This window comes from Antechinus flavipes, chromosome 4 (assembly GCF_016432865.1).
Source record: "Antechinus flavipes isolate AdamAnt ecotype Samford, QLD, Australia chromosome 4, AdamAnt_v2, whole genome shotgun sequence".
In the NCBI taxonomy this organism is placed as follows: domain Eukaryota; kingdom Metazoa; phylum Chordata; class Mammalia; order Dasyuromorphia; family Dasyuridae; genus Antechinus; species Antechinus flavipes.
Window position 1 is genome coordinate 418,694,777 of NC_067401.1, and position 1,153,433 is coordinate 419,848,209.

At 35.7% G+C, this 1,153,433-nt stretch overlaps 3 protein-coding genes across 6 annotated transcripts in view; 1 reads left to right on the forward strand and 2 right to left on the reverse strand.

Annotated features, from left to right (window-relative positions):
• Window positions 1-77,526: 77,526 nt before the first annotated feature.
• Window positions 77,527-244,056, reverse strand: BRINP2 (BMP/retinoic acid inducible neural specific 2). Its single transcript, XM_051998892.1, has 8 exons — window positions 243,304-244,056; window positions 166,995-167,334; window positions 125,352-125,542; window positions 122,258-122,463; window positions 97,075-97,180; window positions 92,943-93,179; window positions 86,981-87,203; window positions 77,527-85,367 (listed from the first exon to the last, which is right to left on the reverse strand). The coding sequence occupies exons 2-8, from the start codon at window positions 167,261-167,263 to the stop codon at window positions 84,251-84,253; spliced, it is 2,349 nt and encodes a 782-aa protein (XP_051854852.1). The 5' UTR covers window positions 167,264-167,334; window positions 243,304-244,056; the 3' UTR covers window positions 77,527-84,250.
• Window positions 244,057-254,616: 10,560 nt separating this feature from the next.
• ASTN1 (astrotactin 1) lies at window positions 254,617-763,379 on the forward strand. Of its 4 annotated transcripts, none has more exons than XM_051998894.1 (23): window positions 254,617-255,475; window positions 466,487-466,674; window positions 517,741-518,134; window positions 521,817-521,990; window positions 523,748-523,855; window positions 525,868-526,017; window positions 528,025-528,216; window positions 541,773-541,857; window positions 616,058-616,132; window positions 636,591-636,728; window positions 637,783-637,933; window positions 649,269-649,435; window positions 659,561-659,755; window positions 661,258-661,385; window positions 679,027-679,131; window positions 681,643-681,831; window positions 726,241-726,509; window positions 731,948-732,081; window positions 735,172-735,323; window positions 736,343-736,478; window positions 746,018-746,118; window positions 750,154-750,337; window positions 759,705-763,379. In XM_051998894.1, the coding sequence occupies exons 1-23, from the start codon at window positions 255,169-255,171 to the stop codon at window positions 759,940-759,942; spliced, it is 3,960 nt and encodes a 1,319-aa protein (XP_051854854.1). In that variant the 5' UTR covers window positions 254,617-255,168; the 3' UTR covers window positions 759,943-763,379. The 4 variants fall into 4 exon arrangements, with proteins under 4 accessions (XP_051854854.1, XP_051854855.1, XP_051854856.1 ...); XM_051998895.1 differs by having other exon boundaries at window positions 528,025-528,192; XM_051998896.1 differs by having other exon boundaries at window positions 521,844-521,990.
• Window positions 763,380-786,772: 23,393 nt separating this feature from the next.
• Window positions 786,773-1,153,433, reverse strand: part of PAPPA2 (pappalysin 2) — a 385,692-nt gene continuing 19,031 nt past the window's right edge. The window contains exons 2-22 of the mRNA XM_051998898.1: window positions 1,127,898-1,128,969; window positions 1,040,206-1,040,351; window positions 1,025,706-1,025,999; window positions 1,023,314-1,023,506; window positions 1,018,890-1,019,011; window positions 1,013,008-1,013,497; window positions 1,008,869-1,008,997; window positions 1,005,690-1,005,781; window positions 1,000,073-1,000,266; window positions 996,978-997,109; window positions 968,749-968,884; window positions 966,558-966,774; window positions 903,677-903,848; window positions 897,721-897,898; window positions 896,518-896,731; window positions 868,527-868,695; window positions 866,564-866,696; window positions 865,053-865,162; window positions 851,453-851,524; window positions 794,285-794,383; window positions 786,773-790,025 (exon numbers count right to left, since the gene is read on the reverse strand). Coding sequence (XP_051854858.1) covers window positions 789,951-790,025; window positions 794,285-794,383; window positions 851,453-851,524; window positions 865,053-865,162; window positions 866,564-866,696; window positions 868,527-868,695; window positions 896,518-896,731; window positions 897,721-897,898; window positions 903,677-903,848; window positions 966,558-966,774; window positions 968,749-968,884; window positions 996,978-997,109; window positions 1,000,073-1,000,266; window positions 1,005,690-1,005,781; window positions 1,008,869-1,008,997; window positions 1,013,008-1,013,497; window positions 1,018,890-1,019,011; window positions 1,023,314-1,023,506; window positions 1,025,706-1,025,999; window positions 1,040,206-1,040,351; window positions 1,127,898-1,128,969 — 4,439 coding nt within the window. The 3' untranslated portion in view covers window positions 786,773-789,950. The remainder of the gene's footprint in view (window positions 790,026-794,284; window positions 794,384-851,452; window positions 851,525-865,052; window positions 865,163-866,563; window positions 866,697-868,526; window positions 868,696-896,517; window positions 896,732-897,720; window positions 897,899-903,676; window positions 903,849-966,557; window positions 966,775-968,748; window positions 968,885-996,977; window positions 997,110-1,000,072; window positions 1,000,267-1,005,689; window positions 1,005,782-1,008,868; window positions 1,008,998-1,013,007; window positions 1,013,498-1,018,889; window positions 1,019,012-1,023,313; window positions 1,023,507-1,025,705; window positions 1,026,000-1,040,205; window positions 1,040,352-1,127,897; window positions 1,128,970-1,153,433) is intronic.

The window sequence follows — 1,153,433 nt, forward strand, 5'->3', positions numbered from 1 at the left end:
TAGACCAATCTCCCTAATGAATATATTTTTTTAAATTTTATTTTATTTAATAATAACTTTGTATTGACAGAATCCATGCCAGGATAATTTTTATACAACATTATCCCTTGCAATTGCTTATGTTTCGTTTTTTCCCCTCCCTCCCTCCACCCCCCCCAAGATGGCAAGCAGTCCTATATATGTTAAATATGTTGCAGTATATCCTAGATACAATACATATTTGCAGAACCGAACAGTTCTCCCGCTGCACAGGGAGAATTGGATTCAGAAGGTAAAAATAACTCGGGAAGAAAATCAAAAATGCAAATAGTTCACATTCATTTCCCAGTGTTCCTTCTTTGGGTGTAGCTGTTTCTGTCCATCATTTATCCATTGAAACTCAGTTAAGTCTCTTTGTCATAGAAATCCACTTCCATCAGAATACATCCTCATACAATATCGTTGTCGAAGTGTATAATGATCTCCTGGTTTTGCTCAATCTCACTTAGCATCAGTCCATGTAGGTCTCTCCAAGCCTCTCTGTATTCATCCTGCTGGTCGTTCCTTACAGAGCAATAATATTCCATAACATTCATATACCACAATTTACCCAGCCATTCTCCAATTGATGGGCATCCATTCATTTTCCAGTTTCTAGCCACTACAAACAGGGCTGCTACAAACATTTTGGCACATACCGGTCCCTTTCCCTTTTTTAGTATCTCTTTGGGGTATAAGCCCAATAGAAACACTACTGGATCAAAGGGTATGCACAGTTTGATAACTTTTGGGCATAATTCCAGATTGCTCTCCAGAATGGCTGGATTCATTCACAACTCCACCAACAATGCATCAGTGTCCCCGTTTTCCCGCATCCCCTCCAACATTCATCATTATTTTTTCCTGTCATCTTAGCCAGTCTGACAGGTGTGTAGTGATATCTCAGAGTTGTCTTAATTTGCATTTCTCTGATCAATAGTGATTTGGAACACTCTTTCATGTGAGTGGTAATGGTTTCAATTTCTTCATCTGAAAATTGTCTGTTCATATCCTTTGACCATTTATCAATTGGAGAATGGCTTGATTTCTTATAAATTTGAGTCAGTTCTCTATATATTTTGGAAATGAGGCCTTTATCAGAACCTTTAACTGTGAAGATGTTTTCCCAGTTTGTTGCTTCCCTACTAATCTTGTTTGCATTCGTTCTGTTTGTACAAAGGCTTTTTAATTTGATATAATCAAAATTTTCTATTTTGTGATCGATAATGGTCTCTAGTTCATCTTTGGTCACAAATTTCTTTCTCCTCCACAAGTCTGAGAGATAAACTATCCTATGTTCCTCTAATTTATTTATAATCTCGTTCTTTAAGCCTAGGTCATGGACCCATTTTGATCTTATCTTGGTATGTGGTGTTAAGTGTGGGTCCTTGCCTAATTTCTGCCATACTAATTTCCAGTTATCCCAGCAGTTTTTATCAAATAATGAAATCTTATCCCAAAATTTAGAATCTTTGGGTTTGTCAAACACTAGATTGCTATAGTTGACTATTCTGTCTTGTGAACCTAACCTTTTCCACTGATCAACTAATCTATTTCTTAGCCAATACCAAATGGTTTTGGTGACTGCTGCTTTATAATATAATTTTAGATCAGGTACAGCTAGACCACCTTCATTTGATTTTTTTCATTAATTCCCTTGAGATTCTCGACTTTTTATTGTTCCATATGAATTTTGTTGTTATTTTTTCTAGATCATTAAAATATTTTTCTTGGAAGTCTGATTGGTATAGCACTAAATAAATAGATTAGTTTAGGGAGTATTGTCATCTTTATTATATTCGCTCGGCCTATCCAAGAGCACTTAATATTTTTCCAATTATTTAAGTCTGACTTTATTTGTGTGAAAACTTTTTTGTAATTTTGCTCAAATAATTCCTGACTTTTCTTTGGTAGGTAGATTCCCAAATATTTTATGCTATCAACAGTTATTTTGAATGGAATTTCTCTTTGTATCTCTTGCTCTTGGATTTTGTTGGTGGTGTATAAGAATGCTGAGGATTTATGGGGATTTATTTTGTATCCTGCTACTTTGCTAAAATTATGAATTATTTCTAATAGCTTTTTAGTAGAATCTCTGGGGTTTTCTAGGTATACCATCATATCATCTGCAAAGAGTGATAATTTGGTTTCCTCATTGCCTACTCTAATTCCTTTAATCTCTTTCTTGACTCTTATTGCAGAGGCTAGTGTTTCTAATACAATATTGAATAATAATGGTGATAGTGGGCAACCTTGCTTCACTCCAGATCTTACTGGGAAAGGTTCCAGTTTTTCCCCATTGCATATGATGCTTACTGAAGGTTTAAAATATATGCTCCTAACTATTTTAAGGAAAAGTCCTTTTATTCCTATGCTCTCAAGTGTTTTTATTAGGAATGGCTGTTGTTTTTATCAAATAATGAATTCTTTTCCCAGAAGTTAGGGGCTTTGGATTTGTCAAACACTAGATTGCTATAGTTGACTATTCTGTCTTGTGAACCTAACCTTTTCCACTGATCCACTAATCTATTTCTTAGCCAATACCAAATGGTTTTGGTGACTGCTGCTTTATAATATAATTTTAGATCAGGTACAGCTAGGCCACCTTCATTTGATTTTTTTTTTTCATTAATTCCCTTGAGATTCTCAACTTTGTATTGTTCCATATGAATTTTGTTGTTATTTTTTCTAGATCATTAAAATATTTTCTTGGAAGTCTGATTGGTATAGCACTAAATAAATAGATTAGTTTAGGGAGTATTGTCATCTTTATTATGTTCGCTCGGCCGATCCAAGGGCACTTAATATTTTTCCAATTATTTAAGTCTGACTTTATTTTGTGGAGACTTTTTTATAATTTTGCTCATATAATTCCTGACTTTCCTTTGGTAAATAGATTCCCAAATATTTTATGGTATCAACAGTTATTCTGAATGGAATTTCTCTTTGTATCTCTTGCTGTTGAGTTTTGTTGGAGATGTATAAAAATGCTGAGGATTTATGGGGAATTATTTTGTAGCCAGCTACTTTGCTAAAATTATGAATTATTTCTAATAGCATTTTAGTAGAATCTCTGGGGTTCTCTAGGTATACCATCATATCATCTGCAAAGAGTGATAGTTTGGTTTCTTCATTGCCTACTCTAATTCCTTTAATATCTTTCTCGACTCTTATTGCCGAGGCTAGTGTTTCTAATACGATATTAAATAATAATGGTGATAGAGGGCAACCTTGCTTCACTCCAGATCTTACTGGGAAAGGTTCCAGTTTTTCTCCATTGCATATGATGCTTACTGATGGTTTTAAATATATGCTCCTGACTATTTTAAGGAAAAGTCCATTTATTCCTATGCTCTCAAGTGTTTTTATTAGGAATGGATGTTGGATTTTATCAAATGCTTTTTCTGCATCTATTGAGATGATCATATGGTTTTTGTTTGTTTGGTTATTGATATAGTCAATTATGCTAATAGTTTTCCTAATATTGAACCAGCCCTGCATTCCTGGTATAAATCCTACTTGGTCATAGTGTATTATCCTGGGGATGATTTTCTGTAATCTTTTTGCTAATATTTTATTTAAGATTTTAGCATCAATATTCATTAGGGAGATTGGTCTATAATTTTCTTTCTCTGTTTTCAGCCTACCTGGTTTAGGTATCAGTACCATGTCTGTGTCATAAAAGGAGTTTGGTAGGACTCCTTTGATCCATATTTTTTCAAATAGTTTATTTAGCATTGGAGTTAATTGTTCTTTAAATGTTTGGTAGAATTCACATGTAAATCCATCTGGTCCTGGGGATTTTTTTCTTAGGGAGTTGATAGTTTGTTCTATTTCTTTTTCTGAGATAGGAGTGTTTAGGATATTTACTTCTTCCTCTGTTAGTTTAGGCAAGCTATATTTTTGGAGGTATTCTTCTATACTGATTACTGATCCAACCTTTTACCTTTAACCTGCATGTATCTCCCCGCTTCAGGTGTGTTTCCTGTAAACAACATATTGTAGGATTCTGGCTTTTAATCCATTCTGCTAACCGCTTCCTCTTTATAGAGGAGTTTACCCCATTCACATTTATGGTTAAAATGACCAATTCTGTATTACTTGCCATCTTGTTAACCCCGGTTTATGCTTTTCTCCCTTCTTACTCCCTTACCCCCCTTCCCAGTATTAAGTTTGTGAGCACCACTTGCTTCTCACAGCCCTTCCTTTTTTAGTATCCCTCTCCCCCCCTTAGAGTTCCTCCCCTAATTTACCCCTTTCCCTCCCAGTTACCGTATTCCCTTCCACTTAGCTTATTCCTTCCCTTTTCACTTTTCCCTTCTCACTTTTCAATGAGGTGGGAGAAGTTTCACCATAGATTGAATATGTCTAAAATTTTTCTCTTAATGCCAATTCTGAAAGCAGTAAAATACTCACTATATTCATCCCTCTCCATTCTTTCTCTCAGGTATAATAGGTTTTCTTTGCCTCTTCATGAAATGTAGTACCCCCACTTTCCCCTTTTTCTGGTACAATGTCCTTTCCACATCTAGTTTCTAGAACAAGGTATACATGTATTCTTTATACATCTTTATAGCCGAAATATAGTTCCCAAGATTGATCTTTACCTTTTTAGATTTCTCTTGAGTTCTGTGCTTGTAGATCAAATTTTTTGTTAAGTTCTGGCTTTTTCATCAAAAATAGGTGAAATTCGCTTACTTCGTTGAATGTCCATCTTCTTCCCTGGAAAAAGATGCTCATTCTTGCTGGGTAAGTTATTTTTGGTTGCATACCAGTTCCTTAGCCTTTTGGAATATCATATTCCAGGCCCTTCGATCCTTTAATGTGGATGCTGCCAGATCCTGGGTGATCCTTATTGTGGCTCCTTGATACTTGAATTGGGTTTTTCTAGCTGCTTGCAGTATTTTTTCCTTCACCTGAGGGTTCTGGCATTTGGCCACTATATTCCTTGGTGTTTTGATTTTAGGATCCCTTTCAGTAGGGGATCGATGAATTCTTTCAATGTCTATTTTACCCTCTGTTTCTAAGACTTCTGGGCAGTTCTCTTTGATAATTTCTTGGAAAAAAGTGTCCAGGCTCTTTTTTTCATCATACTTTTCTGGGAGTCTGATGATTCTCAGGTTGTCTTCCTGGATCTGTTTTCCAGGTCTGTTGTCTTCCCCAGAAGGTATTTCACATTCTTTTCCATTGTTTGATTTTTTTGGATTTGCTTGACTGATTCTTCTTGTCTCCTCGAGTCATTCAATTCCATTTGTTCGACCCTGATTTTCAGTGAAGTATTTTCTTCACTCACTTTTTTAAGATCTTTTTCTAATTGTCCAATTGAGATCTTTTGTTCTGTGGAATTTTTTTCCATTTCGCCAATTTTGTTTTCCAGTTCACCAATCCTATTTTTCAAGGATTTGGTTTCTTTATCCACTCTCTCTTTAACTGACTTCTCCAGGCTCTTTTGCCAAGCCTCCCTCTCCTTTTGCCAAGCCTCCCTCTCCTTTTCCCATTTTTCTTCTAGCTCCCTTGTGAGAGCCTTTTTAATTTCCTCCATGAGATTCATCTGTGCTGAAGAACAGATGATCTCCTCCTTTGGGGATTCACCTGGGGACTGTTTGTTTTTAGTCTCCTCAGGATTTGGAGTCTGCTCTTTATCTGTATAGAAGCTGTCAAGGGTTAAAGTCTTTTTCAGTTTCTTACTCATTCTGTCTAATAATCAAAGACAAACTATCAAAGAAACAGAAGGAAAAAACCTTTGAATGGAGGCTGCTTTCTTTGGGGGAGGGGCAGGGTAGCCATGAGACACGGGTCCTACTGTGCTGGCGCCTGCGCTCTGAGATCCGAGAGAGTGCTGAGACACTGTGGGGGAGGGGTGGCCAGGTCCCAAGAGACTCCAGCTGTTTGGGGTTGTATTCTTCACCCCCGGTGTTTTTAGCTTCTCTGCTGGGCTGCTGACTTGCTGCCGGAGCAAAGTATCTAATCCTGTAGCAAAGCTCTCCCCTCAGAGACGGCTGCTATCACACCCCACCCCCTCTCTGCTCTGCTCGGCTCTGAGCTGCTTTCTGTGCTCTCGCTGCAGTTGCTGCCTGCAGTCTGCTTCCAATCTAATAACCGTCCCCTCGCGAAAAACAGACCTTTCTTGACGAGTCTCAAGGATGGTTTCTCTTGGTAAGTAATTGTATGTTTTGTTTTTTTTTTCAGTCAAGCATTAATTCAGAGGCATGAAATGAAATGGATAGTGAGAGAAAAACACGGAGGTTACACAACAGTGTGTCTCCTCTCTGTCATCTTCCCTAATGAATATTGATGCTAAAATCTTAAATAAGATATAAGAAAAATACTACAGAAAATCATTCCCAGGATAATACACCACAATCAAGTAGGATTTATACCAGGAATGTAGGGCTGGTTCAATATTAGGAAAACTATCAGTATAATTGGCCATATTAATAACCAAATTAACAAAAATCACATGATCATCTCAATAGTTGCAGAAAAAGCATTTGATAAAATTCAACACCCATTCCTATTAAAAACACTTGAGAGTATAGGAATAAATGGACTTTTCCTTAAAATAATCAGTAGTATCTATTTAAAACCATCAGTAAGCATCATATGTAATGGGGACAAACTGCAACCATTCCCAATAAGATCAGGAGTGAAACAAGGTTGCCCATTATCACTGTTACTATTTAATATTGTATTAGAAATGCTAGCTTTGGCAATAAGAGTTGAGAAAGAGTTTAAAGGAATAAGAATAGGCAATGAGGATACCAAATTATCACTCTTTGCAGATAATATGATGGCATACTTAGAGAACCCCAGAGATTCTACTGAAAAGTTATTAGAAACAATCCACACCTTTAGCAAAGATGCAGGATACAAAATAAAACCACAAAAGTCATTGGCATTTTTATATATCACTAACAAAACCTAACAGTTAGAGTTACAAAGAGAAATTCCATTTAAAGTAACTAATGATTGTATAAAATATTTAGGAATCTATCTGCCAAGGGAAAAGCAAAAGCTTTATGAGCAAAACTACAAAACACTTTCCACACAAATTAAGTCTGATCTTATCAACTGGAAAAATATTAAATGCTGTTGGATTGGGTGAGCAAATATAATAAAGATGACAATACTACCTAAACTAATCTATTTATTTAGTGCTATACCAATCAGACTCCCAAAAAACTATTTTAATGACTAGAAAAAATAACAACAAAGTTCATATGGAAAAACAAAAGGTCCAAAATTTCAAGGGAATTAATGAAAAAAAAAATCAAATGAAAATGATCTAGCTGTACCAGATCTAAAATTATATTATACAGCAGCAGTTACTAAAACCATCTGGTATTGGCTAAGAAATAGACTAGTTGATCAATGGAATAGGTTAGGTTCAAAGGACAAAACAGCTGATAACTTTAATAATCTAGTGTTTGACAAACCCAAAGACCCCAGTTTTTGGGATAAGAATGCATTATTTGACAAAAATTGCTGGAAAAAATGGAAATTAGTATGGCAGAAATTAGGCATTGACCCACACTTAACACCGTACACCAAGATAAGTCAAAATGGTTTCATGACCTAGGCATAAAGAATGAGATTATAAATAAATTGGAAGAGCATAGGATAGTTTACCTCTCAGACCTGTGGAAGAGGAAGGAATTTATGACCAAAGAAGAACTAGAGATCACTATTGACCACAAAATAGAAAATGATGATTATATCAAATTGAAAAGTTTTTGTAGAAACAAAACTAATGCAGACAAGATTAGAAGGGAAGCAATAAACTGGTAAAACATTTTTACAGTCAAAGGTTCTGATAAAGGCCTCATTTCTAAAATATATAGAGAATTGATTCTAATTTATAAGAAATCAAGCCATTCTCCCATTGATAAATGGTCAAAGGATATGAACAGACAATTCTTAGACAAAGAAATTGAAACTATTTCTAGCCATATGAAAATATGCTCCAAGTCATTATTAATCAGAGAAATGCAAATTTGGACAACTCTGAGATACCACTACACACCTGTCAGATTGGCTAGAATGACAGGGAAAGATAATGGGGAATGTGGGAGGCAATGTGGGAAAACTGGGACACTGATACATTGTTGGTGGAATGGTGAATACATCCAGTCATTCTAGAGCAATTTGGAACTATGCTCAAAAAGTTATCAAACTGTGCATACCCTTTGACCCAGCAGTGTTTATACTGGGCTTATACCCCATAGAGATACTAAAGAAGGGAAAGGGACCTGTATGTGCCAAAATGTTTGTGGCAGCCCTGTTTGTAGTGGCTAGAAACTGGAAAATGAATGGATGCCCATCAATTGGAGAATGGTTGAGTAAATTGTGGTATATGAATGTTATGGAATATTATTGTGCTGCAAGAAATGACTAGCAGGATGAATACAGAGAGGATTGGCAAGACTTACATGAACTGATGCTAAGTGAAATAAGCAGAACCAGAAGATCATTATATACCTCAACAACGATACTGTGTGAGGATGTATTCTGATGGAAGTGTAGTTCTTCGACAAAGAGATCTAACTCAGTTTCAATTGATCAAGGATGGACAGAAGCAACTACACCCAAAGAAAGAATACTGGGAAATGAATATAAACTGCTTGCATTTTTGTCTTTCTTCCCAGGTTATTTTTACTTTTTGAATCCAATTCTTCCTGTGAAACAAGAGAACTGTTCAGTTCTGCACACATATATTGTAGCTAGGATACACTGCAACATATTTAACTTGTATAGGACTGCTTGCCATTTGGGGGAGGGGGTGAAGGGAGAGAGGGGAAAAGTTGGAACCGAAGTAAGTGCAAGGGATAATGTTGTAAAAAAATTACCCAGGCATGGGCTCTGTCAATAAAAAAAGTTATAATAATAAAAAATAAATAAGAATACATATATGTGTGTATATTATATGTCCACACATATTTTATATATGCATGTAGTATAAATACACATATTTTCTAACATGCATACATTTATTTGAACCTATTTTCTTTATTTTCAGAAGGCAAATCTCTTTATCCCCCTCCGAAATGAGTTCTAGCACTAATCTTATTGAACTCCCAAGAGCTTCCTTCACTTCTATTTTGGGGGACAGGGAGAGATGGAAGGGGAACATTATAATTCTGACAATTTCTAACCAAATAAAAAAAAATAAAGCAGAACATAAAACAATACCTTTCAGGTTACATAATTTACATATTATCCCTTCCTAATGTGAATATTTTGTTTACTTAAAAGGCAGGAAAAGGACATTTATGTGGGAAACATAGAAGAAATCAGCCAGAGGAGAAACATAACATTCTGAGGACCTCACAGAAAAGGGGGGGAGGTCTTCAGGAGAAAGATTTTAAGGTGGTTACAATGCATTGTTTCCTAGTAACTAATTTAAATCTATCTTTTTTCAAGTCTTTGGAATGTATTTTTGGGAAACTGAATCAAATAATTGGGGACTGTGGTTAGATTTTAAGGTGGTTACAATGCATTGTTTCCTAGTAACTAATTTAAATCTATCTCTTTTCAAGTCTTTGGAATGTATTTTTGGGAAACTGAATCAAATAACTGTATATTGACTATTCACATATCTGTCAGAAAGGTGGATTTTTTGGTATCTTACCCTTAAATAGCAGTGGGTTACTACATAATAAATAGCCCCAATTTTAGTCAGGAGAAATAATGAGAACATAACTTGAGAAGCCAAAAGTAAAACCAACAGCAACAACAAAAAGGTAAGATATCAGAACTCAGAATATAGAAAACGGCAGCCAATAGAGTGGAGGAACTGACAGAAGTAGGGCTCTGCTGACTACATGCATACTGGCACTCTAGTTGCTGTAGGGAGCTGATCTGATTAGAAGAGGGTTGTGGTGCTGGAAGCTGAATGGAAAAAATAATGAATCCTCTGTTCTGTGAAGAACTAGCTAGAAAAAAGCTTCCCTGTTCTCAAGTGCCAGCTATAATTTAAGAAAGGGTAAAATTCTGAGAGGCTCGCCTAGATTGCTCTACCTATCTCTGTGGATTTTGAGGGAAAACCCCCTAAAAGGACATTGCAGGACTTTTGCAGATTTTTAATCTAAGAGAATCACTTTTCACTGAAAGGGTACAAAATTATCTCATCACCCAGCAAATAGAGTAGACCTGAGAAGCTCTGTAGATCTCAGGCTTACTAAGGACAAAGTGCAGTGATGGGTATGTGACCCAGATTATAGGTCAATTGTTCTGTCATGATTATTACCATCTTTACCTTTCTTAAAAATAAATGTTTCATTTTTAAGAGTTAATGCTATCATCTTGGCTGATAGTTTAAATGGGAAGGAAGCTGGCATGGGCTCAGAAACTACATTTGTAAGTAGTATGTCTCCTCCTCCATCTCAGAGTAATCCTTGGGGATCTTTGAGTGAGAAGTGGTAATATAACTTTCCCCTCTTGGAAACCAATCTGGTTGAGGTGACCAGGCCAATGTTACCCCAGAGAAAGAGAAAGAGTATATCTGCTCTGACAGATATACATGTAAATAATATGATTACTTACTTCCTCCTATTCACAATCCTTTTCCACATTTACCTAAAAGTTTTCTTTTGGAAAGCAAAATGGTTTTCACAGAAGCAAGCAACTTGTTTGGAGTGACTATTAAACAACAACAACAACAACAACATAGTGTTGGGGAGGGAAAAACTGGGGCAAAATCTGGGTTTAGTTTCCTGTATTGTGTGATCCTGTACAACTTAACTTCTTAGTGCCAGCAACTTAATAATGTTATAAGAAAAGATTTAATGCTAGTACCTTTCCTCTATCAATCATCTCAATTTATCTTGTATATAGTTTGCTTTATATCATTGTTTCCATGTTTTCTCCCTCATCAGACTGTGAGATCCTTTAAAGGAGTCTGTTTTTTGCCTTTGGATTCATGACCCTTAACATGATGTCTCACACATAGTAGGTGCTTCAAAAATATTTGCTGACTGATTGTCTACTCAAAATAGAGTTCCCTCACTAGAAATTCTCTACTCCATTACCAGAGAGAGGGGGTGGGGAGAGAGAGACAGACAGACACAGACAGACAGAGAAATATAATTTTTTAAATTCAAAGAAATCAATGAGATCTTACAAATGTAATACAAAACTTCAAGGACATTTATATCTAGCTTATTTGGACTGTTTATCACTTCCATCATTACAGTTTGTAATTCCTGAGTCAACCAACAAAAATGAAATAAAATAAAATAAACCCAGATGACAAAACATAACAAAGTCATGCTAATCTCATCTTGGTTTAGTAACAGTTATTCCATTTTATCTTTTTACAAAAAAAAAAAAAAAGCAAAATAAAACAACAACAATAATAACCAAAAAACCCTCTTAAAAATCATTTTATGAAATGAAGGACCTAATTCACATTCTGGCTTTATGACTCACATTTCCTTGAAGATATACAGGAAAATTTAAATGAATAACAGCGTCTGTGATAATGATTTTTATTGTTTTGGAGGTTATAATGTCTTCTGGTGATTTGGAAGTCGTGTATAGACACATCATTATGTCCACCAGATGATGAGATGTTGGTATACTGATCTTTAAGGTCAGAATGTCACAATTCATAAATGATTTGGAAGTAGTTTTAGAACTACCCCTGGAGTCCAAAGCTTTAACAGGTAGTTGGAAGAGTTTTTGTACATGTGAGCCTCTTACTGCCAATGAGAATGTTAACCACTAGGGAATTCCAGAAAAAAAAAAAACTGGACACAGCATATAGCTTTTTGGAGGCAATGCAGCCCAGGAGAAAGCATTCACCATTTGGAGTCAGAGGGCTTTATTCTACTATTTACTCCCTGTGTTACATTGAGGAAGCCATTGTAACACAGTGTTACATTGGGAAAGTCTGAGAGTCAATCACTTCATCTTTCAAATGGGGGAGGCTTGAATTCAGGGACCATCCAAGCCTCCAGATACCTCAATAGCTCCAAAGTTATTACCTAACACTCCTTGATGTCAATGGACAATTTTCTCCCCATTTGTGGTAGAGAATTTGTAGTCTCTCTTAGTGAGGAGCTTCATGAGATAGTCTGTAACATCATTACTAGTTAGATCTAGATGGAGGATGACAAGGAAAAAGACCTACATCTTCCATTTCTTATGTGCTAGATGCATTGTAGTTGATCAAGTAACTGTTGAAATTAATTAAATTAGTTTTTCCTGGTTGGATTTTTAGGGTGCTATCTTCCTAAGTCAGCAAGTATTTATTAATGTGTCCAACACTATTCTAGACACTGAGGATTCAAGTAAAAAGAATGAATCAATCCCTATTAGAAAGACACTGACATTGTAATAAAGAGTGACAGCATGGCTGCGCACTTATCAACCATCTCACCTTTAATACTAAGATTAAAATATACATCTGTCTTCCTAATTTTAATTCCTTTTTCTTCTTTTTCTTCCTTACACTTCTTGTACCATTTCCTATAAAACTACAGGGAATCTTTTTTTCTTTTCTTCTCTACTTTTGTCATCTATTTCCTTTTTTTCCCATTCATTTCCACTCCTTTCTACAGTCTACATTGTTTGCTAGAAAAATTATGAATTTTCTATTTTTCAGACTTCTTAATTCTGTGATGATATATTTCTCAAAGCCTTTTGCCTTTGATACAGGGGACAAGAATACAAGTCCTTACTGAACCTTAATTTTAACCTGATCTTCTCAACTTTTTCTAGTCTTAGGTTGTTCCAATTTAGATCCCTCCTCTACTAAAGGAAGCTTGGTGTTTTCCCCTTGAGCCTAGGAGAAAATATAACTTCTCGTTAACAACCTGCTTTCAGTCTACCTTTCTAAGTTTATGGTGTAATTCTGTGCTTTCTTGCTGTACCTTACCCAGACTGGAAATGCAGTGGTCATTCAAAGGCCTTATTCCACTAATATTCAGCAAGGCAGTTTTTTGCCCCATGTTTCCTTTCCTGCTTGGTTTCTTTTGTGCTTCCTTAGGTAGCTTAGCAGATCCCCTCTCCCATTCCTGAGGACTCACTCTGTTGACACCAGATTTAGAATAACAGATTGGCTTTATTTGTGTAACTTGGGAATTCATGCAATCCACCAGGGATGACAGACTTGGACCAGTAACTTTATTCAGCATTCTGGGTCTGGAAAACTATGTTCCATTCAGACTTACTTGCTGATGCTCATATGTGTCATTTTACCTCTTGTCTCCATCCCTTTGTAGAGAATGCCCTTCAAATTTGACTTATATTGACCCCTCACTTCTGCCTCATAGAATACCTACCTATTTTCTTTTAAAACTCAATTCAAAGGACACTTCCTAGGAAACCTATGAATGAATAACTAAATTAAAAAGCATTTTAAAAGCACTAATTATGTTCCAGGAATTATATTGAGTGCTAGGTATGTAAATAATGAAGAGAAAGACTTCTTGCCCTCAAGGAACATTAAAATATCAATAACCACCACAATAAAAAATTAGCTAGCCTTACTATAACTTTGAACTTTTCAATATTATTTTTCAGTTACCTTATTTTACCCTCACCATGACCCTGGGAAGAAGGTGCTATTAACATTCCAATTTTACAGAAGAAAAAAAAAAAAAAAAAACACTGAGGCAGACAGAAGTGATTTGTTCAAGATTACAAAGAATTGTCCCAGGCTGGATTTGAACTCAATGTTTCCTTACTCCATGTCTGTGACTCTATTATGCTACCCGGCTATAGCTTACATTTTATAGTGAAAAACAATACATACAAAAATGTAGTGGGGACAGCTAGTTGTGGTAATGGATAGAGCACCAGCCCTGAAGACAAAAGGACCTGAGTTCAAATCTATCCTCAGACACTTAACACTTCCTGTGTGATCCTGGGCAAGTCACTTAATCCTAATTGCCTCAGGAAAAAAAAAAAAAAGTAATGACCTCCTCGGAGCAACAGGGAATCATGACAAGAAGACCAAAATGAAACCCATCCTCATCTCTCTAGGTATTAGTACCTGCTTCCCTGGATTATCTTGTATCTACTATATATATATATAATTTTTTTGTTTAATTTTTGCATATATTTTATTTCACTAAAACTAGTATAGAAAATGCTTGAGGACAAGGATGGTTTCATTTCTATCATTGTATTCCCAATCCCTAGCCCACCTTTTTTCATATGGTAGGAGATTAACAAATGCTTATTGAATGAAGGGATGAATCTTTACATAGACTTTTTTTACTCTACTAGTAGAAGTTCAAACTCGTTACTTCTATAATACTGCCAATTCTAATATTTGTTGGAATTCCTATTAGAAAAATAGTTTAGTAACCTCATTTCTTTCCCCTTCTGTATGTGTATGTGTATGTGTGCTATATGTGTTCATATGTGGAAAATTAGTTCTAGGGATTGGAAAAGTATTCTTGTTAATGGTCAAGTCCCAGCCTTACCAGCATTTTGAGGATCCCTGTTTTAGTGATCCAATTATTAACCAGGGACTTCCAACCTGAGTATCTGGTGTATTCCTGGACTTTATAAGTTAATAGCTGTCATTAAATGTAAGATGCAGAAAGAAGAAAAAATTAGCCTTCTATTGTTATTCCACATTTAGGGTAAAAGTGTGGGTGACTGAAAAAACAGCTCCCGCACCCCGATTCCTTTTAAAGAACACTATTACCATATCCTTTGCCCTCGTTCAAATGGGTATGGGGTTAGGGAGCTCCTTTTCCTATCTAACTATACTTTCCTGAAATAAAAAAGAATAATTAATGGTTTCCAGTTGGGTGCTGTGTGGTCTCAGAGAGCTACAGCTAGACCTGCACCAGCTTAACGATGCCACTGACATCTATTAATCATTAGGATTTCTTGAAGAATGCAAGGAAACCTGCTATCCCAAAGGCACCAATTATGTCTGCTTAATATTGATGCAATGTATATTGAAGAGCAGTGAAGATAAAACCAGTATCCCCTTTGACACCCCACCCAAGCCACTGATCAGCAGCTCCCCTTTACTCCAGCAGCTCTCTGTCTCACTATCTGTCTTTCTGTCTCTCTGTCTCTGTCTCTCTGTATCTGTCTCTTTGTTTCTGTCTCCCTCCCTCCCTCCCTCTTTTTCTCTCTTTCTGTCTCTGTCTCTCTCTGTCTTTTCTCTCCTTCCCTCTCTTCCTCCTTTCTTCCCTTCCTCCTTTCCTCCTTTTTTCCCTTCCTCCCTCCCTCCCTCCCTTTCTCTCTTTCTCTCTCTCTTATTCCCTCCCTCTCTCTCTAATCTCACTGTCTCTTTTTCTCTCCTTCCTTCTCTTCCTCTCTCCCTCCCTCCTCCCCCCCTCACACACACACACACACACACACACACACACACACACACACACACACACACATCCTAAATCCTAAGATACATACCAGCATATTACCCTGTGGCCAGGTTCAGAGAGATCTCATAGGGAATTAAACAATAAAGCAAACCATCAAAATGGCCAGTGAAATTCAGTGGGTCTCATTTGCTGAAGTGCTTGACTTTCCTGACCTAAATGAGTTCCTTACAAAATTCCTGCTGGAAAGTCTAGGTCACCTTTTCAAACCTTATTGCTGTCACACTTCTGCTTCCCATTTTTTTCATGATAGAACTATTGAAGATCTTGTCAATCTGGTAGCGTGCAGGCTATGCTAATTGGCACTAAGCAAAGTTGTGATTCTGATTAACTTGGTAGTCTTTAATTGCAAAGGAAAAAATTTAGTAGAAATTTAATGCTAATATATTCTGTATTGTAGAACCTAGCACAAAGAGACATATGTGTGTGTATATATATGTATATACATATATATATATGTATATACATATATATACACACACATACATACATTGACACTAGTAATATATATTCTACATAAACATGCACATAAATGTATATATATACTCATAGCACATGCATATATAAATATATATTGCATAATATATAAATATACACATATACATATAGACAGCCAGATAGGCAGATGAGGCAGATGAGACAGACAGACAGACTGACTGACTGAGCAGCAGACAGAGAGAGAGAGAGAGAGAGAGAAAGAGAGAGAGAGAGAGAGAGAGAGAGAGTGAGAGAGAGAGAGAGAGCGCTAAATAGACAGACATTTTGATAGGCAGACAGAATAACAGGGAGACAGACAGACCAGTAGACAGGTAGTTAGACAGACACAGATAGATAGATAGACAGACAGATAGAGCAAATGAGAATTTTACTGAGGTGTATAGACCCTGAAAACCCAGATGAGCAACCTAATCTAAAGAAAAGCTATTTTCAGAGGAAAAATGAATGAATATTCCATAAGAAGAAAAAAAAAGGTCATTCTGGCCCAAGAGTTTTAGAGTTACTTTGGTCATATGTGTTCCCCACATGTGTGAGTCACTACCATTTCAGTCTAAGTATCTGCCCACACAAAATTCCCAGGGATCTTGTATTTCATGGCTGTTAGGGGGGGGGAGGATATCTATAATTTCTGGAATATTGTGTTTCAAATTTGAAGAATGGGTGATATTTTGTAAGCTACTAATTAAATATTTTGTTTTAGTAAATGTTTTGCTTGGAATTCATAGTGCCTATTGTCTTATTAATGACAAATCCACCAGTGGGGAGGGTGTGAACTTTAGTTTTAAAATAGAAAATTTAATTTTTAGAATGAGGGTGTGAACTATAGTTTTAGAATGTTTTATAGTTTTAGAACTATAGTTTCAGAATAGTTTTACCCGAAAAACTAAAAATAGTCACCCATCCCAGTACTCATACTATAGAACTACAAATGCCAATTTGGGTAGATAGCTGAGGGTGTATATTATACACATAGCTGTGATTGTGTGTGCATGTGTTTATAGATAGATGTACAGACATATATGTTTATGTTATGTTACGAACACATTCACATGAATACATATATTCCACCATCTTTTTTGTCTTCTAATTTATTCACATAATTCATATCTCTACAGGTAGATGTTAAATGGTAAACTTGTGTTTTCTGTGTTTCCCTTTTCAGTGCCAAATATTTTGTAAATGTTGATTTGTTAAACCTGCCCCAGATGGTGGGCTTTACTTAAAGCTTTTGAGGAAAAGACTAAATAAACACATTAGGAGGATTGCAAAGGGCAGTCGTTTTCAGATATGGGTTGGACTAGATGGTCACTGCTATATCTGAGATACATTCTGAGATCCTTTTACTCTGTTACCTACGATCTCTGAAGGACAGTTCAGACAGAAGTACTGTGGGGAATAGTAGGTAGTTCTTTTCTCATCAGTCTGAGAAGTAGTAATAAATTATGCCTAATGCTTATTTAGTGCTTTTAATTTTTAAAACTAAATTTAAATTAAATTTTAGTGCTTTTAATTTTTTAAAAAGCATCTTCACATAGATTATCTCTTTTAACTGCCACAAGAACACACCCACAATTAAGTAGAGTAGGTATTATTGTTTCTGTTTAACTGATAGGAAAAAGGAGGCCTAGGAAATGTGGATGATTTTTTTAAGTCACAAAATGAGTTAGACAGTGAACCAGGACTAAGACAGAAGTATCTAATTACTAGTCCAGGGTTCTTTCTACTATTTCATTATTTAAATGAATCTGTTGACATTGGGAGATAATAAAGGGTCATTCCTTATAAGTTCTTAGTACACTTTTACATAGCATTGCATCAAAACCATTCTAAATCAAATTACAAAATCTCCAATAAAGAATCCTCCATCACCTCTCCTCAAGAGCTCATTCTCTTTAGCATATCAAGTTTCCCAGAGGTGCTTCCTTGTACTTTTTCAAATCTTTCATAATTCTGTTCAGTTATTCTGTTTCTTATTCTACCTTAATGAGGGAGGGGAAAAGGAAGGGAGGGAGGGAAGAAGAGAAAAAGGGAGAGAAACAGGGAAAAGCAGGAAGAGGAGAAGGAAGGAAGGAGAGGCAGAAGGATAGAGGGGAAGGAGAGTAGAGAGGAAAAGGGGGGATAGGGCAGGGAAAGGGAAAGGGAGAGAGATAGGAAGGAGGAACAGAGAGAGCAATAGAGAGAGTGGGAGAGGAGGAGAGAGAAAGAGAGAGGGAGATGGGGACAGAGAGGGAAGAGAGGGAGATGGAAAGGGAGAGAGGGAAAGGGAGAGGAAAATGTCTATGGAGTGGGAGAAAGGAGATGGGGAAAGAGAGGGAGAGGCAAAGATCCCTACCCAGTTCATGATAAAACCCTTTTTGTAATTAAAAACCCTCAGTATCCATATCCTCAAGTTGAGCAAGTCTCATGGCATAGGACCCAAATCAGGCCGGGGAAGAAATACTATACGTGTATATCCAGTATAGCTAACTTTGAATGAATATGACTAAACTCTCAGATTTATTTGATGTTAAGAATGGGAGCATACATCTTCAATTTCTTGGTGTTGTCCTACATTTTTCAGAAGCTAATGTTAAAGTTATGAATCACATAAATAGCACTATAATAATTTCACAAAAAAAAAAAACGGCTATCATAAAGAAAGTTAATTTACAGAAATCAGTGGAAATGAGCTTGACTTATTTTATTCATCAGTCAAGATTTACAGCTGTCCATTACCATGCCAGAGATATTGGTTAGGCAAACTCACATTTCTTCAGTTTTCTATAATATCTCCATTTCTCAGTCAGGGAAGGAAAGTATCCTTTTGGATTGTTTTGAGAATTCCCCACGAGAGCAAGTTTGCCATAGTCTCTGAAAGGTAATGTTAGTTATGGTTTAAGTAGAAGGGGGTTCTTTTTATTCTAAGAAATTTATTTTAATACACATTATGTGTATCCCATTAACTTTATATACCACAACTTGTTCAACTATTGCCCAATTGATGGGCATCTATTCATTTTTTATGCTTTGCTATTACAAATAGAGCTGCTACAATTATCTGTGCACATGTGAGTCCTTTCTCCTTCTTTATGATTTCCTTGGGAAAAAGAGCCAGTAATGGCACTGCTAGGTCAAAGGGTACGCATAGTTAATAACCTTTTGGGTGTAGTTCCAGATTGTTCTCCAGAATAGGTGGATCATTTCACAATTCCACCAACAATGCATCAGTGTCCCAGTTTTCCCATATCCCCTCCAACATTTTTCATTATCTTTTCCTTTCATTTTACACAATCTGAGAGGTATGAAGTGGTATCTTAGAGTTGTTTTTATTTGCATTTCTCTAATCAATAATGATTTAGAGCATTTTTTCATATATGGATGGCTTTAATTTGGTCATCTAAAAACTGTCTGTTCCTATCTTCTGAGTATTTGTCATTTGGGGAATGACATATTCTAATAAATGACACAGTTCTTTATAAATTTAGAAATGATGCCTTTATCAGAAACATTAGCTGCAAAGCTTTGGACTTTTCTTTTAATTTTGTCTATATTGCAGAAAGGTTTGGAGAGACATAGATGAACTGATGCTGAGTGCAATGAACAGAACCAGGAGATCATTATATACTTCAACAACAATACTATATGAGATTCAATTGTGAAGGACATGGCTCTCTTCAACAATGAGAGGATCCAAATCAGTTCCAATTGATTTGTAATGAACAGAAGCAGCTACACCCAGAGAAAGAACACTGGGAAATATATATGGACCACAACATAACATTTCCATTCTTTCTGTTAATGTTTGCTTGCATTTTTGTTTTTTCTTCTCAGGTTATTTTTGCCTTCTTTCTTAATCCAATCTTTGTTGCGCAACAAGATAACTATATAAATATGTATACATGTATTGTATTTAACTTTAACATATTTAACATGAATGGGACTACCTGCCGTTTATGAGAGGGGGTGGAGGGAAGGTGAGGGGAGAGTTGAAACAGAAGTCTTTGCAAGGGTCAATGTTGAAAAATTATCCATGCATATGCTTTTTATATAAAAAGCTATAATAAAAAATAAATTAATTAAAAAAAAAAACTTGTCTATGTTGGTTTTGTTTGTGCAAAGCATTTTTAATTTAATGTAATGTAATCAAAGTTGTCCATTTTGCCTTTCATAATGTTTTATAGTTATTGTTTGGTCAAAAATTCCTTCTTTCTCTTAAGATTACTAGGTAAATAATCCCTGCTCTCCTAATTTGTTTATGGTATCATCCTTCATGCCCAAATCATGTACCTTTTTGACCTTATTTTTATAAGGGGTATGAGATGTAGGTCTATGCCGAATTCCTGACATTATTTTCCAATTTTCCCAGCAATTTTTGTCAAATACTGAGTTCTTATTCGACAAGCTAGAGTTTGGGGGTTTATCAAATATTAGATTACTATAGCCCTTGATTACTGTGCTGTGTGTATTCGATCTATTCCACTGATCAACCACTATGTTTCTCAGCCAGTGACAAATGATTTTGATGACTGTTGCTTTACAATATACTTTTAGATTTGCTACTGTTAATCCATAATCATTTGCATTTTTTCATTAATTCCCTCAATTATCTTGACCTTTTGTTCTTCCAAATGAATTTTGCTATTATTTTTTCAAGTTCTACAAAATATTTTTGGCAGTTTGATTGGTATAGCACTGAACAAATACACCAATTTAGGCAGAATTATCATTTTTATTATATTAGCTTAGTCTAGCCTTGAACAATTAATATTTTTCCAATTGTTTAGATCTGATTTTATTTATGTGAGAAGTTTTTTGAAATTATGTTCATATAGTTCTTTGGTTTGTCTTAGCAGACAAACCCTTAAGTATTTCATTTTGTTTACAGTAACTTTATTTTATTTTTTTTATACAAATCAGGTACAAGACAGGTTTTTATTCCTACATGCAAAAGAAATGGTATCGTAAAAGATGTACAATGATCATTAATAGAATGATTTATAACACTATTCACTAATTTACTATACTAATTATATATACTAATTTGTAATAATATATACTGATTTACTATAAACACTGCTATATCCTACTTGTAGGTTGATACTGAAACTTCATCAGGACATAAAATAGTTTTCAAGACTGATAATTTGATATTTTATTAATCTCTTTGGTTCTGTATAATCCAAACAACTCTTGGTCAGTGATTATGGTAAAATCCAAGATTTGGGTCAATCTTCTTGTTAGGGGCTATTTTCTCCAATGCAGAAGTTTCTCTGTATTACCTAGCTGTAGCCCAGTGGTACCCAAAGCCTACAGTCCTCTGGAACTCATAAAGTCTTCTTTAAGTCTTGATGGGTCCATTCTTTTTATCTTTTTTTAAAATAACTTTTTATTGATAGAACGCATGCCAGGGTAATTTTTTACAGCATTATCCCTTGCATTCACTTCTGTTCCGATTTTTCCCCTCCCTCCCTCCACCCCTTCCCCCAGATGGCAAGCAGTCCTTTACATGTTGAATGGGTTGCAGTTATAGTAACTTTAAATGGAATTTCTCTATCTCTTGCTGATGGACTTTGTCATTGATATATAGAAACACTGATGATTTGTGTGGATTTATTTTCTATAATTTGGCCAAAGCTGTTAATTGTTTTCAATAGGCTTTTCTAGGTTTTCTAGGATCCTCTAATTATATCATCATATCATAATTATATATCATATCATAATTGTATCATCATATCCTCTGCAAAGTGATAGTTTTATTTTCTCATTGCCTACTCTAATAATGGTGATAATAAGCATCCTTGTTTCATGCCTGAACTTATTGGGAATACCTCCAGCTTCTCTCTATTACAAATAATGGTTACTCTAGGTTTTAGAAATATAGATAGATACTGCTTATTATTTTAAGGAAAGCTCCCTTTCTCCCTACATTCTCTAGTGTTTTTATAGGAATAGATGCTGTAATTTATTATATGATTTCTGTTGTTTTATTATTGATATGGTGAATTATGGTAATAGTTTTCCTGATATTGAAACAGCCCTGCATTGCTAGTATAATTCCCACTTGGTCGTAGTGTATTATCCTGATGATAAGTTGATGTAATCTTTACATCAATGTTAATTAAGTAAATTGGTCCGGAATTTTCTTCCTCTGTTTTGGCTCTTCCTGGTTTAGATTTAAGCACCGTATTTGTATAATAGAAGAAATTTGACAGTACTCCTTCTTTTCCTATTTTTTTCAAATACTATAAATATTATTGGAATTAATTGTCCTTTAAATGTTTGTTAGAATTCACTTCTGCTAACATCTGGCCCTGGAGGTCCTTTTTTTTTTATACAGTGTTCAATAATGACTTGTTAAATTTCTTTTTCTAAACTGGGACTATTTAAGTAATATATTTCCTCTTCTGTTAACCTGGGCAACTTATATTTTTAAAAACATATTCATCTATTTCAGTTGATTGTCAGTCTTTTTGCCACACAGTTGGGCAAAATAGCTTCTAATTATTGCTAAGATTTATTTTTCATTGGTGCTAAGTTCACCCTTTTCATTTTTGATGCAGGTGATTTGATTTTTTCCATTCCTTTTTCTGATCGTATTAACCAAAAGTTTATCTATTTTGTTGGTTTTTCATAAAACTTATCTCTTTGTTTTATTTATTAATTCAATAGTTTTTTTTTTAGTTTCAATTTTATTAATATCTCCTTTGAGTTTCAGAATTTCTAATTTGGTACTTAATTGAGGTTTTTTAATTTGTTCTTTTTTAGGTATTTTAGTTGCATCCCAATTCTTTGATCTCTCTCTATTTTATTCATGTAGCTACACAGAGATAAAAAATCTCCCTTTAAAAATTGTTTTGGCTACATCCAATAGGTTGTGGTATGTTGTCTCATTATTGTCATTCTCTTGGGTGACATTATGGACTGTTTCTATAATTTGTTGTTTGACCCACTGCTTCCTTAGAATTAGATTATTTAATTTGATTTGGTTTTTAGTCTTTCTTTCCCTGCCCTTTCATTGAATTTTCATAGAATTTGGTCTGAAAAGGAAGCATTTACTATTTCTGCCTTACTGCATTTGATAGGGAAGTTTTTATTCCCTAATACATGGTCAATTTTTGTGAAGATGCCATGTATTGCAGAGAAAAAGGTATATTCCTTTCTTTCCCTATTCAATTTTCTCCAGAGGCCTATTATATCTAGGTTTTCTAGGATTCTATTAACCTTCCTAGTTTTTTCTTGTTTATTGTGTAGTGTCTAATTCTGAGAGGGAAAGATTGAAGTCTCCAAGTACTATAGTTATGTTGTCTATTTCTTCCTACAATTGGCTTAAATTTTCCTTTAGCAATTTAGCTGCTCTACCACTTGGTGCATACACATTTAGTATCAATACTACTTCACTGTTTATGGTACCCTTTATCAAGATGTATTTTCCTTCTTTATCTCTTTAAATAAGATCTATTTTTAGTTTTGCTTTATCTGAGATCAGAAATGCTACTCCTGCCTTTTCACTTTAGCTGAAGCATAATAAATTTTGTTCCAGTCTTTTACCTTTACTCTGTTTGTGTCTCTCTGTGTCAAATGTATTTCTTGTAAATAGCACATTATAGGATTCTCTTGTTTAGTTCACTCTGCTATTTGCTTTCATTATATGGGATAGTTCATCCCATTTACATTCACAGTTATGATTACCAGTTCAGTATTTCCCTCCATCCTATTTTCTCTTCTGTTTATATTTTTTGTTCTCCCTTTCTACTCTGTCCTTAGTCTTTTTTTTTTACCTGTCCCACTCACTATCAAGTTCTACCATTTACTACTGGAGTAATATAGGCCAAGGCTCTTCAGTTTTCTGGGCCTCAATTATTTCATCTCCTAAACAGTCAATTGTACTAGATGTACAATCTGTGTTCCTATAATCCTAAGTATATAAATGATGTGAACAAAGTTTTAAATGAGCATTATCCTGATATTTCTGCCCTGCTGAATGACCATCATTTCATTTTTGCAATATTAGTCCTGGACTTTACTTACTTTTTTCAGATTAAATATGTTAAATTCTTCTAAATATCTTTTGATATTTGTCATTCTGTCCCAAAAAATCACATCAAAGGAGAAAAAAACACAAGAAAGAAAAAAAAAACAATCAAACAACAACAGAAAGATGAAAATACTATGCTTTGATCTACATTTAGTTTTCTTAGTTCTCTCTCTGGATGTAGATGGCACTTTCCATCACAAGCCTATTGGAATTTCCTTGAATCACTTCATTGTTGAAAAGACTCAAATTTATCACAATTGATGATCACTTAATCTTGTTATTACTATGTAAAATGTGCTCTTGATTCTGTTCACTTCATTTAGCATCAGTCCATGTAGCTCTTTTCAGCCTTTTCTGAAATTAATCTGTCCATCAATTCTTATAAGACAAAATATTCATTACATTTACATACCATAACTTATTTAACCATTCTCCAATTGGTAGGAATCAGCTCGGTTTCTAGTTACTTGCCACAAAAAGGGATGCTACAAACATTTTTGTACATGTGGGTCCTTTTCCCTCTTTTATAATATCTTTGGTATAAAGACCTAGTATAGATAATTCTGCATCAAAGGATATGCACAGTTTTATAGCCATTTTAAAGTCATTATGGATTAATTTTTTTTTAATAGATGATTTTCAGAGAAGTAACCCAATAGGCCACAGTTGGTGACAAAGCTGGAAGTAAAATCCAGATTTCCTATTTTAAGGTATGATTGATTTTTATTTGTTTTTGCTTTTCTACTAAACTACCAAGAGAGATCTAGATATGATCTACCACCATGATCTCTCCACCATGCAGAAGAGGCCTGCAAAAATCTCCAGCAAATCATATTGAAATATAATTGGGAAATGTTTGATGAAATAAATAAAAATACAATACAGCAGTGGTAATGTTATTTTATGATTTTCTAAATCATTGTGTTATCAACAGGAATGGATGTCTATTTGAGTTTAACATTGCTGGTATAGATTTTAAAAGTTCCTTTGACCTTCTAAATCATTGAGTTCTTAACCATTTTTGTGACTTCTTTGGCCATTAGGTGAAGTGTGAATAATATTTTTAAGTCCATAATAAAATGTATAGGATTACAAAGGAAAACAGCTATATTGAAATATAAGTACCTATTTACCTAGATAAATCTATTTCTGTATAAACCTATATCCATATTTTATCTGGTTTTGAATTTCTATCTATCTATCACTATATTTTTATACATACAGTGCTAAGAACCACTGAAAAAGTTATATAAACTTGTTATAATTTTTTAAGTCAATTATTAAGTTCAGTTAAAGTAATACTACACTACAATTAGTTTTTTTTTTAGCTTTCTTGTTTTGTGTTACATGAAAAAGGGATGTTAGGAATGACTAGAATCTCTGAAGTGAGGATTTGATGAGCTCTTTTCAGGGCTGCTCACCCACTTTGGTATCTACCTGGTAATCATCCTCACCTGTCTCCAAGAAGCTGCAACATGTGCATGAGCCATACCGAGACAACTTTGCAACTGCCTCATTTTAATCCAATTCATGTGTAAATAAAGACATTACCTTATAATGTCATCGTTCAATTTTTGAAGCAAAGAACAAAACGCGATATTACATGAAAAGGAAATGTGGTACACAAGCCTGGCTCTGGGATCAAAAGAACTGTGTTCAAATCCCCCAGTCTTTTTGATTACTACCTGAATAAACTTAGGTAAGTCATTTAAGCTCCCAGAATCACAGCATCCCCATCTGTAAAATGAGATGAGGATCTACATGAACTACATGGCTTCTGAGATTTTTTTCCAGTTTGAGATCTGTGATCCTATGATTTTAATGGAATAACAAACCACACACACACACACACACACACACACACACACACACACAGAGTAACCAGAAGAGAGAGAGCCTTCTTGGCAAACTCCCCTATCCCTTTGTCACCAGACACTTCCATGAACCAGGTGAATGCTGCAAACAGAAATGCAAAAAGAGTTGAGATACGGGTATTGACATTACACAATGAATTGGCACAAAGGGTAAGGGCCCATCAGCAGGAAATATGTCCAGGCGTGGTGTTTTATGATCCATACCCTTCACCATTCCCATCACTGGCCAAATTGAACTGGAAAAATCTCTCTGCATTACATCCCAAATGTCACACATAAAGAGGTTCTCTGCTCCTGAAATATTATTTCTTTATTCGAGGCTATGAGCTGCCAATAAAGAGAACCTGCAAAGAAAACAATAGCAATACATGGCTGGTAAAGGCTTCAATGTGATTCCTTTCTTTGACCCAAAGGATGAGGGGAGTGAGAGCAGACACTGGACATCACCAGACACTGTCCCTGACAGCCAAAATTCAAATGTGGCTTTCAGATGTCTGTGCTTACTATGGAATTTTGGCCGACGTCCGCATCTATTGCTGTCACAGAGTCAACCAGACAAAGACTCTCAGGGAAACAAAGTACAGAGGGCTGTGGATAGCTCTACTTTGTACTAAGGCCCAGGCAGAGGATCTTAGCATAGGCCATAATTAGCTTGAGAGTCCCCAGTCCAGAAACAGCTATGTCCTCTCTCATCCTGCAGTGGTGACCCACTAATTTCCATCTAGCTACCTAAAACCTGCTGTTGTTTCTTTAACATATATCTCTACTGTGGTAAAAGCTTGGTATTAGTGAAAATGCACTGGATGTGGAGGTGAAAAACCTAGGAGAGAATATTTGTCCTCCTACTCTGAGTGATCTTGAGAAAATAATTTCATTTTTCTTAGTTTTAGTTTTCTTATCAGTCAGTAAGAGAGTGGATGGAGAGGGTAGACTGGATGTGCCTTCCAGATCAAACATGCTATAATAATTGACTATTGGTTTTGATTTATTTAGAAGAAAAGTATTAATTTCAACAAACATCAATTATGTACAGAACACTGTCTTAGAAGGTAGGGGAGACACAGTGACTTTGAAACAGAAGTTTTGTCCCCACAGAGCTCACAGTTGGCCTGGACACGAGCTGGTATTCTAACTTCTGCAAGAGAATTTATTTAAAACAGATTAATCTAAAGTCATTTTCCCTAGTTCTTTGCATTGTTAATTCATGAAGTTTCATTTTTTATCAAAGTATTCCCTGAGGCAGTGTGGAAGAAAAAATACTGGGCTAGGAATTAAGAGACCTGAGGTCCTAGTTCCAATTCTTCTTGCTAATTATTTAGACACAGATCAGTCAATTCACTTCTTTGTACCTCAATTTGTTCATCTGTAAAATGAGGAAGGCTGGACTGGATTACCACAAGGTACCTTCTAGCTCCAGAATTTTTTGATTTTATGAAGGTCATATTTCCCAATACTTCAAAATATGTTTTGTAATGTTTTTAAGGTCAATATTTCTTTCATCAAGGAACAGAATCCCCTCTTTGAAAGCTGCTGTGGTTAAAAAAAAAATAAAACTCTATGGTCAATTTGAAATAGATAGGTAAATAGAGATAGATAGATAATAGTCACGAAGAAACAATTTATATCTCTCTCTTTATGTGTGTGTGTGTGTGTGTGAATTGATGCAAATTGTTTATTCATTGATACATGTCTGTCACCTGTCTTCCTATGGGGAGATTGTGTAACTTGGAAGTTCCTTTTGGAGTTTTGCTTTAATTCCAATGACTTTGAAAACCCAAAGACAATTCTATACCATGATTATGGTATATGTGTATTTATGAGTGTGTACCCCATGTCTCTCTTTTCCAAACTAAACATCTCCAATTTTTTTCATCAATCCTGATATAGCATATTCTCTAGCCTCCTCCCCATCCTCCATATCTAATTCTCTTTTTAAAAAAAACTTTGTAAAATTATTTTTCTTCTTTTTTATTACATCTTTTTATTTACAAGATATATGCATGAGTAATTTTTCAGCATTGACTCTTGCAAAACCTTTTGTTCCAAATTTTCCCCTGCTGCTCCCCACCCCCTCCCCTAAATGGCAGGTAGTCCAATACATGTTAAATATGTTAAAATATCCATATCCTATTCTCAGTATCCTACACTTATCAATTTCCTTCCTTAGTCAGTTTCATAGGGACTGCAGAGAAAAGCCTTATTAGAATACTTTTGAAAGCACTGAGATTACGTCTATCCATCCTGGAAAGCAATTGATAGTTGTGAAAGAAAGTCATGAAAATGTTCTTCTCTAACAAGGAGATCTAACTACTAGGCAAACATCTCAAGGAGACAAAACATAGAAAAATCTTATAGATATTAAAATATGTGCTGTAATTTTTGTGGTAGTAAACAACGGAGATACCCATTGAGTCAGGGTCAAAAGGTAGCTCCAGGATTAAATTTGGCATGCTGATTTCTTGTTTTTAGATACCATTCTTTTTCCACCCTACCCAGATGTTCTCCCAATGTCACAAACACTTTTCAGTTCTCTACTCATTTTTACCATAGGATATAGTTATCACTGAGTACTCCAAAAAGGGTCAACTAGATGATATGAAAGAATTGCTCCAAGAAAGCTGATCCCAGTAGGACATAGCAAAGTGAAGTCTTAACATTAATTTGATGCTATGTAAAATTAATCATTTTTATGAGCTTTAGAGAAAAAACCTTTAGGGGAAGCTGTATTATATTCCATGAGTCTAGCATTGCATTGTCAGGTTGTCAAGGTAGTGGCTTTTTCCCTTCTATGGTTAATTATTTTACAATTCTGTTTTAGTGAATGAATTAGGTAAGGGTGATCTCAATAACATAACTGTTCATTCCATTTTCCCTTTATAGAGGAATTGAATCTGACTTTGTTATAGAATGAAGTTACATTGGAGGATAAAGTTTGGTTCTCCTTTAAGATTTAAAATTTGTCTTTCTTTACTTATGTATCTCTTTCACATGTTTCTTCAGTCAAGAAATATAAAATCAAGGTACCAAAATCCATAGAGTTGTAGAAATATAGACTTAGAGCTAGACCTTGGAGATTCCCTTCATTTTAGAGAAAAAAAGAGAATTTCCAATCTGAAGCATGTTTTACTTTTTTATTTCTTTGTTTATGGCAGTGTCTTTGTCTTGGGGTAATTAGGGGAAGCAATGGATAGATCACTGAATCTAGATTCAGAAAGACCTGAGTTCAAATCTGACTTCAGACATTAACTAGCTATGTGATCCTGAGCAAGTCACTTAACCCTGTTTGCCTCAGCTTTCTCATTTGTAAGAGCTGGGAAAGAAAGTAGAAAATCACTCAAATATTTTTGCCAAGAAAATCCCAAATGGGGTTATCAGACATGATTAAAATGGCAAAACAACAACTAATGTCTGTCTTATTAATAGCTAATTTTATGTTGTATTTTCTAATCTGTAACTTGCTTTCCTAACAAGGTAGGTAAAGTATTATTATTTTCAGAAAAATTATTAGATTTATAATTGTAGTGCTTGAGGTCAAATGCCACTGCTGTTAATTAGTCATGTGGACAGGTCATATCCCCTCTGGGGCTCAGTTTCCTCACCAAGAAAATGAGAGATTTAGACTAGATGATTTCTATGGTCAGTAAATCTATGATAAGATTATTTTCATTTTACAAAAGAGATCAAGGTTCATAGAATTTAAGTAAATTACCCATAAACATAAAATTAATAAGTGACAGTCTCAAGAGAATATATACTCTCCATAAACAGAGAATTTTTTTTTTTGCATCACAGTTCCAAAAACACTGTATCTACTACAACAGACATTCATTGTCTGTTTATTTGAATTTACTGAAGTTCTAGAATTTAACCTCAAGTATTCTTACTCAGAGTTCCCTTTTCTTTCCCTCAGACGGTGATGCCTTGATTAAGCCTATTCCCTATTTACTACCCTATTTATTTGTTAGCCAATCCTATTTTCCAGCCAGCCACAAAAGGAGTGCTATTGTTTCCTACATCATGATTCACCTCTCTTTTTTCATTTTTCATTTATATTTTTAATAGTATTTTATTTTCCAAATACATGTAAAGATACTTTTCAACATTCATTTTTATGACTTTGTGTTTTCTTTTTTTCTTCTTTCCTCTTTTACCTTGCCCCTTCTTAAGACAGCAAGCAACCCAATGTAGCTTAATATGTATAGTTCTTTTAAACATATATCCATGTTTGTCATGTTGTACAAGGAAAAAAATCAGACCAAAAGGGAAAAAACACAAAAAAGAAATAAACAAATGAACAAAAAATGTGAAAATACTATGCTTTGACTGACATTCAGTATTCATAGTTCTCTCTCTCTGTACAGATGGCATTTTCCAACTCAAATCTATTGGAACTGCCTTGAAGCACCTCATTATTGAGAAGAGCCAAGTCATCAGAGCTGATCATCACATATTTTGTTGTTACTATGTATAATGTTCTCTTGGTTCTGTTCACTTTATTTAATATCAGTTCATGTAAGTTTTTCCATGTTTTTCTTATAGAACAATAATATCCCATTACATTCAAACACTATAACTTATTCAGCCATTCCTGAATTGATGGGTATCCACTCAATTTCCAGTCATGATTCAAATTTTCAGCTGAAATATTCCTTTCTTATTATTCCAGAAACATAATTCTAGTTCTCATTCCCATAAGTGTTCCAACTGGTCTTCAATTTTCCCACACTTTACATATTTACTCTGACTTTGGTTTCTTCTCTATGAAATGTGATGTTATTATAGTCTATTATTCTTTCCTCACTCAGCTCACTCACTCACTCTTCCCCTCTCTTAAAGATCACTTAAATCCAAGGAATTTTGTAAGAAATAGTGTCAATCTTTTCCTTAAGCAGTCAGTTTGTATTACCTTCTTTACAGGGTAAAGAACATTGCTCTTGGAATGAACCAAAGTTTCAACTTTATCTTGTGACACACTGATGTATTACTTATGTTTTTTTTTCCTCTTTCACTGTTATGCTTAGATAAAGCATGACATCTCCTATGATCGAACCAAATTTGTGTTTTATTCAAATCTTGTTATTTGAAGTTATCAAACTTTTGTATCATGAAAAACGAAGAATTTTTTTATATGGCAGGTGACTACATCAAAATCCCAAAAGAAAACCAAAGCATAAATGATAAATTGAACCTAGTAGAATCAAATATCATAAGGACAAAAGTTGAATTTGTGGGTTCAAAAAGTTACCACAAAACACATCAGTAGAGGTTGCAGGATATGTAGCTAGAAACAGTACATGTGCACATGACCTAGGAATTATAACATGCAAAACTAAAGGAAAGCCAATTTACCAAAACAAAAGTGGTCAGAATCCTCCTATATTCTGACCAATACAACCAGCATGGAAAATTGTGTTCAGTTCCTAAAGCCATATTTTAGAAAATGCATTGCCTGACTGGAATACAATTAAGGAAAGGAGAGCAGTAGGCTCAGGGTCCTAGAAACCCTATATTGTGCCCAGGGATACACTGCTTAGACAGAAGGACACTTATGAGGGATGTGGTAACTATCTTTAAGTATTTAAGGGTACTCATTAAAAAGAAAAATAATATTTGTTCTATAAGAGATAACTTGGATGGATGAGTTGAAGTAATGAGCAGGTAGATTTGGGTTTAAAGTAATGAAGAACTCACTAACATTTATGCAGTCAGTCATGAGTCAATACACTTTTATTAAACTCCCACAGCATGACATGTAACATGAGAAGGGCTATGCTTAGAGCTATTCAAAGATAGCATGGGTTACCTTGGAAAGAAGTGAGCTCTTTATTACTGGAGGTCTTAAAGCAAAGGCTGAATGAATATTTGTCAGGAAATGTATAAAGGAGATTCCTATTCAGATATTAGTTGAATAGTAGGTGAATTCTGAGATCCCTTCCATTTAAGAGATTTTGTAATTGTCATGAATATGAAGATCTAGGATTTGTTGTAAAAATTCTTCCTTTCCCAGCACATATCAAAAGGGCTACTAACATTGGAAAGATCCCTTTCAAGAAGAAAAAGTCTCTGTTGTTCTTTTCCCCTCACAATTTTACATCTATCCTGTCTCAGCAAGCACTTTGTGCTAGCCTGTCCATTTTGCTCTACTCCTTGAATATTTTAATTTGAGACAGCATCTCTCATTGTAATTTTTACTGACTCTTCTTGCTTCTCCATAAGCTGTGAACATTTCTACACATGGCACTGTATGCAATCATAGGTTTTGAAAATTATAAGTTAAGTGACCCTCTCCAACATGTTTCCTTACCAATGAATTCTTTTTCCATCTCCTAGTTCCTGCAGCACATTGCATTCAAGGAAGCATGGTTTTGGTTGATAAGAACTTTCATTACTCTCTTAAAGACAATAATAATAATGAAAAATCCAAACAACCACAAGAATGCTCTGACATATCTAACATGAACAGCAGGGGAATGTACCCAACTGCCAATTAACAAGGAATCAAGTCTAATTTCCCACCTGCATGGTACTTCTGAACCTGTCAGAGATAAAGAAACCAGTCAGCCTTTGTTTCAACATTTGTCTTCTTAAGAACTTTTGAAAACAACTCAAAGTAGCATTCATTAAAGTAAAAAGTATAATCATAACTTAGCCTCCAGTTCTCTCAACTTTGGTGGAACAGAATGAGATCCTTTTCAAAAGGTCAGAGTCTATGACATAACCTGAAACCAAATACCTGAATTTGCAATAAGAGAATATTAAAAAAAGAAAGATGAAAAAAGTGAGAAAGAAAAAGACAGATACAGAAAAATGGAGACACACACAGAGACAGAGAGGTTGAGAGAAAGACAAAGAGACTGAGAGACAGAGACATACAGAGAGAAAGAGAGAGAGAGAATGAGAGAGAGAGAGAAAGAGAGAGAGAGAGAGGAAGGAAGGATAGGGAGGGAGGGAGAGAGGAAGGAAGAAAGGAAAGGAGGGAGAGAGGAAGGAAGGAAGAAAGGGAGGGAGGAAGGGAGGAAGAGATAAAGGGAGGGAAGGAAGGAAGGGGGGGAGAGAAAGAAGGAAGAAGGGAGGGAGGGAAAGAAGGAGAAAAGAAGGGAGGAAGGAAAGGAGGAAGAAAGGAAGGAAGGAAGAGAGGGAGGAAGAATCAAGTAGTCAGCTCCTAACAATTCAGGGATAGTGTAAGTACCTGACCTGTGGGTTTATTGTCATAAAATACTACCAGATAGGAAACTTCTTCCACCAATACAGATTGACATCCTTTCTCTAAATTATAATCTTAGAAAGTTGCCTAGTGCACTGAAGATTTAGTGATCTGGCCAGGGTTATCTAATTAGTGTCAGAAGCAGGACTTAAATTCAAATCTTCCTGACTCCAAGAATAGCTTTCTATCTAGAATGCTACACTGTCTCTTGTTAACAATATGTAGCACCATGACAGTATAAATATTGTTTTCTACAAAACTTTGGGGTTTGAAAATGATTCCCTGATCTTATTGAAGTCTGTGGATAATAATCCAATATTCTCATTTTCTCTTTTCCATCAGATTTTTCCATTTCATCATTGACATTAAATAATCTTTATTTCCTCATAAGATTTCTGGAATAACAACCAAAGCCATATCTGCTTTTAATAGAGCAGTCTAGGTTAAAATCTCATTCTTCTTGTAATGTGTGGCATCTGCTATCATTTCTAGAAATAAATTTGGATATTGAGTTCATAAGAAATTATTCTTTTTCTTGTAAACATTATCTGCAATTATAGGATGTTGGCACTAGGTAGTGATTTTGCGTTAGTTATGAATACATTTTAGCCAATGTCCATCTGTTTTCAGTATAATTCTTTCATATCATTTTAACAATATATATAGTTCTGGTTGAAGATTGATAGAAAATGATATAAGTATATATATATTTTTAAAATCTCCTACAGTTAGGATAGAAAATCTATTAAATTCATTTAATCTAAACTATACCAAATGTTGTGTTTAAATTCAATTTAATTTCAAAAGTATTTATTTAGTGGTCCCTACGTACAAGGCACTAAGAGTAAGCTTTTAAATAATACAAAATTTAAATTGTAATTTAATACATTCTCCCAAAATCTTAAACTGAACAAGGGCAACTTAACTCTTAAATTCTTCATTATGGCTCATATATATTGGGCACAATTAGGATTATTCTTTATAATTCACTTTGAATGCCAACTTGGAAACAAATGCCTCTGAAATGGCATATGGCTCCATAACTTCAGAGCTATTTTGCATCAAGAACTGCTCCCCCCCCCAGATTTTTCTCAGCTCCCAGTGGATTCTCTCTTTTCCTGTCAATAAGGGATCTATCCATTCTGTTTGTTGCACACTTCCATGTGTCCTTGCCTCCCACACTACCATGGCAATTAATGGGAAAAGCTATCTTATTACAATGTGAACCTACTGGGAGGGAGTTGAGGATGGAGTTGGTAAGCTCCTTGGATAAAGAAGCTTCCAATAAAAGAAAATTGGGAGTTTTTTTGTGTTTTGTTCTGTTTTTCTATCAGATTGCCTCTATCCCTTTACTTGTGTCACCTCTTTCTTGAAAAATCCTTCAAGGTTACCTCCCCATTTCTTCTTGATCAATACTTTATTTGCAAACAATGTTTTTTTTTTTTTTTTTGTTTAGGTTGCCCCTAGCAACAGATTTAGCTCACAGACATCATCAGAAACACCTTCTCCCCCTTCAGAGTTGTTTTCTAAAAGGGTCTGTATCTTTTCCCCACAGAACATTTTAAAATAAAATTTATAAACTGGAAACTTTATAAGGTTTTTTAACAGAGATCTTTCTTAAGTGGTTTCATCACAGAGGACCAAAGATTCATGGATGGAATGAGAATAATTCACCATGAGTTCTCAATAAATGTGTGTGGCTTTGATTTGATTTTGATACTCTGGGGCACTTTAACTTACCCACCTAGCCATTTGTGATACAGGCACAATAACATTTTGACATTCATATGAGTTCAGGGGGTGAGGTAATGAGAAGAATTAAGGAATTTCAAGGAAAAGACAAGATAAATAGAAATGTTTTTCTTGTTAAGAATTTTCCTTAGTGATACTGGCTCACTGAACTTAGTGTTTTTTTGGAATTTCACAGGTGATTGGGGTGAAATCATTATTCTATCAACAAATATATTCATTACAACTTCACAGAGAGATACAAATCATTCAGATAGATACTTTAGAATATATTCCGCAATTACATGACTTCAACATTAAGACAAAATATTTGAAAATCCAACTCAAAGTTTAGAAATTATGGCCACACATGTAATTGTGGGAAAGGTTGAGCCCTCACTGTAACATATGCCATTTGATTATAGGTTGAGGCTTGGTTGGAGGCTTGTTTAATTGGTGTGATTAGTCCCTCCACTAATGCATATATTCCACTCCTCCATGCCTTCTCCATTTCATCAAACGTCACTTTTTTCCCTTACTTCCTTTCACTCTTTTTCTATCTCTTTTTCTTTTTCCTTCTTTTCCTTTTGTTCCTCTCTGCTTCCCTTTTCCCCTCTTTCCTTCCTTCTTTTTTTCTCATCTTTACCTCAGCTCCCATACAAGCACTAAAGGTAATAAATACAGCTACTGGGTATAAAACAACCTTTTTCCCTCCACAGAAAATGAATATAAATGCTTTAAAATAAATCATAAATATAGACAATACATGAAATATTCACGATATCCCACAAATAATCAGACAATTCTTCTTTTTTAGTAAGTACCCCTTTCTCTATATTGCTCATTCAGCATCACCATGTGATTTAAATTTGCCCTGAAAGATTGTTTGACTTAAGGTTGTCAGTGGGGTATCACCCTAACATCTGGTCCATTCCCTTGCCTACAAGAAATTGCTTGTTTTTTTTTTTTTTCTTTTGCTTATGTCTTTTATACCATTCTCCAAAAACTGACCCATCAACTGACTATGCTATGAACAAAAAAGTATAATTAAAAAGAAAACACCAAATTTGTATTCAAGACTCTGAGTTCAACTTCTAACTCTGCTGCTTAAAACCTTTGAAGCTTTGGATGGCTGACTTCATCTCTCTTTGTCTTACTTAATCTGAAAAATTATGTAGTTGGGTTAAATGACACACTTTTTCAACAGAATTTAGCTAAAGCTAAAGATTTAACCATTAGGCAGTCATCAAATGGTAACTATTTTCAGCAATAATGCAGAAGTAGAATATAATGCAAAATGATTTTCTTTGTCTCTTCTATTTTCTTCTTGGCCTTTTTTACTTCCATGCCAATGGTGATAGAGTGATAGAAAACTGAATTGACTTTGCTAAAAACAATAGTTTTTAGGTAATCTGCAAATAATTTAACTGCTAATGTTCATCATGGGAGTTAACTTATAAAATAAATATGTGACATAGTGAGTGTAATTTTCTTTCATTATAAATGTATATTTATGAAAAAATAATATTAAAAATAATCCCTTGTACTTCCCTGAATTTTGCATTGTAGGCAGCTTTTCACTTGCTTATCTCTAGCTCTGGCTTTATGAGCTCAGCTAGAGATTAAGTTCATATTTTTAAAAATTGTGAATCCTATCCCTCACTCCAGTCATAGAATTTATCTAGCCCTCTATGTAGACAGGACCCTATGTTGGTGGTGCAAATTTCTTGAGCCTCAAGTAAAGCACAGAAAAAAAATGGTTAGGGAGTCCCATTTCATTCCATAGACAAAAACAAATGCTGAATTTGCTGATTTGATGGGTGAGAGATAATAGAAAACTACCTTCATAGAATATGGTCACAACATATTTCAATATGCTAGAATCACCACTGATAAATAATTATTTTTTATTTCCTATTTGAAATATAAAACAAAACAAAATAGGCCAGTTTTGTTTGGTCTTCACATAAGAAAAGGGAGAATTCTGGTAGAGGAAGCACTCATTTATTCACAAAAAGAAGGCTTTATATTTCATATTAGTTAGAGAATTAGCCAGATGCATTACCAGATTATCTTTCAATTAACAGATGACCTCTTGGGTGATGCTCAGATGAATTGGATGGAAAATTCCACATAAAGTTATCTCATGAAGTAGCTACTTAAGGTTATAAAATGGAGACAATAGAATTCCCAAGGGCATTTATCACAGGTCTTCTGATTTTAGAGGATTACTCAATTTCTTAACCCCCTTTTCACCATTTTTGCTAAAGAAATCCTTTTATTTAAATAAGTAACTATGATTAATTTTTTTTAATTAAAAGGTAAGTCCCTCTTTTCCTTCCTCTGATTCCTTTCCTCTCTTCCCAGTCTCTTCCATTTACCTCTTTCCTGGCCTTCTCTAATTTTGGTTCAGTAACATGATTGTCAGACATTGAAATTTTATTAAATTGTGAAAGAATCAAATAAAAGAGAACTCTCCACAAAGGAAAGTGTGGATTTGGAGGAAACATCAAGATGGAGAGAACAATGGTCTCTGCTAAAATAAAAATGCAACATCATTTAAAGTAGCAAGCATTTATTGAGCCTAGGTACCAAGCACTGTAATAAATGTAGCTAAATTCTATAGGCATTGTCTTTAAATACAAATATTTTCAGTGAAGCAATAAACGAAAATGTCCAGGCTGTGGGAGGGGCTACAGATGGCCAGATGGGCAGAAGTATAAGCAGATGACTCTTATAGAGTAGAGTGATTTAATACTTGGCACAGAACAAAGTAAAGAGAGTGCAAAAACAGGTGAAACTGTGGAAGGAGTCCATAGTGGATATGAGGTAATGCCTGTGAAACTCTAAGGAAGTGACCCAGGGAAGGATTAGCTCAGGATGATTTGTGGTTCAATTTAGATAGACTGGAACCAAGGAAGAAAGAGCGTGGTTTGAACAAAAGAAATGACATAGCTTACCACATTCTATGTGATTATAACCAAAAGCAAAGGCAATTGATCTAGAGTCCACATTGCCCCAAACTAACCTGAACCTTTCCCTATCACCTAAGCTGATCTCACAATTTGAAACATTAATTTGTGAGAAAATCTGAAAGTTACAAAACAGCTATAGTGAATTTTTGCATACTTTGAAAGCATTTTAATGTATACCTGAATCTCATGTTACTGGACCAAAATGGACAAAGGTTGGTACTGCCAGAGAAGTACAAGAAAGGAGCAAAGGGAGAAGGTATTGGATGAGAATGGAATAAAGAAGAGGAAGATGGAAGGAGGGAATGGCTTTTAAGTTCAAAAAGATTTTAATGACTTGACCAAGATCACACAAAGAATAATTGAATTGGGAGGTACCAAGTGTTGAGGTAAAGTCCAAGTCCAGAATCCTATTCACTATATCATGCTCTCCCTCTCTCAAAATGAGAGGGCTTGTTCCTTTTTATTGCTCCCCAATACTTCTATTCTTTCTTTGTAGTTCTTTTGCTAGGAGTTGTCCAGAGAGTTATCTTAGAAAAATTAAAACAAAGGGTTCATGTGCTATAAAAGAAGGTTGTTTGAAGTTGTTTATAAGGTAGAATACCTTATTTATGACATTATTCACTGTTGGTTACTCTAGGGTCCATCACAAGCACACAGATACACACACAGACACATACACAGAGATCCCTCTAGAATTTATGGTTATGAGAAGCAATAGGTTAGTTCTCTGAATAGTTATAGTAGAAATACTATAAATCATGAACTATTACCACAATTAAAAATAATCATTTGGATCAATATAAGGACATTTCCCCTAAGAATTACTGTCCCAAATGGAATTGTTTACCTGAGGATATTGTCTTTTGTCACTAGAGGATGGATGAATATTTGTCATTATTTTTATCCAGAGAATTCATGTATTGGATAGAGGATTAGGCTAATTACAGGTTAAGGTCCCCTCTATCTCTTGATTCTTTGATTCAATATTAATCTTTGCTCATTGTCAATTGCATAGAATAATTCAGTTCCATTCATGCTTTTAGATGACATTGAATATCTATGTCAAGAATGCATTCAATCATAAGCATCACAGTTAATATTGATGCAATATTATTTAAATGTGAATTTATGGCTACCATCCCTCCAGCTGAGTTAAATCAACTTGCTTTAAGGTGAGTTTAAATAGTGAAGATGAATTTTTATTGATCTACCCATACTCTCTTTTCTTGTTCTTATTTGTCACCCACGGTAAACACCTGTGAAATATCTGGCTCTATTTCCAGTGAACCTTAGGGAGAAGTTACATTATCTGGTTGGTTATAGAGCATTGAATATACACTTGAGCTCATTTACACAACTTTCTTACCTAGTAAAACATCATCCAAGGAAACAAAAATTCCACAATTAAAGTTAGAATCAATAAAAATTTATTATGTGATTACTATGTGATAAACACTGAAGTAGCTTCTAGTAGTACAAAGACAAAAATAAAACCATTCCTATCCTCAAGGAGCAGTCATTCTAGTGAGGGAAATATAAAATACAGAAGTAAGTTTTTTTTTTTTTTTTGGTAATACAAAATTATTTGAAGAAGCTAAGAATTTTATGAGCCAAAGGGAAGAACTGTAGGTTCTATATAGGGTACCAAGGATGTAAAGACATGGAAGAAATAGAAATAATGGCCCAAATGGGAACATAGATTTGTCTAATTTGCACCCAATTATCGAGTGAAAAAGTCTGGAAATGGAATAAGACAATCTGAGAAGCCACTTTCACTTTTGGCTCTGTATCCACAAAGGTAGATAGGATAGTATTGACCCAGATATTTTAGATTCAATAGTTTATTCCTTGAGTTATATATTTAGTTGCCTAGACATAATAAATACAGTAGCATCAGCTTAAAATGAAGGTAGTGATCATTAAACTGTCTTGCCAGGGAAATAGAATTAGCATCCTGAATTGTTTTTATGAATTGCAATGGGCAATTGTAATCCCTGCTCCATATGGCTACAGATACATCTGTGTATCAAAAAGTTCAGTCCCCATCAGATGGTCCCATTTTGGGTCAGTGATGATTGCCAGAAACAATGTGAAGAGGTGAGTAAACCCCAGAAGATTCTCCTGGATTGGTGCTGTCATCCTACAAATTGTGTGCCTGTATGAACTGTCCAACTTCAACATATTTGGCCTTGAATCTGAGCAAGCACAGATTTTCTTAATTGGTATTTTGGTATTTAAGCTTCTTGCCTTGGCCAGGGCCCCAGGAAGACAGAGACAATGGTGGAATGGGAATAAATGTTTCACAAAAAGGTTAGCTGGATTGTTTACCCCTTTCCAAATGCTGAAGTGAATTCTTTCATTTACACTGATTTATCTGCTCCCAGCTGTCCCAAGTCTGAAGAGCTGTCCACAAAGCTGCTGGGTGCCGGAGTCAGAGCAATGGAGGGGGCTACTTTCCTCCAACTTACTGAATGACACCCATTCATCTCTGCTGCCCTGTCAACTCCCTGAAAACCTTTATCCTTCTTTAACAATCTGTGGGCATATGCTTTTGAGGTTGCCAAAGGTGGAACTACCAGCTGACTGCTTCATATTCTTCCTTTTCAGATTTGAGCACCTCAATCCTCCTCTTTTTATTCAATAAGAGATAAAACAACAAAGAAAATGCCCTTTTAACTTCTATTAGTCTCATAGATTCACCTGCTAATCTTCTCTGTAAAGCAGATCCTCTGAGTCTAGTCGAAGAACTGCCTCCTTTAGCATGAGGTCATCCCCTGGAGAAAGGAGTCTGTTTATAAGCAAATAAGGTATACACCCTTCTTTGTCTTTTTACAAGACTTTTGTGGAAAAGTTTAGAGAAAAAAAAAATTGGTTTCACCATATATTGAATACCAAAAAAGAATTCAAAGTACCACAATCTTTACCAAAATAAAAGTATTCAGTTATAAATTCTGAGATAGTTTTTGTTGCTGAGCTTTGGATGTGACATGCTTATAGAAAGAAGAGAAAAAAATGAGTGTTAATTGTAAGCTGAGGTATGGTTATTTGCATAGACAGGACACAGAAACTGAATCTAGAAAATTAAAAGAAAGTAGATATAGGTGAAAAGTCAGATTTCAAAATTCTGCCAGCCAAGCCTGAAGCTGGAAGTGATAAATAGCTCAGATACTGTTGAGGAGTAAGACTATTTGAGTGGAAGAGACAATTAAAAGCAGAAAATCACTTAGGAAGCAACAAGTCACTCAGGAGATCAACTTGTTTGACTGAGATGTCATGCTTACTGGGGTTTTAGTCAAGCACAGCAGGTATCAATTCAGCCTTACAATAAGAAGCATGTTTTCAATTCAGAAAGTTCATTTATTGAGGAACATTTATGGACAATTTCAGAAAAAGAAAAATTACACTGAAGTTTATACTTCCAAAGTTGAAAGTTGTCCTGAACACAGAAATTATATCTATACATGCTTCATTAACAGGTTTCTATTAAGCATGTGCTTGTTCCTTTCTACAAATACTAAGTACATTGGTGGAAGAGAATGAATTACATTTATGTGTATGTTTTGAGAAATTTATTATTTATGAATTTGCTTTAATATATAAGTACTAGTAATATTATTTCTATATGCCTTATTGCTAGGAAATTGGCTGTTTAACATCTAAAAGTGTCATTATTGTAAGTGTCTAATCATATAAGTAGAAATGCATCAATGGAGATTCATGAGCTAGAATGGGGAGTTGGAAAAGTTTATGCCATTACAACAATTTATTCCTTCAAAGAATTTGAGTATGATGCATACTGAATTTTCTGAGAATTTAGACTTGCCAGTAATCCATGGATGAGCATGTACACACAAGCCAAGGTAAGTAATGTGAAGAGCTATATAGTCCTTTACCACTTTATGGGCTCACTACAAAAAATATATGTATATTGATTTATGCATGTGTATGTGTGTGTGTGTGTGTGTGTGTGTGTGTTTGTGTCTGTATATATTTATTTATAGTATGTCTGTGTCTTCTGAAGAAGATTGGGGCTTGGGGTCATGGTGGAAATCCTTGATTAACTTCAGGCTTTAATGCCTTTCATAAATCAAATGGTAGCAAATAAAATTTATGTTAGTTTTTAAGCTAATAATAATAATAATAATAATAATAATAATAATATATATATATATTATATATATATATATATATATATATATATATTAAGAATGAAACTGAAATAATAGGACCATAATTGTACTACAAATATCAGGGCAGTAAGCAAAGAGAATGATGAAGGGGTAACAAATGAAGCATAATAAGGCACCCTCTCATGAAAAATCAAGAATAACCTTACAACTCCATATCTAAAGTTGTACATACCCAACAAACTGGTCTATCCAAGAAAAGGAAAGGGGCATCTAGTTTCCAACTCCCTCGTTTTAAAGTAAGGAAAATGAGTTCCATAGAGGTGAAGAGACTTGCCCAAATCCATATGGTAGTAAGAAGGAAAAAAATGGGACTGGAACATATTTATTCTTATCATAAGTCAGAAGATCTTTCTTCAGAAAATAATTTCTTCTATTGCTATGTCAAAATACAGTTCACATCTAAAGCATGCAGGTGAAAAATTGCACTTTAAAAAACTTTCCACAGAAGTAAATTTCAAAACCTTTCTTATTCTGTATTCCCAGGAAGTGTCAGAGAATCAATAATTTGGGAAATGTGAAGTATATTAATTATAATTAGAGTTTCATTATATGCATAACTTAGATATATCAATTATTTTGAGGTATCATAATCATAATCCAAAAGTTTTAAAAGAATATTTTAAAGCTTTTTAAAAATTTATTTGTTTTAAAACACATTGCTTGGACTTCCGGTTAAGATGGCGGAGAGGAGGCACACAGCTGCATAAGCTCCGCGCTTTCTCTCACTATACACTTCATTACAAGCCTCTGAATCAATGCTTGACTGAAAAAAAACCCACAAATAGTTACCAAGAGAAGCCATCCTTGAGATTTGCCAAGAAAGGTTTGTCTTTACTGGAGGGCTGGGATGGTTTTAGATCGGGCGCAGGCTGAGGGCAGCAGCAGTGAGAGCACGGGAGCAGACTGGAGAGGGGGTGGGGAGTGATCGCAGCCATCTCTGCGGGGAGAGCTTCGCTACAGGTTTGGATACTTTGCTCCGGCAGCAAGTCAGCAGCCCAGTAGAGAAGCTAAAAACACCGGGGCTGAAGAATACAACCCCAAACAGCTGGAGTCTCTCGGGACCTGGCCGCCCCCCCCCTTTTCCCTCCCACAGTGACTCAGCACGCTCTGGGATCTCAGAGCCCACACGCACACAGTCCTGCTAGTGCCTCACTGCTGCCCCCTGAAGTCTGTAGAGGAAGCTCAATAACATACCCAGCCCCTCCCCTAAAGAAAGACTCCAGTTTTTTCTGTTTTTCTTTGGTAGTTTGTCTTTGATTATTAGACAGAATGAGCAAGAAGCTGAAGAGGACTTTAACCCTTGACAGCTTCTATACAGATAGAGAGCAGACTATAAATCCCGAGGAGACTAAAAACAGACAGTCCCCAGGTGAATCCCCAAAGGAGGAGATGATCTGTTCCTCAGCACAGATGAACCTCATAGAAGTAATTAAAAAGGCTCTCACAAGGGAGCTAGAAGAAAAATGGGGAAAGCAGAGTGAGGCTTGGCAAAAGGAGAGGGAAGCTTGGGAAAAGGAGAGGGAGGCTTGGCAAAAGAGCCTGGAGAAAGTTAAAGAGAGAGTGGATAAAGAAGTAAAATCCTTGAAAAATAGGATTAGTGAACTTGAAACAGAAAACAGCTCTCTAAAAAACAAAATTGGCAAAATGGAAAAAAATTCCACAGAACAAAAGAACTCAATTGGACAATTAGAAAAAGATTTTTAAAAAGTGAGTGAAGAAAATACTTCACTGAAAATCAGAATTGAACAAGTGGAATTGAATGACGCGAGGAGACAAGAAGAATCAGTCAAGCAAATCCAAAAAAATCAAACAATGGAGAAAAATGTGAAATACCTTCTGGGGAAGACAACAGACCTGGAAAACAGATCCAGGAGAGACAATCTGAGAATCATTGGACTTCCAGAAAAACATGATGAAAAAAAGAGCCTGGACACTATTTTCCAGGAAATTATCAAAGAGAACTGCCCAGAAGTCATAGGAACAGAGGAAAAAATAAACATTGAAAGGATTCATCGATCACCCACTGAAAGGGATCCTAAAATCAAAACACCAAGGAATATAGTGGCCAAATGCCAGAACCCTCAGATGAAGGAAAAAATATTGCAAGCGGCTAGAAAAACCCAATTCAAGTATCAAGGAGCCACAATAAGGATCACCCAGGATCTGGCAGCATCCACATTAAAAGATCGAAGGGCCTGGAATATGATATTCCGAAAGGCTAAGGAACTTGGTATGCAACCAAAAATAACTTACCCAGCGAGAATGAGCATCTTTTTCCAGGGAAGAAGATGGACATTCAACGAAGTAAGCGAATTTCATCTATTTCTGATGAAAAAACCAGAACTTAACAAAAAGTTTGATCTACAAATATAGAACTCAAGAGAAATCTAAAAAGGTAAAGATTAATCTTGGAAACTATATTTTGACTGTATAGATGTATAAAGAATACATGTATACCTTGTTCTAGAAATTGATATGGAAAGGACATTGTATCAGAAAAAGGGTAAAGTGGGGGTAGTACATCTCATGAAGAGGCATAGGAAACCTATTATATCTGAGAGAAAGAATGGATGAATATATGTGGGTATCTTACTGCCTTCAGAATTGGCTTTAAGTGAAAAATCTTAAGACATATTCAATCTATGGTGAAACTTCTCCCACCTCATTGAAAAGTGAGAAGGGAAAAGCGAAAAGGGAAGGAATAAGCTAAGTGGAAGGGAATACGGGAACTGGGAGGGAAAGGGGTAAGATAGGGGGAGGAACTCTAAGGCGGGGGGAGGGAAACTAAAAAGGGAGGGCTGTGAGAAGCAAGTGGTGCTCACAAGCTTAATACTGGGAAGGGGGGGAAAGGGGAAAGAAGAAAGAAAAGAATAAACCGGGGTTAACAAGATGGCAAGTAATACAGAATTGGTCATTCTAACCATAAACGTGAACGGGGTAAACTCCCCCATAAAGAGGAAGCGGTTAGCAGAATGGATTAAAAGCCAGAATCCTACAATATGTTGTTTACAGGAAACACACCTGAAGCGGGGAGATACATGCAGGTTAAAGGTAAAAGGTTGGAGCAAAATCTACTATGCTTCAGGTGAAGTCAAAAAAGCAGGGGTAGCCATCCTGATCTCAGATCAAGCTAAAGCAAAAATTGATCTAATCAAAAAAGATAAGGAAGGGCACTATATCTTGCTAAAGGGTAGCATGGATAATGAAGCACTATCTATATTAAACATATATGCACCAAGTGGGGTAGCATCTAAATTCTTAAAAGAGAAACTAAGAGAGCTGCAAGAAGAAATAGACAGTAAAACTATAATAGTGGGAGATCTTAACCTTGCACTCTCAGAATTAGATAAATCAAACCACAAAATAAATAAGAAAGAAGTCAAAGAGGTAAATAGAATACTAGAAAAGTTAGATATGATAGATCTCTGGAGAAAATGTAATGGAGACAGAAAGGAATACACTTTCTTTTCAGCAGTTCATGGAACCTATACAAAAATTGACCATATATTAGGACATAAAAACCTCAAACTCAAATGCAATAAGGCAGAAATAGTAAATGCATCCTTTTCAGACCACGATGCAATGAAAATTACATTCAACAAAAAACCAGGGGGAAGTAGACCAAAAAATAATTGGAAACTAAATAATCTCATGCTAAAGAATGATTGGGTGAAACAGCAAATCATAGACATAATTAATAACTTCACCCAAGAAAACGATAATAATGAGACATCATACCAAAATGTATGGGATGCAGCCAAAGCGGTAATAAGGGGAAATTTCATATCTCTAGAGGCCTATTTGTATAAAATAGAGAAAGAGAAGGTCAATGAATTGGGTTTGCAACTAAAAATGCTAGAAAAGGAACAAATTAAAAACCCCCAGTCAAACACTAAACTTGAAATTCTAAAAATAAAAGGTGAGATCAATAAAATTGAAAGTAAAAAAACTATTGAATTGATTAATAAAACTAAGAGTTGGTTCTATGAAAAAACCAACAAAATAGACAAACCCTTAGTAAATCTGATTAAAAAAAGGAAAGAGGAAAATCAAATTGTTAGTCTTAAAAATGAAAAGGGAGAACTCACCACTAATGAAGAGGAAATTAGAGCAATAATTAGGAGTTACTTTGCCCAACTTTATGCCAATAAATTCGACAACTTAAATGAAATAGAAAAATACCTCCAAAAATATAGCTTGCCCAAACTAACAGAGGAAGAAGTAAATATCCTAAACAGTCCCATCTCAGAAAAAGAAATAGAACAAACTATCAATCAGCTCCCTAAGAAAAAATCCCCAGGACCAGATGGATTTACATGTGAATTCTACCAAACATTTAAAGAACAATTAACTCCAATGTTATATAAACTATTTGAAAAAATAGGGATGGAAAGAGTCCTACCAAACTCCTTTTATGACACAGACATGGTACTGATACCTAAACCAGGTAGGCTGAAAACAGAGAAAGAAAATTATAGACCAATCTCCCTAATGAATATTGATGCTAAAATCTTAAATAAAATATTAGCAAAAAGATTACAGAAAATCGTCACCAGGATAATACACTATGACCAAGTAGGATTTATACCAGGAATGCAGGGCTGGTTCAATATTAGGAAAACTATTAGCATAATTGACTATATCAATAACCAAACAAACAAAAACCATATGATCATCTCAATAGATGCAGAAAAAGCATTTGATAAAATCCAACATCCATTCCTAATAAAAACACTTGAGAGCATAGGAATAAATGGACTTTTCCTTAAAATAGTCAGGAGCATATATTTAAAACCATCAGTAAGCATCATATGCAATGAGGAAAAACTGGAACCTTTCCCAGTAAGATCTGGAGTGAAGCAAGGTTGCCCACTATCACCATTATTATTTAATATCGTATTAGAAACACTAGCCTCGGCAATAAGAGTCGAGAAAGATATTAAAGGAATTAGAGTAGGCAAGGAGGAAACCAAACTATCACTCTTTGCAGATGATATGATGGTATACCTAGAGAACCCCAGAGATTCTACTAAAAAGCTATTGGAAATAATTCATAATTTTAGCAAAGTAGCTGGCTACAAAATAAATCCCCATAAATCCTCAGCATTTTTATACACCACCAACAAAACCCAACAGCAAGAGATACAAAGAGAAACTCCATTCAGAATAACTGTTGATACCATAAAATATTTGGGAATCTATCTACCAAAGGAAAGTCAGGAATTATATGAGCAAAATTATAAAAAAGTCTCCACACAAATAAAGTCAGACTTAAATAATTGGAAAAATATTAAGTGCTCTTGGATCGGCCGAGCGAACATAATAAAGATGACAATACTCCCTAAACTAATCTATTTATTTAGTGCTATACCAATCAGACTTCCAAGAAAATATTTTATTGATCTAGAAAAAATAACAACAAAATTCATATGGAACAATAAAAAGTCGAGAATCTCAAGGGAATTAATGAAAAAAAAAATCAAATGAAGGTGGCCTAGCTGTACCTGATCTAAAATTATATTATAAAGCAGCAGTCACCAAAACCATTTGGTATTGGCTAAGAAATAGATTAGTGGATCAGTGGAAAAGGCTAGGTTCACAAGACAGAATAGTCAACTATAGCAATCTAGTGTTTGACAAACCCAAAGCCCCTAACTTCTGGGAAAAGAATTCATTATTTGATAAAAACTGCTGGGATAATTGGAAATTAGTATGGCAGAAATTAGGCATGGACCCACACTTAACACCATATACCAAGATAAGATCAAAATGGGTCTATGACCTAGGCATAAAGAACGAGATTATAAATAAATTAGAGGAACATAGAATAGTTTATCTCTCAGACTTGTGGAGGAGAAAGAAATTCGTGACCAAAGATGAACTAGAGACCATTACTGATCACAGAATAGAAAATTTTGATTACATCAAATTAAAAAGCCTTTGTACAAATAAAACTAATGCAAACAAGATTAGAAGGGAAGTAACAAACTGGGAAAACATTTTCACAGTTAAAGGTTCTGATAAAGGCCTCATTTCCAAAATATATAGAGAACTGACTCAAATTTATAAGAAATCAAGCCATTCTCCAATTGATAAATGGTCAAAGGATATGAACAGACAATTTTCAGAGGATGAAATTGAAACTATTACCACTCATATGAAAGAGTGTTCCAAATCATTATTGATCAGAGAAATGCAAATTAAGACAACTCTGAGATACCACTACACACCTGTCAGATTGGCTAAGATGACAGGAAAAAAGAATGATGAATGTTGGAGGGGATGCGGGAAAACTGGGACACTAATGCATTGTTGGTGGAGTTGTGAACGAATCCAACCATTCTGGAGAACAATCTGGAACTATGCCCAAAAAATTATCAAATTGTACATACCCTTTGATCCAGCAGTGTTTCTATTGGGCTTATATCCCAAAGAAATATTAAAGAAGGGAAAGGGACCTGTATGTGCCAAAATGTTTGTAGCAGCCCCGTTTGTAGTGGCTAGAAACTGGAAAATGAATGGATGCCCATCAATTGGAGAATGGCTGGGTAAATTGTGGTATATGAATATTATGGAACATTATTGTTCTGTAAGAAATGACCAGCAGGATGAATACAGAGAGGACTGGCGAGACTTACATGAACTGATGCTAAGTGAAATGAGCAGAACCAGGAGATCATTATACACTTCGACAACGATATTGTATGAGGACATATTTTGATGGAAGTGGATTTCTTTGACAAAGAGACCTAACTGAGTTTCAATTGATAAATGATGGACAAAAGCAGCTACACCCAAAGAAAGAACACTGGGAAACAAATGTGAACTATCTGCATTTTTGTTTTTCTTCCCGGGTTATTTATACCTTCTGAATCCAGTTCTCCCTATGCAACAAGAGAACTGTTCGGTTCTGCAAACATATATTGTATCCAGGATATACTGCAACATATCCAACATATAAAGGACTGCTTGCCATCTAGGGGAGGGGGTGGAGGGAGGGAGGGAAAAAAAATCGGAACAGAAACGAGTGTCAATATAAAGTAATTATTAAATAAAAATTTTTAAAAAAGGAAGAAAAAAAAGAACAAATAAACTTACGATGTAGATCATAAAATTTTTAATTGAAGTAATAAAAAAAATGCATTGCTTTATGAATTATGTTAGGAGAGAAAAATCAGAGCAAAACAGGAAAACCATGGGAGAGAAAAATAAAATCAGAAAAAAGAAGTGAACATGGCATGCATTGATTTACATTCAGTCTCCAAGGATCTTTTTCTGGTTACAGATGACATTTTCTTTCTAAAGTTTATTGGGATTACTTTGGATCTCTGAATCACTGAGAAAACCAAGTCTTTCATTGTTAAACATCATATTATTGATGTTATTGTGTGCAATGTATTCTTGGTTCTGCTTGTTTCGCTCAGCATCAGTTCATGCAAATCTTACCAGGTCTTTCTAAAATCAGCTTGTTCATCATTTTTTAATAGAACAATAATATCCCATTATCTTCATATACCATAACTTATTCAACCATTCCCCCAGTGATAGACATCCATTCATTTTCTATTTTTTTGCTACCACAAAAAGAGTTGCTACAAACATTTTTTGCATATGTGGCTCCTGTGTCTTTCTTTATAATCTCCTTGGGATATAGACCCAGTAGTGGCACTGCTAGTTCAAAGGATATGCACAGTTTTAGAGTCCTTTGGCCATAATTTCTGATTGCTCTCCAGAATGGGTGGATCATTTCACAACTCCATCAACAATGTATTAATGTCCCAGTTTTCCCACATTCCCTCCAACATTTATCATTATCTTTTCCTGTCATTTTAGCCAATCTGAGAATTGTGAAGTGGAATCTCAGAATTGTTTTAATTTCATTTATCTAATCAATGGTGATTTAGAGCATTTTTCCATATACCTATAGATGGCTTTAATTTTGTCATCTAAAAATTGTCTGTTCATATCCTTTCACTGTTTGTCATTTGGGGATGACTTCTATTCCTATAAATTTGACACAGTTCTTTATATATTTTAGAAATGAGACCTTTATTAGAAAATTGGCTAAAAAGATTTTTCCCAGTTTTATACTTCCTGTTTAATCTTGTTTCTCTTGGATTTGATTGTGAAAAACTTTTATTATTAAAGATTTTTATTTTCAAAACATATGCATAAATAATTTTCAATATTCATCTTTGTAATATCTTATATTCCAAATTTTGTTTTCCCTCCCTTTCTCCCACTCCCTCACCTAGATGGCAAGTAATGCAATATATGTCAAACATGAACAATTCTTATATACATATTTCTAGAATTATAATGCTTGTGCAAAACCTTTTTAATTTAATGTAATCAAAGTTGTCCATTTTGCCTTTCATAATGTTCTCTAGTAAATCTTTGGTCATAAATTCCTCCCTTCTCCAAAGATCTGATAGGTAAAGTATTCTTTGCTCTCTTAATTTGTTTATAGTATTATCCTTTATGCCCAAATCATGTACCCATTTTGACCTTATTTTGTCATGGAGTATGAGATGTAGATCAGTGCTGACTTAGCTTTTCAGTAATTTTTGTCAAATACTGAGTTCTTATCCCAGAACCTGGAGTTGGTTTCATCAAATACTAGATTATTATAGGCCTTGATTATTGTGTCATATACATTTAATTGATTCCACCAATCCACCACTCTATTTCTTAGCCAGTATCAAATGGTTTTGATGATTGCTCCTATAATACAGTTTTAGGTTTGGTACTGCTAAGTCACCATCTTTTGTTGACCTTTTGTTCTTCCAGATGAATTTTGTTATTGTTTATTTTTAGGGTTTTTTCCTGAGGCAATTGGATTTAAATGACTTGCCCAGGGTCACACAGCTACGAAATATTAAGTGTCTGAGGCCAGATTTGAACTCAGGTCCTCCAAATTACAGGGCTAGTGCTCTATACACTGCACCACTTAACTGCCTCTTCTACTTCTAAAAATAAGTTTTTGGTAGTTTGAGTCCTATGGCACTATAGATCAATTGAGGCAGAATTGCCACTTTTATTATATTAGCTTGGCCTACCCATGAGCAATTAATATTTTTTCAGTTGTTTAGATCTGACTTTATTTGTGTGAGAAGTGTTTTGTAACTGTGTTCATATAGTTCGTGTGTCTTTCTTGGCAGAAAGATCCTCAAAATTTTTATTTTAACTACAGTTATTTTAAGTGGGATTTCTCTTTATATCTCCTGTTAATGGAATTGATTGTAGATCAATAGATTGTAGATCAGTAGAAATGCTGATGATTTCTGTGTGTTTATTTTATATCCTTCATAAAAAAAGAGTCTTTTAAATGAAACAAAAAAATAGAAATGTGTGACCTAAATGGTAATTATTTCCATTTGGTGTAGATTGAATGGCCACCAAAAAGTATTTGTTAATAGATTGATGTCAAAATAGAAAAAAAAAATCACTGGTGTGCTCTCCCATGAAGCTGTCCTCTGTTCTGGGTTTTTCAGCTTTATTGTTTTAAAGTCAGCTTGGATGCAAGTCTCTAATAGAAGGCTCCAGGTCCTTAGTTTTGTGCTGTTTAACATGATTTTTATCAATATCTGGGATAAGAATAAAGGTAAAGGTATTATTGTTCTGCAATATTACAAATGACAAAGATAGAAACAATAACAGATGAAACAATCAAGTTCTAAAAGGATCTCGTACAATAGAATTATGGGTCTAACCAAATAAGATGAAATTTATTGAAAATAAAAGTTTAACACAGGTTCAATGTATATGATAGAGGAGAAGTAGCTAGACAACAGTTCATATGGAAAAGAATTAGTATTTCTTTTACAGCATGGAAAGATAAATACAAGTACAGAATGCCAGCTAAAAGAAAAAATATATATATCATGACTATAGTCCGTTTTAATAGTGTTCTGATATTCTAAAAAAACAAACAAAAAAACGCAAGAACAAAAACAAAAACAAAAACAAACAAAAAAAAAAACTGGTGATGGTTCAGATCACATCTGGAACATTTTTTTTTGGTTTGAATCAAAACATTTTAGGAGAGAGAGCTATTTTACAGCCAAAGGTGGGTTACTACGATGATCTAAAGACTAAGACTAGATACATGTTTCAAGTGATCAATTATTGTTTCCCCTTCCCTCTTTCCTTTTTTTTTCCATTTGAGTAAATAGGATAAATAAGATGTCCTCTTCAAGGGGAATACAAGGTGGTAGATATGACTAGAAATAGGGAGACACAGAAAGAGGTCAGAGTTGAGGGAAAGAGCAGGACACAGATGAAATTAGCAAATATTTTAGCCCTCATCTTTCACAAGGGAGAAGACATTCAAAGATTCTAGATGTCTTTAGAAACTCAATAATATACAAGACTTAAGATGAGAGAGAGAGAGAGACAGATAGACAGACAGACACAGAGATACAGATAAAGACAGGGAGACACAGAGAGAAACACACACACAGACCCAGAGAGACAGAAAGAGAGATGGGGGGATCAAAATAGGGTACTATCTCCACATAAATCAGCCAAGGCAGGTGGCTCTACCAGAAGTGAATCTACTTATTTTATTTTCTTTTGAACTAATATTTGTTCATTCCAAATAGACAATTTTGTTCGACTCCTTTTAATATCTTTATAACATACTAAGCTGCATACTTAAAAATGGGGACAGATTCCAGGGAGAGTGAAGCAGTGATCTGTTTCCATTTTTGTGTACTAGCAATTACTATGAAATAATTTTTCAGGTCTCCTGGGTGAGGGGAAGAAGCCAAAAAAAAAGTGAACAAAAGCCCACAAAGTCATGAGAAAATGTCCTGATACATGAATTACATATGGATCAGTTAAAAGTTCTTGAAATTCTTAGCTTGGAAAAGAGAGTTAAGGATAGTAGAAAAACTTTCTTCAAATATTTGAAGACTTGTCATATGGAAGAAAAACAAGAATTGTTCACCTTTGCCTTACAAAATTCAAATAAGGTAGAAATTTAAAAGACAGATTTTTTTTTGCCCCTACACCAAACTATTCATTAAAGGAAAATATCTTGAATGTACAGTACTTCTATCAATAGCAAATTTTTCTAACAATCAAAATTGTACAAAAGTACAACAGACTGCCTTGTGAGATCATGAGGTCTCTATCACTGGAGGCCTTCATGCTTCAGTCTAACACTTGTGGAGGATGTTTTGGAGAGAATTTCTCTTTAGGTATAGGTTGTCGAAGATGATCTTTGACATTCCTTCTAGATCTGAGATTCTGTGATTTTTTCCCCCTCTGGTTTACACATACACACTACTTATTTCTTCCTTTCTCAGCATTTACTTCTAAGAGAGAGAAGATATTCTTTCCTGAACTGGTAACTCCCTATGTGCTACCAAATCATAGATACAAAAAGGGGGAAAGAATTTCAAAAGTTCATTTGATCTAGTCCCCTGATTTTTGGTTGGGAAAATATCATCCTGTGCCTGAGGCAATGAGACATAGAGAGGTCATAGAACTTTCCCAACATCGCACAATTAATAAATGTTAACAATGGAATCAGGACCCAGTTCTTTTCTGTCTCTTAGGGTTAGTATTCTATACAGTATTCTCCATTTATGGGAATTTGAGGCAATAGGATAATGGTGAAAAGACAAGGTGTTTTTTCCTGCAGTTTTCTTGGTTCTTAGGCAATTTGGGATTCATTTAAACGGGCTTGTAAATAAGCAACATTAAAAAAAATTTAAAATAATTTACAAAATAATGAAGCTGACAAATACTGAGATGAAGGATGCATAAAGGTTTCACCAATTCTGTTTTACATCCATTTGTTTCAGTGTTGGGTAGGATTCTGGCTAATTCTGCCCTCTCAAAATTGAAGGGCAGAACAGTAGATTCTATAAAATGAGAGTCCTCCTTTTTAAGCAAGCCTTTGCAGGTTCTGTCATCTATTTGGCCTTTGAAAAGAAAAACTGCTCAGACTAGGTAGCAGCCTCTGTGGTTCAGTAGCTCCTGTTGGTTTTTTTAAGCATCTCTAAAAGCTGGTTACAAAGCTAAAACTGCAATAGCTTTGCAGCAGCTGTGTTTGCTACCCATCCCTTCTCCACTTATGCTGGACTTTATGGTAAAATGGCATGTTACCTTTTTTTCACTGTGTGTACCATCATTCAGGAATTCTCATCAAGCCAATGACCACTTGAAAAAATATTTCCCAGGCAACAGCATGAGAAATATATGTAGGTCGGAGATGGGCCTTAAAACTTACATCATGAGACAAAGATTCTGGTGCAGGTTTTCTACAGAATAATAGCAGCATGGAAACTGAGAATTGAAAATGACATTAGAAATTTCTAATCCAAGAATTTTTAACTTGGAGTTCATGAATTTGTGTATGTTTTTGTGTACAGATGCAGATATAAGTACAAACACATATATACACATGCATCTTATATGTGTGTATACAGTATATAAATGTGCATGTGAGTTTATATTTACATATTTAAATATGTGGTTTCCTTATAATCTTATCTAGGCATAAAAACATTATCCTGAGAAAGCATCCTTAGGTTTCTTCAGACTGCCAGATGTAGTCATAACCCAAAAGGTTAAGAACTCTTGATCTAGTCCAAGCCCACCCTATATATACAAAACTTGCTTTACAAATAAGAAAAAAATTGGGCAGAGAAAATAGTGATGGAGAATAAGATTCCCATGCAGTAAACAGTACAAAAAGGATTCAAATAATTCTTCTGACTCCTAGTCTTTCTTTTTCTCAGCTTCCTCTTCTTGTCATTCAACCTTAGATTTTCCTGAAGTATCTGAGTCACCATTCTTTGTTTCACATACAATATGGGTGTCTGTCAATGTCCATTGATGAGCAGATTTGGATTTTTCTAGGTGAGAGAATGCAGAATTAGGAAAGACTGAAGTTGCAAAAAAAAAAAAAAAAAGATTTCAGTTTTTAATCCAAGGTGAAACCCATTCTCATTAACAATTAAATCTATCTAAAGACCTGGAAAAGCAATATCCCTGTATGACTACAACAGTGTAAATGGAAAAGAAGAAAATAATCTCAATTCAGTGTTATGAGTTTATAATGTCCAAGCTTGGCCCCAGTGAAAAGATAGAAGAATGAACATCCCTTCTTTGTAGGATTGGACAATTATGGCTATAAAACATTATACCAAATAAGTAATTAAGCATTTATTAAGTGGCTATTAAGTGGCAGTTATTTAGCCAGGCACTATATATAATGGCTAAATTTCCTGAACTATTCCCCAATTCCCTCCTCCCCCCCCCACACTGTGTCTGTGCATTTGTGATTTAAAATATGAGATACCTTTATGGAATGGGAATAGAAAAGCCCTAGTAGAAAAAAGTAGGTTATATAAAAATAATATCAATACTTTTTTTTAAAAAATTGACATCCCTCCCAAAGGGGAAAACAAACAAATGAAAAAAGAGATAAAGTCACAGAAGCAGTGAGTAGGAGTGCCTCGGGAAATACAGGGTTCTTCCTCTCTGTAGTTCATCAAACAGTCTAATAGGCTGCCACACTTGTGAATTTACAACATAGATTGAACTAGGTATGGATAGGATTTGTTGGCATCTGGGGTCCTTTGTAACCCTGAGACTGAGCTACATTTACACATACATACACACACAGAGACACACAGACACACACACACATTATGTCTTTCAAAATTGAGCTCTGTTAATCAGAAATTTGTAATGATTTAAGGTGAACAACATCTGACATTTACCTTTATAGTTTTGAAAAGTTTACTAAGGAAATTAATATTATAATAAGATTGTTTAGGAAGAGTATGATGTGGAAGAAAAGATTGATGAAGAGTCAAGGAATCTTGGCTTCATCAGCAACTACTTGGTTAATGTTGGGTACATCACTTAACCTAGGTTTCCATCTCATCATAGGATTCATTTTTTTGTGCTAAAATTCTATAAATCAATCTATTATGCAACTGAGAACTAGTAGATAAATGAATTAAAAGAATCAACTAGTTTTACACATTTAAATATATTAATTGTTTGAATGCAAATGGATCTTGCTAATTGCAAGGGAATCTTTTCTATTTATTAAAGCAGATACACCCCCCCTCCTTCTTCAATTAATTAATATGTGCATGAAAAACAATAAAATAAAAACGATTCAGTTCTTGAGAGAGGTTAGTGAATAAAAATAAGAGCTGAACTCAGAAAAGCCAGATTAGATTACATGTAAGGGTATGATGAAAGGAGCTCAAACCTTTATTAAGAGCCTATTGCTAAATTTTCATCTGAGCAATTTACATCTTAGAAATTGGAAAATGATATAAATAAAAGCTTGATTTATGGCTTTGTTAATTATCTATGCCAGAATGTGATGAAGAAAATTTTAATAATGGAGATTAAATGTGAAAGTACTTCCTGAATATATTTTTTTCCCTTTGAGAGCCAGTTGTTAAACATTTATCAGCACATAAAAATTGTTAATAGTTAACCTTAGTCGAGTTACTGAATTTATTTAAGACTCAGTTTATTCATTTATGAAATGGGGATAATAATAATAATAATAATAATACAATTTCCCCACTTCACCAAAGTGGGGATATGCTATTGGGAAGTTCTCCAAAATCTGTAAAGAGTAATATAAATAAAAGAGTTTTATTTTTGTTGTTATTCTGACTTTTCACTCTAAAGTATCTAACTCTGTCTCTCTTCTTTCTCCCATGCTTAGTCTGAATTAAAGAGATTTTTCTTATTATGTTTGCCAAACTTCCGACAAGATGCCAGACCCACATATTTGACACTTATAAGTATGAGTGATAAAGGACATTGACATATTTCCTAGAAAACAGGATAGAACAAAGTCATTAGACCTCTTCAGTAAGTTCAGTGTCAGCTGCCAGGGACTTCCACAATAACTGGAATAGAAGGATATGCCTTATTGTGTCTGAGGTTCTGATTTATTTTAAAGCTAGAAAGTGAGATGGGGGTAAAGACATGGATAAGAGGGGAAAAGATGAATGGTTAATAGAGGCTGAAGTGGCAGATTGAAAGAAAATGAAAACACAATAGACAGGTAGATAGATTGATAAATTAGGCCACAGGATGTAAATTGGCTAGTTTATTTATCTTGTTTAGAGTCTTTCTTTCTTAACTATCCATCTATTTATCTATCTTCCTAAAGCACAGCTTGATGAGACAGATAATATGACTAGGATGGCTTTGCAAAAGGTTTCAGTGGTTTTGTGGCATATTTCCTCCTTGAGAAAAAGCTTTTGGGGATTGGGGATATCTTGGGGGATCTGGATAGTGTTATTGCATTTACAGCTCAGAGGACTTATTCTCCTTGTTCATCAGTTACGATACTTATAATTATTAATTTAAAAAAATACATAATCAGAGAAGTGATCAGAGCAATTCTGAATAGGACCCTACTCCCTCGTTCTGGATTCATAGTCTACAATAAGCAGTTTTTCTTTATATGTTTCAGCACTCAGAAAGTGGACAGCTGCCAATCTGGAGAATGAACTAAGAGAACGGGGCTTGGTACTTGTATATATTTTGATTCCAACAACTTGCTTTAAATTCTGGTCATGCCTCCAGACCCACAACAACAATGGAGAAAAGAAAAAGGGAATAAGGAAAGAAAAAAAATCACACACACAAAAAAAACAAAAAAAAAATACAAAAACAAACCTAACCAGACTGTTCCTGAAAGCTGTCAGCTGTCAGGTCTCCTTAACTGACATGGGTGTCTCCAGAGCCTCTGAAGCCTCTCCGGAGGAATATGGGGGCAGGGCAGGACAGGCTAACTTAGTCATTGCTCTCCCCTTCCAACTCCCTGGCCTGTCAGCGAGATGACTGAGCTAATCATCCAGTCTGATGCCTCAGAAGGAGGTGGGAAAAATATTTATTTATTCTTTAATTCCTCTTCATCCAGAGTAAGGAAGAGCCAAGAGGGGAAAGCTAGTAAACCTCTGGTACTGTTTGGTGGAAAATAGATTGAAGAAATTTTCTTGGTGGAGTGGGGTATTTGGGAGAGAAAAAAGACCACTCAGCTTTTTGGACATCTCCTGCACAAACCTATAAGTTTTAACTCAGTTACAATTGCGATTTTTCCAGGGTCAAGACATAAGAAGCATTTCTGAGCATTGATTGGTTGATTCATGTCCTCATATCTTAGATTTGGAAGAAATTGTATTATCCAGGACAACTTCTCATCCTATGAATTAATATTCTCCACAAAATTCAGACCATCCAGCTTAAAGACATCCCATGATGAGGAATTCATTACTTCATAATAATGACATCCCAATCAATAGCCAAAACTATAAGCATTTAAACACCTATTACATGCCAGAAACTGTACTAAGATGGGGATATAAAGAAAAACAAAGCCAAAAAAAATTCTTAAAATATTTAAAATTTAACAGAAAAGTAGCCTAGAATCTGTGGATTCAAATCTTATCTCAGATGCTTACTTTGTCATCCTGAGTAATTCATTCCTCATCTCTAAACTTCAATTTCTTCACTCTCAATAAGTCAGGCATTATTTAAAATAATCTCACTTACTTCACAGCTACGATATTATGATGATGAGATGAAGTAATATATGCAAAATGTTTTAAAAAACTTAAAGTGGTACAGCGAGGAGGTGCTATAGATACAGCACCTGAAGTCAGAAGGATCTGAGTTCTAATGTGGCTTAAGACACTTGATTTTAGCTGTGTGACTCTAGGTAAGTGACTTAACTCCAATTGTCTCACCAAAACAATAATAATAACAACATACAAGAAAGAGAGAAACCCTCAAAATTCCCATCAATGTGGGAAGTACAGTATTGCCCCATAGGGAGTAGATTCAAGCTTAAGGTAGCTAATTCTCTCCCTCTTGCTTGGGGAAATCCTTGGGAAAAATGGGCTCACATTTAAAGCAGAAAGGTAATAAGGTATGCATTTAGGGAACCAATGAGGATAATTGGACACCTGAAGACTCCTGCTCTGGGAGTCTGTCTCTGACTTCTAGGAGTTCCCACTACATCAAATTTACTTTATGAAAAGTTGTGATTTGGTCATGTAACTAAATGTGGGTGCTACAAAATTATGCTTTATTATCATTTAATGTTTGATTTCCCTATTTCATATACCTACATATCCAAGTTGCATAAAATTTCTTGGGCATAAAGGGTCCATAAGTGGAAAAAAATAAGTCCTTTTTTCAGACCACACATGAATGAAGAGTAAATCATGCTTTTACTGAGTTGGACTTTCAGGATACAGTATTAAGGTACAGGGTACCGATAGAAACTCTATCCTTTGCTGGTCTAGGACAATCAATTTATTATTCAGGACCGGACCTTCCCTGCATTTAGCTGTTTATGCTACCACATCTGTTAAATTTTTGCTACTGATTATATTTGCTGATGGGTTCTTTGATGTCTCTTCCAAGCTCTTGACACTTATAAATTTCATTCCATATCTAGATACTCACTTACTAAGACTATGAAAGAATAAGGACAAAAAGATAATAGAAACAGAGATGCCAAGCATTCACAAATATCTGGCAGCTGAATATGAGATAAATTTCACTGCCACTTTCCCACTAGGAACTAACTTCACAGAAGTTTTCAAAAACCACCAGAGAAGAGAGTGAGAAATTATCTAATTCAACCTTTTTAATGCATACTCAGTTCTGACTCAATGGCCAATTAAAAAACTGCATGACAAAAATGTGATAACAGAAAATAGGGGATATTTGTGTAAGTTGAGTTTGGGACCCTCCACTTAATATGCCAGACAAACCAGAAGCAGGCTTATTGAGTCCGTTAACTGTTAGATTTGTATCAATCAGGGGCACATTTTGACTACTCCAAGGATTGAGCCCTCCACCATCAAAATGATTAACAGTACTTTTGGATCCAGTTTTCATTTACCCCTTATATTTTATCTTTTCTCATTTTGGTATTCTAATTGTAGTCTCTTATTCTTGGACTTTTGGACAATCTACTTCTGCTATCTTCCTAAGCATGGAGACACCCCTCTCAATCAGAGCTAGGATTTCTCAGCTTCTCTTCACATCTTTTTTCTGAATCTCGGGATCCAATCCCCTCACAATCCCCATAGTTACTTTCTATTTATCGCTGTCTTGATGGTTAACCCTTGGCTGGTTAATGTTAAATGATAAAATAAATCAATTTCAAGACCTCTTGTCATCTTTCTTGCCTTCCTACAGATGAACTCCACTTATTAATATTCTTAAGAAGTGGTGGCTAGAAGTGAACATGATTTTTCAGATATCATCTAACAGTACAGGAATATTGTCTCATTTATCTTGAATAGATCATTGATTCTAATTTTGTGATTTGCAATTTCATAGATGGGTTCTCCATCTTCCTTGATATGGATGCTCTTTATAATCTAGTAGATGGTCTTCAAAAGTTGCTATAAACTAAGAAATGTTATCATCTTGTAGCAAATCATATGATATGGCCTTCATCCTTAGATGATCCCATCACTGGGCTTATACTGGCTAGGAACCGCTTAACTTGTCATTTATATTTCTAGTAATGTATCTCAAAATTAGATGAGCATTTTTGGTGGCCAGGTTATATGAATGACTCCTATTACATGCTAACTGGACATTTATCCTCATCAAATTTCATCTAATCAAATTCAATATTTCAATCCAAACTGTCAAGATAATTTTTCATCCCAGTTCAGTCATCTAATATTTTGTATTTTTTCAAAGCCATATGTTACCTATGCAATTCAATTCAATACTTACTATACACTTACTATAAAAAGACACCAGGTGTTAGGTATAGGAAGATCTAAAAAAAAACAATACAATAGGTATTTATTTATGAAGCCTACTGTAGTCCACACCAAGCCCTGTGTGAAGTGTTCAGGGTAAAAAGTAAAAAAAACAAAAACAAACAAACAAAAATGATCTTTACCCCAAAGAAGATCAGAATCTAATCAGTGGGAATAACAAAACAAGTAAGTACAAACAACATATCTACAGGTTATATAGGGAATAAATTCAAAGGGAAGGAACAAATATTAATGAAGAATGTAAAAGTTTCCTTATACAAGGTAAGCTTTTAGCTGAAATATGAAGGAAGCTATTAAAACCATGAGATGGAAGTGAGAAGAGAATTCTATAAATAGGAGGCAGTTAGTAAATACTGCCTGGAGTCAGACATTGAAGTACTTTTGCAAGAAACAGCAAAAAGTCAGTGTCACTGTATCCTACCAAACATGGTTGAGAGTATAGAGTAAGAATACTGCAAAGATAGCAAGGAGTATGATTTTGAGGGACTTTCAAAGCCAAACAGAGAGGAAACAGGAAGTCACTGAAAAGGATTGAATTGGAGGAGTGACATATTTATACCTGTGCTTTAGGAATATCACTTTAGTGACTGAATAGAAGATGGATTGAAGTGGAAAAGGCTTGAGACAGAGAGACCTGCCAGCAGGCTATTTCAATAGTTCAGATATGAGGTGATGAGGGACTGTACTAGAATGGTGTCAGTCTCAGAAGAAAGCAAAGAGTATCTACGGGAGAGGTTTCAAAGGTAGAAATATTAAGTGGCAACTGCTTGCATATGGGTTGTAAGAGAGAATGAAGAGCCAAGGATGACAAATTGGTTGTGATCTTAGGAGACTGAGATGCTTGTGGTATTCTCAACAGAGACTCCAAGAAAAGCATGGGTACTCTTAAAAGGAGCATTTTTATTACAGGTATTGGTAGCTTGATTGTAATATGTTGAGAAGCAAGTCAAAAGGAAATCTAAACAGTGACAATAGATGACTTTTCTAGGATCTTGGTGGTAAAAATTAAAATTAAAGGAGACTTATGACAAGAATTTTTTTCTGTATAAGTAATAACTTTATTGTAAGTTGATGTGCTGAAATGCAAAAAAAAATTCAGCAAGAAGATACAAAAAGTATTTGAACATTAACATCAGCTGATTAAAAAAAAGAGGCTGGCTGATTTAATGCAAGTGTTTATACATATATTATGAACTTTCTAAATCATATCCACCTCAATTACTGGTCTTTAAATCATCATAACAATGTGTTTATTTCCAAAAGAGGAGTCATTTAAGTTAAGCCTTCACTTAAAATTCCAAACACAGAATTAACTGAACTTCTGGAAATGACAATATCAAATATCTGAAAAATTCCCACAAATTCCCTTTCAAATATAAAGTCCATTTACTTCAAACAGAAAGTAAGCTGTGAATATAAGTTGATGGATTGCAAGAGTCAAATGACAATTTTATAAATATCAGAGGATTTGTAGGCAGCAAGGAAGGAGTCAATAGAATAAAAGAGATCAGGAGGAGAGAAGGGAGAAATGAACAAGGGGCCACCTAATAGAGGAGACAAAAGGAGAGGATATGAGGACTTGACAGCAAAGGATGGCTTCTCCTCAGAATCTAGAGTAGAGAAGGAGAGTATAGGTGAAAGTGTACAGAGCTTCATGGAGCAAAGAAAATAAGGAAATTTATTATGGATGACCTCAATTTCCTCAATAAATTTTCAAGTGTGGTTATCTGCTCTGAATAGAAAAAAGGAATCCAAAAGACTTTAAAAATATTCTTGCCTTGTCCCTCATGAGAAAAGGTCTTTTCTCCAAACTCATATAGGTTCATTTATGCCTCATTTTCTTTCAGTCGTATATCTCCCACTATCTCTTCTAGATCAGGAATCTAGAATCGGGACAGAGTTGTCCTTATCTCCTACCTTCTACTGGATCAGGCAAAATATTTTTTTTCAAATTATTCAGTGCTTCAGTACTACCCCACAAACTATCTAGAAAATGATTCAACTTCTACTAGTGCTACTTTCTACCTGACTCTGTCATATAGGGCCTATTTTTCCATTCTATTCCATTCATATTCATTGGATATCACTTGGGACTTTGTCCAGTGCCTTGTTGTACACTGCAATGGTGACATTTAATTGGCCAAAAAATTAAATGAGCTTGCTTTGCCATTCCTTGTTACCTATGATCCAGATAGCCCCTTTTCAGAGTAGTGGGTCAAGCATGATTTTTCCCATGAGAAGTGTGACTTCAGTAGGAGGAGAGAGGCTCTTGCTTCGGTTCTTTTTATGTCTCTACCATGAGGTAGAATTCTAGGGAAAAACTTTCAAATAAATATAGGTATAACTCATATCTAGTATCTCATCAAAAAGAAAAAAAAGCATTCCTTCTAGAAAAAAATACATTAGGTAACAAATATAGGGACAGATATTGATTTTCCCCACTATACTTTTAAGCATTAAGGTTTAAGCAAACCACAAAAGGCCCTTAAGTGTATATTGTCATTGTTCTTGTCAATTTGATCATGCCTTCTTGTTGTTCAGTTGGTTTAAGTTATGTCTGATTCTTCATGGCACCATCTGGGGTTTTCTTGGCAGACACTGGAGTGGTTTGCTATTTCCTTCTCTTGATCATTTTACAGATGTGGAAATGGAGGCAAATAGGGTTATATGTCTTACCCTTAAGGTTATATGAATGCTAGTCTGGATTTGAACTCAGGTCTTCCTTACTCCAGGCCCAGCATTCTATCCTCGTGCCACCCAATTGCCCTTAAATGTACAGTAACTTATAATAAAAAACATAAAATAAAAATCTAGTTATATTTTCCTAGAAGTTATGACAACTTTATGGGACAGCTGAACAGATATTTTGTATTCAGTTTTAATCTGTATTGTGCAAGCAACTCATAAGTCCAGATCGTCGGGACTGCCTAGCACAGTTTTTATATTAGGGGTATGCTGATATATCTAACAACCAGCTAATTTTTTTTCTTAGGGAGGAGAATATATGCATGAATACATACTTTTAAATTTAATCTTCATTATTAACATTTTCATCATCACTTTCTTAGTTTGAGACAATCAAAAAAAATAATAGAGTCCCAATGGATAGTGTTTGCTGATTTCCAAGTTAGAAGCTCACCTTAAAATTTTAAAAATCAGTTTTCCTGCTGCTTTTTATTCCCTTTAGGTTGAAGAAGATTAGGTCGTTGGCCTTTATGGTACTCCCAAAAGTAGTTGTGGTTGCAGGAATGGTAGGGTGTCCTACCAGACAGTTAGCATTGACTTAAGAGTGCTCAGGTTCTAGAAATCACAAGATTACTGACAAGATTACTAATAGCTAACCTGAATTCAGAAAAAAAAAAAGAAACACAGGAAAGAAAAGGCAATAAGGCATAATCAAGCATGTGTGTTTGTTATCATATGCTTTAGTTGTGAAGTTTCTAAGGGTGATTATAGAAATAAATACACACACACACACACACACACACATACACACACACACACACACGCATAAATCTCATTTGTATACCAAGAAAGAGCTGGCCCTGGATGTTGCCAAAGAGATATAGCCTGAGAGACATAGGCAATGGAGAATTTGTATTCTTAAAGTCAGTGGAGAGAAAGATTTCTTCCACAAGAGTCGTGACATTTAATGAGTAATTCAAAGCTAGCTGATGATTCAGTGGATCGGACTCTGGGCATGGAATCAGGAAGACCTGAGTTCATACCCAGCCTTATTAGTCATGTGAATCTGAGCAAATCACTTAATATGCTGATAATAGCATCTATCATCCTGTATTGTTGTAAGGATAAAATAAAGTAATATTTGTAAGCTCTTAGCACATATTATTGTTCAGCTGATTGACATGTTTTGCATGTCCAACTCTTTGCAACTCTATTTAGGGTTTTCTTGGCAAAAATGCTAAAATAGTGTGCAATTTCTTCACTAGCTCATTTTACACAAACAGGGTTAAGTAACTTGCTCAGTCACATGTTTAATAAATGTCTGAGGCCATATTTGAACTCAGGTTTTCCTTAATTCAGGCTTGGCAATCCATTTCCTCTACCACCTTACTTTCCTTTAGCTCATAACAGGGATTTAATAAATATTTGTTTCCTTCCTAATCTTCTGTGATGTAATATCCAGTCACCAGGACACATAACAACCAGTCAGGAGTTGTTGCATCACCTCAGCAAAGTTAAAGAGCTTATTCTTTAGCAAATGGTCAAATTATGGATCTGTCCTTACAGAGCAGGATATGTGCTCCATTGGATACCTGCTGGTTCATAGCAATTGCCATTATCTTCTTTTAAAAAAAATACGCTGAATTCTTCTGTCTAAATCATATCCAAAAATATCTCTATAAATTGATGGGACTTTTTTCTCCTTTTGAAAATTCCAATAACATTTCTTAATTTCAAGACCTAGATATCTCTTTTAACTCTCCACAAACCCTGCAGTATCTCTGCAGCCAGGTATATGAAATATTCCCTTACGCTAAACTATAATCCCGTGAATTGGATATCTTTGGGACAATGAGATACACCTTTAACCATCTGATTAGAGACATAGGCTTATATTTTAATAGGAAGCAAGCATCCTACCTCATTCTTCCTTCATTTCAATTTTACATCTAGAGTGGGAATATTCACACCTGCCTCCTCTCATCCCGACTTCAGAGACTAATGAGCTAATGCTTATAGAACACAATGGAAGGAAGGCCACTGATTAAATAGTTAGAATGGGTATCACTGTCACTCATTGCTGGAATTGGCTCTGTCTTTTTCCCTGGATGGAGGTTACAATATGTAGGATGTGAGTATTTTGAGATACCTGGACATTTGATGCCCTCATTAGTCATAGCTTTCCTCCTATGCAAGTAATATTTTATAAATAAGGTATATTATATACATAATGTTAACTTGATTTCCCTAAACTACATTTTTGTGAATTGAAATACCACCATATTCTACCTCCAATCCCCACCACACACACACACACACACACACACACACACACACACACACACACACACTACACACTCCTTCTTAAAAATATAAACTCAGTTACTTAAAATATTGTCTATCCAATATTTTAGCTTGTGACTAATCCTTTCCCAAGGCTGACACTTTTAGAAAAATGATAGGGGCTTAGGATTCCTGGCAATATTTGGGATGTACTATCTGCTATTCTTAATATTATCTTACCAGATCACAGGATTATGGTTCTAAAGATGGAAGGACCCTCCAAAGTCATCTAAATTCATTCTTTCATGTTAGAGCAGAGAACACTTAATGAGACTCTTGAATGGGTATTTCTTCATCTCAATTCTGCATTGTCCAAACAAATCCATCAAAATTCATTTCTTTTGGGAGGTCAGACTTGGGCTTTTGGTCATTCTCCTGTCAGTGTTCATAGTTTCCATTAAGAAGTACTGCTGTAGCTTTCAGGATACCTTTCTACAGTGCATTTGTCATCTACTAAAGTACTCAGAATTTCCTAACACTCAAACTCAGGAAGCTACTAAGAAAGCTGCAAATATCTATCTATTGATCTCTGTTTGTCATCTATATTCAGGCAAAAAAAAAAAAAAACACTAACAGAAGAGGCAGATGGGACTCTTGAGATTCTGACCCATTGTGTTCTAGATCCTGGAAAATCACCCATCCAACAGTTTTAAGTGAACTATTGCTATTTATGCTAGCATTAATGAGTGTTTCAATTTTACCCTTCACCAATTATCTCAAGCTACAAATTCAGGAGAGTGGAAATAGAGAAACAGATATAGACATTCAGGCAGGCAGAGCCAGAGAAAAAAAGAAAAAGACAGAGACAGAGAGAAACCATGTCTCTACTGAACCAGCACTCCTTCCCCACTCCATCATCATGAGTTAGGAGTGGAGAATCAAGAGACCATCCAGTGTTTTCTGTGTCATTAAAAAGTGCCATGTTTAACTCTAAGTCTGAACATATGTAGCCCCCTGGAAGCAAACCAAAGTTTTCTATATCTAAGTTGGAGGAAGGAGACTCTCTCCTCCCCACCTCCCTACCCCTGCCTTTCCAATATAGTTGGTGGAAGCCTCTTTAGTAGAAATCAAATTAACATTACACTTAGAAGAGATTAGGCTTAATTCAACACCACACAGTGCTGCACACACAGACATGGTTGGTATTAAAATATCATCGGGTAACAATATCTCTGCCAGTGTCATGAATCCTATTTCATTGTCATCTCTCTCTCTCTTGCTATTTTCCACCTCATGGAGCCAAATGCCTGATGGGGGTACGATCAGGATACAGGAGAGAGAAGAGAAGACAATGGACTTAGCTCAGAAAAGGCAGCAGAGGCAGGGTTTCTGAAATTCTGGACAGCAGCCGACCATTGGCAACTTCCAGATGATGGAGAACTCAACAGCTTAATTAGGGAAGCAGGAAATCATGAAGTACCAGGCTGCCATAGTTCAAGTACAAGGATGGTTTCTCCGAGTCCTGAGTTCTCTGCATTGGATTCCTCTGGCTCTTCTCCCCTTGGGAGCACCAGCAATGCCCCTGCAAAGATCCCCTGTTTGCTAAAGAGCTTTTTTTTTTTTTTGGCTTCTACAGTATCTTTAGAAGGAAGACACACTGCTGCTACTATTGTTATTGTTGTTTATCCTTCATTCTTGAAGACCTCAGGGAGGTAATGCCATGAATGCAAATGAATTAGATTTAAGTGAGGGAAGGCTATGTCCCATTGCATCCAGAAGAAAAAATGCATATCACCATAGAAGGAACATGTAATTGGGCAGATGACACAGTCCTATGCTAATACAAGAGGATTAAAGGGCAGAGATGTAAACCTTCACTCCAAAGTGTCCCAAGAACCTTGACCCATAGTGTAAACTTCATGAAGTTAAAGTTTTTCTTTTGTTTTAAAGGCAGCTAAATCATGTAGTAGATACAGTGTTGGACTCAGGATTTCCTATTCCTAACTCTTATAGATTTTACAGCAAATTACAACAACTCATTTTTACTGGGCTTATATCCCAAAGAGCTCTCAAAGGCGGGAAAGGAACCTGCATGTGCAAAAATGTTTGTGGCAGCCTTCTTTGTAGTGGCTAGAAAATGGAAATGGAGTGGATGCCTATTATTGGGGAATGGATGAATATGTTATGGTGTACGAATGATGTGGAATATTATTGTTTTGTAAGAAATAACCAGCAGGATGATTTCAGAGAGTTCTGGAGAGACATATATGAACTAATGCTGAATGAAATGAGCAGAACCAGGAGATCGTTATACATGGCAACAAAACTATACAACAATCAATTCTGATGGACATGGCTTTCTTCAAAAATGAGATGATTCAAACCAGTTCCACTTGTTCAATGACGAAGAGAGTCATCTACACCCAGAGAGAGAACTGTGGGAGCTGAGTATGAACCACAATATAACATTCTCACTTGTCTTTTGTTCAATTGCATTTTGCTTTCTTTCTCAGTTTTTTTTTTCCTTCTTGATCCAATTTTTCTTGTACATCAAGATAACTGTATAAACATGTGTATATATATTGGATTTAACATATATTCTAATATATTTAGCATGTATTGGGCTACCTGCCATATAGGGGAAAGGGTGGGGGGTAGGAAGGGATAATTTGGAACAGAAGATTTTGCAAGGGTCAATGTTGAACAATTACCCATGCATACGTTTTGTCAATAAAAAGCTTTAATAAAATAAAACATTTAAAAAATTAAAAAACAACAAATTACAATAACAATTCTATATAGATATATAGTCCTGAGCAAGTCACATTTCTGTATCTCAGTTTCTCTAAATGTACAATAGATATAATAATAATAATACCCATCAGGATTGACAAATAGATAAAAGGAGATAATAAATTATTATGTCAGTCTTAACAGCTAAATTGTTAACTATTATTATTTTGAGTATTCCAGCTTCTCAAGGGCTGTGGCAAAAAAGGAAATTTTGTCTCCAACTCTTCAAGCAGTCAGTTCCAAATAGTATAAACCCTTAAGCCTTAGGCGCTTCTCTGATTGACAACTAGCTCCTATTGGCACAAATAGCAGCTCCTAATGGTTAATAGGGCTCTGCTGCTCCTGGACTCTGGAGATGAAAGCAAGTAGCCACTATCCACTTTATTTCTAAAAATGCCTCTGATGGCCAGAAACAAGATCTCACTTTGCTTTGACCTGTCTTGACCTGGAGGTGAGAGAGCAGGAAACCTTCAAGAGAAACCTTTAGTTAAAAGGCAATGCTGCCTCTCTCACCTCATCCTAACCCTGATCCGGGTATTTCGTTAGTCCAGAAAAATATCGATCCAGTCAACTGTTTTGGGTCCTGAGAGAATAAATGATTTGTTTAGTGTCCTAAGTCCAACATGAGCTAAAGGTAGGATTTGAACACAGCTTTTCTGGTTTCCAAGGCCAAAATCTCTATCCACTGCACTACCTCTCATCATGGGTCAAGGAGTATTCATTCATAAGAACAGTGGTATAATCAAGAAAACAAAGTTTTCTCAATGTATTCTCTGTTCCTCTCTTTCAGATGTTATCCTTTCAGTTTCCAGACCAAAAGGACAATTATTCTATGTATGATTCTTTCCATCTTCAAGTGAGATTTACCTCCCACCAAGTCTGATTCAGTGTGCATATTAAGTACCTACTATATGCAAGAAAATATACTAAGTAGAGATAAAAGTTTATGTCCTCAAGAAACATTTTATTTACTGAGGGCATGTATGATATGTAAATAGAGAGTCAATCATCTAGAATTATTAAGTATTTACTAAGTCATTGCACTAAGCTCTGGGAATATAAAGAAAGATATAATATCAAAAAAAAAAAAAAAAACCAAAAAACGTACAACCAATTAAGAGGATCAGGAAGTTTTGCCTGTAGGAGGTAACACATGAAATAAGCCTTTGAATGAAGAAGGAAGGAATGAAAAGATTTTAAAAGTACTTTCTATGTTCAAGGTGCTACCAAATCTTCCCCTGCCTGGTTGAATAATACTCATTCTTTCTAATCCATTTTAAAACTCATTTCTTTCATAAAGTTCATGCTAGTCAATAGAAACCTCTCCCTTCTCTGTATTTCTATGGTACTTGATGTTTGGATCCATCATTTGGCCTTTATTATAAGCTGCCTTGTTTTGCTAGTTACCTTTTTTTTAGGCTTATATTCCTCACATTCCCATCTTGATTGTAAATTCCTGAAGGGCAGGGTCATTGTTACATGTCTTTTGTAAACAGAATAGCAATCTTACCTCCCACAAGTCTGCTATCAAAAAGCCACAAGGATTCCACTTGAACCAACAATACAGAATTTCTGCAATCCACATCCTCATCAGACATAAAGCTATGAAGTGGCTGACATCCAGAATATGTAAAAGACTTATTTGAGATAAGTGATATTTAAGAGAGTCAATCTGCTGTCCTTTTTTAACTACCTATTTCTCTAAGCTCTCACCTATCCATCTTTGCTTCCAATTTTGGTCTTTGGTAAGTAACTTCTTGGACTATGTTATCTCAGCCCTCCTACAGAAAATGCATTCAATAACTTATGTTCTAATATTATTTTATAGAGTTTTAGAGTCAGCCATTCAAAGCATAGTTTAGGGGGTACATCCTGTGTGAAGACTCCCCAGATTTCCTAAGTCATTATCACTCTTTTCCTCATGAAATAGTTTTGCATTTATTTTGCATCTACAATGATGGGATCATAGAATCTAGACTAGATCTAGAATTCATAGATCTAGAATTCAAAGGTACTTCAGAGGATATCTATTCCAACATTCCACTTTACACATACGGAAATTGAGGTCCAGGGAGGTTAAATGTCGTGCCCCAGTTCACACAGTTATTGAATCCAGGTTTTTTTTAATTCAAGCCAGTGACTTTTCATCATACCATACTACACTTACCCAGTTGACTCATAGGATCTTTGAGGAGAGGAAATATTTTATTTTGTCTTTGTACGTAGTACAATGTCTTGCACATAACAGGTGCTTAATATGTGTTTGTAAGATAGAGCTGAGTACAAGAAGATAAGATAAGATTTGCATATATTAGCCCAACAATAGTAGAAGTCTGTGCCAGGATATGCAATACCCTTAACAGTAGAACCCATGAAATCAATTCTTTAAATTCAGTGCCAGAAAAATATTTGTTTCTACAGTGAAAAAATGGATAAGCTTTCTTTTTGACAGACAATGAAAACTAGATAACCTATATTATTCCTTGCCTTCTTCTCTTTGCCTTAGCTTTTTTGGAAATATAGACATAAATTCAGGATCTAAGGGCTTTTGTGAACTGATCTCAGGTGCCTGGTAACATCTATTAATCTGCTCCTCTCAATAGATCTTTCTAAGGGTTTTATTTTTCATTGCCCTATTTTACAGTTCATTTAATTTTAAAAGTGGCCTCAAAGCCTTTTTGGAAGTGGAATCCTAAATCCATACAGTATTTCTTTTGTAGCCCCCACAGTTCCAAACATAGGACTCAATAAATAGCTTTTGACTGACTGAGAAAGCTCTCTGTTCCTTGCAAGAACTGCTATACATAAATTCATGCTGTTCTTTTTATGAATGATGCAAGGGTGATAATAAAACAGGATAAAGACCTGCAAAAGGGAGGAAAGAAGCCAAAAAGAAGAGGAAAAAAGAAAATCAAAGAGATTAGGTGGATAGCTGGGGGGGGGGGAAGGAGGAGGGAGGGTGAGCCATTCACCTGCAAATAGGTTATTCCATACAACTTTAAGCAGTTCATTAGGCCAGGGCCTCTGGATGCTTTGAAATAACTGATGTGGATTTAATCATTTTGTTTGATGGATGTGGGCTGCTGTAGAGTGACAGTTGTTTGCTGTCCCACTTCTGAACAGATTTATTCTGATAGGCTTGAGGGGAAGACCTTTTTCAGTCATTGTGATACAGCTAATCTCTGAAACTGCTTAAGTGGAATTGTGTATTTTTAAACAAACTGACTCAGGAATTTGAGAATTTTCATTTAATTTGGGCTATTTTTCTCCTTTTATTCTCTGTCTCTCTGTTTCTGTCTCTGATTCTCTATATCTTTGTTTTTGTCATCATTTCTGTTTCTCTCACACACAAAATCTGAGTTTCCTTCCTTTCTTTTTTCTTCCTTTTTCTATTATTTCCTTCCTATCTTCCTTTGTTCCTTCTTTCTTCTTCCTCCTCTTTCTTTCTTCCCCCTCCTCTTCCTCCTTTTTCTTCTTCTTCTTCTTCTTCTTGTTCTTGTTCTTCTTGTTCTTCTTCTTCTTCTTGTTCTTCTTCTTCTTCTTCTTCTTCTTCTTCATCTTCTTCTTTTTCTTCTTCTTTTCTCTCTGTGTGTCTGTATTTCTGTGTCTCTGTCTGTCTATCTGTCTCTTTTTTTCCTCTTTTTTTCCTTTCCTTTCCTTGAAAGTACTCTAGAGAGTTACTAACTAGGTTAGGTGACTTGTGCTTCTGCCAAAAGTATCCAGATTTTGCTTCCTCAGCCCTGGTGCCAACCTCCCTGTCATTCCCCATCCAAGCCCTAAACCCTTCAAAATTAATGTCATTTTTCCAGCAGGAATCAGCTTGCTCCCTAAGATTAGTTAACCATTTTATATGTTAACTTTTTCATTCTAGTTTCATTTTCATTCACAAACTATTTGAAAGCTATATGAGTTAATCTCATTGCAACAAATTAATAAAGTATAACATAAATGAAGGACACATAAATAAAGGATATCTCGTTAGAAAATGATATAACAAGTTCAGGAAACAGCTAGTAGTCCAGGGTTGCTTAAAGGCAGAGTGCATGAAAGAAAATAATGAGAAAGGTAAGCTGAGAACAGATCATGGAGGCTCTTAAATAGTGAGTAGAAGACTTGATTTTATAGTCAAGAGAGGCTCTGAAGCCATTTGAGGTGGAGAATGACTATCAGATTCATGTGTTGGAAAGATTATTTTGTCAACTGTGTGAAGATTAAGCTGGGAAGATAAAAGACTGGAGTTTGGGAACATATTAAGAGGCTCTTACATTCATTCAGTCAAGTGTTGAAGAGTGCATGAAATGAACGAGGATGGTATTTATGTGAATGGAAAGAAATGAGACAGAAAGAATGTTATAGAAGTAACTTCAAAAGAATTGGTTGAAATACTACTTCCAGGGGCCTAGATGATGGAGTAAACAGTGAATCACTGGTAACTTTCCTACATTCTCCTCTAGGCTACCATAAAATAGCTCCCCAAGACAGGTTCAGGAATAGCAGAACCAGCAAAGAGATGAGTTGAAGCACTTTTATCCCAGGAAACTTGAAAGACCAACAAGAGAGATCCATGTCACTTGTGTAAAGGGGAGATGCAGTACAGAACAGGAAATTTCTCAGCAAAACAGTAGCAAATCCTACCTCAGCAAACCAGAAGATCATGAGCTTCAGTGTGGTGAAGCTGGCAAACAATAACAGCAGGAAACCTTATATGCCTTAGCTTAGTCAGGGGAGACTGCAGACTACCACTCCACATGCTTCATTGTAGCCCTGGTTAAACAATTAAACGCAACCCTGGGCAGAAAGGTAGATATCAACTCTAGCTAAGGAATCAGGCAACAGCCAGCAGGAACGCTATTTTCAGCCTAAGCAGTCTCCAGAGCAGACCACTATCTGCTTCAATGTAGCCCTGGGGAAAGACAGAAACACCCCACTGGGCTTCTGCCCATGCCAGACACCATTAATAGGATCTCTGCTCAGCATCAAATAAGCTGCCAGACTTCTACAGCCTCTAGTAGCCCCACCCCTTTAGCATAACATCAGGCACAAGAGTCCCCCATAGACCCTAGGGTAACATCAGTGTAGCACCAGGTAAAGCAGCCAGAGCCTACAGTCACTGGCACAAGAAACCTAAGAGTGACCCTTCCATTCTGGGAGCAGAGTGGATAGCAGAGCATACCTGAAGCAGAAAGACATACATACAGTAAAGGTGAGGGACTAGAGAAGAATCTATTATATTTTAGGTAAAGTAAAATAATAATTAATAATAATAAAAATAAATTCAGGCTAGCAATTGTTATCTCAAAGCAAAATCACAAAAAAGATTTAATTAAGAGATAAAGAAGAAACCTACCTCTTGCTAAAAGTTACTACACACAATGAAGCTATATCAATCCTTACATCAAAGCCTATATGTACCAAGGGGTACATAGCTTCTGAATTTTTAAAGGAGAAATCAAGTGAGTTACAGGAACAAATAGATAGCAGAAGTATAGTAGTGGAGGACTTCAACTCTCTCCTCTCAGAACTTGATAAATCCAACTAAAATCAAAGAAAGAAACTAAGGAGATAAATAGAATATTAGTAAAGCTATATTTGACAGATCTTTGGAGAAAATTGAATGAGAATAGAAAGAAGCATATATTTTTCTCAGCAGCACATGATATCTACACAAAAATAGACCATGTCATAGGGCATAAAACCTCAAAGTCAAATATAAAAAGGCAGAAATATTAATATATTCTTTTTGGATCATAATGTAATAAAGATTACATTTAATAAAGGGTAGTGAAAAGACAGATTAAATTTAATTGGAAACTAAATATTATAATGCTAAAGAATAGGCAGTTCAAAGAACAAATCATAGAAATAATCAATAATTTCATTAAAGAGAATGACAACAATGAGACAACATATCAAAATTTATGGGATGCAGCCAAAGCATTACTTAGGTAAAATTTATTTCACTAACTACTTACATCAACAAAATGAAAAAAAGAATGGATCAATGAATTGGCCATGCAAGTAAAAGAAAATGAAAAAACTTAAAAAGAACTAATTTAAAATTCCCAATTGAGCACCAAATTGGAAATCCTGAAAATCAATGTGAGATTAATAAGACTGAAAATTTAAAAAAAAAACTGAGCTAATAAATAAATCTGGGAGCTGGTTTTATAAGTAAACCAATAAAATAGATGAAGCATTGGTTAATTTGATTAAAAAAAAAAAAAAAAACAAATATCCAGTATAAAAAAGGAAAAAGGTGAAATCACCACCAATGAGGAAGAAGTCAAAGCAATCATTAGGAAATATTTTGATCCATTATATGCCAATAAATATAATAAGCTAAGGGAAATCAATGGATATTTATGAAAATATGTTACCTAGAATAATGGGTCGGGAAATAGAAACCCTTATAACCAATATTATTCATGATGATAGTAATAAGAAAAAAGAAATAGCAGGAATTAAAATAGTCAATGAGGGAAAAAAAATCACCTATTTGTGAGTGGTATAATGGTACACTTAAATAACTATAGAACATCAACTAAAAATACTTGAAATAATAACTTTAGCAAATTTGCAAGACATAAGATAAATCTACATAAATCATCAGCATTTTTATATGATCAACAAAGTCCAGTAAGATAACTGTAAACCATATAAGATGATTAAAAATCTATCTACTAAGACAAATCTAAAAAGTATAGAAATCTGAGACCTCATTTCATCTTCCTCTATATTATCTCACTTGGTGAGTATTAATGCCTATGAGTCTGATTGTAATTTCAATGCAGAGAATTCCAAGATCTATTTATACTTTCATAATCACTCTCTAGACCTCTAGTCTCACATCACCAACCAATTATACACTATTTTAACATGGATATCCCATAGACATCTCAAACAATATACCTCAACTAGAATTCATAATTTTGCTTTTCTCTTCTTCTGAATTTTGTTGAACATTTACCATTTTCCTAGTGATTCAAGTTTGCAATCTAGGTATCAACTGCAACTCTTTATTCATATTCATCCTCATATATCCACTATGTTGCCAACTTTTTTTAATCTTTGAAATAAATTTGCTTGTTTTCTCTAACATAGGTGCCCTTCAGTTAGAGGCCCTTAACACATGAACTATTCTAGCCTGAACTATTTCAATAGCCTACTGGTTGGTTTTTTCAATGCTTTAAGTTTCTTACCATTCTATGCTATTATCTACTCAGGTGATCTTTCTAAATTGAAAGTCATCCCACATCATCTTACAACTCAATAAACTTCAGGGATACCATATTACTACTAAAAACTAATTTAAAATTCTTGTTTGTATTTGAAAACCATTCACAATGTGGACCCTTTTACTTTTCCAAATATTCTTACATGTATTATATGATCTAGGGACATTAGTCTTGCACATCACATTACAAGTCTTTTTCACTTACTTTCTTCCATACCTAGAATGCTCTGCATTCTCACTTCTGCCTTCTGACTCCCCTGACTTTCTTCAAGACTAAACTTAAATCTCATTTTTTTTGTAAAAAGACTATTTCTGGGTCTTCCTTCTAAGATTGCTTCCAAATTTCTCTCTGTCTCTGTCTCTCAGTCTGTGTGTGTGTGTGTGTGTGTGTCTGTCTCTGTCTCTCTTTCCCTCCTTCTTCCCCCCCCCTTCCCCTCCTCTCTCTCTATGTGTGTGTATATATTTATATTATATATAATATGTGTAGTATTTATATGCATGTTGTCTTCACCATTAGAATGTGAGGTCCTTGAGGTAAGGGAACACAGTTTTTCCATTCTTTTTTTATTCCTAGCACTTAGTAAGTACTTAATACATGTTTTCTCATTGGTTTGGCAAACCTACAAAGGAAACTGAATAGGAATTTTTGGTTTGACAGAAAATGGGGAGATGACACAGTGATGGAAGCCAAGGGAAGAGATAGCATCTAGGAAAAACAAGTGGCCACTTGGATCAAAATCTGCAGAAATATCAAAGTGAGTCAGTATGGAGACAAATTCTTTTGATATAGCAACTAAAATATTTTGCTAACGTTCGAGAGGTTACTTCCAATAGAATTATGAGATTGATAAGAAACCTGAAAGGATTTAGGAAGTTAGTGGGTATAGAAGAGGTAGAGGCAGCAAATATAGATTATTTCTACTTTAGCAAAGAGAGGGAGGAAAAATATAAGGTAAACCTTTCAGGGAATGGTAAAAAGTCAAATTAAGGTTTGTATATGTCTATAGATAACTCCACTAGTGGAGAATTGAAAATATAGTCAGATGATCAGGTTTGGCAAGGAGACAGACCACTTGTATTCTTTCTAGATGAGAGCTCGAATAAAGAAGGGGTTATGCAGAGTGGGAGTAGATTTACTCCTCCAGGTTCAGCATAGTAATAAACATGAAAGAAAAAATAGCACAAAAGATGATATTAAAGGATGAAGCATTATTAAGATATCAACTTTTCCTGAATGTCAAAGATGTAAAATATGAGAGAAAGTGCAAGAGGAAAGGGAGCTAATAGAATAAGAGTTTCAAATCAAAAGTTATCACTCCAAGTAAGAATGAATAAGAAACAAGAGGCAACTATTGGTGATTGCTTTTCTTCCTTCTTGATTCCTATCCTATTTACTTCTTAGTTTGGTCTTTTTCTCATAGGATTTTTTCAGTTAGCTGTCAATCTGCCAGGATCAAATGATTCTAGAATTTCAGAGATAGAAGGAAAATTATAAACCATGTAATCCCATATTTATATGGTAGATATATACTGTATATGTACACTGTAACCCTTTCACCTCTAAATTATCCCTAACAAGTAGTCATTCAGACTTTAATGGAAAGCCATATGTTAGGGGAAATATTACTAGTAGCTGAAGCAGCCCATTCCACTTTTGGATAGTTCTGTTAAAAAAAGAACTTCCCCTTCAGTGAATACATTTAGATTGGATTTGTGATTCCATTAATGCAGGGTACTTCCAAAATGCAAATTCCCTCTACCAATGCAGGTATCTGTGCTACAACTTAAAAATCTTAGAAATTTATATGGGACACTGATTTTCTCAGATCATGTAGCCACCATGCCCAAATCAAGACTTAAACCAATTATTTTGCAATTTGGAGGTCAGCTCTTTTCCACTATGGCTTTTTTTTTTTTTTTTTTTTTTTTGCTGAGGCAATTTGGGTTAAGTGATTTGTCCAGGGTCACACAGCTAGGAAGTATGAAGTGTTAAGTGTCTAAGACCAGATTTTAACTCAGGTCCTCATGACTTCAGGGCTGATACTCTAACCACTCTTCCACCTAGCTGCCCCATCCTATTCCACTGTAGCATCTTAAAACATAAACATACATATACACACACACAGAGCGCTAAACATTCCTGATTGTTTCAACCAATTCCCTTGTGTCACTATTTCTGCTATCTTCACTATCATGTTTGCTCCCTTCTGAACTGGTTTAAGTTTATCAATTTACTTTTCAAATATGGCACTAGAGCTGAAAACAGTATCGTTGTCTGACCAGAGCAGAATGGAATATAAATTTCCTCATTCTGGATGCTCTCCAGATCTCATTAACTTAGTTTTGGTTGCCATGTCTTTCTATTCTTTGAGATTAAATTTCCAACCTACTAAAATATCTGGGTGTTTTCCCATCAATGATTGATAACCCATATTACCTTCATCTGTCCTTGTGCAGTTGATATATTCTAATAAAATAAATTATCTGTATGAATTTATGTTTATTTATAATTTATTTCACCTTCTTATAGCCAGCCTATTGTCCTAACCTAATGAAATGTTTTTGGATACAGACTCTTGTCAGCCAGCTGACAGTTCTTTCTATATAAGTTCCATGCCTCATACAAATTTGATAAGATTTCATTTGGTAATAATAGTTCAAATTTATATAGTGTTTTAAGATTTACAAGGTATATTACCAACAAAAATTTTAAAAGGCAGGTAGTGGACTATTGTTTCCATTTTACAGATGAGGAAACTGAGAAATGATTTTCTCATGAGCATATATTAGAAAATAAATTAAATCCAGTTGTTCTGATTCAGAATTACATTATTTGGGAGTTGGAAGGAAGCTCAACAACTATTCAGTGTAACAAGAAAGATTCTCCATTATAATACACCCAAGTAGTCATTGCCGTGGCCTCTGTGTAAAGGTGTCCAAGAAAGGAGAACTCAACACTTCTTAAGGTAGCTCATTCAACTTTGGGACAGCTCTAATTGTTAGAAAATATTGCTGACACTAAACATAAATTTGCCATTTTGGGTCCAGACAGCACATATCTAATATAAATTTACTCCAAGTTTAGGCCCTTTCCACTATAATGCCCCAGAGTAATTATTAAAAACATATTTGTCTTCAAATAATTCATCAAAAATGTACCAAACTGAATAGGAGTGAGAGCATCTCTATGGCACTTCACTAGAGAACATTGCCTCCCCATCCTGATCTTGACATCAATCCTTTAGGAATAACTTTTTGGATCTGGTCATTGAACCATGCTGTGGTTTTATCCAGTGCATAAATATTATTTTCCTCAATGATATAGTGATCGCTCCTTTCTCCTGTGAAAAGGCAGGAAACTCTATATTCAGAATGTTTTATACAGGGTCAAAATATCAATGCTTTTGCTATATTTAGCATATATTAGATTACTTACCCTCTAGGGGAAGAGGCAGGAGAAAGGGAGGAAGGAAAAAAAATGGATCACAAGGTTTTGCAAAAGTGAATGTTGAAAACTATCTATTCATATGTTTTGAAAATAAAAAGCTTTATTAAAAATAAGATAAAGTTCACATGAAAATAATTGTAGTTTACATTAAAGGTAATAAAGAGGGAGAAGAATGCAAAAAATGCTTTTGCTGAACTGTTTTCATTTTTACAGTGGAAGGTTTCAAGTGTGGGTTATAGTGGGGGAGGTATAATACAACAAGTAAGGTAAAAAAGGGCATCAATAAAACAAGTATATAGTGAAAGGCATTGTCAAATGCTTTGATGAAATCTAGATTTATAAAGTGTAGCATTTCTCTGATCTACAGAATAAGATTTCTCTCAAAAGGGCAAATGAGGCTAGTTGAACAACTTTGCATCTATGCAGCTAATGGAGTATCACCTTCCTGGAAGTTTTCCCCTTTAATAGGGAGGTACAGACAGAAGTCTTCAAGACACAGGAAGAATAAAAATATAGAGACAGGTAATAATGTGTCTGGCACTCTTTGAAATCAGAACATGTAGGTAAATTTATTCTACTTACTCATAAGGCTCACATGAATTAATTCTTATGCTTATGGGAAAAGGCCAGGGACTGGACTTAAGCCTAACAGGAGAATACAAAGACCTAATATCACCTTCATTTGGGGGATTGGCTGTTGATGTATGAGTGAGTTTGCTCAAGATAGCATTATATTATTAGTATTAAGTCTTAAAGGTATTATTTAGTCTTAGAGGTATTAATCTAATGCATTAGTACAGATTAGTATATGATGAATTATTTCTTTGTAATCATAATTAAAGCTTGCATTTCTGATGATTATTACCCAAAGTGTGTTAGTGGCTGAATGGAGATTTGGCTCCCAATTCCAAGATGTGATAAGCTTGTCAGCACCATTACTAACCTGTTGACAATTCCAGACTTACAACCATGTCCTGGAAAAGGTTGTTGACATCCCCTAATGCAAATGCTGATGACTCCAGTTGCAGCTGTGTACTCTTATGACATGTGACTTCTCAACTCAGCTAGCTGTGAAATTCCACTATGATTTCAAGGTTGTAATATTGATTTATTCAAGTCTCTAAAAAATGACTTTGGAGCTACTTTCACTTGCTTCTTAGAATTTATATTTTGTTTCCTAATAAACCTCAAACTCTTCTACTACTTAACAACCAATAGAATACTGGCTTATATAATGCTAGGTGTGTGACTCTGGGCAAGTCACTTGAATTAAATGAAGCTCAGGAAACTAATTCCCTAAGAGTCACTGAGTTTGGAGACTGAGGATTTCAGTTTAATTCCTACTTTTTCAATTTAATAACTGCATGACTTTGAGACAGTCACTAAAACTCTTGACCTCCAAAGTTCTTACAGAACTAATACTATCATCCAGGCTCAGCTATACTTGAGGCATCTAAGTTGCCCAGTTGATAGAGTCCCAGGTCTGGAGTCAGGAAGACCTTAATTAAAATCCATTCTATCAGGGGCAACTAGTGCAGAAGATAGAGCACCAGCCCTGAAGTCAGGAGAACCTGGCTTCAAATCTGAAGTTCAAATCTGGTCTCAGACACTTAATACCTCCTAGCTGTGTGACCCTGGACAAGTCACTTAACCCTAATTGTTTCAGCAAAAAATAAAACATCAAATAAAATAAATCAAATAAAATCCATCTATCACCAGTGAACTATCTGTGTAATCTTGGACATGTTTCCTCAATTACAAAGTGAAGATAAAAATAGTAGTTACTTCACAGGGTTGTTGAGAAGATCAAATGAGATCATATTCACAGTTCCCTTAGCACAGTGCCTGGAACAAAATAGGTGCTACATAAATGCTAGCTATTATGAATAATTTTATCAATATTGTTTGACCCTTAAAAATCATAATCTCTCCTGGCTTCTATAATATGAAGAGTTTGGACTAGAGAACATCTAAAAATATTTCTAGCGCTGAACTTTTAATGTACCATAGGATCTATGTTAACAAAGGACATTTGTATGGTAGGAGTAGTCATAGTATAAAATATAACTGCTTCAGGAAGTACCAGAGAAACACCTCAAAACTGAACATATATCGGTCATCAAGTTAAGCATTGGATCAATGAATGTATTTTAATAATAAAGCAGCCTGTTGTCAACATGGACCTGATATGTAAGAAGCTTTCAAGATTGCTTAGATGAAGGTGACAACTTCAGTTTTCATAGCCTAACATCAGAACTAGCAAAGAGTTGGCAACTATCCTTTACACATCTGGTTCTTTCTAAAATCTCTTGACCTTCCTGCTAGACCATCAAAGCTGAAAAGGCCAAAGCTGGGGAGTTCTGGAGATCCATTTTTATAAGGAAGTCAAGAGGCCACACTCTTTTCCCAAACTGGATCTTTTATTTAAAATCAAGCAGCTATAATTCCCCATCATTTTAGGTACATGAAATGATGGGGATTTTAAGGACTGGGGGACAAATAGGGGAAATTGCCCTCATTTAGGAGTTGAGTGGGACATGGTACCAGAGGAAAAAAAATTGGATTTGAGGATTGGAGGGCCTGAGTTTGAATCCTAGTTCTTTTACATTTAACACTCATGTAGGTAATAGACACTTAAGCACTCCGGGTCTCAGTTTTTTCATCTATAAAGTGAGGATGACTTTAGATTAGATGACTTCTGTGGTCCTATTGAGTACCAAATCTTTGATTCTTTGTCCTGACTCAATTTCCATCTGAATAAATAAATCTATTTTACTGAGATTCCAGACTGTCAATTTTGACAGTCATGTTCAGCCAGCCTTGTGAAGGCTTCCCTTCTCAGAATTCTCATGTTGTTATGGCAGGTAGCTGATTCTTCCACCTGAGATCTTAATGCCTTTAATTAGTGAGCTAAAGTCCCTCACTCTGCTCACTCACACAATATGAAGACATGCATGTCAGAGTGTAAAATCACACTTTTCACACTCACTTCACACTTCTCAAACAACCTTTATCAAACAATGAAAGTATTTTCTCTTCTGACCCAATCCTTGCACCATCTTCCCCGCTCTCGCTACCAGAATCTAACTGAAATCCACTCCTGACTCAGGAGATGACAAGTATTGACCAGATTCCTGCAGGTGAGGAAACAGACATGGAACAACAGCTTCAGTTGGTATATGTTATTTATCAGAAGACCGGACCATCACTCAATATTCCTGACCTAGAAGGGTTTAATGGGAGCTTTGAAGGTAACAATGTTCTGGGCCACTTATTTCACAGAAATTCTGAATCCTTATAGACTAAAAAGAGATGTAGTGATTTAATATAATAAAACAGAAAGCTAGAGCATGACAGTAATCTTTAAACAGGTTTGAATAGAACTAACTGGCTTCCTACTGTCTCCTGATTCCAGTTACACCAACTGTGAAGTACCATAGGTGGTGAATGAAATGCTTGCTATTTGTGTATTGCACTCTTCTGAATAGGATTGGGGTTGTCATGCCTACAAATTATACTGGGAACATGTGAAGAATTGAGAGAAAAATGATTCATCTAGGGACAGAGTGGGAAACATTTACTGTATGAGGATCCAGGTGGAAAATGATGCATCCATCTCTATGTCAAAAGTAAAAGTTTCCCATCAGATTCTTTTTTGAAGAGGAAAATGGATAGTAAAGAGAATGGTCTTAGAGGGACTACTCCCTGAATTTTGTCCACTTTCTCCTGGGAGTGATTCAGTCTCGAGAAAGAAAGGGTGTTGAAACATCCAAGAAGCTATTGGCAGCAGAGCCAAAGAAAGACTGCCTACTTTGCTTATCCTTCACCAAATTTCCTAGCCAAAACACAGAGATATTCTGCCTCCCTGAAGCAAAAACTGGCTTAAACTGACCTCTTACTGTGAACTTATGTATGTGGGGATAAACTGAATCTAAGCCTAGAACAAAAATAATGTGGTGAGAGAATGGGCTAATGAAGAGCTTGTATTTTCCCTTAATCAGTGCCTACCATATCAGGAGCTAATGAATACTTATTAATTAACTCTTTGTCACTCATAAGCATGCCTACAATTTGCACACACATACACCCCTTAACACATACATATGTGCACACAGATCTAGAACACAGCAAGATGTCTTGCAAACAGGACTCTACAACCAATCAAGTCATTCAGTCACAGCACACTAACACGTTCACAGCAGGCAAAGTAACAAACAAAACTTCTAGCCAACCCAGAGAAAGACACTTTTTTTTTCTCTTTTCTCTTTTTTTTTTCCTCAAAAAGGCATTTTTTAAAAAATATATTAAACCAGGTAAATTTTACTCAGATGTCACTTGGTTGGAGCAAATTAACAAAAAAAATCATAAAATAAATATTTTTTGATTAAAAAAGAAAGAAAGAAAGATAGCCCTATACATTGAATATCTATTACTAACTTGACAGCGTTGCTTCTAGGGGATAAGTCCAGTTAGATGAAGAGATGTATGGGGTAATGGGAAGAACGTGGCGCCCTGGAATTGTTGGTGGGACAGAGAGAGAGGAGGGGGTCAAAGAGGGAAACTGAGGTATAGGGATGAATATGAGAAGCAACAAACACAATCTCTGTCTGTTTCATTCTCAAGGATTTCCCAGTGGGATGTGTTCTGAGGGAAAAGGCAGTGTTGAGAGGGCACAGCAGAAGAAAAATACAAAAACCGAAAAAAAAACAAAATGGGGAACACAAAACCACTACATCGTTAGAAACATCTGGTTAAAAAGAATACAAAAGTGACTCCTTAAAGTGGGAGGCCCAAAGCTCAACCCCACTTTGCTCCTTCTTTCCTTTGAATGGCAAGAATCACTTTTAAAGATTTCTGAAACATATTTGTATGTGTGAGAGAAGGTTTTAAAAATTCTCTTCTCTTATCAACTGTTCTCATGTCAGAAATCACTGATTTTACCAATCAGATTCTGTTTCATTTTAGTCTCCCAGTGAGGGAGATAATGTGTATATAGGTTTAGGCTTCTGTGTGCCCACATCTGCATCCATCTTATCTCAAGTCTCACTTGTCAATGCACATGATTGGCACTAAGATAAGGCCCTTTAGTCATTCTTGGCTCCCCTGCTCCCCAGCCCCGGGACATAACCAGAGCCCCCAGGTTAGCTGCAGAGCTTGCCAGTCTCATACTCCACAGGATTTGGCAGTTTGGCATTGAAGGCCCTGAGGGAGGACTGAATCCTGCCCACTTCATTGTTGGCCAGTTTGAGCCGATGCCGGAGCAAGCAAGAGAAAAGGTCGAGCCGCACTTTTCCAGGGGGAGAAAGCTGGTTCACTCGGTCCCTGATCTCAATAAGCTGTAAGAGTGCAGAGTCCTGGGAACCTTGAGTGTATGGGTAATCCAGCTGGAGGATTAAGTCCCGAATAGCATCAGGGTCAAAGGGCATGCTATAACCAAAGACCTGTAAACTGTTGATTTTCATGTAGCCCAGATTCTTGGAGGGGTCAGACATCTCAAGGGGCTCATAGTAAAGTGTCTCATTTGAATTGTCATCAAGGGATTTGATCCGGCTCCTCAGGTAGACATGGACTGTCTCGAAAAAGGTCTTCCACTTGTTCCCTAAGGTGAGTGTCCAGTTTTGGCACTGGGCAGATGCATCCACATTAGTCCTTTCCCAGTCTGGAAAATCACCTTCATTCACAGGCATGAACCAGCTCTCTGAATGGCTGCCCCCAAAGGGATTGACGTAGATGGCCATGGCGGGCTCCAGAGTGCTATTCTTGGTGAGACAGATCTGCAGTGACAAAGCCAGCATCACATGGACCAACCCTGGCTTGTACTTATTACTTTTTAGGGTCAGAAGCATGCGCTTTCTCCATGAGGGGTCAAACCAGCTGCCCAGACGCATGTCATTGCTAATGAAGATGGAGTGCACTTCAATGCGGCTGTCCCGTTTCTGAAGCAGGTACTTAAGTTCCAAATCCTGCAGATCCGTCTCTAGGCCGAGGTAATTCTCCAGGGACTCTGCCACCTCTGGCCGGCACAAACCCTGGGTCAGCACGTAGCCATCATTGCAACTCCCACAACGGGTGCTATTGTCTGGTGCACAGACAGCACAGGCTGGCCCGTCACCCAAGGCACACGGAATGGGACCCTGGCAAGATGATTGGTCATAGGGGCAGGTGCAGCTGTGGCTCTGCTCCAAGAAAGTTCCAGGGAAAGTGCTTTCTGCACAATATAAGAAAGACTGGATCCGGTTCCACCAATAGGATAAGGGTCTGGAGAGGGAAAATAAGAGGGAAACTTTGTAGAATCAAAGTGAAATTTATAGACACATCTTTCTTAGGTGATAGCAAGAGTTTGGTTCATGGGTTAATGAAAGGAAAGAAGAAAGCAGCAGTGTAGCAACGGCTGAGAAAAGAGGCCCATGGAATGAAGAATGACCCTGTAGAACTATGCTGGACTAAGGAGTCTGTCCCACCTTATTCAATCTTTGCTATAAAAGCACTAAGGATATTGGAATTTTTTCTGATAATGGGATGCATGAAATAGAGTTCTTTGTATTATCATTTTTAGACTCTCTCTCCCTAGCTCTAAAATCCACAGAAGCTTCCTTGAATTCAGAATCACTTATTTACCATTGTTAGCAAGGTCTCCACAAAATGGTTCTGCTGACCCACCCATTCTCACTGCTTATTTCTTGCTTTTATCCCCCTTCTTCTTCAGGAAGGCTTATCAGCTATTAAACTCTCACTCACACCAGCTATTAAATGGCTCTTTCACCTCACCTACCTGGAAGGATTTCCCAGCTCTCAACCACTTTCTGTCTCTGGCTTCTTTTGCCATCACTTTGTCCCCTGGTGCCCACAATCACTTCTTGTCCTTTGCTATCTTTCCCTTAGGAGAGTTGCAGCTTGATTTATTGGCTAGAGAACCAGCGTGAAAACCAGGAAGGCTCGGGTTTGAGTCCTATCTCCAACTCATCCTAGCTAAGTGAACAGGTCACTTAAACTCAATAGTCTAGGTATTAACTCTCTAATTCAGTAGGATGCAGAGAAGGTGCTGACCTACATCAGTAGACAGAATTTCTTTAGCTTTAAGTTATCTATGCCAATGAAAAGGAAAGAGAAATGAATTAACATTTATATAACACCTCCTATGTACCAGGCCCTGTGCTATATACTTTACTATGATCTTGAGAGATATGTGCTATTATTATCTGCAATTTACAGTTGAGGAAATCAAAGTTAAATGGTTTATCAGGGTCATATAACTAACATGTATCTAAAGACAGACTTGAACTCAGGCTCCCTGATACAAGGACTCACACTCCATCCACTATAACAACTGGCATCTCCCTATTTCTTGATTTGTTCTGCATTTTTTTCTCCAAATGTTGAGTTAGTCATTCCTATGAACTTAAAAGTTTGTTGAAAGACCATTTTTCCTACTTCTGGAGGCATCTTCTAATGTGCCCAGATAGTGCTAATTAAATGTATAGTACATGTTGCATAAATACATATTTTTAATTTTTCATAAACTTAATCAATCATGAATATTTGCATATCAAAGAACAAAAGATAAATGTATATATAATTGTGAGTTTCAGCCCCTTAGTTTGTTTTCATAAAAAGAATACATTAAAAGGAATATAATAGTAATAAAATTGTCTTGTTCATTTTTCTCTCCTTCTGAACTTCTTTGTGTTCATAAATGTTTGCTGAATAATGAATGACAAGAAGAAAACAGCTGTCTTTTTCCCCCCCCCTTCATGGAGACTAAATACAATCATCACTCTTGTCCTCAGCACCATGGACAGGGCCATAGCCCAGATCCTAAAAGGTACTCAAGAGCTCTGGCTTTGGCTGTATGCTCCATCTGAGCAGCTCACCTTTCCTTGGGCAGCCAGAATCGAGGCTGTCTGGGACAGCGTTTGCAAAGGTTGAAGAGGCGGCGAATGACGCGATGGGTTTTCTTGGACAGCAGTTTTAAATTGGTCCCCAGTTGCTGGTAACGGTGCTGGAGGTTTGAGTCCATGGCCCAAAACTGGGAGATGGCAGTTGAGTTCAGGAATCTGTCCTCTGGAAGTCTCTTTAGCAGGGCCTGAAATTCCTCTGTGGGGATAAACCAAATGAGTTATATTATCAGAAGGAGAAGAAAAGAAAAGAAGTATTTCTTTTTTGTATTTTTTTTTCTTTTTAATAGTACTTTTCCCCCAATTGCATGTCAAGACAATTTTAAGCATTTATTTTTACAAGATTTTGAGTTGGAAATTTTCCCTCTCCTTCCTTCCTTCCTTTCTGTTCTTGCTAAAATGGTAGCCAATTTGATATAGGTTATTCATGTGTATCATGTAAAACATATTTCCATATTAGTCAAGTTGTAAAAGGAAATTGTTTGTCCCAGACCAACAATAGATATGGCTCTCAGATAAGATACTATATCCAAAAAATCCAATTAGTACAAGAATGATTTGCTCTTTATTCAGGCCATGCTTTAAAAAAAGACTGTTTATTTTTTTTTCTATTTGCAACCCCTTTGTGCCTGAGAAATTTTTATGCAACCCTGGATACATAACTATATAAAACAGGTATATAAATCAAATATTTACTAATAATAAAGTATAATTTTGCAGATCCCCCATTCAGTTACATGACTCCATATGAGGTTACAATCCACAGTTTAAACTTTGCTTTAAAGCAAATTGGCAGGTACTTGAAAAAGTAAAAAAAAAAAAAAAAAAAAAAAAAAAACCAAAAACAAAAAACCGACTGCTAGAGCAAGGAGTCTTAAGGTGCCCCTCATCCTCATATGTTCCCTAAATGCATACTTTCTTGCCTTTCTGCTTTAAATGTGAGCTCATTCTCTCCAGGGATTTTGTATGTGTACAAGAGGGAGGAAACTAGATACTTTAAGCTTGAGTCTACTCCTCACAGAGGGATACTATACTTCCCATATTGATGGGTATTTTAGGAGATACTTCTCTTCTTCCTATATATTTTCAATAAATATTGTTGTTTTGATGAGGCAATTGAAGTTAAGTGAATTGCTCAGGGTCTCACATATAGTAGGTGTCTAAGGCCATATTTGAATCCAGGTCCTCCTGATTCCAGGGCTGGTGCTCAATCCACAGCACCACCTAGCTGTATAACTTTAAATTTACTTAAAACATTTTGTATGTGTTCTTTTGGTTGTCATATCACCATAGTGGTAAAGTAGGTGATATAATTGTATTCATACCTTGCCCTTTGCAGATGAGAAAAATAAAACTAAGAGAAATGGGAATGGCATTCCCAGAGTAACAGAGTAAACATCTGAGATAAGAACTGAACATACAGATTCCAGGCTACCTTTCTGTTAGTTAAATTTGAAGTATTTAAATTACTTTTTCAGCTTTTTTTTTTTTTTGTATGCCCAGGTTAGAACAATTCCTGGAATATAATAGGTGTTTAAAAATGCTTATTGTTTGACTACTGAATAGGCTATCAGTATGAAAAGTAGTGAATTCTTCATCAGTGGATGTCTTCAAGTTCAAGATGGTTGATCACTGTGTCAGAATTTCATGGAGAAAATTTTAGGTAAATGAGGAATAGGAAGAGATAGCATGATAAAAGGTCATTGCTCTTCACTAACTCCATCAACAATTCATTAGTGCCCCAATTTTCCCATATCCTCTCTAACATTTATTTTCACTTTTCTTTTTTGTTATAAATGTGAGGTAGTATCTCAGAATTATTTTACTTTGTATTTTGGGAACCAAAATTGATATACAACACTTCTTCGTATAACCATAGATAACTTTGATTTCTTCATCTTAAAGTTTCCCATGACCATTGATCATTTGAGGAATAGCTTGTATTCTTAAATATTTGACTCACTTCTTTATATATTTGAGAAATGAGGCCTTTTTCCAGCTTTTTGCTTTCCTTCAAATCTTGGTTACATTTGTACATTTTGTATAAAATTTTAATTTAGTATAATCAATTTTATTTAATTTTTAAATAATATAATCCATTTAATTTAAGTATCTATTTCATATTTCATAATGCTATCACTTGTTTAGTCGTGAACTGTTAATTCATTTATTTTCTCTTTTAGTCTAGATACTAAACCACTTGGTACATATCTGGTTAGGACTGATATTGCTTCATTGTTTATAGTACCTTTTAGTAAGATGTAGTTTCTAGATATTTTTGGTTTTGCTTATCATTTGCAGAACTATTTTTGTTTGAGATCGGGTTGCTACTCCTGCTTAAAAAAAAAAAAAAAAAAAAAAAAAAAAAAAAACTTCAACTGAAGCATAATAAACTTGGTTCTAGTCCTTTACCTTTACTCTATGTGTATGTGTGTCTCTTTCCTTCCAGTTATGTTTGTTCTAAACAACACATAGTAGGATTCTAGGTTTCAATCCATTCTTCTATCCCATTTTATTTTATGGGAGAGTACATCTCATTCACATTCACAGTTATGATTACTAACTATTTCCTTCCATTCTACATTTCTTCTTGTCTGTTCTCTTTTTCCTTTCCCCTTTCTCTCCTCACCAGTGCTTTGTTTCTTTCTACCACCTCATCTAATCTGCCCTTCCTTCTGCCAGTCCTTCCTTTATTTAATCCCCTCCCCTTCTACTTCCCTGTTAAGTAACATAGATTTCTATATTCAACTTTCTGTATATATCATTCCCTTTAAACCAACACTGATAAAAGTAAGACTCAACTGATATCCATAACTCATCCTCCCATCCTTCTCTCCATTATAATAGGTTTTTCACAACTCTTCATGTGAAATAATTGACACCATTGTACCTTTCCCTTCTTTCTGCACCAATGTTCTCCTCTCTCATCCCTTATTTTTGTCATCCCCTCAAATTTATTTTATGCCCATATCCTCATTCTAGCTGTACTATCAGTGTTCCAACTTTTACAAATTACAACTATCATCTTCCTACATAGAGATGTAAATAGTTCAGCTCCATTGAATCCCTTATATTTTCTTTCCCTTTTTACCTTTTTAGGATTCTCTTGGGTCTTGATAATGATGATTGAATAGTTTGTTCAATTCTGGCCTTTTGTTTATAAAAGCTTGAAATCCTTCTATGATTTTTGGACCATTTTCCCCCTTGAAATACAACTAATTTTACTGGGAAGGTAATTCTTGATTGTAGTCCTAACTCCTTTGTCTTCTGGCATATCATGTTCCATGACTTTAATGGAACATCTGCTAAATCCTGTATAATCCTCATTGTGACTCCCTGAGATCTGAATTGTTTCTTTCTTATCATTTACAGAACTTTTCCCCCTTGAACTGACAGTTCTAAAATTTGGCTATAGAGTTACTTGGAAATTTTATTTGGGGATTTCTTTCTGGAGGTGTTTGGTGGATTCTTACAAAGTCTATTTGGCCCTCTGGTTCCAGGATACTGAGGAAATTTTCCTTGATGATTTCTTTGATGACTGATGATTCAGTCCAGGTCTTCTTTTTGATTATGATTTTCAGGTAGTCCAGCAATTCTGACATTGTGTCTCCTGGATCTTTTTTCCAGGTCAGTTGTTTCTTCCAGTACAGTATTTTACATTTTAGTCTTCCTCCTATACTTTGGAATTTGTTTGATTGATTCTTGATTTCTCACAGAGTCATTTATTTCCACTTGCTCAATTCTTACTTTTAAAAATGCATTTTCCTCAGTTAGCTTTTGTACTTCTTTTTCCATGTGGTCAATTGTACTTTTTAAGGAGTTGTTTTCTTAATGGATTTTTGTATTTCTTTTTGCATTTGCCCAATTCTACTTTTTAAGCAGTTGTTTTCTTTTTTTAAAAGCTGTTGACTTTTTTTTTTAATATTCTCTTGCATCACCCTCATTTCTTTTCCTAATTTTTCTTGAATCTCTCTTAGATGATTTCTAAGTTCCTATTTAAGCACTTCCATCACTTGTTTTTCAGCTTGAGACAACTTCTTGTTTTCCTTTGGGGTTTTTCCCATAGATGTTTAGACATTGTTTTTCTCTTCCAAGTTTGTGTTTTCCTCTTTCAAGTTTGTGTTTTGATCATCTATATCACTATAACAACTTTCTAAGGTCAACCTCCTTTTTGTTTTCTTATCTATTTCTCCTTTCATTTAAATTTTATCTCTGCTCCTGGGGTAGTAAGGCACAAGTCAGGCTTTTGTGCCAAGAGCTACAAACCCTGGTGGTTTACCTGGGGCCCATGGGTGGGCTTTGTGTCTGGTATTGTGCTGAAGAAATGTGGTAGTAGGAGGCTGGTACTGCTGGAGCTTTTGGGGTCTGGGGTCGTAGAGTTGCTGTGGTGTGTGTTGAGGGTAGTTGGATGTTTCTTCATTTCCTTGGAGCTACATGGAAGCATTTGGAGGTTTGGCAGCTAGACGATGCCTATTTGCTCAGGGATTTGGTGAAGTAGGTGATAGTTCTCAGAGCTGGAATCCACTGGCTTTCCTGGCTATGCTGAGGGGATTCTGGTGTTGGCTTTTGCCTGTTCCAACACACCGCAGCTTAGGATCTCCTACTGGTTTGCTGCGGTGGAACTTGCTGGGATATTTCCTGCCCTGGATTGTATTCCCCTTTTATGCAAGTGAAACAGATTTTCTAAGTGATCTTCCAATTCCCTGGGCTAAAAGATTGTTTTACCCTGTATTTTTGCTGGGGTTTTCCAGAATTTCTTTGGGGTGTTATTTTATGGTTGTTTGGAGGTAACCATGGGAGAGTTATAGCTATTTACTACTTACTCTGTCATCCTAGTTCCCTTAAAATAAGCTACTTTTAAGGGACAGCTTGGGAACTATAAAGAACTGCTCTCTGGAAGTATCTGCACAAACTTATGCTGTGTCTTAAAGAATGCCCTTGAATGAATTTGTCTTATGGCACAAGGGAAAGAGCCCTTGATTTGGACTCAGAAAATCTGAGTTCAAATATCATTCCATTTGCTTGTCACTCAGATTTTTTTACACTCTCAATCTTATTTTCCCTTTTGGTAAAATAAACACATTGAGCCAGATATTTCTTCCTGAAAATAATGTGAACCTATGTACATACCCAAGGAAGGTTGGTCTAAACAACCTCTGTGTAGGTTCCTTCTACCTACAAATATTAAATTTCTTTCCTATATTCACTGGAATGGGGGGGGAAGCTCTTAGCCTTTATTTCTCATAAAAGTATCCAAAGATCTAGCTGTTCCACCCGTAGTTAAGGCCCTGGGATGTGGCCTCATCTTTCCTGTGATACTCCTCATGAGAATTCTTCTTTAAGAGACATTCAGGCCAGAGGCGTAGCTGAAATCATTTCAACAGAACAGAGTAAAGGTATTGGAAGTATACAAATCACACACAGGGACACAATTATAGCTACTGGTAGGAGAATCCACGGTAGATGACATGAGAAAGATAATGTGACCTTGGGGAAAGAATCATGGGGTAGAAAACAAGAGAAAGCAGGAAGTAGTCTACTATTGTTATTGGATTTTGATTACATCTGAGGGTAAGGATTACTAGAAAAGATACCTTCGGGAGGACCCTATGATCCCTCCCACTGGGAGGCATTTCTACAAGTCTTGAAATTCAGTAATTTCATGTTGCTATAGCTTTATACATACTCTGAATCCCAGTCTTTCCAAAGGGATTGAGGCCTATAGCTTGTTGGGGTACCAGAATCCTGGGAACAGTGGGTAGGGAGAAATTGGATTAATGCCTCCTAAATCTGCTTCTTTTGGTTCGCTGAGCTCAGAATCAGAAAAGGGATGAGAGGAAGTAAAGCAAGGAAAGTCTCAAGGCTCCCTTCCCAGCTGGGACTAAGAACCACCCCACAGTGGCCAGGAAAATCTCTGGGGGTCTGTCAGCTGCCTCACCTGACTCCTCAAACTGTCTATTGTGTGTAGCCCAGGTGTCCTGAATCTGGAGCAGGCTATCTTCCATGGCCTGAATGTCCGGTTCAGGGCAGTTGCACTCTGGGAAGCTTGGTCCACACTGGCACCAGCAGTCATTGTCACGGCAGATGAGCTCCCCTTCAGAGCTGCAGGTGATATAGCTGAGAGCAGCGGCCACAAATCGCTCTCTTAGGTACTCAGGCAGCAGCACCTGCAGGCCTGAGGCAAAAGACAGGTCAGGGGAGATAGCCCCAAGTCAAAGAGACAGAGTTCACTTCAAGCCAGATTTCCAGAATGGTAGCATTGGAAAAGAACCTTTAAGATTATCCAGTCCGGGGATTCTTTACCTTTTTGTGTAGCTCATGAACCTCCAGGGTTATCTGATAACACTGTGGATCCCTTCTCCGAATCATGTTTTTAAGTACATACAGTAAAAGGTAAAAGGTTATAAAGGAAACCAGTTATACTAAAATGCAATTATGGAAATGAAAAACAAGGAAAACAGAGTTCCAGGACCCCACCTGAAGAACCACTCTCCCAGCTTTTAGAGAGAAAGGCCCTAAGGTATGGGAAGACAAAAGTGTTTGCCTAAAGTCATGCTCCTTGTAAGTGTCAAGAGACCTGAGCATATGGACTTGTATATATGCATGTATAAGTACATATATTCATATATTTTGTATGTATATAGCATGTGTATATATAGTATGTGTACATTTATAGAATGCATGTCTCTGTGTATATCACATACATATATATATATATGTACATATACAAAATGCATGCACACATATATACAAAATATGTTGGTACATGTTATGCATGTATCTGTGCAATATAATATTGCATATATAATGTGTGCAGCATATGTGTATTTGTAAATGCATGTGTAGATATATACAAAATGTATACATGCAAAATTTGTGCATGTTATGGATGTACATGCGTATATGCACGTGCATATATACAGAATATTGCATATATGGTGTATATGGCATATGTATATACATATATATGCAATGTGCATGTGTGTATTGTATACTATTGGTAAATATTTATTGTAAACATGAGCATGCTGTGTAAACATTAACTATTAAGATTTTTGTTATTATATCTACTACTAACAAACTATTAGTAACTAACCCTTAACTTCTGAATCTCTTTTCTATTATTGAAATGAAGATGACAGAATCTGAAGGGGAAAGAGCCTAAGAGACTGTTGAGTAGAGTATTCTCTTCTATAAGTGGAAACTTATAAAAGTTATAAACTTGACCTGAGTTACACAGCAAAAGGACATAGCAGATGTGGTTAGAACTCAAGTCTTCCTGATTTTAAATTCCACACTCTATGCTTGTGCTGTGACTGTAGTTAAAACAGACCTTTCAAATTTAGCTTTAGAGTCTTACTAGTCCTGTGACTCTGGGCATATTTTAAAACTCTGTTTGCCTCAGTTTTCTCAAATGAAAATTGAGGATCATAATGGCACAGACCTCCTAGTATTGTTGTGGGGTTAAATGAGATCATCTTTGAAAAGTGCTTGTTTCCTACAATACCTGGCACATTTTAGATCACTATGTAAATGTTTTCCCTTTCCCCTACATCAAGGGTTCTTAACCTGAGGTTCTTGACAGGTTTTTATTTTCAAATTATCCAATATTTTGATAACCATATTTTAATTGCATTCTTTTATAATTCTATGAACTGTATTTCATTCATTTATTTTTTTTTATTTCATTCACTTATAAATATTTTGAGATGGGGTTCACAAACTTCACCAAACTTCATGTCAGAAGAGTGGATAACACAAAAAGATAAAAATCCCTGCTCTATAAATGTTTCTCAAAGTTGTTCCCTGGTGCAATTTTTTTTTTGATTCTAGGCTTCCTCCTGGGAGTTTAATAATATGATTAACAAATCATTAATACTTAATGTAATTAATAAATTGTTGCTTCCTTTCCTCCCTCCATCCCTCCATTCCTTCCTTTTTTTGTTTCTTCCTTCCTTGCTTCCTCCCTCCTTTCTTTCCCTTCTTCCGCTCTCCCTCCCTCTTTCCTTCCTTCTTTCCTTTCATTTTTCCCTCTCTTTCTCTTTTCTTGTCTGTCTTCCTTCTGTCTTCCTTCATTTCATCCTTCCTTCCTCCTTTCCTTCCCATCCTCTACTTTCTCCCAGCAAAGCATGGCTCCTTCTAATTCAATTCCTACCAGATACTTATTTTCCCCCAAACTTCTCATTGTGATGGCATTCATAAACAGAGGGAATAGGGCTAGAGGGGAAAAGTAGTTCCTACAGGATTGGCTGACAGCATAAAGGATCCTGAAAGTTGGAGTTGACACATTTTTGTACTTAGAGACCTAGATCACACCCTCATGATGCTTTCAACCCTTCCCTTCTAGGCAGCCTACCATGAGTTTGCCCTTGAAGAGGGTCCTCATATAATATACACTGATACCCTATCTTCTCCCAAATCCTCCCCATCTTAATGTTTTCTTTCCCTCCTGATGGAAACACTCTCCACAACTGCAATAGAGGTGCCCTCAGCAATAGCTGTGTGAGTGATGGGCTATAAAATTAAATGGCATAAACTATTCCAAACCAACCACTAGACATTTTAAACTTCACCCATCACTAATTCCAAGACACACAAACTAGCCCTTCCTGGGACCTGAGCAAGGATAGATTATAATTTTATTAGTTATCACCAGGAAACAAATATTCTTTATTTCTTTAAAAAATTAAAATAAAAAAAATTGCCTCCTGAAGCCGTGGTAAGTCACTTCTGGCTCAGATGGGTTGGCATTTGTAATAATAGATCCTGGGTGAGGGTTATTGATTTTATAATGCAGAGACAATAATATCTTAAACAAAGTCCAATTCAGTTAAGCCTCAAGAAAAATGAACTTTTCCCCTGCCAAACAGTTCTGTCTATATCAATTTGCATACCCTTGGCCCAAAGGATGTCAGAGGGAAATAGAGTACAAGATCTGGGTAACTTCCCTTATCTTCTTGTATCCAGACTTAATGCAATTTTCTTCTAATTTTCTCTTCACATATCAATCCAAGCAAGCCTCCCTTTCCTCCCCAGTCCCTTCTCTTTCCTCCATCCCTATCTTCTTTCTCTATTTTTTTCCTCACTCTTCCCTTTCCCTTCCCCTTTGCCCTTCTTCTCCTCTTTCTGTCTCCACTCCTCTTTTCTTCTTCATTATACTTCATTTCTCCTCTCTTCTTCCCATTTCTTTCCTCCCCACTTTATTTTCTCTCCCTGTCTCTTTCCCTTCCCCATCCTCCCATTTAATCTGGATTACCCTGGGACTGGAATTGTCATTTCTTATTTGTGTGATCTAGACCAAGTCACTTTACTTCTCTCTGAACTTTTTTTTTTTTTTGTGCTGAGGCAATTAAAGTTAAGTAACTTGCCCAAGGTCACACAGCTAGGAAGTAGTAAGTGTCTGAGGCCAAATTTGAACTCAGGTCCTCCTGGCTTCAGGGCTGGTTCTCTATCCACTGCACCACCTAGTTGTCCCCTCCCTTTGAACAAGAGTTCTATGAAATGAGGAATTTGAATTATGTGGCCTCCAAGTCCCTTTCATCTTTACAGCTACAATCCTGGTATCTTTAAATTTTCTATTTCTAAAACATTGTATTCTTTATAGAAAGCTGGGTTTGAGTTTCTTTCATTATAGACAAGTTGGGAACATGGAAGGCAACTGCAGAAGGACTCTGTATTAGAGAGAATTTGATCAGATCCAAGGATTTGGGGAATGAAAAAGTCATCTCAAATTATTTTCCACAAGGAGGAAAAGAAAAAAATGTAAATTCTGCTGCAAATATTTATTACTATTATCAGTTTCCTTATCTAGGAAATGAGAAGACTGAACTCCATGGTTTCTGAGGATCCTTTTACCTGCAACCCAAAGCTTTGATGATCAATATCTAGAGAAAGCATCTTGGTTTTAGCAGAATGAAATTAATGCATTTTCTGTTTGTTTTGTTTTGTTTTTGTTTTTGTTTTTGTTTTTGTTTTGTTTTTATTTTCCCCTTTCTGACTTGGGCAGCACATCCCAGACCATTCTATGGCTGTGAAAAGTGAAAAAAAAAAAAAAAAAAAAGACTTCTTACCTAATAATTGCACCTTGTTTTCTGGACTTTGCACCAGGACTGAGCTCACAGAATCCAGATTATCATAGTTACTGCAGCCCAGAGGGCCTGTCCGTGTCTCTGTGACCTAGAGAAGTAAGCAGAAAGGGGGACTGTCAATCAATAAGCATTATGTTCCTTTATAACTCACCAATGAAGGTATCCAAATGCACTTTGGTAACTTATCATTGACAATTCCAAATGGGGTCATCGGGTCAAGTCAATAAGCATTTATTAAGCACTTACTATATACTAGATACTATGGAGGTAATAAGAAAGGTAGAAGTAGTCCCTGCCCTTACTGAACTCAGAGACTAATGAAGGAGCTAACATGTAAACAATTAAGTGAATAAAGGCTATATACAGAATAGATAAAAATAATCTCAGGAAGAAAGCACTAGCAGAAGAAGGAATCAGGAAATAATAATATCAGCATTGATTATTACAACAGTAATAATAGCTTTTATAAAATGCTTAAAGATTTATAAACTGTTTTACATACTTGATCTCATTTGATTTTCAATTAGATGCTATTAATTATCCCCAATTTACAAATAAGAAAACCCAGACAGAGACATTAAGTGACTTGTCCAGAATTACATAGCCAATAAACTTCTGAGACAGAATTCAAATTCAAATCTTTGTAGCTTTAATTCCTGAGTTCTGTTCCATCTCCTGAACCCCTTTTCTGTGTCTAGGTGAAGAACTCCTACAGAAAGTGTTCTTATAGTTTAGTCATGAAGGAAGCCAGGAAAGCTAAGACTGAAGGTGAGGAGGAAGAGTATTCCAAGGAGAAGGGAAAGCCATTAGAATGCTTCCTTCACAGGGAGAATGGTCATTTTTTTTTCCACCTTATTTTAAGATGGAAGTGGGGGACAGAGTCAAGATAGCAGAGAGTAAAGAGGTCTTTGTCTAAACTCTTCTTGACTTCTCTTGAATCAACACCAGATCAAGCCTCTGAACAGGAGTGACAGAACCCACAAATATTTGGATTGTAACAAATTTCCAGCAGAAGATATTTTGAAAGAACTTTGGGAAAGATCTATCTTAAGTGGGCAGGGGCGGGAAGAGCGGGGTGGGTTGCAGCACTGGAGCAGCACAAGGAGACTCTGTGCCGAAAGGCTTCCACACACTGGGAGAATGTAGTGGGAAATTCATAGCCAAAACATAGCAGTACTTGCTACTCTGTCCTAGTTCAGAAGCCAGCAACAGTGGATCAGCAGATTAACTATGAAACCTCCAACACAATTACAAAAGGCAAATAATGAGTTCCTAAAGCCCAGCATAACAAAAAGGATTTGGACACATCCATCCAGAATGAGAAAGAAACTGGCAGCACAGATTCCATGGCAGCATGAAGATGATGTCACCTGTAGAGGAAAGTTGGTACAATGTCCCCTTTTCCCTTAAAGCAGACTTCAACCTTTAAAAAATGAGCAAAAATCTGAGTTCTTAGAGGAAATTTTATATCTTTAGATAATGACTTACATAAAATAGAGAATGAGATCAATGAATTGGGCATGTAACTAAAAAAGCTAGACAAAGAACAAATTAAACCCCCCCCAACTAAATACCAAACTTGAAATTCTGAAAATAAAAAAAGAGATTAATAAAACTGAAAGTAAGAAAACTGTTGAACTAATAAACAAAAGCAAAGTTTGGTTTTATGGAAAAAACAACAAAATAGATAAATCTTTACTTTGATTAGAGAAAGGAAAGAAGAAAATCAAATTGCTAGTATTAAAAAATGAAAAGGGTGAACTTTCCATGAATAAAGAGGAAATAATTAGGGGCTATTTTGCTCAACTGTATGTCAAAAAATCTGATAATCTAAATGAAATGAATAAATACTTTAAAAAATGTAGATGGCTCAGGTTAACAGAAGAGGGAATAAATTAATTAAATAGACCCATTTTAGAAAAAAAAAAAAAGAAATTGAACACGCTATTAATCAAAAGCCTAAGAAAAATCTCCAGGGCCTAATGGATTTATAAGTGAATTCTACCAAATATTTTAAGGACAATTAATTCCAATACTATACAAACTATTTGGAAAAATAGGGAAAGAAGGAGTCCTATCAAATTCCTTTTATGACACAAATATGATGCTGATAACTAAACCAGGTAGGGTCAAAACCAAAAAAAAAAGAGACCAATTTCCCTAATGAATATTGATGCAAAAATCTTAAATAAAACATTAGCAAAGATATTACAGCAAGTTATCACCTGGATAATATACCACAACCAAGTAGGATTTATACCAAGTAGGATTAAAAGCCAGAAACTTATAATATATTGTTTATAAGAAATACATTTAAAGCAGAGTGATATATACAGAGTAAAGGTAAAAGGGATGGTTCACTATTAAAAAAACAATCAACATATTTAATTATATTAATAACTAAACTAACAGAAATCATATGATTATCTGAAATGGTGAAAAAGCATTTGACAAAATTCAAAACCCATTCATATTAAAAACACTAGAAAACATAGGAATAAATGAAGTTTTCCTTAAAATGATCAGTATCATCTATCTAAAATTATCAGGAAGCACTATATATAATGGGGATAAATTAGAAGCATCCCCAATAAGATTAGGGGTGAAATAAGGATGCCCACTATCACCTTTACTATTCAATATTGTATTAGAAATTTTAGCTTTAGAAATAAAAGAAGAAAAAGAAATTAGAGGAATTAGAATGGTAATAAGGAAAGCAAATTATCACCATTTGCAGATGATGTGATGATATACTTAGAGATTCCTAGAGAATCAATTAAAAAGCTACCAGAAAAAAAAAAAACAACTTTAGTAAAGTTGCAGAATATAAAATAAATTCATATAAATCATCAGCATGTCTATATGTTATGTTATATAAGAAACAATCAAGCAGAATGATTTCAGAAAGTTCTAGAGAGGCTTATATGAACTAATGCTAAGTTAAGTGAGTGAAACCAAGAAAGCATTGTACATAGCAATAACAAGATTATATGATGATCAATACTGATGGATGTGGCTTTTTTCAACAATCAGGTAATTCATGCCAATTTCAATAGACTTGTGAAGGAGACAACCATTTGCACCCAGAGAGAGGACTCTGTGGACTGAATGTCGATCATAACATACCGTATATACTCGAGTATAAGCCGACCCGAATATAAGCCGAGGCCCCTGATTTTAACCCAAAAATCTGGGAAAACGTATTATATCAGTAGGTTTAGGTAGCGCACCGATGCCCCGCAGAGGAGGAGAGCGGGTGCCGGTATATGTATGTAAAGCGGTTGCCAGCATTAGTATACAGTCCAGTTACCAACTGTGATACTACAGGAACAGCCGCATCACCGTAGCAACGGCCAGCCCTGTAGTATCACAGTCAGCACTCGTACTGTATACTACACAGCAGGGGGGCATTCAAAGGGATATTTACACATGTTTTATCTAGTGACTCGAATATAAGCCGAGGAGGAGATTTTCTGCCCAAAAATTGGGCAGAAAAACTCAGCTTATATTCGAGTATATATGGTAGTTTTTCACCTTTTTTTGTTGTTGATGGCCTGCATTTTGTTTTCTTTCTCATTTTTTCCCTGTTTGATCTGATTTTTCTTGTGCAGCATGATAAATGTGGAAATAGGTATAGAAGAATTGTATGTGTTTAACAAATATTGGATTTTTGCTGTCTAGGAGTGGGGGAAGGAAGGAGAAAAATTTGGATCACAAAGTTTTGCAAGGGAGAATATTGAAAACCATCTTTGCATATATTTTGAAAATGCAAATCTATTATTTTTTTTAAAAAGACATAAATAGGATATAATATGCAATTGACTAAGAAGAGTTATGTCCCAGAGCCCCATGATCCCTGAATTTCATTTGGGAGCCAAAAGAAATCCTGAGGATCTTTGAAGAAGAGTTGATATGGACTAGATTAAAAAAAAAGAAAAGAAAAAAAGAAAAAAGGGGGAAAAAAGAACAATTAAAGCATCATCTGGCTAAAAAGAGTGAAGGAAATCTCTAGGCAGAAGAACCATGGGCAATCTTTGATGACACCTCTTAATTCTCCTTCTGTCCTTTTCCCCATAGAAAGATTAAAATGCCTATGCATATGCAAGGGCAGGCCAGATTCATGCTGTAGAATGCTAGCAGACAATGTCAAACCATAGTCAATTTATGTGGAATTGACAGACTTTGAGGATCCCTCAGGAAGCAAAACACTAGAAGAATTTGAATTATGAGTAGTATTATAAGTATTAAACATTTAAGTCCCACCTCAGCCCTGAGAAGTTCATAGAGAATAGCAGCCATGGGCTTTACTGCATATTTTAATAAGTATATTAAATATATATAAACTCTTATACCCATGTACTATTCTAGAGCACTTTGGAACCTCTTTAAAATATTACAAAGCTGGCCCATCAGTTTTCCCATGATGTTTAAAGCACAGGTTGAATAATACGTAGCTTTAACTGAACTGAGACAATTTATGTACTAAAAATTATAGGGGGTTAGAGAGTATGGCTCAGGATTTTAAACTTTTTTTGTTAACTCACTCAATTAACACATATTTAATTGTCATCTATTACATGACACTTTGCTGGATTTTTTGTGGGGAGGGAAAGCGAACAAAAGAGGAATAAGGCAGTTCCCACACTCTTGAAGAGCATATAGTCTACTCTTCTTTTGGGTGAAAAGGATACGGGTAAAGATTACTCAGACATATGAAATATTACACTAAATTCTATACTATTAGCTATAGAGGGAACTGAGTCTCAGGAGAGCTAGAAGACTTTCTTAAAGGATTGCTTTAAGGCTGCTTCTTGAAAGACAGATTAGATGAATAGGATGGGAAGAAAAGAGAAGATAGACATTCAGGATTGAAACAAACAAGGCACTAAAATAGAAATAGGTCTATGGAAGATAGTTGATGGAGAGATCAATCTGATTCAAGTATTGAGGGCATGTTACTACTCTTTTCTGAAATGGGACTTAAGCAAGATTAGCCCCAGTTTTTCATATATTTTGTTATTTTTTTTGTTTTCATTTCAACTGGAATTTCCTCTGTATCTCTCTTCTCTTCCCCTCCAAAATAACTATCCTTTAGAGGCTATAGATAGATATAGATAGATAGATAGATAGATAGATAGATAGATAGATAGATATAGATATAGATATAGATATATAGAAGAAAAAAATTCAAAATTTATCAACTCTTGATAAAAAGTTGAAATATACAATGTGTCACACCTGTGGACCTGCACCTCTGTAAAAGAGTAGCAGCAGGCATCTTTTCATATGCTTGTTCTCTACAATTTTGCAACCTTGTTTCAAATGTAATTTTTAAACTTACTTTATTATTGTCATGTGAATATTTTTGTCCTAGGTTGGCTTTCTTCACGTTACATCAACTTATTTAAATCTTTCTATAATTCTCTGTAGTTATTGTGTTAATTATTTAATACCACAGTTACATTTATATGCCTTAATTGCTTTAGACATTTTCTAGCTGATGGTATCCCCATTTGGCAGGTGAGAAGTGCAGTACCAATAACTTTGCATAGTGGACTTACAGATATATTTTCCTTTTAGAACTTAGTTGAAATAGACTTCCCACAAGGGTCAAACAAGGATGTCCATTATCATCACTATTACTCAACATTGCACTAGAAATGTTGTCTATAGCAAAGAAAAAAAAAAAACTTGTGAGAAAACCATCTCTCTTTTTAATTAATTAATTAATTTTAATACACATTGCTTTATCAATCATGTTGGAAAGAAAAATCAGAACAAAAGGAAAAATCATGGGAGAAAAAAAAAGAAAAAAGAAATGAATGTAGCATGCGTTGATTTACATTCAATCTCCACAGGTCTTTTTCTGGATGCAGATTTTTTTCCTATTGGGATTGCATTGAATCACTCAACCACTTAGATGAACCAAATTTTTCATATCTGATTATCACATATTTTTGCTGTTATTGTTTAAAATGTATTCAATGGTTCTGCTCATTTGGTTCAGCATCAATCCATGTAAATCTGTCCAGGCCTTTCTAAAATCAGCTTGTTTATATTTTTATTTATTTATTCATATTATTCATTTTATCATGTATGTTTATCATATTATCATAGAATAATAATATTTCGTTAGCTTCATATGCCACATGTTGTTCAGCCCTTCCCCAAATGATGGGCATTTACTCATTTTCCAATTTTGGTTACCACAAAAAGAGCTGCTACAAACATTTTTGCACACATGGGTTCTTTGCCCTTCTTTATGATTTCATTGGGATACAAACAGTGGCAGTCCTAAGTCAAAGAATATGGACAGTTTTATAGCTTTTTTGGTATTTTGAACTATGGTTCAAAATTGCTTTCCAGATTAGTTGGATCATTTTATACCACCACCAACAATGTATTAGTGTCCCAGTTTTTCCAGATGCTTCTAACATTTATCATTATCTTTTTCTGTAATCTTAGCCAATCTAAGAAGTATGAGATGGTACCTCAAAGGTGTTTTGATTTGCATTTCTCTATTCAATAATAAGTTAGAACTTGTTTTCATATGACTATAGATGCCTTTAATTTTGTCATCTGAAAATAGTCTGTTCATTTCCTTTGATCATTTATCAACTGGGGAATGTCTTGTATGTTTACAAATTTTACACATTTCTTTATATATTTTAGAAACGAGACCTTTATCAGAAACACTGACTGCAAAAATATTTTCCCCAACTTGTACTTCCATTTTGATCTTGTTTCCGTTGGTTTTATTTGTACAAAACCTTTTTTAATTTAATGTAATCAAAGTTGTCCATTTTGTCTTTCATAATGTTCCCTAGTTTTTTCTCCCTTCTCTAAAGATCTGATAAATTATCTCTTGTTCTCCTAATGTGCCTATGGTATCACCCTTTGTGCCCAAATCATGCACCCATTTTAACTTTATTTTGGTGTGGGTGTGAGATGTAGGTCTATACTGAATTTCTAATATATTATTTTCCAGTTTCCCCAGCAATTTTTCTTTCCTTTTTCTTTTCTTTTCTTTTTTTCTTTTTTTGCTGAGTCAATTGGGGTTAAGGGACTTGCCCAGGGTCACACAGCCAGGAAGTGTTAAGAGTCTGAGGTCATATTTGAACTCAGATCCTCTTGACTTTGGGGCTGGTGCTTTATCCACTGCGCCACCTAGCTGCCCCTTTCCCACAATTTTTGTCAAATAGTGAGTTCTTATCCCAGAAGCTGGAGTTGGGGGTTTATCAAATACTAGATTACTATAGTCCTTGCTTACTGTGTCATGTATATCTAATCTGTTCCACTGATCTACTATTCTATTTCGTAGTCAGTACCAAATGGTTTTGATGATTGTTGCTTTATAATATAGTTTTAGCTTTGGTGCTGCTATTTTGTGTTTTTTTTTTCATTAATTCACCTTGATATTCTTGAGCTTTTGTTCTTTTTTAAAAAGTTTAAAAAGTTTATTTTTCCTAAAACATGTAAAGATAGTTTTCATCATTTACCTTTGGAAAACCTTTCTTCCACATTTTTCTCCCTCTTTCCCTCCTCCATCCTCAACCAATACAGCAAACAATGTGATACAAGTTAAACGTGAAATTCTTCTAAACATATTTTCATATTCATTATGTTGTGCAAGAGAAATCAGACAAAAAGGGGAAAACACGAGAAAAAAATAAACCAAGCAAATAACAAGAACAACAATAAAAATGGTGAAAATACTATGCTTTAATTCAGCCTCCATAGTTTTCTTACCAGATATAGATAGAACTTTCCATTACATATCTATTGGAATTGCCTTGAATTACATCATTGTTGAAAAGACTCATATTCATCAGGGTTGATAATCACATTATATTCTTGTTACTATGTACAATGTTCTCTTAGTTCTGCTCACTTCACTTAGTACCAGTTTATGTAAATCTTTCCAAGGTTTTCTGAAATTAGCCTGTTCATCATTTCTTACAACAATATTATTCTTTGGCCATAAATTCCTCTTTTCTCCAAATTTGAGAGGTAGACTATCCCTTGTTCTTCTAATTTGCTTATGTATCACTTTTTATGTCTAAATTGTGAAGCCAAATTGACCTTATCTTGCCATAGGGTGCTAGATAATTTTTTTAGGTTTCCCAGCAATTTTTGTCAAATGATGAGTTTTTATCCCAGAAGCTGGAATATTAGTAAAATCCAAATTTTCCAATTCCTCAAATTACTTACCTCCCATGACCTAGTCAACCATTATTTCTCTGCAGTACCGGAGAATGTTTATATCCAGGGGATATATACTAGTGGTTTTTTACAACCAATTGTTAAATTTCCTATGTCAATATTTAATTCTTAGATATTGGCAAGTTCTACAAATCAGGGTTTGATTTGTTGTTTTGTTGAAGTTTAGACTTTAAAAAGTATTATTATTATTTTTAATAATGCCAATTAAACTTAAAAGTGTTTCAAACCATCTTTCTAGAAAGCCAGTTGTTACATATTTACTAGTACAACAATGAATATTTTGATCTTATCATTCACAAGTCTTATATTGCCATGAGTAAGAAGTTTCTCTAGCTAATCATGATCTCATCATTCTATCTCTTCCTATTCCTTATTTATCTTAAAGTTAGTCTTCTTCATTTAACATTAAATTTCTCTGTCACTCAGAATGTTTCTGGGCTAGTCATTTATAATTCTTGCTTCAGACTTCCTTTTCCAATCTTCACTTCTTAGTGAAACTGTTCAACTTCTCCTGCCCTCCCTCCTTCTCTCCCCCCCACCCCACCTTTCCTGCTTCAATAAAACCTTATATTGAATTACTTGTACCATCTGCTTCCTTTTCTCCTATTCACATGCTGCTCAATGGAGCTCAAAGAAGTCTTGCAAGCATGTTGACTAAATGCACTACAAATTTATGTTCTTTAATTTCACCTAGGTCTTTACTACAGCAGAGTACTCTTTACTACTTCTCTCTAATTGATTGTCTATCTCACTCCGAAATGGCTCTTCATTCTTCTCCTAATTCTTTAAGCCTTAAAAAGCTTTCTTTCCCTGTTGAACTTCCACTTCTTTGAAACTGACAACCCACCCATCTCATCTCACAACCCCTTGACATCATTGTCCATGTTTTAGGTTGAGAATGATTCAAAGCAACCCTCTAATAATTTCATTTCAGTATTTATAGATCTTCAACATTTATCAAAAAGAGATTTAGATACTTTTAAAAGAAGGATACTTAGCAAGAATAGTCATTGAGGACACCTTAAACTAATTCAGTTAAGCAAAGTTCTCCTATTTGAGATAACTATTGTGACCCATCACCCAAACATTAGAGAATACCTGAATCTTCTGGTTGCTTTGTACTTAGGTGATGAGGAAGAGATATAAACAACTAAACAATTAATTCCCCAAAGTAATAAGTGATCTCAACACTTTTTTTCCCAGAAGCAATTGGGGTTACTGTGACTTGCCCAAGGTCACACAGATAGGAAGTGTTAAAGTGTCTGAGATCAAATTTGAACTCAGGTCCTCATGACTTCAGGGCTGGTGCTCTATCTACTGCCACTTAGCTGCCCTGATCTCAATACTTTTTAAGGAAAAACTAAACTAATTTGCATGGGTATGTGCGTAGGGGTAGAGATCGTATTGTTTTTGTCATACACCAGTACTTCCCCTTTACACTTGTCTCTGATACAAGGGTACTTCTTTTTCTAACTAAAATCAACTCTTCCATATATCTATTTCTTTATGTCTTATCTAACAGATATGCCTTATTGTCATTCTCCCCATCTTAAAATTTTCACTTTTATTTCTTTCTCATTGTATTTTTTCCTGTAGACTATAGAAGTTTCCAATCTCCCTAGTCTTCCCCCAAAAAAAACCCTCAAAACTTTACTAGGACTATCCCTTGAACTATGGATTTTCCCTTACCTTTCTCAACCAAATACCTTTAAAAAGTCATCTACATTCAGTGCTTCCACTTCCTTTCCCCCATATTCCTTCCCTCCTTAATCCTCTGCACTTTTGTGATTTCTGACTTCACTCAGCTAAAAACATTTCTTAATCACCAACTTTAATAGACTTTTTTCAATCCTCAACTTCTTCAAATACTAGTATGCATTTGACACAATTCAGCACACTGTTCTGAAAACACATTCTTTCCCCTTCTAGCTTTTTAGTCACTATTTTTCTCTGCTTCTCTTCCTTTAAGTGTAACTGCTTTTTTCTCCCATGTTGATTAACTATCCATGTGAACCCCAATAATTGTGAATAATATCAAAAAGCTCTGTCTTGGGCCCTCTTCTGTTTTCTTTATACATTTTCTAAATTGATGACCTTATCAATTCTCATGGGTTCAATTATTGCAACTATGCATAGAAATCTGACCTTAGTTTTTCTCCTATGTTTAACACACACACACACACACACACACACACACACACACACACACACACTGCCAAGTGCCAATTGAACATTTCAAACTAGGTGTCTCAGCTCAAATTAACATGTCCAGAAAACTCATTAACTTGTTCTAAAAATGTTGCCCCATTCCAAACTTCTCTATTATTATCTGAGATACTACTATTCTTTTAGTCATCCATGCTAAACCCTTGGTGTTTTCCTAACTGCTTTTTTTTTTCCTCCCACCACACATATCTATCTAGTTGCAAAATTTTGTCATTTGTATCCCAACAATGTCTCTAGCAAACATCTCTCTTCTGCATTCCCACAGACATCACACATTGGTTCAGGCTCTCATCATCTCTTGCCCACTACAATAATCCCCTATTTGATCTTCTTGCCTCAAATCTTTATTCCTCTTACTCATACTCTTTAGAGCTGCCAAAGTGATTTTTTCTGATCAAGCCCACTATCCTAACTCTCCCCATTCCCTCAGATAACAACAATAAAACCAATATAAATCGCCTCCAAGATTAAATTAAATTTCTGTTTGTGGCATTTAAAGCTTTTCATAGTCAGAATCCATCTTAACACTGCACCGTATACCCTGCCTCTCATTTTGTGATCTTGCCACAATGTACAGTGTTTTCCACACAGGACACCCACTATCTTCCATATCCAGAGTGCACTTCTTTCTTATACCTGTTGAAGTCCTAGTTCCATTGTGGGTCATACTTGACTCCTTCCTTCTCTCACTCCCTTATTTAGTCAATTGGAAGTCCTATCATTAACACTTTTGAAACACCTCTCATATAATCTCTCTCCTGTCATCTAACACTGTCACTACCTTGGTGAAGGGTCTATTATCCCCCATAGGGACTATTGCATTAGTCTGCTAGTGGGTCTCCCTGTGTCAACCTCTCTCCATTCTAGTATTCAGGTGCTAAATTTATCTTCCTCAAATATGTCTGACCACGTCACACATAAACATGGCAACTTTATCAGTTGCAGTGGCTCAAATCTAAAATGCTCTGGTTTATGAAGCTCTTAATTACCTGGCTTTTCCTTCCTACTTTTCCAGTCCTCTTATGCCTTGCACTACCCCCTTCTCTGACATATTGTATGATTCACTAACACCTGCTGCCTCTTTGATGTTTCTCACACCTAACACTTTGTCTCCCAACATCTCCAAACATTCTTAGGGACTGTCTCTCATGCCAGAAACTTTCTTTTCATCTTTATCCCCTTGCTTCCCTCATTTCTTTCAGGTCTCACATTCTACGAATAGCCTTTTCCAATCCCTCTTAATTCTACTTCCTTCCTTTTGTTGATTATTTCTATTTCATCCCAAATATGTTCTGGTTACACCTAGTTATTTGAATGTTATCTTTTCCATTTAGTTCAAGCCCCTTGAGAGTAAGGAATTATTATTATTTTTTCCCTTTCTTTATTTCTTCAGGACTTAACCTAGGGACTGACATATAGAAAAAAAAATACTTCATAAATGCTTATTGAGGGTATTCAACTCAAGATATATTTTAATTTTGTAATGGAGAAGAAACAAATGCCTTTTCAGAACCTTTATGGCTTAAAAGGGCATTGAGGGATTTTTCTAAAACAAAAACAACCACCTGGTACTGATTCAGGAGGGAAAGGGGAGTAGGAATTGTTCTCTTCTGAGGACTGGAGGAGGATATTAGTATAGAAAGAAGGCATAAAATGGGTAATTCTTATAATTGGCCTACATGTTAAATAGAGACATACAAACACACACAAAAACATTGGAGGACTCTGGGGACTATGTGACAGATGAACCTGACTTTAAGGAAGAAAACAAACATTTATTAAGCATTTGCTATATGCCAAGCATGTCAGTATCATTACAATGATTATCTCATTTGATCCTCACAATAACTCTGGGAAGTAGACACAATTAATATTCCCATTTGACAACTGAAGAAACTGAGGCAAATAGAGGTCAAGTGACTTATCTGGGATCTGGGATCATATAACTAGTAAATGTTTGAGGCCAGATTTTTACTAAATTCTTCTTAACTTCGGGTCCAGGACCCTATCCTCTATACAATGTAATGGACTCTAGGCAAAAGAGATAAAGCAGAATTGAATTTTTATTCTCTCTGTCTGTCTCTGTTTCTCTTTCTCTTTCCCCTTCCCTTTCTCCCTCCTTCTCTTCGTCTCTCTGACTCTGTTTCTCTGTGTCTGCCTCTGTCTCTGTGTATCTCTGTCTACCTCTGTCTCTAACTATCTCTGTGTATCTCTGTCTTTTTCTCTCTGTGTCTCACAAATACACAGTGACTTAGTGTTAAAATATATCAAACTTATCAATGAAACAAATCAGGATGTGATAATAGTGTGGGCCAATTGGAGAATAATGTTAGTGAAAGAATAGTCACAAACTAATCTTCCTTAACTGAAGAAAGCTGAGGGATTTGAAAAAGAATTGAATTTAAGGGAGTAGTTTATTTTGCCTCTTAGAAAACAGGAGAATGACTAAAAAGATTGTAGTATATTGACATAACAGAATATCAGTGAACCATAAGAAATGACAAAACAGATAATTTCAGAGAATTCTGGTAGTATGAACTCATTGGAATTATTCCTCTTTGTTTTCAGAATTTTATTCTTCCGCACTTACCATCTTTCCTGGGCTGACTCCCCATGTAGTATTTCAGTTCACAGATCCCTACCTACCTTCTTTCTGAATTCTTTGAATATGCTTTCCTAACATCTAAGGTACCTTTCAGACTTGCCCAGATTTCCTCCCTGCTATCACAAATTCAAGAAGAAAGTCATTTTTTCCTCCCAGGGTCCCCATCACTCTCACCCCAGGAACCAGTTCTTTCCTATTAGTGAGAATCTTATCCAGAAGAGAATATCCTTTTTGGTTTTCCCACCTTTTGAAGGATGGAATTATCTTTAAGGCATGCCAAGAAATCATTATCTGTTAGTTTATGGCAGAAGAGATCTCCAGTAGGTGTCTGGATGATTGAAGGCTTCCATCACTACTCTATCTTGCCCCTGGTACCAGGTTTGTGATGTTTCTATTTCTCATTTCTAGACATTTCTGTCTAGTTGGTCTTTCTAAATGAGAAAATCACTTTAGTCCCTTCTTCTACTGATATTAATCCAAATATACTGTTATACTTTTTGTTTCTTAATATCCTTACAGGAATATAACTATCTAAATTGAGGTAACAGGAATGTATTGGCAAATGTTTTACCATCAGATCTGAGATCAGTTGAGTATATGTAGGATATACTTTTAAATTAAATTTACATTATTAAGATTTTCTCCATAGTTTTTAAAATCTAAAATTTAAAGCATTAAAAAAAAAAATTAATCAATTTGCATTAAATCATGCACTAAATTTTGTGTTAAATCTACCCTGATTTGCATGTTTTGCCAATTTCTTAGATGTCAATGCTCATACTTAAAATTTAACAATTAGCTCTTAAGATCCAGCTTTCTTATACTCTGAATATACTTAAGTACACTTCTTCATATGTAGTCTTTTTATATGTAAAGGTTGCTTCCGTAATATAAGGGTCATGATAACAAGCATTGTTTCATTTTAAGCTTTATTTCACTCTTCCTCTATGTTTGGACAAGTTAAAGATTTTATTGAACTTGCCTTCAGTGATTATATCTAACGAAAAAGACTAATCAAGCAAGTGATATTTTTAAATGCCTACTGTGTGTTTAGCCTTGTGATAAGTGCTGGGAATACAAAAAAAAGTCAAGCAAACAAATAAAAATCCTGTCCTCCTAGGAGCTTACAATCTAATAAGGGAAGATAGAAAGCAAACAAATTATATGTTTATTTATATTTAACAAATCTATATGCTCAAAGAGAACCTCTGATAGGCTGTCCAGAAGGGAAAATAATTGTGGCTATTTTGGTCTGTTCAGAGAGAATCCTGCTTCTGAAAGCCCAGATGAATCTTGCTTTCAATAGCAAGTCCAATATAATAACAGGCTATTGTACTAATACAGATTTGAGATGATGAAAACCTGCCCTAGAATGGTGAAAATAGGAAGCATCTTCAAGATATATTACCAAGGTAAGATTGATTAATCTTGGCAACAGTTTGCATCTAGGGGGTGAGAAATACCAAGAAGTCCAGGAAGAACTTAAGGGACTTCAAGAATGGTGTTATTCTCTACAGTTATAGAGAATGTAAGAGAGGGGGAAGATTTAGGAGTAATGATAATGAGTTCTGCTTTAGTCATTTAAGATTAAGATGTCTATTGGCCTTCTAGTTCAAGAACAATTATGGTATTGGATCTGAGGGACTGGAAAACCAAGTACCAGGGCTGAGTGGTAGCAAATATCAAATGATATCACCTAAGATGGGACAGGAATTTGGGGCTTCATTAGATTAAAATTGTCCTATGGAAGAAATTTGCTAGTAATGATAGCTTCTTGTCACATTCTGAGTTCTTTTCACACTGATCTGGACTTCATATCCAACTTTAAGTTTTAAGTAGAAGTTGAAACATTAACTAGATAATATCTTTATCGAAAGGTTTAATGCTAAGAACACTGGGTTCAGAGTCAGATAATCTGGATTTGGATTCCAGCTTTGGAACCCAGTCTATTCTGCCATAAAATGGAGATGGGTACTATTATACTTGCACTACCACCTATAGGATTACTGTGAAAAAAGCATTTTGTGTGTCTCAATTCATGTGGCAAATCTGTTTCTAAAGTATTTGTATAATACTAAAGTGTTTTGCAAAGTATAGGGACATTTAAGGTCACATTGTTTTATGTAGTATAAGAATTTAGTGGAGAATGTGGGAGAAAACCTGAATATGACCCCTTCCACTCAGTTTGCATTTGGCAGGCTCTGAATCAGGGCCCTGGGGGTGAGTGGGAAGCCCATTAATCCATTACTGGGTCCCAAGCCATCAGATCTTTCAATTTCTCATCTCATCAGAGACTATGCTCCATGGAGAAATGAGCTGGCTGCTTCAACCCCAGCTCAGAAGTCCTAGATCACACAATCTGTCCCAGCATGGGGCATCTGACAGGATAGGGCAGGTAAGAGGAATGGGGAACGACTGTAGGGGAATCCACTGGTGGCCCCATTAAAGCAAGGTAATAAGGCTGTACAAAGTAGGAAGAAGGCAGAGAGTGTCCACGTGTTAGTCACTCTTTAAGCTCAAGCTTACATAAGTGAGCTGACCTTGAACCTGGTGTGTGATCAGAGATTAGACTTTTGGGGAGAGCTGGGTGGTCAGAGGACAAAGAGTAGAGTCTGTCTTTTTCTGCAAAAGCAATGGAAGAAAGAGGCCGTGGATAAAGAGGTAAAGAGTGTCTGCAGCAGCACAATCCCACACACTGCACGAGAACCTCCGATAGGCTTTCAGGAAGGGAAAATAATTGTGTGCTAATTGGTCTGTTGACAGAAAGAGTCCTGCCTTCCTGCCTTCTGAAAGCCCAGATGAATCTCGCCTTCATTAGCATGTCCAATTTTCCATAAATAACAGGAGCCTGCAAAATCTCTCTCCAACCACCCTGCCTTCCTCTTCTCTGCCCTTCCCCCAAACACTCCCCTCTCTTTTCCCTTCCTAGAATGCCCCCGTCAAAGCAAAAGCCGGAGAGAGAAATGGGTTTCTAATTGCGAACGTTAGGGCTGAGGAGAGCTGCCTGGGTGAAAGTGGGTGTGCTAAAACAAGCACAAATTGAATCTTACCTCTGCTGTAGCTAAGGTTTCAGACAGGTCATTTTTAAGGACACTCTGGGGAAAAGAGGGAATACCAGAACTCTCTCCTCACCAACCTGCTTGCAAATAAGATTTAAGGCAGCTCTTTTATCAGCTCAGGTGGATCTTAAATTCCCTGTTCTCTTTCTCCTGCCTCCCTCCTCCATCTAAGCAGATGACTGAACAGAAAATGTTCTACAGGTAGGGAAGAGACCCTCCTCTCCCTCCCTTCTCAGTCCTTCCATGTTTATGAACTACACAATATTTGTTATACTACACAGTATTCTAAAAATGCTACTAAAGAAAGGAGATGAAGGAAAATGAGCAAGTCAACTTATATTTGCTCAGAGAGGCAAGAGAAAAAGCAGAAATTATCTTCCTTTGGCCTTTCCTTTATGGAGTGAGGAAGGCTAGCAGACTCCACACTCCCATCCTCTCTCCAAAGAATATCTCTAAGCCAGTACAGCTAGAAAGCTCTCTTTGGTGTTTTCAATTGAGAGAGAAGACAAGTGCTAAGCAACGTCAGGAAAATAGTAGACATTGGCAGGGATTGGGGTAAGGTGATATTTTCAGAGGCATTCAAAATAGCAGACTGTGCTACAAGGTCAAGTGGGAAATTCTGAACCATTAGCTAGTTGATAGCTAGAGATTTGAGAACATAGACAAAAGCTAAACCTGTAGTTCAAACATGTCCACTGCCAATTGTAGTGGGAAAATTAGTATAATGCTTTTATTCCAAAGTCTAGTTTTATAACCTTGGGTAAATGAATTTCTTCCTTGGATCTCAGATTCCTTATCTGTCAAATGATGTGATGGTTCCAAAGACTTCCCAAGGTCTTCCCAATTTATAGATTATACGATTCTATGACACAAAATCTGCATAACAAGTCCATAGAGTTTTGTTGAATTTTAGTTTCTATATGGACTTGGGAAGATCATTCCCCTGTCCAAGGTGCCCTTTGAGGAGATGGTGTATGCAAGATGGAATTGACTTCAAAATAAAATCAAATCTGTGAGCCATTCTTTGGGTTCATATTTTTCTTTCCCATGTGTGAAAGGATCTCAAAATCAATGATGTAAAATCAAAATAATCATTTAGTCCAATGCCTATCATTTTTATACATAAAAGAAAGAGGCTTACTGGCATAAAGTGACTTGTTCAAGATTACATGGAAAGCTTCCAACACTATCCATTTTATTTTGAGCAGCTGGTTCTACCTTTCCCTTTAGGTCATTTTTCACTAAGATCTCTGGAGTAACAACATATATAGAGGAATGCTGGAAGAATGGAAATTTTTTTAAAAGGAAGGGTAGGGTGATTCTTTGAGTCTTAAGACTCAGTGGAAGGTATTGATAGAAATGTAAAATATCTGGATGCTTTGGGAGAGAGAAAGTAAATGGGATGAATTGGCCATGAGTGACCTTGAATAGAATGTAGAGGAATACAAGAAGTGAACATTCCCACAGCCCTCAGAGAAAACCCTCAGGTTGAGAAGGCTATTTTTGTGACATCAGAGTAAAAGAGTTAGTTCCCTGGATAGGATGACAAGTGCCATCATCTGGAAGAACTGCAAGAAATGAGCTATGGGATGAAAGCTATGGGATTGCAGAACAATGAAGCAATGTTGAGAACTGAATTACAGCAGTTGGAGAATAAAGAACAACAGGAAAGAGGAATAAATATATGCAAATACATATATACACACACACACATATATACATATATGCATAATTATTTTATTATGTGGGGAAAAAAAATCAAAGTAGGGTTTTGAACCCAGGTCTTCTGATTCCGCAGTCAGTACTTTTCCCATTGTATTTTGATAATAACTTATTTCATTAGTGTTACTGCTTCTTATGCCAGTGCTGAATTGCAACCTTCCCATGCTTTAGTAGATTATCTAATGAATTATTAAGGCCCACAAAAATCCATCATCTGATGACCAGGTCTCTGGCTGTGGATAAAGTTCTCAAACTTTATATAATTTAGTCCTTTGATGATAGATCCGGTGTTTTCCAATTGAGTAGGAATATGAAAACTGTCTGTGTCTCTATATGTGTGTAACACGCTCTCTCTCACACACACACACTCTCTCTCTCTTTCTCTCTCTCCCTCACTCTCTTTCTGCCTCTCTGTATGTCCTTGTGTGTGTGTGTGTGTGTGTGTGTGTGTGTATCCTTTCCTCTAATTGAGTCTACTCTGTAATAGACACTCTTCTAAGTGTTAGAGATACAAAGAAAAGTAAAGATGACTCCGAACCCTTTTGCCAGGGAAAGTGAACAATTGACTATTTATAAGGGTACAAATGTCAAGTGCTACCCAATCTCTCATTTCCACTCATAAGTTACTACATCTCTCAGGTTAGGTGATACCTTGACTCAGAAAAATACATGTTTTCAATGATTAGATTTATTTATTCATTCAAGAAGCTCAGCTTGATCTATTTGTCTAATGAATACTTATTGAGGAGTTACTGTATACAAAAATCCCTGATACTGACTGGGGGGAATACAAAGATAAATACAACATGGCCTTTGACTTCAAGGGATTTAATATATAATAAAAATACAGAATGTATAGGGCGTACCAAATGTCTTAGCACAGATTTGAGCTTTTGATTTTGGGGATATCCTATTAACATATAAATATAAGACCACATATGATACATGCTTTGGAAGAGATATAAACAAAAACCAAAACCAGATTGCTGGCAGATCAGGAAAGTCTTAATGCATTCAAGCTTCACCTTATGGGATAGGTAGGATTTTAAAATAAACAAATGGAAAGAGATGATATTAAAAGCAAAGGGAATTTCACAGGAAGAAAGCCAAAATGAACTATATTTAATGATGTCAAGAAGCCCAATCTGGATGGGAAATGAACTTCATATAGAGAGAATAGTGGTCAACAAAGTAGAAAGATGCTAAATTGTAAAACGATGGAGTCATTACTAATTCCCACATTTAGGGAACAGAGTAATATAGGAGGAGAAATATAATTGGGACAGTGAATCACTTTAGGGTCATTTTTTCATCTTGGCTAGTGTTTTTCTTGGGTCCCCCCCTCTTATTCATCCCTTTTGAGGAATGAATGGGTTATTTGATAATTGTTGTCAATATACATCCTTCCTTTATTCTTTATAGTATTCTAGGAATTGGACATTCCCAAACAGTTACCAGAGAATGTAACTTATTGCTATCCTGCACGGCATGCTGGGGAAACCCCTAGTCTTGGGTCACAGCCAGACTGCCATTGAAGCCCTCCCTAGGATTCCTGAAGATTGCTATTGTCTTTGTTCCAGTAAATAGAACCCAATAGGGGAAAGATCCTATTTGAATTTAAAAAAAAAAACAAAAAAACAAAAAAAAACTACCACTCCAGGCTCCAATGTAACGCAATCTTCCAATTCTCACTTTCTCAGCAACTTAATACCTGGTAAAAATCATGATAACAAGAACAACAACAACAAAAACTCTGAAATTTTCAAATAGTTATTTTTTTCTATTTTAGTTAATCATTTCCTTTATCTGAAAAAAAAATAAATTTGTGTTCCATTATATTGAAATGCAAAATCCATTCCTTTTATTTCCATTTAGTTCCATCAGATTTTTCCACAATCATTCCTTCTCTCCTTAATCTTTAATCTTTCTTTTCTATCTACCACTTGCTTCCCAGCTGCCTACATATATCCCCAAGTCTTCTGAATGCTTAAAACAATTGTCTCTAGACCCTACCTTTCACTCATACTAATATCCTACATCTCACCTCCATTTAAAACCAGATTCCTAGTAAACATTACCCACATTGCTTCTGTTTCCTCTTCTCACACATACTTCTCAACTCTCTGCATTATGACTATTGATTGATTTCATTGCTCAATTGAAACTTTGCTCTCCAGAGATTCTCAATCATCAAACTTTTTGATCTCTCCGTAGTATTTGCCTTTGCTGACCATTCCCCAAATTCCATAAATTTGGGATTTAGAGACAGTGATTTCTCTTGGTTCAACTTCATGAAATCCAGTTCATTCTCCGTCTTTTTTCCTGATCCATCAGCCACATTACAGTAACTATGGACTGACCCTACTCTATATTCTAGGTGGTCTTCTCTTTTTTTTTTCAGTGACCTCATCAACTTAAAAGATTTTAATTATCATCTCTATGCTGACTGCCAGCTTTGTATATTCATTTATATCCAGGACCACATCACTATAAGACAGTTGAGTATTTCCAATTAGAAATACTGTGGTCATCATAAATTTAATCTGCAATCAGAGTCCAACAGTTCTTTCTTTGAAGGCAGATTGCATTTTTCATCATAAGCCCTTCAGAATTGTCTTGGATCACTGTAATGATGAGAATAGTTAAGTCATTCACAATTGATCATTGCACAATTTATAAACAATGTTCTCCTTGTTCTGCTCATTTATTTCCCTTTGCATCAATCCACATAAGTATTTCCAGGTTTTTATGAAATCATTCTCTTTATCATTTCTTATAGCGAAATAGTATTCTATCACAATCACATACTACAATTTTTTCAGGACTCCCTATCTGATGGGCATCCCCTCAATTTCTACTTCTTTGTTACCACACAAAAAACTACTGCAAATATATTATGCCTCTAGATCCTTCTTCTTATTCTTTGATCTCTATGGGATACAGATCAAGTAGTTTACTGCTGTGTCAAAAGAAATTTTATAACTTTTTGGGGATACTTCCAAATTGTTCTCCAGAATGAAGTGGATCAGTTCACAACTCTACCAATTGTGCAATTTTTCTACATCCCTTCCAACATTTGTCATTTTTCTTTACTGTCACATTAGCAAATCAGACAGGTATGAGGTGTACCTTGGAGTTGTTTTAATATGAATTTCTTTAATCAGTACTGATTTAGAGTATTTTTATGTGACTATAGCTTTGATTTTTGCTTTTGAAAATGTCTCTTCATATCCTTTGACCAATTTATTGATTGAAGAATAGCATTTATTCTTATAAATTTGAATCATTTCCCCAATGTTTTAAAAATAAATTTGTTTTATTGCATCTTGATGTCTCATGGGTTCATCCACTTCCACTTGTCCAATTTTAATATTTTCTTTTGTTTTAAATTGTTTTATGTTTTCTGGTTATACATGCACATTAAAAAAAAACTAATTTCTTTATGAATCATGTTGGGAGAAAAAAAAATCAGAACAAAAGGGAAAAGCCAAAAAAGAAAAAAAAATAGAAGAAAAAGGGAAAAAGTGAGCATAGCATATATTGATTTACATTCAGTCTTTATATTTCACTCTCTGGATGCAGATTGCATTTTCCATCCTAGTTTTCATCCAAGGTAAGTTTACTACTTACCATCTGTAAACAAAGAACATTTCTTTGGTTCACTGAAACACTGAGAAGAATCAAGTCTGTCATATTTAATCAAAGTACAATTTTGCTGTTACCATGTACAGTGTATTCCTGGTTCTGCTTGTTTTGCTCAACATCAGTTTGTGTAAGTCTTTCTAAAATCAGCTTGTTCATCATTTTTTAAAGAACAATAATATTCCATTACTTTCATATACTATAACTTATCCAACCATTCCCTATTTGATGGGTAACTACTCATTTGCCAATTCTTTGTCATCACAAAAAGAGCTGTACAAACATTTTGCACATGCAGATCCTTTTCCCTCCATTATGATTTTCTTAAGATACAGCTCCAGTAATGACGCTGCTGGATCAAAGACTTTGTAGTTTGATAGCCCTTTGAGCATAGTTCCAAATTCCTCTCCAGAATGATTAGATTATTTCACAAATTCAACAATGCATTAATGTCCCAGTTTTCTTTTATTCTCTCCAACATTTATCATTATCTTTTCCTATCATCTTAGCCAATCTAAGAGATATGAGGTGGTGCCTCATGGTTTCAATTCTAATATTTTAAGGAATTATTTTCTTCAGTGAACTTTTGTGCCTTTTTCCAAATTGGTCAATACTAGCTTTAAAGAGTTCTTTTCTTCAGTGAATTTTTGTACCTCTTTTTGCATTTGACCAATTCTGCTTTGTAAGGAGTTCTTTTCTTCAGTGAATTTTTATGCCTTTGGCCAAGTCTGTTTTTACAGTGATTTTTCTTTAGTAATTCTTTTAGTAACTCTTTTACCAAGATTTTGACTCTCTTTTCATAATTTTCTTGCACCTTTTCTTCCCCTTCCCCATATTCTTGATTTCTTTTATTTGATTTTGTAAATCTTTTTGGAACTAGTCTCAAAAATTTTTGTGGCTTGTGTCCAGTTCAGATTTTTCTTTGGTCTTTGCTTGTAGTTTTTTGACATCATTGTCTTCTGAGCATCTGTCTTAATCTTCCCTATCACCACATTAACTTTTTGTCATGGATTTTTGTTTGTTTGTTTGCTAATTTCTACTTCATTTCTTGACGTTTAACTTCATGTCAAAATTGAACCTTGCTTCGGGAGTAGAGGAGACACCTATTTTCTTTGAGAGTTTATAAGTTTTTAGTGGTTTGACATAAGGAGAAGTGTAGTCATAGCTCTTCTGACCTATGTTCTAGTCTTCACTCAGGAAGGGATTTTGTTTTTCTGCAGTCACAAATATTAGTGCCATTCTTGGCCCTGGAATTGTGACCTGGTCCCCTCTTATTTTGTAGCCACAAGTACTATTGCTTCTTTATGCCTTGGAATGGAGACCAGACCTGTACTCCCCTGCTAGTAACCACAAGCACTTATCTTCCCTTTAGAACTGTGAGTGGAGACTCCACTCTCTTGTGGCCATAAGTGCTATTGCTTATCTTCACCCTGGAACTGAAACCCAAAACTGTATATTGACAATTTCAGCAGGGTCCCCAACTCGATGCCAGCAAAGGGTTCATTGTAATCTGTTTTTGACCAGCTATCTAATTCTCTTACTATCTGTAATCCAAGAATTTTTAAGGCTGCTGTTGCCACTTTTGCAGTCTCCTCCAAAGTCTGCAGCTCTGTGTATGGAGTGCTCTGGGTCAACTATCTTTCCAGTATTACAAACCTTTCCTCCTGACCTCTTAAGTTGTCTTGAGTTGGAAAAAATATTTTGCCCTCATTTTTTATTGACTTGGCCCTTCTGGAACTGATTTGAGGCATTATTGCAAAGTTGTTTGAAGGGGAGTGTTGGTTGAGTTCACTTAAGTTGCTACCTGTAGATCACCAACTTGGGTCCATTGAATATAAGGCTTTTTGATAGGAGAAAACATTTTTAGTAGTCTTTTTATATTCTGTGTTATAATAATAATTATTATTATAATGTATATTATATAATATATATAACATTATATGTAATATATTAATATAGTATATAATAATAAATGTCTGTTGCATTGAATTGGAAAAAAAAAACTTATCATTTCTTTCTCTACAATACCTCTATTAACTATCCCCTTCTATTAAGAAGAAGTCAAACAACCACCAAACTGTTGGAGAACCTGAGCACCACTAATCTGGATTATTGTAATAACCTATTCATTAGGACTCATTAGTCCTATTGCCTTAAGACCTTTAGCCTTCTATTCCATTCTCCACATAGAAGCCAAACTGATTTTATTAAAGCAAGTCAGACCAGGTCACTCTTTTTTAAAAATAAACTTTATTAGTTCTTGTTACTTATAGGAACAAAGATTAAAAATTATATTTAGCATTTAAAACTTCTGATATTTAAACCCCTCTACCTTTTCAATCTTATTAAAATTACTCTTATTTCCCATCACAAAAGTACTTCTTAATATTCCTTAAACATGGCTACTATTTCCCATCTGTAGGACTTTACATACTGGCTGTTCTCCATACCTGGAAACCATTCCCTTTTCATCCTTCCTTTAGAATCTCTAATTTCTTTCAAGGTTCAGTTCAAATTTTCTTCTATATGAAATCTCTTCAAATTCCCTCGGCTGCAAGTGTTTTTATCCCATCCCCAATCATCTTATATCAACTCTGCATATATTTTTATGGATATATTTTCTTCCTGGCTAGATTATAACCTTGCAGTAAGGAGCTATTTCACTTTTTTTTCCCCAAACAGAGCCTGCCATATAATAGATGCTTAATAAATGCTTTTTGATGAATTTGTACACTTTGACCTATCAATATCACCGCTAGACATATACTGCAAAGAGGGCATACAAAAATAGCAATACATTCTGTAGAAGAGGTTCAAGAGACGAAAAAAAAAAAACTATGACAAATAAGATTAAATATTGCAGTATAAAAATGATATATGACAAATTTGGAGAACTTTGAGAAGACCTCAATGAATATATAGAAGTGAAATAATAAGAAGTAGGAGAGAACAATTTGCATAGTGACTGCAATAATATGAGGACAATTTTAAAAGACTTCAGAACTCTGAAGAATGTGACCAAGCATGATTTCAGAAGGTTAATGATGGAGCATGTCTCCTGCCTATTGGTTAAGGATTAGCAGAGTATAAGTACATAATGGAATTTTTATTTTTAAATATGGCCATTGGATTGATGCATTTTGTTTGACTATATATATTTTTAAGAAGCAGTAGGAAACATGAGTTAGTGGAAAATGATAGAGATGGATGAAAGAATGGAAGGCAGGAAGGAGAACTCATCAATAAAACATAAAAAATACACCAATGAGAAATTCAGAAGGGGATAGAAACCAATGAGATAATTTTGTTATTATCTTGTTAAATTTAATACATTCTTTCAAAAATAAACTATACAAGTATTCATAGTTTTGTACATAATCTATTTTTTAGTCTTAGCATGTTGGAATGTTTATGTATTGATGATGATTGCTAAGTTAATAACGGAAAAGAAAAATATGATTAACATAAATAGAGCCCCAAAGTATAGAAAATCTTGAATGTTAAATGATAAAGTTTGGATCTTTTTTTTTGATAGGAAATTGAGAACCACTGAAGGAGTTGCATGATTAAAAGAACATTTTGGAGTTAGGTTTGAGAATCTTTCAGCTAGGACATCCTTTAGAAATTGGCCATTCCCCTCTTCTTGTGGTTCTCTCTTCCCCAATGGACTCTGCATCCCTAGATTTACCTTAATGGCAGCTGTTGCTATCTGGATGTGATGGAGACGGCGGAGTGTGCTTTCTCTGTCAATAAAGTAGGAGGCCGCCAGCTGGTGTAGGGTCTCCAGGGACACAGCAGAATTGTTCCCACTTCTCCCAGCCCCAGTAGCTTCACTTGCTTCTGCTTTCCGGCTGAGTTTCCTCTTGTCCACAAAAATGGTCAATGACTCTTCACCTGCATAAACAAAGACAGCATATTGGTATGATCTTCTTTCCCTTCTTTATTCCATGGTATCTGTAAAAACATCCTCCCCCCTTTCCCCCTGCTCTCTATTCAGGGCAATCTAAACTGGATAAATTCATGTGTTACTATCTACTATCACTCCTAAATTGGAATCTGATAATAAGATGCTAAGGAGGCATTAGGCTTTCAGAAATTAGCAGATCACTCCCACTTAGGTGGAATTGTCACTTAGACACAACCTGAATGAAGAAAAAAATATCAAGAAAGACACCTTCTTTTCACCCCTTCTCCCATCCCAAAATGGAAATTTTATATTTAAAGACAATTTCCCTTGTTCAGGAGTTTCTTTGGTCTTTAAGATGATTATAGAAATATCAGCCAAAACTGATTTTAGTTAAAACTTGCCCCTGAGTCCAGAAGGATGTTCTTTCTCACTTTATCCACATCTTCCATAGTACTTAAGATGAATTATTAACTTAAGTAAGGTACTTAACCTCTGTTATCTAATATAATTGGACAGTTGGTCCAAACCAACTTCTTTAAGATCTACTCTAACAAAATTTATCACCCAATTTAGATCCTGATGGCTATTATCTTTTAATCCTCTGGACCATTCTACTGCTTTCTTAAGAAACTCTATACCCAGTTCACAATCTTCCTCTTTACCTAATATTTACCCTTATACTTAGGGACTTCAACAAAGAACATCCATACCTCCATAGGGGAATGATCACATCTTTGAACTTACCATAACCCCCAAGCTTTTCCTATCATGACTACTGACATCCCATTATCCAGTCAACAGCTCCTATCATGTCATTTCTGTTGGCCTAAGTTTCCTTATCTGGAAAATAGGGATAATAATAGCATCTCCCTTCCAGAATTGTTTTGAGGACAAAATGAATTAATATTTGTAAATCACTCTGCCATCCTCAAAGTACCACATATACATGTTTACTGCTATCATCATCAGCATCCCTTTGTATACCTTATTTCTCTTAAACCTAATTTTCATCCTCAGTATGAATACAAGAGGCTTCATCCTTCAATCATTCAACTCTTCACGGCTCTCCTAGGCCTTTGCTCTGACTCTACTTTCCTCTCTTCTCAATCTCAAACTTTTTAATGAATCAACCAGTTTAATTCTACTATTCTCTTTTCCAAAAAAGAATCTATTGTTTTTGTATATTATCACTTCTCACACCTTACCCAGCTCCAACCCTAGATCAGATTTGTCACCTATCCTCGGACTTAAGTATAAACTGTTTAAGGATAAGGATTGCTCTTTTGTCTTGGCTTCTTCACCACCTAGTAAGTAGTGTTTGGTACATAGCAGGTATATAATAAATGCTTGCTAATTGATTTCTACGATCCTTTCTAACTCCAGAAATACATGAATAAAAGACCCAGCCAGGTCCAAGTAATGCTCTCAATCTCACACCTTAACAATATGTCTAATTGATCAAGTTTTCCTACTCCTAGTATATAGAATATAATATAGAATTTTAGAATACTAACTCCCTTCCTTTTCATATTCTGATTTTTAACTTCATAGCTCATTCTCACAGTATCATTTGTAGGACTTCAAACTAAACCTGTATAAAACTGTCCCAAGTAAGACAGGAGCTCTATTCTTGAACATTCAAGTGAGGTGTCTATATATTCCTCCCAGGATTCTTTCTCCCATAGGAAGTCTCCAAATTCAGATGCTTGAATTCTTTGACCCCCAAATATATCCATCATGTAGAGACATGGACTGGATTCCTCTGGGATCTCCTTTCTGAGTCTTCAGCCAGAAAGTTCAGAGCAATAACAAATGTACCTTTCTCTTTCTGGGGAAGTGTGGATGCACCTCTGCTGGGATCTTAGCTCTCCCCTTAGGGAAAAGGCAGATCCCAGGGCTCCAGGTGCCTAAGGGACACAAGGATCTGATTGCCATTCCTTACTAAGCCTGATACTACAAACACAACAAAGGATTGCTTTTTTCTGTTGCTAGGAAATAAACCAAAACTGAAGAAAGTAGGAGACAAGGGACTGACAATGCATCCTTACAAAACTCACTTGAGGGAAAAATGTTAGCTCCCCCTGCTGGCAGAGGCCTTAAAGTAATTTGGGACAAAATTTCATTCTTTTTTCTCCCTCTCCCTCTTTATTGTTGTTATATATTATTATTATATTTTATTTATGTCATAGACCTCTTTGGTAATCTATCAAAATTTATGGCCCCCTTATTAGAAAAAAATACATTTAAAAGCATAAAATAAAAGCATTGAATTAGAAAGGAAGATAATACAAACACAAATAAAATTTTATTGGAATAAAAATAAAATATTTTTAAAACATATCAAAAAAAGGAAGGAAACAGACATTTATTGAGTGCCTACTATGTGTGAAGAGCCTTACAAATATTAACTCATTTGATTCTTACAACAACTCTGAGAGGAAGGTATTATTATTCACATGGTATATATTGAGCCAGAACTTAAATGATTTACTCAGAATCCTACAAATTAGCAAATGACTATTCCACTTATGTATCTTAAGGAATCCCAGATTAATAACCTCTGATTTCAAATTTCACTAATCTTTATCCTTAGATATTATCTGTTCCCTCCACCTGTATTCTGTTTTTTTCAGGGTACATCTCCCAGACATCCTCACATATATGTAAATGTTCTACCAAGGGCATCCCACACTAACTGTTTCTCCCCTAAACGAGATTAGAACATCTTATTTGATTCAATGTAATTTAATTCACTCTATATTTTCAAGAGGGAAAAGGATCCAGGGAATAAAAAGGGATGACTAGAAATAACCTCACATGCTTGTAAAACCCTTTAAACTATGACCTGGGAATCAGTCAGAGACTGCTTACTTACCTCCAAGAGTTGCGGAGAGTAAAAAATGAGTGCCGTACTTTTTGATGAGGTTTTCTGTAATTTGCTGTAGGCTGGGCCTCCTTCCCAGAAGGCGGATGTTCCGGATGAATTCTGGGGCAAGTGGTAATGGTAAGCTGAAAAAGTCCTTTCTTTCAAGAGCCAAGTTGTTCACTTTCCATCGGGCAAACTCTCTGGAAGAAGTTTTAAAGGGAAAAAGTGATAAGTTCAAGTCAAGGAAGCCAATGAGAAAGAGTAGCCATAAGACAAGATTTTGAAGTCAAAAATAATTGTCTTCAGCATTCTTTCCTTCATTCTCCCTTTCAGTACCCCCCTTCCAGACCCAGACATAGACCCTTCTGAAAATGTCAGTGGCTTACTTTCCTTGCCTGATATCAGTAAAAGTTGTCCTTAAAGACTTCTGAGGAGTGGAGGAAAGAGTCAGGATGACAGAGTAGAGAAAACTCTCAGCTGAGCTCTTCCAACACTCCCTTCCAAACAACTGTAAAATAATACCTCAAATCAAATTCACAGAACCAACAAAAGGCCAGAGGGAGATATACTTCAAGGCTAAAATAACACTGCAAGTTAGAAGAAAATATTTGTGACAAGGAAGAGAAGTTGGCTCAATACCCACATGTATGAAACACCATAGTGGGGACTAGGTGATAATCACAGAATTAGCATCAGCTTCAGAAGCCCTCAAGTCAGAGATTATAAGTGATTCTGGCAACTTGTTAAAGACTACGAGGGACCCTTGTCCTAGCAGCAAGTGAAATACTAAATGATAAGCAGGATGATTTCAGAAAAAACCTAGGAAGAATTACATACACTGATACAAAATGAAGTGAACAGAACCAGAACATTATGCACAGTAATAGCAATATGGGATGAACGTCACCTGTGAGAATGACATAACTATTCTCAGCAATACAACGATCTAAAACAACCCTGAAGGACTTTTAATGAAAAATACTATCTACCTCCAGAGAAAGAACTGGGGAACTCTACATGCAGAATAAAGCATACTTTTTCTTTACTTTCCTTATGTTGTTTTTGATTTTAAAAATCATATATAATTAGGAAATATTTAACAACAATTTATTAAAGCTCTATTTTGCTAGCTTTTTCTTAGCAGAGAAAGGATTATCTACTACAGATTCATACTAAAATGTAATATAGAAATATGTTTAACATGACTGTATGTGTATATCTTACATCAGATTGCTTATTGTCTTGGAGAGCAAGGAGTCAAAACAAGGAGGGAGAAAAATTAGAACTCAGTCTTACAAAAATGAATATTGAAAATTATCTTTACATATAATTGGGAAAAAAATAAAATACTATTAAGTTAAAAAAAAATTTCCATTTGTGTGACCTTGAAGATCACATCATCTTTCTATACCTCAGTTTCTTTAGGTATAAAATGAGAGAATTGGACTATTAGGCTTCTGAGATTCTTGTCAGTCTCCATCTATGTGATCATTTTATCTGTAGAGTTATGCTAGCAGTATATTGGTAAAAGAGAAGCAATCCAACTACCACCATTTTAGGTTCTGGAATTGTCTCTGACTAATTCTGGAGACCTAAGATTGAAAAGAGGAGCACATACTGAATGCTGCCAGGGAAAACAGGGAAAGATGGGTGGAATAATAATATGTGACTCCAATGGAAATCTTTTGCTATTCCCACTGTGTGGCTTTATTTATCTAAGCAGGCAAGTTCATAATAACATATTATCAGTTCCTTCCTTTGTGTAGGAAATGCTAAACTTTAATTAAACTACAGAGTGTTTGTCAAAAGAGCTTTTTCTCAAATCACTTCACAGAGCATAGTGGCTGATGTTTTCTTCTAGGTGGCTCAGTGGGAGAGAGGATTCTCACAGTCCCTGATGGTCACAATTACAGAATTCTGTGACCATATAGTGCAAGGGTGGCCATTCAACTAAGCCCTCTTAATCTAAGAATGATTACTCTGAACCCAAAGTGGACTAAGTTGTCATTTTATTCTATACCAATCAAAGAGTTAGCTTTGTTCCTGTAGAATTACTTACCTGTAACCCATTATGGTAATGAATGTCTCATGCTCTTTTTGTATAGATAGCCTCCTATTTTAATAAAATTCAACATCATAAAATAACCAGAAATTCTGAGACCTGGGGCAGGTAATATGGATTGTCCCTAGGACAAACAGCAGAATAGATGCTCTCAAATCAATATTATGATTCAGGAAGTAAAGATAATCCAATTAAGACTAATTCAATTTGAGGTTGGGCATTCTTTACCAGCGTAGCTTTTGCATAGTCAGAAGATGACATTAAATTTTTATTCCCTTTAATTTTCAGCCTTCTGGGGTAAAGTCCCATATATTACACCATTGTTAAAGTTCTGTACAATATTTAAAAGTCTAACATCATTATAATTATGAAAGAATAATTTACGAAAGAACTTGCCTCCTGAAAACAGTTCCTCAACAACCCCATTTACATGGCTATTTACAAATCATTTGCTGCATGACAGGAAGGCTATCCAGGAATAATCAGAGAAATGAAATAACCATGACTAATTAAAGATCAAATAGAAATAAAGATAATTCATCCCTGAAATTATCATTTTAAGTCAGTGAAAAAATGAGATATGATATATAAAATTTTGCCTTTTATCTTTAACTGTTCAAGGACACATCACTGCCATAAGACAAAATAAATTTAATTGTATACAATCTTGATCCCTGCTCTGTCATGATTATAGTCCATAAGAAAATTTATCAATAGACAAGCATATATTAAGTGCTTGCAGTACACTAGGCACTAAGGAAATAAAGACAAAAGTGAAACAGTATGACCTCCCAGAGATTGAAGTGTATAGGAAAAGAAAACATATATGTGTACAAGGAATACACATTAAAAAAAAAAAAAAAAGTAACATATAGAGAGGGGAAATACTAACAGCTGGAGGAAATAGGAAAGAATTTGGGTAGGAAGACTGTTTGAGCTAAGGCTTAAAGCACAGAGATCCCAAAAGACACAGGTAAAGAGAGAAAACATTCCAGGTATTTGGGACAGCCAGTGCAAAGGACATAGAAGATGGAGTTCCATGTAAGGAACAGTAAATTGGCGATTATGGCTGGACCATTGTGGGCATGTGAGTTTGGTGCAAAGAGGCTGGCAAAAGTAAGATGGAGACAGGATATGAAGAGCTTCAAATTACAAATGAGTTTTTATTTATCCAGAGGGGATAATGTTTACTTGTATAGATAATGATAATGATAAACTACAATGCTGTAGTTTAAAGCAGGGCAGTGCCATTGTCAGACCTTAGTTTTAGCAAAACCACACTGGAAGGTGGGTGGGAGATGAATTGGAGTCAGGAGACATTTGATTTGGGGAGGACAATTGGGATGTTATTTTAAGAGCTTGCTTTTATACCTAAAACTTTAAAAGTTCATATTACAAGTGATGAGAATCTGAAGTAAAATTGTGTGAGCAGAAAGCAAGGGATATATTTTAAAATATTGTACAAATAGAGATGACAAAAAATGCCAACTGACTTGAATGAGTGGAATGGAATGAGAAATTATGCATGTCACCTCTGTACTGGCTTGCCCTGGTGCTTAGAATGTCCTTCCTTCCCATATTCTTCTGGGAATCCTTCTCTTCTTTAGATAGGAACTTTGAATACCTCCTCCTGATTATCATAATCTCTTTGTCACTCTTAACAATACTGTATTAAACTTTTTTGGTATTCATTGTCATTATCTAGTTATCTTATAAGTGTACTTGTGATCTCTCCCCCCACTCCAATAGAATATAAATTTCTTGTGTTTAGGGATTGCTTTATTCTTTGAATTAACTCCACGCCTTGCTCAGTGTTTGGCATAGAGTGTTTAATAAATGCATGTTGACTGATAGATTAATTGAAATCAAAGTTGTAAACCTGTACAGCTGGAAGAATAATAGTGGTCTCAATGGAATTAGGAAAGTTAAGAAAGGAATTAGTTTTTTTTTTTTTTTGGGGGGGGGGCAGAGGGGGGTGATAAAAGATAAGCTGTGTTGGTTAGACATGTTAGTTTTTAAATGATTACAGAACATCCAATTAAAAATAGACAATAGGATATTAGTGATATGGAGCACAAGACACTCTAATAGCCTCTCAGATTCAGATATGGTCAACATAGACCTGAGTGGGTAGATCCAAGATGGCAGAGTAAAGTCAGGAAGCTGCTTCAGTTCTCCCAGTTTCCCTCAAAAACCACATGCAACCAAGGCTCTGAACAAAGTCTGACAGAATGAAATCACTTTCTAGTTCAACATAGACTGGATAAACTTGAAGAAAGGTCAGTCTCAATTGTGATGAAAAGGGTGTTTAGGCCAGCTCAGAGAGTCTGGGAAAGCGAGTAAGAGGGTTTTAATCATAGCAGATCAACAACTGAGACCCTCCATTCTAGCTCAGTAAAGGAGTAGACAAAGGGGCAGCCTCCAATCCCAGCTCAGAAGGCAAATTCTGGGAAATGAGGCTATTTTCTAGAAATAGCAAATATAGCTACCCTCTGCAAACACAAGGGGCCACTGTGCCCAAAGCCAATACTCAGGGCTGTACAGAAGCTTGGGACAGCACCCCCATTACTCCAGGAACAGAACTCAATGAGAAAAGTGAAAAAAAAAAAAAAAAAAAAAAGAACACTAACAGAAAAAGAAAGAAAATGAGCAAGAAACAAAAAGAACCTTAAGCTTTGAAAGCTGTTATATGCATAGAGGAAATCTCAAAGAGTGATATGAATTGTTCTCAAACCCAAAGAAGCATCCTGGAAGTGATCATTAAAGACTTTAAAAGGCAATTAAGATAGAAGAAAACATGAGAAAAGTAATGACAGACAAGTAAGAGAGAGTCAACACCTGGGGAAAGGAAGGCAATTCCTTAAAATATATATATAATTAGCCAAATGCAAAAGAAAATTCACTAAAGAAAACTATATCTTCAAAAGTAAAATTAATCAAGTCAGAAAAGAGATTCAAAAGTTAACTGAAAAAAATCATACACTAAAAACTAGAATGGGCCAAGTGGAAGCTAATGACTATGAAACATCAAGAATCAGCCAAACAAGACTAAAAAGAATGAAAGAAAAAAAAAAAGATGAAAATGTAAAATACTTCATTGGGAAAGCAATCAAAAGAAACTGGAAACTAAGTAGGTAGCACTTAAAAAATGGTTAGAAAATGAATGATTACGTGATAGTACATGAATGCTATGAAATATTATTGTTCTATAAGAAATGATCAGCAGAGTGATTTAAGAGAGGCCTGGAGAGATTTGCATGAACTGATGTGAAGTAAAATTAGGGGAACCAGGAAAACATTGTGCACAGTAACAACAAGATTATATAGTGAACAATTCTGACAAACATGCCTCTCTTCAACAGAGAGGTGATTCAGGCCAGTTCTAATGGCGTTGTGATGAATAGAGTAATCTGCACACAGGGAGAGGACTCTGGGGACTGAGGGTGGATCACAACATAGTATTTTCACTTTCTTGTTGTTTAATTGCATTTTGTTTTCTTTCTCATTTTCCCCTTGTTGATCTGATTTTTCTTGTGCAACATGATAATTGTGGTATACATAAAAGAATTGCACGTGTTTTACATATTTGGATTACTTGTTATCTAGGAGAAGGAATGGGGGGAGAGGGAAAAAAAATGGAACATAAGGTTTTACAAGAGTGAATGTTGAAAATTATTTATTAATGTTTTGAAAATAAAAAAAAACTTAATAAAAAAGAAAACAGATTAGAAATATAAGAAAAATAAAGCCAAAAAATAAAAATAAAAATAAAAGGAAAAACGGCTGATCTGAAAAATAGATACAGAAGAGACAATTTAAGAATTATTGGTCTACTGAATGCCATGACCAAAAAAAAAAAAATAGAGCTTGGATAACATTCTTCAAGAGATCATGAAGGAAAACTGCCCCAATATTCTAGAAAGAGAGGGGGAAATAGTCATTGAAAGAACTCATTAATCACCTTTAGAAAGAGATCTCACAAGGAAAACCCTAAGAACATTGTCGCAAAACTCCAGAACTACAATATCAAGAAAAAAAAAATACTGCAAGCTGCCAAACAAAAGCAATTCAAATGTCAGGGAGCACCAGTCAGGATTACCCAAGATCCAGCAGCTTCTACAATAAAGGAGCAGAGTATCTGGAATACCATCTTCTAGAAGACAAAGGACTTGGGGTTACAAACAAGAATTAATCATCCAGCAAGATTGACCATCATCTTTCAGAGGAGGACATGGATTTTCAATGAAGTAAGAGACTTTCAATCATTACTATCAAAAATACCAGAACTAAACAGAAAATTCAATCTTTAAACACAGAACTCAAGAAAAACATAGAAAGGTAGATGGGAAAAACATGTATTATTTAAAGGTTTAAATATTTACATCCCTAGATGGGAAAATGATAGCTGTAAGTCTTGATAAATGTATCTGTTACTGGAATCGATAGAGGGGGACATCACATGGACTGAGGGTGTGGTTATAAATGAACTTTGATGTGATATTATCAAACAAAAAGACAGTAAGAGGTGGGAAAAAGGTCTGTATTGGAAAAAGAGGAAAGGGGACATATAATCAGACAAATTAGATCACACAAAGAGGCACAGAATACTTATTACAATGAAGGGAAAAAAAGGGAAAGTGGATGAATATTGTCTGAAGTTTGATCTCATCAATTTTGGCTCAAAGAGGGAATGACTTCATTATTCAGTTGGGTATAAAATTTTATCTTATATAAAAAAGGAGGAGGAGAAATAGGAAAGAAAAGGGAGGGGCTGGATAGAAGAAAAAAGGTAAAAGGCTGGATCAGATTTTATTATGCTTCAGCTGAAGTAAAAACAACAACCAAAAAAAAAAAAAAAAACAGAGGTAGCCATTCTGATCTCAGATAAAGCAAAATTAAAAAAAAAAATCTTATTAAAAGAGATATAAAAGGAAAATATATCTTGATGAAGTGGTGTTGATACTAAATTTATACACATGAAGTGATAAAGCATACAAATTTCTAGAGAAGATATTAAGTCAGTTACAAATAGATAGCAAAATTATATTAGTGGGGAGTTCAAACTTCCCCTCCCAGAATCAGACAAATCTAACCTTAAAATAAACAAGAAAGAAATTAGAGGTGGGTAATAGAATCCTAGAAAACTAGATATGATAGCACTCTGGAGAAAATTGATTAGGGACAGAAAGGAATTTTTCTCAGCAGTATATGGCAACTACAGAAAAATTGACCATGGATTAGGGCAAAAAACCCCTCACAATCAAAATGCAAAAAGGTATAAATAATAAATGCTTCCTATTCAGACCATAATACAATAAAAATTATATTCAATAAAGGGCCAGGAAAAGATAGATTGAAACCAATTGAATATTAAATAATCTAATTTCCAACAAAGGGTGGGTCAAATAACAAATCATAAAAACAATCCAAAATTTCATCCAAGAAAATGACAATAAAGAAACAACTTACAAAAATCTATGGGATGTAGCCAAAGCAGTTCTTAAGGGAATTTTTTATCTCTAAATATCTATATGAATAAAATAGAGAAAGAGGAGATCAATGAATTGGGCATGCAACTAAAAGAGCAAAATAACTCCTCCCCCTCCATTAAATACCAAATTAGAAATTTTGAAACTCAAAGAAGAGATTAATACAATTGAAATTAAACAAATTGAATTAATTAGTAAAGCTAAGAGTTTATTTTATGAAAAAAATGTTAAATCTTTAGTTAATTTGATTAGAAAGAAGAAAAGGAAAAAAACAAATTACCAAAACCAAAAATAAAAAGAGAGAATTACCAACAATGAAAAATAAATTACAGCAATAATTTGGAACTATTTTGCCCAATTGTGTGGCAGCAAATCTGACAATTTAACCAAAATGGATGAATATTTACAAAAATATAAATAGCCCAGGTTAACAGAAGAGGAAATAAAATACTGAAATAGTCACATTAAAAAAAAAAGAAAGAAAGAAAGAAAGAAAAAGAAACTGACAAAGTCATTAATGAATTCTCTAATAAAATATCTTCAGGGCCAGATGGATTCACATGTACATTCTACAAAACAAGTTTAAAGAAAAATTAATTTCAATACTATGTAAAGTATTTGGAAAAATAGATAAAGAATGAGTACTACCAAATGCCTTCCAAAACACAAGTAGAGTATTGATAACTACACCAGGAACAGCCAAAACAAAGAAAGAAAATTATGGACCAATCTTGCGAATGAATGCAAAAATTTTAAATAAAATATTAGCAAAGAAATTACAGCAACTAATCATCGGGATAAGACACTATTACCAAGTGGGATTTATATCAGGAATGCAGGACTTGTTCAAATCAGGAAAACTATTACATTATCAACCATATCAATAACAAAACAAATAGAAATCATATGATAATCTCAATACATGCATAAAAAGGTATTGACAAAATACAGCACCCATTTCTATTAAAAACACAAGAAAGCATTGGGATAAAGGGAACTTTCCTTAAAATAATAAGCCGTGTCTATACAAAACCTACAACAAGCATAATTTTAATGCAGAAAACTGGATGCATTCCCAATAAGATTAGGAGTGAAACAAAGATGCCACTTATCACCACTATTATTCAACATTGTACCAGAAATGATGGTTTTACCAAAAAGAAAAGAAAAAGCAATTCAAGGAATTAGAAGAGGCAACAAGGAAATAAAACTACTTTCTTTGCAGAGGATATGATGATATACATAGAAAATCCAAGAAAATCATATAAAAACCTACTGGAAACAATTCACAGCTTTAAGAAAGTTGCAAGATATAAAATAAACTCACACAAATCATCAACATTTCTATATGCTACTGACAAAGCCCAGCAGCAAATGATAGAAAGAGAAATTCCATTTAAAATAACTTTGGACAAAATGAAATATTTGGGTGTCTACATGCCAAGACAAACCCAGTAACCATATAACCACAATTACAAAACACTTCTCACACAAATAAAATCAGATCTAAACACCTGGAAAAATATCAATTGCTCAGGGGTATGCCAAGTTAATATAATAAAAATGACGATTGAAAAACAGTTAAAGGATATGAACACACAATTTTCCTATGATGAAATTAATAGTCATAGAAAATTATAGTTACAGGAAAAAATGCTCTAAATCATATTGTTTAAAGAAATGCAAATTAAAACAATGCTGAGGTACCACTTCACACCTCTCAGATTGGCTAAGATGATAGGAAAAGATAATGAAAAACCTTGTAGAGGATGTGGAAAACTAGGATACTAATGGTGGAATTGTGAAATGTAATATGCAAAGTAATTTCAAACTATGCCCAAAGGGCAATAAAACTGTGCATACCCTTTGATCCAGCAATGCCATTACTGGATTTGTATCCCAGGGAAATCATAAAGGAGGGAAAAGAACCCATATGTGCAAAAATGTCTGTAGCAGTTCTCTTTGTGATGGCAAAGAATCAAAAAAAAAAAAAAAATGAGTAGATTGATGCCCATTGATTGGGGAATAACTAAATAAGTTATACTATATGAACACAATGAAATATTATTGTTCTATAAAACATGATGAACAAACTGATTTTAGAAAGATCTGGAAAGATTTACATGAACTGATACTGAGCAAAACAAGTAGAACCAGAAATACATGATATACAATAACAAGAATGTGGAATGATCAATTATGAAAGGCTTATTTTTTCTCACTAGTTCAGTAATCCAAGGCAATCCCAAAAAATTTGGACAGAAAATACCAGAAAATTTTGGTATTGCATCCAGAAAAAGAACTGTGGAGACAGAATGCAAATAAACACTTGCTATGTTCCCTTCTTTTTTTTTTTTTCCTTTCCCATGTTTTTTCTCTTTTGTTCTGATTTCTCTTTTCCAAGATGATTCAGTAAGCAATGTATATTTAAATAAAAATTTAAAAATATATAGGCTTAGGAGTAATCTATATAGACATCATAACTGAACCCTAGAAGAGGTCACCAAAAAAAGAGAAAACAGAAGAGGGTTGAGGTAGGAAAGCCAGATTGCAGGTGCTTTCAATGATTATGAAAAGAGGAAATGAAAACTTATAATATAGATACCTTTTAATAGCAGTGAAATAGATGTCTTTTGTGGAAGAAGAATAAATAGTTTTGTTCACTTCTCCTTTAATCTTGTACAACAAATTCTCTCCCTAATTCGTAATCCATTCCCATCTACTGTCTACTCCTTTCCTGCCGCCTACAAATTCTCCCAAGTCACAATCAGTTAAAAAGAAGTCTTTACCAGGTCTTACCCCTCCTACTAGCATATCTTTTTTTCCTACTTCCTAAATTCCTTGAAGAAGACCAGCTATACTCAGTACTTCCTCTCTCACTTCTCCCACTCTCTTCTAAATTCTCTGAACTATTGCTTCCAACTTCATCACTCATTTCAAACTGCCCACTTCAAAGTCACCAAGGCTCTCTTAATTGCCAAATCTAATAGACTCAGTTTGCATTCTTATTGATCCCCGTTCCGTAGTAAACACTCTTAATATTTATTATTTCAAACTCTACATGGGTCATCAAAATACTCTTTATATACATCCCTCTTTCAAACTCCTCCAGTATTCTGCAGTCTACCTCTATTCTCCCTATGACACTGTCTCAAAACCCTACTCCTCTTCATAAATTCTTTACTCCCATTTAACCTACATATCTAATCAGATGCCATATCTTGTCTTTGGCATTTGTTCCTTTATAATATCTCAACACTTCCAAAGTCACCACCCCTACCTAGTTCAGTTTTTATCACCTCAGACCATTTTGATTGCCTCCTAAATGGTCTTCTTGTTATTAGTCTCTCCCCATTCCATTCCATACTCCTGTATGGAATATTGGTCTTCCTATTCCTAAAATATAGGTCTTGCCACGTCACTCTGTGCTAATTTTGGAACCAAATATGAACTCCCATATTAGGAATTTAAAGATTGTCACAACCCAATCCTTTTCTCATTTTCTAGCCTTCTTATACATGACTCCCCTTCCCATATTCTATTATCAAGTCATACTCCGATTCCAAATTGCTGCTTTTCATATGTGACTCTCCTTTTCACATATCTATATCCTTGCCTTGATTGTCTCCTCCCTACTTATTTCTGCCTGCCTCAAGCAGTTTTTCCAAATTCAGATGATGTTATCTGCAATGTGTAGTCTTTCCTATTCACTCTAGCCGTCATATCTATATCTATCTGTGTGTATATGTTGTTCTCTATTAGAATATGAGCTCCCTGAGGGCAAGGACTGTGCCATATTTGTCTTTCTATTCCTAATACTTAGTACCATGTCTACAAATGATAGGTACTTAATAAATGCTTACTGATCAATAGATTGAAACTTGATTAGGGAACATAAAGTGGGCAGTGCCAGCGCCCACCCCAACACTGACTGTGGGCCAGGTATAATTATACTGGGTTTGACAACTTGTCTAACACTTGTCATGGGTTAGAGTGTTATCAGAAAAGTTGGCACATAGGAGACCAAGGTGAGATTATTACCCATTCTATTAAGAGCCCTAAATCACACCTGGAAATTTAGGGCTGGAACACCTAAAGGTCATATCATTCAGGCCCTTAATTTATTAGGAGACATACCCAGAGTGAGAAACCTACTTGTCCATGGTCCGCTAGCTCGCTACTGGTGCAATGAACAGAGTTCTGGAGAGGGAAGCTGGAAGACCAAATTAGCTTTCTGATGCTTACTATTTGGGTGACCATAGTTACATCATTTCAATCCTCTGGACCTCTGTTTCCTCATTTTTTAAGATGAAGAGGACCGAATACGATGGCTTTCAAGTTCCTTCTGTATCTATATGTATACTCCTTTATCTAGCCATAAGAGAGCCTGAAGTATCTACTTTCTGGGACTATTCTGAGGTTTGACTCAGATCATTTGTGTAAAATAGTTTGCAACTTTGAAAGATCTGTATCAATATCAATTATTATAAGTGGACAAACTGGGACTAGATGGTAGGTCTCCTGCCTCCCAGGCTCAGAGTTCATTGCTGCACCAAGCTGTTTTTCATTATCCTCTGTTGAGGCTTAATGGTAGGTGTGTTTGATCATATTTTAATTCCTTAAAAATGCTACATATGGTAACTATAAACAAGCACACTTGATTAATCCAGCACCTGATCCTTCAACTATGCTGGATAAACACACATTTCCTTTATTTCCAAAGAACCTGACAGCATTTACACCACTCTGCCATCCTGCTGAGTTAAGATGGCATGATTATTCCTATTTTCTGAAATTCAGACATTTTTAAAGTGGCATAGTATTTTAATGGCAAAGTCAGAATTCAAACTCTTATGCTTAGATTATTCCACCTCCCTGATTAAACTGTAAATCAGAAAGAAGAAAACCTAAAATAAAGAATTGGACATAAATTAGGAAATGATGTAATAGGAAGTCTAGATTTTTTAATACATATAACCAAAAAGTTACATGTGTATGTGGGTGTGAAATTGAAGTCAAGAAGTCAGGAGGAGTCAGTGGAGGAGATAAGAAGAAAAAATACATTAGGCACTTTCTTTGGCAGAAATTCAGAAGCTGTATTTGAAACAAAACCATACATATGTCTGGAAATTATTGTTAGATATCCATTTATAATTTAATGTATATACATTAATTGTGTGTGAATGTGTGCAAACAAGACACTGTGCTAAGAGCTAGGGTGTGCAAACAAAAACAAAACAACACCTGCCCTTAGGAAACTTGCAATCATAAACACTTTATTTTCTTTTATATACTATTTCTATACCTATGTTGTTGTTTATATATTTAGCTTAGATTATTTTCCATTTCCTTCCTCCTGTTTCTTTTTTTTTCCTTCTTGTAGCTTTTTAGCATGAAGTAAAATGAATGGGGAAAAATATTGGTGAAAAAACTTGCACCGAGAAATTTGATACTATCTTTATTAAAATGACTAACTCAAATTTTTTTCAGCAAGACCAGTAATATGTCCAGAGAATGGCACATGGGGGAGCAAGAAAGGAGAAAGGATATAACAAATGGTAAAATACTCATAGGATGCTTTAAGCAAATCTTACAATTTTTTGCCTAAGACAAAGCCCCAGTCAGTGAACCCTGTTAAAGTGTCTGACAGCATTCACAAACCTTGGAGAAGAGTATATTAAGTCATCTTAGGATACTCGAAGAATGAAAAATTAATTCAGTAAATTTCAAGGAGGTTATAGTTCTTTATTTGTCCAGGTAGTCAAATACAAAATTATTATTTTTTTTTTTGAGGGGTGAACTAGAAGCGAAATTGTTTTGCTTCAATTGAGACATCAATCCCAAACTTCTCCATTTCAATTTAAATGCCTTGCACAAATTCTTCCTCATTGTACTTTCTGTGTTCCTAGGGAACAGCTTGAGAAAGCAAATGTTTCTAATCTTTGGCTAGTCACAGAGGAAAGTAGTAACTCTAGAGAGCACTAAGCAGGAGTTTCATGAGTAAATCCAAAGGGTAAAGAGATCTCTGCATAGACTTCCCAGGCTACAATTTGTTATTCTAGCATCCTGCTGGGCTGCTTGAGTATCACATTCTGGCCAACTTCAAGGGTTTAATTACCATTCTGTCTCTTTTTCATAAAATCCAATATATATATGTATTCTGGATTGCTTAAAGTAAGTTACAATTAATTTTGTACTTGGGTAAGGGGTTACACATACTTAATGTTATGCTTCAGGGAAACAAAATAATTCCCAAGAAATTCCACACCATCCAAGCTTTTTCTATTCTAATTGTTCAATCATGTCATAGTCTTTGTAACTGACCCCATTTGGAGTTTTCTTGGCAGAGAGAGTGGAATGCTGTTTCCTTCTTCAACTCTTTTTACAAATGAGGAAATTGAGGTGAAAAAGCAAAATGATTTGAAAGGTTTATAATAACTTGCACAGGATCACACAGTTATTAAGTGTCTGAAGTAAAATTTGAACTCAGGTCTTCCTAACTCTAGGTCCAAATGTTTATTTACTATATTACCTAGGGGGCCCCATTTAATATTTTGTAAACACCTATTATGTGCAAGGCACTGTGCTGATCCAAAGGGATCTGAAGATAAAATGAACACAATCTTTGACCTCAAAAAGCCTACTTTCTACAGTTTGGAATCTGCATGACATCACATGTAACAGATGAGATATATTCCAGATTATATGAAGATGTAAAGAAACTGGGAAAGACTTTCTTCAAGAAAAGGCACCCAAGCTGAAGGAAGCTAAGAATCCTAAGACATGGAGATAAAGAACAAGTATTCCAGGCATGAGACAAAGCCCATGGGAGATAGAATGCTGATTTTGGGAAATAGCAAGAAAACCACTTTGGTAATGAATATAGGAAGGGGGGAAATTTGAAATAGATCTGGAAGGGTAGACTACAGTCAGTTTGTGAGAGATTTAAATAAGCAGAAAGAGTCAAGACAGTTCTGGATATTAATCAGTAAATGCTATTACCCTACTATCTAATATTATATCCTATGCATATCTTAAATATTAAACAGCAACAAAAACAACTAGCATTTAACTGGCATTTAAATACTTACAAAGTGTTTTCTTCGGATAACCCTAGGAAGGAGGAAGTCTAACTATTATTATTCCCACCATATCATCTTTTTAGTAAGAATTTAAAGTGGGGTAAAAACTCAGCTGTCTAGACTCATATGAATTCTAGCACAGCTCTGAATCCAATTCTCCCTGTGCAACAAGAGAACTGTTCGGTTCTGCAAACATATATTGTATCTAGAATATACTGCAACATATCTAAGGTATATAGGACTGCTTACCATCTAGGGGAGGGAGTGGAGGGAGGGAGGGGAAAAATCGGAATAGAAGCGAGTGCAAGGGATAATGTTGTAAAAAAATTACCCTGGCATGGATTCTGTCAATATAAAGTTATTATAAAATAAAATAAAATATATTAAAAAAAATTCTAGCACAGGAAGAGCAAATAAGGCCCTAATTGTTATTACTTTTTTTTTTTCAGTTATATGATCAGAAAAGACCAGACTTTTACTTTGGGTATAAACCCAAAGATTTTCTCAGAAATGAGTGCATTTTATTAGGACCAGTATCATGGCAGGAATATTGAATATTCATGATTAACTGGATTTGGTTAAAATCCTATCTCTTACACCACTTTGGGCCTCAGTTTTTTCATCTTTAAAATGTGGGGGATAGACTTGGTGGCTTCTATTTCCTTTCCTATGCTTTCAAGGCTATGCTAACTTAACAGCATAAGGAATATGAATGATAGCCAGGGAACAGACTAGTCTTATCTCCTGGGCTGGAAGCAAAGGGATCCCAGCTGATAAAGCAAAATGGCTTAGGAAATGATGAGCTGGTAATTAGAGAAGTGTAAATGCAGGCTGTGCAGTGCCTCCCCTCCCTCATGCCTTTAGGTCATATAACTGCTGACTTTAATGACATCAGCCACCCTGCACGGGACCAGCAGGAAAGGACCCCCTTCTGCTTTATACAAGGTCAAAAAGAGATCTGCCAGCAAGGCTTCCCCTTGTAGGAATATTATGGCTTCTGATGATGAAAGAGGCAGCAAGGGCACAGCTGGATCTTCTGATCCCAGGTGGTTTCTAGCCTCCAAGTTTGGGAATGCCACTTTTTGGCTTGCTTGTAAACTGAAAATCTTTGATCTGGCCAGTCACCTAAAGTAATTCTCTAGGAGACCAACCTCCCAGCTGCCTTAAAGAGAAATCTTTTTTTTCTTTTTTTTCCCCCAAATGCAACCAACTCTATTTTAAACATTTATTTAAACTTATAGCTAGAAAGGACTATTAAGAAAACATTTAATCCAACCTTTTATTATCTTTTTTCTGTTAATATTCTTTTCTCTGCTTTTCATTTCATTCTTTGGAGGGAAATCATTTTTTTTTGGGGGGGGAGAAAGAACAATCAATAATAAATGAACATAGACAAGCAAAACAAACCCCCACATTGACTGTTGAAAAAAATATGAATTTTTTTCTTCTTGTTCATTTGCGAGGAAACAACAATCCCCTCATTTTACAAATGAGGAAACAAACAGAGGCTCAATGAGCCTATGGGCACACAAGTAGCAAATAACACAATTTTGAGTTAATATTCTGAGTCTAAATATAGCATTATTTCTACCACCCCATATTTATATTATTTTGATCATAGGTAATGAACTAAATGAGGTGAGATCTTTCAAGACAGTTGTGAAAATCAAGTAAGGCTTCATCTACTTCAGAGTTTGAATAGGCCTGAAGGACTTTAAGTATTGAGTCAAGGGCATACTTAAGTCCCTTCCTGCTATCCTCCCATGACATCAGAGTCTCCCTATTTCAATCAAATATGGGCAACTATGTACTTATTGGTCAAGTTCAATTTCTTGGGTAGTTCCCGCTTTTAGAATGTAAGATCCTCAGCCAATACAGATGAGGGTCAGTGGTGGGAGGGGCATTTGCGTTAGGGATTAAAAGTGTTGACCCTGCCCCACTATGGTGCTTCCTCCCTTGATTGCCTGCTCAATGGGTGGGACACTCTTCTCACGAGAATGTATAATAAACTTTGCTTTGCTTCTAGAGATCTCTCCAGCTTTTTTTTTTTTTTTTTAATGGTGATCCCTCACCATTTCTGAACCACACAGTAAGGATCTGGAAGTGACCACCTCTTTATTTTATATTTTCAGTTACAGAGGAAAAGGTATAATCTGAACCAGGCCTTTGGCTTCCAAATATAGCACTGTTATCCAACATCTCATAATTCCTTCATTTATTAATATAATATCACCTCGATAATTTCCAGAGTTGTTGAGCTAAGGACAACACTAAGAAATGTAATTTGTGATTTATTTATTTTAAGATAAATCTAATTTCCTTCCACTTCTTTGCTAGGCATCTGTTTTTCTTTTCAGCAGCATGTTGTCCCTTTGGGGATATATTAAGATTTTTAAAGAATCTTTTCCCCTAAATCTTAACCATCTCCACTGGTAGTACAGTGGATAAAATTAGAAGACCCAAGTTCAAATATCACTCCCAAATACTCACTAGCTGTGTGGCCTTGGGCAAGTCACTTAAGCTTGACTGCCCCCCCCCAAAAAAAAAAATCATCAATCCTTGAAAGGAAAGACCAGAGTTGCTGTTGAATCAGTTGCTAGTGGTGGTAAGTGGTGAGGCTAAACTTTTGGAGGAATGATACATTGAGGGGTTCATGGATCCATAAAAATAAAGTTTAAGAATGTTAAACTTTAAATGTTAATGTTAAAAGGACTTTTTGGTGGCTTAAGTTCAACAATCTATTTTTTTTATCATCTGGGACTTTGGATTGTCATTGCCAATGCAGAGGGTGGATCAGGAGAACTGAAACACCATAAATACAGAGATCTAAGTCTTCAAGGGAACTTCTCATCCAATCCACTCATTTTATAGATGAGCATGCTGAAGTTCGAAAACATTAAGTAAATTGCCAAGATCACAGGACCAATGAAACCTGATTCAATTAAAGCCAATACCCTATACCAAAATTTCTTAAACTGTGGATCGCAACTTCACATGGGATCTAATAACAAAATTATGATTTTTTATCAGTAAATGTTTGGTTTGCATACCTGTTTTATAAACCTATGTATTCTGGGTCAGGTTAAAAAAAAATGGAGAAAAAGGGTTATGAGTGGAAAAAGTTTAAGAAGCCCTGCTATATACAATAGAGATGCCCCAGCTGCTAGGGCTCCCTTGTTCTCTTAGTTTATATCTACACAGGGACATGTCTCCCCAAACAGAATGTAAGCTTTAAAAGCTGGAACCATTTCTCTTTTTTCTTCATATCCCTAGGACATCTAGCACTTAGGACAGGACTTGGTAAACAGATGTGTTTAATAAGTGCTAGATGATTGAACTGATCTCCCAGATTCCCCTTATCTATAGTTGATTTCAACAGCGAAGATGAAGAGGACTTTCATGATGATGGTACCATTTATGTGGCACTTTTAGGGTTTCCAAAACAGGTTACATCATTTTATCCTTACAACAATCCTCAAAAGAGGGTGTTTTTATTATCTTTGTTTAATAGAGGAGTAAACAGAGGCAGAAGGAAATTAAATGACTTTCTTAGAATCACACAGAGCTGCTTTTGAACTCAGAACTTTCTGACTCTACCCACTGTACTATTTAGCTGTCTTTAGAGAGCCCTCTCTTTCTCAGGACAAACCTTTCCAGGAAAAGAGCTCAATCATAATGTTTGATCAGTTGTTACAGGGCTTGTCACTAAAATGCACCGTTTTTGGAAGGAGCTCAAAGTATAGGCAAAAAAAAATTATATCCATTCCCTTTAGGACTATTGATGCTCCTAGCTGTCCCACAAGATGGTATGCTGGGCTCATGTAGGAGAAGTGACACTCAGATGTGGAGCCTTCTAACAAAGACACCAATTTCCTGGTCTCCTAGCCTTCATTGGAGGTTCTATGTATTCAGCTAAGCTTTTGCTGTTTTCTGGATCAGAAAACTGTCTTTCCTTTAGAAGAAGATTTTTTTATTGTGGAAATCAGACAAGTCACATCCTGAATAAGTCTAATGAGAAAATAGAAATATACCAATGGAAGGTTACTAATGTTATTTCTCAGTGACACAGTCAAGGGGAATTTCCTTCATAGTACTTGTATATCTTATAGAAAAAGGAATAAATATTATTTATCATGTTCACAGGTTGGCCTCTAGTCCAACTGAGTACTATTATAATGTTCTTGGCCAATAGAATTGCTCCTACCTTGGACAGCAAGGAGTGATTAATCTGCACTCTAAAACTGAAAAATAATAAAATTCAAAATACCTTGTCCCGGAGTAATGTTGTGATTTGTGAAGTATTTTCACATTTCCTTCAGTTTATCCATGTAGTACAAGTCAAAAAAAAGCACTGGGCACTTCAATTTAAATCTTTCCTTTGATGCTGAAAACCAGGGTGACCTTGAGCCCTAAACCTTGCCAAACCTCAGTTCCCTCCTCTATAATATGAGGTGACTGAACATGAAGATGAGGAGATTGAGGTCCCATCCAGCTCCAGATCTAGGATCCAAATATTGATCAATTTGTGTCAAGAACACAAATAGGAATGTAAGGATTAAAGGGGTACTAGTTGCACAATGGATCGAAAATTGTACCTTGAATCTAGAAGAACTGAATTGTATAAATTGTATAAATTTATATATAATATATATAGTATAAATTGTATAGTTGTATAATTGTTGTATAAATACACACCCATATATTGGATTATTTATCATTTAGGGGAGGGGCTGTGGGAAAGGAGGAAAAAATTTGGAACATAAGGTTTTGCAAGGATCAAATTATCCATGACAAATAAAAAGCTGTAATAAAAAATAAATAAATAAAAATTTAAAAATTACAAGAGCTAAACTGAAATCCTACTTCTAACACTCTGAGCAAGGTATTTTGCCTCTATCTGCCTCAGTTAATTTCATCTGTAAAAATGGGGAAAATCATAGCACCTACCTCCAGAGTTGTTAGGAGTATAAAATAAAATAATATTTGTAAAGAATTTCACAAAACTCAAAATGCTACATAAATGTTAGTTGTTATCATCACTCCAATTATTTTGCATTTGAAAAAATATAGATGTGAAAATTGAGATCCAGAGAATTTAAATAACTTTAATTCTGATTCTATGGTGGATTTGGGTCAAATAATTATGAACATTTATGTAGCTTTTTAGAATTTGCAGAGCTTTTTCTATACACCATCTCATTAGAGTCCTGCAACAACCCCAAAAGGAAGGAATCACAAGTATTAACATACCTTTTTATAGATGAAAAAAAGTGATTAGTACTCAGAAAAGGTAGGTAACTTTTCCAGGTTCACCCAGTTAAGAAATCTCAGAAGAGAGATTTCAAGCTTGCTGCTTCCACCTCCAAATCAGTCACTCACTCTAGCTATTCAAGGTAGCTCAAACCCCAGTGTTGGCAAGGAGTTGGCATTGTTTTATAGGCTTGTGTGGTTAATCTCTATAATTGTAGTATTGTTTCAATTTCAGTAGTACTCAAACATACCTTTTTCAGGTGACCTCCTATGTTAGTATTCCAGCAAATTTTCCCCCTCCCGCCCCCACTAGAGAATATTGTACTTGGAAGAAGGTCCTAACTGAATAGGCCATGAAAGCATTTGGCTAAGAAATGTCTTCAGATAGAGCAAACCTTTCAGACAAAAATAAAGTCAACTTAATTTCTCCCAAACCCTAGCTTTTAAGCAGGGCTCCTGGATCGCCTGCAAAGCTTGGCAAAGAGTTAATTTTAAAGCCCACTCTGTTCTCAAACAACGGCTGGTAAACAATGATTGGCCAATTTCATTCTAATCTTCCCAATTTTGCTCTAATTAAAATCAAGCTGCAGCTTTCAAACAGCTTAATTAAAGCTGATTGGGAGAATGAGGAAGGGGGAGTATGGAAACAAAAGGGGAGGGATAGGAAATAGCTGTTTGGTAAGTTCTTGAGGACCCCAATGGTGCTGGGTGACCCTAAGATATCACCAGAAGTGATGTTTTCTTTGTTGTCCCTGTAAAATGCAAGATCCATATTGAATGGTAGACAAATCACTGTAGTGCAGCTATGGGACCAGAAGAAACTGAGTAACCAATTAGGAGATCTTGGCTTTCCTAGAATAGCATTCCCAGCTCTGCTCACTCTTATATTCAGATTCAGAGAAACTGTACTCTCCATCACCATTATTCATCCCCTAATATGATTATTTCATTCACTATTATAACATTACAAACCACTCCTTGTTGCTGGCCTTTAAACACCCTCTACGTCTCTGGAAAATACACCTAGACTGCTAAAACTTCCCATGTTTTCTGCTTCTATCTTCATAAAATAATAATTTCTGGTTATTTTCTAATTAACAAACCAAAAATCATTCTTAAGAACCTACTACATTCCAAGTACTACTATGCTGGATCCTGCAGACAGATTAAAAACAAATTAGTCCCTGACCACAAAAAAGCTTACATTCAAAGAATCAGGAAAATATGCAAATAAACACACAAATATAGAGGAAACCTTGAGTGAGAAAGGAAAGATATCAATAGATGTGGGAATAGTAAGTTTTCATGTAGAAAGTATATGGTTTAAGTCCTGAAGGAAATTACAGGTACAGAGAACCAAGTCCAAGTGAGCGCCCACCGAGGAGGGAGTAGTCTAGGAATGGGAAATAGCATAAGAGGAAATAATTTGAATTCTTAAAAATTTTATTTCATTTTAGTTCATGGGATAAAACAAGCATTTATGTAACATAGTATAATAATAAGAGTAATAATAATAACAAAGAAGATTGCATATAAAACTGCAAATCTATAGATAAAGAGCAGTAAATAGTTCAACATCACAGTCATAGAGAGTAAGAAATAAAAGTAATATGAAAAGGCAAGAAGGTTGTAATAAGATGGTGAAGAACTATAGATGCAAAACAGGAGTTTCTATAGGATTCTAGAGGTAACTGGGTACCACTACCATGTACTGAATAGGGGAATGACATGGTCACATCTGAGCTATTAAAGCCCAAAATCCCACACCTAGATCTGGAGCCTCAGAAGCCATTTAGTTCTAATTGTTCATTTTAAAGATGAAAAACTGAGACCTAGGGAGTTTAAATGCCTTGCCCTTAGTCATCCAGGGAATATGCATCAAAGGTAGCATTCGAATCTATGCGTTCTTATGTCAAAACCAACGTTCTTTTCACTGTATCATGTTGCCCTCTTCCAGAGTCTAGGTATTATCTCTTAATGGAACTCACAATTAGATTATTACTTTTTTTTTTCTTTTTCAAACCAACTATATCAAATTGTGAGCTCATATCAAGCTTGTGACCAGCCAACCTCCTCTGATTCTATCCCGAAACATTTGCAGTCTAAATGGATAGTACATTGAACCTGTAGTCAGAAAGACCTGCATTCAAATTCTATCTTGTATACATACTAGTTTTGTGACCCTGGGTAAATCATCTAATTTCTGCCTCAGTTTCCCCAAATGTAAAATGGAAATAATAATAGCCCCTATCTCATAAGTTGTCATAAGGATTAAATGAGATAATATCTGTAAAGAGCTTAGTATAGTGCCTGGCATATAAAAAGTGCTTTAAAAATGCTTATCTTCTCCTTCCCCTTCCAAATATTATATTTTCTCTGTAGATATATAGTGGATATTTTGGACCTAAATAGACAGTTTGCATTTATCCCCATTAAGTTACATTTTGTCCATTTTAACTCAGTTTTAGCTTGTAGTTTTATTCTAGCATTCACCATGGCATTTATCACTTTCAGCTTTGTGTCATTTCCATTTTTTTCTCATCAACCCATTTATCTTCTTTACTTAACTATAGCAACTTTTCATTGGACATCTGGTCAAACCAATTCCATTATTCTTTTCAAAGACTTTTTTTACCTTCTCTCTACAGCAGTTGTTGGTGAGGTGCTTCAGGAATGATATTTGGCCTATAGATTTTACAGCTTTTAGAGGTAAATGAGAGATAATTTTAGAAAAAAATCCTAGTATCATGGCTTTTATTATGTGAACTCTACATAGATCTGGGAGCTATAACTGACACATTTGTTACCATCTGAAAATGAAATTAATATATCAGTCAATCCAGTATTCCAGTGGGAAGGGGATAAAATGAACTGGATTAAGGTCATGAATATCCTGATATTATAGCAAAAAACCTTTGATGAAAGAATCTATGAGTAATCCTTTCCAGCTTGATGAGGGTAAATCTTTCTGTTAATTAAGTCACAGAATAATATAATTGGAAAAGACCCCAGAAGCCATCTACTACAACACATAGAGGAAAGGCGTCTAGAACTGTGATTTCCTTGTTGTTATTTATGCTTGGATGAGTGAATTCCTTAGACCAATGCAGTAAGATACCTTCAACTTTTAGTCAGAGATTTGGCTAGGGTATTAAAGTGACTTGTTTAAGGTCAGAGAAAAAACTTATACTCAGATCTTCCTGATTGCAAAGTCCATATTCTAACTCCTATACCAACATGCTTCTCAGTATAAATCATAACTTAACAGCAATCTCCTCTATAACATACCCAATTGGCAGGTACCCATACTTTTCTAGAAGACCTCTAGAGAGGGAGAACCCATTCCAAAGAAGCCTATTCCACTTTTGGGAAAATAATTGTTAAGAAGACTTTCCTTATACAAGTCTAAATTTACCACTTTATAACTTCCATCTTTTATTTTAAATGATCCTCATGCACCAAGCAGAATAAATCCTCTCCCCTTCACATAATAATCCTTCAAATACCCAGGTAAGGCAGGCAGCTAATTATCAGCGATCTCTCCATCCCCTTCCAATTTCTAACGTAAATCTCTCATCTTTATGTTGAGCATTCCCCATACATTCAACCAAATACTCAGGATATCTACTCAACATGCTGATTGGTTGCCCTTTTCTGAATGCTCTCCTAGAATTTTCTTATACTCATTCATGCAGTGTGATTTGTTTGTGGAATCTGATTGGTAGATCTGAGTAACAAACCCAAGGACTTTTACTTTTATTATATTGGAATAAAGATCTGAATAATTAAGGGAAAAGCAAGATTTTACAGCATAGGAATTGGGTCCAGACCTGTGATTGTATTAAGAAACTCTTGGGTAGAAAACTCTAGCAAATCAAGTTGGAATCCTCTCTGTAACTTATCCAGGATAACTTACCCAGGGCCACAGAGCCAGTTTATATCAGAAATAGGACCTAAAACGAGTGTTTCTGACCTTGAAGCTGGATTTTAACATCCTTTACCACTGTTCCTTTCTTCTGCATGGACATGAGTAATTGTAGCACAAGTATATATCTCTAATTAAAATCATAACTTCTCCTCTAAGTCAAATCTTCAGGATCATATGAATGAAATGAAAGACTACTAAAAGTACCAGTTGATGAAATAAATGGTCAATGATAATGATGATGATGATGATGATGATGACACACTTTAAATTTTTATTGATTTTATATTACATTTGTTTTCACATATGGTCCACCTTGTATAAAGTGAAACTTTTCCTCCTACAAATACATGGACTGTGGCCAATCATGTGTAAAATATCCATACCCATCTCCCCCACTCTGCAATGAAGTGGGGGAGGAACAGCTTTCATTTCTGAAGCTCTTTAAAAAACCTTTTCCCTGATGTCTAGTGTATCACTAACCTCATTTTATGCTTCAGAAAACAGAGGCTCAGAGAGATGGGATTACTTGCTCATGGTCATGGAGCTATGTCATGGAATATGCCAGATTTCAAACCAAGGTTCCTAACTCTTTTCCTCAGTGTTCTTTTTGTATGCCATACTACTTTTGAACTTTGGGTGATAATAGGAAAGAGGAGACAGAATATTTGCAGAAGACTAGAGATAAGCAAATATTACTCATATTTATATAGTAAAGTAGATAAGGTCAGTTTTGCAAAGTATAGGCCATTGAGCTTTATGTCAATCAACCTTAGTCAACATTCAATTGATTATTAAACAGATGATGTGTGAATATTAAAAAGAAATGTGATGTCTAGGTACGAGTATGAATACATTTAAACAAAAAAAGTTCTCTCATTTATGAGATAAAAGGAATGTCAAATATCTTTTGGGAAATTTTTGATTCATATCAACCTAGAGAGAAGTCTTGAGGACAAAGCAATAGGGCTCTAGATTTAGGTTCTTAGAATCATCCATCTAGGTCTGTCATTAAGACTAACCCCTTCACTTGGCTTATGGGAAAACTGAGGCCCATGAAAATGAAACAATTCGCTAAAAGTCACACAGGGAGCTACTATTAGAAGTGATATGTAAATTCAGTTCCTCTGTCTTCAGAGCCAATATTCTTTCTACTCCTGTTCAACATTAAAAATAAAAAAAAAATAAAAAATCAGTAACTAAATTCCATATATAGATAGCATATTTATAAATCTGTGGATAAGACAGACATGTAGAGAAATTGTTAATATATTGAGTGGCAGAATCCTTATTTTTAAGTATTCTGACAATTTGGAAGTTTGGGATAAATCTCAAAAGATGAAAGCTAATGTGTAATGTGTGTTTGTATATATCAAGGATCCTCAAACTACGGCTCACGGCCAGATGCAGCAACTGAGGACAATTATTCCCCTCACCCAGGGTTTTGAAGTTTCTTTATTTAAAGGCCCATAAAACAAAGTTTTTTTGTTTTTCTATAGTCTGGCCCTCCAACAGTCTGAGGGACAGTGAACTGGCCCCCTATATAAAAAGTTTGAGGACCCCTGATATATCATATATTGTGTGTGTGTGTATAGGGTATATGTGTGTTATATTAATATTACATATTGTTATATTTCATTTCAGTTGATATAATTATCTCTCATATATTTTACATCCATATATTTATATTATATTTGTATCATATATATGTTTATATATTACATATATACAAGTATACAGCCTACATCTATATACCACATGTGTGTGCATGTATGTGCATGTGGGTACATGTATAATGTGTGTCTATATCTATCTATATGTATATAGATATTGGTGTATGTGTGTATGTGCATAAATGTCTATATGTCTATATGTGTGTCTGTCTATATATTTGTATATGTTTATATCTATCTATATGTATATGTATATAGATTATCACTTTTTATTGACATTTTTGCATTTTATCAGATTCTCCTTAGTATTATTATTTACATAGCACCATTAACTCTATCATATTATAAACACAATGAAGGTGGAATTTATTCCATATCACCAACATCTAACACAATACAGTATACATAGCAGGTGCTCAATGAATGTTTATTGCATTGTATTAAGTTGATATGACTTCTAATCTCAGCCTTCCTACCCATCCGGAATTTGTAGCCATCAGAAATATACATATCTGTATGTATATAGATAGATAGATAGATATAGATAAGTAGATGTAAACATATACTCTGCAATAGTAACATCAGGTGGAGACCCAGACTACTTAATAGAATTTTATGTGAAAAACACCCATGGGTTTTGGTTGACTAAATACTCAATGAGTCATCAATGTGTCTTAGCTGCCCCCCAAAAATTTTAATGCAACATCTAAGTTCTATTAAGAGAAGTATAATGTCCAGAACACAAAACATTATTTATGATCTCACATGACTCTGTAATGATTGGACATATACATATATACATACATACATTTATGTGTGAGTATATGTGTGTGTGTGTGTGTGTGTGTGTGTGTGTGTGTGTATAGGAGTGTATGTATGTCTGTGCTGCAATAATATTATAAGGTGGATATCCAGATTGCTTTACAGTATTTCATATGAAATACACCCATGGTTTTGGTTGACTAAATACTCAACGAGTCATCAATGTGTCTTAGTTGCCAAAAAAAAAAAAAAAAAAAAATCCTAAAGTAACATTAAGTTCTATTAACGGAAGTATAATGTCCAGAACACAAGATGTTAGTTATGGTCCCAAATGACTCTGTAATGATTGGACATATACACACAAATACATACAGATGTACACACACACACACACACACATACACACACACACACGTGTGTGTGTGTGTGTGTGTGTGTGTGTGTGTGTGTAGAAGTATATGAATATGCTGCAATAATATCATAAGGTGGAGACTCAGACTGCTTAACTATTTTGTGAAAAACACCCATGGGTTTTGATTGACTAAATACTCAATGAGTCATCAGTGTGTCTCAGCTGCCAAAAAAAATCCCAATGCAACATTAAGCTCTATTAACAGAAGTATAATGTCCAGAACACAAGACGTTACTTATGGTCCCACATGACTTCATGATGATCGGACAGCATTTGAAATACCGAGTTTAGCTCTCAATGCACACTTTATTTTATTGTTTATTGAGGCCTTTTGTTTTTATATCCATTCATTTCTATATCTATATCTCTCCCTACTTTACTTACTCAGAGTCTTGCTATTTAACCAAGATTTACAAAGAAAGGAGCAAGCCATTCAGCCAGACAATCCACATATCAGCTTTGACAGAGCCCATTATTCCATATGCATACACAACTTGCCTCACCAATGTAATGTAAAAAGGTATATTTTAACTTTATTTTAACCAGGTGGTGTCTCCTTTTGAAAAGGCCATTGATAAACTAGAGTATATTTAGAAAAGGTAGCAAAGATAGAAAGGCAGCTCAGTGGCTTGGTAAATAGAGTACCAGACCTGGAGTTAAGAAAACTTGAGTTCAAATTTATCTAGACACTTACTAGTTATATCATCCTGGGCAAGTCTTGATTTTTGTATGTTTGATTCATTGAAAAAGAAAATGGCAAACCACATCAGCATCTTTGCCAAGAAAACCCTATACAGTATCAAAAAGAGTTGGATACAACTGAACAACAACTACAGTAATCTAGTTTGGTAAAACAAACAAACGAACAAACCAAAAAACTCTCAGAACTGTGTCACAACCAAGATTTCTGAAAGAATTGGAAGTATTTAGCTTAGAAAACAGAAGACTAATGGAGCACATGAATGATGTCTTCATCTATTTGATAATTTTTCACTGAGATGACATTCTGCATTGCTCCAGGAAAAGAAAAGAAAAAAAAAAAAAAAAGAACCAATAGGAAGTAACAAAGAGACATTTTAACACAAAAGAATGAACTTTCTAACAAAGTTGTGTCATTGTTGTAAATGGTATAAGCTATTTTGTGAAATAGTGATCTCACCATCACTGGAAGTATTCAAGCATATACTAAATAATTACGAATAAGATACATTGTAGAGAATGTTCTTACATTGATGGGTTAGATTGGATGATCATTAAGTGTTTTTTCAGTCCTAGATTCTCTGATTTTTTCTGCTCTTGAATTCTCCAATAGAATACCCATAAAACCTCATCTAGGTAACTCAGATATTGACTTATAACAGACTTCCATAATAGAGTTATCACTTACTTTTGACAATGTTTTCCTTGGTCTTTCCCAAGCCAAGTATCTGTAGTCCTTTTTTAATACCCTATATCTGTATACCCTAATTATCTCTTAACCAATGAAGTCCTTCCCTCATTCATAGACCAACTTCTCTTTGAAATCTCTCTCCCATTCCTCCCACCAATCCTAATCCTGGGTGAACACAAAATCTTAAAATAATCTTTTTATTGACATCTTTACATTTTATCAGATTCTCCTCAGTATTATTTACATAGCACTATTAACTTTATCATATTATAAACACAATGAAGGTGAAATTTATTCCATATCATCAACATCTAATACAATACATATTGTATTGTGCTCAATGAATGTTTATTGCATTGTATTAAGTTGATTTGACTTCTAATCTTCCCACCCACCTAGGATTTGTAGCCAAGAGAAAACATGGTAATGGTGCATTCATGCCTACTGAAGGCAGGCAAAGATGCCTAACTGGTCTGCAGATACAGGAGATCACTAGATTGATAGATGGATTGCCCCTTAGAGTTTAATTAGTCCAAACTTCCTCATTTTACAGAGAAGGAAACTGAGGCCTAAGGAAATAAAGTGATAGGTTCAAGGTCTCGTGGGGAACAGAAGGAGCAGTCGGGATTTGAGTCCTGATCCCCTGTTGGCAAATGCAATACTTTTTCGAAATAGGATTCCAAAACAATAAAGCCTGTATACACAATCGCCACTCTGTGATCCATCCTCCTTCCTTTTCTCCCCCTTCCTTCCCCCAATATCTCCTTAAGGATTGGAACTTAACCACAGACAGAACTAGCAGTGCCCATGGGTGGTTTCGCCCTCTTAAGTTTACCCCAGTTACTAGTAAACCAACGCTGTCGCCTATGTGAAATGATCATTAGCTATCTCTATGCCCCAGTGGATCCTGGAGATCTCATTCCCTGAGGTTCTTTCTTCCTGTCCCTTCTTCGTCACTGGCAGATCCCACAGGGAACACTGGCTCTTGTGGAACATAAAACGGAGTGTGGATGTGAAAAGAAGAAAAAAAAAAGGCAATTCTCAGGAGCCCTTACTTCACAACAATGAGCTCAGTACCTCCCTGGTACCAGCTGCTTTGTCTCATTGCTAGCCAGGACCTCTCTCTGGGCTGAGCTGTGGGGGTTGGTGAGCATTCTTGTTCACAGTGATGGTTCTTTAGGAAGGAAGGACAGTGGGCAGATTTCAAGCCTGGAGCTTCTCTACTCACTCCCTCTACTTAGTACTCATTTTATTGTAGTAATAATAATAATAAGCTAGTATCTATATAATGCTTTAAAATTTGCAAGTCACTTTATATGTTATCTTATTTGACACTATATGTGCTATTTTATTATGTCTAGTGTATAAAAGAGGAAAATGAGACAGAGGTTAAGTGGATTGGTAAGTGTCTGATAGAATTTGAGATAATGTACATATCTATCTATCTATCTATATATATATATATATGTAGATATATGAAAGTGCTTAATTTTGAATCAGGAATATGTATATATAGGTAGGTAGATAGACTAGGTAGATAGAAGTATATAAACCTATATATAATATATACACACATGTATATATGTATACATATGCATGTGTGTACATATGTGTATGTGTGTGTATATGAACATATATATGTATATGTATATGCTCTACCTCCTGATAGTATAGGACCCTGCCTTAAGGAACTTGCTTTTTCCTTCATTTTAGTCTTTGTAATTCCAAGGCATGGAACATAGAAGGGGCTTAATCAATACTTACTATTTGACTTTTTAACCACTTTAGGACTCAGTTTCCTCATCTATAAAATGAGGGCCCTGGAGTAGATTACTCTAAGACTATTTTTTCCACTCTAAAAATTGATGATGCTGTCATCCCAGATCAAGTTTTCCTAAGTGGACTTGCTGGTGATCCCTAAGTTCATGAGAAGGTACATCTTGTCATCAATGATTCTCAAAACTGCGGACACAACAAAGGGGTACAGAAGTGAAATGAGCCTGTCTTCTTTCCTTCTAAGCTTTCCTTTTAATTTCTCTTCCTCCTCCTCCTTCTCTTCCTTCCTTCCTCTCTTCCTCCTTCTCCTCCATTTCTTCCTCCTCCTTCTTCTCTTTCTCCTTCTCCTTCTCTTCCTCTTCCTCCTGTGGTTGATGCACTTGGGGGTTCCTTGCCCAGGGTCATACAGATAGTAAGTGTCTGAGTCTGTATGTGAATCTGATTCCAATATCCGTGCTCTATCCACTAGGCCACCTAGATACCTCTCCCCCTTAATGTTCAACTGATGTTGAAAGATGAAAGATTTCCATAAGGAAATGGTTCACCATAGGTTGCAGAAGTGGCAGTAGTGGATATGGTAGAATTAGCCATATATTTTGAAAGGTGATATAGGAAATGAACAATGAAAAAATGAATGAGTTATTAACTGGCAAACCCTGATCTCAAGTGTAAAGAAGCTAACAATTCCTTGTAATGGTCTTCATGGACCATGGAAAGAGGCTCCTACCCCTCCAGATACACACTGCTCACAGTAGCAGTTCATTCATGAATAAAATTAATTATTTTTGAAGCAAAAATTAATCCTATATCTCTCTGCCTGGCTGACTTTTGATCTCTGTACCAAATTTCATCTGAAAACAAAATCTTTCCTTCATCTCCCCATCCTCTTGGGCCCCCTCCTTCTTGACATGTTCATTTCTCCCCTTAATTTTAACTTCATGGATTAATTTTTAGATTATGGAGAGGCCATTCAGGGTCATGGATACCATGCTAGGTTCAAAGTTAGAAAAGACTTCAGCTGGAATCTTGCCTCTGGAACTTTTGTTATTGCTGTTGTTGTTCAACAGCTACTGCTGTTGTTGTTCAGTCATTTCAGTCATGTCCAACACCTTGTGACTCCTAGCTATGTAACCCCATAAGCATGTCACTCAAGATCACTGAACTGCTGCTTCCTTCCTATAAAATAGAGATCCTGATACCAGCCATTCTTACCTCACAGAGTCATTATGATCAACAAATAAGATAATGTATATTTATCACAATGCCAACTTTGAAGTGCTATATGAGGGTCAGTTATTATTATTATTATTGAAAGAAATGCGAATTCTAAGAAGAAAAGGAGAGGAAAGATTGCATTCCTGATATGATGAGTGACCACAATATAGGGAGGGTTTGGAAGATTGGAAATCCCAGACTAGCCTTGCTGATGAAAGTCATGGATCTTTTCTGATACTGACATGTTAGATAAGTTATATCATATAGAGATGATATAATGGAATGGAAGCACAGGAGTTGATTTCCACTTCAGTAGAAAAGAACTATGTAAACATACTCAAGCATTCATTTAATCCTATATATATATATATGTGTGTGTGACACACACACACACACACACACACACACACACACACACATATATATTGGATTTGAGTGAGGGAGGGCTGTGCAAGGTCACCTGCCTCACTTTCCCCTCCCGAGCCATCTGAATCTAGTAGCAAGATATAGATCAAGATAACTAGAGATATCATATGCATGTGTTTTATATATATACACACACACACATACATATACATATACATTTACTTGTTTACATACATACTCATATATATAATGCATATCCATCTATCCATAAATGCATATATAAATATATATACATACATACACAGAGAGAGAGAGAGAGAGAGAGAGAGAGAGAGAGAGAGAGAGAGAGAGAGAAAGAGAGAGAGAGAGAGATAGTGTTCTTGACTAGATCTTTAACTCATGGAGGACTAAGGGACACTGTCTTCCACTCCTTTTGAGTTCTGTACCCATCCCCATTTCCTAGTATAGAGCTCTGCACATAGAACGTACATAATAAATGCTTCTTGACAGATTGTAAGGAAATTATATAAATCAAAGCAGCATGGTATTATAGCTTTTAGGTATTAGTGATTAGGTGACAAGTGGGGTCTTAAAGCAATTCATGGGAGCTATGTGCTTACATGTATTATAGATTTTTTTTGCCAGATAGAGATCTGAAAATGTTATTTCATTTATTTATGGAATTTCTCATGTGGAAATTCTCTCCTCTGAGACAGATCAACAACTTGCCTGTAACTTACAGCCTTGAAGAATTGTCTAGGGGCACTGATCAGTTAAAAGATTTGCCTAAGGTTATCAAGTCAATAGGTGTCAAGGGTGAGGTCTGACCCTTTCAACCTTATTTTGACTTTATTCTGTCCAGACCTCAAAATCACTCTATTCACTGCCTTACCAAATGTGTAATCATTTTTTTGAAATAGTATAATAGTTAAGTGTCTTAGAGGATGGAGTGCTAGTTCTGGAGTCAGGAAGACTCATGTTGAGTTGAAATTTGGCCTCAGACATTTACTAGCAAGTCATTTGATCTCTATTTGCCTCAACTGTAAAATAATAGCACCTACCCTCCCGGATTGTTTTGAGGATCAATGAGATAATATTTGTAAAGCACTTAGAGTGCTTGGAATGCTATATAAATGCTAGCTATTGTTATTAATGTTTTCAGTAGTGGTCAGAAAAAATAATTCTGGATTGCAATGGTATCATACAAGTCTCACTATAACCTTGTTCTCAAAATCCATAATGTAGCTCTATCTTATAGTTGAGGCTGCTTTATATATAAAGTATCATTGGGGCAATTTGATAACTAAATTTTCTATTCAATTCAATAAATTCAACTCATTAATCACCTAGTATGTGTCAGACCTAGTTCTAGGCGTACAAGGTCAAAATTGAAAATTTCTTCTTGCTCTCAAGGAACTTAGAGTATATTAAGAGTTCCTTATAGTCCCTGATAGGTTCACATCATATGTAATTCTATTCTATAGCAAAGAAGATTACAGATGTAAGAAGCATCAGGCTATTGAACACTGAACACCATCATACACTGAACTTTGAACATGGAGTCAGGAAAACCTACATTAAAAATCTACCTATAAGGCTCACTAGATACAGTTTCCTCATATATAAAACGGAGACAATAATATCCAAAGTAACTACCTCCCACGATTATCATAAAGCTCAATTGGGACAATCTATGCAAAATCCTTCGCAAATTGTAAACTGCAATATAAATATAGGTTGTTAATATTGTAGTTGTAAACTAGGACTTTTTACACTTAGCTAAATAGCAAACTGAAGTCATAGTTGTACTAAGTGCTACATATTTTCCTGTCACCTCTCTTCCACCTCACTATCAGAACCCTCAGGAAAGACTGTCTGGATTCCTGGTTAGAAGCAAAACATTACCATGTGTCCTCCAGTTATTGCTTTCATTTAAATCTTTTTTACCATAAAAGCAATGAATGTGTCTAGTGGAGTTAAGGTAGACTTTGATGGAAAACTCACCAAGATAGAACAGTCAGGTGTTCTGGATAGTCATGGAGGCTTTCAGCTCTCTGCTCCATACACTGAAATTTAGTTAAATGAGGGATTTCTAGGTTTTCTCATTATGGTTCTTCCTAGATGCCCCTGAACTTTGTACATAGCTCCTTACTTTCCATTGCAATCAATGCTTCCTTTGTCAAGCCACAACTCAGAGCCACAAGCCAATGTATATCTCATAGCTGAGCAGCTTTACTCGTCTCAAAGTCATATAATTCTGCCCCAAGATGAGTTAAACTTCTTTTTTCCTTCTCCCATGTAACCAAACTGTAATTGTCTCACCATCCTTCACAGACAGCATTCTCCTGGAAGAATAATGTCTGCCCTCCATTTTTCCCTTCCTTTCCCCACCTCTTCTCTCTGTCTCTTTCACTCCTCTATCGCTGAGTCTTTCTCTGTGTCTTTCTCTGTCTCTCTCCTTCTCTCCCTCCCTAACTCTATGTCTCTATCTCTTTCTCCCCCCACTCCTGTCTGTCTCTGTGATTCCATCCCACTCCCTCTTCTCCTCTCTCTATGTCTCTGTCTCTCTCTTGCACCCCCCATGCATCTCTAGAGCTGTCTCTGGGGATCTCTCTTTTTCTCTGGTGTCTCTCTCTGCCTCTGTCTGTCAATCTGTCTGTCTGCCTCTCTCTCTCTCTTTTTTCTCTTCTGTGTCTGTCTCCCTTTCTCTCTGTGTATAGCTGTGTGAACGTCTGTCTTACTCTCTGTTATCTCAATCTCTGAATCTCTCCTCTCCCTCCCATCTTCCCTAACTCTCTCTTTGTCTTTATCTCTGTCTTTCTCTCCCCACTTCTGTCTCTGTCTCTGTGATTCTGTCCCACTCCCTCTTTCCCTCTCTCTATGTTTCTGTCTCTCTCTTGCACTCCACTCCCCTGTATCTCTGGAGCTGTCTCTGGGTGTCTCTTTTTATGTGTGTGTGTGTCTCTCTTTGCCTCTCTCCTTTGTCTCTGTCTCTGTCTCTCTCTCTCTGTGTCTACCTATCTCTTTCTCATTTTCTTTCCTCTTTATGTGTCTTTCTCGCACTCTCTCTGCTTCCTTCTCTATCTGTCTGCCTGTATCTCTCTTCTCTTTGTGTATGTCTGTATGAATCTCTCTCTCTCTCTCTCTCTCTCTCTCTCTCTCTCTCTCTCTCTCTCTCTCTCTCTCTCCGTCTTTCTCTCTGTGTGTGTGTGTGTGTCTATCTCTCTCTCATTTTCTTTCCTCTTTATGTGTCTGTCTTCCTCTCTCTCTGCCTCCTTCTCTATCTCTCTGCCTATATCTCTCTTCTCTTTGTATATGTCTATCTGTGAATCAATCTCTCTCTCTCTCTCTCTCTCTCTCTCTCGCTCTCTCTCTCTCTCTCCTTTCCCCCAATGGATACGATGAACACCTAGGAAATAACTGGGATTTACTCTGGAAGATTTAAATGGCTTTTCATATTTATGTGGATTGTGATCTCTAATTGGAAATGGTGCCTTTCTCTCAGGGTAAGCTGTTTATCCCCAGAAAGCATTTGTTCGTGGGTGAGTTGTGGCCCAGATTTTAAATCAGTTGTGAGTTTCCTCCTTCTGTGATGGTTTCCATCTCCCTGTCTGCTTCCTCATCTTTCCCACTCCCAGGGGCACCCTTCAGGCTTCTTCAAACCCTCTTGCCTTTCTGCCTTCAGATTCTCTCCACAGTAATCTCATCTGTTACCATGACTTCATCTGCTACTGCACCAGCATCTTGCAGAGAGAGCTACCCACCTTTAACTTCTCTCTTAGGTCTACACCATCTTCTCCTAGTCTCCTTACCAGATGAAATCCACTGGGGACCAATTCCTTTCTCTTTAAGCTTTCTTGACTCCCTTGCCCCAGCAGCCCGTCTCCTCTCCAATTCTCTAGCACTCAACATTACCAAATCCTTGACTTAGCCCTTTTCTTTCCCCACTCCCACCGAGACTCTTGTAATGTCTTAAAAAATTATTATTATCACTGTTATTTTGACAAGAAAGTTGAGATTAAGTGACTTGCTTAGTCTAACACAGCTAGTAATTGTTAATTGTATGAGATCACATTTGAAGTTAGGTCTTCTGGACTTGATTGGTGCTCTATGCACTGTGCCATCTAGCTGACCCCCTGTAATGTCTTGCCTTGATTCCTGGTATATCTCCAGATATTCTTCTTCCTTAAGGAATACATCTCTTGTTGCTAATCCTTTGCCTTGCTGTCAAGATTTCCAAAAGGCAATGTGGTACAGCAGGAGTGAAAGATTTTGATTCAAAGGATCTTGGTTCAAGATTAGTCATTATGCTGACTGGGTGATTTTGGGCCATCTCTTTTAATCTCTATCCCCTCACTTCTAAAAGGAGTTTTTAACTGTACTATTTTAAGAGGTTGGAGAAGCATAATTTCTTGGCAATTAGTCATTTTATTAATAGTGCTAGTATTTTTAATAAAAGATCAGTGGTACTCTTGAATGCCAAAGATAATCATGGCAGTGGGCTCACAGTTTACATATCCCTTGGAATGGGGATGTTCATGAGAATACCAATGATCTTTGATTGATTAACAATTAAGGAGAGGTGGACTTTACAAAGCGAGAGTTACCTCACTCTGGTGAAGGGCTGTGAGTGACATCATGTCACTCTTGTATAGAAAAATTGTCCCAGACATCCAAACACACACACTGCCTCCCTCTAACCCACCGGCCACGAGCGATTTGGACAAAGAATCTATATCTCTCACCTACGCCTGAGCATTTAGGTGGTGGAGCAATACCCAGAATGAGAATAAATATTAATCCTATTTTTCATCAGCCCTGTCCTAGAGAGATTGGAAAGGCAAATAGAATGGGGTGTGGGGGAGAAGCAAGGGTCTTCCCAGTTTTAATAATTGGCCATTGTATCTATAACCCTATGTTAACATCTTTCCCTATACTCTTATTCCAAATATTCTTAATGAAAATACCCTTGCTTAATCAAAACCAGCTCCCCCTCTTCCTCATGTTCTTCCTTTCTATGCTTTTTGTTTGCTTTTTTCCAGGCTACATGCTTACCTGGATTGTTCTGTCCTATTTTTGTGATCCTTTTCCTGTTTTAGTCTTTTTTTCCCATGAAAACCTCTAGCTCACCTACAAATGATTCTTTTTTGGAAAAAGATAGAAAGCAAGGCAGCAATGACTTGGAACCAATTCCTTGGACTGACTAAGCACTAACCTTGCATTCCTCTCAACTACAGGGTTGTAGCTATCATTTTATATGATTTCAGCCTCTTCCCATCTCTAAATTTTAATTTATTCTTTCCTAGTTTTAAGAGTTTCATCATAGTGGACTGGATTTCTTCCCCTTCTCATGATTGTCTCTCTATTAAAACCTTAATAAAAAAAGAAATTAAAAAAAAAGACTGCTCATTACTTTGATTTGTAGCAAAGAGAGAATGGAACATTACCGCCAGAGTGTTTCGAGAAACCATATTTACATTTGCATCAGCTCAATTTAGGTGCCTGATTAGGTTGCGTGTTATGATGAAGATGCACTTACCAGTTGAAGGGAAGTGTCATGGACTAGAGTAACGAGCAGCAGGCTGCAAGTGGGGAGAACTGGCCACTATTTCTGGCTGCAACTCTAGGTGCTTCTCTGACCTTGAAGAGTCCACTTTAATTCTCTAGACCTTGGTTTTTCCATCTGCCCTATAAGTCTTCCTTATCAGTCTCTTGAGGTTCTGACAGGAACAGAGTAAACTATTAGGTTCTGGGGCAGACAATGGAAATAAGACCATGATCTGAGCCCTTAAGTTTTGTATTTTCTAATCAGGTGCTGAGTTCAGGCTTTTGAAGCCTGCTGAACTCTTGAATCAGAGAGTTAGGCATTTAGGAGAGTTTGGAAAAGGTCGGGAGCTACAAATTGGAAAATTTATTAGAAAATCAAAGAGTCCCCAAATCACTCAGATAAGCACACAACTGAAAAGACTGTTGATCTCAAGGTACACATCCTAGGGAAGTGAATTTCATTCTATCCTGGGAAATAGAGACCGTGCATCAGGGATAAGTCAACTGTCCTTGAAGCATATTTTGTAAAAGGGCCAAGTTCTTTTAGTAGACAACAACTTTAATGGACAAGAGTGGAGTGGCCTAATACATTCTCACTTCTCTTGCTTCTTCTGGTAGCTTCTCAAAGCTGTGACAAGAGACAAGTTTGCTCCCGAGAGGAAACTAACATTTCAAAGATGCTTCCCATTTGTGGAGGGTTGAGTCTGGGAATTGGGTAGAATTAATCACTAAATCTTAGTCTGAATGGATTCACCTAGTGCAACCTTTAGTGGGCAATGCATATGTATTGTGTATTTATATGTGCGAGTATTTGTGTGTTTATATATATACATATACATATATATACATTTATGTATTTATATTTGGACATGATCAATTGGATTTTTTTTTTAGACTATCCCTCTTTTGAGGGATGAAAGGGAGAAAAGGTATATTTCTGTTCATTGAAAATTTCATACATAAATCAGAGGGAAGGAAAAGGAAGAAGAAGAAAAAGGAAGGGTAAAGGAGGGAAAGGAAGGAGAGGGAAGGAAAGAGAAGGGTGTCATGGAGGAGTCCCTTTCTATGCCTGAATATAGGATTTAAACAGGAATTTTACAACAAATTTCTTTTAACTATACTTTGTACCTAATACATAACAGGACTCCATGATACCAATAGTATACTGGCTCTACCCGTCTTAAGTAAGCTCAAAAGTAAAAATATAAATACATTGGATAGTAAGCACCAGTTCCACTACCTTCTACATCCTGACCTTATTAATACCCAAAGGCTAAGCTACTATGCCTCTACATACCAATCAGGGGCACTAGGGGCTTTGTTTTCAAAACTCTTGAAGCTTCCTACAGTTCAGTGAACAACAAGTGTTTTGTTCAATCAGTGAGACACAAGTACTAGCCTGCTCTTATATTGTGTGTGAGTGGTCATCAAGTATCTGCTTTTCAACTGCACAGTCCAGTTGAATTGCTTTATTTTCCTCCCACTGTTGTATGAAATTAATCCAGGCCATGTTGATTCAATCTGATTATGTCCTCTTAAAAATTGTTGGAAGTATTAGAAATTTTATAATTCAATAAATGAAAGTCTCATCTGCTATGGAATGGCTAGTTCTACCAAGGTCCAAACATCATGATATGTAGTACTAGCTGATATGTTTTCCTCTGTCTCATTTTTTTTTCCTTTATGAGATTTTACAATATACTTTCTGGAGGGGAAAGGGGACAAACTAAGGGCTGATTCTAAAGTATTTTATTATTCCTTTAGAAGTGGTTTCTAGTTCAAAGTTCCAGAATTGAGTCAACTATCTAAATGACAGTGTTAGGTAAAAACAGATCTTAGTAGGAACAAAGCAAAACATATAGGGTTTTTTTTTGTTGTTGTTCATTTTTTGTTTTGTTTTTTTTTTTTTTTTTAATTGGAAGAGTACTCAAATAGCTTCTTGAATACCCATAGTCACACTGGTTTCTTTAATGATAGAAACTTCAACTCCCCAAAATACTAATAAAGCTGCACTACAAAATGTTACCTTTTCCACCTTCAAAAAGCTTCTCCTCATATCAGAATGCTGTGTTCTATAGAAGAAGAAAGCAAGGCTTCCTAGACAACTCATTTTACAGTGACTATCCCCAGATGTTCGATATGGTATTGAGGAAGCTTATCCCTTCAAATAATCCAATAGTATATGCTAAATGGGTTAAATGTATAGATGTGACTATGGTCCTCAAGGTCAATTCTAGACACTGCCACATCACCAGGCTACCAGGCATGGGAATTGCCAGAATGGGTGGATGGGTGGGTCAGGGCAGAAAGAGAAGAAAGATGTTCTACTGAAGAGAAAAAGTGAATCAAATAATCAGGATGGGAATTCCCATCATATGCTCTCATTCTTGCTTTGCTAATTGTTTTACACAGTAAATGAGTTTCTAAAAGGTTGAATGTGAGTGGAGAATTATGTGGTAAATCATGGCTTATTTTAAAATGCAATCAAAGAGGCTCATAGAAAGAAATTCTATGATGAACATGGTAAGTCATTTAGTTAAAGAAAGAATCATATAAAACAGAGAATTATTCACTATTACATCTTTTGGATTTGGGGAAGAAAATCAAGAATTTCATGTATCTAGCTAACAGAATATAGGAGTTGGGTTTGCCATCCTCTTTGATATCTGTTTATTCTATTTTGCTTGTATCAAAGAGGAAGGCCCAGTACTCTTTGAAGGAAATTTGACCTTTAGAATGGGCAGAATATAAATAAGGAATCAAACATTTCTATTAATCTCTAACCCCATCCAGTATAGCCTTTTAGAGGAGGAGATATAAGGTAAGAATAGATACCTAGGAACAGAGAGCATTTTTGTAGTATAGTAAATAGAGTGTAAGGGCTGGAGTCAGAAAGACTCATTTCCCGAGTTCAAATGTGGCCCCAGACACTGGCATGTCACCCAGTTTAATTCAGTTTCCTCTTCTGTTAAATAAGCTGGAGAAGAAAATAACAAACCATTGCAGTATATTTGCCAAGAAAACCCCAAATGAGGTCATGAAGTGTCAGATGAGACCTGGGAATAGGGATTTTGAAGTTCATCACATGAGGAAATCTCTTTCTCCATGATTGGATCAATCAATTAATGAATGAAGAAGCATTTATTAATCACCTACTATGTGTGAGGTAGCATACTAAATTGTGGGATGGATAGGATCTGAGGCTTAGCAGAGTTCCTTGCCAGGTACTCATATGGACTATAAACATGGAGGTCTTGGCAAACTTGCTTCTCTGTACCTCTGACCTAGCTGGGTGTCAGCCAAGCATATATCTAGCCTTTTCTCTTTATGAGAGTGGGCATTCTTAACAACTGAGGAATGGCCTCCTAAAATGAGCACCTAGCCACCACTGAAAACATTTTTTTGCTTTGAAATATTCACATGCTGCATACTTCTGTTCTGAGTTCTTATAGCCCTCGTATTAACTAAAACAATTCATGCAAATGTTTTAGGAACATCAAAAATCTGCCAAGATAAATGGGAGAAGTGGCAGGGAAGGGGATAAGACGAGGGAGTTGTGGAGGGAGGGAGAAAGAGAAGGAGGGAAGGAAGAAGGGAGAGAGGGAGGAAGAAATAGAGACAGAGACAGAGACAGAGAAAAAGGGAGAGAAAGAAAGAGAAAGACAGAGAGGCACACAGAGAAGTAGAAAAGATAAAAGACAGAAAGAGGAGAGAGAAAGAAAGAGAGACAGATGTAGAGGGAGGAACAGAGACACAGAGACAAAGAGAAGGAGAAATAAGATAGAGGAGACCGACAGATAGGGGAATAGAAGAGGTGGGTAAGGAGAGAAGAAAAGACAAAGAGAAAAATAGAGAGACAGAGAATGGGGGGGGGTGGAGAAGGGAGGTAGGAAGAGAGGGAAAGAAAGAGAGAGAAAAAGAGAGAGAGAGAAGAGCCAAACTAAGTTAAGAGTTCAAAGGAAGATCTACGCACTGTTCACACATTTTTGAAGGACCCTGAATGTGCTGTGGTATATCAGGTCAGGACCTGGGTGTGGACAAGCATGGATCCAGTGTTTCTGGGATCATGTGACTTCAAAAGAAGAGCCAGGCAAGTCTCATATTTGACCTTCAGTTCTGATGCTCTAAGAGACTGGTGGTGGTCAAGGAGAAAACTGCCCACTGCCAGGTAGAGCAACTTGGTCAGGAGGACAGGTGCCCTTCTGTCTCCCGCAGAGCTCAGCGGGGTCTCTGAAACAGGAGGTTGGGCTGCCCTTCTCCTTATTTGCATATGTAAGTGATTACCACTCATAAAAAAATCCAACCCATTACTTAAAACCTGGTCCCCGCATTTGACTCTGACCTCCTGCGGCATCCTGGGCTACATGCTGACTCCACGCTGACTCCATATCGCATGATTTGTCTTCAGTTTATAAGTAGCATAGCCTATAAATAGAAACCCTTTTGCCAAGTTCCTCAGGAGACATCAGCAGGTTTTTTCCCCTTATTTTTCGGTGTGTATGTATTTTTTTTTTTTTAATAAAACACAATAAAAATACAGCGAGTATATTCTCCTTGCCTTCTGTCCTGCCCTGCTTATTCTGGGAGTATTCAAGACCAGAGCTTGGCGAGTTTTTGCTACAGGTATCTTGGGTAATAAGGGACTCAGCCCATGTCAAGTAGTCAGTGATACCGAGTTCTTACTGGACAAAGACGTCTCTCACCTGTAAATCCTGTACCTGGTGGTGAAACCTTGACGGTATCGTTCCATGAAGTCCGCATACTCCTGAGCACGGTGAAATGGGCCCCGATCAGTGAGTAGCCAATCCAAAGGGGGCTGGCCAGCCAAAGAGGCATGTTGCTCAGGGGCCACAGCGGCGGCAGCAATGGCAGTGGCCGCAAAGATCCAGCCGGGGAGACCTAGTGCCAGCAGCGTCGCCCATGGGATGGCCAGCCGAAGCCCTTTAAACCGAGCACCGCACTGCCACCTCATGCTTCTCCTGGGCGGTTGGCTTCTTCATTCTCTCGCCACGCTCCCCTGTCAGCACCGCTCCTCCAGGGCCCCTGGAAGCAGAAGGACACAGGGAGGTGATGGCAGCCCGCGGACGCTCCCCTCAGGCTGCGCGGCAATCCCCACCTTCCCCGCCAGGCACAGGCATTCATGGGGACCCTGAATATTGAGTTGAGCCCATTAGGGGAGACCCATTCTGACATGTTTTATTACATACACACATGCATACATGTATGTGTGCATGCATGTATGCATTGTGCGTGCATGTACATGTGTATAGGTGTGCATTGTATATGTATATGTATGCATGTGTGTGTATATGTATATACGTACAGGTGTATATTTTCCTGTGTGTGTATTTATTGGATATTGTACATGTATGCATATATGTATGTGTGTATATAAGTGTATATGTTTGTGTATCTATGTATATGCATGTGTGTATGTGTGTGTACATAGGCATAAGTGTGTATGCATATGTATGTATATAGGTATTTTGAATATTACATGTATATGTATGTATGCATATATGTATGCATGTATAATTTAATAAATCATTTACATGTCTATATTCATCTTTATATACATATATTTACTTATTTATTTTTATTTTCTATTTATATATATGGAAATAGAGAGAGAGATGATAGAGAAAGATAGAGATAGAAATAGAAAGAGATTTAATATAGATTTGTGTGTGTGCATAACAAACACACATACACACACACATACACACACACACACACACACACACACACACACACACACACTTCATTCTTCTCCATACTGTATTCTAGATTTTCTCCACTGACCCAGAAATCTCTTTATCCTGGAAATTCATACATCAAAAGTACCCTCCACCCTTAAGGCTTCTTCCTCTCACTGGGTGGCTCCTCTAAGAATTTTTTATTTAAGAAGAGTGTTTGGTATAGAAATTTGTATAGAAGAATTGTACATATATGACATATATTGGATTGCTTGCTGTCAAGGGTAGGGGATGAGGAAAGGGAGGGAGAAAAATTTGGAACACTAGGTTTTGCGAGGGTGAATTTTGAAAACTATCTTTGCATATATTTTGAAAATAAGAGGCTATTATTTTAAAAATAATACTAAATAAAATAATTTTTAAATAATAATTAATTAAAATTGAATGAATGAATAAATAGACAGATAGATGATAGATAGATAGATAGATAGATAGATAGATAGATAGATAGATAGAAAAAGTACCAATCAAGAAAAAATAAGAATGCTTGGGAAAGCCCGTGTTCTACATCTTCCTCCACGTTGTACTGCAGACTTCTCTACCATTTTCCCCATCTCTCAGTTCAGGCTACCTAACCCATTTTCCTTTTCCTTTTATGGACTGACTTCTTCTATGAAAATATAACCTACTTGAGGGAAGCTGGGGGGAGAAGGGGTGGTGGCTGTCTGATTGTATTTGTATTCTCTGTGCTAAGCACATAATAAATGCTTGTTGACTGAATATTTCATCATCTTGGCATACAGTAACTGCTTCATAAATGCTTTTTTACCATTTCATGTTGGTCATTGTATCCCCAGCAACTAGCACAGTGCTTGCCATAGAATGGTCATTCAATAAATACTTATTGGCTTGAATTGGAATGATCTGAACTGAATGAAAAGATTTAGAAGGCAGAGAAAGACGAATTAAAAGATTGAGAGGGTAACGCAGAGAAAGACTGTACTGGTAAAAGGTTCAGCCTACACTGATGAAACCACAAGTCCACCAAAATGTACTAATGGACCCATCTATCAAGGACTTTGGGAGGAATAATAAGGCAATAGTCAAAGTGTTTTAATAAAGTTTTCTGGAAGAAACAAGTCATATAAAACAGTGGAATCCTATTATGATTTCTTAGTAATCATACTTATTCAACAATGTACTGAATAGAGAAAGACCAGTTTCAGGATCAAATAGTTTTGATTGTTAAGCTAAATTTGCTGAGTACAGCAAGAATGCTGCATTCAGTGCTGACTGCTCCTCGGAAGGAGAAGGGGGGGAAAAAAAGAAAAAAAAAAAAAACCTGGCCTTGGAATAATATATTTTCCACTTCATCAGTTTTTCTCTGGAGCTGAAGACAGTTTGACTAAAAATCTCTTTCAAGACAGATAAGTTTCAAATCTGGTTTAAAAGTTTCTGTAAAAACCTATCACTAGGAGAAAAGGCCCATCTGTACAAAAATGTTTATAGTGACATTATTTGTGATAACAAAAAGCTGGAAACAAACTATGTGCCTAACAACTGGGCAGTGGCTAGACATTATAGCACAGGAATAGAATGGAGGCAGTGCATTCAAGTACTGCTGTAAGAAAGGATAAAAATCAAGAATTCCCACAAATTTAGGAAACCTATAGGAATTAAAACTAAGTAAAGAAGGCAGTGCCAAAAGAAGAATATCTAAGATGGCTTCAAATATATAAGTACTTGAAGATATGTATATGTGTATAAATATGTGTGTATATGCATGTGTATACATATATATAGTATGTATGTATTATGAATGTATATGTGTATATATGCATATATATAAATATAAAACATAACAATTGACTTGTAATGAAAGTAAATAGCAATTGGTTCTTTTTTGACCAGAAACCCTAAGGATCATCCCCTCACAGACTGGACTTTTTTTTTTTTTTTTGACTTGATAAAAGAGGCCATTCTCTGCTTCACTTCTTACCTGGACTTAATGAATGGACACTGCCTTAATCAAACTGAGATGAGTTAAAGACCTTAGCTTAAAAAGGCCAAGGTCTCACATTGTATATGGGTTCACCTCTAGTCATCCTGATCTATATCTTGTTTAAGAAATACTTTTTGGGAGAGAAGTTCGATATATGTGAAAAATTCACAAGACATTTGTCACAGAACAAAGGGCGTCATTTATTATGTGAAATAGCTCATGGGCTAAACCAAATATGATTAAGCATGGCTGATCTATATATGATTAAGCAACTTGCTTCTTGTTGCAGGAACTTTTAAAATTGGGAGGAAGAGGAGAAGGGAAATAAGAGCAAGGTCTAGGGAATAAGGGGAAGAATTGGTGAGAAGGAACTGGAAAAAAAATAGGGAGGGGCCAGGGAAGGATCTAGTGGAGAACAACCAGGTAAGACAGGTAAATCTGTCTTAACATATGCTAATCAAGGCAGTCTCAGGAGTTGGGGTATCTGAGTGTGACAATGGAAATCAGTTAGATGGATTGAAATTAATGATTAAAGTTCCTCTTCCACATAATTGTCACTGGAATCAGATGTTCTGGAGGAGAAAGTAAGGCTGGTGAAATTGCACAGCCCATCCTTATTTAAATCCAACGCACTTGCATGTCATGTCATCAATTCTTTGGTATTTTATTCTTCTTCAAGAATGAAGGACAAGCAACAAGCAAAACAAATATATATACATGTATATACATATATAGGTATATAAGTATATACCTATATATGTATATAGATAGATAAATATATCTATATACCTATATATGCATAGGTTATATATACATATATGCATGTACACTTACATATAAAGAGATATGTGTTTGAATTGAATTGGAATGGATTAAATTAAAGTAAATTGAAAAGTTAACACATGTATTTATGTGGATATACAAATGTATATATTCACAATATATATTTAAAATCAATGTGAAGTAGCTACAAAACTCTGGTTAAATAAAAGTCTATGTTGGTGCCACACTATCCATGTTAAAGGATATTTCCCTCCTTTCTGTTAAGAACCAAAAATCTAACAGGTTTTTTATTCTGAAAGGTTTTATGAGGTATTTGTTGGAAAGTGTAACTCATGTAGAAACAAAATGTTCAAGCTTTCTCCACTCTACATCTCCTCATCACCAAGCAATTGCTAGAATTTCTTTTCTTTTTTAAAAAGAGCAAATTTGGGGGGCTGAAGGGCACAGAACTCATATTTTATGTGGTTACTCATATCCACTTATTCTCAGCAAGTATTCATGCTGTTTGTTCCTCTAGCGAACCTTTTATGAGGCTGAAGAAATTGTGTGTAAATGTTAATCTCTTTATGATATATGCATACTGTTAATAAATAGAGCAGAATAATTAGCACATGTAGGGATTGGGTCTTTCTTTACTTTTCTAGTCCCCAAACTGATGCTTTCATTAAGTGAACTTTTATGTGCCTAGGTGTAGTTAACACATGAAAAGGTTGACTGACCTTGGTTTCATTATTTTGAATGCTAAACATGAGAAATTCAAACTCATCTGAGGAAATCTAAAAAATTTCAATTTCTAATGGCAATTAATGACCTTAATCAAGGCTGCATTGCTTTACTCTAACAAATAAGCAATTAACTTGGTAACAGGAGGGTAAATAAAATCATAATTAATGAATTTATTTGGGAGATGAATTTATTAGTGGCATTTGAACTTCACTGATGATCTCTATAATATTGAGTTTTACTGCCATAATTTTGCAAATGCAAGTATTAAGATGAAAATAATCATCTATTCAAGAGGGCAGTTAGATAGAACTGTGCTAAAGTTATGGATAGCACATTGGGTTTGGAGACAGCAAAACCTGAGTCAAATCCATCCTCAAATATATATGAGCTGTGTGACCTTGGGCAATTCACTTAACCCTGTTTGCATCAGCTTTGTTATCTGCATAATGAGCCAGAGAAGGAAATGACAAACTGTTTCAGTATTTTTTCCAAGAAAACCCCCAAATGGGGTCACAGAGAATTGGACACAACTTTTAAAAATGGCTGAAAAATCACAAGAAGTCATTCAATAAGTTAGTGCCCTTATCATACATATTAAAGTCAGGAAGGCAAATGTTCTGAAGATAATTTATCCAGATAGTGGATTTTCTTTCAGCCATATTAACCTTGTACTTCTCTTGACTTCTGTTTTGCTTAAATTAGGATTGGAATGAAGGAAGGAATGAAGGCAGGAAAGAAGGAATGAATCAATAAATGAATGAATACAAAAGCATTTTCATAGCTTACTCTGTGACAAATGCTTTGACAAACATTGGAAAATAAACAGGAAAGCAAAAACAATCTTTGCCTTCAAGAAATTTACATTCTATTGAGGGATCCCTACACGTAGGGACTAATAACCAGGGAGGGTCATTTTGGTTCATAAAGTTATGGAGACAGCAAATAAGGTGATAGGAGGATAGACTCTTCAAGGGGTTCACATATAAGTTTACATTCACGATAAGTTTATATTTAAGAAAAATGAATAATTTAACTTCAAGGCCAGAAAAGTTACAACTGCTACCAATATACCTTAGAGAGGCGGCAGTCTCTTTCACATGGATAGATTACAGGCAGTCAATACATAAAAAAAAAAAAACTAGAAAGAGAAAGACTACTTTGTGGTTGTGTGAGATTTGATCCTCTAAACTGCTCTTAGAGAGAGCCACTTGAGCTCTCTAAGTAAAGACTCAAGCTATGAGAATTTGCTTCTTCTTACATGGTTTTCCCTCCTTGTGTCAATGCATATTTTCCTTTTTGATTCTGCACATGCCTAAGAACTCTTATGAGTTGAACCATGATTTTGAGCTGCCAAAGTCTTGGGCACAAAAACAGGTTTCAGCAATGATAAATCATTTTCATGGTCAGCACTGGTTAACTACTTAATATCTTTCGAGTTGTTCCCATCTTATTCTTTTGTATATACCTGAGTCACAAGTCACCGGAGCCTAAAATAAAGATTGGGGAAAAAACTAAGTCAGGCAAAGCATAAAAGGAGGAGAAAATGAGAGTAGAGAGGAGAGAAACAGGGGAGTGAGAGTGAATGGCAACCTACCTTTTTTTTTTTTAAAGATCCAAATTGTAGAGTACTTGCTAAGGGGGGAAAAGGGAAAGATTAACAATTTATTCAAGAGGATTATAGTAATGGAAGAACAGTTTACTCATTTTCAGAAATAAGGAGAAATTAATATCCTAATATCCAAGAAGTGAAACAGTATGGGAACTGTTAAGAGGTGATCTGCTTCCACAGAGGGCACTTACTTCATGACAATCATCAAGCTACTCATTAGAGAGATAAAGAAAAGTAAAACTGGAATCCCTGCCTTCAACGTACTTATATTCTAATGGAGAAGACAAAATATAAATAAGTTTGTGGATACTTGATATTCACCTAGAAAATGGAAGATATATTCAGAGGCAGTCACTAACTATGGGTGGGTATTGAAAAAGACCTCTTCCAGAAGATAGAATTTTAGATGATTCTTAGAAGGAAAGCAGGAAATCCAGGAGGGAGAGATAAGAGAGAGCATTGTAGGAATTGGGTATAGCTAGTGAAAATAACATGTAATTGAGAGGTAGAATGTTGTATTAAAGGAAAAAGAAAACCACTGCAAGTGGTACCAGAAAATATGAAGAGGAGTAAAATATAAAAAGGTCTGGAAAGGTAAGGAATAGGACAGATTGTAAAGGGTCTTCAGTGACAAATAGAGGATTTGATTTGATTTTGGAGGAAATATTCTGGAATATTGATTGGATTCAATCCATCACTGGATTTTATTGAGAGATGTGTGTGTGTGTGTGTGTGTGTGTGTGTGTGAATAATGGTGGGGATTTTTGAAGCAACATGGTTAAATCCCAGACACCACCATTATCTCAATTAGTGAGTAGGATAAAGAACAATTAGTGAATAGGATGAAGAACAATAAGTAAGTAGGGGAAGAACAATTAGAGAGTAGGATGAAGAAAATAAAGAGAGTGCTCTTGATGAAAGCCAGCTGGCAGAATAATAGTAGTCACCCTGGATCCATGTCACTTCTGAAATTCATTGTATCATTCCTTGGCTAGAGAGAATTTCTTAAAAAAAAAAAATCAGGTAGAGCAGTGGATAGGATAGAATGTTGGATCTGATCTGTGTTCAGATTTAACCTTAGACACTTGCTATAACATGAGAAAAGCCAATTAATTCATCTATTTGCATTTTGTCAAGAGTAAACTGGGGATAATAATAGGCATCTACCTCATAGAGTTGTGGTGATGATCAAATCAGATATTTGTAAAGCAGTTAGCTCAGTGTCCTATACATAGTAGATGTTCAATAAATGTTTGTGCCCTTTCCTCCCTTCCCCTTTTCCTTTTTGTAATAGTTGTATTTCACTGGATATGGAATATTCACATGTCTTTCTGGGTCCTCAGAGAAAGCAAGGACAACCATCATCATCAATCATCAACATTATTCAGTGCTTCAAGGTTTTTCAAAATGCTCTCTATATAATCTTATTTTGTGTTCATATCAATGTGTGAAGTAGATGCTGCCATTATTTCCATTTTATAGACAAGGAAACTATATCTTAGGATTAAGTAATTTGCCCAGAAGCCGGATTTGAATTAAAGTCTTCTTATCTCCAAATTCAACATTCTCCATTATGATACTAAATGTTAAAGGTAAACAAAGAAAGGGTCAATCAACTGGTAAATAGATGGATTTCCACCAGCAGGTTCTGAGAGATTATTACCAGTCTTCCTAGCATTCAATGATCATCAATATTTAAGGAACTTTAAGGGTAACTTTAATTATGACACTTGAGTGACAAGAAGACTGACTTAAACTAACAACCTGTGTGATCCTGATCAAATAACAATGCTTTCAAGCCCTCATTTCTATATCTCTAAAAATGAGGCAAGGTACTTTTGCTCTTCTTAAGTCTTTCAGTCATGTCCAGTTCTTCATTATAGTTCAACAAAGTTGTAAGATACATCCTGGTTCAGAGGTAGAATACTGGATTTGATATAAAAAGAATTGGGTTTAAATCTTAGCAGATTAGAGACTTTGAACTAGTCATTTAACCCATCTGGTACTCTGTTTCTTCATCAGAAATATGAGGAAATTGAATTAAATGAACTTGAAAGTCTGTTGATAGTTTTAATATCTGTTAAGTTTGTGAACATTATTGAGAGAACTTGAGTGGAGATAAGGATGCAAGAAAGTCTTTGAAAGGTAATTTTATAGTCTAAGATAGCACTTATCTTATTGTCTTGTACGATATTGTTAATTTCCTTAACTTAACCCTTTAATCTGTTACTTCTTTGAAGGCAAGGAATATGTCCTATTCATCTTTAAAGTTCCCAGAGTGCTAAAGACTGTTCTTTACAGAAAATAGACTTATTTTCTATCGGTTTTTGTTTGTCCTTCATTCTTGAAGAAGATCATGACATTAGGTTGATGATAACATGTTAAGTGTAATGGATTTAAGTGAGGGAAAGACAGTCTCACTTTTTCTTCCAGAAGCATCTGGGTCCAGTGGCAAGCTATAGAATAGGATAACTGGAGATGGCCCTGGCTGCAGTGGGAGATCTTTTAAAACTAAGATCTTTAACAGGTCTCAATTTGACTGAGACAATGCTCAACCAGTGATTAAAGTTAGGTAAGAAGAAAAAAAAAAATGAAAGAATGAATGAAGGGTGGCAGAAAGGAGTTATAAAGCATAATTCATATATGTTGAAGCAGTGACATTTAATAAAATGATTAGGCAGTGACATTAAATAAGTTTTCAAGCCATTTTGGAGTGATTAATGGGGCAGCTTTATTGAGGGGATGTTTCCTTAATTAAACCGGAGGGTGGCTGTGTCAGAAAATGCAGGGCAGTGGGTTCATTTTTGCCATCAAAAACATTCTCATGAGAAAGCTTGTTTTCATTAAGGAGGCAGCACTAAAAAAGAGAATGGATAGATGTATTGGGGCTGGGAGAGACCCTGAATATGTGGCCTGCTATGGGGTAGGGGACATTTATAACCCCTTTTGATCCATTGATTTTCATTATCTTCTGAGTTCTCTCTGGCTGATACTGTCAGCCTTGGCTCAAAGGGATTGTAATGTTCATTTTCACACTATTCATTTTACCACAACTTTGTAGCATCTAACTTCTTCAGTGGACCATTACTGTCAAGTTGAGGCAGGGGGACATCTGACACTTTTGAAAGCAATACATGAACTAGACCCCAAATCACCAACAAAAAGCCATGTCACAGCATTTTTAAGGACTTCTTTACTACTTTCCCTACTGCCAAAAAAGAATGAGTTTTAAAATAGAATAGACTATAACTGTTTTATAACAAGTACTACCACCATCTTACTACTAACATTATTATTGCTGTTGCTGTTACAATTACTACTACTTTTACTACTATCACTACTACTACTTCTGCTATTACCATTATCACTACTATTATTACTACTATTACTACTAATACCATTCTTACTATTATTACTACTTTTACTACTACTGCTGCTACTGCTATTACTATTACTTCTACTACTATTACAACTATTATTGACATAAAATTGCAAATCTCTTGATATACGTTATCTCAACTGAACTTCACAATAATTTGTGTGATAAGTGCTATATGTATGGTTATTTTAAGATGAGAAAAGCCCAATTCAGAGAGCTAAAGCAAAACAAAATAAGCAAGTGTTTAACATGGTGAGGAACATAAAATGAATATGACACAGTTTCTCTGCTGATCAAGGACATCATATTATAGGTAGAAAAAATGCAACGTTGTGTGGCAATGACTTTAAGTGAGTAAACTGTCCTTGGTAGCTTCTTCTTATAATTGGCTAACAGAGAGATTGAACAAAGATGACTGAATTCACCATTTGACAAAAACTGCTGGGAAAATTGGAAATTAGTATGGCAGAAACTAGGCATTGACCCACACTTAACACCATACACCAAGATAAGGTCAAAATGGGTTGATGATCTAGTCATAAAGAATGAGATTATAAATAAATTAGAACATAGGATAGTTTATCTTTCAGACTTGTGGAGAAGGAAGGAATTTGTGATCAAATAAGAACTAGAGATTATTATTGATCACAAAATAGAAAATTTTGATTATATCAAATTAAAAAGCTTTTGTACAAACAAAACTAATGTAGATAAGATTAGAAGGGAAGCAATAAACTGGGAAAACATTTTTTACAGTTAAAGGTTCTGATAAAGGCCTCATTTCCAAAATATATAGAGAATTGCCTCTAATTTATAAGAAATCAAGCCATTCTCCAGAATGGGTATGGCCAGATAATTTTCAGATGAAGAAATTGAAACTATTTCTAGCCATATGAAAAGATGTTCCAAGTCATAATTAATCAGAGAAATGCAAATTAAGACAACTCTGAGATACCATTACACACCTGTCAGATTAGCTAGGATGATAGGAAAAGATAATGCTGAATGTTGGAGGGGATGTGGGAAAACTGGGACACTGATACATTGTTGGTGGAATTGTGAATGCATCCAGCCATTCTGGAGAGCAATTTGGAAATATGCTCAAAAAGTTATCAAAATGTGCATACCCTTTGATCCAGCAGTATTACTACTGGGCTTATATCCCAGAGAGATCTTAAAGAAGGGAAAGGGACCCATATGTGCAAAAATGTTTGTGCCAGCCCTTTTCATAATAGCTAGAAACTGGAAATTGAATAGATGCCCATCAATTGGAAAATGGCTGAATAAATTGTGGTATATGAATGTCATGGAATATTTTTGTTCTGTAAGAAATGACCAGCAGGATGATTTTGGAAGGACCTGGAGAGACTTACACGAACTGATGCTGAGTGAAATGAGCAGGACCAGGAGATCATTATATACTTCAACAACAATACTATATAATGATCAATTCTGATGGGCATGGCATCTCATTGATGAACCAAATCAGTTCCAATTGTTCAGTAATGAATAGAACCAGCTACATCTAGCGAAATAACTCTGGGAAATGTGTGTGAACTACAACATAGCATTTCTACTCCCTCTGATTTTGTCTGCTTGCATTTTTTATTTCCTTCTCAGGTTATTTCTAAGTCTGATTTTTCTTGTGCAGCAAAATAACTGAATGGATATGTATACATATATTGTATTTAACATATACTTTAACATATTTAACATATATTGGTCTACCTGCCATCTAGGGGAGGAGGTGGGGAAGAGGGGAAAAGTTGGAACAGAAGATTTTGCAAGGATCAATGCAGAAAAATTACCCATGCATATATCTTGCAAATAAAAAGATATAATAAAAAAAATAAAAATTAAAAACCAAAGATGATTGGATCTGGGATCAGAGGGTCAGAGATCAAATCTCAATCTTCCTTTTGACTATCTACGTGGTCTTATTGAAGTCAATTCACTACTTGAGGCCACAGTTACCTCATCTAAAGTATTCACACTAGATGATCTAAGATTCTTCTAAATGAAAATTGTGTCTTGCCTATACATCTTGTGTTTTTTCTTTTATATCTAAACTTAAATTCTCTTGCTGCAAATTTAAGTTCATTTTCTTTTGCCTCACCATCAGTAGAGAAAGAGAAAATAGCTGGCTTCTTAGAATAAGAAACATTTATTAATATGGATTCTATATTGGAGCCTTTCAGGATTTAGGCTCAAAAATTCTAAAAATGAAAATAAAAAAATTCCATTCTCAGCACTGTCTCCTTTTCCACATTCTAGTATCTGGATTCTCCATGTAATTAAAATGTCAACCTTGAGATAGAAAAAGAACCTGAGAATGCAGGAAACCTAGTCCCTTCCCCATTTTACCAAGAATGCATTGTCATTCTTAATTTCCCTTTTGTTTCCTTTCCTTTTTAGTTGTACAGGTCTGCAATCGCAGTATCACCTCATCCTCCTTCTTTTCCCCCAATATCTAATATATTTCCAAGATTTGCTCATTCACATTCACAAAAATCAATCACAGCCATCTCTTCACTATTTACATGACAACTACCCTTTTGAAGGTCTTCATCACTCTAGTCTGCAGTGTTGCAGTAACATTTTCATTAGAATATTTCCCCTTTCCCCAAGCTTCTTCCATACAAGTGCTAGAATTTCCCAAAGCCCAGGATGAGCATGTCCTGTTCCATTGGTTCCTTATTATCTCAAAAATAAAATACAAATGCCTCTACTTGGAATTTAAATATCTTTACAATCTTAATATATCTAGAGTGACTTCACTTTAATGAACTCTGTGGATCCAGACAAGCTGGCCTACTTCATATTTCTTATACATGAAATTCCACCTTCCTCTTTCATGCTTTTACATGGAGATCTACTCCTAATGTTCATATGTTCATTCAAGGTTCAGCTCAAAGGCCATTTACTACAAGGGATATTTCCTAATTGTCTTAATCATTATCATGGCTCCTTCCCTAAGCATTTGGTTTCATCTAAAGAAAATAATCTTCATGACTACAAAAATACAATTTGAAAGAACAATCAAAACTCTAAATCCTAATTCATTTCAATAAACAAGTACAATCACAAGGAAAAGATGAGATTATGTATCTGCTTCCTTCTGCAGGAGTGAGGGACAAGGGATGAGAAAGATTTCACCAACTACCTTACTGACCAGTTGCTTCAGTTGGTTTATAGATCAGCTGATTCTGACGAATTGCTTTTTTTCTCCTCTTTATTTTAAATTGTTACAAGGAATAGCCAGCTAGGTCACAGGAGAGGAGAGGGAAGAGGGAATGAGCTGTATATTTGAAAATGAAGGTGACATGAAGAAAAACAAAGATATGAATGCTATATTTTAAAAAAAGAAAATTCAAATAACAAAAACTAAACCAAAATCTTCAATGAAAGCATACATAGCTAGAAACTTGCTTTCAATCTGTTCTTTCCACAACTGTGAGATTAATTTTCCTCAAACACCATTGTATCATATCAAATCCCTATCTCACAAAACCATTAGTTTATCAGAATAAATCCTGACTCCTCCACCTTGAATCCCAAATTTTTACATGTCCTTAACTCTTCCACCTCATCTATTGTCTCTACAAAGAATGACAGCATTTCAAAGTTAAGAGGAAACGATCCCAGAGATCATCTATTTCAATCCCCAGAATGTTTCAGATTAAAAAAAAATGAGGTCCTTACCCAAAGAAACATGACTAGGTAATAACAGAACCAGGATTAAGACCCAAATTGCCAAACTTCTAAGCAAGTGCCTCTTTCTATTACATTAAGCACTTCCCTAAAACAACCCCTTTGCTAAACCTGATTGTCTCATTATTGTTCCCATAAATAACTTGGCTCACTGCTGCCCCTGCATCTTCCCTCAGGCTCCTTGCTAGCTTTCTAACTTTCTGTCATTTCTTGTTGATCATTTTCTTTATGGCATAGCTCTTGGTTCCCTTCCTCTCAAGAAACTGTTTCTAACTAGTCTCACCCTTTATTACTCACTAGTCACTTTGTATTCTTTCAGCAGTGGATTGTCCTGGATTAGCTTTTACTTGCTTATGTCCTCTATTTTTTAAAGGTATCACTGTATTGTTACCTTGTAAATTGTAAGGAAACAAAAGGTGGAAACTATACATACCATATTACCATCTGTGTAATAGATGCTTATTAAATGCTAAATATCATAAAACTAATAATAGACTAAAGTATGTGTGTGGCGCTGTTCAGGAAGTGATAGTGGTAATAGTAGATTCAGTACAATTCAATTAGTTATTTCTTAAGAATGTCCTACAGTAATAGTACTCTGCTATATGCAGCCCTCTAACTAGCCTTTAGTGATAACAAGAAAAAAATGAAACAATCTCTGTCTTCAAAGGTTGTGTGTTTGCCTTGGGGATAAACAACATATGCATTAGTAAGTAAATTATCTCCTCTTCTCTTTCCATCTCTTTCTTCCTGTCTCCTTCCCCTTCCTTGCCTGTTTTTCCGCCCTCACTACTCCTTTCTCTCTCACTTTCCCTCTCTCTTTTATGAAGGGGGCAACTCTTATAATTACCAGTCGGGGCTCATCAGTGTTATGGGTACAAAAGTACAAAGTACCTTGAACACTGAGTAGTTGTTCACCAGAGAAAACTTGAAAATTAGGGCAGATAGTCCCTGGTGCACTACAGACACAATTTAAAACAGAATAGGCTGTATAGCCTCATGCCCACAATGTTCCTACTCATAAACAGAACACTAAAATAGAATGACAGACTGGAAATAGCTGGAATTAGAATAAGAAAGAGCTGGGTTCAAGTTCCCTCTCATGCTATTAGCAATATTAATCTGGGCAAGTCACTTAATCTGTCTTAAACAGAGTCTTAGTTTCCTGGTTTTTGAAATAGGAATTAGTAATATCTATAATAACTTCCACATTAGTGTAATGCTGAAATAAAATATAGAGAAGGGATTGACTCTCTGGATCAGGAGTCTCCCCTCCACTCCTCCCCCAATTGAATGATAAAATAAAGTGCCAGAATTGCTCCATGGAAATTCTGAGTAAAACTAAAGCTGAGAATTGGGAAATACAATGAAATTCACAGTGGAAATAGGTATTATTGGAGGCTTTTCTCTACTCTCTTATGATATCAGGGACATGAATATGTCATGACATGAAAATGAATTGGATTTAAATGAGGGAGGGCAGTACAAGGTCACCTGGATCACTTTCCCTTCCAGAGCCATCGAGGTCCAGTGGCCAGATACAACTCAGAAGGACTGGAGATGACAGAGGAAGACTTTGACCTTCTTAAGCTTTTACAAGACTCACTTTGAGGCCATAGCCATTCAATGATTAATGCTAGATAACAACTGAGGCAAAGCACCGTCTCTTTCATGTAGCCCCAAAAATAAAATAAATAAATAAATAAATAAGCAAATAAGCAGATAAATAAATAACTCTGGGAGAAGACCCTTAGAATTTCTGGCCAAAACACTGCTATTTACAGTCATTCTGAATCAATCAGGATCCAAACTGGAAATGGAAGAGATTATGGATCCAGGAAATCAATGAAGAAAAGCTCAGACCAACAGGAGAAAACACTAGTATCCTACATCAAAAAAGGTCTAAGCTATAGCCCCACAGGAAGAAGCCTCATGTGCAAGATAATAATAGTAGGATTTATAAGCCATGTGCCAAGCATTGTGTACCTTACAAATAAAATCTCATTTTATTCCCTCCCCCCGCCCCAATTCCTCAGGAAGCAGATGCTATTATTGTTCTTATTTTACAATGAAAAAAAAAATGATTCAAACAGAGGTTACATTGATCATCCATAGTCACAAAGCTAATAGGTATCTGAGGCTAAATTTGAATTTAGGTCTTCCTTCACTCTAAGTCCAAGCCTATGTCACCTAGCTCTATGATCTCTATGCTTATTCATTCTAACAGATGACATGTATATTTGGAGAAGAATATGATCTAGGTTTATGGGTGAATGCTATAATATAAATCCTCTTATTATATTATTCCAATAAATGCCTTTACTCTCAGCAAATTGTATCTTCTGACTATTATAGAAAGATAAACAGCAAGGTTCAGTAGAGGCTCATGAGCATCAAGAGTGTAAACTCATACAATACCTTGAACATGGGATAGCTCTGCATGAGGGAAATCTGGGAGTTGGGGCATGTATCTCCTGGAACACTGAAGAGATAATTCTTGTTAACAATACAAATTTAATATGCTATAGAAATATATTTTCAAAGAAATTAATAATATTAAATATATTATGAATTACAGGGGATAAAATGTGAATATAAATTCATTTTAAAGGTATTTATGGAACTATAAATGTTCAGGTTATTGTAAACACACTGAATGATCTGAAAGGAAAATAAGACAATTCCTTCATAAAACTTATCAAATATAGGAATGACATGAATATATACACCAACAACTATAACATATGAAAAGAAAAATGACAGTTCTATAAGAAAGGCAGCATTATATAAGGAAAGGAGTCTTGGACTGGAAGGAATGAGATTCAAATCCCATGTCTGCAATGAAATATTTTTGTGACTTTAGATAAGTCAACAAATATTCTGGCCCTCTCTCTCTCTTTATAAAATTGAGGCACTAGATTAAATGTCCTAAGTGTCTCTTCCAGTTCTAAATCTATAACTATTATCCTTATAACTAAGATATGATTTAGAAGATCAGAAAGGGCAGACATTTCTTCTGGTTGGTGCTGGGAATAGGAAAAAGGAAAGGCTTCTGGGAGTAATTATTTGAGTTGCATCTTGAAGGATGTGAAGGAGGGGCTAAAAAAATAGAAAGGCATTCCAAATGAATGGCCCTATGTAAAGAGGAATGGGGAGGAAGAGTAAGGTGGATTTTGGATAAATAGTGAACAATCTGGTTTAGCTGAAGCACAGAATTTGTGAGGAGGCATAAGGTAAAACTAGATTGAAGCAAGATGGTGCAGATTCTTAAATGTCATGCTTAATTAAGAATTTGTACTTTTTATTTGCTGGAGATTTTTGTTTTTAATTAATTTGTTTCAATATGCAAGTATTTACCTCAGCTGGGTAAGTTTTAACCTCATCCTGCCATACTTCCCTCCACAACTGTCTCATATCTTCTCTCCTTTTCTTGCCTTTTTGTGTGTTATCTTGTCTCAGGGAAGGGAGAAAGCAATAAGCATTTATGTAGCACTTACTGTGCTGCAGGTACTGTGCTAAATATTTTACAAATATTATTTCATTTTATCAATACAATGACGCTGTGAGATAAATGTGTTTGTCATTCCCATTTTACCATTGAGGAAAGAGAGGATGATGTTAAGTCTCTGCTTAAGGTCACACAGATAGTATCTGAGACTAGATCTGAACTTGAGTCTTACGATGTCTACTTTGCCACTTAGCTGCCTCACTAGAATGAAAGCTATTTGAAGGCAGGTACTATTTTGTTTGCTCTTATTTATATCCTGGAACTCAATACAATGCATATAATATATTAAACCCTTATCAATACTTCAAAAAACAAACCCATTCTTACTTGCTGTCTAGGAGAGGAGGTGGAGGAAGGGGAGGGAGAAAAATTTGGAACAAGTTTTGCAAGGGTTAATGCTGAACCATCTTTAGTTAATTAGCTCTTAAAGGAGAGAAAGAGACCAACATGTGCAAAAATATTTGTTGTAGCCCTCTTTGTAGTGGCAAGAAACTGGAAACTGAATGGATGCTCATCAGTTGGAAATGACTGAATACATTGTGGTATATGAATTTTATGTAATACTATTGTTCTATAAGAAATGATCAGAAGGATGATTTCAGAAAGGCCTGGAGAGGCTTACATGAACTGATGCTAAGTAAAATGAGCAGAACCAGGAGATCACACCTCTTCTCAACCACTATCACCACATCAATTATACACGGCAACAAGAAAACTGTACCACAATCAATTCTGATGGAAGTGGCTCTCTTCAACAATGAGAGGATTCAAACCAGTTCCACTTGTTCAGTGATGAAGAGAGCCATCTACACCCAGAGATAGAACCATGGGAATAGGGTGTAGAACACAACATAGCATTCTCACTCTATTTTATTGGTTTGCATTTTGTTGTTTTTTTTCCTTATTTTTTTTTTCCTCCCTTCTTGATCTGAATTTCCTTGTGCAGCAAGGTAACTGTATAAATATGTATTGTATATATATGATTTAACATGTATTTCAATATATTTAACATGTATTGGACTACTTGTCAACTGGGGAGGGGGTGGGAGGAAGGAGGAGAAAATTTGGAATAAAAGGTTTTGCAAGTGTCAATGTTGGAAAAATTACCCATGCATATGCTTTGTAAATAAAAAAAGAAAAAGAAAATTATCTTTGCATGTATTTTGAAAATAAAAAGCTATTATAAAGAAAATATATCAGAATGTAAGATCCCTAAGGAGAGGGATTGTCTTCATTATTGTCTTTATAAGCCTGATAGGCCCCTAAAACTACTGGTGGATTGATTGTTGGACAGGAAATTATATGACCAGATTTATGCTTTTAGGGGTGATTAATATCATAAAAGTGAATAGTGATCGACAAGAGATAGAATGTAATTTAGGAGACTGATAAGAGAGTCAACAGTTTTGGTGAGAAGTAATGAGATTTCTGGTGATGAGGTGAAAAGACTAACTTGTTTAAATAGCAGGAATGTATTTTCATGGGGAGCTATTTTCTAGTCCTTGGAGAGGACAAAGAAATCACAAAAAAATTCCTAAAGCTTGAGAAGTCCCTCTATCACAATTGTAGGCTAGAGCTTACCATAGCAACTCTCTTCCGCCCTGCTGTCTCCACTTTTACTCTGGGCCCTTTGCCAGATTTGCCTTTGGACTTGAACTTTGACTTGTACACTGGGCCCGGCTTGGGCCTCGGCTGGGACCAGAATTCATCAACTCCTGAGCAATGCCCCAGAGCAAGGAGCTGCTTAGATATTATAGATGAGACTGTGACTGGCAAACACATTGTTTCTGGAACCGTGTTTGTAAATACATGAGTTGCCCGACAGCTTGTGGGATTAAATATAGAAGCGACAGTAGAAATTCTCTCTAAAATAAAGTATATGTTGCTCAATGAATGTTAATGAGTGTACTGAGGAAGAATGATCACCCTTTATTAAAGCGTAGTTTAAGGGAAGGAACCTTTTCTTAATCAGGAGCCAGTTTTGCTGGTTTCCTTCAGTCTTATAATCACCCTCAGAAGAGGGGTCCATTGGGAAGGATACTAATAGTATGGGTCAGGAGTGATAGGGAGAGCATGACATGGCAGTGACAATCAGCTTGTTATTCAACCAATTAAGATATTTAAATGTACTGCGAGATTAAAATCAAGCTGTGGGAGAGGTCTGGTCTGAGGGGCAGAGCACTAGAATGAGAATAAAGGAGTCCAGCTTGTGACATTCACTCTACTGTTGATTTGTATATGATCTTGGGAAAAAAATCACTTAACTTCTTTATGCCTCCTTTTCTCATCTTTAAAATAGAGACAATCCCTCTTCCCATTCTATTGCATCCCCTCTGAAGAGGTGTTATAAAACTGCTACTGAGATAATAAATTTGAAAATATACCCTGTGGTCCAAGACCAGATTTACAAATACAGCTGTTGAAGTCTGGGGGTTGATCCCAAGAGGGTCATTTTCTCTCTTTGGTTCATTGCCTCCTTTTGGAATTACTCTAAAGAAATCACCAAAGTTGGGATATGGCTTATGTTTAAGTTTCCCTACAATGGATAAAGGGGGTATCCAGCTCTAATATAAGCATCTAGGGTAGTACATACAAATTGATTATAGGACAGCCTTTATTTTGACTCACAGGAAAGCTCAAAAGACACAAAGAATTAATATAAGCCTTCAAATAGATAGAAAAACACATAAAGTACTTGATTAGCCTATCAGCTTCCCCAGGAATGAAACTATATTTGGAGTTTCTTTGGGGGCAATTCTTTGTAATTCTAATGAATACCTCTTTGCCACAAATTCTGCTGAATATCACAGTGTTTTAGACACTCTCAGAAGGTAAACTATTTTGGGGACATTGAATAAGTAATCTTCTCATAAGACCTGTACTGTTTGAATAATTAATGGTAATATAAATGTAATAAGGAGCAGCTCTATTGCCTTTGTCCACCCCAGAACTTAACTTTAGTTATTAACCTGCAGCGGACTTGCTGGCAATCTGATGTTTAGGAAATCTTCTGGAAAGCATATAACCAAACTGTCAAATTTAAGAATTCTCAAACTTGGAATTATCCATGAAGCTGCTCCCATCCAAAAAAATACACCTTTTTTGGGCAGAAGGATAGATTTTGAGATAACACTGCTTAGAGAATTCAAAATTCTTCTTCTTCCACACAGGAGTTTGGGATTTATGAGCATTTGACCACAATTTACTCTTTTAGGCAAAACAAGCACATGTGATTTGGTAGGAGCTCTATTATCATCCACATCTTGGATAAGTCTATTATCAAATCTCTGCTCAAAAAATGGGAAAAAAAAAGGCAATTTGCACATGAACTTTAAGTATAGGATATGTCTTGGTAGATCACTGAGCATATGAAGCTTGCCATGTTCTTTGGCTACAAGTTACCATTGTCTAATTCTTGAGGAATAAGGAAAAAGGAAAATATCCTTTAGCTATCCCTTGCTGTAATTCTGAATGACAAAGGGAAAGATAAAAAGTAACTCATATAAGGAGATAATGACCTGATGGATTAGATTGTTTTTAAAGACCACAGAGTAGTTCCTACAAGTGTTTCTTTCTAAGCTCAAGCAATTAATTATTACTGATTTTTAGCAAAGGCCAGGAAATATGTCCATGTTGTTCTATAGATGTGCTTTTCTGCTGTATCCAAAGAGCCACACTTTATAATCTCATAAAATTAACTGAGGAACTCACCAAATTGATCAAGGATTGCTTTGTTTAACCTCCTTTGAAAAAAAAAAAATAGCTTGAGTTTTTTGTTTTTGTTTTTGTTTTCCAGAGAGGGGGGCAATTTTCAAAGGCTGGGCAATGAAATCTTTCCAATGTTCTTTTCAATAGAATTCTATTCAGTGACATTTAAAAGCATCTCTTATTATTTTAAGGATCTATGATTTTCCAGTATAGGTCCTTCACAAACAAAAAATAGAGGTCCTCTACAAACAATATAACTTACCACCTAAGTCTTAGGGATACTTGAAACATAAGAAAGATTAAATATCTTGTGGAAGGTCACAGAGGTAGGTGAGATTTTGAAGTTGGGTCTTTCTTGATTCCAATCCTTCAAATGATCCCTTATACTGCACTGCCTCATACATCTTTAAAATACTGTGATAACATTTATAATGGGTTCCTTGAAACACAGAAAAATTCTAGAAGTATCTTCTGAATCATTAAAGATCAAATTGTGCTCGTATGATTTTAGTATATTTCATTTTCTACTAAATTTCTAAAGATTGGTGATCCATATATTGTGTTTTCTATGGCCAAACTATTCAACAGAAAAATTCAATAATATGAAATACTTTATTTTCTAGTCATACTGGACAATATTAAATTTATGGTATAAAGATTTTCTAAATATTTGAGTCAGCACATTCTAATCTAGCTTTAGAAGCTAGATTAACTCTCTCCTTGAGTACAACCTATTTCTGGTACTTTGTTAGGACTGGAAGGATAGAGTGCAGATAAAACTTAGTTCGGCATTCTCAATAATTCTGTTCTTGGGTTGACTTGGCTCATTCCGTTTAAGAAAAAGAACAAAAATACATATGATTGAGGAGCGTCCTTTTGACATTATAACAAAAGATACAAAGATTCTGAGTGGGCAAAATAGTTACAGATTGTGATTTCTAGCCTCTCAACTATAATTTGTAGAGATATCCATGTAACTCCTAAGTTCAGAATTCTAAAAATAAAAACATAAGACAGTATCATCTTTTGAAGAGGTGTCATACAGACAGCCCACATTACTCTCAAGTACAAACTAGATTACACTAAGAAATATTAAGCAAAATAAATAAAAAGATAATAAAAGAGATGACATAACATTTTGAAACTAAGTCAATATATGGCCTATAGAGATTCTTAAGTACAGTTTAGTGGATGCATTTCTAGTTGAATTTAACACCACTGATCATGAGATTAATGCACTAGAGGTTGAAAGACCTAGAGATTGATTGCTCTTGGGCAACTCAACCAAATTAGTAGTATAATTGTTCCATCTGTAAGGAGAATAAATATGTATATACCACTCTCCTTCTCCCCTCCTTACTTCATTGGCTTGACTTTTTATAAAACTTTAAGATTTGCAAATCACCTTAAATTTTTATTTCACTCATTCTTCACCAAAACCTTACATAGTACGTTCTATCATTGCCTTCATGTCAATGAAGAAATTGAGTTTAAGAGGTTAAATGAGTTACCTATTAACTCATTAACAGAGTAAGCATCTGCAGTAAGATCTGAATCCAGCTCTTCCTGACTCCAGGACTAGTATTCTATGGGTTAAGACAGCGGCAATAGAGAATCTTGAATTGCTAACAGCACAGGATTGGAAATGAGTTTCTAGCATGAAGAATACTAATTTGTTTTTATGTCTCTCTAATACAGATGGATTTATGCAGATCCTGAGTCTTAGCTGCTTTCATAATTTAGAATCTAACTTTATTTAGCCACCAACTCAGTCCAATTGATTGGACCAGAAAATATGGAAAGTTTGAGTTAAAATGAGCCTTAGAGATCATCTCTTCCAACCAGGTCACTACTAGGTTCTTTTTGACAAGTGCTTAGTTATTCCATTTGGTTGCTCTGCTCGTAGGGAGGTGTTAGGTTTCAGCCTAAGCTAACGGAAACAATTCATCACATTCATTCAAAAGGGTTCATTCATCCTCTAGCTATCACCAGACCCTGTAATCCCATCTGTTCTGCCAAGTTCCAAAGGATTGTGCTTACTCAGCCCTGAGCTGGAAGGCCACGAGGGATAGTGTAGGCTATTCCTAGATTTGGTTTTGGGTCATCACTGGAAACATACTTTCCCACCTCATGCCACAGCAAGATGGATTTATTTAATGACACACAAAAATAAATTTCTATTTTGACTTCTTGATTAGAGAAAAAACAAAGAGAAATTTTGCATTTTTATCTATGCATGAATTCTGCAATTGCTCTAAGTATATCAGTGGTTTTCAAATATGCATATGTATTTTACAATGCACATATATGTATATAGGTGTATATATGTGTGTGCATTTATATGTGGAATGTACATATATATTGTGTAATATATACAAAATATAAGAATGAAATTAATTCTTATATGTGAAACTTACATTTTGTATATTTATGACATATTACATGTGTACATATGAAAATGTATGCAGGATATACATTTATGTGTACACATATATACACACCTCTTATGTCTCACAACTCTATAGTCTTTCTCACAAAATACACATTTTACTCTTGAACATGTAGGAGAGCAAATGAAAGGAAAGAACACTATCCTCTTGTCTAATCCTATAGTAATGCTAATTTTGAGATCAGACCTTCAATTCTAGGTTTCCCTGAAGTGACTTCTCAGCAGGAAAATCTGCCTTAGTATAACAAGAAAAACTGAGATCTGGCCCAAAACTATTAAAGGCAGTGATTTGGTCAATAGTCATTACACAATACTGAACCAATTTTGAAATGATAGTTTCCCATTCTGCTGGAATAGATTTCCATGTCCACAATATCCATCCTCCTTACCTTTACTTCTTAGATCATCTAGTTTCCTTCAAGAATTAGCTTATTTTTGGGGCAGCCATCTGGTGCAGTAGAATACCAGCCTTGAAGTCAGGAAGATTTGAGTTCAAATGTGACCTCAGACACTTAACACTTCTGAGCTGTGTGATCCTGAGCAAATCATTTAACCTCAATTGCCTCAAGGAAAAAAAAAAAAAAAAGAATCAGCTATTTTTTTTTTTTTTACTTTCTTCATGGAACTTTCTATTATTTCCCCAAGTTATTAATGCCTTTTTCCTCCAAAAAAAGAAAAAAAATCATCTTATATAAACATAGAATATAGCTCTTAGAGGGTAGCAACTCTTTCATTTTTATCTTTGTACCTCTATCATAGTTCCTGAAAATTTTCAGTATTTAATATATGTTTGTGAATTGTGTTCAGTTCAAGTAAATAGCAAAACTATCCTGACCAATATTAACCAATTACATATAGAGGATACCCAATCATCAATTCTCATCTTTGTGAAACTATCTGGGAGCAGGACTGAGTGATATCTTAAAATATCCTTACCAAGTTGGAAAGAAAATTCTCTAATTCAAAACTGCTACTCTCTCAAAATCAGTCTCATCTCAAGAAATGAGAGAGAACTCACTGATAATGCCAGAGGTTTGGCTTTTGATTTTCTTCCTGTTTTTTCTAAGACTCTTGCCCAGTTGATCAACTTTGCCCATTTTTCAGTATCTATTAGCTCCTTCTCCTTTGCTTACATATATGATTAAGATTTCTTCATGCTAAAAATGTTTCTTTCTTTGATCATTTCCATCCCTTCAAGTTGCTATGCTATATATCTTTTTTCTTTAGCTGCTACTAGGCTTCTAAAAGAATACTACACAGATACACATACACATACACACACACAAATATATATGCATCTATGTTCACAATCCTTGTATTCTTCTCCATTCATTTAATCTTCAATCCCCTGCATTCTGGTCTCTATTTTCATTACTGTCTTCAAACAATCATCAATAAAGTCACCAGTGACTTCCTCACTTCCAATCCAATGGCTTCCTCTCATTCTTTATATTCTTTATTCTCTCTGCAACAGATGTTGTTATCCACTCATTCTTGAAGTGGACTGATAATATCATGAAGATGATGTCTTTATATGTACGTGAATTGGATTTAAGGGAGGCAGAACTATCACCAGCCTTGCTCTTTCCCAGTTATTGGACTCCAATGACAAGATATAGGTCAAGATAACTGGTGTTGGGCCCTGTCACATATGACAATGTTGACTAAGCCTTCTTCTGAATACACTCTGTTCCTCTCATTTCTGTGCAGATTCAGATCCTTTTGATTTCTCTCTAATTCAGCTATTATAATAATTTACTAAAAAATTGGCCTGCCTTCACTTTCTCTCATCTCTACTCCATCCTTCATATGGCTTTCAATGTATTCTTCTTAATACATAGTTTTAATCATATCATTAAAAAAAAAAAAAAAAAAAAAAAAAAAAAAAACTTCAGTAGTTTCCAATGGCTTTTCATAAAATACTAACTTCTTGGCCTGGCATTCAAGGCTGTTTTAGCTTTATTTTATGGTATTTTTAAATAAATTATTTGTTAAATTCTGTATATATCTCCAGGTCCTAGCACAATGCTTTGCACAAAAACAAAAACTGAACATTCGCTGTCTTCAAGGAGTTTATGTTATTTTAAGTGAGAAAAACAAGTACACATAAATGTTAAGTACAAAATTAGCATATATACACATACATATATAAGTGTATATGTATGTGTTTAAATATATATATGCATAGATATATATGTACAAAATTGTGTGGTGTATGTAAAATTTCAGGACATTAACCGATGGAGACATTATATATGCATATATGTAAGCCATATATAATAAATATAATCACTTTGCATGTATATTTACACACATGTGGATACTTATATACTCATGTGCATGTAACCTGTATTGCACATATATGTGTGTGTATGTTATTTATACACACACATATGTGTATATATAGTCAACTACCTGCAAGACATTAACCCATGTGCTAGAAATACAAGCACAAAAAGGAAACAGACCTTACTGTTGAGTAGTTTACTAGTTTTCTTCAAGAATATAATCAGAACACAAATGAGTAAAATTATATATACACACACACACACATCTATATCTATCTATAAGTTATATATAAATATATATATAAATAGAAATATAGATAGATCAATCTGTTTATATGTAGGCATGTATATGTATGTTATATCTATTATGTATATGTATGTGCATATACATATGCACAAAAAGTGATGAAAAGAGTGATTTTTTTTTTTTAGAACAGGTATGTTCATGGCAGGAGAGATAGTAGAAAGTGCCTAGTTTTAAAAATAAGTTTCTATATCCATATATATATACACACACACATACATATATATGTATATATATGTATGTGTGTGTGTATATATATATGGATATAGTTGCAAATATGTCTGATATCTGTGTTTACATAGACAAGAAGGAAGAGGAAATGGAGACAGAGCTGGAAACAATGATAGAGAATATGAATCATGTTATAAAAGATAGAGAGCTAGCATTAAGCCAGGAAAATCTGGGTTCAAATGGTTATTGTGACCCTGAATAAGTCAATTCATTTCTGAAGGCTCTGGACATTTCTTTAAGACTGTAAGCTGCAGAAAAGTTGCCAACATGCATTGGTAGGGAGTTTTCTGCCCTCAATGTTCCCTCCACAAATGAAGTCATAGATCCAGCCCATATTTTTATGACTATATTAAGGGCTGTTGGACAATTTGAGTCTCCTTGCAAGCCACCGGCTTGTGGCAGAGTCCCCACACAGTCTGGTTGTTTTCTTGATGAGGACGGGACGGCTGTTGGGTATGAGTCTTAAGAGAGGAGCTAGATATCACCCAACATTTCTATGTGAGAGCTGTTTTCAAGTCAGATGTTTATGATTCACAGATTGCATTTGAGGACGTGCTGACAGTTTGTTGACTGTAAATTAAAACTAGAAGAAACCAGAAGCATTAAAAATAAGATCAACCATTTATTTATCAACCCTTTTCTTCATGCATGTTAGAACCAAGTAAACTTTTGTACTAGTTCCAAGATTCCAAGGTCCATATCCAACATGGAGGCTCTGTCTCACTGTTTCTCTCTGCCTCTTCCTCTGTCTGTATTCCTCCCTTCCTCCTCCCCTCCCCACATACAGCCCTGCATATATCCTGGGTTTTAGAGGGTCTTTTCAGCAAATCTCTGGGTTTTTGGTTTTTTACCAAGCTGGTGCTCTAGGAAACATCCATCTTCATCTACAGAGCTTGTTTGTAGCAGGGACACAAAGGCCCATTAATAAATCAATAAGCCTTTAGAAGAGGGGAGCTGGGGGGTATAATTCAGCCTTTAGAAATCCTGTGGTAGAGCAGGAGAAGTCTAAAAATAGGCATTTGAATAGCAGGGCACCACTACCCTGACACTTTATAGCTTCGTGCTCATAAAGAGGAACAGCAGCTTTCGACCATGAGACCATGAGCTGAAAGCTTCCTCTCCCGCAGTCTCTGGAGCTCTTTCCAACTCTCTGTACACCCTATGTACACTCCCTGGCTCCTGGGTCCTTTGTTCCTCTTTGTCTTTCTCACCAGCCACGTCTCTTCATTGTTCTTTTCATCACTCTTCATTCCTGGCTTTCTATGGGTCTCTGAATACCCACTTCCAAAGGCCATTTCCCCCCACATCTACTTATGTCAAAATGATAAGTTTGACCTGTAGATAGAGAGCATTTACAGGTCTGCAAAGCATTGACTTCACAACAACCCTGGGAGGTAAGTCGTTTAAACATTAATACCCCCAATTTATAAGAGGAAAATGAGCCTCAGAGGTGAGACAATTGGCCCAGTTTCCTGCCCCTAATGTACTAGTATCAGAACTTGATGCTGAGTTTTCTGATTCAAAGACCAGCACTCCCAGGAGTACCTTGGATTTCAAGTGGGAGGATCTGGATTAAAATCCTCACTCTGCTCCTGTGGCAACATGGGCAAATGGCAAGCCCTCTAGGACTTTTTCTCTGTACACTAAAGACCTAGAATTAAATAAGCTCTGAGACCTAAGTGCTATGATCTCTAAACTACATTGTCTTTCTCAGAGATAGTTATAAACAACAAGAGACTGTAAATTCCATCTCCATCACAGGTATATCTCATAAAACAAATGCAACATCCAGGACACTGTTTAATAAATCTCATGCTCTTTGTACAATCAGTGCATTCTATTTAAATAAAAGCAATTTTCTTAAATAAACTGCTGATGCCAAGACACATATCACTTTCAATGATTCACAACACCATAATTCAACCGACAAATATATATTTGATTTTTTTCAACAGCTTAGACACTGTGGATAAAAAGAAAAAAAAAAGATAAATAGTCTTTACCCTCAAAATGCTTATGTTCTAATAGAGCTAACATCACAAGTTATAGAGGAACGTACAAAATGTAAGGATAGGGATTGGATTTCTGATTTCATTGGCCCATCTCCCAGGTAATGAAAGCCCCTTTATCAATGTACAGATTTGCTATTGCTGTTGTTCAGTCATTTAAGTCATGTCCAACTCTTTGTGACTCCATTTGGGTTTTCTTGGAAAAGATATTGGAGGGCTTTATACACAGGTAGATTCTCTGAAAGTTACAGTCTTAGTCACCCCTGTCAATACCATGAGATTTTGGAGGATAAGCACGAGTGGTTGGGCAGCGCAGACAAGCACTGTAACTTTCAGCCTATAACCTAATACCTGCATAATAGTCCCATGTCACAGTGTCATTTTTCTTGCTGCATCACTTTATCTTGGGCTACATCTCCTGTCCTTCCCTATGCAAAAGTCTTGTGTTTAGGGGAATCAGAGGGTATTTCAGGGTTGTGGGTATGATGCTAGTTAGTCAACAAACATTTATTAAAATACAACTCTATATCAGGAGCAATGCTAAGAGGTAGACGTGCAAAGAAAGCAAAAATATAATCCCTGCCCTAGAAGAACTCACATTCTAAGGGAAAACATACATATATATGTATAGGTATATATACATACATACACACATACACATACACAACATAGGGGGAAAGCTTGGGGGACTAGCAATAATGGAAACCGAAAAGAGTCTCCTGCAGAAGTTAGGATTTCACCTGAATCTTGAAGAGAGCCAATAAAAGCAGGAGGTCAGGTTGACAAAAGGAGAACATTCTGGGCATGGGGTACAGCAGAAGCCTTGAAATATGAAGTATCTCTGTATTCATATGTGAGCAGGTGTGTTTAATACAATTTATATTACCTATCATATGGGTTTATAAACTTTTACAAACTAGACAACTGTGATTCTTATAACTATTAAAACATGAGCCTTTATAAATGCGGGGGCCCAGCACCCAACCCATAAGGCTGTCTTCTAAATGACCCTGTTTTCTTTCACAACTAGTCTGAGCTTTCTCACAGAACCATTTCTCCCACACTTCTAATTCTGGCTGGACCTTGGTTCTCTGTATCCAGCTGGCTTCCCTCCTATAGTGTTGTTTCTCAGCTTCAACATTTCTAGAGCTTTACCCCAGCTTACCCTCTGGCTTGGCATTTCCCAAACATGGTTTGGAGCTCCCTTAATTCTACTTTTGCTTTGTTCCTGGTTCTGAAGCCATGTCTCTCTGCACCTCGGGGAAGGTCTGTTTATTACCACTGAAGCTCCCTCAGCCATATCCAAGGCTGGGAGAATTGGGATGGGGGGCAAGGGGATTATCCTGAATCAGGCCAGGTTAATCCTTTACATTTTGCAAACTTATGATGGTTCATGGTATCAGGCATCCAGCTATCTACGCCCCATACCACTGTAAAATGTTAATGTCCCTCATAGATTGCTCATGCAACTTTGCAATATTTTAGAATTTCATTGATATTACTTAAATGTTCTCTGTTACTTCATTTTTATGGCAAGTATATTTGAGCATCTTTTCCCCTCTCCCACCTCTATCAGCAAAATTGAGGTCAATTTCTAAATCAGTCTATGGTTTCCCCAATATCTATATAAGGTCTGGAGACTTTGTCTTTCACATTCAAACTCTGGGCATCCCAGGAATGTTAGGACTTTTGGAGCATATGTCAAATTATCAGTTTTATTGATTCATTCAATTAATGCTTGTTAATTGAATGACAATTAATGTTCATGAGCATTTAAGTGATTACGATGTTCCAAGAACTATGCTGTGTTGAATATATAAAAAATGAGCAAAACATTCATCATGCCCTATTTTTTTTTAAATAGAGAAGACAACATATTAAAAAAAAAAAAAAAACTTTGTACATATTGCATGTATACACAATTGATAGGAGATTTTCTCAAAGAAAAGGAAGTGAACATGGGACTGAGAAAGATTTCCTGAAGAAGGTGAGATTTGGTTGAACCTTAAAGGACAACCAGATGAAAAGATGGGAAGCAGATTGTTGTAGAATTGGTGTGCAGCTTGTGAAAATGCATGGAGTCAAGGAGGGATTGTTGTTCATAAGCAGATTGAACTAGATGGTCTTTGAACAGCTACTATGTTCAGTCATGTCTGATTCTCCATGACCCCAAGTGGGATTTTCTTGGAACATATACTGTAGGGCTTTGCTATTTCCTTCTCCAGATCATTTTACTGTTTACTGAGGTAAACAGGATTAAGTGACTTGCTCAAGGTCACATAGTTAGAAAGTGACTAAGAGCAGTTTTGAACTCAAACCTTTCTGACTGCAGACCCAAAGTTCCATCTACTGTACTATCTAGTTGTCTAGGCAATGAAGGGACAATAATATTGATAGTATAGTTGGCCTTAAAGTCACAAAGGCTTAGTTTCAAACCCCTCATCTATCACATAATAGCTGTTACCATGAGGAGGTAACTTTCAGACTGCTCTCAGCTTTTCATCTTTCAAATAGGGATAAAATATCTTGGTTGTAATGCTAAGTGAAGGGAGCAGAATCAAGAGAACATTCTACACAGTAATTGCAAGATTATGTGATGATCAACTGGGATGGACTTGGCTCTTTTTCAACAATGAGATGATTCAAGGCAATTGATTCCAATAGAGTTGTCATGGATCTGAATCCAGAGAAAGAGCTATGGAGAATGAATGTGGATCAAAGCATGGTATTTTCATCTTTTTGTTATTGCTTGTTTCTCTTCTCCTTTCTCATGTTTTTTTTTTTTTTTTCTCTTTTGATCTGATGTTTCTTGTGTTTTCCATGACAAATATGGAAATGTGTTTAGAAGTGCACATTTAATCTATGTTGGATTGCTTGCTGTCTAGAGTAAGGAGGAAGGAAGAAGGGAGAAAAATTTGGAACACAAAGTTTTGCAAAGGTGAATATTGAAAACTAAATGTATTTGGAAAATAAAATGCTATTTTAAAAAATATCTTGCTTGCCAAAGGTATAAATGAGATTATGTATGAGATTATATAAATCATTTTGCAAACTTTAAAGTGAGATATATAACTGCCAGGGAAGCTAAGTGATACAGTAAATAGAATGCCAGGCCTAGAGTCAGAAAGACCTGAATATGTGTTAAAGACAAGTGTTCCAAGCCTGGGCAAATTATTTAATTTTGCTTGCCTCAGTTACCTCCCCTGTTAACATGAACTAGAAAAGTAAATTGCAAACACTCCAATATCTTTGCCAAGAAACCCCAAATGGGGTCACAAAGAGTTGGGCACAACAGAAATAGCTCAATAACAACAAGAAATGTAAGTGCCAGCTATTACTATCTGGGGATAGGCAATGATGTATAAAATAACCCTGCCCTCAAATGAAACAGGGACCTACTTTTGGACCTCTAGAGAGCAAAGAAGTGACATATCACCATCCCATCTTTTTCATCTTTTTTTTTTTTTTAAGACCAAAAAATAAATCCCTCTATGCAATTCTTGCTGCCTTTTCTTTAGCTGAAATAGCTTGGGGGCCTATTGTTCCAACTTATTCCTTCCTGTTCTAAAGCAGTGTTCCTGGATTTATTTCAGAGAAGGACAACAGAATACAAATGCAGATTTCAACAAATTAAATTGTGGAGAAGGATTGTCAAGGTTCTGGTCTTCTAAGACTAGTGGAAGGCTTTCTATTCAAATTTCCATACATATTTATATGCTAGTAGTTTCATACTTAATATTTTTCTGGGTTTTTCCCCTAACATTTCCTAAAAATCCTACTGTGTCCTAGCCCTGTTGGCAGATCAGTGATAAAACCTATTTTGACACCAATCCCTTCTGTTCCTCTAATAAAATTCACAAATAAAAATAAAAATCATAAGGCTCAGGGGATAAATTTATAAAAATCTTGAGGCAAAAAAAGAGACCCAGAGGACTGATACCGGTTCTGTCCATCTTGGCTAAGGAATTAAACTGTAGTATGAAGGAATTACAGGGTTAACTATTTGAAAAAAAAATCTTGTTTTTCTTTTAGATTTTAACCTCTGGGCTGCTAAAATATGAGATGAGTGTCTAAATGGGCTATTTTTTGTTAAAGATTAAAAAAAATTGTCTGTCTTTAACAATTAAAAATAGATGATAGGGACAGATTTTTATGATAGGGCTCAACCTGCCTCCCTGGCAAATAGAGTACTGGATTTGGAGTTTGGAAGCTATGGGTTTGAAGCCTGGCTCAATTGTTATATGGACCCAGACAGGCTGTTGTAGTTTCTCTGAAACACAGGTGAAGCCTTGATGTATGTAAAAGGTGGATAATAATAGTTGTAGTATTTACTTCAAGGTTATGAGCAGGAGAAAAGTTGATAGTTAAGCAAGTTGCTTCACAAACTCCAAAAAAGCAAGAGTGCAGGTGTACCAAAAATCTTAGTGCTATTTTAAGCTACTAGAGCTTAAAACAACATTAAGGCTTTTGGGACACCCTGTACAAATGTTATTTATTATTATATTTATCATAAACCAGATCCATCATTAGTCCTTAATTATTTTTTTTTTATTTATACAAAAATCAGCATACATTTTAGTCTGGACAAAGATGCATAATATTAATCTGCAAGTGATTCTAAGATACGAAGGGATCATTGGTATAGATGGATGACCTTGCCAGGTCCCTTACAACTCAGTGATAGCAAAATAGTATGGATTCACCAGATTATTATGAACTGTGTTTTGGTTGTACCAGTTAGCTCTGTCTGAAAATGCCAAAGATAAATCATTCACAGATAAAAATTGTAAACTTAAAGCATTACAATTCTGTAAATACTTCATTGATTTTTTTTTTTAATTTGACTCTGACTTCTCCTACTTCCAGAGGATTAACATTCTGCCAAGTCTGAAAGTTTATGCTTTCAGCAGCTTTGGGAACCATATCTGTATACTAAAGGTCAAAGTATTTTCCTCTCCTTGTGGGAAAAGTAGGTAATTTTCCCCTCCCAGAAAAAAAAAAAAAAAAAGACAAAATCCTCTAAGGAGATTTTTTTTTTCTGTTATCACTGTGTGAATGAGAACTGAATACTCAGGGAGGTGGGGGGTGGGAGGAAAAGAGAACAAAGCTACGAGACTGAAAAAGGTTAGTCAAAAAGCTTTTAATACTCAGATTACTATGAGGAAGTGTGTGTTTGTGTGCATGAGAGAGAGAGAGATTTTATGATTATATGCCACATGCAATATTGACATAAGCTGCCTATACACATTGTAATCTTTTTTTCTCAATAATATTTTATTTTTTCCAAAATACATGTAAAGATAGTTTGTAACATCCATTTTTGTAAGACTGTGGTCCAAATTTTTTTCCCTCCCTTATCTCCCCCGTCCCCAAGACTGCAATCAAGTTAAATATGTATAATCCTTTTAAACATATATCCTTTGTCATGTGGTGCAAAAAAAAAAAAAAAAAAGAAATTTCCCAAAAGGGGGAAAAAAACAAAACATGAGAAACAAATGAAAAAGGTCAAAATAGTATGCTTTCATCCACATTTAAGTTCCATAGTTTTCTGTCTGGATGTGAATGGCATTTTCTATCCCAAGTCTATTGGAACTGCCTTGACTCACTGCGTTGTTGAGAAGAGCCAACCACATGACAGTTGAAAATCATAAATTTTGAACTAAAAGATATTTTAGATCCTCTCCAGTCTACTTCCATCATTTTATAGAGAGGACTTTAAATGAAGGTAGTCCATAGGTTACCCCTAGACCAAATTTTATCACTAGCACACCCTTCCTTTGCATTAAGGTATTGTCAACTATTAATATTCAAATATATGTGAGACTTATTAAGCCATCATATAAATTAACTCATCAGGTTTTTGTATCAAAAAGATACCTAATTTAAACTCAAGCATAAATATACTGGGGTATTCTTCTGTACTTATAAGGACTCCCAAGTACTTTATTTCACTTGGTTATACATTGGGCTTGGCTAATAGAAATCTTTCATAAGGCCTTACTAAAAGGATATACTAAAAGGATAAAAGTATAAGGCAGAAGAGACTCAGATGAGCGGATGCTATTATTTGTAAAGAAAAAAACAGAGATAAATGATTAATAACCAATGGTTTAGGGAGATCCAGTTTCCCCCTTTTTTTTAAGTCCTGATTTTTAGAAGTTCAGTGATTTAAAGAATATTGCTGATAATGAGATTGGACTAATTTTCTTGTTCAGACCCCACCCAATGGAGAAGCCATAGTGTTGGACTAAGGCTTGGTTAGAGCATAAATTTGCCCAAGGCTGCTTTGGGTGGGGATTGGCACTTAAGTGGATAATGTAATTAAAGTTCAGGTCCAGCCCCTCATTATAATATTGATTCACTCATTAATTGTTAAACAATCAGAGCTGAGTGCTATCCTTTTGAACACTCCTCTTCCAAAAGGACATAATCCTTGAAACTGATAACATGAGAAAGAAGCTAAACAACCCTTGTCCTATTAAATAATATACTAGCCTTATTAATAAAATGACTAAAGTGCCCAGAAATTATTTCTTTTACCTTTTTAATCACCACTAGAGGCTGAAATGGGAAATGGAAGCATATTCTGATGCATATACACAGGCACAAACACACACACACACACACACATACACACACAAACACACGCACACACGCGCACACACACATATCTTTAAGCAAATAATGGATAAAGTTTATTTCATAAATACACATTTTTAGGAAAATGGCATAAACAAGTAAGAATATGTTGAATTGTCTATTGTTGTTGAGTGTGGCAGTATTATTAAAATTATTAAATACACACATCTTTATGTTCAATAAATCTATGACCTAAAACAATTTAATTCAATAAATATTCACTCACCTCACATATCTAAGATTGGCTAAGATGACAGGAAAAGATAATGATAAATATTGGAGGGAATGTGGAAAAACTTGGGACACTAATGCATTGTTGGTGGAGTTGTGAAATGATCCAACCATTCTGGAGAGTAATTTCAAACTATGTCCAAAGGGCTATCAAACTGTGCATACTCTTTGACTCAGCAGTGTCTCTACTGGGTCAGTATTCCAAGGAAATCATAAAGAAGAGAAAAGGATTCACATGTGCAAAAATATGTCAAGCAGCTCTTTTAGGGGATAACAAAAAAAAAAAAGGAAAATGAGTATTTGCCCACTGACTGGGGAATGGCTGAATATGGTATATGAAGATAATGGAATATTATTGTTCTGTAAAAAAATGATGAACAAGCTGATTTTCGAAAGACCTGAAAAGATTTATATGAACTGATTCTGAGCGAAACAAGCAGATCCAGGAATACATTGTACACAACAACATCAAGAATATGTGAAGATCAACTATGAAAAAAAGACTTGGTTCTTCTCAGTGTTTCAGTGATTCAAAGCAATCCCAGTAGATTCTGGACAGAAAAAGCCATCTGCATCCAGAAAAAGAACTATGAGATTGAATGTAAATCAACACATGTTATGTTAACTTCTTTTTTTGTTTTGTTTTTCTCTCCCATTGTTTTTCCCTTTTGCTCTGATTTTTCTCTCCCAACATGATTCATAAAGCAATGTGTATTAAAAGGAAATAAGTTTTTAAAAGTAAAAAGGATGAATGCTTTTAGTAATTAAAATGGAATTTATAAATGATCTGTATTAGAATACAAACATCTATATAGTCAGTTATTTTCATGTTTTATAATAGATTCTTTCTATTTTAGTTGCTAATAAAAGACTATGGAGTTCAAAATAAATAAATAAATAGATATTCACTGAGAATTAGTCTGGCACAGAAGATAGAGACAAGCAGCCTTGAGTTTAAATATTGACTTTGACGTATAATGGCTAGATACCATGGACAAGTCACTTAATATTAGTGCAATGATTCAGGCAATTCACTCCCACAGTGTAAATTGCAGATGAGTCTCTGAATAGATGAGTGGAGGGAATTTTGACATTAGGAGTTTCCTGAACAGATGAAATCACAAGCTCCAGAAATGTTAAGTGCTTACTGTGAACAAAGTAGTAAGAAAGATACAAAGGTATTTAAGTGTGAGACAATTTCAGAGTTCAAAAACACCTTAGAGGTCAACCTTTCCAAACTCATTCAATCCTACCTGACTAAACATTATCATCTTTGCTTAAAAATGTCCAAGGAAGGAGAATCATCCCAGCTCAAGCCAACCTACTCTTCCATTTTCGAATAGCCCCAACTATTAGGAAGATTTTCCCTACACTTAACTTTGCTTTCAATTAGCATTTATTAATCACCTACCAATAGACAAGGTGTGTGGTTGGAGTGGGGTTATACAAATAGAGACTTAAAAGTGCTCTTTCCCTTAGAGGGGTTTCATTCAACTAAGAAATTAAACTATATAAACTGAATAAATACAAGACATTTGGAGGAGGGAAACAGAGTTAACAATTAGAGGGAATTGGGAGAGCTTTATCATGAGAGGACACTGGATGAGTATCATTTTCTTTGTAAGATAACTAGATTATCTCATGATGCTCTTGCAGTTCTGACATTCTGCGATTTTTAAAACACGAATTTTACTGACTGCTAGTACCGACTGGCACCCGACAATACATTTCACTGTCTGTCACATAAGTATCTATACATTACCCCACACCCTCACTGAGGATTTGCTGACTAACTGGTAGAATATATGTATTTGGGTCATGGTCTGGTTCTGCATTAGCTAGATTCTGCATTCAAAGTACTCTAGTGGCATATGCAAAATATGAAGGATATGTTTTCTTTTTACTTTCCATGTTACTAGAGACAGATAAATAAAGATTTTATTAAATTGCCCAACAAGGGAGAAACCAAAAATTTCATGCAATTATATAGTTCCTGAAGGTTCTCCTAATTGAATTACCATAGGCCTATTGGGCATTCCAGGCCACGCACCCTATAATTCCATTAGCATTACCTCCATGGATCATATAAATGACATTAACATAAGGCTGATATTTGCTTTCAATAAGATAACACAGATGATTTTTGCTTAATTGTCTCTCTAATCCCTATCCTTCCTAGTCCAGGAAATGGTTTATAATTACTCAAAGCCCGTTATTTATTATTGCTGATTAAAACCACTTTTAAAAACTTGACATCGGTACAAGGTGCATTTTGGCATCCCTTCCTCTGACCCTCCACCTCTGGCCCATTCCAATTTGCATGACCAGTGCTTTCATTACAAAGAGTTAGGAATAAACCCTCTTCAGGCAATGAGGCAACATCCACTGGTACAGATGAATCTACAGGTCAGAAAGCATAACTTGAAGTCATAAAACCTTAGAGTTGAGAAGTATCTTGGAGATTATCCAGTCCTGTCTGCACCTGAAGCACAAATCCTCCAGACAGCACCCCTGGCAAGGGATTCTCTATCTAGTTTCTTCTTGAAGATCTCAGATCTTTCTCTTTTTGAGGTAATCCATCCCACTTTTAGACAATTCAATTGCTAAGATTTTTGTTTTTGTTTTGTTTTAATTGACTTTAGCCCTCTCTATTGACAACTTCTAAATATTAATCCTAATTCTATTTAGTGACACAAAGTAAAACAAGGACTATTGTCTTTGATAACAAAACCCTTCTACTACTTGAAAAAGTTTTAACCTTCTCCCCTTAAATTTCTCTTCTTCAAGGCTAAAAATACCTATTTCACAGAATTAGAGAATCTCAGCATTGAAACAGACTCCAGCAAAATGTTGTCAAACCTTAATACAATACCCCTCTGGAAGGATGCTGAGAAATAGATCATAAAATAAAAAAGACTATAAAGTTCCAGTTGGAAGGGACAACAGAGGAAGTCCAACCCCTCCCCCCCCCCATTTTACAGGGAAGCAAAGTCACACTAATGTAGGTGACTTGCTAAAAAGTCCAGTGCATTGTAAGAATCAAAGATGGAATTTGAACCTAGATACTCTCATTCTCCTCCCATTTTTAAAAGAAATTTTCCATTAAAAAAAAAAAAAAACATTTTCTATTTCTCCCTCCATTGATAGGGAACTCACTGCCTGTCTCACGAGGTAGACCGTTTCATTTTTTTGGAAAATATAATTATTATAAAGTTTTCCTTATTTACATCTCTATCTCTGAAATTTTCACCTCTGTCCCTCATTTTGCTCATAAGAGCTAAACAAAACAGAACAAATCCCTCTTTTACATGACAGCCTTTCAAGTAAGTAAAGACACTATAGAGTTTCCTCTAACCCTTCCAGGATAAACATCAGATATGGCCCAGGCTTGCTTTAGCATTTTTGGTTGCCTTGTCACACATTTTGCTCATTTTATATCTGTGGTCTTCTAAAGCTCTCAGATCATTTTTTTTTTACTTAAAAAAACATGCTTTTCCCATATTCCATGTGAAAAATCATTTTTTTTAACCAAAGCATACGATTTTGAATTTATCCACATTAAAATTCATTTTATTTTATTTGACTCAATGTCTCTCTTCTCTGGATCTTTTTGTATCTCAGTTTGATCCTCTAAGATCCAAATTATTCTTCCTAATTTTGTGCCATATATAAATTTCCTAAGAAGTCATCTATGCCTTCACTGAACTCATGGATTAAAATGCTGACTTTTATAGGGCCATGTTATTTCCACCATTTACTTATAAAGGACTATAGATATATATTATTTTGCAGATGTCAGGCATTTTCAAGACATTGATTACTCTGGCTGAACTTTTTAAAATTTTCCTTTTTTAAAATTTTTATAAGGGATGACTTACTGTGAAGAGTGAAAGAGAAAGATACATTGTGAAATCTATGTGATATAACGCGAACAATATAAAATTTTAAAAAGATAAAGTTAAACAATCTGGATTTAAAAATGTTCATATGAACTAGGCTGAATAAAGCTCATGAACAAAATTTCCTTCCCCCAACCCCACCAAAAAAAAGAAAAAGAAAAGAGAGGATAAGGAGTGTATAGGATCATGAGCACATGATATAGTCTACAAAAGATCTTCCAAGCTGATGTATTACCATTAAAGTAGCTACTCCTTGGATTCTACCATTCAACCAAATCCAAATTCATTTTGTCTCCTTTACCACATTTTTTTCTTCCAGAAGAGCATTCAGACAAAGGCAAACTACATTTCCTATTCTCCTATTTTAGAAACCTTTGTTAAAAATGGAAACACAATAATTCTGACCTATTCCACATGAAGCTCTTTGTAGTCACTCTTTCCTTTAGTAGATATTCTTTTTCTCCCTGGTCCACACTTGAGCCTTCCTTTATATGCCCGCAATTCTTCCTTCTGGAAGACCACTTCATCCCTAAAGTTCATAGTTCAGAAGTACCCTCACCTTGGAGGTCCCTCTCTTTAATTAGATGGTTCCTAATTAAGCTCTATTTTAGAAGGGTTCTCAAGCCAGTCATATCTTGTTCCTAGGTATACTCCACTCCAGACTTGTTCTACCATGCTCCTGGGTCAGGTACTTACTCCCCTTCCCTCACTTTTTTAGCTTTAGTTTTCATTTCTCCCTTTAGAATGTAAGTTCCTTGAGGACAAGTACTTTTTTTTTTCTCTTTGTATTCTCAATGCTTACCATAGAGCTTGACAAATTTTTGTTCAATCTTTTTTCAGTCTGCCCAACTTTTTGTGAGGGGTTTCTCAGCAAAGATACTGGAATAATTTGATATTTCTTTCTCCCACTCATTTTACATATGAGGAAACTAAGACAAACAGGCTTAAGTGACTTGCCCAGGGTCACATAGCTAGTAAATGTCAAATTCTGTTTGAATTCAGGTAGATGATTTTTATCCACTATACCACCTGGTTGCTCTGCTTGGCAGATAATAAGCATTTAATAAATGCCATTAAATTAACTGAATGACTGGCACACTAATCATAATTTAAAAAAATACATTCTGCAATGTTTCTAAGACTTGGAAACAATCTAGTCCATGTTTTACAAATTCCTTTACCTTTTCTTTTTCTTAAAAACTAGGAATCTGACCTTCAAACCTAAGGAATCTCTTCCATTCTCCACTATTCATTGCATATCGCATTCCTTTAATCTTTGTCTCCTACAGGATGATCTACAGTGCTGTCACTAGACTAGACATAGAAGCACAAGGATTTAGAATAAGAAGGTACCATACATATTTTTGAGCCTAACCTCCTAACTTTATAGATAAGCAAATCAAAAAACTCAGAAAGATTCAGTGATCTGCTAGGAAGGGGAAGGTCTGGAATTTGAATTGTGTTGCTATGACTTCAAAATTAAGATTCTTTCCACTTCATCGTGCTGCATCCTCTGATGAACCCAGGTTTGTCCCGAAGAATTAGACACAATGCCACAGGTATGACTGAGTAGGCAAAATACAGTGAAAATCTCATTTTTCTTTTCTTGGACACTATACATGTATGAATGCAGCCTACAATTTTATTAGCTTTTAGACTGTGACTGAGGTCTAATACAGAGCTTGTAGGACATTAAATCCCTCAGGTCTTTTTTAATATGAACTGTTTTTCAGCCACATCTCACCTCCCCTGTATTTCCATAGCTGTTGCAGATCTTTATATTCATTTCTATTAAATTTTATTTTATTAGATTTGATCCATCATTCCAGATATGCTTGATCCCTAGTCGGTCTTCCAACATATTAGCTAGGCCTCTCAGCTGCCTTCATTCAAATGGGCTAGAAAAAGAACAGCCTTTGCTTCCAGTCTTGGGTCATCTAAACTTTAAAAAAAAAAATCTTACTTGAGTACATGCAATATCTTCCTCTGTAGAAGATAAACTCCTTAAGATGAGAGAATATGTCATTTAAAAAATATTCCTAATGCTTATATAGTACCCTGAATAGGTTAATAAATGCTGGTATATAATGCTTACATGTATGTGTGTGTGTGTGTGTGTGTATATATATATATATATATATATATATATATATATATGTATGTGTGTATATATATACATATATATGTATGTATATATGTATATATATTAATATAATAAAATAACTATAAAATAGATTCTATATTATGTGATCTATCACATAAACTGTATTATATGTAAGCATTATAATACAATAATCATCTATATTCAATGTCCATGCAACATTATACATAAATATACATAATTTTACATAGATATTGTATGATACACACACACAGTATATGATATAAATAATATGGGGACTGTCAAATATACAGTGGTTAGAGCATTGAGCCTGGAATTAGAAAGACACATCTACTTGAATTCAAGACTGCTCTCAGATACTTCCTATCTGTGTGACTCTGGGCAAGTCACTTAACCATATTTGCCTCAGTTTTCTCATCTGTAAAATGAGCTAGAGAAGGAAATGGTAAATCACTCTAGTACTTTTGCCAAGGAATCCCCAAATGGGATCACAAAGAGTCAGGCACAATTAAAATGACTTAGAATAAGCATAATAATGCTTAAAAGAGATTAAAATATAGAATAAAATGAGTTCTCAATCCACCTAACTGCCCTCTCCCCCAGTCAATAGTTCTCCATCTTATTCACAAGTTTATTTTGAGAATTGATGTGAAATGTCTTGCTGAAATGTAGAGATACTATAATTATGTCTTTTCCCTGCTTTACCCAACTATTAACCCTATTAAAAAGGACATTAGGTTAATTGTTTTTAATTTATTCTGGCTGGGCCTTAGTGGTCACTGTCTCCATTTCTTGGTATGCAAAAACTACTCCTTGAATAATCCCTGAAATACTTTTTTCAGGGATCATTAAGTGAAGTCTCATATATACTGGATTTTAGACCTCTGACATTATTCTTATATAGGACCTTTCCATATTTTTATATCCATCCTCATTTACTTGTACTCTCTTCTAACTCCTACATCTATCCCTTCAAAATCTGAACTCTTTAATGAGCTCCCTATACAGCCATTCTAATCTCTTTATAAACCTTTGGTACTTTCTTCCTTATTGAAATGAAGTATAATGGGGATGCCAGGCTTTCATTTTTGAGAGTCTCCCATCCTTCTTCAACCATCCTCTTGTTAGAAGTCTGCCTGTTTACCCATCTGTGACAGAATCTGATGCTCAGTTATCTTCCAGCTATTAATACCTCTTGACCTTGTATTTCTGAGTCAGGTTCTTTGGTGTATAGCCCTGGCAGAATAAGGGACCTTAGAAAAATGTTCTGAAGATCAAATTAGGCTATAAGGAGTTGGGTCCTCTGCAGCTCTGGATAAGTAGTGACATAGGCTTCCTCCCCTTCCCCTTCCCTTCTCCCTTCATTTCCCCAGTTAGAACCAGAGATTGATGAAACAAAATTGTCATGAGTATAGGCGGAGAAATACAATGAATACATGACTGTGGACATATCCTGGTCTATTGTGCTTCAGGTTGGTTTGAGATTGAGCTGGCTGACTCATTATCACCAAGATATTACATGAGACTTGGAGGTGTTCATATCAACCAGAATGGCAGGAGAAATGGGAGCATAGGAGTGTTCGCCTCATTATTACATGCACTTATTTTAGTTTGGTATAATGAATAGAGTTAATTTTGAATGAAGCCATGAAGACCTGGCTTTATGTACTGTCTTTGACATTTACTGCCTGTGTGACTGTAGGAAAGTCACTTAAATTCTTCAGGGCTCTATGCAGTGTTAAGATGGAGTTGCAGAGGAGGTGCCATCCAACTTTGGTATAGGGAGTCTCCTCACCTGAAAGTTCCTTAAATTAATGAAATCACACACAATGAAATCACATCAATCCCAGTCCCAATTTAGTATCACAGATATGGAAGCCATTGAACTGTTCAGTTCCCAGGTCCCTTATTCCCTCATTCCACGTGTTCAAAGACTTGGCCAAGAAATCATAGGAACATAGATTTAGAGGTAGAAGAAAATATAAGAAATCATTTATCCCATCTTCCTCATTCTATACATGAGGAATTAGAGCTCAAAGAATTGAAGTGACTTACCTAATTATATTTAGGCAGTATGAATGTGATGGTGGATGATAATGGTTTATTGCTGTTTATTGTTGTTATTTGAATGTAAACTTCTTGCGGATACTGCTATTTTTGTGTTCCCAGAACTTACTTAGCATTATGCCTGACACACAATTTAGTGTTTAATAAATGCTTATTGATTAATAACAAGTAACTCAGGATTCTAAGCTCTGTTTTACTACTTTGCAACTAGCACTACTCTTAGAATATCATCCTAAATCCTTTGTAGAGTTCCCTGTAAATTCCTGTAGATGCATCTAATCCCCAATTTTACTCTATTTTATTGTAACATGGGGCTGCTACCACACTATCACAAGAATGGACTGATCCTCTCTGACCCTCATCTATCTATTATTGGATCTATAGCAAGTAGTCATTTTACCTTCTCCCCTGAAATTGGTGCTATGGGGTATGCATCAATCTCATTCAAATCAATGGTGGTGACAAGAAGAGAGAAGTACTTCAAGAATAATTAGGAGGCAATTTTATTATTTTAAAACGATGCTTTGTAGATGAACACCTCCAATTTAAAAAAAAAAAAATTGGATCTCCATTATATACTTCAACAATCTATATGATGATCAATTCTAATGGACATGGCCCTCTTCAACAATGAGATGAACCAAATCAATTCCATTTGTTCAATAATGAAGAGAATCAGCTACACCCAGTGAAAGAACTAAGGGAAATGAGTATGAACCACAACATAGCATTTCTACTCCCTCTGTTTTTGTTTGCTTGCATTTTTAATTTCCTTTTCAAGTTATTTTTACCTTATTTCCAAGTCCAATTTTTCTTGTACAGTAAAATAACTGTATGGATGTGTATACATACATTGTATTAAAGCTATAATAAAAAAAATATATATTGGAGCTCCCTATTTCACTCAGGCTGGATTTATAGAGGTCACTCACCAGGCCAATCCCTCCACTGATCCACATAGCTTTGACCTGTTCTTTTTTTTTTTTCTTTAGTTTTCCTTTATTTATTATTTTTTATTATAGCTTTTTATTTACAAGTTATATGCATGGGTAATTTTTCAGCATTGACAATTGCAAGACCTTTTGTTCCAACTTTTCCCCTTCTTCCCCCCAACCCTTTCCCCGAGATGACAGGTTGACCCATATATGTTAAATATGTTAGAGTATAAGTTAAATACAATATATGTATACTTGGCTTTGACCTGTTCTGATTCTACTTACTTGGGTTTACTTCTCCTCAAATGGCCTCTCTACTTCTCCAGAAGCCTCCATATTGATGGCTTGACTTAATGTGGACCCCCAGTGAGTGTCAGCTCCTATTGAAGCTCAGAACTTCTGAAACAAAGGAATCCTTTAGTCTCAGCCTCCTCTGGTTAAGGAATCATGGATATACTTATAATAATCTTTTAAAAATTCCAGAATTCTGGGTTGGGTAATTATTAACCTGAATATTCTTTGCTGTTGTTGTTGTTGTTGTTGTTGTTTTTCTGGAAAACTATTAAAATAGGAATAGGTCAAGAGAGAAGTATACAATAGACCTACAGAGGGAAAGACTTCTGCAATGCAGTATACCCACAATAATCTCATATTCATCATAACAGGATTATGTCTATTACTTTATCTTAGGGTTGTTGACCCTGACCATACCATTTAGTTATTTGATTCAAATAACTGAAGACATCTTAATGCACCACTGATATAGCTGTTCGTTAGAGAAAATTTCTGGTTCTATGTCTATCTCTCATTTAACATATCAAATTGATTTCCCTCAGTTTGGGTCACAATTCTGATCTATTTTTTACAGGTTTATAAGTAAATATCTACCTCATTTCAATCTGTCACATCACTCAAAGGCCATCCAGATTACTCAAGCTGGACACAGAAGGAGCTACTCCTCTATTCACCAATGGTTAAAGGAAAAGAAGGCTAAACTGATTGGTATGAATTAACTTTGACTTCCATATGGAGATGAATGTATTCATGCCTTCCTTGTGTCCCAATATAACATCTAATTAAAAGTACACAATAAACAAATATCTAGTAATGAGCTATAATAATACTGGCACATTTAGGAATATCAGTTCCATTTAAATAGTCTAGTAGAATGTAAAGTAAGGAAGATAATATTTCATTCGGTTCTTTGTTTCTCCAGCCCCATTCTTGTATATGATAAAAATTTAACAAGTGCTCATTGAATTGAATTGGGGGTCAATAGGACCCTAACATTTTGTTCTTTCTCACTAAATTGCTTCTATTTTTAAGTAGAGGATATGACCTAGGAAAGCCAGTACCAGATTAAGAGTTAAAGGATAAGGCCTTTTTTTTTCTGACACTGAAGATCTTTGTATACAAGACGTTTCTTTGGAGATTTTTTTTTCCCTAGCACTGATGATATCATTTAACCTATGATCTCAACTTGCACTGGGTTTTCATTGGTTCTTTTGCACAATGAGGATAAATGATTGAATCATATTTGATCATATTCCCTTATGCTTGACTTTTAAAAGGGTAAAAAGCTACAAAGACAGACATAAAGAATCAGAGTCAGATAGAGAGAAACTTTGAAGATATAAGATAAATTTGGTTTCCTGGAGGGAAACCTGCATAGCCATGTAACCCATTACTCCTGCAGAAAATTATGTGTGCTAAGCAGCCACATGGTTCTAAGAATGGATGTCCCAGAGATGAAGAGGGGTGGGGTGAAGATAGAGGTGAAGGCAGGTGAAGATAGAGGTGAAGGGACTAAGAGTACTTAGGGCAAACCAAGAGTCATAGGAATGCAAACCAGCAATGGTTGAATGATAAGATTACTTTGATAATGTCAAATTCTTGAACTTCTCCCCAAGAGATTAAATAAGGAGTATTTAGATCAAATGGAGGAGTTCTGGGGACTAAGGAGGATCTGGAACTTAGTGACTGCAAAAGGTACAGTTACAAGGTAAAAGAGCAAAACTGGATCTCGCCCCCCAAAAGTACTGTGGGTTCCATGGACTGTGCAGACCTAAAAGAGAATGAGTTGGTTTTCTACTGACCCTGTATACTTTCCTGTTTTATGGGAGTCATATTATAAATCTGGGAAATTCTATAGATCCTTAGAAAGGTGGAAGTCAGCAGTGAAAGACTTATTGAATTCTCTCACAATCTTACAAACCAGAAAAGTAGGAATGCTTCAGCCTGGGTAGTATTATAGGGTTGCAGGTGACTATATATATCCCTAAGAAGGTAGGGATCATGGAAAAAGTCAATTCTTTAATGAGGAGAGTATATTCTCCTTGCAAGAGATCCCAACTTTAATGTAGCACCATAAGTTGGGAGGAATATTTATGTTCTGAGAATATATAACCCTCATCACAGGAAAATGGAATTGTTTTGAGGATACCAGGTATGGTGCAAGTTTTCTGAAGTTTTTGTTGGAGTGAAAAAAAGCCTGTCCCATATTTGATGTATATTTAGCCAGAGGGTATTCATGGGAACCAAAGACCTTTGACTTCCTCTGTAGAAACCTGGGCACAAACCAAATGCTGATGTTTCTATGAGGAAACTTGGGTCAGGACATTTGCCAAAGATAGTATTTGTGAAAGACAATCCCCGAGATCAAATTCAGTCCATGTTAAGCCAAGAGCTTTGGTTCTAAGCCATGGATTACATCTGAGAGTTGCATTAGTTCTGGAAACCCATCAGTAAAAAATCCATGCCCACTGCTCTGGTCTAGCAACAGCCAGATACTACTGCTAAAAGTCCAAGCTCAAAATGACTGGGCAGATAAGTGAGCTGCTCAAGAAGAGGAGCTAAGTAAGGTTTTTCCCCTTCCCAGAAACCAGCATAAATATACTTATTAAAAAATATATGTATATTTAAAAAAAAATCTCTCTTAGAGTCTGAAAACAGAGTCTTCATAATATATCTCTTTAAATCCCCTGCATTTCTTGCAAATCATTTCCCTAACAGAATAATCCTCTGATAATTAATAGCTCCATCCACAGTTTGCAGAAGCAAGCAGATATCAGTTAATTTGGTTCTGTGACAGCAAGGGTGCCATACTCTCAGCTATGGAGCCCAGGCTCTGGGGATCCAACTGAAATACAGCAGAATCACATGCTTAACCTTTCTAAACTCAAGGAACTTCAAAAGACAATGCCAGCTTGCTACGCTGGGCAGCTAATTTACAAAATTGAAGAATTGCAAAGTGGGAAAGAGGTTTATGGAAGATACTTTCCTTGCTTTCCTGGTGAAGCAATTATCTGGTTAAATACTCAACTGTGAACTGTAGTGCCAAAATTAATGATAGTTTCATATTACTGTGATTATCAAGTTAATTGATCTCACATGATTGCTATCTTTAACTCTGCCTAAAGAAAATGTGATATAGGCTATAGTATGAGATTTTTTTAAAAATTAAATTAAAAAAATTAAAAAAAAAATACCCCACCCCCTTGGTCAAAGTAAGAATATGATGAGCAATGTATACTGTATGAGATATATATATATATATATATATATATTTTTTTTTTTTGGTAAAGCGAATATAGAGAACAGATCTGAACTTTGAAAGCAAGCCAAGGCTTTTCTCACTGTTGAATAATCTCTAGTTTTAGTCAGCAGCTGGAGAGCTACAGATTTTAGTAGTACCTGCTCTCTCCCATCCCCTAGCAGACCTTCACAGTTACATACACTTGCATGCATATGCTCATACACACACACACACACACACGGAAAATGACACATAAATCATAATAACCAAATATGGGAAAGTTCCATTAGACCATCAAGTCTGAAATTCCCCGTGGCTAAGGTAAGATTGTTCCCACCTGCATATTCTCTTGTGCCTTATCCAGTTCAGGTTCAAATGTCCTCAGCAATGTATTTCCCCAAGGGTTGGTCCTAGTGAAACAGAGGTATACTCTTATAAAACCTTCCCTGATGTTTAGTTTAAAATGGAACTCCCTTCATCTTCTGCTATTCTTAGTTTTCTAGAACTCATTTTGTTCTCATTTTGATAATCATCAGAAAAAATACCTTCTGAGACTGAGGAAGCAGTTCTGTTGCTAGTACAAATGTTGCCATCTTGCTACATGACGTTAGACTGAACTCAGAAAATGCTTTTTCAAAGCCCATTTTTTGGCATATATTTAAAAAGGGAAGGATAAACCAAGTTTCCAGATATGGAAAATATTGAAAATAATTATTGAAATATCTTGATGTAAAGCTGCTTTCTGGCAGTTAAAGCACTTCCATCCCACTCAGTAAGATCTTCTTTGGGATTGGTGATATTAGTAAAGGATTAAACTGGTTCTTCTTGGCCCCAGAGAACAGAAATAGAAACAGTAGATGCAAGTTATAGAAAGGCCAATTTCAGCTTAATAAAAGGAAAAAATTATCAAATTTGTTGAGCGGTGGAAAGGTGGAATAGGCCACCTCAAATGTAGTGGATTCTCCCTCACTTTTCATTTTTATTTTTAAAGAAAAGTCACAATTGGTCACATGTGAAGAACATTCAAATGGAGCTTCTCCATTCAATATGATAGCGAGATGGTTTCTGCTATACCCTCTAGACTCTGAAGCTCTATTACTAAAAAAAAGTTCTACAGGTCTTTGGACTCAACCCATTGGTTTTGAATGAATTTTGTAGATCCTGCCTAGCAACAAACAAATATAATGGTACCCCTTAGAGAGTTAGCATTTATATAAAACTTTAAGGCTTAAAAAAAAAAAAAAAACTTTAAGGCTTGCAAATACTTCATATGTATTGCATTGCTTTATTACCACAACCACTCTGTAAATTAGGTGCTATTATTAACAGCTCTATTTTTCAGGTGAGAAAGCTTAAGTTTTAAAGAGCTTAACCGATTTGCCCAGGATTATACAGCTAATGAATATCAGAGATAGGATTTGAAGTTAGATTTTCAGGATTCCACATCTGATACTCTATCCCTCTATGTCACCTAGATCCCCACTTAACTTTGAGACTATAAATTGCCAAGAAGGAGATAATAGTTCATGTGGTCTTCCTGAAAGAGGAATCTATAAACCTTTTTTCTTGCCTTGCCCCCCACTAAAAGAAAGAAGAGAGGAAAGAGAATATGGCATTTGCCAACCTTGACAGATGGTGTGTGGGAAGCTTTGGGGCTGGGAAAAGAAAGATTTTTGCTGGCTGACAAAGAACAAGAGAAAGAGATGGGAAAGAAGTGTGACACAAGCAAAAAACAAAAGCTAAACTGAAGATACACATAGAAGAGGAGGAGACAGGGACAGGAAATCACGGAGGGAACAGATGGGGAAAAAATGGACTTGAAAGCACTTTCTTTTCTTTTCTTTTCCCTCTTTCTATTATTTTTTAAAGCAGAACTTGAGCATAACAAGAAAGGGAAAAAAATGAGTTGTTTAATAAAGTCAGCCTTCTAAGTTCTCAGTGGATTTGCTCATCTTGAAACCTTAGACACCAGCAAGTCAATGTATTAGCCTGGTCCCACAACCCCTTTACCCTTGTTAGGCATTCATACACTTTAGTAGTGAAATCTCCCCTTAACCCAACTAGATTGGGGTCAGATTGGCAGCTCAGCAAAGTATCTGAAGCATTCTACCCTAGCCTTTCAGTTCTTACAAGGCCTCATTCCCTGAGAATTGGATCTGGGAGAGGCACACAATAGGATGTGATGGAATTTCTGCTTGGTTGAACCTTACAGATGCACCACCTGTTACAAGGCTCTAAGGACCAACCCGCATCTTGGCAGAGTGCATACTGATGGCATACTTAGCTGCTCCATATTCTCTACCTCTTTCTCCCCACACTAATCAATAAAGCTTGTCTAAATAATTTATGCACATTACTTATTTTTTAAAATGGTTCTATGCACTGAGTTTGCCTTTGGACACTAAGATAGACACATCTTTTTTTTTGTGAGGGCCTCTGGGAAATGGCAGTCACATAATGAGTTACTCACGCAGGCTGCATCCTTCATGAACCCATCCCAATGTAGTGTACCCTGTCTAAAATAATGACCAAGGTTGAGCAGTCACCAATTTGAGTTGCTTTTACGTTGACAAGGTTTCTTGAGGTAAAGAATCAAAAGGCTTTCTTGGAAGCAGGAGAGGCAAGTATGTGTTTAAATGGAACAGAGAGATAATGTCTAGCTATTCAGGTCTATAAATCCCTAAAGGCAATCTACCACAAACAGACTTGGCTCTATCTACTACATGAGGAATTTGAAAATGATTAAAAAAAAAACAAACCTCCTTCTAATTCCTGTCTATAATGTTTCCTTAGAACAGTGTAGAATAGGATTCCCATAGTACTAGGCACAAAGTAGGTATTTACTAAATGTTTTTTAATTGAATAAAAATCCCCTTCAATTCTACCATTCACCAAATGCTATACTAAGACAAGATATAGAAAGAGAAAACTCAAAGATATCCTGCTTTCAGTAAGCTTACATTCTTATAAGGAAACAATACATGTACAATATATGGGGGGGGTATGAGTGTATGTATGCATATATATATATATTTACATGTACATATATATGTTAGTATATGTACAAAAATACATCTATATATATACACACACATATACTATAATAAATACAAGGTAGTTATCCACATTGAGGACCCTCTTGTGGCAATCTTTGTAGAGAATAAGGGCAAGAACCAAACAGGATGACTAGGTAAGGATGGGCTATAATTTGTTTCATTAGAGGTACTTAAGAATTCACAATATCACACATCTATTTTAATAACTTGAGTACAAGAGAACTTGGGAAAGTAGAAGAAAAGAGGGCTTAGAAGCTGAGAATTGAGGAAGGAATACAGGAAATTAGAAATAGAATGATGTAGAATGTGGAATCTGAGCAAAACTTTAAAGGAAATTAGGGGAAAATCAGTCTAGGATCCCATCAAAGATATTTAGCTATCACAGTCTCAAATGACTCTTATTATAAAGATGTTTCACATCTAAATCAGTTTTGTGACTGAGATAGAAAGGCCTAGTATTTTCCAGTTCTAGTGTACCTTTTTCTTTAGAGACCTTATAATGTTATCTTGGTGATTACATAGTTTGGATTTACTTGGAAGCAAATCAAACTCAAACTACCTGTCTCTTCCCATTAAACTCACGATACATGCATTTTCTACTTTTCATTAAGGTGTTTTAATTTTTAAAGCTTGGGAAGATATTTCAGACATGAATTATGCCTCATTTCTTGGCCTTACATTGCATGGCCCTTCTATCAGTCCAAGACCTATATTAAGGAAAGATCAACAGAAGTCTTTGAAGGATATGAGAGAGACATAGAAAATGAGAATAAGAACTAAGAGAAAATTATGTTAAGAAATCAGAGGGAAGAACGAAAATGGTGGTGATGGAAGCCATAAACTTCCTAAAGAATGGAGACCAAGAAAGTCATTGGCTTCAGAAATGAAGAATTTATTGATGACATTTGTGAATACAGTTTCAATCTAGAGTCATAATACATAGTGCCTGCCCTTCTGAAGTCTGCAATTGAGTTGTAGAGACAGCAAAAGTTAAGTAACTATGTTAAAAGCAATTCTGAACAAGAATTGAAGAGATACTACGCTAAAGTATTTTAGGTCCAGTTTAAGGCAACAATTAGGAAGGCAGGGTTCATATAACAAAGATTCTTGTAGAATATTGTGGTTGAGAGGCTTGTGAAGCCATTCCCCAATTCATAAATGGTCAAAGAATATGAACAAATAATTTTCAGATGAAGAAATTAAAATCATTTCTAGTCATATGAAAAAATGTGGTAAATCATTATTGTTCAGAGAAATACAAATTAAGACAACTCTGAGATATCACTTCATACTTTTCAGATTGGCTAAGGTGACAGGTAATAATAATGATGAATAATGGAGGGGATGTGGGAAATTAGGACCCTAATGGTTAGTGCAGTTGTCAACTGATCGAACCATTCTGGAAAGCAACATAGAACTATGACCACAGAGATATAAAACTGTGCATATTTTTTGATCCAGCAATATCTATCTCTACTGGATCTGTATCCCAAAGAGATAATAAAAATGGGAAAAGGACCCAGAAAAATGTTTCTGGCAGCCCTTTTTGTAGTGGCAAAGAACTGAAAATTGAGTGGATGCCCATCAGTTGGATAATGACTGAATACATTATGGTATATGAAAGTAAAGAAATATTATTGTTATATAAGAAATCTTGAGCAGGCTTATTTCAGAAAAACCTGGAAAGACTTACATGAACAGGTGCTAAATGAAATAAGCAGAACCAATAAAACATTGTACACAATAACAAGATCATGTAATGATAAGCTGTGATGGACTTGTTTCTTTTCAACAATGTTTAATTCAAGGCAATTTCAATAGACTTGGGATAGAAAATGACATCTGCATCCAGCCAGAGAACTATGGAGACTAAATGTGAATCAAAGCATACTAGTTTCACCTTTTTAAGAATTTGCTTATGTTTTGTGCTTGTTTTTTTTTCTCATGATTCCCCCCCCCTTTTTAATCTGATTTTTCTTGCACAACATGACAAATATGGAAATATGTTTTAAAAAATTGAACATATTTAGCTCATGTCAGATTACTTCTGTCTTGGGGAGGGGCAGGAAAGGGAAGGAGAGAAAAAAATTTGGAACATAAAAGTTTAGAAAAATGAATATTGAAAACAATCTTTACATGTATTTGGAAAAATAAAATACTATTTTAAAGAGGGGCTTGTGAAAGAAACAAGATTTGATCTGAGCATTGGTAAAATTTTCCACAATCCAATGTACTCCTACTGAACTTAAGGACAGAAAAGGTATTGAACAATGAACCCAGGTGAAAGTTGATACTCCACAGTAGAAGAGAATCACAGTAAGCAACAGAATACTGAATTCCTTTCCTTGTTCTTGATTCTTCTGTTCATGGATGTGTAAGCCCTGGTCTTTGTGTCTCGGGGGGAAAATATGATGGAGGGGAAAAACATCCTGCTCTCAGAGGTTCAAAGAACAATAATTCTGCCAGGTGATATATTTAGCTTAGACAGAAACAATCATCCACTGAGTATACCCTTTATCATATAGCAAAAGGGCTCAGAGAGTCAAGAGGAACACACTATGAAGGGAAAGCTCTTGACAGAATAGGAAAAAATGAGGGCAGAGATACATACATATAGAGGTGATAGGTGAAAGATGGTTTGCCAATTGGGTGGTAAGGACCATAAGCATTTTCTATTAGAGGAAGGACTGTCATTGAGGAACAGAAAGGAAAGGCTTTGGATCAGCCCCACTGCTCAGCTATAGAAGAAACTGGAGACAAGAATGGGAATAGGACAGGACCAATTCTTTCCAATTTCACTTTAATATATCTCTTTTTCTCCTTTCCTCTGCTTTCTCTGAACACAGATTCCATAATCTACAGCTTAGACCTTGGGAGATCAATTCTTGAAATAGGCTTACTTTTATAATCTTTTTAATGATTAAAACCAGTGTTCAGATGTCTGGGCCTTCATTTTCTCTCTCTCGCTCTTTTTTTCATTCATTCATTCTTTCTTTCTTTTTTTTATTTGCAAAAGAACCCAGTTATACTAAATAAACTCCAGAATGGCTTCTGAAGTTGTGGACTTTACTATTGATTCAATAATGTGCCTCAAGGGTTGAGATAAAAATTTCTGATGATAGGGTCCCTGCTATCACAAACTCTTCATTTAATTGGGAGATAAAATTCTAGCATAGAAAGAATGACACCAACCATAACTAGATCCATTTGTTAGAAAGTTACAAAAAGACAGGTCTGAGATCTGAGCAGAAAAGTTGTTACTGACTAGGAGAAATGAGTGAATGGTTAGTGAAGAAGGTGATATTTCTTTCAGTCTGTAAAGAATGAGTATGAATTCAGAAGGCAAAACAGGGCAAGAAGTCAGGATTAGACATAGGGAACAGGGTAAGAAAAGGCATAGAGACATAGAAATCTAGGATATATTCATAATACAGGGAATGGTCCAGTTTATAATATAGAAAAATAAATGATATTCTAATAAGACTGGAAAGGGTGGGTATTATTATCAGACTGAATTCCAGTCAAAGAGAAGAACATGAGTTTTACTCAGTAGGTAATAGGGATAAAGAAAGATTTATGAAAAGAAAAGTAATATCACCAGATCTCTGTTAAGAAAGATCATTCTGGCAATGTTTTAAAGGCTAAATTGGAGTAGAAATAAAATGTAAAATAACTGTTCAAAGAATAATGCATTAGTCTGAGCAGGTGGTAACAAGGACCTGTATTTGGTTTTTGAGTGGAAAATGGAGACAAGGGACAGATGGATACTGTTATGTTATATTGTATTATATTATTATATAATGCTACATTATAATCATATAATCTATTATTTTATATTATTACATTATAGTGGGTAATGTAATGTTATACATGGGTATCTCATTTATCAGATAGTAAAAAGAGTCCAAAGGCATGAAGACATAGATGGGGTAGATACAATTGGAAGAAAGGACCAAGAAGTGAGGAAGAGAGAAAAAATTAATAATAACTACAAGATTGTCAAAAGGCAGGAAAAAAAGACCACTGGATTTGGATTCAAACACCATAACTGTTATGTATTATTTGTATGACTGACCATCAATAAGTCATTTGTCCTCTCTGGGTCTCAATTGTTTTCATCTATAAAATCAGGAAATAGAACTAGATGACTTCTATGACCTCTTCCAATTATAATTCTATAGTTCCAATTATAATCCTACCATGATTAAGAATATGGGAGATTGAGCAAAGGATGATACCACAGATGGAAACAGTAAAATCTGATAGAGAAATAGATTTAAGGAGAAAGAAAATATGCTTAGGTTTGGGTCTGTAGTTGACCTGTAAAAAATACATTGGATCCTATGGGACAATCCAATGACACTGGTCCTTTCTGAAAAGATGTGTGATCTATTAATTTTGAAAGCATGAGTAAGTGAGGCATACAATTTAACTTACATGATACTGCTGTAGGCCGAGCACTGTGATTGGAATCGGGGAGACTCATTTTTCTGAGTTCAAATCTAATCTTAGATACTTATTAACTATATGATCCCAGGACAATCATTTAACCCTGTTTGGTTCAGTTCCTCATCTGTAAAATGGGACACACTGGAGAAGGAAATGGCCAACCAGTCTAGTATCTTTATTAAGAAAATCCCAAATGGACAAGACTGAAGTGACTAAACAACAAAAATACCACTATACCTTATAGTCTTACAAGTACATGAGCAAGTTATAGAACTTCTTATGACTTTGTCATCCTGGGATATATTCATAGGAAAACAAAGCTAGGTGACCCATTCATTAGTAGAGCTGGGATTAAGAATGGCAGAGGAGAGATTAGGAGGTGCATCATGAGGAAGTCTTGGAAAATTTCTAAGTTTCTTTCATTGGGCTTCCATTAGATTATAAACATTATAAACTCCTTGAAATAAGGATGTCATTTTCTTCTTTTTGTATCCCCAACATTTAGCACAATGCTTCCCACAGGGTGGATACTTAACAAATGTTTAGTGATAGATTGAGGACATATAAATAACTAATAGGAAAAAGAAAGCCTCATGATTCATGTAAAAATTTCATGTTATAAGTATATGTAGACTAGCTAAGCATCAAATTTCCTTGCAACTCTAAGAGTGCATGATAATGATGATGATGATGATGATGAAAGCTAACGTTTATATAGCACTTACCATATACCAGACATTTTGTCAGGCACTTTTCCAATATCATCTCATTTGATCAGTCTGGAAAGTAAGTGTCACAAAAATATCCCTATTTTACAGATGAGGAAACTGAGACCAGATGAGATTAAATGGCTTGCCTAGGGCCATAGTAATTTTTCCTGAACCCCAAACTCAGTGTTTTATTTATCGTGTTACCTGACTACAATAAACTATGGTGACTCTATGAAACCGAATGGATGCTGCTATCTAGTCCTTCTCCATTCAAGCCCCATATCCAAAATTGCTTCCAATAACCATTAGAGAGGCATTCCATCTCAATACATCAGAATCATATAAATTCTATTGGGGTTCCTTCCCTCAAGTATCATTAACAAAGTTGAATATCCCCAGTGAGCTTTTCCTCAAAGCAGTATTATTCTTATTTAACAAATGAAGAAACTGAGGTACTCACAGATTTAATAACCATTCTGGTACTGAAAACAACTCATATTGGAGAGTCCGGCTTCACCTAAATTTATTGATGATGAAAATGAAACGCAGAAGTGATTGTGACTTAGTTGAGTGGGATTTAAACCCATGCTTGCTGTCTTGAAATCTATCTCTTTCCCTACTATACCATGTTGAGTCCCAAGAACTAAGGTCCTTTCTAATTATTTATCCAGGTCTTATAGTATAATGGAAAGACTCTATGGCTTGGTATCAGAAGATCTCAATTTGAGTTGTACATTTAACATACATTTATGATCTAACAATGGACAAGTAACAACTTCAGTTTCTTCATCTATAAAATGAGGATAATAGTATCTTTATTCTTGCTTTTACAGGAATATTAGGAAGAAGTATTTTATTAGGCAAAGTACTTTACAAGATTATGAAAGTAACTATCACAATTATTATTGATAAAATTAATATTAATAATAACAAACCAATTCTTTCCTGGCTTTAGTAATCAACAAACTTTTTTATTAAGTACATATAATATACAAGGTACTAGATATATACAAATATGATAAAATGTTCTCTGCCTTCAAAAAGCTTAGAGTATATAAGGGGGAGATATAGCATATTCACAAAAATAAATATAATAGAAGAAAAATCAAGGAGACAACGATTTGCAGCAACAGAGGGTTTCACAGAAGAGATGGCTAGCCTAGAAAGCCTAGAAAGGTGACAAGAACGCTTGAATACAGAGATAAGAAAGAAGTGAATTTTAGTCATGCTAATTCAAAAAACACCACTGGAGATTCAGTGTCAAGTTAAGAGCAATCTGGTTTACCTAGAATGAAGAGGAATCATGTAGAAGAAGGCTGGAAAGTAAGTTAAACCTACATTGGAAAGAGCCATATGAGACAAACTAAAAAAGGCCCACTTTGTCTCAAAAAAAGAATAGGCTAGCCACTGAAATATCAGTATGACATGATCACACCTATGCCTTTGTAAGATTATTTTGGATACTAGAGGTTAAATCATTACAGAGAAAGTCTGGAAGCAAGACAGCTAATAGTAGTATTGGAAGGAGGTGAAGAAAAATAAACTTGGAGAGTGACTGGGAGTGTCTGTCTTCCAAAATTCTTGTCATCTTTCAGGGCTCAGCTGAGGTGCTACTTTCTGTGAAGTTCTCTGTTGCTGCAACTCTTTTCCTCTTTGATTTTTCTTCTATTATTATGTATATAATTTATCTTCCCCTTATAGAATTAAAGGGATAGTTTGAGGAGATAAAATTCTACAAAAGTTGGTAGGATTTTTGAAATTGAATCCAAAACTTTTGAATATGTAGAATAAAGGACAAAGCAGAGTCCAAGATGACTTCTAGTTAATAAAGTTGGGAACTAGAAAAAATAGTAGCACTTTTGACAAAAATAATAAATTTTGAAAAGAAATATATTGAGGGGGAAAGGTCATGAGCTCCATTTGTGATATGTTGAGCAGTAGATATCAGAGTGATATTAAAAATTAGAGCTGGAGGTAGAGATTTGGGAATCATCTGGACAGAGGTGATAAGTAAACCCTTAGGCCAGATGAGATAACAAAGAAAGTATAGAGTGGGAAAAGTATCCAGGGCCATGAAGGGGATGACATGCCTGCTAAGGAGAGAGATTTGTGATAATGGAACAAAAGGGACTGAGGAGGAAGAACCAGGAGATTGCAATGTCACAAAAGACAAGGGAGTCAGAGTAACCATGGAGGAAAGGGTTGGATACAGAATCAAAAGCTTCAAGGAGAACTTTTTTTTGTTATTTCTATTGTGGAAAAATTAGGGGGTTACTTTCAGTGAGCCAGAAAGAATTTGATGTTCTAATTCCTCCTGGATTTGATATCTATGCCCAACCCTCAAGCATACCTATGAATGCACATAAGGTGGAATGTGTAGTGGAAAGAGTTGGGTCAAAATCTTGATTTGGCTGTTTATTATCTGTATAGTCTGGGGAGGTCATTTAACCACTTTCTGGGTCTTTATTTCTTTATCTATACAATGAAGTGTTTGAATTAAATACTATCTTTTAAGAATTCTTCTCTCTCAAAAATTATGAAGTCAATAGCTGCCTGTCAATAACTGTGTATTAAAGCTAAGGAGAGGTATTGAAAATACCAGATAAGTGTCATCAATTTGGAAAGCTAAAGTAAGAGGGTATCCTCTCTAACAGAACAGATGGACATCTTTTCTGAAAAGTATAGTCTTAGGGAGAATTGTATGGGTCCCTGAGAAATGAAAAGATTTGTTTAGTCATGCAGCCAATATATTTCAGAGATGAGACTCAAACCCTTGTCAACTCTCAGGTCAACATTATATTTTATCCCAATGCCACACTATTTCTTATCTTAGGGGTAAGTGGTATTTATTCATCAGAATATGGATGTGTTCTGATTTATATCCAGCTGTCCATCACATTGGAAACTGATCTCACCTAAGTTTCTTGAGGATGAGTTATTTATTGATGATATATTTCTTGAGACTGTGTCTATGGAATGAATTATCATTAAGAAAAAGTCACTGGATTTAGCAATTAAGATATCATTGCTAATCTTAGAGTATTTTCATATAAGTGTTTGATTTGGAAGCTAAAAAAATCCAAAAAATTGGGAATTGAGTAGATGATAATAAAGTATAATCAATGATTATAGTAAAGTCTTTGGGGCAAAAATAGAAGATATATAAGATGATCATTTGAAGGAACAGTGGGGTGAGGTAAATGGTTTTTACGAGCAATGTCGACATCTCCTGATAAAGCAGGCCCCAGTGGAGTTGTTAAAAACTTGAGGAAATAAAAATAAAAACTATGGGAGGTTTTTTTTTTTTTTTTTTTTTACCTTTTAGGTCAAAACTCCATGTATCATGTTCTCCAGAACAAATGCTAAATATTTATCTCTCCCTTCCAATCATGCATTTTATTTTTAAAAAGAGGTAATGTCTGAAAACAAAGTGAAAACTTGTAATACCTTTCTTTAGCTTTAATACACAGTTATTGACAGGGCAGTTATTGACTTCATAATTTTCGAGAGAGAAGAATTCTTAAAAGATATTATTTAATTCAAACTCTTCATTGTATAGATAAAGAAATAAAGACCCAGAAAGTGGTTAAATGAGCTCCCCATGACTACACAGATAATAAACATCCAAGTCAAGATTTTGACCAGGCTCTTTCCACTGTATGTTCCACCACATGTGCCTTCACGGGTATTCTTGAGGATTGGGCACAAGAATTTAATCCAAGAGCAATGAAAACATCAATGTCTTGCTGGCTGATGGAAAAGTAACCTCCTTCTCCACCCAAGATAGAAAATGATCTGTCTGAGGTTTTGTGATATCCTTGGAAAAGCCAGAAGTACAGAGAAAGAAGAGAGACAAATGAAAGGAAACTTAGTAGGATGGGGTGAGAAGGAAAATTCAATAACTAGGTGAATTATGGGAAGAAAAAAAATCCAACTTTGCTGACTGTTCAGTTTAAGGTGAGAAATAACAGGATTAGAATGTCAAATTGCTGAGTCCTGCGGACCTGAAACATAAACCTTTTCCAAGTTGCTCTGCTTCCTGTTCCTCCTACCCCTCCCAGAGGCGCTAATTAAATCTAGACTGGAAATAAAATAAAAGAAATAAAATAAAAATTGAGGTACTGCTTTTGAACCAAGCAGGTCATGTGCTGTCATTCTGAAAGCAAGCTCAATGACCCGCCCACTTAAATAGATAGTCAGAAGCTTCAGGGCAGGGACCAGAGCAAACAACAGGATAAAATGGATTTCACATCTCTTCTGAACTTTCCATAGCCTCTTAGTGAATGTCAAATCTTTGAATCTTCACCCTCCTTGCCCACTCCCTCCCAAAGGGGTCAGCTACAAACAGTGGAAATTCTCTTAACAATGATTCTTAAATATATTTTGCCATCCCAAGTATTCCACAGCACCCCAGAAAAGATACCCTTAGAGACTTAAAAATTCTTTGTATGTTTCTAATACGAAGTGGTTGGATGGTGCGGTGAATCGAGTGCTGTATCTGGAGTTGAAAAAAAATCTGAATTCAAATATGACCTCAGCTTTGTGTATCATTTAACTTCTGTCTGACTCAATACCCTCATTTATCAATTAAATAGCAGAATAGTACCCACCTCTTAGGGTTTCTGTAGGGATAAAATTAATATTTGTAGATCATTTTGCAAACCTTTAAGTGGTATATAAATGCGAGCTATAATTATAGTTACTGCTCATATTGTTGCTCTTCCAGTTAGAGGACATAGAAACACAAAGTGGTCAGCCATGTTTACAAGGTAACTTGGAGCCATAGTGATTCTAGAGCAGCACATCATATCAACTTGGTGCTCTTTGAGCTCTAATCACTTAAAAAAAATAAAGCTAATTTCTTTTAAACTGGTTATTGCCAGTCTCCATCCTTTCCACACTAGGCAAAACTTACCATGACGATAAGTCTTCTGGTCTTCTATATACTGAACTTAGAGCTTTAATAGTTAAGTATGATAAAAGTCCAATCCAGCAAGCATTTGTTAAGCATATATTATGTGCAAGAAACTGGAGATTCAAAGACAAAATGAAAAACATATCTTGCCCTCAAGGGACTTTAGTTCAATTGGAGGAATAAAATGTATGTATATACACACACATACACATACACATAAATTTAACAAATAGTATTCTTTATTTTTTAAATTAATATTTAATTTATAGAATAAAATAATCATTTGCATAAAATAAAATAATAAAAAGATAATTGCATGCAAAACTGCAAATATATTATGTATATCTCACTTTTCTTTTTAAATATATAATAAAGTTATCATGTAAATTTCTTACAACATACTTTTAAAAGTTTTTTTTTTATATAAACATTTATTATTTTTCCCTCCCTCTGTTTTCACCATCACCAGTGAATAGTTTTTAAAAAAATCCTCACAAGAAATATGAATAGTCCAAAAAAACAAATTCTCACATTGGTCATGTCCAAGAATGCATATCTTATTCTGGATTCTAGATTCATCACCTTTCTGGCAGGAGGTGGGTGGTATGATTCATCACCAGTCCTCTGGATTCATGGCTTATTAATCAGAGATCCAAAGTCTTTCAAATTTGTTTTTTTTCTCTATAATGTTACTATCATTATGTAAATTATTTTCCCAGCTCCATTCAATTCACTCTGCATCAGATCACAGAGGTCTTCTCAATTTCCTTTGAAATTGTTCATTTCGTCATTTCTTATTATACAATAATGTTACATTACATTCACATACCAAAATTTGTTTAGTCATTAACCAATAGGTGGGCACTCTTTTAGCTTCCAGGTTTCAGTTGCTACATTAAGAGTTACTATAAATATATTTTTATATATTGGTATTTTCTTCTTTCTTTGATCTTTTTGGGAAATAAACTTGGTAGTGGTCCAATTGGATCCTAATTTAACAACTTTTGGGATATAAATCCAAAATGATTTGCAGAATGATGTGAATTCCCAGATGTACCAACAAAGCATCAGTCTTTGTCTTCCCATAGTCCTTCCAATTTGCCATTGTTTTGGTCTGTCACCCTTGTGAATGTTATATCCTCAGAACTGCTTAAATTTACATTTAAGTAATTATTAATAATTTGGAGATATATTAATAATTTGAAAATAAAATGGAGTTTTCATAGGCCTTTGATAGCTGATATCCTATGAAAATTGCTTGTTTATGTAAATAAATATATGTTTGTGCACATATATATGCTCAAGCACTGAATAGTAGGTAAAGAGTTCCTATGTCTTTGTGGTTAGTAGAGAAAAGTCATTGAGTAATGAACATAAGTAAAATGGCTGAGGTTAAGCATTGAACTGTAAATTCAAAGACAGAGACTAGATATCTCTTTTTACCAGGATAATAAATTGAAGCCAAATGTCAAGGCACTTAGCTGTTAACTAATATATATATATATATATATATATATATATATATATATATATATATATATATATATATAATATATATATATATATACACACACACACACACATTCATGCATATAGATGTAAATTTCTACAGGGGCTGGGAGGTGGCGCAATGGATAGTTCTAGATGAAATCAGGAAGATAATCTTCCTGAGTTTGAATCTGGTCTTAAACATTTATTAGCTGTGTGATCCTGGCCAAGTAATTTAACTGTTTGCCTCAATTTCCTTCGCTATAAAATGGGAACACACTGGAGAAGGAAATGACAAACCATTCTAGTATCTTTGCCAAGAAAAACCTAAATAGGGTCACAAAAAGATGAATATGGCTGAAACAATGGAACAACAAATTTGCAGAGGATGAGGCATAGGGTACTAACACCTATTGGGCTGAAGAGAAAGACTTTCAATTGGAGGTGGTAAAGGAGGGGATTTTTAGAAGAAGAAGCAGAGATCATGATGGAGTTTACAGTAGACTTGTACAAAATCACATTGGCAGGAAAAGGAGTGTCAGGTTTAAGGATAACATGTAGGTCATGTTGGCTAGAACTTGGAAGGCATGAAAAGCAGTAAATGTATAATACCCTGAGAAGGGAAACCAGAGCTATATTATAAAGGGTTTTAAATTCCTTTTTTAAAAAAGGTTCCAAATCATTATCCCATCTAGAATGCATTTCCCCAACCTCCAGAATTACAGACTTTGAATTGTTATTGACCATCCAGGTCATCCAAGTTCAATTCCCTCTTTTTCAAAAAAGGAAACAGAAGCCTAGAAACTTGAATCCAGAATTCAAGAGTCTTAATTTTTACTGATCTAAATCATATAATAAAAGATCTGAAATCTTTAGAGAGTCCCACACACCTAAAAGACCTATACAGTCCCTGCTACTTGGAATAATTCTGTTATGTTTGCAGAAGCAAAACCCATATGGGCGGAGTCATTTCTTTCAAAATTAACCCATTTTTCTTTATATGAATATGCATTAAAATCATAATCTGTATGCAACATAGCACAAACTGGCAGTTTTCTTGTGGGTTTTTTTTTCTTCTTTTCCCCAAATTAAGTCTTTGCAAGTCATTGCCAATCCCATTTCCCACACAGTATTTGTGTATTGCATTTCAAGAAGCCAACCAAATATTATATTTCATATAATGTCTGTCACCTAGCAAGAAGTCCACTGCCTTCACTGAATCAACCAACCCTAGACCAATTAGTTACATATACTTTCAAATGCTATAGTTTCTTGCACTCACAGAAAAAGCCTGGTTTGGGGCAAGGCAGAAATCCCTCAGGTAGAAGAATTAGCAAAAGGTTGAACGAATTGGAATCCAGATACTCAGAATTGATATGAAATTCTAAATCCCAGAACCTGGGTGAGAGTATCATTAGTGTTCAACAAAATCCACAGCTGGGCAGCGTCTCAAATGACTCTCCAAAAACTCCTCCCTCAAACAACTACAATGCTTACAGGAGAAAGAATGAATGCCCCAGTGGCACATAACATTGATGTTTCTGAAGCTTTCAATTGTAAAAGGGATTCCTTTGCAATATCATGCTTGGATCCTAATATTTACACTTACATTCTGTTACTTCTGTTCCTAAAAATTGTTGTTGACACCATGCATCTACAGATGGAATACATTATGACTTCAGTATCTTGAGTGAAGAGAGTTTATCTCCCCTTTTTCCTTCCCTTAATATATTCACTTAAACTCATTTGAACACTCACTGGTCACAGTGGCTGAAACCTCTAGGTTTAAATATGGAAAGATCATTGGATGTGGACATATCTAATATCCAAATAAAAATGTGAATAAAAAAAAGAAAATGCACATTGTAAAAAGGTAAGGAAGAAATGATAAAAATGGAGATTTCCTGTAAAAGTAGCTATCTCTGAGGATCTCCAGCCTTGCTAAACAGAATGAGGAAGAAGTGAGAGACAAGGAAGAAAAGTAGCATTTAGAGGGAAAATTTATAATCTTTCCCAAGACCTAGCCTCCCTTTTAATCTAGCCTCACCTCTAACCTCATCTCCCCATTTCCTATCCCTTTCTGCTTTTCCCAATCCCCAACAAGTATGCATGGAGATTCCGAAAATAATTGTGGAAGATTCATAGCATAAGTAAGAGATGGCTTTGTTGAAAGACAAATGATCAGATACCCATTACTACCACACCTCAGATAAAGAGCATCTCAAAGCTTGAGGTTACAGATGCCGCAACAAACACTGTGCACTCCACAGTCTTAATCTAGCCCAGAGAGAGCCTTCTTCATAAATGTGCTCACTCCAACCCCCAAGCATCTTCCTGTCTGAAGTCTGGCCTCCTGCTCCAGACAGGTGCATTGTAACAAAGTCATCTGCCTCTAGGGGTCTCTAGCGTATAGAGGTTTCTCTGGACTCCCTAACAAAGCCACTGAAGCTGCTTTATCAGTTTTGTAACTCAGAACCCCAAAGAGGGAAGAGAGAGAGTAGAGGGAAAAAAATAGGAGAAAAGGCAGAGGATCTAAAATGGACCTTTCCCCTCCCCAAATCCTGCTCTACCACCTGCTCAGAGAATGACATTTTATTTATACTGTGTTAAATGGTTAAATAAGGAATGAAGAGAGGGAGTCATTAACCACCCTCACAAACCTTACTGATGTGCTTCAGCATGTCTGTTCCTCAAGGGGATTCCAAGGACTTCCCTCTCTCCTCTCCATTCAACCCCATCTCAAGACTATCAGATTAGAAGAGGGAAGGAAGGTTGCAGGGCTCATGGGGACTACCCTAGAAGGCTCACTGGGCCTCCTCTCTCACTTCTCAGAACTTAGCTAATCAAGCCAATAACTGGACTCTCCCTAGCCCAGTGCTTCAGCCTCTTCAGTGATTTCTCACTCCTACAGTTGAGCCCTGTTACTATTGGTGTTAAGATCCTAAAATTGAGGTCCTGGGGAGAAAAAAAGGAAGGAACTGAGATATTGGAGAAAGCAGCATCTGCATTTCTGCCAGGCAAGTGGCTCAAACACCTGGGAGGAAACTTTTTTTTTTTTTGAGACAAACGCTGGATGAGGATAATTTTTGCTGAGGGCCAAAATATCCAAATACAGTCTTTGCCATTGCATCATTGCTGAGAAGAGAATCACAAAAGAAGCAACTATGATGACAGGGAAAGAAAAAAGCAATTCAAGCTATTCTCATCCTACAGTGAGTTTCATCTTCAGCTTTGTGTTTTTACATAAGCTGTATCCCATGCGTGATTTGTGCTCCCTCTCTTCTCCTCTCAATGTCTTCTGATCCCTGGTCCAGTCAAAGCTTTACCTCATGTGTCACCTGCTACTTCTTATGTGACAGGCCTTTCTTGATTCTCCTAGTAGGTAACCAATCAACCTATTTTTTTAAAATATTATTATAGCTTTCTATTTACAAAACATATGCATGGGTAATTTTTCAACACTGACCCTTGCAAAACCTTCTGTTCCAAATTTTCCCTTTCTTCCCCCTAGCCCTTTCCCTAGATATCAGGTAGTCCAGTACATATTGAATATGTCAAAGTATATGTTAAATCCAATATATGTATGCATATTTATACAGTTTTCTTGCTGCACAAGAAAAATCAGATCTAGAAAGAAAGAAAAAAACCTGAGGAAAAAAAAAAACAAAAAGCAAGCAAACAACAGAGTGAGAATGCTATGTTGTAGTCCACACTCATTTCCCATAGTTCTCTCTCTGAGTGTAGATGACTCTCTTCATTACTGAACAACTGGAACTGGTTTGAATCATCTCATTGTTGAAGGGAGCCACGTCTATCAGAATTGATCTTCATATAGTCCTGCTAATCAACCTAATTTTTTATTGACTTTGATATAATTTGTATTTAGTGAAATGTGTACATAATGCATCACCCCAGTAGAATATAAGTTCTTTGAGGCCAGGGCCTATTTTATGTTTCTATATCCTAAGTGCTTACCATGAAATCTGAAATATAGCTTAATACATTGTTTATTGAATGAAAAATGGATTCATATTTAGTTTACATATCAAATTGCATTTAAAAATATTTAACATTTTATTTTCCCCAGTTATATAAAATTGCATTTTAAAGGTGCCAAGAGGTCTTAGTTTAAAATGAATCCTGCTGTGAATTCTTAAGTAATGAAAAAAAAATGTCTTTGAATTTAATTATATGTTATTTTATCTTTAAAATGAAGGAATTTGAACAGAGATCCCTTCCATTTATTTTTTTAAATTTTATTATGTTATTATCTATTTTATTAGGCACTTCTCTTACTTTTCATCACTTAGCTAGACCAGTCCAGTAGTTGGGCTTTGTGGTCACAGGCTCCAGTGTTTTCCCACTATCTTTTCTTCCTTCTATTCCATTCCCAAGACATTCAGCTTTGGCTTCCCATGGTTTTGTCCTTGTTATTGCAAGTTCCTACTCCAAGCTTTTCAGGGACTTGGGAAGTTTTTGATTCATTGAAGAGAGACTGATCATTTTTCACGTGTGCTGATGACAACAAGTCATCAACCTCTCAATCAAAGAATTATTGGACAAAGCCCAATTGACTTTCAAGGAGATGGCAAGGTAAATAGTGACTACATTTTTGCTAAAGCACCTAGGATTTGCAAAGCACAGTACACCATAGTAGGTACTGTACTGCTTAATTTAGAGTCAGGAAAAAAAACTTGTTTAGAATTCTACCTCTATCCCAGCTTAGCTATGTGACCATGAGCAAATCATTTAAGCTCTATAAGCCTTGGTTTATTCGTCTGTGAAATGGGAAGAACGATGCCCTCAGTACCAAGATTGTAGTGTGCAGCAAATGAGATAATGTATATCAAAATGCCTTTGTAATCCTTAAATTACCCTATAAATGTCAGCTATTTTTTATCCCATCTATAATTTCATTCATATAGGGTGATTTGCATGAGGAAGCCAATGCAGATCAGCATCTGCTCAACAAATTGTAGTTTTGGATGTTTTCATTCTTAAAAGTAATATCTTTTGATATCTTTAAAATGCAATATGATTCACAAATTAAATAGAAATCCATTTTTTCATTCATTCATATAAATCTAGGATACTGTGATAGGTACCTGGGATATAGAAACATAAAATAAAACAGGCCCTGGACTCAAGGAACTTACCTTCTATTGAGGAAGTGCAATATGTACACATATCACTGAATACTACATATATATATATATTTGAAGTCAATAAAAATTAAGTGAGTTGGCTACCAAGTAGAGGAATTAGAAAAAAGGAGGTAGGAGGTAGGAAGTGACAAGAGATAAGCTTTGATTGGAGCCATGGATCAGAAGACCTTGAGGGGAAAGGGAAGGGAGTACATTTCATGCAAGGGATGAAGCTTACGGAAAAGCACAAAGATGAAGAGAGATGGAATTCACTCTTGGATGAAAATGGCTTAATGGTTAGCTAATAGCCTAGGTTGCTGTGTTGCTGGGTTCAGTGACTATCCCATAATCACAAAGTCATCAGGTGAAAAAAATGAAAGTTGAACCTGGATCTACTTATCTTCACAATTTGCTCTCCATCTACTTTACCAGATTACTTTTCTAGCTAATTCTTAAGTAATGAAAAAATGGCATAACCCCAATCTTCAAAGGCCTTACAATCTAGTAGAACATCAAGACTGTATGGCACTGAGATTATACTCTAAAGAGCATATCAAAGAGGTAAAACTGGGAAGATTAAGAAGTTGAGGAGAAAGTGAAACCATTTGGTGAAGGGAGCAAATTAAGAAAAGTTTCATGGGTGATTGCAAAACTATAAAGCATCAAAGAAGACTAGGGAATCCATTTCAGATATGGGAAACAAACAAATGCAATTCCTGATTTCTTTTAAGACCATTCCTTCTGACCCATTTATGTAGGTTTTACTCCTTGCAGAGGTGAATGTCCTATGGGGAAAATCAAATCAAACCAAACCAAATCAAGCCACAGAACATGGAATCAGGAGACCTGATTTTAGTCCTGCCTCAATTACTTCCTAGTCTGTGACCTAGGGCAGATACTTAAAGGTTTCTGAGTTTGTTTCTTCCTCTGTAAAACGAGGATATAGACTAAATGACCTTTAAGATTCTTTCCAGATCTCTTTCTACAACACCTTAATCCATGAAATTATATCAGGCCATCATTGCTCCATTCCAAATCTAAAATTCTATGATTTTATGTTTATGCTTGATAGCCTTCTAGCTATATTTAGGATGCTTTACTTTTTTCAAGTATCTCAGAATCATGCTGTTTGTGGAAAGAGTTTAAAGTGGGATGGATGGGGAAGCCGGAATGTAGATGTTGGGCTTACAGCCTGTGGGAATTGACCAGATGAAGATGAATCGGGTTCCAAAAAGGCCCTTGAGGGCACTCAGTTTTAATATTATTAAACTTTTATGCAACACCCACAATGTGACAGGTATATAAGAGAGATAGAGACAGATAAAGGAAAAAGGTGATGCAATGTGAGCTTCCAATAAAATTGTGACATTTGTCTTCATTTTCCCCTTCAACTGATCTTTCTATGACTTCTTCCCATTTTGCAGAGACACCCCCCCCACATCTGTATTCTCCAACAGAAAACCTATGCTATGTATCTATACTGTATTATTCTCTGTCTAAGGTTCTTATGTGACTCTTTGAACTTGTTCTATGCTCCAGGGCAACAATCCATGCAGGTTTTCTTTGTGACCTCTTCCTCCATGAATACTTAGTAACTTGTCTTGTGTGTCATTTCCTCAATGTATAAGCACATTGCTTTCTATTAGGGAATTAATAAATGTGTGATTAATGTTAATTTATTCCCTTCCTCTCATATTTGAATTTTATCAGGCTTTTCTAAAGCCTGTACTGGAGGGAGTGGATTTTTTTTGGGGGGTAGATCTCTTGGTACCCCTCAAATTAAAAGGCATTAAAGCCTCATACCTTTGGCATAGAGAAATAAACGGGATTACAACAAGAGTTTGCGACAGTGAGCAAAGCTTTCCTTTCTTTGAGGTTCACAAGGATTTTCATTAGCTTCAGATGACCTTCTTGAAAAAACAAACAACTAGCCCCAATCTCTCCCCCAACTTGGATTCAGTTGCTATATGTTGGCCATTATTTCTCTACTAAAAGGTCTTCCAGATTCTAAAATGTAAACAAAGTTAAAGTAAGGTATCATATTTGATGAATTATCATTCAACAAGCTTACCTTAGATTCACTGTGTTAATTCAGAGTATCTTAATTTTGAATCTGATTATTCAAAATGAAACCAATTGTACTGCATAGTTTATATGCTACTACAAAAATTATTCTAGTACAGAACCTGACCTGAGGATTTTTTTTTTCTTGTGAGGCTGCACTGATTCACTCTGGGAGACATAGGGTTTGTTCTTGTTTGATTGAGTGATAGAGTGAGTGACAGGAAACATGAGGAGTTGAATGAGTACTGAATCTGCCACTTAAGCGATTTGGAGCAAGTCACAAACTTTGGGCCTCAGTTCTCTTATCGGTCAAATGTAGAGGATGAGGTTAGATGGCTCTTAATGTCTCTAGCTTCAAAGCTATAATCAAATACACTTATTCTTCAATACCCATTAATGCTTCTCAAGATTCCAAGTGACCCTATCAATGATATAGTTTCCAACTCTAGCTTTAAGGCATGGAAGAATGGTTAGTCATATAAGGCAAATCATTCTTTTTCACTCAGCTTCAGGAAAGAGAAATTGACTAAATTTCCATAAATCATAGTTTTCTGAGCTTTCTAGTCTCCACTGTTCAGTACCTTTTGTCTTTTATGTGTCACCATTTTTGTAGGACTTAGACCTTGAAACTAGAAAAGCAACAGAGCACCTACTCCCACACAACTTATGGGTTCATCCATCACTTCACATGAATGGGGAATCACACTAGTCTTAATCCTTCTCTTGGTTTACTTCTGATTCTCTAGATTTCACCACCATGCCTCAAATGCTTTCTCAATCTAAAAGTTCCCTCATCTTGGCATATCTCTCAAGTTCCCATTCTTTCACTGGTAATTTCCTTGCTCTTCATGCTGAAATGCAACCATCCTACATTCTTCTCTTGACTCTCTGGAACTCTGCACTATGGCTCCATATAACAACAAGCCCCTCCTCTTGAGCTTTCCTATGCATTATCTTCTCTCATTAGGCTCTAAATTCCTTGGGGGCAGGGACTGTCTTGCTTGTTCCTGACTTCATATTCCCAATGCTTAGCACAGTGCCTGTCACATAGTAACTGCTTAATAAATGCATGTTGACCAATAACTGTCCATAGATCATTTAATAGTAGATGAAACATTCAAGGTATATTCAAGGATTGAGTAATGAAAATCGCAGGTCATGCCATTGTAAAACAACCCTAAATAAAGGAAAGTGAGTATTTATATAATCCAGAGCCCAACATAAATCCCACTGATATGTTAATATTTTTTCCCTCAAACTTCCTAAAACAATCCACTCCTTTATGCCTATCACTACACTCCACATTGAATTATACTTAGCTTTATATATGTCATATCCCCCCTCCATCTTTCCTCCCCTTTATATAAAATACAAGCCCCTTTAGGGTACGTAGGAAAGCATAAGTAGATAGAGCACCAAATCTGTTGTAAAGAAGACCCAACTTAAATTTTTATACCTTCTAGCTGTGTGACTCTAGACAAGTCACTTAATCCTGTTTGCCTCAGTTTCCTCATTTGTAAAATGAATTGGAAAAAGATTTGGCAAATCACTCAAGTATCTTTGCCAAAAAACAAAACAAAACAAAACAAACAAACAAACAAACAAACAAAATAAATGGGGTCAAAAAGAATCTTTAAGGCAATGAGGAAAAATGACTGAAAAACAATAAGAGCAGGTACTGTATCTTCCCCCCCACCCCCAGCCGCCCTTTTATTCCCACTGCCTCTAATAGTATCTTTCTCACAAGTGAATTCATGGGATAATAAAACTAGATCTTGAAGGGTTCACCTAATCAAACCACTTTGGTTTCGTAAGTGAAAAAAACTAAGAAGTAGATATATGATTGCATTTGTTCAAGATCACACAAGTAAGAAATAACAGAGCTACCATTTCAAACCCAGTCCACTGACTTCTACACTAAGGGTAGTGCTTAATGGTGGCTGAATCTTGTCAGCAGCTGACTCATCCACCAATATCAAATCTGGTTGTCAGGGTCACACCTCCCTTTAACTACGAATGAGGGAGTCTAGGAGAACCTAACTGAATAAACGAAAAGCTGAAGCATCTCACCACTGTGGCTAAATGCAGATCAGGGGACTTCCATGCCTTGGCAGAGAATGGGCATGAGAGGGCATTAAAGTCTAATAAGGGTTTTCAGTAAAATGGAAGTAATCTATGACTACCAGCCTGCATAAAAGCTAGTAAGAATGAGATAGCAAAATGAAATGAGACTCTGTGGACAGTGAGCTTTTCTCCTTATGGAGAAACTTATAACCTATGTGACTTTGGACCAGTTATAAATCCCATTAATATTCATACTGGCTAGAAGTCTCCAATCTATGGTGGAAGGGGGCACCCAAGGAATCAGAGCCATATGCAAAGGGACTATTCAGTGCCAGAAATCAAATGTGGAATAATGTGGAGAATGTGACAGTTTTATCAGCTTTCTCAAAACATGACCTTTCCTTTGACAGATAAGGTCTACTTGTCATAGGTCTGCGGTTGACCAGATAAGAAGAAGGCCAGATGTTGCCTCCATTTGTATGTGTTCATGGCCCTTGGCTTTTTCTCAGAGTTGCCCCTCATAGTAGAAATGATTTGATCTTCTCTAGATTAGCTTGAGAAAAGCCTGAATCACAATATCTAGTAGTAAGACTGCCGGCAATACAGCACAATCTCCTCCCCACCCCACCCCATCCTCCCTCTCCTCCAGTGTGATTTCAACAGCAAATGTTTTATTAAAAAGGAAAAGGAGGAGGGGAGGTAAGAGGTTATGCACACAGACACGTTCAAGAATTTTAAGACTGAAAACTCCTCAGTACTAAATAACTCAGAGCTTTGGTATTCCACTGGGCATGCTGGGAAGGGAGTATTTGGGAAAAATTGAGACTACTTCAAAAGTCTCCAATTTCAGTTAGATAAGATGACTTATAATGATGTCTTTAAAATCTAGGTGATCCCTTATCAACTAATAACAATTACCATGCCATTTTCTAATATGAAATTGGTGAATCACCTGAATTTCATTAGGATGTTTTTGTTTGTTTTTCATTTCACATGGGCCATTGATTGGAAAAGGTGGAAAAGACTAATTCACACTTCAGTATTCCAGTGAACAAACAGTATAGACTCTCAAGCAAGGGGACATTCTTAATTGTGTGTGTGAGTGATGGCAAGAGTAGTGTATTTATGTGTGTGATGGTAAGTATTTATGTGTAATGGTAAGAGTGTGTGTGTGTGTGTGTGTGTGTGTGTGTGTGTGTGTGTCTGTCTGTCTGTCTTTGGCAATATAGTGAAATCAATGGACTTCTTCTTGGAGTGAATGTTTTCAAATGCATAATATAAAATATATAGGGTTGGAAAGGAAACCTGTTATAATCCCACTAGTAACAATAATTAGCATTTATAAATGTTAATTCAAAACCCCCTATCTTCAAAACCCCCTATCTCAATTTTACAATTTGCAAAATGTGCTACAAATATTAACTCATTTAATCCTTTAACTCTAGGAGATAAGCATTAATATCCCCATTTTATAGATGAGGAAACTGAGGCCATTATAACAAAATATAGTTTAGAAATTTTTAAAAAAAGATTTACTGCTTTAAATCATCTTATCTAGGTCTTAGAACTGTTTCCTTCAGATTGACTATTATTAAAATTCAATTGCTACTTTATTATCAGTATCCAAAGGATAAGAAGTGAGTTTTAAGGAACAGAACTATTCTGAAGACATCTGGCCTCCTTCTCTTTATTACCAATCACAGCTACTTTCCTTTTTTTATTTTTTTTTATTTTTTTTTACTTTCCTTCTTATATTCTCCTCAGTCCAAATCCTAACCATTCACCAAAGTATAAATTGGATCCTGCCTCTCTCTAATAGGTTTCCTGGATCTCCTCCCCATCCCACCAATTGAAAGTGGCATCTATCTTTCTCTTCAATTCATGTTTATTGTCAATCCTGTATAGCTCATTAGCAACTTTTTTATGGCTTAGAATTATAATTTACACCATTATCATTATTTAACTTCTCCTTTGTTTTATAGGTTTCTCCAACTATAAGATTCCAGAAGGCAAGCAAAGAATTCCATCTTTATAAATCTCATGGCACCAAGCAAGTATTTGTTGGTTTTTATTAATTCTCTAACACAACCTTGTGTTCAGGTATTATCTCCAATTTCATTTTATTATCAATCCTGTATAGTTCATTAGCAATGTTTTTATGACTTAGAACTATAATTTACATTGTTATCATTATTTAACTTCTCCTTTGTTTTATAGGTTTCACCAATTGTAAGCTTCCAAAGGGCAAGTAAAAGATTCCATCTTTCTAAACTTCATGGCACCAAGCAAGTATTTGTTGGTTTTTATTAACTCTCTAACACAACCTTGTGTTCAGATATTATCTCCTATTTCAATTAAAAACAGAGCTGCTGAAACAAAATAAAATCACCAAAAATGAGCTATCCATTAAAAAAAATAATAATAAAAAGGCAACAGAGTCTGGCATGGGCAAGGGAGTTATGAGATTAAAGCTTCCCATTTTGCTAACGACTGACAATGTAACCTATATAATGCCATTTAACCTCTCTGTGCTTCTCTTTGCCATTCCCTCTCCCAAATTGTAAGGAAGACACTTAATATCAGTTCTGACTCTACCTCACAGGATAATCAAACATAAATGATACAATAAGCTTGTGTGAAGATTAATTAGATGAGCATTGTAGAATACTCTGGCTCTTCGAGAAAAATGCTGTAATACAATTTATACAGGGCTGTTATTATTTAAGAGAAATAGTTGAATCACCAAAAGCAAAGAGCACAGTGTTGGAGGAGGGGAAAGGGAGATTACAGAAACGGATGCAGTGATGATAACCCAGGGCATCTGCCTAGGAAGCTCCTCCATCCTGAACATCTCAAGTTAGCAGAAAGTACCCACACAGGTGTCTAAACTCCCTTAAGATTATCTCCTGTTTGTGACTGGGGAGTGATTGTGCAGCACTCTCTTGGAGGGACTCTTTTGATGTGCAAATCCCAGAAGAATTGCCTATGTCTGGGGAGAGGTTATCTGGAAGAGGTAGACGATGAAGGGCTGCCTCTGGCACTGTCTGTTCTTTTCCCTCTGTCTTTACTCTGTAAACAACCTGTTGGGATGCCAGATGAGAGTCTCCTGAAGAGGGTCTCCAGAGCAGGATACTGGAGGGTCACTAGCACTCCAATCAGACAGTCAGAAACCCATTTGGGTGATGCTTCTAGGACTATTCTCTCTGTAGCTTCTCCTCTCCTCCCCCACCTTGGCTCCATACCTGCCTGGCTGTCTTTGCTGGCCACATTTGCAGCACCTATCATTTCATTCTTCAAAATCCCCTATCTCAGTTTTGGAGAGAAAGACGATTTGGAGACTATTGAGATTCCCCTACTACTGCAGCTGTTGGGTACCAAGCCATTAAGCATTCTGGAGTGGGCTGAACTCCACTGGGAAAAAATCCATATTCCCAAATCTGCTTCCCTTCCTCCCAACATTTCATAGAAGCCATTCCCTCATTCCCTGCCCCCTTGCCCTCTCTCTCTCTCTCTCTCTCTCTCTCTCTCTCTCTCTCTCTCTCTCTCTCTCTCTCTCTCTCTCTCTTCTCTCTCTCTCTCTCTCTCTCCCCCCATGGCCACTCTGTAAGGCAGCAAAGCGTGCGCTCTGCCGCACAGCAGAAAGCAATTATGGGTATTGATAGGATTTCAGGACCATCCTGGTAGAATTGCCCAGTTCCGCACCTGATGCTACACGACAACTTACTCAGGTGGAGAGAGAACTCAGAAAGCTTCTGGACTAAATAAATAAAAATGCATGTTAACAACAAGCCCTCAAGGAGGGCCTTCTCAGCTCCTGATCCCTAGGATCCCTAAGCATCACTCTCCCAGCTTCTGATGTCATCAGACTGGAACCCCTTCCCCCATTTCCCTTTCCCCTTTCAAGGAAATTCTCCAAACTACTACCCAGTTGCTAGGTTGGTTACCACAGGCATCATATGCCCTCAGGTAGTATGTTCAAGGAATGGGCACATTTGGATGTGCACATGTGTGGAGAAAGATAGCTGCAGAAGCACTTGACTCCCCAATACACCTTCTCTCTCCCTTATTGGTTTATGCTGACATAACACTGTCCCCGATACAGAAGGCCCTGAGTACACAGCTACAAGGGCAGCCTTTGATAATTACTACCTTATTTTTTTTAAAAAAAGCATTTGTTAATTTCCAGGGCACCTGGCTCCCTAAGCTAGGGATAACACACACACAGAGTTCTTTAGAGGGGTCTGTTCAAGCATGTTAATAGTGCATTAGCTTGATTGTTAGTTAATATTTGGCTTAAGTCTATATACTCTGGATAAATATATACCACACAGAGGGCTGACTGGAGAACTCCTCTGGGCTCACAAGTTCATGTTCTCACTGAACAATTCAGTCTTCTCTGGCTAGGTCTGTGGATTGCCCAAGCACATTCTGTAGCCAGAATGCTCTTTCCATACATAGCTTTGTGTCTGTTTGCATGCAGCTATGTGCCCAGGCGACCATGCATGAAAGTAACATGCAAATAAATATATGCAGGTCATTGCAAGAATGGAGAGCGCTACTGGATCTTAGAATAAATAGAATATTCCTCTCAGAACAGCAGAGCTGCCTGCTCACAGTCTCCAGTGCTTTGCCTGGTTTAACTCAATCAGTGGGACTTCCACCATCACCCCTAGGGAGAAGAATTCCTCTCTAATAAGGTTCCCTCTTCAGATTTTTTTTTTCCTCTGGCTTTTCAATGTGGAAGAGAGTAAAGGAAGAAGAGGGAGTGACGCAAAGACAGATACTATACAGGCATACTAGGCTGCTATATGAACCGTAGGAATGGAGATCTCCTATATCCAACCTATATTCAATTCATCCCATGCAGAGTATGTCATGGACCAAGAACAGGCAAATAGACGGAGTCATCCCCTACAATTACTCAATAAGATGGGATTCTCTGAAGCTAATGAGAGTTGTTCTAACTTTGCAGACTTATCCAGGTAATAAGAACACAGGTCAGGAAGAATGTCCAGGGATCTAGCTGCTATGAAGCTGCCGTGATTTAAAAAAAAAAAAAGACTAGATGTAGTTCAAACCAGGAAGCCTTCAGCCCGGGTTAGGACAGGAGAAAGCTGAGAAACCAAGAAGCACGGAATCCACCCCTCTGGCAGCAACTGCTTGCAAATGCCCAAAGCAGCTTGCTTCTAGGAAGCAATTTGCCCCTTTCTCAGTCAACACAACACATGCAACCAACCTTTCTCAGCAAAACATCACCAGAAAGCCATCAGATAACATACACGCTTAGTTACCTTGAATCCTTGCTGTATCAGCTGCTCCCAAGCCCCAGAGCGTCTGAGAGGAGATTCCTAACAGATTCCAGGGTTTTTTCAGCCCCGACCACATCTCCGGTGGCAGCTTTCCAAAGTTTTTATTTCATGATTTCACGTGCTCCCCCCCCCTCCCATATTTAGAGGGGATGCGAACGCCTTCCTTTCAGAATGGGAGAGAGCACGGATACCCCTTTCCAAATTCTGTCTTCCCCTTGCTGCTGGTGCCGCTATACCTCTCTCCTGCTCTCTTCCAGCGGAACACCAAAAACTCCGGTAACCCAAAGCATGGTTAAGGAGTGCTTCTGGACTGGATCAGAAGGGTGAAGACAGGACGAAAGAAGCAATGACAGTACAAAACCAGCCCCTTGGGGAGTCCTAGGTCCCTCTGCAGAGAGAAATCCAAGAGCTCGCCTTCTTTTCCAACTCTAAAAAGCCTCTCACTCTCTCTTCTCCCAATCAGTGCTTTTCACTTGGGGACAGGCAAGTCCACAACATTCAGCCGAGATCATGCTGCTAGCTGATTTGCTCCTGCCCTCTCTACACACAGCAGGTGCACCCACAGAGGTGGGTAACTAGTAGAGAGGTCCCCCCGGCTTGAGACACAACTAACCTAGGAGCCGGTTCTCGGCGATTTGATTCCAAGATTGCCTATAGCCCTGCGTTCCCATGCTCCGACTCCGAACTCCGTACCTAAGCTGTGTCACCTGCAGACTCAGGCACCAGATGAGTGTCTTAAGATAACAATGCTTCCCTGCCTGCCTCCCTCTCTTCCTTATGCGCGGAGGTTGGTAGCCAATGAGATCCGTGGTCACACTCCCTCCAGGTGCCGATTGGCTAGCCAGCTTTGCAGGAGGGAGGGTTCTGGATCTTACCGGCTGTCTCCTTTGGTTAGCTAGTAGGCTGGGGTAGAAGCTCTGTTAACCCTCCCAGATTTGCAGCAAGGACTTTCCAGTCTAATGGCAAAAGTGATGGACAGATGCCTGACTCGGGTTGGGGTGGTGTAGGCAATTTGGGACAAAAGAGGTGGAGTCAAAAAAAAAAAAAAAAAAAAAAAAAGGAAACTCAATGTGCCCTAATCTTTTTAGAATTATAGTAACGCCTTGGTCACACTTATATTCTTGTTAACTTGAACTCCTGCATACAGAGGTCCGTTTCTAACTTACAGAGTGGAGATTGACCATGCAATTATTTCTCTCTCTCTCTCTCTCTCTCTCTCTCTCTCTCTCTCTCTCTCTCTCTCTCTCTCTTTTCTCTTGCTCCTGAAATATCTAATATATTTACTGTAGCAATAAGGCTAAAGATGAAAGACATTTATTTCAAAATACTAGGGGAGAGAGAAAGAGAGAGAGAGAGAGAGAGAGAGAGAGAGAGAGAGAGAGAGAGAGAGAGAGAGAGAGAGAGAGAGAGACTATAATGAGCAGGGAGAAATAAAAAAGGAGAGTTTAAGGACTCGGGGAGATGGAGTTACAAAGCTTAGCAGCAAACTCAGAAAATTTGGATGGACAAAAGTAAGACAAGAGACAGCCCTCAAATCAGTAAGAAAAAGCAAATGAAGTGGAGCCATCTGAGGGTACTGGATTATTCTTCTGCATCCCAGGGACGGATTAGGAAAGGAACCAACACACACACACACACACACACACACACACACACACACACACACACACACACATTTATGCGAGGGGGGTGGAAGACGTGGGGGGTGGGGATAGGGATCTCGTTCTCATTTTTTGTTTTTAAAGGCACACTGGAGAAATCGGAACAGCAGCCGCCTTGTTTCTCCTAAGCAGGTGCTGCTGCTGAGCCTGCGAATTTAGATAGAGAGGAGAAGAGGAACGAAAAGGAAAGTGTGAGGAAAGAATATTAATTGTAACCAGGAAGGGCTAAATTATGAAGGATTTGTATCGTAGAATGAGGATGCAAAATTGAACATTGTAGCCCTTACTTTACATATTGTGTTGTCAAGGGGGAAGGTGGTCCTTGAAGAGAAAGCTTATCTACAGAGGATGAACTATAGGGATGAGCTTAGAGGATGTAGAGTGCACATTGTGAAAAGGAAAAAAAAATACTCTTCCCTGAAAAATCTTAATTTCATTCCTCCATTTATCTGAGTCATTGCTCAAAACCCTTAAAGGAGAGAGACTCTTAATTTAGATTTCTTAAACAAGTCAACAACAGAGATTATTCTGCAATGGACTTTTTTTTTTTTGAAGAGGATTATGAATTTTAGGGAATGTCATAAAATTATAAATCAAGGTGAACAAAAAAGTTCTGAGAAGTTTGATGTTTCAGAGAATGAGAGACAACAGGAAACTGGGTATTACATGCTCAGCTTTGCTAAAGCCTTATTACAGAAACTCTACCTCTCTGCAATGTGGGACAGTTGCTGCTTTCACCCCCATCATATCCCCAAACAAATAGTCATAGAGTACTAGAAGAATGGTTTGCTGAGTAGTTTTTTTGGTAATTCAATACAGACCCCCCACAGAAATGGTGACTCCCAGCTTCTATTTTTCTCTATACAGCATGCACAATTGCACTATGGTATTTTCAGTATAGTACAGCAGGAAGAGGCTGTGCTCTGAGTCTGAAGGCCTGAGTTCAAATAGTGATTCTGCCAGTTCTGGGAATTTAGCCAAGTCATGTCACTTTTTTGAATCTATTTCTTCATTTATAAAATGAGAAAGTGGCACTACATAACTGGTGACATCCTCTTCAGTTCTAAATCTGTATATTTCTTTTCCATAAACTTTTTAGTGTCTAGGCTGTGTATGTATTGTTTCTGTTGGTTAAATTTGTAAGTTCCTAAAGGATAAAAAACTATCTCTTTTTTTGTCCTTGCACCTTCAACACCTAGTAGGATTTCTTTTACATCTAGACATAGAATAATTATTTAACTGAATTGAACTTAAGGAACTTAAGCTGAATGTCACAATACATAGAGTGTCAATTTTAGATTATAAAAAAATCTGAATTAAAATTTGGTCTTAAACATTTACTAGCTATGTGACCTTGGGCAAGTCACTTTGTCTCTGTTTACATCAGTTTCCTCATCTACAAAATAAAGACAATAAACCTCTTAGGGTTTTTGTGAAGATCAAATAATATAATAATTGTAAATTGCTTAGCATAGTGCCTGACATACAGTAAACGCTTTTTCCTATTTATTGTCTTCATCATCATCATCATTTCTCTCTTAGTCATTTCTACTACATCTCTACATTAACTCTGGAATCAGAGGACATGGGTTCAAATTCAACCTCTAATATTTATAGAACATGGAAAAATCACTTAATTTTCCAATATTTCAGCATCTTCCTTTGTGAAATGAAAGGGTGAAATTATAGTGAAATTATATATATATATATATAGTCTGGGATACATTTTCAATCCAAAGATCTAACAAAAATGAAATTCCCTAAATTATTATTGAGCCAATAGTTAATGATAGCGGTCATATCTCTGTGGAGCCAACATATTATTGAGTATCTGATAAACAAAGTCTGGTGGAGATATGACTTGGAAGAGGAATGAAATAGACTGCTGACCTCAATTAAGAGAAAAATCACAGTCACAGGAAACAGAGATTTGGGAATAGCAGCCAAGAACATGAATACAGGAAACTGTATTTTCATATGCTCAAAATTGAAATCCCCTTTATCTATCATGTTATAAACCATTCTTGCTGTGTTATAAACATCACAGGATAAGCACCATGAATAGGTCACTTACATTTCAGAAAGCATTAAATGATGTATTTCTTAGGAATTCTTCATAATTCTAAAAACTGTTACCAAAATAAAAATAAAATAAAATAAAAACTGTTCCAATGTTGTAGAGTCAATCAACAAAATGTTGATAAACATTTATTAAGGACTTACTATGTGCTGGGCACTGTGCTAAGTGCTGGGGCTACAAAAAAAGGCAAAAGACAATTTCTGCTCTCAAGGAGTTCACAGACCAATGGAAAGGGTGACAGGCAAACAACTATGTAAAATAAGATTCATATGGGATAAAATAGATATAATTAGCATAGGAAGGACACTATAATTGTATGCAGAAGACACAAAGTCAACATACATTTTTTAAACAGTTACTATGTGTAAATAATGTATTAATTCCCGGAATACAAATAAGTTAAAACAGAGTTCCTGCCCTCAAGGGGCTTACATTCTAACAGGGGATACAAACAATAGTTACACTACTATTAACAAACTTTAAATTTTTTGAATTAATAAGATCTAGATTCATGAAATGTAACAAAAAAGAATATATACAATTAAATGTTGCTTGAGTGATTCAGTCCATAGATGCTGCAAGAATATAAAGGTACATCACACTATCATTAGGGAAAAATTTCATGGAGAAGTTGAGATATGATCTGAGCTTTGAAGGTAGGTACCACCTAAATGGGAAGAGGCAGTCCTAGAGAGGTTTTTGGGTGCAATGAAAATAACTCTGAATTAGGGATCCAAGGGCCTTGGCTGAAATCTTATTTTTGCCACTTGGCAACTGCATGATTATAAGCAGAATATTTAACTTCTCTGGACCTCAGTTTCCTTCTCTGTAAAATGAGAACTAAAGGACATCTGAGGTTTCTTTCAGAAGTAAATTTGTAATCTTAAAAAAAAAAAAAAAAAAAAAAAAAGAGTTGACACTTTCCCAAGCAGCAAGGATATGGTGTTTTAAAGGAGTCCTTTATGTACATTATACAATTATTTCCTTTATGGATATTATTGAGCTTTTCAACAACCACAAGAGGGAGGTAGTACAGGCCTTTTACAGATAAGGAAACTAAGGCACAGAAAAGGCATGCGACTTCTTTATCATCACATTGCAAGTAAATATAAGTAATAACTGACTCCCCTGGCTCCAGGTTTGGTCCTACTTTGACAAGTTAATAGAAGTGAAGGTTATTTGGATTAGAAGGGGTAAAATGAATCAGATCATAAGCAAACATAATTGCTTTCATATAGAACTTTAATGTTTATAAAGTATTTTTCTCCCAATAGCCCAGTGAAATAAAACAACCACTGTTATTTCAATTAAGAAATTGGAGATATGATTAAGTATGGTATGTGATTTGTCCATAGTTGTAGCATGGGAATTCTGATATTCAAGAAATGTTAGATGTGGGACATAACTTATATTTTCTGACTCTAAATCTAGTGCTGTTTATGTTAGTCAGATGCAAGGAGAACCTGGAAATAAAGGACTGGAATTCAAAAGAGAGATAAGAAGTGGAGATCTGAGAGACATCTGTACAGAAGGTACTTATTTCAACTGTTTATTTTTTCCCATTCATTTTCAAAAAATTGAGTAGAGTTAGCCTAATGATGTGCCTACAGTATCAGTTCGTCTCCCTTAACCCTATCCTCAGATCTTTCATTTCATCCACAAGGAAATTGTTCAGGTTCTTTGTTTCCCACAACAATCTCCCTCCCTATTCCAATCAGGATCATATTTACTTCTAGAAATCAAATGACCTCAAAATGGTATGGTATCTTCATATATATATATTTACCACTCTCTTTTTTTCACCAAGATATGGAACCATCCATAAAAACGCCACGTAACAATTGATTTCTAATTTGATACAGTTATTCATGAGAGGTAGTGGATAACAAGAATGAACAAGATTTTGGTATAGCTGCTGTGTTACCCAAAGTAACCAGAGAAAGAAATGGCAAATAAATGAAACATACAGAACCACTCCCCTCCTCACCCCCAATTGATGGTTTGGTGCTATACTACCTTTCTTTGAACAAGCCCAAGGCACTTCAGAAAAAAATATTGATGGGATGCCAACCTATGGGAGCATGTGCACATATATGACATCTCTACACATCAGTTTTTGTACATTTCAGATGTTCAAAAGTAAATGCTTTATATTGTTGTTAGAAGAATAAAAAATGAATATCTGAAAGGTTGTCTTATTCAAAGATATGCAGAGACTCAGAGATAGCTCTGATAAACACCTTGGAAATCTAGTTCATTTTGTTGGTGATAGACCATTTACCAAGCAATATAATTTGTTAGGTATCTATTATGTGCCAGGCACAGTGCTAAGTGCTTGTGATACAAAAGGAAGCAAAAAACAATCCCTGATCTAAAGGAGCTCACAATCTAATGGGGAAGACAACAAACAAATATACAGACAAGTAATATACAAGATAAATAGGAAATATTAAAAGAGGGAAGGCACTAGAATTAAGAGGGATTAGGGAAGTTTTCCTTTGAAGATGGGATTCTAAAGGAAGCCAGGAAATTGAGTATGAGGAGATAGGGAGAGAGAGCATTCCAGACATGGATGACAGGCAGGGAAAATGCCCAGCACTGAGAAATAGAATGTTTTGCTCATGAAGCAGCCAGAAAGTCAATGTTACCAGATCAAAGGGTATGGATTGGGGAGTATGGTGAAAGAACTTTAGAAAGGGAGAAAGGGGATAGATTATAAAGGGCTTTGAATGATAAACAGAGCATTTTGTATTTAGTCCTGACCAAATAGAGCATTTTATATTTTCTCCTGGAGAGAACGGGAAGCTACTGGCGTTAATTGAGTAGGGAGGAGACATGATCAGACTGTGTTTTAGGAAAATCATTTTGGTGACTGAATGGAGGATAGATTGGAGTGGGCAGAAATATGAGGCAGGCAGACCCACTAGTAGTAGTCTGTTGCAATCGTCCAGGTGTGAGATGATGAGGGGCTTCACCAGAGTGGTGGCAGTGCCAGAGGAAAGAAGAAATGACATGAAAATAAAAGTGACAGACCTTGGCAAGAGATTCTGAACATGAGGAGTGAGCCAGGATGACAACTAAATTGTGAGCCTGAGAGATGGGGAAGGTATAGTGCCCTGTACAGTAAAAGAAAAGGGGAGTGGGATAGCCGAGGGGGAAAGATAATGAACTCTGTTTTTGAACATATTGAGTTTAAGATATCCATTGGACAACCATTTCAGGATGTTTGAAAGGTTGCTGGAAATATGAAATGGAAGGTCAGAAGAGAAGACAGGGTAGAAAAGGTAAATTTAAGAATTGTCAGCATAGAGCAAAACAAGCAGAACCAGGAATACATTGTACACAAGGACAACAAGAATGTGTGATGATCAACTATGAAAGACTTGGTTCTTCTCAGTAGTTCAGTGACCTGAATCAATTCCAATAGACTTTGGTTAGAAAATGCCATCTGCATCTAGAAAAAAAGAACTAAGGAGACTGAATGTAAATCAACACATGCTATGTTCATTTCTTTTTTCTTTTTTCTCTCTCCCATGGTTTTTCCCTTTTGCTCTGATTTCTCTCTCCCAACATGATTCATAAAGCAACATGTATTAAAAATAAACAAACTTACTACACTGAAAATTAATTGACTAATTAAAAATAGAATTGTCAGCATAACAATGGTCATAAAATCCAGGAGCTCATGGGATCATTAAATGAAATAATAAAGAGGAGGAATCAAAGAGGACACCCATCGCTAAAGGGCACGAACTGGATAGCAAAGAAATAGGGAAGAAATGAGCAAAGAGGTAACAAGAGAAGCAGGATAGAAAGGTGTCTCCAAAACCTAGAGAAGAGAATATCAAAGAGGAAAGACTGATCAATGTGAAAGACTGCAGAGCAGTCACAGATGAGGACAGAGAAAAAGTCACTTGATTTTGCCAGTCGAAATCATTGGTCACCTGGAAAGAGAAATTTCAATTCAATGATAAAAGTGGAAGTCAAGTTGTAAGTGCTTAAGAAGAGAGTGAAAGGAACTTGGAAGCCCCCTTTTTAGATAGTTCTCTCAAATAATTTAGCCTCAAAGGGCTGAAGAAATAAAGGGTGATATCAGGGATGGGAAGATCAAAGGAGAGTGCTTTTTTTTTTTTTTTTTTTTTCCAGGATGAGGGAAACAAGGACATGTTTGTTGATAAAAGGAAATGAACCAGTAGACAAGTAGAAAGGTTGAAAATATATGATAAAGAGGGGATGCCAGCAGAAGAAATCTATTGGAGGATACCTGGAACAGATAGTGGAGTTAGCTTTGGTAAGGAAAAAGGCTATCTCACCATGTCACAGAGATGCGAAGGAGGAGATAATGTCAGAAGGCTTTCAAATGATATGAAATGAGAAGCGGGACCTCATAGTCAATTATTCCTTTATAATATGAGGCAAGGTAAGCTCCTTGAGGCTAACCATTTTTTTTCTTTTTTCTTTTTTCTTTTTGTGTCATTATTTGTGTCTCCAGCATTTAGTAGAGTGACAGGTATATATTAGACACTTCATAAATACTTATTGACAGACATTGTATTGAAATGAGTGACTCCATATTCTAGGATTAGATCATCCTATCATATACTGAACCTAGAAAGAATTTTCACAGTGATCTGTTATAAATAGTGAGCCCCTGAGTGGTTAAATGGTTTGCCGAAGGTCACACAGCTAATAATAGTCAGACTCTAATATTAAACCAAAGACTTCTAACTCCAAACTCATTGTTCTCTCCATTACTTCATGATTGGCTTTATCTGACAGATCTTTGAGGCTATTATTGTGATATTATCCTTTGCCTCATTCCCTCCTTGCATATTCTGCAGTCTGCTCACTGTGGCCTGTGGGATACAGCATTTGGATAACTCAGAGGAAAATTTAGAGATATTCTTGATATCTACTCTTTCCAAAGTCGAAACTTTGTTTCAATCCTTCTGACTTGTTATTGTTGCCATCACTGCCAAATCATATAGTACTTCTGCTGAAACAAAAGTTTGTTCACTTTTGTTTTCACTTTTTTTTTGTTGGAAATATGAAATTACTTTTCCAGCATCCAATCCATGCAACGAACAACTTTACACTTTCCATCAGAAGTTCTGTAAAATATGTCTTCCTGGAATAATCTGATCACCTAAGATCTCTTCACCATTATGTAGACTGATTCCCTTTTTGAATATTCCATGCTTTTTTCAACCCATTAACTTGCATCTCCCCTCTGATTGGAGATAGGGATAGTAGAGCAATAAACTCCCAATGTTTTCTATTCTTGAGGCCTCAAAATTTTGAAGATATCTGTGTTTTCCATTAGCAGTTCTGCTTGGCTTCCAATCAGAGAAGGAGGGTTCCTCCTGGTTTATGCCCCCTTTCCCTTCCTATTAAGCTTGTTTTGTGTACTTTCCCCCCCTCTATTGTTATTGTAAGATCTTTGAGGACAGGAACTCTTTTTTTTTTTTTTTCTTATTTGAATCCATAATTCTTAGTGCAGTACCTGGAATATAGTAGGCATTTTAAAATGCTTATTGAGTTAAATTGAGTCATAAGATGCAATTTCTTTTATGATCCTAAAATGAATAACCAATTCCCCTCTTCCCTATAGGAAATTCACTACATAATACATTTACCTACTATCTACATACATGAAAAATGTCACCCAAAGAGATCCCATCCAGTCCTCAGTATTAAATCTTGAGCTAAAGATGGAATATTTGTAAGATAAACAGCATTTGTTTATGCTGCAATATGAAAACAAAATGAAATCTATCTGTAATAATCTAATAATAAGATGAAAGAGATTTCAAAATATAGGACTTTTTGTACAGAGATATGTAGAGGGTTGAGAGGTAAAAATCCATTCTAGATCTTAAATTTTATCATAACCTGTCTCACCAACATCTCTTTTCTTAATAGCAGAAACGTGCTTGATAATACTATAAATTGGGATTCTAGTGAGTGAAACAAAATGCAAACACTACTCAACAGACCAAAGATAAACTTTGAACTTCGGACAGGAAAGAATGTCCACAAGGAGACTAAAAGCATTTGGAAGAAGGGTAGCTGAGATAATAGTATAATAAATTTTACACTGATGTGTATCTCAACTATTTACTTTTCTAAGTAATCAAGATTTGGGACTTAAGGGGTTTAATCATTTACATCAAAGTAGATTTTGTTAGACTATAAGAATTTTAATAGAGTGTACTTTGTATCAAACCTAAATGCATTTAAGGTATATATATTTGTGGTCCTGATCAATAAAATGGAAGAGTTTTAACTGAATTCTTTCTCCTGGCCTCCTGATTATCACACTCTTCATCTCACTACAGGAGCTGGACTCCAACAGAAATGCATAGTAGTTCAAGTTCCTGAGGGATTGTGAGTGTCATTTACCTTCTGAGAGATTGAGTGTAGGGAGTTGTATTACCTAAGTATTTGGGGAGCACTTTTGCTAGTGATTGACTACAACTTAAGTAACAATTCATTTGTATGTTAGCTGCCAACATACTCAATATGTTGAAAATACTTTATTATGTCTGTCATTCTTTTGAAAAAGGAAGGCTCCGGGGCAGCGAGGTGCCACAGTGGATAGAGCACCAGTCCTGAAGTCAGGAGAAGCTGAGTTTAAATCAAATCTGGCCTCTGACACTTAACACTTCCTAGCTCTGTGACCCTGGGCAAGTCAATTAACCCCAAATGCCTCAGTTAAAAAACAAAAGAAGAATGAAAAAGGAAGGCTATCTAACATTAATGGAAATTAATCTTATGTGGATGATTTCCCCTTCTAGAACACTTGTTAAATATCTTATGCCTATAATTATAAGAAGGATGTTGAGTTAGTATGCACACACGACTATACACACTCAAATATTTCTTTCTGATTTAATATTAATATTTAACATTAGCACAATATTCATATTTGAAAACTTTACTTTTTCTTCCTTTTTTCTCCTCAGATTGATTTTAAAAAAAATCTTTTTTTTTTTCTCTTCCACATTTGCAATCTTAGTGTAGCTACATTTCTTTTCCTGTCAAAAGTATAAGTTCTGGCACCTATACCACACCAAACAATCACCTGCGCATATAGTTTCCCTTAAAAAAAAAAAGAAAGAAAGAAAGAAAGAAAGAAAGAAAGAAAGAAAGAAAGAAAGAAAGAAAGAAAGAAAGAAAGAAAGAAAGAAAGAAAGAAAGAAAGAAAGAGAGTTGAGATAGTCAGACCTGGAGGAAAAACTACAGTCTATTATTTTGCATCACACATTAAGGCTTGCTTTGGGTACCTGAGTAAGAATCACAGCGCCCTCCAAATTCCTTTAAAATGTTCTCCCAAACAATGTTAAATATATTCTCATTCTCATTTTCCTCTACACTCATCTCCCCAATAATCATGTCCAACTGTTGGAGCAGAAATGACAAGATTGGGTAGTTAGCGATAGGAGGAATGTTTAGATACTAAAATAAACTGGAGAGGGTCATCAAAATCATATTTATGGTTCATTTCAAAAATGTCCTTTAAGGAGTGAGAGTGAGTGAGTGTGTGTGTGTGTGTGTGTGTGTGTGTGTGTGTGTGTGCTTGCGCGCTTCGCCTCCACCTAGTCCACTGAGCCATCTGAATGATGCCAGGGGAAGATTTTGCATTGCAAAGTCTGATTGGGAAAAAAAAAAAGCACCAATTCAGGTAGTTAATAGCGGAGTGGGTGCTAGAGCTGGGGAGATGCGAAGGAGAAGGAGCAGCCCAAGCCGTCAGCTCCGGGGCTGACCTGATTCTCTGAAATCCTTAGCTCGCTTTCTCCTTCCTCTCGCCTGCCTTCCCCCTTTCGGGTCTTTGCTGTCCCCCCGTGTTTTCTCTTTTTAGTGCTCGCAGCCCTGAAAACAAAGAAATCCGGCTCTGGGTGCATCGGGGCTCAGCCGGTGAGTGTACCTCACCAGGGAGGCAAGCGGGCTGCGGCTCTCCTACCCCTGGACCAAGGCTTTCCCCGCTCGGGGTCCACATCTCCTCCCAAACCCCCCACCTCCTCCCCTCCCTCCCTCTATCCCTCCCTTCGCTTCCCTTCCTCCCCCACCATCTCAGCGCTGGGAGGAAGGCGAACGACGCTCAAGATGGCTTTAGCCCGGCTCTGCGCCCTGCTCGCCTGCTGCTGGATGCCGGCGGCTGTGCTGGCTACCGCCGCCGCCGCCGCGGCCGGCGGAGGAGGAGGAGACGGGGACCCATCCAAGGAGCTGGAGTGCAAGCTGAAAAGCATCACAGTGTCGGCGCTGCCCTTCCTGCGGGAGAACGACCTCAGCATCATGCACAGCCCCTCGGCCTCCGAGCCCAAGCTCCTGTTCTCGGTGCGCAATGACTTCCCCGGGGAAATGGTGGTTGTGGACGACCTGGAAAACACAGAACTCCCCTACTTCGTGCTGGGTGAGTCCCCGGGGAGGCCCCTTCCTCCCAGCCCCCACTCTCGCTCTATACATATACACACTGATGCGCGCACACACATACACACACGCACACACACACACACACACATACACACACACACACACCCACTCGCTCGCGAGCTCGTTGCGATCTGCCCCCCCCCCAACATTGCTACCTTAATAGATCCGCCCCGCTACTGTCTTCTCCACACCCATATGCAACAAAATCGCCTGTACGTAAGAGCTTTCCCTACCTCCAACCAGAACACTCTTTCCCCACAGTAACAGCTCCTTCTGCCCCCCCCCTCCCCCCGCACCTCTTCCCCTCAAAGGACACATACTCGGAGTCTTCATATAGCCAACTTCCAGCACTGCGACCTCTCTGGATAGGTGGCTACTGGCAGGGCATTTTCTGTATGCCCCGTGGCATCAGACCACTCACAGCAGTAATGCCCCTTTCCTGACACTCCCTAGCTACCATAGTCTCGACCTCTCCTTCTCCATCAATTCACACTAGCACGAGATTTCTTGAGTGTGTCCCAAACCTTGCTGTTCTTCATCACTTTAGTAAGAATCCACAGGCCAAACTCTACCAGACAAAATTACTCTTTGCTTTGCTTCTCAGAAGCCCTCGCCCTTTTATTGCCATGTGATCAGTCTTGCTTCCATTCACTTAGCTGTAGTTTTCTTTATCCTGGTTTTCCATTTGAATCAAAAGTCCAGTCTCCAAAACGGATGGGAACATACACCTGACTCATCCAACTATAATCTGTTGATGACCACTTCTTCACACACCTTCATAACCCTAAGCTACAGCAACAATTGATTCAAATAAGCTGATCTTTTTTTGTACCACACTCTAACATAGGCATAAATCTCAGCTTTCCTGTATGCTAAATGAACTTAAGTGAAGAGCAGAATGAAATATTGATTTATACTCATTCTTTCTCCTGATGATCACATCCCACTCCACCCCCATCTCTCAGCTTACAAAACTCACTCATATAAAAGCACATCAACAATATCTTTAATCTCTTTTCCAACATCCACACTGTATGGACTTCAACAATGTTTGCAACTTATTAGTCCATTTTGAAGAGGGTCACAAAAAACAGAATCCTGTTTATGTGACTCACTCAACTAAAATGACTACAACTTCATCTTTCTCCTCATTAGGCTACATGCCTGTCATCCCACTCCTCACTAGGCAACATCCTGTCATTTTCCAATCCAAGTGAAAATTCCAATAATTTAGTATCCCCATTCTTATTAAACCAAGGGAAAAAAAATTCAAACTCTACATCATGTATGCTCTCAACTCACAGCAAACACTAAATATCCCACAGACTGTTTCAATGGCATAAGGACCTTCCCAGCCAAAGTTCAGTTTGTATGAACATGCCTTGTAAGTTGGCTCCGTATAAGCAGTGAGGCACGCTGTATGCTTTTTAGCACCTCCCACTCCCACTCCTATCTCTAAAGACACCTTTATTTCCAAAATGGCAAATCACATTCATGAAAACCATATGGAATATGGAGGAGTAAAACTTTTATTTCCTGGATGGAAGTCAGTGATCTCATAAATTGCCCACCCTTTCAAAAAAGTGGATTTCAAACTCTCAGGTTCAGCATGGTGGGGACCAATTTGGTCCAACCAAATCTTTTTACTGGTATTTTTTGGTTTTAATGGGGGGAAAAGTTGAGTTATAGCTTGCAATGGAAACCTTGTAGATTCATCTGTCTTTGAACCCATTCCTATCTGTATTGAATACTGAGTTGCAGGAGTAATTAAATGGGTAGTTGTGACTCTGGCAACAGCATGATGAGGTGCAGGTGTATCAGTTCATTACATTATATGGCATGTGGTGGAGGAAATGGGGGAGCAATAATGTGTATGCAGAGTTTCTACTCTTGGCTGAGTACTTTAGTGTTAACTGTGCATGAAGTAGGCCTTGGACATTTTGTGAAAGGAAGGAGCCAGGGTGACTGGGGTGCAGAATGCTTATTCTTGAATCCCAGAGCCAAGGCCCAAGGCCATGAACTGCCAACCATAATCTCTAGTATATAATGAAAGGTTAGATGCAAGAAAATGGGCTCTCTGAACCTCTGTACAATGCTGCTCAGTGTAGAGGCCTGATGGAGTAGCTATGGTAACCTGCTATCCTAGCCTTTATATCACTCCTCTTTCACTGTGAGTCTGGTTATACTTTTTGGCAAACACCCATTTCTTTTTCCCTTTTCTAAAAGTCAATAATATGCCTTCTTGTGTATGGGGGTGCCAACATCCATCATACTAAGTTTGATATTTTACACAGGGCATAAGTCATCATGTGAGGTGGGAATGTGTTAATTTGAAAATTTAGACCCCTTCACTCTAGCAAATACCAGAGGGGCAAGAAGGGCTACATATAGCTTCATTTTGAGGAATTGCCTGCCTGAACCATTGATCTTTCGTTAGCTTTTTACAACTATTAGAAGAATTCAAATCAAACAGTAAGTATTTATTGAAAACCCACTTTCTAATAATGCACATATAGATAATAAGGCATGAACTCCTGTTCTTAAGAGGCTTATAATCTAGTTGGGATAGACAGGACTGACATGTGAAGCAAGATAATAATCAAAAACAAGCAGATTCCTTTTTAACCCTTCAAAATATCTGTGATTTTATCCTTATCCATCAAGGCAAATTCCAAGCTATACCGCCATATCTTATGAAATATTTTTCATGAGTTTCTGTGGTAAAAATCTTAATTCCATCCAATAAGCATTAATTAAATGACAACTGTATTCTTGGTTTTATATATTGGTTTGTTGTCTTCCCCACTTAGAGTGTGAGCGTCTTGAGAGCAGGCATTATCTTCCTTCTGTTTGTCCACAGTGTTTAGCACAGTATCTGGCACATAGCAAATGATTAACACATGTTTAATGATTATTGATTGAACAATATAAACACTTAAAAAATTCCTGTTTTCAAGAAGTTTCCCTCTGAGATTATGTTCCATTGACCATATATAAACACCTTGTTTGTATGTAATTGTTGGTGTGTTATTCCTCTTCCCATTACCCCCATTGGAATGGGAGTTCCTTGAGGACAAGGATCAGTCTATTTTGCATGCAGCAAAAGCTTAATTCATGCTAATTAGTGATAGATAGATAGATTGATTGATTGAAATAAGGGGACAAGGAAAGGCTTCCCATAAGAGACAGTGCCTGAATTGTTCTTTGAAGGAAGCTAAGAATTGTGGGAGGTGGAGGTGAGAAAATAATGCAACTTCAATATGGGATACAGTTAATGGAAAGGCACAAAAGGAGAGCTATGAAAGGCTAAATTCTAGGAACACCTAATAGGTAGGCCCAGGTCCATTGGGATAGAACTTTGATTGGGTGAAAGACAATAATAATTTTTAATCATTTATTGGGAAGGAATTGATGAGCTTAAAAAAAAAAACTAAATTAGCAAAGCAGGGAAGAAACCAAATGCCTGATCTGTTCTCAAAGGATTTCTACCATAATTCTTGGTATGTTCAAATTTGGGAAATCAAATCACCTAAAGTCATATCTATATTATTATGAAATAAGGGACTAAAATTTTAAGGCAGAAAGTCTATATATAATCCAATTATATGGTATAGATTGTATAGGAGCAAGACATTAATTTCTTGAAAAAAGTGAGATTTGACATGGATCTTGTAGAATGAATGGAGAGAAAGGGGGGGAAATTAAGATGGAATCTAGGTAGTGTACTAGATAGAAAGCCGTATCTGGAATCAGGAAGAACTGAGTTTAAATCCAGATTCAGACAATTCTTAACTCACTGTCCCTGGTTAAAATATTTTAAGCTCTATCTGCCTCAGTTTCTTCAATTATAAAATGGAGGTAATAAGAGCACTTATTTCCCAGGATTATTGTGAGGATAAAATAACATAATTGTAAAACACTTTTTAAACCTTAAAGTTGTCCATAAAGCTAGCTATTATTGTTAAACTGGAGGAAACCATCCAAGGAAAGATATAGACATAAACAGAAGTCTGAGATATGTGTGTGATACTAAAGAAAACGACTAGGGTATAGGCAAGGGTTCATAATTTCCTAGATTATGGAAGGGGTCAGGCTAAATAATTCAGACAATAAAGGACCAAGGAAGGGTTTTTTGCTCAGGATTATTTCACACTCTGGGAAACATTCAGCAAAATCATTCTAAGTCTAGTGTTCTTGGTTAAGTCCTAGACGTTATCCTTAGTCCTGGAATGAATTTCTGTTTGTTTTTCTGTTTATTCTTTGTGAAAGAATGATGTAAAAAAAAATAGGTTGAATTTGAATTGAAAGCAAGTCACTTAGTGATCACTCCCAAATTGAATTTGGGAGGAAATTTTCTTTATTGTTCCCCTTCTGCTACACCAATGTTTTCTATCCATGTTTTTGGGATGGTTTGTATTTATTTATTTATTCATTTTAACATTACTTCCCTGTCCCTAGTTATTTCAGGAGACATTAGAAAAATATTGAGAAATTCTCTATACAAAGATAATTGTGTTCTGCTTTGATATTGAAGAAGCTAGCAGAGTTAATTACAAAAAAAAAAAAAAAAGCTGTTACAATTTTAAGAATTTGTAAAATTTTTAATTTTTATTTTTTTCCAGTTTTTGCTCAAGTCTTGTATATGTCAAATAGAACGTTTATTAAGGGCTTAATGTATGCCAGGAACTGTGATTAATACTAAAAATGCGATTATGAACACCAAAAAAACTTTACTTTTAAGTACTTTACTTTATATTCTAATGAAAGAAGATAACATATAAATGGAAAGTGGAAGAAAAAGCCAGAGAGTTGGGTGGGGAGTGAAACAAATTATGTGATATAAGTTTTGAGGTTTAACTTGGAGTATGTCATAAGTTACCTCCTCTAATATTAGGATAGTTTAGACTCAAATCTCAATCACCACTTTTTGGAGGGAGCATTTTCTCTATCCCACTATTCTCTGTTGTCTTCTCTCCTGTTTCTGGTGTAGAAAGAACATTGTACCTTTGTGGTACCAAGGAAAAATTACTGATTTTGGAAATGAAGGATCTGGGTTCATGTCATTAGTTTTGTCATATATTACTCATGTGACCCTTCCTCCACCCCCATCTTCTTCCTCACTTTAGTTTATTCAACTATATGATAAAGAGATTAGACTAAGTAAACTCTAAACTCCCTTAAGCTCTAAGATCCTATGCATTCTTCTGGATTTTATCTACCTAAGTTGTTCCTCTTGACTCTTTTTTTATTATCTTTTTTTTTCTGATTTAATGTTTTATTTTCCCCAGTTACATGTAAAACTTTTTTTTTTACATTTTGACTTACAGACCCTTCCTCCCTCCCCAACCTCACTTCCATTTAGGAGGCACATGTGAAGTTATGTAAAACATTCCCATAAGAGACATGTTGAGAAAGAAAACATTAATCTCCTCCCACCTCCCCCAAATAAAATCCTCAAGAAGAACAAAGTAAAAAAAAAATATGCTTCAATCCATATTCAGATACAGTTAGTTCTTTTCTGGGTATAGATAGCATTTTTCATCATAAGTCCTTTAGAGTAGTTTTGGATTCTTCTGTTGCTGAGCTTTGTACACAATACATTTTACTTTGCATGAATTCATGGATAATTTTCTAGGTTTTTCTGAGAGCTTCCTGCTCCTTGTTTATCATAGAACAATATTATTCCATCATAATCACATACCACAATTAATTCATCCATTCCCTAATTGATAGACATCCCTTCAATTTTCAATTCTTTACTTTGGGGGGAAAAAAAACTTATGTAAATATTTTTGTCCATATAAGTTCTTTTTTCTTTTTAAAAATCTCTTGGGATACATGTTTAGTAGTGGTATTGCTGAAGATCAAAAGCCTTTTGGGTATATTACCAAATTACTTTATTACTCTATTGAATGTTTGAATCAGTTCATAATTTCACCAACAATGCTTCAATGTCTCATTTTCCCCACATTTCCTCCAACATTTGTCATTTTCTTTTTCTAGCCCATTAGCCAGTCTAATAGACATGAGGTAATATTTCAAAATTATTTTAACTTGCATTTCTTCAATCAATAGTGAATAAGAGTATTTTTAAAATTTGGTTGCAAATCGATTGGTTAATTTATCTGAAAATGTTCATATTTTTGTTCACATTTCAATTGGGGAATGGCTATTAATTTATTATTATTTTTTAATAAATTTGACTCAGTTCTCTATATGTTTGAGAAATGAGGCCTTCATCAGAAGTACTTCAAAATTATTTTCACGATTACTATTGCTAACTGTACCCCCCATTTCTATTTTATATTTTCGTTCACTCTGTCCCGTCTCAAGTGTTTGGCTTCTGAACATCCACTCCCCCAGTATCGCCTCCCTTTTATCACTCTCCTCCTTCTTATATACCCTTTTCCTCTTTTATTTCTATAGGGCAAGCTAGATTTCTATATAAAGTGTGCATTTTGTTTCCTCTTTGAGACAATTCTGATGAGAGTAATGTTTATTCACTCCCCTTTCCTTTATTTTCTTCCCTTATAAGTATCATCCTCCAATGTAGGAATGTAAACAGATTAACTTTATTATTAATCTGTTTACATTCCTACATTGGAGGATGATACTTATGATTTCTTTGTTCTGATTACCCCTTTATACTTCTCCTGAGTTCTATATTTGAAAGGCAAATTTTCTATATAGTTCTGGTCTTTTCACCATGAATGCTTGGAAGCCCTCTATTTCATTAAATATCCATCTTTTCCCCTGTAAGATTATATTCTGTTTTGGTGAGTAGATGATTCTTGATTATAATCCCAGCTCCATTGCTCCCTGGAATATCTTTTAATGTAGAAGCTGCTAAATCTTATGTTATCCTGACTGTGACTGCACTATATTTGAATTGTTTCTTTCTGTATGTTTGCAATATTTTCTCCTTGACCTGGAAGTTCTGGAATTTTGTCACAATATTCCTGGGAGTTTTCATCTTTTAACTTTTTCAGTAGGTGATTGGTGGATTCTTTTAATTTCTATTTTATCCTCTGGTTCTATAATATCAGGACAATTTTTATTTTTTATTTTTTGTGCTGAGGCAATTGGAATTAAGCCATTTCCCCCCGGGGTTACACAGCTAGGAAGTATCAAGTGTCTGAGGCCAGATTTGAACTCAGGTTTTCCTGACTGCAGGGCTGATGCTCTATCCACTGTGCCACCTAGCAGTTATCTATAATTTCTTGAAAGATATTGTGTAGGCTATTTTTTGATCAAGCTTTCAAGTAGTCCAATAATTTAAAAATTATCTTCCTGGATCTATTTTCCAGGTCGGTTGCTTTTTCAATGAGATATTTTCATTGCTTTCTATTTTTTTTTTCATTTTTTTGGTTTTGTTTTCCTTTTTTTTTCTTGATTTCTCATAAAATCATTAGCTTCCTCTATTCGTTCAATTCTAATTTTCCCCATTTTTTTATTAAAGCCTTTTATTTTCAAAACATATGTATCAATAATTTTCAAAATTCACCCTTGCAAAACCTTGTGTTCTAAATTATTTTTCCTCCCTTTCCCCACCCCCTTCCCTAGATGGCAAGTGATTCAATATATATTTAACATGTGCATCAATTCAAATTTTTAAGAATTATTTTCTTTGGTGAGCCTTTGTACTTCATTTCCTCATAAGGCATTTTCCTCACTGGATTTTTGTACATCCTTTTGCACCACTCTCATTTCTTTTCCCAGTTTTTCTTCTATCTCTTTTACTTGATTTTCAAAATCCATTTTAAAATTCCTGTCTTTCCTGGCCTGAGACTAATTTTTATTTTTCTTAGAGGTTTTGAATGTAGTAGTTTTGATTTTGTTATCTTCTTTTGAGTGTGTGTTTTGATCTTCCTTATCACCATAGGAACTTTCTATGGTCAGAATCTTTTTCTGTTTGCTCATTTCCCCAGTCTATTTATTACTTGAACTTTTAACTCTTCATTGAAGTAAGACTCTGTTTCCAGGGCAGAGGATGCAATGTTTCATGCTTCAGGGACTTTGTGCAGCTGTTTCTGGAGACCAGTAAGTTTGCAGTTCTTCCAAGATGGTATGATCCAAGAAGAAGTATGTTTATTATTCTCCTGGTCTTTGGTTCCTATAGCACTCTATTCTATCCTGGAACTATGAGGAGCATCCCTGTTCCATTGTGGCTGTAAGGTGTAGTGTATTAGTGCAGCTCCTCACCCTGGAACTGTGAGCCAGAACTGCATTTGGATCTGAGTGTGAGCAAAGCAACAGAGTCCTGTCTCAGTGCTAGCAAAGAGACTCCTGTAATCTTCTAATTGGATGTTTGGCAGTTTTTTCATGTGTGGGTTGAGACCTCTAGAAGCTGCCACCACTGCCACTGCTGCTGCTGCCACCACTGATGTTTCCGTGGCTTCCAAAGACCATTCCTGGTTTGCTGGGGCTCTTCTTACACCCTACTGTGACAAATTTTTCCTGATGACTTTTCAAGTTGTCCTTGGTGTCTGTGGGCTGAAAGGTCTAGAAACTGCCATTGCTGCCAATGAGTCAGAGATCCCAAGGTCTGCTCCTGTGCTGACGTGGCCTGTGCTGGACTGGATTACATTTTTACTCTAGTACAATAAACCTTTGCTGCTGACCTTATAAGTTATCTTTGGCTGGAAAATTGTTCCATTCCATATTTTGATGGGTTCCGACACTCTAAAATTTGTTTAGATTCATTTTTTAAAAGTATTTGGAGGGTTTGGGGGGAAAGTTGGGTAAGTCCCTGTCACTGCTCTTTCTTTTCACTGTGCCTTTCCCAGTCCCTTTGATTTTTGAGGAAAATTTGGAAGCTTGGGATGAAAGATAGATTACTACAAGGGAAAGGTTTCCTCCTTCTTTCCATGCTCAGTTATGGTTGGACTCTGTATAGTAAAAGTGAAGCTTGGCTCCTTTGCTGGTCCAGGTGGGATGCTAATGCTATCCATATTTTAGATGATCAAATTCTTTAGCTTGATTCTCTGGTCATTTTTCTCAGAAGTGTCTTCAGATGCCCAGAAGATTTCTAGTCTAACCTATTCCTTACAATAATATAGATCTTGGAGGCTCATATCCTAAAGAGATCTCTTCCAGAGGTTTCCCTTAAACCTCCTAAATTCCTATCCCTACCACCAATGTACATCAACTGGGATATAAAATAATTCAATAAAGTTTGCAAAACGGTGACCAGGCTAGGTGCTGTAGGAGATATAAAATCCTTACCTTTGAAGAGTGTATTATAGAGTTGAAAGACAAGTTATAGATACATGAAAAATAAATTATCACCCAGATCTTCTCTCATTATTTACTATCATTGTGATCATGGGTCATTTCTTCTCTGTGGAACTCAGTTTCCTCATGTGAAAAAAGAGTAGATGATTTCTGAGGTTGTCCGTTTCTGAATCTTACAAACACCAGAAAAAACAGTATTTATTATAAAATTAGATGCCTTCCCAAATTGATTGTTTTGGGTTAACTGTTGTGTTGTTTGTTTATGTTTTTAAAAAATGGGAAAAAAATCTCTTGCCATCATTCTCACCGTTTGACAGCTTTCTATATGCTATGCCATATTGCCATAGTGTCACAGGGCAGTTGAACTAGGTCTTAGGACTAAAGAGGCAGCATTTTTTTTTTTTTTTGTATCGCATAATAGTGAGTATGGCTTCTTAAGGGACCTTAACAATTTTAATTGAATTTATTTTTAAAATTTTTTAAAATTAATTTTATTTCATTATTTTTACTTTTATTTTTTAAAGAATAGTGTGCTGATTTGTTACTTTTGTTTCTAATAGAATGATGGAAAAATCACTTTTACAGACAGAGTTGTTGGCATATGAAGCAAATGTTTTTGTAATACATAGAATGGAAAGACTGCTTGCACTCTGGAATGATCAGAGAAGGCCTCAGAAAGTAGATAAGTCCTGAGATGAGCTTTTGAGTATGGGTAGAAATTGACTAGGCAAAGATGATTTTTCCCGTTAGGGTTCTATGTACTTCAAGTATCATTATTCTAGGAGGATATGGGTGTTCCCACCAATGATCAAAATTACAGCCTTATATAATTATGTAGATAAACCTTGGGATTTCTATGGCAAATAGTAATATCAAGACCATCACCACCACCACCACCATCATCATCCTCACCATCACAAGCATCATCATCATGCTGTGGTTATTCTGGTGTTAAGCCTCTCCAAATTTATCTAGGCTAGTTCCTGCATCATAAAATTCCAGTTTATCATTTGATTTATACCTGGAACCTTTCAAATCTGGCAGAACCTTCCAGAATTTATGCTCCACAGTCATAGGCTTTGTGAACATAGGATCAATCCGCCAAACTGCTTTAATCTCTGTATGCTTATCTAATCACTTTGTCTCTTTATATTGATGGCGTCACTTAGGGATATTTTGCTGACAATGTCAAAAATAAAACATTGGAGAACTGGTAGAACTCCATCCGTATTGATATAAAGATTTGACAGAGACTCAAAACTATACTATGAAGCAGCAGTCATCAAAACCATTTGATACTGGCTAAGACAAAATATTTGATCAGTGGAGTAGGTTAGACTCATAGGACACAATATCAATCACTGTAGTAGTGTAGTGTTTGATAAGGCCCAAAACCCCAGCTTCTGGGATCAGAAGTCAGTATTTGACAAAAATTGCAGGGAAAATTGGAAAATACTATGACAGAAACTAGGCTTTTGACCAACACTTAATACCCCATACCAAAATAAGATTGAAATGGGTTTATGATTTAGATATAAAGAGTGATACTCTAAGCAAATTAGGAGAATAAAGAATAAAGTCTACCTCTCAGATCTGTGGAGAAGGAAAGAATTAATGGTAAAATAAGAACTAGAGAACATTATGAAATGCAAAATGGATAATTTTGAGTATATTAAATTAAAAGATTTTTGTGCAAACAAAACCACTGCAGACGAGGTTAGAAGGGAAGCAGAAAACTGGGAACAAATTTACATCTATGGGTTCTGATAAAGGCTTCATTTCTAAAACATATGAAGAATTCACTCAAATTTATAAGAATACAAACCATTCTCCAGTTGTTAAATGGTCAAAGGATATGAGCAGACAATTTTCAGACAAAGAAATTAAAACCATTTCCAATCACATGAAAAAATACTCTAAATCACTATTGATCAGAGAAATGTAAATTAAGACAAATTTGAGGTACCACTCCACAACTCTTAGGTTGACTAAGATGACAGGAAAAGATACTGATAAATGTTGGAGGGGATGTAGGAAAACTGAGACACTGATACATTGGGAGTTATAAACTGATCCACCCATTCTTGAAGAATAATTTGGAACCATGCCCAAAGAGTTATCAAAATGTGCATACCCTTTGGTCTAACAGTGACTCTAATGAGTCTGTATCCCAGAGAGATTCTAAAAAAGGAAAAAGGACACATGTGCAAAGATGTTTGTAGCAGTCCTTTTGTAGGGGCAAGGAACTGAAAACTGAGTGGACAACCATCAGTTGGGGAATGTGCAAGTCCTGATGTGTTGTATAGGAAATGACGTTTTTGGTGGGTGGAGACAAAGGAGTGGGAAACTTGCACAAAGAGTGGGCGGGGGCCATTCTTTCTCCAAGTATATATATTAATAGAGTATGGTCCAATTACTATTTAGCTTCATGTGCTTGGGACCTCAGTGTATCAACCTAAGCCTCAGCCCATTACAGGAAAGAGCCATCTGCATCCTGAAAGAGGACTATGGGGATGAAGTGTGGATGACAGCATAGTATGTTCATCTTTTTTGTTATTGTTTGCTTGCTTTTTGTTTTCTTTCTCATTTTTTTTCCCTTTCTGATCTGATTTTTCTCATGCATAATAAATGTGGAAATATACATAGAAAAATTGCTCGTGTTTAACCTATATTGGATTACTTGCTTTTTAGGGGAGTGGTTGGAGGAAAGGGAGGGAAAAAAATTCAGAACACAAAATTTTGCAAGAGTGAATATTAAAAATTATCTTTGCACATATTTTGACAATGAAAAAGCTATTATTTTTAAAGAAAAAAAGAAAAGAAAAAATTAAAAAGATTTGCCAGAGGTAGAGGTGGTATTTGTAGCAGTGTCTGTCTTATCAGGTATCTAAGACTAAGGAACTTTCCTGACCCACTGTGAGAAAGTATAGTGTAAGGGTTAGACACAGCTGAACTTGAATTCAGGAAGACCCACGTTAAATACTAATCCTACTTCAAATGCTTATTAGAAGTACAGGCCTGAACAAATCACTGCACTTATTGGATCTTGGTTTCCTCAGCTATAAAATGAAGGGGTGGATTAGATTGGTTCCAAGGTCCTTTTCAGCTCATATCTGTGATCCTATGATATTTCAATCACATGATTCTTGGTCACTAGGCAATGCCCTATCTCTTCCACATCCTTATATCTCTTCAACTTTTCACTCAACATTTCCTGATGATTTCTATTCTTCCCCCTAATACAGATGGTAGATTATGATAAAGTGATGCTTATATGGAAATAAAAACAAACAAACAAACAAAAAACTTCTACTCCGTGCCTGGTTTGGCACTAAAATAAAATAGCCTTGGGCTTCTAGGTATTTAGATTCTATAAGGCAGACAACATATATCTGTGCATACCTCCACATCACTCATCTTTCAGTAATAGGAGTGGAGATGGGGAATTAGCAGGGCAGAAAGACTGTTTTTCTTTTATTGCCTTGTTGCTATCTAGTAGGAGTCTTGTTCTATTTTTAAGAAGAATAAAATAAACCCAGAAATTCTAATATTATGCAGGGCTAGTCACTTAAAAATGGAAAACCTTTTGTGAATTCTGTCTGAAGTCTTCATTTATTCTTTTTTTCATCAAGGGTGATGTAGTGAGTGGCCCCAAACTCCCCACTACTTCCTTTCTAATACTTTCTAATACATCTGTACTTTCAATAGTTGTGCTACTGGCCCTTCTATAACTCTCAGTACATTGTTCTCATCCTAACTGCTTGTCCTGTGCAGAGCTTACTATTTTGAGATAGGAGTTCATTCAGGGACTATGAGACTCTGAGGACACAATCTTGAATTCGAAGACATCCTTCATTGTTCTGCATATGAATCCCTCTCTCCCTTTCATAAGCTGTTGTGAGGCTTAGGAATTTAGAACTGGGAGGGACATTAGAGGTCCATTCCTTTTATTTCACAGATGAGGAACTGAGATAATGACAAGTCCAATGTCACATATTTAATAAGTATCTGGGGGGCGGTGAACAAAGGTCATCTTAACTTTCCAATGCCCTACCCACTCAACTTTTTGCAATGGGTGTAGGAATGAGGGGTTAGCAGAAATTAGTAGGATAGTATCACTGTAGAGTGTGATCTCTTTGAATCTTTCCCAAAATTCAAATATGTCATCATCAGTTAACACATAACTTTAATCCTACTACAATTTTTGATTGGGTTGGGAATGAAGCAGGAATCCACCTAAAGGACCCAGCAGTGAGTGATGCCCAACTGCTGATTTAACTGTCCCAGATTGGGGAGGTAACAGAGAAAGTAACAAGAAAGAGGGTTCAGTTGAGATTCTCCTTTGAAGTGAAGCATCAGGATGGTTGTGCTTATTATAAGCAAAATTGAGAACTGATCAGATTTACTGTGGACCCTGAGAATCCGAAGGAGAAGGTAATGCCTGAACAAAAAGAAATAAACATTTTAAAAAAGAGATATATATATATATATATGTGTATATATATATATACACATATATATATATAATTTCATTATCTTCACATATCTATATTATATATATATAATATATAAAAGATATCTATATCTATATATCTAAAAGATATAGATTATATTATATATATATATACATATATATATATATAATTTCATTATCTTCACATCAGCTTTGGAAGGTATTCTTTTCCATTTTGCAAATGAGAAAATTCAAAGAATTTTGTTGACTTACTCATGATCATACAATTAAAAATCTTCAGAAGTTGGATACTTGCAATAGCTATCTTTAAGAATTATGAAGCAAGCATTTTGTAAATGCCAAAGTGCTATCTAAGTGTGAGTGCTAATTGTTATTATTAATACTTATATCAAAACACTATAAAGTGCAGTATAAGCAGGAGCTATTATAATCATTAATCAACAAATATATATTAAAGGCCTTATCTGAATAAGTCCTTAAAATGATGATGATGATGATGATGATGGAAGAGGAGGAAGAAAGAGTGGTATTTTTGATAGACCTTAATGATGGATAGGATTTCAATTCATTTGAATATAGAAGGAAGTCCTCTTGGAAGGACTGTAATCTATAATTCTAACTATATATATGTGTGTGTGTGTATACATATATATACACATATATATCTATATATATATGTATATACTTATGAAGCAATTCTAGCTATACAAGGACAGTGATAATTATGAAGCTTGTGTGATGGGGGAAGGGGAGATTTCCCTATGTGTTGGCAAAGTGAATGCCTATTTACAAATAATCCCACTCTCCTTATTTTAACAGCAAAATATATGTACAGAGAAGGAAAATCATGAAAGTAAATGTGGTACTTAGTTTTTAAATATTGGAGATTTAAAAAAATTATGACTGGAATTCAACAGGATTACATTATTATAAAGCGATAGTACTACCTATTTTGCATTCAGGATTCGCCAAAGGCTTCTTTGACCTTAATTTTGACTCTTTTGTCCTATAGTATTCTTCGGTAAAGCAATACAAATTAGGAAATGTGACACTCCCAAACATATTCATTCATTCCAATATTAATTCTCGTTGGTTTCCAGAGAGCTTCAAGAATGTTTTTAGGCATTTTGAAGGCATAATTGGGTTCAAATTCTATCTGAGATACTTATTAATTGTGTGTCTCTGGACAAGTGACTTAAGGTCTTTGGGTCAATTTATTCATCAGCAAAATGGAAATAATAAGCATACCTACCTGTGGTGAGCTTTTTCTTCTCAAAAAGCAGCCAGGTGATAAAAGTTCAGATCTTTTATTATTTCCAATATAGCCCGGTTAGCTTAGAGGCCTATCTCTCTGCTTGGTTCCAAGAGCTCTCTCCAAATGTCTTTAAATCCAAAGGTCTGGTCCTTCAGCCTCTGCCTCTGCTTTCTTCAGCCTCCAGCCAGCTCCAGTCTTCATGTCATTCCGGTGAAATCTCGACTTGTAGCGTCTTCCTCTCTCTGAAGGACTCTCCGACTGGCCCATTGGCCTATTTATGCTCCTTCCAGAGAGAGGGATTATGGGTAGTTCTACTTAGTACCTTGTTTCAGGTTCTGCCCAAAACATCTTCTTGTAAGATTAGATCAACTCTAATTACTTAGCAGTTAGTAAGGATTCCAACACCTACCTTCCGGGGTTATTATAAGGATTGAATGAGACAACACATTGATGTTTGAAAATCTTAAAAGTACTATGGAAACACAAGTGATCATCGTTGTTGTTACTGTTGGTGGTGATGGTGTTAATAGTAGTAGTAGTAGTATGGTAATGCTTCTGGTTCCTACTACCCCCTTTCTAATGCATACACTTTCAATAGTTGTGCCTCTGACCCTTCTATGCCATCTGTACACTGTCCTCATCCTTACCCCATTGTCTGTGTAGAGCCTACTATTTTGAGATAGAAGTTCTCTCAGAGACCATGGAGCTATCCCAGGGACTCTGAGGACACTGGCTGGTGTTCTAAGACATCCTTCATTTCTTTGCATCTGAGTAAATTCCCTCACCTACCTGGGAAAGCTTGCACCTGCACAGAGCTTCCATGTGGTTAGTTAGACAAATCAACAGATGGGCAGATAGATCTAGCAACAATAGATGCCTCTGTCTCTATTGAAACAGGCCCCAGAGAGTTGCAGATTTTCCAAATCTTCCAAGCCGTTGAGAACCAAAGATAGTGACTTTATTCCTCTAGAGTACTTACGAATCCTTCATCTTAACTGTGTATAATATATTCTGATGGATGTAGCAAGTCTTTATTCTTAAAAGAAGCAGCACAGTGTGATGGGAAGCACTATGGATTTGACATCAAAGGAGTCTTTGGATTTCAGCCCTGCCAATTACTACCTGAGTAACTGAGTAAGATATCTGACCAATTGACTTCTTTATGCCTCAGTTCCCTCATATGTTAAATAAAAGAATTATAGATGAATGCTAAGGTTTTTTGAAACTCTAAATTCTGATCCTCAGAAAATGATCATTTATTTCAATATCTCATTAATATTTGGTGAATGAATATTTAAGAGCAATTCCAAAGGAAGTAATATTGATGCTCATGGTGAAAGTGAGAGAAGTTGTATAAAAGCTGTTGAATTAGTCTTTAGAAGAGAAAGAGAGAGAATGAAAACAGACACTACTAATTCAGAACAAGACTGGAGAGGGAGCAAGATTTTTTAGAGTTCCTTATGACAGGCCAGGGAAACTATATTTCTCTGTGAATGCCTGAGAAATGTGAAAGAACACTGCCTTGGATGCATCATGAAGTAATTTTGGAAACTAGTGCCCTATAAATATCTGCATTGAGCATTATTATAGCATGACCTTATGAAGTTTCCTCTGGGCAAATCCACATCACAAAGGTGGAATTTTGATACAGTAGCAAAGGCAATGATACTGGAGGCAGAGGACCTGGATTCAAATCCTTCCTCTGCTTTTGATTATCTGTATAACCTTAGAGAAGTCACTTAATTAACTTTCCTGGACCTTAATTCCTTATCTTAGATATGAAGCTATTAGGCCTCTAAGATTCATCCATTCTAGCTAACCTGCTATGCTGCTGGGGACTTTCAATTATTAACTAGACAGCTTTGAGCACAGAGCACAAGACTTAGATTTAGGAAGATTTGAATTTAAATTTTGTCTCAGTCTATTTGGTTTTCTCAGGAGATAACCAAATGACAAGTGGTGAGCAGAATTACATTTGTCCAGTCTCATAAATACTTATAGTTCCCTGCTTCAATAATCTTTGTTAAAAGTCTGCCCCATTCTAGGGTGGTATTAAAGAGAGAGAGAAAGGGAGGGAGGAGAGGGGGTGAAGAAGAGAGAGAGAGAGAGAGAGAGAAAGAGAGAGAGAGAGAGAGAGAGAGAGAGAGAGAGAGAGAGAGAGAGAGAGAGAGAGAGAGAGATTTTGCTAGCGTTAACCCCAACATTACTTCATTGCTATTCATGTTAGGTCAATCTGCGACTTTTTCTTTCTCTCATTTTTTTTCTATTTCCCTTTCCTATCCTTTCTTCCTTGTTTCCCTGTCCTCTTCCCCAAGTTCTTCCATAATATTAGTTAGCTAATTTGGCTAATTCTTTTTTTTTTTTTTTTTTTTGGAAACCTCAATGAATCTTCTCTTTGCACTGGTAAACTGATGTTTCTGAGTCCAAAGACTTTCTGGGCAACCCATTATAGGCCCTTTCTGAAGCAGTTGCAATATTAGTACACATTTTGTAATAACTCTATAGCAATTAAATTGTCTTTTCATCGAGGGATGTGCTACATTTGCATGGGGAAGTTCTATAGAATCAAAGCAAATCAAAGAAGGGACTTTTTAGATCATCCATTTTGTTCACTGTGTTGATGATAGAACAGTTCTGGGAGACATTCCAATGCTATCATTCATGGTAGAAATGGGAGTTCTATTAATATAAGGATCTATAAAACATTTTGTCAATTTGAAAATCCTCAAAGAGAGATCTAGAATAAAGAAGAGGAACTGGGGTTAGATGAGAAAACATCTAGGAATTATTGTGACTTTGAGTTTTTAAAGGAAGCATAGAGAAAAGGTACTTCTTATATCTAAAGCATGTTATCCCATTTTACCAACTGAAACTTGGTGGGGGGGGGAGTTTATTTTTCCATATCTTCATCCTAATCTATTGAATGAATTGTTTATATACAACATTAGTAATGGATTTTAGTTTCTAGGATATAAGACTCAGATAGATACTACAACAGGAATTTTTTTTATCTCTTTGTGTCATAGAGACCTTAAGCCGTCTGGTGAGACCTATGGACAACGTCTTAGAATCATGTTTTTAAATGTGAAAAAAAAAATTACATTGAAATACAGTTTTAAAAACTTTTAAAAAACAGGCTGGAATTTAATTAAGGAATCTCTATACTAGATGAATTACTTCAGTTCCAAAACTATCAAGCAATTTGGGCTGGTTGCTGTGCTTAAGGTCATATTGTATAATCCTTGTCCCTTGATTCATACAAATATATAACCAGATTAACAATTCTTTGTTTATGAAGGGAAATACAGCTTTATGGTAATACAACAAGATACAACAAGATTAATGTTATAAACTAAAATAAACATGAAATTTGAGTTTGAGACCACTGGAGTATATGATGTTCCCAAGAGCAGTTACCTAGATCCTTTTAGTTTCTCAATTACCTGTGGAATTCCCATGACACATATATTGTGCATATATCCAAATGACAATCTATAGCTGAATTTCCAAATTCAGGCATCTCTAGCATCATTCTATGTCAGGAGCTATTTTCCAGTGCTTTGGAATGGTAAGGCAGAAATGATGACTTTAACTCATCACTTGCTAGAAATATCTTCCCAGGATCTCAGGAACTCATTTGGTAGACTTAGAGAAAACATGATGAATCTATGCAAATAACTTAGGACTTATAGAACTTTCTGTGTGTGCTCACATTTAAATCAGTGACTTAGAGTGAAAGACCTCTGTCATCACTATTCATTCCTTTGTTAGTTGGCTAGTGATGGTGATGGCTAGAATATTGTCCTTTTTACATGCTCAGAGCAAATTCAACTTCATCTTTCTAATATTACCATCTTGATGAATGATTGTAGAGGAAGTGGTGAGAGTTAATGTTCTTCATAAGGTTGGACACTGACAACAACTTGGAATGTTCAGACCAGAGGGAGGTTTGAGAGGGAAATGTAAATTATCTGGTTAATGGATTTTTCCCAATATAAATGCAAAATCTGCTTTCATTTGCAGGTCACTGTGTAAATCACCTGGTTGCCTGGCAGTTTTACATTCTCTCAGGTACTTTGCAAAGGTGATTACTAGGAACTCTGGAGCAATGTAGCTATTTCAGAAGGTTGGATTGCCATGTGGTGTGTGGTGAAGTCTGAGAATTCTCTTGGTTTTAAATCTAGAAGAAAATTTGCTGAATATATCTGTCTTGTGACTTCAGCATAACTTAATCCTCAGGAGTTAATACAAATTTAAATCATCTGTGGATTATGGAATTCAGCTATCATCTTAGATTATTTTTCTCCTCTAGATCTGCTCGTCTCATTTGTCTTCTCTTATTCTCATCACATGTTATAGTAATTAGGGAATGGAAATTTGGGGGGAGAGAAGCCATATGGGTATTAAAGTAGGAGTCCTGAAATTCTACTGGAATCATAAAATCTTAGAATCAGAAATTTAGAGCTGGAATGCACCTTAGCATTTATAAATAGTCCAATCCTTCCATCCTACAGCTAAGGTCCAGAAAAAAATATATTTACCCAGTATTACAGAATCAGGGGTTATCAGAGTTCAGAGTGATTGTAAAGGCTATCCAATTATATGTACATGATTAATAAATGGCAAGGCTGGGTCTCAAACCCATAATGAAAGTAGTATGTTTGCAGAAAATTAACCTTGTGATGATGTTCAGGATGAACAGAGAATATAGGGTGGGAAAGAACCTAGAGACAGGGAAATTGATTAGGAGATTACTGTAGTCCAAATTGAGAGATAATAAGTACTTGGAGGGAATGGAGAAGGCAGCAGAGGGAATAGAGAAGTATTGCATGGGAGAGACACTGAGCATACAGGATTACAAGTATTCAACAAATAATTAAATCCTGGTTGCAAACTGTTTTAGAAGGAAGAATGAATCATAGATTTCAGTCGTGTCCAACTGTTTGTGACCCTATTTTGGGATTTTCTTGGAAACGATATTGGAATAGTTTGCTACTTATTTCTACAATTTATTTTACAGATGAGGAAATAGAGGCAAAGAGGCTTAAATGACTTGCCTAGTGTCACATAGGTAATAAGGTTTTAAGTCCATATTTGGATTTTCTGGTGTTTTTGACCCCAGGCCTGGCTGTCTAATTGCTATGTCACCTAGCCAACTCTAAAGAAATTTTAAAAATAATCTAGTCCTTCAACTACTTCCTCCCACCTCTTTTTTTTTTTTTAAGAAAAGAGAGATCTGATGACGTTTTTCTTTTCTTTTCTTTTTTTTTTTCTTTTTTTTTTTTTTTGTATTGGAAGATTTGAAATGGTGACTGATAGGTTTGTGGTGCCATTAACAAAACCTCAGAGGTCAGAAGGAGTAGCTTTTTGGGGAAACATGATGAGTACAATCTAGGTAACATTCTTTGAATCTTATTGTTCTAACAATCCAAATCCTCCTAACAATATTATTGTCAACATCAGTATTATTTTTGTCCACAAGGATATCATAAGATACTTTGTCAAATGACCTTAAAATCCAGGTGTTCTGCTTCCAATAGCTTTTCCCTGTACACTAATGTCTTGATAATATGAAAACATGAAGTTATTAACTTATTTTGAGTGAATTTATTTTAGTACCTAATGATCATTAAATTCTTTTTTGGATTATTTATGAATAATCTAAAAAAAAAATCCAGAATTTGCCAGGATCTGACAAGTCCACCTGAAGAAGCCATGGAATGAAGCCCTCCTAAAAGATTTTGCTGCAAAGCTGTTTTCTTGCTTAACTGGTAGTCTTGATTTAAATAAAATTATTCTTCCTAAAATATCAAACTCAGAGCAACTGACTGGGGTTTTTACTTTCATGATTTTTATATATAAAGTCATGATCCTAAGGGGGAATAAAAAACCTTATTCTGGGTGTGCTCTTTGTGTAGATCACCACCGTAACTTTGAAAGCAATTTCTTTATGGTTTTCTTCATTTTCTTGAATATTTCTCTCTCACTTCTCAGATTTCTTTCCTACAATGAGGCATTTGCCAGTATTTTCCTAATCAGCACTTCAAAACCTAGCAGCAACTAGGTGAGAATCCCTGTTTCTGAAAAAAATGTACACACACACACACACATATATATATATAGCTTGATTTTGTACATCTCTATAAGTTTTTGTTATTGTTAATCTATTGTTCATCTTTTATATTCTCTGGGTTGGTTTATTGTTCAACAACTGCTGGGTAATTAGGAAACAATTAAAACATAGACATATACACATATCCTCCCTCCACACACATATACACACGTGCACAGTTTGTCTCCTAATCCTCATGCTAACTCCTTGCTTAGGATCTGCAAACTCTCTTGCAATATGTAATTATTATTTTATTGCCATGAAAAACAGTAATAACCTTGGAATAAATATGATCAAAGACAGCAGGTCAGGGTTCTTATTGTAGCTACTCAAACCCCAGTGCTTCATATAATGATCTATGTACTCCCTTATGGTTGATGTATCATTGGTAGAAATTCACATATCTTTGTGGATACATTATCTATACCTAATAAATTGGTTCTTTTATTGAAATAAAGTTGGCTGATGGGAGCCACTATGTTTTACATAGACTATAAGGTCATGCTGACTACTGGTAGTGACACCAGACTATTTGATGAGGCAAGATAGTTCAAAAGAAGTGGTTTGAGGAGGTTTGACTCTAAATTGCTACTCTATCTCACTGGACCATGCATTCACACAAAATAATCTTACTTATCTGAGCCTTGTTTTTCCTATTGGTACAATGGAAGAAATGACTTTAATATGCACAAATAACTCTTACAAAGGTCCTTCTATTTAAAAATGTCTTCTTGATACCTTTTTGTTTGCTTTTATCTTATAGTCATTTTTTTTTTGAAATCCTTCTCTTTGTTACAATGAAAGCCAAGTAAGCAAAACCAACTGGTATAATAACCATATCTGACAGTGCATTTAACATTCTGAACCTGAATCCCCACCTTCCTACCTAAAGGAATAAGGTTCATTTCATCTTTTGTTCTTCAGAAATAAAATCAGAAAGTATTATTATTCAAATTTGAGTTTCCTTTTACTGTTCTTTTCATTTTAATTATCAGATATAATGTTCTAGTTCTGGTGAATTCATTCTGCATTAATTCATAAGTCTTCCAAAGTTTTTCTAAATTACTCATACCATCTTTCTTCAAAATCCAGTAATATTCCAGTACAGTCTTATAATTTGCTTAACCATTCCTCAAACAATAGGCACCCACCTTATATACTTTAAGTGCTACCACACAAAAGTACTGATTGAATACTTGGCTGTTTTTGAAAGCTCCATGTTGGAAAAGCTGTGATTTTATCAAAAGAGGATAAGATCTAACTTCATATAGACCACTGCAATGGTCATCTATTACTGCCTCTGGTCTGTCACCTCTCCAATCTATACTTTACACAGCTGGCAAAGCAAATTTCCTAAAGCACAAGTCTGATGTTGTTACTCTTCTTCCTTAAGAAGCTTTAATGTCTTTTTGTTGTCTGTTGAGACAAAATACAAAGTCTTATGTTTGGCACTTAATGTCTTTTATAATCTAGTTCTAATATATCTTTCCAAATTCTTCGCTGTCTTTTTATTCAGACCAGCCTACGTGATACTCCCCATACATGACAAATCACACTCATCTCACTTCTATTTCCATTGGCAGGCCATCTGCCCCAGGGCCAGAATGCTCTCTATACTTATTTTCACCTTTTAAAATTCCTAGTGACATTCAAGTTGCCTCTCTACATGAGATTTTCCTGATTTCAATTGTTAGTATTCTTGCCTTCCTAAAGTTTCTTTTTATTTATATGCTTGGAGTCATAGAAATAGAATACTGAAAGCCATGTAATACAACCTTCTTCAATTACAGATCATAGGTGAAATTTGGACCAAATCTTGTAATTTTTGAGCCAATTTTCTTTCTACTGTTCTACACAGCCTCTATCTTGCTCCCTCTGGGAGAATGTAATTTTTTTTAAGGCAAGTATCTTCTATTTTGTGTCCAGTATTATGCCTAGAGCAATACTTGAATCTAGTAAAAACTTGATGAATTTAATTGATGCAGGAATAAATAGGGACTCAAAATATGGCCTACGTCACAGTAGATAAGGGGTAAAATGGGTATTGCATTGTATCTGAAGTCAGGAAGAGTTAAGTACAAAACTGTAAGCCACTTCATATCTGTGTGACCCTAGTCAAATCACTTAATGTATCTCAGCCTCAGTTTCCTCATCTAAAAAATCTGTTTTACTGCCTTAAAGGCAGGCCCCTTGTACCAGATTGCTGAGCTGAAATGACCTACTCTTAGAAGCATGGACCATGTTACTCCTCCTTACAAACATGTATATAATGCTCTGATGTGTACAAAGTACTTCTATTACATTATCTCATCACAGAATGAAGGAATGAAGAAGAGCTTGTTGGGAGTGAGGAGAGAAGGCTGTTAAGTAGACTCATATCTTCTCTGGAAATAGGCCCAGGACAACACAAAGTTCCTATAAGTCTCAGTTCTTCTCAGGGATTTTCTACTTACAAGTGTATTTCTTCTGGCATTGCTTGCCAGATAGCATTTCTCTTCTCTGTTTATTGATTGGTATAGGTGCTAGAGGTGGCCTTTGGATTTTCCCAGCCACAGACTGGAACACAGAGCAGAAAAACAATATAGGCAGTAATTTAAACAGCAGCAGGGATGGGGGGAGAGACAGGAAGATTAGGAAGAGAGAAAGGAAGGAAGGGACAAAGGAAAGAAGGAAGGAAAAGAGGGAGAGAGGGAAAGAGAGGCAGGGAAGGAGGAAGGAAGAAAGGAAGAAAAATATATACCCAACAAACCCGCAAACCAACAACAAAGCACAAAAGGAATGGCCTTGTTTGGGGGATGTTCCTGGTCATTTAGTGGTTAGTGGGGTTTGGCTTGTTTACCAGTTTATTATCTACTTTATATGCTGAGTGTAAACATCTCTGAGCGGTGTATCAGGAAAATAAAAATATTCCTAATGGGGAGGCTGTTTAGCTCAGAGAGTACCCTCCAGGGAAGTATTAGAAGTGTCTTGGCCACTTAATGTAGTGACCAGGAAGGGTCTGGGAAATAATCCTTTAGGAAACATTTTCTCCTGAGCCTATAAGGAGGGTAAATTCAAGAGCAGACATAGATCCTTGAGAAGTACAATTCAAGATTTAGTGCTTCTTTCACTGTTCTGTCAATGGACAAGTAATTTTCCCTTTTTGCATCTCAGCTTCCCATCTGTTAAATGGGGATAACCATCCTTACTGTCATATTAATCCTATTCATGAACCAATTTCATTACCATGCTCCCTATTTCAAAATCCTTACACCATTCTTCAGTGCAGAGTTTGTGCCGGGGCAATTGTCTAAAGTTAAAATTAAAGTTAAATGAAACTCCCAAGTTTGTTGCTCAAAGCCTTTCATAATTTGGGTTACCCTAGTAGTTGAGATCCATTCTACTAGTATTGATCTAGCAAACACTAATTTATCATTTCCTTTGTGCTAGATATTGAGGGAATAGAATGATGGATAAGACAGTGCTATTGCTCAGTAGCCTAATGTTTTTCTTGTCCAGTCTTTCCCAGTCGTGTTCAAGCCTTTTTATTTTCTAAATATATGCATGGATAACATTCCACATTCACCCTTTCATAGCCTTGTGTTCTAAAATTGCTTATCATCTCCCTTGTATCCATTCCCTCCTCTAAATGGCAAGTAATCCTATATATGTTAAATGTGTACAATTCTTCTCTATACATATTTTCACATGGTGCAGAGGAAAAATCAAATCAAAAAAAAAAAAAAGAGAAAGAAAACAAAATATAAGCAAACAACAACAAAAAGGTGAAAATACTTTGTTGTGATCTACACTCAGTCCCCATAGTCTCTCTGGTTGTAGATGGAGCTCTCCATCTTCTCCATCACAAGATCATTGGAACTGGTCTGAATCACGTCACTGTTGTGAGCCACATTCATCAGAATTGATCATTGTATAATATTGCTGTTGCTGTGTACAATGTTCTCTTGGTTCTACTTACTTCACTTAGCATCTGTTCACATAAGTCTCTCCAGGCCTCCCTGAAACTGTTCTGTTGATTGTTTGTAATAGAACAATAATATTCCATGATGTTCATGTACCACGACTTATTCAACCATTCCCCAATTGATGGATATCTACACAGTTTCCAAAGCCTTGAAATTATAAAAAAGGCTACAAACATTTTTCCACATGTGGGTCCTTTTTCCTTTTTAATGGTTTCATTGGGATACAGACCTAGTAGAGACTTGTTGGAACAAAGGGTATGCACAGTTTGATAACCCTTTGGGCGTAGTTCCATGTTGCTTTCTAGAGTGTTTAGATTAGTACACAACTCCCTGTTTTCACACATCTCCTCCAACATTCATCACTATTTTTTCCTGCCATCTTAGCCAACCTAAGAGGTGTGTAATGGTACCTCAGAATTATATTAATTTGCATTCCTCTGATCAATAGTGATTTAGAGCATTTTTTCATGTGACTAGAAATAGTTTTAATTTCTTAATCTGAAACATGTCCAGGTCTTTATAACCTAATTTGGAATTTTTCAACAAAGGTACTGAAGTGGTTTGTAATTATCTGGAGTCACACCTACACTGTGTGAAAGTATATGAGGCCAGAGTTGAGCTCAGGAAGAGGAGCACTCTATCCACTATCCTACCTTATTGCCCCTAGACTAATAGACATGCAATTACAACACATGCATATAAGACTAATATAAAATTGCATTGAAGTCTGTAGTGTCTGTAAAGGAGATGCAAAGTGCTATGAAAATTGCAAAAAAGACAGGGACACTGGTTGAGGTGATCATGGAAGACATTTTAGAGGAAGTAAAATTTTAGTTATGTTTTAAAATATAGTTACAGGGTGTGGCTGTGATTTGATGGGTGAAATCAACAATTATTGATTTGATGGGTGAAAGAGTATAAAGTGGGGTAGGATCATTTTAGATGTAGGAATGGCAAACAGTCAATTTAGAAGTAGAATATGTTACAAGGAGTAGATAAGGATGGACAGATAGCCTGGAATTATCATTTAAAAATAAGAGCTGGGGAAAATAACAACCACCACCAACAAAAACTTTCCTACTTCCATGTGTCTAAAAAATAGCATAGAAGAAAAGAAAAAAAGAAACTTCACTGGGAGCAATAGATAAGACAGAAAATTTTATTCAGGATTGGCAAAGAATCTCCTCGGAGAATTAAGGTGAACAAGGAGGATGTTGATAACAGGCATAGGCTGTCAAGAGTAAATTCAGAGCATGTAGAATGGGAGACTGACAAAAGAAAAGAAAATAGATAAAATTAGAAAATAATAAGAGTCTACTAGGAAAAGTCCGTGGAACATGGCAGGACTAAGGCATTTGATCCTATCTTCCATAGGCCCAGAAACGATTCTTGAAGCCCTTGAATTCCAGGTAACAGAGGTTTCCTTTTATTTGATAGAGAGTGGAGAGCTAGTGAAGATTTATGAGCAGTAGAAAGGCTTGATGAGAGCTGTTGTTATTGTTGTTATTTGTTTCTGTTGTTATTGTTCAGTCATTTAGTCGAGTCTGACTCGATATTACCCCAGGGACAATGTTCAAGGGATTTTCTTGGCAAATATTGAAGTGTTTTGCCATTTCCTTCACAGTATGCCCTCATATATATAGAAAAGAAAATAGGGGTCAAGTGATTTGCCTAGGGACACTCAGCTGGTAAGTGTCTGAGGCCATATTTGAAGTCACATCTTCTTGACTTCAGCCCCAGTGCTCTGTCCACTGTATAACCAAACTGCCCAGATGAGAGATATACATGATGATAATTAATTTGGCAGCCATTTAAAGACTGGAGTAGGAAGCAATATGGGAAGCAGAGTAATTGGTAAATTCCCAGGGGGCAAGTTTTAGTACAGTTTGGATTTTCTGTCTCTTTCAGCACCTAGCACCTAGTGGCTTATACATAGTAGGCTCTCAATGAACAAACCAATTGGTCTCAATTTACTGGATAAACAATTATTGTTATTGCAGTTATACAGATTAAAAATGAGAGGTTTTTTTTTTCCTTAACCTATGGTTTTATTATATCATAATTTTCAGTGCAGAGTCTGTGCCGGGGCAATTGTCTAAACTTAAAATTAAAGTTAAATGAAACTCCCAAGTTTCAGAGAGATAGAACTACTAGGGTAACCCAAATTATGAAAAGATTATAAAGAATCTCAGGTGGAGAAAGTGCCTCTCTCTAAGCAGAAAGATACCTGCTCTGCAATTTACAATCTGAGGGAATTGCCTAGGAACACTTACAGATTAAGTGACTTGCCCAGGGTCACATAGCTAAAGCAAAAGCTCTCTAGTTCCACAGCCACACCCTGTAATGTTCGCGCTAGCAGGATAGACACCACATGAATTGTCAAGTATAGAATCCAGAGTCTTTATTCTGGCCCAGTCTTGATCTTAGTGGAAGAATGCAGGAGACAGGAGAGCCACCAGGAGGATGGTCATTGATAAAATGTCTCATTTCCAGTCCTTCTCAGCCTTTAAATACCTCAGTATGATTCCATCATTACAGCACACTATGTATGTGTGAACCAGAGAACCATTACAACACCATACTAAGTACTAAATAGATATAAACTAGAGAACCATTATCTCATCAATTCCACTGAGTTAACACCTTGTTGTAAGTATCCTTGTTTCAAATATACTTCTCCAGAGTTCCAGCCCTGTACAACACCCTAATAAAGGCTGGGTTTTAAGTAAAATTCTTCCTACTGCCTGGGGGCTTTCCCTGATCTACTTTGCTTTTCCTTCTTCCTCACCTTCAGGCATCCAGATGTTAACCTTTTTTTTTTCTTTCTCCAGCCACAAATGATCTTTCTCTTCATTCTCTTAACACACACAAACACACACACACACACACACACACACACGTGCAAGTGTGCATGTACACATGCATGTATGTGTATATGGGTTTGTATATATGTGTGTGTAAATATATTAACACATACAAACACATATAGACACAAGCATATGCATGCATATACGCATATACATACATCTCTCTGTGTATCTACCAATTATTCTGACAAATAAATATGTTGTTACTTAACTATGGCACATTAGTAGGTCTTTTTGAAACTAGAGTTTAAGCTTCTTGAGTTCAGAGATACTTTCTTACATCTATTTACTCACTGAATAGTTGTTGAATGAATAAGTAAAGTAGCATCTAGAAGCAGGTAGTATGCACTATGGTGGAGCAATGGAATCAAGAAGATGTGATTGGTGCCTCAGACACTTACTACCCTCTGTGATCCTGGGCAAGACACTTACCTTTTGTTTGCCTCAGTTTCCTTAACTAAAATGAGGATCATAATAGTACCTATATTTCAAGATTGTTGTGAAAATTAAATGGTATTATTTACAAACTAGCATACTCTCTAGCACATAATAAGTGCTTTCCTTCCTTCCATTTGAATTTCAAGTCCTCCCATTCATTCAATGGCATGATGATGGTATGGAACAAGCCTTTGTGTAAGATGGTGAAGAAATAAAGATAGCACTAACCCAAGTCCTGACTTCAGATAGTTTACAGTCTGTTTGGGATGGGTCCAAGGTAGGCGATATCTTTGCTACAAGAGGAAAGGAAGTGAAAAGGAAAGGCTAAGAGAAAATGCTTTTAGAAGGGAGAGAATATTGCTACATTAGTGTAAGATACTTGAACCTCTGCCTGGGGACAGCCTCCCCTGAAAGATTTCGATTCCCTGTTTCCCCTTATTTCCCAGCTTATTCTCCTATTTATGCTGTCCTTTGCTTCTGTCTACTAAGGAGCATTTTTTTTTCTTCCTCAACATGGCAAGTTGTCTTCATAAAAACAGTTTCTAAGAATCCATTTCTTTTGTTCAATCTCTCCTGACCATTAATGAATTTTCAAATAATACAGAATATATATATATATATATATACATATATATATATGCATATACGTATATGACACATACACAGACATACAGAAACAGAGAAACAAAGAGAGAGAGATGTGAGACAGAGAAACAGAGACAGAGATAGAGAGAAAGAGACACACATACACACACAGAGAAAGATACAGACACAGAGACAGATACACACACACTCTCTCTCACACACACACACATACACACAAGCAACTCATTTTAAAAAGAAAGAGACCCATAGTGCTTTTGGATGCAGTTTCATTTGCCCAGATTTAAAAAAAAAATAGTTGGCCTATGATTTCATTTCAGTAGAGCTCTCCTGGTAAAGAAATTCCCCGAATAATCCAGAAGAGCACCAGAGGAACTTTCTTAAAAATCTGTCCCACCTAAGCAACTTCCTGTCTTAAACATCTGCCTTGGGTCAGTGAGAACTTAAGCAAACTCACTACCCAAGGTTATATAGCCATTATTCCTCAGAAACCGGACTCGGAGGCTTGTCTTTCTGCCTCTCTCTGTCCAATGTATGACACTATTTCAGCCCAGCATTGCTTCAGGACCTGGACAAAAATGTGAAATCTTCCAAGTTTCTCTGATTGTTCAAAACTTCCTAATTTTGTACATATTTTGCTTTTTTTCTGGTCATCCCTCTTCTTAATTCAGGCACTTGGCATTGACTTAGGGGTTAGATGTTTTCTTCCCTCCAAAGAGAAGTTTCTGACATCATCCTTTATGCTTACTGATTGACCTATGGTTAATATGCATGAGTTTCTGACAGCACTTACCTCAACCACTATTTGTATTTTAAGCCTTTTAGGTCTAATTCTGGAATTAATGTTTTTTCCTCCTCATTAAAAGGGATTTCAGGCACCAGAAAGACGGCTAAGAGGTAGGATTTTTTTGTTTGTTTGCTTGCTTTGGGGGCATTTTTTTCCTTAGGGTCAGATGTACTGCTCATAGCATAATAGGTTTAATATGAGATTGGTTTCATGAAGGCAAACCTGATTTGAACCTTTTTAAAAGAGAGTCTCTTCTCTTCCTTCAAATGGTCATCTGATGTAGGGACAGGGATTTGTATTCAGTAGCTAGCAGTTGGTTCCTGTAAACTCCTGTATATACTGCTGTTATCTACTTTTTTCAAAAGTGAGAGCTTATTTTGATCTAGCACAGTCACTGCTGAAGGTTTCCCTACCTCTCCAAATATAGGTGCTGTTCCCCTCCCCCTACTTCTCCTGAAAGCATCTATTTCCTCCTCCCTTAACATTAGCCCAACTGTTCCCCTCACCTCCCTCTACCCACAGCTTCCCAGATGCATGTTTTATGATTCTTGAAGCATTTGAACATTATTTTAGTTAGTATTTAGTGATCTTTTCATATTGTAATTCCCCCCTTTTTTGACATTTTGCAACCTATCCTTCTGCCTCCCACATTATTTCTATCTTGGGTAATGAAATTTTTGACAAAGCAGCATCTTGTTGGGAATCATTTTTATTACTAAAGATTCTACTGTAATGGGAAAAGAAGTAGCCAGTTTACTCTGTCCACCATGAAACTCTATTGATTCTCCTATAGTTCCCATTTATCTGGACATGATGCCATGAAGGGAATCAACTAGTCAAAAATCATCTATTCAGTGCCCACTATGTGCCAAGGGAATATAAATATATAAATGAGACAGTCCCTTATTTCAAGATGCATACATTCTCCTGCAAAATGAAAGCAGTACTATAAAATAAAGGACTTAAAAGTCAGTTTTAAAAAAAATTATGCCAGATAATAAAGTTATTGATACTATTTGATACTATTGTCAAAAAAGCCTACCATGTATGGAGGGAGGTAGGGTGGATAAATTTTTTTTTAAAAGATATAACACATAAGGTGACTTCTAATAACTGTCTGAGCAGAGGAGAGAAGACAATAGACAGAGTGGAGAATGAAGAACAACAAAGAAGCAATGAGTGAGCATGGTGTGTTGAGAGACAATGAATACACAAAATGGTCTCAGAATGGGTGGTTTAGGGAAGAAAATTATTGCTCAAAGACAGACATAACACATACAATATGCCTGTATATCTATATCTATAAATATGGATAATATGCATGTATATATGCATACATCCCACTCCTATATATATAAACACACATCTATACATATACTTATATCTATTGATCTGTATACACATTTGCATACATAAATTTATTAAGCAAAAGTATTTGTTCAGTATGGGTCCTGATTTCCTTAGGGATTTTAAAATTCAATTCCACCAAATTTCTCATAATTATTTTTTATAATTGTTTACTTTATCACTGTCAGAAAGTCTTTGGGGAGATGTTATTTTGGGGTTAGGGACTAGCACAGTGTTCCACATTAATGTAGAACACAGAATTTCAGAGTTGGAAGGAATCTTCACAGTCAATCCGTAACTAAGAATTTCATTACCCAACTTTTGTTTGAAGACCTTTAGCAACAGGGACCCCACTAAGTCCTGAAAAAACCCATTTCTCAATGATTGTATTTTTCTGTATATTTATAACTAATTTGCTTCTTTCCTCATTTCTCAGTTCTGTTCCTAGTTCTGCCTTTGGAGGCCAAACAAAATGCTAGTGTTAAACAGGATGATGCAGTGGAAAGAAATTTCAACTTGAAGTTGTAGGATTTTAGCTTGAATATTCTATTTGTTACCTCTGTGACCTCAACCAAGTCACTTCATACATTGGGCCAAAGCTTTCTTATATTTAAAATGAAAAGGTTGGCCCAGCTGACCTCTAAGCTACCTTACAACTCTACACTTATAGCCCTATGATAATTCTTTCCTCACATGACTGCCTTATATTTCTTCAAGACAGTTATTGTATTACCCTTGAATTTTCCCTTCTCTAAGCTAAATATCCCCAGTGTCTTCAGTTATTCTTTACATGGAAGTTGATAGAAGAAACCAGCTAGGTAGCACAATGAATATAGAGAATGGGATCTGGAGTCAGGAAGACCTAAATTCAAATCCACTTAACAGTTTGTGACCCTGAGTAAGTCACATAATTTCATTATATCTTGGCTTCCACATCTGAATGATAGAGATAATAATAGCACTTAGCTCCCAAAGTTATTTTGAGAATAAATTGAATATTTTTAAATCGCCTTCTAAATCTTAAATCTCTCCCTAAATGCTAGCTATCATTAGGTTCAACTTGAGCCTTTCACCATGTGAAGACTGACTATAGGAACTAGATTTGTGTAGCCTAGAGATCAGAAGTGATTTTTGATGAATAGATTGACTGAATGAACAATGCATGTGTAAGTGTAAGTTATATGCTCTTAAGATAGATGAGTGACACACAGGTTGCTCTATGACTGGGTAATCAGACCCTGTCTTTATTAGAATCTTTATAAATGTATGCTGAAATCTGAGGATTAGAAGTCTTCCTTACAATATTAAAGTTTTCCATGAATGGAAGGATATTGTAGACGCCAACTTTATAGACTTGTTTGGGAGACCACAACCACAGCACCAAAATTAAGGCTTTAAGGCAGTACAGAATAATCCAGCATAATAGGTCCTGAGAGACCTCTAGCTTCTGGCATGCAGTGTGGAAGTGGGAAGGGTGGTATCTGAGGCAGTTGTAGGGATGCTGACTGTAAGAACCTTGGGGAAGGTAAAGCAAAGCAGCTTTTATTTTGTGGAGCCTTTTCATGCTCTCTCCTGATTCTGGTTCTGTGTCAATAACTAGTGGGATCTAGAAATTATTGAATTTTAAAGTAGAAAAGTACCTTAGGGGGTATCTAGTTGAATCCTCTGATTTTGTAAATCACAAATCTAAAGCTTGAAGGAACTTGAGTCCTTCCCCTTTTACATGTGAGGAAACTGAGGCCCAAAGAATTACACAAATAGTGTCAACAACACTCATTTATTGGAATTTTTGACTATAGAATGCATGTCCTTTTCATTGTTCCACATCGACTCTCACTGGTGAAGGAAATGGTGAGATAGATACTCTAGTATCTTTGCCAAGAAAATCCCAAATGGGGTCACAGATAATAGGATCTGACTGAAAAATAATCAGACAACAAAAAACATTGCCTCTTGAGCAATCTATCATAAAATATTATAAAGAAAGATGCTTTTTAAACTGTAGGCCAAATGCTTGGCTTTGGATCCTGACAAGATTCTAGAACATATTATTAACATATTTTGGTTAGTGACTATCTAGAAAGAGGAACAGTATTATTAAAAGCCAGCATAATTTCACCAGGAACAGTTCATGTCTCATTAATATCATTTTATTCTTGGCAAAGTTATTAAATTAGAAGATGAGGCAAATATGGAAGATACCTTTTACCAATTTTAAAAAAGCAACTGATAAAGTCATTTGTTATCCCTATATACATGGTAGAAAGTTGTGGTCTTATATGAGTGTTCACAAACAACTATTCAGAAATAATTGAAAGGCTGGAGACAAGGGGTAGACAGTTATCTAATGTCATCTTGAAAAAAAGGTCTCTGGTGATGTGTCTTAGGAATCTAACATTTTTGTCAATTATTCAAATACTAGTATTGGGGGCACAAAGCTAGGAGAAATAATTAATGCTTGACCAAATAGATATTGATAGGCTAAAACTTTGGTTTGAATTTAATTAGAAGAAATATAATAGAGCTAAAGATAAAAAAAGTAGATTTCACTACTATGTGAGGGAAATATGAATGGACTGCAATTTGTCTGGAGAAAAAATAGATCTATGGATTTCAGTGGACTGCTTTCTCTGAGGCAACAAGGTAAGAAAGATAATATAATCTTTGGCACCATTAAGAGATGCATAATGTTTAGAACTGATCCTATTGTGCTATGCCCTGTTCAGATAATATCTGGAATAATGGGATCAGATGCAGGAGCTACAAATTAGGAAGGATGTTAATAAATTGGTGAAGTCCCGAAGAAGCAAATCAAGATGGTGCATTACCTTGAGTTCATGCCGTATGGGAATTGATTGTAAGAAGTAGGAGGGTTTTGGCTCTCATTGACTGCTGTATGAAGCATAGACAATTTTTTCTCTCCTAATTTTTCCATCCATAAAAAATAAAATATTTTTCCCCCATGTTCTCTGATTTCCCCTAATTCTAAATGCCTATATAATGCTTCTATAATTCATCAGTTTATTATATGTAAGCTCTATATTCAACTTGGAAATTTTCTTTAAAAGTACCTGTTCACAGAGATATAATATATGGATGGCTATAATATATATATGTATATATATATACATATGTATATATATATATATGTGTATATATATATATATATATATATATATATATATATATATGGATAGATAGATAGACAAATAGATATAATAAATTGGATGGAAAGATCTTGGTCCAAATACTTCTTTTTATGGATAAAGAGGTCCAGATTCACACAACCATTAATTGCCGAGGGAGAATTTGCATCCAGAACTTTATGATTCCAGCTCAAGCACTCTACCCGCTCTTGCCCAAAGTCACATGGCAAGTTAATGATTGGGCTCGGTGCTGAAGCAGCCTGATTGTGAATCCAATGTTCATTTCATTAGAATAAAAAGTAGTGACTTCTTAATTCTGTCTTAGGCTACCATTGTCATTTTTTTTTCTTTCCCCCGTTCAACCATCACAGCTTCTTTTTTCTAATTTCTTTAGAGAAGGCAGAAAAAAAATTTGAAGGAATATGGGACAAAATAAGTAAGCAGCCAGCAGGATGTTGGGAAAGGGGGAATTGGAGTAAGGATGAGGCAAAGAGAAATTCTGGTAAATTGTGAATATGATGCCTGTGTTAGATAAACACAGTTACTTGAGGTGGGCTTCATCCACAGTCACAGTATCTATTTTGCTTGCCCAAAGCCATGGTGGAGAGGGTTTAAGGAAATAAAGAATCCTGAGATACTTAGCAAGAGGATGAGATAGTAAAAGAAAGGTTATTTCCTGTAGCAGAAAGCACCTCAAGCTGCCTCTTCTGTTATGACTCTCAGAATCCCAGGATGTGAACTTCAATTAATATTGCATGGGGGGTTGAGTGGGTGAGTATGGAGCATGTAAAAGGGAGACCCATAGTGCTATTTATTTAAGCTTCTTCATTATTTATCTACTGTAATGCCTTTCTTGGCATCGTGATGCTTTTTAGGCCCATGTTGTAACTAACAAAAGTGTTTAGTATTGGACAGCTCTCTCTGAGATACCAGAGACATTGCTCAAACTCATTCTGAAGTTATGATTAGTTCTCCTCTGAGAGGTCGATTCTATGGGTTACCTATTCTCTGTGCTTTCCAATTCTCTGCATTCAATGTAATGTGCAAGGAACTTATATTTAAACATTGAAAAATCAATATCATAAGCCACAGTGTTTCCACACTACTTTCTTTACAGAGCCTTACAGACCTCATGTGATTTATCTTTTTAGCATGCTTGTGAAATGGGAATGAAGGAGATTTTCTTGGCTCTTTTGAATGGAGGTTTATTGGTTGCTTGCATGTGGCAGTATGTGGCAGGTAGTAATAATACTCATATCAGAAATGTATGTATAGCTTTGTATGGGAAGCTATGTAGGGTTGTTGGGAGATTTAACTGAGATCATATGCATATATATATATATACATATATAATCACTTAATCAAACTTGATAAACTTTAAATCCCTACTCACATTGAGTTGTTGTTCTTGTCACTTTTATTTTTTTCTTTGATCCACAACTTCACTGGCACAAGTCCTTCCCGTGTCTATTCAGAGCACAACCTCATTTTATAAAATATATCACTAAAATGTATGATTTCTTCTATGTGCCTGCCCCTTCTACAAAGGTAGATTGAAGTTGTCCTATGCCATAGAAGACATTTTTCTTTGGTGAGTTGCTTCAAGTAAAATAGTCATCACTCTGTAGTCCATGAAAATGGACTTCTCTGAACTTAGCTAGGCTGGCCCTAAGGTGACAATCATAAAATATATGTGGGAAGCTCTTCTGATTTGACAGGACTCACCAGAGGCTGGTGACTCTGTGTGTGTGTGATGGATTTGAGAGTTTACCATCATCTTTAAGGTATGATAAGTAATTAGAAACCATACAGCCTATGGTTTCAGAGAAATTCTCCCTAGGGGACATACCCTACCTCTTGGGAATCATGATCTTTCTCCCCCCTTTTTCTGATGAAGGTAACAGTCTCACTCAAAAATGTTTGTTCTCTTTCATTATCCATTTTAAGTAGACACATCTCTTCTTCTACCCATTCATGTTCTTGATGCTATCTTTCATTCTACTTCTTGCATACAAATCATAGATGGTGACATATTTTTGAGATATGTGTAATTTCAGTTCTTCTGAAATCATTGTGTTTCATAATTTACAGTCTTCAAAAATTTGGATTAAGAAAATATTTAAACAGAAGGGGAAAGCAAGGGTAAGTGATTGAGGATGAGTAAGAACAATGTCAGTCTCCAATGCAAGCTAAAAAGTCAGGTTGAAATACAGGTAATGGCTAATATTAGGAAAGACAAGGATTTTTCATAACTTTGTAAATGGAGGTAAAAATAATAGCTGATATAGAATCAAGTTTACAAGCAATTTAAATGGATTACCTAATTTTGATCCTGACAATATCCCCAAGAATTTGAATTCACAGGAATATTAACCAGATGTAGAAATTGAACTTTTGAGATACTAATTGATTTGGTCATAAGCTACTAAGCTACAAAGGCAATATTCAAATTTGGGTCTCTTCTAACTGTAGGTTCACTGTATTAGATTACTTGCTGTCTAGGGGATGGAGGAGGTGAAGAAGAGAGAAAAATATGTAACATGAGGTTTTGCAAGGATACATTTTGAAAAACTATCTGCATATATTTTGAAAAATAAAAAGCTTATTATAAAAAAATAAACTAGATTGGCTCCCTATTTTCAGCAAGATAAAAAAAATAACTATAGGGTCAGTATTCATTCTATACTATTTTATTTTGCTCTTAATACTGAAGAAGCAAAGAGTGAGATTTTTTCCTTGAAATGGAAGGAACATTGATAATAAACAATAGAAAAAAGGCCAAGCTCAGTTCCGATATGTTTCTCTTTTTTCTGCCAAGAAAAAATATCTTTGGTTTGGTGAAAGAAAGAATGAAATGGGTTAAAAGGAAATCGAATCTTTGAATAAATTATGGAGAATGAGAGACATGGCTCAGTAGGAGATGAGCAAATATTGTTTTTTTATTTGAATAAGTTTGTTTATTTTTATGTGCATTTATAATCTCTCTTTCCCATTATTCTCCCCCACCCCACTGAACAGCCAAAAACAAATAATGAAAAAAAAAAAACCTCTCATCATAAACATACATAATCTAGTAAAATAAATTCCAATATGTACTTGTGCTTTTGCATTTTAATTCATTATCAAACTTCCTGGAAATGAGTGGCCTGTTTCATCTTTAACTTCCTGGATATGTTTCATTGTTGCACTGAACGGAGTTCGAAAGGCTTTCAACGTTCTTCTTTTTTCTGTAATATTGCCATTCTTTAAATCATTCCCATTTTTATTCCTTTGCTCTACTTTAGTTTATAGGGGTTTTAAAGACAAAAAAAAGTGTTCAAATTTATGAAAAAAAAAGGCCAGGAGGAGTCTTAAAACTACTGGCTAACCTTGACTTTTAATTCCTGGCAAAATTGTGTAACACATTATTCACTGATTGTTTTGTGATCACTTGGAAAGAGAAGTGCTAATCACACCACCAACATGGGTTCATTAAGACAAGTTATGCCAGAATAAATCTCATTAAGTTTTCTGATTGGACCACTGGACTGATAAGTCAGCAGAATGCCACTGACATACGTACCTAATTTCTCCATAATTTTTCCAACAATCACTGATTGTGGTGAGGTTCTTTTAGTAATCTGGAAAGTAGTTTATTCCCAACTGATGACTGAAATTCATTGAAAGCTTCTAGATGCACTTTTTATGCCCTCATTTATCTTGGGTTCTAATTTCCTTTTAACCCAGGAAATCTACTTCAATTGAGTAAACATTATGGTAAGTCAGTTTGGAATGCTGAATGCTTGTGATCATTGATTGAGGATGTTGGAGGAGGGATTTTTTGCTTGCTGCATTAGGTAACTTCTGAGCTGCCTCCCAACTTTGAGATTGTGTATGAAATTTTTTATTCTCTAGTGGCTAGTTTGGGACCATAGGTATCCAGCCGGAAGAGACAGTTACTACAGTGCTTCCAATGGCAAGCATTGTACAATTCCCCAAATATAATACTATACTCAATTCTTGAGCGAGTTCATTATCTATCTTGATTGGATCATAGATCTTACATTGGAAATAACCTCATAGATCTACACAGACAAAAAGAGGGGTAGCTAGGAGGTGCAGTCGATAGAGCACCAATCCTGGAGTCAGGAGGACCTGAGTTGAAATCTGGTCTCACACACTTAACACTTCCTGGCTATGTGATTCTGGGTAAGTCACTTAACCCCAATTGCCTCAGGAAAAAAAAAGAGAGAAAAAAAAGATCTACACAAATCTATATATACCAATCCCCTAATTTTGCAAATTAGGAAACTGATGCCCAGGGAGGTTAAGCAAGTTACCCTATGGCATACAAGTAGTAAATATTAGAGGTGGATTTTGAGCAGAGAATCTCTGATTTTAGGGATAGTATTTTATCCATCATACTATAATGCTTCCATCTGTTTTTGTTGTCGATGTTACACATATTGAGAGAATAATTTGACAGGTTACCTGTTGAGCTCTATGTCATAGTCCAGACAATGTGAAGTTTTTATCCACTTTGTTTTTCTGGTGTGGGCAGTTTGTTCAAGCTCTTTTTTTAATACTGTGAATTTTAGTGAAGAGTCATATTATTCCAGAGTATGATACAACTTGCAGTGTTGACTATGAATAGATTTTTTTATTCTTATAAAGTAAAGTAATATTCACTGCATTCTAGACTTTTTATAATTCCCAAATCCAGTAGCATTAAAGACAAGAACTCCAGGGGTAGAAGACAAATGTATTATAACAAGTTGAGAACTGCAGGCACTGATTAGAATTATGTGATTAAGAGTGACAAAATAATGACTAGGAGAGAAAGGTCAGCCTTGTCTGGTAGCACAGCTCAGGAACAAGGAGATATCAGTAAAATTAAAATGTAACCGATTTAGAATAGATAAAAGGAAATTCTTATATTTGCAATCAATTACTAATTTGTGAATCTCAGTGCTGCTTGGGAGCAAGGAGGCTGGCAACAGAGTATGACCTAATGAAATATTAACCAAACTCAGTGGAACAAACAGATGGGGGATTCATGAAGCAGAGACTCTTACTTTCATCTCTACCACCAGCTTGCGTAATTTATGGTAAATCAAGTCATTTGGTTTTGCCTCAATTTTTCTATCCCTGGAATAAAGATAAACTAGGCCTTCCAAATGCCAACCTGCCTGTTCTCCCATTCCATTTCAAATCCTGTTTTGGGAAAAACAGAACAGCCTACTTTATTAGTTATAATTTTATTGTGAGGTCTCGTTTTCTTATAGTATTGGAGTTAGGGGATTTGAAGGTAACAATCTCTGATCTCTCTGTAGGAAAGAAGGATTTACTTTGATCTCAGGCCAAGGTAACTTGCTGTTCTGTTTTTAAAATGTAGGTGGATTAAGTACCATGAAAGAGAGATCCATGGTCTTGGGCACTAAAAGCTCAGACTTTGGGTGTCCCTTGGGTCTCAGAACTTAGAGCTCTCTTCACAAGAAGAAAAAGGGGTTTTTCAGAATGCCTTGGATATATAGCTTAGGGAATTAAAACAGCAGGAGGACAAGTATTTTTGGTGTGAGGGCTTGTTGAGCACTTTTCAGGGCTGCTCATCAACCTTTGGTATCCAGCTGTCACCCAACTCTCACCTGTGGTTCCAAGAAGCTACAGGATGCACAACAGCCACACCCCAATAAACTGTATCAGCTGAAAGCTAAACCAGCTTGAGAGGAACCTTTAAGCCTCAAATTCCTCCTTGAACACCCCAAGCATGTGAAGATATCCCCCAGTGGAAGGGTCAAATAAGAACGATTATATTGACCATGAAACTGTTTGAAGCAGGAGCTATCGAGTACTTAGAGCTTGCTCATCCATTGCATCCCAGCTCACCAGTCATCCAGAATTTTGTCTTGCCATTGGACGTCAATGCCTCTGGAAGAGAATGAGAACGGTGACTTTGTGTAAATCTAACTCACTTGAATTCAATTCATATGAGTCAAAATCTCATTCCTCTTTGAAAACAATTGAAAACAATAAGATTATATGTCTGGAAGAAACCACAGAGATAATGTATTCGAACCATTCTCCACATTTTAGTGATGAGAAACTTGAGATCTAGAGAGGTTAAGGGACTTCCCTAAAGTTACAAATGTAATTAGAGATTAAATTGTCAAAAAAAGTCTGATGAATCATTCACTAGTAAGGGACAGAAGCAGTATTTGAACAAGAGTCCTCCAATTCCTAAGTCATATGAAGTAATAGAAAAAGACACATTGGGGTGGCCAGGTTGCACAATGGATAGAACACCTGCCCTGGAGTCAGGATGACTTGAATTCAAATCCTGTCTCAGGTACTCATCTCAGGTACTCACTAACTAACCTGGGCAAGTCACATAAATTCAATTTCTTCCAAAGGAAAAAAAAATTAAAAAAATAAAAGAAGACCCCACAGGATGGTGTAGAGATGAATAATATGACTCTAGGGAGTTTTGATGTATTTTTAAGAAGCAGATTATTGGAGGAGATAGAATCTTGACTTGAAATAAGACTTAGGAGCACATTGCTGAATCTTTGACTTCTTCTACACCATCTGGACCTTGCCTCTTACCTCTCACCCCTTTTTAACTTCCTTTTACCTATTGTCTTCCCTCATAAGCTTCTTGAGGGCAAGGATCATCTCTTTTTGTTTGTTTTTGTTTTGTTTGTTTGTGCCTGTCACTTAGTAATTAATAAATTGTCCATCCATCCCCCTACACATCTATCTTTGTGTGCCAATCTGCACTTAGGCAAATTATTTTACCCCGACTTCTATTTCTCATTTGTAAATTCTGGTCTTATTGTTCAACTCTACTCTGCCTTCATGATCTCATTTGGGTTTTTGTTGTTGTTGTTGTTTTGTTTGTTTGTTTTTGTTTTTGTTTGTTTATTTATTTTATTTTATTTTTTTTTTGGCAAAAATACTGAACTGGTTTGCCATTTCCTTCTCCAATTTGTTTTAAAAAATGAAGAAACTTAAGCAAATAGAGTGAAGTGACTTGCTCAGGGACATACAGCTAATAAGTGTCTGAGGTTGAATTTGAACTCAGGAAAAGGAGTCATTCTGACTCCAGCACTCTATCCACTGTGGAGTCACCTAGAAGCCTTATCTGTAAATTTGAGTTTGTAATTATTCTAGCACCTTTCTTTAACCTTTCAAGGCTATTGTGATATATAAATAAGCAAGTTAATTAATCAATCAATAAATGTTTGTTAGGATAATATTATATAAAGTGTTTTGCAAACCTTGAGTGAGGAGATATAAATGCCATATGATTATTATCTTTATTGTGTCATTGGTTGTTCTTTATTAACAAACTACAAAAGCATATTCTTGTTAGGGAGAATGTGTTCTAATGAAATTGGGTAGTTTGGTGGCAATTCACAATCTTTCCTCATTTTTTATTCTTGTGCATGCATAAATATGTATATTATCTATACCCAGACATATTTGTGTTTAAAAATGTATGCAATGCCTGTTCTCTGGAGTATGCTGTTACAGTTGTTGATATTCAGAATACTGACCAAGCCTCCCCCAATTTGTTAGGCACTGCAGAGAAATTAAAAGACATGTTACATGCCTGCATAGATGTAGCTTCATTTTGCTCTCTTTCCCTGGGAGGGTCTTTAGCATCCAATCCCAGATGGACTACAGCTTTCCCCCAGCTTGTGCTCAGACACTGGCAGAATTCTGAATCATTTCTTTAAGATTCTAGTTTTTGACATTCTGATGAGATAAACATCTTAATGATGAACTTGGAAACTATGTTACATTCTCTGACCCCCTGATGAGTGGGACACAGGAGATAGTGGTGCAGGGAGGGAAGACAAACATATCTAGTTTCACAGTAGAGTAAAGATGAAGAAAATGCAATGTGATGATTCCTCCATGAAAACTTCTTACAAAATTATAGAATTCATAGCTGGAAAGAACTTTAAAAATCATCTTATTTTTTAGGCTGTATTTGTAGGAAAAGGATTTAAAAAATGTATAGCACCACTACTCTAATACTGGGTTTTAACAATGAATTATGGAGAGAAGGAAAATCAGTTTGACCCATATTTTGGGACATTTTTGTTGTGACTAGAAGAATGATCTTTGTGTTGGAAAGGAAGGAATGAAAATGGCTAAATAGCATTTATTCTCAAAATAAATAAGGAGATAGAAAAGAGGGAATTTCACTGCCATAGAGGAGTTCTCATCTTTAGTAAGTGCATCCCAAAGTGCTCAGATATGATTCCTGAGCCATTGGTAATGGAGTTTTTTTGGGGGGGGGTTTGGGGGGAAACTTGCTGAGAAGAGGAAAGAGAACAATGAAGAAATAAAAGCAGATGTCTCTATTTTGCGAGATAAAGGGAAAGATAGAGGGAAAGATACACACACACACACACACACACACACACACACACAGAAAAGAGTCAGATGTGTAAAATATAGGCTAGTGAGCCTTGACTTTAATTCCTGAAATAAATAATTCTTGAACATATTGTCAAAAGACTGGTTTGAGAACAACAGGAAGATTTTATCAAAAAAAGAAAATAAGTTTAACTAGGAATGTTCTATTCTTTTTTTTTTTTTTTGAGGCAATTGGGGTTAGTGACTTGCCCAGGGTCATGCAGCTAGGAAGTGTTAAGTGTCTGAGTCAAATTTGAAGGAGGGTCTTCCAGACTTCAGGGCTGGTGCTTTATCACCTGTGCCACCTAGCTGCCCCATGAAATGTTCTATTCTTAGAAAAGTATGTTGGCTCTCTATGAACTCTTCCTGTTGTTCTCAAACCAGTCTTTTGACAATATGTTCAAGAATTATTTATTTCAGGAATTAAAGTCAAGGCTCACTAGCCTATATTTTACACATCTGACTCTTTTCTGTGTGTGTGTGTGTGTGTGTGTGTGTGTGTGTATCTATATCAAATTACTTATCTTCTTCAGGAAGAGGAAAAATAAGAAGGGAGAAATTTTAAAACTTACAAATTAAAATATCCCTAAATGCAAAAATTGTTTTTTAATTGGGGAAAAAAGCAAAGGTTTTCACTGAAAAGGGATTTGACTTAATTGTCTCTAAATTTGTAGTTTTAAACTTAAGATCCTCTGTTTAAAAATATAAGATGAGATAGTTTTCTTAATAGATGTTAGACCCAATTTAGATCTAGGCATTTTTGTGAATTACAATCCTAATATGGTTGAACAATCTGATATTGAACTTAAAAATTAATTCATTTGATGTTACATAAAGAGAGGCATAGTATCTAGCATCATAATTTTAGATGATAGTCTTATTCAGTGTTCATTTGTGGGTGCCATATTTTAATAAGGACAATGATAAGCCAAAAGGGATCAGGAAAGTGCAAGACTAGAGATGATGTGATACAGTGGCTAGCTAAGGAAACAGACATATTTATCTGGGAGCAAAGACCTAGAAGGGATATGATAACTGCCTTTAAATATTCAGGGACTTTGAGAATAGATCTGTTTTATTCTAGGAAAAGAAGCAATGGATAGAAGTTGCATTCAGATTGAAATTTGGTAGAAGGTGTTATTTTTAATTAGGTCTGATTCTTTGTGACTGTATTTGGGGTTTTCTTAGTAAAGATACTAGAATGGTTTGCCACTTCCTTTTTTAGTTCACTACAGATGAGGGAATTGAGGCAAACAAGATTAAGGGACTTGTCCAGGACAATACAGCTAGTGTTTAAAGCTGGATTTGAACTTAGTTCTTCCTGAGTCTAGTCTGGTGCTGATCTTTGATAGATTATAAAACTTCTTAAATTGCCTCCACATGGGAGCCAATAGAAAATTTTAAGATAAATCTGGATGACACTGGTTGGGTGATCTAAAGGGAAATTTTGTTCAGGGACAGAGATAGCTAGTCTCTAAGATCCCTTCCAACTTGAGGGGGGGGTGTCTTCTGTTCTAGTTCAGTCTTTTTAAAAAAATGGACAATAAAGCCTAGATAAGTCAAGTGCTTTGTCCAATGTCCCACAGCTGGAGACTTCTGATTCTAGGTTCCTTGACTGCATATCTTGTGATCTTTCTACTATACTTGCTGCTCCCCTACCAATTCTTCTCAACTTAGTATATGGTAAAGGCACGAGGAAGATAAAATTGAAGAGGGTCATCTGAAAACTTCCTTGGTTCCTGGAGAAAAGGACTATATGATTATAGTTCTTGAGCTAGATGGAATGGTTTCATATGATGTCCAAAGGCATCATCTAGTCCAACTTCTTTTACCAATAAGGAAACTGAGGCTCAGGAAGATTAAAGTACATGCCCAAGGTCACACAGCTAATAAATTTCAGAAGTGGAAGGGTCAGAATAGTGAAATAGACTAATAGAAAATTGAATAAGTCACTGATTTTTATCTAGGCAACTCCATGGGGAAGAGGAAGATGGGGACATAGAGAATAATGCCTTTTATTACTGGAGAGAGGTATGGAGCGAAAGAAATCATTTTTAATGATTCATAAGGAGTGAACTATATCAAGTATCAACAGAAAATCTAGTAGAGGTACTTGGGTCTCAGAGTGAAAGATCTTTTAGGAAAACTGAAAAGTGAAGATTTCTACTTCCCAAGAAAATAAAGGCCAGACACAATGTGCCTAAGAGAATAGAATCCCGGATGCCACAAGCATTGGTAACTCCGTTGGCTTCCATTGACAAGAGATAGCAGTGACTTTAACAGGGCAAGGGGCTGATTCTAAGCTTTTTCAGGATCAGGGTGACACTAATCCCTGATTTAATCAGCCCTGACAGTGAGTAACTGGCCTTAACAAGCTGGGTTTCCTAATTAGCTGCATCTGGGAGGTAACTACATTACCTTAAGGATGTGGCCCCCACTGGGACCAGCTCTAGAGGGTACAAACAGCCAGTTCTCAGCTCCCTGACCTGACTGCAAGTGACAGGGAGGAGTCAGACTGCCTGCTGAGTCAGAACTACTGTATGGGGACATGACACAGACCATTAACCTGGACCTAAAACATCATGAAGTTAAAACTGTTGGGCAAAAGCAGTTTTTTAAACATTTTTATTTAAAGTTTCGAGTTCCAAATTCTCTCTCTCCTCCTACGTCCTCTATCAGATAGTAAGCAACCAATAGGTTTTACATGTGCAATTATGTAAACCCTTTCAATGTTAGTCATTTTATATGAGAAGACTCAAGTAAAAGGAAAAAAAAAGAAAACAAAAGTGAAAAATTTAACATGTTTTAGTGTGTACTCAGTCAATATCAGTTTTTTCTCTGGAGGAAAAGAGTATGCTTCATTATTAAGCCTTTGGGATTATCTTGGATCATTGTATTGTTGAGAATAGCTAAGTGATTCATTGTTCTTTGTGGAATGATAAAATGCTGTTATTGTTGCTGTTATTATGAATCACATTCTTCTGGTTCTGTTCATCTCACCTGTATTAATTCATGTAAGTCTTTCCAGGTTTTTCTGAAATCATCTTGCTTGTCATTTCTTATAGCACAATAGTATTCCATTACAAAGCATGTCCTACAGCTTATTTAGCCATTGCCCAATTGCTGTCCTTCCCTTTGATTTCCAATTCTTAGCTAATACAAAAAGAGCTGCTATATTTTTGTACAAATAAGTACTTTCTCCATTTTTTGTATGTCTTTGAAATACATACTTAGTAGTGGTATTGCTGGATTAAAGGGCAGATATAGTGTGAATGCCTTTTGGACACAGTTCCAATAGCTCCCCAGAATTTTTGGATCAGTTCACAACTCCACCAAAAGTTCATTAGTGTCACAGTTTTCTCATATCCCTCCAACACTCAATATTTTCTGGCAAAGGCATTTTTACTAATATCTATGTCCGGTGGACACAGTGTCCTATCTCCCATCTAGAAAACTTTCTGGGAACAATAGGCCATTTTTCTCTCTTCCTAAATGGAAATCTCCATATGAATGGAAGTAAGCCAGGTCATTTTATTGAAATGCTTCAGTCTATCATCCCACAGAGAAAGAAGAAACTAGGGGTGAAGAACAAGTGTCTCCTTAGAATGTTTGGGAAAATAATGATGATGATGATAATGTTAACACCTGGCATCTGGTATATTACGAAAAAGTTCTTTTCATCATCTCATTTGAGCTTTACAATGATGTCTGAGGTGGCCACTGTTGCCATTATTATCATACCTATTTTACAGATAAGAAAACTAGATATCAGACAAGAATTATTTGTCCACAGTCACATTTATTGTTGCTCATTTGTGTCTAATTTTTCATGACCCCATTTGGGATTCTCTTGCAAGGATATGAAAGTAGTTTGCCATTTCCTTCCCTAGTTCATTTGGCAGAAGAGGAAACTGAGGCAAGCAAGGTTAAGTGACTTTCCCAGAGTCACACAGCTAGTAAGTATCTGAGATTAAATTTAAACTCAGGAAAATGAGTCTTCCTGACTCCAGGCCTGGTGTTCTATCTACTACACCATTTAGCTCCCCCGTCAAGTCTTACTCTTGGTCTTGCTAAAGTTTAATCAAACTTTGAAGGCATTGATTCTTTGAAATTAGGGCCTTTAAACTTCAGGAACTTTTAATTACTTTCAGTCTCAAAACCATACTCGGTAGCAACCAGATTCTCCTCTTTGACCACATGCTGCCTTTTAATCTACAGTATGGTTGATCCCTTAAATTCTGTCTCCTTTTTAAGCCATAGGTGTGGAATGTGTTTTGATATCTGGCTTCAAAGATTCCTTTCTTGGGATTCTATAGTTCATTTTTTGGTCAACCATTATTTTTAACCTAAATGAAAGATACATGTCTATCTCTTTCTCTCTTCCTGTCTTTATATTCATCTAATTTTATATATTCTCATCCTATACTCTACAATTAAGCCAAACCGAACTGTTCTTTTAAAACTTACCATGTCTTCTACATCTTCCCTACTTTTTCATAGGCTTTCTTCTATACCTGGAAAGTACTCTCCCCGTCACTTCTGCCTCTTGAAATCTTTAATTTAGTTCAAGACCTAACTCAGGTACCTCCCCTTTAGAGAAATCTTTCCTTTTTCCTCTAACTATTAAGTGTGCTGTTTGCAGTGAGCTCCTTGAAAGCAGGCAGTGGTTTATATCTTGTCATTGTATCTTCATAACCTAGAACAATGCTTCAATAGTAATGGACAGTTAAGAAGTACTTCTTTTTTAAAAAATAGTATTTTATTTTTCTAAATATAGGAAAAGATAGTTTTCAACATTGACCTTTGCAAAACCTTGTGTTCAAACATTTTCCCTCTTTCTCCCCGCTCTGTTCTCTGCAAGACAGCAAGTAATCTGATTTAGGTTAAACTTATGCAGTTCTTGTTCTTTTTGTTAATCATTGCTTTTCAGATTTCCAAATACATGCAAAGATAATTTTCAACATTTATCCTTGTAAAATCTTGTGTTCCAAATTTTTCTCCCTCCTTTCCTGACCTTCCACCTCACCTAGACAGCAAATAATCCAATATGTTAAACATGTACAATCCTTTTAAACATATTTCTACATTTATCATGTTGTATACAGTTCTACTAAACATATTTCTACATTTGTCACACTGTACAAGAAAAATCAGATCAAAGGGAAAAATGATAAAGAAAAAGAAACAAGCAAACAACAAAGATGAAATTGCTATGCTTTTATCCACATTCAGTCTTCATAGTTAAGAGGTACTTCCTAGATAAACTAATGAATGAAATAATTCAAACCATTTTAGATCCAATATATTAACTGCATCATTTGTCTTCTTAAGAACAATAATGATGTTAACAATGTTTCCCATTTGTAGAGTTTTATTTTGCATGTATTATTTCATGACATGTTCACAATGAACCAATAAGTTAAGAAAGGATTTTTATTTTCATTTCATAGATGAGAAAACTGAATCTCAAACAAGTGAACACCTTTCCTATGATCATTCAATAAGAAAAGAGCAGGATTCAAGCCTAAAGATCTCTTGGCTAAGTCATACTGATTCTTCTGTAGGTCTGTGTGATTGTAGGTTCCTGGATTTGTCTTTTCCTTTGAATGAAATTATTTAGTTTTTCTGAAACATTTACAGATAATTTGTTTAGGCTGGCTTTATGTTATTAATGAAGTTGTACCTTTCCAACTCTTCTTAGATTCCATATGCCTGATATTCTTGGGGATCATACAATACCTCTGGTAATTGTCACTTATACCAGAATCTTGTCAGTAGGATGTTATTATTCCTTGACAATAATTGGCAGATTCTTCATCCTTACCTGTTGCGATATCTAAATTCCATCTGAAGTAGCCCATTGAATTTCATTTTCTTAACCTGAGAAATGTCTCCAGCTTGAAACTCGTTTGTAGCAACAAAGTAGACTGAAGCAAACAACTGATTCAAGCCTATCCATTCTCAGATATCCAGGAGTGGTATCAATAACCCCCAGGCTCTTTGATGATGCATCATTCTGATGGGATAGAAGTTTGGTAGGGGAAGACTCTTCCTTGTATTATAGTTTAGCAAAATCAAAATACCAGCAGGGAGAGTGAGGTAGGGTGAGGAGCCATAGATTTTCATCGAGGAAAAATAAGGACTTATACTCACAGAAATTCTTCTTTCTTTCTTTCTTTTCTTTTTTCTTTTTTTTTTGAGATTGTGCTAGAACTGAGTGCTATGTAAGTGTGTGTGTGTGTGTGTGTGTGTAGGTGTGTGTGTGTGTGTGTGTGTGTGTGTGTGTGTGTGAGAGAGAGAGAGAGAGAGAGAGAGAGAGAGAGAGAGAGAGAGAGAGAGAGAGAATCTAGATTAATAGAAAGGATAATCTAAAATTAGATGGCATTCCAAAAATACACTCACATACATATTTGAATTCAGATTTATTTTACAGTTTGGAGTTTTGTTTTTTTTTAATCAAATTTACTTTTCTAATTATGTTTTTTTAAGTCATCTTAAAACTGATTTGCATTCCCTAAGCTCATTGCTTTGCACCCAGTAGGCTCCCAGTAGATGCTGTTGATTGACTGACTGACACCTGCTGGGCAATGGGGGACAGCTGCCAGGAGTATGCTGTGTCAAGAGGAAGTCAACCTGGGGTTAAAAGTTGGATGGGGATAATCCATAAAACAGATAATCCTTCCTGTGCATAAAAAATTGACTGGCATTTGCTGGCAAGAAGCTAAAAATTTTCTCACTGTCTTGTGGAGAAGGGATGACAGTACTTTGTTTTCTGGTTTCCTGTTGTGAACCTGTTTCAAAGTTGTATCCATCAAATTTCCTTTCATTGAAAAATAAAATTAACATGGACATCTTCCTTGTTGAATTATAGGTGCTTGAAATGGAGTCATACAATGCCTTATGCAATCAGGTGAAACTAAAATAGATGACAGTCTTTAACACCCACCAATTACTTTGCACAGAGAAGGCATTCGATAACTGTTTATTGAATTGAATTAAATAAAATTGCCAACCAGAGCATTAAAGTTCTGGTAAGGTAATAGTTATAGAAAAAGTGTCGATTGCTTAGAATGAAGTATCCTTTTTAAATACCCTCATAAAACTGTCAAGAATAGGTGTGACTAAAGCATATATTTTTGTCCTAAATTATATATGGATAGAATGTTCTAGAACTGGAAAAATTGTACAGACATCAACCAACAGAACTGGATGCCACCCACCCAAGAGGTCTGAAGGAACACTACTGTGAAATTGTGGAACTATTAACCAAAATGTGTAACGGTTTTTTTTCCCCAAAAATGATTTCTTTGCCTCAGGACTATTGAGTTGATGATATGAATCCCATGTGTAAGAGGGCTAAAGATGAGACTCTGGGATTTGCAACCCAGTGAGTCTTGCTTCCATAACAGGCAAAATGATAGCATCTGTCAAAAAGGATATGGGTAGATAAGCACATCTATCCTATTGGGGAAAGGCAATGGCAGGACAAAATATTTCGTGAAATCTAAGCAAGACTTTAAAACTACATCCATCTTCCCATTCACTAATAAATGTATGAATAAAATTTTATTGCATAATTGAGAATTTCAGTTCATATTAGAGGTATAAAAGGAAAAAAGTAAGAAAATCACAATTGTGAAAAGAATATATAATATCTATCATAAACATGTGGAAAGAACATGTTCTCTTTAGAAACTGTATCTCCCATCCAACATAGTAAGTGATAATGCTTCTCCAGTATAGACTGTAATTGGACAGAAATATTTTCAAGTCTTCTTCCACAAACTTCATAGAATGCAGGAAGATTAAATCCAGGGGCTAGAAAAGAGAGAACAGAACAATAAAACCACAGCTAGGTGGCTGCCCCAGGTAATTTGCATGCTGCTGTTGTTAGAGGATTTTCTCTCTCTCTCTCTTCTCTCTCTCTCTCTCTCTCTCTCTCTCTCTCTCTCTCTCTCTCTCTCTCTCTCTCTCTCTCTCTCTCTCTCTCTCTCCCCCTTCCTGTCTGTCTCTCATGCTTGGTAACAATGGTTAGGAGCATCTTCCTATTTGTTGTTCCTATCTTGAGAAATGTTTATAAGCCTTCACAAATTATTCAGGGTTCCTACGGATTCTCAACCCCCTAGGTTTGACAATTGGCAACATATTTTGACCCTTGCCTAGGTTGTAGCAACACATGGTTATAGCAGCAAGGTAGGGAGTACAGAGAAAGTATATTTTCAAAGCCCCCCTCCACCCCCCACCCCGCCCCCTCATTCAGCTAGGTTAAATTGATGGTTAGATAAGTTAGTATGGGAAACAGAGACTAGGGAAATTTCATGGACTGGAAATTCATGGGGTTGTGATTTAGGAAATGGATAGCAAAACTAATCATTCCTTGATTCCTGTTTCTTAGGGTCTATCTTGTATTCTTTTTTAAAGAAAATGCCATTTCCCCTTCATTGTTATTATATAATTGATTCTTGATGTTGGGGCAGGTGAGATAAGAAAAGAATTGGAAACTTGCCTTTAGAACATTGGCTAAATAGACAATACATCCCGAGGTGTGCTAGGAATCTGAAAGTAGGATTATCACATTTTGAATGGTTCATTCAGAGGTTTTGTATTTTTTAAACTTTATTCTGTAGATTTTTTTTTATTCTGTGATATGGTTTTGAGTAATAAGGTAGGATTGGACTATTTGCTGTATCTATGGAAGGACTCACTGAACATATCCTGATTCTATTTTTTAAATGTCTTTTTTCTAGGCTAAAATAGATTGTTGGAAGATTTGCAGATGATTATATTATGCCTTTTCTTGTCTTAATAACTATTTCATTATAAATCATGTGATTTCATACATTTAGATCTGAAAGAGACCATAGAGGTCATGTAATCTAATACCCTCATATTGTAGATGAGATTAATTGAGTTCTGTAGAGTTAAGTGACTTGTCTAAAGTCACACTGGTAAATATATATATATATATATATATATATATATATATATATATATATATATATATATATATATAATCAGAGCTGGAACTTGAACTCAGGTCTTATAACTCCTAGTTCACTCATTTTACATGATTTATCACAAAACAAGTATACATCACTGAGAGCTAGATTTTATGACATTAAAATGTGCACTTTTTCAAAAAGTTATATAAAATAATTTGAATCTCAAAACTTAAAAAAGAATGTTATTTTTGCATGTAATTGAAGAAAATGAAATATAATTATTTTTAAAATCATATGAAATATTGCTTTTCTTTATATCTACTTTTGAATTGTTTTAACAGTGGTTGCCTATTCCATCTTCTGCTATCTCTATCCTTAGTTCCATCTCTTAGGAAAAGCCAAACATGCATTCTCTAAAAACAAATTAGAACTCATTTATCCAGAGCTTTCGAAAGGCCTGTGAACAAGAAAATGAGTGGAAATAATTTATTAAGACTTTGAAAAAGCCTTTGAAAATATTCCACTGTTTTGTTTTTTTTTAAAGGTCACTATGGAATTGGCAATGCAATGAAATATTTTCTCATAGCCAGAGAGTTGGCTTAGAGACAGAAAAGAAAGGGAAAGGATACAATGGACAATTCTTTGGATAGAGAGAGTTAAGACTCAAGTCCCCTAGGAAATGGTATGACAAGAAACATTTAGCATTTTTATAAATTATATGGAGTATACAACCAAATCTCAAATTTTCATGTAGGATTACAAGGCAGCATTGAGATAGTAGTTGGAGAAATGCAATTGGAACAAGATTCTGGCTTCCCTTGGGTTCTGAAACTTACTAGCAATAATGACATTTAGCAAGTTTTTCAAACTTTTAAAACACTGGTTTTCTCTTCTCTAAAGAAAAGGAGGAAATCTGCTTCCCAGGTCTGTTCTTAGGAAAGAGCTTAGCAATCCTTAAAGTGTTACAGAGGTGATAGTTATTATTAACTTAATGTTTCTAAGTCATCTGAAAAACCATCACTGTCAGTTTCATCTTCCCCATGCATTTTTATGTCATCCCATTACTCCAAAATCTGGCCATATTTTACAACTTAGAAACATAAAAAATTCATTTCCCACTTCCATGACTTTGCAGTCACTTTTGGAATCTATTGTCTACTTCAAGATTAAGATCAAGTATCATTTTCTGTGTGAAGTCTTTCCAGGACCTCTCAGTATCTAATGGCTTCCCTCTAAAGATTATCTTGTATATGTTTTGTACATACCTATATATGCACATTTTAACTATTCCCTTAGAATCTAATCTCTCCTTGAGGGAAAAGAACAAACTAATAGATAAATAAACAAACAAATAAGTAAGAATATGTGTGTGTGTGTGTGTGTGTGTGTGTGTGTGTTTATACACACATGCTGTGTGGATAGATAAACTTTGTTTTTTGTATCTAAAGCTCTTAGCACTGGAATAGATACTGCTGCCTTGATGATTGAATAAATTTCAAATAATTTGATCTAGTTGTAACTTACTTTCTTCCAGTTTTACTTCATACTACTGTCACTTACAAATTTTATACAAACCCTAGTTAAACCAGATTACTTGCTGATTCCCATTTCCACAAATATCCTATTATATTCTTTGTTCATACTTTTTAAAAAATTTCAGATATTAAATCCTTCCCATTTTTGCTTTTGAAATCTTATTCATTCTTCAGCCTAAAATGTCTCCTCCTTTTAAGTTTTCAAAGATTTTTCCCAATTACAGTTGTCTCCTGTTTTAGCTCTGATAACTCTATTTGTATCTCTTAACATAGTGTCAGTCAGTCAATGGTTATTCATTTAGTGGTTGTCCTGTGTTAAGACTATGCCTACAAATAAAGGCAAGAAATGAGAGTCCCTGTTCTAAATAAGTTCACATTTTAATCAGGGTGTGTGGAAATTGGTGAATTATTGTATCTTTAGGATTTTTCACATTGGATTTTATTTTATAATTAGATACATCCTCAATTTTCTCATTAGAATATAAACTCCTTGAAAACAGGGAACATGTCTTGCTTATTATGTATCCCCTTCATCAATTCGTTATACATGGTAGGTTCTCAATAAATATAGAGTGAATGGATTCATTTTGGAAAGATAAGAGCTGAGATTAAAACTTGTAAAAATCATTAAATGATAATAGCAAAGTTGCAGGATATAAAATAAACCCTCTATGAATTTCTGTGAATTACTGACAAAGCCTAGCAGCAAGAGATAGAAATTTCTCTTTTTAATTTAAATAAACTGTAAACATTTAAAATAACTGTAAACAAAATAAAATATTTGAGTGTCTATCTGCCGAGACAAATCTAGGAACTATATGAACAAAATTACAAAATACTTCTCACACAAAATCTGATCCAGACAATTGTTCATAGGTAGAACAAGCTAATATAATAAAAATCAGAATTCTACCTAAATTGTTTTACTTATTTAGTGCCATACCAATAAAACAATCAAACATATTTTATAGAGCTAAAAATAATAACTAAATCCATCTGTAAGAACAAAAAGGCAAGAATATTAAGAGCATTAGTGAAAAAAAAAAAAAAAAAACAAGGGACCCTGGCCTAGCAGTATCAGACCTAAAACTATATTAGAAAGCATCAATCATCACATCCATTTGATAATAAGAAATAGACAGGTGGATCGGTGGAATAGGTTAGATACACATAACACAATAATCAATGACTATAGTAATATAGTATTTGATTAACCCCCAAATTCCAGCTTCTGGATGAGAATTCACTATTTCACCAAAATTGCTGGGAAAACTGGAAAATAATATGTCAGAAACTTTGCGTAAACCTAAACAAATAAGGTTAAAATGGATATATGATTTGGGTGTAAAGGAAACATCATAAGCAAATTAGGAATGCAAGGGATAATTTAGCAATCAGATCATTGGAGAAGTGAGAAATTTATGACCAAAGAACTAAAGAATATTATGAAATGTAGAATGGACAACTCAGATTATATTAAATTTAAAAAGTTTTGCACAAAACCAACATAAAAAAGATTAAAAGGGAAATATAAAGCTGGGGGGGGGGGGAATTACAGCCAGTGTCTCTGAGAGAAGCCTAATTTCTAAAATATATAAAGAACTCTGTTAAATTTGTAAGAATGAAAGTCATTCCCCAATTAATAAATGATCAAAGGATAAGAACAGACCATTTTCAGATGATGACATTTAAGCCTTCTGTAGTCATATGAGAAAATGTTCTAAATCATTATTGATTAGAGAAATGCAAATTAAAACAACTCTGAGGTACAGCTTACACTTCTCAGATCGTCTAAGATGACAGGAAAAGATAATGATAAATGTTGAAGGGGAAAAAAAATGAGACACTGATCCAATGTTGGTGGAGTTGTGAAATGATCCAACCATTTTGGAGAGCAATTTGAAACTATTTCCCTTTGATCCAGCAGTGTTACTACTAGGTCTGTTTTAAGTAAATCATAAAGGATATGTTTGCAGCTGTTTGTAGCAGCTTTTTTGTGATAGCAAAAAAAAATTGAAAAATGAGGAAATGTCTATCAGCTGAGAGGTGGCTGAATAAATTGTGATATATGAAAATAATGGACTATTATTGTTCAACAAAGAATGATGAACAAGCTGATTTTAGAAAGGCCTGGAAAGATTTACATGAATTGATGCTGAGGGAAACAAGTAGAACCAGTAATACATTTTACATAATAACAACAAGATTTTGCATTGATCAACTATGAAAGACTTGATTCTTCTCAGTGATTCAGTGATCCAAGGCAATCTTAATAAACTTTGGATAGAAAACATCATCTACTTCCAGATATAGAACTATAGAGACTGAATGTAAATCAACACATCCTATGTTCACTTTTGTTCCTTTTTCTTCTTTTTTTCTCTCTTGGTTTTTCCCTCTTGTTCTTATTTTTCTCTTCCAACATGTTTCATAAAGAAATATGTATTAAAAATCATTAAATGTAAGTGTAGGGAGACACTACATCTGTTTACCTAAATCCTGGGATTTCATTCTAACTTTAGAGTTAGAAATAGTTTTTTTTTTTTTTTTTAGTTGTGTATTTTTTTATTTTTTTTTAAATTTTATTTTATTTAATAATAACTTTGTATTGACAGAATCCATGCCAGGGTAATTTTTTACAACATTATCCCTTGCACTCGCTTATGTTTCTTTTTTTCCCCTCCCTCCCTCCACCCCCCCCCCAAGATGGCAAGCAGTCCTATATATGTTAAATATGTTGCAGTATATCCTAGATATAATACATATTTGCAGAACCAAACAGTTCTCCTATTGCACAGGGAGAATTGGATTCAGAAGGTAAAAATAACTCGGGAAGAAAATCAAAAATGCAAATAGTTCACATTCGTTTCCCAGTGTTCCTTCTTTGGGTGTAGCTCATTCTGTCCATCATTTGTCCATTGAAACTCAGTTAGGTCTCTTTGTCATAGAAATCCACTTCCATCAGAATACATCCTCATACAATATCATTGTCGAAGTGTATAATGATCTCCTGGTTCTGCTCATCTCACTTAGCATCAGTCCATGTAGGTCTCTCCAAGCCTCTCTGTATTCATCCTGTTGGTCATTTCTTACAGAACAATAATATTCCATAACATTCATATACCACAATTTACCCAGCCATTCTCCAATTGATGGGCATCCATTCATTTTCCAGTTTCTAGCCACTACAAACAGGGCTGCTACCAACATTTTGGCACATACGGGTCCCTTTCCTTTTTTTAGTATCTCTTTGGGGTATAAGCCCAATAGAAACACTGCTGGATCAAAGGGTATGCACACTTTGATAACTTTTTGGGCATAATTCCAGGTTGCTCTCCAGAATGGCTGGATTCATTCACAACTCCACCAACAATGCATCAGTGTCCCCGTTTTCCCGCATCCCCTCCAACATTCATCATTATTTTTTCCTGTCATCTTAGCCAATCTGACAGGTGTGTAGTGATATCTCAGAGTTGTCTTAATTTGCATTTCTCTGATCAATAGTGATTTGGAACACTCTTTCATGTGAGTGGTAATAGTTTCAATTTCTTCATCTGAAAATTGTCTGTTCATATCCTTTGACCATTTATCAATTGGAGAATGGCTTGCTTTTTTATAAATTTGAGTCAATTCTCTATATATTTTGGAAATGAGGCCTTTATCAGAACCTTTAATTGTAAAGATGTTTTCCCAATTTGTTGCTTCCCTACTAATCTTGTTTGCATTCGTTCTGTTTGTACAAAGGCTTTTTAATTTGATATAATCAAAATTTTCTATTTTGTGATCAGTAATGGTCTCTAGTTCATCTTTGGTCACAAATTTCTTTCTCCTCCACAAGTCTGAGAGATAAACTATCCTATGTTACTCTAATTTATTTATAACCTCGTTCTTTATGCCTAGATCATGGACCCATTTTGATCTTATCTTGGTATATGGTGTTAAGTGTGGGTCCTTGCCTAATTTCTGCCATACTAATTTCCAGTTATCCCAGCAGTTTTTATCAAATAATGAAATCTTATCCCAAAAGTTAGAATCTTTGGGTTTGTCAAACACTAGATTGCTATAGTTGACTATTCTGTCTTGTGAACCTAACCTTTTCCACTGATCGACTAATCTATTTCTTAGCCAATACCAAATGGTTTTGGTGACTGCTGCTTTATAATATAATTTTAGATCAGGTACAGCTAGGCCACCTTCATTTGATGTTTTTTTTCATTAATTCCCTTGAGATTCTCGACTTTTTATTGTTCCATATGAATTTTGTTGTTATTTTTTCTAAATCATTAAAATATTTTCTTGGAAGTCTGATTGGTATAGCACTAAATAAATAGATTAGTTTAGCGAGTATTGTCATCTTTATTATATTTGCTCGGCCTATCCAAGAGCACTTAATATTTTTTCCAATTATTTAAGTCTGACTTTATTTGTGTGGAAACTTTTTTGTAATTTTGCTCAAATAATTCCTGACTTTCCTTTGGTAGATAGATTCCCAAATATTTTATGCTATCAACAGTTATTTTGAATGGGATTTCTCTTTGTACCTCTTGCTCTTGGATTTTGTTGGTGGTGTATAAAAATGCTGAGGATTTATGGGGATTTATTTTGTATCCTGCTACTTTGCTAAAATTATGAATTATTTCTAATAGCTTTTTAGTAGAATCTCTGGGGTTCTCTAGGTATACCATCATAGCATCTGCAAAGAGTGATAGTTTGGTTTTCTCATTGCCTACTCTAATTCCTTTAATCTCTTTCTCGACTCTTATTGCAGAGGCTAGTGTTTCTAATACAATATTGAATAATAATGGTGATAGTGGGCAACCTTGCTTCACTCCAGATCTTACTGGGAAAGGTTCCAGTTTTTCCCCATTGCATATGATGCTTACTGAAGGTTTTAAATATATGCTCCTGACTATTTTAAGGAAAAGTCCTTTTATTCCTATGCTCTCAAGTGTTTTTATTAGGAATGGCTGTTGGATTTTATCAAATGCTTTTTCTGCATCTATTGAGATGATCATATGGTTTTTGTTTGATTGGTTATTGATATAGTCAATTATGTTAATAGTTTTCCTAATATTGAACCAGCCCTGCATTTCTGGTATAAATCCTACTTGGTCATAGTGTATTATCCTGGGGATGATTTTCTGTAATCTTTTTGCTAATATTTTATTTAAGATTTTAGCATCAATATTCATTAGGGAGATTGGTCTATAATTTTCTTTCTCTGTTTTCAGCCTACCTGGTTTAGGTATCAGTACCATGTCTGTGTCATAAAAGGAGTTTAGTAGGACTCCTTCAATCCCTACTCTTTCAGATAGTTTATTTAGCATTGGAGTTAATTGATCTTTAAATGTTTGATAGAATTCAGATGTAAATCCATCTGGTCCTGGGGATTTTTTCTTAGGGAGTTGATTTATAGTTTGTTCTATTTCTTTTTCTGAGATGGGAGTGTTTAGGATATTTACTTCTTCCTCTGTTAGTTTAGGCAAGCTATATTTTTGGAGGTATTCTTCTATTTCATTTAAGTTGTCGAATTTATTGGCATAAAGTTGGGCAAAGTAACTCCTAATTATTGCTCTAATTTCCTCTTCGTTAGTGGCGAGTTCTCCCTTTTCATTTTTAAGACTAACAATTTGATTTTCCTCTTTCCTTTTTTTAATCAGATTTACTAAGGGTTTGTCTATTTTGTTGGTTTTTTCATAGAACCAACTCTTAGTTTTATTAATTAATTCAATAGTTTTTTTACTTTCAATTTTATTGATCTCTCCTTTTATTTTTAGAATTTCAAGTTTAGTGTTTGACTGGGGGTTTTTAATTTGTTCCTTTTCTAGCATTTTTAGTTGCAAGCCCAATTCATTGACCTTCTCTTTCTCTATTTTATACAAATAGGCCTCTAGAGATATGAGATTTCCCCTTATTACCGCTTTGGCTGCATCCCATACATTTTGGTATGATGTCTCATTATTATCGTTTTCTTGGATGAAGTTATTAATTATGTCTATAATTTGCTGTTTCACCCAATCATTCTTTAGTATGAGATTATTTAGTTTCCAATTATTTTTTGGTCTACTTTCCCATGGCTTTTTATTGAATGTAATTTTCCATGCATCATGGTCTGAAAAGGATGCATTCACTATTTCTGCCTTACTGCATTTGAGTTTGAGGTTTTTATGTCCTAATATATGGTCAATTTTTGTATAAGTTTCATGAACTGCTGAAAAGAAGGTGTACTCCTTTCTGTCCCCATTACATTTTCTCCAGAGATCTATCATATCTAATTTTTCTAGTATTCTATTTATCTCTTTGACTTCTTTCTTATTTATTTTGTGGTTTGATTTATCTAATTCTGAGAGTGCAAGGTTGAGATCTCCCACTATTATAGTTTTACTGTATATTTCTTCTTGCAGCTCTCTTAATTTCTCTTTTAAGAATTTAGATGCTACACCACTTGGTGCATATATGTTTAATATAGATACTGCTTCATTATTCATTCTACCCTTTAGCAAGATATAGTGCCCTTCCTTATCTCTTTTGATTAGATCAATTTTTGCTTTAGCTTGATCTGAGATCAGGATGGCTACCCCAGCTTTTTTGACTTCACCTGAAGCATAGTAGATTTTGCTCCAACCTTTTACCTTTAACCTGCATGTATCTCCCCGCTTCAGGTGTGTTTCCTGTAAACAACATATTGTAGGATTCTGGCTTTTAATCCATTCTGCTAACCGCTTCCTCTTTATGGAGGAGTTTACCCCGTTCACATTTATGGTTAAAATGACCATTTCTGTATTACTTGCCATCTTGTTAACCCCGGTTTATGCTTTTCTCCCTTCTTACCTCCTTACCCCCCTTCCCAGTATTAAGCTTGTGAGTACCACTTGCTTCTCACAGCCCTCCCTTTTTTAGTATCCCTCCCCCCTTAGAGTTCCTCCCCCTATCTTATCCCTTTCCCTCCCAGTTTCTGTATTCCCTTCCGCTTAGCTTATTTCTTCCCTTTTCTCTTTTCCCTTCTCACTTTTCAATGAGGTGGGAGAAGTTTCACCATAGATTGAATATGACTAAAATTTTTCTCTTAAAGCCAATTCTGAAGGCAGTAAGATACTCACTATATTCATCCCTCTCCATTCTTTCTCTCAGATATAATAGGTTTTCTTTGCCTCTTCATGAAATGTAGTACCCCCACTTTCCCCTTTTTCTGGTACAATGTCCTTTCCACATCTAGTTTCTAGAACAAGGTATATCTGTATTCTTTATACATCTTTATAGCCGAAATATAGTTCTCAAGATTAATCTTTACCTTTTTAGATTTCTCTTGAGTTCTGTACTTATAGATCAAATTTTTTGTTAAGTTCTGGCTTTTTCATCAGAAATAGGTGAAATTCACTTACTTCGTTGAATGTCCATCTTCTTCCCTGGAAAAAAATGCTCAATCTCGCTGGGTAAGTTATTTTTGGTTGCATCCCAAGTTCCTTAGCCTTTCGGAATATCATATTCCAGGCCCTTCAATCCTTTAATGTGGATGCTTCCAGATCCTGGGTGATCCTTATTGTGGCTCCTCGATAGTTGAATTGGGTTTTTCTAGCTGCTTGCAGTATTTTTTCCTTCGTCGGAGGGTTCTGGCATTTGGCCACTATATTTCTTGGTGTTTTGATTTTAGGATCCCTTTCAGTAGGGGATCGATGAATTCTTTCAATGTCTATTTTACCCTCTGTTTCTAAGACTTCTGGGCAGTTCTCTTTGATAATTTCCTGGAAAATAGTGTCCAGGCTCTTTTTTTCATCATACTTTTCTGGGAGTCTGATGATTCTCAGGTTGTCTTCCTGGATCTGTTTTCCAGGTCTGTTGTCTTCCCCAGAAGGTATTTCACATTCTTTTCCATTGTTTGATTTTTTTGGATTTGCTTGACTGATTCTTCTTGTCTCCTCGAGTCATTCAATTCCATTTGTTCAACCCTGATTTTCAGTGAAGTATTTTCTTCACTCACTTTTTTAAGATCTTTTTCTAATTGTCCAATTGAGTTCTTTTGTTCTGTGGAATTTTTTTCCATTTCACCAATTTTGTTTTCCAGTTCACCAATCCTATTTTTCAAGGATTTGGTTTCTTTATCCACTCTCTCTTTAAGTGACTTCTCCAGGCTCTTTTGCCAAGCCTCCCTCTCCTTTTGCCAAGTCTCTCTCTCCTTTTGCAAAGCCTCACTCTGCTTTTGCCAAGCCTCCCTCTCCTTTTGCCAAGCCTCCTTCTCCTTTTCCCATTTTTCTTCTAGCTCCCTTGTGAGAGCCTTTTTAATTTCCTCCATGAGATTCATCTGTGCTGAAGAACATATGATCTCCTCCTTTGGGGATTCACCTGGGGACTGTCTGTTTTTAGTCTCCTCAGGATTTGGAGTCTGCTCTTTATCTGTATAGAAGCTATCAAGGGTTAAAGTCTTTTTCAGTTTCTTGCTCATTCTGTCTAATAATCAAAGACAAACTAGCAAAGAAACAGAAGAAAAAAAAATCCTTGAATGGAGGCTGCTTTCTTTGGGGGAGGGGCAGGGTAGCCGTGAGGCACAGGTCCTACTGTGCTGCGGCGCCTGCGCTCTGAGATCCAAGAGCGTGCTGAGACACTGTGGGGGAGGGGTGGCCAGGTCCCGAGAGACTCCAGCTGTTTGGGGTTGTATTCTTCACCCTTGGTGTTTTTAGCTTCTCTGCTGGACTGCTGACTTGCTGCTGGAGCAAAGTATCTAATCCTGTAGCAAAGCTCTCCCCGCAGACACGACTGCGATCACGCCCCACCCCCTCTCCGCTCTGCTCGGCTCTGAGCCGCCTTCCGTGCTCTCGCTGCCGCTGTTGCCTGCAGCTTGCTTCCGATCTAATAACCGTCCCTGCCCTCACGCAAAAACAGACCTTTCTTGACGAGTCTCAAGGATGGTTTCTCTTGGTAAGTAATTGTATGATTTTTTTCAGTCAAGCATTAATTCAGAGGCATGAAATGAAATGGATAGTGAGAGAAAAATGTGGAGGTTACACAGCAGTGTGCCTCCTCTCCGCCATCTTGGCCGGAAGTCTCGTCAAGTTAGAAATAGTTTTACAGGGAATGATGGTCCCTTAGCCCTTTGCAAATGCTAGAGTGAAATGACTTACTGTGGTGTTTCTACAATTTAAAAAAAATCCATTCAATTAATTTTGAAGTATAAAGTCATAAATAAAATAATTCTTGCTTTCAAAAAACTTACATTCTAGAGGAAAGGAAGGGGGATCTAACATGTACACTAATAGCAAAATACTTTCTAAATGCCTCTTACTTTGGCTACTGATAAATTTTTAAATTGTACTCAGAGAAAACCTGTTGCCTTTAGTAAGCTTTTAAATTAGTAATTAATTTATGGAATTATAAAATGGGGGAGGCACATCTAAATCTTTTGGTACTCACCATGATTAGTTAGGTAGAATGACAACTCATCTGATTTTTTTTTTGTCTTTTAAAAGTACTAATATATTAAGATATACCATATGATTGATAGTTATTTCATCTATCAATCAGCAGTTATTTTGTAAGTATTTACTTTGTTCCAGATATTTGTTAGGAGTTGAAAATACAAATACAAAGAATGAAACAATGTCTACTCTTAGGGATCATACATTCTGATAGGACAGTTCTGACTTGCAGCAGTATTTTATTTGTCTCTTGAGTACTTTGATTCCTATTATGCCATCACATCAAATTCAATAGGCCTGACCCTGAAAGTTGTTGTTTTTAACCCAATCTTTTCTTGCTTCCTACCTTCAGTGGTATCACCACTTTCCTAATTGTTCAGCCCAAACCTTTGTCATTTCCTTCCCCTTCATCTTTTATATTTAGATTTTGTGAAACATTTGTTTTTCAATTATCTTCTCTTTTTCCATTCATTTATCTTATTCCCATTTAGGGCCTTATCATGTTAAAGTCAGAATAATACCACAAATTCTCATTTCTCTATCTTCTAGTCTCTCTCTTCTCCAATCTAAATTGCATACTATTACCATATTCATTTCTGGCAATCTCTGGTTTCATCACACCATCCCTTCTCACAAAAAAAAAGGAAAAAAAAAAAACACCACCACCAACATCCTAATGTTTAATTCCTCAGCCCAATTTGATTAAAAAAAAAAAAAACCCAACAACTTACACGTGTAGCATTTAGCAGTAGATTCTAGGGGAGATGCAAAATTTAGATGAGCCCCAAGCTTTGCCTTCATATTATATTTCCTGGATGTGAAACATAGAATATATGATGGATACATTAACAATGTTCAAATGAAAAGGCTATGTGTTTACCGGAGTAGAAGGAGGGGCATTGAAGAGATGAAACAAGTCTTTATACAGAGGAGGTGACATAATTTATAATTCACATTGCCTATTTAACTTTATTTCATATGAATCCCCAGTATGAATTCATGCCAGATTTATTATTCTCATTTCTATAAAGATGTGGACTGCTTTTGCCCTATTGAATTTTTTTGCTAATAGTTTCCTGGGATAAGTGTCTCTCTGCCCTTTTCCCCTTTTGCCTATGCAAATCTTACCTGGCCTTCAAGGTTCAGTTAGAAACCCACCTCCTTTAAGAAACCACACACTATCACTATAGACCTCATTGATTTCCCTTTGCTCTGAAATCCTATAGCATTTATTATCTCTACTGAGCAATTTAATGCTTAATTATATGCTGTCTTGCATTGTTTGCTAATTGTTTCATATGTATTGGCTTGTCTCCTCAATTAGATTAATCAAGGATAATGTCTCATATTTTTCTTGTATTCCTTTATAACCTTAGGCCCGTGCTAGGTGCTCAGTTAATGTGTTGGTTGATCGATTTACCCAATTGGATGTGAATATTTAAACAATCAGGCCGTCACTGCTCTGAGTATTTAGCAGAGGCCCTTCTCTTGAAAAACCACATGGAAATATATTCTAGTTACTTTGGGATATGTAAGCATTCTGAACTTTTAGCTTCATTTTGTGGTAATGCTCTCCATTTAATGTCAGGAAGCCCATTTTTCTTGCCATTAAATACCTCTTCTTGATGACTTGCTGTGGTGTTCAGGTACCTAACGTTTTTAAATGTCTTGGCATGGGAACAATAACTCCAACAGTTCTACTAAGGGAGGAAGGCATTGAGTGTTAGTAAGGCTACACACTATTTCAGAGTTAGCGAACCTAAATCCAAAGAGATTTATTATTGAAAAACTTTTTTTGTTTGCTTTTTCCATGGTAACTCATAAAGACTCCTGAATTGTAAAGCACTTAGCAAAGTGCCTGGTACATAATAAGCACTATTATTTTTATTATTTCTAAGACAAAGGAATAGTTATGACCTTTATTGTTTGAGGAAATATTCACAATGGATCTCTGATATTTTCCACTTCAGACATTTAGAGTGGTGTGACTGAAGTTTGAAGCCCACCATATACTTTCGAGTTGTGTGATCCTAGACAAGGCATTAGATCTCTTTTTAAAAAAGAATATTTTTTATTTTTTTATTTTATCTATATATGTAATATATAATTTATTAGCTTACCTTAGTAGACAACCAATAAAATGGGCATTCCCATACACAATAGAACAGAGTGGATTGGACGTGAAACTCCAGGTTTCTTGTATAAAGCTGGGTTTTTCTTTTAAGTATTAGATCAGCTGTAACTTTCTAAACTAGCCTATTCATGCACCCTACTTTCTTTTAGACACTTATGTCTTGAACTCAATTTGTTCATATATAAAACAAGCATAATAATAGTTCCTAAATCACAAGGTTGTTAGGATCAAATAACAAAATGCAGGATATCTCAAAAAGACTTTTAAGGGACATTGAACATAAGCAAAATAATGTACAAATCTATATGCTTTTATGTAGATATTAATTATTAATATTATTTACTAGTTATTTTTTACTGGCTGTATTACCCTGGGCAGGGCACTTAATCTTTCTCAACCAGAGTTTCCTTGTCTGTAAAAGAGGACAATAACAGCACCTATTTAATAGGTTTCTGGTGAGTATCCAAAGAGATTCAATCTCATTTGGGATCAAACTATATAGAAACATTTAAGACCATATATTATATATATATATATATGTGTGTGTGTGTAAGTATAGATACATGTATATCTGGGTAAATTTATGTACATGTGTACACACACATAAATGGCAGATCTATGTGTCACAGTAGTTAGATGTTGACTCATATCAGGAGGACCACATGACACTGGGCAAGTCACTTGACTCTGTTTTTGCTTCAGTTCCTTTTCTGTAAAATGAGTTGGAGGACATGACAAACCATATCAGTATTTTTGCCAAGAAAACTCCAAAGAGGTTCATGAAGAATTGAACATGACTAAAATGACTCAGCAACTATCTACTTGTATACACACACATGTATGTATATAAGATATCTGTGTATATATGTATGTATTATAGATATATACTCACACAGACATATACCTCCACACATAAAAAAAATAAATATATAGTTGGGTTTAAATAACTCTATATCGTTTTGTAACTCAGTTATTATTTGTTAATATGATTATAATTATTGAAATATAACTTTTTTCTGCCCTTTATTTATCCTTAATAAATCTTGTTGTATCTAAAATATTTCCTATCATGGGGCATTAACCCTTCTAAACTGATGAGAATGATATTTGTAGAGTATTCACTTTGGTATGAATCATTTTCTCTATCTTGTCTAGATAGTAATTTTTTGATGGCTGGTGGCAGTGCACTTAAGGCAATATATCAGATGTAAATCTGCCTTTACTCTGTTATATCAGATGCATCAAATCTGAGTTTGTATGAAATATTTTGGAAATAAAGTTTAATGACTTTTTCAATTGATCTCACCACTTGCAATTTGCTCATGGATACCCAGCTGAATTTGTCCTTATTTCTTTTATCTTGGAGACTTTTTTATTTATCATCTATCTATCTATTGTGAAAAACACATATTGGCAGATGGGAAGGTTGCAATCTCATATTATCTCAGTGACTTACACCTATTTATTAAAAGGATGTCTACATCTCCATAAGAGCAGATACACCAAGCAAGAATTCCTAGAATTCCCCAAAGAAGATCTGTAGTTTGGCTATATCACATTGAAACATTTATTGGGAAGGCACTATTCCCATTTGGGAATCCTGGGACCCTGAGTAGCAACCCTGCCCCTCTCTCCACACACAGTTACTTATGGGAAGATAGATAGCATGGTGTAGACTTAAAATTGAAGGACCTTGATTCCATCCTTGATTCTGGCACTACGTAGTTATCTGACCTTGAATTAAACTCTCTGAGATTCAATTTTTTCATTTGTGAAATGAGACATTTGCACGACCTACTACATAGCATTCTAAGAGAATGATCTGTCAACTAAAGTACTAAATAAACAATGGCTATTGGAAGGAATGTCTTATAACTATTTCTACTCAGTTCCTACATGCAAGCTTGATTGAAATATTTCTGGAAGTAATAAGAGACGTAGGATAATGGAAACTCAGTGGTAATTAATTGTCCAATGAAAGCACTTTCTTTCAGGGACAAGAAGACTTAAAATTAAATGTGCTTAAAATAAAAGTTTAAATATATAAATAAATTTAAATAAAGTTCAAAAATTAACTAGTTTATCATTACTAAATTTAATTTTAAGCTTTTTGATCTTCAGGGAAATTACTTCCACTGAATGATCAACTGAAATTACATGTTGCATTTCAAAGAAATCTTGAAGGACTTGTATGAACTGATGCAGTGCAGTGAGTAGAACCTGGAGAGCAATTGGTATTTTAACACTGTAAAAAGAAATAACTTTCAAAGACTTAATAATTCATAATTTTTGGATGCTAATGGATCAGATCCAGGAAGTCTCCTGATATGCCATTTTTGTGACTTAGATGTTAGTTGGAATTAGGGTTAGACATCTTCCTTCCAAAGCCAGCATCCCAAGTCATAAATTAAGCCATTTCTTTTTGAAGTCAATGTCCTAGTCATAAAACTATAACATAAAAAATAATCTAAAGATAAGATACAGGACTTCTAAGGACAGACATCTTGAAGTAAAAAAAAATTACATTTAGAACAATCTAAATGATCAATACAACTTGGAACCATGACACGGTATCCTTGATATTACAGTCATATCAAGTGCATCTTAGACATGAGGAAACTAAGGCAAACAGGGCTAAATCTCTTACCCAGACTCATGCAGCTAGTGTCTGAGTCCAAATTTGAATTCAGATCCTCTGGTCTATGGGCCTGGAACTCTATCTGCTATGTCACCTGCCTGCCCGCTTATAATAATATTCTTTTGAAGTCAGCTGCACTATAAGGTCCTAGAGATATTAAGGCAGACAATACACTGAATGGCTTGAATGATTAACCTATTGATATGAGTTCCATGAAAACTCTGTGCTTGATGAAACCTGCAAAGTACTTCCATTTTTTTTCAGAGGTGATTATGCCAGAAATTCATGGAATCATAGATACCAATATGCAAAGAACCTTAGAGATCACCTATTCTAGTCCCCTTGTTGGGGTTTAAAGGAAACTTCAAAAGGTTGGGGTTTCAGACTGGTGCTGTGAGATGTCTCAGAAGAATTTTTAGGCTCGACTCCATCTCCAAGTCAAAGGGCAAAGTTTATTTTAATTGAAACACCAATTGAAGCAGGCTAAGTTCCAAAAAAAAAAAAATTGGAATTTAGGAAAAAAATTAAAGAGACCAGGAACTTCAGTTTTTTTTTTATTTGCTAGTTTTATGTTAGTTTATAGGTAGGTTTGAGGGGGAGATCTATTCATTATTGTCTCAGGAACTTTATCAGCCACAGCTTGGGTTCTTTGAAAACTGAAGATTGAGCCATTGTCTCTCTGTAAAGATCTGAGCAGGATAAAATCAGCTATGCTAAGTGAAATAATTATACATGGCAATAACAAGATTATATGATGATCAGCCTCTGAGCTATTTCAGTCTTGCAAGAGAAAGATTTTACCCAATTAGTAAAGGTGTCAACAAAAACCAAAAGCAGTTTTCTTATATCTTGTAACCAGTGAAAATAAGTATCATAAGGATTGGGAAGCATTTTCCCAATTCTGATCTGGTAATCCCTCTGGTAAAAACCATGAGTTCAGTTCTTTGAGCACAGGGGTTGTGGCTTAGCCTCCAAGGTGCTATTGAGGTTCATCACGGAATAACCTGTCTTCCTTTCCCCATTTTCATCCACCTGAGTGCTTTCAGGGAGCAGAGTGGCAGGGTTGAGAGTGTGGCTCACTTGGAGAATTAAATCAGGGGTGTCCAATAAGTAAGCCTACCATCAGCAAGCCACTGATGACCTTTGGCTTCCGAAATTCTTTGAACCTGGTGGGGAGTTAATTTTATCAATGGTTGGCCTAAGATGAGTTTAGGGGTCCTCAAACTAAGGCCTGCGGGCTAGATGCGGCAGCTGAGGACGGTTAGTCCCCTCACCCAGGTCTATGGAGTTTATTTAAAAGCCCACAAAACAAAGTTTTTGTTTTTACTATAGTCCAGTCCTCCAACAGTCTGAGGGATAGTGAACTGGCTCCCTATTTTAAAAAGTTTGAGGATCCCTCTAAGCCTTAGAGGTTTCCTCAATTAGAAGGGCTATAGTAGCCACTGCTCTAAGGCAGGAGAGCCATCCTGATGAAGGGAAAGTGCATCAGGGGTTTGGATAGCTACAAAATCTCTACATACCCAGGAAAGTATACAATTGTTTCTTTGAAGCAGGTTCACGGAGTGACAAGATCTAAATCATCCTGAAAATGTTTCAGATTTTGTTTCAATAATCAATAGAGCAACAGGTTTTATAGACAGTGTATTAATTTAGGGATCTAATTTTTTACAAGTATATATGCAGTCATTTATGTAATTATTTAGGATATGATGACTACATATCTTCAGCTTGTATTGTATTGTGCTCATGGCTTCTACTAACCACTTGCTCTGATTATAGAAATTTGCTATAAGAGGAAAAAGCAGGGACATGATTATAATAATAGCATCAAAAAAGGTCCTTCAGGCTTCAGCCAGAGAGCTCATACATGACAGGATAAAGCATCCTTATCTCTGTTTGACAACCAATTATGCAGCAACAATTTCATCTCATAGTCAGACTTAGGAATAATTAGGTGGGAAACAAAGAAACAGAAAATCAGAAACAGGAAACCGAGTCAGAAGGTCTGACCTTAGGCACAGATTAAGGTTGTCCTCTTAGCTTTTGCCCAGATAAAAGTCCATTTCTGATAGTACAGGAAGACATTCCTCTGAGTTACTTATGACAGTTTTCTCGATTGGTGGGTTACTGCCTTAATGATCCATCAAGCAATCATACCTCAATTCAAACTCAAAAGAATATCAGTTAATCCCAAGAGATTTTTCTCTCTAATAACCAATTCTGCTAATCACAAATTAGGGCTAGATGCATTACTTTGAAAAGTTTACCAAGACTTACACACACAGGAGATTTTGTTTAACATGTTTTTGTTTCTTCTTGAGTTTAAACATCCTGGTGCAAGGACCACTCATTAAAAAGCGAAAAAAAAACAACAAAACCCCAAAAAACAAAAATTTATAGATTCTTAGTAAACAAATTTCTTGTTGGGGAACTTTACATCTCAAACTCATTTCTCAGAGCCGATGACCTTGCTTACTCTGAAAACTGGCAAACTCACAAATTAAGGGGAATTTTGACAGAGACCTCACAGAAGGAGCAGAGCTTGCTATTGCCCACCCCAATTATTGGCTTCCTTGGACTGTCCCTCACTCTGTGCAGGGCAAAAAGGATGCTGCATTATCCTCATATTTGAAAGTGAACTGATCAGACTTTCACCCAATTCCTCTTGTTTCACACACAGTAATTATCAATTTTTGGTTTAACCTGATAACAATAATTCCAAATAACTTAGTTAATAATTTTAGAATTTCACAAGTAAAAGCCAAATACTCTTCCCTGTAATTTCTTCTGAATTTTGTAGCAAGGTCAAGGTTATCAAGGCTAAATAAACATTGTATCTTATTTTAGTTGTTCAGTTTATTCTGTCGCAGAAATGTTGCAGCTTTCGAAGTTCTCAGGGATGATTTCATCTCCCCCTTTTGTTAAATAAGTTTCCCTCTTTTGTTTTAAGGAGAAAACAAGACAATTCTTAAAATTGAGATAGAACAGATTTTAAAACTGACAACTCTAGTTTATGAGATTCCCTAACTTCTAATTAAATGTTCCAGACAAACTGAATTGCCTTTTGGTTATTTTCCAATTCACACAAACCATTTCTCTTTTGTGAGCCAGGAAATGGTTAAGTGCCAGTTTTTACTGACAGAGCCCCCAGAAGTCTGATTCCAGATAATGCAAGAGCAGGCTGTTTGTTGCCAGTGTTTTTAAAGTAGCAGCAAATTGCTTTTCTGTTTTCCTAAAGTTCCCAAACTCTTAAATCTTCTGTTAACACTATCAGTGAAAATAGATTACAACTTACATATCCCTTTACTGGGCTTTGATTAAAGCTCCTTTTAAACTGCTTTTTACTATCATATCTCAAATAAAATATTTCACTGAACTGAGTTTATTTTCTTTCTCCCTCTCTCACCGCTCCATCTATGTATCTCTGCTGCAGTAAGGGAAGGAAAGAAGGGGGAAGAAAGAGAAAGGGATTCTTTTCCCTCTTTGCACTATCCTTCTAGTCCTGGGGAGCCCAGGTGTGGTAACATTATTTTAGTTGAATTTTCTTCCAAATTACTTTATACACACACACAAATCATTTACCTCAACAATGACATTGTATGTTGGTCGCATCTAAAAACCCATAAGGTTAGCAAATATGAAGTAATTATAGCCAATAAAATAGTTAATATTCACATAACATTTGCTTTATGCTAAGTATTTTTGCAATCATGTGATCTTCACAACAATTACCATTATTTTTTTCCCTTTACAAATTAGAAAATTAGGTGAGATAAAATAATTTGCCATAAGTTATATAGTTAATACATCCCCTCAACTGAAACAGAATGGTGGGCTTACCAAAATGCAGAGGCTGACTGGTTTTCTCACATTATGCTGCCATATTTGGCACTACCAGGAGCATCTAGGTTCTCCCCAGGTACTGCTGGACAGAGCCTGCTGAAGGGTGGGTGACTGGTTTGAGGAACTTTCTTTGTTGAAAGTTTCAGGTACCAAGGCTCAGGGAATGCTGACCATGGGGCCTGACCCTCACTGTACTGCCCCCCACCCAAGCTAAATTGGGGATGTGTTTGGGCAAAGTATGTGCAGTGCCCATTGCTATTTCTGCTTCCCCCATTTCTACAGGTGAGGCAGAATTTTAATTTTCTTATAGTTCTTTAGTATTCTCTGTTATTCATATGATCTTAATGTGATCACATCATCTGAATGTGATGAGAGGGGCTAACTTAGAGACATGGGCTATAACAATCTTGTTAGCAATCCTGACAATTAAGACCTCAGGGAGAGAAGCATATTGAATGATCAAAGTTGTGGAAAGGGCCTCTTAATACCTTCTGGGATGCTACCTTAGCCTTTGCTAAAGTAAATCATATTTTTCTTTCCCAATGGAGCAGAAGGGGGGATGCCAAATAAGAGAGGAGTCAAGGAAGGGTTAGCAAAAAGTTGCTATTTACCCAGTTGTTTTATTTTCTTTCAGAATGGGGTAAATTCCTGGAATTATCCAGGAATATCCAATGTCTTAGGAATTCTTTTTCCTGCAAACTTAAATGACTAATTGCCAAACTCCTTAATCATTGCTCTCAAAATCCTGAGAATCTGCTAAAATGTAATTTTAGTAGCTCTATAATTTTAATTAGCTAACTTTATTTCTGTAGCCCCCAGCTCGGCCAGATATGGGGTCCACAGGAAAAGTCAGGTTTTTCCCTTTTTAATGTGAGAATCAAAGTATTTTAACCACAGAATAGAAGTTTTTTTTTTCCCTTGCTAGCTGAATTTTAAATCTCTTCAGGTAACAAAATCTAGCTCACAGAACAAACATGACAGGCATTCTGCACAGAGACAGAGACAACACAAATGATATCAAAGAAGACCATTTCATCCTTTGCCAAGAGCCATAAAATTTCTTTGCCAAAAGCCATCCTATAGCACCTATCTCCTCCCAAATTCCAGGGAGGGTGAAAAGGTGGCAACTGTTCCCTAGTTAGGAGGGAACCTCTGCAGAAAATTGCAAGAATTTACAACTCTGGGCATCCCCAGTCAAGGAAAATTTGTTGAGCATGGAGCTTAAGATAGTTCAGAAAAACCTATAGGTGTTTGGGATATAGCGACTATAGGATCGAGATAAAAAGAATGGGGAGCTTACCTTAGATGGGGTTAGAGTGAGAAGAGACCAGGGCCACCAAATGTTTAGATTCAAAGGAGACCACAAAGATTGGGGTTTCAGACTGGTGTCACAAGGTATCTCCAAAGATTCTGTAGACTTGAGCCCATCCAAGTCAAAGAGCAAAGTTTATTATACTTGTAACATCAATTGAAGCAGGTTAAGTTCCAAAAGAATTTAGCAAAGCACCAGAAGCAAGGAGATAAATTTATAGGAAAAAGTTAGAGCGACCAGGAACTTCACATTATTTATTTGCTAGTTTTATGGCTTAAAGAACATTTGAGAAGTGGTCTATTCATTAAAGTCTCAGGAACTTTGTTATCACTGACCAACAGATTGTTTATCTGATAGTAAGCAATGTTTGAAAGACTATACTAGTATCCCTAGAACCAGGAGGTTTTAGGATTCTTGACAAACAGATTGTAAGAACAATAGCTCTCCTAATGTTGGGGGGGGTGGTTTCAGTAATACTGCTCTATTTCTAAAATCAGGGGACTGCAGAGTTATTGTGACATTTCCCCTAGAAGCTGCGTCCCACCATTCTCATTTGCAGAAAAGGAAACTAAGACAGAGATGTTTAGTGACTTGTCAGTGTCAAATAATAGCAAATGGCAATGTAAAGATTTGAACATAGTTTCTTTTAAAAAAAATTCACTTAATAGTATTTTATTTTGTTCCAAAAACTGTGAAATACTCTGCCTCTGATAGTATAGGATTCTGACATTTACCTGCTTAGGCACTCAGATTATAACACGCTATTTTGAACTTGTATTACCTTACAAGTGGCTATGTTGATAGTTTGGTGGCTCAGTGCAAAGAACCCTAGGTGTGAAGTCAGGAAGATCTATGTTTAGATACAATCCTAGATATTTACTAGCTGTGTAACCTTAGGCAAATCCTGTTTGCCTCTGTTTCCTCATCTGTAAAAAAAGAAAATGATAATAAAAGCCCCTTCCTGCCAAGTTTGTTATGAGAATTGACTGAAATAAGATTTGTAAAGCCCTTTGACAACTTTAAAGCGCTAGATAAATGCTGGCTGTTATTATTATGATTATTATAATTATTTCCTATGTGGATATTTCCCCAACTATGTTATAAACCTCTGCTATTTAAAAAACAAACAAACAAACAAACAAACAACAACAACAACAACAACAACAAAACAACTAAGAGATTCTTCAGTAACCTCTCTGATTTCTTAAGTCTTCTCACTATCTAAAAAAATTCTCTTCACCCAGTAGGTGCTCAGTCAAAGCTTTCCATTGATTAGGACAGGCTGTTTATTTATCATATGTGTCCCATTGTGTTGCCAAAGCAACATCAGCTACCTGTGACCTCACAGCAGGAAGAAACACCTCCGGAGGGTCACTAGGCCTCATTAACTCAGTACCTTGCCATATGGAATCACTTGATCATCTCCCCCTTTCTCCCCTTTCTTCATGCAGCAGAAATAATAGCTAGTCCATGAAAGAACTACTTTTTAGCCTGGAAGAATGACTTGAATTCTCAAAGAGTAGAAGGTGACAAGGGTTTGCCCTGAGCATGAATTCCCAGATAATAGCCTAAGAACTGAACAGTCTGTGAAGTTTGTCAACTTCAGTGATCACTTCTTTGCAAGGAGAGAGAATGATCCCTGGAGGCTTCCCTGCCATCCTCTTTGTTCTAGTATTCTTTTAAAGGAAGAAATGAGCATCCCAGAACATCCTAGTTGATAGGTTATTGAGCTCAAATCCTGTGGATTTTATCTTGGAAATGGTTCTCCCATCTGTCCCTGTCTTTTCACAAAATCTACTACCATCTATCTTTTTGCAGAACCTTTTTAACTTTTATCTGGACTGGTTAATCAGCCACTAATTAGCCTCCCTCTTTTCTGTCTCTTTTATAATCTATCTTAAACATAAAATTATCTCTCTAATACTCATATTTGACTATCACTTCTCAGCTCAACAATCTCACTAGGTTCTCTATTCTCTGTGCAATATAATACTACCTTCTGTATGCAATTTAAATCCATCTCTATAATGCTGCTTTAATCTATATTTCTGGCCTTATACCACATCACTCCCCTTCACTCCCTCTGTATTCCAGAGTCTATGTATTTTTCTTCTATATCTGGAAAATGCACAGCTGCCTTCTTAGAAGTCTTGGAGAAAGCAGATCCCCAGACATACATCTAGATTCAGCAGGTAAAAGTGTAGCCTTCCTTACTTTTTCTTCTTTAAGTAAACAACTAAATTGAAAATAACTTTGGCTGAATATGAATGTAAACTTCTTCCTATTAACCTCATCCATCTCTGTGTTTTTCACAAGAACAGCAGGCAATTACTAATAATTTAGAAACTCTCAAACCTTTCCCCTCCAAAACCATTAAAAGTATCATATCCCTTTATTCTCTTTCATGTTCATGGGTAAACCTCTTCCAGGAAGGCTTCTCTGATCCTCCTAATCTTTGTTTTAATTTCAAAATTTTATGAATTAATGTTTTTTTATTCCCTTTGCCTTTTCACATTCTACTTCACACTGCACTTTTCTACCTAATTTCTAACTTAGCCCTAATTACTGATTGAGCTTTATCCCAGTCAGACCCTTGTTAAAGATCAAGGTCTCCCACTGTATTCAGGGCCATCTCTAGTCATCCTGATATATATCTTGCTACTGGACCCAGATTGCATTGGAGGAAAAAGTGAGGCAGGTGACTGCCAGCCCTCCCTCACTTAAATTCAATTTACTTGCTTGTCATGATATCACCATTCTGATGTCGTGGTTCTCTTTGAGGATAAAGGACAAGCAAGACATTATATTTATTTTATACACGGTATGTGTCTATCAGATTATAATATCCTTGAGGGTAAGAGATGTGCGATTTTCTATCTTTGTAGCAGCTTAGAAAAAGATGAAGAATCAGGAAATTACATCCTTGAGAGACCAGGTCCTGCAGACATCATGATTCTGCTGTTTTGCTTCCCTTTGTTTTTAAATGAATATTGTATCTGCAGTTTCACTGTGCAAATTGGGGGTGACCCTTAGGTGTTGAGAAATTACCCGTGCTTCCGGTTGGTTCCTGGAATGAAGCCAGTGTCTATGCTGGAGCAACACAAGCATTCAGAAGGTGTTCTACACTCATAATCGGTGCCATCATTAATGAATTCTGTTCAGTACATCTTGTCTCTCATTATCTCTTTTTATGCTTCATCTCTGAAACCTTATACAAAGAGAACATTTGTGCTTTTCTGACCTTGATAATAGTTATCTATGTACTGGTGTCCTGGTAGATTTTTTTTTTTGGCGGGGGAGGAGGGAGGCTTAATTCTACTTTTATATATTTGGAAAGTTTAGACTTGGGGGTTTTTAAATTAGTAGCTGTCACTTGTTTGTTTATGCATGTAGACCCTAGATGCCCCTGGATGGGCGAAGTAACATGAGAGATGGTTATATTCAAATTTAATCCAAAAGGTATAATTCAAATTTATTCATCCCTGACCCTATAAGTAGGTTCCTAAAGGTAAGAAAGGTATGGAGACATCCTTAGTAATTTGAACTTAGCTTTATCACCAAGGACTTTCTATCTTAGTAACTTGTAAGATGCTAGAAAAACTACAGTGTATTTTTCTGTTATGTCAGTTTTTTCTCTCCTAGATGAATGATTCTTATCACTTTCCTTCAAAGGATACTGTGAATCTAGTGAGTTGGGAGATGGCATTTTAGCAGAGGCCCTTGCACATAGTAGTGCCTAATAAATGTGATAGTCAGATTGTAACTGACTTAACCATAAGATAACAGATTTGGAGCACAGAAAGGACCTTGGAGGCAAATCCCTATCATTTCATCAATGTACAATGTAAGAGGGCAATAGTCTCACAGATAGAAAGCCTGGACTATTCCAAACTTTCCTGGATGAATACCTCAATATGTACCAAAACCATTTGCAGGAATTCAGTTTTGATGATTGATTACTGATATGAGAATTATCATTGCCAAATAAACTGAGGCACTAATCAGTCACTGCTGCTGCCCATTTTAAGATTAGGACTCAGATAAAGAACAAAATATGCTATTTATTGGGTATGGAAATTTGTATTATTCTTTAAGCATCTTTACCAATGAAGTGAATGCACAGTTAACTCCCCAAAGTATTTTTGAATCTATTAAAAAAAATTGAACCTATTTAAAAAAAAAATATTTTATTTGACAAAAAAGAGTAAAAAATAAAAACAGAAAAAGAATACAAAACAGAATTAAGCAAAACAAAAGAGAACATTATCATGTGCCCAGCAGAATATCAGGGAGGGATCAAAATATATAAAAAATAAATTAGCAGATAAACAAAGTATATATATATATATATATATATGTAGAAAGAATTGTATTCATTTTTTCATTACTTCCTTGTAAATTGTTTTTTGATTCTCTGGCACACACCATATTTATTCTTTTTTTCCCTCTTTTATCACCCCTCACCACTCCCAAGCAACCCATAGTTAGGGGGGGGAAAAAAAAAATATATATATATATATATATATATGTAGATATATACATACATATATGCACATCTGTCCTGTCCCTGCTAACTCTTTAATAAAATTCTGCTCCATAACTTGCCTTGCTATTACTTAACTTCCCCTAATCCAAGGATCCCTCTCTTGTCTTTTTCCTAATCCTTTGCTTCTCCATCCATTCCTCCCCTTTTATTTCTTTATGGATTTTGGAGAATGCTATACCCTTCATGGTATATAGGTAGTATTGCCTATTAAGTCCAGTTTCAATGTGAATAGTTCAGGACTAGGAGCCCTCCTTCCCCTTCTAATGCCTTTGTGTTTGTTCTTCCTCTACACTGCATTTGTATAACATGATTACTACTTTTACCTTGTATGACAATCTTTCTTTTGAGCCAACCTACTGTTGATGTGATTCTTAAATATATAATTATATATTTCCCATTTGAAAAAAAAAAAACCAAAAACAATTTGTCCATGATTAAACAGTTTAGTCATGTTGAGTTCCTTAAAACTGATTTTTGATATTACCTGGTACATGTTAAATTTTCTGTTAATTTTGGTTTTAGTTAATAGAAAGTCCTAAAAATTTGCAAGTTCTTTAAAGCTTCATTTTTCTCATTCAAAATTGTAGATGATCTTGCTAGATATGATATTTTGGCTGCAGGGCTAAATCTATAGATATGATTCCAGGATCTGTAGTCTTTTGTTGTAGCTATTGTTAAGTCTTGTACAAATCTAATTATAGCTTCAGCATATTTGAATTTTTTTTCTTATTCCTTGCAAAATTTTCTCTTTGATCTGGGATCTTTGAAATTTGGCAATAATATTCCTGTGTGTTTTCCAAAAGGGATCTCTTTAAGGTGATCATTAGTGGATTTTTTTTCCTATTTCTACTTTCCCCTCATATTCTATCATTCCAAATTTTTTTCTTGTATTATTTCCTGAATTTTTGTGTCAGGATTCTCTTTTTGGTCACAACTTTCCAATTATTCTTATATTTTCTCTTCTTTATCTGTTGTTTTACTTATAATATATTTGACATTGCTCTATTTTCTTATTCTTTATAATCTGTTTTGTTATTGTGTAGTCTCTTACAGCTTCACTGACTTCCCCTTGTCCAATTTTAATTTTCAAATAATTATTTTTGTCTTTGATACTCTATATTTTCTTTTCTAATTGGTTAATTATTTTTTCATATCTTCTTGTTTTTCTTGGATTAAAAAAACCTAATTAATTAGTTAATTAGTTTCTCATCAGTATATCTCATTTAGTTTTTAAATTCTTTTTCATTTCTTATGTAAAATCTTTCTAAACATGGAGCTATTTCATGCTTTTTTCACTAAAGTGTCCTCTTCTGAAGATAAAATCCAGTTTTCCCTGTTCCCATAATATATTTCAATGGTGGGGTTCCTTCTTCTTTGCTGATTCATTTTTTAAATAAGAGGTGTTATTGTAAGCACCTCTAATTGTGAGGCAGGGGATGGTGCCCCCTTCAGCTCTACACTCTGACCAAAAACCTCAAACCAAAATTCCACTCTCTTGCAAATGCCCATAGTCAGCAGCATCTCTGCCCCATTGCTTCTGGGTGCTTCTGGTTTTCCCCATCTGTGTATTTTTAAAATCTTGCTAGCTTATGTTAAGAAAAGAGTAAGATGAGTTCCTTCTCACCCAGGGCCTCATCTTATCAGCACAGTTGGGCTTGGCATTCTCAATGAGCTGAGGTTCCCTCAGCCTTCCCGGACTTAAACCCCAACTCCACAAACAGTCCAGGAGGAGTCTCTGTGGTTCCTGCTGAGGCTTCAGCCACTTGATTTTCTGCAGTTAGGCAGGAGGTGTTTGGCTCTTCAGACAGGTAATATTCACTCCAGGGTCTTTGTTCAGCTTTTCTCAGACTCTTTCAGAAGGTCCCCTGTTTTGCCCCAAGTCTTCTTGATTTTTCACCAATCTCTGTTCCCCCTAACGTTTAAATTTGTTCTATTTGTAAGAGAAATTGAGAGAGCTTGAAATTTACCGACCTACTCCCTCATCTTCTCAGAATCCTCCCATAATCTATTTTTTAAAATGTTTTTAGTTTCAAAAATATATTTTTATTTCATATTATCTGGAATAAAAACCAACTGCTAGATTGTAAACTCCCTGTGGGGAAGAGCCATGAATGAATCACTGAATGAATCAAAGTAATATTTTTAGCTTTTCAGTATTCAGTGTATATCCAAAGAAATCGGGAGGATTTTTTAAAGTGGGGAATCAGACTGGGGCGAGAGCCTCTCCCTTGTTACCAGTTCTTTTTTTCAGCATATAAAATTAGAATCTGAATTTTATAGTGAAACTTTGTTCATCTCTCCCTACCTTGTTTTCACCCTGTAGTCTGGCACGGATAACCTTTTCTTGTTTGGCAAAGAACATTGGATTGGTCTTTATTACAAAGGCATCCTATGATGTGTTTTCCAAACAAGTAATTAATTGTTTTTGATTGTTTTCCCCATCTGTGTATTTTTAAAATCTCACTAACTTATGTTAAGAAAAGAGTGAGATGGTAATCTGTAACCCACTGTAGACATCTAGGATGTGGTAGCAAATGATCTAGATTTCACATCATAGGACTTGAGGTGTAATCTTAGCTCTGCCTCTTGTCTTACCTTGTACAAAGTACTTGACCACTGAAGGCCTCAGTTTGCTCATCTATAAAATATGGAAGTTTGCAGTAGATCTCTGCTCACATAAAGAACAACTACACTGATTAGTACCTGAATCGGACATTAGAATTGCATTGGTACTTTTGACATTCCAATCTTGTGGGATCCCAGCGTGATGAGCTCCCTTGAACCTATGGATCACTTTAGCTGGAGCTTTTCCTCATGTTCCAAAGGTCAGAGTATATAGGAATATTTATTTTCCTTTCCTGGTTCTCCTACTGTGATTACTCCCCAAAGGCTTCAGCATGTCAGCTCTGGGAAGACTCGGGACCCTTGTCAGAGTAGAGATCTGGCTCTCAGCTACCTTGGAGCAGCCATCAACTTGGTTGAGCTGTCTATGCTCAGCCCGAAGGTCCCCAGATATTGCTGCTAATCAGGCTGACAGGAAGCAAAGGCATTTCACTCCCTGGATTTCTTTTCAGGAAGCATTACGCTTCCTATTCGCCAAGAACAGGCTCATGTCACCTCTCATCCATGTCTTCCTCCTGCTTTACTTCTAGTTCCATTCTCCTTAGTGTTCCACGTTCCCTCAATCTCTTGGTAACAGAAGAGAGTCAGTCTGCTGCTCCCTTGTCCCAACTCACTTTATAAGTCATTTTCGCAAAATGAAAATAGGATTTGGCAGGTGCCAATAGGGCCCTCATTGATTTCTTTTTTTTTAAACCCATTATCCTCAAAGTACTTCAGGTCAAGGTAGGGCTTCCTCCACTTAGGATTTATACCTTCTGAATATGCCACACACACACACACACACAAAATCCCTGCCCAGTAGAACACTAAGTGGGTTAGAAGATTGTATCATTTTATTTCATCTGCTGTGGTCCCAGTAGGTAGCTCTCTCCAGTCATCATTCAATTCAGTTTAGTTCAGCTAACTTGGTATTTAGGGAGCTTCTCAGTTTGGAGTAAAAGACCTAAGTTGAAGTCTGTTCTGTGCTACTTATTACATGTGTGAGCTTGGACCAGTTCCCTATCCAATTATTCTGGGTTTCAGTTATTGTTGCTGTTTTTTCCTAGAAAATAAAAAAAATGGAAACAATATGCCTTTAAAGATTTTTCTATTTCAAAATCTGTGACTCTACTTATGATCTGCTAAGCAGGTTAACATACACTCAAAATGACTTTTTACTAGATAGAGGATATTTTAGTTGAAATCAAAAGATATTTTGCCAAACCACACAGCAAAATGAATGACAAGAAGAGATTCCCTTGTGCATTTGTATTACCAATAAGGAAAGATCTGCATGGGAACACATGTAATAAGAGAATATACATAATGAGCATACACATAGAGTTACTAGGGGAAACATATGGAAGGCTCACATGGAAGAGCATATATTACAAAGGCATCCTGTGATGTCTTTTCCAAACAGGTAATTAATTGCTTTTGATTGTTTCCTCTATCTGTGTATTTTTAAAATCTCACCAACTTATGTTAAGAAAAGGATGAGAATAAGAGAGAGAGGACTGTGGGAACTGAGTGTGGACCATAACATAGCATTTTCACTCTTTCTGTTGTTTACTTGCATTTTGTTTTCTTTCTCAGTTTTTTTTCCTTCTCGATGCAATTTTTCTTGTGCAACAAGATAACCATATTAATATGTGTGTGTGTGTGTGTGTGTGTGTGTGTGTATAGGATTTAACATATATTTTAACATATTTAACATGTATTGGGTTACCTGCCATCTTGGGGAGGGGTTTGGGGGAAGGAGGGAAAAATTTGGAACACAAGTTTTGCAAGAGTCAATGTTGAAAAATTACCCATGCATATGTTTTGTAAATAAAAAGCTTTAATAAAAAAAATACAAAAAAGAAAAGGGTGAGATGGTAGCCTGCAACTCAATATGGTAGCAAATGATCTGGATTTGGCATCATAGGACCAAAGATGAAATCTTAGTGACCACTGAAGGCCTCAGTTTGCTCTGGTGAGTGAAACACATACCTGAGAAGCTCCAAAGCCACTGATGTCCTCTGATAATGTCATTTTGGTTTTCTGCCTAAGGTCTGCTGGTCACTGTACAACTTATACCTTTGGCTATCTAATATGGATCCAGATGCCTTCATATCAGATGTTCCAGGATTCCATTAGTGATGGGGGGAGGTTGATACTCTTTGGGTAAAGTAAGTGGTATTTGGACAGATCTGGTAGGGTAGTTTGTGAAAATTGAGGTCTCATAAGTTTTATAAGGGATGGAATATGCTTAAGATGCCATTGATGTGTGAGAACATCTTCTTCCTTTTAGGGATACTCATCTACCATTTCTGAGTTTGATGAGTAACTGTCCTCATTATCAAAAGATGTCGCATTTACATTATTTTTGCCCCATTTGCCCACCATGGAGGTGATTTTACATATCCTTCCCAAGCATTTTATAGTTGAATTCTAAAAATGGAATACGATCTCCATCTCTGGGCATCTTTAAATGTATGCATATGGGTCTAATCAGTGGAATTTATTAAATACCTGCTACATAACATGCCTTAGGTTGGGAATAAAAGTAAAACTGCACAGTGGAAAGTTTTCAGACCTGAGAATCAAAAGAATTTGAACTGAAAAATCTGTAGGTGACTCAGAGTTCTGCCTACTGCTCTTAAGCAGATTTGTCCAATTAGTGAAGGCCTCTTTGCAGTGGTTGGATTTGATGCATGGGTTCATCCCACAGAATTCCAGGAATCAAGAGGAAAAAGTTGGTGCAAATGTATTTTGTAAGCAGTAGTTTAACCACATGACCTCAAAGAAAGCAGACTGACAAAAGACTGGCTAAATTCATCTCAGCAGGAAGCCCTCACTTTTTCCTGATTTCATGTGTGGGAGTCCTGTGAATATTACCTTATAGTAATGTGCCATCAGACTCATTTTTAAAATGGGGTACTGGTGATGATTCCTAAAAGCCAGGAGAATTACATGACTTGAGGACTAATAATAGGGAAACTAAAAAGAAAGACTTCTATTTGTTTTAAATCTTCATTGTTGCCTTTTGTTTTTACTCCATAATTATTTCTTCTTTATAGCCCTTCCCATATCAAATACTTCACACTCTAAAAAATGAAGGAAAAATAAATTTGAACAAGCCAACCAATCTAGAGACAGTCATATACTGTCTATTGCCTTCCATATCCATAGTCCTCATCTCTCTACTAAAAGGAAGAAGGTGTTGCTTCTCTCTAGGAGGGAGACTATTCATTATAACCACTGAGAGTTCAGTAGTTTTTAGCGTTGTTATAATTCACATCATTGTGGTTGTGTACATTGTTCCTTTGGTTCAGTTTTGTTCACTCTGCATCAACTCCTACAAGTCAAAAGAAATCCTTTTCAAAGTGATTGTACATGTACATTTTTGTCAGTATTTTGCTTTGAATTTTCATCCCTGTATGAATCCACTCCAAGAAAATCTTTTGGAATAGTAGAGATGAGTAGACATTCACATTTAGAAAGGATGGTTATGATATTCTCTCCGGTGGGAATTGGAGAGCTAGTCAGCAAACTGGAGTTAAAATTACTGCTCTTCGTTGGAATATGGGTTATTATGTACCAGTCCATTGGTTGTTACTTGTCAGGGCATATGAGATGATTTAAGGCTAGTATTCTTAACTTGGGGTCCTTGAACTTTAAAAAAATGGATACAAGTTCCTCAATGTGATTGATTTCCTTTGAGATTTTATATACTTTATTTTATGAATTTACAATATTATTCTGAAAAGGAATATAATAAAGATTTTTTTTCTCTGAGAAAGTATAAAATTATAATTCTGAGAAGGATTATTCTAGGTTTTAACAGACTGAGAGAGGGATCCGTAACACACAAACAGATTAAGAACCTCTCATTTAAGATGTCACACACATTACCAATTTATCACTGATCTAGAAAATGCTTTTCAGGGTTTCTCAGAGGCAACTGCACCATGAGTTTTCCCTGTGCAGCTGGTTTGGGGAGATTTATAGAAAACTCCTGAGGTTAGAAATCTCAGAGTAGACCCTAAGATTTGAGTATCTGACCTGGCTGTTAGTAGATGCAAGGACACTAGATGCCAATGCATATGCTTATCAAAAATATTTTCATTTTGCAGTTTTTCCAAGGCTTTCTTTCTGTTATTACTTTTTATGGAATTGTCTGAGTTTTCTCTTTTAGGAATATTGCTTGTGACAGATTTCAGTCATCAGGGCAAGAAATCATGTCCTTTGGGAAATGACTGTGACAAGAGAATGAGAAGAAAAAGAAGGAAAATAGATAACAGAAGCAGAGCAGGGGAGATCAAGAAAGCAGAAGAAAAAAGTGAAAAGGTGAGGGAGTCTAGTAAAGAAGAAAAGAATAGGAGAAAGTGAAAGGAGAGAAATGGAGAGGGGAAGGATTAGCCTAAAATGATGACAGGAGAAAAGATAATGAGAAACATTTAATGAAAAAGTAGGAAGGTAGAAAAGGTTGAGGAAAAGCAATAGAATAAGAATTAGATGATAAGAAAAAGAGGAGAAAGAAGAAAATAAAGAAGGAAATGAGGAGGTTGGAGGGAGTAAGAGGGGAAAGGGATCAGGAGGAAGAAGAGATAGACCAAAACTAATTGCCTATTGTCCATCTTATTCTTGGTACAGTCATCACGAATTGTACGTGAAGTTCTGAGGGACCTGATTCCTGGAACATGGCTGCTTCTACATTCTTTTCAAGTTACTTAAAAGGTTAAGAGGAAGAAAAGCAGGGAGAGAGCAGAAAACCAAAATACCCTTCACATTTCTGCAGTTTCTTTTGAGTTGAGAATGGCTTTTTAACCAGCGCCTCCATCCAGAACCTTGTTGCCATGGTTACCAACTTCCAGCTTTACAAGGCTATGACAGCAGGGCTCAGGAGATCGGATTGCTGACCCAGAAAATGAAATGGAAGAAGTTTTTGTTTCCTGGCATGTAAATGTTAAACATGCACACGCACCCACATACATTCGTGTATATTCTCACACACAGGCATTTGTGTTTATTGAGGGGAGGATTTCTATTTCTTCACCCACATACACTAATACATTCTCACACACAGACATTTGTGTTTACTGAAGGGAGTGTTTCTATTTCTTATTAGTTCCATCCTTGTGCGTGAGACAGAAGAGAAATCCAAGACTGGATTCCTTGGGTTCCTGTGGTACATCCTGTTCTCATATAGGACTTGCCCCAGGATTGCTTCCTTCTATCTTGTTGCCAAAGGGCTTGGCCAAGGACACAATGCCTTCAGCTGATTCCATTTGTTTTAAAAATTGCCTGAGCATTCATAAAATATGTGTTCTACTCCACTCTTTGGAGTAAAGGTGTTTCTAAAGTTGCACGTACATTAAAAAAAATAAATCAAATGCATTGAATTGAGGGGAAGAGTTCATCATTTGACTGAACTCAGTCATAAACCCTTTTATAAGTACAAAAATCTTTTTTTGACTGCAAGTTTGGATTTCTAGTCAGAGAATAAACAGCTCTGTTACTTACAATGTCATCTGTGTTACATTGGGTATGTAGTTTAACATTTAAAATTCAGTTTCCTCAGGTATGACATGGGAGAATTAGAAAATAGGATCTTTGAAGTTCCCTCAGGGTCTAGCTACATATCTATGACTTGATGGACTTTCAAAGAATCTACATTGTCAATTTAGGTAATAATAATAACAATAATAACTAACATTCATAAACTATTTTAAGATTTGCAAAGGATTTACAGATATTTTCTTATTTTTATCCTCAAAAAACCCTGAGAAGTAGGTGATAATATCTCCATTTTCCAAAATGAGAAAACTGAGACAGAGAAAAGTTGTACAATTTGCTCAGGGTCAGACAACTAGCAGCTGAAGCTATATTAGATTTTTGTTTCTTGAATTTTTTATAGTGTAATATGTCCATTCAAGGTACATGAGTTAACTTTGTAGAAAATATAGTTAAGGCATTGGGAGTTATTGAGACTTACTCACTCATTTTACAGATGGGGAAACTGAGGGCAGAAAAATGAAAATGAATTGCCCAGATGGATATTACCAGGAAGTAACTGAAGTGAGAATTCCAATTCTGGTCTTTCTGTCTCCTGATTCAGAGTAAACCACACCAAATTTCAGTATTGTTTTTATGTGCCTTTATTTGCCCTGGATGTTTTTGCATGGGCTAGTTTTAGTTTGCAGAATAACACCCAGACACCTGATGATACATGACCCCTTGAAGGACATGAGAGACCACCGCTGGAAAGCTTCCCAAATGCAGCTTGGACCAATGCCTACCCTGTGAGCCCTCGAGAATAGTGGAGAAGCATCCTGTGGTCCTGACAAAGCCAATCTGGCCCACCTTGGTGATGATGTATTTATTCTCTCTACAGATAAAGGGACACTCTGTAAATCAGGTTGTCATGGGTAACTATTATTAGATCACTACTGTGTACACTCAACATTCATAAGTATAAGGGATTCTCAATCTTTTGCTAAAATAAAGAGGGAAAAAATAGCTGTTTTTTGTGAAAGCTTATACATTCTAATGTGTATTTGCATTTTCATTTACATATAAGGGGATGAGTAAGTAGGCATTTATATAAATTTGTAAAGTACTTTTGCATATTCTATTACATTTCAGATTTGCAAGAATCCAGTGAAGAAAGTACCATAATTTGTATTAAAAAAAAAAAAAGGAAACTGAGGCTTGGGGCAGTGGTGATGGTGATGGAAATAATTTGTCTTGAGAAATGGCAGTAGGATCAAATCTGCTGTTCTGCTCACCCCAGATGTCCTTGCATTTCTCCACATTGACTCTCACACTAATTGCTGTTGCTTGTCATACTAGAGAGAGAGCCAGCCTGGGTATCAGAAAGGCCTGGATTCAAGTCACCCATATGGCACATAGTAACTTTGACCTAAAAAAGGTCACTTTTACCCATCATTAATTCCATTAAACTTTATTTTGCAAAATGCTGTTGATCTACATGGATGGAAATTCCCACCCCTGAAAATATTTATACTAATGAATTCAAAAATCTGCTAAAGAAGGAGGAGAAAAAGAAATTAGGAAAAGGAGAAGGAGAAAAAAAGAAAAAAGGATTGAGTGAATTTGATATCCCCAGACAGTAAAAAATCCTAGCTGATGTTGATGGCAAATTAATTTATCATAAGATTTTATTTATAGATTATAGTAATAGGTAATATAGTAATATCTTGAAAGGTAATTTGATCTATTCCTCTTCCTTGAGGAAGGGTCACACCCCAAGGGGTTTCAGAGAATAATAAGCCTATATTTAATTATCTATATGCCTAAATCTTCCTTTGACATTAATATCTGAAGGGCTTTCTGATCCTCATCCCTATATAACTGTACCCTCTCTTCTTGTTGTACATCTGTTTCATCTTCATGCTTGTTTGGTTACTTACGTCCGTAGATCTGTTTTTTACCTTAGATCACATTTGTGTCTTTTACTTTTTGGATCCTGATATTGTTGCATTGTTGACATATTTTTCTTGCTCATGCACCTCTCTTTTTTTCTTTCTCCCCTGCTGGTACTATGAAATAAATTATTTTAAATCTCACATGATTTGCCTTGGCTCTCTCACCATCAAAACCATTATTATTGTGGCAGGCCCTTTGTCCAGATTAGGTTGCCTTATGGCCTATCAATCACCACTCAATCTAAGGAATACACTTAGCCACAACCACTGGCTTATCCTCCCTAGAAATCAAAGTCCTGTGTTGTTATCCATTCTTTCTTATTGTATAGACATCTCTGACTGACATCTCTGACAGAATTAAGATTGGGTAGCAATAATGCTGAATCACATTTCTGAAAAGCTCAGAGTTGGAGCAAATCCAGTTAGTAGAGCAAAACAAGAGATCAAAATTAAGTAGCTAGGCAAGGATTCTGAAGGCACAGCTACTAGAAAATAGAACGTGGTCAAAGGCTAGACAGATAGGAACAGGGAAATTTCAAGAAACTTCAATCATGAGACTTTGATTTTGAATCAACCTTTTTCCTCAGTAAGATAGTTTCTTATAGTCTTTCTCTGAGAGCATCAGCTAATTTCAAAGAACCATTTCCAGACCTTCAACTTGGCCCAAGATTGATCTGCATATCTTTTGTATATAGACTCTTTGCATATATTCAATTTACTGTACCTGGCAGATCCTGTCAACAGCTTGTAAACCTTAAAATTCTGGAAACAAGACCTTTTTTAGCATATGTTAGGCAGAAATAATTTCATGTTTCTCTTTTTCTTACTTGGCCTTGTTGATTGTGAAAGACTGTTTACTTATAGAAGAAATAAATATTAGCTCAGTGTTTGGAGTGAGTGGACCTGAATTTGGATCCTGACTCTGTCATTTATTTCATTTATTCCTTGAGTGAATTGGAGCAACTCAGTGAATCAGTCAAAAATCATTTATTAAGTGCTTACTGTGTACCAGTTATTAAGAGCAAAAAACCATAATTTCTCTGGGGCCTGTCAGTTTCATTGAGTAAAATGAGGGGATTTGAACTAATTGAAGTCTTAAGGTCCTTCCTAGTGCACTCTCTTTCTCTCTCTCTCTCTCTCTCTCTCTCTCTCTCTCTCTCTCTCTCTCTCCTCTCTCTCTGCTTCTCTCTCCCCTTTTCTCTGTCTTGCTCTCTCTTTTTCTCTTTCTCTCTCTATATTTTCATATATATATATATGTATACACAGACATATATATATATAGTATACACAGACATTATATATATGTGTATATATATATATATATATATATATATATACATATACATATATATACACACACACATACACATAGTTATACACACAGAAAGGGCTGGAAAAGCAGGAAGAATCTACAAGACTCCTGACCTGATACAGATGTATGTGTAGATTCACCTGTGCTGGAGCCCAAGTGTTCCTTTTGACAGAAGTGGATTGTCAGGGGTCAGAGACAACACATTCCCAGCTGGGCAAGAATTGTTTGGTTAGTTTAAGTTCTTTCTGCGTAGAGTGCCTTCCAGAGAAAATGAAATAGAATCTTCCCAACTCATCACAGGGGAAAGAGGTCAGGGAGTAGAGAGGAGTGGGAGATGATGTAGGGAGGAAAATAATGAGATAGAACACCAGACATGATAAGAAACCAACTCTGCAAAGGGATAAGAGAAGGGATTCTGGGCTGCCCCAGGACTGTCGAAGCTGCATGAAATGTAGAGATAAAAGTTAACCCTGCTCTCTTATTAGAATTGGGGGCTGTCTGCACTGTAGGCTTTTTTCTTCTTTTACTGCTTCCTCACATGGACTGAAATCTCAAATCCAGGGGCACTGGGGATTTGAGATGGAGGCAAAAGATCCCCATGTGGAAGGGAGCAAAATTCATTCATCGAGGCAAGATTGAGCAGGAACAGCAAGGCCTCTTGAAGCAATCTTTACCCAAAATAGCCCTCATTCTCCACATCTTTGTTTGAAAATCGCTTTTGAGTCAGTGCCTGGTCCAAAGAGCTTGCTTGTCTCCCAGGCTAGGACCACCCCTGCCTGATGTGGGCAGAATGCAGATGGCCTTTTAGGAACAGGCTTTTCCTGTGACCAGTAAGAGGGCCAGGACTTCTGAGAAGGGAAGAGGAGCAGCAGCCAGGGGGTAGCATAGCTTTCCTGAAAGCAGCTGTTTTTTGTACCATCAACATATTCCCTCTGCCTTTGATGTGAATAATTCCCTGCACAAAAGCCACTGTCAGCTGCAAAAACATGGTAATAAGTATTTTTTTTTCCTGCTGAAATAAAGCAATTACAGCCGACTAGGCAAACACCTGAGTGACCTGTGTGGCAGCCCGGAGTAATTTGCAGTGGAGTTGGTTTTCATTGAAATAACGGGAAGATAAATTTCTTTGGAACCAGCCTTGAAGCCATCCGGAGGCAAGGGACAGCTCCTCAGCAGGCTCAGAATAGGAGACAGGTGGAAACCTGGAAGGAAGGGAGAGAGCAGATGAGGAGGAGGAGGAGGAGGAGGAGGAGGAGGCAAAGAAATGGAAAGTGGCTGCAAGCTTAAAACAGCCTTTCAGCTGACATCTCTAAGCACCCACCTCCTTTGCTCGGTGCTCCTGAGCTCCCTAGTAAGCTATGAATCGGCCAGATGGGATCAATATTATTCTTAGAATCTTTATTGCTTTAATCGCTCAAACTAAACTACAGGAAGCACTGAAATTCTCTCTCCCTAAAAGTGGCCACCTCATTAATCCTTTGTATAGCTGGCATCGTGGGTTTAGATATAATGGAACCATGGAGGTCATTGAGTTCGGCCTCCCAGTCATTGTCCTCATCATCATTATTTCCAGAGGAGGACTAGAGTTAAATAAACAGGGCTACATGACATTATCCTAGGTTCCAGGAGTCATAAGTAGAGGAGCTGAGATTTAAATCCAGCTGTTCTGACTTTCTATTCAGAACTTTTTCCATTGGTCCACATTGCCTCTTACATAAAGTTGTAGATTGGATTCTTTAGGGAGCAGAGGGATAGTGCTTCGATTATTGAATACAAAGGTGAAACTCTTTTTAAAAATCCCCCCAAATTTCTTATATTTGTTCTCTTTCTCCTCCACTCCCAATAGTTTGATAACTCTAATTTGGGTAAAGGTTGGATTCTCAATGACCCAAAAGAGTCCAGCTGTCTGTGTTCAGATCTCATCTAGAATTTTGTTGTCAGTTTGGAGCATTGAGTTTAATAATAGCTAACATGCAGCCCCTACTTTGTGCCAGTTACTGTACATGTATTATCTCACAGTAATCCTTGGAGGAAAATGCTATTATTATTCTCATTTTATAGATTAGGAAAGTGAGGTTAAGTGATTTGCCTGTGGTCTCACAGTAAGGAAATGGCTAAGGTCATATTTGAACACAGGTCTTTTTTTTTTTTTTCTTTTTGTAAACCCAACACTCTTTCCACTATGCTAACTAACAAGCCATTTTATTGGGATGTCAAAAGAGGAATTCCTCTTTAGGTATAGATTGGATGAGGTTACCTCTGTTGTCCTTCACACTTCTGTGGTTGATTCACTAATTCCTCCATTGAATTTTAACTCCCTCCAGAAAAAGTTCTATTTCCCTCCTTTATTTTTATTCTCAATGCTTAGATAGTCAATAAACATTAAATTCCTACTGTGTTCCAGGCATTGGGTTACATTCTATACATACAAAGAAAATCAAACAAACATGTTTCTTTGTGCTACAGATAGAAAGAAAAGCAAAAACAAAAACAAAAAACAAACAAAAGACCAGAAAAAAATGAACTCAGCTAAGCTTTAAAATATGATTTCAAAGAGATCATAAAATGGAGAGAAAATATACAAATAATTCTATACAAACAAGATATATATAGTATGCCACATGGTGTAGACAACAAATTCTTATGTGACTTGTCTAAAATCAGACTATGTCCAGAGATTGGTGGGAAGCCTAAGAAACAGAATTTAAGGATGCATTGAAATAATTGGAAATACTTAATTTCAAGAAAATAAAATATAAAATAGGCTTAAAAGATCACAAGGTCATGGATTTAGAATTGAAAATGATCCCAGAGGTCATTTAGTCAAATCTCTTCTTCCCTCATGCCTTCATATTTTACAGGAAAAAAAAAAAAAAACTTGTCTAAAGTCACACAGGCAGATAAATAGCACAGTGAATAAACCACTGGGCCTGGAATTAGGAATATTCATCTTCAAGAGTTCAACTCTGACCTCAGACGCTTAATTATCTTATGTGACTCTGGGAAAGCTATTTAACCCTTTTTGCCTCAGTTCTTTATTTGTAAAATGGGCTAAAGAAAGAAATAGCAAACAACTTCAGTATCTTTGCCAAGAAAATCCTAAATAGGGTCAGAAAAAGTTGTACATAAGTAAAATGACTCACCTGTAAAAAAGATAACATAGTTAATAACCAGATCTTCTGACAACAGTGATCATTTTTTTTCCATGATATGATAGTTGTGTCTAAATGTTTAAAAGACCTATCACATGGAAGATGGATTACATTTTTTTTGCTTTTTTGTTTGGTTTGGCCCTAGTGAATAGAACAAGATGCCAGAAAGAGAAATTGTCAGGATCCAACTTTTAGCTCTGTTTAATGGGGAAACATTCCCAAAATTCTAATAATTAAAGGTATCTAAAATGGAATATTTTGCTTTGGAAAATAGTGATCTCATCACTATGCAGATTTTAAATGGAAGTTGATATGCAAAATCATGTCTGAACTGTAAGATTTGATTACTTATTGCTTACATACTGACTGGTCTAAATAGCTCTGATATCATATGCAACTCTGATCTAAGTTTATGTTTTTGTCTCTAATGTCCCTGATTTAGAACGTATATTCAGACAGTTTGGAAATATGTACCAAAAGTGATTAAACTGCTAATATCTTTTGGCTAAGCAATATACTTCTAAGCTTATGCCCCCAAGAATGAGAAAGAGGATAAGTAATTATATACATGAAAATATTCATAGCAGTTTTTGTGTGTGTGTGTGTGTGTGTGTCTGTGTGTGTCTGTGTGTGTGTGGTGAAAAAGAACTGGAAATCAAATAGAGTACTCATTACCAAATCATTGGACAAATTATTACACACGAATATAATAGTATGTTATTGTGTCATAAGACATGATGGAAGGATGATTTCAGACAGCATGGGAAAACTGGAAAGATGAAGAATGAAGTGATCAGAAACAGACCACTTTATACAATCATATCAACATTGAAAATATATGCAACTTCAGAAGATTTAAAAACTCTGATCAATTAACTCACCAACCAAAATTACAAAGGACCAAAGATGAAACACACTTCCCCATTCTTAACAGAAAAGATAGTGTGAAGAGTGAAATACTTTTTTTTTTGGGACATGGCTAGTACAGGAATTTTTTTTCTTGATTATACCTATTTATTAAAAAAAAGTCCCCTTATCTCAGTGGGAAAGAGAGAGAAAAAGAAATACTTTTATTTGGAAAAAATACAATTAATTAAAAAATATATACCCCAAATTGTGGGCCTTAACTACATGCTCAAACCAATTAGTTCAAATTGTACTAGGTCCAGTAATAGAAGTGTAAATACAGAGCTTATAAATATTCTGTGTTGGCCCAATTCTACCTTCTCCCTCTAGAGCTATGGGTCATTTCTCAAATAGGTACCAATCTATATAATTGAACTTTTTTTCTGTCAAAATATTTTGACAAGCTGTCTTATTTTAGAGGGAAAAAATCCCAGGTGGCATGGGATAATTTAAAACAATCATGTTAGATCACTTCACCTGGTCAATCTTATCTTTCTTAAGTTCAGACAAGCCTTTTACAATCAATCTTTTTCAAAACATGACCTTTCCCATGATGTAAGTAGAAAATCCACTTGTCCAGAAAATCTCTCTTTCAGGATTACAATCTGGAGAAATTGCCTAATTATCTTTTGTAGTGTTCTATTTTGTTGGAAAAGTGCCAATGATTTCTTGAAGGCAATTTTAACTTATTTTATGCTCTAAAATAACACAGGAACAGGTAGGTTATATATTGTCTGACTTGGTTATGAACACAACCTGTAGAGTCTTGCTACATGACTCAGAGTTTTTTTTTTTTTAATTTATTTTTTTTTATTTAATAATTACTTTATATTGACAGAATCCATGCCAGGGTAATTTTTTTTTACAACATTATCCTTTGCACTCATTTCTGTTCCAATTTTTTCCCCTCCCTTCCTCCCCCCCCCCTCCCCTAGATGGCAAGCAGTCCTTTATATGTTGGATATGTTGCAGTATATCCTAGATACAATATATGTTTGCAGAACCGAACAGTTCTCTTGTTGCATAGGGAGAATTGGATTCAGAAGGTATAAATAACCCGGGAAGAAAAACAAAAATGCAGATAGTTCACATTCATTTCCCAGTGTTCTTTCTTTGGGTGCTGCTTTTGTCCGTCATTTATCAATTGAAACTCAGTTAGGTCTCTTTGTCAAAGAAATCCCCTTCCATCAAAATATGTCCTCATACAATATCGTTGTCGAAGTGTATAATGATCTCCTGGTTCTGCTCATTTCACTTAGCATCAGTTCATGTAAGTCTCGCCAGTCCTCTCTGTATTCATCCTGCTGGTCATTTCTTACAGAACAATAATATTCCATAACATTCATATACCACAATTTACCCAGCCATTCTCCAATTGATGGGCATCCATTCATTTTCCAGTTTCTAGCCACTACAAATAGGGCTGCTACAAAGATTTTGGCACATACAGGTCCCTTTCCCTTCTTTAGTATTTCTTTGGGATATAAGCCCAATAGAAACACTGCTGGATCAAAGGGTATGCACAATTTGATAATTTTTTGGGCATAATTCCAGATTGCTCTCCAGAATGGTTGGATTCGTTCACAACTCCACCAACAATGCATTAGTGTCCCAGTTTTCCCGCATCCCCTCCAACATTCATCATTATTTTTTTCCTGTCATCTTAGCCAATCTGACAGGTGTGTAGTGGTATCTCAGAGTTGTCTTAATTTGCATTTCTCTGATCAATAGTGATTTGGAACACTCTTTCATATGAGTGGTAATAGTTTCAATTTCATCCTCTGAAAATTGTCTGTTCATATCCTTTGACCATTTACATGACTCAGAGTTAAATTTATTTTAGATACCATGTTTTCCCGATAATGACACTGTCTTATTATTTTTTGGGACAGAAAAACACCTGAGGGCTTATTTTCAGGGGAGGGCTTATTTTAATGAACATTGACAACAATTTTAATAAACAGGTAAATGTGAACAAAAAAAAAGTACCTTTATTCAATAATGATCGTGTCATCTTCTTCAACAACATCGTCATAAGTGTCCATACCCTGAATTCAGTCCTGGATGTCTTGCGCTTCTATTTCCTTCAGAAGAAGTGGACCCAATCTGTCATGTCCAGCAATATAGCTCTCTTTAAATGAACATGTCTTATCCAGGTAACCTGCTCATAGTGCCTTGGCGACACAGCTGTCAGTAATTTTATCCCATGACTTCTTCACCCAAGTCACGACTTCTTGCAGACAGGGCTTCACAAAGTTTCCGCGCTGATTTCTTTCCATTCTATTTTCAATGGAGTCATTGACTTCCATGCACAAATGGTCCTTGAATAGCTTGTTTATTGCAATATCAAGGGTGTGGAGATAGGCAGTCATTCCTGCAGGAATCATTACTTGATCTATTCTTCTCTCTGCAAGGAAGTTCTTCATTTCTTTAGCGTGATGAGTGCTGGCTGAATCCCAGATTATGAGACCTCTTTGGTTACCTCGCATAACAAGTGGCAGCATTAAATCAACCCACTTTCTTATAACGGCTTGTGTAGACCAGGCTTTTTCGGTTTCAAGAATGTAAATGCCTGATACACATTCAATCCAATCTTTCTTGCCCTTACTAATGATTAGAGGTGTGGCTTTCTTTCCATCCAAACGAATTGCCAAAACACAGGTGACCCGTGCACTTTCATAGCCAGTGGTGGGAATGTAGATTGATGTTGCACCCCTGTGATGAATTGTTGTTTGAGATCCTTGTCCCATAAACACTGCAGTTTCATCCATAGCAATCATATTGCAGGTTTGGTACTTGGAAATGTTGATCCTATCAATAAAGGCCTTGAATGCAAGTGCACATTTAATAACTTCAGCATCTTCCAGCTTAAACAGTGTTGTTGATCTTCTTAGGGACAGTTCATACCGTTGAAGGAAACCGTCCAACCAGTGTTGTGATGCTTTGAATCCTTCTGAGACCATTTCAAATGCTGGTGCCATTGAAAGGGCAAATGCTTGAATATCAGTCCTGCACACAACCAAGGCCTTTGCTCTCCTGTCAGCAATCCATTCACCAATGAGGATCTCCGAGTCAGGATATAAGGGTTGCCGACCTGATCCAGACCTGCGCTTTTCCCCTTTTCCCTCATCTACCTGTTGATTGAGGTTATTATAATCTGCTCTCCATTTTCTGACCATTCGAAGATCCAAAAGTTTTTCTTTACAGAAAACTGCAAGATTCTTGCCATGTGACTCCTCTACAATTCCTTTCTTGTATTCAACAGTATAGCTCTTCCTTTTTGTACTCATGTCTTGGGGTCAAAACAGACAGAATAATAAAATTATGACCATTAGTCCTTCTTTTCACTCCATCATGCCCCTCAATAATGTTTTAACCCCATCATGCTCCCTGAGTGCTCCTTCTATCCTCCATGATGCCCCCTGAGTTCTTCTTTTATCCTCCATGATACCCCCTGAATTCTTCTTTTATTCTCCATCATGCCCCCTCACTCCCACTTACATACCGGATTTTTATGTTGTCCTGCCTCAGCTCTCCTCCGTGGCACTGGTCTCAATGGTGCCAGCAAGTAAATCACGGGGGAAGAACAGGATGATGCGCTCACTGCTGCAGCTCTGATTGGATGCAGCTTGGAGCGTGGCGTACGTTTCACCCGGGGGGGAAGGGGGAGAATGGTGCATACAGAGGGTACTGTAATGTAGCGTGTAGTGCAGGGGATCACTTTCACTACAGTAGCAATCTCAATAGGGCTTATTTTTTGGGGAGGGCTTATTTTAGAGGAATCTTACACAGTAAGGGGAGGGCTTATTTTAGAGGAATCTTACACAGTAAGGGGAGGGCTTATTTTCGGGATAGGTCTTATTATCGGGGAAACATGGTAATACAGTTAAAAGGTCATGATTAGGCTTCAGTCTAATAGCTGGTTTTATGAAATAAACTCTGAAGTCTTACCTATTTTTATACAAAGAAACTCATTATAACTTTGTTTTATTTTGATCATAAAGTTTATTTCAAATTTGGCATTGAATCTAGTATGTGGTCTGTCACCTGGCACATAGTAGATAATTTGATAAATGTTTAATGAGTGACTGACTATACACATGCCTTCCTGTCTTGCAATTGCCTTTGGCTAAAAGAAAAATAAAATTTGACTTTATATCATTGCTATTAATAACATAAAGAAGAATGTATCATTTTAGACCTGTCATAATAATGATGAGGAAAGTTAATGTTCATACATCTGTTTGTATATAATATTTATATAATATATATGTGTGTGTGTCTATGTGTATGTGTATATATATATATATATATATATACACACATACATATATATTTGTATAAATATTATATACACACAGATGTGTGAACATTAATTCTCATCATTATTTAAATAATTAACATTATTTAAAATAGCTATATTTTAAAGATTTTTAAGGGCAGCTGAGTGGTTCAATGGATAGTATACCAAGGCCGAGAGTCTGGAAAACTCTTCTTCCTGAATTTAAATCTGATCTCAGATATTTAGTAGCTTTGTGACTCTGGGCAAGTCATTTAACTCTGTCTGCCTCAGTTTCCTCATATGTAAAATGAGCTGGATAAGAAAATGTCTAAAAAACTACAATATCTTCATCAAGAAAACTCCAGATCAGGTCACAGATAGGTAGACAATGATCAAAATTATTGAACAACAAAGTCTATGTCATCTTTTATGACTCCAACTTTCTCATCATCCTTTCCAACTTTAAGATCTCTGAAGCTTTCAGTCTTTATCAAGTTGGATAAACTTCAAATATTGGCCTGATAATGAAGTATTTGTCTATTTCCTGAGAACCAGTCTGAATGAATGTGGAGAAGATAATCTCCAGACTTCCTACCAAGATGACTGACTGAACTGGAAGAAGGCAGGCAATCTCCCATGTTCAAGGATATGCTGCTTTTGCCAGTCCAATAGCTGATTGTTAAATTTGCAGTATGATCATTAACACCTCAAAAATGTGGTAAATGCTACAAATAAGGGCTTGGTTTATTTCTTTATTGATTGTCTAAATTTGAGATAGTTATAGAGAAAATTTTAATAATGTAGATTAAACATAAAAAAAAAAAACTTTGGTATTTTCAGAGAGCTGATTGTTAAACATTTACTTACACAGCCCTGAACAATAATCTAATCCAGAAAAACCCAGAAGTTGTCATCAGACCAAATAATGATTAAGTTAAATGAAAAACTATAGTGACTTCATACATTCTAGAACAGTACAAGAAGTTAATAAGGTCACCAGAACAGTCTCCAGTCTTCACAGGGAATGTTCAGGGACATGTGTAATCTTCATGGCATTGTGGGAAGGCATCAGGAAGTCAAGTCAAGTCAACAAACACTTCTGGGTTTTCTGCGAAAATTCTAGAGTGATAAGAAAACCAAGGATAGGAATTGTGGAAGCCCCAGGGAGTAGAAGAAGGCAGCAATTACAGAAGGGAAATCAATGTTCAGAGACAACCTGAGTCCAGGGATTCTGAGGTATTTAAGACTTTGTTAAGAGAATTTGAAGAGGGCTTTGATGATCTGATGCTCTGAATCTCAAGGCTGCAGACAGGATGAATTCCAAGAGATGGAGCTCAATTGGTGTGAGAAGCCAGGAGAGTCAGTATGAGACAATGCAGGACAACTCTCCTACCTAAGAGTGAAGAACAAGGCAAAGATCAGTCCTGACACAAAGACCCATTATGGGGACTAAACCTGGAGAAATGAATAAATTAAGATAAAAAACAAAGGCCAGTACAAAAGTATAAATTTAACTCTATAACAATTGCTAACAGAGAAGAAGAGATTTCTAGGAAAGAATGGATTTTCTATAAAACCACTTGAATACCTAAAAGAAACAAAACAAAAGACTTTAAAATATAAAATAGAAATTTCTAAGTAAAGAATTGGAAGAAAAACAAAGTATCTTTTAAAGAAGGTCTAAAGCTTTCTCAAGAAATACACTTTAAATATTGAATAAAGAAAACAAAAATCAGTGGTAAGACATAATAGAAAAAATGCAAGAGAATATAAAATATTCAATAACAAAAACAAATGACCTTGAAACCAAGTCTAAGAGGAATAATTCAATAATTATAGAATTCCTTGAAAATTATGATAAAAAAAAACAGGCCTCTGTTTTTTTTTTTTCCTAAAAATCACAAATGAAAACTTTCCAGGTCTATTAGATCTACAAGGCAAAATAAAAATTATAACAATCTACCAATCACTTTCTGAAAAATGACCTCACAAGGACAATCCCAGAATGTCACATCTAAAATCCAGAACTTTCAACTTCAAGAAAAATTCCTTTAAGCATCCATAAAGAAACAGTTTAAATATCAAAGAATCACAGACAGGATTACATACAAGTTGACAACTGCTACTTAAAATGAATGTAGAATGCAAAATTCTAAGAAAAAAAAGCTATAAGTATACATTGTAGTTAACAAAGCTGTGAATAATCCCATGGCAGGGAGGGGAAGAGAGAATGGATCTTGTGTGGAATAGAAAACTTTAAAGCACTTTTGATGAAAGAGCAGAATTTTACTAACAAACATTTTTAATGTTGGGTTTTTCCCTCCACTATCCCTATCACTGTCCATTTGAACAAATTTTTAAAAGATGAAAAATGTCAAGATAAATAAAAATCATAGTTTGGTAGGACAAATTTTGGCATTAGCCATGTCAAATAATATGTCTCTCTTCCTTTTCATTTCATCACTTCTTTGTCTGGAGGTGAGTGGGATATTTCAATCTTTATTCTTTCCTACTTGTGCCTTGTTATTTTGATAAGTATTCTAAAGCCTTAAAAAGGTTTTTTTCCCCCTTCTGTACAATATTATCACTTTATGAATTGTTTTGTTTCTGCTTACTCTACTCTTAAGTTATAGTAATTTTCCCAATTTCTTTTGAAATTATGCATCTCTTCTTTTCTTATCCAAAATAATATTCCATTATATTCATATATTACAATTTACTTAGGCACTTTTCTATAGAAGATCCCCTTTCCCAAGATTGCAATTTTTGGTTACCAATGAAAAAAAAACCGCAACAAATTTTTTTTGTACACATAGATCCTTTCTTTGCTTTCTTTAGGATACAGGTGTAATAATATTATACTTGAGTCAAAGGGTATGTATAGCTTTATAATTTTCAGGGAATTGCTTTAAATTTCTGTTTAGAACAGATGAACCTATTGTGGAACCATTCCACAATCATTGTATTAGTATGCCTGCTTTCCCATAGCCACTTCAACATTTATCATCTTTCTGTTTTGTTATCTTTGTCAGATTGGTAGTTATGAGCTAGACACATACAGTTATTTTAGTGAATTTGTTTGATGATCTCTGAATTTCATAATTACAGGGATCAGTGCAAGAAGCCAGGATTAATGAATTTGATCATTTTTCTGTGCTTGTTGATTTGGTGGATTTCTTCCTTTGAAAATTTCCTGAACTTAACCTCTATTTTTCTCTTGGGAAATGGCTCTTAGTCTTATCAATTTAAATAAGTTACTTCTATGTCTTAGACATGAGGTTTTTTTAGAGAAACTTGTTGCAAATCTTTCTTACGAGATAGCTGTTTTCCTTCTAATTTTTACTATGTTAGATCTTTTGTTAGATCTTAAAATTTTATATAATCAAAATTGTCTATTGTTAAAATGTTACCCACTTCATGACTCATTATATTGAGTGCTCTCTCACACACAGACATTTGCAGAGTTTGTTGTAGAGATATGTCAAACTCAGCAAGGAAACAAGTAGGGATGGAGGTGGTGTTTAAAACACTGGATAAAACTATTGAGGGCATGGTCACAATCATAATAAACTTTCTGATTTTGAAGGAGTAATTAAAAAAGAGAAACCAAAATGAGTGATCTAAAGGGATGCTTTTAATTACTTTTTAGAAAATCAGAGACTATGAAAATTATAATTTATAAATATAATGTTACATTATTGAACTATAAGGTATATTAAGAGATGGTTTGAGAGAATCCTAGATAAATGAACTGAAGAACAGTGAACTTGGGATAGTCAGGAGATCAATTTGCATGATGAAAATAATGATGAAATGAAAATAAAATTGAAATACTTGATGACTAGTTAAATCTACGACTAATCCTGTCTCCAGAAGAACTTTAATGAAGCAAGATACATATTTCCTGACAAAGAGTGATGGCTCCAAGTGGATAATGGTATCCACTTCTGGACTTGGACACTGTGTGGATTAATTTTTCTTGAATATGGTTATTTGTTACAATTTTTTCCCTTTCACTCTGTTAATAGAGTAGGGAAGATAAGGTTTGGAGAAGGGTTAGTAACAATGATGCCAAAAAAATGAACATTGTTATTTTTTTTAATGCAATGAAAAGAGCCAAGATATTAGAATACAAGCAAATTAAACTCTCCCAACATTTCCTTCCAAACAATTTTAAAATAATACCTCAAAAACAATTTTGAAGTGAAAGAGCCAACAAAAGGTTAGAGGAAGATGTTTTTTTTTTTTTTTTCAGCCTAAGACAACTTAGGGAGATTTGTAGGAAGTCTTTTAACTAAGGCGAGTGCAGACCCAGAGTGCAACACAAATGCCAGTGATGGGCCTTGGAAGTGGTCATAATTAACTGCAGCAGCAGCAGTTTCAGAAACTTTCAACTCAGAGATAATAAAGGTGTCAGAAAACTGTTCAGAAAGAGATTGTAGGAGACTTTTTGCTGGTATTGCAGCTGGGACATTTTTTTTTGCAACTCTGTTACCCAAATGAAATTTTGAGTCTGAGTTCCAGAATGGAGAGGCGTTATCCATAATGAGAGAGTGAGAACCTTGGTCATAGTTCCAAGGAGAAGAAGAGCATTAGTAGTGAACTGGTCCGACCATTCTGGAGAATAATCTGGAGCAATTCCCAAAGAGCTATAAAACCAAAAATACATTTTGATCCAGTAATACCACTACTAGATCTGGACCCCAAAGACATCAAAGAAAAGGAAAAGGATCTCTATGACAAAAAAGCAGCTCTTTTTGTAGTGGCAAAGAATTAGAATTTGAGGGATGCTCATCAATTCAGGAATAATAATTAGTCATGGCATGTGATTGTGATGGAATATTGTGAAATAAGGAAGATGTGGGGATAGTTTCAGAAGAAAAAAATATATGTTAGGTCCTATAAAAATTGATACAAATTGATGGGAAAAATGCTGCCCCTCTTTTAAGAATTGTTCAATTCATATGTTTCTTTCTTTTCTTTTTGTTTTGGTAATATGACTTGAATGGGAATGTATTTTGCATGGTTTCACAAGTAAAAGTGATATCATATTGTTTGCCTTTTTAGTGGATGGAGAAAGAGCAAAGTAGAGGGGAGAATCTGGAACTCAGATATAAAAAAAATTAAAAATCAATAAGTAAATAGATACCCCAAAAGTGAAAAATGTAAAGATCTGAAAGAAGTTCAGAAATAATTGCAGACAGGCATGATATATTTTAATTTTACTTTTATTTTAAATATATCTTTATTTCTATAATATTTACGAATAACATGTAAAATTTATTTTAAGCATCCATGTTTTAAAATATTTTTCTAAATTTCTAAAATTCTCTCCCTCCCTCCCCCTCTTACCTCTTAACAAGGTAACCAGCATGATATCAATTAACATATGACATCCTGTAAAACATATTTCTATTTTAGCCATGTTGCAAAAGAAAACAGGCCCACAAACCAAGAAAAAAAAACTTTAAAAAAATTATATTTCAATATGCAGAGTTTATCAGTTCTCTCTGGAGTTAGATAGAATTTTTTATTAGAGGTCCTTTGGAATGGTTTTAGATCCTTGTCATTGGTCAGAATAGCTAATCTTTCACAAACTTAGCATCCTTACAATTTTACTAATACTGTGTACAATTTTTCTCTTGCTTCTGCTCACTTTGTTTTGCATGTGTTTATATAACTCTTCTCAATTTTTAAAAAAATCATCCTGCCCATCATTTTTCATTGTACAATAGTCTTTCATCACAACTTGTCTAGTCATCCTCAAGTGATGTTTCTCCTCTGTTTCTAATTCTTTACCACTAAAAAGATCTACTATGTTTTATTGCAAATAGGAAGAAAAATTAAAAAAAATAATAATAGGTAGAAACATATAATACACGTGAACACATAAACATATGTGTGCATGTTTGTAGGTTTAAATATATAGATATGATAGATTGGTAGATAGATAGACATATAACATATATGTATATATGAAAGTAATGAAAGAATCACAGCTTTATGTAGAATCCCTTTTTATATCTGCTGTATATAAAAGTAGATTAAAAAGCTCAGCATTGGAAAATTTTGCCATATGTGTTATGTTTTTCTCCCCACAAAGACCAGTTTCCATGACATGAAGGAGATTGCTATCTACACAGCTAGAGGGAATATCAGTACTTATAAAATCAAGTATTGTTGAAGTCTCAAAGTTTCAAGTCCTAAGAGGACATATGGCTTGTTTATAATCAGAAAGATTTGGGTTCAAATCCCATATTAGCCACTAACCAAATGTGCCTTTGCTCAATTCATCCTTTTGAACAAGTTTCTTTATTTGTAAAATGGAGTTAATAATATCAGTAATACTTATTTTGTAGATTTGTTGTGAGGAACAATGTACATAAAGCACTTTGCAAATATCATTTTCTTATTGAATATGTCTATACCTGAAAGGTACATTGAAGTCCATAATTATTACAGTTTTGTTGCCTATTTTTCCACATAAATAATAAAATTCTTTCTTAAGTTTATAGATGTTATATCAGTCCGCACATATATATTAAGAAATGCTATTAATTCATTGTCTATGGTATTTTTGGGCAAAAAGTAACACAGCTACAGATACCTTAGCATGCTTTGGGGTATACTGCTCTAGGCCCCAGGCTAATTAGGCTTCACCACTCTGAAATAAGGAGAACATGGTTAAACCATTGCTCAGAATACGAATCTCTAGGTCCTATCACTTAACTGCACCATTGGTCTGCACTTTACAGGCTGGACTCCCTCTTCCAAACTCAAAGGTCTGTGGCTGTTTTCCTGCCTCTATATAAGCTAGAAACAGGAACCCACAGTAGTTTCTCCTTAGATTTCCCACTCTTTGCTCAGTCTGGTGCTTTTTCTCATTCTTTGCTGGAGTAGTTGTGAGAGACCTGGGCTTTACTGCTTCCTGTAACTGTGGCACCTTACCTAATCCCCACCTTTTCAAACTTTAAAAATGCTATATTATTGAAAGCTATTATTAAGTCCCAAATGCCCAGGCATATCAACTGGGCAGCTTTCTTTGAGTTTCTCAAAATGCTGTCCATGATTGACACCAACTAAAAATTCTTTCACTATCTTTAAGGTGGGTAAAATTGGGTTATTATTTTGGAGGTAGAGTAATTGCAGTAGGAAACAGGTAGAGAAAAGAGAGGGAATAAGGGAATTGTAAATTAGGATAAGTACTATAAGAGGAAAAGATATTTGGAAGTATAATCAAAGATGAAAGATGCCTTCAGCTGAGGTTTTTCAAGTGGAAAAATCAGTGAGTCTAAGAAACATGGCAAAGCTGTTCCAGGAGATTGAAAATTGCAAGGAAAAAAGGTCTTTCATCCAGAATGAGGAAAATGGGGATAAAGGCTTATAGTCCTGTCACGCTTTCCAGTTTACAAAGTATTTTCCTCACAATAACACTATGAGGTAAGGAGAATAAGTATTATAAACCTTTCTTCCATTCCTATTTTATACAGGAGGAAACTGAGGCTCAAAAATATTAAATGACCAGCTTAATTTCACATAGCTTGCAATGGCAGAACTGGGATTTATAACCCATGGATCCTGACTCGAACTTGAGCCCTTTTTGCTCTGTGGTATGGAACCTCTCTGTGTTATTATTCAGTCATTTCAGTCATGTCTGACTCTAAATGCAAAAGATGCAACTCTCTTTGTAGTTTTCTTGGAGATACTGGAATGTTTTTTTTTTTTTCCATTTCCTAATCCAACTCACTTTACAGATGAGGAATTTAAGGCAAATAGGGTTAAGTGACTTGCTCAGGATCACACAAGGTATTAAATATATGAAACTGGATTTGAATTCAGGAAAATGAATCTTCCTGACTTCAAGCCAGGTATTCTATTCACTATCTGTGCCAAGCCTCATTGGATATGTAATTACTTTTGTGGGAACAAAGACCCTTCACATATCATCACATATATAGTCCACATTATAAAACAGGTCTAGTTATTATTGACTTAATGATGAGAATAATTTTTTTTAAGGTTCAGAGAAGGAAAATTCAACCCTATTCCCTCCACTACACTATTATTCTGATTCTTATATTTAAAATAGTTTATATTGGTAGAAAATTATCCTGAGGTCTAATATAAATGTGTTATTTTTAGCTAAACTCATTTCAAATAAGTAAATATTTGTTGATTGGTTAAAATCATTAGCATTAAGAGCACAATGACATGAAAAGTGTGTTGGATTTGAATTTATCAAGACCTGTGGTCAAATATTTCCTTTACATTTTGTGACTTCAAGCAAGTTAGTTAACCAACTGAGCCTCATCTCTAAAATAGGGATAATATCTATTGTATTTATGTCATAGGGTTATTGTAAGACTCAAGATGTTTGTAGAGTATTTTACAAACTCTGAAATATAATATGTTAATTTTTATTATTAGATACTATAAACATTGAATAAAATAAAGAAGTATTATAATAAGTCAGAACCATGATGATCCACCTTCCCAGGCTTCTGTTTTTTTTTCAGTTCTCATATTAGAATGTGATATTTTGAGTGAGAGAAAACAAGATAGTAGTTCTTCAAAAAATAATAACAATCATGATAAAATAAATGCACATGTTTAATGTTTCATGGATCTCTTCTTGATAGCTTTTCTTGCCAATTTGTCTTCCTTGAGTTGATCTAAATTCTTCTTGATACTATTTATATCTTTGCACTATATCATTTTGCAGAGAAGAGTTCCAAAAGTTTATTACCTGCTTGGTTAGAAAGAATTTCCTGAATAATAAGCTTGAAAGAGACAATGATTCTTTCTAGCTCTAGTAATCTGGTAATTACTGCATTCATCAATATATCTTGTCTTCAAAAATTTATATATTTTTTTTATTATTTTCCTTTTTTAGTCTTATTTTTTCCAAGCCAAGAGAGATACATTTTAGTCTTTTCACAGGGATGTCTTTTTTTGTTCTTTTTGATCACTTTTATTTTTTTTTCTCTAGAACGAAATGAGTTCAGCTTCATAGAAGAAAACTGTAATTCTGAGGTAGAGATAGAAACAAAAAAATGAAAATAGAAAGGGTTGACAGAAGGAGTGAGGGAATGGAAATGAATGAAATGAGGCATTCATGAATGAAGTCATTGAATTGAATAATACTTTTTTTTGGTTTTTTTTTTTTTTTGTCCTCTTCCTTGCTCGCCCCTTTACTTCCCATCTCCCAGTTGTAGTACATTGTCATTGCTGGTGGATAAGCTTTTTTGTTATCTTTGAATATGGGCCTTAGCGAATATCCTACTCATAATCATATACGGTTTTTTCAATTAGTTTTCTCCCTCAAAAGAGTGTGGTATAAATGCATGTTATATACATAGTAAATGACATTTTGGGATTAAATTATGCAATACAAACAAATGAGACTTACAACATACTATGTTATAATAATAATGACTTTAAATCACTTTAAGATGTGCAAAATACACACACACATATGTACATATATACATACATATAATTTCATTTGATCTTCACAAAAATCCTGAATGAAAGTGCTAGAGTAATCATTGTTTTATAGATGAAGAAAGTGAGACTTCAATAGAAGTGATTTGCCCAGGACCACTCAACTAGTGGTCATTTTTTTTTTTTTTTGGTCAGGGTACAGGAAAATTGAGCAACAGTCAATAAATCAATAGGCATTTATTACACACTTACAATGTGCAACTAGTGTGTATATGTATACATGTATATTTATGTGCCAAGATTTGAACCCCAACTTTCTGATTCTAAAACCAATATTTTATCACATAACATTGCTTAATATTATAGAAGAGGTTATATTTGCAAAGGCAGTTAGAAAGAGGGAGAATTTAACATCTGCGATAAAATTATTAAGGGAGGCTTATGAAAGAGGTAGAAATGAAACTGGGTATTAATAGATGAGTAAGTATAATGGAAGGAATTTTTTATTCTTCTTGGTAGAGCATGGAAGTAGAGGAACAATGCTGTATAATTGTGGTTATGCTTGGAAGGGGAAGAATGGCATTAAGAACTATCTGACTGATCTGGCTAGACTGACTTCTGGTTAGCATAATGCCTTGCACTGTTAGGTTTTTAATAGTAGGTGCTTAATAATAAACATTTATTATTATTTATTATTATTATTATTGATTGATTGGCTAAAGCAGATTATCCAGTAGAGTGTGTTTTGCCAGCTAAGACCAAGATTTATAAATGCTGATGTCAGATACTAGATCATTTTTTTTTTTTGGTCAGGGTACAGGAAAATTGAGCAACAGTCAATAAATCAATAGGCATTTATTACACACTTACAATGTAGAATGCCCATCTTAGCCTGAACATCAAAGTCCATAATATTCATATAATGTGCATGCAAGAAAGGAGCAGCTCAAATAAACTTCACATAAAAGGATCCAGATCATACCTAAGAAATTCTGAATAATGAGGCAGTGTGAGAGTCCCTTCCTTCACTGAACATGCCATCTGCTAAGTCTCCATTATTTGCCTCTAGTACCAAGGACTTCAGGCATATTCGGTCACTTCTCTCGACCCGAATGTAGTCACCTATGAAATGAAAATAAAAATCTCCCTCCTGCCTTATGAGGCAATGAAGCTTAGTGTTGGCAGAATCCGGTGTATATTTCAGGAGAAAAATCCTTCCAAGCCCTGTTTTGTCTCACCATTTCTGACATCTGCTTGGCTACTATTTTGCTTAATGTAAATCTGTGCCAAAAAAGCTGATTAATGTGTTTGTTGTTTAGAGCAGGACTTTAGACCAGCACAAGGACAGCCTATAATCACAGGATGTACCTGATTTTAACTGGGAGGTATTGTGAACTTTTTTTTTTTTTTTTAAGTAAAGGGTGGGAGGAGTTAACATCTGAAAAATTACTATGGCCCCAAAACTCCATGGGATATCAACAACCCAAAGGAACAACATTATGGAACTGATTGTAGTTCTTCAAAAATTTCACTCAGACAGAAAGAAGACTAATTTTTTAACCTGAATCTAGGTTGGCAGTATATTTTTAAACATCATATTTTAGTGTTATTATTGATATCTTTTGTTTCCACATCATCTTCATTTTCAAATTTGTCCTAACCATTCTAGTCAGGAAGAACTTGTAACTAAGATTTGAAAAATGCAGGAAAAAATGTAGTTCCCCCAAAACATTAATGTATCAATCATTGCTAACAGTACATGAAATTTTCCTCACCCATACTCATCAATTTCTGCAAAAATCTATTATTTTTTCATTAGCTCTCCAAGCCAAAGTTGGCCATCAAAATCAGTTTGGGTTTTCATTTTTTTGGTCCTTCTATTCACATTATTGTAGTTTTCCTGGTTTTGCATCAGTTCATAATGCACATAAATCTTCCTATGCTTCTCAATCTCGTTTTCATTATTTCTTAAAGCTCAGTAATAAATGGTTGCATGCATGTACCACAGTTCATTTAGCCATGCCTTAATTGATGGCCACCTTTGTCTCTAGTTCTCTGGCAATGTACTGCTATTTTGCATGAGAAAGCTTGACTGTGGCATGATTTAAATGGATAGGGAAAATCTGACAATAAAATGAAGTCATGAGACCTTCTATAAGGGAAGTCAGAACCTAGAGAAAGGGGTGCAATGGAAAAAAGTGCTTGGATTCGAGTCAGGAAGAGCTGTTCAAATGTCACTTCAAATATTTGGGCAATCATTTAATCTTTCCTAGTCTGAATTCAATCATCTGTAAAATGAGAGATTATGACTCCATGGTCTCTATGTCCTCCTCTTCCCACCCCAAGAAATCAGATGCCTATGCAGAATTTACATAATATCATATTAAAGGGTATAGCAGTACATGTGAACCATAATGTAATAAAAAAGAATAATATACAAAGGGATGGTAATTATATAAGTAAATGAACAAAATAATACATGGAAATACTACAAATGGATATCAACAGTATAATATTAAAATAAGATGGATATTATAGCACTTACCCTACATGTCATTGAATGGAAATAATTGAAGGTCTAGGGTACTTCTGATACCTCTGGTGGGACCTATTCTGCTGGAAAATCATTGAGAATGAGCTTGATGGTATTTTGGGAGTGTATCCTTAGAGAACTAGGTTAGCTAAGTTTAGAGAGGCTTGGACAACAAGTGATGAATTCATCATTACTGATGTTGTTGCTATACTATTATCCTTAATGATCCATGGCAACTCATGAAAGTAACTACTAAAGGGTTTCAGGGATTCAATGTAGAGGGAAAATACATATCAATGAACTCTTGAATTTTTGAAATACTTAAGCAATGCTTGCATTAACTTCCTTGCAAATTTGCCTTGAGGATCGAAAAAGATGATATATGTAAAACACTCCAACCATCAAGCACTACATAAGTGAGCTGTGAGGGTTATTTATTCATGTTCCTTTAGATGCTGTGATGAGAAAGTAGGCAGGGGAATGTGCCTTGGGAGGAATTCCATACCTTGCTGCTACAGTCCATACTTCAGTACTGATGCAGTCATTTTGGTGATGATAGTATATAACATACCCAAAGGGGAAACCTGACAGCCGCCAAATTTGTGCCAAGGAGGGTTAGAGCAGACAAATTTTGATATGCACAGAAGGTGATTATGCCCAAGTATTTGGTGTAGCATAAGGTAACTGGGAAGACCTACACAAGTCTTTTTTTTTTTTTTTTAATCCTCTCCTGGTCGTTGGAGTTAGATAGGAAGAGGAAAATAATCCTTATTATATTGGTGAGGAAATGATAAGTCCAGAATGCCTAAGTGTCTTCTTTAAGGTCACTTGGCAAGTCAGAAGAATTGTAACTTCATTTACCACCCATGAATTTCCACTTATTCATTGATATGAATAAGCCTGGGTATTTTTTCAAAATGAGAAATTGAGTATAGAGAATAAAAGAGAATATATAATTATGAGCTGTCTCAAAAGTCTTAGTGTGGTTTTAAGCTTTAGTAGCTGTCACATCTAATATTAAATATAGCTATTAGATATGTTATATAATAATATCTATAAGATGTGTTTTATCTAATAGCTTCATAAGATTTAAGCTCGAATAACTTAAAATTTCACTAAGACCTTTTGGACAACTTGTATATACATATGCCCAATGACACACACACACAAAATATACATGTACATTATCTATGCAAGAACACATAGTATACAAATGTATGTATGTGTATATATGCAAATATATATATATATATACTGTTTATTACATATATAAACATGTACACATGTACATACATATAAATAAGGCTGAAAAATAAAGAAATTAAAGAGAATTCCATGAGAAATGAAAACTATCTCTTAGAATTGGAAAAAAATTCTTGAAGATCATAGATTCCAGAATTGGAAGGGACTTTAGAGACCATCCAGGCAAAACAATTAGGCAACTGAAGCCCAGGTAGTTCATAAAATTTGTTCAAGACTACATGGTTATTAGCAGAACTGGGATTCAAATCCATATGTTTTCTGATTTTAAAGTCAATATTCTTACCATTTTGCCATTCTATGTCCCAGGCTAGCCTTTCTCATGTCTTCCCATTTTATAGATGAGGAGCCTGAGGTATGGGGAATTTAAGTGACTTGTATAAGTTCTCCTAGTTAATTACAAAATCTGAATCCAGGTCTTCCACCAAATGTTTTGCCAGCTAGCCAGAGTTCTCCTGCAATATAACTAAGGGAAAATTGTAAACACAGTGCAGGAAAGGCAGAGGCTATGGCAGTCTTTAAGAAGGTAAGCGTCAACTACTAGAAATCATAGTTTTAAAAATTATTGAAAAATTGATACTGAGGTACTATTTGCTTGATGAACATATGTGGCAAATATTAATAGGATTTATATATTTGTAAAGCTCCCTCTTATTGACTCTGGAATCATAATATAAACACATATGGTCCAGTAAAACATGGCATTATTTTAATTGCATTATGAATAAATTATTAAGGATTATTCTCTATGTGATCATTTTATATCAAAGATATTTTAGGATGATGATAAAAAATTTTAGTTGTTAGCTTTTTTGATCTATTGTCTCGGGAGCTTTCAAATTCCAAACTATTGATCCTGTTCTGTTCTCTCATTGGCTCTGCTTCTGACTCTCTTGCCTTTACCATCATGTCTCCACTGGCATTTCAGCTTAGAAATTTCATCGTTCCTTAAGTTCATTTCACCCTGAAATATCCTTATCCCATGATAGTCCTTCTCCCTTTTTGGAGAGGACCCCAGTCTAGCCAAACTTCATTCCACTTTTGCTTCTGTTTCTGCCTTTCTCTTCTTTGAAACCACGTCACCTTTCCCTTCACTAAATCCCTCATTACATTGATGTGTTGTCTCTACCATTTAAAATATAATCTTTTTGAGGATTGGGACTATCTTCTTTTTGGTCCCATTTGTATTCTCAATGTTTGGCACAGAGCCTGGCATGTGATAAGTGCTTTATAATTCTTGTTGACTTTCCGTGCCTTGTTGACTGACTCCTCCTCTCAAATGGTAAACCAAAAGACAGGATAAAGTAGTGAGCCCTGGGGACCATTAAATGTCTTACTATTTTGAGTCAGTCAATGTGGTAAACAGATAATACAATAGCAACTCCTTTGGTACTTACTATAGTGTTCTATATACAGTAGACATTTAATAAAATCATAGACTCCCTTAGTCAGACTAACCTTGGAGGACATCTAGTCTTTTGTTTTAAGACTTCCTTAAGAAGGCACTCACTTCCTCTTGCAGTAACTTATTCCACATTTAGATAGTTTGAATTAGGAACATTTTCCTTAATAGTGAACTATTTACCATGATTCTAGATGAGAAACATGAGGGAAACACAGCTTAAGTGACTGCCAAAGGTCACATTCCACGTTAGTGCCTGAGATCACATTTGAATTCAGGTATCCTTTAGCCCTCCATGTACTTCTAAGATCTGCTCCACAAAGAGGAGAACATACCTGCAGCTAAAGAGGCTTCTATCTCTTCAAGAAGAAACCAATTGTAAATATTCCTTGACATTTGCCAACTTTTAACATCACAGTGAAAAGAGATCTTCAACCTAGACTCTTGGCAATTCTGTGCCAACTTTATAAACCCTGGGCTGGGAGTCAAGGGAGGCGTTGTCAGTCTCCTGGCAGCCTCTGTTTCACAGTGTGTTCAGTAAATCTCTGAGCATGCATGTATACTTGTTGCTTCTGCTAGTTAGAAGGAGACATTTTGATGTCCTATATAAATTTTTTGCCAATTCATGCTATTTGTTCGCTGCTTGCCTTGCCCTCCCCTTACAAATCAGTCATTCATTCTATCCCTGACGTACAGCATTCATTTCTTCCTGGCATGTCCTGGCTTAAGAATTATTATAATTGCTGATAATCATATGTATTTTGGAGATTGAAGAGCTTTTACTTTTGTGAGTGTTCCATGATTTTAGTCATATCTAATTCTCTGTGACCCCATTTGTTTTTTTTTTTTTTTTTTTTTTTTTTTATTTTGGTAAAGAAACTAAGGACTTTTTTTTTTTTTTTTTTTTTTTTACAGATGAGAAAATAGAGGCTTAGGATCACAGTTAGTAAATGTCTGAGGCTGGATTTGAATCCAGGAAGATGAGTCTTCCTGACTCCAGACATCATAATCTATGTCTATTGTGTTATCTAGCTGTGTTACCTAGTTGCTTTCAACTTTTAACTTGGAGCCTCACAATAAGGCTATGATGTAGAAACTATTAGTATCATCATTCCCATTATATAGGTGGAGAAACTAGGACAAAGAGAATGCAAATTATTTAATTGTTCATGGCTACACAGCTAGTGAAAGTCAAAGGGGAGATTTGAGATTATATCTTTTTCTCTCAACTCCAGCATTTCTATCAGCCATATTACTTTGTCTTCCTACCTACATGGTGCTTAAAATGAGGTTCAGCTTAGGCAATGTATTGAATTACCTGTTTTCTTTAAACTGCACAATTCAATTAAGTTTAATTCAATTCAAATTAAGTTAGATTCAATCAAAATAATTTATCAATCTTTCATTTGGATAAGAGACTTTTCTGGGTACTGATGTTATAAAAATTGGTCTTATATAGCATGTGCATAAGAAAATTCCAATTTAGTATTAGTGGCAGCTTAAAATAGTAATAATAGTTAGAGATCCACAATATTTATTTAGTAGTTTAAGGTTTAAAAAACATTTTAGAAATACTATAGAAATATGGAAGGTAGTTATTGTTATTTGTCTGTCTATTATGTATGGGGAAACTGAGGCAGCCCTAGAGGTTCAGTGACCCAAGATCATATAATTACATATTTGAAAATCTATTTGAACTAAACTCTTCCTGATTCCAGGTCCAATGCTTTATCAATTTAGTTGTCCAGTACACAAATAATTATGACACACACAAAAAAAAAAAAAAAACAAGGAAATATGTCCAAAAGAGAGTTCCAGGCAAACTGCCCAGCCTCAATAAACTATCCTCATGCCCATTTCCCTGTATGTCTGGCTCTTTTAACCTCATCAGAGAGTGGACCATGATGCTCAGGCCCATGATGAGAATTTTGGATGCAGGCAGATGTTTATTTCAGACCACCTCTGGGTTAGCATTTTAACTTTCCCTTGTTCATAGGAACTCTGTCCATTTCAGCTCCAAATTTAACTCCAGATCATCTGCAACTCTTAGCTTCTCATTATTAGTCAGGTAGTCCTTTCCAAATCAGTAGAATAGCAAAATAGAGGGTTTTTAGAAAATATGTGTCTGAGCTATGCAAGAGAAAAATCATTCCACATGGCTTGGGGCTTCCTTCTCTGATAATAATACAGTACTTAGCATTTATATGGTGCTTTTCATCTTCAAAGCTTTTTGCCTGATATTAGTTAATTAATCCTATCAATATTCCTGAAGGGAGGCAAGGGTTGTTATCATCCTTTTGCAGCTAGGGAAACTGAGGTACAGAGGTGAAGGGGTTTAATTTATGCCATAGAGTCAGTTTATTTGACAGATGCAAATGTATCTGAGGAATTGTCAATTCCCTGGGCAGTGTTCTGATTTCTAAAATCTAAAATCATAGCATCACTGGCTATGTTACCTTAAAAACTCATCAACTGTATTGGTGTCTTTTATTTTTATGTCATAATAATTTCCAACTTATCCCTTGTGATAAAAAAATACATAAAAATATGATATAGAAACCTTGCCTGACCACGTCTACATCATTCAATATTGTCATTTATTTTCTCTCTGCCATCATGGCACATGTTCCCATTTCTCTTCTTGAGGACTGATATTGGGTTTATATAGTTGTTGCTGCTGCTGTGATTGTTGTTTTTTCTTTTCTTTTGTTTTCCCTCTTCATTTGAAGTTCACTTCATTTATAAACAGTCAGCAAATGAGTTAACAAGCGTGAATTTAGGCACTTGCTATATTCTAGGCTATGTAGCAGGCATTGGTAGATGAAGAGAAAGAGAGAGAGAGAGAGAGAGAGAGAGAGAGAGAGAGAGAGAGAGAGAAGGAGAGAGGGAGGAAAAGAGAGACAGGGACAAAGAGAGAGAGAGATGGAGAAAAAAATAGTGTCACACAAAGAAAAACAGAGACATGGAAAGAGATGAGAAGGAGGAGGAAAAGAGGAGAAAGAGAAAGAGCAGGAGGAGGAAAAGAAGGAATAGGAGGAAAGGAAGAAGAGGAGGAGGGGAAGCAATAGAAGGAAGAAGAGCAGAAGGAGTAGGAGCAGAAAGAGAAAGTGCAGAAGGAGAAGGAGCAGAAGAAGGTGAAGCAGAAGAAGGAGGAGGAGAAGGAGGAGTAGAAGAAGAAGGAGAAGGAGAAGGAGAAGGAGAAGGAAAAATAGATAAAGTCAGAGAACTGCCAAATTCCTTCTAGGACACAAATGGTACTGATACCTAAACCAGGAAGAGACAAAATAGAGAAAGAAAATTACAGACCAATCTCCATAACGAATATTGATGCAAACATTTTAAATAAAATATAAACAAAGAGATTATAGCAACTTTTCATCAGAATAATACAATATGACTAAGTGGGATTTATATCAGTAATGCAGGACTGGTTCAATATTAGGAAAACTACTGCCATAATTGATCATATCAAATCGACCATAACAAAACCAATCGAAATCATACGATAATCTCAATATGTGCAGAAAAAAAGCTTTTGATAAAATATAGCACCCATTCCTATTAAAAAACACTGGAGAATATAAGGATAAAGGAGTTTCCTTAAAATAATAAGCAGTATGTACTCTACAACAAGCATTATTTTTAATGGAGAGAAGCTGGATGCATTCCCAATAAGATCAGGGGTGAAACAAGGATGCCCTTTTATTCAACTATTGTATTTATTCAACATTGTATTAGAAATGTTGGCTTTAACAATAAGAAAAGGAAAAGAAATTAAAGAAATCAGAATAGGCCGAGGAAGTAAAACTACCACTCTTTGCAGATGAAATGATAACATACTTAGAGAATCCTAGTAAATCATCCAAAAATCTACTTGAAATAATTCATAGCTTAAGCAAAGTTGCAGGATATATAATAAATCCACACAAATCATCATCACAATATTATTGTGATATTATTGACAAAGCTTAACAACAAGAGATAGAAAGAGAAATGCCATTTAAAATTATTGTAGACAAAATAAAATAGTTGTGAGTCTACCTGCCAAAATAAACCCAAGAACTATATGAAGACAATTATAAAACACTTCTCACATAAATAAAATCAGATCTAAACAATAGGAAATTATCAATTGTTCATGTCTACGCCAAGCTAATACAATAAAAATGACCATCCTGCCTAAATTGGTCTACTTGTTCAGTGCCACACCAATCAAACTGCCAAAATATTATTTACTAGAAAAAAAAAATTTTTAAAAAATCATCTGGAAGAAAAAAAGATCAAGAAATATCAAGGGAATTAATAGAAAAAAATTACAAAGGATGGTGGCTTAGCAGTACCAAACCTAAGACTATATTATAAAATAGCAGTAATCAAAACCATTTGGTACTAGTTAAGAAATAGAGTGCTGGATCAGTGGACTAGATTAAATAAACATGACACAATAAACAAAGTCTATAGCAATCTAGTATTTTTATAAACTTTCAAACTCCAGCTTCTGGAATAATAACTCAATTTTTGATAAAATTGCTAAGAAAAGTGGAAAATAATGTCAGAAACGTGACATAGATCTGCATCTCACATCCCATACCAAAATAAAGTCAAAATGGATACATGATTTGGGCATAAATGGTGATACCATAAACAAATTAGGAAAACAAGGGGGAATATACCTATAGATCTTTTTTTGAAGGGAAGAATTTATGACCAAAGAAGAACTAGAGAACATTATGAAAGACAAAATAGACAACTTTGATTACATTAAATAAAAAAATGCACAAAAAACCCCACCAGAAATAAGTTTAAAAAGGAAGTATAAATCTGGAAAAAAAATTTCACAGCCAGTATTTCTGATAAGGGTCTCATTTCTAAAATATATAAAAAACTGTGTTAAATTTATAAGAATACAAGTCCTTTCCCAGTTGATAAATGGTTAAAGGATATGAACAGACAATTCTCAGATGATGAAATTAAAGCCATTTATTTTCATTTATATGAAAAATGCTCTAAATCACTATTAATTAGAGAAACACAAATTAAAACAACTCTTAAGTACCAGCTTATACCTCTAAGTTTGGCTAAGATGACGGGAAAAGGTAATGATAAATGTTGTAGGGGATGTGGGAAAACTGAGATATAATGCATTGTTGGTGGAGTTGTGAAGTGATCCAACCATTCTGGAGAGCAATTTGGAACTATATCCAAAGGGCTATAAAAACTGCATATCCTTTGACCCAGCAATGCCATTACTAGGTCTGTATCCCAAGGAAATCACAAAGGAAGGAAAAGGACCCACATGTACAAAATATTAGTAGTAGCTATTTTTGTGATAGCAAAGAATTGGACAAGAAGTGGATGTCCATCAATTGGCGAATGGATGAACAAGTTGTGGTACATGAAGGTAATGGCATATTATTGTTCTATAAAAATATTGAACAAGGTGATTATAGAAAGTCCTAGAAAGATTTACATGAACTGATGCTGAGTGAATCAAGCAGAACCAGGACTACCTTGTACACAATAATAGCAAGAGTGTTTGATGATCAATTATGAAAAACTTGATTCTTCTCAGTAGTTCAGTGATGTAAAGGAATCCCACTAGATTTTGGACAGAAAATGCCACCTGCAACTAGGGAAAAACTAAGGAGACTGAATGTGAATCTATGTAAATCTACATACTATGTTCACTTCTCTCTTTTTTTTTTCTTCTCTGTTTTTTTCCCTTTTGCTCTGAATTTTCTCTCCCAATATGATTCATAAAGTAATGTATTAAAAATAAATTAGCATCTGCAATAAAAGAAAATGAAGAAGGAGGAGGAGGAGGAGGAGGAGAAGAAGAAGAAGAAGAAGAAGAAGAAGAAGAAGAAGAAGAAGAAGAAGAAGAAGAAGAAGAAGAAGAAGAAGAAGAAGAAGAAGAAGAAGAAGAAGAAGAAGAAGAAGAGCATTACACAAATGTAGGAATTGGGTATATAGGGCTTTTAGTTAAGTTGCTTCACTTGGAACAACTCTTCTCACATTTCTCTGAATTTTTCCTATTTCTCATTTCTAACAACATAGTGCAATCCCATTATATTCCTATGCTATCATTTTTCAATAGTTTCTGAATTGATGAGCTCTCAATTTGTTTCCTAATACTTTTTTTTTTCACAGACACTGGTCTAATACTTTTCTATCATAGATACCAGTAAATGAGTATTTTAAATCCATTTTCTCCTTTTGATTTCTTTTGCTTGGGTATAAGTTCAGTGTGCAATTGTTGTAACAAAAATAGCAGTGAGTCACTTTTTCTTCCATAATTATAAATTGAAAGCTAGAATGGATGCACTATTTATTTTCCACTTTCAACAGTGGGGAAATGCCAATTTGATGGAATGAGGTGAAATCTCACTTTTTATATTTTTTAACCATCTTGAAAACAAGGACTTTTATACAAATATGACTTTTAGGATTTTTAACAAAAATGAGTGTTATCTTTTTTATATTTTTCTACATATACTAAGATAATATTATGATTTATACTGGGCTTATACCCCAAAGAGATACTAAAGAAGGGAAAGGGAGCTGTATGTGCCAAAATGTTTGTGGCAGCCCTGTTTGTAGTGGCTAGAAGCTGGAAAATGAATGGATGCCCATCAATTGGAGAATGGTTGAGTAAATTGTGGTATATGAACGTTATGGAATATCATTGTTCTGTAAGGAATGACCAGCAGGATGAATACAGAGAGGACTGGCAAGACTTACATGAACTGATGCCAAGTGAAATGAGCAGAACCAGGAGATCATTATATACCTCAACAATGATACTGTTTGAGGATGTATTCTGATGGAAATGGATCTCTTCGAGAAAGAGAGCTAATTCAGTTTCAATTGATCAAAGATGGGCAGAAGCAGCTACACCCAAAGAAAGAACACTGGGAGATGAATATAAACTGCTTGCATTTTTGTTTTTCTTCCCGGGTTATTTATACCTTCTGAATCCAATTCTCCCTGTGCAACAAGAAAACTGTTCAATTCTGCACACGTATATTGTATCCAGGATATACTGTAACCTATTCAACATGTAAAGGATGGCTTGCCATCTGGGGGAGGGGGTGGAGGGAGGGAGGAGAAAAATCAGAACAGAAATGAATGCAAGGGATAATGTTGTAAAAAATTACCCTTGCATGAGTTCTATCAATAAAAAGTTATTTTAAAAAAGATAATATTGTGATTTAAAACTTTTGTTATTATATCATGGTTTTTTTTTTTTAAATTTGAGTTTTTATGATTAACTATTTACTTAATAGCCAACCATTCTCTAATCCTAAATGTGAGTTCAACTTTGTTACAGTGAATTATTTTCTCAATATATTTCGGTAGTATTCTTGCAAGCATTTAATTTATTTATTTTTGATTCAATATCCATTAGTGAGATTAACTTATAGTTCTCTTGCTCTGCATTATATTTTCTTTGTTTTGGTATTGTGACCATATTTGTTATGTAAAAAGATTTTAGTAGAATGCTTTCTTTGTCTGTTGAGAATATTTTATTGACACAGATATTAATTGCTTTTCAACTTTGTTTGTTTGTTTTTTCAATAGGAATTTATTCCCTTCCACTGCCCTGTGGAAATTAATTTATGGGTTGCTTAATTTATTTTCTGATATTGGGTTATTCTTTCTATATTTTGTTAATTTCAGTGATTTATGTTACTGTAGACACATTTTTCTTTCAATTCTCAGTTTCATTAGTATACAATTTAACTGATAATTATTTTTATGTCATCTTTTAGTTGTCAATTCACTTTATTCAGCATTTGGTGATTTGATTTTTCTACTCTTCTTCCTCCTTTGATTGGATGTACTAATGATATTAGTTAAGATTACTTGTCTTAAAAGAAAACAGTTCTTATTTTTTTTTATCAATTCTATACTGTTTTCATTTTCAAATTAATCTATTTCTTTTTGAATTTTAAAGATTTCATCTTTTGTATTTATTTTAGGATTTCTAATGGATCTGTTATTTTAACTTATTTCTAATTAATCGTTTTTGATTGTTTTCTCAGAACACTGATCCTTTTTTTTTCCTTTTTGTTATTAATTGCTTTGAGATATGAAAATTTATCCCTGAGGGAATGCATTAACTTAATCTCACAAGTTTTGGCATGTTGCTTCAATATTTTCATTATGTTCAATATAATTCACTAATTTTATGATTCAGATTTATGATTTATGATTCAGTCATTATTCTTCAGCTCATTTGTACAATCTATTTATCTTTTGCTCTTATTTTTATTCATTAATTTATTGATTGAAGTTCTATAATGCAGTGTTTGTGTAGTAGGAGACATTAGCAGGGGTGGTGGTGTATGATCCTGCTTGTTGTCCTTACTCTTATGCCTTATTCTTTTTGATGTGATGCTGCCTACTTTTTGAACCTCTCTTTTACCCTTTCTAATTATTTTCTCATCCTTCTTAATGTATGAACAAATGAAATGACTTAATTTTCATAAAAAAGATAAAGATGATACATTATTTTTTCAAGCTGTTTTGTTTGACCTTTCATTTTCTTTTTTTTCCTTTTATTTATTTTTAATATACATTGATTTATGAATTATGTTGGGAGACAAAAATCAGAACAAAAGGGAAAAGCCATGGGAGAGAAAAAAGTAAAAGAAAAAAGTGAATATATAATGTATAAATTTGCATATAATCTTCATAGTTCTTTTTTTCTGGATAAAGATAGCATTTTCTACCCAATCTATTGGGATTGCTTTGGTTTACTGAACCAATAAGAAAAACCAAGTCTTTCATAGTTGATTGTTGCACATTCTTGCTGTTACTATGTACAAGGTAGTCCTGGTCCTGCTTGTTTCACTCAGTATCAGTTCATGTAAATCTTTCCAGGCTTTTCTAAAATCAGCTTCTTCATTCAGGTTTTGTAGAAAAATAATATCCCATTATCTTCACATACCACAACTTTTATTCAGCTATTATCCAATTGATGGGCATCTACTCATTTTCCATTTCTTTGTTGCCACAAAAAGAACTACTACAAACATTTTTGCTTTTGTCCATTTCCCCACCTTTTATGATTTTTTTTTGGGATACAAACCCAGTAATGGCACTGCTGGGTCAAAGGGGATGAATATTTGATAGCCATTTGGGCATAGTTCCAAAGACCTTTCATTTTCTAAATTAGAATGACAGATTACATAATGTCTCAGATGTTGTCTACTTGTAAGTATAAGAAACCTGAGATGACTAAGTTACATATCCTTAATTCAATTCATCAAATATTTTTCTGTAACTGCCATATTACTCCATTCAAAATTTCAAGCTGCCATTGTTAGTGTAAGGATATGGATTTAATTGGATCATTTTTTGAATTGATAGACTCAATATGTCATTAAACTCTTATTTCCCAAGTTAAAGTAATTCTCTTTTTTTCAAGGAAGGTGAGGCTTTGTATTTTTCTCTATACTTGCAAAATCCAAAGTTTTCAGAGCCAAAGGGTTCTGAGTAGAATTGTCATAGTGTAGAAATTATAAAAAGGAAAGGATATGGCATAGAAAGGGCAATGAGATTACTACCACCTTCACCATTCTTCCATTTCTATTCAGAGATCTGTGGCCTTCATAAAAAGAACAAGCTTCTGAATTCCATTTTTATCCTTAAAAGTAGGGAATGTCAGACAAACACCTAATTTCCATATAAGCTAGTACAATTATGGTTATGGATGCTTGGAGAGTTTCTGGATTGGAAGGTATAGAAGCCTAAGGGAAAGTGGTATAGTCTGATTTCCCAAGGCATTTGTAAGCTTCCCCTTTGTTTCTGCCAGCTACCTTGCTATGTGTGTTGCTTGGCAGATAAAAGAATGTGGCTGATTCCTTATAAAATATGCTTGTGATAAATGCTGAAACAATTCCTGTGAAAAATTAACCCATGAGTATTGTTGGTAGTGGAAATTCTAGTATGGAAAACTGCATCATTATCCAGGAGTAAAATGTAACATATGCTTTCTCCCAGATACAATTCTCATTAGTCATAATATTTTGTAATTCTCCTATAGTTCCCATCCTAGGCTGTAAAAAGTCTTTATAGATTAACAGGAACTCATTTATTATTTTAAAAGACTCATTTACTAGACAGGGGAAAAAAAAAACATTCTGAGGCACTGTTTTACATAGAGAGAATTAGACCCCATGTTTTCGTAAAGAAAATTTGAGGTCTGGGAGAAGGAGTTTATGATTCTTGATTGAAACTTTATAAACCTGTGTGACATAGTCCAGGATCAAAAGTAGAGGAAGAGATGAATGTGTCCCTTTAGAGGACTGAAAAAAGCATCTTTGAATCTTGTGTCCTGCCTTGGTATGATTAGCATAAAGAAGAAAAAATAATATTCCAAGAGTCCTGCCTACCAGTGAGAAAAAGCAGGCTTTTAACACACTGTTAAAATGAAAATATTGAAGTTTTTTGATCTCAGGAAAATGCATAGATGTGGCCCCACCCACAGCTCTTGAAGCAGAGGTAAATAAGAAGAAAAGAACTTCCCATTTGGAAAGTCCATTTATGAGCTAGCTGGAATATGCAAAAAGTGAGCATATGGCTTCCTTCTACTTCTTATGATAAGGTCCAGGGCATGGACATATGCACATTCAAAGATCAACAGAGGGAGATTCACATGCATATGCATAGGTGATTTGTAGACTATATGTTGTGTTTACCGCTGTAGTACAGAAGTGATGGCAAGGATTAGTTAGTAAGCCTTTATTCCATCATATGTGGTCCTCCACCATGTGAAAAGTTGACCCCCTATAGGCAATCTTTCTCTAGGTAAAATATTTATTTTTCCATTTGTGTGTGTGTGTGTGTGTGTGTGTGTGTGTGTGTGTGTGTGTGTGTGCCAGTGAATGGAGAAGGAAGTTTAAATCTGTGAATTTATTTTTCTAGCTGACTCCTAATTGGAAACTTTCTATATTTGCAAATCAGAAACTCATTATCTCAGAGTTGCCTGAAAACACGGAGTAGTTAATTAACTCGCCCAAGGATGTGTCATAGGAGAGACTTGAACTCATGTCTTCTCCAAGGTCAGACCTCTATATATTATTATATTTCTAAAGGAAAAAGATCCAAGTAATGGTGGAGTTGGCAAAGATTATCTCTACACTGCCCTTGAATATTTAACCACTGGAATCATAATAAGAAGTAGAAGAAATCCATGTGGTCATTTTCTGCATATTGTAGCTAGCTTACAAATGGACTTTCCAAATGGGATGTTCCTTTTTTCTTAGTTATCTCTGCGTCATCTGGGGCCATGGGAATCTGTAGGTGGGGCCACATCTATGCATCAAAAAGCTTCAATATTTTCATTTTAACAGTGTGTTAAAAGCCTGCTTTTTTCCTACTGGTGGGAAGGTCTCCTAGAATATCATTATAAGAATTCAATGTGTCTACATTTTCTAAGCCATTCCAGGGTTGTTTGCTCTTTTCTTGAAATGTATTATTAAGGCTGTCACTTGTTTTAAATGCTTTAATGAATGATATTTTGTTGCCTAAGGCTTTTTCAGCAAAGGGCATGATTTTATAAATTGAATAAATAGAGATATGGCAAATAATGAAAAATCTTTTAGCAAAAGCATCACCAGCTGACAGCTGACTTCATTTCCACAGTTTTATATATGGTGCAATTTCATTACCATCACCATCATCTTCAGTGACTTAAATGAATTCTGTATGCACATGCATTAAGCACTACACTGATATTCAAGGATATCTAGAGATGTTAACCCTGCCTAAAAGGTTGCTATCACCTGAAATATCATCATTAAAAAGTATATCAGAGATTTCCATTAAAATGTATGACCTCCAGCTTTTACTTTGATGCTATTCTATGCTCCCCTGACAATTAAATATCCTATTGAAATCTATTTTTTGTTCATTGTGCTTAGTGTGAGTTGACTAAACAAAAAATGATACTGAATTCTTAATAATAATAATTATAATAATAGCTAATCTTTCAATGTAACATTTTAAATTTAATGAAATGCTTTATATGTGTTAATCTGTTTGCTACTCAGAACAACCTAGTTATGTGGTACTATTATTATCCCCTGAGGAAAAAGAGGCTGGTAGAGCTTCAGTAAGGTATACATTCAATTAATATGAATCTTATTGATTGAATGCTGAGAGGTAGTATGATATAAATTTTAAAAGCAATGGACTTGGAATTAAAAGATGTGGTTCAGTCCCTACTACTTACTATGTAATCTACTATCCATAAATTCCAGGAGGGCAAAAATCCTGTCCCATCTAATCTTTGATGTTTACCTGGTAGGGAACTTAATAAAAAATGTCTTTCATTTAATTGATTTTGTGGTCTTGGCAAGTCATTCAGTAGATCCACCCTGCCTATTCCTGATCTGTTGAAAAGTGATGATTCTTATGCTTTCTGCTTCACAGAATGATTTTGATGGTACAATGAATGTACTGAATGTATGCATGTAAAGTGTTAAATAAGTGAAAGTTGATTATGGTAACTTTGGGATTATATTTCCCCTATCTTGGGTAGAAAAGATAAGAGGTTAATACAATGATTGGGTTGATTGCATTATATGCAGACATTATCTATCACATGCATTATATATGCACATGTTTATGTATGTTATATACATTATAATATTGTGCATGCTATAATAAAAGCTTGCTGATAGATGGATATGACAAATTTGCAAAGTGTTTTCGCAAAGATTATCTGAGTCTCACAACAGTTGCTGTGGAAGATAATGGTATTATTATCCTCATTTCATTGATGAAGAAACTTGAGGCTCAGAAAATTTAAGAGACTTGTTATGCCCACACAATTTTTAAGTGTCTTAAGGAAGATATGGGTTTGACTCTACATCTTCCTGACTCAAATTCCAGCTATCTGATTAGCCTGAATTTACCACAGTTCTTTGCTTTTTCCTTCTTGAGATGGAATATAAAATGGATATAAGGAGATGTTGTATTTTCCTCAGGGTAAAGAAAGCTCTTTACTAACTGTAATTCTCTGTCATTTATGACTTTGTAGATAATTCTTAAAGAATAGTCTAAAGCATGAGACAGAGCAAGAAGTGAGGAATGCAGGGTTTACATTGAGTAAGTGTCTGGCAGAATTTGAAGCCAGATCTTTCTAATTATAATTTTAGTACTTTGTCCACTAATCAATGCTACCTCTATTTAAATAATTTAAATGACATATAGAAATGGGGTAAACTGAGATCCTAGTACCCATTAAATACTTGCACTTGCTTTCAGGATAAGATGATCAGAATTAATATGCTGTTTTTTTTTTTGTAGACTGCTGCATACAAACTAAATATTCATAGCTAGATTATATATTGATTTATTCATTTTTTGCCAGCCTGTTTTCACGTGTCAAATTATATTATAAAGTCAGTAGGATTTTTTTTTTAGAGGGAGGGAGAATACATAAAAATCAAGTTTGGAGTTTTTTCAATGTAATACTTCTTGTTTAATTTTTAATTATACCAATACAGAAGACAATCTTCAGTTTATTGAGAATGGATGCTGCCTAATGGGGATGTATATTTTTGCCTGATAAAATATATATTATTCATAGAAAAAATGGACTTTCATGAAGGGGCACCTGGTCCTTTAAGAGACAGGAACCTCTTGATCTTCGATAGTGGTTTTGGTTTGTTGCCCAAAGTGCACTCATAGTCTCATTTAATATTAATGAGAGGTGAGCGAGACTCCTCCATGATCCTTTACATTAGTAACTCAATGAATGAATCTTTTAAGAGATTTGTGATGAGTAGCTACTCAGTTAGAAGTGGGTCATAAGTATTAGATGTTTCATTAACATAGATCTATCTTCTTTTAGGTTTTGGTAAATTGGTTTGAAGAAAGTGGAGAGCATAGAAGTTAATATACTTTATGAAAGTCTAGAAAATGAAATTTTGTCTCTATTTGATTTCTATTGTATTCTTTCTATTTCTTAATTGCGACTTATTGCCTTCTATCAAAATATCATTCCTTTTTTTATTTTTATATTTCTCTCTCTTTGGGATTTTTACCCTTGGTCAATCTACATTAGTATTTGTAACTATTCAGAATGGCAAAAAAGATAATTCCTACAGATGGAAAAAAAAACCAACTTAGATCTAAACTGAAATGTTTTATCTGGGGGATCTCCAGACCCTTGTACTTCCCATACCTTTGGCTATTAAAGTCCTTGATAACTTGTTCCCAAACTATCTTTCCAACCTTGTTATACATTATTCTCCATTCTGCTCATTACTATCCAGTCAGTTTGTCCATACCTTTATTCTTTATACATTGTGCTACATTGTACTGGATATCTCATGCTCTGAATTTTTTCCCTCTTCATTTCTGCCACAGAGAATCTCTCACTTCCTTCAGAACGTAGCTCAAACACTACTTCTTCCATGAAATATTTTCTGATCTGCCTAGAATCCTCTCTTCCTGACTAGAATTGAAATATATGTAGATAAGTTTTATATGTATATACATATATATGTATCTATGCATATGTACAGATATATATGTATATATCATATTATGATTATATAACATTCTATAATATATGTATAGCATTTAACTGTCTTATGTTTGTTTAGTTGTACTTATATATACATATATAATATTTAGATACATTTATTTGTTTATATTTATTTATTCTGTATTCTTCTATGTGTACATGTTATCTCCTTTGATACAATGTATGTTTCTCAAGAGTAGAGATTATTTCATTTTTTGTATGTTCAGTATTGAACACAGTGCCTGGCACTATTAAGAATTTAAATTCTTTGACCCTGGGCCAGTCTCCTAACCTCATTTGCCTCAGTAAAAATAAATAAATAAATAAATTCTTTGTTGGGGGGGATGTGGGAAAACTGGAATACTAATACATTGTTGGTGGAATTGTGAACTGATCCAATCAGTTTGATGAGCAATATGGAACTATTCATAGTTCTTAGCCCAAAGGCCAGGAACAGTTATCCAGCAGTGTATTTATGTATCCCAAAGAGATCATAAAAAAGGGAAAGGACCCACATGTGCAAAAATCTTTGTAGCAGCCCTTTTTTTGTAGTGGCAAAGAACTACAGACTGAGTGGCTGCCCATCAGTTGGAGATTTTCTGAATAAGTCAGGGTATATGGATGTTATAGCATATTGTTGTTTTATAAAAAATGATCAGCAAGTTGATTTCAGAAAGGCCTGGAGAGACTTACAAGAACTGATGCTAAGTGAAGTGAGTAGAAGCAAGAGAAAATTGTATACAGAAAAAACAAGATTATATAAGGCTCAAATCTGATGGATGTGGCTCTTTTCAACACCGAGGTGATTCAGACCAATTCCAATGGTCTTGTTTTTTTATTTTATTTTTTTTAATTTTTTTACCATTTGAACAGCTTCTAACTTTTATTATGTCTTCAGGGCAAGGGCATATACCTTTTTTAAAAATAACTTTTTTATTGACAGAACCCATGCCAGGGTCATTTTTTACAGCATTATCCCTTGTACTCATTTCTATTCCGATTTTTCCCCTCCCTCCCTCCACCCCCTTCCCCAGATGGCAAGCAGTCCTTTACATGTTAAATAGGTTACAGTATATACTAGATACAATACATGTGTGCAGAACCGAACAGTTCTCTTGTTGTACAGGAAGAACTGGATTCAGAAGGTATAAAAAACCCAGGAAGAAAAACAAAAATGCAAGCAGTTTATATTTATTTCCCAGTGTTCTTTCTTTGGGTGTAGCTGCTTTTGTCCATCCTTGATCAATTGAAACTGAATTAGCTCTCTTTCTCGAAGAGATCCACTTCCATCAGAATACATCCTCGAACAGTATTGTTGTTGAGGTTTATAATGATCTCCTGGTTCTGCTCATTTCACTTAGTATCAGTTCATGTAAGTCTCGCCAGTCCTCTCTGTAATCATCCTGCTGGTCATTCCTTACAGAACAATAATATCCATAACGTTCATATGCCACAATTTACTCAACCATTCTCCAATTGATGGGCATCCATTCATTTTCCAGCTTCTAGCCACTACAAACAGGGCTGCCACAAACATTTTGGCACATACAGGTCCCTTTCCCTTCTTTAGTATCTCTTTGGGTTATAAGCCCAGTAGAAACATTACTGGATCAAAGGGTATGCACAGTTTGATAACTTTTTGAGCATAGTTCCAAATTGCTCTCCAGAATGGCTGGATGTGTTCACAATTCCACCAACAATGTATCAGTCCCTGTTTATCCACATCCCCTCCAACATTCCACATTACCTTTCCCTGTCATTCTAGCCAATCTGACAGGTGTGTAGTAGTATCTCAGAGTTGTCTTAATTTGCATTTCTCTGATTAATAATGTTTTGGAGCATATTTTCATATATCTATAAATAGTTTCAATTTCTTCATCTGAGAATTGTCTGTTCATATCCTTTGACCATTTATCAATTGGAGAATGGCTTGATTTCTTATAAATTAGAGTCAGTTCTCTATATATTTTGGAAATGAGGCCTTTTATCAGAATCTTTGACTGTAAAATGTTTTCCCAGTTTATTGTTTCCCTTCTAATCTTGTCTGCATTTGTTTTGTTTGTACAAAAACTTCAATTTGATATAATCAAAATTTTCTATTTTGTGGTCAATAGTGATCTCTAGTTCTTCTTTGGTCATAAATTCCTCTCTCTTCCGCAGGTCTGAGAGGTAAACTATCCTATGCTCTTCCAATTTATTTATAATCTCATTCTTTATGCCTAGGTCATGAACCCATTTTAACCTTATCTTGGTATTCGGTATTAAGTGTGGGTCAATGCCTAGTTTCTGCCATACTGATTTTCAATTTTCCCAGCAATTTTTGTCAAATAATGTGTTCTTATCCCAAAAACTGGGATCTTTGGGTTTGTCAAATATATATTATGAAAGTTATTGGCTGTTTTGTCCTTTGAACCTAACCTATTCCATTGATCAACCATCATCGTATTTCTTAGCCAATACCAGATGGTTTTAGTAACTGCTGCTTTATAATATAATTTTAGATCTGGTACAGCTAGGCCACCTTCATTTGATTTTTTTTCAATTAATTCCCTTGAGATTCTTGACCTTTTGTTTTTCCATATGAACTTTGTTGTTTTTTCTAGGTCATCAAAATAGTTTTTTGGAAGTCTGATTGGTATAGCTCTAAATACATAGATTAGTTTAGGTAGTATTGTCATCTTTATTTTATTTGCTCGCCCAATCCAAGAGCATTTAATATTTTTCCAGTTGGTTAGATCAGACTTAATTTGTGTGGAAAGTGTTTTGTAGTTTTGCTCATAAAATTTCTGATTTTCCCTTGGCAGATAGATTCCTAAATATTTTATACAATCAGTAGTTACTTTAAATGGAATTTCTCTTTGTAACTCTAACTGTTGGGTTTTGTTAGTGATATATAAGAATGCTGATGACTTATGTGGGTTTATTTTGTATCCTGCAATTTTGCTAATGGTGTGGATTGTTTCTAATAACTTTTTAGTAGAATCTCTGGGGTTCTCTAAGTATACCATCATATTATCAGTAAAGAGTGATAATTTGCTTTCCTCATTGCCTATTCTTATTCCTTTAATCTCTTTCTCAACTCTTATTGCCAAAGCTAGCATTTCTAATGCAATATTAAATAGTAACAGTGATAGTGGGCAACCTTGTTTCACTCCTGATCTTATTGGAAATGGTTGCAGTTTGTCCCTGTTACAGATGATGCTTACTGCTGGTTTTAAATAGATGCTACTGATTATTTTAAGGAAAAGTCCATTTATTCCTATACTCTCAAGAGTTTTCTGCATCTATTGAGATGATCATATGGTTTTTGTTAATTTGATTATTAATATGGCCAATTATACTGATAGTTTTCCTAATATTGAACCAGCCCTGCATTCCTGGTATAAATCCTACTTGATCATGGTGTATTATCCTGGGGATGATTTTCTGTAGTCTTTTTGCTAATATCTTATTTAAGATTTTAGCATCAATATTCATTAGGGAGATTAGTCTATAATTTTCTTTCTCTGTTTTCAACCTACCTGATTTAGGTATCAGTACCATGTCTGTGTCATAAAAGGAATTTGGTAGGACTCCTTCATTCCCTATTTTTTCAAATAGTTTATAAAGTATTGGGGCTAATTGTTCTTTGAATGTTTGGTAGAATTCACATGTAAATCCATTTGGTCCCAGGGATTTTTTTTTTAGGGAGTTGATTAATAGCTTATTCTATTTCTTTTTCTGAAATGGGACTATTTAAGCAATTTACTTCCTCCTCTGATAATCTGGGAAACCTATATTTTTGGAGGTAGTCATCCATTTCGCTTAGGTTATCAAATTTATTGGCATAAAGTTGGGCAAAGTAATCATTTATTATTTCTTTATTCTCATCTTCATCAGTGGAATGTTCTCCCTTTTCATTTTAAGACTAGTAAATTTGATTTCCCTCTTTCCTTTTTCTAAACAGATTTACCAAAGGTTTATCAATTTTATTGTTTTTTTCATAAAACCAACTCTTAGTTTTATTTATTAGTTCAATAGTTTTTTTTTTTTTACTTTCTATATTATTAATTTCTCCTTTTAATTTTAGAATTTCAAGTTTAGTAATTGATGGGGATTTTTAATTTGGTCTTTTTCTAGCTTTTTAAGTTGCAGGCCCAATTCATTGATCTTTTCTTTCTCTATTTTATTCAAGTAAGCGTCTAACGATATAAAATTTCCCCTTATTACTGCTTTGACTGCATCCCGTAAATTTTGGTATGATGTCTCACCGTTGTCATTATCTTGAGTGAAATTATTAATTGTGTCTATAATTTGCTGTTTCACCCAATCATTCTTTAAGATGAGATTATTTAGTTTCCAATTACTTTTTGGTCTATTTACATCCAACTTTTTGTTGAATGTAGTTTTTATTGCATTGTGATCTGAAAAGAAAGCATTTACTATTTCTGCCTTCCTGCATTTAATTTTTAGGTCTTTATGTCCTAATATATGGTCAGTTTTTGTGTAGGTTCCATGAACTGCTGAGAAGAAAGTATACTCCTTTCTGTCACCATTCAGTTTTCTCCAGAGATCTCTCATACTTAATTTTTCTAATATTCTATTTACCTCTTTAATTTCTTTCTTATTTGTTTTGTGATTTGATTTATCTAAATCTGAGAGCACAAGATTGAGATGTCCCACTATTATAGTTTTGTTGTCTATTTCTTCTCGCCACTCTCTTAACTTCTCCTTTAGGAAGTTAGATGCTATACCACTTGGTGCATATATGTTTAGTATTGATATTGCTTCGTTGTCTATGCTACCCTTTAGCAAGGTATAGTTTTCTTCCTTATCTCTTTTGATTAGATCAATTTTTGCTTTTGCTTAATCTGAGATAAGGATGTCTACCCCTGCTTTTTTGACTTCACCTAAAACATAATAGATTCTTCTCCAGCCTTTTACCTTTACTCTGTATCTCCCTTTTAAAAATATGTTTCCTGTAAACAACATATTGTAGGGTTCTGACTTTTGATCCAGTCTGCTATCAGCCTCCTCTTTATGGGAGAATTCATCCCATTCACATTTACAGTTAAAATGACTAATTCTGTATTTTCTGCCATCCTAATATCCCCAGATTATAATTTTCTTTTTCTTGCCCTCCTTCCCTTCTTCCCTATTATTAAACTTATTGGTCCCACTTGTGTCACGCAACTCTCCCTCTTTATTATCCCTCCCTTCTCCCTTTGAATCCTTTCCCCTTTCTTGTACCCTTCCCTTATTACTCTTTTTCCTTCTCCCTTTTCCTCCCCACTTTTTAATGAAGTGAGAGAAGAATCTCTATAAAACAAATATGTCAATTATTTCCTCTTTGAGCCAATTCTGATGAAAGTAGGATTCACACAATGTTCCTCCCCCTCTCTAAGTTCCCTGAAATATGATAGGTTTCCTTTGCCTCATTGTCCATGTAATTTCCCTCTTTTTATCTCCCCTTTTCCCTTTTTCTGACACTACCCCCTTTCCATTTCTACTTCCCTTTTTATATTATATCAGTAAAATCAAATTATACATATGGTTTTTATGTATATCCATACATAATACAGTTCTTAAGAGTTCCTTTTACCTTTTTCTACTTCTCTTGAGTCCTGTTGTTGGAGATCAAATTTTTTGTTTAAGTCTGGTTTTTTCTTTAGAAACAGATGGAATTCCTCTATTTCATTAAATGTCCATCTTCTTCCATGGAAAAAAAATACTCAACTTAGCTGGGTAGTTTATTCTTGGCTGCATTCCAAGTTCTTTTGCCTTTTGGAATATCTGATTCTAGGCTCTTTGATCATTTAATGTTGAGGCAGCCAGATCTTGCGTGACCCTTATTGTGGCATCTTGGTATTTGAACTGTTTTTTCCTAGCTGCTTGTAAATTTTTTTCTTTAGTCTGAAAATTCTGAAGTTTGGCCATAATATTCCTTGGAGTCTTTATTTTAGGGTCTTTTTTAGAAGGTGTTCAATGAATTCTTTCAACTCCTATTTTCCCTTCCAGTTCTATTACTTCTGGGCAGTTCTCTTTAGTATCTAGGCTTTTTTTTTTATCATAATTTTTGGGTAGTCCACTGATCCTCAGGTTATCTCTCCTAGATCTATTTTCCAGGTCTGTTGTTTTTCCAAGTAAATATTTGACATTTTTTTCCAATCTTTCTTTTTTTTTTTTTTTTTTTTGGTTTTGCTTGACTGATTCTTGATGTCTCAATGAATCAGTCATTTCTATTTGTTCAGTTCTGATTTTTAGTGAGTTATTTTCTTCATTAGCTTTTTTTACTTCTTTTTATATATGTCCAATTGAGTTGTTTTACTCTATGGAATTTTTTTTTTTTTAGTGAGCTATTTTCTTTTTCCAATTCACAAATTCTGTTTCCCTGCACTTCTTGGGAGTTTTTTATCTTTTCTAATTCACATTTTAGGAAGTTGTTGCTCTCTTGCATAGCTTCTCTTTCCTTTCCCCATTTCTCTTCTAGTTCTCTTTTAAGGTTTTTAATAGTCTCTTCTAGGAGGGCCTTTTGACTTGGGGACCAACAATTGTCTGGAGACTGTATGCTATCAGTCTCTTCAGAGTTGAAAAGCTGTTCTCTTTCTGCATAGAAATTATCAATTGTTCTTTTGATTTTTTTACTCATTTTGTTAAAGCCTGTAAGGCCTGCCTTCAGAGCCAGGAGGTTATCAGCTTCCTCTGCAGAGCAGTGAAAGGTGTATGGATGGGTAGCTGTCCTGCCTGCCAGCTACAAAAGGCAGCAAGGTACTGGAGTGCTCTGGGAAAGAATTCCCCACCCAGGAGTAACAAAGGTCTACAGGGCTGAGCTAGGAAAGTGCCCTGCAAAGAACCCCTCCCTCCTTCCCCCAGATAAGGATTGCCCTGGGGCTAGACACTGAGCAGTGAGAGTTCCACGACCCCAAGCCCAAGCCTGCCCTGGGGCTGTGGGTATTAGCAATTGAGCAGTGAATGGATTTGCAGGGACTGGAAGTATCTGCCTGGGAAGCACAGTCTGCTGAGGAAGTTCTCTTGCCCTAGGCCTAGCCCCCCACTGTGCCAATTAGAGGCTGCCCAGGCTGCCTCCCTGCCATGCAGATTAGTAACTGCCCCCACAAAAGCCCAGAAAAAGCCCTGAACTGCAGGATGTGGCTGCAGGGCTGCATTATGGTCTGCCTGAGTCACTTCTGGGTTTGAGGGGTTACAGCAAGATCTTGTTAGGTTCTTGCATTTTTTAGAATACCCTCTGTTTAAGGCTTTAAACTCTCTGCCAGTTTACTGCTTTGTAGTCAAGGCAGAGCAGTTAGCCTATAGCAGAGTCGTCTCCATAACTTCTCTAGCCACAGAGATCACCCCCGCCCCTGGTCTGCTCAGGACACTAGTCTCTCACTGCCTGTGCTGGTCTTTCATGGCCCCTCAGGACAAAACTTTCCTCCCGATCTTCCAGATTGACTTTGGCTGGTAAATTGTAGTGCTTCTAATCTTCATGAATTTAAGCAGTGTATAGCTATTTTTGAGGCTGGATTAAATAGTTGGTTATGAGGGGAATGAGAGGAGCTTAGAGAGTCATTTGTGCCTGCTCCGCCATCTTGACTGCACCCCCAGAAGTCTCCCAATGATCTTGTGATGAAGAGAGACATTTGCACCCAGAGGGAGAAGTGTCGGGACTTAGTGTGCATCACAACATAGTATTTTCACTTTTTGTTGTTTGTTTGCATTTTGTTTTCTTTCTTTTTTCTTTCTTTTTGATCTGATTTTTCTTGTGCAGAATGATAATTGTGGAAATATGTATAGAAGAATTGTTTAACATATATTGTTTAATATTTATTGGATTACTTCTCACCTAAGGGAGGGGGTGAGAGGAAGGGAGAATGAAAAAAAAATTGAATACAAAGTTTTGCAATGATAAATGTTGTAAACTGTGCATATGTTTTGAAAATAAAAAGCTTTTAAAAAGTATTTAAATTCTTGTTAATTACCTATTAAAGGACAGACCTCTCACATAATGCAACCTCACATTCCCAGTAGTGTTTACAGAAATGATGGGTATCTTGGTGGTAGAAAAAAGATTTGAAGAATCTTCTTAAAATCTTTTTTTTCAAAACCTGGTGGCAGCATGTCCTAATTGCAGGTTCTTTTCTTTGAAGAAGAAATAAATGGTTTAGTTCTATACTTTTAAAAACTCCAACTATAAATGAAGAGAGATATCATAATATGGAGATATGGACAGAAAGTGTGAAATAACTTGATTTTTATCTTGACCATCTTAGAGACTACATTGGCCTCCATTAAACTTCTATGGGCTTGATATCAATTCCTGAAAATATTTTAAAAGGCATTATGAAAAGGCTTGTTTATAAACATGTAGAAAAGGAAATGGTGAGCCCAAGGAGCCAGGATGGCTTGATCAGAAATACTTTATGCCCTTTTATTATGCCTTACTTGTGTGATCTTTGGCAAGTCCACTTAATTAACCTTCCTATGTCTAAGTTTTCTCATTTTTTAAAAAGTGGTTGGAATAAATAGTGTCTGGGATCCCTAAAATTATGATTCTATTACCCTAAATTGGTAGAACAGTACCAAAGTCAGTACTAAAGATATAATTTGCCAATGCTTTGGAAAAAATTATTTGACAAAGGCTGAATCTATCCTTAGGGATGTGATGGAGAAATGTGAGCTAGAGTACAATTCACTTTGACCTGGTTTAATGGCTCAGTCTCAGGAATTATAATTAATGGCTCAATGTCAGCTTGTGAAAGAGTCTTTAGTGGAGTATCCCAGGGATCTATCCTTACTTATATGTTACTGATGTTTCTTAGAGTGATTTTCTTAAAGATATAATTTAAATCAAATTAACAGATGACAGATAGAAGAGATAGCTAACTTAACAGAGAACATGCTGGGACATCCTGACATCCTGATGAATCTAATCAGATGAAATTTAATAAGAATTTATAGAAAGTCTTACATTTTGGGAAAAACTACACAAGTACAAGATGGAAAAGAGATAGCTGGACAGCAATTTGGAAAAAAAATTATCTTGGGGATTTCAAGTTCAGCACAAGTCAACATTTTGAAACACTATCAAAAAAGAATAATAAATAGTTAGCATCTAAAACAGGGGAGATAGTATTCCTGCTGTATTCTGTATACATAGTCCACATTTGTAAAGTATTCAATTAGTGGTGCCATATTTTGGGAATGGAGTTGATAAACTGGAGATTATCCACCAGAGATGCAGCCAGAAGGGTAAAAAGGCCTTGAGTTCATGCTCTGTGTGAGCCAGTCTAATGAGCTTGGGGTGAATTTCCAAGAAAAAGGTTTAGTAGACATATGATAGCTGTCTTCAAGTATTTCAAGAGTCTTGTAGAAGAGGAACTTGGCATATCTCCTAAATGGTCCTAACAATGTGTGGAAGTTGCTAAGATACAGGTTTAGATTTGATTTAAAAAAAGACTTCCTAACACCTAGATTTGTCCAATAGTAGAATGGGTTATTTTGGGAAAACTGTTATCAGAAGTCATCAAGTAAAAGCTAAGTGGCTAATTGTGGCCAACAATGTTTTCCTTCCTCCTTTCAGTTTCCTAGCTTCCATCAAGACTCAGTTTCAATTCCATTTTCTGCAAGAGGCTTTTTCTGATCTCTCCTGATCTCCCCAATCTCCAATTCTAGTTCATATTCTGGAGATAGCATGTCTTCTACCGCAAGTCCAAATCTAGTAACTACTATATCTGAAATTCTTTACACATTCTGTGTATTTATAAACATAGATGTTCGGAAGACCTACCTCCTCCCAGAATGTAAACTGTTTATATTATGTATTGAAGGCAGGACTGTTTTTGTCCTTATTTAACATTATTTATTTATTATATTTTATTTTTTAACATTATTATAACATTATTATTTATACATTATTTATTTATTTGACATTATTATAACAGGGTCTTGTTATTGATTTAGGTCCTAAGACTGTTCATTTCCAAAATGTGATCCAAATTAGATGACATCTTCTATCTGAATCTATGATACTGTGCTGTGGTGAGGATTCTTGTTTAGATTTAGGATAAACAACCCTGAGTTCTCTGGTATTCTAGAATGAAGACACAAATATAAGAGTAATCCCTTAGAATATAAAGGGGTAAACCTTGAAAGGGGGAGGGAAGGATATAATAAATTGTGAAATATCTTCATTTAGGTCATCTTTTTCTATCATATCTAGGGGAAATGTTGACCAAAAGATATGTACATGCAACCTCCTTTATCCCAAACTACAATTTTTCATACTCTTCAGGACTTAGAGATACAACTGGATTGTGAAATTGAAGGAGTACTTGTTGCAGTGTAAGGACCATTGGATTTGGTTCCAGAAGATGTACAGTTAAATATTGATCTTATTGCTTGCTTACTCTGATCCCTGAGCAAATTTTTTTTTCAGTTTCCTAACTTTTAATTTCCTCATAACTAAAATAAAGGGGCTAAACTAGAAAGCCTTTCAGGTCTTTTTCATTTTTAATTCCTATGAGATTGTCTAAACTTTAAAGATTGTACTTAAATTAGGGGTCAAACATATGACTCTGAGAGTTAAAGAACCAGATGAAAATGTACTTGGGAAATATTGAACAAAATAAAAACACGATAAATATGGATAACAGCATATTTTCGAACTAAGTCAATATATGGCTTTCATAGATCCTTATGAATGAATTAATAGAATAACTCTACTTTAGTTTAACACCATTGATCTAGATGATTCTCTTCCTTCTCCAAAGCTAGTTCTTTTCTGAGAGGAAGAGTGCTGTCTAAGTGCAGTCAAGTATATTCAGTAGAAAAAATAAAAATTACTAAACTGACAACAAGTGAATACAAGGGTCTGTGTTCAATACTTCACAAACACACCTACAAACACAAACACCCTCTTTTTCTCCTCCTCCTTCTATTCCTTTTCTTCTTTATCACTACCATCATCACTACCACCATCTTCATCCATAATAACAATAACAACAAACCTCACCAAAAGGCTTAAAGGAATTTGAACACTAAAATAGGAGGTAGCTGAAACCTGTCCTTTGTTCATAATTCCCCTTTCATCTTTTCACTTCTGATTGCCCTTCTGCCCTTTTTTAACCCTTACCCACTGTGCCACATTTTTATTCATCCTAGTACTATGATGAAGCAGGATAGGCATTGAGAGATCTAAATCTCAGAAGTTCATTTACGTTTTTGTTTTAGTCATCCATGGCCTTTTCCCAGGGTGTGGTTCTTACTGGGATCACACCAGGAGCACAAATTATTGTCAGTATTCCACATGAGTCATACCCCATCACTGACATAATGATATTATATGAAGGGATTTTAGAAAGGTCTTTGAAAAGGACAAAAAAATGGAGTACTGGGTTTGAATTCTGAGAACCCTGGGCTTTGTTTCTCACTCCCTATAAAATAAGCTGGTTGGATTAGATTACCTCCAAGGTCCCTTCCAGATCTAAATCAGTTATTCCTTCTTTAGTATTCTTAGTAAATTTATCAGTATCAGATTACTTATAAGTCACTTGTCTAGGATGAGAGAAGGTCCTTTTGAATAATCAGATGATATTGGTGGGATTGGCTAGCTCATTTCTCTTTTAGGTCACCAAATGACAGAATGCCCATATTAGGAATGGTTAAAATCATCACTGTCCTGTTTGTGGAATAAATGACATATAGGTATTTACTTTCTTAATAATGAAATTTAGATCTAGGCACTGACTGCCTAGATAGACATTGTCAAAAAGGAAGTCTAATAATTAAGGGATCCATTAAGAAAGCTTTCCACAAATCCTTTTTAGTGGTTTCCCACAGGGTGAAAAAGAAATGGTATTTCTGGGAGACCTTGGGCTTGGTTGTGGTCCAGAACAACCTGCTTTTGTGAATTAGCAGAGAATGTCTGCATCTTTGGCTAGCCAGCTGATCTACCTGTCAAGTTTGTGAGTTACCTTCAAATAAGAATATTTTGGATATTGAATGTAGTATACTTTTGAAAAGTAATTTTCATAGGTCATAATTTTATTGGATAAGTTGAAAGTACCCTGTTAACTTTGGTCATTTTGGGAAGTCAGGACTCTGGAGAGCAGTGGCTCACTATTTAACCATATATCATTCTAATTTTTAAAAATTATCAATCCTCTAGAAACTTTACCATCTAGAAGTATGACTCATTCAGTTCTAGGTTGTCCTGTTCCTTTACCAGGGCTCCTGGTTAGTTTAGTAAATTCAGTATTTTCTTCAGAAAAGGGTCATTACCTTAGTAAGCAGTTTAATTGCATTAAGTGTAAAAGAAAATGTAAGTAAAAAAGTACTTAGGTCACAGAAACAGCAACCATTTTAATTCTTCCCTCTCCTGAGGGCAGATCAACAGTCTTACAGATTTCTATTTTCAGATGAAAGAAATAGGAAGTTTGTGAATTTAATACAAATCTCTCTGCTCTTGCCACTTTAGTGAGTACTAGCTGGGAGCTAGGCTTCTACACCTTGTCTAGAACACTACTGAAGTCTTGAGGCTTGTATTGGATGGCTTTATAGGTTGTTCACTTATTAGCTTACTTGGAGAAAAACTCTTTTTCCTCAGTTTGATTTCTACTGTCCATGACAATTTCTGGCTTACATTTCCCTATAATTTCAAGTATTAAAAGGAAAACTCTCAGCCCTTTCCCCAAGTGTTAGGATGAAATTCCTGTTCATGGTAGTGACATTCTTTCCTTTTACTTTGCATTTCTTTGTTTTTCTTCCCTCCAACCTTAGCGTTTACATGTACTCACTCAGGTCCATAATTCTTTCTGTACTGGCCCTTGGGAAATCCCTTTTAAGAACTCACATGTTCTCTTCTCCAAAACCTGAGAAATGCTGTCCATGGGAGAAAGAAAGCATGATCCCATACAAATCTCTCCCACCTAATGATACTCAAGTTCTAGCTAAAAGAGACATATGAAAAGTTCCAAAGATGAGCACTGAGGATGTGATTTGGCAAATGATTGAGTGGAGGGATTGAGGGGAGAGTTGAGGCTGACTTGTAGATTGTGAACCTCATTAGAAAACATGTTTGTGGACTCAACAAAAATAGAGAAGTTAGGAGAAGGATATAGCCAAGGATAAATCACTGACTTCCTAATCCACATGCTTCTGTGTGGCGGGGTAGGAGAGGGAGTTGAAGTTTATGTGTGAATGAGACAGAGCCTGAGAGAGAGACAGACACATAGACTGAATGTACAGGTACTGGCTAAATAATCATTTGATTATTTTACTTTGCTGGAGAATATATATATATATATATATATAGAGAGAGAGAGAGAGAGAGAGAGAGAGAGAAGAGAGAGAGAGAGAGAGAGAGAGAGAGAGAGAGAGAGAGAGAGAGAGAGAGAGAGAGAGAGAGAGAGAGAGTATTTTGTTAGTATTAAAGGCCTATAAAGATGATGATGATGATGCACTCTCTGAACCTGGGATTTCACTGATGTAAGATCCTCCCAGAGAAGAAACTCCTTCTTTAAATGCAGCTCATTACCTTCTCTGCAATTCATAGTTTTCGAGTTTTGTGGGACACTAAGAGATTAAGTAACTTGCCATGGAAGACATAACCATGTAAAATGTTAGAGATAAATATTTTACCCAAGTTATTTAAATCTAAGGGCTATATTCTATCGACTATGTCATATTTTGTTTCATAATATGGATTAAATGAATGGATGAAAATATTTATTAAATATATACTATTTACTTGGTATTGTTCTAAGCACTGAGGTTTTAAATATAATGAGATGTTTCTTGCTCTCAAGGAGCTTACATTCTGATCATGGCCAAAACATATAGAGGATTTGAAAAAAGGGGGGTTTTGGAAGATTTTAAGGATAAATTAAAGGGATGTTAATGCCAACCTTCTATACACTCTTTCTAGAGGCAATAATTTTATTACAGTTCTCAATAAAAAAGGTAGAAAAATGAGCATTTGGTCAGCAGTAGAACAATCATGGCTGGGATGGAGATGATGAAATCCAAGAGAAAATAACATCTCTTTTTATTGGAAGTGCAGACCAGAGAGAAATGCAATAGCAGAATGAGTAGAAAAAAATAGATCTTTGATAGAAGGAATAAATTTGGAGTTTTTGGCATTAGAAAACTAAAATTTTGTTTTTTCTTTGAGGAAGCAACTTTCAAGAAAACTACAGAAGCCAGTGATTGAACTGTGATATAGCTCCAAATATTCAGTGAGCTTTTCCTATCAAATAAATTCAGGAAAATGAGTGTTTGATGGAGCTACTTTGGCTTCAGCTGACTTGCTTGCTCTATTTTCCAGTGATACCATAGCAAGGGATGTCACTCTTGGTTAATGAGTTATTGGATGGAAAATTCATCTTTTTTGCTGACACTCACTAACTCATTCCAAGAAATGGATTGTGGGAGAGGTACAGAGAGATTCATACCATCATTTAATGAAAGGTGGAGTGGTGCATTGCCCAAGAGGCAAAACTCTAGAGATTATCCAGAATCAGATTAAAATATAATTTGGAAATGTTTCACAGAATTAATAAAAGTACAATATGACATAGATAATGATAATTTGTGGTTTTCTAAGTAAGTATGGTCAATTTTTTTTTAAAGTTTGATACTATTGGTATTGGGTAGAGAACTGGCTTTCAGAACCAGGAAAAAAACAAACAATTGGATTTAATCTGATTTAAGGAAGGAACCAGATTCTGGGAAGGCAATTTACCAAGAAGGTGATAACTTGAATTGTAAAAGAAATTGTCTCACCTGAGACTCTTTATACCTGAAAACTCTGACCTTTTTTCTACCCTGTTGCCCTAACCCTTTAGTAGATTTGAGTCAACAACTGCACAACAAAGCTCCAGAGAAATCTTTAATAGTTTTATTTACAACAAAACTGCATTCTTCTTGGATTTGCCTTCATTTTCTCACCAACTCTCTTTCACCTTAATCTCAAATAGCCAGGAGTGCCCCATTCCACCACAACCTGTTTGCTTTATCTAAGAGAAACCCTGCCAATTCCTATACTCAATTTACCTTGATCCATCTAGAATATTACTTAACCCATCTTCAGATATCCCTCTTTCTAGTATTCTTTTAAACATTGTTTTCCTCCATCAGAATATAAATTCATGGAGGGTTTCAGTTTTCAAAACAGTGGCTAGATCATCTAATAAGTGCTTAATAATTGCTTTCTCTTTGTCTCTCTAAATCTGTGCAACCCTAGTTCTATTCTCAGTTCAACTATTAAAAAAACAAATAAATCCTACATATCATTCTTTTTCTTTTGCTTTCTCTCTACTGTTGGGAATGAACAAGCTTTCTTTTCTGATTCATTTCGAACTTAATCTTCCTCAGTTTCTTTGCCCCTGAAAAGAGCTGGTATAGATACCTAATGAATTTTGGAATACCAAAGGGGAGAAGGAGGACTGAATTCTTGCACTGTGTGGCTATGGATTGGAAACTATAAAACTAACAAGCTGTGGGAAACCTCTCACTTCTTCTGAAATATTTAACAAGATTTATTTTAAGAAGTTTTCTTACATTTTAAGTTCTAAACTATCGTTCTTTCTCTCTTTCCCACACTAGAGAAGGCCACCATTTGACACAGATTTATAAATATATTCAAAAACACACTATGAATATTTCTATTTATTAACTTCTTCTCTGGAGATGGATAGTCTCTTCCTCAATTTCCATTTTTTTTTGCCACTACAAAAAGAACTGCTGAAATACTTTAGAATATATAGATGTTTTTCCTTTTTCATTGATTACCTTGGAAAATAGACTAATAGTAGTATTGCTGGGTAAAATAATATACACTATTTTATAATTCCACATTGCTTTCCAAAATGGTTGAATCAGTTCATAGTTCCACCAATAGAGTAGCAATGTCCTAATTTTTCAACATCCCCTTCAACACATGTCATTAATATGTGGTTTTATTTTTTATACTCAATATTTTTATTTTCCTCAGTTACATGTAAAATAATTTTTACATTGGTTTTTAAAACTTTGAACTCCAGATTCTCTGCCTTCTTCTCTATTCCAACCCTCCTTTAAGAAGGTACATGAAAAGTTATGTAAAATATCTTTATAAAAGTCATACTTAATAAGACTTCCAGCCTAATTCTGCAGCCCTTTAGGAGGTAAAATTGTTGTTATTGTTGTTGCATATTTAGTCCAAATCTTTAGGCCTGCATCAAATCGAAAGTTCAGCCTATTTCCATTCCATTTCCCTAGCACCATTACTGGAATTAAAGACTGAAAAGAGATTAAGTGGGTAATTATTCCAGGTACCCCAATGATTTCATCCAAAGATTTTGGCGATCTTGAATGGCAGACTGCAGAATTCAGGAGTTTCTCAAATCACTGATGAGATAAAGTCATCTCCTGAGTGAAGCAATGATCATTTAGGGGCCTATTTATCTCTCCTTTTCTCCTCTCAAAAGTATCCTCAGACTCTTATGTTGAGAAGTGAAACTTAGTCCTGAATGACTTAACAATTGCAAGGGAATTTATAGAGGTAGAATATAATTCCTGGGAGAGGAGGGAAGTGGGGATTAATACTACCAAGAAGCACCTAGGGCTTTCTGAAAGACTCCATTTGAAAGGCAGTCAATCACCTCTCCTGCAGCCAGACATGGCCAAATGATGGGCATTGATCCATTTCCTACTAGGATAAAAGAAGTCAACATCATTCTTCAACCTGAAGATTCTATAGGTAAAATGTAAGGTGGGACTCCTGTAAGACATTTCTCTCAGCCCTTTCCTACTAATAAGTCACAAAGGCAGGGAGTTCTAGTCCTGGAAAAGTCACTAATAAACAGTAAAGAAATTAGCATTTATAAAGTACCTACTATGTGGCAAGCAACTTATAAATATTATCTCAGTGGTGCAGTGGATAGAATGCTGGGGTTGGAATTAGAAAGATCCATCTTCCTGAGTTCAAATCTGACCTCAGATATTTACTAGCAATGCAATTCTAGGCAAGTCACTTAACCCTATTTGACTCAATTTCCTCATCTGTAAAACGAGTTGGAGTAGGAAATACAAAACCACTTCAGTATCTTCTAAAGAAAATCCCCAAATGGGATCACACCAAGTCTGAAATGACTGAACAAAAACAATGTTGTTTACTTTTTACAACTCTGAGAGGTAGGTTATTATATCTGTTTTACAAATTGGGAAACTGAAGCAGAGAGAAATTGAATAAATTTTGCAAGATCAGTCAGCTGAAAGCAGATTTGAATTTAGGTCTTTCTGATTCCACACACAATTCTCTATCCATACTTTACCACCTAGCTTTCTAGACTCCATCTATATAGATCCCATTTTGCATGGAGAGGGGAGTGTGGCAGGATTCTGTGTTTTCTTCTGAGTTGGGACACTTACTTGTCTATAATTTTAAGAAATTGCAAACAATTACCTAATTAGTGCTTCTTAATTTTTTTTTATGTCACACATATCAGTTTTTTTAAAAACGAGCTCATTTGATCCAGCAATATCCCTTCTGGGCTTATATCCTAAAGAGATCATAAAAAGGGAAAAGGATCCATGTGTGAAAAAAAATGTTTATAGCCACTTTTTTGTATTGACAAGGAAGTGGAAACTGAGCGGATACCCATCAGTTGAGGAATGCCTAAGGAAGTTAGTAAGGAAGTTACAAAGTAAGTAACAACATACTAAAAGCCATCAAATTCCCTACCCAGCTCTCTGGATATTCCTCAGTAACCATAGCCACAGTATAGGCACAATAGAGTACCATGAGGGAACGTTGAAAGATTCCATCCTGTAAGTAACAAAAAGCAAAGATTATACCTTATACCTTTTGCATAATGATTTAACTAGTCAAACCGGACAAAAGGAATTAAAACCAGCCTTCCCGAAATTAAGTGAGCTATTGTAGAACAGTTGTCAGAACAAACTTGTCTATGTAGCAAAATAGTGACATGATTTTACAATAGGGGTGAAAAGCCTATCGAACTTAGTACATGAATGTTATGGAATATTATTGTTCTATAAGAAGTGATCATTAGGACGATTTCAGAAAAGCCTGGAGAGATTTATATGAACTGATGCTGAGTGAAGTGAGTAGAATCAAAACAAAACAAAACAAAACAAAACAAAACAAAAAAAAAAAACATTGTACACAGCAACGACAAGATTATGTGATGATCAATTCTAATGGACGTGGCTCATTTCAACAATGAGGGGAATCAGACCAATTTCAATAGATTAGTGATGGAGAGAGTCATCTGTAACTAAAGAGGTAGGAACTGAATATGTGGATCATAATATAGTATTTTCACCTTTTGTAGTTATTTGCTAGATTTTTGTTTTCTTTCCCATTTTTTTAAAATCTGATTTTTCTTGTACAGCATAATAATTATATATATATATTAGAAGAATAATATATATATATATATATATATAATATATATATATATATATATATATATATATATATTAGAAGAATTGCTCATGTTAAACCTTATATTGGATTACTTTCTGTTGAGGGTAGGGTGTGGGGGAAGGGAGGGAGAAAAATTGTAGCAGCCCTTTTGTAGTGGCAAGAAACTGGAAACTGAGTGGATGCCCATCATTTGGGGCATGGGTGAGTAAGTAATAGTATATGAATGTTATGGAATATTATTGTTTTATAAGAAATAATCAGCCGGATAATTTCAGAAAGGACTGGAGAGGCATATAAGAATTGATGTTAAATGAAGTGAGTTGAACCAGGAGAATATTATACATAGCAACAACAAGATTATGTAATGATCAATTGTGATAGATGGAACTTTTTTCAAGAATGAGATGATTCAGAGCAATTCCAATAGACATGTGATGGAGAGAGCCATCTTCATCCACAGAGAGGACCATGGGGACTGAATGTGGATCACAACATAGTATTTTCAACTTCTTTGTTTTGTTTGCTTGCTTTTTTTCTCATTTCCCCCCTTTTTTGATCTGATTTTTCTTATGCAGCATGATAATTGTGGAAATATGTACAGAAGAATTGCACATGTTTAATTTTTTATTGTATTACTTGCTGTGTAGGGGAGGGTATGGAAGAAAGAGAGGGAGAAAAATTAGGAACATAAGATTTTGCAAAGGTGAATGTTGAAAACTATCTTTGCATATATTTTTGAAAATAAAAATGCTATTATTAAAAATTAACATGTCAAAAAAGGAATGAGGGCTGGTTTCAGACGTGACTCTATGAAGTTGCCCATAATGAACTTCCTTGACCAAAGGAGCTTGATATATTCAACTACAACCCATAATTTTTAAAAGTGGTCTGGAGAACTAAGAGATAAAGAGATTTGCAGGATCACATAGGCCATATATGTCTGAGGCAAGGCATTTATTTACAAATTATAATCACATATCAATAAATTTATATTCACATTCAAACACTGTAAACATAAATATACTCAAAATTGAGGTTTTGAAAATAATGAGTGGTGAAATAAACTTTTTTTTTGTTTTATTAATAGTACAAAATACCTTTTTTCTTTTTGCTCTCAGAGAATAGTGTAATTGAATTTGTTTCCTTATTTTAAAAAATAAAAAAAAAATAAAAATAAAAAAAAAATCTTGATTTAATACATTGTGATACAATGATGGGAAAGCCTGATTTTAAGAGCAGCTTGACTTTTATACTGGGTTTTAATAGCCATCATACATTAATAAAAGATTATCTCATAAAGATAATTAGATCCAATGATAAGAAGTATTTTTACTAAATTGTTCTATTCATTTTTCAATCCAATCAATTCATCAGTTATTAAAATGTTTTGGCTGAAAACTGACTAATAATTTTGTCTCTAGAGAACAGCTATGGAAAGAAGGGGACAAAGTTGGGGCAGATAACAAGTACGTTTGTCAAAAGGATGGGTTGCTTTTGTCATTGGCTTCGAAATTGTTTAGTAGGATCAAGGAGATATTGTCTTGTGATGAAATTACAAATGTGGAGGAATTCCGTGCTTTGTGATTTTAGCTCCAAAGCTTCTGCATCAGCTACTACTTTTCTCTTACTAGGTAGTTCTGCCTCTGCTTTGATTTTTTCATATATACTTGCTGTGGATTCTTGTGAGCCATTGTAAACTTCCCTTTTTCTTTTCTTTTCTTTTTTTTAATAACTTTTTATTGATAGAACACATGCCAGGGTAATTTTTTACAGCATTATCCCTTGCATTCACTTCTGTTCCAATTTTTCCCCTCCCTCCCTCCACCCCCTCCCCCAGATGGCAAGCAGTCCTTTACATATTGAATAGGTTACAGTATATCCTATATACAATATATGTGTGCAGAACCAAACAGTTTTCTTGTTGCACAGGGAGAATTGAATTCAGAAGATAGAAATAACCCGGGAAGAAAAACAAAAATGTAAGCAGTTTATATTCATTTCCCAGTGTTCTTTCTTTGGGTTCAGCTGCTTCTGTCCATCTTTGATCAATTAAAGCTCTCTTTATCGAAGAGATCCACTTCCATCAGAATACATCCTCAAACAGTATCATTATTGAGGTATATAATGATCTCCTGGTTCTGCTCATTTCACTTAGCATCAGTTCATGTAAGTCTCGCCAGTCTTCTCTATATTCATCCTGCTGGTCATTCCTTACAGAACAATAATATTCCATAATATTCATATACCACAATTTACTCAACCATTCTCCAATTGATGGGCATCCTTTCATTTTCCAAGATTCCCGTTTTCTTTCAGGGATTCCTAAGCTGAGTGTTGGGGGAGAAATAGAATGGGGTAGCAATTCTTCTGGGAACCTAAGACATGGACAGAAGATGGATGCCTGCAGTAAAGGTGGAGGAAGAAAGAGCAAGAGTCAAAGGAGGACAACTTGCCCCATTGCCTAGAAAACCATAGAGGACTAACTATACAATATAGTCCATAGAGGGATGGATAAAGGGATGTATGGAAGCAGAAGCAGATTGTGCCTCTAAGAGTGCTGAAAAGGCTGCTCCCCTATTTCTCTCTCATGTTTTCTTTCTTTCCTTTAGTGTACCCACTTTTGGAAACCTCTGGGCCAGTGCTCTGAGAAGTGACCTACTCCATAGTCACATAGTCTGTATGTATTTGAAGCAGGACTTAAACCTAAATTCACTCTGATTTGGATAAACAACAAAGAATACCATTATGGATTCCTCTAAACATTTTTAGGTGGAGGAATGTTAATTGAGCAGAAAACCTTTCCACCCCAATAGGATATAAGTTCTTTGAGGTCACAATGTGTATCCCATTCCTACTTATATTTTCAGTACTTTTTTTGTTTGTTTGTGAGACAATTGGGATTAAATAACTTGCTCAGAGAACATAGTAAATGTTGTGTCTAAGGTTGCATTTGAACTCAGATCCTTTTCACTTCATGGCTGATGCTCTAGCCACTTGCACTACATAATGGCCCCTGTTTGTTTTCTCTCTAGGGTCACAGCTTTATAGCCAGGTGGCACCTCAGATGCTATCAATTTCCTAATTTTAGAACTCAGGCCAGAGAGGTTGTGACTTGTTCCAGTTTATACAGCATTAGAGTTGTGATTGAACTGTTGTCTTCAAAGATTGCTATCTATGCTTATTTCTCCAAGTATAAAAGGGAAGACAATCGACCTTGTTTTGGACACCTGCAGAATAATGCAACCATGAAAACAGCTGGACCTCAGATGCTTTCAACTTCCTAATTTTAGAGATCAGGCCCAGAGAGGCTGTGATTTGTTTCAGTTTATATAGCATTAAAGTCATGATTGAACTGTTATCTTCAAAGAGTGCCATCTATGCTTATTTCTCCAATTATAAAAAGGAAGACAATATACTTTATTTTAGAATAATGCAACCATGAAAACAGCAATCAGTCTAAACTTTCAGTCTATATGACAGTGCTAGAAGAAGAAGACAAAGTTAATGGAAACTGGGAAACAAACTGAAAAGATTTTGAATATTCTTTTTTAATGCATGGAGTCCAGAGGGAATCTACTCTGTTTTCTAAGATTAGATGTAGACCTGCTCTTAGTTCAGTTAGATATCAGATAATAAGAAAGACTGTGTAGAGGCAGAAGGAAGAGAAAGTACACCTATGCATTTGAATGGGGCCAATGCAATTTTTTTTTTATGCTTAGTGACCTGAATAACCATTTCCAAGACTTAAGTAATAAGGTACCCGGGGTACAAATACAATTAGTGCTGTGTAACTAGCATAGGATTTCAAAGAAATGTTTTCCATTAATGGACACTAGAATGCACCTGGAGAGGAGGATCATTTAAACACAAGATGGTGGTTTTGTTCTTCTGCTTTGTAACCAAGCTTACAGTGACAGACCTAAAAGTGGAAGGGGCTAGGAAATCCATGTTTGTGTGACTCTGAAGACAATTAAGGGACCAGGTCATAGCAGCAAGAGCTTCTTGAACCTCCTCTGTGCAAGGTCCATTTTTTTACTCTGTGTATGTATTCTTACACCAGACCAAAAGATCAAGGGATTAGTTGTGAAGAGCTTAGATAATGAAAATCTTTTATCAAAATAACAAAGGTGGGAGAAAGGAAAGAGAAAAGTGACTCACAAAAAGACTGAGCCAGATTTAAACCAATACTATCATTTTATAGAGGGGGAATTCAAGTCTTAGTAAGAAGATATGACTGGCTTACAGTCATAGGAATGTGTTATTAAGTCAGAAAGTGACTTGAACTCAGGTCTTGGAATTCCCATGTACAATTTAAAAATATATGTATATATACATACATACATATAGTGCTTGCTTCATGGAGCTTGCTATTGTGTATATATATTGTGCTATGTGTGTATGTATACATACATATGTATATATGTAAAATATATACATGGATAGAGATATATATATAGATTGTTCTGTGTATACATATAGGCATACACACACACACACACACACACACACACACACACAAAACTATGATGAAAGACAAGAGTGTGATTAAGCAAATAATAATAAATTCAAATCTGTTTTTTTTTTTTTAATTATGGGTCTATTTTACTCTCTCTCCCCTTATATTGACCCTGTGATCTTGCCTTCTCAAATACTGGAATTGAGGTCACCATCCAGTATATATATATATATTTGTATACCCCTTTATCTCTCCTAAATCTTCATCAAACTTGTCTTCTTTTCCTCCAAAGACCAAAAGAAAAGATGGTTCCCCTCACTGCTTCTCTCTTGCACTTACCACACTTGCTCTTATATCATAATTATTATGACATGTCCTTTCTACCCTATCAGACTGTAAACTTCTTGACAACAGGGTTTATGTCTGATCTACTTTTATATCTCCAGTACATAGCACAGTTTCTGCTCCCTTCTTTCTCTATAGGCTTCCTCTAAGGTTCACTCCTATCTATTCCTATGGCTCTAAACCAGTTTTATGACTTCAATTATCACCTTTATGCAATGATTCCTGAATCTCTGTATCTAGCCAGGAGCTCCCCCCAAGACTCTGTCCTACAATTTAAAATGCCTGATGAATATTTCCACCTGCATATCTTACTGACACCAAGAAACTCAACACATCCAAAAAGTAACTTTTGCTACCGTGTCTTCCAAACCTATCTGTCTCCTGGCTCCTTTATTTCTATTAATGGAGATCACCATTCTTAGTCTACTCATGTTTTAACGCTCAGCATCCTCTTATATTCTTCCCCCTTCTTCAATCCTACATATCATCACTTGCCAAAACCTATTAATTTAAAATGCAATATCCCTGTTGTCCATCCCCTTCTTAATATTTCAGAGGTAACTATAATAGTTTAGACTCACATTAACTCTCATCTGAACTATAATTAGCTCAGGCCTAAGGATACTTTGACTTGTCTTGATATAGATGCAGAGAGGAGGGGGATAGTGCTGTATTTGTATTGTAAACATCATCCCTTTGCTTTACCTTGAGAAAGAATGCTGATCCATGTAACACAATCTACATATCCAAAGCCAAGTTGCTGTGACATCCTTCTGCTGGACTTGCCATTTGCCTCAATCACTGAAAGATTGAGGGCTGCATTGCTGTCTCTTCTAACATGTGAATACCCCAGGTCAGATTAGACTTATGTATGGCTGCTGGATGCTCTCCACCAATTGCTTTTGCCTCAGCTGAAAAGAATTCTAAACAAGAATATATTTTCAACCAGATTAATGCAATAGCCTCCAACCAGAATCTCAGCTTCTCAATTTCATCTTTAACCTGTGTGATGTCATATAAATTCACTTCCTCTTTGTTAAATTAAAGGATTGAATTAGATTATCTCTAAAGTTACTTTCACCTCTAATATTTTTTGATTCCAAGTGATTTGTAGACTAAGTCCTTTTTATCAACTTTCTATCTACTATGTGGCTTAGAAAATATTTAGAACACATAGAAAAATCATTTAGCTTCTATTTCTTAATTTACATGTAAGATTAGGCCTGAAAAACTACCATATGACTTTGCAGAGAAGAGTTATGTTAGAAATTATTTAGATTTCCTTAATGTGATTCCATTTTCTTCACACTGACTTCTAGTCTCTTGCAATTTAACTTCCATTCTTATTATTTAACTGAAACTCTACTCTTAAAGAGATGGCAAAGAGAAGTCAGGAAGTTGCCTGAGCTCTCCCCAATTTCCCTCAGAAACAATATTAAATCAAGTTTCTAAAATGATTCTGGAGTTTTAAAAAGAGGGGAATGAAATAATTTGCCAGTTTAAGATAACTTCGAAGGATATCAGAAAATGTCTGCCTCATTTGGGTAAAATGAAAGCAGAACCCAGCACTGATAGCATCCAAGCAAGCCATCAGGCAGTTCTTAGTCACAGTACAGATCAACAATCAAGGCACTTTGATCTTGACTCAGCAGGCTAGTTGCCCAGCAAGACAGCTGTGAAATCTCTAGCCCCAGTGAAGCAGACAAGCTGCCAAATACAGAATCCTGGCACAATAGGTGCAACTAGCCTGGGTCACCCCAAAGCAGTGGGCAAGCCATAAGCACATGAGGCTCTACTATAGAAAGTCAGTGTCCAGCCTCTTGATTCTCAGCACAAGAAGCTTGGGACAGTGCCCCCTGTGCTTTGAATGAGAGTTTTGAAAATGAGCAAATAAACAAAACTAGCCCTGATCATAGGTGACAGCAAAGATCAAAGCACAAACTCAGAAGAGGACAACAATGTAAAAATGCCAAAAAGTATTTTAAAAATCATGTAAGATATAGACGAAAAATTGCTAAAAGAAATGAGAGTTGTACAAGAGAATTATGAAAAAAAAATTATGGAAAAGGAAGTACAAAAATTGAATAAAGAAAACAATGCTTTAAAAAATAAAACTGGTCAAATAGAAAAAAAAAAAAAACTAATCCAATGAAAACGATTCCTTTAAAAATAGAATTAGCCTAAAAGAAAAAGTGGTTCAAAAGATAATTGAAGAAAATACTTCCTTAAAAGTTAGAATTTGACAAGTGGAAGCTAATGACTCTATGAGACATCAAGAATCCAACAAATAAAATAAAAAGAATAAAAAAAAGAGAAGAAAATGTAAAATGTCTCATTGGGAAAAACAACTGACCTGGAAAGTAGATCTAGGAGAGAAAACTTAAGAATTACTGAACTACTTGAAAGCTTTGATCATGAAAAGATTATGAAAGATTTGGCAGCATCTTTTTCTTTCTTTCTTTCTGGACAACATTTTTTCCTTTCCTTTCTTTTCTTTTCTTTTCTTTCTTTCTTTCTTTCTTTCTTTCTTTCTTTCGGCCTTTATTTCTTTATTTTATTAAAGCTTTTCATTTACAAAATATATGCATGGGTAATTTTTCAACATTGACCTTTGCAAAACCTGTATTCTACATTTTTCCCCTCCTTTCCCCTGCCCCTCCCCTAGATGGCAGGTAAGCCAATACATGTCAAATATGTTAAAATATATATGTTAAATCCAATATATTATATATATTTATTCAGTTTTCTTGCTACACAAGAAAAAATAGATCAACAAGGAAAAAAAACTGAGAAAGAAAACAAAATGCAAACAAATAACAGAAAAAGTGAAAATGCTATGTTGTGGTTCACACTCAGTTCCCACAATCCTCTCTCTGGGTGTAGATGGCTCTCTTCATCATAAGATTATTGGAACTGATCTGAATCATCTCATTGTTAAAAACAGCCATGTTCATTAGATTTGATCATTGCATAATGTTGTTGTTGCTGTGTATAATGGTCTCCTGGTTCTGCTCATTTCACTTAGCATCAATTCATGTAAGTCCCCATAGGCCTCTCTAAAATCATCCTGCTGGTTGTTTCTTATAGAACAATAATATTCTATAACATTCATATATTATAACTCATTCAGTCATTCTCTAAATGATGGAAATCCAATCAGTTTTCAGTTTCTTGTCATTACAAAAAGGGCTGCCACAAACATGTTGGAGCAATATTTTTAAAGAAATTATCAAAGAATAACATTTACATTCTTAAATGGAAGATGGCATTTGTAACTCTTGAGAACTGCATCTCAATTAGCACAGCTAAAAGGAATCTATATAAAAAAGAATATAATGTATTGTGTTTCTATCAAAAAAAAAATAAAGGCTGATACAATGGATTGTTCTGAGAGAAGAAGAAAGAGGGAGGCAGAATAGGATAAATTAAATTACACAAAGAGGCACAATTACAATAGAGGAAAAGAAGGAAGTGAGTGAGCATTGCATTAAGCTCAAAGAAGGAATAATATATACATTCAGTTGAATATGGAATTTTTTCTTATCTTATATGGAAGTAGGTGGGGGAAAGGGAAAGAAAAGAGAAAGTGAGTGCTGATAGAAAGGAGGGCAGAAATAGAAGAGGAAAGGGAAAATTAAAGAAAGTGACAGAAGAAAAGGCAGTTGAGGGAGGGGACAGAAGCAAAACACTGGTAAGAAGGAAAAGGTTGAAATGGAAGGAATCAGAATAGACAATGAGAAAAGAACACTATCACTCTTTCCTGATGATGTGATGGTATACTTAGAGAATCCTATGAAATTAACTAAATAACTACTTGAAACAATGAACAACTTTAACAAAGTTCTAAAAAAACTTTCACACAAAGTCAGATCTAAACAACTGGAAAATTATCAACTGCTCATGGATAGGCTACTAATATAATAAAAATGACAATTCTAACTTTATTTGCTTACTCAGTAAAATACTAATCAAATTATCAAAAGTATTTTATAGAGTTAGGGGAAAATGATAAAATTCATTGGAAAGAACAAAAGATCAAGTTATATCAAGATAATTAGTGGAAAAAAATGATAAGGAAGGTAACCTAATCATACTAGATCTAAGTCTATATTATAAAGTAGCAATAACCAAAATTATTTGATATTGACTAAGAAATAGAGTGGTGGGTCAGTAGAATAGATTTTATACATAAGACATAGTAGCAAATAAGTAGAACAATTTAGTGTTTGATAAACTCAAAGACTCTAGTTTCTGGGATAAGAACTTACTATTTGACAAAAACTGCTGGGAAAATTGGGAAAGGATGTGAAAGAAAGTAGGCACAGACCAACGTCTCACATCACATAATAGGAGAAGGTCAAAATGAGTATGTAAAGTCCAGACTAGCTCCCTGGAGGCCTCAGGATCAGCCAGAGTCAGGATAAGCAAAAGTCCTTGGTCTTTAGGGGGAGAAGTGAAGGAGATGGACAAAACTTCCAGGAGTTTTTCCAAGGATTCCTCTTTGATTCTAGAGTCCAGAATCTTCACACTTTTCTGGTCCTTGTCCTGTGGCCAAGGGAAATTCTCTGCTTCTCTTACCCCACCCTCTAATCCTTACCTACAATTCTCTTAACCTCAAACATTGAGCCAGCATTAACTGTGAGAAGAGCAATTCCAAACACATGCTAATACTCATTGTCGAAAAGGTAATTATCCTTAAATGCTCAGTGCACCTATTCAAAGTTTCAGCCCTCTACATGGGTATACGATTTAAACATAAAGAGTGATGCCATAAGCAAATTAAGAGAGCAAGGAATAGTTTACCTCTCAGATCTATGGGGAAGAAAAGGATTTATCACCAAAAGGAAGATAAAGAACATTGTGAAATGCAAAACAAACTATTTAAATTACATTAAAGTAAAAAGGTTTTGCACAAATGAAACTAATGCAACCAAGATTGCAGAAAGCTGGAAAACATTTTTTTATATAGTTAGTGTTTCTGATAAGGAAACACTAATTTCTAAAATATAGAGAGAACTGAATCAAATTTATAAGAATACAAATCATTACCAGGAGATCATTATATACCTCAACAACGATACTGTTTGAGGATGTATTCTGATGGAAGTGGATCTCTTCGATAAAGAGAGCTAATTCAGTTTCAATTGATCAAGGATTGACAGAAGCAGCTACACCCAAAGAAAGAACACTGGGAAATGAATATAAACTGCTTGCATTTTTGTTTTTCTTCCCGAGTTATTTATACCTTCTGAATCCAATTCTCCTGTGCAACAAGAGAACTGTTCGGTTCTGCACACATGTATTGTATCTAGTATATACTGTATAAATATTTTTGTACATGTGGGTCCTCTTCCCTTTTTTACATAGTCTGGGATACAGATACAGTGGCATTGCTGGATCAAAGAGCATATATATATATATATATATATATATTTATAGAAGCTCTTTGGGTTGGTAAAGAATTGAAATTTGTCAGGATGCCCATCAATCATTGAATGGCTAAACAAATTATGATATATTAATGTAATGGAACACTATTGTTCCATAAGAAATGTTCAACTGGCAGATCTCAGAAAAACGTAGAAAGCCTTACATGAACTGATGCTGAGAGAAGTAAGCACAATCAGGAAAACATTGTGCATAGTAATAGCAATATTATATGATAATGTACTTAGATCTTCTCAAAAGACAATTCCAAAAAACCCATAATGGGAAATGGTATTCACATACAGAAAAAGAACTATTGGATCTGATTGCAAAGTATACTATTTTAAAACTTTTTGTTTTCTTGTTGCTTTTCTTACTCATGGTTATTCCTTTTTGTTGTGATTTTTCTTTCAAAATATAACTAATGTGGAAATATATTTAATATGATTATAACAAGTGTAATCCAACACAGAGAGAAAGAAATTGTATTCTTTGGGATTATCAGTTGTGTGTGTGTGTGTGTGTGTGTGTGTGTGTGTGTGTGTGTGTGTGTGTGCATGTTTAATCCAAAGGATATTTCTAATCTTTCTTTACTTCTCTGTGGTGTTTAAAACAGTTGACTACACTCTCCATTTGGTTTCTTTCACTTTGCAGTATCTTTGTTGGATTTTCTTGTCTTAGCTCTTTTTATTTCTCCAAGATAAATTCTTTTATTCTCCTTTTCAAGATTATCAAGAATAAATGTTATTTTTAAATTCAATAGTACTTTATTTTTTTTCAAATTCCATATAGTTTTCAATATTCATCTCTGTAAGATTTTGAGTTCCAAATTTTACTTTCTCCTTCCTTTCTTTCCCTCTTTCAAAAACAACAAGTAATTTCATATAGATTATATATTTACAATTATTTAAGTATATTTCCATATTAGTCGCTTTATAAAAGAAAAATCAGAACAAAAGGAAAATCACAACAGAGTAAAAGCAATAAAAAAAGTGAAAATGGTGTGCTTCAATTTGCATTCAGTCTCAATAGTTCTCTCTAAATGTTGATGGCATTTTCCATTCCAAGCCTATTGGAATTGTCTTTAATCAAAGTATTATTGAGAAGAGCTGTCTATCATAGTTAATCATCACATATCATCACTGTACATAGTATTCTTCTAATTCTGCTCATTTTACTCAGCAATAATTCACATAAGTCTTTCCAGGCTTTTAAAAATCAGCCAAGCATCATTGTTTTCAAAGTTTTATGCTGAGTTCTATTCTCTCTACATTTGCTTTCTCATAATGATTTTATTAACTCCCATTGGTTTGATTATAATCTCCATGCATATATCTTCTAAATCTACTTACTTTAGTTCTCATCTGTCTCCTGAATTCTGGTTCTCCATCCCTATTTCTGTGTTGGATAGCTCCATCTAGATGTTTTATTAGCATGTTGCAATAAATAAGATAAAAATGGGAGTTTCTCCCCTAATCCCTCTCCTCCTTTTCTTGTTGGAAGCATTACTAGTTTCTAGGCATCCACCTTAACTCTTCATTCTCATTCCATCTCTAATCAGTTGCCAAGATTTCGTGATTTTACCTCTTCAATATTTTACTTAATTCATTGTCTTTTCTCTATTCATATCACTACTACCTTAGTCTAGATACATATCACTTCTCTTAATTTTCTAGTCTGATTATACATTTCTACCCTCAGGTCCTCTATGCTCTGGCCAATCTTCCCTATTTATTGTTCTCTGTACACAACAATCAGTTTTTCAGTCTTCTTTTTACAGTCTGTTTTTTTTTTTCTTCCTGGAGAGTTACCTATTTATCACCTCTTCTTGGAAATTCTTGATCCTTTCAAGGCTCAGCTTAATTCACATATCTCTTAAGAATCCTTTTTTTTTTTTTTTGGGGGGGGGGGTTTCCAAAGATAGGTGATTCTTCTCTTCATTGCTGTGAATTGATTTGGTAAATATTCTGAGTTTACTGATTAATGGATATGTTGCATCCATGTTGCATCCTTTTAGTGAAGTGAATGTTCCCAGAAGACAAGGAATGACTAGCCATGTGTCTGACAAAGTGCTCAGTTAATAAATACTTTTTTCATTAATTGATTGATATGATAAATTTTGTAGAAAATAAGTTTTTCCCTGCTTCAACATAACTGTTAACAGTGAAGTAGATGTTGGAAAGAAGCATGGTGTTATCTTGAAAGGAACTATATGTTTAGAATTGGAAGTTATAGATTCTTAATCTAGTTCCACTCTTTATTGCCAGTGTATATTTGGACAAACCATTTATTGTCTTGGTCTTAGTTTCCTCATCTTTAAAATAGGATACTAATTTAATCAATATCCTATTTATTTAGTTGTAAGTATCAGCTGAGTTAATAAATGTGAAAATACTTTGTAAATTTATTTTTGAAAATAAAGTATTATGATGTCTAAAGGAACTTTGATAAGGATAAGGTCCTTCAATTTTCATTTGTTTTAGATATAACTTGTTAATTCTGAATGGTAAATACTTTCCTTCTCCTTAGGAAGCAGAGTGTATTTTGTTCTGTTAGTTCTATGACAGGTAAAGAGATAGTTGGGAAGAGAAAAAGAGCAAAGCTTGAAAGATGTGGGTGGAATTGATAAAACACTAAATAACAACTCATCTATATAATGCTTTAAAAGTTTATAAAGTATATTTTCCTCATAATAACCCTGAAAAATAGGTAGTACAATAATCTTATCTTCATTTTATAGCTGATATAATTTTGTGAACCAAATTAAATTTTTGCAGGCCTTATGACTTCTGAAAACTTCCTATAAAACAGAAAATGACTTCCTGATTTAGTCATTAAACTTGGCAAAATGATCATTCCTGAGTTTAAATAAAACAAACACTTTAATTGAGTAGTATTAGTTCTTTGAAGAATCATAGAATTTCAGAATTGGAAGAGACATCAATGGACATCTAGTATAACTCATACTTTAAAAGATATTCTCTCTACAATACACTCAATATGAGATTTTTGTTTGAAGATCTCCAATGAGAAACAAACCACTAGTCCTGAACTTGTCTATTCTACTTTCTAATAGTTCTAATCATTAGAAATGTTTTTCTTATATTAAGCCAAAACTTGGCTTTCTGCATCTTCTATCTCTTACTCCTATTTCTATTTTCTGAGGCCATCTGCCTTTTACCATGGCATCCTTAAAGAGAGAAATGATATCCCCCAACTCTTCCTTAGTCTTCTTTTCTCAGGTTAAATGCCCTAGAATTTTCAATCAGTCTTTTTATGGCATAGATCTAAATGTTTTCACCATGTGAAGTAAATTCTTTGGGGACTTGTTCTTAACTGAAGAGAGATTTCTGTACATCTATGGCTGAGGGGCGCACAAACTAAATGAAGAAAACTGAAGAGAGTCACAGATAAAGAATGAATAAAACAAGAGAACCATTCAAATGGACCATATCTAGTACATGATAAAAAACAAAAAATACATAATAGGATCCAGAAAGCTGAGTTCAAGCTTTAATTTGATGTATGTATAAATAATGAGCAAATCATTTAACCTTCTCTGCCACTCAGTTTTCTTTTCTATGAAACAGAAACAAAATCTCTGTATTTCCTCCTACACAGGATGGTTCTAAGGAGCAAATGACATAAGGTACTTGAAAATGTATTGCAAACTATAACTTCTCAGATATATTTGATTTCTTATTTTAAATAAACCAAATGGGAAAGGGGAAATGGACACAAGACCCCAGGAAGCTGAAACTCACTGGGTCACTGTTTTATTTCTAGTGAACTCAAGGGAAATTAATCCCAAACAAAACCTAACTAGACATCAAATGTCATGCTTCATTGATTGCTTGCCACCTCTCCCCCATTCTTCACTACCCTGAACTATGCATCTCCCTGCTTATTTTCCATGGGAGACTTTCTTGAGGTCTTTTTTTTTTTTAAGTTATTTTATTTTACAGTAAGAAAGCTGTCCCTGATGCCCAGCCTATATTTTTCTTCCTTTATTACAGCTTCATTACCCCTAATGTCACCCTCCCTGGGTTACATTCTGAAGACAGAATTTAGCCCCTGCCAATTTCCGTGACTTTGTGTTGCCTTTATTTTGGGGTCTTGTTTTCCATATTGCTGTTCCTTTTGTTCCTGCAGGTGCAGACAAATTAGCATAACGAGTAAGTTGTAGAATTGGAGAATAGCAAACTTGATTTGAAAAGCCATTTCAGATTGAGGTCCATTTGGTGACATTAAAGCAAAACTAATAAACAAACCAGATTCCAACCTCTCTCCCCAATCACTAATTTAAAAAAAAAGTAAAAAATAAAATAAAAATAAAATGCTGAAGTCTTTCTTTAATAACAGAAGACTATTTGATTAAATTCTGATTTTAGGTGTCATATACTATGTTTTCCCCTTCCTTCTGTATTCTTTTTCTCATTATTGCTGACTATAAAGGCTGTCCAAAAACAAAGCAAACAAACAAAAAACTCCACCCAAAGCCAAAAAAACAAACAAAACCTAAAACCTTGTCTTTCATGATAAAAAAAAAAAATCTTGTTATCCTGCTACATTGTCTGCATACATAATCAAATAGTCTAGGCGGCAGTATCTGTTAGGCTAATGAACCATCCAGTGATTTTCCTACCATTTTTGGTTAAAGAAATGGATACAGGAAACACAGGACTATATCTAGAGCAGAACAAACAGACTAGTCTTTAGTCTGTGGTATATGAGAATTGGTCGAGGAATAGGGTCTGTTTACAGAGGAAAAGTGAAGATACATGACAGTTTCTCACTCCCCTTTCCCCCAACATGTGAAATACTGGAATATGAAAATGGATTTGTACTGTTCTACTTGGATTCCAGAGAACAGTACTAAAATTAATGAGTGAAAATCTTGGAGTGTCAGAACAAAACTTCCTAACAATTAAAGTTATCCTAAAGCAGAATGAGGTTCTTCAAGATAACACAGGATCACAGATTTAGAGCTGGAAAGAATCTTTGATGTCATGGAGTCCCACCCCCTCATTTTCATATGGTAGAGATGAAATGACTCACCTTAAATAACCCAGGTAGTCAACTAAGAGCTGGGAATCAAAATTATATTTTGTGATTCTCTATGTTCCATTTCTCCAGTCTGTTTTCCTTTGCAGTGATTTTGGCTTTTCTAGAAGAAAAAATCAAACAAAGGATTAATGACCACTTGTTGACTGTGATGATATGAGTCACAAATTTTCTTATTTCTGATGATGGCACCACCATAATCCCAGTCCTGCAGGACTACAAACTAAGTGTTATTCTCAACTATTCACTCTTCCATCCACACCTCCATCCAGTATGTTGCCAAAACTTCTGGACTTAAACTTTCTCACATTTCTCAATTATTCCTCCTTCTCTTCTTTACTGCTGACATCACTCTAGCACAAGCCTTCATCTCCTCATACCCGGACCACTGCAATAGTGTTCTGATTGGTCGACCTACTCCAACTCCTGCTCCAATTTGCTCCCTACTCTAGTCCATCATATTCCACTCAGCTGCCACAGTGATTTTCCTAAATCTACTACATCTAACTACAGGTCTAACTATATCACTGGTAGCCCCTATTCAATAAGCTCCAGAGATCATTTTCACTTTAAATATAAAACATGTCATATAAAAATCCTCTGTTAGTCATTCAAAACCATTCATAACCTAGACTCACCCCAATTACCTTTTCTGTCTTCTTACAGCTTACATCCCACCACATACTCTTTGATCCAGTGAAATTAGCTTTCTTAATATTCCTCAAACACAATACTCCATCTCCTACTCTGGAAATTACACTAAAAATTGTTCTTCATTCCTAGAAATGTTCTTCCTCTTCATTTCCTCTTCTTATCTTCCCAGACATCGTTCAAGTGTCAGATAAAAGTTCATCTACAAAAAAAAAATCCCAATCCTTCTAATTCTATTATATTCCTTCTATTTCTTATTTCCTATTTATTCTCTACATAATAGTGTGTTTATATATAGTTGTTTACAAGGTGTGTCCCCCATTAGACTGTGATCTCAAAGAGGATAGCAGTTATCTTTTGTCTGTTTTTTTTTAAGGCTTAGTATAAAACTGAGGACAATGTAGTCATTTTGATAAATGTTTATTGATTAATAAAATAAGATACTATACATAAACCTTAAATCGTTATCTAAATACCAACTATTATAATTATGATTATGTTAGATAGGAAATCATTCTTTCTGTGTAAATTGGTCTAAATGGCTTTTGCTACCCCTTGCAATTCTGACACCATATGTTTCTCTGATTTTTGAAAGACTGGAATTTTTATAGATACTAAATTTGATTTTCTTTGGTCAGAATTGGTTTGACAGTATTTAGTTTCTCCCTCTCTTTTTTTTTTTTAAAGAAACATTATTCTCTTTTCTTGCCATCACCTCCATTTTCTGAAGAACTGCTGATTTTCATGTTTTTGAAGTAAAATGAAAGTGGTAGAAATATACTCAGAAATTTAATGAAATCAATGAAGGCAAATAAAATCTAGAAGTAAAGCTTTGAAGAGACTTCAGGATTTTGCTCATGTTATTCTTCACTGTTATCCCGCTATCTCATGTTTCAGTCCAGTTGATCTATTTGCTATTCTCTAAATTTTCCCTAACTTCCTTCACCTTAATGCCACTGATTGTGTTTGTTCCTCTGCTTAGAATGTCCTTGCTTTTTTCAATTATTCCTATTTACTTCCTATTTATTCTTTAAGGCGCAACTAAATTTTTACCAAGTACTTTTCCTAACACTCTGACCAGTTCCCTAGTCATCTTGATAATCACAAGTATATAGGCTAATAGAGTCCTGAACCAAGAATCTCTGATTTCTGAAAAACAGACAATTTCTCCTCAGACCAATCCAGATTGTGTATCACTAGAGAAGATGCACAAGCTCACATTCTTAGTTTGCAGGATTTAGTGTCAAGAGATACATTTCGATACAAGAGATTCAGAGAATTTTATGATAAACTTGCCTTAGTTTGTTACCTATGAAATTGAAATCTGAAATAAGCTAAATGATCACATCACCAGTGCCATATGCATCATGGATTCTGCTTCTGAACTGTTTTAGATAACTATAGTAAGTGGAGGGAAGCTTCTAAACACTGATGCCTGAAGGGCCACTATAGCACTTTCTCATGTGTGAACTTTTTGATTACTAATTCCTTCTATTTGTAACTCTTTCTGTGTGATGGGTATGGTGGCCTTCACAGAAAACATGTGGGATTATTCACATTCTCCTTGTGTTCTTATTTTAATACATACATATATATATATACATATATATATATATATACATATATGTGTGTGTATATATATATGTATGCACATATATATATATATATTATATATATATATATATATATATATATAGCTCAATCTGTTGCTGTTTCACTTTCACACTGCATATTGTGGCAATTCACACTATATTGTGGCAATTTGATGATCCCTATTTGTTCCAGGAGAACTAAGACCAACTTTTCTTATTTTTATTCCCACACAGAAACTATTACAGCACCATCAGCATATTTTCAATGAATTATAGTTGATAAAAGTTGGCTGGAAACCAATAGAGGGTTTAATACTTGATGAAAAATTTCAAATTTTATAGCTATTAGCTGTCCTGTAAATTAACTATTTACCATACTATTCACAAAGTGATTTTGCCCAATAGAGTGATAATAGTAGGGGAGAACTTGAAGATAAGGAGTTAGGAGTTAGGAGACCATTATTTTAGCTTTGTCTTTCCTTCCACCTCATTATGTGACCTCTCTGGATATCAGTTTCCTCATCTGTGAAATTTGGACTTTTGTACTAGATCAACTTTTGGGGCTCTTCTAACTTTGTAAATCTGGGTGAAACTGAAGCCCCTGAACCAGCCATAACTATTCACTTCCTCCTCAGCCAAAATCCATTATCCTATGGTATTTCAATTAAAGAGCTTGGAATTTCTTTTCTTGGCATAAAACAGGTCTCAATGACATATAGACAGAATTCTAAATTGTTATTCTGGAACTGGTAGTCTTGAATGGAAAACCCAGTAGTCTCTTGAAGATTAAGAGGATTTTTCTCTGTGGATTAAGGTAATCCTGTTGATCACCATGACAAAGGCAGGACCTTGTGAAGTGAATATCACTTTCATCAGAATAGAACTTTGGGGTACTTAAGATTTGCAACTTTATTAATTTCAATACACTATTGATGTGGCAAATATATACACCCGCATGGGTAATTGATAATTTATAACTTTCTTTAATTCCTAAAAAAAAAAAATTGAAGCAATATGAATTACACTGAAAAAATACTTTTATTCTGATCAATCTCTGAGCTGAGCTGGTCTGTGACCCTTTTGACAGACTTTCTTCTAGACAGGAAGCATAATCAGCCACTTTAAAGAGTCTTTTCATCTTTATTTTATTATCTGTAAGACCCTTTTAGAAAATCTAAATGGAGGCCATGTTTTCTCCTTTATTCTCTCTTCTCTCCAATTGATGCTCCATCTATCTTAGCAAGAAAAAAAAAAAGCTTCTCTCCTTCCAGCTGAATGAAAGATCAGAGTCCCTGAAATGGCTACCTCTTTTTTGTACTTCCATCAAAAGTAGCAAGCATTTATTCCCATAGATATGACACTATCATCCAATGATGGGGTAGCAAGAAGAGATTATGTCTGTAGTTCAACCATCTCTTATAGGAAATCTGGAGGTTTTCTCTGGGGAAGTAATGTCATATTTCTACCTTTCCATATTCAGCAAAAATGTATCATGCAAGGCACTAAAAATGTGTATGCATTGGATGTTTGGATTTCAAGCAAAGTTGTAAAACAGTCAATAAGGGATGGGGAGTTAAATAAGGCATAAACATCTCAAATTCACTTAAGTCCAAAACAGAACTTAGCATTGCACCTAAAACCACTCCCCTCCTTTATTACTACAGAGAGTAACACTATTCTCCCAGTCTCTCAGACTTGCAACCTAGAAGTCAGCCTTTTTCACTTCTCACCTCCATATCCAAGCTGTTGTTAAGACCTGTCTATTCCACTTAAATAAAAAAATCTCTCATAAAGGCCCCATTGTCTCCAGCAATGTTTACACCACTCTAGTGTAGACTCTTCTCATCTCATACCTGGATTATTGCAAATAATTGAAATAGCCTACTAGTATGTCTTCTGCCTTGATTCTCTTTCCAATCCAATACATACTCCATTCAGTCCTTAAAGTGATTTTTCTAAAGTTTAGGTCTGATAATGCCCTTTACCTACTCAGTAATCTCCAAGGGATTCTTATTGCCTCCAGGATCAAATATAAAATGCTCTGTCATTCAGAGCTTTTCATTATCAAGTCCTCTTCTTCTTCTCCAGCATTATTCACTAATATGTACTCTTTGACTCAATGACACTAGCATAGTGGCTGTTTCATGAACAAGAAACTCTTTCTCTCACTCTGGGTATTTTCTCTGACCATACCACAATTCTGCAACAGTCTTCATTTTCTGCTCCTGTTACCACATTCTCTAATTTTCTTTCAGTCCCACTTAAAATCCCACCTTTTACTGGGAAGTTTTTATATAGGAGCTAGTCCAAAAGGAAAAGGTTTGTATAAGGCAGAGGTGAGGAAAGTTCATTCCAAGCAAAGGTGCAATCTAGGCAAGGTTTGGGAGTTAGGAAAGGGAATGTTGCATGGGACAAATAAGAAAGCCAATTTTTGTGGGCCATGTGTAATGTGGAGCAATGTCTAATTACTCTCTGGAAAGTCTGGAAAGGTGATTTTGAAGTCAGTTTGTAAAACTTTAAATGCTCAGAGGGATGTGAAGCTTCCAAATGAAAGTAACCTTAAAAAATTAAAATTATAGCTTTCTTCTTTTTTTTCTTGTTCTTGTTCTTCTTGTTGTTCTTCTTATCCTTCTTCTTCTTCCTTTTTTTTTTTTTTTGAGGGGAAATCCGTTGCCTTTTGCAACATGACTTTTATGGAAATGTTTTGCATAACTTTACAAGTGCCTTTTCAATGAGAGGTGAGGTAGGGAGGAAGGAAGAGAAGCTGGAACTCAAAGAATTTGGTGGGGGGAACTCAAAGTTTTAATAACAAATGTAATACATTGTTTAAATATAACCAGGGAAAATAAAAATATTAAATAAAACAAAACAAAATATTTAGAGATAGAAAGAAATTTAGATTTTATCCAGTCCAAATTCTTCATTTTGTTAAGAAGAAAACTGAGTCTCTGAGAGGTACATTGTCTAATTCTCATTGTGGTAAAATGTGTACTTGTGTGACCATGGATAATAGTAGCCAAGCTGGAATTCAAATATAGACCCTATATTTTCAAATCCAATGTTCTTATGACCAGCAGGATGAATACAGAGAGGACTGGCGAGACTTACATGAACTGATGCTAAGTGAAATGAGCAGAACCAGGAGATCATTATACACTTCGACAACGATATTGTATGAGGACATATTTTGATGGAAGGGGATTTCTTTGACAAAGAGACCTGAGTTTCAATTGATAAATGACGGACAAAAGCAGCTACACCCAAAGAAAGAACACTGGGAAACGAATGTGAACTATCTGCATTTTTGTTTTTCTTCCCGGGTTATTTATACCTTCTGAATCCAATTCTCCCTATGCAACAAGAGAACTGTTCGGTTCTGCAAACATATATTGTATCTAGGATATACTGCAACATATCCAACATATAAAGGACTGCTTGCCATCTAGGGGAGGGGGTGGAGGGAGGGAGGGAAAAAAATTGGAACAGAAACGAGTGTCAATATAAAGTAATTATTAAATAAAAATTTAAAAAAAATCCAATGTTCTTTCCACTTCCCAGTGCTAAAAATTATCTCTGTCATTAGAGAACTTTCAAGGAAGCTTATAATACCATAACAGTAATGGAAGAGCTCTCAATGCCTAATTTTATTCTACCCAACAAATGTTTTTATTTTAATCAATAAACCCAAAAAAAATACATTTTGGGAAAAAAAAAGATTCTTGCTTCTGAAAGGCAAAGGCTAGTGAGGACCAAAGCCTATTGACCCTCATTGTAGATAAAATTAAAATGTTCCCATGGAAGTCTAAATAGAATAAATTAATGAACAATGACATATATATATATATATATATATATATATATATATATATATATATTCCTTTACAATAAGAAAGAAACACAAAACCCACTGTCCCCTTAAGATGGCACAGGCAGAAAATGTTCTTGGTTTCAAAAAGTTTTAACAAATTTAGAAATGACTACACTATGAATAGCTACTGAGAGATGCTTAGATACACCTGATGATATTCAGGACTGACTTTGAGGAAGACAAATACGTAGCCAAATCTTGGCAAGGAGTAATTCTGAGCTGGTAGTATGAAATCTGTGCAGCTGGGCTCTTGTGTTCAAAGGATCTCAGGTTTTGAGCTTCAAAAGAACTTGGAAAACATGCATTATATATCCTTCCTTTTGTATCAGAGGAAACTGAGGCTTGAATATGTTAAATGTTTTGATCCCCTGATAATACAACTGGTGAAGCATCTGAGGCAAAAATTGAAACCTGGTCTTCTGGCTCCAAGTCTATCACTCAAAAAATAAATTCATTTCAGCTCTTGAATTCATCTATCAGAAGTTCCCTCTAACCCTTTGGCCTCTCTCCCTCTGATTGGTTGGCTCCTCCCAGAACTTCCATTTAAGGAGAGTTCTTAGTTCAATCTCCATTTCCTCTAGGAATTTTCTACAATGCCCTAGTATCTTTTTTTCTCCTCTCTCCAGCACATTTCAGCTTCCTTGTATATGTTTTCTCCCATTAAAATATATTCTTGAAGGCAGCTACTTTCTTTAATTCCAGGCTTTATTAAGCACTTAATGAATGCATATTGATCAATATTTTAAAGTAATAGTAACAGCAAAAACAAAAGATTTGATAGTAAGACCAAGCATTTATATAGTACTTTAATATTGCAAAAAAATTGAATTTCTCTCTTAGTTGCTTCTTATAATATTCCAGCAGATGCTATTATTTATCCTCCTTTTAAAAAAATGGGGTGCATCTCACAAACTAATAATTGTCTCAGAGACTGCCCAGAATCATACCACTACTAAGTGTCTGAGCTAGGATTTTAACTCAAGTCTTCCTGATTACAATTTCAGCATTTTTACCATTGTATAAGCTCTTTCCTACTTACTAGACTTTTAGTCAGTAGAAATTAAAATCTCATTTCTGACCCTTACTATCTATGCCAATGGAAGTAAATTATTTAAACTTACCTAAATCACATTTTCCTGAACTAAGGAATGAGCGTGATAGTAGCTACAGAACCCATCTTGCAGTTACTAGAAGGAACAGATTTAATCATATATGTAACATGATGAGCAAACTAAAAGCCCCAGGAAAATATCAGATATTTTGTTATGGCTTTGGTCAATGGCCTTTCCTCAATATCAACAATAGTGACATACTCATTTTAATAATTAATAATAATAATAATAATTAATAATAATATTTAGCATTTATATAGCACCTACTATGTGCCAGGCACTGTGTTAAGCACTTTGTAAATATCTCATTTGTTCCTCATAACCACTCTGAGAGATAGGTTGATATTATAATTTCCCCTATACAGTCAGAAAAACTGTAGCAGACAGAGGTTAAGTAACTTGCACAGAACCTTGTAGGACGGACATCTAGGAAGCGTCTCAGGTTACATTTAAATTTGATCCAATTTTCACTGTATCATCTAATTCTTCCTCCCTAATACAAAGAGTATTAAATTTTATTTTATTTTATTTTATGATTATTTAAGGAAATCTTTAAATGGAGGATAGAGATGTCAACATCACTATAATCTACTATGTTGGTATTCATTATGTACAATATAAGACAAGAAAAACAAACAAACAAATATATAAACAGGTGTGTATGGTGATCAGAACACTGTCTAAGATGTACAAAGATTAATTTTTTAATTAAGACAGGGCCCTTTTCCTGGAGGAGCTTAGAATCTAGCAGATAGAATGACATTGATTGAAATAACTACAATACATTGTACTAGATGATAAATATTTTAGGACTTTATAAAACCAAGCGAGGTCTTGTGTGTGATCTGAGGGAAAAAAACATTACTGATTGGGAGAGGGAATCAAGGGAAGCTTCCTGGAAGAATTGGCAATTGAGTTACACTATGAAAATAGGGGTAAAAATTGAAAAATGGGAGACAAGTTTTGACTGACTTTATCACATACTCATAAATAGTATCAGTGGACCCTCACAACAACCCAATAGGATAGAACCTTACATTATTCCCCCTTTACCAATAGAGAAAGTGACATTCAAAGAGATTATATGACTTGTTAAGTATTACACAGCTAATAAGTCTCTGAGGCAGGATTGGAAACTATGTCATCTTGATTTAAAGTTCAATCAACAAGTATTTCTTAATGCCTATAATGTGCCAAGCATTGCAATGGATACTGGGGATAAAGAGTTTAAAGTGAAGCAATTCCTGTCCTTATGGAGCTCTTATTATATAAAGAGAGACAATATATGCATTTTTAGATATATGCAAAATAGATATAAAATAGATACAAGGTTCTGGGAGGGAGATATTATCATCAAGAACTTATGCAGCAGATTTTTAAATGAGTCTTGAGATTCTAAACAAAAGTAAATTGACAAAAAAGTAAATCCCAATGTAAAACTACTTATTTAAAAATAAACAAACAAGGCAATGAAATGCACATATATATTTACTTGCCTTGGAAAATATATATATTTTTAAATTCAGTAAATATTTACCAATTGAGTATGAAAAAATTAATAATCATTTTTAAAAAATTGAATTCCAAATTCTCTCCCTGCCTCTTGCTCCTCCCCCCATTTCTTGAGAAGGCGGTTTAATATCAATTATATATGTGAAATCTTTTGTCATGTGGCAAAAGAAAAGCATCAGAAAAAAAAGAAAGAAAGAAAGAAAAGAAAGAAAAAGAAGGAAAGAAAGAAAAGAAAGTATGCTTTGATCAAAATTCATTAGTTCTTTCTCTGGAGGTACATAGCATTTTTCATTCTGGATCCTCTGGAATTGTCTTGGATCATTTCTTTCTTTCTTTTTTTAATTATAGCTTTTTATTTACAAGTTATATGCATGGGTAATTTTACAGCATTGACAATTGCCAAACCTTTTGTTCTAATTTTTCCCCTCCTTCCCCCCATCCCCTCCCCCAGATGGCAGGTTGACCAATACATGTTAAATATGTTAAAGTATAAATTAAATACAATATAAGTATACATGTCCAAATAGTTGTTTTGTTGTACAAGAAGAATCGGACTTTGAAATAGTGTACTATTAACCTGTGAAGGAGATGAAAAATGCAGATGGACAAAAATATAGGGATTGGGAATTCTATGTAATGGTTCATAATAATCTCCCAGAGTTCTTTCACTGGGTGTAGCTGGTTCAATTCATTACTGCTCTATTGGAGCTGATTTGGTTCATCTCATTGCTGGAGAGGGCCACGTCCATCAGAATTGATCATCATCTTATTGTTGTTGAAGTAGATAATGATCTCCTGGTGCTGCTCATTTCACTCAACATCAGTTCATGTAAGTCTCCCCAGGCCTTTCTGAAATCATTGGATCATTTCTTTATTAGAGTAACTAAGTTGTCCACAGCTGATCATTCTTACTTGATGTTACTATGCATAGTGTTCTCCTAGTTCTGCTTACTTCATTTTGCAAAAGTTTATAGGTATCTTCCCAGGTTTTATTGAAACCATCCTGCTCATCATCTCTTAGGGAACAATAGTATTTCATCACAATCATGTATCACAACTTATTTAGCCATTATCCAGTTAATAGGTATCTTCTCTATTGCCAATTCCTCTCCATCACAAGAGAGTTAATATAAATATTTTTGTACATACATGTTCTTTTCCATTTTCTTTACTTTCTTTGGGATATAGACCTAGTAGTGGTATTTCTGGGACAAATGATATGCACAATTTTATACTTCTTCGGGCATGTCTCCAAAATGTTCTACAGAATGGTTGGGCTAGTTCACAATTCCACCAACATTACATCACTCATCCACTTTTCCATATCCCCTTTTATACTTTTCATTTTCTTTTTCTATCATGTTAACCAATTTGATAGACATGAGGGAGTATCTCAGAGCTATTTTAATTTGCATTTTTCTAATCAGTAGTGATTTAGAACTTTTTAATGGGACGATTGATAGCTTTAATTTATTTTTATAAATTTGACTTCATTTCCTATGTATTTGAGAAATGAGACCCTTATTGGAGAAACATAATATAAAATCTTTCCCTTATTTCTTGTATTCCTTTTAATTTTGGCTGCAATAGTTCTATTTGTTCAAAAGCTTTTTTTTTCTCTCATGGTAACCAAAATTATTTATTTTACTTCCCATGAACCTCTCTATCTCTTCTTTGATATAAACTCTTCCCTCATACATAGATCCGATAGGTACTTTTTTCTATGCTCTCCTAATTTTTTAAATGCTATCACTCTTTATTTCTAAATAATTTATCTATTTTGGTATATAGTAAGAGATGTTCTATCCCTAATTTCTGCCAAACTGCTTTCTATTGAGCAATAGCTTTTTAAAAGTTGACCCAAATTTACAATACTTTTGCACTTAGAAGTGGGATTGTGGAATGTTTTGGGCAGATGCTCTCATTTTGAGGTCACAACTTTTTAATGGGCTGGGAAATGAGCTCCCAGGCCTTTGCTAGGAAAGATCACTCTCCTATGTGGCTCACATTTTGCCTTTATGCTGCAAACAAAGCAATGTGAGGACAGGGTCAATCACAGGTACTTATGAAAAATAATGTTACATTGGCAGAAGTATTCTTTAAAAGAATATTTAAAAACCATAATTAACTGGAAGGGAAGAGTGTAACATAGACTGCTGGTTCCTTATTTTTTTCCACTCTAGAGTACAAATGAGAGAGACAGAGAGAGAGAGAGAGAGACAGAGAGAGAGAGAGAGAGAGAGAGAGAGAGAGAGAGAGAGAGAGAGAGAGAGAGAGGAGACAGACACAGAACCAGAGACAGAGATTTAAAGACAGAGACACAGAGATAGAGATAGAGACAGAAATACAGAGAGACAGAGACAGATAGAGAACTAGAAATAAAGATATAGACAGAAATAGAGATAAAGATAGAAACACAGAGACAGAGACAGAAAAAGATAGAGACACAGAGAAACACAGACAAAGACATAGACACACAGAGAGAGACAGAGTCAGAGACAGAGTGACAGAGACACAGAAAGAGAGAAAACACTTTCCACTTGTACATTTAGAAGTCATCACTTTCATGACCTTGAAGAAGAGAACTGCTGCTGGTCATGCTGTTACAATGGAACAATTGCTACTTTTCCTTTATCCTTTATTTTCTCAAAAGTAGAAAAACATTCACCATATGCAGCAGACTTCATTTGTGAGAACTAAGCTTTCTGAGGTAGTTTCCTTTTTTCTCAAAGTAGGAAGAAATAAAATCCCTGTGGATTTTTTCCCAGTACCTTGCCAATCTCTTCCCACAGGTTGTTATATAGAGAGGGCAAAACCATGTAGTTGGGGGATAAAATTCTGTGTATGAGAAAGAGGAAGAAGACCACTTGTTTGGACCATAGAATGTATAAATGGGAATAATAATAAGCCTGGTGAGGAGTTTTAATTAGATTTATTAAAGGGGGGGTGATATAGTTAGAAAATTTCTTTGACAATTATGAGAAGAATGGATTAAAGAAGGTATTATTGGTCTTCCCTTAAAGTATCTGTTGCAGTGGGTAAGGCGACAGATAATGATGACCTGAATTAGTCTGTAAAAGTGGAAATGAGGGAAGAGGGAGGAAAATGCAGCTATTGTGGAGACGGAAACAATTAAGAGTTTTTGAATATTTTTTGATGATAGAGAATGAAGTGTCAAAGATATATTGAGGATGCCTTTGCTGGAGAAAACGTGGAGGAAAGTTTGAAAGAGGGATGATTTTTGTTTTTGAGGAAAGATAATGAATTCTGTTTTGAACATGTTGGGTTTGAAATGCTAATAAGACATTCAGTACTAAATGTCCAATTGACAGTTGGCAATGAGTGACTAGAGTTCAGAAATAAGACGGAAGCTGCATAAATAGACATGGGAGTCACCTGAATAGAAAAGATCATTGAAGTCAGGAAAAATGATGCACTCATTGAAAAAGAAAGAGATCAAGAGGAAAGGGAACCATTTATATAGTATCTACCTTGACAAATGCTTTTACAAATATTCATAAATTGATTCTTAAAACAACCCGAGGGATTGGGTGCTATTATTATACTCATTTTACAGAAGATGAAACAGCAAACAGAAGTCAAGGAACAGCTAGTAAGTAGTTGAAGTCAGATTTGAACTCAAAGTTTCCTGATTCCAGACCCAGCCCTGTATTCATTACACTACCAGCTGCCAAGAGTGAGAGAGAGTAAGCAAGAAGCAGACCTGGATAAAGGCTTTCACTATATATATAATATAGTGTATGTTCTGGAAGATTATTCAACAGGGAAAACTGAGGCAAAAAAAGTTTGGATTAATAGAATAGCTGAAGGAGAAGAGCGAGGACACATTATCCAGGAGGAAAGTTGGGCAATAATGTTAAATAGTGCTAACAGTCAAGAAGGATGAGTATATAATAAGAAGAGACCAGCAGATTCAGCTATTAAGAAATCTTGGGACTAAAATGAGTAGAACCAGTAGAACATTGTACACAGTAACAGCAATATTGTACAATGATCAAATATGAATGATGGGCAATACAGTGATCTAAGACAGTTCTGAAGGACTCATGATGAAAAATGCTATCCATTTCCAAAGAAAGAATTGAAGGGGACTGAAGGTAAATTGAAATTTCCTTTTTTGTTGTTGTTTTTTTGATTTTTTTTGGTCTGTGTTTTCTTTAACAACACAATAAATATGCCTTTCATGACTACACACATCTAAACTATATAAAATTATTTGTCTTCTCAATGAAGGGGGATAGCAGGAAGGGAAAAAGAGAAATTAAATCTCAAAAGTTTTTTTTTTAAATAAAAATTTTACATACAATTGGGAAAAAAACTAAATATTAAAACAAAGAAATCACAAGTGACTTTGGTGAAAAGATGTTTAGCAAAAAGCTGAGATTGAAATTCAGAGTGTAAAGGGTTGAGCTGTGATTGAAAGGAAAAACAGAAGCAACAATCCACTATTCTGGTACCACCTCTATAATCTAGGCATATGGAATACAGATTCTTTGACTATTGCAGTTTGTGAAAAAAGAAATCCAATTTTCTTTTATTCCATCCCCTTTCATATCCATCTTGATATTATTAGAGTCCTTCTTTCAGACTTAAACGTCTTCATACTCTGTATTTCTATCTCCAGAATACTTTTCGTGCTAAGAGAAATATTTTTAAAGGACTGCTTCCAGACACATACCTAATGTTCAAATTTGGTCTAATAACTTCACTTTTCTGGGTACCTCATCTGCAAAATGAAAGGGGCAGACTAGAGAGACACTTGAGTCCCTTCTGGCCCTACATATATGATCTTATGAACAATTGCTGCCATCTAATGTTTTTTTTAAACTCCAGTCCTGTCTGTGGTACTACATAAAACAGTCGTATATAGAGATGAATCAAAGAGAATGCATCCCTGACATCATGGAACTCACATTATAATAGAAACATATTGATGTAGATACATAGTGGAACATTAGCAGATGCTAACAGAGGATGGCACAACAAAGAAGACAGAAACAATGGACTTTTGTGTGGTATCATAAGAGATGCCAGCTACCATCCTGAAGCAAGCTGTGTATGTTTACCTTCATGGATAGAAATTTTCCCTCTTCTTCTCTGGCCCAAGTCTTTGGGTTGGCCTTGGTTCAAGAGCTAGGCAAACAGTTAAAAGGGTTAAAAAGAAAAGAGGGAGAGGAGGGAAGACTTTGGAATTTTAGATGGATGCACAGAAAAAAAAAAGTAAAATAGAGGGAGAAGTGTAAAGACTGAATGTGTGGATGTGCTTTTTATTTCCAGCTTAGTAGCAATTGTTGGCATTTAAAAATCGAATAACTACATTTTTTACTTTCTCTTTTTTCTTTTCCTTTTTTCTTTCATTTAAAAATGATTGCCCAATAGTGGTTGTATGTATAAATCAAGATTACCCAAAAAAAAAAAAAAAGATTACCCAGGGAGTGTTTATCAGGGAGACAGTTGAGCTCTTCTCATTTAAAACTCTTGGGTCAAAGACAGCCAGCCTTCAGAGCTGCAGTATGATTGGATGTAATTTTCTCAGGGAATCCTTATGTCACGGTTAAATCATTTGTATTTTCTTAGGTGAGAATGCCAATGGGAAATGGGCAACTCAGAATGAGTCTAAGGTCTTATTGTGTTCACTGAAATAGGAGGCAGCGTGATAAAAAAGAAAGAGCTCTTATATCTGTAGTAAGAAAACATGTTCAAATACTATGTCTTTTACATACTCTCCTGTGATCTTGGAGCATTTAGTTAACCACTGCTCAACCTCAACTTTCTCATCCATAAAATCTATGGGGTGGGAGACTTGCTGATTTCTTGGTTATTTTTGTGATCTTTATGAAACCTCAAAGTTGAGAATTTCTTCATGTATGTATATATACACACATATACATATATATACACAGAGAGATATATACATATATGCGTGTGGGGTATATTATGTTTATTTCTATGAATGTATATACACACACACACATATCTACATGCATACACACCCATACACACACACTTATGGACACGTAGAGAAATACATATATATATATATATATATATATATATATATATATATCCAAAACACATATATGCATTTAAATCTAGACAGTGATATATATATATATATACATCCTCCCCACTTTATGCCTTTGTATGTATATATATATATGTATATATATATATATACACATATTTATATAAATAGATATAGATATGTATGTGACTCTTTATGATTGTATATATACACATTGGCCCACATAAATATCCCACAGGCATGTATAAACAGAGAGAGTTATACAAACATACTTCCACACATATAATCTCTCACTGTACATATGCACACATGTATATATGTAAATATATGTGGATCTTTCTATGAATGCATATATATATAATATATGCATATATACATTCTTATGTATTTATGTATGTGAATGTGTATATGTGTGTGTACCTATAGATTAGTTAATTCTTCTATTAATTCATTTATTATGTTGCTCCCAGCTACCTTTATAATCATTTCCACTTTTCCAAATATTAAACCAAACTTTATGAATGTTTGTGCTTTGTCCAAAATTACAAAGTACAGTAGTGCAAATCCACTACTCAAATCCAGGTTACTGATTGCAGGTCTGCTGTGTATCCATCTATCTGTAATTCCATTTGTAGCATATTAAGCCTGTGGGTCCTCATAATTTTACCAGGGAGGAAATAGAGTTCATCTTCTTCAGAAAAATGCATTTTTCACCTGTGTGAAGCCTGTTGTTAAATCTTTTCTCATCTTTTATCTCCATAGGATGGATGTGGCTGGACTCTTTACTAAACATGGGCTGCCCAAATTGTGACTATTTCACTTTGCAGATGCTACAGTACCAATTTTAACAGAAAGCAGTAACAGGACACTGATTAGTTAGTCCGTTGTGGGAAATCATTCATCTGGTTTACAGCCTGATTTCACCGAAATACTCACACACTTGTGGTACAGGTGTATTATTGAGATCTTCATTATAGCTACCCCTCTGATTATGGCAGAATCTAAGCAGCAGAGAACAGAGAATTAAGAAATTTTAGAAGTAGAAGAAATCTCAAAGGACATCTAGGCACATCTTCTTGTCTTATAGATGAAAAATCTTGAGAGATTGAGCCCAGGGAGATGAGGTGCAGTCAGTGACAAGTTAGTGGCAAAGCTAAGGTTAGAATGCAGAAGATGTGGCTTCTTTACATTATATGATGCTGAAGCTATTTTGTTTGGCAAGTTATTTTCAAGGCAGTATATAGTCCAGAGAATGGTTGCACCAATAATTAAAGGAGGAGCACAGAGAGACAGCTAAACTATCATTAGTTCTCTGCCAGTGCTGAATGTAATCTTGGTCATTGAACTTTTTTGTCTTTGTTTGCACTATTAACACAGAGAGATTAATAATTTATTATGTTAGCCTACTCTGATTTGACCTAAAAATGGAGGTCAGAAAGCATGGGTTCAATCTTAACTCTGATGATTCATTATTAGCAGTATGACCACGGATAGTCATTTTAACCTCAAATTCCCTTTTATAAAATGGGCACAATGCTTGAATCATCCACATAATTATTGTTTGTTGGAGATGAGATGCTTTGAAGATTTTAAAGGGCTATTAAAACATGAGAGGCACCCTTTATGGAAGATAGAGAACTAAGTTTTAAGCCAGGAAAATATGAGTTCAAAAGCTTCCTATTACATATCCTAGAATGTGGTTATGGAAACATTGTTTTATTTCTCAATCTTCGATAAAGCTCCTTAAAACTCTAAGTTGAAGGAAAGATTTCAAGGTGCATTTTAAAAATGGATTTCTACACCAGCAAATTCCTTATATCAGTGAAATCATGGAACCAATTCTTAGCTCCACATAAATGTCAGATATAGTTATTTCTGCTCATCTTTTCCTACTTGCTACTTAGTGAGAAATAAAAAAAGCTCTGACTTTCCATTCCTGTTCCCACTCAATGCTATGTAGTCTCTGAAATGGGATCATAGGAAAGATAAGTTTGAGGTTTCATTTGTTAATACATATCCCTAAATGACCAGTAAAAGAACCATCATCTATCAGGATGGCCCCCCACCCTTAAAACATGGGTTGGACTAGGTTTTCCCTGAAAGGAACTATCCCTAGGATTTGACTGGTTCAGATGACTAAGCTTCAAACTGTGCTTCTTTTATGTAAGTTCTTGGTAGCCTTTTGCTACAATAGTGTGGGCTCCTAGTTGCCTAAAATTATAAAAACTTGCCAAAATAAGTCTAGTTGGGTTCCTTTGGATTTGGTGGATATCCCAATCACTACAGCTTGCCTTACTGAACAGAGTTGTTTCCACATGGAGGGAAGGAGGATGAATGTATCCAAGCTAGATGTTTTAGTATATTTGTTGAATATATTTTCCATGCTATTGCTAAGTAAGCCTCTTATTGTTAACTTTTGTATCAGTTGCTGGAATTCCCAATAGGTAGCATTTTTATATAGCACATTGAAGTTTGTATAATGCTTTGGATATATTAATTGATCTTCACAATAACCAAGGGAGGTACATTCTAGTTGTTGCACCTGGGTGTCCTTCATTCTCAAATAATGTCTCACTTTCCCCTCTAGAGCCATCTGGATTCAGTGGCCAGATATAGATCAGGATGATGAAAATGGCTCTTGATGAAATGGGAGACCTTGTCTTTTTTTAAGATAAGGTTTTTAATGGTTCTCAGTTTGACTGAGATCACACTCATTCAGTGATAAAGTTTAAGTAGCAATTGAAGTAAAGAATCTCTTCTTTCACTTAGTCAAAAAATCCCACTAACTAAATGAATGAATCTGAGAGGGTGAGATCTTCAGAGTTTCTGCTCAAAGCAGAACTGATTTTTAAATATATCTGATTCTATTTCCAACTGTTACACAAGTGACCTTTGTAAATTGAGATGATTGCATGCATTAACAAAATCTGACATGGAAGGATATGTGTAATAATCTTTAAACTCCATAATATGATTTTATAGAGGATGAAAATAATGCATGGAGAAATTAAGTGATTGGTTCATCCAGATTGTTAATGTCAAAGCAGAATTCAAACTCCAATATTACTTCAAAATCTTGGTTTTTAGTCACCTAGCTACCTAGTTGCCTGTGAATGTCTTATTTAATGTTAATACCAAATTTGAACTAGCCGAGCCTTATCCAAGTCAAGTCTACTCTGCTATCATCCCATCTCTTTCATCCTTTAATCTCTCAGAGTTTCTGTGTGAACTTCAAATCTTCTCCATTCATATGTTGGCCAAAGTTACCTTCTTACATTGGATTTTCATGAAGAAGCTGCCATTGTATGGAGTATTTACAGAAATGCCAGTTTAGCAAAGTTAGATTTCCAGGATCAATCAAGAAAGATTTGGGCAATATAGAACAGCTAAGCCTTCTTTTAAAAACAAACAGTTTTTTTCTTTCATAAAAAGTATAACCAGATTTTATTCTTAATTTCTTTGCTGGGTCACCCCTAATTTTAGCTATCATTATCGCTCACTTTCTCTCCTACTATGCACATCCTTTTAACTATGAGTTCAAGGTAATGTTTTGCATCCTTTGAAAGTTTTGTAAGCTCAAGGTCATTTCTACAAATACTCATGTCTTTAGGAAAAAAATAAAGAATAACCAGCCATCTTCATTCTGCATGGTAAGGATGTGAATGCCTACATACTATATAATTCCCTAGCCCTATTGGCCTCTGCAATAACAATCACTTATACAGATTAGTCTAGGGAAATGGGTCCAAATTTTCCATTTGCATAGCTTACCTTATTTCTATAATGTATCACTCCCTTTGTTTCTTTCATTCCTACCACTACCACTCCCAGAATCCCATCTTCTCCCCTCTGTGAAGGATATACTCCTGGCAATCTATACTTTCATGTTACTACAGATTTGGCAGATGGCTTATGGTAGTTGGCCACTACCTTTACTGTCAGTTTTCAATAGAAATAAATAAGTGTGATTTTCCCCCTGTGAAAATCTCACAGATGCTTTCTGAAATTGAAGTTAGTATGTATTGGAATCTATCTCAGACCTCTGAAGAGTGATATAAAATATAATTTTTGAATCTAGCCATCGAGTCTTAGGCATAAAAAACTCAAAAAAATAATGGTCAGTTCAAAGGGTAGAGATAATTATTTGTACTTTAGATTCTATTGGTCTAAGAAACTCCTATCAAAATAGGTTAGTACTACTCTGTATTTTACAATCTTAGAGACAGACCTAGATCAAGGATGGGTAAAGTATAGCTTGCGGCCAAATCCAGCTAGTTTGTCAATTGTACAACAGGTGACGGGCCATATTTGGCCTGAGAGCCTAATTTGAAGAACTCTGGCCTGTAATATTAAGCTGTAAGATGACTTGTCCAAGACTGTACAATTTGTTTACTGTCTGAGAAAGGGACTTGAATCCAGGTGCTCCAGGTTCTGAGATTAGCTTTTTATTCATTATGTCATAATGCTTCTTAAAGAAAATTTTGACTTAAATTAAAAAAAATAATTATAATTATTATTATTATTGAGACTAAGTCTTCCTATCTCACTCAGTTTCATAATATCACTCACAGACCTAATTTCACAACTCATCAGCATGAAAATTTGACCCTATTCATTCCTGATTAGACTTGTTTATTTCTCTCAAGGCATTTAGGCAGCTCAGTTCTTCCATCCCACTATTGAAGGATATCTGACTTAATGTCACTTACTTTAGTCTGCTGAAGCTCATTATTCCCAAACTCCACCAGCTTTAGTCATCTTACTAGCAGACATTATTTCCTTGACTGTCCCCTTTCAATTTTTCATAATGAAACATTGCCTTGTGGAAGTACGTATTCTAGAGGTAAGGTGGCAGAGGGAATAGTATTAAAAAGATTAAAGGAGAAAAGGATGGGAAAGGGAGAAGGAGGAGGAGCAATGAGGTAGAGCAGAACAAGTGGAAGATCAAGATTCAGATGCACATTGTACTGCAATGCTGGCAAATATCCTCAGTTTCCTCATCTTTGAAATAAGATTGAAGCCATAAATTGAGATCTGGAAGGGTATTAAGGACCATCTCCTTTATTTAATCTCTTCATTTTTCCCCAAAGTTATATTAATTCTTTTGATCTTTATATTAATCATTTTCAAATAAAAAAGTATTTTCTAGAAACAAAACTGACATAGTGATCATGTGTGTGATACTGTCCTGACAGTGCATGCAACCTTCCATACATATAATCTCCTCCCTATCCAATAAAATAGGGAAAGTGTGTTTCTTCAACTGTTCTCTAAGTCCAAAAGTTCATTCCTTCATTTTTGCAAATGCAGAAACTGGGGTTAATGGAATAAAGAGCACATGAATGACAGAACCATGATTCAAAACCTCAAATTCAGAATTCATTTTATTACAGCAGACTAGATCAGAGATGTCATACTCATAGCCCATATGTTGTCATCCATATAGGCTATCAGCCATATCATCAACTCTTTTCCCAATTTATTTTAGGAGATTAGAGCCACCAAGGAGACTTTCATCAGATGTCTTTAGGGATAGAAAATTATAACCAAGACTTGATCTTGAGTTAATGAAAGACAGAGATCACTTGTTCTCAGTGACAAGAGGAGCTGTGGACATGTTCTGTAATATGTACTTTGTTGATGTATTGTCTATTAGTTATGGCTATTTGTGAGCTGCTGGGTTTTTAGGCAGTTATAAGAGTAGTCTGTTATTTCTTTCTCCAGCTCATTTTACAGATATGGAAACTGAGGCAAAGATGATTAAATGGACTGCCCAGGGTCACACAGCTAATACATATCTGAAGTCATATTTGAATTCAGATTCTCCTGTCTCCAAAACCAGAACTCTATCCATTATGTCAGCTACTGCCTTATTCTATAGCTAGGTTCTTTTTTTTTCTCTTTGAGCCTAGCAACCAGTGCCCCATCATTTCAAAGTATAGATAACTGTACCGGCATCAACTGACTCTCTGCAGGGAAATAGACCCCTAAGACTTACAAGCCTCAAATTAGGATTCTGCTCAGGCAACCTTAGGCTTCAGAATGACTTTTCTCATTACATTGTATGAAATGATCCATAAATACATAGTTTCATATTACAAAGTTTAAAGATTATTACACATATCCTTCCATGTCAGATTTTGTTAAATGCATGCAGTCATCTCAATTTACAAAGGTCATTTGAGTAACAGTTGGAAATAGAATCAGACATATTTAAAAATCTTATAAGTACATCTGGATGTCAGATAACACAGCCTTTTTCAAAGACTTTTTACGTTTCTTTGTTTTTCCCCAAGTGAGACTTCAATGAGTTTATCATGTGGCTAACCTCTTTGCAGAAGTGAGATGAGATTCAGAAGATAGACTTTGGGAGAAAAGAGCAAACCATTTTTGTATAAAATCAAAGTCATTTTGGCCAGTGGCCCCTCATTTTCTCGGTGCTTTTGTTTTGACTGCTTATTTACCAAACAGGAACATTTTCATCTAGGTAGCTGGGTAACCCGTATATACCTCTAGTTTGTCAATTGTTATTCATGCCAGCAGAAAACTGTTTAGGGTGACCTACTTCCAACAGGATTCATGGAAAACTTTGTTGATTTTCATCTGGTCTAATTTAACTAGCCTACATGTCATGGTGAGGAGGGAAGAAGAGATAATAGGGGTATGTCTTCAGCACTGGAGCAGGTGATTAACAGGTAGGCAACCAATCACAAACCACATTGAAGAGATCAAATAACCATTGAAAGAGAAGCACATTAAAATTCTACAGGATAACACATCCAGAGGGGATAGACAGGAAAATGGAGTTTGGGTCCAAAAGCTATGGACTTAAGATCAGAGCTCACCTGGACAGAGCAGATCAGGGGAAGGACAACAGAATTTCTGCAAAAGCATGGCTTTCCTTATCAAAAAGATAAGACTATATCAATTTTATTTTGTGCTGGGCTACTGATTTTTTTTTCATTTCTGCAGTTTTATTTTGTGTTGGGCTGCTGGTGCTTTATTTCACTTCACTTTTTCACTCCTCTCCTTACACAGCGTAGCTGGGCTTGTCTGTTCTCAGTTCTTAGCTTTTCTTAGATTGCAAGCTCCTTGAGGACAGGGATATCTTTTACCTCTATTTATATTCGCAGGGCTTAGCTCTCTGTCTGGCACATATATAGGCACTTCCTGGTTCTCTTTAAGTACAAAGGAAACCAACCAATCAACCAAACAACCAAACAACCAAAGTACTTCATAAAGGTTTATTGGTTGGTTGATTAACCATGCCATGATAATACAGTCTGTGGACTAATTCCTGAGTTCTTTTTTCTTCTCTTCTACTTCTTCTTATATTCAGCTTCATTCATTTCTAGCTTCTTTGTGAAGAGCTCTTTTTCCATTCCCTTGGTTACCTTATATTTTCCCCTTTCCTGGTAGGTAGCCCCAAAGGTGGGGCTTTGAATAGGAATTTAATAATAATATGATGATGATAAAATTAGAGATGAAAGGTTCCTTCAGTGTTATTTAGTCTATCCCTACTTAATTTTACTGACTCCAAAAGGGATTTGCCCAAGATCACACAAATATTAAATGGCAAAAGGAGGATTTCAACCCTGCTTTTATAGAGAGTTGCCCTTAAATTGTTCCATTTGCCACCCAGACAAGTTTCTATTTCGTCTTAATCTCTCCCTAGAACACAGATAGCATAAATGATACCTACAAGAAACCTTTATTCTCTTGAGCATATGAAAAGCAAGATATGTTTTTTTTTTCTGGATACATGATAGTTATCTTTGATTTTGAGTGTGTGCAGTATTGTAAACTACATGAGTTCAAAACCTGCCTTGGATACCTTCTAGATGTGTGACCCTGTGTAAGTCACAGTTTCATCCTCTGCCTCAGTTTCATCCTCTGTAAACTGGGGGTCTTAATAGCATCTGCACGCCATCATTATTTGAGGATCAAATAAAATAATATATGTACAGTGCTTTGCAAACCTAAAAATGCTACATAAATCGTATTTCACAGGACCCACATCTTATGCATTAAAAAATGAAAATGTCAGGCAATGCATTGTGAGACCTAGCTTACTCAATATCCCAGATCTACCAAAAAGGTATAAGAAGGACCAAATGAGATTTTAGCACAAGAAGAGATTTTTGCTATGATATTATTTTATAGTTTAGGCCAAGATAAATTTTATTACTTGCCAAGTTGATCCAGGTAGAAAGATCCAGGGCAAGCTTTGGATTATAGCTCCTTCATCTTTACCTTCAATATAATGATAAAATGTGAAACAAAGCCAAACCAAATACAGTTTTGAAACAATCCATTCAGCTAAGTAATCTCCAGCAAAATCATCAGAAGTTAGTTAAAATGGAATGCGGGGTATCTAAGTTACCCTGACATCCCTATCTTATGACTGTTCATCACTGAAATCCCTATTTGATGGCTGTTCATCACTGAGATGTTGAAATTTTGAACTTGCTAAGGACTATTGAATATATAAAGTCCACAAAAGTGGACTGAAACTCAGTTTCCTTCTGCCTAATCACAGCTGGAATTTCCTGTTCTAAAATAAGAAAATCAAGAGGATTGAACTTTCCATTCCAAGAATAGCTCATGTTTATCTTAGAAGAGAGACGCCTAAAGTTTCTAGTAATTTTTCAGAAAATAAGGTTTTTTTTTAAATTGCTTTACAGATTGGAGAATCATTGGCCTCACTATTTTTAGCCAGAAGAGACAAATAACAATCCCTTAAATTTGTAATAATGTTTTGAAAAGATTTAGCCATTAATTGATTTGATCCTAACGACAAACTTTTGAGAAAATTTTTTTTGTATGTATAAAGTTTACAAAGTATTTTTGTACACACCACATTATTTCATCACTGTAAGGAACTCAGTGAGAACAGTTTCCTTACCAGTACAAATTGGAATCTGCTCTTTAATTTATAACTTTAGTGAATTACCTGAGGTATTAGTGACTTCCAGTATTCTAAGATCAGCTCTCTACTCAGTTATACTTAATGCAACTATTATAATCTTATTTTTTACAGATTTGGAAGCAAATTGCTCCAAGTTACATAGATAGTAAATGATTCAGCCAGGATTTGGAAAGAAATCTCCTAATGATAAATTCTTGGTCCTTTTTACCAAACCAGAAAAAAAATGAGAAAAAGGAAGTAGCCATCTAAATGATATGAAGGTTCAGAGATTGATAACTGGAAAAGACCTTAAAGTTTATTTAGGTTTTCTCACTTTGACCTTTGGTTGTCCAAATGCCTCTCACAACAGAGAAGAGTTTTTTCTAATAGAAGAGTAATTGTAATAGAGTATATAAATTGAAGACAAAGTAAGCCACAAAGATTCCATCTTGAACCAGCCTCTAGTGGCTCTCCTACCTCTTGCATTTCCTCCACTGAAACCAAGATTCATTCCAGAGGGCCTCCAGAAAGCTAGCCATGCCCCAGGTGAAGGAAACAGACTATGAAGGAGATTACTTTGGATTTTATTCCTGACTATTCTTGTAGTGATTATTCTGCTGAAACCAAGGTTGGTCCTGAGGCCTCCAGAAAGTTAACCAGGACATTACATTTGGAGCCCCATATCAGGTGCCATATGTTGGAATACACGGGAGAGCTGTTGGGATACATGGGAGCCACCTGACAGTGGCTGCTGGAGGTCCAACCCAGAATAAATCTCCTCTTGTGAGAGGATGGTACAAGGAGACTGAGAGGCAGTTGCTGTTCTCTGATCTATTCATTGAGAGGTTGTTGCATTGTCTGACCTCTCTCCTCTTCCCTCTGCCTCCAATTTATTTCATTCCCAGTCTGCAACATCTGTGTCAGCAAAGGCTGCCCTGCAACTCCTTCAGATGTTATGATCCACTGCTGTGGAGGCTCTCGAAGAATTGACCTGTGCCTTAACACTACAGCTTCAACAATAAAAGTTACTAGCATTTATATAGATCTTTATGGTTTGCAAAATGTTTTACAAGCATTATTTTAGTTTATCCTCATAGTCACTCTGTTAATTTTGTCCCTATATTACAGATTTTGAAGCAAAGTTTAAGTAATTTGCCCAGCCTCCCACAGCTAATAAATATCAAAGGCTGGATTTGAACTTGGGTATTCCTGACTCCAGGTGCAATGTTTTTTTTTTTTTTTTGTTTTGTTTTTTGTTTTTTTTTTTTTTCACTTTGTCATCTGGTTGCTTTATGCTATATCTATTTTCTAACTGTCAGATCAGTTCATCACAAAATTGTCCTAGCAGATAACCTTGTTGATGGAAATGGAAATGTAGGTAACTCAGACTAAAGTTATTTTTTAAAAAATTCTCTGTTCTCTCCTAACTCATCTCTTGTCTATGTCCTCTTGTGCACTCATCCCCTTCATATGTGTTTCATCTGTCCCCCATCTTCCTTCACAGATGGCCAGGATTAATATGTTGCCCTCATTATGTTTATAGAACAAGTTGGAGTATTTAGAGGCTGAGAATCTTGAGACATTAAGGACTTGGGTCACATTTGATACCAGAGTAAAGATCTGCTACATAATTAGTGCTCCCCTGCTGTCATTAACCTCTGACTTAGGTAATTTTATATATATATATATATTTTTTTTTCAAAGGTGTTGGAAGTTAATATCACTATTAATAGTTCTAGTTAGAAAACCATAATGAAAGCCATGTGGGAAACCAGACCTAGCATCAATATATTTCAAACTCTGAACTTAAGGGGAGGAAAGCTAAATAAAAAAAGGAAGAAAGCTAGACAAAGAGTAATGAGTAACTCCTTCAGAGGTCCATGCTCAGTAAACTTAATGATGGCCTCCATAGTATAGAAGGGACATTTTCATTAGCTGAAGTTTTAGACAACTGGGTCTATTTCTACTGGCATTTCAAAATAGTAGAAACTTGAGGTGAATTCTTAAAATGGAATATCATTTATTTGCTGAGTCAAAACATGATGAGTGAGGAATCATAAATGTGAATGAATCTACAAGATGTTCTTGGAATTTCCTTCTTGTATTCTGTCCATGAATAAAATGGCAGTGAATATGTAGCCTTTCAGAAGGAGCAGAAGTCAACTGATTCATGGAATTATTAAGTGATTTATTGTGACCCATTTAAAAGGAAATTCTACTGGGAGGGCACACAAAGTTCAGCTACCTACCCTTGTTTTTTTTTTACCCATGAATTCATTACACCTTGTACTTTAAGGGTAGGGTTAGCAACGAATACCTACTGTCTCATTATTGGTGCTTGCAGTTTATGACTAATAGAATGGGACCATCAAGGGGTTATTTAGGTTGGAGAGGGACAGGGATGCTCATTCTTGAATGCTTTCTGGAAAAGACAGTGGTGGCAGCAAGCAGGGAGTAATACTTCAAGCATACTTTAGTAAGGGACAGAGAATAAAGACAGATCACATAGACATGAGGGATGGGATGATGGAAGGGGATAGGCAGTGGTGGGGAAGTGGATTGGGAGGGGGAGTGACACAGAGAGTCATTCATTTATGTAATCCCAGATGAGTGTTGGAAATAATTGGGTAACCAGGGTCCCTAGCAGGTGGGGACTGGATCAGGGATTGGAGTTAAGGTTTTCATTTCTATAGATTTTCTTTGGGAGTGGTGGTAAGGAGGGCAGAAAGGGAATGCGCTCACTCTGTGCCACTTTAGGGTTAGTTCATTAACATTTCCATATCATCTCAAAGTTATCAATGATACCTTAAAGTTAGTTTATTAGCATAACATTTTACTAGTATTCTGCTGATTTTATTGTGAATGTTTGGAGATAATCTGAAATTTATAGATCACTGAAAGTTAGCAAGACTAAGGGACACTTACAATAAAGCCTAACTGACATCCCCTAATTTAGCACATAGTCTCTCTATGTGTTAATTTATGAAATAGTTTCTGGTGACTCCTTAACTATCCCAGTTTGAATAATAATTAATTCCTTTCTCTGAGGGTCATCCTTGACTTGTCTTAAGCTCTTCCTTGTTTTGGCACACTTCCCTTACTTTCATTTTCTTAAATTATATTTTATTGTTTTCAATTAATGAAATTCTGTTTTTTCTCCTTCCTACTTCCAACCCCCAAGTGAAAAAAGAAAACCAAAATTGTTTTAACAAATATATATAGTTAAGAAAAACAAATTCTCACAGTGGGAATATCTAAATATCTGTATATAATATATATTATAAAAATATATTATGTCCCCAAATATATGTTTCTCTACTTGTACCCTGAGTTCTTTACTCAGGAGTTGGGTAGCATATTACATCATAAGTCCTTTAGAATCATGATTGGTTATTGCATTAACCAGAGTTTTGAAGTCTTTCAAATCCTAGTAATCATGCCTTTGGTTTAGTCTCCCCACTCACTAAAGGACCAGGTAAATTGCCAATGAAATGGGACTAGGTGTTTTCAAATTCTGTGCTCAGAGAATAGAAACAAAATGATAGTTGTGGGGGAAAAGTTGAGGAAAGAAATTGTCACCAGACTTGTAGGGGGTGGTACAACATTGCATAATGACATTTCTAAAAGTGCCAAATCAGATTGTTAAATTAGTCTTCTATCACACATCCACTGTGGCCTAGTTGAGAGAGGGAAGAATCCCAGATTTCTAAATAAGGGTATTTTCGAGCAGAAACAAGTCTAAAATTCCTGCTACATTGGAGACTGAGGCTAATAGATCACTTGAGCTTGGAAGATCAGAGTTGTAGAAGGGTAACACCAATCAATTGTCCACACTAAGTCTGGCACAAATATGACAGGAATGAGTTGGGGTAGAACAATCTTTCTAAAGAGGCAGGGAATGGGGTAAGGAATTGGGGAAAGGGGATAGGTTCAAAATAGAGCAAACCAAAGTTTCTTTGCTAATCATCAGTGAAATTGGGCTACTGCCCTTCAAGCAAAGAACAAATAAGGAGATTAAGTCTAAAAGGAAAATAAAAATAAAGAATAGAAAGAAATCACGTCCCCCCAAAAAAATCCCATATATTTCAAGTTTCTCCCTTGTATCTTAAAAAGTCAGAAGTTCAGATTAGTGAAGAGACTTTTGCCATGAATTGCTAATAGATTCAGAACTGAAACATGTCAACTATTATCTGACTTTCTGGGGCTGGGATTCTCATAAAATTTTTATTCCTGTGAGATTGTGAGAATGTCAGTTTCTGCATTGGGCCAGATGGGCCATAAGTAAATCATCCACAGCTGAAGAATGTTGGCCTTTCAACCCAAGAGCTTTTCAGAAGGGAAAAAAAAAAAGAAAATAAAAAACCATGGGAAATAGATTTTGGTAGTTTGAATCACTAAAAATAATGGGAGACTTGGATAGATTCAAGTGTGTCACCTCTGTTCTGTGTCATTGTTGGCCTCCTAAAATGAATTTTTGTAAGGTAGAATCATGATACCTATTATCCACTGTAGATAAATATGAAAGACTTTCAGTGTTAGAATAGCTTAGGGATCTGAGCTTCCTCCCAGGGATAACACTGTCCTAGATTAAAAGTCCATCTTCTATATAGTTGATATTTTCCCTCTCAAACCCCTCTGCACTTGTTTCCTTTACATCAAGACAGTGGAATACTGATACACACACACACACACACACACACACACACACACACAAAGCAAACACCCAATACTTTCACATCAATGAATTATTTTTTTTTAAATCGTTCTTTTCATAATAGCTCAGAATTGAAAAGTAAAGGTGGGGTCTTTTTATTGATAAATGGTTAAATAAATTGTGGTACATGAATATAATGGAATAGCATTGTGTCATAAGAAATAATAAAATGGACAATTTCCAGAGAAACAAGAAGACCTTTCTGAACTGAAGCAAGCAAAGTGAATGGAAATGAAGAATAGATTATTACTATGACATTTGAAAAAATACAACTTTTGAAAGAATTTAGAAAATTGGTTGATGCCATGATAAACCATAAATCCAAAAGAATTATCATATCACTTACTTCCTAACAAAAAGGGGATGAACTTAAAATGCAGAAAGTAATATACATTTGTAGATATAGCTGATAGGGGGATTTGTCTCCCAAATTCTCTACGTAGTCCAGTATGGACTATGTAGATCCATACTGAAAAATTTGTTTGTGACACTTTAAAAAATCCTTCAATGGAAAGGGTAGTGAAAATGACAAAATAATTAAAAATACTTATTATTGGAAAAATAAAATTTTTTCACAAATAAAAAAAAATAAAGGATATCCAGAACAAAAAAGTTAGTCAAACTATACAGACAAGAAAACTATATTATGTTTAAGGACACCATAACAAAGGGAGGAAAATATATTAAATGTGTATTCCTCAAATGGTATAGCAGCTAAATCCTTATTGCTCAATTAGTCAGTCAACAAAGAAACATTTATTATGAACCAACTATGTGTCAGGAATAGTGATAAATGGTCAAAATATGGAGCCAAAAATGGAATTGCTCCCTAAAATCAAAGAAGTACTTCTATTAGAAGATATAACATGTACTTATATGGTTGTACATAGTTCTATAAAAAAAATAAATCTGAGCCATAATTTTGAGAACTATGAACAGATGAGGAGGAGAATTAGGAAAGGTTTTTTGCAGAAGATGCTACCTAAGCTGAGTCTTGAAGGAAGTAAGAAACTCTAAAGTAGATGGAAAGCATTCCAGGCTTTGGTGAGTGAGGTGGAAAAGCATGAGATAAGAGATGGAATACTGTCTATGAATAATAGCAAGAAAGGTAATTTTACAGGATTATAGAGTGCAGAAAAGAAAATAGTATTATAATGAAGCTAGAAAAGTAGGGTGAGGCTGTATTGAATTGCTTCAACTTTTTTTTTTTTTTGCTTCCAAAATCCACACTCTGAATTTCTGATTATTTTGGGGCTTTCTCAGAGGATTCAACTATTCTTGTTGTTACAGGAAACAGGTATCTTTGTCATGTCTCTAGTTCCACTAACAAGCTATTGACTTGTTTGCTTGTGCTAATGTTGGGATTGCTGATGCCTCCTTTTTCTGTTGTCCACAGGCTGATTTTTTCTATAGTTCTGGAGTACATGAAGTTATTTCTTATATTTTCTCATTAGATTTATTGATCATTAGTTAATTTCTTGTTATTTCTATTTTTTTTTAAATTTTGCTGGCATATATTGTCTAGGTTGTTTGTTAGAGTATAGCCAGAGAGAATACATGGAGATACTAAAGAATATAAACATTTCTCAGCATGTTTCAGTCTCATTAGAAAAATTGGTCAGGTGACAGGGTATGAAACAGGGCAAGACACAAAACTAAAAAAAAAGAAAAACTCAATAATGATTTTATTTTAAAAGCTTAATAGAAATAATAAATGTTTATATTAAAAATACTAATAATAATTAAATAAGATAAAACATTTGGTATGTAGCATTTCAAAATAAATTTTACATCTATGAAAAATTGTAGTACTAAAATAGAAAATGCAATTAAATTATAAGATAATAAGCAAATTAGCAACCCATAAATAAGTACAGATAAGAAATGCAGAAAAATGGAGAAAGAAAAATTATAAAATAAATAGTATGCGATTGATGAATATAGCAGAGGTTTTTTTTTTTTTTTTTTTTTTTTAGAATAGCAAAATCAATAAACCATTGGCTAATTTGATCCAGAGAGACAGGAAATCAAATTATCAAAAAAAAATGAATTCACAAGAACTTGTGAGGAAAAACAAAATACATTGTCAGAAATTGATGATTTCATAATACATGAACGATTATATAATATAATATTACATACTTATAATAATGCAAGATATAACAAATATAAGAATTAAGTAATATCACATGATTATATAATTTTACTCTACAAAATCATATACCAGAAAATTGAGACTTCAAAGGAAATTGATGTCAACTGAAAATATGAGAAAATCCAACTATCAGAACAAGAATTACAGATTTTAGTATCAGAAAAATAAAAGAACAAGCCATAAATAAGCTGACAAATAAAAACAAAGAAAATAATAAACTTTAGGCCAAATGGACTTAATGAAGATTCTATCATTTAGATAACAATTTTTATAATGGCATATAAATTCTTAACTAAAAGCAATAATTTTATGTGATTTTGTTTTGTCACAGAAATGTTTATGAAAGTATGCTTCTACTGACAGGAGGCAGACTTAGAATATTCATCTTTGATAAGATTAAGCTGATATTCATACCTTTAATCAATTAGTTCTTTAATTTAATTAGCTTTCTAATGATAGTGTTCAGAATACCATGCTATATATATGTCATTGCTCTTTTGTTGGACTTTTTAATTCTATAGCTTTTAAGAATGCATATTATTTCATATAAATGTGTAAAGATTGCAGCTTTTAAAAAACTTATCTGAGTTTCTATTAAAGATATTGCAGCACCTGTTAACAGGGGATATTAAAACATTCCAAGGACATTCAAAATTCTAATCAAACAAGATCACATCCAGCAAGATAGAAAGGAAAGTGTGGTTCAAGACAAATAAATAAAAGAATAAACAGAAACTAACAACATTAAACATTGCAAAACAGTTATCAGTTATCAGACCACCAAGACATTAGCCAAATGGAATAATATGGACTACTAGAAATAAAAATTCCTATGGGCAGCATATTAACTTAGTTTAAAAATGTAATGTTTTATATTTTACTGTATTTTTATTTGCTTTGTCAAACATCTTCAAATTATATTTTAATCTGGTTTGATTACACTTGGGAAAGATGTGAGCCACATGATTCCATGTTTGACTCCTCTGCTCTACAGGACAACATAGGTTTCTTGAAATTGGAAGAACAATGAGAAAAGTGTTTCAGAAAACAGCTGCTAACTATTATTATGGAGAAAAAACAAAAACAACTTTGCCATAGGATGCGAAGACCAAAGTACTGGAGATCACATAAAAAGAGTTATCAAGGTCATACCAAAACTTTTGTCAGAAGCTGAGATTGGTTTACAGATTCTAAGCTTCTTTAGGCTATTAAAAATATTCAGCCTTCCAGAATCTTTGAGAGTTTTTGAGGATTTTGAGTTTTGAAAGTTGTTGTTTCCTTTGAAATAATTATGAATTATGATAAAATATATTGTTGGAATTAGGGACAGAATTGTTCCTTTACTAACAAAATTTCCAAGTAGAGATGGAATATTTCAATATGACCTTACATTTTACCACATATAAAAATTCTAAGAAATTTATTCAAGAAATGAAGATAACTATAGTTCAAAAGTCTAAGAACTTACCTGATTTGAACTCCAAAGAAAATCCATGTGCAGTAATCAGGTCTGGATCTGGAAAAATGTTTCTAAAAGATATGCATAATATTCAGTATAGTATGTGGTATTATGATAAACAATTAAATACTATATTCCACATTTTTGTGAACTCACTGGCAAGTAGTAAAAAACAAATTATTAAATTTTTTTCTAATTTTTTAGAATTTTTTCCTGGAGTTCAGAGGCTCACTATTTGTCTTTTATATTTACTTTGAATGTCTCATAGCTTATCTGCTGGTCCACTGGCTTGTAACCAGGACAGAGTAGCTTAAGGCCCCCTAGTAGATTCCCCATTGTATGGATATCTCATTGCCTTGGCTCCTTGCCCCATTCCCTGTACTACTGCATCTGTGTTTGGCTGCCTTATTGAAACAGAACTTTTCTGAAGTTCTTCCAAAGTATCTTCTTCTGGAAATTTTTTATACTCCAAATATTTGTGGGTTCTGTCACTCTGAAACCAGTTCAGAGGCTTTGATCTAAGGGACAGTAAATGGGACTCAGATAAAAACATGTCTACTCTCTGCCATCTTGGCTTTGGCTTCTGAAAAATAAATCATTGCAGGAAAAAAAAAGGATATTTTTTTTAAAGATGGAGAAGGTGTAATTAATATTGTATAAGTGAAGAAATTTAGTTTTTCCTTTGTCTCAGCTAATTTTTATATGATGCCATGCTATATACAAACTTTCTAAAAATAAAACAAACCTTAGCAGATTAGTCTTATAAGGTAAATATGATCTTGATGCTCAAATACATGAGAGATAAAGTAAAGAAATAAATTTGTGATGTTAGTTTTACTAGTGAAAATTGATGCAAAGAACTTTTTTTTTAATTTAATTTTATTTAATTTTAAATTTAATATTTATTTAAATTAAATTTTTATTTAATTTTATTTAATAAATAACTTTGTATTGACAGAATCCATGCCAGGATAATTTTTACACAACTTTATCCCTTGCAATCACTTATGTTTCATTTTTTCCCCTCCCTCCTTCCCCCCCCCCAAGATGGCCAGCAGTCCTATATATGTTAAATATGTTGCAGTATATCCTAGATATAATACATATTTGCAGAACCGAACAGTTCTCCCGCTGCACAGGGAGAATTGGATTCAGAAGGTAAAAATAACTCGGGAAGAAAATCAAAAATGCAAATAGTTCACATTCATTTTCTAGTATTCCTTCTTTGGGTGTAGCTGTTTCTGTCCATCATTTATCCAATGAAACTCAGTTAAGTCTCTTTGTCAGAGAAATCCACTTCCATCAGAATACATCCTCATACAATATCGTTGTCGAAGTGTATAATGATCTCCTGGTTCTGCTCATCTCACTTAGCATCAGTCCATGTAGGTCTCTCCAAGCCTCTCTGTATTCATCCTGCTGGTCATTCCTTACAGAGCAATAATATTCCATAACATTCATATACCACAATTTACCCAGCCATTCTCCAATTGATGGGCATCCATTCATTTTCCAATTTCTAGCCAGCAAAGAACTTTTAAATAAACAAAGGTATTACTATAGAAAAAAGAGGTATTACTACAGAAATGAGAAATAATTAGACCTATGATTTTCAATAGTGTAGGAATTTCTATGTGTTTACAAGAACACATTCCTTTACAAGAGAATATCTATGTGTTGCCTCAATCAAACTGAGACCTATTGAAGACCTTAGCTTAAAAAGGCCAAGGTCTCCCATTTCATCTGAGGTCATCTCCAATCATTCTGATCTCTATCTTGCTACTTAACCTAGATGGCTCTGAACGGGAAAATGAAATAGGTGACCTTACACAGCCCTCCCTCACTCAAATCCAATTCATTTTCATGTCATGGAATAACCTCTCTGATGTCATGGTACTCTGAGAATGAAAGAAAAAAAAAACACATCTGTGCAACTGAGAATCAAAATAACACCTTTATTATTATCTACTTAATAATATTTTATTTTTCCAAATACATGTAAAAATACTTTTCAATGTTCAGTAGCAGAGAAGTCTTTCTCTGAAAGACTTTATGTTCCATTTTTTCCCATTCTTCCCTTAAATTCTTATCCCCAAGACAACAAGCAATGTAATATAGATTAAATTAAGTGTAATCCTTTAAAACATATTTCCATCTTTGTCACATTGTGCAAGAAAAATCAGAACAACAGGGAAAAAATCATGAGAAAGAAAAAGCAAGCACACACACACAAAGGTGAAATAGAATGCTTTATTCCAAATTCAGTGTCCTTAGTTCTTTCTTTGGATGTAGATGGCATTCTCTCTCTCTCTCTCTCCCTCTCTCCTTCTCTCTCTCTCTCTCTCTCTCTCTCTCTCTCTCTCTCTCTCTCTCTCTCTCTCTGAAATAATAGTTTTTTTTTTAATTTTCAAAATATATGCAAAGATAGATTTTAACATTCACCTTTGCAAAACTTTGTGTTCCATTTTTTTCTTTCCTTCCCCCATCTTCTTCTCTAGACAGCAAGTATTCCAATATTTGTTAAATGTTCAGTTCTTCTATACATATTTCCACAACTATGATGTTGCAAAAAAATTCAAATCAGAAAGGAAAAAAAATGAGAGAAAACAAAAAGCAAGCAAACAAACATAGAAAAGATAAAAATACTATACTGTCATCCACACTCAGTCCCAACAGTCCTCTCTCTAGATGTGGATGGCTCTCTCCATTACAAGTTCATTAGAACTAGTCTGAATCATCTTGCTGTTGAAAAGAGCAGAGCCATGCCCATCAGAATTTATCATTGTATGATCTTCTTGTTGCTGTGTACAATGTTCTCTTGGTTCTATTCACTTCAATTAGCATCAGTTTATGTTTCTTCAAGACTTTCTGAAATTAGATGGGTGATAGCTTATTTTAGAACAATAATATTCCATAACATTTCTATACCATAACTTAATCAGCCATTCTCCATCTGATGGGCATCCCCTCAGTTTCCAGTTCCTTACCACTACCAAAAAATGGCTACTAGAAACATTTTTGTACATGTTGGTCTTTTTCATTTTTTATGATTTCTTTGGGATAGAAATCCAGTAGAAACACTGCTGAATGAAAAGGTATGAACAGTTTGATAGCCCTTTGTGCATAGTTCCAAATTGCTCTCCAGAATGTTTGAATTAATTCTCAACTCCTCCAACAATGTAGTAGCATCCCACTTTTCCCACATCCCCTCCAACATTCATCATTATATTTTACCATCAACTTAGCTAATCTGAGAGTCATGTAGTAGTACCTCAGAGTTGTCTTAATTTGCAATTCTCTGATCAATGTGGTTTAGAGCATTTTTTCATATGAGTATAAATGTCTTTAATTTCATCTGAAAATTATTTGTTCATATATTTTGACCATTTATCAATTAGAGAATGGCTTGTATTCTTATAAATTTGAGTCAATTCTCTATATATTTTACAAATGAAGTCTTTATCAGAACCCTTGGATGTGAATTTTTTTCCAATTTTCTTCTTCCTTTCTAATCTTGTCTGCATTAGTTTTGCTTGTACAACTTTTTAACTTAATATTATCAAAGGTATTTATTCTGACCCTGAAGATTTTTTCTTAGTTGTTCATTAATGACTTCTTCAATTGCTTTTTTTTAATGGTTCTATCTAAGTATTTTATTTCCTCTTCTGTTAACCTGGGTAATTTATAGTTTTGTAAATATTCAACCATTTAGGTTGAGATTGTCAGACTTGTTGTCATAAAGTTGTGCAAAATAGCTCCTAATTATTGCTTTAACTTCTTTTTCATTGGTGGTAAATCCATCCCTTTCATTTTTGGTGCTGCTGTTTTTTTTTTTTTTTTATTTCTTTTTCTGATCAAATTAACCAAAGGTTTATTTTTATTATTTTTATTTATTTATTAGTTTATTAGTTTTATTTATTATTTTTAAAGAATTCAATAGTTTTATTCATTTCTATTTTATTGATTTCTCCTTTGATTTTCAAAATTTCTAATTTGGTATTTAATTGGGGGATTTAAATTGTTCTTTTATTTAGATTTTTTAGTTTCATGCCTAATTCATTGATCTCCTCTTTCTCTATTCTATTCATGTAGCTGTTTAGAGATATAAAATTTCCCCTAAGAACTGGTTTGGCTACATCCTATAGGTTTTGTTATGTTGCCTCATTATTGTCATTTTCTCAGAATCTATAAACAGGACTCAAGAGAAGCATAGAAAAGTAAACAGGGAAAATACACACACACACACACACACACATATATATATATATAATATATATATATGTATGTATAAAGGTTAAATCGTTTGCATCCCTAGATGGGAAAATGGTATCTGTAACTCATGAGGACTGTATCTGTTATTAGGGCAGAGGTGGACATCACATGGACAAAGGGTGTGGTTGCAAATGGAGTCTGATGTTATGACATTAAAAAAGGCATTAAGGGTTGGGAAAATATCTATACTAGAAAAAGAGGAAAGGAAACAACAAACAAACAAACAAAAACAAAAACAAACGCTCAGACCTGTGGAAGAGGGAGGAATTTATGACCAAAAAAGAACTAGAGATCACTATTGACTACAAAATAGAAAATTTTGATTATAACAAATTGAAAAGTTTTTGTACAAGCAAAACAAATGCAGACAAGATTAGAAGGGAAACAATAAACTGGGGAAACATTTTTACAGTCAAAGGTTCTGATAAAGGCCTCATTTCCAAAATATATAGAGAACTGACTCTAATTTATAAGAAATCAAGCCATTCTCAAATTGATAAATGATCAAAGGATATGAACAGACAATTCTCAGATGAAGAAATTAAAACTATTTATAGCCATATGAAAATATGCTCCAAATCATTATTAATCAGAGAAATGCAAATTAAGACAACTCTGAGATACCACTACGTACCTGTCAGATTGGCTAGAATGACAGGGAAAGACAATGCAGAATGCTGGAGGGGATGTGGGAAAACAGGGACACTGATACATTGTTGGTGGTCATTTGTTACAGAACAATAATATTCCATAACATTCATGTATCATAATGTACTCAACCATTCTCCAATTTATGGGCATCCATTCATTTTCCAGCTTCTAGCCACTACAAACAGGGCTGCCACAAACATTTTGGCACATACAGGTCCCTTTCCCTTCTCTTTGGGGTATAAGCCCAGTAGAAACACTGCTGGATCAAAGGGTATGCACAGTTTGATAACTTTTTGAGCATAGTTCCAAATTGCTCTCCAAATGGCTGGATGTGTTCACAATTCCTTCAGATAATGCTTTTTTTTTTCCTTTTCCAAACTGTTGACTCTATCATGCATATTTCTCATTTTCTTTCTCATTTTTTCTTCTGTCACTCTTATTTGTCTTTTGAAGTTTTCTATGAATATTTCCAATAAGTCTCTTTGGGCTAGAGACCAATTTATATCACTTTTGGAGATTTCTTTTGAGGACATTCTGTCGTCCTCTGAGTTTGTGTTTTGGTCTGCCCTGTCATCATAGTAACTTTGCATGGTTAAGGTTCTTTTCTATTTCTTGCTCATTTTCTTTCCTTTTATTTTTGTATTTCCTCTTTTTTTTAATTTTTGAGATGGAGCTCTGTTCCTGGAGTAAAGGAAGTGCTATCCCAAACTTCCTGTGTAGCTCTGACCTTAGCTTTGAGCAGATGGGCCCCTTTTGTTTGTAGGGGATAGCTTTGCTTGCTCTGTTCAGGAAACAGCCTGGTTTCCCAGAGTTTGCTTTTTGAAGTAGTACTCCCCCACTGATTTGTTCTTCTACTGTGCCAGTACTGAAAGTCTTAGTTGCTAATTTCCTATGATTAAGATCCTCTCACTGGCTTTCCCAGAGTCTATCTGATGGGGATGAAGACCCTTTTCACCTTTCTTGATTTTTTTTTAGTCTATCTTGAGCTGGAGAGTGGTTTCATTCCATCAGACTCTGTTAAATGGATTGATTTCAGATGGTTTTTCAAGGAAAACTGGGAGAGCTTGAGTAGCTTCTTGAGTTTACTTTACCATCTTGTCTCTAGTCCCGAAAAAACATTTCCAATATTTTTTTACATTAATTCTCTTGAACTTTTTCAGACAAACTTCATTATAGTTTTTAAACTCTGTAAAATAATCCACTTTACAGTTTGGCAGTTTGATAGGTATGGCATTGAATTGAGTAGATTAGATTAATTTTGGTAGAATTGTCATTAAGCTCAGCCTATCCATGAGCACTTGATATTCTTCCATTTGTTTAGATTTGACTTTATTTGTGTGGAAAGTGTTTTGTAATTGTGTTCATATAGTTACTGACTTTGTCTTGGCAGATAGACTCTGAAATATTTTTATATTATCTACAGTTATTTTAAACAAAATTTATCTTTGTATCTCTTGTTGCTGGACTTTGTTGGTATAGACATGCTGATGATTTATATGCATTTATTTTGTATTCTGCAACTCTGTTAAAGTTGTTAATTGTTTCTAGTAGGTTTTGAGCTGATTCATCAGGATTCTCTAAGTATACCCTCACATCATCTGTAAAAAATGATCATTTTGTTCCATCATTACCTACTCTAATTTCTTTAATTTCTTTTTCTTCTCTTATTGCTAAATCTAACATTTTTAATACAATATTGAATAGTAATGGTAATAGTGCGCAAGCTTGTTTCCCCCCTATTCTTCCTGGGAATGCTTCTCATTTATTTCCATTACATATGATGTTTGCTGGTGGTTTTGAATTGATGTAACTAATCATTTTAAGGAAAACTCCATTTATTCTTATGCTCTCTAGTTTTGTTTTTTTTTTTTAATAGGAATGGGTGTGTCATTCTTGGTATAAATCCTACTTGGTCATGGTACATTATCCTGGAAATAACTTCCTGTAATCTCTTTATTAATATTTTAAAATTTTTGTATCGATATTCATTAGGGAAATGGGTCTATAATTTCTTTCTCTATTTTGACTCTACTTAGTTTTGGTGTCAGCACCATATTTGTGTCATAAAAGGAACATGGTAAGAATCCTTCTTTCCCTATTTTTCCAAATAATTTGCATGGTATTGGAATTAATTTTTCTTTAACTGTTTGGTAGAATTCACTTATGAATCCATCTGCCCCTGAGTATTTTTTTCTTAGGGAGTTGATTAATAGCTTGTTTAATTAATTTTTAAAAATGGAATTATTTAAATAATTTAATCTTTCCCTGTTAATCTGGGTAATATATATTTTTGTTAGTATTCATCCATTTCACTTAGATTATCAGAATTATTGTCATACATTTGAGCAAAATAACTCCTAATTATTGGTATAATTTCTTCTTTATTGGTAGAAAGTACATTGTTTTCATTTTTGATAATAGCAATTTGATTTTCTTCTCTTTTTCTAGTCAAACTAGTTAAAAATTGGTGTTTTTATAAAACCAACCCCCAGTTTTTTTTATTAGTTCAATAGTTTTCTTACTTTCAATTTTTATTAATCTACACATTTGTTTTCAGAATTTCAAATTTAGTATTTAATGAGGCAGGGGGGTCTTAATTTGTTCTTTTTCTAACTTTTTTAGTTGCATATCCATTTTTAAAATATTCTCTTTCTTTATTTTATTCAAGTAAGCATTCAGAGATATGGAATTTCTCCTAAGAACTGCTTTGGCTGAATACCATAATATTTGGTATGTTGTCTCATTATTGTCAGTCTCGGATAAAATAATCACTTATCTATGATCTGGTGTTTCACCCGCTCATTCTTTAGGATTAGATTAAATAGTTTACAATTAATTTTTGGTCTAGTTTTCCCTGGCCCCTTATTACATGTAATTTTTATTGGATCATGATCTGAAAAAGATCCATTTACTATTTCTGCCTTTCTGCATTTGATTTTGAGTGTTTTATGCCCTAATAAATGGTCAGTTTTTTTATAGCTTCCATGTACTGCTGAGAAAAAAGTATATTCTTTTCCGTTCCCATTCAATTTTTTTCCAAACGTCTATCATGACTAACTTTTCTAAAATTCAATTTATCTCCTTATTTTGTGGTTTGTGTTATCTAGTTCTGATAGAACAGATTTGAGATACTCCACTAGTATAGTTTTTCTGTCTATTTCTGTTTAGAATTCTTTTAATTTGTTCCCTAGGAATTTGAATGCTTTACCATTTGGTGCATTTATGTTTAGTATTGATGATATTATTTCATTATCTATGGTATCCTTTAGCAAAAATGTAGTTTCCTTCCTTATTTCTCTTAATGAAATTTATTTTTATTTTTGCTTGATATGAGATTAAGATTGCTACCCTTGCTTTTTTCCCCCTTCAGCTGAGCATAATAGATTCTGCTCCAGCCTTTCACTGTTATCTCTCTACTTTAAATGTTTTTCTTGTAAATTGTAGGATTCTTTTTATTTATATATGCAGTTAAAATGATTAACTCTGTAATGGAGAAGTTACTTTCCCCCTTTACCTCCTCGCTAGGAGGAGGCCCTTCAATCCTTTAAAGTGGATGCTTCAAGATCCTCAGTAATCCCAATTGTAACTTCTTGATATTTTAATTGTTTCTTTCTGACTGCTTGCAGTGTTTTCTCTTTGATCTGATAATTCTGAAATTTAGCTTCAATATTCTTTGGAGTTTTCATTTTGGGATCTCTTTCAGGAGGTGATAGATGGATTATTTCAATGGCTATTTTACCTTCTGATTCTAGCATATCAGGACAGTTTTCCTTGAAAGATATTGTATGGGATTTGTTTTTCATTGTGGTTTTTACATAGTCCAATTCTTAGATTCTCTTTCCTGTATCTATTTTCCAAGTCAGTTGTTTGCTGATGAAATATTTTACATTTTCTTCTATTTTTCATTTTTTGGTTTTGTTTGACCAATTCTTGATATCTTATTGAATGCTTCACTTCCATTTGTTCAATTCTAATTTCTAATGAATTATTTTATTCTGTTAGCTTTTTTAAATCTCCTTTTGCATTTAACCAATTGAATTCTTAAATATTGTTCATTTTATTTTTTTTCCATTTCACAAACTCTGTTTTTTTTTTCAAAGAATTGTTTTCTTTTTCCATTTTATCAAATCTATTTTAAGGAGTTATATTATTTTTTCCATTTTGCTAAATCTATTTTTATGGAGTTTTCTTCAGATCATTTCTCTGTTTCCTTTTCCAAAGCTCTTGTTTCCTTTGTTCATTTTTTCTTCTAACTCTCTTTTAAGATCTTTTTTTGAATTATTACAAGAGAGCCTTTTGAGTTGGAGAGCAACTCATATTACCCTTTGAGGCTTCATCTGAAGACATTTTGTTTTGTTTTTAGGGTCCTCAGGTTTTGAGGTCTGTATTTCCCTGTTTCCATAAGAGCTATCTAAGGTCAGAACTCTATTTGCTTTTGTATTCATTTTTAAGGGTTGAGGTTTTAGGGAAAAGGAGAGGGTGTCCCAACCTTCCTCTATAGGCAACAGCAGTTTCACACTGTCCCAGGGTGGGTGCTGCAGGCTTCCTTCCCATGCTGGGGGTGGAGGGATGGCCAAGTCCCACTTGTTATGCTACAGTTCACTGCCTCACAGTTTGCCTTTTGTAGTTGTGTTGGCGATATCACAGTTAGCCTGCTACTCCAGGAGAGAATAGCCAATGTTGCTATGTTTTGGCTAAGAGCCTAAGATTCCTCCAGTATTCAGATGTCTCTCCATTTGCCTGCCCTGGATTTTCTGTGCTGCACCTATGCTGGGCTGCCTTTCCCCATGCCCAATTGAGATATATATTTTCCTGAAGTTATTCCAAAATATATTCTGATGGAAATTTGTTACACTCCAAATGTTTGTGGGTTTTGTCTCTCCAAAATCCATTAAGAGACTTGATCTGGTTTTGATTCCGAGGGAAGCTAGGAAGAGCTCAGACAAAGACTTGTCTATTCCCTGCCCCCCTGATTTTGTGGATGATATTTTCCATCCCAAGTCTATTGGAATTTCCAGGGCATGTTAGGAAGGATCTTGATCCCCCTTTACTGATGCACTACTCATACTATCATAGTATCATTTTATAGAAAGAGACCCAGAAAATAATTTTCTTATTCCTGGATTAACAACAGTAAGCAAGTAATGATCATAATTTATCAAATAAATAGCAATAACAAAATTTCATAATAACTTCAATAGGTTTAGAAAAAAAAAGCCTTTGGGAAAATACATGTTATTTATTGTGGTGTTCTCTTCTTTTCTAAAATATGATCATTCTCTATGAAGCAGGTTTCTTGGGGAGGTTTCTGGAGACAGACTTAGTTTCGGTTCTTAGTAATAATCACCCCAAATATAGTCAGGAGTTAAAATCCAATCTTTTATTGTCTCTTCCAAAATAGCCCAAAAAGCTTCCCTTGGTTCCGAGAACTCTTGTTGCTTGTCCTTTGTCTCTGCCAGCTCCAGCTCTCTCTGAATCTTGGTTTTCCTCTTTTCCATTGACTGATTCCACTGACAGCTCCTTTTATGCTCGTTTAGAGGTGTAAACTCAAAGGTTGACTCCTCCTCTGAGAGTGGGATTATGGGAGGTGTAAACTTGGATATCTCCAGATTTGTGAACTCCAATGTGTGAGCCAATGTGTGAACTCTCAAAGGTGTAAACACAAGCATTGTTTCTATCAATTCCATTGAGTTAATACCTTGTTTCAAGTTCTGGCTCATAACAGTTTATGTTAAACCACCTAAAAATTATAGACAAGAAAGTACCTTTTATAAAATGATCACAAATATATGATTAAAACGATTGTTTGTAATAGAAAAAATGACAGAAGCTTTCCCAGTACTATTTGAAGTAAAGGAAGGATAATTCTATATTTTGCTATTTCATATAGTTCTAAAAATTCTTGCTAGCTCAATAAAAGAAGAGAAGAACATCAAAACTATGCATGTGAGGAAAAAAGAGGCTAGACTACCTTTATAGGCATATGACATGAATGAGTACTTCAAGTACTTCAGAGAACCAATGATGAAACTAATTGAGTTGATTAATAGCTAAAGCAAGGTTTCAGTTTTCAAAATAAATCCATATAATCAATAGCATTTCTATACTGTATTTACACAGAATAGGATTGCTGATAATATGATAACTTTTGTTTGAAATAACTAAAAATGTATAAAATATCTGGGATTTATCAATTCAATTATAGAATCTTCCAGAGGAAAGTAAAGGAAAAATATAATAGGAGAGCTAGTCATTCTTCCTCTTTGGGTCATGTTAATATAGTTAAAATGACTGTTACCTAAAAAAAAAATAATAATAATGTTGTAATGATAAAATTGCTATGAGTGACTATTTAAACTACAAGATAATAAAATTCATTAAAAAAATAAAACATTTATAAGTTTGAAGAAAATAGTGACAATACATACAAATGAATTCATAAATTATCAAAAGACTTACTTTTCTGGAAAGAAGAATAAACTGGAAAAACTTCTGGAAGAAATTAAGCTTGTACTAGCAGTTTATACTACACACCACAATAAGTTCCAGTTGAATAATCACCTCATTTTACAAGTCCAAATTAAAAAAGAAGCAAATAAAAAGAGGCCATCAGAAACCTGTTGTTATTATAGATACCTAAAAATTCTTCCTGAAATAAGGAATAGAGATCATAGCAGTCAAAATAAATCATTTTGACTACTTAAGATAATTTTTACATGAATAAATAACTGAAGGTAGAATTAGAAAAGAAATAGGAAAGTGGACTAATATTCACATCATATATCAATAAACTGTAATTACTAAAATATCCAGAGAATTAACATAATGCCAAAAGTCATTTCTCAAAGGATAAACAGTTAAAGAATAAGAACGATTTTCAAAAGATAATTAGGAAAATATAGACTTCATGAAAACAAGCTTCAAATTAAAAATACTAAGTGAAAAGTAAATTAAAATTGAGAATTCATCTTTATTTCATCTTCATTCATCTTTATTTTTAAATTATTATTCATCTTTAACCTTCATTTCATCTTTATTCAAATGTACAATGATGATAAAAGATAAGAACAGTATGCATTGGAAGAACTAGGATGAATGGTAGTCTGCTGCCTTGCTTATGGAACTATGAAGTGGGCTTCACTTTGAAATAATATAAGAAAGGTAACTAGCTTAACTGTCCGTGCCATTTGTGCTTGAAATCCCAATATTGATTTAGTATTCAAAGGAGATTCAAGGCAGAAGCAAAAGTCAATTATATACCAAAATATCCATGACAGTGTTTTTTGTTTTGTTTTGTTTTGTTTTGTTTTTGTTTTTATAGTTATTGTTTCACAGTAAAGACCTGGATTCAAAGTAGGGAATCTCCGAGGAATAGCTGAAAAAAAAATTCTAGTCTGTAATGGTAATGGAATATTGTTCAGTAAAGAGTGAAAAATTTTTGGACTTCAGAGAAATTTGGGAAAATTTCTATAAACTGATTTGGAGTAAAATAAATAGCATAAGAGAAAGATATACCAATCCCCCAAAGTTAATTAGTAATGTGGAAAAAACAATATTGAAGATCCTACAGATTATATAATGCAGCAGACATCTCTTCTCAATGTGGAGAGGTAGGAGGAAGGACCTTTAGACATAGTACATATTTTCAATTTTTATGTCTGAATTGGGTGTTTTGATTGATGGTTTTGCTTTGTCATGAAGAAAGGTACAATGGAACGTGGGAGGAATAAGAAATAATGATGATATAAAGACAAACATTATCTTGAAAATGGATTTTTAAAAAATGGATTACAACATACACAAAAGTTGTTTGAGTACTTTCTATCTTTCTGTATGAAACTGGAATAATGACCTAGAGGTTATATGAGAAGAAAGGAAGGGAACAGAACTGAAAGAAATCCATTTCTCCTGAGCCAATCACTGATATTCTGGCTTTCTGTGTCTTTGTTCTAGCTATTTACTTTTCTTTACTTACAGTGTTAAAATAGGAGGTAATAATCTTGCCCTACTTAAAAAAGATCTCCCAGGAAATTACACACACACACACACACACACACACACACACACACACCATTAACTAAAAGCAGTTCTGAATAATTATGGAAAGGACTGAGGTAGCATCCATCATATGTCAAATAAATCTGGCCTGAACTTGGTCATGTGCTTGTCTGTAGCATTTAAATAGTACATTATGTGCTCCACTTGGGGCCATGAGTTTCTTTGTTCTTCAGTTAGTAGGAAGGAGGTAATCTATGGTTTCCAATGCTGAACAGGGAAGGGATTTGAAGATGAGTGGCATGTGCTTCCTGAGAAGAATTTCAAATACTTTGACGTATTAGGAAATATCTACAATTGGTGAGGGAAAGCAAAGATGATTATGGAATAGCATCAGAATGAGGGGGAAAGGTTCCAAAGGTTCTGACCTTAAATGGGAGCATATGCATTCAGCTGTCTTATTTGGATTCTTCTTGAAGGGCAGTGGGTGTAGGTTGACCTACTAGGTTGAAGGGGACATTTAGCTGATATAATTCTAGGTTCTAAATGTGTTACACTGCTTGTATCTTCAGCATCAGGCACCTGAAACCATGGTATGGAACCCTGTGCTGGACAGTTCAACTGAGGACAAGAAGTAAGAAGCTTAGGTCACCGGAGCTGCTTGGGTTCTGGGTCTAGTACAGATTACTTAAGTCCCATTCTAGCCTTGTCTCCCACTATGGCTTGGGCATCAGCTGCTTGGGCACAGATCTGCCTGGTTATTGATCTATACCTTTCTCCTCCTATGACTCAAGCATCCACTGCATGGGAGTTGTCTTGGCTGCTATTTGAGCAATGTTATCACCCATGGCTTAGCCTGGGATGCTTTCTCACTGAATTGTCCAAAAGCCAATGTGCTCTGGGCTCAAGGTTGTTTTCAAACTTTGTCTTTAACCTTCCCTGGTTAGTTTCTACTTAGATCTTGACAGGCTTTTTGTAGAGTCCTGAATCAAACAGAGGAGCATTTATGACTGTTTTCCTTTGGTATTCTTTATTATTGTTCCTTATGGTACACCTTTAGAACTTTATTAGGATCTTTGTGGGTGTTTTGGGCACACTAGGACTTAACATGCCATCATTTTCCCACAGTTTGGTTATTTATTTCTATAATGGGATTCAAATGTTGTACCCAAGATACACCCATATTCACTTAAGCCCTGCCTTCTTCCTATCTTTTATCTTATTGCTTTTTTACTCCCTCCTCCCTATGATTGTATTGCAGCATAATGCAATTAGGAGTTTCCCATTGGCCTGTAGGCTAAAATGCACTTTTATGGATGGGCAGAAAGGAACAAGAGTTGTGGGTCTTACAAATTCAGTGAATTATACTGTGGGACTTTTTTTTAACTTGCTCAGTGAAAAATATCTGAGTTTCTCCTTCTAATTTGTCCTCATTTTGAGGATTGTTATATGCTATAGTAGATAAGGAACTGAATTTGAATTTAGGAAGAGCTGCATTCAAATCTTGTTTCATCTATTTACTATCACTGTGATTCTTATATTTGACTTAACCTTTCTGTGCATTATTCTCTTCTATAAAATTATAAGGTGGAACTAGTTGATCTCTAAACTCTATTTCCATTGAAAATGGAAATTATTTTTCTGGTAAACAAGGTGGTTCAGTGGAAAGAAAATGATAGGTTCTGCCACTAACTAGCTATGTGTTCTTTATCTTTTGGGCCTCAGTTCACTCATATGAAAAAAATGAATTGAATTAGTTGATTTCTAATGTCTATTTCAGTTCAAAATCAATAAGACTAAAAGGTTCTCACTATTTCCAATGAAGATTTTGTTTAAACTCATGTCAGGTTCCTTATGTTAATAATAATAGATAACATTCTTATAATTATTTGAAGTTTTAAATATCCTTTAATTTTCTTATGTAAGCATTGGAGGAACTCTATTAATCAGTTACTATTAGTGGTATAATTTCTCCTTAAAGGATGAGGAAAATAAGGGTGAGAGGAGGTTACAAGTGGGAGAAGATTCACACCAATTTCTGACTTAAAATTCTACCATTCCATCTACTACATAACTTTTCCGCTGGTTAAAAATTATAGATTCTTAAAAAGAATTCTCTCCTTTACCCATATGTAGAAAAAATGTTTGTAGCAGTTCTTTTTAAGGTAGCAAAGAATGGGAAAATGAGTAGGTGAAGATCATTTGGGGAATGGCTGAACAAGTTTATGTATATGAAGGTAGAATATAATAGGATATTGTTGTTCTATTAAAAATGATGAACAGGATGATTTTAGAAACTCCTGGAGAGATTTACATGAACTGATGCTGAGCTAAACAAGCAGAACCAGGAATACATTGTACACAAAAACAGCAAGTATGTGTGAAGATCAATTATGAAAGACTTGATTCTTCTCAGTGGCTCAGCAATTCAAAGCAATCCCCATAGACTTTGGATAGAAAATGCTATCTGTATCCAGATAAAGAACTAAGGAGACAATGTAAATCAACACATGCTATGTTCACTTCTTTTTTTTTGTTTTTTCTTGTGTCTTTATCTCTCCGATGGCTTTTCTCTTTTGGTCTGATTTTTCTTTCCCAGCATGATTCATAAAGCAGTATCTGTTAAAATAAATATACAAAGGAAAAAATAAAGAATCCTCTCCTTCTTTAAGTCTAAAGTCAGTGTATGCAAGGCACTAATGGGAAAAGCACTATCCAGGGGTCCTCAAACTTTAAAAATAGGGGGCCAGTTCATTGTCCCTCAGACTGCTGGAGGGTCGGACTATAGTAAAAACAAAAACTTTGTTTTGTGAGTTTTTAAATAAAGAAACTTCATAGCCCTAGGTGAGGGGGATAATTGTCCTTGGCATCTGGCCCGCAGGCCGCAGTTTGAGGACCCCTGCCGGGTATTCTATGAGCCAAGACTTCCAAGTTCTTCAAATTTTTTCATCTCTTCAGGCTCATTTCCTCATTTAAATTTTGGGGAAAAAATTATCACTAATATCATTTATTATGCTTGAATTTTTTGGTCAGTGATAAAAAAATTATCTTTGCGGATTCTAGGACCAACTCTAAACAGAAACTTAATACTTGGCATAGTATTCATGGAATAGGAATCCTTAATTTAGAATTTGGGGGCTTAAGAGACTTTTTTTAAAGCTTTTATACTTTTTTTGGAAATATTTTGTTATTTTATTTTATGAATTTAAAAACATTTATTCTTAGGAGTCTATAGACTTTACTAGACTAGTAAAGAGGTCTGTGACATAAAAATTATTAAGATCCCCTTTCACAACATAAAGTCTGGTATAATAAAATGTTTACCCTGGAGTCAGAAATTGTATCATTTATTTTCAGTTGTATCCTTCTCTTCATGACTGCATTTGAGATTTTATTGAGAAAAATACTGGAATGCTTTGCTATTTCCTTCCCTGGCTCATTTTACAGATGAGGAAACTGAGTCAGAGTTAAATGTTTTGTCCAGGGTCACACAACTAGCAAATGTTTGAAACCAGAAGTGAACATAAGGAAGATGAGTCTTTTTGACTCTAGGCCCATTGCTACATCCTTTATACTACTTAATTGTCCCTTGGAGCCAGAGGATCTGGGTTCAAATTATACTTCTAATCTTTCCTATCTGTGTGATCAAAGACAAATCACTTAGCCTCCTTGATAGTGTTTTCTTAGCAATAAAATGAGGAGCTAAAGAGACAGTGAATTGAGTATATGCTCTGAGGTCAGGAGGACCTGAATTCAAATCCAATCTCAACACTTAATACTTTTGAGGTGTATGACTCTGAACAAGTCACTTAAACCCAATTGCCTCAGGAAAAAAAAAAAGCATTTAGTCCAGATAGCTTCTGAGGTCCCTTCTAACTCCATATCTTTGATATATCTCCCCACTATCTTGTTGGTACTACACTTAGTATGATCAGCTTTTAATCCTACTGTAGCTCAGAACTCCTAAATGCAAACAATCGACCAGCCTCAGCCTCTCTAGTAGCAGAACCATGTCTGCCTCATTGAGGGATTATATTCTTTATTGTTGGAGATAACATTAACTCTGACAAGATAGTCCAACCTTGAAGTGTGGAAACAGAAATGTTCTTGAGATTCTTTGAGCTTGTCCTACAGCCAGTGGATTGTCAAGAAAGTTTTGTATCTGTTAATGATAATTGTGATGATGACTAACGATGATCCAATGCCTTGATAGAAGTCATTTAGAATGATGGTAGCAGTTCTGCTTATGTGCCTCTCTGATTCTGATGACTTCTCTCAAATTCCTCACTATCTTGCTTCTTGCACATTATTATCTGCATGACTGAAGAGGGGGAAAATTAAGTGGAATTAAAAAAAAAAAAAACAAAAACAAAAAAAAAAAAGCAAAACATAATTTTCTTTCTGTCACAGGAAGGTATCAAACTTCTCTAGTGGACTCTGTGGCAATTGCTTACAGAGCAGAAATAACCTGTCAGACTCCATTCCTCATTCAGTAATCTCCCAGGCAGTGGGCCTTAAATGCCAGTTCTCTGCAACAGTAATTACCTACACTCTTCCTGGTAGTTTCACTTGGTATGTCCAAGAGTAATTGCTGTATAAAGTTTCACTCCCAAGTTTACAAGGGGGAAAACCATGTATTTGCCACCAGGGATCATCCAGCATTCAGTACACACTCAAGAAAGGACAGGGCTGATCATGGGAAAAGGGTAAGAACTGGAGCTTTGATTACCTAGCTTTTTTGTCCACAATAGGCAAGAATTGACTGGATTTTATACAGTGGTAGATGAAAGAGAGAACTTGTGAGGATGTCTTATATAAGAGTGGCAGAGTTTTATTCGCAACTATACCTTTTACAACATCATCTCAACCATAATCATTACACAATAATATGTAATGCAGCATCGGCATCATCAGTCATCATCATCATAAATTGGCAAAGTATTTTTCAAATGTTATCAATTTTTTTTGAATTTTTATTTTTTATAACAGTAGCTTTTTCATTTTTCAAAATACATTCAAAGATAATTTTCAAAATTCACCCTTGCAAAACCTTGTGCTCCAATTTTTTTCTTACTCTGTCATCCTTCCTTCCCTAGACAGTAAGTAATCCAATATAGGTTAAACATGTGCAGTTCTCCTAAACTCATTCCCACAATTGTCATGCTGCACAAAGAAAAACAAAAGCAGATCAAAAGGGGAAAACTGAGAAAGACAAAAAGCAAGCAAATAATAACAACCACACACACACAGAAAACAAACAAACAAAAAAAAAACAACAACTATGTTGTGGACCACATTGAGACCCCATAGTCAGTGTTCTCTCTGGATGCAGATGCCTCTATATCACAAGTCTATTGGAATTGCCCTGAATCACTTCATTGTTGAAAAGAGCTAAGTCCATCACAGTTGATCATCACATAAATCTTCTGGTTGCTGTGTACAATGTTTTATTAGTTCTGTTCCCAGAAGTATTATCTCATCGGATACTCACAACTACCGTGAAAGACAGATGTGATTAATGTACCCATTTTGCAGATGAGGAACATTTGATCTCAGGTCTAACTGGCTGTAATTTTAGCATTATGCCCACTGTACCATGTATAACAAAATCTCATTACAACAGAATAAAATCCTGTTGTGTGGTTAGGCATAAGATTGCCTAAGATGTAAATCAAATGTTTAGAAACAACATGAGCTAATCCTTCAGGTCAAGAATTGTTAACTCTCCCATCCATTATTTTGTTTATTAATAACATATTCAGAATAACAGAACCTCAGAGCTTGATAAAGAATTTGGAGGCCACCTAATCTAGCACATACCTGAACAAAATGTCTTCCATAACATCCCTACCAAGTGACCATCACCATCAAAACTTACTTGAAGTAAGTGAAGGGTTTTGTCCACCACCTCTCAAGGGAGCCTTTTGTGCTTTGGAATAGCTCCAAACATTGGGAAGTTTTGTCTTACATTGAGCCTAAATTCTTTTTTTGTTGTTGTTGCAACTTCTATCCAATTATTTCTAGTTTTACCCTCCAATCTCAAAAGCTTTATTAGGTAAGAATGATACTTACGATATTGAATAAATTCCTAGAATCATCATATATTTTAAATCTAACATTTATTTAATTGCCTATGTTTAATATGGGTTATAATTATATAGATTATGTGGGGTCTCTCTGAAAGATCTGTTTTATCCTCTTACAGCTGAAAGTTATGCCATCTGGAAGCTTATTTTTTACTTATAATTTTTTTTTTGTTGAAATAATAATGCCCTGTATTGTTTCATCTAAAATCAGTACTTATATTAACTATATTAGCCATGGTGGGCCCTTGGTCCTGTCCCATGATTTAGAATTCCATTTGGTTTGATGTACATACAATTAGTCCTTAACCAGAACTGAACTCTTTGCTAAATACTGATTCCCAAAAGAAGATAGCAAGCTCAGTTCTTTAATCTTTCTTCTTCTTTATCATCATCTTTGTTCTTTAGAAATCTCAGGGAACACAGAAGACATCCCTTTAGTGCGCTGGCGACAGCAGTGGCTGGAGAATGGCACTCTACTCTTCCATATCCATCACCAAGATGGTGCCCCAAGCCTTCCAGGCCTTGACCCAACAGAAGAGCCTCAGAGTGAATCAGCTGAAGAGGAGCTAAGGATTCTCCACATCTCTGTCATGGTAAGAAAATACTGGCTAAATGTCTAAAGCATAAGTGGAAGTTTTTCCTATTCTGTCTTTTTATATCTTGGGTTCCAGGGAGTACTAATTTGAGATGGTTTGACTCTAGGGTTTATAGGTATAAAGACATTATAATTCAGGTGTGCATCTTAACTTAAAGAGCTAATGGCCATACTTGGCTCAATGTGTGTGAATATATGTAGTTTATAGTCTATGAATGCTTATAAGATATATTATTAATTCTGTGTAACTAATAGTATTTTTCAAACAGCCAGATTATATGGTATGATCTCTAAGTAATTTTTTTTGATTCAATAACAGATTTCATCTGGTTGAGAACTGGTTAAAGTCATTACTGTAATAAAATCAAGCAGATCAGTTATTCTGTACAGAAAAGGATAGCCCTTTTGTATACACCTGGTTTAACTTTTGAACACCATAGACATTTTTAGGTAAAAACACCAGGGTTACTTTAGAATAATGGTCCCTGATTGGTATGGAGGAATCAAGAAACAGATCTCAAAATTTTTCTAAGTAAATCATCTTCACCACTGTTGATGTCTTCACCACTATTTCATAATTATAGCTATCATTTATATAGTACTTTTAGGTTAAAAGATAATTTTCAATGTGTAAAGATCATTTGATCTTTACAACAGTCTTGGGAGATAGATATTGCTTCTATTTTATAGATAAGAAAACTGAGGCTGGTTAAATAAATTACCCAGGGTCACACCCATATTTATTAAATTGTTAAAGTAGAATTCAAACTCAAATCTTCCAGACTCTGAGTCTAGCATTATATTGATTATAGCATCTTGTTAAATCAAAAACCTTATTGTATCTTTTAATGGAACTCTCCTTGGAGAGGAATCTATAGTAAATAGTAAGGTTTATGCTCTAGTTCTGATAAAAGGCTTGTTTTCTAGCCTCTCCTCTTCCCTCAGTTCAGATTCTTCAAATCAGTATTTTCACCTTTGACCTCATTTCCACATTTAAGTCTTTTGGGAAACAACAAATATCTCCTTCATTAAGAAAGTCATGCTTAGAAAATAAGCTCTTTTATATGTAATAATATGATAACCTTCAAATATCATTATGAAACATCCACGAAAAGTACATCTAGAAAGACATTTTGATATTTTAGTGTCATAAACTCCTCAGTTTTGATGCTTCTATCATAGATAGAAGTATCTTTTATCTTATAATTGGTTACCATCATTAATACTATTCATCTTGTTTATGAGGACTGAGTAGCATTTGTATTTATAAAATACCTCATTGGCTTAGTGTGGAAAGATTATTTTTTTTTAAAAAGGATTTCTAGTTTTGTAACGTATCTCATTATACAGTCTCAATGGCTGTCCCCAGCTCCTTTGAAAAGTGTCATGTATTAAGCTATTCTGTACTAAGAAATGGACCTGAAAATATTTTAGCAATCCAAATCATCAGAGAATCATAGAATTAGACTTGCAATCATCATTTAGTAAAGCATTCTCACTTTATGCCTAATGGAACAAAGTTCTCAGTGAGATGACATGATTCATCAAGATCATGGGATAAGTAGCAGGTTAGGGAATTCAACTTATATCCTTTGTTTCTAGAATGATTTGGTTTTCCATCATATCACAGGGCCTCCCAAACTGCAACATTCATATGAGAGATCTATGTTTTCTTTTATAGCATGACTAATATAGGAATATGTTTTACATCACTACAAAGTATGGCATATCAATTTGCCTTCTCAATGAGGGGGTGAAGGAGGAGAGAGAGAATTCGAAACTCAGTTTTACAAACGGATATTTAAAAAAATTGTTTTTACATGTAATTGGGAAAATAAAATCCTAAATAAAAAGACATATACAAAATAAAATTGAGAATATGTAAAAATAAAAATTCACATGAGAAAGAAATGTAGGTGAATGCCTATATTTATTGTGTTTCATGACCATATATCATGATTGATAAATAAGACAATGGTGGAGTCCTTAGGATTCCTACTCCTACCCACTCATTAAAAGAACAGCAAAAAGACTTTGACTCCATCTGCTTAAAAGAATTGTCATGTGCCATGGCAGTTAAGGAGAAGCAATGTGTTTAAGGACATTCATGTGATGAGCATAGTACCATTTTTTATGATAAAGATCTAGAGTGAATTGAGTCCGCTTGAGCACACAGTATTAGCATGAGTAGTAGCTGAGAGGTGCTTTGTTAGAAGGAGTTTCAGATGATTAGATGATGAAATAAAGTACAGGGAAATCTATTAGCTATCAGCAAGTTATTAACCTATTAGTTTTTGTACTACTAGCCCAGACCAGAGTATTGCAACTCCTACAATCAGAACTAGAGGTATCAACAGGCTTCCTGTAAGCTTGTCTGTGTGTTATTGGAAAGAGGAGTTTGGAAAGAAAATTAAGCTGCAGATTGAAGACTTCAGAGGATTTAGAGAGTTAAAACAAGTAGTATGGAGCCATGATCCTGGATTTGGAGAAAAAGAATTGAGTTTAGGTACTGGTTTTGTCACTTACTGCATGTATGCCCTTGAGCAAATCCAAATAATCTTTCTGTATCTATCTGTATCTTTCTGAATGTAAAATACATTCCTGTATTTTACAAATAAGAAGGGATGAATTAGATGACCTTAAATGTTTTTCTACTTCCAAATCTATGATCCTAAGCCCCAGACTAATTGTGTCTTATTAGATAGGATCAAATGATGACTTTTTTGAAGTCAAGCAATTGAAAACTAGCCTGGAGTTAAAGAAGCTAAAATTGAGAGAAAGAGCTGTAAATCCTCCCCATTACCCCCATTTTTACATATGAGTAACTTCCTATGCTTCATTAGAGTTTTAAAGAACACAATTCTGCCAATCTATTGAATTTCATTATTATTTTCCAATAGTTTTGGTGTCTTTGCACAGGAGTATATATGGGCAAGTTTTTGTTGAAGGTAGTCTACTTTTGCTCATTTTTTATACATTGAACTGGGGATGAATCCACAATTCTCAAGACATCTCTTCACTTTGTTAGAAGAGAGAAAAGGACTACCTATTGACCAAAACATTCTAAAATATAAATTCTTAACCTGAGGACCTTATATTCCTTAAGTAGTCTAATTATAGATTTCAGGAGATCAGTGATCTTGAATGAAAAAAAAAGAAAATTTTTCAGTCATTTTTAATTAAAATTTAGAATTTTCTTAAATTACTTGTACTAAACATTTTCTGAGTCCAAAGGTTTGCACCAGAATGCCAAAAGATTCTGTGATGCCAAAAACAAACAAACAAACAAAAAACACACTAGAACCCCACACCAGTGGATTGATATTGCCTCACATTCTTAGCACGAATCTTTTTATTTAACTTGGCCAACTCAGAGTTTTTTCTCTCCTCCCCAACCAAGTACCCCTTTTCTCTCTTTAATATTCTATTCTAGACATATTTCAAAGGCTTGAGTTGAATGTCTTGCCTTAACTTAGAAATGAAGCCTGAGGGTTTCCTGTTTGAAGGCTTCTTTCTTATGGTCTCTGCTGACTTCTTCTTGAGAATCTCAGAGATTGGTGCACTTCAATTGATAAACTTTGTTCAGCACTGCTCAGAGGTGGAAGTTAGCCTTTTTGGGCACTTTAATGAAAGCATAATTCTATATAAAGAGATAGGGAAATCCTTTTTACAGTAATGCTAATAGAGTTGGGCAGTGAAATACACAAGTGAAATCGCACTGCCTAAACCTGTTAGTAGTTTAAAAATATCAATAGTCATATTTTTTACATTAAGTGCAAAGATCAATATTGATTCAGTTTTCAATTGGGGAATAAATTAAAATTGCATAGTCTGAGAAAAAGAAAAGTTATGGTTATCAAAATATGGAGAGTCACATTTTTGTTCAACTATATACAAGAACATGTATACTGAAAAGTTTAACTACTAATGTGTGTAGAGGGAATTAATGTGTTTTTGAAAACCTTAATGTTTATGGTTATTTTTTTTCTGTGTTTATTTTATATCTACTTTAGCTCAATGCATAACTTCCTGATTTCTTTTATATTTTGTGTTTAATTTCTTTTAAATATCAAATATTAATGAGAGGATAGAAAGGCAAAAGAAAAGAAAAAATGCAAGAAAGGAAGTATAACTCAATAGAGAGAGTCTGACTAGGAGACAGGAAAATCTGTGTTCAAGAATTCCCACTGATACATGCTAAGTTTATGAAGCTATTTAAAAAATCCCTTAGATTCTTAGTACCTTGGACAATTCTTCAAGACCATATGTTGTAGAATAGAATTGTGATAATCTTTGGTGGAAGAGTTTCTTATTGCAGTACAATCACAGGTCTACCATACTTTACCTCTTATCCCAAATGTAAGTTGCATCTGTAAAGTAAGAATTCTTAGGCAAGAGAAAAAGAATTCATTTTAAAAATAATAGGAATAGGCCATACCTTATTTTATACAAATGTTTTTTTGGGGGAGAGGGAGAGTCATGTCTTATATTGAGCAGTATGTAATTTATTTATAATCCAAATAATATAATTTACCTGATAATCATTGGATTATTATACATTTGCTGGTATTAATTAGACTGTACATTTTACAGTCATTTGCAATTAAAAATATATAAGGAACTTTTTGGTCCATTAGGGAACTTGCAAATTGTTATAAACTATTGAATAAAAATAGATTTCTAAAATTTAAATCAATGCATAACTTGAAAATTAAAGTAAAGAAACTTTTCTTCAGTTGCAGGGGCACTTGGATTCTCCACAGGTAAACTGGATATAATGCTATTTGAATCATATATGCAGTATGAAATGTATAATTCTCTAGTTGTTTGAGGAAAGGCATTGTTTGAATGCAAAGTCCTTTACAATGTTATCACCCCCTTATTTTATGACATTGCTTTCATCTTGAAGAATTTAAAATGATTTATTTGTAGGTAGTCAATTTTTGTTTTGCTTGGTATCCAAAGATTAATGACTTGGTTACCTAATTGGGTGTATTTTATCGTACTTCCTATTGGTCATTTGGTGATCTTTCTTTTATTCCTGCTGCTAATACAGAATGCTTCTGCACTTTCTCTGCTATGTACCCCAATCTCACTATAGCTGCTGGCTCTGCCCTTAGTGTCTAAGTTGTTTCCTCCACCTTTGTGGTTAATTACTTTCTCCACCTATTGGCCTAGGCTGAAGATACCTTTGTGGCCCATGGACAATAAATTAGATTATTAATGTCCTTTCCTGTACCTAGATTTCCATCTAGAGTACTTTTTATTCTAGTTTCTCTTCCAGGATGATGATCAGTTCTGTTGCTAACCTTTCTCCCCAGTGGCCTATTTCTACATGCTTCCAGATCATATCCCCACTTTCTAAGGAGATTAATGCACTACAATACATATTTATAGTGAAAAAAATAAAAGAAAAACCAAATTAAACCTCTATGCAGACTACTAACTTAATAGAAATGCTTCTTCCCATATGGAGTAGGACCTAGAATGATAGAACCACTTAGCGTATATGCCTATTCTTGTTAAATCTGGGCCTTTAAAATGAACCTTCCCATAATTTAAATGCAATCCTAGCCCACAGTAGGTAGGTCTCACTAAGAAGGCTGAGCACCAGCCAGCAGGGATATGGCAAGTATATCTAAAATAAAGAGACAATGTCCTAGGCAAAATACACACACACACACACACACACACACAGATATTCAGATAGGATTATATCCCAAAAATTCCCCATATGTAACCTCAACTTTCTAGAACCCCAGAAGGTTACCTAGATCTGAAATTTCTATCACAATGAAAACTTTTGCAAGTTTCCATAACATTAACCCTTCTATAATTACAAATAGCAAGGGCCATGCTTCAGTTTCCTTAGCCTACCTAATACACATATCCAAATATAACCATAATAGGGATATAATTTAACTCAGAAGTTTTTTAGCTCTGCCCCTTTCCACAGTATTAAGCCTAGATTTTCTATTTTCTCCACTGTCCCTGGCCATGGTGCTGACTCTGTACTTTTGACACTTGGCACTGCTGAAAGTAGTTTCCCCAGAGTATTGTAAAGGTCCCCCAACTCCAATCTTGGCATCCTGCACCCAGTATCTATACATTTTCATTTCCCTATTTTTGTTCCTTTACTGTTGATAATAAAAGCAAGAAATGAATTCCATTTTCTCCGGTACTGAGGATTACAGATAAGGTCCAAGCATGGTCCTCCTTTAGATGACACAGCAAAGAGATACATGGCCAAGCTTTAGAGGGATGCAGCAGATGGTAAATGTTGAGTTTAGGAGTTATGGTGGCCACTCTGGGGAAGTACACTTGGAGAAAATTTGAACAAGGTGCAGTGAGACATAGATAGACATTGTACCCTGCTTTTAGACTTCTTGTCTAATAGGCATCAAATTGCCTTTGGTTGAGAAGAGCCCATCCTCTTCTCTCTAGCTGCTGCATGTTGAGTCAATCTGTCTGCTGCTTGGACTGCTCAGCATTCCACAGCACTGTGTGCTACATTCCTTGAAGTTTTACTTCCAAAGAACAGTTACTTCCAAAGCAGGACAGAGTAGCTCTGAAGTATAAGGTCCTCAGGGTATCATCATGATCATCAAGTATTTATAAGTGTCCATGTGCATGGAATGCTGGGCTAGATAATCTCAATCACTGTGTGCTCTCTGTGTAGTTAGTGCCCAGGCTTGCAGCTGTGTTGCCTTAAGCTGGTGATGAGGAAAGTGGGGAAAGGGTTGGAGGAGGAGGGAAGATGGTGAGACATGGCAAATATGCTGCTGCCATAAATTGAAACAGCAAAGGGCTGATTGTTTGCATGAAGCAAACTTAAAATTCAAAGCATTCCACTCCTTCCTCTGCATTATTTTCCTGACCTAGCTCACACAAGGACTGAAACTCTTTGATTTTCATCCAGTTTTATTTATTTTTCTTTCTTGCTAGTTAATCACCCAGTAAGCTCCCCAGCAGAAGATAGCCCTATAGTCATCCTTGTAGGGGCAGAAACAATCCTATATGATGCTAAATAACCCAAACTAAGACAAACCCCTTTGCTACCTGAATATTTGATGAGCTGTCAAGTTGGAAAAAAAAAGATTTGACTTTTTTCCTGCCTAGCCTAAGAAGTCAAAATCAGGAACATTACCTAGGCATTGTTAACAAAAAAAAAAAAAAGAAAAGAAAAGAAAAGAAAAGAAAAGAAAAGAAAAGAAAAGAAAAGAAAAGAAAAGAAAAAGAGAAAAGAAAAAGAGAAAAGAAAAGAAAAAGAAAAGAAAAGCAAATTTAGCCTCAATGAAAGTATGCAAAATAATTCCTAAAAATTAGGACTATCGCAGAGGTGGCTCCCTCTCCCCTGTTTCATAGTGATTTTTGAGAAAAATAAAACTAATTGGTTTTTGGTGATAATTTTTAAAGAAGATTCTTATTCAGGAGTGTATTGGGCTAGAAGGCCTCTGAAATTCCTTAAAATCCAAAAATTATGATTCTGTGACATCATCAGAGTTATATCATACTCTGTGGATCTGGCTTTCAAACTAGAGAATGCTGAGCCAGAAGCTCAAAAAATAACCTTGTTATCCTTGGACTTATGGCATCTTTTTTTTTTCATTTATGATATATTTATAATGCATTATTTTTCTATTGTAGCCACTATGTAGTTGGAATTTCCTTATTAGGTGGTAAATTCCCTGAGGGCACTTAACATCCTGTATCTCTGGTTACCTATTTGTCTACTAAGAAAAATATTTCATTATCTCTTCTCTCAAACTAAGATTGATTATTGCAATAGCAAAGTGCTACTGCCATTTACTTTGGGTTTGTTGTTGTTATAGTGCCTGTGTATATTGTCCTCCTTGTTCTATTTATTTCATTTTTTTTTTTACAAATTGTTACTTTACAGTTATATACCATAATCTCTTTAGCCCTTCTCAAGTTGATGAGCACCCATTCTTTCCAGTTTTGTTTTTGTTTTCTACCTAAGGTAAATCAATTTTTAGACGGATTCTTTGGTCCTGTTCAGTACAAATTAGTTTAGATAGAGGAAGATGCAGATGTATAAATAGGAGATTAACATTAGAAATATTCAGACAATCTGGTCTTTATACTAGAAACTAGCTAGGACTTTAGTAAAGTATTATGTTTAGTCATGAGAAGCTGAGATAGATGAAAGAGCAGAAAACATTAAATTTATCAAAGGGTTTTAGGTAGAATGTAGAAAGGAATGGTAAAAGGATTAGGATAATTTAACCTAGAGATAGAAAGTTTTAAGCCCTCTTCCAGAACATAGTTTTTGTTTTCCTATTCTATGTTTGTGTATATGGACCCTTTTTAGAATAGTGTTTTTAAATGTCTAAAATAATGTTCATAGTATTACAAAAGAAATTAAATGTATTGAAATAGTCATTAAGTTATTTTTAAAATTCATGAACCTCATGTTAAGAATCCCTGCCTTAAATGCTTTTTCCTCATAGGTGAATATAATTACCACCATGTTACAAGGAGTTGAGTAAACAGAAACAATTTCTATTTCCATTCACTCTGAGTCAATCAAGGCCCAAACAATATTGACCAGTCAATGAGAACTGGAGTGATATTGCTTTAAGCTATGATCCTTAAGAATGAAATCTATGTGGTAAACCACATGATACCTGAAGATGTTTCAGCAATTTAAAAAATACATTTCTTTGGATAGAGCACCCATGGGTAAGGGTATGAGATTCTATGTGAAATGAAAAAAAAATACCACAGCACTGTGATGTAGTCAGTTCAGATACAAACAACTGCGTTTGGTAGAAGGGAAAATTGAGATTCAAAAACATTTTACATTTCTATCTTCCTTCTCATTCATGGCACTAACACTTTTTTTTTATGTCCTCATCACCTCTGACCTAGATTATTGAAAAAGCTTCCTGCATAACAGGTCACTCTGCCTCCTTCAGTGTCTTCCTCCACTAAACAGCTGCCAAAATAATGTTCCTGAGACACAGATCTGACCATGTCATTCCTGCTCCAAATTCTTCACTGGTTCCCTATGACCGCTAGGATCAAATAACTTTTTAGCGTGGTATTTAAAACTTTCCACAAGATAGCTGCCATCTATCTATCCTTATTTCACATTATTCCCCTTCTCACATTCTACAAACCAATCAATTAGAATTACTAGCTTTTCTCTAAACTTGTCTTTTCTCTAGTCTTTGTGCATTCACACAGACTATCCTTCATGTCTAGAATCCACTTCCTCCGTGGCTGAATTCCTTTTCTTTCTTCATGGTCCAGTTCAGATGCCACTTGATCCACAAAGCCTTTCTTGATCAGCTGAAAATGATCTCTCCCTCCTCAAATTTTCTTACAGTATTCTGTCTGGATTTATTCTTTGCTTAGCATTTTGAACTTTGTATCACACTTACTTGTGTTCAGGTCATATCCCCACTATTGGTTTGTAAACATCCCGAGGCCAGGAAGCGTACCATTTTTCATCTCTATATCTTCAGTGCCTAACAGAGCTAGTAAGCATTTAACGAATACCTATTGAATTGAACTAAATCAATCAAAACAACAAAGCAAATCTAAATTCAGTGATTTGTTGTTAACTATCTTTTTTCAGCACTCTGGATAGCAGTGCCATTGTTTTACTTTTGACTTGGAAGGATAACTTATAAGAACAGGGGCTCCTGATACTTTTTGAATGATGACTTCCAATATCATGGACATAGTTCTGTTTAATGATTTCTTGAGTATCTTCAGAATGAAATATTTGAATGGCCTAAGAGTATGAAATCATATCCTACATAATTTGTGGCTCAGAGCCAACAGTTTAGAGACTTACTGCCTTAGGGAGCCAGACAGCTCCTTAGGATCATAGCAACTCCTAACATAAACCCTTGAGGAAATTTACCTAAGGGGAAAAATGAGGCAAGGGATATCAGTTCAATAAGAGATATAAATTATAAGATTAGGATATGGTTATCTCCATTATATGTTCCACATTTCATTATGGGAGTTCCATGTTATTGAAGTTTAGAATATACAAGTGTTAGTAACAAGAGCCTTATCATTTATGTCTCCATGTTCAACAAGGGGGTTCCCTAGGAAAAGTGTCCTACTCATCTACTTTATCTTTATTTTTGTATAAAACAAAGTGATAATATCTTAGGCATTCCTTTTCAGAGAAAAAAAATGATTTTTTTTTCCTAAAATGGACTTCATAACTAGAAAGTTTCATCATTACCTCTGTAGAAAAATGGGGAAACAGCTTTAGGTGAAAAAAATGACTTATTTATATTCAGAATCAGTGGCAAGCTATGTATTTTATTTTTTTATTTTAAATTCTTTTCCAATGCTCCTCTATAACATGTCAGGTTTACCTTTTGAGTCCTGAGCTGAGTCAAACCTTCAGACCAACTGAAAAATGAACTGAGCCCAAAAACCACTCAGTGATTCTTAGAATGCTCAAGAGTTAGAATAATTTTGTCATAATTTACTCATTTTTCTCCTCATGAGAGTACTCTCCACTTAATTGAATCTTTTACACCTTTATTCCTGTTCTGAGACAGATTCAAACTAATCTGGGAAGCATTTATTAATTGTTTATTATATGCCAGGCATTGTAGTAGGCATTAGTATTCAAAAACAAATGTGAAAGGATTGTTTTGCTTTTGTCTTTGTATCTCCAGTGCTCAGCACAGTGTCTGATATGTAGTAAATACTTAATAAATGCTATTTGGATGACTGTTTGGTTGACTAATGAAGCTTTTATCCTACTGGGGTGATAACACATAAGAGGCAGAATGGTACAATAGATATAACAATGGATGTGGAATCAGGATGATTTGGGATATTTTGGTTAATTTTGTTGAACTGTGTATTTCCTCTCATTTTATTTCTTGTTATCAAGGGATGACTTCTAGATGGGAGAGGGGATAAAATATGTTGGGAACTGTAAACAATACATAAGGAAAATATATAAATAAAATGCCCCCTCAAAAAGTAAGGATTATATCTCTGTTATAAGAGATGGCACCTGAACCCATAGTTCATGGGTTCATGATATTCAGATCAGCCTTATGCTGATCTTATGCATATGACTATATAGAAAGACAATCAATCATAGAATGTTTATGCTACAGTAAAAGGAAGATAATTTAGTCCCATCATTTTATAGTTTTCTATTTTGCAGGCACTAATTTCTAGCAAGAGAAAAAGAACAACCAATACAACTTTATAAATTAGGGGTTTTTAAATTAAGAATGGTACTTTTAAAGCTACCTTTTGTTTTGATTATAATTGTCACTATATTAAATGAATTGAAAGAAAATGAACATTTTAGAACTATTAGTAAAGTAAAATCCCTAAATACTTAGGAAATCAAGTATATTTTCATTCATTCTGTCAAAGGGCGCGCAAGACAGCTTAGAGTAAACAACATGGCATCCTAAGGGGAAAAAAGGAATCAGGTAGCATGTGCCAAGTCATTCAAACAATTACCAACACCTTGACCACCATCTTTCTGTATATCTTAATGGAGAGAGCCCAGGATTCTGAACTCAATATCCTTATGAATATTAGTGTCCCCTGATATATTGTTGATGGAATTGTGAATGCATTCAACCATTCTGGAGAGCAATTTGGAACTGTGCTCAAAAACTTATCAAACTATGCATACCCTTTGATCCAGAAGTGCTACTACTAGGTTTATATACCAAAGAGATCTTAAAGAAAGCAAAGGGACCCACATTTGCAAAAATGTTTTTTGCAACCCTTTTTGTAGTAGCTAGACACTGGAAATTGAATGGATGCCCATCAATTGGAGAATGACTGAATAAATTGTGGTATATTAATTCCATGAAATACTATTGGTCTGTAAGAAATGACCAGCAGGATGATTTCAGAAAAACCTGGAGATACATACATGAACTGATGCTAAGAGACATGAGCAGAACCAGGAGATCATTATATACTTCAACAACAATACTATATGAGGATCAATTCTGATGGAAATAGATATCTTCAATGAGAGGATCCAAATCAGTTCCAATTGATCAGTGATGAACAGAATCAGCTACACCCAGCAAAAGAACACTGGGAATGAGTGTGGACCATAACATAGCATTTCCACTCCTTTTGTTATTGTTTACTTGCATTTTTGTTTTCCTTCTCAAGTTATTTTTACCTTATTCCTAAATCCGATTTTTCTTGTGCAGCAAGATAACGGTATAAATATGTATACATATATTGTATTTGACATATACTTTAACATATTTAACGTATATTAGTCTAGCTGCCATCTAGGGGAGGGGTGGGAGAAAGGAGGGGAAAAGTTGGAATAGAAGGTTTTGCAAGGGCCAATGCTGAAAACTTATCCATGAATTTGTCTTATAAATAAAAAGCTAAAATTAACAACAACAACAAAAAAGAACATTAGTGTCCCATAGATAATGAAACTTGCTTTTTGTCTTGACTCCAAAAGACATAATTGAAGGGAGAAATCATTCTGGAGAAAGGATCCTTCAAAAACAACTGTTAAACCATTAGAATGGTACCCCACCTCCCCATTTCCAGCCAAACCCTTATAGTCATCATCTGGGGAAGAAACAATTGTGGAGACGGAACTAACCATTTCCATAAATGGTCGTTAACTGCCACACAAAAAACTTGCAAGCCAGACTACCTAAAACAACAAGGCACCCAAAGGAGAGAGAGAGAAAACAAAATGTACAAGGTATGTCAAACTATTACCATCAGATGATGATCTTCTTCTCCCAGAACCAGATGGAGACAATTCTAAATCCTTAATCTGAGAACCTTGATAACAGTAAAGTTTCCAATGTAATTCCTGAAATTAGCATCCTGAGAAGCCACCTCCCTATGCTCCCAGTTGCTATAGCCACAAAAAAGTAAACAACAACAACAAAAATTTTCTCTTGTCATCAACATTCATGGCATTGATGTTTCAATATCAGAAACAGATATATATATATATATATATATATATATATATATATATATATATATATATATATATATATTCCCCCCAGTGGTAAAAGCATTAAAGAGGCATAAATATTTGCTTTGCTACTGTACCCAAAGAACCATGAGACTTTTCCAATTGATTTCCTTTTAACCAGAATCTTGTCTATGTGTTATATCCCTACCACTTAGCACATAGTAAATACTTAATCAATATATTTTTCATTTACTGATTCATCAAATATTCTGGTCTATTTTGTGTCATGCGCTTTGCTAGGTCATGTGGGTAAATACAATTATAAGTAAGATACAATCTCTACTTTAAAGGAGCTTATAATATATTAGAGAACATTGCTTGAAATGGCTTTGAGAGGAAGCCCAGTATAGAATTAGAGCTGTTCAAAAGGTTAGGAAGGCCTGAGTTCAAATTTGGCCTCTCCTGTCTCCTGGCTATGTAGACTCTGGTCCAGTCAATTAACTTCTTAGGGCCTTGGGTAATTCTTTCAGATTATAAATGTTGTAGCTACTATACTAATTGTTTTCTTTTTCTTTTCTTTTTATTTTGAAAAGAAAATGGGGTTAAAATGATTTATCCATAATCACAGAGCTGTAAGTATTGAGAGTCTGGGGTTGGATTTGAACTTGAGTCCTCCTTACTCTAGGGCTGGTACTCTATCCACTATGCTTAACTGCTCTCTGATTTCTTTTTAAGATGAAAATACCAAGTAGTTTATCTGCCTTGATCTGTTATGCAGCTCTGGATATGAAATGTTACCAAAATTTAGGGTTCAAAAAATTTGTGGTTGGGGGTTAGGAGGAAGGAAAGCAAGAAACCAGAAATCACAGATTAAATACTGCTATGCATTAATAAAAGAAGTTCTTCCCTTTACTGTTTAAATACCCCTTCAGTCAAAAATATTCCCAACAACTAATGGTTTTAATAAAGATAGAAAAGCTTAGGGCAAGTTAAGAAATGGTTATAAATATAGATGGAATATTATGAACAAATCCATAGGCAAATTAAGAAATGGTTATAAATATAAGTAGGAATATCATGAACAAATCTATAAGTTGTTTCTTCCTGGAGATATAAACCCCAGTATACTCACAGTAGCCCTTTATATAACACTGAAAATATGCCATAAAAATAGCACCTTGTAAAAAAAAAAAAAAAAAAAAAACATGTTCTGTAACCTGAAAACATAAAATAGAGTATCATTGGTGGAAAATGGGTAAGCTCTCTGACCTATCGGGGCTTGTATTAAAAAGGGAATCTGATTTGCTTTGTCTGATTCATTAGCGAACAAGGTGTGGCTTGCTGTTATGGTGAGCCCCTGTTCAATTATGGATCTTTCCCTTACAAAATCAACTATACCATTTTCAAGTGTAGATAAGCGTTTCTTCCCAACTCATATTGTGAGCTCTTGCTCCTTTTCTTCATTTCTCCCTTCTGCTTTATGATTAGCAATTTACATGTTTCCAAAAAGTCCTTAGTCAGCCCCTCCTAATCTTACTCTGTAGTTTCTTCCACCTCTGGGAAAATCACTTATGGCCAAGCAAATCTGCTTCCCATCTATATTATCATTTTCACTGAGGAGGAGATGACCTTTATTTGCTAGTGCCAATCCCCCCTCCTTCTACAAAGCTCCTCTGCATTTTCACTCAAAACCATAAGCTATCAAAAAAACTGGAATTGAGAAGGTCCCAATAAGAAGAATTGAGGATAATTTACATAACTAGGATTCAGCTCAACAATCATTTACCACCAAATAATTCCTCTAATTCAAGGCTCTGTGATAGGTACTGGAGATTGGGATTGGGGCTATTATTTCACTGGTATAAGGAAATGCTAGATGAGGGAACCTCTTCTATCAATGTGCTTGTGGCTTTTCTGCAAGTTAGAGCATTGTGATTTTCCAGAGAGGATAACTGGTTTCTTCTTGAACACATAGTTAGTATATATTAGAGATAGAATTTGAACTCAGGGACTCCTAACATCTAGACTAGCTCTCTGTTTAGAGAGCTTTATGATACTGATGGAGATACAAAGACAAATATGAAAGTTCATCCTTCTCTTTGAGGAACTTTGGTCTATCAAATAATTGTCATATGTAACTTAGATAATACCAACACTGAGCCTTTTTTTAAACTTCTTTTTATAGATACAGAGCATTTTTCCTGCCTCTAGTCCCTGTTGGTTGTTGTTGTTATTTTTGTTGTTTTTCCCAGAGTCCCAAATAGATAGATAGATAAAGATATACATATATACATATATATATATATATACATAGATATATATAGATATAGATATATATAGATATATTGATTTGGGTACCCTCTAATATGGAAACATCATCCATCAATATAGGTATGCAAAACGTCTGTAGTTTATGGTCTTAGAGAGTTTTGTAGAAGACTGAAAGATGAAATAATTTTCCATTCCAGGTTGTACTCCTATCACTCCTCTGCTTTCTCAATAATATCCCCAAAACTCTTTACTTTGGAAATTCACTCAACCCCAAATATTATATATTAGAATTTCTTTTGTCCCTGAACCCTCTCCCTTTGATTGACCAGCTCTATATAACCTTAATTTTAAGGAAGAGGCTTAGGTCAATCATATTTTATCTATCTTTTGGCTGTACTTCTGACTCTCCTGATCTTTCTCTATAATTGCCACTATGTTGGGTACATTCATCTTTACCCATCTTCTACCATCTTCTACTTGCATTTTTGATATTGTTTTCCCCAGTAGAATGTCATCTTCTCATGGGCAGATACTGCCTTTCTTTTTCTGCTTGAATTTGCATTTCTACTACTTATGAGAGTGCCTTTCATATGATAAGTACTTAAGAAATGCTTATAGATTTGATTTGACTGTCCATGTTCACATAACTTTTATGTCAGAGACAGGATTCATACTCATGACTTATAGACCATTTCCTGGATGATATTGGATGTACAATAGTACATTGGCGATAAATTCATCCCTCACAATAACAATTGTTCAAACGATGGCTAGATGACAGTTTGTGGCTGTAATGTAGGGGGAATTCTTATTCCCTTTTTGGTTAGATTTAATAGACTTTGAGGCTTTTTCCAAAGCTGATTCTCTGATATAAGAGTCCTATTTCTTCATCTGGAACTGCATTAATTGGGTTATCTCTTCAGACTGCCTTAGACTTAAAATTACTGTATCATTAAAGAAAAACCATACATTCCTTCTAGAAATGCGGAAGATGCATGATTCTGGTTATCAGGGGTAGGTGTGTGAGGCAGGACTGACCTGGAGCTGAGAGGTTGGCAGAAAAAAAAAAAAGATCTAAGCTAAGTGATGGACCAGAATTAAGAACTGAATAGCTTTAAAGTTTCATTTTCACAGTGTTTAACATAATGTGACCAGCAAATGAGCCAGAGGCAATAAGAATAGTCAAAACCTCAAAGTGCAGGCTTCAACTGGGATAGAGTTGGGATATAGTTTAAGGTCACAGAATCATGAAATTTGAAAGTTGGAAGGAATCCCATTGGTCATGTAGTCCAAACTCTTGTACTAAAGAAATCCCCTTTACAATTTATTTTGCAGTCATTATCTACCCCCAAGCCCTAAGTCTTTTCTCTCCTGCTTCTTAACAACTCTTTTATATTATAACATGTAATAGAATAAAATATAAATCCAATGTGGGATTTAAAGTCTTCTATGACTGTCCCTATATACTTTTCCAGATAAATCTCATACCAATTCTCTTTTCTATATATCATCCAAACTGGCCTATTTGCAATTGTCTACTCTACATGTCATCTACAACTTCTGTCTCTATTCAGAAATGCATTCTTCTATGCAAGAATGCATGTCTTTCTCAGTTCTGTCCATTATAATCACTAGTTTCTTTCAAAATTTCATATGGGAACAAGTTTGAACTTAGACAAACAGGTGTATTTTTTTCCTTCCATTATGACACGCTCAATTGACTACAAATGCCTTGAGGGCATAAATGGTTTTAATTTTCTTTTGCTTCTTTGCTACTTATCTTACCACAACCTGACTCATAGTTTATGCTTATTCAGTGTTACCAGAATGTGTGATGATCATTCCAGGGACCATTTGAGCTTTAGTATTTGGGACTAGCCAAAACTCACTCCCTTTTCAAACAGTTCCTCAATTTACTTATTTCCACGATTTACTTGTTTATCCAGTCTGAGCCACAAAGATAATCATACCATTGATTTTGTTATCACCCATAAGTGCTCCATTTCCATGTTGATTAACCAAAATTTCTTTATCTAATCACAATTTGTTGTCACTTCATCTTTTCTTCTGTCTTACAACAGCAAATCTTTTTTCTTCCCTTGACCTCTTATTTCTCTTTTAGGTTATCACCATTCATGGGCTTTCTCTATTGCAAAACAATCTTTTTTATTCCTTCTTAACTGACTTATTATCTAGTTCATTAAAACAATTCTTGCAGACATTTTATCCTTCTTCAAACCTTTCATGCCTCTGTTCAAGTCATCCTCCTATTGAAGAACTTGATTTTTCTTAAAAAGAAAATGAAGTCATTCAAAAAGATTTATTTCTTCTCCTTCCTCATTTTACATCACACAGATGCCTTCTGCCACTATATTCACTATATTCTCTTTCTCCTCTCTCACTAGGAGTGGCCTTCTCCTTGCCAAGGCAACTCTTTCTATCTACATTACTGATCTTACACTATCCTATCTCCTCTAGCATATGATCCTCTCTAAATCCCTCAAATTATCTTCAGTATTACCTTGTCTACTGTCTAGTTCCCTGCATGGTTATACTGCCTATAAACATGCATATGTCTTTCATTCAAAGAAAATGCTCCATAATCATTCTTTGCAAGCTATTATATTGTATCTTTCCTGCCTTTCATGGATATATATATATATATATATATATATTTAAGAACGCTATCTACAGTAAGTGCCTGTACTTCATTTCCTCTCCCTCTTTTTAATTCTCTCCAATAAAACTTAAAAACTCACTATTCCACTGAAACAATTCTCCAAAGTTATTAATGATCTCAATAGCCAAATCTTATAACATTTTCTCATTTTTCAGCCTTTTGTAGCTCTCTGTCACCTTTTACACTGTTGATCAATCTCCTCTCCTTGATACTCTCTTCTGACTCAGTTTATAGGACACTACTTTGCACTGGTCTTCCTCCTATCAATCTGACTCTTCTCTTTCAGCCTCCTTTTCTGAATTTTCACCTAGGTCACATCCACTTACTGTCCTGGCCCTCTTGTCTGTTCCCTTTATAGTGTTTTACTTGGTTATCTCATTAGTTACGAAAAATGATTTCTATTTTGATTTCTTTCAGATCTACTTATCTGATCCTAACCTCTCTGCTTACTTCCAATCTCACATTTTCAGCTGCCTGTTGGACTTCTTGAATTGGATGTCCTATAATCACCTTAAACTGACTGTGTCCATAACTAAACTCATTGCCTTTTCTCCAAAGCACTTCTTTCTTCCTCCTTCTCTCTCACTAATTTCATATTCAATTGTTACCAAAATCTGTTGATCTCACCTTTATTATATAAATAATATGGTTCCTATTTTAATTCTAACCTGCTATTACCATGATCACAACAAGGCTGAACTATTGGAGTCTTCTGCTGATTGGTCTACCTTTCACAAGATTTTTCCCACTCAAGTTCATTGTCTGTTGAGCTGTCATTGTGATCATCCTGAAGTGCACTTCTAATCTTGTTATCCCTCCAATTCAATTAGCTTCTGTGGCTCCCTGTCACATTTAGGATAAAATATAAAATCCTCTGTCATTCAAAGGCCTTCAAATCTGCTCATCCCTACTCTTCTCAAATGATCCAGTGACTTTACCCAAACAAGATACTCCAACTCTTTTTGTTCATTGATTGTCCTCCATAACTAAAACTCTCATCTCTACCTTCTAGTTTCTCTAGTTTCCTTTAAGTCCCCACATCTTCTATAGGAACATTTTTGTTATCCTTAATTCTAGTGCCTTTTTTCTATTGATAACCTCTAGCTTATTCTGTATATAATTTGTCTGTACATAATTGTGTTCATGTCTCTCTCATTAGGCTGTGAGCTCTTTGAGAGCAGAAATTGTCTCTTTACCTTTCTTTGTGTTCTTAGCATAGCATCTGATACATAACAGGTGCTTAGTAAATGGTTGTTGACTTACTGATTTTTCTTGCATTTCTGGCTCCCATTCACCTATGCACAGCTAGCTGGGGCTGGTAGCATTCACATCACAGGAAACTGCTGTACTTGTATGATGTCAAATGCTAGTGTGTACATTTATCTGGTGAAAGGTTTAACAGAATTTTAGATGCAAAGTTCTATTATCAGAACACATTTTCAAATTTATTCTACACTTTTACAATAGGAAAAGTGATATACTGGTTAGAATGCCATAAGCAGAAAGGGTAAGCTTGAGGTCCTTTCTCTGACAGTTACATAAGAACATGTGTTCTTGACCATGACCAAGTTATCTCAGCTTCCTAACCCTCAGTTTCTTCATTTGTAAAAAGGGTATAATGTCTGTCATTCCCAGTTCACAGGATGATGTGGTTGATGCAATTACCTGAGCTAACATGTGGAGAATGCCTTGTGAACCTCTAAGTTATATTATAAAATGTATAACCACAAATTATTAGGCGATTAGACCACAAGTTATTGAGGGTAGGGCTTGCATCATCTTATCTAATTTTTATATTTATGGATCCTAGCCCGAGGCTACTTATTAAGTAAGTACTTAATAATGTTTAGTTGAATTGAATATTTATTGAGTAAATCTAAAGACTCCAAAGCTACTGTTGGTAATTTACATTCTTATGAGTATAGTTTATTTCACAGAAATGCCTCAGAATAGGTCTGCTTCTCTCTCTATTGCACTGGTATATGCACATCTAATCAAGCACTAAAGGGTAAAAGAAAAGAGAAAGTATCAACATTTACATCTTAAGGGCATAGATCTCTGATTACCCTATATAGAGTTTGTGAAGAGTCCATTTGAGAATTTTTAATGCAGACTCATGGGACTCAGTCTCCCTGAGGAGTCTACTCATGGGAAGGCATTCTGGGGCAGGAAATGCTGATATATTAAAAAAAAAAAAAAAAAAAAAAAAGAATTGTTCTGTGGAATAGGCTTCCACAGGAGATTTCACACCATGGAATCTGGGAATGTTCCATTTACCTTCCAGAGCAGCCCTTCCTGTTAGGAAGCAAAAATACACCCTAGATCTACTATCTCACTGGGCCTATTCTTTTTCTCATGAAACTGCCAGTAATTTGCTTTTTCAAATAGCATTTCAATCCTGTTCCCTGGGCTATGGCTCCTTCCATTGTAACTCTAGGATGTATTGTAACTCTAGGATGGATGAGGAAACAGCTGCACACTATGGGGAGCAGATGTTAAGGGGCAGAACTGTCTCCCTACCTTTTTCTGAGGCAACTTTACAACACAGGAATCATGGGTGAGGAGATGGTCTCGGTGTCAGAGAGAAACTGTAAAGTTCCAGCTATTTCAGTAACTGCCAAATGTATCTGAGGAACTATTGGTCTGTACTAGGACAGTTACATGGAGAGACAATGATGAAATATGCTTCCCCATGGACTATATTTTATATCTGTTACCATGTTTAAATTTTTATTTGCCTTCAGATTCTGGGGTCTCAGGGCTTGGGCTGATTTTCATAGAGTCAGAGTGACAGAAAGCAACAATGAGAGAGCTAATGAGAGCTAGAAACAAACAGAAAGACAGGGGTTGAGAGACAGAAACAGAAATGTATTGGGAGGGGGAGAGACAAAGAGATAGAGATACACAGAGAAACACAGAGACAGAGATACACAGAGAGACAATCAGAGAGAAAGGTGAGATTCAAATCCCATCTCTGACACTTTCTGCTTATATATTCATAGAATATGTTAACCTCTCATCGTCAGTTTACTTTTTAAAAATGAGGACAATATCTATGATACCTAGTAAGCAAATTTATTGCTAGAATCAAATGAGACACAATATATAAAGTGCCTTGTAAAACTAAAGCATTATATGCATATCAACTTCTATATATAACATGAAGTATTATACACATAATTAATATGTAAACACCCATGTAAATGTATAGTTATCAATAGAAATATGCATTCATTCACATACCATGAATATATTTTTGATGGAAGCCTTTTTATTTCCCAATATCCTGTCTTCCCCTGCTGTCTGTTGCTGGGTCTAAAAATTCAAAGTTCTTGATTCTACTTCAAAATGTTTCAATATGCAATAGCAGCTAGCATCAATAATCAATGTAAGCAAGAGACCTTAGCTCCAATGGCTTCCAACTTCCCTAAGACTTCATTTCCTTTAGTTGAAGTTCACACCATGAATGAGGGAACGCTGGTATTGATATGCATGTTTCCAGGTATGTCTAATCTTTTACTATCCCTTGTCATACAAGACATTCAGCAACCCTATGTCCCTGGGGATGGCAACATGGAATATGGGATGGAAATGAATTGGGTGAAAGGTGCAATTTTTTCTTCTTCTTTTCTCCAAGGATACAAGTGTGGGGAAATAAGATTCCAAGAAGGAAAGGAGATGTGATCAGTACTTACTAGGGCATTATGTTTCCTCATTTATTTTGTTAACCGTGTTTTTGACTTGATGATAACCCAGGAATTGATGGGTTATGTAATCTCTCCTAGATCTCTCTTTAACTACTATCAAATTATATTTTGCTTGCAAGGATCTTGCTTTGCAACCCACAAGTGGATTTTCTTAGAACTTTTATTATCAGTTAAGGGAAAGAAGGTAAAAATGAAATAAACTTAAAAAGGATATAGAAATAGAGATTTTAAAGATCTGACAATCTGGACTATATGTTATGAAGTATATCTTGCTGGCTTTGGAATCAGGAAGATTTGGGCTGAAATTTCATCTTTGACACTTCCTAACTGTGTAGTCATTCACAAGTTAACAAAAGCTTTCTTATCTTGTTTCCTCATCTACAAAATGGAGATAATAATACAGTACAGAAAATATTCTCATGCTGAAACATCCATCTATTATACTGACCTCTTTCTCCCACTTTTGGGGATGAACCCAAGCTGGGCATTCCATCTTGGCTATGCTTCTGACTCCCCAGACTTTGCTACCATGTATCTACAACCATTTGTTTTATGTGTCTTCTTCCACCATTAGAATGCAAACACTTTAAAGGCAGACCTCTTTTATTCACCTTTGTATCCCAGGGCTTAATGATTGACACATGGCTAGCATTTGCTATTTACCACTTACCTCTCAGAATTATTATGAGACTCAAATTAGATAATATATATAAAACATTTTTACACACATGCATACACATACACATATACACTAACCCTTACCTTGTTAAGTAAAAGTCAGTTATCTTCTTTTCCTTTTTTTTTTCTTCTAAATTAGCACTCATTTATTGGGCTAAATTAGGCTATTTTCATTTGTTATCCTCTAGCCCATTATATATCTGGAGCTGCCATTGTGTTCTGAGACCAAACTGTCATTAATATATCCCCAACTCCTCCTACTCCTGTGTTCTGGTCTTTTTCCATGAGATCTCATTGCCAGATTTTTTCATGATTGACTGCTGATTAGGGAAAGGTTAGAGTTTATAATCCTGCAGGCAGATGCATAAAATACAGACAGGGAAGGCTGGAGTCATTTAGGCTCACAGAATTATAGATTTAAAGCCAAAAGGCCTTATAGATCATTAGTTCACCTGCTTCATTTTACAGATGAGGTAACTGAAGTTCATAGAGTTGGAGTGACTCACTCAAGAAGTGAAGGCAATAAAGCAAATGTGTTCTATTGAGAAACTGTGATCCTGTATTCCTGAAAAACTTGACTTAGGCCAGGCTAAAGACTCTTGAAATCACAGCAAGGTTTCCCTTCCATTCCCCATACTCAGCACTGATTTTTTGGCTTTTATATTTCCTAGAAATTGGCCCATCAGATAGTAATGGGTTAAACAATGAAAATTATAGGTTTGTGTATCTGAGGATAATGTGGCTAGAATACTATTGGCTTCTGTTTGCCCACTTCTCCTAATGAAGTCCCATCTCAAGAGCTTTATGATGGGAAGCCCACTACCTCACTTGCAGCTTGTGACTCTCAGCAGTTTCTGTAAAATTAGCTGAAATTTGGCTCTGAGCTACTCACTACTGACTCAGGGCTTTTCTCCAGGTACTCCAAGTACCACTCTCTAGCCTACAAGCATATTCCTGAATCTTCCTGATGTTTGCCTTAGGATAAAATGCCTCTTTCTGCCCCACAGTGGCAAGAGAGAGAGCCAAGAACGTGGCAAATGATAGGAGTCTCTGGTTTCCTGCTTTGGAAAGATTTAAGTGAGGAAAGACTTCTGACTGACAGGAAGTAATATGAAGCCCTGGGAGAGACTTTGAAGAAAGGCTCCACTTCCCTGGAGTTCTGTAAGAGTAGAGCCTTTACTCTGCTCTTTGAAATGGCTGAGGTGAATCCTAGGGAGGAAAGAGTTCGATGTTTTCTGGCAGGTATATCTAGGCTTGTGTTTTTATATTGCTTTTTTCGGTGTATGGCATTTTTTGCTTCAGTGGTCTTGGAGCTTTATCCCCAGGAACAGCAGGCAAATCTAAGAAAAGACATATTTTTTCAAAGAAAAGTGGCTCAGGGGAAGAAGAAACTTTTTTTTTTTTTTTTTACAGGATAACAATATCATGGATTAATAGAGTGATATCTTTCTCTGACTTGCAGGTTTTGGTTCACTGCTCCTCCTTATGGGAAAAAGTGATGGGAAATTATTCTCATTTTTTAGATAGGGAAACTGAGGTACTAAGATTTCAAGTTTATAAAGCTGTGGTCTGTCTGTCGGTTTGCCTATCTGTTTCTATCTCTCTGTATCTCTCTGTCTCTGTCTGTTTCTCTCTCTCTCTCTCTCTCTCTCTCTCACACACAAACACACACACACACACACACACACACACACACACTCACACACTCCTCAAGCTGCCCTTTAGTATCATATTTTCCCTTTTAAGGTTCCCCTTGATATTCATTTAAACCTAAATTCATTCATATAAAAATGGTGGAGGATGACACACTGTGTGATCTGCTCCAGCCTCACAATCCCTCTCTATGAGCCTAACTATAATCCAGGGTTTATTGATAATAGGATTCTTACCTCCTAGAATACTAAATTAAGAGTTGAAAAGCAAGGAGCTCAGAGATCAGCAAGTCCAAACCTCTCATTTTAAAGTTGAGGAAACTTGAGTCCAGAAGTCAAGAGTCTAATCCAAAATGATAAATGTAGTAAAGGAAAACCAGAATTCTAATTCAAGTTTTCTGATTCTAAATCCAAAGTTATTTTATTTTTCCCCATTGCACTGTATCATTTCAGTTCCTCATCAGCATCTATTTGAAATATTCAAAGTAAAAGGAATGTGTCCTAAGGGATAAAAGACAATTCTTGGAGTCATGAAATTCTGATTTCAAAATCGATCTTTGATACAATCTGTGTGAGTATGGACATGTGTCTTAACTTCTCTGATCTTCAGCTTCTTCATCTGAAAAAAAACAGAGATATCAATACAATTTCTTTGATTAACTGGGAAAATCAAATGAGCTAATGTAGTCACTGTTCTGCAGTGAGAAGGGATAATATGGAGCAGAGTTCGAGACCTGGTGCAAAATCAGAAAGACTTGGTCAATTTGTGTCTAAAACATGTGGTCTTTGAACTGAAGTAAATCATGTCATCTCTTAATGCCCTGAGAAACTCTGTAAAACTGAATTGTAGACCCAATGCTAATCTGCTTTTTTGAGTTCCCAGTACAAATCATATGACTTTAGAAAATTGATTTGCTTTAAAAAATGCTTTATCAAACTTAAAGCACTTGATAAATTTTAACTATTATGATTATTTCCAATGTAAATGGGAAAAGAGGCAAGATGAAAAAGAAGAAAACAGAAGGCAGGCTCTTATTTTACTAATGCTTTATTTGAATAGTTCCTTGACACCAGGCTCTGATTTTCTACATTAGGCCCAAAACAAAATGTTAATGGCCCAGTATCCTATATATTCTTTGTGTCTCCCTTGATACTGCCATCTCTGCTCTTCCTTTCATGTGCTCAAGCAATTGGAACCTCCTTTTAGGAAAGGCTTTGGGAAAGACAGCTGGAGGATGGCCTGAGACAGAAGATCCCTGTCTCTTCATTCCCTTGTCAGCGGGTGACAGACATACTCTTTTTCAGCCTGGTTGGGCAACATGACCACTCAAGGAAGTTATACCTTCTAAGTAGAATGGAAAGTATAGCTCCTGCTGTGGACTAAAGCAACTAATCAAATCCTTGCCTGATGGTCTTTTGCTGTGGAGAAAGAGCAGCAGAACAGGTCTGTACCTCAATGTCATTCCAGCCTAAAAGGCCACTTTTCATATCATGGAAAAATAAAATGTTTCCCCTTGAAATTCTTGACTGACCCATCCTTCTTGGTAAAGGAGAGGACTGATTCAGCTGATCAGCCAGTTATTCAAAGGAGACTGCTTCTATAGACTTTGATCATTTATACTAAATACCATAAATCTTATAGAATAGAAACTCTTTGGTAGTCTGGATTAATCCCTTTTTCTATTTTCCTCAATTTGTCTATTAAGTGAGAAATTATATGACCAATCCCTTCTTACAAGAAAAGGATACCATGAACTTCCAATCCTTTGGCATATGGGGAGGAAGATGAGATTTAGAGAAGTAAAAATAATTTTAAAAACTGGATCCAGTGGTCAAAAAATGACATGCAAAATACTATTACTAAATGCAAAGAGAGTTGAATATTGCTTAACTTTTTCTGTCAATGACTTGCCTAATTATATAAATAATAATGCTTGTTGAATTTGCATATGGCATGAAGCTAGGCATTATAGCTAATTTCTTGCATAACAAAATTCCAAATTTGAGACCTACAGAACAGATTTAATCTTGGGGACTTTGCAAAAAAAATATTATTTTGACTTGTGTCACAGTTTTCTGAAAGTTTTAAAACATAGCACAAGGCCCCACTTCCTATGCAATCATTTGAGGTAGCAATATATATCAGATATAGGATAGTTTCCTCTTCCCTCTCCAAAAACAAACAAACAAAAAAAAATGAACAAAATAAAAGATTCACAAAAACAGTTGGTACAACCCTCCCTTTTCTGGTGAATTCACCCTCCTATCCAGAAACTTGCACAGTTTTTATAGATCATAGCACTTACATTACATTTTGGACTCCTACTAGATAGGAAACAAACTTGGAATTGCTAGTAAGGCAATCTTCTGACTTTCCTGTGAGTCCTAACTTTACCGAAAGGACCTTTGCCTTCAGCACCACTCCAAGGATTTGTACTCCCCTAAAAATAAAATTAGCTTGCAGCAACTCTTTAAAATAATTAGATCTGCAGCAGTGAAGGGGAAAATTCAGGGTTTTTTCCTCTTCTATATCATGGTTCAGTTCCTTGAAGTTCTCCAGGCTCTGGTAGCCATGTACTCACTCCTGGGTCCTTCCTACAGAAAGCTAAAGTATCAGTGATTCTTGACTGCAGTTTAGAAAGTTGAACCACTTGGTCCCATGGTTCTATTCTCGATACTTATTACTTCTCAAATGAGAAGTTATATCACTACCTTTTGTGCCAGAAACACAGAATCTGGTAATTTGTGGTCTAGGGTTTCCTATCACCTCTTGAGTAAGAGAACTTGGAACATGGAACATGGAACTCCAATATATCACTGCTACAAGTCTGCCATTAGTGGCTGCTTTGGGGAGGTTTATAAAAATAGATAATAGTTAGCATTTATATAGCATTGTAAAATTTACAAAATGTTTTATGCAGATTATTAATTTTGATTCACAAGCAATCTTGTGATGTACTATTATCTCCATTTTTACAGATGAGGAAACCAATCTGAGTGAGTTTGTAACACAACTAGCAAGTGTCTGAGATAGGATTCAAATTCAAGACTTCCTGAACCTAAGACCAGTGTTCTATCCATGTGCTACCTAACTACCCATTTAGAGTACAGTGTTCTTCCCTCTCAAGATGCAAGTCTTCCGATGTTGTTGTTGAGTCATTTAGTCATATCCTACTCTTCCTGACCCATGAACCTCAAATTAAAGAACCTTTTATTCTCTTCTATCTTCCAGTCTGTTCAAGTTCACGTTCATTGCTTCCATGATGCTATGTATCCATTGCCTCCTCTGTCATTCCCTTTTCCTTTTGCCTTCAGCCTTTCTAAACATCCTAAACATCTTTTCCAGTGAATCCCATCTTCTCATTATGTAGCCAAAGTATTTAAGCTTCAGCTTCATTATTTGACCTTACAGTGAATAACCTGAATTAATTTCTTTAAGTATCAACTGATTTGATCTCCTCCCTGTCCAAAAGGACTCTCAAAAGACTTTTCCATCTCTACAGTGATAAAAGTGTTGATTCCACAGTAGGTCTACTCATTGTTCTGCTACAATTCTCCTTTCTATGTTCTGCTTCTCAGAATCTCCATGAAAATGATCCTCATAATCCTTAACGCTCCTTTTGGGGACCCAGTTCAAAGAAGTAGCTCTCATGCACAATACTGTGAGTCAATCAAATCATCTTAAATGTGAGCTCATCTAGTCTCTCAGTTATTCATCAACTTTCTACTCCAATGGTACCTCACATTCATTTAGAACATGACAATTTACCCAGCTTTTTCATATACATAATCTAATTTGTGCCTCGTAACAAGCTGTGATGTAGCCAGGGCAGATATTATTATCCCAGCACTATTGGCAAAGATATTGGAGCTGAATGATAAACAAACACTTCTCACAGTGACCAAAATAATAAATGGCAGGGATAGTTAGAGAAAATCTAGAAAAGGGTACAGTGCTCAAAGACTGCCAATATGACTGCATCTCAAAAGATCATGTCAGACCAACATCATCTCCTTTTTGACAAGATTAAGAAAGTCCCATATCAAAGGGTTAAGGTGAGGGTTACTCAGATTTTAACAAAATATTTCCCAAAGTCTCTTCTGATGTTCTTGTGAAAAAGATGGGGGAGGGAAGAAAAAGAAGGAGTAAAGAAATGTAGATGGCAATTCTATTATATATTTAAAAAGAAATAGCAAGTTGTATATAACAGATTTGTGGTTTCACAAGCTGTCATCTTTTTATTGTGCTATGTTATGGAATTGCTTGTTTTATTCCATAAATAAAAAATAAAATATTTTTTTAAGATACAAAGGTGTGAGTTAGAGGATGGTGCATTTCAATAGATTAATAGATGGCTGAATGGATAGACTCCCAAATCACTGGTACCTTGGTCTTAGTGGATTCCCTGGGAATTTGAACTTGACTATTTTTTGCTTAACTTTTTTTCTGTTACTTTCTTGGTTAAAGTTATAAAGCAGGGGTGGGGACCTGTCTGCCTGACAGACCTTATACAGTGCATAAAATCATTTGCTAAGCCAATTGCAAGTGATGATGAGATAAAAGCTAGGAACCACAACCTCTCACTGCTTCAGTTCTATAAGTTGATTAAGTTTGTATGGCCTGTGAATGATGTTATAAATATCCAAATGACCCTTGGTAGAAAAAAAAAAGATTCCCCACTCCTGGTATACATGGTGGTATGCTTATCAGATTTGCAGATGGCAAAAAGCTAGATGTAACTAATTCATTGGATGACAAAAGCCAGATCCCAAAGGATTTTGATGGGGTTTAAAATATTACACTATGAGCTGAATTTAGTAGGAATGAATTTTCATACTGTTTCACAAATACAAGCTAAAGGAGGAATCTTTTTTTTAAAGAGAGATTTTAATGGATTTAACTTAGATATGTGAGCACTATAATATGGAATCTTACAAATCTAATGTCATCTTATTTTGCCTTCAGAGGTATGGTGTTCAAGACTGGGGAGACAATAATTCTTATGTGCTGCATCCTATCAGATCACACCCAGGGTATTAGATAAAATTGCTTAGTGCCATATTTAATGAGGATGTATATGAGCTAGAGAATAGCTTAAAAAGGATAATGAGGATGTTAGGGGATGTTTAGCTTAAGGAAGAGAAAACTGTATGTAAGTCTGTGTATGTGTGTGTGTGTGTGTGTGTGTTATATGTGTGTGCAAACATATGAGTGCTTAATAACAGAATAGGTGATATGTTAGCTGTCTTTAAGTATCCTAATAATTATCCTATCAACATATATATAGTGACTCCTAGTCACAGAAAGATATATTAATCTTATTCTGCTTACCCTTCAAGAGCAGAAACAGTTACATAGGGCAGAAGTAAGGATGCTGATATAGATTTGGTGTATGGAAAATCTTCCTAATAATTAGGCATTGGGACAAGGTGATTTCATTCTCCTCCCCCAAGGTTTCTCAGAAAAGGCTGGATGACTTCTTAAACATACTCTTCATATATCAGATTGATAGTTTTGTTTAGGTAGGGGTTAAACTAAATACCACTGAAGTTCTTCCATCTGTGAAATTTTGTGATTGAGTATCCACATTTGCTGACTCCCAGTAAATAAATAAGCACTTATTAAGTACGTAGTGAATGCCAGAGTCTTTCTATTTCACTGTTTATCTACTGTTATGAGATAAGTATTTTTATGTTGACAGTAAACATTTTTGAGTCCACTGATGAGAAATACCCGTTAGGTCTGTAAGCATCACATAGGAAACATTTTTCTAAGCTCATATTAAGGATAGACAAGATTCCTATACCTGGATAGCCATCTCAGAAACGTCCATCATTGACAAACAAGCAAAAGATTTATACAATAAATATGAATGCTCTTAGCTCCTCATAGTACTCAAAGCATTTTAGAGCAGGATAGACTTGAGTGGAAAAATGATATTGTTTTATTGAAACATTAATGTCCTACATAAACATAGTCATATAAAGCAATGTTCTAATGTTTCTCCATTGCAATTGTTTTTCTCATAAGAAGTTGATAGAAAAATGAGGTAACCACGGAAATGGTCAAGGACTAGTGGGGATAAGTGTTAGCAACTTTCTGAAAGAATATTTTAAAGTTGAACTCAGAATTAATGTGAATAATGTTTATGATCCTTAAAAATGATGATTTTTACAAAGATTAATGACCCATCCATCTCTCCAAGCTAGCTGAACATTAAGTGTGCTTCCCAATAATCAATCAACAAATATGACATTGAGTTATCCTTGTTTAACTTTTGGCTAATTGCTACTTAAAGCACATAGGGAAAATTGCATAATATTGTACCCAATCTAAAGGAGATTACAGTCTAATTTGAGAATAAACTTTCCCTCAACAAGTATGCAAAAAAATGAAGACAGAGTAAAATAAATAACAAATTATGTTACATGTCATAAATATTACAAGATTTAGACAATGCATGTTAGTAAGAGGATGACCATTTTGCAACCATATAAAATTTGGTCTATACTTACACATCATAAATTCAGTTTAATGAGAACTACTGTCACAATCAGGAAGATGGGCTCAATTTCTGGCTCTGTGGTCTGTGAGAACTGAAGTAAATCATTTCAGATAGTCTTTAAGTTCTTAATCTTAATACATTAAGATCAGAGCAGTTTTGGAAGGCTTCCTAAAAGAAGGAGAACCAAAAAAAATGATTTAAGTGATGGATAAGATTTCAATATCTTTCAAGGAGGAAAAGGAGAAAAGGGCAAGAACAAGCATGATCTGGTAACCAATGTCATTATCACAACCTTTTCTGGAAAAGTGATAGTAAAAAACAAACAAACAAACAAACAAACAAACAAACAAAAACCTCCTCAAATCTTTTATAAACTGACCATTCTGTACCTGTGTTCCCATAAGTATCATGCTCTGAATTAAGCCATGATTATGTTGCAGGTTGACTAAGGACTGTCCTCATGAGGATCAGGAAAAATGCCCATCCCAGGTGCAGCATTATACAATTGGCTGGGTAGATGATGGTATTTTTTTTCCTTTTTTTTCTTTCTTTCTTTTTTTTTTTCCAGTTGCCTTGGAAGCAAAAGATACTGACTGCCTTTGTAGGATGGTGACTCACTAGCCAGATCAGGCTGACCTACAGATTCACAGTGATGATTAATCAGCAAATCAGAATAAAATCAATACCTGTGGAATTGGGCCTGTTGTCATTTTGTGTGCCTGGTCAGAATGTCAGACTTGCTCCATTACTATTGCTGTTCCCTTTTGGTAGCCAATGGTGCTTAGCTGACACAGGATTGGGCTGGGAGGTTATACCCTCTGTGACTTGCAGTTAAGCATGGAAACAGCATTCTGTACCCAGGCAAAGGAGAATCAAATATGACTTGCTGCCCTGTCATATCCCATCCCCTGCCCAAGGAAAGTCAAACAAAAGAATATCCCTAGAAATGTAAGGAAAAGGGAAAAGAGGTTTGGGGTTTTTGTGATTATTATTATTGTTTTTTTTTTTTTTTTTGGTAATTAATGATGGGAGGATTTGAAGACCGAAGGATAGCTTTGCCAGAGGAACATAATTAGCTGAAGACAATGCAATGTTGATGCTGGAGTTAGTGATTTAATGAAGCCTATCTTAATTAGAATGTCAGTATCTCCCTGAGATTTCCAGAGCTGGCCAGGCCACTTCTCTGAATTTCATGCTTGATTAGTCCCAGTGAAAAGTTATATATCCATGAATATATACCCGTACATATGTAAATATATGTATATATGTGCGTATATACATATGCTTGTATGTATGTGTTTATCTGTATATAAACCACATATACATTGCAAGAGAATAATATGTTGATAACCTCCAATTCTATATCTTTTTACCTTACTCCTGAAGTCTTCACCAGACACTAAAGAAGGGGTCAGGAAGATTAAGAGTAAAAATGATATTTTCTTGAGTACTCTTTATTAATAATGTATATTAACCTTAACAAATGTGATGGTATGAATGGTATTCTGATAAAATTTTAATACCTGGCTCTTCAAAAATAGTATGGCATACTTTTAAGTTTAACTGGAATTATCATTTTTCTCCATCACTTTCTTAAGTCAAGGCAATCAATGTAACAATAAATCAAGTCCTGACTTGTAGTGTTTTCCAATTTCTAAGTTATAAATGTTCATGAAATGTTAACAGCTATCTCTTAGCTGGTCAAAACTAGTTCCAGTTCACGACTGTGTTTTTGTATCTTTATATTTTTGTTTATGTCTTCAGATACAGATATTTAATCTATCTAACATAACCTGTTTAAATATCTATTATCTACCTATCTTTATAATTTTGTTGACTGGATAGGAAAGCCTCTCTCCCTAAGGAATGGCAAATACATCTGGACCAAAAGAGATCAATACTACCATTGTGATACATGGTAGTCCAACTTGTCCAAAACGAAGGCACATAGAACATTGGCCTGAGAAAATAACCTTTTGGCTACACATCTCCCTCACCCCATTTAGTCCCTGGTGAAATCTGTTGATGATGACTAGAAGAGGTGGAATGCCTAAAGGCTACTCCAAAACATTGTTTTCCTGACATTTTTTTATGTATAGGCAGACTCCTTAGTCCTTAAGTCTCCATCTCCTCGATGTACCTTTCTTTCAGAACAGAACTGTATGTCATCTGGTTGCTGAATTAGTTATTTATGTATCAAGGATATCTCCATCAAAATGATGTAGTCACCAGTTGAAAATCCATTTTATATGAATGTTCAAATTCCACCTGTGAAATTTATACTTTGTGATGTAGGACAGATTATTAAAACATCTTAGACCTTTGATCTTAGTATCCTCATTTGGAAAATGATGAGTTTGGTTTAGATGGACCTTTGAAGTCCTGTCCAGGTCAAGGTACATGATTCCCTGGTATCTCCTTAGGAACCTCACCTGAACTTTTCCCTCAATAGTGATGGATATACGAAACCATCTGGTTTCTTCCCTTGCTATTGTGTTAGCTGTCTTCCCCAGCATGAAACATAGATCTTCACTAACTGAGATGACCAAACTGTAGATGAATCTCACAATTATTTCTTTCTCTCTACTACTATGGGCCCTTTAACTCTTTGTTGAGGCATTGTAGGAAATAATGTCTTCAATTTCCTGCTTCTCTCCATCCTGAAAGTTTCCAGGAATATCAAAACCAAGTAATAAAAAGAGAAAGGCTGCAATCAGGAGGTAATTCTTGATTCTAGCTTATATAGAGAGAGTGGCAAAAGGATGGAAACCAAATTACTTCTTCTAAATGTCCACTCACCTAAAGAATGCGAAGAAAAATTGAAGTAACAATAAAAAGACCCACTATTCAAAAGGACTAGTTCTACATTCTATGTTATAATGGGTGACAAACATGGTTTCCCTTTGTAAGATCATATAATTGAGTTAAAATAACATTTTTGATCAACCTCGGTGACTCTTCTTACTTAGATGCCTGAAATTGATATTGGAGCTCCCTAGATAGTTGGAAATATTCATTGGCCCTCCAACAAACTTAGCAGTACTTCATTTTATTCCCTATTGCCCAAGAGTTAGAGGCAGGAACAGGAAATGATTTTTAAATTTGTAAAAATATATGTAACCAGAAAAAGAAAGGGATTATAGAAAGATGGGAAAGTATATAGTTATCACCCAGTATTAGAGGGCAAAAAGAGGACTTACATAGAAGTAAATGATAATAAAAATGGCAATCTCCAGGAGCAATTACCTTGGCAGAGTCCTCTTAGAACACTCAGGGGGCTTGAAATAGCCAAAAGTGACAGCTGATTTCTCTGGCATTTTTGCTAGAGTTTTTAGGGAATCCAGATGGGTAGAATGGAGTTGATGCATTTTGGACCATAGTGAGATAGTGAGTGGAACCTGTGGGGAAGGTGAGTAGAGTGCTGATATAATCAACCACCACCTGATAGAGTTCTTTCCAACAGCCTCCATATTGCTTGGGAGCAACCCAAGCCAACTGGTGTCTTGCACAAAGTACAACATATACCTTATTCTATTTCCCAATTCACAGTATCCCATTGACCTTCTTTTGGAAGGTAATAGGAAAGGGGGCATAATTGCCAATCATAAATTCAAGGAAGAATTAGTCCCTTGGCAGATGAGAACTGATACATAGAGAGAAGCAGACTGAAGAAGCCAACGTAAGTGACCCTTCCAGAACAGATGCTGTATCCAATGGATGTTCAAGAATAGACATTACACACTTATTTAACTGTAGACATTTTATTTATTGCCTTCATGCTAAGCTTATGAAGTTTTAAAGTAGAGAAATGACTTTGAGGCCCCCAAATACTGTAGAAATGCTTGTCACATATGTTCTCCAAACCATGGACTCTGTATGCATTTGTGAAATCATGTCCTAGGTTTATTAGGGGAATATTTTCTGCGTATTGTACTTACTATTTCTTCTTATGAGTGTCTTTGCTTTGAGGTAACTCTGCCTCCTGGCTGACTGTTAATATAAATCCACCAGTAGGGACTTGTGAATAGTATTATGAGCTCAAGGTCACAAGATACCATAGAACTTGTCAGTAATAGTTTCCCTAAAAAGATCAACTCACTTTTTTTCCCCTTAGTGTAAGATTTTTAAAAATCTATTTAATATTTAATTTTCCCAGTTACATGAAAAACAATTTTAACATTAAAAAAATGATTTCCAAATTCTTTCCATTTCCCTTCCCACTCCACCCAATTAAGAATACATTCAATTAAGTATAGGTTATACATGTGCAGTAATGCAAAGCATTTCCATAATAGTCATGTTGTGAAAAAAAAACAGACAAAACTTCAAGAAAAATAAAGACAGCACAAACAATATACTTCAATCTTTATTCAAGCATTAGGAGTTTTCTCCCTAGGTATAGATAGCATTTTTTTATCATAAGTCTTCAGGGTTCTCTTGGATCATTGCATTGCAGAGAATAGCTAAACTATTCACAGATAATCATTTTACAATATTGCCATTTCTTTGTACATAGTATATTTCACTTTGCATTAGTTCATGAACGTCTTTCCAGGCTTTTCAGGGAGCATCAGGGAGCACATTAGTATTTCATCACAATCTCATACCGCTATTATTTAGCCATTCCCTAATTGATAACATTCCCTAAATTTCCAATTCTTTTCCCCCAGAAAAAGAGGCGCTACAAATATTCACAGGCATATGTATACATGAGAACATATACATATGTGTGTACATACAACATTTGTCATCTTTTCTATTAACCAATCTAATGGTTATGAGATAGTAATTCAGAATTGTTTTAATTTGCATTTCTTCAATCAATAGTGAGTTCGAATTTTTTTTTAATATGGCTATAGCTAGAGATACCACTACACATCTGTCAGATTGGCTAAGATGACAGGAAAAAATAATGATAATGTTGGAGGGGATGCGGGAAAATTGGGACACTGATGTATTCTTGGTAGAGTTGTGAAAGAATCCAACCATTCTGGAGAGCAATCTGGAATTATGCCCAAAAAGTTATCAAACTGTGCATACCCTTTGATCCAGCAGTGTTACTTCTGGGTTTATATCCCAAAGAAATACTAAAGAAGGGAAAGGGATCTGTATGTGCCAAAATGTTTGTGGAAGCCCTGTTTATAGTGGCTAGAAACTGGAAATTGAATGGATGCCCATCATTTGGAGAATGGGTTGGGTAAATTGTAGTATATGAATGTTATGGAATATTATTGTTCTGTAAGAAATGACCAGCAGGATGAATACAGAGAGGCTTGGAGAGACTTACATGAACTGATGCTAAGTGAAATGAGCAGAACCAAGAGATCATTTTATACTTCAACAACGATACTCTATGAAGATGTATTCTGATGGAAATGGATTTCTTTGACAAAGAGCTCTAACTCAATTTCAGTTGATCAATGATGGACAAAAGCAGCTACACCCAAAGAAAGAACACTGGGAAATGAATGTAAACTATTTGCATTTTTGTTTTTTTCTTCCTGGGTTATTTTTACCTTCTGAATCCAATTCTCCCTGTGCAACAAGAGAACTGTTCGGTTCTGCATACATATATTGTATCTAGGATATACTGCAACGTATTTAACATATATAGGACTGCTTGCCATCTAGAGGAAGGGGGGAAGAGAGGAAGGGGAAAATCGGAACAGAAGTGAGTGCAAGGGATAATATAAAAAAATTACCCTGGCATGGGTTCTGTCAATAAAAAAGTTATTATAAAATAAAATAAAATTTAAAAAAAGAAAGTAATCAGAAAAAAATTAAATAAACTAAAAAAAATATGGCTATAACTAGCCTTGATTACTTCACTGAAAACTGTTCAAATCTTTTGATCATTTGTTCATTGGGGAATGACTTTTATTTTTATAAATTTTACTCAGTTCTGAATGTATTTGAGTCATGGAGGCTTTATCAGAAAAAAAAAATTGCTTCATTTCCCCCACATAATTGAATTTCACTATTTATTCCCTATTTATTCTATTCTCCTCCTTTTTTCCTGTACCTCCTCAGAAGTACTTTATTTCTGACCAACCTCCCTCAATCTACTCTCTCTTCTATCACCATCCTTCTCTTATTTCTTTCCCCTCCTACTTTTCCATAAGATGGATTTCTTTACCCAATTGAGTGTGTATATGTTATTCTGTCTTTGAGCCAATTCCAATGAGAGTAACATTCACTCATTCCTCATTATCTTCTTCCCTCTTTTCCTTCTATTGTAAGAGCTTTTTTATTATCTCTTTTATATGTGATAATTTATCCCATACTATCTCTCCCTTTTTCTTTCTTTCAGTAAATTCCTCTCTCACCACTTAATTTTGATTTTTAGATATTATCCCCTCACATTCAACTAAAACTTATGTCTCTCTCTACATATACTCTTAACTCCTCTAATAATGAGACAGCTCTTATGAATTACAGGTATCATCCTCCCATGTAGGAATGTAAACACATTAATCTTAAGTCTCTTATGATATCCATTTCCTGATTACTTCCTTATGCTTCTTTTGAGTTTTGTTTTTGAAAGTCAACTTTTCTGTTCAACTCTGGTCTTTTTTTTTTTATCAAGAATACTTGAAAGGGCTCTATTTCATTGAATAGCCATTTCCCCTTTCCCTTGAAGGATTGTACTCAGTTTTGCTGGGTAGGTGATTCCTGACTGTAATGTAGAAGCTGATATATTTTATATTGTCATGAGTGCATCTCCATTACACTTGAAATGTTTTTGTTTGTTTGTTTGTTTTCTGGATGCTTGCAGAGTTTTCTTTTTCTCATAGGAGCTCTGAAATCTGGCTATATCATTACTGAGAGTTTTCAATTTTGGATCTCTTTCAGGAGGTGATTAGTGGATTCTTTCAAAATTCTAGTTCTAGTATATAAGGGCAGTTTTCCTAGGTAATTTCTTGACAAAATGATGCCTAGGCTCTTTTTTTTTTTAAATCATGACTTTCAGGTAGTCCAATAATTTTTCAATTATCTTTCCCCACTCTATTTTTCAAGCCCATTGTTTTTTTCCAAAAAGATATTTCATATTGTCTTCTATGTTTTTATTCTTTTGGTTTTTCAAATCACATTTTTGAGTGTGACTAATTGGGTAGTATCCCAGAAGGGGAACTATATCTAACACTAAACAAATAGTTTTGTTTATGATCTATCCTTTTTTCTGCACTGAATATTTGCATCCTATAAAAGATGGAGCCAAGTTGATGGGAAGATAACCAGCATGTTTCATATCTAAAGAATGTTGGCCCCTTGTAGGTTCCATATCCATTCTTGGTAGTTTGGGGGTCCTGAGCAACATTCTCACTGTCATATTAAACCTGTAACCTCATGCTTAGTATTGCCTCCACATTCTCAATTTCTTTGGGCAGGATATTTCTTCTTTGATTCTTAGGTATTTGTTGGACTCATCTCCTGTGTTACTGAGGATTGTTATACCCTTGGATGCCAGATCTCATGGCAACTGGAATAATGAATTTGGCTTTCATCACTGTGGATATGGCTGATAGAGTGAGAGAAAATCATGGCTTAGAACTTCTCACACACACCTGGAATGCTAATATAATTCTCCTTTAAGGAGAAGGGACCCACAGGCAGATGGGCCTGGTTTCTGCCTAATGAACATAGGTTAGGAGATCCTGGCAGGAATAGATTCTGATTCCCTGGGCACCTTCAGTACCTGGCTCTTAGGTACTTGTTGGTTTTGATTCAGTCAGCCTCAGCTGCCACCTACAGAGCTGTCAATCCAGAGAGGGAATTTATTCTTCACTTAGGAAGGATCCACCTCTTCTAACTGCTGAGAGGGAAGGGAAAAAAAGTGAGGTTGGGAGGGGTTTAACTTCCCCATTATGGTGAGAATGAAAGAGGGCTAAACTCTAATGGTCATTAGCGTATCCTGTGCCAGCTGCCTCTTCTGTTACTTGTTCAATAATTCCCTTAATGTTTAGTCCTAATGGAGCAGATTATTGTTATTATTTTATTTCGTCAAGAACACCTACTGCACAAAAACAAAGAGGAAAGGAGGAAGGGAATGTGGCCAAAAAGAGGCATTGAGCAGTTATCCGGCTGGAGGTATTTATTTATTGGCTTTATGCTTGGTTTGTGAAGGTTTATAGGGCTGGAACACAGGGACAATGGATGGAGTTTGTTTCATACTGCTCTGTTCATGAACTGCTGCAGAAGTGATCTGGGGAGTATTTGGGGCATTATGTGTGCCTTTTTTGCCTCCATACAATGCATGATTTCATTCACACATGTATATGCACATACATACAGATGTGTACTTGTATGTATGTACCTGACACCAGACTTTGGCAAAGGATGCCAGTTACTGATTGGGATCTAGCTGATGAGTACCAAGTTGGCATCCATCTATTTCAGCAAACTAATTATGTACCAGCTTCCTACCTTCCCAGCCATAGCCAGAGGGGTAGAGGAAATCTTATGTACCTGATTTCTCTCTGCAAGCCCATTTTGCTAAGAATGGGTCTTGCCCTTTGGATGTAGATGCCCAATGGGATGTTAAGGCTTGTAGATTCAATATCAAGCAACTAGATTGTTCCCTGAACTTGTTATAACATTGTTCTTCCCGATTTTAGTTTACCTCATTAAGGTAAACATCAGCATATACCTCCCTGCAAATGACCACAAAGGTTTTCTGATCACAGGACTGTGCTTTGGGTTTGCCCAGGGCTGTTTCAACCTTGTTTAAGGTCTGGCAAAGTGAAGAGTCTAGGCTTAGAAACATTTTGAGGAAAAAAGGTGAACAGCAGCAAGAATCATGAGAAGTAGCTGATGTGAAGTCATCTCTGGTTGACTTCCATTCTCTGCAGCCTCTTTGCTTTAGGTTTATTCAGATCCTCTCTAGATGAAGTAAGGCTCCAGAAGTCTCATTGGAAAACCAAAGAACAACCTCCTAGATTAATAAAAAGGGTGGGTGATGAGAAATGACAGTGGTGATGTTTTCCTATCTGGGAAAAGAAATGGAAGAAAGGAACCATAATTAAAGCCTTCATCCTTTGGTCAAGCACCATGATCTAGGATGATTTGTTGGGCTTCCATAGAGTCTTTTTTTATTTGATTGAGCAACTTTAAGAAAATTGAGCTGGAATCTGGCTTACCAAGGATGCAATTAAATGAAAATTTTCTTTTGAGGGTATCTAGGAGGTGGGGATTGGGATTCCTTCATTTTTTTTTTATATGGTTGAAGTTTCAGGATAACAGGAGAGGGAAATTTTTCTTAAGAGCTTTATTTATTTATTTATTCATTCATTCATACATTTATTTTTTTTTCAAATACAAACAAAGGAAGTTTTTAACATTCACCCTTGTAAAATCTTGTATTCCAATTGTTCTGCCCCACCCAGACAACAAGTAAACCAATATATGTTAAACATGTACAGTTTTTCTAAGCATTTATACATGTATTATTCAGCACAAGAAAATCAGATCAAGTGGAAAAATGAGAAAGAAAACAACAAACAAGCAACCACTACCAACAACAACAACAACAAAAGGTGAAAATAATATGTTGTGATCCTAATCCCCAGAATACAGGGAATTTTTTTTTTTTTGCAGCATCCACAAGCAGCTGTGTCACCATGCCCCAGTGAGAGGTTAACCAGGCGGGGAGGGTCTGTCCCTTGCCAGTGGGATGTGCAATTCATGTCAGAAACCCCAGAGTGCACAGTGAGGCCTCTTAATTAACGTGGTGGCCCATGGCAACTGGAAAGCATTTCCACACGATTAAGGACTACAGAAAACCCCCAAGGGGAGTTAATGTTCCTAATAATTTATAATTTGAACATGCTGCTTAATATGCCTGCCTTGTCGTTCCTAGCCCTCCACTGGGGGGAGAGGCCAGAGGTATACTTCTCGTCTGCAGAAGAGTTCAACCTGACCTGGGAACAAATAAGAGCATTCTGCATCACTAGACTGCCTGCCACAATTTGTGGCAAAAATAGAATCCTCTCAAGTCAAGGAAGTGGCACCTGGCTCTCAGGTTTTGATCAGCCCATCTGATTTTACAGCTTGCACTCAAAAAACTTGGGGTGGATAAACTTATCCAGGGTTTGAAAAAGTCATTTGCTAAATGGCCTGTTGATGGCCTTATTCCCAATAGGATCAGTCCCATCATTTCTTTGGTCTATGGTTTCTGACTTACTAAGCAGGGCATACAGTACTAGCAAGTGTTTTCCTTCCTAGTATGTCATTAGCTACCCATATTAGAGCAGTTTCTAAATGGAAGGGGATCAACATCAGAAACATGAAATTTTAAATCTGTAAAATATATCATAGAGAACATCCTGATTTTACAAATTTACAAATACAAAAAAAAATTACAAAAATTACAAAAAATTACCAAAAAAAATACAAATGTAAAAAATTTACAAATTTTTGAGTTTCAAAAACAGTCATATAGTTAGTTTTCCTTTTATGATTTTATCAGCTTATGTCAGTTATATGATATCTCTTTTAGGATGATTCCCAAGGCTTTATAGCCAATCTCAATGATCCTTCCTTTCTGCACTATTATCTGCCCAAGGGATGGTTCCTGTAAGATCTCAACAGCAATTAAAATTCAATGTATACAAAATGGAGCTAACATTTTCAGAGGATGCTTTTCTCTCTTTTCAACTACTCTATTTATGGTGAGGATACTAAGATATTCCTAATTATGTAGATTCTTAGCCTCATTTGGTCTTTCATTGACCCTCTCTCTATTTCCTTTCCTCTCCCATTCAATTGATCTTTCCAAGGTCTGATGATTTTGCCTCATGACATCTCTAATATCTGCTCCTTCTCTCTACTCAAGATGTCCCTCCTCTAGGTCAGGTCATTGTCACCTCTTGCTTACCCTATTAATAGTATCCTAACTGGTCTCCTTGCTTCTAATCTCCCCCTTTTCCAATTTGTCCTCCACATGTAATCTTTCTAAGGTATGTTTGACTGTCTCACTATCTAGTCAGAAGCCTTCATTGGCTTCCTTTTGGCTCTAGGATAAAATATGGAACTTCTATCCTGGCATCCTGGGTTTTGTCCCAACACTGATTTTTCAACCTTATGTGAAATTATGATGTTTTACTTATTTGTATCCTAGCCAAGGATTGCTTACTAGCTTAACTCCTAACTTGACACCCCATCTTTTGCCTCTATGAGTTTCCCTCATGCACTTATCCCAATGCCAGACATGTAGGAGTCATTTGATAAATGCTAGTTGACTAGCAACTAGGTTTATCTTCCTTATCTCTACCCCTTAGAAGTACTTTATTCTTATCTCTCTGCCTCTCAGAAAACTCATCATTCCTTAAGCCTAAGTTCAGATGTTACCTCTTTCATAAAGCTTTCTCTAACCATTACAATCCCAGTTATTAGCAATATGTTCTCGCTTTGAATGACCTTGTATTTATTCATTTGTTGTTCATGCAGTATCTTCCCATTAAAATGTGTACTCTTCTATAACAGTGTATTTTTTTTTTTTTGGCCTCTGTATCACTAATGCTTAACACAGTGCCTTTAGCACTCACACCCACATTGATGTGCAAGAGCAAGTTCTTAAATTATTTAAACTGAATTGAAATTCATTACACTGCCTATATCCTAAACCATGTTTCAGATGATAGCCAAGCACTTCCCGGGGAAGGAGGAAGAGCCCCCAGCCTCACCACTTTGGTCTAGAAACAGGGTAGAGTTAAGTATTGATTTCGTTAGGGATTTGTAGTCATTGTTTGGAGAGGAAACAGAGGACATTACTCACCAAGCTTGTTGATTTACTGTTTTTCATCAACAGTTTTCTCAGTTCCATTTGAATTACCTACATCTAGTTGTTTTGAGAGATCTTTAATTATGTCCATGTTTCACTCCTCTGTTTAGATTGTGGTTACTCAAAGGGTGAACCTGGGCTTTGGGATGAAAGTTAATTGGTCGTAATGATTCTTCCATCAGATATGTTCACAAAAAACCCATTTTAGTTTTCCTTATTTGTGCTGAAGGTTTTGAAGAAAAACAGGTGGTTCTTTAGACCTTTGTGTCACTTTGAAGATTTGGTTTCTTTATCCTTAAAGTTTCTGGACATTTGAAAAGGACATTGGGACTGGCAGGGATGTCTCCCATCCTGGAGAGCAGTGGTCTCCAAAATGCGAGTGAGGACTTCCAAATGGATTGTGGCTTCACTTCAGGAGGCAAGCAGTTAACCATAGAGCTTTTCTCAAACATCCACATTTATCTTTACTCCTTAAAACTTTTGTCCTGCCCCTCTAAGCAAGGGATAAGATACTATCTCCTCCCTTTATGAGTAAGGGAATCCTTACCTTTGATGGATAAACTAATGGCTAACATAACCTAATTATTATCTTAACCCACAGTAGCAGCTGTCTGGATAGCATTGAAAAGGAAATGGCAGTATTTTGGGGGGTATATATGGCCCCTCAAGTCTCGATATGGAAACATATGTGATCAGCAAGGTAGGTTCTGGTGACTTATCTAGTCTTAGGAAATCAAACAAGGCTGAAATGCATAGACACTGTGGATGGATTTTTAATGCCTTGTGGTAATTGGGAAACCTCAATGTAGCCTGCAAAGCTGAATCAAACATCGTGTCTCTTCAGCCTTCCCCAACGATGGGCTAATTAAATCTTGGCTTTGACATCTATTTTCAGGGGGAAAATAATTTTACCCATTTTAGGGGAAACTTGATAGATATGGGTCCAATCACATAGTACTTCATGGCAACAAGAGAGTAAGGATCTTCTGGAAGAGTTTTCCCCATCTTAATGCTTTGGGAGCTTTTACTGTACAGTCCACCTGGCATAAATAATAGTTCTAAGGAAAAAAATATGTGTATATATATATATATATATATATATAAACCCTTCCAAATGAGATACCATAAAATAAAAAAAGGAAAAAAAAAGAATGTGGAAGAGAACAAAAGCCAGAAACCCTAGGCTTTTCCTCTCTCCTTCAGGGGAATTGAGTCTTAGATCTCAATAAACTGGTCCACGTGACTGCTGATGTCATTTTTTTTTTTTTGTAGTTCATAATGGGTCTCCTGATGCAAAATCATGATGATAAGCTAAAGCAGCACCTGGAAACTTCAGGGTCACAGCCAGGTGATAACATCTCTGGCACAGTCAGTGATTCTTTATCATACATTAGTTTCATCTATAGTAAAGTACTTCATTTTGATACTGAAGCTTTTCCAATATCCACTGAGTATATTCCCTGGCTTACTCAATACAGCTTAACTCTTAAGGGCCACATCAAGAGGATACCAATTCTTTTTCCTTAGGAACCTCTGAAGAGAACTTAGCTTTTTTTTTTCCCAAAGGAATTAAATGAGTTCTCTTCTTCACCTTCATCCACAACTCTGAATTACTATTAAGTCAATTAGAAAAGGAAAGGAGAAGGGAAAAAGCATTTTTGCAGTGCCTATTGTGGCCCAGATATTGTGCTAAGCACATTGCAGATATAATTTCAGTTGATCGTGACAACATCCTGTGAAAGTAAGTGCTGTTATTATCCTCTTTTTATATAATAGAAGAAACTGAGGCAAAAAGTAGCCAAGGTCATTTAGCTAGTATCTGCAAATAGATTTGAATTTATATCTTCCTGATGTCAGGCCCCCAAATCTATCCATTGTGTCACCTATTTTGGTGATTGCCTTTCTGTCAAATAAATAGATATTCATAACAGTCATATAATGATATTTTGATCCCCCAAGTGCAGCCTAACAAATGAAGGGAGATGGACGCATTCTCCCATGGCTTGCAAACTCTTTGAGGAAGCAAGGATCTTATGATCCAGGCAATGACCAATGAGGGCAGCCAGAACCATGGACAGAAGCAATCCATTTTTATCAGATAATTCTTCCTGGAGCTTGGATCTAAGAAATTTCTGGACCAGAGATCCCTTTTCCTCTATAGGTAGTGTTCATTCTATGGCTTCTAGGAGATTAAATGCATAATTTGGACATTCAAATATAGTTGTTATACTTGCTATTTTGCAGAGGTTTATCTCTTGCCCTGACATGGATTGAAGTGCCATTTTGTTAGTTGGGGACAAGATGGGAGAAATGAGTACCCTGATTAGGAGAAGAAAACCAGGTGGGTAGAAATAGCTCTCTAGTCATTAGTTAGGGGGTATCACACAGGTCTGTACCTAGCATGAGATAGCATGATGCTCTATGAGCAAAGCAAAATCATAATAGCTCAAAAGAAATGTGAAATATGTGGATTTAGAGACATGATAGAGAGAAGTATACAAATATTCCCATGGACTTTTTGCACCTGACCTGTAATAGAGCGCTCCAAGCTCATATGAATTTGATCAGGTATAATGAGACACACCATATCTAGTCCCCAACACAGTGATGTTACTTTTGTCCTCTCCAATCAGCCTCCAGAAGAAGAGCTTTCGATTCTCTCTAGTTCCGTAAAAGTATTGTATACTCTAGTATCTGTTAAACTGTATATTCTAGTTCTATTAAAGTACTATATAAGTGATTGGTATTAATAAAAGTGATTATTATCACTATAGCAATGGCAATAGCTCCCTTTTTCTTTGGTCACTTTGTTGGTAAGATAGGAGTTTATGATGGATACTTGTATCTTAGAAATCTAATGGTTATTCCTTTTCCCTTTTCCCTATTGACCTTACAAATCAGAATTGCCTATTTAAAAGCTATGTCAAAGTTGCATCCATCTGGTATCAGGGCTAGTACTTGTATAGCATTTTAAGGTAAGAATTATTTCTTTTAAATGTGTGTTAAAGTTGTACTCATAAGGTATGAGGGCTAGACTAATGTAAACTTGGAAGGCTACCATAAGGTATGTATAGCATTCTAAGGTTAGAATTGTCTCTTTAAAATCTGTGTCAAAGCTGCACCCGTATGTTATCAGGTCTAGCATTTATGTAGCATTTTGAGGTTAGAATTATCTCTTTAAAATCTGTGTCAAAGTTGCACCCATATGGTTTCAGGTCTAGCATTTATATAGTGTTTTAAGGTAAGAATTGTCTCTTTAAAAATCTGTGTCAAAGTTGCACCCATATGGTATCAGGTCTAGCATTTATGTAGCATTTTGAGGTTAGAATTGTCTCTTTAAAATCTGTGTCAAAGTTGCACCCATATGGCATCAGGTCTAGCATTTATGTAGCATTTTAAGGTAAGAATTGCCTCTTTTAAAATCTCTGTCATTGTTGCACCCATATGGTATCAGAGCAAGCATTTAGGGATAAGAATTGTCTCTTTGAAATCTCTGTCAAAGTTGCATTCATATGGTATCAGGACTAGCATTTCAGTGTTTTAAGGTAAGAATTGTCCCTTTAAAAGCTGTGTCAGAGTTGCACCCATATGGTATTGGGGCTAGCATTTAGATAGCATTTTAAGGTCTGAAAAGCATATTATGTATACTGTCTCAATTGATCTTCACAATAACCTTTAAAATAGGTCATATTATTAATACTAAAGCTAATATGGATAAAGTGGATATAGTTACTATCCTTAGAACTTTACAATTGCTGTCTCATTTGTTCTCACAACAATGCTGGGAAATGCTACTATTATTCTCATTTTACAGATGAGGAAACTGAGGTAAAGATAACTTATTTGTTTAAGATCAGATAGTTAGTATGTGATCTGAGGCTGGATTTGAACTCAACTCTTCCTGACTCCATATCGAGTAATCAGTCCATTGAACCACAGTCTTGCTGGGTGATTGTGATCCATATCCAAGGGTTGGTGCATGGAAAGTGTATGATCCTGACCCTCTTGGGCTTCATTTTATAAATATGCTTTGGATCATGAAATTTTGATTTTAAAAATGAAGTTAAGGCCTTTCCAGGTATTGGGCCAACATTTGGATCCACTAGTTTGGTTCTGTTGTCTTCACAGCAGGGTGCTTGTTCACTGCCTCTCCAAGTTGCATACCCAAGGATTAATCAGGGCTGGCAGGCTCCAGGAGTCAGTGTGGAGTGGTGTTGTGGAAGCCTGAAAGGGGATGCCAGTCAATTCAATCCAATTTTCCAGGGTAGTGTGGAAGCCGATAGTGAATGAAACTTTAGAACCTAAGAAACCATATCCCTGACTCAAAGCAAGGTAGTCTTGTTTCATATGGCTATGCTGGTTCTTTCAGCTAAACCCTTGAGCTCATTTTGGAGCAACTTGTTACTAGAAAGCAGCAGCCATTTGGAGAGAATTCAGAGGACAATGACAAAGCTGACTAGCAGCAGAGACAGCTGATTTATGGAAATGAGATTGGGAGAGCGAAAAACATTGACTGAGCCAGATGATGAGCATCCAAATGTCCCATAAATTCTGGGATTTAGAAAGAATAATCTGGTCCGGTCAAGTCAACAGCATTTATTAAGCACCTGCTATGTACCAAACACTGGACTAACACTCTGGAGAAACAAAACCAGTTTCGGCTCTCAAGGAGTTCGTGGTCTACTTCCATTACTTAGTGAATTCCAATAAGAGAAAGCTAGAGGTCAGAGCTATAGAAACTGAATAAGGAAAAATTTAAGCTGAGCCTGGGGAAATCCATCCCCGTTAAACAGTACTTCACTTTGGCTGAGATTTATTTATATTATGGAAAACCTAGTATGTTCAGTGATATAGAATGAGCCTTTTTCTGTCTCTCACAGGAAGAACCTACAGTGTGGATAATTCACCTTATTCCCTGACAGCGGGTTTCATACTTTTATGTGTATGTGACTGGTGCTTAATAAAAGAAAGCACATTATGTATGGAGATGGTTTCAAGTATCTACCATTGGTGCCATATGATCTTTGAATTGATGTGTGTGTGTGTGTGTGTGTGTGTGTGTGTGTGTGTGTGTGTGTGTTGGAAAACCATGATTCCCATATTATCAGGATTTTTAAAAAATATATATTATCAGGATTTTTAGCTTGAGATCCAGTAAATTTTTTTCTTTAAAATTTAGATAATTTTAGTTCAATAAAATCAATGGCCTTATTTTTAAACTAGTTGCCTTATTAATCTTATGCTATTTTATTTTATTACATTATTCTGAGAAGAGTTCCATAGATTTCACTAGACCACCCAAAGGAGTCCATGACCCAAAAAAGGTTAAGAACTTCTGTTCTATGATGAGTGATTAACACTCTCTTGTGGATTTATGATATGGATGACTAGGCTTAGAGATATTGTCCTTGGCAATGGCATTTTGTTAAATTTTCTCCTGAGTGAGGTGAACTTGCTAGTACATAGATTGAAGCTTTGGCCTTGCCCATGTTTGTGCTGCTTTGGCCAACTGAATGAAAAATCCTAAAGGTCAAGACAGTTGAAAGGAATTCTGGGAGATCATAAGTTTCTCCTATTCAACAAGAGAGATCCCTGGAGGTGGGCACAGAATGTTGGATTCCAGTTCTGGCTCTCATACATTATCTTGGTGACAATGAATAAGGCTCTTGAGTTCTTAACCTTTCAGAACCCCTGGATCCTCATTAGCAAGATAAGAGATTGAATAAGGCAATCCCTTACAATTTATTCCATTTAGATCTTCCATGGGAAGGAAAAGAACATAAATTGCATTTATCAAATAAGGCATTTATCAAATGCCTACTATATGCCAGGAACTGTGCTAAGAGATTTACGAATATTGTCTTATTGGATCCTCACAACCTTAGGAGGCAAATACTATTATTATCCCCAGTTTATAATTGAGGCAGGTAGAGACTAACTGACTTAAATAATGAAGCTGAATTTGAACTCAGTAATGATTCCAGGCCCTCTGTTACAGCTGTGCTACACAGGTGCCCCTATTGAAGTATAGTGACTTGGATGTAAATCTTTGCTCTGTCACTAAATTACTTTTGGGTCACATGGGAAAAAAAATTGATTTCTTTGGGCCTTGATTTCTTTATCTGCAAAATAAGAATGTTGAATTTTATGGCCTCTTTATCTATGATCCTAAGACTCTATCAAATGTAAATTATTTACAACATATTGTGCTAGTTGCTGGGGATTGGATATAAGTGCCAATGTAAAACTATGTATGCTATATAGTGGGTACTTAATAAATCTTTGTTGATTTATTGACAGATGATGGAAAATTATGTTATGCTTGCCCTCAAGAAGCTTATAATTTAAAAGGGCAGATACAAAAATAAATATGATGACATAATTCACTCCCCACAGATGGAAATTTGTATTTCTATGACTCTTTAGTAAAGATGAACCATCTCTTTCATTAGTTAATTAAATTACATTAGTTAATTGCTAAAGCCTCTCATAGTCAAGCGATTTTTTTATTGTGTAACCTTAAAGACCTCCCATTGCAATAGCAGATTGAGAAAAAGTAGGGGACTTAGTGGGATTTAAATGAAATTCATCAAAAAAGCTATGCCTTCAAGACATTTCCAAGAGTGAAAGTTTAATAGTAGAAATCCCACAGCTCAGGGTCCATTGAGATTTCTTCAAAATCTAGTTGAGTGAGACAAGATTTAAGGGGTTGGAGCTGGATGCTATTCTTATATCCATGACTGACAAATTACCTAATATGTGTGCTTTTGCTTTGGGTCTGATTCAGTTGCTTCTTTTTTTTTTTTTTTTTTTTTTTGCATTTGTCCCCTTATTCTTGCATGGTTATGAAACTGAATTTTGTCCTCCTTTGCTGCATAATGATATTGTTAGGAAAGGTAAATGGGAAGACATGGGGGAAGAAAAGCTTTGCAAATCCAAGGCATAATTATTATGAAACTGGAAAAAAACCCTTTAATGCATTTGAGGGGAATAATCTCCTGGCTCTCAGTGGGTGGACTTGCTGAGAATTAATAGAGTTTTTCATCTATCGTCTGTATAATATGTTGGCATTAATTGAAGTCAAAGGTCAAGAACTAAACTTTGTGGCCCAGCCCAACCCAATGAAGCAGGCTGGCAGTGATATTGACACAAAAAAGGAAGGAAATACATATTTCAGAAAGTAAGATTTATGTCTGCCTAACTCTCCGGTATAATGGGCTTACAGGACCATCACTCCAAAACTTTTGGTGGATGGATGTCAGAGGTGAAAGTTCAGCCTTATCATGATGTCACATCCTTGCATTAACAGACTACAATGGTGTAGATTCTTAGACACAGAAGCAGTGACGATTGAGGAAGAAGAGGACCAGAGTAAAAGTTTCTGTCAAAGAAAGGGGGAAATAAAAGGTTGATGCTATGGCTTCCAATCTGTGATTCATAGAGAGTTATTCTGGAAAGTCGCAATTCACTAATGAAAAGAACTAAACTATCCAATCTCTTGCCATTTTAGAGGTTCCCAAATTCTCCAGGTGTAGATTATAGGATCTCAATATTGAATGGACTTCAAAGACTATGTAGCCTATTGACTTTACTTTATGGTTGAGTAAACTGACTTGTTTAAGATATCACAAGCAATAAGTAGGATTTGAAGCAGGATCTTTGTCTCCAAAGCCAGCACAGAATAACATTGTTTTCAGCTGAGTACACTGCTTCTGACAGTTGTCATCCTTGTCTTCTGTTGGTATCTAGATGGAATTACTATAAGCAACAATAGAATGAGAGATAGGAATTAGTAGGAGAAAACAGGAAGAAATCAGAAGAAGTTTGGTGGCAAAGTGGAGAGAATACTGCACCTTGAACCAAGAATATCTGTATTTGAATTCTACCTCAGGCACTAGTCTCCTGTGCAACCCTGGGCTAATGACTTTAAATCTCTGATTCTCAGTTTCTTCTTTTGTAAGATGAGGTGTTTTGGCTCAATAACCACTCCCATTCCTGCTGTTTATTTCTTTTCCAAAGTCCTTAAAACCATCCTACTATTTTTAAAATAGATATATCTTTAAAGGAATAGGACTCTTGGTAAAACACAGTATTTCCTATTTCTTTAGTTGAAGTGATTCCTAATCTGTCCCACTTAATCAGTGCAATGAATAGAGCACTGTACTAGAAAGTGGAAGGGGCAAGAACAAGCATTTATTAAGCATCTCCTACATGCCAGGTGCTCTTCTAAACTCATTAAAACTATCCTCTCCCTTGCTCTTGAGGCAAAATGCTACGATTATCCCCATTCTACACACTGAGGACACTGAGGCCCACAGGTGACTTGCCCAATCACACAGCTTACTTATAAAGTGTTTAAGGTTATTTGTGAAATCAATTTGACCTGGGCTTGGAAGCTTTCTGACTCTAGGCCCAGTGTTCTATTCACTGAACCATCCAATTACCTAAGAATTAAGAAAGCAAATCCTAATCCTGCTTCAGACATGAGCTGGGTATGTAACACAGCTTTATGACCCTGCTTTCACATCTGGAAACAAAAAGTCTGGAGTTCATCCTAATAGTCCCTTTGAGGACTGGATCAAAGATCTACAGATACTTCATTGTAGATTGATCCACAAACCATTCACCTTCCTTTTCTTTTACTCCAAACACTGATTACAGCAGTTTTGTTTTGTTTTGTTTTTCTTGCTGTTGAGCTATGCATGCAGCAGGCACTGGATATATGCTTACTGAGAAAGTGAATGACTGAATGTTGTGTTTTGGTAGTTTTTTTTTTTAATTAATTCTCTTTGGGATGACCCTTCTTTGTCCCTGCATCTCCTAGCTGTCTGTTTTCTTCTTTCCCCAGGGTGGTATGATTGCTCTGCTGCTCTCCATCCTGTGCTTAGTAATGATCCTCTATACTCGCCGACGCTGGTGTAAACGGCGACGTGTACCCCAGCCTCAGAAAAGTGCCAGTGCGGAGGCAGCTAATGAGATCCACTACATCCCTTCAGTCCTCATTGGTGGCCATGGTCGTGAAAGCTTGCGGAATGCACGGGTGCAGGGTCACAATTCCAGTGGCACCCTGAGCATTCGAGAGACCCCCATCCTGGATGGTTATGAGTATGACATCACAGACCTGAGACATCACCTGCAGCGGGAGTGCATGAATGGAGGGGAAGACTTTGCCAGTCAGGTGACCCGAACTCTGGATTCTCTCCAGGGCTGCAATGAGAAGTCGGGGATGGACCTCACACCAGGTGAGAAGGAGCATATGGTTCTTGGTCCCTCTGGGGCTCCATGAAGCTTTCTAGCTTGGGTCTACTGGATCTGGGGGAGGGTGTGCATTTCTCTGTTCCAGGCAGTGATTCCAATAAATGGTTGGCTGTCTCCATGTCTAGTTGCCTATGGAGAAGCAGAGTAAATCGCTTGCAACGATGTTAAGAATTGTTCCTGGATCAAAAATCTGGACTAGAAACTGTGGACAGAATCCCTTTTTCTTTTCAATCCAAGCTGGGATTTGAGACTCATCAATGTTAAACACAAGAGTGCCTTCTTCCCCTTTCAGCTGGGTCATACATCTGGCCTAAGAGACAAAGAGGCAGAAAAATACATTGTGTATATTTGTTGGCATGAAATATGGGCATATAGAATAAATGCAATTCCATTATTCTTCAAATATGAAAATGACTCTTTAAGTCCAACTTTCGTAGCCTCTCCTCTGGGATTCTTTTCTGGTGTTCCCAGATGTTCCCTAATCTCTCAGAAATTCCTATTGGATTTCTATTTTACACTTATCTCATTCTACCTTGAATTAGAAGCATCTGCAATAAGCCTCATCTCTCTATTAGATTACCATGTTCTTGTGGGCAGGGACTGTATCATTTTTGATCTTTGTAACCCCAGTATCAATGTGATACACAGAGTATAAACTTAATAAATGTTTATTGAACTTATAACACTGTTTTTCCTTTTCCTATCTTGCACTATCCTTTGTATTATATTTACTTGTATACATTCATATTTTCCCTCATTAGATTATAAGTCCCTTGTGGGCAAGGACTATGTCATTTTTCATCTTTGCATCCCTAAAACATTGTTCATATCAGACATATAATAAATATTTGTTGAATTCAATTGGTTTGTTGAATTTGAATTTGAACAGCATTTTTTGTCACATTATTATTCACAATCACTAAGATTTTTTTCTCAGAAAATTAGGGGGGAAATTCCTGATAGAATTCTCCAAAAGAAGCTCAAGTTGCTTCAAAACACGTGAATTCTCCATCACTGGAAATCTTCCAGTAGAAGCTTGATGATCTCTTGTTAAATATGAAGTAGGGGGAATTTCTGATTAGATTCAGGTGAGACTTGATGACCTGTGAAGTCCCAGACAACTGTGGGTGTCTATTTTTACAAATTATCAAAGCTTCTCCTCTTCCATTCTTATATCCTCTTATCCCATTATTTGTGACCCAAAGGACATTGTTTCTCCATAGAGAAAATAATGAGTTAAAGGTATGGTTAATACATGGCACCATTTATCTTCTATGAAATTACTGGACAGGAGTCTCAAAGAATTCAAATGAATGTCCTGAAAAGAGCAAATTTCATACCTCCCTTTCCTTCTCTTCCCCCACTTTATTTTCTTTTATCCATAGCTCGCATGCACCTCCAGAAACAATAAATTCCCTGCAGGTCAATTCCTAGGACAATAAGTCCCAAGGGACAGCCTAGATTTTCTGTTAGGGAAACAGCTGAAAGCTTTTCACTTTCCATACTGTTTACTGTTTTTCCTTGTTGTTTTATGTTTTTAAGTCTCATTTCCCCAGTGAGATTTTAATCTTAAAAAAGCTCAATGAAGGCAGAGAGGATGTCTCATATATCTTCTCTATTCAAGAGAGCCTACTATAATGCTAATCATGGGATTGATGTTTAATGTTAACAGTGATAATAGCTCACATAGCATTTTAAGGATTACAGAATACTGTGAGTCAAGTGACATTTTATACCCATATTAGGTATGAAAAAACTAAGGCTTTGGAAGCTAAATATCTTGTTTTAGTGCAAATAGCTAGTAAGTGAGATGAATTCAAACCCATATCTTCTAGGATGCTATATCCATTGCTTTATTTGTTATGACAGACTGAATCAAAAGGAGTTTTTGGTCTTAGATTTTAGAGAATATCTAATTTAACTTAAAGATGAGGAGGTGTTAAATGATTCTGCCAAGATCATATAAGTTTTAAATAGCAAACCCAGATCCTTCAATAATTTGCCTTTATACAGGTCCTTTCCACTATACCAAACCATCAAGGAACAAATTTTCATCTTGATTAGCCTACCTTAAGGGCTTCATTCTCCATTCTTTATAGTGCCCCTTCCCAAACCCTATTTTGATAACCTAATATAGCAGGTTTGAAATTTCCTCTGTTGGAGTAGAAGCTCTCCAAAGGCCAAGGAAGCCAGATAGCCTTCAAGTACAGATGCAAGAATGTGTTCTACATTTGGTAATCTCTTATCACTAAGGAGATGACTTCAAAATCTATCCATCACGTCCAATTCAGTGACCCAACTTCCAGTCCTTAATCACCAATTGCCTCTGGTACATTTCAAACTGGACATCCAGTAGCCATCTCAAATGTCCAGAGCATATCTCATTACCTTTTCCCCTAAACCCACTTCTATTTTGGTAGGGTACCACCATTTTTCCAGTTTTTGAAGTTCACAACCTCTGTATCATTCTTAGCTCTTCATTCTCCCTCACCCCACATATTCAATCAGTTGCCAAATCTTGCCATTTCTAGTTATAAAATATCTCTCAAATTCATCCTCTTCTCTCTGTTTTCCCCATTTGAAATTTCCTTCCCTGTTCAACTTACCCTGTTAGTTGCTTAAGTAGTCTTTCCAAAGCTCAGAACTAACCATTTCACCAATCATCTCTACCCAATGAATCTGTTGTGTTTTTCTTACTTCTGGAGTCAAATATGAACTCTTCTGTTTTGAGTTCAGAGTCATTTACAGTTTTTCCTTCTATACTCTGTGATCTACTCAAACTGGTTTTCTTACTGTTCTTCATATTTCTACTATTACTGCCTTTTTTTTTTACCAGCTATCCTCTAAACATGGAATATAATTCCTCCTCATATCCCTTTCCTACTTTGAAACTCCTTATTTCCTTCAAAACTCAAAGTTCACCATGAAGCCTTTCTTGATTCCCCTTGCCTATTTATGGTCCCTATAAGAATTTACATGCACATGTACATGCACATACACACACACACATACACACACACTTACATGCATACATCCCTTGTTAGAACATAAGCTCCTCGAGAGCAGTGATTTTATTTTTGGTCTTTGTAACTCCAGAATCTAGCAAAAATTTTTCCACACTGGAGCCAGGTTGGGTGTGGGTTGGGAAAGTGCTTAATAAATGTTTACCTTCTGTTCAAGGACTATTCTAGGACCAGCTAGGTTGGGAAAAGATTATAGAATTATAGATTTAGATCTGAAAATGATTTAATGATTTCCACCCCATTTTACAGATGAAGAAACTGAGACCAAGAGAAGTGACATGATTTGCCCAGAGTCTGATGTTAGACTCAAATTCAGGTCTTCTAACTCTAAGCTCAGTGCTTTATCCATTACCCCAATGCTGCTTGGTAAATCTCATCACCAGAACACTAGCCACCAAGGAATGAACTTTTCTTGGTCACGTCAACTCATGAAAAATCCTCCTAAAGTATAGCATTGCTATCTGAATTTATGGAGGGCATCCTCAAAAAAAACAACAAAACAAAACAAAACCAGCCCCTGCAGCATCGAAGTAAGCTTCTGTTCTCTCTAAGTGTTTTGTACTTAAACAATATCTGAAACTTACCCTTCTCTACAAGTGAATTTCTCTGCTCTTTTACACCTTTTTGGTTGTTCCCATGAAAGTCGATGCCTTTGATTCTCCTTGCCCAGGAAGTGACAATGCCAAATTGTCCCTGATGAACAAATACAAAGACAACATTATCGCCACCAGCCCTGTGGATGCCAACCACCAGCAGGCGACCCTCCTGTCCCACACTTCCAGCAACCAAAGAAAACGGATCAATAACAAAGCTAGAGGTACGTGCAAGAGCCCCCAGAGATAAGTCTGTGTGTTTGTACATCTCTTAGCAGCTTACAAATGTAAGCTCCAAGGTAGTACCAGAAGAAGAGGAAGCTATCTTCTCATATAGCCACTAAAACCCAATTTTTCTTGTATCAGCAGAGAATAACTCACATTTGCATAACACTTTAAGGGCTGCCAATTTTTTTTTCCTCACAATAAGCCTTAGGCAGAATAGTGAGGCATCAGTACCTCCAGTTTATAGATAAGCAAACCAGGGGTCCTAGTGATTGTGACTTATCTAAGGAGATTATCTATCTATCTATCTATCTATCTAATTTATCTCTGTTTATCTATCTATCTGTCTGTCTGTCTATCTATCTATCTAAGAGAGAGCTAACATACAATAGAGCTGGAATTTGAGCCCTAGTCTCCTGATTCTAAATCAAATCATTTTCTACTTTACCATTTAATGGGAGAATCTTCTCTTTCACCTTGCAAAATCTATCTTTGTTTGAGGTCTTTATTGATGGCTTACGGATAGAGTGAGCTATGATGGTCCCTGCTATATGTTAGAAATTCCTGTCCTCATAAATATTAAAATTAGACCCCATCAAAAATGATGATAGTCATGTGGTGATGCTGAAAAAACAATGACTTGATTTGGAACTAGAAGACATGGATTCAAATTATGACTTTACAACTTGTTCCCTCTGTGACCAATGAAATCATTTCATATATCTGGGACTTAATTTCCTATTCTGTAAAAAGGGGGGCTGTAAAACTAAATGTTCTCTAATGTTCTTTCCAGCTTTGTATCTAGGGGGATGACAATATAATTAGAAGACAAATTAGCTCACATCTAGGGGGTAAAAAAGTGATTTAGTTAATAAGGCTTCCCTCCCATTGAGATGACTTCATGGTGTGGTATCATGTAGGTATTGCTGGAGTTTGCTTCTTTAACTAATAACCAGAGAGTCATTATCACAGTCACAGCCTTTCCTATCTACCATCTTTTCCAAATAGATGTCATCTAAAACTGCACTTTACCATTATTTTGTAGTTACTTTACACTACTTCTATATCCTCAAAGGCTAATATAGAACCCTATAATTGATGTTTTTTTCTAAATTTAATGGAGTTGAAATTCTCTCATTACCTCTCCTAGAATGGATCTAGAACTTAGGTTCCAAGCCCTTTTTTCTTGCTTTTTTAACACAGAGAGGGTCATGTGGTATAGCCAGCATTTTGCAGTTTTTATACACATTTGTACATAACCAAGCAGGGATGTCCTGGAGCTACCTTGTACAGGCTTTTGAGAGGCAATTGTTAAGTTTTCAATGTGACCATATCTCAGAAATCATCAAATGTTCTAAACCATGGTTTGAGTTTTTATTATTATTATTATTGTCTAGCCTTAAGAAAATGATGGATAAAATTTCCATAAATCAGGTTAAATTTAACCATATGTCATGGGTGTATGTGTTTGAACATGCACACATGCACACAGACACAGACACAGACAAATTTTATCTAAATATTTTTATGGAATAGAGATACATAGATATGGAATACATATAAACACACTTTTCCCCTCTGGAAATGTGGATATTAAACACTCCTGCCACGTCACCTTTGGATGAACACATAGTCGTTCAGAATGAGTTGGGAAAGAAAAGCTAGACAAAGTTTAATGGAATTTTAAACCGGGGTTGGGGTGGCGTTTCTTGGGCAGCTGCTGTTGCTTTTTTTGATGTATTTCTTTTCATTACAGCTGGATCTGCCTTCCTGAACCCTGAAGGAGATTCAGGTACAGAAGCAGATAATGACCCCCAGCTGACTTTTTACACAGATCCCTCTCGCAGCAGAAGGCGGAGCAGAGGTAAGAGAAGTCTTACTGGGTTGACAATGGAGTGGGCAATACAAAGAAGTAGATGGAATATTTTAGATGGGTTTCGGGTCTATCCCATATAAAAGTGCAGTCCTAGCTGAGGAATGCCAGCAATTATTATTTCAGAAGTTAGACAACTTTATTCCTTCAATTGTAACTAGGGTGGTGTGATTAGGGTTTTATTCCAGGGCACTGAAATTTAGAGGGAACAGAATTTATGGCAGGAAATTATCTGTTTCTATGCTTTCCATATGGCAGTCTTTACAATAAGAGCCTTGAACAGCTGAGGATTTTGTTTCTCCGTCATTAGTTATGTTGTATCACCCTTATTGTGTAGGATGATGACACAAAGTTTCCTTCTCCTTAAGCTAATATTTTGTGTGTTTAGTTCCCAAACTGCTAAATACAGCTCTATTTGTCACTCAAGTATCTCTTATCAGATAGGTCTCCTTTGTTTCAGTTTCTTTCCCAAAGGGAAGGAAATTTGAATGGTGTGATCAGACATGGAACACCTACAATTCCACATTTTCCCAGGTGTCTGGAAATGAGGCAAAGCCAGGTGTCAAAGTTACCTTCTATAGGGAACGGTCTTGCACAAATAATACTAACATTTTCCTCTTTAGGGGAGAATATAGCAAACCTAGAAAGGAAGTCAGAACATCATTTCTCCTAGAAAATGGTGCACAAGAAATATCAATTTAATTGAAAGTATTTCTTTATGAGATGAATCTCTGCCCTGGGAATAGCAGGATTGTTTTATGATTAAAAACAAGGGGAAAAAATTTGATGCTCTGTTATGCATATACAGATAGTTCTCTAACATGCATTACTTTTAAATTTGCAAATGAATGATAGTGTATGCATCATGTGTAGTTCATTTTAATAGTGTATATTAAATAGCTTTATTTATTGAATAAATATCTACATAAATACATATAAATATATGCCTATGTGGATGTATATATAAATATATATATATACATACACACACATACAGTTTTCTCTATCTGTATTATGTGTAAATGCCAGGCCATCATTGCAAATTGACTTTATAGGTGCTTTTGAAACCCTATTCATTCATAATGAGAAATCATGAAGAGATGACTTTTAAAATATCAACCTTTCCTAGTAAATAAAATCAGCTGTTGTTATTAATAATTCTATGAGACTTTATAGGTAAGGGGAGGATATATTAGAGCTTTAAGTCTTATTAAAATGGAAAAAATAAATCTCCTATTTTAAATATATATATACATACATATAGATACATATATATTTATATGATAAAATTAAATATTATATAATGTGTATGTATATAAACAAATAGAAATCTGCTTCCTTTTGAGGACATTAGGTATACCTGCAATTTTCAATTATATTTCAAAGTAAGAGATATGCTTACCAAGAAAAAAATATTTACTTGATCCTGAGATTGGCTCTTGTCATCTTTATGTTTTAGGATTTCTAGCAAATATCTTCTCTGTCATTTCTGATCCTGGGCAGCTGAACCTATCAAGTCTGTATATTGTATTTCTCTATTTTTAGCTTTTCCACCATCTAAGGATTTAGCTATTCTTACTCTCCCAGATCAGTTGGGCAGAGTTTGCCACTTAGCCCAAACAGTGGAGCAAAATCGCTTGGGGCTATCAAGCTAGTTAAATGAAGGGAATACTTCCTCTTGGATATTTTGGTGTGTCACCTCTGCAAAGAACATAATGGTGGACTCTACCTCAAGAGCAGTACCAGGGGTTGAGGTTACATATGTTAGTTCCAAGCCTTCTATCTTCCTGCTTCCTTTATAATGCTACTTGAGAATGAAGAGATGAAAAGGAAGGCAATAGGAGTGCCTTTCAGAAGGGATGGCCCCTGCTTCAGTGGGCTAAGTCTCCTGGGTGCTGGACTTTTATGGGTTTTTATGGCCTGTAGAGGGGGATTTAGAATTCAGGATCAAATCTCTGGGCTCTTTACCATTTTTTTTTATCTTCCTTTTGTCTGGTTTGCAGTGGGTTCTCCAAGAAGTCCTGTGAACAAGACCACCCTGACTCTTATCAGCATCACCAGCTGTGTGATTGGTCTTGTCTGCTCATCCCATATGAGCTGTCCGCTCATTGTCAAAATCACCCTTCATGTTCCTGAGCACCTGATTGCAGATGGTGAGCCTATCCTCCCATGCATGGGGCCTGGTCCTTTTCCCACAATTTGATTTTCTAAACACAGACCAACACAGAGGGAAAGATATAAAATAGTGCATTCTGTTTTAATGACTTTAAGAGGCAATGTAAAATAAAGAACCAAGTCCTGGACTTGCATTCTGGATACAAATTGCATCTCTCACACTTAACAGCTATTTGACCATGAGCAAATGAGTAAACTTTCTGAAACTTGGGCAAAAATCTAAGACTGTCAGACTGTTAGTTAAAACTAAGTCAGTTAGATTTAGTTAATCTAAGACAGGATGCATTAAAAAAAATCATTTTTCCCACTGATGAACTCACGTGTTATTGCTATGTTGGCATATTAATAAGTTTATATCCAAAGTTATAGAGGCTGAAAGGAATCAAAATAAACTGATCTAAAGAAAGCCAGGCAGTTAACTTAAAAAAAGACTGGGTAAAATGTAAAAGAGGAAACCAAATGCATCTAAAAGAAATTAAATCAATAGTTTTATGTCTCCTTTTTATTACACACACACACACACACACACACACACACACACACACATATATATATATATATATATATGGAGGAAAAAATATTTTAGGTGGAATAGGCTAATAGATTCGCTACAAGAGGGGAGCAGTTGATTAGAGTAAATGGGCTTAGTTCTGCTTAGTATAGATACATAAACTTATTTTCCCTTACCACTTTGTGACCTTGGGCAAGAGCACTGGTTCTTAGCATCCAGTTCTGTAAAATTACTTCACAAGTCCGTCTTATTTGAAATCCACAATCCAAGTATGTTAAACTTTGACTTATCTAATGAAGTGCTCTCATTTAAATAAAATTAATATATCCCCAAAAGTGATCAACTTTCAGTGGGAAAGCCCATACCTGAGAGTATATTCATTTAATATGAAAAATCTCCCTCTAATGTGAAAACATTTTCTTTCTTTGAAATTGGGAGCCTTGGGGCAGTGAGGTGGTGCAGTAGATAGAAAAGATGGCCTGGAAGTCAAAAGGGCTTCAATTTAAATCTGCCTCAGACACTTACTGGGTGAGCACTTAAACCTGATTGCCTCCATGAGAAAAAAAAAAGAACAAAAAAGAGAAATTAGGAGCCTCATGAAAGGTAGGGATATCTTGAATTGTCACTGAATAATCATGGTATCCATGGCTATTAATGATTATCAACATGGACTTTTTCTCTTTGGTTTCTATCAGATTATAAGTTCACTTCCCAAGGAACTGCCATTGATAAAATATTAAATAATCACAGTATTCATGGCTATTAATGATTATCAACATGAACTTTTCCCCTCTGGCTACCATCATATTCCAAGTTCACTACCAAAGGAACTTGGTATAGATGAAATATTTATATACCCCCTGATTTCTTTTTGACACTTCCATATCTGTAGTGGTAAATTATTCTGATAAAAAAAGTCATCAGTTTATAGTTGGAGTAGACTTTAGACGCCAGGAGCACAAACTCCTCATTTTTATATATTAGGATACTGAGATCCATTGGTCACACAGCAAGAAATGGTGGAGCCAGAATTCAAACCATGTCTTTTTGCTGACTCTTTTCATTGCATTATGGTATCTTCTTAAAAAGACTAAATTTGTTCTTTAAAATTATCTACCAAGGGGCCATAAGAAAACTCATCTTTCTTATTTCATCCTCAACCCAGTTTGTTTCCCTTGCTTATCTGTGGCATAATTATTCAAAACCCACATTTGTTTTTCCTTGCACAGGAAGTAAAGGGATTGCAGGTACTGGTTATTATGTAATAAAATGCCTCACTGCCCCTTCGAGCTGTATACATAGTGCAAGCTGGGGTAAAGCTTCAGCCTAGCTCAGGGCATCACTTGGTTTCAGACTTAGGTGTTGTATATAGGTGAAAGGGGGTGACATCATGGTTTGAGGTTGCTCCTCAGGACTAAATTACTGCATCTTTAATCCATTTTTCTGTCTTTGTTTTGTCCCCTCTTCCTTCCAGGGAGCCGCTTTATCTTACTGGAGGGCAGCCAACTAGATGCCAGTGACTGGCTAAATCCTGCCCAAGTGGTACTCTTCTCGCAGCAGAACTCCAGTGGGCCCTGGGCCATGGATCTTTGTGCCCGGCGGCTCCTGGATCCCTGTGAACATCAATGCGACCCGGAAACTGGTAGGCAGGAGCACCGGGCAGCGGGTAACTGTCAGAGATGTCATGCCTCTTGCAATCACTCATGCTTGGACCATTACTCCTAACTCCCCCATACTTCCCTGGGGACCCTTGAATATACGAGTTGTTATCAGGGATCTGAGTCACTGAGAAAATTGGCTTAACATTTAGAATCTTATCCTGGCCATAAATTTGGTATAGAGAATGCTACTCGTCCTAGACCAGGTGTCTATCTACCAGCTGCGTTTGGTATCTCATTTTCCTGGACTATCACAAAGCCAATCAGCTTTCAAAAAAGAACACAAATTCAACTTTTTTTAATGATTTCTGAATGCTAGAAAATCTAGATATTTGAAGTCACATAAGTCACTTGTGCAGGATTCCTTGGCCCTTTATAATAAAATGTTATTCTCTTTAGTCTTCATAAAGTAAGATTTCTATAATCCATGGGATGAGTAACAGTGAGTAGCCATAGACAGAAAAACTTTTGTGTGTGTGTGTGTTTTTTTACATTTAGGGGTAATGGGAAAAATAAATGTCTCTCAATGTCCATTGCTCCAGGAACAGAAGATCACAAATTTAGGATTAGAACAGGACTTTGAAATCATTTAGAGCAATCCTTTCATTTTATAGACATGGTACTAAGATCTAGAATGGTTAAATGACCTCTCCCATGGTCATATACAAAGAATCATGGCAAAACTAAGATTTAAATCATGGTCCTCTGAATTCAAACCCAGCACCATATGCATCACACTATGCAGTCTCTCATTTCCCACTCCTATGCCCCTGTTCCTGGCATGGGAGGGGAGCTTCAGGACTGGAAAAGAATGAATAATGTTTCCATTTCCACAAACATCTGTGTTTGGAATTACAATTCAATTGTAGATCTAATAGGCTATAAACTGAAGTTATAAGCACTTGACTTGGGGTAGTGAGATTAATTCTGTCTAGTGAAAATGGCTTGACATCCTTTATATAACTACTTGTATGAAAGTGTATAAGTCACTTGATCTCTGGGATTCAGTATTTTTATATGCAAAATGTAGTTATTGGGCTAAATTCCATCTTGAGTCCCTTCAGTCTCTGCATCAATCAAACTGTTAAAGACTTACGCTTAAAAAAGACCCTGTACCTTCTAGTTTGTTAACTTTTTTTCATAAGCGTCTTGTTTTTCTTAGATGGTTTCTTTTTATCTTTTAGTTTTTCCTCAATGTCTCGTTTGATTTTTAAATTCTTTTTTGAGTTCTATAAATTCTCTCTGATCAGGGAGCCATTTCATGTTACTCTTTGGGGTAGAAACTTTATATTATTATTATTATTATTATTAAAATGTCCTCCTCTGAAGATGAACACTTAGCTTAAAAAGTCAAGGTCTCCTACTGCATCAGAGTCATGTTCAGTCATCCTGAACTATATCTGGTCACCTGACCCAGCTGGTTTTGGAGGAGAATATGAGGCAGGTGACTTTGCCCATCCCTCTCTCACTTAAATCCAAGTCACTTCCACGTCATAGCATCACCTCCTTGATATCATGGTCTTCTTCAAGAACAAAGGACAAACAACAACATATGGTTCTAATACTCCTCTTCATGGACTTTGCTATCTGGTAATACCAGGCTTTTTGCTGTTCCTAGTACATAATGCTCATCAATTCACTTACATCCATTTTCTCTGGCTGTCTCTCATGACACAAACTTTTCATCTCTTTCCACTCCCTAGATTCTTTAGCTTCCTTCATCTCAACTAAAATGCACTCTAAAAATTCACCTTCTTTTTTTTACTGTCTCAAACCTTCTTAATCTTAGTATCTACCTTCTGAGACTTCCCAACTTTTCCCTTACTATATCTAGTTTGTTCATAATTACTTTTTTTTTTTAAATAAGGTTCTTCCCCAATAGACTGAGTTCCTTGAGAGTAGGGATATTTCCCCCTCTTTCTTTAGATTGATAGTTCTTAGTAAGAGTACTCAGCATATAGCAAGTGCTTAATAAATGCTAGTCCACTGACTGAATGCCTAACAAGGATGCTGAAAAAATAACTTACAAAATAGTAAGCTTTTATTGAAATGAAAATAATACAGCTTGAAAGCAGTATATTGATTTGTGGAAGACCAAGCCAATCAATCAATAAATATTGATCCATAAAAATTTATTAAACACCTACTATATATCAGGCAGTATAGTAAACCTTAATAATACATATTATTTACAAGCACACATATGTGTACACACACACACAAAACACACACATATAACATACATATGTGTGCATATATGTATATGCATATATGTGTGTACGTATATACATATAAAAGAAAGACAATTCCTGCCTTCAAGCAACTTACAATCTAATAAAAAAAGAGGAAACAGAAAAGGAAGCTGAAAAAGTGGGGTGGAAGGGTGAGCAAGGTCATTAGAAGCATTGGAAGCATGATGGAGATGTCAGGAAAGTTAAAAAATGTTCAGAAATTCAGAAATTAGGGGAAGGTTGTGCTGGTGTTTCTCCTTAGAATGTGGCATTGTGCATCATATGGCTTTACCTTTCAATTGGTAGTCAGAATATTTCTTGACTTGTTAATGTTTCATTTCTTTGAAACTTTCTTTTCTTTGGACTTTAATTCCTGCTAACATTCTAGAACTTATTTTAATGAATGGTCAATGAATATCTAAACAAGGAAACAGTTACTGACCAAAAGCCAGTGTGATTTTATCAATGTTAGATCATGCCAGATACCCATTTCCTTTTTTGATGATGAGGATGATGCTGTTAGTCCTTAGCATTTATATAACAGTTTAAAGTTTGTGAAACATTTGGCAAACATTATATCATTTTATCCTCATAGCAACTCTGGAAGATAGGTGCTATTCTTATCCTCATTTTACAGATGAGGAATCCAATACTGGAAGAGGTTAAATGAATTGCCCTTGTTCACACAACTAATAAATGAGATCAGATTCAAACACTTCTTCAGTTCTGGTCCAGCACTCTATTCATTGTACTATATAGCTGTCTTTTTTGAGGAGGTTATTTGATTGACAGATCCGGATTTATTTAAATTTTGGCAAAGCTTTTGGCAAAGTTTTACTATAATAACTGTGTGTGTGTAAGTTCTGGGTATCTCATTTGAAGAAGAACATGGCTGAGTTGGAATTGGTCCAGAAGAGAGTTAACAGAATCAGGAAGGGCCTTGAGTTCATGCCATATGAGGATTGGGTAAATCCCGCTGAGAATTTTTTTGCCTGAAGAAGAGACTTAGGGGAAACATGATCTTTGTGTTCAAACACTTCAGAGACTATCATGTATGAGAGATTAGACTTTTTGTGCTTGTCCCCAAAGGACAGAACAAGTTAGAGTGGGTGGCAGTTTCAGTTGGATAGATTTTTAATCTATAAGGATTTGCTAATGATTAGAACTACCAAATATAGAACAGAGTACTATGACTGATAGTAGAATCTTTCTTACTGGAGAGAAATTACCGGGGGAGATTTTTGTTTCAGGTGTAGGTTAAATGAGTTAACTCTAAGGTCACTTCCAATGTTACCATAGTTAGATTTTATGAAGTCTTTTCTTAGAAACAAAATGTAAGAAAATGAAAAACTTTTGGACAAGTATAATTTTGTGGATAGAGAGGTGATGATGATGATAGGGTGTTCATACTTTGAAAAGGAAATGGCCATCATCATCATCATCATCATCATCACCACTAACCTCTATTACTTTAAGGTTTACAAATATACATATATATGTATGGACATATATTTATATTTGTGTATATAGATATATATATAAATGTATATGTGTATGTATATATGTGTGTATACATACACATATAAATTTAATTTTAATCTCATAAATTTGCAATGTATTTTTGGTTTTTTTCTATTTTACAGATGAGGAAATTGAGTATTTGAATGTAAAATGACTTGACTAGGGTCACACTGTTAGAATGAGGCAGGAAGTGTTTTCCTGACTTGGAGTTTAATACTGTAGCCATCTAGGCACCTTTGTGGCTAGCTACCCATATAATCTCTGAGGACCGATATACTTATATCAGTGTATCTCTTAGGGCTAGATGAAGATGGATATGTCTATATTTAATCAATTTTTAATGAACCCATTGTAGAGAATCTTGGTTTCCATATGGAATAAAAAAGTACAGCATTTAAAACTTCCGTTTGTGGGAATCAGCTTGCTGATTCTCCCACGCCATCAGGAAAATGCCAGACTAAACAGATGGATTTTTTTTACCATGCCCAAAAGTCAGTTTGCATGTTCAGTCTTAGAAACCTAGGAAAGTACAGTCCAGTAGTAAAGTCCTTCCCCATCAAGTGCTTAGTCCTGTTTGTTTCTCTCTGATTTCTTTGGGTCTTCCTCTGAAAGAACATCTCTTAGAGGAACTGGAATCCTATCAAAATCAACTAACTCTGGGGAGCATTTAGAAGAAAAGAGATAACCATAAACTGTTAAAACTATAAAGTGTCTTGGACATTCTCCACGATAAACTTTTCAGAGGGACTGTCATGTTTCAAGGTCATATAGCATAGTGGTTTTATTACCAACTCCATATCAAAAGTCTCCGGACATCTAATCTAATCTTTCCACTTCACTCTAAAATCTAGGCAGCATTGAACTCTTTCAGTGTTCCACATGATGGTCTACAATGAGACCCTCACATCAACACATTTTTTTTAAACTCAGGTGGAAAATTTCCATTGCTTTTTGAATATGACTTTGGGAAGTCCCTCCCCTGCCAATGACGTTGTAGTCTCCTGGCAACTAATGCATTTCCAATCAGAAAACCATAGAAGGAATCTAAAAATAAGAACCCAAACCTCAGTAGCAGAACTACATAGAATTATCATAGTCATTGAAAACAGCTGGGAAAGGTGCTATGGAAATTATATACACTCATGAACATGCATGAACATAGACATATAAGTACTTAAATACATGTGCTTATGTATGTATGTATGTATGTATCAAGGGATTCTGTGTCTCTTTCCTCCCATGAGATAGATGATATGGTTATCTCACACGCTCATCACTAAAAAACTTATCGCCTCCCACATTCCATCACAGATCCCATCCCTGTATAGTTTCAAGTGTTGGAATTGGCTGCAAGTCAATCCAACCTTATTTTTGCAATCTTCCCAGAACTCTTTGGAAATGCCATTGTGCTGGGTCATGTGCTTTCCCAGCCAAAATGAAGTGTGTCTTAGGAATAGATGAAGAATGCTAATGCTGTAGAAGAGCAGTCTCTGAGATTGGGATCTTTCGGCATTTGTCCTTTCCTAGATCAGACTAAAATTGAGTAAATATTTACTCACCAGTTCCCACAATCTCCCAGACAAGGAAGTAAAGGGCAGGCTTACCCTCCCGCTGTGCTATGGCTAGACACCACTGAGTAATTTACAGAGATGAAAGACCTACTGAAATCAGATTGAGCAGGGCTACTTAGACTTTCCATTCGGTATGCCTTTTTGCCCAAGAAATTTTAATGTGACCTCGGGTATATGGATATATAAATTAGGTATACAAATCAAACCTTTACTGATAACAAATCATAATTTCACACCTTCACATTCAGTTATGGGACTCTGTGGGGTTGCAAACCATAGTTTAAAAAGTTATGATAGCAGGGAATCAGGTGCAGACTTGGGGCTGAGAACCAGTAATCTCCTTACCTGTGTCGTGTGATGAGCTCCAAGTTATGGATTCTTCTTATAGTACCTCTAAAATGTACGTCTGATGGGTTTCTCTGTTCCTGAGGTATATCAAACTCAACCTGTCCAAAAGTGTCAGGAAGATCTTGGTGCAGATTCTGTTCTGATACGAAATGTGTGAACCTGAGTGAGAACTGAGACCAGTTCTCAGGTCTCTATTCAGCTCTTTATAAGTTGCAAAATAGATGCCAACCTGCATTGGTAAGGAAAGTTGATCCACCAAAATTCCCTATACTAATGAAGTCAAAAATTCATTCTCTCCTTTACTTCTACTAACTCTAAATTTGCTCTTTCTATTCAGGGCTTCCCTACTCAGTCTCAGTCCCAAACTAATATATTCCTAAAGCCTCAAGTGCTCCCCACTAGTGGCTTCCCATTGCTTTTGAGATAAGATACAGACTCTCTTATTTTTATTTTAACAACTCTAAGTCTTTCCCACCATGACAGTGTTTTCAGGATTATGTTATATTATTCTTCCTCCCATGCTCCAGGTACTAGCCACTATTCCACTTTCTATTCCTCATACATGGGCTTCCAACTTCCAACTGCATGGCTTTGAAGAGTCCATCCCTTGTACTTCAGATGCTCTTGTTCCTCACTTCTACCTCCTTTTAAGGCTCAATTCCTTCAAATTGATCATTCTCATTTCCCTTCATCGCTGCTACTCCATTCCCATTACTTTGCTTTTGCTTTATCTATGGCCTATATTAACTTATCTTTGAACATGTTTTATCACTCTCAGCAGAATGTAAGCTTCTTGAAGGCAGGGGTTATATTTGTATTCTCAGTGCGAAGAAGATGAGAGATGCTTGATAAATGGTGGCACTAGATGGCACAGTGGATAGAGTGCTGGAACTAGAGTGAGAAAGATAATTTCCTTAGGGCAAATCTAGTCTCATAAACATCTTAGTTTTGTGACTCTGGGCAAGTCACTTAACTCTGTTTACCTCAGTTTCCTCATCTGTAAAATGAGCTGAAAAAGCAAAATACTTCAATATCTTTGTAGGAAAAAAAAACTCAATGGTATCACAACGTGTCTGATAACAACAATAACAACAAAACAACAATAACAATTGATAAGCTGTTCAATGTTAATTTCCTTCCAGATTGCCTGCAAGCATTTATGTGAATTTCTGACAATGAAAGATAGACTAACAATGAAAATGACACTAATGCACCAGATATTTAATATGTGCCTACTAAGTTCCCCCTGCAAGGGACTAAGAATATAAAAATGAAAAGTGATACAACTCTTCAAATCAGTTGCTCCACATTTGGTCTGACTTGGGGAAAAGGAACTAAGAAAAGAGTTTATGGACTTCTGTTTCCTTTTGAAATAGAATTGATAAGGCTTGAAAGTGACCAATGCCTTGTGGGAGACACAGTCAATAAATATTTATGTATTAAGAAATATTTATTAAACACCTACTATTTGCCAGGCACTATAGTAACCACTGAGAATATAAATACAAAAGAAAGACATTCTTTTCCCTCTAGAACCTTATAATCCAATAGGCAAAGAGGACACACAAAAAAGAAATTTAAAAGGTGGGATGGGTTAGTGGGCAAGGTAACTGGGCTGTGGAGATATGATAGAGATGAACCAAGAAGACAGAACCAAGAAGGAATATATATATAGGCTATATGTACATTGAATTCTTGATTCACAATCTTCTCTATTGTTTATTTTTTTACTTGTCCTGTTTCTCTCAGGATGACATCTTGTATTTCAAATCTTCTTTAGCAGTCCATATTTTCAAAATGGGGGTGAGGTAGAAAAGTGAAATAAATGGTAAACTTATGGATGATTCCTCTAGAATAGGCTTCTATCTACCATATAAGTGCTATAATCAAATGCAGATAATATTCCATGCTGTGGATGACTCTTGAAGACAAATTAATTGTTTTTTATTTAAATGGAGCAGAGCTTCTCAGAATTTGAGGCTCAAAGTATATTTTTCTCTCACTGCAAAAGTATCCTCCCCAGTTGCAAATTTGAGTCTCTTCCAGATTCATAACTCTAGCACCCATTTCTAACTTGACTGAATGACAGAGATTTGGAGTTTGAAGTCCAAACTAATTTTAGAACGTTCACCTTGGATGATCTTATTTCTCTTCCAGAAAGTCCCCTCTGTTTTAGTTTTTATTTTGGGTTTTTTTTAAGTGGAAATTTCATCTGTAGAGAGAATAGTCATTTCCAGATCATAACCATTTTTCTCATTCTACTCAATTTGTAAGCTCCTTCTCTGCCATGTGATCAGCTGGGAGGCCTTAGCACCTCTGCTTATGCATGGATCCTTTACAAACCCTGGCCAAAACAACCCAATCTTAGGCCAAGAGAAGCAGCCTTTTGGGGAGAAAAATGGTTTTCCAAGCCAACTCAAGCTAGTGATTCTAAGATCCATCACTCAGCTCGAGATGGGCTAATTACTTTCAGTCTTTTGAAGACTTCTTCCCTAGATAAATTGTTTCCTCACATATTTTAAATGAGGAACTATAGGGCACAAAATTCTTGACTTGGATCAAAGATTTAGAACTGGAAGGGATATAAGATGGCATGATGTTCAAACTCCTGATATAACCTTTGAGGCAGTGAAGCAGAGTGATTAAGTGATTTGTCCAGGATCCCAGCTTATGGAATCTAAAATAGTATTTGAATGCAGGTGTTCCTTACCTCTGTGTTCAGTCCTCTATCCATTATACCACATTTCCTCGTGAAGGTATAGCCATCATTCAAGACTCTGTCTTCCTCTGGAAGAAGGTTATTTCAACAAAATTTGATCCAATGGGGAATTCACATCATTAAATACATAGAGACTCAGCTTTATAGCTTGTTTCTTTGCCTCTCTGTCCATGGGATGGAAAAAGTTGGCTAAAAACCCAGAGAAACTTGTCATGAGGATTCTGAGGACATCAAGCATCAATGCCCTGTGTTCCTGCCCTAGACATTTCTTGATGGACTCCTCCTTTTTGGCAATACCCCTACCTCTGACTACCTTACACAATTCAGACTCTACCTAGGTTTGGTACTTCTCTGTAGCAGTGACACGTTTCTCCATTGGATTCCTGTGTACATCACCACAGAGTCAGCGCTTCGTGTGCTTACCACCATCTGTCGCAGCAGATGCAGAGACTGTAACACTTCGAGCTTCGGAGGGCATCCAACACCCTTGTGGGGCCTTTAAAATTCACAGCTAACAATCAAAGCCTGTGCATGCGCGAAGCCCCTCTCAAAGTCAAGATTTAGCAGTTGGTTACCATAGCAACCTTTCCTCTCAACTTCTTTAAAAGTAGGAGTTGAGTGAACTGGTTTTGAATGGTGGTGAAAAACACCCAAAACCCTACAACCCTCTTCCATCAAAGATGAGGTCCTCCAGAGAGGTTAATCTCAACTCCGACTTCTTAAACTGTGATTCACAAATCCATTTGTGGTCTCAAAACTTAATGCAGTAGTTAAGAAATTATAATATATTATTGGTAAGTGTTTAATTTGTATGCCTATGGACTTAGGGTTGCAAAAAAAGATCACCAGTGGAAAAAGTTTTAGAAGCCTTAATTTAAAGTATTCTCCGATAGGTTACTACATGTGGAATCAGAGATTTCCTTAAAATATTTACTGTGTGACCTTCTTCTGTGCAATGGGGACAATTCTACCTGTGGAACTTACATTCAAGGGGCTGTAGTAAGGTTAAAATGAGACAAGAGATGTAAATGATTCTGCAAATCTTAAGTTCTCTGTCAAGGTCAGCTTTTCTCATTCTTTTTGTTTTTGTGAACATTCATCCTGATATATATACATACACATACTCTCTCTCTCTATATATATATAATATAGATATAGATATAGATATAGACATATATACAACCCTCTTCCATCAAAGATGAGGTCCTCCAGAGAGGTTTAATCTCAACCCCGATTTCTTAAACTGTGGTTCACAAACCCATTTGGGTTCTCAGAACTTAATGTAGTAGTTAAGAAATTATAATATATTATCGGTAAGTGTTTAATTTGTATGCCTATGGACTTAGGGTTGCAAAAAAGGATCACCAGTGGAAAAAGTTTAAGAAGCCTTAATCTAAAGTATTCTCCGATAGGTTACTGCATGTGGAATCAGAGATCCACATGTATATATGAGACTGACATATCTATGCTTATTGGCCTTTGAAATAGCAGTTTGGAGAGAAAGTTGCATCTTCCTTGTCTTTGTGGCTTGTCCCTGAGGTGCAAATTCTAAACATTTGATAAAGAAATGATGTATGTGAAAGTTCTTATAAAATGCTGATAACAGAACTTTCCAAGATGTACAAATCACTTCCCTCATAGCAATCAGACCAGTTGGGATTATTGTCTCAGTTTTATAGATAGCCCAGATAGGTAAATTAACTGTGCTCATGAAAAAAAAAAAACTGATATTGCAGGTAAATATTTTAGCTTGGGCTCCTGACTGCCAATTCTAATAAATCATACTGATGATAGCCTTTAAAAGAAATGAGGTGTGGGGCAGCTAGGTGGTGCAGTGGATAGAGCACCATCCCTGAAGTCAGGAGGATCTGAGTTCAAATTTGACTTCAGACACTTAACACTCCTTACCTGGGCAAGTCACTTAACCTCAATTGCCTCAGCAAGAAAAAAAAAAATGAGATGTACATGAATATACCATTCTTTATGATTGAAATAGATTTTTATTTTAATCCCCTATTATTGGAATAGATTTTTATTAATAAATTTTATCCTTACATTATCTTGATTTCTCTCTCTTCTAGGCCAAATTCCAAGACATTCCCCCACACCCTTTCTTCAAAGTAGTCCTTCTTTTAATAAAAACTTGTTGTGTTAAGAAAAAGGAAATAAATAGGACATATTCTATATCCATGCATGATGCCTCCCCACACCTCCACCAAAAAAGAGAAGGAGTAGGGAATGGAGAGCATTAACAATAATTATATTAATAACATATTATAATACATAAATGACAACAACAACAATAATATTAGGTATTACTTGTGTTCTCATATTGTTGTCTTTACTTGTTGCTGCAGACTTCAGTCCAAAGGAAGAACTCCAGGACTGGAAATTTCCTTCAACAATACAAATTGGCAGATTTTGAGAAGAAACTTGGTATAGTATAGTGAGTAGAGAGCCAATCATTGAATTAATAAGAACTGAGTTCAAATCTTGACCTTTAACACCTACTAAATGAACAAGTTATTTAATCTCTCAGTACATTAGGTTGTTTTCAGGAAACATTATATTTACTTCAGTTTTTGTTATGATAACCAGTTGTCCAATGTAGAATTTATAGAGAGTCCTTTTATGAGCACTTTCAAAATCATTATTGTCTTTGACATAACAATAAACTAATTAATATAACATATCATAATAATATCCCAATTTTCAAAATGAAAAAAAAAAATGTGTTGAATAGATAATCTAAATCCCCAAATTAGTAGATAGAAGAGCTAAGATTAAGATAGCAGGCTCTGTGATTCTGCTACTATGTTGTTATTGTTGGTGTTCTTTTTTTCTTTTCCTTTATGCCATATGGCCTCTACTGTATTGCTATGGTTCTTCAGCATTCCATAGGTGCTTTGTGATCTTTAAGTGGTCAGACATCCATCTACCTTGAGTGATTCAGTAAAAATGGATACCATCTTCAATATACTTTCTGTTTTTGTTTATGTTAAAAAGAAAAGTAACAAATATTTCAACATAGAATCATAAGAATATAGCTCTAAAAATCATGACCACCTATCAGATATTTTATGTTGGTGGTTCCTTTTTATGTATGGGTAAGAATAGATGGTCAAGAAAGCCCCTTCCAACCCTTACATTCTGTGAAGTACACTCTTCCAAGAGGAGGGACACCTCAGAACAAGTCACAATTGATATAGCTTTCTGGATGTTTTGTTTTGTTTTGTTGTTGTTGTTGTATTTAGTAAGAATAAGTAAATTCTGAGCAAAACTACAAGACCCAAGCATCCTGGGAAAATGGAAGTGTCTAAGTTCAGAGAATAAAACACTGTCTCTAGGCCATCTCCTAGCTCTTGTTCTCTTCCTTACTCTCCTTAGAAGTAATCTTTGCTGGATTTCTGTCTTTATTTTTGTGAACCAATGAATTAGTTGTTAATATCATTGTGGTATTATTTATTTATTTGGTCAGGTTTGTTTTTGAGTTTGAATGCTAAAATGAAACCTCAAACAAAAGCATCTGATTCTCTAATTTAGACATATATTATATCTCTTTATTCTGGGATTACCAATTTGACATGAAGTTTTCACTCCTTGACACTTAAATTTGGAACTTATGAATTTAATCAGGACTAGCTTATGACAAAATAATCCCCAGTCAATTGCTCCAACACTTCAAAAGATGTCTGATATGATCCATGTGGACCATCCTTCCATTTGTTCAGATTGTTTATTATAACTTCCTTAATACATTATGTGGTTTTGTGCTCTTTTCCTTTTATAGCTCTTTCACTGAGGGTCTCACCCTGGTGACCTTCCTCTTTTTTTAAGATTTTACAGGTACCCATGAAGCTTGGAATGTGGCTCTACCTTTTATGGCCCTACATATTATATGCCCTTAAAGTCTCCTCCAAAAGTTGTCACACAATCCAAAAAACCCAACTTAACATTCTGTATCATTTCTTCATAATCTAGGAGCAAAATGTCTTTAGTACATAGATCAGAGTAAATATAATGGGGGGATTTTGAGTGAATTCCCAACCATGTTCTATCAGAACCTATGGGCCAGTTCATTAGTAAAGGGATAAACCAGACTGAGAACCTAAGAATGATGCCCTTGCCTGTCCACATTGTGGGGCCACTTTACTTCATTTGTCCTGATTTCTATATTTGAAAAGTTGAGTGTTCCATGTATTATGTGGTAGCTTGTCTTGTCAAACCCATAATAATATTTGTTTACATTTTTCTAATTCTGTATTAGTTCAATGTGTATTAAGTACTTATGTTGTATAGCTGAACATACTGAGAGCCTTAGAAAAGATAAAAATTAGAAACATGATCTTTATTTCTTGAAACCTACTATTTAAATTCCTCTTATCCTCCTTTTTGAAGGGGGTTCTTTCCAAAAAAGTACTGCTGGTGCATAATGCCTTTGGATTAACAAGCATATTTTTAAACAGGAAGTCCTTGATTCCTTGTCCCCATATGCTTTCTTTGTCTTTTAGTTTGCCTAACAAGCAAATGAAAGAGTTAAAAACTTTGAAATGGGTGGGCTTGGTTCCTCTGGTAGTGGTGATGGATATCATGGAGATTAACCATAAATGAGCAAGGGTGTTTTTGCAAATCAGTACTCTTACATTAGCATGTTGACAATTATCAAGTGCCTAGTATTTGCACTGAGCTTAATGAGTCAGGTATTATTTTATATGTTAGCATCCTAAAAATAATGTGATGATATTGAAGCTTAGATTGGAGAAGGATAACAGTCAAACCTACTGATGATCAACCTCATGTGCCAGCTGCAAAAGAATTACCACACCTCATTTTATATTTAAGACTGGTTTTCTTGGAGGAAGAAGATAAGAAGGTTGGATAGTTCCCTTTAAATCAAGCATTTAAAATGCAGATCAGTAATTATTATCTTTTGCTTGAAAGTGGGAGGGATGGGCAAGTAAATTATAAATCATTGTGACTTGTCTTTCCTTTCCTTTTGCAATGTGGCTTTTCTGTCTGTTGGGAGGCGGGGTATTAAGATGGAATTCATGACCCATTCATATTGATGTTATGGGCAGACTTGAGTCTGGCCATTTTGTATTAATTTGCACAAGTCCAGAGTGTTAATGAACTCATTCATGTTTCTCTTTCCTCCTCCCTACTCTGCTTCAAAGGGGAATGCCTTTGCTATGAAGGATACATGAAAGATCCAGTACATAAACATCTCTGTATTCGGAACGAATGGGGCACAAACCAGGGGTAAGTGAAGTAACCACAAGTCGGCCAGATCCCAAGACATCCCCCCACACCCTCAGATGTGGTATGACATGAGACAACTGCACAGCTAGGAATTGAGCCAAAGCTTGGTTATATTCTGAGCAGCAACTCAGTAAAATGAGAAAAAAATGACACTGTGCATTTCCATATTTATCCTGTCTTGGTGACGTTCATATCAACTTTTCTCCATTTACAAGTCAAGAGATGATGTCTCTGACTCGCAGCCATGCAGACTCCAGCTGGGATCTGAAAAACAAGCTGTCCCTCTTCCTCTTTTCCACACTATCACCAACTCTGAGGATTCCACAGATATACTTTAGCCTGTGATTTTGTTAGAGGCAGATGAGGCTGTGCAGACTCCAGCTTGCCTCTCCCAGGGTGTGATTGGCACCTGGAGAATGACAGGAGTGGCAACTTGTTTTTACTAGAGTTGTCAGTAAAGGGTGATTTGAAAAGACTCTGGGAAGTAAGTAATGTCTGTTGAGTTAGAAGGTATTATTATTTGGTGTATACGTGAATGGTGTGTGTGTGTGTGTGTGTGTGTGTGTGTGTGTGTGTGTGTGTATGTGTGAGAGAGAGAGAGAGAGAGAGAGAGAGAGAGAGAGAGAGAAAGAGAGAGAGAGAGAGAGAGAGGGAAGGAGGGAGGGAGGAAGAGAGAGAGAGAGAGAGAGAGAGAGAGAGAGAGAGAATCAAAGAGACAGAGACAGAAAAACAGAGACACAGAGAGAAGCAGAGAGACACAGAGAGAGAGACAGATAGAAACACACAGGGAGAAGTAGAGAGTCAGAGAGAAAGAGGGAGGAGAGAGAGAGAGAAGAAGGGGAGAGAGAGGGAGGGAGGGGAGAGAGACAGTGAGAGAGAGAATGAGAGAAATATAGAAAAAACAGTCAGAGAGAATAAGAGAGAAAGAAAAAGAGAAACAGAGAGATGAGACAGAGAGAGAGATAAAGAGACAGAGAGACAGAAAGAGAGAGAGAAAAAGAGAGAAAGGAGAGAGAGAGAAAGAGAGACAGACAGACACAGAGAGACAGAATCAGAGAGAGACACACAGAGAGAAGCAGAAAGACAGAGAGAGACAGAGAGAAACACAGAGAGAAGCAGAGAGACAGAGAGAAAGAGGGGGGAAGAGAGAGAGAGAATAAGGGGAGAAAGAGGGAGGGAGGGGAGAGAGACAATAAGAGAGAGAATGAGAGAGATACAGAGAAAAACAGTCAGAGAGAAAGACAGAGATAGAGAGAGAATAAGAGAGAGAGAAAGAAAAAGATAAAGAGAGAGAGAAACAAACAGAGAGACAGAGACAGGGAGAGAGACAGAGACAGAGACAGAGAGAGAGAGAGAGAGAGTTTCTTGGTTTCAACTTTACTCTATGTCCTATTTCTACCTTTTAGACAAGCTTGGGATGAAATTACATTACTGCCTATATTCCTTTTAAAAGACATTTTTCAATTTTGCTTTCGGTATGTCCCACTTTCCCATCTTGATGTCTGTATTTTCTACAGTGCCTGGTGCATTGTTGGGTGAATCAATAAATGCTAAATAATCATAACAATCAATGGAACAGAGAAACCTAGAAAGAAATCAAACCCACAGGCATCTCGAAGTGATTGATTGGCCTGCAAATTAGTTATGGGCTTGCTGCCTGACAAGATGATAAAAGAAACCGATGTATTTTCCCACAGCAAAGACCATAGAATCACAGCCCTGAAGTCAAAGATTGGCCCCCTCTATCGGTTTCCAGTGAGACCAAACCTAGAATATTGAATATAGTTCAGGGCCCCTTAAAGCAATAAATATGTAGACAAATGGGTAAGAATTTGGAGAACAGCAATAAAAATGATTGAAGATCTCAAGGGATTGATTTATGATGAAGGAAGAAAAAGATCCTGATTCTCAGAAGTTGGCCAACTGATGAGTAAGTTGGGACGTGACAGATGGATGCAGCTATTTGAAGAAGGTGAACATTGTAGAGGGAAGAATTGTTGAGCACTATGACTAGGATGGACTAAAGTTAAGAAAAGGAAAACTGGGATACAGGTTCAGAATGTTTTCTAACCTGGAAGAGCATGAGTCCATGATGTTAATTTTGCTCAAATTCAATAAATCCAATGACTGGCATTTATATAGCACTCTACAATTTGCAAAGTTTTCCCTAAACTTTTCCTTGGAGCTTTAGAATTACCATGTCAAATGGCTGCTACTGATTCCCATTCACAAAGTAGGAAATTAGACAAATTAACTGACCTTTTCAAGGTCCAACTAAAATACTACCTTCTATGGGAAGCCTTTTTCTAAACCCCTCTTAATCTAAATGCTTTCCTTCTTTTTATTATTTCTGATTTATCCCATATATAGTTTTCTTTGTGTGCGTGCTATACTGGAAGAACCTTAAAAGTGGGAACTGTCTTTTACCTCTTTTTGTAACCCTGCCTCTTAGCATAGTGCCCAGCATATGGTGAGTGTGCTTAATAAAGATTTTTTTAATTGAATTGAAAAGGTTTTTCTAACCCCCAAACCAGCAATCTTTTCACCATGCTAGACTGCCTTTTTACAATTTCCCTGGCATTTCCACTTTTATCTATGAACCTACTTGAATAATTTAGACAAATCACACACATTTATGTAGTACTTTACAAGCTAGAATAAAGCTTTTTATGTCCATTATCTTTTGATCCTCAGAACAACTTTGTGACTTAGCTATTATTTTCCTTATTTCACAGATGAGGACCAAACAGAAAACATGTTTATGGATTTGCTAAGGGTCACCTAGTGAGGCAGTACTTGAAGAAGTCTTCCTGACTCTGGATAGAGATTTAGCCACTGTCTCTCAGGCCTTAGAAAAGGCTCTTGAAACTCTGTAAATTCCACCTCAATAATCTTGTTACTTCAGGATTGAGTAAAAGTCAGTTGCAAAAAGATATCAAGTTGAGTGGTGGCTATTATCTACTGGAGATCTATTTGCTCTACATTGAACAAAGACTAACTAAGGCTGTTTTAAATTTCTTTTCTTTTTACTATTGAACAGATGATTTTTCTTTCTGAGTTTCTCAGCTTTAATGTTGGCTGAGAATGAAGAAACAGTATAAGGTGAAATGTTGAAACAATGTTCTAGATTATTTGGGCCCAAAACTGTATTGCTACCGAAAACAGGAGAGGGAAAAAAAAACATTTTTCTTTGACCAGACTTATCTTGTTTATTAATATGTTGACTGAAGTTACAAGATATTAGAAGTATCTGGTATTTATAGAGCACTACAGTGTTTATGAAATATTTTAAGTCTTTTCTCAGTTAATCCTCATAATAACCTAGTAATATAGCTAATACAAATAATTGTTATCTCCATTCGGGTAGAGAAAACTAGGGAAAACAGAGGGATGAAAATTACTTACCCATAGTAACAAGGCTGTAATCAGAGGGCCATCAATTTAAAGGTCAAATGATCTGAGCTTTGAAAGTAATCTGATCCAACTCTCATTATATCTTATATTTTATATAAAGCATATATATATTTATATAAAGATATATATATATATATATCTTATATTTTATATAAAGCAAGAGACAAACCCTGCCCTCAAGTTGCTTACAATCTAATGGGGGACTTACCATGCAAATACATATAAAACAGGTTATATACAGGATAAATACTAAAAGAAAAAAAAATAAATTAAATTAAATTAAAAGAAGGAAAATACTGGAATGAGGATATCAAGGCCCAGAGAGATTAAGACCCTTACCCAAATTAACACAGGAAGCAAACAAGAGAGACAAGATTTGGACCTAAGATATCTGTCTCCAAATTCAGGACTCTTTTTATCGTACTTGTCACTTACTATGTCTTCAAAAAAAAAAAAATACGTTAAGATGAATCTGGCTTGGCTTAATAATTGTTCAACCATTCTACATTTTCTCTTACTGATATAGAAAAAAATCCTAAGATTGAGCTCAGTGCTTAGGGTAGTCTACCTAGGGTAGAGAATCTAAAGTTGTTGTCATCTGAAATGTTCCAGGGTAAAGTGCTGAATTATAACCTGACAGGAACATTAGCCCCAGGAAACAGACAGGAAGACCTAATCTGTCATTTCTATCTCTAATTTCCATGATTCTCTGATCATCACTGCTTATGAGGTCTCATTTTGGACACTAATAAAATAATGGAATGGCTGCTAAGAGAAGAAAAAAAATGTAAATCCCACGAGGATAATGGAAGCAGGAGCAATAAGCTGCATGAGTCTATGTCAAAATAATAATAATAATAAATATGCCAGACAATCTTAACTATAGTTTTTCTTCATAACATGACAAAATGAACAAAAAGGGGTAAGGAGCAATGCATCTTCATGTAATTCAGGCTCTTATGCCCTGTTTCTTTAAATGGAACTCAAGAAATAAATTAATCAGAATTTGTGTGAAAGTGAAGTCTGTCAACTGAATGGAAAATGGGCTGACTGATTGCTAGCTAATGATATATATTGGGACATTATGGGAAATCAATGTTAGGTCTGGTTTTCCCAAACATCTCATTTAATGAGTTAGGAAGTGGGAATAAGACACATGCGTTTGCATTTCTTCAGCAATGAACTTGTAAATGTCAAAGAAATAAAATGTTCTTTCAAATGATACCATCTCCTAGCATTTCAAAAGAGAAGGTCAGAGATTGAGGGTGGTAAGGGACTTCATAATGAAGTTAGTGCAAAACCCCACCCACCCATTTTATAGATAAGAAAACCACAAAAGTTAAGTGGTGTTCTCATGGACAAATGAATTGAAAATGGTAGAAATAACAATGAGTATTGATATAGAACTTTAGAAGAAAGAAAATAAGCATTTTTAAAGCACATTCTTTTGTGCCAGATACTGTTCTCAGTACTTTAAAAATACTATATCATCTCATCCTTGCTGCAATCCTATGAGATTGGTATTATCATCCCCATTTTATAGATGTGGATACTAATAAGTATCCGAGGCGGTATTTGAACTTGTGTTTTCTGACTGAGTTCAGACCTCTCACCTTTATACCATGTAGCTAGCTATCTGATTCAAAGTCATGTTGTCACATCCAGTCCTATTTCTGTTGCATCAAACTGACCTTTGAGATCAGCAAAAGTTAACCACAGTTGAATGCTTTAGAAAATCTGAGTTATTGTATTGGGATCAAAACAGTAATAAATTGCAGAGGACTCAGAAATGAAAGAAAATTGATTAAGAAGTATAACAGGGCTAGAAGTTCTAAATTAATTTTACCCTGTGAAGTTCAGAAAGGAGAATGTTAGAAAACACAATACTGACAGGGAACAATAGTCATTTGTCCATCCCTTCACCCTCTCCAAAGATCTTCCCAGATTTATAGGAGCACAGATTGGAACTGAAAAGGATCTTATAGACCTTCCTTTTAGTTCAGTTTTGATGTATAATCAGTCAACTGTCCCACAATAACCATTTGAATCAATTAATTAATTTTGGTGCAAAAAGTAACAAAACAGCGTTTCAGTTCCTTTATTTAGGTCTCCATTCAGATTGTTTCTTTGTCTTTATATTCTCATTTACTTTCCCTCTCATGTTGTCAGAGCTGATGTATATCCTATTTTTTTCTTTGAATTATTTCATAGTTCTTCCCAGATTTCTTTGTATTCCTCATACTTGTTGCCTTCATTTTTTTTAGCCATTACAATTTTGCTGAGTAATTAAACTTTTTAAAAATTATTAATTTAATTAAATTAAAATTATTAAAATTATTGCAACTACATGTAAAACAGTCATGAAAACCTTTGACCAGAGAGCTCTTTGTGATTTTTCTTGGTAATGAACCCTTATTATTGTTACTAGAAGAAATTAGGTTGCTTAGAGATTTATTCCTATTCTTGGTTGCCATCAAAAAGATTAATCATTCCCTTTGGAATGTACCCCATGATGCTACAGTTATTTTTTTTTTTCCAGCTCAGGTGAGTCACTGGTCTAATGTCATGTGGCAATTATTATGTTTTACTAGCTTACATTGATTGCATTTAACCTTAAGCTTTGGTAGCTCTGGAGACCTGCCTGTCATTAATATTGAACATATCTGAGGTGAAATGACTATGATAAATTTAATTTGCTGAGAGAAAAGAGATGGGGATGAATAAGTTAGAATGTAAGGAAGAAAGAGGTATTGAATTTCTTGAAAACAGCAAGGTATGTAGGAAAGGTCGCTACATATTATAGAGGATGGAGCACTAGGCTTGTAATCAGGAAGACTCATCTTTATGAGTTCAAATCTGACCTTGGATAATTACTAGCTGCATGACTTTAGGCAAGGCACTTAACTCTAATGAGTTGAGAAGAAAATAACAAATTACTTTACTATCTTTACCAAGAAAATTCTAAAATAGGGTCACAAAGAGTCAGACATGATACCCAGAAATGAAGGCAAGAGTGGAGGAGTCTTTAAGGACAGTATCCAGCTATATATAATAATTTTTTATTGTAATTGTTGTCAAAAAATAAGTACCTATGGCCCACAGCTATATGTAAAATCAAGATTAGAGTCCATGCAGATCAATTAATCAATCAACCAAATCAATAAACAAATCTTAACTATTTACTATATACTAAGAAATTTGCTAAGTGGTAGAGTTACAAAGACACAAAAAGAAGCAAATCCCTCCCTTCAAGTTTCATTTTGTTGTGGGAAACAGCAGGTTTCTTATGCATAAAAATATATACAATATAAATTTGGGTAAATAATGATATGTTTTTCTTTATTCTGAAACTAATAAAGTAGAAAAAAGCCAAACAAATTCTTAGTGAATAGTTATATAGATAATCTAGGAGACCAATGGCCCAAAATGAGAGATAGAATCAGGAGAGAACTCTGAAAAATAGCCAGTCTACTAGAGGTTAAGGGAGATTTATTTCTGGAATAGAATAGAATATTGTGAATATAGAATATCTGGAATATTATGAATAGAAGGGTATGTGTTGAATATCAGCAAAACTTAATTAATATAGTAGATAGAATAGTGGCTCTGGGATCAACAAGACTTAAATTTAAATCTTGTTTCAGATAATTACTAGACGTGTGACCCTGGACAAAACACTTACTCTCTACGTGCCTCAGTATCCTCCTGTATACAAGGTAGATAATAATAGCACCTACCTCTAGGGTGTTGGTGAGGATCAAATGAGATAATATTTGTAGAGTACTTTTTAAAACATTAAAGTGCTACAAAAATGGATAGTGTTGATGACTCCTGTGCTGTGGAAAAAGCAGCTTTTTTTCAATTTGTTTGAGAGGAAGCAAACTAGCCAAGTGAGGAACCATCCTCTCCACATAGATGTGTGACATTTTCTCCATTCTGTTTCAATGTAACCTTCCTATTCTAGGCTCTTACTGCTCTATTGTTCTCACCACCTCCCACTTCCACCAAGAACAATATATTAGTGATCTTCACACATTTGACACTTCGAACAAACCAACTGCTTTCCTTTTCATCCAAGAGTGGGGACCACAGATTCCCTCATCCTGACACTACTCTTTTTTATCCCTTGCACAGAATAGATTAACAAGAGGGATGGGATTGGATTTTGTATTGCCTGGCAGATAGAATCATTGGTTTTCATGACTAGATCTCAGGCAGAAGAGCTGATTCACCCCCAGTGGTGATGATATGCCGATTTCTGCTTTCTTAAGATTGTCAGAGCTCTTGTTTAACAAATCCCCAAGCACTTGAGGCCCATTCTCAATCATACTAGATACATGACACTGAAAATAGGCAATTCCCAATTGTTTAGAAATCCATGATGGAGACTTAGCTCCAGCTCCAAACCAACACCGTAGCAATAGCCAGAAGACCGCAGCAATGACCTGATAATGAAAGACCAAGTTCATTGATCAAAGGCTAGTATCTTTAGCCAGACATTGTTAGCATTGTTAGCATTGGACAATGCTGCAAGTGAATCCAGAAGCTCTCGCTACTAAAATATATATCTTATAAGTCTGCTTAAGCATTATAGTCCATCACCTAAGCTTTCCGAACTCCTCCTTTTTGTCCTGTCTTCCATATCACTCATTGCCCTTTTTTTACCCTTCTCCAAGTCCTTCAGACAGGATCTAGACAGCCAGTTGGCTGCTTCATTATCTCAGGACACTTTCCTCCCTCCGGCTCAGACTGCATTTTCTATTCTCAGCTCTTGTCATTGCTTTTCTACCTGTAAATGTAATTATCCTCCCATTAGTAATTCTCTCTCTCTTTCTCTCTCTCTCTCTCTCTCTCTCTCTCTCTCTCTCTCTCTCTCTCTCTCTCTCTCTCTCTCTCCTGTTTCTCTTCTTCTTTCTCATTACTCTTTCTTAAACAGCCACAATTACTATCACATGTGTCTTCTTACAATTTGTTCAGACTTTTTTTCATTCCTATTTCTCCCTTTATTCTTTTTCTTTCTTTTTTTCCCCCTTGCATATCTCCAATCCCTCTTTACTCAAGAGCTGATCAAAGTCGACTTCACTTCTTGTTGGATCTGAATTCTGAAGGGAAGCAAAATTTCTGCAGATCTCTTTCTCTCTGGGTGCCTTAACATACAGTCAGATGCTTAGAAAATGTTCTGAAGTCAGTTTTTCAGAGATTGAAGGAAGAAAGCTTGAATGTGTTCTAAGTGGAATTGAAGAGGTCTAAATCTAGTAAGATATGGAAAGGATCTCTTCTTCTACCTGGCAAAATATCTACCATATACTGAATGATTTTCTTCTGTACATTAGAATATAAATTTTCATTCACATGTTAATTCATTGAACAAAAGAACTATTCGGTATTTGCTTTTTCTTTGTGTTATCAGACCTTAGCAAAATGCCTAAGACCTAATAAGTGCCTAATAAATGCTTATTGATTGATTGATGATTTTCTTTCTTTTTTTTAATGGATGACTTTTAAATGAAACCCTGAGTGTTTAGAATTCACTGGTCACCTTGAATGACTCCCTTTAACAAGGATTAGGAGATGAGTTCATAATGTCTTCAATACACAGAAGATATATAGATTGATTTTCCCTGGTCATACCAATAATAAGTGACTGAAATGGGAATGAAATCAGGGCTGCTGAGAGATTGAAATTCCAGCAATCTTTCTACCACACTCCATTGCTTTGCTGAGGTTACCCCTGGGGTTGCTGTGTCCATTCCTGGAAACCTGAGATAGACATAAGCATTCAAAGTACATAGCTCCCAAAGAGTATCTACTGTTCCCCAAAGTGTCTCTCAGTTTTCAGCTTAATATTACCACAGAGCTGGTGAATTCTTTCCAAAATGAATTTCTAATAATCTTCCTATTCTTCTGAGGGATAATCTGGGTGCAAGATGGCTGACTTAAATAGGAGAAACAAACAAACAATGTAGAGAAGACAATGAGTATTTCACTTATACAGAGCTTTAAGTTTTACAAAGTATTTTATACATATTATCTCATAACAACCTATAAGATGGTTGCTATTATGATTTCTATTTTACAGACAAGAAAACTGAGGTGGAAAAGCTACACAAAGTCAAACAGCTAATTAGGTTATGTATTTACATCATCTTGATGTCAAGTTCAACATTGTATCCACTATTACATATAGGGAAAAAATACAAGATGAATTGTTAAGTCTGTAAAGAAAATGCTTCAGATTCCACAATTGATTCACATATACTCATGCCTTTTCCTTTACAATTATTTTGCTTTCTTAGGGACTCAATCACCACTCAAAAATTTTTTCCTACCTCTACCCAAATCATCCTTCTCCTCAAAGATTAATGCATTTGTAAAAGAAAAAAAAATAAATCAGAGACTATAGTTTACCTGTTTTCAGTACCTCTCTTTGTCTTTCCTCTAGAGTAATTGGAGATGTTTTCTGTTTGTGGTAGCACAGACTATTTGGAGCAACAGTTCAACGATACAGAGTGATTTATTTTAAATAATGAGAAGTGTCATTTTTTGCTATTAAGATCAATGGATTTTTTTAAAGACCTCAATTTTCTCTTCCATCTCCAAAATGAAGAAGGTAAATTGAATCACTATACTATATAATTATAAGGGACTTCAGGGATTAGTTACTATAAACCATACCTGAACAGAAATTTTCTCTAAAGCATTGTTGATAATGAATTCCACTTTCAAGGAAGTAGTCATGATAGGTAGACATGTAAAAACCTATTTACTACCTTCTGGAAAAAGAAGATCATTCTACTTTTGCATAATTCCAAATTAAGAGCATTTATTAATATACAACATTGTGACTTCTACGTCTTACTATTGATTCCTGTGGAGTTTTCAAGCCACTAAACTGACACCAAGGCAACATTTTTTCCCCACATGAACTGTGCTCTCATTCTAAACATGAATAGCTAATTCACAATATTACATTCATATGTATTAAATTGTACTTCAATTCAAATAATCATTTTAGCCTTTTGAGATATTTGGTTCTTGATTATCACTAAACAATCCTAGTTTTTATGTCCTAAGCAGATTTGATAAGTATGCCATCTATGTCTTTATTCTAGTCATTAACAACAACAACAAAAAAATAATAATGAACAAAACAGAGCTAAGAGCAGATCTGCACAATGGACAGTGTGCTGGGCCTAGGATCAGAAAAAAACACCTTTTTAAGTTCAAATCTGACTTCAGATATTTACTAGCTAAATTATCCTAGGCAAGTCACTTAACCTTGTTTGCCACATTTTCCTCACCTGCAAAATGAGCTGGAAAAGGAAATGATAAAACACCTCAAATTGGGTGACAAGTCCTTCTAAATATATCTTAATTCTAGAAGTCTCTGTTGATTATTTCCTATTTATCCTCTCTATAGCTTGTTGATTGATAGTTGTTTCCATGTTTCCTTTTTTAAATCGGGATTTCTTCAAGGTTGGGAACTTTTTTTGCTTGTCTTTTTGTCTCCATCATTTAGCACAGTGATTGGTACATAGTAGGTGCTTATTAAAGACTTTTTAATGAACCTATTCGTTTCTCTGAGTTAGTCAAAAAGTTCTTTGTATATTCACATTAGGTTCTTTAGAAGATCACTGCATTTTTGCTCATTAGAATTGTTAATATTTGTTTCATCAGAATTTAATTTTTGAGAATGCATCCCTCTTAGGCAGAACTCCTCTGTAGTATTTTAGGCCATGCAATTCTATCCTTCTGTTGCTTTAGATCTTCATCATTGTCATATACTACCTCAAGACTCTGTCCAGGCCTCTCTTTTCACTTTTCTTTCTATCCTCTCTCACTTAGTGCTCTCATTAGTTTCTATTTCTTCATTTATTATCAATGTAGATGATTCTCAGATCAAAATATCCAAACCTACTTTCTGCAGATCTCCAGTCCAGAAGACTTTAACTATTAAACATTACAACCTAAATGTCCTGTAGGCATTTCAAACATGATATGTCAAACATCGAACTCATTATCTTTCCCCACACATTTTAAGAAGATTAAGATTCCTTTTTTCTAATATTTTATCTCCAAATACATGTAAAGGTAGTTTTCAACATTCATTTCTTTTTTTTTTTACTTTTCTTCTGTCTACTTGTTTTTATTTTTTTTATTAAAACTTTTTATTTTCAAAACATGTGTGTGGATAATTTTCAACATTCACCTTTGGTAAACCTTGTATTCCATTTTTTTTCTTCTCTTCCCCTCACTCCCTCCCCTAGATGGCAACTAATACAATATATGTCAAACATGTGCATTTCCTCTATACATATTTCTACAATTATCATGCTGCACAAGAAAAATCATATCAAAAAGGAAAAATATGAGAAAGAAAATAAAATATAAGCAAGTAACAACAAAAAGAGTGAAAATATTATGTTGTGGTCCACACTCAGTTCCCACAGTCCTCTCTCTGAGTGTAGATGGTTCTCTCCATTCCAAGACTATTGGAAGTGTCCTGAATCATCTCATTGTTGAAAAGAACCATGTCCATCAGACATTATATAATCTTTGATCATTATATAATCTTGCTCCAACATTCATTTTTGTAAAACTGCAAGTTCCAAATTTTTCTCTCTTCCTCTTAACTCCCCCAAGATAGCAAGCAAGTTGATATAGATTAAATATGTGCAATTCTTTTAAACAGGTTTTCATATTTGTCATATTGTACGTGCAAGAAAAATCAAATCAAAAGGGAAAAAAACCACGGGAAAGAAAAAAAAAGACAAAAGCAAACAAACACAGCAACAAAAAAGATGAAAACATTGTGTTTTTATTTACATTCCATCTCTATAGTTCTCTCTCTGGATGTGGATGACATTTTCTAGTGGATTGAGGTTTTTTTTTAACCCTTTTTCCAACTTCTCGTTATTTTGAAAAGTCCTTCCAATCACCAATCCTTCACAACCTTCATTTTCAACAGAGTTGGTTTCCTCTTTAATATAGAATTTTATTTAAGACTTGAAGAAAACCAGGGAATACTAGAGATGGAGTTGGGGAAAGAGAGCATTCCTAGTGTGTTGACAGCCAGTAAAAATGCCCAGAGTTGATGTTAACTTTGAAGAACATTTTGAGTTAGGTCTGCCCTTTTTTGTTTGGGTCATTTCACTTTCATTCAAAACACAACCAATCCATTCTCAAATCCTGTTTCTATCTTTAGAATATCCCTTATACAGATTCTCCTTCTCTCCATTTATATAGCAATCACTCTAGTTTGTCCTGGTATCACTCTATCATCTGCACTACTACAAAGGTTTCCCAATGGATCTCTCTGTCCTAAATCTTGTACCCAGTGATATCTGGCATGCCAAATCTATGAAAGTAGTTTTTTCCCCTTATTCTCTACTTCAAGTTTAGTAGTTTTAGTTTTCAGCATTTTCCATTATAAATACTTTGAGGGATCGGTAATCTCACCATTGTAGATACTCCTTTGAAAGCAACTCATCCACATCTTTTCTGCAATTTAGGCAGCTATGTATAAGAGTGGATTGAACACAAAGCCCCAAATCTGAGGTAAAATCTGGTCTCACACACTTATTAGCTCTGTAATTTTAGACAAATTATTTCATTTTTGTTAAATGTTATTTATATATATATATACACACACACACACACACACACACACACATATATATATATATGTGTATATATATATATATATATATACATATATATATATGTAGAGAGACAGAGAGAAAGAGAGATAAGGAGAGAGAGAGAGAGAGGTGAGTGTAGGTGTGAGTGGATGTGGGAATATTCAAATATACATACATACATGCATACACACACATATATATATATTCTTCCCCCCATACATTCACATAGTACACACAGGCAGTCTATTGATTATGTCTTACTCTTTCTACATAGCTCAACTTACTTTTTCTGTTTGTGCGTATACTCATATTGTGCTTAATGCCATTTCTTCTGTTCCATTCTGAATTGCTTTTCACATAGTAGGCATTTTTTAAACAGCATTTATGGAATGGAAATTGAATTCCATTTTTAAAAGTAATATCTTGTGTTACGGGTGAATTTTTAAGAATGTTTGTCATCTAGAACATTCATTAAGCCTCCATATTTCCTCAATTTCTTTTATTTTTAAATAGTAGGATCATAAGATTTTCAAGAACAATGAGTAAACTATTTAATGCCGTCCTTAAATCTGCCTTTAGGGAGAACAAATTTCAGAGTCTCCAAAAGAGGTAGTTATATGCATTCTGCTTAAAATTTTATAGGAAAATGCTCCCAAATTTCCATTAGCAATATACTACATCTCAAAATACCATTAGGAATTCTTCCTAATGGCTTCCCCTCTTGTCCTGACCTCAGGAGAAGGAAATATATTCATCATTAATCATACAGGTTATATATTTCTCCTGTGAATACCAGAATAATTTTATATAACAAAATAGATCTCCCAGTTCAATTTAGTGCAGATTTATTTAGATATAAGGACTATGAAAGCCCTATTCCAAAGAGTATTATCTATTATACCCTCTATCTTGAATATCAACTGAATGAAAAACATGGAATTTTAAGAGTAAAAAATCACTAACAGATAATCTAATCTAACTCTTAAACAAAGAAGAAATCATTTCTGCTGCATCTCTGACAATTAGTACCTGAATACTTCCAGTGTTGGCAAGCTCCCTAACATGTACCATTGTTAAGCATCTTTAATTGTTATAAAGTTCTTAGTATTAAACTGAAATATGCTTCCCTATAATGCCTACCTAGCAACCTTAATTCCATTATCTGTGCTAACACAGAAACTGTTCATTTATTTATCCCACAAAATTATTTTTCTTTTCATTTATTCACTACATAAAAATATTTTTCAAAGTCCTACAGCATACAAAGCACTATTCTAGATACTAAGAAAGTTAAAAGGATAAATGAAATGACCCTCTCCTCAAGTATTCCTCAATAAATTTAGGAACTTTTGTATATGACAGCACTTTAAACAATTGTGCCTAATGTAAGTCTTCCTTGTTCCAGGTTAAAAATCACTAATTTCTATAAGCATTTCTTTTACTATATGGTTTTAATATCTTGGTTGCCCTTATATGGACATTCCTAGTGTGGAATAAAATTCTATTAATTCTGCCTATTATTGGATTAGCATTTTTAGCAGATGCATCATACTTTTGGCTCATAGTAAGCACATGGTCACAACAAACCTCCAAGGTCTTTTCCTCCCCCATTTGTACTTGCGCTATTCACATTGTAACTCAAATGCATGAGTTTAGGTGCATATTTTAATCAATCAGTTCATTGATTAAAAAGAATTTCCTAAGGATCCACTTAGGCCAAGGTATATGGGTACATAGATAGATAAAAAATAAATTACACAATGCACATATACACACACATGCACATACACACATATATAATGTGTTTACACACAAACATCTGTGTATACATACACACACAAGTACATATATATATATATATAAACCATTTTAGCCTTGTCAGTTTCATTGAAAATATTTCATTGGTCAATATATCATTCCTTTTTGTTTATAATCTTGAAGTACACTGCCTTAAGATTGACATTTGCATTCTTTGGGTATTATTTTTCAAACAACTATTAAACAGCCTACATTATTTTTTATCTTATTTATAATTATATCATAAAATGTTCTGTCAATGTCTTGATGAGATGATATGTTATAGCTACAATATTTTCCTGATCTACTTATCTACTATCCCTATCTTAAAAAAAAAAAAAAGGGAAGAAAGTGAAATTTCTCATACTTTGTGGTTAGTGAACCAAAGCTGGCTTTTAGTGATTGCCATTTGACTTTTCTATTCTTCCTTTTCTCTGGCATCCAAAAATTATGACATAATAAAATTTGTAAAGCTGTTGAGAAAGTTGCTTTCCTTCCAGTGTATGTGTCTCCTCCCATTGTATCCTTTCCATATGTTGTACAGTTGAAATTACCCAGAATGTCATCCTATGCAGAACAATAGTATGAAAACCCTCCATTCTATAGGATGCTATGAATAGACTGATGTAAAGCTAATGAAGAAGTAAAATATCTTCTAATTGTTATGATGGACTGCTCTTTAGCATTAAAATACGGAGTCACCTGAATGTTCAGTTCCAGCTAAAACCCTGTACCCCCCATTAGACTTCAGTGAATCACAGGATTGCTATTACAAGAAAACTTAGATGCTGTCTGTGGCAACCTAGACAACAATTCTCCTCCATCTCCAACACATATGTCAATTGATCATCTGTCTTTTGCTTGTAGACTCTCCACTAAACAGTGCAGTGAGTAGGTAGGCTTGATTTGAAATCAGGAAAACTGAATTTTAGATCTTGTCTCAGACACATTATAGGTTTATTATACTGTGTAAGTCTGACTTAGTTTCCTTATTTGTAAAATGATGTTGATAATAGTGCAGACAGTTTTTGCTTTATGCATATGAACAATCATGCAGAACTCTTTGGAAAGTAATTTTATGTAATGTAATCCTAGTCACTCATTTCACTAAGACTATATAACAAAAGAGTACACAAAATAATACTTTTATCGATCATAAAATGTACATTAGTAGATATACTAAATACCATATCATAATAATAAATAGAATTATGAAGTTAAAGATAAACTTAATAATAACATATGAATAGTACCATAGAATAATAATAGTTAATAGTTAATAAAGGTGTACAGTTTGTTGCCCCTTCCCCACACTCTATACCTACTCTTTATGACTAGTAGACTGCCTGCACAAATTTTTTTATGAAGCTATTGAGAGATATTTTGACTATGATTCTTTTCCTCATTGTAGATCTGATTTCAAGCAATATTATCCTTGACTAGTTTTTGAACTTTTAAAAATATTGAAGTATTTGGAATCATCTGTTCAATACAAAAAAAAAATTCTCTCAAATGATGAAATGCTTCTGCTGATTATTTCATTGTGAATCTTTTGGGTTCAACCCCAGGGTCTGAAACTATAGTTTTTTTCTTCTGCAATCTTTATAGTTAGCTGCTCAATCAGATCCTTATTCGACAGTTTTTCTCTATGAGACTCAATCAATTCCTTGACATCCTCATCTACTTCTAGCTCCGATTCTTGTGCTAAAGTTACAATTTTGTTACTCACTTCTTTGAGTTTTATCTTTGTCAAATCCATGAAACTTGGAAATACACTAGGGGCATATTTTTTAAAACTCTCTTCATACGTGTTTAGGTTATATCTTCCCATGCTTAAGCAACATTATGGATTTCATGGTAAATATAATAGGATTTCCAGAAATCTTTCAATGTCAAATTCTTATCTGCATTCGACACTGCAGTTGCCTGGGAAAATATAATAAGTAATTAATATGTCTTGAAATTTGTAATCACTCTCTGATTCATAAAGTTTAATAATGAGATAGTATTAGGGGAAATGTAGACCACTTTTAAATTTTCATAAAAGGTATCTGAATAGGAAGGGCAATCTGTGGCATTATCCAAAATAAGTAGAATCTTGAAAGGTATGTCATTACCATTACAAAACTTATCCTTGGGAATGAAGCAGTACATAAAACATTATTCTAAAATGATAAGGGTTATCCATGCCTTCGGGTTAGCAAAATAATGCACAGGTAACATTGCCTTGTTGATTTCTTTCAAAGCTCCGGATTATTCTGAGTAGTGCACAAAAATAAATCTTAATTTTAGAGTCCCAAATGCATTCCCTTCAAGCAGAAGAGTAATTCTAGTTTTTGAAACTTTATGCCAGCATAGTTTTTCCTCCACTGAGATATAGGTTTGAGATGGCATTCTTTGACAAAATAAGCCAGTTTTTCCTACATAAAAGATTTGCTCTAGCAAGTTGGGATCTTCATCTGTTATTATTTTTTTTTCCAGGAACTCTGAGAACAACTTTGCTGCTTCAGTATCTGCACTAACAGCCTCTTCTGACATATGCATATTCTGAAATCCTATGCGATTTTTTTTTTTAATTATACAAACCAGTCTCTTGCTTGCTGTAAATTCCTGTGTTCCTTCAGAGTGCTTTACCTTTAAACCTTCAAAGAAGCTGTGAGACTTGGCTTGAATTGTCATCAAGCTTAAAGAAATATTCATTTTAGTCTGTTCTTTTAACCACATAGTTAATAGTTTATCTCTAGAATAGCACCTTCTCTTGGTTTCAACAGATAAGTTGACTTCAGACAAGCATTGCCTTTTGCATTTATTCTTTATCTGCCAGCATCCTTCACTACTGTATTCACAGACACTTTATGTGTTATTGATGACAATTTTTATACTCCTTCATATTTTCTAATTATTTTTATTTTCAAGTCTATTGCTTTATGTTTATGAGATGATTTACTTTTCCCCTCAAGAGTATATTTGCCACCAGCCATAGTGAAAATTTAAGGATCACTATTGAACACAAGAAGAAGCACAGTATCATTTACTTCCTGCAGTCATGTGGGAACAAACTTAGGATGCTTCTTAGTTTCCCAATAACATATATCCTGTTTGTATCATACAGAATTCTGTTTTATCATAAAGGATTTGATTTTGGTAAATTTTTGTGTATTTTTTTGAATGAGGGCTTCTTTCAGAATTCTTTATAAAAAGTCAAAATTGTGTAATGAAAATATACATAAAGTAAAAAGTGTCAATAGCACCTACCTCATAAACTTTTTGTAAGGATCAAATGAGATAGTATGTATAAGGCATTTTTCAGATCTATAACACTATATAAATCTTGGCTATCATCATTATAACCTGCCAAGGCATCCAATTTCTCTTAGAAAATGTAATTGTGCTAGGAAGTTTTCCTGATGTCAAGTCTACATTTTCCTTTTTGAAATTTCTAATTACTGTTCCTGGTTCTATCCTCTGGGGTCAAACAGAACACATTTAATACCTCTTCCATGTAATAGTCTTTTAAATATTTGAAGATGGCAATCATGTTTTACTCCCTTCTCCTCCCCCAAGGCTTCTGTTCTTAAGGCTAAACAGTTGAGTTCCTTCAACTGGTCTTTTTATGCTATAATCATAAGTCCTCCCGCTATCCAAATTGCCCCATTGTGAACACTACATTTTATCACTGTCCACCCAGGACTGAAGACAATACTCCAGTTGTGATCAATCAATCACCAACTAGTCAATAACTATTTATTAAATGCCTACTGTATGCCAGGCACTATTCTAAATGTATACAAAGAAAGATAAAATATGGTCTCTGATTTCAATGCTTAAATTCTAATGGGGAAAGACGACACACAAAATGAAACTGAAAAGAAAGAACTAAGAAGGTACCCCAAATGAGGCATGATGAATGAATCCAGGAGAATAAAACCTGGTGGAAATGAAGAGATAACTGGTTTGATTGATCTCTCTAAATGTAGGTTCTGGAAGGAAATCTCCACCCTCCAATCAGAGGGAGAGGCTAGTGCAGAGTACTATAGAACTTTCATCTCTTTACTGACAAGATTTCATTAGTGTTCTTGGCCAGCCTTATCCCACTGCTTACACATGTTTGCAGTCCACAAAAAACAAAACAAAACAAAACAAAACAAAACAAAAAAAATTCTCTTCAATTGAGCTACATTCTAATTACAATACATACTTATGAAACTGATTATTTTCAAGTGTATAACTTTACATTTAATCCCATCTATGATTTAATTAAAGGATTTACAGACTTTTTTTTTCCTTTTTGTTCTTGTCACAGTATTATTTACCATCAGAAATTGTGGTACTCTGAATATTTAAGTTGTCATCTATAGGAGGATTGACGGACTCAGTTTCCCTTCAATAAGGGCAGCCATTTATTGCTGTGTTCTTTCTATGTTCTTTTTGTGTGTTCACAGTATGATATATTTTGAGGTTTATTTATAGGAATAGGTAACTTATTGTTTGATTCTATACTTTCCATGCTAAATATTTTGAGTAAGTGGAATTTATATTAATCAAAATAATGTACAAATTTTATTTTATCTATAGAAACACAACTTCTATAGTTTTACAACAGTCTTTGAGAACCACTGATTCAGTTGATAAATTCTAGGTAGCTGGCTCCTTGAGGCATGAAGGGGAGCCGGTTAGTTGTATTAAGCTACAAAGTTTGAGAGTCAGAACTTAAATCTAGGTGTTCTTCCCTTGCTGTTTTTATGTAAAAAGTCCTCTTCCAATTAATTGGGTGCTGTTTGGTGACATAATGGATAGAGCACTGGGCCTGGAAATGGGAAGTTCTGAGTTCAAATCTTGATTCAGATGCTTATTAGCAGTGTGAGCCTGGGAACGTCTGTTTGCCCAGGTTTCCTCATGTGGAAAATAGGAATAATAATAGCACTTAATAATAACATCTCACAATGTTGTTGTGGGGATCAAATGAGGTGATAATTGTAAAGTGCTTAGCAACAGCATCTGGCACATATTAACCATCATACAAATGTTAGCTATTATTATTGTTCTCTATCAACTAGTTATCAATTTATTTCAGTTTTAAAAGCCTAAAGGCATTCTCTTTCTCAACAGCAAATTTACACATGAACGACTAACCCCAAAAGGGAAAAGTCTGTTTTCAGCTGAGTAGCTGGAGGGGGGTGAAGTGGGGGTGATGGCACCAAAATCTATTTTTAGCGAAATTCTGGAACACTTCAAGTCACACTCACAGGTGTCTCTCTCTTGTGCCATTGGCAAGGCTAATTAGAGAGGCAGCATGGCATAGCAGCTAGGGACTAATCTTGAAATCTGTGAGACGGGTTCAAGTCTTGCCTTTGATATATACTAGCTTTGTGATCGTCAATAAGATCCTTCATTCCCCAGTTACCCAGGTGATTGCAAGACTGTAAACTACAGTTGAGTTGATGATTTATATCCAGGGGGGTACGTTTCCAAGAAAGAAGTTCCTCTTACCAATGAAACATCTAGTCCAGAAACTTCTCCCTCCTCCTTCCACACTCTAACTGACCTTGACCATGTCCTTTAAATTTTATTGCTTCCCACAACTGACATGAAAGCTATTGTATTCTCTTGCAACTTTCTGCTCTTCAAAGGCAAAATTTCTCCCTTTTCTCTCTCTCCTTCTCGCCACCCCTCTCTCTTCCCCCACATCCTCAATATCCTTATGGTCAACTTCCCATGAGGACAGAGGAAGATACGTGTTAAAAACATTAAGTTTAACTTGAGTTCTCTTGTCTAATTACACTGCAGTCAAATTTTTACGGCAGCCCCAAACGTAGCAGGATGCCCTCTTTGAAGGCATTAGTCTTCACAGCAGGGAGAGCACATCATCAAAGACTCTGTTTTCCAGCGATCCCTGCTGTGCCTAGAAATGCCAGAGAATTGCAGAAACAGAGAGAGAGAGAGAGAGAGAGAGAGAGAGAGAGAGAGAGAGAGAGAGAGAGAGAGAGAGAGAGAGAGAGAGAGAGAGAAAAAGAAAGAGGTAGAGAATGATAAAGAAGGAGAGAGACAGGGACAGAGAGAGACACACACAGAAAATCAAAGACAGAGAAAGAGAGAGGAGAGAGAGAGAGAGAGAGAGAGAGAGAGAGAGAGAGAGAGAGAGAGAGAGAGAGAGAGAATGAGAGACAGAGACAGAAAGATCAAGTGAGAGAGAGAGAGAAAAAGGGAGAGAAAGAAAGAGGGAGAGAGTGATAAAGAAGGAGAGATAGGGACAGACAGATAGAGATATACACAGAGAAAATCAGACAGAGAAAGACAGAAAGAAAGAGCAAGAGAGTCAGGAGTCAGAGAAAGAGAGAGAGAGAGAAAGAGAGAGAGAGAGAGAGAGAGAGAGAGAGAGAGAGAGAGAAACATACAGAGACAGAGGTATAGATATATATCAATATATAATCATATCTATATACTATATATATGTATATAGATAGAGAGACTGCATAAAATTGGGGTACATTAAATTTGCTATTCTCTTTTTTCCCTGAGCTAAGATTCCTTTGAACCCAGACCTAGGGATGCTGATGCTATCTCCAAATCTCTCCCCAGCCTTTCATTTTAAAATCAATTTAACAAATAAACTAGCTATGTGACTGTGGGAACAATGTAGAATGTGGGCCGTGGCTGGCTAAGTTATGATTTGGTGATCGGAGGAGGTCTGGGGGTGGGAGAAAGGATATGTGAAATTGGCTCTTTGAGGAATTCCCTGGTGGTATTCTATTTGTTAGTTATTCTGGGTGAATCTGTTATGAGCCAGGATATACAGAAGGATGAAGAGACTACATGGTCTTCAAGATGTTCAGTGACTGTAACAGATGAAATAACAGTTAACAAAAACCACTTTGCTCTTAAGAGCCAAGAGCCAAGTTGATTGTGTAGATGTGGCTTTTAGATTTCATGACCAAGAAATCATCATAAGTCAGAAGGTCTTGATCTGACCATCATGTTGTACTTTTAAAAAAGAAACCAGTACAATACAGTGACCTTCTTGTGTTCAAGAGAACCAGGGGGATAGTACCCAGATGTTGGGCAGCAAGCCATAGCTCAAGAGAAATGACCTTTGGTGTACTAGACTAAAAATCTCCCATTTGATTGTAAACTTTGTAGTTCTGTATCCCTGTTCTTGAGGTTTTGGTTTCTTCACGCAAAGAAAAACTATCATTATTCTTATACTAAATTCTAGGCAAACACAGAATTAATCTGGATGAACTGATGTCTCTTTTAATGCTACTGAGTTAAAACTATATTGTTACAATCAGTTCCTGTTTTATAGAGGTCCGAAGTTGAAATGGCAAACTGGTAGATCTGAGACTTGAATGCAGAAGTGACATTTTGCAAATAATTTCAACAAGTATTTATTGTATTCCTTCACATGATATAAATTACTACATATGTATATTCAGAAGTATTATGATAATCACTTGGGGAAAATTAAGAGAGCTTCTACACATGCCTGAGGTACTACCAAGGATGACTTTCACACGATTTTTCTGATAGAAAAAGGAAACAATTTAAGGACCATCTTTTGTATTTGCCTTTATAGGTACCTGACTCATAGCAGATTGACCCAATATAACAAACCAGCACCCCACCTAGAAGTTTCTCAAGGAACCGGTTTCTTCCACCTTTTCTGACTCAGTCCTCTGCTTTAACCCGAGATAGTTTTCATTAGAATCTCAAACTTTTGCCTAGAATCTTAGAAATCATTTAGACTCAAAATGTCTTGGAGGTGGGGAAAAGTCTGAAAAAACATTGACTCCAATTTCTTCTTGTTGGAAACATCTCTGACAAGTGTTCATTCAGCTAGAAGACCTACCTGCTCAATTCCCCAGTGTTAGGGACCTCATTTCTGAGATAATGCACATTAAACTTTTGGATAGCTGGGTTTGTAGGCATTCCTCCCTCCCCTCCAACTCCTTATGTGAACCTGAAATTTGTCTCTCTGCTACTTTCATTCTGGTCCTAATTCAGCCTTATGGATTCAAGGGAAACAAATTTAAACCCTCCTTCCACTTAACAGGCTCTTGAAGACAGCTTTTCTGTCCCTTCAGCCCATCCTTCTACAAGTGAAACATCCTTACTTCCTTCTGCTAATTTATATGGTCATCTTTTTTTGCATGTGTTCCAGCCTTCCAAGTACTACATCTCTGCCTGAATTCTGTGCACTTTTAATGGCTATCTCCTCTACCTAGAATGTTCTCTCCCTTCACCTCTGCTTCCTAGTTTTTCTGACTTTGTTTAAGTTACTTTTAAAATTTCACTATCTGCAACAAGCCTTTCTCTATTTTCTTAATGCCAATTCTTTCCCTCTATAATGATCATCTCTAATTTATCCAGTCTACATCTTGTTTGTACATAACTATACACAGAGACATGTTGTCTCCCCCATTCGATTATGAGCTCTTAAAAATCAGGGACTGTCATTTGCTTTTCTTTTCCCCCTAATGTTTAGCACAATGCCTGGCATATATTAGGTGCTTAATTAGTGCTTAATGTTATTATCTCTTTTGATTTTCATAACAACTCTGAAAGATAGGTTTTATTATTATTCCTGTTTTACGGTTCAGGAAACAAAGGGAAAAAGAAGTTAAATAAGTTGCTCAGTGTCTCACAGCTAGAAGATAGCTCAGCCTTTGCTGATTTTAAAGCTCCTTCTGTATCTAGCTGCCTAAGTATTGCTTCTGGTAGTAGAATTCTGGTTGATGATGCACAAGCAGGATCCTTGGAGACCTTCAACCAGGATCAGCCAGCTTCTTTTTATCAGTAATCATATAGACCAGAATGGTTTGAAATCTTGAATTGTTGCTATTGCTCTGAGAAGACCCCTGAGAACCCTTCAGAACTTGTAGAAGCATGTCCTTGGGTAAAGGGCAGCATCCAGCAAAGGGCCTTCAATCTTTCTCTAAGTTTGATCTCACTGTCACACAGATGAATACTTAGCACTAATGGAAAAATAAATGCAGTCAAAAGGGGTCAGCATCAATTCATTTGCCACTACCAGCTTCTCCAGGTCTAGTTCGGATGGTTGGGGAGTGCTCTGGGCTGGTTAACTAAAGCATTGCTCAAATCAGATTAGATCATGCCTTTGATTTCCTGGCTCCAGACCCATTAATGCATCTAAACTTCATTTCCTCTGGTCTTTCTTGCCAGAAAGTTGAAGGTACCTCATTACCTGAAGAATATAGCAAATGAGAGATTTGGAGAAGAGCTCAAAGACTAATTATGGGGTGAAAGGGTTTGACTTACAGGAAAGGGTAAAAAGAACTAAATGGATGATTGGGGTAAAGGATGTATGCAATTCCTGGCTTCCATTCTTGGATGGATCAGTGATCTCATTGATGGCAGCTCTTCCTCACTTTAGGCAGAACCAGACCCATTAAGGCCTTCTGATTCTGTGAAATTTCCCTTCATGTGCTTTCATAAATCTAGCTCTCTAGAGATCTTCCTAGGAAAGAAAATGATTTTGAAGTTAGAGAACCCCAGTTCAAATCCTCTCTGTAACTTTCATTGCATGACTTTGAGCAAATCACTTACTCTTAATTTTTTCATCTCAAAAATAATGAATAAAATGGCATCTGAAGTTCCTTTCAGTTGTAAGCTTTAATTTTGTGTTTCAACGTTATGAAGATACCTTTATAACACTCAGAGCCAACCATCTGATAGCCCTCATTTCCATGACTAACTTACATTATCTGTCCATTCATAACTTCTTTATGCATAAATAACCATTAGAAATAGCCTGACACTGACTTCAATTCCATTTTGCAAATGTTTTTTATATGCATAATGTGTATAAGGAAATAGGCTACTACTCCACCCCTAGAAACCTCTTCATTCTTTAAAAGCATTTCAGCCCTTAAATTCACATAGCCTTGAACATATCCCTTCTCAAGAGGCAGTGGATAGAGCACCAGCCCTGAAGTCAGGAGGACCTGAATGCAATTCTGGCCTCAGACACTTTACACTTCCTGGCTGTGTGACTCTGGGCAAGTCACTTAACCCCAATTGCCTCAGTAAAAAAAAAAAAAAAAATACCCTTCTCTTCTAATACTCTTCTCTGTGGTTAGATGGTTCCTCCTAGATCTTCCATTTAAGGGGAAACCAGGCCAGCTATCGCTTTATTTCTCATCAGATAGCACTTTAGACTTTTCCATTCTGATCCTCTTTCTAGTTTCTTTGTGTGTGTGTGTGTCTCTCCCTCCCCCCAAATGAACATAGAACAAAATTATTAAATTTCTCCCTCTACTTCCCCAAAATTTATTAAGTTCTCAGAGGCAAAGGATTCTCTTTTTGTTTAGATTTGTATTCCCAACATTTAGCATAATGTTTCTGTGTAGTAAGCACTTTAAAAAATGTTTATTGACTGAGGTAGTAGATATGCAGCAACAAAAAAAATTCACACACACACCCCAAGAAGTTTATATTTTACTGAGAAAATGTAGCATGACACAGAAAAAATAAATACAAGATTATTTCAAGGAGGAGAGAACATTGGGCTCAGGAAAGGTTTCATATTGAATGGGACAAATGAGCTGAATTTTAAAGCAAGAGGAGGATTTTGAAGGCTTGAGAAGAGAGGAGACTTCATTCCAGCGACAAAAGATATTATAAAGCACATATACAGTTTGATTGTAATGTAAAGTACATGAAGAGGTATAGGGGTGGTATATGCATTAAATAGGTTTCCAAAGGAAATTTGAATCAAGATTGTATATAAGTCTTTAAATATTAGGCAAAAAAAAAAGTTTGTTTATTAATCAGAGATAATAGGGAGTTGTTTAGGGCTACTGAATTGAAAAATGACACAGTCTGATCAGTTCCTTAGGAAAATTATTTTGTCAGCTATCAGGGAGATGAGCTAAAGAGGAGAGAGTCTGAAAGCAAGGTGATCATGTACGTGCCTATTATAGGAGTCTATATAAGAGGTGATGAGGGCCTCATCTGGAGAAGTCACCATATGAATGGAGAGGATGGAGATAAAAAGAGTTGCCCTGAAGATTTGATTGGATTTAGTGATATATCAATTATCAATAGGGGACCAGTGAGAGAAAAAGATGATTTAGATTGCAAGTGTAAGTGCCTAGAAGAATGGTAGTGTCTTTGACAAAACTGGGGAAATTTCATTAAGTCTTGGGAGAAATAATGACAATTGTTAACATTTATTTGATGCTTTGAAGTTTGCTTCTGTTTTGTAGATATTATCTCATTTGATCCTTATAATAACTCTTTAAGATATATAATGATATTCCCATTCTACAGATGAGGGAATTGAGGTTTAAGTTGGTTATGTGACTTGACCAGGATCACATAGCTAGTAAATATTTGAAATAGAAAACTCTTCCTGATCTAAAGTCTCATGCTTTATCTACTATTATTTAACTCTTGTTTTGGAGAAGTTGAGTTTGAGGCAAGTCACAGTGGAGATGCCCTCTAGGCAGTTGCCAATGAAAGTTTGAATTTCTGTCAAAAAGATTATGACCAAATATAGTGAATTTGCATCTAAAGTACATTTAATTTATGTGAGTTCAACTTTCAGAAAAAAGAAATAATTTAAGTAATGTAGAAGATTCAGCCCATTTGTGTGTGAGAGAGAGAGTGCTATTACAATCAAAGACAGTATACCCTGAAAAGAGCAGGAAATGGGAGGCATGGATTTCTGTTATTCTACTGTTCTCCATCTCTCAAGATATGAGCATCTCCCTCCTCAGAGTGAATTCTAGAACTTTAGTTTATTATTCTGCTTATGCTGGCACAATTAATTAATAACAAGAGAACCTTAAATGGACTTTCAAGCAGTCCTGATCAGGTACAAGACTTCTGCTATGGCTATTTTCACTTGTGTCCTTTATTGTCTCATAGTAAAGCAGGAGGAGGAAACCAATATAATACTTTATCATAAACTAACAATAATCATATTTATAAATAATATATTTGGGGAAATATTTTTATTCATTGTCATCAGATTTGGGGCTTATAAAATCTTTGCTGTTTTTGTTTTCAATGATTTGAGTAAAAGCCCAGGTTTCCCTGGGTTCTATACTTTGTCTTTCTCCCTCTCCTTCTTTCCCTCTTTCTACCTTCTTCTTTTTCCTTCTTCCTCTTTTTTCTTTCTCTTTCTCACTATCTCCCCTTCCCTCCCTTTCTTCCTTTCCCCTCTCTCCTTGTCTTTGACTCACTCTCTCTGTTTCTTTGTATCTTGGTTTTAGTCTCTTTCTCTGTATCTGTTATTTTTTTTTTCTATTTTGTCTTTGTTTCTTTATCTCTGTCTGTCTCTGAATCTCTGTCTCTTTGTCTCTTTCTCCCCTACTTCACCCTGAAATATAGTTACAGCTTAGCTTTCAGGGAGGGAAGATACATGCAATTGTTTCCACAGCAACCATCTCAGCTCCATCTGCTCTCTGATACCAGCTGCCTTTTTTTTTAAAGCGACCCTATTCTCTTACCAGCTATAATTATTTGAAGAAGCTATATGGCACTTTATGGGCAACTTAAGACATTTCCAAGGCTAATTTTGAGGATATGTAATTTTTTGAGATAGCCACCTACCTAAAAAATAGAAGAAGAAAAAGAGGAGGAGGAGGAGGAAGAGGAGGAAGAGGAAGGGAAAAGGAAGAAGAGAAGAAGAAGAAGAAGAAGAAGAAGAAGAAGAAGAAGAAGAAGAAGAAGAAGAAGAAGAAGAAGAAGAAGAAGAAGAAGAAGAAGAAGAAGAAGAAGAAGAAGAAGAAGAAGAAACTTTACAATTTGTAGATGTTATTATTTTATGGGGATGATAATTTATGGAAGCAAATATAATCACTAAGGGACAAAGTGATAGGAACCAAGGAGAATTCAGGATGGAACACTGAAAGAACATGCATGCTTTGTGGAAGGGAGATGCCTTAGTCATACAATGAGAGAAGTGTGAGGCAAAAGGGAATGAAAATAAATGTTTAAACAGGTAAATGGAAAAAAAAATAGGAGAGGACAGTAGTAGTATAAAAGCTAAAAGAGAAGAGAATATAAGGGGAGTAAATAGAAGAAGGCAGTGTAACTGGTGTCAGAAACTGATGAGAATTTTAATAAGAAGAGGAGTGAGAAAAGATCATTTGAGTTAAATGGTAAGAGATCATTTGCAACATTGGGGAGATAAATTTAGTGAAAGAATGGGGTTGGAAACTCAATTGCAAATGATGGAGAATATGGTAAAAAAAAGTGGTAGAAACAAGTATAGTCATTTTTTTTTCCCTCTAGTAGTTTGACTGTAAAAAGAGAGGACTGATATAGAGCAATAACTTGTTGGGAATGGAAGAAAGACATGAAAAGATCAAGTTTTTGTTTTTTTTGTTTTTGTTTTTGTATGCATTTAAGAGAGTGAGCTCTATACACACACACACATACACACACACACACACACACACACACACACACACACAAACACTGGGAAGATTTAGTATATCAGAGAATTAAATAATTAGTGATTTAAAGAGGAAGCTTATATGAAAGGGGAGATGGAGATAAGATTAGGAATAGTTAGGCTTGTTAAGATGAATCATAGAATCAAACACACTGAAGTTCACAGTTTGAAATCAAATCCAGTGGCTATTTAAACAAATCCTTACCTGAAAAATCCCATGCTCCAAAATACCCAACTTACCACTGGTTACCAAGCCTCTTTAAGACTATGTAGTTTGCTGCTATGAGGGCAAAACTACTACTTCTGAGTCAGCTCCTTCTCCTTGTTGATAGCTATTAGGACTTTACTGAGTCTTCTCTTTTCCAAGCTAAATCTTCCCAATTCTTCTAATTGATCTTTTTGCGGCACTGCCATTCAATATCCTGGCTTCCCTTCTCTGAATGTACTCCATCTTATCACTCTTGTTAAAAAAAAAAAAAGAAAAAGAAAAAGAAACATTTTTTAGAATTGAACACAGTGTTAAAAATGTAGTCTGGCCAGGGCAGATCACGAACTCTCACTCCCCTATCATGCCTATAAGTCTTGTATCTCTAACTGCAGTCCAGAATTCCATTTGGTTTTTATTTTTGTTTTCATTTTGGCTATTATGTTGTCATATTTTATTTGTGGTCCACAAATTCTTTATCAGATGAACTTTCTATCTAGTCACATCACTTCTATTTTGTTTTTGTGAAGTCAATTTGGGCAACCTAATTGTAAGGCTTTATATTTACCCTTATTGAATTCCATCTTATTAGATTCGGTCCAATATTCTTATCTTTGAAAATATTTTTAAATATCAAGAGTCATTTTGTCCAACTTCTTTTTCTTAGAGTTTTGTCATTTGCAAATTATATAATGATATGCCCTTTATGCAAATCATGGATCAAAAACACTTATACCATTATATCCCTAGAGATATAATATACTCCACTGGAGAACTTTCATGTTGACATGGAAACATTGAGTGATTATTCTTGTTCTAACTGTCCCAAATACATCTACAATAATTGTACTAGGGTCTAGCTAAACTTTATCTTTCCTGCATGAAGAATTTAAGGGTTTTTTTTTTTTACTCAAATACTTTCTTAAAACCTTGGTAAACTATATTTAGAAAATTGTTCTAATTAGTTTACTGACTGTAGGAAAAAGAAATTGATTAGTTTGTCATGACATATTCTTTCTTTGTGAAGTCACCTTGATTCTTTTTGACTCCCTGACTATAAATTCTAAATATTTGTTAAGAATTAATGTCAAGATCAACAGCCCATAGAATGCAGATTCTATTCTATTCCATTTTATTAAAACTGTGATATTTCTCCTTTGGTACGTTTCCCATTTTCCACAATTTTTCAAATATCACTGATGATAGTTTAGAAAATACATGCACCTGTTCTTTCCATATTCAGTATTGCAGTTCATCTGAGCTAACTGAGTTGAATATATCTTTAAGAGCTAAGTGCTTTCTTACTATCTCATTACTCAGCTTGGGTATCAATTCCCTATTAGCTATCTTAGCCTAAATCTGCCCCTCTCAAAAAGGGTCATTTTCTGTGAAAAAGAAAATAAAATCAAAACAAAAATTGAACAGATCTGCTTTTTGTATATTTGTCAGTTAATGCTATTCCATCCACCCTTCTACTTGCACATTTAAAACTATATGTTAGTTGATGAATTCTCTATGTATTATTTTCTTTATCCAATTTACTCCATGTTGGCATTTTTTCTTTTCTGTTTTCAGAATTTCATTCTTAAGAATTTCCCATATTTCCTTTTTAGCAGACATCCTTTAGAGATTTATTCTGTGGGATATTATCTAGTCTTCCTCTAAACCCTTTGAATTCTATCTCCCAAAATATAGTGTGCTCAATGATCTACCCAAAACTCAACATTCAGATATTAAGTTCCTATTCAAAACAAATCAATGATGCTAAGAGTTAAAGATACAATGAAAAAAGGAAATTGTCCCTGCCTTTAAGGGTAGCACCTTTCAGATTGGGGTAGGGTAGACAACATGCAAACACACATACACCCTCCACACACACACACACACACACACACACACACACACACTAGAGTTTGAAGAATAAGGATATTAATAGTTGAATACCAACTTCCATCAATCAATCAATCATTAAACCTTTATTTATTAAGAATTTATTAAGAATTCTTAGCTCTTTGCCCAGCACTACTAATATGTTCTAAGCAGTAGATATACAAATACAAATGAAAACAAAGACAGCGTCTTCCCTCAAGGAGTTTATAGTTTAACAGAGGAAGACAACACAAAAAAGGAAGCTGGAAAGCCCTTGCCTTTTTTTACAATGTGGTAACTTGGTACAGAGTCCCAAAGAAGTCCAAAAGCTATGTAGCCATCTTTTAAATAAAGGCCCTGGAGCCTATGATCTTGCCCTCCCATTAAAGGATCCAAACAGAAGGGTAGAGGATACTGACAGATTCAATCTTGCAGCATAATGGGATTTCCCAGTAATGGAGTTAATAATAGCACTTACCTTTCAGGATTGTTGTATTTCACAAATGAGATATTTGTGAAAAGTGCTTAGCACAGTAGTTGGTACATGGTACTATATAAATACTTAGTTTCCTATTCTTATATCTTGAACTCTTAATATCTCCCTCCTTATCTTTGATTTCAACTCCCTATTAGCTCTTTTTGTTCTGTCCTTTTTCTTTCAGAAGATTATTTTCCTTGGCAGAGAAATAGATAGGCAGAGAAGAGAAATAAAATGAAGATGGAGTGATTCTGCCTTCTTACTTCCATTTTCATCTTTTGTCTCCCCAAAACATAGTTATTCTTTCAGCCAATATCTTTTGTCCCAAGATAGCTTTAGCTTCCATCCCCTCCTTTGATTTCCTGGCAAATCTTACCTGAGTCAAAGTTTTAACAGTTCTGACACTATTGTAGGTTTACAGAATGCTAGAGTTAGAACTCCATGGTCATATAGTTTAGCTCATATCTGCACAGTAATACTACAGTATTACCCATCAAGTAGCCATGCAGTTACTAATTGAAGACCTGCAAAGGATAGGATCCCATTACCTCTTAAGATAACCCATTCTACTTGTTAGATATTTTTGTGTGTGTTTGAACTGTTCATGATCCCATTTGGGGTTTTCTTGACAAAGATATTGGAATGGCTTGTCATTTCCTTCTCCAGATCATTTTACAGATGAGAAAACAGGCAACCAGGGTCACATATCTCATAAATGTCTGAGATTGGATTTTAACTCATCAAGATGGATCTCCAGAATTTTATCCACTATGCCACCTAGATGTCCTGTTCTTTTAAAGAGCTCTAATTATTATGGATTTTTTTCCTCCTTATGCCAAGTCTAACTTTCCCTTCTAGTTCTCATGCATTTCTTCTGGATTTGTTCTGCAGGGCCATATGTAAAAAAATCCAATCCTTCCCTAATAATTATCATAAAGAAACTGTCATGTTCTCCCCTCCCCCCAATAACCTTTTCATATTTACTCTCCCTCGGGTTAAACATCCCTCATTTATTCAACATATTCTCATATTGCCTTCCAGTTTTAACATATCCTCATATCAAATCCTCTCAAACTATGGTGACCAGTATTGAAAATCTGTTATAATATAGGGAATTATTACACTACTTATTTGGAGGGTTTTTCTTTTTTTCTTTTTTCTTTCTTTCTTTCTTTCTTTCTTTCTTTCTTTCTTTTTTTTTTTTTTTTTTTTTTGCAGGGGGACAGAAGTTAAACTAGTCTTTCATAGTTACATTTTTATGTTTTTTTCCAAAAGTCTATTTCATTGTTTTATGCTTTATGTATCACCCTATTTTCTCTCCAGACTCCTCATATAATCTTCCTTTAAGTTTTTTTTCTTTCTTTTGTTTCCTGCATGCCCTCTTACCCCATACTTCTAACCTCTTTCCCCCATCTACCTCCTCTATCACTTTCAGTACTACCTAGCTCCTCTTTTGCCTTTCAGTTTCTTTTTTCTCCCAAGTCCCTGGTCTTGGTCTTCTTTTTTTCTTTTTTCTCTATTCCATTCCTTCCAATTCATGGTCTACCAAAAAAGAGAGAAAAATATGTTACACTGACAAAGGATCCAGAACCTGAAACCTTACAAGTCCATGATAAAGTTACAAGGACAGCATTTTCTCTTTTAAAGGGATTTTAATATTTTTTTCTAAATTATCAGCCTTTTCCCTTCTCCTGCTGTGTTGCTGAGTTTTTAAGGAGTTGAAGGACAGCCAGATAAAAAGCTTCTTCTTTTAGATCCTCTCTGCTCCTGTATCCCCTCCCTTCCTCTGTTCCACCTTTTTTTTTTTTTTGCATTTGTGGGAAACCCAGGGAGAAAGTGCCAGCATTAGCATTTTTAATAAAGGAAGCTCAGGGAAGAGGGAGGCAACAATAACAACAACAACAACAAAAATTGGCAGTAGAGGGGCCAGAGCCCAAAGCCACTGACAGTTAAAAACTCCCTGGAGAGACAGATAGAGTGATAGAGATAGAGAGCCAGCAAGTTTTTTTTTTTTTTTTGGGGGGGGTGTGTAGCACTGGAGAGAAAGAATATAAGAAATGCTGAGGTCTTATGAGAAGCATTCAGGCTGATATAATTGGGACTTTGCGTTCTAACGGAGCAGTTAGGAGGTAGGAAATTGCTGCGTTGGATTGAGTTTGGCTCAACTTGATACTGGGGCGAAGCATTCTGAAATGTTTTCTCATTTAGTCCATTTTCTCAGTCTTCCCAGAATGAGTCATTATTTGTCCATTATTGCCTAAATATCAGCTCTCTCCATTCCCTTCTTTTTTTCCTCCTCCCTTATCCTCCCCTTCCTCCCTTTCCCTTTCTTCCTTCTCTCTTTGATTTGATCAATGAGACCAGAAGGAAAAGCCAGGTGACAAGCCAGGTGACAAAAGTATACCCCAGAATCCCACGGTCAGTGACACTAATGTGGAATTTCCTTCTTATTTCCCCTCCCCTCTCAGGAACATCGAAGGGAAAGATTTGATGGAATCACTTGGTTTCTATTTTGTCTAGGCAGAACAAGGCAAGTTCATTCTCTCTGATGAAGTTAAACCGGCTCCTTTCCAACCCTGAAAAAAGGAAAGAAAAATATCTCTTGACAGTGGTTTCTCTTCTTTGGTGAAAGTGGCAGTGATTAGATCTAATACCTTAGACAGCTGGATAAAGAGCTGTTAAATAAAAATAAATTGAATACCCAAGCTGGCAATCAGTGGGGAGGGGGGGAAGGGAGGAATAAAACAAATTCTCCAGAAACCCAAATGAATACACTTGTCATAGCATTGAAGTAGCCACATTGTGCATGAGACAGACATTTGGTAAGCCTACTTAATGTCCTTCAATCCATCATGAGGAAGAAGATGGATAAGTAGAGCAAGGCCATGGTAGTGGAAGGTCCATTTGCTATCCCTGGGTTTCAGCATCTAAAAGTTTAATATTCATCAACTGGCAAAATGTCATTCTAGCCATTTCCTTCGATTTTAAGTCCTGGGTGTTAATCACTTCGTTAAACTCCATGACGTCTTTTTTACCCTTAGCAGGAGAGAATGAATGCTACAGCTGCCGCTTCTTACCCACCAAGCCTGACATTTCAGACTGTATCTGAACAGTGGAAAATATTTAACTATTTATGCAAACATCTGGTCACAGCTGCATTACACACCTGAATAGGGCATTTCACTTTGCATCATTACCAATGAATTCCATTGATTGGCTTCGGTTTTAATGGTACTATATTTGATCCTAGCCATATGAAAATTTCTTTTTTTTCATGGCTGCAGCCATGCAAATATTTAAAGGAACTTTGCATTTCAATCCAGAAATGCTTTTAGATAGGGGAGAGAAACAAATGGATTTATACCCAGATCTCTCAAGATGGAGAGAAGATTGGAAAACATCATTTGTGCATTGGTGGAAGGAACTAGAGGTGTTTAGCCTTGAGAAATGAAAATTTCAGGGGTATAACCATTGTCTTCCAATAGCTTAAGCTTTACAATATGCTGGCAGGGATCTAATCCCAAGTGTATTCAGTTTAGCTTTAAAAGTTGGCAATAGAAATAATAGACAGAAGATGGGGGGTTTTAAAGCAATATAAGGAAGAACTTTCTAATAATTGCTGTTGCTGCTGTTCAGTTATTTCTGTCATGTCTGACTCTTTATGAACCTATTCAGGGTTTTCTTCCCACAAACTAGGTTGCCATTTCCTTCACCAGCTCACTTTACAGATGAGGAAAGTGAGGAAAGCAAGATTAAGTGATTTGCCCAAGGTCATACAGTTAGTAAAACATTTGAACCCAGATGTGAACGCTGGAAGATAAGTCTTCCTGACTCGAGATTTGACATTATCCACTGCACCAGCTTACTATCTTCCTAATAGTCAGAATTTTTCAAAAAAATGATAGGAGATGCTTTTTTTAAAAAATGAGCACAGCACTATGGGTGGTCATCAAATAAAGATTAGATGATTATTTGTGGCAGATATTGTAGAAATAACACATATAGATTGAACTCTGTGACCTTCTGAGATCCTTTTAAACTTAGAGGTGCTTCAATTTTAGGATTCTTAGTCCATCAGGGAATGAATCTTCTATCTCAGGACTCAAATTTCATTGTAACAGATTGGTTGAAGGATGCAAGTGTCCTTTGCAGGGTATTAATTCTGAAAGAAGCAATTCTGGAACCTAGCATTTTCAGAAAGAATTCCATCCTCATTTTCAACCCCCCCCCCCCCAAAAAAAAAGAAAAGAAAAGAATGATGGCGTCAATCCTTTGCATTGGAGGAAGTGTTCACAAATTTCCTTTCACAAATTTCTGTTCACAAAATTCCTAAGGTTTTCTTTTAATATGTAAATTTATTTACTTATTTCCAGTTCCAAATTCTCTTCTCCCCACTACCTCCCCCACCCATTGAGAATGGAAGAAATATGATACCCATTATATGGGTCATGCAAGACATGTTTCTCAATTCTGTATATCTAAGTTTTGTCAACAACAAGAGTTTCCTTCTGCCTTCAATCCCTGTCTGAAACTGCCTTGGGCAGAAACCAGGCAATAGGGCTTATGAAAATAGGCAATCTGCATTTGGAGCAAACTGGCTGAACATAGATGGTGATGTTGGAAGTCTTTGTCCATCTGAGAATGCCCTTCCTCATTTTCATGAGTTCTGTGATGGACCTGATCCAGAAGTTCTGGGTTTCAGACTCAGTTTTGCTCTTAATGAATTGTGTGACTGATTGAGATGCTGAAACTCATTGAGCCTCAGTTTCTTCAGCTACAAAAAGAGAAAATGGCAATAGATGGTCTTTAAGTTAATTTATAGTTTTAATCTGATCCTCCTCTTGAAAGTCTGGTAGTGAATATCTACAGAGGCTCCTCAAGAGAGCATTAAGGAGAAATTTTTTGAATCTGAGTCAGAAGCCATGCTTTCAAATCTATCTCTGATGATTATTACCTGACTGACATAGGCAAATCACATGACCTCCCTGGACCTGTTTCTTTATGCAGTATCCAGATTTCCAGGTTAGATAAAATGTGATGTCCAATTCCAGGTTTGTGACCCTATGGGTCATATTCCCAGTGTGGACTCTCCATTTCTGTTGGTCTCTGGCTAAAGGTTGGAATCAGAGTATATTTATGAGAAATTCTGGTAGCATGTTCCATATTGTTATAAATAGATGGTGATGGGAATAAAGAATGGTCCACCAAGAGATCATTTTCTGGTTCTAGAAGCATGCACTGAGAGGTAATAAAGAGAGATTATATTAAACTATATAGAGTGAATACAGTTATTCCTGTCACATTTTACATTTCAGCTCTTCATTCATTTATTTATAATAGATTTACTGCGATACCACTAAATACAAAATATTGTGCCATGCACTGACTAGGATACAAAGAAATGTCAGATAAGGAACTTCCCATCTAGTCGGAGAGCAAAACATAGAAAAAGATAAACAACAATATATATAGTAGCATGTCATCAGTAGGGATAGAAATACGAAATGGATCTGTGATTTCACTGCTATGAAGAACAACCAGGTTAGGAAACTCCCTCTACCAGTGCAGGTTGGGACCTTCTCTGCAACTTATAATCTTGACAGTTTGACTAAAATAAACCAGAAAATCAAGGAAATATTTAAATATGAAAACTGAATAGATATATAGGAAAGACACAGGATAAAAAGAAATATTTTTTCTAGTTTAGAGAATGGGAAAACATTTCCAGGCTTCATGTAAGATTGGGGGTCTTGGGTTCTAAGTCTCAGAGTGAGTTTTCAGTGACACATCCTTTGTGTATCTATCAAAAAAGTTTGAGCATACCCCGGTATGTGATACTAAGTAACTGAGAGAGACCAGCTGCTTTCAATCCTCCAATATGAAGGCATACCTATCATACAAATTATTTTGTCCCACCATATTATTTTTTGAAATAGACTTGAGAAGTTAATTGACTTGTCCAAGATCACACAGTCAATGGGGTATAAAAGATGAGACCAAAATCCATGTTATCCTCTGCATCTGTTGTAATAAATTAATTATATAAACTTTAAAAGGTTCTTTAAGAATGAACTGGAAAAGCTTCACAGGGAACTTGAGCCTCACTTTGGAGGATGGGAAGAATAAAGAATGCTCAGAGGAATAGGGGGAGAATATTCCATGCAAAAGGAATGGTATAAGCATCAAATATGTAGAAACATATGAAAGGGAAAGTAGCTGGCTTGTTTAGGGGATGGAGGGAGGGGGTTCATGTAAGGCAAGCATAATGGGAGACAGATTGGAAAAGGAGATGTGGGCCAGACTGGAGACAATGTAGAATTCTCACATAAGGAGTTTGTACTTTATCCTTTAGTACATCTGGAGCCATGGAGGGCTTTTAAGGGGCACAGGACTAATGTGCTTTAGACAAAGTAGATCAATCTGGTAATCACTTTAGTAAAACCTTGCCACATTGCTTCATTAAAGTCATAAGATTCTTGAGGGCAGGATCTATTATTTGCCTCCTTTTTTATCTTTAGCACTTGGTACAATGCCTGTCAAAAGATTGGCCCTTAATGAATGTTTATTGATTGATTTAGGTATAGAGATAACAGTCTATAGTGGATTTTACCAATAATAATAAGAACTAGTATTTATGATGATTTAAGGTTAGCAAAGCATTTTATAGATATTATTTCATATTACTCTTGCAACAGTCTTGAGAAAGAGATGGTATATTTATTCCCATTTTTATAGATGAGGAAACTGAGGCAGCAGAGTTTAAGTGATTTACCCAGAGTCACACAGCTACTAAGTGTCCTGGGTCAAATTTGAACTCACAGTTTCCTGATCTCAGGTGCAGAGCTTCTAGCACCTAAATGGAAAAGTTTTAAGCATTATCCAAGCAAGACTTTGTGTCTGTCTTCTGGGACTGGGTTGGCTCGTGTGGAAAGTTGACAACCAGGTGATATATTTTTCAACTGGGGACACTTATGAAATGTGAATAGGTTGCAATCAGTGTCACTGGAGGGAAAACTCACAGTGATGCAATCATAGATCTTTGAAAACATGAAAGTAGTTCTGGGAGCCAAGTGCAAGATGGATAGGAGAAGAGAGGAGGAAGGGATGGGCAGTAAAGAGGCCAATTAAGAGGCATTGAAACAGTCCAGGTGTGGGTTGATTAGGATCTGGACTAGAGTGGAAATGAAAAGGAAGGAGCAGATGAGAGAATTATTACAAATGAAAAAATTGACAGCCTTTGCTGACTGATTAGTTATGTAAAGTTATAGAGAGGGGAGAAAAAAATCAAAGAGACTTATGGGATTTTTCTATAAGTCATTTTGATTATGGGGAACACTGTAGTTCTCCTAAAATTGTTATGCAGTGGCAAAGGGAAGGGGAAGGAAAAGACTAAAAATCCCAAATAGAATGCAAACATGGTGACTACAGGTATCAGTGATGACTTGTACACAAGTAGCATATAATTCATTATCAATAAAAATATATTAGATCCTACTGTATTAAAAATAGTGGGGATAAAGACTGAAAAATAATATAGAAAAGCTTCTTTTGTAAAGGAACTCACATTTACACATAGAAAATTTCAACTGCTAGTCAGATGGAAAAGTGCTAGTGGTCTTTAGAATATAGTGCTAAAGTTTTTAATGTTGATTCTATCAGTAAAATCACACCCGTTTCTGATGTTGAACTATTTGTAGTGTCAAGTCTTTGATGTTCTCAACATCTTCTTTTCTAGGTATTTGAAAACTATGACTATTGAGAAGAAAAGGGCTGTACCACCCAAAGAAACAGTTGCCAATATACATCTCCAATGGGTTTCTTCCCAAAGGATGGTTATAAGAACTAGGCTAAAAGTAGGATCAGTGATATAGGGCAAGCTGCCTTTCCCAGGACTCTTGAACATACCTACTTGTTAGTGGTAGCTGGGTTACTGGTGGCAAGAAAGTAGTACCCCTTTCCATAATGATGTTTCCCTTCAGTAATGATATAGAACCTGGGCTGGAAGCAGGACTCATGCTGGTTCATACTGATAGTCCCAAAGCTCTTAAATTCTTGGATATCTCCATTAGATTCATAGAGATGGTACCAGTAATTGGACTTTCTCTTGTTTCTTCCCTATGATATCCCACTGTTTTATCTAGGCTGCTAGCAGTTCTGTCCCATAAGTGGAAGTGACTTACTAATTAGTGGGAATAGCTCCCTTCCCTCCTTACCCTCCACAGGAGCTTTTACATATAAAGACTTTGTAAGTTGGGTTATCTCTTTCTGGCTGGAAAGAGAACTCAGATGGGTTCCCCAAATATGACTTGGTTCATCTGGCTCAAATTGCCTCCTGCATATATCTTCCTCAGAATATGCATGACCAGCAAAGAAAGACAGATAAATCATATAGCCACGGATGAGAGACTTCAGGACATTTTGGTTGACTAAATGATTGTAGGAGTTGAGGGAAAGAACAATCTAAACAACTGTCATGATCTCTGAGTTACACAGTGGGAAGCCAGAATTACTAAACTGTGAAGGAGGAGAGAACAAGTATGGCTATTTGTATTGGCGAAATTCTGGTATTTCCACCAACTCTTTCCTGAAGACAAGCTTCACACTTTTGGATAACTCTAATTATTAGGAAGTGTAAAGCTTGTCTTCAGGAAAGAGTTGGTGGAAATACCAGCATTAGTTAAAAGTCATGTGTGATGATTCTGTGATTAAATTTGAGTAATAGCAGCAAGAAGGGAGCTAGATGGCTCAGTAGATAACCTTGGGCTTGGACTCAGGGAGACCTGAATTCAAAGTCGTCTCAGACATTCACTAGCTCTGTAGGCAAATAACCTAATTTGTGCTGCCTTAATTCACTGGAGAAGAAAATGGCAAAACACTCAAACAACTTTACCAAGAAAACTCCACGAACAGTATGATCTACAGTTCCTTTGATGACAGATGTAGAACCTGAGCTAAAAGCAGAACTCATGATGGTTTATATTGGAAATCCCAAAGGTCTTGAATTCCTGTTCCTCCTTCCAGATCCAGCTTAATGCTATTGCCTCCAATAAGTCTTCCTTGGAAATTTGATGTCTATAGAGTACTGGAACAAGGAAGACATGGAGTTAAATCCTGTCTCACCTACTCACTAATTCTGTGATCCTAGACAAATCAGTTGATCAGTTTCCTCTACCATAAGAGGGGAGTAATTATAGCTCTTCTCTTACACAGTTGTTATGAAGATCAAATGAGAACGTGAATGCAAACCACTTTGCAAACCATAAATCACCACATAAATGTTAGCTGCTATTATTCTCCACTGTCCCCTGTGCATACCTCTGGTGCCCTTCTTATAGCCTTTATCCATAATGGATGTCCAATTGTCATTATATTTGTACATTCTTACCCCCCCTTCCAAGACTGCAAACTCTCAAGATTAGGGATAATTTCTCATTTGCCATTGGAAGCTCCTTCCCAGTCCCCACTTCTCCACCCCTCAATGCTCAACCCAGTTTTTTTTTTTTGTTTGTTTGTTTTGTTTAGAGTAGGTACATAATTGCATGTTTATTGAATAGAATTCAGTTGAGAAGAGAAAGTTGGTCTTAATGTATGTTTTTGGAATTTTAAGATGGTCACTTCTTCACCAAGTGTTAATTATTCTTTATCACTCTACAGTATTTTTAAGTCAATGATTTCCCATCCTCTCTTATTAACTGATGTAGTGATTAGAAAACCTTTCCCTGCTGTGCAGAGCTATTCTTTATTTTATCTCACTTGGGTCTTGGCTACAATTCTTTCATCTTTCTGGTTATTCTGCCACTGGGGATAGGGGATGATGTGGAAAGAAATAGGAAGGAGAGAAACCTAGAAAAGTGAAATAAGCTACAAGAATGACAAAGTATTGCTTCTAAGAGTGAAAGATGGTATTTTTCAAAAGTGGCCTCAGTAGGAAAACTGTGTAAATGTTTCATCTTTCCGCTTTTAGAAACTTCTTGCAAAATTCTAACCTGTTCATATGTGACATAAATTTGAGGGCTCAGATGAATCTCAATGTTGTCAACTTCTTCACAAAGAAAAATGATTATCCTCATCAAGCCCGATAGCCCACCTTCATTCAGAGGATGTTTCTAGTGTTCATTTAATCTTCATTGCATCTTTCATATATTTCCCAACTTCTCCATATCCACCTAAATCAAGTCCTTTTCATCTCTCATCTGATAATTAAAATAATTTCCTATGGAATTTCTTTACTTTCAGTCTCTTCTTCACAGTCCATTTTTCATATTCTTACCAAAATAATTTTCTTAATGTACAAGTCTGGCTATGTCACTTCCCATGCTAACAAAGAGAAGAAAAAAAATCTTCCATGGCTCCCTGTTCCCTCTGGGGATAAATTGAATATTTCTTATTCTGTCATTTAAAGTCTCCATGTATGACTACAAGTGATTTTTAAGTATCATTTCATATTACTCTCTTTCACACAATTTGCATTCCATTCAAACTATCCAGTTAGTTTTTCCCTGATCTGTCTGTTCTCCTTTCTTGAAATGTATTTCTTTTTTACCTATGCTTAAGGTATGCTTCTATGCTTAATAAAATCTTTCCTTTCCTTCACTGTTTAGCTGAAGACTTCTACTATCATGAAAATATTCTTTATACTACCAAATAAAAGTGGTCTTACCTTCTTCAAATTTCCCTAGATTTCTTCTTTGTACCCTACCTTATAACATACACACACACACATAAAAATATATGTATATGTGTGTGTGTATACAACATGTGTAAACAAACATGAAGTCTGGCTGGGCTAATGTTTAGAACTTTTTTTTTTATCCAGGCAGCTAAAAAGTACAATATAAAATGAGCTAGAGAAAGAAATGGCAAACCACTTTAGTATCTTTGACAACACAACTCCAAAATGGAATCATGAAGAACTGAACTTCATAAAAAAGTGACATTTGAGCTATCTCTACAATGATGGTAGAGTTTCATCAACTGAAGATGGTAGCAAGAGATGGAAATTCTAGTCACAAGGAACAGTAAGACAACAATAAATTTGTTCTATTTGGGGAAAATCGGGAGAGCTTAACATTTACCAACCTACTCCACCATCTTCCCAGAATTCTCCCTGGTGCCAGTTTTCATGTTTTTGGATGCCAGTCTTAGATGTCTTAAGAAAATGGTTGGAAGCAGAAATAGATTGGGCACACCATAGAGCAGTGCAGGGGGCCACGCAGGATCAGCACAAAGCCTGGGCTGGGAAGAGGGGGTGTTTTCTGCATAGATAAAGCTCCATCCAGGCAGACACAGTGGGAGGCCAGGCTTCTGAGGAATGAAGTGCACTAATAGGTATTTACTTGTCTACGCCTGACTCTAGTGCTTTGGGCTTTTGCTTTCATGAGTCCAACAAAAAACAAAGAGGGATAAGAAAAGAGGAATCCTGTCATTCCAAGCCCATCTAATCTAGCTGATGGGACTCCAAGTTGATGTTTGATCAGCCCTGTTCCTTTATAAGCTCCAAAGGCTATGGGAGGTGGAGAGCCTGCCAAGAGCTATGATCACAGAGCAGCGGCAAGAAGCCAGCAGAGATTTTGAGATGCTGTGAGAGAAAACAAAGATGGGGATGAGGGAGGAGTAGAGCAAAACAAGGCAACAGTGGGGAAGGTGGAGGTGGCAAAAGCAGAAGGAAAACAGGGAAACAGAGAGAGTGGTGAGAATTGAAGGAGTGAAAATGTGAAACCCTGAAAAAAATCAGATCTGGTTGGCTACTGGAACTGGAAGGACCCAGAGAGACCATCATCAAGTTCTAATGTCATTGTACAAATGATCAGAGTAAGTCATTTACCCAAGGTCACCCATTTAATGTGGGACACAGCTAAAAAGGTGACCTAAATATCTGAATTCTTCTTCCCCTACACTATGCTGCATTGTTACTATCTCTTGCCCTATTTGTGCAGAGGTGGATACTTAAAAACTCCTCTAAAACAAAGGAGTTAGACTAAACCAGTTCTAATTTTTCTTCTAGTTCTAGATCTATGACCCCATGGTCCTGTGATCCTGTGTGAAGACTATTATACATATCATCAGTTCATGAAAAGCCTTAAGAGTTCCAAGCAGGGGTATATTGGTACTAGCTCAAACTTGCTTCCAAAAGCTGATTGTTAAATGTTAAGTATGAGCATTTAAACTAAAAAATTAGGAAACACTACAAATTAGTTTTTGATTTGCTGTTAAGTACTTGATTTACTAATCCATTGTCCATTGGTTAGACTTCAGAACAGAATGCAGAAAATGTTTATGAATAGATTAAAGTTAAAAACTCTTCCTATATTTTGTTTTTCCTGGAGAGCTTGTTGTTAAATATTTATCAGCATAGCATTGGTTCTAAGGGATCTTTATATTTATGTAATCCACCTTCTCATCCCATGAAGGAATCTTTTCTTCAGCATCCTTGATGAGTGATTATCCCAGTGAGACCTAATTTTGGAACCAAAAGACCTGAGTCTGAAACCCAGCTCTGCTACTTACCTTGTGTCCTTAAGCAAATGACATTTTTTTAACAAGGCAAGTGGGGTTAAATGACTTGCCCAGAGTCACATGGGTAGTGAATATTAAGTGTCTGAAGTCTGATTTGAACTTGGGTTCTTCTTATTCCAGGACTACCTGGACTATCCACTACAATCTATTACTCTATATGGCTGCCCCTTTTGCATCTTTTTGAGGCTCTCTTTCCCAATCTGTAAAATAAAGAAGTTAGATTAGACCATCCCTAAGATTCCTTCAACATCCAAAAATATGATTGTGAGACTGTTGGAACATTGTCAGGAATGGGGAGCTCAGTCTCTCACAAAATGGCCTATTCTTTTTTTAATCATTCTCATTATAGAAAGTTCTTCCTTATCTTTTCTGACTGAGCAATATTTACATGCTCTTTCATATAAAAAAAGAGAAAGAGAAACAGAAAGACAGACAGACAGAGAAAAGGAGAGAGAGAGAGAGAGAGAGAGAGAGAGAGAGAGAGAGAGAGAGAGAGAGAGAGAGACAGAAAAATTCATTTGCTGCAGAATAGACTTTTTCTATCATTTCATTCTCCTTGCTGTTTGTGTGGAACAATTACTGAGCCCTCAGCCTTTTGTTCCCAGCAGAGGCACTGGCGTGGAGGCAGAATAAAGCCCCTGCCTCGGAGAGCACTGAAAGACCCAGAGAATCACAAAGCTTTCAAGGTATCAATGAGACGAGGCGAAGCCCTCCTCAATAGCCCTTATGTATCTTGCTGGAGCCGGGATGCAGCAATCCCTGGGCTTCCTGATGCCCTCCACTTTGAGCAAGCTTGACAGAGCACATTATTCCCCAGCCCAAATATTAGACTGGCACATCCCTCTAGAAGAGCCGGCAAGGCCCGTTTTGTTTAGAGATTCCAGATTGTCCATTTACAGATTCTTGCCAATTCAACTCGGCAAAGTCATTATTAAGTGCCTGCTGCATGCAAGGTCTTAGGCTGGGTGATGGGGGAAAACATGCATTTTTATCAGGCATCTGCTGCGTGTCAGGCACTGTGCTAAACCCTTTGGAGATCATTATCTCATCTGATCCTCATGACAGTCTGAGGACAGACTATTATAGTCTCCTGTTTACAGCAGAGGAAACTGAGATAGGTGAATTGACTTGCCCAGGATCATACAGTTAGAAAGTGTTTAAAACTGGATTTGATTCCAAGACCACCTATGTGCTACATACTGTGATACTGTCTCAGGGGGATATTTAGCTCTAGATAGTTTGCCAGCATATATATTCTCTCTCTCTCTCTTTCTCTCTCTCTCTCTCTCTCTCTCTCTCTCTCTCTCTCTCTCTCTCTCTCTCTCTTTCTCTGTGTGTGTGTCTGTCTGTCTCTGTTTTGTTCTGTGTGTCTGTCTCTGTTCTGTCTGTTTGTACATATATCTGTGTCTGTGCCTCTCTCTGTGTTTTTGTCTCTCTCTGTCACTCTCTCTCTTGCTCGCCCTTTCTCTGTCTCTCTGTTCTGTTTATCTATCTCTCTCTGTGCCTCTCTTTTTTATGTATTTCTGTCTCTGTCTCTCAGTCTCTCTTTGTCTCCCTGTCTCTGTTCTGTCTTTATGTCTGTCTCTTTCAGTATGTCTCTCTCTGTCTCTCTTTGTCTGTCTCTGTTTCTTTCTCTCTCTCCCCCCTCATCCCTCTGTGTTTGCCTCTCTGTGTTTCTCTTTCTCTTTTCCTCTGTCTGTGTCTATGTGTGTCTGTCTCTGTCTATCTTAATGTTTGTCTCTCTTTCTGTCTCTCTCTATCTGTTTCTCTGTCTCTTTTTGTTTCTGTTCTGTCTGTCTCTCTGTCTCTCTGTCTCTCTCTGTTTCTCTGTCTCTCTGTCTCTGTGTGTATGTTTCTCTGTTTCTGTTTCTGTCTGTCTTAATGTTTGTCTCTCTTTCTGTCTCTCTCTATCTCTTTTTGTTTCTGTTCTGCCTGTGTCTGTCTCTCTCTGTGTGTTTTTCTGTCTCTGTGTCTCTGCCTCTCTGTGTCTCTTTCTCTTTCTCTTTCTTCCCTCACCCCTTTGTCTGTCTGTCTGTCTGTCTGTCTCTCTGTCTCTGTCTCTCTCTTTCTCTCTCTCTCTCTCTTTCTTTCTCTCTGTCTCTCAGTCTCTCTCTTTCTCTGTGTTTCTGTTTCTCTGTGTCTCTCTTTGTCTCTGTCTCTCTTAGTCTTTCTGTTGCTGCTCTGTCTTTCTGTCTCTGTCTCTTTCAGTATGTCTCTCTGTGTCTCTTTGTCTCTGTCTCTTTCTCTCTCTTGCCTCATCCTTTCTGTGTGTGTCTCTCTCTGTTTCTCTGTCTCTGTCTTTTTGTGTGTCTCTGTCTCTCTTTAGTCTTTCTGTCTCTGCTCTGCTCTGTCTCTGTCTCTTTCAGTATGTCTCTCTGTCTCTCTTTGTCTCTGTCTCTTTCTCTCTCTTCCCTCACCCTCTGTGTGTGTCTCTCTGTTTCTCTGTCTCTGTCTTTTTGTGTGTCTCTGTCTCTGTTCTTTCTGTCTCTGTCTCTGTTTGTCTCTGTCTCTTTCTCTCCTCTTCACCTCTCTGTGTCTCTCTCTGTGTTTTTTTTTTCTGTCTCTCTCTGTCTCTCTTTGTCTCCCTGTCTCTGTTCTGTCTTTATGTCTCTGACTCTTTCAGTATGTCTGGCTCTGTATCTCTTTGTTTCTGTCTCTTTTTTCTTTCTCCCTTCACCCCTCTGTGTTTGTCTCTCGCTGTTTCTCTGTCTCTGTATCTCTTTCTCTCTGTTTCTGTTTCTGTCTCTATTTGTTTGTCTTAATGTTTGTCTCTCTCTTTCTCTCTGTCTCTCTGTCTCTTTTAGTTTGTTCTGTCTGTGTCTCTCTCTGTGTGTCTCTCTGTGTTTCTATCTCTTTGTCTCTGACTCTCTGTGTCTGTCTCTCTCTTTTTTCCCTCATCCCTCTGCGTCTGTCTCTCTGTTTCTCTGTCTCTCTATCTGTGTGTCTCTCTCTTTTTGTGTTTCTCTGTCTCTCTGTGTCTCTGTCTCTCTTTGTCTCTCTTCTCTGTTCTGTCTTTTTGTCTCCGTCTCAGTATGTCTCTCTCTGCCTCTCTTTGTCTTTCTTTCTCTCTTTCTTCTCATCTCTCTGTGTCTGTCTCTCTCTCTCTGTTTCTCTCTCTTTGTGTATGCATGTGTATATACATCACATATATATGTGTATATATGTATATGTTCACAATGTGAATGTGTATGTATATACATATATATACATACTAAATATTTGTATATGTACATATATGACATCTACTCTTACCTTTGTTTCTTTATAAACAGAGAGAGAATGTTAGAGAGCTAGCTAAATAGATCTGTGTATATATATGTGTGTGTGTGTGTGTGCACATGCATATATACATATATAACATGTATTTTAATATATGTGTATATATTTATATTCTTATTAATAAAGTTAAAGCTATAGATATCATTATACTATTCTGCATTTACATATAAACAAATGTGTGTATTATATATATAACTAGAACATATGTACATATATAAATATATATCATTATGCACGTATACATCTATACATAGATGATACAAAGACACCTGATGATTTTTTATCCTTAAATGTTTCCCTTAGTTTCTGTTTTTGTTAGGGTCCTTTAATACTTCTGTAAAAGGAAGGAGAGTAGATTAGATGTCTTCAAAACAATCTCTGTTCACGAGAGATTGATGTTTACTGTTAGGATAAAGCTGGATATGGATGAGAAAATCCATGGGAATCTGAGGAAGGAGAGAGCACTCCTAAGGAGGAGCTTCAGGAAAGGCTTTCTGTAAGAGATGGTATATGAAATGAGCCTTGAGGTGCAAGAAAGCATGAGAAATTTGGAGAAACCTGGGGAGTAATGAACAGGCCAGTCTGTCTGTAACTGTTGAGTATATGGACAACAGTAATGTGAATGATGTCTAGAAAGGCAAACTGCATCCAAACTGTGGGGGCCTTCAAAGGCCCTTCACTGAGGAGATTGCATTTTATCTTAAAAGGAATAAGGAGTCATTAAACATTCTTGATTAGGGGCATGATATAGCCAAACTTGTGCCATGGGAAAGTTACTTTTCTATTTGAGGGGAGGATGAATTAGATGAACAAGAGTCTAAAACTCCTGCTTAGAGAGCTATTTTAGCAGTTTGGATAAGAAGAAATGAAGATTTGAACTAGAGTGGTAGCTTTGTGATAACCCTCAGAGGATCTACTTCCTTTGATCCTTTTGTTAATTGGTCAATTGATTTGTGATCAATGCTTGATAAGGACAGAAATGAGTAATTATGCAATGAGGAATTGTGACTGATCTTAAACGAACAGGATTTTCAATTTATGAAATAGAATTTTCAGCTGTTTAAAAGACTGTCCCCTTCTCTGCCCAGTGAGACAGTATTCTTTTTCTCATCCAGAAATGCTCTCCACACTTTGCAATACATACAAAAACTCCTCCAATTACTTTGAAGGTCAATTTGTGGGCCTCACAGTAGGAGAATTAGGGAAAGAAAAAAACATATTTGTACTGAGTCTGAGGGGTTTCATTTTTGCCTTTTCACCGAGTCAAAACAATAGTTTATTAACAAACAGAACCACAACTCGGATAAGGCATTCGGGGCTTTGTTCCAGTGCACAAAATTATGAGGGCATTAATAATACTCATAGCAACTAGAGCCAAGGGCAGGGTGGGGAACTGAGTTAGTTTAAAACATAGTTACAAAAAATCACTAGTTAATACTGGTTATTTCTTCCTTTGCCCTCTACCCTCACTTCCATGATCTTGTACCATTCACACTAACTCCCAAAATTACTTGCTACAAGAACCCTGATGTCAGATTTGAATGCCAGTTCTTTTACTTATCTTGGACAAGCCTCATTTCCCTCAGGTGTAAAATAGAAGTAATGACACTGGGTTTGGGGGAGGGAGTTGAGGAAAATGAATTGTCAACATTAAAGAGCTACATAAATGCAAACACAAACCAAGCATATGTCCTTAGACAAAGCAGTAAAGTCCATCCGCCAATGTCCCCTAAGACAATAAATTGTAGAAACCTTAAAAATCTGCATTGGGAGGAGGAACTTCCTTACTGGGGGGCTCCCTGGGCCAGATGAAATCAAAGGTTCCCTTTTCCCCGGGATGTCAACTTGTACACACTTATACACATAGTGATGGGAAAGGGACAGGGGCTGAGATTTCATTGGTACAGGGAAACACTGGATTTAGAAAATTTTTCTATCAACATCAATCTCCACCTGGTCTATGATGTATCTTCTCTGAAAGTTAGAGCACCCAGAAGTTATGGGGGTTACCAAGAATCACACAGCCAGTATGTTTCAGAGCTGGGATTTCAACCCAGGTCTAATTGGATCTAAGATTAATTCTCTACCCAATATGGTCCAGTAGAGATCTATGATCATACATACATACATACATACATATATACACAAGCACATACATGTTTTCATCCTATATGATTGTTGTCTGTGTGCTCTACCGAATCATTCGTAGAAAATCCATCCTGCAAGGAAATTTTCCTGTATATCCTGTGACATGATGTAGACCTCTGTGAAACACTGACTGTCCATCAGTTATACCTAATTACCTATTACTACTATGCCTTTGGAGGTGACATTGGCAAATAAAATTAGGAAGCCCAACCAGATTAAATTGTCATTCTCCTTGAATGAGTCAGGGAACGACTACTTTGCAAATTAGTGGCCTGTGTTGAAAAGGCCCTTTTGTTTAGGGAGAATGGGGAACTCGACCTAGTGTCTCACTTACCAGTGCCCTATCTTATTAATTAAGATATGGATGTACAGAAAGCTAAAATAATTTGGACATCTAAGGAGTCCCAGTGCTCATTTTCTCAGTAATTAGATGCTGGCCTGGATGAACACTCACCTCCCTCTGGTCTGAAGCAGATTTCATCTAGAACACAATGGTGTTCTGGCCTACTCATCTAGAGCACCTGAGCATTTCATCATTCACCCACTCATTCATTCATTCATCAGATATTTATCATCTATAGGTACTATATTAGAGACAGGGGATATGAAGAGATATAAGGCACATATTTCCAACACATACAGGAATTACCATCAATAAAAATGACTCAGAAAAATATAAATTTTCTGAATTAGAATTAGAAAATTAGAATTAGAATTCTCTGAATTAGAAATAGAAAAAGATGTGTATGTATGTATATGTGTATATTTTGGTGGAGAAAGAAAGTCAGTACCTTGACAAACTATGTGACCATTTTTCATAGAAAAGATAAGGGTGGAGAGAGCAGAATGAGTTAATACTGCCAAAATGATTAAGTAGAATAAAAATGGTGTTTACAAATATACCAGGGGAAAAAAGTGCTTGGGAGAAAATGGGCCCATAAATAAATGAAAAGGATTGAAATCTACTGTGAGTCTAATAGGACTGAGGCGCTGAATTGCTTTTCCTATCTGTCTATCACATGAAAAATAACAAGGAAATGGGTTGGGATTTGCGATGTTTTTCAGAAGAAGGTTGATATTGCGAGGCAGGGAAGGAAGCCCAGCAGGAATGCTCAGCTTAAGAGAATTGGGGAGGGACTTTACAAATACTTTGGGATTGGATATTTTTGCCACACAGTTTTTTGTCCCACAGCTTTTGTTCTTGTTTCAGTAACTCTTGATTCTCTATGATCTCATTTTGAGGTTTTCTTGGCCATATCTGGAACATGTATATACATATGCATACATACATAAGAAAAAGAGAAAAATACAGAGGCAGAGAACTTTGTGACCCCATTTTAGAATTTTCTTGGCCATATATTAAAAATAAATAAAATATACCTATTCATATATATGTAGCTTTGTGACTCCATGGACCCCATGACTGAATAGGTACAGAGATCACCCTTCTACTATCCCAACCTTAAGAGACAGCTCAAAGTAGCCCTATATTCTCAGTCAGAAAGAAAAAAGTGATGAAGTCAGTCTGTCTCCTTTGTATACCTATTGACTTCTGGCTTAGCAGCCTCTGTGTATTCAGTTCTTCAATCCTCTGCAGTCAGAGAGCTTTTCATCACATACTACAAAACCCTGAAACTTCATGACCAAAATTATGATCATCCCAAATGTCCCCTTAATTGTTTGACCAATTATCAGGCAATGAGTACCATAGGGTACAGGCTATATATGGTATACATGTTCCAAGGTCTGCATCTTGCTTCCCCCTATAGGCCAGTACATTTGAATCATCACATAAATATATTGAAAACCATGTTTTTAAAATAAAATTGATCATGGAAATACTAATTTTATGAAATGAAAATGAAAGTGATTGATTAGACAAGAAGTTTTTATTGATGTATATGAATATTTTATATCATTATTATTGAATCTTTGTGCTTCCTAATTCATCATTAAAGAAATTTTTTAAACAGAAGGGAAGCAGGAATATTTTAAACCCCACCTTCATCACTTAAATTTTTTTTATGTATGCATATTTATTATACAGTTATCTTGCTGCACAAGAAAAATTGGATTTAGAAATGAGGTAAAAATAACCTGAGAATGAAAATAAAAATGCAAGAGGACAAAAACAGGAGTAGAAATGCTACATTGTGGCCCACACTCATTTCCCATAGTTCTTTTGTTGGGTGTAGCTGGTTCTTATTGAACAATTGGAATTGACTTGGTTCATCTCATTGTTGAAGAGAGCCACATCCATCAGAATTGATCATTACATAGTATTGTTGTTGATGTATATAATCTCCTGGTCCTGCTCATTTCACTTAGCATCAGTTCATGTAAGTCTCTCCAAGCCTCCCTGAAATCATCCTGCTGGTCATTTCTTACAGAACAATAATATTCTATAGCATTCATATATAACAGGTTCAGTCATTCTCCAACTGATGGGTATCCATTCAATTTCCAGTTTCTGGCCACTACAAAAGGGGCTGCCACAAACATTTTTGCACATGTGGATCCCTTTCCCTTCTTTAAGATCTCTTTAGGATGTAAGCCCAGTAGATCTTTGACTGTAAAAATGTTTTCCCAGTTTATTGCTTCCCTTCTAATCTTGTCTGCATTAGTTTTGTTTGTACAAAAACTTTTTAACTTAATATAATCAAAATTATCCCTTTTGTGATCGATAATGGTCTCTAGTTCTTCTTTGGTCACAAATTCCTTCTTCCTCCACAGGTCTGAGAGGTAAACTACAAGGAAGTGATCTTGAAGACAAAGGTTAAGAAAACAACAGGAGCATCAGTCTCCTCATAGATTTGTTATGAAGATCAAAAGACATAATATTTGCAAAATACTTAGCATAGTGTCCGGCTTATAGTAGGTACATTATAAACGCTTGTTCCCTTCCCTTTTCTGTAAAGGAAATAAGCAACATCAGATAGGAGAAAATTTAATTGATTTACAATCAGAGGATGTGGGTTTAAATCTTGTTTTCTTTCAATTACTGCCAAGGTATCCTGGGCAAATCATTTCCTGCTCTCTGTGTCCCTCAGTCTTTTCCTATGTAAATGAAGATGTCAGATTAAATCAGTATTTAAATGAGCACATTATGTATTAAACCATGTTAAGTACTGAGAATATAAAGGAACAAACAGTCCCTACCCTCTAGGAGCTCCCATTTTAATGAGGAAGAAAACCTGTAAATAATTAGGCACATTCAAGAATAGATGCAGAATAGAGGTAGGGTAAGCCCAGAGGAGAAGCTTCACATGAGACCTGGAAAGAACTGAACTAACTTGGAATAATGAAAAGACAAAGATAAAGAGTGAGAACATTCAAACTTGGAGGCAGCCAAGGCAAAAGCCTAGAGAAGAGTTAGAGTGCAGAGTACTTATATAGTGTTTGGTCTGTTGAGGTCTAAATTTGGGGTACCTAAATGAAATTAGGGTTTAGTTAAGGTCTAGTGGTAGGTTTGGGGTACAGGGAGTGAAGCAAAGCTTCCCTGCAACCCCTTTGGATTTGGCACAAGGATACTGTGGTAAATGGGGTCTAGTAGCCACTTGAGTTCCCAATAAAAGCATTTATTGGCCCGAGAGCTAGATTGATAAGAGGTTTATTATTGGGTTTGGAAGTAAGGATATAGGTGAAGATAGAGATAAGGAGGGCACTGGACAAAGGGTCCAGTGGACAGAGGGTCCTCATGGCTACCATGTTTGGAATCTCTGCCTCATCACTTAAATTGAAATAGGTACTTTATCAATACAATTCTTAGCTAAAATTTTCATTTGGGTTTGCTTTTTGTTTGTTTGTTTGCTTTTGTTTTTTTTTTTTTTTTACAGAAAGTCTATTTTTACCAGACAATAATTGGTGCCAAACTCTTTATAAAGGGAGAATGTTATCATTGTCACACACCTGGGTGCCAACATACTAACAGGTTGTTTTATTTTTCCCTTATAATTCACTCTGAGACTTCGTTTAGAGCCCATTTTCCCATGGAAACAATGTTATAAATGGTTCTTAAGTTTCTAAGGGTAACACACTAACTTAATGAATCCACAATGTTCTACCCTGGTTCTTGAAACTAGAGAGTTGGGAGGGAACAATCCTAGATAATGAGTAGTAGAGGAGGAGAAAAAGAATAAGGGAGGAAATTGTAATTGGTGGTGACACAGCGATAAAGGAAGCCTAAAGCAGTCAGATGCAAGTGTCTGGTGGCAAGTGTTTGAATATAAAGTTCACTTCATTAAATTACATATGTGTATATATGTGTGTGGGAGTGTATATGCACACACGTATATACTTTATATATTATATATATATAAAACATATTTTATTTATATGTAATACATATGTATATAAAATATATATACCAAATTGTATTCTTTTCCAAAATAGCCTTGATTGCTTCTATTAAGGTTTCATGATTCATTATCAGATAAAATATAACTAATGAATTGGATTAATGATCCCTAATATATTTCCAATTTTCATGTCCTGTGATCCTAAGTGAATAGTTTAGTCATTCTCAGAACAAACTACATGGGTTGTGAACAATCCTTACAAAAGCAGGGTTTCCATCTGGAAGTTGAATATTGGGGCAAGGTGGGAAAAGCTGGGGGAAATATGATTGGGTCGATATTAAGAATAAGTGATGACTAATATATAGCCATTGGTATTCATGTAATGTGATAAGATCCAGAAGAATCTATATTAAAAGAAGAATAAGATTCAGAGGAGAAGGATAAGCATGGATGAGTTGAACTCTACATCACTAGAGAGAATACACCATATTGATCCACTGGCAGATTGGAGAAGATCTCTTTTCTGTCCTTTCTCATTTCTGCTACTATAATACAGTATAAGCAAAACGTATACCAAATTATATTGAGATTTTCTTTTAAAAATGCAGGTTTTTGGGGCAGCAAGGTAGCACAGTAATTAGAGCATCAGCCCTGAAGTCAGGAGGACCTGAGTTCAAATCTGGCCTCAGACACTTAACACTTCCTAGCTGTGGGCAAGTCACTTAACCCCAATGGCCTCAAAAAATAAAAATACAAGTTTTTGTGCTAGCATATAACTAGTCATGGTGCCCACATATTCATGCTCTGAATAAATGATTATTCCATTTCTGTGGTTTCTATTTACATCATCAAAAATCAAAACCTGCATAAAGAGTAAAGCAGTTGCTGTGTTCCTTCCCTCCCCCCAAAATCAACCCTGTGGTCTAGGACCCCAACATGATGTAATAGAAAGAGAGAGGGAAGGAGAGAAAGAGACAGACAGAATGAGAGAGAGGAGGTGGTGGGAGGGAGAGAGTACTTACATGCACATTATGTGACAGGCACTGTAATAAGAGCTAAGGTAAAAATAATAAACAACACCATCCCTGCCATCAAAACCTTACATTCTAGTAGGAGAAAGAAGGGAAAGAGGGGAAAAGGAACACTTTATTAATTACCTTCTATGTTCCAGACACTACACTAAAGTATATTCACTCCAAGGCATATTTGGGGGATGAATATGAGAATTGGAGGCCTAGATCTTGGCAGGGTAAGTTTAAAACTGTCCTATTAGATCTTACAGTGGCTCCAAGGATCAAGGCTAATATTCCTGTGGTTAGGAGCTAGGAATGATAGCAGGAATGGAGATAGGATGAAGCTACTGGCTAGGATATGTGATAGCCTGACACTTAGCTATGTGAATTTGGGGGAACCATATAAACACAATGGGGATAATAAAATTGGAGTTATTTGCCTTATGGACTTGTTATAAGGAATTATATTTTTCAACCATTTTAAAAACCTGTTATCTTTATCTACTCTTTCATTTGTTCGAGTAATAACTTCTATCAGTGTAAATCAGCACTTTCTCTGCCACTGAGAGTCTTATTACTTGGGCATCTGCCTTGCCCAGGGTCACATAATTTGGATGTATAAGAAATAAGGTTTGGATTCTGGGTCATCTAGATTCCAAGGCTACGTTTCTATGCACAATATCACATCACTTCTCTAAAACAGGGAAAGTCCATCTAAAAACAAGCTATTAGATTCACTCTCATGATAAATACAGAGTCTATATTTGGGTCCATATTCAACACTATTCCTGTTGGGTAGGATTTGTAGCAGGCTTTTGGAATTACCCTTGAAAATCCCCAGTCATATACATTTCATGATGAGGCTAGGGAAGAAGGGCTTTGAGTGATGGCAATGGTACCCATAGCCATATGAGATAGTCTTACAGAGTAAAGCAAAGCTTTTTTCTTTAACTCAGGACTGAAATACTGCAACAGAGTTGACCGTTTAGGATAACTAGTTGGCAGAGTGGATAGGGTACCATCCTGGAGTCAGGAAGACTCATTTCCTGAGTTCAAAATCAGACTCAAAGATTGAGTAGCTCTGTGACCCTAGGCAGGTCATTTAACCTTGTTTGTCTCAACTTCCTCTTCTATGAGATAAGCTGAAGAAGGAAATGGCTAATTACTCTGGTATCTTGGTCAAGAAAATCCCCAAATTGGGTCAGAGAGATTCAGATATGACTGAACAATAACAAGAAATACTGTTAATTAATGCAGACAAAAGACAGAAAAAAGACAAAGTTAAGGGAGTGGGACCAGAGAAACCATAGATGGAAGGACTAGAAAAGGGTCAAAAGGGAGAAGAAAAAGATTCAAGAATTTAGTTATATTAACTGTATAAATAAGAAGCAGGGAACTGTGTTAAAGGGACCATTGTTGAGAAAGAATGTACTTTGTTCCTTGACCTGTATTTCAGAAATAGCCATGTGCTCAAGTCCTATCACTATATCCCATTTTCTTACAATTCTTAACATAAAAGACAATTCAGAAACTTGACCCTCTAAGACTTGCTATACATTTCTAGTCTTTTCTTGTATTCTTATACCAGGGTTTCTTAAACTTTTTCCACTCACAACCCCATTTTACCCAAGAACCGTTTATATGACCCCATATGGGGTTTGTATAGGTCTATAAAAAGGTATAAAAATAAAACATTTACTAATAATAAATCATAATTTAGTGACCCCTACATTGAGTTATGAGGTCCCACATGTGGTTGCAACTCACAGTTAAAGAAGCTGGAGTTTATAAAATCCTGTAATTCACAAGACATAGAACATACCAATTTTATTAGCTACCCTTAATTAATTAATTACTCTTTTATCAATCATCTTAGACTCACCTTTTAGGGATTAATTAGCCCCTTTTGGCCCCAACATTCATTAGTCCTTTGAAGGAGTCACATTCTTTTGCCCAGATTCAGAGGGCCTTAAATAATCATCACTGAGGACTTCATCATCAATGGACCTTTAGGCTCTTTCTATGCTGGTTTAGTATTTTCCCTTTAAAGTAGAGATAATTATTTTTCTTTCTAGCTAAGTTCATACAAATCATATATGTCTGAGGCTAGATTTGAAATCAGGTCCTTCTGACTCCTGAAACTGTATCATGTAATACCCTTATTCCTTCTTTTTCTAGGCCCCTTAGATAATCCCAGCATCCATTAATAACAGAGGTTTGTTGGTATAATTCGTTCCTCCAAAAAGGTTTTGTTTTGCTTTGTAATGTTGGCCTTCTTCAAACATCTATACCTACTCTTTCATGTTAAAGAAATGTAATATTAAACATCAGTTTCCAATTTAACCATTTTTTTTTTACAATTTTCAATTGGTTTTGTAGAAAATCCTAACTTTAGAAGGAATGTTGACAACCTGTAGCTTTTTTGGGGTGAGGGATCAGAATGGTGACTTAGATTCATAATATGTGGAAATAGGAGCCACTTAAATCATCTAGTCCAATAGTGTGCTGGTAAATGTTTAATGACCAGCTCTCGATAATATATGCAGGACACACTTTTACATTGAATTTACATTATTAACATTTTCTCCATCACTTTCCAAGTCTAGACAATCACCCAAACAATAAATCAAGTGCTGATTTGTAGTCCTTGTTGATTTCCCAGGTGTAAGTGCTCACACTGAAAATTTGACAATCAGCTCTCAACAGCCTATTTGAGCTGATTTCCTAGAATTCTGATCTAACACTTTCATTCTGCAAATGAAGAAGTTGAGGGCCCAGAATGACAAATGACTTGCTCAAAGTGACACAGAGAGGAACTAGCAAAGCCAGAATTCAAAACCAGGTCCTTTGATTACAAATCATTCCTTGCTGCTGTACTGTGGTCAAGAGTGACCTTGAAACTGTAGTCTTTGAGGACTAGTTAAAAGAAATGGAGATATTTAGAAAGACCTGGGGAGGTGGGAAGGGAAGAAAGTAAAGCAAGATAGATGTCTTCAGGCATTAGAAGGCCTGTTGTGCAGAAGAGATTTACTCTGTTTGGTCCTAGAGGGTAAAATTAGTATCAGTTCTTGGAAGTATAGGGAGGGAGATTCCATCTTAATAGAAATAATAACTTTTTGATAATTATAAATGTTCAAATACTTCTTTGCTAGCTTCTGAATTCTTAAGCACTCAAGCACTGGAGGTTGTTCAAGGAGAGATTGGATAACTAATTGATAAATCAATGGGTAATCATTTATAAGCATCTGCTATGTGTCAGGCACTGTGTTAGACTCTGAGAAGCTTACATTCTAGCCAGGAAGACAACCTGGGCATAAGTAGCATACAAAATAGATGGTATGTAAGTGGGTGGAGAGGGTACTAGTTACTGGGGTGGAACTTGGAAGCCAGTTGGGGGCAATGTCAATAATAATTATACATTAGTCAGGGCTTTGCAATCCATTATCTTTAAGATCTTCTAGGTTTAGGATTCTATGACTCTATGATCTGCTTAATATACCATTGCCAGCTCCAATCTTGGGTGAGCTCTGGTTCTCATCTGCCTAAATTTTATCTTCCATTATTTAGACTTCTTTGGGGTATTTAAAAATTGTCCCAATCCATCATTGTTTGCCTCCCATATTTGCCCTCCTGGCAGCTTGAAATAAAAGAAAACAATATAAGTGGTACTGCAAAAGCCTCACCTTCTGGTTTCACCTTCATATTGCTGGAGTACCTTAATTATATTCATAAATCAATATCATCAGTGATATATGATTCCTCACATTCATATGAGAATTGAAAAAGATTTTAAAAATATATTTTCTCCTTTGACCTGTACAATAATCCTACTCATTGAGATTGTTACTGCATGTTTATTACTATAATATGATAGAGAAAGATATGGAAGTCTAAGAGAGGGTAAGTGACTTCTACAATATCACATACCTACTAAGTACGCAGAGCTTGGAATGTTTCTGACTCCTGTTGAAGACCTTAGCCTAAAAAGACCAAGGTTTCCCATTGTATCCAGGGTCATCTCCAGTTGTCCTGATTTATACCTGGCCACTGGACTCAGAGGGCTCTGGTGGGGAAAGTTAGGCAAGTGACCTTTCACAGCCCTCCCTCCTTTAAACCCACATTCCATGGAGTCACCTCCCTGATGTCATGGTCCTCTTGGAGAACAAAGGATAAACAGCAACAAATACTAAAACTTGTTTAGCCAGTCTTCAATTAATGGCTATCCCTTTGATTTCTAATTCTTTGTCACCACAAAAAGAGCTGCTAAAAATATTTTTGTACAAATAGATCCTCTCCTCTTTTTTATTTATTTTGAGATATACACTTAATAGAAGTATTGCTGCATCAAAAAGTGTGTGTAGTTCTATAACCCTTTGGGCATAGTTCCAAATTATTCTCCACAATGATTGGACTAGGTCGAAACTCTACCAGCAGTAAATTAATGTCCCAATTTTTGCACATTACCTCTAACATTTTTTTTTGTTTTTCTTTCCTGTCTTGCTAGCTATTTTTTTCCCTAGATTTGAGGTGATATCTCAGAGTTGTTTTAATTTACATTTCTGTAATCAATTGTGATCTAGAACATTTATATGTGACTATAGGTAGCTTTAATGTTTTCTTCTGAAAACCACTTATTCATTTCCTTTGACCATTTATTAACTGAGGAATGTCTCTTAACAATTCTTTCTAACAAGTGGTTTAGCCTTTGCTTAAAGATTCCTGGTAAGGGGCAATATGCTCTTACCATTTCCATTCTACTTTTAAATGCCTCTAATTGTTACAACGTATCTTCCTTCCATAAAGCCAAAATTTGCTTGTCACATCCTTCTACCATTTATGTTTCTGATGGCAAGCAAAAGAAATGTAATCTCTGCTGCACATGAAATCTTTTCAAATTTTTGAAGAGCTCTTGTTATGACCCATCTCTCTCAATAAGCATAAACCCTGACGGTATGCTAGAGCCAGCTCTTACCAGCTTGAAAGAAACAACTCATACATCTTAATATGAGTTTTTACAATTTAGAAAATAATTTGTTGTTTTGTTTCTAGACTCAAGAATGTGATGGAGAAAAATGTTACAAATGTGCATTAAACTTGAAAGGTCCTGTGTACTTTTTTTTTTCCTGGACAGCTGGTTGTTAAACATTTGCCAGCCCTCCCCATCTCTAGTTCCATTCTCCAGGCTAAATATTTAGCTTATCTGCATATGGTATGATGTTAGCTGCAACTTCTTGAATTCTGAATATCTATGGGACCAAATGATTATCCCTTAGAAACATTAGCTAAAATAAATTGCCACTTAACCCCCAACCAATATAGTCTTCCACAAAAAAAAAAAAAAAAAAAAATTACCTCCAAGGTGAGGAAAAGTAATATCCTGTTATGAGTTCTCCAATTACCTCTAAACATCATACACAGCACATCACTTGTAGGATGCAGTGAGAGATGCTGCACAGCAGGTTTAGAACTTTGCTTCCATAAGATATTCCATCTCATGCCAGCCAGAGGGAGGCTTAAATAGATCTGACTGCACTTGACTATTGATGTGTTATTTTCATTTTTTTAAATATTCTCCATATTAGATGGGAGCCTCAAGGTATGAGAAAAAATATATATATATATACATATATATAATTACTGGTAAAAAAAAATCATCTTAGTGAAAAAACATTCTCTATGGGAAAGGGGATTCACCACTTTCTTTATCTGGTAAAAATCTTCCTGGAGTGTAACAAAGAAGTAAATCTTCTCTGTTGAAAGAGCCAACAAATCCAGCTACTCCAATCCAGATAAAAAAGTGTGAAATCCCTCTTTCCTTCCTCCCCACACTCACCTGTTCCCATTTTGAGTAGAGATTTAGCACTAAGAAGGAATTTTGAAAACCAGTCCTAATTCTCTCATTTTACAGATGAGGAAGGTGGAGACCTATTAAGAAGATCATACCTATTTATATATTTGTTTGTTTATTTTAAGGCAAACAGAATTAAACTAAGGATAAGTATCTGAGGCCAGATTGGAACTCAGTTTTTTTCTGACTCCAAAGTCTCTGCTCTATGTATCACATCACCAAGCTGCCTCATTAAATATATTCTTAAGTGCCCCATTAAATATATTTGTAAGTGATAGTGTCAAGACTTGAACTCAAGTAGCCTGGCTCCAAATCCATCCCTATTTTCACCATATCAGGAAGCTCCAAGTTCCAGTTTCTATAATTTAATATATTATATATATGTGTGTGTATTTATGTATACATATTGTAAATAGGTGCTCTCAATCTTAAACCCTTTCAGTGAGAAACTACAATTGAGTTTCAACCAATAACAACCCTCTGTGAATTTTGGAACCAGATTAGAAACAGTTGTCTTACATCCTGATTCTAGCCTAGCTATATCCTGAGTTTGTTCAACTTTAGGTCGGTTTTCATGATGTTCTTAGCAGAGTCTAGATCATGTACTCCTAAAATCTTCTGGCAGCTGGAAGGTAGAGAGGATGAATTTTATTCTTTGAAAAGTGGACATGACTAATGTTAGTATAGACCAATATTGAAAACCACAGCAACAAGCTTAAAATTCAGTTCAATTCAACCCAATCTATTAAGAAACTATAGTAACGTAAGCAGTGTACCAAGCTTTGACATGCCCTTTGGTAGCCTGCATTCTACTGAAGGAGAAGAGGATATATACACATATGTTAAAACACAATCTCCACAAAGTAAAAGCAGTAGTTTTGAAGAAGATGCTGAAAAAGGAAGGGAGATAGGAAAACCTTACATAGGGTAACTCTTAATTAGATTTTCCAGAAACTAAGGATTCTGAGAGGCAGAGATGAAAAGGAAGAACCTCCTAGACCTGAGGAACATAGTATACAAAATTATGGATGTTGAGAAAGGAATGTCATTTATAGAGAATGGCAAAAGGTTAGCTTGTCTATTATATATATATATATATATATATATGTATATGTATGTATATATATATAAAGAGACATTTTGTGAAATAATCCTGGAAAGGGAAGCTGGAGTCAGATTGCAAAGGACTTTAAATGCTCAGCCAAGGAATTTGCATTTTATGAGAAGTAATAGAAAGCCATACATAGCTTCTTTTTTTTTTTTTTTTTTTTTTTATGGAACTTTTATTTTTTTTTTTATTTTTTATTTTTTTTTTATTTTTAATTTTTTTATTTAATAATTACATTATATTTACACTCATTTCTGTTCCGATTTTTTTTTCCCCTCCCTCCCTCCACCCCCTCCCCTAGATGGCAAGCAGTCCTTTATATGTTGGATATGTTGCAGTATATCCTAGATACAATATATGTTTGCAGAACCGAACAGTTCTCTTGTTGCATAGGGAGAATTGGATTCAGAAGGTATAAATAATCCGGGAAGAGAAACAAAAATGCAGATAGTTCACATTCGTTTCCCAGTGTTCTTTCTTTGGGTGTAGCTGCTTTTGTCCGTCATTTATCAATTGAAACTCAGGTCTCTTTGTCAAAGAAATCCACTTCCATCAAAATATGTCCTCATATTGGCTAAGATGACAGGAAAAAATAATGATGAATGTTGGAGGGGATGCGGGAAAACTGGGACACTAATGCATTGTTGGTGGAGTTGTGAACGAATCCAACCATTCTGGAGAGCAATCTGGAATTATGCCCAAAAAATTATCAAAATGTGCATATCCTTTGATCCAGCAGTGTTTCTATTGGGCTTATATCCCAAAGAAATACTAAAGAAGGGAAAGGGACCTGTATGTGCCAAAATGTTTGTAGCAGCCCTGTTTGTAGTGGCTAGAAACTGGAAAATGAATGGATGCCCATCAATTGGAGAATGGCTGGGTAAATTGTGGTATATGAATGTTATGGAATATTATTGTTCTGTAAGAAATGACCAGCAGGATGAATACAGAGAGGCTTGGAGAGACCTACATGAACTGATGCTAAGTGAAATGAGCAGAACCAGGAGATCATTATTCACTTCGACAACGATATTGTATGAGGACATACATAGCTTCTTGAACAGGACAGTACCATGGTCAGCACTGTGCTTCAAGCACTTTTTTTTTTTTTTTTTTAAGGGGCTCTGAAGACTGGAAAGACTGAATTATAGAGGGAAGGGATTTTATGTCTAAAGTGCTCTCTATAGGAAGGAAGTAGAGTTAAAAGTAATGGGGAATGTGTCTAAAGGGTCAGCAGTTAGGGAGAACTCTGAGAATAATATAGGGGTACATTCAAGGTCGGAAGAGAAGATTGTCAACAGTGCTCAGCATATCCACTTTGTGTAGTGTCTTTCTGACTGCATGGCCTCTCTTACAGCTGAATATATCTCTAGGCCACAGATTCCTTTGCTGCTCACAATAACAGCTCCAAGAGGGATACTGTTGTTGGGATGATAGGATTTGCCTGAGAAATCATTGGCAACTGAAAGCCTGTTTAGGAGATAATCTTCAGGGTCTGGGCTTATCTGAGTATAGAGCCTTCTATAACTCTATTTTTTATGCTTCAAGGATTGTGATTTCATCCATTTGCATGTAGTGTCCACCAATACAGATCAGAATTCCTTCATGCCTTCATAGTTGGAATTTGTAAATTGATGGGCTTGAAAATATTCATTTTGGTCTAAGAACCAACTATTTGTTGCTGGGCTAAGTTTCACCTTGGATGACATATATCTGGTATTTTACTAAGGCCATGATCAAAGTCATTCACAGTAGTGTAGTTCAACTTCCTCATTTTAAAGAAGAAACTGAACCCCAATTCAATAAGTCAATAAGTATTTACTGAGCCCCTACCATGTGCCAGACACTATAATAAGCACTAGGGATAAAAAGAAAGACAAATGATAATTCTGCTCTTAAGGAATAAGGAAGTAGATTGACTTGCAAAGGTTACACAGCTAATATATATGTGCAGGAGTATTTCACCCCAATTCTTCTGAGAACATTACTCAAGAAATTATACCATTTTGCTTATTAATAACAAAGTTTGTGTTCTGCTGGTATAGTCTTTTAGAATTCAGCTCCATGCCACAGTGAGGTACCATAGTGTAACTTTAGTAGTTTTCCATTCTTAACTCTGAGTAAATTAATAGTTAGAATTTATAAATTCCAACTCTGTCTTGACCTGTTGAATTTAGTAAACTAAGAAGATATTCCTGAGTAAGTAATGAATAGGAAGAAGATTCAGAATAAAGTCCAAATGTTATCCCAAAAGTGATCTAAGTATCATTATACATCCGTTACTCTACCTGTATATATGTATATGTACATATTTGTGAATATATACATATGTGTAGATTTATATATTTACCAGCGGAGATCAAAGAATATAACTATCAGGGAAAGTCAAATGTCTGCCATATGTCTGACACTCTGTTTAACAGCCATTTGATGGTACCCAATGCCCAGGAAACTTTGTTTTCCACTGCAAACACCAATAGTGCTGCTGTGCCTCCCCGCTTCCATAACAATTTAGTAAAAAGGTTATACTATAGTGGCTATAACTATTAAGATGAGTACTCTTTTTTTAAATAGTATTTTATTTTTCCAGCAAAGATCCCAGATGAAATTGTGAATAACCTTAGTTATAGTCCAAAATAGAAGAATGTATACCTGGATAGAGCACTTTCTTTGCAATTTATAGTCTTGAAGAGTGGTCTAGAGCAGAGGTGTCAAATTCATAGCCTATGGCCAGCTCACTGAGAGCCACCCAGAGACAGATGTAAATATACTTGGTAAATGTATATTTTTGAGAATTAGATAAAAATGCAATACAATTTGGTTGATGTTGATTTATGGCTTTCCAAGTTAATATGAGACCTGCTGGATTCTGTTTCTATTTGAAATTGACAGCACAGACCAAAAGAACTTAGAGATCGTGATTTTCCTAGTGGTAATGTTTATGATATGAGACATGATTCAAGGTTTTCCGAACTCCAAAGCATGCTCTTGAGCTCTAAACCAATGGTATCCAACTGAAATAGAAATGAAAGCAATTAAACCATACATAAGGATCCATATAGACTGTATGTTAACTTAGAAAACCACATATAAATATATCACAAGTTTTATCTTTTAGCTTTTTTGTTAAATATTTCTCAGTTACAACAATTTGGTTCGGGCTGTACTCAGGAGGGTTATGGACAATATGTGTCCATACATCTGAATCACACCTTGATTTTTCCTCTGTGCTGTTCTCACTCTCACTCACTGTAATTTTCCATATAGGTACAGACAAAAGATACAGAAAGTCGATATAAAATGATTTGAGAGTGTGGTAGGTGGCAGGAATTAGTAGCTTGGGGACCAAGAAAGGCTTTATATGCAAGGTGATGCTTGAGCTGAGACAAAGATGAGGAGGTTAGCAACACAGAGATGGGTGATGAACCCCTATATAATGAAGAATAAGGCCAATTTGTCTGGACCATAGGATGTGTGAAGGAGAGTCACATGAAATAGTATGGAAAGTTAGGCTATAACTGGACTTTCAATGTCAAAAAGAGGAGTAAGACTTGATCCTAGCCAAGTTATTAGGGAGCCACTGGGCCTTCAATGACAAGGTCAGAGCAGCACCTTAGGAAAATTACTTTGGGAGCTGTGTGAAGGACAGATTGAAAGGGGGAGGAGGAGAGAACAATTAGAATATTTTATTAGTCCAGATAAGAGGCCGTAAGGGCCTAGAATAGCATGGTGGTTATATTAGAAGGTAGAAAGACACAGAAGTGAGAGGTGTTTTTGAGACAGAAATTATAAGATTTGGTATTTAATTGGATATGAAAGATGAATGTGAGTGAGAAATCAAGGATGACACCAAAGTTGTATATTTGGAATGACTGGATGATGATGATATCCATGAGATAAATGGGGCATTTTTTTATGGAGGAGGGAGTTTTTAGGGGGTACATTGAGTTTGAAATAATTATATGAACCTAGGAAATATCCATTTTGTCTTTAAGAACATTATGAGAGAAAATGTACCCATTTACCTATTAGTAAATTAAGATTAGGAGATAATAAATAACTTTGCCTTGGGAATCTATAAATGACAATCTTTAAGCTATTTTTCTTCAGAATTATTTTTTTGTGTGTGTGTGTTGTTGTTATTTTCAGATTGATCTCCTCTGCTACTTCCCATGTTCAGCTTAAACTCACCCATCATGTAGCCAGATGGAATTTGCATTTTCCCTCCTTATTTCTATATCCTAGGAAATTTTCCACTGCTTTCACCTATACTTCATTATCTTATATATTCACACAAATATAATTCAACCCATCTCCCCAATATCAATTAATAAAGAGATATTTACTGAGAATGTAGAGTTAATTTTGAAGTATAGCAGAATTGCCCAGAACTAGGGATTCACAAATTAATATTAACCAAGTTGTATTATATTTTACTTTATTAAAACTTTTCCAATTACATTTTAATAGTATTTTATTTTATACATGCAAACATAGTTTTCAACAGTCACTTTTGCAAAAACATCATGTTCCAAAATTTTCTCCCTGTCATTCCCTTTCCACCCTTCCCAAGGTAGCATAAGGTCATATTGCCAATATGTGCCAAAATTGAGACTTGAAACTAGGTCTTTCTGGTTCTAAGTCTAGGTCTCTTCCCACTGCACAACATTGACTCTTGTACCTTTTTTATTATTTTGGAGTGATCTGGTCATAAATACTGAATGTGCTTCTACTTATTTGATTTATTGTTTTTAAGGGGTACTTTATAAGTATATCTATATATATATATATATATATGTATATATACATATATATATGTAGAGAGATGTATATCTATCTATCTATCTACATATGCATATGCATGTGTATGCAAATAGCAAATATCTTGGATGTGACATGGTACAACAGATCCCAGCTTTTTTTTTTTTTTTTTGCTGAGGCAATTGGGGTTAAGTGATTTGCTCAGGGTCTCACAGCTAGGAAATGTTAAGTGTCTGAGATCAGATTTGAACTCAGGTCCTCCTGACTTCAGGGCTGGTGCTCCATTCACTCTACCACCTAGCTGCCCCAGATCCCAGATATGCTTCCCCCCCCCCCCTGCAGAATGTTTTTTTTTTTTTTTTTAATGCACATTGCTTTATGAATCATAGTGGAAGAGAAAAATGATAATAAAAGGAAAAAAAAATCTTGGGAGAAGGGAAAAAAACAGAAAAAGGATGTGAACACAACATGTGTTGTTTTACATTCAATCTCCATAGTTCTCTTTCTGGATGTATATGGCATTTTCTATGCAAAGTCTATTGGGATTACCTTGGATCATTGAACGCTGGGAAGAACCAAGTCTTTCATAGTTGATCATCACACAATCTTACTGTATAATGTATTCCTGGTTCTGCTCATTTCATTCAGCATCACTTTATTTAAATCTTTCCAAGCCTTTCTAAAATTATTTTTAATAGAATAACATTCTATACTACAACTTATTCATACATTCCCCAAATGATGGGCATCTACTTATTTTCCAATTCTTTGCCACCACAAAAAGAGCTACTACAAACTTTTTTGCACATGTGGGTCCTTTTCCCTCCTTTATGATTTCCTTCAGATACAGACTCAGTAATGGCACTGTTGGGCCAAAAAGTATGTACAGTTTGATATCCCTTTGGGCATAGTTCCAAATTGATCTCCAGAATGGTTGGATCATTTCACAACCCCACCAATAATGTCTCAATTTTCCACATTCCCTCTAACATTCATCATTATCTTTTCCTGTCATCTTAGGCAATCTAAGGGGTGTGAGATGGTATCTCAGAGTTGTCTTAAATTGCATTTCTCTAGTCAATACTGATTTAGATCATTTTTTTTTATATGGCTTTAGATGACTTTAATTTTCATCTGAAAATTATCTATTCATATCCTTTGACCATTTATCAATTGGGGAATGTCTTGTATTCTTATAAATTTGACACAGTTCATTATATATTTTTAAAAAATGAAATTTTTATCAAAAACAGTGGTTGTAAAGTTTTTTTTTCCCCCAGCTTTGTACTTTCCTTTTAATCTTGTTTCTATTGGTTTTGTTTGCATACAATCATTTTAACTTAATGTAATTGAAGTTGTCCATTTCATGCCTTTAATAATGTTCTCTAGTTCTTTGGTCATCAATTCTTCCCTTTTCCAAAGTTCTGATGGTAGACTATCCCTTGTTCTCCTAATTTGCTTATAGTATCAGCCTTTAGGCTAATCATGTACCCATTTTGACCTTATTTTGGTATGGGATGTGAGATCTATGCTGATTTTTATTTATTTTTATTTCTTTATTTTTGCTAAGGCAATTGGGATTAAGTGACTTGCCCAGGGTCACACAGCTAGGAAGTGTTAAGTGTCTGAGACTAGACTTGAACTCAGATCCCCCGACTTCAGGGCTGGTGCCCCATCCATTGTGCCGTCTAGTGCCCCCATACTGAAATTGTTAATGTTTTTTAAAAATCATTATTTTAAATAAAATTTTCCTCCCCCCATATATCCTGGTTTTTAGTATTACTTTATTTTATTATTTGTTTTTGTCTTGTTTTTGGCAAGGCAAGTGGAATTAAGCTACTAAGTGTTAAGGATCTGAGATTGGATTTGAACTCAGGTCCTCCTGACTTGAGGGCCTGTGCTCTATCCATTGAGATCTCTAGCAGCTCCTTTTAATATTACTTCATAAAAATTCTTTTGGTTTTGTGGCTCTATTCTATTTCTAGTTTCCTTAATGAAGCTATGAATTGTCTCAGTTTATTTGTTGATTCTTTAGAATTTTCTAAGTAAATTATCATGGGGTAATTTTATTTATTTTTTTTCTTATTTTAAGGCCTTTAATATATTTCTCTTGTCTGATCACTATTATTAGCATTTTTAGATTTATGTGTAATAATAGTAGGGAAAGGGGTCAGCCTTGATTTACAGAGGCATTTATATTAAGGCTTCTATTGCTTCCAATTTGCATATAATGTGATATTATATGCTTCAGATAGATACTTTAGATGTTATTTACAAAAAAAAAAAAAAAGATCTTTCTATTCCTATGCCTTTTAAGGGAGTATAAATGAGTATTGCACTTTATCAGAAGCATTTTCCTCCATCTACTGATATAATCATAAAGTTTGATTTCTTCCTATTTTCATTTAAGCAGTTATAGTAGTATAACCCTATTTTATCCATAAAACATTCCATGATCAGTGTAAAGGGAAGTCACGGATGGCTCTTGGCCTGATCTTTCCTTTCCTATGCACGCATGCAACACTAAGGTCTCTCCATTTATCTGTCACCCCACAATTTGCTTTTATCCCTTCCCTTTTAATTGTTAATATTCATTTATTTTTGGTTCATTTAATTAGCAAATCTGTGAGGTGGTTGAGGGTTTGTTCTTCCTTGCCTCTTAGAGCTTTCTTTAGCTCTTTTATGTCTTGGATCTGGGTTGTCTTTCTTAGACTGTGAGCTCCCTAAAGGCAGGGGCCATATCTATCTTGATCTACACAGGAACTTTAAGGAGCCAGTATGCAGATCAGTGCTTAATAAGCCCGTTTTAATTGACTTTTCATAGATGTTTATTTTTGTCATCATCATTAACAATTACACTTTGGGCAGTGTGATTTACTCCTATAGAGGATGCATCTAGGAAGGGGCTGATCAAAGTTAACTCAGTGTTAACAAATTTAACAGGATTAGAGAATAGGAAGCCTTAGCTCAGCATTGAAGATATCTCCTTCTACAAGGTCTAAATATCCCCACGGGCGCCACATTTAAGACATTATTCAGGCATTGATCATGTCATGTAAACTACACTTGCCTTAGGTAGTTTTTCATCCACTCACAGTACATTAAGAATGATGTATTTACTGCTACTTTAGGAGTCCCTGTGTTTTACCTGTGGGGGTCTTACAAGGGATACTTAAGAACTAGGAAGAAAAAAAAAAAAGATGGAGTTATGTTGTTGATGCTTAAACACGTTATAGGAATAAAGGAAACCTCTTCCTATATGAGATCCCTCCAAGGAGCCAGGTGGCCCATATGAAGAAGGAGGATCATAGTATCAGAAACTGCAAGAGCAAGAGGCAGGGACAATGAAAAAGAATTCCTGGACAAGAAGTTAGATCTGAGGAATAGCAAGATTCATCATGTGGGGAAGCTGACCTGCATTGTGCTCCTCACTAATAATGAACGTTATTGTTATGCCACAGTTCTCTTTAACTGTCCTGACTCAGTTTTCCTGTACAAGTTTCCCTTATCTCAGTCTCCCTATTTCCCTAAGATGTAAATCTCCTTCTGGTCCATTAAGACTGAGGACCATTTATTCTAAGGTTATAAATTGTTAGCCCAAGAAAGATAAACAAACAAGAGAGTAGACCTCCTGACTCTTTTCTGTCCTCAAGAATTTACAATATCCCTCTAAAATATTTCAAGATATTTCACTGACATCTTTATCTCTGTGTATTCAGACATCCTGTTTCTGGGGTTTTTTTGGGGGGGTTATAGCCTCCCCTATCCTGACAGAGGCTTTCCTGCGTTTCCCCTTTCTTTGTCTCCAAAAGGTACTTAAAGGTTTGAGATTCTCCCATTCAGCACTGGATAATTTGAGACGAGAGTCCTGTCCAGTCAATTTTACTCTCCCATTAATAAAATATTAAAAACCTTTCTAATTTCTCTCCTGCCTCAGTTTCTCCAGCATTACATTATATAGTCTATAATATTTAGTTTAATTTATTTTTTGTTTTTGTTTTGTTTTTGTTTTCTTTTGGAAGGAGGGATATAAAAGATGACTCTTTATCAAACTCAGTTTTATGTTTTGTTTACACATTGGTAAGTAGGCAGCCAGGGCAGAGCTATATTGATCCCTAGAGGACTTTGGATTTCACCAAAATAAAGGGTTGTTTGACTATTTGATGATACTAACTCAGGTGACTTTGCATGACCTTCCCTCATTTAAATCCAATTCATTTGCATATCATGGCATCATCTCTCAGATTTCTGTGGTTCTCTTTGATCTTTTCTTTCTTCTTCCCTCCCTCCCTTCTTTCCTTTCCCTCCTTCCTTCCTTTGAAGCAGGTTGTGGTCCCTTTAAGAAACTGTATTTCCTATTGATCTGTTATTTCTTTCAGATTCTCAACCATTCCTAGGGCATATCCTAGGCATATCCTTCCCCAGATAAGTCATCTTTCCAGGATGCCAGGACCTTTGAGTCAATTAGAAATTCTGGTCAAAAAGCACCTCTTTAAGTGTTGTTCATTCCAGTAGGAGATCTAGGCTGTCCCAGCCCCCACTAGGTCTGACTTGCTTGGGCTATCCCAGCCCCCACTGGGTCTGACCTGCTTGGGCTGTCCCAGCCCCCACCAAGACACCCAATATAAAAGCTTCCATCAACTAAAGTCTTTGCAGATAGACCCAGATAGCTCACTCAGCTATCAGGACTCTTCTGTCCACTGAGAACTGAATTCTCAGTGCAAAACTCCATTTTACCATAGATCTGCCACTATAGAAGTCATTCTCTGGTTAAATTGATTTCTATCCAACAATAAACTTTCGTTTTGCAATTAATAATTTGGGAATGAGTGAATTCTCTCACTCCTAGAACCTGTGGCTGATTTATAGGGATTCTTAGCAACTCTTGTATAGCCACTAAGCTCTGGACCATCAGGAATCTAGACTACCAGACAAACTGCATCATCTTCCCTTCTTCCTTCCTTACTTTTTTTCCTCTCTTCCTTCTTTTATTTTTTCCTTGCTTCCTTCTTTTCTTCCCTCCATCTTCCCTCCCTTCCTCCCCCCTTCCTTATCTCCCTTCCTTCTCTTCTTCTTTCCCTCCCTCCCTCTTTCCTTCTTTTTCCTCTCCCTTCTTTCCTCCTTTGCTTTCTTCTTTCCCTTTCCTCCCTCCTTTTCTCCTGCCTTCCTTCATATCCTTCCTTCCTTCCTTCCTTTCTTCCTTCTTTCTTTCCTTCTTTCCTTCCCTCCTTCCTTCTTTCTTTCCTTGTTTCCTTCCCTCCCTTCCCTCCCTCTCTCCCTCTCTTAGTTCAGATACAATATCATATTGTTATACACAGGTGCTCTTAAGAACATTCTTTTCTCTTTTGCACCTCTGAAGCCTTCTAAGATATCTTGTGGTTTACTGGCTAGATTTCTTAAGGATCAGGCCTTGAGTCAAAAGAATCTGATTCTATTGACCACCAAAAAGTCCTAGGCCAAGCCCCTTTTAGCCATTGTTTATGTCCTGATTGACTCAGATTGAATATAAATAGCAGTCATTTCTGCTTGGGCCAGAAACCTTGGGGTTTTCTGTTTCCAGATTTATTCATTTATTTAGATTTTTTGGACTAGGTGAAAGAGAAGATTCTTTGTCTCAATTCTTATCTAGCCTCAATCACTGAATGAGAGTCAAAGTGAGCCCTGTTGAAGACCTTAACTTAAAAAGGCCAAGGTCTCCCATTGCATCCTGGTCCATCACCAATTATCCTGATCTATATCTTGCCCACTGGACTCAGATGACTCTGGAGGGGAAAGTGAGGCAGGTGACCTTGTCCAGCTCTCCCTCACTTTAACCCAATTCATTTACATATTATGGCATTACCTCCCTGTTGTTATGGTCCTCTTCAAGAAAGAAGGACAAACAACAATAACAGCAACACTAAGGGGCTCCTCAACTAGTATTATAGGCCCCAGGAAAGTGAGGGCTCAGCAGAAGGAAGAGGCTGACTGAATATTCAACGTTAACCTTTTATAGGAAGTGTTCAAACTTTGGATAGTTCCTGGAGACCCACCAGACAAAAGCAGTCAGCTTCATTATCTTTATGAGTTTGAGAAGTATTTAGTGCAGTGCCTGGAACATAGTAGATTCTATATAAATGATTAATTCCTTATCCTTCCCTTCTGTCTGGTGGGAAAACAAAACAAAACAAAAAAAATCCTCTGTTCTATGTATTGTTATCCTAAGTACTTACAAGAGACCTAAAACCTCCTAAACATTAGCCAAAGTACATTTCCCAGGGTAAAAATCAATTTGGGGTCATGAGCAAAAGAAAGTATGAGACAGACAAACAGAGAAAGAGAGAGAGAAAACAGAGACAAAGAGAGAAAGAAAGATTGAGAGAGAGAGAGGATTTTTTTTTTGGGGGGGGGATTTGCATGTGGATATATGTGTATATAAAAAGCCTTCGAACACTGATCATGAGCCTTGTAAGTTCAGATTTAGATTATATACTTACTCTGAGATTTAACCCCTCATGGGATACTGTAGCAGATACACAGAAATTAATATTAATGACATCTGGTGTAGGAATTAGTTTGAATGCATGTAATTCTGGTGACCTGAAAAACCAAAACCAGAGTGTATTTTTGAAAGTGTTAACCATGAACAAAATGGGATCTTGCCTACCATAGACACAATCTGAGCTGCTCCATTTGATTGCTGTTTTCTAGGATTCAGATGATCAGATTGGCATTTTTTTCTTTTTATTTCTAGACCTGACTATGAATCATACCAGACATTTATTGAATACCTGCAATGCATTAGGCTCCGCTCAGCAAAGAGAATTGAATGTGAACCCTGCTTGGAGGGTTCACCATCTAAATGGGACAGAACTAACACAAAGAAAGGATGAAAAACACATTAGAGAAGGGAATTTTTCCCATGGTATAGGGGCTGTTTGTAGCATTAGTATTGTTTATGAGTCAATTCTGGTTGCTCTCAGGGTTTCTAAATTGAATTCTAGGGGCATAGCAAACAGACAGGTAAAAGTGTTGTTCATTCACAGAAGCCACAGCTAACAGTTCAAAGGGCACCCTCTCCAGATGGTCACTGGAATAACTCATTGGGTTGAATGCTAAGGTTGGGTTGAGCTCTAAGTGATTTACTTAGCCTGCTCAGATGATTGCAGTTGCCCTTGCCTTAAAAAAGCCATGGATAATGAACTGTCACCAATTGGGATAGAGGGAGAAGAGACCAGACCCATACTTTGGATTAATGAAAAGTTAGAGATTGTTTTAGACAAATTACAAATATATACATTTGAATATAAGAACATGAATTAAGCTAATAAAATATTGTCACATGGATGATTTGTTCAGGAAATAATAAAAGTAATTTGTAATCATATCTATTTTTTGTAAATGTATTTTATCATCAATTTGAGTATTCCCTCCAATAATTAGACACCTGAGGTGTAGATCATAGTCCATCTATGTTGTCTCATTATGTTCAATTCAATCAATGGTCAATGGACAAGGATTTATTAAATACTTACTACATTGGGCCAAGCACTGTGCCAAATGCTGGGGATGCAAAGAGCAGTAAAAGATAGTCCCTATTCTCAAATAGACAATCCAAATCAACAAAGATGTGTTAAGTGCTTTCTGTGTGTTAGGCTCCATGTATAACTACACATAGATAGTCCCTGACCACATGAAACTTACTTTCTTATGGGAGAAGGTAAGACATAAAAGGAAATGAAGGTCAGAGAAAGGAATATGTCTAACAAGGGAATTGTAAGGGCAGTCTGATAGAAGAGTCAGGAGTACAGAAATAAAGACATGGACTCACAGTTTAACAGGAAAACATGTATGCAACTTTTTTCTATATCCTCTTGTAAATCCTTCATAAGGTGTCTACCCTTCATGCTTCATCCTTTCTTTTCCTATAATTTTCTTGGAATTTAATGGATACCAGTGAAGTGAATGAGATGTCAGTTATCCATCATATTCTCCACATTAGCCAAAGGGCTAATTGATACCATCAATTATTTTCCTGAAAATGGCAGGTTCAAAGTGGTTGAAAATTTTTGGCTGTGAGATAAAGGATTCTTTTGCAATTCTGTTCTGCTGTGCCTTTGCTTAGCAACTTCCCTCCCACCTTGCCCCCAATCAATAATTTTAATACTTTCAATGTCAGCATCAGCTCAGCCCACATCCAAATTATCATGATTACCGAATTTATTGGGTTTAAATTCACAGAGCTGTGGTATGCCCTCGTTGTCATGAGGAGGGCAGTTAGAGAGGACCTGATTTAAGTTATGGGCTGAAGGATTTGCATGTAGATTGTGTTTAGACCTTGTTAAAGGATTTGGGGACTCAAATTGCTATGGAAAAGCAAACAGTTTATGTATGTGTTTTTTTCTTTTTCTTTTTCCTTGTAGGCCTTGGCCTTATACAATATTTCAGAGAGGATTTGACTTGGTTTTAGGAGAGCAGCCTTCAGATAAGATATTCAGGTAAGTAAATGATGGGGGATGCTGGTTTTCTAGTCTCCTCAACTCCTACAATTTTCCTCTTCCCACTTTAACTCGTTCCTTAGTTACAAAAGAAATGATAGAAAAAACTTCTATAGAGCAAAAGTGCCTGTGTGCTGATTGAAAAGAATTGACAGGAGAATGAATGATGGAAAGAGGGCCAGGTTTGAAATCAGAGAACCCAATTTAAATATGAAATCTCTGCTTTTCTACCTTCCTACTTATGTTACTTTGGTGAAGTCAGTCTTCTCACCAGTCCTATGTTTTCTTGCTTTTCAAATTAGAAGTTGGAATAAAACAAATGTGAACATTGTGAAAGTATAATAAATAAATTTAGTCCCAAAGAAGTGGTGAGGAAATGATCTGCTTTCCCATCATTGTTGAGGTGGGAGAATATTACATACCCTGTATTTGTTGATTTGATTTGATTTTTTTTTTTTTTTTGCTGAGGCAGTTGGGGTTAAGTGACTTGCCCAGGGTCACACAGCTAGGACATGTTAAGAGTCTAAGACCAGATTTAAACAAGTCCTCCTGACATCAGAGCTAGTGCTCTATCCACTATATCAACTAGCTGCCCCTTATCCATTTTCTTACCTTTTTCCTACCTGTTTTCTTTTTTAAATCTTTGTTATAAGGTGTGATGATTTATGGTATAGAAGGCCAGACAAACATATATTCAGAAATGATTGTAATGTAATGAGAAAAGGCATTTTCTAATCATTTTTTAAAAGGAGATTAGAATAATTTCCCAAGATCCCTCAAGTTTTAAATTCTGGGATCCCTGATATTGAAATCTTTTGCTTTCTTTACAATCAATATGTAATACATTTGGTATAAAAAGGGACAATATTCTGCCCCACTCCCTAGCTTCTTGTTATCTTTGAGTCTGCATTCCCTATTTTTTGCTCCAGTTACACTCTTTCTTTCCTTCCTTTTAACATGTAACTCCTGTTGCTCTTCTGCAAAGTTAAATAAATAACAACAACAAAAACTAGTCTCTAGACTCAGTTTCCAGCACTAATATAAGCAATGAGTATTAACAAATATTCCATATAGGAACAAGCCTTGAGACACAATTTCTCTGCTTTGACATTTGACACTCAGTGTAGGAAGTTAGATACTTCATTAGGAAATGCAGAGAGTATTTCTCTTCTCTCCACCCCTGTAAGATGTATCGCCTTAGAGCAGTTAATGTATTCACGGACACAAATCCTCCAGTGAAGAAGTGATATTCAATAGAGGAACCTCTGGAAGCAGAGAAGGGGGTCAGTTGGCTTTTGGCAAGTGAAAATCATATTGTGGGATAAAGCAGACCTTGGGAATTTAGCTTAACCACTCATACCCAGGATATAGCTTCTTGATGATTTCATATGGAATTAAAAAAAAAAAAAAAACTCATCAAAGCCTGTTGGCTGAGGTGTGTGTTGCCTTGCCACATATTTTCCATAAAGTGTGTCTCACTAACATTGTGTTCTAAGTTTGTGCTTGCTCTTGTTGTAAGTGCTGTATTTTGAGAATACTGTGCTCTAGGCTTAGGGGAGGAATATTTTATAGTTTCTGTGTTTCCTTTACCAGCTTAGCAAATGCTTTTACTAAGAGCTAATTGTGTTTACAATCTTGTTGCTAATGGTAAACACACCACTGGAGCTTATGAATTTATGAGTGTTAAGAGTTACCCATAGGGTATTTCTAGAATCTGGCAAAAGCATCCAGCAACTTCTGGGAAGTAGCAAGAAAAGTGCTACATAAGGAAAATGTTTTGGAAACCTTAAAGCATTAAATAAGTAATAGTAGTGGTGGTTGTGGTGGTGATAGTAAATGATATTTTCTCCCTAAAATAATAATCTCCTTGAACTTAGGGACAGTTTCATTTTGCCTTTTTGACCCTAGAACCTGGCATATAGTGGATGCTTAATATATGTTTGTTAATTCTATTGTGATATATTGACCATGGGTTCCTCAGGACTAGAGATTTTATACATAATATAAGTATGACTATGTGCAAATTATTTAGCCTCCATGAAACAGAAGTTTCCTCATTTATAGAATGAAGGATTGTAGAATGTTGTACTAGATAACCTCCAAGGTCCCTCCCAGTTCTAGATCTATGACCCTCTGCTATAGAAGATAATTTCCAACGCTACCAGAGCCTGGGAGTCTCAGGCACATTTCATATTTCAAGTAACTCTTTTCCACTTATCTTGATGCTATATGAGAGTACAGTCTAGCTCTGTTGGATTGAATATACAGAGTAAATCTACCAATGCTAAGAATTTAGAACCATTAGCAACTCTGGACTCCTGGGAGTCAGGAGTATTGAAGGACCAATGTTTCTGAGGACTCAGAGAATATTGAATGGATGCTTTTTGAATGTGCAAAATGTCTTATCAGTCCAGCAATGGGGATCTGACCACTAGATATTCTCAGCTCCAAATACTCATCCCCAACTTCCTATTACCTCTAACCCCAGGTCACAGCCTGTATAGGAATATAAAAATAGAGATTGAGAGCTGGAAAGAAATTTAGAGATCAGTAAGTCCAGGATTGCTAAACTGAGATCTATAAACTTAAAAAAAATGACAGATAGATAGATAGATAGATAGATGATAGAGCTCTTATGTGGTGATGTGCAATTTTTATGTTTTTAAGCATTGCCCTGAGAAAAGGTACATAGACTTCATAAGATTGCCAAAAGACTTCATGTCCAAAACAAACAACAAACAAAAACAAAAATAAAATAATAGAAAACAGTTAAGAACACCTGGTCTAATCTAAGTCCTTTCATTGTACAAATTCAGAAACTGGGACTCAGAGAGTTTAAAAGATTGGCCAAGGGTATGCTGGTGGCGAATTAGAGAATATCAATAAAATTCCAATTTTATGCCTCTAAGTTCAATCCCCTTTCTACTTCTATACTGTCTCGCTGACATTATAAACCTTAGAAGCCTACAAACTTGATATCCAACTTTGACCACTCACAGTCATTTCAGAACTTTGGAGAGTACAGGCTCTAGGCAGCTTGGTCTTCTCTCCCACAGTGGCAATCTTCCATCTCCTTGCTTCTTAGTTACTGTCTGCTGAGAAAAGAAGCCTCTCTCTCACCACCTCTCTTCACACTTCCTTCCTTGTCCAATTCTGGACCCAGATGGCTCTGGAGGAGAAAGTGAGGTTGGTGACTTTGCACAGCCCACTCTCATTTAAATCCAACTCATTTGCATGTCATGGCATCACTTCCCTAATGTTATGGTCTTCTTCCAGAACAAAACACAAACAATAACATTGCTAATGTTTCTAGAATCACTATAAAAGATATATCCTCTAGAATTGATTGTTTCTTCTCTCATGTCACATCATGTAATGAACCCAGAAAAAGGAACTTACCTACTTCTTGCTCCCCACTGACACTTCTAGAATTTCTCTATATACCTAGCACATTGCATCTTCTGCATATGCATATCTTAGACCTTAAACTATAGTATAGCACCTTCATGATTTTGAGCTCTGAAGTTTACATAGACTGTTTCACTTGTTTCTATATAACAATGTTGAACCAATTTGTTATCTATACTGTGCTCTCAAGTTCCTCAGTTCTCTCTGTTCTCCTAGTCCCTCACCTCTGCTATGGTCTCATTTTCCATCCATCAAAGTTAAAACTGTAGTTGAACAATTCAATTGTAGATATTATTTATTCTTGATTTCTCTAGCTTATTTTCCTAGTTAGTTTCCTAGTTATGCTTTGCCAAAATTAAAAGTAGAATTTATTATCTTTCTCCTTAAACTTTTCTTACTCCTAAATTTTCTTATTTATGTTGAAGTTTTTAAATACTCCCCTTGGCAACATCTTTGGTTAATAGCTCGGTATCATACTCAATCATGATCTTCTTCACATGGCAAATATCAATGGAGGAAGTCATGTAACTGGAATGACTAAGTCCACAATAAATTTATATTATTTAAGCTCAATTGAGTTTACATTGCTGGACAGCGATCATTTTATAATACTATAGTCTATAGAGCACTGGTTTTAAGAACAGGAATGTCTGAGGTTAATTCCATCTTCAGATACTTATTAACCGTGTGACCCTCATCAAGTCATTTAACCTCTGTCTGCTTCAGTTTCCTCAGCTCTAAATTGGAGATTAATAAGAGCTCTTATCTTCCAAGGTTGTTGTGAAGATAAAATGAAAGTATATTTGCAAAGCACTTTGTAAACCTGAAAGAATTTACTGTATAAATTATCATCATCATCATCATTATATTCATCATCACTTCATTCACTATGTATTATACTTTTTCTATAGGTTGTTGTAAATTAGATCTACTCTTCTAAAGCCCCCAATGTCTCCCATTTTTCTGTAACTATCCTGTTTTTCTTTAGTGAAAAATTAGAACTAGCTATTAAGACATTCATGCACTTTTTTTTTCTTATTTTAAAACCTTCTACATCTTCATTGTCCTCTTCTCCTTTTTAAGTTTCCAAAGAAATAGAGGCCTCTTTCTTCCTCAAGAGCAAAGCCTTTACTAATGCCTTCGATTCCATTTCTACTCCATTCCCCATTTACTCTAGGGTTTGATGCATTAAGCACCTCTTCCCTCTATTATATTCCATCTTTCCTTATCTACTAGTCCTCTTCCTATTTGTTACAAACATACATAGGCCTCTCAAATACTTAACGTCGAGTTAAACTTTATTCTAGACCCACATGTGCAAGAATGTTTATAGCAGCCCTTTTTGTAGTGGCAAGGAACTTGAAATTTTGTGGATGTCCATCAGTTAGGAAATGGTTGAATAAGTTATGGTATGTGAATGTAATGGAATTTTATTCTTCTGTGAGAAACAATCAAGAGGTTAATTTAAGAAAGGTCTGAAGAGACTTACATGAACTGATGCTAAGTGAAATGGGTAAAACCAAGAGAACATTGTACACAACAAGAAGATTATGTTATAATCACCTGTGATGGATTGGCTCTTTTCAACAATGAGTTGATTCAGGCCAATTCCAATAGACTTGTGATGGAAAGAACCATCCAGAAAGAAGACTGTGGAGAATGAATGTGGATGGCAATATAGTATTTTAACCTTTTTTTATTGTTGTTGCTTGTATATTTTTTCCTCATTTTCCCATTTTCATCTATTTTTTTCTTATTCAGCATGATAAATGTGGAAATATGTTTAGAAAGATTGTACATGTTTAATTTATAGTGGATTACTTGCTGTCTAGGGAAGAGTGGGAGGGAGGAAAGGAGAAAAAATTGGAACACAAGATTCTGCAAGGGTAAATATTGAAAATTATCTTTGCATGTATTTTGAAAAATAAAAAGCTATTATTATTTTTAAAAGGTATTACTCTTTTCAGTTCCTAGACTTGTTTGCTCCAATTATTTCAAATTACTCATTATTGTTCTATTTATTGAAAGGCAAAGGCTTGTTTTTCATTGTAGTCCAGTATATCTTCATGGCATTTCTTTATAATGACCTGTTGCCAACTGTACTTCTAACATGGTTAGAATCAGTTACAATGTAGTGGAAAATGTTGGACTTGGAGTTGATCATGGCTAATTATGGATATAGAACTGTAGGAGACCTAAAAAAAAAATTTATTCCATTGCACTTATTTATTTTTAATAGAATTTCCCCAAATACAAGCAAAGATAGTTTTTAACATTCACCTTTGTAAAACCTTAGATTACGTAATTTTCTCCTCTCTCCCTCTTTCCCTATTCTAAGATAGCAAGAAATCTGATAGAGGTTAAACATATGCAATTCTTTTCAATATACTTCTATATTCATGTTGTGCAAGAAAAATCAGATGAAAAAGAAAAAAATTAAGAAAGGGAAAAAAAGCAAAGAAACAAACATCAAAAAAAGGTGAAAATACTATCTTTTGATCCACATTCAGCCTTTATAGTTCTCACTCTGGATGAACAGTATTTTTCATTCCAAGTCTATTGAAAATGCCTTGAAATACCTCATTGTTGAAAAGAGCCAAGTCAATCACAATTGATCAACACATAATCGTGTTGTTATTATGCATGATGTTCTCTTGGTTCTGCTCACTTCATTCCTCATCAGTTCATATTAAGTCTCTCCAGGCTTTTCTGAAATCAGCCTGCTCATCATTTCTTGTAGAGCCATAATACTACATTAGATTCATATACCATAACTTATTTAGCCATTCTGCAATTGATTTCCTTCAAACTATTACCCTTGCTCTTCCTTTTCCCAGACAAGCTTCTAAAGTCCCCTAAAAATGCTATTTTCTTACCTAACACTTATTCCTCTATCCTTCATGGTCTTCTGACCCCATATTCCATTAAAACTACTCTCCTCAAAATCCTCCAATTAATAATCAATCATCTCTACTGACCAATCCAATAGCTTTTTTTCCCTCATTATTTAGCCCCCTTTGCCTCCATTCAGTTTTTGACTTTATTTATTGATCATCCATTGTCCCATGACTTTGGACGATTTGGTTTCTTTTCACATTGGTTCCAATTATAACAGTTCTTTCTCAGTCTGCTAAGCTGGTGCATTATCCATACATCCTAAGTCTGAAATCTGTTTGAAATCTGAAAAGTTCTGTCTTGGACTCTCTTCTTTTTGTGTTGTATTCCATTTTGTTTATCCCTTGTAATATCTTGACTTGATTTTCATGCCTCCATAGATGAAAATATGTCAAGCACATACATTTACATTTGTGTGTACAAAAGTGTCTATTTATTGTTAATGACTATTAGGGAAAATTTGATTTTCAAATAAGACTAGTGACATGATTGCCTATTGATGTACATGTACACATGCATGTGTACACAGAGTGTGCATGAGTAAAAAAAATGAATATACAGATTATTCAAAAAATCTTACCATATTTTAAAGACTTTTTTGGACACCTTCTAGGTAAATAGGAAAAATGAATAGATATCTATATAGATTTTTTTATATAGGTATTGTACTTGTGTGTGTATTCATTCTTAATCTTTTGCCAAGACTTCTATTTCATATTGCTAACTAGCTTCTGAACATCTCTATTTCAGTGTTCCATTAGCATCTTCAATTCAATATATTCAAAACAGAATGTGATCTTCTTCCTAGGGAAGCTAGATGGTGCAATGTATAGAGCACTGGGCCTGGAGTCAGGAATACCTCAGTTTAAATCCAACCTCAGAAATTTAGGAATTATGTGATCCTGGGCAAGTCATTTAACCCTGTTTTGGCTTAGCTCTTTCATTTGTAAAATTACCTGGAGAAAATGGTAAACTGTTCCATTATCTTTGCCAAGAAAAGTCCCAAAGAGTCAGATATGACTGAAAAAATGAATCTACTACAACAACAAATGTTCCTCCCTAAGCCCTCTCCTCCTCTAAACTTCCCAATTTCTATCAAGGTTTCTTGAATCCTCTTAGTAACCCAGATGTGAATTCTTGGATTTCCCCATAACCTTTCCTTGTCCTTCACCTCCTATAACTAAACATTTGCTAATTCTGATCCCCTTATTTCCATAGATACCAAACAAGTCCAGATAGTCATTATTTTTCAGCAGAACTCTTGTTTTAAGCTCCTAATCCATCTCTCTATTTCCACTCTATTCTCTTCCCCTCTAATCTATCATCCACATACACATGAGCTGCCAAAATAATCTTCCTGAGACTCAGATCTCACCATGTTCCTCCTTTGTTCAAAAACCTTCAGAGTCTCCCTGTCACTTCAAGGATAAAATATAAGCTTATTCTTCTGACCCCTAAAGCCCTCTATAATCTACCTTAACAGCATAATTTTGATTTCCCTTCCCTCATACACTCTGTGCTCTAGACAAAGTGGATTAGCAACCATTCCATAATTCTACTTGCCATATACATTCTTGCATTCCATGCCTGGTATGTGTTCGCTCCTCATTTCTAATATTTGGAAAATGTATTCTCCTTGGAATTTCCATTAAAAAAACCTCTTGTGGAAAGACAAAAGAATAAACATTTATATGGGACCTACTCTGTGCTAGGCATTGTGTAAGCAGTTTTACATATATCTCATTTGATTGTCATGATAAACTTGGGAGGTAGGTGCTTTTATCACTATTTTACAGTTGAAGAAACTGAGGAAAATAGCAATTTTTTTTTTACTTGGCCAGGACATAAAGTTAGTTAAGTGTTTGAGGTCAGATTTGATCCCAGATTTATTCCCGATCCATCATTCTATTCATTGAGACAGTAGCTACTTCAGGAATTTTTCTGATCCCTCATAGTTGTTAATACTTAAATTTTGCTTTATGTCACCCTGTATTTATGTATCTATCCTTTACCACCACTATCCCTACCATATAGAATATGAAGTACTTGAAGGAAAAGTCTTTCATGAGAATTACAACATATGCCAGGTATGTACAAATAACTCTGATGAACTCAAATTCCGTACAATTTCATGACTTTTTCACTTTATCCAATCTACTATTTTCCCATTGTTTTCTCTCTGTCCTATCTTTTTGCTTCTCTATACCCTGTCTTGCTTTTTCCTGTCTCTCTTGTTTTGCTTTCTTTGTGAGAGACGAAAAGGTACAGAAGTCTGACCTGATGAATAATTAAACAACCCTGGGGCATCAACATGCTTGCAGACATGGTGAGGAACAATGATTGGCTTTAGACTCCCATAGGACTGGAGTTCACTTAAATTTACTCAAAAAAGGCAGTACTTGGAGACTTCTTTAATAAACTGATCTGTTTCTACCCCACTCCTCACACTCTACCAAGACCCATCAAATCTGGGCATTTTTTAACTTACCTTCTCTGTGATTTTTAATCTCTCTGGGCATGCAGCCCACAGCTCTTCTGGCTCCTTACAGTAGCACCTGCCTTTGTCACAGAAGTTCACTCATAAACCTTGCCCATGGCTCCAGTACAGATTCATAGCATTACCTCTTCACTGTGGCTTGAATTTTCTCTTTTCTTTCTTTGGTGACAGTCCAGGGCAGGCTGCCTTTTCTTAATAGGATTGGCCCAGAGCTGATTTGAAGGATTTGTGTAGCATGAAGAGAGGTACTTTTCCATATTGTTGTCCTTGGACCCTGACTGGGATACCAATGTCTAGAAGCTGGTCAAACCCTTTCCTATTAATGATCTTCTTCTGGCTCTAACGTGGAGAGAAGCTGAAAAGATTGGCTGTGATTTTAAAGAAGCGCTATCCTGGAAGTTCTAATCTGGCCTTGATTGTTTCCAGTCCCAAAGATCCTATAAAAATGAGGACAATCTCATCCCTTATCCAAAGAGTTTGTGTACCAGCAACTATCGCTGTCCCCATACCTTGTGCCAGGAACCTAAATTAAATTACTGCACAAAAACCTCTTTTACTAGTAAAAGTCAGCTCTTCAGGAGTATCCAAACTATTGTAGCCTTATTAACTTGCTTTAAAACTGAGGTTCTTAACCTGTAGATAGATTTGAGTCAGTGGATAAATTTGAAGGAGATTTTGATAGAATACATTACATCTTTAATTTCACTAATCTTTGATTTCCTTTGTAATCTTTTATAATACATTAAAAAATGCTTTGACAGAGGGAACACATCATTATTGGAGTCATTTTGATTATCTCCAACATTTCATGATGATCTATAGGTTTTCTTTGCAAAGGTACTGGAGTGGTTTAGCATTTCCTCCTCCAGCTTATTTTACAGATGATGAAACTGAGGCAAAGAAGATCAAATGACTTGTCTAGGGCCACAAAATTAGTAAGTGTCTGAAATCAGACTTGAACTCAGAAAAGATGAGTTTTGTTGAATCCAGGGTAAACACTCTATCTACTGAACCACCTAACTTAAGTTTCACCACTTGCAAAAGTAGTTCATGACACCAAAGGTTAAGGAACCTTATTTTAGAACGAGATTCTATATTTATGTCCCTAGAAATCATTATGAGAAGAACAAATCAAATCAATAAGTATTTATTTAGCACCAGTTATGAGCCAGGCTCTCCACCAAGTGGTGGGAATATAAAGGGCATAAGGAACATAAATCTAATGGAGAAGACAAGATGTAAACAATACAGTGTGTGTGTGTGTGTGTGTGTGTGTGTGTGTGTGCATAAGGGGGGATGGAGAGATAGATAAAGAGAGAGAAATAGAGGGAAATAGAGAGAGACAGAGAAGGAGGGAACAACAGAAAGGCAGGGAAACAACATGGAAGAGACAGAGAAGGAGAAAGAGAGAGATGAAGGGAGGGAGAGAGAGACAGAGAAGGAGAGCAAGATAGAGAAAGAGAGAGACAGAGAGAGGAAGAGAGAGAGACAGAAAGAAAAAGACAGGAAAGAGAGAGAGGAAGAAGGGAGAGTGATAAAGAGAAAGAGAGAGGGGACAAAGACAGAAAGAAATAGAAGAAAGAAAAACAGCGATAGAGAGGAGAAAGGAAAGAGAGATGGAGAGGAAGAGAAAGACAGACACACACACACACACACACACACACACACACACAAGAGAGAGAGACAGAAACAGAGAGAGACAGAGACAGTGAGAGAGACTGAGACAAAGAAAGAGACACAGAGACAGAGACAGACAGAGACACAGAGAGACAGTGAGATGAGAACAAATTGGAGATAATCTTAGAGAAAAAGCATTATGATTAAGGAGGATCAGAAAAGGTTTCTTATGAGGTTTTACCTAAGACATGAAAGAACCTAGGGAAGTCAGAAGGCAGATAAAAGGAAGAAGAATATTCCTGGCATAGGGGAAAAGTCATTGAAAAAATAGAATATGGGTGTGGAGATGGGAATATCTAGCATAAGAAACAAAAAGGGAAGCCAGAGTCCCTGGTTTTTTAAAAAACATGAACTCTTAAAAGGTGGGAAGAAATTAGGTTATGAAGGGCTCTAAAAGCCAACCAGAGAATTTTATCTTTGATCCAGGAGATAATTGGCAGCCACTAAAGTTGATTGGATGTGAGGTAACATAGTCAGACTTGTGCTTTAGGAAAATCAATTTGACAATTGAGTTAAGGATAGACTAGCGCAGGACCAGAAGACTCGAGGCATGAAAGCCAACCACAGGATTATTTCAGCAGTTTAGGCATGAGATAAGAAAGGTCTGCACTACAGGGTGGCAGTGACTGAGCAGAGAAGGGAGCAAATATGAGAAGTGTTTCAAAGGTAGAATAGAAAGAACCTGGCAATGGATTGTACATAGTGGAGTGAAAGAGAATGAGTTGTTGAAGATGGAGGGAGAGGGCTGTCAGGCTATGAAATTATTGACCTCCATAAATTCCATTCTACATAAGGGTGTGTGTGTGTGTGTGTGTGTGTGTTTGCAGGCTTCTCTGGTAAGTGCTTACCCTTGAGCAGAGAGCTCATTGCTTTGAAATAAATACTGGAAAGTGGTGTGCAGGGCTCTGGGAGAGGCTGCCATAACCTGCAACAATAATAATTGTTGGTAGGTAGAGCAGAAGCTTGAGTTTGGGAAGGCATTTCCGGGTCTCCCACAACTTCTTTCTTGTGATATTTCTGAAGACAGTCTTGCCAAATTTTTAAGAAAAGAAACAGATTAATTTTCAGAGAACACAGATTTTCCACAATTGTTTTCTCCATACTTGGTATTTGAGGCCATTATGAAATGCAACTAAAAGGGAGATCCCAGAATTTCACTGTCATAGCTATAGCATCAGCTCAAGAGGACATTAAAGCAATACTCATCTATAACATTGGCAGAGCATTTTCAAAATGCTTTATATCTCTTATTATTTGATATTCACACAAACACTGTGAAGTGACTATGATTATATCCCCCATTTTTACAAAAAAAAAAAAAACAAAAAAAGAAAAAGAAAAAGAAAAAGAAAGAAAAGAAACTGAGACTGAGAGGATTTAAGGATCACAGAGCTAGCAATGTTTGCAACAGAATTAAAATTCAGATCTTATTGATTCCACGTCCCATTCTCTATCAACTGTACCACCTAGCTACAACCATCCCATGAGTTTTCAGATAGGACTTTACTTGAACTTTCTTAGGCAGTGTTCATTGCTAGAAAATGATTCAGAATCATCACATCTCAGAACTGGAAGGGATGGCTGAAACCTCTAAGTCACACAAAGGATCATCAAGATTTTGTTCAAAGTTTTCCAGTGTCAAAAGTGCAGGGTAGGGGCTATTACTGCAAATCCAAATTATTTGTAATTAGCTCTAATTGTTCAGAAAATTTTCCTTATTGAACTCAGCTTTCATTCCTTCTTCACTCTCTTCCAAGTCTCCCTTCTGAAGACTGAACATCCACAATTCCTTCAATTTTCCTTCACCTCCCCTGGCAACAAGCTCTTTCGGAATAGACTTCAAAGAATTTTCCTATTAAAAATAATTTCCCTGTAATTTCTGTTCCAAATCCCTCCAGCTGCTGTTTAAGTCGTTGTTTCCTACCCTCAGTGGGAAGGGGAAACAAGGACTAGGAGAGAAGCAAGGATGTAGGGAAAGGCTTCCAAAAACTGATCATGGGGAGGATAGAAGAGGAGGAAGGTGTGAAGTGGTTGGTAATTGCATTCAGCCAGATAACTTCTCATCTACAGCAACTGTTGTTTGCATTGGGCTTTTGTCAGGAACTTTTAATTGCCAAGCAAAGACAGTTGAACAAGCTAGCCTTATCTCAGGAGAAAAGGCAGGAAGACTGAGATAAATAACTAAAGCTTTTCTTTGAGCCCCCAGCAGTATAGCGCTAGTGATCTGAAAATGTGTAGCTAGTAGGCAGTTTGCCAAGAGACTTGCCCACCACAGGTGCTAATGCAAAAAAAAAAAAAAAGAAAAGAAAAAAAAAAGAAAAAAAAAGGAAAAGAAAAGTGCCTGGGGATCCAAGTTCTATATGTTAGTAGGCATACCAGGCAGAAAGAATTTTGGAGTGCCCTTCACAGGATCTATAGTGTCTGTCTTTCAACCTTGGCTAAGTAACTGCAATTTGGACACAAAATATTAATAGGCTAATCTCCAATTTAAAGAGATAAAAGGATTCAAAGACTTCCTCTGTTTTCTAGATTATCAGAAAAAGGGAAGGAAGAAAGGAAGGAAGAGAAGGGAAGGAAGGAAAAGAAAAGGGAAGGAAGGAAGGAAGGAAAGAAGGAAGGAAGAAAGAAAGGAAGGAAGGAAGGAGATAAAAGAGGGGAAGAGAGAGGGAGGAAGGGAAAAATAAAAAAGTAAGGAGGGAGGAAAGAAAGAAGGCAGGAATATCAGTGAAGAGAAGGAGAGAGAGAAAAAGGAAAGAAAAAAGGAAGAAAGTTAGGAAGAAAGAAAGGAAGGAAGGGAAGGAAAAAGGGAAAGATGAAGAAAGCAAGAAAGGGAAGAAGTATTTTAAGTGATTACTCAGTACCAAGCAGCACAGAAGGCATAGAGCAGGAAATAGAGAGATGATCTTGAAGGTGGGAAGAAGTGGATTCAAGTCCCACCTCTGATTCATAACTGCTATATCACCCTGGACAAGTCACTTACTTAATCACTCATCTCTCTCTGGAATTCTCTAACTATAAAATGAAAAGTAGGTAACAGCCTGCTTTGGTAGAACAAGTTCTCTATACTAATAAAACTACAGATTCAGTCCTTATTCTAGGTGCTAAGAACCAGGGATAAAAACAGAAAAAAAAAACCCAAAAATGAAAGAGTAAATGCTTTGAAGGAGCTTTAGAGCTAGTAAGAAACATTGGAGGCCACTCTCTCATTCATTTTGAGGAAGAGCTTGAGGTTCAGAGAGGTTGTGACTTGCCCAAGAATACACAGATAGTAAGTCAGATTTTGAACACAGGTAATCAGATTCCAAAGCCAACACTCTTTCCACTATACCAGGAAATAATGAGATGCTCCTTTATATTACCAAAAATGGTGGGGGGACACATGAGGCTGAGCCAGTTGGCACACATCTATAATCTCAACTACTAAGGAGGCTGAAGGATCTTTTGAATCCTGAGCTTTAATGGACTTTATGGACTATGCTAATTAGGTGTCTACACTGTTTGCCATCAATATCCTTAAAGTGAGGAGTCATCAGCTTTCTTAAGGAGGAACCAACCAGCTTAAGTGAGAAACAAAGCTTATCAAAGTACCATACCAACAATGAATAGTGATAATGATCCAGTAATTAGTCCCTATATTCTAGCCTAGGTGTGAGGTGGGGAGATCCAGTCTTAGGAGGAATGGGAGAAAAACATTAATGTTAAAAACAACAAAGCAATAGAATCCAAAATTCTATTTCTAAAAGGAATCTTGGCTTGTGGCAGAATAGTGGAGGATAGAAGAACATGACACAAGAGAGAAGAAAGATCATTACCATTTGTATATCAGGGCTAAGTAACAAGTTGAGGTTCTTCCTATAGAATAGAGGGAAATTGGACTCTCTAAGATAAATACAAGTCAATCCTTAATCTCCAAGGAATGACAACATAGACCAATAGATAAGGAGGCTATCCAGTAATGGCTAGAGGAAAGTTGAGATGTGCTCTGATATTATTAAAGGGAAACATGGAGGTAAAGCATATCAGGTTGTATCAGACAATCTCCCAAGACTAATCCTACATAACTACAACCTACTTTTTTTTCCCCAATAATTATAACTTTATTGACAGAACTCATGCTTGGGTAATTTTTTACAACATTATCCCTTGCACTCACTTCTGTTCCGACTTTTCTCCTCCCTCCCTCCACCCCCTCCCCCAGGTGGCAGGCAGCCTATACATGTTAAATATGTCACAGTATATCCTAGATACAATCTATGTGTGCAAAACCAAACAGTTCTCTTGTTGCACAGGGAGAATTGGATTTAGAAGGTAAAAATAACCCGGGAAGAAAAACAAAAATGCAAGCAGTTCACACTCATTTCCCAGGGTTCCTTCTCTGGATGTAGCTGATTCTTTCCACCATTGATCAATTGAAACTGAGTTAGGTCTCTTTGTCAAGGAAATCCACTTCTATCAGAGTACATTCTCAAACAGTATCGTTGTTGAAGTGTATAAAGTCTCTCCAAGCCTCTCTGCATTCATCCTGCTGGTCATTTCTTACAGAACAATAATATTCCATAACATTCATATACCATAGTACAACCTACTTTTGATGATCCGTGTGGGCATAAATGTTATAGTGAGAAAGACACTAGAAAGCATCACCAGAGATTATAACATCCTAGTCAAGAAACCAAAAATGACCCCGGAAGTACATTTAGTTGCTTTCTTCACTCTTTCTGATGAACGATAGGCGCTTCAGAAGAGAAATTTAGGTTTAGGATTGAACAACTGGCTGAGAGGATAGTGATTAGGAATAGATTTAAATTTCTGGACAAAAGAATGAAATTTAAGAGTGATATGTGAGCATCAGTCCGTGTGAGTCTTTCTAAGCTTTTCACAGCCTCAAATTTTGTAGCATTCACTACCAGCATATCAGTTAGTAGTTAGGATTATAGACTAGACTTGTGACTTTGTTGCTATAAAGAATTCCTAGATAAGGAAATTCCCTTTATCAACATAAGTTGATATCCCTGGGAAATAATTTCTCCCAGCTTCAGTTTACTCATCCATGAAATGAGAATGATAACATACCTTCCAGGATTATTGTGATGATTAAATGAGATTTCATACACAAAGTTCTTGGCAAAACTTAAAACATGTAAAATTTCATATGACCAGACTTCTCTAGCATTTCAAAGTTAAGTGACTTGACAAGGGTCATTTAGTACATATGTGTCATTAGGATTTAAACTCATATCTTGATGACTCAGTCTGCCTGTCATTATGATGAATGATAACTAACAAAATTTAAATAAAACTTTAAGGTTTGCAAAACATTTTACATATATGATCTCATTTGATTCATTATCCAACTCTTCCTTTTGTGTCTGCCAGTTACACAGAATCTTCTCTTTTCTCTCCCTTTCCCTCTCCCTCTCCCTCTCCCCCCCTCCTTGTCTCTGTCTCTATCTCTCTGTTTCTCTGTCTCTCTCTCTCTCTCTCTCTCTCTCTCTCTCTCTCTCTCTCATTCTGTCTCATTTAACTCTCATGGCCACAAGCTTCCTTAGTCTTAGGTCTTGGGAGGATTGAGATTTCATCTAATTAGAGTGATCTGCCTAATCTTTGTGAAAAGAAGGGAGGGTTGGTGTTTGGGAAGGGTGATAATCCTTTTATTTAGCCAGCTGCATTATTGAAGACATAGTAGTTCATCCTTTCCACTGCTCCTGCTGATGTGGTACAGCTGGAGAAAAGCCTTTTGCCTAACTGGCCACACATAGCAGTATTCATGAAGGGGGTGAGGGTGCAGGGAATGCCTGTGTCTCTAAATTGCATCTTGAAAGAGTGGTTGGATAGCAGATTTTGGTGACAGGAGGCCTGATGGTCAGGTGGAGCATCCCCAGGGTCCTGGCTAGGGTCCAACATCCCTAATGGTTGATCCTCATCCCTAAGGTGACCCCTGCAGTTTGAGCTGGATATGACATTCTCCCCTAACAGCTGCTTTGTCTAGGAAAGAAGGCTCCATCTCAGTCAGCAGGCAAGAACAAGTGTAGTAGTACCCCTGCTACTAAATGCAAGGCACTCACGGGAAGTGCTGGATCTTTGTCATAACTGGTATTATTGATAAAGCTGCTTTTTGATTGCAAACCCACTATCTGTCTGTCTGCCTCAGCTCCCTGGGCATGAAGTAAGTGGGAGGGGAGCAGAGAGGGTGTTCAGGAAGAAATTGAAAGGGACTCACAAATGATGCTTTGTGACTAGCATAGAAAACATGCCAGGCTGGATTCTCTTTAATTGTACATGTCCTTCCATTGTTCCTCTCTTCACATTAACTTGGAAAGAGAGGCCAGGCTGCCAGCAGTCCTGTGATATCCCACCCACGCTGGGCTTTTATCCATCAGACTATTTTTGACTGTGAGCACGGAACATTTGAACTACCTTGGACTGAAATGAGTAGATAAATAAACAAATAATCTCTCACAATTTCCTTAAGATCTTTCTGGAAATGTTGATTGGTTCTTTTATTTCCTTTTACCCTCATTGTAGAGATACAGGGAGGGGGGAATTACTGAAAGAATCCTAGAGAGAAAATTATTAGCAAAGGTTAATGGTTGAGAAGAACAGATCTGGGTTTACCTTAAGAACATACATCTAGAAAGGGGTCACATAAGTCACTTCTTACATCCCTTCGCATTTTATTGATGAGAAAATTGACATCCCAGGAGACGAAGAAGCTTAGGTAAGATAGTGCAAATGATGAGCATCAAAGCAGAATCTGAACTTAGAGAAGCAATTCTCTAAGTACCACTGCTTCCTTGATTCTGTTCTCTTTCATTCAAAAAATCTCCCTATGTTTTAGTCTTTTCACTTCCTATTTCACAGAAGGATAAGAGCCCTACTGGGCTGTTTCAAGGGGTTTGCTGGTAAGGGTTTAACAACTGATTTTCTGAGTAAAAAAAATAAAATAAATGCATGATACACTTGTAAGTTTACTCTGCAGCATCAACATTTTCTCCATCACTTTCTTAAATCTAGACAATAAAGAAAAGAGTATATTCAGACTTTATTTGTAGTGTTTGCTGATTTCCAAAGTATATATGCTTACACTGAAAATTTGACACTTGGCTCCTGAAAGATGATTCAAGCTAGCTTCAGCACTCCCCTGGTTACACCCTTTAGTAAACTTAAAGCACACAGATATGCATACACACACACACACACACACACACACACACGCACGCAACATAAAGACTCACAATTTTATCAGGGTAGTTATTCCTTCCAACAACACAGATCACCTTCCCCTTATGACAAAACTTGGGGGGGGTGTAGAGGGATGCACACATCTGTAACCTAGTGGAGTTATTTCTTAGAGATAAATAGATACACCTTGTTGATTAAAAATGAGATAGAGTAGGTGACTGGCAGGGAGAGAGAGAAGGAAAAAGAAAGAAAGAAAGAAAGAAAGAAAGAAAGAAAGAAAGAAAGAAAGAAAGAAAGAAAGAAAGAAAGAAAGAAGAGAAAGAGAGAGATGGAGACAGACAAAGACAGGGAGAGAGAGGTGGGGCAAGGAGGAAGGGAGATTATTGGGCTTAGATCAATATCTATTGAGGTTGGGTGATCATGATAATATTTCATGCAATAGCAAGGTGAATTCTCAGATCAGCAGACTAACCCTTTGCATTTCTAAAAATTCTGAAAAACATCCCTGATACGGTGGGTTGTATATATTCTCAAGAGTAATCTACACCATTACTTCTGGTTTAGTATCTACATAAAAAAAGAAAAAAAAAAAAAAACAAATCAGGACAGAATTTTTTATCTCCTAGAAGGAAGCTAGAGGACCCTTTTGTAATGTTAACAAGAAAGAATATATTTTCTGAAACCTTAACAGTTGTAAATTTCAAAGTGAAAGAGTTTAGTTTCTTACAATTACAAACTCAGAACAGCATCAGGGTTTGTATACATATGCAGTGAAATCATTGTTGATTTTGCCATTTGGGGTTTTATTTGCAAAAATGCTATTTACTTCTCCTAATTTGGCGAGATGAGAAAGTAAAGCAAACAGGGTTAAGTGACTTGCCCAGGATCACACAACCAATGTCTAAGGTGAAATTTGAAATCAGATCTTCCTGGCTCCAGGGCTGGCATTCTATCATCTACATCACCTAACTGCCCCTACAGTAAAACTATAGTATCCTGTAATTTGTAAAACTGCAAAAGTTGGAAGGAACTTCCATAGTCCATTGAACCTATATACTATATGACATACCCAACAAATCACCATCCATTCTTTGCTTGAAGGACTCCAAGGAAAAGCAACCCAGAAAGATTCACCTACACTTTGTGGTCTTAAATATATTGGCTACTGCATAGACACATATACATGTTCCACTAAAGGCCAATTCCATGAAGAACCCTGTATTCTAAGATGCTAAGCTAATGATGTACAAACTCTGGCAAATCCAACTCAAGATAGAAAAGTTTAAAGTCCTTGGAACATGTTGTGTATCTTCACTTTTAAGGCTGGTTTAGCTAAGTTTGAAGAGGCTCATCAATACAAGTTGGGCTGCTAGCATAACAACTCTTGAAATTATCAACTCAGGCATGAAGGGCAATAGTGTATGCATTATCATTAAATTAGGCAACAATCATTTATTAGGCTCTTACTTTGTGCCACATATTGTCCTAAGCACTGGAGTTACAGACAAAGACAAAAAATAGTATCTACCATTGGTGAAGGTTAAACTCATATTGATTAAATCATGAGTGTTTGTTTCTTGGAGTATTGAAACTAGTATTGATACATGATTATATATGGCAGATGGATAGCCATAGAACACTTTGGTCTCTGTAGTATTCAAGATAAAGAGCACCCAAAAGGTAATAGAGAGATTTAGAAAAAAACATGTTAGAGGCACTATAATATGGTAGAAAGAGACCTGATTCTGTAATTAAAAGACCTTGATTCAACTTCTGGCTACACTGATCACTGCCCTGATAAAGCATTTCATGTTCATGGGAACTCATCTATAAAAAGAAGGGGTTGGACTGAATGGTCTTTGAGTACCCTTACATCCTGAGATCTGTGATTTTGTTTTTTTTGGCTATGAACAAAGACTGATGCAAGAGAAGCAGTGTAAAAATTGTCATGGAAATATAACTAAAAAAGAAAGTGCCTTCACAGAGCGAGGGCAAGAGGTAACCAGTGGATAGTTTACTTGTTCCATTGATATCCTTGCCATGAAGAAAAGAAGAGGAAAGTCCCTATTGTTTGGGGTAGGATCCCTGTGGTATACTTATGGGAGGACATGGATGAAATCTGTACAAAATTGGCTGGCATGGATGGAATATTATGGATCCTATCAGAAATTAGAATGTTCATATATGTACGAATATATAATATACTTGAGAACATACTAACACATATATATGTATATATATTACATACATGTGGGAGGTACATTGCTGTTGCCATTGATGGGGAATATGAACAGCATATTTTAAAGTTCTTATAGATATAGCCATAAATCTCTCCTCAGATTTGTGTTAGGGAAGAGAATTCATCCTCTGCCTTGAAGACATCATCTTAAACTTGAAGAGTCCCTTCTATGACTTATAAATTCATAAATCTTTAAAACCTGTTAGAGAATTTAGATCTTTCTCCATTTTACAGATAGGGTGAGAATTAGAGAGGTTAAATGATTTGCCCCCAATTACAGATAAATCCTAAGCCTGAACTCAAACCCAGGTCTCAACCCAGATCCTTTGATTCTTTTCATCATGTTATAAGGCCTTCCATAATGGTCCCACCATGAACTGGGCTGGGCGAGTTAAGTTTGCAAACTTCTCCCTCTTCTTCAAATATTATCAATCAAATAACTATCTGAAAAAGTATGACTTTTGTGTAGAACTACAGCTATCCATATATTGCCAACATTATTAGTATTAGATAAGATGTAATGACCACTGACCATTACATTTTGTTCTGTACCTCTGCAGATTTACCTATACTCTAGGAGAAGGAATGTGGCTGCCTCTAAGCAAGAGTTTTGTGATTCCACCCGCAGAACTGGCCATCAACCCTTCAGCTAAGTGCAAGACAGATATGACTGTAATGGAAGATGCAGTGGAGGTCAGGTGAGTCTGGGTTCAGTGAGATGTGATATGAGCCATGAGGAAGTGTCATGAGGTTGTATGGTCCTGATGCTGGGAGAGAAAATGGCAGACTGAGTAAGAAAGAATGGGTACCTGTTCTGCAAGCTTCTCTTACAAGATGCTGAGTAACAATGGTGCTCAAAAATAATTTCCTAAGAAGGAGGAATGCCCACTAGAAATCCCACATGATGAGTTGGTATGTAAAGATATTCTGTGACTATTAGCATTTGTGTGTGTTTGTAGTTTAGGGGGGTGGAGGCTGCGGGGAATATATGTTCTTTTCTCTCTCTCACACTCACTCACATACACACACAAACACACATACACAGAACTTATAGTCAATAATATAATAGCTTCAGACTCCTAGCTATATTTGTTTTATTTCATAAAGAAAAATGATCTTGGATTCAGATGACCTAGATGGGAAGTCCTGTATTCGTTATGCAAGACCCATAGCAAGGTGCTTAATCTCTCCATATTATATGTGTATATAGTTCTTTAAATTTATATATGTTATATACACACACACATATATATGCATGTTTCAGTATATGAATATGTGTATATCTGTGTGTGTAAACTTCATAAACCTTAGAAATTCAAGTTAAAGACCACTTAAGTTTCAGAGGTTCATGGTACATATGAGCAAGATGCAACAAAAATGCATTGTTCTTATTATCTTATGTTTTTAATACCATTTATTAATTGATATGAGTAAAGTTGGATTGATTTTTTTAAATTTATATGTCTATTCATCTATTTCTTATCTATTTTATTCATTCATTCAATTTGTAGAGAGATAACCACACAAGCTAAATATTAACATTCCAGTAGAAATGGGCCACTCAGAATCCTGAGCAGGTATGGGTGTGGCATTTAACAGCTAAGAACTTAATTTGCTTTATCCACAAAATGGAGATGGCACATTAATAAATCACAGGATCAGAAGAGATAGGATATAAGTCTGTATAATCAATAAGTGTAAAACATATATTTGCTTTTTTTCCCCTATGACTCTGTCTACCTCTACTCACAGAGAAGAGCTGATGACCTCATCCTCCTTTGACAGCTTGGAAGTTCTCTTGGATTCATTTGGACCCGTCAGGGATTGCACTAAAGATAATGGGGGCTGTAGCAAGAATTTCAGGTGCATCTCAGATCGCAAGTTGGACTCCACTGGTTGTGTGGTATGTTAGTTCCCCTCAGTTTTTTTTTTTTTTTAAGAAATAGGGGTCTGAGATAGCCAAGAAAACCTAAAAATGTTTTTGGAAAGCCTGGGAATGAGAGAAGGAAGAAGGGTAATAATAAGAAACAAAGTGGATATTCAACTAGTAGTACACCTTGAATTAAAAAAAAAGGGGGGGGTAAGATACTGACAGTTATTTTTGGTTTTGACTATTAGCTAGTCCACATAGTAGTTCCATTACTGGTATAATATAAGCTCCCTGAAGTCAAAAAATGACTCACCTTTTCAGTTGGAGTTTATCATCTAATACAATGACTAACAAAGTAGTTGCTTAATTAATGGTTGTTGGTTGGTTGGTTGATATAATCTCAATAGTTAAGAAATGAAAATAATTCATCCATCACATTTCCAATTATCATATGATATTTTATTGCTAGATTCTTTGTGAGAAAATAATAATAATTTTAAGATATAGTCTCTGTTCTTCAAGATCTTACAACCCAGTTGGGGGGAAAGGACCTACACATGTGACCCAGTACAAGAATATAAGATCATAGAATAGAGTTGAAAGGGACCTTAGAGAGAAAGGGCCATATTTATTTTACAAATAAAGAAACTGAGGCTAAGCAAGACTAAGCAACGTTTTTCCTTGATCATATAGTTTGTCAATGTCAGAGGTAGGATTTCATTCTCTTCCTCTCCTTTCTATATTTCCTCCTCCCTTTCTTTTCTCTCTCTCTCTCCCCCCTCTCTTTCTCTCTCTTTCTCTGTCTCTCTCTATTCTCAATCTATTTCTCTGTCACTTTCTGTCTCTGTCTCTGTCTCTCTCTCCTCTCATTCTCTATATATGTCTCTGTCAGTTTCTGTCTCTCTATCTTTCTCTGTGTCTCCTATATGTCTCTCTGCCTGTCTCTGTCTGTCTCTGTGTCTCACCCTCCCCATTCTTAGACTTTCTTCCCTTCCCCTCCCTTATCATAAAACCCATGCTCCTGACAGTCACAAGCTTCCCTAAGAAAGGGCTTGTGGTAGGAAACATTGCACTTCTCCAGATCCAGATACATGTATAATGTTTTGACACATATACTCTCCACAGTCTCCTTCCCTCCTTAGCTGCAAACACATACACACACACACACACACACACACACACACACACACACACGCAAACAGTCACAGAATATCTTTACATACCAACTCGTTATATGCAAATTCTAGTGGGCATTGCTCCTTCCTAGGAAATTGTTATTGACTGACCACCTTGTAAGTTTTATGATTCTAACTTGAGTGATCTTTCCACCATACCACTCTTTGAATGCAAAGCCCTGCCCTTCTTTTATAATTGGATCTAGACTTTTATTACCTTTCTTCACATATAATAAAATCCTAATAAACTCTTTTTTCATCTGTTCATTCAATACTTAACTCTGTGGCTTAAGCTGTAATTATACATAATTCAAGGGAAAGAGAGCTGAGAATAGGATAGAGTAGTTGGGAAAGAACCATAGCATACTAAGAGTCCATTTAACATGATCTCTCCATTTCACAAGAGGGACACAAAGGATGAACTCCCCTAAAACAGGCAAAAGATAATCAATACACATACTTATAAAACCCTTACAATTTTAATCCCTCTTCTTTTAATGATCACCACTCACCGAGCTGATTTTTCATTTGAGCTACCGTTGCAACTTCTCAAGAATCTGAAACTACCAAATTGAGGAGTTGGTTAGGTAACAGAGAATATTGAATTTTTCTATCTTTTAGAACAGAGACACTGTATTGACCAGGAAAGGAAAATGGGGAGAAACCACCTCAATGAATCCTCATTGGCAGACTTTTTTTTTTTTTTTTTTTTGCTGAACTATTGGGGTTAAGTGACTTACCCAGGGTCATAGAGCCAGGAAGTGTCAAGTGTCTGAGGGCAGATTTAAACTCAGGTCCTCCTGACTTCAGGGCTGGTGCTCTAACCACTGCACCACCTAGCTGCCCCCTGACTAATTTTTTTAAAAGGGATCAATGGCATAATCCTCAAAGTCTGGAGGCAGCATGGACTGGAGACAGAATGGAGAATGTTAAGGAACAAGGAATGGGAGTAGGGTGAGGGACAGGATTAATCAATAAGTATTTATTAAGCACTTTCTATGTGACAAACACTGTGTTAGATAGCAGGTATTCACATTAAAAAAATGAGGAGAAGGTAAATAAAAATAGCAAGTATGAAGTATTTAGTATATATCCTAGAGAAGACATCTTGGCTCTGCCATTTGGTAACTTAGTGACCTTGAGCCCTGTGGGCTTCAATGTCTTCATTTGTAAAATGAGAGTATTGGGCACAATGACCTTGATGAGTCCTTCCAGCTCCAAAAATATAGCATGGTGACCTTTCTTCCTTTTCCCCCCTGCTTCTCACTCTCACATGGCTTGTCAGCAAAGCAGCCTTTCACTTTGGCTGCCAGCAATGCTTCTTCTTAGTTTGTTTCTTACAAGATTTTCTTCTCTTGGCCCATGTGGAGACCATTCCTGTTGAAATGTATGTGTATCTGGACCTGCAGTGCAATGTTCCTTCTCATGAGGTCTTTCTTTACTTCCGTTGAGACGATTGTGGCTTTCAGGAGCATGCATCTTTTGAGAAGGGAGGGGAAGGGGGAAAAGTCCAAGAATGGGGAGAATGAGACATTCAGACAGAGACAGGGAGTCAGAGGCAGAGAGAAACATACAGATACAAAGACATAAGAGCCTGAGAGAGACAGAGACAAACAGACACATAGAAAGAGACAGAGACAGAGAAAGATAAAAGAAAGGGAGGGAATGAAAAAAGAAGGGGTAGAGAATGAAAAAAGAAAATGTGAAGAAGAAAGGAAAAAAGGAAAAGAAATGAAAGGAAGAAAGGAGGGGAAGTAATAGGAAAAGAAAGAAAGAGAGAGAAGGAAATGCAGGAAAGGAAAGAGGTTGAAAGAGAAAGGAAAGGAGGACTAAATGGGAAAAAAAGGATTAGAGGTGGAGAGAGAAGAGAAAGAAAAATGAGAGAGAGATGGTGGTAGAGAGACAGAGACAGAGAGAGTGGATTAGAAAGGCAATATCCTATTCCATCATAGGGATAAGAAAGTAGGACAGAGAATGGCCTCATAGAAACACACCATGGAAAAAATTATTTAGGTTACCTTTTATGGCCTGTAGCCAGGGACTGAGTTTATTCTTTATTCCACTCTTCTTGGCTCTTCCCAGTCTCATTTTCAATGCCTCAAGCAATGAGGATCCCAATCAGGTAACAATTTCACTGTCTAGCAGAGCTCCAGGTTGGACCTTTTTCATGCTATTCAGGCTATTTTTTTTTCATCTAAATTTTAAGCTCTTGATGAATTGGATCACACAAAATGTCTATGTGGAGGTTTGTAAACATATGCGCACATTTCAAAAACATCTTTTCTCTCTGGTTCTCTCTTGTACACCTCTGCCCTTGCCCTAGCCTTCATGATGCCCATGGTCCATCATACTGGCCTTTTGCCTATCTTAGATCCAAGCTGATAGATTTTTCTCTTTTAACACCATGCTCTGTGAGACTGAGATTGGCAGAAATCTCACAGATAAATATGCCTTTTGAATGGTGCCATTATCCTATAGGATCTGTCCCCCAGAAGAAAGTAATATGAGTGGCTCTGTATAACCACCAGACTCTTGACATCTAAGTAAGAAGAACGGACAGTTGGGCCAGTTGACTCACTGTTTCATTTTGTAGATAAGGAAATGGAAGCATATAGAATTCAAGTATATGAAGAAATCCCAGAATTCATCAATTCAAATATGAAGAATGCACCCCTTCTACAATGTGCCAAATAGGTGATCACTCAATTTTGCCTGAAGGCTTGATGTGAGGAATGGATAGAAGAAACGGGATTGAGAAATAGCTGGGGGCTTCAATCCTTTCCTGAAAGTCCCTTGGTACTATTGTGAAAAACAGTTATATGCATAAATAGACATCTGTCTCTGCTACTTGAGATGCAATACTACGTAACCTGGTTTAATTCATATAATCAACAAATAATTAAACCAAATGCAATTCAAGTCACTTGAAGGGGACAAGGGAGAGTCAAGAGAAATAGAGCAGGAAGAAGCTTTAGGGATTACATTGTCAAATCTCCTTTACTTGATAAGGAAACTGAGCCCTGGAGAGATTAAGTGCTTTGCCCCAGGTCATGCAGCTAGTAAATGACATAAGCAGGATTTGAATTCAAATCTGCTTATTCTTAGTTCAATGCCTTTTTCACTACACTATAGTTGAATGGATGGGAGAAAACATTTTTAACTGCATACCATGTGCAAGGCATTGTACTAAGCACTTTACAAATATAACTCATTTTATCCTCAAAATGACCCTGGATGAAAGGTGCTATTATCTACATTTTGAATGTAAGGAAACTGAGGCAAATATAAATTAAATGATTTGCCCAGAATCACATAACTATTAAGTGTCTAAGATCAGATTTGAACTGAAGTCTTCCTGACTTCAGGCCCAAAACAAAGAAATCATGGCCATGATAGGTGCATTAGAAAGTTGTAAAACAAAGTGCTCTGTGAGGGAAAACTTGTTCATTCTGGATGCAGTCAAGGAAGGGAAAATGTCATACAGATAGCAAGAGGGAAGATTTGAACTGAACTTCCCTGACTTCTATTCAGTGCTCTTTCCATTATACTCTCGCCTCAATTTGAATTGCTTTTAAGCTATCCTTCATGATGGTGTTACCATATTGTACCGGGCAACAAGGGACCATTCTGATGTCATCTCTGGCCTTAGTATGAGAGTGATCTGTGTTCCAATCTTATCTCAGCCACTTACTAATGAAAGACAGAGAGAGAGAGATAGAGGGACAGAGACAGAGACAGAGGCAGAGACAAAGACAGAGAGACAGAGACAAAGAATGGAAGACTGAGATAGAGAGACAGAAAGAGAGGGGAAGGGAGCTCCTGTAAGTCACTTCTCTGAGGTTCCGTTTCCTTATCTCTAAAATGGGAAAGTTAGATTCAATTAACTCAAAGATCCCTTCCATCTTTAAATCTATGATTGTGTGAGCCATTTATCAAATATGCCTCCACCTATATATTTTTCTTAAGGGAAGGTCAATCTCTGTACATGTGGTTTGGGGCCCAAGAAGAAAGACAGCTCAATATTTTCTATCTATAGTTTTAGAGACTATTAGACATCTCTCTCCCACCAACTAAAAATGGGATGACCTCTTCTTTCTTCCCCAAATTTTGGGTATCAGCACTGCTGCTATCCTTCTCTTAAAGAAAAGACCTATGTGAAGGTAATCCCAGGAAATAGAATTTTATTAGTTAGCAAAAGTAAAATGGAACCCCAGAAAACTCTGGTCAAGTATGTTTTCCCAGTAGAACTCAGGGCAAACTTTCCTATTTTGTCCCCATAATCAGTTCAGCCTTCATCTGTATTTCTAAAGAGGCAGGACACATCTTTTTTGGCTCTGCATGGACTCCCACAGGGTTAATTGCTATCCAGTTAATTGCCCTGTTGTTTATATATTCTCTGGAGGATGAAAACAAATACCCGTGAAAGGCAAAGACCTGTGCAAAGCATAATTGCCCTGCCCTCCAAATCAAACCTTGTGCAGACAGCTGGAAGCTTCTTTGGCAGAGCACTCAGATGGGCTGAGCACTGGGGGAGATAAAGAAGAGAGTGGATTGTGTCTTACTTCTAGACATAATCACAAAATCAGAAGGAATGGACCTCAGATCTAGGCCATCTAGTCCAATTCATACTAGAACAGTAAAACTTGCAACACCATCGACAAGTGGTCCATTCAGCTTTCCATTGATTGCCAAAGGAACGATCTATTTTATTTAATATGAAAGTGGTTAAATTGTAACTCTGTCCTTATTATTCATAGATGACATTAATGATTAATCAATCATCTTTAGGATGTTGACTTTGAGAGTCATTTTGCCAATGGAAAGGCCTTTTACTTTTTCAAAGATGCATTCTCACTATGTCCCTACTGTGAGCCAGGAAGATACATATTTGAATGTCCATCTGATACAAGACCACATTCTGTGACCAAGGAAGAGAACTAGATGAATTGGCTTATCCAGAAACAGAATTCAAAGTTTCACTATCTGTGTGACCCTGGACAAACTCAGAATCTGAATTTCAGTGTCCTTATCTATAAAATTTAAATGATAGTATAGGTATTACCTCACAAGATGTCTATGAATGTCAAATGAGATGGTGTATAAGAATTTCTTTGTAATGACAAAGAACTATATAAAAGAAAATCATCAAGCTCTAACCAGGAATTTAGATTTGGCTTTCCTTCTCTAGCCATTTTATTCTATTCTTTCATTTACCCCTCTCTCAACCTTTAAATCAGTGTTGCATGAATATTATGAATTTAGAGCCAGAAAATGTTATAGAGAGGGAAACTGAGGCCTAGGACTTTTCCAAGGTAGTGTAGGTAGTAAGGGACAGAGCCAAAATATGAGATCACATCCTCAGACTCCACATTCAGGGCGCTGTCCATTGTACCAAGCCGTCTGTTCCTGATAGCCACCTTTAGTTTATTCCATGACTGTTCCTGTAGAAGAATAAGCCCAGAACAATATTACATGCTTTGGAGGTTTATGGGAAATTGAATGGCAGGGAACTAAGGTAGCCTTTTATTTAAATTTAGCTCTATAAATTGTTTCTCCAGGGAGTATGTGGGGGTTGGGGCAGGCAGAAGAAAATGAAATTCTGAGAAGACACACATGGCAAGTTTTATTAGAAAGTTGTAGAAAACATTTGTGAAAGGCAGAGGGTTTCTTTTGACCACTTAAAAGAGACCTGTTTCCTCACCCAGTAGGGATGCAGGGTGTTCTTTTTGGTGAGTCAGTGTTCATTTTATGCCCAGACAAAATGAGGTAATGGAAGCAAAGCCAGGCAGCCCACTTTATTCCCAAGGGCACTGACTATGTTTGCTTCTGTCTCTCCTTCACCTGTCACCAGAGCACCCATCTCTCAGTCTGGGATAGACAGGAGCAGAGAGTGGTATACCATGAAAGTGGCAAGACTCATTTAAGCTTCTATCTAATTAGCCAGAAGAACATTATTAGGGGGAATAGGGATTGGTGTGGGGGTGGGGTGTTACAGCAGAAATAAGGAGAAATGATGTGAGTTGACTGGGAAAACCAGTGTAATCTCTCGAACACAAATATTCATTAGATGAAATTTAAGCCAAGAAGCCATGAGCAGCCCATGAAAGACAATTAACCTTGTGTGTTTTAGGGGTCACTGAAATAGAATGCTCATTTATCAGCTATGCTTGATGCAGGGCATAAGGGAAGTTCGATGTTACTCAGTCACATCAGCAGGTGTAAAGATTTTTCTTCAAACCCCCAGTCCTAACCAACCAGAATGTATCTTTTTAGAAGTTTCTGGGATTAATGGACATGGACCGTGTGAAGTAAAATTGGAGAGGACCCCTTGTCCCAATCTGAAACAACCTGTTCATCTTCAATGTAGCCACAAAAATGGATGGAGCTATCACACCCAAAGAATCGCTGCTAAAATCTTTGTAAACTGGGATAAGCTGAACAACAATTCTCCCAAGCCTAGAGACAATATTTCTTCCACTTTCAATCAAGGTCCTTGGTGGGAAGAGGGAAGCTTTATGAGGACTGGAGTTTCTTCCTAGAGAGAAATATAAATTCTGAGTGATTCTGGAGAGAGAAGAAACAGTAAGGTTTTTTTGTCTTAAATAAAATGAAATGCATAATTCAATGAAATTTTGATTCATGGACTCATAACTTTAGCACTCAAAATATCCATATTAATCATCTAGTCCAATGTTATCCTAACAAAGGAATAAACCAAGGACCAGAATAGTTAGGTGACTCATCCGATATCACCCAGGTATTAAAAGTGGCCAACCTAAGCTTCAAAACTGACTAACTAAATCTGACACCCTTCCCATTGTACTACACTGTATTCTTCTTGGAATAAGCTTCCAGGGGAATGAGGAAAAGGATGCTCTAATTAATTGAACTTTCTTGTCACAGAATGTTAGAGCTTCAAATAATCTTGGCAATTATTTTACCCTAACTTCTTCATTTTTTATACATGAGGAAACTGAAGTAGAAATATCAAGTTAGTGACAGGGCTAGGGCTTGAATCATAGTGCTTCCACTCCAACATATTTTCTGTATATCACTATAATGAGGGTTAGATAAATATATACATATATATGTATGTATTTTATTTCAACCCTGTTGTTAGAAATCTTCTTGAAATGCATTTATATACGTTTCTGTCTTAGTAAGTATGGAAGACTAAAAATCATTAAACATTTTTAGATTCCACTACCTCAGGCTGATCACTCAGAACCTCTGTGTTCACCATAGAATCAACATAGAGATAGGGGGCATGAGTATATAGAGTTCTTTTGTTGTTATTTGCTTCTTTTTCCTGAGTGAATCCTTGTAACTGAGCTCTAGTTCTTATTGAATGAGGCCTTCTCCTCTAAGGTCAAAACTTCCAATTAAGATGCATTGTACTCCTATTTATTACTCTACTCCAAATAGATAATGGCAGGTGATGACACTTCTAGATTGGATGAGAAAGAAGCACGATCAAGCTAAAGCCAGGTTTTGGCACCCTGAAAGGATCTGAGCTTGTTCTGTTTTCATCTAAGAACCATGCTGATAAGATGCTTGGAGAAAAAAAAAGAATCATAAAGGACATGAATTCAACTAAGTTGGAAAGAAATGGAATTCTAGATGATTGTTGAAATAGTTTCCAACAGTAATGTGCAAGTGTGGCAGGAAATGTTTCATCATCAACAAAATTCCCAGAGTGCACGTTAGATGAGTGAAAGGAAAGGATTAGATAAGTTTTAATAAGACTAGCTCAGGCAAATCTCATGATTTTCAATATAGCCTATTTAATCCTATTTCACCTATGCCTGTTTTAGGACCTTTTATTAAAACCTTGGCAGCTGCACAGTGGTAAAGCCAAATTTCCTTCTGGTAGCACATCTGGCCAAAACAGCTGAATAGCCAAGAAAGTGGATGGGTTGGGAGCAAAGGGAACATGGGATGGGAGCCCCAGCTGCCTCATTTGCTTGTTTACCATCATCTGGAACATCTGGGACTGCACAATGAGAAGCAGCCTCATGAAATTTCCTGAAGGGCCATCACCTTCCAACACTCCAGCTGGCACAGTGGGGAAGAAGGGCATGGACCAGGCTGGGAGCCTAGTAAACACACAGGGGTGCCATTTGTTTGGGAAATTGCAGAGTTAGTGTCAGCAAACAGCATGCATCCCATTGCGATCTTCGATCAGGGTGATGGGAGGAAGGGAGGGCATCCTTTAAGAGGCACACCTGCTGCAGCTTCAGGCTGTTGGGCTGGTACATTTGGCAGCAAGGTGACAAAGTAAGTTGATTGTGTGGAGGTGAGTGGAGACTTTAGTTCTCTTACTAGAACATTCACGAACTTATTCATTGCAAGAGAAACATGAGGAAACAGGACCTTGGGAATGGTCTGCTGTGGGGATTATTCGTCTTTACTACTTCCATTCAAAAAAACTAGAATACACTCCTGAGCTGTTTCATATAATGCAGCATTAATAACTCATCTATGTTTTCTAAACTGCATTCTTCAAAATCTTGGAATGCCTCAAGATGGAAATGGGGGGTTCATGAGAAAACATGTTAGTGACAATGATATTTTTCCCTCTAAAATATTAAATACAAGGGCAGCAGTGGATAAAGTGCCAATCCTGAAGTCAGGGGACCTGACTTCAAATCCAGCCTTAGACACTTAATACTTCCTAGTTGTGTGATCCTGAGCAAGTCACTTAACCCCAATTGCTTCAGCAAAAATAAATAAATAAATAAAATATTAAATATAAAATTAGTCTAGATCAATGTACTACTTCTGGGACTATTAAAATTGACTTAATTTCCTCTGTTTTCTTCCAAGTATTTCCCAATAAATATCCTTGTTCTTAGGAGTATTTCCAAACACATGAACATCTTTAAATCAGTATTTATAAGTTTTCTCCATATAATTCAGCCTGCAAAATGTTCAGTGACTAAGTTGGTTTGGGAAACATCAATGAACATTTATATAAGGCTTTTCAGTTACCAGCCATTTTTTGGATGAATCCTTACAACAATCTTTTAAGGGGGGTAGTGTAAGAATTATCCCTGTTTTATAGATATTTAAAATATTTCAGAGAAGTCTGTTGATTATTCATGGATTACACAGGTATTAAGTGATAGATTCAGACACTGAGTCACTCAACTTCAAAACCATTGTTCTTTAATCATGTCCATATCTCTGTGACCCGCTTTGGGATTTTCTTGGCAAGTGTACTGGAGTGGTTTGCCATTTTCTTCTCCAACTCATTTAACAGATGAGGAAACTGAGGCAAACAAGGGTCACAGAGTTAGTAAGTGTCTGAACCCAGATTTAAAACTCCGGAAAAAGAATCTTCTTGACTCCAACCCCAGAATTCTATCCATTGTACCAACTAGCTACCCCCCCCCCAACACATTTCCTTTACATTAAAGCAGAATGCCTCATTCATTCTTACTAGGTTAACTGCAGCAACTTTTTATTTCCTTATAACTTAGGAAGCATTTGCCTCATTTTAGAAAGGAATCACAGGAATAGAACTTTCAGTTCTATTCCATTACCTCCTGGCACATTTCTCTCCTGGCCTGAAGGATCTTTTCAGAGTTGGTAACATCACATGTGCACCTGTGGGATTTAACAAATGGTGGTGTCTGGTCCTACCTCCTGTGCAAAGCAATCAAGTAGACTCTCCAAGGTCACATGAAAAGTCAACTATTTTCAGGAGTCGAGTTGTCCTCAATTGCCCCTACATACTTACTCTGCACTCAACATTGACAAAGCACTCTGGACATGAAAAGGGTTCAATGAGTGCTTGGCCAAAACAGTAGTACAGCCGTAAGGAAAGCCCTGCTAATGCATTTTAATTCTGGCCCATCACACCCACTGTTCTGCTAGCTTCAGGCCCAACCAGCATCCTCACATACTGCTTTGCCACAATGGCCCCTTCCTTCACAGTCCCTTCTATCTAGTTAAAGAGGAACTCAGTTTTAATCAGATCAGTTGCCCAGAGAGAAGAAACAATTTGGTATCGAGGGTCACCAGCTTTTAAAGAGAGTACAGTCCAGTAGAAAGTTCATGTATGAATTTTTAATTCTAATAATTTTATGTCCTAGAATGAAAAAATAGTACCTGGTGGTTAAACTTTGGTCTGTAGAGTGTTCAGATTACTGTCTCATCTGGGCTGTCTGGATGCTTTCTGATTGTCCCAGTGTCCATCAGGACTGAGTCCCATGAAGGATGGTACCGGTTGCTATGATCGCCATATTGGAGTTGACTGTTCTGATGGATTCAACGGGGGCTGTGAGCAGCTATGTCTCCAGCAGATGGCACCATTTCCAGATGATCCTTTGCTGTATAATATCCTCATGTTCTGTGGGTGAGTATAATTAGAGTCACTCTTTATACTTTAATCCAATTGAGTAATTATAGAATGTCTCCTATGGGTGAGTACTCAGATATGAAGTAACTCAGATATTAAGATAAATAAAACAGTTTCTCACCACCAGTAGTTTACTTCCATGAATGGCAGAGAGTTATAGGTAAGGTATTGGGTTATCATAGAAGAAAGAACTGGATTTGGGGTTCATTCTACTTCCAGCTTCTGTGGGAGAAAGAACATGGAGGAAAGGAAGGACTTGAACTGAGTAAGAATAAAAACATGAAGGTGATTTGAAGGGGTTGGATTAGTTATATAAATCAGAGATTGAATGTGAGAAAAAGAAATTTGATAACATTTGGGAAAAATTAAGGAATATTTGAAGGAAAACAATTTCAAGGCCCAGCTATTCTTATAGAAACTACTTTTGGGTTGAAAGAAGGGCCGGGCCAAGGACAAATAGTGTGTGTATAAAAGAATTAAGGGAGTTTGAAAAGGATCAAGGAGGATTGTAGAGTCTGAAAAACTAAACTCAAGAAGGAAAAGGACAAAATAGTGGGTAAGGCAGGGCAATGGTAAGAAAAGGCAAGTGGAACAATTAGTGGACAAACAAATTTGGCAAAAAAGATTTGGAGTTAGGATGAAAGAGATGGAAAATTGGTGTGACTAAAGTAGATCTGGATATAGTGTTCTTAGAACTGAAAAGAAGAAATTAAGTGGGGCTGTATAGTTATTAAGATGTAAAAATAGGATACAAAATTGTTAATCATCTATTTGTAGTTTAAATAAGAGTATGAGTTTAAATGCTGCCTTGAATCCAACTTGCTGCATGACTCTTAGGCAAGTTACTTAATCTACCCTTGTCTCAGTTTCCTCATCATTTAAATGTGGATAATAAGAGTATCTCCTGCCCAGGGACAGGTAGATGGTACGGTGGACAGAGTACTGGGCTTGGAGCCAAGAAGATCCAAGTTCAGATTTTACCTCAGACACTCACTTGCTTATGACCCTAAGAAAGTTATCTAACCCTGTTTAACTCCATTTCCTCATCTGTAAAATGAACGAGAGAAGTTAATGACAATCCATTCCAGTATGCTTATCAAGAATATCACAAAGTCACAAAGAGTTGAACATGACTGCAAATGACTAAATAACAACACCTCCCAGTGTCATTGTGCAGATAAAATGACATAATAGTTGTAAAGACCTTTTCAAATCTTATGATGGTACATAAATACTTGTTATTTTAAGCAAGCCTGGAAATATTAAATTATGAGGGATAGGGGTAAATATGCATAGGAGTCACTTTTTATGAGAGTGAGATGTTTATATAGTCACTTTCCCTCAGGGTTCCTATCATTTCCACCTCAACAACCATTTCCTCTCTGTTAGTGAGAGGTGGTTGGAAAATAGAATTTTCTATTTGCTCCTTCTCCTCATTTACATATTCAGGAGGAAAAAGCTAGACACTTTAAGGAGGAAAAGTTGCCTATCTTATGAAGAATGAAATAGTAGATACCCAGAAGGAGTCACTTTTTATGAGTGAGATGTTTATAATTTTGCCATAGCTAAATAAATGGTAGCTGGGTTTCAAGAGTGGACTGATTACCTTCTTGGTAACTAAAGGAATGCAAAGAATGGCTCTCTATAGTTCAAGTTGTAGAGGGTACTAAAGGAAGACTTTAATGCGGGAGGGGGAGGGGGGAGAGGAATATGAAGAAAAGGAGGGAAACCCGACACCAGAATGTCAGAGAATGGAAGATTGTCACATATTGGAACAAAGGACAAAAAGAGAATGGTTGTACAAAAAGAACATGAAAAATAGATCTGAGGATCTTTCTGCAGAGTCCACTGAGATATCTGGGAGGGAGGAGAGATTTGACAGTTTACACTCCTTGGATGAGCTGGTAGTCCCAACCACAGTAATTCCAGTAAGCTGAGGAGCACCAGACCTGGCCATCTGTCCTGTTGTTGTGTCCTAAAAGTTACTGTTCCATCCACAGACACTGCCCTCAGACCTGCTGGTGTACCTTAAGGACATTGAGGTTTTGCTAGCCATCTGGGTTTTTCTTTTATTTTTTTTATGATACCTTTAGGGTTTGGGAGCCTTTGTATGTATCCTACACCTGACTTTTTTTACATGTGTGTCTCCCCAAATTAGAATATTTGTGTCTGTAGAGGAAGGAGTATCCAACTTTTTTGTTTATATATTCATCATTTAACATAGTACTTGGAATACAACATATACACAGTATTTTGTTACTTCATTTATTGGTTACTTCTGTGTCTTCATAATTTTATTCTTGAGCAACACCTCTTTTTCCTGGGCAAGTTTAACCCCTCCTGTGGTATTTTTAGTTCATAAACCCCAATTTTTCTTTCTTCTGAACTGTTTGCAAACTGTCTTCCTAAAATCTAGGGTACATAGAGATTGTGTCTACTTCTCTATCACAAATTTTAGGAAGAAGTAGTCACTTTCCCTCAGGGTTCCTATCATTTCTACCTCAACAACCATTTTCTCTGTTGGTGAGAGGTAGTTGGAGGATAGAATTTTCTATTTGCTCCTTCTCCTCATTTATATATTCAGGAGGAAGAAGATAGACACTCTAAGGAGGACAAGTTGCCTATCTTATGAAGAATGAGATAGTAGATACCCAGAAGTTGTCAGGTGTGAACATATATAATAAAGGGAAGAGGAAGTAGAAACAAGTTATAAAAATCAGCAGTTTCCTGCTCAGGAGGTATGAAGACGTTATTTCCCAATTAGATATCAACAATACAGGGTTCTACTGCTTTCCCCAAACATACGTACAAAACATAACAGATATTTTCTCAAGACATCCAAATGGATGATAATTACCTATTTTTCATCATTTCGCATAGGCAGAAATGATATGTTAGAAGGAACCTATTCTCCAGTGTTCTCCAATGAAAGAGAGGGATACAAAGAAAAAATGGAGAGAGAGAGAAGTAAACAATTATCTAGGAAGGGGACATCTGAGGTAGAGATTTCAATTTTGTGGCTATGGCTTAAACCAGAGGCATAACAGATCCTGGGCCAGAGACGAGATACATCTGACAATGGTTGCTAAAAATGTATTTCCCAAGTGTCATGCAAATCTAATAAAAATGCTTACTAAAATTTTAAAAGGATGGAAGAGGGAGAAGAAGCCTAGATAGTTTTACACATACCCACATACACACATGTGTATGTGTATATATATGTGTGTGTATACATATATATACACACACACATATATATATATAATCTATATATATCTACGTATATCATCTATATATCTATATCTATATCAATGTCTTACGCAAGCTAGATACCATGGAGAGTTGCTACAAAGAACAAATAGCAGTTGATATACCCAGAAGAATGATTCAGTAGAGAAACCCAAGACCTTAAATATCTATATGTAAATGCACCATATTTAAGCCAAAACCAGAAGGAATTAGAGAAAGGCACAGATGGCATGATCATGAAATTTGCAGATGACAAGAAGTTGGGAAGAATAGCTAACATGGTAGAATAGCTAACATGGTAGATATCAATCAGAATCCAAAAGGATCTAAGCAGGATAGAGCATTGGCATAAAAGTAATCAAATGAAATTCAATAGGGTTAAGTGAAGGGTTTTGTACTCAGTACAACAATCATTTTGTCAGTAAAATATAGGATGCAACTATTTAGCAATTGGTCTGAAAAAGATCTGGTGGTTTTGATGGACTATATGCTCCATATGGGTCAGGAGTATAATGTAGCAACCCAAAAAGCTAATGGGATCTTGAGCTTGGCTTTTGTGAACAGTTAAGTGATAATTCTGTTGTACTCTGCCCTCTTCAAACTCTCTTGAATATTGTGTTCATTTCTATGCACACGGTAGTTTAAGAAGGAAATTAATCAGCTGGAGAGTGTCCAGAAGAGGGCAACCAGGAGATTGAAGAGCTTTAAATTCATGTCATAAAAGGTTTGAGTGAAGGAACCGAGAATGCTTAGCCTAGAAAAGAGAAGATTCAGTGGGGACATATCTGTATTCATTTGAAGGACTTTTATTTGGAGGAGGAATTTGACATGTCTGTTCCTTTCCAGAAAAGAGAACCAGAAGAAATGAGTAGGTTGAAAAGAGGCTAATTTGGGTTTGTTGTCAGAAACAGAAAATATAACAAAACAAACAAAAAACTTCCTAATGATAGGAACTGTCCAAAAGTAGAATGGGCTTCCTTGAAGGGTGAAAGTTTTCAAGAAGAGTTTCATTTTGCTAATGTCCCTTCTAACTTTTGGATACTATTCAGTTTACAAAATAATTAAAAAAAAATGTCTACCAGGTGCAAAGCACTCTCTTAGATTCTAGAATTATAAAGATTTTAAAAAGGGGGGAAGGAAAGGAGATATTCTCTGCTTTCAAGGACCTTATGGTCTATTGCAGTATAGGATTTATAATTTCCAAAACATTTTTTCCTAATACAAAAACAAAGAAACAACTATGACATTGATGGTAAAATGTCCTCAGCCCTGTTTGGCAAATGAGGATCATAGAGCTTTTAGTATAGAAGTTATATGGTCATGTTGTGGTTCAATTGTTTCAGTCGCATCTGACTCTTCATTATCCCATTTGGGATTTTCTTGGCAAAATGAGTTGACATTTCTTTCTTCAGTTCATTTCCAAGATGAGGAAACTGAAAAAAAAAAAAAAAAACAGGGTTAAGTGACTTGCCTAAGGTGGCATAGCTGGTAAATGTCTAAAGCTAGATTTGAATTCAGGTATTAGTAGACTCCAGATCTGGCACTCCATTAGGTTGCCATATGCTACCCTATATGCCCATAGTTATATGGATAATAGATATTGAGCCAGAACTCAAATTCTAAGCTTTGTGTACATTTCATTGTAACACATTTTTTTTTGTATATAACAGACACAGAAGCATTACATTCAGGCTAGCCAGTTTAGTTATGAAGAGATGCATCATAGGAACAAGTTGGGATAACCTTCTTGATTATCTTTCAGGACCCCAACTTTCAACTGTCTTGCTAGTGGTGTTCTATCTGGAAATTCCTTTGGTCTATCTAGGAAATCTCATTAACTGAAAGGGAAGAACAAAGTTGAGATTTAAGAATAATATGGCTTTAGAGCTATGTAGGGTATTAGTTCAACAGTCTTTTAGTAAACCCTCTGACTCCAAATCCAATATTCTTTTCATAGCATCCCTTTCATAACATCCCAGACTTTGAAATCTTATAATTAAGAGTTGGAAACGATCATCTAGTTTAAAACTTTGCAGTTTGCAATTGATGAAACCAACGCCAAAGGATCCATTCTTCAAAAAACTGACACTTTGTATTAAGTTCTTACCTGTCCAACTAGAACAAGCATCGTCCAAAGGCAAATGAGGTTGTTTCAGGGAGTGGGGCTACGCAGGCTGATATTTTTCCAATGAATTCCTGAATTTCTTAGAATATCTTTTCATAATAGCCATGCTTAGTACTTAACATTTCATCTTAACTTTGGCCCTTATGGCAAACCCATGAGAGAGTCAAGCAGACAAGGTGAGGAAAACGAATCTCAAATAAGTTAAAAGACTTGTTCAAGACCATATGACAATTTTAGCACTAACTTCTGGGGTTTTACCTCCTCATTCAGTGCTCATCTCTCTAAAATATATTTTATCTATAAATGGAAATAATACTCCCTCTGCTGGTGATCAAGGTGCTAGTGGTGATTTTGTATAATTGACAAAAGGCAATCATTTATATAATTTTGTATATTTTAATTATAATCTTTTGTATGATTAACAAAAGGCAGTCTTTTCACACAGAAGTCAGTCATTGCAAATATACAATAGTATGGTTACGTTTTAAGGAAACAAGTATCCATGTTAGGATAGTGAGTTAGAGTCGGAGCAGAAAATTTTAATGATTATAAAACTTGTGTTTGGTCTCAACTGTTACATGACTCTGAGACATGGAAAAGGCGCATATTTCTAGAAAGTCTCTTGAAAATAGATAGGAAAATATGCAATTACTCTTTGATAGTACAGAAATAGATATGACTGAATCAAATTGGATTGTGAAAGCCATTATTAAATTTTCACTGTCAGATTTACACCTTAGAAATCAGCAATCATTACAATGCAGGTTGGTTTCTTGCTTTGTTAATTATCTAGATTTAAGAACGTGTTTATAATTCAAATACAACTTAAATGTATAATGAATTCTTAAAAATATATATTGAGAGTCTATTATTAAACATTTATCAGCAAATCCCTTCAAACAAAGCAACTTGTCAGAAATCTCCCAATGCAAATACATAATGACCTAAGCCACCTGGATATTCAGGGACTAAATGATGTTAGGTTGACTCTAGAAAAAGATTAGGTGTGATGGGCAGGAATCTCAAAGCACAATTGTTCATCATCATTCAATTTATCACAGTAACACGCTGTGAATATGGCAAGGATTGATAGAAATGTGCCTGACTGGGTGAGAATTGTATAAATTAAAGAAATAAACTCACCTTTGCCTTAGAAATCTAGACCGCTGGATTTTTTCATATTTGGAGCTTTCTTTTTGTTAAACAATAATTCTGTTAATACTTTAGCTCCATATAGCACCACAAACTCAGAGTTTGTACAAGAGAATCTTGTAGTAAGATCTTCTTACTAACTCTAGAAGATACGTAGAAAATTATTATCATGCTTCTTGCACAGAAAAGGAAAATCTAAGTGAATTATCTGAAGTTATCCAGCCAGGTAACTCAAGTCTTCTAACTCCAAGTTTCACACTCAATCCAACATGATAGTACTCTACTTTTTGAGACAGTGGCAATTAAGCAAGATGATATCTAAAATCAAACAGTTGATAGGGTATAAATGTCAGAGAATACATTTAGATCCAGGCTATTCTCCTTCATTAGCAATGGAAATTGGTGTTCATAATGAAGAGCCTGGGGCATTTGCAAGATGCCAAAGTACTTTTGATAAAAAAAAAAAAAAGTTAAATTATGTTCAATATAGTTTTAGTGTTATGAGTATTTTATTGTGTTCTGACATTGAAAATTAAAAATACGTGTATGAAAGATACTACAACCATAAATTGGTATGATTGATATGTAAGCTTTTTGAAGGCAGGGATCATTTTGGTTTTGAATCCCAATGACCTGGTATATTTCTGACACATAGTAGGTACTTAATAAATATTTGATAGTTGATTAATGACTTCTAGTGACTCTTCGGATTCTGAGATTTTGAGGGGGAACTGAAATATTTCATTTCCCAATCATTCAGAATACATGAGGAATTATTGTGTATGCATCATGTATGCCATATATATATATATATATATATATATATGCCCTGTGATAAGCCCCATTTTAAGGTTTTATTTCATTATTTTATTTATGCTGATTTCAGTTGCATATATTAGTTCTAAGAAGTCTCGTAAAATCTAAAGGTAGGAAAGCTTTCAAAAACTTATAATACAATGATGAGACTTCAGTTTCTCTTCACTGGTTGCTTAACATTTTAAAGTGTTTAGATGCTTTAAGAAATTTCCAACCTTCAGAGGTGATGTGACCTTTTTTCATAAGAAACATCCAAGCTACATAGAAAATAGAGTCTAAACTACAAGCAAAACATTTTCACTTAGGTAATTAAGTACGGTGTACATGTTCACATATATTTGTTCATATAACTATACACACATATATCTTATGGTGAGATAAAAAAAAGTAGTTATGAGCCAAAGAGTAATTAGTATATTTTTCAGCCTGCACAAAAAAACGATGGTTAAGTGTGTGGTTCAGAAGATAGTCCTCCAATATAAAATGCCCATACTTTTGCAGTTGTTAGCATGGGAAAGTAAAACATCTTGAAAAGAGTTGCACAGAATGGCAGGTGGAGACAAGTCAGTTAGTCAACTGATACTTTTCAGGCACACACTGTTTGCCATGCATGGAGTTAAGCAGTGGTAATACAAAGAAAAGCAAAAAAAAATAGCTCCTTCCCTAAAGAAACTTACCTCATGTAGAGACAGCATTCCATATAAGAGGTCAGTGGCTCCTCACATATGTTGGTACTAAATTTATAGATCTGTACCTTAAGAGTTGCAATGGACCTTAGACCTATCTTCTCCTCTAAACTCTTAACTTTGCAGCTGGGAAAATTGAGACTCATAGAGATTAGACAACATGCACAAAGTCACAGAGGTAGGAAATGACAGAGCAGAAGTGTGAGCCCAGACTGTCTGCCCTGAAGTTGCCCATGCTTTACTTTGTGACGGTTCTTGACATAATAGCACACTCATAGTTAGCCCTGTATTGACAGATGTAATCTTTTAGACTTTTAACCAGAGCTCAGCTTATAATATTAGAAACAGTAATACTATTTCTAAAAAATGATGCTTTTAAACTTCACAAATGTGTGTGATTTATAAGCATCTTAAATTTTCTGGCTACCTAGGCCAAGTTACCCTCCTGTATTTCCCTAAACACAAAGAGGCAATTCATATTCAGCTAACAAATGAATACCCATTATAATACAACTGGAAACATAATAGTAATAAACAAATTTACTAATGGTTAATCTCCCTTTACAGCATTAGGCATGGTACATATTTGGGGTAACATACACCCAATTAGGACCCAGTAGATGATTCTGGATTAATTGTGCTTGGGAAGTGTGTGTCTGTGTGTGTGTATATATATGTACCAGCAAATATTTAGAGCAAGAGGATTCCTTGAAAATTAGAATTAATTTCAATTGATCTTGTATTGGGACATAAAAGAACATAAATCTCTTCCAAGACCTAGCTAGCTGGTTATAGGCCAAATTAATACAAAGAAATGATAACTTGAGCAATGTGTCTTCCCATACCTGTTCTGTCTGGATTTCATTTCATGCCTGCAAACTTCGGCCCACCTTTGCTGGGAGTTTTTTGCCTTCTCTACAAAACAACAACTACTACTACTACAGAAAATTACTACTGTTGCTGCTGCTGCTGCTGCTGCTACTACTACTACTACTACGACTACTATTACTATTACTACTACTACTATTACTACTAATACTACTACTACTATTATACAACTGCTACTAGCAATAATAAAAATGATGATAATGATAGTGTTGAATTGCACTCTAACATGTTTTCTCACTGAATCATCACAACAATCCTGTGGAGTTGGTAATATTATTATTTGTAATGGGCTGAAGCTCTTGAATCATTGCACTGAGATCCCAAGTACTTGAGGCTAAATAGTAATTGGACAATACTCTATTAATATATGCTTAGAGAAAGAATGGCCCCGCCCACTCTCTGTGTAAGTTTGATTGTGTAGAGGATTTGGTGGGGGAATGTGAAAGCCCAGAGGCACTGCTGGCCATATTTGTGTCGCAATTGCTCTCACTTCTTATTGCCATTCCTCTTCACCTTTGCAAAGAATAAAGAGCAAGGATTTTCGCTCATTCTGACTCCGGTTGATTTTAATATACTCTGAGTGCTAAATACAGTCATCATCAATTATTCCCATTTTACAGAAAAGTAAACTGAGACAGGATTGCCCATGATCATTATGACAATTTAAAGACAGAATGTGAACTCTTATTTTTTTTCTGACTCCATGTCATGCTCATTATCCATCTCCCCTATAGAATGTAAAACTAGTTTTATCTTTGTTTTTGTATCCCTAATATCTAGACATAAAAGTCTCTTAACAAATGATTATTGATTGGTTACCAAAAAAAAATTTGAAAGGTATTAATAAGCTTCTGAGGAAGATGTGAAAACACACTGATTCATTCATAGGCTTACATTTGGTTAGTATTACCCAAAAAACTGCTTGAGAAATAACCCATTCTTTAAGAAGTAGATATTCCTAGACATTCTAAAAATCCCTGCATAGAAGAAACAGTGGAAGAACCTTGTTGGCTTGTTCACATAAACGAAAATAGAGACAGTTTACAGATTTGGGTAATTGAACACTAATTGGTTAACAAGGGCAATAGAAATCACAACATTTCTGTCATCTAAGACTTTTCTCCTTCCATTGCAATCAAATTGATTGGACTAGCCATTTAGTTAATTGATATTCTGGCCTCTTACTTTGGTTTCCTATTGTGGCAGATGTATTGAGGATTACAAGCTTGGTGTGGATGGGCGCTCCTGCCAGCTGATTACTGAGACCTGCCCAGAGGGCTCCGAATGTGGGGATGGTCGGGAGCTTCCTATGAACCAGACTCTGTTTGGAGAGATATTTTTTGGCTACAACAATCACTCCAAGGAAGTGGCACCTGGACAAGTGCTGAAAGGAACATTCAGGTGAATCCTGCAAGTGTGGACTGAATCACCCAGGGAAATTATGTCTTCTTTTTCTTTGGAGAACCATAAACTTATTAAACAATCTCAAGTGGGTAACATGGTAATGCCTGAAGTTAGAGAAATGGGACAACTACATTTTCAAGGTCCTCAATAAGTCAAGTGTTCATTATTTCAGTATCCTAGGACTGCTTGGGTAATCAGAGGTGTTAAACAATCATTTACCTTATCCCTTTTGGAATTGTATATTCTGTCTAAACTGCACCATATCTGTGAAATGTGTATGGAAGTGGAGTTCAGACATTTATGATATTATAATAATGAGGTGTCATCTCATCTTCACTGTGTCCTTAGCATGTGGTTAGGTGCTGTGGGGAATTTGCAGCCTGTGGAGAAGATACAGTCCTTGCTGAAAGGGGATTACAATTTGTGCATAAAACCAAGGTTAAAATTATACAAGACCCAATTTAACTTGTATTTTTGAATACACACATTCACACACATGGGTGTCTATATTCATGCAGATGTATATACATACACATACTATGTGTGTGTGTGTGTGTATACTATATATTGAACATTACTTTTGCCTCTTAAAATGGCATACCATTGTTTCATTCATTATGTTGAACTTTGTGGCTTCATGACCACTCCCTTTTCCAGTCAGCATTCCTCTAAATGAATCCATACTAAATTCTTCCTTAGAATGTTCGCTCCCTGAAAGCAAGGGTGACTCACTTCTGTATTTATATCACCAAAACTTAGTAGTGCTTGGAACATAGTGCTTTATATATGCTACTCATAATTCACTCATTCATTTCTGCTTTTGAGATATTCAGAGATGATTCTGGTCATTTCTCTTGAAGTGGGAGAGTAATCTACAAAAGTTAAAACTATTTGAAAATATATGAGATTTTGACTTCTCTAACAGGGATTCTAAAACATCATCCATTTGTATGAACCTTTCTTCAAATTTCCCTTGGGAATTCATCTGTTGATTTAAGAGAAGAAATGATAACAATGGTAGGATATGAGATTTATGACTTATTAGAGCCTATATTGATGTCTGGCTTGGGCATCAAGGCTTTGTTCTTTTGGGAATTATGCTCATAAAGAAGCACTTTGATTAGTTATCATAGCCAGGTCCTTGCCTGAGATTCAGACAGGAAAGAGACCATACCTATGTTAATTCTCTTATCTGAAATCTTTATATCTATTCCTTCAGAAACAAGCCCTGAAGTTGAGAGCAGTTGGACAGAAAGGCCCATGTTGCCCTTTAAGCTTCCTCTGCTCTCGGTCCCTTCATAATCTTTTCCTATTCTAGCTACATTTTCCATAGGGCTCTTCTTCCTACATAAAACTAAGGCAAGATGGCTAGAAATTTGACATACTGTCCCAGAAAAGAATTTTCCCCTAAGGTTTAAAGAGGAGTATAGCTCCAGAGAAGTGTGTTTACCATGAATGCATAGAAATCACTTAAGTGTTCCTCTTGTTTCTTTTTCCAGGCAGAACAACTTTGCTCGAGGCTTAGAGCAACAGCTGCCAGATGGCCTAGTAGTGGCCACTGTCCCTCTGGAGAATCAGTGCCTGGAGGAGATCTCAGAGCCCACACCAGATCCCGAGTTCCTGACAGGTGAGTGCACCTGCCCCTCTATGACTCCAGGACCCATCTGAATGAGGACAGTTACTAACATGGATACCATTGTTAGAATTTTTAAATGTTGGTTAGAAAAGCAGAATCTTGATCTCAGATTTCAATGGTGAAGAGTTCTGAGGTATAAGAACTCTATTTCAAAAGATTGTCAATATCTCTGTAATTTACAGTTTTAGAGAGTTGTTCGTTCTTTGAGAAATTAATTGATTTACCCAGAATCACCAAGCCAGGATGAGTCAGAAGTGGAATTTGAATTCAATTCTTCCTGATTTCTGGGACAGTTAGGTGGCAAGGTGAATAAAGTGCCAGTCCTAGAGCCAGGAAGACTCATCCTCCTGTATGACTTTGTTTGCCTCAGTTTCCTTATCTGTAAAATGAACTGGAGAAGGAAATGCCAAGCCACTCCCATATCTTTGCCAAGATAAATGTCAAATAGGGTCATGAAGAGTTGGATACAACTGAAATAACTGAACTGATTAAGAACTTTCTGACTTCAAGGTTAACTCTAGAAATTATACCGATCTACTTAGTAGTAGTAGGAGTAGGAGTAGGAATAGGAGTAGGAATAGTAATAGTAGGAATAGGAGTTGGAGGAGGAGGAGGAGGAGTAGTAATAGTACCAATAGCTATAGTATCAGCAACAGCATCAGCAAATCATATTTCCCAGTACCTGTTCTTACTTATCTTAAAAGGATGTCCTGTTAGTGGGTGATCGATAGACTTGTATAAGGTAAGTTGGGAATCCATACATCTTCTGAATTAACTGAGTTATTTTACAGTTGAGGAAACTACCTAGTCTATAGACTCACAGAGAATTAGTTACAAGGGCTGTGCCTAAAATCTGTCCCCCTTGGGTATTTTCCATGAAAAAGAACGTTTTGGATCCCTTTGGAACCAAACAAGAGACGACCAGGCCATGTCATGCATGAAGACAGAACAATTACCCTGGCAGTACACTGGTTTATGTGTTTCCTGGAAAGGGTTTGAGGCTACTTGCTTCTGGTCTCTAGGAGCTAGAACATATCTACATATGATAGATGGTGGTGGGTTTGTATAAGCAAGGTTTTTTTCCCTCTCCAGAACTCATAACTTTAAAGTGTTCTTTAACTTTGAGTTTTCAGAGGCAGCAAAGGATAGCAAAAAATTGATTTGATATCATTGAATCTAGGATAAATCTTGCATGTGCTATATCATATCTGTTACTCTACAGCACTTTGCCTTTCTGGGCCCCAGTTTCATTATTTGTAAAGTGAGAAAATGGACTAACTGATTTCTAATGTCTAGTTGTATTCTAATATTCATTGACCTTATTAGTCTTTACTCCCATGTCTCTTATTCTGAACCAAAGGGTATAATTATTGGAACTGGAGGATGAGCATAGGTATCTACCAGCTATCAAGTCTGTACCTGGTTATGATCTCTGAAATTTCTAGGATCCATATTAACAATTGGGTGAAAGTGAGGGCTATTATTGTGACTGGAAAATGTGATCATTCAAATAATTATTTGGGTTTTTCCTTGAAATGGAGTGTTATTTGGAGAAAGAAAGAAAGAAAGAAAGAAAGAAAGAAAGAAAGAAAGAAAGAAAGAAAGAAAGAAAGAAAGAAAGAAAGAAAAAAGAAAGAAAGAAAGAAAGGAAGGAAGGAAGGAAGGAAGGAAGGAAGGAAGGAAGGAAGGAAGGAAGGAAGGAAGGAAGGAAGGAAGGAAAGAGGGAAGAAAAAGAGACAGAGACAGACAGAATGCTTTGCTGTGTGTTGATAGGAAGATGGTCTCCTTTTAGCTAAAATTAAAATCCATTGCCTGGGAATATTCAGAACTTTACCCATGACCCCACATGGTCTTATTACCTTGTTAACCATAATATTTTGCTAAGAGTAGACTGCTGATGCTTTGTATTTCTTCTTCCTAAAGGAGGATATGAAATGACACCTAATAATAATGTAAATTCTACTCAGCTCATAGATAGCCTAAGGCTTTATTTAAAGCATCATCTAAAAAGTGCACCAGTCACAAGGATACAGTGGGAAAATGTTTCTGGAATAATAGAAAAGAGGTTCAAATCCCACATTTCATATGTGTCCTAACTGTGGAAACTTAGGCAAAAAGTTTAGTATCTGGGCCTCAGGTCTTCCTTCCTCCCTCCCTCCTTCCTCCCTCCTTCCTTCCTCCCTCTTTCCTTCCTCCTTCCTTCCTTCCTTCTCCTTCCCTTTCTCCCTCCCTCCTTCCTTCCTTCCTTTCTTCCTTCCTTCCTTCCTTCCTTTCTTCCTTTCTCTCTTTCTCTCTCTCTCTCTCTCTCTCTCTCTCTCTCTCTCTCTCTCTCTCTCTCTCTCCTCTCTCCTCTCTCCTCTCTTTCTCTCTTTCTTTCTCTGAGAAATGAGGAGACAAGATAGACTGGCATTCCTTTTATCTCTAGATCTATAAGCTAATGATCCCAGGAGTCTTGCTTTTATTGTAGGGAGAGATTGAATGGCTGCCCCACACAGACACATAAGAGGGCTCTGAATAATATGACTTTTTTTCTAAAGCTTTCTGAAAGTAATGGTGGATGAAATTGGGGACATTCTAAAGCAGTACGATCTTATGTGATACCTGGAAATAAAGAGAGACTTTTGCTGTGGTTGGGACCTATCCCAAAACTAGAATGCCTTCCCCTACTCGCTAGTTTCCCCTACTGTGAAAGATAGTTAGTACTAAAGATAGAATGATGTCTAAATGTGATGCTTTCATTTTTATCATCTTAAGGGAAGACAAACTTAAGCCTAGTATGTTTGCCACAGGTAGGGAGTTACTGAGACACTATAAAACCTTCTGCACTGCAATATTTCCATTAACTTTAAAGCCAAATGAAACAGCCTTGTTTCTATGTTAGCTTGTAACCCACTTATGGCTGTAGGTGAAGAAAAGAATAAGAACTGACCTGAGATCTTTTATCAAGGTTGACATTAGGGATTCTCTAAGAAAGGGGATCAGAACAGACAGCTTTCACTAAAAGCCATCTGTTGACAGCAAAAGGCAATGCTGTCTAATGAAGAAAGCTCAATACTAAAGTTAAAAGACATGGGATCTTGGGCTTGATTCAATAGTGATCAGCTATGTGACAGTGGACAAGACACTTTCCCATTCTAAGCTTCAATTTCTTCATCTTTAAAAGTAGGAGTTTGAGATGATCTCTAAAATGCTTTTCATTTCTAGTAGTTGATGGGTTTTTTGTGGAGATCTTCCTTCATTTTCTTCTTTTTCACTTGTCCTCTGACAATCTATTCAAAGCAAATTGACTGTTTAATTAGAGCTTGCTCCATATGAAGACAAGACAGTGAATTCAGTACTAATTTGGAAGGGGATTGTGCATGATATCAGGAAAACAGTGTAGCCCATGTTAGAAAAACATAGGGACTTACAATTAACCAGTTCCTAGAAGCACCAAGACACCAGGTTCATATTTCCTTAAGTCAATAAGACTTCTGTGAATGTTATTAGATAGAAGGAAAGGGATGGGAGAAGTGAAGAAGGCTCTCTTTTGGAATGAAGCAAAGGGATGGCAATGATTTAGGCTTGCTAGATATTTCCCTCTCTGTGTACACATTTTGATGTAATGATACAATATCTGTGCAGGAAAAGCTGCTTCCATTCAACATGCCCTTTGGCCATGTTGATAAGCTGCTCTGAAGTAGGAATATGTCTAGTACTACTAGTATACCTGCATGCTTTTCTGACTAACTCAATGAAAGCTCCTTCTTCTTCTTCTTTTTTTTTTTAATACCATTCTCTTTTCCTTAAGGTGTGAGTACTTAATAAGTAATAGGAATCTGCCAGAGAAAAATGTCTTTCCATGACTAGAATAAAAACAATAATTGGGTTAAAGTCAAGTGGTTTTCTTCTAACTGAATAAATATCAAAATATTGATTTAGTTGTGTTTCTTCTTGAGATTTCACCCAGGTCCAATGGATCATAGCATCATATACTTAGAGCCAAAAGGAATCTTGCAGATCATCTAGTCCAGCACCTATTTTAATTTTTTTTAACCCATGAGGAAGCTTGGATTTCAGAGAAGTTAGAAGACTTGTCCATACTCCCAAACCTACAGATGAAAGATTTAGGATTTAAAACTAGGTCCTCTCTCTCCAAATCCAGCACTCACTCCATTATACTATTACTATCTATCCATATTGCTGTCATCCTATAAAAGGTCAGGGTTGAGTGGGTCTCCAATCCTTTCATCCCAGGACCTTGTAGGGCTTAAATCATACCTCTATATGAAGTTTATTTTCTTTTTTTTCTTCCATTTCTTTTTTTGATTTTAATAGTATTTTATTTTTCCAAATAAATGCAAAGATAGTTTTCAGCATTCACTTTTGCAAAACCTTGTGTTCTGAATGTTTCTCCTTTTCCTCCCCTCTCCTCCCTCCCCACGACAGCAAGCAATCTGATATAGGTAAAACATGGGCAGATCTTCTAACCATATTTCCATATTCATCATGTTGCTCAAAAGAAATCAAATCAAAAGGGGAAGATATAAGAAAGGAAAATAACAAGTAAATAAATAATAACAACAACAAAAGAGCAAATACTCTGCTTTGATCCACATTCAGTCTCCATAGTTCTTTCTCTGAAGGCAGATGGCTCTTTCCATCATATCTCTTTTGGGATTGCCTTAAATCACCTCATTGTTGAAAAAAGCAAATCTATCAGAGTTGATATTATATAATGTTGTTACTGTGTACAGTGTTCTCTTGATTCTATTCATGAAGTTTATTTTCAGAAAATGAATGACCCTAAGATTTGAAGGCACTTCAGGGGTCATCTAGTTCATACTAACTTTAAGAAGAATCCCCACTATAATGCTCATTGAAGATGGTAGGCTGTCCAGTCTCTCTCAGTGAGAAGGAACACTCCACATCTTAAGGGAGCTCCACACAATTATGGATCTAATTATTTGAATTGGGGGAGGTGCTTTTACCAGTCTTTAATCTATTGTTCCAAGTTCTTCCCTCTGAGGTGAAATGTAATGAGACCAAACCCTATTCCACAAGAATAAGGCTTGGTGCCCCATGATACATGGGCAGATACATGAAAACAACTTTTAGTCAGTTTTCTTATGGAATATTCTTCAAGCCTCTCAAAATCCTGCTTATTTTCTTCTGGATTTATTTCTTCTTAGAATATAGTGACCAGAACTGAATATAGAAATCCTGATGTGTGAAAGAGGCTAGGTTCAATAACAAATATGCTATGTACACTTTCCAAGTACTGTTTCTTTCTTACTGAAGCTGAGAACACATTAGATTTTTAGGGAACACAATCCAGATTCTTATTGAGTATCCACTTCAGAGAACCCACTTAGATCTTGTTCATAGCAATTATAACTATGAATAACAATTCTTCCTTACATTCTGTTTTGTTGTTCAGTCATTTTTAAGTCATGACTGTCTCTTTGTGACCCTATTTGGGGTTTTCTTGGCAAAGATCTTAAAGTGATTTGCTATTTCCCTCTCCAACTCATTTTATAGATGAGTAACTGAGGCACTTAGAGTTAAGTGACTTGACTCAGTTAATACAATGAAATAGCTGATGCTAGATTTGAACCCATGAAGAGCAATCCTTTTTAATCTAAAGCTAAGCACTCTAGCCACTGAACTACCTAGCTAGTCCCATTCTGGGGGAGAGAAGGTGATTGAGCCAAAGTGTAGAACTTTATATTTATCCCTATTTGACTTCATGTTTTTTAGTTTGGCCCATCATTTTTACCTATAAAATTCTTTTTTAGATCACGAATGCCCTTCCTAACTTTGTGCCATCTGTAAATTTGATCTTACAAGAGAAAGGATAGATCTTTGAAGCTCTTTGATCTGGTTGGTTGAGATGAAGGGAGAACAGACGAAGACCCTGGAGGGAGAGAAGCCTGACCCACCAGCCCATGTTGTTCATAGCTTGGAGCACCATTGCTCTCCTATTAAAAGTGTTCTCCAAAGCTGTCCACAATCATTATAAAGGGCAGCCTGTCTGTCAGTCTGGCAAACACTGCTATGTACATTATCATGAATTACAGTACAGCAGAATCAGAAGGTATTAGAGACAGGTTTTCCATTGTCTCCACAGCCATTTTTGATTCATGTTTAGAAGGAAACAAAAACATTTAGCCAGAGGATCTCTCTTGCATGCAACAGACTCATTCAGAAATATCTCCTCTTCTTTCATCCCTCCTCCCCTAGTCTCTCAACTTCCACAAAGAATCTTCAACTGTCCTCATATCTAGCCCACCACATTAGTGAGGTTCAGAATTTCAAGACACATTAGACAAACCCAAACACTAATTTGGTTAGACTTCAGAATTTGTTGAATAATATGTTTGGTCTGAAAATGCATACTTAAAAATAACCCTCTGTTTTTAAGCTATAGAAATATTCCCTTTAAGCATACATGGCACAACATTTTGCAGGCATCAAAAGTTATGTAACTGTTTTCACGACTCTGATGTATCAAATGCCATTGGGAAGGTTTGTCGTTGAACATTTAGGTAATTGAACCGTTTCTCCATGCACATTGTGAAAGTGGGGCTCTTTTTCTTCCCATATTTCTTCCCTTCTTTCTCTTTTCCCCCACCACTACTCTTTCCCCTGCCCATTCCTTATGCTGAGTTAAAGTATAGAAAACTCAATTGTGGTAGAGATGGGGGTGGAGAAGGTTGGGAGGTAGAGAGAGAGAGACAGAGACAGATAAACAAATATAGAGAGACACACAGAGAATAGAGACAGAGGGACACAGAAAGACAGACAGGGAAAGACAGAAAGACAGGAGGGAGAGTAAGAGAGAAAGGGGGAGAGAGGGACAGAGAAGAAGAAATAGAGAGAGAAATAGAGAAAGAAAGACAGAGACAGAGACACATAAAAAGGTAGAGAGACAGAGAAACAGAGAGAGAGAGAAGGGAAACGGGGAGAAAAGGGGGGAGAGATAGGAGAGAGAGGGAGAAAGAGAAAGAGACAGAGAGACAGAGACAAGGGGAGACAGATACAAGAGACAGAGAGAGACACAGGCAGAAAGAGAGATGAGAGAAAAGGAGAGAGGGGGAGGGGAAAGGGAGATAAAAAGGGAGATGGAGAGAAAAGGAGAGGAGGGGGGGAGGAAGAGAGGGAAGGAGGGGAAGAAAGAAAAGGAGAGGGAGAGAGAGAGAGGAGAGACACAAAGAGAGACAGAGAGATAGAGACAGAGACAGAAAGAGAGATCAGAGAGAGAGAGACAGAAGAAAGGAGAGGGAGAAAAAGAGATAAGTAAGCCACAATTGCAGGCTGGCAATAACTAGGTGCTCTGTGACCACATAACAAGTGTCTCTACTTCTCTGAGACTCCACTTCATTAATGTTAGAGTGAAGGGGTTGGCCTGGTGGTCCCTAAGGTCTATGTTTTGTGAAGTGCCAAGGGTTATAACTGAGATCACAGGAATTAATCATTGTTAGCACTGATTAAACTTTGCCTAGACTATTTCATTTGGAATTTACACCATTCCTGTGACAATTCCTGTGACAAAAGTGATTCGAGGATAATTATATCCATTTTAAAGGACAAATCAGTTTCAAGCATGAAATGACTTAATCACAGTTCCAAACACAGGAACAAATGGAGGAAGTAAGAGATCCCAGCCTTCTTCCCAAGGATCTCTCCACTGCACCCCTAAGCTCCAACTCTAGCATTATTTTCCAATTGTTAAGATTCTTTTTTCTAATTATACATATGGAGGTGATGATGAACACATGTTCTTATATTCCTATTGTCCTTTATGCTTTCCAAAGGGCTTTCACATTCATTATTTAGCAGGATTCTTCCAATACTTCTTATAGGCAGGAAGAATGGCTGCTATTTTCATTTGGCCAATGAGGAAATTGAAGTCTCTGAGAAGAGGAGTGATTTATTCAATCTAGCACTGCTGCTGGTGGGGCAGGGCAGGGTTTAGAACCCAGGTTAACTGTGGAGCTATTCAGTGTTTCTTTCCCTTGTAAAATAATGATAAAAAGAAGACTGGCCCAGGTTTTCTGATCCCTCTCATTTTCCTCCACCTTCTCCTCTTCTTCTTCTCTTCCTTCATCTCCTCCCCCTCCTCCTACTCCTTTCCCTTTTATCTCTTCTCCTTCTCCTCCCTTCTTTTTCTTCCTCTTCCATCTTCTGTTCTTCCTCCTCATTTCTTGAAATCAATAACAAGAAAAACTGATAGACATTGCTTCAAAGTAATTTTATGTAAATAGTCTTACTTTTTCTCCCCCTCCTTTATCCTCTTCCCCAAGAGTTCTGTGGCATAGGCAATATAAATACTAATATTCCTATTTTCTAGATGAGGAAGGAGCATTTCAGACTCCAGTGATCTTTTTCATTAGACAGATTGAGCATTTCTCATTCTGTTCTGGCATTTCGGGGGTACAAGCTCAGTAGCATTTGGCAAACCCCAGATGGAGCTGAGCCAAAAGACCAGGATGGGGGTTACAGCATGAATGGGAAATTATTCAATCCACTTCTTTTTCTTTCTTTCTTTTTTCTTATTTATTTATTTATTTTTAATGCACATGGCTTTATGAATCATCTTGGGAGAGAAAAATCGGAACAAAAGAGAAAAAAACATAAGAGAGAAAAAAACAGAAAAAAAAAAGAAATGAATATAGCATGTGTTGATTTATATTCAATCTCCATAGTTCTTTTTTCTAAATGCAGATGGAATTTTCTGTCCAAAGTCTATGGGTATTGCCTTGGGTCACTGAATTTCTGAGAAACAAGTCTTTCATAGTTGATCATCACACATTTTTGCTGTTTATTGTGTACAATTTTTCCTGGTTTGGCTTGTTTGCTCAGCATCAGTTTGTGCAAATATTTCCAGGTCTTTCTAAAATCAATTTGTTTATCATTTTTATAAAACAATAATATTCCATAACATTCCTATACCATAACTTAATAAGCCATTCTTCGATTGATGGGCATTCACTCAGTTTCCAGTTCCTTGCCACTACAAAAGAGGGCTGCTAGAAATATTTTTGTACATGTTGGTCATTTTTCCTTTTTTATGATTTCTTTGGGATAGAAGCCCAGTAAAAACACTGCTGGATCAAAGGGTATGAATGGTTTAATAGCCCTTTTGGCAGAGTTCCAAATTGCTCACCAGAATGTTTGAATTAATTCACAACTCCACCAACAATGCATTAGTTTCTCAGTTTTCCCACATTCCCTCTAACATTTATCATTATTTTTCCCTGTCATATTAGCCAATGTGAAAGCTGTAAAGTATCACCGCAAAGTTGTTTTACTTTGCATTTCTCTAATCAATAACAATTTAGAGCGTTTTTCATATGACTATAGATGACTTTAAATTCATCATCTGAAAATTATCTGTTCATATCCTTTGACCATTTATCAGTTGGGAAACTATTTGTATTCTTGTAAATTTGACACAGTTTTTTATGTATTTTAGAAAAGAAATGAGACCTTTATTAGAAATACTGGAGTAAAAAAAAAAAAATCTCCCCAGCTTTTTACTTCCTTTTTAATCTTGTTTCTATTGGTTTTGTTGTGCAAACTTTTAAAGAACTTTTTAATTTAATGTAATCAAAGTGGTCCATTTTGCCTTTGATAATGTTCTCTAGTTCTTTTTTGGTCATAAATCCTTGCCTTCTCTGAAGATCTGATAGGTAAATTATCCTTTGTTCACCTAATTTGCTTATGGTGTCATCCTTTATGCCCAAATCATGTATCCATTTTGACTTATTTTGTTATGGAGTGTAAGATGTAGGTCTATGCCAAGTTTCTGTTCTATTATTTTCTAGTTTTTTCCAGAAATTTTTGTGAAATAGTAAGTTCTTATCCTAGAAGCTGGAATTTGGGGATTTATCAAATACTAGGTTATTATAAGCCTTGATTATTCAGTTGGGTGTATCTAATCTATTCCAATGAGCCACCACTTTATTTCTTACTCAGTACCAAATGATTTTGATGATTATTGCTTTATAATGTTGTTTTAGGTCTGGTACTGTTAAGCCACCATCCTGTGTATTTTTTTTTAATTAATTTCCTTGATATTCTTCATCTTTTCTTCCAGATGGATTTTGTTATTATTTTTTCTAGTTCTATATGTTTTAGCAGTTTGATTGGCATAGCCCTGAACAAATAGACCAATTTAGGCACAATTGTCATTTTTATTATATTAGTTCAGCCTACTCATGAGCATTTGATATTCTTCCAATTGTTTAGATCTGGCTTTGCTTGTTTGAGAAGCATTTTATAATTGTGTTCGTGTAGTTCCTGGGTTTGTCTTGGTAAGTGGATACCAAATATTTTATTTTGTCTACAGTTATTTTAAATGGAATTTCTCTTTCTGCTTCTTGCTGCTAGGCTTTATCAGTAATATAGAGAAATGCTGATGAATTGTGTGGGTTTATTTTATATCCTGCCATTTTGCTTGAGCTATGAATTATTTCAAGTAGTTTTTGGATGATTTTTTAGGATTCTCTAAGTATAACATCATATCATCTGCAAAGATTAATAGTTTTATTTCCTCATTGCCTATTCTAATTCCTGTAATTCCTTTTTCTTTTCTTATTACTAAAGTAAACTTTTCTAGTACAACATTAAATAACGGTGATGATAATGGGTATCTTTGTTTCACCCTTGATCTTATTGAGAATGCATATAGCTTCTCTCCATTACAAATAATGCTTATTGTTGGTTTTATTTAGATAGTTTATTATTTTAAGGAAAGCTCTCTTTATCCTTATGCTCTCTAATGTTTTAATAGTAATGAAAAATGAATGTATTTTGTCATGAGCTTTTTCTGTATCAATTGATATCATCATGTGATTTCTGTTGATTTTGTAATTAATATGGTCAATGATGATAATTGTTTTCCTGATATTGAACTAACCCTGAATTTCCAGTATAAATACCATTTGATTATAGTCTATTATCCTGCTGATAATTTATTGTAATCTCTGCTAATGTTTTGTTTAAAATTTTGCATCGGTATTGATTAGGAAGATTGGTCTGTAATTTTTTTTTTCTTTGCTTTGGCTCTTCTTGGTTGAGGTAACAATATCATATTTTTGTAATAAAAGGAATTTGGCATGACTTCTTCTTTTGAATTCACTTGTAAATACATCTAGCCCTGGAGATTTTTTCTTAGGGAGTTCATTAATGGTTTGTTCAATTTCTTTTTCTAAAATGAGATCATTTAAGTAATTTATTTCCTCTTTTGTTAATCTGGGCAATTTATATTGTTGTAAATATTCATGCATTTCAGTTACATTGTCACATTTGCTGGCACACATTTAGGCAAAATAGCTTCTAATCATTGTTTTCATTTCTTGTTCATTGTTGTTAAATTCACCCTTTTCATTTTTGATGTTGATGATTTGTTTTTTTCTTCTCTTTTTCTTATCAAATTATCTAGAAGTTTATCTATTTTGTTGTTTTTTTTTCATAAGAGCATCTTTGAGTTTTATTAATTAGTTCAATATATATCTTAGGTTCCATTTTATTATTCTCTCCTTTGAGTCTCAGAATTTCTAATTTGGTATTTAATTGGTGAGATTAATTTTTCATTTTCTAGCTTTTTATTTACATATCCAATTCATTAAGTTCCTTAATATTTTATTCATGTAGCTATTTAGAGAAATAAAATTTCCCCTAAGAACTACTTTGTCTATGTTCCATAAGTTTTGGTATGTTGTCTTATTATTGTCATTCTCTCAGATGAAATTATGGATTGTTTCTGTGATTTGTTCTTTGATCCACTCAATTCTTTACAATTAGATTATTTAATTTTGAATTAGTTTTAGTATATCTTTCCCTGGCCCTTGTTGAATATAATTTTTTTTTATTGCATTGTGATCTGAAAAGGAAGCGTTTACTATTTCTGCTTTTGATTGTGAGGTTTCTATGCCTTAATGCATAGTCAATTTTTGTGTAAATGTCATGTCTCTATTCAGTTTTTTTTCCAGAGGTCTATGCTATCTACATTTTCTATGATCTTATTAATTCCCTACTGTCTTTCTTTTCTATTAATTCCCTACTTGTCTGATTCTGAGAGGAGAATGCTGAGGTCTCCCACTAATATAGTTTTACTATTTCCTCCTATAACTGGCTTAGTATCTTCTCTAGGAATTTGTATACTCTACCATTTGGTGCATATACACTTAATATCATTACTTCATTGTTTATGGTACCCTTTATCAAGATATACTTTCCTTCCTTATTTCTTTTAATTAGATCTCTTTTTACTTTTGCTTTGTGTGATATCAGAATGGCTATCCTTGCCTTTTTTTTTTTTTACTTCAGCTGAACTATATTAAATTTTGTTTCAGCCATTTAATTTTTACTCTGTATTTGTCTCTCCATGTCAGATGTTTTTCTTATAAATAATATATTGGAGGATTCTGTTTTTTGATCCACTCTATTTGCTTCTGTTTTATGTGAGGGTTCATCCCATTCATCACATTCACAATTATGATTACCAGCTCTGTATTTCCCTCTATCTTGTTCCCCCCCCCATATATTTTTGTTTTCTTTCCATCCTTAAACATTACTAAAACATTAGTAGTGTTTTGTTTGTTTGTTTGTTTGTTTGTTTTTACGCATCTCAACCACTACCTTATCTTCTATCACTCCTCCCCTTTCTCTTATCTTTTTTCTTGGTGTTTCTGCCCTCTCTTCTTTCCTCTTTCTCTTCCTATTTATTTATAGGGTAAGATAAACTTCTATATTCAACTGATTGCTTAAATTATTCCCTCTTTGAGCCAAAACTGATGAGATCAAGCTTCAGATAATGCTCATCCCCTCCCATCTTTTCCTCAATTGTAATAGGTTTTTTGAGCCTCTTCATGTGATATAATGTGTTCCATTATACCTTCCTTTTCTTTTTCTCCTAGTACAGACCTTTTTCCACCCCCTAGTACAGACCTTTTCTACCTGTTAATGTCTTTTTCTTTTGATATCATCACATCAGAGTCCATTCATAACCACACCCTCAGTGCAGGTTATTTCCCCCTTTGCCCCATTAACAGGTACAGTTCTCAAGAATTACAGATATCATTTTCCCACTTATGAATGTAAATATAACCTTTAAATAATATATATTTCCCCGTTTACCTTTCTATGTTTGTCTTGAGTCCTGTGTTTGAAGATTAAAATTTCTGTCTAGTTCTGTTTTTTTTTTCAATTGAAATTATAAAAAGTCTCTTGCTTCATTGAAGATCCATCACCTCCCCAGAAAGATGATGCTCATTCTTGCAGGATAGCTAATTCTTGGTTGTACCTAAACTCCTTTGCCTTCCAGAACATGATATTCCAGCCCCTTCAATACTTTATTGTAGAATCTGCCAGATCCTGGGCAATTCTCGCTGTTGCTCCTTGATATCTGAATTGTTTTTGTCTAGTAGCTTAATATTTTTTTCCCCTTGAGAATGTAGTTCTGGAATTTTGCAACAATGTTCCTTGGAGTTTTCCTTGTGGGATTTCTTTCCAAAGGTGATCAATAGATTCTTTCAATGACTATTTTCTTCTCTGTTTCTAGAATATCAGGGCAGTTTTCTTTGATCTCTTAAAGATTGCTATCCAGTCTCTTTTTGTGGTCATGGCCTTCGGTAGATCAAAAAATTTTAAATTGTCTCTTCTTGATCTATTTTCCAGGTCAGCTGTTTTTCCAATGATTTTTTTTTTTTTACTTTTTCTTCCATTTTTTTCATTCTTTTTATTTTTATTTTATTGATTCTTGATGTTTTATAGAGACATTAGCTTCCATTTGCCCCATTCTAGTTTTTAATGTGTGATTTTCTTCAGACCTTTTGTATCTCTTTTTCCATTTGGTTAATTCTAATTCTGAAGATATTGTTTTCTTCAATTTTTTTTTTAATTTGGGCAATTGTATTTTTAAGAAATTGCCTTCCTTTTCTAAGATACTGATTGTCTTGTATACTTCTCATTTCTTTTTTCACTTTTTTCTTCTACCTCTCTTATTTGCCTTTTAAAGTCTTTTATAAACACTTCCAAGAAACCTCTTTGGGCTTGAGATCAATTCATATCACTCTTTGAGATTTCCTCTGTGGACATTTTATCCTTGTTTGAATTGGTGTTTTGGTTTTCCCTGTCATCATAACAGTTTTCTGTGATCAAGGTTCTTTTCTGTTTCTTGCTCATTTTCTTTCCTTTTATTTTGGTATTTCTTTTTTTTTTTTTTTTAACTTTCATGGTCGAGAAAAAGGGGGCAGTGTCCTAAGCTTCCTATACAGCTATGAGCCTTGACTTTGAGCCCAGGATCCCCTTGTGCATGGGCAGCTTTAGCTTTTCTTAACAGGAAATAGCTTGGTTTCCTAGAATTTGCCTTCTGAGCTAGAACTGGAGGCTGCTCCCTTTTTTCTCTACTGATCAGGACTGAGGGTCTCAGTTGCTGATCTGCTGTGATTAAGACCCTCTCCCTGATTTTTCCAGACTATCTAAGTTGAGTTGAACACCCTTTTCACACCAATGAAACTGCCATTTTTTGAAGTTTATCCAATCTATCTTGAACTGGAGAGTGGTCTCATTCCATCAAACTCTGTTCAGAAGCCTGGTTTCATGTGGCTTTTTGAGGGAAACTGGGACAACTTGAGCAGCTTCTTGATTTCATTCTGTCATCTTGATTCTATTCCCTGAAGCTTCAGTTCACTTCCCAAAACCATTTCTTCTGAAGCTTTCATTTTGTGTGACCTTTTTAATTATTTAGCAACTACTGGATGGTAGAGTAGATGGAATGATGGACTTTGAGTTAGAAAGACATGAGTTTAATTTTTTCCCAGGTACTTAGTACTTTCTATGATACTACAAGACATTTAACCTCAGTCTGCCTCAGTTTCTTTATATGTAAACTGGGCATCATACTAACACTCATCTCACAAGGTTGTTATGAGAACCTTATGGCATAACATATGTAGATTGTTTTGCAAACCTCAGAGCACTACATAAAATGCTAATGTGTTCTGAATCTTTTTTGTCTCATAGAATTTCAATCACTAAGTATATTTCTTCTGAAGTATTCAAAGGAAAGATAACATGTAGGTAAAATATTTCAGAAAGGGACTCCAAGGAAGGATGAATTTCCTCCTGGATGCATCCCTAAAGGTTCTGAAAGAAAAGGTATGATGAGAACTATATAAGAAACTGAGCAGAAAGGAAATTGCACTGGGCTTGGACTTGAAAGACTTGGGTTTGGAGTCTGATTCTTATGCTTAGGTGGAATCCTAGAGAAATTCATTTCATTCTGTCTGTTTCCTCATCAATAAAATGAGGTTAAGAATCCCCTGTACTGCTTAACTCAAAGATTTGTTTTGGAGGAAAACTGCTCTGTAAACCTTAATGCATATTATAAGTATGAACAATTATAATAATTGAAGTTTAAAGCACTTTAAGTTTCACAAAGTACTTATACATAGTGTTTTATTTGTTCTTCACAAAAGCCTAAGAAGAGTGATTCTAAAATTACCCCCATTTTACACTTGAGGAAATTGAGGCAGATGTTAAGTCATTTGCCCAACATCATACAAGTAGTATATGACTGACACCAGATTTGAAAGGTTTTATTGACTCCCAGTCAAGCACTTTAATCCCTGTTCCATCTGAGATCTGATTTGGTGTAGTGAATGAAGGGTAGACAAAGAATGAGAAATGAGGTTGAAGACTTCTTTCTGTCCCAAAATACTGGTGTAACCTTCAATTTAATCAGTTGTTGCTGTAGGGAACTTTTTAAGACTACAGATTACAAACAAGCTGTCAATCTGTATTGATGTAGGGAGTTTCCATTACCAAACAAAAATATTTATGCAAGCATATGTTTTCTATCTAGCCATTTATCATCTATCCATATATCTTTGAGTCTATATATCTATTATGTATCTATCTATCTAACAAGTATCTATCAATCCAACAGGAATCTATCATCTATCTTTGAAGCTATCAACATATCCATCTATCATTTCTATGATCTGTCTGTCATCTACCCATTTATCGACTACCTCTATCTCAATCATCAATTCACTTATCTATCATATATCACCTATTCATTTATCTGCTTGTGCCTATCTATCTGTAATATATGAACATGTTCAGGGAGGGCTAGCACTTGTGATGTGATGCCTTACAAAGCTCTTTTCTGATTTCATCTCCCTTTGGTGTTTACCTTCACTTAACAACTCTAAAAGGCTGTAGTACACACAGATGCTAGCTACACTTTAGTAAATCATCTCAGCAGACAAGTTAAACTAACTTGAAGATAACTGACCATACTTAAATCTCTTAGTGAGTTAGGAAGATGTCAAATCCAGGAAATCTGGTAGAATGGGCAGATGAAAATTTGTTCCAATTGTCATAAAGGCTACTAAAGCACACTCTGTGGAATGTTTAGACCTTGGTTAGACATCAAAAATCCAAGGCCATCCATGGCAGCCTTAGCCATCACCAGATCACCAGCCATCTTGACTTGTGTCCTTCCACTGGACATTGATGACTTGGGAAAGGGGACAAGGCTGATGCCTCCATACACAAGTCAAGATAGTAACCATGATATTGCTGGTTCTGTTCAGAAACGAAGGATGATGTGTGTGCATTTGGCTTGTTTTACATAGTAAATCTCAGTTAATAATCCCATCCATGTAAGAATCTTGTATTGAACTTGACTGGATACCAAGTTTCTTTATTCCCCATGAATAAATCTATGTCCTCAGCCATTCCATATGTCTTCTAGTTGTGTTATATAATAACATGCTTTTTTCAGTAGAGATACAAACTAAATCTTACAAGTGATCCAAAATATTTGTAAGTATCAAGTCCGAGATGTAATAAAAGAATATTGCTTATCAAAAATTAAAGACGAACATCTATACATCTATCTCTCCATCATATATCTGTGAATTTATTTATTTGTCATCTATATATTAATATATCATCTATGCATCTACTTTTCTATTCATCTGTCTGTATATCTATCATCTATCAATCTATGCATTTATCATCAATCTGTTTCTACATCTATCAATCTATCCATGTGTCTATATAAAATTTCCAGCATTATGTCTGTATAAATAGTTGGATGATTAGTTAGGTTAATAATGCCATCTAAACACACACACACACACACACACACACACACACACACACACATAAATACATACACATGTTCTCTGAGTCTTAACCCTCTAAGGTGTTAAATTATAAACAGATCTCAATAGATAGAAGAGTTCCTCAAATGGCCCAAAGTAAGTACTTTATATATTGTTGTTTTATAGCTCTCATAAAGTTCAATTCTTGAAGACAATAGTTTGTTTGTTTGTTTTTTGTTTGTTTCCCAGACACCTACCATAGGATCTGGAATATAATAGGCATTTAAATGTTTGTTGATTGAATAACTGATTGGAGAAAAATAAGATTGTATGGAAGTTAAAACTTGGAATGGTGTACTATGCAATGTGAACTCCTAACACATTTTCTATGGGATCTTGTGTTCTTTTTAAAGAGATTAAACCAAATAGACTTGATATTGAATGACAGACTCTGGGCATGGGGGGAGATGGAGACAGTGTGAATCATCTTCAATTTTCTAACTCTGTTTTCTCTCCCTTGTTCCTAGGAATGGTGAACTTTAGTGAGGTATCTGGGTACCCTCTATTACAACACTGGAAAGTCCGTTCTGTGATGTATCATATCAGGCTCAACCAAGCGACCATCTCCCAGGGTGAGTATCATAAAACTCACAGTTGGGCTACAGAATGTCAAAAACATTGAAAAGTAATTGCAGAATTTACTTTAGTAAATTGTTTCCTCCCATGTACAAGGTATTAGTGTTTGTATGACAAAATAGGGATGGCCTAACATGTAACTAAAGTCATAGAAATCATATGTTTTGCAGTTTGAAATGACCTTATAAATTATCTGGTCCTCTACAGAGAGATAAATAATCAAAGCCCAGAGAATGATCAGAAGAGACAACATTTGAACTTAGGTCATCTGTATCCAGAAGCAGTGTACTTTCCATTGTCACTAGTTAGATGAATTATTTTAAGTGATCCAGATAGAAGAGAAAACGATGTTATTTCAGGACTCCTCCCTTCAAATATTTCTTTTATACCAGGATAACAAGTTTGGCCTCTGTTTAGTATAATGAGGAATCATGAAGAATTTTTTAGCAGTAAGATGACATTATTATGCCTGTGTATCAGAAAGAACAAGATGGTATTCTTTTATCAGAATAATAGGAAAAGGAAAAGATTAAAGCCAGGAAGTACTAACAGGAGATTATTATAAAAACTCAGATGACAGGTAATGAGATTAGAGTGATGAGGTTAGTTAGTCAGAGGTACAATCAAAAGACATTGAGAAGGTATGTTTGGCAGAATTTGGCAACTGATTATATATGTGAGATGAAAGTGAAAGGGGAACCAAAGATGACACTGAGATTACAAGCTTCTATTCACTCAACAAACATTTGTTAATTATTTCTATATAGGGGTCATTGTTCTATTGCTCAGGAAAAATGAAGATTGAGTATCATATGGTCCTCATGCATGTGAACCTTATAGTTTGAAAAAGGGAAGATTTGATGGGAAGAATGGTGGGATTGATACTTAGAGGGAATTAAAAATAGTAAAAGGTAGTTTAAAAAAAATAGTTAAAGCTAGGTTAGTTGTAGGGATGGAAAGTTTTAAGGTGTCCTACCTGATGGGATATCTAAGTAGTTTAAAAGCATTTAGAAAGAGTCAGGAGCCTGAAAAAGAGAAGTTGGTTTGGAGTATCATTTAATAAAACTGAAACTACAAATAGAAAAAAAGGGCAAAAAACAAAGCATTAGGAAATGCTTAGTTTAAGGAGGTAAGAAAATGAAAAAAGATTCAGCAAAGGTACAATAGAAGATTCATTAGAGAGGCAAATGAACTCTTGAATAAGTCCTATATTGCAATTTAGAAATAGGTAGATGTTTTCCCAAATGAATTATGACATCATGACTTATTCTGCATGACCAAGGGGAACAGAAGTGTGACCAGTGCAGAAGTTACACAAAGAAAGATTTCAACTTTGTATGGGGAAAAGAATTCTAAAAATTAGAACTTTCTAAAAAACATGGACTGATTTTAAATGCAATGACCTCTCCTATCACTGAATATTTTCAAACAGAAGTAGTGCCTATCAGTGTCAGAGATTGATAGAAACTAAAAAGGTCATCTAGTCTAAATTATTTATTTTAGAGATGAGGAAATAAAGGCGCACAGAGGTTATGGTGGTAATAAGTTTAAAGGCAAAATCTAAGCTCAAGTCTTCCAATCCAGTGCTCTTCTCCACTGTACCAGAAAATTTATGATTTAGGTAGTGATTAGGATTTTGAAGGTCTATCCAAATTCTTTAATTCCATGAGTCCTTTTCATTCCAAATGAGAAAATACAGAATTAAATTCCTAATGTATTTCCTGTGATTTCTCTGTGCTGCTTACAGAGATCACCAGAAAGAAACAATGAATGGATAGGGTAAAGATGGAGAGACTGAATGCGAGAATTACATTGTAAGGAATAGAGGGGGGATTTGAAAGGAAAATGTCCTCATCCCTGTGCATTTGTGGAAGGAGAAAAAAGATAGTAAAGAGAGTCAAGAATTTCTAATCTGGGAGAACAAAGCCAAAAAACTTGTGTTCAAACATTGGCAGAAGGTCCTTGAAATTTTGCTCAGTGCCCAAGGAATTATTTGGCCAAAAAGGACTAGAACATGGCTATTACTGATAAGAAGTACAGGGCCTTTTGTGGCAGCTGAAAACATCTAGAAATAGATTGGCTGTGCTTCATTTTGGACCAATCTGGCAAGAGAGACTGCCCTGCTCCTCTGCCAGCTTCCTGCTGCTGAGCATAACTCTGAATATCAGGCCTTTAGCCAGAGAATGACACAAGAAACTACTTGGTCAACAGGTGGCAAGGCAGAGCATTTCCTTTGTGTTACTCCAAAAGTCACTCTGCTTTCATGTGCCCGTGTAGGACAAAGAGGAATCATAGAAAAAGAGGGATAAAAATAGTCCAAAGATGAGACATCTCTACTTATAAGAAGTTGCAATAATGTACTTTCTAATTGAAAAGAATAATGAAGATTAAAGAGCTTGGAACCTAGAGAGAACTAGTCTTCCAAGAGGGGAAAGATGGGGAAATACCATCTTCTCTTCTTCTGATGTTTTTGAACCATTCAACCATGGTTCTCTCCTCCTTGACAGCTCTCAGCAATGCCCTCCATTCTCTGGATGGAGCTACCTCTCGGGGAGATTTTGTAGCGTTACTTGACCAGTTTGGCAATCATTACATCCAGGAGGCTGTATATGGCTTTGAAGAGTCCTGCTCCATCTGGTATCCAAATAAACAGGTTCAGCGGCGGCTCTGGCTTGAGTATGAGGACATCAGTAAAGGTAGGGGGCCTGCCTATCAGCTGGCCTTGTTTGCTCTTCTAGTATATTCAACCTGGTTAAGTCTAATGACAAAAAAAAAAAAAAAAAATGGTGTGATTCACCTTAAGGAACTGTGCTCTCCCTTACATTTCAAGGGCATAGGTGTTACTATAATTTCCTTCATAGGAAAGAAATTTAGATTCAATGAGTTAATTAAAAAACCATATATAAATGGTCCTGTGACAAGGACTGCAATATGTGCTAATAAAGACAAAAGTGAAAGACTCTCTGTCCTCAAGAAGCTTTATTCCAATGAAAGAGACCCATTTGAACATATATAAGATAGGTAGGGTACCTATGATTTCATTAATATAAAGAATTCCCAGATGATGAAAATCCCTCTATCAAGGTCAATTAATGTTAATTTTCTATTATATATAATCTTAGAGTCTTGCACTCTATGCAAGTGTAAGAGGCAAGAACTTAACCCAGGGCTTCCTGGCTCCAAGATAAACTACCCCATACTGCCTCTCATTGTTAAGGTCAAAAAGCAATATTTTATAATCAATCTTTTTTCCCATTGACTTAAAGAATAATTTCAGAAGTACTTTGCCTTCACTTCTGTTTGATCTTTAATTAGTCATGGCTATTGCATTTGGTCAGCCTTTCTGTCATGTAATAAATCATTTATAAACAGTAAAAAAAATAAAAAAGCAAATCCTTTTGGAAATTAAGAAATTCTTTTACAATTAGAATAAACTCTCATATGCTGCACAGAAACTTAACAATGGGGGAATCTTTAGTGATTTGCCCCAGGGCATTGAAATTTAGAGGGCCCCAAAATTTAACACATATGTTCCTTGAACCAATCTAGTAAATATGTGGCCTTTTACTGACCAAAGACAGACAATCGGGAATCAAAAGGATTACAATTAAGGGATTACTGTGTCCTTTGATGTGGAGTTATGAGAATGTGTTCTGAGAGCTAGGATTCCACACCCTCTTTCCTGCCTTGTTTTTGTTTTCCTGGAACTACTTTTAAAATGGCTAGATAGCTTTTGTGATTCATCAAAGAGTGTTTATGACTTGAGAGTTTACCCTGCCTTCTAGCAGAGGTGAACTATCAACCCTTGGCCCATATCAGTAGATCCTTTATATAGCAATTCCAGCTTCCATAGTCAAGTTCCTAGACCACAGACTAGTCACTTCTTACCTCAACTGATCCAATAGCATCCCTTCTCTATACAACAAAACCCCTCAGGTATAAAAACATCATGGCTATAGTTTGCCTCAAGAAAAGTGAGTTCAATTGGATATATCAAATAGACGAGGCTAGTTCAGACCAGCAAAATCTCCACATGTACATATAATGATCTTCAAGTTAGTTTAAAGGAATAACATTTATTTGCTCATGAATGTTCCCTTTTCCCAGAGTTACCACTGTCTTGTGATTTCCAGGGAAAATAAAAACTTCTGCAAATAGGGCTGGAAGCTACTTTTTTTTTTTTCTTTTCCCCTGAGCAAGGGATTCCATAACCTAAATTGGACTTAAAGGTGATAGAAAATTCTGTGTTGTATGTTGTACTATTGTTAGGTCTCACTCAAAGTGCTCTTCTTGTCTGAGACTTTTTTTTCACTAAGGGCCTACTTTTGAAATTGTTCTATGATTTAATCTTTTAAGATGCTTCTAGTGATGTCTTTTGATTTTATATCACCTGGATTTCCAAATATATCCTTCCCTTTTCCCTTACCCAGCAAGGTATCACTTGTAAGAAAGAATTTTTTAAAAGAAAGACAAAAAGAGCAGTTCAGCAAAATCAACCAATGAATTAACTGAATCTGGCAGTATATGCAAGTATCTTTTAGAATATGCAATATTTCCTCCTACTCATCTCGAGCCACACCTCTTTCCTTTACCCCCAATTCTTTTCCTATACTTCTCCCCAAAAAGAATCTCTAGGGCACTGGAACTCCTCCCTACTCCAAGACTATTCTCATTTTCTAAGCCTTTGTAGATTATCTGGGCCAGGTTTTTCCACCCCAACTCCCTAAGAGCATCAGAGTTATATTTTGTCATAAAGAAAAAGAAGGGAATGGCAGCTAGATAGTACAATGGATAAAGCATTGGCCCTGAAGTCAAAAGGCTCTGAATTCAAATATGACCTCAAATACTTAGTAGCTGTGTGACCCTGGTCACTGCATTCCAGCTGCCTCAAAAAAAAAAAAAAAATAGGGTATCACTTATAAGAAAGAAATTTCAAAAAGACAAAAAAGCAGTTCACTAAAATCAACCAGTGCATCAACTGAATCTGACAGTATAGGCAATATTCCAGAACCATAGTCTGTCACCTTTGCAAAGAAGGCTCATGAGAATTTAAATCTAGAGCTTGAATATTAAAGGATTGATTCCCAATAAGGTTAAGTCCATGTCCAAGATCACACAGGTATTAAGTGCTAGATATAAGATTTGAATCTAAGTTCTGTGACTAGGGAGTCAATGTTCTTTCCCAAATTTTTCTTCCTCTCCTCAAGTATTTCCAGTGACTCCCTCAACCAAGGTTTGATTGATAAGTTTAAGAATTGAAAGAGTTACCAGAGACCATCTAGTCTAGTATTTTACAGATAAGAACACTGAGCCTCTAAGTGGTGAGATGCTTTGCCCACGGTCACCCCAATAACAAGTATATGAGGAGGGAATTGAACTCATGTTCTCTTCTCCAGGATTATTCTTTTCATCCTTCCAATATGGTATCCTGGGGGAGAGGAAGGGAGTTTACTGGATTTGTATGGGTGAGTTAATGAATCTTCAGAGATGAATATTTTAGATGAGAGCTTCAGAGGTCAGCCTGTGGTGTTTCACAGAAGCACAAAATTCACAAAGACATCACACACACACACACACACACACACACACACACACACGGAATCATAAAGTTCCCAAGTCTAAGAGAAGAATGAAAAGGTTCCTATGACACTAATGTTGACATTTATCTTCTTTCATTGTGTCTTCCTTAAGTTCTAAGCAACAAAAGCAGTGTTATTTCCCCTTTACTTTGATGTGTCCGAGATCACTCTATCTCTGTGGAGCCTCTCACTTCAAAAGAGACAAACAGGGCACTGTAAGCTCTTCACCCTAGGGAGAAACATTTCCATGAGGTTGAACCTTGGTTTCCAATAACTTGATTCTCTACCTGACCTCTACATGTTCATTTTCCTATTTCTTTACTATTGTTTTTCAGAAATTTAATTCGGGATATCTTTTCTGTTCCTTCCCAATAACTCTGTTTATTGTTACTCTAGTAACACTTCTGCTATTTTCCTTTCTCATTTTACTATTGGTGTAAATCACTGGATGTATATTACTTGAAAGCCATAAAAGACTAACATCTCCCTCTGGTTTGGCTTTCTACTTGTATCTGCTGAACTGATTCAGAGGTGTTGCTATGTCTGGTTTCAGTTCATCAGGAAAGCTGGGAACACATATTTCCCTCCTCTTCTTTCTTTGTGACTATGGCTCCATTTATTCTAATGAGTCAGTTTGTTAAACATAAATTAAATATTAGTAATATTAAATATTAGTAAATATTTATTAAGTACCTACCATGTGCCACGCTTTGTTCTAAATGCTGGGGGTGAAGAGAAAGACAAAAGATAATCTCTCTTTTTAAGGTGTCCACAGTCTAATGAGGGACCAACTATGTAGAAACAGATTATGTATATGATAAACTGGAGATAATTAATAGAGTGAAGGCAATAGAATTAAGAGGAGCTAGGAAAGGCTTCTTGTGGAAGGTGAGATTTTAGCTAGTAGTTGAAGGAAGCTAGGGTAGCTAGAAGACAAAAAGTATTGGTTTTATGAATATAGAATGTATAATAGACAACCTCAGTATATTTTGTTCTCCACTGGTTAAATGACCATCATTAGGACAATGTCTTGGTAAGTATATAGGCTATATAGTCAAGTGACAACTGAGTCTAAATACCATCTCTGATCTTTCCTATTTATGTGACCATAGGCAAATCATGTCACTTCTGTGACCTTCAGTTTAATCTCCTGGTAAAATAGGATTTACTTGTAGTACTTGCTTTATAAGGTTACTGTGAAGATCAAGGGAGAATAATAGAACAACATTTTAGAAATGAAAACTACCTGATCCAACATTCAGTTTTACAGATGGTGAAACTGAGGAACAGAAAGTTTATGTGACTTTCCTAGAGTCACAGGGAATAAGGTTCCAAGATGAGATTTGAATATTCTTTTAACTCTAATTCCCGCCTTCTCAACATCTTTAGAGATCTATGTAGGGCAGCTAGTTGCCTCAATAGAGGTAAGGAAATCTGAGATAGTGCTGAGTGTCTGGGAATAATGGGTTCTGTGTGTCTAGGGAGAAAATTTTCAGGAAATTACAAAATATCCAAGAATATGATGCCATTATGGATTCAATTCAATTCAACACAATTAAACACATATTAACATAAGAACTAAAAAAAAAAAAAAGAATAACAATCTATATGTGGTCAATCTGTGGAATTGGAACAAAATGAGACAAAAGAAACTGTTGATAAAATTACAGAGGTGTCTCTTGAGCAGAGTTTTGTATTAGATGCACCCTAACTTCCCTTGAAATGTTTAAATTTCTGATTATTTGTTACTCTGAGTCCATATGAGATGCCAAATCACAGTAAGTGGTTAATGAAGCCCAGCAAGGAAACATATGTAGATTCCATGTCATAGCTGTTCCAGAAAAATAGGTAGTGTTAATAACAACAACAACAACAACAACAACAACAACAACAACAACAACAACAACAACAATAGCCAGAATTTATACAGCACATTAAAATTTGCAAAGTGTTCTAGGTAGACCATCTTTCTGTCTTCACCAAAACAACATCATAAGGTAGATATTATTATTATTATCTGTCCATATTACAATTCAGACAGAAGTTAAGTGACTTACCTAGCATCATACCATTAGTGACCAAGGCAAGATTCAAACTCAGTTCTTGATTCTAAGTCCAAATTCTATCCCCTGTGCTTTGTAGCTCTGGGAAACAGAAAATAGCTAATTAGAGATCTACTCCCTCTCACTCAAAGCTTTCTGGGTTTTTGTGCTGTATTTGGGCTCTGGTCATGGTGCGGTCACTCTGGGAACTTTGAGTGCTGGGTAGTGCTGCTGTGTATAGTAGAAGAAGAAAATCATCCAAGAAAGTTGATGGTCAGATAGTTCCTTCCTGACTCTTCTTCATCATTTCCATTGGTTAAACAAAGTCATGGCATCTCCCTGTGAGAAGTCATGGTACCATGAACTTTCTCCTGAGATGTTTGGGCAGACTGGGAGAAATATTCACCTTGATGAAATATGCACAGCATTTATGTTTCATTTCAGACCAGGATCTTTCTCTGATTGAACTATGAATCATTAAGGAAGTCCACAAAAAAAAAAAAAAAAAAAAAAAAAAGCTTGTGTGCAGAATCGAAGTGCCTTCTGCTTCCCCCTCCCCAAGGCAGGAGAAGGAGTTGGAGAAATGCCAATGATCAAGGCTAAAGCTGATAAGCAGATTTTTTTTTCCCATTCCTTAAAGTACAGTCAGCAGTGTCTTCATCTTGCTATTCCAGGCAGACCCTACCCAGATTGCATTTATCTGTAGTCAAAAGAAGCCCATTTTCCTAGAGGCTATTGATTCTGTGTTGTTTGACATCTTAAACAGAAAGGAATTTAAGCTAATGGGACAACTCTGGAAAGCAAGATTGAAGACACTTTCACATAACTATAGTCATTTATAGTGTGCACCATAAAATTTAACCATTAATTATATGTTGGTCTATTCTCCGATTGTTTAAGTCTTTAATTTTGGCCTCTCAGCTAGATCTTTGGCTGTTTGAAATAGAGATCATGTCTTACGGAGTGAGTGGTAGCTAGCTTGGGACAACTGAGACTTTAAACTAGGACCCCAAAATATAGAGGATGACCCTGCTTTGTTTCCAGGGGATGCATTTCCTAGCCACAACGAATATCTACATATCTTCCTCCACTCCTCTACCAGCTCAAGTTGTCACAAAGCAGATTTTCTCCTAGGCTGCCACCCCCAAATCCCCATTTCCTGAATACCATTTTCCCTCTTTAATCTTAGTTATCAAGCCAGACTGAGGAAGCAGTCTACTACCCTTCCCAGTGCAACTTTGCCCATTAGTTGGACTAACCTTTATATCACCATACCTTCCTACACTTAGAATATACCTCAGACATAATAATCTCAGACATATGAATCTCTCCAGATTTTATAATGTATATATGTAGTGTGTGTGTGTGTGCCTATGACCTACCTGTACATAATAGGTACTTGACAAATATTTGATTGATGGCTAACAAATGAACACTTTAAAATCCCTGAAGTTAGGGGCAAAATTTCTCCTCAGAATTAAAATTAGGGTGGGATGAGGCATTTCTTCTCCCACAGCAATTTCCTTTTCTGCACAGAGCACTCTGAAACAGTAGAAACGTCTTTCTCCCACTCATTTTCTTTAAATATGTCCAGGTGCCCATAAAAAAGCTCTCAAAAGCAAGTCCCCCCTTTATGTTTATTGTTGTTGCCTGGATCATATTGTAAAGGCTTTGTAGTAATACTCATCTGTGTAGGTGAGGCATTCCAAGTGGAAGATCGTCTCTATTTTTAAGTGGATTTCAGTGAAACTTGACACTAGTAGAATATAGAATCACAGGATTTCAGAGCTAAAAGACACTTCAGCAGTTATTTAGAACAGCCTATACCCAAAAGAGAATTTCTTTCCCAAGTGATCATCCAGTGGGACCTCCAGTGAGGAAGAAACCACCATTCTACTGCTTAACCAATCATACTTTTGGATAGCGTCTCTTGCTAAAAGTTTATTTGCTTCTGACATCAAATCTAAATGTGTCTCTTTGGTACTTCTACCCCTTCCCATTAGTTATGGCCTCTTGGGTCAGGAGACTTAATATTTGGAAGAATTTGGAGGTCATCTCTTCCAAGAATTTCTAATGAAGGATTCATAGATACATTATAGGGGATTGATGAACTTGGATGGAAAAAAAAATCTTTATTTTCATAAACTTCTAAGTGAACTTTTTTCATTTCATTTTCTTCAATTGTAGTTTAAAAATGAAAAATAAAAAGGGACCCACAAACAGAAAGAGACAGAGACAGAGAAACAGAGAAATAGAAAAGAGAGAGAGAAAGAGAGACAGACAGACAGATAAAGACAGAGTGACACAGATTCAGATACAAAGGGGGAAGAACAGAACAGAGAGGCAAAGGGTTTAAGACATTCCAAAAGATAAAGGATCCTCCATCTAGTCCAATTTCTTTTTTTTACTGGAGGAGGCTGAAGGAAGTTAATAAACTTGCTTAATATCTCATGACCAAGACCCAAAGCCAAGATGGCAGTCACAGTCCCATTCCTCGTTGGCTGACATTGAATGTCAGTAATCTTTAACCTCAGTTTGCATTCCTTTGAACAATAATAATAAATAAGAATATTTCGCTCTTGCATAGTGCTTTAGGGTTTACAAAGTGCTATACCAACAGGTGCCTGAAATGTGACCAAGAATGAATCACCACTTTTCCTCCCACATATTGTGAGATTCTGGTTTCTTCCACAGCAAAAAATTCACCCCTCCCTACTCCTGGAATGAGCTCTTGCTAGTGGGGGTGGGGGGGAGCTTTTTGATAAGCAGCCTGGGTGTTATTGCCTTTTAAGTGCAAAGAAGCTGTCAGGCTCATCATCAGAAGAAAAGTCTCATGAAAGAGTCCAGATGTATCAGCATCCCTTTTCCCCTCTGTTTCAAAGCCCTGAACCCCCTATGTACCATGGCCTGCATACAGATGCATACATTTCTTTTCTTGTTGCCACAGCAGTTGGTCCCTAGCCCTATTAATAACCCAAGTTCAAACAAGAGTGGTTACTAAGATTGCAGAACTTTTTCGATGATGGGATCATTTTTTTATGGTGGCCTGATTTTGAAAGGTGAGTGCTATTTTCAAAGGCAGCAGGTGCCTGCCAATCTTGCAAAGTCCCAGCCAATATTATTTGACAATAATGTTATAATAATAGGATAACCAATTTATAATGCTGTGAGACTCTAGAAAGGATTTGTGATTTCCTTACTATGAAAAATTCCCAATTCAGAAATGCCATCAGTCAAAAGCAGATTTCAGCAATCTTTGACTTAGATATTAAATCTTAAGCATCTGCCTGGAGGAGCCTGGATGTTAAATGATGTCCCAGAGGCTAGGAATAGAGGATTTGAACCCTGCTCTTCTTGATCACAAGCTTAATACACTCTCCACTGCACCTTGCTTACATTTGCCTGATCACTCATTTTAAACATTTATTTGTTAATAAGTTGCATTTATGTAAGGTTTACAAAGCACATTACACACATTATCTTATTTGACTCTAGCAAACACCTTGTAAAGTAAACACTATCATTTATCCAAATGTTTCTGAATGTGTATTTTTGTGTGTTTAATTACGGCACCCAAGCTAACCTGGAGGGAAGCCCCAGGAGCTTGATGGCAAAATGAATAGTGTGCTTCAGTTGGAGTCTGGAAGTCTTAAGTTAAAATGAGGCATCCGGTACTTTCAATTTGTGTGACCCTGGGCAAGTCACTTAACCCTGTTTGCCTCAATATCCTGAACTGTAAAATGGGGATTATAACAGCACATTCCTCCCAGGATTATTCAGAAGATGTAATAAGATACTATTAGTATAACTAAAAGTGTTATACGCATATTAGCTATTATTTTCACTGAAACACAGAAAGAGTATAAGTTAAGAGGCAATCTTGTTTAGTGGTCAGAGAATTGGCTTCAAAATAAGCAATATGTTAACCTGTCTATGCTAATCTGGGAAGCTCTCAAGTTCTCAGTGATCTAAGCAATTCTCTGAAGGCTGTAATTGACACAGAAGGTTTCATCCTTCCAGGAGGAGGATGGTCCCTGAGAAGTCCTCTTTTATAGATTAAAAAGAGTCCAGTCACAAATCCTTTTTATAGATAAGGAAGCTGAGAGTCAGAGAGATGACATAACTAGCTGAGGGTCACAGAGATAATTTTTTGAGACAGGATTTGAACTTGCAATTTCACAACTAGGGTCCAGAATACTTTCTGCTATGCCACATTACAACTATTCCTACATAATATTTTTTTATTTATGATTAGATGGGGTAGATTTTTATTATACCCCTATAAACAAAGAGAAAAGACTCAAGTTTCTTAAGGAAGCAAACTTTTCTTAAGGAAATCTTCAAGTTCTCAGAGTGTATTATATATAAGAAATTCTCAAAGAAATATTTGTTGTATGAACTAATGAAGTTTATTTTTACTTTCAACAATCCTAGCCCATCTTTTATTCCCCATCAATCAATTTTCTAATAGGAGATGACAGTTTATCAACATGATACTTCTCATGCCATTTTGAATATAGTTATCCTTTTTTATTCTCTCCATTCTAGACATCCTGTCTATCAAATGTTCTATACACTGTCACCACAAAAAAAAAAAGAAAGAAAAAGAAAAATGTAAAGAGAATGTATGGTCAGATATTCGACAAATTACTTGATATATTTCACATTTATGAGCATCCTCCCAATAATTTGGGTATCAATTAGCTTCACTCTGGCTCAGAGCAAATACTTTCCTTTTTTGTCACTTTTCCCATGCCAACTATTTCAAGACAAATAAAATAAGACCTGTCTCCTCTCTCTTTTTACTTCTCCTCTTCCTTTTATATCTCTCTCCCTTCTGTCTTCTCTCTCTCTCTTTTCTTTCTTTTTCTTTCTTTCTCTCTTTCTTTCTCTGACTCTATATCTCTCTATTTTCTGTCTCAACTCTCTCTCTGGGTTTCTGTCTCTTTCTGTTTTTTTTTTTGCTTCTCTGTCTTTCTTTCTTTATGTCTGTCTGCATCTGTCTTTCTCTCTGTCTCTCTGTGTGTCTCAGAAAGATATTTTTCTGTATGTCTCCCTTTCTCATGTCTTTCTATCTGTGTCTTTGTCTCCATCTATGTCTCTGTCTCTTAATGCTCGCTCTCTCTCTCTCTCTCTCTCTCTCTCTCTCTCTCTCTCTCTCTCTCTCTCTCTTTCTCTCTCTGTCTCAGTATAGAACCAAAGCAACCCATAGGGGGTCACTACTGAAAAACAGGAAAGATAACTTGGACTAATTGTTATGTGTCTGGCCACCTTTCTATTTCTGGTTACTCTATACTTTTCATCCCCCTGGTGTCAGAAACAACGAAGCTTGAATGACCACATACAGTGGAATCTAAATGATTTATCTACTATATAGAGGAATTGACCTGAATTAAGCTTCAAAATAAAACCAAATATCAATAGTGAAAATTAATGCTCTTAAAACCATCAGATTGGGTACCATTTTAATCTAAGTGACAATATATTCCTCTTTTTTCAGAAAAAAGTTTCATTTGACACTTTGAAATATTGCTGAAAATGTATTTGGCAGTAAAAGAAAACACAAAACACTTTGTTTAAGAAGGTATAAAAATTTGGTAGAGAGCTTGAACCAGGCAAACTATCTGTTAAGATAAATTCAACATCTAAGCAGTCATTGAAAGGAACAAGTGAGGGAGAGAGAATAAGGGATAAGTTATTAAACCCTTTCCCCCCATCTTATCTCATTCTCCATGGGCCCAACAGGAAACAGTACCTGCATAATCCATGTTAGGCCCCTGCTTCTACTTCAAATGTAGAAGACTCTCCACTTCTTGTGGAGACAAAACTTAAAACAAGTTGCTCAAGACAAAGCACCAACCCGGAAGACCCTCAGACTTCTGTCTAGCTATTAATAGTATATAAATTAAGAGTTATTTGAAAACCTACAATAACCTTGTTGCCAAAGGGGAAAATATTCCCTGATGACTAGAACTGTGCAAGAGTGAAAAGAGCCATCTTAAGAGTATAAGGGTGAGTCTACCCATCTTCCAACATTGGAGATCTTCAGACTATGGCTCAATGGCCATTTGTGGTTATGTTTTGGTGGCAAATATTTGTTGGACATGGATTAGTCCAGATGATTGCTGAAATTCATTACAACTATCTGAGACTGTGATTCTTTTAATAAAGATAAAAGGGATTTGTACTATTTGTAATAAGGGATGGCTATTGAGGAGGGAAAAAAGGGATACATGGAATACAAAAAATCAATAAAATTCATTAAAAAAAAAAACAAAAAAAAGAAGGGGCAGCTAGGTGGCACAGTGGATAGAGCACCAGCCCTGAAGTTAGGAGGACCTAAGTTCAAATCTGGTCTCAGACACTTAACACTTCCTGGCTCTGTGACCCTGGGCAAGCCACTTAACCCCAATTACCTCAAAAAAGAAAAGGAAGGAAGGAAGGAAGGAAGGAAAGAAAAGAAAGAAAGAAAGAAAGAAAGAAAGAAAGAAAGAAAGAAAGAAAGAAAGAAAGAAAGAAAGAAAGAAAGAAAGAGAAAGAAAAGAAAAGGAACTTAAAGGCAACAAGGTCAGAATAGTCTTGTGTTACAGTCATTGTCAGAGTTACTGAAATTCCAAGGCCTGCCTTCCAAATTTGTATTTCTAAAAATACAAACAATTGTATTTTTATATATAATTATTCCTTATATGATGAAACAGTTCAATGGTCATGGCTCTCAGAGTAAATCATTCCCATTTCCATGACTGATTGTGAAAAGGTATTCTAACTTTGTCTTGGGAAGGGAAAAAAGTATATGCATTAATTCTTGTTCTTTTCCCATCCCATAACTTGACAAGGTAGAAAGATTATATTGGCTTCAAAAGTGAGACATTTAAAAAGTAGCTGGGTCTTTGGAAAGTGGTGATAAAGAATTATACATTCTGAATGGGATATGTTCTTTCCCCTGCTTCGCTGTTCAATATATTGGGAATAAAAGAATGGTCTGTTTGCTTCTGTGGCTGGGCAGAATTCATCCCAATACCATTCCTCCTTGGTGGTTGACAAGATTAGTTTAGAGTCATTTTTGATAGCATCATCTGGCTAGTACAGAACTTTTCATCAGTGAGGAGGCCATTGAGTAGGGTGAAAAAAGAATCTGGGAAGCATCCAAAGTTCTTGGTCTAGCTTACAATAGTATAAGCAGACAGTGAAATATAGAAATAGAACATTGACAGGATTCAAAATGTAAATGCAATTGTTTGTTCAGAGTCTTGCCACTGGACTGACTGTTCTGTGCTTTCTGATTTGTAAGGAAGATAAGAACAAGTACATTTGCCTGTCCTTCTTAGACTTTCCTGTCCTCCCTTCTTTGTCTCTCTACTTCCCTTTGTCCCATATTTCTCCTCCTCCTCCTCTCTCATTCTCCACCCTTTCCTTTCCTTTCCCTATCTTTATTTGAATTTCTTCCCTTTTTCTCTCCTCTCTCTTATATTTCACTCTCTTTCTTCCTTTCTCTTTCTTCTTTCTTTTCTTTCTATCTCCTTTCCTCCTAACCTTTTATATCTTTCTCCCTTCCATCCTTCTCTCCTCCATGTTATTTATCTATGATTTTTCCTTTCTCCTCTCCCCTCCTCTTTGCTCCTTCTATCCCCTCTTTTCACCTTCCTTTCCTAAAATGCTGTGCCCTAGAACTAGAGACAAATCAAAACAATGTATAAAAAGAAGTGAAAAAGTCCCCAAGTTAGGGACACATGTTCTTCTACTATGCTTTAACCCATAACATGTTATAATAACAAAAGATTTTTGGAGAATTTAAGATGTGCCTTTTCTAAAATGTTTCTAGCAATACCCAGAATACTTTTAAAAGGAGTCAGGAAGCACTTATTGGTAAAGACCAGTTGGTAAAGATAAAGAGACTGTTAGATGGAATTGGCAGATAAGTCTAGGGAACCTGTAAGGAAAGGCAGAAAATGGCAGTATAGGAGTTAATTGTGAGTGGGAAGATTTAGGCTGCTTTTAGTGGGCAGGTTTACGAGTACTCAGAAGGATGCAGGCCCTTTCTTCACAGCTTTAAGAAATGCCCTTTTGTGGATTGTACACGGTGATGGCAGCTTCCCATTGAGTGTGGACAGTGGGTAGCACTTGCCCGAATAGAGTTCTTGCCCTTTGGGGACTCCAGAGGGTTTTCACACAAATAGTCTTTACACCCAAACTAATGAGAAAGGAAAGAAGGAGCTCAAGTCGGACCTTTACCGTGCTGGGAATCAAAAAGAAGGCTGGAGAAGGAGGGCATTTCACTGGCTGGAGTTTATTGCCACAAAAAACCCCTGTACAGAACAAACATAATAACCAGGCTGGTTCAGAAAGAGCTTTTTACAAATACTTCAGCATCATTGATAAAAGGGGGGGAAGATATAAAGAAATACTTTCCCAGCTCAACTTCTTGACAAACCCATGATCCAAAATGTGTTTTGTTATAAGTAAAGTGTGGATGACACAGACAAGAAGCAAAGAAAGGATTAAGTGGTAAACAGTAGTCTGGCCTCACATATTTTTCTCTTAGATTTTCAATAGCTTTGATTATTGTACAGTCTAAATTAATGAAGTTACTCTTTCTCTGTGTCCTCACTGCCCAGCTGATTTCTTTGTTCCCTCTAAGAAATTTTGTTCATCCGGCTCACTACAGACATAATTGGCCATGTGGATAGGTATATGTTTTGATCATTTATAATTTTATCTATTATTTGTGTCTACCCTGTGTCCACTTTCAGAAGCTTCTCTCTTCCTGCCAAGGGCTTTGGCTTTTACTTCCTTTATAACTCCTTTCCATATCTGATTGTAGATTCAGAAATTAATGTATGCTCTGGAAATACATGTAATAATGAGTATGTGGGTTGGGTAGGGGTTCCTAAGCTTTCTAAAGCTCTGGACTTTATTTACAATGGCAGAGAATGATGACGAGGTGTTATTCCTCTTGGTATTTGAAAAAATTGGCATCGTCTTCTTCTTATAACAAAAAGATGGCTGTCTATAAATTGCCCATTTTATCTATATGCTTTTTAGAAAGAAGAGGGAGCACTCAAAATGTATTTGAATGGATGCAAAAAAATAAACATTAATTAGGTGCCAAGTGCTGTGTTAATCTCTAGGGCTACAACAAGTAAGCAACAGGACCTCCCCTGACAGAGCCTACATTTTAATAAAGACAAATAAAGGAGAGCTAGAAATGGAAGCAGATGGGGCAGGTAGGGCATCATAGTTTGGAAAGTACTAGAGAATGATCTGTTTCCGGGCAAAGATAATGTGAAGTCTCACATATCAGAACTTAAGGTCTTAAAGAAAGAGTGTGAGTTCTGGAAATGAGAGGATGATAAAACTGCAGATGGTTTGGGCAGAAAATTACTGGAGAAGTGGTTTATTAGCCTGGCTTCGGGCATAGAAAGGTAATAACTTACCTACCAGAGTCCAGAGCCCCCACACTGCTTAAAATAGTTCATTGTATAGAGTAAGCCTACAACAAATATTTATTGAATGTGTGAGATAATCATTAAACTGATGAAGCATGAAAATATCTGGTTAGTTGATATCTTCCATTTGCAAAACTTGCTTTTTGCAAAAAAAGCTTTTTGCAAAATATGATAGCCCTATGAGTCAGAATGACTATTGATCCTCCTCCCTCTTCCTACCCCTCACCCCATAGTTATAGTTGTGAAACTACAACAAAATACTTGTGAAATGTCAGACTTTCCCTTAGGGGCACCAGGAATTCTGGCCTAACTATATTCACCTAAATGCAGACCAGAGAGATGATGAGCAACCATTAATATTTGTATGGCCTTCCTTTTCATTTCTACTTCTTAGAATCCATGTCTTTCTTTAAGAATCAACTCAAACAAATCTTCTGTAAAAAGCCTTTCTAAATCCTTCAAGATGGTAGAGCATTCATCTTTAAGGTCATTCATTCATCTTCCAGCAAAGGTCCTTTTCATTCAAAAATCTATCTCCATATGACTTGTGTATATTTGGGCAAGTCACTTGATTTGGTACTGCAATTTCCTCATCTGCATAGTAAAGAGGGATGCACTAGATATAGCTTACATTCTAGGTCCCTTCTGGCTCTATATCCATGCGCCTATGCTTTAAGATCCCTTAGCACAAGGTCATACAATTTTTATTTGATTGATGATCAAGATAAATCAGATTGATAGATATCTAACAAAGGTATTTTGTCCAGGTACCAAATATGCATTTCATCAGAAGTTTTTTTTCTTTTTTTTTATTCCAACATTTCATAAAAGGAATGTTCTACAGATTCTTCTTTGTCCTTTCCATTTTGGGGAAGGGGATGATTAGTCTGTTTCTAGCAACAGGAATTAGTTGGCTTTTGCTTGGAATGATTTTATTTTGGAGGGCAAGGGAGGAAAGGAAACATATTTAAAGTTTCTTAGCAATAGCCAGAGGTCATGATTTTTTTTAACTTGCTGATTCTTGCCATTCAGAGCATATGTTTCCTTGTTATCTTTTAATTGGTTTTTATTCTAAATTTAAGACTAAACTGCTCGTTGTAGCAGCAGCTGTGAGAACTTGTATGGCTCATGTCAATTCCAAAAACGTGTGAGAAATCAGAACCTTATTAGTGTCTTCCTCTCCTTCCCCCACCATCATGCCCAGGCTGCACTAAGAATCATAAGATTTCTCATTGTGCCCTTTCTTAGCTGTAGCAGGCAGCGGTGTGGTAAGAAAGAAAGCATTGGATTTGGGAATTAAAACCTCATTTTTGTTCCTGATTCTGATACAGATTTTCTTTCAAATTTTAACCTGCTTCCTTCATGTTCCTGCCCTCAGTTTTTTTTTTTTTTCATTTTTACATCTGATGTCTAAGGTCCCAATAACTCTAAAATTCTATGATGCACTTCCGTAGGAAAAAATGTTGCTGCCTAGCTATTTTTGGTCATGTCTGACTCTTTGTGACCCTACTTAGGGATTTTCTTGGCAGAAATACTACAGTGCTTTGCCAGTTCTTTCTTGAAATCATTTTATAGAATATATAATAGCTATAGATGTAGATATAGGTAAACAAGATTAAGTGATTTGCCCAGGATCATGCAGCTGGTAAGGATTTGGATCCTAACAAGGATCCCAAGGGCAGGATTTTAATTTAGGTCTATCCTGATCCAGATTTAGATTTTTTTTTTTGAACTAGGTGAAGGGGAAGATTTTTTGCTTCATTTGCTACCTAGCTTTAATCACTAAATAGGTACAGTGTTGAATACCTTAGTTTAAAAAGGCCCAGGTCTCCAATTTCACCCAGGGCCATCTTCAGTCATCCTGATCTATATAGCCACTGGAGCCAGATGGCTCTGGAGGGGACAGTGAGGCAGGGGACCTTGTACAACCCTCTCTCACTTAAATCCAAATGATTTGCATGTCATGACATCATCTCCCTGATGTCATGTTTTTTTGGAGAACAAAGGACAAATAACAAGAAGAGCTCAATCTACTGTACTATCTAGCTGTTTAAATATCTAGCATGATAAGGAAACCACTATATACAGATGAATCAATTAATATAGACTGGAGGCAGGTATCAGCATCACAATGGAATTTGAAGTTTTGCATCTTGAGGGGAAAAAATACACAATGGTGGTGAAACCTTCAGAGAAATCCAGGAGGTATATTCTGGAGACAAGTAGATAAATTCAGTTTTGAAGTGTACTATATCTGAAAGCTCTGATGCTTCACATGCCAGATAGAGTGAAATAAAGAAAAAACAAAAAAACAAAAAAAAACAACTGTCTTTGGAATTAATTACCCTTGACTCTTCCAGCTCCATCATCTTTCACAGGTAAACCTATTCCCAAATCCTACCAATTTATCTTGCAAAATACTCCCTGCATTTTCCTCCCATTCTATATTCTACCTGTGCTCCAGCCTAATATAGACTTTCATTAATAACAATAACATACATGTATTAATCCCTCATTACCTGATGCTTGGATTATAGCAATGACCTTCAGATTGATCTTCTTATGTTTATTCTCCACACCCTCTAAAAGTATAAATGCCAGACTCAACTTCCTGGCAGTTGAGAAATTGCTTTCAATTATGCTGTAGCCTTATTTGAGAATTTGTAATGATTTCCACTTACCTACTTTATCAAATCCACTTTCCATTGTTTGACTTCTCAACATCATGATATGGCCCCATCATATCATGTATTTGTATAACCTTATTTCTCATCACTTACAGAATCGTGGAATTTAGTCAAAAAGCTTTTATTAAATTCCTACTACATGCCAGCTAATTAGAGCTACAAGGGGCCATGCCAGCCATCCAAACCGAAAAGTGGCCATATTTTATAGTACCAGAGAAGTGGAGAAGAGACTGCTAGAGGAGATACTGCTTAATTATTCCTAAACCCGTAGAGCTTGCCCAGATCAGACAGCAAGGTCCTCCATGCATTCCATGCCATCATTAGTTATTTTGACTTTTGTCTTTGCTATTGAATTTCAGTAATTCTGGAAGAATGAGTGAGGTTGATGATTTTGTGCAACTCTGTCTCACTTCAATCCAATTCACGTGAAAGTCATCAACCATAATAAAATTACTCCTTTTAAAAATGAAGATAAAAAAAACAAAACCCTATTAATAGATCACCAGAAATAATAGAGCCTTAATTTTCAGTTTTCATCAAGGGTATATACGATGTTGTGTTCAATTCTAGGTACTGTACCTGAAAAATGTAGGTAGCAGATCAGAGTGGTGCGAGGTAACAAGGGTATTTATGGTGTGGTCCATAAATGTTGGCCTATGATATTGAAGGAACTAATAATGTTTAATCAATGAATAAATATTCATTAAGCACCTACTGTGTGCTAGAAATGTGCTAAATCGTGGTGACACAAAGAAAGGAAAAAACTGGCCCCCTGCCCTCAAGGATTTTATGATCTAATGGAGGGAAGAGAGCACACAAAAAGAAGCTTAAGAAGGATAGAGATATACTGTGCAAGGACATGATGAAGAGCAGCCATGTGAGAAATGAAGATAACTCTCTCAGGTATTCTCCTTGAATGGAAGATCTTTAAGGAAGTCTTCATTGTCTAGCCTGGAGAAGAGAAGCATGGATTTCCCAATCACCACTTGGTGGGGTGCTCTTTCTTATCTTTGTAGGAATAGTTTGTGAGAGAACTATTTCTTTTTACTCTGCCCTCGTTGCTAGTTCCCCCATCCCACGCCATCCCATGGAGAAGGTAGAGCAAAATATTAAACTATTCAATTAAGATTTATCAAATGCTTACTATATTCACTGATACTATGACTAGGAATCATATGAAGCTATAAGATTTCTGTCCCTTCCTTCCTCTTCCCCCGCAAAAAGTACAGTTTGGATGGTTGCTTTCCTGGGCACCAATGACTCATCAGCTTGATAGGGAACAAGAAAGTGGAAACAGTGGGTATGCAATGTTCCCAGTTGCCATTGTATGAAATACCCATTCAGTGGCCTGGCTTTTTTAAGTCCCCCATGATATGTCCCTGTCATAGCTATAGAATTTTATACCTTATCACTCATAGAATTATAGAATATACATCTGATGGATGTGAGTCTCTTCAACAATGAGATGTTTCAAATCAGTTCCAATTGTTCAGCGATGAAGACAGTCCTTTACACCCAGAGAGAGGACTGTGGAAACTGAGTGTGGATCACAACAGCATTTTCACTCTTCTTCTTGTTTTTTGCTTGCATTTTATTTTGCTTCACTTTTTCTCTTGTGTGGCATGATAATTGTATAATATGTATGCATATATTGGATTTAACATATATTTCTACCATGTTTAACATGTATTGAACTATCTGACATCTAGGGGAGAGTGTGAGGGAAAGGGGGGGTTGGAATACAAGGTTTCCCAAGAGCTAATGTTGAAAATTAAAAAAAAAAAAAACTTTAATCAAAAAAAAAAAAAGTATATAGATCTGAAAGGGGCTATCTAGTCCAAGCAGTAACCAAAAAAATGCCACATTTTACAATACCAGCCAAGTGATGAGGCTGCTAAAAATAATAATAATGATGATGCTTAGTTAATCTTAGACTCTATTAATAGATCATCAGAAATAATATGTTCTGCCTTCAAAGTTTGATACTGTATATTGTGTGCTGCCTTAGTTCTTATGTGCTGTTGTAGTTTGTGACCTGAACATGTACACAATATTTAATTGGACTCTGGAGGTGCCAGTCTTTCCCAACTCATTGATTGAAGAGTTAGTGCTGCCAGCTGTACCCTGAGGTGGAAACTTGGGGCAAAGTGGAAAAAAAGTGGGAAAAAAATCTATTCGATTTGAATATAGAATAGAAATTGATTCTGGCCCTTTCCAGTGAAAGTATGGAGGCTGTCCTCTTGGAAAGACTGTTTTGAGATGTTGAATAGAAGTGAATGAATGATTTGCCTAAGTGAAACAATTAGATAATGTCAGAGCAGGCTCTGAGATGTAGGCTCTGTCAGACAGTTCAGAGTCCAGTGTTACAGGGGAAAGAATAATAAATTTGGAATTAGAGCACCCAAGTTAAAATTCCAATTATACCATTTATTGTGTAACCTTGGCCAAGTCACTCAAATTCTCTGGACCTCAGTTTACCCTGCCTGTAAAATGATGGGATTGGATTAGATTATCTTGAAGGTCCAGCCCATCTATGAATCTATGATTACTCTCCTGTATAATTCATTACTTGATTTTTTTTTTGCTTGAGAAACCCAAATCTCACCTTACTTTCCACTAGACAAGTTTAAATTGTATAGTTGTATGATTTTTAATTGTATGACACTTAATTTTATGATATTTTATACATTCAGCAATGCTCTTTCTATCCTCTTTCCTAATGCTAAAAGGATTAACTTAATATTCCACTAGCTCAAGAACTAATACAAGCTTTGAATCAGTACTGAATGGGATACTGTAAAGTTCCCAATGGAAACAGTAACTCATGGGAGCCATTTCTTGGTGAAGCAGTCCTATTTGATATTATAACAGGTTTTATAGGGTTAGAACTGGTGAGAACCTTAAAAGTCACAAAGTCTAGCATTCTTGCTATTCAGATAAGGAAATTGAGACCAGGGAATTATGGTCACACAATTGACAAAAGGAAAGTCATCAACAGTATTACACAGAATACATGCACGTAATATATACACAGAAAGAACTTTGTCACAAAGAAATTTGTCACGCAAAATTTTGTCAAAAATTACAAAGGCAGACTGACTGATGTAAAGGCCTTTTTCTGTATTTTTGTTTTTGCCTCTTTGTGTCTTTCCATTTATGTCTACCTCTCCATCTTCCCCACTAAGCCAGAGTGGTGCCCCAGAGAAGACTGAGTTAAAAGTCATGAGACCTACATCCTAGTTTGATTCTGTTGACAATTAACCACTTGGACTGCAGCAAATCCTTTTACTTTTCTGTGCCTTAGTTTTCACAATGTTCTGTGAAAGCACTGACTTTAAGGGATGTTTGAGGGCCTTCTTAGCTCAGGATATTTCTGTCCTGAACTAACTACTTTGAAATAGTCCCTTGTCTGAAGCTCAGGTGTTTTTTGAGCATTCCAAATAACACTCAAGTAAAATGGATTAACATTTAATAGTATAATCAAAGTCTAATATCTGAAATAGACTATTGTGATGGAAATGTCTGTAGCAGGCTTTCTTATCTTGAAATAGAGAATTTCATCTCAAGAAACAGTTATCATACCTTAATAGAATTTGTGAAGTCAGTCTTTTATTCATTTATTTATTTTTGGCAAGCAATTGGGGTCATGACTTGTCTGGGGTCACACAGCTAGTATGTATTAAATGCCTGAAGCCAGATTTGAAGTCAGATATCCTAAACTACTGGACCATTACTCTATCCATTGCACCATCTAACTACCCCATGAAGTTACTTTTGATGGTAAAATCAGGTCCAAAGTCCATTATTTTTTCCCCAAGTGATACTATCACCTCCTTTCTTTCCATTTGAAAGCATGTTGGCAACCCTAACTACTATTACTATTGGTCAACCTTCCTCCTCCAGCACTGTCCCCGTCGGGTGGGCTGTGATCATATATAGCACAACTGAGAAAAAATGCCAATTCACCTCTTTCTTCCTGACTTCTGTCAGCTTACTCCTAGGCCTTTTCTGAACTACAGAAGATTTAGAAGGTAGATTATAGATAGATTTAGAAGGGAATTTAGAGGTCATTTAGATTATCCCCTTCCTATTAATACCCATGAGGATTAGGTGACTGTTTTGACCTTACACAAGCAATAGATGAAATCTAGTTTTTAGGCCTCCAGAGTCAAAACTATTTGCTCCATGCTCTGTATCAAAAAGGACAAAGTATTGGCCTTGGAGTCAGGAAGGGATGAGTTCAAGTCTAGTATGAGACACTATTCACTTTGTAGCCCTTTGCAAGTCACTTAGCCTCTCAGCCTCAGGTTCCATATCTTTAAATATAGCACCTACCTGGCAGGGATGTTCTGAAAATTAAATGAATTTTAAGCTCTATCAATGCTATTTTAACCTGCCCCTTAAGGTTGGAAGGTCTTCAGAGAGTAATCAGTCCAAACAATTCCTTTCTATAGGAATCTCTTATTTACCATATTATTGATAGATGTTCATGAAACTCCAAGTAATTGGATCCAATTAATTGATTATTGGTTACTCCATTAAATTATTGAGTGTTATATTATATTGATTTAATATCGATTATTGATCACTCCATAAAAATCCAATTGGTCACTCCTAAGAGTAATCAATATAATCAGTTCCTTTTTATAGGAATCTCCTCTTTACTTTACTTTATCTTTATTGGTAGATGCTCATTCAATTCCAAATAATGGGAACCAAAAATATCTTATTGCACTTTTTAGCCATTCAGATTACTAGAAAGTTCTTTATACTAATCTCTAAATATGTTCCCCTGTAACATCCATACATTGAGTTTAGTTTTGTCCTTTGGAGTTAAACAGATTAAATATGATCCTTCTTCCATAAAACAGATCCTCAAATATTTGAATGCTGAAATCAAGCCCCCCAAGTCTTCTTTTTCCCACATCTCTGCTGAATATCTTCAGCTGCTTCTTCAATTTTTCTTCTTAAGTTATTGCTTAAAAATAAGTCACCACCAATGACAGACTCCAGTTTGTTAATATTCTTCATACACACACACACACACACACACACACACACACATAACTCAAAGATACAACTTTATATTTAGACCTATTACATTTAATCTTACTGTATTGAGATCAACATTTTAACCTGTCAAGATAGTTTGAGAAGCTTCAATCGGTCTTGAATCTGTACTTCTGAAATTAATGTAGTCCAAGTAAAAGTCAGTCTTTGTGACTGCCACCACATTATTATTATCAAGAAGCATTTATTGAGAGTCTGCTACTTACCTGGTATTGTGCTAAGTGCTGAATATACAAAGGAAAAAATAGTCCCTCACCTAAAAGAACTTACAGGATAAAGGAGGAAACAACATGCAAACAGCTATGTAGAAAGACACATAAAGGAAAAATTGGAAATAAAGCAAGGGATTAGCATTAAGGAGAGGCTGGGAAAGACCATAAAAACACAAATCTAGAACTAGAAAGGATCTCAGAATCTTGTATGGTCCAAACCTCATTTTACAAACTGAGACCCACATTCAGTGATTTGTCCAAGTTCACACTATTAATTAGCATCCCAAGTTGGGACTGTAATCCAGGTCATCTATTCCTAGAATCATTGTCCTTTCCCCTACATCCTGCTGCCTCCCACTGAGCCTACAATCATCAGATAGGTTAGCTTAACTGAATGTTAATTCCTTAGAGTAAGAACTATTTTTAATTTTGTTGTTATAGCAAACAGAACTAGCAAAGTGTTGGTATAGTAGGTGCTTAATAAATGCTTATTTATTTGAATCAAATAGTTTTTAGTGTTGATAGCTAACATTTTAAAAATGCCTTAACAATTTGTGAAACCTTTACACATGCTGTTACATTTAATCTTCACAATAATCCTGTTGAACTGATACTATTGCTATTATCCCCACTTTATAGATGAGGAAACTGAGGCTGAGAAAAGTTATGTTAGTTACTCATGGTCACACCTCTAGTAAATGGCAGGTTTCCAATTTATGTTGTCCCTATTCCAGTGAGCCACTTAGCTACCATGGATAGTTCAATAGAAAAAATATTGGAGTCAGAGAAAACCTTATTTCCTTATTTCCAAATTCCAATGACTTTGAATGTCACTTGTTTTCTGACTTATGGAATTAATAAGTTGGACTAGATAACATCTAAGGTGCTTTCCAGATCGAAATCTATGATCCTGTGATTTACCCCTAGACATTCATCAGATTGAAGTAGTTTCAGAGATGGGACAGTAGATAGAATGCTTGACAGAATGAGGAAGAGCTGAGTTCAAACATGACCTCAAATGCTCACTAAATGTGTGATATCAATTTCCTCAACTGTAAAATGGGAGTAATATAATCTATCCCCAAGATCATTGTAAGAATCAAATGAGACAGGATTTGCAAAGCATTTAGCCTAAGTGTCTGGAATGTAAAAGGTATTTAATAAATGCTTGTTTCCTTCCATAAACAAAATAATTATAAAGCCCGGAATAGATAACAACTACAGGCTAGAGTGCAGGTTCACCTTTTATGAACAGATTTTTCATTAAGTCCATGGAGAAGCTTATTCAGGAAAAAAAAATGCCAGGAATTGAAGGACACTTGTCATTTGGAAAAATAATGGAAGCTTGGTTGAGGTGGGGGCATGTTAGGGCTAAAAAGATGGAGTGCAGGAGGAGGGGAAGAGCTACAATGCAGCTTGCTTTGGGGGTGCCAGCCAGCCGGCAGGAGAGAAGGCAGCATAAATTTCACTGAGGCAAAGCTAAGTGGTAATGGAATTTAAGTTCTGTCATATGCTGTTAATTTGCAAAATAAATTGGTCAGAGCAGCAAAAGCATTTAACATCCCATTCAGTTTGAACAGCAAGAACCAGACAAGTACCTGGGGAGGAGAATGGGGAATGTAGCAGCAATCTCTTGTCTGATGGGTCATTTAATATTTCTGGATCGTTTTTGTCATTATGGACATTTATTCACCAGGTTTTGCAGCATCCTGGGAAACGATGGACACTTTTCTATGCCCGGGATCCCACATTTCCATAATTTCTTCCCCCCACCCCTAAAATGAACATGAATACACAATGGCAATGTAGTGCAATGAAGGGATTTGATAATTTAGGGAAATATTCTCCCTTCAAGGTTCAATTCAGATGCCAATATCTATATGAATCTTTACCTGTTCCCCAATCCAAAATGAGCTCTTTCTCATAAAACTTAAAATACACCCCCTCATGTATTTCCTTCACCCTAATGACCTCTATTTCCTCCCTTCCTCCACCCACACCTATGCACATTCTATTGGAGATCATACTGATTTTTTAAAAATGTATTGATACAGTGGATAGAGTACTGAGCTCAGTCAGGAGGACCTGGGTTCAAGTGTGATCTCTCACTCTTACTAGCAATGTGACACAGGGCAAATCTCTGACATTCTCAGTGTCCATATCTGTAAAATGGGGGTGATAATATTAAGTCGTTGTGAAGAACAAATAAAATGATGCATGTAAATTGCTTTGCAAATCTAAAAAGTGCTATATAAATGCTGGCTTATTCATGAAAAGTTATTGAGCCTTAATTAGTTTATAAGATCCTTGAAGCAAATGTCTGGGTCATTGGTGCATCTTTTCATCTGTATCCTCTAGCTCCAGGGCCTTCCTTTTCTTTTTTGTTGGGGATTGAGTAGGATTTATGGTTTCATTAATCTAGGGCACTCCTAGTGTGAAAATTCCCTCCATGGAAGCAAATTAGTGAGTCATCTGTAACTGTAGTCTTAGACAAATGCAAAGGGATGCTCACAGAATAAATTAGCTATTTGCTCAAGGTTATCTAACTGAAATGTGTCAGAGGCAGGGCTTGAATTCAGATTTTACTAAATTCCAAAGCCAGTTATCTATCAACTATGCTACTTTGGGGTGGGGGAAGGAGGATTTTAACTTACATGGGAAAAAAAAGTTTATTAAGTAGGTATTGAATTATGCTCATTTGAAATGGACTTACTTCTGGGGCTCTCAGTGCCCTAGGAAGTACAGTGGATGAGTGATTGAAGTCAGGAAGACTTTTTTTTTTCTGAATCCAAAACCAGCATGAGACACTGGGCAAGTCAACTTAACCCTGTTTGTCTCAGGTCCTCATCTGTTAAAAAATGCATTGGAGAAGGAAATGGCAAACTATTCCAGTATTTTTGTCAAGAAAACTCCAAAGGAGTCACAAAGATTCTTCAGACACAACCTGAACAACATGTTACAGCAAGAGGGGGCAATGAATATCACACCAGATTTGAAGTCAGGAAGTTTGAACTTCATGACTTCAAATCTGGTCTCAGATGTTTATTTACTAGATGTGTCACCCTGTTTCAAGTCACTTACATACTTAATCCTATTTGCCTCAATCTTACCTCCTGCTCAAAGAAGCAGGAGAAAGAAATGACAAAACATTCTTTATCAAGAAAACCCTGATAAAACAAAGAATTGGACAGGATTTTCAATCTACAACCAAGCTGGGCTTTTCCTTTACTGATATGAGGAATCTAAACCAAATACTTCCTTCTTTAATTCTAAGGTACATAGAATATAGTTGGTTTTCTGTGATACTGAGTCAAAGATAATACCAAATATTTTCCCCTCAGGTTCAAAAATGATCAAATGGTCACCTGAATTGTGGCCTTCCTAACCAAGATTAAGGTTAGGGAGAAAACAGGAATGATAACCAGTAGTGAGGAGAAGAACAAAATAATGATGGGGAAGGGGGTACAGGTATGGAAGATAATAGTTAAAAGAGGAACTGTGCTGATCATTTTTTTGAAAGTTGAAGAAACCCCTGATGACCTCCTAGTTTGAGAAATAATAATCACAAGAGAAACATCACATCATTGTTCCCATTTTACAAATAAAGAAGCAGGTACAAAAAGGAAGAGTCGGGATTAGAATTCAGATCATTCTAGCTATTGGAGATCATACTGATTTTTTTAAATGTATTGATACAGTGGATAGAGTTCTGAAACAGATGTATTTGGGGTGGGTATGTCAGGGAAGGAGGAGGCTGAATCCCCAGATTTCTTTGATTTTGTCAATACTACTCTCCATGAGCCTAGGAATGCCCTTTTCCTCTCTCTGCAACATTTTTTCTTGCTGCTTTGTTCTCTTCTCCAATTCATTTTACTGGTGGGGTACATCCCCTCCTTCCTTATGGAAGCCAATACAGAAAAGCAGCTGTTCCTTGCTGGCCCAGGGGTCCTTAGCCTTGGTTTCCCATCTCAATCTTACAAAGAGGGAAAAATAAATGCACAAATACAGATTTCATCTCCATACAAGTGCGAGAAAGGCTCTTTCTTGAGAGTTTGCTGAGCGCGCCCACTCATTCACAATGCCTTTCTACTAATGAAGATTTAAAAATAGCAAATCCCACAGGTGCGTCTCATTTTTATCTCTCTTTCTCTTCCCTCCTCCCCTTTCTCTTCTCCCTCCCCCCTTTTTTGTGGTGTAGCAGCAGGTATAATCTTGCATGGCTCTGCAGACTCTGAAGTCTGTGACTATGAATCTGTCAGATTTATTTAGACTTGGACAAGAAGCCATCTACAGCTGTCACTGGGAAGGGGGGATCGGCGGATGGAATTTAGAGATGTCAGAAAATCATCTCCCACCCTCCTCAGAACAGTTCTAGGCAGAGACCCAGCTGATAGATTTTCATTAGTAATTTTCATAAATAGAGAAGGGCAGTCAGCCCAGGTCAGGGCAAGGTATCAGCTTCTAATGTTACATATAGAAAACCCTGGAGTCAGAAACTTGGGTGACTATTACAAGAACATATTCAAGGTGTTAAATTTTAAAGTAATAGAAGTGAGGCAGGAAAGATAGATAATGGATGAATTATAAGCTCTTCTATTTAAAGACTACATAATAGCTTAAACATGGAGTTTTATTGTTGTTCACTTGCATCTAACTCATCTTGATCCCATGAGATTTTTGTGATAAAGATACTAGAGTCGCTTGCTATTTTCTTCTCCAGTAGCTTAACAAGGTTAAATGATTTGTACAGGTCATTCTTGAACCCAGGTTTTCCTGTCTGCAGGTCCAGTGCTTTAACTAGTGAGCCACTTAGCTACCTCCAAGGCAAAGTTAAGTGACTGTCCCAAATCACACAGGTAATAAGTATCTGAAGCCACAATTGAACTTGGATCTTTTTAACTCCAGGCTCAACATTCTATCCACTGAGCCATCTAGTTGCCCCCAAACACAGAGCCCTTATAAGCAAGTGCCTTTGAGGTAAATATTTGACATAATTTCCATTTCATCTTGGCCTATGAGAAAAGGGACTTGGGGACTAAGAAGGTTATGAAGAATGGAGAATGGAACCAGATGCCAGGACCACAGACATCCATTCAATTAATTCATTCACCATCATTATTATTAGATCCTAGCCTCTAATATAGCAGATGTATGTGTATATATATATATATATATATATATATATATACACATATATATACACACATACCATTTGCTTTGTAATATATTAATATATATGTGTATGTATATGTATACACACGTATATATATTAATATATTTACATATATATATATATATATATATATCACAAATACTTTCAATGAAGAGGGACATGGGAGAGTCTCTCAAATAAAAAGTCTGTTCCCCTCCCTTGGGGTCATCTCAATTTGACTTGTGTCTCTCCTATCTCTCAGCAATCACTCAGTTTAAGTTTGTTTACAACATTAAAAAAGAAATAAAACAGGACTCATAGCCAAGCCTTTAAAAAAAAAAATTGGGAAATCTCCACTAAGGTCCTAGTTGAGTGTCCCTGATCAATGTTAAACTCAAAGCATTCACACCTACCCCCCAACCACATACTCACCAATTCAGGACTACCTGTCTACCTGTCATTGACCAAATGAAGATTATATATATATATATATACATATATATATGTATACAGATATATACATAATATATAATATAACATATACATAAATATAATACAAATATAATATAATAAGGGAATGTCTAAGCAACATTTACCCTATCCATTTTAATTTTCTCTCTGTGACTATCCTCTTGACTCAATACTCATTTAATTGGCAGGAATTTATTAAGTACTTCTCTGAACTAGAGACTGTCTTAGGTACTGAGTATGTGAAGATAAATGTGAAACATTCCCTGACATCATCACCTGACATTCTAATAGGATAAATGACATGTATATAGAGAGATTATACACACACACACACACACACACACACACACACACACACCCTGTAATGATCAGGAGGAATGAGAGGATGGAGGAGGGAAAAGGGGGATACTGAAAGTCCTCAGATAGAGGGTGGCTTTTGAGTTGACTTAAAAGGGTACTAGGGATTCTAGGAGGAGGGAGTTCATTTCAGATGGGAGATGAACAAAGCAAAGGCAGAGACAGACTAAATGACAAAAAGAGTTTTTGTTTTTTTTTTTTTTTTAAGTCAGTTTAATTATTTCTTTATGTACAGGGGGTGATATGTAAATGAGACTGAACAGGTAACTAGGGGCCAGATTAAAAAGTACTTGAAATGCTGAATAGGGATATTTATAGTTGATCTTTGAAGAAATGTAGGAAGCCAATGTGAGGCAGCTGTGTGATTCAGTGGATAGAGTCCTGGAGTCAGAAAGACCCGAATTCAAGTGTAGCCTCAGACACTTATTAGCTGCGTGACTTTGGAAAAGTCATCTCACCCTGTTTGCCTCAGTTTCCTCATCTGTAAAATGTGCTGGAGAAAGAAATGTCTTTGCCAAGAAACCTCCCATGAACGGCATAACCCATATGGTAACAAAAAGAGTGAACCATGAGTGAACAAAGGAGTCAATTAAGTTTACTGAGCAGTGGAATGGCCCGGTGTTCACACGTGCTATCAGAAAATCTCTTTGGCAGTTGTAAGAAGGAAGGATTGGATGGGAAGAGATCTGAAGGAACATTAACCCAGAAGGCAATTACAATAACTCAGAAGAACAATGACTGTGAGTGTGAGTGGAGGAAGGGCATCAATGCAATAGATGGTGGTATTGGCAATTGATCTGTTATGTGAGGAGAAGGAGAAAGAAAAGTTCAGAAGGCTACTAAGGTTGTGAACCAAAGAGCCATCTGCAAATCCCTATTGCAATCTTTGGCAAAGGAAGAAGTAGATATTTCCAAGCCTGCCAATGCTTTAGGAGATTTGGACGCTTGTGGGTAACACATGATCATGGAGGCCAGACCCTCTGACATCTGGCTCCTCTGCAATTTTAGCATTACCTGGAGAATATCTAATTGGGACCCTCAATTAAATGGAGTTTCTTCTTCTTCTTTTTTTTCTTCTCTGCTTTTAAGAGAAGGAAAACACAGGCAGATGAACTGACATCACAAATTAATTTAAAACCACTAAGCTTTCAGTGTCTTGTCTTGCATTAGCATGGCTTCAGATCAGTCTCTGTGGTCTTCTTTTAGGTCTAACATTCAATGATTTTGTGATTCTGATATCTGCTTCTTTCAACAATTCAACCTTACTTTGTGCTTACTATTTGAAAGCTCTTATACTGGGCACTAGGACAAGAAATGGTCACAATAAAATAGTATTTATCCTCAAAGATTTACTGGAATGAGGCAAAAGAATATCTGAGTATATTTGCATCTGTAACTTTGTGATTTATTAAATGCATTCACTAGTCTTTCACCTACACAAGTGTTAAATAAATGAATCAAAATTTGAATACAGGTCTTTTAATTTTAGATATAGTGCTTAATGTTCTCCAAAGGTCAGGTATTCAGAAACATGAAATAAGATACTATTAAAGTGCTTTGCAAACCTTAAAACATGTGAATGTTAGCTATTATTATTGTTGTTTATGAAATTTTCTGTTAGGATTAGGGGCAAACACATGGAATCACTATATGTTTCTGTAAGAGGTCTTACCAACACATTATGGAGTGCAAAATGGATAATTTTGCATATAAACAGTTAAAAAGGTTTTGTAAAAAAAAAAAAACCAAAAAACAAAAACAATGCAGACAAATTAGAAGGAAAGAAGTAAACTGGGGGGAAAATTACCTCCAAGGCTTCTGATAAAGGTCTCATTCTAAAATATATAGAGAATTGACTCAAATTTATAAGAATCCAAGCTATTCTCCAATTGATAAATGATCAAAAGATATGAACAGACAATTTTCAGATGAAGAAATTGAAACCATGTCTAGTCATATGAAAAAATGCTCTAAATCACTACTGATCAGAAAAAAACAAATACAACTCTTAGGTGCCACTACATACCCTTAGATAGCCTAACATGACAGGAAAAAAGATAATGATGAATATTGGAGGGGATGTGGGAAAACTGGAACACTGATACTTTATTGGTGGAATTGTGAACTGATCTAACCATTCTGAAGAACAATCTATAACTATATCTAAAGGGCTATGAAACTGTGTGTACCCTTTGATCCAGCAATGTCTGTATCTTAAAGAAATCATAAAAAAGGGAAAAGGACCCACATGTGCAAAAAATATTTGTGGCAGCCCTTTCTATAGTGTCAAAGAATTGGAAACTGAGTGGATGCCCATCAGATGGAGAATGGCTAAATAAGTTATGGTATATGAATATTATGGAATATTATTGTTCTGTAAGAAATGACCAGTAGGATGATTTCAGAGAAGCCCGGAGAGACGTATATGATGCTAAGTGAAATGAGTAGAACCAGGAAATCATTGTACACAGAAACAACAAGATTATATTGTGATTAATTCTGATGAACATGGCTTTTTTCAATTGTGAGGTGATTCAGGCCAGTTCCAATCGTCTTGTGATGGAGAGAGCCATTTGTACCTAGAGAGAGGACTGTAGGAACTGAATGTGCATCACGGCATAATACTTTCACTTTGTTGTGGTTGTTTGCTTGCACTGTGTTTTCTTTCTCATTTATTTTTACTTTTTGATCTGATATTTCTTGTTCCCAGAGCAACAAGATAATTGTGTAAATATGTATGGAGGAATTACACATGTTCAACATATTTTGAATAGTTTATTGTCTGGAGGAAAGGGAAGGAGAAAAAACTGGAATTCGGGGTTTTACAAGGGTGAATGTTGAAGACTATGCATTTGTTTCAAAAATTTAAAAAAAAAAGCTTTATAAAAATGAGTCTTATCAATGATCCAATCCAGCTGTTTAGGCTTAATATGTCCACCTTCTGGATCTCTGAGTATAAATTCATGCAACTTCCATGTATGTCTGTCCCAAGGCATCCTGGGAGGGATGATGGTTCATAGAGCTAGGTTTATCTTCATTCAGGTCCAGATGCAACATAATTGATGCGTAATGGTCTTTTAAGTAAGCTAACGAAGTCAGAGGAACCCAGAACAATCTCTTGCTTTCATTTAATGGTTGGTGCAAAGTGATTTCTGCAAAATTCATATTCCTGAATCCTTCTCAATCATTCATCTTGGAAACATTATTGGTTATTGAAAACCAATTCTGAGTGCTCTGGGAACTTTTAGCAAGGGAGTAATATGTGTGCCTATGGTCTCCATGAGGAGATGCCTCCAAATAAAGGTCCGCATTCTATAATACTATTAAGTTAAATAGGGATCTCCTCAAATCAATGAGGAGTGGAATTCTGACTTTTACTACTCCACTATAAATATGAGCATCTTGATTTTTATTACTTTGTCTTCCTTATATTTATTTGATATAAAGGATCTTGCATGGAAATAACCCCATCCCATTATTTGTCTATGTCTAATCTGAGAATTTGAACTTCTAATTGAATTAAGTCCTGAAATAAAAGCTCATCTTCTGTAGGCTCATTGAAAGCATCTTCAAAACAATTCCAGTAGCAGAAAGTTTAATAGAGATTATTTACATTTTATTTCCTTTTTAGGTATAGTAGTAGAGTGCTGGGTTTGAGTTTGGAAGATTTCAGTTCACATACAGATTCAGACATTTAATATCTTTGCGACCTTACAGAAATCATTACTTTCCTGATGTGTAAAATAAGTTAGTCTAATGACCACTAATGTCCCTTTAGGTCCAAATCTGATGCATATGATTGGGAATTCTACTGTTAAATTTCCACATCTTGAAAAAGTTTTAATTTCATGTTGCTTAGAGATTATATGGTGACAATGATTAGGTACAATATATCTGGATGATCTAGAGAAAAAAAAGTTTTGTCTAACATAATGCTGTTCCCATATCAGTTTATCTCCAGTATTCTCATGGACATTTTGAGATCTGTATTTATAACACAGATATTTGTCATTTGTTATTTTATGAAAGATAGTAAGTTTCTGATATAAAATCCTGTGCACCAGATTATATCTCAGCACCCTTTGTCTTTGAACTCCATCAAACAAAAATAAAAAGAACAAGACAGCAAAAACAAGAAAGTAGTAGCTAATATTTATATAGCACTTTAAGGATTGCAAAGAGTTTTACAAATATTATTTTATTTTGTCTTCGCAACAACTTTGTTAGGTAATATTATTACCTTCCTCTTGACTGATAAAGAAACTGAGGGCAACATAATTAAATAAATTACTTCAAGTCTCATGGTAAATGTTAGAGAAAGAATCTGAATTCAGACTTCCTAATTCCAGTAGGTCCAGAATTCATAGTACAGAATATTCTATAATTGCATTATAGCATGATTCTAGTATATGAGCATTAGTAATTCTCAAAGAAAGGCAAGAATAGTCTGTGCCTATGACTCTTGATGTGAAAATCACCATGACCAAGTTTGGGCTTCATACTGAGGAAGAGACAAACAGAATAGAAGAGAAAAATTATAGAAGACAGAAATTTCTATGATCTCTTCTCTTGGTTGTTCTTGGTATCTAACCTTTGACTTTTTCCTGCAAATGTTAGGATGAGTTGCAGGATTCCAGTCTCCTAACAGTTGTAAAACCTCCAAACTGTCAAAACATCCAGAGAAACTTAGCTTAGCTTCAGTCAGAAGTTTCTTTTGATGCATTCTCCTCCAACCCCGAAGCTATACAACTGCACAAGTCACCTTAGGCCATACCAGCCATATCCTAACATCACTCAGAAAAGTCAGTGGAACTGCTTGTGCATAATTTTTTTTTCTATTTTTTTCATACCATAGCAGAAGCAGTGATGAAAATAATGTTTAACAACCTTGTTGCATATGTAAGATAAAGATTAATTTAGGCAAAATTATGATAAAATTCTGGCAACTGGAGTGGATTCCTTGAGAGTAGCAATGTAGAGACAGAAACCCTCAAACATCCCAAGATTAATGTATACTATCATTGCTATTCCATCAGAACAGACTGTATACAGGTGATCCTTCCCAGAAGAAAGTATTTTCGACAGAGAACAGTAGATCCCATCTACATGTTTGAATGTATCACTATATCCCTAGGACATAGCCCAGCACGGGGAATAGGACTGGAGCTCCTTCCCCAGGAAGTATTATTGAATACTCCAAAAAGCATGCATTCTTCCTTCACGTTTGGTACTCCAACCCTATCCAGCATGATTGCTGCAGGGAGGAAGCATCTATCTGTTATGATGGCACCCTGGGGCAAGACCTCATTGCCATGTGCTAATTACAGCCCTGAATTTAGTTCACTGTTTCCCCAACATATGTGCAGCTATATTGCTCACTATATTTCCAAAAGCTCATGTTGTTGCCAAGTACTTTTCCCCACTTTGCCCCATTGTTCCACTTCTAGAAAAAAGAAGTCATTAAATCCTTATAGGAATATAAGATAGGAAAGGGGAGCATTTCTTTTCTTTTCTTCTACTTATTTGTTCATTCAAGGAACATTTACTTAGCATGTATTATGCATCATAAGAGCATGCTTAGTAGGTAGAAAGCTGGCTTTATAATCAGGCAGAGATGGGTGCATCCTGTCCCTGACCCAGCTGTGGGACTCTGAGCAATTCAGCCTGTCACCATGCTCTAAGCTAGGCTACTGTCTAAGACATTTAGTGGCAGAGAAGATGTCAATCTGCATTAATAAAGAGAGTTTCTTACTGAAGTTTCCTCTACTAGAAAAAAAAATCACTAATCTAATCCTATATCTCTTTGTATAATATACTATGGGGGGGGTAAAGGAAAGAAGAGGAGATGGCAAGGTACACAAGAGGAAATTAGATAGCTTCTTCCTCTATTTCCTCCAACCTAGAAATAACAATCGTAATAAGTGACACTTATGATTTATAGCTTGAAAAGTGCAGTGACTTGTATATCATAAAATAAGGAACTATGATGAGAATTAGAATATCCATTTGTAAAAAGCATATGAAAGGCCATTAGATCAGATGAGAAAGAATATTCAGAAGGAGAATGAGGAAAAACTTCTTAGTGGAGGTGGCAACTGATGGTGGGCCCAAGATGTCAATAAGCACATATGGAGAGGGAGAAGAGAATAGAATGATAGATTTAAAGCCATTTCACCAATTACCATATGTTTACTTTCAGTTTGTTCCCAGTTTGAAAACCATTCTCAAATCAACTCAATCATCGCTCCTAGAAAGGGTGGGTCAGACCAACTCCCACAGACCTCCAATAATCACCACTTCAGTAATTTTCCAAATTGAAATATTCCTCAATGGCCTAAAGTGAGGACACAACTTTTATATTTGTAGTCTCTTCCATTAGGACATAAGCTCCTTAAGGGTGGGCACTATGTTCACTTTTATATTTATATTCCCAGGATTAGTATGATTTTTTTTTAAATTAAAGCTTTTTATTTTCAAAATATATAAATGGATAATTTTCAACATTCATCCTTGCAAAACTTTGTTTCATTTTTTTTCTCTTCTTTTCCCTTTACCCCCTCCTCTAGATGGGAAGTAATCTAATACATATTAAACATATGCACTTCTTCTATATATATTTCCACATTTATCAATCTGCACAAGAAAAAATCAGATAAAAAAGGAAAAAAAGTTGTAAAGAAAACAAAATGCAAGAAAACAACAAAAAGGTGAAAATACTATGTTATGATCAAGATAGTCTTTAGGTACTATATATATATATATATATATATATATATATATATATATATATATATATATCAATATATCCCTTATCTGCTCAGTTCCCACAGTCCTCTCTCTGGATGTAGATGGCTCTCTTCATCACAAGACCATTAGAATGGGCCTAAATCACCTCATTGTTGAAAAGAGCCACGGCCATCAAAATTGATCATCATATAGTCTTGTTGCAGCCATGTACAATGATCTGGTTCTGCTCATTTCAGTCAGCATCAGTTCATGTAAATCTCTCCAGGCCTCTCTGAAACCATCCTGCTGATTATTTCTTACAGAACAATAATATTCCATAACATTCATATACCATAACTTAGCCATTCTTCAACTGATAGGCAATCACCGTTTCCAGTTTCTTGTCACTACAAAGAGGGCTGACACTTAGTACAATTCTTAATATATAGTAAGCACTTAATAAATGCTCCTTCATCCATTCACTCATGGGTGTTCAAGAAGGAGTAACATTTGCTTAGTCCTTTTCAGGGTTTCTCATCTACTTTTGGTGTCCACTTTTACCAAAATGTCACCTGTGCTTCCAAGAAGTTGTAGCCATACCCCAGTAAAACATCACAGAAGAAGAGCTAAACCTGGTAAATTAGTGGGGAGATGACTCCAAGTGTGTGATGACTTCCTCTGGTGGATGAGAACAGTTTGTTCCAATCACTGTTTGAAGGCAGCAGGAGCTGAGAATTTGGTCACACACCAGGGATGCTATCATCATCCAATGCATCCCAGGTCATTGCCAATCATGGTGATTTTTTCCTCACCCCCTGGACTTTGATGACTCAGGAAGAGAGAGTGAAGCTGATGACATCGTACTACATCACTTAAATCTATTCAAGAACATGTCATCAACTGTGATGTTATTTGTCCTTCTCAAAAACAAAGGACAAACAACCTGGGACCTCGGAGATCAGCTCTCCAAATCATCTTATTCTACAAATGAAGGAACTGAGGCACAGAGAAATAAAGTTATTTGCCAAGAGCCACACACCCAATAAGTACTAGAGCAAAGATTTGAACTGAGATTCCCCTTCCCCAAATCCCATATTCTTTGCATTGTTCTTCACTATCTTCTCTGCAGGAGGTTTGACATTCCCTACCAAACACAAAGGCTAATTTCTATATTTATAGATCAGAAGAAAAAAAAAAGTTAACACCTTGCCCTATTTGCTGCTTTGATGCCTATCTTAAGGGAAATTTAAACTCTTGTTTTGATTTTTACCCTTTATGTCTGACAGTGTTCAATTTTCATCTTGTGATCACTGATTTCTGCGTGTGTTGGGACTACAGAGTAGAATGCACTGAGCCAAGTAATGTTTGCCTCGTGCCCAAGCTCCTGATGACTGAGTCGGGACTGAAACTCCAGCCCAAGGCTGGCTTACAATTCATGCTTTTAGGGCTGGAATTCAAGATATAAGGCTGACTGTTCACTTCTCCCTTATCTGCTTTAGGCTATCTTCAAATCATCTAAATTTGTACTTTATTGCTAAACTTCTGTAAGTCCAACAGAGATATCATTAATCCTTCTCTCAATGGATATCAGTTCAGTAAAACTATTGCATAAGTAGTCACCAAAGGGGAACGTTTTCTTGAACATATACCAACTAATTCACACGTAATGGCTGATTTACACTATAAATTCAGATGATATGCTCAATCAACTAATCAGCAAGCATTTATTAAGTACCAACTATGTACATGCTAGGTAATATGCTAATTATAAATTCAGATTATGTGTTCAGTCAATTAATTAACAAGCATTGATTAAGTACTCACTAAATATTTTCTAGGTGTCATGTTAAATATTGGGAATACAAATGGGAGAGACACTGAAAAACATAAGTATATGCAAACTAAGTACATAGCATATATACAAAGTAAAGACATGATAATGAGGATGAGAAAAAGACATAAGCAGCCAGAGACCTGGAAGAGGAATTATCTAGGAAGGAGCTGAGCTTAGGGATGTTAAGATGTGAAGTTGAGGAGAGAGTACATTCGAGAACTGAAAGGGACCTTAACGGTCTAGTTTAATCCCCTAATTTTACAATGGGGAAACTGAGGCCCAGAGTGTTAAAGTGACCCTCACAGAAAATAAAAGAGTGGAATTTGAATCCACATCCTTTGGTTCAACCCTTTCATTTTTTACAGATGTGTGAAATGAGCACCAGAGAGATCCAAAAACCAGATTTTCTGATTCCAGCTATATAACTCTTACTTTATCATAAATGTCTCTGTCATATCAACCAGAGAAGGTATGAGTTATATATGTCATACATATACACTTCTTTGGGAAAAAAATTCATTGAGAAAAGTCAAGAATTTAGCTTGTAGACACCTTGAGCACAGGGACTGTCTTTTACTTTTCTTTGTATCCCCAAGGTTTAGTACATAGTAGGCACTTAATAAATGTTTGTTAGCTTGACTGTCATTTATAATTTTACCATATGGAAAAAGTAATTTGCCTTGGAAACATCTAGAATACAGATCTGCTTCTGCTGCATCTGAAAGTCAAATCAGACCTTGTATATGTGTTATCTAGTAGCCTTTATGATACCAATATAATGCTGTCTTAAGATAAATCAATATACATATATCTTTAAGACCTACAGAACAGCAATGACAAGTTTTGGAGCATTGATGAAACCATTATAGTCACTCTGTACTAGTCTACTAGGGACACCCTTCCAATGTACTCTAAAAAGGGATTATTTAGTCGAAAACAATTACTCTTTATTTATAGTAACTTGATAGCAGTTTTTTTTTTGCAAAGTGCTATTTTTTTTAAGTTATCTGAATTCTACAATTGCTGCTAACAAAGCATTTGAAGGAACATTTATTAAAGGTTCCTCGTGTTTTAGGAACTGTACAAAGCATTAGACATGCAAAAAAGGCAAAAACATATTTCCTTACCTCAAGAGGAGGTAAATAGCTATCTACGTGCATATAAAAATGCATATCTATATAAAAATATAGATATAGAAAAAGACAAAGAGACAGAGACAAAAAGACAGAGAGACAGAGACAAAGAGAGAAACAGAGAGGAAGGGAGAGATTGAAAGAGAGACACAGAGAGATAGAGCAGAGACAGAGACAAAGAGAAAAAGAGAGAGACAAAAAGAAACAGAAAGAGACAGAGAGAAACAAAAAGAGATAACCGACAATTCTTTTGAGCTAAGTTTTGAATAAAATTGGGGAAATCAAAATATTAGGTGAGGGAGCAGAGCATTCCAGATACCAGGGTCACCAATTCAAAGGCAAAGAGGTAGAAAACAGTTTATCATGTATGAAGAACTGGAAAGAGGCCAGTATTATGGGATTTACTATAGAGTTTTCCTCTTGATGTTGTTTGATGAATCTTCCCTGGCAGGCTGGGAGCTAGACCTAAGTAGTAATGTTGCAGCTGGAGTGACTTGGTCAGATATAATCTTCAGAAGCTATTTTGCATGTTTTTCTCAATCCTTAGATTCAATGGGTTTAGAGAAAGAAATGGAGGAGAAGAAGAAAAGAGACAGAAAATTGGAGAGAAATCTGATATATTCAGGACAGGAGGAGGAAAAGTGTCAGAATTAGTATCATAATTCTCTGGAGCCTTAAGTGGACATTGGAGTGACAAAGTCAGTTTGATTGTGTATAGCCTTTGTAATCTGGGATGTCTCTTTGCTAGAACCTTTCTCCAGATTACTTCATTAAAGAGGATAAATTAAAAAAGGAATGTGAAAAATCATTCAATCACAGAATCTTCAAATTGGAAGGGACCTGGAAGGTCATTGAGGCTAGCCTCTTGTCTGATCACGCTCTACAGGAGCTTTGGGCTCAGGTGGGTACTATTTCATTGGGCTGATATTACAAATCACAGAATGTCAGGGTTAAAAAGGAATTCAGGGGTGATGTAATCCAAACCATACCTGAAGCAGAAACAGCAGCAACAGCCTATCAGCAGCAGCATCTTAAACCTACTAGCATTTATATTATGCTTTAAGGCACTTTACATATGTCTCAGTTGATCATAACCACTGGAGGTGGGGACCGTTGTCATTACTATTTTTAAAGATAAAGAAACAGAGGTGAAATTAAATTAAGGGGTAATAAATGTCTGAGGAAGGATGGAAACTCAGATGTTCATGACTCCATCAGTATCTCCACTGAATCCCCTAGATGGGACAGATCTTGTTTGTCTCTAACTATTCATAAAAATCTTGCTGCTCCCCTGCTTGGGCACACCCATGCTTGTCTATGTGAATCCTCGTGGGTGGCTTCGGTTGATGGGCAGCTGGCTACTTTTCCACAGAGACAATGGCTTTCTCTAGATATCCTACAGAGCCGTATTGGAGAGAATACGGGAATAGATGGGACAGTGGTCATTTATTTTGCATATTTTTTTTTCTTTTTATATGTCCTAGAATGATTTCTGGAGTATCAGAATTAAATAGGGAGAACTGAGTAAGAAAGAAGTGAGCCCTCCCTATCCCTAATGCTCCAACCTTTCTAAAGCTTAAAGGAATTGAGAAGGATTAACCGCATCTTGATTTTAATTGTGACAGCCAGTAGACATCAGCAAGTAAGAGTCCCCTCAAATGTTTAATAGCAATTACAAATGTTAATGATGGAAAGATGGTAGTTCTGGAGGTGAATTAGAAACTCAGGCTGCTGTTTCATGCCTGTTGTCACAGTGTCCCCTAGTGGTCACACAGCCGTCGTACACCCTAACTACCAAGTCACGAGAGGGAAAGTCTTATTACTGATGTAGAGATAAAAGACTGTAACAGTTCTTAACCTTGTTTGTCTCACGAACCTTTTTGGGTGGTCCAATGAAGTCTAAAAACCCCTTCTCAAAATAATGGTTTTAAATGCATGAAATCAAAGTCGTAGGAAAAGAGAGGAAATTAATTATATTGAAATTCCATTATCAGAATATATTTTTAAAAAAATAAGTTCATAAACCCTAGGCTAATTATTTGTGGATCCAATTTTCTTATTTTACATTTGGGGAAACTGAGGCTCGTAAATATTAAATAATTAGTCCAAAATTATAGAGTTCATGTCAGAAGTGGAGTTTGGAGTTTTCTGGCTCCAGTTAGCCCCTTGTATCTCCCCCCCTTTTTTATACTTGTATTTCTCTTTTCATTTTCAGTATTTTCTTGAGTCATAGATTTAGAGCTATTCAATATCAGCACAGGGTTCCTTGAATGAATCCCCTCCTCTTCCATTTCATAGATGAAAAAATTGAGACTCAGATAGAAGTAGAATGTCTCTCAACTTTCCATAAGTAGGGAATATCAGTCGCTGGATTTGGAGTGAGAGAAAATGGATAAATGCTCATTCTTTAATTTCCACCTGAGTGACCTTAAGCAAGACACTTCTGCCTTAGTTTTCTCACCTTTAAAAATGAAGGGAATGGACCAGGTGCTCTCTTGGATTTCTTGGACCTCTAAATCTTTAAGGTCATTATGTCCAACTGGTATTCCAACCCAGGTGTTCTGACTCTAAATTATTTGCTATACCCATATTAGAGATGTCAAAGACCCAGGCCCAAACATTCCATAACATTGATGAATGCTGACCAAATTAGATTAAAATATAATTGGGAAACAGTTAACAAAATGAAAAAAAAAATAACAAGATGAAACATATTATGATAATATCAATATATGAGTTTAAAATCAATATGTTGCCTACAATGATTCTCATGCACCGTTTTTGCTTTGTTCAACATGTCTGTCTCTATATCTTTGGGTAGAAATGTTGAAGTGGTTATCCTTTTCCTTCTTTAGTTCATTTTACAGATGAGCAAACTGAAACAAATTTAAGTGACTTCCCCAAAGAAGCATAGTAACTGTCTGGGCTAAATTTGAACTCATGAAGATGAGCCTTCCTATCTGCAGGTCCAGAATTCTAGCCATTACACTATTTAACTGCCCTTGCTATTTGACTTTGACATAAATACTTCTACATCAATTCAAGTCCCAGCCAATGATTTTTTGCAACACTCTCTTATAATTGAAAAAATATATAAAGGAAAGTTCTCTTCTATTTATTTATGTGTCATATAAGTGAAAATTTTGAGACAGTCTGATGAAATCTATTGCAATCTCTTTTGTGCCCTTCATTGCAACTGCTCTCCAGCCATTCTAAACTTGAGAGTGCCATCTAGTGATCATTTTCAAAGAAGACACTCTCTCTTGAACATAATTCCAATAAGTAGAACTGAATTGATACTGAAATACAGCTAATTATATAAAGTGCCAAGATCCACTAAGAGCCTCTTGAGTTACTCAAATAAAGCCTCATAGAGACATTTTTGAAACTTTGGTTCTGAAAAAGAAATAATCTTCACTGATTTTTTTTTTGGTTCAAATTCTCATTCTTCCTTTTTCTTTGTTACAAAGAACAATGGCATAGAAACAGATCTCTGAGAGTCTTCAGATATGTCATTCGTTCTTGTTGCTTATTCTTGGCCAGTAATTATAACCCCCCATAAGAAACCATGGAGTTCTTATAATTGTGTAGGCACTAAAGCTCTGATGTTCTGATGGGGAAGTCTTGGTAGTGATCAGTCAGCATTTAATTGCTTACTATCAGCCAAATTCTATGCTAAATCAGGGAATACAAATCTAGGCAGAAAAACAGCCCCACTCTCATGAGATTTATTTTCTAATGGAGAAAGGGTAAAATAACTCATAAAAGGGAGTTGTAAAGGACTTGGGAGATAGCAAAGATGAAGGTATTTAGTTTAGGGATATGGTTGACAAAGTCTGGAGTCTATCCTACAGAGGAATGAGACCTCACTGGACTGAGCAGCTTCTTAAATGGGAGGAACCATCCAGTCAGAGAGAGAGGCTGCAAAGATGGAAGAAACTTCCAATATGTGAATTCAAGAGCTGGAGTGAGATTTTAGAATGAACAGCTAGGGTATGATAGAAAAAGGCTACAACACAGCCTGGATAACAAGAAGAGTCTCAGAATTATGTACATTCCTTCCTAAAGGGCTGCAAATATCAGTGTGTGAAACCAAGTATAGACATATCCACTCAGTCTGGAGCCCTTGTAAGGGCTCTGGCAAGTTACTAAAGGTGCCACTGCCTCCTTTCTGATGGAATCACATTTGGTTTGGCTATTTAAGATTTTAAAGAGCTTTTTTTTTACTCAAAAGACCAACTCAAATTTATATCCCTTATTAAGTTTATAAATATATATACATATGTATAATATGTCAAATGTGAAAAAAGTGAATCATATAATTATACTTGATGACTTGTTTCCCCTAAGTTAGAGATATAGGAAACATCTGCCCAAATTGGTATCTCTGGTATAGTAGGAATACAAAACTCAGAAATTATGCTATCAGATACATTGTGGTTTACCTAACTGATTTTAATTCAATAACTATTGTATTAAGTGTTTTCTATATGTCAAGCAGTATACTGGATGCGGTATATACTCAAAATTGACTCTATCCTCAAAAAGCATATATATTTCACTGGGGACGGGGTACTTCAGGTACACAAATAAATACAAAATACATTCAAAATAAGTACCAGGAAACCATGTGTTCTTCTTTTTTTTCCCCCAATTAAATATCAGGATTTAGTCCTTAATCATATCCAAATACATCCTAGAGGAGGTGCTATAATTGAGGATTCACTAATCATTGAGAGATTCAGGAAAGATCTCTTAGAGAAAAAGCAACTTGAGGGAAGCACTTAAAGGAGCTAAAAGATGTTCTAAGAAGTGAAAATGAATATAAAAACATTTTCAGCATAGGATACATTCCATGCAGAGTTACAGAAGTAGCAAGTAAAATGTTGTGTATGGGAAGTAATAGTTATTCAACTGCTCAAGCAATCAGCAAGCATTTATTAAGCCCTTACTATGTACTACTTATAATAGATATTGGGTGTGCTGAAACAAAAGTGAGAAACTCCCTGCCTTCAAGAAATTTACTTCCTATTGAGGAAATATAATAAAAACACAAACAAATAAATATAGATTTTTGTACAGAACAAGCATAAAGTGATTGGGTCAAGTGCTAAGGTCAAGAAGAATTGGAAGAGACCTTCAAAGGGGGCACAAGTAAAAATAGGATAATGTATCTTGAAGAAACCTCAGAGGCTTTTTGATCTATTTTTTTTTCATTGTACAGATTTGGAGACTGAGGCCCAGTGTCCAGGATCACAAGAGTCAGAGCCTGTTCCTCTCAGAGGAATCATCATTCCTTTTTATACTGCTTGATTATGTGAGGGATAATCATATATACTTTTAGATACACATTGAATAATAAATAGAATCAGCCCTCAAACAAAGCTTTGAAGAACCCAATTCCTACTAATGGAAAGGAGCTAAAAACTACCTGAGTCTTGCTGAGTTCCTTTAAAGTCCCTCCATCAGTGCATTCCCCCCCCCTTCATAGATCCAGCTTTTCAGGTATCCAGGAATGCTTGAGAAATGAAAGAACACCTGCATACATATTCAATCACTGCCCATTGCCCCCAGAAGATTATTTTAACACTGACACCAACAGTAAATGCTTCATAATGGAGTCCATATTCACTCTGAGAGAATTCAGGACTTTTTTTAATGTATGGCATTTTAATTTTTAACAACTTTCTCTTCAAACTTTTTTTCAATCAAAGTGGAAATTACAAGAAAGAGGCTAGAATAGCAACACCAATGGATAATGTCTTTGGAAGGGATAAGTCGTTTGATGAATTCTGTACTGTGTCCAGCTCAATGGTGAATGTCTCCATCGAAAATAGAATTGGAACTCCCCAACTTGTTTTTCTTCTCTCAGGCAAGAGTGGCAGGATATTTTTTAGCACAATACTCTCTACCTACTCAGAAGCATTTTCCCCATCTTTCTACCATTGTCTAACACTTAAGCATAGAAATGCCAATTTACTTTCTGGCATGAACGTGCTGTCAGAGAAGCAAGCTGTTCATTTCTGAACTTCCCTAAGTTCACCTGCAAAGTTTTCCTTTTGCCACTCATAGAAAAAAGCAAAATGATCTGGTAGAAGAGCTAGAAGAGAGGTAACTTGAGATCAAGACTAGGCCAACCCTTCTTGCCCTTGACAACTAATTACTAATTTAATGAGTTATTTGCAGTGTGGATTTCCCCACCAAAATTGGAAGGGTTTATGCTTATACGTACCTCCTCCAAGATGTATTTGGATATGATTAAGGACTAAATCTTGATATCTAACTGGGAGGAGGGGGGAGAGAAGAACACATGGTTTCTTAGTGCTTCATGCCTTTGTTTGCCTTTGGACTTTTTCTCAATTTCACCATGTCTTTCTTTTTGTTTTTCTTTGGCAGGAAACTCCCCCTCAGATGAATCGGAGGAGAGGGAACGGGACCCTAAAGTGCTCACATTCCCAGAATATATTGCCAGTCTGTCTGAGTCGGGCACCAAGCGCATGGCAGCTGGAGTCCGCATGGAGTGCCAGAGCCGAGGCCGGTGCCCTTCATCCTGTCCACTGTGTCATGTGACTGCCAGCCCCGATTTGCCTGCTGAGCCAATTCTCCTGGAGGTTACCAAGGCAGCTCCCATCTATGAACTGGTTACAAACAACCAGACACAGCGGGTGAGAGACCCAGAGCTGTCAGCTCCAGATGAAAACACAATAGGGGATTTCAGAGATGGGTTCAAAAAGTGACAGGACACATTGAAGCTCCATGGTAGACTAAAACTTTTAGAATATTTTAGTTAATCCAAGAATTTATTTGCATGAGTTTGCATGTTTGCATCTCAAATTTAATTAGCTCATTCATACCACCTACAGTAATCCAATTGGATATTCAGGTCTCAGAACACCTGAAATTACACAAATTTTCTAACCCATAAGGCTTAGAGAAGGGGCACACAGAGAGAATAAAGACAGAGCAGAAAGTGGGTGCTCCCCATCCCTATCCCTTCTCAGTCATGACACTAAATATCTGCATGGATCTCAGTGATTGAACATAGCAAACTCAGGATCTTGCTTCATTCACATTGGGCCATTGGCATAGGAGTGCAACTAGTTTCCCTTAATAACTTCTGAACCCAGAACTGACTAGTACACAGAGAAGTGACTGTGGCCACCTGGAAGCATCTGCTGAAGTCAGATTTTCATGCCAGCATCATTGTGACTGGCAAGATTCCCCCTTTTTCTCATCCTTGGTCTCCAGGGAAGATCCTAATAACCTTTTCTCTCTATACTATGGCACTCAGTCTCAATGACTGTGTATGATGACATTGTCTAAAATGTTGGGTTCCAGTTTGGAGTTGGGAAGCTAGGAAAATGTGGCAAAGAATATTTCAAGATGGTTCTCATATTCCACCCATCTCTTCCTGGATTATAGTCTTCCTGAGAAGAATAACTTCAAATTCAAAATGAAAGGGACCTTTGAAAACATCAAGTTCCTCCTTTTCAAAGGAAGAACCTGAGATAAAAATGTAGAGTGATTTGCCAAGAGCTAAAAGTAATTGGTAAGTGGTAGGGTGGGACTGAATCCAGCTCATCCCTACGTGAAGTGCAATAATCTTATTTCTCGCCACAATATGGCACTACCAAGAAGGACAAAGTAAGGGGTTGATCAACCTGATGACCTGTCTTCCAGGGCAGTACTACTGACAAGGTGTAGCCTACCAGAAAGCATCTTATCTCTCTTGAGGATATAAGAAAAGGTAGCGGGAGAATAAATTATATTTCTTTTTTTCCCTTTCCCTTATCCTCCCCTTTTTTTTTTCCAAAGAGAAAGTGATCTTGTATGAGCCACCTTGTTATATATGACACTCACAGAAAAATGGAGGGGGGAGAAATGTGCCCACCTTTTTTTTTTGTTTCTTCAATCACTAATGTTCTTAAAAGTTACTTTGTTCAATATTTGAACACAACCAGATTTCCTTTGATCAAAAAGGGAATTCATTCTTTTTAAGTTGTCTTCCTTATGATTCCTCAACCAAATCAGTAGGACTAGTCAATGGGGAACAATAAAAGGGTGGGAAGGCTTAGGAACAAACCCTGAAGAGCCTGCTTAACTACTGCTTCTGAAAGGGGGCAGCCGTCTCCGATTCTGATCCTGCTCCTTCACAGAGTGTAGAGCACCTGTGCCCAGGAGCAGCATCAGCCCTAAGTCTGGTTCACAAATGGCAGAGAATCCCAGATTCAGAAACACGTAGAATAAATACCCCAACTAGGCTACTTAGAAAGAAAGGTGTTGAAGTGGAGGGGGGAGAGGGAAGGAAACTGCCCATCCCTGCAGCCTTATCTGGAGGAGAGGTCAGCCTTAGGGAAGTGGGCAGTTTGTTTTTAGCTAGCCCTTCATTCCCCTGAACCCCTTGGCAGACATCTAAGACCATTCTCCTCCTTTCTTCATCCTTCACCTTTTTAATAAAAATAACAGGTCATTTTTCTTGGGCACTTTTAATATTATAGTCTCCAAAGTTATATGATAGATACACCTAAATTCCTCTCCCCTGCTCTCCTCTTTTCTCTGCTCTAGGGCTCTTCTTCTCTCACTTTCCAATCTCTCCTACTCTCCTTTCTTTCTTCCTTTATCTGTCTCTGTCTTTGAAGATATGTCTGTCTCTTTCTCTGGGTATGTATATGTAAGTATTTCTGTCTCTGTGTGTCTGTGTGTCTGTCTCTCTATGTGTGCCTCTATTTCTGTCTCTGTGTATTTGTGTATGTGTCTCTGTCGGTCTCTGTGTATCTGTGTCTGTTTCTCTCTGTGTGTATATGTGTCTGTCTGTCTATGTCTGTCTTTGTGTATGTGTATGTCTGTCTCTGTGTGTATATGTGTCTGTGTCTGTCTCTTTCTGTATGTCCATGAGCATGTATATTTGTCTATGACTATGTGTGTATATGTATCTGTCTCAATCTCTGTATATGTGTGTGTCTGTGTATGTATGGATGGATGTCTGTCTCTCTCTGTTGGTGTTTATGTGTGTCTATCTGTCTGTTTTTTCTCTGTGTGTGTCTATCTCTCATTGCATATCTTCTCTCTGTCATATTTCTCTTTATGTCTTCCCTCTCCCCTCCTATTCTTTTCTATCCCCTGCCCTGCCTTTCCCTTTGATCTTTTCCCCTTTCCTTCCCTCTTCCTCACATTTCCTCTCCTCTCCTCTCTTCTCTCTACTGTTTCTTTTCCTGTCCTCTCCTGTCCTCTCCTGTCCTCTCCATAGCTTTTAAATTTCTTTTTTCTCTCTTTTTTTCTCCTGTTTATGGATTCTCAGTCTGTCTCTCCTTGATGTCTTCCACCTCTCCATATTTCTCCTCTCTAACACAATACTTTCCCCTCTCCTCCATTTCTTTTCTCTTTCCTAAGATGTAGGGAGGGAAAAAAAAATTTCAGGGAAACAAATATGATGAAATTGAAAAGAATCTCAGAGATCATTTAGTTCAACTTATACCTGAACAGGAATCTCCTCTCCTACATCCCTGATAAGTGATCATCCTGCTTCCATGCTTGGGATAACCCTTAACTTCTTGAGAGAAATCATTCATATTTTTAAAAAGTTACTGTTGTTTTAGATTTTTTCCCTTATGTCAAAACAAAATGTGCCTTTATGCAATTTCTACTTACTGTTCCTACTTCTGTCCTCTGGAGCAAAGCAGGACAGATCATTCCCAGGACAGTCTATCAAATACTTGAGTATAGTAATCATGGATCCTTGAATCTTGTCTTCAGTAGGGAAAACCACCCCTATTTTCTTCAATCAATCTTAATGTCACATGATCTCCACTCCAGTCAGTATCCTAGTGACTTACTAGGATGCATTCTGTTTGTGAATACCCTTTTTAAAACTGTGCTGTGCAGAACCAGATGCCATCTGATCAGAGTATAACATGGTGGAACTATTACTTCTCCTGCTCTAGGCACAATTTCATAGAGGATAAAATTGTACTATAATAACAATATAATACTACCATTACTAATAATAAGAATAGCACGTGTTTATTTATAACTTCAAAGTTCACAAACTACTTAATACATGCTATTTCATTTGACCCTCACATTCCTGTGAAATAAGAGCTATTATTCCTAGTTTCCAAATAAGGAAACTGAGGGCAAGAGAGGTTAAGTGACTTGCTTGATGTCACACAGCTGGGCAGTAATTTAATTCAAGTCTTCATAGTTCCATATCCAAAAATCTATCCTGAATTACCTAGATGTACTACAACTATTATTTTTTTCTCTCAATGCAACCTATGACATCATTAGTATTTTTAAAATACATTTTTTTGTTTATTTCATTAAGTATCTCCCAATTACATGTAAAAATCATTTTTAAAAATTTAAGTTCCAAATCATCCCCCCTCCCATACCTCTTGAGAAGTCAAGCAATATGATATGGATTATACATGTGAATCATGCAGAACATATTTCTATATGAGTCAGAGAACAATAGGTTTTGTTGGCTACCAAGTCATACTTTTGACTTAAAAAATTAAATCCTAACCCTAGATCTCTAGATCTTTTTTTTTTTCAAATTTGCTCCTTACAGTGTCCATCTCATTCTCTTCTTGGCTCACATTAGTTCAAACTCTTGGGGCACTGGTTTATTCATTTGCAATATAGGAGCTTTAGAGTGATTTCTAAAGGCCCTTCCATCCACCTAATTCTAAGCAGAAGCAGTTGAGCCCTGTCCTTCATTTGCCCTAACCAGAGCACATTCTTTCTTCAGTGCTTCCCTTAGAAATGGATGTAAGGAGAGGTAACCCAGGTCCCGGGCTTTTTATTTAACAGGATTTATCTGACTCTCCTGCCAGCCCCAAAGGCTTTCTTCCTCCCTTCCCTCTCTCTTCTTCTTCTCATCCACTCTCCTATCTGGCAGCCACAGATAGAGAAATTAGGGAAAAAAAAACTTGGGGCAAGGGAGAGAGAACCAAGCTGGAAGTTTCCAGCACTCAAATAGCATCTTGGATTATTTTTCTCCCCACATTTGTCCTGTTTTCTTTAGATGGGGAGGCCTTAAAGGTTAATGGCCACTTCTCTCTTCACATGGAATTTTTCGCCCATCTCAGGGTTCCTTTGATTATTATTTTTTTAACTAACCTCTTGAATCAGTTTCAAGGTATAACAGGGTTCCTTGACAGACCACTCAAATGAAGCTATCTTTTTACATTTCAAGTACTTTTTAATCTAATTTCTTCCAGAGCAGTTATGTGATTGCTTATTCTGATTCATGTCATTGTAGGATGTAAGGACATGGAAAAGAGCATCAGAAGGAAGGGAAGAGGAAAGTGGGGAAGGACAGTCAGAGAGAAATTCTCAGACTTGTACCCTTACTCCATTCTATGTTCCCTAGGGTCTAAGTGTGGTCCTGTCCAATACTGAGCCTCTCCCCACAGTAGGTTCTCCTCCCTGGCTCAATACTTGCTCATATCTTCCCAGGGGAGGTTGAATGCCTCTTTAACTAATTAGAACCTCACACTGCCCTTTAGTTACTCTATCAAAATTTTCTTCTTTTCTTCTCTCAGTGTCATTTTTTTTCTTTAAAGATAATACAGCTAATGTACTATAGGGAGAATGCTAAAACAGAGATCCCATAGCACCTTCATCCTTACTCTGAGAACCAAAATAATATTTTAACAGTGGCCTTCTGGAGCCTGTGGCTCAGTCTTTGTTACCTTACCAAAATTACTGATTTTGTGGCTGGAATTTTTGGAAAGAGAGGAAGGAAGGACATTTGGTTTATGTAGTAGGAAAGAGATGGGGGATGCTCAAGACCAAATGGAACCTTTGTTGTGCTCTCTCAGACTGCTCAGGTAGATTATTGCCTAGAACAGGGCTTTGTAAACTTTTTCCACTCTCAATATATTTTCTTCTGAGTTTTTTACATGACCCTGGGTATGTAAGCATACAAATCAAACATTTACTGATAATAAATCATCATTTAGCAACCTCAGCATTCAGCTATGAGATGCCATATGGGGTAGAAAACCACAATTTAAGAAGCTGGGGCTTAGATTCCCAATAGGGCTTTCTCCTGCTGCTTTCTTCATCCTGATGTCTCTCTCTTCCCCTCCTCTTTCAGTTGTTGCAGGAAGCCACCATGAGCTCACTCTGGTGTTCAGGAAGCGGGGATGTCATCGAGGATTGGTGTCGGTGTGACTCCAGTGCATTTGGGGCAGATGGCCTCCCCACTTGTGCTCCTCTTCCTCAGCCTATGTATGTTTCATTTTCCCTTTTGCATGAATATTCCAGTTTTGATGTCTTCCTATTCATGTGGTACCTAGGACTTCTTAGCTACTTCCCTCCCCAATCATTGGTTTATCCAGGAATGTACTTCTCTTCTAACATTCAATCAGATACCTCATGGGGGCCCTGATCTAGCCCTTTCCTTCTCCCCCTTTGCCTAAAAGAGAATCAAGCCCATTTTGTGTGGTAATATTTTAAATTAATAGAAAGGACAATGCTGTTAATCCCATCAAGTAGCTATGGTCCTATCCAATGATACTGAGATCTATACAGTAATCTCTTAGGGTAGATTTTAATCTTTTATTACTAATAATATTAGTATAGCATGTTAAGGTTAGCAAAACACTTTAAATATTATCTTATCTAATTCTCATAATAAAACTTAGAGGGAGATGCGATTATTATTCCCCAATTATAGATAGAGAAACTAAAATTGAGAGATTAATTAACTTTGTTATGTTATAAAGTATTTATTAAAGGCCTATTATTTGTCAGGCACAATGCCAAGTGGTGAGAATACCAAAAAAAAAAAAAAAAAATAGAAAGTCCCTGACCTCAAGGAGCATACATTTTAAGGGTGAAGACAACATATAGATGGAAACTGAAAGGGAAGTGGTAGGGAAGGTACCTATCATGAAATGAGACTGATGTACCTAAGCATGCTCTTTAAATGGAGAACCTACCCAATGAGAAGTTGTTACAGAGGTGGAAGGTCCTTCCAAAATGCCAAGTCCAGGACTGGAATGAGTATCAGGATGAAGAGCTAGAAAATGGTAGAGAAAATCTAGAATGCAATCTGGAGAGAATTATCATTGGAGAAAATTCCACAGCTCATAAATATCTGAGGCAAGATTTGAACTCAGATCTTTCTGATGCCAAGTCTAAAACCCAAGACTTCTGAGCACTCTTGCATCTATAAACTTTGATAGCCCATCTTTACTATTTAATACTTTGTGACTCAACTGTGCAATGAATTTTTGGAACTAGATAACCACATGATCTCTAAAGTACCTTTCAACTCTGAATCATTATCCTAATTATATGAGAATTTAAAACTAAGTTGGTTGGACATTAGTCCATAGCCTGAAACCAATACAAACTCATTTTTCTTGTCAACTGTAATTATTTGTATCAACTGTTTCTCTTCTTTACAGTCGTCATGGTTTCTTGACTGTTGGAGCTTGAATTTCACACATGTCTAAGTTGCATGAAGTCCTTCCCTTTTAATTAGTAGCTTAGCTTTGGTCAGTTTTCAGGGAATTGCAATTCTAATTTTCAGAGAATTGCTATTGTTAGGGAAGGAGATGATTTTCTGTAATCAAAATTTTATTTTTCTTTACAAATGACTAATTCGTGACTTAGATAATGGTTGTCTTCAGATCATGGAATGTTGAAGTCAGCTTGATATTTAGCAATAGAGATCCAATGTGTAATCCTTCATCCTTCATATCCACCATCACATATCAACTTGCTTTAAGTTTTGAGTTTCCCACTAATAGGGAAAGCTAGTCCTGACCAGCCACACTACTTCAACCAATCCTTCAGAGAACCAGTGCCATCTATGAAATGGCCAGTCACATTTACATTTGCCATGGTGGTCAGGATGCTGATCACTGGTCCTAGATTGTAGGAACAAGCTGAGGAACCAAGGTGCAAACTAAGACGCCGATAGTTAGGATACAACAAAGAGTCTGCAGGAAAGTACATAGTTTACAGCTACAAGGTAAAGAGAGGAAAGCAAGACAGTAGGTTGAAACAATGTTGAAATCCAAGATACACTATGGAGTAATGGACTCTCTATGTGCCAGCTTCACAATGAGGAAGACCATCTTACATCTTACCTCTGTCCTGTACTGCTCATGGCTCCCCAGGAAACTTAATTAACCTCTTAGTGCCCTGGAAAAAGTTCTATGACCATAATTTGCAGGACATTTCCAGATATAGTTTGTTCCTTACAATGATGAAATAATAATAATAGCTAACATTTACACAATACCTACTATGTGTCAGTCAACTCTGCTACATACTGTACAATAATTATCTCACTTAATCCTCACAACAACCCTAAATGGTATTACCCCATGTTTATAATGGAGATGCAAACTGAGGTTAATTGACTTGTCCAGGGTTACACAAGTTCTGAGACCAAATTTGAACTTGTTTTTTCTTGAATCTAAATCCATTGTTCTATTCACTGCTCCACCTAGAAGCTTAGGTTTGGATAAAAAAATGATTTAAGTCCAAACTTGGGATTTCAGTGACATAAGGAACCCTCTCTGTCTCAATATAAATGTGTGATTGTTCTGACAACCTAGGATCTTAGGCAGCTCCCTAGGAGCACTGAAGAATTAAATTAATTACCCAGGATCGCATAATTAGTATTTGCCAGGTCTTCCTTATTCTGGCTTCTCTATCTACTATCCACATCTTCACTCTATCTCTGCGCCAACACACATATGCATACACACCTACCTTTCCTACCCTCATTGTGATTATCGTTGTCCTCATTCCTCACTTCCATTTGATCCTCACAACAACCTTAAGGTAAAATTGCTATTATTATTGGGAAAACTGAGGCAGATGGTAGGTAAGTGACTTGCCCAGAATTATACAAGTAGAAAGTGTCTGAGGCTGGATTTGAACTCAGATCTTCTGGACTTTAAGCCTAGAGTTCTATGCACTGAACCACCTTCCAAATTAGTCATTTCTATAATAATCAAGCAGGGCAGCTGGTTGGTGCAGAGGATAAAGCACTGGACCTGAAGTCAAGAGGACTTGAATGCAAAGCTGACTTCAGGCACTTACTAGCTGTGTGACTTTGGACAAGTAAATTTGTTTGCCTCAGTTTCCTCATCTGTAAAATGAGCTGGAAAAAGTAATGGCAGAAAACTCCTAAAAAGGGGGGTCATAAAGGGTTGGACATGATTGCAAAATGACTTAACAGCTATAATACATAGCCACTGATTAATCCAACCACTGACAATGGATTAATAGCAAGAGAAGTCAGAGTTCAGGGTTAGTACCAATCCCATTTTCATTTTCTTTCTTCTTATCCTGCAGACTCCGGCTCTCTACAGTTTATGAGCCTAGCAGCACACTGGTGGTACTGGAGTGGGAACACTCAGAGCCACCAATAGGAGTACAGATTGTGGATTACCTCATGCGTCAGGAGAAAGTCACAGACAGGATGGACCATTCCAAAGTGGAGACAGGTGAGTGACTTCCCCTTTGAGAGCTTATCTTGCTCTGGGGTGATGAAAAATGTCTTGTCCCTGCAGCTGCCTCCAGGAAGGCTCTGCTTTACGATCTCACTATTGACTGAGACACAAGGATCAGTCATTGGCCCTAGCAGGGATTGTCCATCTTGCCCTTTTAAGAACTGCTTAATGGTGAACATCCAACAAAAGCTGTTTTGATTTTGCTTTTCCCTCTGTTTATAAAAGAGGTGTCCATTTCATAGCCTCTAGGCACTCTCTCAGAGCCACATTTAAATAAACAACATTACAATAAACTGGTTGTGATGGCCCACAATTAGGAAACAATTCTCTGCTAACCACTGCCATGATTACAGAGGAAAGAAAAAGATTCCTTTACTAATAAGCCCCCTCCGGGCAAAAGTCTGCCCAAACATGAGTTTTGCCCCATGTTTTGTCCTAAAGCAAACTCTGATTTTACCTGATTTAGCTAGAGAGGAAAATTTTCAAACTAGTTTGAGGTGCTGCCATTGAAAGCACCTTGGGCCAATGTTTCCACACAGGGAAAAGGTCAGCATTTGTGGTGCTAATATGACTTGTGTGTTTAAGGTGGGCACCCACAGTGAGAGCATTTAGTCTGATCCTGTTGCCACATGATCCAAAAACCTGAAAGTGGATTGTGCCATCTGTCAATTCTTGGCAATTTGGCCTGGTACATTATCCAAGGAAGGTTGGGTGAGGGACTAACCAATCTGTAGCCCTTGATAGATAAAAAAAAATACTGGATTCCCTCTTAATGTCAGTGATGGCTGACTAAGGCTTCTTTTCCTCATCCATGCTAAAGACCCTTACATTGAATGCTGATAAATCCCCAATCCTCTGAATATTTGGGGACTCTAAAAGTCCGTGGATTGTAGAGGATTTGGGGGAAAAGTACATCCAATGACAAATCTTTATGAAGGTTATCTTCCTTTCCTGTTGTTTGATCTTCCTTTATCTTTTTTCATGCACTTTCCTTTCTTTTTCCTTCTGTGCAGAAACAGTGTTGAGTTTCATTGATGACATCATCTCTGGAGCAAAGTCCCCCTGTGCCATGCCATCTCAGGTGCCTGACAAGCAGTTCAACACCATCTCTCTGATTATCCGTTGCCTGGAACCTGACACCACTTACATGTGAGTAATACTTCAACTCATTGGAGGCACATGGTCCATGGTGGAAAGAGTATTGGATTTGGAATCAGTGAACTGTAGTTTAGATCCTACCTTTGCCACTTCATACAGCATTGACATTGGACAATTCCCTTATGTTTTTTTTTCTCAAACTTATTTTCCTCAACTCCAAATGAGGTTAGGCAACATGACTTCTAAGTTCCCTAATAGCTCAAAAACTTTGGTCTTATTTCTGGTGATTCCTAAATCTGTGAGTACCATGATTTCCTGATGACTTTTGCAATCTACTTTTCTCTCTTCAAATTCACAGTGAAATAGGACAAATCTTCCAAATGTTATCAGTGTATCTTCTCAAAGACAGTGGACCTCCCAATTATGAACTGTTCTCTGTCCCCCACACTACACTTCCAAAGGCGTAGAGATATTTTTAAATGTCTCATTGAGTAGAAATCATGGGATTATACAAATCACACTGGATTAAGTGAGAACATTTGGGAGTGAGTTCTGACTCTGGGATCCCCTAATTATGTGACATTTAACCTATCTGATCCCCAGTTTCCTTATCTGTAAAATGAGTATGATAATATTTGAAGTACTTACCTCATTGGTGGAATTGTTTTGTGAATCTTAAAAATCCAGATAAAAATGGATTATTATTATTATTGTAAAGCATGAAAAGGAGAATAATCCTTGATAAAATCTGAAGCAAGAGGGAAAAGTTGTTGGTTTAGGCGCGGTGCCCAGAGATGCAGTGCTGAAACCTCATGTCCCCACCAAGTATGAAAATCACTTAACAGTTTACAGATTAGCTCATAAGAAGAGAATCACAGTAGCAGAAAAAGTTATTTCCATTTCAACAACTAAAAAGCTCAAAGATGTGGAGTGGATGGGGATGGGAGTGGAGAAGAAGAGTTATGACCTGCAAGATAGTATTTAGGGAATCTTAAATTTTTAAAGAAGCTAATAGACTGGGAAAAGGCAAGATGCTATAACTCTTTAGATAACCCAAAAGGAAATAGACTATTGTTATGAAATGGCATTCTAAGAATGTCATGGAAATTGAACATAACATACTCCCCCTAAAAAGACAATTTCCCTTTTAAAGATGTCCAAATGGAATCCTACTCTGCAGTGACGATAAGAATAATTAGCAGGGTCATTTTCACTTAGCCAGAATATGGGCTTGTATTTTGCAATATTGTTCAATACCATTCATTATGAGGAATTCACAATTTTTAAAATTTTTAAACTCCACTTTGAATATAAATATATGGCATCATAGAAATCATACTAAGTTAAGAACCCAGAACTTCAGAACATTGGAAGGGAATTCTGACTCTTAGACTCCTAATTATATGACATTTAATCTACCTGATCTCCAGCTTCCTTGTCTGTAAAATGAGTATGATAATGCTTGAACCATTTATCTACTTGGTGGAATTGTGAGTCTGAAGAATCTAGATAAAATGAATCTTATGATTATTGTAAAGCAGGAAAAAGGAGATAGACCTTGATAAAATCTGAAACATGAGGGAAAAGTTGTTGGGTTTAGGCACAGTGCCCAGAGATGCAGTGCTGAAACCTCATGTCCCTACCAAGTATGAAAATCACTTAGCAATTTACAGATTAGCTCATAAGAAGAGACTTTGATTTGATTTTGTTGATTTGTTTGCTTGTTGGACCTGTAGTATCTAAAACAGCAGGGAATCTTAAAAGTATTTCAGGATCCATGATGTAATACAAATAGTGCATTGATAATAACTAGCATTCATATAGTGCTTTAAGAGTTGCAAAATACTCGTTTGATGTCTGTAATATAGTTGCTATTATAATATCCATCTCACAGATGAGGAAACTGAAGTACTAAGAGGTTAAATGAGTTATCCAGGATCACATAATTAGTACCTGAGGCAAAAACTGAATTCAGGTCTTCCCAACATCAAGTCATACATTCTGTTCACTGTGCATCAAGTTAGCCAATAATAGGATAATGATTTATCAAACTAATATGAGAACTAGATGAACTTATTCATTAATGTTCATTCAGTAACAAAAAACAGTTACTTTCTCCATCTCTGAAATAATTCATAAAGGCCTAATATCAGGAAAGCAACTTGTTCCCAGATTGTTTCTCTCTGAGCAGCCTCAAAAAATATGAGAATTAAATAGTAATAATCATAATAATAAACAAAAAAATGGTATTTGAACATTTCTTTCAAGTGTGCTAAGCACTTAAATCATTTCTCATTTCCAACCTCAAACAAGCCTGTCAGTCAAGCTCTGTGGATATTGTTATCGCCATTTCATAGATGGGAAAACAGACTCAGAAAGATGGAGTGATTTTCTGTGGCCATTCTTGAGTGACTGCTTCCATCATAGGATCCCAAACCTTACACTGGAATGATTTCAACACTAATCCAATCCTTTATAGATGAGGAAACTGAGGTTCACAATGCATTAATAATCAGAAATCTATTGACTATCAATTTGAATTATATACTATGGAGAAGAAAGGAGAGAGAGGGTTTCTTTTTGAGGTGCCTGACTCCAGATGGCAGTCACCCCCGTTAAATTGGCTTATCTTGAACTGACTAAGCTCCTAGATCATCCACTTAAGTAGCTGAATCTTAAGTAGCTCTTAAAAGATAGAACCCTCATCTTCCCAGCAATGTGCTGTCATAGTTTATGAAAGTATTAGTCAATGAACTTCTTGCATGAACAGATAATCTCTGTGAGGAAAAACCTTACCACAGTAATAATTGTATTGAGAAAAATATATAGCAATAATATCATATAGCATAAGGGCTAATACAACAAATGTAACCTTATCCCATTGGATGTCACCAGAGCCTGTCCCAGGAAAGTGGGACAGGAGGGATTCACTAGGTCTGGATCCTGATCACCTTTGGTGATGAGAGAATGATTTATACTTCTCCATCTTTTTTTTTTTTTTGCTGAGGCAATTGAGGTTAAGTGACTCCCCCAGGGTCACACAGCTAGGAAGTGTTAAATGTCTGAGACCAAATTTGAACTCAGGTCCACCTGACTTCAGAACTGGTGCTCTATTTACTGCGCCACCTACCTGCCCCACACTTCTCCATCATTAACCAGTTATATGAGACAAGTGGTTTTAATTTTTCCATCACAGATTCTCAGTCCTAAAAATTAGGATGATCATAGGCTTTCTCCACTATGAGAATTAAAGGCTGTGTCCTTCACATTCCACCTTAAGTTCTACCTTCTATAAGAAAATTTTCCAGGACAGCTAGGTGGTAAAGTGAATAGATTACCAGCCCTGAAATCAGGAAGATCTGAATTCAAATATGACCTCAGACACTTAATACTTAATAGCCATATGACCCACAAGTTACTTAACACCAATTGCCTCACCAAAAGAAAAGTCTTTCCTAATTAATAATATTTTCTGTTGATTATCTCCAATTTATCTAGGATATACCTCATTTGTAGATATTTATTAACATGTTCTCTCACCCTAGGGTCAAGGTCCTTAAGCTCAGGGACTATTTTTTATCTTTCTTTATATCCTGGCTCTAAGCATGGTGGCTACCACATACTAAGAGTTTAATAAATGACTGATGCTAATAGAATCAAATAATTGGAAAACATATTCTAACATTAAACAATTGATGTCCAGTGAGATAAAATCAGTTTATCCAAGTCACAGAGTCAGCTGCTGGGGAAGCCAGAACTAGAATTCAGGCATCCTGATTCTCACTCTGCATTATACTCTGCACTATGCCATGTTGTCTCTCCTTAAACACAAAAAACCATGATTGCTTACTTCAGAAGAATTGTCATAAAAAGAGAGTGGATTAATTCAGCTTATCCCTGGACAAGAGAATTGAAAGTTGCCAAGATGTAGATTTAGGTCATCAGGAAAAATTTCCTAGAAATTAGAGCTGTCCAAATCTGCAAAAGACTATCACAAGAGATATCACAAGTGAATTTTGTCTCATTTAAGGTTTTACATAAAAAATGTAAATTAGTACTATTGGGAATTTCTTAACTGAGAACTTTTTTGACAATTATATTTCCTTGTAATTGGTTTCATTTGTAATCCTAAGAATTTTATTTTATGTTTGCAAAATCAGTATTCTGAGAAGGTTTCCAGAGGCTTCACCAGACCACCAAAAGGCTCCATGACACAAACATGATTAAAAATCTCTTTAGGGAATTGTTCCAGGTTGAATTAGGCCAGATGGCCTCTGAGATACCTTCCAAGAAGAGAATTCTGGGGACTTTCTGAATTCGGAGAATAGTGAGTCAGATAAAGGGATGAGCTCAGATTGCCAAGCCTGCAGGGAGAAGATCCTTGCAAGGGAGCGGCAAAGGCAGCTAATTCATGAGAATAACAGGGGACTACTCCATGCTCATCACGTTCCAGGCTGTTAAGCCTCTAAGAGGCCTCAGAGTCAGATCCAACTCTGTGTTTGCTCACATGCTCACGCGCCCCCAGTAAGTGTGGTTATTAGCATGCCAACTGAGGTCTAAACAAACACAGCTTGGGAGGCCATGTTGTAATAAGCACAGGCTTTTAAAAAGACCTTAAATATGATTCTCCATTAGCTTACTGGGCAAGGTGCATGACTTGGGTTAAAAGAGACTAGATAGTACTCTTGCTGTCCAATAAATGTTCAATAATAATAATATGAACAATAATGATGATGACGTTGATAAAAGGAGGGCACATTTATATACTGATTGGCCACAAATTGCCACTTTAAAATGTGTTATGCCCTACTTGATCCCTATAGCCAGACTAATGTCTCAGAATTTCAGTTCATTAAACCATCTGAAAGTATTTTGCCCTGTTAAAGAAAACAGGGATAAAACTGACCCTTTGCCCAAGCTTATATGATGCTTATTCCCAATTAGAAATAGAGACAGCCCTAGGACCTCTACATAATCACCAACTTGTTCCCATATGGTCATGTAATGACTAATTAGTAGGTGATTTATGGTACTTTGCAAAGCTATTAGTGATGCAGAAAAATGTAGATTTATATACATACAAATGCATATTCCATATATACAACACATACATATAACCCTTTGCAGACTGTCTCCAAACTCTTCTTGCAGACTTGTGTTCCATTATCCCCCATTCTGCATTCTAAATTCCAAACTAGTTCTCACTTACACAACTCAATATTATGTCTCCTAGCCCTTTAACTTTGCATAGGCTGTCTTCTGTATCTGAGATACTTTGTCTCTTCTTCACTTTTATTTGGAATCCCTGGCTTCCTTCAGGGATGTTCCCAATTTTTTGTGCTGCTTCCTCCTCAGTGAAATGACTTTAAATTGGCAATATGTATATAAACATATATTGACACACACATATATCTATATATGTTTATATATGTGTATGTATATGTAGATACAAATATGTGTGTATACATACATGTGTATTTCATTTACTTATGGGTTTACTTGTTTACATCTCCCCAATAGAAGGTAAAATTGATTGAGAACTTTGTCTTTGAATCCTAAACTCCTAGCACTTAAGAAGTACTTGATTCTTATCAAGTAAGAATACCTATTATATTGAATCCAATTACATTCAATAGTCAGAGGCTCCAATATGAGAACTAGACTATGAGAACTAGACTCTGACACAGTCACAGAAGCAACCTTCCAAGAATCTACATGAGACAATGAACATAAGGAAAAGGATAAACTTTCATGAAATTCACAGAAGTCCACACAAAATTTGTAAGAGGGCATGAAAAATAATTGTGTTGATTCTTCCTATTTTTGCCATCTCTAGTATTTTTTCTCCATTTGCATTTATTGTTGATATATTGGGTCATTCAAGCATTTCATTTTGGGGAGTATTGATAATAGACAACGTATTTGTTCAAAGTTCTTCCTAGAACAACATTACTGTTATTAAACACAATGTTTTCTTGGATCTGAGAATTCATTTCATTTTTCATTATTCTGTGCAAGTCTTTCCATGTTTTTATTAAATCATTGAGATTATCACTTCTTGTAGCACAGCAATATCCCATCATAATCATATACCATGGCTTTGTTCAACCATTCATCAATTGATTGGCATCCCTACAATTTCCAGTTCTTTGTCACCCCAAAGAAAGCTGCTATAAATGTTTTAGAATATATAGATTCCTTTTATTTTTCTCTAATCATCTTTGAAAATAGAATAATGGTGTTGTTGAGTTATAGGGTATAGGTAGTTTAATAACTCTTTGGGCATAATTCCAGATTTCTCCCCAAAATACCTGAATTAATTCACAATTCCACTAACAATGAATTAGTGTCCCATTTTTCCACATCATCTCTGACATGCCACTTTTCGATTTTAGCATTTTAACCAATCTAATAGGTACAAAATGATCTATCAATATTCATTTTATAAATAGTTATTGTCTATCATATTCCAGTATTAGAGTGGGGATTAAAAAACAAATTTTATTAAAGAATCATTGATTTTGAGAGTTGGAAAAGACTTTAGGATACACACCACTCAATCCATTCACCAAAGAACACCTAACAAGTGGTCATTCAGCCTCCTCTTGAAGATCTCCAAGAAGGGGTAACCCATCATGTCCTTATTCAGCCCACTTCATTTTTAAACAGCTCTAATTGTCAGGAATTTCCATTTATTTGGTTAGTTGTCTCATTGGTTGGTTGATATTTGCTTAGGCTCACAAGGCAATATTTACACCTCAACAACTTTCATAAATTACTTCTGGTTTTACCTTCCATGCCACTTTCTTCCACTTGACAGCCTTTCAAATACATGAATACTGATAACACAGTTCCTTGGTGTCTTCTCGTTTCAAGGGTAATCATAGTCAACATATCTTCCACTGACGTGGATTCAAGGCCCTTTAACATCCTGGTTGTCCTCCTCTGAATATTCTTCAGCTTTTCAATGTCCTTAATAAACCATGGCTCTCAGAACTGAACATAAGACTCAAGATCAAGAGTGATGAGGGCATAAGGCAGAGTCTAATGGGAATATTGCTCTCCTATTTCTGGAGAATATCACCCTCCTATTCCTGGACTTTTCATACAATCCAAGATTATATTATGACTTTTTGACTGCCACTTCCTAAATAATTCATACTGAACTGGTAGTCTAAGAAAACCCGAAGATATATCCCCCATAAGAGTTGTTATCTACCCATCCTTTCCCATTCCCTGGTTTTGTAATTGTGAAATTGATTTTTCATCCCAAAGTGCAAAATGAATCCCCGTTAGATTCAATCCAATTCTCTAAACTGACGAGATCCTTTTGGGATGAAACTTTCTCAACCAGTATTTGTCTCTTTCAGCTTAAGGATTTTACATTAAGGCATATACTGGCAGCTAGGCAGAAAGGAGGTACAGTGGATAGAGTATGGGGTCAGAATTCAGGAAGACAAGACTTCAGATTTGACTTAGATACTAACTGTGTGACCCACGCCAAGTCCCTTAATATCTATTATCATTTCCTCATCTATAAAATGGGGCTGTTGTAGCCAACAGATCTACTGACATTCAAGGCCCTTCATCATTCTGGTTATCCTGCTCTGAATATCTTTCAGTTTTTCATGCCATTCCTAAACCATGATTCCCAAAACTGAGCATTAGATTGAAGATCAAGAGTGACAAGGACACAAAGCAGAGTACAATGGAAATATCACCCTTCTATTCCTAGAGAATATCATCTTCCTATTCCTGCCTTTTCATGTAGTGCAATATTGCATTTGCTTTTGTTTTTAACTGCCACATCCTACCTAATTCATACTGAGGTAGTATTTATCTCTAAGGGTTGTTGCCAGAATCATAAAAGGTAGCATTTATAAAGTACTTAACAAAATTACTGCCACATAGTAAATATTATATAAATTTTGTCTATTATTATTATTAATGAGCTACCATCCCTAAATGCTAAAAGTTGTGTGTAGTGCCAATATGAACCAATATTGAAGTAGCACCCAGAAAGGGCTGCTGCTAATTCAGGAGATGTTGACCATACTTGTGCCAGCTTGAAATGTTGAAGGGAAGCAGAAGGGATAATGTTTGCAAAGTCCTTAGGAAGCTTTAGAGCACCATTCAAACTGATTCATTACCAGTATTATTGTAAGAGAACAGAAACAGCTATCTGTAGATAAAAACATAAAATTTTAAAAAGCACCTTCTCAACAACCAGTTGAGGTAGGTCACAAGAGCATAAATCCCAGACTAGAAGCGATTTTAGAAACCACCAATACTCACTCTAATTTTTGTTGTTCAGGCATTTTTTGCTTGAATTAGATTCTTCATGACTCCATGTGAAGTTTTCTTGACAAAGATACTCAAGTAGATTGTCATTTCATTCTCTAGTTCTTTTTACAAATAAGGAAACTGAGGCAAACAGAGTTAAGTGATTTGCCCAAAGTCACACAGGTAGCAAGTTTCAAAGGACAGATTTGAATGTTAGGCCTTTCTGATTTCAGGCCCAGTGCCCAATCCACTGCATCATGTAGATGAAAAAAAAAAAAAAAAAAAAAAAAGCAGAAACCCAGAGATGAAATGGATTTTCCAGAGTTACACAGCTAATACGTATAGGAAGTAGGTCTAAATTAAAACCTTTTAGACTCCATGTCCTGCATAGAAACTGCTCTTCCAGACATGGAGTTTCAAATTCTGCCTCTGATGTGAGCATTCTATATGATCATGGACAACTTAAGCTGTCTGAGTCTCAGTTTGATAGAGGTGATCTTATTGCAAAAGAAGTTAATCATGAACACTGTTAAGTTTGAAATGGGTCATTGTCAAGCAGAAGCAAGTTATGTGAGAATGTTTTTCTTTTCCAGTTTTGACAGCTTATTAGCTGAATGCTAGTGGGAAAGTTAACTTCTCTGAGTGTCAATTTTCTCATCTGGGGTTGGGGTGAGAATGCATTAACTATTTACCTCATAAGACTATTGCAAATGTCACATGAGATGGTATATGGGAAAACACTAAAACATATAAAGCATTATACTAATATCAGAAAATATCCTCTCCTGATATTGAAAAGCTTCCAAGGTCATCCAGGATGGCCAAAGGAACATGTCATTATATAATTACAGTTATTTGATATTGAAATAGACTTTTTTGGAAAATTGGGGTTCCCAATTTCTGGAGGCCTGAAAGCACATACTAGATGACCACTTAGGTAAACTGCAAAGAATATTCTTATCTAGTAATGGATGTTGAATTAAGATGGTCTCTAAGTAGCCTTCTAATTGTGAATCTATATAAAAGAGTAAATTAAATGACTACCAAAGAATAGACCATATACAATGAATATAGAATTATTTTGGCATTACCCTTTAATCTCAGAATGGCTGTAGGCAATTGAACTAACAGAATTTCTTGCTTGTTTAGCATCATTATGGTGTAAGTAATACCTCAAACTCTTAAATCTCCATATAGTCTCTTTTGGACAAAACACAGCTTTGAAACTGTGCTCTAGAGTTATCTCTCAGATGGCATTCTCTTAGAAACTGTGATGACAACATCGGTGTCTTCCCACACTCCCTCAGGTTTACCCTGTGGGGGGTGGACAACACAGGACGACGTTCCAGACCAAGTGATGTGATAGTGAAGACCCCCTGTCCAGTGGTAGATGACGTGAAAGCCCAAGGTAAGAGAGCCAGAGTTTGACAAAGAATGTTGTGGTTAAGAGATTGCTCTTCTTTACTAAAAGAAGAAAACTGAAGAGGCTCAGTATTTATATACTAGATGGAATGGTCTTATTTACCTCCACTCCTTAAAATCTATACCTTCTTTCAGAGGTTAGTTCAATAACTACTTTCATCCATGAAAGATTTCCCAATATCCTCATTTTCTACTATTTTCTATCCAAAAAATTATCTTGTATTTATTTTTATATGTTTGACATATATTTAGCTATGAAAAATTGTCTCTACTCCATAGAATGTAAGCTCTGGGAGTATGATGGAATATTTATTTTCTCTTTTTGTATCACCAGTGTCTAGTGCAGTACCTGGCATGTATCAAATGGTTATAATTGCTTGTTGATCAAATTAGTTTGGAAGGAAAGTTCAGACTTAGTATTAGCATATTAGAATTGCATTAGAATTATATTCCTACATTGAAATGAGATATTTGGAGACTAGTTCAAAGAATAGGAATTTTCTCTTCACCATGGAGCCCTCCCACTAGGGTTGAATGTTTTTGGAAGAAAGTGGTGAAAAAGGCAAATTTTGTCTTCAGAAAATCTTGTTTTCTTAAACCACTGTACCCATCCTCCCTAAACCAAACATCCAGGGCCCTCTTGCTTTGCCCTACTTGGAACATCTCAATCTTATGGCATCTCAAGCAGTGATAAACTGCCTGGGGAGTACCTCATGTTCTGAAGCTTTCCAGACTTTGTGGAAGTTCCATAAGTCAGCAAAGTTCTGATTATCTACTCAATCCTGCAAGGGAAAAGCCCTCAAGTCAGTTAGAGAGTAGAGTCTTCACCCTGTGGTGAGATCACCTTCCAAGGGACCTATAGACTTACCACCTGACTTATGTATTGTCCTGAGTGAGCTAGCCCTCTTTCTCAATAGGAAAAAAATACTTTGTTGCTGCAGAGTCAAGCAATCCTACTTCTGGTAAGCCCCCTCGTCTTATTCAGTCAGTCAATTAGGATTTATTTAGCACTTACTATATTCAGAAATTGTGCTAAACCCTCGACCTATATATAATGCTCTTATTTTTTTTTCTTAGAAGGAAAACTATTTGATGTAATCTGAGATCTATCTTCTTTACATCTAAATTCTGAATAACAAACCAAAACAGTACAAGGCAAAACCAAGTGTTCTCTTCTATATCACAGCTCTGCTTATACACACTCTGTGGTTGTAACTTTTTATTAGTTTCAAAACTCTTCTATTTTATCCAGAAACTTGGCATTGTCTGGGAACCCCCCTCTTTTCTCTCCAGGACTCTTAATCCATGAATTTATTGTTCAGGGTCTCCTTATTAATATTCAGGAACTTGGATCTTAGAATTCCTCAGGTCTATATTAAAACATTTCTAAAAACTCCAATGTTCAGTCAAAAATATTTAGCTAAATGAGGTAATGTAAACACAGTACTTTACAAACTTCAAGACACTATTACAATATATCCATTGGCCCATTTCATCTATAATCTCTGAAAAATGGCAAAGTGGACTGAGGCTTTCTTTAAAGTATATGAATAGAGTCTAGTTATATTCTATAACAAAGTGCTAAGCCTGGAGTCAGGAAAATCCATCTTTATAGATTTAATTCTGGCCTCAGACTTTTACTAGATGTGTGACCCTGGGCAGGTCACTTCACCCTGTTTGCCTCAGTTTCCTCATCTGTAAAAGATATAAAAGAAAAAAATGGCAGATTAATCCAGTATCTTTGCCAGGCAAATGAGGTCACAAAGAATCATACACAACTCAAAAAATTGAAAAACAACAACAAAAATATTCTGTTACAATAGATATTTTGACTTAAAAGATTAAGGTCCTGGGAACTGCAGGCAAACACTAGGCTTCTAAGGCACTTTCATCTAATATAGAAACCTGCTCTCTTAAACATCATTTATAGGATTTATATAGGGTGACACAGAATCTTAAGGGATTATTGGTCAACCTAGGAGAGACACCATAATATGAATAGCCATCACTAAGGTGTCCAATTTAATATTGGTTTAGAGTCTGAATTATTCTAAAATTAGAAAATCCTCTTGGATAAAGTCTAGGTATTTAACCCTAATTCTTTATAATTGGCAAAATTGTCAAGTAATCCCCACTCCTCTGATGCACATGTGATGTTTTTTCTTCAATCCAATTCAACTGATTCAGTGAAAAGGGTACTACAAGATGATCTGTTCCATGACCTGAGGTAAAAACCATATCCCAAGCATTGTGCTTAAATGGGTTCATACAAAGGCAGACACAAAATAATCCCTGTTCTCTCAGAATTTATATTCTGCTAGTTGTTGTGGCAGAGAGAGATAAGGGAATACCAAAAAAATGCAAATTAATTGCATGGAAGTATAAGTAGAATCGAATTAAGAACTAGGCCACTGGGAAGGACTTGATGTAGGAAATGATATTTGAGGATACTCTGGAAGGAAACCAAAAATGAAAAGAAAATTCATTCTACACATGGTTGATGTCTTTTTTGAAATCAGAGACATGGAAGATGGATCATGGATGAAGAAGAGCATATAGGTCAGAATGATCAGAATGTAGGAGAGGGCACAATTTAACCATGGAACTAAATGTGGAAGGCTTTACATGTCATGCAGAGAAATTGGTATTTTATTATTTTAGAAGTAGTAGAGAGACAGTGAAGCTTCTTCAGAAAGGGAGTGAGATGGTCAAGGTTGTACTTTAAGAATAGCAATTTATGCTATCCGATGCAGTAGTCTTTCCTGCCTACCATTTCCACAACTGCTAGTGCCTTCTTCTCAAAAGGCTTCTTCTGTCTACTCTGTATGTATCTTGTACTTTAAGAACATGATTTTCTTCAGTTAGAATGTAAACTCTTTAAGCGCAGCAACTGTTTCACATTTGTTTTTATGCCCTCAGTCCTTAGTATCATTTCTGACATAGTTACATTGTTTAATAAATGTGTTGATTGATTAATAATTGTATTGAAGATATATTGGAGAAAGGAGACACAAGTGACAGGAAGACCTGTTGGGGGCTGTAGCAATAGTCCAGGCTGGAGATAGTAAGAGCCTGAATTATGGGACTGGCCAAGGAGACAGATGAAAGAAATGTTGTAAAAGTGGAAGTGACAGGGTTTGGTAGCTGAATAAGAATGGGTTAGAGGGAGGAGTGAGAAGTTGAAGATGGCTCTTATGTTGAAACTTCATGTAAGTAGGATGATTGGTCCTTCCACCAAAAAAAAAAAAAAAAAAAAAGAATATTCAGAATATAGAAAGATCTGAGGTGAAGGATGCTGTGGATGAAGTTGTCACTTGAGCTTTTTGGTAGTCCATCTTGTAGGTTAAAACAGAATCAATGGGCATAAACATGACCTGGGACTTGGAATGCCTGTTTTTTGTTTGTTTGTTTGTTTGTTTTGTTTAATTGAAAGGAAATTGAAGCTAATTGGATAGAGTACTGTATCTGGAGTTGGGAAGATCTAAATCACCAGACTCAGAATGTATCTCTAAGGTTATACCATGATAAAATTTAAGTTCCTCCTGGGAAAAGACAATCTTTTATTTTTGTTTCTAATATCTAGTACAATGCTTTCATTATATAACTTGCATACTTACTAAGTATCTGTTGAATTAGATTAAATTGAACTGAGTTTGAACCAGATAATTTCATTCATATATGTATATAATGTGTATGGTATATATTTTATATAGTAAATATGTACATATAATATATATGTATGTGTTTATATGCATATGCATGTGTATGTATGTAGTCATGTATGCACATTTGTATATGTGTGAGTAAAGTATATATGTATATATACAGATAGATATATTTATATAGATGTATGTATATATACATATGTATGTATATGTATAATATATGCAGATAGAGATAGGGATGTATACACACATACATATATTTTATATATTGCATATACACAATTATAATCTGTATATTTGTCTATCTCTCTCTCTCTTTATATAATCATTACCATTCCTTTTTTTTTTCCTCTCAGAAATAGCAGACAAAATCTACAATCTCTTCAATGGCTATACCAGTGGGAAGGAACAACAGACTGCATATAACACCCTCTTAGATCTGGGCTCTCCAAGCCTCCATCGAGTCCTCTATCATTATAATCAACATTACGAGAGTTTTGGAGAATTCACTTGGAGATGTGAGGATGAATTAGGCCCCAGGTAATTGGTAAATTGCATGGTCTGGTTTAAATCTCTTAGACCCTTTCAAGTTTAATGATTCCAATAATCTATAGATAATCTAGTCATGAATTTTCACCATGAGCTTTCCTGGGTAAGCTTAGTTGCTCAGAAAAGTGAATCCTCACCTTTTACTCTGTGCTGTCAACCTCGGTTCTGTTCAAACATGATTTGATTAGTCTAGTCCAGTACACACTCTCTAAGCTCCCAAAATACCTGTGCCCTTAACCTGGAGAATGTGCCTCTAACTGAGTTCTAAAAGATGCTTTAGGTGGTTGCTTTACTAATGGTGAAAGCAGCTGAGCCAAAATATTTATTTCCTGGATGGGATTTAGGAAGATTGGAATAGAAAATTCATCAGATAGCCCTTCTTTGTTGCCTTAAGGAAAATGAGGGCTTTAGAAAGTCTAAAAACATATTTCATTCTTTATAAGATAGGCATATAGAGTACATATGTATTCCTCATGAATTTGTTATATTCCTTAACCAACACTCCACAAGGTGAATAGACAAATCAGGTTTAGAGTCTAGAATTCCTCTTATTCACTCTTTGGCAACTAAACCAAGAGCCATAGAAGCTATCAGTTTTATTTTATCTCATTTGCTTTTCTTTCAACAAGATTAACTGAATCTAGTAATTTCATCATCCATCATGTTCTGGAAAGACAAGGATCCATGACATTTATTTTTCTTATTTTCTCATTTTTTTTATATAGAAAGAAGGGAGGTTTTTGTTTTTATTTTGTTTTGTTTTGTAAAAGTATGCTTATCTTTCTGAAATAAAATTATTGTCTTTGCTTGGCAGTCACTTGTCTCAGAAATCAGTTTGTATTTCTAGAAATGACCTCCTAGAGCTTCGTTTCTCCTTCATCATGAAGATTAGTAACATTCTGAAATGGCCTTAATGTCCTCGGAATTTAGGGGAAAATGCAGGAAACATGTTGGCTTTGTGACCTGAGGCATTCCTTGGAAGAACAGGATTTTTTTTGCTTGTTTCTTCCAGAATGTAGGGAGATCAAGACTTAAGGGAAAATGGGAAATAAATATGTAATAAAAGAACACTGAATTGTTAGCATAATTGTAGTTTCAGTATGATAAAGTTCTGACCTACATTAATTATTTTTGGAAAACAATTAGCAGTGCAAAAGAACAATATCAAGTATGAGTTCATCCGTTTCCTTCTTTGGGAAAGAAAATAGATATTTTCCCTTTTCTAGCACTTGAAAATGATGTAGAAATCCACCCCTCCAGCTTTTTCCCTCCCAATAAGTCATTGGTGATGAAGGGAAATATGTTTGGAGAGGTTAAAGAAGTTCACCAAAGTCCTTGGTGATGACAAATTGGAAACTTGACATCCTCTCAACCAGGCAGTTCAGCCAAACAGCAAAGGACAATAGGTAAGGGAGAAATGGTTTGTGGGTGATAGCACTGAGGCAGAAGGCAAAGTGCTTATTTGATTTTCTTTTGACCCAACTTTGAAGTCTGAGATGACTGTTACTGCCCTTCCTATGACCCCACATCACTCTCTCAGCCCAGAAATCACTTTCCTAGCATGACACCTTTGCTCCCACATTATCTCTGGGAGATAGCTTCCTATCACAGTCTCTTTGGAATGGAGTGACATCACCCTTGGTGACATTGGTTGCCATAGTGGGAAAAAAAAACTGAGCAAAAACAGTCATATGTTTAGAGCTGGGGAATATATATATATATATATATATATATATATATATTCTTTTTAGGAAGGAATATAGTCATGCTTGTGTCAATTTATTAAGTCTTTGTATAGTTTGAATTCTCCTTTCTTTCTTTCTTTCTTTTTTTTTTTTTTTGGTGAGATTGTTGGGTTGAAGTGACTTATCTAGGGTCACACATCTAGTAAGTATTAATTGTCTGAGGCTGGATTTGAAAGTAGGTCTTCCTGACTTCAGGGCTGGTTCTCTATTCACCATGCCATCTAGTTGTACCATGGATAGTTCTAATTATAAGAATTTTTTTTAGTTATATCAAATCTAAATTTATTTCTTCTGATTACTCCTATTTCTGCCCTGTGGAATCAACCAAAACATATCAATCTGTCTTCTAGGGAAAATAAAATCTTTTAAGCAACATTCATATGTCATGGTTTCTTGCTTCTCACCATTATAGTAACCTTATTCCAAAAGTTCCACCTTTGGAATTCTACCTCCTCAAAATCCCTTGTATAATGAGACTCTAAAAATGGACATCATGTTTCAGCTATGGTCTGACCAGTACTGAGTACAGCAAGACCCACATGTCTCAGTTTGGACGGAGGACTAGTCAGGAAAGTCTAGATTAGTTCTATTAATTCAACTTGTTGAATTCAGCAAACAATAATGAAGTATCTACTATGGCAAAGCCATGGGACATTTACAAAGGTAGGGAATCAACACGTCCTAGGTATTGTGCACAAACTGAGTAAAAATACATACAGACAGGAGAGTGCAGAATTAAATCAGTTGATTTCCTAAGTTAATAGGAGTTGAAATCCTAATTGATAGGAGTTTAGTCTGGGTAAAATTGGAAGGGAAGAATTATGAAAGACAGCCTGGAACCAATTTGTGAAGAGCACCAAGAATAACACTTGAAAGTTTATACTTTATCATGTAAACAAAAAGGAGCCACTGAATATGGCCAAAGGGAATCCAGACTCTTCTTGTCTTATCTGCCATATTGTACAGTTTTCATTACATTAGGCTTTCAGTTCTCATTACCTTCATACCTGATATATACATGTATATATACATATATATATATATATATATATATTACAAACTATTTTTGAGTCATGTTTTCACTAGCATGTGTCTGTGCAGAATTGTTTTTCTTTTCTTTTTTAAAAATTATTTGTTTGGGAGCAACTAGGTGGCTCAGTGGATAGAGCACTAGCTCTGAAGTCAGGAGAATCTGAGTTCAAATCTGGTCTCAGACACTTAACACTTCCTAGCTATGTAATCCTAGGCAAGTCACTTAATCCCAATATCCTCGGGGTGTGGCAGGGAACTAAATACAAAATAGGAAAAAAACTACAGAAAAGGAAAATTAAAAACAATATTTTTATTGACCCAGTAGAACTTCAGGGAGGATTTAAAATATGTAACAATAAATTTCATTTTCAGGAAAGTGCATCTAATAATAGAATAATGTTCATGACTATCAAACTTTTTTTTTTTTTTGCTTCTTGTATGTTATGCTTTTGTTCTGTGTTGGACACTTTTTACTTTATTCTTTTTTTCCCCTTTCATCCCCTCCCCCCACCTCAAGCCAACTACAGTTAAGCACAGGTTTATTTACACACACACACACACACACACACACTTATATTCACACCCATGCCCACCCAATACATATATCTCTATACATATACCTATATGTATGTATATATATGTATATATATATGCATTTACATATATAGATATACCTCTAAAACAATATTAATATGGCTGACATGTAATACAGATTTCTCTCTTGATTGAATCTTTAAGTTTTGACTTTGTTTGAGATCAATGATCAGCAATGATTACTAGCCCTAGTTCTTTTCCTTAATAAATTCTGCTTGTGATCCTTGTTATAGTGTTTTGAATATCTCTTATTTCTTATCCCTGCTCATAAGGTATTTTTGAACCCAGGACTTTATATTTATCTCTTCTTATTGGATTAAATTTTGTCACTTGTCAAGGTCCTTTTAGATCTCAGTTCTCTCATCTAATCTGTTAGCTGTTCTTCCTAGTTTTATTTTGTCCATGAGTTTGATATCCATGCCATAGGGACTATTGGATGAGACAGTGGATAGAGCCCCCATGTCTGGAAACAGGAAGATCTGAGTCCAAATGCAGTTTAGGCATTTGCTAGTTATATAATCCTGGGTAATTCATTTAATATCTGCCTCCATTCTTTATCTGTAAAATGGGGATAAAAATAGCATCTATTTCACTGGGGTGTTGTAAGGATCAAATGAGATAATAATTGTAAAACATTTTGTACAATGCCTGACATATAATAAAACACTATATAAATGTTAGAAATTCTTATTCATGTTCTTATTCTTATTATGTGACATTTCATCTAAATCATTGATGAAAATGCTTAACATAAAAATGCTGCGGGCCGAGTCCAAGAAAACTTCACTGGAAACTTCTATCTGGGTAAACATCAATCCATTATTTAAAACTCAAAGAGCTTAGACAGTTAACCAGTCCTTTACCCACCTAATAGTACTATTATTCTTCCAACTTCTTTTTTCCCATCCTGTTCCAATGGATTTTAGAAAAAATTGCACCAAATAACTTTTTGAAATCCAACTATGTCTATACCTCTTTGTCCTGTTTTTTTCCTGAATATTTAAAAAAAAATGTCATTGATCAAATGATTTGTTCTTGATGTTAGCTTAAAGAGATCATTTTCCTCTTAAGTCCTCAAAATAAATTCTTTTTCCATTCTATAATTATTCCAAAAATCCAAATTCCATGTATAGTTTGAAAAAAAAATTCCATTCTGGTAACTTGCTATAACATTCACCTATCTTGATTCTTTAAAAAAAATACTGAGAATGGCTTATTAATTACATTCATAAATTTCTTCATTATCACAGAATGGAGCTTAATAAGATCTGGTAGCTTGAAGTCACAGAGATCTGTTCTGGTATTTCAATTACTTCTCTTCCCCCATGTATTCTATTATATAGAACTCCTAGGCGGATCTTTTATTGGACCAAGGAAAGAACTAAAAAAGGAAGGAAGAGTGGGAACACTCCCTTTATAACTCTATCAAGTTAGATGCCATAGATAATAGTTATAACATAGAAACAAAGAATGTCAGCAAAGATACAGGAACATAAATGAATAGAATGTAGGCAATAAATAAAATAATCAAGGATCTCAAATGAGGAAGCAAACTTGAATTTGTAGATCACTGAATCATGAATAGAATAGAATACTAGGAAGATGTTATATTATTCAACAATCTAACAAACAGATCTAAGTTTGGGGGTATACCAAGAAGAAATATGCACATGAGGTAAAGAACAACTTGTTGAAGATCATGAGTAAGGGGAGAAACAAAAGTGGCATGGTTATGGTGCATATTTTAAGACCCCAGCTTCCACTTTCTCCAAATAGGATCTTGCAACTGAATGTGTGAGTCACAAAATTATGATTTATTATCAGTAAAGATTTGATTTGTACACCTCTTTTATATAGCTATATACCCTGGGATTGCATAAAAACTGTCAGGTGGAAAAGGGTCATGAGTGGAAACAGTTTAAGAAACCCAGTCATAGACCACCTGGACAGGAAAAAGAAATAGACAAATTAGTATATCACAAGCATATCCATAGTATGGTGTAATGGCAGAAGTTAGAATTCTCTTTGTGGAAAAAAGTAGAAAAGCTAATAAATTCTTCACATCCTTAATGATTCTTTTTTTTTTTTTTTCATTCTTTCAAAAGATGGAAGTAATGGCTTGGAGAATTATAATCTCCAACATGATTCTGCCTACCAAAGAAATATAGGAAGATTGGGGGCAAATTAAATTCTCTCTCTTAGAATGTGTGATAAATTCTAGCATAATCCAACATGCGCATTAAACTTGGAGAGAGTTGATTTAAACAAATTTAGAGAAAATTGGTAGGATTGTATAGGTTAAAATTCTACAGAGGAAATCATCTCCAGAGAAGCTGTCAACACTGAAATTAAGCAGATGCAATCCAAAACAATTCTAATAATGGAAAGGGGAGGAGATCTGTCTAAAAAGACTGAAGTGATTGTACAGAGAATTCATCAACTAATTTAGTTTGAGAAAAAAAGACTAAAGGAATTGGAAACAAGGTTAGGTAGCATAGCTTGAATACAAAAGCATGATGCAGCTTTGCAAAAATAGCATCCAGAGAGTTAAAATTTACAATGAATTAAGCCTGATGAAGGAAACTAAGAATAACATAAATGATGTTGTTGAACAATGTTGAGGAAAAGTAAAGGATCAAAGAAGGGAGAGAATTGCTACTTAGCGGGGATGGAATGATATTAACAGATGATGGAAGGAAATACGGTGATGAAAACCTTGTTCTTGTTGTGTTATTTTTTATTGTTTGTTTATTTCTCTCCAAACAAGAATGATTTTGGGACTGGAAAAGTTGGAGAAGAAATTGGTTATAAGCAGTTAAAACCTGGGATAATTAAGTGAATAATAATAAACTTTGCTGTTAACAATGACATCATTATTAATACTATTTAATAATAACTGATATGTATTAAATATGCTAAGATTTGCAAAGTACTTTACATGTGCTATTTCATTTGATCCTTGATGTCATTTCTGTGAGGTAGATAATATTTACTTCATCATCTTATAAATTAGAAACTCAAGGTTTAAAGAGATTTAAATCGTCAAACCTAGATAAACTATCCTGGAGTATTAGGAAACATTGAAATCATCTTAATACTAAACCAAATACTAAACATTTATCAAACACCTCCTACATGCCAGGCACTGTGCTAAGCACTGGGGATCAACGTACCAAAAAAAAAAAAAAACAGTTCCTGCCCTCAAGGAGTTTATAATGTAATAAGAGATAATGGAGAACATGAGTAGTGATTTAGGACTAGTAAAGGATAAATGCCTTTATTTTATAAAAAGGAAAGGAATCCAATCTAGAAACTATAGCTAGTGAACTTCAGTTCCTGGGAAGATTACAAAAAAGGAATGGTTTGTGATTATCATAAGAAAAGAAATATCATTGAGAGTCATTGTGACCTTATTAAGAAGAAACCATGACATACTAATTTCATTTCCTATTTTTATGATTATTTGACTGGTGAGCCCAGATTCCAAAACAATAAACATCAGTAAAGAATTTGACAAAGTCTTTCAAAATTCCTTTATGGAGAAAATTGAGATTATGTAGTTTTAAAATGGCATCTTTAGGTAGATGTGGATGTAGTTAAATAACTAAAGAGCAGTTATTAATATCTAAATAACAACTTAGAGGGTGGTTTCTTGTGCCAGAATATATTCCTGATCTTTTCAGCATTTAATTCATCATGTATATAAATGAATAGCTGGTATTTGTCTCAAATTAAAGACAATGCAAAAGTAAGAGGGATAGTTAATACTTGGATAGAATCAAAAAAAAAAGTCTGTGTGCTAGAATGATGAACAAAATCAAATGAGATGAAGTGTCATGAAGATATGCAAAAGACATATATCTGGTTAAAAAGTTCAATTTCACAAGTATGAAATTGCAAGATATGGAGTACCAACTAAAAATCTAGAATTGTAAATTAGTATAAGTTCAGAGTGCCATAACCCCATTTCTACACTCTATTCCTTACAAAGGAAAAAAAAAAGAGAAAGAAAGGAAGGAAGGAAGGAAGGAAGGAAGGAAGGAAGGAAGGAAGGAAGGAAGGAAGGAAGGAAGGAAGAAGGAAGGAAGGAAGGAAAGAAGGAAGGAAGCAAAGTCCCATTTATAATACTATTCAACAATAATCTATTGCATTTGTAGAAATAGAATAGAAGGAACCTCAGGGGTATAGTATTCAACAATAATCTATTGCATTTGTAGAAATAGAATAGAAGGAACCTCAGGGGTATAGTGGCCCCTCAAGGCCAGCCTCATTCACTTTATAGATGGCTCATTTGTTTAGTCCTGGGCCCCATTTCTGTTAAAAGATAGTGTTGGTCTAAAGAGGGAAACCAGGAAGGTATGAAGGCTCAATACTGTTCCATATAATGTTGATAGAAGGAATTGAATATATTTAGTGAGGAAAAGAAGAAAGACCTGGAATATGGAGTGCTATAATGTGGTAGAAGAATTCAATTTGATCTGACTTGGACAAGAAAAGAGAACTAGGTATGATTTTTGTTCAGTGTAAGAACAAGAAAAACCTAAATATTGCTAAATATTAGCTTTCCTAAAATTGAGAGGTTGTCCTCAGAAGATTCCCACTTAATAGAGGTATTTAATTAAAGGCTGAACAAACAATTATTGAATAAATTGTAGAAAGGACTAGTAGTCAGGTATAGTTACACTAAATGACCTCAGATTTTTCTTTCAGCTCCCATTTTTTGTGATTATTCTCTGAATAATACCATCTTCAATCTGACACTTTCCTATCTATTCCAAACTGTGGTCTCCTTCCTTCCTGAGCTTCCTTTAACTGTCAGCTTAACTGTAAAATAGTGCTAACCATTGAGAGAAGTGATCCTCTTATTTTTTTGTATTTCTTATCCTGACTCAATGAATTGGAGGATTTGAGATCTAAGCACTTATTGTATTGTATTAGGTATATTCCATAAGGATTTAACAGAAAAAAAGATTGGCTTTATAGAAAAATAAATGCTTCCATAAAGATTGATGGAGCTTAGTCTAGTTTTATTGCATAGTACTCCAGGAAGTTTCCCCTATGATCATCTCTCCTCAAGGAAGTTTCATTGATCATTTTTTTCTTTTAATTTTGAGGAAGACTAAAAGCATACTACTTTGAGGCCTATGGAATTATGCTACTCAACTTTATTCTTCCTTCATTAAGGGTGATGTCCCACCACTAATATACTTTCTCTGATTCCAGAAACTTAATACTAGATGGCAGAGAAAATTCTAGTTATTTAAATCGGAGGATTAAATGATGTTAATATAGCCTTCTACCTAACCCTCAAGGGTATATAGGGGAAGAAGTCTTGGAAAGCTAATGAGATAAAAGGTCCAAAGAGATGTTTTTTTTGAAAAGATAGTAATTTGTGTGAGACAGTCAGATCATTGTGCTTATACTTATTTTTCTTTCATTACAATTTACTGTTTTATCATCTGTATCATTGAATCCACAAGCAGCTTTACATCCAGCTCAATGCCTTTATTCAAAATTAAAAACTACTGAAATGGGATAACTATCACTCCAGAGGTTTTGTTTGTTTTATTATTTTTTTTTCTTGTGGAAGGAAAAAAAAATCATAGCATAAAAAAAAAAAACTTGGTTACTTGAATTTTTTAATGTCTTTCTGAATTGACTGATTATTCAATCCAAACCTGTTTTCATTCATGGACATAAATAATCTGTTCTCTTACAGATTAAGACATTCATTAATTTTTTGCCATTGAAAACCAATCACTCACTATTTCTTTCGGATATATGTTTGTGTGCATGTGTGTAATTCATATTACTTCTCTCTTTCATTATTTCATTTTGTTTCTCTCTCTCCTTTTTTTCTATTACACCACATTGCCATTCTCTTTTATTCATCTTCAGCACTTCTATCCTCTTGCTCTATGCTTTATGCTTTGTCTTCTTGTCTCTAAATGACTCACCAATATATCATCTTCATGTCTGACCCACAGGAAAGCTGGACTCATCCTCTCCCAACTTGGCGACCTCAGCAACTGGTGCAATGGCCTCCTCCAGGAACCCAAGATAAGCTTACAACGCACCTCACTCAAGTACTTGGCCTGCCGCTATCGGGAGATCAAGCCTTATGGACTGGAGTGGTCCGAGCTTAGCCGAGACCTCAAGAAAACCTGTGAGGAGCAAACACTCAGTGTCCTGTACAATGATTATGGGGATAACAAAGATAACTAGAGCTTCAAGAGACCTGCAGGGCAAGACTGAACAGGAGGGAGGAAGGGCTTTCTGGTTGGTTTCTTAATTAAACTTTTTTTTTTCTAATGGACTACTGAAACCTCCAAAGGCAAAATAATGTAAACCAGGGAGATATGTTGACTGCTCTCTGCAGGACTTCTTTGGTATAAAATTCTTCTTCAGCATGACATTGTCAGCCTGAGGTTTCATATGATACTCTTTTCCTTTGAGGGATTTCTTTAAAATTTTTATTGTTGCTGTTGATTTGTTTCTCTCACTTTTCTAAGAGTTTCATCAAACTGCTCTATGCTTCAGGTGAAAAACCTATCATGCACAAGCTTTCCTTTCTCCATCTGTATGAAGCCTATGCTCCTCACTCTGTCTCCCTCCCATTTCACATTCAGAGGAATATACTCAGAAGAAGGGCTGAGACTTCAATCCATTAGACTTACCAAGCATATAAAGTCTCTAGTGTGGTACAGAAGTGTTAACTATGACAAAAAATAGGTTGAATTCACCCACCATGGAGCTCCTGATTTTCACAAAGGTGCCAACGGAGTGAGAGTGGGACACATAATAGCCACCTCCTTCATCCCTGTTCATTCCTGGTTAAACAGATTATAAGTGAGCCATACCTATAGAATTGGGGTTGAACCAAAAAGAAACCTCATCTGGAGGGAGGGCTTTTGCCCCTTTTTCTTTTTATTTCCTCTGTCTCGTGGATACATTAGGAATTTTAAGGGTCTTTCTCTTTCAAGGTGAAAACTGCCATCATTTTCATGTATCATATATAGAAAGAGATCTTCAAAAATTTCCAGAACTTCTGGTCATTTTTTTTCTGCATCCAAGAAGGACTAAAAGTAAATGCCCTTGTTCAAGGGGATCTTTTTTTCCCCCAATTCCCTGGTAAGGGGGAAGTGAAGTCTCTACTTTCTCCCCCTTCAGATAGATTTTCTTCTCTGTGAAATTATGCCTTTTCCACAAGGGAAGAAAAGTTGAGGCAAAAAAACAATTTGACTTCTCTTGATTATCTCCAGCCTGAATCTTTACAAGCCAGAGATAAATCTATTTTGTTTTGGCATTTTGTCCATAGAAGATCAAATTACCAGGTTCTCCTTAGTCTCTTCACCATGCCCATTCCTATGTATAGGCACTGTGTTCACCTGATAATCATCATTGGATTCCTTTATGTTGGCGTTTTAGCTTGCAAAGTGCTCATAAGAAACTCCTGCTATCCCCCCCACACACACACACACTAATCTTGTTATATTATTCAGCTAATCTTGCAATTATTTTTTTTTCATGACCCTTCACGGGTTAGGAACTCCAGTGAAAGTGTCCTCCCCACTGCAAATTGAGGCTAGGTAGTCTAGAAATGCATTGTGCAAGTTCAAGGGTTGTCATGCTGTCTATAATAATGGGTTTTACTGTGCATTTTCACCAGTGACCCCATAAGAAGAAATTCAGTTTATTTTGTCTCCTTCAGGTACCACCCCAAATGTTCAAGTCTACTTCAAGCTTCACTGCCTTTCACTATCTTGCTCTTTATTTGAAAAAACAAAAGGGATATGGGGAGAGGAGTAGAAGTTTGATGAGGTTCAGAATTGAATTAAGCTAGACTTTCACTTTTGTGAGAGCAGTTGAGGAGATGTGTTCACTCACCCTCCAAATTTGAAATCCAGGTGATTCTCGAAATCTGTTCCACACAGGGTGATTCTCAGGGGATTACCACAGCTTTCATGGAGATCAGCCCAAGACTTATCTTCTAGGTAATGTTCTCCTGAGGCTCCTTAGGAGGGACATCATTAGTCCTCCCTCATTTCACCACTCATGAATATGTGTCATTGTTCTGGTGGCACCAGCCCTATAGGTAGTTTTATGATTGCACTTATATATCTTTAATTTGAATTTAAGCTGGCCCTTTCTTCTTTAAAGGGAAGCCCATGAAAAGGGGGAATTTGCATTCTGTGTTCAAAGAAATAAATGTGTCATCCCTTGTGTTTTCTGAAAGCCAGCCTTCCACCTCTACATGGGGAACAGAGCTGGCTCTTACTCTAGTGGATCTATTTGGGGGATCTCTGAGAATCTATTACCATGGCTAACAGAGGACTCTATTCATTAGCACTTCTCCTACATCAGTACACAACCCTAAGGTGAAATGCTGAGGTTTTTACAAGATCCATCTTTTTACTTGCTCGCTCATCAAAGATTTCTGATGAGAGTAACTTAATATTTAATTAATAATAATAGTAATAAAAAGTAGGCATGAGAGCAGAATTGGGGTGGGATGAGGGAATTGTCTTTGCAGTGGCTCACTGGCTTTGCCTCCTTTTCCTCTGGAAAAAAAAATGTTTGAATGCTAACACCAGTACCTCCCCACCTTGCAATGAGTATACTGATGGGCCTTGGAGAAAAGTGAATTATATCATTATCCTGGAATTTTGTCCTTTCTCTGCTTTTGATTTAGATGTATTGCCTTCCTCCCTTTCTGTTTCTTCCTTTCTTTCCCCCCTTTATATATATTCCTTGTCTCTGATTGCCTTCCTTCTTTTTTCATCCTCTCTCATTCTCCTTTTTCCCTACTTGCTTTCTAGCCCATTCTTCCCTAAATAGCCTTCTTCATTTTATTTTCACAATCCTTTCTTTTAATGAGTGTCCATAGAATCCCCTTATTCTATTTCCTTCTACTCCATCCCTATGCTTTTCTCTTTACCTTGGTCTTGGTCCCATGCTATCACCATTGACCCTCAAGATATAAAAGAGGGTCCTAAAAGAACAGGGGCATCCTTAGGACAGATGAGCAATATTGTTGGAGTATAGTCCTATCATCACTCGCTGGCATGCAATGAAGTTGCTGTAAGGATTCCCTTATAGCTAGAAATTGATAGTGGTACCTTTTTCAGTGTTAAGTCTCCCAAACTAATCAGACTTTTAAGGAGCTCCTTTCCCCCCCTCTCCTCTCTAACTGTTTTCTCCTGTTCTCTCCTTTCCTCTTCTCCCCTTTTCCAGATTGCCAAACTAATCAGTCCTTTGGAAGTTCCCTTTCTTTCCCACCTCTCCCCCTTTCTTTCCCACTTCCCTTCCACAGGGGAAGATGTTCTCATAAACCAAACTTCTTCTGGTGTTCCCCCTTGAAGCAAACATGTATCACTCTCTAATAGCCTCATGATTTTTAACTCACCATTCAGTTATTTTCTTTGGAGATTGGTCCATTCACTATTTTTTGGTTAATGACTGAAAACCACCACTACACTTCTTGCTATTCAGATGATCTATTAAGAAAAATAGTGTGAGAAATATCCTTACTGCTGTAGATGGGATGAAAGAACACCATGTGACCAACTTCAGGTATTACAGTATTACTTAAAAAAATATTGTACAATTGTTTTAAAAAAATATGAAAAAAGTTAACTAAATATTAAACAAAGCTGTTAGTATTTGTTTGTTGTGTGAATTTGTATGTCTACTCTAAAAGACTGGGAAATAAGATAACTCTTTGGTTTTTGATTCTTACAATTAATTTTTCTTGGGGGAGTGGAATGGATAAGTAGGGGTACCAGTTGCACAATGTTAACTGTTCAAGGGACTTCTAATGAGGATCTTTCTTCCACTGATTCTAGGTAGCACCTATTCTGCAATTTATAATCTTAAGGAACTGCCTTCAAACCTTGAGAGTTTAAATGACTTTCCCTGGCTCTTACAGCCATAAGAGATAGGGTTTGAACTTGGGTTTTCCTGCTTCCAAGGCCAGTTCTCTATCTACAACCTAAGGACACCACAACTTTCTCTCTTTTTATACAGAACATTCCTAATATCTGTCCATTAGATCATTCTTCACTTTGAAATTACCACCGAGTTGTTTATGATCAGGATATTGAAAAGAAGTCTGGTGATAATTATATTGTAACCCAAATAGTGGCAGAAGTTTAAATTGTTTAACCTCGAAGCAATAGTTGCCAAAGGAACTTCCTGTAGTCCCTCATCACAGAAATACTAAACCCTGACTAAGGAAGAGAGAAAACAGAGTTCTGTTAGCAAGTCCATTATAGGCCATTCTCTCATACAAAGACTTTCTGGAAGAATGCCCAGTGAAAGTTTTTACTTACCTCTCTACAATAAAAGTGCAATAAAAGCTGTCAGTCTTCATAAAATCTGATTAGGTAAACTCAGGTAAGTGACTTAGAATTTTCAAATTAAACATCTTTACTAAAGTAATACTTAAGTAATAAATGCTACTATTCAGTGCAACAATCATTTATAATCATTGTGCTATACAAAAGTGAATAAAAAAGTATATTCTTCCTTCTAGGAATTTACATTATATACACCCTTGTTTAAAAGAGTAGTCCATAGCTTCTCAAAAGATTTTTCAGAGAAAAACAAGCTCTGGAAGCTTTCATTATGAGCAACAAACATTTATTAAATGCCTACTGTGGTCTTGGCATTGTGCTAAAGTTCTTTACAAATATCTATACTTTACAAATACAAATACAAAAATACATATTGATTTGATCCTGATAACAATCCTGTTTAATAGATTTGATGAAACTGAAGCAGACAGAAAGTAAATGACTTTCCTAGTAGATGTTCTAGGTAAAAAGTATCTGAAATTGAATCTGAACTCAGGATTTCAGGTCCAGAACTCTAATCTACTGGGCTACCTCACAGGCTAAGCACAGTTCTAAGTTCTAGATATAAAATAAAGCAAAATGCACACATATACACACACAAACAAAATCAGTTCAGACTCTGAGGGAGCTCATCGTGTTATTGGGGGAGAGATAGTGCCAATAAATATATACAAACAATATATACACAAGATACTCTGAAAGTAACCACAGAGAGAAGGCATTATGTTTTAAGAAGGAGGATTCAAGCAGAAGACGGGTTTTGGTTGAATCTTGAAGGAAAACAGGGAAATCAAGAAGAAGAATTGGAGATGATGAATATTCCTGGAATGGGGGACAACCAATGAAAAGGCATAAATGGAAAGATGGAAGAAGACCAATATTATTGGATCTTGGAGTATGTAAAGGAGGAAAAAGATTGGGAAGATGGGAAGGATAGAGATGCTTAGAATATTAAAGATAAACAGATCTCATATTTGATTCTAATTGTAATAGGGAGTCAGTAGAGTTGACTGAATGGGTGAGATGACATGGTCAGACCTACAGTTTAAGGTTATTCTATTAGCTAAATGGAGAATAGACTGGAATGGAGATAAATTTGAGGTAGGAGACGTAAAAGAAGTCTATTCCCATAGTTTAAAAATTGAGGTGCTGAGAGCCTGAATGTGTGACAAATGTATGAGAAGGGAAGACAGAGAGATACATCAATCGAGTGGTAGATAAAGAGATAGATAGATAGATAGACAGATAGATAGATGTGAATCATTATGTGGAGGTAGCAATGACTTAACAACATATTGCGCATGTGAGTTAGTGCAGGTGAGATATTGAGCATCACATTGTATTCTCTTATTTCTGCCTTTTAGTTTTTCTGGTTTCTTTCAATATCCAACTAAAATCCTAACTCCTGTAGAACTTTTCTCAGAAAAACAAAGTTACAAATGTTTTTCCTTCTTAGATTGTCTTCCATTTAGTTTCTATATAATGTGTATGTACTTAACTATACACATATTAATTTCTTCATTAGAATGAAAACTCTGAGGGCAAGGATGATTTGGATCTTTTGCATCTCTAATGTTTAGCTCAGAAATGGTTAATAAATATATATTGATTGACTGTGATAATAAGGTGGCCCTTCTTTCCGGCAGCTCTACATATATCCAAGATATATTCTATCCAGTGTCTTAGCTCCTTCTGAAAGAGACTCCACCCCTGGAAGTTCCATTTATATTATGCCCGGGGATATGAGATGAGAGAGTGAATGACATAATAAAAGATGCTTAAGTGTAAAAATTACTGAACACCATGTTACAGAGTTGCATTGTGGCAAGGGCAGGACTTACATGCAGATGTTCTGAATTTTGAAATCTTTTCACATTGCCATCATAGGTACACGGACTCTGACAGCAGAGAACTTGGATTCAGAGCCTTCTGGGAACAACTTGCTATCTGTATAAGTATCAATATCATCTCTTAATCTCCCTGTGCCTCAGTTCCCTCAAATACAAAATGAACGGATTTGGCTGGATTGCCTTTCTGTTTTTTTCCTAATTCTAGATCTAAGATCATATGATAGGTATAATCATTTAGTTATATTTGTTTATCCCTACCCTATGGATACCTTTTTCTTTGCTATACCTTGTCCCCTTCTCCTACATACTATCTCTCCAAATGGGTAAGTAGTCATCTTAAACTTCTTTGTATAGTTGTTTGTTATTTAAAATGCAAAGGATCCCACTGCCCTGTCACCCTATCGCCCTAAATGATAAGATTATTTGCTATCCCCCTTATGATCTGTCTTTTACCTTGGATGATTCTTCCTTCATCTTTTCTCTCCCACTCAACCACAACTTTATGAGCTAATTAGACAACTCATACCAACAAAGAAAAAGACTTCTAGAGATACTTGCAGGAGCTCTGATTTTGAAACATCTCAGTAGTGAAGGGGGATTCTCTGATTATTACCCTTTGCTGTGTTTGCTGAACTTTCCCTGAAATGGACCAGCTTTTGGAGTGATATCCATTCATTAAATAGACTCCCCTCTGTTTCAGGGGCTTGGGGATATGTCAGCTTTGTGCTTTCTTCTTTGGTTGTGTTTGAGGCTGCTCCTGGGTTGTCTTTGTTCTTTTCTCTGAGTTATGTGCTCATTTCTATTGGTTAAAAGGGCTCAATACAGAGAAAAATAACAGATTGTAGTCATGTATCATGACTCCTTCACATCAGTGCTTCCAGTCATATATCTTCCATCATCTCTCATCATCAAAACTAACATAAGACTTTAAGATAGGTTAAGTCCTTTGCCTATGAATATCTAACATCTGTCCTTACTTCCATCCATCCATCCATCTATCTCTTTACATTTAATCCTCACAACAACTTTGTGAGACAGGAGCTGTTACTGTCTCCATTTTACATAATGGGAAACTGAAGCTAAAAAAGGTCAAGTAGCTTGTCCAAGTTCATAGAGCTAGTAAATCGCTCAACCATATCTGAACTCAGATCTTCCAGCACTCTTAATCCCCTAACTGCCACATTTTTATTCCTCAAAACAGCCCTTTGAAATAGATGATGTTATTATCACTGTCTTACAGATGAGGAAGCTGAGACTCAGAAAAGTTAAGAATTTACTTATTTCTGCATGTTTAAAGAGATCATAAAAAGGGAAAAGGACCCACATGTGCAAGATTGTTTGTAGCATCTCTTTTTGTGATAGCAAGGAATTGGAAACTGAATAGATGCCTGTCAGTTGGGAAATGGCTGAATAAGTTATGGTATATGAATGTTATGGAATATTGTTGTATTATAAGCCATGTTGAGCAGGCTGATTTCAAAAAAGGTTTGGAAATACTTACATGAACTGGTCCTAAGTGAAGTGAGCATAACCAGGAAAATATTGTACACTTCAAAAGCAGAATTGTGTGATGAACCACTATGATAGATTTGGTTCTTTTCAGTGATTCAGTGATCCAAGGCAATCTCAATAAACTTTGTGTCCAGTGAGAGAACCATGGAGACTGAATATAAATCAACACATACTATTTTCATCTTTTTTTTTCTTGTGGTTTTTCTCTTTTGTTCTAATTTTTCTCTCTCAACATGATTCATATGGAAATATGTAAAAAATGAATGTGCATGTATAATCAAATGCTTTACATGTAACTGGGGAAAATAAAAATATAGTAATAAAAAATTTAACCAGGGTCACCACAGCTAATAAGTTTGGATCCAACTGAGTCCAAATCTAGGGCTCCCCTGTAAAGATTCTTTTTATATCAATTAATATTCACCTTATAAGACTATAGTGTGGCTTGAATGAGTGTGTTAAGTACTTTGCAAACTTAAAGTACTCTAGAAATACATTATTAACATTTCTATTATTATTATCCATTTCAAAAATGGATTGAGTCATCTCTAGAAATATTAGTTTTATTGTTATTATTTCTGAAATGAGTTATTTCTAGATGTGTTAGGTCCATATGTGACTCTAGTGGATAGTGTTTTATAACTATTGTATTGGAGCAATACACATCTATACATTCATATTTGTGAATTTGTTGCTACAGATAGAATAGAATGGATATATCTCTGGGATGCCTGAGCTCGATGAGCTTGCAAATGATTTCACAGAAAACTAGTTTGGGGGCTCTCAAAGTAAATCATTTTCCTTTATGCTAAATTTTGAAAGAAAAGGACTCTCTCTCTCTCTCTCTCTCTCTCTCTCTCTCTCTGTGTGTGTGTGTGTGTGTGTGTGTGTGTTGACTAATCACATATTTGGTCACTTAAAGAGTGGAGAATTCAAAGTCTTGTTTGTTTTCTCCATTATTGTGATAATCCTTCCTTAGATGGTAAAAATATGTTGGTTTATTTCAAGGATCAGTCTTCCATCACCAATACAGTTTGCTAATAGAAGACTATGTTGTTTGGGTTTTGTTTTCTATATATTTTGTGGGGCTGGGATGTTGAGGAGGAGGCAATTTCATTCCTAATATAGACCTCAGTTAACTGATAAAAATTCATCATGTGTCTACTTTATTTCAGACACTGTAGTAAGCACTCAAGATACAAAAACAGAAATACAACAGCCCCTGCCTCCAAGGAGCCTACATCCAAAATCCAAAATAGAAGGTTATTGAGGAAAAGATGATACTTATAGCTAGTAATCTAGAAAGCTTGATATGAAATGTAATATTTGTACACAATCTTTAGAGATAACCAGGGATTATAAAAAGTACAGTTGAAGAGGGAATATATATATTCCCTCTTTAACCATGATTTTTATAATGTGTATATGTATATGTATCTATATATTTATCTATATCTATCTATTTATATATATATATAATACCTTCTTTAACCGTGCTTTTTATTATGTGTGTATGTGTGTATGTATGTATGTATGTATACACACACACATACACACACTCAGACAATTGTATATGTTTAGTTGTGACTAACTCTTTGTGACCCCATTTGGAATTTTCTTGGCAAAGTTGTCCATTTTCTTCTTCAGATCATTTTTCAGGTGAGGAAACTGAGGCAGATAGGATTAAGTGACTTGCCCATGGTCATATATCTGGTAAGTATCTGAGACTACATTTTAACTCAGGAAGATGAGTCTTCCTACTTCCAGGCCCTACACTCTATCCACTGTGCTATACCACTGCACATTTTAGTCCTAAAGGATTAGTCTGCCATTACCTTAGGAACATAGCCATATGCTTGACCATAGTATCAATCAGATTCCAACTCAGGGCCTATCCAGTCAGGCAATGATATTTTTATAATATGATTATGTGGCCTGAGCTGACATTTCTTAGTTTTCTTGACTTGTTTTCAAGTTTAATGTTGGCCCACACAGTTCTAAGAGACAAAGCCTGATTATTATTCTATTGTTAGCACAGGAATTCTTAACTCAGGTCCAATGGATAGATCAAGAAGCCCATAAATCTATATGGAGAAAAAAATGACATCTTTATTTCAATATAATTAGTTTCCTTTGTAAATTTCTGAATTTTATTTTATTCATTTAAAAATATTCTGAGGAGTTCCTAAATTTTAGTGTGCCGTCAAAGAGATCCATTAAACACAAAAAAAGGTTAAGAATCTTTGCCCTAGGATGAACCAGCCACATTGCTTAGTAGATGACATAGGTCTTGAGGCTTTTCCAAGTTTGGAACAAGATCTGTTTCACCACTTTAATTTTGCTCATATGCATCAAAATCCTGATGATCTTAAGACCTCCAGACCTTCCCAGACCTTTCTTCCTCAGGTCTCTGGAAAATAAGCAGATCCTGTTTTTCAATCTCATTTAGAGATGTCAGATAGAGTTAGATTTTTTTTTCTTTGTCCTAACCTCCTCCCTTTATATTCAAAGGAATATACCAATGGTGATTGTGGTAATGGCTTACTGAGGGAGGGGGCAAAGTTAGGGGCTAAGGGGTGGTCAGGAAATGACTTTGTGTATAAAGAAAGGGTATACCATCACCATAGTAACCCAAGCAAACATGAAGCTGAAAGGGTGTGGCTCCAGATTTAATGAAGTGCCACTGGGTTTGATCGGCAGCTGGAATGTCTGAGTGTGGCCAGGTTCCCAAGAAGACTGCAGCCAAGTCTGCTCCAGGGACTGCCTGTACCTTTCAGGAATGTACAGGATGAAAAGAGGAATGGAGAGAGGAAGTCTGCCCCCCAGGTGTGAGCTTTCCTTCCCTAGCCCACAGACAGAGGAAAGAAAGACTAACATAAGGAAAGGTTGGAATGGAGACAATCTGGAAAAGTCAGCTGAGGGCCAAAAAAGACTCCATCTATAACATTATTTTCCCCTATAATTTTGAGAAGAGTGTCTTCAGAGTATAAGAAGACACTCTGAAGACTCATCTTCATCAGTTCTGATCATTTCTTTCATTCTTGGCTATTTTCCCTTTTCCAAACAAAAATTCCTATTTGGGTGGCCTGAAACATCAATTTCCTTCCTGTGATTAAAGGAAAAAAGAACTATATTAATGACAAGAACCATTTCATCATGGAATATGAGCGAGGGTGAGGTGGGTAAAAGAATCCAGATCAATCACTGGCAAAAGAAAAAGAGCAGGGGTGAAGGGTAGGAGCCAGGCATAAAAGCAGCTGGATTCAGGGGCTACTCGGAAGTTAATGCATCAATGGAGTTGAGGGTGAAGAAACTGGGAAGTGGAAGCCAGGAAACAATCATATTAAAATTATTTCACTTAACATTTTTTTCAGGAAATTGGGGTTAAATGTCATGACCAGGATCCTGTAACTAATAAATATCTGGGGCAAGATTTGAACTAAGATTCTCCTGACTCCAGCAGTAGTACTTAAGCCATTGGGCCATCTAGCTCCCAATTACAATTATTTCTGTTTTACTTTGCTTATACCAATCTTATGGGCTAAATAGCACAAGCATTATTTCCATTTTATAGATGTGAGAGGATTATATTTAATCAACCATGGTCATGTAACTGATAAGTGGAGGAGGAAATTTATGGAATTAGAGGCTGTAATCAAGTACTTATATGGCACCATAATGCAAAAAACAGACAGAGTCAGTAACCTCAACCCTTACTAGTCGTGGGACCCTTGGCAAGTCATTTAACCTTGTTTTTCTCAATTTCTTCATCTGTAAAATGAACTAGAGAAAGAAATGGCCAACCACTTTAGTATTTTTACCAAGAAAACCCCAGATGGGGTCATGAGGAGTTGGACATGACTGAAAACAACTGAATAACAAGAGAGTACATTCAGCTCCCAGGGATGCAATATAGCCAATGGAGAGATTTTGGTTTTGTAATAACTCTCTACTCCAGCCAAGAAGCTTCTTCACTGCTTAAAATGGAACTAATCCCACAGTATAGTAAATATGCTTTGCAGTAACCATACCTGGCAGTACCTAACACAGTAGTGCTAAATCCCTTCAGTAGGTGACACCTTTAAGGTTTTGGAATTCTTGGATCAAAGACTGAGAGCTGGAAGGGAGGCCCAATGGTTTGATTGACTTTTTCCAGGGTTATATAGGGAAGACTTGAACCCAGATCCTCTGACTCCAAATTTAGTGTCCTCTCCCAGTCTTTAAATTCTTGGCTTGGATTACAAGAACTCTAGAGTCCCTTTTCTTGACATTTGTTTTTCTCTCACTAACAGATGCATAATTACATATTCTCAGAGTTGAAACAGACCTTAGAGGCCATCTGGTTCAACCCATAGCCAAAGGAGAATCCCCTGAAAGCTAAAAACCCCCAGTTCCTCCAGCTAACTGAGAAGAATAGGGCAAGATCTTGAGGCTTGACCCTGATTTCTGACCTTGCCTTTCTCCCTTTCCTTCCCCACCACTGACCCTTTTCCTTTCTCTCTTGCATCTCCGGGGAGTGGTCTTTGCAACCCTGAGAATGTTACATTAGAGACACAGCATGAGAGAAGAAAACAGGAATCATCCAAATTCTTCCTTCATATTTTTTGAGAACTCTATGTTGCTCCCTCCAAGCAACAGTCAAAGCCATTACTACTGGAAGGGGAATTCTGAATGTAGAGAAGAGTGTTATTGGAGCCTATAGTTATCATTCATGCTCAGGAGGGGCCAGTATGGATCTGGAGTGCTCTTTGGTGAGTAAGAGCCCCACAGGAAAAGCCTCTGGACATGCTCCCTGGCAGCAACTGCCCCTTCAGCATGGTAGATAAATTTCATTCTCTTGTTGACAGGATTTTTTTCCCTCTTCCTTTAATACTTGGAATCAAGAAAGCATTCAAACTATTCAATCTGGGGCCTCAAACTGGCAACACGGCGGAGCTCTAAATGTAATCACATTTAAAACATAGCCAAAGGTTTATAGAACATTTAATCAAGTTTGTGTGTGTGTGTGTGACTGTATGCTTTTCATCTGTCTAGATGTTTTTCAATCTGTCTAGTTCCCATTCCCTAAATGGGAAGAGCAAAAACACAGAGCATGGAAATTCAAAAGTCAGCCAGTGGGCACTTGTCCTTTCTCCGAATCCGCCCTGCCCACCTACAGTGGGAAGGGTCCTCTGTGAACCTTACTCTCTCTCCTTCGGGCTTATAGAGGTCCAGTGCACTATATGTATCTCTCCATATCTGCCATGCATGGGTCAGGTTCTTACTGGATATAGGTTTCCACAGCAGAATGATTCCCGTGTCTTGCTCTCTAAACAATCACTCTGGGATTCTCATCCAAAAAAGCATAATTCTCTTCTTGGTGTTGCTTGTCCCCTTGCCATCTTGGACCCTTGAGGTCACCAAATGATCCTTTTGTTCTTCCTTTTGGAATCTGTTGTTAATCAAATCAAGCAAGGTATTGGACTTTGGACGTCTTGTGGTTTTCTTACGCATGCAACCAGAACGAGATGACTAACCACATAGATCTGGGAGTTTCGTTTGTTTTGTTTTATTTTGTTTTTTAAAAGGGGCAGTGGAAAAAACCCTAGATATCACAATAAAGTATCTGGGTTCAAATATTAGCTGTGCTTGTATTACTAGAATAATAATACATGTAATGATGATGATGATGATGATGATCAACTAATATTTATTTTGTACTTTGAGATTTGCAAAGCAATTTACATATGATATTTCATTTGATCCTCACAATAACCCAATGAGATAGGTTCTTAAAATTATTTCTGTTTTACAGATGACAAAATGAAGCCTAGGAAAGATAATTGACTTGTCCAGTCCCAAACTTAGTAAGTGTCTTAAAGCAGGATTTGAATTCAGGTCTTCCAAGCTCTAAAGGCAGCACCCCATGCATTATAGCATAGACTTTGTCAAGCCTTTCCAGGCTTGTCCCTTCTAACAATGGATGTGCTGGAACCAGCTCATACCATCTCATGAAAGCCAATTATTATACTTTGAGTGTGAGCATTTATTTCTGAAATTGGCAAGTGCTACAAATCAAAGCTTGATTTATTGGGTTTTTTTTATCATCTACCCTTAATAAAGTGATGGAGAAAATAATAATAATGTAAATCCATTTTTAGCTTTCATCACTTTATTCCAACTACATGGTATAAGGCAGAGGAGCTGTGATAATGGAGTCTTCATTCAAATCAATCCATCATTCAAGAGGGATTTACTAAGTGCCTACTATGTGCCAGGCACTGGACTGGGATGAAAAGAACCCTTACTGTCAATAATCTATTCTAGGAGGGGAGATAACATGTACACATTTGAATAGATAGACAGACAGACAGACAGACAGATAGATAGATAGATAGATAGACAGATAGATAGATAGAATGACTATATACAGAGATAGGGGAGTTGTTATTTGACTAATCTTTTATCTTCCAAGCCCAGAATAGAATCACAGAAAGCAAAGGACAGATCTGGCCACTCTGAGGGATCCCTTAATGAAGCTTGAATAAGTTCTTGCATTGAATTAGAGAGAAAAGCTGGCCATTGACTAAGCAAATCATTTGCTTCATCTCAGAATTATTTTTTAAAGACAGTTTAACAGTTCAAAAGTGGGTTAGTTTGAGTAAATGTAAGCTAGAAGCAGCTTTGTGTAGTGTGAACCTTGTGTCTTAGGCTAATGGTATCTATTGTCTAACATTTAATGAGACTCCTGGTGAAGAGAGGCAATGAAATGGCCAAGTGGATAGAGAGTTAGATATGGAGTAAGGAAAACCTGAGAGTTCAAATACAGCCTCAGAAACTTACGACAGCTATGTGATATTGGGCAAGTCGCAGGTTTTCTTTGCCTTAATATACTGAAGAAGAAGATAGTAAGCCATTCCAGTATTCATGCCAGGAAAATCCTATGGACAATAAGCAGGTTTGTACAAAGTCAGGCTGAGCAATGCTCTGATAGGGGTTTGTGAGATATAATTTGGGGACTATGCACCCCTAAGATATTGTGGAACCTGGGAAAAGGAGCCCACTTCTTGGGAACCAATCTATTAGTACTAGCAAAAATTGGAGGAGTAACTCAGAGGAGGGCACTATCCAGAATAAATGAAAAGTAGTGAAATGAAAGGCAGTTAGAGAAACAGGGCACTTGCAGTTTTAGGAAAGGCTTTCTGTGGTAATACTTGTGCTAGATTATAGTATTTATATCAAAGGGACCTTGGGCTTACTCAGCTTCTCTGGGCTTGTGTTCCCTTTTCTATAAAATAAGGGAGTTTGAATAAAATCATTTTTGGACTTTCACCCAGTTGTCTGCGTGAGCCTTTGAATGGTGTTCCTTCCTTATGAGTAATGAATAAAACTCATGGGATCCATGAAAGCTTCAGAAGAAGACTCCCTCTCCCTCTTACTCTCCTCCTCTCTCCCTCTTCCGTTTTTCTTTTTTCTTTTTTCCTTCCTTCCTTCCTTCTTTCCTTTCTTTCTTCTTTTCCCTCCCTCCCTATCTCTTTCTTATTTTTATTTCTTTCTTCCTTTATCTCTTTTACTCTCTTTCCTTTTTGTTCCTTCCTTCTTTGTCTTTCTCTTTTTTCTTTGTTTCCCTCACTTTCTCTATTTCATTTTTCCTTTGTTTCTTTAATGTTCTTTTCCTCTTTTTCTCCCTTTCCTCTCTCCCTCTCTACCTCCCTTCTTCCTTCCTTCCTCCACTTCTTCCTTCCTTCCTTTGTTCCTTCCTTCTTTATTTCTTTCTCTTTCTTGCTCTTTTTCTCTATATTTTTCTTTCTCTTTCTTTTTCTTCATCTCCCCCTTTCCTTTTTTCTTACTATTCTTTTTTCTTTGTCTCTTTCTCTTTTTTCTATCTTACTTTCTTCTTTTCTCTTTCTTGTCCTTTTTCTCTATATTTTTCTTTCTTTCTTTCATTCTCTTTCTCTCTTTTTTCTTCTTCTTCCCTCTTCTTTCCTTCCATTCTTCCTTCATTCCTTCCTTATTTCTCTCTTTATTTTTCTCTTTCTTTGTTTCCTTCTCTTTTTTCTTTTTTCCTTTGTTTATTTTATGTTCTTTCTCTCTTTTCTTACTCCTTCCTTCCTCTCCTTTCTCTTTTTTCTTCCTCCCTTTCTCTTTCTTGTTCTTTATTCTCTACATTTTCTTTCTTCCTTTATTTTCTTCATTCTCTTCCTTTTATGCTTTCTCTCTATTTTCCTTCCTCACTCCCTTTGTTTCTTCCTTTCATTCTTTCCTTCTTTCTTTTTATCATTCTTCCTTCCTTTCTCTTTCTTGCTCTTTTTCTCTATGTCTCTTTCTTCCTTTTTTGATTTCAATCTCTTTCTCTTTCATTTCTTCTTTCTTTTACTTTGTTGCTCTTCTCTATTTTTCTTTCTTTCTTTCTTTCACACTTTTATTTCTCTTTCCTCCCTCCTTCTATCCCTCTCTTTTCTCCAACCTTCAATTCCTAAACTTGTTGAAAGTGTTATCTTCAGGTAAGAAGAGGGTTAATACTATAATAAAAATTACAACATTGGATGTGATGTATTCCCTAAATACCTAATTAAGCATAATGTCTGCAAATTTCAATTCTGAGGCTCAAGTAGCACAGTTATAAATAAATATACTTTTAAAAAACAAAATCAAAATGTGAAATATATGTATGTATGTATGAATGTATATCACTATTCTCTAGATGAGAAGTTAACCCAGCTTTTGAAGAAGATACTATAAATCCTAGGTTATTTAGCACAAGTCTTTCTTGTATTAAACTTTCCAGGTCAAAAAGGTTTACTAGCTGCAAAATATTGCATTGGTCTCACATTTTTCCATACCATCCTTTCCTCCTCTTATTTCTGTTCATGCCTCTTCATTCAATCATATATCAATGAACTAGAAGGTATGTCCAAAACCAAATAGATTCAGTCTTTCTCCAAAGATGCAAATTAACCATAACTAACCACAATATAAGTCGCTTTCTCCTTCTAATGTCTTAGCAACCTAGAACTATGAAACAATGGAACAGAAAGAGACTATTAAGATCACCTAATTCAGTCAAAGTCTGGCTTTGAATAGTCTCAAAACAATGGTACACACTTGTTACATCCATTTTTTGTTTTATTCACTCCATCTTGCAGTTGATTTCTGCTATCTGCAAGCAATTATTGCTCTTCAGAAGGTGACAAAATAGCTATCTTTTTACTTAGTGACACTGACTTTTCTCACTCTCCAACATCTTGACTTCTGTCTGTCATTACTGGAATCATAGAAGTGGAAGGACTACTGAAGGCATTATGAATATTCCTGCCAGATTCATCTTGCTCATGCATTGCCATAATTGCTTTCCCCTTAAAATATTTCAATGATTCCCCACAGCTCACTAATTAAAGTTCAGACTCCCCATTCTGTCATTTAATGATCTTCACAATATGGTGTCATCTACCACTGCAGACACACATCCTGTGTCTTCATTCAAATTAAATAGGAATGTTTTTCATTTTCAAAATGTAGTCTACACTTCATAGTCTCCCCACCTTTGCTCAATTCTTCTTACCTCTCTCCTCACCAGAATCCTATCCTTCCAAGGCCCAACTCAAAAGTCACCTTTTCAAATGAAGGCTTTCCCTGATCATTAAAAATCAGAATTTACAATTTCTAAAATGTGGAGCATTTTATTTGCTCCCTTCTTACTATTTCCTTGTGTCATATATATTTTTGTATACCTTCCTTGCAAGACTATAAGCTCATTGGAGGTGAATTCTTTGTCTTGGTGCCTTTCAAAGTATCTAGAAAATTAGTCAATAAATATTTGTGTATGAATGAATAGATGAATGAAACCAAAGGTGAAAGAAATTATGATTTCAACAATCACTTCAGTCATGGTTCTTGGATTCAGTTCTTAAGACTTCGATGGATTGATTCAGGTTCAAGTTTAGTACTAGCTTGGGGAGATTCTACAGATTAAAACCAATATTTTCAGTCATGATATGATGGTAAATGTTTACCAACCAGTGATCCTTTCCCCCAAATTAAATTCATGACACATTTCTAAGTTTAATCTTAATGATTTAAATTTTCTTCATGATTTTCTTAATTCTAAACAACAAAACAGTAGCTTGACCCCTGTTTTGCTGCCTTTATCTATTGTTTTCTGAAGTTTCAATGCTCACATTGAAAATTTAGTGATTTCAAGCTAGGGTTATGACTAGGCTGTGGCATTTCCTTGGCTAAAAGACCCCTGAGGGAAAAAAAATCCTACCTCAGTGACTTTCTATTTTCTTCTTTAGGGTGATAGAACTGGCTGTTGAATTCTCACTAGTTTTTCATGAAGAGATAATTCTTGATAGGGAATCTAAGTGCCCTGGTGACCTTCAAGATGAGACTGTGACAACAGACACATGTAGCAAGGCTAAGATGTACCTTTACTGCTGGTTTCTTAATAATGAGATTTTATTCTCATCTCATTAACCCTCTAGCTGGGTGAAAGTTTTATGAGGAACACTTAGTCACTAACCTGAAGTTTTAGCAAAGACAAATATAATTTAATTAAAAACATATACCACAGTAGTCCCCTGTCTTGCAAAAAAGGCAGTAGTTTTTAAGACTCATTTTATTAGGGCCATGTCCCCAAACTACACCTACATACACAACAAGTACAAGATTGTTTTAACCTTTTGTTTAGATTTCAGTAATAGTCCTGGATAATATCTTGGCCAAGAGAGGAGAGAATTGGAGTGGACATATTTTAATCATCTTCATTATCTTCCTAGACCTGAGGTTGGAGAGGGGGATATCCAAGGTTCTTGATTTTTGCTTTTTCTGGGAGTCAGAGACATAACCAACCTTAGCTGTGTAAGATTATCATATTGATTTCTGTTGCTATACCTCTCTGTCCCCCTAATGTCTCAGAAATACTATGATATAGAGATAGATAGAGATAGATAGATAGATATGTATAAATGTGCTCATATGATATAAAGGTAGATATATATACATAAACATATATATGTATGTATAAACACAGAGAAACATATTTTTAAAAGAATTTAAGAAGCTTCTTGGAACTGTTCGGTTATTTACTGAGAGGTGCTTTGAAAATTGAGTTATTCTCTAAGTGTCACCATAGTACATAGAGTACCAGGCCTGAAATGAGACACTTTTTAGCTGTGTGATCCTGGGCAAATCACTTAATTCTGTTTGTCTCAATTTTCTCATTTGCCTCAATTCCTCAAAGTGATCCGGAAAAGAAAATGGTACACACACACACATACACACACACATACACACACACACACACACACATATAGAACCCTCCTCAGAATGAATATATACAAAGGCATATTAAGGTGCTCTTCTTCTGTTATTCTTTTGCAGCCCTTTCTTATCCGTTTACCCCTTCAATCATCACTTTTATAACTAATAATCATTTGTAGGCTTTAGATTTCCATTTGATATTTAACCATGCACAGAGGGATCTACCATTTAAGTATGTTGAAAGGTCCTTAATTGTAAATAATCTTTCCCCACTCATTTGATCCTTACCCCTACCTTAAGGGTGCTGCTCTTCATATCCCCATTTTACAGACCAGTGATGCTTCTACTTTTAACCCAAGCTGTCCTTTAGAAGAGAAAGCTCTAACAAATGAGGAAAGACCTTCTCTGTGAGCACTTGTTAAATGAATCTGGCAACTGGTAATGTTATTCTCATTTTGTAGGTAAAGAAATTAAGAATCAAAAGAATAATTTGGCTTATTTTTAATTTTGTTTTTTTTTAATTATTTGGGTTTTTTTTTGCTTGTTTATTTGTTTTTATTACCTAGGCAAGAGATGGCCAATCACCAGCATCTTGTAACGTGAAGCCTGTCTTTAGATCAGACATCAGACATTTCTTGTAAACCCTCAGTGGATGGAGGTACTGTTCTTATACACATACATACACACGTACACACACACATGCTCACCCCAAGACCCTGAAGCAAAGAGACAGGATAGGGTCTCTCAGAGAAGTATTTATGCCCCTTTCTTTTTTCTTCCAACAGACCATGATCTACCAAACCAAGACAATTACAAGCATTTGGAAAAGGCCTAGAGTTTGCTGCAAGTATTTCCTAATTCAAAACTGCAGTCCTTCTGCTCTGCCACATTGTGTGTAGACATGCATTCTAGTGTATTAAAAAGAACTTGAGACTGTGAGAAGGGAAGAGAGGAAGGAAGAAGGAAGGAAGGAAGGAAGGAAGGAAGGAAGGAAGGAAGGAAGGAAGGAAGGAAGGAAGAAGGAAGGAAGGAAGGAAGGAAGGAAGGAAGGAGGGAAGGAGGGAGGGAAGGAGGGAAGGAGGGAAGGAAGGAGGGAAGGAGGGAAGGAAGGAGGGAAGGAGGGAAGGAGGGAAGGAAGGAGGGAAGGAGGGAAGGAAGGAGGAAGGATGGAAGGAAGGAAGGAAGGAAGGAAGGAAGGAAGGAGGGAAGGAAGGAAGGAGGGAAGGAAGGAAGGAGGAAGGAAGAAGGAGGGAAGGAAGGAAGGAGGGAAGGAGGAGGGAAGGAAGGAAGGAAGGAAGAAGGAAGGAAGGAAGGAAGGAAGGAGGGAAGGAGGGAAGGAAGGAGGGAAGGATGGAAGGAAGGAAGGAAGGAAAGAGGGAAGGAGGGAAGGAAGGGGGGAAGGATGGAAGGAAGGAGGGAAGGAAGGAGGGAAGGAAGGAAGGAGGGAAGGAAGGAGGGAAGGAGGGAGGGAAGGAGGGAAGGAAGGAGGGAAGGAAGGAGGGAAGGATGGAGGGAAGGAAGGAGGGAAGGAAGGAAGAAGGAAGGAAGGAAGGAAGAAGGAAGGAAGGAAGGAAGAAGGAAGGAAGGAAGGAGGGAAGGAGGGAAGGAAGGAGGGAAGGATGGAGGGAAGGAAGGAGGGAAGGAGGGAGGGAAAGAAGGAGGGAAGGAAGGAGGGAGGGAAGGAAGGAGGGAAGGAAGGAGGGAGGAAGGAAGGAAGGAAGGAGGGAAGGAAGGAGGGAAGGAAGGAAGGAAGGAGGGAAGGAAGGAGGGAAGGAAGGAGGGAAGGAAGGAAGGAAGGAGGGAAGGAAGGAGGGAAGGAAGGAGGGAAGGAAGGAAGGAAGGAAGGAAGGAAGGAAGGAGGGAAGGAAGGAGGGAAGGAAGGAAGGAGGGAGGGAGGGAAGGAGGGAAAGAAGGAGGGAAGGAAGGAAGGAAGGAGGAAGGAAGGAAGGATGGAAGGAAGGATGGAAGGAAGGAAGGAAGAAGGAAGGAGGGAAGGAGGAAGGATGGAAGGAAGGATGGAGGAAGGAAGGAAGGAAGGAAGGAAGAAAAGGAGGGAAGGAGGGAAGGATGGAAGGAAGGAAGGAGGGAAGGATGTAGGGAAGGAAGGAGGGAAGGAGGGAGGAAGGAAGGAAGGAAGGAGGGAAGGATGGAGGAAGGATGGAAGGAAGGAAGGAGGGAGGAAGGAAGGAAGGAAGGAAGGAAGGAGGGAAGGAGGGAAGGATGGAGGGAAGGAAGGGGGGAAGGATGGAAGGAAGGAAGGAAGGAAGGAGGGAAGGAGGAAGGAAGAAGGAAGGAGAGAGGAAGGAAGGAAGGAAGGAGGGAAGGAGGAAGGAAGGAAGAAGGAAGGAGGGAAGGAGGAAGGAAGGAAGGAAGGAAGGAAGGAAGGAAGGAAGGAGGAAGGAAGGAAGGAGGGAAGGAAGGAAGGAAGGAAGAAGGAAGGAAGGAAGGAAGGAGAGAAGGAAGGAGGGAAGGAAGAAGGAAGGAAGGAGGGAAGGAGGAAGGAAGGAGAGAGGGAAGGATGGAAGGAAGGAGAGAAGGAAGGAGGAAGGAGGGAAGGAAGGAGGGAAGGAAGGAGGGAAGGAAGAAGGAAGGAAGGGGGGAAGGAAGGAGGGAGGGAAGGAGGAGGAAGGAAGGAGGAAGGAAGGAGGGAGGAAGAGGGAAGGAAGGAGGGAAGGAAGGAGGGAAGGAGGGAAGGAAGGAAGGAAGGAAGGAGGGAAGGAAGGAGGGAAGGAGGGAAGGAAGGAGGGAAAAAAGGAAGGAAGGAGGGAAGGAGGGAAGGAAGGAGGGAAGGAAGGAGGGAAGGAAGGAGGGAAGGAGGGAAGGAAGGAGGGAAGGAGAGAAGGAAGGAGGAAGGAAGGAAGGAAGAAGGAAGAAGGAAGGAAGGAGGGAAGGAAGAAGGAAGGAAGAAGGAGGGAGGAAGGAGGGAAGAAGGAAGGAAGGAGGGAAGGAAGAAGGAAGGAAAAAAGGAAGGAAGGAAGGAGGGAAAGAAGGAGGAAGGAAGGAAGGAAGGAAGGAAGGAGGAAGGAAGGAAGGAAGGAAGGAAGGAAGGAAGGAGAGAAGGAAGGAGGGAAGGAGGGAAGGAAGGAAGGAAGGAAGGAAAGAATGAAGGAAAGAAGGAAGGAAGGAAGCAAAGAAGGACGAAGGAAGGAAAGAAGGAAGGAAGAAAGGAAAGAAGGGGAGGGGAAGGAAGGGAAGAGGAGGAAAGGGAGAAAAAGGAGGGAAGGAAGAAGGAAGAAAAGGAGAGAGGAAAGAAAGAAGGGGGAAAGGGGAAGAGAGGGAGGGAAGGAATGATTCTCTCAACCTTGGACAGTTTGGTGTATGCCTTTGAAATGTTTTCATACAAGTACTTGAATGAAAGTTAGACTAAAAAAAAAGTATATGACCTGTACTTTGAATATAATTTTAATATTATGTAATGCATAATAATTGATCAAAACAGAAATAATAATATGACTCTCCCTCTCTCTCATTTGTGATTTATTAGTCCTGAGAAATAGTTTGGATTTCTTGAAATAGATTAGGAAAGTACTAAAGACTTATAGTTGTCTAAGCCCAGGGCTGATGATACTTCCAGACCTTTGGGGGCTTAGAGTTTTCATAGGACTGTGCTTCCAGAAACTAGGAAGATTCTTCTAGGTTTTGCTCATTCTCCCTTTTTTGGATTAATCAATCTTGTGGCTAACCAGCCACCCCACCTCCTACCCTTATCCCCTTGGAGCTTCTCTTTTTTCCTGGGGCAGCATTTCTCTCCTTTTGGCCCCATTGCTTTGAGGCTTTTCCATGGATTTGGTATCCATCCATCAGGACCCATGAGAGGTTATATAATCCATGTCCGTATTCCTTGTATGAATGTTTGGCATGAATAGATTTTTAAGATTTTGTATTAAAATCATATTCTCCATTATTGGCACATTTGTTTTGGAGCTAAGTTTTCCTCAAAGTGGTCAATGTGGGTTTTTTTCTTTTATTTTTAAAGCTCTGTACTTGATAAATATAATTTATGTTCTCAAGGAGAAAACTCTATCAGTGTGATTAATCATCACGTTGTCTCTTGTATGATCTCTCACCTCTTCTTTGTTGCTAAACTTCTTTAAACAATTGCCTTCACCTCTTTGAGCGCTTACTCATGACTAAAATTCTTGGTTCCCTTTTCTCCTCATATTCTCTTCCTTGAAATCTTTTGTACTCTTATGATTTCAACTACTGTTGAGGCTAGTGAATCCTCTTCAGATTTTACCTTTACTCTCCATTATTATCTTCATCCACAAAAGTTCAAGCACTTTTGAGAGATAAGGTATTATTATTATTATCCTTATTATACAGATGAGAAAATTGTGACTTGTCTGTGGTCCCCTAGCTAGTCAGTGTTTGAACCTAGATTTGAATACAGGTCTTGTTTCCTCATCTGTAAAATGAACTGGAGAAGAAAATGACAAAACACTCTGATGTCTTTGCCAAGAAAATTCCAAATGGGGTCACAAAAAACTAGATGTGATTGAAAAAATACTTAACAACAACATCCTGATTCCAAATCCAGTGTTCTCTCTAGTGAGTCACCAGGTTGTATCTCCCACTGTCTACAGGAATATCTCTTATCAGGATACTGACCTCTCAAAGTCAGCATGTCCAGAATGAAACTCTCAGTCTTTCCTCTCACTCCTTCCCCTTCCCCTAATTTTAATGTTCCTGTGTGTGATGGCATTTATTCACCCATTTATGTAATCTTGGGGCTATTTTGGATTCTTTCCTCTCCTTCATTTCTCATATCCTGCTCCATCTTGAAAATACCTCTTGAAAGCATCTTCTCTTCTTTGTTCTTAATACAACCTTTCTGCTACAATTTTTTTAACCTATTAACTTATGTGATTGTTTTCTTTATGTCTTTCACAGCTCTACTATCACTCCCTTCCAATCCATCATTCAAACCATTGCTAGAAGGATAGTCCTTATAAATAAATCTGTCTCTTGTGCTAAAAATCCACACTGGGTCCATATTGTCTGGTGGAGTAAATTCAAACTCTCCTACTTGCCATTCAAGGTCCTTTACAATATGGAACTATTTTCTCACTATAGTCTTATCTCATATTTTAATTTTTCTTCATATTTAAGATGTTAGTAAATAGTGTTTCAGTCACATTTATTTGTTACTCCATTTGCATTTATTTACTTGTTTTGGTTGTTCATTTGTTTTTTGGCAAAAATACTGGAGTTATTTGACATTTTCTTCTGTTCATTTTACAGAAAAAGAGACAAAGGCAGAATTGAGCGAATTGCCCAAAGTCACACAACTAATAAGTGTTTGAACTCTGGAAGATAAGTCCTCCTGACTCCACTATATCACCTAGCTGTCTCCACCCTGCCATAAACTCTATAATTTGTTGCAATTAAACAATTCTCTTTCCTTCCCCCACCTCAAACCTAAACCTCTATTACTTCTAAATTTCTCTCTTTGCTCAAGACATTTCTTTGAAGCTAGTATGCTCCCTTTCCTTTCTTAATCTACTAAAGACCTTTCTATCCATTAAGATCCAAATCAAATGCTGAAACATTCCTTATTATCCCACTAGTTGGTAAAAACCTTCCTTCTCAGATCTCACATAGCTCTTTGTTATTCTGATGCACTTAAAATATATTATTGTTCATTGTTGTTATTATTATCTTTGTTGGCATTATGCCCCCCTATTAGATGCAACATTCTTTGAGGGCAGTGATCCAGAATAAGCTAAGTTTTGTATCCCTTCAGCACCCAGCACTGCAGAGGACCTATCTGTGATGTTTTTTGCACTCTGTCTTCCTCTTGTTGGACTATGAGAATAGGACCTGTTTTGTCATTTTTTTTCTTTTGGTATTTAGCACAATGCCTAGTATACAGTAGGTATCTAATAAATTGTTATAAATTGCATTATTGTCAAAACTCTGCTAAAGTTCTTCTTAAGAGGTAGCATGGTGTGATAAAGTATGCACAAGACTTAGGATCAGGAGGTTTATATTCAAATCCCAGGTGAGACATTGTGTAGGAATGGGACTGTGAGCAAGTCAATTAACCTGCCTCTGACTTAGTTTCATTTACAAAATTGAAAGGGTTGTAAAAGAATCTAGGGTTCCTTCCTAGTTCTCAATCTTCAATCCCATATTCTATAACTCTTGAATTTGGGGGGGACAAGTCTATCAGAGACTCCTAGAAGATGCTGAGAGCTACATCAGCATTAATCACAAAACCTTACATAGAAGGAACACTATGATCTGTTGAATGAATTTCCAGGAATAATGCCAGACCATTCATTGAATTGTGGAGAAGATAAGCAAAACTGGAGGAGTCAAGAGCCTGCTACAGAGAAACAGGCACCCGAGATATCTTACCTTTTGTATGTTGATTTTTTTTAATGAACATATTATAATCTTACAAAATAACTGGCTTTAAGCAGTTTTATGATACAGTAGATCAGTTTCTTTCACTGTGTCCCCAATTGCACCATTCCAAAAGGATTTGAACTGATGCATTCATTAGCAATATTAGAGGCAGGAAAGGGGGAGAAAAGACCAACCAAGCTAAATCCCTACCCTGAGGTGGAGTTCAAGAATCTACTTGAGAATGATGCCCTTGTTCTTTTGTAACATGTGTAGTCTTCTCCCTCTCTCTCTTCTCTCTCTCTCTCTCTCTCTCTCCTATCATTTTGATCAAAGGTACCATCATGAAAGATCTGTCAGTTCTGGACAACTGTTCTAACAGGAAAATCACAACACACCCTCAATTAATGAATTCTCAGGGACAATAGAGACCAAGGGATATGGTTTTGGAACCAGGAAAATAGGAGTAAAAGCCAGAGTCCCTCCTGGAATAGACCATTAGATTCTTCACCTGCAAATGTCGAGTGAGCAAGGTTTGTGTAGGTCTCAGTATCTTCTGAGAAATCCATGATCGAAGCATTCTAGTTCTTGACCTGTCTCTAGTCACAGTACAGATGGCACTTGCATATTTGAACCATTTGATTGTAGATTCCTTAAGGACAGAGATGGGCTTCCCCTCTTATTTTTGTATCCTCGGTGCTAGCCATAGTGTGTACCATAAGGTAATCCCTTAATAAATGTTTAATGATTGATAGGTTCCTGGGATCCCATTCACAAGACTTGGAGGAAATTGCCATCTCTGAAAGTCTAGAGTTGTTAAGATTCTGTTAATGCTAGATCATGTTCAGTTGGAACCAGGGGAAGATGGTATATGACTGCATTGTTTTTCTGACAATAAGAAAACTGGTGCTCCTCTTCTCCTGCCATAGCAGGGAACATAGGACATGAGTAACATAAAGTAAAATACATAAAAATGAAGAAATTCAAAAGACAAACCTTGCTTACTTTACAAAGAAGCTAGACAGAGACAAAGACCAATATTAACAACAGACTTCCCATTCATGTTTAGGATAACAGCTGGGGTTGAGCAGCCTTGATGGCTCTCCTAACTCTGACTTTATACCTCAAACTTCAAACATGCAGAAAATCCCAAAAGCTTACTTATCCAAGGAACTGGGGAATCCTCCCCATTTTCATGTCCAAATAAAAACCATTTTTTTTCTACCAGGATCATTTGTAAAATGAAGAATAATTTGTTATTTCTATTGCATTTCAAGAAAAGCTCACTAGCATCCTTAGAGTCCTAGTCTGGTTCAGAGACAGAAATATATTTGCTTGTTTTTCTGTGGCCTCGGGTATATAAAAGGATGCTTTATCAAATTTAGGTTGTGGTTTGTTTTTGGGATTTTTTTTACTTGTTTCCCTCCAGTTTCCCCTTCCTTCATTTCCATCCTGCTACAACTTCCAGAACTAAGAATCTTAATCTGAGGTCTGTTAATTTTTTTTAAGAAAACCATTCTGATAATTGTATTTCAAAATAATAGGCTGCTAGATGGTGCAATGAATAGGAATACTCATTTTCCTGAGTTCAAATCTGGTCTCAGATACTTAGTAGCTGTGTAATTTGAGGTCACTTAACCCTATTTTTGTCTCAGGTTCCTCATCAGTAAAAATGAGCAGAAAAAGGAAATGTCAAATCACTCCAGTATATGTAATAAGAAAACTGCAAATGGGTTCATGACCACAAAATTGTAATCCTATATACTTTATTTTATGCATTAAAAATGTTGTAAAGAGGATTTAAAGCCTTTGTCAAAGGGGTCTATGATACAAAGATCCTTTGCTCTCTGAGATAATATATGCTTCCCCTCTATGCTTTTCTATTTTAGAATATATGTTCTTGAGTGTTTCAAAGATGTTAACTTTGAAAATAAGGATTAATGTGACAATTGGTGAATATTTAATATTATTTCTTCGATAAAACAGTGACTTTGAGGGTACATGAGCCAAAGTGTACATGTTTCCAGAGCATATGGGAAAATAAGAAGCAATTTCTTTCAGGAGATCTATAGAGTCCCAGAGTTCATCTGTCCTTCTTTCTCTTCTCTTTTTTGTTCTTATTTGGAGGCTTTCAAAGGAAAATGGATGTAATACAATATGAACCTATAGTCAATGAGTATTTTTGCTTCTCATGGCCCTAAAGAGAATTAAAACATATTACTCAGATACCAATACAAAACATATATCCTTGGGAGGTTGGGAAGTAGGAAGGTATGGCCGCAACTTAAGTATTTAAATCTGCTCCATTGACAGGCAGATTACTATTCTGACTTCTTTTAAAACTGAACTATTGGGCCTAAATAGCTAAGTGTAAAGACTGTGGGTCTCATATTGCTGAAGTTCACCTATCTCCCCACACAGTGTCACCCTAACTCCATGTGTTTCTCCAGTTAGCCAAGTTTCTATCTATGGATCACAGATTTTTCATGCAACGTTTGATTTGAATTTCCTTTGGACTTTCTGGACCATCTCTAATTGCCAAAAGTAACCCCCTGGGTATGTTTCCAGACTTGGTTTAAGGACTGAGTCACCTTGACTCATTTCTCCCTCTCACCATCCTTAATTGGGGCCTCCTTTAACCCTAAAGCTGATAGATCTTCTCTAAATTATTTTCAGGTTTTCTTCATCTTTATCTTTGTCTGAATTTCCACTCTTTTTATCCATTGTCATTTCCAATATATAAGAAATCTTGTTTGACAAGGACATTAAGGATGATAAGAAAAAAAGGTGAATTCTTGGGATTACACTAATGAATAAACACTTAGAAGGTTTTCAGGAAATATTTGCTGCTAAGTGACTGAGATTCATATTTGGGTTATATGCATTGGGCAATTTCTGTCCCATCCTGTCAGCCTTGGGAATGAAAAAACTCTGGGTGGTGTCCAAGTCAACCTAATGCTCTTAGAATCAAAAAATAGTTGAATCTTCCAACAAAGGACTATGCCTTTAGCATTTCATCCTTAAAAGACACTGAAATTCGGAACTTAAGGAAAAAGCATTAATATTGAGAGATCAAGGCCTCAGGTAAGGGGAGCAATGGATACCGAGCTGAAAAAAAAATAAGACTGGGCAATAATATGGGAGGATATATATATATCATAAAATTTCTTTTCTATTTTTTTCAAACTGAACTTCATAAACCAGGCAGAATATTTACATGTTCTGGAAGCCTTGATCACTTAGTTTGTCTAACTGGCCTTCTTGCAAACCTATAATGGAGGTTTCTTAAACACAGAATAATTACATTTGGAAAATATTAGTATAAGGTTTTGACATTGAAAGTAACCCTTACCTGCCCTGGAAAGAAGAAACAAATATGATTTTATCCTAGCCTGTGATACTTTTCTTCTGATGAAATAATAAATTGAAATGGAAAGCTATCTTTTCTAGCATTTCTCAGCTATCCATAAGCTTTGATTTTTGTCTCTTCTCTGACCTCATTCTTAGATTCCAATATCTATTTCTTATCAGGTTTTTTTAAACTTCATATTTAAGATGATATTATTGCAAATCCTTCTAGTTCACATGTGTATTTGGAGTAGTATCTAAATCACGGAGGCACTAACCAAAGTTCTTATAAGCCTGAACATCCTAGTTTTCCTAGATACCTCAAGAGGGACCATAGGGATAGAGATTGAACTTTTGGTTTCATTGGTGTAGGGAACTACCCATTCGGCATGTCAGTACCCTTTCTGAGATTTCAAAGCCTTAAAGAGTTGCCGAGAGTGGCGAGAAAATAAGTGATTTGGCTGGTTCACACAGTCACTATTTGTCAGAGGGAGGATTTCAATGCAGATCTTTCCTGGCTCCAAGGACAGTTCTGTATTCACTATACCATGGTGCCCTAGATGGTGCAATGTTAGGAACGTCAACCATCCTGGCAAAACCTACCCTAGTTGACTAGACTGGAAGCAAGGGGGAATTATGTAGGTCTCTTGATCTCATTCCCACCAAGTTGTTTTTACCCAGTGTTTATGTAACTCAGCCCTGCTCCCAGGGCCTCAATCCTACCCACCAAAAGATAACTAGATCACAGTTATCACACAGTCTCTTACTCCATGTCTAGACCCTATAACCAAGCAAGGAGGATTAAAGGGCTATATCTGTACTTACTCCTAGACTCCTAGCGTTTGTTTCAGGACATATACTTTACAGCAGCATGAGTGTGACAAAGGATATTTGTTTTACCTTAATACACAGCAAAAAATATATCATATATTTCATATATTTATGTAATTTATGTAGTTTTGCTTAAATACTTGTAGAGAGTTCATGACTAAATTCATTACTGCTGAAGGAGTCTGTGCAGCAGAAGAAAGGAAGCAGGATAGATTAGAGAAGAGAGAGCCGGGTAGGTGGGTAGACCATTTGGGATAAGAAGGTAAAAAGAGCCTCTGGCAGCTTCTCCTAGATGACTTTGAATCTGAGTTTTCAAGCTGGATGTGAGTGGGTTGGAGAGCAAGGAAGGAGAAGAAAAGGAGAGTTTCGGAGATGGCAATGAGAGTGGAGCATAATACAGGGGGGGTCTTGGGCCATCAAGAGTAGTTGTCCTGCCACTTGAATGAGGTTCTCCCCTTTTACAATGTATGATAATGATGGTTATCAATAATTCAAATGTCTTTTGCCATGCTTGAATTCAATGCTTGAAGTATTCTTTCATAGAATGTGTTCTCCCTCTTCTTGTTTTTATGAGCTCTTCCAGAAACTCCTCTTTCCACCAGTCTTGGTTTACAGAAAATTCTTTTCTTCAGACTTCCCTTCCTTTCTCACCCACCCCACCCCCCCTTAGCCAGAGGATCTCCCCAAGAAGAGGTAATCACCTCTAGCTTTCAGCCTCCTATGCTAGCAGTGGGGGCTTTTGCCCCATTTATTGATTCTCTTCTGCTTTGGGATCCCGGCAGGTGCATTCATCTTGCTCACAGTCAGCAGCAAATGGGATTACCTATAGGAGACAGACAGAAAACTGTGTCACTTGGAAGTTTTTTTTTTTAATTCCCTACTGTTTATTTCAAGATCACTTTTACCCACAATTCACCCAGACTTATCTTTATTGCATTGTTACTGCTTTTTTCTTATACCTAGATGAAATAACTAAAACAGTCAGTTTCTATGTCTTACATTTTCTTCCCAGATAACTCAAATTGTGATTAAAAAAAAAACTGAGAAAAAAAAAAACAACAAGAAAAATAAAGAAAAAAATAATTCAATCTGTATTCAGACTCCATCATCCCTTTTTTTCCTGGAAATGGGTAGCATTATAAGTGTTTGAGAATTGTCTTGTATCATGATATTTCTGAGAATGGATAAGTTATATACAGCTAACCATTATACAAAATTGTTGTAATTATAATCTGGTTCTGCTTATTTCACTTTGCATCCATCCATGTAAGTCTTTCCAGGTTCTTCTGAGAGCATCCTGCTTGTCATTTCTACTTGGAAATTTTTAACACTTCACATCCATTATCTCACTTGATTGTCTCATGCACTACAATACTAGAGATAAGTATTTTTTTCTTCCTTGATGTTAACCTTGACTTTACTGGTATAAGGAATTTATGGTAATAAAAAACATTTCCCTGATATAGGTCTAAAAAGTCCTCTATCTTATAATTTCCTAACTGGGATTCTTAACCTTAGATTCTTGATTTCATGGAGAGATTTCATGCAGCTTGTGAACCTCGATAGGGAAAAATAGTACAAATTGCTTTCACTGACTTCTAATTGAAATTTAGCACTTTCCTTCAAGCATTCACTTATAAGTGAAAAAAACAAACAAACAAACATTACTCCAAGAATGTTTTACTAGGTTGCCAAAAGGGTCCATGACACAAAATGGATAAGAATTCTTGTTTGAGAGAGTCACGGGGCAAAGGTAATTTGCCAAGTGACTAATCAAGCATCACACAGACAGAATATATCAAAAGCAACTTGAACCCAGATCTTTTACTGATAGAACCAGCTCTCAATCCACTATATCATGATAAAATAGGCAGGATACTCATTTTGCAGAGTATCTTGGGCCATCAAGAGTAGTTGTCCTGTCACTTGAATGAGGTTCTCCCCTTTTACAATGTATGATAACTATGGTTATCAATAATTCAAATGTCTTTTGCCATGCTTGACACTTAGAAGTATTCTTTCATAGAATGTGTTCTCCCCTCTTCTTGTATAATTATACAGATGAAGTAATTTGGCCAATGGCTCCTACGTTAGTGACAAAGTTTATGCTAAAATACATATTTCCTGATTTCTAATCTGGGACATCCGACATTTACCATCAGATGATTTAAGATGTTTGAATGCTGAGCTTGTAGTTGGGAAAATTTGAATTCAAATCTTACCACAAGCACTTAGAAATTGTGTGATCCTATTAAAAGTATGGCACTCTTAATTTAGACTCAATTTCCTCATCTAAAAAGTGGAGTACTTTTCATACCCATCTCACCAAGTTAATGAATCAAAATGAGATAATAAGTATAAAACACTTTGCAGTCCTTAAAGTGTTGTACAAATATTAATTATCAGTATTAGCAATATAGCAGTAGTAGCAGTGGTGGTAATAATAGTAGTAGTAGTAGTAGCAGTAACAGCAGCAGCAGCAGCAGTAATGGTTGTAATAGTCATAGTAGCAGTAGCTTTAGTAATACTAATAGTACTAATAGTAGTAGTAGTAGTAGTAATCATAGTAGAAGTAGTAGTTAGTAGTAGTGGTAGTAATAGTAATAGTCATAGTTGTAGTAATAGTAGTAGTCATAGTAGTAGCAGTAGTAGTAGTAGTAATTAGTAGTAGTAGTAGTAGTAGTAGTAGTAATAGTAGTAGTAGTACTGGAGGAGTCAAAGCATGGCTATAGTCTTAGGAGTCTTAAAAGTTTTATAGGAAAATTCTGCTACTTTTAGTTCCTTTCCTGATAAATATATTTGCCCTGTCTGCTCTAAAGATTTACTGAAAAGCTCAGCACTCTGGCAAAAACCCAGCTCTCCTCCACTCTCTTGGAAATGACTAAATTCTTTCTTCATAGGATTCCCCCTTTCAGAGGTGGCCCAAAACGTACCTATAACTCCACTAGCCCTCCCTTTCCCCAACAATTGTGCTTTCAGATTACCCTTTTTTGCCAACTTGTCTATAATTATTTACTGAAGTCATGGTTTATGGGGTGCATAAGTACTCTGGGAAGTATGCAAACTACACAGAGATCTTGTCTTGTATTTGGGCAAAAAAATCCAAGATAGTCAAATTCATAACCAAGAGAAATCTATTCACAGTATGAATACAATGATTATCCAAGGGCCCTGAGTAGAAGGATTGATTCAGAGATTTTGCTGGGTAGTGTTGATTGGGTACTGCTCCCACCTGAAAATTCATGTGCCTGGGTCAAACATGGACTAAATGGTATCCCAGGAGGAGTAAGGTTTCTTTCAAAAGCTGGCTTATATGAAGTAATATTCATAGGCAGTTAAATGAGGTAGTAATAAAGCCATGACCAGTAGGATGATGAGGTGAGAAGAGACGAATAGCCAGTAGCTCTGACTCTGTTACCTCCTTGGTGACCAGAAATCACTCAGGAACGTAGCATAGGGCAGAGGAATGATAATCAAGTAGACTCCTTGATCAAGGTCTTCTTCAGCCTCAATGTAGAGACCAAGATGGCTGAGTTTCAACCTTGTGCTTCAGGCAGTAGTAACAGCAGTAGGTGGTAGAAAATTGACCCTTCTAAGACTTTGCTAGTTTGGGAGCTAGATGGCTCCTGGATATTTGAGATGGAAAGGAATGTGGAAATTGCATGCACTGATATTGTAGGTCCATGTGCAAAGAATGAAGGAAGATTTCCCTAACCAGTTGCAAATGAGCAAATTTTCTAACTCTTCCTCCCAGTCCTTTTCCTATTCGGTCCTACTATATGAGCTCTGTCTTCCCTTCCAGCTGGCAGAATCTCCTCCACAATATCCTGTCAAAAAGGCTGTTCATTTGATGTGATCACCTTCCTCATTACTCTTTAAACCCCAATGTTCTCAGCTTATCCAGATCGGTGATTCTCAATTTGTGACCCAGAGAGATTTCTAGTGTGGTCTGTAGAATTGTCTCTTGAACAAATAATATGCTTATGTCACTTTATTAAAAAAAAAAAGAAGAAGAAGAAGAAGAAAAAACAGATATCTACCACCTCATGGCTCTTTGTTTGTTGAAACAGCCATGAGTTGGTATCTGTTTTTTTTTTCTCATTTATTCTATGGAAGTTTGGGGGAGGTTATAGATATTAAGTTAGAATGGTTATGGTGGATGGTTGTTTTTTATTTGCTTTTGTTTCTGGGACTAAATAAGACTGAAGAAGAACACAGAACTATACTAAAAATCCAAAACTTGAATCCTGTATCTCTTAAGATTCTCCCTTTTCCCCAGGATATTCTCCTGAATATCCAAAGAAATTCAATTCAAGGAGACATAGAACATCAGAGGAGGAAGGAATTTCAGAGGACATCTAACATTCCCATCCATACCTGAAAGAGAGTTTCCATGATAATATACTTTACAAAAAGAAGTGAATCCCTTTAACTCTAAAAGTTGCCCATCATATTTGTCATATAAAGCTGGTTTTATGAAGTTTTGTGCATCAAGCTGGAATCTCTGTAACTCCTGTCCATTCACTGATCCTATTTCTGTTCTCTGAAGTCCAGTAAAATAGGATTCAATGCCTCATCTAGACAGTGACCCTTTAAATAGCTGAAGACAAGTATCATGGTTTTTTCCCCTGCCTCCTTCTCCAGAGTGAACATCCTCAGTTCCTATATGATCTTCATATATCATAGTTAAGGGAAGCCTATAATTGTTCTCTTTGGGACACTTCCCAGCTTATCGATGCTCTCTAAAGTGTATAAACCAAAATAGAACACACAACTCTAGATTCTGATCAGAGCAGAGAAACAGTAGGATTAACACTTCTCTGTTTCCAAAGCCTCTTAATACTAAGATCACACTAAAAGTGTGTGTGTATGTGTGTGTGTGTGTGTGTGTGTGTGTGTGTGTGTGTATTTGTGTGACAAAGGAGAAATATTTGAGAAAAATAAGTAGGCTGTTTCTGGAAATCAAGTCCTGCCAAAAACCCAGACTGGTTTGGCTGATGAACCGATTCAAGTTCAGATCAGTGGTTTGCAAGATCTGCTCTTAACCCCAGGGGCCCCCTTGCCCAAACTCTGTTCACCTACCTTCTTGGAAGAAAGGGTTGAAGAACAGCAGTCTCCACCATCATACTGACAGTAGGCTCGATTGTTGATTGTATCGCACCACCCATCGGCTTGGAAAGGCTGGTGGGGAAAATGAGAAGTCAGTCTATATATGATCTCATTCATCACTGTTCTTCTAGGTCAGGGGTCCTCAAACTATGGCCGTGGGCCAGATGCAGCAGCTGAGGATGGTTAACCCCCTCACCCAGGACTATGAAGTTTCTTTATTTAAAGGCCCACAAAACAAAGTTTTTGTTTTTACTATAGTCCAGCCCTCCAACAGTCTGAGGGACAGTGAACTGGCCCCCTATTTAAAAAGTCTGAGGACCCCTGCTCTAGGTCAAGCCTAGGATTATACAGAGGAAAAGCAGAGAATCCATGGAATGAGTGAAGTTGATAACTTTTTTGTGTTTCTACTTCATTTAAACCTAATTTACCTACAAATCAAGATGATGTCACCAGTACTCTTTGAGAACAAAGGATGGACAAGAACAACAACGGGAGAAGGAAAAAAATTCTGACCAAACCTTATATAGAAGTGAGGTGTTTGTATCTGATAATGGTGATGAACTCTTTTAATGACTCCAGGACCAATAACAACTTAGGGTTGCTCATGAGGACCAGACATCTCTTTAGACTCCTGAAGGGGTCCTTTTGTGCTGTTCCTTGTGTATTTTTGTAAGTGGTTATAAACTGCTTTATCCATGCCCTAAGATGACATGGGGGAATGGATATGAATTATCACCTGATTGTCCCAACTAACAGCAAAGTCTCAAGACAAGAATGGCTCCACTGATTGGGAGGGAAGAAGGAACCTGTAGGGACTATCCTAAAGCTCTAACCTTAACCTGTAGCTCCCATCTCTACTACTTGTAGGTAGGTCACTGGTCATTTCTCCTGCTTCCAATCCAGCAGGAATAATGGCATCCACCCCTTCTCCTGGATCATATGAGAACTTAGAAACAGAGTTTCCAGAGCTATGCAAATACAAGATGATGACTGCCCCAGAGCAGCTTGTCACTGCATTTGGTGACCCCCGTCCTGGGGCAGAAATGTTCACACATGTGTAGCAGTCCTGTGCACACAGTGGTGAAACCACAGGGTAACAGGGGAGCAAGCCAAACAGTTTCCATTTGCTCCTGTTACTGCTGCAAGTTAGCAGGAACCAAAATGGGAATCAGGCCCAGGCCAAACCAGAGTTAATGGAGTGTTTCACCCCAAAAGAGAACATACGATAAGAACAGCAACAAGTGGTTAAACAATAACTCAGTGGCCCAAAGCCATGGATCTGAAGAGGAAAAGCCCTGGCAGGAAATACAGTCCCACAGCATCTTGGAGGACTTACCAGCCAGCCCACCTACTCAATAACATTGGCTCTTCTCCATTCTGAGCTGATACATTGCTGCAAAGCTTCTAAAAACCTCTCAAGTTAATTGCTTAGGGCAGGATTCTTAACCATTTTGGGGTTTTTGACCCCATTGGCAGTCTGGTGATGTTTTTAAGTGTATAAAATAAATAAATAGAATAATAAAAGAAACTAAATCTATTGAGATATAGATATAAAAATGTTTTTAAGAATAAAAATTTTAAAGAATAAGTTCATGAAAATCCAGTGAAGAATCCATATATAACATATATAGCATACAGATGGTTCCCTAGTTATAACTAACTCTTATTCTGAGCTTTCATGAGCAAATCCCTTGTTTATGGCTCAGTTTCAGTTTCCTGAGATAATATCATCCATTTCAAAAGCTAATAGATGCCACTAGTAAAAGATAACATATGAAATGTATCATATTATTTTATATTAGATATATATTATTTTATACATGTATATATTTATTTAGTGACCCTGTTTCTATTTGAATTTGACATCAATTTGGCCACTATTCTGTAGTTTAAATGGTCATCATTATTTAAGCAAATCACATGCTATGGGGTCCCTAAGTAGCTGAAACCCTAAGCAGACTGTACACCAGGGTGCTGACCACTGAAATATTGCTACTTTTGGGATAAATATGATGGCCATTTAACACCTGTTCAACAATGTCAACTGAGAATAGGAGAGAAGACCAAGTTTTCTTTTCATCATAAAGGTGAATGCAGGAATAACACAAACTGCTAAGGGTGTGAGTATTTTGGATATTTGGGGCATAGTATTTTGTCTCTACGGAACCTAGTCTGATGGCAAAATCAAGATTTCTATTATACATCTACCCAAACAAAGATTTATTAGACCCAAGGCAGTCTCAGATGCCTATGGAAATACCTGTACATGCCACAATAGACCAGAAAGATGATAAAGGGAAGAAAGGTTCAGCACTAAGCTTTCTTCTTTCAACCTTATAGCTTCTCATTTTTCCCCAACTCTATCTGACTCATTGAAAAACTAAATCCATCTCTTAGTTCTTTTCCATGTAAAGGTCTATTTTAAAAAATACAACAATACAAACATTCTTTCCCTCCATATGTAGATATGGCTTCCAAAGTGAGGGCTTTAGCTTTTCTTATATCTGCAAGAAGGAACTTGACAATGGGGACTGATAAACATTACAATGGGTAATGGGAAGCTGTGTAATCTACTTCTCAGGAAGCCTTTAAGAGAAGGATGACTTCTCATCTGGAAATCATTAAGCATGGTCCGCCTGGAAGAAAGGAGCATGGCTAGGTGACCTCCTAGGTCCTTTCCAACTCCATAATCCTATATGACTAAAATGATTTACAGAGGACTTTTGTGCCTCTGTGAGGTCTTCTAGGAAGGGATAGGGAGGGAAGAAGAAAGAGAAATGGGGAAATCATTGGAAAGACCAGGATTTAATTTTACTCTATACCTATTAGAATTAATTGCTCCTCCCCCAACCTTCCAAAACCAACCACTCCACCCTAAACAAACAGAGTTGCCTATGGCAACATGTGCTGGGGAAACTTGACTGCTTGCATCCAAAGTTACAATGGAAAAAAAAATAGGAGGGGGAAAATGACTAATTGATCCAAAATCTTGAAAGTCTCTGAAGCCTGGATGAAGTCTAGGGGGTTTTGTCTCAACAACTGAATTGTATCAGGCTTGGGATAGGGGATATAATATGTGTGGGAATTGCCCTAAATGAATTTAGGCATTTCCTTCCCCCCCCCAAAAAAAAAGCTTTCTCACTCTGATAGGGCAGAGTTTCTGCCCTCCCCCCTTGAAAACATATTTATTTCACTATCTAGTCTTTTATATCTAGAGTAAGTAACACCTCATTTATCTGGTATTCATGAAAATTCATGATCTGGATAACTGAAGCTTGTTTCTTCAAGGCTAAAACTTTACTTTTAATCATTTTGGTAGATGTCTATTTTTTAAAATGCACGTATTCTTGTGCTCTAAATTAGAATTTAGGGAATATAATTTCACTTTTTTGATGATATAAAATCCTAATTTAGAGCATCAATGTCATTATAGTCTTAGAGAGATTTAGGAAAATAATATTGAATTTGGAATAAGAAAACCAAAATCCAAATCCTGATTCTGCCACCTCTTTACCATCTCTGCAGTGATTCTAACAAATCTCTTGATTTCTCTGGTTCTGGTACTGTAAAACAGTCTTTTCCAGTTCTAAAGCTGTGATTCTATGATCTTAAAACAGGGAAGGATGGGGGCTCAGACCTAGCTAATGAGCCCAGTACTGATGAGTATGTACAAAAGAGTTGATTGGTACAGCAGCACACCAAAGTGGTCTTTGGAATATATATTTTCTATACCTGGTGGTGAAAAGAAACCCATTTGATTTTTTATAGAGCTGAGGCTGTAGTACCTTCAAAAGCCAAAGGAGATCTTTTGGTCTGGCTCTTTACTGATTGACTGGTATTGAATAAGAAGAACAAGATGCTACCATGGTAGGGGCTACCATGAAGCTGAGAACACATGGTCTGTTATTTCCTTCTGTTATTGCTATGTCTATTTCTATTTTTTTTTCTTTCCTTGTTTTTAAGAGAAGGAGCATTGCTTCACAAATAGCAAAGCCCATCTTGTGATCCTCAGAAGGTTAGAATGACAAGTCCTCAGAAGTCCAGGATCAGGAGTGGATGATGGGATTTGCCTATAGCCAGGTGGTAAGAAGTTAAGTGTATGATGAACTACTTGATGCAGCCAGGGGTGATTGAGATGGGACTTAAACAGCAGCTGTGCCATCTTTAGTGAGACAAATGTTATTTAGAAAGTGCTTGAAAATCCCCAAGCGTTGAGGTGATTTAAGGGAGAGTATTTCCTTCAGTGTTAGGGGAAATGTTTATGCTTCCCTTCTTGATATATTATCACAGTAAATTCCAATTGAAGTTAATCAATTAAAAGTAATTGGTCTCAATTACCAATAATTAGTGCATAAAAGTAGGGGAGGAAAACATGCTGGAATGGGTGTCCCAAATAATAACTAGAGAAGAATCACTTCAGCTCACCTAAAACCTGAAGAGGAAATGTAGCCAGTTTATCACTGTGAACTCATGTGCACTTTATTTTTTTAGGTTGGGGAAGGGACAGAGAAGTATAAGGCCAGAATCTCCCTGCACTAATGAAGCTTCAGGATTTGCTTTTTGCCCTCATGCTGAATGGCCCCAAACTTCTTTGCCTTTACAATTGCTGTTTGTTTGTTTTTTGAATCATTGTGTTTTGTTTTGTTTTGTTTTTTTCCCCTCACTGACAGACTATCAGCTATGATTTTTTGCTGCTGTCAGTATGACTGTGTGTAGCAGTCTCCCCACCCTTCCAATTTATTGCTTCTATTAGGCTGTGGGTGGGAAATGAGATAAAAGCATTTCTCAGAAATATGTCTAAAAAAGGAGTAGATAGAGGCCGGAGTGAGGACCTGGGAGGAGCTCTCCTATGAGGAAAGTACATGAGCCATGGTGTATGACATCTGTTTTGGCTGCACAAAGGACTGTTTTTCTCCCCCTCTCCTTGACCTTCTGTTTCTGAGCTGTGTTCCCAACAGTTAAGGTTTCTGAATAAGTGACCTTCTGATAAGTGAGTGATTCTTATGCTAATCATACAGGTACATAGTAAAATGGGGCAAAATATAGCATAACATTGGTCTATATTCCTAGGATCCAGAGGCTGGGATAGTCACCTTCTCTGAGTATGGGGTCCCATGACAAAAGTGCCTTTTCAAGGGGGCATGCTGAAAGCATGGCAAACAAGTTACTGATGTGCCTGGACACTGGGCGGTGTGAGCTTGCAACGTGGTGTTGGGCACCCCACCATCTGTGCGCACCCCAGAAGAGAGAGTTTATAGTGATAGAAATCATGTGTCTGAAAGAAAAGAAAAGCACAGATGCTTTCTCTGGGTACATAAAAGGGAAGAAAAAATTTTTTTTACTATGGGTAGAGAAATGAGTAACTATGGCCTGGCCTATCATAAAAATAAAGCTCTCTGAGGGGGACTAAAATAGGATGATTGAACAAATGAATTATTGAAAATGTCCAATTTCTTATCAACTTCAAATGGATTTCCTTCTAAGTTTAAGGACAAAGGATATGAGTTCTATGATACTTTTTCTTTTCCCGAGAAAGATAAGGCTGAAGCAGAAAGTGAGACAGAGACAGAGACAGAGACAGAGACAGAGACAGAGACAGAGACAGAGACTGAGACTGAGACTGAGACTGACAAGTTAAGATGTCTTTGAGATATCTGGCTCAAAATATCCAATAAGTAGTTGCTGATATGAGACTGACACTAGGGAGAGAGAAGGTTGACTCTCTAAATGTGGGAATAATCTTCATAGAGATGACAATCAAACAAAAGCTGATGAGACCATCAAGCAATATAATATAAATTGAAAAGAGAAGACCCAGGACAGAGCCTTGGGGTGGATTTGTATAGGATGTAACATGAATGGAGATCCTGTACTAGATATTGAAAAGGAGCAGTCAGATAAGAAAAAGGGAAAGAAGAGAGAGAAGAGAGAGCTTTAGAGAGACAGAGAAAGAACACTCCAAATCGTAATCTGAAAACTCCTAGAATTTTCAATGGATATGTGTAGATGGGTCTCATCCTCCCCTTCCCATACAAGACACACTCATTCTTTCCCCTTTCTTCTATCTTCCTTGATTATGTTTCGAGGGGTAGTCAGAGGTGCATAGTAGGGAACTTCTATAACCAAGATGACTAATTCTCTTAAGATAAAGGACATGATGGGACTCTGCTTCTCTTATTTCAAAGTGTTGGAGGCCTGGAGAAGGTGTTAATCTAATCAAAAAGTTGATTCATGACTAATGCCTGATTACTGTTTTGTTCTGCCTTCCCTAAGTCACCTCCCAACAAAACCTCACAGTCAGTCCGTCCTTTGGATGACTAATCACAGTCACATCTGTTTCTTTGTATTGTTTAGGCTGCATCTGTCTGGCCAAATAGAAGCTTTTTTTTTTTTTTCCAAAGCAGCTGTGGTACAGGCACCCAGTGAAGTTTTTAACAGCTGGGGAGGAGGTGGGGGGGGAGTGTGTAAAAATATAAATACATATATCTACATATATTCACATGTATACACATGCATCCATTCTGCTTCCCTGCTCAGTGATCTTTGACCCACTTGTTATTTTCCTAACCCCATGTGTTGGAAGAATTCACTTGCTTTTATCAGTCCGTTGCTTGAGCCCTCTTGTGACCCTCTTTGGAATGCAAAATCCAGACTCTCTTAGGATCATAGAACTTCAACTGGAAAGGAAATTTGGAATTATCTAGTCCAATCTCTCCACTCAGTTGCCCTGCACTCCTTGGTGACTGAGTTCTTGCTTCCTTTCAAACTATCCTGAAATTATGAGATGGGGGCCTTGAGAGACCAATCCAGCCCCCTCATTTACGAATAAGGAAACTAAGCCCCCCCCCCCCAAAGTTGAGGTAAACTTGCTCAGATTCACCCAGGAGGATTCACAGCAAAGGTAGTATTTGAACTCAGGTCTTTAGATTCCTGATCTATTGTCTTGTACTTCATAACACACTGCTGCTATTAACTGACTCATTTACCACACTTAATTTAGATAGCAGGAATCATATTCCTCAGGTGTGCATGTAAGGAAGCTTTCAGCTCTGGTCCTGGAATACTGAAATCAATCAAATGATGAAAAAGGAGCAAGACTCAAATGTAAAGGGGTACAAAGCCATTCCCTCCCTCATGGTTTTTTTTTTTTCTTTTTTTAGTACCTCAGGAATGGACTAAAGACCAAATCTGAAAAAACCAGCGAAGGTCAAACAGCTTAGTATTTGGTTTGACACTTTGATTGCCCCTTGAGGTTTAAACATGGAGAAGAAGATAACGTTGGAGCTGGGTCATTGAGGCCCCAGCCACAGCTGTGCGTGTGTGAAAGCAGAGAACAGCTGTTTTTAGGCAGAGGGAGCCTGAAGCCAGGTGGCTGAGTTGGTCCTGTATCTCATTTCCATCATCAGAAGGAAAATGAGAAAGAGAATCAGCCTACTACTCTATTTTTGGACCTTGGAGCTTAGAGGAATGTGTATACATGGGGATAGCCTGCCCTGGCTTGGTTGACTTTTCCATATGAGATGTTGTGGGTTTGGGGAAAATCCTCCTAGAGATGATATGACTTTAAGTGACCACACATATCCTTTGTTGAACTGGCACTTCTGCTACCAGTGGCTAAGGGACATCCGCTACAAAGCTGGAGGTAGGAGCTGAAATGTTCCACTATGAGTGAGAAAACTACAACCTTATACCTCTGAACCTCTCTCTTTGATCCTTAACCCACCATTCAGTATTGATAAAAGTATTTTTTGAGCCTCTACTGATGAATTGAACTACATTGTTCAACAGTGTATTCAGTGCTCTGAGTATTTTAGAGTTTAGTCAAGGTATTTATTCCGCAAGACTTAAATCCAGATCCTGTCCTTCACAACTCCATTATTGGCCAGAAATGTATGTGGTCTCTGAAACTGAAATATAAAAACTAGATGTTATTATTAGATCTTTCAACAATCCCAAATTGCTCCCAGACACAAAGGTCTATCTCCTTGATGCTAATATTATCCTGAAGTGGCTGTCAATATAGAAAGCACTTCCAACCTTGGAGAAAGCAAAATCACTAGTAATTCAAAGGACTGTGGACAACTTTATAAACTGGTGGGGAGGGGACACATGCTAAATTGCTGTATTACCAATGATGACTTACACATATGAATTTGGATGAAGCTTGAAGTGTGTGAAGGAAGGAAGGAAAGAAGGAAGGGAGGAAGGGAGGAAAGAAGGAAGGAAGGAAAGGAGGGAGAGAGGGAATAAGAGAGAGGGAGGAAGGGAGGGAAGGAAGGAAGAAGGGAAAGAAGGAAAGAGGAAGGGAAGGAGGGAAAGAAGGAGGGAGGAAGGAAAAAAAAGAAAAAGAAAGAACCAGAGGTTCAGGGATCCAGGGCTGATAGGAACCTGAGAAGCCATCTTATCCAACCCCCTCATTTTTCAGATCAGGAAACAAAGAGACGGGAAGCTTTTTCTCAGTAAAAAGCCTTGTAAGTAGGATTTTAATGCAGGTCTTCTAAGGAGAAGAGAAAAAAGACAACTCGGGAAAGAATTAGGTTTCCTAAAACTGAAAGTCAGCAACACTGAGGTTACCCAAGACTTTCTCAACCCACTTGGATCTTTTTATATTGAAAAGATATAATGCTTTCTCTTGCTTTCCTTCAAGGAAATTTAAGTTTATCTAGGAAGAAATGGAATAAATGGAAGAGAATAAAAGATCAAATTTATTTTATTCTTCCAAACTTATAGTTTAGAATACCCCCAAAGTGAAAATGACCAAGGTCCTTTCCTATCCAAGGTAAGTAATCAATTTAGGTTTTAAAAGCCCAAAAATGTACTTTACCATGAAAGAACAACCTTTTAAACACTGTACACACAAATGAACGAGGGTGGGGAGAAGTTATTTTTAACAGGAAGTCAAATGGAGCCTTTTATCAATATAACCCTGTCTGGGTCCTTCATCACCCAATCTAGCCAGATCAATGACACTCACCTATACTTTATCCGTTGCCTTCCCCCCACCTATATTCATTAGAAGGTTTTAGAGTTCAAAAATAAGATAATGAGCCATGAGCACTGATGTCAGAGCAGGTTAAACTTAATGCTGAAGTTGACAGCTGTTTGTAACATTGTAACTCTAACATCAGGATGTAAGGATTCTCCCCAATGCTTTGGAGTCAAGGGGGAATGGCTCATCTCCCCTCAAGGATCGATGGAAATTCAAATTTTAGTCATTTCCTTGCATCAAGATATGAAATGTCAGTGAAGACAAGAAGGAAAGGGAGAGTAGGGAGTAGAAAAGATGAATGTATTCATGGATGCACCATAAGAAAATTACAAGCAAGTCTGCTGGTTGGAAAGAGCGCCGGTTCAGTGAATCTGGACACATGAACTTAAATATCGTGCTGTGAAGAAGAGAGTTATAGTACAGTGGGAAGAAATCTGAATTGGACATCAGAGGCTCTGGCTGGATTATTTACTATTTCTGTGTAACTTTGGGCAAGTCATTTTATTTCTAGTCTCCACATCAATAAAATAAAAGAGTTATATTGGATGAACTCAAATATCTCCTGTAGCTCTGGAGCATAGCCCAACAGAATGTGTCCCTTTGCAGAGGTAGTGTGAGCCTGGGTCTAAGTCTCAGAACCCTGCCTATGATGACTGTCAGAAACATTTTTAGGAATTCTTTTCGTACAGATATAAAAAGCAAACATGTACTTTTCCAAGAGCAAAGGAAAACAATCCTGTCTGTTATCTTATTGTGTATCTTTCAAAAGTCCTAAAGCTAATTCTTAGGATTTAAGGATCAAGTAATGTAGCAGCAAGGAGAAATTCGTCCTGATGGACAATGTGGAGATTCCAGCAGCTGCAATATCAATATTGTATGTATATGTATATATGTATATATATATATATGTGTGTGTGTGTGATGTGAAAACAAAGGTACTAGAAGTGATAATATGAAATAGATTTATGAAGTAGATTTGGGAGAGCATAATGGTTAGTGACATAGAACAAACACAATATAAACATCCATTACAAGTACAAAGGTTTGCCATTTATGTATATGAAATAGCTCGTGTGCTTAAATAAATACAACTAGGCAAGACAGAATCATACTGACTGAGCGATTTGCTTTGGGGAGATACCACTTTTAAGATCTCAGGGGAGATAGAAGAGTGAGCATGCAAGATCTAGGGAGTGAGGGAAGGAACTAGGAAGGAGTTGTTATCTAAAAATATGCTAATCAATATCGGATGGATGTATCAACAATAGACTCCAGCATTTTCTAGCTGTGTGACCCTGGGCAAGTCACTTAATCGCAATTGCCTCAGCAAAACTAAAAAAACAAAAACAAAAAATAGACTCCAGCTTCACATCATTCTGCAAATAGGACACTCTGGGAGAAGTATGTTGATTATAGGAATAGGATGCATTCATTTTAGCAATTCCTGAGAGTCATCTGGTTTAGAATTCACAAGGTGACTTATAGTCCCCACATACACACATATGTATTCATACATATGCAAAAGCACACACACACACATATATATAGACACATTCACACATACATGAGATGCATCCAACTATTTTACTTGACCATATTTTTTTGTTACAAATTGCTTTTTTAAGTGGGGAGGGGAAGGGGTTTGAGAAGTAATGGGATTCTAGCAAAAATGAAAAGATAATTGAAACATTTTGAAAAATGTACAAGAAAGAATACAGGGAAACAGATAAGTAGGGCACATTTGAAATGAATGTGTTAAATTTAACAAATTCTTCCTAAAATGCAAGTTTTCTATAATAAAGATTTATGGTTTCCTATACACTTCTTTTTACTTTCTCTGTTATATAGGAATGTTCACATTTGTTGATGATTGTAAAGTTCAGAATAATTAAAAAAAAAACATTTTTAAGAGATTAAGTCTTGGAGTTAAGGAAGCTGGATGCAAAAAAGTCAGAATTGAAAGTTCCAAAGTATGCATGCTGAATTCTAAGGAACTTTAGAGGTTATGAAATTCAATCTCAGTCACTTTGTAGATGGAGAAACTGAGGCCCAGGGAGGTAAAGTGCTTGCCATCAGATAAGACATGTTATCTGATTAGGGATTTGGATTCTCTGAGTCTTTTACCCTACAACATGCTGCCTTCCAGAAACAGGGCAATAAGTGCTTTGCATGAGGCTGGAGGGGAAAAAAAAAACAGTGTGAGGGGGATAATTGGAGTATCTTAATATCTGACACATTCCAAACCATTACAGACACCTTCCTCCAACATAGTCACAGAAGAAAACAGGAAGATGAAGAGACTCATTGTGACTTGTATTTCAGCCAAAAATAACCTTTCAACAGTCCCTTTCATTTTGTTCCTAATAAAGATTGATGGTAACCCATAGATTCTCCCACTTATCCACACATCTAAGCAGCTGACTTTCTAATATCTAGTACAGAAACTGAAGCAGAAAATATCAATAGCCCACCCATGTTAGCCTGTCCAAGGACAAAGATAAAGTGCACACTATCCTGTCTGCGTAGGGTTTATTGATAACATGTTAAAATTGGCAACCCTCTGCTGGGAGTAGTCATGTTGGCTAGGTGTGCAGTAGCTGGAATATCTACATTCAAACTCCATGCCTAAGTTTTCATTTCATGGTTTTATGTTCACATTAAGATCTCCCACTCTATCTCAGGCCATCTCCGGTCATCCTGATCTATATCTTGCCACTGGATCCAGATGGCTCTGGAGGAGAAAGTGAGGCTGGTTATTTTACACAAAATTCCCTCATTTAAATGCAACTCACATTCATGTCATTGCATCACCTTCCTGATATCATAATCTTCTTCAAGAACAAAGGATAAACAACAATAAAGTTATATAAAGTGCTTTGGATTTGGATGCTGGAAGACCCTAGTTTCAAATCCTATTGACTTACTAACTAAATAGCTAAAGAAAAGCCCCATTACCCCTCAAGTCCTCACCTAGCCCAAGTCCTGGTCAAATTTCTAAGACTGTAAGTTGAATATATGTTGTGTTCAGCAATGATGGAGGGAGCTTATACATTGAATATTCCCTTAAGAACAAAAATCACACATCCTAGGAATATTGACATTCACTTACTAAACCCCTAACTTGTAAAAGCTAATGAGTAAAATCTTGACAAAAGCCTGAACAAAATAATTGAAAGGATATAAAATCCTAAAGATCCAAACATAAAAGACTTGCCACTGCACAGGGGACCACATTTTAGGAAAAAAAGGCTCCCTAGTGACACAGATCCAGCCAGCTTTTCCTCGGACACTTCTCAAACAGTATCCATACTGAGAGAATTTGGGAAGAGTGTCATAAGTGGTTAATAATAATAATGACAGCACTAACAACAACCACTGACATTTCCATAGCATTTTAAAGTTTGTAAAAAAAAAAAACCAAACACTTATACTCTTAATTTCATCATCTTCATAGGTAACATTTATATAGTACCTACTGTGCTAAAGATTCACAAATATCTTATTTGAGCCCCACAAGAATCTACCAAGTAAGTACTATTATTATTCTCATTTTACAGATAAGAAAACTGAGGTAAACAGTGCTTACGTGACTTTCCCAGGATCACATAGCTAGTAATTATTTAAACTAAGTCTTCTTGATCCAGGCTCAGTGTTTTATTCACTGCACCATTTACTGACCCTCTGAGCTTCATCAAACCAAAGCAAAATAAACAAAAGCCTTGTGAAGTACTAGAGATACAAAATTTCTCCATTTGATAGATAAGGGAACTGAGTCTTGGAGGTTAAATTACTTGATCAAGGTCACTCAGGTATGTCAGGAATCAGTATTAGAACACAGGTCATCACAACAAAGTGTGCCATTCATAATAGATGCTACACTTTCATAATCACGCCTGAATGCTACCTATCTCAAAGAATGGCTAGGAAGAAAATGCTTTTTAAAATCTTAAAGCACTAAATGTTTTTGGCCTGTGATTCAGTGATTCTCCATAATTTGGGAGTCATTAACACCTACTGTTTGATTCCAGGATGGCACTGCCATTCTAAAAGTGCCATATGGCAGCAGTTTTTACCATATTGTCTGGGGATCATCAGGAGTTCCCCTAGGCTCTCTAGGTGGTCTGTGAGCTACACATTTGTAGCATTGATGTCTATGATGTGACAACGATTATACTTTTGTTTCTGACACGAATTAGTAATTCACATATGATAATACCTCATTAGTGTCATTCAAAGCAATGTCGTTTTTCTCATTAATTCTAGTGAGAATTTTAAAGTGAAGTAGCTGGACTGAAGAAATTTTATGGAATGCACATTATATATATGCATGCATATGTATGTGTATATTTTTTCTTTAATTGAAACTTTCAATGAGGAAATTCCCTCCACTAATACAGATTGGTCCCTACTCTCCAACTTATGAGTGAGTTTCTTGGAGATGTTGAGAAGAAGTTACACGATTTGTTTTGAGTTAAACAGCTAGTATGTGTCAGAGTCATCATTTGGATGCTGGTCTTCCTGATTCTGAGTCTGAAGCTCCATTCACTATGCCATGCTGCCCTTCAGATACCCATAGGACAGACTCAATTTGAAAATTAACATTGGTCGGCCATTACCACTGGAGAAATAAGAGGCACTTGGTCCACACATCTGACATATCCTGTGGGCATGATTATGGTGTGCCTGTGGCTTTATTTCCAATCTAGACCCATTCTACCCTCTTCAAACAATCTGAGAATCCTTTTTTTCCTAGGTGTTATTCATATTGCAAGCATTGATTCCAAGCTCAGTGTAGTCTGCTGACCAATAGAGCACACTGAAACCCTAAATTTGAACCAGAGTTTTGTGCTACATACAGTACATATCCTCCTGCTCTCTAGTTGTATTATCCCGTGAACTACCCTGCTCCCTTCCCCCAATGAATTTCCTCAACTTACAGTTTAATCCAGTGAAACTCTAGCTATAGTTTTAAATTTAGATAAGAAAATTTCTGGCCACCTTTTAAGAAAACTGTATACATTTTAGTGTGTTCTGAACAGTGGTGATGCATTCTTGTTTCTTCAGGTCACTCTTAAGATCTCACAGCCAGAATGATGAGCTCCCTCCCAACTCCAAAAGACACTCAACAATCAGACCACAATAGGACTCTTAAAGAAAGCCCTTTGTTGTTCATTCATTTCAGTCATGTTCATTCATGACTGACTCTTTCAAATGCTGCATGGAGTTTTCTTGGGTAAGATTCTAGAGGGCTTGCCATTTCCTTTTCCGACTCATTTGACAAATGAGGAAACTGGGGTAAATGAAGTTAAGTGACTTGCCCAGTGTCCACAGTTAACAAGTGTCTGACACCAGATTTGAATTCAGCAAGATGAGTCTTTCTGGCTCCAGATCTGGCACCTAGCTCTTAATACATTTTACAGCATGAGCACCTAGTTACCAAGGAGCACTAGCACCTGGATCTGGGATTAAAGTGTGGCCTGAGTAAGCTCTATCCTACCAGATCACCTGCTGAAATGTGAGCTACCTGATAATGCAATTAGGTGATCTTGAGACTGTAGAATACACAATTATTAAGGGAAGATATTATTTTCTCTTCTTATCTCCTATGTCTTATGTAATACCTGGCACATGATAAGTGCTTAATAAATCTGTATTGAATTGAAAGTTCACTGCTTTCCTTAGCTGTAGTATTGAAATAAAAATGATTACATACTATTACACAACTCTTGGACAAGAGAAGACCATTTGAAAGTTGAGATCTTGTAAATCCGGAGAAGAAAAGGCCTAAAGGTCAGGCAGGACAGACATGATAGATGCTTGAATGACCATGAAAGGTCATGCGTGAAAGCATGTCTTGTGGAAAAGGTATGGAGCTAACTTAGTTTTGTCCCAGAGGGTAGAATTAAGAACCAAAGAGTCTAAAAGAACATGAGCACTCTCAGAAGAGGGACTGGGCCATTTTTGAACCTTTGTATTCTCATCACCTAGAGCAGTGTCTTGCAAATGTTATTGTTCAGTTATTTTAGTCATTGTAATTCTTTGTTAATGTTTAATTTGTTAATGTTTAATTCTCGGCAATAATATTTCCTTCTCCTATTCATTTTTACAGATGAGAAAACTGAGGCAAAAATGATTAGATGACTTGCTCAGGGTCATAAAGTTGTTAAGTATCTGAGACCATATTTGAACTCAGATCTTTCTGACTGCAGATCCAATACTCTATTCACTGCACCACCTAAATAGTGAGTTCTTAATAAGTATTTTTTGAATTTGAAGTTGTAGAGAGGCAGATTTTGAACAGAAAATTTTACTAACAATTGGTAGTTGGAAGGATTGAGATTTCTCAAATGTGGAAGGCTTTGGAGTAGATGATGAATGGCCACTTTGTGGAGGGGATTGTAGAGATCCTTCCAGATGATCTCCAATAACCTCCCAATCTTGATATTCTAGATCCTAGGATCTATGATTGATCAATGCAAGAACCTCCAGGTACAAAGCATTATACTCCATTAAGAGACAGAACTTTGTGGGCATAGATTTGTCCATCTTTGATGCAAGAATGAAGGAGAATCAGCTTGATTTTGGTGGATAAAAAAGGTTAGGAGGAGAAAGATAAAAAAAAAAGAGGAAGAGGAAGAGCAAGAGAAAATGTGCAGGAGGAAGATGGGGAGAAGGAGGAGGAAAAGGAAGAAGAGGAGGAGGAAAGGGAAGAGGAGGAACAGGAGGAGGAAAAGAGAAGAGAAAGAGGAGGAAAAGGAAGAGAGGGAAGAAAGAAGGAAAAACAGAAAGAGGAGGAAGAGAAGGAGGAAAAAGAGGAAGAAGAGGTGAAAGGGAGAAGGAAAGAAGAAAGAGGAAGAAGAAGGGAAGGAAGAGAGGGAAGATAGAAAGAGGAAAAAGAAGAAGAAGAAAGAGGAGGAAGAACAAACAGGATGAAAAAGATAAGAAGACAGAGGAGGGGGGAGAAAAGGAGAAAGAGGAGCTGACATTGGAGAAGGCTGGGTAAACTAGAAATTTGTTGACCATCTCCAAGCATGGCCCCTGCCAAAATGATGAAGTTGACCAAATTTGTTGCAGGACTCCCCCCTTGAAGGTGAAAGAGTCCAATAGAGGGGGGAAAATTTATTCATTTAATCTCCATAAATCAGTTTCTTTATGTCTCAAGTGAGGAGCTTGAAATAGATGTGCCCAGAGGATGCTTTCAGATCAAAATTTAAGATCCCACAAGTTGTTGTTTTTCAGCTTTCTTATCCCAAATGTCTCCTTAGATCTCTCCTAGGGATTTAGTTGAGAAGGCTTCTGGGCACAAAGAAATGCTCCACTCATAGTGAATCATTGGACACTCTAAGAATGTGAAGGGATTGTTTGAAATCAGCGGAACTTTTCTGGTGCTCTTCTAATTGCATTCATGATATCAGAAAGAAGTGGCTTTCTGAGCCTTCTTGACCCTCTGTTGGCTACTGTGCTGGAGGCCCATGTCTGACAAGGGTTCTAAGCCATGGTACCTTTTGCCCAACTGTTATCAGATGGAAGGTGGATGAGATGAAAAAAAGAGACTGTGTACTTCATATTAGATTAATGGAATTGAGGTAAATTAAGCCCAGGAAAAGAAGAAGAAGGCAGATATTTTGCTCCTACTTTACCCTTCCTATTATTTCTTTCCATCTTCTTCTGAGTCTTTTGGTTTTATTTCAGTTTATAGGAGGGCAAGTCAAGCCAGAAATGGCGATGGTAATGTTACATCTAAGCCCTCAATACGTATGTCCCATCCCTCTTCTCCCTTCCCCCGCCACAGGCCAGGCAACTCAACCGGCATTTCTTGGCTCTTCCTGCCTGCCTGTGGAAGATGACTGGGAATGCAGACTGTGGGAGGAAACGACAATGTTCATTGTTTGGATTAAATATTTTTCTTGGCCTTCCTACTGTTTGCTGAGTGTCTTATTTTTTCCCCTTCTCTCATTCTCTCATTCCCTTCCTCCCTTGGCAGTCAGAAACCCTACTCCGTGCAGATAGAGTGGGCAAGGAGTATGCTGCCTCCAAACAATTTCTAGCCCTTCCCTTCAATGCCCCTTAATGCTTAAAAATATAATGGATGTGATGAAGAAAAAAAAATGTTGGATCTATAGTCAAAGGTTCTAGATGCAAATTCACTTTCTGCCTTTCACTAGTTGTGTGACATTGAACAAATCATCTACCCTCTCTCAGCCTCAGTTTCCCCTTTGATAAAATGAAGAACTTTAAAGGCCTGTTCACTCTTTTTGTGGAAAGTATTTAATTTTCTGACACATATACTTTGGGGGTTATTTGTTGGGGTCTTTCAAAGGTTGCAGGAAGGTACAATTTTCCAATATTCTCATTAAAACATGAACTCCCTGAAGGCAAGGAAAGTACATTTTGCCTTTCTTTCTATAGCCAGTGTTTATCACGGGGCCTAAAACATAATGATTGCTTAATAAATATTTGCTGTGACTAACTGGTCGCATCTTTAAAATGAAGCAATTGAATTAAGTAAATTCTGAGGTTCCTTTTGGTTAAAATCTAGGATACTAGGCCCTAAAAAAACTGGATATTTGAGGGGTAGTCTTCTTTTGTGACATATATCCACATTCCTCAAGATGGTTTTGACTCTGAAACTATGTATGAAGATGAGGTGCTGAAGAATGAAGAATGAGAGTCCCATCTATGAAATCTAATGCTAATAGATCATCTTACCAATTTATATCTACTGCAAATAATATAATGATCCTGTAAAAGGATATGGAAGAGAAAAATCATGGATCCTGCCCTCTAGAGTCACAATCTATTGGGGACATGAGACATAGATACACAAACACTGGAAATTTGAATAATAGTCCAAAATGGCAACTCAGAGGCTTAATGGCTAAAGCATGAAATTTAGTATCAGGAAGGATTGATTTTTAAATCCTATCTCAGATATTTATTATCTGTGTGATGCTGAGAAAAATCACAACTTCTCTTAGTCAACAATTTCTTTATTTGTGAAATAGAGGTGAACACATATAGCCTATATCCAGTTGCTTGCCATCTTGGAGAGGAGGGATGGGAGGAAGAAAAAATGAAATTGAAAATCTCATAAAAATGAATGTTGAAAACTATCTTTATATGTAATCAGAAAAAAATACTATTTACCAAAATAGATAGATAAATGAATAAATAAACAAATGAATGAATGAACAAATTAATAAACAAATAAATTAATGGGGGTGAAAGATTACCAAGGCTGTTATGAGGATCAAATACTATCTTTAAAGCAATTTGAAAACTTGAAATATCATGTAAATGCTAGCTATCACTATTATTATCACTATGTATTATTATTATTATTATTATTATTGCAATTCCTGATGATAGAAGAGATTTTTTTTTAAGAGTTGGAAGGAGCATTCCCAGTCTCCCAATTCAAACTACTGCCTAGTGCAGAAATTCTTTTCCTACTATCTCTCAGAAATAGTCATATGATATGCTTGAATACTCCCCTTAGGGATGTGAAATTCAATTCCAGATGAGGCTATGAACTTGTTTAGAATAATATTAAATGTTAATAAGATCTTCCTTATTTTTGACACAAATGGATGATCTAGGTAATAAGTGCTAGAATTTCTAGGGTGAGAGAAATAGCTTTAAATTTTCAAGGAAGAATTTATATAATATTGTTAAGATTTATGCTACCTTGAAAAATAGAAGAATGATAATCACTTAAGAGAATGGAAAGAAGAGGTATGGAGGAATAAGATGGGGAAAAGGGAGAAAAATATGAAGAAAAGAACAAGGCCATTTTTTTTAAGAGAGAGAGGGGGATGTTTAAGGAATGATGACCATATCAAATGTGCTGTGTAAAGGATTTGTGTAAAGAAGGAGATTGGTAAAAAATAAACTATATCTAAATTTTAGATTTAATCTTTTTTTAAAAGACAAGAGAACAGGCTGCTGAGGCAAGTTGAAGCCGTTCCATGAATGCCAGAATGAAAAATCCGTAGGCAATAAGAAGACATTAAAAGCTTTTGAATACTGGTAGTGATAATATGCAACTATTATTTTCAGAAAGACTAGTGATACTAATGACTCAATAGTCATTAGTATCTATGATGATCTCAAGCAGATTGGACCAATTAGGGGTCCACTCTAGATACCCACTTACAAAATAATAATTGCCTGAGCTACTATGGGAATGAAAGGAAGAGATGGAATTGGGAGCTATTTGAGAGGAATACTTAACAAGACATGGTAACTAGTTTACTCATGAAGGTAAAAGATGAATTTCTCCTTTTTTATATAAAAAATTCTAACTACATGAAAAATTTCATACTTTTCTCTAAATTGATAGGGACTAGGAACTTGAACTGTGATTTTATTGGTTTATAGAAATTCCAGGGGAGGAAACTCCCTTCACCATACAAGTTGGCCCTTTCTCTGAAAATTTTCATCAAGAATAGCCTGGAGCACTCAGAAGTCACCGAAATAGTATGTGTCAAGGGTAGGATTTAGCCCTCAGTTATCATAGACCAAAGGTCACCAGTTTACCCACTATGTCATGTTGCCTTTCAAAAATGTATGAATTCAGTTCTTCCTGACTCCAACCCAGCAGTCTCATCCCTCTGCCATGCTGCCTCTGGAGAACAAAATAATGGTCACTGAAAAATATTTGCCATTCCTCCTAGAAAGAACCAAGACAACCCAACAAGTGAGTCATGGACCACAGATAATAATAATTCTGATGAAGCTAACACAATTTCTTTAAGGTTTCCTTATAAAGCAATCCCCTCACAACAATCCTGAAAACTATTTAATGTGAGTATCAAGATCTCCAATTTGCAGATGAAAAAACTAAAGCTAAAAGACATTAAATCTTAGGGTCATGACACTAGTAAATGATGATTCTAAGACCTGTGTATCACGCTCCCTGTTTCAATCATCATGTCCTCATACACTTAATTAAAAACTATAATCATTTTTTTTCTCCTTACAAAGAGATGAAAGAGTAACCATAGGCTCACCAACATAGTGGTTAATCTGCTATATTTCTCCCAATATTCCCTAAATACCCCAATGTCTCAGAGAGGCTTTATCTGTGACCAAAAGAAAGTCATTATTCTAAATAGGGTAACAGATAAACAAACACACACACACACACACACACACACACACACACTTAAATTTATCAACATATGTACTTGCCCACAGCCTCCTTTCTTTTAGCTTCAGCCTAATTTTTCAGTTCTTATACCTATGAACAAGTTCCAAATTAGGCAGCTATTTACTCTGGTTCTCACCCTCACCTGTCACGCCAGCCTGGGTTACAAACCCTGATGTTCTGTTCTCCATTAGTCATTCAGCACATCCCAGTCCGATTTCATCCATATGGAACCTATTCTGTGTGCAAGAGTCTTGTTGACATTCCCTTTATCTGCGGGATGCTTGTCTGTGTATCCTATCCTCTCATCTGCAGATCTGGTGCATCTGTTTCACACCATGTTCTCCGGCCTCATTTCCTTGGTCTTGGCTTCTCACTGACCAGAGTCTCGGTGTTCCTCCTCTTCCTCCTTAAAGCATGCAAATCCCAGGGGGGTATCCTAGCAGGTGGCTCAGTACCCCCCAAAATCTGCCACGTTAGGTTTTTAGAAGACTGGTGTGATTGGTTCACATGCTTTTGATCTCCCTTAAGTCATTCCTTTGTCTTCCCTCCCCAACTTCCACATTTTTTTCCTCCACCACACACTAAGAACACCAAATAATCATCAGCCAATTCTATCCTTGGTTTACAGAGCCAGAAAACCAAGGCATCTTCAATTAGGCTCACAGAGTGCTGCTTTTGAAAACTGCCACGTCTCTTACATCCATCGTGCATCCTCTTCTTCCAGCTTATACAGCCACCACCTAAGTTTAGAGGTCATCATATCCAACCTATTTGAATATTTTGAATTTGAACTTGAATAACTATTTGAATAACCTCGTTGTTCTCCTCCCTTATAAAGTCACTCCCTACTCCAATGCACCATCTGTACAGATGTTAATTTAAATGATGGAAGCTTATCATTGCTCTGAAAAAAAAAAAAAAAAAAACTTGGTGAATGTCTATTACTTCTAGAAAACAATATAAGCTTTTCCACTGAGAAGCAGCATTTAAGGGTAAATCTATGTCTGGTTTTTCTTTTTAAGCTATTTGCCCATGACTCTCCTCTGACCTGCTAAGTTCAAGTCAAATCAGAAATAACTGGTGAATGGATGAAAAGATCACGAGAACTTGATGCTAAATTGTGAGGTGAACATTTGTCATTCTTGATTCCCTCTTGAGCCCCAATGTCTAAAAGCTTAGTCTTGGTCCATCTATCAGAGGAAAGTTATCTCATGAACTGTGAAATCCTGTATAGATGAAACATAGAAATAAGGTGACAAAGTATCTAATCAGCTTCCCTGTTTTTTTGTTTGTTTGTTTGTTTTGTTTCGTTTTGTTTTTAGTGGATATGTAGCTTGTGGTACTGTACTGGCTATAGCTGGAATCAGAAAACATATAGTCAGAAGTAGCTCTGATGCTGTTTCCTGTGTGACCCTTGACAAATCACTTGAATAAGGGTATAAAATGGTCAGGTTGGGATTAGAATGATTTTCCAAGGAGATTAATCATGTGATGAGATCGAGAAAGAAGCAGCATTTTAAAACACATGTTATTTCCTCTGAAGTCTGTCCATTTTCCCTATCCCTTACCCACTGACAATTACACAGTGATATCCCTTCCAAACTCTGTGACTTCATTCCCTTTCCTCTGATCATAATGTATCTTCAGAACATGTAGTAGTCCCTAGCTGAAAGAGTTCTGGACTTGAAGTTAGGAGATGGGTTCAAATTCGGCCTTCTGCATTTCCTTGCTATGTGACTCTGGGCAAAATCCTTATTATCCCAGAACCCCACTTTCTTCAGCTGTAGAGCCAATAATAACTATACTAGTTATCTTGCAGAATTGTCATGATGAAAAATGCTTTACAATTTTTTTTGCAAATATAAGTTATCATTATTGGTTCTGACTTGCACTTTTTAGCATTGCAGGTAAATTTCAGTGTAGCAATGACACTAATGGGGATTGGTGAATTCTCTGCAACTTTTAGTCTTTGAGGGCTCCCTAGGGAACTGGGAAGTTCAATGACATGCCTATAATCAGAAAGTGACTCTATGTCATGACAAAATTTGAGCTCAGATCTCCCTGATTCTAACTGTGGCTCTCTATCCATTATACCAAGCTGCATTTAGTGATTATTATGGACTGGAAAATGTATTCACACTGGGTATAGATGAATAATAAGGCAGAATGTATTATCCTTTCCAGTGGCCTTGGCATTTTAATTGGAAACAAAGAACTCAGGACTGCTAGGATACCTCATTGAGATTTGCATGCTTTACAAAGGAAAAATGTCAAGATTTTGCTTACCAAGGAGCAGAGACAAAGAAAATGAGGGGAAATAATAAGAAAAATGAACCTCAGAGGAAGAACAGCAGGACTATTTGAACTGAAGGAGGAAGAAAATATAACCATTATAACAATAGCTGATTTAGAACTTTTTGATTTAAAACAAATCTTTTTTGGCCCTCACAATTAACCTATAAGATAGACTGGTACTATGATCTTTATTTTATAGATAAGGAAATTGAGGTTCAGAGACATTAAGCAATTTTACCAGGGACACATAGCTAGTATATGTTATCTGAGATATGATTTGAAAGCAGATTTCCCTGATTTCAAGTCCAACATTCTAGTCATGAATAATATGGGACTAGAGGATAAGAATTGCTGAATATCAGAATTTGAAAGTTAGCAAGGACTTCAAACATTAGATAGCCATACTTGAAAAAGTTGTCCCTCCATGTATACTTATTTTCTATTTAATTTATACTTTAACATATTTAACATGTATTGATCAACCTGTCATCTAGGAAAGGGGGTGGGGGGGAAGGAGGGAAAAAATTGGAACAAAATGTTTGGCAATTGTCAATGCTGCAAAATTACCCATGCATATAACTTGTAAATTAAAAAAAAGCTATAAATAAAAAATAATTTAAAAAAAGAAAAGAAAAAAGTTGTCCCTCTGTGATATCATTGATAAAAGGCCATAGTCATGGACCCACACTTAACACCATATACCAAGATAAGATCAAAATGGGTCCATGACCTAGGCATAAAGAACGAGATTATAAATAAATTAGAGGAACATAGAATAGTTTATCTCTCAGACTTGTGGAGGAGAAAGAAATTTGTGACCAAAGATGAACTAGAGACCATTACTGATCACAAAATAGAAAATTTTGATTACATCAAATTAAAAAGCCTTTGTACAAACAAAACTAATGCAAACAAGATTAGAAGGGAAGCAACAAACTGGGAAAACATCTTCACAGTTAAAGGTTCTGATAAAGGCCTCATTTCCAAAATATATAGAGAACTGACTCAAATTTATAAGAAATCAAGCCATTCTCCAATTGATAAATGGTCAAAGGATATGAACAGACAATTTTCAGAGGATGAAATTGAAACTATTACCACCCATATGAAAGAGTGTTCCAAATCATTATTGATCAGAGAAATGCAAATTAAGACAACTCTGAGATACCACTACACACCTGTCAGATTGGCTAAGATGACAGGAAAAAATAATGATGAATGTTGGAGGGGATGTGGGAAAACTGGGACACTGATGCATTGTTGGTGGAGTTGTGAACGAATCCAACCATTCTGGAGAGCAATCTGGAATTATGCCCAAAAAATTATCAAATTGTGCATACCCTTTGATCCAGCAGTGTTTCTACTGGGCTTATATCCCAAAGAAATACTAAAGAAGGGAAAGGGACCTGTATGTGCCAAAATCTTTGTAGCAGCCCTATTTGTAGTGGCTAGAAACTGGAAAATGAATGGATGCCCATCTATTGGAGAATGGCTGGGTAAATTGTGGTATATGAATGTTATGGAATATTATTGTTCTGTAAGAAATGACCAGCAGGATGAATACAGAGAGGACTGGCGAGACTTATATGAACTAAGTGAACCAGGAGATCATTATACACTTCGACAACGATATAGTATGAGGACATATTTTGATGGAAGTGGATTTCTTTGACAAAGAGACCTGAGTTTCAATTGATAAATGATGGACAGAAGCAGCTACACCCAAAGAAAGAACACTGGGAAACGATGAACTATCTGCATTTTTGTTTTTCTTCCCGGGTTATTTATACCTTCGGAATCCAATTCTCCCTATGCAACAAGAGAACTGTTCGGTTCTGCAAACATATATTGTATCTAGGATATACTGCAACATATCCAACATATAAAGGACTGCTTGCCATCTAGGGGAGGGGGTGGAGGGAGGGAGGGGAAAAAATCAGAACAGAAATGAGTGCAAGGGATAATGTTGTAAAAAAATTACCCTGGCATGGATTCTGTCAATATAAAGTAATTATTAAATAAAAATTAAAAAAAAAAAGATAAAAGGCCATAGTATCATTGAATCAAAGATATAAAGCTGGAATGACTTCAATGGCCATCTGGCTAACCTATTACTGAAAATGTTTCCTTCCATAAAATGCTGATAAGTAGTCAAGCATCTTCCATTTCTGAAACACTCATTTTTTTTTTTTAATGAAGATTTTCCTTTTACAAGACCAAATTTGCTTCTCTTCAGTCCCAGCTCATTGTCCTTTGGTCTGATCTCTGGAGTCAAAAGGAGCAAATATTTCCTCTCTACCACATTAATACTTCAGATTCTTGAAGACAGAACCTAGAGCATCATGGGAAGTTCATATGAAAATGTACGAGCAGGAGAAAAGAAGTTAAAAGATAATGAGGACTCAAGCAGAAGGGTGAAAACTGAAGTAGGATGATTTGAGTAGCAATGAGTAGGATTAACTTGATTAGGAAGGAAAAAGAAGCTCAGAAGAAAATGGGGAAAGACTCTAGCAAAAAAAATAAAAGGATTCCAAAAGTAGAAGAGGGAGGATCAGAGGAGAAGGAAGAGCAGAACTCAAGGAGGAAAGGCAAATCACTAAGACAAAGTGTATGATTAATAAGCCAAGAAAAAAAAAGACATTGGAAGGGGCTGTCAAAATATCAACCAGGTGAAAAGGTGTAAAGGAACTGAAATGGGGCTAATAAAGTGCCAAGAAGCACTTGAAAGTCTTAAGACCTTATAATCTGCCACTAAAGCTCTTTCAGGAAGTGTCTAATAATAATTTTAAAAAGAGAGCAAGAGGAACCTCAGAATTCACTTTCAGCAAATATGAAGAGCAAGGAGAAGCATTCCTGTCAATGGAATAAGGTGCTATTCTGGAACAAGCAAATAATTGATAATGATTCTCAAAACTTTTTATCTCTTCTAGAAGAGAAAGCAAAGTCAAATCTTCACTTTCCTGGATATAATCAACTCAATAAGAAAAGAGATCTGAAGAAGCAGAAAATGATCTTGACAGTCTCTTAAAAGTTGTCAAGGCCATCATAATTCAAAGAAAGAGAAACAAAAGAAGCAGTGAATATACATGGAGCAAAGAAAATCGTATGAAATCTTTCCTGATGAGGAAGAACAATGGTTTGTCCTACATGGAATGATCATGGAAATTTAAGTTGTCAGGTAAGAAATCTTCCACTAAAAATTATGGGAAGGTCTATTCTATCAGAAGGATTCTTGATGGTTAGTGTCTGAGCTGAGAGGTATTCAGCAAATCATCTAAAAACCTAGTAGCAATAGTAGAGAGATTTTTCTGTCTCCACAAGACAGATTTGTCAAATCTGATGACAATTATCCTCTATTGGTGATTCATGGGCAGAAATGACACTGACAGAAAGAAGCTGGAAAACATTACTAAATATTCTTATAACTTGACTAGGAAACTGAATATCTTAGGTTTTCCTGTTTTCATCAAGGTTTCTAATCAAAGGCAAGTTATTAAGAAAAGGAAGACATATTCAGGAATAGAATAAATAGCTAAGATAATGATGTCAGACAATAAGATTAGGGTGAAACAAGGTTGCCCACTATCACCATTACAATTCAACATTGTATTAGAAATATTAGCTTTGGTAATAAGAGAAGGAAGAAAAAGAGATTAAAGGGATTGGAGTAGGTAATGAGGAAACCAAATTAACACTCTTTGCAGATGATATGATGGTATACATAGTGAATCCTAGATAATCAATTAAAAAACTAATAGAAACAATTCATAACTTTAGCAAAGTTGCAGGATATAAAATAAATCCACAGAAATCATCGGCATTTTTATATATTACCAACAAAGTCCAGCAGCAAGAGATACAAAGAGAAATTTCATTTACAATAACTATAGATAATATAAAATATTTGGAAGTCTACCTGCCAAGGCAAAATCAGGAACTATTTGAACACAACTACAAAACATTTTCCATACAAATAAAGTCAGATCTAATCAATTGGAAAAATATCAAGTGCTCATTGGTAGGCCGAGAGAATATAATAAAAATCACCATACTACCTAAATTAATCTACTTATTCAGTGTCATACCAACAAATTCCCAAAATATTATTTTACAGAACTAGAAAAAATAATAACAAATTTCATCTGGAAGAATAAAAGGTCAAGATTCTCAAGGGAATTAATAAAAAAAAAAAAAAGCAAATAAAGATGGCCTAGCTGTACCAGATCTAAAACCATATTATAAAGCAGCAAACATCAAAACCATTTGGTACTGGCTAAGAAATAGAGTAGTCAATTAATAGAATAGAATAGATTAGGTTTGCAGGACAAAATAGTCAATGAATATAGTAATCTAGTGTTTGACAAACCCAAAGACCCCAGCTTTTGGGACAAGAACTCACTATTTAACAAAAACTGCTGGGAAAATTGGCATAAACTAGGTATTGATCCACACCTTATGTCAAGATAAGGTCAAAATAGGTTCATGATTTAGACATGAAATTAGAAGAACAAAGATAGCTTACCTCTCAGATCTGTGGAGAAGGAAGAATTTGTGGTCAAAGGAGAAATGGAGTACATTATTGAACACAAAATAGATAATTTTGATTATATTAAGCTAAAAAGCTTTTGTATAGGGCAGCTAGGTGGTGCACTGGATGGAGCACCAGCCTTGAAGTCAGGAAGAACTGAGTTCAAATCTGATCTCAGCTGTGTGACCTTGGGTAAGTTACTTAACCCCAATTTCTTCAGGGAAAAAAAAAGTTTTTGTACAAATAAAACAAATGCAGACAAGATTAGAGGGGAAGCAATAAATTTGGGGGGGGGGGAATTACATTTAAAGATTCTGATAAAGGCCTCATTTCTAAAATATATTAAGAATTGACTCAAATTTATAATAATTCAAGCTATTCTCTAATTGATAAATGGTTAAAGGATATGAACAGACAATTTTCAGATGAAATTGAAATCATTTCTAGCCCTATGAAAAGGTGCTCTAAATCTCTATTGATCAGAGAAATGCAAATTGAAACAACTGAGGTACCACTACACATTTCTCAGACTGCTAAGATGACAGGAAAAGATAATGATGAATGTTGGAGAGGATGTGGGAAAACTGGGACACTAATACATTGTGGGTGGAGTTATCAACTACTCTAATTATTCTGGTTATTGGAACTATGCCTAAAAGGTTATCAAAATGTGCATACCATATGATCCAGCAGTGTTACTACTGGGCTTATATACCAAAGAAATCATAAAGGAGGGAAAGGAACCCACATGTGCAAAAATGTTTGTGGCATCCTTGTTTGTAGTGGCAAGAAACTAGAAACTGAATGGATACCCATCAATTGGAAAATGGGTGAATAGATTATGGTATATGAATGTTATAGAATTTTATTGTTTTATAAGAAACAATCAGCAAGATGATTTGAGAGAAGCTTGGAGAGACTTATATGAACTGATGCTGAGTGAAATGAGAAGAACCAGATCATTATACATACAACAATACAACAATATTATATGATGATCAATTCTGTTGGACATGTCTCTTTTCAACAATGAGATGATTAAGGCCAGTTCTGATGATCTTGTGAGAAAGAGAGCCATCTACACCCAAAAAGAGAACTGTGGAAACTAAGTGTGGATCACAACAGCATTTTCACTCTTTTTGTTGTTGTTTGCTTGCATTTTGTTTACTTTTTCTTTTTTTTTTTTCTTTTTTTGGTTTGATTTTTCTTGTGTGGCAAGATAATTATATAAATATGTATACATATATTGGATTTAATGTATATTTTAATATATTTAACATATATTGGATTAGTTGCCTTCTAGTTGAGGGGGTGGGAGAAGAAGAAGAAATTTGGAAGATAAAATTTTGCAAGTGTCAATGTTGAAAAATTATCCATATTTTGAAAATTAAAAGCTTTAATAAAAAAAAGAAAGTTGTGTCAGAGAAAGGGATTTGGTTTTCTGGACCACACATTAAAAAAAGTTCTGGACCACACACATGACTAGCCAAGAACAGAGTGGTTGTTTAGGAAGATTGGGGAAAAAATGCATCTTGTGAGCATTTTACAAGCCTTATCAAAAGGCCTTTAAACTGCCTATAGATAAACACCATGTTAGATGCCAGATAGAGTAACCAGAACATAATGGGAAAACAAGAGCAGGAAACATATCCATAAATACTCCATCCCAGAGCAATGCAAGATAGGAACTAGTTGTCTGGAATAGTCTTTTTCTTCTTTTTTTTTTTAATTAAAGCTTTTTTATTTTTCAAAACATACGCATGGATGATTCTTCAACATTAGCCCTTACCAAACCTTGTGTTACAATTTCCCCTCCCTTCCTTTCCCCCTCCCCTAGATGGCAAGTAGTCCAATATATGTTAAACATGGTAGGAATATATGTTAAATACATTATATGCATACATATTTACACAATTATCTTGCCACACAAGAAAAATCAAATCAAAACTGAAAAAAATGATAAACAAAATAAAATGCAAGCAAACAACAACAAAAAGAGTGAAAATGCTACATTGTGAACCACACTCAGATCTAGGGGGACTCAGTTATGAAGATGTCTTTTAGAACAATCTCTTTGCCCCAAACTTTGACTCTCTTGATCAGTTAAATGCAAATGAGCTAACAAACCTGTCTTGTAGCTCTAAGTTCCCAACACATTCCTCTGTTTAGTGTCCTTGAAACTATTTCTTCATGCTCACATTTTCCAGGTATTAATAAATAAAAGTTATTTCTATTCTCCTTTAAACCACAAGATTGTTGAAGAACAAATGAGGCATGATTTTACATTTTACATTTTTCACAAGGTGATTTCAGTCTTTATGTTATAATTTATTTTCTTCTCAAACTGCCAAAATCCCACCTAAAATCTGTTTCTTCAAACAAGTTTTTTTTTTTTTGACACTTTTATTAAACAAGAGTCCTTAGAGTCCTTTTCCTCTTCCTTTTGGGAATCAAAATATTAATCTATGTTAGGGGTAATACCTTGTGCCCCTTACCAACTGATTTAAATATTTTTTTCTTTATACAAAAGCATTTTATTCCCTTTTCTGCTTCATCTGCTTCATATTAAAAAAAAAAAACACAATACTTCAAATAGATAGTGCCTTTTATTAGACACATGAGTACAGGGGGTAACGGGTAGGAGAGTCACTTCAGTAGTCCTAAAATCATCCCATATAGCCACAGTGGTATGCAGGAGCCAGCTTATACCACTTTGAGAGTTGGTTTTTAAATTGTCACTGTGAACATTTACACATTAGAAATGGGCAAATGCTACAAATCAGGAATTGATTTATTGTTTTGTTGATTGCATGGCAAGAGCAGAAATATTTTATATTACATTGGCTTCTTGATATGCTCTTCCAATTCCAATGCAAATACCAAATAAGGGCTCTTTAGGCTATTTGCAGAGGGGACTGTGGTGCAAGGCAAGGAAGCAACAGGTAGTAGAGAGAAAAATTAAGTAGCTGTGAAAATGAACTCTTAAGAGGGATGGAGCTAAGATGGTGGAGAAAAGACAGTGACTCACTTGGGTTCTCTCTATAACCCCTCCAAACATGGTTAAATAATGTGATAAAACAGTTTTTAGAGCAGCAGAACCCAAAACAGGATGGGGTTAAATAACTTTTTATCTACAGATAACTTAAAAGGTCAGTAGGAAAGGTCTGTCTCACCTATCTTTTTAGCATTGAGACATCTGCCCATACTCACATCTGGGTTGCAGTTCCAGAGTGAAAAGGAGCACTAATGCACCAGAGCTTGCAGCCACAGTGAAGCAAGCAGGACAGAAAAGAATACTTGTGGTCACTCATAAACAGAAACACTGGCCAAAAGAGTAGTAAACACACCTTTCTTTAAATTATACCATTTTGAGAAAACTGAAAATGCACAGGTCTTTTAGAAGAATCTCTGAAATAGCTACACAGAACCCCTAAAGCCTGGGACAATACTCCTTCACAGTGGAAGCAGAACCCACTTAATAAAGAGTTTAAAGCCCAGAAATAGGCTAGGAAAAATGAGGAAACAACAGAAAAAAATTCTGACCATAGAAAGTTACCATAGTAATCAAAGATCAAACACATTCAGAAGATAAAATCAAAGTTCCTGCATCCAAAGCCTCCTAGAAAAATGTGAATTTTGTCTCAGGCAATGGAAGAATGTGAAAGGAGTTTTAAAATCAAGTAACAGAGATAATGGAAAATTTTTGGAAGAGAAATGAAAGTGATCCAAGAAAATCTAAATCAACAACTTAGTAAAGGACACACACACACAAATACTGAAGAAAATAATTCCTTAAAAAAACAGATTAAGCCAAATGGTAAAAGAGTTACAAAAAGCCAATTAGAAGAATGACTAAAAATGCAGAATTGGTCAGATGGAAAGAGAGGCACAAAAGCTCACTGAAGAGATATTATAGCCAAATTCCAGAATTCCCAGGTCAAAGAGAAAATATTGCAAGCAGCTGGAAAGAAACAATTCAATTATTATGAAACCACAATAGGATAACACCAAGATTTAGCAGTTTTTATATTAAAGGATCAAAGTACTGAAATATAATATTCTGGAGGTTAAGGGAGATAGGATTATAACCAAGAGTCACCTACCCAGAAAAACTGAGTAATCCTTGAAGGGAAAAATAGACATTCAGTAATATAGAAAACAATAGAAGCAATCTTAATAAAAAGACCAGAACTGAAAAGAAAGTGTTGGAGACAATGTGAGAAAAATGAGACACTAATGCATTATTGGTGAAGTTGTGAACTGATTCAACCATTCTATAGGACAATTTACAACTAGGACCAAAGGACTACAAAACTTTGGCTTTTATTAAATAATGACCTAGAAATAGCAGTACTAGGTCTATATTTCAAAAGAGATAAAAAAAAAAAAAAAAGGAATAGGGGTTAAATTTGCAAAAATATTTATAGTGGCCTTTTTCTGGGGACAAAGAATTGGAAATTGAGAGGATGTGCATTATTTGGGGAATAGCTGAACAAATTGTGGTATATGGTTAAGATAGAATATTATTGTCCTATAAGAAATGATGAGCAGGATACTCTCAGAAAAACCTGGAAATACTTCCATGAGCTGATGAGAAAATGGAGCAGTAATAGGATATTGTAACAAAATCAGCAGTCAATGACTTAACTATTCTCAGCCATACAGTAATCCAAGACAATTCTGAAGGACTTATGATGAAAAATGCTATCCAACCCCAGAAAAATGACTAGTGGTTTCTGAATATAGACCCAAGCATACTTTAAAAAAAAAACTTTATTTTTCTTGTTTTTTTTTCCTTTTTTGGGGGGATGTGTTTCTATGTTTTCTTTTACAATATGACTAATATGGAAATGTTTTGCATGACTACACATGTTTAACCTATATCAAATCACTTGTTTTCTCAATGAGGGGGTGTAGGGAGGAAGGAAGGGAGAAAATTTGGAACTCACAGTTTTAAAAGCAAATGTTAAAACTTGTTTTTATATGTAACAGGGGAAAAATAAAATACTAAGTAAATTTTAGAAAAAAAAAGAGAAAGTGCTCTTATGATGAAAAATGACCATTTGTCCCTTTTTTCTGTTCCATTTGCAGGTAATACATTGTGTTAATGATATGGTTCCTGAGCACACTGGGGTCAATAATGCTGGTCCCTTCTGGGCTCTGAACTTGCTGTACTGTAGCAGTTTGAAAATCTATGATACCTCCAAGCAGAACATTCCTACAAATCCAAAGGGGAGTGCAGCCATGCACCACCAAGCTTAATATTTTGTGCATTTTAAAGGTTTCAGTTGAATTACAAACTTATTTTTAATTAGTCCTTATGTAATTTAATGAAGCAGATTATTCTAATTATCCATATTCCACTGATGGGGAAAATGAGATCAAATAGTGCCCCAGTGTCACTCAGTGAGTAAATGATAGAGCAGAGAATTAATCTCAGGTATTTCAGTGCTTCCAGAGCAATACAAATGGATGGAATAGCCCAGGATGGGAATCACCTCTGCTCAATCTCTTTTACTTTCCCATTCCTAAGAAGCAGCATGATATAATAGAAACTGTACTAGCCTTAGAGTCAAGATATTTCAGCCACTTATTTCTTGAACTCAGTCTCTCATAGATTCAGTTTCCTTCCTTGTAAAATTGGATAATAAAATTTGCTCTTATAAGCCCATAAAAGGTTATGATAAATAGAAAGCATTCTACTAGTATCAGATATTATAACCTCATAAGAAAAATCAGACAGTATAGTAGAGAGAGCAACTCAGAACTGGGGCGGGGGTGGGGGGGGGGAACTGGGATCAAATTATACCAGGACTCATGCTGGATGGGTGGTACTCAGAACTTATTTGAATTTTGAGGGCCCTACACAACTCTTCAAAGGGTTTTATTTCATTGCATTGTTAGAAGGTTTTATTCCCCATGGAGGAGTTGTCTATATTAGTCCCTATACCATCTATAGAATTCCAGGATTATAAGATACAGTAAAGATAATTTAGAGCAATCCTCTTCTTTTACATATGGGGGATTTAAGACCCAGAGAGAAGATATGCCTTTTTTAAAGTCATATTATAAATTATAAATATATACAATGTATATTTTGTAAATTATATATATATAACATATATAATATATATGTATATATAAAAATTATAAAAATCAGGCCCTAGAGCCTGAGGGCTTTCTATTTAGCTAATTGCCTCTCACTTACATACCTCCTTCATTTCTTTGTTACCATCACAAGAGAAGAGAAGTCATTTTAAGCATTTAAACTCAAAATCCCATACTCCATGATGGGAAAGCCCTTTTTGAGACTATACCAAGGGAATAAGAATCACACTTCTATGATTAGGCAAATAGGTGGGTGTATATACACACAGATATGTATACATGTATATAGGCATATGTATGGATGTTGTTTTCTAGTCCTTTTCAGTCATGTCTTGATTCTTTGTGACCCCATTTGGAGTTTTCTCGGCAAACATACTGAGGTGATTTGCCATTTCCTTCTCTTTTAGGATGCACCTTTTAGGGATGAGGAAACTGAAGCAAATGGAGTTTAAATGCTTTGTCCAGGGTCACAGAGCTACGAAGTGACTGAAGCCAGACTTGAACTCAAGAAGGCGAATCATCCTGACTCCTGGTGCTCCGTAAACTATGCCACCTAACTGTCCTATGTATATATAGATGCATCCATAAATACTAAAAATAATCCATAAATAAATAATTAATAAAATCTATTTCCTGAGCATTCACTGCACACAGAATGTTTTACCACATTCAGGAAGTGAGGAAGGATAGGAGAACACAAGAAATTATTCATAGTGATAAATGCAAGATAATTAAAGTGTATCTTTACCCTGATGTAGCATAGTTTCTTTGGGGAGCACTCCTAAAGCTCCCTAAGTTCTGTCCTGTACTAGACTTACTTTAAGCTCATCAAGGAAACAGATCCTTGCATCTTGAAATTAAATTTTGTATTTACTTACTTGTGCTCATGTCATACTTTACCTCCCACAAGAAAGATGTGTGATCCTTGAGGGCTTAAGTAGGACTTGGGGATAGAAAGATATCCTCAAGTCCTACTATGATACTTAACATAAGAGTGTTGGGTGAATTATAGGGGCATGGTGGTCAAGTGGAAAGAGCTCCGGATTTGGAGCCAGAGGACCTGAGATCATCTCAGCTCTACCACTTGGGATTTCGAGCATGGCACTTAATCTCTTATCTGCCATGTGCTCAGACAATTGGGCTGGTGTTGTTTAGTCATTTTTCAGTTGTTTCCAACCCTTCCTGACTCTATTTAGGGTTTTCTTGGCAGTGATATGTTTTGCCATTTCCTTTTCCAGTTCATTTTAAAGATGAGGAGCTGAGGCAGAGAGGGTTAAGTGACTTTCCCAGGATCACACAGCTAGGAACTATCTGATGCTAAATTGGAACTCAGGACAAAGAGCTTTCCTGACTCCAGGTGCAGTGCTCTATCCGTTGCACCACTCCTGATATTGGACTAATTGACCATTAATTTTATTTTCAGCTCAAAATTTAAGAAATGACAAATTGAATTATTGGCTGTTTTTGTATTTCCCATGATCCTTACCAAAGTCTGTAATGGGTGCTCAATAAACAGTAGCTGAGTCACCTGCCTGCCACTGGAGCATATTGTCAAGCTCTTATCAAGAGAATGCAAATCAAGCCCAAAGAGAGAAAACAACCACATGCAAACAAAGACCCAGATCGAGTCTAGAGAACAGGCTTCAAGGTCAGTCTCTATGTTCACTAGCTATTTGGCTTCAGTAAGTGCCAGACCCTTTGAGCTTGTTTCCTCATCTTTAAAAACAAGGGTAACATCATTTGGTGAATGGCCAAATAAATTATGATTTGGGGATGTTATGAATATTATTGTTCTATAAGAAATGACCCAGCAGGATGATTTTAGAGAGATTTACATGAATTGATTCTGGGTGAAGTGAAAAGAATCAAAAGAACATTGTACACAGAAACCACAAGATTATGCGATGATCAACTGTGATGTTGTTGACTCTGTTCAACAATGAGGTGATTCAGGGTAATTCCAAAAGCTTTGTAATGGAAAGAGACATTTCCAGAGAGAAAACTATGGATAGTGACTGTAGATTAAAGCATAATATTTTCACTTTTTTTTGCTTTTTTTTTTTTTTTCTTTCTCAGGTTTTTTTCCCTTTTTGGCCTGATTTTTCTAGTGCAACATGATGAATATAGAAAGATGTTTAGAAGAATTGCACATGGTTAACCTATGATGAATTGCTTGCTGTCTAGGGGAAGGGAACTAATAAACAAATAAAATATACTAATAATAAAACAAATGATCAAAATAAATAAAATAAAAATATTACATAAATAATGTAAATTATTTATAAATAAATTAATTAATATTAATTAATAAAGTTATGGTAATAAATAATAAAACAAATAGATGATGAGGGTAATATTTTTTATAATATACTTCACAGGAATACTGTGAGATAGTGTTTTGTGTCTCATTTAGTCAGAAGACTTCCCCCTCTTCACCTCTACCTTTTGGAATGTCGGAATTCCTTCAGGACTCATATCTCAAGTACCATCTTCTGCTGAAGAAGCTTTCAGTGGCCTTCAACTGCTGACACCATCTCCTCCTATGGTTACTATCCTTCTATTCTATAAGAATCTTATATTTATGGATTTATTTACACATTGCCTCCCTAATAGAATGAAAGCTTCTCAGAGGGCAGAAATTTTTTTTTCTTTTTTTCTTTGTATTCTCCAGCACTTAGCATTGTATCTGACACATAGTGAGGATCTAATAAATGTGTCTTAACTGGTTAGGTGACTAAATTGGCACCTGCTATACAAATGTGAACTACTATTTTTATTATTAGAGTCAGGGTATTTGTAAATCAAGATATTTAATGGCAAACTTAAACCATTCAGGAGAGGCAGGAAAGCTAACAAAAACAAAGAAAATCATACTTTCAAAAGGTGCCTGTAATTAATATACAAAGCTCATACCCTCATCTACCTGAGTTTATTAGGGGTTTTTGTTTGATTGTTTGTTGCTTGTTTTTAGAACAGGGAAGCTTGGAACCCTAGATTCTGCAGGGTTAGGCTTGGGGATGAAGATGCTTCCCTTGCATGGAGCAATACACATTCCTGAGTTAGGACATGTTTTGTTTGAGGGTGGTTTTTTTTTTCTTTTATAAAAAATAGTTTTGGATAAGTCTAACATTTACAATAACAGCATCAACAACGACAAAAACATGAGTCTTGATCCAATGTGAATAAGGAGAAAATTTGGAAGAGGAGGAAGGCCAAAGGGAGGTAGAAGGAGAAAAATATTGGCCAGAAACCTATTGGAGGAAGATGCCATACATGCCACAAGGCTGGCACTGTGGGCAGGAACATCTGTTTTTGATGCGAATTCACGAGTGCCCAATGCTTTGTGTGCTTATATGTGTGAATGTTTGTGTCAGGGGTGGGGGAGAGGGAGGCAAAAACAGAAAGGAAGGGAGATAGAATGAGAGGGTGAGAAAGGGAGGGAAGAAGGGAGACAGAAACAGAGAGAGACACAGAGAGACAGAGACAGAGAGGGAGAAAAGGGGAAAACAGAAACAAAGATAGAGAAAAAGGCAGAAGAAGAGACAAAGAGACAGAAAGACAGAGAAGGGGAGGGAGGCAGAAACAGAGAGGGAAGGAGAAAGAGAAAGATAAGGAGAGAGACAGAAATAGACAAAGACAGAGAGAAAACACAGTTAGAGAGAGAGGGTAAGAGAGAGAGAGAGAGAGAGAGAGAGAGAGAGAGAGAGAGAGAGACAGAGAGAGAGAGAGAGAACACTTATGTTCCTGCATGTGTATGTACATGTGAGTGTGTAAGGAAAATTCCGGGCTTTGTATTGCAGGAAGTCCAACTAATGTCTCCAATTTCATCAGCCTGAAAGGCTGCCCTCAGCAGCCTGCCTCTCATCGTGAATTAGATCTCCAGCCAGCTCATTCTTGCTAAGTATGTTGTAGGAAAGAATAGATTGGGGAGAACAAGTCAAAAAGAAAAAAGAACCCACCAGGGCCTCCTGACCCATTTGTATTTTGTTTCTGCCAAGTTCTCATTACAGATCTTAAATAAAAAGAAAATAATGTATAAGGATAGAGTAGCCAAAGAGATTATTGTCAAAATTCTGGATGAGGAAGGATCATATGCCTGGGGAGGTTGCATGGGGGAGATGAATGTGTAAGTATGGATGCGTAGACTTTTGTGTGTAGATTCTTGCATTATTCGTCTTTGGAATTGTCGCTCATTGTTTTAGTTCACTTCAGTGTTTAGGCACTCATTTAAATACTGTCTTTTTATTTGTTTTTTAGATGAATAAAAAAGAAAGAAACTGAGAAAGCACAAAAGCATCTCAAACTGGGCAAGTACTTGAGCCAGACTCATTATAACACCTTAAAGTTTATGGACAAATAACACAACTGGTGTCTTTGAATGCTCAAACCTTGAAGGTAAGGAGAACAGCCTTAGACCAAGGTGGCCAAAGTGATGAACTTAGCCAACAAATCAGACTTTTTATGTTTTGTTCAGGTGCCTATGGTTGGAAATGTGGGTAATAATTACTGCCATATAAATCAACATAAGTCTTAGGGTAAAAGAAAGGAAGTTGAGCCAATAGGAAATAGGGAAGGAAGAGCAGGAAGAAGAGTAAGAGGAGATTTAATTTAATTAAGATATTTGCCAAAGTCAAATAGAAAGGAAACATCCTTTCTATTAGTTTTTGTCTAGGCTTTAATGGTTAACTTTACTTTGAGCAGAATCAATTCATTTTTAGATTATAGACTATTGCTCAAAGATCACATAACTTTAGGGTTGGAGGGGACTCCAGAGATCATATAGGGATGCCTTTGGTACTTTACACTTGAGGAAAATTCTTTCCAGAGAGAATCCTACAGTAGCTAAACATTAAAGTTAGAACAGATGTTAAAAATTATTAGAGCAAATGATCTTACTCAAGATCTCATCCAGTGGAGTACAGCTAAGAACTGAACTTGCATTGATTCAAGACACCTCTTACTTATCCCTAATGTGACTCTAAGCCCCAGAAGATAAAGAGATCTCAAATTCTTTCCCCACAAAATCACAAACTAAGGCTTTATTGTTGTAGTCCTTTAAGCACTGAGAAGTCTTGATCATGTAGAAACAATGATTATTATCAGGAACATAGAGGAACCATTCCATAATGACATCTGCAAAAATTAATAATAATGCACATACATAAAGTATCGATTTGAGGTCAGGCTTCTCTACTTACAGGTGAGGTGATAAACTATATATTAATCATTGGGTAGAGCAGAATAGCGCACTACACCTGGAGTTAAGAAAACCTAAGTTCAAATTTGATGTCAGAAGCTTACCAATTTTGTGATCACAAGCAAGTCAGTCAACTAAACCTTTTCTGCCTCAGTTTCCTGATATGTAAATAATAATATTTACTTTCTAGGATTGTTATAAGTATTAAGTGAGATAACAAATATAAAAGGCTTTACAAAGTTTAAAGTGCTATATAAATGCTGGCTTTAATTATAGCTGTATTTCTACAAGCTAAAGGTTCTGCTGTTAAGTTAAGGGGTAGGCTAAAAGGAAGATGGACAAAGCAATAGAATAACAAAGAGACTAAAGGAGAAAGTCTCTACTCAGATTCTGTTTCCTAGTCATTAACTTGACCAAAAAGACTTTACATTCCAGGGAGACTAATCTGAAACAAAAAACAAAAAACAGAAAACAAAATTTGACAATGATTAAGAGGGGGCCTTTCTTTTTGAGGGTTGTATAATCTCAGATTTCTAGTTGTGTCACTGGTTTCGTCAATTGAACATTCCTTTAGTCAATAGGACACAGGTTGCTCGTATTAGAAAATCACTCAAGATCTGTGAGAATCTTATTTAGAAAGTTTTCAATCATCTATATTGGGGGAGAACTCCATTAAAAATATAAAAATACTTTAACAGGTAAGTGCAAATCAGAGATGAAGGACATATTACTATTGCTTGACTAGATTTGCATGAAAAAAAAAAAAAGCCTTCTCAGATGACTCTTCTAACTGGGGAGTTCTCATAAATATCTAGTGTAAAGACATCAGAAATGTTCCATTTGCATTAGGCACTCCATTCAAAGATGGTCTCAGACACTTATAAGCAGTGGGGCTGTGGGTAAATCATTTAACTTCTATTTTCCTCAGTGTCTTTAACTGTAAAATAACAACAATAATAGTACAAATCTCACAAAGCTGTTGTGAGGATCAAATACCATAATATTTGTTAATAACAAACAAACACTTAGCAAAGTGTCTGGCAGATAATAAGGACTACATAAATGCTTATTCCCACTCTTCTACTTTTAAAATGTAAGCACCATAAAAGCTAGAACTATTTTTGTTTTGTTTTTTTCTGTTGGCATCTCTGCCTTGCACAGTGATATTCACATAATCAAGACTTACTTAACAGAAGCTTTTAGTAGCTAGTAAAGTTTCAGATAAATGTGAATTATTACTAACTCTTGAAGGCTATGTCAAAAAACCACAGGCCTGGAAATTCCACTTTGGTGAGTTCACATACATATCCTCTGATCTAGCAATACCATTGTTAGGTCTCTATCCTCCCCAAAAAATAAAAAAAGGAAAAAGAAAAGAATCTATATATAGAAAAATATTTATAGCAGCTGGGGCAAAGAATTGGAAATTGAAGGGATGTACATCAATTGAGGAATGGTTGAACAATTTGTAGAATGTGATTATTATGGAAGAAATGATGAGAAGGATGCTCTCAGAAAAACCAAGAAAGACTAACATGAGCTGATGCAAAGTAAAATGTACAAAGTAACAGGAATATTGTAATGTGATCAGCTATGAATTCTTAGCTGTTCTCGGCAATACAATGATCCTAAAGAACTCTGAAGGACTTATAATGAAAAAATGCAATCCACTCCAGAGAAAAAGCTGGTTAGTATCTGAATGCAAACCAAATCATACTTTTTTTTTTTCTTGAGGGATTTTTGTGTATGTTTTCTTTCACTAGATAGCTAATATGGAAATGTTTTGCATGATTAAACATGCATAACCTATATTGAATTGTTTATCTTCTTATGAAATGGGTGCAAATGGAGGAAGAGAGAGAATTTGGAACTCAAAAGTTTTAAAAACAAATGTAAAAAAATGTTTTATATATAATTGGGAGAAAATAAAATATTAAATTGAAACAAAAACAAACAAAAAAGTTTTACTTGTCACTGGAAAAAATAAAATACTAAATGACTCTCTGCGTTCAATTTGGCAAATCTACTCTATGTCTGTCACCTGAAGACCAGACTAAGCCAAGTCACAAATGGTTCATTATCATGTTGTCTATTAGCAGTCAAGCCCCAAAATTAGCAGTTTTGAGATTTGTAATTGTGGGCCAGTGGCAATGCCCACAATAATGAAATGATCTATCAGTTAGGAATCAAAGTTATTAAGGCTGAAGCTATTTGCAGATAAGAGCCGTGTGTTATCTTGTTTTGTTCTTAATTTTTGTGCTTCTGTACTTCCCTTAATGTCTTATTTCTCATATGGTGCTTTATAAATAATGATGAATTCAATTACCAAGCAATTATAAGCAATGGAGCAAGGGAAGTGAGGGGAAAAGCTAACATTGACAAAACATAGACTTTTCAGGCTAGCATATTTTTCGTTCTTATAATTTTCTGTCTTATAGCTTTCCTTCTTGTAATAATTTAGGATGTTGTGATAAAGACAGAATTAGAAATGGATATACCATAACAAAAACTAGGAGAAAATGGAAAGCAAATGAAAATAATCAAAGAATAAATAAATGAAGAGAAAAACAGAAATTGAACATCACTCATTTCAGAGAATGGGAATTTACAGGGTGACAATTTGGCCCACACAAGAGATTCAGCCCATGATGGAAGCAAACAACCGCGTGCAAATCACACAGGGAAAACTTGGTGCTTCTCTGTGGCATGTTAGATATGCATAAACTCTCATGAATACTATTCAACTAGATGGTGTGTTACAATTTCCATGGTTGGATTTTAAGGCTTTATTTTTTTTTCTTTAAGGAAAAAAAAAAAACAATGCTTTTTTGATTTCAAGATGAAAAACCTAGTTCTAATTAACAGTTGGAGTTAGATTTTCAGAGATTCCAGCTGGAACGATAAAGCAGAATTCTGAATGGGACTCTGGGCATGTCTAAAGACATGTCCGAATTTTCTGCTTGGTGTAAAAGCTGCCTATAGCTGGGGGCACAAAGCACAAACACATCTCCAGGGTATCAGATCTTTGGTTGGCAGCATTCTAGGGAGACAGCGCCAACTTATGCCAATTTTCAGTCCTTATTTTGGAGCTGAACCCAGAATTAGATGGTTGGGAGCCACTCCGTCTCATTCTTTGCCAAAATTGATGCCCTTCTTATATGTCTAACCAAAATTTTACCATAATATTATATATATATATATATAATATATATATATATACATATATATATATATATATATATATATATATATATATATATATATATATATTCATCCTCAGGTCTCAGAGAATTTTTCCAAGCAACAAAACAAAAACAAAATAAAGCTAAAATTTAAGTTTTAAATGATCCATCCTTTGAGAAACTGGGAAAGGATCATTATGCTCAGTTTATAGATATCTAAAGTGAGGGAACAGCTAACATTTACAAAAGTTTTCAAAATCTTTACATTTTTTCTCCTTTGATCCTCACAGTAACTCCTTGAAGTAAACACTATAGATATTGTTAGCTTTGCTTTAAAGATGAAATAACTGAAACTAAGATAAATGACTTGCCCAGGATCACACAGCTAGTTAAATCTCTAAAGTCTGAAATCAGAAAACAAGTTTTTCTGACTCTAAGTCCAGTGCTTGTATTCACTACACAAGGCTACTTGCCAACAGAGAGGTCCAGTAATTGCTGCCTATGAAGTAACTAACAAAAACTAAATCATTATGAAACAAGAGCAAGATCAGTAACTTCCATAACCACACAAGTGATAAAGTTAGATTGGAACATTTGGTTCTCTGTACTCAGATGTTAAGTAGAGACAATCTTTTGAAGAACACATACAAAGGCTTATCCTCAGGTGAAAAAGTTTTTTTTTTTCAAAGACCAATTATAGTCCACCTGGTCAGACTTCTAAGCACAGTTGGGGATGTGGTAATACTATAAAATCTAAGAGTTTAGTCACAGTGAAACATTTTATGGTCTTTTAATAACCTTATCTACAAAGGATTTTGCAAATACAGGAAAATTACTATGATTGATGATGGTAATGTAGATATTATAAAAAGGCATAAATAAAATGAAAAAAAGGAAAGGAGAGGAGAGAGAAACAAAGGGAAAAGAAGGTAAAAAAATAAAGAAAAGAAAAGATAAAAAAAATACAATCCTTGGAAGGCAAAAAAAGAAGGAAGAGAAAAAAAATAAAGATTCCAGAATCAGAGAAGGGACTCAGCCCTGGTAGTATAGAAACAATGAGTTTCATAGCTAGTTCCTTTTGTAAAAGAAAACCAATCCATTTACTTCAGAAAACTGACATTCGTGATAATTTAAGAGCCACCAATCACAGAAATCCCTGTGAAGTGGCACTTATTAACATTCAGTCTCCTGAGGAAAAAGTCTTTTAATCCTCTTAGGAGGCTATCATCTTGCTGCTACAGGGATTGCAACTTTTTAATTTGAGGTCACTGAAGCCCCTCACATATAGTTTTGTTTCTATTTTATCTTTCAGGTTGAGATCCCAAGAAGTATTATAATATTCTTGTCATTTTAGCACCTCCTCTGCTTCCAATATTACAATGGATCATCCCTTAATTCCATAAACAAACCTTTGGAATGGACATAAGCAATATTACATGCTTAGACTCTAAATGAAAAGTTCATCATTTTTATTTCCTTATTATATATATCAAGTAAGACATAAAATGGTACCTGACTCATTCATAAAATATGCCCCCAGCCAAAGACTGTTAGACAATAATATAACCTTTCCTCTTTAGTTCAGTCAAGCTTACATCTCTCTTTCTCTGCTCATGGCTTTTATCTCCAGATATTTAACTGATCATTCTGTATCCTTAAATTTCACCTGAATTTTCCCATCCACTGAGTTTCTAGTACAACTTGTAGCTATTCTGCTTTAACTCAAACACTCTAAGAAACTAGAATATAAAGCATAATGGAAAGTCCATCTCTTTTACCTTCATCTTCTTTGACACTGGTTATTGTTCCTTAGACACAGTACTTCAGATCTTGTCTGTTTTCTCCTTGGATATGCTTCAAAGCTGTAATGTTCTCACCTATGCCTGGCATCCCTGGTTTCTTTCAAAACTCAGCTGAAATTCTTTTTGCAGAAGTCCTTTTCTGGTATGCTAATCAACTTGTCTACCCTTTTAAGGATACTTCTATTCTCTAATTTCTTGCATTTACTTGATTATTTACATATTGCTTCCTCCATTACTTTGTAAGCTCTTTGAGGACTGGGGCTGTTTTGGGGTCTTTGCTTTTTTTATATCCCCATCTCTTAGCAAAATGTCTAACATTCAATAAGCATGATTATGGATCAAATGATGGCTCTATACCTTATATGTGATCGAGATGTAAAGCCAAAGCAGCATCTCAGATAATAAGAAGAAAGCAAAGAAGAATAAGAAAAATCTGGAAGAAAAATAAGACTTAAGATGGAAGAGGGAAGAGAGAGGAACCAGAACAAACCAACCCAGAAAAAATAATTCATTATATTTGAGCAGATGGATGGAATTGACAATGAAAACATTGTCGGTGTGATCTATTGTTAAATTGACAAAAAACGTTTTTATACATTTGTATAGGTGAATATATGGATGTCATGAAAGCACAAAGCACATGCACACTCTTTCTTGCACTAATCCTGTCTCCCAAACTCTTAATGAATGTGGTACTCTATACAGAATACAGGATGTGGAGTTGGAGAATATTGGTCCAAATCCTGTGTTTGCTTCTTCTGTGATCTTAGGCAAGTAATACAAAGTCTTTAAGTATCAGTCTTCAGTTGTGTAAAGAGGAAACTGAACTAGATTGCCATTAAGGTCCTGCCTGCACTAAATATATTCACTTATGATCCTACTTGAGAGTTAAAATGTGGCGAGTTCACCATTTTTATCTCTCTCTCTCTCTCTCTCTCTCTCTCTCTCTCTCTCTCTCTCTCCATATATATATATATATATATATATATATATATATATATATATATATATCAGGGAAGACAATAAATGATAAATATACTCACCAAAATATGTTTAGTATTGTAATAAGGAGACCAAGCCCAGATTGGAGAGAACTTTTTTCCATGGATGATGAGGGTGCTTCCCATGTTCCTATTAGATGATGACCTTATGCTAGGTACATCATAGTCTGAAGCAAATCTGTAACTGCTCATAAGAATTTGGCTTTGCCCTCCACACCAGAAAAATAAAGTAGCTGAAAAATATCTCTTGCCCATTTGAGTGAAAAGCCTAGAAAGCTTGCCTATGAGAAGGTATATCTGAGACAAAGAACATACATAGATAATGAGTTGCTCTGTACTTGAATGAAAAAGGAAAAGGGGTTAGATTGACTCTGAGAAATTATAAAGTCCTTTAATGACCTCAAACTTCAAATGGAAACAAAGGCCTATTTTTTTAATTGTAGTAAGTTTATTTATTTTTAATAAATAGTTTATGAATCATGTTGGGAGGGAAAATCAGAGCAAAAGTGAAAAACCATGGAAAATATATATATATATAAAAACAGAAAAAAGAAATGAACATAACATGTGTTGATTTACATTCAGTCTCTTTAGTTCTTTTTCTGGATGCAGATGGCATTTTCTGTCCAAAGAGGCCTATCTTTTAATACCAACATTTTACTTGTGTTATTATATGACTGTAAGACAGGGAATAAAATAGTCCCTAAAGAATTAAAAATGAACACCTTGATGAAAGCATTGGAGAAGCACATGTTGTTGATGGTAAGCTATGTCATATAACCAATGTGGAACTTAGAAGAATAAGAATGAAAGATGTCATTAAGGAATCATGTAATAGGGAAGAGAAAATGAGCTGGTAAGGGATGTGGTAAGGGAGAGGGAGAACAGATGAACTGGTAGAGCCTTCCACTAGAACCCTTATAATGTCAGGAGAAAGAAATCAAGACTTAGCACAGTAGGTGTCTTCCTTGTGATGAACTTAATGGAAAATATGAGCATAAATCACACAGGATGGAATGGATTGGTTGTTATCTATATTACTGAAGAGAACTTCTCTGTCTCTTTTTCTCTTTCTGTTTCTCTCTGTTTCTCTCTTTCTCTTCTGTCTCTCTATCTCTCTGTCTTCTTCCCTCCCTCCTTCCTTTCCTTCTCTCCCTTTTCCTCTCTCTCTCTCTCTCTCTCTCTCTCTCTCTCTCTCTCTCTCTCTCTCTCTCTCTCTCTCTGGAGTGTGTCTCTTTCTATCTCTGTCTCTCTCTGTCTCTCTGTCTCTCAGATATTAAGACTATGCATTCTCCCCATTAAATTCAATAGTGATTCTCTTTAAAGTATGTATACATTGAAACATTTCTTTCCAGATTTTACCTAGTGTAGAAATTAAATTTGCAGGTCTACAATTTTCATGATTCAATCCTTTTCTTTAATCACATGCACACATGCACAGACATTTATACTGACTCTTTTCCAAGCTTTAGACACCTCCTTAGTTTCTCCTGGGCTTCAAAACTATGAACTGGAGGCTCCAGTGTGATTTATTTATTAAATAAACAATCCTTCACAGCAACTTCCTCAATTATAGCATTGTTTCCCACCATTTCAATATGTGTCTGTGTGTTGTTTATTCTTGTTCCCAGTTTTTGTTTTGTTTTATTGTAATGGCAAAGATTTAAATAAAAGGATTGATGTCTCAGTGTGTGTGTGTTTGTGGGGGGGTGGAGGTGGGGAGAGAGAGAGAGATAGAGAGAGACATAGAGAGAGAGAATATCTAAAGGCATTAGCTGTCATTCTAAGTCTAATAAAAAGCATTGCTTCCCTTAATTTCTTTTGTGCTATTGATGTGTGTCAAACATGTTTTTTTTTTTCCCTTTCTCTTCATGTCTTTTGTAATTTGCATCTCATTTCCTGCTTCAGTTTTTCTAATCTTAATCCTATGAGCCTTTCCTATTTTTTTGTATATATCTCCTTGGTAAACTGCTCTAGCTTCCCACTTCCCAGTCCCAGTGTTCCATTTCATAAAACACAGAAAGATGCACTATTTTTTTTATTCTTCTTTATTAATCCAATAAAGATTCCCAGGTCCAATATTCTGAGCCAAAGGTAGGATCTCAACTTCAGGGTGGCAGTCAAACTTTAAGGACATAAAAGAAGGCATCCCTCAAGCAATGATTATGACAAGCAGTGACAGAAATGTCCCACCAAAATTTGTGTAGAGTCACCAAAAACCTTAAATAATTTTTTTTAACATTTTCCTGGAAGCCTCACAGACTTTTAGTAAAATACTTCCACACATATTATGCAGGAAATAGAGGCATAAAAGAGATAGATTTATGTATAATTGAGTTGTTTTCCCAATTCTTACTGTGCTGTGCTTTATTATATATGACCCCATCTAAAAAGTGTACTTTCCAAAGTGAATACTTCCTTTTATTTTCTCTTGAAGAGTAAATGGGTCAAGTAATCATGGACCTTTCTACAAAAAGCATTAACAAGTCTATTTTTTTATGGGAATATATATGGGAAAGGAATATGAACCTGCAAAGAATATCTTCCCTGTGGGATGGCAGAGTGTAGATATGAGCACAGACAGTGCTGCATTTGATATCTCTTAGAAGCCCCACCCCTCCAAAAATGTATGAAGGTTTGAAAAAATTATTACAAGTACAATCTTCACAGAAGTCTAATTTTCTATGGGGAAGTAAATAGGACCTAGATATTCTTGGGTTAGGAAGAATATCCAAAGCTCATCTAGTCTAATTTTTTCATTTTGTTATCTGAGGAAAACTGAAATTCTGGGACATTAAGTGATTTGCTCCAACTTACAGAGGGAATGAACATCAAACATGGGATTTGAATCAGGTCTCTGCTTCTACAACCAGTGTTCTTTCTATACAAGGACAAATTCCTAAGTTTAATTATGTCAGTCACCTAAATATTTTTTAGCACCCACTATGGGCCAGGCTATATATATTCTCTTCTGTCTCTATCTCTATCTCTCTGTCTTCTTCCCTCCCTCCTTCCTTTCCTTCTCTCTCTCTCTCTCTCTCTCTCTCTCTCTCTCTCTCTCTCTCTCTCTCTCTCTCTCTCTCTCAGATATTAAGCCTATGCTTAAGTCTCAAGTAATGAAAATATAAACAAAGTCAAAAAAAAAAAAAACAGTCCTCACTCTTGTAGCTTACAGTCTGATGGGGAAACAATATGAAACAACTGCATACAAGCAGAACATATACAGAATAAATGGGAGAAAATGATGAATAGAGGCAAGGCACTAGAATTTGTGAGGATGAGAGGATATAGAGTGTAGAAGGTGAGATCTTAGCAGAGGCTCGAAGAAAGATAGGGAAGTACAAGCTGAAAAGTTAAAGAAGGAGAGCAGTTAATTCCAGTTAAAATACTCAGAATTGGATGATATGGTATGGAAAGAATAGCAAATAGGTCATTGTCACTGGATTGCAGAATTCATGGTGGGGCCTAAGGTATAAGGAAAAAAAAATAGTAGACTAGGGGGAAACAGTTTATGAAGGATGTTGCCAAAAAAGGGATTTTTTTTTAAATTATAGAAGTGATAGATGTCACAGGAACTTATTGAGTAAAGAGTTGATATGATCAACCTGTGTGTATATGTATACATATATAGATATACCTATATCTATCTACATAATGTAGTTTTATGTGTATATTTGGGCTGAAATGCATACAAATACAGAAGTTTAGAGAAAGCTCGGGATCATACATACACACACATACACACATATATATACATAAATATATGTGTGTATGTATATGCACACATTCATATATGTGTGTCTGTGATATATACACATATATGTGTATATACACATATACATATACATATTTATCCAGTCCCAGTCTTTCCTGAGTTTCAATCTCCCATTACCAATTCCTTATTGGCCATTTTCAAACTGAATATCCCAGAGACATCTCACATAATATGTCTAAAATTGGCCTTATCATCTTTTCCTTAGAATCTACCTCTCTTTCATAGTTCCTTATTTATGTCTTTTCAAGTTTATTTATTTTTAATACACATTGCTTTATGAATCATATTGGGAGAGAAAACTCAGAACAAAAGGGGAAAAAATTCCAGGAAAGAGAAAAAAAAAGAAACAAGTAAGAAATAAGCATAACATGTGTTGATTTACATTCAATCTTCTTAGTTCTGTTTCTGGATGCAGATGGCATTCTCTATCCAAAGTTTATTGGGATTGCTTTGGATCATTGAATCACTGAAAAGAACCAAGGCTGTCATAGGTGATCATTGCACATTCTTGCTGTTATTTTGTCCAATGTGTTCCTGGTTCTGCTTGTTTTGATCAGCATCAGTTCATGTAAATCTTTCTAGGCCTTTCTAAAAGTCAGTTTGTTCATCATTTTTATAGAACAATAGTATTCCATTGCCTTCATGTACTACAACTTATTCAGTCATTCTACAAGTGATGGGCAACCACTCAGTTTCCAGTTTCTTGCCAATACAAAATGAGATGCTATAAATATGTTTGTACATGTGAGTCTTTTTCTCTCTTTTATAATTTCCTTGGGATACAGACCCAATAATGTCACTGCTGGGTCAAAAGGCTTCCTTATTTAAAGTGAAAGCACCTCTATTCTTCCAGGCTCCTAACTTGACAGCCTGGGGCTTATCTTCAACCACTCATTCTCCTTTACCTCACATTTCCCACATATCTCTTGCATCCCATCCTTCTTCTCATTTATGCAGATCTTCCCTCACTTCAGGCCTTCATCAGATCTTGCCTAGATTATTGCAACTGTCTCATAATTAATGTTTTTACCTCGTGTATCTTCCCACTTTGATCCATCCCCCCCACCCCACTATTGTTCTCCTGCTCAATAATATCCAATGGTTTAACCAAGCACAATAATGCATTTATAGAGGAGTTGTAAATTGGTACAGCCATTGTGAAAATCACTGTGAAATGCTGTCCAAAAAGCAACTAAACCTCACATATTCTTTGACCCTAATGATGCCATTCCTAAGCCTATATGCCAAAAAGATCAAAGAGAAAAAAAAATCTCATCCATACAGAATTATTTACAGGAGTTCTTTTGAAGTTTAGGAAACTAAGGGGGTACCTATCATTTGACACAAATTATGGCATATAAATATAATGGGATATTACTGTGTTGTAAGAAATGATGAATAGAATAATTTTAGAGAAAACTGGAAAAACTTATTTAAATTGATTATAGAGTGAAGTAGAATCAAGAAAACAATATAAATGATAAAAATTATTTTGAAGTGACAAATAATGTTGAAAGACTTTAGAATTCTGATCAATTCAATAACTAACCACAAAGCCAATGGACAAATGATGAGCCATACCACCCACCTCCTGACAGGGAAGTGATGGATTCAGCATGTCGAATGAAGCATATACTTTTTTTGTACATGGCTGAAATAGGAGTTTGTTTTGCTTGAGTGTGCATTTTTAAGTGTTTTCTTTTCTTTTCTTTTTTGATGTTTGGGGGCATAGGAGGAAGGAAAATCAATTTTTCTCATTAAAAAAGGAATTTTTTTAATTTATCTGGTTTATCTTCCCTCTAGAATTAAAAAAAAATCCTCTATTAGTTTTTAAAATCCTTCACAAACTGACCCCAATCTTTTTATGGTTTCATTGTACGTTTCTCCTTCAGCAAAGTGCCTGGAACACACTAGATTCTTAATAAATACTTGTTGTCTTAACTTGACTCATACTCTGCAAGTGGGCCAAATTGGACTTCACTATGCTCTTCACAACATGTCCTATCTCTGTGTCTTTGTACTAAATATTCTCAATTCCTCAAAGGTCTCTTTCCTGGCCTCCCCTTCATAGCATTTCTATCTTCCTTCACTTAATCAATAAATCAATAAATTTATAAGCATTTATTAAGTCCGTTCTACATACTAACACTGTGCTAAGAGCAGGAGATACAAATAGAAAAATAGAAGATATTCCATATTTCTAAAGACCTTACATTCTAAATAAGAGGGACAACATATATAAGCACAATCAGCTACAGAGACAGTTGTCTCTTTCTATACTCTTTCTCAGTGAGTTCATGAGCTGTTGAGGGATCAGATTTTATTCCATACAAATGACTCTTAAATCTACCTATCTAGCTCTCATGTGTCTGAAGAGGAAAAGAGAGAAGAGGTGATGGGAGGAGAGGAAATGCAATAATGAATTTTGTTCCATATTACAAACTTCATGCTGGACATCTCATCTGAATGTCTTCTAAATATGTCGAACTAAACATTTCCAAAATGGAAGTCACTGTCTTCCCTACCTCTGTCAAACCCAATCATCCCCCTAACTTCCTTATTTTTGTTTGGAAAATCCTCCCAATCATTGTAATTTTAACTTAGAGTCAAACCCTATTCTCTTTCCCCCTGCACCATCCAATCTATAGCCAAGCCTTGTCAATTTTTCTATATTAACTCTCTTGTCTATCTCTCCAAGAATAGTGAATAAGCCAGGATCCAATTCTATCCATTGTCCAAAACCAGAATTCCAAGCTGTATTACAGCTCAAGAAGTTTCATCTCTAAGAAACTTCATATTTTTTGTGTCTATGACCATCTTTCCAATCGCATGATCACAATCCTACTTTAAGCCCTCATCATGTTTCTCGAGGATTGTTATTTTTCTGGATTGGTCTCCCACTAATTTAACTTCCCTCCAATCCATTCTCTACAGAATTATCAAACTGATAAATCTAAATCAAAGGTCAAATCATATCACTTTCCTAGCAAAGAAGCTTCAGTGGTTCCTTATTACTTCTGGGATAAAACACACAAAACTACTATTTGACATTTAAAGTTTTTTACCATCTGACTCCAAGCTATCTTTCCAGAATTTATATTACTTTGCCTGTCCCTCAGGTACTCCATGTTCCAGACAAACTGACCTTCTTTTCATCCCTTGGATAGGATATTCTATTTCCCACCTTCCCATCTTTCTGCAGTCTGTCCTCTATGCCTAGAAGGCTCTTTTTTCATTAAAGGATCAGCTGAGGTGTCATTTCCTATACAATGTCTTTTTACTATCCCCAAGAGTTAGCAATACCTCAGCAATAGCCCTATTGAGATTACTTTGTACTTGTTTACTATATATTTCATATTTATTGATCTAAATACATGATGATTTCCCCAGTGGAATACAAATTTCTTGAGGGAAGAGCTTTTTTGTGATTTTGTATTTCCTATACCCAATATTTTGCCTGGACTAAGAAAATTAAATTTACTTGCAGGTTCAGTGGAATCAGAGCTAGGCCAAAGTGTTTATGTTGCTTCGGCAAGGCTTAAAACTTGAACCCCCTATGTTGCAATTTAAAAAAAAAAGTACCCTTGCATGCCACAATTCACTGGAGGCTTTGAGACTTTCCTGTGATACAGACAATTAGCTACAAAATACATATCCATATATCACAGAGAGCAGCATTTCTGACATTCAACATTTGAACTTATAAAAATTAAGATGAAAAAGCATCTTCTGTTGCTCATCCCTTCCTTTTCTCCTCCACTTCCCTCTGAAAATATCCTTGTGTTTAGATCCAGCTTGGCACAGATCAAAAATACTAAACTTGGGGAGGAAAAATGAGGTTGGGTCCAAGGCCATACACGAACAGACTAGGTGTATGACAACTGGAAAATCACTTAACTTTTCTGAGTTTCAGTTTTCCCAACTGTAAAATGGGCATAGTGATAGGAAAACCCTTGGCAAATTTCTCTCCCAGTTCTGCTTTTGATTCTCTGGCTTTAAATATTTGTTCCCTAGGTGCTTTCTCAGAGGGTGAGGCTCTCTTTTCTGATTACTGAGTTAATATCCAGAAATTCCACAGAAGGAATTGTCCAGATCAGACTAGCTGATTCCTTTCTTACATATATTTTAAATTGTCTATTTTTTGACATCCTACCCTCTTCCAGTGAGCACCTTTTGCTGTTCAGCTCCCTTTCATGTATATTTTTCCTCCATTAGAAAATAAGCTCCCTGTTTTTCTTTTTACTTTTATTTGTATTTTCAGTGTCTGGTTCACAGTAAATACTGAATAATGCTTTCTATCTCTCTAACTACCTACCTATCTAAAACCACATTTAATGTTATATGAATGGAACTCTTATTAGTATGCCTTAGGAAACTAATTTAACTTACCTACCTTTATAAAGTTCTGACTCTGGATGTAAATACACTTACATTTTTACAAATAATTTACTACATATTTTTACCAATGCCCTGTGAATTATGCATATTTCTATTACATTATAACAACAACCTTTGTTTCTTTTCCCTTCCTCCTCTTCTTCTCCCTATCCTTCTCATTGTCTTTCTCCTTCTGCTCCCTTTCACCTTTTCTCCTTCTTCCTCTTCCTCTATGACTATCATTTTCTCTACACTCCAAGATAAACTGTAAGTTGAATGAAATTGGCCTTTGCGGGAAGGGAAAAGCAAACATTTCTTCAAATAGGCATCTTAGGCTATAGCTCACTGTTACAATAGTTGAATATCTATTCTATAATCACCATTTCTTAAGAAGCTTTGGTACAAATGAGAGATGCGGATGACATTATCCCTTACCTCAAGGAGTCTGTAGTAAAATATGGAAGATGAACATATACATATACAATTCTAAGGGGGTTAAATTGCATGCCACACCGAGACCCATTTCAGCTCTCAACCCATCATCCTGTGAACTAGAGAATAACTTTAAAAGAACATACATTAGACTAATATTATATATTGGATAACCTGTATAAAAAGCAACCACTCAATAATCATTTGTTGAGGATCTATTTTGTGCCAGGTTCTATGCCAAACCCTGGGAATGTTAAGAGAGACCACAAATCAAACATAGTCCCTTCCTTTTAGGAATTTATATACTAATAGGGGAGAAAACGTGTAAATAGCTATATATGAGCTACATGCAGTATAGAAGGAATCATACAGAGAAGATTCAAGTGAATAAGTTTACTGGAAAAGCCCTGTTGCTGAAGATAGAATTTGAGCTGCCCTTGAACAAATAAGTCAGAGATTGGGGGGGGGGGGGGGAAGGGAGTGAATGGGAAGAGAGCATTCAAGGTATGAAGGACAATCAAAGCAAAGGATGGAGATGAAAGTATGGAATCCTAAAGAATCACCAATCTGTAGTTGAAAGGGCATCTGAGGTAAAAAAAAAAAAAAAGTGCCCCTTACTTTTACAGATGAGAAAAGGAAGTTCAGAGAATTGGAGGGAGTGTCCCTAGGTAACACCTACACTAAATAGTAGGACCAAGGTTCAAGCTCAGGTCACCTGACTCCAAATTCAGGGTTTCTTCTTCTATAAGGATATAGAATTAGTCACAGAGTGTTTTCTGGAAGAAATGAGTTCTGAATTGGCTCCTGAAGGAAGTCTTTGGGTATGGGTTGGCAGATTGGACAGGGCAAGGCATCCCAGGTGGAAAGGAAATGACTTGAGCCAAAGCACAAGATTGACATTAAGTAAGAAGTGGGTTGAGGGCATTAAGGTGACTGACTGGTTTGGAATGCAGGGACCATGGTGAAAAATAAAAAAAGGATAAGGTTTCCTGCTATTGCAAGGTTGAAATTGCTACCTCAAAAGAACCAGCTTTCAATTTATACCCAATATTTACATGAAAGAGAAGGAAGGAAGGAAGTATGGAAGGAAGGAAGGAAGGAAGGAAGGAAGGAAGGAAGGAAGGAAGGAAGGAAGGAAGGAAGGAAGGAAGGAAGGAAGGAAGGAAGGAAGGAAGGAAGGAAGACATAAGGAGGGAAGAAGGAAAGGGAGGGAGGGAAAGAAGGAAGAAAGGAGGGAGAGAGATGCAGAGAGAGAAAGAGAGAGAGAGAGAGAGACGCAGATGAAATGATCCCTGACCTCAAGGAGACTTGAGGTATTTTACTACATGTAATATACTACTTTTATTTTACTACAGTAAAATATGGAAGATAAAGACATATAATTCTAAGGAGGTTGAATTGCATGCCCTGCAAGGTCCATTTCAGCTTTTTATGTATCACCCTGTGAACTAAAGAACAACTATGAGAGAGAACAGGAATGAGAGTGATCCTATATTTTGTATATTCTGTATAAAATTCAACCAATTCAAAAAGAGAGAGAGAAAGAGAAGGAAGGAAAGAAGGAAGGAAGGAAGGAAGGAAGGAAGGAAGGAAGGAAGGAAGGAAGGAAGGAAGGAAGGAAGGAAGGAAGGAAGAAAAAAAGGAAGGAAAGAAAAGAAGAAATAAAGGAAGAAAGAAAATGAAAGAAAAGAAAGAAAAGAAGAAAGGAGGGAAGAAGGAAAAGAGGGTGAAGGAAAAAGGAAGGAAGGATGGAAGAAGGGAGGGAAGGGGGTAGGAAGGAGTGAGGGAGGGACTGAGGGAGGAAGGGAAAAGAGGAGAAGGAAAGGAGGAAGGAAGATGGGAAGAAAAAAAGAGGGAGGAAAAAAGAAAGAAAGGAAAGGGTAAAGAAAAAGAAAAGAAGTCACTCACAGAAGACAGCATGCAAAAACTGTTTTAACTAGACTATCCTGCACAACATTTTATCTTGGCTTCCTCCTGCACTTTCTTCCCTTCACCTTGCTTGCCTCTGTATCTGTTTTCCCTCAGTCTGACTTTGATACTATTCAGTCCTTCTCAGTATTTTTAGATTGCTTTTGATAGAAAAGAAAAGTTTTCTTCCAAATGTTTCACTCTTCCTCTCCCTATTTCTCATTCTCTCTGGCCTGACTTGTATCAGTCCTTTTTTCCCCCTTTATACCTACATTTCTTCTCTCTTCCTTTTCCTTCCCATCCCCATGTGCCCTGATTCTCTCTCCTTCCTCTTCCCCTTCCTCTGTGTATACCTCTCTATCCAGCTTTGGAGTCAGGAGCCAATATCTGGTCCTTCACAACCTGCCCTACCCAGAGGGCCCCAGACAACACTTTAGAATAATCTTACTGTCAAAAAAATTGGCTGGACTAGTTCCCAGCCAGGGAGGAGTTGCGGTTAGAGATGCACAGGCCAAGAAGCTTCTTGTCTGCCTGAGTAATTGGGGTAGGGGAATGGTCAATTCTCAACCATAAGTGTAATGTCAGCGGTTCTGCAGGGCAGGTGGGAAACTCTGGGATGCTAAACCTTCTGAATGCATTTCAGCAGAGGGACAGTGTGACCTTCGTGTCTTTGGCTGCTGAATCTTATGTTACCAAGGGGCTGACAAGAAGGAGGACAGAGCAATAGCAATAAAAAAGCTTCATATTCTTACAGTCTGGGAAAAAGCAAAAGCCTTAAACTCAATCCTAACTCCATCATCTGGCTTCCCTCTTTCTACCCTAATGCAGAAGGAGTAACAGAAGGGAATGCTCAGGCTCTCTTTGATCTCTTCCCAGCTCACGGAGTGTTTATCTCCCTCCCTTCTTGGTCCCCTACCCCCAAAGCCTTTCTCTGCCTTTCCTCCCTACCCCCTGCCCTGGAGATGATTCACTCTTTCATTCCCTCCTCCCTTCCCCATTGCCATCTGTTTTCCTAATGATGGCATCCGATGAGCTGTTTTGTTGGCCTTCATCATATAACAAAGCACCTTCCACGCTAACTAACTTGTATTCCTCATTTACTCTTCTCAGAATACTTTTTAAAAATGTCTTCCCTTACCCTTCCCTTTTCACTGTCCCCCATTATTTTCTATCCTCCATTGCTTAATGTTGCCCTTTCTCTTTGGCCTCATGTACATCACAATTTCATCCAGAAATTGGATTGAGTGAAAGGGAGATACAAATGAATAGGAGGATTAATGTGTGTATATTTGGCACTGGAGGGATGGAGGTGGAGCGGATTTGGGAGTCAGAAGAAATGGCAGTCCAACTGCTTAGGCTCTAGTGAGCAAGGATGAGCCAGGATTACCCAAGTGTTACTGCTAAGTAGCTTAATTATCCCCACTGAGAGCTTTGGAAGACAAACCTGTTGTGGTTGAAGATGGAATAAGTAAGTATTTGTCACTGGCCAGTTCCAGGGTGGGAAGGTTTCAAGTAGAGTGGAACTCTCTCCCACTTTCCTCACATGTCAATTCTTTTTTATCACTCCCTTCTAAGAGAGGCAGCCCCCTCAAGACTCATATTCTTTTCCCCCACAGAGCCACTAGAGTTATGTTTTTCCTTGTCTCTTCTCCAATCCCTCTGATTCCCTAAATTATTGACCCTTTAGATTCCTGACCTAGAAAATCAACTCGAAAACATACTTTTGAATAGAATGTATTTTGAGGCAACAGTGGACCAGTCTAAGTTGAACACAATATAGGCTTGGAATCAGAAGACCTGGGATCCAAATACCATCACAGTCATCACCTGTAATATTCTTGAACATATCACTAATTTCTCTGGTCCTCAGTCCACCCTCCCCCCCAACACAGGATTAGATTCAATAACATATAAATTCATTTCTAGCTCTAAATCATCTATCTTCTGACCCACATGTGACTCTAGTTCTAGCTTCAAAATCATCAAGGCTATTTTCAGATTTTTTTAAAAACTTGTGGAAAAATCCTTTCTTATGCAAAGGAGATCATGTATATAAAGTGTTTGGCTAAGCTTAAAGCATTATAAATTATTAGTTATTATTATTAGCTACAATTATTCATTCACTGGTTCAATACTTGATTACATCTACAAGTGAAAATACTGCCACAGATACTTTGAGATGCTCCTAAAACCCTTGGCCAAATTCAAATTCTAGAGAATTCACTCAAAGAAATTCAAACTTCAGAGGATCCATTATCTAATTTGTGCAGGTTTCAAAAGTTTCAGTGTTGTAGGAAAAGAAGTGAATGAAAGGATCTTCTTCTAATGAGCAAAATAGGTGGATTACTCATCCTTAGTTTAGGTCAGGACCTAGGAGAGGAATAAACTCGCTTACCTCACATGATTGGATGCAGTGAACCAGGCTAGGATCTGGGTGCCATCTCCTTCTCCCAGTACACACTATGTTCTGAGAAAGAAAGGGAAGAAAACAAAATATTAGTTCAGGGGAAAGAAATTAAGAAGACTCATAGCTTGCCTGACCTTAGGGGCCACTTTATAAGACTCATAGAACCTCTGAGTTAAAACTACCACAGTTAATCTTCTGGGACATCCTACTATTGAGAGGCAAATAATTGTTAGGAAAACAAATAATAAAATAAAATGGAAAAATCTCTAGATTTGTAGTCCAAGGAACTGGATTGGGATCTTGATTTAACTTCTTAATTTCTTTGTGATCTTAGACAACTCACTGCTCCCTGAACAACAATTTCCTGACTAACATGATATAACTGGCCATGATGAGCTCCAAGCTCCCTCCTAGCCATAAATCAATGATCCTACATTCTACTAAAGGGTCCAGAGTGAGCTGAGCTTTCCTAAAATCTCCCAGCCTCATAGTATGGCCTTATAGGAAGTAATTGGGCTCTGAGTAAGCATGGATTCCTGAATCTCTGATCCCCATGATGTAAATGACTAAATAAGGAAGAGAAGTCCATTGAGTGCTCGCTATGCTCTTGTCGAAGCTATAAATCTTTTCCTTCCATAGACCATAAAAGGGGGAACACTTATTGTTTAAGCACCTCATAAATGTAGCCCTTTGAAGCAGCTGGGGATCAGCATGACACCACAAGAAAGCTTAAGGAGGGGGCAGTTCCCTCCTGCCCAACACCTAGTACTCCCAGATTTCAAAACATCACTGCTGGATGCCCACATGACTATGTTTGCAGTCCTGCATCCTGAGTGGAATGGAAGCTCACTATTGATATGTCTAAGTATTTTTCAATATTGCTGGATTCTAAAATTCCAAGGAACTCTCTGCAGAGAAAACAGTCCATTCCAAAACAGGAATAAAACCTCTCTCCATCTGGCTACCTTCTCTATCCACCCCTCCAAAAGGCACCAGTATTAGGAAGGGATTATCTGGTGAGATGAAAGCTCTTCCTTAAGAAAAAATAAAATAAAAAATAAAATAAAATAAAATTATGCCTCTTGTAGCAATGTACTTTTAGAATGCTTCCACATCCAACAATAAAACAACTAACACACATCCATTAGACAGATAATGCAGCCATTCAAATGTTCAGAACGATCACTATTTGAAACAGAACTCTACCAGACTTATTTTACGTGGAGGAAGGCAACTCTATTATCCTACAATATTCATACATCCACACACATACTAAAATTCTTTCCTTAGACTAAGCTCTGTCCTCACAAGACAATTCCAACCAGTTAAAACCATACAATTTAGAATTGTAATCAAAATAAAGATCTGGCTAAAGAAAACTTTGCATTGTGACAAGAAAAAGAATGACAAAACCAAGAAATAGAATAAAGGGAATGAGTGATGAGTTTACCAATTTAAAAAAGGTAAACCACTCTGGACAGCTTTGAACTACTTTAGAATCACTCATTTATATGTAAACAAATAATGCACCTATGTGATACTTGGCTAATTCCCATTCATCATTATTTTTTCCTGTCATCTTAGCCAATCTGACAGGTGTGTAGTGGTATCTCAGAGTTGTCTTAACTTGTATTTCTCTGATCATTAGGGATTTGGATCACTCTTTCATAGGAAATAATTTCAATTTTATCATCTGAAAATTGTCTGTTCATATCCTTTGATCATTTATCAATTGGAGAATGGCTTGATTTCTTATATAGTAGAGTCAATTCTCTATATATTTTGGAAATGAGGCCTTTATCAGAACTTTTAACTATAAAAAATGTTTTCCCAGTTTATTGCTTCCCTTCTAATCTTATTTGCATTAGTTTTGTTTGTACAAAGGCTTTTTAATTTGATATAATCAAAATTTTCTATTTTGTGATCAATAATGATCTCTAGTTCTTATTTGATCACAAATTCCTTCCTTTTCCACAAGTGTGAGAGGTAAATCATCCTATGTTCCTCTAATTTATTTATGATCTCATTCTTTATGTCTAAATCATGGACCCATTTTGATCTTATCTTGGTGTACAGTGTTAAGTGTGGGTCCGTGACTTGGGTAATTATTAAAGCAGGTTTATCAAGAATCCTTCTTGGCAGTGGTTAGTAATTTTGCTAGTTGAAAATAATAAGGTCCATTCATATATTTTAAAGCATTCTGTAATTCAGATGGGTATTCTTTCCTAAATATTCTAAATTCTGACAAGTATTATAGTGATTTGATTGAATGCATGTCTAGTCTCCCTCACAAGACTATAAATTCCTTATGGGTCAGGATTGGCTTTTGTTCATTATTACATTCTCCCTCTCACACAGGTTTTACACATCTCTTTCCATCTAGTAAGCATTTATTTCTTCATATGTCTGCACTTAAGTTATTTCAGAAAGACAAATATTCCAGAAGACAAGGCCATTAGAATGTAGGCTCATAGATTTATTGAATTCAACCTCTTTTATTTTAACAGATCAAGAAACTGAGGCACAAAGGTTAAGAGATCTAAAGTTCTTAAATCTTCCTTAGTTTGCTCAGCTGTAAAATGAGGAATAACAATAGCACCTGGTTCTCTCCTCTTTGGGAGGAGATTAGGAGGTCAGGAGGTTAAAATGAGATATCAGAAACCTGAAAGCCCTATATAAAATGCTAGCTATTGTCATTGGCTCTTATTGTAAGATAATATTAAGTAATTTTAAGTATTTTTAAAACAGCAATATCAGGAGGCAAAAAGTGCCAACAATGGGATGGGTGGGGAAGGGTGGTGTGTTATGGGAATGGCTTCCAATAGATACAGATTAGAAATTCTAAGAGAGATAGGAAAAGAGAGAATATTATGTGAAGATATAATAGCCTGGAGTTTGCAAAGGATAATTGTATAAAGCCATGGAGTCAGGAGATAGAATGATATAGTTTGTCAGTTTCACTGACACAGAGAGTGTATAAAAGGAAATAATATAAAATAAGGTTGAAAGTGAAATGAGAATCATGCTACAGATGGCTTTAGATGACAAGGTGAAGAACTTGCAGTTTATTCTGTAGATAATAGGGAATCATTAAAGATTTCTAATTAAGGAAGGGACATGATCAGGTCTTTATAGTAGGAATATCAATTTCATATCTATATGGAGGGAAAAAATAGAAAGATGAGGATCCAAACTAGGAGAAACCTATTGAAAAGCTGCAGAATATAAGAGGAAGTATATAAGGGTGGAAGGGGAGAAGCAACCACAGGTGGTGAAGCAGGAAACTTTTGGATTGGAGATGAAGCTTATTTAAAAGAAGGAAAGAAATTGCATCAGTCAACGTTCATTGACTGAGGAATAATTACACAACTGTGACATGTAAAAAGAATGTAACATTACTGAACCATAAAAAATAATAAACAAGAAGAACTTGAAGGGACAAGAAATTTATATAAGTTGATTTAGCAAATTAAATAGAAAATGAAAATGATAAATAGGACTGCACAATGTAAAAGAAAAAAACAATAAAATGAAATTGAGTGCAATATAGTTGTAATAACCAAACCACTCCAGAAGAGAAATGAGAAAATGGATCTTGTTCTTTTTATTAGAGAGATGAAGTTAAGAGAGAGAAGAATCACAAATAATAAATATCAAGGTTACAAATATAGAAAACTGGTATATAGTGGCACCATAATAAGAAACAGTAATCATAAATAGAAACAGGTTTAAGAAAAGGACAATAAGCTAGGTTGGAACATTTTGAATTTGAGATGACAATGTAAAATCCGCATGTATATATGCTATAAGCAAATGGGAGTCAAAAAAATCTAGACAACTAAACCTGAAATGGAATTTTGAGGCCATTTAGTCCAACCCTGAATTTTGCCATATTTTCCATTGAAGAAAATTAAGGTCTACAGGAGTCAAATGATTTGCCCAAGATCACATAGATACTAAGTGCTAGTAGCAAAATTTGAACTCATGCATCTGACTCCAGAGCTGGTGAATTTCTCATTTTATCATGCTTTCTTCAATAATTGTGGAAATGAAGCTCAGAAGATATAGTGAACTGACTAGAGACACATATTTGGTAATCAATTATATAAAGGTAATAAATTTGAAAGAATAAAATTATTAAAGAGAATTGATACTGAATGAATTAAATGGAATTGAATGAAAATATGAAAGAAAAGAGAGGAGAAAAAGGAAAGGACAAAAGGAAAGGGAATAAAGTCAAAGATACATGCTTGGGTTGCAATTACACTTAAAGGGTGGGAAAGAAGATAAATAACAGATTTTAAGTACTAAGAGAACAGATTTTTCAAATTTTGTAAGCTCAATCATTTATATACAAACTCTTGCTTTGTTTTCATTTAATGTCACTCATCTTTCTATTAAAGCTGTCCCCAAATAAACCAATTTTTTGGCAACACATAATCAAAAAGTGCAAACTACCTATATTTAAACAAAATTGGTTATTAAAAAGTCTAACATACAACAATATGCTTTCTTGACCTGTCAGTACTTAAGGGAACAATTGGTTTGTTTAATGATTGGTTGTTTGTGGAGATGTTATCACTCTATGAAAGTAGAAGCCCTTGGGGGACAACATAATGATACTCTCTTCCCTATCGGGCTGGCACAAAATGCCAATTTGTCTGAAGGCAAGGTATCAACTATATCTATTTCACTCCTAAAATTTTAGAGGAAAAAGTCTCTATAGTTTGTTATTGTTGCTATTATTGTTCACCCTTCATTTTCAAATTGGATTTAAGAAAGGTGAAGATTTCCAATTTTTAGCCTCACTCTCTCTTCCGAGTCATCTAAGTCCAGTAGCAAAAGAAAAGTCCCAAATGGCAATGGCCTGGGATTGTAGGGGATGATCTTGGCAACTTTGAAGTCTGACCAAGCTCTAAAGTGCTCCACAACTGCCTTTATAACCAGTGGATAAAATGGTTCTCACCCACTCATTCTGATGAGAAAGTCTTCACATGCTTGTGTGTATATGTAGTTGTTGCTGTTGGTCAGTAATTTTTAGTCATGTTTGACTCTTTGTGATTCGGAGTTTTCTTGGCAAAGATACTGGAGTGATTTGCCGTTTCCTCTCTAGTTCATTTTACATATGGGAAACTTCAGCAAACAGGGTTAAGTAACTTCCCCAGAGTCACATAGCTAGTAAGTGTCTGAGGCAAATTGGAAGGTAAGTCTTTCTGACTTCAGTTCTGATGCTCTATCCATTTTTCCATCTAGCTAATTATACACACACAATTATGTGTTATATTATATGTTATTTATTATGCATATTATATATTATTACATATATTATATGTATTGGGTATGTATGTGTGTGTGTGTGTATAATAGGTATTCCAAACAAGATGTTACTGATGTTCTTATTTAATAAGAATTAAATAGTCAAAAAAAAAAACGCACAGATTAGCAGGTTTAGGTTTTTTTTTTTTTTCAAGAACAGGAAGAAGGACTGGGAGAAGACAAAAAATGGTCAAAATGATGTAATAGTGATGAGGGGAGCCTCAAAACTTTCTCTTTTTCTCTCTCTGACTTTGGGGGTGAGCCATAAGGTAAAGCATTTGAAAAGCTCCTTGAAGGAGAGATTCTCCTTGAAACCTGCCTCTGTAAAAGGCTCGCCCCAGGGAATCAAGATAAAGTGGTTTATCTTGGTGGGACGAGTTGAAGTAATCTCATTTAGCTGGAGATCTAGATTTCTATTGACCTCTATTGAGTTGAAAATTGGCTCAAAACCACTCCCAATAAGTGGTTTCATCTAGGCCTGGGGGCAGTGACAGCACTGAGGGAATCTCATTCAGTTGAAACTTCTATCTCAGATTTCCTTATAAAAATGGCAATTTTAAACTCATTTCTTTGCAAAGGACCTAGCATGCCATGCCAAGGAACCTCTCTCTCCCCTTGGCATGAGCTGCAATCCTCTCCGGGCTGAAATAATATTCTCTTTCAGCATTACTGGCTCTTTATCTCTCTCTCCTATTTCCCTAACAAGACCTTATTCACTTTCTCTGCTAAGATAAGATTTTTCCACTAACAACTTTATATCCATCTGTCGGGACCTTGACACCAAGAAATTCAGTCTTTCTATTCATGCATAGCAAAGGCTGACTTCCCAATGCCTATAAACTTCTTTTTGCCAGTCTGGCTTTTCAGGTTCATTATGAAGGACCTCTGTACCCACCAAAGGGGTTCCCATAACTCCCTGCCCTAGGCCAAACCTCATCATTTGGGGACACAGCCCCAAACCTCTTTATTTGGCTCCCTGACCACTGGGAATCAAGGGGAGCTGAACCTCTTCAATAGGAACTATGTACCCCTGATCCTTGGAGGGAGGGGGTAGTTTGGACCTGGGTTGGAAAAACCCTAAATCTCAACCCCTCCTGACCTTTGGGAGCACCCCCACCCTCCTATTTGATTCCCAGAGAAGACTCCCCTACCTACAATTCTTTTGGAGGTCTTGGCCTGGAGCATAATTACCATCCATTATTGATTAGTTCCTCAATTCATCTGGAGACAGCTCCTTAGCCCCAGGCAAGAGGTCCTCAAACTATGGCCAGCAGGTCAGATGTGGCAGCTGAGGACTATTATCCCCCTCACCCAGGGCTATCAAGTTTCTTTATTTAAAGGCCCACAAAACAAAGTTTTTGTTTTTACTATAGTCCGGCCCTCCAACAGTCTGAGGTTCAGTGAACTGGGCCCCCTATTTTAAAAGTTTGAGGACCTCTGCCCCAGACCATAGAAACTTACGGTTTTGTACCCCAACCATTGCTAATTTCTATCAGGAACTGGTCCACTGAAAGGCTTCTCAGTGTAAATAAACTTTTTTTTTTTTTTTTTCAAAAAAAGAACCTGGCTTGGAAATGGGGACTGCAAATTCTTTCACAAAAACCTGCTATTAGGGTTATCTCTCATCCCTCAACAAAAGGACAAAAAGAGCCCACCTGCTTCTCACAAGAGAGTTTTGTGAGCCTAATGGTGAGGTGGGAGAAGTAGCTCTCTATCAGTGCAGAAATAATTTACTATCTCAGATGTATGGTAAACTGTATTATCATATCCTCATCTATAAAATAAAGAAATTGCACTCCATAATTTCTAGGGCCCATTTCTGTCCTAGTTCTATCATCCCATGTGGGTAGCGTAGTGAGAGGATTGTGTAGAGCTGCTAGTAGATAATAAAAAATGATAGAAGATGTCTCAATATCCCAGTTCCCAACTTTTTGGCTCTTTGGGCTTCAGAGAACGGAAACACAGATTGGAAGAGTGCTTACTAGCTCCTGGTAAGTATTAAACTAGCAATCAGGTGATCCCTGGTAAGAACAATTACTTACTTTCTCTCCCTATGTTCTGAAACTTCCAAAAGATAAATAACAGATGTTTTCCATTTTGTCCTCCCCTTCTTTCCCTTCCCTAGAAAACTGAAAGGTCTGTCAAATGTTGATACCTAAGACCTGCCTTCTGTTTAGGAAATTCTATCCAAGCAGCCCTACTCTGTTCAGATTTATTTTAGACTCGCATCACTGTAAAACATTTATAGTTCAACTTTGGCTGCTCAGAATGTATTTTTAATTTATATTATTGCTATTTTTAATTGTCAGAGAGTTTGCTGGACATTATCACTTGATCTTGTTAATAATAAGAACCAAGCACGAACAATTCCTTACATATTTCTGTAGTTATTGTTCCACCCAACATGAGAGGGCACTAGGGGAAGATATTCGATCATCCTTATGTCTCAGAGAACCTGCTACTTCTGTCTCTAAGCTGAAGCTTGTGTGTGCATGTGTGTCTGTATATGTGTATATATATCAATACTAATTCAATGTGACTTAGGCTCCTTGAGATATGATGGGCCTAATCAAGGAGTCATTAATCATAAAGGACTCCTAAGGAAGGAGGCAAAGTCATGTGAACATGTTTGTATAACATATTTCACCTCTCCATGTGCAAATTAAAAACACAAAAGAAGTCATAAGACTCACTTGGAATGACAGAGATGAATAGATCTGGCCTTTACGGAATTGACCAAAGAAGATTATAGTGGTCTTTACAGTTAGCTTTGTTCATATTACATTAATAATATTATTACAAAATTTTGTCATCTGTATGACTTTATGTAACCTGTGCCTATAACAATGGCTTTCTCTTAAATGGAAGCTGTAGGTGATACCATGATTCACTTCAGAACATCCCAAGGCAAAAGAAATAGTAAATTAATTTTAATCTCATTATTCTCCCTCTTCTCTTCCCCACTCACAAAATACTTAAGACCTATCCTTTTTAATTAAGGGATAATTAGCTTGTACCAAAAGTCTTCTGAAAGATTAAAAGCTAATAGAAACTAATAAAGAAGGTGAATACTTGTCAGGATATATTTAAGAAGTTCATTTATTCAAGTCCCCATAGATGCTTCTCCTAAAACTCATACTGATGGTGGTAAAGATGATGATAGTACAACAGAATGGAAAAATAATGGAATAAATAAAATCTATTCCTTTTTTTTTTTTTTTTTTTGCTGCTATAACTTCCTTATGGGATAAATTTAGAGAATCATGTCTGTCTCAAAGATAGTCAGAAAAACTACTGAGAGGCCTGAGAGCAAACTAGAGAAGTGAGGTAATCCATCTGTGGTATTGTCAAAGAACAAAAGCATTTGAATTAATTATTGATTTTGAAATACTGAATTTGCACTTAGGCAATCAATAAATATTGGTTGAGTTAACAAATGAATATATTAAAGTAGAAAATGGCCAATGTCCACTGAAAGCTTCTCCTAAAACTCTCTCTTATACTGTAGAGCTTTTATAGGTTATATTAATGACTTCCTTTCAAAATGGAAAAAGTGAAGTAATAGAGTAATGCTAACATACAATTTTAGTCTGTATTGTAGGAAGTAGATAAATACTCAAATGCTACAGTTCACCATACATGAAGAAAAAGTGACATATGACCATAACAGTGAAAATGTGAGGGAAAGTATATGTCATGAATAAATGATCACAGTAACAAATAATGGTAAAGTTGATTTCCATTATTCTTTTCCACCAGATGTTTTCATCTTGGGATTCAAATGCTGAAAACAGCCCTGGTGAATATTTAGTCTAACACCACTTTTTTTTTTTTTTTTTTTAACAGATGAAGAAACTGAGACCAAGGTCCACAAAGGTAAAGAATCCAAGATCCTAGAATTGTCCAAAGTCAAAAAGGTGTTAAGTAGTAGACCTACAAATTAAACCAAGTCCTTTGAATTCCAAGTCTTATGTTGTTTTCATTTGATCATGTCACCAATGTACTAACTTTTGGGATAGAATATGAATGGCATTTCTCACGTAAATATTATGCGACAAAAATTATACCTCAAATTTATAAAGAAAAAAAGGAATAATACTAGCTTTTATGAACATGTATGTGAGGTGTGTGGGAGTGGGGACAAATGGCATGGAAAATGACATGGAAAATTGGCATAATTGTGAGATGAAATTTTATTTAAGAAAATAGTCATTAGAATTTAAAATGTACAAGAGATCTTATATGTTTCATTTGTATAGTAGATATAATAGAATGTTCACTTATTCTCAGACCTTCATTTAGTTATACCAATTATGATTTCTCAATCTTAGCCCACTAGCATTCTAACCCAATGTATCCAATAATGTACCCAAACAGATTTACATCACAATGGTATTAGGAATAATTACTAGTAAGAAATGCTGGGAAGAAAGGAGAGGGAGGGATTTTTTTTTCTTTTTTTTTTCCTCCCAGATTATTAATGTGAGTGTTGTATTATTTGTCAACATGAAGGACATGCAAGTGCTTATGTTCTTCTGTTCTGACATAAATCTTTGAAAGAAATCTTATGTGATTGATGTGTATAGATGGATAGAGTGATCCCAGTCTCTGAACTTTTTCCTAAATTTTTTTTTTTTTTTTTTTTTTTTTTTTTTTAACGAATGAAACATGACTCCTCCAGGGACTAAAATTTTTTGGTTCCTCCAAGGAAACAGCTGACCCAGCATTCCCTTTGCCAACATAGACTAGTAAGGCCAATTACCATACCCTGCCCTCTCTCATGTTTGACTCACCTTACTACTCTCAACCTATGTAAAGGTTGTTTTTGTTACTGTTCTTTCATTTTAGTCATGTCTGACTCTATCTTATTTTTTGGTAAAGACAGGGAAGTCTGGCTATTTCCTTCTCTAGCTCATTTTATGGATGAGAAACTGAAGCAAACAAGTGAAGTTGCTCAAAGTCACACAATAAGTATCAGAGGCTAAATTTGAATTTAGACCTTCTTGATTCCAGGCCTGGCACTCTATCCACTGAACCATCCTGCTACCCATAGACTAAGCCAAATTTCTGATAAGTTTAAGATTGATAACTTTTTACTCCACTTCCTTAAACCTGTTTTTGTCTCTCTATTGTTTTTCATGTTCTCTTACAGTTGTTTTTTTTTTAAATTTGTCTTTCTTCTATCATCTCTCATTCTCTTCCTCTGTATCCTTTCACAGTAATCACCCTCATTTAATTTTCCTATTGCTAATTTTATACATCTAATAAAGGTCATATTTTCCTTTTCTTGGTACATCTACCCATAGGTGTTGACTTAGCACTAGGACATATCAAAGATAATGAACTTCATAAGTGCTTCTGGCCATCTGATACCTTGAAATGGTGTGGTACCTTGAAATTATAGAATGTTACACACAGTGGCCACTAAATAGGAGAAATAAATCACTAGGATCCCTTGCTCCTAGCCCAGCCCATATCAGTAACCAGGCATGATACTTCACTTAAAAGGCAACATAGCTTCCATTTAGCTCTCTCTTCCTTTAATTCTCCAAGAGACATCATGCAACACAAAAATTTCCAATGAAAAGCTTATGATGGGGCTTGTAAACATCATGGTAACTACTACTGTTATGTATCTTTACTAGATGAGCCTATCCCTAATCCATCGGTTGCCTTTTCCACAAATAAGTTACTTAAGCTGGTATCATTTCCTAAATAAGTTACTAAGTTACAGTCTCAAGATAAATGTCACTCATCTTGGCAGCAACCTCGTAAATTCAAGAATTTTAGAAGTCCTAGAATCATTGAGTAAAATAGACTTATGGAAATGAGAGCAGCAGAAACTAGATATAGACCAATATCTCATGTTATATGCTAAGATAAGATCAAAATTGGTAAATTATTTAGACATAAAGAGTGATACTTAAGCAAATTGGGGGAGTATAGAACAATTAACCTGTTATATCTATGGATAAGGAAAGAATTTATGACTAAAGAAGAGAGAGAGTGTGGTGTGATGTAAAGGTATATTTCTGATTTTTGTTGTTTGTTGTTTGATCATTTTTCAGTGATGCCCAACTCTTTGTGAACCCATTTGGCGTTTTCTTTGCAAAGATATGGCAATGGTTAGATGAATCTTCTTGATTTCAGGCCCAACACCCTATGCCACTTTGTTGCTCCATAATTTTGATTGCATTAAAGTATTTTTTTTTACACAAACCAAACCAATACAAGATTAAAAGCAGAAATGTGGGAAGGGCATAGGTAGTGAAGCAAGAAGATTGTACAGCATATAAAGATCTCAATTCTCAAATATGTGGAGAACTGAGTCAAATGTATAAGAATATGAGTCATTCCCCAATTGATAAATGGACAAAGAATATGAAAGGCAATTTTCAGCTGAAGAAATCAAAGCTATCAATAATCATATAAAAAAACTCTCTCACTCGTGCTTTGAGAAATATACATTAAAACAATTCTGACACACCACTTCATACCTATCATGTTAGTCATTTTTAATATGACTGAAAAAAATGACAAATGCTTGAAGGGATGTGGGAAAATTGGAATACTAATATACTGTTCTCAAGAGTTGTGAACTGATCCAACCATTCTGGAGAGTAATTTGAAACTATGTTCAAGGAGCTTTTGAATTTTGCATGGCCTTGTCAAACAATAGAGTAATATTGCTACTGAGAATATATCTCAAAGAGAATTATAAAAAAGGGAAAAATAACATATCTGTACAAAAATATTTATAGTAGCTCTTTTTTCTTGTGGGAAAGAATTGGAAATTGAGGGGATATTTATCAATTAGGAAATGGTTGAATAAGTTGTGATATATGATTTGATGGAATACTCTTATATTATAAGAAATGATGAGCAGAATGTTTTGAGAAAAAACTAGAAAGACTTAACATGAACTGATGCTGAGTGAAGTGAGCAGAACCAGGAGAAAGCTATATATGCAGAAACGACAATATTGTCTCATAATTAATTGTGAAAGAATTAGCTTCATTGATTGACAAAGATCCAAGATAATTCTGAAGTATTTATGATGAAAAGTGTTTTACATCTCCAGAGAAAGAATTGATGGAGTCTGAACATAGATCAAAGTGTACTTTTTTTTAACTTTATTTTTTTACAACATGACCAATATAAAAACATGCTTTTTTTTTTTTCATGATTGCATATGTGTAACATATACCAAATTGCCTGCTTCCTCTAATGGGGGGGAAAAGATGGAGAAATTGGAATACAGTTTTTCAAAAATTACTAAAATATAGTTTTCACTATAATTGAGAAAAACAAAATACTTCATTTATTTAAAAAAAAAGATGACTAACAATAAAAGGAGCCCTTCTTTGAGAAAAACATAACAGAGCAAAGATAAAATGCAAAATGTCTAGTCAGCAGTCCTGCAAAATGCTTTATGTTCTAATGACAGTTAAATGGCAGTTTCCTAACAGATTTTAACAGTAGTTATGGTAGAATATTCAACTTTGTTTTAATCTATTTTTTCAAAGTGTGTTTTGCCTTTAGGTGTTTAGCATTTCTTTTATGTGTTTGAATAAAATATCTGTCTTCTATCTGATTCCTATTGTGCATTGAATATCTTTTTTTATTCTTTCCCTCAGGAGACCCAACTCCAAATTCTTAAGCTATAAATAACATGTTGGGCTGGGGATAAGCAAGTGAAAAAACATAGGAAAAGAGAAGCAAGTATTTCTCTTACTAGAGACTAGGTTTTATAGTTGGATTATGTGCCTGAATACAAAGCAAAGGGGAGAGAGAGACAGAGACAGAGACAGAGATGACAGACAGACAGAGAGAGAGAGAGAGAGAGAGAAACAAATGGACACAGTACCATAGCCCCAGGAGCCCAGTATTGTTTGTTTGGTGTTACATATCAATTTTTTGCTCCTTTGTTACTAAGAAAGCCATCAGCCTTTTCTCATTCCCAGTATCTTACATTTAGACTTGGAAGGGACCTGTGAGGTCATAAGTTTCAAATTCTTCATTTTATAGAGAAAAGGAAGGTCCAGAGATGTGAAATAATTTTTGTAGGGCCATTAAGATATAAGTGTCTGAGGCACAACTTAAACTCAGCCCCTGTCATCTATTAGAGCAAAAAACATCCCACTGCTCATTATTTCATTTTGAAATCCTCTGAAAATCTCTCAGATTCACCCAGGAGCTCTTTTAAAATCCCTCATTCTTTGAAAATAGTTAGCACATTCTTTCCTTAATCACAAAAAAATTTTCTCCTTACCTGGACCTTGGTAGGTTCCATCCAATGCTCCACTGTGTCAGTAGTGATGTTTTCAGGCAGGATTACTGGATCACTAGGGGGGATTATACAGGATGGTATACACATGGCACCTAGAGGAAGAGACAAACACAATACACTATCAGATCATTCACAATGGAATCTGAAAATTCCTCCATCCTCAATTCTATTTTTTTCATCTTGGAAGCAATGACTTCTACTTTTACAAGGACACTTCCAAGTAAAAACTTAGAAAAAAATATGCCTTTGACACATATTTCAGCTCTATGGGCTGCCACATTTGGAAGTAAAAGATAAAAGGAATTAGTTTCTCAAAATGAATTGGACTCAAAAAGAGAAAACTCCAGGATACTTTATGGTACTGGTTCTTTTCTAAAGTTCTACTGAATGATAAATCATGCTCTTTGAGGGTTGTCCCATTTTCTCACTCACAGAGATTTGTAGTTTCTTATGATTCTAGAGCCATATTTGCAATTACTCAACTCAAAAAAGTTACTATATGCTCTTTTGAAACTACATCAGTATATTTTAATAAATAACTTAAGAGACTTTGAGGATCTGTAAGCTCCAAGTATAAGAGAATCCTCCTCTAAGAAACCTATTTTTCTGGATTTATCACAATCAATGTCCCTTCTAATGGAACATAATTATCCACAAAGCCATTCAGCATCATGGTGAAGAGATTGACTTGAATGTTATAATCCCCAAAACTAGAGAACAATAAAATGTTTTCAACAAATCAGAGCTTAGTATAATACCAGACTCATATAAGATAATTAATTCTAATTGACTAAATTGGTACAGTCTAAAGGTCTAACAAAATAAAATAGTTTGCAAAGAGAAGTCCATAGAACTAGTAGAGTCTTAATGTGCTTCCCATAGACATCATCCCTTTGCTAAAAGGTCCAGTTGCAGCCAACAAATGCTGATTCAAAGCCTTCTGGGTTTTCCAACATCTCTATAAATCAGACCTGGCTAAACAGAACTTTAATTGCAATGATTTGAATAAGAGGCTGCCCGCAGGCTCCAGCTCTCAGCCCCCTGTAGAGAAAAACAGCTAAAGAGTCACACAAGAGTTGTATTATCAAATAGTCCCTCCAAGAACTCTCCGCTCCAGTAACTGTGGCAGAAAGCATGGAGGAACACTACTAATAGGTATAATCAGTTGTCTTTTCTCTTTCTGGCCCCTGAAAATACAAATCCTTACTCAGAAGCTACTCAGACACGTGGCTTGAGGTTAGTAAAATGACCAGACATGATGCAAATATCCAAGGAGCCCAATCAAATTTATGTGTGTGCAGAAAAATAAAAAGAAAACAATTTCACCATAAATTTCATTTTTACTGAAGCGGCTAAGAATCAGTATGCCTTTCCATCAAATCTTTGGGGAAAGCAGCAGATCTGATTCCAGGTCCAGCCAGGCTTAATAAAAGATTTAAAAATTTTTTGCTATAATTTTTAAGTCATAATTCAGCATCATTTCCCATCCTTACCAATTCCATATCCCTGTTCACACTTGTATTCCACTAAATTCAGCTCTGGGGGTGGTGGACATTCCCCCTGAAGATTATCACACAGCTTAAATTCTTCTGTCCATAACCCTTCTTTAGTGCAAGTTATGGGCATCTAGAATCATAAAAGATACCAAAGATTTGTGTTATTAAGAATTCTTCACAAAAACATTTGTTGAAATAAAGAGCAGACAGTAATAGCAAATGGCTGAGACAAAGTAATAATTCATAAGATGATAGGAAAGATACATAAGGGCAAACTCATTTTTAACCTTGAAATTTAATCATTATTATCTGCTTCTTTTGAATAGAAGTAGATCACTCATATTTTCACATATAGTAAGCTCTTTATAAATGCATTATTTATTATTTATCACTGATCTATCATAAGTAGAATAGTTACAGCTCTAATTTTTCATTCACTGTCTCAACAAATAATTATTATGTGCCTACCAAGTACAGGGCATTTTGCTAGACTCTGGAGGTACAAAGGCAAAAAGAAATATTTCTTGCCCTCAAGGTGGTACTTATATGGTGTATGGGAAAATTAGGAATAGAGATAAGTCAATTTGAAAAAAAAAAACGCCATAAAATATAGAACAATGAGAAAGGAACCATCAATGATTTCTTGGTATGGATCCATCCACACTAACCTGATCTCCTCCCCTATAACCAAGAGCACACACATGCATAATGGCTCACTGGGTTAAGTCATGAACTCTACTCATGGATATTTCTCTGCCTGTCATCCTGAAATTGCTCCATCTCTTCCTGCTTACCCACTCCCACTAGAAGCAAGACTTCTGATTTGGCCAAGTCTCTCTTCTCTTTTATCATGACAGCTGTTGGCTGGGTCACTCTTTCTTGTGCTAGCCGCATGGAATCACAAAAGCATATTAGTTCAATTACTGGATGGAGGATATGGATCTGATAATGCTGAAAGGGGCAACATTTCAGAATTCTACCAGGCTCTGGCCCCTCACTCATTCTCTCAGCCTGGCAGCCTAACTGGACCATTTCAGTTTTGCTGATCTCTGGATATCTGGCATATTCCCTTCATTTTCACTCTCTGGGCTTTACTCCTAAAGGACCTCTGGGAGCTCTGGGTACAGAGGTGAGATGGGTCAGGAAAGAAGGGGTGAATATGATTCTTTCCAACCAGCCCATATGGTTCCCTCCTCCCACATAAATGTTTAGTATCTGAAAAGTTTCTAAAATAAAACTAACTTCAACTACACAGTCATGATAAGACTGTGGTTTTTGCTTTCTGAACCCTTGGACCAAATTTTTTGGGAAGAAGTCAGACCACACTTTAAGCTCTGCTATAAAAATTGCTTGCTTGCTTATTCAGATCTCTTTTATGCAGAATCTGGTCTCAGACACTTAGTAGCCCTGTGAGCTAGGCAAGTCACTTAACCCTGGTTACCTCAGGTTCCTCATCTATAAAAAGATCTGTAGAGAGAAATGGCAAATCACTGAAGTGTCTTTGTCCTAAACAACAGCACCAATACCAACAACACCTGTCAAATAAGAACTTGAAGAGTCAGACATAGCTGAATTGGCTGAACTATAACGTGTATATGTCTACCTATTTTGGATCCTTTGTCATGTATGGTAAGTCATCATGACACTTCAATAAAACCACCTTTCATTCTTTTCATTGCCATGCATTTGAAGTGCTTTGATATAAAATGCATCAGATTCTTCTTGCTCTGACAATTTTTCTTAGAAAGTTATTTACCTCTGGACAGACCATGCCACATGTGATACCCTCTGCTTTTTTTTTTTTTTTTTTTTTTTGCCTTTAAAATATTAATACATCTGTTTAGAAAAGCACATTTCAACATGCTGCCATTCCTCCCTGGAACTTCTCTATATTTTCTAATTGTTCAGAAGGGTTTGGGAATAGCCTTACTCTAAACAAAATCCAAATCGTTCTCCTTACCCTTTGACTGGTCACGTTACAGTTGAGTACACACCGGCTACCCAGCTTAAAGCCATTGGTGCAAGCATACATGCCTTCAAAAACAGGAGCTGGGGGTTCACACACTACTGGAATGCAGCTGCCTTTCTCCCAATTTCCACTCTCCAGGCATTGGATTTTCAGAAGTTTGCTGGAAATATACAAAATAACACCCCCCATCACAATTTCACTAAAGCACACATTGGAAAGATCCCGCTTATTAATACAACAAACTCCGGTCATTTTGTATCTGAACTATATTCTATCATGCTATCATACTTATCTGGGAAAATAGTGATGATATCCTAGTAAAAATATCAGCTCATTGAAAGCAAAGACCACTTTAAAAAAAGTAATTTTATTTAACTGCAATATAATATTATATAATTGTGCTTAATAAGTACCATTGAATGTGTTGATTGATGAGGGAATCTGATATAGGAAATAAGCATAATATTTAAGGAAACGGGCAAACTGAAGTTGTTACTTGCTTAAAATCATACAACTAGTATGTGTCTGAGGCCACATTCAGGCTCATTTTTTTCTTTACTCTATCGTAAGCATTCTTTTTAGTTCTGCTTAGTAAATTATCCACCCCTCTCTCTATTAACAGTATTTTTATAAACTCTTCTTTCCTCATCAAGCCTCTGATATTATTCAGTCCCCACTCCCTTAAACTACTTTCCCAATATGAGAATCTTACCTCACATTAAGGAAGAGAGAGCATTTATTGAGCTCCTATATGCATTCTGTATATCTCAAAGCTCCTTGATCCCATTCTTCATTCTTTCTTTATTACAATAATGAATAAGTGATCCTTCTCTTTACCTAGCCTAACCCTTTGCAGCAAATTCCTCTTTTAATCATTAGATCAAGGTTTTTTTTTTTTTTTCCCTAACTTTTTTATGTCAGGGACCCATTTGACACTTTGGGGATGCCTATGGTCCCTTCTCTTAATAAGTTTACTTAAATAAAAAAAATAAAATTTTTACTTTAAATAAATTAAATATAATAGGACTATAATGGAAACCAATTATATTGAAACATAATTTTACATATCTACACATTTGTCTTTTTTCTATTTTATTTATTTCTTTGTTCATTCATTTATTTATGGCTCATGGATCTCAGATTAAGAACCCTTGTCCTTGAACAAGATTTAGCAAACTTCCATAGTCTAAGCAGCTTGCTTTTGTATGACCCTGAGAGCTAAAATTTTAGAAGAAAGGATGTAAAAATCATCCTTAGATCATATAAGATTAGACTATTAGACTGCAGTTTATAAGACCCCTGGCCTAGATGATTAATTTCTTTGGAGTACTGAGAATTTTTCAAGAGCAGTTTCACCTAGGGTCACATGGTAGTAAGTATGAGAATGAAGAATTTATCTAGCTCTTCTGGATTCTTGCCACTGTTTTACACTCCCTCTTTTACTCATGCTATCAACATTCCATTCAGTATAAGTATAAGATTTCATTTTATTAACAGGAAAATTTAAATAAGTGACTTGTACAAGACCACATAGCAAGGAACTGGCTAAGAGCTTGAAAAGAGATCCAAGTCTTTTGATTCTCAAAGTAACATCTCATCCATTAATCTCTGATGCTTCCTCACTCTCGTGGAAATAAATTGTATGGTGAGGGAAATTTGGAGTATCATTGTTCCTTAAATATTGAAGGCCAAGGAGCTAGCTGTCCAAAAAACGCCAAAAAAAAATGACAGCTTTTGCCAGAAAAGTGACTATCAAAGTGACAACATGGATAAGCAGAGAAGGGTAGCTGTTTATTTTCCTTTTAGCATCTCCAAATAAATGAGCACTGTATCCAAGTCAGAAGGTAAAATTTCTAGTTGCCAGCCCTTGCAGTATTAATCTAAGGGATAAAATGCAACTGTATCCCTTTTCTATTGTTGCCAGAAATAAAGTTTTTGTAGCAAAAGTTCTGCTGATAAAAGCTGGTTACTGAAGGTTGAGGGAGATGGGAGCCTATTGACCATAGTTCTTCCATCTTTCTATTACTGTCTCATGTCTGGCAAAAAAGAAAAGTAAATTTTAGGAAGGACAAATGCATAGATACAAAGGTGGGCCTTCAAGAGCTACCTAGTCTGTATCTCAAAGAGATTTTTTAAAAGATAGAAAAGGGCCCATATGTGCAAAAATGTTTTTAGCAGTTCTTTTTGTAGTGGCAAGAAGCTGAAAATGAGTGGATAACCATCAGTTGGAAAATGGCTGAATAAGTTATGGTATATGAAAGTAATGAAATATTATTGTTCTATAAGAAATGATGAGCTGAGGGAAGTATTCTGGGAAGATAGTGAAATCTGTTAATAAATTTCAAGCTCTCCTGATTTCCCCCACAAATAGAACTAATTTGTGCCTCAGGGCAAACATAGATGGAAGAAAATAAAGTAAACTTGGGGCAGGACTGTGGTCCTACAGATAGAACCTGAGAAAATCCATGGAAAGATTCCAGGAGGGAGATTAACCCAAGAGAAATGCAAACACCTGTGGGCTAGCTTTAAAGAAACACCAATTGTGGAGCCCTGGGGCTAACTGGGTATCCCTGGAGCCCAGCTGGAACCACAGAGACTTTCACCTCCCAGGCTTTCTGTGGATTGGGAATCTGAATCCAGAAAGATGGATAGGAACACCAGCCCCAGCTGTGTATACATATATATACATAAATATATTCTTTCTTAACTATAGCCTATTGGGGAGGATGGGGAGGGTAAAGGGGGAAAAAGAATAAAGTAAAAAAGGTGTGCAACAGAGAACCAAAGAACAATTTACAAAGAAGTAAAGATAGACTCATGTATATAATTTCTTCTGCTAATATATATATACTTTCTTGAATTGGTAATTGTTTTATATATCTTGAGTCCTCCGTGATGCTCTGCTGGGCACATGACAATGTTCTCTTTTGTTTCATTTCATTTGTATTCCTTTTCTGTTCCTCTTTTTTTTATTATTCTGTTTTTTTTAAATAAAATAAATTTGAAAAGAAAGAAAGGATAATTTCAGAAAATTCTGCAAAGACATAAATTTATGCTGAGTAAAATGAGCAGAACCAGGAAAGCATTGTATAAAGTAACAATATGTTTTGATGATCAAATTTGATGGATCAACTCTTCTCATCAGTGTGATTATTAAATGTAATTCTAATAGACTTGGGAAGGAAATCCCAATCACATTCAGAGAAAGAACTATGGATACTGAATGTGGGTGAAAACATAGTATTTTCACCTTTTTGTTTGTTTGTTTTCTTTCTTGGGTTGTTTTTGTTGTTTTTGTTGTTGTTGTTGTTGTTGTTGTTGTTGTTGTTGTTGTTTTACCTTTTGGTCTGATTTTTATTGCACAACGTGACAAATGTAGAAATATGTTAAGAGGATTGCATATATTTAATTTATATTGAATTGCTTGCTGTCTTAAATGGGAGAGAGAGAAAAAATTTTGGAATGCAAAGTTTTGCAGAAATGAATGTTGAAAACTGTCTTTGCATATATTAGAAAAAAAATACTATTGGGGCGGGGGAGCCATCTTGAACATTATGGTCCTTGGTGTATTTCTTTGAATGGGGAGTACATCAGAAGTCATCAATGGTGAGGCTTCCATCTTGTCTGATTTCAGAACTTATTCTTTCAAAATATAAAGTTACTAGTAAACAAACTTCCCTTTCTTAGTAACTTTTCTTTAAATCTTCAAGTGTTTTCATACATATGCTTGTTATATCTCTAAAAAGTATATACAGAGATGAGAGAGAGACAGCTTGTTGATTCCAGTTTAGAGATGAAAAAATGAGACATGAATTGGTTAAATAAATTTCTCATGATCTCATATCTGGATAGCGATTGGACTGAAATTGGAAGTCAAATCTCTCATCTCCTTATCCCAGGCTCTTTACACTCGATAAAAAACTGTGCTTCTCTAGGATTCTTAACAAATGCTAGCTAGTTTCCTAATCAAATCAAGCTAACACACATTTATTAAATGCCTGCTATATTTCAGATATTGTGCTGTGCTAAAAATGTCATTTTTTTAAAGGAAACAAAACCAAAATATATCGCCCAATCTAAAATCATACAAATGACTAAGCATAGATAAATAAAGGATAAATTGGAGATAATCACAAGGGGAAGACATTAGCAGAAGAAGATTGGGAAAGATTCTTCAGGTAACTCTACCTGAAGGAAGTCAAAGACAGGAGATAGAGATGAGGAGGGAGAGCATTCCAGGAATGGATGATAGCCAGTGAAAATGTCTAAAGTTAGGAGATAGTGTTGTGGGTAAGGAAATGCAAGAAGGTCAATGTTACTTAATCTTAGAGTTACTTAATTTTAGAGTATGTGCAGTGGGGAAAGTTAAAAGAAGAGCTGAAGAATAAGAAGTACAGTACAGTCTGTGAAAAGTTGTAAAAGCCAAGCAGAGGATTTTAATATTTGATCCTTGAAGTAATAGGAGCCACTTTAGGGATATGACTTCTTCCTCTGGAAAAAAAAAAAAAGGATTGACTGGAATAGAGACAGACATGGATCAGAAAGGTCAACCAATAGGTCATTGCATTATTTAGGTATGAGATGATAAGGGTCTCCACTAGGAGGGTATTCAGGTCAGAGGAAACCTGAGGTACACGCTAGAGATGTTGCCAAGACAGAAATCTAGGACAGGGCAATTCATTGGATATGGGGGATGAGAGAGAAAACCATCAAGGATAATACCTAGATTGGATGTCTGGACAATGTGGAGAAGGGTGGTGTCCTCAAAAGTAATAGGAGAATTAGGAAGAGGGAAAGGTTTAAGAGGAAAGCTAATGAGTTCAGTTTTGGACATGTCAAATTTTAGATGTCTGTGGTTCATCCAGTTCTAGATGTCCAATCAGCAATTGGCAATGTGATACTGGAGGTCCGGAGAGAGGTTAGAGCTGGATAAATAAATCTGAGAATCATTTCACTGAGATGATAATTACATCCATGGGAGCCTATGAGATCCATAACAATAGTGAAGTTTTAATTTCTAATATGGTGAATTTTAGTGGATATAATCCAAATAAACAAAAGTTCCTTGTGGGGCTTTTCAATATTTTTTAAAGAGTGTAAAGGGATACTTTCTCAAAAAAAAAAAAAAAAAAAAAAGGTTTAAGAACCACTAGTTTAGATGGAGAAAGGGGCCACATTGTCCAAACAACCTTTGGGAAACATCTATCTTTTCTGGATGAAGATCCAAAAAAGTGAAAAAAGAGTGGACAGGTAAAAGGAGAATGAGGAGAGAACCCTGACATAAAAACCTTTTTAAAAGGGAGTATCAAGGAAAAGAGGGTGATTGATAGTGTAAAAGGCTCCAGAGAGGTCAAAAAGTCTGAGCATTGAGAAAAGTCTATAATATATATGGTAATTAAATCTTAGTTTATCCTCCTTCAGGAAAAAAAAAAGCCATTCCACAAATATTCCCTCACCCAAAGTAGAAAGTATTTTTTTTAGATGATAAAACTGTCTTTAGGAAAAGATGGGATGTGAGTTTTGCTTAAGCTTTACACTGCCTTCTATTGCATTTTGGGGGCTTAAGTCTTCTTGATTAATGCAAAAACTCCATACCACACAAACTAAAAATTTATACTTGAACTCCTTATTCGTAGGACAAAAGGGTTCTAGATAATCTTTCCAGATTTCTAGTACAATTCGCAGCTTTATTTTAAATGTGACTACACAAGTGTGAACATGCTGTAACTTAAAATGATATAAAAGGGGATCCACATGGCTTTTTTTATGTCACCCATAGAAATTAAGTGGGGGAAAGTGTTGTAAGATAAGATAATGTTTCATAGTGAAATGTGTACTGATTGTAGAGCCAGAAGACATGAATTCAAAACCTATCATTTTCTATCTGTGTAATCTTAAGAAAAAAATTTAAATTCCCTGGTCCTCAGTTTTCTTATATATAAAATGAGGAGATTGGACTACATGGTCTATCATATCCTTTCCATGATAGTGAAATAGCTGTGCTTTGAAAATCATCAGAAATATATATGAGGCTGACAAGTAACATTCTTATTTAAGTCCATTTACCCTGGGCAAATCCATCAACTGAAGTCATAGATAGAATTGTGCTTGCAAATTCAAAATTCTGAGTGTTATTATATTCATTCTGTGTGGTAGTTAGGGCCATGACTTAAAACATAGAAATGCTAAATGGGAATCCTTGTGTCCCAGTGATCAGGAGGTTAGGTAAATTCTTAGAAAAATAATTAGAAATGTTTTCACTTGGAAAAAAATATGTCCAACATAGATGAAAGCAATGTGAAAACTTAAAGAATAATTGTTCACCTGGTCAATATGCATGTAGTAAGTGCCTACTTTGTGCAAGGCACCATGCAAATTAATGGAAATTTAAAGAAAGAGGAAAAAATACATCTGAGAATCACTATATTTTGGACCAGAAGCAGGGATGTAGAAGAGATTGGGGATGATAAATGGCATCCAGAGAGTAATGCCATAGTAACAAAACTCTGGAGGAATTAGCTGTGCCAGACTAAGCTAAGAAACTTGGGTCCTTGGTTGTCCAATAACAATTATATCTTTATGGCCCTGTGGATTCAGTTCAGAAGAATGAGGAAAGGCCAGTGAGTGCCTTTTGGAGAATCCATGATCATTTTGAAAATCTAAGGCTGAACAAAGTAACTATGATAAATGGAGCTAAAAGATGAAATATCCCCAATCATGAGGGAAGAAAAAGCAAACCTTGAAGATTTCCTAAGAATATCAAATATTCATCAGATAATTCCAATGATCCTTCAAGATGCCTTTGATTTTTACCTTTCTAGATAGCTATAGAAATAATCCAAGACCTTTTCTACAAAGATTTATGGGGGCTTCTTTCCATTCTATTGCATTTTCATGTTTTTCATCTGTAATGATGATCCTAAAGATTCTGGGTTTCTGGCAAGGTTACATCCCAAGTTACCTGAACCATTTGGGCTTTTAGAACTGAAAAGTCAGCAACATGAAGATTATTACTAGAAGGTTTAAGTTCTGATTGGCACTTGAAAACAGAAAACAGCTGCTAGAAAGCAGATGGGCATATAAATATATCACATGCACATGGGAATGAAGGAATTCATAACATAAATACATTCATCCACCTGGGAATTAACCCAACCAACCACTGTATGTCACTGTTGCTCTTTCAGAAAGCATGTTTGAGCCCCCTTTTCCAGCAGCTCAGGAACTGATAAAACATACATTCTCCTATAGATTATAGGAAATGTTGGGAAGTCCAGGAGAAAGGGGGGAAAGCTAAGAGTTTTCCCAGATGTACCATGCAGTTCCAGAAACTCCTAAGAAATATTCACCTCATTGCTTACTCTGATGTGGTCTGGACAGGTCTAACTACTGTTCTCTGACCATCTGTTCTGGAAGGTTATCAGAAATTATAGTGACCCACAACAGGAAAATTTAATAAAAAAAAATCCATGGCTGACCCCCATCTGTATGCCAGGGGCGCATTCATGAAATGCTGTAAAGGTAAAATCAATGGGTCCTGGCCACAAAGTGAATATGGAGGATGAGAGAGAGTGAGGAATCCAAGATGACTTCTAAGTGCTATCCTGGCTTCCTTTCTGCAGCTTCAGAGACTATCCTGACCTCCTTCAACAGGCACGGAAAGCCTCAATAATTAAAGGCAGGCCAGTATTTAGTACTGCCTGGCTATTTCTCTCTTCTCCATTTTCTATTACATACACACACACACATACACACAAACACACACACACACACACACACACACACACACGCATGCATGTACACACATAGGGTTGGTTATTGGCCTTCCACAAACATTCTCCTATATCCCAAAAGATAATTTAATACTTCAGATTTTTGTCTAAGCCAGAATTCCCTGTTAGGCAGTAACAAATAAGTTTGTCCTAACCTGACCCTGATGCCAGAAAGAATAAAGACAAGGAGACATAAAAATATTCACTCCCCAACCTGGAGGATCAATTAGTCAGAAGCAGAGGACAAAGAAAGTTGAAGAAAGTGGGAATATTTCAAAGGAGGGGACAAAAAAAAATGCATCATTCTTGGGTTAAGTTAAACTTCACTGCGTAATGTACAAGCTTTCACTCCTCTCACAACCTCAAGAATGATATTTATTTAGGATTAATAGAAGAATCAGGAGCCAAAATAAAATTCAAAAGGGGAAAAATGTTTAAAAATAAGATACTTAATAGCCAGGGTTTGAAGGCCATGGGGAAGACGTATGAGGTCGACAGAATTGTGTTTGATGTGAAGGCATGAATGCCAATCTCTCAAGCTCTATGAAGCAGGCAGCGGGAAGCTGGCCTGGACCCAGGTGCGTATTAGAGTGGCCAAGGCTTGGAGCAAAAGATCAGTTGCTTGAGTGCCAAGAGAGACTGTAATAAATTAGCCTAAAGCTCACATTATCCGACAATGGCAGGAGAGTTGAGGATTCCAAGGCTTAAACTATGAGCATATTTTCTGTAAATGACAATAAAGGAGGACTAGCCGAGGGAGAAAAGAGAGGGGGACTGCATCTCTTCCCAATACAGATACATATAAGCACATATGGCTTACACCATGTGCCATATCCAGTATCGATAATTAAATTTTTTAAAATCCCAGAAAGAGAATACATTTTAATGAGTTCAATCGTCCACATTAACAATCCAGTTTGATTTCAATGGTTAAGGGTTCTTGGTCAATCAATCAACAAGCATTTATAAAGCACCTACTATGTGTCAGACACTGTGCTAAGGGCTAGAGATTCTAAGAAAATGTAAAATAATTCCTGTATGCAAAGAGCTAATAGTCTAGCTTAAGGACTCCAGCGAAAGATAAGATCATGATTAGACCAAAGATTTTATTATAAGGAAATCACAAATGAGGAAAGTCCCTGACCAATTCAGGGACTTTATAATTAATTATATTTATATATTATTTATAATTAATAGTTTTAGAGAATTGCCCAGGGCACAAAGAAGTAAAATGATTTTCCTGGACTCACATAGTTGTATCTAGTGTGTATAACAGAGATGTTTTGAACACAGGTTTTCCTGGCTCTAAAATAGACCTTCTAACCACTATACCAATCAGTCAATGGACAGATATTTAAGTGCCTAAAGAGACAAAAGATGGTCCTGCCCTCAAGTGGCTTACAATCTAAAGGGGAGGATGACAAGCAAATAAATACATACAAACAAGCTATCTACAGAATTAATAGGAAATAATTAACAAAGAAAAGACACTAGAATTAAGAGGAGATTTTTAAAAAGGCTTTCTATAGAAGGTGAAACTTTAGTTGGGACTTGAAACCTAAAGGCAGAGATGAAGAAGGAGAGTGTTCAATCATGAAGACTACCAGAGAAAATGTCTGAAGTATGTTACAGCAAGGAAGTTGTTGTCAATTGGATTAAAGAGTATCTATCAGGGACTAAGTTATAAAAAGACCAGAAAGGTAGGAGGGGGCCAGATTGTGAAGAGCTTTGCATGCCCATCAGAGCTTTCTGTATTGGATCCTGAAGGCAACAGGAGCTGTTGGGGTTTAATGAGTAGAAGAATGACATGATCAGATGTATACTTTAGGGAAATCACTCTGGTGACTGAATGGAGGATGGCCTGGAGTGTGGAAGGACTTGTAGTAGGTAAAACCACCAGCAGGCTGTTGATATAGTCCAAGCTTGAGGTGATGAGGGTCTATATCAAGATGGTACCCCCCCCAAAAAAAAAGGCTCATAGTCACTAGATGTTACAAAAATGAAATCGACAACAAATCAGAGAGGATGGATGAAAACTAGTGTGGAGTTGAATATGATACTTAGGTTGACAGCCTAGAAAACTGAGAGGAAAAAAAAGTGTCTTTGGCAGTAATGAAGGGGATTTGACATGCTGAATTTAAGGTGTGTACTTAAAGTTGTTTAGTTGGAGGTGAAAGATTAGCAATCAGCAGAAAGGCTCAAAAAGATAAGTAGTTTTGAGAAACATCAGTATAGGAATGGTAAGACAGTCCATGAGGAATGATGAAAGTCATCAAGTGAAGGAATATAGAGGGAGAAAGGAGAGAATCCCCCCTCAGGAACAAATTCTCTGAAATAGCTAACATCAAGAAGGAGGGATCTGGATGAGAATCCTGCAAAGGAGACAGAAGGAGAATTCTGATAGGAAGAGAACTAAGAGAGGGATATCCCAAAAACTTAAAAAGAAGAGAGTATTGGAGAAGAAGACAACAATCATCAGTGTTAACGGCTGCAGAGATGTCAAGAAGAATGAGGGGAGGGAAAAGGTGGTTGAATTTGGCAGCTAAGAGATCATTGGTAATTCTGAAGAGTGTAGTCTCAGCAAAATAAGGTCATAAGTCAAATTATAAAGGATTAAGAAGAGAATAAATAAAGTGGAGGCTGTTATTATAAATGGTCTTTTCAAATAGTTTAGCTACAAAAGGAAGAAAATATAGAAAATTACAAGGATTGAAGGATTGAGTGATATTGCTTGCTTTTTTTGTTTGTTTGTTTTAGGATGAGTTAGATATGGGGATTTTGGTAGGCAATGGGGGAAGAACCAATAAACAGATTGAAACAAGGAAAAGGGGGATGACAAAAGGGACAATATTTTACAGGAGATGAAATGGGGGTTAAGCTTCAAAAGAAAAGTTCATTATTAATTCTAGAGGCAATAAGAAGAAAGGAAAGAGAGGAGGAAATAAGCATTTATTAAGCACTTACTGTTTTCCAAACTCTGTGCTACTATGTATACAAATACAAACAAAAATAAAGATAGTCCCTGCCCTAATAGAGCTTACTTTCTATTGAAGAAAACAACACAAAAAAGAAATCCAAAAAACTGTAGGAGAGGGGAGTAAGCTAGATGGAGGTAATTAGCATAGTTTTGAAATCCAAAAGACAAGAAGAGTCAGGAAGGGAATGAAGGTTGACCTTAGGCTCAATACAGAATGAAGGCCCTGGGAGGAACTCATCAATGAGTTATATCTTCAATAGTGTAGCCAAGGGTCCTCAAACTTTTTAACTAGGGAGCCAGTTCACTGTCCCTCAGACTGTTGGAGGGCCGGACTATAGTAAAAACAAAAACTTTGTTTTGTGGGCCTTTAAATAAAGAAAGTTCATAGCCCTGGGTGAAGGGGATAAACATCCTCAGCTACCACATCTGGCCTTAGGGCTGTAGTTTGAGGACCCCTGGGACTAAGAAAGCTGCACGGTGGTTGGTGTTACAGGACAAAGAGGCCCAGGCAATGAATGAAATTCTAGGCTGAGACACGGGGGTGGTTTTGAGGTCTAGATGTTAGGAACTGGGCTGAGAAGAAAATAAAGATATTTCTAATGCCTTTCCTAAAATAGAAGTTCCAGTAAGAATTCACAATGGGAAAAGGGGTAGGCCTTGAGCAGGATTTGGGGGAGCCATTTAGTTGATTGAATAGAAGAATAACATAATCATAGCTAGCATTGATATAGTACTTTTAAGATCGCAAAGCAAAGGTAGAAGAGAAGTGAAGAAGCATTAATTAAGCACTCAAATACTACATCATTTGATTACTTCACAAATGTGATTTTATCCTCACCATCACCTTGGGAGACATATGTATGTTCTTATAATCTCCATTTTACATATGAGGAAAGATAAATACTAAATAACTCATTCAGGTTCATACAAGTAGGTGTCTAAGGCTGGATTTGAAGTTATATCTTTCTTATTTCAGGTCCTGAACTACATCCCCTGAATACAACTAGCTAAATCTAAGATGGTCTACCTTGTGTTTTGAGAAAATGACTTTGGCTGTTGCTTGGAGGATGGATTGGAGAAAGAATTGAGGCAAGGACCCAATTTAAAGCAAAAGGAGATGAGGGCTTGAGCTAGAGACAACTAAATAAATAAAGAGAAGGGAACTTAAATAAAATTTTAAAAAATGTTTATTGTAAAATAAAATTACAAGATTTGGTAATTGAGTAGCTAGGTAGATGGGTGAGGAATAAAGGTGACAGTCAAGGTATAAACATAAATGTGTGAATGGACAGTTGTGCTTCCCTCTATTTTCCTGATAATGGTAGAAGGAAAAAAAAAAAGAAAGGAAGGGAGAGAAGAAGGAAGGAAAGGAGGAAGGAAGGGTCTAGTTTTGTCTTAGAGGCAAAGTTTGTAGAAGTGAAGCAGTTTCAAAGTCTACGTAATGCTTTTTTATTCCATGCCCCCTTCCTTTCACTCCCAGACCAGCTTGTCCTCATTTGCCCACTACATGTTTTTGAAGTATTTCCAGCTCCATCTTGCTGACTATTTCATTTCCCTCTTATTTTCCCCACATCCACCTTTCTTCCTCTTTCATGGTCTACTTGAATCTACTTAGTACTTGGACCACTTGGCCAGTAGAAGGAAGAATTAGGGGGAGTTGGAGTCCGCATTGAGGAGGGGGAGAGAAGTTTTATTTTTTTAATGAACTCTTGTTTTTGATCTCTGTGTGTGTGTTTTATAGGCAAGTAAAGTGTACTTTTTTTTCTTCTTCTTTTTTTTTTTTTTTTTTTTTTTTTTTTGCTTCTGGTGGCTGATCCTGGGCAACTCCCACCTTGAATACCAACTCCAGTCTGCCAGCTTCGATGTTGTTTTTCTGAGGCACCGTCAAGGGAAACCAGGTAGTGAAAAGAATGTAGTGAGTGTGGCTCTGGCCAAAGAGGCAAGCAAACAACTGGAGGTGTATTCCCTATCATCTATCAGCTAAAGAGATCCTCAAGGCACTGACCAATTTGAAAGTATAAAGTGTAAAGTAAAATGTCCTGATCAAATAAAAATTCTCTGCTTGGCATATAAATTCCCTCACAATCTGGCCTTTCTCACTTTTCCAGTCTTGCTATATCTTATTACTCTATGATCCTATGATACTGACTTTCCTTACCTGTGACACAATACTTTTTGACCATATTTTTTACCTGCTGTCCCTCATGCCTGGAATAGTCTTCTTCCTCACTTCTGCTTCCTAGGTCTCACCAATCTCCATTTTACTCTGAGATTTTCTTTCATCTTCTTCTACTACTGCCAAAACACACACACACACACACACACACACACACACACACACACACACACACACACACCTCATCCCTTTCTCCCTTCATCTTCCACCTTAGATACCACCTAATCCATAATGCCTTTGCTAATATCCCAACTAGATCTTAAAAGTTCTTCTTTGAACCTCACATGGCACTGTGTTGATCTTTCCTCTGAATTGTTATTTTCTAATTTCTGTTTTCCCCATAGCTCCCTCTTTGACATTCATTTTCTTCATAATTTTTTATTGAAACCTTTTGTGTTTATATCACTTCCATTTCTCCAGTATCCTTACCCCACCCATTTTCCAAGAGTGATCTTTTTTTTAAACAAAGAATGAAAAAGGAGAAAAAGAAAAAAAAAAAAACTAATCACATCAAAAAAAGTCTGATGTGATATGAATCATTCTGTATACCTTTGGACTTCTACTTTCTACAAAGAGGAGAGAGGTATTTCCCCATCTTTCTTCTTTGGGGTAAATCATGGTCATTATTATTTCCATAACATTTGGTTTCAAATGTTTTTTTAATTGTTGTTCTTTCCATTTATATGTAGGCATTGTATATATATATGTGTATATATATATATATATATATATATATACATATATATATATAGTTTTGTTTTCTTGGGTCTGCTTATGTTTATTTGCTTCTTCATGTTTATTATATTTGTTGCTTCTTACAACACAGTGATATTCCATTACATTTATGTACCACAATTTGTTTAGCTAATCAATAGGCATGAGCTTTGTTTTTTTTTAAATTCTTTGCCACCACAAAAAGACCTTTTATAAATGTATTATTGTATATGGAGCCTTTCTTTTTTTGTCACTGACTTTCTTAGAATATATGCCCAGTAGTGGAATATCTGGGGGAAAGAGTACAGATCATTTAATCACTTTCTTTATATAATTCCAAATTGCTTTTTAGAATGTTTTTACTCGTTAACAGCTCCATCAACAATGTACAAGTGTGCATCTTTATTTCTTTAATCTTTCAATATTAGTAAGTCCCATCTTCTGCCATCTTTGCCAATTTGCTAGATATGTAATGAAACCTCAGGGATATTTGCAATTTATATTTCTATTACTAGTGACTTGGAGATTTTTTTATTTGGTTATTAAAAGCAATTTTGCTATAACTATTTGTTTCTAGTTTTTGCCCACTTGAGGTATTCATTTCAATTTTTTGAAGACAATTGTACCTATCCCATGCCATTTCCATACACAACCACCCAAATAGAATGTTGACATTAAAAATATGGGGTTTCCTTTGTTTCTGAGAGAACCTTGGGATCATTCAAGAAACTTTATGGTTCCCTAAAGGGAATCCAAAGGATAGTAAAGAGTCTTTAGAGACAGAGCTCCACTGATATTTTTATAATTACAAGAGTAAGGAAGCTCTTAAAAAATGTTGAGTGAACTGTTTGGATCAACACATATAGAAGAACACAGGACATGAGTCACCAAAAAATAAGTATTCAGGGTAAGTTTGTAAATCTTTGTAGTTGGAGGAACATCCGAATCAATGAGATCACAGATCCTTGAAGGAATTTCCCTATTTTTGTCTTTATTATTGATGGAAAGCTTCTAAGCAAGAACCTCATTTAAAAGCAGGAATTGGCTTTTTTTTCCATTTGTGTATCCCTAAGCATCTACTACAATGTCTTAAACAAAGTGAATAGTCAATAACTGTTTGTAGAATAGAATTAGTGACAGCTGCCTTTAAATCAGGCCCTTGAGGTGCCTAATCAAATAGCCACTATACAAGATGAAGGGTAGTCTCTATATAAATCTGTCTTTTTCCCTACAACATTATCAGACACATGTACTTTGAAATAACTAATACAGTGGGAAAAGTCGGGGAGAACAGCTGCTGCTGCTGCTAATTAGCCTGGAGGAAGTTGTTATAAAATGTGACAACACCTTGTAGGTGGTAACCTAACTAAATAACTTGCAGCAGAGAGGCCCATCTTAGTGAGCAGAGAAGGGTAGAATAATTCTGAAATTAAGTTAATTGTGCAGCAATCAGCAGAACAAGAAGAAAGCTAGGCAAAGTATGCCTGCTGAACTTGCCCTCTGACATAAATATAAAAGCTAATGAGAAAAAGATAACCATGGTGGAGGAAAGAAAAATCAGACAAACAGAAAAGCTGAGCGGGGCCAAAATAAGATGTCCTTTGTCAAAGCAGAAGCCAAATACATTTGTTAAAGCTAGATTAAGAAGTTAGTTTAATGAAGGGATAGAGAAGTGATGAACAAAAGTGGGTATGTTAATAAGAGCCATGCAGAAAAATAGAGCAAGAACTTTAAGGATAGTTTCCATTTACTCCTAGCTTCCTGAATGGTGTGTTGGTTTTTCTAGATATTTAAAGTTATAGGCTTGGCTATATTATTTATTGCAAATCAATAAGCCTTACAAAGACAGATAGCATTCTAAGTCCTGTTGCATAAGGTAATCTGATAGATTTATAACATCCACTAGACCACTTGGAATTTGCTTCTCTCATTTGGGTGGGTGTATAACAGTTTAAACCTACTACTGGTCACAAACTTATGTAAGAGAATCCTGCTGACTGACTTATTCCCATAGGACATATTTGTGGAGAATTACTATCCCCAATCTGTCTATGATGTATTTTTTAGAAGACTCCATTATACAAGTACACATCCCTTTCAGGAATGGCCAACTCCCATATACTTTACCCAATTCATCTATCTATTCAAACATTTGCAGTTAAAGTCTTTACTACCTCACAAGACAGACCAACTTTTTGCCTCACCCGGTATTTACACATGGATAGTTGACTGAGAGATGAAAGGAACCTTAGATGTCATCTAGGTAAGCTCCCCACATTTCACAGATGAGAAAATTGAAACTTGTCTATGGTCCTACAACTCAGTGGCAGAGCAAAGATAGAACCCAGATTTTCTGTTGTCAAATCTAGCAATCTTTCCACTTATTTACAGTTGTATTTTAATATGAAATTGAAGTTTGTTTTGTGAGAATTCTCCTGGCTCAAGTCCTTAGCATTTAGTTCTCCATCATTTTGGAAGAATGCTGAGGTCTCCTCTGTTTGTTGGCTTAATGCTTTGTTTCAGTTTTTTCCCCTACCTTTGAAAGTCCCTTTGATACCTAGTAGCTAGACTTGAAATTATAAAATTTGGATTCAAGTTCCTAAGTTTTGGGCAAGTCACTTTTTTGTAACTTAGTTTAACAAGAGTTTAAGTGACTGCCAAAGATTGTAAAGTTAGTATGCATCAGAGGTAGGATTTGAACTTATATCTTTATTAGCTGGAGTTTAACCCTCTATCACAAAGCCATGCTGCCTCTTTATAAGCTTTAAATTGCTATAGAAATTTGAATTACTATTATCATAATTTAAATTTTATTTTTGGATAAATGATCAATATCTGTTGTTACAAAATATTTCCACAAAGAGCAGAAATGTGACTTAGCTTCCTGAATGTCTTTTTCCATCCAGTCTCCATTTGCTTTTGTTACATATCTAGAGTACACAGTTATGATTTTAAGTACCATTATTTTATTTAGCAAAAAAAAAAAAAAAAAAAAATTCACTATGCCATTAAGGTCTCTTAGTTTTATTCCCTCTAAGCTTGAGGCAAAGGCTGCATCTTCAGAACACAAGACAAAAGATTAAACAATATATTATTATACATTTTAAAAATGAAATATAAAATAATAGATATAAAGAAATTGCCAGATTGTTTTGATAGGGAATTTCTCTATTCTGAAGCTTGCTATATCAGTTAAATCCCAGGTCTTCTCTGTATGCCAAATATTATTTATAAGTACAACAAAATTTAATCTTCCTAATGTATAATTCTGACCATTTTAGTCCCTCCCTCCACTTTCAGCTTGTGGAAAAGGAGGGAGGAGAGACACACACACACAGAGACACAGAGACAGAAACAAAGAGACAGAGAGAGAAGAAGGAGGAGGTGTTATTATCCATTTGCCTCTTTTTTTTTTCTAATAACAAATAGTTCATCCTAATATAGCATTAAAAACTTTAGAGACAACAATCCTCTGGGGAAAGCAGTGCATGTATTATTACCTCCATTTTACATGTAGAAACTGGGACTCAGAGAATTTAAGTGCCTTCCTCAGTGTCAAAGAGATAAGATATGTTACCATACAATGTTCTTTTCACTGCATCATACTTTCTTCTTTAAGACAGAAATTTTTATCATTAGAGATATTTATCATTATCAAATTTTTAAAAAGACTAGATATCATCTAGTTCAAGTATCTCCTTTTGTAGAATTAAGCAACTTTCCAAAATTTACTTAATCCACAGTCATGGGCAAATCCAGAACTAGAATTTATCTCTGCCTTAACACCTAGCATAATTTTGGTTATGTTGTTGATTTTTTTTTGAAGAGGAATAATGACATCTATCTTGGTTATATAACATGTACCCAATAAAAGCTTTTTATAAAATAATGAATTAGAAAACTGGAACCTGTAGTAGGAGAAAAGTGGATTGAACAGAGACTTCATCATTCTTGATTTGGGGAAGAAGAACTCTTATCTATGCTATACCTTTATAGCATATGGGTAACTTAGGTTACCTAACATAAGGAATAGGGACTGAGCAAATGAGCAAACAAAATATTCTGAAATGTAGCCCTCGTCTGAAAAAAATCAGAAAGCATTTAGACTAATGGTTCTTAATCATTATTAGTCAAGGGACCCAATAGGAATCATTCTGTTGAAAGCTATAGATCATTTCTCAAAATAATGTTTTATAGAATTAAAGAAATGACAGATTTCTATTTCAAATCATTAAAAATGAAGGTGTCTCTTTCCCATCCAAATTCATGGACCACATGAAATATATCCACATATTTCTTAGAGGTCTATGGATCCCAAATTAATAAGTTCTGATCTAGAAGATGGTAATAACATTGATAAAAAGTATTCAAGTCATTACTAATAAGAATCAGCTAAAGGAAATGGGAAAGATAAAAGTCAAGGAGATGAATAATAACTGCTTTCACTTGAGGGACTGCCACATACAACTTCTGCTCGACTTCAGAGGTCAGAAGATGGGAAAAAATGGAGCAAATTGTAAAGAAAATCTTACACTTACTGTGAGGAAAATCTTCCATATTAGAGCTCCCCCCGCCAATGAAATGGGATCATTGGAGCATCTCAAGCAAAGGCAAAAAGACTCTTTGTCAAGTGTAGTAGAAGAGATACTTTTTAGGTATGTTAGACTAAATGATAACTGAGTGAGTGGCCTTCATATATTATGCACTGACAGCAAAGAGAGATCTATATTTAAACACATTTTAAATGAATATGTGTGTGTGTGTGTTTATATACATGTATACATAAATGCATACAGATAGATAATTTCTCAGTTTTCTCATTTGGAAAATGGGGATGATATATGATATCAGCATTTACTTTCTAGGCTTGTTGTGAGGATCATATGAGATAATATTTATAATGTGCCTAGAACAGTGACTGGTTCATAATGGATGTTTAATTAAACGCTTGTTTCTTTCCTTCCATACATATATAAATAATCATTCAATAAGCATTTATTAAGTATCTATTTGCCACGTGCTGTGCTAAGCACTGGAAATGCAAAAAGAGTCATAAGATCGTTCCTTTCATCATGGAAATCATAATCTAATGGGAAAAACAGCAAATAATCAAACATGTACAAATATGCCATATGTAGAATTGATAGAAAATAATTCAAAAAAGAAGAGTAATAGAATTAAGAGAGATTGAGAAAGGTTTCCTGTAGAAGGTGGGACTTTAGTTGGGACTTGAAGGAAACTAGGAAATTCAGGAGACAGGAATGAGGAAGGAGAGTGAGTATTCAGACATAATGTTTACCAGAGAAAATGTCCAGAACTGAGATGAAGTATCTTATTCATGGAAGAGCCAGGAAGATGATATCAGCAGATCAAAAAGTACATGTCCAGAAGTAAGGTGTAAGAAAACTGGAATTGTCAGAAGGTATTAGTTATGAAGGAGCCAAACAGAGGATTTTGCATTTGATTTTGGAAGTGATAGGGAGCCACTGGAGTTTACTAAGTAGTAATTTACATAATTGGACTTCCACTTTAGGAAAATCACCTTAGTGGCAAATGGAAGGTGGTTTGGAGTAGAAAGAGACTTGAGGCGGGCAGACTTGCCAGCAGACAATTACAGTAAACCAAGCTGATAGTAATGAAGGCCTTTATCAGAATAGAGAAGAGAATATATCTGAGAGATGTTGCGAAAGTAGAATTGATAGACCTAGGTAACAGATTAGATATGGGGAGTGATAGTGAGAAGATGAGGATAATATCTCAGTTGTAAACCTAGGGAACTAGGAGAGTGGTACCCTCAAGAGTAATAAGAAACTTTGGAAGATGGGAGGCTTTAGGGTAAAAGATAATGGGTTCAGTTTCAGAGATAGAGTTTAAGATGTCTATTGGATATCCACTTTGAAATGTCTGACGCAGTTGGAGATATGAAATTGGAGGTCAACAGACAGGATAGTTAGATTTGAGAAATAGGACCATAGAGATGATAATTAAAACTCTGGGAGTTGATGAGATCATCAAATAAAGTGGTATAGAGGGAGTTTCAAAGGGAGCCCAGGGCAGAACCTTGTGGGATAACTGTGGTTGATGGGGAATATATATATATGTGTGTATGCATATATACTTCAAATGCATGTGTATGTGTATGTTTCATTGAGAAAGAATGGGTATAGGTACTCTGAAGCAACAAATCTCAGACAAGAAAAATCTTAGAGGAAGTTGAATCCTGTGCCTTTTAAAAATATATATCTATTATTCTTTGTGGGATATGAGAAGACACAGGAAAGAAAACAGGCTATTATCTGAAAATAAATTAGATTTACTCTATAATGCCCAAAGAAAGAACTAGAAGCAATACGTGGAAGTTAACCAGTGACAGATTTAGTCAAAACTCAGTTATTAAGTGCCTACTATGTGCCAGACACTGTGAAGTACTGAGGATACAAAGAAAGGCAAAAAATAGTCCCTACCCTCAAAGAGTTTACATTCGAAATGGATGACATCATATAAGTAAAAAGAATTGGTGAATAGAGACCTTGAAAGGGTGGTATTGAAGGGCACTTCAGCAACCAGAAAGAAAAAAAAAAAAAAAAAAAGGAAAGGTTTAGGTTCAATATATGGAACAATTAGGTCTAGTGGGTTTTTCCTCATTGGAGATTTAAAAAAAAAAAAAAAAAAAAACTAGATGGCTACTTGTTGGGCAGAAGACAGAGGGAATTCTTTATAATATAAGTACAGTTTGAACAAACCTGCCTCTGTCCTTTTCAAGTCCAAAATATTGTGAGTCTGTAAAATTTGCTCTTGGACGACATGATTATTGCTGTGATTTGTTTTTTAAGAAGCAAAAAGCCTAGAAGAAGCTTTGAGCTCCACAATATGACTTGTATTCATTTTCCTGCACTTGCTTAGTCTCAGCTTTTGCACTTAGATATCCAAAGGGGCCTTTAAGGCTCCATTTCTAAAGCCCTGGAATAACTACATTGACAGAAGAATGAGGCTTGCATACTTCATAAGGTAAACCTAAACATCTTGAGACAGTGATTTACACCCAACTTCCAAGAATCTGATTACCTAATCCACGGTCTGCTATGTAAACGGGAGTAAACCAAGATTTAATCAGTTTACACAGTGTATAGTAAATAATTTGATATCTCCTCAGCAGGGTGCTTGCAAATGTAAATGTTTAAGCCAAATTTGAGGCTGACAGAGTGATTCAAGCACCCACTTTCTCAGCCAGCAAAACTGTATCAACAAATGGCCCTCACATGCCCTTGCCTTGTAGGAAAAAAATGAAGGTCTGAGGGCTAAGGACAAGGCAAAGAATCCTATCTACCTGATGCTCATTTGCTCACCTGAATGAAAATTCCAGAATTCTAAACCCACTGCTTAGGAAATGACCTTAAAGTTCCCATAATGGTTTCTTTGTTTAAGACAGTATTTTGTCTTATGATCCAGAAATCATAGGTATATAATTTCCCAATGCCCACATTCTGTTATGTGACCCCAACATGGGATCATTACCCATAGTTTAAGAAGCTTTGCTTTTTTCACCATTTCATTTGCCCAAAGATTATACATAGATGTATAAAAGAGATAAGATGGCTATTGGGTCTTGTGATTATATCTGATTTGCATATGTTCTCCATCTGATTTGTTTACATATATACTTAGAGCTATACCACCTATTATCAGGCAGTTTCCAAGGTAAAAAAAATACCTCTTCTACATCACAAGTTGGCATCTCTCAATTATTTTTTCTGTTTTTTTTTTCCATTACTTCTTAACTCATTCACAAGCATATCAGATATTGACCTCCCAATCACTGTGAAGTAGAGGAAGACTGAGAAAGAGCATAGATTCTCTCTTGCCATATCAAGTATAGGTTCGGAACATCAAGTATAGGTAAAGTGGCAACACATTTGTGCCTGTCTTTTTCTCCTCCTCCTCCTCTTTTTCTTCTTCCCCTTCTCCTCCTCCTCCCTTCAACTCTTCCATCTTTTTTTTCTCCTCCTGCTCCTCCTCTTCCTTCTCTTCTTCCTCTTCATCTTCCTCCTCTTCTTCCTTCTCCTCTTCCTTCCCTTTCTCTTCCTCCTCCTTCTTCTCTTCCTCCTCAATCTTCTCCCCCTCCTCTTTCTTCTTCAGAAATCAAGTTTAAATGATTTGCCCAGGGTCATACAGCTAATATCTGAGGCCAGATTTGAACTCAGATCCTCCTGATTGTAACTTAGCTGCTCCCTGTGCATAGATTCTTTACCACATCATTCCATTATCTTCCCAAAATCTAGTTGAATCATTCTGATAGTGGAAAGAATTGCCTCTGGAGTAGGAGGATCAGAAATTCAATGAAGGTCTATTAGTAGAGGCTGAATATAAGAGATGATATCAAAACTATATTTATTCATTAATTTAGTCATTCAACAAACGATCATTAAGCTCTTAACAGCTAAAAGGCCCTGTGCTAAAGTCTGGCAGTACCAAAGCAAAACTAAATATCCCCTGATTGCATTTTATGAGGGAAAACAATGTATATGGAGATAAGCAAAACTAAAACATATAAAATAGTTTTTTTTTGTTTTGTTTTGTTTTTGTTGTTTTTTTTTGGGGGGGAGGGGTTGAGGAGAATTTCTAATTGGAGAATCAGAAAAAAAATATTTTGTACGGGGTAGTATTTGAATTGACTCTTTAAAGAAATGAAAAAAAAATCTAAGAGGTAAGATAAGGAAGGTGTGTATTCTGGACCTGTAAGGGGTCTCATATGGGCAAAATCATGAAGACAAGGAAGCTTTTGCAGGGGATATAGTCAATAAAATAAGTCATATGGATTGGAATATATAGTTTAGAGTTTAGGGTTGGAGGTAATGTGAAATCAATCTATATAGATAAGTTGAAACCAAATTGTGAAGGGCTTTAACTACCAAAGAGTTTGGTTTTAATTCTGGATTCATTTGGGCTTTGTTAGAGCTTTTTGTACAATTGAACAATGTAATTAAACTTGTGATTTTGAGCCTTTTCCACCTTTGTGAAGGATGAATTAGAGAAAGGTGAGAATAAAAGGAATAAGACTACTTAAACGATCTCAAAAACAGGCCAGGCAAGAAATGATGAGAACCTGAAATAGTCTAGTGATTGAATTCTGGAGAGGTGGGAACCAAGGGGAGACATAGTAAGGAAGTAAAACTGATAAGACTTGCTAACTGATTGGATGGAGGGCAGGAGTTAAAGGATAGAAAAGAGTCAATGATGACTACTTCCACAAATCTGAGTGATTGAAAACACAATAGTTCTTTTGGGGAAAAAAAGAAGAAGAAGAAAAGAAGAAAGAAAGATGGCTTTGGGAAAGGTGACTTATTTTGGGACATGTTTAGTCTGAAATACCTAGAAGATAATCAATTGAAATTGTTCAACAGATCATTGGATTCTCTGAGACTACTTCTAAATCAGAGATTCTATGATTCTATGAGATTACTAGGTCCGTATCAAAAAAGGAACTGACCTTCATATCATCACACCTCCTCAGACTAGATACTCTGGTTCCTTCCTGAGGCCCCTAATTGAGGAGAGTTTTCCATATCTACCCTAACCCTGGGTTCTTGATTGATTAGTGTTCTCTATATCTATTCTGTCCCTGGGCTTTGAATTGGTGAAAGTTTTCCATATTTATACTGACCCATAGTTCTTAAATGATGAACATTATCCATATATAGCCTAACCCTGGACTCCTGATTGATAAGAATCTGTTCTCTTATCTTAATCCAGATCCACCATTGTTCTCCTACCATCTTGATCTTAAGCTGCTTTAACTTTTCCTAGACCAGAAGGTAGAAAGGTGGATAAAGTGTTGGGCCTAGAGTCAACCTAAAATCAAATCCTTCTGCATTTAGCATTGTGCTTAGGACAAAGTAAGTGTTACTAAATGTTGTTATTTTATTATTATTATTATTCATCCATGTATTCATTCAAGAAATAAGGCAAAATCACTGAACACTCTGCAATGAGTTCCCCGAGGCATATTTACTGACACATTTATGTTCTTACATGGTACTCTGTAGTTAAATGTATTTTTAATTTTTTTCTACCAATATTATGAATTTGGGAATGTAGCTGAAAGCAGAGAAGGGTCCTTTATGAACATAGTAAAAAATGTCAAAAATGAAGCTGAAAGGATACTCTTTTTCCTTCCATGATGAAAAAAAAGAATAATCCTGATTTCCTTGTAGAGTCAAAGTAAAGGAAAACAAAATGATGAGCATGAGCATTCAGTTTACATTCAGAATTGGAAAGTGAGAGACTGTCAGAGTGGTCAATTCAGTTCAATTTAACAAACATTTATTAAGTTCTTATCAAGAACTATGCTAGACATGATAAATGGGGAAATATGTATAGAAGAATTGCACATATTTAACATATATTGGATTGCTTGCAATTTAGGGGAAGGAAGGGAGAAAAATTTGGAACACAAGGTTTTGCAAGGTTAAAGGTTGAAAATCTTCTTTGCATATATTCTGAAAATAAAAAGATATTATTTATTTAAAAAAAAAAAAGAACTATGCTAGACTCTGGAGAGATAAAAAGACAAAGATGAAAATCAAATAGCCCCTTACCTGCAAAGAGCTTTCCTTGGGTGAAGGTTGGAGTTGGGAGGGTGTGTGTGGAGGATTAATAATATGCATAAAATAAAGTGTATATAAGATAAGGAGTAAGGGAGGCAAAAGAGAGATCAGACAATGAACTCTGAAAATATTTGTTGAAAGATAGCATTAAAATTTTGGATAATTGGAAAGGAGATAATATTTATGTTGAGCCTTGAAGAAGCTAATAATTGTTACATAGTGCTTTTTTCAAAGAGTCTCACTTTACAAAGGCTGAAAAAAGTAAATGATTGTCACATCAACTCTAGGAAGTTGATGGATTTTATGCCCATTTTATTTATACCCATTTTACAAATCAGAAACCTGAAGCTAAAAAAAAAAAGTTAAGTTACTAGCACAGGGTTATACAGTTAATAAATGTATATAAAGAGAATCAGCTTCAAATCTTCTTGACTTCAGATCTAGTCTTTATGCTCTTCTAGGCTGCCTTCTAAGAAATATAAAAGATCCAAAGGCAAAATCCAAAGAACTTAAGAATTGGAGTTGTAAAAATCTAGTTCTTACTTTGCTACTTATTAGCTATACAAGAGTGGACAGGTTACAACATATCAAAGCTTCAGTTTCCTTCTCTAATAAAATTGTGGTAATTTAATATACTATAATCATATTAAGAAAACAAAACAACCCAAACCATATGATTTTATTAACAGAAAAAAAAAATCTTTGACAAAGTACAACCACTAACTACTAATTCATGGCATAAGAATAGAAAGATTTTTTTAAAAATATGATAAAAGTATCTAAAACAAAAATACAACATTATGTGTAATATGGAAATACTAGAACCATTTGTATTAAACCTAGTATTCTTGCTTTGGGAAACTTTACATTTTCCCTAATGTAGTTTGACATGGTTCTAGAGATGGTAACAATAACAATGAAACAAGAGAGATAAATTAAATCCAAAAAGATAGGTAATAAAGAAAAAAAAAATAAAAACATTGCTGTTTGCTGATGAAATGATGGTTTACTCAGAAAATCCTAGGAAATTAACAAAGAAAGTAATTTCCAAAATTTAATAACTTCATATAATATCAAGTTACTAAAGAAACCCAATAAGTGTTTCTATAGATAGTGATTACAACTTCTTGGAGGAAAAGAATCAACCAGGAAGCACTGTTCAAAATAAAATATCTGAGTGTCAATCTACTAAAGCAAACTTAATACATGAAGAAACACAATTACAAACTATCTTTCAAGGAAACAAAGAACAATTTAAATAACTGAAGAAATATTTAGTGCTCATGGCTAGGCCATGCCAACATAATAAAAATGACAATCTCTCCAAAATTAATTACAGATTTAGTGCTACATAAAACTACATAAAAAGAGGATACTTTCATTGAGCTAGACAAAATAATCATAAAATTCCTCTGGAGTAACAAGAAGATCTAGAATATGAAGGGAAGCAATAGGGGGTAAAAAGGATTAAATTGGGAATATCACTTGCAGACCTTAAGTTATAAAATAAATTAGTTATCAAGATTATTTACTGAAAGTTTTTTTTAATCAATGTAATAAACTAGAAGAAAAAAAATTGAAAAATAACTTAGTGTTTAATAAAGTCAGTAACTTAGTGTTTCATAAACCTGAAAACATAAATTACCTTGCAGGAAAAACAAAAACAAAAACAAAAACTTCCTATTGACAAGAATTTGTGAGACTGCTGGAAAGTAGTTTTGCAGAAATCACCAACATTTTACAACATATGCCAGAATACTCCCAAAATGAATACATGCTCTGAACATTAAAGACATGCTATAAACAAAACACAAGGGAACCCGATCATTTGTTTTTAACTGCTATGGTGAAGGGCTAAACCTTTGATAAATAAATAAAACAGTCACAAAAAATGAAATAGTTTTGATTTCATGAAATTTAAAAATTCCTACATGAATGGAATTAGCATTTAGGATAAGAAGGTAGATAATTGATTTTGTATCTGTTATCTAAAATCGATAAGCAGCCAACAACAATGTTTTAAAAGCCATTCCCCAATATAAAAGCAATGGAAGTGTGGGAGTGGGAAGCAAGGGAAAGCAGATCTGAAAAGAAGCTCAAACTATTAATAGCCATTATAATAATAATAATAATGGCAACATGGGGCTAGTCATACAGAGCTTGTGACAAAGCCAACAAAACCTGGATTCAAAAATCACCTCTGATTCACAATGGCTGTATGACCCTGGACAAATCACTACTAAGTATTCTAAGTATAAAAAACTTCTAAATATTCTAGACAATTTCTGAGATTATACACTATAGAGAAGTGTGAACCTACACTGATAGTTTTTTTTTTTTCTTTACAGAGTTACTGTTATCAATAACATGCATTCCCTGGTCCCTAGTCTCTATGAAAGAACATTGTATATTAATATTCAAATAAGAGATAAGATGAAATTTTACTTAAAACCCAATCAATTGTAAAAGTTGTCAAAAGGGAGATATTCAATGTTCAAGAGTACGGAGAGACAAGTAAACTAATGCATTCTTAGTGGGGCTATACATTGGTCCATCCATTCTGGAAAACAATTTGGCATTATATTTAGAAAAATGACTAAAATGTCTACACTGTTTGACCCAAAAATTCCATCGCCAGACATTGGTACCAAGGAAATAATTGACAAAAACAAAAAGAAAGACTTCAAATGCAACACAATATTCACAGTATCACTTTTTTTTTTAGTAGCAAACAATCAGAAATAAAATCAATAACCATCAATTTGGGCAATGATAAAACCAAATGTGTTGTGTAAAAGTAATGGAATATTAATTACTCCACTGGAAGAAATGATTACTATGATGAAGGCAGAGAAGCATTTGAAATATATATTAATTGATTGAAAGTGAAGTAAAAAGAACAAGGGAAACAATATGTAAGACAAAATGTAAAGGAGCAAAAGGAAAAAAAAAAAAGCAAAACTGGGAAACTTTAAAGTCCAAGTTTAGAAGTTTAGTCTCAAAGAAGGCATCTTCCACTAATTCTTTGCAGAGGTGATGGACTATGGGTATGTTTCACTACAAATATATATATATATACACACATACATATATATATATATGTATATATATGTTATATTATATGTGTATTTTATTAATTTTTCCTTTTTTTATTATTTGTTATAAGAAATGATTCTCTAGAAAAGGGAAAGAATATAGGGAAATGTAGATGATGTAAAAATAAAAAAGTCTCCATAAACTATATTTTTAAATTATATACTATCGTCTGATATTGTGAGTACCATATAAATGTGAGCTATTACAATTAAATCAACATGATGCATATAGGTATATACAAAGAGGAATATTTATTTAAATATGATTATTCATCATTCTGCCATTACTTGGATAAGTATATATAAGATATAAGATATATGCATATGTATATCCATATTCATGTCCATATCTATGTATTCATACTTTTCTCATCTGTTCAAGATGATCTCCCTAATAAACAGGGATATATAAAGATATACACACATATATGCACATTAATATATTATTTATACATATATATGTATATTTGTTAGATATGAATCATCTTGAACAAATGAGAACAATTACAAATTTAAGAAATGGAAAAAGAATCTTTGAAAGTCTCATTAGTCTCTTCTAAAACTATAGTTTAAAATTTTATGAATGGAAACATGAGATTAAAATGTGAAGATAAGAACAATTGTGGATAACAAAGATGACTTACCTTTTGGGCTTGCTTTCTATACTTTCTGCCACATAGTACCCAGGTTCACATTGGTATCGGCAGATGGACCCCACATCATGATTTCCCTGGAGGCAGCGAGGAAGTAGCAGTTTGGCATTAGCTATGGCTGGAGGAACATCACACTCTAATTTGCAATATGCTTCTGGGAGAGACCAGAGCCCATCCTCAAGACAGGTCAACCATTGGTTCATTCCTAACTCCAGGAAACATAAAAGAGAGAAACTCAGCTAGAAAGATGGAGGGTAAGGGTGAGGGGAAATCCATAGTGATTAGAAGATCAACCTGGGGAATCACAGTAATCTCTTTGGAACAAGTAACAATGGAAGGGACCACCAAGTCCAATAAGATTTCTCCAAGGATTCTAGTCCACAAAAAAACCAGAGGAAACCTAAATTTTAGATGCTCCTTAAAGGCATAACTAGGATGAGGCTTCAAATATATAGCTGTAGGGCACTAAAATATAGAGATGCTTGCATCATTTGAACTCTTTCAAAGGCCCCCAAACAACTGAGTTATAACAGCAAAACACTTATTTTGTGAGAATAATTAGTTGAAATAAGAAATTACCAGCTGACATGCTTCTACTGCTATTACTATACACTAGGGGAACTTTTCTTTATCTTGCTCAAGCTCTGCTCACCCATCCTCTACTTAATTGAATGGGTTTTTTAAAGATGATCTGAAGGCATGTCTCATGCTTTCCCCAAACACAGAAATTGCTAATTTTAGCACTGAATTTACTAATTTACACTACTGCATTTTCACATAACACAAATTTGGTCTTATTACAGATAACACACCAATTTTAATTTTAATTATGAGATAAGGATTAACTGTGTGAAAGAAAGATTCATTGGGTCAACTCTCCTATACTTTTTCCAGTTTTAAATAATTGTGAAGTGATTGGCTAAAACAAGAAAAGACATTAAGATTCCCAATTGATTCTGATTTTAAAGAAATAAAAGAGGATAGAACCTTCTCACTAATGGGGATCTGAAATACTATCAATCAGAGAAAAGTAAGTGAGAGTATAGCAGGGACTTGGAAGCAAGGAAGAGGAAGAAAATAGAAAATGGTGGCAGAGAATGGGGAATGGTATAACAAGGGAATAAAATGAATGGAATTTCTGAGTCTGAAATTCCAGGATGAGCATATGCTTATATAATTTCAAATTGATGATACCTTGAAGTTTGGCTGGTGAGATACAGGAGAAAGAGCAACGTTTCTGAAAATTAGTTCCTTCCAAGCAAGAGAATCTGGCGTAGTATACATGTGACTGGTCAGGAACACCACAATCAAGAGGCACACAACTGATAGCTTGGTTCCAATGTCCAGAAGAACATGTGAGCACAATCTCCTTCTAAACATAGAAAATTTAAAAAGACAATCAGAACAATCTGCAAGGTTGGTAAAAGTCTAAGACAAGAAGTCTTGGGTTCTCCGCCCCAAATGGCAAATATTAACAAAGCTGTATTAACGCAGGCTCTAGATTTTCATTGATAGAACCACAAGTCAGTGATTTGACCAATCATAGAAGTCATGTAAAGGTGGCAGAATAAAAATAGTGTTATACCTGTATTTTCTCACAGACCCAGTATTTTAAAAAAAAAAAAAAAGCTTCAGAATCCTAAGGTCTGTATTCCAACTATATTCTGATAAGAGTAAAGTATTATGGAATTATCACATCTTTGGTAATAGACACAAAATTTCTCTCCAAATAACCTCAAGTCAGACAGTGCCTTTTTAAGGCTTCCACAACATACCTTGAGCCATAAGGAGATTTAAATCCATGAAAATCTTTACCTTACTAGTCTAGCCATTTGTCTCCCATATTTACTATAGATAAGACTTTATATTTGTGACTATTAAATTTGCAATTGAATTTTATTTAATTCTATGATCTTTTGATCTTAAGAGCTTTCAGAATTCCTTTTCAGCCATCATTCATCAACAAGCAAAAATTAAATAGTTTCTGCTCTTAAGGAGCTTGCATTCTCTTTGGGGCATACAATATGTTCACAGAGCAGTAAATTCAGGACATACATATGCAATATATATATTATATATATATATATATGTATAATGTGCTTATATGTAATGTGTGTATATATGTAATGTGTATATACACGCATATATATTCATACACAAATACATATGTGTGTATATATGTACACACACATGCCTATATACATGCCCATGCAGAAAGGTATATAGAATAGATACAGAGACAGATAGCTATACACAATGGAAGAAGGAATAAGGTTTCACCACTTTTTAATCAGAAAAAAAAAGCCTTTTGAAAAAGATCCTATTTGAGCTAGTCTTTTGAGAAAGTAAGGAATTCCAAGAAGTGGAGGAGATAAGGTGAAAGACATAAGGGATAACCTATGTAAAAGCATGTTGGCAACAGATGAAATGTTATTTATGGGGAATAGAAAATGGTTTTTTGATTGGAATGTAGAATCTGTTAGGAGGAATAATAGGGAATTTGTATTGAAAGAAAGAATGAAGCCAGATTGTAGAGCTTTAAATACCCAAGAAAAGAATAAGTGTGTTATATTAGAAGCAAGCCAAACCAACAAGCAATTATTAAGCACCTAGTTTCTTGATCAAGGGAGTAACATGATCAAGCCACTGATAGAGCCAGCTAGTAGCACAGTAGATAGAGTACTTGCCTACAGTCAGAAACATGAGTTCAAATTCATCCTCAGACATTTACTAGCTATGTGAACCTGGACAAGTCACTTAATTTTTGTTTGCCTCAATTTCTTCAATTATAAAAGGGAAATAACAGCAGTACCTACTTTATAGGGTTATTTTGAGGATCTTATGAGGTAATATTTGTGAAAAGTTCTTAGCACAGTCCCTCTAAGCCTAAGGATAGATTTTTGGTCATTTATTACAAATGTCTATCCACATTAATACTGATTAATTTGAATGACTATAAAATTATTAATCACAAAATCTCAGCTATCACTTTTACTCTACCTTCCTTCACAAGAAAAGCCCTGGAGAAAATACTTAATAGTCACAAAGATAAGAGACTGTTATTGACACTATCTTTCAAAAAAAAAAAAAAAAACTAATAGTATCAGGGTCATAAGTGTAATGACCAGCAAAAGTTTTCATAATCCCTCTCCCATGCTTATTTTTAGCCAAGGATGATTCATTGTATTAACATTTTTTTTTCAATCTGATTCTATAGAGTTATAATTCAAGGGTAGTTAGATATGTTTTCAGAGAAAAACATTCCTAAAACCTTCTGTTCATTGGCTGAACCCTCCCTAGAAACTTTGTAAGCCAATGAACAACAGGTCAACTGGGAATACCTGCAGATGACAAAGGTTGCACCACCATTTTTGGTCTGTGGCTTTCAGTCTGAAAAGCTCTGACCTACTATCACATTGATAAACACCATTACTATTTCTGGGCAGTTTCTTACCTTACACTTAGAAGTCTGTTTCAAACTCTAATTATTGCATTTCCATTTTAAGAATATCTGTTAAGCCCTCTCTGTGGTGCTTAGATGATCATTCACCTTGTTCAACTCTGTTGAACTTTTTTTTTCTTGAGTTTCTTAAGATGCTTTAATAGACATAACATTTTCAATTTCTTTCTTTCTTTCTTTCTTTCTTTCTTTCTTTCTTTCTTTCTTTCTTTCTTTCTTTGTTTTTTTCTTTCTTTCTTTCTTTCTTTAGCTTCAGTCACTTCTCAAGAAATAAGTTGTTCTGTTCTTCTTTCCAGTGCCTTTTCAATGGCTTTTTGTTCTGCCCTTTTTTCTTTTTTCTTTCTCTCTTCTCTATGTAACTATTTGCCTTTTCTGTATTGGATTTAAATGGGTAAATATTCATTCATCATACACTATATACAAGGCATTATGCCAGAGGGCATGGAGAATTGAAAAATTAATTAAATGTAGCCCTTACTTTCAAAGAGCTTACCATATTATAAGGAAGGTGAGATGTACACACAAGTAATTATGCTGCAAGGCCCACTATGTTAAATATAATCAAACAGCTACTAGCAATCAAAGGATGGGTCATTTTAATTTTAAATATCATGCAGATATTCATGACAATATAATGGACTAGATCTTTATTAAGGACCATGCCTTAAACACAAATCAATGAGAATCAGAATGATTATTCAACTATAGATCTCAAGCCAACTTCCATTTGGTCATTGTTTGGGCCCTGATTGACTCAGAGTGAATGTAAGAATGTAAATAACAATTGTTTGTGTTTTATGTGTGTGTGTGTGTGTGTGTGTGTGTGTGTGTGTGTGTGTGTGTGTTTGTATAAATAAATAAATATATATAATGTTGTGTGTATGTCTGTATGTCTGTATGTATATATCTGGCCATTAGACCCAGATGGTTCCAGAGGAATAAGTGAGGCTGGTAACTTTGCACAGTCCTCCCTCTCTTCAATACAATTCACTCATATGTTATGGCATCATCTCCTTGATGTCATGGTCCTCTTCAAGAAAAAAGGACAAACAACAATAACAAAACATCACTAATAGTATATTCATATTGAGGTTATAATTAAACAACAAATTCATAATAACCTATATTTAAATCATCATTCTTATGGTAATAATATTAAATTCATTATATTCAATTCTCACTATTTTGGGGTGAGAGGAGTTCAGACCTATGATTTCATTGGCAGAGGGAAATTCCAATATAGAAACTTCCTTTGTCAGTGAAAATTACTGGTTCCTTTGTAATTTATAGTCTTGGCAGTTTGCCTGGTATATTGAGTGACTGCTCTATGATCATACACCTAGCATAAGTCAGAGGTAAGACATATATAAATGTCAACTAATATTATGCTACATTGCCTCTCCATTCTTATGCAGTGGGAATGTCATTTATATTCAGAAGGAGAAACTCTGAAGTAAAAAAAAAAAAAAAAATTCTTCTCTATATCTAGTTCTGCCAGTGTAACTCAACCTTTATTTAAGTCAGGACTAGGCAGAGGATAGCAGAAGAAAGTTTTACCTTTCTGCTTTGTTTTATTGACAGAATCACAGAATAATATTTTTCGATAATATGTATTTCTATCCAGGATGTACTGAAATACTAAACTCCCAAGTTCTGCATGGTCCATAAATTGCTGGATATCCCCTCCTAGAAGTCTTAATTCTCAGCTCAACCCAGCTCAACAAATCAAAATTGTGTCTCATCACATTTTCTCCCAATCTAATGTTATTCCAAGTTTCATCTTTTTCTCTTAAAGGTGCCATTATCTTTCCAATCAGCCAGGATTACAACCTCAGATTCATTCCTGACTCCTCTCCTTCCTTACCCCTTCTATTCAATCAATTGTTGTCTTGCCAATTCTATGTCCATAACATCACTCACATATTCCTTCCTTCCTTCCCCAATTAGGATCACACAGCTAGGAACTGTTAAATGTCTGAGGCCAAATTTGAACTCAGGTCCTCCTGACTTCAAGGCTGGTGCTCTATCCACTACACCAACTAGCTGCCCCTACATACTCTTTTCAAAGACAGAGTCTGAACCCTATTTCAGACCCTACTTTGAACTATACAATAGCTTTTGATTTGGTTTCCCTGAGTCCAGGATCTCCCCTTACCAGTCCATCTTCCCCAGAACTAACTAATCATTACTCTCAAAACAAAGACTTGACTATAACACACTTCTTTCCAAAAATATTCAGTGATAGGGGCAGCTAGATGGCAAAGTATAGAATACCAGCCCTAGAATCAGGAAAATCTGAGTTCAAATCCTGCCTCAGAGACTTAATGCTTCCCAGCCGTATGAACCTGGGCAAGTCACTTAATCCCCATTATCTTGCCAATATATATATATATATATATATTCAGTCATTTCTTATTGCTCCTAAAATAAAAATTCAGTCTTCTGCTTGAAATTTAATGTCTTCCATAATATGACTCTCTCCTTTAGAAGTTCTCTGTCTTACATTTCACAATAATATTGTGAACACCCCAAGTAGAACTTTAAAAGGGAATTTGGGGTCATTCATTTTAGTTTAAAAGAACCTAAACTTCCAATATTTCAGAAACTGTGAGTGGAGCTTACTAGGAGTAGCAAACCTAAGAGGGGAAAATCCTCCCCATTGTCCCTGATCCTAGAGAATGAAAGAAAGACAGAATGGATTGAAGAGAAACATGTGGCATCTGCTTCCCCAAGAGGCAAAGGCTACATCCTTTGTGATTATAGATGGGTAAAGTAAAATAAAGCATAAGATCTCTATCATGCTCCTCAGCACTCACTGGTATTAACATTAATGTTACAAGAGATTAGATTTGTTCTGGCTGGCCCCATAGTTTGGGTATTAGGGCCAAATATTGGAAGATATACAAAGGCAAACTTAGACTTGATGTAAGTAAAAATGTCTAAACAGTGAAAACTATCTCAAAGTAGGAGATAGTGGGTCCCCCCTCATTTACTGGAAAGGTCATTTCAACCCTTGATATTCTATAATATCTTTAGTATGTGTGATCACTGATTTGAGGGTTGAGAATGCTTTCCTTTGACATAATATGATGGGTTCATTGTATATAGTAGCCACTTAAATTGTTGAATGGGTGATTATTTATAGACAGATTATTGAAATCTAATCAAAGAGGGAGAATGAGCCAAGCAACCTCTTCCTAAACCAGTGGATTTGAGGCTTCTCATGAGTGATGAGAAAGATGGGGGATGGATGATTTCTTCTTTTTTAAGACTTTTTGAAAAAGGGTATTAAACTTTAGAACAGCTATTTGTAATCTAACCTTTGGCACATCCAACTACTTTTGTATTCTCATCTCCAAAACAAACTAGGATGGTCCTGACTTCAAACAATAAAACTTAAGCAATGGAGATATGCCAAGCATTCCTACTGTAGCATAGACCTGGCAAAAATTTACAGTTTATTCAAACTGCAAAATCTCTTATCTCAGAGCCACAGATGGTGTATGTACAACCTTGCCATCTCTAAAGCCAAGACCTTTTTTGTGAAGGTCTTTATATGTTCCTTTATAGGAATTTTTTTTTAATCTCATAATGAAAATCAGCAAAATGAAAAGCTTCCTGTATCCAGAAATTAATCCTGTGGTCATGTTGACTCTGTGGGTCTCTCTAACCGAACACCATCTGAGTTACCTGCATGGACTTTAGTCTTTTTCCACTGCTAGCCTGGAGGATGTATCCTTTTTGACAGATGACAGCACATTTCATGTGTCCTGGGCTGCTGGATGTACAATTCACCACATCTGCATGGTCAAGTCGCAGTGGCTCACAGCTGCCCTGTTCTCCACAAAGCTGATGGGGATAGCTAAAGAGGATAAGGAAACAGGTATATCTTAATATTGAGTTATTACCTGGTAATAAGAGTAAATTGATTTACCTGCTGACAAGAGTAAGGTCTTCCTAGCTGTATCTTTTTGATTCTCTCCAACCAAGAGTAGAAAAATGACCTGCTTGCATAAAGATTGCATTAAGAACCCTACATTATATTCAATATATTTATTGGGCATCGTGATCACTAAACTATTGTTGAAATTCTCAATTAATAGTAAATGAGGTTAAATTGTTCCAAAAAACAAAAGTTTCCATTTGCTAATTAAGGGATAAAGACATTGACATTAGCAAAGAAATATGTGAACAAAGGACCCATTGTAAAGGTCAGAAGGAATCTCCATGTTTTTCCACAATCCTCAATGCCATCACTTCTTATATCACAGTAGTTTTTAATTGTATATCAAAACTTGTTTAGCCATTCCCCAATTGATGAGTATTCCCATAATTTCCACTTCTTTGGAAAAACCCACAAGAAGACATTTAAATTAATATTCTTCAGGAAGGAAGACTGCTTCCTGAAGGTTGACTAAATCAGATACAATCCCAACTGTATTTTTTTTTTTTAGACTTAAACATTTTTTTTTTTAACACAGATATTTCATCAGTCAAGGAATTTTCAAGAGAGCTTAAGGCCCTTTATGCAAGAGCAAAATGAACACTAAACCAATGTTTTAATAGTTTCCCTTGGTGAGAGCATTAGCCAAAGAGATTTTGAAAAAGATCTTCAGATTTTACTGGATCTTTCATATCAGAAGTAGGCATCAATTAACTGGTAAGTTATAACTTGAGGATTTTTCAATGATCACTGATTATTATTTTTTGTAGGCCTAGGCAACCAGTGTTAACATCGGCCAAGTCAAGACATCACTCTTTCAAACACCAAAATAAGCAGGAATGAGCCTAGGGATTATAGTGTCATGGTGTGACTGGAATGAGTAGCCACCATAATTATGAAGTAAAGAAGGAAACAACATGTACATAATAACGAACAAACAAGATATATGTTGGATAAATTAGAAATAACCAATAGAAAGAAAGCAGTATCTTTGGAGAGATCAGGAAAGACTTCTTGTAGAAAGAGGTTTTAAAGGGGATTTGAAGGAAGCCAAAAAAACTGAGTTGAAGAAATGAATAATTTCATTTCTGGGGAACAGAAATGTTTCACAGGAAAGTGAAAATTTATAGAATTATAGAATGTCCTATGCAAGGAACTGCAAGGAGACCATTGTCAGGATAAAGTGCTCTTTTCACTGGAAAAGAAAATTTCAACCATCACAGAAATGTAGCAGGAGTAACCAGTGATTGATCAAAAGAAATGAAGTTACTAACAGAAAGCCTTTGGGGAAACATATCTTTGACCTTTTATGTACCTTAAAGATTGAACAGCCCTTAATTTCAATAAGAGCTTAATAAATGTCTATTTGAGGGGACAGCTAGGTGGGGCAGTGGATAGAGCAGGAGGACCTGAGTTCAAATATGCCTCAGACACTTAACACTTCCTAGCTGTGTGACTCTGGGCAAGTCACTTAACCCCAATTGCCTTAGTTTTTTTTTTTTTTTTTTTTTTTTTTTTTTTTTTTTTTTTTGCTATTTTCTTACTGCTAAAATATTTGGAGGTGCTGGATAACCAATTTAATGTCACTGAAGATGCAGAGAATAATTACTTTAGGTTCCTACCAGCCTCTTAGAGGTAGATAAAGAAGGTCTCTAATTTTGGGCAAAATTACTTACAAAAATTAGCAAGAATTATCACAGAACAGTGTGATAAAAGGTGCAGTATCTATGGAACACAAGAAGCACCCTAAACTGCTCCAAGTAATCAAGGGGATTTGAGATTATCAATTAAGATTATAACAACTATGCTTAAACAGGAAAATCTACATTTCCCATCCTTATAACAGATTCAGTCAATCAAGAAGGTTTTGTAATGCCAGAGAAACTGAGGCAAGATAGAGATTAGAGAGTTATAATAATTTATTTGAAATGGAGAGATTGTGCGGGGGGCATGCTACCCCAGGGCTGATGTCCAAAGCATCCAGACACTGATGTGAGTTCTCAATGACATATATATGCAGGTGACTCAGCTACAAGGATAGACTGAGTCAAGGGGGAATCAGAGCATTGAGAGCTGTAATGGGACTATCAATCTGGTTCTGACAGGGTCGGGGGAGGCGCGGGCATTCTGATAAATTGGGATTACAGAATGGGGAGAGGCACCCGATATTCTGATGATGTCTAAAATAGGTCTTTCTCCTTATCTGGATCATCATGATTAGGAGGGAGGGATGGTGTTACAGGATTGAACAGAACAATTAGGAACTGAAGCAGAACAATTCAGGACAATTAGGGAAACTGAGTCAGGACAATAAAAGGGAAGTGTGACACAATGCAGAAAAGTGAACAAAGACATTTGTCAGAGATTAAGAAAAAGTGACTTCGTAGTTCTTCCAGCAGACCAGTCAGAGGAAGCTCAGGAGGAACAAAAAGAGACTAGAACAGCCTGACTTCACCAAAGAAGCCCAAGACTTCCAAATAAAAGTCAAATAGACTGGCTATTTGTCAGACCATTGTTCCACATCATTCCTCTTTGAAGACCAACTGGGCTTATTTCCAGAGGTCAAGGATATTGTTTTGGAAAATAGCCCCAAAGAAGCTGTGATCTTTTGCTACATAATGTGCACTCAAGAGGAAAAATCAGCTGTTATCTTTCTGAAAATGAGACCAATCAGAAAAGGTGCAGGGAAATTAAAATGGAAGTAGAACCAAGTACTGTCTCAAGTGACCTTCTTGAATGTTTTGTCTAAATTTGTAGGAGGATCTTCTACAATAGAAATAGTAATGACTGAAGCTTTGCTAAACAACAATGAGATAACAATTATAATCCAGTCAGTTGATGAGGAAACTATGAGGGTGAGGTCTATTCCCCCTTAGCCTATAAAAGGGCAAGGGCTCTGTGACCTGAGTAAGGATACCTATCTATATCCAAGTAAGCTTAAATCTCCTCACAGAAATCACAGGTGACTGAGAACAATGGACACAACATACTTGATATGAATTAACCACACTAATCTTTTCAGAGTTTCTTAATCGATTATGACCAACTCCAAACTGTGCTGTTTGGGGTACTTTTGGGGTACTTTAAGTAACAAGATTATATTAATGACCTAGAAACTGTGATATGGTGAATAGAATTCAGGAAAACCAGAAGTCAAATCTATCTTCAGCCGCTTATTGTTTATATTACTCTTCATGTAATGCCGGAGAAACTGAGCAAGATAGCAATTAGAGAACAATTTAATAATTTATTTAAAAGGGAGAGATTTACTGGGACCAAATGGATCCATGGTTTGGTCCCAGGGCTGAATGAGACTATCGTCTCAAAGAATCCAGCCATGAATGTCAGATACAAGATTCTTTTATAGGATAACAAGAACAATGACATAATGGGAGAGGTACCTGGATGGGGATGTCCTAATCGGGGGAGGCACCTAGAATGACATAATGGGAGGTACTGGAGAGGCCCCTGATATTCTAATGATGTCTAAAATGGATAAAGATCTTTATTCCATCAAACATTAAGAGGGAATAAGTATAGCCTAAAGTCTAAGATATAAGACCTTTATCCTATCAAACATTAAGAGGGAATGGTTATAACCTGAGGTAGAGTAACTAAATAGGACAATTAGGGAAATTGGGTCAGGACATTAAAAGAGAACTGTGGCAAAACATTCATTTAATCTCTTTCTGCTTCAGTTTTCTCATCTGTAAAGTTGGGGTGATAAAAGCAATTACCTCACAGGATTGTTGTAATAGATGAAAATACATGCAAATACTTTGTTAATTTGTTTTTGTTTTTGTTTTTTTTTACTACAAAATATTTGGGGATGCTGGATAATCTATTTGTTGCCACAGAGGATACAGTGGATATTTATATTAGGTTTCCAGCAATCTCATATATAGGTAAAGAAAGTCTCTAATTTTGGCAAAGGTTGCCAAAAATTAATGCAGAACAATATGATCAAATGTACAGTACTTATGGTGTTCACAAAGCGCACCAAGCTGACTCAAGTGGTCAAAGGAATTTGAGATGAGATTACCATGTTGAATAAATACCATCCATCATTAGTAAGGTATTCCTCCAGACAAATTTCAAAATTGCATAAGATGCCTTGAAAGCTGTTATATCAAAGATAACATTATTCAGTGATCCTCTAGTCATTAATAATTGAAAATTAAGACATCAGCAGGGAAAGATGTTATTCTCCATCTCCATCCACCTCCAGTACTTGACATAGAGAAGATTCAATAGAGAGTCAAGATGGAAGATTGATTTCCTAAACTAGTGAGGTTTTCCATATACTCGATATGGAAAAGACATTTTGTGAATTGTTTCAAGTTCCAGGAGACTGAAGAAATTCATGAATGAGATCTATGATCACTTAAAATATTTTGCTTTAACTGCTTATTTAGAAACATCAGGTGGATGAAGAATTCTTATTATCCAGACTATTTTATATAATTGGATAGAGAACTTATGGTACTCATTCATCAATTTTTACACGTGGTTACATGTATATGGCTATATATATCTATTAAAAGTCATACATATATTTATATTCTATATAGACAAATCTTCAATAGATCTAAGAAATGGACAATGAATTGGGTTCAGGGTCAAAAAGAACAATGTGGTGATTACTACTGGAAAATTATAAAATTATTTTAGTAATTCTAAGATCCTCCCACAAAAGAAGGCACATTTATTTATCCATAGTCTTTTTGTAATGTTGTCTATGACTGCAAGATATAGTACAATCTAGTCTCTCAAGGATGTGATTGTGAATCACAAAAAAGCAACATAGAAGGACATGACAGACAAGATCAGTATGCAGCACATTACAAATGGGAGATTACAAGTCATGCAAAGGATATTATCAAAGGATAGGATATCAATAAGATAAATATCAAAGGATAGATAAATAGATATAGATAGACCAATAGACAGATTGATGCATAGGTATTCAGACAGATTGAACGGCAGGTAGATAGATAGATAGATAGATAGATGATAGATAGACAGACATATAGATAGATAAACAGGAAGATAGATATAGAAAGATAATAGATAGATGATAGGTGTTAAGTATATAATATATAGAAAGATAGAGATAGAAAGATAATAGGTAGATATGTTAGATATAGATAGATGTTAGATATGTGATAGATAGTAGACACTTATATAGATAACAGAGATAGATAGTAGATCCATATATAGTAGATAGATACATAGTAAATAAATAGATACATATAGATAGACAGAACTTTGTAAATTATAAATGCTTCTCTAATTGCTAAACATAGATGGAAAAAATGCTGTTGATTCATGAAGTCCACAATATATTTCTCCCCTGTTATGGTACTAATGAACCTTATGAGTTTAGGGACAGGAGCATGAGGTACACCATCATAGTTACTTGCTAATTTGAGCTTTAACGTCAACAAGGATGGGAGAGAAAGAAGTTTTTGACTGCTGTGTGAGAGACTAGTGGAAGGAGATGTATAGCCTGATTATGGCTTTGTCTCAGGATAGATCAGAGAGATCAACAGTATGTATCAGTGAGAATAACAAAATCTAAGAGGCTATATTAAAAGACCAAGTCCCACTGAAAATAATTGGAATGCTTAAACTAGATGGGAGTCATTTTAAAAGGACATACTCAAGATTTATATAGATAAAATAATAATTCCATCCAGGAATTATTTTTAAAATGATAACAAATTTGAGACATTCTGAATTCATCAAGGCCAGACTAATATATTTTAAATGATGATATACAAATTAATTATAGTTTTAAATAATTATATATATATCATTTTCTATAATATATAAATTTAATATATTTCATATCAATAAAACTACCAAGAAGCTGCAGATCTGCTTCTCAGAAAAGGGAAGACTTTGAGGCAACTGAATGTTCTGAAGTGGCAATAGGCCATCTAGAAGTGTCTGGACTATCCTGCCAGTCACTAGGCTAAATAAACGATATCCTAGAAGTGATGATAACTTCTCACAGTCAAAATAAAGCACATTCAGGGTGACTGGCTTGAGTGAATTACTATTAAGGACTTAATATGAAGAGCAGCATAGGATATAAGCTGAGGCAGTATGACCACTATACATAAAAAGCGTCTAGGTCAGGGGCTCATAGTGTTTTTAATTTCAGTCTGGTGAAGACTACCAACTCCTTTTTAGGAATTAAAAAAAATATTCAAAAAAAATTTAAAAATAATTTTAATTGAATTTAACTTTTAATTAAATAATTTTTAATTGAAGCAAATGATAAAATTCAGTTAAATGTTTAGTGAAAACAGTAATTTTTTTTTTCTTTCTCTCTCCAATAAAGTTCATAGATTCCCTGAACCCTATCCAAGGCTCTAGTATAAGAACTCTTATTTTATTTAGGGGGCAGTAGACAAAAAGGAAGGAGGGTCTGCCATGGCAAATGTCTTCCTTTCATAGCGTAGTCACCTTTCTTGGTATAGGATGGTATAGATTTTTTCACACTGCACATGGAAGCTATTCCATATGTCTTTCTTACTGTGGGCTGTTTACTCTTCCATTATGTGGTAATTAGGGGAAGGACTTTCTTATTGTGCGTCAAAGTGGAGCCACTTCAAAGTCACTGTAACAAAATCCTTGCCACAGATTATGCCAGCAGGCAGTGATGACAATGGAATTGCTGCCATCCCATAGCCACCAGAGGGTTCCTCCTCAAAGAATGCTCAGCACACTCCCCTGCATGACTGCTCAGCCAACACTGTCCACCGACATACTGTAAAAGGAGGGGATGTCAAGAAAACAAGAAAGGAATTTAGGGAGAAATCAGAGAGCACAGTATAGAAATTTCTGTCCCTAGCTTTTGTTCTCTTTAGGTTTCTTCAATGTTTTTTTTTTTTCCCCTAGGAGATGATAGGACAAAAATAATGGAGAAGTCCAAGATGCCTTAATTGGGATAGTGGAGGCTTATTAATTGAAACCTCCCAGAATCTGGTCCAAGATGGATAAGGACTTTGAAGGCACCTTTGAAGGTGTTCTCAAGAATGAGAGTCCTTACTGAAATATCCTGTCCTCCTCTAGAAGTATGTAGCCCCTTCTGAAGCCTCCTGTTTGTTGTTGTTATTGTTGTTGGTTTTTGCTGAGGCAATTGGGGTTAAGTGACTTGGCCAGGATCACACAGCTAGGAAGTGTTAAGTGTCCCTGACTTCAGGGCTTGGTGCTCTATCCACTATGCCACCCAGCTGCCCACTCCTATTTTTTTTTAAAATGATTTTGGATTTCACATCAAATATGGAATGCTCTCTCCAGTGAGCTCTCTCTTACTAATTATTATTCAAGTGTTTGTAGTGGATCATAATAAGGATCTTTCCTGAGGCAACTCCTTTGCCTGTCCAGAAGGGCTACTCACTCTAGTAGATTTAAATGAAAAAGGGTGCTTCCCTTTTTCTAGAGCAGAAATAGACAATATATAAAAAGAGGGAGATTGCCTTTCTTAATGATTCTATAGCTATTTTTACCATGTTAGCACCAAGGTCAGACATGATGATTTGAAAATGTTTCATTTCATCCAGTTCCCTAGAGCGAGGGATAGAAAGAAGGAAGGTAGGAAGGAAGGTAGGAAGGAAGGGAGGAAGGGAGGGAGGGAGTAAGGAAGGAAAGAAGGAGGGAGAGGGATATGCATTTATTAAGTAATTACTAATGTTAAGCACTGGGCTGAGTGCTTTACAAATATTATCCCATTTGATCCTCACAATAACTCTGTGAAGTACTTGATAGTCAAGGAAACTAAGTCAGACAAGCTAAAGTGACTTACCCAAGTTCGCTCAACCCCTAACTGTGTAAGGCCAGTTTTGAATTCAGGTCTTCCTGACTCCAGGGCATCTAAGTAGTATAGTGGATGGAGTGCTGGGCTCAGAATTAGGAAGATCTGAATTTAAACCCAGTATCAGAAACTTTCTCAGACAAGTCACAGCCTCTATTTGCCTATGGGTAAGTGAAGTGTGTGAAACTTACTGAGTGTGTGACCCTGGGAAACTTCTAACCTCCACTTACTGAATCTTCAGGAGAAGGAAATAGCAAAGCATTGGAGAATCTCTTTGACAAGAAAACCACATAGCCAGAGATCCACTAGGTATAAAGAATCAGATTTGACTGAACAACAATAACAAATTTCTGATTCTAAGGCCAAAATTCTACCAACACACCTCTAGCTGCCTTTTAAATGTATTTATTTATTTTAATACATATTGCTTTATGAATCATGTTGGAAGAGAAAAATCAGAAAAGGGAAAAGCCATGAGGGAGAAAATAAAAATGGAAAAAAGAAGTGAACATAACATGTCTTGATTTATATTTAATCCTCATAGTTCTTTTTCTGGATGCAGATAGCATTTTCTATCCAAAGTCTATTAGGATTTCTTTGGATCACTGAACCCCTGAGAAGTTCATCATCACACATTCTTGTTATTGTTGTACATAACGTATTCCTGGTTCTGCTTGTTTCTCTCAGCATCAGTTCCTGTAAATCTTTCCAAGCCTTTATAAAATCAGCTTGTTCATCATTTTTTATAGAACAATATTATTCCATTATCTTCATATACCACAACTTGTTCAGCCATTCCCCAATTGATGGGGCATCTATTTATTTTCCAATTCTTTGTTATAATAAAAAGAGCTGCTACAAACATTTTTGCACATATGAGTTCTTTTCCTTCCTTTATGATTTCCCTGGGATACAAACCCAATAGTGGCACTGCTGGATCAAAGGATATGCAGTTTTATAGTCCTTTGGGCATAGTTCCAAATTATTGTCCAGAATGGTTGGATCATTTTACAACTCCATCAACAATGCAGTAGTGTCCCAGTTTTCCTACATCCCTTCCACATTTATTATCTTTTACTGTCATCTTAGCCAATCTGAGAGGTGTGAGGTGGTATCTAAGCATTATTTTAATTTGCATTTCTCTAATCAGTAATGATTTAGAACATTTTTAATATGAATAGATGGTTTAAATTTCTTCATCTGAAAATTGATTGTTCATATCCTTTGACCATTTATCACCTGGAGAATGACTAGTATTCTGATAAATTTGATACTTCTTTATATATTTTTAGAAATGAGACCTTTATCAGAAACTGGCTGTAAAGATTTTTTCCCCAGCTTTGTACTTCCCTTTTAAACTTGTTTCTGCTGGTTTTGTTTGTGCAAAAATTTTTTAGTTTAATGTTATCAAACTTTTTTCATTTTGCCTTTCATATTGTTCTCTAGTTCTTCTTTTGGTCATAAATTCCTTCTTTCTCTAAAGTGCTGATAGGTAAATTATCCCTCATTCTCCTAATTTATTTTTGATATCATCCTTTGTGTCCCAAACATGTTCCCATTTTGACCTTATTTTTGGTATGAGGTGTGAGATATAGGTCTATGCTGAGTTTCTGACATATTATTTTCCAGTTTTCCCAGAAATTTTTGTCAAATAGTGAGTTCTTATTTCAGAAGCTGGGGTTTAGGGCTTTATCAAATACTAGATTACTATATCTAATCTATCCCACTGATCTACCACTCTTTTTCTTAGCCAGTACCAAATGGTTTTGATGACTGATGCTTCATAATATAGTTTTAGTACTGCTATAGTCATCTAGCTGCCTATTGAACCCTCAAGCTTAATTCCCAAGCAACTTCATCATAATGAAATAACTATCATCTGAATATAGTTTACATCCATATTAATATGTTCTAAAGAAAACAAACATATAGACACACACTGGAATACATAGTTATAAGACAGTGCACTTAGGCTTACTATAACTGGGTGGAAACTTTTGTCAATATTTGAACCAATGCATCCCCTTCAATTTTGTATCATCAAATGTCAAATTCCATTCAGATTTACCTCTAGTTGCATCTTATTCCCCTGAGTGTGATCAGGAATATTCAGAAGACTTTTGATCACCTTTGATATTAAATATTCAGCTTCTTCATTTTCATATGTAATGACTGAACTAAATAGAGACCTTTAACATCCTATTATACATCCTGATAAGATCCTATCATACTATAATTCATTAAATAATAAGAAATTCCAGTGTTTTTAGGGGCCACGGGATACTGAAGGTGTTAAATGATAATAACATCTGATATTTACATAGCACTTTAAGATTGGAAAAAGGTTATACATACAATACATTTTGATCCTCAAAACAATCCTGAAAGGAAGGCATTATTGCTGACCCCATTTTACAGAATAGTAGAAGGGAGGGGATTGATTTGAGAAAATGAAGATTCCTGACCCCTAAGAGTCTCAGCAATTTGTTCTTCAGAGGGTACCCGCAAGAGTGGAAGCTGATTAGATGTGGTCCAGCCACTAGAGATTAATATCAGAAAGCCTAAAGAATGCTTACCCTAGTGAGTTCTCTAAGAGAAAGCTCTAATTTTCCAGAATGTTCATTTCAAAAGACAAATTACCCCAAGGTAACAGGGCCAACAGATCTGGGTCCAGCAAAGATAGAATACTGAAGCAATGACGTATCTTATCACACACTAGCCAGGAGCAAGCCCTGTGAGAGCAATTTGATGACTTCACCAAGTACAGTCCCCATTTACTAAATGTTTACAGTATTCTAGGCTCTATTTTAAGTTCTTGGGATAAAAAGGCAGTCAAAAACACAATCCCTAATGATGCGGGAAAGCTTGCTTTCTAGATTCCCACCCTCTCCTAGTTAATAATGTAAATTGCTCTTTAACTCACACATCCTGGTCCTTTTGAATTCCAATAGAAGATCTGGCCTGTTCCCAGCCCCACCCGGATATGAGCCAACTTTGGGGCTACACCCGAAAGCCCCTCGAGCTAAGTCTCCTTTTATAAAAAGGCCACGCTGGGAACCCCTCTTTGCAGAGATTCCAAACATGGCTACCATGTGAGGACCCTCTGTCCAGTGCCCTCCTTATCTCTACCTTCGCCTATACTTTACCTTTGCTTATATAATAATAAACCTCTTTTATCAATCTAGCTCTCTGGGCCAATAAATGCTTTTATTGGGAACTCGCGCCGCTACTAGACCCCCTTGCGTCGAATCTGTACCCCAAACCTGCCACTAGGCCTTAACCCTACTTTCATTTAGGTACCCCAAAGCTAGACCTCAACATTTGGTTCCCTGACGAAACGAACACCGGAAGCTAGATAATTTGGCGATCAAACTGGACCCCAACATTTTCGGGGCACTCGGAACCAATCTGGGTTTTGAGATGTTCAGTCAGTATTCTTCCGGGAAGAATCTGCGTTCTTTCTTTGGTCTCACTCTATCTCTAAAGGTAGTGGGGAGAATATCTGTGTTCCGTCTCACTCTACTTCCATTTCAGGTGAAAAGGCGTCTTTGATCTAGACACTCCCCTGCCTCTAAAGTCTTTCCTGGAGCTGATGCTTTGTTTGAAGAAACTCCCTCTGGAGAGAGAAAGGCCCTTCCTTTGCATCTCAATGCATTTCTAATCTTTTTTTTCCGTCACCAGATAGTCCAGCTCTCCAGCAGGACCTGTTGAGACACGAGAGGAAGTGTCTCTTTAACACCACCCCAGACCAAAGAGTGGTCATGTGGCTGTTCTGGGGACCCCACCCTTCTCGGAGGTCCCAGGCCAGCGCTCTCTTTGCTCTGTTCTGGGGAGATAGCCGGAGAATCGTAAGAGGAGCTGTGTTTGAGCCCTTCTCCCACTCCACTGTTAAGAGCAATGGAGTCTCTAATGGTCAGGCTGTAGCCACGAGGAGAAAGGGGGTAAATTGGGGTGAGTTTAGAGAATGTCTCTGCCCACGGCAGCTACTCCCTGGACAGGGGTAAACGGTCTTCCCTTCAGGTTTTGCTCTCCAGCAAGATTTGGGGGCTTAGATGAGCTGCCCCGCCTTCAAGTTCCAGCCTGGAATCGCCAGAGGAGCCCTCGCCATTCAAGACGCATTGTGCTGGGTAAGATGGCATCTCTTCCTCCCCCACCCTCGCTCTGGCCTTTCCTCCCCTTCTTCCATGGAGTGGGGAGTGTAGAACTTGAGGCCTGGTTCGGACCTCTCCCATGTGGCTTGGCAACCTGCCGTTTAAATGCTCCTATCCTGTCCCCTCCTTGGGGTTACTGTACAGTGGGGAGATTGGGGACTCAATCTAAATCTTCTCAAATCTCCGGAAAGGTTGTCACCAACTTTTAAAATAGAAGTTTGCTAGCAATTTGGACAAGTGAGCCGCGCCCCTTCCAGACCTTTACCTGGCTCTTAAAGCCACAGCTTCCAGCCCTCAGGAAGTGTGCTCGTCCCATACATTTTAAACGGGACTCAGTTCCCTGATTTGGTCATCCTGCGTCTGTAGAAGCCTCAGAATTACGCTTTCGCATGCTCACAAGGCTGTCTACAAAGACGGGATTTTAAACTGCTCTCGGTTTTTTTCTTAGCCTCAGGGCACTACTTAAAACCATTTCTTAGCTGCTTGTGGAGAGATAACCTCGGTAAACCAGGCTAGGTCTGTTTGTCTCACACTTTCCTACCTAACCCTACAGGTGGGAACTCTTTTGCTTCTAATTTTCTTAGTCCTAAGACCTTTTGCTCTTAGCACACTTGGTTCTATTCTTTTCTGGATTGGCGTTCTATGTCCCTGCCAACAATTAAAGGTTTGTTTCTGGGCTCCAACCCTGGCCAGGTTGCAGCTTCAAGAAAGACCTTTGGAATGATGGCTGGGAATGAAATTTCAGGTCAAGGCAAATTAAATTCTTTGGAAGATGGCTTTTTATTTCTTTTCTCCCCTCATTCCTTGACTGCAGCAAGAAATGAGTTAATGGGAGAAACTGAAGCCATTTAAGAATTCGGTGAATACCTTTAGGAAAGAAGTCTGTCTTTCCCGTGTGCTTTTCTCATGTTCTCTAGACTTGTTCCCTGTTTTCCCTCCCTCATTCTTTGAGATGCTGAGGGACTAAGATGGGATAGTTTACCTTCCTACTTAGATGGTGTGTTTTCTAGAGGTATTGGGTAATTTGTAACTGAGTTATGCCTTAGAATTTGTCATCTCTGTTGGGCAATTATAAGTTATATGAAATTTGGTTCAGTTACTTGTGAACTTCAAGATCTGTGTAATGATAAGAAAGATAGTTGTATAAGCTGTAAACCCTTTACTGTGATTCTTGAACTAGATTCATCTGAAGTCCTTGATTAATGATAATTGCTATAGAAGATAAAATCCTTTGGGACTGTAGCTAATATTTGCTGGGAGTTTTGAGTTCAGGTGTGACTGCATAGACCAGAAGTAAAACTGCCTTAAGTAGCTATTGTAATTTGTGGCCACACTATGGTTGCTGCTAAGCTTTTTTACTTCCTGGGGCTAGAGTTTCTTTAAGGTTTACTTCGCCCAGGTACTTGGGGCCACCTCCCACCTTGCCTTTTGAGAAATCTGGGAATCTCATGGCCCTGATTAGGCTTGGGCCTATAGCCTTTTACACTGTGTGTTGATGGAAAGCAGGGCTAGGCCCCTGACTTGCTGCTGGAGGAGCCCAGGACTATAGAATATGCAGACTGTCTAGTGTTAAGAGAGGAGCTGTTGAAAGGAGAACACGCCCACCCCTACCACATCTCTCCTTTGCTACCTTGCCCTCAATGTTGGTGGCCCTCTTAGGAGGTTTCCACTGAGGCAAACCCACCATGTCAAGCTTCTATAACGGGGGCGGCTCAAATGCCCGGGCTAATTTGAGCTCTCGGGGAGACTCTTGGCAGTCTTGGGGGGATTTGTCGCTCATAGGACGCTGTGAGGTCGAAATCCTGTTTTTTTTTTTGGCAAACGGTCCTCTGGGAGGGCCCTTTGTGACACCTTCTAGAGACGTCTAGGAAGGTTACGTTATAGAATGGGAAAGTTTTTGGGTTTTGCCATGAATTAGCTTTCTTAATTCTGGACAAGGTAAAAGACTTTTTCTCCTTCCTTATCTTGCAGTGGACACCCAAAGCCCTCCGGTCGGGCTTGGGTCGTTGTTGGGAGCTCTAAGCTCTGGCACAATTCTTTAAGAATTGCTGCGGATTGACAAAAGGCCTTCTTTTGTCGGCTCTATCTCTAAGAGATACGAGGGAGGCTGCAAGGATTTGGAAGAATAAAAGTTTTTACCTGTCCACACCCCATCCCTATGGAGATTTTAAGCTGTCTCTTAATGCAGAGACAAACACTGGGCTTGAGAAAAATGCCTCATTCTCAACACCTGAACTCTGAATAGATTAGCTGAATTCCCAATCTCTCTGGACAAGTCCATCCTTAAAGTTTTTTTTTTTTTTTCTTTATAATCCTGGGACTGATTAACACTTATTTGTGCCCTCAGGCAAAAGCGGTGAGCCAAAACACACCCAGCTCTCTTGTCTCTTTAAAAGCTGAAAGACTCAGTCTAGTGAAACCTAGGACCCTCCCACCACCTCAACTTTTTCGGGGTCCAAACCTCAATGTTTCTTCCACTCTGCTGCTAACAGCTGTTGGTTTCCCTTTAACTCTAACCTGAGACACTGAGCTCTTTTCTCAGGGCAACTTCTGCCTCCTGAAAAAACATTTGGAGCAGAAGCGCCGTTTAATACAAATCTCTCCCAGACTTAGGCCCGAAGGTGCCCTGGAAACTGTCCGAGGAGACCCTAGTCTCTGTCCTGAGTTCGAGCAGGAGGAACAATGGAGAAACTGCGTCACACCCCAGGGGCTGAATTGTCCCCGGAGTCCTGTTCCCCGTAGGGAATTGGGGTCTGGCCCTGTTTCCCTTTTTATCCCAGGACAGTCCCAACACCTCAGGGGCCCGTAAGCTGGGTTGGCAGTGCTGAGATACTTTGCATTCCCTCTGACCCCTTCCACCCCTCCCCCATAAGAGTGGGGAAAGTGGGGGAAAGGCTCAAGATCTTTGCTTATTGAGGAACCAACTCTTTTTAAAAAGAAAGGCAGCACAGTTAAAAGATTTCTAAGAGCTTAAATTGCATTCTTATCTTGATTAGATATATAGGCCTCCAGTTTTCCCCTGACTTCTCAGTCTACACCCTGGACCAACACCAGGAGAAATTAGCTTTCCTGGAAATTAAGAGTGAAAGGGCTAAATTCGAGGCTACTTAACACTTTTTACTATAGACAAATAATCTTTTGCTTCCAGCATTTTCTCCTACTTCTCCTTGTTAGATGGGCCATTAGCATTTTACAGGCAGCCCACAGAAGGGACCTGATGCATCTCCTGCTGTCTCCATCTCCACCATGGATGACACCCCGGTTTTAACCTGCTCCTGAGATCTGGGCTTCAACCTTTGGACTCTCAACCGCCCTTCAGCCTGGAGAACATGGGACAACTGACTGGGAATGACTAACCGGGACACACACCCCTTAGATGCACTGCTGTCATCCCCAAACCCCACACCTCATGCCTCACCTCCTGGCATGAACCCCCAAATCTCTACGACCCTTGCCAGCTCGAAGCAGTTAAGAGGAGATCGGCGCCCCTTTTCCCACATGCCTTTGGAGGTGACTGCTTGAGGGGGGGATGAAGAGGGGACTCCTGAACTTGGAAATTCCTGGAAGGAGAAAATCTTCAATTCTGTCTCAATAAGAGACTTTGCCCTATTTCTTTTTCCTTAAATGAATTTAAGTTCCAACTGCTTGAGGGGGGAATGATGCGGGAAAGCTTGCTTTCTAGATTCCCACCCTCTCCTAGTTAATAATGTAAATTGCTCTTTAACTCACACATCCTGGTCCTTTTGAATTCCAATAGAAGATCTGGCCTGTTCCCAGCCCCACCCGGATATGAGCCAACTTTGGGGCTACACCCGAAAGCCCCTCGAGCTAAGTCTCCTATTATAAAAAGGCCACGCTGGGAACCCCTCTTTACAGAGATTCCAAACATGGCTACCATGTGAGGACCCTCTGTCCACTGGACCCTCTGTCCAGTGCCCTCCTTATCTCTACCTTCGCCTATACTTTACCTTTGCTTATATAATAATAAACCTCTTTTATCAATCTAGCTCTCTGGGCCAATAAATGCTTTTATTGGGAACTCGCGCCGCTACTAGACCCCCTTGCGTCGAATCTGTACCCCAAACCTGCCACTAGACCTTAACCCTAATTTCATTTAGGTACCCCAAAGCTAGACCTCAACACTTCCATGAAGGAACTTACTTTTTAGTGGCAAAAACAACTAAATCCATATCAGAGATATCAGAGATATATCAGATATATCAGAAGATAATCTAAGAAGGGAAGCTCTTATTAAAGGAAATGGAAAGGACCTTCTGTAGAAGGTGGGATTTGCAGTGAATCTTGAAAGAAGTCAAGGTAATGCAGAAATGAAAATGAGGGAGTAGAAAACTCCAAGTGTGGAGCTTAGACTGATAGAAGGCAACGAGTATGGAGATGGGAGTGTTGTATGCATCAAATTTCATGTAGGACAACATTGTGTCTGAAGGAAAGAAAGATATAAGAAGAACTAAAAAGTAGGAAGAGGTCAGCCCTTCAATACTGGAAAAATGAGTGGCCCCATTCATTTATCATCTTGATATGTTTGCTACTGCCTCCATACATGTAGCTGACCATGCGTATAACTTGTAATATGTATGTGTGTGTTTCTACATATATGCTCCCTCATTCTTGCCAGAATTAATGTGTGTATTTGTGGAAAGGTGTAATCTAGCTTTATATTTTATTGTCTTTTTTTTTTTTTTTTTTGCTAAATCACTAAATGCCTTTGCTTTGAATTATGTCCTCTGGCTAATTAGTAAAGATAACGTCTTAATGAGAATTTATAAGCTATGGTTTTGTCTAGATGTGGACCCACAGAGTCCCTGTAGGCTGTGATGTCCCTTATGTGGAAGATCTCATTAGTTGAATTTATACTCTGCCCCCAACAAAATACCAGTTATTCTGTTTTATTTCTTTAGATTTCTTTTTCCATTCACATTTTCTCACTCCATATTTTAAATTATTTACTCATCTACATTTCCCCTTAGGTTGACAAAATTATTTACTCAATACCAGTCACCTCAGAGTGGAAGTATATTTTTAAAGTATTTGATATTTTAAATGAAAATTTTAAAAGTCATCATCAAACAGTTTTTAAACAACTTTTTTTTAAAACAAAATAGCCCCTAAAAAATCCCCATACGTATTTTTTTTTTACAGACAGCTAGAGGCATATAGTAATTAAGGATGGGGGGGGGGGAAGGGGGAAGGGGAGGGTGGATGCAAGGGATCTGTTTAATTAAAACACACAGCTTGATAGTCCAAAAGGAAAAGAGGAATTTGGAATTTACACACAATACTGGCACTTTCCATTTAAAATGGGCAATTTACCTCACATCAATTTACACAAATCTTTTAAATGTGTACTCATATAAAAAAAAAAGTAAAACTTGGCTTTTATTTTTGTTGTTGTTGTTATAACCCTTGACACAAGTGTTTAGCACATGGTAGGTGCTTTGGAAAAATTTGGTAAATGAATGTAGGAATGAAGGCCAGACTTTCATGCCTTCATCTCAAATATTCCCTTTGATATGATAGAACTTTGTATATATATATATAATTTACAATTCACTAATAACTACTCTTTTATTTGATTGCCACAATAATTCTACAATCATTCAAGACAGACAAATTTATCCCCATGTGGAAAATCTTACCCAACACTCCACAACAGATATTCTCTTAGCGTCCTGCCCTTTTCTTCTCCTGGGCTGCAAGGATGCCTCTTTGAAAAAATCTCCTGAGCACAGTGGTACAGAAAGGACATTTTGTTTTGTTTTGTGACCTTGTGTTTTTTTGTCTTCAGTGATGGCTTAGGCCATTGATTTAAGAGGTGTTCTGCTAACATTGCAGCATCAAAGTGATATAAACTGAAAATGGCCACAAAGAGTTGTCTTGCCTTGATTCTTCCATTCATCTGTAGATTTGATTGTGTTAAAAAGAAAGAGTTCGAAGTGTTCTGTGCTAGTAGAGAAGCATACCTTGGATGCCAGAATTGAGGTTCATCCCCACCTATGTCACTTACTAGCTTTATAATCTTGTGCAAGTGACTTCCAGTGTCTTGGTCTCTTATCCTCAACTATAAAATGGGAGATCAACAACATAATTAATCTCAGGGCTCTTCCAAACTAGAAGATTCTATGATTACTACTTGACTCTTCACAGTGGATGGGTTCCTGTTAAATATTCACAGTTATTAAAGGGCAAAAAAAATGTTTTTCACAAATGGAGAGACATCAAGAAGGGAGAAAGCTGCCAAGGAAGACAAATGAAGAAGCCTTCATACTTTCTGTTTGCCGAGTTCATCATCATGTTGTACACCAATTACAAGTAAGGAAGAAATTCTATTGCAATATTTCTTATGCCTGAGTTTTTCTAATCCATGGCTGTTAGCAGGATCATTCTACTGAAATTATTTTTCACATACTCATCTGGGTGGTGTAGTAAATAAAATGTTAGACACAGAATCTAGAAAACCTGTGTTCAAATCTTGCCTTATTGTATAATTGGAAAGCTCACTTAACCTGTTTCCCTTAGTTTCCCTGTGCATAAAATGGGGAGTAAAAAGAGCACCTCCCTCCCACTATTGCTGTAAACATAACTTGAGATAATATAAATAGTAGAACTTTTTGCACCTTAAAATTGTAAATTTAAATTCTAGCTGTTATTGTTACATGTCGGTGTATCCCTCCCACCCCCCACACATGCCCACCCAGGTTCACTAGAATATTCTATTACTAATTCATTCCCTTAACTATATTTATTTCTTCTGGATTTGGATTTGGAATCAGGAAGACTTAAGTTCAAATTCAACCTTAGATACTTTCTAGTTGTATGACTCTGGGCAAGGCTGCTTGTCTCAGTTTCCTCATATGTAAAATAGATAATAATAGCAATTATAAGGATAAAATGAGATATTTGTAAAAAAGGTTTCTCAAGCCACCATACCACAGCAGGCTTCCTACCTTAAAACTTCGGTCTTCCCACCCAGTTCCTTCTTCTGACTGATCTTTTTCACCAAAAATTTCCATTTTATGAAGAGTGGCCAATTGGCTCAGTCAAGCAAGATTTATTCCTCCTTCCCTTCTGGGTTCAAGTTCTAATTCAATTCACCCACTTCTACTTCCTAATTGTGTGATCCCCACAAGTCTGTCTAGTTAGTTTCCTCATATGTGAGGGGGATAATAATGGCACCTACTTCCTAGTATTATTATAAGGGGGAAATGTACATTTTTCAATTTTTTGTCATCTTAAAGCAATTTATAAAGATTAGCTATTATTATATTGATGAACTTGCCCTCCCCTGTCCAGGAGAATATAAACTCTTTGAGGGAAGGGATTGATTTGTTTTAGTCTTTGTATCTTTAGGGCCAGAACAATAGTAGCCATAATATTTGTTGCATTAAATTAAATTTTTGAAATACTTGCTAAAGAGGATCAAAGGGTTCTTGAATATTAGTATGTAGCTACATTTTTAGCTACACAAAAAGTAAACCAGAATGAATCTATAAAAGAAATAATCTATTTTGGAAGACTTTCTTTGTTTCTTCACTAACCTCAAGCACTCTAAATATAAAGATTTTGACCCCCTGCATTTTTAATGAAGGGATACTTATAAAACTTTACACCCACAACCCCTAATAAACATCTGACATGGCCAAGAGTTAAAAGTTAATTCTGTTTTCTGGACAAATGTGTTTAATAAGGACTACACCTAAGCTGTTTATTTTCTTTCCCTGGGAGTGAACCAAATGAGACAAGGTGTCATGTTCCTCCAATGTTTCTTTTCATTTTGGCAGTGTGTCCCTTTAAGAAACATTGTGTTAAGTCAAATGTTCCCACTGGATTTAATGAATAAATGAGTATGCTCTTTCTAGTTCATTTGTTTATAGAATCAATTATCAACCCAGGTTCCCCTCCCTCCTACCCGTGACTCCATCAAAAGAAAATTGCAAAACACTTCTATAATGTTGTTCATTAAGTCTTATTAGAATTTAGTTAGGGGTGGATTGGTAAGAGAAAACTCCACAAAGGAAGTATAGTAAAACTAATAAGCATAGAGTAGGGGTGAGTGCATTCCAAATTGGGTGAATGGTGTGAGCAAAGGTGTAGGGGTGAAGAAGTGCCAGCAGAGCCTTAGTAAGTTTGCCACTTGTAGCACAGCCAAATCGAAGAAGCATTCCCTTATGATTGGCTTAGTTAAACTAGAGAGAAGAGTGTTGGCTTTAAAAGGTAAGTTGGAGATAGATTGTAGATTTGGATTTTTAGTCTTTAAACAGAAGACAAAGTCAGCTCGTTTATGGGAAGTTATTATAGGGAAGTGGGGAAGGGAAGGATTTAAGAAGATGAATGCCACTGGAGAACTCTGAGATTCTTAACTGCATATTTTCAAAATCACCAAATCAGAAAACTAGAAGGCACCTCAAAGGTTATCTGGTTAATTCAGCCATATCTAAACAGAATACTCTCAATGGGAATTGAGTGTGGGTCACAATATGACATTTTCATTCTTTTTTGTTATTTGCTTTCATTTTGTTTTCCTTCTCATTTTTTTCCCTTTTTGATCTTATTTTTCTTATACAGAATGATAATTATAGTATAGGAGAATTCATATATTTAAATATATTGGATTATTTACCATCTAGGGGAGGGAATGGGGGTAAAGGGGAAAATTTTGGAACATAAGGTTTTGCAAGGGTCAATGTCAAAAAATTATCCATGCATATATTTTGTTTTGTTTTGTTTTTTGAATCTTTATTTTTTTTTTTAATAACTTTTTATTGACAGAACCCATGCCAGGGTAATTTTTTACAACATTATCCCTTGCACTCACTTCTGTTGCGATTTTTTCCCTCCCTCCCTCCACCCCCTCCCCCAAATGGCAAACAGTCCTATACATGTTAAATAGGTTACAGTATATCCTAGATACAATATATGTGTACAGAACCGAATAGTTCTCTTGTTGCACAGGGAGAATTGGATTCAGAAGGTACAAATAACCCGGGAAGAAAAACAAAAATGCAAGCAGTTTACATTCATTTCCCAGTGTTCTTTCTTTGGGTGTAGCCTCTGTACATTCTTGATCAATTGAAACTGAGTTAGATCTCTTTGTCAAAGAAATCCACTTCCATCAGAATACATCCTTATACAGTATCGTTGTTGAGGTACATAATGATCTCCTGGTTCTGCTCATTTCACTTAGCATCAGTTCATGTAAGTCTCGCCAATCCTCTCTGTATTCATCCCATGCATATGTTTTGAAAATAAAAAGCTTTAATAAAATTTTAAAAATCAAAAAATTTTCTCTATAATGATCCTGACTTAAGAAATAGTCATCTAGCTTCTGATTTAAGACCTTCAATGATGGAAAACTATCTCCTGAATCAGCTCCTTCCACTTTTGGACAGGTCTAATTGCTAGGAAGTTTTTCCTTGATACTGAGGTAACTAAAAAGAGCAGAAAATTGAAGATGCTATGATACTTATTTGTTCACTTTATTTTTTAAAAAGGGATTTGATTTAGTTATTCAAAAAGCAATCTCTAATAAGGTTTTTCTCAAGTATGTCAAAATCAGATAAACTAGTTTTACTGTAATATGAAGTAATATAATATATTTTAATATAATGTAATGAGAGAGATAACCTTTCTTTCTTTTTTATGACAAGAAGTATTGATTGTCCTGAATTTGTTTTCTAGTCTTTTTTTTTTTTTGAAATGTATTATAGCTTTTTATTTACAAAACATATGCATGGGGAATTTGTCAACATTGACACTTGCAAAACTTTCTGTTCCAAATTTTCCCCTCCTCCCCCCCCCACCCCAGATGGCAGATAGTCCAACATATGTTAAATATGTTAAAATATATGTTGAACCCAATATATGTATACATATTTATACAGTTATCTTGCTGCACAAGAAAAATCAGATCAAGAAGGAAAAAAAAAAAAAACCTGAGAAAGAAAAGAAAAATGCAAGCAAACAACAGAAAGAGTAAGAATGCTATATTGTGGTCCATACTCAGTTCCCACAATCCTCTTTCTAGGTATAGATGTCTCTATTCATCACTGAACAATTGGAACTGGTTTGAATCATCTAATTGTTGAAGAGAGCCACGTCAATCAGAACTGATCATCGCATAGTCTTATTGTTGCCATGTATAATGATTTCATTTAGCATCAGTCAATGTAAGTCTTTCCAGGCCTCTCTGAAATCATTCTGTTGGTCATTTCTTACAGAACAATTATATTCCATAACATTCATATGCCATAATTTATTCAGCCATTCTCCAATTGATGGGCATCCATTCAGTTTCCAGTTTCTGGCCACTACAAAAAGGCCTGCCACAAACATATTTGCACATGTGGGTCCTTTTCCCTCCTTTAAGATCCCTTTGAGATATAAGCCCTTTAGAAACACTGCTGGGTCAAAGGGTATGCAAAGCTGATAACTTTTTGACCATAGTTCCAAATTGTTCTCCAGAATGGTTGGATCTGTTCACAACTCCACCAACAATGTATCATTGTCCCAGTTTTCCCACATCCCCTCCAACATTCATCATTATCTTTTCCTGCCATCTTAACCAATCTGAGAGGTGTGTAGTGGTAAGATAACTTTTCTTTAATGATCCTTTAATTATTAATATCAAAAGGCATCAGGGATTATTTCATTGCTGTTTTGTATCTCTAAAACTTCTCATGGTAGCAGGTACATAGTTGCTAATAAAAGCTTTTTGATTGAATAACTGTTTTATGGAACAGGGTGATATATGTTTGCTTAAGATTGTAGAGGAGATCCAACATGGGGCCAAATAGAGAAAGGATCCCTTACTGGTGGTTAGAAGCATCAGATTCCCCTCTTCCCAACAATACTGTGTGGATGGCCTTCAGATTCACAAGCCCATAGACCCTCAAAAAATTTGGCCTATCTACATAGGAAAAAAGTTAAGCCAGACTTCTCCCAAAAAATAGAGTGAATGATGAATGCCTATAACAAAACTTGAAGATGCATCGGGATGGACAAACTATAGAAACAGTCTATCAACATATCTGAACTAGTTAGATGCTGCATATGGATGATGAAAGGGACACAAAATTGAACAGGAAGAAGAGAACAAGCTGGAATGACTTTGAGAAAATGTCTAGTGCTATTAAGAAACCAAGAACTTCTCCAGGAGATAAGAAGACCCATTTTTTTCCCCCTAACATCATTACCTTCTAGTGCTATACTACAAATCAGGGAATACCATGGTTGCTTAAAGTTGTGATTAACCCAAAGGGAAATAGAGAGGGACATAATTGATAAAATTATTGCCAATGAAGAATTACAAAGTAGAAGCAAAATCAATCAATAATGACATTTATTAAATCAATGTCGGGGAGTATGCTAGGTATTAGGGAACACAAAGACAAAAGATAAAAAGAATTCCTGAGTATGTATAGACATACATACATATGTGTCTATGTATATGTGTACATATATAAACACAATTATTTTTAAAAAAATAATTAGTACTTGTATAGTATTGTAAAGCTTACAAAGTGCTTTAAAAATATTGACTAATTTTTAATATCTTGACAACCCTGGAGTGAGGTGCTATTATTACTCCGATTTTACAGGTAAGGAAAGTTAGGCTTAAAAGGATAAATAACTTCATGAGGATCACACAGTCAGTATTTCTGAGATGTGATTTAAACTCATATGTTCCTGACTACAGGATCTAGTGACCTTTAAAAGATGGGCCCCAACATCAAACATAGTAGTTGTTGTCCAACTAGTACAGAACAGAAGGATCACTATATCCTTCATTCCATATATGATTCTTTTCTTAATGTACCTTAAACTCAAAGTACTGGTTCTGGTGGAGATGAGTTTTTTAGGGAGGGTTGGGGTTGGTATATAATTCTATTGATTCACAACGAGCATGCAATTTCCCAACAATCCTAGAGCTTGTTCTCCTAAATTATTATCTAGCCATGTTTTTGCTACCCTGCATTTGAATTTTTAATCCTTTTTAATACAAGTACAAGACTTTGCATTTACTCTCATTAAATTTCACACTATTAGATTTTTGCCCATCATTCTGGCCTTTTAAAATCTTTTCATATTCCAACTGTGGTTTGAACTGTTAGCTATGCCTATTAGTGCTGGGTCATGTGGAAATTGAATAAACATAACACCTAGGTCTTCTTGCATTTTTTCCCCTCACAACCTGCTTAGTATGGAGAATGGAAGTTGGACTCCATATCAGGTCAGTTCCCTGCAAGCTGGCTGTGATAGTGCATGGACTAATTGGGAGCCTGGACAAAACTCACTTTGTATGGCTACACTGAGTCCTTCCTTGACCTTTGGCATCCCATATTCAAACTTACATGGTTTGTGTAACAAAATTTCTGAAAAAGAAATAAGAACTTTGCTCCTAGCTGGTCTCCAGTGAATGGATAGGATTAGATTATGAAAAATTCACGGCCCATAAAAACATATGATTTTGAAATAACTGTTATTTGGAAAATAGATGAGACTTGATTATAATAATAACAAAGGCTAACATTTATATAGCATTTACTGTCCAGCAGCATCCTAGATTCTTTACAATTATAATCTCATTTGATCTTCACAACAGCCCCAGGAGATAGGTGTTATTATTACCCTCATTTTACAGATGAGGAGATTGAGGAAGAGATTAATTGACTTGTCCAAAGTCACAGAGAGTAGAATGAGATTCCATTTAGATTTTAAGTTAGGAAAAAACATGCTAACAAGAACTGCCCAATAGAATTAATCTTCCTTGAGAGAAAGGGATTTCCTTATCTGTGAAGGTCCTTAAAAAAAGACAAGATCCCCAATTTGTGGGAATGTGAAAGAAAAGATGAAATGAATAAAAAATAAATTAAACAATAATTAGGAGCTATTTTGCCCAACTGTATGGCAACATATCTGACAATCTAACCAATATGAATGAATATTTACAAAAAAGTAATTTGTCCAGATTAACAGAAGAGGAATGTTGGAGGGAATGTGGGAAAACTGGGACACTACTGCATTGTTGGTGGAGTTGTGAAATAATCCAACTATAGTAGAAAATCATTTGAAATTATGCCCAAAGGGCTATAAAACTGTGCATACCCTTTGACCCAGCTGTGCCATTACTGAGTCTGTATCACAAGAAAATCATAAAAGAGGGAAAAGGAACCACAAGCACAAAAATATACCACCAGTTCTTTTTTCTGGTGGTAAAGAATTGTAAAGTGAATAGATGCCTGTCAATTGGGGAATGGTTGAACAAGTAATGGAATATTATTGTTCTGTAAAAAAATGATGAAAAAGCTGATTTTAGAAAGATCTGGAAAGATTTGCATGAACTGATGCTAAGTGAAATAAGCAGAAACAGGAATATATTGTGTATAATAATAGCAAGAATGTGCAATGATAACTATGAAAGGGTTGGTTCTTCTCAGTAATCCAAGGCAAAAGAAAATGTCATCTGCATCCAGAAAAAGAACTATGGAAATTTAATGCAAATCAACACATGCTATGTTTACTTCTTTTTTCTGTTCCCCTCCCCCCCCCATTGTTTTTCCATTTTGTTCTGATTTTTCTCTCCCAATATGATTCAAAAAGCAATATATATTAAAGAGAAATAAATTGTTTTTGAAAGAATTGTCTAATCCTTAGTAATTCCCAGTTACTTGTGTATAAACCATTTAAGCGCATGGGATTGCATGACATGTGAGTAGAGCATGTAGATCAAAGGAGGTACAAAGACTGCAGAAAACTCCTGGAAAATACTGATGTGAAATCCACAGATGCTTTCTTGCCATCAGATTTCTTGGATTATGCTTCACAATAGGAGGCCTTTACTGATCGACAGGCAGGCTCACACAGAAGATAGATACATAAAACTTCCCTTAAGGTCAAGATTTATGCTACCAAACCTGTAACATGATCCCTTTTTCACTCTAATAGAAACCAGGATGCTAAGAGCCAAGCATTAATGGTTTGTTCAAGGATTCTCTCCAAAATTTATTTTTCAGGAGCCAGGAAAGTGGTGGTGGGTAGAGAGAAGCAGAGAACTGAAGACTTTCCATAGTCCAAGGATGTCCCAGAAGGAACCCATTTACTATTTAGAAGCAAAATGAATGCTCACAGCAAGATAGATTCACAATATTCCATATTCACCTTGGTATGGTGACAAATAGACACACACACAACTAGCATGGTACAATAAGTAGAGAGAATGCTGGGATCAGTTTTTAAATAGTTGTAATTCAGTCATTTTTCAGTTTTGTCTGACTCTCTGACCCCATTTGGGGTTTTCTAGACAAAGATATTAAAGCAGTTTCCCATTCCTTTTTCTAACTCATTTTTAACGATGAAGAAACTGAGGCAAATAGGGTTAAATGATTTGCCACAAGTTAATGAGTGTCTGAGAGATCAGATTTGAACTCAGAAAGATGAGTGTTTCTGATTCCCAGCTTCACCTTCTATTTCATGACCAAGCTGTCCCAGAATTTGAAAGACCTAGGCTCAAATATAACTTATGACACTTAATAGGTGTGTGATTAGTAGTTATTTACTTGATTGCTCTCTGCTAGTTCCCCCATCTTTAAAATGAAGACACAGTTTTAGGGACCTATCTCTTTTTTATCACCTATTAGATTTTTCTTTTATTATAGCTTTTTATTCACAAAACATATGCATGGGTAATTTTTACAACATTATCCCTTGCTCTCACTTCTATTCCAACTTATCCCTTCCCTCTCTCCACCCCCTCCCCTAGATGGCAGGCAGTCTCATACTTGTTAAACATGTTAAAGTATATCTTAGATAAAATATATGTGTGCAGAACTGAACAGTTCTCTTGTTGCACAAGAAAAATTGGATTCATAAGGTAAAAATAACCTGGGAAGAAAAAAAAATGCCAGTAGTCCACATTCATTTCTTAGTGTTCCTTCTCTAGGTGTAGCTGATTCTGTCCATCATTGATCAATTGGAACTGAATTGAATCTTCTCTTTGTCGAAGAAATTCACTTCCATCAGAATACATCCTCATACAGTATTGTTGTTGAAGTATATAATGATCTCCTGGTTCTGCTCATTTCACTCAGCATCAGTTCATATAAGTCTTTCCAAGCCTCTCTGTATTCATCCTGCTGGTCATTTCTTACAGAACAATAATATTCCATAACATTCATATTCCACAATTTACCCAATCATTCTCCAATTGATGGGCATCTTTTCAATTTCCAGTTTCTAGACACTACAAAAAAGGCTGCCACAAACATTGTGGCACATACAGATCCCTTTGCCTTCTTTAATATCTCTTTGTGATATAAGCTCAGTAGTAACACTGCTAGACCAAAGGATATGGACAGTTTGATAACTTTTTGAGCATAATTACAAATTGCTCTCCAGAATGGCTGGATCCATTCACAATTCCACTAACAACATCAGTGTCCCAGTTTTCCCACATCCCCGCCAACATTCATCACTATCTTTTCCTGTCATCTTAGCCAATCTTACAAGTGTATAGTGGTATCTAAGAGTTATCTTAATTTGCATTTCTCTGATCAATACTGATTTGGAATATCCTTCCATATGAATAGAAATAGTTTCAATTTCATCATCTGAAAATTATCTATTCATATCCTTTGACCATTTATCAATTGGAGAATGACTTGATTTCTTATAAATTAGAGTCAATTCTCTATATATTTTGGAAATGAGGCCTTTATCAGAACCTTTAGCTGTAAAAATGTTTTCCAGTTTATTGCTTCCCTTCTAATCTTGTTTGCTTTAGTTTTAATTGCATAAAAGCTTTTTAATTTGATATAATCAAAATTTTCTATTTTGTGATCATTATTGATCTCTAGTTCTTCTTTGGTCACAAATTTCTTCCTCCTCCACAAGTCTGAGAGGTAAACTATCCTATGTTCTTCTAATTTATTTATAATCTTGTTCTTTATGTCTAAATTATGAACCCATTTTGATCTTATCTTGTTGTATGGTGTTAAGTATGGGGGCCATGCCTAGTTTCTGCCATAATAATTTCCAGTTTTCCCAGCAGTTTTTGTCAAATACTGAATTCTTATCCCAAAAGTTGGGGTTTTTGGGTTTGTCAAACACTAGATTGCTATAATTATTGACTATTTTGTCCTGTGAACCTAACCTATTCCATTGATCAACTAATCTATTTCTTAGCCAATACCAAATGGTTTTGGTGACCACTGCTTTATAATATAATTTTAGATCAGATACAGCTAGGCCACCTTCATTTGATTTTTTTTTTTATTAGTTCCCTTGAAATTTTTGATCTTTTGTTCTTCCATATGAATTTTGTTATTTTTTTAGGTCATTAAAATAGTTTCTTGGGAGTGTAATTGGCATAGCACTAAATAAATAGATTAGTTTAGGTAGTGTTGTCATCTTTATTATATTCACTTGGCCTATCCAAGAGCACTTAATGCTTTTCCAATTGTTTAAATCTGACTTTATTTGTGTGGAAAGTGTTTTGTAGTTTTGCTCATATCGTTCCTGACTTTCCCTTGGCAGATAGATTCCCAAATATTTTATGCTATCAACAGTTATTTTGAATGGAATTTCTCTTTGTATCTCTTGTTGTTGGATTTTTTTGGTGATGTGTAAAAATGCTGAGGATTTATGTGGATTTATTTTGTATCCTGCAACTTTGCTAAAGTTCTGGATTATTTCTAATAGCTTTTTAGTAGAATCTCTGGGGTTCTCTAAATATACCATCATATCATCTGCAAAGAGTGATAATTTGGTTTCCTCATTACCTACTCTAATTCCTTTAATCTCTTTCTCAACTCTTATTGCCAAAGCTAACATTTCTAATACAATATTGAATAGCAATGGTGATAGTGGGCAACCTTGTTTCATTCTTGATCTTATTGGGAATGGTTCCAGTGTATCCCCAATATCTATGATGCTTACTGATGATTTTAAATAGATGCTCCTGACTATTTTAAGGAAAAGTCCATTTATTCCTATACTCTCAAGTGTTTTCATTAGGAATGGATGTTAGATTTTTATCAAATGCTTTTTCTGCATCTATTGAGATGATCATTTTTTTTTGTTGTGGTTATTGATATAGTCAATTATGCTAATAGTTTTCCTAATATTGAACCAGCTCTGCATTCCTGATATAAGTCCTACTTGGTTATGGTGTATTATCCTAGGGATGATTTTCTGTAATCGTTTTGCTAATATTTTATTTAAGATTTTTGCATCAATATTCATTAGGGAGTTTGGTCTCTAATTTTCTTTCTCTGTTTTCACCCTACCTGGTTTAGGAATCACTACCATGTCTGTGTCATAAAAGAAATTTGGTAGGACTCCTTCAATCCCTATTTTTTCAAGTAGTTTATATAGCATTGGAGTTGATTGTTCTTTAAATGTTTGGTAGAATTCACATGTAAATCCATCTGGTCCTGGGGATTTTTTCTTATGGAGTTGTTTAATAGCCTGTTTTATTTCTTTTTCTAAAATGGGACTGTTTAACCAATTTACTTCTTCCTTTGTTAATCTGGGCAAGCTAGATTTTTGAAGGTATTCTTCCATTTCATTTATAGAATTTATTGGCATAAAATTGGGCAAAGTAACTTCTAATTATTGCTCTAATTTCTTCTTCATTTGTGGCAAATTCTCCCTTTTCATTTTTGAGACTAACAATTTGATTTTCAAATTTACTAAGGATTTATCTATTTTGTTGGGTTTTTTCATAAAACCAACTCAGTTTTATTTATTAATTCAATAGGTTTTTTTTTTAACTTTCAATTTTATTAATCTCTCCTTTTATTTTTAGAATTTCAAGTGTTGTGTTTGACTAGGGGTTTTTAATTTGTTCCTTTTCTAGCTTTTTTAGTTGCAAGCCCAATTTATTGATCTTCTCTTTCTCTATTTTATGCAAGTAGGCTTCTAGAAATATAAAATTTCCCCTTATTACCACTTTGGCTGCATCCCACAAATCTTGATATAATGTCTCATTATTGTCTTTTTCTTGGGTGAAGTTATATCTATGATTTGCTGTTTCACCCAATCATTCTTTAGGATGAGATTGTTTAGTTTCCAATTATTTTTTGGTCTATTTCTCCTGGCTTTTTATTGAATGTAACTTTCATTGCATCATGATCTGAAAAGGATACATTTATCAATTCTGTCTTTCTGCATTTGAATTTGAGGTTTTTATGTCCTAATATATGGTCAATTTTTGCATAGGTCCCATGAACTGCTGAAAGAAAGTGTACTCCTTTCTGTCTCCATTTAGTTTTCTCTAAAGAGCTATCATACCTAACTTTTCTAATAGTCTATTTATCTATTTGACTTCTTTCTTATTTATTTTGTGATTTCATTTATCTAATTCTGAAAGTGCAAGTTTGAGATCTCCCACTATTATAGTTTTGCTGTCTATTTCTTCTTGCAGCTCTCAATTTCTCTTTTAAGAATTCAGATGCCATACCACTTGGTACATATATGTTTAATATTGATATTGCTTCATTATCTATGCTACCCTTTAGCAAGATATAGTGCCCTTCCTAATCTCTTTTAATTAGATCAATTTTTGCTTTTGCTTGATCTGAGATCAGGATGGCTACCCCTTCTTTTTTGACTTGACCTGAAGCATAATAGATTCTGCTCCAGCCTTTTAGCTTTACTCTGTATAGCCCTGCTTCAAGTGTGTTTCCTGTAAACAATATATTGTAGGATTCTGGCTTTTAATCCAGTCTGCTATCCATTTCTGCTTTATGGGGGAGTTTATCCCATTCACATTTATGATTAAAATTACTAATTCTATGTTTCTTGCCATCTTGTTAACTCCTGCTTATGCTTTTCTCCTTTCCTTCCCCTTTACCCCCCTCCCCAGTATTAAACTTGTGAACATCACTTGCATCATGCAGCCCCTTCCTCTTTAGGATCCCTTCCCCCCACCTTAGAATTCCTTTCCTTTTCTTATCCCCTTTCCTCACAATTTCTGTATTCCCTTCTGTAATATTCTTCTCTAAAATGCAATGTTCTCTGGGAGCAGGTTTTTGGAGGGCTTCTGGGGGCATCCTTTCTTTCAGTTCAGTAATCACCCCAAATGCAGCCAGGTATTAAAATCCAAATTCTTTATTGTCTGTTTCCAAGTCTTGTCTCCTTTCCTGTGGTCCAGTTAGCTTTCTTAGAGGCCTTCTGTTGTCTTGGTTCCGATAGCTTGAGCTCTGGCTTCTGAATCTCCCCGACTGCCTTCTCTGGCTTCTGAATCTCCCCAACTGAATCCTGGCTGAGGCTTCTAGCTTATAATATGCTCTCTTAAAGGTGTGAATCTTGTACAACTGTAATAAGTACCAAGTACATATATTGAACTAGAGAATTGTTAAGCCCCATGCTAAATTAGATAAATTCCACTGACTAGCATCTTGTTTCAAGTTCTGGCCCATAACACCCTTCTGCTTAGCTTACTCCTTCCCTTTTCACTTTCCTCCTCCCACTTTTCAATGCAGTGGGAGAAGTTTCTCTGTAATTAGAATATGTCTAATGTTTTTTTTTTTTTCTCTCTTTAAGTCAATTCTGATGAGAGTAAGATACACACTATGTTCATCCCCCTTTCTTTCCCTCTGATATAATAGGTTTCCTTTGCCTCTTCATGAGATATAGTAGCCTCATTTTACCTTTTTTTCTGGTACAGTTGCCTTTCCACCTCTAGTTTCTTTTTTTTCTATTATAACTGTAAAACCAAATTATACATGTGTTCTTTATGTATATTCATAACAGAAATATAGTTCCCAAGATTTCTTTTTACTTTTTAATGTTTCTCTTGAGTTCTATATTTGGAGATCAAACTTTTTGTTTAGTTCCAGTTTTTTCATCAAAAATAGATAAAATTCACCTATTCCACTGAATGCCCATCTTTTTTTCTCTAGAAAAAAATGCGCATTTTGACTGGGTAAGTTATTTTTGGCTGCATACCAAGTTCCTTAGCCTTTGGGAATATCAGATTCCAGGCCCTTCGATCATTTAATGTGGAAACCGCTAGATCCTGAGTAATCTTTATTGTGGCTCCTCTATATTTGAATTGTTTTTTTCTAGCTGCTTGTTATATTTTTCCTTCATTTGATAGTTCTGTAATTTAGCCACAATATTTCTTGGAGTTTTGATTTTGGGGTTTCTTTCAGTAGGTGATTGATGAATAATTTCAATATCTATTTTACCCTCTGTTTCTATAACACCTGGGCAATTCTCTTTGATGATTTCCTGGAAAATAGTGTCGAGACTCTTTTCATCATAATTTTCAGGAAATCCAATAATTCTGAGATTATCTCTCCTAGATCTATTTTCCAGGTCTGTTGTTTTCCCAAGTAGATATTTTACATTTTTCTCCATTGTTTCATTTTTTTTTTTTTTTTTTTTTGGTTTTGCTTGACTGATTCTTGGTGTCTCCTTGAATCATTCATTTCCATTTGTTCAATTCTGATTTTTAATGAATTATTTTCTTCATTTACTTTTTAAATTTCTTTTTGTAATTGTCCAATTGAGTTTTTAAGTGAGTTGTTTTGTTCTATGGAAATTTTTTTTCCATTTCACCAATTTCATTTTTTAGACGTTTATTTTCTTTTTCCAATTCACTAATTCTGTTTTTCTTGGAATTTTTACCTTTTCCAAATGACTAATTCTATTTTTCAGGGATTTGATTTCTTTTTGCACTCTGTCTTTAAATGAGTGGGATGACTTATCCAGACCCTTTTGAAAAGCTTCCCTTTCCTTTTCCCAGTTTTCTTCTAGCTCTCCTGTAAGAGCCTTTTTAATTTCTTCTATGAGAATTTTGTGTGGTGGGGACCAGATCATATCGCCTTTGGGAACTCATTTGGAGACAATCTGGTTTTAGTCTCCTCAGGATTTGAAGTCTGCTCTCTATCCATATAGAATTTTTTAATAGAATGTGCTTTATTTTTTTTGCTCATTTTGACAAAAAAGAATCAAAGAAAACAAACAAACAAAAAAAGTAAATGTGTTCTGCTTTTTGGACAGTAAGGTATCACCAAGCTTCCTCTACAGACTACAGGAGGTAGCAATGAAGTAGTAGTGGAACAGCAATGGCTGTGATGCCTGCATAGCAACTACTCTCTGAGACTCTGAGAGCATGCTGAGTCACTCTGAGTCTTGGGTGGGTGTGGCCCGGTCCTGAGAGACCCCGGTGTTTCAGGATTGAAGTCTTTACCTGCTGTGTTTTTAGTTTCTCTATTGATTTACTGGCTTCCGGCCAGGGCAAAGAAGCTCACACAGGATAAGGTTCTCCCTGCAAATTTTCCAACGGCTGCAACTACACCCCACACCCCTCCAATCTGCTCAGTGAGAGCTGCCTTCCATGCTCTCACTGCCTGCCTACAATCCGAGCCTGGTCTAACTGTTCCCCCTGCAAGCAAAAACAGACCTTTTCTGGCAAATTTCTACAGTATCTTCTGTTGGCAATGTATTTGTGGGGTTTTTCAGTCAAGCACTAATTCTGCAGTCATATCATGAAAAAAAGTATTCTGAGTTCAAGAAAAACCTTAGATAGATGCATGTGTCTTCTCTGCCATCTTGGCTAGAAGTTAGGGACCTATCTCTTATTAATGCTTTATGATTTAAATGAAGCAATGTATGTAAAAAGTCATTAAATCTATATAAATATCAACTGTTTTCTCATTATAATTATACTCACTCAAATATAGATTTTAAAATAATCTTTACAAGTAAATCTTACAAGCAGAATTAAAATACATTTGCTAAACTCTATGATATTTTAATGGAGATGAGGTAGAAACAATTATTTGTAGAACTCAAAAGGATCATATCCAATCAATAATTCCATCAAGTGATCATTGTGTAGGTGAATGGTATGGGAGAAGACAATAGAATTCAGGTGACTGTAGTCAGACTCTAGTCTGATAGAATGGAGAAACAACAGATACTGAAGTCGGAGAACTGAGTTTAAATTTTAACTCTGATATATGGTGTCTGTGTGACCCTGGATGTAACCTCGAACCGCTCAGGTTTCTCAATTCTATAAAATTATAAATGACATAAAATAAGGTGATATGCATTTGCAAAGGGGGTATCCACAGAAGAGAACAAATGTTTACTAAGTATTTGCAGTACTTTAGAAATATTATCTCATTTATTTCTCATAAGAACTTTGGGTAGTAGATACTATTATTATCCCTCTTTTACAATTGAGAAAATTTTATACACAGCTACTAAGTGACTTAGGCTGAATTTAAATTCATAGCTTAGCTTTCAAATCACAGGTCTGGACTAAAAGAAAAAAAAAGTTGGTAAGAATTTGAAATCTACAAAATTCAAAACTCCATTCTTAGTTAGTGGTTTGAACATCCTTCTAACTCAACTTAATTCTTTTTTTCTTTTTAAATCAGAATCACTTAACATTAGCCAAATTGACTGAGCTGACCTTCATCTTCTATTTCTTTTTTTTTTTTATCCTTGGTTTGTGGTACCAGTGATAATATGCTTTTAAATTATCAAGGGATGACTTTATCTATAAAATAAGGAAACAAGGACTTAAGCTAAATAAGGGGCTATGGTTTTAGCTTGTAGTAAACCCATCATATAGTTACATATCCAGGCCTAAATCATCAACAGTGAGAACTTTAACTACCACTGTTTTCCCAAGGATAAGCAGAGGTTAAGCTGTTGTTTAGTTGTATTTGGGATTTTCTTGGCAGGGATACTGGAATCGTTTTCTCTTTTATTTTCTAGCTCATTTTACAAATAAGTAAACAGAGGCAAACAGGGGTAAGTGACTTTACCAGGATTGTATAGCTGGTAATTGTCTGAGGCAAGTTTTGAACTTAGTAAGATGAATTTTCATTGACTCCAGGCTCTGATGCCAATTATCACTTGACCTGAAGGAATGGGTCAAATGTCCCAAACTAGAATGGAAGTGAGCAAGGGGATAAAACAAATTATATTTGTTTTGTCTTCATTTTGCTTCATAAGCTATTATATTGCCATCTCTCTTATTAGAGTTTGAAGCAGGGGCAACATTCTTGTCTCCCTGTCTTTGAAAAACTCATATATCATAGAACCACAGGCCATTACAGCAGGAAGATATCTCTAGGGAAATGGATTTTCTCAGGAGGTTGTGGTTTCCTCTTCACCAAAGGACATCTAGAGCAGCTTGGTGACCACTTTTTGGACATAAGATAGAAGGAATTTTAGGGAAGATGCCATTTGGACTAGGGGGCTCTGAGTTCTCACCCAACTCTGAGATCCAAAAAATGATTGAAACCTCCTGTTTCATAGATGGAGAAACTGATACCCAGAAGAGAAACAGTAAGGACTGGAAGCTGGGTCTTTTGACTCATTCTGTTTTTCCTTCTACTTCATACATCAGACATCTTCTTTGGACCAGATGAGATATTCATAAAGACAGTAAAACACTGAGGATGGAGACATGAAAGATTCCATTCAGGAGGCAGAATATTTTCTTTAAGCTGATGAGACAAAAAGTGCTGGATACCGGGGAGATATTAACAGTTCTGCCTTGTGTCAGCTCATTGCCAAAGGAATTAATGTGAAATAAGGTGCTGTTTTTGCAGCCGCTCCATCCAATTAACTCACGTCACCGCCATGTACAAATATGTGCTGAGACAAGTCACCCCAAAATTATTCCGAGTGCCTTTATGGAATGAGCCTACCACCAACTAGCTGGGGTTCCATTAGCCACCGTTGCCATGACAACCAGAGTGGAAGAGCCCATTCAGCATTGGCAAAGGGGGGGGGAGGGAAGAAAACATTGAAAGGGAAAGATGGAAGATGGAAGATGGGGGTGGGGGAGGGGAAGAAGCCAAACCCAGACCTGTTTATGAGGTGAGAAATGGTTTTAGGGCAGCTGCTGCAAATTCTTTCACTAGCTTGTATTTCCATTTGCTTCCTTTTTAAAGAATTTGTTTTATGGCTACAGTGTTTGTCAGGTCATTAGCTTCTGATCACATCTGGTACCAATTGTAGACTTCTCCCTTTGGTGCCCCTACCTCCAACCTTGTCCACATCTCTCCCCTACCACATACAGTATTCCACTGAACCAGGATGTTTTGCTCCCTAGCTCTTTCCCTACTTTCCCCACATCTCTTTCCTTAACCCATTTTTCTTCCTACAAATTTGACAAAAATTCCAATATAAGTATTTTAATTTTATTATTAATAATTATAATAATGATGATACTTTATACTCTACTCTTATGGACCTGAAAGGTCCTTTGCTGAAAGTGACATTACTGAAACTAAAATGTCCCCTGGAGAGATGGAAAATTAAGTATTTACAAACAAGGCAATTAAAGGCATGTAGAGGTTCATTAGTAACTTCCCAGAAAGTCAAAAGGAAAATCCAAAATGCTGATTTCAGAAACCTAGTTTACAGTATCTGCTTCAGACTCCAAAGCCCTGTCCTCAATAATTTGTTTTATTGATTAATTTATTTTTTGCTACTTATTTCTGAGTTTAAGGAGCTAGTAGCAAAAGTTAATGTACAAGAGGGCTAACTGTAGGGGAAATTCACAAACAACCATGGTGAATATTTTCTTGGTATTCTATTTTCCTTTAATCAAATTGAATCAATCAATCCATAATCATTTTATTAAAGAGATACAATATGACAGGTAGCCACAAATAGGAATGCCACAATAAAAATGAAATTGTCCATACCATCAAGAAACTTACATTCTACTTGAACATTTTATATCTGGTAAGATTAGATGTTCCCTTTTTTACATCCTTTCCTTTCCCCTCAGTGCCTGGAGGCCACTGAAGAACTCTATTTAAACACATCCTTTTTACCTCCCTCTAAGTCAAAACCTGCTCCCCAAAAAGGATCAAATAAACTCATTCACATTTAATTGCAAAGAACTAAAGAATTCTATCTCATTAAAAAAAAAAAAGCCAACAGATGATATATATCAGTGAACTGAGCTGGGGAGAATGATTTAAGGAACAGCAATACCTCCAGAAAGCATATTATCAGCATATGAATGTATGTATACATATAACATCCATGTATATAATACATATATATGATTGTATACGTATGAATGCATATGAATTGTATAAAACAACTCAGGGATACAGTAGATAGAAAATCAGATTTGGCATTAGAAAAACCTGAATTTAAATATAGCCTCAGACACTTACTAGTTATGTCATCCTGGACAAGACACAACCACTACATGTCTCAGTTTCCCTCATTCTGTAAGAAAATAATATTAGCATCTATCTCTAAAGTTTTTGTGAGTATCAAGTAAGTGAAATCATAAATTGCTTTGTAAACCTTAACTTGCTTTGTAAATAATTAGTTTTTAACATGTAGATGGCTCCCTATGCACTCACTAAAACAGTTCCATATCTAAATCTTCTTCCCTCCTTTTAGCTTCTTAATCTTGTTCTATCCCTTCAATTTTCTTTTAAAACTTCTGCACAAGGCTCTTGGTTCTATCCCAAAAGACCAAGAAGAACTAGCCTAATTTGTCTTTCACATGATAGCCTTTTAAGTATCTTAAAGTAGTTATCACATCCGTAGGGCTTTGCCCTTTAACATTCTGATTACCCTCCTCTGAATATAATCTAGTTTATCAACGTTCTCCCTAAACTATGTAGCCTATATCAGAAGACTATTCAAGATAAGAAGATAGAAATACTTCACCCAGAATTGTTCATTGTCATGTCTGATTATTCACAATCCCATCTAGGGTTTTCTTGACAAAGATACCGGAATGGTTTATCTTTTCCTTCTTTAGTTCATTTTATAGATGAGAAACTTGAGGCAAATAAATTTAAGAGACTTATGCAGAGTCACTTAACTATTGTGTCTGAGGTAAAATTTTAATTTGGATCCTCCTGCCTCCAAGAACCTCCTGCCAATCCAAGGATTGTATTTACTATGATATCTAGCTCTGCCATCTAGAAAATATCAGTAAATCAATAAAGCATACCTAGCAAAGCCATTCAGCTAATCAATGAACCTCAAAGAAAATAAATCTCATTAATTTAAATATCAAGCATTTACCAAGTGCCTCACACATTTTGGGCTTCTGTAGGTAATGCAATGACATGTTCCCTGTTCTGTCTGCAAGTTAGGGGAGACAAAGCTAGCATCCATGAAATGGAGAACAATTAAGTGTTATGTTGTTTACTACTTATGTAAAAACAAAGTGAGTTGAAAAAAGAACTAGATTTAGATGAGTACAGTAGGAAATATTCATAGGATCAGAAATCTAGAGATGGAAGGGACCTTGGAGGCACTTCTTTGAGGAAATAATATCAAAGAAGTTAAATGGCATATACCAGATTACACTGGGATTTGAATCATCTGGGATTTGAGCATCTGACTCCAGAACCACTGCTTTTTTCTATTCTTCCAGATTAGGCATTTTGGGAATAGGGATTAAATTGTGCTTTTAAAGGACCAATAGGACTTTCATATAAGAAAGGAAAGAGTACAGAGTGAGTTTACATTCTCAGAGCCAGACCAAAGATATGATTTTCCTTCTAACAATGTGGGCTGTTCTTAGAGAGTTGCTCAGAGGCATTAATGCCAATGGTCATATAAACAATCTATTTCAAAGGTAGCACTGATTCCTAGATCAATTAATTCTCTAATTTCTGTGCCAAGGGTCTCACGTACTCTCCAAGCCTGTACAATGCAAAGGTATCAAATTCTATTAGTAAAGGAAGTCCTTCACTGAGAACTCATTATAAAGATAAAATTACAGGTCCAGAAATAATCAAATAAACATAAAAGCAAATGAAAATAAATAAGCAGATAGATAAATAGATAGATAGATAGATAGATGTAGACTGGAAAATGGGAAGAAGAGGAAGAGAAGGAGAAGTATCCATAGCTTCTATCATGAAAAATAGTCCATAAACACAAGAACACAATATATTGTCTGAGGAGGGGAAAAAGGAGTGTGTCAAAAAATCTGAATGATGTAATATGTAGCTTTTAATTATTTCAGGAATTATTGAATGGCAGGTGAAAAAGGCAACACCACCACCACCACCACTAATGCTATAACTATTAACAATAATAATAATTATTATAAATAAATTTATAGAGTTTGATAATATTTTCAAAGTGACATATAGATATAGATATACTGTTTTTTTTTTATTACATTGTCCAAATCATCTCTTCCAAAGAGCATTAAATATGGTTCCTAAATTATAGACAGATAGAGTCAAAACAAACTGCATTATTGATTACTTAGTCATGGAATCTTTACCTAAATATGTCAAAATTTCATTTGAACTTGATAAGTATATAATTCTACATGTATGTCAAAGACACATAGAAATTGAAGATTTTGAGTTTGTATATGGAAGAAACAATGACCAGAGGAATAAAAATAAAGACTTTAGCCTCCTTCAATAAAACACATCAGGCACAAAAACTTCAAAGAGAAGGCTTTAGCTACATATAATAACAGATTTAGTGACATCTTGAAATAAAAATGAAATCAAAAAACATATTTAAAGAAATTGACACCTCCATAATAAATGTCGAAATGTATACTTTTGGAAATGGCAAACAGACTTAAGAGATTTGAAAAGTACCCCCCAAAAAACAAAACAAAGCAAAACAAAAAAACCTGAACAGTATCAATGAACATTAAGTCTGTCATGCTAAGGCAATTATAGAAAGATTAATATTTTCTTGTCAAAAAAGGAGGAAGAGGATTGAAAAATATTCTGAGAACATATAACAAATAAAAAAAGTATAGAATTATTTTTGGAAACACCAGGCATTTCTTCAAGCAATAGTAAAGTAATAACTATAAAACATTGGATATGTTGAACCTAACTGAAAATGATTTCCTTTGGAATAGAGCTTATGAAATTACTAAGATCCAGGAGCAGAATTCAAAGGCTTTCCAGGGGAACCCATCAATATGTACTTAGTCAACAATATGTCCGTCTATCTATATCTGTTTATGTATATCTATACACACACACATAACAAATGAATATCAAGTGAATTTGTTTGAAAATGGAGAGACTTATGTTGGCAATTTAGGACCAAGTCATTGCCAACATTAAGTATAGAGGATTATATAGATTATTATAATAAAATTTTATACATTATATATGTTATTATGTTGTTTTATATATACATGTATAGTCCAGACAACAATCAATATCATTGCAAGAAATGCAAGAAAATGACAGTAAAACATATCTAGTGAATACCTAATAAGACATAATTTATTGGCAAGGATTATTATTATTATTTATGTACTGACAAATTTAAATATAGACCTCAAGAAGAGGTATTGAAGAAAACCATTTTTTTTAATTTAAAATTTTATTTCATTTTCAGACCCCCATTCCTTCATTCTACCTACCCCAACCTCTAAAATTAAGAAAGCAAGAAAAATTATATCCCTCCTACAAACATATATAGTCAGGCAAAACAAATTTCTGCATTGGTCATGTCAAAAAATAATAATATTCCTTAATTCATACATTGAGGAATCACTTGTCAAGAAGTGAGCAGCATATTTCATCTTGAATCTCCTAGAATTGCCATTGGTCACTTTATTGAATTCCTAAGTCTTTCAGAATTCTTTACAATATTATTTAAACCAATGAATTGTAATGGAACTAGACCACAACTGTTACCCATGATTACCTAGACACAGCATTGATTCATAAAACTTTAAGTATACATTTTTAATAAATGTCATGTTCATGATCTTTAACTTACATAAGCAAAACACTAAGTGTAGACCTACTGGAGAAGATCAGAATCAGCTGAAAATATAGATATAGAGATAGATAGAGTTGTTTGTGTGTATATATACAAATGTGTACACCCACCTACACATACATACATACATAAATATGTATATTTATCTCTATATATGTGTATGCATATGTATATATGTTGATGAATCTGCTACTGGAATTGTAAAAAGTATGCTTTTAGTAAGTCTATGTAATAGCTAATAATTACATTTATGTAGAACTTTAAGGTTTGCAAAGCACTTAACAAATATCCCATTTTATTCTACTTAATTCTTAATAATTTTATTCAACTAAAACAAGTAATTTTATTCTCCTGTGTGAGATTCCATAGAAGATGTAATATAAAGGAAAAAGCAAAATAGAGGATTGTGTTATCTAAACCCCATTGGAAAAGATGAAAGGAATAGTATGATATATTGTTTTGATGATTTATATTATGCACAAAAATACTTTTCTCACATGATCTGATTTTATCCTCATAGCTACCCCAGGAGGTAGACAAGGAAGCTCTTCAATAGCTCCCTAATGTCTGCAGTAAAAATACAAACTGGCTTGCTAGCTGTTAGCTACACATTGTACTCCATACCTGAAAAGTATTTCTAGTTTCTTCTTTCAAGCATCCCTAATATTCTACAGAGCTTAGTGTAAGGGTCATTTCCTAGATGAGGTGTTTTTCCCCCCCTACTCCCCTAAGTTATTAATACATTTTTTGTCTTGAAATTACTTTAGTTATATTTGTTTCTCATAGCTCATGGACATGTTTCCACCACCAAAGGAATAAAAGCTCTTTGAGGTCAGACACAATTGCATGTTTCCCTTGTATTCCTAGCACCAAGCATAAGGAATTGAACATAGTGAGCTTTAATAAATGTTTGCTACATTAGATTGAATTTTCGTTTAACAGATGAGGAAACTGACACCTGTAGAGGTTCCATTACTGAAAATCATTCAATTATGAAGAGATACACCGGGGACTAAAACTCAGATCTCTTAATCATTTCCAGGAATATTCAATCAATCTCACTACCACATTGCTATATTCTGGGCCAGCATGAAGAGAAGCTCAGTCTATCAAAGACCTCCTTATTCTTTTAAATGAGCCTAAAGAAGTCTTATGGGCAAACCCTACAGTCTTTCTATACCTGGTAGAGTGTACCACTTAAAGAGGAATTAATGAGGAGCAGTTTTAGGCAGACATCAGAAAACAGGCGTCATCCCCTGAAGATGAAGTGGTCAGTCCAACTAATGAAGTGCCAGTGAGCTGTCCCCCAGGAGATGCCAAACCGCTCACCTCTTTTTCTTTTCTGTGGCTGGAGGGAGATTTGCTGCCCCTGTAGCTTCCTGCCTGGGCCCACACCCTAAACCTAGGGCTGTTCCAGGATACCTTGGGCCACCCCAGGGAATTGGGCTGGGACCACACTGGGGTTGGAATACTTCTGTCTCTCTGGGAGCCTTATGTCTGGGACTGGATGGACGCTGGTCCAAGGTCCCCCTGAGTGTATTAGCAGTGGAATCTGAGTGGGAGGGTAGGGGTAGGTCCTGATTAGGCTGTTCTAAATTCCATAAAACTGTTCTGAAACAAGTCAGGATCTTCAGGAGGACTTGGATTCTTCCTGAATTATAGAACTGGTCCAGTTTAAGAGAATTTATCCTCAAAAAAAGTAGCAAAGAGAGAGAGATGGTATTTTCAAGTGCCAGAGTCGTACTGTCCCTAGGATAGTCCTAGGAGGCTCCAAGAAGATAGTTTAGCATCTGTGGATTTGAACAAAAGTATCCAGTGTGCTGGGTATTCTATTCAAAAACAAAAACAAAAACAAACCAAAAAAACCCAACAACTGACAAAACCCAATTAGGATCATGTGAATTCCCTCATAATTACATCCTTATTTGTATATATCTGTTTGCATGTTTTTATCCTCCATTATATCATAAATTTCTAGAGGGAAAAGACTGTTATCTCTTTTTTTGTATCCCAATGGATAGAAACAGTGCCTGGAATATAGTAAATATTTAATAAATGTTTACTGATCAATAGAATGGAAAAGATAGGTCAGTTAATTCAACTGCTTCATTTTAGAAATGAGGAAACTGAGGGCCAGTTGAGTGAGGTAAATTGTTCAACATAATGCAAGTGATAATCATCAAAGGTCCCTTGACTCCCAAGACAGTGCTTTTTTCAGAGCTTCCTACAACTTTTTGTTGCTATGAAACTCCCATTTGTGCATCAACTTTTATTCAAACCCAAGGATCTATATATCAGTTTCCCTGTCTTCTATCACTGGTCACTTTCCCTAAGGGTTCCATCCCAGTTATCCTTGGATATCCAGAAGAACCCAAAAGCACACAGCATCTGGCCTCTAGGAGCTAGGTTTGCCTTTAGGGGAAAAGAGACTATGGCAATGGCATGACACCACAGCAAATCATTTGAGGAAAGAAAAGCTCAAGAAACAGTGATTTTTTTTTTCACCCACCCACCCCCCAAGCTTTACTGCCCTAAGGAAACTGAAATAATAAGATGACTTTTCTGGTGTTTCAGACAAGCAGATTTATCTTATTGCTGCAAAAAGTCACTATCAACCCACTTCAAATGCTTGGGAATTTCTCTAGAGATAGCTCTTATGAAATATTTTTGAAGAAGGTTAGCAAGCTGGGGTGTCTGGTTGCTTCCCTCTCTTACGGTATTTATTTTGTTATCATCGGAGAAATGGTGAAATGAGATGAAAACTTGTCCCTTGCTTTTGACAATGGTGGGTTCTTCACTTGCTGAACAATCATCTGTTCTATATCAGTGCAAATCCAGCCACTAACAGCTACATGTGAGATCATGTGAGAGGCCCAGGAAGGGGGGGTGGGGCATGTGACTGGATAGCACTTAAATATCAGTTCAACAGCCCAGGGTAGAAAAATAAAATAAGATTTAGCCCTGTCCTTCACTTACATTTTATTAGGGGAGATGACATGTATATGGGTTACCAGGTCTTTGTTAAATAAAGATTCTATATTAGTCACATAATGGGTGCTCCCTGTGAGTGAATAAGATAGAAGTGAACCTATATGTGATTCACATATCCATTCTATATGGGAATCTGGTGGTCCTTGGACTGGGAAATTTGTTCCACTTATTTCCAATTCTGAGCTCAGTTTACACCATGCAAAATGGTAACACTAGGAATTCCATCCAAATACTTCCCTCCTTACTCCTCCCCATCCCTTTAAGGAGAAACAGATTTTCATTAAATACTCAAAACATTCCCTTTCAACAGTTTTGTGTCACCAAGGTTTTAGAATTCATGATGATTACTCTTGATTATTAAATAAATAGGATAATGAGGGAAGACTCAAAGCAATTTCACAGCCTAGTAGATGGTGAATTTCTTTCCCACCTAGCTATGTTAGGTGAGGAATTACCCATCTGAAATAACAAGGAAGAGGAATTTTAAAAGAACTATATTCCTACTTTTGTTTTTAATTTGCAATAATAGTAACCAACTAGATGAGGGCCATTTCCTGGTGATGAATGGCCAGTAGAGCCCTCCAAATGTCTGGGCCTCTGTCTCCCCCCAGTTTTAATTCATCCCCAGGGAATATCCCAAGCATTCATTACACTATCATTTCAGTAGTGACAGATTTTACAGCTATATTCATAGGCTGAGCCCAGGGAGTTGTGAAACACAATTTCTATGAACCAACTTTAGCTGGTATTAGATTCATACCCTGAAATACTTAAATGAAGTCCCTGCAAGGCAAGAAAAGAAATCCCTGTACTAAAAAGAAACTTATAGCCTGGTTCCATTTTATTTAACTCAATACAATAAGATTTTTGACCTGGACCAGTTCACATCTCCTTAGATAGCCTGGTATCTTTTTCTACTCGTCATATCAAACTGATGCCAGATTTTATTGTATGCCCAATCAACTTCAACACTGAACCTCAGAACTTCCAAACTTGAACAATCCATCAGCCTCAGCTTCTCTTCATTGTAAGGATTACAGTCCTACACTAACACATCTGGCAAAACCCTGGTTTTCTAACTCCTAACACAATATCCATTCCACTTTACCTACTTCCTCATTTCACTATTTACTTCTCCACACTTTGTAACTTAGTTTCTGACCTCACTCACCAGAAACTACTCTTTACAAAGTTACCAATGTTGTCTCAGCTGCCAAATATGTTTTTTTTTTCCTCCCCTCCATTCTCATTTTCTTGATGTCTTCACTATATTTGACTCACTGAACACCTTTTCCTTATGGATACTCTTTCTTCTCTGGATTTTCATGACTTTATTTTCAGCTGACTTTTCTCCAACTTGTTTGACCACTCTTATTTTTTTTTCCCCTGAGCAATTGGGGTTAAGTGACTTGCCCAGGGTCACACAGCTAGGAAGTGTTAAGTGCCTAAGGTCAAATTTGAACTGGGATCTTCCTGACTTCACAGCTGGTGCTCTATCCACTATGCCACTTAGCTGCCCCTGACCACTCCTTCTTAACTTTCACTATTGACTCAAAATTCACACCTTGACCCTTATGTGTGGTTATAACTCAGATCTTTCTGGGGCTTCCCTCCCTTCTCACCCTATAATCTCTGCATTGGTGACTCCATCTCCTTCACTGGGTTTAAGTGTCATTGTTTTACAGATAACTCACAGATCTACAACTCCAGCCTCACTTTTCCCCTTTACCTTCAGTCTTGCTTCACCAACTTACTATTTGATGTTTCAAACTGAAGGTCCAATAGATAACTCAAACTCAGTATGTCCTATATAGAATAAATTATGTTTTCTTTCAAATCTGTCCCTCTTTCAAATTCCTCTATTTTTTCCAAAGGTACCATTCTTCCAGTCTCCCACTTTATTAGCTCATTGTTATCTGCGACTCTTCACAAATTGTATAGTGTTTCAAAGACAATTCAATCTCTTCTCTTTTTACTTTTAATTCTAGACCCAGCCAATTGTTCATTTGTTGATGACAAAACATATGTTGATACATGAATTCTATAGTTTGACTATTCAATTACATGCTATGCCATGAACAATAGGCATTCTTTATCCCTTTGGTTTTTATGGGATGGATATTTCTGCCATTCTTTTCAGTCACCCATAAATACCTAAATTATCTAGGATCTCACCTACAGCAGCAGTCAGTAAACTATGATCCAAAGACCAAATGGTGTCTAGAATCTAAATTTTTACAATTTAAAATACAATAAAACTTTATCTTAAAATATAAAAACAAAAGCTTTTTTAATTCTCAGTTCCTTATATAAAATATCCTAGAGCTTAATACAAATGACACAATCTGTCTCCAATCAGGAGCACCAAGAGATTTATTTATTTAGTTAGTTTTTTTTTTTTTTGACTAGGTGAAAGAGGATTTTTTTTTTTTTTGCCTCAGTTGTTACCTAGCCTTAATCACTGAATAGGTGCAGCCTCGTCAAACTGAGACCAATTGAAGACCTTAGTTTATAAAGGCCAAGGTCTCCCATTCCATCCAGGGCCACCTCCAGCCACCTAGATCTATATCTTGCCTCTAGATCCAGATGGCTCTGAAGAGGAAAAGAAGGAAGAGGACTTTACACAGCTCTCCCTCACTTCAGTCCAAATTCACTTGCAAATCATGGCATCTCTTCCTGATGTTATTGTCCTCTTCAAGAACAAGGACAAACAACAGTGCAGTACAACTCTGAGATAACTCTTTTCCATGACATTGGTGAGTAAATATTTTATGCCTCACTGATATTGATGATCAGTCTTTCAAAGAAAGTTATCTGTATTATGGCCTTTAATGAATCTTGAATAATTCTATATATATCTTATTAGAGACATTATTTTGCTCTAATTACTATATATTTTTAGTCAACAAAAATCTTGTATTTGCTTCATCTTTTAATTAATTGTACAATATGGAATTGACTTTTGACATCCAACCTATTACTTCTAATTCCATCATCAAAGTTGCTCTTGGTATCCATGCTCACACAGAGAGACTCATATATAACACAAATACATACTGTTTATAAATGGGAAACAAGGATCAGTTTAGCTGGATTATTCATGAGGAGATAAAAAGACACTTTTTCTAGGACTATACTTGCAGTCTTATTTTTCCAGCATGGTGGAACTGTCAGCATAGTTACCCTTAAAATTAATCATATCCATTCTAAACTGCACTATTTCTGTCAAAGATATTATCATTCTTCCAATCTTTTAACTTTGGCGTTTTCCTCCATTCTTCACTTTGTATCACCTGACGAAACCAATCAGTTGCCATGTCATCCTGTTTCTAGCTCCAGAATGTCCCTAACATCTGATTTCCCTTCTATTCATTCAATTTACATATTTACTAGCTGTGTGATCACAGGCAAGTTAGTTAGCATCTTTTGACCTCAGTTCCTCATCTGTAAAAGCAGTATAATAATATTACCATTTCATAGGATAGTTATAAGGATCAAATGAGATGGTCTTTGTAAAGTGCCTTAAAATAAAATAAATGCCCCCATCTTAATTCATGCTTTTAATCATTTCTCACCTAGATTATTGCCACAAGCTAATTGGTCTGCCTGCCTCAATTCTCTTCTTATCTCAGTTCCAACTGCTACTAAAGAAATTTTTGTTGATTGCAGAACTGATTGTACTGATTGATCAGATGACCTACTTCACTTTCCTCATTTATAAAATTAGTTGGTTAAACTAAACAACCTCTTTTGTCTGTCTGTTTCCAAATCTAAGACCAGTCTTTGGAGGTTGGAGTGAAAAAGTTTTAGGCTAAATAGTTCCCTGAATGAACTTTGGCAGGTATAGCTATAGAAATGTAAATAATAACGGATATTTCTGGTATAGTTCTTGCAGAGTTATCAACAAACTTTCCAAGGACTCTTCTTATATGAGTTAAGTATATGTCCAGTTTTGTAGATTTCATAAGCAGAGAATCTTTTAATACATGATGGTGTAGGCAAGCTGTTTTCCAATAGGTGAACCATGGAGTCAAATGGCCTGTTTTTGAACCTGATTCTGTCTCTTGTGACCTGACAGACTTTTTTTTGGTAAGTCACCCTCTCAGGAACTTAAGTTCCTCTACCTAGAAAACAAGGAGGTTTAGACTAGAAAGCCTCTAGGTCCTTTCCAACTTTCAGTTCATGATCCATGAAAACTAGGAGGGGGGACTAGAGAACCAGAGTTGTTTCTCATCCTCTCCTGTTCTATTGTACACAAATCTTTCTTGGAAAAATAAGTTGGGCAAGAAGGCTAGGGAACAATTTAGCAGCTATAATTCTTTCCTTGCTTAAAAGAAAGGAGGAGAAACAAAAAACAGATTCCATGGTAATTTACTAAACTGCTTTGGGGAAGAAGATAATCAAATGAGTAGGAATACAATACATATTTTATTTCTATAGTGCCTTTCCCAGCAGTGAGAGAAAGCAATTCCCATCATCAGTGAGTCTTCAAAGGAAATCCTTAGTTAAATATAAAGATTATAAGCCAAAAGCTATACAAATACTTTGCCCTACTGTACCTAAGAAAGGAAACAGAGGGAACATAGGCTTTATTAGAGCATCTTATGGGAGATAACTAAAAAAAAAAAAAAAAAAAAAAAAATTGGTGGTAGGCTCCCTAAAGAAAGAACTAAGGAAGCCAGCACAGAGCTAGGCAAGTAGGAATGGAGTCCTACTCCAAGTAACTTATATACAATAGGGATGGTTAAAGTAACAACAATGAGGATTCCAGGGGAAAAAAGTGAAGCATGAAACAGAATGACAGATAATAGAAATGGAATGATGCTATTGCAGAGATTAAGTTCAAAGATTGATTACAGCAGTGGTTGTGATGCCAAGAGGATTGGGTTGTGTTCTTGGCTCTGGCCCTTACTGGGAATCAGTAGACTTGGGTTCTCTCCCAAACTCCCCCCAAAACTTACTGTGACCTGGGAGAAATGTCCCCATGCCTCAGTTTGTCATTCAAATGATGGATACAATAATATCTGCTTCCTAGAGGCATTTATAGGATCAGGGGAGCCATGATTATACAAGTTGTAGAAAAAGGTATTCTTTTATTCTCTTTTCCTTGAATCCCTCCCCTGGCAAATTTTTATACTTAATACTGAAGTAGGGATACAGAAATATAGCTGAATCCAGACCAGACAGTAACTTTAAAAATCAATTACTTGTGTTTGACATTGTAATGGATACTGTATGGTTTTTCTTTTTTGAGCAGCAGCAGGTATCTTTTAAATTATCTTTTTAAGGTAAATAAATGTATAGACTTGCGCATACTTTGGACAATGTGAGAGGGTGCTTGTTAGTAGGAGAGAAAGTCATAATAGCACTAAGAATTGGTTCAAAATAGTCCAGAAAGTATGTCACATAAGCAAAAATATATATACATGTATATGTATATACATATATATGTGTGTTTATAGACATTGTTGTTATTTGTCCTTCATTCTCAAGGAGATGTGTCTTGACTTGCAAATGAATTGGATTTAAATGACACAAGGCTCCTCTCTCTTACAGAGTCTTATGGGGCCAATGGCAAGCTATAGAACAGGACAACTGGAGATATGTAGAGGGCCTGAACTCTGAAGAAGTATACTTGAAACAAGGTGTTAACTCAGTGGAATTGATGAGATGATTTCTTATATGAGATGATTTCTTATATATGAGATGATTTCTTATATGATGAGATGAATCTAGTGCTTCCTGCACTAAGATCAAGACTGGGTTAGACTATGACAGACACAGACTGTAAAGGAGACTTGGAAGAGACAATGAAGACTCTAGACTCTATTCTTGACCATTCTTGTGGTGTCTATTAATGCTGAGACCAAGGCCAATCCAAAGGACCTCCAGAAAGCTAGCCAGAAAATTACAGAGATAGATCCCATATATACATATGTAAAAACACAGGCAGAGACATATACATATATGTATATGTGTGTGGGACAGTATCAACCACAAAAACAATCAGACTCTCAGAATAAGAAAAAGCAAAAAGGGGTTTATGATGATCTCCCATTTAATAAAGTGTCAGCAAAAGCAGTGCAAAAAATAAACTGCAAAATACAATACTCTGAATGCTGAAGCCCCCTCCCCCCCCCCCCTTGGCTTTTTCTTCCATTGTTTGGAGGAGTCCAGACTTACATTCTAGTTGCGGAAATCTAACCCAGAAACAAAAGAATACAAGTTAATAATAACAAATTCTTAATTTAAATTTCCGTAGAGAACTGCAGTATCAGCAGATAAGAGAATTCGAAGTTATCATCACTTTTAAAAGAAGTATTTAAATGCTAATTAAGAGGTAGTGGGAAACAGGAGGGGATAAATACTTGCAACTTTTAACTATAGCTCTATTTGTTATTATAAAATCTCAATAAAGTTATTATAAAGTCTATATAGTTGAAGGTTATATTCCCATGAGAGTGTCTTCACTCAGCTAATTCTACACACATGTATATGTATGTGTATATCTACATATATGCAGAGACTTAAGATGACTGCTGATAGTAATTTCTTAATTCCTATAATGAGTTAGTTTCCTTAGTAATCTCCCACCAACATTGATACTATATATGGAAGAACATGAGTAAAAGTTTGAAATAACATATATATGCCCAACACATTATGTCTTTGATGATATTCCTGGAAAAGGGAAAAGAGAATAACAGGGGGGAAATAGAAGAAGACAGAGGGGACAAAAGCATAAATGACAAAACAACAATTATTCATATGGAATGGTCCCAAGTTCAAATTATAGGTAGACCAGGAACAAGCAGTGTCCCAGACAATGAAGGATAAATTATCAAGAAGTAGATTGTGGTTAATAGTTGGCATATGGATAGTATAAGTGATATGGATCTGGATTTGGAGTTTGGAAGTCGTGAGTTCAAATTTTGCCTTAAATTCTTACTAGGTTTCTAGCTTAAACACTTGCTGACTCTGGCAATTCACTTAAATTCTATCTGCCTTAATTACCTCATCTGTAAAACAGAGATAATAATAATATCTACTTCCCAACATTTGGACAACTAGATATTGCAATGGGTAGAGCACCAGGATTGGAGTCAGAAAGACTCATCTTTTAAAGTACAAACCTGGTCTCAGACACTAACTATATGACCCTGGGCAAGTCATTTCACTTTGTATGCCTCAGTTTCCTCATCTGTAAAATGATCTGAAGAAGGAAATGGCAATTCACTTTAGTATTTCTGCCAAGAAAACCCCAAATGGGGTCATGAAGAATCAGACATGAATAAAGTGACTGAACAACAACAATAACAACTTCCCAGGATGTTGGTGAAGATAAAAAGATAATATTTTAAAGCATTTTGCAAACCTTAAATAACTAACAAAAATAACTAAATAAGTAAGAATAGCTAGCATTTATATAACTCTTAAGGTTTTCAAAGCACTTTATATACATGATTTACTTTGATCCTCACAACAATCTTGTGAGTTGGCTTTTGGCCTTACTGTCCCTACTTTCCACATAAGAAAAAAAAAGTTTGAAGAAATTAAATAACTTCCCCATGGTCACAAAGCTGGTAAGGATCAGAAATAGAATATAAACTCTTCCAAATTCCAAGTCCCATACTGAGGCAAACAGATTTGTGTCTGAAGCTAGATTTGAACTCAGGAAGACTCATCCTTCCGACTCCAAGCCTAGCACTTTTTTCATTGTACCATCAAGCTAATCCTATCCCCAAATTACAATGACAGCTAACTTTCCATTTTCCATGCTTATGGAATGAATGAATGAAAAAGGCAATTATTAAGTGTGTTTATGTATCAAGCATTGTGCAAAGTGTTGAGGTACAAACAACAGCAAAAAGTAAGATAGTCTTTGCTTTCAAGGAATTAATATTCTAATTGGGCAGAAAATTCATAAAAAGTACAACTAAAGGGTCAAAGAAAAGGTCCAGAAGAAGCAATGTTTACTTGATCCAGAATTTTTAAAAATTTATGTCTTTGAATGCTATTATATTCCATCTGACAAATTCTGCCTGAGTAGGACAGACAGTTCAATAAAAGTGTTTGCTTTCAAGAAGCAGTCTACAGTAATGGGCAAAGAAGACAAATACACTAGTAAATTTAATAGAAATGGGGAGTATGAATAGGTAATAAGAGGAGACTAAACACAGAGACTTCTATAACATTTGAAGAGAATAAAGGGTTAGATCTCAGTATGTCCATTAAGAACACATAAAGAAACTGGCACCTAAGATCAATTCTTAAAGGAATAGGCAGGGTTTCTAAGGGCAGATTAGAACATTCTTGGCATAGGGAAAAATATGAAAGAAGACAGAGAAGTGGTTAGAAAGGATAAATCCAGGGAATGATAAGACTAAGGAGCAAAATTAGAGTAAAATTGCAGATTACCTTGAATATCAATTTAAATAGTCTGCAATTTATTCCATAAATGAAGATGAGCCATTTGAATATTTGGAAAAGGAATAGTGCTAAAGAGACATTAATAATAAGGCAGCAGTTTATTAAAGATAAATTGGAAGAAGAGAATTTGGAAGCAAGGGGTTAGAAGATTAGTGCAATAGTGTAGACAAAAAGTGGTGTGATCAAATTAAAATGGTAGGGATGAAAATGGAGCACAGGAGCTAGATAACTAATAGTTCTGAAAATAAAATTGATAAGATCCAATATTTCATGAATTGTAAAAATAGTGAAAGAGGAAGTAAAGTTGAAAATCCAAGTTTGAGCTAGAAGGACCTTAGAGGTCATAGCACAACCCTTGTCATTTCAAAAATGGGTAAACTGAGAAGTAAATAATGATTTGCCCAAAGTCACAGAGGAAGCAAGAAATTTCTCTGACCCAAAAAAATCAGTTCTTTTTACTGGGATGGCTTTCATATTTCAAATTTAAGTGATTTGCATAAAGGTAGATCTTTCAGCAGAAATTTGGGAGTTAAAAGGGGACGGGTTTAAGGGGAAACAATGGGGTGATAAGAAAGGCTTGAGTAGACGGTTTGGAAGAGACACTATGGGTAATGTCATCAGAAGTCTGCTAAGGATAAAGATAATGTTTGACAAATAGCAATGAAGGCCCAGCAGGGGTTACATAGCATGAATTTATATCAGAGCCAACTGACCCAGTTTCATAACATTTACCAGCAATTCTTGGCAGTTCAGGAACAAAAGCAGAAAACAAGTTGATTCATAGTTTTAAATCCAGGAAGTTTACCCTGGAGTTGGGAATTGGTAAACCAAGTACTAAGAAACTGAGGACCATTGAAATGACTACCAATGAGATTAAAGGCCTGAGTAGGGAGAAGGGAAACATGAAGCCAGCTTGCAAGGCTGATAGAGATTTGAGAGACCAAAAGTTATAATAGAAGGAGAGAACAAGTTCAGGAAGAATAAGGGAATGACTCTCCTGTTGGTGTGTGAATTATTGCACATGCTGTTAGAAATGATGATATGCTGGTTGGCTTTGCTGAACTTTTAATATCATTATTAATATTAATATCATTTAATATCATTAATATTTTAATATCATTATCATCATCACCAATTGTTGTTGTAGGGGATGTTTGTAGGCAGGGAAGGGAGATGAAAGATAATACTGAGAAATGAATGTGATAGAAGAACTAAATTCATCCATAAAATTTTTAATTAAAAATAATAATGAATTAGAAAATATGGAAGCTTGTGACAGGAATTTTAGAAATGGAAAGCAGAAGGAACTGATTTAAGAACTATGATAAGGCTGAGAGTTTCAAAGTTTTAGAATGATATTGGAGGGTATATCATTTCCAGGTAGTGATGAGTTCTAAAATATGATTATTTTCTTGGATTACAAGACTCTAGCAGACATGGAGGTCAATGGAGCTGAGAAAATCAAGGAACTCTAAAGCCAGGATTTTGGAATGTGTACCAGTCTAAGAACTGACATGCTAGAGAGGTTATGGGGGAGAAAAAATAGTTTCAGACAGATGCCAGATGCCAAGAAAGTTAAGAATTATAGACTACTCTTCCTTAAGTTTAGACGTTAGTAGAAGAAGAAGAATAGAATGGTAACTTGAGTAAGGTTTAAGGTCTTTTTTTTTTTTTACTACAAAATAGTAAAAAACATTGAATATTGTCTATCTCTCCTGATTTTATATTAGAGAATCCTGAACTTCCAACAAAGGACTACCAACTGTGAAGACTCAGGCATTTCTCTTATTTCTAATGTATTAACCTTATACTATAAGAAATGTTATAAAATGATAAGTAATAGCAAATTTTATGTAGTGAAACCAGGAAAAGAAAAAAAAAAAACCTTCATTTGCTGGCTTATAGAGGAGGAAGTGTCTTAGCTGGGTCTTGAAGGATGAACAAAAGTCAAATGAGCAGAGATTGAGTCCAAAAGTGATAAGAATATAGCTTAACACATAATACAACTATATGGGGAAATATCAGGGTACAAACTATGTACAGTATCTCTGTGTTTGTGTATACACATATACATGTGCAGATATATACATGCAAACATATACATATTAATATATACATGCATATATTATATATATTCATATGCATCTACGCATATACATTTATACAAACATATATAAATACACATACCTCAAAGAGTTGTGAGAATTATAGTAGACGATGGCCATTAAAATACTTCATAATAAAAAATTATGTATAAATGTGAGGCATTACTTTTAATAATATGAAAAGAGTAATGAAAAATTCAGCTTTTTCTTTAAAGATGCAAATTTGATGAAATGTAAATCTTAGGAACCATTAAGATTTTATATTGGTGAAAAGCTAATTTTTTTCCTGACTCAATTTGCACGTGTGTTTATACTAAAAAAGTTAAATGAGGGCATTTATGCTATTGCGTGTTTGCCTTGGACACAAAATGAGATAAAAACATTAAAAGGAAACATGAATTTCCAGTCTATTATGAAATCATATTTTCTAAAAATGATTATTATTATTAAGCTGAAGGAAATCCAATTTTGGAAAGGAAAGATAGGTACTAAAACTATAAAAAAGCATCATGTTCAACACAGCTACCCATAAAATAAGTGGTATGGAAGCAAAGATATGGAATTTTGCCATCCAAGGTGATTCAGATATCAGCCATTAAAAGCTTTCAGAGGTGTAGCATCCATGGTCCACTAGTCATTCAGGTTAAAGGTCACTACTAGTCCATGGATAGTGAGGATAGATCTTCCAGGAACTCTGATTACAGGAAACTGGAAAAGGGAGCTTAAGAATATGGAACTAGGGAATTTCTCAGATGACAGATTTAAGTCCAAGACATTGCATATACTGCAAGTCAGTGAAAATAAGTTTATTGGAATAATTCTAGTAATTCAGGCTGATTTTTTTTTTTTTTGGTAAACTTTTGCTTGAGCAGTTATTCATAAGCCTATCTTTGTTCATTATTTCCCCCACTGAATATCAGTCCAGAGTTTCCTTAGCTCCATAAATAGTTTCTTAAGGACTAATCTGGAGTTCTAAGGAAAAACCCATGACCTTAAACTAAAGCTAGCTTCTAGTCCTGAATCTGACTGCTCATGTAGCCTTAGATAAATCATTGATTTTTATGCTTCTTACTAACTTTGTAATCCTGAGCATATCAATTAACCTGTGTTTGCCTCAGTTTCCTCAACTGTAAATTCGGGATGATAAAATGCCTAACTCATATGGTTGTTGTTAGAATTAAATGACATATTTGTAAAAAGAAAAAGTGTTTAGCACAGATTGCAATATAGTAATTGCTACATAAATGCTTCTTCCTTTCCACTTTCCTAAATTTCAGTTTTCTCATCAATTAAATAAAGGGTTCAAAATTAGATTCTTAGAATTTGTTTCTAATCATTTAACTAATACATACATACATACATACATATATATATATATATATATATATATATATATATATATACTCTTATCTTTAATCATCACAAGAAAAAAATTTGAATTGAAGCCTCCTTCTTTTTTGATATCTCCTTCAACAATACTACTATGTACACAGGAATCTCACGTAGTATAAACATCCCCAGATTAGAAGATAAAATTGTCAGACTGCCCTAAAGGAAAGCTTTCTTGAGAAGAGAACATAATGGCCACAAGACCTTAGGAAAGGAGATTATGGAAGCCTAGACTGGAGAGGGAAGCAGGGATAGTATATCCTGATAGCTAGCAAGGAGGGAGAAAAGAGAAAGAAGAATCGCTCTCATGTCAACACTTGAGACAAATGTCCTAATAACCCTCTGTAGCTTCATTTTCTGAGCTCCAAACAAGGAACTAACTATGATAGGCAAATTTATCAATTTTTAATAAATTCTGAATCATTAAAATCTACATATCATCTTTTTTATGTCAAGTAAATCTGCTGCTTCCATTTCCTAAACAAGGAAGAGCATGATGAATAAGGGTATGGTTACTTAGAGACAAAAGTTTCAATTAAAAGACTGTATTGCTCAAGGGGTAAGGGAATTCAGGTCATAAGGGGTAGGATGGCAGTGGTCAGGAATCCCTTTGTGCCCAGAATTTGAGGGTTTCATAGTTTATAGCGTGTTCATATATACAACTGTGTTTGATATAGATCTGCCCATACAGACTCGTGCCTAATTTATTTTTTAGTAAATGCACATGGCTTAAGAATCTCAGTCAGCTCCTCCAGTACCAGAGAGAGACACGGGTGTCTGTCAGCTTGCCTGTTAACATGTTACCCTATTACACTGATTTGCTTGCTAAGAGTAAGCAGCCAATTTGCATTGCTTCTGTCAATCACATGTGGCTTGGAAACCTCCATGCATTCCAAATATATTCTGTGTAAACTAGAGAATCATATCCTATTTCCACTGGTTGAGATGCACGCACATAAAAGTTGTTTTTCATATAGTGTCATATCAAAGGGGGGAAAGAGGAACCAGTAATGATCAGTTAATCAACCTCCCTGTTAGTATTAGGACAGGCTGCTTTATGCATTCAGATTGTTGCTACGCTTACAATTTGGTATCTCTGAGCTATATGATGTAAAACATAGAATAGTCTTTACCTCTGGATAATTTGTAATGTGCTGATTTCTTTGAGGTTCCCGTGAGATTTGATCTCATTCTGAATAAATATAACTTACTATTGTGTGTTTTGTCAAAAAGAAAAAAAAAAAAAAACCTCCAGAGGTTTCTGGAATGAGAGTGCTCATAAATCTCAGAATATCACTCAATTGACTTTCAGCAAATAATAATAATAATAATAAAAGAAAAATTAAAATCAATTAAGAGACTGAATGGACCTGAATGTCCCGTCCTATACTGGACAAAAACCCCAAGGAATAAAGTTTAGCTTAGTAGGTTACCAGGAGTTTTGAGATAGAGGGGAAAAGAAATAGGTAAGTTTTTCCCACTGGTGAATTGGGTAAAAAAAAAAAAGATATTTTGGAACTAAATAAAAGTTCTATTCAAACAAAAATACAAGTACCTGCCATGCTAATGCTAACAGATCATGTGAGATACTGTTCCTTCAGTTCTTCTTTCCTCTCCCCCATAAGAAAACAGAGGATGCCAAACCTGACTTGAGATGTAATAAAAAATGCCTTTTTGTATAAATTGTGAACTAGTAGGGTGCCATATATTGAAGGCAGGACTGATATAGAAAAGAATTAAAAAATAGGATAAAAAAAGGATAAAAAGAATAAGAATGACTAAATAATAACTAATTATTTAGTAGGAGCTAGTTGGAGGAAGAAATGATAATAGTGAAATATTACTGTAAGACCTACTCATTTATTTATATTTGTATTAATGCTATTTGTAACTGATATAGTCTTAAATCACTCAATCACATTGAATCTCAGTTTCTTCATCAGTTAAATGTGAGATTTAGATATAATTCATCAGCCTTTATGTGTGTGTGTGTGTGTGTGTGTGTGTGTGTGTGTATTATCAACACAACTTCAACAGAATGAGAAATTCCAATCAAAATAACTATAGAATGTATAAAACGTTGGGGGATCTACTTACCAAAAAAAAATACAGAAATTTTATGAATTCAACTACAAAATTAATAATCTTCTAAATTATGTACGTCTATCTTTATTTCTGTGAAGAGTATTTTGTATTACTCTATAAAGATAGACCTACATAATTTAGAAGATTATTAATTGGATCATGATAATAAAATGACAGTACTACCTAAATTGCTTTATTTATTCCAAGCCATATAAATCAAACAAATAAAGAGATCCTTTATAGAGCTAACAAAGATAATTACAAAATTTATCTGAAACAATAATAGATAACAAATCCCATGAAAATCCTTTTTTTTTAAAGAGTAGGTAGGGAACTTAGTAATAAGTGACCTCAAACTATATTATAAAACAATAATGTTAAAATATTTGGTACTGATTTAAAAAAATAGAAAAGTTGAGCACAAATTATAGTAGCAAATAAACAAAGCATCACAGTATTCAATCAACTCCAAAGTTCAACTATAAGAGTAAGGAATCAGTATTCAACAAAAAAAAAAAAAGTTGGGAAAACTAAAAATTTAACAGAAAGTGAATTTGGACTAACATCTCACATCATCTTCTACAATAATATCCAAATAGATGCAAGACTTAGATATAAGTCTTAGCTATCCATAATAAATTAGAGTTCTATGATGAGGGAGAGGAGGCAAGTTCTTAACCAAGTAGGAGGTATATTAAAAGTGAAAGTTAGCTGAGAAATTTTGTCAGTGAATTCTTGATAGTATCTAAGATCTATAGAGAAATGATTCAAATGTATAAAAACAAGAGTTACTTCCTAATAAGTAAATGGTCAAAAGATATCATTAGACAGTTCCCAAAATAATGAAAACAAACTATCAACAATCACATGAAAAAATTACTTCAAATAACTAACAATAAAAGAAATGCAAAATAAAACAACTCATGTCTTTTTTGTATTTTGTTAATTTTTAGGTTATATACATATATTCATTTTTTACATATTTCCATACAAGCCATATTGGGAGAGAATAAAAATCAGAAGAAAAAGGAAAAACCATGGACAAAAGAATTAAAAAAGGGAAAATAGTATGTTTTGATCCACATTGAATCTCCACAGTTCTCTTTGGATGTAGATGGTGTTTTCCATCCAGAAGTTATCAGAATTACCTTGGATCTCTGAGTTGCTGAGAAGAACCAAATCTATCATCATTGATCACACAATCTTGTTGTTGCTATGTACAGTGTTTTACTTGCTTCACTCTGATTAGTTCATGTAAATCTTTCCAGATCTTTCTAAAATCAGCCTATTCATCATTTTTTATAGAACAATAATATTCCATTATTATCATATAACATGACTTATTCAGCCATTTCCCCGATTGATGAGCATCCATTAGTTTTCCAATTATTTTCTATCACAAAAACATTTTTGCACATGGGGTCCTTTTCCTTCTTTTATGATTTCTTAGGGATACAGACCAGTAGTATACTTCATGCCCTTTTTAATTGGCAAATATGACTAAAAAACAAAACAAAATGTTGGATGGGATATGTGAGGAAATACACACTTATATACTGTTGTTAAAGCTGTAAATTGATCCAACCATTCTGGAAAGCAATTGAAAAATATATCTAAAAAGCAACTAAACTGTTCATACATTTTGAGTGATATTACTACTAGGCATATATATCCTAAAGAGGTCAAAAACAGAGAAAAAGGATCCATATTTGTAAGGATATTTAAAGCACTACTTTGTAAGTTGCAAACAAGAGGAAGCTAAAGGGTTGTCTGGAGAATGATAAAAATATGGTTTAGGAATATAATGGAATATTACTTTACCATTGAAATGTCCAAAGGGATTGAGACAGAGAAACTCAGAAAGACTTGTAAGAACTAAGGCAGAGGAAGCTGAGTAGAACCAGGTGAACAATTTGTATGATTAAACATCAAAAAGCAACTGTGAAACAAATACTACTATCAATGCAATAGCCAACCATGACTTCATAGGATTAATGATGAAGTATATTTCTCAACTCTTAACAAAAAAGGTGATTGACTAGAAGGGTCAATGAAACACATATTTTTGAACATGGAAAATGTATGGATTTGTTCTGATTGGCTATGTTAACTTGTCACAAGAGAGAGTTTATTGGACTGCCAGTTATTGCAATATAAAAAAATGTTCTAAATTATTTTTGAGTAGAGAAATAAATGAAAATTAAATCTTGGATACCACCTTGTACCTATCAGAAATAACAAACGCTGGAGGGAGTGAGGAAATAAACTATTGGTGGAGTTATCAACTTGGTCCAACCAACCATTCTGGAGAACAATTTGGAACTGTGCCTAAAGAGCTATTAAACTGCATACTTCTTGTATACTCACCAATAGCATTACTAAATCTGTACTACAAAGAGATCAAATAAAAGAGAAAAGGACATACATGTACAAAAATATTTATAGCAGCTCTTTTAGTGATACCACAGAATTAGAAATCAAAGGGATGTTTATCAATCGGTTAATGGTTGGACAAATTGTGGTATAGAATTGTCTTGGAGCACTATTTTTCTATGAGAAATGATGGGGAATGGGGCTTCATGGGAAAGAAAGTGATAAGACCTAGATAAACTGATGAAAATTGAAGTGAAAAGATCTTGTGCACAGTAACAGTAATGTTGATCAACTTTGAAAAACTTGTCTACTCAAATTAATACAACAAAATCAAAAAACTCATGATGAAAAAAATCTATCCATCTCCAGAGAAAGAAGTGATGAACTTTGAGCTCAAATTGAAGTATAATTTTTTGACTTTTCTTTTTTTTTGTAATGGCTAATATTTATATGTTTTCCATGGTTTCACATGTATAATTGATATCATTTTGCTTTTCTTCGTAGTAGGTGGGGAAGGCACCGAAAGGAGAGAGAATATCTAAAACTTAAAATTTAAAAAAGAGAAAATAATCCTAAAAACAAATAAATAATAATGAGAGAATAAAGCTCTTTGTAATTTGGGAATGATACTAAAAACAAAAAAAAAAACAAAAATGCTTATGTTATGATAATAAAAGTTTAATATGTAATCCTTTAATTCTCCTTTTAATGTATTTATTTTAAAATTAAATACAAAGTAGAAAAAAGATTGTTGCGCATAGCAGAACATGAGAGAATTTTGTTCCCTTTTGCATAAGGAAATGTACAAGTTTGTTATTGCTTATAAAATGAGGGGGATGGATGAACTACATGATATCTAAGATCCTTTCCAATTAAATCCTATGATATTTACTATTATATGAAAGAGATCCAGGTATGAGTCATGAGTTGATACTCTTAGACTATACAACGGAACTAAAAGATTAATAAATCAATAAAGAAATCAATTGGCAAGCAATTATAATTTGTTAGTCATTATGATAGGTGTTGAAGAGGAAAAGAAAGAAGAGTTTGAGAAGAAAGGAGAAGAGAGAGAAGAACAAGAATGAGAGAAAGAAGGGAAAGAAAAAAGAAATTTGAAAATACATCCACCAGTGATAAGACATAATTTTCAACTCAACTTGACCAGTGAGAGGGGACCTATTCAGAGGCCGCTAGGAGAGAAAACTTCAAAACTAGAGTGAAAGATAAATCTAAGATATTAGGAGAAATATGAGGGTGAGGGCAATGTCATAAAGGGAAGATAGCTTCAGTGTCTCAAGATACAAGACACAATGCCAGTTGAAGACTGGAATTGGAACAGGTGAAGACTGGCACCAAGTTTTTTGAAATAAGATCCATAGTTTAAGTTTTGGAATTAAACTAGCATCAAGAATAAAATCTGATAAGTGATCACTCAGAATGAAATAAGTAAGAAAGAGTAGAAATAACTCTCTACATAGAATAAAAATAACCATGTAACCCTGGCCCATGTTTCATAATGATGGAAAAATATTTTCCTCTGCTTTGGATTTTCAACAATTATATTTATGTAAAATGTGCTCCTTGAAAAAAGAATTTATTATTAGTTGTCTATAGTTCACAAACTACCATGCTAGATATTGTAAAAATATTTTTTTAAATAGATGAAACATGATGTCTCATTGAGTCATTCATTTCCAAAAAAATAAATAAAAATAAATAGATGAAACATGGATATCACCCTTGTAGAACTTACCAATATTCATCCACATTTACACAACTCTGCATGTACATATCTGTCTCAATACATACATACATATATATAGATATATAAATAGATATAGATATGATTTCATTGATGTGGGTACCCTTTTCATTAGTGAAGTTTACAATTATCCTATAACTTGGTTAAATGGTATAGAAGTACTAATGGGGCAACAAAAAGTCTTTCTCATTCAGTCAGCCTGATGAAATATCTTTCCTGTGTTTTGCTTCATTAGTCCTAAGAAAGATGACAGACAAGTTCTTGGCATCAAAGTCTCTCCAAACTTCCAAGACCCAGTCAAATTTGAGCTCCATTGGCATTGCCTTTAGAAACCAATGTGATTTTCATGCCACAATGAAACATTTGAGGGGGGAAATTTTTACACACACACACACACACACACACACACACACACACACACCTGCAAGCTGATTCAACAAGAAACAACTAGGGAAATTGTATGAACAAAGAAAGGCAGGAAGGGAAAGGCAAGACAATGTAATGAGGATAGTGATCAAATATCACTGAAATAGAAAGTGTGGAAAAGGGAATAATGAGATATAAATAGAAAAATCTGACCAAGCAAAGAATAAATTCTAAAATACAATACTCATGTTCTCCTTCATAAATGTTGACATTCTATTTTAGTATCCTGAATAATTTTATTAGTCATACTTATGGAGTTATAACTACTGAACACCCATCTTAAAACATGGACTTCACTAGCAAGAGAAAGAAGAGCATAAAGAGACCATGTACCTTGATTGTTGGTGTCCATGTCCTTCATGACCCGGGATACAGTTGTTGGGGACTGATGGGTTAATATTTAAGGAAGTCCTTAGGGCCACTGCTGAGATTCCCACAAATGGTGAAGAAAAATTAAGCAGCACTGCGGTGATTCGGTGAAAAATAAAATTCAGATTGTGGGTCACATTAATTGCCAATGGGTTATGTTGGCATGATAGTTCATAGGTTCCTGCAGGGGAAAGAAAGGATGCTATAAAAGAACTTCAAACTGTAACATCTGACCAGGAAATTTATTGGCAATGCAGAGCAAAAAAACTTAGTTCTTACTAAATATATATATATATATATATATTTAAATTTTGTGTTTAATAAAATATAAAAAAAAATCCAGCTAAAACCATGCCCACTAAATGCAGTCACTGTATATTATGTTGTCCATCTCAGAGAAGAGGATAAAAAGGAGGAAGGAGCACAAGTTCATGGCAGCGGAGAAGAGCAACACAAGTGGTAAAGGTAGAACTATAATCTTGATAGATGGAACTTCCTGGTGGAGTCAGTAAGCCTGGAGCTGTATGTGCCAGCAAAAGGAACTTTTTTAATGTTGGTGATCTGATTGGTTAGTTTCCCCCAGCTTTCTGGAACATGTTATTTTAGAATTGTAATGCTAAAAGAGTCTAAAATGGGATCTTGTTTTGAATATTTTCAATGCCAAGATCCCTTTCTCAACTAGATCTTTGTGGTAGTTCATGCATTTCCTTCTGGGTCGGTCCCTTTGGAAAGATCATGAGAAAAGAACAACCTACCTAATGTTTGTAGGTAATCAGTGATTCTCAACCTCTTATATTGAGATGGAGAAAAAATGACATATCAGTCTCTCTCTGGATAGTAAGAAAAAAACAAGTTATTAGCCTGCTCAGGAGCAGTTCTTTGGGGTATTCCATTAAGGTTTCTTTCATTCTATATTGAGGAAGGACATAAACCCAGAGAAGAGGAAAATAACTCATCAAAAAATATTTTCCCTCCATATTTAAATTATATTTTAAATGTTTTCATAACCATTATTTTAGCTTATCCTCACAGTTTTGTTTCCGCTTGCCTACAGAATAAAATATTAACTCTTTTTTAGCTGTTAAACCCTTCCTAATTTGTCCCACAATTTATCTTTCCAGACTCATTTTCTATTATACATCTTCCCTCACTTTGCAATCCTTTGAAGGTGGCCTACTGTCCCTTCCTTAGGACACTTCATTTCTCATCTCTATGTCTTAACATTAGCTTTCCTCCATACATAGAAAGTATTTCTATCTTTACCTTTGCCTAATGGAATCCTTCAAGATGTAGATCAAACATAATCTTTTATGTGAAGCATTTCCTGATGCCTTGAAATATTAATGTCATCCTTATACACACACACACAAATACACACTTTTATGTAGGATATATGTATATGTACAGATATACATATATGTACATGTATAGTGCATGTAGAATTATATAATATATATTGTGAATGTGTGTATTTGTATGTAGTGCCCTACCATATATTTAACTCCATTGTTGTATTTATCCTCTAGTTATCAGTCTGTATATAATTATTATCATACAGATATGTCTTTTTTGTTGTTGTTGTTGCCTCTCTAACTAGAATATAAGTCGCTTGGGAGTAGACTGTTACATTTGTTTTATTTATAATCCCAGTGTCTAAGCCAATACCTGGTTATGTAATTACTGAACAGTAAGCATTTAATAAAGGCTTAGTGATTGATTTAATGAGCATCACTCTGAGATAGATAGAAGTTAGCATTATAGAAAAAAGTATATAACAAGATGAATTCAGATTTTGGCCAAGTATATGTAGGTCATAGACATAATTCCAAAAAAAATAGAGTGGAATAAATACTATTGGCTGTATTCTATATGTGATTTCATTTACATTTGGTTTTTCTTTTTTTTTCCCATTTTCTTTCTTTCTTTCTTTCTTTCTTTCTTTCTTTCTTTCTTTCTTTCTTTCTTTCTTTCTTTCTTTCTTTCTTTCTTTCTTTCTTTTTTTCTAAAGGAAATGTTCAGTATATAAGCGGTACAGTAAAAGTAAGAAAGGATCAAAATGGAAAGAAAGAATGAGTCTCCCTCATTTGGGGGTTCCTGAAATCTTCTCTGTGACTAGCATTCCTCCTATTCACAAAGAGAGAAAAGTAGCACTTACCAAGTGAATGGTTTTGTCCATTGGCGTCACTCAAATGAAGAGTCACTGTTGGCCGCTGCTTTTCACCATGGACCATACCATCAGATGCCAAGAAAATGAAAACTGTGGTGGCCACACCAGGTCTGTCAAAGCATACCTAGGCACAAGTGCACACATAGATGTGACTCATAATCTATTTTTATATCAATAAAAAATCTACCACATTACAGTAAAGGAGCCATTAAAATGGTTCTAGTCTACCAAACACTATCACTATCAACACACAAAATTGTAGTATGACATATTTCAATCAGACATAATGAAGAATAATCTGCTTTTGAATAAAGATTAATGCTGAACTCTAAAGGAATTTGTGGATTTTTTGTACTCTAGAGAACTTCAGGCAAGGAACATATCCTCCAGACCATAAGAGGGAGGGAATGAGGTGGAGGGTGAAGCAGGAGCAGAACAAAGCATTTTCCAGAAACCAGGAAACTCAATAGAGTTCTCATGGTGATGACAATATAGGGCAAGAAAGTAGAAAGAGACTGGATATGGGAAGTATGATTTGCTGAGATCATAGCTTGAATTATCAGTGTCTTCTCCACCACTATGATTATGTTACCACCAGAACAGGTTATACACTCACTAGAAATCCTATCCCTCCCTGCAACCAGAAATTACTTAGTTATGATTCAGACAACTGCCTGGAGGCAGGAATACCAGATGCTTTCCTGAAATCATTTTGTTTCCTAGAATGTAATGATTTTAATGATTAGAGGGCAGCACAGTACCATGGAAATAGCAGAGACCATAGCTTAGAATATTGGTTCTGCTCCTTTCTATCTTCATGATTCTGGCCAAGGTGTTTGCCCATTTTTAAGCTGAAGGTGAGTTGAACTAGTTAAACTCTTAAGTTTCCTTCCAATTCTGTATCTATAAATATATCTTGGGCTCTGTACTCTACATATTTAAATACAGCCTTTTTTCCCCTGAGGCAATTGGGGTCAAGTGATTTGCACAGGGTGACATAGCCAGGAAGTATTAAATGTCTGAGATCACATTTGAACTCAAGTCCTCCTGATTTCAGGGCTAGTACTCTATCCACTATGCCACCTAAGCTGCCCCTGCAGTCTTTTTTTTTTTTTTAATAGAAACTGCTCTCAAAGACAATGAGTAACAAAGTTTTATACTCCCCAACTTTGCTACTTTTTATCTATTTCCTCTTAAACACATTGGAACTGATCTCAATTGCTATTGAAGACAAATTTCCAACTTCTTTGGTGCATATATATAATGTAATTCATCAGTATTAAGATGATTTCAATGGAATCATCCATGAAACAAAAGTGATTAACTTCCCCAAAAAAATCTGCCCCCCAAAATCAGAGCAGGATGTAACACCCAATAAGAGGGAAATTAATGTGATGAGCTCCCATATACTAAAAGCTACTCGATCTGTTTAACCAATTTGTGGTTTCTCTCTATCACCAAAGCAGTCATTTGTATAATGTGTATGGTTGATTTAATCAATACAACCTGATAAATGCAGGAAGGCATCATAGCAAAAAATCTCTCACTTCAACATCATCCCTGCTGAGGAAAAATGATAACTGTCCTCTATTTCATTTCCATCCTTCCCTTTATCCTTTATCTTTTTGTCATGACAAAACTATCTAAGGGAGGGAAGGAAAGGAGAGAAAGTGGAGGGGAAAAGAGGGAAAGACAGAGGAAGAGAGAGGTAAGAGAAAAGGGAGAAAAGGGAAGGGGAAGAAAGGGAAAGAAGAAAATACCTGGACCCATCGTGTACAGATTGTAGCAAAGAGTCTTAGAATCATCTATGTGTATCTAGAAGGGGTCTTATACCCCACTGAGTCCAATTTTATTATTTTACATTTGAGAAAATTGAGATTGAATAAGGGTAAGTAATTTGCTGAAAGTCACATGTAGTTTACAAGTTAAGTTTTGAACTCATTATGGTAAAAAGTCCATCTATCTATCCACTAAATCTTCTTAAACTGCGAGTCACCACCCATATGGGGATAACTGAATGGGGAGGTCACAAAATTATGATTTATTATCAATAAATATTTGATTTGTACAGTTATTTTACATACCTATAAACCCAGGGTCATGCAAAAATTTCTCAAATAAAAAGAGGTTATGTCAAAAAAGTTTATGAAGCTTTGCATTTTATCAACCAATTCTTTAACACTGAATCTTCTGGAACAGGCTAGTTTGGGGTCATTTAAGAACAAAATTTGAAATATCTCACAAGGTAACCAAAAAACCATTCCAAAGACCTCAACCCTGGGTGCACTGGAACAGAAAAAAACTTCAAAGTCCCCAAAGGAACTTTCTTAACCTTTTCCATTTCGTTGAGAGAGAGAGAGAGAGAGAGAGAGAGAGAGAGAGAGAAGAGAGACCTGCTAGATGAAAGCTTGGTACTGGCAGAACAAGTCTCATCAGGATACAAATACAAAGACCAAGTAAGCATATGGTGGCTTCCATCCAGCAAGCCTTAAATCTGATGGAAGGGAATGACTGCAAGGAAGGACAGGAAAAATTAATCTTCTCATTGCCTCTTCCTGGTCTCTTTACTAACACCATCCATCAGGAAACCAGCTGGTCTAGTGGTTGTTTTCATGATGTGAATACCTCTTCTTTTCAGCCTGAGCACAAGACCAACTTTTCATGTCTACCTTTAAGATCTTTAAAAGCCAAATGACTCCAAAGGCCTTTTGCTGGGGCTGTTAAGATATCTTGTGTCTCAGTTTATGTGAAGACTCAGTGCTAAGATTTTCAGGCTGTATCTTAATGAAAAACATGAGGGAACATGATTTTAACTGATCTGGAGAGGGGAAATGACTGTACCTCCCAGAAATACAACTAGCATCAGGACATGGTATGCCAAATGCCTAGTTGCATATGCAACTCTAAAAGCATTCCAGATGGAAATCTTTAGCAAAACAGTGAGCCATATTTTGTACTCCCATTCTAATGAAGAAAAACTACTACATTAGGAAAGTACAAGCTTTGTCCATCAAGCAATATACTAGTCATACACAAGGAAAGATTTATGTTTCTTCTAAATGATCCATTAAAGCGAGGTGTTTTTAATATTTTTTATGTCAGGTACTCTTTTTAAGAATAATGTTTTTAAATATATAACATACATTGAGCATCAGTAGATAAAATAATTTGACTATAATTTCTCCTGTGAAAATATGCTTTAGATACAAAAATTACAAATAGATATTATAACTTTAGTTTGAAATTAAAAAAAAATCATCATGTTATTTCTATTTTATTTGCCTTAATAAAGGCATTATTAGTTAAACATTTATCCTTCTGTCCATATACTTGGAAGTTCACATTAAATATTTTCCTTTTGTTTTCCCCCAGTTGTGACTTTATTTAGTATGATTCACTGTATGATGTCACCTATTTGCTAGGACCTAAAAGATTCCAACAGTATTGACCTTAAGCAAATAATTAAGTATATATTTTCAGGGGCAGCTAGTTGGTGTAGTAAATAGCCCTGAAGTCAGGAGGACCTGAGTTCAAATCTGACCTCAGACATTCAAGACTTCTTGGCTGTATGACCCTGGGCAAGTCACTTAACTCCAATTGTTTCAGCAAAAAAAAAGAAGTATATAATTTCATCTTGATCCTTTAAGTTATTCTTAAATTTTGATCCTTTTTTTAAAAACCAGAAAGGACTTTTGAAGGTGACACAGATAGTACCACAACCAAGATTTAAGCTCTAGCTCTAAATCCAGGCCCTTTACATTCTCATACAGTGGATATCCTATCATGACTATATAATGCTATTTTAGTGTAGAAAATTAAAAACTCAGATTCCTTCAAGATTATGGTGTCCCCCATGTAGCACATTTATACCCTTCATCAGTGCCAAAGAATCCGGAAGTCTACTAAAGTCCTACTTATCCCTAATACAAAAAAGTAAGTTTAGATTCTAAAAGTTTAATGTAAAAGTAAAATCATTTAACTTCTCTTGGGCTCAGTTTCATCAGCTATGAAAATGGGAATAGTAATAACATCCTTAGGGTAAAGCATATAATGAGTTTTATAAACCTTAGATTGCTACATAAATGTTAACTATAAGTATTCCGAAAGTCTAGGAATTCAGGGATTTCTCTGTCATGCATCTCTTCTTTTACTTAATGACTAAAGAATGCTCCTTAATGGCTCCTGTCTTCTGAGATGTCTATGGGCTTGACCCATTGGGTCTAGAATGCTTAACTATTTTTGATTACTCATCCTCTTAGAAGTAGCTATGTGGTTCATTTCTTTAAAATTATCTGAGATAGAGGTACCAATTGATGCAATAAATTTCTGGTTTAGGAAAGTTTTTTTTCTATTAATATACATGGATACCTTCTCTAAAACTTACAGTCTTATAGAATTGCCTAAAAAACTGAAATGCTAAGGACTGGCCCAAGATCACAAAAACCAGTATGTATCAAAAGTGGAACTTCCTTATTATGGAGCCAAATCTCTACCATAATACCTTCTTTAGAATTATTGTTAATAATGTTTTTTTTCATTTTTTCTTCCATCCCCTTGTCTTTATACAATTCTTCTCCATTAACTGTTGAAATCTTTATTCAAGGCTCAATACAGGTGTTACTTCATGTAAGAATGTTTTCCTCACCTTCCTGGTTGTTAGTCCATTCTCCCTCTCTTAAATTACCTTCTAGTTTCATTTCTGGGCCAACTCCTCCTAGGAGCACATAAAGTGCCTTATGGTCAATCTCTGCATTTTCCTCCCAACTCCCAAGGGCTTAGCACAACGTCTTTCATTTTGTGCTTAATAAATACTTACTGAATTGAAAACAGGAGTAATTTTCTTATATTAGGACATTTATGCTGTCTAAGAATTTCCCCTTTTTGTCCTTGTGCTTGAGGGTTCTTACTACTACATTTTATGTCATCATGGTCATTATTAGCTAAAAAAAATTCTCCTCTTGTCTATATACTTGGAGGTTCACCTTAAATATTTTCTTTTTGTTTTCCCCAATTTTGACTTTATTTAGTATGATTCAGCCTATAAAGTATCCTAATTGCCAAGGCCTAAGAGATTCCAACAGTATTGATCTCAAGTTTATTTAGAATTGGAGAGACAAATTAATATCTCCTATCCTTCCAGTGATCCTGGACCTTTGCTATATCTAGTCATCTCCTTAAATTACAGATTACAATTAATAACAGGGAAAAATGTCTACCATCAACACCAGTCTTAAAAAGCCTTAGATCTGAATCTTAAAAACTCCTGAAGGAACAATATTTCCAAAGTGTCCTTTAAAGCAAATGATTCAAGGATGCAAATCCATACCATCTCTCTTATCAATCATAGGAAAAAAATAAGACCTTTTCAGAAAATCCCAGATTTTCTTAAGACCAGGTGACAGCCCTCAGGACCATAGGGGACAACAGTAAAATTCATTAATCCATAACTCTTTGAATAAAAAGGAAGTGAAAAGTAAAACTAACCTCAAATTCTCAGTTGCTCTATGATCCAAAGGTTCCATATAAAATCAACCAAGCCAACTGGGGCCAGTGGTGAGATGTTAAGATAAAGGAATGTTTCATGTAATTCAGAATAGTTTGAGAGAGAGAAAACCCTCTGTCTGCCCACTAAGCCCAGACCCACTTAGTAAACAGGCAGGCCAAGTATTTTAGCTTTCTGGTCATTCTTTGTAGTGGTCCCTACAGAACTGACCTAAAGACTGCACCACAAACTTGAAAAGAATCTTCTCTGAGGTTTCAAAATGTTTTGGGTTTGTTACTGGCTTGTTGTTTTCCCCCTGTGCCCTTCATTTTTCTCTCAGCTATGGGCACTTCTCAGTTCTGAAGGAGAAGAGGAAATACTCAAGAAGTGGCTGATCAATAGTGCCTGAGATCAATCCGTTGGTGATTAGAGACTTAGAGACATATAACCAAGAAAGAGGGGAGAATCCTTTTTTTGTTAATTTTTGGTTTTATTCCGAACTTAACAAACACCAACTAAATTAGGCATTTTCATATCAAAAATTGAAGAGAAAAAAAGAACTATCCATGAAACTGTAGGTCTCTTACTTTCTCCTCCTTTTTTTTTTTAAGTACAGCTAAGTCCCTGTTAGTGAAAAAAAAAATGAATCTTGGGAAATGGTTGCATGTAGTCAAATTCATACTATTTAAATTTGTTGTTGTTCCATCATTCAATCGTGTCTGACTCTTTGTGATTGATTCCATTGACCATAGCACACAGGGTCCTTCTATCCTCCTTTATCACCCAAAGTCTATCCACATTCAAGTTCACTGCTTCCATGATTCTATCTATTCATCTCATCCTTTGCCATCCCCTTTTCCTTTTGCCTTCAATCTTTTCCAACATCAAGGTCTTTTCCAATGAATCCCATCTTCTCATTCTATGGCAAAAATAGTTAAAGTTCAGCTTGAGTATTTGAATTTTCAGTGAATAATGTGAATAAGTATTGATTGATTTTGTATCTTTGCCATACAAGACTTTCAAAAGTCTTCTATAGCATCACAATTCTAATGAACCCTAGATTCTGTAATACTCCTTGTATAATCTTTGTAATCCAACACTCATGAATATATATTGCTTGTGGAAAAACCATAACTTTGATTATAGAGATCTTTGTCAGCAAGGTGATGTCTCTGTTGTCCAGAATATTGTCCAGATTTGTCATGGGTTCCCTTCCAAAGAGCAAACAAATGTCTTTTAACTTCATTACTGCAGCCTCTATCTGCAATGGTCTTTGAGTCCAAGAATATAAAATCTGACACTTAATTTCATTTCTTCTCCTTTAGTTTACAAGTAGTGATGGGACCAGTTGCCAAGATATTAGTCTTTTTTGATGTTAAGCTTCAAGTAAGCTTTTATACTCTCTTCTTTCATCCTCATCCAAAAACTTCTTAATTCCTTTTCACTGTCTTCCATCAGAGTGGTATAATCTACATATCTGAAATTGTTGATATTTCTCCCATCAACCTTAATTCTGGCTTTTGATTCATCAAGCCTGACATCTTACATAATGGACTCTGTATATAAATTAAATAAATTATCTGACAATATACAACATACATTCTACTCCTTTTCCAATCTTAATACAATCAGTTTCCTGTATCTAAATCGCATACAAGTTCCTCAAAAGAAAAGTATGATGATCTGATTTCTATATTTTTGCAGACTTGTCACATTTTGTTATGAACCACAAAGTCAAAGTCATTAATGTAGACAATGAAGTAGAAGTAGATTGTGTTTTTTTTTTTTCCTGGAATTCCCTTCCTTTTTCCATACACCAGTGAACTTTGGTGATTTAGTCTCCAGTTAACTTCTTCTGCTTCTTCAAAAACCATTTTCCTCTTCTTGTAATTCTTGTTTCATGTATTGCTAAAATCTAATTTGCAGAATCTCATTTTTTAAAATATTGTTTTTCAATTACATGTAAAAACAACTTTTAATCTTTGTTTTTTTTACAACTTTGAATACTAAATTATATTTCATTCTCCTTTTTTCACCTCATTGAAAAGTGTAGTTTGCAGAATCTTAAGTAGAACCTTGCTAGCATGCGAAATGAATACAATTGTTCAGTAATTTGAACATCATTTGGTATTGTCCTTTTTAGGATTGGGACATAAACTGATCTTTTTTTTTATTCCAGTGACCACTGCTAAGCTTTCCAAATTTGCTAGCATATGAAGTATAGCACTTTAATGACATCATTTTTTTTTTTTTAGGATTTTAAGTAGCTTAGCTGGAATTCCATCGCCTTCACTATTGTTAGCTATGTTTCCTATGGCATACTTGACTTCATTTTCTAAAATGTCTGGCTCTAGATCAATGACTACATCATCATGGTTATTGATGATGTTAAGGTTTTTCCTGTGTTGTTCTTCTCTATATTCTTGCCAACTTTTAAAAGGTCTCTTCTATTTCTGATATGATCCTACCATTTCTGTCTTTTATACTAATCATTTTAACACAAAAAATTCCTTGATATCTCTAATTTTCTTGAAGAGGTGTCTTGAATAACCTATTCTACTTTTTTCTATCTTTGCACTACTTATTTAAGAAAACCTTCTTATCTCCCCTTACTATTTTTTTTTTTTAATTCTGCACTCAGAATTCAAAAAGCTATGGGTATAGCTTTCCCTTTCTCCATTACTTTTTGTTGTCTTTCTTTTCTCAGCCATTTCTAAAACCTCATCAGACAGCCATTTTGCTTTCTTGCTCTTTTTCTTTGGAATGTTTTTCATTGCTCTCTTCTATATAAAGTTGTGAACTCCTACCCATAGTTCCTCAGGCATTCTGCATATTAGACCTAATCCCTTAAATCTATTCATCACTTTCACTTCATTTTTATAAGGGATGATGTTTAGGATATACCAATATGATCTGATGGTTTTCCCTACTTTCTTAAATTTAAGTCTGAATTTTGCAATACGAAGCTCATGATCTGAGCCATAGTCAGCTTCAGGTCTTGTTTGACCAACTATATAGAACTTCTCCATCCCTGTCTGCAAAATATATAATTAATCTGATTTCAATATTGATCCATTAGTGTTATCCACGTGTAACATCATCTTTTGGGTTGTTGAAAAAGTGTTTGCTATAACCAGCAAGTTACCTTGACAAAACTCTTTTACTCTCTGCCCTGCTTCATTTTATATTTCATGGTCAAACTCGCTTATTATTCCAATTATATCTGGTTACCTCCTTTAACATTCGAATCCCCTATAATGACTATAATTTCTTTTTGGTGTTATTTCTAGAAGATGTTGTAAGTCTTCATAGAACTGATCAACTTTGGCTTCTTCAGCATTAGTGGTTGAAACATATACTTTTATTATGAGGATGTTGTCTGGGATTTGAACAGATGTCTTTCTGTCAGTTTTGAGATTATAGCCCAGCACTAGTTTTCTTACTCTTTTATTGACTATGAGGATTACTCTTCTTGCCTATAGTAGTATATATAGTAATCACCAAAATTAAATTCACCCCATTGCTATTCCTTTATGTTCACTATTACCCAAGATATCAATGTTTAATCTTTCTACCTCTCATTTGCCCACATCCACTTTACCTTAGCCCATAGATTTTAGATTCTAGGTTCCCTTGTAATATTGAACTTTACATCATTGGACTTTCCTTTTGTCACTAGACACAGGAGAATCTGATTTTCCTTTTAGTTTTGGCCTAGGCATTTTATTAGTACTGAAGCTCCTTGTATTTGCCCTCTGTTCTTCCCTAATAGCATGTTGGACATCTTCCAATTTGAGGGGTTCATCTTCCAGTGTCTTATCTATCATTACTTTGATAGTGTTCATGAGATTTTTTTGGCAAAGATAATGGAGTGGTTTGCATTTCCTTCTCCAGTGGATCATTCTTTATCCGAGCTTACTGCTATGACAGATACATCTAAGATAATCTGCATGGCCTAATTCATACTTTCACTGAGTTCTTTAAGTCCCTTAATCTGATTTCAATATTGATTCATTGGTAATATCCATGTGTAATATCATCTTTTCGGTTGTTGAAAATGAAGTTTTGGTATAATCAGCAAGTTACTTTGACGAAACTCTTTGACTCTCTGCTCTACTTCATTTTATACTTCATGGTCAAATTTGCTCATTATTCCAATTATTTTTGATAGCCTACTTTAGAATTCTAATCCCTTATGATGACAAAGTGATGATCCAGGAAGAGTATTTGAATTTATTCCTGTGTAAAAGATTATAAATGTGCCACTACTGAGTCTGTATTCCAAAGAAATCATAAAAGAGGGAAAAGGACCCACATATGCAAATATATTTGTAGCAACTCTTTTTGTGGTGGCAAAGAATTGGAAAATGAGTGGATGCCCATCACTTAGGGAATGGTTGAATAAGTTATGGCATATGAAAGTAATGGAATATTATTGTCCTATAAAAATGTTGAAGAGGGTGATTTTAGAAAGGCCTGGAAAGATTTACATGAACTGATACTGAATAAAGCAAGCAGAGCCAGGAAAACATTGTACATAGCAACAGCAGGATTGTGTGATTATCAACTATGATGGACTTGGTTCTTCTCAGCTATTCAGTGATCCAAGGCAATCCCAATAAACTTTGGATGGAAAACACCATCTGTATCCAGAAAAAGACCTATGGAGACCAAATGTAGATTAAAACATACTATTTTCACCTTCTTTCCACCTTTTTTTCTATTTTTTTTCCTTTTGTTCTGTTTTTTCTCTCCCAATAGGATCCATATGGAAATGTTTTAAAAATATATAAAAATATGTATTACAAAATTTTTACATGTACCTGAAATAATAATAATAATAATAACAACAATAACAAATGGCAACAGCCCATTCATAATGAATTCAAACTGATATTATCACTTTATGGGATTCATTATTTGCATTAATTGGGATTTGGCTATAAGATTAACCTGTAATTTCAGAATTGTCCTGCTTATCTAACCATCTTTCTGACTTGATTCCTCTTCTCTCTTGTTTAAAAGATTACTCAGTGACTTTTTTTTTTTGCTTCTTTCCCTGTTTTTTTTCTTTCCTTCTTATTTTCTTCCCTTTTTCTTCTTCCCATTACTTTCTTTTTTCTTTTTTCTTTCTTCCCTACTTTTATCATCATTTTTGAAAAAAACAAAGCTAAATAAAACTTATTGAATGTATACATAGTTGAGCAGAACACAGCCCCATGTTCCCAACATCTAAAAAAAATGTATGTTACTTTCTACAGAGAGATGGGTTTTTCAAAGTTTGGGAATCTCATCTTAAGTTCAACTCTGGGAAAAGGTATTAATTAATTCTTTTTTAAAAAATTGTGAAATATTTTCTATGAGTGGGGAGATGCTAAGAAAAAAATATACCCAAAGAAGCTCCCCTCACTCAAGGAGCTAATGGTTTGCATAAGGAAAATAATGTCTTAGACCTTGTCAGGAAATTGTTTTTGATTCTAATTTAACTCTAAGATTAGGGTAAAAATGGAATTGAGATTGTTGTGACTTTTTAAAAGATCATAGAAGCATAGCTTTACAAATGAAAGATAACTTGTAAATGTCAAACCCTTCACTTTACAGATAAGGAAACTGAGGTCCAGAAAGGTTAAATAACTTGCCCAGTGTCACATGATGAGTATGTTTCTTTCATTGGTTAAAAAGACCTAACAATTTCTAAGGTAAAGGAAACTGTTCTTTTTAGATTTTGTTAAATAAGTCACCAACGTTTTAGCAAATAACAGAGATTCTTTGATATTCCCTTGTTAATTTTATCATGATATAGTTGTCAATTGTGAATCTCTTTATAAAGCATGAGGAAAATAAGACAGAGAACAATTTACTGATATCTAAATGTATATTAGTGACAGTTCTGCATGAAGTTTGGCACTCTGGTTTTTGGACTCCCTCCTAGAGTCCCCTTGGAATATTTCTCCAGATGGTGATATTAGAAACCAACTCTAACTGATTCATTTTTGTGGGAACCCTGGAACAGAAGAAATTATGGAAAAGTACAATGAAAAAAGAGGGGCTGATCATATAATTGACTAAATGTACTCGGACAAAACCAATGGCTAAAGAATAACTTTTTGGAGTGAAAGTGGACATTGACTAAATGTGAAAACAAAGACAACAATAATTCAGTGGTATTTATTCAGCACTTATTCTGCGTGCTAAACATTGTATTATGTGCATGCATTCCACCAATGATCTTGCTTAATAGGTGTTTATTCCTCTCATTTTCTAAAATTGCCTACTTCCTCCTAATATGTTGTGGTCTAGAAAATCAGACTATCAAGCTTCAGAGGAATTATATGTAAAAAGTAAATAAGATCTAAATAAGAACCTCAAAGATTTTCCTATGAATAAAATGAACTAGTTTTAGTTTTTTTTTTTTTTTTCTAACCAAAGGTCTTCCCCCCCGCCTTGCTATTTGAAGTTCTTGGCTATGTTGTAGAAAGCTGAAGTTGGCAGAAAAAATGACCTCTCAATTAAGTGAAGTGCCATTTGTAGTACTTAACTATCTTGACAATTAGGCAGCCCAATAAGAAAGTTAATAAAAATTGAAAGCATGACCCGGTATGCTAGTTTTCTATTTCTTTCAGGCTATTACTGCTTACTATCACAAATGTTTTATTGCTATAATTCTGCTATAATAATTGCTATAAATGTGTTGAAGAACATTTATGGGGGTTAAAGTGGGGAGGGTTTAGTGATATAGTGTGGCTTTCCATTGGAATTGACCCTCCTTCACTCCAGGAACCTCCAAAACTGTCAATGTTGACCATGTAGAACAAGGTCATGGTTCTTTTGGGGCTTGACATGACATCTTAGGAAACATCTACTTTGTACTTGACATCCATAAAGTCATAAAAAAAAGAATTGGAAGAATGGTCAGATTTAGAACTGTAAGAGATCTTAGAATTCATTTTGCCTACCTCCCTATTCCACATGAGGAAAAGGACCCAGAGGAGCTATACTACTTGCCTAAGGTCACATAGTTGATATAAAGCAGAGCTGGGAATGAAATTGAGGTTCTCTGATTCCCAAGTCATTGTTCCTTCCAAATCCACTAGCAATATTAAAGAACACTCCGTAGTATAATAGGATGATAAAATCATGGATTCAAAGCTGAAATGAATATGAGAAGTCCAACATTCTCCCTTTACAGATAAAGAAGCAGAGGATCAGGAAACAAGTGATTTTTTCCAAGGTCACTGTGACCTTAGATAGTAACTGACAGAGATGAGGTTTGATCTATGTTATTATATATTTTTATGATTGTTGTTTATTACATATACAAGGAAGCTTCTAGGCAGAAAGGCTACATAGCTGAGCTCAGATACAAACTTAAGTCCCCCTCATTTTTGAAGGAAGAAAATGAATATTAGTTAGTATTAACAATGGACACTGTGTTCAAGTAGTAGTGTCTCAGCTTGCTAGCACCAGAGATTTTCTGTTAGAAAAGACTTTAAAGATCATTTAATGCTACCCTCTTCTTTCTACGTATGAAGAAAAGGAAATCCAGACTGTTTGCAAAACAACTGATCCAAATTTATAGCTAGTCATACTAAAGCTGGAATTCTAACACAGTTCCTCTATATCACCCCCTTCATATTACATAGAAGGAAACTGAGGCAGAGGGAGAATATTTTATATTTATTGAGTGTAAAACAGCCAACTTCTCTCAAAGATGAAACTAGGAGACCCCTGATTTCCTACATTCCCATTCTGGTCACTTTTCATTATAAAACACAGGTTCTCTCTTCTCTCGACTGGAAAATCCAAACATATTTCTCATGGCTAAGAAATACTAAACAAATAAAACACAATCTTTCTGAGAGACATCAACATGGGTCATGTTATACATACAGAAATTGCTTTATTTGCAAATAATTCATGAAGTTTGAAACTTTTCTGTAGGTAGAAGGGGAGAAAAAACTTTGTTGATGCCAAATTCAATCTGACACATGTATGCAAGTATAGAATTCATTAACAAATGATCTGTCTCTCTATGGTTTCTGAAGGAGATATTGAAGATGTATATTTGGTACATGGCATATATCTCATTGGTATGAGACATTACTGAAACCCCTGAACTAACTTTCTTTTTGTCTTTGTGTGTATGTATGTGAGATGTACACACACAGAGATAGAGAGAGACAGATGGAAAGACAGAGACAGAGAAAGGCAGAGAGACATAGAAGAGAGAGACACAATGGGAGAGATACAGAGAAAGAGAGGCAAAGAGGGAAAGACAAAGACAGAGATAAACAGAGAGACAGAGGGAAAGCTAGAAAGAGAAACACACACACACACACACACACACACACACACACACAGACTTAAATCAAAGACTACCTCTTCCATTAAACCTTCCTTGATTCTCACAGTTTAACATGATCACTTTCTCATTAAATTTCTCATAACTATGTGTAAATTCTTTGATTTTTATTATACCTCATAGCCTGACTGTGTGCGTCTATGTTTTATCTTACTTATTAGACTATAAATATCTTAAAGGCAAGAATTTCATTTTATTTCATTTTTGCATGCCCTATATCAAACTGCAGGATGGAATCAGAAATAATCTAAAATATAGTATTTTACATGTAAGATAACTTTTTAAAAAAGTCTTGCAGATATTGCAATGTGCTAGAAGAATTCAAGTAAATTCAACAAATACTTATTAAGTGCCTACTATGTGCAAGATCCTATTCTTGGAAGTGGAAATAAAAAGGCAAAACCGAAACAGTTCCTGTCCCCAAGAAGCTTACGTTTCACAATATATACAGAGTACACAAGATCATAGAGGGAGAGTGTGAAGGAATATAGAGATCAAGAAAAGTCATTTATAGGTGACTGCATGACCAGAAAAGAAATTAAGAGTTCTAAAGAGATGGAGAGAAGCAAAACAATGAAGAAAAACAAAGTTAGAGAGTTGGGAAATAAGATACCATGTCTACCTAAACATCCAGTTTGACTAGTCTGAAAAATGCATTAAAGTGCATAATATGAAATAAGATTTAAAAGGTTTTAGGTGCCACATTATAGTGGCTTTAAATGCCAAACTGAGACTTTGTTTCCTGGGGGGAAAATACCCCAAAGACATATGTATGATTTTTTGTGTTCAGAAAAATAATTTTCATAAGGATCTACTGCAGTTATAACTCATAGGTTCCATATAACCTCACGAATTTTAGTATCAGATTAAGTAATTCCAACTACAGTATATGCTTTATTTTGTATTAACCTCAAGAATTAAGTATCTTCAGTTACTTACAGTGATCTTTCAGTCTTTGAGAAAATTCTTTTTCTCCCCTTTCAAGGAAAATGATTTTAGGAATTAAAAATAATGTAATAGTAGTTGCTATTCCCAGATATAACTGCAAAATGCTATTCATAGTAATTAAAAATCTTTGATTTATATTTATTCTTCTGATCTCACTGTTGATATAAATTACAGCTTTCTTTTCAGACCTAAACCTCTGAAATACGTATTCCATATATTTCAACGAATCACTAAGTTCTACTGTATCATTGTTCTATAAAAAATGAAAAAAAAAGTAGAATTCAGGAAACATGGAAAAATCAATACGAAGTAAGCCTGTACTCAAATTCACATGATTTATCTGATATGAATGGGAGCATTTGAACCCAAGTCCTCTTGACTTCAAAGCTGACCATTTATAAAACATCAAAGATATCACAGAAAAGATTCCTGTTAATTGATATGAAGTTGATCTAGATATCCACTAATATTCTTTCAAATGCTAGGATTTTATAATTAATGCAAGCTCCTTCATGACAGAGGTTAATCCATTGCTGTCTATATTTCAAATATAATCCTTTGCATGTTTTGGCTATCTTAAAATAATTATTAAATAGAATTTAGCTGATAGGTTTCAACATCATTTGTCTGATTTTTAGAATGATTATTATTAATAATATCCATGTATCTATTAAATACCATGAATTTAAAAGGACTTTTCATTTCCATAAACAGTTTTGATTAGCAAAGTTATTTGAGTATGATTCTATATCATTTGATGTCATATTTTCTATTCAGAGCCAGTTCTTTTCATCAAGAATGCCCCAAAGTCCTCTATTTCATTAAATATCCATTCATCCCCCACCTCACCCCCATATATACCATAAGATTATGCTCAGTTTTGCTGGGTATATTATTCATGTTTGTAATCCTAGCACCTTTGTCTTTGGGAACCATATTTCTAAGCCCTTCACTCCTTTATAAAAGATGATTCTGATTCAGTGTCTTTAAGTTTTTTTTCTTTTATTCAAATGAATATTTGGGTTAGAGAGGGAAGGGAAAAAGCATTTATATGAAGCATCTACTATATGCCAGACACAGCTGATATTTTACAAATTTTACATAATATTTTACAAATATTCTCTCATTTGATACACATAATAACCTTTCTAGGTGGATGCTGTGATTATTCCCATCTTACAATGAAGGAGACAAAGATTAAATCTTTTATTTGCCTGGGTCACACAAGTAGGATGTATCTGAGGTTAGAGTTGAACTGATTCTGTTCACTCCTGCACCTAACTGGAGACTCGTGATTAGAAGCATCTACATTCCTCAGCCTAGTATTTGATGAAACCTTGCTACTTCTATTGAAGAATTCCACTACTTGACAACTTAGTAGATTTCATTTTGAAAAAACTACCTTTCTTAAATCAAGAATAAACCCTTCCCACTGTTCCCAAACCCATTGCTTTCAAACTTTTACTCAAATTAGATGGCACTTCATTTGTAATATTTTTTTCATATGATTTCTTAAGAATGTGTCAGAAAAGAAAACAATACAGAAGTTAAAATAATGAACAAACCAAATAAAAGTATTTGTAATATAGAATAGAAAACTAGCACTGGGGAATGTTACCACAGTGATGGGAAACTTGAACATTTAACTGCTCAAAATCTCATAGTATCTAATACATTCTTGGTTTGTCTTGCTGACATTTTTTTTCTTTTCAAAGTGTCTCATTGCTGGACTTCAATGACTGAAGGAGAGAGTGAAGTTGACAATTTTGTGTATATCTGCCTCACTCAAATCCAATTCATAAGCAAGTTAAGACATCACTTTCATGATATCGTTGGGACTCTTTGAGAAGGAAAAAAATCAACAACGTGTTTCACTGAAACACAATTTCTTGAAAAAGGCAACAGTGACAGTGAGGGCAATTGCTACTCTGCTTCTACATCCATTCAATCAAGATTCCAGACAATGAAGCAGGTAATATACAGGACAGAAGAAGTGCTGATCGGACATTCAGCCTCCCTGAAAGGAAACATCATAGAGATTGAAATACCAAATTTGAAAAAGGAGAAAAATGTTTATTTGAAAAGCTATAGATAAGTAAGATTGATGTCAATCAATAACTAAATTTCAGAATGAATTACTATAAAAATGCTTTGTAAGCACCCAGATAAGAGCATAGTGATTAGTAGGAGCAAGAATGAATCCATTAAATTCAAATAAGGCCATTCTAATTATATTTCTCATCTGTAAAGATTTGAATACTAGACTGTTGGTTTAGGGAAATGGAAGAAATATAGAATGTTTCTAGCAAGACATTGACAAAAACTTCCCTTAATTTCCTTATGTACAAAATAAAGAATTGGACCCTAGAATTACTAAACAATTTTAAAAAATCATGACTAATTGCATGCCTGGGAAGCTAATAATTAATTAATCATATTGGAAGTATTGCATTCACTTCTGGGCAACATATTTTAGAAGAGGCCTCAAAAAATCAGAATACAGTCAGAAGGAATAATCATGATGATGAAGGAGCTTAAAATTTTGTCAGATAATCTATTGAAGAAACTTCAAGACAGTTTAAGAAGAAAACAGAATTGAGGTATCATATTGATCTTTAAATATTTAGAAGGTAATCCTATGGAAGGAGAAATTAAATTATTTGGCACCAGGAGACTCGGATAAATGAATAGAAATTGTGAAGAGATTTTGATTTAATATAAGAAGGAAATCCATAAGAATGAGAACTATTTTTAAAAGTTGAAAAGGGTATCTTGAAAAGTAGTGACTTCTCCTGAACTATAATCAGTTCTCTATCAAAGGGAAGTCTGGATTTCTACTAATCAAAGAAATTACAACATTAACTTGCTATGGTAAGGAACTGATCTAGATGACCTCTAAAGTTCCATCAAGCTAGAAGATTGTATTCTTTTGATTAAAGATAAAATTGAGCATATTTATTTTAGCTGAACATATCTGTTACCTGATTATACATAATTCTATAAGGGAAATACAGTAAAACTGGAAAAATTACCCACAGTTAAGGCTGATAACAAAGAATCTGAGGGCAAATATCTGTGGAGGAAAGAAACAAATGCATTTCATTGAAAATGAAACATTTTGTAAACACTGAGAAAGAATAGAATTTCAATCTTCTCAAATCTGTGTAAAGGGGAAAAAAGACTTTTATGTATTAGAAAATAAGTAAATGAATGAAAGTTGAGATCTTAGAATCTCTAGCTAGTATTATCAGAGATTATTATGATTTAAATTTAGGAGAAGGGGGAGGGGGAGAGACACATTTTTGTCTAAAATTTTAGGAGTTGATTCTGAACAATGCTAGAGTTTGTTTGATCTTAGTTCCATTCAAACAGTTTTCAATCCACTTAACTATATTATCAACTCTAATTCTTCTTTCCATTTTTGGAAAGAATTTTCAAAGTAATTTTATAAGTATTAGGTAAACTCTGGTGTATGTTAGGGGGGCATAAAAAAGGAATAGGTGATATTAGTTTGACAACCTCTTCTTAATATGTCCTCACTGTTTCTCTTGGGGGATAGTTTTGATGAGATCATTCTCGGTCAGGGAACAATATAAACTACTTCCTTGGCATTCCCTCTAACTTGCATTATAAAATTAAGTTATCTAGGAAATTATTAACCCAGGTACAAGATACAGTTATTCCTTCTATATTGTGTGGGCTAGGGATATGAAGTCCCCACAACCTGGAAAATCCACTTAAAAAATATTTGGCCCTGTCTTTGTACTAGAGAGGAAATTTGAATTATTATGGTATTAAAAGATAGAATACATTGACATTATACAGTTCTATACTGTATATTAATATACATATAAATACTATATAATATAAAATATATATTTTATGCATTTAAAAAATAAAATAAATTTTTAGGAGTTGTAAGGAGCCTGCGAGCTCATGTAATAGGATTCTTTCATTTTACAGATAAAGACACTGAGGTCTAAGGAGCTGATATGACTTGTTTTAAAGGATACAGGTAAAAACTGGCAGACCAAAAATTTATTTAAAGTCATATTTTAGGTACCCAAATCCTGCATTATTTCTGCTGTCCCAGAATAATAATGGTGAAGTTCAGAAACAAAGCTAAAAATGATTGTAAAATTCTGCACAAAGAAATATAAACAATGCTGAAAAGAAACAAAAATAGAAACTGCCTGAATAGATTGATGGGATTGCCCAGAGAACTCACTGACCAGCTCAGATTAAAAACAAAAATAATTCCTCAAAATTGTGTATATTTGATAGAACTTAAGAGCAAGAAACTGAAAATGAATCTTTTTTTTTAATGTGGTGTAGTCCTAAAATAATTATATCAGAAACGTCAAACTCTAGAACAAGTTGACTCTTCCAGAAAATGTTAAAGACAACAAAAAAGAGGTTTTGAGGGTTTTTAATAGCTATGTTGGGGGTAAAAAGAAGATCAAAGAAGGGACTATATCACTACTAAAGGGGTTTAGGATGGTAATAACTAAATTCAAAAGGAAGCCAAAACTGTTCAAATCTAATTCTGCCTGTTTTCTGTATAAAGAAGAACAATGACCATCATACTGTAAAGCAAAATATAAAGATGTCAAGCAATTGAAGCCTAAGACAAAAGAAAAAAAAATGTAAGAGTTTCTAGTTGCCTTCAGTGACTTTAAGTCATTAAGATCAAACAACTGGATGAACTTCTAAGTATGATCGCTAAGCCATTGTCATTGATAGTTAGAAAACTTTGAAAAATGGGAGAGGTACCAGAAGAGTAGAAAAGAACAAATATCATCTCATTTTTTATACTAGAAGAACAGATTTTTTAAACCAGGGAAATTTTGTTGTTGATTCCTGGGAAAGTCCTAGAATGCATCATTAAAAGGATGGTTTTTACGCATTTCAAAAATAAAGTGAAAAATATGAACAAATATGGGGTTCATCAAGGAAAAGGTAAATGATATTTATTTCTATTTTTGACAGTTACTAGATTGGTCAATAAAAGTAATTCCATAGTGTGGCAGGTAACAAATGAAATGACTGGGAAAACAAAGGTTCAATCCTCCAAGAATATCGAATTATCAAGCAATGTTTCCCAGATGCACAACAAATCAGGACCAGTTCTCCTCAATGTAGGTCTGTACTCTGATTAGAAAGAGAGAGACAAACTTTTATATTTTAAAAATAATTAATCAAATAAGAGCAATTAATTGAAAAGAAACAATACAACATTAGGTATTCTGGTTTCTAAATGGATGAAAGATTTCAAGTTGGGGGGGAGCTTGAGCATTAGTTTTTAAAAAATAGTGTCTTAATATTCATTGTTTAATTGATTTTAACCAAAGTATTTAATGAAATCTTACATAATATGCTTGTGGATAAAGTAGAGAGAAATTTTGTTTAATTATATAATAATGAGGATCTGGAACATTTGTAGACTGGATCAGCTTTGTGTAGGTAATCCAACTTCTTTATGGAGATGATGCTCTTGAGCTTCTTTCCAGGAGATTTGTAATGACAATTAAAGTCATTGAAAGAGATTTTGGAACATGCATGATATTTTGTAACTGGTTCTGATGACTTAACCAGGTGGCTCTTTGATTGGCTTTGTAGGTATCCAAAAAGGTTTATCAGTTTTAGCTATTTCTCTTTGCCTCCCCTTGCTTCATTTGGTGACTCCTTTGCATAATAAGGTGTTTCACAGTCCCTCTAGGGAATTTATTTCCGTTACATGCCAACCCTCAGAAACAAGCACCCTGTCATATGCAATATGAAGAGGTCACATCAACTTAGCAAACTAATGAGATCTGTGAATATATCAGACTCGTTACAATTGTCCATATAAATGGAATTTTAACTAGTGTAATAACCAGACAAAAAAAAATGATAATTAAAGGAACATTGTCAAGCTAGAAAGGTGTGTCTGGCACGGTGTCATAGAGTTCTGTCCTTAGTATTAAACATTTTAGCAGTGATATATATATGTGTGTGTGTGTGTGTGTGTGTGTGTGTGTGTGTGTGTGTATGTGTGTATAACATCATACAATGTAGAATGCTTATAGATTTTATATTGGATAGCAAAATCAAAATTTTAAAAATGATGCTAAATGTCAGACATGAGTTTAAAAAGATGAAATCAAATGGAGATCAATGTAAAGTTTTACACATGGGATCAAAAAGTCATCTGTACAAATATAGGTTTGGAGAAGCCTGGCTAGGTAGCAATTCACATGGGGGGGGGGGGAACACATAGAATTTGAATGTACTGAAACCTCAGTGAGTCAGTAGAGTGACAAGGCAGCCAAGAAAAGTCAATTCTATCTTTGACCTCATTAACAGGAAAGCATCCAGAATGAATAAGGTTGTATGCATTCAATTTTGTCCTAACCAGTCCACATGTAGAATATTTTAGTAGTCCTGGGAACCATATTTTACAAAGCAGATTGGTAAACTAGAGTATGCCCAGAGAATGGTGACCAGGCTAGTGAGAGGATCCAAGACATTTAGGAATCAGCTAAAGAAAGTGGAGATGTTTGGACTGGAAAAGGGAAGACTTACTTTATGTGTGCAAGCTGTCAACAAGTATTTGAAAGGTTGGGATATGGGCTAGGAACAGACTGATTTGATACTATTTTCTGCCCCATTTATCCTACAGCTGCTGCTGTTCTGCCCTCCAAACCACAACACCAGAAATGGAGATCTAGGCCATGCATCATTTTATTTTGCATTGGACCATGCATCCTCAACTCTATCCTGGTCATTTTCTGCATTTCTTACTTTCCTCCCACTCCAAATATACTTCTACTCCTTGTTCTGAAAACTGTGATTAATCAAAAAAAAATTTACTAAGCATCTACTATGTGCCAGGCACTATGCTAAGCACTGGGATTGCAAAAGGAGACAAAAGACAGTTTATGCTTTCAAAGAACTTACTCTCTAATGGGGAAGACAATATGCTATATATATATATATATATATATATATATATATATATATATATATATATATATGCAAAGTGTCTATATTTAGGACAGAAAAAAAATGATTAATGGAGGGAAGGCACTAAGGTAACTGGGGGCTGGGAAAGCCAACCAGAGCATTTTGTATTTGATCTTGGAGGCAATGGGAGGTCACCAGACCTTAGCTTTAGGAAAATCACTTTAATGACTGAATGGAAAATGGACTGGAATGGGAGGAGATCTGGGATAAGAAATTGCAATTGTGTAAGAGTGAAGTGACAGAGCAGAGAGTGATAATGGTGTCTCAGTAGAGAAGGGGAGAATATTTGAGAGATGTTGCAGAGGTGAACTACCAAGGCCTTAGTAATAGGTTTGTTATGGGGTTGAGAGAGAGTGAGAAGTCTAAGATGACTCCTAAATTGTGAGCCTGAGGGAGTGGGAAGATGATGTTACCCACTATAGTAAGAAGAAAGATAGGAAGGATGCAGGGTTTAGGGGGAAAGATAATTAAGTATTTTATCAAAAGGCAATTGGAGATATGAGACTGGAGATGAACAGAGTGATTGGAATAGGTAAATTTGAAAGTCATCAATTCAGAGATGGAAATTAAATTCATGTGAGCTGATGAGATAATAAGAGAAGCGGGGAAGGGGGGGCAGGACAAAACTCTGAGGGACATGCATATTGCTAATGGATTGCTTTATTGTTCTATTGATCATCTTGATGATTTCTCAGCCCCTGACTCTGGTCCTTGGTCATCATTATCTAGGCAATTATCGCTTCCACTAGAATGGAATTTAGAAAGAGAAGGGACATTTGAAAGAAATATCAGAAGGGAGAAGGAGCAGGAAAAGAACCAAGATTCAGCAATGTGTAAAAGAAAGATGGAAAAATCACTTAGTGATCACTGTTTGTTGGGCATGAGATTTTAGAGATATTTATGTATTCACTGATGAAAGTGTGAAGATTCAATAAAGAATAGCCAAGGAAAATAAGGCCCTTCTAATAATATAATTGATGGAATACTAAATAAAAATAAGGGCAAATGCTGTAAAAATACCTTTTGGATAAATCTGTGAGTTAGTTATAGTTCTGCAGTTGGGGAAACACATTGTATTCTGTCCTGTTTGGGACACAAACAATGAGGAAAGCAAATTTTAATAATAAATTGGATAATACAGTTAAAAAAAAAAGCTGTTGGGAAAGTCATTAAAAATGAAAATCCAGGTGCAAACTGAGGGCAGAAGGAGGCACAGGCCTGAGACCACAAGATGGCCTCTCAGCTCTGTCTTTCACAAATGGCACCTCTGAATTTATAAGCTAAGAACCTGGGTCATAGAGGCCAGTGAGTAAAAATAAATCTTGAACATGCTGGGCCAAATTTTCCAATGGCAATCCCATTTGCTTTGAGCTCTATTTTATATGCCGCAGGTGAACCATAGGGTCACATGAAGAGAGACTAAAAAAATTCAGAGGGTCTCAATGTTAAAAATCCTGCCTTTCATAATTTTAAGCTGGTCACTGATGTTTAAGCATTCATCTCTCAGAGAACTCAAAAATAAGGCATTTCTATAGCAAGCTTAGGAAGGAATTAAGGGAAATAATTATTAATAATTATTAAGTAATAATTAGCTTATTACTCCAGCTAATAAGGGAGTAGCTGGGCAATCAGAATTATAAGCTACTACCATTGTACAAAATCATGGGTTGTCCAAGACTGAGACATTGCTCTCCACTCTGATGACCACATTTACATAAGGGCCTGAATCACTTTTAGAATCCCCTCCAAATCAAAGATTATAAAGTGGTATGAGCTGCCCTATCTGCAGGTTCAAAAAAGGAATTGGATCAAAAGCCTGATGACAGTAGTCTGATGATAATTGTAACAATAATGAAAATAGCTAGCATTTACAATGTTGTAAAGTAGTTTACTTGATCCCTTCAACAATCTTGTGAGAAGAGTAATAACATTGTTCCCAATTTACAGATGAGAAAATTAAGACTGAGGATGATTTAAATAATTTTCTTAGTATATGTCTGAGGCAAGTTTGGAATTTGGGTCTTCATAGCCTCAAATCCAACACTATCAATTGAGCCATATAGGGAAATCTTTTGATGCCATTTTCAGAGACAGAAAGGCTAGTCAGAACTGGCATAACCTAAGATGACTTTTCTTAAATTTGTCAGAGGCCAAGGTCTCTATATCAGGTATATCCTACCTCTGAGAAGGAAAATGCCTAGTCTGGGGAAAAAAAATGTTTTGAGGGTTGGAGGAGTCCAGTTTTTCTCTGGACTATATGATGTAATAAATCATATATGTCCTGACCATGGATTCTTTTTTCTACTGAGACTCCAGTTCTCCTTTTCTATATCCTTTTTATCTGGAGCCTTGAATGTTTCATTTTCTTAACTGATTGACCCCTCCCTATCTGTGACCTCAGAGGAAGAAAAAACAATCAGACATAAGCAGATCCCTCCCTTCCTTATGAAATGCCAGGGCTGCCTTGACCCTGGAACTCCTCTGAAGCATGGAGTAAACATAAAACCTGGGACACCTACAAGAGTTGGTTGCAGCTAAGTGCCAAGTTCAAGGAGCAGGCTTTCACAAAACCAACATAAAATCCTTCCTCCTGCCATGTCCTGAAAATCATGGCTGAAGTCCCCTGGCAATGTCCATAGTTTTGATCCCACCCTTTCCTTCCTCTGCTCTTTCCTGTCTGATTTTGGAGAGGCCATTCTGAACTTCAGTGATTATGGGGTTGGGAATAAAATTGAGTTGCTGTAGTTGCGCAAGTGTCAGTTGCTGCCTGAATCTTGGAGGTAGACTCTACCCTTCACCCTTTCATTATTGCTCCAAGTTCCTTTGGGGGTTTCCCATTATGTTACAAGCCCTTCCTTTAAATGCTTAAATGCACTCAGTGTTTGGTTCTAATGTTTCCAACATTGACTGCTTCATCTCTGTTATAAAGTCCATTTAAATTTCAAGCAAGAGACCCTAATGCTAGGTTAGAAGCTCCAGAAACCAGGTAAAAATTAGTCTAAGGACCCTCCTTTGGAACTGCCAAAACCCTAAGTAAATAAACTGCTCCTGGTTTCTAGATTGCTGGCTTTCCTAGTCCCTAATAGGCGAGACAAATCCTACCCCCACAATCTACCTATCCCAGGCAATAACAAAATTCATCATACATCATATATTCTTTGGGCAAATTCTTGAACCAAGTGAGCCCCACACAGGCTGTGCAAAAAAACCCAGAACTCACTATCTTCCCAAGTTACAATGACCACATGGACTAACTCCTGAAAAACCTTCCAAATCTTACTTGCGTTAGGATGAAGTTTTCTTCATTATGCTACTGAAAATGGCCATTTCCAAGTTTCAAATCATCATCATTCTCTTCCCACTAATTTTTTTTCTGAGTATATCGTGGTCTATTGGCACAAGACTCCCAGAGTTAGCACTGATGCAGTGGCTATTCTCTGCTAAATTTTGAACATTTCATGTTCCTGCCTGCTTCTGACAAAGAACTTCTGTGACTGGTCACTGCCTTTTTCAGAATGCTTTCAGAGAAATTGGCCATGTTTCACCTCACTCCATCCTCTCTGGTCATATTCCTAACTTTCTTAGTCCCCAGACCATCCAATCCAGTTCGAGAAGCATAAAACACGTTAAAGTCAACTCTGCCAGTGTTACTGGATGGGGTGTGTCAACCTATTTCCCATGGCCATACTCACTACCCCTCTCTCTTTCTGGACCAAATACCTTTCCCTGATCACTATTTCTTTATACGTTTTCCTCTTCTCAGAATGTAAGATCCTCAAAGTAGGGAGTATCTTTATTTCTGTATGTGTATCCTCAGTACTTTAAGCACTTAATAGATGCCTTTTTCACTCAACTTTCGAATGTTAGGCTGGAAGGAATCTTAAAACTCAACTGGTCCTATTTATTATTTACTCATAGGAAAGCTGAATTTTAGAGAGGTTAAGTACTTTGACCAAAGTCATAGTGCTCATGACAAAGCCAAAACCAGGACCCAAATTCCCTGCATAATTTTTTCTATATATATGCATATACCTGATTTCTACCCTATTCTAAAGTTTTAGATGGTATAGAAAAACACTTGAAAATGGTCAACAGTTACCTATCTTTTTTTTATAAATAAGGGGATGACTATTAAATATTTTCCAGGGTCAAAAGTCAATGCTATCATGGATAAAAAGAAGGGAATGTTATTAGATACTTTGGGCATTGGGGATTCCCATTTTTTCAAAGGATAATTAAATAAAGCTTCATTGAACCATTTATATACTGGGAGTTCATGCAAAGAACTTGGCTAGCTGCAAGAATGGGAAGACATATTATTTAGAAGACTATAATTAGTTTGAGACTTTGTGCAATACAAATCTCCAAGCAATCATCTGTCCATAATGTAGCACTGATGTGGTAGCACGTGTTATTTAAAATCCCACATGTGTGTGGTTGTTTCTGTTAGGATTGCTATCCATCCTGGTTTGAGTAAAACCAGTCCAAATTTGAGATTCTTTTAGAGTTGCCACGAAAATAAACATGAACGTGTTATTTTGCATATGTTGACATATTACTTGGTACTCCAATCAAGAAGCATTTATTGTCTGCTTCTCTAGCTAATTCCTTTGTGTCTGTTTTGCCTAGAATGTAAGCATGCTGGGAACATGCTTCCACACCTTCTGCATCTACTCTATCTTCAACTGCCTCAAAATTCTTTCACAGTATTCACACATTTATAAGGATGTCACAGTGGGCAAAGTGTCAGGAAGATCTCTCTTTCTAAGGTCAAATATGGTCTCAAATACTTACTAGCTGTGTGACTTTTAAAAATCACTTAATCCCATTTGCCTCAGTTTCCTCATCTGTAAAATGAGTTGGAGAAGGAAATGGCAAACTCCTTTGCTATCTTTGCCAAGAAATTCCAGGTAAGATTACTTAGAGCAGGACAAGACTGATACAAGTCAACAATAATAACAAAATCAAACCATGAATATGTGGAATGCATGTAAAGACAGTGAGGAGACTGTGAGGAGACAAGAAACCAGATCAAATGAGGGGATGGCAAAAGACTTAGTGATGTTCATCCCAGAAACAAGAAGAGTCAGGAAGGATGTGACAAATATGTAAGCACTTAGATGGTGAGAGGAATAGTCATGGAGTTAGAAAGACATAGTTTGCTTCTTGCTTCAGATATTTATTAGTTGTATGAGGCTGGGTAAGTCACTGAATCTCTCTCCGCTTCAGCTTTCATATCTATAAAATAAAGATTTCTTCCTTCCCCAGGAAATTAATCACTGGGAAATTACATTTTGCTGCATCTCCTCAGTATCTTACATCTCTCTGCCCTTTTGTAGATCCTTTGATTTGGAGAGAGAATCTTTATGTAAAAAGTGTCTTCCTGTTTCCCGTCATCCTGCTCTATCATGTCCCCACAGGGGATTCCTTATTAGTAATGCAAAGATAGTTTTTGACCCCAGTAAACTCACAGGTAAACATTAAGATATGTACAAGGTGTCCAAAGAATAGAAGCTGATTTAAGAAGGGAAGACATAGTCAGGGGTGAGGGGAGGAGTGAGGACTTGCACTGAGCAGAGCCTTATAGGAATGCTACTGCATCCATCAATCCAGAGTTCTCCTAATCAGACATGATTTTTGGCTATTCTAAGCCTTCAAAACACTTTGCTCATATCTCTTCTAAGAACTTAGAATATTCTATTTTGTCTTATAGTCAGTTGTCCATGTCTCATATTTTCCTTCACAGATTGCTAACTTTCATATAGCAAGCATATAGTCAAGAAAATTTACAAAATCAACTCAGTTTTTAAATCTAATAGATATCTCACTTTAAGAAGGAACATTAATGTTTCTAAAACTGTCCAAATCCATTTGAACCATATTTAGTAAAAAACAAACATTTTGAATTTTTATTTCATGATTTCTTTCTAAGTGTTAGCTGAAATATTTTCTACCAATAAGAAATTTCATAGTGACCATTTCTCCCTAAAAATACCCCAAATTCATTTTCATTAACCACTGTTTCTAAACTGTCTGCATCCCCCTGAGTAATTTGGCAATTTCCCTATGTGACCAAATTTCTAGAGTAACTAGACTCAAGATTCTGGTGTTTTTACTTATTCTAAACATTTTTGTTCTGATTTACAGATAAAGATACCTCGGTCTGCTAGATATACTACTCAAATAACTGGTAATCCAGAGAACAGAGGTCAGAGGCCTACTGAATTCAAGTGCCTTCCATGAAATTACAAATCACTAATAAAATAAATCAGGAAATTTAGGAATGTTTAGAACCCAAAAATAAAGATCAAAAAAAGGAAGGAAATACCTGACCATTCCAGAGAAAAATAAAGTCATCCAGATGGGTGTATGTATATCAACAACCTAGACAAAACAAAACAAAAAAAATTCATTGTTTACCTTGAGCCAGACCTTTTCATTTCTGTCTAGTTGTATTTCAGGCTGTTTTCTTTGTCCTTCACTAGTTATACAGGGAAACCAACCAGCAAGAAAACGATCTTCTAGTGACTTGGGATGCTGGGATTTGCAAACCTGAAAAAATGGAGAAAGAAAGATTTTTGATTAGGAATAAACTATGTGAACCAAGGTACAAAAGCATACAGAAATAGATAAATGAACAAATAAGTAAACAAATAAAAAAAATTGTAGTAGCTTCTAAATCCTTCAGACTGTCAGTTTGAAACTAAAGAGTTACTGAGCTTGTTTAGCTTAGAAAATCAAAAACTCCCAGACAGTTATGGAAGGGACCTCAGAAGGCATCTATTCCAATTCAAAAAATTGTTTCCCAACCTCTTCTTGAAGCTCTCCTAGGACAAGGAATCAGGACAGAAAGTTTCTTTTCTTTCTGAAACTGCCCATCCCACTTGGAGAGAGCTCAAGGGCAGGATAGTTATTTTTTCCCTCCTTTAACTTACTCTGGAATCTTTATCTCTGCTACTTCCATCCTCTGTTTCAAGTTCTGTCCCCTGGAACATAAATTTGATCTATCTCCCTCAAGGCAAATTCTAATTTTAAAGTAGGGAATGGGAAATAGGGAGTATTCTAATTCTTCAATTTCTTCAAATTCTAAAGAATTCTATCTCCCTTCTTACTCTTTTATTCTTTGGGTTCAGTTCAATTGTTTTCAGTTATGTCTGACTTTTTGTAACCCCATTTGGATTTTTTTTTTTTTTGGCAAAGATACTGTAGTGTCATTTCCTTCTCTCATTCAAGGAATTGAGGCAAACAGGATTAAATGACTTTCCCAAAATCACATAGTTAGTAAGTATCTGAAATTGTATTTGAACTCAGGAAAAGGACTCTTCCTAACTCCAGGTCAGCATTTACCCGCTGCATCATTTGACTGTCCTTCTTGGATTAACCATGTCTACTCTCTTCAACTAATCTCTGTTCACTGTGGCTTTGAGTTCTGTCACTAATCAGGTTGTTCTTTGCCTTTAAATATATTCAACTTTGTGAGCATTTTTTCATTTGCTTTAGTTTAATTTTTCTTTCCATAAAATGTGGTAATAAGAATTAAATCTACCATTCTGCCCAATTCCTGTCCTTCTGTATGGATAGAAGGAAACTGAGGGGGCCCCTCAGCAGCAGCCAGCCACTAGTGATGTCTTACCTTCAATAGGGAAATTCAATTTCTCTTCCATATTCAAATGCTACTTTGGACAGAGCAGAATCATTTATCTACCAAGCCAACTTGCAATGGACACAATGATAATACCTGTGATACGCCCCGGTGGGGTTGTGCTTTGTGGATATTTAGAACAGTTTACAAACTATAAAACATTTCATAAGTTCCAGTTATTGTTATTATGAGTATTTTCTCATAGAGTAAAGAAAATATTCTACCTACAAAAAGTTCCATAGTGACCATTTCCCCCTAGACATATATACATATAAACCATGACAGCTAAAAGACCAGAGCACTGGAGCTGGAGTCGGGAAGAACTGAATTGAAATCTAGTCTCAGCACTTACTGGGCAAGTTATTTTACTTCTGCCTGCTTTTATTTCCTCATATCTGTAAAATGGAAGATGGAGAGAATAATACTCCCTACTTCCCAGAATTACCATGAGGAAAAAAGGAAATAATATTTGTAAAACATTATATAAATAGTAGCTAATATTACTATTAATAGTAATTTCCTTACCAAGAGGTAAACATCACTTTGGGGCTAAAATTGAATCATCCTTTTATATTAAATGTTTCCTGGAGAAGTAGTTCAGAAAAGAAGTCAGAGGAAGGATTCATTCCCAGTTTGTTTTCCAGGAAGAATTATCACAGAAGTAACCACAGAATCTCGTAGTTGGGACATCAGAGAGCATTTAGTCCAACCAGTTTGGACAAAAATCACACACACACACACACACACACACACACACACACACACACACAATCTCCAACAAACTGTCAAACAGCATTTGCTTAAAGACCTCTAGTGAGAAGAAATTTACTACTCTAAGGTATCTTAGACCCTATTCTACAAAAGCTTTTCTAATGACCTATCATAATTCTTGAAAAAGTCTTAATTAATAAGATACTTCCTTCCCTTAGGTCATAAGTATCTTAAATTATGTTCTTGAAAACCAATACATTATCAGGTTCAGAGGAATGATTATTTAATAGTGAAATCTGGAGTATCCCACTACAAAGTATGGGTAAAGATTTGGTGACAGAAAGCTATGTTTTGGGCCTCAAATCATCACACATCTTATTTGTAAGATCAGCTACAGACCCATTTGGAAATGAATCTAATTGTTAGGAAACATGGGGGTTAAATCTGTTCTTTTGAAACATCTACCCATTGCTTCTGGTTCTGTCCTCCAAGATTCTACATCACCAATCAGATTCCTCTTTTATGAACTAGCCCTTCAAATCCATTAACTACTCTGAGCTCTGAAAAGGATAAAGTGCATGATAGTATCAATCCAGAATTGCTCCAGCCATTCTCTTTTAAATCCTTTGCCCCAATAATTTGTCTCAGCAACTGAGAGAGTAATGATTCCATCTTTCCTAAGAATGGAGCCCAATTCAAATTCAATAGCTGTTTTGACAATTGATTCTTCTAAATGCACAACTTGACCTAGTCATCAGAAGTAAATCTTCCTTTTTTTCTTAGCAAGACAGACAAATCACAAATCTGATCTGACAAAGAAGGTGTGTGATGATTTGAAAGGCACCAAACATAGCTTTCTATCAGCAAATTCTTACCTGTACTCTGTAGTGAAATATTCCAGATTTCACTATTAAATAATCATTCCTCTGTACCTGACGATGTATTGATTTTCAAGAACATACACCTGATTTAAGAGAAGGAAGTATCTTATCAGTTAAGACTTTTTCAAGGATTATGATAGGTCATTAGAGAAGCTTTTGCAGAATAGGTATATACTACAATAGGTGGAATAAAGACATTCAGGAGAAAGGAAAATGGGTACAAAAATATCAAAGATAGAGTTCAACTAATTTGCTTACTCTACTTATAGGACTAGACTTACCTTGGAAAGAGGTTCCCCAGTCACCAAAGAAATAGGGCACATCTTATTGTCCTGATGAGATGTATAGGCTTGAGTGGCCCATTGATCCAAGTATCCTTTGGGAGTATAGAGGCCACAGTCTAGGATGCTGTTCATCTTTTCAAAAGGCTCACATATCCCATCTCCCTCATAGATGTAGCATAGGCTGGGCTCCCCTGTCAAGATATGTGGTATTAGAAACAGAAGATCTGAACACTTTCTATGGAAAACAAATAGGAAATGGGTGACCAGCACCATAGAAAGAGTCTACTTTGATGTGATGCCAAACACAACTTAAAAAGATTTTTCAAGACTAGCTTTACAAAGATAAGATGGTGGTATGATGGTTAGTGAGTCAGATCTGGAGTAGGAAAGACCTGAATTCATTTCTTATCTAGCTGTGTGACAATCTCTGCCTCAGTTTTTCCAACTGTAAAATGAGTATAATACCATTTGCCTCCCCTAGGTTGTTAAAAGGAAAAAGTAAGATATATCTGCAAAATACTTTGTAAATCTTAAAGTGCCATATAAATGGTAGCTACTATTATAAGTCCTAGAGATGATTAATAATTTCTCTTGAATTAAATTGATTTCAACCCATTAATCATACTAGACACCATACTTATAATTTAGGTAGTGATGATACCTATTATTTAACCTAGAAGCCAAATAATTAAGCTTCCTTTGATTAGTTAGTTGAAAGATGTATATATGGAACCCATGCAGCTATTCAGGCATTCATTTTCTATAACTATTTGCAAGTATACCCCATATGACATTGTCTCAAATGACAAGAGTTTGCTGTAATGTCATAATTTCATTATAACCAAGACATACTCTGAAGTTGGACCCTAGATTGCAAATTAGCCTAGCCCTGGAACCCAATTTGAGTGATTGTCTTTTGGGGGGAAGTTACATACTTTATAGAATTAAACCCTTTGGGAGAACCAGCCAGTATTATTAATAGAAGCACCACTCAAAGAAAAAAAAAGGCATAAGGCAATAAATGAATCACTCATCCAACTGCTTTTGGGAAAACAAACAGAAAAAAAATACTGAGATGTTTTAAAATTCATAGCCTATCTATTATGAGTAAAAAATCATAGTCCCATTGGTGATAACTTCCATTAGATTTCTGAAAAGCTGAGGGTAAAGGAGATATAACTCATGAACTCCATGGACTATCAATTTAATCAAGTAACTGAAATAAGTACTGCTATTTAGATCAAATATATAACATAATCTCTAATTCACTGTTCAGAACAATTCTATTAGTTAGGTGTTATTATTAAACCCATTTTATAGAAGAGGAAACTAAGACTCAGGATTATTAGTAAGTATGATGATGAGAAGGAAGAGAAGGAGAATGATAACTAGCATTTATATTAGTGCCTACTATGTGGCAGGCACTATGTTAATGACTTTATAAATACCTCATGTTATCTTCATAACTTGGGGAATCTATTATTTCCCCATTTTACTACCTCAACTATCTTCCTACCACATTCTAAATTTTATACTAGTGTTCAGTATTTTTCCATTGTTATTTTTAAGGAGACAAAGACATATTTTCCTCAATTGAGGAAAGTGTTAAACACACACACACACACACACACACACACACACACACACACACACCAGGCTTGTTTCCATTTTTCTTTGCTTTTGAAAGATGAAGCAGTATGTTCATTAAAAAAGGTTTCTTTTTTCTTTTTTCTTTTTCCCTCTAGAACGGGGAAAGGGGTTGTTGAGGAGGAGAGTTGTTAAAAGATTCTTTTTAAAAAGGGAAAAAATGAGGATAAGGAGCACTTTTTAAAAACACAAAGAAGAAACCAGAAGAAAGCCAGAAGAAAAATAGGCAAGCAGGAAAATTATATGTTGGATATTTTCTATTCATAAAAGAAAAAAAGAGCTAAAAATAAGAGCTTGTGTATATAAAGTTCTCTTTGTTGAACTTTGTACATGGAAATGCTCTTTTTATTTAGTATTTAAGTTCAGAATTAAAGAAAATAAAGACTTAAAAAGGATGAAACATGACAAAGTAGATAATTTACTGGTTCAGAAGATCTGAGTTTAAACCCTCTCTCTGACATATATTGTTTGTATAAGTGTGATTTGCTCATTTTCAAGGTGGCAATGTTCATACAATCCTGTGCAAAGGGGCTCTAACAATGACTTTGGATCTCAGAATAACTCAAGAACACATTCTTTATCCACAAGATGATCTGGACAGATTGGGGATTTCCTGGAGCTGGAGAATTTTCTCAGTGTTGTTTTTGCACTGCCTGGTGTGTGTACTCAGGTGGAAACTGGATCATAATCATTCTGTATGCTCCAAGTGGGTAGAAGGGGAAAGACTGGTAGCTTACACAAGAATGGAAGAGAATGAAGCAGAGGAATGATGTTATGTGGGAGATAAGGCTTCCAACTAGCTCTCAAGGAAGATGGCTTTGACTCATCACCCTACTCTCAGATTGGTTGATCACACCAATTTGGATTAAATCATGGCCTTTGAGGAAGTCATTGAACCCAGTGGGTGATGAGTGTCTCAACCAATTAAATCATAGGTCCAGTATAAAGAAATCAAAACAAATTTCAAAAAAGAACTTGAACTTTTCAGTGCTTTTAGACAAAAATTTGATCGCCTCATCCTAGTTCCAGCTCTGTTTCATTTTACCTAGTATTTTGAGATAGAGCAAAATGGGACTTTATCCTGCATTCTTTTTAAAACATTAGACTTGACTGTGAATTTTACTATTTACTGTAAAAAGTAACTTTGAGAAGCTACAGAATCTGCTTCCCTAGAAGACTTTAAACAGTATTATTTAGTATTAATAATAATGTTGTTATTATTATTATATTATTACTCTTAGATTTTGAATGCTGGATAAATCTAACTAGCGAAATGTAATGAGTAAAATATATTACCATATTCTTAGGTTCAAAAATCAAAACTTGACTAAATAGTAAATATAAAAAGTTCATATAAAAAGACCTATTGAAAATGACTTCTTAGGATAATAGTGTGGTATATGGGTGCCTTAGAAATTAAGGAAATCCTAGGCTGAATGGATGGAAGTCCAAAACTCAGAACCAAGGAAATGAGGTTTCCCCTCTATTCAGATGTGGTCAGTCCACTTTTAACTGGTTACTTCTAGCACACAATTTAGGAGAGACATTGACAAATAATAGTCAATATTTCAGATTCATAACTCTAAGGTTTATAAAGCAAATACTTCACAAGAACTGAGCAGCAGAGGATGTTTAATGCACTTGATAAGGTCAAGGTGAGAGGATTCAAAATCATTTCATCTAAAAAAGATCTGAGAGGCCTGTATGTGCATGGGATGGGTAGGTGAGAAGGGAAGAACTAATTAGTCAGAAGATAAGATTTAGAGGAAAACATAATAGCTGTCTTGAAATATTTGAAGGACTATCAATTTGCATAATGCATGATATGTACATAGCAAGTACCATAGAAGTGTTAGTCATTAGTCTTTAATGATAATAATAAGTTTTACTTGAAATAGATGACATTTATTTTGTATACCTCCAGAGAACAGAACAAGGACAAAATATTGGGAGCAAAAGGAAGAAAATATCTGTTCATATTAGTTTTCCAAACCCTTTACAGTTTTTTTTAATGGAATATAATGTCTTTGAAAATGGTGAACTTAAGTCCCTTCCAGTTAGAAATCTATAATCTTAGGATCTCAGCAAGGTGACACACAGTTGATAGAGCTTTGGATCTGAAGTCAGGAAGACCCAAATGAACATACTGCCTCAAATACTAACTATATCATCTTGAGCAAGTGACAACTTCTACTTCAGTTTCCTCATCTATTAAATAGGAAAAATAATATCTACAGCTGAGGCTTAATTTAGGGATAAAATAAGATTCTGTAAAATTGGTTTTTTTCAAACCTTAAAGTACTATAATTTTTATTTATTATATATATTATTGTTTTCTTCTCCCAAGTCTTGTAGATCAATGTCTACGCTGTATCATGGGTCTCTCCCCTTCTCTCCACTCATACCCTAGTTCTGTCTTTGATCATTTCTCATTTAAACTATTTCAAAAGCACCCTAAATGGTTTCTTTGCCTTAATTCTCCTTTCTAAATCATCTTCTACACAGCAGCTAAATGGTATTACTAAAACATAAGTCTAACTCCCCTGAGCAAGAAGCATCCCTATTGTCCCTAGGATGTAATACAAAAATATGGCATCAGCCTATCTTTCTTGACTTCTCATTATAAATTGATTTACTTACTAATTCCTGCATAGGTTTTCCATCTCCATGCCTTTCCACACAGACTGTCCCCCATGCTTAGAAAGCTCTCCCTCCTTTCCTCTTTAATTTAGATTCTATAGTTCCAGGTAAGGTTTAGCTCACAGAATTGAATATTAGAATCACAGATTTAGATCCAAAAGCTGTTTAGATTCTTAGAAGCCATCTCACTCAATTCATTCATTTGATAGATGAGAAAATGAGGAAATTAAAGGATTTGTAAGAATACACAGTAATCTGTAAGTGGCAAGGCTGAGATCAAAACACAGGTTCTCTTGACTCAAAATCTAGACTTCCTTTCAATGAACCATTCTCATTGACATCTATTCCATGAGGTCTTTCACCATTCAGCCAGTTGTTTGGGTGTCCCATTCCCAAATACTTGTTTTCTTTCATATATATATATATATATATATATATATATATATATATATATATATATATATATATGTATGTATGTATGTATGTATGTATATTGCTTTTATTGATCTGTGTATATGCTATTTCCCTTCAAACATGATGTAAACTCTCTGTAAAGACAGGGAATATTCCATTTTTGGTCTCCATATTCCTGGCACATGACTCAGTTCTTGTACCATGGAAGTCACACAATAATTGAATTGAACATCCCAGACAACCACTCATCAGGAAAACTGTAGAGAATATTCCTGAATTAAACCAAAGGTTGGACTTAACTGTTGTGGCGGGGGGAGGGTGGTAGTGGTTGTGTCAATTTAATCTTGCCCAATTCTCTATGATCCCATTTGGAGTTTTATTTTCAAAGATACTAGAGTGTTTTCTATTTTTAACTCATTTTAGGAAATTAGGCAAACAGGATTAAGTGACTTGCCTCGTATATAGCTACTAAGTATTGGAGGCCACATTTCAACTCAGAAGGGGAAATCTTCCTGACTCCAGGCTCAATACTCTATCTACTGCAGCAGATGTACTTTATTTCTTTACTGAAGTTCTGCATTTCTATACGCTAAAGATCTAAGCTTTTAGAAAGAAAGGTCATATCAAACATATATTTTGTACAATAAACAATGTGTGTCTAATGTCTATGAAGTAAATTAATACTAAATGAAAATTATGTTCAAGTTTCCTTTCTAGTTTTGATTTTTGTCATACTCAAATATAATAATACTGCCATAAACAAAATGGATGAATATTTATGCTCCTCCTCAATGAATGGCTAATAGTAACAAGAATGAAAAAAAAAAAGGATTCATTTTCACTGACAAAAAACAAACAAACAAACAAAAAAATAGATCCAAAAACACCCCTGAGGAAAATGTTCTAAACTTACCTACACAGTTGAAACCTTTTTCCTTCTCACATTTTCTAGAGCAACCATCTCCATCAAGCAAATCTCCATCATCACATTCTTCTCCCAGATTCCTAAGAGAAATGGAATGAGAAATGATGACTTTGGTCTTTGTTGTGAAACAAGTTAAAATATATTGCTTGTTCAATTATGGCAACATTATCCAATTTAACTTAAATTAAAATAAACTAATGAAATAATTATTTGTTTCTTAAAACAGTTTGTATAAATCAACAAAACTTCCATAAATTTTTAAAATATTTGTTGTATTTAAATAAGATAAGTAAGAATCAGGAGACCTTGGTTATAGGTTTATACATGTCACTAAGCTCAGTGACTATGAGCAAGTCATGTTACCATTTTGTCTTCATTTTCCTCATTTGAGAGAGGAGGAATTTGGATTAGTTACTAAGCTCCTTTCCAACTTCAACATATTTATTATCTATACTATTTGAGGAAGAAGAGACTTCAGAGAATCGAGATTTAAAGCTTAATGGGACCTGAGAGGTCACTTAACCCAATTTCTTAATTTTACATACAAGTAAACTAAGATCCAGAGAGGTTAAATAGTTTATCACACAGTTCATAAAAGCCTAGCATTTAAGAATTAGAAAGTAGCTCAGTGGCAATCCAGGAAGAAATTCCCACTGAAACATAATTATCTATGCCAATACCATAATCCTAATTCCAAACCTAACCTTTAATCCTAAATCTAAATCCCATCTAGTCTCTGCTAAAAGATCTCCATGAAAAGGGAACCCACCACTTTTTGAGACAAACACAGGGATAGCTTTAATAATTAGGAAGACTGTTTGGACATCAAAGCTAAATTTTCTTCTTTTCAACTTATACCCAATGCTTCTTGTTGTTCTCTCATGGACTAAAGACAATAAACCTAATTACTTCTTCATGTGTCAGTCCTTCAATTGCTTTAAATTAGTTAGCATGTTCTCTCCTATACAATATAATATACATATACAATATACAGTATACATAACATAGGATGGAAAAAATTTACAGTTTTAGTCTTTTCTTCCCTAGGTTAAATATCTTCAAATGAGCTTGATGTGACCTGGGTCTAAGGCCTTTTGCCATTCTGGTTGTCCTTCTCATGTTCTCCAGCTTATCAGCATCCTTCTAAACTGTGATCTCTGAACTGAAAATAACACTCCTCATCAAGTCTAATGATCAGAAAGACTTATAGGAACCAATATAAAATGAAGGGAGCAGCAGAACCATTTATACAATTACAGCATTGTAGACAAATGCCCAGTCAGGAGATGGAGTGACTTATTCCAGGAATTATAAAAAAGTCAGAATGGGAAGAGGGTCAGATAAAATATAAAGGAGACTGAAAAGGTGTGTAATAGAGGGAGGGAGGTTATAAAGAATCTTGAATACCAGAGCACTTTATATTTGATCCTGAAGGAGCTAATGAAGTTGATTGAGTCAAGAAGTGACAGTATAGATAACTGGGCTTTAGGAAGCTGACTTTCATAGCCAAATAGAATATGGATTGGAATGAGAAAAGACTTGTGATTTAAATAACCATAGTTCAGAATTTGTATGACCCCTCATATTTCCCAATACTTCATTGAACTTAATAATACTTGGGAAGATACCAGACATGATACTATGCTCTACTGAAAATCTGATGATGAGATTAACTGAAAATAAATGTATGGACAATGTTCTACCTCTTCCAATTTAATCCAAGGGGAATTTTTTAAGTTAAATTGGAATGTCACCTGATTAGATGACTATATCAATACTTATGATATTCCTTTTATACAACATAAGGATTATTCAAGCCATGAATAGCTAGAACGCTAACTTTTTCTGGGGAATAACCCCATTTTTTTTTTCCTACAGAAGGCAAACTGCAATTGACTTTTCATTGTCCACTGAAAAATGTCATTCTGGAGTGTTCCAGAAAGTCATGTTCCTCTCTGACTGTCCAGTCGGTGCAAGTGCTTTACCCATGAACATAAACTCTTACTTATGGCTCTTACCCTTCACTATAGAATGCTGGGAGAACAGAATGCTAGCTGACCCTGAAGCACTGAGTGTTTTCTATACAATAACAATGTTCTGCAAGAAAAAACTACACAATTTGACAAAGACACTGTTGATGCTTTGTCAGATGTTCCACAACTTTATGAATTATTCCAATCACATTCTAAAGCTTTAATTATTTCACCATGATTGTAATGCAAAACTCTTCTTATGATATTTTTCTGGTCCTGTAAGCCTGAAAGGAAAATTTTGAAAGCTGTTGACCTGAGACATCTGCCATTATAGAATCCAGTAGTTGAGCCAATTCCATTGGGACATTTTATGGTAGAAGATAGCTCTATGACCTTAGCAAATAGCCTAAGTAATAAAGGAATAGCATTCATGTTTCCATCTTAGTATTTTTGTATCACAAGTTTTCATCTTTCTAATAAGTCCAACTCCCCAAATGTTTGAAGATTGATATTCATGTGGCCTCTGTAATAACCATCACCACAACTTGGCCTTTAGAGATATTCCACAACTCTATGTCTCTAGTTATGAGGATGGAAAAAAAGAAATCCTTATTCCTTCAATTTAACAAAGATAAGTTTGCCATTTCAAGGAGAGCTTTATTAGGTAACTATGGGAGAAGTAAAATAAACAAAATACAATAACATAGGATGGAAAAATTTACAAGAACAAATATTTCTATCTGTAAAGCAATGTAATGGTACACTCTTTTCTCCTGAATTTCTCGCTAGCTATTAGGTAAATTAGCTAGTTAGTGGCAGAATCAACTCTGGAACCTAGTTCAATGTTCTGTCTGATATACCACTTTGCTAATATGTTGGTTCTCAGGTTGTGATTAAGTAGAAGCTTATAATTCATCTGCTCTCTCATTTAGGTGCCTCTTTTAATCACTGACTAGTAACTTACTCCAATAATGTGAACTTAAAAATGAGGAATTCAGATCAACTCCCAAAAGCTAAAGGGAGGCAGCCTGCTATTATAAGCTCTGGATTCTTGGAATCTATGATAAACTAAAAAGTTTGACATGTATTACCCTATTTCACACAATTTGTCAAAACTCAAACTTTAAGCCAGAAATCCTTGATAATTCAACCAAGAATGTCTGCTCATAAGTTTCTACTGGAAAGAGTACTTACTCTGTCACCTGCCCATCCCCACAGTAGGGGGTTCCATGGATATGGATGAGAGGAGGAGAAGCTTCCCCTAGTTCTGTGCCAGCTGCAGCTTGAATTTGGTATTGATATATCTGACCAGGAGTAACATCCCTGTCCAAAAAAAAGGCGGGGGGGAGACATTGAAAACAATTTATGGAATAATACAAAGACATGCTCTCCCCTTCTAGTTTCTCTCCTACTGATATAGTCTATACAGCATTGTTAGAGTTACCTTCATCAAATTTGAAATTGATAAGAACCCCAAGATAATGGTTCCTTGTGATGACAACACTAGCACTCCAGACATCCCAAAATCAGCCAGAGTCAGGATAAGCAAAAGTCCTTAGTCTTTATTCTTGGTCTTTAGATGCAGGATTGAACAGGATGGAAGCAGAATCTCTGTGACTGCCTTATTCCTCATCTACTGCAAAGAGTGACTCTGGCTAGTCTTACGCCATCCCCTAGTCCCTCCTACAATCCTCTGTATACACCAATCATTGAGCCATCACAGGATAGTGGGAAGGACCATTTTCCAAGCATATGCCCATAAAGTATTGTCCAATCAGTAATTAGCCCTATGTGCTTGAACCAATCTCAGTGCAACGACTTAAGAGTTTCAGCCCTCTACAATTCCCCATTACCTACTGAATACATTACTAATTCTACAGCCTGACATTCATGGTTGTAATAATTAGGTCTTAACTTCTACTATTTCTCTTAATGGACCCTTTATTCTAACCAAATTGAATTAGAACATCATTCCCCAAATATGCATTTCAGGCTCTGCCTCTAGCCTGTCATGTCTTTGATAATACTGTTCTATTTGGAATAATCTCCAAATCCTATCCATCCTTTAAAACCAAAATCAAATCCATCCCTCACCATAAAGGTTTTCCAGATCCCCCTAAAAAAAAATCCCTAGAATTTATCTTTTTCTGCAATTAATCAATACATATTAAGGGTTTCTTATATGTCAGATACAGTATTAGAGAAATGAATACAAAAATGAAAGTCTTTATTCTCAAGTTCTCTTATGACCATCATAGAACTATGAGTGTTTCTTATGGCATTTGTTAAGTTTATTTATTATAACAAATATTATGGATATTTGTAATCATGTAATCATGTTCTCTATTAGAATTAAGGACTGTGTCATTTATATTTACATTCTATTCCACTCATTCACTTCCAGACTACCCCATATATGTATATATGTGGAGGGGAAGGTAGATGTAAAATCTAGGTTAAATGAATGAATAAATTATCTTTTCATATGTTTTAGCATAGAAAAATATTAAGAAGGCACACCATACACCATACTACATATATCATACATACATAATATACTTACATATATACAACATCATAATAATAACTAGTGTATATATATATATATTATTTAGGATAAAAAGATTAAATCCTTTTGTCCTCATAACAACCATGACAGTATTATTTCCCCCAGTTTATAGAGGAAGAAATTGAGGCTGAGGAGCTTGCCAGTATCACAGAGCTAGTAAACATTTGAAGCTACATCTGAACTCAGTTCTTCGACATTCCAGTCTGAGTGGTTTATACATTGCACAACCTAACTGATAATGTGAAAAGGAATTGATTTGGGTAGATTTTAGAAGCAATCAGGATGATGGCAAGCTGATGGAACTTAAAATTAATTTTGTTCTTTGAGTTTCTTCTTTGTATTTCTTTGAATAGATCAAATATCTAACTGTCTTTACTTCCCAAAGCAAGTAAAGGCAACAATCACTTATGAATCACTTGCTATATGTCAAATGTTATGCTAAGCTTTGGAGACAGAAAGGAAGCCCAAAACAGTTCTTTTCCTGAAGAAATTCACATTTTCATAGAGGAAACAATATATAAACTGCTTTGTGTATACAAGATATTATTACTATATAGAAAAATTGCAGATATCTTAGAGTAGAAACCTAAGGAGCCCCTCAGGAAATGCTTGTAGAAGTGAGAGAGAAGCCAGATGAATAGCAAGGAAAACCAGGAAGTTGAGAGAAAGGAGGAGAGAATTTCAAGCATGGAGGAAGGGATAGTGAATGAAAATAATTACAGTAGGGAGATGGAATTTCCTTTGTGAAGATCAGCAAGGAGGACAGCATTTCTGTTTAGCAGAATATGTGGGAGACCATGAAAGTATAAGGGGAATGGAAAGGTGAAAGAACTCAGATAATGAAGGGCTTTGAAAACTAAGCAGAGAATTTTGTATTTAATCCCAGAGATAATATGGAGATATTGAAGTTTATTCTGCAAAAGGCATGTGTTAGCCTTTAACTTCAGGAAAATCATCTTGGAAGTTGAATGGAAGATGGATTAGAATGAAGAGATAAACTGAGGCAAGTGACTTTCCTAAGAAAAGTTGTTAGAAAGACAAGGTACCTTTCTTATTTGCTGGCTCATTCCCTTTTGCTGAAAAATATGCCCAGATTTATTGCATTTTAGAAAACAAATAAAAATCCCTTCATTTAATCCTACTGTCTTCTCAAACTACTGGCCTATATCTCTTTTCCATTTCATGGCTTAACATTTAAAACAAGATATCTGCATTCATTGCCTCCATTTTCTTACCCCACACTTATTTTTTAGTTCACTACAATCTGGCTTCTTCCCTAGCACTCATCTAAAACTGTGCTCCAGTGTTATAATCATCTAATAATTGCCAAATCTTATAGCTTTTTTTACTTAGTCCATAGTATTCTTGAATTATCTGATATTGCTGACCACTTTCTTCAAATAGAAACCTATAATATCTTGAATTTTCATGATAACTTACTCTATTTTTCATTTACATATTTCTCAGTATCATTTGCCAAATCATTATTTTCTTCAATTCTATGTATGAGTGTTTTCCAGAATTCCATGCTATATATTCTCTGCACTCAGTCAGTCTTCTCAAGAACTGATAGAGGTTTATTTTTTTTTCAGATGACTTCTATATCTATATGTGCTGGTCTCTTTTCTGAACATAATCCAATGGATATTGAGCTTTTCCAAGTGTATGATTTCTGTAGATATCTTAATCCTAACATTTCCAAACCAGACCCTTATTTACCTCCTAAATTCTTCCCCCTTTCAAACTTTCCTAATTTTGACTGAGGAGATCATCATACTTCTAATTACCCAAGTTCAGAATCTCAAAGTGATCCTTAACTTTTCACTTTCCTTTATTCCCCATATCCAATGCATTACCAGATCTCATTGATTTTGTTTGAAAAAAATATATATCTTGCATCTATCCCTTTCTCTACACTCACATGGATACCATAGTAATCAGACCTTGATCCCTGCAGCAACCTTCTAAGTGATTTCCCCATCTTGTGTCTCTCCTTTCTCCCAACTTTTTTTTTCACATAAGTGAATCCTTCACATTCCTGATATACAGACCTGATCATGTCACTTCTTCCTCAAGAAGGTTTTCCCTTGTATTTAAGACAAAAGCTAAATTCTTTTTTGTTTTCCTTTTTAAAGCCCTTTTCATTCTATCTCCAATTTACCCTCCAGTCTTATAGCATATTATTCTCCTCTAATCATACTGCACTTAAGACCAATTTAGCCACTTGGAAGGCATTTCACCTCTTTTTTTTTCTTTGCCTTTCTATAAGCTGTCCACCATGACTATAATGTTCTCCCTCCACTTAGAATCTCTAACTTCCTTCAAAACTCAGTTCAAATGTCACTTCTTCCAAGAAGCTAACATTCTTCCCATCAGCAATCACTTTCCATTTAATGTTTATATTTTCTTGTCTATGGACTCATTTTGTCCCTCTCAGGAGAATGTAAATTCCTTCAGGACTGGCATTGCCTTTTGTCCCTCAGTATGTAGGATATAGGAGACACTTAATAAGTTCATATTGAGAGCACTGATTAGTTACTCATTTTTGACTTTTGTTTCTCTGGTACTTAATACAAAGTATGTGCTTATTAAATGTCTACTGAACTGACTAAGCTGCTTAGAAACAGAGACTGTTTTATGTTTATTTTCCCAGTTTTTATCATACTCCACTAGAACATAGTAGGTGTTTATATATTCCTAAAGAGAGAAAATCAAAATCCCATTGAAAACACTAGAAAAATTCCAAGACAGTTTTCCAACTTACTTGTCAATGAATTTCCGATGACGGTGTGTCACCATGACAGGGGAGTTGCTTTTAAATGGGGGATCCCGAAGGATCTGGTACTTTACAGGTCTGCAGCCAGAACACAGTGGGCTATGAGGTTTGGATGTAAGAAGAGCTGCATCAATTTCCATCCTCTCATCAAATGTGTAGACCTTCACTCCTGAGACTTTCCATTCAACATTAAGTTTGACAGTGAGGGGAGTATCACAGAAGGTATCCAAGGGTCCCAGATGAACAGACTCATGGTTTTCCATTAAGACCTCCATGTCAAAGAGAGCTTGGGAGGAATCCATGGAGAGGTAGGTGATCCACAATGTGAGGCTATCTGCATGGACTGGATGGAGGAAGAGCAGCTCCAAACTACAACCTTCTGCTGGACAGGGGACAGTCATGTTCATATGGTACAGATGAAGCTCTGGACTCCAAGCCTGTAAGCTTGGCTCACAGGGTTGGTCCACATCTGGGGGTCCTAAGAAAAGGCAGTGAAAGGACAGAATGACAAAAAAGAAGATAATGACAAAAAAAAAGAAAGCTAAAGAATAAAATTCTATGCTTGTGTTAAACAGCAAAACCTTTGCTGTGGAAGGTTATCTTGATTGATTAGAACACAATAATGAAGATAAGGATATAAAGTCATTCTGTTACTACAACACATAACCCTAATTCTAGTCCAGTATTCCAGTAGATCTGTGTATCAATGTAGGTTTCCCTTCCATCTAATCAGATCACATGACAGGCCTGGTACCATGGATAGAGAGTGGCCCCATGCCATAATGATCAGGGTTCAAGGAATCCAAGTAATATTTTATATTTTATAAATATTTCAAATTTTACATGTATAAATAATTTATTTATATTTATTATTTTTATTTTATAAAATAAATATAATAAATTATTATGGTTATTTGATAAATATATATTATATATAATATTTTATATACTGGTTGTATGAAGATCCTTTAAAGATCCTCTTTAACTGGGAAAGCGCCTGTTGCTGTTGTTGAGTAATTTCAGTTATGTCTGATTCCTTGTGATCTTCTTGGCAAAGATATTGGAGAGCTTTGACATTTCTTTCTCCAAATCATTATACAGATGAGGAAACTGAGGCAAATAGAATTAAACTAATAAGGGTCTGAGGTCGCATTTGAAATTATGTCTTCCTGGAGTCAGGGCCAGTGCTCTATCCACTGTACCACCTAGCTACCCAAGGCTCTAGACTACTTTAAAACAGTATAAATTTCATAAAAGGTGCTATCCTACAGTGGTGGAGAGAATTTATTCATCTGGGAGTTTCCCCTGTAGACCACAATCCTACTCTTCATTCTTATATAGATTACAATTTATGTGATCTATGAACGTCTATGTCTGATCTTTGATGATCCTCATTCATGTCTTCTTATAAATCCCCAATAATAGATCAATACATCTATCAAACATGCTGAGGTCCAACCTAATCATCCAGCTCTAAAAACATATCCTTGGAATGGGGGAGAAAAACAAATTAAAAGTATGAAAATAGATCAGAACAAATTCTTGCTTCAAAAACTAGGTTACCAAAGTGTTGTATAGTAGATGTCCTTACAGAATCCAATATTAAGTTGTTTTTATTATATTACAATTTCTGGATATAAATTATTATTTATATATTAAGTCCCACCTAAAATCCCATCTTGTATAGGAAGCTTCTTAATTTTAAAGTCTTTACTCTGCTAATTATTCTCTGTTTATTGTATGTACAGTTTGCTTGTGCATATTTGTTTGAATGTTTTCTCTTTCATTAGATTGTGCATTTCTTAAGAAAGGGACTTTCTTTTGTGCATTTTTGCATCCCCAGCACTTGGTACAGTGCCTGACACATATTAGGCACTTAATACATAATTACTGATAGATTATTAAAAAAACTATTAAGACTAATTTCAACGCTGTTTCAACATAAATTCTAAATTAATTAAAGTTAGACACAATGCTTTCTGAGTCTACCCACTCTGCAAAATATTTCTTTCTGATTGTTTAGATTTCAACTTGGCATCTCACCTATCCATGAACACTGGCTTATAATCTATCTTTCTTGCAGCCCACTTTTTAGATTGCTTTTAAAATTTATATTGTTGTGCCACCATGCTATATTTGAATATATAAAAATCTGCCCATAAAGTTGGGGACAAGAGAAAAAACAAGCATTATTAAATGAGATCAATATTGATATTCAATTGCCAAGTTATATGTAAAGGAGCATGTATGGGTAGGGAGGTGAAATCTAAAATTTCATCATTTTAAGGAATTCCCAGTGTGGAAACTCCCTCTACCAAAGAGACATACATTAACAACTGAAAGGCTAGCAACCTATCATGTTTTATCATGAATTACCAGAAATACTAAGAAATTAGTTGACTAACCAAGGGTTACACTGTGAATATTTGTCACAGGAACAATTAAAACAACTTTTCTTGACTCAAAGGCCAGTGATCTGACCATCACAACATATAGCCTTACAAATATCTGTAAAGGAACACAAATCATAAAACTTCAAGAGGTCATATGACCAGGAATAATCAATGGAATTTTCTAAGATGTTGAATATAATTTATGATACACAACATTCTAATTGGTATTATAGTGATTTATCTAATTACTTGTATTAATCTATCTCTTTCCTTTTCTCTCATGCTCCCTCTATCTTTGTCCCTACCTCTGCCTCTGTATCTCTTTATATATATATATATCTGTCTCTCTGTGTGTGTCTCTGTCTCTGCCCCCACTCTCTCTCTCTTTATGTATATCTCTCTGTGTATCTGTCCCCTCTCCTTCTCTCTCCTCTTCCTCCTCCTCCTCCTCTTTTCTTATTCCTTTTCCCTCTTCACCTTCTTTCTCCCTCCCCTTCTATCTTTCCCTTCTCTGTCTCTGTGTATCTCTGTCTTTCTATGTGTATCCTTTCTCTGTCTTTAACTCAGCTTGTGTCTCCCTTGACTAGATCTCCCCATCTTATCCAAGCTGGATGTTCAGCAGCCACTCATGGAGCTAATCCCACTTGTTATTGGCATAGGAACTTTGTTTTTTTCTGACTTGAGCCAGTTTGCCCCTCCTTTGGCAATCTGATGACTCTCTTCTGGGAGAGCTCATCGTATTGGTGTGAAACTGAACTTAGTGCAGATACCTAATTGGTCTAGCCTACTGGAACTCAGAGTTCTCCATCCTTATTTCCCCAGCCTCAGACTCCCCAGTAACTGGGATATAGGTGTGTACTCCTATATCTGGCATCTCGCCTACCAGTTTGTTAATTCTCTGGGAAGTAACTGTGCTCTATTCCTTTTTTTGGACATTTCCCTTTTATAGCACCTAGCACATTATTAAATTATCAATGACTGTTGAATGGGGTTGAATGATATTATTTGTAAATATTTCCATGAGTTTGTTTCTGAGTGAAATGTATAAAGATTTCATCATCGCTAATGTACTTTTCCCAATTATTTTATTTTTTTGTTTTTTCTTATATATTTATTTACATTTTCTAATTTCTACATTTCTTTCCCCACTTTTCTCAGGCATTCTTCATGACAATTAATAAGTTTTTAAAAAGGAAAAGAAGCTCAAAAAAACAGCCAATAGTTCAATAAATGTAGTGTTTCATATCCATAGTTCCTCTCCTTTTCAAAGAAGAAGATAAAAGTATATTAAGACATTTCAAAAATACTAGGTCATGGTATAGACCAAAGAATTAGGAAATAACATTATCAGTCCCTACTTAACTGAAGGAAGACTTAGAAGGAAGATCCTTCTTAGAGGTCAGAAATCTTACTTCATCTTAAGATCACTCTCCCCTGGAACTTGCTTTCCTGACTGGGTGAATGAATTTCTAACTTTATTGTCATTTCATGAGCAATCCCAGTCATCTTCCCTTCGCTCCCAGCTCAACTCACTTTCCAGACTTCTCTACCTCTTTGTCAACAGCTTTGTCCCATGTGGGTCCCCCTCCCTTGCTTATCATCTCCTTATAATTTGTCTTTCTCTTTTAGAATATAAATTCCTTGTGGTTAGAAATTGTCTTGATGTCTTGTATTTATATTCCCGATATTAAGCACTATGCCAGGCACACAGTAAGTGCTTAATAAATGCACATTTTCAAAATTAAAAGGAAACTAAAGTGCTTTGATCCATATCATTTAGCAAGCATTAAAGTTCAGAATTCCTCTTTATTTTGACTTCTTGTTGATGTGTAGACCCAGGAGATCTTTGAATTTTTTCCCAAGAATTCAAAGATAAATAAAGGGCCAAAGAAAGAAACAGGTCCTAAAACATCAGCACAGGACAAACTGTTTGCTGCAGAAAAATAGTCTTTCATGAAATGCCAATCTAAATTGTTCAGATATCGTGCCAGTGCAAAGTTTATGTTCTTTTTTCCATTCTTCCCAGAAAACTCTGATTTAAGATATTGTATACAGCCAATCAAGGTTTTTTACCTCCTGCAGTCTTCTTCAAGGTTCTTTTCTCTTGCATATCAAAAGTGGCAATTGTTGGAACCCTTTTAGCTCTTCATCATATTAGCTTCAATCTTTCGGTCTGATTTTAGGTTACAAGCCATCAAGAAGGAACTATATCTCTAACAATGCTAGCTCTGATAGCAAATGGCACAATGGTTCTTTGTGAATGATAAAAAAATATACTAAGACTGATAATGTCAGTGTTGATGCTCATGTTATGATGCTGATTATGTGAAGATAAAGAGAGCACTAGTGATGTCTCCCTTTAGGGAAAAGGATTCAGAAAATTGTAAAGAAACAATTCTGAATCTTTTTTTTCCCTTTCTTATTTGAAAAGATAAGAAAGATTCCCTTTGTCAGGTAAATTAATCAGTGCTAGTATATATATGTGAGTGAAGTGAAAAGAGGGATCATGAAAGTGACAGCGAAAACATTTTCAGCATTTAGGGAGCCTGGCTTACGTTATGTCTCAAGTACAACTAGTTCCCAGTTAATAGACTCATAAATACCATAGATCAGAACGAACAGTGTGGAACACCTAGTTCATCCTCTTGACTTGCTCCAATGTAAAAGTGTCCCCCTGTAATGTGTTTTCCATTATCTTCCTGAAACAAATGACTAAGAAGTAAGGCTTCACTGCTTTGTGGGTCAGGCTATCCCATGGATATATTTATTATTCATATTAAATATTATATAATTATGTTAATTGAAACAATTATATAGTATATTGAGTAAATTATAATGTTGCATAGTGGATAGAGAGCCAGTCTTGAAGTCAGGGAAACTGTTTCAAGTCCTACCACTGACATATTTTATCTACATAGTCCCAGAAAAATCACTTATTCCCTCATTTCAGAGGGTCTTTCCATACTGAAAATTCCCTGCACTGATGAAATCACAGGTCCAAGTCAAAATATCTTATACTTCTTGTAGTACAATAGAAGAAATAAAATGTAATAACAGTAATATATGACACAATGTTTAGCCAACAGGTACAAACACAATTTAATATAATATTGTGTTCATCCTAAAATTACTTTTTAGATATCCTTACCCCATTGACTTTCCTAAATACTGAGAGGGACCATTCTTTCCCTCCATGGCAGTCCCTTAAGACATTAAAATAATCTCTACAGGCAGAGTTTTTCAAAGCAGTTTCAATTGTGCATCTATTACCAAAAAGATCTGATTTCCAATAATTCATTCATCTTTACATGACTTAGATTCATAAAGGAAGAGATAAGTCAAGGAGGTGAAATGTTTTGTTCCAAATTAAGACTAATTCCACCCACTCTCTTATTCTCCTACCCATCTCAAGGATCAGTAGTATGGTTTTGCCACTCCCTGGTGCAGGACCAAAAGTGGGAAGCTGTTCAGTTTTACCTACTGCCTCCTCGGGAGTCCAGTAACCTGAAGAATCACACACACGACGTGAAGAAGCAGAATGGACATATTGACGGAAAGTTCCATCTTCTGCGCAGACTCCACACAGACTGTCAGCATCTCTAACAAGGGAGACAGAGCAAGGAACACTCAAAGACTAGAAGACCAAAGAAAAAGGAACTCATGAAGCATTGTGAAGGGGAAGACCCAGTTTTCATTCACTTCATTTCTTCCTTGTTTAAACTTCCCTGCAGAACAATTCATACTGACATAAAAATCTAACGGTCCTAAAGGAGAAATCAGTCCTAACCAAGAAATCAGGGGATAAGGAAGATGTAGTATTGTAATCTCACTAAAACGTGAAAAAGTATAATTTGTTTCTTTCCAACACATGCTTCTTCCACTTATTATTCTGTGGCAAAATCCAAAAGCTTCCTGTGTTCCTCTCAATGTAAAAACAAAAAATCAGAATAAAATTTAGATATCTAGATGATCATATTAATTTTCATCAATCTGGATTAACTTTCCTAAATGTAAACTTTCTGCAGGCAAGGAACAAGTGTTCTTTGTCTTTCTATCTCCTTTACCAACTCATCCATGCTTTGCATACTTTTTGGGGGAGGATGTCATTTAATTGCTACAGAGAATTACTGGGGAGAAAACTCTGTCTATTGAGGCATATAAACCACCTTTAGAGAGCTTCCTGGATAAGGACAGATTAAGAGACTTGTCTTAGATCATACGAATAGTTATATGTTAAAAGTGAAATTTGATTCCATGTTGTCCTGTATCTTTTTTTTTTTAATTTTAATTTATTTTATTTTTTAATTTATAAAACCAAATAAGTATTTCCATAACATAGTATAATAATAAAAAGATGATTGTACATCTATTAAACATAAATCTATTATATACAATTTGCTATTCTTTTAAACTATATAATAAATTTATCATGTAAATTTCATTTTTTTTCCTTCCCTTCCTCAACCCCACCCTAAAGATGGCTACTATTAGACACAAATATGTATAACGCTAGCTCTCTTTCCACTTGTTGCATCTTACCTTTAGATAATGGGTGCTTAATAAAAAAAGTTGTTGAATCAATATTATATTTACATAAATTTTCTAGTTTTCATGCAGTTTTCATCAGTACAAGATTATGCGAAGTAGGTAGAGCAAGTATTACTTTTCCAATTTTACAGATTAAGAAATCAAGGTTCAGAAAAGCTACAGTGTTCTTCCAGAGTCAGGATTTGATTTTTAGTATAGAGCTTCTTCTACCACTGATCTCTTAGGCATCTATTGAATGAATTCCCTTGCTGCATTAAAATACACTACTACTACTACTGACTACCAATGACATTGACCAAACACAATGAATGAACTAGCAGGGCCTATTAACAAGTCCATTTTCTGGGCCACCAAGAGAGGGGAGGTTAGCAGTAGCTGAAGGTCAGAAGAGTAATTTTTGAGGGTTGTTCCCTGAAATGAGGACAGCTTCACCAAACACAGTACAGCTGGAGATGGAAAGAGGCATTAAATCAGAACATTTCCCCAGTGTTCTGGGGAAGCATCTCTCTTAGGAAAGATTTCTGACACTTGCTGGAATGTTGCTATACACAGTTTAAAGCTCTGGTACTCAGCTCTCTTTGTAATTAGTGAAGGTTTCCGTAGGTCCTTCGTTTTCCTGGCATTAATACTGATTTTCAATGGCCACAAACTCATCATGTTTTCTTGGACACATTTGGCTTTTCTTCTTGCTTGTATGCGTAGATGGGGCCCCCTTACGACATGAGAATTCCAAATACCATCTAAGGATGGTAAACACAGTAGCCTACCCCACGTAAACTCCTGGGGATGTGACGTGAGTTTGGAATCAATGAACATATCAAGAGATCTCAAAAGTACAACCTCTCAGAGCAACATAAGAAAGCAAATATCTGTCTTCTCAGCCAGCAACTTGTGGCAACTCAGTGCTGATGTCGGGTTTGTCGTCAGGTTTGTACCGGAGAGAAAATAGAAAGATTAAATTGTTTATATATGCTATGTAAACGGTATAAAATTCTGGTTTGTGTGTGTTCCTATTGGGCTCACTCTTCAGTCTGCCTAAGCCAAACTACACGAAATCATAGGTGTAGAAAGATACCCTGCCCCTCCAAAACATGAAAGAAATACTTGTATTACTAGTGTAACAATTTTATTGTTCATATACTAAGTGAGTCTGGGTTTAGATTATATATATATATATACATATATATACATACATACATACATATATATGTATATGTATATATGTGTATATCTATATATGTATGTACACATATTAATACATTAAAAAGTTGACAATGAGTCTTCCTTCTAGTTTTATAATCACTACTCCCAGGGATTGCTATAGGGGAATCATTAAATTATTTTTTTTTAATTTACCAACAAAATTATCTTTAATTTACCTTAATCTAGAAACAATTTTTTCTAACATGTCTATATATAATATAGACATATAGTAGATGTTATTTCTGTAGTGATTTAATGTTATAAAGTTTTATATTCATTATTTTATTTATTTGTTGCATATATACCTATGCAACACAGATACATATGTATGTGTCTGTGTATATATCTAAATTTATAGATATACACATAATATAAATACAGCTATGGATACAAAATAGTTCACAGGTATGTAGCTAATATTTATATTATACTTTAAAATTTGCAAAGTATTATATATATGAAACAAAAAAAAACTGTAACTATATATACTATACATAGTATGAAACATTATATATATAGCTATATAAATAGTATATATAGTTATATATAATGAAAACACATGATTTTAGCATAAATATATATGTATATCTATAGTTTTATGTATTATATAGAATATAGTACATACTTATATATATATATTTACATAGTTGTGGTACATATATACTACACATAGTTATAGTATATAGAGTTATTTCTAATAGTTATTTTATATCATAAAAAGTATATATATATATTTTTTTTTCTCACAACACTGTATGGTAAATAGTATAATTATTCCCATTTTATTGATGAGAAAAGTGAGGTAGTTAAATGACTAATATAGGGTCACATAGTAAGATCTGTGTAGGAATTTAAAACCATATCTTCTTAACTTTAAGTTGTACACACACATACACACACACACACACACACATACACACATATTTCATTGGTTAAGAAGTTTCCTTAACCACTTCTAGGACTGTGAGGGGGATCAAGTGAGAGGGATTTGTTTAAGTGCTTTAAAATTATAAAATCATTATAAATTATGAGGTCACATTATCAAGTAGAAGCTGTCGATATCAAAGTGATTGTCACTTCCAGAAAGCTTGAGGAAAGTACCTTTAGGATTTCTGGTAATATCACAGTTGTCCTCTTCTTCCTTGATTTTCCTTATAGCATTTGACTTTAAGCAATTCTGTTCAGGTACAATATATCCTTGCTTTGTCATGGACATAGTAGGGGATAGACCAAAGACATTTTTCTCCTAGAACTAGTCAGCCCCTCAGGAGAGTTCCAAAAGCCATCTCATGACCATTAATTTTGCCCCACCTCCTGAACAAATAACCTCAGTCAGGTTTGAGTTTTATCTTAAGACTTTGATAATAACCAAGGTGCAAACAATCCTAGAGAAGACATATTTTAAGCTATTATCTATAATTAATATCTCAATACAAATAAAAGAAAAGTAGCAAAGTGCCTGGTGGGAATTTGGAACCTCCAGATTCTGCAAAGGGAGCAAAGTCATTAAGAGAAAGCCTGGGGACACCAAAGGAAACCACCTATTTCCCAGTTCTGGGAGGAACTGCACTCTCTACTGTGTTCTCAAATTTAATATTTGTCAGGGATTGCCTTGAATTTTTTATGCTACATATACACACATCCCACCAGCACAGCCAGGAGGAATGATCCTTGTTTTTCTCCTCTCTCTGACATTAGAGTAGTAGCTGGCCATTTCCCTCACTGAGAAGGTAGTGGCTAATGCCTGCCAGTTGGCAAGTATACTTCAGAGTCTGCCAGTTCATCCTCAACACCTTCCTCAACTGCTGGACAACCACAGGTATCTTGCCAGATGTGATATTTTCTATATGGGTGTCCAAAGAAATGCCTGTCAGACATCTTCCCAGAAAAATGAGCACATGTAGTGAGCTGGCCAGTACTTTGCTAAATGAGGTCAGAACTGGGGCTGGAGCAAAAATAAGGGTCAAGAGAGTATCCTCGCGCTCTCTATGTGACTCATTAATTTTTCACTAGTACATTTTGGGGTTTTCCCTGTGCAGACACACAAGAAATCTTCACTCCCCACCATTCTCAGGGGGGAAAAAATGGGAAACATATATAATACTTCTTATAACTGCTCTCTCCATCCTACCCCCAAGCACTGATCTCACCTTTCATATAGAACTCCACTAATGGGAGGCAGCCAGTGAATGGTGAGGGAATCTTGGGTCTGTCCAATGACCATTGGTGGAATAGGAATCGGGGTGGGTCTTTTGCTGTCACTCCATTGCTGATACACCAGATCCAAATAGCAGTGCATGCGGGCTACTTGGTTTGGAGTGAAGTGATCAGTGCAGTCATCATCTGTGAATGAAATATGAAAAGGAGACAAAGAAAATAAGCTGGGAAAGATAAGTACTGCTACATAATGTTAAGCAGGCAATCATTTCTAAATTATTCCACTAAAGAAAGATAAAATTCAAAAGCCCCCATGCTCAGAAATTGGACTGAACGGATTGTTAAATGTTCAAGAGGCCACACGATGGCAGTGTTTCAGCACATGGTTTTTCCACGTGTGACCAGTTGTGATGCTGAAGAAACCTTACTGCTTGCCCAGAAACTCTGACAGGGCAAGGGAGGGATGCCCCAAGAACTTGAGATAAGAAATAAATCCCAATGTTACTGATAGAAGAAGAAAGTGTATTACTTTAGTGAATTTTCTGTTATAGTTCATGAGAATTATTACTATAATTGAAACATTTCCTCTACTACAAAATTCTTTGTTTCCCCACCTGCAGTACAATTTCCTGGGGTTTATCCTAGAGGTGCAAGTCATGAGTCCACCCTCCTTCTGTCAATTGTAAAGACTTGTTGGCTGGAGGGATGAGTAGGATTTATTAAGTGGATGATTTGGCAATATGGCATTATATGAGAAAATTATTTCTGGCTCACAAAGGTGATCAGATCACCATCTTTATCTGTAGAACTCCTTGATTATAATGCCATCTCCAGTGTCTGGTTGAAGTATTTTTGGAAAGAATAAAATAAGACCCAACAAAAATGACAAGAGAAGCATTCCTGGTTTTTTGTTAGGTTTTTTTATTATTATTATTTTTGTTCTATTTTGTTTTGATGTTCCTTAAAAAAAAGACCCCTGAAACTCACAAGAAAATGTCTCCCTTCCATTTATTTCTACAGAAGACTTTCCAGGCAAATTTTTCCCTACCCCAGAGATGACTATGGTCATCAGGAGGAATGCCTCAAGCCAGTTCTTAGTCTAAAACTATGGGTGCAAAGGAAGAATACTAAGAGGAAAGATGAGCTTGCTAGTTGGGTATGTTAGTGATTCCATGTGTTAAAATACTAGACCTAGAATCAGGAAGACCTAAGTAATGTGTGACCAGAGACATTATTAGCTGTGTGATTTTGGGCAAGTCATTTAACCTTTGCCTTCATTCACTGAAGAAAGAAATGGCAAACCCCTCCAATGACTTTGCCAAGAAAATCCCAAGAAAACCAATATGATCCATAAGATCAGGAAGAATCAGATATGATGCAACATCAACAACATTCATGTTAAGGCAAATATGAGGCTGCAGTGTAGAAATGAGGTTTAGGTGGAAGAGAAACTAAAGAATACAGTTGACTTGAGAGTCGAATACCCAAATATAATCTCAGTTATACAAATTAATCTATCCTCAATGTATGCACTGGATTCCTTCCCTATTTCTGTCATTCTTAATCATTTAGGTTAACATCAGATATGTTCTCTTTGAATATGTTTCCATGTCCTAATCCATCAGTGCTTTCTCCTTCCTCAAATTATTTTGCATTTATTTATCTGTGTACATTTAATGTCTTTTGGTAGAATATGTATAGATAACATTTAGAACAACATCTTGCATCCAGTAAGAGTTAAATAAGTGTTGGTTGAACTGACTTCCCTGTGATCTTGAGATAGTAGAAGTTTTGTGCTTATAAATAAATAATAAACAAACAAATAAATAAGAGGGTCTTCAACTAATATTGCAAAATATGCATCTGATACATAGATGAACTTTAAAATAAAAATTTTAAATGCATTTAAAGACACCAAGTCTTGATCTAAATAGAATCTCCATTTCTTCCTTAGTGAATTGTAAAAAAAAAACAAAACAAAAACAAAAAGGACATTCATTAAGTACAAGGAAAATCTCTAACACCTTTAAATATCATCGAGTTTGTTTTAGACTTGATGCCTAAAGAGTATGAAAAATATTTAATACCTTGCACACAATAGGCAGTTAATTAGTGATTACCAATTGAAGACCATGGAATCACTATATCTCGAAACATGGGGGAGACCTCAAAAGGTCCTAGCTTAACAAATTTGAATAGACAGATATTTATTTTATTCTCTTTTTTACAAGATTCGCAGGAATAAATTTTTCGATTTCCCCTTGAAATTAATCTTGCATCACTCCAGTAGTATTTTGAGTCCTTTAAGGACATTCAGACATTTAGACAAACAATATGTTCATGAAAGAAAACAGAGATGGCAATGTATTGGTCATTTTCTATTACCTGTATAGCTCATGTAGTTGTTGAATGGTGTTCCAGAGAAGTGGTTTTGGCCACAGGTGTCATTAGTAGGTTCTGGGTCCTGACACAGCTTACTTTTGGGGGTGGGAGCTGTGTCAGCACAAAGGTCTCCTGTGTCCATGGTTGGTGTAGTCTCCCTGCAGGGATCATCACAAGATTCCCTTTCACTGACTCCTTTGAAGACATGGTACAGCCCCAAAACATGTCCCACTTCATGGATCATGATGTTGGTATGGCCAGGCATGCCATAATAGGTTGGGTTGAGTACCACACCACCTGCAAGAGAAGGCATGTGATACACTTTGAAAGAACAAGCAACCAGTTCCTTCCCTACTCCAGTGCAAAATATTTCCTGATGAACTTTGGTAGCTAAATCTTAGCCTCCACAAAGATAGACTTTTTGTGAATCCCAGTGAGAGTAGTGGGGAGGTAGCTGAATGTTACAGGCAACATAGTGTTGTATGTAGAGTCAGGGAGACTTGAATTCAAATCCTACATGAGACACTTATTAGTTTGCATGTGGATGTCACTTAACTTCGTTTGCCTCAGTTTTCTCAGCTGTAAAATGAGACTGATAACAGTTACCAGGTTTTTTGAGGATAAAATGAGACCCTATTTGTAAAGAGCTTAATTCAATTTATAGCACATAGTAAGTATTTCATGAATGCTTGTTTCTTTCCTTCCGTGTGACCCTGAACACGTTGTCTAATCTCTCTGTATAAAAATTTCCTCACCTGTAAAATGAAAAGGTTGGATCTGAAGGTTCCTAAAGTTCTTTCCAGCTCTAAATCTAGTATAGTTTAACCTGTTGCTCACCTTCCTTCTCCAGAGACCACTAATAATTTTAAAAATACTAATCATTGATGGTGCCAGTGTCAAAACAAAAAAGGAAAGGTAAATATTTCTAAATGTCTCAATGCCTGTCCATTTGTTCCTTCAATAACCAAATCTTCCTTCTCCATCCACCACTTTGAGCACTTTTAAGAATTCAAACAATTCCAATTTTGTCTTGGAACAGCTAGGTGGTGCAATGGATAGAATATTGGGAATGAAGTAAGGAAGACTTCCTGAGTTCAAAGCTGAACTGAGACACTTACTAACTCATTAGATGTAAGTTAAGGATAACTCAAGGCAAATCATTTAATTTTGTTTACCTGAGTGTCCATATCCCTATCCCTAATATGAATTGGAAAAGGATATGGCAAACCACATATCCAGTATATTTGCTGAATAAACAAACAAGGTCATCCAGAGTCATATATGATGAAAACAACTAAACAAGTAACTTTCTCATTCAATTCTCAATTTTAAAAAAAAATCTTCATCTTCTAGATGGAAAGTTGAAGTTCCTTGAAAGCAGGAAGATTTCAATCAATATCTTGAGTAGTGTCTATCACTCCCTTTTTCCAATATCATGCTCACAGACATCATCATTATCACATTCCATAAACAATTAGACTTTCAGCACTTCTAACAACAATTTCAAAATGTGTCTTAGGAGAGCCAGATTCAGAGACCAGATGGTTCTCTCCAAGTTTCATTTAGCAAGTCTTATTTTAAGTGCCATGTGTCACTATATATCTGCCTTTCTCTCTGTCTCTTTTCTCCATTATTAGGAAGCAGTTCAAACCTGGAAGACAAGTGGTTCTTCACTTTAAAGAAGATCCACCCATTTCCAACAGATTGGGGCTTGCCTCACCATACAGCACATAGGACTATTGATTTATACCTGAAAGAGTCATCAAGTTCAACTGCTTCTTATAACAGATGAAAAAAATGAGGTCCAGAAATGCTAGTTATTTACTCAGGATGTTGTAAATAATGGAGCAGAGCTTTAACTTCAACTTATTTATATGAAAGGGGGGAAGGTTATCTCTTCTCCCAATGAGCTGACCTAAGCATCAGAGTAATTAAATACTGAATGTTTCTATAGCTACAACTGTTATCAACAAAAAGTCATGTGTATTGAAAGTAAATAATCACTTCACACAACAGCATCCCTACACACATTTACTATTTCCTCTCCTCTTCTCTATTCTCTTCTTTCTCCAATCTCTGTCTCTCTGTCTCTGTCTACCTTCCCCCCTTTCATATAAATACATATAGATCTAAATATATTTTCATATACATGTGTATGCATGAACACATTTGTGTGTGTGTGTATAAAACCCCATTCTTTATCTCATAACATAATCAATAAAAATCAATCTCCATCTGCTTTTACAGGTTAATGATTCCAAAAGTCTAATCTCCCTCACAATCTCTCTTCCTTTCTGTGTATGCTTAAAATTATAAAACCTGAAGTGTTAAAAAGTAGTGAGTTCATTACTAAAGGAACACGCATTCAGTTATAAACATATGAGAGCACATTCATAAACATATACACATGGAAGGAGGGATAAAACAGGAAAAGCACATTCATAGCTCAGAAAAATTTTAAAGTTATAATAAAAACAAAGTTTAAAAAAACAGTCTTTCAAGCCAAAAACAAGTCTGAATGAGGCAACAAGAGCTGTTGCCCAAAAAATTAAAAAGAGGAATGCATGCAAAAACTTAAAAAGGAAAAAAAAAATGAGAAAGCTCTAAACAATGATAATAAATAATAAATGAATACTAAAACCCCAGAAAAAGACGATTCTATTGGCCCTTCCATCTGTTGAACCAATCATTTCACTTATACTGCTGATATTCTCAAATGGAATATTTCTATCTTTAAGGAAGAATCTGAAAATTTCTTTCTAAGAACAAAGGTACAGATACACACACACACACACACACACACACACAAAAAGCTGGTAGAGAAAATGTTTGTCAAACTCTAATTTTTCCCTCGAGGAGGATGTCCTCCAAAAAACATATTTTTCACATTAATTATTCAATCAATTTAAGATGACCCTATGAAACTCCTATTTCTTCACCATAATCACTAAAGATATTGTTCTTCCCCTTTAGGAGAATGCAGTCCAGATTTTCTACTATCTAGTACCCTTTCATTCTGCTGAAGGTAAACTTGAATGAGCTCAGAATTTCAATGGGCCTTGGCATCCTGTAGTTGTGTATTGAGTCTTGTTAAACAAATGAGCAAATTTAAGAGCACTGAGTAGACCACAATCTTTTGATCTTCCCTACTGTTAATTCTGAAATAACCATCATTGAATTCAAGAAATACAGTTAGGACTGATCCTAATTCATTTGTACATGTATTTATCAATTGAACTAAATTGAACAAATGTTGTTAAGCATCAGTCAGGCATTGAGTTAGGTGCTAGGTATGTAAAGATAAAGAAGCAGGATTGTCCCTGTACTGGGACATACATATAATACAACATGCATATAAAATGCAACACAGTTAAAGAGGGGGAATAGGTCATGATGAAATGAAATGAAATAGGAACTATCATAAATGAAAAGAACCCTGATCAGAAAAGGCATCATGAAGGAAATAGCATCTGACAAACAATAACTATTCTGAAAAATTGAGCTGAAGTATATTCTAGGCTTGTAAAAATGCCTGAAAGTAGGATTTAGAAAGTGTTTGGCCTAGTGGCTGGAACTTAAAATGAAAGAGAAGTAACATGAAATCAGGTTGGAAAAGATACATAGGAACTAGAATGTATAAGATATTAAAAGTTTAGAGGAAATAGAAAGCCACTGAAAGTTTTTGAACAAGAAAGTGTCCCGTGCAGATGTCTCTCTTAATTTTATTTCATTGACAATTGTCAGCAATGGATAAGAGTGGAGAGAGATGAACCAATGAGAGAAATTAGAAGGCTATTACCACAGTATAGGAGGAATGTAATCATGCTGAATTAGTGGGGGAGGAAAGGGACACAAATTCAAAAGGTGCTATATAGGTGGAAACAATTACTGTTGGCCACTGATTAGGCTTGGAAATAGAGAAAGAGGGAAGAATAAAGGATAGTTCCCATGAGCCTAAGAGACTGGGAGGATTGTGATAACCTAAACTGAAATAGAAAATTTGGAAAAGGAATAGATCACATAACATTGAGTATAATTTGCCAATAGGACAATCAAGTAGAGATATCCAGCAAGCGGTGGGAAATAGGGGCCTAGAGTCCAGAAAAAAAGATTAGAGTTGACTTTAGTGAGTTAGGAATTATTTGCACAAGCATAACATTTAAACAACTCATTCAAAAATCTTTTGATTACCTACTATACATAAAGATCAATGCTGAGCATTAGGGGAAATGCAAAGAATACAAAGAATAATGACAGTCATTGCTTTCCTGAAACTGACAGAGTTCTATAGAGAAATAATATACAGAAATAAGTAGAAAAAGATACTTGATAGTATGAGACATGGAGAGAGTATAAATAATGTTGTAGAAATTCAAATGAGGGAATGATTCCTTGATACACCATATGAATAAGAAAGCACCAAGCTCCCCTTGATGAGTTGAAATCAACAATCCCAATTATACTACCTCTTATTTTAATGAAAAAACCTGTCAGATTTCATCACTGACAAACTACCAATTATCTTCAGAATATCAGGAAGAATGGAAGATGTAGCACAGAACAGAAAAGGATAAAGATTTGCTTATTTTTCCCCCAAAAAGAAAGAATATAGTCTCCAAGTACCTAGTCCAATGAGTCTAACTTCAATTTCTAGAAAATTGGAGAATATATTATTATAAAAGAAATTAATAAGGAACATCACACAAAGAAAGCAGTTGTTGCTAAAATGAATATGACTCAGCTCTAATACCAGAATAATGTCATTTCTTTTTATAAGGCTGCTGAACTGGTAGACCAAGAAAATGCTATATATATAGAGGTAGACTATGTGTTTCATGAGAGAAAACTTTTTCTAAGATAGTAGATATAGAGCAAAGTGAGATCAGAAAGGCCTCTTCACTTTATCATATCATCTTCTTTACTTTATCAGTAAGAAAACTGAAACCCAGAGAACTAAAGTGATTTGCCCAGTCCTACACAAGCAACATGTGGTAGAATTCGGATTCTTGCTAAATTTCTTAGGCTTTAATTCCCGTTTTTTCCATTGAACCACTGTAGAGAATGATTATAAAGGATGTAATGAAAATGGAAGGCAGATGGGAAGTGATTAAGAGAATATGGAAGAACAACTTAAAGAACCAATGTGGCCAGGAATCAAGACAGTTAGGAAAATCCATTATCATTGCTGATTTCTTCAGTTAATTCCCTTGCTTCCCTTATTTATCCAATGATGTGAGTCCCTAGAATATTTGCTATATCAAGGAAGGTGGAATAGAGGGAGAGTTGATGCCAGTGGGAAGATGGAAAAAAAGTTATTATGATGTTGGTACCCTGGGTGTGGAGTGCATAACAGCCTGGAATGCAAAACTAGGCTAGTAGGGTAGTTAAATATGAGGTAAGTAGAAACATGAGATACAAATTACAATTCCAAAAGAGCAAGAATATCTTTTTTCAGCATCTCTTGTACTAGTAGAGCAGTCAAGATCACCTGCTATTCTTTTGAGTTTTACCTATATTATTTAACTTTTTTTTGCCACCACTTGAAAAAAGTCACAGATGGAATGCTTTTATGATTTGCAAAATGAAGCAAAGGTTTGAGTGATAACTAGCATTTTGGATGACATAATCGAGATCCGAAAAACAAAACAAAACAAAACAAAAAGTCAAGATACAATGAAAGAATTAATGTATCCCTTCTCTTTTCATTAGAAATAAACTAGTAGATCAATGATAAGCTTTTTTATATCAGAAACTGAGTGAAAAGGCCTTGCTAGGAAGGTAGACATGAACACTATTTTTACCAATATTCTTTATCCACTGTGAAACAATCAATCAGCATGTATTTATTAAGGGTTTTTATGAGGCAGCTCTTATGTGAGGCATTGCGGATATAAATACAGAAATGAGACAGCCTTTGTCTTAGAGAAGCTTATGTTCTTATCAGAGTTGTCTTAGATTAGGGACCATTTTTCATTTTTCTCCCTATGTACCCTGGAAGGAAAAGGGCAAGCTAAAGCTATTAAGAGAGGTCTGCCATAATAGTAAAATCTTGATGACAATAATAATAACTATCATCGACATTGCAAAGAACTTCCCATATATTATCTCACTTAAACCATATAACAAATCTGTGAAAGTGAGTTCTCTCAGTATTCTCTCTATTTAAGAGATGAAGACACTGAACTTTATAGAGATTTAATGACTTGTTCTAAATCAACCAGTTAGTGCAAGTGTCCAAAGATGAATATAAAGCCAGGTCTCTCTACTTGCAAGTCCAATGTGACAAAAGATGTCCCCACCAGCCCTAAGCTGTTTTGTAAAGTTATTGCCTTCAGTTGTTGCCTATATACAAAGGCATCCCTGGGAAAAGGAAAGAAATCTAAAAATAGAGAAGAAAATTTGGACACCAGGACTGACAGAACAGGTGGAAAAAATAGAGACAGAGCCCCAAACCTCATCTCTTGCAATGTTTTATTTTTCTGGGAAAAGTCCAATGTTTTACATTTATCCTAACTGAATTCCATCTTAGTAGATTTGATGGAATGGTCTGTGTTGTCAAGATCTTTTTGAACTTTTAACTATTATCTACTTCCAGTTTTTGGTTATCTGCAGACTTAATGAACATGCCATCTATAATTTTATCCAAGTCCCTGATACAAATTTTATAAAACACAAGGGTAAGTACAAGATAACTTCACTGGAAACCTTCTGCCATATTAACATTAAATCATTAAAAACTGTACATCAAATTTAACCATCCAACTAATTCTACCTAACTATTCAAAAAGCACTTTATAAGTACACATTTATGTATCAATCTCTAAGTTTGGTATTAGTAATCTAAGGACAAAAAATACAAATAAAAGAAAAAAATTTGCTTTCAAGAAGCTAATATGCTTTGGGAAGCATATATGTACACAAAATTAAACACAAAATACATGCAAAGTAAATAAAAAGAATTTCGACCTATGCCATTATTTCCTGATCCTGAATCAGTGGGGCTATCCTTAGTACTGAGTAGCCTATCCTTCCTTTTCTCTTGATCTGAAGCTGCCAGAAATATCTGTGTGTGCAGGGACAGACTGGCATTCTAAGTGATGCTCTTATTCAATTACCCACTCTTACCCTCACTCATAACTTTGTCCAGAAAAAGAACCAGAAGCAAGGTCAGTTGATAGAATTCAGCTAAGAAATAGTAGATGGGATATGCTGTTACAGAGTTACCATCATGTGCTCATTGGTGAGCTGGTGAGCAGCACAAAACATGACCCAGGCTGACAGTAACATAAAGATCCCTCAAGCCATCCTTCTGTAAGCCACAATGAAGTGCAACAGCTAGGGGAGATCCAAGATAATGTCACCACTAGCACAAACCTCCTCATCTCTTTGAATCTCTACCCACCTCCCACTCACTGCTTCATGCCAAATACTCTTTACTCACTACATATCTATTGTCCTTTCTCGAGTTTTATCCCAACTCTTTCCTCTCTGCACCAAGGATAATTTAGTACCTTGTCATGGAGATTTCTTTCATCTATACTACATATATCTTGTCTGTACCTAGTTACTTACATGTTATCCCCTCCATTCAAATGTAAGCATCTTGAGGAAAGAGGGAATGCATACATGGTCTTTTCTTCTCCCTCTTCCTCTTTTTCTCCCTCTCCTTCTCCTTCTCCCTTTCCCTCAATTTCTCTTTCTCTTCTCTCTCTCTCTCTCTCTCTCTCTCTCTTTCTGTCTCTCTCTGTTACTCTGTCTCTGTCTCTGTCTTTCTCTTTCTTTCTCTTTTTCTCTCTCTGTGTATCTCTCTCAATCTTTTTTCTGTCTCTCTTTCTGTGTGTCTCTCTCTGTCTCTCTCTCTCTCTTTCTGTGTGTGTGTGTCTCTCTGTCTCTCTTTCCTTTCTCTCTCCCTCTCCCACTTTCCTTCTCCGTCTCCCTCTCTCTCTTCTGGCAATGTCCTTTATATTTCCCAATTTAAAATTTAAGCAAGTAACTGGAAGTGATTACTCAGGCACCTGTGAACCAAACCTTGACTTTCATTTTATGGACATATCATATTCAACCTTAAAAGTTTTAAAATGTCATTATGAAATTGTTTAAAAGTAATTTTAGCTAGTAGTCTCCAAAATTTTCTCTGCCCAAATTTTCATGACAGGTGGATTTAGGAGGCAGTGTTTTTCTTTTCTCCTTCTTTCTCTCACTTCTGCCATTTTGGCCTGCTTCTGAAATAACTGGGAAAAGTGAGTCTCTATACTGCCATCCCTGTGGGAGTTCAGCTGCCTGCTATGTAGAAGAATCAAGGAGCAATGAGGTGGCACAGTGGGTAGAGTGCCAGCGCTGAAGTCAGAGGGACCTGAGTTCAAATCGGGCCTCAGATACTTAACACGCCCTAGCTGTGTAACTCTGGACAAGTCACTTAATCCCAATTGCCTCAGGGGGAAAATCAAGTTTTTAGTATCTTTATCTTCCTTTCATCCCTTATCAAACAATTTTTTTCAGAACAATTTGAGAAAGGAATCATATCCTGAGAGAAAGCTCTTTTGATCAGTTATGTTCAATGACAATGGTATCTATGAAGTAAATGTTTCTTTTAGCCCTGCACTTGATAGCTTCCCCACTTATCCCCAACAATGGAAATGATCAACTCCAAAAGTGCTTCCAATAGTCTTACAAAACTTCCAAACTGCTCCCATTTCTTTTGGCCATGAAGCTCCAGGGAAACTTTTCATTATCCTTGGTACTTTCCAAGAAGAAAGGTAGGAATTGATAGATCACGAGACATGTAGAACAAGAGGTCCTATCAAGGCTTTGTTTTGTTTCATTTTTCAAGGTATAAACATTAAAAAGTAAGGACCTGTATGTGTTGCAAAATTATGAAGAACATGCTTGAGCCCAAAGAAGTGATAGAAGAAGATAACTCCACCGTGTGTGTGTGTGTGTGTGTGTGTGTGTGTGTGTGTGTGTGTGGCTGTGTGAAGTTAGAATAACCCACCAGTGTGGAAGCTTATACAGTGCATCTGATTTTTTTTTCAATACATTAATCACTTGTGATGATTTTTTTTTCATCTTTTTTTTTAATCTTTGTTATAAGGAATATCCTCTCAGAAAATAGAGTGACGGATATAAGGAAAAAATAAATGATATTTTAAAGCATAAATAAAATCTATTTTTAAAAAGAAATGATACTTGGTCAAAATTTTTCAAGCTGGTAAAACGCTTGGTAGATAAAACATTAGAAGTGTAGGATATTATCGTTCTGTGAAACAGAGTTGCTTATATTAAGCTACCAACATCAATGCTAAAAACAAAACAAAACAAAAAAAATTACTTCACAGGTATCACTTCCAATGGATATAACTGACAAAAAAAGAGCATTTGCTTGCAATTGTATTCAGGACATTTTTGAATGATAAAATATAGGCTAAATACTAGCACATAGTCAATGATAGAAGATGAATGACATCAGCCTTGGCACATAGAAGATTAAAGCCACCAATAAGTCGTAGGGAAAATGATAGACATATTGTACGATGTTAATTGGAATGAAAAGACTGTGTGTGAAAAGAAAAGAACACTAGATAGGAAGAAAGCTACAGAACAGGAGACATGAAGAAATAACACTTGGTCTAGAATCTTCTCTTCTTCACACTGGAGCCAAACTGGCCTCCTTTATGGATATCTTACTTTGATACCCCACTTTCCTTCTCTATTCTTTCCATTTGCTATCACTCAACCCTTAAAACATATTTCCTTCCTTACTTTCCCTTTCAGAATCTTTAATTTCCTTTAGAATTCAGCTCAAGATGGATGGTGCTCTCTTCAACAATGAGATGATTCAGAGTAGCTCCAATGATCTTGTGATGAAGAGAGCCATCTACACCCAGAAAGAAGACTGTGGGAACTGAGTGTGGTATACAACACAGTATTTTCATTATTTTTGTTGTTGTTTGCTAACATGTATTTTCTTTCTCATTTTTTTCTGATTTAATTTGATTTTTTCTTGTGCAGCAAAATAATTTTACAAATTTGTATGCCTGTATTGGGTTTATCTATTTCTACCATGTTTAACATATATTGGACCACTTGCCATTTAGGGGAAGGGGTGGGAGAAGGGAGGGGGGAGTTGGAACACAAGGTTTTGCAAAGATTAATGTTGAAGAATCGTCCATGCATATGTTTTGAAAAATGAAAAAAAAAAACTTAAAAAAGAAAGAAGAATTCAATTCACGAGCTTTATGTGTGTGTCTTTCCTGCTTGCCCAAGCTAATAGTTTTCTCTCCACCTCATCACTCCCATTGTTGCCTTGTATTCATTATACACACCCGCACAGATATGTGTGTGTGTGTGTATAGACACGCACAAATAATTTTACAGTTGCATATTATCTCCCCATTTGAAAATAAGTTCCTTGAGGACAGAGCTTCTTTCACTTCTGCCTTTAAATTCCCAGTGGCTAGCACAGTTCCTGGCACATATTGCAGTTTAGCTAGTTTCAGTCACATTGAGTCTTTATAATTCATTTTTTTGTTTGTTTTTTGGAAAAGATACTGAAATGACTTGCTCCTTCCTTTTCTAGATCATTTTATAGATGAGGAAACTAAGACAAAAGAGTTAAGTGCTTATCCAGGTCACATAACTAATAAATGTTTTAAATGGAAGATAAGACTTCCTGACTCTAGGCGTAGCCTTCTATCCACTGGACCATTCAATTGCCCAGCTTGGCTCATAGTAGCACTCAATAAATAATCCACTAGATTGTTATCTCCTTAAAGAAATAAATTTTTGCATGTTTTATAACATGTAGTAGATGTTTAATAAATATTTAATAATTTGATTTAATTTTTGATTGGCATGTGGAAAATGTCAATGCTGATGACAAGAACTTTGCAAACTTTAAAGAATTGTGCTTTATTTAGATGTAGAGCTCATGCACTTAGCCTATACTAGTACAGGAAGAAATAAGGATGTCACTGTGACACCTGATCCAGTTCTCTTACTGCTTTTTCAATTTCTGTCAGCTCAATCTGTCTCTGGTCTCAGTTATTAGAAAGAGATAGTACCATCTGGAAAAGGGCCCTTCTCACAAATCACATTGATTTATTTGATAGGGGTTGTTCAGCACCTGGACAGCAATTATAGTAGTTCAAGCTTACTCATCAACACTATTCAGTGCCACAAATACAGAATTAAATCAGTCTAATTATTCTGGAGAACAATTTGAAATTATGCTTTAAAAGTTGTTCATTTGTCTTTGACCTTTTAACAGAAATATTACTGTTAATAACATTGTCCAAGGAAGTCAAAGACTGAAAGAAATTATTGCATATACAAAAATATTCATAGTAGCACTCTTTGTGTTAGCAAAGAACTGGAAACAAAGTAGATATCCATTGCTTAGTGGATGGCTAAACAAACTGTGGCTCATGAATGTTAACGGCTCTCAGTGCAACTAAAGAAATAATGAACTGGAAGAATTCATAGAAGCAGGGAAAGACAGATGAACTGATGCACAGTTAAGGAAGTAGAATCAGAAAAGATTTATGCACAATGATTACAACAATATAGATTGAGAAACACATACACACACACACAAATGAAACACAATGCGGTGTAGTGATAATGATCAAGTTTACTCCCAGAGAAGAAATGAGAAATGTATATCCCTCTTGGTTTGTATCAATAGATGTTGGAATCTTTACAAACTGCTAACTCATTAGAGTAAAACATCTCCTTGTAAGATCAGATCAATAATCTATCAACTCTAATGAGTTAGCAGTTTGTAAAGATTCCAACAAATAGGGGATTGTAAATCTATATCTTTGCACATACTTTCATGTGTTTGATTTAAATTGTTTAACTTTTGTTTTTCTCTTTCTTTTTAGTTATCAGGAAGAGTTTACCAGGTAGAAAAGAAGAGAGAAGTATATTTTAAAATGAAGATGATATGAAATGGAAGAATTTATTAAGCCTCAACTATATGCTGGGCATTGCACTATTTTACAAATATTATCTCATTTGATCCACACAATTATATCACCTCCATTGTATAGTCAAGGAAACCCAGGTAGACAGAGTTTTGGTTTCTTGCCCAGGGTCATACTTTTAGCAAGCAAATATCATGGTATCATTTTATTTTAAAATACACTCTGTTCACAGGATATTTACAACCCTTCCTTTGTAGAATACTCTTCTGGAACTAGGGATAATAGCCTTGTCCATTTGGGGGTATAACTAGAAGAAACTAAACTTTTTAGGATTGGGGCCAGTTTGTCTAATTTGTATTAGACATTACCCCATGTCTTTTCAAGAAATCAGGTCTGATTTCATGATTAGAAAATTGAGAGAGGCCCAAAGAGCCCATAATGGAGGACAGAGATCCTTTGCTAGATCCCTATCAGTACTCTAATATGAATTTTCATTTTATATTTACGTATCTTCATAGGAAATAAGATGCTATAATGGTATAGTTTCAACCTTAAACAATGTGGCTAAGACACAAGAGCCCATGCTAGATTACATGAATTAGTTGTATCAGTTGAGAGATATTTGGAACTGAAAGAAAGAAATTTCTAATGGGGAATTTCAAAAAGAGATTGTGTAAGGATCTTCAGAACTATTTGGCAGCCACCTTGCTCCTAACAATCTAGCATATGTTAACAACACTGTCCAATTTTCTTCATCCATCATCTGTTAGAAGTATAATCAAAGCTTTGAAACTATAGAAATTGTGGAGATCATTTACTCCAACACTATTTTACAGATGAGGAACTTAGGGCCAGAGAAGGTTAAATGATTTTCCTGTTGCCACACAAGAAGTAAGTATTATGGCAGCACTGAATTATTAATCCAAGTTTTCTGGCTCTAACTCCTGAATTCTTTTCACTATACTGCCAAGTACTGATGCATATGGACTTTCAGGGAGACTCTCTCCAAGTCCTGTTATCACGAATCTACCATAGAGTTAACTCTCCCAAGTATATTTATATTATTAGATGGTTTTTTTTTTCTACATATTGACCAGTTTTGCTGATTTTGTTTCTCTTCTTCCTTTTTTTTTTTATTTTTAAGAACAGAGAAAGAATTCAAACCTAGTTCTTTTAACCACAAAGCGAGGGGTGTTAGTTAGCACTATATCATATTGTCACCCTAGAGTAGCATAATTTCTTAGTTTAGCACAAACCAACAGAAAAAAAAAAAGTGTTGATTTAAGACTCAGACAACCACGTCTTTCACTTACTACTTGTGGGACCTAAGTCAAATCATCTAATCTCTTTGGGCCTTTTTTTCTTCCTCCATAGTACAATGGCATAAAATGACATGTCCTCTAAATTATCTTCTGGGTCTAAAAATATGATTTTATTAATTTTGATCAGAGCAATACTTGTTTAATATACATTAAGCTGGCACTTTAAGAGAGTGTGGAGGCCCTTTGGCTTCTTTGCTAGTTGAGACATAAAAGGCCCAGCACAAGGAAATTTAATAAGTTTTTTTAACTAACATTTCTACTAGCCGCTGGAGGGGTGTGTGTGTGTGTGTGTGTGTGTGTGTGTGTGTAAGAATATATATTTGTATGTATATGTGTTTATGTATTTGAGGTATAATGTGTATATATACATATATGTGTGTATGTATTTGTATGTATATACTATGTTTACTTATTGTATCCACCAAGTAAAATGTAAACTCCTTGGAGACAAGAATTGTTTTGCTTTTTTGCTTTCCCTTTTTTTTTAAAGTAGAGAGCCTAACTCATTACAGGCACTTGGTAAATGGTTATTGATTGGAGGTGTTTTATGAATTATTAAGTGCTATATAATTATTGTTGTAATTATAATAAATATCTATATATAATATAAATACATAATAAATACTATTCGGTAACTATTTCTCTTGCAGAAATAATTTTACCTTTTTCAGTGAATTATGCTTATCTTCATGTATGTTATTCTTATCCTTGATTATTTATTTCGTACCAGTTTAATGATAGACCCACCAGTCTCTGATGCCCAGGATCTCTGGAAGGGCCTTCCTCTAAATGGCAGTCATATTGGTAAGTTACCTTTATCTTGGCATAAAAGTCATTTATAAATTGAGGTTATGCATTTTGGCCAATGGTTTCACAGTTTCCCCATCCTAAGGTCTTTCAAAAATCTTGGGCTGGTGCCAACAATTCCAGTGGTTTATTTCCATCTCCTTTCTCAATTATGTCTAGAACACACTGTACATTTCACCACTATTTAGTCCAATAGCTCTGATTTATCTCCTGCAAAAGCCAATTTGAAAGTATAACACTCCCTTGAGTTAGCCTTAGAAAAGGCCAAAGGAAAAAAAAATCAGTGAATAATAAAAACAACTATTGAATTAATTATTCATCCCTTTGTCTACATGCCATCCCTTCATAACACTTCCTCTAATGTAATGGAACATAAAAGAGGGCACCTTCAAGTTAAATCAAGGTTTCTGTAGCTTTTCTCTAGAGTATAATTTCTTAGGTCTCACTCACCAAGGTGGCTGATGGCTTCTTTGTCCCAAGGCCAAGTAGCAGCACCTGCCAGGTCTTCCCGTACTGAACTGGCAAAGTAGACATTGAGAAAGTGGGTGCTGTTCAGTTGTAAAGCTTCTTTCAGCTCCTTCACACTCATGTAAGCCCTGTGGGAATAGGAGAGGGGGAAAGAGTACATAAACCAGAGATTGGTTCTGTAGAGAGCAGATAGTCAGAATATGCTCAGGCAAGGGCCACACAGTGTCTGTCCAGTAACTTCCTAGCCCTGCCACCTTATTTAACACAACAGGTAGGAAACAATCCACACAACAAATAGACATTAAATTGAGGCTTTGGTGTGGGAGAGAAGAGGAAGGAGAAATAAGGACAGTGCTTTATGGGCAGCAAAGTGTCACAGTAGAAAGGGCATCTGGTTTCAGGTCAAGTATTGGTTCAGAAAGACATGAATTTAAATCGCATGGTAGGTGCTGACTAGCTCTATTATGGGGAAGTCCCTTAAGTTCTACTTCAGTTGCTTCATCTGTGAAAAGGAATAACAAAGTGCCCAATTCCCAGGATTATTGTGGAGATCAAATGAGATAAGAACTGCTTAGTACATTGCTTACCATATATTAGATTTATACCCACACATAGAGAATAGAATACATATGATCTTTCAAAGGAGTAATTAGATAGGTAGAAAAACAATGAGAGAGCAGAGTTATGAAAACCCAGGAAAAGAGGATATTTAGGAGGATTTTCTTTGTTATGCAGTTGTTTCAGTCATGACCCACTCTTTTGACCCAATTTTGGGGTTTTCTTGTCAAGGATACTGAAGTGATTTGCCATTTCCTTCTCCAGCTTATTTTTACAGATGAAGAACAGAGGCAAATAGGATTAAGCTACTTGGTCACGCAACTGTTAAGTATCTGAGGTCAGATTTGAACTCACTAAAATGAGTCTTCCCAACTCCAGGGATGGAACTCTCTCTACTGTGCCACTTAGCTTTCTCATTCAGAGTATAGGAGTGGTCAACAAGGTTAAATGCTGCAAAGAGATCAAGAAAAATAATGGCTAAAAATAAAAATATCTAGACTCAGGTGAAAAAAAATGCTCTAAATCAATTGATCAGTGAAATGCAATTTAAAACATCTCTGTGGTAACCACCTCAGACTTATCAGATTAGATTACATAAGAAAAATGAAAAACATTGGAGAAAATGTGGGAAAATTGGAACACTAATGCATTGTTGGTGAAGTGTGAACTGATCCAATCATTCTGGAGAGCAACTTGGAACTATACCAAATGAGTTATAAAACTGTGCTTATCCTGAAATACAGCAATACAGTACTGTATCTGTATCCCAAAGAGATTCTTTAAAAGGGTGTTGGGGGACCAACTATTTATAGAACTTGAACTTCTTTTCGTGATGGCAAAAATTGGAAATTGAGGGGATACACATCAAACAAAATGTGGTATTTGAATGTAATAAAATATTATTATATATAAGAATGACTATTTCACAAAAGTCTCCAATTACATGAACTAATACTAAGTGAAATGAGCAGAAAAAGGAGAACATTGTACACAGTAACAACATTGTGCAATGATCAACTATAATAGACTTAATTCTTTTCAGCAATACAATAATCCAAGACAATCTCAAAAGATTCATGATGGAAAAATGTTATCCATGTTGAGAAAAAGAACTATTGAGTCTGAATGCATAGCAAAGCATACTATTTTCACTTTGCTTTTTTTGTTGTTTTTTTTTTTCTTTCTCATGATGTGTTTTTTTTTTGTTCTGATTCTTCTTTCATAACATGACTAATGTAGAGATATGATTAACATGATTCTACATGTATAATTTATATATAATCTATATCAGTTTACTATAGACAGGAAAGATAAAGTCCCAAAAAGTTTTAACTTATTTGTAGTAGCATAAATAATGAGGCTCAAATAAGAATAAAACAAAAATATACTGATCAAAAAAGAAAAAGGACTAAGAACAGATCATTAGATTTAGCAATAAAGTAATGAGAATCTTATAAAGAGTAGTTTCAGTGGAAGGATGGGACAGAATGAGGAGGATTAGAAGTGATTGGGCAAAGTGAGAAAATAGAGGGAAAAATAAAGAAAGCTTGTTTGTGAGTTTGGTTGTGAAAGAATGAAAGCTAAAAGAAAATAACTAGAATCAAATGGAAATTGTTTAACAATTTGGACAGATTGCAAGGAAGAAACCAATCAGTGACTGAGGATATGTTCTATATGCCTTCATTTTGAAGTTTAGTGGTATTTGTGTTTGATATCACATCTATCAGATGATTAATCATTGTTCTTTTGATTTATGACTCTGTGCAGTTTAAGATCATATAATCATAAATATTGTAAGAATAAACTTCAGCAATTACCTAGCCCAACCTTCTCATTTTATAGGTGAGGCTAAGAGATGAAGTCTTCTGAAAAGTCCAAAAGCTAACAAGTCACACAGTCAAAATTTGATTGTAGAGAAGTTAGGTGGTACAATGGGTAGAGTGCTGAGACCGAAGTCAGGAAGATTTATCTTCCTGATTTTAAATCTGGTCTCAGATACTTACAAACTGTGTGACTCTAGAAAAGTCACTTGGCCCCATTTGCCTCAGTTTCCTTGTCTGTAAAATGAATCAGAGAAGGAAAGGAAAAAAAAAGATGTATCTTTGTTAAGAAAATCCCAAATAAGGTTAACTAAACAACAGTAACCTCTGACTCAGAATCCAACATTCTTTCCATTGCATTGTGCTGTCACCTAAACCAAGAAAACCTGCCAAATCTAGGCTTTGTGTATTACCCAAAGGAATAGTATAATAATTCATATTTTGCACCAGTCATCTGAGAGTCAAAAGAAAATCCAAAGAGAGAAATATCTTCTACCTGTCTTAATCATTAAAATGTAAATGTCTCAAGAAGAGAGATTACATCAATTTTGTCTTTGTATCATCAGAACCTAGAATAGTGCCTTATACGAGTACTATAGGAATAAATATGATATATTTATATATCCTTTCATACATAGGTATAATAACATTATAATATGTATATATATATATATATAATTTTATTGAATATTCAGCATATATTGAATATAAAGATATTGAATTATTTTTTTATTTGAATGTTCAATTAAATAAAATAAATTATGGACTCTCTCCTTCTCAGTCTGTCTCTCTGTCTCTTTTTCCTCCCATCTCTTTCTTTTCTCCCTCTTAGTGATCTCAGCCTCCAAGAAATCAAATGTCATTATTTTGATGAACATGATTTCCCAATCTATACACCCAACCCTCATCTCTCTACAGAAATTGAAGGAGTTGAAATGTACATAGAGGCAAGTACATGAGATACCTACTCTGAAGCTTCCAGAAGTCAAACTCATCGCTATAGGTAAATGAGGACATAACTTAAAGCTCTCAATTCCTTGTCTCATCGCCACTTCAATAAAAGCTATTAAGGCACAGCTATTCAAAAAAAAAAAAAAAAGACTCCCAGAGTGTAAGAATGGCAGCACAACATTTCAGTTTATGTCTGCCTCAACTAGTCTTCATAAAGAAGGAAAAAAAGTAAAGTCAGAGGTTACACAGACAGATAGAAATAGGAAAACAGTGGGGTCTAACCAGAAATCAATCATTTAGCAAGTCATTCCATTCTCTATTCCTCTCTGTTTGTTATCAACTCCAAAGATATCTCAACCTTCCAGCTTCCATTGTACCTCAACTTCCCCCATTAGATTGTAATTTCCTTGGGGGGGTAAGGGAAAGACCTCTCTTTCTTTTCCTTTTTTTGTATCCCTAATGTTTAGCACAATGCCTGGCAAATAATAGGTTAATAAATATTTATTGAATTGAATTGAAATAATAGAAGAGAGGTGTAGAGAGGTATATAGATTAATGCTGTTATATGTTTTCAGTTCAAATTCATAGGAGGATGCTCAACTTGTAGTATAGTACACACAGTATTCCATCTTCTCTCTCCATGTCTTTGCATTAACTAACCACAATACCTTGATTACATTCCCTCTTCACCTACATCTATTGTTGTTGTTGTTTTTTTTGAGACAGTTCGATAATCATGTTGTTCATGAATCTTTTCCTTAAACACCTCTCCTCCTGCCAGTTGCTCATATATTCCCTTCCAAAACTACCTTACATTTATTTAATACATTTTTATATATACTGCATATAAACACATATATGTTCATATTATCTCCATTATTAGAATGTAAGACCCTTGAGGGCTGAGACTGTTTCATTTTTATCTGTATATTCCTGTCACTTAGGACAATGCCCCAAATATGATAAGTGCTTAATGAGTGCTTGTTAATATATGTTACTACAACTACCACAACAACTATTGACTATTAAATATCTTTTCTTTTGTAGTGGCAATAGCAGTAGTAGCAATAGCAGTAATAATAATAGTGTAGTTAGTAGTAGTAGTAGTAGTAGTAGTAGCAGTAGTAGTAATAGCAGTAATCATAGTAGTAGCAGCAGCAGTAGTAATAGTAATGGTAGCAGTAGTAGTAGGAATAGAAGTAGTAGTAGTAGCAGTAGGTAGTAGTAATAGTAGTTGTAGTAGTAGTAGTAGTAGTAATAGTTGTAGTAGTAAAAATAGCTCTCTGAGGTGTTTTATATTCATTGTGTCATATTTTCACAATAATCTGTGTGAGACAGATACTGTAGGTGCTATTATACTCATTTTATAAATGAGTAATTTATAAATTCACCCAATAGAGGGTGAATGACTTACTCATTTAATCATCTTGCAAATGTATTAAATTAAATCTAAAACTAGACTGACTCATCCCCCGTGTTGTGCTGCTTCTGACACAAATCAATACTACTAAGACTGCTACCAATACTTTGTTAAACATAATAAAGGCACATTTCTCTGAAGACTTCAAAAGAATATCCAGTCTTTTGTCTATTAATGTTATTTTAATAATTTTAAAAGAACATTAAAAACATGTGACTCATAGCCCAGAAGGGAGAATAATACATATATGTACCAAGGCCCAAAGTGTACAAGCCTTTACACATGGTAATAGTTGGCAATTATATAGCATTTAAAGACGTGTAAAGCAGTTTACATGTATAATGTCATGTGGTCTACACAAGAACCCTGTCTGGTAACTGCTGTTATTCTCTCCACTTTACAGAAAAAGAAATTGAAGCTCAAAGGAGCTTTGCCTGGCCCTAGGTTTCATACGAAGTAAATCTAGAAGTCAGATTTTGAGAGGAGATCTTCTCAACTTTTAAGGGCACAGTTTATTCACTATGCTGCTCTGTAGGCATATAGATAGCAAATGTTAGATGAATTAATCCATCATTCCTATTTAAACTTGCATTTAGTAAGGGCTCCAGTCAGAATAGACCCTTTTCCATCTGCTTAGATCACAAAAAAAGTCTACATGTTTTGAAGCACTATGTTCAGGAGACAGGACAAATCTAAGACTTATTGAACTCCTGAGCCCCTTCAGGTGGCGTCAGCAATAACCTGGACCTCATGCTTCAAAAGAGCAGAGAACATTTTTTACTAGACCTAGCTGCTTAAAAAGGTCTCCCTACCTAGGGGTAAAAACTGCCTCCTTAAATAACAACTGATTTTTGCTTTTCCCACAGATGGGATTCAGAGAGCAAAATATCTCTATCTAAAAGCTAAATTGGAGGACAACATGACCCCCTTCCTCTATTGCCTGCTGTGACTCCCCAAGAATGCCAATGCTGTCTACTTAATTCATGTGAAGGGTGTGTTGGCAGAAGCCAAAAGAAATAAAGCACATCTCAGAGGAGATTTCTTTTGCATTATTTGGACCAGAACCAAAAGAGAAATAAAGGAATAAGGGGATGGTGGAGGGCCAGGGGGAGATCTCTCTTTCATACCAAGGATGCCTAGGAGAAATAGGCTTGAAAAATAATGTCTCTTCCTGACCTATGATATCTTGGAAAAACAGCCCTTAGACCCAGAAGCCATCTAAATTCCATGAGGTGACGTCAGACATGATCAGAGGGAGATTCCTACTCCTTTCTTGGAGACATGATGTTTTTCTACTGTCGCCTGGTTTTCCCCTGACATTAGCTACATTCCCCTTCCTCCCCTTTCCTTTAATTATAAATAACTTCAATTTCCTCCATTGAAAGACTCTGGTGGTTTGAGGCTATGGTGAGGTTAAGTGATTCCAACAAGGAGCTGCTTCAATAAGGGGGAAAACAACAGAAAGAGAGAATGGGGAACCAACTCCTATCCTAGCAAGATACAAAAGGGAGACATTTTATCCTGTGTCTTTTTCCCATCCAAATGATCCAGAGGAGGGCAATATTATTTAAGATTTGACAATTTTAAAGTTCTCCCTTTTTTTCTTTTTCTCTTCTTTCTCTTCCCCTCCCCACTCATCTTGTCCCCAGCATTCCCCTGGCCCTAGCATTGTTTGCTTGCATACTATTAGTGTCTCTGTCTGTAGTTTTACCAGTCTTGGCTGCCACAGTAATGTCTTCCCTCATCCCCGGCAGTTCCGTTATTTTCCCTTGAGTACCCTCAGAGAGGTCTCCTGCCCTACCACAAACCTAATTAGCAGCGTCTACTCATCTCAACTTCCCAGCCAATCCTTCCTTTCCCTTCCTCCCTATCCCTCCTCTTTAGCCAACAGAAATTTTCCCATCTAAACACATTCATGGTGAGCTGGGCTAAGAGTCCTACATGTCAGTGAGATGGAGATGCATTATACTTTCTATTGTCTATAATGGGGAACAAAGACAACAATCATAAATAGTGAGGAAGTAGAAAAGCAAAGGGGGGGGAATCCATTAATTGGCTGGATGGAGCAAAACTGTGGTTAACTTTAAGTATTATTGCTGAGATGGCTAAGGAAGGAGGGAATGAGTAGTGTCCACCTTAGGTCTGTTTACCCTTCCTGCAAAGCCACTGCAGCCCTCTGTAAGACTCCATTGTTCTGTCAATCAAAAATTAAAAGTCAGCATTCCTATTGTTTTATGTAGAATTTTGGACTCAAATAAAAAGTGATTTCAGAATGGGGTCATTAGGCACTAGCAGCTGAAGAGTCACAAAAAGGCATCTTACAGAAGGTGATACTTGAGCTGGACTTTAATGAAAAATAGGGATCCTAAAGAATGGACTCAAAGAGATAATGCAGTCCTGATAAAGGGGCGGCCTATTTGAGGCCATAGAGAAGGGAGAGGGAAGAAGGAATATCAGGTAGAAGGAATGGCAGATAATTCCGATTTGGCTAGAATGTAGAGTGTGTGAAGAGGGATAATTTGTAATAAATCCAGAAAGGTAGACTGCAGACAGACTGTGAATAGGTTTTAAGTGAGAAACAGAGTTGACATTTTTGTCCCAAAGGTAATAAGAGGCCATGGAAGTTCACTGAGTAGGGAAATGACATGGACAGACTTTGAGAATAGTACTTTGGAAGCTTTGAGGAAGATGGATTGGAGTAGAAGGAAATAAGAGACAAGGATACCAATGAGGATAGTATCATACCATTGCTATAGTCCAGATGACAGTGATGGAAGCTCTCAATTAGGGCTGTGTCCAGAAATAAATCTGAGAGATGTCATGGAAGTAGAAATGATAAGACTTAACAAAGAATTAGATATCAGTTTGCTAGAGTAAGTAGATGACTTCTAGATTGGGATACCTCTGATAGTAATAGGTAAGTTAAGGAAAAGGGCACAGACAAGAGTTTATATTAAAGAAAATATGATATTTTCTCTAATTAAAGGAGTTGTCAGTGTATGGAAGGCTATGCAAACATAATAGTACAAAGGACAGAGACTTATTTGTGAGCCATGAGAAAAGAGTTGCTTTAATTTGCTAAACATTTCTCAAAATCTGTCTTTATTCTTACTTTCTTATACTTTCCTCTAGTGAGCTGTGCCCTCTCTTCTTGCTGGTTCTTTATCCAGCAAGTTTATCTACCAATTGTGGTTTTGTCCTATTCTACTCTTCCTGTATGGTTTTGTTTGGTCATCTCATCAGCTATCATGGGAACAATTGTCATCTCTATACAGATTATTCCCAGATTATATTTTAAGAGCACTTATATATGGGTAGCTATGTGGTGCTGAAGTGATTTCAGCATCAGGTCTGGAGTCAGGAAGATTGATCTTCCTGATCTGGCTTCCTACAGTTACTATTTATGATTCTGGCCAAATCAGTTAATCCTATCTGCCTCAGTTTTCTCATCTGTAAAATGAGCAGAAGGAGGAAATGATACCTCACTCCAGTTTCTTTGTTCAAAAAACCCTTCATATTGGGTCACAAAATGTCACAACAACAAAACCAAATATATGCATATGTATATGTATGTGTGTGTGTGTGTGTGTATAATTTTACAAATATTATCTCAGTTGATCCCCACAACACTCCGGGTGATAAATGTTGTTACTGCTCATATTTTGCAGCTGAAGAAATGGAGGCACTCATATCAAGCAACTTGCCCAGAGTCACAGTTAGTAAATGTTTGAGGTGATATTTGAACTCAGATCTTCCTGATTTCATGCCCAACATTCTATTCATTGCACCACTTAATGAGAGAGAGAGAGAGAGAGAGAGAGAGAGAGAGAGAGAGAGAGAGACAGACTGAGACAGAGAGACAGAGAGATAGAGACAGAGAAAGAGGGAAAGGGAAATGGACAGGGAAAGAGGGAGAGAAGGAGGAGGGAAAGAGAGTTAAGAAAAGAAAATTTATGGTAGAGTACTTAAGTGATCTGTGCTTGACCTGTTGCTGTTTAACAAAGTCTTCCCCCATTCCATTCAAGAATGCAAGAAGAGATGGTCCAGAATTCAAAATCTCAATGTAAGAACCTTAAAATATGAATATGTATAAATAATGACTAAAACATTAAAAAAACCTTACAACTACATATTAAAATGATTATGAGTTCAATAGATTTTACTAAAGAGTCGCTTTACTATTAGGCAAATTATAACCTAATGAATTCTACTAATAACAAAATAATAAAAATTAACCTGATTTTATCAATAGATGCAGAAAAACTATTAACAAAATGCAATATCCATTTACATTAAAATCACTGGGCAGCAAAGGAATAAATGAATCTTTTCTTACTATGGTACACAGTATCCAGAGCTAGCATCACTTGTAATGGAGAAACATTAGCGGTCTCTAAAATAAGATCAGGAGTAAAACACTATTATTTGAGGTGTGGCTAGTAATACTTGCTGTGGCAATAAAATAAAAAAAAAAAGAAATCAAGGAAATAAGCAGAAACAAAGAAGAAATAAAATCATTGCATTTTGCAGACTATAGAACTAGCTCATTTTAACAAAATGCATCCCAGGAGCAAAAGGTTAAGAACTTTAATGGAGAAAAGCAAAAAAGTGGGATGAAAGCTGAAACTATGCTACAAAACAGTAATCCTCAAAACAATTTGGTAGTGGTGAAAAGAAAAAAGAAAAGATGATTGATGGAACAGATTAGATATACAAGATACAGAAGCAATTGAACACAGTTGCACAGTATTTGATAAATCTAATGACACAACTACTAGGGTAAGGGCTCACTATTAAAAAAAACTTCCAAGAGAATGGGAAAGAAGTCTGAAAGAAATTAGACTCAATCCAATATCTCACACTATAGCCAACAATAAACTTCAAATGGCTACATAATCTAGATAGAAAACATCATATGATAAATACCTAAATGAGTCAGTGGATAGAATGAGGAAGACCTGAGTTCAAATCCCATCTCAGACACTAGCTATGAGACCCTGAGCAAATTTATTTCTTTTCGTCACTCCATATCCAGTTACTGGAGGCTATGGATTCTTTCTTCTCAATGGCTTTGAATCTCTTTCTCTTATATTTTTACTATAAGCACCCAAATCCAGTCTTTTATTATTTCATACCTAGGTTATTGTAATGGCCTTCATTGTCATCTCTGTCATTCTTTTGATTTGATCTATACTAACACCAGATAAGTATTCCTAAAGTGCAAATTTCATCATGTGATATCCTGCTGAAAAACACTTTAATTTCGGACCATTACCTATAGGACAAAATATTAATTGCTTAACTTTTATAGGTCATCCACAATTTCCTCCTCACCTGTTTTCCAACCTTATCTCCCACTATACCTTCATGGATTCAGTCTTAGCCAAGTTGGTCTAAATACACTTTATCCCCATGTCTATCTTGCATATTCTGGCCTTATTCCTTTGTTATGACCTTCATTTGTAAATTTCTCTCTTTACACTTCAAAGACCTCATTTTTTTACATACTAATTTTATCATTTTACCTAAAATTTACCCATTGTTTATCTAAAAAGAATAGCAAGCCATACAAAATAGATCTGCCATCATCTTATGCAAGCATCTCTTTCACTACCCCATGCCATGAAACTATCTGTCCCACTCTATCGCCTTCTTTGATGATCTCAAACCCAAATGATTAGTCTCTCTTTCTTCCAAATTAATGGATCTTGAACATGGCAACCATCTTTGTTGTATTTATTTAATTAACATGGCTATTAAGCTATTAAAAGGCAGACCTCATGCTTTTGCATCTCTCACAATTATCATTTTTGTTATATATATATATATATCATAATTAATCATGAATATATTGTAATAATGGGTAAATTAATGGAGAAAGAGATTTAAATGATAATGTAGTTTTGGCAAAATCAGTGAGTTTTGAGGGCACAGAGGGGATATGAGATTCTACTGTTGGTCCTGACCAAAAGCTCACTTTTATTAGAAGAACTAACATATGAAAGGACTGAATGATAGGGATAAAATTTAGAAAAGACATAGTTTCTGATATAGTCAGAACCCCCCCCCCAAAAAAAAAATTGTGATCTGAGTAGACTCTGTGCAGAGACCATCTTAAGACAAAGCAAGTCCTTGGCAAAAATACCATGATTTTGAGAAGTTTTGGGTAGGGATGTGGTATGCAATTCCAAAAATATCTCATCGGAATTTAAAAATAGGAGGTTTTTCCCTGGAGGCTGATCACAGTGTTGTGGAGAGTTCCCCAAGTGGCCCTAGTAAAGAACTGGAACAAATGTGATATGTCCCGCCTGACGGCAAAACCAGATGAACTCACTGATTATTTTGGTGTTTCTCTCATGTTGCTCACATTATGCCATATCTAGGAATTAAAACTCACACATTGTTTGAGAGCAGAAATACAAAATTTCCTTGGAATATGATTTTTTCCAAGATAGTTTTCTGTAAATTATTAAAAAGGCATAAGGCCAAAGAACAACTATACCCAATCTACTCTCAAATGTCCTTTTAAAGATAATACAGAATAATTGATGAAATTTAGTCGGAAGCAGACTCACAAGCTTTCATCATGCCCTGTGCCTAGTGGAAAATCCAAGACAATCAAGCTTGACCATCCCAGGACCTAAGCACAAAGAAAACTTGGAGGTGGATGTCTTCAAATATTTTGAAAAACTAGCATTTGGGAAAAGACTTAGACATGTTCTGCTCATCCCTGAAGAAGTTGCAGTGTCAGAAAGACCAGCTTGGTGAATAGGGGAAAAACAATTAGAACTATACCAAAGTCAAATGAACTGATTTGGAGTTAAAACATTCCTTCTCATTAGACATCATAGAATAACAACAACAAAAACAACAACAATATCTAGTAATTACAGAGTACTAAAGTTTGCAAAGTATTTTACATGTATTATTCCATTTGATTCTCACAACAATCCTGCATAACAGATGCTATTGAGGAAGTTTGTGACTTGCCCACAGTCATATAGTGAGGAAATGGTTGGATTTAGTAATAGATTTGGAGCTAAAAAGGACTTTAAAGAACATGGAGTCCAAATCTCTTATTTTACAGATGAGGAAATTGAGAAAGAGTCTCAACTAAATAATAAAGCTAGAGTACACTTCTCTCTCTCTCTCTCTCTCTCCTCTCTCTCTCTCTCTCTCTCTCTCTCTTTATATATATATATAAACATATATGCATATATTCTAGTTTTACTCAAATACACACATACATACATATATTGTATATATATTTATTATAGCTTTATTATATATGTAGGTATATTGTTTCAAGATTTGCAAAGCATTTTACAAATATTTTTCTCATTTTAATCTCAATCCTGAGAAATATAAGAGATTTATTCCCATTTTGCAGATGAAGAAACTAGGGCAGAGAGAAATGAAGTGATTTGCCCAGGGTTACAAATATGTGAGGCAAAATTTGAACCCAGACCTCTGTGATTCCAAGATCATCATCCCACCCATTGTACTACCTAAGAAGGGTTGGAGGATAAGTTATTAAGGGTCTATTAGGGAAGATTCTCAGTCAATCCACCATGGGGGACACCTAAATAGCTACTGAGTGTACTTTTAGCTAGGAATTCCTAATATAGTATTGGGCATATGGCAAGCATTTTTAAATTTTTTTTTTCCTTTCATTCATCCTTTTAGTCCAAACCAAACACAATTGCCACTTGTTCTAGGAAACCATTCCCAACCCCACCCTATCACCCACCCCAAGAGTCACAAACTTCCCTCTGGCTCCCATATGTCTCTTTGGTTTGGCCTCTTTAATTCCTTTTTCCTGTCCTGTTGTTACACATTGTAATTAGCTACTTCTGAATCTTCTCCATTATTAGAACAAAAATTCCAGTATATAGGAATGTAATCTAAACTTTTTTTTTTCATTTCCTCATATTATTCACACTGCTCTGTATACAGTGGGTACTTAAATGATGTATTTTAAATTGAATAAAGTTAATCTATGGGCAAGGCCTCTTCCCTTTTGGCATTAAGAATTTGATGCACCAAAGGGAATCAATCTGGTCTTTGAGATTAAAGCAGTAACATTGGAGAGAGTATGTTTTTAAAGATAGAACCATAAGAATTGATACTTTCATTTCAAGATCATGAACCTTGTTGAATTATTCCTTGTAAAGGCATAAACTGGTATTAAACATTATCTAATTTTTAATAGAAATTTACTAATATTTTTCTCCTTCCTCACCCCAAAATCATCCTTTATAACAAATACAAGATATATCAAAAGTCTTTATGTTTATAAAGTTTAAAAATGCAACAAGACTTTTAGTTAACAATGTAATTTGTATAACCTCATTTTAGGTGTATACATTAAATACCCTTGAGTTCCTGGACCAGAAATGGAATTTTTTTTAATGCCATTATACTTCAATTTAATAATGGTTCTGGTATCATTTTTAGGAATGCTAAATTCATATTTTTAAAGATCCTATTGTAGATTTCTTGAGTTTGTGATGTGTCTGACATCCTTTCTGATGGAACAGAATAAACAATAAAGTTAGCACGATAATAAATAGAGCAATAGATGAATAATCTTCATGAAGGGAAATTCCATTAATGATTAAGAAAAGAAAGGCAGGGAAATCCAGATACACCATGTAGATCTGAGAGATTCCAGGGAGATACACAGCTGTCTAATACATTTCAGAGGACATTTTGCCAAGATCCTATTAACATCATGCCTTTAGGATTAGAAGGTTCCAAGTTTCACCCTTCCACCTTGATAAGTCCTTAACACACAAACGCAGATGCACCCAACCCCAAACCACATGCAGATGTTCTTGTAAAAGTCTGCTGCTGGAAACACCAGGACTTTGAAAGGACGCTTTTGTTGGCTTTTTACATTATTGTTTGTAAACTTGGATGCTTTTCCAGAAGATCAGCCCATCATCTTCCATCTGCTAGTTCTTTGTGTTGCAGTAGCTGAAGATAGGGAATTTTACACATACACACACACACACACACACACACACACACACACACACACCCCTCTTCTCTCCAGGGATAAAGTGAAATTCTGGGGAATTGATTTTCACCACTGTTTGCCATCGCACAAAGAGATGATCTATAATGACATACATAAACTATTTCCTCTTAACTTCTCTCTTCAATCCCATCTTGATTTTTTTGTTCTAAAGCCAAATTTGAGGAGGATTACTGAGTCAAGTGTTTTCAGTATGGCTTAGAGATGATTCAGATCCTTGAGGTTTCACAGTGTTTACCATGTTCATTCCATCTCAACGTGGGTTTCTCACACCACAAGATACATTGATCTGCATATTAGAGAAACTCATCTCTCTCCACTTTGCTATTGATATTGTGACAATCACATTCTCTTAGGGTAATCCATAGAAAATCCCAAGATCTATAAATGCAATATACCAAAGATGCTTAAGTAGGGGAAGTTCCCACCTAAGAGCAATAGACCATTTACATAACAAGAGAAAATAATTTGACAATTATCCATTGTTCAGGGCCTGGATTCTCCCTCCTCAGAAGAAAGAAAAGTGAATTTTCACAGGGTAATAACAGGGGAAAGGCAACTAGATGGTGCAGTGAATAGAGCATTGGGCTCAGAGTTAGGAAGACTTCATAAAATCATCTTCCTGAGCTAAAATCTAACCTCAGACCTTTACTAATTGAGTGACCCTGGACAAATCACTTACCCCTGTTTGCCATAGTGTTCTCATCTGCAAAATGACCTGCAGAAAGAAATGACAAGCCACTCCAGGATATTTGCCAAGAAAACTACAAATAGGGTCTCAAAGAGTTAGACAAAAATGAAATGACAGAACAAAAAAACAATAATAAGAGGAAAAATGAGAAAAGCCATTATATATCTTATATCTTATGGATATAATCAATAGATTAAAAGGGGAAAAGTCACCAAAATATATCATAAGATCTTTGTTCTCCATTTCTTATACAACCCTAAGGAATTGCCCAAGGCCATAATTCCTTATAATTTGTTAGTGTCAATAAACACTTATTAAGTATCTACTAGTATCTGATGATACAAAGAAAGATAAAAGCCAGTCCCTGCACTTGAGGAGCTCAAAGTCTAATAGAGGGAAACAACATGAAAACAAAAAAATTGCAGGATAAATTGGAATTAATCAATAGAGGGAAGGTATTAAAATTAAAGAGGATTCAGAAAGATTCTTTTTTTCCAGAACGTAAAAAAAAAAAAAAAAAAAAAAAACAGGGAGGACTATAGAATGAGCAGAGAGAAAACATCCATTGAATGAACTTGTGCAAGAAACAGCTAGGAATTGAGGTTATGAATCAAAGACTCCATGGAAGGGTTAAGTATAAAAAAGTATAGAAAGATTGAGAGGGGATAATTTGTGAAAGGTTTGAAAATCAAAAAAAAAAAAAAGGATTTTTGTATTTGGGAAGTTTAATAAAAGATCTTGGCAGCAAATTTAGAGCTTTCTTTGGAATAAGTTTGAAGTTCAAGTAGGACACCTAGGTGAAAATATGCAACAACTAGTAGAAAATATAAAACTACAACTCCAGGGAGATACTAGAGAAGGGAAGGGAAGGGAAAGAATATGCATTTATATGGTACTTACTATATGCCAGGCACTCTAAAAAATACTTTATAAATGTCTCATTTGAGTGGATATATATATGTAAAGGGTATTCACATAGAGGAAGTAATTGAAGTAGTAGTAAAAGGACCTGGTTAAGAAATGATTGCAAAAAAAAGAAAAAAAGAAAAGGTCAGGGGAAGAATCTTAGGAGACACCAAAGTTTGGCAGGAAGGGAAAAGGAAAAGAATCAAGTGAACCAGAGAAAGTATGGTGAGAGTGGTAAGAAAAAATAAAAGTCCACACAAATTAAGTCTGATCTAACCAACTGGAAAAATATTAAATGCTCTTGGATTGGGCGAGCAAATATAATAAAGATGACAATACTACCTAAATTAATCTATTTATTTAGTGCTATACCAATCAGACTCCCAAAAAACTACTTTGATGAACTAGAAAAAATAACAACAAAGATGATATGGAAAAAAAAAAGGTCAAGAATTTCAAGGGAATTAATGAAAAAAAAAATCAAATGAAGGTGGCCTAGCTGTACCAAATCTAAAATTATATTATAAAGCAGCAGTTACTAAAACCATCTGGTATTGACTAAGAAATAGACTAGTTGATCAATGGAATAGATTAGGTTCAAAGGACAAAACAGCCAATAACTTTAATAATATAGTGTTTGACAAACCCAAAGACCCCAGTTTCTGGGATAAGAATGCACTATTTGACAAAAATTGCTGGGGAAATTGGAAATTAGTATGGCAGAAACTAGGCATTGACCCACACTTAACACCTTACACCAAGATAAGGTCAAAATGGATTCATGACCTAGACATAAAGAATGAGATTATAAATAAATTGGAAGACTATAGGATAGTTTACCTCTCAGACTTGTGAAAGAGGGAGGAATTTATGACCAAAGAAGAACTAGAGATCACTATTGACCACAAAATAGAAAATTTTGATTATATCAAATTGAAAAGTTTTTGTACAAACAAAACAAATGCAGACAAGATTAGAAGGGAAACAATAAACTGGGAAAACATTTTTACAATCAAAGGTTCTGATAAAGGCCTCATTTCCAAAATATATAGAGAATTGACTCTAATTTATAAGAAATCAAACCATTCTCCAATTGATAAATGGTCAAAGGACATGAACAGACAGTTCTCAGACAAAGAAATTGAAACTATTTATAGACATATGAAAATATGCTCCAAATCATTATTAATCAGAGAAATGCAAATTAAGACAACTCTGAGATACCAGCACACACCTGTCAGATTGGCTAGAGTGACAGGGAAAGATAATGTGGAATGTTGGAGGGGATGTGGGAAAACAGGGACACTGATACATTGTTGGTGGAATTGTGAACACATCCAGCCATTTTGGAGAGCAATTTGGAACTATGCTCAAAAAGTTATCAAACTGTGCATACCCTTTGATCCAGCAGTGTCTCTACTGGGCTTATACCCCAAAGAGATATTAAAGAAGGGAAAGGGACCTGTATGTGCCAAAATGTTTGTGGCAATCCTGTTTGTAGTGACTAGAAGCTGAAAAATGAATAGATGCCCATCAATTGGAGAATGGTTGAGTAAATTGTGGTATATGAATGTTATGGAATATTATTGTTCTATAAGGAATGACCAGCAGGATAAATACAGAGAGTACTGGCAAGACTTACATGAACTGATGCTAAGTGAAATGAGCAGAACCAGGAGATCATTATATACTTCAACAATGATACTGTTTGAGGATGTATTCTGATGGAAGTAGATCTCTTCGAGAAAGAGAGCTAATTCAGTTTCAATTGATCAAAGATGGGCAGAAGCAGCTACACCCAAAGAAAGAACACTGGGAGATGAATATAAACTGCTTGCATTTTTGTTTTTCCTCCCGGATTATTTATACCTTCTGAATTCAATTCTCCCTGTGCAACAAGAAAACTGTTCGGTTCTGCACACATATATTATATCCAGGATATACTGTAACCTATTCAACATGTAAAGATTTGCTTGCCATCTGGGGAAGGGGGTGGAGGGAGGGAGGGGAAAAATCAGAACAGAAGTGAATGCAAGGGATAATGCTGTAAAAATTTACCCTGGCATGAGTTCTATCAATAAAAAGTTATTTAAAAAAAAAAGAAAAGAAAAAAATAAAAGAATCCTAAGTAGTGTCACTGAAAGCAACAGGAAAAGAAGCATCAATAAGGAAGATGGAATCAACAGTGTCAAATGTTGGAATGGTCCAGGATAAGAACTGAGAAAAGAACACAGGGTTTGACAATAAGGAGATAATTATTAATCTTCTGGAAGTCATATTCAGGCTTGATGAACCATAAACTTTCTAAGAATTAGAAGTATTTCAAATGGAAATGGACTCCTTTAGGAGATAGAGGTCTTGAAGAAAAGTTTGGATGGTCATTTGACAGAGACATTCATGAGAAAGAATCTTACTTCTAAGGACACCTCTAGTTTTAAGATATTTTAAATATAAAATGCTTCTAATTCTCTTCAACTTGCTACTCTCATAGACTAATCATTATCTAGTCTAGATGATGATTAAAAAAAAAAATCAGAGTAGGACTAGAGTCCCTAATGACTCGTCTTGAGTTTGACCACTAGCATAATAGTCTGGTCAGATTTCTGCAAAGACAAAGCAGGCAGTGGTTTGTGACTTTAGGCCAAATATCCATTCCTCCTTGGTAACCATCTACACTAAAACAATTAGAAAAAGATTCATGTGGCTTATGGCTTTGATAACCCTGCATTTGAGAGAATGACCACATTAAGTCTATTCTATCACAAAGTCAATAAACTAGCATTTATTAAACTAGTCAACTAGCCTTTTTTAAGTTCCTACTCTGCTAGACACTGTTAAACAGTAGGGATACAAGGAAAGGCAAAAGGTAGTTTCTGCTCTCAAGGAATTCACTCTAATGGCAGAGACTGCATTTCAACAACTTTGTTCAAAAAATGTATAGATAGAATAAATTAGAAGTTGTTCTAGCGAAGACTCTAAGATTAAAGAGAATTAACAAAGGCTTCTTGTAGAATATATGACTTTAGCTGTGACTTGAAAGAGGCCTTTTAAGGACCTACTATGTGCCACAAGTTGTGCAAGGCAATGGGAAGGCAAAGACCAAAACTGGCCTCAAGAAACTCACCTTCTGAAGCTATTTATAAAAGATTATTTTTAATGAGGTAATTAGCAGATGAGGAGAGTATTGGGAGGGAAGTGGAGAAAGAGAGATAAACATTGCCTGTTTAGCAATTTTACCAATGTCTTATGTAGTATCTGGGGGAGATAGAAGTAGCTCTAAAGATGATCTGGATATTTGGGTCCACTCTGGCCTGATCTTAAATTTACTTCAGGAATAGACCCAAGCCCTTTCACTCTAATGAATATTCAAGCCCTTTGAGCAACCCAATAACTGTTTCTATCACCCAAAGGACCAGGTCAGTACAATCCCATAGCATTGCCTTCAAGGATAAAAGGAAGCAAGATGGCTGTAAATATGTATGTGTGTGTGTATATATATATATACATACACACACACATATATATTCCATATTAAACCATCTACTTAACAATAGAAGTTCATTTCATTTTGTAATTATCCATACCCACAGACTGAAAACAAGCAAGCATCAGGCTGAACAATACCCATATAGAGCTAATCCAAGGATGTTTTAGTCATTATTACCTGAAGACACTAAAATATAAAAATAAAATTTTAAAAAGATCACAGACATCTATAAGAGATGGTAGAGAAATCTTTTCTGTCCTCACTCCCTGTCATTTTACAAATGAAGAAACTAGGATCCCATTAAGTTAAAATGTCTTACCCAGTCCATATAGATAGTGAAAAGAAGATAGAATTGACTGTTTTATAGTCAGTTTCACTCTTCTTTGGTCTCAATTTACCCCTTTGACAATAAAGGTGACATATTTTTGCTCAATGTCATTCTTTATTTTCAAAAGAAGTCACAATTTCCAAATCCAGGATCTATTGGGAAAACATTTTTACTATTCCATAGTTCCTTTTTTACTCCCCCTTGGTTAAAAAAAATAGATTTTTCAAATCCAGGTTTATTTTTAGACCAAAAAGATTGGGTTTTCCAGATCGGAGGCCTCTACTCCTGGGCCGACATTCTAAAAATGTTCCTTTGCTGGATATAAAAAGGCCATTGGATAATTTATTGGGGAAGTTTTTGAAAAGCTCTTACTGCCTTTTAACCAGAAAGAAAGAGAAAAATATCAGAGCCTGATCAGCTCCAATATTGCACTTGGCACAAATGAAAATATAAGAGGGATAGGAATTTTCTGCTCCTCCCCCAGCCTTTAGTCTTATTTGTCCACAATATACCCATACTAGAGGGATCAGGCTTGTTGGCATTCCATCTGTCCTCTTCTCTGCAAATATGCAATTCTGTTTCCCTAAATAATAGGGATGGTTGAGCCAAAGAAAATTCAAAACAATACATTCACTTAATAGTTCTAATGGTTTTATTGAATCCTGCCAATGAAAATGCTGGCTAAATAATTCCAGAGAGGCCTTCTACTGGAGCAAAACAAAATCCACCAAATCTCTATTCACCTCCTCCTTGTTTCTGCCACTCATTTTTTTTTCTTTTTTGGCCTATTCATAGAAACACCCAAAGAATGTTCTCTTTTTACAAAGAGAGTTGTGTTTGGGATATCTCAAGATTTATTATTCTTTAAAAACCTTTCTACATATCTTATTTTGCATTGGTCACTAAAGACAATTGAGGCTTAAAGATGAAGTCCCAGCACTCAAGAACATATTGTCAATGATTTCCCCTCAAGAAATATCAAAAGCAGTAGTGGCAAAAATAAAAAAAACTCAGAGAGAAATTAATAACCATAAATGATTCATAAATGCCACCAGTAAGATTAGCAGTGCCCATAAATGCTATCAGCAGTAGATTTTACTGCTATTGAGAAAACAAAAAAGAAAAGGAATAGAGTTTTTTAAGTGGAAAGTGGAGAAAAATAAAGGAACATGGCTTAAGAAGCTAGAAATAAAAAAAAAAGTGGTATAGGTTTGTGTCATAAAAGAGAGGAATACATGAGGTGCAACCCTCATTTCTATCATAGGTTCCTTTTCTGGATGTAAAAAAAAAAAAAAAAAAGATATGGCTAGTAATCTCTGGGAAAACAAAAAACGACTAAAATTAATCATCTGAATAAGATCCTCAAGTTTTGCCACTTCCTGACTCCAATATTCTAAAGCATCCCTAATAGGATTGAAATAGAATCCTCTCCAACAATGCTAATTATAATCCCTCAATGTCTTCCCATTCTATAAAAGAAAACCTATTTCATGTCATCCTACTAGAAAGTCATCACAGAGAACTCACCCAATGTGCTAAAGGATTTCTTTATGTTCTCTTCACCACATATGGAAGTCAATAGGATATGTAGACTGTCCATCCATTAGCCCTTCCACTTCCCTTTCCTCATTTCCTCTCTGCTTCTCTCAACTCGTGTGTAGCCTATCTCCTTTTCTAGTTATGAGATCATAGGATCATATATTTAAATCCAGAAGGGACCATGAAAGCCAACTCCATTTTACAGGTGAAAAAACTGAACTCCTCAAAGTACAATGGCTCACTCAATGTCACACAGGTACTAAGTGTCAGAGATAGATTTCAAATCCTGGCCCTCTGAGTTGTTTCAGTTATGTCCAACTCACCATGATCCCATTTTGAGTTTTCTTGGCAAAAATATTAGAGTGGTTTACCATTTCCTTCTCTATCTTTTCACTGTCAGCTAAACTGAAGTAACCAGGATACCCCCAAGTCCTAGTGGATTCTCATACATTTTCTAATAATTTCTAAAATAATAATTTCAATTATTATTCCTGCTTAAGTATTAACTGTTTTTATACCAACATGTAAAAAGAACTCCTTTCAAGATTCCAAACCAAAATGATCCCCATTTTAATCATGAGATCTTCAAAATTCTATAGAAATGTCACTTAATATTCAATTCAAAAAATCAATTCAATAGACACACACACACACATATATATATAACTATGCATATATACATGTACATTATTTATTATATAGGTGCAATTAAGCAAATATATGTATACACACACACTCCTACTAAATACCAAGTGCTATGCTAGGACCTAGAAAAACAAAGTCAATTTATGGAGTGTCCAGAACCCAAAGGCTTAGAGAGATTTACAGGCTCCTTCTAATTCATCACACTGAATCCTTGGTCTAGTGAGTTAGAGAACTGGTAGGAGATGTTGCTATTCACATTTTTATAGGGAAAGAAAGTGAATCATGGAATAGGAAGTAAGTGTAAGTTATACAGTGAGTCAAGGGTGAATCTAGGAAAAGAAGCCACATCTCTTGATTCCATTGGTTTTTTTTTAATCCATATTCAAGTTGCGTATAAACAACCCCAAAATATTTTGTAAAAGGGAAAAGGGCGGAGCCCATGAATTAGTCCTTAAAATTCTCATGACTTTCAGTTTCAGCGTTGGTGGAATCCAACCCACTGATTCTACCAGACTCCCTGCTTATAAGACACATTCAAACAGCTGACTTGATTTAGCCCTCCCTTCTGACTTAAGCTTTTAAGTTTGTTAACCATTCAAGGGATAACTGATTTATAATAAATAATAATTAGCATTTAATAGGAGACCTAGAAAGTTTGCAAAGTATCTTATATGCATTATTTCAATTGATCTTCACAACAACCCTGTTATAGAAGTAATACAAATATTATTATTCAATCTCATTCCTGCCTCTAACTTCCTGTGTAACTTTGCATAAATAAGTGACTTGATCTCTCTGAACTTGTTTCTTCTATGAAATGAGGGAATTGTACTCAATGATTAAAAGCATCCCTTTCAACTCTTAGCCTAAACATCCATGCCTACTCTTTCTGGAGGGGATAAAAAACCAATGCTTAAATACAATGCTTAAGATCAGGTAGTCTTGTGTAGTAGAAAAATTATTAAACTTGAAATCAGGAGGAGATCAAGTTTTATATCACTTATATAACCATGACTATTCATGCTGTTCTGAGTCTTAGTCCTCTCACTGGTAAAATAAAGATGAAATAGAATGTAAAAGCATATATTAAGTGTTAATTGTGTGAAAATTATTGGGGTAAACCTAAGGAGAAGGCAGCTCGGTCACTCAGTGGATAAAGAACCAGGCTAGAAGTCAGGGAGATTGCTCTCCTGAGTTCAAATCTGGCCTCATTTACTACTCATTTACCTGTTTGTCTCCATTTCCTCATGTATAAATGAGTTGGAGAAATGACAAACTAATTTGTCAAGAAAATGCCAAATGGGGCCATAAAGGGTTGGACACAACTGCAAATGAGTGACCAACAAACAAAAACAAACTAAAAAATCTAAGGATATAAACACAACAGAAGATAATCCCTGTTTTCAACCAATTCACATTAGAGTAAGTAGAAAAAACAAATACTGTATAGTACAGTTCTGCCTCAAGGAATATAGGATAATAAAGCAGATGAGAAAGCCCAACTTATATCTTAAAGTACAATGGCAGGTCAGATGGAAATTGCTGACCATTTGGGGAACATTGACTTTGGAGAGCAATAGCAAAGCAGATGGTAAAACTCATTAGTTTACTATCTTACTAGAAGCATTGTTGTTTACTTGCACTAACTACCTGAAAAAATCAAATCAAATCAAATCTGTCATTTTATAAATGAAAAGTGTTGTTATGAGGCTAGCCATTTCTCTGAGGTCAGCTACTGTTTAAAAAAAAAAAAAGAGGCTGGGAATTTAAGTATCCTTCAAAGGATCAAGTAAATTTTTGTGACAGTTTATACACCAGGATCTTTTTAATACAATCTTTTTAATCACCTGGCCCATCTACTAGAGATTATGATCAAGGCCCATCTACTAAGTCTCGGATAAAGGGAAATGGCACCATTAAATATAAAAATTCCAGAAAGCAGAAGGGTTTTTCCCCCTCCACTTTATCCACCCCTCCCAAAAATAGTGTAACTGCCAGTTAAAAGGTACCTAATATTAAAAAATTTTGTTATGGTAACATGGAAGAATAAGGTAAGAAGGTTTCCCATAAAAATGCAAGAGAATTTGGCATATTCTTTAATGTTCCATACATTCTCCAGACCAAAATATTGGACAGACTCATGTAACTCATCAGAGTTGAAAAACTATCCTATTTGACCCCTTTACCTGAACCCAAGGAAAAACTTATTTTTACCCTGAATTCAATAAGTCATTCCTTATAAATGATCATTCATAAGAAAACTGGCACAATATCTTGATTTGGTAACAACAACAACAACAACAACAACAACAAAAGAAAGGAACAACTATTTTAGTTTAGAAGATTAGTTCAAGACAAAATATGCATCCATGAATTAGCACTGCCTTTTATTGATGAGGTCATCACAATCCTCCTTTTCATCAGATTTGTAATTTTGATATATCTTCATTCTGACTCATACTGCATATGGTAGATTTTTTTTTTTTTTTTGGTGAAGGCAAAATAGGCCATCTTTTACCTCGATTCTTACATAGCTTTTAACTACTGAGGTTGTTGCCTTAGACAAAATGAGACCAGGGAAATACCTTAAAAGGGCCAAAATCTCTCCCTGCATTCTGGATTACCACAAATCATCCTAATCTATATGCTCCCAATAAACTCCTATTACGTTGAAGGAGAGACTGGAGCTGATGACTTTTTATTTTTGGCCTCCTTTAAATTCAATACTTGCTAGTCAAGACATCACATTCCTGATGGCATTGGTCCTCTGTGAGAGTGAAAGATAAACAACAGTCTGTGAGAAGCAGCTCCACCCCCTAGAGAACCCAATAGGCCAGTTCCAGTTGGATCATGTAGTAATTTCCTTTCACCTCTTCTTTCTCCTCTTACTCCTTTTTCTTTTTCTCCCTCTTGCTCCTCCTCCTTTGTCAATGAGGGGAGTTATATCTTTACATATGGATCCTCTTTCCAAAAAAATATACATTTTGATTCCTTATACTTCACAAATTATCTTTGGAATTTGGAGGCTAGATTTTTTTTTCTTTCCTAATTATTTATTCTATCATTTTAAAACTCTGGGACAATTAAATCTTTGTCTTCTGTTTTGACTTCTTGAAATTCAGTTCTGGAAAACCAGAATTTGATGAAGCCCATTGGGATTTGAATGGAGCTACTTGACTATTAAACCCATATCTTTCAAGCTTTCACTGAATGGTCAATAATAGGCATCAGCCCAAGCCTTACTTACTCATTGAATTTTGAGTAAGTGTAAATAGGTATTGTTTCTGTTCTGGTCAGAAATTCAGAGTCTCCCTCTCTCTGAGTAATTCTTTTGTGAAGGCAAAGTAGGCCATATTTTATCTCAATTCTTATCTAGCCTTTTAAAAATGATAGAGTATGGCCTCTGATAAACTGAAACCTGTAAAATACTTTAGCTAAGGTCTCTCATTGCATCAGGGGCTTAAGAAATCTATGGCAAAAAATAAAAAAAAAGAAAGAAAAGAAATCTATGACAATTGATTAATTGATCTTTGTTGGCAAAATCTATATTATATATTCAAGAATAGGCACCCAATAGGAATTTAGCTTTTTTCAATGTTGCAAGTTAGCAAATGAAGAATGGAACACAGCTTTATCTAATTTTGCCTACTTGGATTCTCTGGTTTTAGGATTGATGGTAGAGTGCTTTGGGTGTTTCTGGATCCATGTTTTCTGGCTCTCTAAAACTCATTTTTGGTAAAAAAAAAAAAAATCAGGTCAATAGAACTCAATGGTAAGAGGTACCATTAGTAACATCAGTTTTGCAATTTCATTTGCTATATAATTAAATTATTTTTAATGAATACTATATACCACAGAGCAAACTATTTGTTCTCCTAATGTGGTACAGTATATTGAGGCATCCAATAGTCACTAGGGAAGATTAGAAATGACACAGAAAGATCAGTCCTAAAATTACTTTAATTCATTTAGGGGGAAAAAAAAACAAAGAGAAAAACATAATAAAAAGTACAAACCCAGAAAAAATTAATTTCTAAACCAAAGGGATCAACAAAAATTAAATGGAAAACAGGATATAAAGAAAAGAGAACATGAAAATTGGGGAGAGAGGGAAAGAGAAAGAAAGAGAGAGAGAGAGAGAGAGGGAGAGAGAGAGAGAGAGAGAGAGAGAGAGAAAGAGAGAGAGAGAGAGAGAGAACCAAAGGGATGGAATTGGTATCATTTCTCAATACCTTCCCTGATAGACAGAAGGTGAAATATTTAGATTTTTCTCCATTTTTTGCATATTGGCCAATTGATTACAGTTAAGGGAAACTAAATCTGAGGAAACAGGATTCAGTTTATGTAAATCAATCTAGGCATTTAAGAATGTGGACTGACCCATGTGACTACCAAAGAGTCTTATCTCTATGATCATTTATCTCCCTCATTAGATGTTTCCTCTTCTTCCATGTCCCCACAATATAATGCTGATCCCCGTGGCTAAATGTTTAATAATTTTTTCTTCTCTCTACACTCTCTCTCAGAAATCACCTCTAAGTGATCCCTTCGACATGATCTGAATAGGTAACACAGACATCTCTTTCTTAATTTACAACCATTTTTTTCCAGTTTCAATTATGCATTTCCAGATGTCTTCTGACCATTTAAACTGGAAGAGCAATGGATTAAGAACCTGGAAGAATCTTCTCTAGCAGAAGTTTTTACCACAAATTAGTGTTATCTTAAGCAAATTATTTAAATGGACTTCAGTTTCCTCATCTGTAAAATGAGAGGCTTAGATTAAAAAACATCTGAGAATTTCCTGTCTAAGAATTCTGAGTCTTTGAAACTATAAAGGCTGTCAGTAGAAGTGAATGATGATTGGGATGTCATATAATCACTGTAACTTCATGTCTAAATTTATATGCATCATCATACACACACACACACACACACACACACACACACACATACCACTCCACCATCTCCAACTATCATCTTTGTTTTTATTAACCATCTTCCATTTATACCAAATTGAAACCTCCTAATCACTTCTGATTTCGCTTTCTTGAGTACCATATATAATCAGTCACACAGTCATTTTGGATTTTCTTTCATGATATCTCTCACATCTGACTTTTTCTTTCTAATCTCACCACCACTACTCTTATTAAGGGCATGATGATGATGATGATAAAGATGATGATTGCATTTATATAGAGAATAGACATTTATATAACACATTCTAAGTACCAAGCACGCTAGCACTTAACCCTCATCTCCTTTTATTAATGAATTAACTGAGCCAAGCAAAGTTTGAGTAATTTGCTCCAAATGAAAAAGTTTGTATTTGAGGTCAAATTTGAACTCAAAATTTCCTGACTCCGGTGCTCTATCCTCTGCATCATCTATTTGCTTTTGAAGTAAGCTATTTGTCTTTATTTTTCATTTTTTCAGTTTTTGGCACCTTTTATATCTTCTCTTGGGAGTTTTCAGGCTTTAGTTTAACTCTCTCAAATTGAGCTGTTAGCAAGAAAGTAGAAAAACTCATTCACATTAAGGTATAAATGACTGATAAGACTCAATGAGTCACTTCTTTGAGGACTATTTTTATATTTTAAGGAGAATGGCGTTCTGTTTAGCTTAAAGCCAAGAAGCAAAACTAGATTTTAGAATTCCAAGTCTGGTGGGAGCTAAAGATGAAAGGAATTTTGAGGGACATTGGGGGTTTTGCTGGTGCCCCTTTAATCACAACACGGAGATGGCCACCTTACTCTGCTTACTCATAAGATGGATTACAATAAGACCTTGTGGCTAACCTTTTGTTGGCACCAGTCAGAGTGAGGAGCAAACATCGCTCTCTGGGAAAGCCCATAAACCACAACAGATGGGGGTCAGGTTGGTCTGTTTGTATCAGTCCATGGCTGCTTTTCACTTGCCAGTGATGGCCTCAAGTTTTATGTGAAGCATAAATCAAAACTGCAGCCAGAATCCCAGATTCAGCTTTTAACATAAAAGACATGTCAAATGCAATATATCTTCAGAGTAGCTGGATGAGAAAGGAAAATTAAATGTTCTCTGAGCAGGCTTCTTAAAATGAAGGGAGTGCAATTCACAATTCATAGTTGAAAAGCAACTTCAGTTTCAGATAAATGATGGACAAACTAAAAAAACAGGTATAAATCTCCTTACCCCCCAAAAAAAAAAAAAAACCCCTTACTCCAGTCCACACACAACTTTTGAAAGTTATACAGTGTCTAGCATATAATATGTGCTTAATAAAAACTTATTGATTACTATTGTCCCAAAATTGTTGACTTCCTATGCTTCCTTAGACAATATGTAATAACCAAATAGGAAGTCATAGTTTGAAAGGTATACATTCAACAACCAAACAAAGGGATTTCTGAAGTATCTCCCCAAAGTTCTCTTTTCCCCTTATATGGTATTTTGCTTTTTATAAGTTAATCAGATCATAAGTTTCTGACATCCTTTATAATACCTAGCACAGTGTTGGGCACATGGTATATGAATAATAAATGTGTTTTGTTTTTTTTTTTTTGATTGAGTATTTAGCCATTTGTGTCTGAGTGAGGGAGAGGGATCTGTAATTTCCTTTTTGTATAGAAATCCTGATTACTCTCCTTCTCCCTCCCCCCCCCCAAGAAGAATGTAAATTAGTAGCAAACACTCTTAATGTATAATTTAAGAGAATTGCCTAAAGCATTGAAAAGTTAAATGACTTGTCCAGAGTCATATACCTAGTATGTGTTAGAGGTGAGACTCAAATAATGATTTTCCTGACTTTAAAGTCAGCTATTTATACATTTCTTGATATTGTATATGATTAGAACTTTAAAAAGTTGCCTCTCCATGCATAAAGTATATACTCCAATAAATGAGGTCCTATCCACATATCTATATTAAGCACCTATATGTGCAAGAACTTGGTCTAGTGACTGAGAAGACAAAATAAAAGCTTCATCCATTTTACTGAGAGGGGAAATCTCATGAAGAGATACGTATATATGTAGTCTTTTAAAAAGGAAAGAGTATTTATTACAAAAGATATCAGAAGAGCCTTATAAATGAGCTGAATGTTTAAAGGCAGAGATAAGGAAGGAGTACATTACAGTCATAGTGAATAGATTATGCAAAAGCAGAGGGATGAAAATTGGAGGATTACAGTCAGGAAACAGCCAACAGTTCAGTTTGGCTAAAATGTAGAGTGTATAAAGGGGAATAAATAAGCAAGAAGACTGAAAATAGAGAATGGAGCTAGACTATGAAAGGATTTCAATTCCAAACTGAGTAGTTTATTTACCATTTTTTTTTCCTAAAGACAATAGGGAGCTACTGAAGTTCTTTATATAGGAGAGTATAACATGTGGTTACACATGTTTTAGGAAAATAATTTTGTCACTTCATTTGGAGGCCAGACGCAAAATAAGACAGAAGAGTGGAAAATGTCTCCACAATAGAAGATTTGACCAGCATACCTGCCCTAAACAAAAATAAGGAATGTTGGAGAAGGAAATTTAGGGAAGACAATAAGGTAAGATAATTCCATTTTGGCTATACATGTTTGAGATGTCTGGAGATTTTCAACAGTCAATAGTCAACAGTCATTAACAGAAATGGAGCTAAAGAGAGAGAATAGGGCTAGAAATGTTGATTTAAGAGTTATGGGCGAAGAGATCATTATCGAATTTGCGGGACCTGATGAAGTCATCAAAAGAATGGTACTTCACATACATACATACATACACCTACATGTGCAGACACATCTTCATTTTATAAAAAATCATAATGGATGAATTAAATAGTGGTTTCTAGGAGTCTGTTGATAGACTTTCTCAACTGACCAAGTACCAGGCTAAGATTGGACAGGTTCAGGATAAGAAGAAGATTGGCTGTTTCTATTCAAAAAGCAGATAGAAACACACAATATCCTTCATTTTTTTTTTGCTCCAGTTCTGTGGAAAATGAGAAGAAAGGGGAAAGAATATGCTAAAAACCACATGGTTCTTAACACTGCCTATAAACATTAACTGTTAATTTGCTTAACAGGGTGATCTTTGTCCAACAACAAATTAATTGATACAGTAGTAAAGGAACTAAATTGCACCCATGTTGACATCCTTGATGAAAATAAAGTCGGAAGACATAAGAAAAAGAATCATAAAGGAAGAATAGCTTCTAGGTTATTCTCAAAAAGGCAAATGAAAGAATTGGCTAAATCAATGTCCTTGTGGGTCCCAAGGCAAAAACATGCATCATGTAATTTTCCTCCTGCAGTGTTTATGATGACTATAAATGAATAGATCACTATGACAGTTAATTGCAGTTTAATCATTGCTGCTTATTGTCAGTACTCATTGAAAAGACGAAGAGAACCCTTACAAAGAATTTGACAAGATCCTTCAAACTAACCCAATGCACATAGCATTTGTAAGTGACCTTAGTGCAATGAAGAACACAGGAAAGAGTAGTCAAAATTACATTAGAAAATATGAGTTATGACCAAGAAATTAAGGATGTTAAGGAATATAGATGTTCCTTAAATAAAGGAATTTAAGTAAATTAAAGCTGGAAGGAATCTCAGGAATCATGTACTCCCATTCCCTCTTTTTTTTTTTTTAAACAGATGACAAAACTGAGATTCATAGACATTAAATGAATTGACCAAGATAATTCAAGTGATAAACTGCAGAAGTAGGATTCAAACTCAGTTCCTCTGAAATTAAATCCAACACTGTACATTATACTGCACTGTCCCTTTGCAATGGATAAAAGACTTAGAGCTGGAAGGATTCTCAGAGATTATGTAGACAATTCACTCATTTTGTAGGTGAGGAAATGAAGTCTCTGAAATGTTAATGACTTGTTCAAGACTACACAGATAAGAGAAAGACCTAGAATTCAAACCAAATAAGCGTCTCTAAATCCAAATTTGGCATTAGTCCAATGTTCTTATTCCTCATTTTAGTCAGATCATTTTAAGAAAGTATAATTAAAAGAAGCTAAATCTGACAAAATGTCAATGACAACATAGAAATGAAATTAACTATATTTTAACAGATAGCAAATTTCTATCGTGTATTAGCTTTACAATTTGGGGCAAATCACCTAAATTCCATGGGCTTCAGTTTCCACATCTGCAAAGTAATGAAATTGGATTAAATGGTTTCTGTTTTATCTTCTAGACCAGTGGTTCTCAAAGTATGGTCTAGAGAATCCTGAGGATCTCTGAAATTCTTTTAGAGGATCTACAAATTCAAAAATAGTTTTTATTTCCAATATGGTAAATGTCTATAAATATAATCCAGATAAACAAAAATGCTTTGGAGAAATCCTCAATAATTTTTAATAGGATAAAGATACTGAAAACAGAAGTTTGAGAATCACTGTAAATCTCGATTATGATCCCATAATCTAATGATGGATTACAGATGTAGCAACAATCTCAGGAATATTATGTAGGTTTATTATATTGTAATATTTATTATATAATTTTTATATAATATAATTTATATATAAATATAATATTTATTATATTATTAGATATTTAGAAGAAATATCAAGTAAAATTAAAATTAGAAGAAAATTTTAAAAGATAAGAAAACACTGCATGCAATTATGTCTTCAATCTGACCTTTTAAAGGAAGTTGTCAACTCTAAGAAATGAGAAATGAGCACAAATAAAAACATTAATTCTGACTACTATGACTTTTAAAAGAATAATGCCTTCAAAAAGGTTTTATCAATGCAAAACAGCTAGAGAAATGAGGAAGCCATCACATCAAGCAAAAAAAAAAAAACCAAATCTCCCCTGCTAAAAGGCAACATGTAGAGCCAAGGAAAACTCTGAGAAAAAAAAAAAGAACTTTTGCAAAACATTATGAAAGAAGATGACAGAAGATTATGACCAATATCACCCCATAAAACAGTACAAAGCAATAAAGGACTGTCTAAACATGATATGATTCAACTTAGCCAGCATTTCGAAACATATTGATTCTCATCAGTGATAATGGGGAAAACCCCACAATTGAATTCCAGCAATTTGGTATCTAAGGTATCAGGTAGATTAAATAAAAGAAGAAGAGTTCTTCTTGAAAATTATCTGAACCTAAATAAATACACAGTGAAAAAAATATGCTATAGGCAACACCATCTCAAGGGACTGATTTTCATAAAACTATAACAATTAATATTTGATGAGGATGTTATGACTTATAGCAATTATTTTATTTGATCTTCACGACAATTTGAAGCAAATATGATGGGCATTATTATACCCATTTTACAGATGAAGAACCTGATCCACAAATGGATGAATAACTTGTGCTAATCCATAGGACTAGTGACAGATATAGAGAACAAAGCCAAGTTTCCCCTCACTCCACTGATTTTACCATGAAATTATGCTTCTTCTTCCAAAGAAGAGAAAATTGAAAAGGGAAAAAAAAAAAAAAAAGAAAAGAAGATAGTATCCCAAAGAGATATATTAAAGAGATATCAGTAACTACCAAACAATATGCTGACTCTCATTTCTAGTAAGTCATAATGAAAAGGCTAAGAAGCTCTCTGATATAAGGATAGTATGTTTTGTTAAGTTTGTGCTAACTTATTTTTGCTTTGTGTTTATGCTTTGTTCATTTTTGAAGGCACCGGATTCAGTAGAACAAAATGAATCCTTGAAGGACTTTCTCTTGTATTTATCCCCACCACCAAATCCCCTTCTCTTTGGATGGAAATCAGTAGTGGACTTTGATGGGACAAGACAGAGGTAGAGCTGGACCTGATCATAAATTTCATTGTTGCTATTTCTTTAATTCTGTGTGGGTTCTGGAACAACAGCTGAACAGAATCAACACAGATGTTCATGAATATCTAACACACATACTCTTTCCTTTTAAAATTTTCTTCTAATTTTAATTTTACTTGATATTTCTTCTAATGACAAGTAATGACACAAGGGGAGGAGACTTAGCACTAACCTATGCTTTGTTTGAGATGGCGTTTATAGCAATGATATTTGCGTATTCTGCCAGGAAGAATATAGCAAATGGGCCAGCAGCATATTTTACACTGAAGCCTGACACTAATTCGGATTCTCCCTCAGTTAGGTCAAAGGATGCTCGGTTGGACCATGCCTAGGTGAAGGGACAGGTTAATTCTCCGAGAGCCTCCACAGCTGTGAATCATAACACCTGAACGTGTTGCAAAACAGCCTTTACTAACACAGATGTTCCTTGTAGATTGGGAACAAAATTAATTGGAGGCAAGAGGGAAGAGGAGAGAAGTCAGAGAATGCAACTGTCTCTCAGTCTCCTTGTATCATTATCATGCTCTCACATGATGAGATCCATTCTACAGGTCTGAGTTAGACCTCTAGCAGCCACTGGAAGATGGCTCCATATCACAACGTTGCTTAATGCTTTCAATGACAATTTCCTACAGCAGAATTTTTCCTTTATTGAAGGGATAATCAGTGCAAATTAGTATCCTTTATTAACCTCTGACATATTGTTTTACCCTTGTGTATTATGTGTTTTTTTTAAAGAAAGAAACTTAAAATTTTTATAGCAGTGTCTAGCCATAGATTTTTGTTTAGTTTTAATCCTTATTGATATCTTTTTGCATTTATACCACCTTCATTTTTATTTATATGACTTTCCTCCTCTACTCATTCAACCATCCCCATAACAACATGTGTAGAAAGGAGTTTAATAAAACTAACAAATCATCAAGTAAGTCTGAATAAATGCAACATTCCACATTGATAATTGTGCTTCTGAGAATTGTGCTTCCTCTCAAGTCATTTTAATATTAACCAGTTATAATTACAGATCATTAGGTTTCATTTGTATTTATTGTTTCCATTTACATTGTTGAAGTCATTATGTTTGTTATTTCCCTGGTCCTGCGTACTTCACTTTAAGTAAATATAAAATTGTCTCATGCTTATCCCAATTCTTCACATTTATCTTTTTCTTTTTCTTTTTAAGGAGGCAATTAGGTTGAGTGACTTGCCCAGCATCACACAGCTAATAAGTGTCTGAGGTTCATTCATGTTTTTTATCCCCCCCTTACAACTCAGTATTATCAGATTACATCTATGCACTATATTTTTTTTAATCCAGCCCCTAGTTGATAGGCATCTCTATTTTGTTTCCAGTTTTCCTATACCACTAAAAGTGAGTAAATGGTTTCTTTAAGAAGTTTCTAATCTCACAAAATTTACACTCAAACAGACAAGACCTAATCCAATCAGATAAACTAAAATTTAGAATTAAAAAACAAATTTCCAGTCCTTAGGTCAGGTGATCCCTTGATCCAATGAATGGCAAGGTGAACACAGCATGCAGTATTCCTTAATCCCTTTCTGCTTAATCTATAATCTATGACTATGGGGATTATAAAGACTAGCAGTGTAGTGCATGGACTATGCTTGCCAAGCTGCAGACTACCTTATTGGTTTAGCATGAACACAGATATATGCATGATGAAAAATGGGGCCTCACATGATATCATTGATTTTTAAGATAGCACTTTTTGAAAATGCTATCCACTTCCAAAGAAATAACTGAATGTAGGGATCTGGATGAATCAAAGAATATTATTTTAAACTTCTTTTTTAAATGCTATTTTTATTTATTTTTTTAGTTTGTGCTTTCTTTTTTTTATTTTTATTTTTATTTTTATTTAATAATAACTGTATATTGACAGATTCCATGCCAGGGTAATTTTTTTTTACAACATTATCCCTTGTACTCGTTTCTGTTCCGATTTTTCCCCTCCCTCCCTCCACCCCCTCCCCTAGATGGCAAGCAGTCCTGTATATGTTAGATATGTTGCAGTATATCCTAGATACAATATATGTTTGCAGAACCGAACAGTTCTCCTGTTGCATAGGGAGAATTGGATTCAGAAGGTAAAAATAACCCCAGAAAGAAAAACAAAAATGCAGATAGTTCACATTCATTTCCCAGTGTTCTTTCTTTGGGTGTAGCTGCTTCTGTCCATCATTTATCAATTGAAACTCAGTTTGGTCTCTTTGTCAAAGAAATCCACTTCCATCAGAATACATCCTCATACAATATCGTTGTCGAAGTGTATAATGATCTCCTGGTTCTGCTCATTTCACTTAGCATCAGTTCATGTAAGTCTCGCCAGTCCTCTCTGTATTCATCCTGCTGGTCATTTCTTACAGAACAATAATATTCCTTTACTTTCATATACCACAATTTACCCAGCCATTCTCCAATTGATGGGCATCCATTCAATTTCCAGTTTCTAGCCACTACAAACAGAGCTGCCACAAACATTTTGGCACATACAGGTCCCTTTCCCTTCTTTAGTATTTCTTTGGGATATAAGCCCAATAGAAACACTGCTGGATCAAAGGGTATGCACAATTTGATAACTTTTTGGGCATAATTCCAGATTGCTCTCCAGAATGGTTGGATTCGTTCACAACTCCATCAACAATGCATCAGTGTCCCAGTTTTCCCACAACCCCTCCAACATTCATCATTATTTTTTCCTGTCATCTTAGCCAATCTGACAGGTGTGTAGTGGTATCTCAGAGTTGTCTTAATTTGCAATACTCTGATCAATAATGATTTGGAACACTTTCATATGAGTGGTAATAGTTTCAATTTCATCCTCTGAAAATTGTCTGTTCATATCCTTTGACCATTTATCAATTGGAGAATGGCTTGATTTCTTATAAATTTGAGTCAGTTCTCTATATATTTTGGAAATGAGGCCTTTATCAGAACCTTTAACTGTGAAGATGTTTTCCCAGTTTGTTGCTTCCCTTCTAATCTTGTTTGCATTAGTTTTGTTTGTACAAAGGCTTTTTAATTTGATGTAATCAAAATTTTCTATTTTGTGATCAGTAATGGTCTCTAGTTCATCTTTGGTCACAAATTTCTTTCTCCTCCACAAGTCTGAGAGATAAACTATCCTATGTTCCTCTAATTTATTTATAATCTTGTTCTTTATGCCTAGGTCATGGACCCATTTTGATCTTATCTTGGTATATGGTGTTAAGTGTGGGTCCATGCCTAATTTCTGCCATACTAATTTCCAGTTATCCCAGCAGTTTTTATCAAATAATGAATTCTTATCCCAAAAGTTAGGATCTTTGGGTTTGTCAAACACTAGATTGCTATAGTTGACTATTCTGTCTTGTGAACCTAACCTTTTCCACTGATCCACTAATCTATTTCTTAGCCAATACCAAATGGTTTTGGTGACTGCTGCTTTATAATATAATTTTAGATCAGGTACAGCTAGGCCACCTTCATTTGATTTTTTTTTTCATTAATTCCCTTGAGATTCTCGACTTTTTATTGTTCCATATGAATTTTGTTGTTATTTTTTTCTAGATCGTTAAAATATTTTCTTGGAAGTCTGATTGGTATAACACTAAATAAATAGATTAGTTTAGGGAGTATTGTCATCTTTATTATATTCACTTGGCCTATCCAAGAGCACTTAATATTTTTCCAATTATTTAAGTCTGATTTTATTTGTGTGGAGACTTTTTTGTAATTTTGCTCATATAATTCTTGACTTTCCTTTGGTAGATAGATTCCCAAATATTTTATGGTATCAACAGTTATTCTGAATGGAATTTCTCTTTGTATCTCTTGCTGTTGGGTTTTCTTGGTGATGTATAAAACTTCTGAGGATTTATGGGGATTCATTTTGTAGCCAGCTACTTTGCTAAAATTATGAATTATTTCTAATAGCTTTTTAGTAGAATCTCTGGGATTCTCTAGGTATACCATCATATCATCTGCAAAGAGTGATAGTTTGGTTTCCTCATTGCCTACTCTAAATCTTTTAATATCTTTCTTGACTCATTGCAGAGGCTAGTGTTTCTAATACGATATTAAATAATAATGGTGATAGTGGGCAACCTTGCTTCACTCCAGATCTTACTGGGAAAGGTTCCAGTTTTTCCCCATTGCATATGATGCTTACTGATAGTTTTAAATATATGCTCCTGACTATTTTAAGGAAAAGTCCATTTATTCCTATGCTCTCAAGTGTTTTTATTAGGAATGGATGTTGGATTTTATCAAATGCTTTTTCTGCATCTATTGAGATGATCATATGGTTTTTGTTTGGTTGGTTATTGATATAGTCAATTATGCTAATAGTTTTCCTAATATTGAACCAGCCCTGCATTCCTGGTATAAATCCTACTTGGTCATAGTGTATTATCCTGGGAATGATTTTCTGTAATCTTTTTGCTAATATTTTATTTAAGATTTTAGCATCAATATTCATTAGGGAGATTGGTCTATAATTTTCTTTTTCTGTTTTCAGCCTACCTGGTTTAGGTATCAGTACCATGTCTGTGTCATAAAAGGAGTTTGGTAGGACTCCTTCAATCCCTATTTTTTCAAATAGTTTATTTAGCATTGGAGTTAATTGTTCTTTAAATGTTTGATAGAATTCACATGTAAATCCATCTGGTCCTGGGCATTTTTTCTTAGGGAGTTGATTGATAGTTTGTTCTATTTCTTTTTCTGAGATGGGACTGTTTAGGATATTTACTTCTTCCTCTGTTAGTTTGGGCAAGCTATATTTTTGGAGGTATTCTTCTATTTCATTTAAGTTGTTGAATTTATTGGCATAAAGTTGGGCAAAGTAACTCCTAATTATTGCTCTAATTTCCTCTTCCTTAGTGGTGAGTTCTCCCTTTTCATTTTTAAGACTAAATCTTTGATTTTCCTCTTTCCTTCTTTTAATCAGATTTACTAAGGATTTGTCTATTTTGTTCGTTTTTTCATAGAACCAACTCTTAGTTTTATTAATCAATTCAATAGTTTTTTTTTTTTACTTTCAATTTTATTGATCTCTCCTTTTATTTTTAGAATTTCAAGTTTAGTGTTTGACTGGGGGGTTTTAATTTGTTCCTTTTCTAGAATTTTTAGTTGCAAGCCCAATTCATTGACCTTCTCTTTCTCTATTTTATACAATTAGGCCTCTAGAGATATGAAATTTCCCCTTATTACCGCTTTGGCTGCATCCCATACATTTTGGTATGATGTCTCATTATTATCGTTTTCTTGGGTGAAGTTATTAATTATGTCTATGATTTGCTGTTTCATCCAATCATTCTTTAGTATGAGATTATTTAGTTTCCAATTATTTTTTGGTCTACTTTCCCCTGGCTTTTTGTTGAATGTAATTTTCATTGCATCGTGGTCTGAAAAGGATGCATTTACTATTTCTGCCTTACTGCATTTGAGTTTGAGGTTTTTATGTCCTAATATATGGTCAATTTTTATATAGGTTCCATGAACTGCTGAAAAGAAAGTGTACTCCTTTCTGTCTCCATTTTGTTTTCTCCAGAGATCTATCATATCTAACTTTTCTAGTATTCTATTTACCTCTTTGACTTCTTTCTTATTTATTTTGTGGTTTGATTTATCTAATTCTGAGAGTGCAAGGTTGAGATCTCCCACTATTATAGTTTTGCTGTCTATTTCTTCTTGCAGCTCTCTTAATTTATCTTTTAAGAATTTAGATGCTACACCACTTGGTGCATATATGTTTAATATAGATAGTGCTTCGTTATCCATGCTACCCTTTAGCAAGATATAGTGCCCTTCCTTATCTCTTTTAATTAGATCAATTTTTGCTTTAGCTTGATCTGAGATCAGGATGGCTACCCTTGCTTTTTTGACTTCACCTGAAGCATAGTAGATTTTGCTCCAACCTTTTACCTGGGTGATCCTTATTGTGGCTCCTCGATACTTGAATTGGGTTTTTCTAGCCACTTGCAGTATTTTTTCCTTCATCTGAGGGTGCTGGCATTTGGCCACTATATTTCTTGGTATTTTGATTTTAGGATCCCTTTCGGTGGGTGATCAATGAATTCTTTCAATGTCTTTTTTACCCTCTGTTTCTGTGATTTCTGGGCAGTTCTCTTTGATAATTTCCTGGAAAATAGTGTCCAGCCTCTTTTTTTCATCATGCTTTTCTGGGAGTCCAATGATTCTCAGATTGTCTCTCCTGGATCTGTTTTCCAGGTCTGTTGTCTTCCCCAGAAGGTTTTTCACATTCTTTTCCATTGTTTGATTTTTTTGGATTTGCTTGATTGATTCTTCTTGTCTCCTCGAGTCATTCAATTCCATTTGTTCAATTCTGATTTTCAATGAAGTATTTTCTTCACTCACTTTTTAAAAATCTTTTTCTAATTGTCCAACTGAGTTCTTTTGTTCTATGGAATTTTTTTCCATTTCACCAATTGTGTTTTTTAGAGAGCTATTTTCTGTTTCCAGTTCACTAATCCTATTTTTCAAGGATTTTATTTCTTTATCCAATGCATGGTGTTTGATTTGTGATTCCTTATCACTTCCGACATTTAAAAAATATATAATCTTCTTTTTAAAAGGCTCTATTTTAAATATCCACTCTCTCTTTAAATGAGTGGGATGACTTCTCCAGACTCTCTTGCCAAGCCTCCCTCTCCTTTTCCCATTTTTCTTCTAGCTCACTTGTGAGAACCTTTTTAATTTCCTCCATGAGATTCATCTGTGCTGAGGAACAGATGATCTCCTCCTTTGGGGATTCACCTGGGGACAGTCTGTTTTTAGTCTCCTCAGGATTTAGGGTCTGCTCTCTATCTGTATAGAAGCTGTCAAGGGTTAAAGTCCTCTTCAATTTTTTGCTCATTTTGTCAAAGAATCAAAGACAAACTAGCAAAGAAAAAAAAAGAAAAAAAGAAAAAACCCTAAATGGAGCCTGCTTTCTTTGGGGGAGGGGCCAGGGGTGTTATCGAGCTTCCTCTACAGACTGCGGGGCAGCAGCAAGGCACTAGCAGGACTGTGCTGCACCTGTGCTCTGAGACTCCGAGAGCGTGCTGAGACACTGTGGGGGAGGGGTGGCCAGGTCCGGAGAGACTCCAGCTGTTTGGGGTTGTATTCTTCACCCCCAGTGTTTTTAGCTTCTCTGCTGGGCTGCTGACTTGCTGCCAGGGCAAAGTATCCAATCCTGTAGCAAAGCTCTCCCCGCAGAGACTGCTGCGATCACACTCCACCCCCTCTCCAGTTTGCTCCCGTGCTCTCGCTGCCGCTGCCCTCAGCCTGTGCCCGATCTAAAACCATCCCCACCCTCGAGCAAAAACAGATCTTTCCTGGCGAATCTCAAGGATGGCTTCTCTTGGTAACTATTTGTGGGTTTTTTTTTTTTTTCAGTCAAGCATTAATTCAGAGGCTTGTAATGAAATGGATAGTTAGAGAAAACACGGAGCTTACACAGCTATGTGCCTCCTCTCCACCATCTTGGCCAGAATCCCCCAGTTTGTGCTTTCTTTTATAACATGACTAATATAAAAATATTTTGCATGTTTGCACATGTAAAACCCATATCAAATTGTTTACCATTTCACATGGAGAAAAAAAGAGGAAGGGAATTTGGAATTCAAACTTTTAAAAGCCACATGTTAAAAATTTTCTTTACATGCAATTGGGAAAAAATATTTAAAATAGAGCCTTTTAAATAGAAGATTATATATATATTTTTAAATGTCGGAAGTGATAAGGAATCACAAACCAAACACCATGCCCCACTCTTATCTATACTCAATTTTGTGGAAACATCCTATTCAATGGTATCAATTAGGTTTTTTTTTTTTTTTTTAGATTTAGATGGTATGCAGAAGAAATGTACATTTTTTTTATACAAAATGACTCAAAGGTAGGGAGACAATAAGATCCTAGTGTATATGCTTTGTTCATTTTTGAACACCGGATTCAGTAGAACAAAATGAATCCTTGAAAGACTTTCTCTTTTATTTATCCCCACCACCAAATTCTCTTCTCTTTGGATGGAAATCAGTAGTGGACTTTGATGGGACAAGACAGAGGTAGAGCTGGACCTGATCATAAATTTCATTGTTGCTATTTCTTTAATTCTGTGTGGGTTCTGGAACAACAGCTGAACAGAATCAACACAGATGTTCATGAATATCTCCACACACCACAATGATGACACAAGGGGAGGAGACCTAGCACTAAAATTTTCTATACTTCTGTGTCATTTCCTAAACTCTATTCTTCTTTACCTAAACTCATCAGTCTTATCAAATAATGTTTGTAGTCTGTGGAATCCATCCTAGGATAGTCTGTTCTGAGAATGAAGAATTCTGACTACTGGTTTAATCTGGTTTGCCAAAAGAGATTTTAAAATCCTTTCTACTGACTGTATCCTTTAGATGTTTTGGTAGAAGTGTTTGTACAATCAGCCAGCAATAATTGGTGGTCAACCAATTTCCTCCTACCAAGAATCTGACTTTGACATATGGATGGGAAACAGTAGCTATAAAGTGGTACTTGCTCTACTGAATCAAATATTCTTTATTCACTATATTTTTTCATTCAATTACATAACTATAAATTAATGAACTCCTAAGGAAATCATTTTTGAAATCATTTTGTTTCTATTCATTTTTCAGACCTTCATTAAAGACACCTCAATTCATGCATATTGGACCTATAATAATAAAGGGAAAGAAAGGATGATGATGATCACTGTCTGAAGCTTAATCTCATAAGTTTTGACTCAAAGAAGGAATAATTTAATCATTCACTTGGACATAGAAATTTATCTTACCTTTTAAAGAAGTAGGAGAAGAAAGAGGAAAATAAAGGAGGGAGCTAGATAGAAAGGAGGGCAAAAACATTAGGATAAAGGGCTAAAAGAAGGGAGGAGGAGTGACAGAAGATAAGGCAGGTAGAGGGATGAGTTAGAAACAAAACACTACTAAGGAGACACAGGGTAGAAAGAAAGAATGGAAAGAAATTAAGACAGAGAAATACAGAGCTGGCACTCATAACTGTTAATGTGAATGGAATGAACTCTCCAGAGTGAATTAAAAAAAAATTAGAATCCTACAATGTGTCATTTACAAGATACACATTTGAAACAGAGTTAAGGGGAAAGGCTAGAATAGAATTTATTATGCTTCAGCTGAAGCAAAAAAAGCAGGGGTAGCAATTCTGATCTTATATAAAGCAAAAGTAAAAATAGATCTAATTAAAAGAGATAAGGAAGGAAAGTACAACTTAATAAAGGGTATCATAAACAATGAAGTAGTAAAAATATTAAATGTATATGCACCAAGTGGTAGAGCATCTTTCCTAGAGAAGATATTAAGCTAAGTATAGGAAGAAATAGACTGCCAAAAATATATTAGTGGGGAACCTTACCATCTCAGAATTAGACAAATCTAACAAAAATAAATAAGAAAGAAAACAGGGAGGTTAATAGGCTCCTAGAAAACCTAGATATGAGGTACCTCTGGAGAAAATTGAATAGGCACTGAAAGGAATACAATTTTTCTTGGCAATATGTGGCACCTATTCAAAAATTGACCATGTGTTAGGGCACAAGTACCTTGCAATCAAATGCAGTGGGCATCTTTCTCCCATTTACCAAATTACCTTGTACTTATTTTCTTATATTATACACACACACACACACACACACACACACACACACACATATATAATATATATAGTTGTAAATTTACAGGTGGTCTTCCCTTATAAAAAGTAAGCTTTTGGGGAGAAGCGACAATTTGATTTTTTTTTCCTTTGTGTTCCAGCACTTTGCATAGTGCATGGGGTGTAGGAGATACTTTATAAATGCTTATTGGTTGGTTGATTGATTGACTGATTAATATTAATTTCCAATGCTATACTAACATTACAATGAATACAAAGCCCAGCTTCTGGGCTTTTCTATGTTTTCAATTCAAGAATGTCTCTGTGTACAGAATATCATTATCCACCAATGGACATTAAATTTTTATCAAGAAGCACCACAACTGCCTCCTTTAATCACAAGTTATATTCTGAGTCTCCTTCCCTAATGAACTTACCATCTCTTCAGAGCAGGAACCATCTGCTCAGTGCTTAAGATGATATGCTTATCTATAAGCATCTAAGAGCAATATCATTTTCTAGTGCCCTGGAACATATGCTATGACAGAGCCTAAAGAATGGGGCACTTTGATGGGAAGTTTTTAATGTCAGAAGATCTATGTGCCCTACATTTTCAGGCTTATCAAATTTCCCATATCTTAGAGAAAGGGTGAACTAGATACGGGATATCCAAAAAGAAAAAAAAAAATCTGAGGAATTCAAACTATTTCAGTTGCCATAAACATGTTATCTTCTAATAAAAATAAGGTCATTAATAGGGTAATTGTATCACTGTTCCAGAAGGTGATTGTCACTTTACCTTAGACACAGCCAAAATATCTTGCAGCACATCTGGGAATTGTTCGGATGAAAGCTTTGGAAAGAAGCTACAGCTAGTGGCCTGGAATTGATTATGGTATTGAAAAGACTGCAAGGGAGCATAGCACATACCAGATAAGTTGGCATAACCAATCAAAGGCACCTATTTTCTGTGGGTGGTTAGCAAGAAGACTTGAAGCAAAATTGATTTGATTTTGCAGAACCATTTGGGGCTGGAGAGTCGGGGGAACTTCTTTACTGCAGTAGTCAATCTCGAAAATGGTTTGCAGGGCTACTAGTTTTATTTCAAACCTCTGTTGCAATAATTGCAGCTCTGGGTCTATATTGGGATAGACAGATTACCAAATCCTAGTGTTTCTAACACCAGGTCTGCATTTATTTCGCCTGAAATTAAATCATTTGTGGGTAGTACTCTTATTCAAACTGTCATCATGGAGGCTTCAGTCCTCTGAAGCAAAGGGTCAGGTTAAAACAATGGTGTGTAGACCATTAAGAATTCTGTGAAGCAGATTATGAAGGAAATTGCTCAACACATATCTTATCACAGTTATCATCAATCAACATGTCCCTCCATCTTCCACAACGGGAACCAGTTTTTTTTCTGAATTCCAAAGGGGGGAAAGCTCCAAACTTTCCCCTTAATCATTTATATTCAGACTTAGCTAAAGACATAAGACAAACTAGAACGTGTTATGTATGCAACTTTGTATAAAAACTGAATGAATAAAAGAAAAAAAAATTCTAATTTATTCTCATCACATATGATGCTATCTGATGGTTTTAGATAGATGCTACTGATTATTTTGTAGAAAACTCCATTTATTCCTATGCTCTCTAGTGTTTTTAATAGTGTGGGATTTTGTCAAATGGTTTTTCTGCATCTATTGAGATTATTGTATTATTTCTGTTAGTTTGGTTATTGATATGATCAATCATACTATAGTTTTCTTAATTTTGAACCAGCCCTGGATTCCTGATATAAATCCTACTTGTCAGAATTTAATGTTGTGGTGATAAGCTTTTGCAATTTCTTTATTAATATTACAGTTTTTATATTTATATTCATTAGGAAAATTAGTTTATATTTTTCTTTCTCTGATTTGACTCTACTTGGTTTAGGTATTAGCTCCATATCTATGTCATAAAAGCAATTTGGTATGTTTTTTTTCCCCCTATTTTTTCATAGAATTGGAATTAAGTGTTCTTTAAATGTTTGGTAGAATCCACTTTTAAATAATTAATAACACTCAACATGTTCAATGTGCTGGAGATATAAAAAACAAACAAGCAAACTATCCCTGCCTTAAATAGAGTTTGTATTTGAATGAGGAAAGATAATATGTAAAAAGGGAGAAAAGGAGTGGTACTAGATAGTAACACAGTGATCTAGAAAGATAAAGAGAACCATAGCTTTGATTATACCAACTTTTGTCAGCAAGGTGATATTTCTACTTTTCAGTATGCTGTCCAGATTTGCCCTAGCTTTTCTTCCAAGAAGTGTCTTAATTTCATGACTGTACTCATTGTCTACAATACTCTTTGAATTCAAGAATATAAAATCTGACCGTGTTTCCATTTCTTCTTCTTCAATTTGACAAAAAGAGATGGGACCAGTTGCCAAGATCTTAGTTTTTTTAGGGGCTTGGGGTTTGGGGGAGGTTATATTAAGGTACAAGTCAATTTTTGCATTCTCCCTCTTTCATTTCCTGTCATCAGGAGGGTATCATCTGAAATTCTGAAATAACTGATATTTCTCCCAGTAACCCATATTCCAGTTTTTGATTCATTCTGCCTACCATTTTGCTTCATATACGTTGCCTAAAAATTAAATAAATAAGTTGAAAATATATAGCTTTGTCCTACTCCTTTTGCAATTTTAAATCAATCAGTTGTTCCATGTCGGTTTTAAGTATTTCTTCTTAGCCAATTACAGGTTTCTCAGGAAATAAGTAAGATGATATAGTAGTCCCACTACTTTAGGAATTTGCTTATTTTGTTGTAATCCATACAAAGGCTTTAGGGTAGTCAATGAAGCAGAAGTAGATTTTTTTAATGGAACCCTTGCTTGTTTGTTTGTTTGTTTTTCCCCACAATCCAGTGAATATTGGCAATTCGGTCTCTAGTTGCCTTCCTCTTTGAAAACTAGCATTTTCTTCTGATACTTCTTGATTCATATATTGCTGAAATTTAGGTTGAAGAATCTTAAGTATAACTTTGTTAGCTTGAAATGAGCACAGTTGTTTAGTAATCTGAACAGTCTTTGGAATGTCCTTATTTAGAATTTGGAGATAATCTGATTTTTTTCTAATCACATGACCATTGTTGTGTTCCCCAAACTTTCTGGCATATTGAATGCATCATTTTAACAGCATCATAGTTTAGGGTTTTAAGTAACTCGGCTGCAATTCCATCCAACTACACTAGCTTTATTGATAGCAAAGCTTCCTAAGGTCCACTTGACTTCATTTTTCTAGAATGTCTGATTCTAGATCAGTAACTACACCATTATCAGTATTGATGATGTTAAAATCTTTCTTTTATAATTCTCTTGTCTATTTTTCCCACCTTTTCTACTTCTGTTAAATCCCTACCATTTTTGTCTTTTATCACACCCATTTTTGCAAGAAACATTTCCTTGATATCTCTGATTTTCTTTAAAAGATTTCTTCTTTCCTATTCTATTGTTTTATTCTATTTCTTTGCATTGTTCATTTAAGAAAATCATCATATCTGTTCTTGCTTTTCTCTGGAATTCTGCATTCTTTTGGGTATATGTTTATCTTTCTTCCTTCCCTTTGCTTTTCTTCTTTTCTCAGCTGTCTGTAAAGGTTCATGAGATAGCAATTTTGCTTTCTTGTTCTTTTTTTGATTCCTCTACAATATTGGGAACCTCTGTCCATAGCTCTTCAAGGACACCATCTACTAGATCTGGTGCTTTAAATCTACTCATCACCTCCACTTCATATTCATAAGGATTTTATTTAGACTATACTTACATGATCTGATGGTTTTCCTACTTTCTTCAAACAGACTGTGTGACCGTGAATAAATCACTTAACTTTTCATTCTTTTAGGCAATGTTGCCCTGGACTATTATTGCAGAAAATTCAAATCATTAAATGCCTACTCTGTGCCAGATATTGTGCTAACTACTGTGGTTAAAAATAAGGACAAAAAGAAAAAAGAGAAAGAAAATCTTGTCCTTAAGGAACACAGAATCAATTGGGAGAAAATGATGCACCAACAACTATGTACAAACAAATAAATGCAAAATAAATTGGAGATAATCAACAAAAGAGAAGGAGGGAGCATTAAGGGGTAATCTAGATTCTATAAAAATATTGAATTTTGAATGAGACATGAAAAAAGTGAAGGAAGCCAGGAGAAGTGATGGAATTCTAGGTATAGTGGAAAGTCAGTGAAAATACCAAGAGAAGTTTACTTGCATTGGCATAGGAAGTTCCTTCATCTAAGAGTTTCCTCTACCAATAAATGAAATCATAATCCAGTCCCTTTTCCTTTCCTAAAATATCCAAATATCCCTAGGAATAATGCAATGTGCAAATTTCATTTCCATTTTTCAGAGGAAAAAAATCAATGCCATTAAAATCGGGATCCCCCCACCAAGTTTTGTAAAAAGAAATAGAGTTGAGAGATACTCAATAACTGTCTTTCACTTAAGTACCAACATCCAGTCAGTTGCTGTCATGTCAATTCTAACTTCTCACTATTTCTCACATCCATTTCCCTCCATCTCTCACTAATTCAGGCTTTTATTGCCTTTTACCTGGACTATTGCAATAGCTTCCTAGGAGACCTCACAACTTTACACTATCTTCCTCATTTTGATATGTTGTGTACAGAACTGCCAAAATAAAGCACAGGTCTGACTCATTTCACTCCTCTGCTCATAAACTTTTAGTGGTTCCCTATTGCTTGAAGTATAAAATCTAATTCTTTAGTATATATTTTAAGTCCCCTTTCCCAGACTTACTGATTATTAAGCTTCTTATTCCTTTTGTAATATTCCTCTCAATACAACTCTGTATTCTGGCTAAACTACACTGCTCTCTATTGTCCAAATTTCTCTCCTGTGAAATGTCTGAATTCTTCCAATATTAATGCTCTCTGTGTGTGTATTCCTCTAAATCTGTGTCTCTATGTGTGTGTCTCTAATTCTCTGTCTTTGTCTCTCTCCCTCCTCTTTTTTCTTCAGCTTTGCTTGTGCTATGTTCAAAGCCTTTTTTTATTTATTTAATAATTACTTTATATTGACACTCGTTTCTGTTCCGATTTTTTTTCCCTCCCTCCCTCCACCCCCTCCCCTAGATGGCAAGCAATCCTTTATATGTTGGATATGTTGCAGTATATCCTAGATACAATATATGTTTGCAGAACCGAACAGTTCTCTTGTTGCATAGGGAGAATTGGATTCAGAAGGTATAAATAACCAGGGAAGAAAAAACAAAAATGCAGATAGTTCACATTCGTTTCCCAGTGTTCTTTCTTTGGGTGTAGCTGCTTCTGTCCATCATTTATCAATTGAAACTCAGGTCTCTTTGTCAAAGAAATCCACTTCCATCAAAATATGTCCTCATACAATATCGTTGTCGAAGTGTATAATGATCTCCTGGTTCTGCTCATTTCACTTAGCATCAGTTCGTGTAAGTCTCGCCAGTCCTCTCTGTATTCATCCTGCTGGTCATTTCTTACAGAACAATAATATTCCATAACATTCATATACCACAATTAACCCAGCCATTCTCCAATTGATGGGCATCCATTCATTTTCCAGTTTCTAGCCACTACAAACAGGGCTGCTACAAACATTTTGGCACATACAGGTCCCTTTCCCTTCTTTAGTATTTCTTTGGGATATAAGCCCAATAGAAACACTGCTGGATCAAAGGGTATGCACAATTTGATAATTTTTTGAGCATAATTCCAGATTGCTCTCCAGAATGATTGGATTCGTTCACAACTCCACCAACAATGCATTAGTGTCCCAGTTTTCCCACATCCCCTCCAACATTCATCATTATTTTTTCCTGTCATCTTAGCCAATCTGACAGGTGTGTAGTGGAATCTCAGAGTTGTCTTAATTTGCATTTCTCTGATCAATAATGATTTGGAACACTCTTTCATATGAGTGGTAATAGTTTCAATTTCATCCTCTGAAAATTGTCTGTTCATATCCTTTGACCATTTATCAATTGGAGAATGGCTTGATTTCTTATAAATTTGAGTCAGTTCTCTATATATTTTGGAAATGAGGCCTTTATCAGAACCTTTAACTGTGAAAATGTTTTCCCAGTTTGTTGCTTCCCTTCTAATCTTGTTTGCATTAGTTTTATTTGTACAAAGGCTTTTTAATTTGATGTAATCGAAATTTTCTATTTTGTGATCAGTAATGGTCTCTAGTTCATCTTTGGTCACAAATTTCTTTCTCCTCCACAAGTCTGAGAGATAAACTATTCTATGTTCCTCTAATTTATTTATAATCTCGTTCTTTATGCCTAGGTCATAGACCCATTTTGATCTTATCTTGGTATATGGTGTTAAGTGTGGGTCCATGCCTAATTTCTGCCATACTAATTTCCAATTATCCCAGCAGTTTTTATCAAATAATGAATTCTTTTCCCAGAAGTTAGGGGCTTTGGGTTTGTCAAACACTAGATTGCTATAGTTGACTATTCTGTCTTGTGAACCTAGCCTTTTCCACTGATCCACTAATCTATTTCTTAGCCAATACCAAATGGTTTTGGTGACTGCTGCTTTATAATATAATTTTAGATCAGGTACAGCTAGGCCACCTTCATTTGATTTTTTTTTTCATTAATTCCCTTGAGATTCTCGACTTTTTATTGTTCCATATGAATTTTGTTGTTATTTTTTCTAGATCAATAAAATATTTTCTTGGAAGTCTGATTGGTATAGCACTAAATAAATAGAATAGTTTAGGGAGTATTGTCATCTTTATTATGTTCGCTTGGCCGATCCAAGAGCACTTAATATTTTTCCAATTATTTAAGTCTGACTTTATTTGTGTGGAGACTTTTTTATAATTTTGCTCATATAATTCCTGACTTTCCTTTGGTAGATAGATTCCCAAATATTTTATGGTGTCAACAGTTATTCTGAATGGAATTTCTCTTTGTATCTCTTGCTGTTGGGTTTTGTTGGTGATGTATAAAACTGCTGAGGATTTATGGGGATTTATTTTGTAGCCAGCTACTTTGCTAAAATTATGAATTATTTCCAATAGCTTTTTAGTAGAATCTCTGGGGTTCTCTAGGTATACCATCATATCATCTGCAAAGAGTGATAGTTTGGTTTCCTCATTGCCTACTCTAATTCTTTTAATATCTTTCTCGACTTTTATTGCCGAGGCTAGTGTTTCTAATACGATATTAAATAATAATGGTGATAGTGGGCAACCTTGCTTCACTCCAGATCTTACTGGGAAAGGTTCCAGTTTTTCCCCATTGCATATGATGCTTACTGATGGTTTTAAATATATGCTCCTGACTATTTTAAGGAAAAGTCCATTTATTCCTATGCTCTCAAGTGTTTTTATTAGGAATGGATGTTGGATTTTATCAAATGCTTTTTCTGCATCTATTGAGATGATTATATGGTTTTTGTTTGGTTGGTTATTGATATAGTCAATTATGCTAATAGTTTTCCTAATATTGAACCAGCCCTGCATTCCTGGTATAAATCCTACTTGGTCATAGTGTATTATCCTGGTGACAATTTTCTGTAATCTTTTTGCTAATATTTTATTTAAGATTTTAGCATCAATATTCATTAGGGAGATTGGTCTATAATTTTCTTTCTCTGTTTTCAGCCTACCTGGTTTAGGTATCAGTACCATGTCTGTGTCATAAAAGGAGTTTGGTAGGACTCCTTCAATCCCTATTTTTTCAAATAATTTATATAACATTGGAGTTAATTGTTCTTTAAATGTTTGGTAGAATTCACATGTAAATCCATCTGGTCCTGGGTATTTTTTCTTAGGGAGTTGATTGATAGTTTGTTCTATTTCTTTTTCTGAGATGGGACTGTTTAGGATATTTACTTCTTCCTCTGTTAGTTTGGGCAAGCTATATTTTTGGAGGTATTTTTCTATTTCATTTAAGTTGTCGAATTTATTGGCATAAAGTTGGGCAAAGTAACTCCTAATTATTGCTCTAATTTCCTCTTCGTTAGTGGTGAGTTCTCCCTTTTCACTTTTAAGACTAACAATTTGATTTTCCTCTTTCCTTTTTTTAATCAGATTTACTAAGGGTTTGTCTATTTTGTTGTTTTTTTCATAGAACCAACTCTTAGTTTTATTAATCAATTCAATAGTTTTTTTTTTACTTTCAATTTTATTGATCTCTCCTTTTATTTTTAGAATTTCAAGTTTAGTGTTTGACTGGGCGGTTTTAATTTGTTCCTTTTCTAGCATTTTTAGTTGCAAACCCAATTCATTGACCTTCTCTTTCTCTATTTTATACAAATAGGCCTCTAGAGATATGAAATTTCCCCTTATTACTGCTTTGGCTGCATCCCATACATTTTGGTATGATGTCTCATTATTATTGTTTTCTTGGGTGAAGTTATTAATTATGTCTATGATTTGCTGTTTCACCCAATCATTCTTTAGTATGAGATTATTTAGTTTCCAATTATTTTTTGGTCTACTTCCCCCTGGTTTTTTGTTGAATGTAATTTTCATTGCATCGTGGTCTGAAAAGGATGCATTTACTATTTCTGCCTTACTGCATTTGAGTTTGAGGTTTTTATGTTCTAATATATGGTCAATTTTTGTATAGGTTCCATGAACTGCTGAAAAGAAAGTGTATTCTTTCTGTCTCCATTACATTTTCTCCAGAGATCTATCATATCTAACTTTTCTAGTATTTTATTTACCTCTTTGACGTCTTTCTTATTTATTTTGTGGTTTGATTTATCTAATTCTGAGAGTGCAAGGTTAAGATCTCCCACTATTATAGTTTTACTGTCTATTTCTTCTTGCAGCTCTCTTAGTTTCTCTTTTAAGAATTTAGATGCTACCCCACTTGGTGCATATATGTTTAATATAGATAGTGCTTCATTATCCATGCTACCCTTTAGCAAGATATAGTGCCCTTCCTTATCTCTTTTAATTAGATCAATTTTTGCTTTAGCTTGATCTGAGATCAGGATGGCTACCCCTGCTTTTTTGACTTCACCTGAAGCATAGTAGATTTTGCTCCAACCTTTTACCTTTAACCTGCATGTATCTCCCCGCTTCAGGTGTGTTTCCTGTAAACAACATATTGTAGGATTCTGGCTTTTAATCCATTCTGCTAACCGCTTCCTCTTTATGGGGGAGTTTACCCCGTTCACGTTTATAGTTAGAATGACCAATTCTGTATTACTTGCCATCTTGTTAACCCCGATTTATGCTTTCCTCCCTTCTTTCCCCTTTCCCCCCCTTCCCAGTATTAAGCTTGTGAGCACCACTTGCTTCTCACAGCCCTCCCTTTTTAGTATCCCTCCCCCCGCCTTAGAGTTCCTCCCCCTATCTTACCCCTTTCCCTCCCAGTTTCCGTATTCCCTTCCACTTAGCTTATTCCTTCCCTTTTCACTTTTCCCTTCTCACTTTTCAATGAGGTGGGAGAAGTTTCACCATAGATTGAATATGTCTTAAGATTTTTCACTTAAAGCCAATTCTGAAGGCAGTAAGATACCCACTATATTCATCCCCCTCCATTCTTTCTCTCAGATATAATAGGTTTCCTATGCCTCTTCATGAGATGTACTACCCCCACTTTACCCTTTTTCTGATACAATGTCCTTTCCACATCAATTTCTAGAACAAGGTATACATGTATTCTTTATACATCTATATAGTCAAAATATAGTTCCCAAGATTAATCTTTACCTTTTTAGATTTCTCTTGAGTTCTATATTTGTAGATCAAACTTTTTGTTAAGTTCTGGTTTTTTCATCAGAAATAGATGAAATTCGCTTACTTCATTGAATGTCCATCTTCTTCCCTGGAAAAAGATGCTCATTCTCGCTGGGTAAGTTATTTTTGGTTGCATACCAAGTTCCTTAGCCTTTTGGAATATCATATTCCAGGCCCTTCGATCTTTTAATGTGGAAGCTGCCAGATCCTGGGTGATCCTTATTGTGGCTCCTTGATACTTGAATTGGGTTTTTCTAGCCGCTTGCAATATTTTTTCCTTCATTTGAGGGTTCTGGCATTTGGCCACTATATTCCTTGGTGTTTTGATTTTAGGATCCCTTTCAGTGGGTGATCGATGAATCCTTTCAATGTTTATTTTTTCCTCTGTTCCTATGACTTTTGGGCAGTTCTCTTTAATAATTTCCTGGAAAATAGTGTCCAGGCTCTTTTTTTCATCATGTTTTTCTGGAAGTCCAATGATTCTCAGATTGTCTCTCCTGGATTTGTTTTCCAGGTCTGTTGTCTTCCCCAGAAGGTATTTCACATTCTTTTTCATTGTTTGATTTTTTTGGATTTGCTTGACTGATTCTTCTTGTCTCCTCGAGTCATTCAATTCCACTTGTTCAATTCTGATTTTCAGTGAAGTATTTTCTTCACTCACTTTTTAAAAATCTTTTTCTAATTGTCCAATTGAGTTCTTTTGTTCTGTGGAATTTTTTTCCATTTCGCCAATTTTGTTTTTTAGAGAGCTGTTTTCTGTTTCCAGTTCACTAATCCTATTTTTCAAGGATTTTACTTCTTTATCCACTCTCTCTTTAACTGACTTCTCCAGGCTCTTTTGCCAAGCCTCCCTCTCCTTTTCCCATTTTTCTTCTAGCTCCCTTGTGAGAGCCTTTTTAATCACTTCTATGAGGTTCATCTGTGCTGAGGAACAGATGATCTCCTCCTTTGGGGATTCACCTGGGGACTGTCTGTTTTTAGTCTCCTCAGGATTTAGAGTCTGCTCTCTATCTGTATAGAAGCTGTCAAGGGTTAAAGTCCTCTTCAGCTTCTTGCTCATTCTGTCTAATAATCAGAGACAAACTACCAAAGAAAAACAGAAAAAACTGGAGTCTTTCTTTGGGGGAGGGGCTGGGTATGTTACCGAGCTTCCTCTCCAGACTGCAGGGGGCAGCAGTGAGGCACTAGCAGGACTGTGTGCGCGTGGGCTCTGAGATCCCAGAGCGTGCTGAGTCACTGTGGGGGGGGGGGGGGTAAGGGGGGGGCGGCCAGGTCCCGAGAGACTCCAGCTGTTTGGGGTTGTATTCTTCAGCCCTGGTGTTTTTAGCTTCTCTGCTGGGCTGCTGACTTGCTGCCGGAGCAAAGTATCCAAACCTGTAGCAAAGCTCTCCCCGCAGAGACGGCTGCGATCACTCCCCACCTCCTCTCCTGTCTGCTCCCGTGCTCTCACTGCCCCTGCCCGCCGCCTGCACCCGATCTAAAACCGTCCCAGCCCTCCGGTAAAGACAGACCTTTCTTGGCGAATCTCAAGGATGGCTTCTCTTGGTAACTATATGTGGGTTTTTTTCAGTCAAGCATTGATTCAGAGGCTTGTAATGAAGTGGATAGTGAGAGAAAGCGCGGAGCTTATGCAGCTGTGAGCCTCCTCTCCGCCATCTTAACCCTATGTTCAAAGCCTTAATCAGAAAATGTATCACAGGCAAACTACATGAAATAATATATAGGAGCTGAAATGAGAAAACATTGGTTCACCAAGGACTTGCTAAGACTAAGTTTGAAAGAGGCAAGTTTTATTTAGTTTATCTAGGACATGACTATTAGGTTGTTGGGAAAAGAAGCTCCTGGATTGTTCTATTTTAACAAATTTTTTTATATATTCAATGCATTTGTCCCTCGTCTAGTAAAGCACTATAGTTACTAGTGCCTTCCAAGTTTTGGCACACTGGGGCAAAGTACTAGTCATCCCATCCCAATTATATTCCTGCCTATACCTATTCCATTCATACAATGTTCCCAGTAAAATATAAACTCAACTCCTTGAGGAGTAAAAGTGTATTATTGGAGTCTTTATATCCCCAATACCTTGCAAATATTAGGTGATTAATCAGGTATCTTTAATTGAGTTTGAGATTGTCCAAAATGTTGCAATAACTAAATTTGTAATCAAACGTCTTGAGTTGGAATCTTGACCTTGCCACTTAATAACATACCATATCTATATAATTCTTTCAATTTATAAAGTGTTTTTCTCACAATAATCTTGTGAAGCAGGTAGTATAAATATTATTATTTTCATTTTGTAGATTTAGATGCAGGCTCCAGGATTTCATTTAATCATTATTTTAGAACTAAAAAGGGCCTTAGAAATCATTGAGTCTAATCCCCTTATTTTGTAGATGAGGAAACTAAAACTCAGAGAATTGGAATGGCTTGTCCACATAATGTCGCAGTTTGAAGTCAAGCATAGGGCCTCTGATTTAAAAAAACAGTGCTCTTTCCAGGCTCCCCTACTACCTCTCAGATATAACCAAGCATTACAGTTGGAATTAGAAAAGTTACTTTTCTGAGCCTCAGTTTCTTCATCTGTGATATGGTGACAATAAAACTTTCCTGTATCAAAGAGTTGTTGGAGATTTTTTAGCTTGAATTGCTTTTGTTGGGTTGGTTGGTTGTTGTTGTGTGGGGAGGAGTAATGATCAAATAAAAGAATTTCTGTTATGTGCCTTATATTTTTAAGGCCCTATATAGATGTAAGTGGAAATTTTGATCTGAAAGGAATTCAACACAATCTGTTCTCTTAATTCACTCTCCAGAATCTGTTTTTCTAGGGCCCTCTTCATCCTGGGCCAGATGAGAAGGAGGAGAGAGCAAAGGGAACTTGTTTTCCAATTGCCAGCCAGAAAAGGAGCACAGTCAGCAAGTGCATCCCCAGGGAGTCACAGGTAAAGCAGACTGCCTCTTTTTTTCATTCTGACTGTAATCGAGTTTGGCTTTGTATCTCACTGGAATTGCTTGGGTTTACACTATTCATTTCACTGACCTTTTGGCTGCCAGACCTTCTCAATTATCCATATAGCTAGTGATGAATCATCAGGGTGAGTGTATGGGCCTGGTTGCCTTTTTATGGGCATTAATCCCACAGGTAGGATGGGAGCTAGTTCAAAAGAGGATTAGAATGAGAGAAATGAAAACAGCATCTTGAAAATAGCATAAAATTTCATGATATAGTCTTACAGTTATATAAGATAATGAGGGAAATTAATTGCCTTGAAGGCTATTTTAATTCATTTCTATGCCAGCCAATATCCACTAAAATCTTATGTAGCATCTCACAGTGTTGTGAAGATAAGTATGGATACTCCAATTAATTGACCAACAAGTATGTATTAAGAACTTACTATGGGTCAGAAATTGTGCTAAATGCTGAGAAGAAAGAAAAAGAAGAGAAAGAGGAAAAGAAGAAAGAAGAGGAGCAAGAGGAAGAAGAAAAAAAGGAGGAGGAGGAGAAGAAGAGGACTATCCCTATCTTCAATGAGCTTGCATTACAATGGAGAGGCAAAACATAAATAAATCAATATATACAAAATGTCATATCTAACTTCTCATTACTCCATTTGGGGTTTTCTTGGCAAAGATAACAGAGTAGTTTGTCATTTCCTTCTCTGGCTCATTTTACAGATAAGGAAGTTAAAGCAGATAAAGATAAGTGAGTTGCCCAAGGTCACACACTTAATAATGCTCTGAAGTCAGATTTGAACCTAAGAAGATAGAATTGGGTACTTCATGAACTGTGTCACATAGCTGCCCAAGCTCTAACATTCCTCTTAAACTGGAAGGGCTTTGAATATGGGCCCAAAGACAGACTATACAGTGGCACAAGGACCAGGGAAATATGGAGAGATTTCAATCAATCAACAAATATGTATTAAGAACCTACTACCCCAAAGAGATCCTAAAGAAAGGAAAGGGACCTGTATATGCCAAAATGTTTGTGGCAGCCCTATTTGTAGTGGCTAGAAGCTGGAAAATGAAAGGATGTCCATCAATTGGAGAATGGTTGAGTACATTGTGTTATATGAATGTTATGGAACATTATTGTTCTGTAAGGAATGACCAGCAGGATGAATACAGAGAGGACTGGCGAGACTTACATGAACTGATGCTGAGTGAAATGAGCAGAACCAGATCATTATATACCTCAACAACGATACTGTTTGAGGATGTATTCTGATGGAAGTGGATCTCTTCGATAAAGAGAGCCTTAATTGATCAAAGATGGACAGAAGCAGCTACACCCAGAGAAAGAACGCTGGGAAATGAATATAAACTGCTTGCATTTTTGTTTTTCTTCCCGGGTTATTTATACCTTCTGAATTCAATTCTCCCTGTGCAACACGAAAACTGTTCGGTTCTGCACACATATATTGTATCTAGGATATACTGAAACCCATTCAACATGTAAAGGACTGCTTGCCATCTGGGGGAAGGGGTGGACGGAGGGAGGGGAAAAATCGGAACAGAAGTGAATGCAAGGGATAATGCTGTAAAAAATAACCCTGGCATGCGTTCTATCAATAAAAAGTTATTAAAAAAAAAAAAGAACCTACTATGTGTCATCCCCTCTGATAGGCAGTTGGGACAAAAGTATAAAGATTAAAATAATTTCTACTCATGTAGGCAACTAGGAAGTCAAACGGTTAGAGAACTGGACCTGAAGTGAGGAACTTATGAATCCAGATCTGGTCTCAAACATTTATGAACTGTATGACCCTAAGCAAGTCATTTAACTTCTTTCTCCTAGGTTTTCTCACCTACTTCCCAAGGTTGTTGGGAGGAACAAATGAAGTAATATTTGTCAAACTTTCAGCATAGTTCCTGAAACATATTAGGTACTTGGTAAATCTTTATTCCATTTCTCTTACCTTCACAAAGACTTCACATTCTAATGGAAGAAACAAACATTTATAAGAATATATACAACATAAATATCAAGTGAATAAATACAAATATTTATGAGGTAATTAAATAAAAGAGGCAGCTAGATGGTGCAATGGGATAGAGTCCAGGTTCTTAAAACTGTGGTTTGGGACCCAATGTGGGATCTCATAACTGAATTTATGACATGAAATTATGATTTGTTATTAGTAAGTTTTTGATTTGTATATCTATTTATATACCTATATACCTGAGATCATATAAATATTTCTTGGGCAAAAAAGGGTCACTAGTGAAACATGTTTCTCATCTTCTTAAATTCAAATCTTGTCTCAGAAACTTACTACCTCTATGATTTTGGGAAAATCACTTAACTCTCTTGGCTTCAGTATACTGATCTGTCAAATGAGCCGGAAAAGAAAATGGTAAACCCCTCCAGTATCTTGACCAAGAAAAGTCCAAATGGGATCACAAAGAGTTGCACACAACTGAAAAAAAATAAAAATAAAGACAGGGCAATTTCGGAAGGAGGGCACTAACAGTTGGGACCTACAGGGAAAACTATATAGAAGACCATACTTGACTGTAAAGGACTTTTAAAAAGAGGAGGCTATATTTTATCCTATAAATAATAGGAAGCTATCAGAGTTGGTTGAATAAGAGAATGACATGATCAGCTTTGCACTTAGAAATTATTTTGGCAACAGCACATAGGATAGACTGGAGAGAGGAAAGACGAGGAGAGAGCAATTAGGAAGCTAATGCAGTAATCTAGGTGAGAAGTAATGAGGGTCTGACCTGAGATTGTTGCTGTGTAAGAAGAGAAGGGGATTAGGTATGAAGTGTGTTATGATTGTAGAAACAAAAAGAATTGGCAACTGATTAGATATGTGGTATATGGGAGATGAGGAATCTAGAATAAGACTGAGGTAATGAACTTGAAACCCTGGAAGGATTGTGGTCCTTTCCATTGGAAATGGAGATTTTTAAAAGAGAAGAGAGTTTGAGAAAAAAAAAAAAACATTAACCAGTAGGTTGTGAATTGTTTTAGTCATAGAAATTCATGAAATGTGTAGTTGGGCAGAAAGCAGTGTTACCATGTATGTTACTGAAAGAATTAATTAACAAGAATTTATTAAGCCCCTACTGTGTGGCAGGCATTGGAGATATAAAGACAAAGATAGAAATATACTTATATGCATCCCCTTCTTTCTGTGAGAAATGGCAACATGGATGAAATCATTAATCAGTGAAATATAGAATAAATTATTTATATACTGAGAAGGTTGAGACTCCAGCCTCACCTTTTTGTACAACTCCCTTTCCCAGTCTACCCTATTTTCACTGATGAATCTAGTTCCAAGGAAGAACTAAGAAAATTCTATCTGAAGCTTAAAAAATGCATGACTTTCAGGAGATCTGCTCCCAAATCACTAAATCTAATACATAATTTTAACTCAGAATATAAGTACATCTGCCCACACCAAAACCAGCATCTTTGCCATGATATAACACATCTTTCTGACTACATCCTCCACTGCTTTCTAACAATATCATTTTTATATTCAAAGAACTATAAAACTGTGCATACTCTTTGATACAACAGTGTCATTACTGGGTCTATCTCCCAAAGAAATCAAAAAAGAGAGAAAAGGACCCATATGTGCAAAGATGTTTGTACCAGCTCTTTTTTGTAGTGGCAAAGAACTGGAACTTGAGTGGATGTTCATCTTGGGGAAAGTCTAAGTTATAGCATGTGAATGTAATGGAATATTGTATTATAAGAAATAATGAGCAGGCTGATTTCAGAAAAGCCTGAAAAGACTTACAAGAACTGATGCTAAATGAAGTGAGCAAAACCAAGAGAACATTGTACATAGTAACAACAAGATTGTGTGATGGTCAATTGTGATGGACTTGGTTCTTCTCAACAATGAAGTGATTCAAAGTAATTGCAATACACTTGGGATGGAAAATGTTATCCATATCTAGAAAGAACTATGGAGATTGAATATGAAATGAAGCATACTATTTTCACCTTTTTATTTGTTTTTTTTTTCTTTCTCAAGATTTTTCCATTTGGGTTTGATTTTTTTGGCATAACATGACAAAAATGGAAATATGTTTAAAATAATCACACATATTTAACCTGTATCAAATTATTTGATGTCTTAGGGAAGGGGGGGAGGGAAGGAAGAAGAAAACAATGGAACACAAAGTCTTAACAAAATGAATATTGAAGACTATTTTATGTGTATTTAGAAAAATAAAACACTATTGAATTTTTTAAAAAAAATATGTTTCTTCAAAAATCATCTCAAATGCCACAGTGGATAGAGGATTGTCCTTGAAATCAGGAAGAGGGGGAGTCAAATTCTGTAACCCTCAATTGCTTCCCTATCTAAAAAAATGAGGATAATATTTGCATCTCCCGCAGATCAGCATGAAAATTAAATGGCAGAACATGTAATGCATTTAGTTACATCTGATTCCTGAAATCAAGGAAAATGCAATTTAATGAATTAGATGAAAGTAGCCAGGATGGAGAGGATCCAAAAGCTTCCAAGCCTCATGACAATAATTAGCAACAGTCAATTTTTGTTGAATTGAACTGCAAGACATATTGTGTCTACTCCAAAACAGGACATTTCAGAATAGAGGGGATCACATTAAGTGTCCTATAGACTGAATTTTAAATTTTAGGCTATCTTGAAATCCTCACAACTTCCCATATGTCCTGTAACCCACATAATCTCAGACCAATGCACATATCATGGATTCAGGATATAGCACCTTCCCTAATTCCGGCTCTGCCCATCCAACCCCAATCCTATTTCAATCTTTTCTTTGTGCTTTGGAAGGTTTCAATGGGCCAGACTACACTGGTGTATTGTGGGTAAGGGAAGATTGAGTTACATGCCACCTTTTGCTTGGACCCTTTCTGCTTCCTAATTCTACCAGTACCAATAGGTGGTAATTTGAACATTAAAAAAAATGGGGACAGCTAGATGGCATAATGGATAGAATACCAGCTCTAAGGTCAGGAGACCTGAGTTCAAATGTGGCCTAAGACACTTAACCTAGCTGTGTAACCCTGGGCAAGTCCCTTAACCCCAATTGCCTTAGCAAAAAAACAAAAACAAAACAAACAAACAAAAATCCAAGTAATTGCATTAATAAAAATATCTAGAAAATGTTGTTACATGGCAAGTGTAGGAATTGTTCCAAGTGAAGGCTTCATATCTTCTAGAAAATATCTTTAATTAAGTCTTTTTTTTTAAAGATGGAGAATTAAGAAAAGAGTAAAATGTTTCTTGGCAAGAGTTTGAATTTCATTATTTTCAGTTACTACAAACAGGCAACAGATCCCAGTAGACCTCCCTACTGACAGAGTAGGGTGGATATAAGAACTATGCCAGGAAGAAATCAATGCCATCCACTTGGTACTTTCTTCAATTTCAGATTAAATTATAACCTACTTTTATAATAAATTGGCCTTGTCAGAAACAACTGGAGGTTGTTTTTTTTTTCCCCAAGTTGTTGTTGTTGTTGTTGTTTTTTAACATGACATTTTATACCAAATTAATTAGAAAACTATTGAAATCCAGGGATAAAGAAGAAGGCTACTGGCCTAGGAAAGAAGTACTCACCACCAACCTAGCCAGCCAATGTAGAGTACCTATGGTCCTAGTCTCACTCCACCACACATTCCAGTGTGCCTGGACTCTGCCATGGATTCTTAGGTGTACAAATTCCCTTTTGCAGGGCTCCCATTGAAATGAAATGTTTGACGAAAAAAGGGAAAGAGAGAAAAAGGGGAGGAAGCAAGGAAGGGAAGAAGCAAGGAAGAGAGGAAGGGAGGAAGCAATGAAGGGAGGAAGGAAGGAAGGGAGGGAAGAAAGAAGGAAGAAAGGGAGGAAGGAAGGGAGGGAGGAAGGAAGGAAGGGAGGGAGGAAGGAAAGAAGGGAGGAAGGAAAGAAGGGAGGAAGGAAAGAAGGAAGGGAAGGAGGAAGGAAAAAAGGGAGGAAGGAAGGAAGGAAGGAAAGAAGGAAAGAAGAAGGGACAAAAGGGAAAAGGGAGGAAGGGAGGGAGTGAAGAAAGGAGGGAAGAAAGGAAGAAGAGAGGGAGGAATGGAGGGAGAGAGGAAGAAATGCAGTGAGGGAGGGAGGAATAGAGGAAGAGAGGGAGAGGTAAGGAAGGCAGAGGAGAGGGAGGGGGGATGAAGGGAGGGATAAAGGGGAAAAGGCAGGAAAGGAGAAAGGGGAGGAAGGGGTAAGGAGAGAGGAAAGGAGGAAGAGATTTCACAGTCTGGGGGATCTCAGGTGACCACAAGAAAATTTTCAGCATGTCTTGCCAGACACACCAAACCTCAGAAGAAAGATGTGGGTGATTAAAATATGCAGGCATCAACATTTCTCTCATGAATATTCAGACAGTGTCCCACAGCTGCCTTAGTTCACTCCTTTGATCAGTCTCTCCAGCCCGAGCTTTTCTGCACCTGCCACCAACTCACTCAGAAACTGCTCTATTGCTCTGTCTTCTCATCCTATTGTACTTCTGCTGCTTTCCCTATGACCCTAAATGTATGTCTGTGCCTTAGTTGTAAAAATTTGAAGAGATGCTTGGAAGAGTACCTGGGAGAAAATATTTATATATGCAAAGTTTCTATGATTTCATTTGTAGCCAGGGGAGAATATTCTCCTACTGATATTTCAACCAATCTATTACTATGTAGATCATAACTTTGTAGCTGGAAGAGACAAGTTTTCATGAGTAGTCAGGAATCTTTTCTAGAAGACTATCCCCTCATAGGAAAAAATGCAAGGAAATTGGGGGGTAAGGGTGGAAATCAAATAATGGTTGCTTGATGAGAATTTATACAAATATAAAATGCAAATATTTATGCTAATTGAAAATGCAAATAAAAGCATCGCTTACTTTGTGGAATAGATGCAACCATAAAAGGCTAGTTATAAAGTGAATTTCTGTAAATCACATTTTTTTCCCATCAATTTCTCTCATATATGAAGATGAATTCCCAGGGGGAGAAATTGACAATTCTGGTCAGGAAAATAAGGAAATAAGTAGAGCTGTAGCATTAATTTAATGAGTATTCTAAGAAGTTTGCTTGTTTGCTATCAGAGATGCCTGTGGAATTCCAATAATGTTCTTTCATTATTGTTCAGTCATTTCAGTCACATCCAACTTTTTGTGACCCCTTGTGGGATTTTCTTGGCACAAATACTAGAGTAGTTTGCCAAGATCCTTCTTCAGTTCATTTTGCAGATGAAGAAACTGAGGCAAACGGGGTTAACTGACTTGCCCAGGATCACACAGCTAGTAAGTATCTGAAAACAGATTTGTTCAATGAACGGATCCCAACTGTTCTGGAAAAAAATTTTGGAACTATGCCCAAAGGGCTATCAAACTGGCATATTTTTGATCCAGCAGTGTCTCTACCGGATTTGTATCCCAAAGAGATCATAAGAAAGAGAAAAATATCCACATAGGCAAAAATGTTTGTGGCAGCCCTTTTTGTAGTGGCAAGGACCTGGAAACTGAGTGGAAGCTCATCAATTGGAGAATGGTTAAATAAGTTATCATATATGAATATTATGGAATATTATTGTTCTATACGAAGCAATTGGCAGGATGAATTCAGAAAATCCTGGAGCTAAATGAAGTGAATAAAACAAGAGAAAACTGCACAGAGCAACAAGATTATGTGATAATCAATTGTGATGGGCTTGGCACAAGCAGGTGATTTAAGGCAAATTCCAATAGATTTGTGATGGAGAGCCATCTGCATCCAGAGAGGAGACTGTGGGGACTGAATGTAGATGGCAGCGTAGTAGTTTCACCTTTCTTCTTGTTGTTTGCTTGAGTTTTTTCTCATTTTTTTTCTTCTTTTTGTCTGATTTTTGTTGTGCAGCATGATAAATGTGAAAATATGTTTAGAAGAATTGCACAGATCTAACTTATTGTATCACTTGCTGTCCAGAGAAGGGGGAACGTGAGGAAGGAGGGAGAAAATTTTGGAATGCAAAATTTTGCAAGGGTGAACACAGAAAACTATTTTTGAAAAATAAAAAAATCATTTATTAAAAAAGGGTCTTTTGCAGAGAATTTAAATAATTAATTTTTAATGGTGAACTCCATTGTAGGGAGAGAATAAAAAGTGTAGGTAATTTCATATAAAAGTAGAGTCTTCTTGATTTTTTGGCAGGAACTACAAGTCCTGCCAAAATTTTTAAAATTGAGCTTTTATTGACCCTGCTCCATAATCTGATATTTCTTTTTTTTCCCCTATATCAAAAATCTCTCTTTTATATCAAGTTCTGAGCAGCTTCTTGAAGCATCACTAATATGATTTGGAACTTTTACACCTGAGAAGTCAACCTTGGTAGAGGTGTCAGTGACAAATTTCTAGTAGGTCCTTTGTAGAGACATATTTGGGCAGAGATCCAAGGAAAAGTAGCAAACCCTGGCCAGTTGCTTCAGGAAAATTACTTATTTTGTCTCGGTGTCAGGCAGTAAAGATAATGCAAACTATCTCAGGAGAGATGCTAGATTGTAGCTTTCTTAATAGCTTTTTGCCATGACTAAGGAGCAAATGGGGGCTCTAAATGTAATATATCCAAGTCTTCTTGACCTTGAAATCACCCTCGTTTTATTTATTCTCTCTATGTGTCTCTGTGAATGTCTATCTCTTTCTCTGTCTCTGTCTCTTTCTGTTTCTGTTGTTTCTCTGTCTCTGTCTCTCTCAGTCTCATTCTCTCTTTCTCTCTCTCTCTCTCTCTCTCTCTCTCTCTCTCTCTCTCTCTCTCTCTCTCTCTTTCTTCCTCTCTCCCTCTCTCCCTTCCTTTCTTCCTCTCATCCACTTTCTTTTTTCTCTCTCTTCTTCCCTCCCTCCCCCCTCTCTTTCTTCCTACCTCCATCTTTCTCTCTCCTTCTCTCTTTCCTCACCAACTATCTTGAGAGGAGGGAGAAAGGTTATGAATGGTTCCATGCATCAGGTAGGAAGTTGAATTGGATGACCTTTAAGGAACCTCCTGCTCTAGAAATCTATAATTCTAAGTCGCCTCAGAATCGCTGAGATCCTCTGTTGTTCATCCTTCAATCTCAGAGGACCAATGACATCAGAAAGGTCTCATTGGGGCAGCTAGATGAGTGCAGTGAATAGACAGCATCAGCTATGGAGTACCTGAGTTCAAATCTGCCTTCAGAGACTTAACACTTACTAGCTGTGTGACCCTGGGCAGTCACTTAACCCGCATCACCAAAGAGGAATGTAATTAATTTTTAAAAAGGAAGGTGATGTTTTGACTAACAAATGAATTGGATTTAATTGAGACAGAACTGTATAAAGTCTCACTCTTTCTTCTAGGCATGTGAATTTGGTGACAAAACATAGGCCATGATGACTAAATATGACCCAAATGCAGCAGACCCTGCCCTTTTAAAGCTAAGGTCTTTCCCACATCTCTTTCTTATAACTAATTCTTTTAGGGTTCTAAACTCCTCTAAGGATTTAATCTGTCAGTTAAGGGCATACTCCCACTTCATGGGGTGTTCCCTTTCTCCAGATTAATTGTGAGTTCCACTAGAGAACCTATCTTTTTCATTGTTAATTGTTTTATACTCTCCCAATTCTATTTCAAATTTGCCATTCCTGTATATCTACTGTATCTCTTCATTTGGTCTGCAACCCCTTTTCCTAAATAAGCCTATCTTATGGCAAAGAGAAGGGACATTGTGAATTGTCCATAACCGAACCCAAATATTTGGTGCTGAATCCTGAACACATCATTTGGGGCCAAAATGGCTCTCTACAATCAATCACATTACTACTCCCACTCTAGACATTAGTTGTTCCTGGGAGTATTGATATTCCCCCCTTCTCCTATATCAGAATGCTGATCCCCTTCATGCTGATACCCTTCAAGGAATCTCTCAGAAGTAGTCTTTTTGATACCTATTATAAGTTCCCCATCTTTTTTCTCTCATGGGAGTGTTCTTCATCGAAATCCTATCCCACTATAAATCGAGATTTCTCTTTCCCCCCATCATTCCTATCTTTCCCCTTGCTACCTCAACTACTTTTGAAGAGTCCTTTTTTAAAGAAACCACAGGAATGATTTTTCTCAATGTGCTTACCATTGACTTGATTGTGTATATATCACATATTCCTTTCTAACTTCATTCCCCTTTCTCTTTTTACATGCCCTCCTATTCTATGGTTTATTCAAAACACACACACACACACACACACACACACACACACACACACGCATTAATTCACCTGTAGGCAAAATATTGTAAGGTTTAGTCTATAGTGTATCACATCTGTTCTTCCACTATCACGGCTAGTTAAGTTATGTTTTCATTTGCATCTCCTTGTGTACATTTGGAAAGAAATCTCTCAATGTTCCAACTGTTGTTATTTTGTTTATCTTCCACTTTCCAGTCCCCCCCCCCCCTTTGGAAGATAATTTATTTCTGTGCTTTCCTTAGTAGCTGTATTTATTTACCTTTCTTGTGTTTTTGTTGCCTGAGATATTTTCAAGGTGAATAATCTGCCCAGATGTTTTTTTTTTTCCTCTGTGAAATGCTTGAAAAGCCTTTTTTTTTTTTTTTTTGTTACATACATATGTTTTCACTGATGATTAGATTATAAATAGGGTTTCTCAAATTTTTTTCACTCACTACCTCTTTTTGCCTAAGGAATTTTTTCATACCCCCCCCCCCGGTATTTAGGTATATAACATAAGTATACAAATCAAACATTTATAAATAATAAATCATAATTTTATGTTCCCCTCATTCACTCATGATCCATAGTCTAAGAAACTTTGCTCAAAGTAGAACTTTTTTTGTTTGAATCTTGAACTCCTTCGCTTTCAGAACACATTATTCCATTCCCTTTAGTCATTTCTGGTGAGTGCATAATATTTTGAGTATTTTCTTTCTTTTGTATTTGAAAGACTTTCTCCTCTGGTTGCTTGTAGAATTTCTCATTTGGCAGTGGAATGGTTAAACAGCCATTATGTGCCAGAAGTTTGCACCATCAGATATCAGGGATTTTTTTGTTTGTTTGTTTTATTTTGTTTTTAGAGGTATTTTGTAAATTCTTTCAATGGAGGGGGGTGAGTATACAGAGATTCTAAATATTATTTCTTGCATTGTGGCATTCAGATTGTTTTTCCCTGAAATTTTTATGGTTTGCTGGAAGACCTATTTTTCAAAGCTTTGTCTATGCTTCCTATCTTTGAGCACAATATTTGTTTGTTTAGAGATTATCTTTTCTTTTAGTAAAATGCTGCTTTTCCCCAGATTGTCCTTCATATTTCCCAACAGTCCTTTATTTTTTTCTTGGAGAAACTTTTCCATCATCGTATAGATTCAAGATTTTCTTTGTCAAAGATTTCTGTGTGAAAAGGCTATAAATTCTGGTTTAGTAGTTATTTGTTTGATCTTGAACCATTCAAGAACATAATTGTATGCTGTCTTTGAAATACACAAAGCACATCAAGTATTGATTCAATTTTGTTTTTCTTCACATATTTACTCAAGAATGTTAGGACTCATTCAGATGTCCTAGTGGACATCTTCCTTTCTGTTTTAATATCTTCCCTGATGATTTATCTGTTTATGTAGATGTTTTTTAACTATATTCTTCCTATTAATAGTCTTCATAAGGTGACAGTATTTTCCTTTTATTTCTTCAATGCTTACTTTCTGACTCCTTCCTTTTTAGTGACAGAAATCTGAACCTCAAAGCTGTTTTAGCTTCCTTCAATATGAGGAATTTACTTTTCATCAACCATAATTCCTTCCTAAATTGATTTTTAGGAGATATAGAACTGACCCCAGCTGGATGGAAGTCAACTTATGCTATACCTTATATAATCCTCACACACAGGTGATGCTTTACTTTGTTACCTTTCTCCTTTTTGTTTTCTAGTTGTTTTATCCTGTTTATTGTTGTAGCTTTGTTATTCTATCAGCAAACAACTTTTCCAAGAAAAGCTTGCATTTCTCTTATGCTTATATAAAGTTAAATTCTATCTGGAGTTCCTTTTACTCCAAGGAAGTGTTGGGAGTTAAATTCATGTTAAATATAATGTGTTATGGCAGAATTGTGGGGTGAAGACAAGAGCATTGTGTGTTGACAGATACTAAAACAGCAACAAGAAAATTTCTGAATTGATCCTAGAGTGTAAACCTGAAGTTCTGGTTCTTTTGCCCTGCCAGAACATGAGGGTTCATAAGGCAAGGGGGACTAATTGAGCATGTTTGAAAGTTGTGTTCTCTGGTATTATTTAATTAGGTTGTTACTTTATCCGAAATCTTGATATCAAAGCCTGCAAACACAACTGCAAATCCCTTACCAATTGTGCACTCTTACAATTCTTGCAAATTCTTATAAATTCTTAATTTGAGAAGGCATGAGATCAGGAAAAAAAAATCTAGTTCTTCCTCTTGCTGATCATAGGACCCATACCATAAATACATTTCTTGAACCATTCAGACCTGAATATAATACCTCACAAAACCATGAATGAGGGCAGAATATAATGGAGTTATCACATCCCCATGTTTGGAAGCTATTTTTTTAAATGTAGTCTAAGACTGAATTGGATTTTTTGTTTGCCACATCACACTGCTAATTCAGATTGAATTTGTGGTCCACTTAAACTCCAAGATCTTTTTTTTTTTCATGGAAGACCATAAGTTCAACAATTTAGAACTATACAAGCTAATTTCTGGGTTAATACAGTAGCTTGTAGAGTGCTGAAGAGTATGTTCACAACTCACCTCCTCCTTATTCTCCTAACTTCCAGTGAGAGACTTTATTGGCAGTAATGTCCAGGACATTCTGCCCTAACAGTTCACAAAATGGGTGGTAAAAGAGTGTTTTCCTTTATTTTTTGGTCTTGTTATATATTTGAAATTCCATTTGAAATAAATGTATATTGTCAGTATTTTAATGTCAACTGACAAGTGCTGACTCTTCAAGAAGATTCAGAGAATGATAAATAAGTACAGCTACTGAGGAAAACACAGAAATAAATTACCTTAAAAAAAAAAAAGCAAAAATCTGATAAGAGAAAGATAAAATAACAGTTGCATTATTAAAAGATTTTTTTTTAAGTACCCAGAAAGAAACAAATGAAAGCATAGCTTAACTAGCTGTGATAGTGGAGGGATAGGTCTGAAAGACTAAATCTTACACCACTGCCCACTGTTGAATTAATGTGTTTTGTTTATTTGTTTTACTAAACTGCATTAACCTGAAGTTAATGAACAGTGGTTGGATTGACTAAAGATAAGCGAATTTTGGGAACCTGAAAATGGCAATGGACACTGCATGTATGTATTAGGTCTCCCCTACTGGACTCCTCAAAGTCAAAAACTATGTCTTCATTTATCTTATCTTTAAGGGCCTTTGATTTGAAGACTTACACTAATAGAGGCTTTCTTGTCTTCCTTTACACTTTTGGTTATCTCTAATTTGGAGGGAAGTTTTATGAAGAGTGATTAAATCTGGTCTCATCCCATTCCTAAAGCAGAAAACTAAGAACTTGAAAAGTTATGAGACTCCCCAGAGAGCAATATATACCCATCTGAGGTAGAAATACAACTTATTCGTGTATACATTGAGCATCTTAAGGTTCTTAGGATTTAGGGTTCAATCTTACCTCTTATATTTATTAATAAATGATAATGGTTAAGTCATTAACTCTAACCTCAATCTTACATGTGTACAATGGGAATGATACCAATAGTACTTATAGAATTATTAAGATGAACAAAGAGAAATCTTCTCAAAGATGATCATATCTAACCTGAATCTTAAAGGAAACTAGGGTTTTTCATTTGGGAATCACTCGAATGCTATAAAATTAGGAAGCAGTCTAAATTATGGCTTAATATTGCTAATACCAAACTAATTGATGTTCTTCCTGGGCACTCAGGAGACCCGTAGCCAAACTAGAAGGAGAAGAGGTTCAAATCTATAATGAAACAATCTCTACTACATTTCCTTACATCTAGCTCTATCTGTTAATGTTTGTACTTGATACATGAAAGCAACGAGCAAAAATATCTTGAGGTGGATATAATGCAAAATCCTATCCTGGATAATTCAGAGCTAAATTAAGCGTAATCCCCAAATCTTTAGGAAAATTACTAAAGTGACTTCACATGACAAAGCAAAGTTTTGTCTGATCTGCATTTGTCTCTCATTAAGCCCTGGTAATTTAAGAAACTAGTTCACATTGGACCAAATAATCTGAATATGAAATTGCCTCTCTACTCAAGCCCTTTTCTTCCTCCTGTCTCCTTCTTCTCTTTTATAAAACTCATTCCTTTGTATTTTTTCCTTGTCCTGTCCTAACCCTGAAATGAATTCTTAATTTTCGCCATCTTCAAAGAAGTACTTTCCTGTCTTACTGCCTGTTTTGGAAAGAGAACAGGAATTTTTATGCCCATTCATTCTTGGAATGATCCCTCATTTCCCAATCTCTCCTCTTCCATATAAATTATGCTGAAGCATTGAGGGCATGTCCTCCCCACTTATTTTTTTCATTTTAAAATTGGGTTTCACATGCTACTCTCCATGCCAGCTGCCAAAAGAGATGGTGTGCAATCACCATACCAGAAATCTTTCTGGGGATCCCAACAAGAACAGAAGAGAGTCAAACTCTTTCTAGTTTCCTGGGAGTTATATTACCCATTTACAGTGATAATAAAAGACTTTGTCTTCTTTATGAGGTTTTTCATAAATTCTTTCCCTCTTTAGCTTCTTTTGCTTTAATAATAGCTAAAGAAAAGGAAATAGAATATAGAATGAGAACACAAAAGGCAAGTAAAATACACCTTCCCAAAAATTTAAAAAGATAATTGTGTGAAATTAGAAAACTATCTCTGGACTGAACCTTGAGTTCACCTCCATAGGTCCCCAGCTACTATTTTTTCCCTTTTGCTTGAAAACTGCTATTTACTGGTGAGGATACATGGAAAAGGAAATTAAGCTTGTTCTCTTTGATCCCAAAGCATATAACTAGGAACAGTGTAAAGAGGAAGATTCAAGCTTGGTATAAGAAATAAAAAATCTTTCTAACAATGAGATATGTATAATGGTAGAAAGAACTGCTTCAGGATCTAGTAGTTTTCCCTCTCATTGGAGGTACCTGAGCAAAGGCTAGACAACTAACTACTTATAAGGTAAGTTGCAGAGGGGATTATTTTCAAGTAAAGATTAAACTAGATGGCCCTTGAGGTTCCTCATAACTCTAAAATACATGTCAACTAGGCTGTGAGGCTTTATTCCTGGCAGACTTGCAGAAAAGCTATGGATAATTCATTCTTTATCATTGGGTCTTTTATAGTGGTGCACTCCATAATGGTATTTTACCCATAAGGGCTTACCCAGCTATCAGTTTGCCATTTGGAAGTCTAAGAAAGCCATCTAATCAAAGAGTTTGCAAAATAAGTCCATTTTATATTTAATAAAAGGTTGTCTTGAAAAAGCATGCTTAACACTGTACTTTGGTATTTCTTTGGTCATTGGACAAAGATCAAACATTTAGATCAAACGTTCCTTCAAATTAACATTTGCCTTTCCAAGGAAAACCTATTAGCCTTCCTTGATATCACCTTATTTCATTAATAGTGAGAATGTTAGGATATGCGATTCACAGAGAGTTTTAAAGGAAAACTAACAAAATTGCAAAGAGAAGTAGTAAGACAATCATAGTAGGTATAAAAAAATCCCTCTTTCAGAGTGAAAAAATTAGCAGAAAAATTAAAAAATAAATTTTCAATCCAGTGACTGTTAAATGGAAATCTTAAGAAAAGTAATTGTTTTTCAATGTCACCAGCACCATTACCAAAAAACAAACAAACAAACAACAACAAAAAACAAAACAGACCATGGGATAGGGCACAAATAAATCTGTAAGTTCAACTTTTCCATTACCTTTATGTTTGCTTCATATGAAATTGTTTCTAGACTCCTCACAGCCCCACCATTCTAAATTCTATTCTCTGTATTTTATGCAATGTTTACAATTTCATTCACGTGTAATGATCTACTGAATATTCCTTTACCTATTGCATATGACACTATACATAATGGAAAAAGACTACTTACTTAATGTCTCTAACAGGTTTGTATAAAACCTAATCAAACTTCAAACAAAAGAAGGAATCCCTATTGATAATAAAATTCACCAAATGCTCTTATTCACAGATCACAGCATCATTTCATCCAATAATACATCAAAGCTTTCTCAATGGAATCTAAAGAAATATAAAGGAAATTATCTCACCACTCACCAAAGAGATAGATAAATGTATGTATATTGCCCAGACTGTGACACACAAGGAAATTATATGGGAGTCCAAGAATTCACATACATAGAGTATATCTATGGTTGTAAGGGATCTCAGAGGTCATCTAGTTCAATGCTCCTATTTTATAAATAAGGATGCTTACAGAAGTTAATTGACTTGCCTATGGTCACACAAGTAGTGTCCAGAATTTGAATTTAGACCCTCTGGTAAAAAGCTGGTACTCTTTCCACTATGTCAAGTTGCTGTGGATGAACAAGGCTCAAATCTGAATAAGAAGAAAAAATCAGACTAGATTATATTTGGAAAATTGTGCAATGCTTTTAATTATACCAAATTCTCCACTGCTGCAAAAGACCATTCATTAACATTCAGGGGATAATATTTGTTTTTAAGAAGAGATATTTTTAAAATGCTTTACAAACTTAAAAGTACTACATACATGTTAATTATTGTTATATGCTCCTATTCATGATGTGGCTAAGAATTAAAGATCATTACAATCTCAGAAAACGTAAACTTACAAGAACTATAAAAAGCAATATAAAATTATATAATTGATTTAAACAAGTTGTAGGATATTCCCAACAAAATTTATATATGAAAAAAGACATACAATATATTGTCAAGTTTATGTAATGAGAATTGTCCAAACATGACTTGAACTTTCTTGAGGGTGGACAATTCCTTTTTACTGACAGATTTCAAGTAGAGAATAGATGACCACTTATTGAAAATGTGGTAGGAAGGTATCTTGATTACATATAAGTTTGACTAATGACCTTTGTTGAACCTTTTAGCTCTAAAATTCTGTTGTGTATGTAACTGCAAAAGCAAATAGACTCATATAATGGAAATGAAAGAAAATAGAAAGCCCAAGTCTAAAGCTGTTACTTCCTATATATTAAAATAATGGAGGGGGTAGGAGGAATCTCTAATACATTAGATAAATACAACTACTCCATGAAAGATTTATGGCTATCCATAGTTAAACATTTCATAGAAGGAGGGAAAGGGGGTTAGACATTTTCTCATTTCTGTGGAAGGGATAACCCTACTGATGAAACTATGGCTTCATCAAAGCTCATTAGGTAAAATTATATTAACTTATTTCTGCTATATTTGCTTTATATTGAACTTGAGGTCAATTAAAAACACCATATCTATAACAGAAAGGGCTAAAAAACGAGGCTTCTCTCATTATGTAATTTTTACATTTTTTTTTAATTGAAGGACTTTTTTTTCCTATTAAAATTCATCTCATTGATTTTTTTTCCCAGAATTGAGTTTGGTGAGATCCTTTTAAATCTTGAGTCTATCATCCACTGTGTCACATATTTCTACTAATTTTGTATCATTCATTCATTCCTTATGGATTTTTGATCGTTCATTATATAGAGAGCCGAAATAGAAATCAAACCAATGAGTAGGCATTAAATAAGAAAAGATAGGACTGGTTGCCCAACCCCATCTGGGAAAGGGCCCAACCCTTTCAATGACTTTGAATTATCTACCTGAGCTATTAGTTAGTCTTTTTTTCCCAAAAAAACAGAGGCTGGGGGAAAAACAATCTTCATGAATTTCTTGTATTTCAAGGTCCATAGATAATAAGCCATAGATTAAGAATAGGAGAGGAAAGGTTATCTAGGGATAAAGCAAGCTTCAGCTTAATGAGAAATTCCTTCTGCTGGGCAAAATCTAAAAACATTTGAAGTTTTGTCCTGCCAATGTATTACACATACTTGCCTTGGCCCTGTGTTTCCTTTGCATACCATACATATGTAAACAACCCAGTACCTTTGACTCCATCTCCACCTGCTCAACATACCACATTCATGAAACTCTCCATTTTAAACTTTTGATCACCTGTGTAATATGGGAAGTATTATAAGACTGTAGCTACACCATTCAGAATTCACTATAACATTGCAATACCAGTGATGACTGACACATGCTAGCTGCAAGAAGGGGCTGGCAATACACTAATATGGTACAGCCTTAGTTGGCAAACACCTTTCCCAGGAAGTAAATATAGCCAAAGCTTCCACAGTGAGGGAGCATGGTACAATGGGAGAAAAAAACAAGACAAAAAAATCCTGTCTCTGATATGTCATAAGTCCTATGTTCAAATTCTGCCTATGTTCAAAACCTAAAAGAAACTACCTCTGTTCATTCAGATAACCTAATTAATGTCCCTGGTTCCCAGTTTCTTTATGTATAAAAAGAGTAAGTAGCTTTGGCCATATGACCTATAAGTTGTTTTTTTTTTTTTTTGTTTTGTTTTGTTTTGTTTTGTTTTTTGTTTTGTTTTTGTTTTTCCTAGCTCTGGATCCATGATCCCATGACTAGTGGAAGGAGAGAGGAGGGAGCCTAAAATGAACCAGGAATGGCACTAATTTTTTGTATCTCTCTGGTAGAATCCACCATATCAGGCAAACTTACTTGTCTATATAGAAGCAACGCTGGGGACAGAATTTAGACAATGTCCCCTTGGTGTGCTTTGTCAAGAGCCAAATCACCCAGACTCACTAACACAAATACTGAAGAACCAAAGTTTAATTCTTAAGTCTCCTCTTAGTATTTCTTCCTATTTATCATCCCCTTCCCAGATTTAAAAAAAAAATTAAAAATTTTCTCATGCTAGTCCATGGTTAGCTAGGTCCAACTGCCCTCTCAGTAACAAATATAAACTGGAAAATTTTCTGGAATCTCTTATCTGTCCTGTAGTCTACAATTCCTACAATTCTCTCTGGACTAATTATCCAAGATGTTAATTCATAATAAAGTATTAAAGTTAATAATGGATGAATATGTCTTCCTTTTCAAATAATATTTTTCCAAGCACTTTAAATCACAAAATCATTGAGTCTTAAAATTGGAACATACTTGAAAAATCACCCAGTCTAATTCCTTGTCCATTACATCCATTTCCTTTACAACATCCTTAACAAGTGGGGTCATCCAGATTCTATTTGAACATGTCCAGGAATAAATAACTCCTTTCACAATGTATCATAAACAAATCATTATTTTTTTATATTAAGGCAAAATCTTTTTTTTCCCTAATATGTACTTATGGTGCTAATTCTCTCTTTTGGAGATATGCAGAAGCCAAATTTCCCTTCAACAATTAATTAATCAAACATTTATTAAGGGCCTATGTAATGCTAAGGCTGATGATAGAAAGACCAAAATTTTCATTTTAAGCAGAAATTTTCATTTCTTTAAGGAACAAATTATATTCTATTGTGCACAAGATATACCTTCAATATTTGAAGACAATTACTATGTCTTCTTTTGGGGGTCCAAGGTCTTAATTTAAAAGGGTAATAAATGTAATAATTTGGAGCCAAGATGGCAGAGTGAGGCCAGGAAGTTTCTTGACTTCTGCCAATTTCCCTGGAAAACCACATAAACTAAACCTCTGAACAGAGTCTGGAAGAATGAAACCACTCTCCAGTTCAAGATAGATGGATGAATATTTACAAAAATATAAATTGCCCAGATTAACAAACAGAAGAGGAAATAAATTACTTAAATAGTCTCATCTTAGAAAAAGAAAATGAACAAGCCATTAATGAATTCCCTAAGAAAAAATCTTCAGGGCCAGATGAATTCACAAGTGAATTCTATCAAACATTTAAAGAATAATTAATTGCAATACTCTGTAAACTATTTGGAAAAATAGCTGTAGGAGGAGTCCTACCAAATCTCTTCTATGATACAAAAAATGGTACTGATATCTAACCAGGAAAAGACAAAACAGAAAAAGAATATTACAGATCAATCTCCCTAATGAATATTGTTGCAAACAATTTTAAATAAAATATTAGCAAAGAGATTACAGCAAGTTATCAGCAGGATAATACACTATGACCAAGTGGGATTTATTCCAGAAATGCAAGACGGGGTTCAATATCAGGAAAACTATTACCACGATTGGCCACATCAATAACAAAATTAACAAAAATCATATGATAATCTCAATAGATGCAGAAAAAGCTTTTGACAAAATACAGCACCCATTTCTATTAAAAACATGAGAGCATAGGAATAATGGGAATTTTCCTTAAAATAATAAGCAGCATCTATCTAAAACCAACAGCATTGTTTGTAGTAGAGAAAAGCTGGATGCATTCCCAATAAAATCAGGGGTAAAAGAAGGATGCACCTTATCACCACTATTATTCAACATTGACCTAGAAATGTTGGCTTTAGCAATAAGAAAAAGAAAAGAAATTAAAGGAATTAGAATAGCAATGAGGAAATAAAACTTTCATACTTTACAGATGATATGATGATATACTTAGAGAATCCTAGAAAATCATGCAAAAGCCTACTCAAAACAATTAACATCTTTAGCAAACTTTCAGGATATAAAATAAACTCATTCAAATCATCAGCATTTTTATATATTACTGACAAAACCTATCAGCAAGAGATAGAAAAAGAAATTCCATTTAAAATAACTATAGACAAAATAAAATATTTGTGTGTCTACGTACCAAGACAAACTCAAGAACTATATGAACACAATTACAAAACAATTCTCACACAAATAAAATAAGATCTAAACAATTGGGAAAATATCAACTGTTCATAGGTAGGACAAGCTAATATAATAAAAATAACAATTCTGACTAACTTGATCTGCTTGTTCAATGTCATACTAACCAAACTGTCAAAAATTATTTAATAAAACTAGAAAAATAATGACAAAATACATGTGAAAGAACAAAAAGTCAAGAATATCAAGGGAATTTGTGAAAAAAAATTACAAAGCATGGTGGCTAAGCAGTTCCAAATGTAAAACTATATTATAAAGCAGCAGTCAGTAAAACCATTTGGTATTACCTAAGAAACAATGATGGATCAGTGAAATAGATTAGATATATATAACCCAATAATCAAGACCTATAGTAATTTAGTATTTCATAAACCCCCAAACTCCAAGTTCAGGAATAAGAACTTATTATGTAACAAATTTGCTTGGAAAACTGGAAAATAATATGTCAGAAATTCAGCATAGACCTACGTCTCATACCCCATACCAAAATAAGATCAAAATGGGTATATGATATAAATATGTATACATATATTGGATTTAATATATTTTAACATATTTAACAGGTATTGGACTACCTGCCATCTAGGGGAAGGTGTAGGGGGGGAGAGGGAAAAATTAGGAACAGAAGGTTTTACAAGGGTCATTGTTGAAAAATTACACATGCATATGCTTTGTAAATAAAAAGCTATAAGAAAATAACTTTTAAAAATTAATTAATAATCATCAAAACAATAAAAAATGGGTACATGATTTGGGTATGAAGGATGATTCCATAAACAAACTAGGAGAGCAAGGGATAATTTACCTAATTTTTTTGGAGAAGGGAGAAATTTATGAGCAAAGAAGAGCTTGAGAACATTATGAATGGTGAAATGGACAACTTTGATCACATTAAATTAAAAAGGGTTTGCACAAACAAAACCAACAGAAACAAGATTAAAAGGGAAGTACAAAGCTGGGGAAAAATCTTTATCGCCAGTATTTCTGAAAAAGGCTCATTTCTAAAATATGTAAAGAATTTTGTCAAATTTATAAGACTACAAGGCATTCACCAGTTGATAAATGGTCAAAGGATATGAACAGACAATTTTCAGATGACAAAATTAAAGTCATCTCTAGTCATATGAAAAATGATTAGAGGAATGCAAATTAAAACAACTTTGAAGTACCATCTCAAACCTCTCAGATTGGTTAAAATGACAGGAAAGGATAAAAATAAATGTTAAAAGGGATATGGGAAAACTGGTATAATAATATGCATTGTTGGTGAAATTGTGAAATGATCTGACCATTCTGGAGAGCAATCTGGAACTGTGCTATAAAATTGTGCATACCCTTTGATCCAGCAGTTCCACTACTGGATCTATATCCCAAAGAAATCATAAAGGAAGGAAAAGGACCCACATGTGCAAAAAATGTTTGTAGCAGCCCTTTTTGTTGTAGCAAAGAATTGGAAAATGAATAGATGCTCATCAATCGGGGAATGGCTGAATAAGTTATGACATATGAAGATAATAGAATATTATTGTTCTATAAAAAATAATGAACAAACTGATTTTAGAAAGGCCTGGAAAGATTTACATGGACTGATACTGAGTGAAACAAGCAGAACCAGGAATACACTATACAGAATAACAGCAAGAATGTGTGATGATGAACTATGAAAGACTTGGTTTCTCTCAGTGGTTCATTCAAAGCAGTCTCAATAGACTTTGGACAGAAAATGCCATCTGCATCCAGAAAAAGAACTATGGAGATTGAATGTATATCAACACGTTCTATGTTCACTTCTTTTTTCTGTTTTCTTTTTTCTCCCATGATTTTTCCCTTTTGTTGTCATTTTCCTCTCCCAAAATGATTTGTAAAGCAATGTGTATTAAAATAAATTAAATTTTTAAAAAAGAAAAATAAAAAGATAAAGAAACAAATGTAGCACTTGTAGCACCAGGGTGTGGCCAATGTTTGAGAATATGGACTCATTCCATGCTTCTCAATTCTTACCAAAACAATGTACTAGCTGTCTCTGTCTTTAGGAAGACTCTGCATTTATCCTTGTTCCAGTTCCATATATATCCAGTATATTTAATTGATAAATTGCCTCCTTTGTACTCAATCTATTCCCTTCCCTTCCAGTAAGTGCTGGAGCCACCAAATCCTCAAAACAATCATGCCTTAATCAACTATGCTACTAAATAAGTAAACTGCTCAAGTCTCTGCAAGAAGAAGGAACTGAGGAGATAAGGCAGGGATGTTCTGTTACTGTGGGGGCTACTTGTCTATTGTTATCTACATCCTTCAAAATAGTAATAAGGCCAGAGGAAAACAACTTCATTGTTGTCCAAAAAAAAAAAATCACTTCCCCCTTCTTCTTGGCAAAACAGCAGGTTGGGAGTCTGACTTAACTCTGTCAAGTTTATCTCTCTTTTTAATTAATGTGTTTTTATTTATTTCATTAAATATTTCTCAATTTTTTTTAATTTGAATTCCAAATTCTCTCTCTTCCTCCTTCCCAACCCTCTCCATTTCTTGAGAAGGAGAGCAATATGATATGGATTATAAATGTGAAGTCATGCAAAACATTTCCATATTAGCTATTTTGCAAAAGAAAATATACACACACAAAACCCAAGAAAAATAAAGTAGAAAAAAATCTACACTCAGAGTTCACCAGTCTCTCTCTAAAGGGGATTAGCATTTTTCATCATGTATCCTTTGGAATTGGCTTGGATCATTGTTTTCAGTCAAGTATATCTTGAACAAGCTGTGACATGTTGAATGACGAGTACATGGGAGAGTTGACAAGGTATGAATCTTGGCTCTGATATTTACTATCAATGTGACAGTGGGAAAATCACTTCCCATATGCTGCACCTATATTAACTCATTTATAAAACAAGGATAATGATACTTATATTCTCTAGGAAATAAGGGAATATTGTTTCCACTGCACCATGCTACTCCAGGGCCCTGTTATGAGCCCATCAATCAGAAAGCATTTATTAAGCACCTACAATATGCCAGACATTAAGCAAGAGACATGGTCCCTTCCCTGAAAGGTCCCAAATTTTAATCAAGAATAACATTTTGTAAATTTTAAAATGCCATAGAAATATGAGTTCATAGTTTTATATATTTAGAGCTCAAAGGCTATCATAGCCAAAAATTCTTAACTAGAGGCCCGTGAACTTTAATACATATTTTTTATATTTTCTATTTATGTATGTGTTATGTATATATTGATAGACAACATTCCAATATTAATTGATTCTTTTGTAATCCCACAATCCTCTTGATTTATAAAAAAGGAAATTAAAGCCCAAAGAAATTAAAGTAATTGCCTAATATCAGGCAAGAAGGAAGCAGCAGAGGCAAAATTTGATCCTCCAAATCTAGAACTCTTTCTACTGTACTAAGTGACCAGTTGATTGTAATACTTATTTTGCTTGGGATTGGGGGAAGGGAAAGAAAGGAGAAAAGCTTCTGAGACTTTTGATGAAGAGGGACTAACCTTTGATTACCCACAATTTATCCTATCACTCAATCAAGTGCCTATAATATGCCAGGCACTGAGCTAAGCACTAGCTCAGCCCTAATTGTCATAGATTCTGTTGCTCTATCATAATCCTATTGAATAGGGAATGGTTTTTTAAAAGTGTGGGGAATTTGGGGGGAAGGGAGAAAACCAGGTCATGGAGCTGTGGAAATAGCTACTAACCACTCACCTAGAAGAGTGTGCCAGATGAGTAGGAACAAATGCTAATTTTACTTGTTTTCTGACCTGGGCATCTACTGGGGCTGTGGAAGGGGAAGTTGGCTAGGAAAGGAAAGAAGGAAATGGAGGGGGAAGGGTGGAAACCATCCATTCCTTTGGACCAGTTGGATTTCTTGGCCCATTTGCAAGGTGTGCAATGTGCCCTTCTTCCCTCTGACTCTTTTAGCCAGGTGAAGGAAACATGAAGAGAGTCACTGGCTTCCAGACTTGTTCTTGTTTACTCATTTGGAGATGGAGGGATTGAGAAGTTTCCTTGCTACTCGTTTTTCACTTTCTCTACCTCATTCCTCTTCCCTCTCTGCCCTCTCCTACCCTTTTACGCTTATTTTCCCCCCTGAATGTTTTTTTTGGCTTAGGGGAACTTTCAATTCTGACTTCAAACAAAACCTATAATGAAGTCTGGATGATGGTTAACAGACCCTGACACTGCAGGGCCCCAGCTGAGCTGTTCCCTTGGCCCAGCTGCCAGCAAGGATTGGGTGAGTGCAGAGGCAAGCTAGTCCTGAGAAACCAGGTACTAATGGGGCCTCGGGTAGCAAACATCTCCACCTGCTCCCTTTTCCATCCCTCACAGAGACAGACACACACCCTTTCCTATACACAATTTCCTAGGGAAATGCCCTTCTTTGAACACACAGCTGCAGAGGCTTAACTGTCTCCTACCTTGAGGGTCTGCTTCCAAGCAGAAAAATCTGGGCTCCTGCCCTCTCCCCCAAATTTCTGCCTTTGATACATCCAGCCCTCCCCAATTTGGAACATTGATGAGAAGAGGCAGACCACGAAAAGGATGCAGAGAGGGACTCGGGGAGACAGACAATGACTCACTCTGACACACACAGAGACAGAGGCCCCACCACATAACTCTAGAAAACAAATGCACCCGACACCCATTGTCTGCCTCACAGCTTGGACTGAGACGGGGTGATTGATGGCCCAGTTAAGCCTTGCTTAGTCACTTGTTTTTTTTTTTATTTTATGATGTTTCCCCCCATTATAATGAAGAGAACAGAGCCATAGAAGCCAACAAAAAAGGCAAACCGAGTTGCAGAGTTGGTTGCTGCTGGGTTTAGAGAGAGAAGAGCAGAAGGAGAGTATGGTAAAAGAAATGAAGCCAGCAGCAGAGAGACCCTCATCTCCAAAAGATGAGGGTCTTTCCTTTTAAGGGAAAGAAACGACCATCTGGAAAGAATCTGAAACCCAGAAAATTTTCAAGGGGAAAGCTCATTTTCCTTACAGAGACAAAGATTCTCCTTGCTCAGCTCCCAGAACTAACTTGATCAGAGTCTTGGATCCTGTGATTCCATTTCCCTTAAGTGTTCTTATTCGTTTGTCCCTGGCCCATGGTGGAACCTCTCTGGGTGGAGTTGCTTAGAACCTCCCATCACCATCACCACCCCCACTCAGTAACTAGTCACATTGGCAGCTTGATGTAATTCTTCACAATTGGCCAGGTAGTGTGTCCATAATTCATATCTCCTGCGTGGCCTAAAGTCTGATAAATATTAGCCCCCTGACAGCATGCCCATCTGGATTACAGATGTTTGATGTTGTATTCTGTAGCTTATCTCATCCTCTTAGTTGCTTCCGGGATAGGAATTTTTGTGAAATTCATTTTTCTTTTGGCTCTTTAGAACCTTTGAGGAGGACTTGGGGATAAGGGATATCTCTCTCATCAATGCTATAAACACACACACACACACACACACACATACACACACACACACATTTGGGAGAGGGGATGGGAAATGTAAAAATTAGTTTTCCTTAACCACGTATATTGGTGCAAGGGTTGAAATAGAGAGACAGAAAGAAAACATATTTCTATTCATTGAAATGTTAAATTAAATTAGAAATAAATAAATAGATCCTTAAAAGATCTCTTGAGAATTGATATACAAGACAAGTAAACATTAATATCAAATGGACTTACATATCAATCAATCAATTAAGTGTTAAGAGCTTGCTATGTGCCTGACACTGTTCTAAGTACTAGGGATACAAGTACAAAACAAAACAAAACAAAACAAAACAAACAAACCAAAAAAAAAAAAAACCCTTCTTCCTTATAAAAATTCACATTCTAATAATGTTTTTAAGTTATAAAAATATGGATGCATCATTAACATAAAGGGAATGAATGTAAATAAATACAAAATAATTAAATACAAGGTAGTTTGGGAGAGAGAGCATTTCACCACTAGATTCAGAGGAAATCTAGTCCAATTTCTACTAACATAAGAATTCTTTTTTTATTTAACTGTGTCTACTTGGGGAGCTCTCAGTATTCTCTGAGGCAACCTAATCCACTCTTAGACTGTTTTTAATTATTAGGCAATCTTTCCTTATATACATGCTTGCAATATTCACCAGATACTCCTAGTTTTACCCTTTGAGGCCAGAAAGGACAAACCTAATCCTAGTTTCTCTCACCAGCCCTTTAAATTATTGAACAGAGCTATTAGGACCCCTAAATCTTTCCTTCTCTCTTCTAAATCCCCGATTCTTTCAAGTGACCCTCATTATTTTGAAGCCCTTCAGACTCTTTATTCTCTCCTTTCCAATTCATTATTTTTATTCCTAAAATGAGACATACAAAAGTGAGCATAGTGCTGAAGATTCAGGTTGAACAAAGCAAGGCACAGTGCTACTAGAGATTGTATCTGTCTTAATGCAGTCCGGTGATATTGGACTATTGCATCCAATTGGCTATTCATCCAATATCACCAGATTTTTTTGGCTACTATCACAAACTGGTGACTCATAGTGACCTTAAAACCCCAAGTTGATTTTCACATTAGCTATTGGCTACCCATATTTTTCCTATATCTTTCACTTGTAATGTTGACTTTTTGAATGCAACTGTTTTTTTTTATTCATAGGATGAGTTAAATTAAATTAGAAAGAAAAAAAAATAAACCCTTAAAAGAAGTTCTCTCTTAAAAGTCAATATACAGGAAATGTAAATTTGCCAGTGTGTTATCAAATGTATCCATGTATCAATAAATATTAATTTATCCCTTTTAAACGTCATCTTTTTAGATTCAACCAATTCATCCTTTAGAGACATAAATTATAATAGCTAGCAGTTATATAGCACTTTAAACTTTTCAAAGTACTTTGCAAATATTATCTTATTTTATCTTAATGATAACCTATGCAAAGTATATTATTATCTTCATTGTACAGATGGAGCAACAAAGGCAAAAAGAAATGAAGTGACTTGCCCAACAGCATATATGTAGTAAATGCCTGAGGATGAGTTAGAATTTAGAAATTATTTTTACTGGGTTTGTGTCCCAAAGAGATCATAAAGGAGGGAAAGGGATCCACATGTGCAAAAATGTTTGTGGCAGCTCTTTTCGTAGTAGCAAGAAACTGGAAACTAAGTGGATGTTCATCAGTAGGAGAATGGCTGAATAAGTTATGGTATATTCATATAATGGAATATTATTTTTCTGTAAGAAATACCAGCAGGATGATTTCAGAGAGGCCTGGAGAGACTTGCAGGAACTGATGCTAAGTGAAATAAACAGAACCAGATCATTGTACATGGCAACAAAAAGCCTATAAGATGATCAGATCTGATGGATATAGCTCTCATCAATAATGAGATGATTCAGGCCAGTTCCAATGGTCTTGTGATATAAAGAACCATCTGCACCCAGAAAGAGGACTGTGGGAACTGACTATGGACCACAACAGAGTATTTTCATTCTTTTTATTGCTGTTTGCTTTCATTTTGTTTTCTTTCCCTTTTTTTTCCTTTTTCATCTAATTTTTCTTGTGCAGCATGATAATTGTGGAAATACATATAGAAGAACTGCACATGTTTAACATATATTGTACTACCATCTAGGGGAGGAGGTGAGGAAAAAGGAGGAAAAAAATTTAGGATGCAGGATTTTGTAAGGATGAATGTTGAAAATTATCCATACATATATTTTGAAAATAAAAAGCTTTATTTTTTTAAAGAACTTAGATCTTACTGATTCTATGATCAATTTCCCTCCCTATTCATGAATCCCAACTGTTATTATTGTCAGTCATTCATCTTTATTTTTTCATTTGAGAAAAATGTCACCTATGTCTTTGTCCAAGTCGTTCAACAATATAGAGTCAAGCATGCATTCCTGAGGCACTCCAAGGTGAGATCAAAACATAAATTACTTCTCTATAGATTCAAACTAAATCATTCAGAATCCAGGCCCTATGATCAACTAGTCAATGTCTTTCCACCTTTTCCTTTATTTGCTTTATTTGTTTTGTTTTATTTTGTTCTTTCTTGCTGAAAACAAACTGGCACTTTGAGATCATCTCTGTTTTTTGTATTTGTTCAGAAGATCACAGATTTAGAGTTGGAGAATCCTTTGGCATTACTTAGTCCAACTAGCTCATTTAACAAATGAGGAAACTGATACTAAGAAAAAATAGGTAACTTCCCCCAAAAAATACAAGTAGTAAGTGGCAAGGTCAGGATTTAAGATCTGGTCCTGGGACTACAAAATCTAGCACTTCATAAAATATATTGAACTACCTCTCACCATCTCTTTAACAACATATTCTAAGATCTTGCCAAGATTTCAGTGAGATGGGCTCACTGGCCCATAGTTGGCAAATTTTACTTCCTTGCCATTTCTGAAGAATGGGACTTTATATGCCATTTTCCATGATTTTTCAGATAATAGTGGTTCAGCAAACTCCTTCAGGACCTTCGGATTTATTTTATATGATCCTGGTAATCTGAATTTATCAAGGATATCTAAGAGCTCTTATTACACCCCTATATTTCTTAAGTTGTCAATTTTCTATTAATATTTTGTTATTCCAATGCAATAAGTATTCTCTTTTGCAAAGAAATGTCAATACATTAAAGACTTTGGTTTTATAGGTGTGGGGTAACTTCTTGCCCCAAAATAGATTGCAACCCACCAATAAGAATAGAGTTTCATACCAATGGGATTTAAATTGCATAAAATTTAGTAAATAAGTCTTAGAATGTTGCCTAAGGAGAGTTTGTTTAAAAAATTCTAGGTCATGAAGCTAGTTTAGCATCAGAGACAAATTTTAAAGACAAAATTTCTTTAATCTACTATCGATGCTGTCTATAATTATTTTGGCCATTCATTCTTAATAAAAAACAAACAAAAGCAAATTAAGAGTTAAGCAGTACAACTTTCTCTGTGTGGGTGGTTATCTTTATCCTATCCACTCCCAAACAATAGTTCCATTTCTTAGCTCTTAGCCCTAGGAAAAACGCAGTATAACTAAAAAACCCTTTTGTCACTAAAGCTAAGCTTTGGCACTCTCAGAACTATTCTTACAGGACTATTCCAGCCTTTTATATTCACCCTCCATTAATTGTCCTTGGTTCCAACTTTCATCCACATCTTTTAGAAATTCTACTTGATAAATGTAAATCTTATCTTACTGAAATTTTAGGTAAATAGAAAGTTCTTAACCAGTAGGATAAGTAAGTGGTTGAACAACATAATATGTTCACTCAGCCCACAAGTTATGAATCACTTGGTGCCCTTAACTGCTAGATCCATATGAGGTGAAATTATGGACAGTCCATCTAGCTCAAGGATTCTTAACCTTTTTGTTTGTTTTATGGAACTCTTTAGAAAAGTGGTGAAGCCTATTGTCCATCCCCCAGAATAATGTTTTTAAGAACATATAATAAAATGCATAGATTGCAAAGGAAACCAATTGTATTGAAGTAGTTCTCCAAATAAAAATTCATGCATCCCATAATATCTATCCACAGATCCCCATTAAGTCCACAAACTCCAGATTAAGAACTCCTAATTTGAGTCACAGCCTGTCCTCTGTTTCTATTTTGAGCCTCCTCTGAGATTTGAGTCCAATAGACTAAATTCCTCTAAGAGTTAAGTGTGAGTTTTAATTTTAGTTTGCTCCAATTAAGAACTAAGAAAATGAGCCATATCTTTATGATAAAGACAAATCTACAACAAAAAAAGAAAGGTGGGAAAATGGCCTCTAGGTCAGAAATAAAATTATGAAAGTTGGAGAAAAGGTTATCTTCCCTTTGCCATTATATTTCTCTGCTTACAGTCTCACTGTGGGGATTGGCTGAAGGTCCCAAAAAGATCGAGGATGCAAGGAAGGAGGTTTTTCCTACAAACAAAAGATGTCTCATCTGAGCTCATAGCAACTATTAACTAAAATCTGCTCCTCTGTCTTCCTTTACTGGAAGGGGAAGATCAAGAATAACAAGGGTAACAGGAATTCTCAAAAGAATGAAAATATGAAATTTTAAATGGAAAAAAAAAGAAAGAGTCTTTCTTGGGAAAAGGGGCTAAATAGATGGGTGACCTTCAGCCTTATCTTTCCCTGATCATTACCACCTTATGCTGACTTGTTACTATTGTTCAATTGCATTCAACTCTTTGTGATCACATTTAGGTTTTTCTTGCCAAAGATACTGGAGGGTTTGACATTTTCTTCTCCAGCTTATTTTACAGAGGAGGAAACTGAGGCAAACAGAAATAAGTGACTTGCCTGAGTCACACAGCTAATGAGTGTCTGAAGCATTATCTATCAATCTAGCTTCTATTCATATGTCATCTATTATCTGTCCACAATTGATCATTACTCATCTTTATCTATCTGTCATCTATCAATTAGATATTTATCTTTTTTCCCTCCAGCAGAGGGAAGTGGCAACTGTAGGTTTAAGTGACCAAGGAAATATTATAGAGGCAGAGCTTTGGAAATAAAATCAGGAAGATCAAAGTCTAAAACTGCCCCTCTGTCATTTACTAGCTTTGTTACTCTAGGCAAGACACTTAAATGTTCTCATCCTCAGTTTCCCATTGTAAAATAGAGTTAAAAGTAATAATTATGGTACTTACCTCAGAGTTTTCATGAGAGGTTCTAATGGGGTCACATATGGAAAGGCCTTTGGCAAATCTTAAAGAACTCTGTAAATCTCAGTAGTTATGATGATGCTATAGAATTTAGATTTAGATCTAGAGCTGGGTGGGGCCTGAGAAACCATGAAGTTCAATCCCTTTATTTAACTTAGCTCCAGAGAAGCTAAATAAATAATTTGTTCAAAATCACAGACAGTGTCAGGATTAAAACCATGATCTCTGACTCCAAATTCACCATAGTGCTTCAATATTGGTGATGATAATAAAGGTGATGATATAAAATAAACTATGAAATATTTATATGTGACATAAAATATAAAGTGACCAGATTAACTTCAATGATCTTGACAAACTTTCCTCTCAAAAGGTGTGGTCTCTCGAATTAACCATTGCTTTAGTGTGTGTTGGCGAAATGGTGAATGGTTTGGGAATCTCTCTCTCCAGGGGATTCCACAGTGAGTTCAAAATGAGGCTCATTCACAGTAACAACTGGAAATTTTTGTTGAGATAACAATAAAAACAGTTACATTACAAGCAATCTCTATGCAAGAAAGAGTCAATTTAGATTTGGCTTTACTATTTTGATACCTTTAGACATCTTGTAACATCAATCCATAATGCTATTATGACTTATTGTTTCCTGTCACAGGCATCCACACAATCTTACTCCCTCTAATCCATCCCTTACAATATATATGGATAATAACGATAATTGGCATTAATATAGATCTATACTTTATAAACATCTCATTTTATGATCATAACAACCCTGGCAAGTAGATGCTATTATCTCTTTTTTTATCTGTGTGCTCAAGGTCACACAGAGTTATCCCCATTTTTAAGATAAAGAAACTGGGGGCAGCTAGTTGGTATAGTGAATAGAGTACCAGCCCTAAAGTCAGGAGGATCTGAATTCAAATATGACTTAAGACACTTAATGCTTCCTGGCTGTGTGACCCTGGGCAAGTCACTTAACCCCCATTGCCTCAGAGGGAAAAAAAAAGATAAAGAAACTGAGGTAGACAAAAGGTAAGTGATTTATCCGTGTCACATAGCTACTAAGTGTCTAAGATCTGATGTGAACTAGATCTTCTTAAGCACTTTACTTAGCTGCCCAGCTACTTTATGAGAGCTAAAAGAGACTTTGACAGATGATGAAATTGATCTTTAGAGATTGAAAATGACTTATTCAAAGTCATAAAATATTAATTAATCTTAAAGGACATTGAATCAAACTCCTCATTTCCTCCATCAAAATCAACATCCTTCCCACTATTTCATGAATGAAACATCAATGTCCATAATTATCTAATTGCCAAGCAATCTCTAGAAACTGTTGCAATATATAATTTGTGTTAAGTGATTAGTTTCAATGTATACTTATATTAAATAAACAATTCCCATAATGGGGCATGAGACCTGGAATTTGTTTCTTTGTGTTCTGTTAGTGTGCACATTTTTTAAAGTCCTAAACTCTGTGGGGGGAAATGCTATGATATCAGTTTTGTAGCAGAAAGTACCCAATCCCTTCATCCTTACCGCTTGGATGAGTCAGGGTCAAAGCAGGTCTTCCGAACATCCGTTACCTCAGGGTCACAACAGTCACCATCATCAAAGTCATCCAACATGTTGTTGCACTCCATGTGGCACACGCCATCCCTTCGGTTCCAGGAGTAGCAGCGTCCCTGAAGGCGACAGTCACCGCCATCATAGCCAGTAAGTGGGTGCTCACACTCAGCATCACAATGGTCATTGCCAATCTTGCTGGGCTCACAGTTCACCAGGACAGCCCGATAGCGCAGGGTGGAGTTACGGACTTCATGGACACTCAGTTGCCAGCTGATGTTGTACCAGCTGAAGGCCGCAGTCAGTGCCTGATGCTGCCGTGTGATTTGCTCACTAGTGACAGTAGGGTTCAACCCTTCATCATCACATACATTCACCACTCGGTAACGGATCACCTTCTCACTCCTCAGTGGCCAGTGCCAGTTATACTGGGAGATCAACTCCACATTGTCACAGGCAGTTTGCCCACAGGATGGAGGCAGGAGAGGGTAAAGAATCTCAGGCTCGGGCTCTGGATCCTCAAGCATCTCAAGTCTTGGGAATTCCCCATCCTTGAAGGTTACCCATTGCTGTTCCACTGGAGCAAAACTGGCACTGAATGCCAAGGAAGCTAAGTCCCCATACCCACTTGGCTGCAAGAAACTCTGCTGGAGCTGGCTTTGTTGAAGGGCTGTGTTCCAGAGAGTCAGGCTACCCATGTGCCCACGAAACTGGTGTCTGTCCTCTGAGCTATCCCCACCCAGGATCAAAGAACGGCAAGATGCCATAAATGGACTGTGCAAGGGTCCAGACTGGTCCAGGCTACTGGCTACTTGAGCTCCGTCCACATATAGAGCCATGCGGTGTCCATCATAAGTGGCTACTAAATGTGTCCATGTACCTGACAAGTAGCGACTGTGCCCAGTCACGATTGTGGCCTTTCTCACACGGTCTGTGCGGAGAGAAAAGAAGAAACGAGCATCCTTCCTCCCATGATGCTCCATTGAGCGGATACCCAAGGACCAGCCCTTGTCACTGACAGCATGGGAGCAGTTGTCAAACACACCTAGGGAAGAAGAAAGAAAGAGAAGGGAGAAAGACAAAGGGCAAAGAAAGAAAAGCAGAAAAGGAGAGAAATCCCATGTAAATACAGTAAGGCAGTTTTTAATGGTTTAAAAAATAAATAATGCCAAATATCCCTCCTTTGATACCAGCCCATGGGACATGGACATCCTTCAACTTTGTCTGCACTGTCCCCTTCCCAAGCTCCTAAAAAGAACCTTATTTGAGATCCAACAGTGAAAAGAACACTAATTCTGAGTCAATCATCTAGGTTCAAATTTCACTTCTGACATTATCTTAGATAAGCCATTGAGTTTCTCCAGCGCTTGTTTGTTTCGTCTAAAAAATGATGACCTGATGCCTAAAGTCATTTATAATTCTAAATCTATTTATTAATATTATATGTTATATTTTATCATATATTATATTACATTGTATTATATTATATAACATTATTATTAATATATTATATAGTATAGCATAGTATAGTAAGTATAGTAAGTAACTATGTATATGTAATATATACTATATAATAATAATATAATAATAACAGGCCAACAGTGCACATGTCACCTCTCTACCATTCACTTTACTGTCCTCTTCTTCTAAAGCTGCCCACACTTACCTTCAGTATTTGCCCTTTTTCCTAATGTGAAATATATCCATGCAGAAAAGCAAACAACCAATGAAAAATTATATTATCCCCCAAATCATATTCCACCTAGAACTCATTAAAACTCTAGAATAGATTATTCCTACCATTAAGGTAACCCATCCAATGATGGCAGCAGTGCACTTGTGGATCCCAGATCAGGAAGAAATCATCATGATCATCACCATCATCATCCCCATTAATCTCATTTGAACGCAATCTGCATGGATATGTGCTATTATAATTCCCATTCTGAGACTTTTTTTTATCTTATTTTTTTTTCCTCTTTTTTGGTGAGACAGTTAAGTCACTTGCCTAGGATCACACAGCTAGGAAGTGTTATGTACATGAGGCCAGATTTGAACTCAAATTCTCCTGACTTCAAAGCTACTGCTCTACTTTACCATCTAACTGCCCCTATAATTCCCATTCTGAAGACAAAAAAACTGAGGTTCAGAGAAGGTTGATGACTTACCTAGGACCATCTAGAAATAAATGTTTGAGGCAAAATTCAGCCCCAGTTCTAAAGTCATATAGTCTAAAGCAGGGGTCCTCAAACTATAGTCCACGGGCCAGATGTGGCAGCTGAGGATATTTATCCCCCTCACCCAGTGCTATGATGTTTCTTTATCAAAAGTCCTCAAACAAAATTTTTGTTTTTACTATAGTCTGGCCCTCCGACAGTCTGAGAGACAGTGAACTGGCCCCCTATTTAAAAAGTTTGAGGACCCCTGGAAGCTATATGATATATGAGAAGGATAGAAATAAGGATAGGGATGGCATAGGAATTAGGCCTCTGATTTTATTAATATTGGGCACTCTCAGAAGAGAAAAGTTCTTCTACCAATGCAAATTAATACATTCTTTGCAGCTCTTCATCTTAAGAGTGTTGGCTAAGGCCTCAAAGGTTGAACATCCAAACAGTATAAATGGAAAGACAAAAGCAACTCACAACAACCAGGTATTTTGACCTCCATTGTTCCAAAAAAGTGAGTGACTTTTTTCTCCTTTCCTTTTCCATAAAAAATGTATTTTCTTTTTAAGAGGTGGGAAACTAGACATGTGGAACATTGCATACATATATAGTCAGACTCAGCTGGTATGCTCTCCTGATGTCAATCTTTCTTCTCACCCTACTTACCATAGATAGATTAACTGTCCTCAAATACCACCTTTGTTCTGTCATTCCCTTACTGAAAAACCATCAATAGTTTCCTTAATTAAGGATCAATGAACCAATGGAATACTTAGGACTGAAGTTCTTCCTGTGGAGCACAGAGCTTGGCTTTTTATAGAGAAAGAAACCTTCTGTATTCGTGGAATGATGCTCTGGACCACCAAGACTCAGCTTTTCCTCTTGTGGCTAGAACTAGATGTTCTCTTTCCTTTCTGGCACCACCTGGAGATCCTCAGCATCATTCCATTGGTTCGTAAGTCAATCTGACATAAAAATTCAGAAAATATTCCTTCTTCCAGGAGAATGTATAGGGGACATTATGGAGAGTCTCCTGAATCTTCTCAGACCTGACAACCATTACCCAATTTTGGTGATTTATGTAGAGGCTAGCCACATGAATCATCTAGAAAGTGGATAGTCAGTTAAGAAGATGAAATCTGTACAAGAAAAAAAATGAACACTATGCAATTATAATAGCCATGTTTGGCCTCAAAGAAGAGATAAAAAAATGCATTTTCTTTTTAAGAGGTAGGAAACTAGACATGTGGAACATTGCATACATATACAATCAGACTCAGTTGGTGTGCTGACTAGTTTTATTGATCTTTTTGTTTTAATCTTTCTCTCTTATTCTTTATTACAGAGGATGGCTTGTCATGTGGAAGAGATGAGAGGGATAATTCTGAGAAAGATGATAACAAAACAGAGGATATCAATAAAAAATTTAAACTAAAACTAAGTAAAAATTAAAAGATGATGTCTAGGAATGGCATTTGAGTTTATGCTTAAAATATGAAAATATCAAGTTCCTGACTAGATATAGAATACTCTTAACAAGAAATGGTAAGAATGTGTTTGCCTGGAGTCTAGCAAATCTAACTTCAAAATCTTTCAACTGCAAATAAAGAGAAACAAGACAATTTCCTTCATATATTGAGGGAGGGAGATGTCATAGCCACACTATAGGGAAAAGGATATCAATAGAAGATAAAAATTTAAGAATGGAACCACTAATTGGATTTATTAATAAGCATTTTCTACTAGGGGATTTTTCTAAGGGCAGTGAGATGGAACAGTGGATAGAGCAATTAAGAGAACCTGAGTTCAAGCCTATTCTCCAACACTTACTTATTATATAATCCTGGAAAAGTCACTTAACCTCTATCTTCCTCTATCTTCTCACCTGTAGAGTGACAATAATAATAGCATCTACCTACCAGGGTTGTTGTGAGGATCAAATAAAATAATAATTATAAAGCACTTAGCATAGTGCTTGATACAAAGCACTACATAAATGTTAGCTATTAATTAATATTTATAAAACCCAAAGTTTGCAAAATATTTTTCCTACATCTAATTTAAACCTCACAAAAACCCTATGACTCTTTGAAGTTTCTAATAATCCCATTTTAGTAAATAAGGAAGTTGAGGTTCAGTAAGCGTAAATCACTTCGGTAGCGTATAGACTCAAATCTGGATCCTCCTGACTTTAAGTACAGCACAGTAATCACTACTATTTTCTAACTCTCTCTGAACCTCAGGAATCTTTGCAAAAATAGATGAAGTTTTAATGTAGGCCAAGAAAAGTTTCATCAAAAATATTAAGGAGATATGATGGGATGTAACAAAGTAGGTAGATAGGTAAATAGGTGGTTCTGTGGAAAGAGTGATAGAAGACTAATCAAGAAGACCTGAGTTTAAAAAAAAAAAAAAAAGACCTGAGTTCTAATCAAAAAAAAAAAAAATCTTACTATTGATCCCAAACAAGTCACTTAAACTTTAGCCTCTCTCAATTTCCTTATATGTAAAATGGGGATGATAAAAGCAACTACCTCCCTTGATTGTGAAGAGGATCAAATGAGATGCTTATTAAACACTTTGCAAATTTAAAGTCCTATATAAATGCTAGGCATTATTATACAACTATTATTATTTTATAGAATATGGCTCTCAAAGTCTATCTTTTTTCAAAAAGAGGAAAATAGTTAAAAGGAAGGTAGAAGCAGCAAAAAATGAGAAGATAAATTCAGGTAAGAAAGTCTAGACATCAGAGTAAGGAAACAAGGTGTGGCGCATTTTGGTGAAGATCAAAGTAGGCAAAAACAGAAACATCATCATTGGAATATACTACAGATGAACTGAGGAGAAAGACAGGAAAGTTTAGGGACTAGGACTCAAGATTGGTATGAATACAATGGATAAATTTCAATTATCCAGATATCTGTTGGAGTACTCACTATGAAGACTAATTGATCATTTATTTTCTCATTCAATTGAGAAAAGAGCCTAAAAGGGAAAGTTTAATTCTATGTTTGTCTCATTAGAAAGTGAAATTGGTGCTAGGACAGAAATGTTAGGAATTTGTGATAAAGAGGAGGAAAACTAGGCATGGAAACATACACCCTAAATTTTTATTTAAGAGTTCATTTTGTGGATTGTTTCAGAAAAAAAAACTCAAAAAAATGTTCTAATTGATTCTGAGAGAAGTGAGTTGATCCAGGAAAAAAACTAATCAATAATAACATAGGAAAAAAATATTCTTGAAAGACTTGACACCTTTAATCAATGCAATGATAAACCATAATTTCATAGGACCTGTCTAAGGACTCAAGATGAGGAATGAGACATGTATTTTTGGACATAGCTGATGAGAATATTTGGGGTTTTTTTATAATAAATAGGCAGGAGAGTGAAAGAAATAGAGATGGAGAGGGGGAGAAGGAAGAAGAATGCTGATTAGAGAGAGAGAGGGGTGAGGAAGAGAAAGAGAGAGGGAGAGACAGAGAAAGAGGGAGAAGAAGGAGAGAGAGAGAGTCTAAGACAGACAGACAGAAAGAAAGAAATAGAGACAGAGAGAAACACAAAGAAACACAGAGACAGAGAGACAAGCGAGACAGAGAGAAACAGAGAAGTGTATACACACACACACACACACACACACACACACATATACACATACACATTGAACCATTACTCCTAAGGGAAAGATGGGCTTAGGTTTTTGTAAGCCTCTGGGTACAACATTTACTTTAGCCCTTTCTAAAGTGGTCTCACATACAAATCAGCAAATTTCCTCTTCCTCTTTCTGGATGTGCCATAGTATTGATTCATTATTACTGAATTCACAGACACAACACTATACCTCACAGCTAGACGTTTACCCAACACATATTTTCTCTGTAAAGCACATCAAAGCCTTGCATTTAGGAACATTGGACAGCACCTTCAGTATTACATTAATTGGGTACTATTTATAAAGTGAAATCAAAATGTATCCCCCCAAAAAAGAAAAATTGGCTCTAAATAGACATTAAAAGGGATACTTGCTTATAGTCTGAGAATTGAAACAAGAAGACAGAGCATCTCCTTATTTGACCTCAATTGATATGCACATTAAGTGACTGAAAATTTTTCACCACTCCATGCATATATGGGGGGGGGAGCACGAGTATTGATTTTGTAGTTACAAATAAATTTTATCAAGTCAATGCATTTGCAAATTCAGAATCCACATATAATGAAGATCAACAGTAGATAGATAGGTATATTTACAAGGAGGTTTTTTTTGGGGGGGAGGGGAGAGAGGGTATAGGAAAGGGGAAAATAAATGTTTGTTTGTTTTTAATTAAATTAACTTTTGAGAGTAGGTTTTTTAAATTAAGAGGAATAGTTCCTAACATCTAAAATTCTATAGAAGAAATCAGCCCAATATGGATGCTAGGTTCTTAAGAACAACATCTTGAAGACAAAAAAACGAAGAGACCGTTAACCTAAAGATATCAGATGTGAACATTTAGGAAAAAACATCCACTCAGACATTTTAAAACAAATATAGAAAATGAAATTTATATACTTTAGAATATACCAATATCCAGATAGAATGAGTCAAAAATGGCACAAGGTCTCAAAATCATGCTATTGTCATTAGAACTTGGGATACTTAATTGAGTGAAAGCTTGGAGAGATATGATAGCTATTAAGTGAAATGAGCAAAACTAGGAGATCATTGTACATGGCAATAACAATATTATACAATGATCAATTCTGGTGAATGTGACTCTTTCCAATAATGAAATGATTGAGGCCAGTTTCAATTATCTCTTAATAAAGAGAGCCATCTATACCCAGAGAGAGGATTGAGGGAACTGAGTGTGGATCACAACATAACATTCTCATTCTTTTTGTTGTTCATTTGCATTTTGTTTTCTTCATCATTTTATTTTCTTTTTGATCTGATCTTTCTTGTGCAGCAAGATAATTGTACAGATATGTTTACATATATTGGAACTAACATATATTTCAACATGTATAACATATATTGGGTTACTTGTCATCTAAGGGAGGGGGTTGAGGGAAGGAGGGAAAAATTTGGAACACAAGGCTACAAGAATCAATGTTGAAAAATTATCCGTGAATATATTTTGAAAATAAAAAGCTTTAATAATTAAAAAAGAGATATTATAGCTATAATCAAGTATGTGAAAGGCTATCCTGTGGAAGAGGGACTAGAATTATTCTTCTTGGCTCGAAAAGCAGAATATATATACAAGGTATGGAAGTTGGAAAGAAACAAATATAAATTTGGTGTGGGCAAATTTTTTTATTAGCCATGCAAAAATGGGATAACTTGCTTTGGGCAACAGTGGATAAATGATTATCCATTGATTATATTATACTTATTCAGATACAGGCTAGATTCAACATCTTCTTAGTTCCTTTCTAACTCAGAAATATTATGATTCTGTGATGCAATCAAAGGACATCTTGAAAATATCTGTAGATGAGATGGAACTCTAGGGAAAAAGGATCTTAGAGGCATAGCACGGTAGTGTTTTCATCATTACCTCCATGAATCTATGATCTCATTTTGACATGGCTATTTCAATGGTTCAAACAGTAAACCATTCACATCTTCTCATGTGTCTTCCTATAAATTAAAAAAAAAAAAAAAGATCCTGCAATGTGCTGAGAGACTTCCTCAGATACACTGATATTTACATGAATACCAATGGAGCATATAAGCTGTCTATCAGATTGGTATATGGTTATCTCACTTCTTTTCCAAATCATGTGTCCCTCTAATGATATTCCTTAATGAATTTCTCCTGTACAGTTCTTTGTTGATAATGCTGTACAGTTATATGTCATATGCCTTATCATTATGCTTTAATTGTCCTTCAGATATAATACTTCAGACACTACATTTTCCTTATTTGCAGACTTCCTGTATCATTGAAAATAATGTTTAAATTTTAAAAGTGTGCCTATTTATTTTTTTTTATTGAAAAGGACCACTTAATCTTCCCCATCCTCATTCTCTGCAGCATTATCTCTCATAACAAACAATAAAGAATAAAAAGATTCAGCAAAACTATGCAACACATTAATCATGCAATGTGTGCCAATACAAACTAAATTCTCCTAACATAGTTGTGCCCTTCATCTATATAAAATCTAGTAGTTCTGATGGACATGGCTCTCTTCAGCAATGAAGTGATTCAGGCCAATTCCAGTAGAAGTGATGGAGAGAGCTCTATGCATCCAGAAGGCTGTGGGGACTGAATGTGGATCACAGAAAAGTATTTTCACCTTTTTTCTTATTGTTTGCTTTTTTTCTTTTTCACTTATTTTCCTTTTTGATCTGATTTTTCTTGGGCCCTTTAAATGTGAAAATATTTATAGAAGAGCTTCACATGTTTAACATTTATTAGATTATTTGCTGTCTAGGGTTGGGAACGGAGGAAAAAAAAATTTGGAACACAAGGTTTCACAAAGGCGAATGTTGAAAACTATCTTTGCATGTATTTTGAAAATAAAAAAGTATTATTAAAAATGAATAAATAAAAATGTGGTAGAGAGAGGTGAAAGTAGGCATGCAGGTGGACTGTGATGGTTTCTATTTTTTTTAATAGTAATAACACTTGATTTTCCACCCACTCACACTTTCCTAATTTTTTTTATACATATAGTATATCTGGAACTAATCTTAGTTCAGATGAGCTATATTCACTGTCATTGATGGGGAGGGAAGTTTGTTCTAAAAAATTTGTGTAGATTTTTCTTTTTTTTTCTTTTTGTTGTCCCACTAGTTTCATCCTTAAATGTTCTTATGTGTCTGTTTAATTGATGTTTTTAGTAAAGTTTTCTTTTGTTCCATTGTTTCTAATTTTTTTATTAGTAATATCATACATATCCCATCATTTTGCTTCTCTTTAAAATATCACAAATGAGTTTATATTATAAAACAAAGGTTCTTAATCCATTTTTATGTCATAGACCCTCTTCTGCCATTTGATGAAGCCTATGGAAGTTTTCTCGAAATAATCCATTTAGCTGCTAGAGCTTACTTTCCGCTAAAAGCAAAATGAATGTGCCTGGCATATAGTAGGCATCTACTAAATGTTATTGGGTATTGGTTGATTGTTTGCTTCCTGAGTAAAACTGGGAGCAATGACTAGAGAACAGAGAAAAGCATCTTTAGTACTGATCAAAAGCACTTCCTCACATAACTTTCCTTAAAACTTCTCCCCTTGATGAATTCTTGATGATTCATTGACGAAGTCTCCCTTTTTCCCATTGATGAATTCTTCTCAGGATTTCCATTTTAAAAAAGAACTTAGGACAGCTGTTCTTCGTTTGCTGGAATTTACCCCCATGTCTTTTCTCTCTGATCCCCCAACCCTACCTTCCCTACCAATTATTTTAATTTTCCTTTTAAGTATTTTAAGTATTCTCTTCCTCACCCCCTTCAGAATATGAGTTCCTTGAGTGCAAAAACTTCTTTCCTTTTTCCTTCTATTTGGATGAACTGATGGTAATTGTTTTTATTTTGACCAGAAACCCTGAAGGTCTTCCCCTCCCAGACTGATTTTTTCTTTTTTTGGATTAGATAAAAAAGTTCATTCTTTGTCTCATTTCTTACTTAGCCTTAGCCACTGAATGGGCATTGCCTCAGTCAAATTTCAACCTTGGAAAGGCCTTAGCTTTAAAAGGTCAAGGTTTCCCATGCATCTGGGATCATCTCCAGTCCTCTTGATCTCTGTCTTGCCATTGGACCCAGATGGCTCTGGATAGAGTATTGGAGCTGGAATCAAAAACACTTGAGTTCAAATCCAGCCTTGAGTCTTATTAGTTCTGATACTCTGACCAAATCACTTAAGTTCTCTGTGCCTCAGTTTACACAGTTATAAATTATGGATGATAACAGCCACTACCTCATGGAATTGTTGTGAGGATCAAATGAGATAATATTTATAAAGAGCTTAGCATAGTGCCTGACACATCATAAATGCTTAATTTAATAAATGTTGTTTGTCTCCTTCCTTCCTTCATTCTTTCATTGACTACCATTAAACTCATTAAATCAGGCAAATGCCATTGAACTAATTAGAATTTATATAATGCCTATAAATAGTAGACACCAACTTAATGCTTATTCCTTTCCCCACTAATTAGGTAAATGAAGTATCGAAAACATGAAAAATTGTGAAGGTTTTGAAAATCTACCATAAAAAATAATGCATCTGGTTAAATCTTTTAAATCTGTGATTTCCAAAGAATGACATTTAATATACAGTAGTATATTTTTGATCCTTAAGATAGTCAGCTAATGGAAAGTAAGTGGGATGAGTGGTATTTAAAAGAAAGTAACATCATATTTTAAGATCAACTAAGGAACAGTGGGATTATTATAATTTTGTCCAGTATTTATTTAATCAATGAGACTGCTAATTAATTAAGAAGTTTTTTTAATTTTAAAAAGTTTCTATTGTGATTCTGACAATCTGAAAACAATTATCTTTCATTGCCACTGGAGGATGGAATTCTCCAAGAGAAGGGAACAGTCTCTCATATAAAACCACGGTGGTACTTATTTTTCTTCAACAATCCCTGAGAATCTGTCCCTAACAGAAGGGGCTGACCTACTTAATGGGAGCAGGCTGAAAAGAGAGACATCCTGTGTTTGTCCATGTGATGAAGAGTCTCATCAATTCCTGAGGAAATAGGCAATAAATATTTTGCCTCTCTCTTCATCTTCCTGTGGTCAGTGTTGGTCATAGCCCATTCCACCAAGTCTGGAGGTTGTAAATGGAGGAGACCTGTCTGGCCATGTCCTCCCCTCGAAACTGCACAAACCCTTCCACAGAGTTTGGCAGGAATTGCTGGGTTCACTTGAGGGAATATAAAATTTGGTCCACATGGAAAACGTGTGACCTGGAAAGACAAAATATCAATCTTGTGCTTGTGGGAAAGGTGTCATTCCCAATGACTTCAGTGACCATCACCCAGCTAAACCACATAGTTTTAAGAAGTCATCCTAATGGGAAGAGGAAGCAATCATGGTGCCAGGTCTTCTCTATAGCCAAATTGCTTGATTATAGTCACCCTTCATTTCCATTTTTTTTCTCTTTTGCAAAGGGGGTACTAATTAGAATACATGTACTCCTGAACATTGACAAATATTTCTGATGTGATGAGGAACCATGTACTCAATATATCAGTAATTGTCCCAAATGTCACCTTTGCCTCATTCATTGAATTCTATTATCAGTAATCCATACCCAAGGAACTAATGCAAGAGGTCCCAAGATGATGAGAGGTAAATGATCTGAAAAATGTGATTTAAAAGTACAGGAATCAGTATGGCTTTACCACAGACAAACTAGTTTATTACCATTTTTATTTGTAGAATGCACAGTTCTCTCCTCCTCTCTCTGGCTATCACCCAAGCAGACTCAGAAAGGTTCTCAGATTTAGAGATGGAAGGGGAAGGATCCCCAAGAAATTAACTTGGAAATTTCAGCATCCTATATGATCGTGGATTCTATAATTTACCAAAGGACATGTACAAAGTTCCATAAATCTTCAATGTCATTTTGTATATTCTGAAATACAAAACTTACTTTATCTAAATTATTTAAACCAGTGGTTCTAAACATTTTTGTATCCTGAACCCTCTTTGGAAGTCTGGAAAAGTTATCATATTTTTAAATAAATGTATAGATATACAAAGGAATTCAGTTCTATTGAAATACAAAGACATAAAGATATATGTAGGGATTGGGGGTTTATTGTGAGTGTATGTATATATCTATATATATGTACATATGTGTGTATATATGTGCATGTATGTGTATGAATAAAATTATCAGTTGCATGAGCCCAGACAAGTCACTTGATCTCAACTGCCTTGAAACAACAAAAAAAGCAGGGCAGGTAGGTGACACAGTGTATAGAATACTGGCCCTAGAAAAAAAGAGGAGCTGAATTGGATTCTAACTTCAAATACTTGACACATAGTAGCTATGTGATCCTAGATAAGTCATTTAACCCTAATCACTTGCCCTTCTCCCCCCCAAAAAAAAACCTTACACATGTATATTTATACACCCACCTACATTTTAAATAAGTTTACAAACCCTAGGTTTTAATCCCACTTGCTAAAAACCAGCTATCATTTTGTTAACATTCAAGAATACTTTATATTTTGTGACCCATACTTGATGCTCATAAGAACACTATATCAGCAATAAAGTTGTTGTCATCATTCCTATTTTCCAGAACCATAATGCTAAGTGTCATGCAGGAAGGAGCAGAGTTAAGGCTTCATTTTAGGAGAGAAGATAATAGATTCTCTGTAAGACTGCTTTCCACTATTCCATGTCTGCTAGTCATATGGCTTATATGTACAAAGAAGAGGAGGACAAAGATAGATATGGTCCCTCCAAGTGATCTCTTTTTGCTTTCTCCATAGATGTTAAGTATGATGATCCAACTAGCCATAACTCTGCATGAGAGCTTTTGATTTTGAAATGAATAAAAGGCAAGAGTAGGAGACACACTTTCCTAATGATAAACAGCCATCACTAAAAATTACAGGAAATTTTACAAATCAAACCCAGATCTCGCCCCTAGGCATCCATCCATTTCATATCATCCAATTACTTTCTGTGAGCTTTTGACACATCATCATGAGATCTTGCCCTGCTTGTGACACAGTGAAAAGAACATTAGCTTTTGAGCCAGAAAATCTTAATTTCAAGTCCCACTCCTTTGACATTTACTAACTGTGATGTGACCTTGGATAAATCACTTTATTTTTTAAGCCTCTATTTCCTCATCTGTAAAATAATCTACTTGCACTACTAATCCTCACTAACTTTTAACTCAGTAACAAAAACGAATTAATTGCTTAGCCTATAGAAGGCTCTGTACTGAATTCTGAGGATATAAAGGTTTATTTTTTTTAAATAAGTGCCCTCAAAATTAAAACATAAAATAAAGTGCTCTCAAGAACTTTATATCTCCATGGACAAAAGTACTTTGTAAGGCATTTTATAAATGATTTATTATATTTGTGTGTGTAAATGGAAACTGTTATAAAAGACCAAATTATATAACAGGAGGGACTCTCATCTTGGAATCTGCAAATAGAGTTGCAGGTCCCAAACCTGACACTGACACTTCATGTGACTAGGGTAAAAGGCATTTCATTCATCTGAATCAATTGTTATCTCACCTATTTTCTAAGAGTATAGTCAATTTTATTGTTTTTCTTAGAGAGAATAGTGAGTTTTAGTGAATAGTATTTTGGGTTCAAATTTCACTCACCCATTTCATTCCACTCCATCTGCCATTGTATAATGGTTTTAATAGGGAATTTTTATAATTTATCTATTAATTTATAAATTCAACAAACATTCATCAATAGATCAAGCATCTATGATTTCATTGTTGTGGAAACTCCTTCCACCAATGCAGACTTTAGTTTACCCATAACTTAGTCGAAAAAAAGTCTTAGAAGGTTACCTGACACTTTGGAAGAAAAGTGATTTCTTCAGTCACAGAGCTAGTCGGTATCAGGATTTGAACTCAGGTCTCTAGAACACCGAATCTCATACTCTATACACTAAGTCATGCTGCATCTAATTTATGAATTGACTATAATGATAATATAAAAAACTAATTTTGAGGCATGTTAATATTTATAAAGCACTTATCTCATAGTACCTCTAAAGCAGTAGGTACAGTATTATACAGATAGTATATATTAAAGCTGTCACTCAAACGAGGATCTTATAAGAGAAATCCTTTCTTTCATGCTGTGCTTCCTTCTTCACAGAAGTTTTTATAATTAGTACTTAGAAAATTGCATAAGACATGTTTCTCCTCATGGAATCTAGAAAGGGAATACAACATATATGATATAACTAACAATTATAAAAAACAAAATATGTCAAATGCAGAATAGGAGTGAAAGCAAGATTTTCTGTATTTTTTAATTATTAAAGCTTTTTATTTACAAAGCATATGCATGGGTAATTTTTCCAATATTGACCCTTGCATAACCTTTTGTTCCATATTTCCCTCTTCTTGCCTCCACCCCCTCCCCTATCTGGCAGGTAGCCTAGTACATATTAAATATGTTAAAATATATATTAGATCCAATATATGTATACATATTTATACAGTTGTCTTGCTGCACAAGAAAAAAATGAATCAAGAAGAAAAAAACTGAGAAAGAAAACAAAATGCAAGCAAACAACAACACAAAGAGTGAAAATGCTATGTTGTGGTCCACACTCAGTTCCCACAGTTCTCTCTCTGGGGGTAGATGGCTCTCTTCATCACTGAAGAATTGGAACTCGTTTGAATCATCTCATTGTTGAAGAGATCCACGGCTGTCAGAATTGATCTCAAATAGTCTTGTTGTTGCCATGTATAATGGTCTCTTGGTTCTATTCATTTCACTTGGCATCAGTTCATGTAAGTCTCTCCAGAATTCTCTTAAATCATCCTGCTGGTTGTTTCTTACAGAACAATAATATTCCATAATATTCATATATACCATAACTTATTCAGCCATTCTCCAATTGATGGGTATCCATTCGTTACTTCCCCTTTGTAGAATGTAAGCTTTTTGAGGGGAGGAACAATCTCATTTTTTTGTCTTTTTAAACTGCAGTGAGAGTTTTTTAAAATGTCTGTTCAATCAAATTGAATTGGATGTGAGCTATTGTTATTCTTTGGCCCCAGTAGTTTTGTGGTCACTTTTTTTTTCAAGAGCAAGAATTTGTTTTAGGAAGTATGGTGCCAGAAAATCCCCAGCCACGTGGCTCACATGCTCTTTCTCTCTCACTTCAAGAAGCTTTTTCAAACAAAAGGCTGACTAAGCTTACATGCCCCATGCCAATATACATGGAGAAATTTAAAACTCATGCAACTTTGGACTTCTGCAACTCTGAATGTGAGCCATTGATGGCTGCAAATATCTTTAAAATGTTGTCTCCTCTTCAAAGTCACATTCTTGGGGAGAACAGAAAGACCAAATCATTAATATAATTTGAGCAAGTACTCAACAGCAACTCCTCAATGGTAGCCAGTGGAGTTGGAAAATCATCCCTAATGGTGTATCTCAGAACATGGTGATTGTGGTAAAGACTAGAAATTTGAAACTTCAAGTTTAAAAGATCATTATCTTTTCAGATGTTGGTTACAATTGGCTTCTCCTATGTGCAATAACAACTCACACTTATGTAACACTTTCTAATTTACCCAAGGACCTTTGCTTTACCACTCAAGTGAATCAGTGATACAGATAGCACTATTCCCATTTCACAGATGAAAACTGAGTCTCGATGAAGTTAAGTGATGATCTAGTTCACAAATGGCAGAGTTGGATTCAATTTGAGATCTCCAGATTTCAAATTTCCTAGTTTCTTTATCTGTGTAATCAAGATCATCAGTTTTCGATGGAAAAAAAGATGTCACAACCACACTCTATTTGCTCTGACTGTTCTGTACAATTACTTCACATCTCTGTCTTTTCCTTTCTGTCCAATCAAGATCACCAATTTTCATGACAAAAAGATGCCACCACCACATTTTATTTGCTTTGAATAGATGTGAGAGGGAAATGAATTCAGAGATTCTTCCCATCAATAATAAAAAATAGCTTTAAGGGAGCTTTAAGATTTACAAAGGGCTTTAAATATAGTATCTTGTGTATTCCCTGGTTACAGTCCAGTATGAGTTGCAATTATCCTCATTTTATATATGGGGAAACTAGGATTGAAAGAAGATTCGTCAAGAGTCACATAGCTAGAAAATATCTGAGGTTTGAATCGAAATCTTTCTTAACTCAAGTCCACCAATCTAGTTAGCTAATGGCCAACTTTACCCTCTAAATCCCAAATTTAGAAAAGGTTTGGTAGTCACATGTCTGCCCAGCTCTATCAAAATTTAAAAGGCATTTGAAGGGATTATGATAATTAGTAAGCAAAATGTTTTAATTTTGTGACCTTTGTCAGAATCCTTTACTTTTCTGGACTTCAGAAAAACTCTTGGGTTTATCTATTATAAGTGACTTGCCATCTATTTCAGTGGAAGAATTCCACCCCTCCTTGATGTCAGTGGAAGAATTCCACCCCTCCTTGATGATGATGTTGGTGATGATGGTGGGGATGATAGCTAACATTTCTATAGCAACTTAAGGTTTGTGAAGTGTTTTATATACGTTAGTTTATCTAATCCTCACGACAATTCTTTGAGGTATGTGCCATAATTGTTCCAATTTTACAATTAAAAATTAAAATTGTGAATCTGAGAGATTAGGTGATTACTAAGCTAGAAGAAAAGAAACAAGATTCAGATTCAAGTCTTTCTACTTCCAGTTCTAGCATTCTATCTACCATGTCACTTTGATGATCAAAAAAAAAAAAAACCAAAAAGACAAAACAAAATGGTTTATGGACATTTGATAACTAATATAAATATCGATGGGTACTAAGAACATATTAATCAAGCTGTCTGCTGAGTTTTTGTAACTGGGCTCACATTAAATAGACTCTAACATACTGAAAGATCTTTACTGAGCTCTCATTAGTGATCTTTGAAAGGTCATGGGAAATGGGATAGATAGGGCAAATGTCTTGATTTTCTAAAAAAGAAAGAGGATGGATCTGCAAAAGAATAGTAAGCTTGATCCCAATGCGTGGAAAAATTCTAAAATCTGTCTCCCAAGTAGTTGGTTGTTTAACATTATCTTTGAGCTACCTGACCTGCCAACAAGAGCTTTATTACACAGCATTCTTAAAAGGACGGTGGGAACTATGGAAATACAATGCAAAAAGATGTTGGATTTGAAATCAAAGTTCTTTTGTTTAAATTATGGCCTTCATTCAACTTCTCTTGATTTTATTTACTTCATCTATAAAATGAGAGAATTAGACTAACTGATATCTATGATAGAAACAACATCTACTACCAATCTTGTTGGAATCCATATCAATAAGACTGAAAAGTCTTATAAATGTTACAAATGTAAAATACTTTTTGCCATTTAAACCTGTTCATAATTTTCTCAATCCTGTTCCTTCTCAACCTCACTGTACCATTTGACCATTTTGATGGCCTTTTTCACTTCTTTCTAGGTATTCATGATACTGCTTCCACCTGGTTCTCCTCCCTTCAAACTCAAGTCCAACTCCAAGTTCAGCCCTCTTGCTCAGGTCACATAACCAATAAATGTCAGAGCTGGGATAGGAACCCAGATTTCTAGCCTTCTTCCCAACACATTCTACTGTCTTGATAGATAAGAACCATAAAGAGATCAGAGGGTTGAGTTATAAACAGCTATTTGGCAATGTTAAAAATAAACCCCTGGACCTATGAATGAGGTGACCTGGACTCCATCATTTCCTGGATTCTTCTCCTAGGCTCTTAAGATCTGCCAGATAAACAAATGTTTCCTTTTGAAGAGGTAGAAGGAAATGTAGGTGTGATGTTAGGTCTTCAGGATAGAGGAGGTCTATTCTATGTAAGAAAGTCTGAGAACTTTTCCTCTAAAGTAAACAAAAACTGGAGCCACTGAGTTCTCTGGCTCAAAAACCACACCTGGAAACTGTTGAGAAGCCAGAGCCCACTATGAGCACGGGTGTACCTTGTTCCATGTGGGCTAAGCCCTTCAAACTGACAGGCGGTTTTCCTAAATTTTATGGCTTCTGGGTGGCCCCAAGGGAGGGGAGACTAGGAAGGTTTGCTCTAATCATCAGAACTGGAGGCTAACAAAGCACAAATGTTGCACTGGCCATTACACAGCCAAGGTCATCACTTCCAGACTTGGCTCCCATAAGTGTACAGAGGAGCAGACTATGAAGGACATTTTCCAGGCAAAGTATTCCCTTCTTCATTTCTTTTCCCCTTACCCTCTTCTCTTTTGTGTAGTTCAATTCTACAAGCATTGAAATGCCCACTATGTGCTATGATAAATAGTAAGAAAAGAGTGTTTTTAAATGAGGGGAAGAGAAAGTTGGAACTTGGATGACTAATTAAGAATTCCCAGTGAACACAGTTCTAACCACTCAGCTACTGCTTCTGCCTTTCTTCTCTACTTCCTGACCCTCAACACCCAACACACACACACACCCCCCCACATACACACATGCACACAAACACACAATACACACATGAATGGTACACATGCATCTTTCAGGAAACAATATCCACCAAGTAACGGTGTGAGATAGTGGAGAGGAAATTGAATTTTAAGTCCAAAGATCTGGATTTCAGTCCTATCTCTGAGATCTGCTATGTGTATGACCTTGGAATAATCTACTTCCACCCAATTTGAGTAACAAACATTTATTACTAAATGCCTGCTACCTTCCAGGCACAGTGCTAGTGAAACAAGAAAAACAAAGAGAAAATAGATTTTTACATTCTAATTCACTTCTCCAAATCCAGGTCAAAATGGAGAGAATCCTTTTCCTGTTAGCTATTTCACCAGGTTGTCATGATGAACAAGTGCTATAATTGAAAGAACCATTTTTACAAGGACTTTTACCTGGACTATTCTATTTGATCTTCTCAACTAGCTTGACTGGCTAGATGGTTCAGTGAATAGAGCTCTGCAACTGGAGTCAGTTCAAAAAAGGTCTCAGATATATCTTAGAGATGAAGAAACCGAAACTAAGAAAGATATGGTCCCTTGGCCAAAGTTATCCAGATGGCAGACAAACAAGCAGGGTTTTAAATCTAGGTTTTTGAACTTCAGATCCACCTATTCAATATTTTCTTGCTGCCATCCTGTAAAGCTTTATAAAGATTATATTGTAAAGTACTTTATTAACTATAAGTCACTATATAAGTAAGCTATTAATTTTGTTATTGCTTGGATACAGTAGAAGAGGATTCTGTGGCTTTTAGTAGTGTGCTGGAGCCAGTTTGAACCAGGCTGTCAAAAGCTAATCATTAAATTTTTAATGTTGAGCATTTATGTCACAGAAATTGGCAAATACGATAAATCAAGACTTGGTTTCAGGTTTTGTTGATTGTGTAGACTTCAGAAAGTGACGGATTAAATGTAAAATACAGATAAACTTTAAAATGTGTCACAGGTACATTTTTCTGAGAGCCTTTTGTGAAAATGTAGCAGCACATCCCTCCTTCAGACCAAAGAATAGGAGAGGAAAATTTTGTTTCCTTCTCCAGTTTGGAAAAGAAAGTGAAAACCTCTAACTTGAAATACTTAGGGGTAATAAAGGAGGTGAGCATAGAATTGCATAAAAAAATTTAAAAGAATATAAGCTATCCAATAGCTGGTAAGCTGGCAGCCCACCTCAACCTCATCCACAGCCAGTACAACCTTAGACAAATCATCTCTTCTCTATCCTTCAGCTCCCTCATCTGTAAAGGAAGGGGGCTGCACTAGCTGATCCCTAAAGTCTCTGCCAGTTTTAAATCCTATGATTTTATGACCTCAAATCCTAGTATTAAGTATCCCATCAGGCTGCCCTGTCAACACTTGTGGCTTGTGAAGGGGGAAAATAAAACAACTGCTTAGAAGAGAGCTTTAGGACTGCACAAGGGAATAAGACAAAGCTGGATCCTGGGAGCTTTGTCTAATGGTTTAAAAAAATGATCGAGATGGGGAGAGGGAAAGGAAGGAGAGTCTCAAGTTCCTTTTCCTACCACAGGATCATAGGAAAAAGACAGAGAAGGCATTTATGTAAATGCACATGCCTCTTTGTGCCAATCTAAGCATTGAAACCTACAAATAGAAACATATCTAACGCGTATATGTGTGCATATACTATGTATAATATACATACATGTTACATGTACATAATATATGTATGGATATAGAGAAAGATAGACAGCTAGATAAACACACTATATCCAAGATAATAGGAATCATCAAGAAGAATTTACCAATTTTTCATTTTTTAATATAAAAGAAGAGCTAGGTTCAATCATGGTTAGGTGATTCTAGACAAGTCAGATTCTAGACCAGTCAATTCTCTAAGACCTTAAGTCACAGATGAGTTGGAAGGAATTTATACAATGAAAAAAATGGGAGGAAAATGGGAGGAAAACTAGGTTCAGGAGATATAAAAACAAGAAAGAAAAAAATAAATGATCACTGACTTCAAGGAACTTAAATGCTACTAGGGGGACATACTAAATACAGGTAGAAATAAAGAGTATGGACACTGAAGGTAGATTTTGGAACTTGAAAGTCAGCTAGTCCAACCCTCTTATTTTACAAATGAGAAAACCAAAATGTAGAGGTTGATTAATTTGAACAAGGTTACAGAGGTAGCAAGTGACAAAGACAGATTTTGGACTGAGGTCTTTTGACTCCAAAATCAGTGTATTAAAAAAAAAAAAAAGTTTGTTCTTTTTATCTCTCTCAGACTCAAAATAAAAGGACTAAGCATGGGCCAAATTCTACTCTATTTGTCACAGAAACTTTGGTCCATTTCTTATCTTCATTTGTCTTTAGACAACCTGGTGGCCCGAAGTTCTTATAGAGCTCATCACACTAATGTCACACTTCAATGGTAATACTCAATTGGAATAGTCCACTGAGGCTTAGAACTCTGGAGCTCAAGAGAGCTACTGACCTTAACTTCCCTGGAAGCGAGGATTACAGGGGTGTATCACCACACCTGGCTTACATTTTCCCATTATTTTTCAAAAGGAAATATAATGCAATTTGAGGTGGGCAAAAAATGTTAAAAATTGAAGATAGGGAAGGAATCAGGAAAGGCTCATCCTATACACCTATGAAACAGAAAACACACTGGATCTGGAATCAGAGGGTCTGACTCTGAATCCCTGTCTTATTATTTATAAGCTATGACCTTGGACATAAAAACTCTCTGGGCCTCAGATTTTTCAGCTATAAAACATGGGGATTGGGACAAATGTTCAGTAGGTGTTTACAGCTCTAAAGTTATGATTTCATATAAATCCCTAAGATTACTTCCCTGTTCTTCTGTGTCCATGTTTCTAGGTCCAAGCTTTAATTACACTTCTGTCATGATCTCCCTCTAGACTACTCTGGTCATTAGTTGTGTCTTTCATCATGGACACTTGTGAGACATTTTGTAAATTATTTAACATCAAATCACCTACCAACTTATGATCTTAATGAATTTCCTCAATTATACTGAAAACTATTGCAGGGCAGGGATCTTGCTTAGAACCATGGCTAATATAGTTCTACAGGTGTAATATATAATCAACAAATGTTAATTGACTGGATAAATCATAACACACAGTAGAAAGCACCTTGAGGGGTGGGAACTAATTTTTTTTTAATATCTCCATCATCTCGCAAAGCATTTCCTACATAATAGGTGCTTAATAAAATGTATTTTGTATAAAATGGTTCTGGAAGACTAGTGCTATACATCTCCCCTGAGGTAGAGACCATGTGGGTCATGAGATTTGGGGGTCCAAATGGAAGCAGGCTGAGAACACTTAGAATTCAGGAGACAAGTGCAGAAGACAAAAGATTCACTTATTAGAATACTCTAGTGGAAAGAACCCATAGACCTAAATACAGAATAGGCCAGATGTTTCCTATTCCTTGGGAGAGCATTTCCATTGTCTTTTCTTCTGAAGGAAGCCTTAGATATTGAGTCATAAGGCAGAAATCTAACTTCAACATGTCTTTGGTGTCCTTAACTATAAAATAAGGTGGATTTGATGAGAGGATTTCCATTGAATCTTCTAGCTCTAAATCCAATAATGCTATATCTAATTGTAATAATGTATGTTTTAGAGGTGAAAAAACCGTAAAGGTCATCTACTCCAATATCTTCATTAGGCAGATAAAGAACCTAAGACCCAAAGAGGCTGAGTGTTTCAAGACTCATAGATGGAATTTATCAAATGAGGTAACATATGTAAAGTACTCTGTAAAAGTTTAAATACTATACAAATGCTAGCAGTTTTATTATTGTTGTTAACTGAAAAAAAAATAATATCAGTAGTCTAATTTAAATCCAAATGCTCTTTTCCACTATACCCTGCAATAAATATTTGTTAAATATCTTTCAGGCTCAGTTATTCAGTTATTCAAATTTTCTTATTTTATTGATAGATAGCAAAGCTAGTAAGTGACAGGGATTAGAATTAAAAAAAAAAATCTTGTTCTCTTTCAACTGTACCATATTGTACCTTAGTCATCAGTTCAGAAACCAGTGGATTTTACTGGGACCTACCCATTGGGCTTTTTCAGAGAACTTTCCCATGGAAAAGCAGATGTTGATTACAGGCCAAAATGAAACATTCCCAAGACAATTGCTTCCACTCCTACCAGGGATAGTAAACTTCCTTTCAAGAAAAAGTTTGTATTTCAAATCTTCTTAGGAATTCTGGAAGGATTTAAAACAGAAGGTGAGGCTGCAGAGAAGGCATGAATGTGAATGCTATCTTTACATGTAATTGGAAAAAAATAAAATAAAAAAAAATAAAACCAAAATATTATCTCATTTGATTTTCAGAACAACCTTGGAAGATAGGAGCCATTATAATAATCCCCTTTTTATATATGAGGAAATTGAGGCAGACTAGATTTGCCCAGAATCACACAACCATCAAGTGTCTGAGGCCAGATTTTAATCCAGATTTTCCTCATTCTAACAGCTACAGGTAATCATTATCCTTGAAATATTATATCTAAAGTTTTCCTCATATATGGCTCTCACCTTCTTCAAAATATACATCCAACACCTCAGTCAAGAAGTTAATAAGCATTTATTAAGCGCCTACTATGTGCTAGTCACTGAGTGCAGGAGATAAAAAAAAAGGAATAGATAATTCCCATTGTCAAAGAAGCTCACAGTCCAAGGAGGGAGATATCATGCAAATAACTGCATACTAACAAGATCTAGTCAGCTAACTTGGTATCTGGAAAGCTTCTGTCCATCAGAAAGCAGAGTGCTAGTATGTTGGAGAGGAGAGTGGGAGAGAGTTCAAAAACCAGTTCAAAGTGTTTTTCAGCATTCTCTGGCTATCCAGGATTGGATTAGATGCTAAGCTTTTTATCTGTGGGCCAATGCTTTTCAGTATCAGAGCACAGAGAATGGAATCCTCTAGAGACTGTTCAATAACATCTTTCAGACAGATTTTTCAACCTTTCATTCTACTCATTTTAAAAAAAATTTTCATCATGTATTCATCATAGTCATGGGTGAGAGCAGGAAGGATTGAAGGATGTAAGTACTCTGTCTTTCCCTTGAGCTTACAGACATGAAGGGAGTAGTCTACCAGCTCTCAGCCTGCTAAAGAACAGAGAAGAGGGATTGGGAGAGGAATGGGGACTCTCTTGTGAAAGAAAAAAGACAAAGAGAAAAATAGGCACAAGGGTATAGGACAACTTATATTCATCATGATCCTTACCTCACATCAGTCTGGAAGCATGTTACCCATGTCACCCCCACCTAATAAATCCTCGCTATTCTTTGTTACTTCTAGGACCACCTAAAGACTCCTCTCCCTCTGCCTGCATGTATTTATTATTACGGGCATATTGTTTTTCATTAGAATTTAAAGTTCTTGAAGAAATGGATTATATTTGGTTTTATTTGGGTTTTGGGGGTGGATAGTTATTCATATTTTTTGTACCCTCAGCAATGGGTATTTGGCACATGTATTAAATGCACTAAATACATGCTGGTTGGTTGATGAAACTTTCAAAAAGCAAAACTATATGTGACATTTACATTCTTCAATTCCTAAATCAAAAGTATTTCTGATCTTTATGCTATCAACCAATTAAAAAGTTTTATTAAGTTCCTACTAAGTGTCAGGCACTATGCTAAATGCTAGGGATTCAGAGAAAAGCAAAAGAGAGCCCCTGTCCTCAAGTAGTTCACAATCTGTTGGGAAAAGCAACATACACACAATTATGTGCAAAATAAAACATACACAGGATCAACAGAACATAATCAACAGAGAAAGTTTTAGATTTAAGGGGAACAAGAAAAGACTGCTCCTAAAAGTTGAGATTTTTTTTTCTGAAACTTGTATAGTGAGAGTAAGTTTTTTGTGCCTTCAGAAAAGAGTAGACATAAGTTTTCCAACTTAGCAAAATTAATTCCATTTTTAAGCCTCCATTTTGTGATTGAGCTATTTTGATTTTGTTATAGTTCTACAAATTTTTCAATAATCTTAATGAGATGTCTTTCAATAAGATAAACATTTGCGTGGTATTCTTAACAATGTGTATTTTCTCAAACAATTGATGAGCATATGTGAACTCTCTAATAAGAAAAAGTACTTAGTATATGTAACAATAAATCAGGCATATGCTCTTATCCCTTGAAGAAAGCCAAGAAAGTCAGCAGGTAGAAATAAAGAGGAAAAGAATTACAGGCACAGGGGACAGTTAGAGAAAATATCTGGAATCAGGAAATTGAGTGTCTTAAGCCGGTAACAGTTAGAGAGGTCAATGTTCCTGGATCACAGAGTATGAGGAGAGAAGTAAAGATGATTGAAATGGGGAAAGATTTGCGGCAGACAGACCCACCAACACACAATTACAATCAGGTGTGAGGTGATGACAGCCTGCCCCAGAATAATGGGAATCAAAGGAGAGAAGGGGATGTTCAGGAAAGATGTTACAAAGGTAAAATTGATGGGATTTAACAATAGATTGGCTAATATTAATAGCTATCATGGAAAAAAAAAAGAACAGCTTATGTTTACATACTTTCATGAGGCATTGTGTTACCATGGACAGAGCTTTGGCTCCTGAGTCAAAGGACCTGGGTTGAATTGCACACTTTCTGTACAAATAACCACCCTTCTCATTAATAAAATAAGCGGGCTTACCTAGATGGATTTTGAGATCCCATCTAATATGATCTTTCTGATTCTATCATGATAATCCATGATCTTGTTCAAATCTTATAATAACTCCAGGAGAGATCAGCAGGTATAATTATCCTCGTTTTATAAAGAAAGTTATATTCAGAAAACTGAAATTCAGAGAGTAAGTTGGCCAAGGTCATTTGGCTAGTGATGGGCTTAGGACACAGAAAACCTGTCTTCCCTCCTCAATCTTTGTCCCTCTCGTGTTTTTTTAGACCAGAAGTGGGAAGGATACACTTGTCTCTCTAGTTTCCTTGGTACCCTCCTTCATATTTGAGAAGTCTCTGGACACTATAGAGATTGCCCATAGTCTGTGGCCAACTGTAGAAAGGCAAAGGGTATCATAATGAAGTCCTTCTTCTTCTACATACTTTCTTTATAATCCATTTGTGCACTCTTCTGCAACATATCTATTTATTCTTCTTTCCAGATATAGAGGCTTTAGTTGCCTTGATCAAGGATGCCCATAATA

What these genes read in the sequence shown, in the direction of transcription:
- BRINP2 (XM_051998892.1), bottom strand. Translation starts at nt 167,263, where the DNA reads ATGAGGTGGCAGTGCGGTGCTCGGTTTAAAGGGCTTCGGCTGGCCATC. An exon ending in ACCAGGTACAGGATTTACAG is followed by an intron (nt 125,543 to 166,994) that starts GTGAGAGACGTC and finishes AACTTCTTCCAG; the next exon opens with AGAGTTTGCCCGATGGAAAG. An exon ending in TTCTGGCTGCCCAAGGAAAG is followed by an intron (nt 85,368 to 86,980) that starts GTGAGCTGCTCA and finishes TTCCCTCTCCAG; the next exon opens with ACCCTTATCCTATTGGTGGA.
- ASTN1 (XM_051998894.1), top strand. Translation starts at nt 255,169, where the DNA reads ATGGCTTTAGCCCGGCTCTGCGCCCTGCTCGCCTGCTGCTGGATGCCG. An exon ending in CCAAGCGACCATCTCCCAGG is followed by an intron (nt 679,132 to 681,642) that starts GTGAGTATCATA and finishes CCTCCTTGACAG; the next exon opens with CTCTCAGCAATGCCCTCCAT. An exon ending in AGATGACGTGAAAGCCCAAG is followed by an intron (nt 746,119 to 750,153) that starts GTAAGAGAGCCA and finishes TTTTCCTCTCAG; the next exon opens with AAATAGCAGACAAAATCTAC.